The sequence below is a fragment of the Anoplolepis gracilipes genome, chromosome 14 (assembly GCF_047496725.1).
Source record: "Anoplolepis gracilipes chromosome 14, ASM4749672v1, whole genome shotgun sequence".
Classification (NCBI taxonomy): Eukaryota; Metazoa; Arthropoda; class Insecta; order Hymenoptera; family Formicidae; genus Anoplolepis; species Anoplolepis gracilipes.
The window spans coordinates 217,501-1,075,000 of NC_132983.1; the positions used below are offsets into that span (position 1 = coordinate 217,501).

Consider the following 857,500-nt stretch of genomic DNA (forward strand, 5'->3'; position numbering starts at 1 on the left):
GGTAAAAGGGCGACGCGTAATCGCAGGGGCGTTGGATTTAGGGGATATCGAAGAGAAAGAGAGCGAGGAATGGGAAAGAAGGGCGAAGGGGATCGACAATGGGGAACCGGGGTCACCGCCATATTATATTTAGCGAGACACGACCGTGTGAATGAACTGCGTCTCAGGGGCGGGCTCACCGCGGGAAATTCTTCCTCTCCCGATTTTTTCCCTTCCCCCTCCCACTCTCTTTCTCCTTTTTCTGCCATTTTACAATCTGGTCTAACAGAGTTATTACGATTATGTCCGATAAATGGTTATTGCAATATTACAAATTTCTCGTTATCTCTATTTATTTTTAGTGAAACAAATTTGTTAATTTATAATATTTCTATACAAAATATTCGTCCTTTTCATTTAACGATTGGTTAATAGTTTTGACAGTTACGCTGGATGTACTTGTCGGAGCAACAAAAAATTAAGGTGTAGATTTTTACAATCATAAGGAGTATAAGGAAAAGATATTCTTTTTTTTTTTTTATATATATAAAGACAGATTTGATAATCGAAAAAAATATGCTTTTTAAATGTAAATATGTTGTTAAAATAAAAGTGATAGACATGCATATTGTTTGTTTGATTTTAAATAAATATTTAAGCGAAACTGATAATATACATACAGCTATTATTTACTTTATTGAGAAAAAATTTATGAAATTGTATGAAAAAATTGGCATTATTATATATTTATGCAAAACTAATATCAATTTCAATAAAAGTGCTATACAGTAATGAAAGATTCACCAGAATTATTATATGTATATGTATATGTATACATACAGATATGAAAAAAATGTTAGAATCAGCTCTCTCTCTCTCGCACTCACTCTTGGTTAATTTTTAAAATTGCAGTTATTTTATTATTATATACAACGTGAGTAAATATATCAAATAATGCCGGTTATTTCTCAAATTTCCATTTTTCGAATGCGATGCTATTTTAACAAATAATAATGTGTAACAGCGAGATAAATATTAATAATTTTGTATGAGAAATGTCACGCACAAACATATACTTGCCAGTGTAAAATGTCGTTGGATTACGAGACATTGATTGCTCAATCAATTTTACAAATTCACGTATATTCAACCTAAAATCATACATATCTAAAATATGTACATATACGCGAGAGCAAATTAAACAATGCCGTTGTATCTTGCGTGTTTTGCTACCTTTTACTTTTGAGATAAATTTCAATCTTTAAGATTTTGACGATCACATTAGGAATTTAATTAGATGGCAGCAAATATTATTTTTGTATAAATAAATATGCATAATAAATATATATAAAATGTATTTAATTTTTTTTTCAATTAATTTAATGGAGCTTGTGTAAAACTCTAAAGACGTACAGACTTAACTCAATCTTATAAAAATTGAAATATTTATTCGCTAAAGATTTTCAAGCTTTCGTATTGCAATTTAGCTCACTACTAAAGTAAAGAATATATGAATCTATATTCTATATATATATATATATATAAAATAAATAAATTTTTATAGTATTTTTTTTTATACCTATCTATTGTATTTTCTGAATCTATTAAATTCTATAGAGTAACGACGAATAAGAGACTTTACCAACGCAAGATTAACGTTATGTCAACGTTATATTGACGATCGAAAGCATTAAAAGTATTGAATATTAAAAATTGTAAGTATTTATTAAGTATTAAAAATGCTGAGGATTTTGATAAAGACACACACTTTGACTTTTATATCTCGTACTTACACCGATTCACTAACACGCAAGTATGTGTTTGTGATATTGCTCGTGAACATTAAAAGTATCTCTTTTTTAGCAGAAACTATAGATAAATATAAACATGACAGAAATAAAACGACGAGGAAAACACATCTTTCCCGGCAAACTGCGAGAAATCGAAGAAAGAACAGGTGAAGGAGGAAAGGAAGAAAATACATGTCAAATGAAAGAGGATGAGAGAGAGAGAGAGAGAGAGAGAGAGAGAGAGAGAGAGAGAGAGAGAGAGAGAGAGGGAGGGAGAGAGAGAGAGGGGGGAGAGAGAGAGGGGGGAGAGAGGGAGAGAAACAGAAATGAGAATTGCGAATACACATAGCAGAAAAAGAAGCGTCCCCATAGCAACACAATGCGACCGAGCTCACCATCGCCACGTTTGTTTCGCGCGCTTTTCTATCCTGTGTAACGTCTCTGCGTAATGTAACACATTCATACGGTAAATTCATTTTCTTCCGGATAGAAGCAAAGGTTTGCGCGCGTCCGTTTAATGGTATTTTAACGCTATCACGTTGCCGGCTTCTCGCGCGAGCCTGCAAGACTAAGGTCGCCAATTAGGAAATGATAATCGATTTGACCTCTTGAAAACGGTTTCACCTCTCTTCCGTCCCTCTCCTCCTTCTTCCATCCTTTTTTCTAGTCTTATTGTTAGATAAAACTATCGTAGAACTTTGACTCGTTTTTTACATCCTCAAGATTTATATGGCGCGTCAATGGATAGACTCTCGTAGGAAAGAAAATATCAATATTTATTCTTTATAAAAATTTATGCGTATACGTCGACGTTGTATCAAGCTCTAAAAAAAGCGAGAAAAGCAATATCAAATTTTTAAAAGCATTGTACATGCGTAGATAGATAATCACTGATTCAGTATGAAAGAAAGAAAAGAAAACGAGAAAGAATTACATGTGTCAATTAAAAGTTTGATTGTTACCAAACACACACACGCACACGCACACACACGCACGCACACACACACACACACACACGTAGAGATTGTCAAAACCTAGAATCGCCACGTTACATTTATTGATTATATATTATACATTATATAATGACGAATATTTGAAACATGTTTTATAAGCAAAGATTTGAAAATGATATTTTAGAAGTGCGAATTAAAATAAAACAGGATGTGTGATGGAGATGGATAAAATTAATCGATATCAATCGCGCTTATATATATATATATATATATATATTGTACATATTTTTTGCGTGAAAAATAAGTCGTAAGTCGTGTTTGCCGGTTTACGCGAGATTAGAGTTACAGTAGATAAACACAAAAATTATTTCCATTTTATCTCCCTTTCTAGAATAATTTTGCACCACAAGATTTATATTGCTATAAAATACTTTATTCAACATGTTTTAAGAAAAGCAAATTATTTTCTGTTCAAAACAGAGCTCACAACAACGTCTGTGCATTATTAAAGGGAAATTATTAAAGGGAAAAAAAAATTTTTTAAAATGGAGCGCAAAGAAATATGTTTTTTAGTCACTGTATATATATCTGAATATTCCTCCATCCCCCATTCGGAACGGAACTGGTCAATCCTGTCTCTCACGAGATAAAACGACCGGGTGAACGGTGGACGAAGGACCTTCGAGATGAGTATCGAGCCACGCGCGGTGCAGCTCGAGTACGTCGCAGTTGCAGTTGCAGTTGCACTTTGCGACACGAGACGACGCGAGACGACGCGAAACGACGCGACACAACGCAACGCGACGCAACGCGACGCAACGCGACGCAACGCAACGCAACGCAACGTAAAGCAACGTAACGCGGTAACGCAACTATGACGAAGAAAAAGAAGAAGTGGAAGCAATATACCTACAGGACGCATACAATAGTAGAGAAAAAGAGCAAGAGAGGCAAGAGAGACAAGACGCAAGACACAAGGAGAGAGAGAGAGAGAGAGAGAGAGAGAGAGAGAGAGAGAGAAAAAAAGGGACACTATGTCCCGCACGATTCACACCCATAAAGCCTATCTCCGCCCACCATCTGTATCATACCGGCCAATGACTGGCATGCGCTCGTTCTATTAGAGAGGTCGTAGGCACGGCCTAGGCTCCGACATATCCGACACATGCGTTATGTTCTTCCCGTCAATCGTACGATTCGAATTTTCACCATCGATCGCCGATGCCTTCTCTCGATTCTCCTCCAATTTTCGATTCGCCCGAGATCCGAGATGTCGTCTCTTGTTAATTTTGCTTTAGCGTTTAACTTGTTCGTTTTTTCCCCAAGCACATATTGTGTCACTAAATACACACAAATGGTTGATATTTTTTTGTATTCCATTCAATTTTTTAATTCAATATTACAAGTAATTTTTGCATTACAACTCCATACTACATGATTCGTGACTGCAAAAGAGAGCCATTTCTGGTTTAAACGCCTCCTAATCTTCAAATTTAATTCTTTTTTTATCGGTAATATTTTTTAAAAATATTTTTTCTACAATATTATAGAGATGCGATTTCTAAAAAATCGTAACAAATTGTCATTGAGGAGTGTAATTGGATTCCGCGTAATTTTGTTGACGCGCAAAGCTCTTTTAAAAATATAAATAATAATTCCTCTGAAAAGTTGAAATTTTACTAAATATTTTTCAACGAGATGCTGAATATAAAAAGGTTTTTACACGTGGTAAATGTGTGTGATGGGAAACTGTCGTACAAAATCGAGAATGATGGCACGATTGACATTCGTGTCCAAGCGTTTATAAATTCACGCAACGACCCGGAGATACGTCCTTGTTGAAAAATATCTTGCGCGTCGCGCATCTGTCTAGAGACTAGATTATTCTAGATATTATTATTTGCGGATATACTTATCGATTTACTTCTCGTGACGATATTCGGATATAGAAATAGCGTTGCGAAATGAGCGATAATCGGAGTCCACGATTGGGCGCGCACGTGATTCGGCTCGATGACATTTACGTAAGTTGCGATAAGTTACGTCAGATAATCGTGTAATGTACGAGATTGTAAATCGAGTTCGGTTAAACGATAACGAATGATTTTTTTATATCCGAGATAAATATACGCCACTGACACTGTTCCAATCTCACTGACCTAGCCAATAGCCTCGCGTCGATTGTACGCTTAAATGTGCGTGCAGCTTGCCCGTGACACCGCGATATCAATGGCATTGCACCTTGCGCCCGTTGCATCGTATCGACGAATCGTTGCGCACGCAAAGAAAGATTTGTGCCAGGCAGTTTTTTTTTTTTTCTTTTTTTTTCCCCCATACATCTTGAGCACTGATTTAGTTCTCATCCTTCTCACACTTTGTCTTTTGCCTATGCTTTTGTTTTCCATTCCGTTTCACGACAAAATTTTCCAACAACGTAAGAGCATTTCTTTTACTTTCTCGCCCTTCCTTCCTTCCTTCCTTATTATTATTAAGTGACATAAGTTTTGAAACGAATAAATGTCAATAATACAAGTAGGATTGACAGAGAAAGTATGAAAAAAGTGTATTGTGTCGAGAGAGACGATACCACTTTGTGCAAAAAGATTTTTAAATACACAACATTTTCTATATTTATCCAATATTTGTCTAATAGATATCCTCGATAAATAAATGTGTGTTTGGGCGTGTGTGCGAGTCTGCAATTTTATACGTACTTTTTTTAACGAGAATCTTTGTATGCTCTTGTTATATGATAAAGACAAAGCTTAAATTCGATATTAGTTTGTAATTTATTGCAATGTTTATTTTTTTCTTTTTTTTTTTTTTGCTCGAGAAGCAACTACCGCCATCAGTAATTTATTAATAAAAATATGCATATATCTACTTTTAAGTGTGACAATGTACGTATGGTGTGCATCGGTGCAATTTCTAAAGGGCAAATGATAAATTACAAATTATCGAACATTTATGTTGCCTTTCTCGAATTAAATATAAATTACATTTTGAGTCGATTCAGTATATAACCCTTAAATATATTTTATAGTTTTTAATTTCAACAAATATATAATTTTTCGTTCTACGTACAATTATTTATCTACTAATTTGTACGATAAACAGATAATTTTCTTGTCGCGAGGTATCGCGGAGTGTCGATTATCAATACGACAATACTGGATCGTTCATTGTCTCTCACCTTGATTTTTCTTTCTTTTTCCGCAATAACATAGCCGATGAGTTATGTACGTTATGTTTTATCGAGTCAAACGCAAAACAATGACAATGACAATGTTCTCGATAGAGAGACGGGCGCGACGCGGTCCGAAATCGATGACCATATAATATATTATACTTATATGCGCGCGTTATCAAAAGTTGACAAAAAGTGATATCAATATTTTTTTTACATATAATACTATAGACATGTAAATTCTAACGTGCTAAATGGTAAGAGTACGCTAAGAAAAATAAGGTAAGAATTGAATAGATGGAAAATCTTGATACAATTCTATTCGAGTAATATATATATATAAATTTCACGACGCTGGTGAAATTTCGCCAATGTAAAAGTATAAAAGATTTATCAGTTCAATAGAGATAGAGATAGAGATAGAGATAGAGATAGAGAGAGAAAGTTTCGGTAGTCGCAGGAAATGATTGAAAAGTAACGTTTGTGGAATGTTTTGTCGTAAAAGTGAATTTGCTTTAGCTCTCTTCGTACACATGTAAATAGCTTTCGATTAGCAAACGATTATTTTTATCGCACTTTTTCCTCAATACCTTTTACTTTTTAATCTTTACTCGCTATCCCATTTGAATTTGCTTTCTATTTTGCCTAATCTTACCACTTGATCTACAACGATGAAAATAAAGAAGGAAAGCTAGGTAATAGGATAAGATGTTACCTATCGTAATATTGTTCTTTCGTTCCTCCCTTGTAATCGTCAAGAATGTCGCACTAGCGGAATTACACTTTCCTGAACTTTACCAAGCGGAAACTGGTCATTGTTGCGTATTAACGAAGAAAACAGCTTGGTCGCGTTGGTAAAATGCGATCCTATGCTCCTAGATTCCTCCTCACTCCGCGAAACTGTCAAAACTATGCGCATGCGCGAGAGGGGAAACGAGACAACAGAGTGTCATTGACCCCGGACGTATGTATCCACCGAGGTTAAGGGTAATTTTATCGTCCCGCAGCGAAAAACACTTACTTCCTTCCTTCCGTGCTCTTAAAGACAAAGGGCGATTAAAAATATGACGGAGAAATTAACCGTTTAAACCGTTATCGCGAATCCATCATTGCGCATTTCAAACACATATTTCACCATATATTCTTTATCGCACGAAATTAATAATATACTTCAATTATTTAATTCAATATATATATTTACTAAAAAAAATATTGAATAAATATTTCATATTTTCTTCGCTCTAGTCTAGACAAATGCAAGTGGTATATACATATATATGTATATTGAATTGCACGTAACGAGCATTGCTGCAAGATACAATTGGACACTGAAATATTGACACAAAACGATGCCGTTCGTTAATCTAATTTGAATGGAATCGAAAATCGAGAATGAATAAACGCGAAAATAACGCGAAAATAACGCGAAAATAACGCGAAAATAACGCAATAATCTACGACGGATCGAACTGGCCCGAAATTGTGCAAATGCCTGACGTAAAAACATTGTCCCGACCCGATGCTCGACAATTTCGTCCAAGGGACAAAAAAACCAAAGCAAGAATATCGCGTATGTAATGAATCGAAATTTCATCAAACTTCATTAAACTCAACGTTTGACATAGGTCGAGTCACACACGTGCGTATCGTCCGTCTTAAAATTATTAAAATTATTAAAATTATTTCGTTAAAAGGGAGAAGCTCGGCAGCGCGAACGAGCGCGCGCGTAAAAGTTTTTCGGCGATAATATAGCGATAGGGGAATATATAAAACGGGCGTGGTGTTTGTCGATATAAAACCCACTGGTGCGATATAGTTCTTCTTTATATCCAAATAATTATATTCTATAATCGTAAAATTTTATAATTTGCTTTAAACCGCTATTATAACTTACATTCACTGTGATATATTAAAATTGTTCGAACAAAAACCAGTTGATTTTAATTCGCCAATATAACTGTGATAACTGGAGTCGATGGCTGGATCGACTTTGAAATAATACAAGAGGCTGAATAGGCATTCAAAGGGGAATTGTGGGAATTGGAATGTGAAAGAATATCTTCTTCGGAAAAGGAACTTGCCTTGCGTTTCGCAAATTGTATCAATTTATCTCGAAAAGCTGTCTATTTAGAGTGCGTGTGCTTCGTGCTCTGAGAATAGAAGCAAAACGCAAATTTAATTCTCGCCGATTTCGATCGTTTAAATTTAATCGAAGTTGCTGGTAGGAGAAGAATTGGCGTCAGAGTTGGTGACGCATAATGTGAAAAATAATTGCCGTTAAATAACCCGCGGCACGACTGTGATGCTCGGAAAATGCACGCCAGCCATATGCTATAGCCGAAAAATGGAGAAGGGGAGGGATGCGATCGCGAAGCGGATAGAATTCAATCCAGACAGAAAGAGAGAAAAGCGTAAACATTATCGATAATGTAGCGGTCACTTGTCAGACTCTCATTCAGTCATTCATTCATTCAAAACACACACACACACACACTTATTCTCTTTACTTTACTCGCACTTTTCCTCTCGTCATATCGCAGGTTGAATATCTCAACTCAATGTTAGTCGAATTCCATTAGTGATCTCATATCGACGACGTGTATTTCCAATGCGCATATGCATTTATATTCACACTGTCACCCACTCCCGCAAACTCCCAAGATCACAACTCCCGGAAACGAGCCCGTCACGGATGTTACACACGCTTAAACTTGAAAAAAAAAAAAAAAAAAACAACTCTCTCAGCTGCAACCTCTGAGAGATAGCGACGCGATGCGTAGACGTATCATCGTGATGCGTCGAATGCACATCTCTTCCTCTCGTCGGCCATTCACTGTGCAGACTCGCACTCGCACTCGCACTCGCACTCGCACTCGCATTCGCACTCGCACTTGCACTCGCACTTGAACGACGGGCGTTTGGTCGTCGTTGTCTCGATGCACACCGGGAACGCGGTAAAGCATCGATTAGATGGACTACGTCGACACACTTTGCATCACGAATCTCTGCACCCGCACTCGGATCGGTCGCGGTTGGACGATGCGATTTTACGGGGTGAAACCGACATAACATGGGAAACCAGAAAAGAGGGGTGAGGAAGGGCAGAGAAAGAGAGACGTGGAAAGATGGAAGGAGGAAGAGAGGAGGGAAGGGGAAGAGAGAGAGAGAGAGAGAGAGAGAGAGAGAGAGAGAGAGAGAGAGATAGAGAAAGAGAGAAAGAGACTGTGCGCCCGGGAACCATCGTACGCGAATGCGAACGAACGAATCAACGGACGGACGGAATGAACACACGGACAGACGGACAGACCGACGGACGGACGGACGGACGGACGGACGGACGGACGGACGGACGGACGGACGGAGGGACGAACGGACGAACGGACGAACGAACGGACGGACGGACGGACGGACGGATAGACGGACGGACGGAGGGAACGAACGGATGGACAAACGAACGAATGAACCAACGAACGAACGAACGAACGAACGGACAGACAGGCAGACAGACAGATAGACGCCGATGCTGCGTTGCACCGCGATGAACGTAGACGGACACGACGGCAACGGCGACGGCGACGGCGACGGCGACGGCGACGGCGACGGCGACGGCGACGGGAGGAACGCGACGATGGAGGGTCTTTGGGGAACTGTCCCGCGTTGCGCCGCCAGCTCTCGCTGCTCGTGGTGGAGCAGCCACCTTGTTCGTGGCGACGCGGATCGCATTCGGCGCATTCGTGTGTTCTGAACGTGTGTCACGGGGGGTTCTCGCCGCATCATCGAGCCTCCTCCTCTCGGGGTTTTCCTCCTCTCCGGGGAGAAGTAGGGGAGGCACGAGAAAGGAAGAGGGGGTAAGCGAAAGGAGAAAGAGCGGGAGAGTGTCGCTTACCCGATATACAGAGAGAGGGATTTTATTGGCTCCTGCCGAGGCCAATGTCCCGCGAGGCCTTCCTCGCGGTCGCGCGCGCGACAAGAACGCAATAATCTCGAATGCTCGACGGTCGACGGTCGACGGGGGTGGCCTTTCGAGGACGATGCCTTTTTTTCGCTCGAGAAGCTTCAACGCCAACGACGAGCCTTGCCGCGATCCGCGATACGTGATCCGTGATCCGCGATCCGCGATCCGCGATACGAACGATTGTTCAATGAACTTGCATGCGCGCGTAGCAACGTAAGCGATCGCAAAACTCGACACCTTTTTGTGCAAGAGCGAGCATTCCTCATTCAGTGTACATTCCATTAATTATCGTCTATTTCGTCAACTAGCTCAAATTGCAAGTCGATGTGACACGAGTGGAAGCCAACGCATGCACACATGCACACACGCACACACAGTATATAGTTTGCGCAAAAGTATCGTATCGTCAAATTATCACGAATAATTTGTACCAATAATGATTTACGTAAGACGATTAATAGTAGTAGAGTTTGTCTTTATAAATTCGAGACGATTTGATTCGAGACTCGCAAGGATTACTCGTGGCACGGGGTCGAGGAGAAATTATTCCCTCTCTCTCTCTCTCTCTCTCTCTCTCTCTCTCGCTCTCACATCCGGACGAGGGATGAGGTCGAGGTATATACACCTCGTGCGGAAAAACCAAACGACGGGGTCAGACGGCCGACGAGTTCAGTGACACGGAAGAGAATTTACTTTTCCGTATAGAGTCTGAGGAAGAGAGAGAGAGAGAGAGAGAGAGAGAGAGAGAGAGAGAGAGAGAGAGAGAGAGAGAGAGACAGAGAGAGACAGAGAGGGAGAGGGAGAGGAGGGAAAGGAGGGAAGAAGACAATTGTATTCGCTCGACGAATTCGGCGCAAAGGAGAACCGAAAGCGAGTCGTAGAGTGGCGAAGAGAGTAGAAGCGAGAATTCGGAGTAGTTTCGTCTCTCGCGCACATGGCTTGCCTTTCGTCTCCCGCCTGACCCGCTCGGCTCGCTTCCTTCGACCCTTCCACCCCGTAGCCCTTTTTCGACGGTGCGAAATTCAGTGGCAACGGCGTAGGAAGCGAGGGACAGACAAATTGTGAACCAACGAACCGCCTCCCATTTCTCGCGCAGTGCACCTTCCCCGTTTACCTCTCCTCTCCCCTCTTTTACCATCGAACAGCTAACGTTGCCAATGGCGTTGCTAGCTCGTTGCAACGAGGGAGGGAGGGGGGGGGGAGAGAGAGAGAGAGAGAGAGAGAGAGAGAGAGAGAGAGAGAGAGAGAGAGAGAGAGAGCTCGTTATCCCGCTTGCCTTCTCGGCCGCCTTCGATAATCAGCCGGCGCACGATGATCGAAAATCCTCGCATCGTCGTAAATGACGAGCCGAATGATTTTAGAGAGTGAGATCCCGACTGCATCGTGCGCATCGCAGTCACGAGAGAGAAAATTTCCGAAAAATCGCCGAATAATTTGTCGACATATGTATTAAGAGTTTGTCACTCTTGGAATTTCTCGATTTCTTTTCGAAAAAAAAAAAGCAACGAAATCTACTCTAGGTATCCTTCCTCGGCTCTTGCCGAGCTTATATTGTTAAATTTTACGCCTGGCGATTCACGCGTCTTTAGTGTCAAGTTTGTGGGTGCGTAATGCCGCGGCAATAAAAGTCAATTTACAAACGAGCAATAATTTCTGGTCACGTAACACGGTAGGGCAAAGACTAGGGTGTATCTCATAGTTTTCATTCGCGATATTACAACAGAACGTCGCTTAACGATTTTATTTTTCCTCGCGCGCAGGACGCAAACGGACCAGTCTCTCTCTCTCTCTCTCTCTCTTTCTTTCATTGCATCTCTCTTTGATTCCCTCTCGTTCTTTACTTTTTCTACGCGTCCCATCGTGCTCACACACGCGAGCTTGAAAAGTGCAACGGACGATATCTCGTGATGGTTCGGTGCATACAGGCAGAGTAGCAGTGGTGTTGGGGGAGAGAGGAGCAGAGAGAGAGAGAGAGAGAGAGAGAGAGAGAGAGAGACTAACATGGCGGCCAGTTTTCTGGAACATGCACCGGTCTCTATCCCTACCAATTTTCTCTTCTTCCTCGCGCGTTCTTTTCGCGCATTTCCTTTCTCTTTCTCTCCATCTTTTTTCTTTCCGTTTCCTATTAATGACAAGAAAAGCACTCAAAGTCGCGTGCTAAGATTTATGAGCAAATTATTCATCTTGAAAATTACATAATTTTATTGTATAATAAACTTACACACACACACACACACACACACACACACACACACACACACACATGCTTATATACATCGGTCATGTTATAAGGTTGTGTTTAAATATTACTGTCATAATCACAACTACACATAATTTGCAATATTTTAATAAAAAAAATTAATGTCATATCAGATCGATAAGTCATTGACTCAATTCTCATTTGCGCATTCTTTTTTAGAAAAAAAAAAATATTTCAAAAATATTTTATCAAAAAAAAAAAATTAAATGCAATAATTGAAGAAGACTACAATGGAAAAATGCAACAATTGAAGAATTAAACTCTAAATATTTAATGCAACGCTGCTAGTTCATGTTGTACTTGTTTTTAAAAGGGGGATGACAATTGATTCCTTTAACAAAGTTTCAAGTAATTAATGCTGTTGGTGAAACTTGTTGAATTATCGCGCGTAATCCTGTGAGATGTACAAACAAGATCTTTCTCACTTTGTTACAATTTACGTCATAAAAAATTTGTCAGATTTAAAGCTGTCTCCTTTTGAATTTTCTACTTTTTATAATATAAGCAAGAATAAAATTTCTCTACGATCGTGGAATTTACGCGACTAATAGGCGCATAAATACAAAATCAAATTCGCTCGATTAGACGAGGGAAAAAAAAGAAAAATCTTTGTCAAAAGCAAAATGTCAGTTATCTTGCAAATGTGTAATTTCTTTGGATAAAACAATTATTATCGATCAATTATACATTGAACGCTCTCAAGTCAAAGCAAAGATTGTTATATGCATGCTACACTGATTGTATCGATCGAACAAAGCTATATTATTCGTAATATAATGTGTGTGTACCCGAGTTTAGATCATTTTTTTAACGATTGAACAATAATGATTTTCCATTATTTTCCAGCTTTCTTCATTTTATTGGTATTTCTCTTTCGATTTTCGTTGTCATAGATAATTGAGAGACGGTTGTAGATATTGATGATTATAGATAGAAATAGATAGATAGATAAATAAACAGAGAGAGAGAGAGAGAGAGAGAGAGAGAGAGAGAGAGAGAGAGAGAGAGAGAGAGAGAGAGAGAGAGAGGGAGAGGGAGAGGGAGAGGGAGGGAGAGAGGGGAGGGGAGGGACACTCGATGCAGTTCTCGTGCGTTGCGATGCACTCGGCGCGAAAAAAAAACACCGGCAGAGAAGAGCGGGCGGTTGCTCCGTGGAGGAACAAACAGGAGAAGGAGAAAGAGGAGAAAGAGGAGAAGAGGAGGGAGAGGAGGAAGGAGGAGGAGATGGTGGGTCTTCGTGCATCTCCGGCTGGCGTCGGAGCTTATATCGATCACGAGAGAGTGCACGATATTCGAGAATACATTATACGCGGACTCTAGCCCCTAGCCGGACTGCCTATAGTCACGCGGAATATAGACGGCCAGGCCGCTGCACTCGCCTCCCTCTTTCCTCTCCCTCTCCCTCTCCTTCTCCCTCTCCCTCTCGCTCTCGCTCTCGCCCGTTCTGCCAACTGTTTCCTCCACAACTGCCGTGCCACCCCCGCCGCCTTCCTGCCGCACGTCGCCGACGTTGCGCTGTCGACGTCGTTGTAACCACGGGAGGCTGCGGCTGCATCCATCGGCTACTCCTCTTGTCGCGTCGTCTTCTTCTTTTGCTCCTTGAGAATTTATCGTCGTGTCCGGTAACTCATCGCAACGTACTCTTGCAGAATGTAGTCTATTTACCGAAAGATTACGTCTCTCTCTCTCTCTCTCTCTCTCTCTCTCTCTCTCTCTCTCTCTCTCTGCGTGCGCTTTAAATAAATATTTTTTCTTCCCTGCAGACACGCATCGTATGTATCACTTTCGACTATTTTGAGAAGCGCTTGTCCGACGACACGGCGACAAGTAGTTGCCGTAATCTACTCTATGTAATGGGAATTGTAAAATTGCGATATTGCTTCGTCTCTCGTTTGTCGCCGATAGTGTAAATATCCGCCGTGATAAATGACAATGACAACGACGACGAGGACGACGAGGACGACGACGCAATGGAGCACGATTGCTCGTCATGCGAAATTCCCCAGGGGCAGACCTCGCAGAGTCTGTCGTTCGCTAAGAGCATTAAGCCAAAAGCTTCTTCGTTCACATGCCTTGGGAGTATTTCCACCCGTGGAGCTGTCGTCGTCGTCGTCGTCGTCGTCGTCGTCGTCGGGGCACCGAGAGTCACAAACGCGGTCGGAGAGGACTATTCGCCGAAGCGGCGGGAGGCTGGAAAGCTGGCAAGTTGCGAGATTAGAGGAGAGACTGAGAAACTAGGAGGCTGAAAACACACATGACAAAGAGGGCCCCGAGTACGCACGGTAGGGGCAAAAGAGGACCTTGGCCTTTTCGCGGGGCAAAAATAAAACCTGTTGACACCGAAGCCCCGCGGACGCAAGGGACTCTCGTTTCTTCTCTATCTCTCCACACACACTCTCACTCTCACTCTCACTCTCTCTCTCTCTCTCTCTCTCTCTCTCTCTCTCTCTCTAACTCTTGAGCGTGCATATATTTGCGAAAGCAAACACATGTGCGCGCGCAAGTTGACGATTGTGAGGAAAGAGAGAGAGAGAGAAAGAGAGAGAGAGAGAGAGAGAGAGAGAGAGAGAGAGAGAAAGAGGAGAAGGAGAAGGAGGAAGGAAGGGAGGGATAGAGAAAGAAAGAAAGAAAAAGAAAAGAAAGAAAGAATGCATTTATCCGAATCTTCTTTCGATTTTTGCACAATCAGCAAACAATCCGATAAAAACTTCACATGTCTAATTATTCGATCAATTAGACCAATATGTAATCGTGATCGATAATAATTAATCATTTTATGATATGCGAAATGTGTGTGCTTTTCGTAAAATAAAATATTGGAGGTAGGATACACGTTACCTATAGACAAGGCGTAGACATTAAGAAAGCAGCCTCCGGTGCATATATGCGCGCGCATCACGCACTCATACATATAGTATAGGTACACACGCACACACACACACAGAGAGAGAGAGAGAGAGAGAGAGAGAGAGAGAGAGAGAGAGAGAGAGAGAGAGAGAGAGAGAGAGGAACGTACGCGCACACACACACACACACACACACACACGCGCGCGCGAGAGTCCTTTCTGCCGCGATCGAATAAAACCCGCGCGCACACATATACTCCCCATATTACATAAAGAACTTTTTCTCCCGTTTATTTATTAAGATTCCATACTCTTACGAAATCGAGTTGAAGACACGTAAGTTATCTCCTTAATTATTTTAGTTTAAAGTATACCGTAATTATTTAAAGGTTGTGTAGGGACGCGCATATTGAATATTATACAGTACAATATAAGCGTGCAAAAAGAGAGAGAGAGAGAGAGAGAGAGAGAGAGGAAGGAGGTAAGCGCATTACACGTTATACCAAAAGGTAAGACTTTTTAAACTCCAATAACCACCAGGACAAGAATTTTGTGGAAAATTCTTGTAAAATTTTTGCATTAAAACAAAACATTTTTGGAAAAGCGTAGAGTACGTTTGTTCGCGTTTCGTGAAAACGTGCTTTAAGCAGAAGAAGGCGATTCTTTCGTGGATTCGAATGATTTATATGCAACGTATGAAGAAAAGAATCGCGATCGCACACCTGCACGATCGGTAGTCGTCACATACGTAGGTAGGTAGGTAGGTAGGTATAGGTACGTGCAGGAGAGAATGTGCGTATGTGTGGCATCCTGTACGCTATGTGCTCGTGCAAAGAACCTCGGAGTACACGGGAATAGAGTAGCCAGGTTTCCTCCGCCTGCCTCGTTCACGGCTAGACAGCTCATAGACGAAGAATGGCTTTCGCGCGAGGGAAAGGCTTGGATTGCGCGAAATACGGGAAGAATGTCATCTTTTCAAACCATTTAAACGTTATATAATTAATCGACTCCATATCGTCCATCGTCTCTCGAGGCTCTCTAAAAAATCCTACATATAAATATATATTCTTTCAATGACGGATTGTTCGACTAATTTAATTGACTAATTGTTGCAATCTTGACGGAAATACTTGAAATAGTCAGAAAATTTAAGCCTGATTATATATACGAAATATATAACATTACACACTTATGTCTACATTTATTTTTAATAAAATGAATTAAATATAAAAAAAATATTTTTGTAATTTCTTTTCTCAAGATATATAATTGTAGGTAATCCCTGGGGATTAGCGCGACATGTAAGAAAAATGATTTGGGTGATCTTTAGGTTTAATAAATAAAAATGCTCGATGCATATCGTTGAAAGTGTCGTAGGCATCGGCCTTAGTGCATCGTGTGCCGCCATTCGAAAAGGAAACGCTCAACCAAGGGGGCAGGGCCAAACAGTCGTGTCGGAAAAATTCTCGTTTGGGTCCCGGCCAATGAAAAGGACTGGCGTGCCCGCGATGAAAAACTTTCAAAGGGAAAGGGTCGACTGGTTTCAGATACGTGGTATGTCCGTGCCGTTACGAATGGACGTAACGATTTTGAAATCGTTACAAACGAATGTAAAACCTTAAACTGAAGACTCGACAAAATTTGGCAGAGACCGCACGAGATGCGGCTGTATTTGATATAAGATGATGTACGTATTCGTTTCGGAAGGGGGCTCTCTTTCAGGTAAGACGGCCCATTAAACCCTGGAAAAGTTCCTCGCGGTTGCGGTCAACGGCTCCGCCCAAAACGAAAAGCTAAATAACGCGGCAAAATGGTGGCGTTATATTGGTGATATTTGATTTAATGGAAATATACAATAAAATTAAATGAGATTTTTTAGCAATTTCTTTATAGTTGATTAAAAATGAAAAATGCTAGTAAAGCTTCGTTTCATAATCTGTGCAGATTTTATCGTATTTTATTGATGTAGGAATCGTAAAATTCTATTGTATTGACTCTTGATGCATTGGAGGCGCCTGCATAGATAATATATCCTAATGAAATTCAAATATGGACCGACTTAACGACCAAATATACTTTCCATATCACGGTAAGAAATGGAAAAGTGTAATGATATACATTCGGAGTAAAAAAATTTCCATGATTTTTTATAAATTCCTCGGTCATTGCCTTATTGTAGAAACAAACAAAAAAATCAAACTATATACCTAGTCGCAATTTGTACCAGCAAAATTTATAACTCTAATCTACGCACCATAATTCACGTTCTCGTTAATCCATATATAATGTATGTAATTCAAAAGGTATTGTCTTTATCTATACGTGCATAATTAAAAGTGACGCGAATAATATTCTGCGCAACTAGAACGAAAGCTCACAACTTTAAATATAAATTAATTATCGGTTCCTTTTTCCTTTTTATTTTTTTAAAGAGTTATTAATATATTTAAAAAAAAAAATCGCCCATAGTTCTCGTACAATACGTTTGTATTCTTTTGATATTACGACCGAGAATATCCAGGCAGTATTATACTATGTCGATTTATTCGCGTGCAAAAAATATTTATTATTGACATCATGTAGATAATTGATGTATCAAGAGAAGGAATAAGTTTTAATTAGTTACGAAAAGCAAGTTGCACGTCAAAGAGAGTGAAATTGACAATCTTTTTAGATTTCACAGAATTTATTCAAACTCGAGTGATTTGCTTTGGTTTGCTAAGATTCTCAATCTTTCAATCATGTCTTTGAAAAAAAAAAAAAAAAAAAAAAAAAGAGAGAAAGAGAGAATATCTAAATTTTAAACACGGTTAATATATATATATATATATATATATATATATATATATACTGAAAATATGTATACATGTTTTTCATTTCTCTTCTTTTCAACACACACACACACACACACACACACACGCGCACGCGCGCGCGCACACACGCACACATGAAAATGCGACGTGATTGCATCGTTATCGTTGCATCGCGTGTAACAATAAAGTGTAAGAAGCAATCCGTCTCTCTCGACGGTTAGAGCGCGCAACCAACACTCGAGTTTACTCCGAGAGAATTTCCTTTACCTTTACCTTTATCTCGCTCGTATTCACGATCGTTCCGTTGACTGGGACAAGCCTGCGACGAAAGACGAGATCGAGATACATCTCAATCATGAGAAATTCATCTGCATCCATGGGTCTGCATCGGCGGGTTGGAGTCGTGCGTGTTGGAGCAGGCGAGGAAAAATGACGTCGAACGTCGACGCACACGCATATATATATATATATATATATATATATATATATATATATATGTACATATATTCTATATCTATCGAGCATTCGTCGGCTGGTTCGTACTGTCGTCAGGTCGCCGCTCTCCGACGAGAGATCACTGCCCTCACATACACCCGACTCCCGACACCCGACGAGACGAGGCTTTCTCTCGTTCGTTCGCTCGCTCGCTCGCTCGCTCGCTCGCTCGTTCGTTCGTTCGTTCCTTCGCTCGAACCGCCAGTAACGTATCGCAAAACGACCGAACCACCACTAACCGAATCACTAACCGATTTGCGCGCTCGAGATGATACACGGCACACGACACACGACACACGACACACGACACACGACACACGACACACGACACACGACACACGACATACGACACACGTAATCAGTCCGTCGACCAAAGATGACAGGCTGCATTGCGGCCGTACGCGCGATTTCCGCCCTATTACGAGCACTTGACGACAGAGATTATGGAGTATAGTGCGGAAGAACGGATGGACGAGATCGCGGAACGGGTTAAACGAAGACGTTGGCTCTCTCTTTCTCGGAAAGAGAGGGAGAAAAGAGTGTAAGAGTGAGAGAGAGAGAGAGAGAGAGAGAGAGAGAGAGAGAAAGAGAGAGGGAGGGAGAGAGAGAGAGAGAGAGAGAGAAAGCAACGCGTGATGCAGTCCGGGAGAAAAAAAAAAAAAAAAAAAGGGAGAGAAGTTACATCTTGAGAAAAGTTCCATTGAATTTTTGCAAATCGAGCGGAACGCGTGTCACTTTTAGAGACGTAGCACGCGTGTCGCGCGGAAAAGCAGAGAGACGACGGTGAGACGACAGACGCACACGAGACTTTTCGCGGGTGGTCGTGACCCTCTGGTGGCGGCCGGCGAGACGACCTTACTTTACGCGAATATCGCGTTCGACGCGACACGACGGGAGACGGGACGCACCAGCGGCTGCGACGGCGACGGCGGCGGCGGCGGCGGTGGTGGTGGTGGTGGCGGTGGTGGTGGTAGTGGCGAGTGGCGAGTGGCGATAGTGGCGGTGGCGGTGATTGTAATGGTGGTAATGGTGGTGGTGGTGGTGGTGGTGGTGGTACGATGGTAGTGGTGGTGGTACGATGGTGATGGCGGTGACGGCTGACGGCGGCGGCGGTAGGCGGTAGTACGTCGATCGTCGACTCCGGCTGATTCGGTTGCGCGGCCGACTGCCCGCTCCCGCTCCCGTTCCCGCTTTCGTCGATAAACGTGGCTGTGTGTATGCACATTGCACGCGTGCGCATGTATTTATTGCAATTCTGTCAGTTTGCCGCGAATCGTTTGCTTCGTTCGAAAATCACGATCGAGCGTTTCGAGAGTAGCAAGGATGTTAGAAAAAAAAAACCCGGCAGGTTACAAGTCACGTCTTTTTGTACGTATAGCGTAGGTTCTATCACGTGTAAACAGATATCTCGCTAAAAAAATCGAGCGAAAGACCGCTGCCGCCATCTATACGATAGAGCAGGAATGTGCCTTTGCGAATTGATCGAATCGAAAGCGAACACGCCACGCGTATCTTGCGCTCGGAATACATCGAAGGTTGACCGCAATCGGCAGAAGGAATTTTGATAAATGACGCGTTTTAGTCGTGCACTTTTGCATTTGATCAGAAAATACAGTACTTTTTTTCTTCTCTCTCATCTTTCACAAGTTTATACAATACATTCGTTAATAAATTTTTTCCCCGTAATCTGTTATTTTTATTAGCATATATAATATGTATAATATATATTTGTCAATTATCGAATATATTATTTTATTTTCTCTTTTCCCATAAATTATAATAAATAGCTTTTGTGTATCTTGTGGTTATATTAAACAAAATATTTTACAAAAGTAAAATAGCAGTATGTCGCGCCACAATGTGTTTAATGAAAAGTAGATGTATTTTATTCATATATATATATATATATATATATATATATATATATATATATATATATATATATGTGTCTATTCAAAAGTAACTAGACATCTGAAGCACTATATGTGTATAATCTTTGGCGACTTAGTTTTTATCATACCTCTTTATTCTCTTGCAAATTGAAACAGTGCTTTGCAGTCCTACATGCGATTAAATAAATAAAATAAAAAAAAAATAATATTGTCCTATTTCACAAAATGATTGCAATGTAAATTATCTCAATGTAATGTAAAAACACATTTTTTTTCTTACATAAAAAAAAAAAAAAAAAAAAAAGGAAGGAATAAATAATTTCATATAGATTAAACTTGATCGACGTGTGGAAATAATTTTCCGTGTCAAGCGCGTATTATCAAGCATGTATAATTATTAATTATATCATGAATTATCGATCCCGTAATCTTGTTACGCAAGGGGACGTTGTACAGTGTTAAATTCAAAAACATATTGTGTAGGAAGAGACACGGACATTATCGCCAACAAGGTCACGATGAACTTTCTTACAAGGGAATTATATAAACCCTGCGTTTAAATAATTAGTCGCTTTTTAATATGTCAGAAGACAGAGTTTTTACTAGGCTGAGTTGAGGTATCAAGAGAGGCAAGATGGTTGTGTTTACTCTCTAGGCATGGCGTGAGGTTACAAGTGAGAACTATGAGGCTGTTGTTCGTAAAACAGTACATAGGCTTCACTGGAAACGACTGATCGTGCAGACACAACGGACACTCGGCTGTCGTTATACTCGTGCCATTCTCCCGAGTACGGATGCTTACAGTACGCGGTATAATGACCAGAGTATGTCGTACCCGAGTGATTCGCGACTCCGTACAGATTGTATGTACAGCCCGGAACTCTCGGGGCGGCAAAGGCACTGAGATCTAAACCCGTCAACGGAAAGTCCACCATCACGTTCAGCTTGCCGCGAAAACGTTCCATCGGAGAGAAACGTTTCAAATCTAATGGATAGAATATTAAGAAAAATATCCATTTTCATCATCGTCCACCTATTTTATATATATATAATGGGCTATATTACCCTTACCTATACTAATAATAAAACTGCATTCATATTTTTTTCCCTTTCTTTTTCTCCGTCTCTTTGATATAACGTCAATTATATAGATGTAAAAGCGGCTATATATACATAATGTACGGTATACATATATGTACACTGTACATTATACATCAATTTAAAGAAAGGATACGAATTACCAAAATTTTCGGGAATTTCTGTATGCTGAAGCTCTTGGTACATTTTCTTCTCATTTGACATTTGGAACATGTTGGTTTTTCATCGCCGTCCAACACCTCCTCCCGAGTAAAATGTTCCAAGCATTGACTTAGCTTTACCGTACCGCTCCTGCCTGGTATTGGCAAACTTAAATCCCAGAACGGGTCGAGCGTGACCGATACGTGATCGCAAGAAGTGCAATGTAAAGACGAACGTAACTGCCCGACGAAAACATCGACTATCATACTGTCTTCGCTTCGAAGATAACGCTTCCAACTCTCTACCGCTTTTTGCATATCCCTGCATATAAAATAAATAATAGTAATCTCAAGTTTTGTTGCAAATCAAACATATATATATATATATATATATATATATATATATATATATATATATATATATATATATATAAACGATGGTATACATACGTATAACTATCGGGTATATCTCCGTGTATGGGTGGTAGCTTTGTGGTGACTCTGTTGACATCTTCGTGCAAACCCTCCAGCAAGTATCTGAGAAACTCTTGAGCGTCCTGTTGACTGTAACCCATAAAACGCGGCGCGAATCTCTGTATCTGAGACTTGAGCGCGGTCGTGTTTACCACGTGATCACCGCCCACCTCCCACAATTCGTGGATCACTTGGCTGAATGCTTTGATCAGAGCACCTTTCATGCTGGACGTAGTAGTATTGATGTCGGCCAGATATTGTTCGTTCAGCAAATACTCCAACAGAGGTCTCGTGTTGCTTAAACACTGGATCACGCTGTTCATGAAACACTAAAACGATTATATGTATTAAAAATGTATGTAGCGGCCAAGGTGTGTGTGTGAGAGAGAGAGACAGAGAGAGAGAGAGAGAGAGAGAGAGAGAGAGAGAGAAACCATATTTCCTAAGATATATACTCACTGTATTTCCAATATTCCGTAAGCCGTTTAGACCACATCGTTCATCGCGCGAAGCTTGCAGACGATTACGTGCTGATCTATTAGTCGGGTTTCCTTCCTGAAAATTATCAAAGCACTGTTATTTACGCGAGTAAGTTGCTCTATGTTAACCGTTGTTAATTGAATTAAATGAGGAGACGCCGCATAGGTAGTCTATATATCGTTAATATGGTCTTTTTTTATATATATTTTTTTTAATAGAAAAAGAATTGTTCTTTTTTTTTTTTTATAAAATATTTAATCTTTTATTTATTATTCTGATATCGATGAAATATTGTTGATACATCTTGACGAGAACAGGCTTGAGTGGGACAGCAAACAAAACTTGTGTTACACAAACAAAAAGTAAAAACATAAAAATGCGCGAATTAGATTTGCAACATGTTGTTAGACGTACGTACAAGTATACACGGACATTGCTATGTATATTTATTAAAATACACATGTACATTTAGAAACGGGATGGAAAAGTGTCATAACGTTATCCTTGTCTTTAGTTTGTACAAACACAAGCCATTCAGTCGGCAGAAAAATGCAGAAAAATATTTATGCAATCCCTCGCGGTACTCACCTGTGAATGTGAAACGAATGAAGAAGTTTGAACAGTATGCAAAGTGAAGCGGAGCGGAATTATCGCCGAATTATCGACGCGTATCGAATTAATTCTAGTCGAAATACGCTTGTAACACATCAAAGGTGTCGCGATGCCGAGGAAAAAGGCATAAGCGGACACGAGACTTATCACTGTCCACAGACACCACAAAGCCCATCCTATCACTTGGGTATGAGCCAGTTTATATGATTGGCCACGCGATTTCCAAATTATAAATAATAGTATTTCCAACAATTTCACAATTATACCATCAAAATGTTTTCCTTTACATCGCACGCAATGCTTCACGCGTGCGTTTAAATAAACGAATGATGATTCATACACATCCGTCACGCTTGTCAAAGCATGTTAATTATAAATGCTACATCATTTATATTCGCGTACATATATATATACACAACGACCATTGTTATCTTATATTATTTTCGCGGGATAAAAATTGTTACATTTGTTCACAAATATTATTTTGTGCAGTCAAACACAATGAGAAATTTGTCGATTTTTTTTAAATGCAACAGACAACTCGCACAAACTCCATTAATAGAAACAGTTACATATAAACAGTTTATAAGCTAGAAACGCAAATACGATTGTTTCACTTTCACGATCACGATTATTAAATTGATACATTCTAGATTAGATATGGAAGAATCTTTGCAGAAAGAAACGTGCAAACTCTGAAAAGAGAAGTCGTAGATTACCGCGAAATACTAGTAGGACGAGTCTGTAGTTGGTGCCTCTATCTCCAAGGAGCTCGAGAAGAAGAGAGAAAGAGCTCTAAGCTATTAATAAGACGCAGTGACGCCCGCGACTAACTTCGAAGAGACTCTAGTTGGAAAGACAGCGAAGGGCAAAGAGATTTCGTAATAGAGATGGGCGGGAGGTAAATGAATCGCGTTGTGAAAAGCAGCGTAATTCTTCTCTCTTGACACTGGATGTCAAAACAGGATTCAATCTATTTATCGACAAATGTATCGAAGAAGAAAATCCTCAATCAAAAATCGTAACGCAGAATCTTTCTATGGATTATTTACAACTCTATACAGACACTTTGGATTGCGAATCGACATAACTTTCAATATATACACTTTTTGTGAGCATTATTAATGCGATTCCATACATATGACTTAGATATGACTTCCGCATAAAAGAATATATAATATATATATATATATATATGAAGCATCTATATGAAAATCTATTTATACTCGATATCGTTTTATCACGTTTACTCGATTGCATCTTAATCGATTGATTAGATCTAACATGTGTATTATACTCACGTTTTCATACTAACTATAAGATTGCCGTAAGATTTGTGGTTGTGTAATTATTAATTCCAGATTTTGAATTGAAACATTAGAGCAACGATACAACATAGTAAACGACTGACTTACGGAAATTAAGATACAAAAAAATGTCAATTATTAAAAGCTATATATTAAAAATCAAATATATATACGGTGGGTATGGGTGTACGCGGATATAATCTATGCCGCACCAGACCGAAACGTATTTATAAATACACTCACGTATTGCTCGTTGACACCGCGGTAAATACTCTGATGTGCCGTAGATGGATTTGTCGGTGACGATGTCTGGTGGGCAGTACTCGAGAAAAGAGCAGACTGATCCGTTCTCCTTGACGTCGAAGGAACGGATGGATCATCGCCGTGCGTAACGGACGGTCTACCGGCTACGCTGTCTATCGGCGGCGCTCCGCCAAAACCGCCCGAGCTATCGTTCCTTTCATCCTCGCCTCCTCCATCTTCGGAAATGTCTCGGTCGTTGATGCAATTATTTTGCAGAAACGTGACAATCGACGGAACATTGTCGGCACCACGTGTTACCTTGTTGCTCGTCGCAATCTCGTCTTCTTCTTTCTCCCCTCCTGTCACCTTGTTCTGAGCGTTGTTATTGATCAGCAGTTCGTTACGAGTATTAGTCGCGTGGTTAATTAACAAATCAAGGCTACTAACATCACTAATCAAACCACTAGCACTACCACCAGCGGGGGCGGCGAGAGAAAGAAGATTATGCTTAGCAGGCGAGACCTCGTCCGATCGGTGGCGGCGCTGTTGGTGAAAGCGATGATTGTTGAGATTATCGTCGTCGTCGTCGTCGTCGTCGTCGTGGTCGTTGTTATCGTCGTCGTTGTCCTCGTCCTCGTCGTTGTCGTCGTTGTCGTTGTTGTCGTTGTTGTTAACACCGTATCCGCACGCGATATCCTCGTCGTTGCTGTCTTGCCTGTTGTTGCTGATGTTGCCGTTGTTGTTATGCCGATCGTCGTTAATGTCTTTGGTATCGTCGTCGTGGTTGTCGTCGTCGTCGTCGTTTAGTTTACGCGTAATGTGATCGTCGTCGATAATGGTTGTTACCTCGGCAAGAGACGCGTCGCTGTCCGCGCGTGCATGTCCGGCGGCTATGGCGAGCACTGTGCTGTTTGTAGATACAGGTCTTCTCTTGTTGGATTTCGACCATAGACCAACCGCGCCGGTGGCTGCTGCTGCGGCAGCGGCGGCGGCGGCGACGGCGGTAGAGGAGGAAGAGGACGACGAGGAGAGCGAAGACTCTGGACGTAGATCTCTGCGCTCTACTTCGCGCTCGTCGCCACCAAACAACTCGCTTAAAGATGACGGCGTCGAACGGTGCCTCCAGTGATGCGCGCTGCCGCTACTCGTGCTACTTTGTTGCTGACGTTGAATATTCGGCACGTAACTGGCTGGCGAATACCTGCTGATAATATCGGCCGCATCGACGTTGCTGCGCTCTCTCGAAGACGATGAGCTCGAGGCGCTTGACGTTGAGGGGACGTATCTGCCGCTACTGGTGCCGTTAACGATGCTTGTCGCAGCGCCGCTACCCGTTTCGCCGTACGACGACGACGACGAGACTGACCTGCAAAATCGACATCATGTCTCATCCGAGATGTATGTAACGATATATTGCGGTCGTCGTGTTTTTCGTCAGACTGGGCCTGCGGCCAAAGCCTGCCTACTCTCCTACACTCTCCGCAATTGCGTTATACGCGAGAGTATAGACTCATTCTTCGATGGAGAGAGAGAGAGAGAGAGAGAGAGAGAGAGAGAGAGAGAGAGAGAGAGAAAGGGGGAGGGGAGAGAGAGAGAGAGAGAGAGAGAGAGAGAGAGAGAGAGAGAGAGAGAGAGAGACTGGCACGTGCACGCTCCAGATATATATATATATATATATATATATATATATATATATATAGAGAGAGAGAGAGAGAGAGAGAAATAAATGTTTTTGCTGTCAAACGAAACTACTCTATTTTGTCGATATTGATATTATACACTAAATCAGTGATATCGTTTAAAAAAGATATGCGACAGAATATACGTCGAAGCGTATGCTTTTTTTTTTCTTTTTTTTTCTTTTTTGCATACTAGATATTTAAATATACTCTCGGGGAAACGTGCCATCTGCGACTCTAGAGTAAAACGTTGTCGTCAAAGAGTAACTCAATCATGATAGCCCGAAGGAAAAATCAGTGTAAAGGTATTTTTTAAAAAGCAAACACACATACACCCTGAATCTGCAATCTTGTAAGGTCAAGGTCCACGACATCACTTCATAGCGCGAGTGTGCTTATTTAAAATCGATAAATATGACTACGCGCTTCCTCGATAATAGCCGCGAATGATGCTTTATAAAAGTTACTTTTTGTTTCATAGAGAGATAAAGTTATCCGAATAACAGGCAGCGAACTTGGCGCGCAACCTACTTACGATTGACCTTTACCTAAATCACATACACGAATGGGAATGTATCGCGCCGTCTTTGTAATTTGAATTATAACAAACAACAGCGAATAAAAGCAAGTGACTAAACTTTAGGCGTTGATAGTCTATTAGATAGCTACCTATCACACGTTGTCATTAAAAAATATAACTACGTATTATTAAAAGAGTATAAAACGATATTAAAATTTAGCATATAATTTTTAGAAAATTATTTCTCTCTTTCCCTTTCTCTTTCTTAAATCATAAAGGTGTAAGCCATTTAATACACGTGAGTATTGTATGAATGTTGTATAGACATGTGAACTATCGATTCCATCTGCATCGTGAGAAAAATGTTTCGCAATCGTCAACCCCTCTAAAAAGCCTACGTCGGAGATTGCTCACCTTGCGGGTGAGCAGTTGAACCGACTGTACTCGGACGAATAGTTCCTGCGGATGCTCGTGCCGATAGAAGCCGACGAAAAGAAGCTGCAGAGGCGATCAATTATGTAAACACATTTTATCACATTGTAATTTAACATTTTACGGCATTTGCGGATACAGTGTGAGTTAATACATTGCCATGTTGGTTTTAGCACAATTATATTGCAGTTTTCCTACATTTCCGACATTTCTGTTATACGTAATTGCAAGATGCTCCATTTATCGAACTGACAATTCTACTTTGTTTATTTGTCCGATAAATATTCTACATCTGCCTAACTAACAATATAGGTAACAAGCCAAGAATTATACACGTGCTATTTACACGTGTATTTCATTTCATTGAAATTAACATTAAAACAAGTTGAACAAATTTTGCCTTCTCGAATTTTGTAAAAATGATATAATATACTATTTTACCAAAGAAAGGAGAGAGAGAGAGAAAAAAAAAAAAAGATTAAACGAGATAATAACACACACGCGTGAAAGTTTATCGTCGCGATTTCGCGATAATCGGCCGTTGCCTATAATACAGATTTGATTGTATTCATGAATATATAAATACCAACCTTCCCGGGGGGCAATATGAGCGTCTGTATTCCGAAGAGATGTAACTAGAATGCAGGCCCGCCGAGGACGGCGTGTAGAAGCTGGTAGTGGGTCGGTCGAGGAGCGAGGAACCGGCGCCGGTGGAACGATAAGTATTGAACTTGGACGTTGTGCTGCCGATACCGGATGTGGTGGTACTGCCGCTGCTGGTGCCGCTCGAGTATCTCCGGTTGGGCGAATGCGGCATTGGACTTGTGCTGTACGACACCGCTACGGCGCCCGTCTGCCCGCCGCGATGATACGACATTGCGTGTCGCGACTCGCCAATCTTCTCGAGTTCTCCGAGTTTCTCCGTCGAGTGCCTGAAATTCATTTTACTGCACACTATTCTCACGCGAACTCTAAAAAATAAAGCGTAATATTTTATTAATAAAATATCAGTTTTATTTTTTTCTTTTTTCGTCATTTCGAAATACGCACGCGCGCACACATCCATCCACCCACCTACACACACACACACACACACACGCACGCACATATACATACATACATACATACATACACATCAGCGTTTGAAGGATTAAGCGTTCCACGTGCTGTCTTGTCTTGAGAGCGCTTTGATCCAAAAGAAATTTGATAATTGCCTATGTGTGTCAGATTGTCAATTTTAATATTCATCGGTATACACACGCGCGCGCGCACGTGGTATTAATAATGTATATTTGATATTATTATCATCTAATTATAAGCGACATAAAAGGAGGAGAAATATTGTCATTTTGATGCACATTAATTATTTAATTCGAGTTTTACTCAATTTGACCTCGTTTTATTCGACCGTGATCCTGAAGTATTTTGCTTTACCATTTAAGAAAACGTCCAAAGATTGCAGAACGATCCATCCAAAGCTGATCGCGTTGTCGCTGAATAATATGTACTATATAGATAAATTTGTGATTTTCGAGGTGACAAGTTACATATATACATATTTCTCGATTGTAAAAAAGACTGCAAAGAGATTATTATTCGCTATAAATAATCGTCGTAATGATCGAGCGAGGAGATGGAAGAAAACGAAAAAGTGCTCGGCATCGATAGATCGCAGATTTGACGCCGTGAATTTTTCGCCGAGTGATTTGGCAACCGGCCCACTTTTCACCAGAGAGTCCGATGCGCAGTAGAAGGCCGGAATCCAATATAAACCGACGTTTCGGATTTTGTTACAAAGCTATGTGACTCTTACATTGCTCAAGTGGCACGATTTTGCACTCAATCTTGAAAATAAAAATAAAAATACTCCCGACGCACGTAAACGATTTGATATGTAAAACAAGGTACAAGGTATATAATGTAACAATCATAGAACAATACGAGAGAACATTCATTTCTTAGTATCTCTGGATCTATCTTGTTGACTTTTTGATATCGCGCAAAGTGATACAACAACAGACACTTGGTTAAACACATGACAAAATCAAACTACATACCATAAAAATTATTATGGTTTCAACAGCGATATAGGCGCCATGTTTCAGTAACTATAAAAATAATAATGTTTTTCGATCTATCGAATGTGATGAATGAAATTCATCGAAAACTCGACAATGTATTACAATTATAGATATAAAAAACAATCTGAATATGAAAAAAGGAATGAATCAAAGAACTGCACTGAAATCTAAACAACTCGTTGTTGAAAAAATGAAAATATATTTATATTTAAATCTCGAACAGATTCTCGGTATACATGTATGTATATGTATATGTATATGTATATATACATAAGCAACTGTAACTTTTGCAGCAAATTAGATATTTTGCTGGATACTCGTCAGTACGAGTGTTTCCAGCAACGATAGAATCGATAATACCATTACATAACCGTATAAAGGATAGTCGAATAAAAATAATGTAATCAATTTTACGATACAAACTTGTTAGAATATATACGCGCTCTGTCTTTGGTCAATACTGTTACGTGTTATGTATATGCATATATAAATATACGATACTAAACGAATACGATATTAAACAAATTTTAATTTCAGGCAATTTCGAGAGCCGAAATTTTCTTTTCTCATCTTTTCACGAGACAACGACGTCTCGTACTTGACTACTTATCATATGACGGATTTATTTTTCGCCAATATATAATAACAATGTTATAATAACATATTACGTTTTACAGAAAGAAGTAAACGCGAGCAAAGGTTTATTTATATTTCAATCACGATAAACACTCTCAAAGGTCCTTTCAACCACTTACGATAATAATTATAGAATCGAGATAATGTCCCTGACAAACAATACGCGACCATTTACGTTCATCACACACACATACACAACGTATCTCATTATTAATATTTAGATTTATTATAATACGTTATTCTTCTGTGTGTAAATTATATTTACATCATTTAATGTTATTATAATACAACAGCATTAACGTATCGTGTAATAAGTAAGGAATGACGTATATATACGTTAGCGAATTCTGTGGAGGCAGATAGACAATTTGATTAACTTAGACAAGATGTAACACGTGAATTATGACATAACGCGTGGGTTTCTTTGCTCGGCTCGGTCGTTAATTAATTTGACAGCAAATTATCTTCCGCCACGTTTATTTATTTAACCGACATTTAACCAAGTAAGGTTAAAAAAAAAAAAAAAGTAGCGCAAGAGTACCGTAATTACGTGTATACGTATTTAGTCACGCTTCTTCAAGAATTATCTCAAGTGCAAATGTCAAATAAGAACACGAGTTATTAAAAATTATCATATCGACACACATGGAATCTCGTTCCAGATGCAACGTTTCTATAAAAGAACAGGAAATTAATTATTTGATAGTGATAACACTCACATATACTAAAAACGATGTACGATTTGCGTATACACAGGATTGATAGATATCGGTACATGTATACCGACGACCTTAAGGTTTCATCGAGTATGCTATGGAGAAGCGACTGATCGATATTTCAACTTTCGCCAAAGACACGAATGCGATGGAAAATGGTAGTAAAATATTTCCGCGCACATGTTGCACATAAACATGAGAACGTTTATACTTATTTTTCAATCTTTTTTTTTTTTCTTTTTTTTTGGTGCAACGAGCGCGTGATGCACAGTCGACTCTCATCGGCGTCTCAAAATTAGGTCAAAACTCATAGAAATAGCTTCATCTCTATATATATATATATATATATATATTTAGGGGGAAAAAAAACCTACAATTTAAGTCAAGTACGCCTGATAGTTTGCGACAATATTTTGCAAATGTAAAATATCTTTACCTTTTTTTTTTTTTATATATCTCTGCACTTTTCGAGCAGAGAATCTCTCGAAAGGATAATATGTAAAGGGTATTTACAGCTAAATCAAAATGATGGTCGAGCTGATAAGAGTTATAATATATCGAAAGAATCTCATTGCAAGATTAATATGCAGTACTTTTGCTTCGTAACGAGAAAAATCGCGCCTCGTCATCTCGAAGCGAATGAGCAGATGTTTCAAGATACATAAAACAATACGGATTATCATAAAGAATAAGTATCGCGATGAAAAGCGCAAGTATCATCCTCGCGGGTCTTGCTTCAATATGAATATTAAATAAATGGAACAAACCGAGAGACTTTTACAATTTAAAGTTTTTCATAATTATTATACTCGAATGTTTCAACTTTTCTAATTGGTTATTTATTTTTTAATTTGACACGCAACACGCAATTAATAATAAATTGCAACTAAACGAAAGCGAATTTGTTTCAATAGTGCAGAAATCTATATAAATAGCTCTATATACATATATATATGCACGCAAACACATACATCGATTCCTCTCGTCGAAGCTTTCGAAAGCAAAGGGAGGAGTTGCGCGCGTCCACGAATATTTTTATAGACCGCATCGTCGGCTGGATAACCTAACCATCGTTGGATGCGAGTTAAGTTTACGATGGCAAACCATTTCGTTTCGATCTCGTTTCTCGACGTCAAAAACAGAAATATGACAATTACAAACGCGTTACAAATACACATGGTCGTATATTGTATAAAAGAATCATCTCTGTTGTAGATATGTCCTGTCAAAGCGCTTGTGCGGCAAAAGTCAACCAGCGAGAGAAAGAGAGAGAGAGAGAGAGAGAGAGCGAGGGAGGGTGGGCGGATGTGGATCTGTGAACGGGAGAGAAAGGGAGAGGGGAAAGGAAAGAAGGGTCGATGGAAATACTTACGGCGACGAGAAACGACTTGGTACAGAAATGGGTGCGCGGCACAGCCGAAAATGCGGAAAAGAAAAAGGAAAAGAAAAGACTCGAAAAGAAGCCGAAAGACAGGCCTTGTCCCTATCGAAATTCGAAATTCGAAACTCACCACTCACCACTCACCACACTCACCACCCGTGACCGTGACACTTGGCAATCACTTTTCTCGACGATTTCTTTCTTTCTTTCTTTCTTTCTTTCTTCAGGGGGGAGGGGGGGGGGAGAGAGGGAAAGAATATTCCGTTTGGACAGAGTCGCGGGTCGCGAAATTGCGCGAGTGGAGCGTCGAGCGGCGAAACTAGCTCATCGGACCATCCCGATGACGTCACCGGGAACGTATGATCCGAATTCCAACGGGCGCAACGCGCAACGGTATATCGGATATCGGATATCGGATATCGGGTCCGGGTCGGTAAAGCGAGTCGTGAAGTGAGCCGTAACACGCACAGCCTAACACGCGGCCAACTATGCAGATGTAAAGAAAGAAACGCGATCGATTCGCGTTTTAATTGGCTTTACGCGTTTCTATCGTGCGTGTATGTGTGTGTGTATATATATATATATATATATATATATATATATATATATATATATATATATATATATATACACAGATACATATATATGTATATTCGTATATGCTTCGAGATCCAAACTTCGAATGTAATGGAGCCTCCGATCTCCGATGTGCAATGATGTTTCGCTCGCGCCTGTTCTCACACGTAATAAAGGCGTGCGTCTCCCTTCCTAATTGTGACACGCGACACGCGACACGGGACACGGGACACGGGACGCAATGTCGTCTCTCATTTATTGTCAGTCGTCTCGCGCCAACCATCGATATTTACCTTTAGTCAACACGTTTTCCTTCAGTCCACTCGATACTCGCCGTATCACGATATTATCGGCACTGGTACGCCAGCAACGTGCGCGCAAACAATATGGCGATACAAGGTTGCCGATTTCCGCGTTGACAGTCATCGCATCCTTTGCGGCGCGACGGCGACGGCGACAGCGACAGCGACAACGACGGCGACGGCGACGGCGATGGCGATGGCGTCGGCGACGGGGACGGGCGAGACGGCAGCCGCGGCGATGACGATAATTATCACACCACGTTCTGCGCTAGCGCAGAACGAAATGCGCCCAACCCGCGTCCCGCGTCCCGCGTCCCGCCTCCCGCCTCCCGCCTCCCGACTGTCCCGCGTCGGAAGCCGGAAGTATGTTTCGCACGGAGCGCTCACGATTCGCCCGCGAAAATTATCATCCTTCAAATACGTTACTTCTGTGGGCGGAGTGTCATTCTATCTTTATTACTCATTAATAGTGGGACAAAGATAGAACGACGCTGTTAGCGCTAATAGCGTCTCCCCGAACGTGCCTTCTGTCTCTGTCGCGTATGACGAGCTTGTCATCGGCGACGTGTCCGATTGGCTGTTATCGCTAGGAAACTGCAGTGGATCCTATTGAAAATCTCTATGCGATAGCCAATCGGAAAAGCTTGTTTTCCATCGACAGAAATGTCGTGCCAATTGGAAATTGGCATTTTTTTTTATTGTATATCGGACGAAAGGTATAGGATGGTATGGAAGAGAGAAGAGAGATATGGAGCGGACCGAGACAAGCGGATATGACAAGTAACAACAAACGAAAGAGGCGTAGTAAAGATGTGTAGTCGTGATGCGACATTTATCGCGTTTGCATTATTTCTAGTATTATTTTGCGACACAACGTCGTCAGAATGCACGCAACAGAACACGACTCCTTGCATCTGTACGCTACCGGATGGTCGCTATTACAATTTGACCGGCCTCGCTGATGAATTGTTCGTACATTTCCATCAATTAACCTTTACGTTATATTCTATTTATTTCTCATTCTCTTTGTTTTTCATATAAAATAAAATAGAATGTTTGTTTCTTTTCGTATGTATTAAAAGAAGCAAAGGAATCCAAGTACAAAAATACAATTACTTTTTGTCAAATAAAACCTGTCAAGTAATTAAATAACTGCGGATAAATTAACACGCTTTCAATTTTTCTAATTAAAATAATGTATATTTTTCATCTTTAATTTTCTTATTTTTTTAAGAATTATCAATTATTTTATATAAAATGGAGTAATGGATTAACCAATATAAAATATATGTATATATATATATATAGCTGTATCGTGTAAATTATATTTTATATATTAAGCTATATATATATATATATATATATATATATATATATATATATATGCAATGATATTTATGTTAATGTAGCATTTTATTGAGAGAGAAATATACACAATATATAGAGTAACATACTTTGAATATAAAGTACTTTATTAAATAAAATTTAACAAATTTTATCTATGAGCTTGTACTAAATATCTCCATATAATTTTGTACTTATTTTGTTTTGCTTCTCCGATACATATGGTATTATTGACAAAACATTTATTTGTCAAAAAATATGTCTAAAGTTTAATAATTATATATTATGGAATATTAATTAATTCGGATCCACTTATTTCCAGACCATTTAACGATACTCAAAACAATTTTACAGTATATTTTCATCCATGTACAAATGTTAAAATAAAAACAGAAAACAATACTTTTTGCAGCAATGGAAGTAAAGTATCGGTAAGGGTCTCAAAATACAATCTTGATCAACTAAATCTCATATACATCATTGGATGCCCGTTTGTCAAAAGTATTCTGTTTGAATATTATAAATGCTCTTGCATGCTTCAGTTAAAAAAAATATATTAGTCTTTTATTTCTGAATATATTGTGATTTTTAATTTTAATACACACACACATATATGTATATAAATATTTTATTTTATTGACTGCATCATAGTGTTTTTATTGGTATACAACAATTAATTTATAATTAATTAATCTGTAATTAGGGCTCTCAACTCCTTACTTTTTATTATAACAGTAACTCTGATTAAATTATTACATCAGAAAGGAAAAATTATATAAATTCTTTTCTTTTGCATTGTACCTTGAAGTAAATTATTCGTGATATATACACATTATTTTATTTGTATGTTTCAGCATTATTCACGTTTAATAGTACAGATTGATAAAATATACTTAAACTTTTCTTTTTATTAATGTATCAACTAATAGCTATAAATCTTGACTTAGGTATCGTATGTAGTTTTGGTAGAAATGTAAACATGTGCAGATTAAGTTCTACATGCTCAAGTATCAGTGCAAAATAATAAAAAAGTTTTTGACATATACTCTGCGTCAATGTAAACACTATAAAATATAAACAAATTTCGTTTAATGTATAATACACAAACAAATTCACATAATTTCTCGTTTTCTTCTTCTATCCACTGCAGCGATGATAAAAACCGATTAACGATGATAATTTTAGCTTATCAAGTTTATCCTGACTCTGAAACATAATTAATTAGTTTTTTTGATAAAAAGGGAATTGGAATTGAATAGAAAGTAAATACGAAATATTAAATTCTTGCAGATATGCATACTTAATAAGCGAAACAATACAACGCTCAGTCTTGGAACAATAGAGGAAACAAAAATGAAATTGCCAAGTGGCTTAAATAAAATTCCAATTTTTGAAATACATCATAATAACATTACATCACAGATAAATATCGAATGCCATAGCGATAGCAAAACAAATTTCAAAATATCTTCTGTGATTCCTCCCTCTGGCTCTAATAACTACGTAAGCATAAAACTAGCGATAAAATGCTTGATCTGTTTAACGATTATAAAATATGTATGCAAATTACATGTAATAATGTTTGTAGTATTTTATGTTGAGCTCACCATATGGATGTAAAATAGAACCGCACAAAGGATTATCTACTGGTTCCATATTGCTTATCCTCTTTTTCACCATCACTGGAACATACTTCATTGGCGGTATCATATCATTGAGAATATTGAGAGGCGCAACAGGCTGGGAAATGTTGCCAAATTATGACTTTTGGTCCAAGCTTCCTCTATTAGTCAGAGTAAGTGCCGTTATTGTCGTATTTCTCATTGTAAATAGCAATTATTCCTATCTATTCTGTTTAATCAAAAAGATTATTTTTTTGGATCTTTCTGCAGGATGGTATTGCCTTCACCTTTAATTGTTGTCGAGCAGATAGTTATGAAAGAATATAAGATTATTTTTACAAAATCAATTCTGTTTAATATTTATAATGTGTGCGACTTTGCAGTTCAGTATATTTTAGTAAGTAGCGTATTTGCATTAAAAAAATATTGAAATATTTTTAACCATATTCGGTATTATGTTTTTGTACGTTTAACTGTTCATGTATAATAGCTAGGTGTGTATTACTTTGTATATTAATTTGGAGAATTGCCTACATTCAATTATTATGATATCTTTTAGTTTTGTTTTACACATACTTCTGTTAGTACTACGATATGTTAAAATATAAAGTGTATATACATCCAAAAGTATGTGATATTATAAGCTATTACTGTATTACATGCCAATGTTATTTTTTTTTTTAATCCTTAGATGTTTTAATTTAATTCCATGCAAAATCAGTTTATATATATATATAAAACTGTTGTTATGTATAAGCTGTATAACGAACATCTTATTGCAAGAAAATACCATTACACACCAAAGAATTTTTTCATCTTTTTGAATCAAATGTGTTTGTTTCAAAGCACATCTTTATTGATAAATAAAAAACAAAGGTAAAAGGGATTGTAAACATATGTAAACGTATAATAATAAATAATTAGCGTATTAGTTTATAATATTATATATTTAGGCATTGGAAGGGTCCTAATGATAGAATCAGCCATTTTCACTACATATACTAGTTTTTGAAAGGTTTTCTCTCTCTCTCTCTCTCTCTCTCTCTCTCTCTCTCTCTCTCTCTCTCTCTCTCTCTCTCTCTCTCTCTCTCTCTCACACTCTCTCTCTTTTAACATATAAATATATTTTTTATAAATGTTGGATTAAATAGTAATGAATATATGAACCAAGATTACCTCTTTGTACAATTAGAAAATAAGTTGTTCTCTTTTATACAGCAAACTATTCATTTATATCGCAGACCCTTCTAGTGCTAATAATACACAAAATGGTGATTTGATATAATGTGATGTTTTATTAATAAAAATACCCTATTAAAAAAAATATATAAATATTTATACAGACACGTGTTGTTTTATACTTTCTTTCGTTTTTTTTTTTTTTTTTTTTTTTTTTTTACATTTCTACGTTTACGCGTAAAAGTACGACTTACTTAATACGTTGCGCGTTGTGCTATGCGTAGTGAAAATATTTCATTATTATTATTATTATTATTGTGTAATGAAAATATTTCATCTGTTTTTACAATCTTTCTTTCTAAAAAGATATTTCTTATGTTAATATGTGTATTATCACTATTGTTTCTTATTTCTCTTTCTCTTTTTCTTACTTTTTCCAATCATTTGTTTTGATCAGATAATAAATAATGATTCTCTCTATATATAATATTATTAAAAGACTGCATAAAAGCTTTTTTAGAATTGCATAGAAACTTTCCACGCATTTATAACAATCGGACAATACTATAACACTTCAAAATTGGAGCTTCAATCACATTTCTCTCTTTTTATCAAGATCGTTTATCGTTGATATGTTTCTCTTGAAAACTGGCGGTTCAAAAACTTTCGATCTCGTCTACTTGTATCGAGATCTCCCGATCGGTTTGAACGATTACCCAGCTACCGTTGGCATTCAAATTGTGGATATTGATGCTCTTCGATGAGAAAACATTTACGATATTGGCGAGATCTTGTACTCTATTTGCACGATATAAGCAAATATAATCACTGAATGCGATGCCGTTCGCGAAAACAGCGTCGTCCAGAGCGAGCAACAGCGATTGATTGTCACGCACCGTTCCTGTAATATGACAAACAATAACATCAGTAATGTATTGTTTAACTGCAATGTGGATATATTTTATTCGCGACTTAAACTTTATAGGTAATAGCATAATAGCATAATACGCAATGAGTGAAATTTGTAATCATAAGTTTCTGAAAAATTTCCACTGGAACTCTCTATTAAAGTTTCAAGTAATTTGTAAGAAATTTATTCTTACAATATTCGAAATGATAAAAACAAAAATAAAAGAGTCCTAATGATATATACAATATATATGAAATTTAATTCTCAGATGGAAATTTTCTCAATTCACCCTACAGACTAAAATTCTCTCTTTGGAAATTTGAAACCACATTTATTTACAAAAATTCATACTTTTTTAAATTTAATTACTTAAAACATATGGAAAACTATAAAATTGTTTGGAAAAGAGCGAAAATCGAAATTTATCGATTATCAATTCGATTCGCTTCAAACTGTCAAACTATTAAAATTCTGAAAAATGCATCATTTTTTGTATTTAATATATTACCTTTGATGACATGCTGTCCAACTTTCACGATAACCGCGTTGTTTTCATCCTCAACATGGCTCTCTTGCAACCGTATGCCGATATCTTGCGCCAGAGTAGGCGCGTTAATTAGATTTAGGCCATTCTTTGTTTGTCCAGTTAATATACCGACCAGAACGGCCGTGTGTATAAATTGTTTGTCTTGCATACCACTCCCTACAGTCTGACTGTGAACGATCGTGTTTAATTTGCCCTTGAGGAAGCGACCGGCCAATTGACCCAATTTCTTTGACAATTCTATCCAAGGTTCATTCTCATTCGTCATTGCGGCAGATAAGACTGGAGCGTTTACGATACCGTTGACGGCATATTCCGTCGATTTACCGGACAAACCTAGGAATTGTTGAGCAATTTCCACCGCTACTCGTTGCTGAGCCTCGGCCGTACTCGCGCCTATAATGTATTAAAAAAAAAAAAAAAGTACTTAATTACGTGCATTATTTATTATACAACAAATGGTAATTTATTTTACGAAATTTAATGAGGGTTTAAACAAGGGGATAAAAAGAAAAATTAAATTGACATTGAAAAAAAAAATGGCAATATGACACATAAACATTGACACTTTTACCAAGATGAGGCGTCGGGATGACTTTAGGATGTTTAATGAGTTCCAAGGTGATCGGATTCTTTGGTGGCTCCTCCACGAAGACGTCCAAAGCTGCTCCGCCGCAATGGTCGAGTTTTAATGAATTCAAGAGAGCCTCTTCATCAACGATACCACCGCGCGCGACATTAACGATGTATACGCCTTTCTTGCATTTCGCCAAGGTTGTCGCATTGATCAAATCTACGAGCAAAGGAGTCTATATTATGCAATTATTCACAATTTTCCATATTATTAAATTGACGTGAAAAATTTCTTGCTTGCGCGTTCTTGGATCAAATTACTATATACTTTAAGTAAGACAATGAAAATCTTTTAAAAAAAACAGATATATTTTAAAGATTATTTATATCGATTGAGATGGATTGATAAAAATTCGAGATATTTGTGTAATGTGTTTTCATATTTGGCAAGCTTTTTGCGCTAATAATTTCAGAAAAAAAAAAAAAAAAAAAAGAGGAAAAAAACCGTACTTCTGGTTTGAGGTATTAACGGCGTATGAACAGTGATGTAGTCAGCCAGGGGCCATATTTCCTCCAAGTCGAGCAGCTTGATACCAAGCTCGGCTGCGGCCTCGGGTTTCACAATCGGATCGAAAGCGATAATGTTCATGCCGAAGCTCTGCATTCTATAAGCTACCTCGCGACCTATACGACCCATTCCAAGAATCGCGAGAGTCTTGCCGGATAATTCGTATCCCGAGTAGAGTTTCCGATCCCATCGGCCCTCCTTCAATGATTGCGCGGCTTGTGCGACATTACGCGCGAGCGAGGAGATCAAAGCGCATGTTAGCTCGCAGGCGCTGATACTGTTGCCGCCCGGGGTACTGCAATTGTCAAAACAAATTAATGCAATTATGCACTAACTGGTGCAGCTGCCATTTGCGTAAGCTCAATCAAATTAATTATTGTACTTTATTGAATCTTCTTCTTTATTGAATCATTTTTTTCCTATTGCTTGAGAGATTACTTATCGAGACGAATATAACTTAAATTTTATTAACTAATTAAATAAATATCAATTATTTTATTTCTTAATCAAGTAACTGATATAGTAAAAGAAATTTTCTGTTATTGTTTGACGAGCTTTAGCAATCTCATTATTTCATAAATTATTTTAAAAACATTAAAAAAAAAAAAAAAAACTTTTACAAAAAAAGGCAGCTTCTTTAAAGAAGGCATGTTTAAACGATAATTTTTATGGGCCAGTTTCTACCATTTCTCAAAGAAGACAATGTAGCGATTGCAGCATCTTATATCGTTTATATTACATTTATTATAATTGCTTTATATTCTTATATTCTTTATGTTTATATTGCAATATGTGTGAAATATAAAAGTTTTTCACCAAAAATTTAACATGGAAATGTTTTTAAAAATTGCTTCGTAAATTCGCAATTAATTTAATTATTTTGCTCATTTTAATTTTTTTCCGTTATATTGTAGATAAGAGAGAAGAGTATGAGATCATGTACGTACTTTAATACAATTACTCCTTTACGTGTGGCAGCTTGAAGATCTATGTTGTCGACGCCGGTACCAGCTCGTCCAACTACACGGAGATTTGGACAAGCGGCAAAAACATCCGCCGTAACTTTGGTCTCGGATCGAACGATAAGGGCATCGTGATTCTGTTCGACAAAGAAAGAAAACACACACACACACACACACACATATATATATATATATATATATACAAATGTTTATATCTCTCAAACAATAAGAGTGTAATTAAAAAATATAAAGGAAGGGGTTTATATATGTATATAAAATTTTATTTAATATAAATTTATATTTAATATGTGTATTATATAAAACGTGTGCACCGCATTTACGTCTTTGAGATGCAGAAAAAATTAACTTAATTAATATATTTTATAATATATTAACATTTTTTATACATAACTTATTTATGATTACTAATATAATATACATAATTAAGTTAAATATGATTCATGTTTTCATTTTATTCTTATTGCTTGAGAAATATTACTGTTGCGAAATTGATTATTTGCAAAGTTGAGAGAAATGTATTCCATGTGTCTAATCAATTTAGGTTTCATTATAATTATCCGCATAAAAGATAACGATATGGTTGCATGAGCGTCTATCGCAATGATTTTTTTTCGAATTGCGATACATATTGTAATAAACCCGTGAATTTTTACATTATACGGAATATGCAAACACAAAATGTTGAAACATTATGTAGCATACGTGTAGAAAATATGTTTAATAAATATTTTATATACCAACCAATATTTATTATAACACAAATATATAAATATTTGTAAATATATTTATTTCAGAAATATGTTTGACAGAGAGTTGAAGAAAGAATCTTTTTCTAAATTTTCATGTTTATTTTAATTTCAAACTTAATGTGTTGCCTATTTTTTGGAAAAAAAAATTGTATTTGAAGATTTCGAATATGTAGAAAAAGAAAACGGACAATTAAAATAAATTAAAAAAAAATTATTAAATTCACACAACTTTACGAATTAAATTCTTAAGGATTCTTTTTTAAATGATCTATTTTATTAGAAAATTTCCCTTTCCTTTCTTCAGCTATATAATGAGAAATAAAATTAGATCCAGAAAAACAAAGTTTTCCTGTTTTTTTTTTTTTTTTTTTTTCTTTTTTTTTACATTATTGTATCCAATATATCGCAATTTCGGATACGAAAATATTCGATTGATTTATTGATATTTGATTGATTTCAATTGCACTTTTATGCATTAATTAATTTTTGAGAATTTTCTCGTAGTACCCCAAGAGATTTATCTATTGAGAAATGCGAATGGAGACGGGATAGAATAAATCTCCTTGTACGGGCGCCTATGTATGTGGACATGCGACCACAAACCGGTGGTACAACGACCCGTCACAGAGCTAACCGGTATTCATGCCGACCGATTTAACTGGATTTAACCGGATTGCCGACTCGAATGCAAGCAATTAAGACGAGAAAGAATAAATGGAGACGGAGAGAAACCGGAGGAAACGATAGAGACGGAAAAAGGGGGAGAAAAAGAGAGCAAGATATGTCGCGTCCGATATGTGGTCCCTGTATTCATTTTATTCTGTAACGTTGTGCATTAAATCGAGAATGTCTCGCTTTATGATAGATTGGAACACTTGGCGGCTAAAGATTTATCTGATTTAGAAGAATGCCAATATTTCACACGTCATTAATTTTTAAATAGATTAGTTTAAATAGACTTGTTATTTTATATATATTTTATGACACAACAAATATATAAAAACGAATAAATAAATAATTATTTGCGTGATGAAAATGTTTCTAAATATTTTATTTTTACATAATTATTCACAAAATGCAGCAAAATATTTCGTTAATTTTATTTGATATTTGTAACATCAGATATAATTGTTTGTTTAAAATTTAAAGCAAAATAAAATTTCATCTTTCCGTGTAAGTTTAATTGATTTATTTTGAGATTTTTAACGCATATGGAAAAAAAAAAACAAGGCTTAATTGATAAAATCGGTTTAGCGTGTCAAACGTAAAAAATAATCTATCTGTGTATATAAAATATCTATGTGATAAAACATATTTCAATTTTAGTTACATAATTTTTCATCGAAATTTATGTTTAGATTCTCGCAAATAATGAGAGAAAGAAGAGGCTTATTATTTGTCTTATAAAATCAACTCACGTTTAAAAAATACATATTTTTATGCTTACAGAAAGCTCTTTTTTTATAATCTTATACGTGAGCTATATTTTTTTCTCCACGGCTTCTCAACACTGGTCCATTATCATAATTGATTTTATCTCTTACACGTGAATGCCAACGTAATCTAATTTTATGGAAAATTTGATTTCCTCATCTGACACGTAGTATTTCTCGTTTGATAGATTGTCCATCGATAATAATTTGTGATTGCAATCGTTAATAGTCGTATGCTCCAAGAAAGGTAAATTACACAAGCTCCGTATAATTAAAATGTTATGCATTAACTTTTCACAGTGTTATTAGTAATATAATGAAAAATCTAATAAATTATATTTATAAAAAAAACTGTTATTTTATTTTATTTTTACAATTAGTTAATTTCATGCGCAATATTTATTGAAAAATCAATCAATATGGCAAATTTTACACAATGCCAATAATGCTCGATGATGAGGATATATAAATATACCGATATTTATAGATTTTTTTCTCTAAATGTACAAAATATCCTTTCAATTATCACAAATTCAATAACTATTAAATAAAAAATACTAGTTGCATCAGAATCTAAGAGATTAATTAATATAGCTTGCAATTACATAAATACTGTTGAAATAAATCAAATTAAAAATAGTCGTTATATAAAAAATATAATAATTGATACTTTGAGAATAATTGGTCATTTTGAAATTTAAATGTAAAAAGAATCATCTATAAAAATTTAAGATTAAAATGTAGCAATTTAAAAAATTTTTAATAATGAAAGGCTCGTTCACAATAATGAAAGGATCGTAAAATAGCTTTGTAAAGTAAGTAAATGGCTTTTAATTCAGCAAGAAAAAAAGAAATTACCTTATTATCACCGATTAATCTTCGCATGATATTAGAAAACAATTCATGACTTTGCATTTTTCCACGTGTATGTACTTGACTCTTATCGTATTTGTTTTACTTTACAAAAGCATAGAGTGGAAACTATTCGCTATGTATGTACCTAATTTTTGTACCTAAATTTTGGTTAATTCACCTACCTGCAGCTCATTGATCAGCTCATCCTTCGATAGCTTATGTTTCGTGGTAACTGGAATGCCGTGTTCTGTTAATAATGCGCCACAAGATTTGTCCACGGGATCACTTATCAAAACACTCTTCAAGTTGACCGACATGTTACCCTTGAAGAAAAAAGTCTTCTCGAGTAGTTCAGAAAACATTGATATTCATGGATTTATAATTAGAGAGACGTTAGATGCGATAATAAAACAATTATGACTTGTGAAGATGCAGTAGATTACGTTAGATCAATCCCATATATATAATTAACCGCTGTAAAATATAGTCAGAACATAATAAACAACTTAATAAATGATACAATATTGACAGAAATAACGCAAAATTGCTAATGTAGTTTATTATCGAAGCTCGTGTATATTTCTTTTGTAATTGTTGCAGTAAAAAGAAAATATTGCTAGTCACTATAAAAGTTATATAAGCGAGACGTACATTTTTTTTTTTTTTCAGTTTGCTCGAACGTGACTATAGAAATTTTTTTCCGATCAATGTATTCTATTCAAATTTTCTATGACGTATTAATTTACATGTCAATGTATACGTATATATGTGTGTTAAAATTACATACTCAAAGATTTTATTGGCTTATCATGATGCTTCTCAGACGATAGGTGTTGTAGAAAAAGATCAAGAAAGATCATAAAGATGCTGTCCGGAATATATTTAAAAATGCTCTCTTCGTTTCTCTCTCTCGTATAATATAATTTTATCGTAAAATAAAATCATACTTGACATAAAGCTCGATAAACGGAAAATTTTTGAAACGTTTTGATAAGGTCAAGGCACTCGGAGAATTTTCGCAATATCAATATTTATATGTACATTGTTTTGTAAAATCTTTCGCTTGCTTTTAAAATTAAACGTATACATATGTAACGCGCGTTAATAAAAAGTAATAGCAAGAGGATAGCAACAAGTGTCAGATTTTGAAAGTCAGTTTTCCAAGTCGAAGCGAAACGGTTCTGTCTCCATGCGGAGCCTGCATATATACGAGATGATAGATAATTTGAATTTAAATGCAAAAAAGGACTTACCTCTTTTTATAGCGTACGTGGGGAATTTATAACGTCGCGGCTACTTGTAAAATGGTACTTTTCGAAAAGTAAGAGACACGGAAGAAAATAAACTCGTGACTGGTATTCCGTGTGTACGCGGTAGACTAACCGTACACCGTACACTGAGTCCTTCTACTGTGATTTATCTTCTTATAGTAGAATCCCCACTCTTACGACAAATGCGAATAAATTGTTGACAGACAACCTCGGTAGTCTCTCTTCCCGGCTCTCGTCCATTCGTCGACGAAAATTGCTCGATGTACATATTCCATGTCAAGAATGTCTTGCTTGGATAGGCATTTTTTTCAGGACGAATGTGCAGATAATTACTATGAATGTTCGTAATTTCCTCTATTAACCTCGTATTTACCCATGAACTTTCCGTTTTTAATAATTATCAGTAGGATAACTGATAAACTGAAATAAAACAGTAGAAAAATGATATTTTAATGACAACAAATTATTCAAGGTAATCAAATTATATGATTCATTCCCTCTCTCTCTAACGCATTCTTTATGTACATACATATACACATACGTACATATGCATGTCATATATGCACGCACGCACGCAGGCGCGCGCGCGCACACACACACACACACACACACACACACACACACACACACACACACACACACACACAGACACACATATATATATGATACAAAAATGTACATCTCGTTTATATAATTTTTATCGATTAGCGACGTTCTCTTCTTTTACTGTAAAAATGAATGATACGCTAGCGCCGATAATCGCAGCATTAGCAACTTTAATTTTATTTTTGTCAATGTTGCTTTATTAGGCTTAATTATATTATGAAACTATGTTGAGCATTTAATAGCAATTAACTACGCATTACGCACTTAATAGCGATAAACTACGCACTAACATGTAGCGCTACTATGTATTGTTCCACTTTAATTAATATAAGTTTAACATATATATATATATATTTTACACTATGTAAAAAATAAAAATATAGTTTTAAATTACCATTTTATATTTGGAAACTCTTAGAATATATAATTTTATTTATATATAATTTACTTACAAGATAGGTTTTACATTATACAAGTATGTAGCATACTACACCTAAAAAATTTGTTAAAATTCATATATATTATTATTAGATATTTAATCAATTGAATATTGCTTTTATGTAGTACGTACAAATTAACAAATTTCAAAACTACTCACTTGCCACTTTTCTTTCGTTATTAGAAATCTTATCAGTCATTAATCAAATTTAATTAACCATCACAATATTAAATTATTATAAATCTAATATGTATATTTAATTTGCTTATTCTCTCAATTTTGAAATAGGAAAATACTGATTTTGTAAATAAATGAGGACATCGAATTTTATTCATCCATATTAATCAATATTTTATATGTATATGCTTTCTATTTAATGTTAAATTAAATTAAAATTTGATATTCAGCATTTCAATTTATTATAGAGATATTTTTTAATAAATGATACTGATACTGTAAATATATATATATATATATATTTTCATTTTTTTATATTTTCATCATCACGTGTAGAAAGAGTCATGTGTCGGAAATTATCGCAGTGTGCAATGCAAAAATGATGCAATTGCTGTTGGGGGTCCGATTCAGCAATAAATAATCGCATTACAGTGAGATATCTCGTGATTCTGTGTTGGTGCAATCATCACGTGCTTTTTCTATCTCTCTCTCTTTTTCTCTCTCGGTCTCTCCCTCTGTTCTTCTCGTGCAAACAGCTTGATTCTCACTCTTTTTCTTTGTCGTCTGATAACGCGATTGCCACACGATGAAAGTGTAGACCCCCTGCTTTTGACTTGCAAAATATCAAATCTTAAAATATTGACCAGAGTTTAGTAAGCGACGTTAGGATTCAAATGAACAACATTCTACGTGCAAGCTGAATATTTGACAATGAGCCGTAAGTAAAAAAAAAAAAAAAAAAACCTCTTGACTCTTTTTAAATAACATACACGCAAATAGATTTTTCAGATTTCGCAACCACACGTTCCTCATTTAAATTAATTCAACGGAGATATCAATTTTTACGAGTTTTCGTGCGTGTCACATGTCAATCAAAACATATAAAGCATGAGACGCTACGTCACTGCAAACAGCGATATAAACGGGCGTCATCAAGTGGAGAAATCATCTGACTTCTCCGGTACCCCCAGCGGACCGAATTATCTTATCAGTGAGTGGAAAATAACTTTGTCAGAGAGCAGTTTGTCTTTCCGTTATGACAATGAGTCGTACGTCGTACTTATACGGTTCTATTCGAAAACATTCTCAACTTTTCCACCCAGTTTCTCCGATATATAATAGCGACTCTCGATTTCTCTAAAAATATGGGTCGTTATCCGCGTATATATATACTGGAAAGGCAATCGGCTCGTTTTAACTGGATCGAACGGCGATCAATCTAGTTTTGTATAATTATGTCTTCGATAAATCAATGGCTTTCATTCCAGATTGCTCGATTATTTACATTTACATTTACATTTTCGAAGCCAAAAGATTCCGTAGTTTTCTTAGCTCTCTTTATCTATATTTTATACAATTTATGCAATTTCACAGAATATGAGAGAGAGAGAGAGAGAGAGAGAAGGAGAGAGGCAGAGAGAATGATTGAAAAAGTAATTTGGTATGTCCAAGTAAAAAGAATCTGGGAAAAATAAATTTTAAATAAAAAACTAGTTTTTATTATTTGAAATTTACTATGCAGTAATTGTTTCAAAGATTGGGTAAAAGATTTTGCTTAGATAAAATTCTATTGAAATTGCCAACTATACTAATTAGTATATAGATAATTTTAATTTGCAATGCCTGACGCTATTAAAAAAAATTTCTAGATAAGAAAATATAACTAAAAACTAATTAGGTCAAACAAAATTAATAAGTGGTAGTTTAATTACAACTCAGAATCTTATTATTTTCTGATCAGATATATAGACAAAATACAGAGTAATCATATTTATCATCTAGAACATGCCCCATTGGATTTTTTCATCTCTTTCTTAATTTACGTTTACACTTGAAAAGGACCACAACCATATGGTCGAAACGTCGTGTAAATAAATTGAATAATTTTGGCTAGTCAGGTCGTTTTTAATTAACCCGTTGTTTATAATCAAATACTAGCGACTTTAATAACTTATAATTTTATCATCTAGTTTTATTTTTTTTTAACTGAGGGAAAGAAAGAAAGAGAAAAAGAGAAAGAGAGAGAGAGTTTTTAGTTTAGAAAAAATAATTGTACGATAAAAATATTTTTATAAAATGTTAATCTGACTTATTATTAAATGTAGAATTTTTTATAAGGCAAGTAAACTGTGAAAAAAGAAAATAAAAGCTTAAAAATAATGGATTCGTCTTCTACAATGTTAGCTTGTTATTAAAGTGAATCAAGATCTTATCCAATTTCTTGTAAATTGTAGAAAAATTCATGATGAAACTGCTTATTATTCTTAACCCTTGTAGGTCATACATTTTTTTGTTGTTCCTGATCTACATATGGGTCTTATCGCAATTTAATTGTTTCAAAGTGCTTGAGAAAATTTACAAAAATCTATATATTCTTTGACATCTGTAAAAAATGATCACGTACATAATTAAAGTTTACAAATAAATTTTAAGCATTTTTTTATTAAAGCCTTTGGGATATTTTATTGTTCAAATATTAATAAAGCCATATATGTATGACTTTTAAGAATTAACAATATAACCTTTAAAAGTTAAGTTGTAGAAAATAAATATCTTTGTATAATGTAGAATTCTCAAATATAGATTTAGAGATATGTACAAAGGATGTATTTTTTGTATAAAGAAAAACCAAAGAAACCTAACAAAATCTCTCTCTCTCTCTCTCTCTCTCTCCCTCTTTCTCTCTCAATACGAAAGTATTCTTAAATAAAATAATTTAAAAAAATTAAAAATTTTAAATGCTTTAAAGAATAAGGAAAAATACCTGTGTAGAAATATTTCACTCGTAAGAGTAAATAAGAAAGAAGAGTAAATATCGGACAAAGACATTTTATAATTAACCCGATATTTTAGAAATCGGTACCTGTTTGTTGAGAATATCGCTCGGCTAAGTATCGCGAAATGTTTTACCCGTATTTCTTGCTACGAGTTGATCGTATTTGCGGTATCTTACCTCGATCATAATTTCCGGACGTTTCTCAGGGGAGATATTCCTCGTCCTGTTCAGAAATCCTGATTCCTTCTCCTTTAACGATCATGACAAGAGACTGATGTAGTTATTGAGTTTTCCACGTAATAAAACAGTCTAGCTTGTTTTCTAGTAACATCTAAATTCTGAGAGTCTTCCGTGGATGATTAATGTTTCTGTGTTGCATCTTGGAGAACTATATATTATTAATGTCATTAATAATATATAAAATATCGATTATTTTCAAATTGTATGAAAAATATCTTAAAATATACATATTCTTAATAAATAAATAAATGAATAAATAAATATATATATATATAGATACATATATGTATGCATATATATAAAATCATTATAGTTATATCATCAATATATAATTAAAATTAAATATATAATAATTACAATAAATACAATAGTTAAATATAATTATATATAGATTATTAAAGTCATTAAATATCTTACAAAAATATCTTACAAGATAGTTATACATTATTTTGTTATAATGACATGAAATATTTTATTAAGAATTCACTTCGCGATAATCTTATCCTAATATTTTTATGCGTAAAACGATAAGAAGAGGATTAATCGTTTTATAGATTTCAAAAAAGTTTTATTTGCGCGATTGGTTACGTTTTTATAATTAATTGCTGCGATATCATCATCAGAATATCTGGACGCTTTTTGATATTTGAAAATTCAAATTGTAGAGATAAAAGTATATATGCATATATGTATTTATTATATGCATATATGATTAGATATTGCATATCAGAGATATTGCATAGCAGAGTTGCAAATCGAATTCGCCTCACATGTTATCTAACAGCAATGGAAATTGTCAGTATCGGTATTTAGCCACGACCAACAAAAGTACGCAAACATTTTGTTAAACGAGGATAGTCTTGTTCATGATAAGAGACAGTGCTGAGCGGAGAGGAGAAGAAAAATCGGAATTAACTGGTTACATGACATGAACTCGAGACCCCACCGAGATGACGGAAGAGAATGAAAGGAAAGAAACATACGAGATAGAACACTCACATGATTCGAGGGATCCAAAGAGAGTATCATTTGTATCGGAATACCGAAGGGCTAATCATATTCGTTCTTATTCGACATTTCACAATTATCAAATGTTTATCGTTAAATCAGTAGTGTTTCACTCCATGCAATTTTATGTTTTAATAAGTGAAGTTTGAATTAATAAGTGTTTTCGATTCTGTGTTCAATTATGTGATAATAAATACTAACTTTCACAATTTCGTGTAATTGTAAACTCTCTATGTTACATAGAGTATATTACAAACACAAATTACAAACACTAAAGATGCAACAATGCCGGCAAAAAATATTACTTCTTTAAGTAAGTACAAGATAAATTTATATAATTTTTTCTTCATTGATTGTAGCTTGGAAAATGCAATATTTCAAATTTTATATAAAAAGAAAAAACAAAACTTATGTACTTAAATACTATGTATGTTTCGCTTGTCAGCGAAATTATAATGCGGACTTGTAATTATCTCGTTTACTCAATAATCTTTTCCTGTTATTAGAATAAACATTTAAAATGTCTTCTTTTTATCTCTCTCTTTCTCTATTAGTATATCTCAACGTGCATTATCTTAACATGCTATACATTCATGATGCAACATATGTTCATACAATAATCAACGTTTCACGTCAACGTACGTCTACCGCAGCCACATGAATTTATCTTCTTGAATCTTTCACAATAAATTGCATATAATCATTCTTTTATACAGCATGTATTATTATGCTGAAACAAATTGAGATAAAATTCATTTATTTTATCTTTACCTTCTCTTACATTCCGTATAAAATGCGTCTGAAATTATGATACAACTGAAAAAAGATCGCTTATGTCAGCAAAAATAAGACGTAGAAATGTAGAAATAAAATATTTTTCGTACGAAACTTCGTCCGAGAACATAAACATTGAAAATTGAAAAACTAATAAAACACATATTTATGCTTTTTTTAAGTTTGAATAACCAATGAATAACTAAAATAGAAAAATGAAAAAACTAATTACGAGTTAAAAACTGGCCAATAAATATCGACTAATTTTCGGATTTATTGAAGTACAATAACTGTTTAATGACTGAGTAAAAAATTCTGTTTAGATAAAAACATATCTAGAGTACAGATTGCTATATAGATATTTTCAATTTTTAATAATTTAACATTTAATATTATTAAAAACAGCATTTTTTTTCTTATAAATAAAAAAATAGGTAAAAATTAATCAGGCAGAACCGATCAATAATTAATAATAATTAGTTTATGCCAAGTAAAAATTTAGAATTCTGATTATTATTTTTAGTAATAATTAGACAAAAATATTTCTTTTTTTTTTAAAATTGAAATTTTTTAATTGTACTTTTATTTAATGATATATGGCGTAAAAGCTTTACGCCACTTTAGCTTGATTGTTTATAATTTGCGACAAAATTTAAGACAGAATTCTATTTACAGATTTTATGTATCGTATAATGTGGAAAATATTTAAGCGCGTAAAATTCATACGAATAAATATATAAAATACGTTAAGATATATGACACGTAGGATTACAAATATTGCAAAAAATTCTGTGTTTAATTTATTAATTAGATTTTTTTCGCAGATTTCGCCAACAAATATTCTGAATATCTACTAATTGTAAAATTATAAACTCAAAGCAATAAAGCGATGATAGAAACGAGCTGAATCAATGAATATAAAAGTTGGACATTTCGTGCTAATGAATATATATATTCATTAGCCATTTCCTTCTAATTACAAAAATACTTGTTTTTTTTTTGCATTTGTAAACTGCATTGAAAAATAAAGTTCTGTTTATTATAATTTGATTAAAGATGAAATAGAGAGATATGAAATATTACTATTAAGTAATAGTTTTGACGAGTGTATAGCTCCGTCCCTGCTTTGTTTTTTGCATACTAATATCATAAATCACAATATTAAAAATATAAAAAGTATTACAGATAAAAGAGATATTAAACATTTTATTAATTATACATTATATATATTATAATGCGCATATATCATTTTAATTAAATAGTGTTAAATTATTGTCAAAAATCATTTGTATAAAAGTATATGTATATTTTATATATTGTATATTTGTATTAAAGAAAGATACTTATATTTATTTTATCTAAATCAATATTTCTGTTATAATATGTGATACTTGCAGTGGTGTTTTTATGTAAAACAGATAATTTACCTATGAAACTTGACATTTCTGATAAATAATAATTTTTGTATTTCATGTTTCGTATAATAGGAAACTTTTAACTCGTAGGCACGCGCAGACTCGATAGTAGTTAATTAAGGACACTAATTACTATCAAATGCTCAACTACAGGTTATCGTATATATGAGAAGGTCAAGTAATGCATGCATATACGTTACCACATCGTGTGCTTTATATCTCGTGACATTCACGTGACAAGTCGTAAGAACCAGTTTCGAACACATAAGCTGTTTCAAAATTTGCGCATATTGTAATCTTGAATCGATTATATCGTAATTTTGTAAATTAGATAAAAAAATGTAATACAGAAAATGTCGTACAATGAATGTGTTCAACATAAGTTTCTAAATTTTATCGGTACAATTTAAGAAACCTTGTGATGATACGATAAAATTGACGAATTCTTGAAATCTTTATACTTATCTCTATAAATAAAGGTGATATTGTAAATCTATCAATTGCGATAATATTTATCATATCTTGATATAATATTTAATATAGATATTTTTCTTTTCAATTCATTCTCAACACATTTATTTTTATTATTTTTTATTTATTTAAGTACGACTAGCGTCACGTAAATTATTGAAATATCGTACGAATGAAAAATGAAACATGGCGAAAGGAGTAAGTAATGGGTTACTGTGGAAAATTTACTTTTGTACCTTTTGGCTTGAGAACATGCATTCTACATTTCGTTTTTCTGGTCTGTTTCCCTGCGTCGAATCGACGGCGTTTTTGTTTGTCGAAAGAATTGCTTCGATAAGAAAACGAACCTTTCGTGATATCAGGCGTGATGCCTTTCTAAATGGATATATATATATCAACTAATACACAAACTGTGTAGTGGCAGTTCAAATGGAGGAATTTTATTTTAACAAAAACCTTGCAGTTTATTACTCGCATTTCTCTGTACTTTTATGTGTTAAAAGTGAAAAAACAAAAATGTGTTTACTATGAAAAAAAAACAATGTTAAATATATCTAGAGAATATTTATAATATAATTTAGTTTAAAAGCCGATAGTATAATTAAACTGTACTGAAGAGTTCAGTTTTAAGATTAGTTTTGACAAGACGTGTTTCTTTACCGTGTTGGTTTGTCTTATTAATATTTCACATCAGTGAAATGTTTAATTACCTTTCACGTTTACAACACGTTATTTTACATCCTTTGCTTTATTTAAATTGACACTTGAAAAGGACCACAACCAGATGGTCGAAACGTTTTGCAATTAAATAAAGAATTTTGGCTAGTTTGGTCGTTTAATTATACTATTAGCTTTTAATTAGGTACTAGCGATTTTGATCTAATAATTTAAAAAATAATTAGTTTATTATTTTTAATTCAATCAAATCAAATAGTCAACAATTGAAAATTGAAATACAAAACAATCAAAGTCTCTCGTTCCACTCATATCGTATTTATGCAAGATGTTTCAAAGTTAAAGTATCTTGGATTCATGTATATTTTATACACAAAATTAAGAAAACTAGTAAAATAAATATTATAAAATAACAATAAAGTAGCATGCACGAATACGCCCCCTCCCCCCCCCCCCTCCTCCTCCTCCACACACACACGCAAAAGAAATTTTTTAAAAATATTATCAAGATAAATTTTTCTGCTGGCCAATAAATATTGTGAAATATATTACATGATAATTATTACTGAATCTGTGATTATTTATACGTGGAGATATATATTTATAACTTTAACAATAAGAATAAATGAAATTGTGGTATAATTTTATTTCAAAGTATATAAATGTTATATAAATCTCTCTCGCTTTATCCCTCTAAAAGAATAATTTCTCTCTCGTTGCTGAGATGTAGGTGGAAAGAGAAAAAAACAAGCCCGCATGTTAGAATCTAAGGATAAAAAAGGAAACTTTATTAACGGAAGGTTAATAACGGAAGAGTAAAACAAAGTACGCGCGGAAGAGAACGATAAAAAAAAGAAAATAAAATCTCTCCGACAAAGTGTCCTCGCGATGATAATCCGCATGGAACGCAATGCAACTTTGTGCGACTTAAGTAAATCGACATACATGGTTGGAACAGCTGGTGAATTATGCACATACAATTATACGTGACTGCAACATTTAAACGCGGATTAAACCCTCCAAGTAATTGTAATTTCAGCGAATTTATGCGCGTTTAATCATTCTTCGACGAATTATCGATATTTTCCGTTCCTTCTCCGTCGACCTTCCGCTGATCTTCAATTTGAACAATCGTTGCAATAATAATTTCAAAAGTTTTCACATATTTATTAATTTTTACTACAAATTAAACGCTTTGTAATATCAAGGAATTAAATATATATAATTAAAAGAAATGTAAATAAAATATGTTGCCGTTTATAGTTTTTTTGAACTCCTTCTAGCTAAGAGTTAATTTAAAAACTTGTCGTGTTGATTTTGGTATTCGTCGTCTAAAATTCAGCATAACATTTGCTTTTTTTCCATTCTCATCAGCCAACATAAATTACATTTACTTTTTAATTGTAAATTGTAAATAACTGGTTTGATATCAAATATTTTTGCGAGATGTACTTTTAAAATTAAACGTCCTTTGACATCTTTGCGTTTTAGCTTTGCGTGGGTGCCTACAAGTTTTGCCTACGCTCGGCTGCGATTGCATCAGGATACACTGGCGTCTCGCAATTATCATCATTCAGGCGTTATAGGCAACGTTTTTGCATTCATATAATTGCTCCAATAAAACTTCATCCATCATGGAAAGCACACAGACTTAAAAAAATTACTAAGATTAAGAAGGTGGTCAACTTGGCAACAAACTTTGGATATTTTGCTTATGCAAAAAAATGTTTTCTTTTAAATAAAAATTATTTAAAGTTTCAAGTTTTAGTATTATTCTATTAAAAAATAGCATCTCAACATTTCTTTGTAGCAACACAATCTTTTTTATTAAATTTTGATGTTTTTTAACTTTGAGATTTTTTTATATTGCAATATTTGATTTTTTTATTGATATCCACTTTCAATGTTTCTAGACGTCTAGAGTCTAGAGTCTAGAAGAATTTAAAAGAAAACTTATAGCTAAGCGTGTGATTAAATATACATATTTTAATTTTTCACACATTCGAAAAATGATTATCAGAATTTGTGGAGAAATTATGAAAAACTATTATTATATAAAACTATATTCGAAAAATATTAAATTTTAGAGAAAAAATTATTCTAAATTTTGACAAATAATAAAAAATATTATTACAATCGCCAAATATCTATTACATTCTGTATTCTCATTTCGTTCAATTCAATTTCGTATAAAGTTTTAGCGTATTCAATTTCAGTTCTAAATATTGTTCTTTGCAATGAGAAGTTTGATTCGACAGATTCCAATAAGTTTTGTTAATTTCACGCGATGTTACAACTTCCATACTAAAACATAATACAGACTATAGATATAACTATCATATTTGTATCTGTTATTTGCCAATAGTTGGAAACGTTTGCATCAATCATTTGCTAATTAATTCAGACAGTCTTGATGGGCAGCATAATTCGTTACACATGAAACATTATTTAAATTAGACGTTAATTAAATCAATGTAATGTTTAAAATAATAAGAGAAAGGAGAGAGCAAATGAATAATTGAACGAATGAAATGTTTTATAATGTTTTTCTCGGTTTTATACTAGTGGCGTACAAAAAAAAATATACATTTAAATGTAAAATATAACAATGTTGAAAATTGATTGAATGTCAGAGGTTTACGGGCAGGTGGATTTTTTACGGGTTCGATTAATGTTTCATTAAAATTGAACTTTAACGATGGCGACATTCAGCGTTGCCGAATAATACTTATTGTTAGGTTGCGTTTTCGCTTTGACTATTCGCGTCATTTACAAAGTTCCATCCTTTCACAATACACTACACCTACACTACATTATTGCTGGCTTGGAGAACATTATTATGTCCATGACGTTACTATGGGTTTTACGAGTAAATGATTTTAATGAATGGAAGCCACAAGTTTGAATTTGGTGTAAGTTTCCTTTATAGCAAATAGAAACTACACAAAAAAATCTCCAAAAATCTCCTTGCCTTTAGATCAATATACGTATTTCTATTCATATTCATTAAATCTCTACTATTTTATTTAGCAAGAACAAGGTCACATGCACTAAGAAAATGATTTCAAACGATTAAACGCTTTATTAAAAACTTTCATTATTTCCAAACGTTATATTAAATCTTTTTTTTTTTTTTTTTTTCTTTAATAAAACAATGATATTAAATTTTATGAGAATTTTACGTGAAATATTCTCGATACGTCTTGTGTAATAATAATAATAATAATAATAATATATCAACAACATTTTGTAAACTATGGCACGACAAAAATTTTAGGACGAAAATTGAAGAAATTTCGATTGTGCCAACAAACTTTTTCCGCTTTTAAGCAAGATTTGAGTTTATTAAGACCATTGTGCAGTGAGTAAATATTCTTCCGGTATTTGATGATCGATCGGTTTAAAAGTGCGCTTATGGAAAGAGAAAGATAAAGGCTGAGGTCTCTCTTCCCTCACACCCTAGAGATGAGAAATTCTGTACTTGTGTGTTCTTCGACATCACAAAGAGCTCCGTCGGTCGATGCTCGTCTCCCCGCGATTTCGCTTTATTCGAGTCGATGCCTTTGAGAAAGAAATAGTGACGAGAGAGGCGAAGGGAAAGAAGAGAAAGTTGCTTCCGGACACAATCGATATTAGAAAAAAACCGGAGACGCAAAGCTCTCTGTTCTCGCTCTTTATTTCCTCTGACAATTTTCCTCAAACGACTCTTATATTCGCCTCTTATAGTCGCGACAGATGAAATTGCCGTCACGCGTTTCTCGCGACTTTTACAGTTTATAAGCGAGGCTCAAACATCTGTGTTCCGTGTTCCATCCTTCGTGTATCCTTCGGACATGTTTCTATCAAACAAGACGATGTGTACTATGCTATATATGCTTTAATATGTGCATTTTTCTTTTTACAAATATTTTTAAGATCCTGCTTTAAATGGCTACAACAAAATAATAAAAATAGATGTAAAGCTATTTTATATCATTAGAATGCCTAATTTTATAAAATTTATGTGTTAAATTATGACAAATAATAATTGATCAAACTAATTAAATTTTCTTACTTCTTCTTTAATAGCTTAATTTCGAGAGCATTATTCTATCAGCAATTTTATATGTTTTTGAAAAATAAATCTCAATGAGAGATAGATATTCTCATTATTTTTTTATTTTGCAACTTTTTTCATTAAAGATATAGAGCACACGATTAAGGATCATAAAATCTACATAAAATCTATATCTAAAAATTAAAGCTTAATATATATATATATATTGTTACGTCCGCGGGATCGATATATATCGAACACGACGCAACTGACACTCGCGGACCGCACTCGTAAATAAAAATACACTTTTAAATTAAAAGGGATAACTTTAATGGTAAACGCAAACTCCAGAAACACAAATATCGATGTAAGACGCGACCGTTCAGCTTGACAGCTGTCAGAGATTTCTCTCAAAATGTCTGCCGTTTGACAACCGAATCTCCCGATATCCCGGAGACGATATATATATATATATATATATATATATATATTAACGCGCTCTTGAAAACTGACTTGTAATTCTTTAAATCTTTAACAGAGAAGTATTAAATAATTTTGTACAATTATCTCTTCATTTAAACTTCCGCATAGTAATAAGTAATTTGATCAAGACAAGCAATTAGATAGTGAAACGTGATCGTATTTTCATACTTTCTTTCAAATATTTGTCCGATATAAAAAATATTTGTTCGATTTAAAAAATTATACTGTATTGAAAAGAAAAATTTTACAAAAATGTTTGTTTTCTATAATTTTTTATGTATAAGTGTACATTAAATAAATAGTTTTTCAAAAAGTTTAATTATAAATTATGTAATATTACATTTATAATTATACGTTAATTAATTATAGCTCAATTTTCCCCGTGTTAATTTTGCTCATCGAGCAAATAATTTTCAGTTAATAATCATATTGCGTACACGCACATCTTCTTTTCATAAACTATAATTCTAGTATTGTGCTTCTAGGCAAAATGATTGCAATCCATAATAAAAAAAAAAAAAAAAAAAAAAAAAAAACAGTGAAAACCCGTAAATTGTGTTCAAGTCGAATTTCGAGATTTATGTTGTTGCACTTTTTCCGTGCGTTTGATTAGCGATCAAAAACGTTGAAAAGTGAATATTAATTGAATTTTTTGACCATTTCTTGACAGTTCGGTGAAGCATGTGCTATATGTTATTTCCAAATAATAAAAATACATGTTTAAAGAAATATGAATTACTATTTTACTATTACTATTTTAATAACTGTTAAAATTTTGTAAAAAATATTTTTAATAAACTTGTAAAATATTTATTTATTTATTTATTACAAATAATTTTTATCATACTGTTGTCTTTGCATCTATCATCGACCAATCAATAATATATAGTTTAACAATTTAATAGATTTTAATATTAAATTAATACACTTCTCAATATTAATACATTACGTTTATTAACCTCGCTTACGAGATATGATGCACTTTATACGAATATCTTATATAATACTATAATTAGACACACGGAAAAAAGTGTAACAATATAAATTTCAAAATTTATTATTTTATACAAACTTAATTTTTTTACAATTTATTAAAAAGCACAATCGAGAATAGAAGTAAGAACTTTACGAGATCATCTCTTAGCACGCTGCAAAATTATTTATTAATAAGGACAACTTATATATAAAGAGCTAATCTTGTTAAGTCTTGTGATTGCTGAAACGCTCATCTGTCAAACGACTACGATTATTCTATTAATTTTGTTGTTCCTTGTGTTTTGTATTCTTATTGTTAGTTCAATATTAAAGTTAACGTATTATCTTTTAAAAGTGTCACATTTTTTGTGCAAATGCTGGTAAATGAATGACAGTACCAAGAATAAATATCAAAATTAATTAAAATCAAATCAGAAAGTGCAACAATAATATATCTCGAAAACTATTAATTCTTTTATATAATGTTCTCTCTATTTTAATATATAATACAATATAATTTTATATAAATATAAGGATAGAGTGTAAAAATAACTTATAATTTTTTTATACTATATAAAAGAAAAAGAAAAAATATAAGTATATAAAATTATCGTGTATATTATAAGTGTATATTGTAGGAATGGTAGTGCTGTCGAAAGAACTCTCCAGTGACATATGAATGCATGATTAGACTGATTAGGAGAGACGGAAGAGGATAAAATGGAAAATGTCTTTAGGCAAATTTTTCTTTTATAAAAAGGTAAAAAAGGCGAGAAAAGTAATGGCTACACGAGTATCCATGATTCCTAGTTTAATAAATAAATGACGTATGATTATGCATACAGTATTATGTTAATTCCAAATTCAACACAATTGGATTTATATTCGCAATTTATAAATTGTTTGAATATAATGTCCAATTATAAAGATATATATATATATATATATTAAAGGGATGCGCGCGAAAAATAATAATTTCGCTCGACATTTATGTCTAGAAAAAATCATTTTCAAATAGACGAAAAATTATGACTAATATTTCATGGTTTCGGGATCTTGTAGAATAGAATTAATTTCTCCCACTGATTTCATTCAGCGCGATTCGACAGAAGCACACGTCAACAGCACATTCAATTATGAGAGATAACACAGAAGGAGCGGAGAAAGGAAAGGTGAAAGGAAGAAAGATGAGATTGTTTGTTTGTGACGAGGTTGTTGGAGATGCAAATTTAAAATTTGCCTTTGGAGATACATCGTTGAGAATGTATGCGACGCGTCGCGTCGGGAAAAATATACATATATTTGAGAGTCGAAGAAACTTTTTTTTCTTCTAGAGCAAATTACGCGCGCTGCGTCCCAAGTGGTGCTTGTATTTTTAAAAGTGTTTTACTTTATAGAAACTGTTCCGGACCTTTGCTACCCATAAAAAAAAAACCACGGCCTAATACTTTACGTATACTTTATGTGTCACTTCACAAATCACTGATTTTAATACAGACTTTTCAGCAGAGCGAGATTGCATTGTATACGAAATGTCTTGCAATCACTGAATATCTTTTTTCTTACAAATAAAAATATTTATTATATATATATATATATATATATATATATATATATATATACAGGGTGGACCATTTTAATCCATCCAGTCGAATATCTCGAAAACCAAGCCCGGGAGAGAAAAATGTTTCAGACAAAAGTTGTATGGTTTCGAGAGGGCCATAAGATGGTACAATTGGTTTGACCTTGAAAAGTCACTTGAAGGTCACGTGAAGGTCATTTCAAGTTTTTTAAATGGAACACCCTATATATTTTTACATATTCTTGTAGCTCATCTCGAGAGCTTTCCAAAACACTTATGACAAAGTATTTTTCATTAAGTATTTTTTGAGTTATAACGCTTCAAAGTTGCAGTATTTTGACATAAAATACAAGATATCTCGTAAAATATTCATTTTTTTATTATCTTACTCTAATACTTTTATGCACAGAATAACGAGACGAATCAATTGGCATAATTAAAACACATAATTATGTTAAAGTAAAAATCTGAATTTGCAACTAACAGTTACACATTTTTACTTATAATAAAAAAATGAATATTTTACGAGATATCTTGTATTTTATGTCAAAATACTGCAACTTTGAAGCGTTATAACTCAAAAAATACTTAATGAAAAATACTTTGTCATAAGTGTTTTGGAAAGCTCTCGAGATGAGCTACAAGAATATGTAAAAATATATAGGGTGTTCCATTTAAAAAACTTGAAATGACCTTCACGTGACCTTCAAGTGACTTTTCAAGGTCAAACCAATTGTACCATCTTATGGCCCTCTCGAAACCATACAACTTTTGTCTGAAACATTTTTCTCTCCCGGGCTTGGTTTTCGAGATATTCGACTGGATGGATTAAAATGGTCCACCCTGTATATATATAGACATGCAACAATATTCATTCCAATATAGTATCACCATGCAAATCTAGTGCAAATTATCTTTCTGTGAACGTAAATAAATTGTATTGTATTATATTATATTTTTGGCGATCGATTGTTGCATTTTTTTACATTTAGATTTTTATTTTATATTAATTAGTTGGAAAACGTTATTATTAGAGTATTCAATTTAAAATCAATTTATCTAAAATAATATACATTTTTTAAAAATATAAGTTTGAGCTTTTTCAGTATCGTGATAATTTTAATATATATTATTCAATTTCTGAAATAAAATCTGAAATATTTTGGTTCAGATTTTAATGTATATTTTTCGATATCAGATTATAATGTATTTTATATTCAGTAAAGAGAGATCAATATATTCAAAGTAAAATTTAAAATTTTTGCAAAAATTTATCTTGTTTGATTTATGCTACATACAAATAATCTTAGAAAAAATGCAGTGTAAGTATGTAAAAGAAATTTGTAGTAAGTATGTTATACTGCACTTTTTAAATTATAACTTGCTTTATTTTTTGTTAATTAGTTGACATTAATTCTATAATATAATAATAAGTCTTCAGTACATAGTTCTGTAATATTCATTCACACATGTATAATTCGGTCTCCTCTTTTCATACATTTTTGACGAGCATGACTTTTCCGTTAAATAAGTACAGCGAGTGGTTAAACTGTTAGACGACTGAGTTATTCGAGTGGATTTTTTTGCAGCTTTAATAACAATTGTATTTTTTTTTTTTTTTTAAACTTGAGAGCTGAAAAATATTTTCAAACAGTTGAAGATTAGTAAGATTATGTAAAAGAATCGACATTCGCATATAATAATTGAGACGAAATATCAAAAGATATTATATATACATATATATATATATATATATATAATAATAATAATAAATTCTACGATACTTTATTCAAAAATTCGATATATGCAATATTTTAATATAAATATGAATCTGTAGCTATCGATCGTATCTGGGTTGCATAATGCAATTTCTTGTCGTCACTTCAAACGCAGTGTTAAATTGAGCGAATACAAAACAAAACTCACAACAGTTTCTGTCTGTATTGTTTATGCATTGAAAGACAAAAAAATGGGAGTGAAAATGGAAGTACGTATGCACTTTGAATAAGCTCCGATTGAGAACTCACCGTACTAAGTTTTGCTGTGCAATCTGTGCATACACGAATTACATACATAAAGTTGAATGCCGCTGACACCACTTGACTAGAATTCCAAATGTTCTCTCTCTCTCTCTCTCTCTCGTGCAGTATAAACTATCGCTATCGAGGTACATATCTTGTTCCCGAAACGTAGCAATTTCCGCGATTATATATAATATGAGCCAAGATTAAGATTACAGCGTCACGCATCGGTAAGAAATTGAGCTGCGAGTTTTGCGTCGATTGAGATACATAATACAATATTTGCATATTGAAGAGCAGAGAATCAATTTTCACAAATCAGATAAATCAGATCTCGATTCGGTAAGACATTTGTATTTTTATATTTCCTGAAAATCGATTCGCTACTAGAATTTGGAGACACTTTGAAAGTAAAACCTCGACATCGAGGTGCGATAAAAATATCTCCAATAATACCGAGGGAAATAGTTTCTCGCCACGAAACTTTCACCCGATTCGACGCCTATCCATATATATATAGATAGATAGGGATACACAGGACGCTCCACAGACTGTGCACCTATTGTCTATATATCCAGCAATAACTTTTCAGCTCGTTTGAAATAAAAAAAGCTTCGGAGCGTAAATAAATTCTCAACGCAAAAAGCCTTTATTCCGTTTTTTTCGTAAGAGACCGCATCGAAAATCGAAATAGATTTGCTAGAAAAATCCTGCAGGCGCTCGCGCCTCCCTGTCTCCCTGTCTCCCTGTCTCCCTGAGAGAAAGCCTGTGAGTTGCCATCCTGGAATATTCTATTCTACGTACAAATATGCTTCTTGCTAAAACCCTTGCTAAGAGAATTTTGATTAGTCGTAGTTTTATTAAGCGTTCTTGCCGTAATAAGTGCTCTGCCGTGTGATGGTCTGCGTGGTGCATGGGCTGTCTTGGACGGAGCTCAGTCGGACGACCGAGCTGTGTGGTAAATTGGTGCTTAGGCCGTTTTCATGACGATTCGTATGATCGCCACTGGTATACACCATGGCCAGAGCGCCGCTACGATCCCTACCACCCTTGCAACGCAGCAGCTCGCGCATACCTTTGCGAAAGTTGCGCGATAAAAAGGCGTAGAGCAGCGGATTCAAGCAGGAATTCATATACGAGATGAGGAAGGTCGACACAGTCAACAGAGTGCTGAAATCCGACGTGCGGTCGTAGTTTGAACCCCAGTGTCGCCAGACGATACGTGCCTGCTGGGGCAGGTTGCATATGGCGAACATCATCACCACGGCGATCAACATTCTGCAAAATAGCGGCCAACGTGCTCGAGAAATTGCTTAGGTGCCCAACAACCGTCGCCTTTTAACCATTAACCATTCGCAATTGCATGTCGCAAATTTTTTTGCTTTCTTATTAATTGCTCAATTATTTGATAATTAATTAATTTAACATCTTCGATTGTCAACATGTTTATATAGATTATAGTAAAGCATATTTAGAAGCTTTTTCGAAGCGACTGAAAGAAAATGTTAAATTTAAAAAAAAATGCCATTCTTATTAAATAAACAATTCAACAATTGTATGATTAATCTTGGCATATCTTGAGAAAATTATAAGTCTAATTACAAACATATTAAACAAAGGAATAACATTGTAATAATCGATAGTTTTGTACTTTAGTCACGCCATCGTAATGTCAATCATGCAAGCATATATTTTGCACATTTTTCCAAGTTTACACATCTAATATATATATATATATATATATATATATATATATATATATATGTATATGTATAAAAAGTTTTCTGCTTTTTGCAAAAATGTATTAAAATAGTATTATATAAATGTGTAGCAATCTCAAATGCCTTGGATAAACGCTTTATTTGATTACTATTTTATTGAATTAAATTCCACTACAATTTCATATTTGCTACAGCCAACATGTTTCTTGAATGCAATCGCTCGAAGGAATATTACTTTCAAGAAGATAAAAAAGGAAGAGACCGCGTCTCTTCTAATGTAGCGTAATTGTAGAATGAAAATGTATTACCTGATAACGCCGCGTCTCGCTCTTAGAACGTTTCTACTGGATGTGTGGACGTGATGAACCCTGCCGTTTCTACTTCTAGCAATCAGACCGGGTCCTCCAAGGGTGGCACTGCTTTTCCAGAGACCAACGGCGATTCTGGTGTACAAGCAGCACATGAGAAAAAGCGGCAAAAGATAGAGAAAGACGAGGTTCACCGCATCCAGAACGTTCTTGTTGTGCTTTTTGATATTAGCTATGCAGATGATGTCCACGTCACCGGTGTTCAATCGATTGCTGATGGTTTCGACATAAAAAAATCTTGGCGAAGCGTACACAGCTGCTAGGATCCACACTACGCCTATCACCATTCTGAGACGACTTCTAGTCAACATGGACCGACACTTTATAGGATGGACGATAGCCAAATAACGCTCGGTGCACACTACCACGAGGATCAGGATGCTGGCGGTATAGGAAAGAGCGTGCACAAACATGTACACCTTGCAAAGGAAGTCACCCAGTTGCCAGCTGTTCATCAGATAATTGGTGAGCGTTTGATAAACGCAAAATATGCCCACGCAAAAGTCAGCCACTGCCAGATTCGCCAGGAAGAAATTTGTGATGCTACGTAATCGTCGGGAGAACGTCACAACAAAGATCACCATCAAGTTACCTGAAACACAAAGACGTCAAAGAAATTTTTTTATTAGTTTTAATCAATTTTTTTTTATGAGAAGGTTAAGAAAAAATCATAACAATATATTTTATTTCATATAAAACAACCATTTTTTTGCATTTTACATATAGCGTATAATATGGTAAATTATATTAAAACAGCCCTTTATGTATGATTTTGATCTTTTAAAATCAAGTTCAAATTTTTTCTATTTTTTTTCAACTTTTGTTGAACTGATATCTTTGATTGGTTGGATTGGACAAAAAAAATTTTACTTATTCGAGATCTTTTTGCGTCAGCACAATTTCGGCTAACGATAAACATGATTTATGATCCAATGAATCTGTTTTTCCATTTTATTGTGATAAATCTAGATCATATGTTAGATGCTTTTGTAAGCGGAGAATATTACCGACAAATAGCAAGTTTTTTGGGGAAGCAAGTTGTTTTTTGGAATCTTATTACTTTGCAATCTACTAGTTTTCTATAAACAAGACAGAATATTAATTGACAAATTATTTTCAACATTAAAATATAATAAAATTCTCTTTAAGATAATCCATTAGTATGATTTTTAGTTTCAGCACTTGTGTAACTCTTTACTAATGGATCGTTAATTGATTACTGCACAAAGTAACGCACGATAAAATTTTCCAATGCATCCATGTAAATGCTTTCATGAGAAAAGATATAATTAATTTTATTGATAACATTTATCGATTCTTTCATGCAGTGTGAGATATGCATATCAAATGTATGATGTATTATACAAAAAAAAAAAAAAAAAAAAAGATTATGTAGCTCTAACGTCTTGGTAATTATATCTTATTTAAATTTTTTGCTAAAATATTGCTAAAAGAACAATGTGTATCTGGAAATAATAAAAAATTACATTTTATTTAAATTTATTTATTTATTTATTTCTATTATTTGTTAACTTGTTATGTATTAATAGATTTGTCAAATAAAAATAAATTTGATAAAATTACTTATCAAAATTTCAAAATAATTTTAATTACTTGAAATAATCAATCATATCATTAACATTATAAAGAGATTGCAACTCGGAGGGGAACAATAAATTATCTATCATCATCTATCATTAATTGTAATATATTTTTAACTGCTATATAAAATAAATACAATGATTTTTAATTTATTTTATAAAAAAAAAAATTTATTTCAAACAAAGTTTAACAATAAATAATAAAAGCAATAGACTTTGCATAAATCCGTTAAATGTGTGATATGTCAAATCATGATAGCATATTTTTATCTTTGTTGTTTCATGAAATATAATTCATACTTGATTATGTTCTTTTATAAATGTAAAAAAAAAATCTGAAAAATTGTCAATTTTCATTTCCCTCATTTCTTGAGTAATATCATCGAAGAATAATAATGTAAATGACAAACTGCCACTTCTAGTTCGTGGAAACTAAATTTCCCACGGTTTCTCACAGCTCATTATAGAAAGACGAAGGAACACAGTAGTTGCGAGTGAAAAGTTTTGGTGGTCTATAAGTTGAAAATTATATACCGGATGCGGCGAAAGGAACTTTAGAGCTTCTCTTGCCTCCGTTGACTTTATCTCTTTCCCTTTTTCTCTCTCTCTCTCTCTCTCTTTCTCTCCTACAATCACGTTTTAATCCTTAATCTTATTTTTCTCTCAAGATTTTCTCTCATAAAATTCCGCGACATAAGACGATGAACTATCAGCGACGGATGGTCGGAGGATTTAAGCTGTTGGCAGCTGTTGGACGATTCGAAGCAGGAGATTTAATGCGAGTTGTTCGACTATAAATCGACGCATAAAATTCCCGTTCCACGTTTGTGACAATGCCGATCGATTTTGCCGATAACGAGCCATTTGTATCCAAACATTTTAATTTCAAATCCATGTCGAATTTATAGTGGTTTTATTGTGGCAGCTTGGATTTACAAGTCGATACCATCAAAATGTAACAATCGATGTCACCCCATAACTCGAGGATAAAAGTACAAGCATTTGACGATGTGGCAATTTTTATTTTTACCCACATACATATATTTTATCTATTATTTGAAAAAATAGAGATTAAATAAATAATCTCTTGTAAGAAAATATAGACTCCAATGTGAAAAAATATGACAATTCGATAGCTTTTATGAAAGAAAATTTTGACTTTATTTATATCTTATATAGATATATAAGTATATTTAAATAAAAAGATTAGCGTCTCATTAATTCGCGGCAATGTTTTAAAGGCAAGTTTATTTTTATAAATTTAACTAAACATTTTTATAAAATATAATATTAATAGTTATTAAATAATGTTAATAATAGTTGCAGTATGACTATGTAAGTGTACAAAGAAGCTTGATACATTCATGCTTATAATAAAATGGTTAATAAAATATTTTTATTTGACTGATATTTCATATTTACAACATTTTAATTACGCCACTTGACTGCTAAGATATTTATACATTTATTTATATATATTATTATATAAGATATTTAATGTAGGTATTATAAAAGATTTGAAAAGTGACTGAATGTATCAGCTTTGGTTTTCTTCTGAGTTTTGTTTCAAATTTAAATCAAAGTGTTATACAGAACAACATTGCAAATTGCCTTATATATATCGAAACAACATTGCAAACTAAGAATCGAGCTAAAGCCAGATTTCATCGACTCCTATTTTGTACACCCTGAGGCTACCTACAGGCTGGGTACCATCTGGAATTTTCGACACACGGAGGTGAGGAGAAATTCCCGTTTCTACGATTAAGCATTATCGACGTATTCCAGAATCCGAACGAGGCGACCCTTCCCGAGCGTGTCCGCCGTAAATAATGGCTGATGATAAAAAAAAAAAAAACCCGGTAAAATAGATTTTCTGAATTATCGCGCGAAAAAGAGAATGGAACGAAACGGAGAGGGAGAGAACAGGGGCAAGAGTCGCTGCATCCCTTTCTCATCGTAGGTTTGAAAAATAAAGCACGCTTCGTGGATGGACGTTTGTGTCTCGCCCAGCATGTCCAGAATCTTCAGTGCGTCGTCACGTCTCCGAAAAATCGACGGATCAATAGATGTATGTCGGTAAAATTAATTATCCAAGAGGCTGAAAAATTTATTTTTTTTTTTTTTCAAATACAATAGTATGCTTCGTTTGCGAAGAACTAGAAAAAATAGTCCATTTGAGAGTTAATATTTAAATACGTTTTTTAGCGCACGCACCATCCTTCGAACGTATTCAAACGTCATTATATTTCTAATTTAAAAAACAGAAGAAGGAAATCGATATAATCGATTAAAGATTTAATTTAAAAAATTAATTTTGATAATATTTATGTTGTCATGTCAATCTCGAAAATTGAGAATATACAATAAAATAAAGAATAAAATAATCCTGAAACTAAAATTTGATCGGCGTAAAAAAAGTCTCAGAGATTATTATTTGACAATTAATAATCCGCAACAGAGTGGTGTTATAAAAAAATTAATATTAGAAAAAATATAGCCAAACGTCTTTTGTTTTTTTTTTTTTTGAATTAATGATGCGATATATTCTAGAGATGACACATATATGAGACACTGTACACAATAAGATTACAGACTCAATATAAAAGGCATTTTACAGCGGCACGTTTTCTCGTAATATGTACTTGTCGGTGATATTCCCGTTTTGGACAGGGTCGACTGGCCGACTATCAGGAATAAGGACCTGAGTTGGAATCGCAAGTCGGCGTCGCAAGGGAAATTAATCGACCTCGAAGTATGCTCAAGCTACGAAGAGAGGCGCCAATTTACGGCTGATATTATGCGGGTCTGAAAGGGGTTGTTTGGGTAGGTCCGTGCGTGAAATTCTAATCGCCGCACGAGTCAAGACATTATTCGCTTTCGCTGGCAATATGAATAATCTCGATGATAATCCCAAAGTAAAGAAATTTTTCTCGCGAGAGATAGGGAAAATATTGTACATTTATAGAAAGCCGGTATAGACGGGATCATTCTAGAATATATAACATCAAATTTTTTTTTAAATAAATTTTCTCCATAATTAAAACTAATTTACCGCACTTTTTTTCATTGCAGTTTTTAAAATTTTCGACATTAAACATCTTAGCAATTAACAATAAGCTTGAAATTAAAATTTTGTTAAAGGAATGACAATTTCGAACGTAAGGAATAAAAAAGACTTTAAATCCTAACACTCTAAACTTAATATTAAATCCTTGTATAATAAAGCGAAGAAAGTTATGTTGTTTATCGAAGAAAAGTTTAAAAGACTAACACAGATGCAACGTTTAGGAACAGTTAGCCGCATACTTTACACGACTTAAAATTGCGACATGTAAAGAAAAATATGAGATTGTATCAGACACAAAATTACTTGAGCTTGACTTCAAATTATAATATAGATTACTTTTAATCTATCATTGTATTGCGATTTATTTTTTATTTCTTTTAAGATCTTTCGCTTGAAATGTGTGAGCTTTATTATGTGCTGCATTTTAGTTTCCTGTTTCGATTTCAGTAGATACACGAAGGCAACTGCAATTTTCATTTTTTGATGAGTTTTTCAATCAACGCTGTGCTTTCGATAATAGTGGATGGAACATAAGTAATTGATTTAAATGCGTTTTTATTTTTTCATTACCAATTGCATGGGTAAACTAAAAACAAATTTAATTTTCAATTAAATAAATAAATTCACATTGGGTCCTATTGCGAGGCTTTTTAATATCATGTTTGATATATGTTTAAATTGATAATCCTTTAACTGGATTCTAAACTAAAAAGATTTGTTTGCAATATCGACTTTCTCTCTCTCTCTCTCTCTCTCTCTCTCTCTCTCTCTCTCTCTAAAAGGTTTACAGATCACGAATATCAATTTACTTTACAAATCAAAAGTTTCTTCAATTTATCCACTAATAAAGAGACATTTCAATTAAGTCGGTTATTTAGAATAAGAAAATAATAAGTAGCAAAGAACAATTATAGAAAACGATTAAATATACAGTAAAATTACTGCAAAGGATGTTTGAGCCTTATTATAATTAAGATTTACTAATTGTTTAATTGAGAAATGCAGAAAAATTCATAATCATTTAATATATAGGCTTCGTATAAAATTTGTATGATTTGTGAATAAATCCAATTAAATCAAATGTCGTTGTATTAATTTCAGATTCAGAAACTACAACTGCTACAACTCATATTATAGCGTGACATACTCAAACACACACATATTTCTCATAAAAAAATAAATTTTTTTTCTCATTATTTAATACGGATAATTTTTATGAAAAAGAATAATTTAATATTGATTATTTTTATCAAATAACGAAAAAAAAAAAAAAAAAAACAAAAAGAAACTGAAAGAGTTTTCTTGCGAAAAACACAATTTAAATTATCATTTCATAGCCAAACAAAAAAAAATATATATATAAATTATATTTTTATATTTAATATCGCACATGTATTTTAGTATTGTAAGAAAAAAATTCAATTTAAGGTGTGCGGTAAAAAATTATTATTTTTTATTATCAAAGACAGTATTTGAACGCAAGCGGAATTTTCCAGCATTTTCTTATCATATTTTATACCGTGACTCTTACGTTTCGGTGATTCTTTCCACCACGACGACATGCACGTACGCAATTTCGGCCTGTGTGGAAAAGCTTTGAGCATCCTTCTGTTCGATAACGCGATTTCCTGCCTCGCGCGTTTTCTTCACACCACAAGGCGAGAAATTTATTCGCGTATCTTTCCGCGGGCACACATTATCTACAGCTGTTAGTACGAGCCGTAAAAACTTTGTGAAGAAGAATCTCGTAACGCATAAAGTGAATTCTTTTTAGAATATATAGTCCATTTTTTTATATTCTTCCTCCATATTTTTAATTATAAAATACATGTACTTTATTCTCGATAAAAATCTTACGGAGACAAATAAATCTTTTATAAATTGACACTTGTATATAAGAAAATATAAGGTCACTTCCAACGTTAATCTTTCCCAACTTATAAGTCATAAGATGCTGACAGACGCTATTTTAATCCCACTTTCTATCTTACTTATTGTATTCGTTATAAAATTTCGGTAGGGGACGAACAAATATACTGCCGCCATTTATTTTCAGAACCATAATATAACTAGAAAGATAACGCTCTTGTACCAAGAATGTGAAATTATTTGCAATACCTTGTAATGAATTATGCAAATACATTGGAGCACAAATGCATGAATCTAAATTTCATTTGCATAAAACAGAATTGAATTAGACATATATTATTACTAATGTTTGCATAGATCCTTTGTGCTTGTTTATCACTATGCGATCTTAATTATTTTACGCTGACTGTGCTCTGATAATTATATATACAAGAGTAACTTTGCGTTATGTTTAACACTGACATCAGTTTCACGAATTATACATTTTAGTATTATTGTATAACTGTCATTTTAAATAATAATTAATGTTAATAAAGTTATTTTAAATTTTAACAATCTCATATTTATCGAATAGTTTTTCTTAGAAAAAAATGTCGGAGAAAGTTAAAAGTTTTTAGTAAATAATCGCCAAATTACAAATTTGTTCAAGTAAGATCCATATAAAATTTAATAAAAATAGGATGTCTTTTTTTTTTTACTGCTCTTGCACTCCTAGAAAATGTTACTTTTCTTATTTAAATCTGTTGTAAATTAAAAGTTACTGTGATCTCTATATAGTTTTTGTTAAAGGTTAATTTTGAATGAAGCAAGAAAATTTGTGATATACTATAAGATGTCTCGTTAGTTTGAAAGTCGGGCTTAGCATATCCACAATTGATACAATAATTATTACATTAATTTATAAAGAAAGTTGCGTTGTATTATATAAATGTACAACCATAATTATATATTTGCACAAATATTGGTGTATGTTTGTTGTACCATTGCTTCACCGCATATACATATATGTATGTATGTATGTATGTATGTGTTCGTTTGCTGATTAACACGAATTCTATTCGAGGCTATAGTTGTTCGTGTAATTTCACTGCGATAATTACAAATGTCTAAATAAGTCTCACGAGAGAAAGAGAGAAAACGTGTGTATCTGATATCTTCAGTGTATTTTGTCAGAAACAACATACTATTTGTGAGGAAACCGCAAAAACGAAATGTGAGACCTCATTATCTGAGCGTATTTTTTAACCACTGGCTATGCGTCATGTTTGTTGGTTTCTACTCCAAAATAAAAAAAAAAGAAAAAAAATCTTTAAATTTCTGAATTAAAACTTTGGATAAAATATCAAATAAAATTATCATTTTACAAAATATTACTTACGTGAAAATTATTTTATAAAAATGATATATTTACTTTTTGCGAAAAGTAAGCCATTCTAGATCATTTTCTACAATAATTACATAGATAATATGTCTCTGGCTTTAAATAAACAGGCGATAGTATAAAATTTGGAAAGCATCGAAAGCGAAGATGACGCAGTGAAGTGAGTATCTGCGTGCACATCCGCACGATTTTTCCACCAAAAATTTCCGGTGTGGAAACTTCATTTTCCTAACGCTCTCGGCAGTTTAGCATAAAACATATATGCACAGTGATGATTTATTCGAGAAGCAGAAAATGTTCTCCTCTCTCGTAAGAAGGACCTTTTATAGAGTCTGACGTATAACAGTGCCCGATAAAACTACGTGGGTAGTTATTTACCTGTTGATGTACTGTGATTAATATGGAAATTGTTGCGGAAAAAGGATGTTACGAAATAACTCGGCAGATTGTCAAAAGGAATAATTTGCATTTTTCTTCAAAAATACGATAATATATCTTAATTTTTTCTTTCGTGAAATAGACCGCGATATTTAAACTTTGATGTGTATAAAGGGAGAATTATTATAAATTAATGCTCAAAAGAAGCTTCTACCTTTACGTCTTTGTAGTATTATGGTGTTATCAAATTCATTTATCAAGATGTACTTGCATTGCAAGAAAATTCACCAGATTAATTATTATAAAATAATAATCTAGAAACGATGCAAAAGTGCTTATAAGACTATTATATAAATCTTATTATAAAGATAAGCGATATCTTTTATCATTACTTATTTTCAACAATAAATAGTAAAATCACTTAAGTCTATCGCTTTATTAAAAGGCATCACAAGTATCGAGAAAAGAGGGCTTATCAATTTATTGTTTTTCGATCCTTGTTTTAAGAATATAACTCCGTCCGTATTTCCTCTTATTAACAACTCGCAAAAATGACCTATTTTCGCCTTTTCAAACTGCTAATTAACATAATTATTATTTTTCTGATTTATTTCAATGCTTCAAACAATATGAAACAAAAGGTTGAATTAAAACCGAAGTAGCTATAAATTATTCAGTTTGTTAAATGGCAATACACTTATTATGTAAAATTGATTTGCTATATTTTTCCGTATTCTCTTAATCTAAGACTTATCTCAGTCTCCTTCTCTTTTATCCGAACACGATATCTACCAGCCCCATCCGCGTTCAGACGAATCCGCTCTCTCTTCTCTGGATATTGTCTATCGGAAATTACGACAGTTCGGTCCTTCATTTGATAGAATATCATTAACCGAATCCCGGATAGACACTGGAGAATACAGAGTTCTCTCTTAAATACGACATTTCTCACACAATTCCCGGATGCTCCGACACTCAACTACCGACAATGATCGCGTTTCGTTAACTCGATTTGTTCCAACTTAAATGCCAATAAGAAACTAATAACGAAAAAGCGACGATGTTAATTGGTGATTGCCAATTGGTTAATTGGCTGCATTCTTCCATCGACAATCAATTGTCATTTATGAGCCTCTTAGATTATTTATACGTATAAAATTTAAACTGAAAATAATTTCTCTAAATTAAAATTGTTATATCATTATATAATATGTAAATTATTATATAATTGTAAAATTATTAAATAATAATGATTAATATTGTCTCTTTTATCTCTATTATATTCTTTTTAAAGTAAAAATTGATTTATTCTATGCTGAGGAAAAGGAAGCGATTGCTCGTCATCTGAAACTTATTTGAACATTTACTATTTAGTATTTCACATGCAAATTAATGAAGGATTAATAATTTGTGTGTATTGTTATTATAATATATATGTTGTTTTATGAGTTAAAATCTCTTATTATTTTTTTCTTTTTGCTTTATTAATAACAAATTCGAATAGAAAATATACAAGTATACATTCATATCAAGGTGTTAATCGGCTGTCAACAGCGATATTTAAAAAATTTGATGCCTACACCACCGAAAAAAGAACGGAAGAAATTTTGCGTCAGATTGAAACGAGTGTTGCATTTTAATTGCTATTTTTGGAAAATTCGTTTTTCCAATTGCATTTGTCATTATTGGATTGCATCGCGCATTAGATTGCAATCCAATAATGATAAATGCGTTGTGATTCATCAATTACGTGATGATTAGGCGTTAACACTTTTGATTTTACCGTAATAAGCTTCACATTTTTTATTTTCATCGAAGTCATTCTAACATTTATTGAAGAAAAATAAGCTCGCCGCTTTTCATGTACATATAAGAGTTACAATTAAAAATAATTAATTTATGAAAAGTGCTTTTTAATATATTTGATTATAAAGAATCAAAGTCAGAATTAATTAGAATTACATTTCGTTAAATAAATAATTTATTTTCTCATCATTTTAATGATCAAGTACTTTATTTAATTTTAACTTAAATGATATATATAGTTTAATATACTGCGGAGAAGAATACACAATCGTATCTAATAAATTCTCTCTATTATAAAAAAACCTTTACTTATATATTTTTACATCATCTATTGGAGACAATAAATAAAAATTACGCGATAATAAACATTAAATAATGACAAATTTTTCAAACAGCAATTTATAGGAGAAAAATTGTCGTGTGAAAAGTTAAAATGCTATGTAAAACTTGGAATGTTCCTAATGGTCCACAGTTACTACGTACCATAGTAATTTTTAATATAAAATTTTCTCCGTGTAGATAATTGCACTTTCAATCGGAGATTGAATAATTTATCATTTGCATAATTATGATTTATTGTTCTACATTTGTAAAAGATTTGTTAAAATTTAATAGTGCACTTGTGAAAAAACGAGAAGGATCTACGACGCGAGAATCAAACTGATAAGCTTGAATAGCTAACCAAATGTTAAGCTTTATGCAAATTTAATAAATTGCTATCCCCTTAGTAAGTTCCCTCTATAGCAGCTAGTCAATTGCTTTCATGCCGTTATACATCTACACAGATATCGTGATTTCCTTAGAATTAGAGGATTTATACTCGTCGCACACAAACGTCTTAAGAAGCGAAGACAATGAAATGACAATCTTGAGTGATGTAATTTTGTAGCGACACTAACATTAATCAAGTTAATGTGTGAGATAAGTTCTTAATCTAAAATATCCTACTTATACCTTTTTGAGAGAATCTATTTAACTATCATTAGAATAAATTTACTGTACAAACAGGTAAAGTTACGAAATAATTATCTTTGTCGACGTATTAAATCGAGATTAAGATATTTAGTATTGCATATTAAAAAGTTCTAACAAAGAGATAAAAGAACAAATATTGTATTTTAAAATTTATGCACACGCTATGATAATAAGATAATCAATCTTTGTTTTTAATACAGGTTCTTGTGCTACCCAACCGTCATAAAAAAAAGACAATTCGTGATTTGATGTCTCGTAAAATAATAATTAAATTGAAAGTTGTATCTGTCGCTTTATTCACTCTTTTAATGCTTTCGAGTTTTTTATCTGGTGATATTAATAAACTTTCTCTCGCAGTTTAACTTTTTATCTTCCACATCACCTCATCATTACGTCCTTCCAATCGATCACTCGATCACTTTCTTACTTTGTTTACCTTCTACATAAAGAATAAGAAAGAAAAGAAAAAAAGAAATAAATAAAAGAGAGACAGAGAAATTTAAGAGAAGAAAAAAGAGACTTTAGTTAAAAAAAAGATTGATAAGATTGATAGATAGATTTGGCCTAAGTTCTTTATCTATATATATGCATACTGCCATTATAAATAATTTTAATAGCTGTTTGCAAAGTTTGCGATTAATTGGCAAGCGCATTTGCACAAGTTTGCGTATATATAAATAGAGTAAAAAGTTTTGATGCAGACTGCATCTCTTCTTGAAATATATATTTTCCAATATTTATCCATCTGTTTTTATCTGCGTAAAATTACACATTTATATCTTATGAAGTCTAGTTGCAGTGTCGCCTTTTTTCTACTTTACTGTTTTTTTTTTCATCAGTCTTTTTTTTCTGTATATTTTACTGTTAAATTTAGAGTTTCGATCTTTTCTCAATAAAAATTTACTAAAAGTATTTTGTTACAACTTGTAGCAGTTATTTATTTACTTATCACATTTACCAACTTAATACGGTGAAATTGAAATATGTCGTATAACTTTTAAATTAATCAAGCATATGTTTTTCCATCTTGATTCAATTTAAAATTTTACTTTAATTAATTTTATTTCAATCTTTAGAATTCTTGTTATTATGTACATTGTATTATTATTATGTATACATGTACATACAGATTATATTTGATATTTTTGATGGACTTGTTTTTTTTTTTTAATAGAGCTATTTGCAGTATTTTTTCTTCTGTCTTCTCTTGATTCTTTTTCTTTTGTATTTTTAAGTTTTATGATTAAAATGCAAATTAATAAAAATACTCGTTTGATGACTTATGGAGATTACTAGTTATTTACATTCTGACATTACCGGTAAGTTATAAATTTATTCACGAGTCATCGATAAATCGATATGTAGAAAATTTATATATATATATATATATATATATATATATATATAACAATAGAAGAATTTATATAAAAACAAAGAGAAAGACATCACCCATCCAATTTGTGAAACGAAGAAATCACGAATATTAAATGTGAAATATGAAACAGTCTAAATTTAGAAAATTGAAAAAAGCAACCTTTTAGGACAATAAAGTTTTACGATAACTATGATAACATTTGCCTTTCGTCGGCATTTTATTTTTTATACAATATTTAGAATTGAAGGAGTGAAACAAACAAACGAACTTTTTAGACTATTTTGAGAGATTATTGGCGAGGGAAATTTTATTTTAAATTAAATTGTATTCTCTCTCTCTCTCATATCTATTAAACTTAAGTCAAAAAAATGTGTATACTACATGTAATACAACAAATTCAAAGAACAAGGCACAGTTTTGAATTTGAAAGCTATACCGTTCGGCTTTCTTTGAATTTGTTGCGCCATTTATTTTCGGCTTTAAACATTCTGGCCATTCAAATTTCAAAGTAGAGATAAAATTAATAAGATAAAATTGCGCTAATAAAAATAAAATAAAATAAGTTTGCACTCAAGTAACAAGACGATGCTTTAACTGTCATGCAGAGATCAATAAGTAATAAAAATGCCGATAGCGTTGAAGAAATTGATACGTTTTTATACATTTTTGAATACTAAATGACTCTAAAATATATTTTTATTATATTAAATTATTCCTTAATTTCAATCAAAGAGACAAATTTAATTTTAGTAAGGGACTCATTAAAATTACGTCGCCTTTTCTTCATAACGTTTCAACTGCATCGACTACTCGTGTACGTGACATTAATTGGAAATCGTTTCCCATTTTACATTTGCTATGGAGTGAGTCCTCGGGTGAAATTTCGCCAGAGCAATCGGACAAATTTGCATAGTTCTATCGTAAAATCGATGAAACAGAAAACATTTATAGAGACAATATGAGGATAATTTAAATCCCGCTATTGTTCAATTCCGAGTATATACGTGAGTGTATACTGTAATTATTTAATCTATAACAACTTATCTCCCTATTTCCCATCTTTTTAAAAATCCTCAACAAAGTCTCCTTGATTTCAATCTGTTTTGTCTTGTAAAAATTAAGAATAATCAAGTAATCGGTCATGAGAATTGTTACTAAAAAAAAAAAAAAACGGATTCTAAATTTTCGAGAAATAGATTAAACCCTGGGAAAAAACGTTTTTGTTAATATAAGTAATTAAAATTATTTTAATAATTTATATAAAATCTTTCACTTTATCTACTGATACTTTATTGTCAAGATAAGGGTCTCGGAGAAAAGAAGAAAAAGAGAATCGCAAATGAAAAAAGTTTTAGAAAAGTATAATGTAGAGAAAAAAGTAACACTGTCTTTTCTCGGAAACGTAACTTAACTTCGACATTTGCGTTTTCATTATCATCTGCGTAATAGCATCTGTACACGCTATGTATATAATACACAAGTATATGTACATGTACACACACATACACACAATAAACAAGGTGTGTGAATAATAATCGAATTAATAATTATAATCATTGATTAATAAGTAAAGTTTATACATGAATGATGTATCTAACGGATGTTGTCACTGAAAAAAATAAACGAAAGACAATTCCGGTATTAATTTCTTAGCAATACCCGGAAAGAAGATACTGAATCATGCGCGTGTCTCCGACCAACATCTGCGATACCTACTTGTCCAATAAGTGTCTCTTGTTCAATGGATTATCAATTTCTATCTTTGGCACGATATTGGCAGTATATACAGTACATACATATAGTTACAGTAACACAATTTCATTCAAAAAATGGATTTCTCTCTTTCGTAGCAGATATAACTGTACATTTCATACTGTGAGAGGTGCAAACTATGTGATATGTATAATTTTGTGCGAAAGATATCACGCAACATAATATATATGTATATTGTGTGTGTGTGTGTGTGTGTGTGTGTGTGTGTGTGTGTGTGTGTGTGTGTACTTGACGATCAATATAGACTGTGGAAAAACTCTTGAATATTGCGAAACATTTTTTTTTTTTTTTTATGTATATATTTTGGTATTTTTGTCTTATTAATAAATAGATATTTGTTTACTTAATGATTTATTTATTTGTACCTATTCAAAAAGAAATGAAAAATGAATTTGGCTCTTTTGAAATAATCATTAAAATAATTTTTGTGCTAATAGTCTTGATAATTTTGTATCCATACGGAAAGAAATGGCACAGAGCAATATCGTTTCCATACTTTTGCCATGTTCTCAAAAACAAAGTCATCTTCTCCGTTTAAACTCCTTATTATTTATGAGGGTACTTTGGTATACATTTATATTAAGAACTCCGAGACATTGCTACTTTAATAGAATCGTCCTCGAGTCATTTAAATGATTTAGATATAAAACATCGAAAAAATAAATATTGACAAATATAAAGAAAATGTAAGAATTACGCAGTCGTTACAATATAATATATTATCTTTACAATTATATAATTTATATTTTCAATTTTCAGCATGTATATATATTAGTGACTGTATTTTATGTTTTATCATTGTATACATCTATATACCTATATACAATATTTTAATCTCATCAGAACACTTTTATGCTCTCTATTTAAAAAATTTTCTTTCTTCTTCGTAATCTCTTGTTTTTTAATAAAATGAAATTTAATATCTTTTTCCGTCTGTTTTTTTCACTTTTTAATTTTAATATGTACATACATTTTACGTAAAATATCGGAATAGGAAAATATTTTGGAAAGAGGAAATAATAAAAGAAAATAAAAATTTGTTAGAGAGAGTAACTGAGAAGGTTAGGTAGAATATCCTATATTCAAGCTGCGCAATCCATATGAGAGATCCTGAAGAAGGAGTCGCGTGGTCAGCAGAACACGTCAGTGACACGTGACACAGTTCACCCAGTCGCAGATATCTCAGCTATCCTTCGGACTCGCTACATTTCTTTTTTTATTCGCTGAATTTGGAGAGAATTTTTCTCACGATCTCCCGCGTTTTCGCGACAGTATGAGGGACAAAAAAAGACAGCATCTTATCATCGGCTTCGTATGCAACGTATCTTACGGTCTGTCTCGCAACGAATGTCATGAATGTTTCAGCAGACATTGGCCCGGAGCAAGGCACGCGTTCGCGCGAGTTAAATCGCTTTTCTCCAACGACCCTACCGTTTGGGAGTAATATACGAGGTAGCTCGGGAATGTGTGTGCCTCCTCAAATCTACAACGTGGATCTGATTATTGCGTCGCGTGATAAGCAGACCTCGCATTTATGTGGCTTACAAGTGTGCGTTCTTTATCCGAATTTATGGCCAAGAGATAAATGACAAATATAACGCAGCAAATGTATATCACACAAGTCATGGCGTGTTTTAAATATTTCGGCAACTATGTAATCGGTTGAGAGAAAGATGAGAAAAGCTAATTAAATAAAAAACTGATTAGATACGTTTAAAATACATTGTATTGAAATATTTTTGTGAAGAAAAAGATTGAAGAATTACACACACACACACACGTGTATATGTAAAGATATGATGTGTATGTGTAAAGATATGATAGCAGCTAAATAAGAGGAGAAAAATATTTTCCAAACTTAACAATTAAATTTTATCACGATGAAAAATGTTAAATTAAATTTTTTAAATTAAAATATAAGGCTGTCTTCTAGCTAGAATTTATACACATTTTCTACTAACTATAAACGTATAATATTATACGTCTATGCTACTGACACGATTGTCAAATAGTCAAGTATATTAGTATAGTTGGCAATTTTAAAAATATTAAGATATATATGCTTTTCATTTTTGCGAAAAAATAAATTGTGTTACTTAAGGAATAGTTAATTTTAATGTATCGTTTTAATAATTTTAATTTAACGTGACTTGTATGTACCTGTATCAATAATAAAAACAACATTTTTATTACAGTTTGTAATATAACATGTAAGTATTATGCAATCTATTTAAAAATGCATTTTATCGTTGTCAAAACGTAATCGACATATTATTTTTTATGAGATATTAATTAGCTTTTAATGCGTTTTTTCTGTAATAAAAGTAATAATAAAAATTTTTCGGGTTTCTGTGACAGTCCCTGAGTCTGAAAAAAAAATGATCGAATAAGTTGATTCCAGATAAAGCTACCTTGAGACGGTATTCTAATGATAGACGTTAATAATGGAGGTTTTTTTTACTGACGGAAAATAAATGACACAGAGAGACTGAGAGCTAACAGAGAGAAAAGAATTAGCCAATGAATCTCCATGTTCTCGAATGATAATCAGATGTAATAATAAGAAAAATAACTTTTCTTTTCTGTGCTAGATGAGAGATCGAAACACGCAAATGGTGTAATATATTTGACACAGAGAAATGTTATTGTTAACAACGATTATTATACACCTTGATTACTCTTCCAAACATATTACATGTGATATGATTGGTTCTTTGATAGGCTAACTTTATGACCGATATTAATAATATAGGTCACCAAATTCCCGTAACGCGAATTTTAGATTAAAACCATATTTATCGGTGAAATTTAATTTTAATAATACAGAGCCTTTCACATTATAATCAGATTAATGATAGATGTTTGATTTTTCATTTCTAAGAGAAAATGTTGCAATACAATTGCATTGTTATAATGTTGAGAAAATAAGAAGAACTATATTAGTTACAATATAAATTAAATCTCACTAATGTTTCCAATATAAAATTAATTAAACATTAATTAAAATATAAGCATTAGAGTAAATATTTTTGTAATATTATAAATATGTAATTTATACTATTTTAATAGGTACTTAAATAAATAACAAAAGATTAGCTTCTATTTTAAATTAAATGTTCATACTCGTGTTTATTTAACTTAAAAATGTACTCATGCTTATGTAATTTAAAAATAATGTGTAATTTAGAATAAGAATTAGTTGCAGATATTTTCTGAAAATTTAAGCTTTTATACGCACATTTTTTTGCTTTTTAAATATTATATATACATAAAATATATTTTTTTGCTTTTTAAATATTATATATACATAAAATAAATATAGGCGAGAGACATTTTACACAAGATATATATATTTAAACAATATAACTATACGTTTATATAGTACGACGATATTATTCACACGTGAGAATGAGAGTCCAATTTTTTTGCTGAATCATTTTTCTACGAGACTACAAACGACGTACCGAAAGGCTTGGTATAAAATATCGAAGGCCCATAGATAGGGTCCGTTTGTAGAAAGCTACGAACCTAGGGATGCCAAACGGACGCAGTAACCCGGTGTCTAGAATCGTAGATGAGCGTGAAATCGAATACCCAACGACTGAGAATGGATTATTTCTGATTATTACCGTGTATAACAGTGAGAGAGAAAGTATTTCTCGCCGCTGCTGATTTTATTCCCTCTGGCAGGATAATACACGAGAGACTACAACACAACGGCTAGCTTTTCCAACTTGTTTCCAAGCGACGAAAGTCCCGCGGAACACACATTCGAACGGCTTTCGCATTATTCTGGACGCGAATATCATTTTAATCAAGTCTCGAGCGCGAGAATTCCCAGATGTGCGAATGTAGCGATCTATTCTCCGAATAAATTACAGTTTAGAAAGTTTAAATAGTCGGTTTTCTTTAGTTACAGCCTTGTTACCAACATGTTCGGTTGAAAATTTTGTCGCTTAGCCGTAGTGTATACTGTATCATAGCGGTATACGGTGTTCCAAATAAATATTTTTAAATCTCTTACATTTTTGTGACAGTATAAATTTTTTTCTAATAAATGCATTAAAAGTTTTTAACAATATTTTATTAATAGTAAATTAATAGTAGCATGAATATAAAAAAATTGTAAATTGCAATTGTAAATCAAAAGTTTTCAAGAAATATTTCAATATTTATTTCCTTTTTACTAAACATTTTTAAAATTAATAAAAAGTTTTATCAGAAATCTAAACGAGAATTAATTTGATTATAACGTGAAATTATAACGCGAGAATCGTTTTGCAAACTAATTGAAAGACATTTGATATAAGCAGAATTAAAAGCTGGCTGAAAAATAGATTGCGGATACTTTTTTCACAAACTGAAAAAAATAAGTAGAATCAGGCGTATTCAAACGAATCCCTTTGCTTTCTTTCGTTATACGCTTGATTGTCACCGTTTTTATTACCTTCTCATTAATTAAGTAGCTTAAAAAAAGCAGTAACTAAGTAGGCATAATAAATTACTGCTTCGTCGCTACGTAATCAACATGTTTTAAGAAGCTTGACAGCTACAAGAGAGATGGATTCTTTTACGTTAAAATATTTATGCATAATTATTTATACATTATATACAAGAATTTAAATGATTTAATATGTAATTGTGGAATTAATTATTCCATTTTCTATCATTACAAATATAATAAATTTTATAATCGTTCACAAATTAAAAATATTAACAATAAGATTTTTCTATAATATTGTTCAAAAAATATTTAAACTATTAGAGAGAAATATATTTTTTTAAGTATAATAATATATACATTAAAAAATAACAAATAGTTAAAAATATCGATAAATATTTCAATTTAGTATCCACACACACACACATACACGCACGCACGCACGCACGCACGCACGCACGCATGTATGTATAGCATATAAAATATATTCTGTGATCTAAAATATGCCATGTGTATTCCGAAAATTAATTTTATGTTGCATACTGCTTTAAATTTGAAATATATATATTATTTTCCATTTGTTAATGTCTCTTTGTTCTAATTATATTGGGATTTACTGTGAAATGTTATTTGCATATATCACATCGTATGCGATAAACCGTAAAATTATCGGTCACTATTTTATTTATTGACCATTTGAATTTACAAGCTTCCAATTGCTCGTCAATTTGTTCTTTGTTTATATATGTATATTCCCTACTAGTGGCGGATTGCATTGCTTTGTGAAAGAAATCATGTATCTATCTGTGTAATAATCTTGCGGATTTATAAACCACAGGCAGATATACGATTGAATAGTGTGGTCACATATAAACATACTCTCGTGTATATGTGTATGAGAGTTAAAAAAATTAAATTATTAACGATCGAGAAAGATTTATCTGTACAATAAAGTTTTTTTTGCGATAAACACAATTTTTGCAAGCCTTGACTCTTCACAAAATTACTTTTTATTTTTTCTCTATTGTGGAAGATCTTCAGAGTGAAAATAATTTTATTTTACTCACCGAAACAACGTATAACAGCGGAATTATATTCGCCGTTGATCTGTAAAAAATATAAATATATCGAAATTATAAATTAGTGTTCAAAATAATTCATATTTTAAAAAGTAATCATTGCGTGTAATTGAATTTCTTTTTTGCCTGTTCAACAGACATTTAATAAAATTATTATATAATATTCAGCAACAAAAAAATTATTTTTAGATATAAAGATCTTTAAAAAAATTAGTAATAATATAAAAGTATTATTTCTTATGTTAATAATCTAAATTATTATAAATTATATAAAATTATTTAAAAAATATTTTTTAAACAAATCTGTATATACAAATATATATAAATTATTATTATACTAATACTTTATGTATTTTTAAATAAAAAAACTCTCTAGTGTATTTTATATGCATTACACATTAATATAACAATTATTACCGTAAAGATAAACAAGGAATTAATTTTATAATCGATAATCGATAAGAAAAAAGTTATATAAATTATACTTACCCTGGTTGTTCCATCATAGCTCGATACTTTCCCGGACCCTCATGGATTCTCTTCTCTTGTTTATTCTTTCTTGTTGTTTTTTCATGACACCCTCATTCGCGAAAACGATTAACTATAATTACGTACTAAGTAATCAGATTTAATGATCGCGCGACATTTTGTACGGCAATCATCGCGACATTAATCAGATGCATATTTTATTGTACATATGTGCAGAAATTTTATATTATATGTTACTTTATTATTATATTCCGGAAAATCAAAACTATAGATTTATTGGAAAACACGTAAGCATGATTGCGTTATGTGCGTTACATTATTTTACAAAACGCAATGGTTCCTTACAATTATTTTAATTAGCGATTATAATTCACGTGATTAATTAAATAATGCGATAAGCAAATAAAGATATTGCAACGATGACTATTTTATTACAAGTAACGAAAAGAGATAATAGTATATCAATTGTTGATTAAATAATTCGTTATTTTGTGCACTGCTTATCACGATACTATATTATACACAAGTTACATTAAATATTAAAACATACAAGTTGACATTGAAAATAAATAATTATAAATTACAATAAAAATTAATACAATAATATATCAAAATAAAAATAATTCGACTCGACAACTTGTAGATTTTTATTTCGCGATTTAGATCCGAGAGAGAATGATATGTAAATTATATTTAAATCTATCAAAATAAAAAAGGCGCAATGTGGCATACTCGAATTTAAAAATTACAGAAATAATTATCGCTATAAATGTCTAAAATAAGATAATAATTTAAACTTGTCGCTTTCTACTTCTTACAATTAGGTAATATACTTTAACTAAATTGTACGACATAAGTCCTTTTGACAAATAGTCTGGATACGTTTTCGAGATACCGAATAAGATTAATCAATCGCGCTGACTGATAATGGCTAATTGTAATCAGATATTATAAAGAATGATTGTATTACGACGCGTTTAATTAAGAAGCTACTATTAATCACGTATTTTAACATTTATATACCATATACACACACACATATATATATATATCATAAATTCGATTAATTATTATATTTGTTTATTACAGTTTATTAAAATCCAAGGTTTATTCGATCAAAGTTTATCATACATAATCGACGAATAAACCTATCTATCGATATTTTCGTATATATTATACGCTACAGATATATTTATTGTAAATTATATTTAACCCTTACTCCGTATTGTTATTTTTGGCACCTTCTAACTGTACAGGTGGGTTAGCGTATTTTCGATAAGTTTATCAATATGTAAAAGTGTTTTAAAAAATCTGAAAAAAATGTATATACCTTCCTTGAACATTCTAAATAAAGACTAAAGTAATAAATTTGAAAAATAATTTATTTAAATATATTATTTTATGATTATTTGTTTCCGAGAGATTGACGTTAGAAAAATCACGGACAGAAATGACCCATCAATACGGAATAAGGGTTAATTATCGCAATGAATGTAACGCAAAATGTTACTAAACGTCGATATACGCCATTCTTTTCGTTACTTGAATCAAATAGCCGTCCGTCGCGATATCTTTATATGTCTTTTTACTTTATATGATTCGATATCGATTTGATTAATCGCGCGAATTAATAATTGCCAATTATAAGAATTATACGAAATGGTTACGCATTTCGCGTAATGTATTTATGATAATATGATAATATATCGGGAGCGCAATTTCACTGCTACCTTTGGCTCGAGCTTTACTGTACAAATGTTGACCGTCGACAACGTTATGGAACATAAATAGGACGCGCCGCCCGCATTTTGATAATAATGTAGCAGTAATACGGAACGGAGCACTACTCTTTCGTTGAGTCTCACCGTATGAATGACGTCACGGCTATGGAATGTAAACAAGCGCTCAATACGCCGCGCCGCCAGCCGCCAGGGCGTATGGTATCGCGCCGCATTGTTTACATTCCACAACTTGTCGTCATTCGTACAGTGAGGCTCGGACGAGAAAGTAAGGCCGTAATTGCGCTCCCGATATTATCATATTACCGTACGTGTACCATGCGAAATGTCTCATCATTCTCTATTATATTATTATAATTAGCAATTATTAGCTCGCGCGACCGATCGAATCGCTATTGAATTATCAATGAACATATGTACCATATATAGGCATGTAAAGATATCGTGACGATTATTTGGTTCAAATAATGAAAAGGAATGATCATTTATAGCGACCGACAATAATATTTCGAGGGTGACATTTATCGCGCATTAATTAAATATAAGTTTTGGAATAAATATATCTATATAATATAAATACGTGTATCGAAAATATCTATAGGTTTAGCGGATATTTGTGCACGACAAACTTCGATCGAATAGTTCTCGCATTTTTGACAAACTATAATGACAAATACAATAGTCAAATTTATGGTACACCATGGATACATGTACATGGTGTACACATAAATATAACAATACGTGACTGATAATAAACTAATTAAACGCATCATGATATCACTCGACTCAAATCGACTCGTATATGCTTTATCCGCGTTTTGTTAATGATTAGAAGAAATAAAAATGATATAGACATCTTTATGTATCTAATATACAATACTACATGGATCGAATTAATAATTAGTTAGATTAAGTTACCGCTGATAGAAATATATACAATCAAATTTCAATATTGCATGCATATTACGATCCTAGCGAAGAAATGATACAAGATAAACGAGTGTTATTATCAATAGGCAATCGATATATCGTGGTTTTTTTATTATTTCAATTAAATAATCGTGACATCCTTGCATGTTGCACTAACGTTTATCGCATGACTTAATTAATCGCGCCGGCGCTAATAATGGCTAATGTAATTACAGTAATTATAAGGAATGGTTGCGTTTCAAAAGGTAATATTATAATAAAGAAACGCAATCATGCTCGCGTGATTTTCGGGTGAATTGTAGCTGTGTGCGAATTCTTATTTTGTTTTTCTGTCACAATATAATAAAATGCAAACGTTTGATTAATGTCGGGAGTGCCGCCCGATCGTCGTATCCTGATTAATGTGCGCACGATTGTAATTAATCGTATTTTCGTGAATAAGGGTGCCAGGGTGAAGAAGTAGCAAAGGATGATCAAGAGAAGAGACTCAAGGCCGGGGTGGCATCCAGCTAGGGCGGAGCAACCATGGGGTAAGCATAATTTACAACTTTTTATTATGTATTACTTATGAAATTTATTTCTTGTTTATCATCGTGAAACAACAATTATTATATTAATATAATACGTATAAAATATAGGTTTCATTTAAAATATATAAAGTATTTTTATTTATATATGCATATAATAATTAATATTTATATATAAATTTATTATAAAATATTTAACAATAATTTTAAAATTTATAACCACTTTGTTTATTTATAAAAATTAATATACATACTTTTAATTATAAAATTTTTTAACAAATTTATCTCTAGAAATAATATTTTTTTCGATAATTATACAATTTCTTTATTAAATATTTATTAAAAGGGTAAAAAAAAATTAAATATGATTACATATATTACTTTGGATGTGTGTATTAGAATAATTACTTTTTAAAATATTAAATACAATACTTAATCAACACTACATAATTTAGATATATATTTATACATTTTACAAATTAACATCGAATACTGCAACTCTGCCATTGCGCATTGTACTAGTGAGCAAAATAAAATTATATAGAATTATATATGTATATATAATCATTACATTATGCAACTTATCGTGAGATGAAATAAGAGTCGAAGCGGGAAAAAAATTAATGGAAATTTTAACATGTAACAATCACGCGAGCGCAAAATCGTCCCTTTGTTCACGTGCGGGGTTTATCACACCATCTATGAGTATTTGCATTTCTGGCTGTAATAAAATGTATACGCAAGGTAACACGTCGTACGTATTGAGTTGGAATAATTGGAATACAAACGTAATCGCCGATAACAAAATATGAAAAAAAAATAATTATAAATAACGATTATAAAATCTGAAGATAATATTAATGTTCAAATTATTTTTTAATTTCATTTTTTAATTTGTTTTTTTTATATCTTTTACTTAAGTTACTTAACTCAAAATTTGTTGGTGTTTCCATTAAAGAAAAATAGACTCTAGATTGTTTAAAAATAGTATATAAAATTCTTCGTATTTTATATGTAGAATGCGTACGAAATCATAATACAATGTAATCGAAAAAAAAAGATTATTTATATATTTTTTTTGAGTCATTTTTAATATAACGCTATTATACTGAACGATTCAATTATCGATCATTTATGTCACAACGACTTGGACAGTTATAAGAAAAGTATAAAGCCGTGTCAGCCATGTCCATAATTTGATAATATTTCGATATTTAGTCATTTTCAATATTTAATTATAAGTTAATACATTTTGTGATACGTGTCTCGAATTTGTGATTGGAAACAGCACGTGTTCGAGAAATATCGCGAGAATTAATAGCTTTTCTCATCAAACAATGCGAGTACTTAGATTCTCTTCGAGAATATTTTTTATAATACAAAACCTGTGGAAAAGAACAAACATTTTGTAGAAAATTATTCGGTGAAATTAATAACAAAAAAGTGTTGGATTGATAAATATTTTAATTTCAATTATATTAGATGGCTATATTATAATAGCTTAATAAATAATAATCAGTTTAATTCCTACTTTGCCTACTCTATAATAGCTTTATGAGAGACAGAGAGAGAGAGAGAGAGAAAAGGGAGAGAGAAATTGTGTATTGTATGCACGAAATAGCTATATATGTTACTGTCGTGCGCGGAGAATAGATCTTTTTCCGAATCTTGTTAAAATTTATTTTTCGTCTGGGTTATCTGAAACCGCGATCATGTCGAACACGGTGGCATTTATTGAGAGCATAAATTTCCGCAGTGAAAGAAATCGCTGTCCGTAGGATCGATTCGGAGATCAACGTTTCATTCAACGTTGCTATTGTCGTATCTAACAAACTATAGTTGCAGTATTTACGAGATACTCGAGTGACCAAAAAGAAATATATTTTACATCTTCATTTTGTTATAAATTACGTCAACAAACCATCATATTTTTTTTAACTACAAATTCAGTGATAAATTAAAAATTAAATTTTTATCAGTCAAATGTTTTCTGATAATCTATTATGAATTAACGAATTAAAAATTTTCAATATTAAATATCCTAACGATTTAGTTTGTAATAAAAATCTCTAATTTCTACTTAAATTATCAGCGCTAATTGCGAACGAATTAAATTCTTAGAAATTATTTTAATTGACATTATTAGAATAATTAAACGTTTATTCTCGTTTATACACTTATTTATACGCAAACTTGTAAATGCAATTGTAAATAATAATACACGATATAATAACGATTTAATTTCCATTTTTACAGTTATATAGTGGCAGACTTATTGTATAATATGTATAGCTTTATAATATATAACATATAAAATGTTATTTTGTAACGTTGTTATCAACATTTTCAGTTTTAGTTTATTTAATTTAGTTTTAATTAGTATAATTTTAATTATGTGAGACATTTTTAGTCTCAGTTATATAAAATCTTAATTTTATTTCTTTATTCATGTTTTTAATAAAATTAACTTATCATAAATTGTTTGAAGAAATAATAGATGTAATAGATATAAAATATTTACAATTTTATTATATTTACATTTAATAATGCTGTTTACGATTAATACTTTAACAATGTTTATCACAATTATTTATACATAGCGAAGATTTTTATTTAATCGTCGACAAATTACCACGTTTGCTCCCTTAAAAGTGTAATACTTTGCGTGGCTTATACGACCGGAAGCAAGCGACTACCTAATGGTGGTTTTATGGTAATCCGCGGTGGTGGTCGTTCATGTGACATTTCCAAGGAAATGAAGCTACTTCCGACAGCCGACATACGAGTTCCGTGAGCGCGTCGTTAGGACGCCAAAAAGGAATCGCGAGCTGTCTTCCGCAATGAAACGCCAAGTCTTCACTTTGATTTGAGATAGATGTTGATTAAGCTCGCTGTGAATTGGAAGCGAGATTAAACCTTTAAGCATTAACGCTGTGCAATGCGTGCAAATCTTGCACACACAAAAATATTCAATATATATCTTCCAATTTATATGTATTTTTTTTTTTATAACTGTAAATACAAAATATATAAATTATTTAAAACTCAAATTAACATCTCTAGCAATAATTATACTCACATGAAATTAATAAGATATATTTAAAATGTGTAAATCGATTTACTATAACAGAGATTTAACAACAAACGTTTACTAATATAAAAGTTATTTTTCTCCCCTTTTTTATTATCTCGCAGGCCAAAATAGCAACATGTTAATTGTTTTCATCAACTCTTCTGTTTCGCTTTAAATAATATTCTATATAATCGTGCTACATAATCTTTTTTGCAAATATAATTAACTATAAGATTTTATTTTTGTCCGTATTGCAAAACATGTTAAAAATAATTAATATTTATTTATATGTGTATTATAAAAATGTAGTAATTTATAATCATGTAAAATGTAATAAAAAGAATTTATATTTGTGAAACATAAATATGTGTATATACCCAGATAGCCAATTGTCTGCGATATGGCAATTGTATTATTGTGGGCATATTAGCAATATAATTAATCATTTTACTCAACATTACATCAATATGATTAGTCACGCTTGGTTATCTGGTTTACTCTTTTCTTATCTCAAACTTGTGTAAAGAGTGTGTTATATTGTATTAATGTATTTATCAAGCACAGTAACAGTACAAATAATTGCATTTTTTTCAAAGGCTAAAGAATTATGAGATATAAAAAGACATGAAATAACTTACCGAAGAAACAGCAGACGAATACGATAGTGTATAAAGTAATAAAAATAACTTTCACATCAGTTCTATCGAAGATATAATCCTCGTTCAATGACACATTGTACAGCAGAGTTTCGTTGTTCAAATAAGTTTCGTTGTTACCAATTTCATAAGTAACGGTATTCCAATCGCTGAGAAAGCTGGAACAAAAAAAAAAAAAATAATAAACTTATATAAATATTATATAATGATAGCACACTATTCTAATATTTTTTATTTCTTGGCTAGGATTGCGAAAAGTAAATAATTTACGGAAAAAGAACACTTGAAATATTGGTTAATTAATATTTACATTTCGCAGTTGTTATTTATTAAATTTTTAACCACATTGTTATTAATTTTAATATTAAAATCTATTACAGTCATTCAACACAATTAAGTTGTAATATGAAAAAAACTATTTCTTGAAATTTTTATACTAGATTCTAGTTTGTGCTACTGACGAAAAGACATAAAATGTGAAATGGGTATGAGAAGAATAAGATTATTCAATTTATAATAAGATCATTGTGTTTGAAAAAAAAAGGGAAACAGTAAAACATATATGAACATGAAGTGAAAATAGCTCAGTAATACAGCGAAGAAATCCGGAAAGTTGAATGTTTATGTGAAAGAAATATTCGCTCAGGTGCTTTTTATGTTAATGCAATGAAATAAAATATCATTATCAAGAACATTGTTTTTGTATTTTAATTTAATTCAAGTTACGTATAAATAATCGTGACAAACATTAAGTAATAATCGCGAACAGCATTATTAAATGCAAATATAATAAAATTGTAAATGTTACATCTATTACATCTATTATTTCTTAAAATAATTTGTGATAAATTTATTAAAAACATAAATAAACAAAATTAAGGTAATTTATTTTATATAACTAAGAATCAAAATGTATTTTGCATAATTAAAATTGCATAAAACTAAATTAAATTAAATAAACTAAAATTGAAAACGTTAATATAACGCTAAATAATATTTTATGAAATGTCATATATTACAAAGCTATATATAACGTTATACAATAAGTCTGTTATATAAATGTAAAATGAAAATTAAATATCGTTATTAGAGTGATATCGTATATCGTTATTTACAGTTCCATCCATGCTTACTACTTTTATGTAACATAAAAATAAATTGAACAGTATGGCGCACATGCACGACAAATAAGTGTTAAATTGTGATCTTTGATCTCACACGGCTATACGAATAAATTCAGCCGGATGAGGAGAACAAAGGTTTACAGATTTATAAGCATCCTGAAATAAATCGAAAGATACATCATTTTATAATGCCGTGATGTGATACTTGGATACTTTTGTATTTGCATTACACGTATACGTGTCAACACGCAACCAATGGTCAAATTTTAAGTTTCTACAATTGTTTTGGAATATATATTTTGAATAAAAATCAACTCTATTATGTATTTCATTACAATTGTTCGATTACGATTGATATCATCAAATCAAGTTCAGCCAATTACACGCGGATAAACGAACAACAGAAAATCTTTGACTTTTGTCACGAGCCGATTTTTATCCACGGCTTCTGGAATTAATTTTTACAAAATAATAAAACAAAAGAGAAAGATATAAGAAAAGTACACATATATAGGTTTCAAATTATAAACATTTACATATTAAATAATTTAAATGATTAGAAAAATAAAAAAAAATTTTTTTTTCGACAAAGTACACGTATAAAGTAAAGAAATCTTTTTTTAGCGTTCGCTTATTGTATTATTTTACGCTCACATATTCAATAAGATCAAAAGCATGCGAAAATATAAAGCAAAAAATATCTGAAATAAAAATGGTGAAAAGATGTATGTGTATTGTTAAAATAAACAACCTGGAATATTTTTCGCCTTGATTCAGAATAAAAGCTTGAGAGCGTCCGAAATAATGGCCATGTATACTCGAAAAAGATAACTTTGAATTTGTGATAGAATTCTCAGCTGAAAAGCTGACAAGATACATTTGTGTAGATGGTGTAGATATACGAATATACGCGAGATGTGTATTCGTCACAAATTCCTTTTTTCTTTTTATCGACGTACTTACCATGTAAAATGGCAACAAGTAAATACAAGACAGCACAGCCGTAGATATTCGTCTATTGTTTCGCGTTTATTACGAATTTACATGACGTTATGCAGAAATCGTAATACAGAAAGATAGAGGGATCACGATTACAGGATGAATGCAATCATTTAACCCTGTGAGCAAATACAGCATCGGATCAGATCGAAAATGGGATTATCTCTCCCGAATGTGAGATTGGAACAAGGGATATCCGATAGGATGTCACGGGTTAAAGTGACGAGTCGATAAAAGATTGAAGTTGATCCATAGTGGGGAGAGAGAGAGAGATATATATATGTTTGTCGAGCGAGATAAGTGTAACATTGATACTTTTGCATGTCGTGAGATCAAAATATACGTTTGTATTAATTTTATGTACAAAATAATATACACTATTCGTAGAATATTTTATTAGAAAATTAAAAAAAAAGATATATGGTATATATATATATATATGCATATACACGCACTTACATGTATAATTGTTTTATTGATTGCAGGATTAAAAGCGATTAAATTTTTATTTTTTTTTTACTCTTGTCATATTCAACCTTTGTTGAAATCAAGCTTTTGTTGTCGCTCGGGACGAAGACATTTCTACGGAAATCCGTTTGGAAGATATATATTAAATTACGTGAAATCGAAATTTATGACTCTGATGCATGTCTTGCAGATCCTCGCGAAATAAATGCAGCTTCTCTTTTTTATTACCTCGTCTTTAGTAAAAATACGATGAGAATTTCTGCAATTTCTCTTGCAATATATAGAGTGTCCGTTGGATTAAATTCGTGACTTGCGAGCTACGTACTACGTACGTGATATCGATTCATCGCTTCAAGTGATTCAAAGTTTCTTTTGCACGAATGATGAAAAATTAAACTGATTTCGATATCTATATATATATATATATATATATATATTTTTTTTTTTTTAACACACTCTCTAATTCAATCTTGGTAAGCAAATGTTGCTATTGTGCAATATATTCGTAATGTTATCGTTATATGGTATATATTTATAATATCGTTTTGGTGATATAAAATCTAGTTATATTTCTCCCTTTCTCAATGGAATATCTCATAATCTTCCTATAATCCTATCTTGTGAGACGTCACTTTATCGATTACTTCTTATCGTTCAACTTTTTACGAGAAGCTTAGGAAATCCGTTATGGTAAATACAAGAGATACTCAAGAGGGATTTACACGCTCCATTTTAGTGATAGGCTTAACGTATTCGACCAACACGCATGTGTGTTTTGTGTGTACGTGAGAGAGAGAGAGAGAGAGAGAGAGAGAGAGAGAGAGAAAATTTATCTAAAACTTTTCACATATATATTTGTTTATATAGGTACTTAATGTCTTAACATAATATTGAATATGAATATACTTGTTGTAACTTTTAAAAATAAAGAAATAAAGAAATAAAAATTTTATATAAATGAAAAATTATCTTATAAAAGTTATTCAATATTTTTAGTACATTTATAAATCTAACATTGAAATTTTTTCTCCGTATGAATGAAAAACCTTAGAAAATGCATGTAATAAAAAATTTTATTTTAAAAAGTTTTTTAAAATTATTTTAAAGTCGTATTAAAAAGTTTTGAAAATATTCTTTTTATTTTGGAGTTTGAACAAAAATACTTGGAAAATCAAGGAATTTTCAGGGAATCTTTTTACAAGATTTTTAAGTAGACACCCTGAGTCAAAGCTCCTTATTCGTGATTTCATTCTTCGCGGTTCTTATCGTATTCGTAGTATTTTCAGTATAGTCGTGGAGTAACCACTCTTTTTATTTACGACCAGAAAATTCCGTATTTGCGGAACTTATCGCCCGCGAATAAGGAGCTTTGATTATATTAAATATTTTCAATATTTTGTAACATAATCACACGGTATTTATTCGTTTTTCTTGATATATTATTATTAATTGCAAGACATACGGTTATATGTCTTGTGCAGCGATATTCGAACAATAAAATGTTAAATACTTTATACATATATTGCCGAATTCTTTTTCGAAATGCAATTGCGACAAGAATCGAAAAATTTCACTGTGATTATGACAATTAGCAATTAATCAATTTTGGATAAACGACACATCACGATATACCTATATCGCGATGATAGATCTTTATCGAAACGCATATTTTTCGCGATTTATTTATATATTATTTCAAGGAATTAAAGCTACAAAGATAAAAATTATAATTGATCACCTCGTTGCGATTGCAAACAATAATTATTTTTCTAATGATACTTATAATTAAGTATACTGTACTTTATAGTTAAATATATTGTCTGCTGCTTAACGTTTGATTTTTAGACAATTTAGATATAATTTGCCATTTAGATTGAGAATGATATTAGAAAATGCCCTGTAAAACACCAATTGCAAGATCAAGTAATCTATAATGAAAGATCCATGATATATATCCATCATTTAATAAATAATTTGATTACTAAAATTAAGTATTTATTAAATAATTAATTTATAATTAAAGGAACTTAATATATATATATATATATATATATATATATATATATATATATATATATATATGCACACACACATATGCACATGTACGTGTGTTTGCGCGTGTTGTATGTAAGATACATACAAATTATTTAATCATTAGTCTTAATAAATATTTAATAACGGTTAGTTATTTTATTTAAAATGGTAAGATATATAAATAAAATCAAATTAAATTAAAAATTACATGAAAACTACATCATTCTATATATATATATATATATATATATATATGTGTGTGTGTGTGTGTGTGTGTGTGTGTGTGTGTGTATATGTGTTACAAAAATTTCAAATCTCAATAAATGTAAAGTAAATTTAAAATAAATTCCAAATATAAAATAATTTCTATCACAAATAAAATTTTGATATAATTCCAAATATAAAATAATCTCTTTCACATATGAAATTTTGATATGATTTACAGGTTATTCAAATACATTTAAGAGTACTTAATTATTTTATAAGAGATACACGCATTTTTATATTTTATTTAAACGTACATATGTAAGGAGACACATAATATGAAACATGCATTCCCAACAGTTGTGACGCAAATAATAAACTTTCATAAAGTACACATGTGCTTATTTTTGCCTTTTATTATTTGTAAATAAGTAAGTTATTTGGCAAAATATATATGCGTATTTTTTTTAATAAACTATTCTTTTTCTTTCCGCAAAAATGGACAGGGGAAATTATTATTATAAGTAATTGTCGACAAATTGAAAAATGCAATGGTTAAGCGCGAATCATCGATAAATTCCCAAATGTACTCGTCATTATTATTAACATAATATTTGGTTTTTCCCATTAGTATGTGTATTTCATGAGGGAATTGGAATGCATTTTTAAGAGAGACATTGAAAAACTGTTTCAAGCGAAATCCGATATTCTTACTATATCTGTCACTGAATTTATATTCTTTGTTTATTGAAGTTTATTATTAGAAAAAAAATTGCGCATGTGTGTACGTTTGTGTGTATTTATTAACAAAATAATTTTCTAGTTAAAAAAATATATAAATAGATATTCGCTATGCATTTTATTTTACGTAATAAATATAATTTTCAATATAATAATATATATTTTGTATAAAAAAAAGATAGCTTGAAAAATTTCTTCTACGTAATGTAAAAGTATTAAAGTCTTAAGTACATAATCGTACAATGCAAATCGTATAATATCGTATAATACAAATATATTTTTGGCATCCCTTCGTGAAATCCATTGTGAAACGATGAATATGTGAGAAACAAGGTGAAAACAATTTTTTTTTTTTCAACATGATTGTTTTGGATTAAATGATGTTTTGATCGAGTTAAAGAATGGGGAAATATATGTACATATATACATACTCGAGACTGGATTGCATTATTTCTGAGCCTAAAGTAGATGGAATCCGCATAAACGGATTACTCCCCTTCCCCCTTCCTTATTTGCCATTCCCCGCACCCGCCCACGCATATATTTGCCTAAGTTTGCGATATTTTATCACTATTAAGAGCGGCGCATGTTTTTCGCGCAAGTTTTGCCTAGGTCGACGTGTTCCATACATCGTTAGTCTTCCTCCGCTCCTGCGTAGGTTGACAATGATAACGCACCTGTCCGCCGTCAGTGTGACATTGGTGTTAGCTTTTTCTTTGTAAGGACGAAAGAGCTTTCATGCTAAATCTCAAATCTTACGTTTCATCGTTTTACCCAATTAATGTAACTTTCTCTTATCGAGCTTTTTTTCTGTTTGAATTTTCGAGAGATCAAATTCTTTCCATATTCGTGTTTTGCTAGTTTATTTGTTTTAAATATTATCGCTTAAAAGATAAGTGTGTAATTGACGTTTTTGATAAACGTAATCTGACATTTTTATCCTGTTTAGTAATGTTATCAAAGTACATAAGTCTAATAATTTAGTTAGTAGTTAAAAGGTATAATTAAAAATATTTTTTTTTTACATTGATGTGACTATCTTTAATTTGATTTCAAATAGCTGAGATATACAAAAATCATCCTCTATATATATATATATATATATATATATATATATATATAAGTAGTATTTTATTGCGTATCGTGGTTTTCCAATATCGTATCAGTCTTTTTATCGCCGACTTGTAGAAATCAAACATTTTTTATCATTCAGAAATATGTATCGATTTATTTCCTCCATCCCACCCACCATGAAGAAAATGACATTGTTATGGAAAGGAAATAGTATTGTTATGGAGATATTACTCTTCGTTGAATATATATTGTCGTGGGACGATCGAAGAAATAAATCTCATTCGATTCGCGGCCGGACTACTTTTAACAAAGTGAAATGATATTATTTTTTTCTTTTTCTTTTTCCAACATGTAAGAGTATTCGCGTACCCATGTCAGTAAATTTTGCGACACGACGGGAACATTGAGTTGTTTTCTCGACGATAGATCTGATGTCTGGACTATCTTGAAGCTTTGTCACAGTGCTCAACCAGTTTGAGCAGCATGTCGTTGATTCAAAATGGATTACCGGACCTTAGTGTGCGTGACATCTTACCAATGTCTTTCCTTAGCAATTTCTCCCTGTGTAATCTGTACTAAGAAATAAATTTTCAGAGACAATTGTTACTTTTATTTTTTTTTTTTTTTTTGGGAACAAAAGAATCATTGTTGAGGGCAGCTTTACGTAATAGAATCGCAGCACTTTGTGCATAAAACGAATTAAAAAGCTATTTTCTTTTTCTAATATCTTGTTCTAATATTCCTTTTTTTCTTACATATTTTCAAAAAGATATTACGCATAATATAAATAAAAATATTTTGATTTTCGGCACTTTGATGAAATATTAAATCTCTCTTTTATGTATATGTATAAGAGACAAATATTTAAAACTTTTTTATTTTATTTAAAAATTATATTTCTCATTGATAAATTATTTCTCATCGCAATATAACATATAAATTTACTAAATTAATTTTTTTATAAATAAATAATAAACATATAAATATATAAATATATATATATATATATATATGTATGTATATACTTGCTAAAATTGTATGTAGTTTTTTGGAAATAGAAATATTAGAAGAAGTTTGCTCCCTAGATGTTTCACTCTCTCAAGACAGTGTCCCCAAAAGACGAATTAGCTTCCAGAAACATAACCCTCTGAAATCCTGCAGAGACTGATTCATCTTGTTTCCACCCGTATATACCTGTGTTTCGCGTAATATCCCCCACAACATGCTACCCACGCGGTTACCTACGCGTATCATATATCTACTCGTATAAGAATAATTAATACGTCGTAAAGACTTGTTATTATGTCCCCCCCTCCTCCACACACACACACACACACACACACACACACACAAGTGAATAGTTAGATTAAATAATAGAATAGTATAAATAAAAAAACATTAATGAAATAAAATTTTGCATACAAAATTACTTCAAACAAAAGTAACAAAATTATAAGTAATCTTTTTCCTAAAGAAGAATAAATATAATATTATGTATAGAAAAGGAAAAATAGCGAAATTTCACATAATTAAATATTTTTGCAAATAGTTTTGTCTGTCAAATTAAGAAATACATATATACTTGAATGAATCTCTGGTATCTCTCTTATAACGCGTCTTTTAAACTTTAAACCTTCCTAAACGTAAACAAGTATTGCTTTATAAATAGAATAGAAACCTGTAGAATCAGATAAAATTTATAATTGCTTTGATTAAAGATTTAAAAAGTATTTTTCTTCATCAAATAATTTGTGGATCAAAAATAAAACATAGAAAATACTTTCCATGATTAAAGATGTTTTATAATGACAGATATAAAATGTAAAATAAAACTTGCGCCACTTTAGTAATAGATATTGCATACATCGTTAGCTGGCTAAACGCTTGCTTGCAAGCGAATATAAATATTTGAACAGCCATCGTTATAGTAACTATTACAATTTCCTGTAAGGCAATTGACATTCTATCGTTCCGCTTGACTCTAGTTTGTGATTTGTGGTAGTCAATAGAATTAGTTTAATTGTGCAATCCACTTGCCAATGTAATTTCTAAATAAATTACAGATAATTAGTAATTATATAATGTCACCACAATGATCCGAATAAAATTTGAACTGATATTAATTTTAAATAGTTAACTAAAAATGAAATTTAAACACTCGTGAGTTGAATAATCATCGAATGTATGAATAATATATTTAAGATATCTTATATTATATATTATCTTAATTGAGAAAGATGAAATAGAAGAAATATAAATAGAGAAGGGGAGAGAGAGAGAGAGAGAGAGAGAGAGAGAGAGGCAGTTTATTATTTTTAAAAGTAGATACATTATCTTACTCTATTTGATATATATAAATGTACTTGAATATACAATAACTTGATTAAATTTATACATTTAATTAATTTGAAAAATTAATCATAATCATAGTTCTTTGCACTTGAAAAATGCTTTTATATTTGTATATTTCTTCTGCGATCTTGGAGTACAAAGAGAGATATATAGATTAAATTGAAGATGTGTGAAATGCGCGCGCGAGCGAGATATATTTTTATATCATTTATCTTATGTATCTTACTACGTGTTGGTGCGACGATGATAGTTATCAAAAGCAATCATAAAGCGATCTCGCAAGACTCTCCGCGATTATATCTTTTTTTCTATTCCCTTATAGTGTAAAGTAACTAAGAGAGTTTTGTTTTTCAGCACTCCTTCCCCAACCGCGTTTTTAGTTGTCAAAGTTGTCAACAGCCGGGAAAAATTGCTATAGGCATTCGTCATATCATGCAAAAAATTCATGAAAATATCGCCAATGCGAAGCAAAACAAGCTATATCATTTTAATCAATATCTTCGAAAGGGAATAGGCTGTCTTATTCATAACATTTTTAACTTCTCGTTACGAATTCAGAAAAGAATAAAATCGACTGAAATGGTTACACTATGTGTGAATACATTGTATGGGAATACATTATATGTGAATTCTGTTCTATATATAAACCTCGGTTTTTTTTCCTTTTTTCTTGTGATATGAGTTATTTTAACATAGCGTTTTGATATATTGAAACGCTGGTTGGATATTAAAGAGCACGTAACAAGTAAATAATTTTTTTTTTTTAAATTGCCATTCACATTTGTGTTTTATCTTAATAAAATGTTTCGATTATCGTGAAACAACTCTATTATTTGATGTTATTGTATATATGTATAGTTGCTTCTTTATATAATTATTCTCTAACTTTAAATAAAAATTGCATTATTTTAAAATGTGTCATTTTTTTCAATAAAGCTTTTATATAGGTATATAATTTGTTAATGCTTGTACTTTTTCAGTATACCGTCTTTGTTACATGTCGATGCGACTAATTATATACTCATGGTTGAGCTCTCTCATTAATTTTTCGATCTATGTCTGCGGGAAAAGAGTTACAAAGTTTGTTATAATAATTATCAACTTGCTGAAAGTTGCACAGTGTTCACAACAAATCGCGTATTCTTTTTACACAGACATTTCTCATTCTTTTGTGGAATAGAATTGCTAATTCCGACCGTAACTTTTTATCCGTAGACAAAGATATTTTACATCGCGGTTTTTTAGAGAAATAAAAGTAACAGAAAAACCAGTTCATAAAATAGAGAAGTAGGAAAAGAATCAAGTTTGGGCTTTTTCGGGGTCAGGTTTCAACGATAGTCGGCCGCACTCTAACTTTAATCAATCTGACAGACGCAATATGTTCTGGCAACGTAACGCCGGTCTTCGCCAATTACATCAATTTGTGTTGATTTTTTTTTTCATGAATACAACATTATTTCGTTAATAATATTTAGAAATAAATTAATTTTTTTGCACATATCGAAGGAAATTATGTGCCATATTTAGCATTTTCACTTTTTAATTAATAATATATCATTCTTAATCGATATAACAATATATCTGATTTCGTGATTATAGCTGTAAAATAGAAAATTTATGGCATAATAGATCTTCAAAATGCACACATATTTTCTATGACGATATAAAAAAATTCAATATTTTAAAAGTTAAATTTTTTCAAACGTCTAAAAATGATTTTTTTATCTTTCTTGTAGCAAACCTAGTTCTCTCTTGTCGTATAAATCTGTTTTACATTACAATTAATATAGACATTTATTATATTAATAAGCCAAATATGTGATAGACATGTAACAGATTGACCTAACAATAAGTGTAAATCGTCACCAATTTACATATAATTGCGTAGAAACTCAATGTGTATTATACTTTTGAGATTTTTTTTTATTACTAACAATGAAATTTCAAAACGCGTGCCATTACTTGAAAATTGCGTGCAAAACAATGTCGCGGTTATTACAAAACTGATTGAAATCGTACACGCGAAATTAATTGCGCGCCGCACCAACATAATTAGTGGATCTTTGAATTCTAATTGTTTCACCAAAATGTAGTGTAATTAAATTCATCTGGTGGAAAACTGGCGTAAGCAAAGTCAGGAAAGCGAAACGGGAGTTGGCGCGTTGGGGAGCATATTAGCCGTAGTAATTAATTTTAAACTCAGACAATTCGGCGAGAAACATATTTACCGCGAACAACGCCAAAACCTGCCATGTAAAGTATGTAAAAGGGGAGTGCACGTTGCAGTAAGTTTTAATATTTTTTGCTCGATGTAAAATGCAACAATTTTTAACAATACTGTGTATATATACCATGCGCGTATGTGCTTGATGTTTAGAAACTTTAGCACAACCAAATCTTTTCTCTTTAAAATTACAATCAAATAATAACTTTTATACTAGTATATTAAAAATTTAAGTACAATTTATAGTTTTTCTTTTAAGGAATATTTAATTCGAATATTAAATATGTGAAGTGTCAAAAACTTTACTCAAGATGATCAGTTACTTATTGTTAGAATAAGAAATTATTATAAAATAATATATTATTTAAAAGATAAAGGTGAAAAGAATAGCGGGATTTGAGAGAAGAAAGATTAAGATAAAGAAGAAATATTCCTTTTTGTTTAACAATGACATTAATTTTTTCATACAGCGTATATATTGAATATAGTATTAATCAACTAATATTATGTCTCTTTTTCGCTTTTTTTTCTATTACTTTGTTAAAGTATAAAATTTTCGTTTTAAATAAAATAATGTTTTTTTTTTTACAGCTAAATTAATTTTTTTGTAAATAGCTTTTAATTTTTCTGATGAGTACATGCTTCGATCTTCCGGAATCCTTTTTATCCCCAAGTCTTTAGACTCTTGAATATTTACTTCTTACGTACGTACATTTTTAGGCTGTAGAATCCCTAAAAATCCTGGGATACTTTGGATGTTTAGACCCTTGAACCTCCTTCTAGGATAAAATTTTCATCATGGACAATTCAGTCCCAAATTCCGTTAAGAGTAGAATCTTGTTAGTGAAATTTATCTTCTTGAAATATCTCTTATAATATTATCGATTTTATATCGTTGGTCACATATTTTGTAATTTAAAGCGTGAAAACTAACAGAAACATAAAAAAAATATGAATGAAATCTAAAAGAATCTTTATTATATATATAAAGCTATAATTTAACAGTTTGGTTTTATATTATTAATAAATTTATATAATAACCCAGTGATGGTTTATAATCTGCATTCATATAGATACTACATATGTACATCTACATGTGTCATTAATTAATATAACTCACAATGTGTATACAATTTCAAATAGATTTTACATAACATTAATATTGTATAAAGTTATCAATGGTATTTATAAATCAGTATTAATCTATCGCTAATTATGCTGTGCAATAAATATTTATGTAATTTAATAACGTAAGCAATTAATCATTTTCTAATTATTAGCATTTATTGATAAAACACTAGTGGACGATATAATGTTTCGATAATAAGCTTTAATTTAATGCTGTTAGGAAATTAAAATGGATAGACAAACAGTTTCAATTATTCTTTTTTTTTAATAACTCAGTGGTGCATAAAATATTGCTTGTCGCACACGTCGAAAAGTAAATCACTGCAATATCTATATCACTGGGTGAAAAAAATAATGGAAGGCGTATCACGTTTGACGTTTTAACGAATTGTCCATTCGATGGATCTTGAAATGTCAAAATTTATCTACTGCTTATTCAAAACAAATTCGATAAACTCTACGACATATCACTCACGTATTATTACTTATGATAATCTCGAACGATATCAAGAAAAATAAGAAGAATGAGATAAAAAGTGCATTTTTATTTGTTGAAAGCAAATACAAAAAGCAATATATATATATATAATTATAACAATCATATCATATTATTTAGAAATGAAATAAATTAATTGCACAAAGAGTTTCGTGGGCAAAAACGAAATAAGTTTAATATTAATATATAGAATAAATCATAAATTATATATATGTATAAGCATTTTACCAAATTTTAATTTTATAAAGAAAAAAAACCTATAAAACATAATATAATACATATATATATTGTTTTCAAGTGTAGTTTAAAAAATCTGAAAGTAAACAGCTTTATAAATCATTGTGTTGCTGATTAATTTTCAAGAAATTTTAGTTGTATTTAAAATTACTCTGCAGAAAAGTTTGAAAACTTGAAGCACATAAAAAGTGATAAAGAGAGTAAAAGTTAAACTATTGGATAACCATATCTTCCGATTCGCTGGAATTAAATTCAGATTCTAGCAGGAAAAGTACATATAATAGAGATGAATAAATATTAAATGAGATTAGTAAAAATCAAATTAACGTGACTTGATAGCTTTGTAGAAACTTTAAAATGTGTTAATGTATCAGTTCATTCTTATTCCGGGGAATGATTTTTATCTATTTTCGTGACAAGTGTCGGTAATGTGCCATGTAACGTTTTGGCAGAATCGTAACGGCGGTGGAAGGGCCGTGAATATAACGATAATTATTTTGATACTGTGAGATTAAACTGAAATATATGTGACTGTCTTGAACATTTCTACTCCAGTATTCGAATTACGCACTTTAACCTCCCACAGAACCTGCAAATGGCGTTAGAAATTTCAGGATCTGATAATCCCATTCTGTAGGAAAATTATGATCCCCACGGACCCGTAACGATCACCATAAATTTTATCTGAAAACATAACTCGCCTGTTGTAACTTATTCTGAATTTGGTTTCAAATAATATGACATGTAATTTGGTAAAATAAAATCATATGGACTAATCACACGAATCGAATTTATATCCATTAATTAAGATTATCAGTGTTCTGGGATGAAATAATGCAATTAGTAATATCGTCATTATTTTCATTATTATTATAGTATTTGATTTAATACATTTTTTTTAATTTTATCCCATTTCCGTATAATAAATGTTTGTAAGAGCTAAATATACTTTGAGAGGCATGTGTTTCAAAAGTCAACGTAATAAAAAATGTTAGAAAATGTATTACAACATAACATAATAATAGAAAAAATTATGAAGAAAACGGTTAGTTTTGTTTATATTTGTTTTTGTTTGCTATTCCATTTTATGGCTTGAAGCAATTTATCGATGTAATTGCTCGATGCATTATTATCGATGTTAAAGGGGATAAACTATTGATTGAATAGATTCGTATAAGGGAAATTTTACAAAAGAGTTATTAATGGAATAAATGCTCTTTCTATGCTGGATAATTTTGGAGAATATAACTGACAATGAGATAAAAAAGGACAAGAGACGTTACAAGAAATCGAAAGCGCGAGTAATCCGCTCATGACACAATGGTTTACTGCAAAATAATATTGCTTTTTTCATAGGTGGATGCAATAATATATATATATATATTATTTCTATTCTCATATAAAAACACATACACAAATAAAAACAAGAAATGATAGTAAGAAGTAAAAATCCTTGTTGAATGTTATCGATAAATTGTCTCTCTTTATTATCTTTATATCATCTTTATCTTCTTTATTTTGTATTATACTATATAATATACATGTACATATAGAGTTTACAAGTTAATTTATCAAATGTAAAAAGAGCATAAAATGGATATTTTTTATTTTGAAAAATTTGGAATATTTAAAATTCGAAAAAAGTTTGATATATGTGAACATTAAACGCTAATAAATGTTAAATGTTGAATAATTTTACATAAAAAATTTTATCAAGAGATACAATATGCACTGAGAAATATAAAATCATTTGTTACACTCTCAATTATAATATAGTAAAAAGATTAGGTAAGATTATGTAAATTCTCAGAAAAAAATAATATACACCATTGTATATATTATACGTGAAAAAGATATATCTTTTAGCATGCCGGATTAAAAGAAGCTTTATAATGCACTTTATAATGCACATACAGAACATCTGATTTAATTTCAAATTATGTACACACACACACACACACACACACACACAGAGAAGTAAGTGGAAGAATGAACGATTTAACATTAGGAACTGTTAGGAAATGGAACGACTCGATACTCGATAGTAATTCTGATTTGATGACATTAATTGCAATTGCAAGTTATTCAACAATTTGACTTACTTGGTCGTGTCCTGACTGATAAAATCAATCTCCGTACGTGCCATGACGGCATTTTGCTTGGCAATCTCCCTCGACGACTCTTGGTATTCGTTTTGGACAATGTACATGAAGCTGCTCATGGCAGGAAGAAATTTCGAGATGGCGAAGACAGATGAGAAACAGTTGCAACCTCGTTTTTTATAACGCGTTTTGCAAAGCACCGGCCGTCCCGCTAATTTGCCGGCGATGCGCTTCGCCCTGGCGCCGCGTCGCGCGTCGCGCGTCGCGCGTCGCGTCGTGCAGAATAACGATGGACCAAGTCGTTTTAATGAATTTCTTCAGTCGACAAGTAGCACGTTAAGATTAAAATCTCCTCATTTCTCCTCAACTGTCTTATTAACGCCAGTCGAGATCAGTGGAGACCAGTCGAGTTTTCGTTGACATATAATGCTGCATTAACGCGCACTGCAGTAACGATTTAATTCCTACACCGTGCAAATTTATTTCTATAATCACACCGCGATAGACCGCTAGATATTCCTATAATCACATTATCACGCCCTTTTAAATTAAACTTAACGAGATTATGTCTATCGTCATTATCATGTTATCCCGCATAAATTTCTTTTTTCTTCTTACTTTATAATCACACCGAAGAGACACTTTAATTCACATTAGAAAGCACATCAAGAAAGAATGATTAACCATGTAATATAAGATTATATTCCGCGCATTGTCCTTCGTACACGATTATTTTCTCGGACACGGAGAGTCTTTAAGTCTGTCTTCTACGCATTTTATTTTCGATGTAGTTGACCTTGCGATCACCGGAAACTCGTAACGAATAATTTGATCGTAAGCAGGTAGTCAAAACGACTGATTATATAAATGACATCTTCCATTTTATACGAATAGTTTGCAAACTCAATAATGTGGCATTTGACATGACATTTATACAAGTCGAAACTCTTGAAAATACTGAGACTTCTTTTTTATTACTTTTAGTCACTTTTTTAAGTTAAAACTTCCACATTATTGGAGAATATCATTGACATCAAAGTCAGTATCAACAACACTTTTCATCCGAAGCTTTGTCCGAACCGTTTATTTCTGTCACATATCAAACTGTCGAAACTTGTAATACATCAGTTTTCTACAGTATGAGACAAATTTATAATGTGGAAAATTAAAATCTCATAATCGTTTTAAATTTTTATTATACAAATCCGAAAAATAGAAAAATTTTACATATCATTTAAAAAATCAGTCGATCAATAAATGATTACAAAGAATACATATATAATATTATTTAATGCAATATGTATAAGAGGAAGAATATATAATTATGATATTCACCCTTTCGAAAAGTAACAGAGAGATTGAAGAACGTTTTCGAAAGAGTTTATAAAAATGAATCAACTATTAAATAAGTAATCAAAGTTTGCATCTATTGATTAAAAATGATAAAATAACTATATAAAATAATTGATAATTTTTTATTTATCTAACAAAATTTTCAAGTGTTTGCTTACTTAGTTAATATAATGATTTCTCGTTAATTTTAACGAGCAATTATATTGATAAATTAATGGATTTGGATTTTTAACAAAATTCAATTTTTATCCACCGGCCAAAGATTTTAGTACATTTATTATAAATTGATGACAAGTGACAAATACAATCGATTATTTCACGATATATAAAAAATGAAGGACACTTTTTTTAATGGTTACAAAAAAATTGTATCGATAACTGAACAGACTAATTGTAAAATGATATACTTGTACGTACAATAAATATATAAATTAACAATTGACGAATGCAATTTGTACCTTTCTCGTGACGGTTAAAAAACCGGCATATATTTTTCGATCTCTCAGAAATCGTTTGTACGATATTTAACGATTGTATTTCAAACTTTGTGTTTATCTAGCAAGAAAATATGAATGCAATTAAATGGACTGACGAATCGACTGACAGTTTCGAAATGTTTGCACAAATGTTTTTTTTTTTTTTTTTTTTTTTTTTTTTTTTTTTCCCTTCTGAATGCGATGATATATGTGCTAATGCTGCCGCGTTTGCACCTGAGACAGCGTCGCGACGGCTTCGCTGTTTCGCGCGGCACTGACGCGAGTAGCATTCGAGATTCGGGCATCGGGTGGCTCATTCATCGTCCGCACCCCGCCAACACACAAATGTAGCATCGCGCAGGCGTTGCACCCTCTCAACCGGTACTCTGGCCGTTGCTCACCCTTTTAGCTCCCTTTTGGCGGCGTGGCGACGCGTCGCGTCGCCTCGCCTCGCCTCGCCTCGCCTCGCCTCGCCTCGTCTCGTCTCGTCTCGTCTCGTCTACGTCTCGTTTCACGAAAAAGAGAAAAATTGCGCGAAAGAAAGAAATCAAGAGTTCTCGCCACGCGCCTTTTCTATGGAGTGGTACGAAACGCGATCTCGCGATCGAGGTGGCAAGCCGCGATGATTTATCGTCGCGGTTGTTCCCGCGAGGGAGAGAGCAAGCCAGAAAACGGTATTCGGCCACGATTTATGATATCTGTACGGCAAAATTTTTCTACTACGCCAACATGGACCGACCATTGTGGTGTTTTGTTTCGCGCACCCCTAACCCGCACATATATAGAACCGATCGAAGATCGAAGATCGAAGGAATGATGATCAAAGAAAGAGAGGGAGAGAGAACATGTGAGATTGAGAGCCCTTTGCGAGAAAGCGAGAATGGAAATTGATAAATTGAAGGAAACGAAAGTTGCTGGCGTTTCGAAACGGAGATAGTAATCGGTATCGTATCGATGCTCTTGGTTTTCAGTATTACGTATAACTCGAGAAAATTTGACATTGATTGTCGTGTAACAAATGAGAGACATTTAAAATTTTTTTATTTTCAAACAAACAATTATATCAATCTGGCGAATAGGAGCCATACGCAGATATGTTAATGCGTAAATTTGTTAGAAATTAATTTTTTCCGTGAAAATTGAAACGTGCACAGGGCACATATTTTACTTGGTGTATTTACCAAGAAATAGATTTTCATTTTTGAGAATTTTATACCCCCTCTTTACTCCCCTAAAGAGACGTAGGGGAGTAGCGAGAAAAATAAGGGGGCGAATCGGGGCTGAATCGGGAATTTCTTTATTATATTTTTTATATATACCATACATACACATGTATATGTAAACAAAGGATACGTCGTTGAAGTATTTATTTTTAATTCGTCGGCGCAAAAGATAATTATATAATGACTAATTAAAATACGATAATCATATGGTATATGATATAATAAAGACGAGGGTGAGCGTCGTTTAATATCGCTAATGTCCCCTTTCACAACCGATGCTTTCTCGTTCGCAGGCGGAAGAAGAAATGAAATTATCGCTTTCGTGAAATTCACAGTCTCACAAGAGTTTGTTATATAATCGGCTGGTATGTACTCGTATTTCTCCTTCGTAACACGGCAGTTCTCAGCAAATTCTCCGTCTCCGTAGTATACGCTTAAACTGATTTCACATCAGTAATATAATTGCATTATAATTGAATTTTTGTATTTTCATTATTGTAAGAATACGTAATTGGATTAATATGGCAATTCGCGAGTGAGAAATTTTATTTAGAAAAGTGTATTGAAAGAAAACGTGTTTGTACGCCGTGTGGATTATAAATTTTGTTCTTGTTTTATGTGTTAGGGTTTCTTACAAATACCCGAGACAGAATCTGCTCCGACATCTTTCTACTTATTATATATACACATATATACATAATACATATAAACACCATGTATACAAACACTGAAAAAAATAATCTTGCAACTTGAACAAAAATTTTCTAGGTGTAAGAAATTAACTGAAACGGATAAATGATTAGCAAATACTGTGATACTACATATATTTTGCACTTAATCAATTTAAATGACAGAGACAGAATTTATATCGGTATTATTAGTGTAATTTAGACAGATAATTTTTCTGTAATACCTAATATCTTTAAGGCCTATTGTCAAGGCCAATTATATTTGGCAATGGGATCTAAAATTTTCTAGAGCTATTGCTAGAATATTGTTGCTATAAATTCTATATCTCGTGACAAACAATATTCTAACAGATACAAAAAGTAGCGATACATTTTCATTTTGAGACATCTAGAAATCTATTGTATCTACATTAGCAAAACTCACCATAAGAATGAAAAAAATCATACGTAAATTAGGAAATTTTCCTTTTTCTAAATTATAAACATTCTTTATTTACAACAGATAATATGCCTCGCACGGCACGTCCTCCTGGATATGTCCTTTTATTTACCTTTTGTTAAAAGTAAACAATAATAGTACAATATTTGTTATTGAATGTATACATATGTATATATACATATATACATATATATATATATATATATATATATATATATATATATATATATATATATATATATATATCGTAGTGAATGAAGAATGTCAGTCCGAAATAATATTGTCGCTTTCGTGTAACAAAATATGAAATACTCTGAGAATTCTCGAGCGTCTTTGACAATCCATAAGACGTTGATGCGGAAAGAAATGGTAAAAAATGCCCATAATTTGGAAAAGAAAACTTTTGCGGATTCAAGTTCGTACTTTTTTTTTATCGTTACGATGAATAGAAAATGCTCTTTAAATTTGACCGCCTATTTCTGAAATACCCTGTACATCTTGGATCCATTTCATTTAATATAATTAACAATGAGAAATTATAGTTTCTTTGAATTTATTTAGAGAGACTAGCTAGACTAATTATTATTATATACAAGGTGTCCGGTAATTCGTAAAAAACACCCTGCATATGTATTTATTAACTTTAATTAATTTTATTTCGCGATACTTTCTACAATTAGCAACATAATGTTAAAACTGACGAGGCTCTGATTTAGATTAATTTTTATTTACTGTAATATTGTAGTTTGAAAGAAACTTGAAAATGTGCAAAAATTGCAGTAACTTTGCATGGTGCATCCACATCGGTAAATGAGAATGATTAATTTCTATGATAAGCTCTTTTTGTAGTAAGAGATAATGTGCACAGTGATAGAGTGTTGGTCAACCGTTTACATAATACCTCGACTTGATGATCTTGCGATAAACCGTTACCTCGGCTTTCAGTGTAGCCCAGCGTAGTGAGTAAGTCGGTACATTGCGAAACGTCAGTCAATGGAATTCTGTTTACTTATTGTTAGTGTGCATTCAGAAGTTGTTTCATCATTCACGCGATAAATTCAAACAAATGCGTTGTAATTTTGTTGTGTAAACCTGTTGCTCTTGGAAGAACTAATTGCTGTTAACAAACTGTAAATAAGTAAGCAAATATAATTAGTAAGCAAATGAATTATAATTTTAACATTTTAAATTTTGCGTGCATTATAAATCATCGAATCTGTTTTTTTTTTTTTTTTTTTTTTTATAAGATGATGGTATCTTTTTCTGCATAAATTTATAATTAAAATATAATGATAGATCAATTTGTAATAAATTATCATAATTGCTTAAAGCGATTAAACCAAGACTATCTTCTTTAATTAAATTTTAATTTTTACTATAAAGAAGATAAAACTGATTAAAAGAAATAAAAAACTCTGTAACTCTTTTTAGAAAAGAAAAGAAAAATTTCAATCAGAATATGAGAAAAAAAAATATAGAAAAAAATAACAAATATAACATATTTTTTACAAAATTAATATTTTTATTTGATAAACTATTTTTTTAATCTCATAAAGAAAAAATAAAAAGACATAAAAGTCATCTGACAATTAGTTTTAGTTCGAGTTGCCGTAAGTACAATATATCACTCGTGATATCGTAAGAAAATAAGAGCAAGTTTGCTTTTAGTGGCCAAATGGTACGAGAAAGATAAATGCGCCGATTACGTTAAACGAAGATTGCCGGTTCTCAGTTGGCTGCCGCAATATCGATTCACGTGGATCTTACAGGATGCACTGGCCGGCTTCACGGTCGGCCTTACCGCCGTGCCGCAAGGCATCGCTTACGGTATCGTCGCCGGTTTAAATCCTGAGGTAAAGGTCACGAAAGAGAAGGCAACAGCCACATAAATCTTGCATTTCGAAACGATGGTAAACATTCGTCATACAACGTTACGTATTAAAAAGATAAAATGGAATTTTTTTTAAACCGGCTGATATTGCTTGAGAAACACAATTTTTTTCTTTATTTAATTTAAGTCGACATGCGTCACAATATTTTTATAATATCGACAAATTATTTTATTATATTATAATTTCTCTCTATATATTTGTGAATAATTTTGAAATATAAGATACTTTCTTTTTAATAATCTCTTGTACTTATTGTATTAATATAAACTATATGTATATATAATATTTATATTGCTACCGGCGATTCATGTGATTCTTAATTCATTTAAATGATGTTCTTAAAATATTTTTATTATAATTTTAACTTCTCTATAATATATATGTTTTAATTTTATAGTATGGACTGTATGCAGCATTTATGGCATCATTCATATATGTTATTTTTGGTTCTTGCGAAAACATCACTATTGGTCCAACAGCCATTATGGCTACCATGGTTCAACCGTTAGTTATAAAATATGGTGCTGACATGGCTATATTAATCACTTTTCTAAAAGGATGTATTATTACGCTTTTAGGAATTTTTCACTTAGGTATGTTTATTTATGATATTAATAAAAAATAGTAGTTAATTAAAAATATATTTAAGAAATATACTATATTGGAAAGTACGATACAAATAAAAAATATTGTTGCTCTATGCTCTATGCGTTTTTCTTTCCAAACAATATTATGTATTTATTTATTACATATAAATGTATATTTGTATATTTTGAAGGATTTTTACTGAATTTCGTATCACTTCCGGTGATTACTGGCTTTACTTCAGCCGCGGCGATCAACATAGCATCCTCGCAATTTAAGTCACTTTTGGGTATTCCTGGTAGAGCTGAGAATTTTTTGGACTCTTTGATAGTGATCTTCAAGAACGTCAATCAGATTCGATATCAAGATACTTTGTTGGGCATTGCAACAATCATTGTCTTAGTTTTGCTCAAGGTAAAAAGTTTTATTAATTTTCATATGGTTTCATATTTCGATATGGTTTCCAGGATGTTTAATTTTATTAAAGCCAAAATAATTATTTACTTTATACTATATATTATTACATTATTTACTTTACATATATAAGCAACACAGATATTATATGTATATTTGTACTTTTACTACAAAAAATGCTTGCAATGTGAATATTTTATCAATTTTGTTGGCCGATAAAGTCGATATTTTTTTTTCCAGTACAAACTCAGCTGAATGTCATTCTATTTTTTATACTTTCTTAATTTTCAAGATTAAATATTTTGAATATAATTACGAGCTGTGTATACATTCTATACAGGATATTAAAAATATTGTGTTATTATAAGATATTATTCCTTTATTTTTTTTCTTTTCTTAATACACAGAATATACCAGGACGGCGTACAGGAACAATTTTTCAAAAAATAGGATGGTTTTTTGCTTTGTCTCGCAATGCATTAGTCGTAATTATAGGCACCGTTGTAGCGTATATTTTTTACATTAACAAACAAAATCCTTTTAATTTAACGGGTGAGTAAAGCTAAATTATTTGATTAATATTATTTCTCCCTAATAATATTACGGTGTGTTAATATGAATTAATATTTATCAATTACTTGATTATAATTAATAATACTCTGTGTGAATATGAATTAAACTTTGACAATTAAACGTAGCAGTTACTTAGTTGCTAGATAATTTTAAAATCGATTAATTTTCTATTTAATATTCTCGATATTTCGAAATTATTGGAATTGAAATTACTGAAATTGTGGAAGATTTATTATATTATCGAACACGAAATAAGGAATGAATTCATGATAATAAATCACGTTTTAACTAATTAATCACTCAATTTCGCACATTCAATACTTTTCTTGCATCGAGGCTGACTTTTTAAAAATATGTTTGTACTTGTTGAAATTACTTACGATTAATTAAATACAGAAAAGAATTATTTCCTTTTTTATATATTCATAAAAATATCATGAAAAAAAAAACAGCTTGTTTTCTGTTTCAAGATAATATATTGGAAAAAAGATAATGTTTTTCCCGTGATATTATGATTAAAATGTATTTTTCATGTATTTTAGTGTTAGTATGTAAAACATAAATAATGAAAGAAAAAATATTTCAGGTTCGATTGGTCAAGGTTTACCACCGTTCAATCCTCCACCATTTTCTACAACATTTCAAAATCGTACATATGATTTTTTGGAAATGACTACAGCAATGGGAATGACACTGTTCACGATACCGATCGTATCGACTATCGAGCATATGGCCATTGCAAAAGCTTTTGGTAATTAGATTTTTAATATTATCAGATTTTCAAAGTTATAGAGAATAAAGGTTTTATAGTAAAAGGATTTCTCAGTTAAAATGCATAGTGAATTTTTGCTAATCCCGTTTTTCTTTAAAACGAATACTTTTACTTTCTATTAATGTAAAAGCATTTGTTATCTCTTTTTTTACGTAATGACATTATTGTTTTCGAAAGTTACAATAATCGAGTCTGCTTGTTCTCTAAAAATGAAAGTAATAAAACATGAATTATTTTAGGGAAGGGCAAATCTCTAGACGCCACACAAGAGATGATCGCCCTGGGAGTTTGCAATATTTTCGGATCGTTTGTCCGTTCGATGCCAGTTACAGGATCCTTCACGCGAACAGCTGTCAATCATGCATCAGGCGTCAAAACCCCATTGGGGGGAATATTTACAGGTACGTGAATGATGAGTAGCGAATAAAAAATTTTTCCGTCTTTAAGTCCAACATGATTTAAATACGGATCGATTTAGCACGTGAAAAATATCTCCCTACAGTGTCCCAGAATACATCTCAACTGATCTCAGCGCAATGACTGCGGTTTTATTTTATAAAGATTTACTTTCGAAAGAATGAAATTATGATTCCATTTTGACATAAGAACCATTCATCAACCATTCTGTAGCAAATTTTTAGCTAAACGGGGCGATACTTTATTGCTGTTTTTATCCTACTAATAATAACTGTGCAATTTTGTTTACAGGCGGCTTAGTGTTGCTCGCAGTTAGTCTATTGGCTTCTACCTTCCGCTTTATACCAAAAGCGACTCTGGCTGGTCTCATCATATGTGCCATGTATTACATGCTTGATTTTCCGACGTACGCTTTACTGTGGCGTGCCAGAAGTAAGTTTCAAGATGAATCATTGTCCCTCTCCCTCTCTCTCTCTCTCTCTCTCTCTCTCTCTCTCTCTCTCTCTCTCTCTCTCTCTCTCTCTCTCTCTCTCTCTCTCTCTCTCTCTCTCTCTCTCTCTCTCTCTCTCTCTCTCTCTCTCTGTCTCTTCATTTCATCTATACGCAGCTAAACCAGCGAGGCATCAACGGTGGTGCACAAAGGAGCCAACGTCAATGCACGAGAGCACCACTATACCCGGATTCCATTCCTGGTGTATTTGTTCTTGTAAAGCCAGCGAAACAATAATGCTCGAACACGTCCTTGTGATGTGAAATTTATTGTTAAAACGAAATATTCGTTCCTGTTTATCGAGATCGTTTGATCGATATCTTGATATACTTTTTAATATTTCATAACAGTTTAAATGAAAGCCTATTTCATTAATATTGGAACTATTGTATATTTGTATATTTGTGTATTAAGTTATTTAATTATTGTAAAGATTTTAATTCACTGATTAACAAATATTTACATATTACTGATTAATGTATATAGTTTTTATGTTGGTCACATTTAATGTCTTAAAATTGAATGTTTTCTTTCGTAATATAACTCACTCAAATAAATCTGCACTAACTTTTAAAAGTAGAAAATACTAACAAATGTTGTAAACTAAACATGGTGTGACGAGCACAGCCGCATTAAAAGCGATCCATGCTTTTTCAATTATTAATATAGTATAAAGCATGTGTTATATATGCGCGCCAATTATTTTTTTATGTCATATATGTATATATATATATATATATACACAAGGTGTTCGGTAATTCGTAAAAATCGCTCGTGTACAAATAGAGCGGATCAAACTGAGCAAAAAAGTTGTGTATCGTTTTGCGATTTTTGGAATAATTATTGAGAAATTAATTGAAAAATATTGACCAATTCGTATGAGGATTAGCACGTGGCGAGAAAAGTCTGCTGTCACACGGGAGATTTTACTAATTACCAGACACCCTGTGTCATAAAGAAATAAATGGCGCGCATGTAACACGTGCTTTATTAATATGTTAATAATCGAAAAAACATAAATCGCTTTTAATGCGCCTTTGCTCGTCACAAAACATTTAGTTTACACATTTATTAGTACTTTCTATTTTCAAAAGTCATATATATATATATATATATATATATTTCTGTTATATAAATTATATAAATAATATATAAATTATATGTATATATATTTATATATATTATGCATAAATATATAATTTATATAATATTTTTCCATTAATTAAGAACTTGCGATTTACAAATTGTGTTTGCTTTTTTAAACTGCTTTTTACTGCCCTCTCTCTGTTTCTCTCTCTCTCTCTCTCTCTCTCTCTTTAGTTTAAAAAAAATTAATAATTATTACTATTATAATAATTATACATTATTACTATTTTTGTAGAGATTGATTTCTTTGTGATGGTGCTGACACTACTCCCATGTGTTTTTCTTGGTTTGGAGTATGGTATCTTAATCGGCATAGTTATCAATCTTATGGCTTTACTATATTATTCAGCGCGACCTTCCATTGAGATGAAAATTGAACAGGTATAATAATGACGATCGATATTTTTACATCCAATAATTGGATATTAAAAATGTATATGTTTTAAAAGTTCATGCATTGTTTACCAATCTCTTATCAAATATTCTGCATAAATCTTATCTCGTATTACACACATATATAATTTAATATTTATATACTCACTCAGTGTTGCAATTATTATAATATTTATAAAAACCTTTTTTTAAAAAATTAATACGAAAGAAAGAAAATATCATATACATATATCTAAAATTCTTTTATCAAAAATATATTATAGGATTATATTTTGTTGCGTATATTTATACTACTATAATATTATATCTTTTTTTACTCAATTTAAATTAAATTATTGATTTTAAATTTCTGTTGTCGAGAATATACACTTTTTCCGAGATTGTTTGGAATAGTTCCTCATTACAAAATGGCTACAGCTACCTGCATAATTAATTAATAACGTAAAGGCTCTATAATATTATAATAATAAGCATGAAATATTTGGCAATAATATGTGAATATACAGAGGTAACTTGTTATAAGATTGAGTATTGTAGTGACATCGCATCTATTTTATAAAATTAAAATTATTTAATTAAAAGTTATAATATGGTGTTAACAATTCTGGCGAATGTTTTTGCATAATTAAGTTATATTTTGTTTTCTTTGTCTTTAATGAAGATCGAGGGAGAAACCGTAATAATTGTCATACCCGAAGAAGCGATAGCCTTTCCAGCGGCAGAACGATTACGTGCTAACATAATGAAGCTTTCTAGAGAAAGTGAATGCAATGTGATACTTGATTGTAAGAACCTAAAGAGGATCGATGTTACGGTTGCTAAGGTATGTAACGAGGTCTTGCTCGCTATCGGCGTGAAATACCTAAACTTATTCGACGTAAGCTTTTTAAGATTCAGGAAAATGTCACGAGCAAACAGACATGAAAACACGACGATAATAACTTAATAGTATCGATGATCATCAGTGTGCATTTCTTTCCTCCAATCGATTGGAAAAAAAAAACTTATACCTCCTTTTTTCAACATATAGTTTTGAAGTATTCAATAATTAATTTAATTAATTTTTAGAAAATTATGAATTAATAATGACACGTATCGCTACGTTAATTAATACATAAATAAGAGAGTATAAGGTAACGTGTTTGTTAGTTAATTTTTAATATTATTTAATGGCTGAATGTATAGTTACACATTGAGAATATTTTAATTAAAATGTTATAAGTAAATTTTTCTGAAATTGACTTAATTTAAGTAACTTAATTTTGATGTAAATATATTTAAATGTAGGTAGAAATGTGAAATGTAGGTAAAATAGGTGAAATGGATAAAAAGTACATAGATAGAATTTAATGTCCTCGATACTCGCCATAATAATAATTTAATAATTGATTAATTTATTATTAATTAATTATTCATATAATTAAGATAATTATAGCAAGAAATTGAAGATTTATTATGTCAGATAAAACAAATATCACAAAATAATAAAAACATTAATAAAAAGCAATATAAAAAAATATTTGTTATAAGTACATACTTTTTATTTATATGCACAACTTATACATATACGCACGCGCGTCTCTCTCCGTTAATATGACAATTAACATAAAGTCGTTTGCCTTGCAGAATATCAAGCTTCTAGCAATGGATCTTTCAGTACGTGGACAAACCATTGTTTGCAGTAATTGCTGCGAAAGTGTGGATGCCATTCTGAAGATCGTAGCGCCAGATTTATTAAACGTCAACAAAGATAAAGCTAATCATCACTGAGGATGTAGAATTTCATATATATATGTATATGTATATAAACGTACAATCGTACAAATATCAATATCTACAACTCTACAAATATAGGTACGACTACTGCGTGTCTTTAGACGTTACACGAGGCTAATAATAAACAGCGTATAAATGTGTAGATTGGTCATTAAATTTCATAGAATGTCTCTTAGAGTCTGCAATTTGTCAAATTTATTTCTATTTACGTCTACTATTTAATTATAAATTTATTGAAACAAAACAAATGCAAAGAAATTTGAAAAGTATGTGTGGTAAATAGACTTTATTATCACTTTTTATATTATCGATTCTTATGTCGACAGTTTTGTCCTTTTTTTTTATAATATCCAAGTATTTTATATTTTTTATAATACGTATCGTTACTATATACATACACAATGTATCAATATTATTTATAAATATATATTTATAACGGTATATTTTTATACATTATACAATTGAATTTTAGAAAAAGGATCTGTTAGAGAAGAGAGAAAGAGAGAGAGAGAGAGAGAGAGAGAGAGAGAGAGAGAGAGAGGTCTAATACATCAGAGGAGGTCTAATCTTATCTTAACCTGATTTATTTCCTAGATAAATTATCTGCGAATACAAATTATTTCCTTCGAGTCTTTCTCCTCGTCGAAAATTTCCCTTATGTTTATTCACCCAGGACTCTGACAATCGCGACCCTTTTATACGATTTCAGAACAGCACCGTTTATAGTCGCTGAAGGCCCGGGTGATGTATATGCCTCACGGGAAAGTAACGCGGCCTAAAAAACGCGCCTCAGCTCATTTCTTTTATTGTTTCCGCTTCGACGAAAGATTCTACCTGCGTGATAATGGCCTTTCGCGCCACTATTACGAAATAAGTAAATCTCAACCGCGTGAGAGAGAGAGAGAGAGAGTAAAATAAAATCAAGAAACGTGCATATTACACACATACGTTTAACAAAAAAGTAAATATTTGATATATATCGCGTACCCTCAACCAACGATATATATGTGCAGAGTGCTTTATATTATATAGCAAAACAATGTAATTTTTGTTTTTTATTATTTATTTTATAATTTCTACCGTATATTTACTTACAAATACTTAGAGTACAATCTAATTTGACACACATATAATTACGTATTTGAAATATAAATATGATGTTTTTCTTTTTAACGAGACTTTAGGTATAGATATTCAAAGTTTGTTACATATATGTAATTTCTGATCCGATTCAATGATAATTGCTGATATGTTGTTCCATCGTCTCGTTTTCGCGCAGAATCCAGTAACATATCTTGCAGTATGTTTGACAGTGAAATTTCACGTGGGTCGATAGAGAAAATAAAGTGGCGATTGGTTCATGACAAAAATTACATTTATATCCTAAAGTACGTCGATCAGTAATCTAAAAAAAAAATAATATATTTTGATTTCATATTAAAATGGAGAATAATCTTTCATCTTTGAATTCCAGTTAAAAAAAATTAACCCTCAGTTGTAATTTTTTAAATATATGTTTATATATGTGCAGTTTCAAACAGATTCTTTACATAACGCAAAATTTTATTTTAACGTAGTTTTAATAAAAAAACATCTATTATATTTCTACCTTGTTTCTTATAAAAGTTATATTTAAAGATGGATAAAAAGAATGGAAATTAAGAATAAGAATAAAATTAAAATAAAATATGAGAATATGTAATAGCGAGATTAAAAGTGCAATATAAGAAGCACATATTAGAAATAAAATATAGTATCTAATTATTTAAAAAAAATATATACAACGTTTAAATGATAATTTTTTTTTATGTAAAGGAGAAATATGCGTGTGTATGTGTTATAATGGTTTTATTCAATTTTTTACTTAACTAGATAGTGTCAAAATACAGATAAAAATGTATATATAAGTTTTAAACTTTTTTCATAAATAATGAAAAAAATTTACTTACAACAGTCGCATCGCCGCTACCACCACGATCCAATTTTTCGGAAATTACCGTGTATTGTGGCATTTTTGAACTAGTTGCCTGTTTTCGTCGTAGTTGTATCGGTAATATGATAGGTTGTTTTCGTATCTCGAATTGTACATAACACAAAATTTTATTTTCACGCATCAAGATGTGCATTTTAGAATTAATTTACGTATGCAAATTTGTTTAAAATTTTAATATATTTGAATTTTCTAAAAACGATTCTCACATTCCGAGAAATAAATCGCCAAAGTCAGACTCTCGCATTAATCGACATAAGTATACCTTTCTCGTGGTCTGTGCAGGCGTACGAATATCATAAATGAAGTCCTTTTTTGTCATTTTCTCACTTACATTACGGTTACATCGCAGATTGTATTTGGAAGCATCCACCAACTTAGCGGTTGATATAATTTCTTGGCAGGCGTTCATATTTGCATTTTGCCGCTAGTCATTTTTCTCATATCTTTACGATCATCACAATTCTTACACAAAAGAAAAAAAAAAAAAAAAAAAAACAAAAGCTTTCCATATAGGAAATGAAAAAAAAGAGATGCATTTGGATGTATTCAAAAGCAGTATTTTTTTTTCTCTGCAGTAGGTCTGCAGTTATAATTGTTTACTACAAAATCTAATTTTTTTTCAAATGTTTTCGCACTTTATATTTCTTCTCATTGATGACATTTTAAAAAAACTTGCGACAATTGATTTTGATGTACGAGCGATTATTATAAATATATAGTTAGAGACTAGTTTATTACGAAATTTATTTATTTATTATAGTAATGTAATTACAGATTTTTCTTACACCACTAATTTCTCATCGCATGTGAGAATCACATCGATATAAGATTTAGCAAAAAACGCATTTTTTAATTTAATATTACTTATTACTTGTTAATTCATTTTACAAATCATCGATTTCTTATTAAGTTACTAAATGTTGTGTGTAAACAAAGGATAAGTAAAGAGTAGAGTCTAGATTTGTCTTAATATATCTTGTAACAACCTCCATTATGTTGAACGACAATATGAAAAATTTGTCCTTCAACTATTATTGTTATCGCGGCATTTGAAAATATCGCGATTTTATGTACATACATATAAGTCTACGAGTTACCCTAGCCATCAATATTCAGCCGCCGTCATATATGTATATATATATATATACACATAAGATACGCACACATACATATTATATATGTATACACGTATATATATGTATGCATGTGTATATATGTATTTATGTAATATATGATATATATATATAATTTATGTATAATATATGTATGTGTATATATATTTATATACATATACATATATATATATATATATATATATATATATATATATAAAGTAGTTCTTAATAATAAAAATAAAATGTTAAAAATAAATAGGACCACTTTGTCTAAAAAAAAAAAGAGAAGTACGCTACGGCGCAATATTAATTTCGTATGACTAGAGAATCGTGGCATTGAGAGGTCATTAAAATTATCAGACATGTATAAATTATTACACATTTATCTCATATTTGAATATAAAAATGTTGTTATTCCTTTTAGCTTTCTGTATTAAAAGATTATACTAATCTTTACGTTCAATTCATTTAAATTTGAAATATTGTATTTGTTACAGTTACATGATAAAATTTTCATATATACCAATACTTTTAATATTAGAACAAACGTCATTGAATTAAAAAGTTAAACTACAAGAAGCCAGTATAGTTGAAAAATCTTTTTTCTTTCTCTTGTTTTTAAAAAATAGTTTTAATTTTAAAGGCTTTTTTCCTTTTCTCTCTCCTCCTTCCCCTCTCACCCATTTCCTTACTATACTCATGTAACAGTGTCAGAAATGAGAAATTATATAATTTTTTTATCTGAAAGAACTATGCACCTATTTTAATAAAATAATTCTGACAAATCTCTATCGTTTAAGGGTGCTTTCCATTTAGTGACACAAGTCGACACAAGCGTTATTTTATATTTGTTGTCACTGGATATTGAAAAAAAGATAAGTTGATGCTTGTGTCGACTTGTGTTACTAAATGGAAAACAGCCTATATAGATTATCCTTTATTAGTCCAATCTTTTAAATCAATATTTTTTTTATATGCAGAATCTGCAATTATATCAAAATATAAGATTAAAGAATAGAAATTAAGATTATAAATGTTTTGCTTATAAAATATAAGCTGTCAGATAGGTCCTTGATATATTTAGAGTAGGCGTTATTAAATCGTTGATCATATGCAGAGAAGAAAAAGAAAGAAGCCTATGTCCTCTTCTCTGCGCTATGTAATATTAACAATATTTAGAAGACGTAATTTTCTACCTAACACCTCGAGAGATGATATCACTCTTGAATGTGTTGTGACTACCTTTTATTATAAAATAAATCGTAAATTTTTTTTTGTCATAATAAAACAAGTAAAAATCACTTTATTTCGCTAAAATAATGATTATTGCGCGAGAATCGGACGCTATTTAAATGAATTTTCAAGCATTGCGTTAAGATTCTCTGTTTTTCCTTAAAGAAGAATCTTGATGCAACAGAAGCGGTACTCTTTCTTGTCTAATTTCGGGAAGGGTTGCTAGTTCTTGAACCGGACTTCGCTGCCATATACTTCTCGTTGCCATTTCCTGATAGCCTCTTCTCCTTATCTAGAATTCAGACATTTTTATATTCAACATATTTGAGTCTTTTTTTTATCGAAATTACTTGCAATTCTTTATCACTTTTTATTGCATTTAGGCAGCTTGATACATTATGAATATATGTAGACTGAGATATTTACTTGTCTGTGATGAAGCTCATGCAGGTACAATGTAGATAAAGACATATCGGCAGCAGTTAATTCCGTAGGTACAGTCGGATCTGTATGGGTCTCGATAACACAACTGTGACCTGATCCAAATACAGAAGCACCTAGTGATTGATTTGATATTCCCTGTTGCAAATCGTATAGGAATCCTCTCTCATTGTGCAACGGACCCTCATTCTTGGATACACCTCGAAGTATGGTAGACTTTGTGCTAAATGATTTATTGACGCCGACTGACGTGGCCGATGTGCTTGGTTGATTTGTAAAAATGTTGCTCATACTGGGTACACTTATTTGATTGATTGTACTTCGAATAATATTCGACACATGTTCTTTATACTGTAACAATATATGAAAGCATATTACATATACAAAGCACAAAAATAAAATTATCTAATAAGAAAAGAAAAAGACGAATACTTACATCAAGACCCGACAAGCTATTTAAACTGGCTATCAGCGGATTGTTATAAGGATCTGGATCCGTAATAGCTTCCTTTCTAGCCCTTTCTCTCAAAGCGGTGACAAAATTCTCCGCATGCGACGGCGGTTTCCATTCAGGATTTGTCAAGGTGAAATGTATAAGGGATAGTTCGGTTTTGCCGTCTTCCGCCTGGATATAATGATTCGACATCGATATATAGTACTTATCGGGATCGACACCATACTGATTATCGTATCCGACGTTACGCTCTTGCTGCAACGGAGAAACTGTAGGACTGTGCGTTACGGTCTGCCACATAGGATTACCGTGTTTGCGCACATCCATTTGGGCAAAGCTACACACGTCGCCGACTCCAGCAACCTCGATGGTAAAGTTACGGAAAAAGTCTACAATCTCCAAGGCTCGATGTCGCATACGGAAGCACAAGATGTACGTTGTTACAAATGGAGAAATCAATTCTTCAAAGATATGTACCGCGCGGTACTGGAAAAGCTGCGCCACTTGTGCTCTAGTGGTCAGCGTATGAGCGGTACCTCGCCAACTGTCTGGTCTGTAATGCGTATGAGCCAGCACAGCAGTCAGAAGAGTCTCGGGACACCAGACCATATTTTCGTCAGGTATTACTGCCTTTGCAGCTGCCGCTACGGCGCCTAGCAGAGTCATGTAGGCGACTACGCGCTCCATCGAGAATGTCGGCTCGTAGATCAATGTTATCACCAACAACACCGCTAATATGCTACCAGTGACGAATGCGATGTGCTTGGCGAGTACTGTCATTATCGGAGACGTGAAGCTGCTCATGTATTTGGAAGCAGGACGGTACGCGCGACTGAGACGGGCGTTCAGTTCGTGATCGAGTTCGTTGAAATGACGCAGATATAGCCGACCATACAGGGACCACGTGCGCATTGCCAAAATACTTGGTTCTCGTTTAATGGTCTGTCAATAATATTTTTGTAGTTTATTATACACTAGAGAATGTTAGTGTAATTATTACGTTAAAATTTTCATCGAGTATAGATATTCGTAACTAGAAAAATAATTACTCACCTCTGCGTAATTTAAAAACGTGTAGAGAACCTGCCACAGGAGAATGAGGAAACACAAGACAAAATTTGCGATACCGACCCACAAGATATGTTTGGACAATAATCGCGCGAGTTCTTGTCTTTTATTTAACTTTTTATAATCTTCCTTTAGATGCCAATTATTTTCGAACGGTGACCATGGCCCCCCTGAAAAAGAACGAAATGAAAAAATTCTCTCTTTACTTTTGGCAATGTTACGTTAACTCATCGCGTTATGATGTATGAGATGTACTTACAAAACAACAATAATTCTATGTTATATTTTAATCCTCGTGTCAAGAAGATAACTTCTCCTATAAGGGGAAATTTTAATCGTACTGGTAAAAGAGATTTGTTGATCATAGCCACCATATAATTTTTGTGTCTTAATATTCTATGGTATATATCTAACTCTGTAAGTTCTCTTTTGTGAATACACATTTCTTGTTCCTTTTGCACTTCTATAACTCGCTTTTGAACCTCGTGCCAAGTGAAATTGTCCAATTCGCTATCAGCAATTTTAAGTGCTGTATTGAAAAACATTTTGATCTCCCAGAACTGCATCATGTGATAGAAAACTTTGACAAATTGGAGGATAAAAAAAATGCCTGCGACAACAAGAAGAATCCAATAAAATAAAGAGAATGACTTTACGCAATGTCCTATGTCTATTATACTATCGTGATTGGTATCGTTAGCATCTCCACCACTGAAAATACAATATGACAATTAAATATCTGTTATATCAAGATCCAATTTGTTTATGCAAAAGCTTAAAAAATTCTACAACGTACTTATATATTTTGCTGTAATCGACGCAGTGAGTAAGGAAGCTAATAAGGATGACAAGGAAAAAATAAATCAATAAATCACCAACTTCTTGTAACATCATACAAGTGAAACCATGTTGCTGGTGATAATGATACATTCGCGTGAAGAACGAGTCCAGATCTTCAATGTGATTCCATCGTGCTTTGTTTCCCTCTGGTACTACATGAATTATGACGCCCGATTCTTGAGGCGTCTCCTCGCGTTCATCTTCATCGTCCGCATCCTCCTCCTGACCCTCATAAGGGTGTATGCGTTGGTAGCTACCGTCTAATACCGTCGTCATCTACACACAAATGCAATTTGCATTAAAACTTCATAAACTCTCTCACGCTTTAATTATAATAATATATCGATAGAAGAATTGTCGTCAACACAATCGATGCATTGGAACGGTATAAAAATTACCATAGTCAATAAGATCTTACCGTTTGCGCTCGGTATGGCTCTATACAGGTAATGACAGTTTCTCGTTTCATTCTTTCATGTCATTAAGTTTATTTAACTACCAGTTGACGATTGCTCCGCAAGCATCTGTAATGCAAATCAGTTATTGAATTACTAAACATAATAATTGTTAGTTTCAACACATTTTCATAGTATCAAAATAACGTATTATAAAAAGATATTAGCAAATCTAAGCAAAAATGTTATTTATGCATATTATTAAATTTATATGCTAATAATGTTAAATTATTTCTATAAAATTCGATATTCATAACAAATAAAAGATTTGACATAACAATGCTAATAAACTAATAAACTTAATAATAAGATAAACAATTATATTTCTCATAAGATACAAAACAATAACAATAGAATAATATTCAGACTAATAATTAAAATTTGGATCTTTATAAAAAAAAAGTATTATAATAAAATATCTTTAATAATCTAATAAATATTAAACATATAATAAATATAATCATACAATCTATATATTTAAAAAAAAATTGTTTTCACGAGAAATCTTTAGAGTTTAAAAATATTTTTTAAAGAACATGTGCATTGATTCTTAAGTAATGAAGCAAAATAATCTAGTACAATAATCAACATTTTTTTTCATGAAAAATATATCTTTTTGAACGACACAAATTCTTTTCTCTTGTCACAAAACTAAAAATACAACATGATGTCGCTTGTTCAGTATGAATCCCAAAATGCATGCCATTTGAATAAATATCATTCTCTTGCAGAAATTTTCTTTATTATACGTCTTATCGTGAGATTAACTTTGTGGATTGCTCAATTGATTATTCATCAAACTGTACATTTCACCTTGAGCATATTTCTTACAATTAATCTTACATATTAATGTATAATACTTGTCTCTTGTATTTTACTTTTCCTAAATATAATAATCACACATACAATATAATCCACTTTAAACGTGGAAAGCCCTTGTACAGTATCAGAATTGGAGCATTTCCAAACTATTAAATGGTCGTCAATTTTTTTAACAATAAAGCTGATTGTTCAAACGCGATATAAATGCGACATAAAAGAAAGCAGGTAGACTATGCTCTCCTAAAAAAAAAAAAAAAAAAAAGAAAAAAAAAAGAAAAAAATGCAGCAAAAGTGATTCAAAGCTATAAGTTGTTGGTTAAAGGAGGTACACTTTATTTCCTGTTTTGTCTTTTTCTTTTTGATTTTAGAGATTTCTTCGGATTTTCGAGACGAACAAAGATGCGAGAGTGCAACACGTCATATGTGTAACGCTCGTCGTTTTGTCCTCAGTCCTCAGCATTCGGTTGACCTTTATCCGACGAAAATAGCAATGTCGCTCGCTATTAAGAGAGCGCGCGAAGCACGAAGAGCGACGTCTTGTTTGGAAACACAGCTGATCTCCATAAACAAAGAGCATTCTGCCTTTGCGTACCTTCGAATCGCGATCCTACAGCCGACGAATGCCACGACGAATCTTACAACGCACGTTTACTTGCAGCTGCTGATTAAGCGCGATTATGCTCACTTACATATTGACCCTCCGCGTATGATTATTCACTGATAATTTAGACATCGGACCGTTAAAACTGCACATGTGCCTTTCCGCGTTTCACCATCTTCGCTGGCTAAAGGCTGAAGCTGAATGCTCTCTATATGTATATGTGTGTCAGAGTGTCAGCACTGTCAGCTCAATGTCCACTCCACCATCAGCGCCGCGGAATGATAGTGTACTACTCTGTATCTTTTTTTCTAATTTCTTCTTATTTATAATTGTGAGAAAATAATGGAAGATATTTGAATTAACGTAGACGTAGCCTTTCGTATGCCTATGCGTTGTGCGTTGCATTAAAATGAAAATAATTTTATATTAAAAAATTTTATTATTCTTTTATACATATGTATCGATTTACCACTACTCACACGCAGTTTATCATCGTTCCGTAAGCGGCGCTGAGTGTTTAAATGACAGGTTGCTCTATGTATATATAAGGTGCACATTGACGTTGCAAATCATTTCGTTGGTCAGGAGCGCTCCGTTTGACACTACGAAGGTTTCGAAACATTTGATGCAATCGGAGCGAAAAGAATCTTTGAAATAGTAAAGATTATTTTTATATATAAATATAAAGCAAAATAAAGTTTATTTCTTATAATTTACAAAATTATTTGATTTTAATATTCAATATATATTAAATATATATATATATATATATATATATATATATATATATATGTATTAAAAATTCAATATATTCAATATATTCAATATATTCTATATATATATATATATATATATATATATATATATATATATATATATATATATATATATTAAATATATTTTTGACACATTATGTACTTTTGTTTTAGGGAGTAAAAAATATAACGAAGAAAAAAAACTTAATAATTTTAAGAGATGAGTTTTCACGAATAATGAGTGAGAAACTTACTATGGTTTTCCAATATTGCATGCATATTCTTCATAATCCTTGAACACTTTACTGTTTTTGATACCAGTAGGACATTTTCATGCTATTTACAAAATTGTTAAATAACATTATTCATTGTATTTAAGTAATTCATTAATTGATGTAGACTTTTGTGATTCTATAATAGCAGTTTATAATAATATTCATAGTTTTAATACTTTATTTTGATAAAACATGTACTGGATACTGTAAACCACATTGTAAAGAGTGTGCTTTAGTTAATTTTACAAATGTATTTTTGGATATACGATCTTTATGAGACGCTAAGAGCTGTTATAAAATATTTCTGTATGTATCTTGGTTTAAGTAATTCTTTATATTGAATAAAACACTCTACATATTGTCAAAATAAATGGATAATATCAAAAGAGAATATTTTCTGAAATTTAGTCCAGAAACGTACATTTAGACAATTACTTTGATACTATTCAAAGATGAATGCAGGGGAAGAAGTCCTGTGTAATATAGTATATTTACATTTAATAACTTTGCCATAGGTATAAAAACAGCAAATCCAACGTTCATAGATTATTATCAAGATAATCTATTAACAATATACGATTTGTAGGATTCAAAAAATTTGAGAAAAAATACTTTGCTGATGCCTGCAACATTGATTGCTTGCGATGAAGACTTTGAAAAAAATATTTGTTTCAAGAGTCTAAAGTACTTACGTAGAATTGTGTGTTGGATTTTAGACTATCAGGACAATGTCGATTAGCACTTTTGCGGTAATTCAAGGAAAAAAGTGAATCCTTAAAGAACATTCCTCTAGGATGGTACATCTACCTTGTTCTACAAGCAGATGATATATTGGCATATAAGTAAATATTTCTATATATTGAATATATAATGTTTACACATGATGCAATAATTTTATATATAATGATCTTTTATTTAAAGTTTTAGAACAATGCATGTTCAAGTTGAATAAGATTAAGCTTACACTCAGCATATACATGTTGAGTTTCATAAAGCACATATTAAGTATATGTAACGTGTGTTGTAATTAAATAAACGCATATGCGTTTTACGAAACTCGGCTATAGTTGGCACAAGATTTAACTCATACATTTAACAGAAGGTTTGTGGTCAAACCTTTCCAATACCACATATTTTTATCAGTGGTGAACCATTCAGATAGTAAATCTTAAAATTTAGTTAAGTTAGTTCTGATTTTGTAAAATATTTCATCTAACAAATTTTTGTATTTTTAGATGTCCAAAGGATCAAGTCTTTACACGAGCTTATGAAAAAAATATCAAAATCGCATACAGATTCCAAGTTCAAACTTCCAAGTTCCAAGTTCAGTTTTGAACGAACAAGATATATTATTGAAGAAAATAAAGAAAATTATGACTGACTTCACACCTGAAGTAACTTACGAGCCGAAAAAATGAGCAGGAGTGACTAATTTGATTAATATATATTTCCTATTTACTGGGAAGACATCAGATGAAATATCTAAGGAAGCAGCTGTAGAATTAAATACAGAATAGTGAGTATAATTGTATTATATAATTTGTATTACAATACACAAACGATAGTTTTTTTACTTACATGTACTTTTTGAAGAACGTTAATTCCTGTCTGAAAGAGTATAAAAAAAATCCTCATTTTATGCAGCGTTTATTTTCTCGTTTTGGAATATTAAATTTTAAAAGATTTTGCACGTTCTTGGCCATTCCCACAACTAACCCATGTTCATTAATATTTTTCAATAGTGGCGAATTTATGTTAGTACTGTGTGGATATCCTTTCATCTTGACTTTGGTCCTCGATTGGCGCAATCCAAGATTATATCTGATTGTAAATGTAATGTACGAATATGAACACTATGTACATATAAACATAATACATTTCAATTTAATGTAAAATTACTTACGGTTCCTCTAAAATAATTTCTGAGTTGGCACCTCAGTCTTACTTATTGTTAGAGTGAATAATATCAGTATCTAAACTCTGTATATCCATGGTATCATTGCTACACATGTTAATTATCTAAATATAAATATAAATTCCTATAAATTCATATAAATTCAAATTTGCAAATTTTAATACAATATACATGAAATATTTACACGCATGTTCCAAGCTTTCAGCAGCTGTATAGTCCAAGTTCCTATTCCACCCATAATCAGAACATTTATTTAGTCTCGCAATTAGTGCCGTTTTATAAGATAGTTTTCCTGTAATCCACAGTATGAACCATGCAGTTAGTTCAGCAAATAAAATACTTGCAGCCTCTGTGAGGCAAATTCCAAGGCTGTGGACTTACCTTGCAAGAATAGAAATATATTATTCAACATGTAATTGCAAATTTTTTACCAAATATTTATATTTATATTTATTTAAAAAATAAAATGTATCTTACTAAGTTACTGTTAATCATAATATAATTTGTATGACAGTCATGTTGTTTCATCGCAACTAATCTCCAAAACCTTCTCGCTCAACTGCAGTCTGTCTGCCATCATCTTCTTTTGAAACAATCACTCCCATAAAATCTCTGTCTAATGTGAGTGGCAAGTCTAATCCAGTGTATGTTCCATCAATCGAATTCTTGGCTTTGCGCATCAACTTTGGAAGAGTGGTGTCATAAGCATCTATAATAAAATATACATGATTTTAACGTAATGCTAGGTTTTTATCGTAACTCTTAGTGCTATATAAAAGTCAAAACAGTCAATTTGTCAAGTTAGTTATATATTTGCATTTAATTATTTAAAATTTAAACAATTGACTTAATTAATTGTATATAATTTGCAGATATTTCTACAAGAAACAGCTACAAACTTGTATATAATTCGCGATTTGCAAAAATTTTCCTCTGATATCTGGATATTTCATTTCGGATATTCACAAGGTTTGAGGAAAAAATGTTTGATAAAAAAACTTTGATAGATAGCTTCTAACCTATAACCAGTATACGTTTATTTCTACGTTTATTTATACCCATGATACATGTATATATATGTATATATCCTTTTTATCTATGCTTCACTTTTATTTTAATCTAAATCTAGATAAAGAATTCTTATTACTTCATCCTTATTTTTGACGCAATTTTAAAAGAATCTTCAGTAATTTTCGATACTTGGTATCATGGCTATTTGTATTAAAACTTTAAAGGATTTTGAATCATCGCGCCAAATTGTCGAGAGCTATTCGGTGACTTTCGTTGGATTTCGTGCGAGCCCATCGACCTGATTGGCTGATGTTATTGCTACGAAGCTCGACCAATCAAGACCTTTCCCGCCTTTTTTCTTGGCAATCTCTGGTCGATTACTCCTTCCTCTTTCTCTTTCCGCGCGGGAACGGCACGTCGTACGGAAGAAAAATTGCGAGCTTCGATAATTCGCACAGGTAAATAGTCATATAATAAACTAATCGAGCCAAATAGGTACGATTATTCGAAATAGCATTGTTTTTTCTAATAAATTTTGAGAATATTTAATAATTTTATGGGATATTAAACGGAATAAAAAGCCACGTAAAAAGTTAAATAAAAATATAGAAATATTATTGTTTATTGCCACAGTAGACAAATACAATATTTGTAATTATTGATGAAGGGTTAAAATCTCTGCTGTATATATGTACACGTATTAAAATCATGATTTAATTATTTAATAATTGTCGGGGGGGGGGGGGGAGGGGAGGGAAGAAATATCGCGACCGTGAAAATCCAACCTTGAGCGCCTTTTCCGTCATCAGGAGCGCTTCGCTTGCGATTAAAAGTTATGGCACGCGCTTATTAATTATATTTGCATGTGATTAGTGTATGTACGTGTAATTGTAATTAATTGTTATTTTTCTAATAGTTAAATCATGAAGGTGCGAAAAGAAACCAGAGAGGAAAAAAATAACTCGCGGCATCAAGCGACGATACATGGAGGCAATCATATAAAGGTGAATAAATCATTATTTATATATTATGGCAAATTTTAATTATAATAATACAATGCAATTTCTCATTAAAATCAACGTAATGTCTCATTAAAATCAACGTTTTTATAACGAATAAATTGTTTGTTAGTTGTATTGCATAAATTCAAATTTATAAAATTAAATATTTACATTTGTGTTTATTATTGTACGTATCAAATATAAAGGTCAATGCGTATAATAATAAGTTATAATATTAAGGTATAATAATAAGTTATAATATTTTAGGCACTATTAAAACAACTTTGGATTTTATTTACATATTATTGATAAATACATTTATTTACATTTATAGATAACGTAACTGACAATTATGATAATCTGAGAGGAGGAAGAGATATTGGGCACCGGCGGAATAATCCTGGTGTGAGTATTCATTATCTGTCTATTTCAAAATTGTATTAAATATTAAAATTAAAAAAAATTATATAATTATAAATTTGTTTGTTGCACGTATCGAATATAAAATTTTCAATGCGTACAATAATTATTTTTTAGAAATATTAATTTAGATGCAACTGCAATTTGGATTTTATTTATATGTTACAGATCAACGTAGAGATGTCGACCCTCTAACAACCTGAGAGGAGGAGAAGGAGGTCTGAGAGAGGCATCAGGCATCGGCGGAGCAATCCTGAGGTGAGAATTCATCACTTATTTATTATTCGTATTTATTTATTATCCGTAGTATTCGTATTAAATAAAAGTTTATTAGTTACATTAATGAAAATTTGTTAATTGTACTAAATCAAAATTTTAAAAAATTATGTATTTATGTTTCTACTTTCTACTTATTATTGCATCGATGGAATATAAAATTCAATGCGTACAACAATAATTTTTAAAGATATTAATTAATTTGAACGGTTCTAACAATTTCAACTCTATTTGTATGTTACAGATCAAGGTTCATTGTCAGTAGGTGCAGTCAACTCCGCTGTTGCGCATCGGGTGGTGAGTCTGATAAAATTTTACTTTATGAGGTGACGGTTTTTTGTAATGAGTAAAACTTTTGTAGAGCTTTGTAGATTTGAATTATAGTGTATGAGTAGTATAATGTAGACTGCAAATTGTAGATAGTTTCGTTATCTTAAAATAAATAAATGGATTACAACAAATTAAAATAAATATTTCAGTATGAAATATGTGGGGAGGATTTTATAATGCATAGATTTAATTTATATTATAAAGAACATATAATATACTAATGATCACGTTTATTATGTAGGTGATTATACAACGTCTTTAAATAATTATATAGTTATAATAACTTGTATTGTTATAATGTATCTATTTAATTCTAATTTATTGTAATCCATTTATCCATGCTGATTTATATGTCCATTGACTTTGTTAAAAAGCAAAGTTGTATTAAATGCGAGTTTTAAATATATTTTGCGAGTACCTTTTATCACGCTTAAAAGAAAAATAAAAATAAATAGGGCGATAGAAAATTTGCAAAAAAATTTACGGTAATACTTAACTTACGATCAACTTTTTTAGTGCAAATTATACGAGTTATTTCATTTTATTTATTTTTTTTACTTATGACATTGATCGATTGCATATTTCCGCGAAAATAAGCACGACAAGCCGTATTAATAAATAAATCGTGAATTAACAAATATTCAAAGATTGATTATCGAATTCTTGTCACGACAGACGCACAATAAAATTACGCGTACGAAATTTCTTTTCCGTAACATTAATTCATTTAATTTATTATTAATATTTAATTTCAAAAGGGTGTGGAAGAAGGAAGGGAGGGGAAGGAAGGTATTACAGGTATTTTGATAAAGCAAGACAACTAGAAGATTATTAACTAATTGTAAGTGTCAGGACGACGTTGTTATCTGTTTCTGATACGGGATAATAACCGTAACAAAAATTGTACTTATTGAACGGATTGACAATTCAAGACACATTTGAATATCGTGCAAAATCGTCGCGCGTTTAAACGCGGGTGTGTCGTGGAAACTGTCGTGCGGCAAATCGAGAATATCGTGCAAAGTTTCGAAATCGTACGTGTCGAGTGCGGGAATATTTAAAGTTTCTGTATTAAAGTTTCGGGAGTGCCGTTCAAAGTAACGCGCGTCCAAGTGCGGGAGTGTCGTTCAAAGTGTCGCGCGTGTAAATCCATGGACTTTTTGACAACGGACAATCCCGACAATCTGAGAGGAGGAGAAGGTCTGGGAGAGACGTCGGGCGCCGGCGGAGCAACCCTGAGGTGATTATTTATTTTCTTAAAAAAAAAAGTTTCTTAAAAATCAAAATTTATAAAATTATTTAATTATACAATATATGACTGCTTATTATCATACGCTTGGAATATTAAAATTGAATGCGAATAATAATTATAATATTATTTTACGATAACATTATAATTATTTCAAAGCGTCGCTATAATTTCGATTATTAATTATACATATATTTGTCTGTTACAGATCAACGCAGCTTCGATGCAATCAACTCCGCTGTTGCGCATCAGATGGTGAGTGAAAAATTATATTAAATTTTATTATGAGGTAACAGTTTTGCAGTAAGTAGAGCTTTGTAGATTGTAGAGTAGTGTAGAATGTAGATAGTTCTCTTACCTCAAAATAAATGATTACAATAGTTTATGATGAATATTTTGTAATCTACCGAGCGATTTGAACTACGTACTGCTACGTGCCATTTGATGATCGCAACGCTTGTGAAATCATTTATTATTCCACCGATGGTTAAACGAAGACAAGTAATACTGATAAATACAATATATGTTATGTATTTTATTTTATATTCTATACGGTATCTCGTAAAACATGTGATGAAGCAAACATAAACTCTTGTATCATTAACTTTATAAAAAGATAACCACAGGCTTTTTGTTATTATATCCTTTTGGCTTCATTACTCTTGTATTTTTACGCAAGAAATTTTCTGACTTTGCAGGAAATGCAGTATTACATTCAGTTGTCGATGATATGAATATGTATGAATATTTTATTCGATGAGAATATGACAGTATGTTTGAATGTAAGAGACAGTATTCCTCGATCATTAAAAGTACGGCGACTTTCTCACGGTTGTACAATATTTACATAAGCGGAAAATATTGTGTATCGGAAGAAATTGCAACAAACGATCTTTTTTTTTTCGCTCTGTACCGAATTATTGATGACCATAATTATAATGGTAGAGGAATTATAAAGTTGAAATAATCGAACCTTTATATGGTTTATTGCAGTATGTACTCGACTTGCCCGACATTTGCAATTTAATTATCTTCACGACATTGAAATAAATTATATTAATATAAAGTAGCATATATATTTATTCTATTACATTATTAGATTAATATTTATGTGAATATAAAATGTGATATTCCGATAAAGTACGTGAAAAATATATTAATTTTTTTTTTATTTCTTATCTAATCATACCTTACAGTTAAATTAGATCTAGATTCTTTACTCATCTAAAAGTATGCTTTATCTGTATGCCAGATAAAAAGAGATTAAATTCACTAATAGTCAAACAATTAAATTTGATATTAAATGCAATGCATACGAATGTCGTTTGTGAAATATATTCGTATAACTAATTTTAGTAAATTTTCTTGTAATGTTGCCGTAAATTTTGTATTAAAATTAATTTTGTTTTTCACATCTCTCGGTTTTTAACTCACAAACTGATTAATGTATTTAAGATATCTGGGATAGAGAGAGAAAGAGAGAGAGAGAAAGTGTCTATTTTTTATCATTTTTGCATTGTGTGACTAAATACTTTGTGCAATACTTTAATAATTTTTTTGTAAATATACAAGTATATATCTACATACATAATGCAGATACTGTCTCTAAATTTTTTAATGTATACTATGTGTGGTATATGGCGGCCTACCGAATGGTCATCGAACTATGCTAAGCTGTTATATAATGTGTTTACAATTCTTATAATAGTAGCTATGTACTTTTTGATGTTAACCCAATTCATGGATATCATTCTTGTCATTGACAATATAGATGACTTTGCTACCAATTCTCTAATGTTTATAACTATTGTCGGTGTTTGTTGTAAAGCCACTATTGTCGTAGTACGTCGGAATGCGATCATCGATTTAGTTCAAATGTTACTAAAAGATCCGTGTAAACCCCGAAACGAAGCCGAAGTGACAATACAAATGAAATTTGATAAGTTTATAAGGTGAGAACACGTAATTATCGTAACAGTTATATGATTACGGCGAAAAGTTGATGAGAGAAAGAAACAAAAAGGAGGACTTTTACAAAATGTACTTATAATTTTTTATTTATAGGTTTTTCTCGATTAAGTACTTACTTTTGACGATAAGCTCCCTCACAAGTTTCACGATAAGATCAGTGATAAATATTATGCAGGGTCATTTACCATTCAGAGTTTGGCTGCCGTATGATTCCAATGAACCTCTCATATTCTTGATTACATCAATCTATCAGATTATAACAGCGATTTTTTCCTCTATCATTCATGCCGGCACGGATACTCTAATTTTTGGATTTTTTTTGCAAACATGCATACAATTCGAGATTTTCGAATGTCGTCTTCAATTAGCAATTAATAAAACAGCTCGATATAAAGAGTATTCACATACTTCACCTGATAAAGAAAAAACAATAATGTCAGGGTACGTAGGCCATCATCTCAGTATTTACAAGTTAGTATACATTATATGTATATATGTGTACATCTGTTTTATTATACATCATAGACGTATTATTTTAATTTAATAATTAGTATGTTTTATTGAATGTTATTATTACAACAAAAAATAAAATTACTGCACTTTAATTACTGATATTTTCAATTAGAATATATAAAACATATATAACGTATAATTTGATGATTCTATTAAAATTTTTGCCAATTTTATAAAATTTTATACTACATATAATATAATATAATATTATATCAGATTATATTAATATTTATATTATATTATATTTTATGTATATATATATATATATATATATATTGTGATTTATAACTACTTATTCTATTTATTATTTTATTGAATAGAAAGATTCTATGCTAATCTTTTACGTTTTAATCTTAATATGTAATAAACTGATTGATTGTTTTTTTTTTTTTTTTTTTTTTAATATAGAGTAACGTTAAAATTTGTGTTTTTTTAGTATAAATCTTTTTATATAAATAATAAAATCTCGTAATAGTGATGACGATAAATTTATTATCAGTATAAGGTTATTATGCAACAAAGTTATCACGTTATGTATGCAAAACTAACATGAGACAATTACAGTTACGCCAAAACGGTAAATAGTATATTCAATCAGATACTTTTCTTTCAATTCGTTGGAAGTATATTGGTATTGTGCACAAGTGTGTATTATATATCAATACATATTACGGGCGCGGAAGCTGCAACTTTGTCAGCGTATACTATTTGTATGTTTATGCAAATCTTCATATATTGCTGGGCCGGAAACGAAGTAATACTTAAGGTAAAAAGACATTTGTCAATTCTATATATACAAACTTCTTAATATTTCTGAACAAATAATATTTTTAATTGTTATATTTATAAATATTTCTGAAACGTACGTAATATTTTTCGAAAACAATCAATATATAAATTAATATATAAATTAATGCTATTATAAAATAATTATTATTTTTCTTGTAATTTTAATAGAGTAACAACATAGGAAATGCAGTATACAATATGAATTGGCCTTTATTGTCGATTAGCGAGAAGAAAGATCTTTTGATGATAATGAGACGTAGTACAATTCCCATAAAATTTACAAGCAGTTTCTTGATAACTTTTTCTCTCGAATCTTACAGCAACGTTAGTACTATTGTTGAAAAATTATAATAGAATAAGCTTTGTTTAGTAGGTATAGCGAGACACTATAAAATAGGAATATTTTCTATTTCTGTTAACAAAATTACAATTTGTGATTTAATGTTTATTAAAGATTGATTATCAAAAATTTTAATAATTTATTTTGCTAAAAATACTTATATATTTCTAAGGAATCTTAATTTATATTGCTACAACTTTTATAATTTTTTTTTAGATTTTGAAAACATCATATTCGGCGTTTAATATGTTACAACAGTCTTAAAATGTAGGTAATCGAGAATGCTTTTATGTTAGATACAATCATAATATTGAATTGTGCTTTTAATAAATTTGGTAGTTGTAAAAATTTTAAAATTTATGTCTACAATTTATCTTATTTTCCTCAATTTTTTTTATAATTTTATATTTGTCTCTCTGTCATATTTTAGTTAAAAAGTCTAAATAATAATATTAGTTTTATCATTAATAATAAATATTTTGAATGATTAGCAAATCAAAATATAAAGGAAAATTTGGTACATCTGTTGATATATTTGTTCAAATTCTAAAAAAATTAAAATTACTTTAATGCTTCATGATCTATTTAAAAACGATGCTTCAGGTTTTGAAATTAAAACATTAAAATTAAATTTTAATTTAATAAATAATTTTTTTACTCTATTGATTCTGTCAATAGTCAGGAAATATATCAATTTTATGTGTATTGTATTGTATTATTCTTTTTTGGAGTGGTAAAACAAAAGAGATAATTAACACAATTAACTTTACGTATGTTTAATTGCAATATTTACAGTGTATCAGTGGAACATTACATAGTAGTGGTCTTAAAAGTATGTCCCCAAAAGGATATTATTCATATGCATATAATATGCATACATTATATTAAAAATAGTACTTTGATAACTTTATAAAATGCACGCTAATCATTAAATAAAACTCGCCAAATTAAATATACAGTTACAATTATCGCAATATATACCAAGAGACTTGGAAACTCTCATTTGTCTCGTTATTGTGTTGTATTGGGATTATAATTATGATTGTTATTAGTACGCGCAAAGATAATATATTGTATTTAAAAATCATATAAAATGTAATATTTATTGCAGTAGGAATTGAATTTACAATTAGACCATATCGTTATTAAATATTTGAAATTAATAAGAATATTATGATGATATCTTATACTTTTCATATTTCAAATCACATTATTAACATGCAATATGTTATCCACATGTTACATTATTGTATATTATTGAATCATATAATAATGTCATTATGTATTTTTAATTACATCGTGATGGATAAGAAAATAGTATTATAAATTTAATTCTTTTAAAGACGCTATTCTAAGCGATTGTATAAAAAATGCTATATTTATATCTGCTATTTTTTCAATAAGATGTCCGTTTTGTTAATCAGAAAAAAATGTTGTAAAAAATTAAATATCTGTCTTTCTGAGAGCGCGATATTAAATATCAAATGTGTCTCCAACTCCATGGGACATTTAATCTATATTTCTCTTGAAATGAAGGTCGTAGAATCATCCAAATTTTCACGGACGAATAAATGTTGATCTCGTGGTCCACGAAACGATTGCTTTTTATATTTGTCCGCAATCTAGGCCTAGATCTGAACTATCTGACCTGGACGTCGCGCCGGTATCCTACGTCGAGGTGCTAAGAGACCACCTAGACCGCGTGCTTCGTCGTGCTTCGTACTAGCCGCAGCCGTGCTGCCGGTCTCGATGGAGGTCGCTTCGGAAGTCGGTTCAGTCTCACTGAAGTAAGTGACCTCTTCTTCGGAGGATGCATCCTCCTGGCTCGTTTGAGTTGCCGGCGTCACCTCGGTTACCTTGCGTCGTGGTAGTAGAGGCGATCTTCTGATCGCTGGCGGCAACGGTGACTTTGTCGTCGTTTTTGGATGCACTTGTAATCGATTACGATTTCGCAATTTGTTCAGAGGATTCGGTGTGGTCGGACGCGCCGGTGACAGGCTGGTTTCCGCTGGGGCCTGAAAAAAAAAAAAAAAAACAAATTATTGTTTCATATATATATATATATACACATATAAAGAATAATCCTTTAATGCGGATAAGTTTTTTAAAAGTTATCTCGAATGTCGTTTGCAGCTTATAATACTAATTGTAAAATCCATACGTTTGCTATTTAATTATTGAAATGTCATAAAAATTGAAACTTTACAATTGTTCTTGTAAAATGATTTCCTTACAACAACAACAACGATAAATGACTAACAATAAGAACTTTCAGAAATTGACGTATTATTAAAATATACTTTTGAAATATATAACTTTAAATTTTTATTATTACATACTAGAATTTTTTAATTTTTTTATTATACATACTTTATTAGATAAATTGTAGGATATAAAAATATGTATTTATAGTATATAACCACATATTATAAAAATAAACTTATTTATTATAATTTTTTACGAGGACATAAAAAAATGTCGGAAGTGTCTGTTTAAAAGAAAATATTACAAAATCATCTCTTTGAACATACTTTCTTCTCCATCTCTTTCCCTTTCTTTCTTCCTTTCTTACTTTCATTTTCTATCTCGTTTTTCTCATTCGATTACTAGTGTTCGGTACTCATTATTTGCAACGACCTCGCAAGATCGTAAAATCGAAAGGTGAAAAGCGATCGTGTGCACCGTCTTTTGCCGGTTGGTTGATGACATTTTGAAAGGCCATCCAGTGAAAGTAAATTCCGAGAGAGAACTTTATCGAGAGTGACATCATGGTGTCCTCGTACCTAATTTCGCAGTGTATGCAGCTGGCTTGACACGGCTCTTTCATACATACACAACACACACACACACACACACACACACACACACACACACACACTATATATATATACACACGAGGTAAAATTTCAGATTTGATCTTACTTTTGGTATGAGGATCGTTTATAGATTGATATTTGCATAATTATACAGTTTGTATTTCTGTAATATATGTATTTATTAAGTAATCGGTATACGTGTTTTAAAATGATCAGAAAGAAATTATAGTTAGTTTCAAGATAATGAAGATAAAATTAAAATTTCTTACAATAATTTCTTCTTATTTTATTCACTAATTGCAAAAGCTAGAAATAGTTTTAATCATGAAAAGAAGTGTGACAATAGGAAACTTTACAGGTCAATATGTATTTTCCGATTGCTCTTTACTTACGAATCAAAATATGTTTTATGATAATCTATTGGAATTTTTTCTGGAAACAATAAAAACTCTAAACTTTAAAATATATTGTTTAGAAAAAAAAAAAAAAAAAAAATGTAAAAAGATTGTGTCTTTTCCAAAATTATCATACAATATCGTAAGAAGATATTTTTTTCAAAATATATTTATGAGAAAATAGCATTCTATAAAAAAAAATAATTCATATTTATATGTGCTAACATAATTAATGTATAATAATTAATTAGTTAGTTACCTCGTGTGTCTCCTCCTCAGTTCCCTCTCCAGCTGGCTCATCGAGGGCTTCGGCGGCTTCCGGCGCGAGAGTTGTCGTGCTAGACACCTGTCCTGGTTTCTGTCTGGAATTGACTCTGCTACCCAATGGCCTGATGGCAGGAGGCCTGATTACAGGTGCCCCGGGAAGTCGCGCGCGCACAGCGTTCTTCGGGGCGCTCGTCGTAGCTTCCGGTGCGATTTGACCGGTGGTCTGAGAGCCGTTTTCGGAATGCGGCGCCTCCTGGGGCTCCTCGCTTCCTGGCGCGTTCGTGGTCGGTCGTCCGCGCCTTCGATTAATATTTAACTTGTTGAAGGAGGGTCGAGCCGCGACGGCACCGTTCGACGTCGCCGGAACACCGTTGTTTGACGGCGTTGGTGCCGTCGTCGTCGTCGTCGTCGTTGATGCTGTCGCCACAGCAGTTCTGCCACCGGAAGGCGCGCGGAATCTACCACGACCGGGCACTGGTTTCTCTATGTTGGTCGAGCTGGAAGTCTCTTTCTGTATGGTATCCTCCTCGACTGGTTTGTAGCTACCGCTTGGTCGAGGTCGCTTGAATCCATTGCCATTTGAATTGCCACTTCCGAAACGTCCTCTGATTCTCTGAGTAGGCTCTGATGCTGTCGCTTCGGTGCTCGTACTAGTGCCACCGTTGGATTTGAAACTGACAGGGACAGGACACAATTAAATGTAACTTTTATTGCTTTCAATGGAGATTACATAAAAGAATGTAATGCCTACGACAAGGAGCGTGCATGGAAGCGAGCATATATATACTTGGATAGTTCCTGTTAAATAATTATAAATATAAATTTAATAGGAATTAAGAAGAGAATGTAACTTTTAAAACACATGATATCCGTATTTAGTAATATTATTTAATGCAAAAATTTTATCTGATATATGTGAAAAAAAAATGTAGAAAAAAAAAAAAATTAAATATTTATAGGAGTGAGTACAGAGAAAATATACGCGTACCGATTTCTCGAGGCAACCGGACCACCGATTCCAGGTCGTCGGAATTTCCCTCTTCCTACGGGAGCCTGAGAGGTTGTGGTCGATGGTTCCGTGGTCGTGGTCGAAGTAGTTGTCGGTTCCGTTGTCGTTGTCGTAGTTGTTGTCGTAGCGGTATTAATAGAATCAGCAACGATCGTAGTGGTTGTAAGTTCCGTCGTCGTCGTCGCTACATCGGTTGTAATCTCGTCGTCAGGTATCGTCGTGTTGTCTTGCGTTTCACCAACCTCGCTATTGAACGTGTCTACTAAATTGTTTTGTCCTTGTTGCAGGAAGGCGTAAAGATCCAAAGCAACCTTGTCCATAATCGATGGATATTCTGTTGTTGGATTATCCGTGGTATCAACGATAGTATCAGAAGAGTCCGTTTCGCTCGATTCTTGCGTCTTGTCCTCTACAGATACTTGCTTGTTGTTAATTCTCTCTGGTGCGACGCTATCTTTATCATCTTCCTCGTTAGGACGTGGTGGTTGACCTCTGCTCAGTTCAACTTCGGTCTAAAAATTTATTCTTCTTTATAACTTAAGAAAAACGAGTTAATTGTAATAAAGTTACCACTTTCAATGAAATATTGGTGTATCAAATTACGTTGCTCTGTTTCGATTTTTCGATATTGAGGAAAAGTTTTTCATCATAAAATGTTATTCAATGATTATTCTAAAGTTTAGAGTCATCGTTTTTTGCAGAATGCATTATATTTTCGAGCGCTTAAATGTTAATATTTCCACTTTTGTCGTCCACTCGACACATAATTCTATTAAAACATTTAATTGTTAACTGAAGTAATGAAAGATTGAGTAAATTTTTAGAAAGCAGTTAAACAGAGAAATGAAAATATTTGAATTTTATTTTAATTTGTTCAATTTGTTTACTTCAGGTACTGCTGTGCTTGGACGTCTTTTAATAGCAGGTGCGGGTGCATCGTCGATCGTTTCTTCGACGGGAGCGGGCTCTTGAATCCTCTGTGGTCTGCCACGGTTTCTAATTGATAATTTCTCTTCGCTGTTTTCATTAGGGGTAACGCCCAAGAATCTAACGGGTCCCTTTGGCAAAGTTTGCGGAAATTCCGGACCTTCCTGATGAGTCCGGAAGCTGCTGGAATCAACCAGATCCAGACCTGGTCGCGGGCGGTTATTACGAGCTCGCGAAGATTCCGTTGTGCCTGTGTTGTGATTCGAACGCGATCTGTTAACACAAAAGAATCAGATATTGTTATTTGTATTAAAACGTAGACTTTCTTCTCTGATAAATTTTTATAAAAATGCCAACTATAGCAAAAATAAAAGGGACATAGAAAAACATAGAAATATGTTACGCTACGTAATATTAATTTTTTTTATTGCTATCTTAAAACATTTTTGATTACGCGATAAAAAAATTAATTGCAAAAATTTTATTATTAACATAAAATTGTGATAATTAATCAGAGAGTTATGTAAATGTTTAAATGTAATAAACAGTAATTGTTATATGTATATCTCTAGCTATATATGATATATATATATACCTTGGTGGAAAACGTGTGTTTGCAGGCAGCCTTTCCTCGGAAACAGCGTCTTCGATTTCAACCAATTGTCTGCCTCTATTAGCATTTTTATTCGGTATGACCTCGTTGTTGCTAGGCTCCACAGTGCTCGATCTCTCTACAGTATTGTATTTACTTCTGTTGCTGACAATGCCTCCTCTTCTAGGCGCGGAGGTTGTTCTGGAAAGAATGTCGTAAGAATTCGTCACAGCTGAACCTGCCGTACCTGCTTTGTTTTCATCTTCCTCGTCGTAATAATAATATACATATTCGTACTCATAGTCCTTGCCATTTGGTCCTTTCTTCACCTGTCAGGTAAAGAAAAGCAAGTTGTAATTTAATTAAATAGTAAATTTAATCGAAATGTTAATTTGAAAGAACTCACGCAAAAAAAAAAAAATACATATTTAATACATATAAATATATTCTTCATTAGAAACGCTTTCTAATGAAGAGGAAATAGGATTATATATATATATATATATATATATCTGTTTTAATAAGATCTTTCTCTCTCTCTCTCTCTCTCTCTCTCTCTCTCTCTCTCTCTCTCTCTCTCTCTCTCATCATATCGCATTTTAGTTTATTAAATTAAATATAAATATAAGAGGAGAAAAACAATGTATTAATTAATAGTACTCATAATATACCTGAATACGAGAATTTGTACCAGCTGGAACCAGACTCACGTCACTCAAGTCACCAAAGTTTGCGTCCGAAAAATGCGCATAACCATCTTTGCTATCTTCGCGAATAATGTTTACGGGAACAAAGTCGAAAGGGCTATCTTTACCATGTGCTTCGCGCGGAGTTGTCAAAACGGGTAACATAGTTGTTGAATATTCTGCGCTGAAAATGCGCAAATATGACATCGTTATTTTAAAGCGAAAAAATTACGAAATTTTTCCATCTATTATTATATTAGAGTTCGAACTATACCCTCGTGTAAAATCACACTTAAAAGAAAATCAAAGTTATACGAAACTTTTATTTTGTAGAAAAAAAATATATTTTCTTTTTTTCAAGCAAGAATTAATTACACTACTTTTTATATTTCTCCTTTTAAACGGAAAAAACATGTAAAGATGCGAAGAAAATACCAAGGAACGATAAGATACACCAGTCATCAATTTCAATTAATTGTTTATCAATTATATACATATATATATCCGAATATGTTAACGCGTGTGTTTATAGGCTTTATTAATGAAAATATTTCTCAGTCACACGAGCTATACAAATGTTTTACCTGACGTAAACTCCTGGAATAACTTCATCCTGTTCGCTTGACGGTGGCCTTTTAAAATCAACTTTTTTTATTTTTTCGTCTTGCAAAACCTTTCCAGTATCGCTAAAATTTTCGAGCTCTACTCGTGCTTGTCTTTTAGGGGTCTGAATCTCCAAGTCATCATCCGCGGTCGAATCTAAACGTCGGGCAGGTTCGAGTATAGCTTTTTTCTCACTATTCTCGAATTTTTGAATCACTTTCTTAGCATATTTATTGTCTTTAAGTATAATTTTTTTTTCGTCAAAGTAATCATCATCATCATCATCCGATGGTCTTGCTACATTTCCTGGCAATTTATGCGATGTCATAAATTCTGAAATTTTAAAATTTATGGTATTATGATTTTTCTGTTCTGTTGAAAATTCTGAAAATTTTATGAAATTTAAGGATTCTTATTTCAATATGATAAATTAATTTTAGCAAAAAATTTGTGATAAAAAATAGATTTTTGCTTTACTTGTTTAATATTAAATTAATTTGTTTCGCATTTAAAGACACATATGAATTAACGTATACTTATATTTTCTTTTAATTAAATAATACACACAATAGGTACCTTCAATTTTAACGGCTCGGGGAGGCTGATACGTTGTTGCCGCAATATGTTTCGTTCGAATCAAATTGTCACCGGATATCTGCACGATATCCGGTGGATTGTCAGCTAGTGTGCACGCAATCACGCCATATATTCTGTAAATTTTAATATAAGGATATGTCACACGATAGATTTTTTTACTGATTATTTTCAAATGTTACAAAATGTTTAAACCATAGACTTTACAAATGCTCTTTTCATGCAACAAAAAAACTTATTTAAACTTAAAATACAATTTTTTGATATTTATTATTAAAATTGATAAATTTTCAATTGATATAAAGAAAATTTGAGCGTTTCTGCTATTAATAATTATAACATAGAGATAGAGATCATACGAATGTATAATTAATACAAAGAAAGAAAGAAAGAGAATTATCATATCATTGCACAGTATAACGACACATTAATAGCGAAAGTGATAAGACATATGAGATGCTAGGAGTCAAGGAGGCGAAATGTAAATGACGGGGGAATAGCTAATGCAAGGCTTGACATAGTGAAAGTTTACATCTGATCCTCGCGAGCTGAATCTAACTTGCTCGATTTCCTTGACTATTCAATCCTTCACACCCGGTTATGCGAGAATTAAAATTCGTATACTTTAACACAAAACTGACGTGTCACTTGCAAAAAGATTTTAGCAAGCTATAAAATTTTTGTACATTTACACAAAAAATGAAAGTAACTTATTTTTATTTTATAAAACATTTTTTGTTGAAACAAAAAATAATTTGTAGAAACGAAAAGAATTAACTTGATTCTTTCTTTATAGAACAATTTTTTATTATTATATTTTATTATTAATTTATTAGATATAACAAATATTAAGTATATTAATATTGATGCATCTGGATACCTCATTTCCTTTTCTGTCAAAGTTCACGAAATTAATAATTATAGAACATAATCGGATGTCGTCTCAGAATTGATAAATTTTTAATTAACATTTACTTATTCGTATTACGACCTATAACATCGATAAAATCTCGACATTTTAGAAATATTTATAGTTTCTCGCGTGAATAAAAAACTTTTCATAACTTTTTTAGAAAAGGACTAGAGACAAGTTTTGCACTGAAATCGAAGAAAAAGCAACGAGAGAGAATGAGGCCTTTTAATTTCATGGCATTGTATTTATAAGTACGATCAATTTTTTTCATGAATGAAGGAAAGCGGCTTTTGAAGTTAATAATACAAATGTCCAGAACTTTTTTTCTTTGGCGAAATATGGTCGATGCAAGGTCGTTATGTAATTACGGAATTGACATTTTAAAAAAGTAGTTTCTGTGACGTAATATATCGTATCTGTTCTTAATATAAAACTGTTAGGACAATTTTAATATTACAGCATCTATTTTTTACTGTCAGTTATAATTTCGCTTGTATAATATCATTTTTATATTAAAAGAATGCAAATCACACAGTTTGTAAAAACATGTTTTAAAAAAAATCACACGAAAGAAATTAATACATTTCGTGCTGTTCATCGTGCGTGATTCCCGAGTTTACTCTTCTTCATCGTAGCAAATTTTACTATTATATTTTTTTTTTTTTTTTATGAAAACTTCTTTTGATTGATAGCAATAAGTATAGCGATAAGAAATGGCTGCGGAATGCACCCACCGTTCCGTTCGAACAATCTTCCGGTGTACAGGAATAACTTACCGGAATACGTTTGCAAATAAAGGAGAACGAATTCTAAGACACGTTCTTCACTTCCTTCGTTTATAGTACTACCGATTGGATCAAATATAGAATTAGCATATGATTGTACTTAATTATTATTATTCAGTATTTCTAAACTGTTTTCATTGCTTAAAGAGTATGCAATTTTTCTAATTTCAATTTTTTTTTGCAATAATCTGAAATTTTAGCTTTCTATCTCAGTATGCAGTGTGAAATAGATTACTTGGATGAAATTGTTACTTATAAATAGTCTTTAATTATTCGACATTAAATCTTTATTTTTTTTTTCTTTTTTTAATATACCTGATTTACTTGATAAGAAAAGTGAAATAATCCATATAGGTTTAGAGAAAATTGAATCTTTGTTACAAGTTAATAAAGAAGAATATTTGAAATGGTTATTTTATTCTCTAAATCTGTTTTTAGCAACAGCCAAACAGAAACCGTTATAGATTTTGATTATAATATTCCATGTTTATGCAAATTCTAAGCTATTTTAAGTTTTCAAAATTGTCAAATTTTTTTCTTGCGATATGTAAGATAAATTACGAAAATTTCGAGTTTGATAATAAAAGAAAAAAAAAAGTAAAGAACATAACAAGACGTTCCATAACTCAATCTTACACTGAAGATGGAGGCTTCATGTTGGAATTTATCGTGAAACCATATGGAGAAAGCGGTCTCGCTTACAAGCGTATCTGCATAAACATATTGCATACGTAGGTATCTCCAGTGGCACGAGACACTGGCATTACATAAGTTATAATATTACCGCAAAAACCTATTACTAACTCGTAAATACTATCTTTTTATATCGTCTATGATATGTTATTCTCATTGTTAGTAGATAAATTTGCTGAAAGTCAATAAAAAAGTGCAAAATAGTTCAGTAATTCAGAATTTTTTTCAATTTTTCTCACCCTTTTCTAATTTATCATATAAATTAGAAAAAATTATATCTATCTCGTGTGCAACATTTTAATGATGTTTAAGGATTTAATGACAATTTTATTATTATGCGTGTAAAACCTTCAAAGATCAATTAGAAACTGAATTGGGATTTAACTAATCTTTGAATAATCTAATTTGATTTTTAAGATTGAGAGATTTTATGATAAGTTTATCTGATGTTTTAGTAACACACGTATTATATGTATCAGTTAGTTTTTTCCACCAAAATAGCAACGCGAGCAATATTTTCAGAGCGCAATGATCTGTTGACCTAAACTTTTTATATACAGTCTACACAATCAATTTTGTGATGTTTTAAATTACACATATATATATATATATATATATATATATATATATATATTATATAAAAACATGCAATAATTATTTGAAATATTAGTTGGAGAAATATACATTATCAGAATTTTTTCTTACGCATCCATTTTCCATAGTCAAATAAATAATTTCTGTTATGTCAAACAATGTTAGATTACAAACAATAGTATGAAATCGGGATGCAACTAATGTGTTTTGCTGGAAAAAACATTGTAACTTTATCTATTTATGTGTGTGTGTGTGTGTGTGTGTGAAGTTCTCGCCAAATTTAAAAGTGAACATGAATTCAAAACACGGACGATTGTCTGACTGTTACTTGCTTATTTTACTTTGTGATAAGACTCGTTTAAAAACATCTGTGATAAGTAGAACCTTTCGAGATTGGTAGAGTTCAAAAATCAGTGAAATGTGTCGACTAGACTTATTTATTTAGTTACTATTTATAATCTATTTTATTTAAATAAAGATATATTTTTTTTTGTAGATACATATGAATTTTTTTAAATTTTAGTGCGCTAATATTTATATACAGAGTATATCATAATCGTACCAGATATTCTTTATGTAGATAGATTCTCTGGCCAATTTGGAGGCGATTTTTCCTCAGCGAAAATGTTGAGGCATCAATAATTTTCGAGTTATAAACAATTGAAAAAGGAGGATCTTTCGCAAACTAAACTTTGTGAAATTAAAAGATTAACATAATTAAATTCTTTAGTTAATTTCAAATGGAGTGTACTTTAATAAAATTTTAATTTAAGGTTTAGTTATAAAGATATATAATGGCAAAAATTAGAAGTTTCCAAAAAATGATGATCTTTTTCAACATTTTTGCTGAGGAAGAGTCGTCTCTAAATTCATCAAAGAATCCGCCCATTAAAAGCACATCTGGTAGTTACAATACATCCTGTATATATATAATGCATATGTAATAAATCTTTACATTTGTTATATATATATTCTCTTATTATATTTTTTATATTGTTTGATATAATAATTTAAATATATTTATAATTAATTATACCGTACTTGTTTCTTGTTTAAATATATTAATTTGTATATATATATATATATATATATATATATATATATATATATATATATATATATATATATATATATATATATATATATATAATTAAATTATATATCACAAGGCTATGGTCCAGTTTAACTAATTTCTATTTTTGATTGACAGTTTAGAATTGAGAGTACTATATATGTTTAAAAGTTTCTCTTAAATAAATTATACATACACATTTATCTGAATGAAACTTTGTAAACGGCGTATCTAACGAGAGAGTGAGATGTTGATTTCGCTACGATAACTCTCGTAACTCAGAAGCGTAATATCTCTTTGTCTATGAAAAGCCACTTTCTTTCAGATTGATACTCATTTATAATCATTAATCGTAATTCAAAATAAAAATTTTTGAACAAGATCTTTTTTTACTTTTCGAATACAGGTAAAAACTGACATTGATGTAAATCTTTGAAACGTTGCGGAATAATTTTTTTTGACATATTAATATATTCTAATTACAATCTTCTCGATTGATCATTAACGTGAAAAAGTGAGATGAGATAGTAGCTGGAATTGCACAAATCAGTTTTCTTTCTCGCTGTTCATTTCTGAGACAAAACAAGTTGCAAAGTTAATTTTTTTACATTAACTACATTATATTATAAGAATACTATACAGATAAAAATATATAAAATTGTAAAATGATAACAAGGAAGCAAAAGTTAATAAAAAATATATAAAAGAATTAAATATTCGATAATATTTATGTAAGAAATAAATAGAAACGGATTTTGAAGTAGAGTGCATAGCGTGCTGCACTATATAGCGATTGCATCAAAATACACATGAAATGTCGACTGAAACTTAATTATTGCTTTTAATGAATGTAAAAAGAAACTTGATTTAAAATTGAGATTTAAACGGACATGCAGTCTGTCGCTAATCTGACTAATCTTTTATTTTCTGTATTCATGTATATTTGTCTAAAAAAAAAAAAAAAAAAAAAGCTTAATACATGTGATATTTCTCTAATGTAGCATCCAATTGTCTTCTAGAAAATAAAGATTCGGTATAACGTTTTTCTTTCGGAATAGTCAATTTAATAACGTTTAAATTCTCCACAGATTTATCTTCCAGGAGAATATAATTTTTTTTATTGAGAATCAGAAAAATACTTGCTGAGAATCTGGTCATCAGATAAATGAAGAAAATGTAAAGGATCAAATGCATTGATTGGTGTACTTACAAAAGTACGCTTCTGAGCCACATGTCTGCACTAGACACTGTTCTTCTCTCCCTCGTTCTACTAGCCTCAACAAAACTATCCTCGACGAATCAATGCGTGCTATCCGGTTTATATCGGCACTCTCTTGACAATATCGATATATACTTTCTTTGCGATTACTATCGACAATTTTATATACCGTCACCGGCCACTCGCGATCATCTCTGTCTTTTTTTCGACCGATTCGTGATCAACTTTTGTCTTTCAGTCGAATACAAAGAGATTTGCCGTTGATGCCGTTCAACTGTTCACTGGGTGAGCCGTTTCTTCGGGACGTGACCTATGTACAGTTCCGTGACGTGACTTCGCCGACGAGGCGCGAAACGAATGAACGAACGAACGAGCGAGCTAGCGAACGGCGAGGCGAACGTATCGAGACAGACGGAGAGAAGGAAAGATCGAGTGAGAGTGCACGTGTGTACGCGGGAAAGGCAGACAGAAGGAGAGAGAGAGAGAGAGAAAGAGAGAGAAAAAGAGAGAGAGAGAGAGAGAGAGAGAGAGAGAGGGAAAAAGAGAGAGAGAGAGAGAGAGAGAGAGAGAGAGAGAGAGAAAGAAAAAATGGAAAAAGGGGTATTAAGTAAAAGTAAGAGGTAGCCGAAGGACGTGGTGAGGGTATGAGAACGGTGGCGAATGCAGGCCTCTACTTATACCGCCACCCACCATATCCTTCTGGAAGGCACCCCACCAACTTATGAAAAGTGGACACATCACGTAGTCGAACTCGACTTGATTCAACTTGGCACAAGTTTCCAAGTCTATGCACCGAGAGATCATCTGGAAGATCCTGGCTGGCCACTCTGGCAACTTTGCTTTCGAACAGCTGACTTCTCTCGTCTGACTTAACTTTGTCAAGCACCGTTTCTACTAAAGAGTTTGATTACATATTATCACATGTAGCTCGCATATTGTTTCGTCTTATCTTTAACCAGGAACTGAGAACAATGTGAAATTTTAATGAGCTGAGATTTTCATGCTAAAGATAATTAGTGAGAGTTACTAACAATAAGTATTATTTTATTATACATATATGAGAATAATGTCTTATTGAAAAAAAAGGATTGATAAGTCTCAGGGTAAAATGTTTCCGGGATTATCGATGTTCTTGATTATTTTTTACTATGCTATTAAATAATATTAAAATTTTTCTTGTAAAGTTAATTTATGATGTGATTTTAACTTACCGTTTTTTCCTTTTAGATTTTTCTTTAATTATGCACATAATGCAGTTTTATCTGAATCAACTACATATCGAGGAAGTAGTTTTCACATTAAAAATACGGAGCTAGTCGCATCAGAACAATTCTCTCGTAAAGTTGACAAAATGAAGAAAAAAGACGCGCGCGACTCCATAAAATGAATTTTTTTTTTCCAAAATAAGCTCTCATCTTTTTCACGACGATTAACGAAATGCAGCGATCAAGTAATTCCGCCAAAATATACCAGGAGTGAAATTCATTAGAAAGAATCCATAAAAATCTTTATTGGCCATAAGCTGCAACATCTTTTTACTTCCTTTTTTTTGCTCGAAAAAAAAAGATGTCTTCTTTCAAGTTTTATTTTTACTTTTTCAAATAAAAACTCATTTATCATCGTAAAATATCTCGTTTTCTAAACATTGAGATTTGATTCGTATTAATCTCGTTAGCGAAGAATTATGCAAGAGTGGCAAAAACTTTTCTAACAATAATTTACAAAGGTAATCTACGCCAATCGTGATCGTAGGTGTCAAGGCCCAGTGAAACCGAGCCATATATCCAGCTTCGCGAGAATCAGAAGGCAACTGCGACGTTAAAGGTCTCTGCGTCTCCATTGCGCAAGAAGAATGCCGATCCATTAGGACCAGACCAGACTATATGATAATCCGTGAGCCAGAGAATATCATAACAGTTGTTCATTAATACAGTTATTTGCTTTTTTTTTTTTTTTTTTTTTTTTTCAAAAGATACCTTAACCGAATGACATATTTTCAGTGAAAATGCATTAAATATATACTGCACGAAATGTCTTAAGCACAAAGTATTTTAATTATGATAGATGAACAAAGAATTATAATGAGAGGAGAATTAGAAAGAGAAACGAGAGAATGAGGGAAAGATTTATCAAATATAGCACTTTTGGACGAAAGCGTGATTTTGAGACGATAAATTCTATACTTTCTCGATTTTATTTTAAATTATTATGCGTGGCAGATCTTTTTTTTTATATAATAATACGTAGAAAGACAGAATTATCTGGAAATTGAAAACGAGTAAATGCAATGGGGAATAGAGTGAACACGAGGATAAGTGCAACCTTATCCGTGACAATATTATACTTTGACTCAAGGCTGGAATAATCGCGCGTCATCAGCGTTTACTTTATCGCACTCCTGTATAGTGTCGCTATTATTTTGCATTAAAATTTTTCGCATTAATTGTTTGCAAACTTTTTATTTTTCATATATTTATCAATATTAAACAATTTCACAATTATACTGCCACAGTTACTTTAATTCATTCCTTCATATAATTATATATTTGAAAAGTAGAAAAGAATAGAATTAAAAGCATTTGAAATTAAAATTTAACTTAGTAGTCGTCGGTAATTTTATAATTTTGCACAAGTCTCTCGAATTTCAAATTTATACTTTTTTTTTTTTTTATTTTTCATATGTGTAATCATTGATATAAGATATATAAATTATGTGTGTACTATTAACTAACTAATTTTTTTAAAATTTTGAGTTTCTGCGATTATTTCGAATATAATTCACGTGCAATCAGAAGAATAGTATAGATATACACGTGACAGAGGTATGTGTGTATATATGTATATCTACAAGACTTTCTCTTGACAAGGAGAGCACCCGTGCGTACTCGTCGAGTAGGCAAGCACGCGAAATGCAGGAGGAAACACAACAAAATGTCTTTTTTCGCCGAGTTATTACACCACGAATGGGGTGACATAACTACGAGGTTCAATCGTTGGAACAAGCTCTCTGCCTACGTAGACCAACATAACTCTCAAATTGCATTGTGCATCGTACGGAACGGAGAGTCGGTAAATATTTGAATCGCCAGATCTGATTTACGATGTAAGAAAAGAAATCGAATAAAAATCGAAGTATGTATAATCGTTGCTTCGCCATCGTTAATATTCGCAGTCGTGAAATGTACAACCTTCTCTTCATTCTTTTCGTTACGATCGTTAGGATAAGAAATATCTCAATACAAGAAATAGAGAATAGTTTCTAACAAATATTTATGCATATAAAAATTCTTATTCAAAACTAGCTGTGAACTAGAGTGAAAATCTATACATCGATAGCGGTATCTTTTCGCTATTCGTAGGGTAACGAGAAAACGTTTATAATGCTTAGGGTATTTTAAAAATTTTTATTATATAGAGAGAGGTATTGAATCAGCTCGAAGATAATTGTCATTCATCGCAACGCGTACGATATCCGCTGCAATGACAGACCTTATACGTGCAAGTCGAAGGCTAAATACGGGAGGGCATTGACATTGCGTGCCGTAAATACTGTGGTGGCTTCTGGTACAGCGAACACGTGAAAATTGCCGTTGTCCAATGGCCTTGTCGAATAATAATGATTTCGATCGCACTGACAAAACCGGGGTTGAGACAATAAATCGCGAGTAAACGAAGGAAAAAAACTTGTAAAATCTCAGGGACGACTTCTCGCATTAATGACATTTCTGCGTCTGGCACTTGTCTGCTTCATGATCGATGAGATAAAAAAATTGCGTTGATGGAAGCAGCAGAATACGTGAAAAGACGGACATTTTTAGTAATATTGACAATTTAAGCGGTCGATGAAAAAAGAAAATTTTCCCGCAGGGAACTATTGATGTGCACAATAGTTGGGGTTTAACGATCCTCCGATCCCGAGTTCCGTACACTGCACACACATACAATTATAACATTGCGTAGAAGAGTTATGCCTTCGAATTAAAGTCTAGATGTAAATGTGTGCGAGGTAACTCTACGAGTTATTTATTTATTTATTTATTTATTTTTTTTTTTTTTTGTGAATAAATTTTTTTTAAATAAATATATATTCACGTTTTTACTACTAATTTGTTAAAAATTAAAATATAAATGTCTAAAATGTCTTGAAAGTCTGCAACAATGTTTTAACGATAGAAGATAATTCTTTATCCTTCTTATTTTTGGTAACTGTCATTAATAGAAATGTAGAGAGATTTTGTAATGACCGTATCATATGTATGTGGAATGACCCAGTGCACTTTGCGATTCGATTTGTAAGGACGGCGTTCTTGCTTTCTATCGATAGAGTAAAAGATTCTCCGTTGCCAGTGCCGTTTTGAAACGGTTCCCGATTTCGATCGCGTGTTTTTTCAAGGCGAGGTCATTGATACATATACACGTGCACTTTACAGAATCGATACGTACCACTCGTACGCTCGCGGGGAACGGAGAACCTTGACTGCACTTTCGCGGAACTTACGCTGCATCTCAATCGACCTTTAAAAGACCAAACCAACTGTTTTCTCAATACTTTCGAAAAGTAGTTGTAGACACCATATTACTCGATTAGAATCCGTAGCATTTCTGAATCGTAAAGACATCTTCAACACTTGTGACATCTTTAACATGTTATTGAGACTTTCCAAACTTGATGGAAAGCCTGTTCTCTGTCCGCAATTTCTTCTTGTCGTGTTTCACTGTCAAATGTATAAATAATATAAGTATAAACGAAAAATATAAATAATGTAACGTATTCGATTATACATGCTTATTATAAATGCTTTAAAGAAAATATGAGGTCTGTAATTGATCCACGAAAGAATCTTGTTCGTAATTATAGGCATGCGAAAATACGGAATGAATACTATATATATGTATATAAAAGCACTTTCCCAGGAAGTGAATAAAATTGTTTATTTCACATCGGACCTAAAATTAAAAAATATATACGTATGTTTGCTATACTACATGTATGAAAATACACCGCCCCCCGTTCGAGGGTTAATAATAATGAAGAATAATTACAACTTTATTCGTCGTTTTCAGCTCATTTTATTTATCAATCGACGTAAAATAATAATAGGCACGAGATATCTTGAAATTTTCAACTATAAATCTAGAAAGTTGATGTTTTGATCGCACGCGATTTATCGAGGAACGTGGAACGTGATCAATTCATACAAAAGCATCGTAAAAGACGGCAATTCAGAAAAGTGCGCATTTCAAGTAACCGCACGTTTCGCAGCTGAACATCAAACGAAATCGATTAAACGTAAAAGGATCACAAGAGTTGGAGAATAGCCAAACAAGCTGTTATATTGCCAATGAGGTACAGAAAGTGCCGTTTGCAATTCGAATTTACTTTTGCACAAACTCCCCGCTTTCTCTTGGTACGTGTATATTTATCGTTTCTATTCTCGAGAAATATAAAACATAAATTAAATTTTGTTGAAATATTCAATTAAGGTAGTTGATCTTTATCTCTTTCATAAATTCTATATAAAAGATGTTTTTTCTCTTTCAAATTTTTTTAAAAATATTATAAATGTAATATAAAGAAAAATTAATTTATTAATAATTAACATTAATAATATAAATTTTGTAAACAATAGGATATTACATATTTGTAACACATATGTCATATTTATTTCGTTTTTTCGGATACAATGTTTACATATATGTTTTGTTTAACTATTATATATTAGCTGTTTTATTAACTGCATATTTTACTTATATTGATGATAGAAATCAGTATGATTACATGTAAATTTTTTAATCATAAATGGCAATTTGCGAGATCTTTGGGGAATGCGATAAGTCAAAGTGAAATCCCCACGTTGCAAAATATCTTCTCGCATATCTAAAATTGAACACAGCTAAGCCATTCAATGTTAAGGACGGGATAGGACCGGAATTTCTAAGGTGCATATAAATATTAATGAGAAGGCGCGAAAACAATGGCGTCATTGGCGAAAATTGTCAGTGTACGATAAAATAGTCTTGTACACGACTTTATAACAGAATGTATAGACCGATGATGTTATCTGTGTTTCTTAAATGGATAGATTTAAATTGCATACGTATGGCATTGCATTCCTAACAATATAATCATATTTCTTTATTCGTACACGTTAGATAAACAGAGAATAATATAACAGAAAATAACATAAAAAGTTAAAAATTTTTTCAATCGATTAATATGATTGCAGCAAATTTTCGTATTTTTATCAAATCAATCTCTCTGAATCTTGTTTACGGTATTCATTTTTTACAAGGTCAAGTCAAGGGCTTTCGCCGTTCCCCAATGAATAAGCGATTAGCGATAAAAAAATGATTTCGATTTCATTGGCAGAAATAGGTAGAATGACGAAATCTGTTGAGGCGTCTAAAGGAATTTCATGGAAAGTGTCTCCTACTCACTTTTGTCGAGGAGATCGACCGGTCCAGGCGTTTTCCTTCCCCAGCCTTCATTCCGATACTCTCTCGTTTGACATGCGTCGACTAAAAACATGTACGCGGTACGCGTCTCTCGCGTGAAATAATCTTTGCGTTTCCCATATTTGCAAAGAGACATTTATCACGAGCTTATGGGAGACGCGCGACGTTCGTCGCGTGAAAGCAATCGTATATCTTTATTTCTCTTGTGTTTTTCAGTCTACCATTGCATTTCCTTACATAAATGCTAATATGTTTTTCTGTCGTAAAAGTAATGAACGAGATAAAACTGGTGACTCGCGAGAAAACTATTATCTCTATTTGACAGCTTCCTTTTTTAGAAAGAAAATAGCAACATAATTATCTTTAATAAATCAGTTTGATTCATCATTTGTTGCAGCGGACCATCTTTTATTTTTAATCTATCACAATTTCTATACTCGGACAATATTATATTTTCTATGAAAAATTTAGGAGTCATCGATGAATTCGGCTGTCATTTTTTTGCGCTGCCATTCCTTGAAAATCTGAATTTTCATACTTTCGTTCCTCAGATATGTAGTGACGCGCAGTGATGCATTTAAATAATGTATCTAGTCTAACGTGCACTATTATCGCTTTATGAAATGCATCCTGATCGAGAGTTACTCGTAGAGAAAGATTTTACGCATGGTCGAGCATTCCGGTTTCGCGAAACCGGATATTAACTTGACCCACTTTGCGATGATCGCAAAGTTCTACATTTTCTTACGCATATAGCGGACGCACGTGGGTGTCGTACAAGTATCGTTCGAGGAACGTTCCTTCGATTAAGAAAAGACAAACCAAGAGGCAAACTAAAAATAATGGTTAGACACTTTGATATAAAGATATTGATCATTTTTCTGTTATAAACAATTTTCAAGAGAAATAAATATTTTAATTGGCATTTTAAACAATTAAAAAGAATCTTATTCCCTCTTTTATAGATTCTACATTTCAGGAACGTGAATGTTCTCTGCAGCTCTCTGCATCTCTCTTTATATCTTTACACTTTATTTAAAACATTCTGTATAAAATTGGAATGATTAATAATGTTAGTTTATAATTTTTCGTAAATGAACTATGTAAAAATTTTAAAAATTATAATGTGACAATTGAAAAATTTGTATCGCTTTTTTATAAAGCTATTTAATAGATATTTTAAATGTTTAAAATAATATAATGTTCCGAGGGACATCATTTCTTTGTTATTGATAATTTTGTTATATATTGTTTGGTGACCTTAACATTGGCATAAATACGTAATACATTCGTGCATAAATACGTAATATCCTCGTATCATGTGGATGCCTAATATGTATCAATCGCGATCATCGAAACGTTATAATTATATTGTCACTGGTGCGCACAACGCTTTTTTCTTTTTCGTTCTCGAATCGATATATTAATTAATTTAAATTAAATTAAATTTAATTTAATACATCGCGTATTCTTCGAGAGTGTGGTATTCGTACTTTGCGAATGATTCGCATTCGTGTGTTACGCAATCGTGGATTATTCGGGTATTTAAGCGTAAAAAGTTGTGTAAGAATCTGAATAAAAAACTTGAATAGCTTTATGTTATTGTTAGTTGATAATTCTGCAGGTTTATCGTTATAGTCGTTGTTAGGTAACCATTAGTCGGTTTAACAATTATAGATTCGCAACGGTAATTCCGATTCTATCGAATAACTTCGTATAATTTCTACTTTCTCGTTATAATCGCGTAATAATACGTTGCTTGCGCACAAAATTCTCTCTCTCTCTCTCTCTCTCTCTCTCTCTCTGCCATTCAGATTCATTGTGATACAATAATAGAATAATACAATTTTATAATTATGTACTTTTCTCACTTTTATTACCGCATATTTTTATCTTCACATTACTCCTGGATATTCGACGCGTGTAGACGGATGCGATATCAGGGAAAGCGAATAAGGATCTCTTTCGCTCGATTGAGAGAAAGTCCTTTCCTCTTCCTCTCTCCGCGTGATATTTTATTTTTGCCTTACCATATCATATTATTATTCTCACTCATTGATTAGGATATAATTTTAATTATGTTTTTGCTCGCGAATGTAAACAATAATGACTTTGACGACTCCTGTCGCACGCTTTTATCTCTTTGACGCGACAGGTAAAAAAATTATTAACAAACGAGATCTCCTGCGTTTGAGAGAAATTAATTAATAGAAAAATGATCGATAATATGCAATTTTTCAACATGTTCTTTCATAAGAATGTATTACTAATTTTTACAAGAACAAATATTATTGAAGAATATTTATTTATAATTTATTGATTCTTATCGTGTGAAATATTTGATTAAAAATAATAAATACACACGAACGGATTCTATAAATCTTTTTAATCCTATTTTTAGAAAATCAAAAGTAATTTTATTTTATTTTATTTTATCTTATTCTATCATTAAAAAAATATAAAACTCAAATAGAATTTTTCTGCAAATTATTTAATTAAACTACATAAATTATAAGTATATAGGCAACTTATTAATATGCTTATTTCCTAATCTCGAGATGAATACATTCGCATCATCCTGGTGTCTTGAGTAATCCTTAGTCTCGTGGAGAATAATAGATCAAGAATATCTCTTCTCTTAATGCAACATTTCTTTACTCTCGCAAATAAAGTGTAATTATGGGTTATCTCAGTGAGCGTGCAATCGACAAACATACTTATTTGTTCTTAGAGGATATGCACTGCTACAATTTGTGCAATACGCGCTGAGTTATAATACACATATTTCCATAATTGTTTCCTCATGTCGCAATGACCATTTGTTGTTGGCGACAGCAAACGCAATTGCAATTCGTTGAAATCCCTGCATTTATATAATTACAGAATCATATTTGCCGCGAGAGATCGCTTCTTCTATCGATAATTATTATATTTATTTATTTAGATCTTTTTGAAAAATAAGGAAAGAACTTTAAATAATTCAAGAAAAAATTTATAAATATCTACTTTAAAATTAATTTATAATTTTAGTTTATTTAGAAATATATATACATATGTATAAAATTTCATTTAAAATAATACGTTTTATGGAATATACCGTTCTCGAATTTATTACTTTTTCCATAAATAAGTATATATATATATATATATATATATATATATATATATATATATATATATGTGTGTGTAAAAATTATCATACATAAAAATGATGATGAAATGTGATTTCTCTTGCAATTTTTCCTACAACGTTATCGAAAGGTCAATTTAAGATTTGTTGCATTGCTCACGGATATATTCCTGTCCACACTTAAAAGTTGTATATTATGACCATCTCAAGCAATCACATTTAGTTATGTAATTGGCTATATATGTCTGACGATATAATGGAATTTAATGCGAATGTATTTATAGAATTATTTCATCATTATAACAAATAAAGATTTATTTTAAAAGTAACTAACCCGCACAAATATGTATATACGAATATACAAATTCCTGTTTTACTTTTAATTAGATTTGAATTGTACAAAATAATTAACATTATTACTTAATTAAATATAATTAAATATAATTATCGACACGTATTATGTTAATGAAAGAAAGTTGTTGAGAAAACAATGTTTTATAAAATAAATCCCCTAAGAAAATGTTGTTCTTGAATTCACCAGAAAATTTGTTGACAAAGAATCGATAAAAAAAAAATGCATGAATTTAATCATGTTTGAGAACAAAGTTAACAAATTTAACTATATAATATAATAGCGATAATACAACTTTCCTTGATGGAGAGGTTTGCGCGTGCAACCCGAGAGATCACGACATCAAAATTTCTCTCCTTTCACTGCGCACTATTTTTTTTCTACGTGTCGAAGATGGAAATCGTACTTTTCTTCCTTAGGAACGAATAGCGATTTCGCAATGATCGGCGAGGGTGGCAAGTAGTTGTATCAACGACAGAGGTCGAGAATGGGAAATTCCTAATCGACACTTCCTATAGAGTGTCGCCGGATCAAGAATGGTAGAGCGACCACGACCAAATTATTTCAGAGTCAGGATAAAAATCTTGAACACTCTACAATCGTTTGAAAGCACTGCTCGCACTTGCTTACTTATATATATATATATATAAGAATCATTATTACATTATTAGATATTTTAATAAAAATAATATCAAGATACATATTAAAATTTTATTGAGATTTTACTGAGATTTTTACGCTAATTTTACGGTAATAAATAAATATAATAATTAATTAATTGTTAATGTAATTTATTGTATTGATTTACAACATGGCTTACTTACTAGCTTATTATATGGCTCTTTATGTTTTAGGTTTAATATCAAGCCTGGATTTAAAATAGAGTTAAAAATAAAAAAAGCAGACTGTTGTCTTAAACTATGAAAATTCACTGCAAATTCCATGTATTTTGAAGAAGAAATTTAAGACTGTCTACTGCATTAATTTTGAATATTGTCTCTTTCGAGCAATTCGACATTAATATATTCGACATTAATATTTATTCCTCCATTTGTGTCATATAAATATAAATATAGTTGTAATTATAATAAAAATGTCATTTTTTTCCTTACTAGATTTTTGCTTTAGAAAGGAAGATATCTATTTTATCATTTTATGATTTTATCATATTTTACATATAACATCTTTCTTTTCTAAGAATAACATCCATGTTTCTCCTCTCGGGCCACTTTCGGTTTTTTTTTTCCTTTTCTTCTCATATTTCCTTTCGTCATTCGTGGCCAAAACGTGGCATCGCGATGTCATGACTCGGCTTGGATATTCTTTGTGAGTGAAATGTTCCTCGTAAAGGCTTCAAGGCCGACCAGATGACTTCCTCTCACTTTTCTGCCCGTCTTATACCTCCTCTACTCTTATAGGCTTCGATCGCGAAAGCCACCTTTCTCTCTCTCTCTCTCTCTCTTTCTTTCTTTCCTTGGTTCCTTCTCGTTTTCTAGCATTCTATCTGCACTCTCTCTCGAATTATTGGGCGATTCATGGCTCTCTTATCTCGATCGTCCCAAGGCTGCACGCGAGAACAGCCGAAATGGCAAAAATCTCGAATCTTGTCTGGTAAGTTCGAATCAAAGATAAACTTTAAAGTTCAGCGCTCTCGTGCTCACAGACAAATTGTACTCGTCTATAGGTCATCTCTTTTGGCTCAGTTGTCGATTTGTATCGCAAACTTTGTAACTTATTACCTACAATTTTCAACTTTTTAAATTATTCGTATTTAAAATCCGTGCTACAGGAGACTTTCAAAAAGAATGAAAATGTACAATGCTGAATTCGATATTTCTTTTACTATAATTTACATCATTGTTATACCTCGAAATAATTTTTCTATGCCACAATTTTGTGCAAGCAAAAAGATATATTTCGATAGGTGAAGAAAATTATATATATGCGCATGTTACAAAGATATTGTGACTGACAAATAGGTCACATCAAATTTTCAGGAGTGATAGGTCATTCCACTTTTTTCTTTCGAATAATGCGAGGTGTAAGAATGCGAGAATGCATGCGCCAAACGCCTCCGACATTCCAAGAGTCATCGTAGGAGTTTCTCTAGTGTGCACATTCCGCAAAGTGTGTATCATTATTCTTTTATCATGACCCGAATATTTGAAAGACGTAAAGAGACAATAATAGAGAACATTGTGTGTGTCCAGTTAGACATCGATCAGATTAATCAAAATGCCAATACGCTTATTATCAGAATTTTCAAGTATGTTGGTTGATAAATAATTTATTCATTTTTTTTAAATGTTACAACTAAAAATAATTACTTTTTTATTTGCATGCATAAACTTAATCTCCCACAGCCATTATACTATATATGTCACGTTATTTCTCTTAAATGTCAAATATCTTGTTATTCGAGAAAAGTTATATTAAAAAAATGATTTTACAGATATTAATTTAAATTTAAATAAATTTATATATGTGCAATTTGCCGACATTTTACATTTTGCGTCTCTTCACATTCAAATAATATATTAACAGTGATTATTTTGGCTAATCTGTTGTAGTGCGAAAATAATTGAAAGACAGCATGAAATAGAGTCGTTTTCCAGAAACACTTTATTAATTCGTATTAATTTACATAAGTACTTGAGGAATGGCTATATTTTGCTATGTACACATCACGTAGCGAAGAGGAAAACTTTGTCCTTTCCGAAACACCGACACAATTATAATAATCGAACCTTGTCAATTTTCTCTTGATCGCATATTTTTGACACCGTGTGGCGGAACACGAACAAAGTCTGCCATTCTTCGAGAAAGACGTCATATCTTTATATGATTCGTGTTTGTGTTTGTGTGTGTGTGTGTGTGTGCGTGTGTGTGTCCAAAATATATTAAGATCCTTGTATAACATTAATTATGTTATCGAAAATTCGAGTATACAAAATTGAACCTTTGCTCCGAAATGGCAGCAATATATTTGTTGTGAGAAATTTGTTAACGAGATCGTTTTACAAAAGTCTTGAACTTTGCAATATAGAAGACGACATAATTTTGGGTCACGTAGTTTTTATAATAAGTCGTCAAATTTGATTAATCAGAATTTTAAGAAATTAACAAGTTTGAACAAATATCATCACACGAATTAGCCTCTGCGATAGGCTTTAGGTTTCACTTGAATCTCCTCCTGTTGAGTTTCCTCGACTTCCTCTTGTACAGTCTTACTTCCTCTTCCTCCAAACTTACGTCCTGACGTTCTTGTTTCACTACCTACATTAGCTTTGCTACGATTGTTGGTGCTAGCTCTGAAAAAAAGAAAAAAAAAAAAAAAACAAAACACATTATTTCAATACACATATAACATATTTCATGAAAAATATGTAATGGTTAAAATAATTATCTTTATAAAAATTTATTATAATTTTACTTTTGTTTTGAAATAGGAAAATACGTTACTAAGATTCAGATGTAATACAATATTATTAATTTTTACTTTGTATAAAATATAAATCTTCTTTTATCATGTTGCATTACTTTGTCTTAGCTGTTGTATGTTCTACTGCAGAATGTGTGGTAGCAGTTTCTCTTGAATGATTACTGGGTCCGGTCTGTGCTCTTCTCCTCTTCAGGGCAGCCAAGAGATCTTCGTTTGATCTAAAATTATATATTTGCGCATGTTTATTAGAAAAATGTCTGCATATTATTCAATATTTAAAAGGATTTTATTTTATCGAATAGTTACCTAAAAGGCCTGACGCCACCACCATTACGAAGTTTTTTCGCAGATTCAGTCGTTGTCGTAGGAGCTTCATGTTCTTGAATATCTTCAAACCCATCTTCCCCTTCTGCGTCATCTTCCTCAGGTGATTGTTCTACCGGTTTCGATGTCGTTGACTGAGTCTAAAGAATCGAAAGAAGAGAGAAAGGAAACGTAAAGATTATTTCGTATTATTCTATTATCAAGATGTCACACACAAAAATATAAATGTCAGATTCAATTAATACTATTGTAATTAATTAATTGTAATTTGTTCCAAAATAATACTACTGACAATAACTGTGCGTTATTTTATTTTTTTATATAGTGTGTTTATGTTGCAAACTTTTTCTTAAAATATATTATGTTTATTTCATTATACGTATATTAAAAACTACATTTGATATAAACGCAAATGTTCAATATAAATTAGTGTATTGATGTGTAAAATACAGTAGACTTACTGGTGATACTTTTTTTTTCCCTACAGTTGCTACGTTGGCGCGTCCTCTCGAGGATAAAAGACTTCCTATCCGACCACTTGCTAGTTTTGCCGGGGCCGGCGTTACCGGTGCCGCTACCTCTTCCTCGTAATCATATTCCTCTTCGGCTGATCTGCAGACAGCTACTATACAGAGAGCGAATATTCTGCAAAAAAATACGTTATGTATATAATTTCTGTCTAATATTAGCGTCTATTTATAGTTAACTTCGTTTAAGATAAAGTCATATGTAACAGTTCTTTTATTTTACAAGATAATTTCTTTAATTATAGTCATGTTAGAATAGAGATCTTTTTAAAAAACAAAGATGGAATTAGTGCAAGTATCTAACAGGAAAACGCAAAATATAGGCCAATAGGTATTACAAGAATTATGGAAGAACGTTTCACTACTAGATGCGCGACAGCTGCAGATTATGGCACGCAATCGAGCATGTAGATTACGTCCTTAGAAAATTATTTTTCTTCTGGTCGAAGAGGAAGGCGTCAGGCCGAAAGATTGCATGAAAAGTTATTAAACAATCTGTGCTATCGCGTATTCATAAAAAAAAAAAAAAAAAAAACAAAAAAAATATGTTATTCAAGAACCATACATAACGCTGCGAAACAAGTTTACTGCGGTTAAATTGACAGGCTGCATTTAGGAGATAGCAAAATATGCGAGCCAGATTATATTATTTGCCTTGAGGATTCAGAAGCTGGAGCGCGCGAGATTATAGCTTTAGAAATTAAAAGACGGAAGACATTCTTATACATTATAGAATTTTCTAGAATTTTCTAGAATTTTCTTTCTTATATAATCCACATTTTGCATTTTATGATTTTTATTTAAGTTCTTATCGTTATATTAAAGAATACTTTTATATAGATGTAACAATTTTAACCTGACTGAAATTTTGATTCTTATTTATTTAGTAATAACTTTTTTCCTTCATAATTTTGGAGTTTTTTCAACTTTCTCTAAAAAATAAGTTTCTGGACTTTTACATCTTCTTGCTTTTGAGTACATAATTTTCAATTGTACATATTAAGAAATTTGTATTTTCCTGCTCCTCTAGCTTCTCATTATCGTATCTTGTTTAATATCATTGGACCCTTCTTTTATATTATACAGAATTTTTAATCTCCAGAGAGATAAAGTTTTTTTTTCTCGTACAGACGCAACGGACAATTATTTTCGCGACTTTTAGCGTAGGACACGGGCAGGACAGAATTGCTGGCCGCGACTTTCGCCAGGATCGAAAAAGGAATCCGAGGACGAAAGATCCTACTTCATGAGGCAGGCGTTTGCAGCGATTATTACGTATGCTCGGCATGGTTCGGCGTGGCTCGACACAGCGCGTGATAGTAGATCCGTGTACACCAGGTGGATTGTGACCTGTGATATTCACGTACACGAGACTTACTTTCTCTGCTCGTGCAACTCGCACGCCGCGCCGTTCGGGATTGGCCGTGCCGTTACGACGGGACATTCATATACGTGAGGCGGCTCACAAATGTCAAGAAAACCAGCCGAACTCGAGACCTCGGGTAAGAGAAGAGAGTTGAAGGGAGGAAAGGCAAAATTTCGAAGGATCCGCAAAAGTTCGGCGATCCCGATCGATAGGAATATCCACGCACTGGACGATTGCGAAAACATGAATTGGAACGAGAACAATGACGACATTCTAAAGGATGACATAAAGACATGTGTTATTTGTTTCAAAGAATATTTTGCAACAGATATTGTTTCTGTTAAATAAAATACATTTTTTTTTATAATAATCATTTTCAATAATTATTCTTTAATTTCTTGGAAAAAAAAAATATCAGTAAACAATTTTTTCGAATAATTATTATCTGTATGAATCGATAAAATCATACGAATCGAATCTTTTTCGAAGCTTGGTTAAAATCAGAATTTTATTCTCTGAATCATCGAATGTAATGACAATTGCATTTGAAATTAATTTAGATTAATTCCTTCATCTTTGCATTTATTAACGCATTATAGTTGTGTTTACGCAGACACGACACTTAGCCACGTGGGGCGCACATTGTGCATCCAAGTAAAAAAAAAAAAAAAAAAAAGTGCGTAAATTTCTTGCAAAATATTTACAGAAAAATTACAAACTTTTGTTATATTCATACAAGAAATGCAATTTTCTTTTACTTTTCTTCTTAAAGTAAATATAAAATCCAAATTTCATTTTTCGAAATTTTGAAAGAAGGTTTTAAGCTCTTAAGAAACTGAACAATTTGCATATATAATTCTTAAAATATTTTTGTCGCGATACTCCTGCATTAATTAAATATAAAATAAACAAATTACTGACATATATAGAGACGCTATATTCGCGTCCTCAATTTCTAACAGACTTTTTGAGGTGTATTACAACATGTTTAAGCTTGGTCATTGTTCGTGCAGAATTCGTGAGTAAATTTCTTGATGCTTCTTTTGACGAAATAGCCTGTCTATCAATTTTATCAGAACTTTAGAAATTATTTATCTTGACGAAAAAAAATGTTGTTTATTCCGATGTCGTTTCACAATTTGTATATATATATAAATTTTGTATCGCAAATTTGAATGTGATTTTACTACAAACGTAATTTAGCATTAGCAAGCTGTCATTATCATTATCTATTTTGATTTATTAATTGAAAGATGCTATTAGCACACTTAATGTTTTGGAATATATTTGATTTAGTTAGTACTAATTCTTTTATCTAATTCTTCCCCGAAGAAAAGTATAATCTTACAACTGATGTTCAATATCTAGAATTAAATACTCTTTCTCAATTTCATAGTTTCAATCTTTCTTTTGATTTGTCTTTAATAGATTCTTGATGCTTCTAACTATAATCGTGATTACTTCATTGAACAGAACAGATTCTTTTATTCGCAAATAATGATTAAGCTCTAAAAGAAACTCTGAAGAGTAAATTATATCCCGCAAATTGTGGTGCTCTCTCTCTTTCTCTCTGAATGATGCGCTTATTGAAAATAACGCGTATCATTCATTACAATGTGTCGTAATAATAATGTCTTCAATGAATATTTTTATTACTTCACATTATGAATGTATGAGCTGGCGCTTAATTAACATTCTATTTGAATATGCCATGTCGTAGATAAAAATCCATCTATTCTTCGAAACGGAACAGCATCGCTATTCATCGCTTATTATCGCGTAATATCATGCTTTTAAGTACATAAGCACATTTATGCTGCCAAAGGTATTAAAATGATATTCCTACTTTCTTCATCATTAATAAGACTCACGTCTCATAAATGTCAATCGCTCGCTTTTTTACAATAAAGCTATGCGCGTTATTTAACTTAAGTTTTCAATTTTAACATTTTTAAATCCCATTTTATTTTAATAATTTTTTTATAAATATGTTTTTATACACGTTTAAAAAGAGATATGTATACATTTACACAAATATATTACGTAAAGTTTTATATTATAAAAATATAATTTATTAGTTTAGTTTAGTTTATTAGCAGCAAAAGTATCCCAATTAAAAAGTTATCATAAGTTTTGATTCATGATTATTAACGAGATGCAGAATTGCGGTAATAAATTAAATCTGGTTTACACGCGCGCGTTTTAGTAAAAATAATAATGAGATAACATTATTTAGTACATATTTTATCAAATTTGTCGTAATTTTGCATAAAGTCTATCTAATAAAAAGAATTTTTTCAAGATATAACAGCGCAGCAAACAATGGAATATGTATTAAGGTAATCGAACGCTTTATTTAAGCATTAATGTAAATTCATCTGATTGCTATCATTATTACCAGTCAAGAAGTATTTAAATAAAAAGTTTTGCAACAAACAAAGTATCGTAAAGCTTCTATAGTTAAAAAATAAAAAGTTTCTATATATATAATTAAATGCAGCATATTAAGAATACAAAATAAAGATATTCAATTTAAAAATTTCAACAGAAAGTTAAAATAAATTGTTTACATATCATAAAAGAAATTAGTAATATCGTAAAAGAAATTTCATTATGTTTTTCACGTAATCGACTTGCTGTCTCGTGTGAGAATCTGCAAATTATCCTTTCGTTTTATCAGGGCGAACCGGTTAACCGATAAACGTGATTAGTCACTGGCTGATAATTAATAAGCATAATTTTCGTCATATGCAGGAGTACTAAAATAGTGCAGAATATATTTTCTCATTAGCATAATAATCTCCTTAACGTATTTAAATCTTTATCTTATTTATATATCTCTTAGAAATAAAATAATCTATCACACCTGTCACACCATTCCGTCGCGTCGCGGGATCATTGAACTTGCTAGAACATTGCTTTGGAAGGAAGCAATTAAATTCGCATTATTCCACCTACAGGATATCGTTAACGTAATGCATGGCCACGTATTGCTCCCGTCATGCATAAGAAATTTTCGTTGCCATTATCTCTTTCATCTTTCTATCTGTCTTCTACCCCCTCCCCCGCCCCCCCCCCTCTCTCTCTCTCTCTCTCTCTCTCTCTCTCTATCATTCTTATATTTTACTTTCATCTTTCTTCTCAAGTATTTTTTTTTTTTTTTCATTTGTGAACAAAATTTATTGTGTTTTCTTTGCCATAAAATAAGTTGGACATTTCTAGCTCTTTTTAATTAAAATTGAGTCATCTCTAACATTAATACATTTTATTTTATGTATAAAAATAAGTAATCTTTTTTTATAAAAATTTAAATCGGAAATTGTATTTAAAATAAATGTTCAATTTTTTTTGCACAAACTTAAATTTTCATGTTTAACTTTTTTTTGCCGATCTTTTAGTCTTTTCTTTCTTTCTTTTCTTTATATTTCTTAAGCTCCTTTCATCTTTTTCAATATTTCTTTATTCTTTTTATACATAATTATAATTAATGCAGTTTTATTGCGTGCTTAAGGAAGCTTGCCTTAGCATATAATAAATATGTTTTTGTTTTATACTTTTTTGATAGTTTATATGCAGAAGTGAAGATACTTAATATGCATCATTAGTTAAGATAATGCCAAGGAGAAATAACGATACTCACGGCATACAAATTTCTTGTTTTTCTAGTATAATGCATTTTCTAGTACTGCATTGATTGATTTCAGTAGTAATCGCTGTGTTATGCGCTCTCGCTCTCTCGTTACGGCTTTTCTAATCAATTTCCTGGTCAGAACCAGGAAAGAACTCGACCTACTGCAGCCGTGCATTTGCATAACGTGCCTCTTTGCACATGCCATTATTAATATACAATAATATACATATATATATATATATATATATATATATATATATATATATATAAGTCAAGTATTTGAGTTGCAGCCACCTGAGTTATTAATCGAAATGTTAAGCGCAGCGTTAAAGACAAAGATTTATAAAACACGATAATTGAATGACTTTTTATAAAATTGGAGTACCTACATGTTTTATGATCTACTGTGGTATACATTATCTTCAATTCATATGGAAATATTATGCTAACGATTCAGAATATATTGACCGTTGAACACTATAAATCAATGTACGTTCGCGATCGAAAATTATCGGCAACCGCAATTTCCGGCAAGGCAATTTCAATTACAGATATTAAGCATGAGACAACATAAGTAGCAGATATATACCTTTCAATCGCGAATGTATAAATGGCCTTGGAATTATTCAAATTGATCGCCGGAGGTGATTTATAATCTATAGGTATGATAAGAAATGGACGGCGCAACAATGACTAATTTCTTCTTGCACTGCTTTTACTTAATACATATTTAATAATATCGCCAAACAGCTGTTCGATGAGGAAAATCTTTCATTTATGCACAAGTATAATTACCTGCAATCTACCACTATATCGAAAGAAAGACGTAATTACGATTACATTTAATTGTTATAGAGAGAAATGTTGAAAAGTTTAATAAGCAAAAATGAAATGAGAGTCTATAAAATTTCTGCAAAATTAATTTTAAATTTCATAAATCTCTAATATATATATATATATATATTTTCTAATGTGAAAATTTATTTTTACACGGAAACATTGTCCGGAATCGTAAGCCATGAATGGCGTGTACTCACGTGAACAACGTAAGTTTCATGATGCCAACGGCCTGTCGTAGAAATAATGTTGGTTTTGCGAATGTCGTGCCTTTGTTTGGCGGCTGCGACGTGCGGAAAACCACTTATCTGTGGCTGATTATTACCACTGACGCGAGGAATGGGATATTAGGCGACAACAGAATAGAAGGAACCGAAGGAGCACACTACTGTAATCGCGCGGAGGCTGTGTACTTTGGAGTGCCGAGTTGAGTTTCCCCTTCTCTCTATATATATGGCACTCTCACTCTGCCAACAACCACCCGTGCACGATTCGCGATAGCATATGTGTGAGACGCCGACATATCCTTAATGATACTCGTATATTCACCCCCTCACGTCGCGTGTGTAATACACAGTAAATACACGGATTTAGGTTTCGCACAAACCTAAAGAGGCAAGTTGAATGGCACGTTACTCGCGTATCGCGTACTTTGTAAGCCTGCTGGTGCTGGCTAATCGAATCCGTTGAATGTATTTTTATAAAAAATGATTTACACACTGTATTATGGTGCGATAAAACGTTACATAACTATATCGATAGTGTCGCTTTTGTCATTTCGAATTAAAAACTGCAATTTTTACACAGACACGGTCACTCTTTTACTATCTTTTACTATAAAAAGAATATTTTTTTTTTTTTTTTTTTTTTAATAACGTGTTAAAAGTCATGATTTGAAAAAAAAAAATTGACCATCTCTTGGGCAATGACGTATCTTATTGCATCGATTGCAGAACATTTTCCATATATGTTGCTGACGCGAAGCGACGCGACGCGACGCAACGCGACGGGGCGATGCACATTACCCGATAAATTGACGCGACGATATTTTCGAAGATATTATTTTCTTTCGTAAAAAAAAAAAAAAAAAAAAAAAAAAAAAAACACGCGTAACGTATGCGGTGAGTGGCGAATAAATATTCTGTAATTCTGGATAACCGATGACTGTGTTTCGGCTGTATTTCGATAACGTCACATTTTTCACGAGTAATTATCTCAAATTAAAATATATTTAAATATATTACATTATTCTATTAATATATTGCAACAAGAGATGTTCAATTTCATGTTTGCTATTTCATGCTGAGAATTCTATAAAATTTGTGTAAAACACGCGTCAGGCAAAAATATTATGCTAATTTAATCGTTCTTCAGATAACCTTTAAAATCTAATTAAATAATCACATATAGTTACGTGACTCTTTTAGAATTAGGATATGAAATTTGTCCTTCGTGAAATCTGGTAGAAATATTATAATTAATTTTCAATAAATTCTTTTCTTTCTCCACGACTTTTAGTCAAATCTCGAAGAGACAAAAAGCAACCTTTATTCGAGCAACTTTTCCTTTCTCTCTCATCCGTAGTTTAGAAGATGATTTCGCGTATCACATTTTCCCCACATATATATATTTTCTTTCGTCGTTCTCTCATATTTCTTTCCTTATCATTTTCAATATCTCGATTGTCCACGCGATTACACACACGCGTTTCGCGAAATTTATGCCTCTCTTATGGCATTCGTGGCTCGTCTTCGCCCAGCGCGATGTAAATTCAAATTCCAATGGCCGTGTTGTCTGTTGTCTGTTGATGGCACCGCAAAGATATTGTCCAGCAGGCAATTGGAACAGATCGATTGTGATTGAAAGGGATGGGTAATCGCGCTCGGTCAATCGGCATTCGCGAAACGTTACTCAATTACCCATCTTCTCTTCTGATATGCGACGATGTTTAGATCGCCTCGACAACTCTTCGAGATGCGGGAGGATTGCCCCGAGAGACAACGTGTCTTAGATCGGATCAGCAGTGAAAGTAAAAGCACAGACTTGTACAGCAAAGTACTGTAGGCGAGAATACATACTATATGACATCCTGCCGCTGCTGAATCCAACGGCTATACATATACTCTTTTGTCACAATGTCGCGCAAAAGTAATCAATGAAGATCGATGAAGAATTCTTGATAGTCGTAAAAATCGAAGCAATCCTCCCTTTCTTTCTGTTTTATTTTTTAAGTCATTTATTATTTTAATCACATTATTTAGAAAATAATAAAAAACGACGGATTCAATTAATGACATTTAGAATCTTAAAATAATATTGAAGAAAAAGAGAAAAAGAAAGAGAGCGAGAGAAATACTTTTCGAATACTGTTATATAAATGATGTCAAAATATTTTGATCTTTCTGTTATCTAATTTATATACTTGTCAATCCACTTTTTTAAAAATATTAATTTTCTAATTCAAACGTCGTCAATATCTTTTTCCCTAGTTGGAGTAAATTTGATTAAAATCTTTTTTACATTATATAATTATTTTAATAAAATGTATTTAAATCGTGATTATTTTGGAAATAACACAAGGGTCAAATAGGAGTAAACTGAAATTGAATATTGGAAAAAGAAAAATAGAGAAATAAAAGAATAGGAAAGAGAAAGCATAGTATTATGTTAATCTCTAAAAGGGATCCATTAAAAAAAAAAAAAAAAAAAAAAAAAACATCCATAAAAAAAGAAAGCGCCTGTTTGAACGGATTTCACATCGATTTGTAATCTCTCGTAATCGATTCTTTTGTGCTTTCTCGCAAAGAGACAAATAAATATTCGACTAGGCGCCATCAAGATCGACCTGAGCTAAAGGAAAGTTTCTGTCCGTGCCTGATTGACAGATATATTGATCGGAGTTGCTCGCGGCTTATTAAAGGGAGCGGTTGGCTCCTCGGCTCGTTCATCACTCGATTCGATCTATTCAATCGATCGAATCGTCTACTTATCGACACTTTACTTCCGCAGTAAGATTAAATTTCTTTGACAAACACTAGTTTGGTGCGTGTCTTTTTAGCCCGCTGACCAGTTTTCCATTATTTGTCCTTGTAAAAATTCATCAATTTATGAAGATCTCGGATAGATCGACGAAAAATCACATTGCAATTTTTCTGCAGATACATTTGAAAATTTATAAAAATGTTGTGAGTTAATAAAAATAGAATTACATATTTTGCTCTCTTGCTTTAAAGATCAAACATAAACTGGAGGAAGAATAATAAAAGATCAGTACTCTAAATTAATAATAGTAAATCATTTTAAATACATTATTCATAAAAAAAATAATGCAAAAATTATTCTTTCAATTATTTTTTAATTGTTCTTCTCATATTATTTAAATGAACAAAGAATATATAAAAAATATATCATGTCTTATATATGTATATAATTATATGTGTTTATATATAAAATGTGTCAAACCTTTTTTTTCCCAATTATTATTCAAATAAACCGCATAATAGTAAACACAGAAAAAGTGCGTTTATTATAAATAAAAAATTACTAATTTTACTAATTGCTTGTTAATTCTATTTATTCTACGGATTGATTCGATTTGCGTAATTTATCCGATTACTACTTTGAATTTACAATCTCAAAACTTGTCTATTTATTGGCGAAATATATTATAATAGTCCTCTCAAAAATTAAATATTTTTTTCTCAACAAAATGATAAAATAGAATTCTTCCAAGTCAATATGAAACATACATTGATTTTCAAGCGATATTTGTGCTGTCATCTACCGTCTGTCTGCTTAAGAGACTGACTACATGCTGGAATATTTCTCATTTATCATGTAATTAAAATTTTATAAACATGTAATAAAATATACAATGTTTATTTCCTGATATTTATTTTACTCTATATAATAGAAAAACATGTTAATATTTTTACTTTATAAAACTTACATTTATAATTTTTTAATTAAAAGCTACATTATGAATATTAGGACACTATGAATTACATTATTAATATTAAGATCTGCCTCATGATCAAATGTGATTTTTTGTGTGTTAGCATACATTTTTATATGTATATGTGCACAACATATATATGTATATATTATTCACGTACGTGCGTAAATATAATCTTTGTTAATTTAATTATATTATATAGAAACTTTTTATCTCAAATATAATTAAATTGAAATTTTTTTTCTCTGACAAAACTAAATTGAATCAATAACATTTTCGAAACTATATGAAGGTAAATGAAGAAAGATATAAAATGAAATTTGACTATAATGCTGGTTTTCTCTTTTTCTTTTCTTTTATTCTTTTTTTTCACACACATTACTGTGTTTAATAATTTTTCAATTAAACAGCTTCTTTTCCTTTTCAAAATAAACATAAAACTTAAAATATTCTATTGTACTTTTGCAGAAAAACGTGATACGAAGATCAAACGCTAACAAAACTTTTGAAAAGAAACTCTTGAAAAATTTATACATTAAATAAAGTAGAAGAGAAGAGCGCTCTTTTGAGATGAATAAATTTAAAGCCTATTACTTTGCCAATAAATTTTTATACTAGTTTATTATTTGTATATATCATATTGACGGAGTATGTACAGGAAGAAATAAAAGTATACTAAAGATGAAATAAAACCCGTTGGGGACTTGGTTGACAATTAAAGAGACGCGGCACGCGGTCGCTACTCGGGCGGTGGCGCCCTCAGTGAGCGGGCGTAGCACGAGGTCGCGCGCATTCCGAGTGAGTAGTGAGTGTTGAGTGTGTGTATGTGACGTGCGGCGCGCGTGGGGGCTGTCACTTGTTGCGCTGCGTTGCCGTTGGCTGTTGGGTCCAGCGTCTATCTCGTTCTTCCCGCGAGCTCGTCACGTTGCCGGCGTTGGTCGACGCGCGATTTGTTTTTCCGTTGGAAACACAAAGATTTTCAGCCGAGGAGAATCGCGCCGCGAGATTGGATTTAAAATCCAATATTTATACAGTGTGGTGATTACGTGAACGTCCAAGTACAGTTGGTCCTTTTATCTCGTCTGCGTGCGGCTGTAGGATCTATCCGGTGCAACGGTATCGTTCTCTCCTCGCCGACGCCGATCTCAGCGAAAAATTATGGTGAGTACAAGACAAAAAAATATTGAATTTCCTCATAGTAAGAAATTTTAGGCTCCATTCGATTTAAATACAATCTCTCGCGCGCGTCTTTCTCTTGCAAGTTTAAAACTGACACGTGACGCGGTAGTGATTTACACAAGTGATTTGATTTTATCCCGAACTGTAAAATATACAACAAACTAATTGAAACTATTTTCTCCTTATTGTATTGTCTTTGTTTTTGCTCACGTAGGAAATTTTCAAGGAAAATAATTTTTTTATCCATTACATATTTTTTAAATACTTTTATAATGGAAAAATATTAAAATTTTTTTTTTTAATCTTTTTTATTTTGTTCTTACATATATACATGCACGCTATATCGGTAATTCTAGTCTGAAAAACTATAAAAATAATCGTGTCAACGTTGTTATCGTAATAACAGAGGAATCATTATTGGAAGAACAATCTTTCTTACTGTTACAACTGACTTAGCTTTTCTCAATTCTTATAATACAATAGTCTTATTTGAAAAATGTAGTCTATTATTTTTGAAAGATATCTTGCTTTGAAAACAATACACACGGCGGTATTTAATGGCAATTATTATCTCTTATATAATTGCCGCGCGCGCAAAAGAGAGAGAGAGAGAGAGAGAGAGAGAGAGAGAGATATGCTACCTATTCGATACACGAAAGACAAAGTACGATTCGCGCGCACATGCAGTTGTAACAGGAATTCTCCGTAGCTGTAATCCTCCAAGCGCGTAATCCTTATGCCTCTCGGATATGCTCGGACAGTGATAATCGCACGCAATAAAAAGAGGCTCTTCCTCTTCAGGGAAGATCTTTAAGATCATCTTTAAGAGAACGTCGAGTTACGTGTTGCTTCTTTCAATCGTGCAAAAAAAAAAAAAAAAAATAAAATAAATAAACTAAAATATAAAAAAAATGCACTACTCTTGCGCGCATTAAAAACAAGACGCACTCGCATCCCTTTTTTTCTGTCCAATTTTATCTATATTGTTCCCCGTATGCATTTGCGTATTCCACCTCCATCCCGTTCGCTCCGTCTCTCTTTGTCCGTTTCTCGCATGAGCAATCCGAAGCTGTGACTAAAGTTGCGCTTTCGTCTGCGAGAAGAATCTTAATTTCCGCTGTGCATACATACATTATAAAGACTGTTCTGTCTCGGTCGCAGTTACTTTCATTCGTTTATGAATTGTTTGATGAATCTTCAGCTAAAATTGGACATGTATGTATGTCAGTTGTCGCAATGTTTTATAATATTTAATTTTGAATAATCTGCACAAACGAAAAAAATTGCTTGAGATTAAATAAAAAATTTGATTTAATATTAATTATACGTATATGTCAAAATTTCAAAATTTTCAATTATCATAAATACATAATTGATATATATCTCGAGATATATTTATTAAATTTCGTATATTGCAGTCAAAAAATGTTTAAAAAGTTCAAAAATTTGATCTCTCTCTCTCTCTCTCTCTCTCTCTCTCTCTCTTTCTCCCTCTTAATTAGAATTGAATCCTAGAGTGTATTATATAATATATAAATGTAAAAATTACCATATACATGCCACAGATGTAGTGCCCCTAAATCTCTGCGCCCATGTTTCTCTTTAGACGCGAATAGTGTAACCATACTCCATTTCTTTTTCTTTTCCCCTTCACCTTTCTCTTTGCTTATTTTTTCTCTTTTTTCGTCTCACTCTCTCTCTCACTCTCTCTCTCTCTCTCTCTCTCTCTCTCTCTCTCTCTCTCCCCCTCTCCCTCTCCCTCTCTCGTATGCATGTCTTTTTCTTTATTTTTTTTTTTTTTTTTTAGAAAAATCCAAAAAGAAAAGAGTAATCTTTATTTTTTAATTTAAAATATTTTACTATAAGTATTAAATCAATTTAATAATCTTTTTTACATTATTATCTGTTCAGATAATACTATTATACAAAATTAGTGAAAATTTTTGTAAAATTCGTTTATAAGAATAAGTATTTATTAGAAAGAGAAAGAGAGAGAGAGAGAGAGAGAGAGACTCGATATTTATAGACTATCAAACATTTCTTTCTTTTTTTTTAAATTACATTTCTAATTTTTTAATTCGACCAATAGTAGAGATTATTATGAAAACCCTATACATATGTATATTAAAATAAAAACATTGGAAATGTCATTTTGTATGTTTTTTTTTTCGCATTTCTTTATATTTTCGTTTCGTATCTTCTTCTCTCTTTCTCTTATTCTTTGGCTCTGTCCGTGTATACGAATGAAACCTTCTCTTGGAAACCCGTTCCAGCTGTTAGCTTCTAGTTTCACCGTGCGATATACAGATACATTACGCGCGTACGCTTACACCTTCCCGATATTTTTCTCTGGCATTGCATTTCGTGTTGCATTCGTGCGAGAGCATACCGACCGGTGAACTCGTGCAAGTCACATTGACGGACATCGCCAGGAGGGCGTCGTAAATTTACAGAAATTCTTTACCTGACACGCTTTAATATACCTTTTTCGTTACAAACTTTTCCCACTGTTTTTTTTTTTCTTTCAACAAAATTTACGTTTTTCCCCCGCAGTGAAGATTTAATAGACGAGCGCATAATTATTATAAGTATAGTATTGGTGTTGTAGCGATTTATCATGTCAAATGTAGTGAATTAATTTATTGCGCCAAAAGCGCGGTCCTCTTTGTGGAAAGATCATCGGTTCTAATCGGTTCTAATACGTTTCTAATTGTTAAGTAAAATGATTATTCGCACATATTGATTTCTTATTTCAAGCGCAGAGACATAGTACATAGACATTTCGCATTTTATAAAATGATGTATCACAATTAATAAGGCCCGATCAATTACATCGGCACTACGCAATAAAATAAATTCTAGTATCTTTGGAATAAATCTCTGAGAAGAGTCTTTATAAAAACTCTGGTGAAGAAGTAATTTGAAAGTATGGAAAGGCGGAAGCTATAATAGGATTCTTGTAGAATCATGCACATCGCGTGAGAATGCCGTGAATGTTCGTCAACAATCATTAATCGAGCCGAATGAAATATAATGGAGACGTACTGATGTTTGGAGAAAAGATCGTTGCCCGGCTGCTAGAAATAATTTTCTCCCTCAACGAAAGGCGAAGGGCACGCGCGTCTGCACCGAAATAGGCGGATGTGAGCCGGACCGACGGTTTATGTTCACAAATTCATTCATAGGAGTGAGATAAAATGATGACATGAGGGCAGGAGAGAGGGAGGCCTACATCGCGAGCTTGAGGCTCGACCGTTAAACGTCGGTCGTTTTTACTCTTTGAGTTTAATCATGAGTGACGTTGAGTTGCGATTATAAATCGTACGAAAATTTACGAGATTCGCTCGGTTTATTTCGGTACTGAATATCCTGTTTACGAATTACGGTTACGGACGATCTTAATCGATAAATATAACCGCACCACGAGCGTTACGTTTATGAGAGAAATCATTTTCTTTTCAGACTCAAAGTTTGAATATTAATCGCTTTAATATTTTTCACGATTTTGATAATTAGGTGATATTAGATAGAAAATATATTATTACTTCTAAATTCATCAAACAATATAGTTTTCTGTATTTTAAATATTATAAGAAACATTTTAATATATATATATAAACAGTGCAAAATTAATTCTATATGCTTATGTAAAGCAAATTATATTGTCAAGGCAAACTACACACACACACACACACACGCATTGCAATAATAATTAAAATTGATTTCTAGTTTGCCGCTGTCTTTCTTTATTTCTATAAATTGTATAATATCATTATATATTTATGGTAAAAAATTTAGAGACAGGATCTCTTTGATTTTTTAAGCTAAATGTAAACATATTTTATATTGTAACCATTATTTCGAAAATAAATGTTTCGTAGAAAAGTGCATTCTTTAGAGCACGTTTTTTGGGGGACTTCCTGGAATTTCTTTCGAGGAAATCTCTGCGAAGGCAGATGGTGGCAGATGGTGGACTACTGGATCAGGTCAAATCTCGCGGACAAAGAGCATCCGAACCTGCCGATGTGAGAGGCGACTGCACACGGTAACGCATTCCTCGATCGGGATTGGGCGGCTAATGTATACATACCTACAACGACAGGGCATTTTGTGTGTAACGGGGTCTTCCTTCACAATCGCTGTTTTGCAGCAGAGAAGTTGTGGCGCTTTTTTGCTCTCGCGCGCGTGATTTGTTTACGAGCATTTTAATTTTCATTCTTCATCCTTCCGCATTCGTTTCGAGATTCCATTGATTTAAATGGCGATGACGTCATTGCCGTTCGCGAGTACCTAAAGGCCCTGAAACAAGTAGATATATATATATATATATATATATATATATATATATAGATTATTGATAGACGTATCGTATAAAAAAAAATTTGTTGTACAAAGGATTAAACAGAACGCGCAGCGTCCTTGAATATCTATGTAATAGTGTTAATTCGTATTCATTTCTGCACAGTACTTAACATTTACCGTAAAATTATGTTTGTACGATTATAATAGCTGGCATTCATATCTTATACATTCAGTGCTAAATATAATTCTTTGATTGATGAAATGCGCGATTGTTGTGCAAAGCGAATAAAATTCTGATTAGATGATCAAAACTTTTATCAGATAATCTGTAAAACAATACGAGCCATCGCGTTTATTGAGTTTTTAATACATATTTTCTGGATATATAGTTAAAAGTTTCAAGCTATAATATATTATTTACTTATCCATTTCTTACAATAAAATATGTGTTGAAGTAAACCTGACAAATGAATGATATATTGCACTTTTATTGCAAACTATCCTATTTAATTTTGATAATTAAATTTGATATATTTATATGTCATTACTCTAAGAAAATATCAAGTGGAAAACTCATTTGCGCTACCGATTTGCATTTCGTTTTTTATTTGTCGTAAAATTAATAACGTATCAATAATCTGACGATATAAATTTTTAATTATCGTACACTTATTCCAATTATTAAATTGAATATAAATAAAATAAAAAATAATAATTATGTTTCGTATTTAATAATCAGCCCTTTGTCAAACTTACAGTTAATTTGATTATAAACTTCTATATTAAAACAATAGAATATATACGAGTTTGAGAGAACAATACAGTAATATTGAGTCGCAAAGAGAATATTATCTCGCAATTCATTGCTTTTAATTGGGATCACCATTATCCGCGGTGTATATAACGTCAACTGCATCAACAAGAAACAATTATGAAACCACTAAAAAACAAAATGGAAATAAAGTTAGAGCGATTAAAAATAATTCAGTGTATATGATGTGGTTGATATAATATTATTTCTCATATAATTATCTCAATACGATTTCTTGCATAAAAGTTACGTGATTTATATTATATACATTTTTATTACGTAATATTTACTTTTTAAAAAATAAAAATAGGCAAGGCTCTGAAAGTAATATTACTATTATTTATAAATAACAATATTTATATTACAATTTTATATAATTTTTAGCAACGAGTCCATTTTCCGATACAAGTAAGAAAGATTTTTCAATTCTTAAAGTTTATGAAATACATTAAGTTATTGTCAGGCAAATCGTTTACGAAATTATTCTCTTTTCTATATAAAATACGATTGATAAAATCTTATAAATGGAAACTTAAATTCCTAGTGCGAAAAATTTGCATAAACATATATATAGATGTGCGCACAAGAAGAAGAGAAAGAAGATGGATAAAAAGTCGCATGCATTTTGCAGTATACATGCGCATTGTACAACAGTGCTTCTCTTTGAAGTAGTAATTATGCGTTTTAAATTTATAAATATTTATGAGATCCCCGTCTAGACGGGTATCTCGGTCCAAATTGTTGCTTCAAGCAAAAAAGGTCGAGAAGTAAATATATCGCGAATACAAAAAAGTGCTGATTTAATAATTTCGTGATTAACGTTATGAATCGGTAGGAAAATGGCTCAAATTAATTACGTAACTGTCATAAATATATTTGATACACTGTGACTATGTTTTATATGTGACTCTTATAACAATTACATATATATGTATTAAATGATATTTTTCTTTAAAATAGAAACAAAATTTATTTATCAATATATTTATTAATTGTTATTATTGTGCAACAATTGATCAAATAATTATATCGTAATTTGATTATTTATTGAATGATGCATATATAATATATTGCGAGATAATTGAGAAGAATTAAAGCATTATGTGTCCAATGTTTACTTTGTTTGTTTATTGAATTAGTTATTAGATTATAAAACAACCGCTGGTAATAGCATATTATATTGATTAGATATACATATATACTATACCCTTTTTGCAAACAATTACGATCAACGCATAATGTTTGTGATCTTTTATTGAAACATTTTGTGATATGCACATTTTATTTGTCATCATTTTCCTCTACATTTTCATATTCAATATGATAAATTTGTCGATGAAATGTTAATAGATATTTTTTTCGTCAAATTGTTTTTTATGACATAAAATATTTTAATCTCTTATAATAATTTATATGTTGCTTCAAAACTTTATACTATTATTTTTATTATTTTTATTATTTTGAATCCAACCAACAAAATCTTTTACAAAATGATATAGGAACGGAAGTTTTAGTTACGATTACCGTATAAAGATTACAAGAATAAATTTTTCATTTATTGCTTGTGTAGTCTTCCTTATCGACTATCTCTTTCTTTCCTTCTCGCATACTCATGTTTATCGACAGTAGGAATACTCGATGTTTCTTGCGTTTCGAGAACTATGTCACCATAACAATTGCACACAGGGTATTTCGAGATGAAAATTATTTTATATTATGTATACATTATATCTTATACATGTTTTATTTAAGCAGATAAAATTACGATAATTATGAAAACCATCTACGCTTTTAAAAACTTATTATTACAAAAGATATGATATGTATTGTATTTACATAAAGTCACTTTATATTGAATTTTTTTTCGTACAATGCACAGTTTAGAAATATACATATTTTATTATTACATTGATTAAAGTAAATAACAGTAACGTGCAAAATTATCAAATGCTTATCAGTACAATTGTATCGTACTACTATGGCACGTGAGTAGAGATTGATGCAAATATTTGTCAACGTTGCGCAGACCTTAGTACGATATATAATTCAAATCGCTCGGTATTCTACTATTGAATTTGTTCGTCATATATATTTTACAATTGTAATAATATACCGGCGTTCACCGGTATCGAAACTCGGCTACATAATCGACCTTTCTTGTACAAATTGTTTACATTGTAGCTCGAGTGCACTATTTTTATCTCGGTTTCACTGATAAATTATGATTGACAAGAGCAGGAAAATCGTGATTGAGAAAGAAGGAAAACGAAAGAAAAAAAAAAAAAAAAAAATGAAATAAAAATCTTGACGTTTAAGTACGCGGGGAATCATTTTGAAGAGGTTTGATATGGGAGAAACGAAAATCACGGAGAACGCGAAGGTTCAATGGGGAACAATGGGGACTCGGGGGAACTCGGAGAACGCTCTCGATCGATGTATGCTTGATTGAAGCCAGTACAAAAAAGAAATTCATCCTTCAAGCCGAGGAGAAGGTCTTGGAAGATCGAAAGGTCGTCTCGTAGGAAACGTCTCAAGACTCTCTTTAACTTCTTAGCCTCGAGTTATGTATTGGACACGCTATCCTGCACAGTTTGTACATCATAAGTAATATCTCGTGACCATTTTGTTGGGTGATAAAAAATATAAACGAAACATTTTCTTAACGTGGAAGAATCCAATCAGAATCATTAATTTTGTAGCTTTGATTACTTTGATTTATTCAATTGTTTATTTAATCGTAATTTGTTTATTTTTTAAATTGTTGTCGAGGATAAAAAAATTCGCTGATAATCAGAAACAAATTTTTTCAAATGTACATAAACAAATTGACGTAGATATTCCAAAACTTGACTTTTCTTTCGATTTCAAAAGTATAATTGTCAAAAGATGTGAATAATTGCATTCGTGAAGAGACTATACATCCATAAATCAGAAATAAATCATACTATTCTATAGAATCGTGATAATACGAGCTCGCGATGTCTAGCGTAATTCTCAGTGCACACGCAAGGTGCTTTAATTAAAATTCCATTTGGTTGTTCAGCTTGATAGGAATTTTTCACCACTGGCTCAAGTGTTCCTAGATTACGACAATTTCGGGCGCTCTTCTCTCCTAGTATGAACGTAATAATGGTCGAACATATTCACATGAGTTTATTTCAACATTGAGTGAATAATGTTTACAAATAGATTATTCACATTTGATTATTCACATTGTGTTACAATAACATTACGATTACTGTACAGCTTTTGTATAAAATAATGAGATTAAATCGATCGCAAACTTGCTTCTCGTAAATTGATTATCATGACAATTCTGATGATAATTATATATATATATATATATGTACATGTTAAGATGAAAAAAGTGTGTGAAAAGATTAAAATATTAATATTATCCATTATCCACTACATTTATTAAATTAAAAAAAAAAAAGAAAAAATAATTAATTTTTTTTTTTTAGAGTATTTTAACTAGAGAATCAAAAGTATTGTTTTCTGGAAAATATATCGAAGCAAATGGTAATTTGATGAAAAGAAACAATTTGATACTACTATTTGACCGACAATGAGAATCACTGCGACTTCCCGCCGATACGCTGATGTGTCATAGGTAAATACATATATACCTGTAACTCGTTATCAGCGTTAACACGCAACTCGCTCACACTGGAGCTCACAGTCTTCGCTCTCGTGTCTCGTGCAAGAGAGAGAGAGAGAGAGAGTCCGCGAACGCTCCGTTTCTCCGCTCTTGCGTTTGGCTCGGCCAGTTCTCGTCTTGGCCATTCTCTCTGCTCATTATTCCCCATCTTGGTCTCTCGCTCTTTCTCACATTCTTGCTCTTCTCCCTCTCCCCATCGTTTCTCTCTTTCTCTCGTACTCCACGTACATTACACGAACAACTCGTCGTCAGTCAGTACAGAGACATCGTTGCCGGCGCCTCGTTTATCTCGCTCCCTCTTTTCCTCTTCTTCCCTTTTTCTCTCTTTCTCTTGTCTTTTCGTTATTTCCTCTCCCTCCCGGACTTTGTTTAGTTTTTCCTTTCTGATTAACCATATCCTCCAGCAGCAACGGCTGTTGCAGAGTTTCATTTAAATATTTTTATCATGTGAATGTCCGCGCTCGGTTTCAAAATTTTTCTTCATCCTTTTTGCGCAAAGAAGAAAAGAATGCAGCGAAAAATTGCACCGTTCGTTATCGTGTGACAGTGACAGTGTGCTCGTGTCTGAGGTGTGACAACGATAAAAGCCCCCTTCCTTCTTCCACGCTCGTGATAAAGAGTTAATCCGTGGCGCAGGGATACGAAGATGGACGAAACGGACTTTTCGCCACTTCTCTCTCAAGATTTGTACGTATTCGGTAGTATAACGGGTTCATAAATGCATGTATGCACGCTTCTTTCGGCAAGAATTGCACTCGCTGCAAAAAGCGCAGCCTGTTGGTTCGGTTCTTTCACGTCGCAAAGTTACGCAGAATTTGCACTTCATCTTTTATTCCTGTTTTCCGTTTCCGTTTTCGCACTTTGCGTTGTGCCGACGATTTCCAAATAAATTTCCAAAAGTGCGCACAAATATCGTTATCTTTGACAAAATTCTTTCGCCGCGACGCTTTTCCTAGTGTATGCCTTTCTATGAACACATGAGCAGCTACTACGCTAAGAACAATAGACGTCGAGTGGATAAAGTGTAAGTTTGCATTTTACTCGTTTGTGAATTACGTTTGTTTGTGCAAATTGCGTGAAATCTTATTTCGCTCCTGTTTCGTGCACTCGTGCCGAAATAATAACGTTAGCGCTATCGCATCGATCCTCGCAGGCGACCTACGCGATGCGAGAACGATAGTCCACTGATAACGAAGATTATCGCGTGTAAATACTTGTCGAGCAATTACCGCGTGCAGAATCGCATCGATATGACGGCATCATTGACGATATGACGACTAAATTTAGGAATGATGGACGCAATCACATATTAATACCTTGCACCACAATGCCACGTGCACGATCGTCGAGTATATCGTCATTATCGTATTAACAAGGATCGAATAATATTCATTAATCCGTTAAACGTTTGCGCTGACAACTTTATACCATCCATCCAGTTATTCGCACCAAAATACACATGTATTTAATTTTATTAATTGTCTGTCATTGTTCTTTCGCCTGAGTCGTTTAATATAATATACGAAATAACATTTGTGCTACAATATCAGTAATTTACTACTTGTAGACTTAATTAGCAGTTACAATGCGCGATCATTTCGTCAAAATATTATTAAATTAAAAAAACTTTGAGTAAAACATCAAAATAAAGCTTCTCTCTTTTATAATGATTAAAATATTATAATTTACATTAATATATGTATTTATCAATTATCTGTGAAATATTTATACATTTTTTAAATTTAGATTTAAAAAATTACTTTAAAGGTGTATGAAAATTGTACGTCTTAATTGCTCGACACTAAACTTTTGTGTGGAGTGGCTCTAAAAATCTATATTTTAATAATGATAGAATAAAAATTCCGCGTCAATCAATTTGCCTTTTTATTATTATTGACAAAAATTCATCTAATCAATGTCAGTAATTGCTCTTGCCAGATATTATACTCTGGCTACATAATATTTTCAAAATCGCATTCTACAACTTGTAGAATATATTGTATGTCATTCATATTCATAAACTAATACATGATGTGGTCTGAGTTTATCGCCGCGGAAACTTCGAAGTTGTCTGTCTACCTGTTCAAAGGAACCGACGTGCCCTCGATGGTTATCTTCAATCATCAGTCGCACTTTACGTTAATATGCAAGCACATTGCACTTGCGCTTACTTGCGTCCGCGGAATCTTTAAATATATTATTTACACGTGAATCGTACTAACTAAATAAAAGACTGTACTCTACACACATCATTAAAAGAAAACAAAAATATAAAATTCCCGCAAAGTGTGCCGACGATTTAGATTTTAGATAATATTAGAATAAGATGCTGCATAAAAAAAAAAAAAAAACAAATTGTTGAGATGCGAAAATTTAATGTAAAGGAAAATAGCAGATTGGTTTCATACATGGTTTCTTAGGCAAATTAAGATTTAAATTAATTTTGGAAGTATATTTCCTGTCAAATCTATTTGCGTTGTATGTGTAGTTGTATGAAGAGGATATCGTTAAATCCTTAAAGTCAGTACTTTATTCTCGACGTTGATTATCTTATAAACGACGGAAGTAACTCTCGGATGCACGTAACTTGAATTTCGCATTCTGCGAATCACCAACGATCGGAAAATTCTGAAGACTTGTTTGGAATTGTCGTCTCGCGACGCCATCCAATTACGATAATGAGGTAACGAGTACCATGATAATTAAGGGATATTGGCGGGATATACGTGTCTGTCAAATACCAGCTTTGTTCTTCGATTCCGTTTATTTCTGTCGTTATTTCTTCCGTTTTTATCTCGTCGGCTTGTCGTTCAAGTTCTTTGATGATCGTGAGATGTGAATAAAGGATGATGACGTTTCCGCATTAATGCCACGTTATTCTTGCATATACCACTTAACATTATCTGCTAATCTATCGTTTTCAGCCTTTTTTTCATTCATCGTATAAATCCTTAAAAATATACCGGCAGACATAAATTAATCTCTAAAGAGGTACACACATAATATATGTATATAATTATTCTTTAACCACAATTTATTTATTATATTTTATTTTTACTACATTTTATTAATCACATAACAATACCGTTTAATCAAACGTATGTAAACTTGAACTAATAAAATAAATAATATATTGAAAGTTCTAAATTTTTATAAAAAATACATCTATACAATATATGTATATATCAAGTAAGATTTAAGATTTAATTTAAATATTATTATTAAATGAAATATTGTTCCTTACGTTTATTATCGTGCACAAAGATCGCACGGTATATTGCTATTTCGTCGAGTAAGATGTAATGTATACACGAACCGAGTAAGAACTTGATCGTCAAGTGAACGTAATTGCATCACGATGGTGTATGCGGGAATTATTTACGTAATCGGCGGCGATAGTAAACAGATATTTCACGAAATAACTATACCGTAAGTCAATACCGATGTATTGGTTTCACCTGTGAGTATTCCATTTCTCCTATATATTGTTGTTTGCTCGCCACGTTCGCGCGTCGCGTTCTAACTCGCAGCTGCGAATAACAAATAATGCGATTTCTATGGCTAGTCAGTTGCAAACATTTTCCGAGAAATGTAGGTGCAACGCGCCAGTGCAGTTACCAATGTTGAGTCTCATTTGCGTGCAGTCTCGAACCGGAACGTGCCGGTGAACAACACACTCAATCGGAGTGTTAGGTGTTAGGCGTTGCATCAAAATTAGATGCGTCTCAAGGGTCCTGTAGGGTGATGAATGTTAATTAATTAATTCTTTTAATTAATTCCTTAGATCCCGTAGATATCTATCTTCTTTCTCTTTTTTTTTTAGGGGTGATTTTTTTTAGTAAAAAATGTAAGATACGTAAGATAAAAGGAGGCAAAATTATGAGAGCGGAACAAGGTATCATGAATATCATTTTATTATGGTATATCCATGATTACCATATGCCTAATTAATTTGCCAATGTGTGTTGAAATGAATTAACATATGCGATGCGGCAGACATGAGACCGATACGACCGATGATATGAGAAAATAATCACATGCTAATTTTTTTGCTGATTTATGCAATATTGAACGCATTGATATTAAATTAAGAGCAAGTGTCTCCTTCCTCCTATTTGATAAACGAGAATGTAACGAATCTATGGTAAAAAGTAGTTCGTTTGGCACAGTGCCAGTTTCTGGGTTAATGTGTCATTAGATGAATATTATGTAAATAGAAGATAATATAATACACAAAATCGGTATTAATTATTATAATTATTATAATCGAAAAATTATGCAAAGACTCAACACGTTTTTCTCTTTCTTATCGATTATTCATAATTTACAGTTGAGTTTGAGTTTTTGCAAAATTTTCCAAATTTTAGCTGTACATTATGCATTCTATTTGCATAGTATTTTATTTCTTTCCAATTTCTCTTTATACGCTTTATATATTTTTATTATTTCAGTATAAATTTTTTATAGTTACAAATATTTTCAATATGTTTGAATACCAATAAAAGTAATATAATTTCTTACTTTAACTTTAGTAATGAATTATATTGACAAAATAAGAATTCTACTTTTTGACATATATGTCTTCCTTCAATTAATAATGTCTTTGAACAAGGCTTGCCTTGCGACGCAAATAAACATATTCCTATTTCTCTGCTTTCCACTTTCAACATGTATATCCTTGACGCTTACGTCACTTGGAGGGGAAATACGGGCGGAAGCGAGCATAACGGTATCACGGGAAAAAGGGATTCGAAGCCGTGCGCGGTATTCTCGTTTTAGATGCTTTGTAAGTTTCTTGAACGAATTCGTTACGGTCGTTGCACTTTGCGATGCCAGACATTTTCTTGAAAAAGAGAGAGAGAGAGAGAGAGAGAGAGAGAGAAAAACATTGATTGTGCACGAATGACGGCTACGAATCGAGGAAGAGATTTTCTGCTTCGATATTTAGAATATGTATACACATGTTTAGACTACTCTGAGGTTTGTTGGCGCACTCTCGCACGATCCTCAGAACATTAACTCCGCTCGTGTTGGCACGTGCTCGCAAGCATGTGCGGCTGGTGCGCACATGGCCGCGTACGTATATCACGTACTTGACCGGGTTAAATGCCGACGCGGCGATGAACTTATGAAACAATTTTAACCGACTGTATAAGGAGCATCGGAAATTGTGATACATTAAGCGAGAAGACGATTCTTCTAGTAAAACATATCGGTCGAAGATAGATTTTTTTTTTTTTTTTTTTTTTTTTTTTTCTTTTTTATATATACTATTTCTTAAAATTAAACTTTATTATTATTTAAAAAATTTTACTTCTCTCAGATATGTCGAGAAGATCACGATGAAATTTTTTCAGGCGTCCTTAAAGGAAGAACGGTGCGGAGCAAACCAGCATGGAGTCAATGGAAAAAGTAATCGATAGCAAAATCTCAGAAACAGATGCGCGACATAATCAGAATCTGCTTGAAGGAGGCGGGAAAGAAGCGAATCCGAGAGACGCGCAAGTTTTCTCGGTCGACAAAGTTACCGTCGAAGAAAAGCTTGTCCTCGAATCTTCGAATGGATCGCGAGAAGTACTACTGACGAAGAACGAGTCCTCAAGGAAATTCTCTCCGACTTTTGAAACAAAGTCGAATGTTGTCAAACGAGAGAAAGACGACCGACAAAAATCGACAAGTAACAGCATATTCTCGTTCACGTATTCCAAACCAAAAGACACTGATCTTAAAACCATTCCTTATAAGCAATCAAAACTTCCTATCCCGAAGAGTCGAAAGAGCGACGGCACTAGTAGTTTTCTAAACGAAGAAAGAATTAAGCCGATTAAATTCACTAAGGATCCATCTATTTGTAATATTGCGATTGATGGTTTAAATTCATCGATCGCAATCGTCAAGAGGAATAAAGTGCTACCAAAAGTCCCGGAGAAATCTGCGATCAAGAAAGAATATAATTCATCTTTGACAGTAACTTCAGTCTCGTCGTCTACGATAGGATTCTCAGAAGATTTATTGCCGAATCAGGAAAAAGTTGTTGACAAAATATTGATTGATATTGAAGAACAATCAGCTGGACAACATAAACTGTTGGAAACGGAAAATGTCAAAAATGATGATAATGTAAATTGCGTTGAATTTGAGAAACATGACGAGATATCTGAAATTGCAAACGTACACTGCAATAAATTAGACGAGATCGAAAAGCAGGAGGACGCAGCAGGTGTAAAAAATCAGAAAGAAGGCGCAAAAATTGATAGGGACGCGCATAATTGTCTGGAGAAAAGCCAGGCGATTATCGAGGACCTTCAAAAAAATCTAAGCACCAGAATTCACACCAGCACCGCGCAAAGTTATAAAGAGAAGCTGCTAGGTTTTCAGACTGATTATACTCCGAGATCGTCGATTACCGCAGAGTCAAATGATGGTGGGAGATTAAGTTTCGAATTCGACAAGGATTTTCTCGAGAAACACAATCTGGATAAGCGATTGAAAATCGAGGAGAAGAGGTTGTTGGAAACCGATCTCGATTACACGTCCGACAACGACAAAACCAGCGAAACTGAAGATCAATCGTCGCGAAAAATCGACATCGAGCGAAAATACAGCGCAAAAGTAACAGAGGTAGAGAAAAGGTGGTCCGGAGAATTTTTAGAGAATCGTTTGCAAGGTAACTCCTCGGAATCTTCGAAATCATCCTACATTGAAGAATTTGGTAGCGTGTCCTCGCGCGAGAGCATCGTCGAGGATCGCGACAGCCAGTCGCTTTTTGCCCAAAAGCATCCGGCAAAGTTTACGGAAAGGCAAACATCGATCGATGAGTCGAAGATACGAACTTCGGAAGAGAACAGTACTGTGAGCACTGTCGACTCTGACTCGTGCTTGGAAGATAGAATCAAGGCTGTCGATGAAGACATTGCTTACGTGACGAATAATATACAGACGGATGATAATGACGATATCGATGGACTTGGACAAACTTACGATAACGAGAAAGTGAGAGATTGCATTCGATGGAATGAAGAAGTAAATACGAGCCTCACAACGACGGTCATAATTGACGAAGAAGAAAATCAAAATTTGAGAGGAGAACAAAATATTAGTGACGCATACATAACAGATAATAATTATAACAATATAAATTCGAATCAAGGGAAGAATAATTATAAAAGGAATATTAAGGTGATAAAAAACGAAGAACATGTATCAGAGATACTTGTTATCGATGGGAAGAAACATTTAACTGAACAAAAGAACGATAAGACTTTTTTTAGTTCCTTTACGGTGATTAATTCACGGGAATCTACTGATTCTACCTTTGTGCTCCGAAATCGCCGCAATAAAGACGGTTACGCTAATCTTATAAAAGAATTCGCTATGGAGGCAGGATCATCGAAGATGAAGAAAGAAGAGAAGCAGAAAAAGAAGCTCGGTTTTCGACGTCTTTTACCGGCCATTTTTTCGCCAAAAGATTCTCGAAAAGATTATAAGAAGAAGGAGCAAAAGGAACGAAGAAAATACGACGAGCGGAATTTTGCTCGTTATCAACAAAATGGAAATTACACGAGATCGCCGGACACGATGAACTTGAATGAGGATATCAAAAGAAACGTCAAGCTGGATAACAGCCTGAACGGTTCCATCATCGATGAGAGATTGGACGAGATCAAGCGCGAATTGTTTCCCGAACAGGGACCAATCACTAGCACGCCCGATCATTTCCTGCAGACGGACGATACGCGACTTCGCGACAGAACTAAAAGTCAGAGATCTTATACTACTGATTCCAGTCTGAGTTCGATCGCGCCGGACGAGAGATGGATAGAGCGCGGCGGACAATTTGTTATCTCGCCTGACATTAGAAAATATGAACAAAGGCAGAAACGCGAAGAAAACGACAGCCGACGATGCAGCTACTTGGAACGCAAGCACAGTTTACAGGAATCGAATCGTGGCAATCGTAATTATTTCTTCCAGAGAAATCACGGACCTTCCGGTCGAATTTCGGCGCCACCCAGTGAACGATATTTAGCTCGACCTCGAGCTATTCATCTTGTCGATAGACCGCTGCCCGAGATCCCGCAGTCACAATTAGAATTGTCAAATTATGAAAATTATGAAAATTATCAGGATGATATCAGTCAACTATGCGACGGTCTTAGTGACTTAGGCACGGATGTTGTTGATAATATAAATTATCAGAATCAATCTGGACTTTTTTATCGGAATGATAGCAATCTCGAGGTAGGTTTAATCAACATCCCGCAATCGGTTTCCGCGCAAGTCAAGATTACTCGGCAACCAATTGTAAATCAGATTCAGAAAGCGCCCTTGATTGGAAGAACTTCGAAGAATCCATCGTCCGGTTCCAGCCAGAAGTCAGGCGATTACGCCGATTCCAGTTGCACGCCTAATTCCAGTCAAAAGAGCGAGTTTTCGCCTAGCAGCTCGAAAAGCGGTGAATATTATTTGAACTCGCCTCGTAGCAGTGCTCGAACTTCTCCTACCGAACGATCAACCTTCGAAGACGGGCGAGAGAGAATCTATGAGAACCAAGTTCAACCAGTGACTTGCCAGTCGTCCATTAATTACGTTGACGAACACGTTTATGACGAAACTCCATCACCACCGTGTAATGAGAAACATTTTTCGAGCACGAAAACATTAAATCATACGACAAACAATTCGCCGGAGAAGAAAGACGGTCTAATCTGCGAGAAAAAATGTTCATCGAATCAACAATCGCCCTTGAAGAATCGCTCTTGTTCTTCAACAGTCCAACATTCTTGCGAAGATAATGAAAGTATGCAAGCGGAATCGACACGAGAGATTGAAAAATCACGCCAAGATTGCTTAAAAAATCACGAGACACAATTTGATACAAACTTGAAGGACGACTCGACGGCGACCAGCCAAACTGAGAGAACATCCATTCAAAGTGTATCGCCATCGAAACAAGGAATGACAATAATGATGTCTCCGTCGGCGAGATCTCGATCCAGGAGATCACAACCAAACGATCAAATCTTGATAGCCTCCCCCAAGAGAGAAACCGTATGTCAGTCTCGAATTTCTCGGCCATCGAATGAGATGAGGCTCTGCGACGCGGAATCACCCGTTCCCATAGCGGATTCGCGCGAGGGTATCTCTGGCATCGTTCCAATTGAAGTGCGACATCAGTACACCAGCCAGAATTCGTCCTCGGGAATGAGGAGATCTATCGAACAGAAAACTACATCTTCCGACTTTACGAAAAGCATCTCACGCCCCGAGCCGATTTATGGATATCGCAGACAACAGACTTTTCATAAGAGCGACACAATGACCTTGGAGACGAAAGAAGACAAACACGAAAACGATCAGTTGCCACTTGGCCTGAATAGCTCGACCGAATCATGCCGCGATGTTGACGAGAGAGTGGCTCGAGTTCAAGATCAGAGTTTGACACCGCAAAATTTACAATCGTCTCCTTCGGAAGTTAAGCAAATTACTGATGAATCTAAAAGAAGAGCAGTTCAATCTCCCACACGTGAATCGACGCAAGACTTTGGTCAACAACGAATTTTACTCGCGACATCGTTGACAAGTCAGCAATCGTCACCGACGGTGAACCAGGACAAAAGATACACGAGTGCGAGTTCGCTTCAGCACGAATCGATTTACGAGTATCGTCAACGGCAGTATCAGCCGCGACAAGGACAAGAGCCTCTGTATGTTAAACGAATCGGCGATGCGGCAACGTGCGGTCAACAAAATAATTCAGCATATATGCCATTGTCGCCCTCGAAACAGGAGACCAGACAGCATCTGGAAGCATTTTATTGGCAGCAAAAAGCATTGGAAGCGCATCGGAAGTCGGCCGTTTCATCGGCCAATTCCGGTCCGAGGCAGATGGCACCAAAAATCGATCTACCGGAAATGAGAGAAGCGGTGTATTGGCAACAATTGAAAAGACTGGACGAGGAGCAACAGCGACGAATCTACGAGCGGAACGCGATAGAGTACGAAACGTACAACAAGACGAGAACAGGAAGTCCTGTGGCGACCTTGTCGTCGCCCAATGCAAATCAAACGTTTAATTCTAAAGGTGCGATGGCATCTGGACTCGTAATTCGCGGGGACAGATCGTCCTGGAGCAACAACGTGCAGCAACGTCTCAAAACTAGTCCAACTGGAAAATTACCGTTAATGCAAACTCAAAAGGGGCAGAATCAACCGGTGCTGATAGTTCGGCCGCAGCAAGCGCTACGGGATCGTCAGGAGATGTCGATAAAATCTATGAATCCGCGCGATCCCACGGGATCCTACGACGCGCAAAGATCGAAAAGCGCCTCCCCGCGTTATCGCAGAACCGATATCGAGCGTGATAGTTTAAACGTGACGTGCAGAAAACCAGCTGCGAACGAAGCCGGCATCTCGGCGTCCCTAAGGAAACCGGAAGCCAGTGAAATTCATGAGGAAAACAGCAACGACGGCAACGACGGCAACGACGGCAACGACGGCAACGACGGCAACGACGGCAACGACGGCAACGAAGGCAACGAAGACAAACCTCGCCCGCCGCATCCGATATTTAAGAGAGGAAGCCTCGTAGGAGGCGAATCGGTAGTCGTCGAGTACGGTAGTACAGGGCCCAAGAGAGTCAGCTTCTCCAATCAACCCAAGATGGGACCGGATTTAGCGACGGGCAGTTGGCCAACCAAGCGTGGCACGGCACCCGAACCGCCCACTAGGCGACATAAAAGCGAAAACAGCGCCTCGGATACCGACTCGGTATATTTGCATCAAGATCGACGCGACGCAAATCAGGACGTTGCTCCGTACGGTACTCGTGCGGCAGATCCGACTTGTCGCTCGAATGGCAGTCGCCCGCGACGAGAGTACGATGCTAACAGACCTCTGCCTCCTCCGCCCAAGGATCCCTCCGTATCTACCATCTTTCACCGTGGAAATAGCGCTCGTAATTACGTCTGCAACGAGATTCGATGGAACAGCCAGGAACAACGTGGCTGTCAACGACGGCAGGGTGAGTCCATTTTTTATTCACATTTTTATAAAATATTATTAAATTTATTTATTGACAAAACACGCTAAATTATTACAAACAATGCTTTAGAGTTTGGAGGAAAAGTGCTTTAAATTTTATTATACACAAATCCTTCTTTTTTTTCTTTTTTCTTTTTGTAAAAAAATAATAATCTTAACATTTTAAAATTACTTAAAAGTGACAGTTGAAATAAATAATGATTGTAGTTAAAAAAAAAATGTTAAAATAATAATAACTCATATCTCGTAAATTGTGATATTATGAATTCAAGCTGTCAAAATGAGATAAAGATCGTTTACATTCATCTTCCTGCTGAATCGGCGGGAAGTCCCGAGAATAGACCGGACGCTTTTTCGGCGAGTAATCCCTGAATGAGGGTGTGCTTTGCAGATCGTAATTCGGTCTAGACAAGATGCAAACTGCACGGCATGACAGCGTATGACCATGCATTCGAATGAGCCTCTTAAGAGGTAGAGACGGATTGCGGTATCGCGTTGAAGCACGTTCGCGACCGAGGAGGAATAAGAGAGAAACGAACGCACGAGCGTCATCGCGTAAGCTTCAATCTCTTCGAATGTACAGAGAATGGGCGAAAAGATCTTACCTAGATTTTCGTTTTCCACAAGTTGTTGCGGACATCTTTTTCGCGTACATACATTATAAGTACATACACAAGAGCAAAACGCATTCGCGCGGACGCATGCGCTTTTTGCTCTTGCGATTAACGTATTCACGCCGCTGCATCTTATCTACTCTTTTTTTTTGTCTATTTATTCATTTATTTAGTCGATGACTCGTTTAAAGATAAAATAAATAATAGTCTCATCGACTAACTAAATTTTTAAGATTGATCATCTTCATCACCCATGTTTTTTTAATATTTTTTTAAAATTATTACATCAAGTTTTGCATTGCTCTCTTTAAAGATTTTAAATAATAATTTAAATAACAACATTCCGTGATATGTTTCCTTTTTTTAAATTTTATTTTCATTTATTTATATTAATTATATTAATTATTTTTATATATATTAATAATTTTCAAAATATATGAAATATATTGAATTATGTTATTAAAAAAATAATTTATATTCTATTTAATGTTTAATTAAAAATTTTTTATTAACACTTACATTGAATATACTGAATATATGATATTAATAAATAATTTCACATGATGTTATTAAATTGCAGAATATATAAATAAATAAGTAAAATAAAAATATAAAAAAAATAATTGCAACGATAGATTAAAATTATAAAAATAATTAATAAAAAAAAAAAAAAAAAAAAAAAAAAAACAAAAAAACAATGGATTTGTAAACAAATTAATGTAATAAAAAAACATAAAGGTATTTTTCTAATACACTAGAATATTTTGATGTGTGTTTTCAAAATAAACTTTACGGTTTTTCATCTTAAATTCTAGTTTAATGAATGCGTATCAATGTCCAACATATTTCTACAGACACGTAACGAAATATAAAATCAAGACGGCAATATTATTTTAGATTAGGGGAAAACTCTCTTGTAGAATGAATAGAATTATGTCTGTGGTTTTTCTACAAGACAAACGAAAACAGTCACAATTGTTTTAGACTGGAATAAATAGGGTCACTGACATTGCACTTGTGTAAAATGTTCGACCGATGGGTAAAATGTCGCTTCACCGACTTTAATGCACTCTTGCACCCACGCTCTTCCGGTAATGAAATGCATCAAATCGCCTACACGGAATGAAGCTTAGCGCAAACCTGTGTGTTATCGATAAAATAATCCTGCAGCGTATATTATATGTATATTATTACGTGTATAAATTTCTGATAATGATTTATGTGTTTATTTGATTACACCCGCGTGCATATATTTTCAATGAAATGTATCATTGCATTACACATCTTTTGCATGTTTATTTATGACTTTTTAATTAACGTGGCAGATAAATTTTAAAATAGTTACTGTTTTGTAAATAAATTTAATTTTTTATAAGTAAGGATTATAAGAAAAAAGTAGATGCATAAAAAAGCAAAACGTATATAAGCGACATACCTATGCGTGGTCATCTATTTGTTCAAATTACAACCTCAAGTACCTTCATGGTTGTTTATGTAAAATCCACGAGCCGTACTGCGCTATATTAAAATTGTATAGCGTTTAAAGTATAGAAGTGCAGAACTACAGAAAGTGCACAATTTTAGATATACATTGCAGAAAATCTTGCTGCTTGACAAAAATGTCGTCTTTGATTCCCGAGGGATTTTTATAAAATGACTGCAGCGCTTTCATGACTTGCTACTTAAGCTAGCTCCACTGTCGAAAATATATAGCATCATAATAATATGATTTAATATGATAATAATGCTTAAAAATTTCGATTATATTTATACATTTATATTTTTAGGAATAACGTAAATTATTCCTTTATAATTCAATATTCCTTATTTATATGACAAATGTTGATTTTCGTTATATCGTTAGAAAAAGATGTGAAAAGAGAGATAAAAATTATTTTTGTATTTTACCGCTGTTGGATATATTACAATAATTGCTTGATATTTTTATCGCAACGTATTATTTTTATATTATCTCGCCAGGATAATCGTATCGTATTGCGCATATTTATCTTCATACCCGCTATTTGAACAGACGAGAGTAAAGATTTCAAGTTAAAGTTGCGGATTCAATGGTTTTTTATTTATTCATCGAATACACGAGGGCAAACAAACGGGGATCGATAATCGAATTCTTTCAACGTTTGTATTTTCAACGAAAAGGTACAAGATTTTTCATCTTTCTTTTTTCTCAGACGTCGCAGACGTCGATTTCGTTAGATTTCCTTCTAAATCTAGCGACAAAAAAATCGGAGATCAAAGATGACGGACGAGGACGTTATCTTTCCTTTAATGCCACTTGAGCGCTGAATTGGCGCACAAGCGATTTCCGGAGACAAAAGAATTCCTGATAGGGAAGTAGAATAGTTTGCCGAATTTCCACACGCGCGATGCATGGCGCAATATCTATGCAGATTAACCGACCCGCGCAGATGCAGATTTGAATGTTCGATGTTTGGAATTGAGAGTCGTGCCAAAATGCATTCCGGTCTCGTAAAGGAGGAAACAATGAGCCCCTACATTATCTGCTACATCAATTTTATTCTTATTAATTATATCGTTGTAGGTTTGCGCCTATATCGACAATTTTATCACAAATCATTTATTTTCAGAGATCTAATTGATTTTTATCCAGTATTGCTGTTATATTTTAATCAACGATATATCGATATATCGATTTATACCTTGACAAGTCTCTGAAAAAGCTACGTTGACATACCAAGCTAACACAAAATCCATTTTTTGAAAGAAAAAGCGATGAATATGGTTGTTATCGTTTATAATATAAATCATTTAATCTTTCGTGAATTGTTAAAATCTTTTTGGGATTGACGGAAATGATCCAGCTATTCGATAAAGCTACGTTCAAATAATAATAATAATAATAATAATAAGTATTTTTCTTTCGAGATGTGGAAAAGTTTTAAACTTTTTATTTGGAAATTTAATAAAATTATGTATTAAACTTTTTCCCTCGTCGCGACGTAAAACACGTAAAAATATATTTTTTGTAAAAAGCTTGTCCCTTGACAAAGCGCGTTCTCCTTATTCCATTTTCCCGCGCACCGCTCGATCCCTTCGCGAGATCGCGCTGCACCGGCTGCAGCAACGGTGTGCCCCATCCGGCGAGGAATTACGCCCTTCCGCACCTTTCCGTTGCGTGATGCCGGCTGGGTACATACGTACATCCGGGGGTCGCTGGAGGTCGTCGCGAGAGAATGGTCGAATGTTTTCTATCCGGTCAGTATCGTTCGGGGGAGAGGGAGAGAGGAGAGAGGAGAGAGAGAGAGAGAGAGAGAGAGAGAGGAGAGGAGAGGAGAGGAGAGGAGAGGAGAGGATGCGGCCTAGGTGGGCGTTCGGGATCGATCCCCGACTCCATTCCCGTGACGTCACTCCAAGAGAGGATAGAAGGATAGAAGGAGAGAGGAAGACGGGATGGCGGGAAGGCGGGAAAGGTGGGCGAGGGAGAGATGGGAGAGATGGGAGAGATGGTATAGCTGGGGACTCTCCGGTCTCCGGTCTCTCCGGGCGTCCCGGCGTTGTACTCCTTTCTCCCTCTGATGGTGCTGCCACTGGTGCTGTTGCTGCTGCTGCTGCTGCTGCTGCTGCTGCTGCCGGTGCAACGTGTGAAACGACGTGTAGCCGGTAGCTGGTAGTTGTAGTGGTGGTGGTGGTGATGGTGGTGGTGGTGGTGGTGGTGGTGGTGGTGGTTGGTGGTGGTGGTGGGTTGGTATCCCACCGTCTCTCCTACACTCGTCCCTCGTCGTACGCGGGGCGTCTTTTTCGAAAAGTACTGATCGATCGCGACCTTCATCGCCGTGAGTCGTCGCGGGCAAGAAGTACGCGTACGATCGTCTCGTAAGACATCTCGGCTGTTATATATAGCTAAGGGGAGAAAATCGCCGGGTCCGCGAATACATTCCTCGCCGCGCCGCGCCGGTGGGGTAGTTAGTGGTAGTGCTGGTGTGCTGCTGCTGCCGCTACGTCTACGTCTACGTCTACGTCTACGTCTACGTTCGCTACCATCCCGTGAAACGACGTGTAAGTAGTGGTGGTCGCAGTCGTCGTGGTGGTGCGTTTCGTCTTTCAAGTTCGTCCCCCGTCGCGGACCATCGACCGCGATCCTCGCAAACTCGAGGGACCGTCGTCGCCACGGACTGTTCGTCGTCGACGCACCTAATCGTAATCTAATCCTAACCGTAACCGTCAAATTGCCGACCATCTTGATTATGGTTCCGTTGCGGCACAGTGCGAAACAACGTGTAATTCAGTTCCCCTACTCTTTCTCCGCGTCTCGATTGTTGTCTATCAATCTTCTTCACGCGAGAAACCTTATTCGCCGACAATTATCGCATCGAGGATCGCGTTGACATGTGAACGACGAAGACGCGTTATCGAATATTTCTTCGCGACAAACATATTTGCGCATCGCATTGATTAAGAGTTTCGAATATAAGCTCTTCTGGCAGAAAATGGAGAACGGAATATGTCGCCGGTAGCCCGATGCAAGCAGCGTCGATATGGTGAACTATCGAGTGCCTTGACCTCGGTGCAATTGTTACCGCAACGTAGAGTAGCGTGTAGTGGCTATAATTCACAGTTATATTCTTTTCCTTAGAGAGAGAGAGAGAGAGAGAGAGAGAGAGAGAGAGAGACACACTATTTTTCCGAAAATTTCTGTCTTTTATAAATGATATTTTCATCTTTTCATTTACATATAGATATAAATATCGCCGACACACAAACACCTAGATATTAAACGATCACGTTTCTCTTTTGTATTTTATATGCACTGTCATTGATTTACGATTGTAATCTCGAACGTCGCATCTCTCTCTCTCTCTCTCTCTCTCTCTCTCTCTCTCTCTCTCTCTCTTTACTAACTCGAGAAATGCAATCATTCATTATCATATATTAACTATTAATCCTGTTTTTATATTTCAATTGTTATATTGTTGTGCAGAAAGTGCAAGATATTAATTAAAAGATAATCATATCAAGACGGTGTTTTTCGAACAATGATAAACAAACAAAATTATATTTCGTCTAATCCTTCATAGACAAAGTGTAAAAAATACAAGTGTTGTCTTTAGTCAATATAAGAGATACTTAACAGTCATAATAATAAGAGAATACAGAAAGGAAAGAAGTAGAAAGGATATGTAAACATTGATTTATTTGTGTAAGAAATGAAAGAAAAAATTAATTCTTATTTTCACAACGTATATTCCTATTAATCTGCTCAATATCAATCTGCTTCTAGATTTCTCGCTCGTTATTTTAATTACGCAGAGTATATAAAATTTAATGTTGCTCTAATGCAATATAATTAAATATAATTATTATTTTATTAAAAAAATAAACAAGTCTGAGCTTTTTCTAATTGCTAAATGTTAAAAGCTAACGTGTGATATTTTTCTTGTTATTTTATTCGACTTTAATCACCCTGACATTGTTTTTATTTTCTCTTAAAGAGAACATCTTTAAAGTTCAATGATACGGTCGTTACCAATGTTTATGAAGCATAACTCAAAGCATAACAGACACCATTATTTCGTTAGTTGGAAGTTTTCCAAAAAGCCGGATATCGGCGCGCTTTGAAAAGCGTATAGCCGAATACGAGGTCCAATTATGCGGGTTTCGCAGACAATCCATAAATCAGGATCAGCGAATATAGAGGGAGTAAAATCGCCCGGTGAGGGATAAACGATTAAGAGAGAGCAGTGTCAATCAAATGATCCGCGTCGACTCGAATTTCTTCTCTATGACATTTGGTGACGTCGAAATTTGGTGACCGAAAAGCAATAAATATCGAAGATAACGGTTTACTCGGCCGCATTTTGATCCGCGGATCTAATTAATCGTCGTTTTGCCCTCTCCCTCCCCGCCCCCCCCCCCCAAAAAAACAAAAGATCCAATTAGCTTCATTAATTAAATATAATAACGAATATAAAGCGCTGAATTTCTCATTCGCCTTTTATCGTCAGATTACGTCACGTTGATACCAAGGTGAATCGCCTTCTTATGTGGGCAGTATCGATAATGATCGTTTCTTTTAAACATGACTCGTAATATCCCCTACTTTAATTACATGAAATAACGAAAGCAATTATATTCATGTATATAGAATTATATATATGTATGTATAATTGCTTTCGTTAATTATAATTACGTTTGTTATAAACTCGTATATTTTATATATACAAATGCAGTTATAACTAACGAAATATATATATATATATATATATATATATAATTATAATTTTGTAGGATGAGAAAATTTCCATTCTGTTTAAATATATTTATAGAAAGACAGCTTATGGACTTTGTCGATTCATGTTTTCATCTGCTTTGATAAAAGGCTATGAATAAAACTTTCATTCAATTGAGGTTTGCAGTAAGTGCCGTTATATACATAGATAATTAATTTGAAATTATGCTTTTATATAATTGCAACAATATAATACTGATCAATGAAATGTAGCGTGTTAATTATGATCTGTTTTATCACAATTTCAATTATGTGAAATAATGAATTTGATTATTATATTATGAATTTATGTGTTTTAATGATAAAATCAATAGTAACAATGTGATTTGGAATAATTTCTTACATTTTTTTAAGTTTACTACTTATTTGTCACATTTTCATTTACCGATATTATTATTTAATTAACAGTTCTATAATTCACGGTATTTTGATGGATATTTCGTAAATAATATTAGACTATAATAATGTGTAGATGAGAGAAGTGATAAATTTTCAAAAAAAAAAAAATATATATATATATATATATATATATTTATATACATAGGATAGCAGTGTTGTATGTACCATAAAGCCAACGCTCCTTTGATATATAGGATAGCATGTTGTATGTACCATAAAGCTAGCAACGTTCCTTTGATATCGAACAATGATAAATGACGTCTAATTAACACGGTCGAAGAGCCTCGGGCAAATTGTGATAGAATGATATAGGAGAGTTTCTCGAGAAAATAACAAAAATCATAAATCCTAGAGACGACTCGTAGTAATCGGAGAAGTAGAGCGCGTTATCTCTATGGTTTTTAGCAAACTATCCATCATAGTCTGTCTCTCGCAATCGTCCACAATTCCGTTTTCAAACGTCGCGAAACGGTCGGATAAATGAAGTTATCGAAAAGTGTAATGACGAGATACCTTAACTGCAAAGGGCTGTGTCATTTCTTTGACCTACTGATCCGGTTCGCTCGAATACGCATTCACGGTTCTGTAAAACTCTTTGCGACCGGAAGCTGGCGTCGACGTTAATGGCGCCGGGACGCCGACGCCGACGCCGACGCCGACGCCGCGGCGACGATCCGCGGGTTCTTATCCCAAAATCGGCCTTGTCCTTCCGATATGAATGGGATTTAATTTTCAGCGCGATTCATATTTCGACGTTTCCGTTCTCATTGTCAGTAATAGGATCTTGATTGATGCTAGATAGGCGTTGATAAGATTTTATTTTTGCTTCATAGAGTGTAGAAGGATGTATATGTATCTCTTCAGATGATGAAGAAAATTATATGTAGACGTTGTAGAAAGCCATGAATTCTTCCAGCTTCTGTCAATTTTCGCAATTAATGTCTAATGGATAGATTTAGAAATCGACAATATTGTTCTCGGTTGCAAATCTTACGATTGCAAATTTATGGCTTCGAAGACGATTTAGTTGCATCATTCGATTAGAGATTGCTTCAGTGGAATCGCGTGCTGGTAATTGCACGACATTCCCGATTGTGAAAGTGCTTTTATAAAATGCTTTAGATAACCATAGTTACAAAGAGGATATTCATAAAGCATATTCATACACGATCAGAGAGAGATTATGTTCTCAAGTGGCTAACAATAAGAGAATTAATTATTATAAGCGCGCAATACATATTTCATGTGACATTTCATCTGACATTTCACATGGACAAAATAACACGTGTGTTTGCTCAAATATTCTCTTGGTAACTGTGAAAAGGACCCTGCGTGTTTGCGCTGTCGCAAATAGAAGGCGAACGAATTGCAGATATAAAGATCAACGGGCTGAGACGCGGAATCGCGGAATCGCAGAATCGCGCTCGCGAGTAAATTTCGCGGTTTCGTCGGGGACGGCGGATTCGCTCGGAGACGATAGAGGCGGCACGTTTCCCGTTCGTCGACGATGGACATGGACGACGCGATGTCGACGAGACGGCGGTGTCGCGCGGCGGTATCAGAAATGCCACCTATGAGATCCGTCGATCGCGTGCATCCGCATCCGCATCCGCATCCGCATCGTCAAACGGCGTGTACCGCGCGGCTACGTGCCATCTGCGGTTTGTGAACGCGCGCAGCGCGTCCACCCGCACCCGCGTCGCTTTCGATGACGCCGCCCTCGAGACGCTGAGAAGGAGGCTGCGGAAAATGTTGATCGGACGTTGGAAGAGCAAGGACAAGAGCTCGAGCAAGGGCTCGTCCGGCTCCAGCGGCGGCGGCGGTGGCGGTAAGAAGAAGCGCAAATTTGGCAGAGAAGGTAAGAAACATCCACCTTCGCCTCTCGACGTTCGCTCCTTCATCACCGGCATTTAGCCTATATTATTGCTAATTTATATATTATATTTATATTACGCAACATCTTCATTTCAATCAATACTTTAATGAATTTAGAAACTAATTTTTTAACTAGGAAAAATAAATATCAAGTAGGTGTTCAAACATTTAAAGTAGACAATGATGAGCATCTTTTTTGCAAACTAAAAGCTGTAGAGAGTCAAGTTATAAAAGTATTTCTCAGCTAAATGAATTTTGATTAAAAAATTTTAACTTTGAAGCTTTTTATTCATTATAAGGATATAAGGTCGATATCCATATCCTTACATGAAAAAAAAAAAAAAAAATAAATAAATAAATAGTTATCTTCTTTGATATTTTCACTAATAAAAAATTGACTGTAAATTCGTCAGACAAGTTAAGTTAAATCATTAAAATTTAAGTTGTACAACATTTTATTATATAAGTAATATTATCTGATAATATAATATAATGAGTGAGATGTGTGTAAACCATACACGTGAGCAGTTATTTTAAGAAAATGTAAAATGGTGTCAAGATATTTCTGTTTTATTAAATGAGCAGAGAATCAATACCCAAAACTTTTTAATATTTATGGCGAGACGTTGATGATTCCGTTAATCTTTTGTAATTCATATTTGATTCATAAAAATATAAAATATCCTTAGAATCCTTTCTTTCCTGGAACGTAAACGGACGTAATACGAGAGTTTACAATTAGTTAAAACGGAGTGCTGCTTGTCTTTTCCGCAGAAAGACGTCCTTCGAGAAAGATAAAGAGGGTGATTTTTTTGCTAAAATAACGAAGCTTATGTCAGAACAGGTGACGTTCTTATTGCCAATTAAGCGCTTAATTGGCAGCCTTGCGTAATTGTACATTGAAATAGTAACGTACGTATTTATTAATTATTTATGTAATTTATGAAAGAATCGAACGGTTATTTTTATTGATTTTTAATTCATTTTCATATACATAAATTTGAAATTCGACATTTGTGTGCATTATCTACAAATCTACATGAAATGATATTTTTCATCTTGCGGTATATAGTTTAATATAGGATTGTAATATATTGATAGAAAACTAATTATAGCTATGGAGATTAATCATTAGATTTAATTTCATCAAAAAGCACCATTATTTTTTCTATTATCTACGTACATTAAAATTATTCACTCACGCAATTTTAAATAATTCGCTCTCTCTCTCTCTCTCTCTTTTTCTCATTTTCTTCTTCTTCTTATTAAACATGACCTAACGTGAAAAGATTTGCAAAATATTGCATGTGAGATCCACAAGGTAACTTTGTCCATCAGCTGTCTGTAAGACTGCCGATATATCAAGGATTATGCGCGACGAACGTTAAAAAGCGTTGGTAATAGAGGTGCTGACGACTTCATCGATTTTCGATAGACGATTCTTTCCACGGAACGATAGGGTCGAGATCGTTCAAAGTCTGAAAAACATGGCGGTAATAGGGGTGCCATTTCTCTTCGTGACCTGACATTAATTAAAAATCGGCGAGCGCGCATCTTTGATGGCAACTGAAAATCCGTCCTGTCCGCCGATCTTCCGTTCGATCCAGCTTTATCTTCTTCAAGAACGTCGAAGACAGACAAAGATATTCCGGTCTTTCTACGAGAGTTTGAAAAGGTTGTTTCGCAGTATCATAATGATCTATTTAGCATTACAGAAATATGTTGTCAAATATGTTTTAATTAGGCATGTTTTTAAAAGAAACGATATTCATTAAAAAGGATATGACGGATGTAGAGAGCTTGTAAAAGTTTTTTTCGCATTACTTTTTTCATGATTTCTACTACATCTGCAGCACAAACTTAAAATTATATTTTAATATATTTATTCAGAGAAAATAAAGAATAACCTTATTAAGAACTTGATTTTTATCTCGTGAAGGTTATCTCATATATAATTATTGATTTTCAATAATATTTTCAAGATATTTTAAAGATATTATTTTTATATAATTTTATAATAAAAGATAAATTTGAGAAAAAGTTACTTTTCATGAAATATATTTTTCTTAATTATATAATTAAATATGATACGCACATAAAAAAAAAAATTATAATATTTTCAAGATATTTTAATGATATTACTTTTATATAATTTTATAACAAGAGATAAATTTTTGAAAAAGTTACTTTTTATGAAATATATTTTTCTTACAATTAGTTATATAATTAATAAGACGCGCACCAAAAAAATGATAATTTAAGATCAGATTTTATATATTTAAAAGGCAATTGTACACACGATATCATTTATCGCTTTCAGTTACTGTATAATATCGTCATAAAACTTTATTGCCATTACTAAGTTTCGATCGATATCTCGTGCTTTTATTTTCGTCTCTCCCATATCACAATCAGCTTCAGTATGTCAGCCTACAATACATTATTCGACCAGATAATATTATTCGCCTGTAATCACATTGATATCTCTCAACATATTTTTGTATCTCTTGCCGATTGTATTCGTATCCTTCGCGCGTTACATAAAATCATTACAAGTGTTGTATTTCCCATTATAACCATCGCTAACAATAAGACGGATCAACGTCGGATTGGCAAAAAGTTTTCCGACTTGTTTGTCCTATAGGTCATTATAGTTTGAGCCAATTAAAGTTGCGAGTTCAAAAGTTCTAAGAGAAGGGCGGGAAAAGTTTGAAAGACCTAGTAGTACTGCCGAATGTATAGTGTCGACAGTGTCGCGGAGAGAAATTGTTGAAACGCTTTAATAGTCGAAGATAAAGGAAACAAACTTACGCGCTGTTAGCACTAGAATAATTATCGTACAATGAATATCAATGCAAAATTGCTAATGCTATACATTTAATTTTCGCTAAACGAAGAAAAGTGAGATGCGCCATTAAATGACTAATGTTACCTGATAATGATTTTAATGTGTTGTGCTATACAATACATATACAATATATGCAAATTGAAAAATTTGAAACATGATCTGTTTTAAAAACACGTTAAACAAACTGAAATAAAATAATATAATCTGATAAAAATTTAAAAACAAGAAAAGTGGATAGTTTTTTTTTAATAATATGTTAATTTTCTGAAGAGATATCTGCAGCAACGTAAAAAATTTACATTAACATGTAAGTAATTTTCATAAATAATACTCGCAAATCAAATTCATTTTCCGATTAGCATATCGTGTTAATCTCTCCGTGGTATCCAATATTCGATTTAAAACTGAAGACCAACTGAAAGAATGGAAAAATTAAAAACGCGAGGAGAGAAACTATTTTATCTCGAATTAATTATCTTTACAATTTGAAGAAGAAAAAAAATCACCAGGAAAGAAATGTTTTTCCAGAATCCACGCCCACAGTTTTTATCCAATATTCTCTCTCATTTACTTTATTCTCATTCGGGATTATTTCGTCGGGCGCGGATGCGGCTCGCTATCTATTCCCTGCTTTACCGTAAGACTGCATAATGATCCTGAATTAGAAACCACGAGGGATGACACAATAAATGTTAGATGTAGCGCATCAAAATGTCACCCAACCGTGTGAATAATGACTGGTCTTGTAACATTGCGCTGTTACACCAAGTCTGTTTTACATCTTGCTAACCCTCTAAAGTGGGTATTACTTACATTCGCGCGTAACGTAGTGTTTATGACAACGTTAACACGAATGCAAAATTACTCCAATTTCGCTATTCTCTGTGAGAAATAGCGTCATTTAACAACATTATCAATAAGCTACACCAATAAAGATGCAGCGCGTGCTGAAGGTGACTAAATTATCGCGGACAAAATTAATGCAAAACAGTCAACGCATTAACATTGCATAATTAGAGGTAATAAGAAGTGAGAGTATCATGTTTAAAAAGTATCGATAGGAAAAAATTTAAATAAAATATCTGATGATACAATAAATTGTTGTTTCACGCAAGTTAATAACTTACATAATATATGAGTGCGCATTTTTAATAATGATGAAAAGAAGATGAAACTCCCCGTAAGGTTAAATAAATTTTAATTAGATCGGACATGTATTACACTTGTTGTTAATGTTACACATTACTTTAACAAGTAATTAGCTTGTATAACTTTTATTTGCCACATACTAGTTATTCTTTTTAATTGATTTAGCTATTTTAATGAAAAGAAAAATATACATATATTTTTTTTCTAATTTAATATATTGATGTAGATTAAATTGTTTTTTGTCGTTTTTTTTTTTTTGCCAAGTTTTAAAAATTCATATAAATCATACTGTAAGATATTTGATTAAACTGATTTCAAATTTGCATAATCTCAATATAGTTGTAACATTTTACTTTCTCATAAATCTCTTCTCACTGACTTATCTTACAATCCTAAATTGGTATTGATATGAGTGCTTGTTAGATATCGCGGTTCTCTTGAAACTCAAGCGCGGTTTCTTCAAGTTGTACAATCTTCCAGGTCAATCCCGTTTGATCCGATAAACTCAAGGAACAAGGGTATACTAGGATAGATAATTCTTACAGGAAGATCATTAATCATTATTACTAGTATCGAAATTTTTCTCGCTTTTGCATTGCACATACTTCTTTTATCTCTCGTACCATTCTCATATTTACTTTATATTAAACGCGACAGATTTGAAATGGCAATTAAATTCATGTTTAGCGATGTTAGCGGGTAGAAGCGATTGCATTAGCATGATTATTATTAAAATTCCCTGATGAAAATAAATTACTGCAATTAAATAACAGCTGTAAAGTAATAATTTAATCAATAATATCGAAGCATTTATAGCAATCAACTATTAAATATTTAGCATTTTTTTAAGCGCATTTGTTTTTTTAATTAATTATTTGTTACATCATATATATTTATTGATTAATTATTTAGTATTTATGTTTATAAAATTTTTTATTTGTCAGCGTGATGCGCAAACGTCATTATATATAAATCGCTTTTTATAAATCGATCGCAGATTTATTCAAATTTCATATAACGAAATATAGCATAAGCGATATGACAACTGACGCTCGTATGAGAAAATCAGATCAAAAGAGCAAAGTTGAACAGAGTGGGTGCTTGTCTATCTTTTAAATTTGATTTTGGAAATGCGGTATATAAATTTATAAAGGCTCACAAGGAAAATATATCTAATACTTTGAATCCGTGAAACAAAGGAAAAATTTCTTTGAAACATCGAAATATGAAAAATGTTAAATGGGAGCTTTTCTCCTGCCCTTTTCATAAAATCAAAATTGAGTCTTTGTGAAGTCTAAAAACATCTTACATCTCGGTTTTAAAATATTGTGTTAGAAAGATGCTGGCTGACAATTTTTTCTTTTTTTTTTTGAATATCTGAAACGAAGATAACAGTTGATATTAAAGATTACGCTTCCAGCTACGAACAATATTTCTTTGGAAATAAGCGGAATAGTGTATACCATAGACATAATTTACATTATGACGGTATGTCATTTTTAAAAGCACATTCGGTAGTCTGGGACACGTTGTACATAATATTCTTAAATATTACCGATATATGACAATTGATTAAACAAACAACGACAAGTATTTTTCAAATAAAAATTATTACTATTTTTTTACAATTGCCTAAAATATTAGTTTCAATTATTTCATGTTTCATAAAACATTTGGATCACGAGTGAGCCAGCGGAGGGTTAGATATATTTATTATTATATGATATTGTTATCGTTTATTAATATTATTCGTGCGAGAAAGATTCACATTGTTCACCAGGACAAAAGCAAGACAAGGCTCAAAAGAATATACCAAAGTCGAATACCAGCGAATAAAGCGATATGCGCACGATGTCCTTATCTGTCTACGACTTAGGATATGCATCTCGGCGGACGGTCAGGCAATGCAGCGGCGGCTACACCCCATGGAGGCTGCAGTGCGCTTGCGCGTACCCCGTTCTCCACCTTGCTATTTTATCCCTTCCTCTCTCTCTCTCTCTCTCGTACACCGACGCTACCAGTTTCTTTTTCTATCTCGATTCTGCACACTAGTCTGTCCTCAGTTTCCTCAGCCCCGGGTGTGTGCACACACTCCGCACAGCGACCTCCACTCGGTGCGCCCACCCTGTCCCACCCTGCCGTTCGCGGGCAGCCGACCTCGTGAGAGCAGTTACGTCGTATCGTCCTGCCGCGTAACATCGCCGCGGTAGAGGACCTCCGCGGATACTTCACGATTATAGAGATTATTTTTTTCACCGGCGGTGACGTCTCCGCCTGCCGGTCGTCGGCCTGCGATAGAAAATGCAAAAGAAAAAAAAACGGCAAGCTAACGCATCCGATCGGACGTGACGTAAATGAAGAGACTTAAAGGGAATAAAATAGTATACTTTTGAGAGAGAGAGAGAGAGAGAGAGAGAGAGAGAGAGATAGAGAGAGTGTGTGTGTGTGAGAGGAAGAGAGGTTGTTGACTGAATCGATAAATTAATTTGAAGGCGCGCGGAGTAAACAATGTGAACGAGTAATTTGATTTAAAACGCGAAAGTAAACTTAATAAAAAAGAATGATAAAAAAGCAAGCAGTAAATTCGTCAAACCATTGGGCAAAGATAAAAATCATCTGAGAATGTTGGAGAATGATGGTAAATTTTAGAAATTTTTAGAAAGTTACGAGTTAAAAATGATTCGACAAGATTGGTTGTTCGAAATTATAAATTCGATAAAAACTAATTAATAATAATGAATAGCAAGAAATGACAAATAACATTTGCGAGAAAAAGATCGCAATACTAAATTCCATATTTCGGAGGGGATTGAAGTTAATGTTTGATTCTATTGAAATATTAATCGGTACATTAATACAAAACGAAAATCACATCGGACTGTGTAAGCACTGAATTTTCGCTCACACGTGATATCCTCCTCTAGTCTACATTGAAGATTAATCATTTTATTATCAAACAACAAATCTTGCTTCTTTTATTATTTCCATTTCAAGACAAAGAAATATAAATATAAATATATTATTTGAATAGAATAATGATTGAATTATATTACACGGATAAAAAAAGGAAGCGCAGATGCAGAGAATATAAAAAAATGAATAAAAAAATAAATATCCAGTGCAATGGTGGAAGCTAAGAGAATGTTTTCGCTACATAAGGCTCTTGCGAGAGCCGATCTCGGGTAGTAAAAGAAGAGCATCAGGACCGTGATATATTTAGTGTCTCATTCATATGGATGAAGGACGGGATCGATGAAGATGATTGCCATTATTCGTCAACCGGGTGCCCGCCAAGAGTACACAGTTGCCGCCGGTTCTCATTGATTAGAATGCACCATTAGATTGCACGGTTCTCTGCGACCCTAAAAACTCACCGGGTCATCGAGTCTTCCAATTGGATCGATCGTGTGCCACAAAACGTGCCAAAATCCACACAGAAAACAGTAACGAACGGGAACACACTTTCTACGCTTAATAGACAGAATCTCTGGCAGCAGCCGGAACGGTAACCGCTTTAATATATCGAACGCGAGAAATTCTTTCTCCGGCGCGATCATTGTGCGCGGCAATACGTGTGTGATAAATCTTTAATAATAAAATAAAACGAAAAGGAAAAAGAAAAAGAATATATCGGAATATATAGTTAGCCTGATCCAGTTAAAAACGCGATTCTCGAAGATCTCGCAGAGATGCGCATATTCGTCTGGAGGCATTGCGTGTCGTTGGACGGTAAGAAAGTGAATCGCATCACATTGATATAACCCAGCACGAAGTTTTGGCTCAATAATGGCGGTTGCTAATCACATAGTTGTCCGCTTTAATATCTCACGCATCTTTTCACAGCAATTCTCAATCGTCTGACAGTCGTACGAAGAGGTATGCTTAGCGAACGAAAATATTTGGTTATTAAATGATAAATATTAGTAACACTAATTGTAAGAATCATGACAATCGTGTCATCACTATCTGATCTATCAATTATTAAAACTATCAACGGTTAAAAAAATTAAGCACACCTACATTTAAATATCTCGTGTGCGCGTCATTATTGTCCAAAACTCATTCAGTTTTTTTTTTTTTTTTTTTTTTTTTTTTTTTTTTTTTATTCAACCTGAAAATTTGCTGAGATGTAATTAGAGTTAGAATTATTGCGAAGTTGTTCGCAATTTGTTTTGTGATTTGTAAATATAGACGTATAATGTATATAGATACTGCACATTCGGCTCAACAGACGTCAAAAATTGAATAAAGAGAGCATGCTTTGGATCATCGTTGGTCTGACAAGGACAGTTTGATCTGACAATTAAAAAAAAAAGAAAAAAGATAGAACGATGACCCAAAGGATGCTCTCTCTTTCTACTTTCTCATGCGTCTTGACAATGAAAGATCTAGGAAACGTGCAATCTATATATTTACATCTATGTTTGTAAAGGTGATTTTATAATTGTGTGAAATTATTTGACATTAAGAGGCAATTGGATTAAATTTGTCCGATATCATTGGAGAATCCAGTAGTTTTTAAATGCACGAAACTTCTTTCCACTTTTTTCCTAGTCTTGCTCTGACGTATGCATATCGCGCATTATGACTTATGCATTTACTCTGCAAGAAACTTGCCTGGCACGTTTAAAATGGATGCCGCAAAGTTTGAAAGATTTCAAGTCGAGAAAGTTTCGTATTATACGCGTCACATGTAAATTCGTATCCCGCATCTTTTTTCATTCTACCTACCATTCAGTTTGTTTCCGTTTGATGAAATCTTATCTAATGCAACTCAAAGATTATATAAGAGAAACCTTTGAATACAAAAGACAAAGAAAAGGAAAAGAAACAAATTCAAAAATATTCTCTGTATAGCTCTATGTATAATATATATATTCTCTCAGATTATATTTTTTATTCAAATTCTAATTTTTATTTAAACTGGCTTTTTCTCTGAATAAGCGAGAATAAAAATTGCGCAACATTCTTGACACATTTTTTTTTTTTTTTAATTTTTTTAACAAACTGAATCCCTAAAAAGAAAAATACGAGAGTAAGGTAACGCAAGTAATTTTTTTGAGTTATTTATTAATTTATGAACACTCACAAAAGATTTAATTTTTCTTTGCAAAAGAAAAATAATGTATGAGAAAAAGAAAGAGAGAGAGAGAGAGAGAGAGAGAGCGCGCAGATTTTGTAATAAATTGATATTCAGTCTTGGCAACGTTAACATTCATTGAATACTATGTGACACAAGGATATACAAGTATATATGTATATATTTCTATCGAATTTTTCGTTTTAATACAATTATAGATACAAAGTTATCTTTTTCTTTTTTTCTTTCGTAAAGATATCATGATCAAATGTCAAAACAGCATGTGACGTGCCGCGAGCATAATACGCTTTTATAAAATTTTGTAATATTTTCAAGATTTTATCCTAAAAAGAGTTAAAAGATTTGCCCGATAACCATCCAAGAGTCGTTCCTGCGTGAAAATGAGATAATACGACCGAAAGGAATTTCGTTGCTTTACAGAAACATCGATGGAGATAGTTTTGTACTTTTTATCTTCTCATCATTATTCACACTTAGATACACACAAAATGCCGAAATTCTTCCGAAACACACAGACTTTAATTTATTTTCGCCAACGCGCAATTAATAATGTCCTAATCATCAAGCGCCACAAAGTTAATTAGAATAGTTCATTGAAAAATTTGCTAAATTTTATTTCGCAATTATGAAACGCTTCCACACAAAATATACGATAAATGTAAATGTAATTTTACGCTGGAAATAAGTTTTTCAACAGAAACAACGTTTCTGCAGCGTCTCACTGGTCAATTTGCATTTTGTATCGATCTTTGCGTGCGCGCAAATTACTGCGTCAGAGTTTTTTTTTTTTTCTTACTTGCTGTTGCGAAATGTTTTATAACGCTACACATCATTTTCCAATATTGTAGATTGTTTAAACGCATAATGTGTGTGTATCCGCATACAGTGCTAATATAAAAAAGAACTGTGGACCGATCATCCTAAAAGAATCTAACGAGTAAATAATGGCTTATTTCACGATAATGATGAGAGCACACGGACGAAAGTTTCGTATATTGCTACACAATAGCATGACCTGCTTATTATACGCTTTCGTTCCAACTTTTGCAAGAGCAATAGTCGTATAAAGTCACGTTTTTCAACTCACGATTATCGATCTTTGCGCATGGAAGTCATTACAACAATTGTATAACGTTTCCTATGCGTTTACTACTAATGATAGATGATTATATAGATTTATAATAGGTTTCTTATTATAACATAAATTCTGTAAATTAAGTGGAGAATTTCTCTTTTGAAAAGCAGAAAATTTGAAATATAAAATATAAAATTTATTTTTAGAAACACACGATATGAAATAAGTATAAAATTGTTTTATACATTTTTATTTCATAAATTTTATATAACTAATTTTTAATTCTGTTAAATATTGATTGACACCTCTGCATTTAATAATATTTTCTGTTGTGCGGCGCACAACACGTGGTAGGTAAATTCATCGATAAAAATATTAAATTTTCTATTTTAAAAGTTTTCGTAGTAGGTTGTTCTTCCTACATTTTCATATACGAATACTGGATGCCATAAATGATATGAAATCATAATTACCTGTTCCTCTCTCATATGAAAGCAATTCTCAAACATATAACGCACCGCAAACGTATCGAAAGGTATCATTTATCCCCGAGAGTATCTTCACCGTATTTCGGTCAAAGATGCTTATATTTCCCTCAGGTAGAAAGGATCTTAAATTGATAGTGTAGGCCTTGGGGTATGCATGCAATGAATAAATTGTCTCACGCGGTTACTTTACGATAACGGTACGGATATAGGGATGCACTTCCCGCTATATGATGAGCGACTGTTTATAGTACACCATCATGGTGACCTAGTTATGGAAGAAAATGTTGGATCCTAGCAACTATCGTATGTTATAATTTGTGTTTTGAATACAAAACTGCTAGAAATCTTTCTCGATAAATCGGCTCGAACGATTGCAATCTTTATCTTACTCATCGTTTTTGTATATCAAAAGTAATGTTAAATTGCACATTTTTTTTTTACAACATCGTTATTTCGAATTTTATTTAAATATTGGTATAAACATTTATATTTGAAAGATAGAAAGATGCAAGAATTTAAAAACTCGTAATTTTATGTTTCACGATTTAGTTAGGCAGATTTATAGCCAATAATTGATATAATAGATCTTTTATTGTATATATATCTTATTAATATGATAGATATATAATAAATATATGGTACATAATAATTAATTAGCAATAGATTATTATGATAATACTATAGAGATACTTTTAATTACATATTGACATAGTGCGGCAATGCATTTGAAAACTTTAATGTCTGCATTTCAAGTAACAATAATATTGTGTTTGTAACAAACGATTTCTATTTATCCAAATTTTAAAAAAATACGCTCATTTTACGCTACGCAATGATCCAAATAAACACCTGACATGTCGATATAAATCTTCTTTTTCTTCTTTTTTTTCAATGTATGCTTTTCTCGATGTTAACTTTAGATAACGCAAATAATATGGAAATACAAACACCCATATAGCTTACAGACATTTAAGCTTGTCTTCATCCCACAAAATGGATTTCAACATCGCCCCTTGTAAGACCAAATTCGCTGTGAAACTTTCCGAGAGAGATCGTGTGTGTGTGTGTGTGAGAGTGTGTGTACAATATATGTACCATGTAATAATATTCACTACACGATGATATATTTCAAATTTGCCAACCTTTCAAGATAATAATATATGGTACATGATTGTGAAAGCAATGAAAATATTATAAATCACATTTTTGTACATTTCAATTATAATTATCTTGCATGTTATTTTAACTCTAAAATCGTAAGAGTAAAACCGTGAGAGTAAGAGATAGTTATTTACGTATACAATAAAAAATATGTTTATTTAAAAAATTTTATTTTTATATTTGCGACGTAACTAGCACATAGTTGATAAAACTTTATATAGGAAATATATTCCATATCAATCGAGATTGATCATTTATCGTTTGTGGTATTGAAGGCTGTAGATATCGTTCAATTGAGTTTCAACCGTGGATAGGAGACAGTGACCTAATTGTGGTAGGACAACCGCAATTCGATCTTGCGAGACAATTAAACGACAGATTTTGTGGGTTTGTTATGGAATATGATATATCTCTTTCAAATATATTCCATGCAATATTGTGAATATAATGGACTTGTTAATGAACTTTACGCTAAACTGCTATTATTCATATCGGAGTTGACAATGAAATTGATAGTTTCAGTTTTATTAAATTTATTTTATATTGAATGTATGCTTTATTATATTTTACATTAAATTTAGATGTAAAATGATTCAGAATTACTAGAGAGTCTTTTCAATTTTTTAAATTGTACTTATCTGCATCTCATAATTTAATTATCTAAATTTTTATTTTATCCTATTCCGATCTTTTATTACGTTGACCTATAATTATAATTTTTATTAGCAAATTAATTAAAATTGTGACCATTTTTAAAATGTGGAAATATGGAAATATAAAATATATATGGAAATTTTGCAAAATTTTAAGCATACAATAAAAGTGTTGAGTAATAACGTATATCGATAAATCTAGGCTGTAAATCATATTGATGGTTTATGATTGAGATAATGAATGTCTGCTTAAATAGGCTTCCAATTGCGGTATACGCTGGTGACCTAATTACGATATCCGGGATATTGCAACCTCTAGAGATAATTAAGCGACCAATTTTATAGCTTATCAAGTGGTTTATACTTTATACTCCTCAATTTAAAAAAATTCCATTTCTGGTGCTTATGAAAAAAGAAATACGCATCACACATATATATACACACACACACACACATACACACATACACATACACCAACATTGTGTATTTCAGACTATATTTAAAAATCAATACACATATACGTATATAGGGAAGAAATAAAAGGGACATAATTTAATAATTTAAAACTTCTATAGTACAATAAAGTTTTTTTTGCATTTTTCAGAAATGCAAAAATGTCACTCTTGAAAAATATAAAAAATTTTGAAAATTTTTTGATCGCGATATGTATATTGTTTAAATGTTGCGCTCGTGTTTAAAAATGTTTTCACTTGTCGTTTATAATGAATATAATGAGAGCAATAATTAACAGCAATAATTTAATTTAAAGATTTAACCAAATCCATTTATGCAGGTTTGCATAGATAGATATAGATGCATAGATGCATGGATATGTTTGCATGTTTAATTTTTCATTTATATGTTTTTATAAGTAAGTACAATTAAATGGCTGTTACTGTAAACTTTATAATAATTCATAAGCATTTACATTGAATATGGAAATTTTGTAAAAATAAGCTCCAACAAACAAAGTGATCGAATTTTAAATCTCGGAAAATGAGGAATTTTGCATGAATATATAAGTTTACAATAAAATATCTTTAATAATAGAATTTTAATTGATTATTTAATTACTAAGAACATTAATATACTTACAAGATTATTAAAAAAATGGCATTTCTATTGAGAAAAAATTGATATAACCACTAACAATTTATCCTACGAGAATCTCTCTGATTTTCACTAAAGAGAGAAAAGAGTTTCTATACAGTCAAAAAAATAATTTTGCAATTTCAACAAAAATTTTCTAGGTGTAAAAAATTAACTGAAACGGATAAATTATTAGCAAATATTTTGATGCTGCATATATATTTTGCACTTAATCAATTTAAATGACAGAGACAGAATTTATATGCGTACTATTACTGTAATTTTAGACAGCAAATTTTTCTGTGTGACGCCTATCTTTAAGGCCTATTGTCAATTATATTTGTAATTAATATTTGGCAATGGGATCTAAATTTTCTAGAGCTATTGCTATAGAATATTGGTGCTACAAATTCTATACGTGACAAACGATATTCTAACAGATAGAAAAAGTAGCGATAAATTTTAATTGAGACATCCAGAAATCTATCTGTATACATTAGCAAAATATTTTTTTGAGTGTACATTTTTCGCTATAATACTAGGACTTTTTTCTTTGTGATCCGTCAAGATCAATGTCTCCGTTATGCCGAGTAAGGATCGCGGATTAAGTTCGAGGATGCGCGACGCGCATTTTGCCTTGAAAGTGGTCGGCTGATGGAGCGTTGGCTGGAGCCGGCTTTGGCGCGACGGCACGGCCTTTAAATTGATCTCCTCCGTCGTGACCCACGTCGGTGACCTAATTGCGGTCTACGGTGTTTCGATCTTGGCGGATAAATTGCGTCCGTAGCGCGCCGCGCGGCACAGGAGCCCCTAATTCAGCCGATGCCTCGGAGGCTTCGTGGAAGTTAATCTATCCGTATTCGCCGCTCGCCACCTGATGGAAAATGCAAGAGAGCGGCGCCGTTCCACGTTGTAAATGTTTTAACAGGACTGAGTGCCACGGGGTTACATCACGACGGCAGCAGCGGTGGGGCCTCTTCACACTTAACCAGCAGGGAATTTTCTGACGTTCTCATTTCGTTCTCCTACATCCGGCTTGTGTGTTTGATGTCTTGAGATTACTTTTTTTTTCCTTCTTTTATTTCTTTTTTTTTTTTCTGAACAAAACTGTTACCTGGCGTCAACTACCTGGTCCTATCCTGGGTATCATTAACTTTGCCGGTGATGTGATTTATGATAACACAAGAGAAAAAGGTGAAAAGAAAAACGGTCACGGTCCATCTTGGTAGACCATTGTATTAATAAAAAAAATGATTCTCAAGGAACACGCTCACTCTTTCAAGGATAATTAAATTTTTACCGCGTTTGTCTCGTCCGAGGTGCAGAAAAATCGTCTATATTCCTGGAAGCATTTTAACCTAACGTAACAAAAGAATCTGATTGAAAGAATAGACAGGATGTTGTTAAATAAATCAATCGTTTAGGCTGGTTCTACATAGAGTCGGAAGTAACAAGTCGTAAGCGAATCGACCAATCATAGTTGAATTTAGAGAAGAATATTCCATTATTATTTTCTATGTATTGTAGAACCAGCCTTAGAAAAGTGTTTCGCGACAGTCGTTCCAAAGAGAAAAACAAAATAAAACTCTAAAGGCATTATCGTTATAACGCCATTTCTATTTGTTCGCACATAATTCATGAATACGTCGCGTATGAAGGCGGCCGTCTTCATCTCTGCTTTTGTCATGAGAAAAAAAAATAATAGATGTCTCACGTCATATCCGCTGAGCAGATTTTCAAGATCATAAAAAAAAAAAAAAAAGAAACGAGAGAGAATTCTTGAAAAGTACATACATTTGAATAATTGACATTTGACTGTGGCCTCGATTCACCGCATCGCATCAGCGATCTTAATCGGCGAACATTTTATTTCATTTCGCGATATGAAAGATAAAAGCCTCTTTTCTTTTGCATCCACTCTCGCGTTTCTAACTGTGCACCTGGCAGATATTACTTTTATTTTTGCGCTCATTTCTTTAAGCTTTTTACATAATATATACAAAGACTTGACATATAAAAGATAAAAATAAATTTGAATGAATTATCCAAGAATTTTTTTTTAAAATGCTTATTCTTCGATTACTTTTTTTTTTTTTTAGGTATGTATCGTTACTTTTTTAAATATGCGACAATGGATATTACTTTTATCTGCATTAAAGTGACGCATCTAAAATATTTATCTGTATTTTATCACGCATTTGACTTATTTAAATAAGTTATCTGAATTTTGAAATATAATGTCCTACCACAAAAACGATGATAATATGCATAAATATGTAGGTATGTGACCATTCCAATTTAGCGTTATGCGTTTTAGAAAAATGCGACACACTTATCTGGTAACGAAGACGAGATGGACAAAGTCGCTTTAGACAGAAGCAGCTACTTGAAATCTGTCGGGAGAATTTTTATTCGAGCAGAAGGAAACGAAGTAACGTAGCCGGTGAGAGATAGGATGAAAGTACGAACGAATGAAGACAAAAGGAAGGGCAGTGCATGGCTCGAAGGCCTTTCCGTCGTCTCGTAAGCTTTCTTATTTTTCTGCTCTCTCATCCGGACGCCGAGTTACGTGCTCAGAAGTCCCGAGTAGCATTGGCTGCTCTCAGGCCGAGTTTCGTTCCGTTCGAATCCCAAAGGGAGGCAGCTTCTCTCCCATTCGCGGCCTTTACTTCCGCTGCCGTCGATGAAAAGGATATATTCTTTCGTTTAGAAATCTATGTATCTCGCGATACTCGGTACATCTCGCACCGTTGTCTACTTGGGTTCTGCCTCCCCCTTTTTTTTTTCCTTCTCCGCATTTTCATAAATTTTATAAAAGTGAGCTTTTCCCAATCTTTATCGATATCGTGGTTGTAAAGATCGCAAAAATGATTATATTTACATTGCGCATTAATATCAATATATTTTAATTGTAAACTGTTATTTTTCCTATGTAAAAAAAAAAAAAAAAATCGTTCATATTTTAAATCTTAATAATTTCGGTTCTACAAACGGCATTGCCGTTGCATATTACAGTCGAATTTATGCCGTGAAATGAATCATTTTCTGCAGGACAATATAAATGCCATCTTTATTTTAATATTTTAGTTGCAAAAAAAATTTTTTTAAATATATTTAGACAAGATCCTTAAAAAATTTTCGATTAATGTGAGAAAGATATTGTAATGATATTACGATTTTGTTGTGTTATTTACTTCTCATTATTATAATATTTTTATATTATTATAACAAGATAGGAAAGAGCGCATCTTACACAAAATCGATAAAAAGAATTGATGGAAAAGTGATAAAATGCGTTAATGGCTAAAGTCAATGCACCTTGATGTAGTATATATCGGTATATATCGGTGGTTTATAGTCAATGTTCTCGCTATTGGATGTATCAGACGATGCACTTATTCCAATTGAAAGGAACGAGATGGGGTCAGACGTGCGTTAAATCCTAGTCGAAAAAGCTGTACGCGATTTCGTTAAAATATCGACAGTTTTCGGAAATGTAAAAAATGTTGCGATTAAAGAATAAGTTCTGGTCTTGTTTATTGTCAGAATTTATTGTAAATATCCTTAAAGGTTATATCTTTTGCGCGTGCTTTTATGCAATTATTAATTTGAATTATTATTCTAAACACGTTTATTCTTACAAAATGCACTTATACACATATATTTTTGCATGCACACTCTCTTATTCTTCTTTTTATCATGCATTCACTCGTATGCTGACTCTCTTATTTGGATATTAAATTTTTATATGTAATATCACAGTTTAATAAGACTCTACGATTAGCTGAAATAATAAATTAGCCAAAAATAATAATATTTTTAAATGTATGTATGAGAATTATTATTTCATAAGTATGTAAAATATTTCGAAATAAATAATTATATTTTCGTAATAATAATAATAATAATCGAAAAATATGTTTTAAATGAGATTTGAAAAGCATTGATTATAAAATGCAGATTCATAATCAACACGTTAATGTAAAATATATATATATATATATATTTTGATCTGCTATATTGCATTATGAATATATGTTGTCCACAATTTAATAGTGTGGTATCCGCAATATTAATATATATAGTTCTCCCAATCTAATTTGCACGATTACGCGTTAAGTGATTACAGTAGCTCGTCGAGAGATTAATCGAAAGGTCACATACATGGTATATTTATAACATGTATTGGACGCATCCAAGCTGCTGCATTGATTTTTAATAACACTATATTAACACTATTAATGTAAAAAGTAATGAAATTTGTATCGCGGGATATTGTTTTGTTACGTCGCTTCGATTATGTGTGAAACTTTCTTTTAGCCCTGAAACTTTTTCAAAATTTACTCCCTTTGCTTGGATGGAGATTGGATATCGATTTAGTCTCCGATATTTCCACGTGTTTGAATCCGCTTTTAATATATTCTGATAAGACGTTCTCATTTAAAGTCAAATCACTCTTTGACAATCATTAATTTAACTTTTCTTTCAACTTATATATATATATATTCTACAATCCTGTGGAAATTTTTATTTTGTAGCACATAAATTTTGATTTTCTTTTCTTAAATTCTTAATAACGCATTTGTTAATTTATTATAAACGTCATAAATTTGTTGAGATTTTTATTTAAAATTTAAATGTTTTCAAAATAATACACATTTTTCTTACACACTTACTATTAATCAAATACCTCCCCCCATCATTTTTTAAATAGACACCTCATATATGTGTTCAAAAAATAGATGCAGACTAAACTTTAAAATTTCATAGGCGACTGCACACGCAACATGTGGTATTTGAATTTTTTGACATCAATGCCAAATAGGAATTTCAATTGTTACGCGATATCTATGCATCTCGCATTGCAGTTCTTTGAAGATAAAATACGAGAATGCGCCGATAAGAGTATGACGTGCGAGGCGCGTAACTACAGGTGGCAAGCAGAGAGCTGCGATATCGACTTCGTCAGTGGTCTGTTCCTTCGATAGTAAAGAAACACCGGCTGTGTGCTGTGTGCTGTGTGCTGTGTGCTGTGTGCTGTGTGCTGTGTGCTGTGTGCTTCACCATTCGCTCGCCTGTTTCGTTTACTCTGCTGCAAACGTGCTTCGGATAACATCAAGCGCGATCGCTATTGCTCCACTCGTGCAAACATCGGTATCAATATTTACGCAGCTTGTTTCTACGAAGTAGCAAATCCAATTTTTTTTTTAAATAGTCATGGTACACGCAAAATCTCTAACAAAAATAAATTTAAATATAGAAGGCGTATGTGTAACACATGGCATTTCCTTGAGAACCTTGAGACGCGTGTTTGGAATATAAATCTATTATATAGTTTTTACAATAATATTATATTTGTATTTAAACATCAACTATTTATCAATTATTATATCACCGTGTGATTTTTAATTAAAAACTCATAAATGTAGATATTTATTTAAAGATATTTTATACTCTGAAATTTTTTATATTCAAAAAAGATATCATATAAATTAAGTTCTTTATATAGAACATTTATATTTTTTGCGAGTTTATTGTTATGTACATATGAATTGTGTAATTACATTCATACATTTTTAGTCTTTTTCGATATCTATGTTATCTATGTTATCGTTAATGTTTTAATTTGAAATATTTTATTTTAATGGGAATTTAATCTAAAATTAATTTTAAATAAGACTTGATATTTTAATTAATTTGCAATATTATTAACAGTTAATATTGAAAAGATTCGAAGGTTTCTCATTAAGTTTTTAGCAAAAAACGTCATTCCAAACTCATTAAATATTTATAAATATGAAAAGATGTTAATTAAGAGCAGTGTTCTTCTTGTTTCTGATAAAAAAAAAAAAAAAAAAACTTGCGTATATTTTTATAAAAAGAATTCTGTTAGTAAATTCCCTTCAAGAAATATCATTTGAAACAAGAGGATAAATTTTATTTCATAAAATCCATACAATTTTGTTTCAATCTATAATTTTTGAACAATGTATAGCGACTCGTAAAAGCAATATGTAATATTTTCAAATTAATTTCTTCTTGAATTTAGTTATCAGAGTTTTCTATTTTATCTAATTTATTTTTAAAGTTCACTCATGTGCACAAAAAAGCTCGAAAAAAAATCCATTAATTTTCACTTCTGTCACTTCAACATTACAATTAAAGTTTTCGACACAAACGGTCGTTATCAACCGCCGGTTAAATTTTCCATAAACGTTTCCGAATAAATAATTTTAGCGAAATATACTTTCTCGAAGTGTCGTTTAGCAAGGAAATGTGTGAATTTATGAAAAAGTTTAAGAGTCTTGAAATTTCGTTCATTTAGATTAGTATTATGTAAATTTTTTCTTCGCAATTAATTAATTTTTCATTTTTCATTTCCTCATTCACGTAATACCGCATACTATCTTTGCGTCAGATTAACGGGAGACTGTCAAATTTTCCATGACAAGAGGGGAACAAGCAACTTCACAATCTGCTTATTGTAATCTCGCTAGAATTCTTCAAACTTGCGACCAAGTTGGTGACGTGGTCATAATCCTATCACGTTTCAACTTTTAATCTTTATTTTTCTTAGATAGCAAACTTAATGTAAAATTTACAGAAAATGGTGTTTTAAACATTTGCATAGAAAGCTCGCTTAAATCTCATCATATTAAGTCAATCATAGTTTTCATAAATCTCTTTTACACTAACTTGAAATATATCGTTTACAAGATTTTTTTTTTTTCAAATGACCATGAAAAAGCTTTTAAATGTGGCATGTTTTTTATTTTTATTTTGTCTCAACAAAATGATACTATTTTTTTTTTTTTTTTTTTTTTTTTTTGTGTGCGATACTAACAAGTATGTTATATTTCATGTAATGTACATATTGTTAAATATTACATTATTATATTCTTCCGACTACAATAAAGCGTTATTTAATCACCGAAAATTAACATTAAGAAATGTTTGGTACACTTATAAAAATTTAAATTACATAAAAATCAATTAGATTAAATTGAAAATCTTATTATACAAGTAATTAATAATCTAAAAATCTCATTTATATATTTTATAAAGACTAAGAGAGCGATCTCCTTGTTTTAAATTACTTTGCGTATAGTGTTGTTTTAATCTATTAACTTGAATGGACAAAATGAAATCGTTACGCGAAAGAATGGACGAAGCGTGAATTTGTTTCAGATAAATTTTCCCTTAAGTGAACTCTTTCCCCGTACGGAAATTCTATGAGCCGTGAAATTATAGCGAATCGATGATGCTACGGATCAAAGTGCCGCATAAAAAACCGCATTAAATCGAGTTCACTTGTGAATTTTCGAGAGCAAATTCTACCTTTCTATTTTCTGAAATACGCGAGGCAAATTACAAAGCCTGCGCCGTGGTCCAGATTCATCTCGGTGAGGTCAATCCCGAAAGGGAAAAAAAGGACAAAAACGGTTGTGTAAAGTCAGATTTATCGTTGTATATATCAATGTTTAAGAAACAAGGAAATTGGTCTAAAATATTTATTTAGTTCTGACACTGACGTTGCAATCGTAAAAATTACGCTTTATTAGTTACAAATTGAAATTATGAATAAAACTATCGAATGCAGTTATTTTGAAAATAAATATCAGAACGTAAATAATAAGAAACATTCGCCCTACAATTTTTGATATAAAATATTAATTTTATTTTTTATTGTCACACACACACACACACACACACACACACACAAACAAAAGGGTTATTTTATCACATTAATTTCCTTTAGACATTTCGCTTGTATAATTTCTTGAAACTCATTAGTCCTATATATACATACATTTCTTGCAAGTTGTATTTCCGGAAGTACGAGTCCGACGTATAACTGTGAGAGATGAAAATGTAGAAAAAACAGTTTTCTATCGTCATTCTCGAGTATTCTGGATTTTCATTCGATCGCTATTTAACCTCCATGAACTGGAGAAATTCCATAGGATATCCGCACGCGCATGGCACATATCGCCGATATCATATAAATTTAATATGATAAAAGTCTCGACTCTCTTTTTCTTACCCCTTTCGTATCAAATATGGACTTTCGATGTCTTTTTCTTCGGAAGAAATGCTTCGTTGCATAAAGTGATCTTTCAGATTCGTAGCAAGTCGCATTGTGTAATATAAAAATTTACAAAGAATTAATTATTATTCGATTTATTTATTCTTTTTCTCGGGAGATTTTCAAGAATAATATTTGACAAATTATGTAGCATTGTTACAGTCGTTTATCTCTGACATTGCAATGGATTATAATAGCGTTAACGATTCGCAGACAGACGACTGATTGCTCAATGACAGTTATATAATAGTAATATTCGATTAAATGTTTTTATAAGAATTACTCTCGTGGAATAAAAAAATCGCTGGCACTTGTATCGTTTAATTTGTCAGACTTTCACACTTGAATGCATGTTACTTATTGAGAACACGAGAGCAGCCGTTTCTCTGTATACATGCCGAGGTAAAGACAGGGAGAGATTGTTTGACGTTGTGGAGGAGGTCGAAGAGGGTTGATGTCGTCGAGAGAAATTCCGTCGCGAGGACTGCAGCTGCAGCGACGTTCGGTCGTCGACTCGGATGAGGGTGACGAGGGGAGGCGCTGGACCGGAGGGGGATGAGGAAAGACCGCACCCACCCCGGTTTATCGACCGGGTTACACCCTTAGCCGGCGCTCTCGCAAATTTCCCTCCTTACCTGCGCTCCCTTCGCCTTCCCCTTTCCGCTCTCTCTCCTCTTCTTCATTCATGTGCTTTTTTTTTCTAATTGTAAGGTGCACCGACCGATCAAGTGCATTATGTGTTCGAGTTTTGACAATTTCCGGAAACGCTGCTATAATATATTCAAGTATGCAACCTCGAGTTTAGACTAGATAATTACGTGACAATGACGTCAATCTAGTTTGTTAGCAAGAGAGATATCGTAAAACTCAACTTACGTTTCGTTTACGTAAGAACTTTGCAACTTTAAGTAGAATTTTTGTTAAAACAAAAAACATTCAATGTGCAATTTTTGTTGCAACTTTGAATTTTTATACCAAATTGTGATTGTTGTTATTATACTCCTGAAAGATTTACTGCAATTTTTTTATTATAAATCATAAAATGGCACAATTGTTTAAATCTCTTTAAGAAATTTAAAGTCTAACAGACATAAAATGAAAATTATGGATTATATAGCGAATTTTTCATAACGTGTCATAATCCACGTGAATGAGGCGCTCAATAAAGATTGTCCCAACAGGTCTATATATTGTATATTTCTTTATTTTAAAATTAATAACTCTTTTTAATTTACAGAGATATTGCGGTCTAAAATTACGTTTGAATTTTCGCTTGGAAATTTTTCAATCGAGTAATAATTCTAATCTGATATATATGTAAAAAAAATTATCAATCTCTTAAACTTATTTTATATATTCTCTTATTTTATCTCTCTTTTCCACAAGTTTCGTATGTAATACTTTTTATCGGAAAAATGCAAATGTTTCTTTCGCGTGGGATACTTTTTTTTAGAGTCAGAGAGAAAATATCTTCCTAAACGTGTGCATCCGCGAATGGACATTCCGTCTTTATACGTCCTTTGGTTACATAACGTTCGTCCCCTTTAATATTCCTACTGACAAGTTCTTATTGTTGACACGGATTTCCCGCGAGGTACGATTGTCATTTCAACTAGTGGTATCGCATATAATAATGTACGATTAAATATCGCCCGGATGTTTGAATCATCGAATATTTCTTTTATTAAAAATTCCACAATTTTATGCGACACCGTAATAATCCTCGATGACATTATCGATTGTTACTTTTATGATATTTATATTCAAATAGGAAAAAAAAAACACGCAATTATTTTTAACAATTATGTAAGAATGATTTTAATATAATATATATACGAAAATAAATTCCTATTTTTATTTATTCTATTTTTGAGTTACATTGGCCTTGTTCGCGCTTTCGGGAATTTGAGGAATTTCCGTTACCAGAGATATAAATTTTAATAATTTGTTCCGAAACGAAGAGAGAGCTTATTTCGCTGCAAACTATCTATTTAAACCCTGTGCGCGCAATTGTCGCGGAATAACTTTTTCCGACGAGACACAACCTCTCATCACCGCAGTTTTATGACACCGGTCATCCCTCTTTAGTTTTTCTTTCGCGCTTTTTCTCATCGCTCAGTGACGTCTATGGCGAGAAAAAAAATCTATGCCGAGAGGCGTTGAAATAACGAAGCGCCGTGATGCGTTTTTCCAGTTGGCCGAGTATTTATCTCGCATGCAAACTCTTCTTTCTTTCTCAGGGATTTCCTTGTTTTACATATAATATATGTATGGCTACGTCATATTATATCGTCATCTCGAAACTTGAAATTTATAATTTATAATTTTTCTGTTTCTTGTCTTTTTTTTTTTTTTTTTTTTTTTTTATTAAGAAGCAAATTCAAGACATAGAATGAAATTTGATAATATATTCTATAACAAAAAAAAAAAAAAAAAAATATAAGTACTCCTAATATTGTATAATTTAATTTTGAGAAACATACATAATATATAACGATATACAATTATTTTAAGTAAATATTTTTTTTAGTCGTGCACTCTAGTATTACATTTGCATTCTCGAGTTGATGCTACTTCGGTGTGTGTTATGGCTAGAATATATACATATACATATATATATATATATATATATATATATATATATACTGTTGTATATACACGTTTCATCTCCTCTTCATTTTCTTTATCCTTTTCCCATCTCCGATAAGTGTAACACATGTTGTTAGTACGAGTATATATAAGCTTTCCTTGCAAAACTGTGCTTTGGCTTGATCCTATCATAAATGCACATTACATCATCAACATCTAATATGGGATGCGCGCATGCGTTACCTGCATGACATGCAACGAATGAACATTAAGTGACTGGAAATTGAAAAGCGAGCAGTTAATAATACGTGTTTTATCGCGAAAGACTGCTATTTAAATGTACATAGTTGAATAAATTCTAGGGAACATCAATATCTCTTACGTCAACTAACAATCTTGAAAATGAGGCAAGTTTTAAAAATATGATGCATAGTATATATTTCATATCTTAAAAGGAAGTATAGTGTGGCAAAAACAGAATTTACTTTAATTGTTAATTCTTATTAAGTTTGTTTAACAAACGTATTAGCAGATCAGTATCTTTTACTTTTTCTATATAATAATATATGCTGATCAAACTTTCACGACGCTGAAATCGGAGAGTGGAATTAAATTTATATCTGAATTTTTTAAATATCTTAAAAACAGATTGCGCTAGTTTAATTCAAAGTAATCTAATGTGAATTAAATAAAAAGTAATAGGTTTCAAATAAGTAATAATAATTATTATATGTATATATATCCTAGAATCATTGTTTTTCGTTTGATACTGATATTAAACTATTTTGATGGAAATGTGAGCATCAGGTGTTCAAGGTTTTACTCAGAGTCATTTATTCTTCGTTCGGATTTTACTTTGTAAGCGTATCACGTAAACCAGCGGAAAAGAGCAAATTTATCCGAAAAATGCATCTCACAGCAATATTGCATAATACATAAATATTAATAGCCAATTCTACAAAATGTACGATATTCTGTAACAATGAAAAAAAAAAAAAAAAAAATGATTTGTTAACTTTCTCGCAAGCTAATAGATTGGGTCGCAAAAATAGCTGATTTATAATTGTACATTGTGAGCAATATATTCTGTGACTATATGACAATTTCTATTACAATTTTCCTTTGATCGATATAATTTCCTCCATAATAACGCATATTCAAAGAAATTTAACTTTTATATGAAGCGTAATATTTACATTTTTTCTCTGCTCTTCCATGCGTTTATTCTTTATAAGCATATTTATTAATATTATCAAGTTATTATAATTGTAAACAGAAGCTCAATGTTAAAATTAAAATTTCATTTTACGATAGGCAAAAACAAGAAAGATACATACAGGAAAGAAAGTAAGCTATATAAAATAAGAGTAAAAAAAAAACAGTTGCTAAAGTAACTTTTTTAAATTTAAATATATCATGATTGTACATTTTTACGAAACAATTTTGTAAATAGAGAAAGTATAAAAAAATATTTTATTAATATCAAATTACAATCTGAATATTTTATTATAGAATTATATCATCTAGAAAAATATGCAGAGCTACACACGTGTCAACATTTCAAAACTCTCTTTTGGAGACAAGAAAGTTAAACCGTGCAGTGCAAAGAGAAATATATGTATATGTATAATAATAGGCTTTATGTTCAAATATTTGAATAACGTTTAAAACAAAGTTACCTTCGGCTCAAAAATCTATTCCCCAGTTCTCGACAAGCGAACCGAGTTTGAACACATTATAATAAATTTCTGGAGTTTGTGTCGTGATCAGTTGGTTCTCATGTTCCCATTTTGGTTTAGCATCTATATCAGGTCGAGCATATAGCCACTTTGCAACTGTTCACAAACTGTTCGGTAACTTTAGAATACGTGGATGGAAGGTATGAGAGTTGCGATCGGTCTACAATCAGTAGGGATGTAGGGATTATTTACAATAGCCCACGATCGATCCATCGATATAGAAAACTTTTTATATATGTATAAAGAGTTATGTCTCGTGATTCTTTGTGCATTTTGATTTTTATACATTTCGACGTTATTATTCTTTAGCTTTAGAAGAATAAACACATGAAAAAACACACACATTTATTATTATTCATTCATTTAGTAATAATTTCTACTATTATAAATAACAAACAAATAATATGCATAAATATACTGAAATACACACAATTAAAAATATTATGAAAAATAAATAACTTTTTATATAAAATATATATATATATTATATCAGTAATATCAATGTATACAATTTTATACTATATTTTACACTGTACTTTTTTTTTTCTCTCTATTATCTCTGTGTAAATAAAAGCGTTATTTTTACGGACTTATTTGGAGAAAATAATAAATTAAGTACAGAGATGTGGATATATTTTTAAGAGAGAATTAATATTTCTAATTTCTTGGTCTTACATAAATCGTTTGAGAACTCTATCGAGTGACATAGATTGTCTTTCATTTACCGACATAATAAAAGTATCCACAAGATATTGATGTATAAGTTGGTTCGAATATATTACCAACAGTTGTGTATACTTAAGAGTAAAAATAAAAATAAAAATCGATTCCACACAGGGAGCAGCGTGTTCATCACGATTAAACGTTTTAGCTTCGTGGGAATAATTTCATGTAACCACACGTGAAAAGTTTACATTTGAAGAAAGGCATTCTGGGGATTTTCACTCACCGCCTAGTAGTACATCTCGCAATGTAACTATAAAATGTAAACATAATATAAACTTAATGACATGTAAAGTGAGAGATTTAGATCGGTTTGTGCAAAGCTGTCGTTTATAGAAATAGTAGTTGCACGAATAATATAATTTATCTTGTTTGAAGAAATAAAAAGTAAGCTTTATGAAAAAAGCAGTATATAAATTTCATCATTATTACACCTCTTTACTAGACTCTACGAAGAGAGAAAAATCTCTGTTTGACATTAACGGTTTATTTGCAACTAGTTACGTAATATTTATATTATTAGCTATCGTTGAGAAAATTGTGTTTACACTACTTTTACAAGCAGGTCAACTTTGTACCGAATTTACAAATAATAATCTGAGCATAGTCGGACGTAAATTGAATGTTGTCCCTCTCTCCGAATGAATTAATCACATACATCTCGCTCGCGGATGACAGATCTGTGGTCCGAATGTAACCGGTCTAATTCGTGCAAATCGTAGAATAATCCGCGATGAAAAACGTCGTAGCATTTCTCATCGTCGTGCGCTCTCGACCGCGCGTTTTTCACTCGCAAACGTAAATGCTTCTCTCTTTTTCTCTCTCTTCTTTCCCGTTTTGAGTTAGTATTCCGGCACATTGTGAGCTCCGGATGATGCACGCGAGCTGTGCCTCTGCTAGTCTCGTAAGATAAAAGATTAATGACCGGTGGGGATCGAACGGCAGATAAAAACGCGTTGCTTTCGAAACGGTAATAATGCGCTTTATAAAAGATGTAAATGCCAAATGAGAGCGTATTTTGTACGGTTAATCTCAGAGTTTCGATTCGATGCGATATTGTCGAATAATGTCTCGTGTACGCTCGATGTACTTTCGAAATTTTAGACTGCGTTAAATTGGGAAAATGGACGAAAGAGTAATTCGTACAAAGTTGCCGATAAACGACAAAGTTACATCGTATTAATTTCAGTCTGTTATTTAGACCGAATGCAGATTCGCCAAATTGCTGGAATCGAGTTTATATTACACACACACACACACACACACACACACACACACACACACGATGAGCGAAATTATGGGATATTAATTAATACCAGAGTAAGAAACGATTAAACGATTTTCCAAATAAAACTAGAAAAATATGACTTATTATATATTATATTGCATCAATCGTGAAACATTTTTTTGAAAAAGTAAATAAATAGTAGTATCGAAAAATAAATCTTTGTACGAAAAGACGTTTAAATTATTTCTTTTTCATTTTTAAACTCTCTTTTCGAGAATTTAATTTAATTTTGAGACAATTGAAAGAATATTGTGTTGGATTGAAGACCTCGCAAGATATTGGCTTCTTATTTAAAAATAAATTCATGAGGCTCATATTTCTTTCAACTCTTACATATTGAAGCATAAAAGATCAATCATTCGGATTGACTCGATCCCAGTCATCCGGTTTGGCCACAAATTCTGCCAAGAAAGTTCGATCCCGTAATCATGAAGGTACGTGGCAGTTGTGCGAGATATCGAGGCTAAGCTTGAATCGCTGCCAGAGTAGCTCCGGTTTATAAGGAGCCGGTTCTTTGCAGTCCTTTGACCCTGCGAGTGATCCTTGGAGAATACGATTCTCCAGTTACTTGAATCGTCGAGGAAATCAACAAAGAGAAAGCTTGATTATGCCTTTTCGCAAAAAGTTCATAAAGACGATAAAACGCCGACGCGCAAGCCCGTATTTATGCAGTGCAAAAAGGATGGTGGAGAGTGTGCTCTAAAGAATTTTCAGAGGGAGAAAATTAATTTAACGAGTAGAAAATAAAACGAAAATTAAAAGGAAATGGACATGGACGGACGAAGGAGGAGGACGAATGCGGAAAAAGTATAATAACGTGCCCCGCGCTTTCAGGCGTTTACGCGATGCCTTGTGTTTTGACGTTTCGCGAAAAATATATATGCTCCACAAGTTTAAATTTGCGGAAACCAAACAAGTTGCGGAAAGTAGCGCGCAAAAGTGTAAGAAATGAGAACAACCCTCGCATCACTCGTTTCCTCGTTACGCTGCAGCCACAAATTATATTATATTATGCACAATTTTTTTTTTAACTAAATAGCGTACTTGCTTATTTAGCAGATTTTTAATAAAATTCCACATTTGAGAAATTCCATGTTTAAATTTTTTATATATAGTCATAATTTTCTCTCGAAACATGAAGTGGCGCTAATCGATGGTTGGAAAAAAATATTCTGAAACATTCTATATTATTTATTTCCTCTCGTTATTTAAATTGTTAAAGATTAACGAGAGTAAACTTGGTATATGCAAAATAGCACAGCACAGCGGCAATGATTATCATTCCTCTCGTGATTTAGTATCTAAAATTGTTTAAATTCCTTCAAAATAAAAGAGTTAAATTTACCCTGTGACGATTCAGACTGGACAGAGGCAAAACGGTGATGTAACGGATCGGGAAATTCGCGGGAACCGATAGCATGTGCGATGAGCCGATTGCGGCGGTTACATCTCGAAATCCTACTTCGTATGGAGGAAATTTCAAAGGCTTCCTCCTTTACCCCTGCATAGCCGCAGCCGTGGTTGCGGCGCGCACACACACACACACACACACACACACACGCGCGCGAGTGCACGTCGAGTGCGCTGCAGTCTGCAAGTGCCATCAGCACGCAGACTGGATCCTGGATCACGCAACGTACGTGCGTCGTCTGTCTACTTCTCTCCCTCTCCCTCTCCCTCTCTCTCTCTCTCTCTCTCTCTCTCTCTCTCTCTCTCTCTTTCTCTCCATTTCTCTGCCGCTCACCCACGTATTTTACTTTATAGCGTAAGCCACGAGTAACTCTACCGAGAAGCGCGGGATGAACCGGGGGAACCGCCATTGTTCGCGGCATTGTCTCGTCGCACGTTTACTCCGCACGACAGCGATTATCCTGGCATGCAGTAAACGTGGCACTACCTATCTGTCTATCTACCTACCCGTTATACCCTAACCATCATCTCCTGCGTACATTGCGAAAACTACGGCAGTCATCGCTTTGATTGTTGTATTTTCATGAAGGGACTATATATCGGTAACGAGAAAATACATGCGACATTCGCGTCTGCCACGGATCAGAGAGAATGATAACTAAACGTCATTTAGCGATAAATAAATCGTTTTTCAACAGTGATCAGTCGTGACATTTCGAGATTGTTGCTAAAATTGATAATCGACGAAATAATTAATACCTTGAAGATAAAACTACTTATTCTCGAGATAAACAATTCAAATGGTTGTTGTGGTCATTCAGAAATGATTTAAGGAAACCTTTCTAGAATGCCTCTATATAATATATATTTTCTACAGTTTTTTGCTTTATTATTTAAATCTTAAAATTATTTTGATCTTTGAAAAATTTACAATGCATTTGTGTGTATTTAGAAAAAGTTTCAAAAGGTACGTATAAAAAAAAAAAAAAAAAAAAAAGAATGAACGCAAGAGTTTAAGCGTTAATTTATTTTGCGTTCGCGTATCGTCAAAATCATCGCGGTTTGCCAAGAAATATCAAATGCACATTATATTCCAAAGTAATTTCCGTTGTATCAACGACAACTCGATAGTACGTACAAGTCCACTCGTCGAGTTTTCGACCTGTATGACAGTCGATCATCCTCGCAGTCTTCCGGCGAGGAAGCGAACGGTCGCGGCCACTTCCGCTTGGCTTCGAGTTTCGCCCACGAGAGTACATCGGTACTCTCGTGGACGCCGAGAGCGGAAGGCGAAGGGGAAGACGAGGGTAGAAGCAGACGCGCAAACATACGCGCGGACTTGAGAAGTTGAATTGATACATAAGGTAAACTTCGTGGCGGGACTGTGTCGCCAGTGGGACTCGTTCGAGACAGGAAGAGGAAGACGCTCCGGTAGATGAGGAACGGGATTAATCCGCGCTTGGGAAGAGGACTTTGGCTCGCGCAATCGGCACCAGCATATCGTAACCGGGAGAATCGTGTAGTCGAATTCGCATCTGACACATCGCGTTCGTTATATACATATATATATGGTCGTTTGCTTGACGATATTACAAGAAACGCGATTGTGATAAAAAAAATGTAAAGTTGTAAATAAATTCAGATGCGAATCGAATAAATTACAAAAAAAAAAAGGGAAAAACAATTTAAAATACTGCGAGCGAGAGATTGAATTTAATGAAAAAATTAATGAGAAATTTACAAACGCGAGATGAAACTTCAAAATCTTTATGATGCAAAATTTCACGTTAAAATTCCACGATGAAGCATCTCAAATCGTTTAAAATATACTATTTTTCCTGACAGTATTAATAATAAAAATAGAACGAACATATTTCGTTACATTAAGCGACGACGCACGCGAAGATGATTTTACGCACGCCTCAATGAAGCCCAGCGGAGCGTTTTAAAATTAGCTTGGGAACTTAAGACTGATATTTTCTCATTACAGACATACTAAATTACAACGTTAGAAGCAAAAAAAAAAAAATCATGTGAATCTTTACACTATACGTATATCAAAACAAATTAATCTTTTTCGCATACCATCTCGTTTACGCTTTGATAATGTAAATTCGTAAAAATATACATTTATTAACAAATATGCATTTGATTTAAAAGTCTCTATAATATATAATAAATATTGATTTTTAAATATACTTGTTTATATGCTTAAATGTATCACGATACAATAGAGCGTCTCGAATCACTACTCCTTTGAAATTAACATATTGTACAATGGCACGGGTCTCTTTTCCAAAATTTGCATGTTAATTGCGTATTAATGTAGCTCCATAAATACAATTAATTATGATGACAAAATCCTGTGAATTTTTAATCTTATCAGTATCAAATTACTTGAATATTAGCATCCATCATTCAACTTTGATAGTGTTCCTTAATAATTTTAATCATCTTAAAATGAATAGATCTAAAATATTCTTCTATTAACAGATGCTTGATGCCCATTAATCTTTCACGGATATCAAAGGCAAAATTTTAAATTATTCGCAATAAAATCTATATTAAAATTGTTTTATGTAATATATATAATAAAAAACTATGTTAACTATATGATAATTAATTTGATAAAATTAGAGTTGAATTATGTAATTTTTCTTTTTATATGTATGTGAGATAGTTGACGCGTAATATTTTGCAATAAAATTTTAAATAAAAAAACGGAGGAAAATGGTAGGACAGCGAGATGCAGGATGATGTAATGAAAAGGAGAAAGAGATATGGATAAAAAAACTCGAGACACTATTAGATTGCGGTAAGATAAAACAAGAGAGGCATGCAAGAGAATAAAGAATTCCAAAAAACGATAGGAGATAGAAGGAGAACACGAAAACTTGAAGACAAAGCTTGATGAAGCAAGAGTAAAGAAAGCAAAAGAAAAAGAAGGCGGAAAACGTAGGTGGATCCCAGATGAGATTTGAGAACGACGGAGAGCGAACTGATACATAATCCGACAGTGTAGACGGAGAAGGAAATAAACAGGAGAGAGGAAAAATATTGCAAGAGGCTATGGAGCAGAGCGAGAAGCAGGAAAGGAGCAACGTACACACATACATACATACACACACACACACACACACACACACACACACACACACACACACACATATATAAAATATATAAAACTTGACGGAGAGAATGGGGACGGAGCGGGGGAGGTGGAAGGTTAGTGGAACCCGTTGGGACGGAAAGAGAGACGGAGGATGGAGTCGCGAGAGGAAGAGGGTAAAGATGGTGGGACGGAAGGGGGAGAACGGGAGAAATGCGGTGGGGGCGGCTATGGATGCAGGAGACTACTGCGCGTGGAGAACGCGAAAGAGAGAGAGAGAGAGAGAGAGAGAGAGAGAGAGAGAGAGAGAGAAGGGTGGGTATCGCGAATGGAGGAAGAGGAGGTGGAGGCAAAACGGCTTCGGAGTTCGGAGCAACGTCGGCGTCAGTGTGCACGCGGACGTCGAATCGGTCTCGGCGTTTGCGTTAACGTCGCGACGGGTAACCATCGGCGTCTGTGCACGGAGAGAGTGTCCGAGGGTGACGAGAACGAGGACGAGGACGAGGACGAGGACGAGGACGACGACGACGACGACGACGACGACGATAACGACGACACAAGGGTGTCGAGGGTGCGCGCGCGCGCGCGCGCACGAGATTTCGGTATCCACGTTGTTATCGCGGGGTGTGCATGCGGCAGCGCAACGGTACGTTACCGGTATGTTACCGGATATTCCGAGATTTACGAAGGCGAGTCGCGAGCGAGCGATTTTTCATGGTGATTCGCCGTTGATGCCGGGCCATTCCAAGTGCGCGAGATTTGCCGGCTGACGACTCCGGAGTGAGCATAATTTTCTTCACGTTGTACACATCAATTTTTTGATTGTGATCGTCGATTATTAACTATCGACAAAGACATCTGAATGTTCAATCGCGATACTTGATGACAAGTACAATGGTCTCCTCATGAATGATAACTCTGTCGACACTAATAAAAGTTTTTTTAATCATTATACTCCTACCGTGACTATTTCTACTTACGATTATGAGCGTCGACTGTCGATGAGAGAGCCTTTACGCCCGACCAACATTGCGGCTATCGCGATAGCTTAAAGTATATAGTTTAGAAATTGGAATCATAATTAATTATTTTAAAATAAATGATATTTTATAATAGTAGTTTGTCTCGATTATCAGCTGTCAAATTCTCAAATTCTCAAATTCTCAAAAAAATAGTCTTGCAATTAATGTAATCTTATATTAATTATTTGCACTGACGAGTTTCGGAATCGTTACGATTTATTACTGACTTTTCTCAAAGCTTGATAAATTTGTCAATATCATATAATTTGTCAGATTTATCAGCAGCATCGAGCGATGGACTGCGATTGACCGCGAGCGTATGAATAATTTGCGCTAGCAATCAAGATTGTTCTCAAATATCTAACTGCGGGGTATATATATATATATTTGTAATTCTTTTTAATTGATAATCGCGAGATGTCATAATATAAATTGTGAAAAATGTGAAGGCGCAGGATGTTATGGCCGATAATTCACGGATATCTCTTCACGAGTCTGGATGATTTTATGAGAACCGTTAGCGTCTCGTAAATGCGATGAAATCTTGTAGATGCGCTGTTTCTTTTGCATTTCTAAATGTTAGCAATCAATAAATGCAATATACATGTAGTAATCAAGCATACAGCAGCAATTTTAAAAGAGAAAGAACACGTCTTTATATTTTTTAAGTAAATTTTTAATTAATCTAAATAGAGTGAGCGCGATTACGTACATATCAATAATTTATTATAATAAAAATAAAATAGAATGCTCCATAAATGCTTGCACGTAGTGATTGTCTTCCCAAGACACAATTACTGACAATTGCTATTTTCCTTTCTACTGTATTAATATTATCTTAATAAACCATGTTTCAACTCTTAATGTTAATCTCTGTAAAAGTGCTCGTATTTGCTTTTTCTTCATTTCGATTGTTGTAAACTCCATTTATAAGCATTTATTTAACATTTCAAGTTAAAACATCATTTCTTAAAGTATAATTATCTTTATATCTCTCTGTGAAGTCTAAAGAGTCGACGAAATAAAACAGTTAAGAGAATTTACTTTAACAAAAGTAATGAGCTTTGATCAAACTTTCACAAGATTATCTTTATCTAATCTTGTCTCTTCTATTTTGATCCCCTTTGATACTGCGGTACGATATTGTGATACAGCAACGTACAAAGTATAATATCAACATCAGCGTACAGAAAGAATTTACGTTAAAGAAACTAATATTATTAATTAAAAAAAAAAAGCTAATATTAATTAATTGCATACAAATCATCCAGAAAGCTATAAACGTTACGCAATCACACGAACCGAAATGCAACAGTTGGTCTATAATCTATATAATAGCGATAGATGACTATGAAGATTCGACATTTGAGCTCTTCCATCGGAAGAGACGCGCGTTACAATATCAACTGTGCACTTTGCGATAATCCGAGTCGTTCGCATAAAATTGCAAACGAGTCTTTCAATTTTCTTAATGACGTTCCGTCTATGACGGAAATGATCCGAATATACCCGCAGGAAATTGATGTACGCAGACGTATGCAGATCGTATTCATCAACGATGCACTTTTGCCAGCCAGGAAATATGCGTTCGAGACAACGTGGGAGGTCACGCGTGAATTTTTTAACCGCTCTGCCTCTCCCTTTTCTCTCCCTCTCCCTCTCCCTCTCCCTCTCTCTCTCTCTCTTTCTTTCTCCCTGCAGTTTTCTGCAGCTCTCCGCCGAGCGTCCTTGACCTGTCAGAGGCGTATTCACGCGAGAGAGCATGGACCAGCGAACGGGGCTCGTCTGTGCTCCAGTTGATCGTGTTAATTTGTTTACCCGCTAAACAATCGAGGTGATCGCGTTTTAAAAGAGACGCCAAACTATTGAGACAGAGACCACGACGAACAACGATCGCATGTAGTCTTTATATCGGTATTCTTCCTTGAATGCGAATCTTGAGTATCGATATATATGCAATGTCGAGCTTTTATAAAACGAGGCTAAGAAACCTAAGATTCGACTAAAATCTTGTTCTTTTTTTCTTTCTTTTTTTTTTTTTTTTTTTTTTTTTTTTTTAAAAATATAAAATTATATTATAATTTTATTAGCATCTGAATTGTTTAAACTATATTAACTTTTTGTTTGTTCAACATTTTAACTCTATTTATACTTTTAAAATTTTTAAACGCAAACAAATAATTTCAAATAGACACATGTGTGTGTGTGCTTTCGTAAATTTAATATCGACTCTTTAATTATTTTTATTAATGCAACTATGCTTATAAACAAATATAATGTTTAATATATAAATTTTCTATTCAAAGAATACTTCACAGTATGTAGGACAACAAATTTGCGTTTAAAGAGTTTAAACAATAAAAGTTTACATCCGAGTTGCTACTGTAAAAATGTATGCGCTTGACTTAACATTTTTTGAAAAGTTCTCTTGCACTTTATCTTTGCGGTTATTAATGCAAATATTTTAAAATAAATAATTTAACGAAGTTGGACCGTGAATTATGGAATTCAATACTTATACTTTTGTCTTTCTAAAAATAAAACCGAAGAATCTCACATTTCTTATAATCGATATAATTAATATAATTCTATCAATTATTATTTTGGCTCGTTTTAAAGCTTTGCCAATTTCTCAGTAAAATTTGAATTTTTAAAATTCCTTAAAAAAGCTTGAAAAAGTTTTTACTTATACATATAAATTTAATTGCTAGAAATTGTTTTCCAATGGAAAATTGGCAATTTTTAAGAAAGAATTTTATCAATTGTATCAAAATAATGAAGGTGGGATGCAATTTTACAGAGATTTGGATAACTTGGATAATCAGATATTTGATAAACGATTGTTCAACAATATTTTTTTGTTGCAAGTTTGCAGCATTATAATTGGTTCTTATAAAAGATGGAACATGAAGGCAATCATGCAGCAAAAAAAGGCTTTATAAATGACCCAGATAAGCTACCACAATAGTAGTTAATCGAACGGAGACCTGGTACAAGTAAATTTAGATCGATCGCTGATCGATCAGTTTTCCCTACTTTGTAACTATTTTTTTCAGCTCAATTATCTATTTGCTAAATCTAATTTGTCTAATCAATAATGAATATTAATTTTTTCCCGAACCAAGCGTCAGAAATGAAAGTGAATAATGAAACATTTATCGTTCAATTTGAACTTTAGCCAAATTTTAATGCAACATTTCATGAGACACTACATTATATTTATAATGTACATTCATTGTTCGCCTTTTAAATTATAATATTTTATACGTCTCCACTTGCTTCGAAATGAAAATAACCTTGCAGAAGGGTGCGATCGCTTCGCGATTGACCTTGACCCGCCAATGTATTCGCGAAGAAGTGGAATAACCGCTCGTTTACACATTCACGCTCTAGAAATGCCCGCTACTCCGTTTACTCATCTAACAAAGAGAAGACAATGCCGATGCAAGAGCCAATCGGGGTTAAGGGCCGTTTTCTTTCTATTGACCAATAGAGCGATCAAGAACTCTGAAAACCCTTTGTTGCTTTTGTATACTCTAATGAATTTTGTTCGAGGTATTTTTCACTCCATTTAGAAATATGTATACAGATATTGTCATAAATCATTTTTTTATATAATTAATTAATAAAAAAAAGTGGTTTCAGAATTTTTAACAAATACACGTTAATTACGTACAAATATCTATAGATGCATTCAATCTTAATGAATATGCTTATTGTTAGATATATACATAACAAAATTTGACACACCCACAATATTCAAGAATAAAAGCAAAAATATTCGATTGACCAGTTGACCAGGAAAAAAGATTAACGAGAAGAACAAGTTTTTATAAAAATGACGCAACTCAAAAGGTTTAAGGTTTAAGTTATACGTTGTAGAGTTAGTTGGTTAGGTGCCGGATTATTAATCGCCAATTATCCGCCGTGAGAGCATCGCGTCAGGTCGTTGAGCGAAATCGCCTCGAGTCAATAATCACGAGCAGATATTATCTAGCGTGTCACAAAACGTCGGTCATACCCTCAAAGCAGCCGAGGGACCCAAGAATCGATGCTGATCCGGTTTGCCCTCAATTCTCTAGTGATGCGATTTTCTGTCCCCTCGCTAATTTATTGCCTCGATTCAACCGTAAGAATTATATTAATACGGAACTTGTACAAAATCTATTATAATAAGTGTGCATCTAATACATAATCTCATGTCATTTCTAATAAGAATATTTTTTTTTCAAATCACATTAATTAACAAATTTAATTTATCAACTAATGTGATTTTAAATATATATAATGTATATTATATTAAATTTAATTTAATAACGAATATGTGTAAAGTAATTTAATAAATGCGTAAAATCATTTTTGTAATGTTTTGCTTCAAGATAAAACGTTAAATGAAGCTTTGACATACATGAAACACGTATGTTTTCAATGCTTATTTTATCATTAATAAATTAAGCCAGACTTTTTGCTGATTTATTATTTTGCGTTTCGCGCACGGCATGACTGTAGATCGCAAGATGCAAAATGGCAAGGTATATATATATATATATATATATATGCAACGTTTGCCATATGTGGAAAGTTCAACGATACATCAAGTTTGTTCGACCTGATGGAGTCGGAAGTTTGCGATCAAACGAACTCTACCAGAATGACGTACAACTTCTATCGCGTTCTAGCAAAAGTATATTTTGCTAACAGGCATTTACCCTACTTATTGTTTAACTTAAATCTCTTTAACTTCACGTAACCGTAATTACATAACTGCAACTAAATTCTACTTGCGCACCTTAAATCTCACGTGATACAATTGCTGCATTATAAAATTTACGTATACGAATTAAGCAAGATTCTCTAGAAAAGATTCCTTGTATAATGGAAAATACAAAACATATATTTTTTTTCTATCCTTCTCCTTATTGTTGTGAATTGCTGGAATATATATATATATATATATATATATATATATATATATATATATATATATATTATTAATAATTATTATAACGTTATATTTAATATTTCCAGCCACACACGTTTATCACACGACATGATACGCGATCCGTCATGTTGTAATTGTCTCGATGAATGGAGAACACGAAAACTCCGCGAAGACTCGCGTCGAAAGTGTCGTCAACCACGAAAATTCCACATTATAAAAGGCTGGCGTTGCTAAACTCGAGCGTTGAAGAAATAAACCGCTCCATAATTACTGTCGCTCGCATCTCTCTCGGGCCGCTTTAATTTTATAGAGAATACCCACTCGAGACGTAGAACGGCGTCTCGTTACTCGTGATAAATGTGTCGAGGGACGAAAAGGGGAAAATGTACGACGTTTCGCGATTTTACAGAAAATGACTTGTTCACACGTTCATTTCCCACGACTGTTTTATCCATTAAATATTATAAGCAGAAATTGTTTACGCGTGCGTGTTGTTATCTCGTGATTAAGAGAATTCTCTTTTCTTAAATACATCTTTTATTTTATTAATCAACGTACTACAATGTAAAATTTTATATTATGGATATATTTTTAAATATGAAAATTTTTATAAAACATCTTCGTTAAAAAGTATACAAAATTTTGACATGTAAAAACTTTTCTCTTATAAACAAACCAAGATCTGCGAGAACATTTTAAATGGTCCGAGTAGTAATTTTTACAGAAAACTAAAGTGGATGGAACGAATAGATGAATGGACGTCGAGTAAGAAATTATGCTGCGACGCGTAAAATGCCGACGTTTCACGATGCAATCAACGCGTTTATCAAAGCGGCCTTAAACAAGACTCTTCGCGAAAATCTCGCCTGAGCGCACAAGGGTTTTTATTCGCGCAATTTTCTGTGAAAAATCATAGGCACGTTGTATGATGTTTTTCCGCGACGAAAACAATTACTTTGTTGCGGCTGAAACGAAGCGGCGAGGAGGAAACCAGAAAAATCGCATAAACAAAGAACGTCGATGATGCAAATTTGCGACAAAGAAAAAAATATTAACTCGAGTGGATGCTCAATCTGCTAGAAATATTTTCATCCCACTTGCAAAGATGATTATTTTATAAAATATTATTATCACATTTAATAATGACATTACTAAAATTTAGAGATTGAGTAATAAATATAAAGTAGCGTATATAAAATAATATTGTTTTTATTTTTCATTTATACCGTAAACTAAATTGAAAGATATTGCGTAATTAATTCTAAAAGCAGACGACAGTTGACAAATTAATTAATTAAATTATGTTTTGGATTCAGACAATTGTCACATATTTGGCAATAAACGTTTTTTTTCATAGGTCGTATTTTCGCAAATAGCTATTTGCTTGCAGAGTACAAGTATGTGCATACGTTAGCCAAGAGAAACGATACCCTATTGCTGAAAGAAAAAAATAACAGATAGTACAGTAAGTGCAGGGTTTCGCCTTTTGTTCCTATATACTTTTCCTCCCCTTCGCTCTGAATTTTGCGCTTCGATATGCCTCATCCACATGTATATTACAAACAGCGTTTTGCACTTGCATAATGACATAATATCATTTATAAGTGATTGCGCACATGATTATGATCAAGAGCGATTTATGAAATGTGAGAAATAAAGTCAGTAACAAAAATTGTAAAAATAATAGAGTTTTTGATACAACAGAATGCATAATCACATATGATTACAAAGGTAATAGCGTAGCATTGTCTAAAGTATGATGATTTGATTATAGTTGATGATTACAAGCGAATTGCATTAACGTCGGTTGGATAACTAAACTAGGTAATTTTGTTCTTTAGTTATTTAGAAGCCCTTCCATTTCTCCTTTATAGATTATGGCTTATGGTCTGAAAAAAGAAAGTTAACTCAAGTTAATTAATCAACTATTGTGAACCGAACTAGTATAATCTAAAAAGGTCAACGTTTTTCAATTACTATTTTTTTTCTATAATTCTTAATCGATATATATATATATATATATATATATATATATATATATATATATATATATATATATATATGTGTGTGTGTATATAGATCATCTGGGAGATGAAGGTTGCTTTACGTTTAATAATTATGTTTAAATACGCGACCAAAGAATTATTATTAGTGACAACACCGAATCGTGAAACGATTAACGCGTTACCGATACTTAGCTGCAGATATTATATGTACATATATATTCGCTTCAACTGTTCATTTTTCATTAATATCGAGCGTAAAAAAACAGCGCGTTTTTTTGTTTGACCTCAATTTTTCGAAACATTTCACCGTATTCGAGGCATGAAATTGCCACGTAAAAATACTTCAATATTTCACAATAGTACATACACATGAATCGAGTAAATCAAATCAATTAAACGTTTCGCATGTTTTACCTAGTATTAGAGAAAGTTGCGAAAATAACTATTGTATAATAATTATATTAACTTGTCCTACAATTTATAATACACGGCTTAAAGTTCGATTACAATGTAAATTTTTATTTAATGACAAAACAAACTCTTTAATTATCGAAATAATTTATACGAGATTTACCTCCACGGTTTACAATCTTCTCGCCATCTAAGAAAGTGTGAGATGAATAACTATTCACGATGTCGTAAGCGAATAACAAAATCGAGTATTGTATTAAACGGAACTCTGGTGGAAAAAAAAAAAAAAAAAAAAACACCCAGGAACGAAGAAATGGAAAGAGAACTACGCGAAAGGAGATCCTCTACAGCTGGTCGTTTCACGGTGGACGGTTTAATTCTGGAATCTCGTTACTACATGTACTGGACAAAGAAACCGAGAGGAAGAGAGAGAGAGAGAGAGAGAGAGAGAGAGAGAGAGAGAGAGAGAGAAAGAGAGAATCCCACTCGATGAAGACGAAGAGGAAAGAGAGACCGTAGCAGGCGGTAACAAAGTTAAGCCCGACGAAAGCCTTGTCTCCAATTACCCAGGGCTCCCTCAGAGTTGCAGATAGAGCGACACACCCGTGTGTAATTCGCAGCGGTAACATTGACGACCCCACAAGCGTGATAATTATTATTCCGCGAGAGTGTTCCTTCATAATTTTTATAACGCTGCTAATTCATCGAACGAACACGATTTCTCAAAGAACGCTGGCTTTGTCGTTCTTCCGATCGACGAGTATTCGTACTTGTCATTTCGCGATTTCGATAGAGCGCTACACTTGGCTTTTCAAATTATTCGTCAAGACAAAGAGAGAGAGAGAGAGAGAGAGAGAGAGAGAGAGAGAGAAAGAAAGAGAGAAATGTCCTTAGAATCTCTCTTACGAATGAGGAACTCTTTGGAAGAATGATATAAAGTCTTCTGGAATAATATTTGCAAAAATATTTGAAACATCGTGTTATTTCGCGATTGCGTTTATAATACAATTTATAAAATTCATAAATTCTGGAAATATTTTAAACACGTTTAAAGCACAGTGATGGAAACGGAAAAAGACCGAGTATTTAACTAGTTTGATATTTTCGAATTAGTTTGCTCCTCTCTATCATTGCCGCTGTTGGCATTGTGCAGGCCTTACAATATGATGATAATTAATGGCGATGTCGATGCTGCGGCGCGTATGTATTTATACCGCGCACATAAGCCACGCGTGAATAATTTTCTAGCTTGTTACGAGGAAATCTGCACGGAAAACTCGTGTCATACTCCCGTTGTTTGCCCGCTTGTCACTTACGCGATGCATCTATATTCCCTCGCGTGTGTCGCGCCTCGCACATGAATTACGTGATCTCATTGACGCTACCACAAAACGACATCCACTCGAACATTACAACGTAATTGCACCAAGCGTACAACATCGCTATTCTAATAGAAATAAAAGTCTCTTTCATGAACTTTATTGGAATAATCATAATTATAATTTTTCATAATTTTATAGAATAAAATTTCACAAGTTTCGTGAAAAGAAAATTGAAAATATATAATATATTTTAATGATATTAATGATAGCTCGGAAAGTAAACTGTTTCTTCTCGATGATTGTAATTATTTCATTGAAATTTACAAAACTGATGCGTAATTTGAACGAGCGGCGATATTTCTATTATACTATTACACTATTTATTTATATAAATATAAAGAGAGGAAGAGATTCGAAGTCGAGGAAATTAAAATGACAAAATTGCATTTTTTGCCCTTTAAATTTTAATCTAGAATTTATCTAGAATAACAAGTTTCACGTGAGATAAAAGTAAAAGATAAAAGAATGATTGTAGAATGATTATTGTAGCAGTCGAGCTTAAGACCATTTTCTCGTTCGAAGAGCGAGATTGACGAATACTCTATTGAGCGGAACGGAAACCCCGAGCTGACCAATACACTCCATCTTGGAGTAAACTTGGAAGGCACTTTCTGAACGATATTCGCCACGGTGACTGCAAGAGCTTGAAACGTCGTCTCGTGATGCCTTCGGCAGGAAACGTCCCGAACACTTTGAAATTTTACAGTGGACTTATTGTTAGAGTTGTCGATATCGGCAGTTGTGTGCTAAGTATGTTATTGCGTAGCTAGCTTCTTAACATGTTATATAATAACATGTTACGGTATTACTAGCATTTTACAACCACTAAAGTTTAACAATCACATTGCGTCATTTCTCGCGATAGATACGTCGTCGTCGTCGTCGTCTCTCTCTCTCTCTCTCTCTCTCTCTCTCTCTCTCTCTCTCTCTCTCTCGCTAACAAAGCTCAACATCTTTTTGCAGAATATATGCAGAAACGAATTGTTTTCAAATATCTTTCAAAATCGATTCTTCTGTCGTTAAAACGATGAAAACTGATTTTAATATAATATCAAAATACATATATATTAAATGTTAAATATAATTAAATAGATAGAGAAAAAGTTCTTTTTCTTTCATGTAAACATACATTTTCGCGAATTTAAAGAAAAATAACTGTCACGTATAATGAAATGACTATCTATAAAAATATCTATTACATATTAATAATTTTGTATTATTCCAAATTTATTATTTTTGTTTTATCGCGAATGTAGAATAGCCTTGTGATTTTTTTTTTATATCATTGCATTTTCTTCTAAACAATAATGAAAAATCTTAACCCTGTGGAAAATTATATACTTTCAAACATTACCGAAAAATAAAATTTTATTATTATCACATATTGTGACAATGTCACATAATGTCACATAATTAAAAACTATGAAGTAGAATTAAAAACTGATCATAAAAAATATTTTCAGCACTAAAATAACTTTGTACGTATCGAACGCAATTCTAATAATGTTTTTATTTATCGGTTTGCTGCAATCATCGTTGAGCAAATCCTCAAATGTAAAACAATTTTCTAGCAAAGGGTTAGGTTACTTTGTGAATTGTTCAAGCGTGTCCAATAGTGACTTGTTTCAACATCGTGGAATAATATGAAAGGAGTATTTTTCGGATTTGTAGAATTTTTATTTAACCATTTCTTTTGCACGATTCGTTTGTAAAATTTTATCGTACATTTTAAATCGCGAGTCTTATTTTAATAAAGAACGTAAACATTCTCATATTTCTATCAAACATTTTTCTTTAGTTTCCCTATTTTATTATTATTATACATTGTTGGACATTTGAAGAAATAATATCTCTTATAATTAAAAAAAAATATTTAAATTATTTACGTATTATTACGTATTATATCCACTGAAATAAACTTTCAAATATAAATTTGAAAATTGAAACTCTTCTAATTCTACGAATAATATGCTTTGTAAATAATTTCGTTAAAAGCAATGTAACGAAACATTATTCTTGGGAATACAATATTTTTTCCTTCGCGTTTTCTCTCAAACTGCGTATCTCAAATGTAATATGAAAGTCATTGACCCGCGGAAATGCTGACATAGTTTTTTCTTCCGTAAGCGCTCTTAGTTAATCGCTACTTAAGAAATAATTCAACTACACTTGATTGCATAGCTGTAAAACTTGACAGAGAAAAGAGTTCTTCTCTTTCTATACACTGCATTTTGTGTGTTATATTCTTGAATGTTTTTCTCTTTTATCTCACAATTTACTAGATATAGAACTCGTCACATCTTTAAAATTTTATACGTGAAAAAAAAAAATTGTTGAATTAAAATGTCTCTCGACTGATCGGCATCATATAAATTTTTCATAGCCAACATAAAAGTAGAAAATATTAAAAGTCTTACTTGTTTTCTGATATTGTCTCGAATTTATTGACATCTCATTCAATTTATTCCATCAATCTTACGTCTTCCACTTTATTTTTCTTCGGCGATATTGTGTTTTCATTCTGACGCTTATCATACTTTTCCAAAGATGGTAGAGACGTTAAGAAAGTTTGCGTAAATATAAGTCAAAATTCCACTTGCATAATAAATGGCGAATAAGAAAATATTTTGTAAACTTATTATTAACTTTATGGTAAATAACAAGTCTGATACTTGCAGAATATCTTTTTAGCAACCCTTGGTTGGATAATTTTTATCATTTGACATAAAGTAACTGATTGTGAATTCTTTTGACTCTCATTTAGCCATCTTCTAATTTATTTTCTTTGTACTTTTCATTATCTTTTTATATCCTTCCGTCTGTCTAAAGAAATTTCACTTAAGACTTAAAGACGTAGAAAGCAAAAATAGAAGCATTAATAACCACAGAGTCGTATTAAATCCATTGTTATCGGAAACGTTTAGTTTTCGTAATGAAATAAAAAGCAATACCCTAATAATACTTTTGTCAAACGAACATTAACTGAATTTGATCTGAAAATTTATTTAATTATATACTTTTTGATTTACTCTTGTAGCCTCATGTTAACTCGTTTTACATGATGGAACTTGTCAAGTTCCATTAAATATAAAATAAAATAAATATATAATTAAAAGTGCATTTTGTAAATTTACCCGATAAAGATTTCGATAGAAATGCTTTTTTAATACAATCGATTTTTTAATTTTTAATTTTACAACCGTGTTTTTTCTTCGCAAAAATTGATACACGTATAAATACAATCAATTGTTTGCGCGTGTATGGTAAACACCTATAATAATCATGATTAAACGGCTGAGGGATATTGGCTAGGAACGCAGGGTGAGTGTGCATGTTCTCTTAACCCAATTTCAAGACGAATTTCGTCCCTCGTTCGAGCAAACTCTGCATGGCGTGCGGGTGTCCAGATTCCAGCAACCGAATTACGTTCAATTTGAGGTGGCGTAACTGCGCACGTTCTCTTGACCTAGCATCCTCAACACATACACAGGATGCTTCAAAAATCATATCCAGAGAATTTAATAAAAGCTCCCATCAGCGTGAATCAATGGTTTATATTTTGAATTATTTTCGCGCATCGAAATAAAAATCTCCCCGAATAGCGAAATATTAAAGAGATGAAAATATGAAAGTTATTATATATGTCCACATATATTATATTCATTCAACAAAAAAAAAAAAAAAAAAAAGGATTCCTCTCCGTTTTTAGTTTATATTATATATTAATGATGCAGGCATCCATTAAGCGCCATGTGTTTCTGACTGCAGCTTATGAAGACAATAAAGTTACTGACTTTACCTCACATATATTTTCTAGAGATAATATTTTGTAATAAAAGGAAAATATATTGAAATAGTGCAATGTTTAATAGAAAGCATAACGCAAAGAGAACTCTAATTCGATCAACTTATTTGCACTCTATATTTCTCGAGCTTTTTTTCCTTCTCGCACTTTTTTTTTTTTTTTTTTTTTTTTCCTTTACTCTAATTCTTAGTCTCTTCTCACATATTCTCACGTTCCATGATTCTTTTCATCCCATCTGATTAATTAAAATTTCATTAAATTCGTTTTATTACCTATTGACTTTCGCTCTATCTTTCTGCACGTAATACTTGAATATTCTCTCTGATAAAGTAAAAAAATCTATAATGCAATTGGTTCTTACGTATAATAAGTAGACGATTATAAAAATGCAGTTAAAAAAATATTGATTAATAATGTGGTTATAAAATAATATAATAATATAATATTCACGAAAATTTTCACGAAAATGTATCATTATATTTTTACGTCGCGCAACAATAAGTATAGAAAGTTTATTTCAAAGTTTGGGGATTTTTCAGTATAAACAGTAATACGATCACGTACGAATTAATATGCAAATTTTATTTCTCACAAACAAAAACAACAGCCTTCCTTTTAAAATTTATTTATTCTTGTTAGCATCTTTTCTCTTTAAAACATAAGTCACTCTCCCTTTGTTAGTTGAATAATTCAATGTTCGATACGATTATGTACGGAACCAAACCTATATCGACGCAACGGGGCAATCTTGCATAACCAATTCGAAATTAGGCTCTCGAATGCACGTTCGTACGTGTGCCGTTAGTTTATGAAATAGGTACCCGTTTGCCGATCATGTTTGTGGAATCCCATAAAATCAAATATTGCGGTGAGACAGAGAGAGAGAGAGTGGGATGATAGATCGCCAAAAAATGAGAAACAAAAGGAGAAGAGAGCCTGAAGAAGAAACCTGCGGTAGAAGCCATAGTGATTTCGATATCGACCGACCTCGCGATGGGGAATCCGCATATCTTTGGCATTACATGGTCGCGAATCGGCCAACGGTTTTACGAGCGGCGGAAAATCCGCGAATAATACCTAGACGATGCATGTCTGCTCGTAAAAGGCGGTCGCCGTGTCACTGAAATGCGAAAGAAACGCGAGCTATTTATCGTGCTCGTTCGGCCATAAAGTCGATAGATGGACGTGTCCGTCCGCGTTTAAGCGTAATTAAAAATACTATCCGAAGACATAAGCGGAACGCTGACGACGGCGATGGTAATTTAAAGAGGATTTTATTTTTAAATCCAACCGCGAGCATTCACGAGCCCTAATAGACGAGGCTGGAAATATCCGGCAAGTTACTTTGTACCAGAGATGCGTTGACGTCTCATCGATCCAATACGTCGTTATATCTTTGAGAATTTTTCTCTTTTTTTTTCTCTCTCTCTCTCTCTCTCTCTCTCTCTCTCTCTCTCTCTCTCTCTTTCTCTCTTTCGTATGTATGTGTTCTTCCTTTATTGAATTTTCATTTATCTTAAAGCATTTCACGGAATCTGGTGAAAAGTAGAAATTTAATAATTTTATTGCATTACAATCGAGATCTGACTTCGTTTACAAAATTTTCGTGTAGAAAATTTTCTTTATATATCTTCATACATTTCGATATATAATTTTTGTGCCATTTGTCGATAATATCAATAATTTACAAATCGAAAACAGCTGGTCACAATATTGCAGTTTTCAAAAGACACGAAAGACTCTTCGGTTCAAACGAAAGAATGTATAAGATAACCAAGTAAAACGCTAAAGAGATTTAAAGTGAAACGGCACGGGATTGAAAAAGGAAAATTGTAGTACGAAGCTAAGATGTATCCGAAGAAATGACATGTATTTACTGTCGACGTTGCAGTCACGATTCCCGACATATTTATTCCTTTGAACTGTAAAATGCAATTGCTGGCGGCGAAATGTATCAAAGTGCGCTTTAGGTAGCCGTAACAAAATGATACGGCAAATGTGCGAAATGGACTGCGATTTTGTGCAATGACATGTTGGAAGAATAATAACCAGATGCAGATTTCCACCCTTTAATTTCTACAATTTCGATATAAAACGTCTGGCGTCGATTTCCAAGAGCCAACTCTTGAGGCGATCCTCTTTGCATATTCAATCACGTAAACTTTACATCTTTTTTTTTCTTTCTTTCTTCAAGGAAATAAATATAAACGTATACACTTTCCGTCATCTTCCGCGTGAGAGCATTACATTTTAAAAAGTATTTCTATAATTTAAACGTTTGCAACTTTTACTAACTAAACTCTTTTCAACTCTTTTTCGGCGATGCAAAATATTACTGTTTAAAAATGCGAAAGACATCGAGTTCTACTTCTTATCGCGGGAGATGCTCGGAATATGTAAATTATATAAATTATTCAACCATGCTCCAATATTCAAATGTTTCCCTCTCCCCTCCCCTCCACGCGTATTCGTAATGACGCTGTAACACCGAGAACTGCCGAGAATGGATACCACGACCCAGGCGATAACGAGCGTCGAATTAATCAAATTACAGCCGCGTCATTTTCTCGCGTCTCGCGAGCGTCTTTACGCTCGCGTGCGTTTCACGTCACAATTATCACAATCGTCACGGTTGCGCTAACAATTCGCCACTTTTCTCTTCCGCGCATCATCTTCGCTCAAAGCGAAATGCATCGATTTCGGATCATCATTCGCGCAGGGAAACACGCGTACATACGCGTTAAAAATACGTAGCACCAAGCGTGTCGTATACCAAGATTCATCTCTCTCTCTCTCTCTCTCTCTCTCTCTCTCTCTCTCTCTCTCTTTCTCTCTCGAAACGGAAAATAAGCGGTGTGTGTATTCGTGTACGTATATTCGATACGGGGAGTTGTTGGTGAGGAAGGGGTAGGAGAGAGAGAGAGAGACGGGGTGGGTGCGTGCACGCGCATGCACGCGCATGCACGCGCATGCACGCGCATGCACCCATCTATTGGTCACCCGTAACGCGCACGGGTACACTTTTGCCCCAGTAACCGACCCCTTCGTCGCTCCAGTTATCCGCCCTCGCCCGCGCCCGCGGCACACATAAGCCGCGTACGCGTATCATTTTTCCACGATGCGAAAAGAAACACGCACGAACGGTCACGGGACACGCATACGCGTCGGATAGACGCGTGACGCGAACACCGTGTGTTTTTTTTTTTCCGCATTCCTTTATTCCGTTCCTGCCTTTGAAAGCGCCTCTCATTTTTTTCTCATCCTATATACAAATCTTCAAACAGTTCTTCTTTCATCGTGAAAAAGTGAATATTTCGCGAAATTCTGCTTGCGTAACTTTGCGCCGCTTGTTTTGACCGGTGCACCATTGTATCTGTTGTTATTTTTTGCTCTCTATCCTTTATGGTTTAGAGATTACAAGAAAGTGCCAAGTTTGATGCGAGACATTAGACAAGATAAACAAGATTTTCTTTTAATTAAAAAAAGTTTATTTATGTAACATAATTGTTGTAGCATAATTAAATCTTTTTTCTCAACTTTTTAAAATGAGAAAATCTGGGTGCTTTTCTCGAGATTAAATACCGTACGTTTAAAGCATGTCTTTATCCACATGTATCTTCAATTAGATTCACAGTTTCATTCGCGACTCGATGAATATATGTATATAAAGATACTCCCAAGACTCGAGACTCGAACAATTGTAATTTTCCGGTGACACGAACAGTCATGATTTAATCGATATCAATGCGCAGTGATAAAAATGTAATAAATGTTTCGCACGTTGAAAGTTTGATTGAACGTTAATCGCGAAAAGCGAAAATAATTTTCGGGTGATTAATTTTCCAAAATATATTCACGCAAATCATTGTTCGATTAAATTGAGAAATAGTGCGTAACAAGCTGATTATTTTAAAATGATTTTGCGGCTCAGAACATGGCAGAGATAATTCTGTTTGCAACTGACAGGAGAATTAAATTCTTTCCATCTCTCGACAAAAACATAGATGCTTTTAATATTTGACCTTTACTTTGCTTTGAGTACTGCTTGTTTCGAACTTGCAGCTTCAACAAAGCAAAACTATGTGAAAAAGTTTTTGCTCTAATACCTCTAACACTACAATACAGTTATTATTATTAAATATATCATTTTTCATTAAAACTCACTTGTTATAATAAATATTTCCAATTTTTTTCCTACTCTGTCTAACGTTTAACATCCGTAACTACTGAGCTCTTACGTTTGTCATTCATTAGATTACTATTTTTCATGTTTAATCATTGAATGATTTATAATTATTGTAAAATAATTTCAACGATGATTTAGACACTAATGCAATAGTTGTTGCGTCTCTCTCTCTAAACGCAATATAATATAAATATTTGTAGGAATAAATAAACGCGTGCGCGCTTTGATAAGAAAATCTTGTTAAATTTTCTTTGGAAATCCTAGTTAAATATTTATAGTATCCAAAACGATAAATAGCATCCAGCATTAACATCATTTTCAATTTCATTGTTAATAACATTGTTGGAATTTTTTTGCTTGAATTATTTTAGGAACATATTAAAATTAAAAAATGCTAACAAAATATATTTCTTTTCCCGTTGTTTTGCAAAATGTTTATAATTGCAATACCGTTTCATACATACGCTATATTTACGATGCAATAGGTATTGGAAATAATAAAAGCGATAAAACGATCGCAAATCGTTAGTTTTGCAAATAATAGCTGCAGGCATCGATGTGATCATCAGTGGCGAACGTAACAATGGTCGCTACTTGAATGTTTTAAATCGCCAGTAATCGTTCACAATTCCATCCAACATCCATTGATATTCGATCTGCATCAGCTTTAACTCTTCAGTTTACGACGATTATCCAAAATTGATAATAACTGTCAATTAGTTCGATAATATTCGAATGACGTACTCGTCAGCAACGAATCCGCGAATACGTGGATATTTTTAAATGCACCTAGATAGTTGAAACACTCTCGATATCATTGATAAATCATGAATAAATTCTATTTTCTTAAATATATTAACGCTCTCGTATTTCTTTAATATTTTCATCGCCCTAATTTCACAGTTAATCGAATCATGTTTACGGGATGCCGGGGATTCGCGTGCTTCGCAACTTTGCAATCCGCGCGTACGATATAATGAATTCTTCGTCCTAAATTAACAGTGCTTTCAGTCCTTATTCCATACTTGCAAAGTTCTCCTTCCGTGCTCGTACAAGTCTGGCCACCATCGTTCATCTCGTTAACGACCTGCTCACATCCATTAGAAACGTGTGGTAGATAGGTTACATGTTTCACTTTTGCCCGATTAAACCAAGGGCTGAGTATTATTATGCGGGGATGGCCAAACATTACGAATGAATATTTGCGAGCCGATATCAACAGCGCGGTTTTATTAATGGTCATTATTAATGATCGTTGAAAATTGTCAACGTTTATTTATTAATTAAAAATATCACACCTGAATTATCGAGATTTTGATAGAAATCTCTCTATTGAGATCGATGGTATTCTGCATTTTTAATAAATACCAGAAATACATATAATTATACATATAATTCTAACAAAAAATTTTTTCGTTTTTTCCAAAAATGCAAACAATTAATTTTGTATTAATCAAGTCTTTAAAAGTCGCATTATTGGCTCGACAAAACTGTCAATTATTATAAAAAAAAAACAATTTTCACACGTTGAATTTATTTATTAATCATTTTTTTTATTGACAAAAGAATTGAATGGTCTAAAATATAGAAAATTCCATTGCAGTCAACGTTCGCGGTTTTACGATGGGAATCGCCGATAAAACCGGAATTACGGTTTAAAACCGTCCTTTCGCGTGCGCGATAGTCGACGCTCGATGATCGGTAAAGCTTGCACAGGTTGGCGTTTTTTTTTTTTCTTTTTTTTTCTTTTTTTTCTTTCTTTCCAAACAATGACGATCACGCGCGTATAATGCCGACGACCGGAACCGCCACGATCGAAGACAAGTGTTAAGAACCGTTTACGTCGATTTTATTGCCGGGGACGATGTGCAGCAAGTGCAGTGAGTGCTGCCAAGGATCTAGGCACAGTGTGGATGCTAGCCCCACGCCAGGCTCCGATTCCGAGGCTTCAGGTAACGATAGTTGATTGTAAGGATGGGGATTCTCTCGATCGCCGATTTCCATTTCGCCATTATTTTCGTTATTTACGATTTCTGCTAGTCCGAATCGAGTACGATCCGTTATTATTCAATCAATGTTTCCAATTCGTATTAAAAATATTGATATAAGGACGTATACGTTTTTTCTGTCATTATTCTTGATTATCGCGATCATGCTAATACGTTCGAGTTTTGATTGTTGTTCAGTCCGTAAATCGCATTAACGAAGTAAGATAAATGCTGACGTATTAATATAATTTGCGATTTCTCTTATGCCGTGCACTCCTTTCAGTAGACGAAAGCTCGACTGCTCTTCACTTCACTTGATTAATCTCCCTGCTATTGCTAATACTATAACTGCACTTATTTATTACTGCTTTGCTATTTTTAATTCTTTCAATGTAAGATTATTACGAAAAATTTTATATAAAACCAGAGTGACAATTATACGGGTAATTTTTCTCCATCGTCGTGTGATAACGAGATATATTTGTTTTTAAAATGAATAAATTGATTTTAATCTGAATGTTGAAAATCAATCTAAAAATAAAAAAAAAAAAATGTATCATATGCATATTTTTCGATGTATAAATCGACTAACTAGAGAATTTTCTATCATTTAGCAAAACGAGATAAATATTTTACTGTATAATTTTCTTAATTAACGATTACGATATAATAATTAGCAATATGTGGAATCTACAATTTATTTAAAAAAAAAAATCCAAAAGTAATCATTTTATCTCTTTAAAAACGAGTATCTTTCATAAAAATATCATCCATCATCAATAATGGAACACAGAAAAATACTTTTTATAATATTCGTATTACGCAATACTCTTTTGAGGAAAGTAACTCGATTAAAATCCAAGCTGGCAAAACAAGTAGCGCGAGTTTCGGATTAGGTTCACTTTGCTAGAATGAATTTTCTTTTTACTTTCATTCGATTCCCCTATTCCTTTGCTTATCCTACTTTCGTGATAATCTCGACACGCTTCGATCTTTGCCGTGTTTTGCCTACTGAGACAATTTCTCTTTGCCTCTCGAAGAGTTTTATTTCGAGCATCCTTTCAATGGTTCAATAACTACAAACATCCCTTCGGTTAAAATTTAGTAGTAGATTTTATTTCTTTTGATATTTCTTGTGCTTGCTTTCGTGTGATCAAACCAATAAAATCAAAGCAATACCGATAGAATATAAAAAGATTATTATTATTTTCTTTTGCCTTTATTCGTAATAATCATTAATTATCAAGAAATATTTTTGGATTTAACTTTAATTAGAGTTTCTCTATAGATTTTTAAACAATTTTATAAAATTTATATTTCAAGACATTTCTCTTGTTCCAATTTATTATCTTTCTCTCGATGATAAAAATGTATTTAAGAGATGTATACTTCGATTGCCTCAACTAAAGGTTTTTTTTTCAGATAATTGCACCACTTTTTTTCTGGCAAACATTTATATAGTGAAAGTTAATGAAACAGGTCTAAAGGAGGCACTTGTATGATTTCAGCAACGATATTTTATTCTAACACGGTAATGTGAACTTTTGCAAAGTTAGATTAACGACAACAAAGCGTAATAAGGATGCGGAGAGGGTGTCGGATCTTTCGTGACTTTACTTTGCTCTATTTTACCTCTCCTCTTTACTTTACTTTAGTCTATTTTATCGTGACCTTCTCCGCGAGCTCAAATACGTTCGCACATTTCTCTTCGTAATTTTGTTTCTCCGTTGACTTTATGTTTCATCTCTTAAACTTAGTTACCATCGAAATTAAAATCAAATTACGCAAATCATATTCCAATAAAGAAAATATCAAAATTTGTATAACTTTTGCCAATGAAGCAATGCCAATTTTTATTGCTATATTATAAATATTATTACATTTATTTATAAAAATGTTAGAGTGCCTAATACATTTTTTTTTATTTATTTTGTAAATATATATTCTTCTATCTTATACATGTGTATTTTTTATATAATATTATACATAATTTTCAAACAAATATATAATAGATGTAAAAACTTTTTGTAACCGATTCTATTTTCGAAAAAAAAAAAAAAAAAAAAAAAAAAAAAAAACTTACATTTTTTATTATTATTACTTTTCAATTTTTAAAATCGCAAAAAAATATTATATATATGTATGTACGTGTGTAAGTGTGTGTGTGTGTGTGTGTGTGTGTGTGTGTAATATGGAAACACTATATTTTTCTGGTTATATTACCCACTATGAAAAATTTATGTAAAAATTTATTTATGTAAACATAAGTTTTTATATCAAGAGATGACGTTAACCTGTGACATAAAAGTGGCAATATATTCTCGCTCAATCTTATATATATCGTCATGCATTGCATGACATATCGTACGCGATAGCAATAATGTAACTAAACTTTTCTGTATAGCATTCACAGCCCTTACCGCAAATATTTTCGAGTATTATGTTCGATATCGAAATTTAGATCCTCTAGCAGATATATTTTATCGGTTTTCCCTTCGCGCATTTTATCTCAGTTCAATCTGTTTTCCTCATTCACTTTTTCCTCCAGCGAATTTTCCGTTCTGTTATAGCACTGGCTATTTCTCGACGTACACAAACTCTTCTTTGTACCATGTGGATAGAAAGTATTCACGAAGCTCTTTCTGATATATGAGTATTCCGAGACGTAAAACCGATTGATTTTTGCCACTCGCGATTTCTTTGTCATAGATTTTACATACTTACAAACTTGTGAAAAAAACATTCGTGTGTGTAAATTGAAAAAAACGAATCAATGGCACACGAGTAACCGAGAAAAATCAACATTTAAACTTTTATTTTGAATGTTTGATACTCGTGTTAAAAGAAACAGCATAATATCAAATAATTTATAAATATTAATCATTCGTTTGGTCATTTTAATAATTATAGTAATTAGTGATGTAAAAAAAATTGTGTTGTCCTATATATATTTTATAACTTATATTTTATTCGTGATCTTCTTTAATAGATCTTGATAAAATTTTGCAAAGTTCGTTTATAATATGTCATATATTTCATATTATGACCGAGTATCATGATAATCCGTCTACGTAAAAGACAGTAATCAGGATTATTTCCTAGCCAAGTTTAATTCTGGATTTCTGACATTTTATCTTTTGTAGATAGCCAGATTTATCACTCCAAAATCTTTAGACAATAGATGAGCGATGACAAACGAAATTTTTAAATTTTATTACGGTGATTTTTTCTGTTTTTAGAGGATTTTATATTTTTTAAAAATATATGATACGCGATATAATGTAGACAATATATAGTAATATACTAATATATAATATATGTATGTCGTACATATACAATATGTAATAATACGGAGAATATTATCATTTATTTAACCGGAGAGTTAACCCAATTTTCATATGACGCAAACAATTTTCATATCACGCATCCCCCATTCGACCCTTCAATTGACGCGCAAACAACACACGTGTACAATGCGTGCCAACCACCGTGTGTTAATTTTCATCGAAAAATATCCTGCGGTACAATCGCACCGATCGCTTTTTCGCCGAAAGGGACATGTTTCGCCAATTACACGACAGCGATCATCTGCGGATCCAACGCGGAATCTGCGGAATCACACGTATCGCGAAATACCCATTGTCGACAGAACGATCGATTAATGACGTAGACATACAGCGGTACAATTTCTGTTTCCGGGCTTGGCCCATACCACCGTATAACGAGCGTTCTTTTCAGAAAATCGGAATATAAATTCCGTTTATTGTGCCAAACGCGCCGTGAAAAAGTCCCGGATTCTCGATGGACTCATAAATAGAGTCTATGCGCTTCAAAAGGAAGTGATGAAAGTCTACGACGAAAGGCTTCTTATCCGCATCGGAGAAATGCTCTCTTTTTCGCTTTTCTTAATATCGGCTTTCGTACAATTTTCCTTACCTGAATTTAAAGGAGTTTTTCTTTTCTCTTGCTTGTTCACAATTTATCCATGCCTTATTTTTACGGTCAAGATATATGCAATTATTATTATTATTATTATTATTCATGTGCGCAAAAATTTCGTTGAAAAGACTAATTATTTTTTATTTTATTCGCTTATTTTATATATCGTAAACCATTATTGCAATATTTCAATCGTTCAACTCCAAAGAAACTGGTAAATAAAACTCTATAATTAACATACCTCTTCCTCCCTCCCCTCCCCTCCCCTCCCCTCTCTCATATAAACACCAGTAAACACGTTGAAGACAAAGTGTAATATTGTTAATGAGTATTGGCTCACTAAATAAGCTTGCTGAAGAAAAGGGGTTGTCACAGTATAAATCTAAATTCATATCTCCCGTGTGGCCGAGAATGCGGAAATAGCTACATAGAAGATCCTTATAAATTTACAGAGTCAAGTACATATATACCAATCTGTCCAACTTGGACAGATACGGCAACATAACGCGATATATACACACACACACACACACACAAACACGCATGTGTAACCGTAACATATGTATACAATCGACATAAAATATACATGTAACTCAGATATGCGCTATACAGCACATATACATATATACACAAATGTAAATGCACGCATATATCAAACATAGAGTGAGTATCCAATAATCAATTACACGCAAAGAATATTGATATTTTAATTATTAATTATATTGCTATATAAAAATATGATAAATTTAAATATAAAAATGTAAATATAAAATATTTACGATAAATATTTCATATAAAAGTGTTGTTTTTTTTTTTTCCATTTTCGCAATTCATCTTTTTACGTTTGCCGAATAATAAAAATGTATAAAGAGATCTATAGATGATAATTTATTTAAGCTTGAGACACATCATGGATGTGGATATACGTGACGCACAGGATATACGCATAGATATACGACGTTCGATTTACAGTTTGTCATATGTGTGCGTGTGTGTGCGTGCGTATGTGTGTATGAGGAACGTGCGCTTTGCATAAATATATACATGTGCGTAGTAGACGCATGTTACTGACCTATGTATGTACGTACGCGCGTATGCATACGAGATGTATCTCGGTTCGATTTCGCGCTTTAGTTTGCAGTTTGTCATATGTCGACGTGCGCTTTGCATAAATATACGAAGCGTGCAAATATATGAGACGGGATGAAAAAAAAAAAAAAAAAAAAAAAAAAAAAAAGTCTCGAGCATCGTGAGAACGCCCGGTTGATTTTCGCGCGATTATGCATGCGTGGCCACAGAGCTTTATATGGAAGGTACACAAATGGATTCATATATTCAGGTGAAATATATACAGGAAATATGTGTATATTTTAATTTATAAAACACTTATCCAACAATTTGTAAAATACGTTTGAAATCATGAAAGGATCAGAGAAAGGATAATTTCTTCTGCAAAAATAAGTGAAAATGTACATGGGACAACATCTTTCCGTACAATGCTTTCCTCGAGAAAATTAATTCTAGGAATTGAAAAATTAATATCTATTTTTTTAAGCTTGAATAATCTCCAATGATTTTTAAACGATGAAATGGAAATAGTGAGGAATAAATGGTAGAGTTGCGATAATATGAGTCTCTTGATCCCTTTCCGTTTGCATTTTTTATAGTGACATCGATCGCGTGTACAAATTCACGACTTGCTATCAACGATTGGCCAAAATAATTGAGAAAAATAGTTTGCAAATTTTTTCAAGTATTCTCTCATATTTTCTCAAGTATCTGCTACTTAGCTTGGAAAGTATCGCGTACGGGGGATGGTGGGTTTCAACTAGGCCTCTCCAATATCCGTAACTTTCTGAAATTCGAACTTTAGTCCAGAACTTTCCGATACTAGTTACTAGTTTCCAGAAACTCCCAAACAAGGACGTTACCACACTGTAATAATTGTAAATTTCCTGGAAACCAATATGTGCCTTTTTTACAACGAAAAACGATTTATTCTTATATGGCTTATATTAAAAAGATGGTATTTATTATAGTAGTCGGAAAAATATGTATTGTAGATATATAGATAGATGAAAAATATATTATACAGCAAGAAAATTTAAAATTATAATTGCATGTAAATTCTAAATAATTATAAAATATGTTTTATAATTTTTTTTAAGTATTAATTTATAAGTATTAATTTCACAAAGAAACTATACGTCTAATTACTTTCTTGTCAACTTTGAATTACCTATAGATTGCTTTTCTATTTTACTAGTTTGCCTTAATTGCTATTTTTTTCTGTTTATAGAGGAAGAGTGGAATCCAGATGGCAAGGGTCGACAGTCCAATGATACCGGTGAGTTTCAACATGTTATAAAATTTTATTCGCAAGTACAATCTGGAATTTCTCCCCTCGAAAAGAAGTTTTTCTCTACTTTTTTACTTTATTATTACGAAATAAATCGAGGTGCGACATTTTTCTACGGTATCCCGCAAAGAATTTATATTTTATTTGTTATTATTTTCAATAAATCGATATCCCTAAAATTAGTAACTTTTTTTGTGACGCATAGATTCTTCAATTAATTCAAAATATTATTAAAGCAAGTTTATATTATCATTGTTTGTTAATTAATTTCTCTTTTATTTTATTGATTTAATTTTCAACTGACAACTAAGAAATAAAAAAATGGAATTTAAAAAAATAAAGAGATAAAAGATTCGGCCGCTTAAACCAAATAAATGACAAATTAGATAATAAGAGTATTCAATCAGCGTAAAAATGTGAGGAATTTTGTCATCGGCTGTTTCTTGTACTAAGAAAAGCTAAAGTTTGTAGCACAGGCAAACAAATATTTCCTAGTCACATTATTGTCTCACGAGATGGACTGTTTCATGAAAGGATTATCCCAATTGCATTGCCTGCAATCGCCTTTGATTCCCTCCTTCTCTCTTGCCTTTCGCCTTCTCCTTGGCCTTTAAGTAGACGCATTACGAGCTTAACTTAACCCTCGGAATTAACGAGGTCTCAGTCAGGTTTCCCGAGTTCAAGTTTCACCCTCTCCCTCCGTTTATTCTCTCAAGTGACTGCACTTTCTTCTCTGTCCCTTTCCTTCGTTTGTAACCCGTGAAATTGATATGCCGAGCCTCTCGTCTTTATCTGCGAGCCTATTCTGCTATACAAGTACAGCAGATTCAAGCACAAAGTGATCGTCTTACAAGGAAATACTCCAAGTTAGGCTGAGTATTTTTAACTTGAAGTTAAAAACACGTACAATCACGTATATACAGTAATAAAGAATATTTTTTTCTTTAAATGCCTCTAAATTATTTCACATAATTATCTCTTATCTATCTAAACATATTCTATATAATCTATTTTATTTTAATATCAATGCAAAGCGATATGATAAAATTGCAACAAGATGATAAAAAATGCCTAATAATTAGTCTTCAATTGAATATACTTTTATTCGAAAGAAATTTTCTGTTTAGAAATAATTTTGCATATACGCACACATGCATGTGCCGCCGATTACACGAATTTCTCACGATATAATTTCCATCAATCCTCGTTAAAATATATATTGCATTACGTTACACAAACAATGCACTCGATTTATCTCGACAATCTTTTATAACTTAATGCATCTTTGTTTTATTTGTTGTTTATTTATCTTTTTTTCTTAAGTAAGAAAACTTTTCTTTTTACATAGTCGATGCATCACAGTGATATCAAAATAAAAGATTGTAAAATTAATTACGATAAACATATATACGAAAGAAAAATAAATGTTATAAATCAAATTTACAATTTGATTGAAAGAGGGTAGAAATTCCGTTTTTAAAGAGATTCAAACATAGAAACAAAGGACGTGTTATTTAGAATGATACTTTATCTGAATTTTGAACCTTTACCCTTGCAATTTCTTTTTACGATCCTTGAAAATGCCACCGGGGATAATCCTCCACGGGGTAAAACTCCGCGGATAACCCATCGACGTACGGTGTTAATCTTTGCCTCCATCGGAGCCGGCGTCGCCGAGATGGCGTGCCGAGTCCGACGCCGACGCCGACGCCGACGCCGACGCCGACGCCGACGCCGACGTCGGTGTCATCGGATTAACGCATCTCTGACACTCTCGCACAGCTTGACCGTTGACCGATTCTTTTAAAAATGAATGACATTTCAGACCCTGCTGTCAGTTTCACGATATGTCGATGAGATAAAAACGTTTTTTTCTTTAAAAATATTTTTTTTAATATTTTTTCCCTTAGCCAGAAAAGCGGAGCAACCAGACATATTGTGATAAAATTTTTCTTTGTTTTTTTTTTTTTTTACCATAAATACTATTATTGTAAAATATACAATTCTTGAAATAGACAAGCAATTTCTGATTTCATAATTGGAATAATTTTTACGAAGCAACTCTCTTTAAAATATAGAGGATATGTAGAATCTATGCTAAACAATCTTACGCTTTGTAATAAAATTCTCATTATTAAAAAAAGACACAAAACTTTATCTTTAATTAATAATAATTTTAAAACGGCAAATATAACGTATTTAAAATCTACAACTATTATTGAGATACGATTAAAAATTGTTATATGCATGACTAATTCCAATTAAAACAGAACGCAACATTCGTTACCTTCTCTCTATAAAATCGATTCGACGATAATATGATAAACTCATTTTCCATAACCCCCCCCCCCCTCCCCCCCAACACGATTGGATGAACATCCAAATTCGCGTAGCGACGCCAAATGCAATTAATGCAATCGATAGAGAGTTTACTTTCTTTAACAATAGTTTAATCATTAAAGCTTCAATAACTATCTAAGAAATGTTAAAAGTGCAACGGATATTTTTAATATTGAAGGTAATAACGAGCTTAACATTTACTTTTTTCTAAAAGAAATAAAGAATTTTTATATAGACGCGATAAATATCATTAAAAAATTATTTTAAGAATTGTTTACTTTTACAAGTTTGCTATCTTTCATTGGAATAATTAATATAATACGAATTATAATAAGTCTCGTGATGGTCACTTAAAAGAAAATCACATTGTCGATCTTCTAGCCTAGTGCAAAAACGAAATGTATCCAGTGAATATTAAATTGTAGACATTTAAGTAAAAATACATAGATTTTTGAACAACATTCAATAAAATATTTGACAATGTTGACGAGATAATATATTTATGTACGGTTAGGACTTTCTCTCTCGATCCTTGCTACTTAAAAATATATTTCGGGGACAAAGGGTTGAACAGCCTTTCGGTCAAGGGCTAAACCGTCGACCGTCGATGTGAAGGACGGGAACATGCCGCTACCAAGCAGCTTATCGCCTTATCGTTTGTGCAAGCACGATGATAAAGAAGAGACCGCCATGAGCTCGCCCCTCCCACTTTCTCCCCCACTATTCGGCTTCCACAAAGCGGCGACGCGGCGCGGATTCTCCGTCAACTAATATTGATTATAAAACCGGCGGCGGCGGCGGCGGCGGCGGCAGCGACGGCTACGGCGGCGGCGGCGGCGGCGGTGGTGGTGGTGGTGGAGGTGGAGGTGGAGGTGGAGGTGGTGGTGGTGGTGGCGGCGGCGGCGATGGCGACGGTTTCTTTGCTCTCTTTTTTTTCTTTTGCCAACCGAAGCGACGGGCGGTAGTACACGCGCGCGAGACACAATACGCCCGTAGTGTGCGTCGTGGCGGCGGCGGCGGTGGCGGCGGTGACGGCGGCGAAGAGTTAGCGGAGATATGACCGGTGGTTAGATGGCGAATAAGGTGAAGTGAATAAGGGCCTCGTGAGGTCAGACATACAGCCGGAGAGTCTCCGTCTCTCTCGTCGCGTCCCGTTTTCGCGTCCGCTCCGGATATCGTGCACGGACACTCGCGTACAGAAACGTCTCCGGTCTCCGGCCTGAGGGAGGGTGCATTGACTCCGGACGCAATGTAAGTAAACGGAAGTAATATCGCGCGGTACCACGCGCGAATTCTTAAAGCGCGATCAGACATCATTTATTAACCCTTTGCTGTCTCGCCGCTGGTTTTAATCAAGTACTCCAATATATCGATTGTTTAAATATTTTTGACAAGTGAGCTTTCTTCGAACAAGAGTGGACAATGAGATATTAATTTGGATGGTTTGAGAGACGAGTAGGCCGTTGGGAATTGTACATTTCCAAATATATGGCGTGTACATGCGTAATTATGTGCTTTTCATACATCTTTTTGCGAGAATTTTGAGGTAAAAATGAATTTTTTCTTCAAATAACACGCGAATAAGGTGATATATTTCATAATTTGCAGCATAATCACTTTAATGAAAATTTAACTTTAATTTAATATGCTATATGATTATATTATACATATATTAATTAATATATTAATTATCTGCAAATATATAGCAGCTTTGTTGTAAAAAGGATTATGTAATTTTTAAAATATAATGCGTTAAATCATCTGTATACATCTTTTCAAACATTTAATATTTTATAACAAATATTAATTTGGATTGTTTATGAATGAGGCGAATGAGGAATCCTTGGGAATTATACATTTCCGAATATATGCGTATACAAAAATCATATGTTTTTCATATTTTTATATATCTTTTTACGGGAATCTTTCGGTATAATAAAAATGAATAAATTGATATTTTTCCTAATTTGCAGTATAATTACTTTAATTAAAAATAACTTGATGTAAATTAATTAGCTCTGTAAATATAGCTTTATAGCTTATTGTTATAGAAGGAATTATTTAATTTCTAAAATATAATATAAAAAAATCATCTGCATGGACCTTTTATTAAATATTTTACTATTTAATATTTTAGAACACGAATACGAAAATTTAAAATATGTATATTAGAATAATTGTTTTTACACAATTCGTTGCAAGTATTATTAGAATTTATCGATATCTTGGGAAAGTGCAGTTTTTCGAGATAAATAGACACCGTGATATCGGCATTTGAAGCGATTGAGACAAGATAGCGCATTTGATATTAATGGATGTTTAAAGTTTAAAACTTTCTACTCTTGGATACTTACTCCTTGTTGAACTCTTTTTGCTGTTGAATTCTGCTGACTTTTCTTTTCGAGAGAACTTCATGAGTAATCTGTAGAGATGGTTGTGACACCTCGTAAACCGTAGCAGGCTGTAGTTACAATTTTACGTCGACTGAAACAGAAAAATATTATTTTCACTATCGTGAAATGAAATGAAATATTAATGTATTTGAGGACAAATTTAATTTAATTATAATGCATTGAATTACATGTATTTAAAAAAAAAGAAATATAATATAAATAGTAAGAAATCAAAATGGACACAATGTTGAATGGAACACACATATATATATATATATATATATATATATATATATATATATATATATCAATAAGGTATTATTCTAAGATAAATATTTTTTCCGAATTTTAACAAATATTTTTTTAGAGATATTTTTTTAGAAAAACTGTGTCGGTGGATGGAGAAAATCTCGAGGGAAGCAAAGATTTTTCGACGCTTTACGTAACTGTCAATTTCAAACGGAATAGATAAGTTGGATATATACCGCGTGTACTCATTGTCAGATACGATACACAAATCGCTATTATCGCTTGAAGGCATGGGCGAGTCGGTAATGTTATTACGCGTTTCACACACGGGCTTTATTACTGCTTTATTACAGCAGTACCGCGTTTGCAGCAGTATTGCATTTGCGAGTTTCGCTGCCTCGTCGGATCATTGCTCCTTTTCGGTGTTAATATCTCATCGTATTTGGTTGATCGTTGACGTGCAACAAGATTAAAGCGGATAGAATCAAAGTAATAAAAGCAAGCCCGCGGCTAATTGTACTTTGGCCATTGCACGCGCCACGAAACGGTTACATCATTGGTTAATTGCACGAGAAAGGGGAGGAATCGGGGGAGGAATATACATTATACGCTGCGGTAGAGACAATCGCAGATATCATAGTATCAGTTTATTGCATCTTTGATACTCTCGAAACATCTGTCTTCTATATGTGCAACGATTCGAAAACCACCAATTACAGCTAATTAGATAAACGATGTAATAATACGGTGTAATGATACAATCAAGCAAATAACAAGGTAGACATTCGCTATACTCGAATTGTTATACATAATTCACTTTAGCCGTTTGACTTTAGATAACGGGAATATTTAGAATTAAATATAACAAGATGTACAAATAATAATAAAAAATAATAAACATTTAATTATGTCGATAAAGTTGAAAGATATCATTGTTGATCTTTCGATCATTCGACCTTAACGACCTTCGATGGCCACTCGCACAGCTGATCTCACGTCAGATCAAGAGTGATCGATCGGATCGGACAGACGCTTCCTCTTTTTTATCAGTTATAGACCGGAATGGACGATGAGCTACGAGACCGAGACGCTTCCTGCTAGTTTGGGACCACGCGCCTTCACGACGCCGACTTGGCTTCCATTCATATTCAAACGATATTTCATCAAAGACATACACACGAAGTGGATAGTTCTCGTTTGAGTGAAGTCGATTCCTCTTTTGTTGCTGTCTTCCGGCGTAAAATCGATGTGTCGATAGCAAACGCGTCTACGTTTCCGTGTAAGATATATGTATAAGATATCTCTGCGGGGAAAACTTGGCTAATAAATATCTCGTTGGCAAGGGATATATATGCGTTTTGTGTAGCAAGTGTTGAGGATATTCATGAGCGCGCGTGATACATTTTGCTTGAGAAAGAGATAGAAGGAGAGTTGGGCTTTAATAACGGTATGTCAAAATAATGTCTATAGAAATGACATAGAAACTTACATCGGCGCTCTAATATAATTAATAGCTACATATTCCCTACTGTAATCCGCTCAGAATACACGGATGTATAAATGACTAAAGTTCGCAATGTGGTTACACATTCGTATGTTTCTAACTTTGTTACGTTAGTCGTCATGCGTTGTAAAATAAATTAAATGATACGTGAATATGTCGGTTATAAAAATTCTTGCATAGAGTTTTATATATATATATAAAAGAAGAAAGATAGTAATTATTGAAAATATCGGCTTATTTTTATCATTTAGAATAGAATAGAAACTATTACAGATTGTAAAATTAAATGCTTTATTTAGTCTGCGTAAATTAAATTTGCACGCGTTTGATAGTGTTAGATATTTAAATTTATATTCATACATGATATTAGTTTATATTAAATATCGTCACACTGCACATTTCAATTATACAATGCGAAATCTCTCACAGATGAGACATTTTAGTGAAAAAAAAAACGGTTTTCCTGTAATCGAATGCGATACAAACAGATACGTTATGACAAAAATCGTCATAAACGCATCGTTTCACTTTACACGTTTCGTTATGTTTCATGTTCCGTTTGGCACATCATTGTACTCGAGAGACACGAAAAAAAAAGCTTTCCATTTTATCGTCTCTTTTTTTATTTGCGACTTTGTAACGAGTGACCATTTTTTTTTACATACAATATAGCATGAAATTTTTATAAAGTCGTTTTCGCGCGTTGCGTTGTGCGTGTATTTTTATCGATTCGCAGTATCAATGGCACATTTGATTAAATGAATATTTTATTTCAATGAAATATTTAATATTTAATCAGTTTTCGTATAAACGATAAAAATCTTGTGAAAAGTTGCAGCCGCCCTTTTTTTTTTTTTTTTACAAGTGTCGATATCAAGGAAGCACATTGTATTTGACTATTTGAAAGACAAAGAAAAAAAAGTGTCGCACAGTAAGGAGAGCCTGAAGTTTCGGTTCTGAAACTCGAAACTTTTGACGCGGACCCGTATTTTATTTTATATACATTTGCACACATGTTCGCGGATGAAACTACTTATACACACGTGTCTCTGTACAATATTTTTTTTTACCTTTTATAGCGCGAAAACGTTTTTTTCAAAGTTACAGTCTCAAATACAAGAGCACACATACGTATTATATAAACTTTTTGCTTTTTGTTTCCAGCAATTAAATTATTTAAAGCGAAAAATATTTATAAAAATCTTGACATTTGAAAACTTTGTTAACGAATGATTCGCATAATGTTGAAAGTACAATTACTATTTTTTCAAGCATAAACGCGTCATGTACATACGATATTTAATTTCTATTACTCTATTATTATCCTCACATAAATTTCATACAATGTTTATTAATTTATGAGATTTAAATCCCTCGTAAATAATAAAAATACGAGAAGCAATTAGAAGAAATTAGAGCTCCGCACTAGCGGACCTATTCCCGTTATAAAAATTAAATAAAGCTACAAGTCTTACAACGCATGCATTAAAAAGTTACGTTAATATCGACCCCCCTACAGATCTTTCTTCAAAAGAATCTCTGGAAATTTGATTGCTTCTAACCAACATAAAAAATAGGAAATATCGCAGACCTGAAGAGTTAAAAGAATTGATGAAGATGTCGAAAAACAAATACAGAGTTAGGTGAACCGCGTCTATATAAAATACGGAATACGGCGAAAAACCTTCGAGTCGAAGCTCACCGGCTAAATCCGCCGGCACGATACTATCTCGCAAACAGGCGAGTCGATAACACACGTATACATACGTGTGTCTGTGTGCAAGCGCACGTGCAAACGATGGTCTCTCCCTGCAACCCGCAAGCCGTTTTATATATACGCACGCAGTCCAAAAGTGATATAGATTTTTTTCGCTCTGCACGCACTCGATGGCGGGCAGAGTGGCGCCCATACAAACATGTAACACGCACGAACGCATATACGCATATACGCATACGCCGTGTGCGTCGAGCTGATGGTATTCGCATAATCGATACGGAAGAGGTAGAATTAAGGGAATAACGAATGCACCGTCCCTATATACTATGTAGATTCGCGCCACGCTTTCGCCTTCCTAAAGATTCTCTCCCCATTTACCATCTCCCTCGATTTTCCAACTTCTCTCCATTTCCCCTTTTCTGCATCAAAGCATCCTGATTTTCCATCGCAATTATCCAAACGTTGTAGGAATAGAAAATGATATCAATAGTTTTTAAAGCAAAATGAAAATCTAAATAATTATAATTTTCGAGAGAGGAAATTTTTAATAAATTTTATCGTAATTGACATTACAAATTAGATGTATTCCGATTGTCGAGACAGTGCAATTATGTTGAGAATAGAGAGAAAGGAGGACTTGTTTGTGCGCAAGTCCATCTGCTCATTTTACTGATGAATTACCGACTCAATTTCGAACAATTAAAGAGAATTAACGCGCGCCACGCTTTTAACTCTTTCGTTCGATGAACTTGCGCTTGAAGAAGCCGTATAATTTCAGAGTGCAAGTCTTTCGCGACGCAACAGCGCATGAAAATGTTCAGCGCTTGTTCATCGAGCACGCAAGGTCATGCACTTTCATTGATTTATGCGAAACGTCTAACTTATATAAAATAAATTTTCATCCAGTAATTTTTCGTTAAAAATAACTGATATGTTATAAAAAATGCAGGTGCAATAATTTTCCGTTAAAAGGTGATACTTGATGAGGTATATATAGGCTTTTTGTGCACGAAAATTGTGGACATAAATATGCGAAGAAAATATCTAAAATTATTTGTAATAAATATATTAAAATAAAATTAAAATAAGATAATAAAAGTGAAGTATTTATTAATTCTAAATAAAGACATTTTTAAATGGAGAACGTCATTTAAAATTATGACGTTTCTGCGAAAAGTTCGATTAAATTTCAAATATTTGCTAAAACTGTTAATCTGGATCATAATTGTTCTTTAATTCGCGGAAATGCATCAAGACTTATATTGCCAAAAATATGGTGAAGTTGTAAGAAATTAAGTTAAAACAGACAGCTTACAATTAGTCAGTGTAAGAGGAGAACACGATTGTACTGCGGAAGAGAGTCACAATTTCTGAATGAATTATTACTAAATGCCTAACTTGAGGTATTTTCAGCCAATCGATGATTACACGTCGAGACACATTATATACTAGACATTGAGTTCATCGACCTTACTCCAACAAAACCATAAATCTTTCTCGAAGTAGATTTGTTTGCAGCGAATTACGCAATAAATATTTTTAATGCCATTTCTCATGTTTCTCATTAATAGTTATGTTAAATTTCTTTGTTATTTTTATTCATTTTATTATGCAAAGAGCAGAAATATTTTTATTGCTTCAAACAATATTTACAAATATATAAAAATGTCAATTTCAATGATTATCTGGTTTGTTGTCTGACGGTTGCAATGCTAAAAATAATTGGTAGCATTTTATTATTTTTTTTATTTACTTTTTTAATTAAAACGAGTAATTTAAAAAAATATTATTTTTGAAAATAAATAAATAATTTTTAATTATGCATGAGAAAGAGATTGAATTCACAATTATTTTCTTTATATTATATATTAGTTGCATCATTGTCATTTTATATATGTACGAGTATTAAAAATCTATATTTGGAAGTGCATTCTATTCACGTATATCTGTTTTTCAATATATTCCCTTTCTATTTTAAATAATACATTCAGCGTTATATAATAACTTGGAGATGGAAAACCACAATAAAATCTAAAAAAACTTTAAAACACCTTTCGTGATTGGAATATTCTATGAGAGAAAAAGCGACGCTTATGTTATTTCAAATTTTTTTATATTATGCTTTACGTACCAAGACATTCAATTCAAATTTAAACATAACTCAAGAGAGCATAAAAGAATACAGTTAGTGTCGAATGTATGGCTTCCAACATCTTTCTAACAAGCATTTTTGCATTTTTTTTTCTTTTGTTATCATCATTACACTCTCAATACGTCTTGCTTGAAGGAGAGAAAGAAGAAAGAGCGGGGTGCGAGCATTTATATTCTCAATACTTTCGAGATATTCGAATGTTGAGTCTCGAAACGAGGGAGAGGGAGAGGGAGAGGGAGAGGGAGAGAGAGAGAGATGCAATACAGAAGCGTATTTTTGGCCGACGATAATCGATAAACGCGCCCTGCTCGAGAGTCACAGAAATGCTATTGTCCCATCGTGTCAGTAATTTCGCTTCAGCTGAATGACAGACGATACCTTTCCGCCGGAATGTCGACAAAAGGATGCGAATATATCCGCAGGATTTATGAACATTTCGATCTCGCAAGCAAAAAGTATCGTGTGTTGACAAACTAAAGTAGTGCACACACTCTGTGTGAATGATACATGTCGGACAAATGGGTTAGACTTTATTTATACACAAAAGAGAGGGATCAAGAAGGAAAAAAAATTTAATTAAATTTTAAACTCTTCAATCTATAGTTTTAGGCTTTATGCTTTTTAATTATATATTTTTTACATTCTGTACTCTGGAAAAAATGAGATAATTATTGACTATGTTTCTCTCAACCTTTTTTTTTTCTTTTTAATTATTACTTTGGCGTCTAAGAAATCTAAATAAAAAATATAGGAAAAGTCACCAAAATATTTACTCAATTTTTAAAAAACTCAAAGATTAAAAAATTACTGTTATTGTACTTTTATTATATTGCAGAATAATTCTTAGGTATGCAATAGATAACAGTGAGGAAAAATCTAATTTTATATATATTAAAGTATATAATTCTTCTTTATAAAATTATTTTAATAATTTTTGATAATTCTTATGTTGCAAACAAAAATTATTCCAAAATCACCAAGGTTGAAAAATATCATTTTTAATAATATTATTATATAATGTTAATAGTGTAACAAATATGTATATTACAATTTTGATGGTATACCAAAAATATTGTGAATTAATGTATAGGTAAATAGAGAATGTTATTGGTCAAAATTCTATTTTGGCGGAAAAAGCACTGTATATACATATATTTTGTATTTTACGTAGTTCACTCGTGATGTCACACAGTTCATAAATATGATAAATAAAATATATAAACATCATACACAAATATATAATATATTTATGTGTTATAGCTTGTCGCGTCGGTTTGCATATTTAAATTCATAAAATACAATACACAATATCCGCATTATAATCAGCTTTTATGACATAAATTTAGGTATATATTTAAGTAATAAAAATAAATATTGTATATCTTTAGTATCTAAAATTGGCAATTTTTTTTCTCTCTTTTTAGAGCATGTGCGTATGTGAGCGGTAATCTTATTCAGAAACTAGAATGCTGTGCATTTTATTGACGTGCAATTGTTAATGCTATAAGCGATGTAAAAGTACTAAAAATATGATGTATTGAAACTTTCGCGAACGTTTATATCCTATTGTCTTTAAAGTAGCTGAAATCATTTTACGTTTCGTGTTCCGGGTGTGACGAAAACGGATTACAAAACTATTATATATTCTTTTGCACGCCCTCGAGCGGGAGAAAACTCCGGTTCCTAAATCGATTTTATCACACCATCGCTTCCATTACTTCCGAACGAAATTGCAAGTTAGATTAGATGGAAACATACAGGGACGATGCTTCGCATATTTTGACATGAGTCACGACTCGTTAGCTTGTTATATACGATGTTTGGTAATTTCATACATCTGCCGATATTTCACTTTTTAGAATAAAATTGAATAGGTATTTCGATAAATATTTTAGTCTACAAGAAAAATAATAAATGAGAATGTAAATAAAAAATAAGTAATATAAATAAAGAATAAATTTCGACAAGCTATTAAATTAATATCATTCGCGTATTACTGTGTACGAACATATATAAAAATTAATATAATAGTTTTCCTCATGACGGATGACATCGAATACGACTGTCATCGTAGCCATCACTGCTTTTGAATATCGAATATCGATGAACCGGTGTGCCAAGAATCACCCGAATATCATATATCAAATTATTCTACACGTGTTTGCGTCATATCACATATGGCGAAGACATACTCATCATTATCAAAATGATATTTCGTATCATTATACTACGTGTCATTATTACATGTCGAGATGCACGCACAAATATTGTATATGTAATTTTCGATTATACATATATGTATATTCTCTTTTTCATTCTTTTATATTTCATAGAATTTTTCATTCGTTGTAAAAATCTAATGAAAAAATATAAATGGATCTTTTATTAATCTACTAAAGAAATTATCTTTAAAAAGAATAATAATGATTGTTATTATTAATTTATTTTTCATTTTTTCATTTTATATCTCAAGTTTTTTTTTCTCGACGACACATCATCATCAATTTTCATCGACGACAGCCTTTTACAAGCTTCGCGATCTTGTTTTCTTGTTTTCGTCAGCAAGATTAATACGTGACGTCTGCACCCATATGGTCACGATTTTATTTTTTCTACAACGACTCATTGTCATTATTAGAGCCTCTTTTTGCTTTCATCTCTGCCTTCTCTTTCTATTCTAGAGATTTCATTTCCGATATCGCTCGTGACTCGTTTCGTTTTTCATAGACTTCTCTCTGTTCATGGTCACGTTTTCGCAGGAACGAGCAGCGTACTCGCGATGCGCAATTCAACAGAGTTAAAATCCGATGACGACCGCCGTTATACAGATTATCGACCCACGGAATCTTCTCGTGTCCGGCTACGGAATTCATCTCTATTACGTTTTGCCGACACAAAAATGCATCGACCATTCTCTATCGATGCAATCTCTAATTGGTTGCTTCAACCGCGCAATGAAGTTTCTAGATTGATTTATAAAACTGGTTTCACCAAAGTCCATTAATGTTGATTAATCAAATCTTCTTTTGTTCGCCTATATAAATTTTTGAATAATAAAACATTATCAAATTAACAAGTTAATACTTGATTGTAAATTATTTAACAATATTTATTTCTAAATTTATGTATTAACATATGTATGTATAATTAATATAACTGTTATTTTTTAATAGCGTGTTATTTATTCTTCTTTCATAACTTTATTGTTAACTGCAACATCATTAAAAATTGTTTTCAATTTATCAAACGAGAATTATATTTTCTCATTTCACATTTACATAATCAAATTACATAATAAAATATATACATATATCTAAATCATTTTAATTGATTCCCCGTCTTTTCATAGACTAGAGTTAGTGCTATAACGTATGAAAGTGGGAATTAATTAAAATGGTTTAGATGATTAAAGTTCATTGACATTAGCGAAACCGGATCAATTAGGAGCCATTTATCAGCTAGTTAACGACGAATCCCTAATCATTTGATTGAAGTGTGTGAAATCTTAACTAGCCTTTAAGCGGCGGCTATTTAAGCGCGCATCGTAACCACGTATATGAACGAATATAAAAATAACAAGCGTAATTAAAAGATTTTGTTAGTCTCGTTAAGCGCGATATTTTTCTACGCGGGAATGGCAAACGCCTCGCTTTTCTCGCAAAACGTAGCAAACGCACGTTTCTCGTCGTGCGAGGTATTATGCAAAAATACAGAGCAACAGATGGTAAACGGAGGTCAGGGAACTAAAAATGCTTCACGTGACATTAGCTGAGGTAAGCCGGTTCGTCACGGCAATTGAAATCGATCGCCTTTCGCCGAAGCACATGCATAATGCAGTCTTAATCATATAGTACTGCGGTAAGCGGTCATCCAGGAATGCGCATCGATGTTTGTCGCCCCCTCCTTCGTTAGGCCACATCAGAATGTCGTAATTGATACGATTCGTAATCCTAACTTATGGTCCGGCCCCTTATTAAGCGTCTGTATTGCGACGATTCTTAATGTCAGCGAATTCCAAACCGAGAGTGATGTCTTTTTTTCTGCACTTATATTCACTTATGTTAATTAAATGAACTCTTTAATAGCGTCTTATTTACGCGAAAAATAAATCTTTCTTTTTTTTTCAAAATCACACACACACACACACACACACACACACACACACACATTATCAAGATATGAAAATATTATATGCATAAAAAATTCCAAGTATATTTATTATATCGATAATGTAAGATTGAATATTCACTTGGGAAAATTATTTATCGTAGAATTAATTTCTTGATTTACACAATCATTTGATTTACTGCAAATATAGCGCGATAAAATTTAACAAAGTATAAAGTTTACATCACACTCGCTTCAATTATCGCTCCCAGCTGTGTATTTTCTCCATTGGTATATCGATTTGATCTATTTTCGCGCTCCGGGCACGCAGCAGATAGAAACGAGGTCGTAGAACCCAAGTATCTCGTCGGCAGTGTAGCTATCGTCGTCACGATAAGCTCAAGATTCTATCTTATCTTATGATTTACATTAATTATAACGACCGTATATAAACTATGTATATTCTATCGAAATATTTCACGATTCATAGATGCTCTTATAAAGAAAAAAAATTTATATTTATCCAACATGATGATTTCATTCATAATTTAAAAGAACAGTGCTATTTCTTAAAGCAGTGATACGGTCACTTGTGTTAATAGAAGATAACTGTAATCTATCAATAATTAATTCATATCTAATTATTAGAACGGATGTCAAACCTAACCGCTGGATTAAAACGTTTTAAAATACAGATTTTTATCATTTTTAAGAATATATATCATGTAGAATAGCTTGAGGCAAAAAAGAGTCTTCTTTAACAAATTTAATCATAATCATAATTTTAACTTAAAAAAATGTAAAAGATTATCTTCAAATTTTTTAAATACACGTTATATATCCCATTTATTTTACAGTTAAATTAATGAAACTTATTTCCTCCAATTTTTCCGAAACTACTTGTTCTAAAAGAATCAAGTAATAATGTAAAACTTTGCCATTGGCGAGTGAATTATTATACAATGTTTTTCCTCGAATACTTACAACGGGAAGGCATGTTTCGGCTAAAATACACAGAGATAACATAACTGAAGCGATTTACAACAGTATTAGCATATCGCAGCTATATTTGCGATAACTTTACAAATCGATCGTTTTTACAGCCGCGCATGAAACAATCTCCGTCACATCTTCGAGCCAATGGCGTAATAAACTTTTATTGGTTCTCATTAAAGGCATTTGATTTCCCATCGCCTCATCTTGCCTTCCAGTTATCCAGATGTGTGCGAGAAACACAAATAGACGTTGAATAATTCCAAAGTAACCACGATCAATGATTAAAAAAAAAAAAAAAATATGAAAGCTTAAGTCGCTCAATTAAAATTATTCCTACTTTGCACTTATTTTTAACTTTTATTCGAAACATTAGTTATCTTACTGTGCTCCGTATTATTATGGTATATACACGTTCGAGAGAGGATAGCGTTGATAGAGAAAGGCAGCTAAACAGGTATGATGCCCATTGTACATATATATATATATATATATATACGTACATAGAAAATCTTATCTGCGCCATGGATTATCGAATTTCCGAGCGTTAGATTAGATTTCTCGACTATCGCGCACGCTCGGCTACGCCGGTTTCTGAATATAAACGCGTACAAAGATACCGTCATCGTCGCCAGTATTCTTCGCGGTATATTATATAGCACCTTCGACATGTGTAGGTACATAGAGCTTATACGTATACAGTGTATATAGAATGACGCGAGTGCATGCAATTTGATAGAGATTTATTAAATTATCTATATAATTTTAAAAAATGGAGTATAAATTTAAAATAAAGGAATTTCAATAAGAGATTTCAATGATTGATTCTTTAACAGATGTGAAAGAAACTTTTCCATAATGAAAATGTCAAGATAGGTCAGTTCTTCATATATAGCAGTCTTTCAATTTTCAACATTACATATCTGTGCGATTAAATTTAAATACTATTGTATTATAATTTACAGTAAATGAAACGAAGATTCAAATTAATGGTGTTAATAAAAGTAGCTTCTACTGTGATGTGATTATATTTTAATAAAACAATTAAAATTTTAATTCAGTTTTACTTAAGTAAGTATTCTCTATTTTAAAATTTCTATTTTAACATTTTTTAAATTATTATTAATCTATTTTTTTTTTCTTTCTCTCTCTCTCTCTTTCGTACAAAATATATAATATACGATAGCAATTATTATTGCAATTTATTCCAAGTAAGGTAAAAATTCAGGTTCTGCTATTAGTCTACTTATTGCAAGTGATCAGTTTAAATCTATATAAAATAATTAAATATGTCAATCAAGTATTGATATAATCATTGAAAAAATTACATTTTGCAAGATATTCACAATTTGAAAATATTCACAGAATTTCAGATGTCAATATAAATTCACTTATTTCGATAAATCTACACACATAAATTATTCTTCGTAATTTTTCGCATGTCTTCACTTTCCATGGTTTTTCTCGGCAATTTTCCGCGCTCCTTGAATAATAATTTTTCGCAGTTTACGAAAGAGGGGATTCTATTTGAATCCTCGTTTTAGAAGGACGTCGATCAGAATGACGGATAACATTTTAATAAGCACTGATACCGAGAACACGTGTGCCGGATAATATTACATCGTTAAACACAAACTGACAAAATATGAGACAGGCAAAATGGAATATTTTATTGATTAGACTTGCCAACATGTTTTTTGCAATTTGTTGAAATAAAACAAATATGTATTTATAGTAATTATAATTATAAATATGTAAATATTATTATATTTTATGACGGTAACCTTATCGAGGTGATTTTTTTTTGGTCTCGACGATAATCGTCTTATATTATTATGAAATTGTATGTTTTGCGTTTTCGTGTATTACGTGTTTGTTGAAAATTTCAAAGCAGTTTGCTAGAGTTTAGACTATAGTTTACTCACGTTGCCAATTACAAGTGTCGTACCATAGCGCGTAAACTCCTTTATTGTGGAAACTTGTGCGGTTTGTTGCAAAGTACGTACGTAACCCTCTCCACTCCTTCCCCTCCCCCCTCTCTCTCTTTCTCTTGATATTACTTGCAGCTAATTTTCACACGCGTACAACTTACTATTTACCAAGTTTAGCGATCAATGAGAGACTTTACTACCGTCTTACATTTTACTGTATTGTAACACTGAAGGATTTAAAATATTTTACGCAGCGAACAATGACACAAATTTCTATGTTACAAAATTCTTGTTACTTTCTATGATTAAATAAAAGTAAAATTTTAACCCCGTTGTGTGATTGACATAATTTATAATATCTTTATATCGATGATTGTATAATAATAATAATAATATAATATATTTCAATGTTCGCGAATTTAATTATAAAATGTAAACTCGTCTCGAATCTAAGCTTTTACACTCCCCGAATTCTCTTATTGTTAGTCTCGTAATCACAAAGAATGTTGACGCATACAAATACAGCACCGGCCAAAAATATATCACCTTTAGTATTTTTGAGTATAATTTTATTCAAAGTGCATGGATATTTATAATATCATAATATATGTTTTGATAGTAAATACAACTTACTAAATAAAATATTTTTCATAAAATAATATAAAAAATTAATTTTGTAAGTAAATTAAATTAAATTTATGCTCAGAAATCCTAAAGGTGATATATATTTTTGGCCGGTACTGTATATACATAATCAACGTATGAGCGCACATTTGCTGAGCTTCGAATTCGTCATTTATCGGGTGAAATGACACGTGACGGAAACTCGGGTCGTTGGAAATCTTAGCCTTAGCTCATTGTCAGAGAAAGAGTGAACTTTGACGTTTGCTCTATTTTTCAGAGATCTTTCAGCAGCAGAATATCGTTCATACATCATCGTGTTAAAATGTCGTAAAATCACCTAACCAACGTTCGTCTTTTCAAGAATCCGCGTGAATCGAGCACCGGTGCGATATAATGCTTTACGACATACATTTGTCAGATAGCAATTTGACGTTTGCGCGGAACGGCCATTTCGGCGCAACACCGAAATGTGTGACGTTTGGCCACCCACGCGAGGTATGGCGCCGCCATGACGCATCTAGTTCCGTCGGAATTCGAATCTCGTCATTAATTGGACGACGGCTCTCTCGGTTCGCCATTCTGACCCATTTTCTCCGAAGCTTCCCGTCCAGATTCCGCTGCCGAACTCAAACTTTCCGCATCGTTAAACCCCACGTGGCTATTCGCAGTGATTGATTGTGACCCGGAGAAGTACGTTCGTTTTGAGAGGGAACGGCCGTCAGTATTCATCAGCGAGTTTGTGTTTCATTAAGTCGGCAGCAACGCGGGTAAACAAGGTTGAACGTCAGACGCTTTTGTAATCCGGAAGTCAACCTATCTTGTATGCGCACGTATGTTCTGCTTACTCGAAAACAATTGTGCCCGTGACAATGACCTACGCAATTATGCGAGTTCAACGTATCTCCTTATATTATATATGTATACATATATGTATATATTTAGTAATAATTTTGTATCTTTTGCATAGATGCATCTTATGAGGAATAAATATATTATTTGTTGAAAACTTTTTTCATATATATATGTACAGTAGGATTGTTAATTTCTCTCTCTCTCGATGCGTTGTGTCTTCCTCAAAAACAATCTACACGTGTAAATAAATAAATAAATAAATTTACAATCTCAAATATAAAAAGTAAAAAGCACACATATAGGTATATCGAACAAAGGAAAAATAAATATTGAATTTTCGAGCGCGAGTTAGAGATATGTCCTATCTGTCTATCTCGAATTCCTGACTATTTCGTAATCGCAAATATTATTACTTTAACGCAACCTTGCTCTTTCCCGTTTTCTTACTGCGATGAGAGATAAGTAAGAACACGCCCTGCAATGTATGTGCACGCACGTGTCACTATTTCCGGCCACTTCCGCGAACGCGTTATTCTCGGTTACATAGGCTTTGTCGCGGCTACTTTCTGCCAAATAGGTCGGCAGGCTATTTACCTCGATTCTTCATCGGTGACGAGAATTTATTAATAGGTATCGCGAACCGTGCCTTTCCTCCTGCAAAATTTGCTCTTGTTTTTTTTATCATCTTTCCTTTATGGGTGAGTTTATAAAAGAGAAATATTTGGCAGCATCTAATAAAAATGTTAGCAAATAATATTTTATGACAAATTATAATAAATTCAACAAAAAGTTATTTTTCAAGTTTAGGAAAAAGAATAATCATCATGCCTCACTTTTTAATTTTAGAATTTCTAGAATTACAATTGCGGCCTCAAAAATGCTCTATCATATCACATTTTTCAAAAATTTGACACTAAAGCTTTCAAAATTATTTGTTAATATTATTTTTTATCATGTTACAGTATATGTAATAGAGAAAGTTTGAACAGTTTAATTCCAAAAAAATGTTCTTTCTCTTTTTTTTAAAAAAATAAATATATTGTCGAATCATTTAATCTGCAAAAAAAACTTGTATTTTAAAGATAAAAAAATTGATAAGATTAATCATAAAAATTATAAAAAAAAAATTCTCTCTTTTTGTCTTCTTTTGTTGATCTGTGTCATCATCGATAAATATAATTTGTGACAAATTTTATATTTGAAATTTTAGGATAATTTTGAAAAACAATGTTACTAAAATATTTAGTGTTTATATATATATATATATATATATATATATATATATATATATATATACACATATAGCGTTCTATTAAATTTTAGTTAATCAAAAGTTTTCAACAACTAATATATTTATTCCTCATAAGATGCATCTATGCATCTATGCATCTATGCAAATCGCAAAAGATACAAAATTAGAAAGTACGAAATATTTAATTATCTAGATCGCTCGAACGTTGATAACGAGATATCGGCAACTAAAAACATTTCTGGTGGATTTCAGGTGGATCTGTCAGAGGGGAGATTGAACCCGGTTCGAACGAGCTCACACCTGGCAGACGGACAGGCAGTGGTGGCGGTGGCGGCAGCGTCGGCGGCGGTGGCGTCTTGGGGGTCGGTATCGGCGGTGGCGGGGGCGGCTCCGGAAGCCGGAGTTCCTCCGGCGGTGGTGGTCGCTCGAGGGACGAGCCTAGAAGGCACACCCTCGGCGGCGATCATCAACCGTCCCTTCATCATCAGCAATTTAACGCGGCGCAGCAGCTGCACCCCCTACACCCACATCATTTACCGCCACCACACGGCCAATACGGCACCCCGTCATCGCGGCACACCACCATGGATCTCGAGGTGAATCTTTGCTCGCGCAACATGTAAATACACATATATTTCATTGTTTGCGATGATCTTTCGTATGATCTCGGTTTGTTTCCTTCTCCCTTCATCGACATTTATTCTATGAATCTCGATGTAGAATCTCGATCAATTTGTGACATAATTCCATATTACGTAACCATATTAATTATTTTCACTGATTCAGGTGATGAGTAATCAATTAATTATACTTGATGGATAATGTTAAAAATAATGAAATAAAAAATAATAATTAAATAGAAATTAATTATCATTTAACTAATCTTAGAGAAATAATTCTTTTCATTACTATTGATTCAACTTATTACATTAACATATTATATTAAGTAATATATGTATATTATGCAAGCATAGTCATTAATAGTTTGTTACACAATTTCAAGTGCAATTATATATATATATATATATATATATATGTATAATATTCTTGGTTTTTTTTCTACACAATATTTTCCACAGTTGCATCTTTAATAGCCTGAATTAGTGTCATTTCTATTTAATTAAAAGTATCGAGATTCTACCATATCTCCTAAACTGTGACAACCAGAGTCCAAATATTTAACTTCCTTTTTCTTCAATTGTGGTATGTATATTTCATTTTGCGTGGTTTCTATACTAAAATTTTCACTTTCTGTTTCCATATTTTGGAAAATTTTACCTTTCTACATAGTTATCATATTTATACTTGGTCATTAAAAATTGTCATCTTGTACAATTCACATCTACATAGATTATTTATTATTATGACGTCAAGTAATATTAGTTGTATATTTTGTGCAGTTTAATTTAATTTTGTTACAATATGTTAAAAGAAAAAACTAGAAATGGACATTTTATTGCCATGTCCATTTCCCTCTCATATTTCCAACAATTTAAATGATAAATGATACTAGAGAAAAATGTTATCAATGACACTTCAAAATTTGCCTGCTTTTTCCAACGTGGTATTGTAACTTAAAATATGCAACCGAGTATGCTAAAATAATTAAAAATATTATTTTTAGAACAAACATTTTCACAACCGGGCCAAATTAAAATTCAGTTTATTTCATCTTTTGTGAAATAAAATTATATTACCCAAATTTATTATTAAGTAAATAAAATTCGTGTTATATACTTCTGTATTATATAACTTTAATTATTTTGATATCCAAATACGAGCTCTCGTCAATCAAGACAATGGAAAATATTCTGTTCAAAACAATATTTAGGTCTATACATGGTGACGCGAAGAACAAAAAAGAAAACTATTTTCGCATTAAAGAAAGACGGGTATGGAGAAACGTATATTTTTATTTCAAAAATATTAAATTCAAAAAATCACATCGGTTGTAGTCGATCGTAGCAAGGGCCACTATTTAATTTAACGTAAATGTCTATATGTAATTGTTTATTCTTCGTTTTAAATTCTTTCCTCTCATGAATTTTTCCTTTTTTTCTGTCAAAGAAAAATATTACATGTACGTCGTTTAACTAAAAACTACTCGTCTTATGAGTCATACTTATTTGTACCTCTCAAGCATAAACTAAAAAATGTACTAATTAATATAATTTTAACTGAAATTTACATAATTGATGAGAATCTTACATATATCTTACATATATATGTATGTATTCAGCATACTAAAAATATTTTTGCGTATAAATATAAAGTCATAAATGACATTATGTTATCAATGATGAAACAACACACTATATATAACGATTATGAATATAAAACATAATATATATATATATACAATATTAGTTATTACAAAGATTTCACGAGACTCGTCATGTATCACGATATTGTTAAATTTAATATAATAGATAAAAAATTACCGTGTCCATTTGCGTATCGCAACATTCTCGTATTAATTATCAGAGAATATTGTTAATGAAATATAATCCGTACATGTAATATGCGACAATATTACATATCGTGTTATTAATATTTAACATATAAAATTTGATTTTGCAAACAAATTCACAAATTTGAAAAAAAGCGCTCGTCCAGGCTATTATATGAAGAAACTATTTTGGCCAGCTATCATTTGCACGATCAACTTTTTTTAAATTTTCTGAACTCATCGCGCTTCTGTTAAAGATAGATGCGATGGACACAACATTATTGAAATACTCGCAGCTTTAACATATATTGCGCGGTCAAGGACCGACGCTAACGAGGGAAAGGGGCGGTTAATTAATTATCATCCACCTGCAACGTCCTCGTTTCTTGCGCTCATTTCCGATAATTGAAGGGTTGCCGACATACCGAACCTAAACGCAATTTATATAGTTGTTTCCTCTTGATGTTGCAGATTTTGATTCATTTTTTTTAGCATTTTAATTACCTGGATATTTAAACTTTTAACGATAATTAAAAGCTGAGGATAATTATGTAAACTTTACATATATCATCAAATGTCTGAATATTAATAGTCATTATCTATTTTAAATAATATTATATTTTATCTCATTTTTTTGTGCAAGTGAAATTTAAGAAAAAAAAAATAAATTAAAAAATATCTGTAATATTTAAAATATACTTATATTTTGTTTAAATAAAATTATCATCATCTAATGTTTCTTTAAATGTAGATATTTATTAATTTTTTTATTAAAATTTACTCGTTAAAATACATTTATAATTGTTATAGTTTGTTATTTCATTATCGATAGCATAATATTATTTATGACTTTATATCAACATGTAAAAATATTTTTTAATATACTGTTAATCCATATAAATTAAGCATCAAACTTGGGAAATTTATTTTATTGTTAGTTCAAATACTATATCAAAACGGTGAGTTTTTTTCGCACAAGTAAATTTTGAACTTTTGCTATTTATTTTAACCGTAGATATATTATCCCTCGAGTGTAATTATTTGTATTATTTTCGAGCAGTATTAATTGCAATTGCCTATTTATATAGAATATCATTAAACTTTGCGCTCGAAAGATCTAAAAATTATAGGACTCGTATCAGATGAATGTCATACGATCGATTACCTCTCGGCACGCGGTTATTGAGCATTCTCAGGCTTCTCTCCGTGGTTTGTAGGAGATAATCGAATTGAACGCGCAGGTGGTGCACATTCGAGATGGTTTATGCGAGCGTTCGTCAGTTCTGCTCTATTAAAGTTCATTTTATTGCGATGCGACGCGAAAAATAGAATTGCATTTTGGATCACAAAATTATCGCACGAAATGATTAAAGAAAATGTTTTAATATTTAAATTATTTTGTAGAATAAATCACAAGAAAATAAATCAAAAAGATTAAGATACCAAGAATATCATGTTTCATAAATCTATATCTATACTTGTGAAGTATATATAAAAAACATAAAACACAGCGAAATTAACTCATCAATTAGCTATTTTATATATATATGTATATCAACTAAAATTAATTATATATTAAATATTACACTAAATTATGTATATCATATTAAAATGTATTTTAACAAATGTTTTCACTAAGAAGAAAAACTACAACAGATAATATTTTCTTCTTAATATCAGTACATATAATATAATTCAGAAGAATCGTGAATTTTTTTGAAAGGAGAAATGTTATAAATTATATTATTTATAAGATATTTTTAAACACCGTGTATACAATGTGCATTTATATGTTGAAAATGCGCGAGCACGTTAAAAAGCCAGTGATCATGTTCGTAACAAAAGCAGGCAAGCTTTTACCTTTTCTACAATATATGTATATATGTATATATATGTACATATTATGTTTCTATCCTTATCTCTCTTTATTTCGACGCGCACGTGTCACGCGCCCACAACACATGACCCTACTATCGTATACTACATGTATTCGCGTGTAACCCGACTCCTCAGTTATTCGTAGTATTCTGTTCCTCTGTTACACATTCTCTCTCTCTCTCTCTCCCTCCCTCACACACATATTCTCTCTCTTTCTCTCACCTCTGGTCTTTTCTTGCCTTTCCCACTTTTCTTTTTTTTTTTTTTTTTTTTTTTTTTTTTATCTCAAAGCGCTACCATGGTAGGTACTTACCATTTCCCTTCTCGAACGTGAGTTGCACAGGCTACATAACACACGTTTCCTAGTAGGGTGATATTTTATTTATTCTCGACACTTGAACTTTGCATTAATTTTATTAACACGCACTGTTTGAAAGCACTACTGACGCAACACCAGGCATTATAAATATATGCATAATACGAGGATCGCCCGATATACTTTTCTCGGCACTCGCGACATTTTTTGTTTGTCGAATGACACGATTGCGTAGTTTACTCCAACTATCGACGCGATGTACTGTATTTACGTATAATATACGTATAAACGATCGCCCGATACTTTATTCGGCACTCCCGATGCTACAAGTTTACTCGGAAATTTATGCTTAAATTAATTCGAACGCAAGGAAAGAGCGATGAGACACGAAATTCTTACGATTGTAATATCGTATATAACTAGGTCATGTAAAAATATGATGTTGAGTTACATCGTATTTTTGCTCTGATTGTAGAGATTACAATATTAATCACAACGATGGACTGATTCCGTTCTTTTAACACTCACGATGACGCACGATTCCCGCGATAAATCCGCACTTTGACACAATAAAGTAGCACCTGTCATCCTGTCATTATAAATTACCATAAATCATAACCAACGCTGGACGAGCGCGAAACTACGAAATATCTTAACTTTTGATTTCGCTGTTCGATGGCGCTAACAGTCAGAGTCGAATTTCCCAGTGTTTGATTAACCAATCGGAACAAAGAAATCTTTCCTTCAGATTGGCCAATCAAACGATTCGGCTTTTAGCCAGGACGATTACCCTCGATACTTTTCTCGGCATCCCCGACATTTTTTTTTTTTTTTTTCGAATAATACGATTGCATAGTTTACTCCAAATTATCACACTATCGACGCAATATTTACGCATAAACGATCGCCCGATATATGTATTACAAGCTTACTGAAAAACGAAATTTACGCTTCAATCAATTCGAACACAAAGAGGGGGGAGAGACGCGATGAGACTCGCAACTTTTATGGCCGTAATATCCATATATAAGTAAGTTACGATGTCGAGTTACATCGTACTTTTATTCCGATTATAGAGATTACAATATTAATCACAACGACGGATTGATTCGGTTTCTTTAAAATCACACGATTCCCGCGATAAATCGGCACTTTGACACAGCACACGTGGCCCGGTAATTCCTGCATTAGTTGACTACCGTAAATCATAGACAACGCTAGACGAGCGCGACACTACTAACTATCTTAATTTTTAATTCCGCTATCCGATGGCGCTATCAATCAGAGTGGAATTTCCGAGTGTTTGATTAACCAATCGCAGCGCGAGATGACGGAATTGAAAATCAAGCCGATGGTGATTTTCGTTTACGCTAGGGGCATTGTATGTACATAAGAAAACAAGGTTTACCATTGCGCATCTCTAATTGGTCAACCACGTGCATAATTGCTTCGAATTTGTCAGTGGCATTTAGAGGCAGTCTCTGATTGGTCGACCACTGTGCTTTCACGTCAATGGTACATATAACTTGTGTTATCTTTACGTCATGGGTCTCTAGCATTCAAATTATCGCGATTGTTCGTGACGTCGTCATTAGTCGTCGGGATGCTTGTGTCATATATAATCGAAGAAACGGAATCGATTGACGACTGTGGTACCATAATTACGGTACGTACCTGGAAGTCACCTATTATTAGAATTACATATTATCTCGTCTGAATTATCAGTTTAAGGTATTGAGAATAAACATCGCCTGCGAGTAAAGGCATGGGAACTAGTAACGAACGCCGAGAAAATCATCATGGCTGACCGTTTTATTATGCGTATAATATATCGCATCGGTATATAGCGGATATAGATACAGGTATAAAAACGTTCGTAGATATGTATGTATATAGTCGCGAAATTTTTCGACACGTAAGGCGTTCTTGTGCGCAGTCGCTGTGTTTATATTCGAATGGTAAGATTTGAAAAAACGGCGGGAACGACTACGTCGCATTATTTTTCCAATTCCGGGGCACGATCGCATAAAGTAGCGTAAGTAATCCCAAACGCAATCATTATTAGATTATTCTACGATTATTAATGCGATTAGTTGATTCCTTCGATTATTTTGAAACGTCTATATATAAGCGTTTCAAGATATAATTGAAACAATCAATTTAATCTCATTAATAATCATAGGAAAGAATGTTAACTATTCGCTTAATATAATTGCATCTTGAATCGCCATTAACTACACTCGCGTAACAGAAAATCCGTGTATGATTAGAAATACGAATAGAAAATTATTCCAATTATTTACACATTATAAATATTTACTCCTTTAAACAAAGTTGTTATTAATTTCATATTTTAATATCTTCTACTAATTGTAAAGTAGAGCAACATAAAACGTTTCTCTTTCTCTCTCTCTCTCTCTCTCTCTGTAGTACATTCAAATATATATATTATAATTTAACAATAAATATATCAAATTTGTATGCATATATTGCTATTTATATATGTTGTATTTATTAATCATTACATTTAGTTATGTACATTTGATATTTAGTTAAATTTTCGGATGGAAATATACGCGATCGATAAGAGATAATTTATTATTTTCATACACATACACGCGTTTTTTTTCGCGGTTTATATTTCGAATTGTATAAGTATGTTTTTAATTTTTTTTAACTGCTACGTCGTTTTTACAAATTGTAAAAAAAGAGAATATTGCTATTTTAAGATATGATGGTACTTACAGTTTACAAAATGTATATATTATGTATATTTATAAACTCAAATATTCTAATAATATAATAATATTTCGTTAGAAGTAATGAATCAAATATAATAATAATAATATTTTGTTAGAAATAATGAATCAGTTATCATGAAAGTTTGTGCATCTTGAAAAAAAGACAGAGGGAGAAAAGAGAGAATCGAAAAAACGTTCATTTCCGTTCAACAAGTTAACACTTTTGTAGAAATTTGTGACCGCAATTACATTTATGAGTTATACAACTGATTCGTCCATGAAAAGCAGTTCCATCCTCAGAGTGATGTAGCATCGCACATTTTTCTCTCTCTCTTTTTTTCTCTTTTTCCTTCCTCTCTCTTCTTTTTCTCTCTATTTGAAACGATCGTTTTTCCAATCGCCTTTTTCTATTCCGTTTTTTTTTTCTATTCCGCAAAACATATTACACATCTCTAACTGGTTTTTACTTTGTGTGTGTGTTTCCGTGTTACCCGCTGTGTGCCACTGACAGATGGGGACCAAGTCTCGCCAGAGAAAGGTAATTTTCAAATTTTCATACTTTTTACGCAAGATTGCCTGCGCAATCAGTTCTTTTTTTTTTTCATCAACGTGCATGTCGGCATGCTGACATGATCGTTTTTCTCTTGTGAGTGGCATTTAATTCTCGACCCTACCATGTGTCTTAATTGTTTGCTCGGAAAATGTTTCTGTGAATTACATTTACAGTAGCAGGTAATAATAAAATTCCGAATAATATGATAGTTTTCAGCAGCATTGAAAAAAATTATGACGAGCACATGTTTTAAAACTTTTGAAAAAACTTTTTTATTTTGATATATGATTTAATTAATTAAATGCTTATTATATTATTATTTCTAGTTTCTGTGTAACTAAAATATTTTCTGCTGTGTACTATCATAATAACAGAATGTGTTACAATGTGTTAAAATTACGCAATTAATTTACAATTACCTAGTTTAAACATTTATAATTTTATCAATTACATAATTTGTTGATTTGCAAATATATATATATATATAGTTCAATTTTTAATGAAAATTAATAGATACAAAATGAATTTATATTAATTTGTTCGTATTTATTACAATTGAATATGCCACATATTTTCAAACATAAATAATTTAATTTTTTTTTTTTTGTAAATGCCACTAATGAACAATTCGTAATACAATGAGAAACTTGGATGTACTATAGATGGATTGAAATCTTATCAAATTTATGCACTTTCAGTCGCCTCTTCCGCGCGGGTATCCGCCCCCATCTTCGACGATGCTCTTCGATGACGACCCGGGCATTATGTCCGAGGTGGAAACCTCCAGTACGGGATTTCGACGAGGTGGCAAGCAAAGGAGCAGCTTGCCCGTTGTACGAACTCCCAGCAAAACTTTGGAGCGACCACTAGGTAATACACAAAACGTGCTTAAAATGTAAATAAATATAGATGGACAAAAAAATTATACATTTCTCAATATGTATAAAGTTTAATAGTAAAAATTGGACAAAAAATAACAATGTATTTATAAAATCTAAGTGATAAAAAATCAATTTCTTTTTGTGTATAAACTAGTATAAACTTATATTTAATTAAGTAAAGTCTTGAAAGAAAAAAAGATTATAATCATCTAGAATAGTTTTATTTCAGTTTTCAGATATCAATATCTGATAGTTGCCCTGTATATGTATATATATTTATATATCTAATATATATTTTACAAATTTTGAATTCATATTGCGACTTTACTGACAAACCAATGCATGCGGTTCCCTAGGACTGGTGTTCCTGCAGTACAGGAACGAGACGAAGAGGGCATTGCTACCGAACGAGATCACCAGTATAGACACGGTCAAGGCTCTTTTCGTTAGAAGTTTTCCGAAACAACTCACCATGGAATATCTGGACAGTCCCCACGTAAAAGTTTACATACATGATAGCAACAAGGACATGTTCTATGAACTCGAAGATCTAAGGTATAATATTTTTTCTGTGATTATTTATTTTCCCTTTTATTTAAATAATCAAATATTATTTTGAATAAAATATTTCTTATTGCTAAACATTTTTCCTTCTTGCTTTTTCTTGCATCAATAATTAAATAGAATTAAACATTTTAAATTCAATTATATAATAAAATTTATTAGATAAACATCATTCAATATTTTAAAGACGTTACAGTTTGCATTAATTAAATTTTTGTTATAATAAATAATAACTTTTAATAATGGCTAATTTCAATAAAGGAACGTTATTGCAACGTAACATAAAAATGACTGTAATTATTTTGATTTTTAGATCGCATTTGAGAGATATCAGGGATCGCAGTGTTCTGAGACTCTTTGAGAGCGCCGACGGAGTGACAGGAATGCCGGGACCCTTGGGAGTACCAGGAGGTGGCGGCGGTCTACCGCCCCATTGGGAAGATCAGAGCTACTTCAGCGAACCAGAATTCGACAGCGAATATCAGCATCAGCACATTCACAAGAGCAAGGTAAGTGCACGTTTATGAGACTCCGTTCTTATAATCCACAGCTTGCATATTTTCTTTTCTCGAAGAACGATCAGGTTTTTACTTGATAGAATTATTACATGGTATTGCGTTTGAAAAATGCTTATTCTTTTATTCCATTATATGAAATTCCATTATATGATTCCTGAGCTTATTCAGCAAATATATCTTTAAAAATTTTCGAATATTTAAAATTGATATATACGTGAACACGTATATACATATATATGTATGTAATGAATAATATTTCTCGCTCATCAGATATCTATAAACAGTTATAAAGAATATTCTTTGAATATTAAAATTCTTTTAAATATACAGATATCTCGATAATATTTTTTTCTGCGATGTATTTTATTACATTTTTTATTATCAATATTTTATTTCGTTGTAATGTAAAGAACTACACAATTAAAATTTTTTTTCCAAAGAAAACACGATATATATTTATAGACTTTGATATATTTAAATTATAATTGTTACATGCAAAATATTTCTTGAAAATATAAATTAAAATAATGCAAATGAAATCTCAGGATATAACAATAATAACTAATAATATTATTCTCAAAATAACAATAATAATTATTAATATGATATGGTACACGAGATACAGTTAGTAAAAAAAAAGCTGATAATATTAAGAAATATTATGTTTTATGAAAAATTAGTATATAGAGAATCATAAATGGAACATAATACAACGATTCATAAAAATTTATTCGGCATAGGTTACACGTGCGTAAAACATACAATATCAATAGGACTAAGTTTTGAGCTTAAGCGACCAAAGTAACGTCGTCGATCGATCAAGGCGTGAATTTCCGTTGCAATTAAATTCTTCTTTGTCTCGCCGAGGTCAATCGATCAGCACGAACTTTAAAACTGCGTGAAGCACTCTGTTAAGAATGATCGTTATTATTTATGATCAGTTTCTCGTATTTACAAGCTAATAACTATCATGACTAATATTGTTCTATTACGCCGACTACGTATAAATTTCCACTAGTAGAAATTTCTCCTAATTAAATTCTATTTATTATATATATATATATATATATATATATATATATATATATATATATATTTTTTTTTTTTACATATGAATTATCGAGACATTTACAAGCCTTGTTTCATTAGAAAAGTTTTCGGTCACATGTAACAATGCTAATAAAAATTTTAGTTATTTGTTAACCAATCTTTAAAAATTTTAAATTATTTTAGTTGATATTATTGTATATATTTAAATATTGCGCAAACAATTCTTCATTTTTGTACTTTTTTCATCAATACGATATTATCAATGTGATAGGTATTATTTATTAACACATTTCTTTTTCTATGAACAAAGATTATACAGTAATAATACTTTTTGTTACAATTGATCCAAAACTCATCATAATATTTGTAGAATCTTCATACAGTTAATAATTAAACGTCATATAGTTAATCGAATAGAAATTGCAAATAAATATGATCGGTAAGATATTGTCACGCACAAGTTTTTTCATGGCAGTGTTCTTGGCATCTTTAAATGTTCGTAAACGTGCCAACGCATAAGTTAGAGAAAAGTGATACGCTGCGTTATTAAGAAATGACGTATGAGAAAAGAATCTTCGAACAACGAAAAAAATCAGAAGACTCGAGTGACAAATATCTTCCCCTCGTAACGACTAAAGATACTCGGCAATCTAAGCATGGCGTGGGATACCTGGTAATGTTTCATCGGTCTTTCGTCGACCATTTAACAAAGCGCTATCATCGTTATCAGCGCGATCTTTCATAGACGCTCCCCTGAGAATTCACGCGAAATGTTCTTAAATGTCATTTTGTGCACTGACTCATCGTCGATGAAAATATTATTTTAGAACGCTTTACACGCCGGTATGGCTGGTATGTAAAACGCTCCGGAGTAAAGCTTCTTCGGCACTGTTCTCCAATCCATGACCAACGCCTTTTCGAACGGTTCCTCGGTGCAGCCATCGCAAATGTCCATCACTTGTCTGACCTCGTCTTCAGCGGGTTCCCGTTCATCCTCTTCTTCGTTCGTATCCTTCGTCAATTGCAACCCGAAACTCGTTAATCCGGTGAAGTAATCGTTGTCCAGACCCTGAGGAATAGAGTGTCCGTCGTCGAAGATCGACCCGTCACTCAGTTGCAACAGTTCTCGCTTCTTCTTCCTCTCGATTTCGCGTTTGCCTAGCTTCTTGTCATCCGTGACTTCTACCTTTGGCACGAAAGATACCTGAAAGTTGGAAAGTGGAACAAAACGTTACGTGCTATCGATTCAACATGTGTATATAAATAGAAATTTATATATATAAAGCATGTATATACTTATACAATATATTAATAATATATTAGTAATATTAATAATATTATTAATATATTAATAATAGGACTTGAATCTCTCTCTTTTTTTTCTCTTAAAACGATTTTCAGAAGAAATTCTTTAGATAAAAAAATGAGAAGATCAAAGTCAAATAATAATATTAAAAAATAATATAAATTATTAAGTAAATGTTATTCGTAACATAATATCAATTTTTTGAATTGTGAAAATTTACTTGAAAGTTCAAAAATTATTAAACACGCGGATCTTTTCAATACGAAAAATCTCAGGATTTTTGTGCAAGCAAGCATTTACTGATGTTAAATTATTTCCACTCTAATTCATTGTAACCTTATAATTTTCCACGCCAAGTAGGTCAGGAACTGAAGGAATTTACAATTTAATGCTTACTGCAGAAAATTGTTCTTACTTTTAGAGATGTTTACGAGCGAATAGATGTTTAAGGTAATATCTTCCAATTAAAACAAAGACGATATTAAAAGTAAAAGATATATAAATAAAACGAAATAAATATAAAATGCTAGAAATTGTACTATTAATGTCTTGGAACGTTTTCACTTTTAAATCGGATGTATAGAAAGTTAATTTCGATTAACTTGATTGTGCTTACCTTGTCATCAAAAATCTCAGTTTTCAAAGTTTTATCAATATCTCTTTTTGCAATTGACTTCTTCGATTCGGTCAAACTCGATATTACTGTTTCGTCCTTAATATTTCGCTTTTTCGAGATATTTCTTTCTCTTTTAAAGAGATTACGGTAGGGCCCGTCTGCGAAAATCGATGACTGTGACGGATTAACGAATTGTGTCTGTGAAGGAGGGAAGGCTGTCGAGAAAACATCGAGATTCAAGGGCGGAAGCGGTTGTGGGGGCGATTCCGGTGCCGGTGGTAATGCTGGATGACGAATGGTTAGGCCGTTTCGTACGATCTGAATCGGCGCTCCTGGATTGATCTTCACCTGGAACATTTGTTCGCACGCATGAAATATTCATGCTTGATCGAGCGTAGTGATACGTAGGAGGAAATGGGCGATTTAAATAACACGTTTGACGTACAAAAGTAAATAACACGTATGACGTGTTGTATGACGGCGAAGCGTCCGAACAAAGATATCGCATGAAAGTTCCAAGAAACATAAAGACCTTCTAATTTTTCATTTTTTTTACGTTTCATAGACGCTTCCGCATTGTTTATGGTGACGCTAATTAAGGAGCGGAGTAAGGTAATTAGCTTGATGACACGGTACACGCGCGCTCTCAGATGTAACAAAGTGAGAAAACATAATTGTACTTGTGTATTGATCTGTCCTCCCGTGAGGTAGGGATGCGGTGGCAAAGGTGGTCCGGTTACAGGTGTTTGCGTGGTCGTTCTCGGCATATTATTACTCGTATCATGTTCGTAATGATGAGCGTGATGGTGCTTGTGATCTTTGTGTGCCTTGCCCGCGGTCAGCGCTACGTTGTAGAGCTGCACCATTGTCAGTTCTCCTAAATAGCCACCGGAACCTGGGAAAGAATCTTTTTTATTATCATCTCATGACAAGATATAACGTTTCTTAAAGCAATAATAATTTCTACCTTACGTGTCTTAATTATAAGTAAATCGTACACTTGAAGTTTTAACTTTGACAGCACAAAAGAAATTTTTTATAGATTACATCTATATATATATATATATTTTTTTTTTAATTATATATGTAATAAAAATATATTGGAAAATTGATTTGACTAATTGAGAATGTTAAATATAAAAGAAATTTAAATATATTCAAATTAGACGAAAAAAAAATACATTGCTTTGAGACACACACATGAAAAAATTGTTCATGTTTAAATATGATATGTATATCGATAATTGGTCTGTTATTAAGAAGAAACAATAACATTTGTCTTTTTATTTAAAAATTAATAATATAATGTAAAAATGTTCTTACCCGATGGCGCGCCTTCACCCTCCAAGAAACCGCCGCCCAGTTGCCGTTGCTCTTGTCCGGAAATGGCAATTCCGCCGCCTTTGATAACATGCCCGACCAGCTGGAATAAGCACGGCAATGTAATTTTTTTTTTTTTACAAAATGGATGGGACAAAAAATCTAAAGAGTATTTTCCGATAATCGCCTTTTTAGACTAACAAGCGACACGTGCAATTAATCTGAAAATACAGTTTGACCTAACAGTGATTTAATCGATTGCTCGAGAAAAAACGCGAACATTAGCGATATAAACTACTGCCGTAAATAGAATATATAAAAGCTTTGGATTTTGCATTTTCTATGTGCGAATAGATTGCACATTCGCAGTCACGTGCGCCACGCTATATGAAAATCAGGGTGTCTACTCCCGGGAAAAAAGGAAAACCTGGAATTTTGAGGGATTTCTTTTGTATTTAAAAAATCAGAGAAATATTAGAAAAATTTCATGGAGTTTTATTGGGATTCAGAAAATTTTTTCAAAATTTCTCTTTTTGATGATTTTGCTAATTTTGATAATTTCATAATGGGAATAGTCAACCGTGTGTATAAATCTGGTGTCTCACTTCGTGAAAATTCATTGTTGAGAGATGATTTTATTTTCAATAGTTTTAGAATTTTTGATAGATTAAACAAATAATTGTGGCTATTAAATAAAAAAAAATGGCTCAAGACAAACTAGGACGCCAAATTTAGGACGCTGCTTACTTTGTCTGTTATGATTCTTTTTAGCATACTTTACCAGATTTTAAACGCTTGAAAATTCTACAATAGTTCTCTAAAAATGTTCTATGCATAAAAATTATTAGAAAATTAATTAAACAAATTAAATTATCCGATAAGTCGAATATATAAATACTGAGGCGAGACGCTCATATCTTCGCTCGTCTATAATAAATTAATTGTGCATATGTATGTACAGAAGACATCATTAATATTTTATTAATGCCAAATAAATTTATACATATACATATCAATTATCATTTATATATTTTGTATACATATATATAGAAAAATATGTTTCGATATGTGTATAAATTCAATGTATAAAGGTATTAATGACCCTTTCTGTACATAATATAAAGATAATAAATTATGTATTCTGTTGTTTGTTAATGATTATGTATTTATCAAAATATTTAGTTGCGATATTCCTTTGTAAAATATAATACTCGTATATAATATTCGTATATATAATGTATAATATGTTATTGAATAAAAATAAACTATTTGTTTAATTTGTGAAAAACTAAAATGATTAAAAATAAAACTAGGACTCTCAACAATTAATGAGTTTCAACGAAATGAAAATGTCAACCTATATACATACACCAGTGAGCCAGTCAAACAAATTATAATTATATATATATATTTTTTTTTTATTTATGTATTCAATATCTTAACGTAATATTGAATATAAAGTATCTATTCTTTGTAATTCTTAATTATTAGAAATGAAAATTTTGCAAGTGAAAAATGCTTATCTTATAAAAGTTATTCAGTTTTTTAGTACATTTACAAATCTAGCACTTGAAACTTAAGAAGCTCTGTTTTTCCTTCGTATGAATGAAAAACATTAGAAAATATATAAAATAACAAAATTTATTTTAGAAAAAGTTGTATTAAAAAATCTTAAAAATATTCTCTTTATTTGAAATTTTGAACAAAAAAAGTACCTGAAAAATCGGGAAATTTTTAGTGAATTTTTTTACAAGAGTTGTGTAGATACTCTGAAAAATTAAATTGGTTTCTGCGCTTTTTTTAGTTGAAAGTAACCTTGATATCCTCGTACGAGAATATCGCGATATATGGAATTCTATATTTTTCCATTTTCCATTTATTCTATTTCGTTGTCCATTCTTTTGCCATTTCGTTTCTGTTCAATGCAATCTGAATATAAGAGGCCATTGTTTGACAGCTCCTACAGAGCTGAACGGAGAGTGAATTATCTTCTTCTAATTGTGAATCTCGTATTTAAAATTGCCGACAACTGTAATTATTCTTGTTAATTATTATAACTATTATTTACCTAACGTTTCCATCAGTATAAAGGTCGTTCTCTTCTGAATATATAATTATGCTTGTTATTTTTCTTAATTATTATATGTTTCAAAGATATCGTCTTTATTGTGTGATATATGTATACGTGTTTACAAAAAAAATATATTCAATTAAATTTCTACAGTATTAATAGATTCGAAGTGAGAAATGAGCAGAATTTTATAAACAAATGCAAATCTCAAATATTGATACATTTTTCACGACACGTTGCATCTCTATAAATGTATTATATTATGCAGTTGAATAGGCAACTATGCAAGTATCGTCCAACCAAAAGCATACATTAAGTACAACAAAATCGCGATGACAGTGCACTCGACTTTCGGATGAGAAAGGCATGGCTAAATGCGACACATTCGAGAACGTGACTCGTGTGCAGAAAATGCCGGAAGCACGCTCGTTTAAGAAATTCCTGGCGCGTTTAACATAAACGATAATTGAGAGGACTGTAATGTGGGATTCTTATGCAATAACGCGATACTCTTGTATGAAACAAGGCATGCCTTCTCATGCCATGTACTCTCATGATTGTTTCCCTTTTTTTTCTCTAGTACGCAATTCGCACTAGACATTTGTGGAATGATAATAAATTATACCACGATATATGAAATCGCGTAATAAACGTAATACATTTTTCTAAGAATTTAATTCACGACAAATATTTTTACTTATACATAATTCAGAATTCTTGAGTTATTTCATATAATTTTGCAAGAAGAACATTCTATGTTTTTTAAAATATTCTCCATGATTTATTTGTGTGTGTGTGTGTGTGTGTGTGTGTGTGTGTGTGTGTGTGTGTGTGTGTGTGCGTGTGCGTGTGCGTGTGCGTGTGCGTGTGCGTGTGCGTGTGCGTGTGCGTGTGCGTGTGCGTGTGCGTGTGCGTGTGCGTGTGCGTGTGCGTGTGCGTGTGCGTGTGCGTGTGCGTGTGTGTGTGTGTGTCTAAAATATGTCAAACATGTACCAAATATTCCGCGAGATTTTCTTGCGTGAATTTTACATAATTTTATATGTAAAATTTGCTTTTTTACTTGCATGTCACGTATCATAAAATATGAATTTGTCCGTTAGTTATTTTGGAAGATTAAGTTTCTCAAAATTTCCACGTCCGTGGAAAAATTAAAAAAAAATTTTACAACATAAATACTTTAGCGGAAACGATGTATCAGGTATGACAATGTAATACGATTTTTTTATGTCAATATTTTTTTTATTATATTAGCACAGCTGTAATATATTATATTCATCATTTTAAACTTATTTTGAAATTAAACATACAATTAAAGTATTAATTAGAATAGTATATAAAAAATTATAAAGAAATATTAAATAAAATTGGAAAATTAATTACAAGCTAGAAGATTAATAGCTCGAAATTAATAACTAGTAGATATTTCTGTAGTAGTAGAGTCACATGTATGGTCAGACGCAGCTTTCATCAAAGAATAATCATTAGTAACGTATATTAAAGAAATCATTTTGCAACCGTTAATTGTCTTCACATTAATAAGTACATTTCGTGCGCGATAAAGTTTGAAATGTCATCGCCGTTGTTACATTCATATCACGTGAGTTAAACGTGTGCTACAATTAGCGAACTGTAATGATTACAGACATATTGCACATTCTGATGTATACGCTATTTTCAAAAGCTGTTAATCATTAGCTCTATTATTATTTAGATTTGTGTTGTATAAAAAAATATTAAAATAATGAATAATAATAATATGGTAACGAGAGATTTAATATTTAGAAAAGATATTAGCAGAGGAAATTGGATTAACTTACAAGTATTATTTATTACATTATTAAACTTTTTTTACGTACACCGTCTATTAAGTTAAATGTTTATTACTTTTTTATAATTTAGCATAATAATAATTTCGTAATTAATTCTCATTACGTTTCCGGAAATTTTTCTAGTATGAGTTTAAGTATCTTCTGAATTTTTCACGAAATATATTCGCTTTTTAATATCTTATACGCAGATCAAAAAGCACTAAAAATGCATATCATGCAAGAAGAAACTGAAAAAATGCGCATTTTAATTAAATGAATATTAATATCCTTATAGCTACATAAATGAGAGAACGATTATTTTAACTTTGAAAGAATGACAAAACACAAGGAAATGATTAGCGGCACGGTAATAAAGCTTAACTCGAACACGAGAAACATTCTTCTTTTATTTTATTTTTTTTTTTTTTATTATTAGTATGCCAAGGACGATGCGCTATGATTATATTTAGCATTGCACAAAAAGTGCAATATAAGAAATCACATTTCGTGCGAATTATATATCGTGACTTTATCGAATTGGCAATAATGTCGATGAGTTTGCAATGAATATTTTGAACAATTTTATTCGACGATTCTATCAAAATCTATCGTAAACGCGATAAATGACGAAGCAGTTAATCGTTTAATTTAAGATGAGTTTTATGTTAATACAATATTAATTTTAAAGACTTATTTCTATTAATTGTAAGTAAAATAGCGAAATGTTAAAAATGAGAAAAATTGAATTATTATTCGCTTTTCGTAAATTCCGAAATTCTTTATACGTCGATCTAATATCGAAGGATACGCAGTAGGGTGAAAGGAGCAACTAAAGTCATGCTTACCCTGTTGTTGAACCCGCGACCTACGCGCTCGTCGTTGACCCAGATCTGCCATTCCCCGGTATGACCGTTCCAGCTCTGGCAGGAGTGGTACCACTTGTTAAGTCTCAACGGATAATTCAATCTGTACAAGTTGTGACCGTTGACGTTAAGCATGTAGTACGAACTCCTCGCTGTGTTTGCGACCCACGACAGTATTCCTCGTGGTTGATCACCCACTGCAAGTCGAGGGTGAGAATTAACTCATATGCAAAAGAAAAAGGGAAAGACAAAGGATTCTCTCTGTTGTGCACAAGTAGAATAGATGTAACATTTCTATTACATCAACTGATGCAATTACTAATAGCAGATCTACAGTGCAAATTCTAACAGTTCCGCATTTCGGATGCTTACACATTAAAGCCGAGTAAGGATATACAAGAGCTTCTTGCATTTGTATTTTATAAATTGTGGAATTTAATAATAATTTAAAAATTAGATTGTTATCCTTATTTACTGTTTTAAAGTTATTTTTCCTTAATCTGAATATAAATAATTTTTTCTTAAATTTTTTCTTTACTTACTTTATAAAATGCATTTTAAAAACAGTTAATACATACAATTATTTTTTATTGATACTTTTCTATAAATTTTTTTATTTTTATAATCTACGCTTCCAGAATTATCTTGTTATATTATATAACAAATTTAAAGAGCTCTGTCACACTTTTAACTCGACATTTTATAAAGTTCCGCATTCGATCTTATTTATCGAGTTATAATATAAATCAATTTCTTAGTTATACAAAAGTTTTATTAAAAATAAATTTAATTTTTTTTGTGCGTTCTATTTTTATTAAAAAAAAAAAAAAAAAAAAAAAAAAAAAAAAAATCTTAAAAAATTACTTGTAGATTAATTGTCACGGTAATAGATACTTTTATTTTTTTATATACTATATGGTATATTTCTAGCACACCTATTGATTCGGGAAGCCGAGAGACGGTTTTTTTAGACACAAGCGAAGGGGAAGGGACTTATTGTCGGTGTATTTATGACACCGCGCATATCCGCCTATTGTCACGTTCGCCCGCGTCTACGGAAAAAAGAAAAGAACAACCTGTATGTGTATATGTGTGCGTGTGTGTCGGCAACTTTCTACACGGTACAAAAACTGCAAACCGCGCGGAACCTTTCTAAACTGCATATTGAAAACATTGCCGGACGACATCATTGTTCGCGCGTGAATAATAATGCACGGGCGTAAATCGATTCTTACATGACACGAGGGCTATGATGCATGACTATTACTTATGAAGCTAAACCACTAATCTGCAAGAAGGAAGATTGTTGTGTGGGAATCGATTACGCAAGAAGACCGAATAAGATTGTTATATATCTCTAGTTATATATGCGTTTATAATCGCATGGAATGCAAGAATTTAATAAGAGCATAAAACTCTAGTTCACACTCAACATAAAAACAATTATGTTATCATATAAAAACCTTATTATACTAGTCGCTATAACGGATTATAATAAATACATAAAAGCAGCAAATATATATAATTACAAATACAATACAATTAAATTTAAATATCACAAAAGTGATCAAAAAGATTGATATTGATATTTATATATTCATGTTTATATCAAATTATGAAAACAATCTCTGTGAGTAGAAAATGTTATTTTTGTAATCATTTTGGGCACATAATATTTTAACATAGTCAGAGAGTTTGTTTTAAAAAATAAATTGCACCGTATTATTTTTCGGATGTGCATGTATTTTAAAATATCATAGACACATTTGTTCGTTCATTTTTGCAAATGCTGACATTTAAATTCATCTAACTGTTTATTTGCAAGTTTGCTTATCTGCAATTTCCGTTGTGTTAGTAAACAATATATCAATTACTGTGAAACTGGGTCAACGGCAAATTAACGTGCAGCGTAAAATTCGTTAATCAAACATGCAGTTTGCCCTGTAATTTAAGACTGCAAGTTTATGCAGTGTTTTTGCAGCGGTAATGCAGAGTTTCCAATAAAAAAAAAAATTTTTCACTTATCTTTCTTCTTTATAATTATCACGCTTTAAACATAGATGAATGAGACTTTGTAATTAAACGATTATGTTTGCAAACTGATTATTTTCTTACTTACGCATTTTTATTTACGGATGTCATTACGGATTTCAAGATGCGCAAGGACTTTTTATTATCATTGTATGCCAAAGATTTTTATGCATGTTATTTAACAAGAATTTCTATACGTAAAAGTATTTTACGTAAAATAAATCTGATTTTAATAAAAGCTTATATTCAGATTGAATGAAATCATAAAACGGTAATTAATTGTTGATTTTCGTTAAGAAAATATTAATTTCAAATTGTAATCTGATATTTTTATTCTCTTGTATCGCCCATATAAAGACATAAAAGTGCATTGCAATTAATTCATAAAACAAATTATATTTTTAACATCATTACGCGATAACGTGCGGAACTTTAGGCAATAAATGTGGCGGACTTTCGCTTTCACATCCGATATTATTTCACAATGAGATACAAGGTGAAAGGAGAAAGAATTTCATTGCGCACTCACCTGCGTATGAGAACAGAGGGTGGTGGTTCGAATGATTGTAAAATTTCGTCCACATGCAGAGGGTGAACTCCTTCATGTTTGGCAGATCTGTCTTGTAATGAATGTACTATAACAGAATGAGAGATAGACCGTTAGATCGTGAATTTCGTGCCTATCGTGATTTAAATTGTCAATTCTCCCGGTATACAGACCGAAAATTAATGCGCTCCGTGTGATTTAATCACCGGATGCGCACTTCCGCGTATCACATCGGGCCTTACATTATTAATCGTTGGCATCGATCCCCGTGTGATATGATCTCTCACTAAAACGCACGTTAAAGTAAAGCTCGTCTGTGCGAACAAACGTTCTTTCGGATGCGATTGAACAGACGCAATCAAGTAATCTCGCAGAACGAGACAACAGCTGTTTTATGTGAATAATTAGAATTTGATAGGCATTTGAATTTAAATCTTTACTAAACGATCCGTCAAATAATATTGCCAAATCAAATAGATTAATGTTTTTCCAATGAGAAAATAATACGAAAACATATGTAAAAAGAGAAAGTGCTTTTTATCGCCACAAGCGTAATTTTATAAATATATATATATATATATTTTTTTAAATTTATGACACTAATAATTATTACATTTACGTACCGATTAATTAATTAATTATATCGATTGTTGACATAATAAATACCGGCTTTCCAATTGAATTTGCGTACGAAAACATTACTCTGGGATGTACACCAATATATAGTGATGAACAGTGTATACACTTGATGCTTTAGGGAATGTAAATTGTCTCCTACGGATCGTGATGTAATAATAGACATTTACGTTTATCGCGTTTATTGTACTGCTATTCTAATTGTAAGTATTAATCTCTCTATATATAAAATATTAATATTATAAACACGAACGAAATATCCTAATTATGAAAGAGATTATAGAATATTAAAATGTTTACTTTTAGTGTATTTTTTTTAGAATAAGAAAAATTGAAATATTAAATTAAAAAATTGGGAAACTATTCTGTATCGTTACAAAAATATCATATTTTAATCCAAAACATTATATTTTTTAGTTTCTTTTGTTTTTTTTTATTTATTTATATTTTGATTTTTTTTTTCTATTATTGAACGATTTTGCAAAATTTTTGGTTTGTGTCATTTTTTAAACAAAATTGCAATAGAGCACCGAAATTATATTTTTACAAGTTTTATGAGAGATATTTTTTTTTTGTTTTTTGTTTTTTTCGCATGTCTACTTTATTGCCAAAGAAACATTTATCTTATTACAGTTCCACCTTTCATAATGTGTTTTAAATGCAAACTTTTTTCACTACCTTTTTCTTTGAATGTCACTATTATTCGCGAAAAATGTTTAACACGGAAATCCTAAATCCCGTTAAAAGCCAACGCAAGCGTGACTCGACACGCAGAGAGAAACACCCGTGAGTCTGCATACTTTTTCTACAGTGATTGCATGAATTCACGGTTAATCGATTACGTGGTGCGTTATTGACACTAGAGAGGCATAATTTCTTGCGTGCGTAATTTCTCTGACAGGAACCCTGTATAGAGAGCGGATTTCGCCAAAAGCAGGGGCCGCAAAATCGCGGTGGCTACGACTGCGGTCGAGATTGCCCGTCGCAATTCCTTTTACGGTCGTCAATTCACATAAACTTGCCGTTCACGATACTAAGTACTATAGAAATACGCGCGTCAACGCGCATTACACTCGTCGGATAAGGACTTGACAGGTAATGTTTCAACCGACCTCTAAAAGGGGACCTCGTAAATTTGACGAGCAGGATGAAATATTCAATCGCGTACATCCAGTGAGACGCGCGTTCGCTCAATTTCCTTGCATGTGTTTGCATTAAAGTGATTTGTATCAGCGATTTATATAACTTATCGACATGCCAAGCTGCAACATCACACTATCATTTATACGTATGCCTGTATCTCTCTCTATCTCTTTCCCTCTCTTGTTTTTGCAAAAACTTTACAGATTGAAAAATGTATTCTTTTTAAAAATCAATCTTTCATCTTTGTATGTTAATTTATTCAAATGAATATTTCTCATTAGAAATTTACTCGGAAAAAAAAAAAAAAAAAAAAAAAAAAAACTACGTAAAACAATCTGTCTTGAGATAGCAATCTCGTGATTAAGCATACGCGCTATACTTGCTGTGGGAAGTACAGCGCGTACAAAAATCAATTGCACTCCTGTGTATTTAAGCGGATTACCATTTTTAGCGAAAATACCTGTCGACTCCTAACGTAATTTCCGTTTTCTCCGCGTGATTAATTCGTTAAAATCGCTTTTCCACAAATTTGTCTCGACGACCGAGCTTCTTAATATCCCGGCTGACATTATCGACCGTCATGAAAGCGTTGCAAGAAAATAATTGCATGTAACGATCGTAGAAAGTCATGCAACAGACAGGCCACCTTTGTTCTGTTGGCGGATCCTCTCATTTACGATCGACAATTTCGCGACAGCATCTTTTTCCTTATTGTATTCGCAGCTGCGCAATCATCGTCAGCTCTCCTACGTCCAGTCTAAATGATCTTTCGATGATATTACTTGGCACGGATTTTGATGAACAGAGAAAATGTGCTATCCGTCTTGTTCGCTTTCCATCGCGTTCAATTTTACCATGCCGATCGCATCGATAGATTACTCTTTACGAGAAATGCAATTATGAATTGCGCGAAAGTTTAATCTAGTTTTATATTTTTGCCCGTTTCTCTCACACTTGTGAATCGCGCGCTATCTTTTGGTGAATTAAAAAAAAAGAAAGTATTTTTTTATTAGATTATTATCCTAAAGAGACTATAATTGAATTTTTAAACAGAAACCTACGCGGTTTTGCACGTGCGGAAAGTTTTTACACGTACAGTTATATCGGCGAAGGCTGTTAAAATTGCCGTTCTAAATAAACCGGAATAGTTTAACTTCCTTTCTCTTTAAATTAAGTCTATTACTTGCAATGTGGAAGATGGTGAAGTTAAAGTGTCAAGTTTACGTTGAGTAAAATTACTTTCTTCAAATTCATTGTGTAATCACAACCTGAATGTTAATTGACTGAATTGTAAAACTGCGATACCGCAATATTATTTATAATTTATATTTATTAAAAAAAAAATTATTTCTTAATATCTCTGAGAATTTAAAGTATTCTTTAAATTTATAATATACAACTATTATTAGTATTTAAATAGTTGAAGATTTTAATCATTATTATAAAATTATTAAACATATGTGTGTACAAAGTTATAAATAATAATTTTTCGTTGCTGTGGAAAGTAATTTATCTTCGCTCACTTCCGCTAATCATCTCTCTCCATGATCTTATGATTTATTTCCCGGCTGTTATAAAAAAAAAACTACCGAGGAATGTTGCCGCTGCTCTATCAGATGAGCAAATAATTTACTTAAAACGTTCGCTTTCTCGAATGTAAATTTACGGTTAAAAACAAAAAAAAACGCTCTCTTGTTTGATCTTTAACGAACCTTGCCAAATACAGATAGCAGCAAACTAAGTGTATCAATTAAGAAATAGATGTAACGATTTCGCCGTTTCGGATCAGGGCGATCGGTAAGCGATTCAAGACTCGTTTCGAGATTGCGCCCGCAGGGATTTGGTATCTCGAGAGAGTGTTTTCTCCTACTTTCCTTGTCATTTCGCTTGCACCGCGAATCCTCCTGGTCAGTGCAATGCCAATGCTCTCTCTTTCTTTTTCTTTCCTTCTCTCTCTCTCTCTCTCTCTCTTGAGCGTAAAATGCGCTTCACGTAGTATATGAATGGCGAAATTCCGTTAGCGTTAGTCGCACGCGAGACGCGGATCAGGAAGAGTATAACCATCGTGCCGCGGAAATTGCTACAAATTCTTGCAATTTATTTAACAGGAACTTACATTTTGTTGTAAGATATTTTCTTAATAATCAGAGCTTGAAATTTATCGACGAATCCGTTAATAAGATTTATTAATTTGTAATATTTCTCTGAGAATATATTGCCTTCTTTGTATAATATTGTACAATTTTTTTATTAATTGATATTAAAATTTTTAGGATACGTTATCTTTATTCATATACATCCATATCCAATAATATATATACGCTACAAATATTTAATCGAAAATTTATAATGACAAAATCACACCTTACAAATTGTTCTGTATATCAGATCCGAAATTGTACCATAATTAGCATCGCGTTGCCAATTACATTATATATATAATCGCTATCTATAGAGCAATTTGTATTCGGCAATAGCGACTGTAATCCACATTTATATATACAATAATATCGATTTCGCGAAGCTAGAACAAACATTGTTCTACATCTAGGAAAATATTTTGCAAATGACTTTATTATATTTATTGACCGTTTATTAATCATCGTGATTATTCTCATCTTGCATATACGTATATGATAATACATTTGCCACATGTACAATTTTAATGTATGAGTCGAAATGTCTCACATTTTGTTATACGATGTAAACGATTCTTTTTTTATACCTATTGACGTTGGTTGCTTTAATAGTAAGTTATTAATTAGCGAATATTTTATTTGACCGGAATATTAATTAATTGTGATATGTCTCTGATTTTCTTATAATATTCTCACAAGATTTTTTTAAACTCTTCTTTTATTAAAACACTTTGACTTATCGATAGAATAACTACATAAATAAAAAATCCATCGTTACTTTCGGTAAACTACCTACCTCAAAATATAGCTGCTGTGTCATGGCGATCTTGTAAAGAGAACATTTCTCTTGATCGTGCGGCTGCAGTAGATGATGCGAGTTGTCCACGTCGTAGAGCGTCTGCGTAGGTCCATTTTCGAAAATCGATGCTTCCTGATGCAATATACCTGCGCCGACAGGCGCATTATGAGGCGGCAGGACCGGTCTCCAGGACGACGAGATCGCCTGCGCCACGCATGAAAACGCAATGAAAGTAGCGTACGCGATCGACGTCATCTTCGAGCGGCTCGTTTCTCTCGAGCTACCTGCAACTTGACAGATCAAACTTTTACATTATTTTTATTATTAAACTCAATAATTTTGCAAATTGTATATAAATTCTTTGCGATCCAAGATCTAATGTGTTTGTCCATCTTGTTTTATTTAAAAGTAATAAATCCAAATAAATTTGACGCATGTTTAATTTATACAAAATTCTTCCGTTATTATTTTTTCATTAAAAAAACTTCTACGCGCATGGCACTTAAGTTAAAAAGAAATAAGTCTACGATATATAATTTCTTCGAGTATTTTTGACAAACATTTACATTATCGATTTCTCTGCTACGCAAATCCGCACAAATAAATTGCAATTCATGCTTGTGGTATCAGCATATTACACAGCCAAAACGAATTCCTTTGCTCGATTCATTATAATCACGGGTTTATGACTGCTCGATATTACACTGGATGTGGGGAAACAAATCCCGGGAAAGTATGATACATCGAATCGGATTCCGATGGAACGTAGTCCACATCGTTGTCTACTTCGCTGGATACAATGTAGTGTAGAAAAAAAAAAAAAAAAAAAAAAAAAATAAGACACGCACGCAACATCGTCGTTTCGTTGCGAAATTTAATTCAGGCGAGCGTAACGAATGTTGTGAACCGCTTAAGAATGCAAGACTCGCGACGATAGTATCGCTATTTTTTTTCATACTGTTTGTGCACTATGTGGAATATGCGATATTTTTATCTCGCTATGTCGAGCGTCTTCGAGATGCCGTGATATAGGACTTGCTAAACGGTCTCGTAGTGAGATTAGATCTAGATACAGAAGTAGATACTGCAGCTAAATACTTTGTGCATTTTTTCTTCGCATATCTTGATAATTACATAATTTGTATCTACTAATCTATGTTCTTGAACTTAATAATTTTATTAATAATAATTAATATTAAATATTTTATTAATAATAATTAATTTCCAAAATTACAACAGAATTTCGACAAGACATTTTCTAATTACTAATATTTATTTATAGTTTTAATTTGATCCTGCTTTATTTATAATTACTCATTTTAATTTTTAATTAAATATGTTTCTACATTATCTTTAACAACAATGTATGTATGTACATGTAAATACAAACACTCGGTTTTGTTTTTCATATTTATAAAAATAGATATTTCAAGACGCTTCGATATCGGAACATTTTCTGCCATGTTCTATTACGTAATGTATATCTGTCTCACGCTTGTAAAGTCGAGGGAAACGGCAGTTTGTTCAACAGAAAACGTGAAATTTGCATCGGGTTAAGAAACAACGGCAGTTGATTTTACGATTGATACAAATCGTCGTTTATTAAAGCTTGTTATTTCTCGTGGTGATCCGCCAACGGATGCATTTAATTGCGCTAATAATTTTCTAATTATGAATCGCTATTGCTTGAGAATATACTTTTGGATTTTAAGCTGTCAAGAATTGCATCTAGAAATTAAATTAAAGTTCACTTTTCGCTTAGAATAAAAAGTAATCAACTGTCATCTTATTATAAATATACATCTATATAGTTTAGTCTTTAATTTTAAAATAGATGAAAATTGTAGATGGAAAAAAAATTACTTATAAAAAAAAAATTTATTAATCTTTGATATTATATAAAATATTCTAGTGCAAGAATGTCAGTGACAAATTTTATATATATTAATCATTGTGAAAACGCGCGTGAAAAAGTTTTTTTTACTTGTTTAACATCATCGAATGAAATTGGACGCGAAACGTCCAAAGTTTTATGCTTCGCTTCGGTTGTAAGCGGAACCGTTACGACTGAACCCAGATACGTCAAACGGCAGTACTAACGGAACCGAAACGCGGTAATGAAGCAAAACATAATTAACGACAAGATTAGCTTCCTGCATCGGAAGATGTACACATCCGGCATAGAAAATATACTCCCACATTTAAAATAATTATGCTTATATATAAAATGTGAGAAACTTAAAATGATATGAAATTGAAAATTGAAGTGAAACTAATTGTAAATAGAGTATATCAAGATTTTTACGTGAATGTCTTTCAAATTAATATAATAAAAAGTCTATTTGATGTTGAGAAAAATATTAATAAAGCACGTAATAAAACAATTATTATTTGATAGGAATTCATCCCTTTGTATCATTGTCTTTTTACTGCTTACGTTAGCTGTAAAGTATCATTCTCATCAACAAAGTCATTAAATGCAACTTTTCACTTTGTCATAAGAGCTTCTGATGTATTTTGTGTAGAATGTAGATTGCAGTTACTTTGTAACACTATCATGATCAAACAACAGTGAAAGCTATCAAAGCAAAAATTAAAATGCAGTGTCCTGAATATTCCGGCAACATTGAAACGACTATACCCTTTTTGCATGAATCATGCCAATCTTCTGCCAGATTTATATGACATCAAATGTATATAAATTTCTTCTTTATAAAAGAAACGATGCGAAACATATAGCGATATTGTGAGATTGTTATTATAAAATTATTACTTTTAGCTAATATACTATATAGAAAAAAAGAAAAAGAGAGAGAGAGAGAGAGAGAAAGAGAGAGTTTGCTGACTTAAAAATTTATAAATAAACATTTTTCATTATTATTATTCGTATAAAAAATTTTTCTTCATAAAATGATACTTTTTTGATTGCTCATGTTTTCACCAAAAAAAAAAGTGAAATCAAACTTATTTATAACATCATGTTTATCGCACACTAGATTAACGCTTAAACAAACCACAAAAGAAATAATATATAAAAATTAAAAATATTGTATTTATAGGGCTTTGATGTGTTTCGTAGTGATTTACAAGATTTTAATGTATGTATAAAGTTACCCATACACTACAACTTACCACAATTTAATCAAATAAAATCAATTGCTCGAGACACTTTCATAAAAAGTCACAAGTTCTATGTAAGAAACAATATTTTTTTCAAGCGCTTGTAAGCACCATGAACGATCAAAAACACACGATAAGATCCGCGTAAAGGTAATGTCCCTTTTAAGAAACGCGAGATTAATTTTTGCACGTAAAACTCACCCAGATGTAATGATCAGCGAGTTCTGCAGAATGGAGGGAGATAGATCCTCGCGGTCGTAGAACGGAAAGGTAACTGCCCGCTCGTTGAGCTCGTAAGCTCGCAAGAGGCGCACACCTTTCCTCTACTTGGTTGTTTGATACACCTTTTGCCTCGTTTGAGCCTCTTGTCTCGCTCTTTCCCAACGTAGTCAGACGTCATCCCGATTATTCCTTCGTCCATTGGCATATGAAAAGTGCAAATTATGCATAAATTAGTTAAATCAATTTTTAATGCTCAGAGGAAAGGGCTTCCGGATGGATGCCACGTGTGAATTTTTAATCATTTGTTTTTATTTTGCTAAAATTTCGTGAATGTTAGGGACATAGTATGGTTAGTCACATGTCCGATTCTTGGAGCTTGTGTTTGCATCTGCATCTTTTGACACGTGAAAAAATGCAACAATAATACATAAATACAATAATTATTAATTAAAAGAACTTACTACTATTATCTTTAATCTATCAAGATTATGATATCTTAAATCTGCGATATTTATTCACGCTTTACATTTGCTAAATGATGTGCGATTTTATGCTGTTTAACTTTACAATTAGTTATCTTTATTATCTGTAATTTAAAATATCTTATATCTCTCTTTCTACCATACATACGTAAGAATGTAGAAGCTGATTGAAATAAATATTGGCTCACTTGGCCTTCAGGCTAAGTGCACGTTGATGCAATAAGTATGCAAGTATAATTTGATATAACATAACACAGCTTGACATTTGTTATATTTATAGCTAATATTGTCGCTATTTCCTTGTAATTATTTAATTTTATTGTACAGATTTATAGAATTGAATTTATTTCGATTATCTAATATACACTTTTAACGTACAATTAAAACTCCGAAATTAAATGATTATTTAAAATATAAATGCACACGTAAATTTCGCCGCAATATAAAAGTTTCTGCAATTTTATATATAAGAAATTATAATTATTTATATATTCGAAAAAAAGAAATATTCTATAAATCTAAGAATTTATTTTTCCAAGGAAAGCTTATAAAATTTTTTAATGTGTTGCAGACACACGTGCTTTTTCAAGATAAATAAATATATGTTGATGCTTTTTGTTTTAAAAAATTCATCAAATTGTATAATAATAATTTTTTTTGTATATTGTGACGAAACAATTATGTTAACACATATATATTACTGTACTATTTTTAAATAATTGGTTAAAATTTAGATACATTTATAAGAGACACAAACACATTTCTCTTTGCTTTTACTTTCTCCGATATTTTACATACATGTTACGTATATATGTTACGTGGCGTGTAATTGTCAAATCTAATCGGGATGAGATCGAGTTTTGTTACAACAAACTCGCATGTCATGTAAATTTCAGTCGAAGAGATAATAACGCAGATAGCAGTGCTTGCACTGGCAGTGTACAGTTTATTGAATCCGTTGAAATGACATCGATCAATATGCGTATTATGTGTCACCAATCCTTCTGCTATCGAGGTTTATCGAGTTATTTCCATATTCGCGATTGATTGCCGGAAGCCTTTATAGCGTCGTTTATTCGCGAAACTAAAAGACGCTTCAACGCGCAGGCGACTACCTGAATAATTTCGCATAATCGGAAATGACAGCGAATGTACACATCGGCCAATAATTTGCATACGTACTTGGTTGACGAGCGTAACATCGGATAATCAATAGATTGAGCAATAAATTTCTTAACGAAGTCAACTTCTTCTTCGCGAATATGGATGACAACTTAATTTCCAATCTGAACTCTCTAAGACTTTCAAATGTAATAAAATTTGTATAACAGATATTATATAATGGGATATTACGCAATTGACGAATAACATGTTATTCGACACAAATAAAATAGCTTTGTAATATTAAACTCGACAAAACGTGGAGTTATTAAATTTGTCTTTGAATCTCCACGGCTAAAAGAGCACCCGCTAAAATGATGGCGAACGCGATTGAGTATCGGAAATCCAATCTATCCAATGAAGGTAGACAGTCTCGACGAAGGTGGTGAACGTGTCGTCACCGCGCGACGACCGCAATCTTTTTTTTTTTCCCTCTCGATAGTCTCTTTCGCTATAGAAAGTGAGCACAGGCGTGGTGCGTGTACTGTACGAAGTATACATATAAGAGAAACCTCTATAACGAATTGCGAAACACCTCGATCCAGACCCGAATATCCGGCTCTCTTGAGGTGGCTGAGGGATGCCTCACGGCTAAGAATCGAATCCGGTCGAGGTTGGACGACCGAAAATTTTACTTTCTAGATTCTAGATCATAATAAGACTATTCGAGTCCACGATATTAATTATCAAAATTGGAGAAACTACATATGAGTCATCCTTTCTCTCATTTTATGCGTGCTTTCTTTCATGTAATAATTGATGATAATGATGACAAGAAGATTGATATCTTGGTAACGTGATAACGATAAATGATAATCGTTTACAGTAATAAGTGTCGTTGTACAAATACAAATTTTTTATTTTACTTTTCAATTCACTTTTACTGTTACTTTACCCACGATAATCACTTGTGTCACTATCATATGTATTATGGATTATTTTGCGTGCGATAATGGAGTTAATCAACTAGTAATTATTGATTAATATATATTATATTTATGTATGTACACAGGGACAAATCATGGCATATATGGAAAATGAACACATATGTTCCGATGCGTGCACAAATTTATGTCAAAAGCCATGTCTCTATTCCTGTCTATACATTAACGAATTTTTATTTTCAAATTAAGTAAAGTAAAGTTGAATCATTTTAATTACATCCAAAAATTTCGAGTTGAAAAGCAAATATTTCTTTTCAAAATAAATAAGTTTAATTACAAATTTAATTTTAAATATATTATTTTCATTGGATAGATTCTCGATAATCATAATGATAATAAAAGGAAGAAATAAACAACTTTGATTATAATTAGTTTAAGACTTTAAATCAACGATCTTGACGGTTTTTTACACAATTTAATAAGTATACCAAAAAAAAAAAAAAAAAAAAAAAAAATTTTGTGCCTCTAAAATTCTCCCTCTCTTTCTCGTTGTATATTTTTTTCATACATGAAAATTCATTTGATCATTGCGAATTTTGGATGTCGGCTCATTTATAATTGACGTGCCACGGATAGATCTCGTGTAATGATATCCTGCTTGACTACGTGTGGTGTAATTAGTGTCACACTCGTATCGGCATCATCAGGTTTTATAATCTGGATTGAGAGAATGCACAATGCAATCCCGCCGAAAAATCTTTTCTCTTCTTCTCTTCCTCTTTCTCTCGGGATCGTTGATCGCGTTACGTAAACCGTGTATACAGGATCTTTCCCAACACACAGACTGGTGACTGGTGACTGGTGGCAGAAAATCCGATTTTATCGGTTAGGCTTCCAGAGAGTTTGTCTACCGAGTGTTAGGGGGTTCGTGTGTTTAAGCGGGTAGCGTTTGAAGAATTATGACTCACCGATGTTATTACGTTTATTTGCGTCACTCGACATGCTAATGAGGAGAAAACTGGAATTGGAGTAAACGCTTTGACCGACGGTGTTTCCCACGAAAGATCAAGTTACGGTCGTGACTCTGTTTCGACCTTGCTACGTCACTGAATTAAAGTATCATTGCTCATTAAATCGATCTCAATTTGAATTATGATTAATTGAGTTCAATCAAACTATTTTCTACTTTTGCTCAACGTTTCTCATTCATTTAATTCTATCTCGTTATGTTTGCATCCTCAATTCTCAATTGTATTTTATATATGCAATATCTTTATTAGTTACTAATTTTATTATAATTCTCATACAAAATATATGTGCTATATTATAATTATACATGTGTATACTAATATTATAATTGTATATATTAGTATATATGTTTAAAATTATTATGTATACTATATAATATTATAATTTATTATACATAATTTATTATGCATAATTGTTACATTGTAATACATACATATAAACGGTGTATACATAGTAGGTGGATAAATATATGCGCTACACTTGCATTTTAAATACGCATGCCTTTTCTTGACACACTTTCTACATCAAGCGCTGTGATAAAACTTGCATGAAAATCGTTTGATAATCAATTCGTTGTAATTGCCATTACTGTTTTAATGCACTCGCATCTATTTCACAAACTATTGCGACATAATATATAACATTAACTTTGCGTTGCGTGTTATTTTCCACCGGATGTATATAATGGCATCGGTGTGAACAATCATGCAATTATTCAAGTATACTCTCTTTTGTTCTTTCGCGTTACATTAATCAATTACAGATGTTTTAATGTTAAAACAGTGACGAAATATACACTTCAATTTTGCAGTTACGAATTTTTAGAAACGACTTTTTTCAGCAACATTAAACTTTTTGACAATTAAACGTTTTATTTAATTAAAAATTATAATATAAATATATACCTTAACATTGTCATAATTCTTTTTATTAAACCATCTCAAAATCAATTTTTTGAATAAAAATATTGATGGGAATTTAGTAGAAATTCAGAATAATGTATGATTTTTTTACGAGATGAAAAAGGATTCTGAATACAAATTTCAAACGTCATAACATTAAAAAACAATCAGCGAAGCATTTTACAAATAATTTAACTTGTGTGCATACTATGCGCAAGAAACTAGAAAGAAACAAGAAAGATTGTTCATTAGTAATCTAGTTATGATGATCGTTTTATTAATTAGCAGGATATTAATCAAATATTAAGCAAATCTCAAGCTCAATTGCACAATTTATGACGTAGCAATGATTACTCGACAAGCCATGAAAAGTCTTGTCTCATTTACGATTCGTTGTTTTTAATTGCAACGAGTACCTGACACAGATAATCTAAACTAGTTTTTGCCCTTGCTTATCTTACGCGAGATGACAAATATTTTGCGATGATATTTATGTTGATTGCATTGAATCGCATTCAGATATTTATGAAATTCTTTTGCATTTTTTTTTTTGTAAACATAAGAGTGTTGTAATTGTATATTAACGCTAACAATATTACTTTGCAGCATTCGGCATTCAGAATGTAAAAAAAAAAAAAAAAAAAAAAAAAAAAGTATAATCTTGTAAGAAGGAAAAATATAAAATTCTAGAAAGCTGTAATTATAGCAAAGCGAGATTGAGGAAAGGAAATATCCTTGTACTTGATATTCATGCGTTGTGAACACGTGTAATACACTTGTCGAAAGTCGTTCAACGAGGCCAAAAGACTCATTGATACGTAGCCTTCGTGCTTTTTTGATCGAGCTTTTAATTATGTATGTATTTTTTTTTTTTTTTTCATTATAAATTGACGATTTCTCTTAGCGAGCATCGCGTGGTCGATTATAATAGTAGAACTAATACTCTAACGATGTATGTTCTACTCGCTAATAAATTATAATCTTAGATATTAAACAGAATTATTGTTTCAATTAACGTAGTTACCTCCTCTCTATTCAAAGTGGACATTGGATAAAAATAACATTAAATGTGAATAATTCGTTCGTGTATAAAAATAGTTTTATAACCTTTAATTTTTTTGCCATCAATTTAAATTTTCTACATTTTTATTCTAATAAATCAAGAGGTTGAACAAATTAATGTTAAAAAAAAATTTTTTATGTATTTATTTTAACGTTCTCTTTGTTTTATTAATTAAAGCATGCTTTTCTTATCCATCCGAGAACGTGTATGGTTTCGACTGAATAAAAATGAAGGAAAGCAAAGGAAGAGTCGTGCAGCAAAGATGAAAATCGCTTTTGGAAAGCATTCGCCTTTTATCGTTGAGAAGATATTAAAAATTGCTAAAGATATTAAAGCATATCTTCTTGTCTAATGCTTTTGAAAGTTATATCAGTTTTATGATGTTTATATTGTATAGAATATAGAATTGTGAAGTCAAGTGTAAATCATATTTTTCTAAAGAAAATTCTTCAAAGTTTTTAAATATTTTTTAGCACATTTTGAATGCCATATAGTTTTTCATTAATTTCTCAATTAAAAATTGTGTGTCCAATTATAAAGTGAATAATTGTATTGGTTCATATTCGTTGTTTCGTCTATTGAAAGGATATAAATACAGTATATGACAATCGACAAAATTTTCCTGATATTATTTATTTTTATTACATTAAATGCGAGTTTTATTAAACGAGTATACACTTTCTTTGATTGCCCAACAAATTAATTGTACCGCTATAATTACTTTTATTTTCTTTTATTTCATCAAAAATGACTTTTGAGAGAGATTTGCTATTAATAATATGAATAGAGAAGATTTATTGCACTGCATAACTCGATAGTTCCGTTATTTGAAACAACAATTTTAAATGTATGTATGTGTGTGTGTGTGTGTGTCTACCGGAAGTCGATCGAATGTCCTCGCGAAGAAAGTCTATTCAAACGACCGTACATACAAGCGTAACTCGTATCTGTTTATCTATACTCGGATGTGAAGGGAAACTCACGGAAAGTCACGAGAAATGTTGGGTTCTGGAAAAAATGCAGATCTTTGATTGCCTCCTCCCTCTCTTTTTCCTTTTCTTTTTTTTCTCTCTCTTTCTCTCTCTCTCTCTCTCTCTCCACTCTCACCTGCAACGTCTGCCTACCAAAACTTACCGTTTCTCTTTTTTATAAAATACCGGAAGAAGCCGACGCACCGGCGAAAGGATGACCCTACCCTAGAAAACGAAAGTCGATCCGCGTGTGTAATTATTGTACAGACTAGACTATAGACAGAAACGCACCCGTGTGTTAGAGAACGATGATGGTACTTGTTTGAAGGTCATTAGCGGGTTTTATGGAATTTTGAAAAAATTTTGAGATATCATGTACATATAACGTAGATTATATATATTTTTATTAATATAAATTAGTATAAATGATAATTATATAATAATTTGTTTTTACATGCATTATTATATGTATTATTTATACAATTTTTGTCAACTTTTATTACAATAATAAACAATTTTAATAGATATAAAAATACACATGTAGGAAGAAATGTTCCAAGAATCGTGGTAAAATTAGTATGGTAGATGGTTTTGCAACCATAAATGTTACTAATAAATATTACTTATTTGGCCGTATAATTACTTTCAACTTGTAATTAACTTTGCTCGGATAAAGTGACGTTTACTACGTTAGTTATAATTATCCTTCGCTTGTTATCCCCTCTTTAGCGCGCTTGGATAAGTGCAAATTACAAGTCGTCACGAATTAATCGAGTTCCTTTTATGGCAAATTTATAGGCTTCACAATAGAATATTTTTTAACAAATTAGAAATGTACGACATTGTTAAAAATTTTATTAATAGTAAATGGCTATTCATTGAAAAGTCGCAGAAATTTACAATTACCGCATGAAGCCAGGTAGGAATCTCTCGCTTCGTCGAATGGAACAACCTTAATTAAATATCTAGATATTTGGCGGCCTAACAATTAACGAACGGCAATAAAACTTTTTTGTTATGTTACATGAAGGCTACGTTTTAAATGATATCGCACGCGCATATTTTCATTATACAATAGGGCTTCTGTAAATTCACGCGGATGGCGTGCATTTAATTAATTATCAACCTTCTTGAATAAACTGTAACATTATTTTTGAGTTTTTTTTTTTTTTTTTTTTTTATATAAGTTTCGTTTTATTTTAACGCTTTTTTAACATAGTGTGAAATGTGTCCATTTCCATAGTTTTTGCTACTATAATATTCTCTTGCAATATTGTAAATGCTACACTGTATTAAATAATACAATAATGTAGCAGCGCGTATAAATTAATATATGAATTTAATAGAATATGCAAAGTAGTAACTTTAGAATAAAGAATAATTTTTAGATAAACAGATATCTTTAAAACAAGATATTTCTGTAATTGCTAAACATATGAAAAATGCAAAAGAGAATTATTAAATCTGAAAAAGTTGAAGAATTAATTATAAAATTAAATTGATGAATATAATGTATAATTAAGAGAACTATTAACTTTTTTTTTTGTTTATTTTTTTAAATAGATATTTTGTACATGTGTACATAAATTATATATTTTATCTCATGTTCTTACATTGTCAACATTTTTGTTTAATCATTCTTATTGTACATGTGATATAAAACTAAATTCACACAATTATTATACACAGCCTGATATTATGTTGTCGTAATCGGTATGTCGGCTGATCGCGATCGGCAAAAACATGATCGATTTCTCTGTAAAATATCATTCGCGCAAAAATTTAGCACGAAAAATAATAGTCAACGATACGTGCATTCCGCAAGATAAATTGACAACGATTGTATTTTAATTCCAAGTGAAATAAACAACATCAAATTCAAACCGTTCCCATGTTACACAATGCAGTTAAGAATAGCGTGAAACGATTCACGTTCATGCGTTGCAATTATCCGCATGATTGTATCAATCATTGTCATTATTTTTTGTTATTTTTTCGTTTATAAAAAAATTTCGGTATATTTGCTTATATTTATTCGGTCTGTAATATATCGTATGTCTCTGATTTTTTGCCAGAGGTGTAAACCTCTTCTTATAAATATTTTAATATTATCAGAAGGTGAGAAAATGGCAAGAAAATGGTGAATACGGATACAGCGAAATACTTGAATTATTGCCTCTGGATATTTTTTACCCGTATCACAAAATTTCCTAGGAATATAAATAAAAGTATATAAAAAAAATTTACATTACATACATTAAACAATAAAAATTTATTATGATAATAGTGGACGACCTAAATTTTGCTAACGTTAAAAAATGTAGTGCTATTTATTAAAATGGACAGAGAGAAACTGTTACGATGATCGTGAATGTGATACAAGCAATTTGGAGAAAGCGAAAACGTAATTTGTTAGTTTTAAAAAGTCCGGTAAAATACACGATCAAACGAATATAATAAATATATAATATGATTGTATTAACATAATAGTGATACGATTGTTGAAATATGCATTGTGCAAAATATGAAAGTTGTATGTGAACCGTAGCATATATATCTTAATTCTTTTACATAAAATCGTTAAATTTTATAATACATATTTTCGTGCAAATTGTATGTACATTGATATGTCAATTTTTTCCGCGTATAAAATTTAATTGCTCATGTTTAATAAATAAAAATAAGAATTTAAAAAATTATAAAAACAATCACAATTTTATATTTAGCGACACTTAAGTAATTTTTTTTTTAATTACAATGTGTTAATATCGTTTTAAGAAAAAAATGACACAATGATATTTTAAATAGTTTGTATAAAACATCATTTTAATACCATCCATATCAAAGTCTCGTATCAATCCTAGATGTGAAAGTCGTTAGACTTGTCTATCGGTTTAATAAATGTGGATGAGCGGATATATCACACGCGGTTTTTAATTACACATGTTATATAAGTACCACGCCTGTCACTCATTACTATAGTTATTTTAGATGGACACGACGATCGCGATATCGAGTAAATGTTGTAATAGAAAGAATTACATATTTCACATGATATATATGTATCGCTTGAGAAACTCTCATTCGTTTTTTTTTTTTTTTTTTTCCTTTAAATAGCGAAATTAAATTTCTCTCATAGCCTTGAAGTTATCACGCAATATATAATTGCTACAGAATATATTGCAATAAAATTGCAATGCCTAGTGAAAACTTAAACTGTAAACTCGACAGAATAAGATATATACGTAATAATCACGCAAATATAAGATAATAAATATGTAATCTTCACGCGATTTTTTAATTGTGTTTATTTAATAATAAATTCGAGATTTTAACCGATCTGAAAATTTAAATTTATTTAAATTTGTTTCTTCCATAAAAAGACAAGAGTTTAGAATAATGACGATTATAATAAAAAAAATTTCCTAATACTAGAACAGTTTTTATAAAATTATTAAAACTATATAAATTGTTTTGCAAAATGGAATATGATATATAATATTTCTATTACATTTCTATTTCATTTATTATTATCATATCATATTAGAAATTTTAAAATTCTTGACAAGCATAAACATGTGCCTCTGAATTAATAGCAGCATTCATTAACTTGGTTTGAACAACAGCCAAAATCTCTTGTTTAATAAACTACTAAAGCACGTTTGCGGTTAATGCGCCATATTATTCATATAAGCTTTTGATTGGTTGGTTTGCTTAATAATGATAATATTATATTAATAAATATTTGCTGATCATAAATACTTGCTGAATTTCTATCTACATTAGTTTCGTAAGAATTATACTCTTTACAATTTTATCACGATATCTTTATATTTTAATATCTCATGCATATATGTATAATATGTAATAAAAGTAAAACACATTTTTATAATCAATAATTATATCTACAATTATTTTATATTTATAATAACATAATTTATTAACTCGATTTTAGTTACTAATTACCATATGTACGTGATTACCATTGTAATCTGTTAAAATATTAATTTAATGTCTCTATTAATAGCGGGGACATAATCATTTTCGATCATATTAATCACCAATTTAATTAGAGAATCAATAAAATTTTGCAATGGAAGAATATTCGAGGGAATTGAACGCGCAAACGTGCTATAAACGTGTGTTACTTCTACTTTTATTCGCGTGGGCAGATACATCATGCATATAATGACTCCATGTAATACGGAATATGTACTCGTATATATATATATATATATATATATATATATATATATATATGATACGGAATAAATTGTACGAATTATGAAACTGGGTAAATGCTGGTCTAAATTAAAATATTAACGGACACACGAACAGTTTTACGTAAATAAATAAAATAAAATATTACATGTGCGTATTTATTATTTAATTTACAAAATATGCAATATAATTATTAGTGTTCTTATTTTATTGTAGTTTTTAGAAATCTGCACTTTAGAATTTTTTTTTTTTTTTTTTTTTTTTTGAGAGAGAGAGAGAGAGAGGAAACATTCGCGCGAATGAAGGGGTACTTTCCTCGTATCTTGCAAGTATGTACACCGCCTTGATTACGACACTATCGTAACATTAATATTTGCAAATTTTACACAAGCTTCACAAGAGCACCTAATGTCACAGATATCGTCGAAATAAAAGAGAAATACGCAGACCGCATTGCCCCACGTAGCGAAAGCATCAAGGGAACAAAGTATCCTTTTTCCTCCCCATCTGATTCCATCGCACATGTCGTAAAACGTAATACACTCTTCAAATGGTCAGAGAAGTGACTTTGCGAGCACTCTGTGAACCGACGCTCGAATTTCGCCAAATAAAGCACAGCCAGAGAGAAAACGCATGCTTGATGTAATTCAATTATGTAATTCTGCTACTGAACTGTATTTGGCATTGTACGCTTTGCAATGCCAACGGCATGATATAATGAAGATAAGTATAATTAGTCTAATTAGGTACCTACATATGTGGATGTTATCTTACAGCAGAAACCTATTTCTTGTTAAATGTATAATTTAATAGATATGTGATTATATATACACGTTTATAAGTAGAAAAGAAGAGGTAGCGATATGTAATATGTAATGTTTCTAAAAAGTGCGTCTAAATTCTACAACATATTTATATTCTAAATTATATCTAAATTTCTATTAGTTGAATAAAGTTCAAACTACCTTTAACGAAATATATATAAACGTTATATGGCTTTTAATATTTTATATTAAAGGACACACTTTGCACAGGAAAATTACAGAAAATCATGATCGTTATAGAGGTAGAAACTATGTTTACAATCCGAAAGTACGAGTTACATGGGGATTCGATAGTGCGTTTTATTCGCCGGCGGCGATCCGGATTGCGAGAAATGAAAACGGAATTTCAACATCCGGCGAGAAACGTCTCCGACCGGATCCTCAGAACGTTCGTACAGCTGCATTATCAATGTATCAACGGAATATCCGTATTCGCAGGACGTTAGCGTCGAAATTCCGCTTACAAGAGAGATGCTGCTAAACGTGCACAATAGCGTATAGCTACAACGAATTTAAAGTTTCGTATATAGAATACGCTAAAAAATTATATTTAAAAAATGAAACCTAAATTAACCTCATGATAGAATTTCTTATAATTATACATTTTATTTTAAACTTTTGACTTTAATTTACAATGTCAATCTAAATATTTTATCGCCACAAATTTAAACTCAGATGAAAATTGTACATGTAATCTTCATTTTTCTTATTAATATGATTGAAATCTACGTTTTGTCTGACTGACATTTCCTCTATTTTATAAATGAAATTACTGGAATTTAGATTTATTATGGCTACTTGTGATTTGTTTAAACTTGCTTTATGTCAAATATTTACGTCTCTGAAGTTTGGAAACTTTACCAGAAAGCTTTATGGAAAATGGTAACGGTTTTTCAGACGCGACATTTATATTTCTCTCTCGCGACTGTAATTACATTGGAGGGAATTCCATAGAATTAATTAACGCACAACGTGGGTCGATACGTGAAGCGAGATCATTGATTGCGGGTGGAGTTTGTAGTTAAACTATAACTACGCGACTTGAAACTCTGAAATCACGTAATCAAAGTTACGTGATTACTCGTAAATGCCTTAATAAGATAGAAATTATTAAATTTGCCTACGCTTTTATCGTTTATTAATGATTACAACAAACTTGCTACATATGGCACGAAAACACATATGAACAATTTTGAACTACTTATAAATAATGTAAAAATATATCTGTATAAAAATGTTCTAAAAAATATTTTAAAAAGAAAACTAGAAAACTTAAAGGAAATTAGCACAAATATAAAGAAAAAAGACGTAGACTTAAATTGAAGATCGCGTGAAGCAAATACGCTTATTATAAATACGTTCTCTTCAAAATTAATACTCTTAATGATATATCGCTATTAGCTTATGATAAAACGGAATATTATTACAAAAAACTTTCAAGAATGTTGAAAATAATAAAAATAATACATTCTACTTGAACACATTCAGTATAATTATTATTGTTTATAAATTATCGCTTTTAATATTAGATACATGTATTTTGTGATACGTTACATCAATATTTTTTTTTAAATGCGCACAGAGACATTTTACTTTACTCAAAGAAATGAAAAAGTTATCCTAATTTTTAATTTTCTAACAAACTTTTTTTTTATGACAAAGCATTCTTTTTCTTATATAAAAATCTTTTAATTACACGCTTTGATACAATAGTAGCGAGTATGCTCGAAGAAAATGCTCCCTTAAAATTTACCACACTCATTGCCGACGTTTTTTACAATGGCACCACCAAACATTCTTACTGGTGTTCTGCTCCAAGAAATCAACATTAACGAACCACCTATGGGTGGGCTACCTCTGCCTAGTTGGCAGCGGACATATGACAATTTCACCAACTGTAAACCCAGGGGATCGTCCGATGGTTTTCCGGGTAGATTGATTTCTCCGATTAAATCGTCGACGAAAGTGATCGCTTGTCTACGAATCGTTTCCTCTTTCCGTGTGTCGTTGGCGATATTTAATTGATGCAACGGCGAGACGGTTGAGGAATTCTCAAAGCTTTTGCGGGACCAATTAGGATTGAGCGCAAATCGCGTCGAAACCAGTTCATCGAGTGCACGCGTCGCTCTGAGATCCGAATCGCGCCTCGCCATTTTTATCGGGGTTGCCGCGGGGGGAACTATAGCCTGATTCCTAGTTCCATTGATTGATCGGAAGGGCCTTTGATGGCCATCGTCGAGAGAATCGAACGCCGAGGCCAGCAGAAGATTAAAACCCAAGACCGCGCCCTCGATGCCCTCTTCTAGCCCTTTATCAAAGTCCGTATATTCTTGACCTAGGACGATATCGCCGCCATTTGGGATCACGTATTCGATCATCTGCAAGATAATCTTCTATTAACGATCTTACGTGACATATTACGCAAAAAAAAAAAAAAAAAAAAAAAAAAAAAAAATTTTGTTTCACTTCTTGCTAAAGATATTAAAATAAGGGTTCTATATTTCGTGATTTGAATTTAGATCACATAGAAATATTTTGAGAATGAGTACGATTTCTACCTCCTCGAGATGACCTTGCACCTCCAACTGTCCGTCAAGCCACAGGGCGTAACGACCGACCCGGTTCTCCCAGCTTTGACATACGTGATACCAGCGATGCTCTTCTATACGAACCGACCTTCGAAATATCTCCACGCCGTCGATTTCCAGATGAATGCTTCTTCCGCGCGACGATATCCAAGATCGAATCAAACGTTCCCGCTCGTTCCCTTTGATAGCGAAAGAGGATTATATTTGCATATTGCTTTCTCGATCAAAATGCAACGAGACATAAAGCCAGAATTTATGTACTTGGCAGGCATTCTAAATCTTTCTCGTTAATAATCTTACATTATTTAAGAGATTTTGAGAAGTTAGATAATTTTTTTATTTTTATTTATGTTTATTATTTTCATAAATAACACATTATTCATGAATAAATTAACTAATTTTTTTACATTTATTATTTTTAAAATTGAAAAACAACGTTTATATTATTTTATATTATTTATGTATTTGGCAGGCATTCTAAATCTTTCTCGTTAATAATCTTACATTATTTAAGAGATTTTGAGAAGTTAGATAATTTTTTTATTTTTATTTATGTTTATTATTTTCATAAATAACACATTATTCATGAATAAATTAACTAATTTTTTTACATTTATTATTTTTAAAATTAAAAAACAACTTTTCTATTATTTTATATTATTTATGTATTTGGCAGGCATTCTAAATCTTTCTCGTTAATAATCTTACATTATTTAAGAGATTTTGAGAAGTTAGATGATTTTTTTATTTTTATTTATGCTTATTATTTTCATAAATAACACATTATCCATGAATAAATTTCTTCCACATTTTTTAATAGCTTTCGATAATAATTCCGCTCAGTTCTTTGACAAAACTAATTTTTTTTACATTTATTATTTTTAAAATTGAAAAACAACTTTTATATTATTTAAGTTTTTATGATAAAATGGTCAGAGATTGCTCGTATCTCTTTATAGTACGAGAGTACATTATATTATACAAGGAGATTGAAATTTTCGTGGAACAGTTAACAAAGTGACATTTTCCATTAAAAATGTCAACTTAGCCCCCTTTTATCATAAATCTCTCGACTGTTTCATCATAAATATTCAAATTCTGTTTACATCAACTATCAGGGAATAGTTAAATCTCGCGAGATTTTGTAATTTCAGCAATTAGCATTTTCATCAGGGAGAGACAGTTTAGCACATTTAATTCTCATACATAAAAGGGATAATGCCGCAAAGTGAAGTGTCCATTAACATACTATTAAATTGCAACAAAGTAGCACACACAACGCACTTACGCGTACTACGTGCGAGCAAAGAGACGATTTTCCGTGGGCAAGGATACTTTTCCCGTTACGGCTTTCCGCGGGAAAATGACTCTTGTGTAACTATTCGTTGAATACCGTAGATAATAACAGCCCCATGTAAGAAAACAATCCTCGTTATACTTGTCTCAAAGCGGTTCAAACAATTCCAAGATACAAGTAGGAAGTAATGCTAAAATGTCACATGGGTGCCTATTATCACTCGTTCGTAGATATTACATTTGTCTCGATGTAATTTACATAACAATACGATATAATACGCATTGTTATCTTTGATTTATTTGTAGGTTTAAAATTGAGAAACAATTTTTATATCTTTTAATTTCTTTCGACACGTTTAAAGAGTGCTTATCTAATTATTAAATTATCAAACAATGAGTTTCTATTTTTTTTACATTTTGCAGAAATTAACTGTCTGTGCATCGTTTTGAACAATAATTATTTTCTGTTCTCTAGATGCAATGCGCATAGAAATTGGAAAAGAAAAAAAATGACGAAATTCGTTTACGTATTGCAATTTAAAATTTTGTTCGCAACGAAAATGTCAGATTAAGGTTGCATTGATAATAATACTTACTCGAATATGAAAAGATCGAGTGTGGATATTTGAGATCCGTTGATTTTATCCAAAGGCAAAATGTGAACTCGTGAATTTCCGGCACGGGTAATGCCCATCTGAGAAACTAAAAAGTAGGGATAATTAGCTAGCACATCGTGTACTCCATGCTCTATTATCTAATTAGAGCGCCACTATATACAAGGTGTTTCAGACGATCATTTTTCTTTACATCCATACCTTTTTACTTCATACTTTTATATCTATACTTTTTTTTTATTCTTTAACCGATAGAAAATTCTTCTAGAATATAGAAATTATATTTAATCTTAAATTCTTACCGTGTTTTTGATGAAATTTTATTAGACATTTTGTGAATTTTAATAAAACTATTTTAATAAAATTAAAAGTCGAGAAAATTAATTACAAAGGGTCGAAAGTGAGAGAATTTGTATTATAGAAAATTGTTCACTTTAAAAATCAATCGAAGAGACTAAGCATAGATAAACACTAGCAGAGATAACGGGAAATACAAAAGACTTGAAACACCTTATACATGTAGAAGTGAACTTATGATCACGATTAACGTGTTTTAGAATGGACTATGAAAATTAAGTAATCAGTGTAAAAGCAATTTCTTTTCCACGTGTTATGGAATAGTTCTTTAGCTCACGTAATCGATAGAAATCTCGTGATTTTTCTTGCTTCGTCAAAAAATGTATATCCGTTATATCCGACAACGTATCGCTTTAGCATTATTTGCCCCCTATTTTTTTTTAGTTTTTTCCTTTAAGTATACATTTGAATACATAATTACGAAATGTTTCATTGCGTAATTTACAGCCAATTCATGTACTTAGTTAATCGACTATTTCAACTTTTCTGCAGGGTTACTTTACAGTAGAAAATTAAAAAATCTTTACGTTATTAATTGCAAGAGTTTAACAATACAATTTTAATCATTTTTTATTTATAATAGATAGGAATGTGAAATCTGATATATATATTTCTACGTGTAAAATTGTAAACAATTATTATCTTATATTCGTTTTTTGCATTTACATGCCAAATGTGTCTGAAATTTTCGTATCCTACTTTATTTTTCTTTTTTCTTTACTAAACAATTTTAATCGTTGGATAATTCATCGCGTTAAAAATAAGCTCGTGTCTCAGGCTTTTAATGCAGGAAACGACAAAATTGAGCGTGTAAATTTCTCTCAAACTACTTCTCACCTGAATGTAGCCCTTTTGGGTCAGTTCGACACCGTGCATCGGGGTACCGACGACATTCTTTTCGGCGTCGACAAGTGCAGTCGAGATACCCGACACTGTCGCAATAAGCAAGCCTAAAAGGACGGAGAACGAAAAAGGGAGAACACTAATTCCGAAGTTCGTCGCGAATTTCTTCATTCTTATCTTATCATCGCTCTCGTTGCGTTTAACTGTTATTTCTTTAATTACTTTGCAGCGAAAGTTGGCCGTTTAGTTTTTACACAGTATTGCTTTGTCTTCTTTTCACGAGATTTCTCTTTATCTCTCGCACTTGGCTGCAGCCCCTTATTTTAATCTTATTTTACGTCTATCTGATCGTACTCACGAAAAGAGGATTGTCTTCCGCTATTACATCTGCTCAACTTTTCTTACCAACTTTTCCTGCTAATATCCTTTTTTTTTTTCTTTTTTTTTTTTTTTTTTTTTTTTTTTTTTTTTTTTTTTTAACACGCGGTGATGCAGGCTCCTTTTTCCTCACGTCCACCCTTTCTATAAAATTGCAAAGAATTGTCTAGCGTTTCCTCTCGGTCTGTCACATCTATCCTGCACTCGCTGTATGGATTTTTTATCAGTTGCAAATTTTTTTACTTAATTTCTTGCGCAATTTATCTTTCGCTAATTGTCAGTTTCCGTGATCGGGATAACGAATTTTCTCCTTATATCATCCACTCGTTAAATTCTTAGAGAGTGTATTTGCTATACCTATAATCGAGAAAAAAAAAAAAAAAAAAATTTTGCTCACCAGCGTGAACGAGAAATTATATAAACTTTTCGTGATCTATGCTTTCTCGACACTTGACATATTTGTTGTAAAACTTAAAGGTACTTCGCTGCCGACTCTCTTCGCTCGATGTGCGATAGCTTTCATGACTGAAAGCACAAAATGCAACGATAGTCTTCTCTCCGACCTTCCTTTTGCATTCGCGCAATCAAAAGCCTTGACAGAACTCTGTTGGTCCTGGTTTGATGATGTCTATAATTAAAAGGACGCCAAGAGTAGAAAGACGGCCCTCTTCAACGGCTTACGAACTTCTCTTCATATCCCGCAGACATGCAGACATACAAAAGGCGAAAAGAAGAAAAGGAACGTTTATCTCTCTTCTCTCTTCATTCGACGTATGCTCGATGCATCCTGGAAAAGCAATTATATTTTTTTCTTTTCGCTTATCGTTGATTTGTATTGTTATTTGCTGCGAAGAAAAATACACGTAAATCACTAATGAGAATCAAATAATTTCTCTTACAATCGGAGAGAAAAATTTCCTTCTTTCTTCTTTGGATTTTACTTTTACGATCGATATTCTTACGATCTCTTCTTGTTAATTAGAGCGCCCTGATTTATTCTCTCTGGAATCGACAAGTCTATCTTTTTTCCTCTTTTCTTTCTTTTTAATCGATTCGCCCGGCGAGTGAGACGTCCAGCCGAACTCCCGACAACGTAAACAACGACTAAAGCGAAATCGATGCGAATCGGTTGAGCACGAGCACGCGAGTACGGAGCGGAATCGGTAAGAGGGAGGACCTTTCGTAGTAGTCGTGGTTAAGGCGGCCCATTTTAAGTCCACTGCGCACAATCTGTAATTTTTACCACTGTACCAAGAGATGACGAAATCCTCGAAATAGGCCACGTATGAATTATGAGATGGATATATACTAGAAATTGGCGAACAATAATTTTATTTCAGATATATTGATATGGAATATAAAAAAAAATTTTCAGCACAACAACAAATTAATGAAGCAGATAATGAAAAAAAAAAAAAATGTGGTTAAACTTTGTAGATATTATTATTATATTTGTTCAAAGTCTCCGTGTTTTCTGAAATATTTTAATTTAAGAATAGAAAAAGTATATGCATTTATTTGTGAGAGTATGCATGCGTTTTTAAGATATTTAATACATCGCTAAGAAAACAACATTGTAATTGTAGTTTCGTATAAAAAACCGACTATGATACTGATTTTAATATAATACGTGAGAAACAGTTTTGTTTTCTTAAATTGTTATACACACAATTATATATCCACCGCGCATTTTATATTGCATGATCGATATGGGAAAGTTAATTTTCCGTGGAAAGTTATCAAGATACATGCAGCGCAGAATAAGCAAGATGATACGACAAATAACTTAAACATTCCATGCCGCAAGCAAGAGCGGAATTACAAACCCGTTTTATTGCACACGTAAACATTTCAGAGTGCATTTTCTTGAAAGTTAAGCAAGGAAGAGTTCAAGGTCTCGTGTTACTAACTCGTGTGTCATTTAAAAAAAGAATACGTGTATAGATATTTGTAAGAAACGTGTGTAAACAATTTTTTTTTTTTTTTTTATTTATTTAAAAATCTTAAAATTTTAAATATAATATACGTATATTATTATTTAGCGATGGAAAAAAAAAAAACTAATTTATGATAACTTAGGATGAATTAAATTCGCCATTAATCAAGCTTGATGAAAGTTTTTATATGTCAGGAAATCTATACGTAATACAGCGTTAAAATGATCGTTAAAATGCCCGCATTGAAAATATATTCTGGAAAGCTAACGGTACCAGTCTTGAAAACCTGTTGTTCGCGAAAGTGCTAGCCTTGGAGAGATGCTCGTATAATGAATTTACATGGATTACAATCTGCCTCGGTAATTCTTCTCGAGATAACGGGTTCCGAATAATCGTGATAAAAATTTCAATTGTCTGCAAAAGATCCACCATATCTGATATGGAAATTTTCTAGGCGCAGAAAAGACGACTAATTTTACATGTATAAAAGCATACTTGGAACTCGAATCTTATTACATGCCGGTTAAGAAACGATAGTTTCCGATGTTGTCATACGGATTGTCAATTGCACGATAATTTCAAATGAAATTATCGCAGCTGCCATCTGTCAGTGGGTATTTGAAAAGTAGTATTACAGTACTAAGATTGCCCCGGCATCTCTCATATTATCGCCGAGTGTAAATCGCTTACCCTTTTCCTCTCTGCTTGCAGACGGCCAAGAACTCGACGTCCGGTAGCGGATATTACGTGGGCGGAAGCAGCACCCTGCCGCGCGGTGGATCCCTTCTAAGGGCGTACAGCCCGGCAGCATCGAGCATCGGAGGGCCGAACGCGACGCCGACGCAGCCCAAGACTCTTACTACACCAGGTATACGAATGCCCATGCCTCTTCCTCTTCCTTACTTTCACACATACTCTCGTATGTGTCACCGCGTTGTGTAATAGACGGTGACGTGTGCAAACTGACTTCGCGATTGACAAATTTCATACCCTCGAGACTCATTAATGAGCGGCCCAATAATGCTATAAAAGTCACATTTTCTTTCTGTTAAATTCTCAATGTGTGCGAAATTTATTGTCCTAAATGAAAGATATACGCTATAGTTAGATTAAACGATAAATCGATCGAGAATTTTTCTTGGCAAGTCTCTCGCACATTCTTCTCTCAATATGTCGCATTTACAATTAATTCTTTTCACATTACTTTTTACATTTAATACATGCGCTTAAACGGGTTAAAATTTAACTTGTGAAATGAATTCTTTTTTTTTTTTTTTCAAGTGATACATATCTACAATGAAGCTTGTATATCTATATAATGTAATAATAGAGAGATATTATTTTTAAAAACGGTTTTGGACCGCTCATGACATCGATGAAAATCTATCGCTTCGCATTCTCTCTACATTTCCTTCATTGCTCGCACAGATATTCTACACGTAATATAGACTCATTGAATCATTTTCCGAAATCAACATGCGCACGCCCTGCATAACTTTGCATTCCCTCAGATTTTTTACATTAAGTTGACCAGAAACGTGAGATTTTTCAAATAATAAAACAAAGCAGATTTGCAAAATATGACTTTAATATGGAGTTTAATTCTTGTTAAAATTTTACAAGAAACTAAAAGTAGATTGATCCTTTTTATTAGTCAAAAAATTGTGATTGACATGACTCATGTACAAAACAGATTTTAATAGTGTAAAATTCTGGTTGTCTTAATGCAATTAATACGCTTTAAACATCTGTCCACAATTCCGACGATCTTTACACGAGGTAAAATACAAAGAAAAATAAATCCTTTTGTCCCTAAAAATTGGTCGAATCGACTGGGTTAAATCGATTGAGTCATTACACCGATTAATACATATAATAGCTATTGATTATTATATATTGCAAAGTGAATCAACTTTATAAGTTCAAATTTAACTCTAACATTAACATTAATTAAATTTTAATATAATTTGAAAATTGTTTAATACCCATTGTATAATAATAAATAATTAATGTAACTATTTAAATTCGTACAATGATCACTCATCAGTAAAAGATATATGCATATGTCATTTTAGAATTATACATTTTGAGAAAGTGTTATTTTTTTTTTGTGGTACGATTGGCAAGGGAAGATCGATAAGTATAAAGTAGGGTTGAAAGAGAAACTAGAGCAACGATTATTTTTATTAATTTGATTTAATGATTTTCCCTCTAAAATTCTCTCGTAACTCGACCAATTTTTTTTTCATCGCATACCCCCTGCTTTAAGCTTAATAAACGCTTATACATCGGCACACAGACGCACATACACGCGATCGCTCTCCATTTCTTCCGATCGACGGTTGCAAGGTCGTTTCGATTCTTGATTATTCAACATCTGAAATCGTTACGACCGTTGGCGTTGACTAAATGCTTTACGCCGGATGACTCAAAAGCATTTAAGCTGTATACCGGTCCAAGGGAAAGGATGACCTCATTCTGGTCGCCACGAACGTTCTCTTTGTTGTCGAGAGAAACGTTTTGCTTTAACAGATACCAAGACGCCGAAAAGAACAGATTCAGGACGCGTGAATAGCCGATCGTAGATCAATCACAATTAATCATCGACTACTATGACGAGGCGAATCTATTTTACAGAATAACGTTCCTGTCAACCCGAGATGACTCGATTTTATTAGACGAAAGCAAAGAAGACATTTCTCTTGACGCTTCGCGATTATTGTAACGTGATCGAGAAGTGCATATATGTAAAAGTCGACAAGCTGTCGCATCTAAATTTTAACGACATTCGTAATCATTTCGCGTTCATTACAAGAGACATATTGTAAAAATCTGAGTGTGATAGTCATGGAAAAATTTTTAAGAAACGATTATGAATTTTATCACGTCCGATCGTTTTTCGTAGCTCAGGAAGTACAGCCATGGTCAAAAGTATTAGGCATCCTTAGATTATCCGTATTTTTTATTTTGTTAACAGTATATAAATATAACATTAAAAAGATTAAAACATTTTTACAAACTCGATATCACTTCGATAGCACTTTAAAGCTGAAATTTCAAGGTTTAAAATGTTTTTTTAATTTAGTTTCAAAATTATGTATCTCGGCTAAGAAAAATTGTAGAAAAGTTTAAGAAAAAGCATTTTGTAGGCAAAATGTTGTAGTTTATGTAGTTTATATATGTAAAATTTTTTATAATGTACTGATAACGCATTAAAGTTGCTATCGGTAATTTAAAAAACTTTTGTATTGTTTCCTTGTTCTGTGTTCTAAAAAAAGAACAAAATTTTATTGTATTTTTGACACTCTGCAGCTCGATAAAAAAATTTCTCTCGAAAAATTTAAGTCAAGTTCCATAAACTGCAACATAAATCTGTATTTTTCAGACATGTTGTCGATAGTGGGCGAAAAATTAAAAAAACATTTTAATAGGGGGTATGCTTGTGAAATTTTAGCTTTAAAGTGCGAAAATCGATAGTTTAAAATGATTTTGTATTCTTTTTAGTATTTATATACTATTAACAAAATAAGAAATAGGGAAAATTGAAGGGTGCCTGATACTTCTGACCAAGGCAGTACATTGTCATATACATGTATTCGAAATGATGAAATGTTTATATAGGCGTTATTAAAAATTGAAAGGAGGATGTTAAAAATCTTTCTGTGGTAGAAAAATTGGTGAAAAAGATATGGATAACGACCGCGCGGATCGAGATATCCCCCTCTTGTTCACTTCTGCATGTGCACTGAACGTCGAACGGCTTAGCGAGGTGGCAGAGTGAGATACGTGCATCGGAGCACCTGGGTACATTGGTTTTTTGTTTGGTTTTTTGGATGGTTGGATAGGTGGTGGCGGGGTGCCGCCGGCCAAGCCGCTTCGCAGCTACCAGTGTGGTAAGAGTCCCCTTGGAAGTCTCGGGGGCTCGGCGCGCTTCTCTAGAGACAGCTCGGTCTCCCTCTATAGTATACCAGGTCAGTAGTATCCTTAAACATTCGTCAGACACAGCTCGATCCTTCCGCAACGGGACGACGATCGATAATACTTTGATCTCGTTTTCTCTCGCTTTCTCTCGCTTTCTTGAAAATCCACTAAAATCTGAAATGTCAAATTTAAAAAATTAAATCTTGTTTCTTTTATCTAATTACTAACAATATTAATACATTGATAATAATTGATGATACGCGATATAATAATGCAGCTTAAAACTAATGATGGTAAAAAAGGATGCTTGTATAAACATGATGAATAAATGCTCCTGAACTAACAATAAATTTTTCTCTTGGTCACGAGCCACTGCAGAGTGGATCGGACAGAACATCGTTAACAAATCGCAGGGGAAATATTGAACCGAACTGAAATGTTATAACCTACTGACGATGGAGCAACGGATACGTATCGGAAAACGTATACGCGATCAAATCACGCAGCCGTATACACACACTTGCGTTTGATACAATTTCCGGTTAAGGACTTTCATCGTGATGCAATTTGTTCCGAAACGGATACGCTGTAGACAATGCGCCTTGTAAATTTTCGAATAGTGCAATCATCCAACTGAACTGTGTTTCAAGCGAGATAGAATCCGATTGAAACACAAATATATACGACTCCCTGTTATTTTTGAACAATATACAGATAGTTATATATTTTATTCTTGCTTTTCCATTTCCGCTTCAAAATTCAAATAATAAATGAAACCAATCTTTATCACTTTTATGACACACATTTAATTTTTTACGCACCAGTTAATCTTTCTTCATCTATTCCAAATCTTATATATATATATATATATATATATATATATATATATATATATATATATTTCATAGAAGGAAATTATTGGATGGAATAAAAATACGACAGATAAAAATATCTTATTGTTCGTATATAAAATGACAAGAACAGTATGCGCATTCGTAATAAGGAGAAGCTTTGGCACAAAAATGATTTTGGTTGTTCGGAATGCAATAACCGCAGGAAAACCAGTTGAAATTGGCAGTTGCGATTAGCCAAGCTGGGTCAAACCAAGTTTTAATTAAACGACCTCGAGACCGTGGAGATAGTGTTGGGAATAGATGGGAACGGATAGATTGAATCGAAACGTTTTGAATTTATGCCGGGGAACTTTGAATGCTGTATTGGCGTATTGCGCGAAGAAAAAGAAATTGAAATTTTATTGGCTATCATCTCGGAAATTGAACCCTAGGAAAGAATCGAATACTTACACTCTTAGTACAATGTAAATTTATTATTGTATTTTATTAATTTAATTTTTATTAATCGCACGAAAATTAACCACTATATAACTTACGCGCGAGTGCTTATTATAAATAATGTATATTAATTTTCCAATATTTGCGATTAACAAAAAACCCTTTCTAATAATTGTGTTTAACATTGGCACATGTTTGCGTTATTGCATTTAAAATTTTATTTCCTACTTGTTTCCAATTTTCTTAAAATATACATTTTCAACGTACCAGTGCATTTAAGAAATTCTATTAATGTTACGTATATTACGAGCAATCTCGCGCTTTTAAATTATGATCACACAAAAAAACGCGCGTTTTGTATTGCAAAGTTATGAGAGAAACTCGATATATTCCCAACACTAAGAGCTAAGCTCCTTAAAAACCTCTAGAAACTTCTTGCGTACGTTGCCTGCCTTCTACAACGCTATGTGATATCATAATGTACGAAAAGCAGCATCTCCTTTCATCCCATTTTTCATCCGTTCTTGCTGTCACTCGAGAGTCGTAGATTGTGTACCCTTCCATAAGAAGCACGATCATGAAAAATCTTTCTTCTTCATCCCCCATCATGATGACTGATAAACGATATTCCTTCATTAATCTAATATCTTGATCGTAATTTTATTTGCACATTCGCGCATCATGAAATTCGACGGAGGTATCGAGCCACAAATCAAATAACAATGATGAAGATTCGTTTGAAAAAAAATATCACACAAGATATCTTGCGTAGAACAAAAAGTTTTAATGTTGTACAAAATTAATTCTTTATTATCGGCTTGTTAAACAAACTGCTAATTTTATTGATCTATTTATTTGTCGTTTATTAATTTTTATCATTTATTACAAGATAAATATTTCTATTTAATAATAATTATATGTGTATGTATATACAATATTTGTTATATGTGTGATATACACACACGTATTACTTGAGATTTTATATTTTGCTCTCAATATTTTTTGCACCGTTAATTATTATTATTATTATTATTATTGTTATTGTAAATTTTGCTATACTTATTGTTAGAAACGAGCCATTGTTTTCCAAGCAAACTAATATAACAATATAACACGCTAATGTAAGAAAAGAGAACTAATGGATATTCCTGGTTCCGATTAACACAAATTACTGATTTAAACCTTCTCAGATCGACTACACGGGGAAAGCGGATACATGAGCAGCCCTGAGCGTGGTGGCGGCGTCGGCTCCGGAAGCGGAAGATATCCACCAGGGCCTTACAGCGCCGGTAGCAGTTACGAAGATCCGTATTATTCGCAATACTCGGGCACCGTCACTCCTGTTATCGATGAAGAAGCCAGGTAACCGGAGTTCCGTGCACTTTCAAATTAATAATAATAAACCACGATTGCACTCTTACTTACTGCAGTTCACAACAATTAAAAAGACACGTTGCCATAACTGTAATTAACCAAATTTACATATTTGAGTATCATAGATTTCCTATTTTTTTTTACCGATAAATTTCTGTTCAAAGTCAACTCTAACTAAATTTATTTTCGTCAAAATAACAATTTTTTTTTTTTTTTTACATGTATGATTTAATTATTAAAGTCAAATTTATTCATTAAGTTTAAAAGAGTGGATAAAAAAATTTCAGTCAATTATGGACTAACTTACTTTATCAAGATTGAGAATTTGTTATTGAATTTATTTTGACCGTTATATAGTTTGTTAAAAGTTTAATAATTTGCAAATTGATGAATGTTTAAATAAAAGGAAATGTAGGAAATCTAGGATGCTATAGGCACATAATGGAATATATGTAAATTTCCACAGGGAAAAAGTAGCAGAATTTATATAACCGATAATGACGAAAGAGAATATTGGTTATTTCATCGTGTCGGAACTCACTTTATTCGCTTTATTGGCATATGTATTTTATATTTACATAGAATATATTTTATTATACTGCCCAAATATATATATATATATATACATATATGAATTGGTTGAGTTTATTAAAAAATATAAATAGTTTGAATATTATTGACACAGTCGCGGATTTAATATACAACGGATGTTTTATTTCGGCAAATTATTGATCGAGAAATAATTACACGAATTAATTTATTAAATATATATATATATATATATATATATATATATATATATATATATATATATAATAATGTCCTTAAAAAAAAAAAAAAAAAAAAAAAAAAACTCCAATAGTACAGAGTTTGCGTAAACTTTACTACTCGTCCGTCGAAAGGTTTTTCATAAAGTCGGGAACGCGCATTCTCTCTGCCCAGGTGAATAAACTCCACTCACCCGGAAACCAACCCTGCTCATCCTCTTCCCCTTTCCGTCTGGTGACGACCCCTTATGCCAGCAAAACGTCGCCGTCTCTGTTTCCCATTCCACCCTGGACGACAGGCCAACCTCCTTCTCTTCCTCCCGCTTTTCCCCCCCATTACTGGGTCTCCGCAATCGTTCCTCCACTTGGATGTCTGATAGCGCGGATGTGTATGTCTGTTGTGGGTGGTGCAGCGATACGGAGCTGTTGGAGGAATCGTACAGTCTTTATGGCGTGAAACCACCGGGGCGTCCGCCGTCTGGTCCCCCGCGGTCCCCGTTCCCCACGGGGGCGGCGCCCCCCCTGCCACCCGGCGGACAGGCCTACGACGCTACTCGGTACTGCACCCACGTGTCGCACACACACGCGCACACTCGTGTCTCGCCTGTGTGTTTGTCTTGCGTAGAGCGTCTGCCTGCTTGTGGAATAAAAAAATAACGAATAAGAGAAAAAAATGAATAAAACGAGAGAAGGAAAAAAAAAAAAAGAAAGGGAAAAAATATATAAAAACCGACCGCGTGACTAGTGGTCGGCTAGTTGTTTTTAGCTGGATGCTTATGAATGAATACGGGTTGCACGAGTGTCGTTTCAAGCGTGCTTCCCCAGCAGGACAGTGGCGAGTCCAGGATTCTTCTAGAGAAACAAATAAAAAAACTTTCTTCATTCCAAGAATTGATTGTATGTTTCGAAATGCAGCCACAATTAACGATGACTTTATTTCGATAAATTTTTCTAAATAATGATTAAGCTAAAACCTTTTCAGGAATTTAATTGATTCAAATAATTTATTTTTATTGCTCTTTGAAAAGGAAGGAACCTGGATTTCCATTGAAACAAAGGTGGATGCGTTTAGCGCTATTGTCTTAGGATGCATGGTGAGAAACGTCAGATATGAAAGACTTGAAATAAATTTCTTTCATGTGTGATTGAGCATAAATTAATTTGTGTATTAATTTTCAGCTGTTACTATTATTAGGCAAATCTTAAATTTTGTGGAATATCAAACGTTATAATAACGTTAATACGATCAGAATAATTCTTTTTTTCTAAATTCTGTAATTTTAAGTTTTTTTTTTATAATATTTGAAATTATGTAAATTCCATAGTATTAAATTTAACAAGATTTATAATTCTGTTAACGGTGACAGAAACGTTTCTTTCATTAGATTATGAATATTATTCATAAATAGAATTATTATCAATTGTATTTCTTGATTCGTTTATATTATAGAAGAAGACGGTCGATGAAATTTTTTCCTGCAACTCGTTATTTCACCGATAAATGGAATATTTCCAGTTATTTAATTGCTATTCGGAGCCATCTGGATATTAAACTGCAGTGTATTGATTAGAGTATCTACCGCTATTGATTTATAGGGAGTGGTAGCGTCATCGCGGGGGATCATTGGTCATTTTTTTTTCTATTCATACACTCATACATTTCCACTATTTTCCAACGAAAAGCATTCATATAATTTTACGCTAATATTTTAAGAAACTGACAAAGTCACGTTTGTTGAATAACATAAATAGTAAGCGATTTGAGATTTTCGAAAAAAATTTTTCTTAGACGTCTCTTCGAATTTTCTGTTCCAGATTAGTATAATTATCAAACAAATATGGTATTCACATTCGTGAAACGTCAACAGATTGAATTGAACAAACTAACAATTTCTGTTTGTAAAACTTTATCAATTTAGGGAATTTATTTCGAGGAATTTTATTTCAAGTTTATACAGTAGAAAAATATGTACATATATTTAAAAGTTGTTATCAAAAGTTATCATCCCCTTTCCCATGCAAAGCATGGATAATGCTATCCATAAAAAAATCGTCTGTAAGTGCATGTTTGATTACGTCGAATACTTTAATTGACTGATCGCGCAAGAGAGATGTCAGTACCAATTTTGTCGAGTTACTTCCGTTTGCGTGAGGCAAAGTTGAATCTATCAATGACACGACTTGAGCGAATCTATACTTGAGAAGTGGAAGCAAACAAATTCGTTATTACCTATAAATCTCTTTAATTTAAAAAATAAACTACATAAATTATAAGATAGCATCAGCTTAAATATTTAATCAAAATAATTAATGAGTTTTTAAAAATACACAGTGTAAACTGTATCCTAAATAATTGATACAATTTTATATAAACAATATTGAATTAAATACTGAAAAATTTATTTATGTTAAACGTCAACTATATTATTATTATTAACTGAAATATTCAATATGCGCAAGTTTCTTCTAAAAAATAATTATTTAGCTTTGTGCTTGCATTTCTCAAAAACATCGTTGTGTAATACTTATAAAATTACAAAATTTTATTTAAAATCCTTACGTTTGGCTACTGATGTATGTAATATGTAAATAACACATAGCCATTTTTATAAAGAATAACGTAATAATAATGCAAGAAGAAAATGAAAACATTTTTTTTCATCATAAAATTCAGTTTTACATGATATTGCACAAACGATATTCAGCATTCATAGTATACAAAGTGTCATGAATAATATGGGAATTAAAATGCAAATGTAGTCTGTTAATTTAATTTTTTTTAGCATGATTTTATATCTAGCTAGATCGTCAAAGCTTTTATTTAATATGTTTTGCAGTTCTTTAATTTAATATTTGTATTCTACACACGAAAATAAAAATTAATAATTAATATAAATAAATAAAAGCACTTTATTTTCCTCATTTTTTTAACAAATATTTGATTTTAAATTAATGAAATTACGATATTATATTATCGTATATTCAATCAAATATTATATATTGTATGTGACATGTCATGTGACATGTATCTTATTTATATTACCCATATTTCCCAGAGAACATTCTACATAGGATAATGTTGCAAAATAATATCAATTATGCTCTCTACTGCTCAAAACAAGATGTGTGTGTGTGTATGTGTGTGTGTGTGTATACTATTTGCCATATGTGTGTAAATATGCCATAATTAATTGTGAGTCAAAGATTGTATATGACACATATATAATAGAATTATAATATATAACTTGCAACTCTCGGTGGAATGCAGCATGCCGACTAGCGATCGTAGACAAGAATGCATTGGTCATATACAGGGTGTTTTGCACGTACCACAGAAAAATGGATATACACAACCACGTATTATAAAATTATTAACACAAGTCTCCTATTGAATTTGATATGAATAACGTAACGAATAATTTGCAGAATTCTTTGCAATAAGTCACCCTACAATGATGAACATGATGCAGTCAATAATCAATCTTTGTTGTCTCCTTGATACCATTTCCACAACAATCCGTGTCGCAAAGATCAATATATTAATGATATATCGTTATATTTTTATCTTTGATATATTATACATATATATAATAATTTTATATAAAATCCTGCTACTTTTTTTTCTTTGCTTTGTCGTTGTGTGAAGGTAATTAAATTTTCATAGAAATAATTTTATTATTTATATTGCATTAAATATAACACACATTTTCAATGAAAGATATATTTCTTTCCATTTAATACATGGGTAATAAAAAAATTTAAAGTTTATATTGGAAGCATTGCATAATTACTTTCATTTAAAATATATATCTGTCATAAATCTTTATCAGCCTCGTGGATGTTCGAAAGCTGTCACGAACATTCTCGTAAGAGAACTTTCTAGACGGAATTAATACTCTATGATGGAACGAAATATATAACGGAAAACTGAAATGGATTCTCTTGTCGGCAACACAAACCCTCTCGCACAACTTTACAAAAGTTGCACCAAGTTTCGAAATTGACCGCCATGAGAATCACATAAGCGATCTGATCCGTCGTGCGTCACATATATCACCCTGTATATCATTTTATGTACTATCACCGTGACGTAGATTAGGCACTGCTGTCACTTGTCATGCAAAGCGATAGATGCACGTGATTAGCATCGTGTTATATAACTCATATCCGATTTCACCGACAAGAATATACGTTCGGGATGGAATTTATATATATATATATATATATATATATATATATATATATATATATATAATTATTGTATGAAAAAAAAGTTTTCTGCATCAAAAAGAATTTTCACGTCCCTTCAGTGAGAACGGATATGTGTAGAGTCTATTATTTTTTATTATTATTTACGTTGTAACATAAATAATAACAAAGTCGCTCGAAAATCTCTTGTTTTATAAATCAGACAATGATCATTTTACTAGATTACAACAAAAGAATAATGCTGAAAGAAAATACGTGATATAAATATAATATGTATATTAATATCTCTTAATTGATATAAATATAATATGTATATTAATATCTCTTAATTGATATACAATTTTGCAGTAACATCATTCATCATCATTTTACATATTTAGTTTATCATTATTATCTTCTCTACTAGTATTACAATAACATGAATAGATAGAATCACAAATAAATCTCGTTTGAAATAACTTTGATTAATTGATTAATAGAAACAAAATAGCTAATTCATCTTATTATGCATCTAATGACTTAGTTTATTACATTTTGTAGCGCATGAATTTGTCCAAGGAGATGATGATAGATAACATTTGTTCAAAGCTACGATTTTTATAGCATCTACACGTCACGTTATTTATCGTTGAGAAAATAAATTCGAGACTTTTTTTTTTTTTTTTTTTTTTTTTATAACTATTATTAAGATTAACAATACCATGGCATTGTAATCAAGAATTTTCTGTCGCAGGATAAGAGTGGAGCACATGGAAAGACAGTTGGCCAATTTGACTGGGCTCGTGCAGAAAGCTCTGACACATGCTCCGCACACCAGCCCTTCGCCACGAGAGTATTTACAAGTCCCGCCAGGACGAGATCCTTACGCGAGAGCCGCAGGTACGCGTCCCGTTAAAATCACAACTTTGCCTTTTTTCTAGGTTTTTTTTCTATATTTTTTTCACATATAACATACCATAATATCGTTCGCCTTGATTCTCGGTAACATATATTATCACGAAAGAATATAAACTTGTCTCTAAATAAAAAAGAAATGATTTATTTCTTTTTATTGAATTTATTCGATTTAATGTAAGATCTTCTTCGAGGAAATAAATTACAGCAATTCCATATTGCTCGATAACAATATTATAGAAATTTGCAAAGTTTAACGCTTGTTTTATTATTTGTTAGGTGTCACATTAAGAATTTTTAATCGGGAAAAATTCCTATGTATTCATCATATCTAACGTGTAACTGAGAATTGACTCTGTGCGATTTTTTCTTTTAAAAAATTATTTATTTAAATAAGAAGATTATTCTTATAGAGTGATATGTAATATCTAAAAAGATACGAAATAAATTCAAAATATCTGAACGATAAAAATTTTAACCTTTGCGAAGAAAAATTAATATTTTTTTCTACTATGAAATAATTACGTTTTTATCTAGATAAATTTAATAAAAGGCTATAAATGAAATCGTTCTTCTTACTTTTGAGACAAGTCATGTAGATGCTATTATTATATTTATAATCTTAGGAAATTTTTGTCTTGACAAAGACGATCGAGTTAGCATTTTAGTAATGTCATCTCATTGAGTTCCTTCTATACATTTTTAGTGCTTATTTTACAAAAGAGTTAGCACATTTACTTAATTCACTAAGATAGTTTCAGCTAAGAAGCATATGAGAGACTGCTACACAGCTTACATATAAAGTAGTCTCCACTAATATTCATCTGTCCGTTTCATCCGTGCCTGTTCATCTATCCACTTCATCATCTTTCGACCATTCTCAGAACATCTCAAAACCATGGTTCTTAATAACATCAATATGTCGTAAAACGCATCGTTAGATTATTAGAAGAGGCGGCTACGATCTTTTAATGTTTATTTTCCAATAGAATTAATGGTAATTATAATTTCTTCTTTGATACACAATGTAATTCAGAGAGATCGTCGTAGATAAGAAATTCAAAAAGAATGTAAATGTTAAAATGATAATTTTGATAAACAAAAGCTTACTATTTTTTATTAAATTATTTTACAATTATAAATATAGAGACAAAAGTTAAGTACCAATAATAGGGTTACAGAGAAAATGATAAAGAAAAAATGTATGAAAAATTGACAAGAATTTTTGACATTTGCATCATTTTGTATTTTCAATGGTGAACAATTTATAATAAACATCGTGGTCGCCTTCTGGATAAGTCGCAATTCACTGAAACGACACAACTTTAGATATAAACGTGCATATACGTATACATATGTGTGTTGCATACATACATGCAGATATACATACATATATATTGGAAGAATTTATGCCGTGAATTAGGCGCCAGCAACAATATGCCATTATTCGTATGTATCCAGCATGTTTTGAAAGAAAGTTGAAGTCAGTGTCAATGTTCGGACGTATTATTTAGATTTTACATAACGCGCAATACATATTTCGATATATATAATTCGTTGGTATAAATAATATCGTTTGCTTAGTATAACAGAATAAATAAAATGGAACCAAAAGTAACAAATTGCATAATATATATTTATGCAAATGAAATGTTGAATGAATAATTGATTAAAAAAATATATATATATATTGTTAATTTATAGCAGTTATTTTATGTTAATTAATATCAAGATTAGAAATATTTGGAGCAACATATTAATTATATAGTCGAGAGAGATTTAATAATAAGAAATGCGAAAAATAATCTGAAGGAAATTAAATCGATGGATAAGTGGTTGTTCACGTAATCGAAATTTAGTCTACTTAATAAGCTTCTTCTCCACAACTTTATATCGCGAAAATTCTCACGTGGACCAAGTTCATTATTTTGAACGGTATATTGTTGCTCGTGGCGATACAGTCTCACGGACTGAACTCTCCTGAACTACCCTGCTGTACAACTGCTTTGTTATTCCGACTAACGCACACACCAGGCGCCGGGGATGAGTTCGACAAACATTCTAGCTCCAGCTCTGCCTCACTGCCAGGTGTGTCTCTCATCTTCTATCTTCTATTCACCTCCGAATTCATTGTATAACCGCTCTACTTATATATACATTATATATATATATATATATATATATATATATATATTACAATATATCTTTATCTTTACTTATATTTATATATATACATATTTATGCATATTATATTTAACGTTATCTCTACTTTTTATCGGCGTCAATAAAACGCGTGTCCTTTAAAATTCAAGTGTCTCAACCTGCCGTTACAGATGACTCGTACTTAAGGACTGACGTTAAACCGCCAAAATTAGGCAAAGGTGCGCTTCAATGTATGTTTTCTTTATACACACGCACTTGCGAATGCTCTCGCAACTGCACAGCCGCTTCTCTCATCTCGCGCGTTATCATCATCGTTGTACATCATCCCGCACGTTCTTCGTGCCCCTCACATTTATTTTATCCTTTTATTTATTCGTCGTATATCATCTTATAATTTTAGGATAGTTTTTCCAAAACAGTTGAATTTAGCCCGAATAATTTCAAATTTCTATTAAATCTATAATCACATCCGCGAGATTGTTTTTATCAATTTTTTTTTTAAATCATATAATTATCTTTTAATATTCAAATTGCGCGGATATTTTTTTTTTCTTTCCCTTTTTCCATGGAAATATGAAATTCTATTTCTATTTATATGTATAAAAAAATATTAAAAGTATTGTTTAACTTACGATACATTATATTTCTTGCAATTTTCGTTTGCACGATGCATATATCGAAATCGCCACATTTTTACAATCCATTTTTATCCACCACCGGCTTTAGGGATAATTAACAGAAAAGTAGCTGGTTAGAGATAGAGATTACTCCGCGATTGCCATAATTAAAATATTTAAATACGCATAAATTAAATTTTCGAAATCGCACAATTTATGAAGATATTAAAGGAAGCATAATTCCCAAGTTGCGTTTGCAGCTTAATTAATATGTATCTAAATAGAACTCTTTCACAATTATACGTAAACATTAATATACCTAAAGCCGGCTTTAAATACCGCTCGGTACACATACACGCTTCTTACGCTTAACGCACATATACCACGCAGAAATATGCTGATCAACATCTATTGCAGACAAGTCGGTGTCGTTTGAAAAGTCAGTGTCCTTCAGTGACGAGCCACCAGACATGAACTCCCCCAAACAACACTCCCCGCAACATGCAGGTAACGGCTAGCGCACGTCATGTATAAAACGAGCAAAAATGTATGCTAATTGTAAGCATGCTATCAGAATATCAAATCACACTGTTTGTTAGATCGCCTATCAAGGAAGTGGTAAACGTTTGCCTAAGCGCTAGCATAATAACCGAAAGCAAAGTCCAAGAAAGAGTTCTCATTTTATAATCCCAGATAATGTACACCGAGAGATTTCAATTATCCAGATCTTGTGGAAATAACAAAAACTGCATAATACCTTAGGAATGGTACTCGAGATATTGTGTTATGATTGACTGTTTTGCAACGAGCAGAGAAATCGTATGCAAATTTGCTGCAATTTATTATCAAAATGTATCTTTGAGTTTGATTTCGATTAAAGTCGAAGAAAGATCTGTAATTGATTGAAATCTGTGTTACAAAATCTTGTCTGATTCATCGACACGTTGAATGATTAATCAATCGCGTTAAATGATTCTTTCGCCTATCGTTTACGTGAAAAATTTACAAATTTACAATCAGAGTGATGTCATATCAAAATGATATTGTTTATAACAATTTAATTTGTGTGCACACATACACACGTATGCGTTGCGTTATTCTAAGGCTAAGGGATAGCGTTGCACAAAAGTGACTATTATTCCATTCTTATACAATCTTTTAGAAATATTTTAAATGAGGATACTAAATTCAAATAATTTGTCTTGACTTGCACTTTCCATGATTAATATATATTATATTCAGTATCCAATAAACATAAGTATTACTGTTAATAAAAATATCATTTAATCAAAGAAAAGTTCCGTAAAAGTGAAAATATATCTAGTATCTATCCCGTCGCGATAGCAAATACTAACGCAATAATCTCTAACGCCTTCTCTCGTACGATTCTCCAATGCCTACCACGACTAGCGGACACAAAACCCACGAAACCGGCAATCAAATCCTCCACGTTGCCGAGGATGTCGTCGCAAGGTAAAATTTCCCCGTGTTTCTATATTAAGAATGGGATTATTCGGCAAAATTTTCACGTATTTATCAAAAAAAAATTTTTTTTTTTTTTTTTTTATCAAACAAAAAATGAAATTTCTATTTATAAATATGATTTAAAATTTTATTTCTCTTAGAATTTTACTATTATTGTATTTCTCATTTATTATAGTCGCTTTCTGTTAAATCTTTACATTTTCAATATTAGATAATATCCAAGTATTTCTTTCTACGATACACTTAATAATTATTATTTCGATGAAAATATAAAATTTTTATTAAATGTTCTACAGACATTATATTGAAAAATTCTTACTCAATTTGTAAAATGAAATTCATGATAAAATATTCTGTTAATTGAGTAATTTTTAAATATATTCAATGATTGGAGAAAATAATTTTGCAAATGTCACACTATCCGAATAGTTCCTGTCTTAATGTCTACGCTTCTCCCTTATATGTGTCACGCTGTGTCTATATATATATATGTTATTAATAATGGAGCGTCGTTCCAAGTATTTAATATAATAATCTTTTTCTTTGTCGTTCCGTCGTTTCGAAGTTTTCTAGTTTTTAATTTTTTATTCGTCTCCTGGGATGACACAGTATGGAGGGCACCGGAAAATTGTAAGTCCATTTTCGATAAAGAGTTGAGATGAGCGCTGCACGTCGACGTTGCTGGATTTAAACGAATTAATGTGTTTATTTCCATATAAATCGATTTTCAAGGTGTGCGAGGAAAGCAAACTGCGTAGTCCAGGCAAAATGGAAAAAGAGTAAATTAAACGTTATATACAGAGTTTGCATGCCTTTTTATGTCAAACTTGTCAGAAACACATGTCTAAATGAACTTCGGAAAAAGTTACTTTGAAAAACAATATTGTCGTATTGCATATTAATTATATTCAGTGACCAGCTAATGTTTACTCGACGGACAGATTTCTCTCTCTCTCTCTCTCTCTCTCTCTCTCTCTCTCTCTCTCTCTTTCTCTCTTTTTCTTTTGTCTCTGGTTTTTCTCTTTTTGAAATTACATGCATAAGATTATTAAGAGAAAAAAAAAAAAAAAAAAAAAAAATTATGCGACTTTATCCAAACGAGAAATTCATATACTACATCTCTTGTTTTACATCACGTTTTAAATCATCATTTGTCGACAATAGTCGTAAAAAAAGAAATCATTTCACGATTGTACGCCCTTTTCTACGTGCCCTTCATATATCATCGCTTTGACGAACGATCGGGTTGTCTTGCGCAGCGCTTTCGCGGCGAACGTACGCTTTGCGAAAAACGAAAGACACAATTCATACGTTCGTATCATTTTACGGGACATTTGTGAGGAATATGTACATTTCTTCGCTTCGCGTTCGACGCTCGCGCGCGATTTCATTCCTTTCTGTTCTCATTGTCGGACCTCCGAGCGATATATCACGCGGCTGCATATCTGCTGTCGCCGATCGCTCGAAAGCGTCACGATACATCCGTCTTACACTCACCCTTCCGCTTTCTCACTCTTGCTCGTAAATTCATCCTTTATTCATCTGACTCGGGTGTCGGGATGTATTTTTATTTGCCCGCTGGAACGACGTTGCTTATCACTGTCACGTTGCATATCATAGGATCGGTTCATCTGGAACTGTCTCACGTGTTTTAAACGCGTGTCGTACACGTGGCGCATTTGACTAGAGTAGATGCACTAGTAAATGCATTAGTTGAGAGAAATTGTTTGGTAATTCAATTCTTTAAAATGCTGCACATCATCCCTTGCATTCCAAATTACGATATTTTAGCTGAAAAAATTTCAGCAAATTGAATTTATTTTCATCATCGAATATCAAATAAATTTTTAATTTCTTTTTATTCTGCAGACATTTAAAATCAGAATTTTTTTGTGATTTGATTTACAAAAAGCTGGTTGTAGAATTTTATAATAAATAAAAAAGTGTATCTCCATTTTGAATGAATTATGGAAACTAATGCATCTATTCTATGTCTTTCTACGACTAAGTATACATAATAATTGTGCATGCTTTTGTACGAAATAGAGAGCTCAGGAAATTAAGACGCGTGGATACTGACATTGCAACAGAATTACTCATTCGTAATATGTTGCCAACTCGATTTTATCATGAGTGAAAATATTGCTGTGATAAATATCGATGATCGGCGCGTCTATCCGTAAAAATAATTATGCTCTCGTAAAAAAAAAAAAAAAAAAAAAAAAATGGCACACTTAGCGAAATATATCACATATTACAAAGAGTATATTTATATAACACGCAACACACGCATATGATCCTTGGCTTGAAACACCGACGATATTTTCATTCACCAATTAGGTCATCTGCTGTGTCCTTTTTCCGTTCTTCCGTCGTGCCTTCCGTCCAATAAAAATCGTGGCAATAAAAAGTGACAGTAAAATTGTGTTGTCGCCGACCTGTTTAACCGTCGCCTCCGTCCTCTCATTACTTAGGGCCCGCTCTTCTATCGTGCGAAATTGTTACGACAATCAACGACGTTAAGTGACGAATGTCAACTCTAATTGGTCAATTGAGCCGCCGTACGCTTGAAATTTCGCTGTCGAATTGTTTATGCGTTTTTGGCCATCGCGTTTTGCCTTTAAAAAACTCTACTTGGCAAAACGCAAAATACAATAATATGTAGATCCAGACAACGCGTGTATTTCACTTTGCTCTTGACATTCTTGACGTAAGAAAAATATGGCAAAGAGAAAAAATACAATTGTTTATCTTTTCGATAGTATTACAATTAATTATGTCGACGGTTATTTTATTTTATTATTTAAACTTATGAGCTCCAAATAATTCTAGAACTAATTAGAAAAAAAAAAAAAAAAAGTTAATCGGATTGCATTTATATTTATGTGATGTAAATTTGTCACTCTTCGGATTTCGCACGAAAGGAGGAACGCGACACGGTGCGAGCTTGAATCCTTTAAATGTTGGCGGAAATCTTCGCGATAGATTATGCGTCCTTACACGTAAATGAACAATTGCAGAGAGGGACAGGCACAAGCCGACACCACCGCCGAAACCGGCCGCATTGGTGGCTGGCCAATACGTGTACAGGGACCTGGCGCTCACCCCGGAGATGTACAATCAATTGCGAGGTTTGCAGAAGAAGGCAAAGGACCTTAGACAGGAAGTGAGGAACCTCAGGCGCATGTCACAGGCACAGGCTCATACAGTGCGTGAAACCATCAGGGATACGTTCATCACAATTAGGTATAAAAAAAATTTGTGCGTATTTTATAATTGATTCGAAAGAAAAAGCATGATGCGCGACAATTTTTTTTACAAATATAATATAAAAAATATGTATAATAAATTTACATTATTTATAATATTTTGAAAAACTGTTAATCAGCATTGAATTCAACTGATTATTGCCACAGGGCTATGCTATTGTCAGGAGGGGACGCGGCCTGGACAGCTGGAGATACGGAGAAGATTCGACTGAGCCGCGAGGAAGATCTCTACAAACAGGAAATGATAAGGCTGGAAAAAGATCTCACGTGAGTATAGTGTCGCTCGCTCTGTTGAGATGGTGGTTAAATAGAAAAAGAAAATCAATTCGAAGCGCTGTTAACAAACGTTCGCAAATTTCAGCGAGCTGGAGAGCACCGTGGAGGAGCTTCGCGGTAACGTGATCAATAGAAAGACGCGTGTCAATATGTCGGATGTGGAGAACATGGCTTTGATATTGAGTAAATCCAGGTAAGCCGCACACGCGCGCTTCGATTCTAGAGCAGAGCGCTTCTTGAGCAGAGAGTACTGTCGCATTATTGCGTGGTTAATATTAATTTTAAACGTGTCGCTAGATTTACATCTAATCTAGTACTAATAATATAAAATTTAAAATAACATTATATATACAGGTTACGTATCAATTATAATTTCAAGAGTTGAACATTTCTTCGCGTTTAATTAAATATAATTTTGTCTTTCAGCAAAACTGTTGCTGACCTGAAAGTACGTTTCCCGAGTCTGCAAGAGGGTATGAAAGGTCTGCTTAGCTCTGAAATGGAGAAAGTCGTACGCGAGGAGAAGTTTCTCAAAGAAGAACCTGAACGATTAGAGTCTGCGTTGAGACGTTGCAAGAAACTCACTGGCACATTGGTGACGCTCAAACGGTATAACTTTTTGTTATTAAAATACAATATACATATAATAAAAATTATTGACACGATAATTCTAAACGAGAGAGCAAACATTTGCTTATGCAACAGAAAATTATAATCAAAAGTCATACAATTTTAACCATCTTAAGGAACAAACTAATCTAGAAAGCAATTATTATACAATAAATATAATATTATATATTATATATATATATATATAATTTATTATGTAAAGTTTTACGACAATTATTAAACGACACATTTACTCTGTCACATAATATAAATTAAACTTATTGAATAAATTCAAGATTTATGATTATTTCACACATTATTATTTAAATTTTTAATAATAATAGTAAATTTTTTTTTACCTGATTGCAAAATTTCAATCTTGCAATATGCATTCTTTTCGTAATTAGCAATCAATATAAAGTAAATTACGATGAATAAATACAATCTATCAAAGGAGAGCGAAACCGGCATATAATTTTTAAATAATTATAAATTATATATGATATGTATAGTTCTTACAGTTACATCAAAATTGCAATTATATTAATTAAATTCAGTCGTCATTATCGTCGATAATGATGCTGAAACATGCTTTCTAGTAATATAGCCGCTGTATAATTTTAAGATAAAGATTGTCAAGAAAGTCAGTCGTAATATACCGACACAATTGCTCGACAATACTCATTTTCTTCCTACAAAGTTACTTTATAAAAACAGACATTTTCAATTAAATTGGCGTCAAGGCAATTAAATCGATCCATGTCACGGCTTCGTATCTTTTTATGCGGCATTTATTTTTAAAGACCATATAAAATCAGTTGTGAACCTTGTTTTTTTTATAATACATTTATCATAGATTATCTTCGTCTGCGGAAAGCAAGATGTACGCAAGACTAGATATTTCGCCAACAAAATTTATATAAAAAAAAATAATACCGTTTCACACGTTCTTCTTTGACAGACATATGCCGACATGTGTAGTGCTGTCAAGTTTTTTTCCGATTAGACAAAATTTTGATTTCTTGCAGCTTGGCATCGGTGCAAGAGCAGCGATTACCAAACGCAGCGAGCGTAGATGCCGAGGAAACGCCGCCAATAACGCCGACAACGGCGCAGCATTCCAAGGTAACCGCTCCATTGGCCCCGCTCGCTAGCTAGCTCGCTCGCTCGCTCTCTCTCTCTCTCTCTCTCTCTCTCTCTCTCTCTCTCTCTCTCTCTCTCTCTCTCTCTCTCTCTCTCTCTCTCTATTTCTCTCTCTCTCTCTCTCTCTCTCTCTCTCTTTCTCTTCTCTCTTTTCTTTCTCTTTCTTTCTCTCTTTTTCTTTATCTATTTACCTTTTATCCATCCTTTCCACTCCGATCTCCTACTCCGACTTCTTTTTCGCTCGTCGCACCCGCGTAAAACGCACCTATCTCCGGCTCCGGAAACACACGCCACCCCCACGTTGCATGACATATCCCCAAGTTTTCTCCTTGACCGATTCACGTGTCACGCTTAAACAACTTTATTCGCATTCTCCTTCCTTCCTCGGCTTTCTCTTTCCTGAGGAAGAAGTAAAAAGGAACCAGAATAATTGTAAAAAATTTGACTTTAATTGCGATTGAAACTTTGGGTGAATCTTTAGTCGAGAGAAATTTTCTGAGTCGTGTTCTGTGATTGTGGAGGTTTTTCTTTCTGTAGAGAGTATCTCTAGAGAGAGCGTAATCGTGCTACGATTACGATTGCGAACAACACGAATTTCATTAGGAATCGTTCGCTTTGAGGACATTCGTTGGGTCGAGTTTTCCGACAATCGAGAATGAGGAAATTCCTGTTTTCCTCGAATATCCCTTCTTCGTTTTGTGCACATTTTATCGTGTGGCACACTTTGTCGCGAGTGGCACGGCACACACTCTGATTCGTGTGATGATTGGAATTTAGAAGATGGGCACGAATCATATTTAACGAACGAATTATGGACGTGATATATGTTTCAATACACCATATTTTCGTGACGTTATTTGAGTGTATGTCATGAAATAATGATAAACTATTATTAAATATGATCATATATATAATGTTTTTTTTATATAAGGCGCGTATTTTGGATAATGCAGTTTTTCCTCGGTGATTTTCTTTCCATAGGAAAATTATAAACGATATAGATGAGTAATATAGAAAACGTTATTCGTGTTGATTAACTTTAAATAGATTACTAAATGAATAATTTTGATTATTTAAAAGGCTTAATTTATATTATAAAATATTATAAAATATTTGAAAAATTGTAACAGATAATGCTTTGATATAGTCTCACTAACAATAAGATAAAATAAACTTGAAATAGTATTCTATTATTATTTTAAGTAGGTGTGTAAAGTTTTTTGTTTTTTGGAAAAGTAATAGATAAAACTTGTCTTTTAATTATTATTTATATATTTAATTTAAAAGTACTTTTACGAAAAATTAGGCATAACTTCTAGAACTGTAATTATTTTTGCTGTATTTCTAGAATCTCATATAAGACAAAGTATTGTAATAATTTATAGTACAATTATTTAAAAGCAACATATACCTAATATTGATAGATATATATTATTTTATTAATTTTTTTACGTATTTAATATGCAAAAAATTATGAATTATGTAGACAATGAACATAACGTACAAGACATAAAACACGTTCAATGATGGATGAGAAATTGTGAAAGAATTAGGAAATTAAGATCGTGCCCATCGCAGCTTCTTGTTTCACCTTGCGAATTCATTCACCGAACACTCTTTGACATAACGGCAACATTACAATCTGTGCTATCTGTCAACAAGTAGAGCGTCGATGAGATCACTCCATGCTTCGTAGATTTTTCTTGTCCCACATAAGTAAGTCGATATGGTATTTTGCAGTGAGACGTGTACTATACTACTCCGACCACCGCTTACCCCGTATCCCCATTATGCTAACAAGCGCATGCAACGAGTGATATAGAGTTTTGTTCTGGTACATACATATATAAATATGTCTATAATCATATACGTAAAATACTTGTTTCTCTCTTTCTCTCTCTCTCTCTTTCTCTCTCTCTCTCTCTCTCTCTCTCTCTCTTTCTTTTTCTCTCTTTGCGTACATATGCATACTCGTATACATATCTGCGTTATATACGTATTGTATATACGTACAATAATTTGTCTAACATACATATACACGCGCACACTTGTGACGCGCCCAATCATATAACATTTGATATAAATCATTGCGCAATTTTCAATTTTGAAATTCTACCTTAATATTCCCATGTCAAAATATCAAACAATTGCAATAAAATTGTAATGCGTGTATACTTTGCTATTAGAAACGATAATATTTATCATTAATAGGGTATAAATGATTCAATATTTAGTTTCTTTTGAAATTGCAATCAAAATATGTATGTACTTAATATAGTTAAATTTGAATTTGTGCTTAATTACATAATAAATAATAAATAACCATTAATAAATCGTAGCACAAACGTTAGTATTAAATTTTAAGGCTAATTTAAAGTATAACATTTCGTACGATTATCTGTCTTTTTGAAACTAAATGAAGCAATGATAGTATATAGTCAGACAGACAAGGCGATCGGTATAGCTATCAAATTGATGAAAGTACATTTACGACGAAAGATTAGCATATGTGGATACGACGCGTTAAAATTTTTCATCTATCGATTAATATGAATAACGATATAATTGTTGGTTGATACAATGTGACAAAATTTTGCAACACCTGCGTTTTCAATGTACTTTGTCATCCAATATCAAGATAAGAATTTTAATATTTTAGTAAAATTAATTATCAATTTTACCGAGATAATGTATACGCAACATTTGTTTATACTTGGAAAAATTGACTTGTACAATTTGTACAATATGCTTATTAATGAAGAAATATAGCACAATTGCAAAATTTTGTTGAATCGTGCTTATTATGTCACGAGATAAAAGTACGTAATATCGATATAGACATGAAAATGTTTTTAATCAGACGAATTTTTTCAAAAGCCTCAAAATTAAATGATACAAATTTAAAATTACGCATGTTCTTTTCTGCACGTCCGCAACATTTGAAATGTAAAGGCGGATTAATATTTTCGAGTGGAACTGCTGTGATCGTCCAAGAATTAAGAATTAAGAAATCGGCAACACGCAATTCCATTTATCTCGTCCTAGACGATACCTTTCATTCGTTCCGGATCACTTTCGGATACCATTGACAGTAATCCGTTGACAGTAAATCTGATGTAAACCTTATCAGGAAAAAAAATTAAATAATATGATTGCTTCGTCTCTTTACATGCGTCGCACACAAAATAAATACCTACACTTGTGTATGAGACATATCTTCAAAAATCTGTCACATGATGTACATCTTAATACGAACAAGATTTTATCATCCATTATTCGGGAATCCAATAATTGCATATAATATTATAATTGAAGTTATTAATATGACAGCATAATATATAATTATACTTTATTATAATTTTTAAAAATTACAGCATTTTGCGTTATACGAAGTGATTGTCGATTATTGACACAACATTTGCACAAAGATTTTTATTTCCTTATTTATAATTGCGAATCCATTTAATTATACAATTTGAAATCCACCTAACAAGTATCTTGCAGCGACAACGATCTTGAAAAATGCAACATTTTCATTTCCTCTCGTGTGAAATACAATCGAGTTTCTCTTGTCACTTTCTCGACGTACACGGTCCTGCCAAAAGAGTCGCATACTTGGACTCTTGATGATGGCTCTCTCTCTCTCTCTCTCTCTCTCTCTCTCTCTCTCTCTCTCTCTCTCTCTCTCTCTCTCTCTCTCTCTTTCTCCCCTTTCTGTCTTTCTTTCTCTTTCATTCTTTCTCTCTGTTTCTTTTTCTTTGCAAAGTCTATCTTTTTCCTTCTTTCAAAGTCTCATCGGTTTTTAATATCATCTTTTTTTGGACCGACAAGCAGCGGAAGCATTCCGGCGGAAGTCAAAAATGCAATTCTCCTTCAACTTGTGTTTATCTCTCTCTCTCTCTCTCTCTCTCTCTCTTTCTCTCTCTCTCTCTCTTTCTCTCTCTTTCTCTCTCTCACACTCTATCTATCTATCTATCTATCTTTCTCCTTCTCTTTTCTCTTTCTGTGATATGGATTCCTTTACCTTGTTATCCATAAAACCAATATTTTCAATGTTTGCTGTGCCCCGATAGTATAGATATTTTTTATACATTTAGCGCATGGTGTGACAAAACATTCGTAGCCGTCGATGCTTATTGTTCATGAATATCGGAAGAATCGAATCGCTCGGATCGGCTGTCTCGAGCTTCTCTTCCTCTCTCCCTCATTTCTCTCTCTCTCTCTCTCTCTCTCTCTTTCTCTCTCTCTCTCTCTTTCTCTCTCTCTCTCTCTCTTTCTCTCTCTCTCTTTCTCTCATCGTCATTCAATCGTTTCGAGAGCGATTCGAAGATTGCTTGAAGAGGGGCAATGCAACGTTTGGCTAAACGTCGCGTTGCTTTAATTATCTTCAGAATTGTATGAAACACTGCTTACTATTCCATAAAGCGATTTTGCAGTCTCGCATCTTACGCTTTGCGTCATTGTGCGCCGATAATTTTTAATAATAATAAAACGAGAATATACGAAAACTTTCATTCATGAAATCGCGCAAAGCTCAAGATGCGAAGAGCTATAAAATTGCTCAAAGTGGAATAGAACGCAGATCGCTTTTACAATTTTCGTCTTCGACGACGCTGATCACGATGTTTTGTCAGATCATTCATAAGTGTTAGTTGTGATTCAACGACAATTTCAACGGAATTTTGCGTCGCGACGAGAGTCTTCCCTTTTTTTTTTCCCTTTTTTTTTCTTACGGGCATCTCGTAATTCGACCGGCAACGCCGATGAAACTCGATGTTGCCGAAATGAATCAGACTTTGATAACGTACGTAGCGAAAAGAGACGCTGCTTTAACGAACATCTCTCTCTTCGCACTTGTTTTGCAAAAATCGCGAGCAACGCGGGTTACGCAATTATGCTATTATGCATATAAAAGTTATAATGAAGAAAAATCAAAATAGAAAAAAAAAAAAAAAAAGAAATAGAAGGAAAAATTAAAAAATCAAATATAAGAAATAGGTTACAGTTTAACAGATAGTGAAAATGATATTAATTTTTTAGTATGGCTGGAAGTGGAGTACTAACTTCAAGGAGGCCATACAGACCAGTCACGAGTAAATTTTTACTTATTCATATTTATAAATTATTATATAATTACTATTATATATATAAAACTACCGTTTATTATTCTATTATTCTATTATTATTATCATTATGTCATTATTATTATTATTATAATTATTATTCTGTACTATTTTTATATACATATACACGAATATATATTATACATACACTACACGCACACAATATGTATCAAACACGAATATTTATATTCAGATACTTTATTTATCAATATGTCTGTAGCACAATTATCATGTTATCGATGATTGTTATTTTTTCACGGCGCTCCGGAGTATTCCGCCAGATTCCATTTTTCCTATCATTGTCTTAAAAAATGTAAACTAAAAAATGTGAACGTAGAAATTTCTCGGTTTCGTAAATCTTGTTGTAATTTATTCATTCTTTACGTATTTCACGCGCAACCATTGTATAAATTGTCTCAAGTAGTTTGCATATCACACGACAGATAAATTCGTAAAATAGATACATTTGTGCTTAAATTTTTTTTTTTTTTTTTTTTTTTTTCAAGTATAGAATATTAATTTTGATAGGAATTAATAAAAATATTGGAGGAAAATGGCAAATTTATTCTCCTCTCTTTCGTATATAACAAATATAAATAAAATAAAATAATAATAAATTTTCTAAATCGCATAAAATGAAATATTTCTGAAAGTTTAGCGAAATTCTTCGGAGTAAATCCAGTGAATTTAATATCTAATTCTTCTATCGCTACACGTGCTACAGTCATTTGACATTCTACCTTAAACTTCGTCTTGATACATGCTTGTTCTGAGACAAATTTCACTCTTATTCCTCGACTCTGTTTTTGTATAGTCGCGTTCTCTTTATTATTATATGCTATGAAAAAAAGTTACTATAAAAAGCTACAAATGCTTTCCCTTTTCTCAAATCTGAGACTGATTGGGAATATCGGAAAGTGCATAGGCAATTATTGATTGCTAGTATTTTTCTATTAGGTGTTTCAAGATCGAAATATGTTTGTAGATGAAATGAAAAATGTCGAAATGTGCAGTAGATATGAGCAGTTTTGAACGATCAAAAAATCGTTTGTGATGACAAATAACTCTCTTGATACTATATCTTAATTACAAAAAATTCTCTTGAATACTATATTGCGCTTTTTTTTAATTATCGCTATTTTATTAATTTCACGTAATTTCATTTAGGCGAGCACTAAAACTGATTACCATTTATATATATATATGTATATATTTCATATACGTATAAAACTCTACAACTCTACAAAATCAATCTGTAAAATTGCAAAATAGCAAGCAATTTTTAAAGATGGTTCAAAAATTCTTTGCTTATAACTAATTAAATTTAAAAATAAATGATACATTTTGTAAGTTATTTTTAAAAGCTCGCGTTCTCTCTCAATCTTTCTTCTTTTTAGAAAAGTTTAACTCTAATGATGCCAAGATTAATACGAATCTATATTAGTCTTGATATATCGTATCACATTACTTGCGTGGATTAAATTGAATATTTTATATATATATATATATATATATATATATATATATATATATATATAAGTGTATATAATGCAATATATAATATATAAATTGATAATCAAATCAGAAATATAAAAGCCAGTAGTTATATTTTCTAACGTAATGAAAGCGCTTAATACTTTAGAAATACTGTCATTTTTTGGCCTGTTAAGTCTGCTTATATCTACTGCACGTTTTTTATGGAGCACATTGAAACGAGAATCAAAGGCGCAAGGAACGCTGCGCGATTTCTCATTTCTATCCTGAAATTATTTTGCACTTTATTGATTCCCTATAGCTTTATACACTATTCTGCTTGAGATCGTTTCGAATTTTGCTACGTATTAATGCCTGTGTCCGAAATACGACGAAAAAGCCTTTGTGCGGGCTTCCGGGTATACAACGTCGTGCCAAATTTTCGCGAGAAGACACGTTTATATGTGATATGTATATCTCAATCATAAACATACACATACATGTACATTCATACAGCCCTAAACATTATATGCATTGGCTAGCAAAGTCACTTTAGCCAATTCAAAAGACAAGCGAACCTTCGTTAATAATTAAGATTCTGCTCTGTGCTACGTGCTACACGTCTTTGATTTTAACGCTCTCACTTGGCCTTTTTCGCAAAATATATATATAATATATACAATATTTTTTTTATATATACACAACACATGTTTCTCCTTCTTGATTTCTCTCGAGCATCCGCGCGAGCACTTCCGAGCTAGCCTTATTGAAACGTTCTTGCCGATTCGAAAGACGAAAGATAAAGAAAAGCGAGCGCTTTCGTTCATCGAGCATCGGCGAACGTCGAGGATTGTTTCGCTACATCGCGCGATAATACGATTGATTGATTTTTAATAATTTTCTCAGAAAAATTTAAATTTTGTTTTTATGTTTTAAGCGATTGTTTCATCAAAAATTTTTTATCCTGAAGAAGATACATCTTTTATTTGTATTTCTAAACTTGCCTTTATATAAAAATCAAATAAGCATTTTGAAATTCTTTAAAAGATTTTTTCTTTCATTTAAATTTAATTTTTAATTATTCGATTTGAGCGTAAAATTTTGTGTATCCAAGAAAATATCTAAAAGATATTTCATAACTTGAATGAGAAAATGTAGAAAATGTTTCTTTCAGATTTTTTTATACGACAACCTTTGGACATTCGTTGTATTGTCGGAAATATAATTTTGCGAGTTTACGCGCACGTATCTCGATGTTACACGTTACATGTTACATGTTACATGAAATAAAACGTGAGAACCAGCACATTTTCACGACAGCTGTATACAGCATCGAGGATTTTTGATCTGGTTGAAATTTTAGGACATATTTTTGATTCCGATCGCCGATGATGCGAAACACTCTACGACCCGACGTAAAAAAAAAAAAAAAAAAACAAAAAAAAAAAAAAAAAAAAAAAAACCGCGAAAGTAGCAACCCAATATCGTCAGACATAATATTCGCTCCAATCCACTTCTTATAGTAAGGTCTCACCCTTTTGCCCATCCCCCGTCTTCTAACATCATCTTCGACATTTTTCAAGGTTTACATTAGATTTTTCGTGACATATCACAAACGCGCGCAAATGCAATTCACAGAGATTCTTCCCTGTATTGGTGTGTTAATCTTTTTTCCTTCCCTTCTCTATCTTTCTCTTTTTCTCTGTCTGTCTCTTTCTCTCTCTCTCTCTCTCTCTCTCTCTCTTTCTCTCTTTCTCTGTACATCATCTCATCATATCCATCACTTTTCACGAGACTACGAAAGATCACTCAACGCACGTCTCTACCCTTTTTTTATGTATTTCATCTGATGGATTCTTTCCGCGTGTTTTCCCGTCTTCGCAGTTGAATCGAATCGGAAGCTCGAATTGCTGCCGTTCGGTGGTATACATATGTAAATATATGTATTATACGCGATGATTTGATATGTATATATGTATGATTCGATGACATTAAACGTTCTCCAGTGAAACGTCTCGGTATACCGCCTCGTCATCACGAAAAACGCGTTTACATCCGCGTATACATGTGCGCGATATGCATATGTCAAATGGAATAAAGTCAAACATTTGTTAAATATGCGATACAATATTCTTAGACAAAAGTAATACGAGAGTAATAAATCATTTTTTAAATGAAATTATTGAACAAAAATGATATTTTCATTATGTGCGTGTGTGTGTGTGTGTGTGTGTGTGTGTGTGTGTGCTAATTTTAATTTATTTCAATCACATAAAAAAGAAATTATTAGTTTTGAATTTTTAATTACAAAATAATTTATCCGCAGAAATAAAGATCAGACAAAATTGAAAAAAAGTGTACAAAGATATACCACCTGTAAAAATTTAATGCAATGTGAATTTATTTGTGACGTTTAATGCATATGTGATTTTTTTTGAATATTAGTACTTTATTATTATATAATTTTATCGAGAAAGAACATTATTGTTAACTTTATTCCACTTGAAGCTAATTATATATCATATTATATTTCCTCAGCTGTACGATTGGTGATAATTGATAACGATGATACGATATATATTTACATTTAAAATGCGTATAATCTGGAAATCACAGTTTATCGATTACAAGAATGATGAACTATATTCAAATTATTACAATATACTCTTTTAATGTCCCTTTATTAAGATTGAAACATATTTTCTAGATTACAATTATCAAAATCCTTTACTTTTTAATCGTCATATTATATAAGTAAATCTATATAAATTATAATTAATTTATTTAATTGTCATTCCTTGATTTTCAACTTTTTCCATTGCATTATTATAATTGTTATATTCACATATTTATTACATATTAGCCCACAAGTATTTCCCCATGTTTGCACACGTACGCAAACAAGAAAATGGAATGGGAACGAATCGAAACTTGTCAAATTCTCTTTGTATCGCTATTTTTAGAAGCGATATTTTATTAATTTATGAAATTAATCACACGCGATTCGGCAAGATTTAACACCTGACGTGAAAAAATTCAAGAGTGATAAATTTGTCGATTCTGATTCGCTTCCAAACAGTGTAAAACTTTAAAAGATACTTGAAAAAATCTTAATTTTCAAATATTTTTTAAATCTTTTTTATTTAATTTATCGTGTTGTGAGGGAAGAATTTTTTAATGAAGTCATATTTGTTACCATTATCTGAAAAGAATTTTTAAAATTGGCGTTCTGTTAACTTCATTCGAGAAAAGATAAATTTGATGAATCTCGATCGATAAAATGATTTTACGAATGCGATTACAATTAAAAGCGCAATGACGAGGCTGTGTAAAGCACACGAGTATCTTGGAACTGAAACAACAATCAGTATCATCCTATGGAAAATTTCGAAGGAAGAAATAGATGGGTAATATAATAATGCTAGTAAAAAATATATTAATCCGGAAGCAAGAAAGATATTGATTGTTGTTTCAAGGTATCGGATTGTAACTCGTGAAAATTATTGACATTACAGCACTTCACCGAGTGGCCGGTAAATGCGTGTGTAGTGGAAATTTTCGGACAAATTTTTGATTGAAAATTATTTATTTAAACAAAATTATAATTATCACATATTCGAGGAAACTTTCGTTAAGGATGGAGAATCAATTAAAAAAAATTTCCACTACACTACGTGAAGTCTAAACTCGCGAGTTTGCGATCTGTCCTTGTCTAAAATACTAACATGTAAATATCTCGAGAGATTTTTTTAATTAATTCCTCACTTTTATGATTTTTACTTGGGCTTATATATCTGGTTTTCTTTATTGTGTCGTACTTACAGTTAGTACGTGTTCTCCCGTCGATCATTCGCCATCACGTAATCATCGTCTTCAATTCTTCAATTTCAATCCAATATCGATCGAATGTTAACATCTCATGTTCGACACATGCCCTCCGTTCGAGATACATCATCTTTTTTCCATCTCACTTTGCTCTTTCTATGTTTTTCTTTCTGTCTCTCTTTCTCTTACTCTTTTTATCGTGTATATGTATATTTGCTCCCATATCGAGGACACACATTGACCAATATACATGTATTATATACGTTCCTTTTCTCTTTCTCTTCCTTTCCCTTCTCTATCTATCTATCTATCTATCTATCTATCTATCTATCTATCTTTCTTATCTCTGTCTCTCTCTCTCTCTCTTTCTCTTTCTTTCTATATACACATATATATCTCTATCTATATGAGTCTGAGTCCGTACTATACTTATATTGCCATACTATAAGGATTGGACTGAAGGTTCTCTCTGTGTATTTTTTGATTGACTGACTTTTTCTTTCTCGTATAATATGTATATGTACATACCATTCTATACATTGTTTCCGTTTTCTTATTTCTTTTATTAGTCCAATATTAATTAGGCACGTTCTGTATTACGTATGCGTGTGGCATGTCGGCATGATATATACATATATGTGTATGTGTGTGCATGTTACATATACATGGTATATATATATATATATATATATATATATATATATATGTATACATTATGAATGTATGTATATATTTATATGTGTATGTATTCTCGCGCGTAAACACGCATGCAACTCTCCATTGGAAAAAAAAAAAAACATCCCCATCGCGTGTTTCTTTTTCTTTTTTTTTTTTTTTTTTTTTTAATCCACGCAAAGTGCATGTGTTATTATATTTTGCGTGGGGTCTTCCGTTTCTTCGAAACCCGAAAGCGACAACGTCATTTGTGCGGGCATCGACGAGCGTACTCGTTTACACTAATTCGTAAACCGACGAATCGGTAAGAAAAACGATTTTATTCCTCTCTGTGTATAATTGCGTTGTGTATATACATTTTTGTGCACCTCGATCATCGGCATGGGCACAACAGTTTTCATGTTTTACCTTATTATAAATGAAAAGATTTATTAAATATATGATATGATGGATATTACGTATGCATAAAGGGAACGCTTTTGGCGCGAACGTGGCGATATTTTTTGTCAAAAACTGGAGATGATGCTCCATCGACGAAAAAACGTTTCAGGATGCAAATATTTTTAAATTGATTAAAGGTTGAAAAATTGAACAAACTCGCTCTTTCAGAAATGCGAAATAACAAAGTCTCATTACTTGAAAAATATCAGATGGATCTCTGTTTTAACAAAATTATAAAAAAAAAAAAAAAAAAAAAAAAATAAGTACAATTGAATGAAATTCCAGTAGAAAAATAAGAGTTCAATTTTTGGACAAAAAAATACAACATCGCCGCGTTCACCAAACGCTCCAATGAACTCCGTGTATGCACTTTCTAATTCATCTACCCGAATCATTAAAAAAAAAATGTGACGACTTTTTTTGCATCTTTCACGGGAATCATGTCGTTTCTATCTATTCTGACGTACATACAAGAATAGAGTATTTCTCAATCAGTTGCGAATTTACTACGTTACAAATCATAATAAATTGCATGCTCGAGATTTTATTTAGGCTCTACGCCTATTGAAAATTTGATTCGTGATTATTTCTCGCGCTTTTCATCCGATCACAATATGCAAGATGATCGACGCAAAATCTTTGCATTCGGAGCGACGAACGAAGTCGATGCCCGAGCGATGCGTCACATATTCTCCATTGCCTTTTTGCACGGAGATCCACAAGATTAGACGTCGATCACGGACACGACACGTGAATATCGTATGTAAATGAACGGTCGATTGGGGTAAAAAAAGAAATCCGACGTAAATAATATACAATGTATATTTATAGCAATGTGATGCAATATTCTTTAAAGTTTTATAATAATCATAAAATATAGAGATATTATTTTCAACAGTTATAGAAAAAAAAAAAATCTCACTCGACGCTTTTCGAGCAGCGCGTCCAAGAGGCACGTTGTGCAAAAAGCATCGTAAAAACGTGTTTCGAACAAGTTTTTTTTAATTCTTTTAATTTTTCCAAAGTTTTATTCTTATACTCTCGCGATTTACCCTGGTTTACGATACGTGTCCGTGTGCAAACGTTCGTGTGCGACGACTTTGCTAAGCGAAAACAAATCGAGGAGAGCGACGAAGAATTTTTTTTTTTTTTTTTTTTTTTTTTTTTTTTCTTCTTCTTCCACACCCGCGGTCCACAATATGACCTCTGACCTCGAATTTTTGATTTTTGGTTTCTGTTTTTTTTTAAGTTGACTAATACCGGACAGCAATCGATGCCAAATGTAAAAGAGCCCCAAACGAGTACTGACTTGTAACACGCACAACGCACGCACAAAACGTATAACTGACCGCAGGTAACTATCTAACGGAATTAATCATATTTATGTATTATGTCATACGATTGTGTGCCTTTTTTTCGTTCATTTATTACGATTCACGACTCATCATTGCGCTCTCTTTCTCTCTCTCTCTCTCTCTTTCTCTCTCTTTCTCTCTCGCTCTCTTTTTCTCTTCCTCTTTCGCGCCTCTTCTCTCTTACTTTACTTTCTTCATTCATCATATTCTGCATTTCCGTAGTACATATGCTCATTCATGCGTATTATCATTCATCGCTGTCTTATTCATGCTCTCCGTTCCATCATCTCTCTTCACCGTTCTATGCATGCACATTATTATTCGCACATACCATGCACACGCATGACATAGAAGAAGAAAGCCGAAGTTCGACTTCGCGATCCTCCGATCGTACGATTATGGCGTGTCGAAACGCGTCCTCGTGTCTTAATCGTTTTTATTTGATCATTTTAGATTAATCATTTTAACAGTAAAAGCAGCGCAAAACGCAAAGTCCAGTCTGCAATCGTATTTAAATTAATTTGATAAAATTAATAATTAATTATCAATTTTATGAAAAAATTTTATTATAAAATTTATATAAAAGTTAGATGAAATATTTCAGATCGCGCTTATTGTTACAGAATCATTATTACTATTAAAGTGGACTTAAATGATCCGTGTTTCGAATATATCATCTTTCTCTCTCTTTCTCTCTCTCTCTTTCTCTCTCTCTCTCTCTTTCTTTCTCTTTCTCTTTCCGCAATTCATTCTTTTTTCAATCTTATTATTCGGACCTTTCCATCGAGACGCCACTTGTACGATCATCGCTCTCGTTGTCAGAAAAAGCATCCGCAGCGACAGCACAAACACTAAATCACTAAATGAATGTATTGTAATAATATATATTGTACGAAATATGTACTATATACGGAATATATTTCCGATATATTCGTCTGCACCATCTCGTTGAAATGTAAAAATGTATCTCTGTACATACATAAATCAAATGTACATACATAATTGATGTGCAATTTTACGAAATTCTCTCTTAACGTTTCTACACACTTATACATCTCTGTGTATCTATATATATATACGTATATATATATATATATATATATATATATATATATATATATATATATGTTTATCATATCTACACGCGTAAGTATTTATATGTATATCACTGTGTACTTTATACACGGTCACTCGCTTGTATCGGTGATGGTCACGGCATCTCTGCAAAGGTACGAGATCGCGTTCAGGATGCTTCTTCTGACAGCTTACTGACAACGAGAGTGTACGGGAAAAAAAAAAAAAAAAAAAAAAAAAAAAAAGCACGATACTACTTCCCCGATGAGCGTCGTCGAGGAGCGTCGCGCCAGCTGCCAGCTTCAGAAAAGAGAGACGCGTCCTCGTGAGGAGACACTGGCGCGACGTTTCCTCCGAGGCAAATCCGTGCCGACTTTTGATTCGACATATCTGAACGAACAGGCAGCTGCCCCTGTGCCAGCGGAACGCACTGTCGTGGGGTCAGCGAGCGTCCTCGGGGGAGGGAGCCACCCTCACGAGTCACCCGCCGACCCTCAGCAGCGTCCGGAGAACGCACTCGACGCTCTGCTAGATGAACTGCAGACCTTCTCGCGACCTGGCTCGCAGATGGGCCACGTGTCTAGCAGTTTGTCGGTGCACCCGGGCTCGAACGTGCTCCTGGCCGACATCGGCCGCGCTTCCAGCCTGCGAGAATCGAGCATCACGGCAACCAGCAGCGGCGGCGGCGGCGGCGGCGGCGGCGGCGGCGGCGGCACCACTCGCGCGCCCAGTATCAGCGACATCGGTCGAAAGGGTAGCGTGGACTCGTCGAGCGGTGCCCTGTCCGGCGCGGTACCTGCCGGGGGGCTCATGGTGGGCCTACCCGGGATGGGACCGGGTGCCAGCGGCACTCTGCGTCGTCTACATTCGTATCCGTCGAGCTCGGACACCGACACCTCGCCGCCCATCGCCAGGCTGCAAGCGTTGTCGCTGCAGGAGCAACCACCGTCGCAGCAGCAGTCTACGGGGATGCCGGTACTTGCTGGGATGCCGCAGGCCTTCCTACCTGGACAGAAGCCGCCGGTTCCGGAACGGAACGTCGAGCTACTGCAGCTGGCGAGCGCCAGGAGAGTACCGCCGCCACCGCCGCCACGCACTAGCTCTCGATCACCTCTGGCCAGCCCGACCAGCCCTCAGCTGCCGCCCAGGAATCACCCGTGCAGTTTGCAGAGCGGCAACGCGACTTTACGTCGACCGGCGACGCGCGGTGGCAAGCCGCCCATGGCTCTACCGCCGGACTCTACCACGACGATCTTGTCCACGACAGTGGACCAAGTCGGCGGGGACCGGTCGGCGCCACCGAGCGTCCCTGCCCCGATGCACAACTCGTCGTCCTCGCAATCCTCCGCGGTGCTATCGACCAGCAACTCGAGCTCCTGCGAGAGCGTCAACTCGCAGGAAGGCCTGCAGAGCAAACGCGGCAGGCAAGAGCAACTGGAGCAACGTCATCAGGAGCTTCTGAGAAAACAAAAGGCCTTGCAAGAACAGTACGCGAGGCTGCAGCAGTTACAGAGGAACGCGGCCGGCCTCACTACTGTACCGCCGGCGCCGCCTGATCTCCTGAAGAAAACTGGTTCCGAGAGCAATCTTTTGGCAAAGATGGGCCTCGGTCTAAGCGCCGCGAGTTCCGGATCCCTCACCAGTCTTAGCATCAAGCCGCAGGTGATCTTGCAGGATGCTACCGGCGACGGCAGTCAAGCGACCAAGATCGAGATCACCAATGGACAGATAGTTCCGATGACCTCCGCGGCAACAACGACAACAGTGACGACGACCAACAACCAGACCGTAGGCGTCGCCACCTCCATGACGTTGGTGTCGTCCTCGGCAACCGCCGGCTTAGCCACAACGGTCACCACCACATCCACTACGACTACCAGCAAGGTCTACGAGACGGACATTCTGTGACCGAGAAGCCGCTCGCTGATCGACTACTCGACCGTCAAGGTTGCCGCTGAAATCGCGCTGGCGAGTTAACACGGCCAGCGAGATTACGAGGATGCTATATCGCGTGGTCCTTGATCCTCCTCAACAGTGGAGGTTGCGATCAAACGAGACGAATAAAACAAAATAAGAACGAGAATGGACACGACGAAGAACAAGATAGAAAAGGTCACAGGATATGGTAGCGTTAAGGAGATCAAACGAAGAGCTGATGGAAAGAAGACCCAGGAAGAAGAAGATTGCTCCTTCAATCTTCGCCATATACGCGTAACATCTAACTTGCGAAAATAGAATAAAGCGTAGAAAAACTTAGCGCGGGACACGCGTAAGAACATAATACCGCACTAATTACTATGGCTAACGATAGCATTAATAATCGTAAAAAGACGCGCGAAGAAAGCTCTCGATATGCGCGATATAAACGGAACGATCAACGTTTTTTGAGAAAGAAAAGAGAAAACGCGGCGTTGGGGTTCGTTGAATTTTGCACCTTTACACGAGCATATTCAATGCGCCCAATTGGATAGACGGGTCTCGCATTGCACTAATGTTCCACGTTGGACGCGGCGCGGCGTCTTGCTCTCTCTCTCTCTCTCTCTCTCTTTCTCTTGATCTCTCAAAATCGATCCTTGTATACACCTCGTATATACACATCCGGCGTGCTCTTCGTAACACGTTTCTGTGCCAAAATACGAGAAGAACGCGACGTACACTTGCGTACTTTTTTAAGATTATACACAGCCGTCACCCGTAATTATTACAGCCGGCTCTTCGTTCTTTCTTCATCGTAGTAGGGCGAGCGTAAAACACCGTCAAGATTCTACCTAGGCGAATCATCATATAAATATTATACATAATATACATACGTATATATTATATATACATATATATATATATATATATATATATATATATAAATATATACATACTATATGTACGCGTACGGGCAGGGAGGTTTATATAAATATATACACATAAGTGGAAAAATAGATAAATATAGTATATGTATACACGAGATATACTGTGCAATCTTCTCTCGTACACATGTGCGCATATACAATACGTACGTATACATTCACACGTCGTTAATGCCACAAACGAAGCGGCGGTGACGAAATGACGGCGAAATCACACGCGTTTCGTACACGATGACGACGGTCCTAACGTGACTTTTATCGTGCTTAGAATAATTGCTACCGTACATGTGTGTATATATATACACACACATCCAGCCGCATTTACACATATATAAATACACATATACAGAATGCGTAGCGATATAGACGATCGACGTTGATTATTCCTCGTTATCGGCAAGGTATTTATGCGGGTGGCACTCAACGCGAGAGAATATTCCGGGGGTATACAAGGAATCCGAGGAGGGACGTCTCACAAAAGATATCTGACACGATTAACAGAAAATTCGAGAGATCTAGAAAATCGGATGCGAATATAAATACAAACATCTGGTTATCAGTTTAATCCATGCGACATCGATTTGCTAATACGATGCAGAATATCTATGTCGAAAGAGCATATTCGATCGATTTCTCGCGGCCGAGTTGCATCGATACAATGTATATTTATGAATGAATTGCATTTTACCAATATTATATTTTTTCTTTCAAGACTCTAATCTTATTACTTATATAATACACGCAGTATTTATGTAATCATTAGTTAAAATTGAGCGAAATTTAAAACTCTCCTTTTTTTTTTTGAAAAAGGAAATTAAAAAAAAAAGACAGAGTTAGTCTTTAATTTGTATAAGATTTAAATTTCAAGTACGACTTGATAGTTTTTAAATAGCTTATAAATGCATACATTTTTTCCACACACATGTATGTTTGCAATCTAAAATCTACATAAACGATCCCAAGAGATACAAGACTGGTTGAAAGAGTATTCATTCCTATCGATGCAACTGATGGACTGTCCGCTCTTTATCTCTCTCCTTAAAACATGTTGTGGATAATCGGAATCGAGAGGCAAGACGCGCGAAAGACCTGTCGGTAAATTTTTTGGCGGCCAAAGAAACGTGTCGTTAGAAAGAGAATATTGCTCAATATGTACCAACCCAAATAACGCAGCAGCGTGCAATCCTGCGGATTGGATTACATGGACACGATCGCACGATTATTAGCTAATTATCACATTGCGCGCCACAGAAAATCGTCGAGTCGCTTCATCCCTTTTCTTTTCCATCGTCACAGGCGAAAAGTCGAATGTATTTACGATCGAGTTGACGAATCGTCGATCCTTTAACGATATATTCTCCTTTGTCATTCGGATAAAAACTGAAATAAATTTAATGCGACGAAACATTGCGAAAACTTGGCGCGTTACTTTGATCGTTTCTCGCAAGCGTGATTCGTACTACTTTATCGCAGCTTATTGCACAAAAGGCAAACTCGTCGTCGCTCCTTCCAAACGAAAAACGTAAATGTCCGAGATGTAAAGCATCTGAAAAATTTCAATGAAATTACATCTTTCAGACGTGTCTTTCAGATGCTCTTTGGACTTTTCGTGCCGTCAATTGGATTATCGGCGCTCGACGCAGTGCGCATACCATGCTTCGAAGGGCCTAACAACTGACACATTCGCATATTTATTTTATACGCTTTATCGTATCCCATTTCGTTAAAGCAAATATTCACGGAATTTTCGTCGTAATCCTCGGATGCGTTTGCGAGGTTTAATTTCAACTCGGCGGCGTATTCTTCGAATGAGATTGTGACTGAAATCATGCTTTTCATATTTGTTAATATCTAGCATTACTAACTATTAACTGAAAAAATTTTTAAGCATCCTCTGGTTAATGAGGATCCTTAAATAGTTTGACACGAAAACGCGATTGACAAGGGAATCGTTTTTCTATAATTGTTTTTATAATTGTGTAATTCTCTCTTTCTCTCGTAGATTACAAAAATTGTTCTCGTGTGTTATTATGTTAGTAAGAAAAAAATTAATTAAAAAATGTTAAGATTATTAGGAATAAATGTATGTTACGCGATATTGTCTTTACACAAGATTGCAAGTTTTGCCAATATCGCGACAGTGTAAGATTAAGAATTACAAAATATTGGTATAAAAATATTTTACACGATCAAGCACACACACACACACACACACACACACACACACTTTAATCTTATGATTTATTAGTGTAATAAGACGTAGATTTATTAGTAGTATTTATATAATCATGCGAGCGATTAATATTGATTTCATAATTGAATAAGCGAAACAGATCGCTTACGCAATTGACATGAAATAACGCATCCGAGGGTTAAACGCATGCAGCGAGATATATAAAGATCTTATTTATTTACCACTGTCACACACAAGCATATGTCTCTATAGGGAAATCATAATTACTTACAATAAGAGCACATACATTAAAGATAAGGCGAATGATAATGATCGATAACAAAAGCATTTGCTTGCAAATGCTTATCAAGTATTAATACAACGCGAGATCCCAGCGGATAGAAAAAAAGGGAAAAACATTTTTTTCTCTTTTTTTTTTTTTTTTTTTTTTTTTTTAATTTTATTTTCATATCGAATTTGTATATTGTTTTGCGCGCGCTTATTATATAGGTACTTATGCCACAATTATATATTGCATTTAAGAGAGCTACTTTAAACGGTGCATTTTCGTTCGCGGCGATACATCTAAAAGTGTCGCGATAGTGCTAAAATTATATATTTGTTATCGGGAAATACGTTTAATCGCGCGAGCGTGCGTTAAATATAATAAATTTTTAGATCCCCATCCCGCTCTTTTTTCCTTCTAATCGTAAACGAAGCGTTTCGAATCGAAGGTGCGCGCCGTCGATCCGCGCGAATCAAGCGCGGACTATTCGTGATCGATTTTCATCTCAGTTTTCTTTTTTATCTCCGTTTTTTTCTCCCATAACGCGATTAGCGAGAATCATTAGTGTAATGTTTTCTGATGATCCTGTACGCCAAATCGAATTGACTTGTTACATTTGTAAATGTTTGTAAGTACTACCGTACGTATAATAAAATAATCGAGTAATAATCATCGAATTATCCTGACGATCACCGTTTGTCTGTTATCCATCGATTAAATCAACCTTACGAACAACGAATAAAAGGTAAATCATGACATATTGTGTAATGACAGTTCCACTCTTCTTCTATAGTAGAACGTTCTAAAGAGAAGCGTAGCAAACTTTTGTTGTTAATAAAGATTAAAATTGGACAGATAAACGATTTCCGATATTAGATTACTTGTCTATTAAAAGTTTTTCTATAATTTAATTAGATTTGATTTTTATTTAGCAGAATTTAAATAGATTTAATTTACAAATATTTTTAATCTTCACGAGCAGCATTTTTTAACAGTTACATTATTTATAAATAATCAAGTTCATTGTCTATTATTACAGTTTTTAAACATCTTTTTTAGGTAGTTTTTTCTTTTGAAAAAAGTAATATCAAGATATTCGAATAAACGGGTATTATCGGTCATTATTACATAGATGAAACCCTAATCAGAGATGTAATTATATTGTAGAAATACTAGTTTTATTTTAATTTATATTTACACTTTATTAGTTTCTAAAACAATACCATGCGCCTGTTTAATACCTTCCTCTATGATTTGATGTTTTTGTCGCGATTCTTTATACGATTGCAAGAGCTTCTCGATCGTACTTTTTCTCGGCGAGTCCAGGCGCGCATAATGCATAATAAATTCTACATCATCACTGACTTTGCACAGATCCACTGCTGATTTCAACGTGGGATGAATTATATGAAAGATCCGTATCAGTATCGCGGCGTGTTCAATCCGACCAGTCTCGATCATCTTGCACAATAAATTGTCAATGTTTTTCGTCCACGCTAGATGAAATACCATCGGCCCGAAATGACGCGTAGACCTCAAAGCATCGAAATGTTTCTCTTTGTTTATATGCTCGTATACTTCTCGCGTGACTTCTTGATACGTCGGGTCGTCCGGCTCAAATTGCACGCAGGCTCGATCCAGTATGAATGTATACTCGTTGCGATTTAATAAGCTCTGTAAAAAAATATCGCGATATTAATCACAATAATTAAATGAAATTATAAAATTATAAAAAATTAAATTATACATTTCTTTCTTTGTTAGAGTTGTTGACCTTAAACGCGTAAATGTCAGTAAACAATATAATGAAATATTTTAAATAATGTTTTCATTATTTACTTACTTTCAAATTGTCCCCTTCAAACATTTTTGGTTTTTCTATCTCTCTGGATGGTTTTGGAAAATAGATTTGTACAATCCTATCTCGCTCTTGCCAAGTAGCATGCCTCAATGTGCCTTCAGGTTCTCTAACCACAACAAATCTTTTTTTGTCATTGAGACCATATGTGATATCGGTAAACACATATTTAGCAGTATCATGGTCCTTTAATGAAGGGTCTTTGCACAGCGGCTCAGTTGGATCTAATCTTTGCTTCACCACTGGTGGCATTTGTAAATATTTCTTTGCTTTATTCTCTGCTTCTTTCGCAGCTTCCTCAAGCTGCTCGCTTGTTAAAAATTTATACTCTGGTGGTTTGAGTTTGTGTCCATCTTTGCGAGCGATAAAGATTTTTGTATAATCTACTGTGGTTAGTGTTTTGAGATACTGCTGAACGTTTCTATTAAAGAAATATGGTGTCGGATCTCTTTCTATCGAATCTAATTAAAAATTACATAAAAAAATGTTTAATAATTTATATTAATTGCATTTATGTTAAAAAAGCAAAGTTTAGATTTAATACCTGTTTCAACATTTTCTGACGCAAAATTACGGCAATTGAAGATTGCACGAGCATACGAATGTCGCAGAAAATTGTTTATACGATGCCAAAGCATGATGTCCAGTCACCAGTCAATAAATTACAAATATCACAAAATAATTCATACAAAACTTAACCTCTCATCGTTCGACTCGAAACTAATCTAAGCTAGCAATTAGGGTTCATACGTGTCGTGCGACAGAGTATGTCAGATTGACATCTGATTGGCTGTCGACTAGAAAATTCCTAAGATTTGAGAGGTGTTTTCCAATTGTAGCCAATCAGTCTGTTCGACAAAACTGGTCACGTGACAAATGAAATTTCGCTTTTAGGTTAGAAGCGCAGCGTGCGGCGTCCACGTGGGAGTAGTGGATCTAAAAATTTAATACAAATACGAGATTTTTTAATACAAATTGTACAGTAAGTATGGAATAAAATTATATGTGCAGTAAAATTTAATAACGACTTTTCAAATATATAAATATTAATAAATTCAGTATCTAACATGAATTCATACTTAATATTGTTAACCTATTTTTATGTGTGTTTATTTTATATTATATTCATTTAGTTATTGTTATTTTTACAGATGGAGAGCTTTCCCAGAGGCGGAAGAAAACCCGTAATTAAAAGATCGTCAAATAAAGTAAAGACATAATTTTATTCTTTATAAAGAGACAGAGAAAGAAAACATTTCTAATGAATTTCAAATATAAAATTTATTTAAGTTTATAAAGTTTATAAATGTAGAAAAAAAAGTATAACACATTGTTTATTTATATTTTTTGTTTTCTAATTATCTGTAGTGTTATGTGTGTGTGTATATATGTGTATGTGTATATATATATTTTTTTTAAATATATGTATACACATTTATATAAATGAAATTAATATGCAATATTTTCATTTCAGTTGTTTGACGAATCTAGATCAAGCAAAAAACGTAAACGAACAAAGGAAAAAGATAACAATGTAAATGTGAAAGATATAAACTCTATCGCCACTGCAAGTCGCTTATCAAAGGCAACATTACATGAAGGAATGACAGTTCTTGGCCGAATTTCTCAAATGTATACTAAAGAATATGACTTAATTGTGTCTATACCAGGTGGATTTGTAGGACGCGTGGAAGTTACAAATATCAGCAAGTCGTACACAAACTTGTTGCAAAATATAATTGACATAAAAGCCGTCCGATTAAATGAATTTAAACCTTGGCAAGATTTATATAATTTTGGTGATTATGTAGTGTGTTATGTCAAAGGTAAATCTGAAAAGAAAAAATGGTTGTACAACTTATCTATGGAGCCACAATTAATAAATCAGAATATACATAACAGTTATCTTGTAAAAAATGCAAAGATAGTTTGCACTATTAAGAGCATAGAAGATCATGGATATGTAGTTGACACAGGCATAGCTAATGTTAGAGCATTTCTCGCTACCGAGAATGTTGATAAAGAAAAGAAATATTGTAAGTATAACTAATTTCGTATAATGAATTAATATTGTTCTGTGTAAAAAGTGCTTTATAACATTATAACTTTATAAATTATTTAGTTCCAGGTAATCAACTTTTGTGCATCATTAAGGAGATAGAAACAATAAATAATTCATCTATCATCAAATTGTCAGCCAAGAAAAAAAAGATTAATAACGTTAGCACACATAATATAGTCTCTTTAGACGTTCTAACACCGGGAACAAAATTATCCCTTTGTGTGACAAAAGTGCTCTCCAATGGTTTGCAAGTTACATTTGGAAAAGATAACATTGGATATATAAATCAAGTTTATTTAGACAATCCTTTATCTATGTATGCAGAAAACATGGAAGTGACTGGTGTGTTGTTGTATATATTGCCAACTGTGAAATTGGCTTATTTTAGTCTACTAACCGATGAATCTGAAGAAGAAAATATTAATAGAGGCAAAATTATAAAAGCAAAAGTACTGTATAGAGTATCCGATGGGATAATTTTAAAAATATCTAAATCTGGACTACGTGGATTTGTTTCTTTCCCAAAAAGCCAAGTTCCATTTGCCAAAATTCCGACTGTGTTTAAGCAAGGTTCCACACATAAGTGCAGAATACTTGCGTATAACTGGATGGAACATCTTTATATCTGTACAATGGAGAAGGAACTTTTAAAAGAGGAATACTTTTTAATTTCTGATCTGAACTATGGCAATATCGTTACTGTAACTATTAGAGATTTGTATATAAGTGGCTGTATACTTGTACAGGTAGGACAGATTTCGGGACTTGTTCCACCGATACACGTATCTGATAATGATAAAAGCGCAATAAATAAATTGAAAATCGGAGATAGAATCATAGCGAGAGTTTTGGACTTTAAATCTACTTCTATGAATGCAACGTTTACGCTGAAACAGTCGCTAATAAAAAGCGAACTACCAGTTTTACATGATATTCATGATGCACAGTCTGGATCAAAATATCACGGTACAATCACTAAAATAGATCAGAATGGTTTGTTAGTGAGATTTTATGGAACTCTAAGAGGATGGGTGCCACGCACTGCGTTAAACAGCGACACATATAATATGAATTACTCCGTTGGTCAAACTGTTACTGTATGCATCGAGTCTGTAGAAAAGGATAAAAGAAAAATAAAACTAATAATTGTTAATGAAAAACAGAACCAGCAGATCGTGAATTTTTCAATTGGAGAAGTAATCGAAGGAGTAGTTACAGAATCGTCCATCAAGGGAGTACACTTGACGATACAAGCAAAAGATAATGTCGCGACAGGCTTCTTACCAGCGGGTCATATGGCTCCGTGTATTGAAATTGGCAAGTTATTGGCATCAAGATGCACTCCTGGAGATCGAATTTCAGTTTTAGTTTTTGCTACAAAGCCAAGTTTAATATTTTCATATACTCTCGTGACAAAAGAACGATATAGAAGCTTTGATTCGTTAAAAGTAGGCGATTGCATTCCATGTACAATCAGAGATAGATTGCAAGACGGTGTGAGAGTTATCTTATCTATTGAAAATTATCCAAAATTAGGATTTGTATCTTATAAAAACATCAGTAATTTCGAACTATTGGACGTGAATCAAATATTAATTGTTAAAATCACGAGTATTAATAAGCGAGATAAATCTTTAACTCTGACAATGACATTGAAAGATGTATGGGATAGTCTGTTGGATAACAATGCTAAAATGATGGCTGCAGTGGATATTTTACATTTATATCTCAATAAATTATCGGAACTAGTGATGCAACCGTTTTATAAAGACAAACCAATTTCATCGGTAGTCTTGGGTCAGAAGGTCACTGGCATTGTCGAGAAAATTACTTCATATGGTCTTGTATTTGAATTAAATAATCGTTTGAAAGGTATAGTACGCAATGATCATTATTCCAATGAGTTTAAAGTTGGAGACAAGGTATTCGGTACGATCCTGTGGAAGAATTATGTCGATGAATACGTCGAGGTATCATTGTTACCGAGAATAGTAAATGGCATTAGTTCGAAACAAGAAACGCTGCCGGAACTTCCCACCGAAGTTGTACTGAGAGCCGAAATTTTGCTGATTACCAAGTGGTTGATACTCGTTCTCATAAAACGCAATGGCGCAGGATATTTGACAGCGTTACCCGTCCGCCGACACGTTAACGACATCGCTCCCGATACAACGCCTTACATGCTTTTCGCCAAGATTCGAGTGTATGTTGTAATGACGAGAAACGAGTCTGATATTGTTCCCATTTGTATGTTAAAGTCTGCATTTGAAACCAAAATCCCAAAAGACTCGCCTGCAACTACAAAGAAAATAACTGAACAACGAAGTGTAATGCTTACAAATCCACCGGAGCAAGCACTAAAGAAAGAGAAGAAGAAAAAATATGAAGCTGAAATTAAAAAAGAAAGTAGAATAAAGTTTATAGATGAATCTTCTGAATTGACTAATGAGTCATCCGATGAGAGTGAAAAAAAAGAAGATGAACCAATTGCGAATGATTTACAATTACATATTCAAGATTGTGGATTTTCCTGGGATGACGATAAAATAAATGTAGCTGCTTCTCCTGAAACATCTAGCGATGAAGAGGAGGAACCTAAAGAGGAACCTAAGCGAAAGAAGAAGAAATTGAGCGCAGCCGAGCGTCGAGAACAAGAACGCGAGAAAGAACGTAAGATCCGTCAGCAAGAGGAAGCTCTGGCGAGTAATCAAGCACCCAATTCGACGGATCAATTTGATAAATTGGTTTTATCCAGTCCTGACAGTTCCTTGGTGTGGTCACAGTATATGGTGTATCATTTGCAAGCTACGGAAATCGAAAAAGCGAGAGCGGTTGCCAAACGAGCCATCAAAACGATCAATTTCAGAGAAGAAAACGAACGGTTAAACGTATGGAACGCTTGGCTAAATCTAGAGTCTAGATTCGGCACTCCGGAATCTTTGGAGGACGTGTTCCAGAAAGCTGTGCGGACCAATGACGCGTTCAAAATATATACACACATGTTGATTGTACATACGGACGCTGGTAGAAAAAAAGAATTAGAAAAGATTATCGACACTATGATTGGCAAGTTTAAACAGGATCTTCAAACGTGGATAAATTGCGGTGCTGCATTATTGAAGATCGGTCTGAAAGAAAAATCGCGACACATTATGCAACGGGCGATGCAATCGTTGCCTGCATCTCAACGTAAGTACACACATATATATTATTTTATGTAATTATAAAAAAATACTAAATAATACATACCGCTTCTATTTTTAATTATGTACATTTTTTTACAGATGTGAATTTGTTGGCAAGATTTGCAAATTTGGAGAACAAACTGGGAGATAAGGAACGGGCGCAGACATTATTCGAGAAGATCTTGAGCTCTTATCCGAAACGTGTCGATGTGTGGTCATGTTACATAGACTGTTTAATCAAATCTGAGAACATTGATAAAGCCAGGTATAGATATCTTAATATACACTTGAGAGAAAAACACATTATTGTAATAAATATATTTTTTTTGTACTTACACATTTACAGAAAAGCATTGGAACAAGCCTGTGTCCAAACACTTCCAGTGAGAAAAATGAAGATTTTATTTACAAAGTTTAAGAATTTCGAGGAAAAGTATGGCACATTTGAGAGTGTAGCTCGTATAGTACAAATGGCTGCTGATTATGTCGAGAAACAATGTAATAAGTAATGTAAAACTTATCCAAAACTCAAAAGTAAACTCAAAAATTGAAAAAGTATTTAGAAGATATAATTAAGTAAAAGATACAAATCCAAATTCCAAGTTTTATAATTGTAAGAAATCTGACTGTACTGTTTTTCTTTTGCCGTCTACTCTTATAAGCAAGTATTACAATGTAAAAATAGTCCAAATAAATCAATTGTTGCTATAACTCGATCTAAATCTTTTTACAAATAATCAATAGATAACTTGAAAATAACTTATAAATAAGAATAAAAGTGAATTATCTTCTTAAAGAAAAATATACAAATTGACTTGATTTTTTTATGTTAATTTAAAAATATGATTCTTGTAAATATCTTGACCAGTATCATATAGCTACTATTGTCCAAATAAATTGCTCTATATTATATAATCTCTCTTACAATCTGAAATATTAAAACCATCCATTATTATTTATCTCAAATAACTTTATAACTTTTTACAAATTTATGTAATATAAAAATTAAATTTTATATAAACATATATATAAGAATGAATTTTACTTACAAAAATTAAATTTTTAAGTCCAAAATTAGATGTTTATTAATTGCATATTTTATAATTTTAACATTACGAAATAAATGTTACTTATTAAAAAAACTGTCAAGAACTATCGTACACAAATTGAAATAGCGTAGCATGCAGAGTCTAAATTAAACATTAAATATAATTAAATTTTAACATTATCATTTTATTGAATAATAAAAGATGAGATGTGCATGAGTTATCATGAAATTGGCGAAGGTCAAATCCAGTTTTTTTTATGCTAGTATCACGACGTAATCACGTGACGCTGCAATAAGCGTTTCATGAATTTGCACCTTTATCAAAAGCTAGTAATCTAATATTATCTAGAGTTCTAGTAATATGTAAAAGTCTGTGGTCTGATATGGTCGGATCACGGACCCGAGACCCGAGATCCGAGATTCGAGATTCGAGACGTACCGAGGTGCACAGTGTCCAGTGCATACATGAATCAGCTAATAAGTCGTGTTGTTTCCGTCAACGGACGACGATCGTTTAATTGTTTTGCACGAAGCTTTCACGTATCATCGCAAAAAATGGTTATTGCCGTGAGTATTGATTTAATTATTTTAATAAACAAAAAATATCTACGCAATGTAAACAAGCTCTCTTGACGTTGTCATAAAAATGCGTAGAATTTTTTTTTAATTAATTCTGATTAGTTGCTTACATCATTATTATGGTAATAATTACAAGCTGAGATATAAATTGAAAAAATAGCAAATTATGTAATATCAACTTATATTAATTTAAATAAATAAATATTATTAAAATAGAGATAAATATTATTGCATCTAATATTATGGAAAATATGACATCTCTTACTTAAAAACAAAAGAGTTATTATGTTTAAATAGTTATACCATTATATATATATATGTATATGAAATATTTAACTGTATACATATATGACTTTTAAGGTTGGAGATAAATTGCCTAACGTGGATCTCTTTGAGAATACACCGGCGGATAAGGTGAATCTAGCACAGGCTGCAGCTGGCAAGAAAATCATTATATTTGGTGTACCAGGTGCATTCACGCCTGGATGTTCAAAAGTAAAAATTTTTTTTTAAATTAATCTTTGTTTTTATAACTAAAAAACTACAATATATATACTATAACGTTGCTATCTTAATAGAATAAAAAAAAAAATTTTTATATATACTACTTTAAAACATATCTTATGTATAATATACACTTGATAAAATAATAAGTTTGTAGATTAATACATATATTATTTTTTTCTGATACGTGTTATATAATTAATTAATTATTAATTTCAATTTTCAGACTCATCTTCCTGGTTATGTTACAAAAGCTGATGAACTAAAATCTAAGGGAATTTCAGAAATCTTTTGTATTAGTATCAATGATCCATTCGTTATGGCAGCTTGGGGAAAAGAACATAATGCAACAGGAAAGGTGTGTTTATTTAAGTATGAAATTTATTAAATGAAGAAAATAATTGATGATTGATTACTATATTGTAGTTAAGTTCTTGTAATTAATTTTCTTTCTCTCTCCCTTTCTTTGTCTATCTGCTTTCTAAAAAATTGTTTCTATTGTTAGGTACGAATGTTAGCCGATCCTAAAGGAGATTTTACAGATGCTGTAGATCTTAGCGTAGATCTGCAGGTTTTAGGAGGCAAGCGCAGCAAACGTTATTCTATGATTGTTGATAACGGGACTGTAAAGGAACTTAATGTTGAACCAGATAATACTGGTTTATCTTGCTCTCTGGCAGATCGCATAAAAGTTTAAAGGATATTATCCTACTATTTTTTTTCTCAACTTTTTTTATTTTTCTTTATTCTTTAATATTTATGTTATGTTTTCTTTATTCTTTAATATATTGTTAGTCTCAAGAACTGCATCCTTATAACGAAGGAACTATTGTGTGATATTATTATTTTTAATTTGAGTCTTTATAATTTGGCATTAAATTATTTGTTATTAAGTTGAAATGCTTTAAGAATGCATTTTATAATTTTTTTTTTTTTATGAAATATCGATTTACAATATAAAATATTAAGGAAATTTGCAAAAATAGTTATATAAATGCTTAATAAATACGAGTGAAAATAATATCTAATTTATTTAAAAATATATAATTATTTGTTTTTTCTGCAATTAATGGAAATGTTAGTTTATATTTTGAAAACATAAAAATAGATTTTTCTTATTAAAAAGTTTTTATTATAAAATAATGTAATTTTTTTTCTTGCAAAATGTTTTAAATTGTATTAATAAATTAACATAAAAAATATTCTGTAGAATCTTGTCTGCATGTTTTTTTTTTTTTTTTTTTTTTTTTTCAATGAAACCAGAAATAACTTGAAATAGTTGGTCAATTATTTATAAAATTTGAAAAGAGAATCTTTGCTAAAAGTAAATCTATATATTTCACATATATATGTCTTTTGAAACTTTATTCCATCTTTATTTCATATTTCATGAGAACAAGGATAAGATAGTATGTTGGAAGCGTTCGTAGCGCAGTCTCGACCAGCCAATAAATACTGTCCAATGAATACTATCTGAACCAATCAGAACATTGCGTACGTTAAACTGTGCCCATGATTCTTTGCACACCGTGTAGTGCAAATGCGAACCGAGGTTTTCTAATCTCGGTTATCGTTAGTATGTACATAGTTTGTGGTGGAAAAAAAGCTGCGGCGGCGGCGTCTGGATTTGCGTTAAATTTTATGATCTTTTACGTCTGATCCATCGGCTCGAATCTGATTTCACAGCCGTAAGTATAAGAACGTGCGACGATTATATTCCGGAGATTCGTGCTCGTAGATACGCTGCCACGTGCGCGCGATGTGTCAAAGGATAGAGAGGGTTCCAGGCCCAATGTCACAGTCCACGGTCCACGGTCGTGTGAGTGCCAAAATGTCCAAGTGGCTGATCATGTCGCGAAAATCGGTGGTCGCGATGGTAGATGGTACCGATACGCGATCGTCCATCTTGATGGAATCGCGCGTACGAAATAATATCCTCGTATTCTCGAAAAGTTTTTCCGACCATCGTGCTGAATAACTCCTAACCCTCATATGGAATCCATTGTCAGATTCCATGGTAGTTGAGCTCTGAAAATTGCATAGGGTAATGCGAAAAAGACTACTTGATATTAGAAGCTCTTCAACTGTTTTCTTTCTTTCCGAAACTCCTTTTTTTTCTTAACGAAGCAGGTTTACAACATTTTTTACCAGTTTTTGCATTCTTGTGCGTGCATACATTTATATGATAAATGGATTCTGCACATCTCTACACATATACATACACATGTGTACACACGAAACACTATATATATGTATATAAAATATACTTTATGGGCGCGCGTAATTAAAGAAGATTTATTTTTAATTGAGGAAGAAAAAGAGAGAAGGTATAAAATGCTGCTTTCTTTTGCATTTATACAATTTTTAAATATCATGTTCAATATATAAACAAAATGTTCTGGGAAAATAAATTCAAATCTCTTTCCTTACAAAGATAATGAGAGAGTAATCAAATAACGATCTGTATAAAATAAATTCTTTTGTAGAAATTATTACATACCTTTGTTGAGTTGTGAGAAATATCGAGAATTTAAAATACATATTTTCCATCTTTCTTATTGAGAGAAAAGTAGAGTATATTATTTTTTCAAATTGTAACATTATGTTTTAAAATGCCTTTAAAAAAATTTACAGATCCTGCTTTTATAGAGATTTTTTATATAATACTTATTTTTCTTATATATTAATACATATTCAAATTTCTTTTCAAAATCTTTTATATTTAAAATATAAGGATGTATATAAAATAGAAAACAAATTTAAAACGTTAGCAAATTTTAATGTATATGATAAAATAGCATTTATGAATACTTATAGTTTGAAGCAATAGTAATTATACAACAAAGTGCTGATATAATACTTGTTGATATATTTGATACATGTAATTTATATATAAGAATAAGTAAAGACACATACATAAATTTTTCTTGACATTTCTATAATACATCTTTCAAATATCTTTCAGAAAATTTCATTTTTAATGTTATAATTTGTTATAATTAAACTATACAAAAAAAAGACTTCTACATTTATTACTTGTGACAATAAAACTGTGATAATTGGAATTTAATAGATTATTTTATATGTTTTTATAATATATATTGAAGATTAATTGAAAATTGAACTATTTTAAATCTATATGAATTATATTTGTGGTTTTCTTTTGTATTAAATTTTGGGTTAATAAAAAATAAAATAATTTTAATATTATAAATATTGTATTGATTTGTTATTCTCATTTTTAGATGTCAACTGGACCTACACATAAACATCGTTATAAAAATGTAGGATTAGACTCGCAAGAACTACGAAGGCGCAGAGAAGAAGAGGGAGTTCAATTAAGAAAGCAGAAACGTGAGCAGCAATTATCAAAACGTCGCAATGTCCCCAACATTGTTGCGGATGAAGATAATGTTACAGATGAATATTCGCTTCCTACAGCACAATCGGTAATGATTATAATATTATGTTTTACTTACAAATATATAACTTATATGTCAATATAATTTTTTATATAAAAAAAATTTGTATTTTAGCAATCCCCTGGTATTATAACATCTGAAATGGTAGATGCATTATATAGTCCTAACATACAAGATCAATTGGCCGCAACACAGAAATTTAGAAAATTATTATCAAGAGAGCCAAACCCTCCTATAGATGAAGTGATACAAACAGGAATTGTACCACAATTTGTCGAATTTCTTAAAAATAATACAAATTGCACTCTGCAGGTTAGTATTAGTAATTATTAAAATAAGTATAAAAAAAACATGTCAAAGGCATATATAAATGATAATATTGATTGTTAGTTTGAAGCAGCATGGGCTCTGACAAATATAGCAAGTGGTACATCTCAACAAACACGTATTGTGATAGATGCTGGAGCTGTTCCTACCTTTATTTCTTTACTTGGTTCTGAATATGAAGATGTACAAGAGCAAGCTGTTTGGGCATTGGGCAATATTGCAGGAGATAGTCCTGAATGCAGAGATCATGTATTAGCCAATGGTATCCTCACTCCACTCTTGCAGTACGTTTCTTTGTCTTAATGAATTTGTAAACTTTTATTATTTATTATTATACTTTATGGTGCACAAGAATTTAGTGCAAGAGTGACAAAAAAATAGGAAGCTGCAATGATAAAATTTAGTTGTGTAATATTAAAACAAATGAAATTTGCTGATTAGTCGAAAGCTATTATAGTTGTAATATAAAAATAAAAAAAAATATATATATATATATATATATATATATATATATATATATATATATATATATATATACATTTTATGAAAAAAATTACATAGCAACTTATATTTTTTACATGAAATCATTCCAAAATATATTGCATTATTTTTTTTTTAGAGTACTATCGAAAGCGACGCGTCTCTCTATGACCCGCAACGCGGTCTGGGCATTATCAAATTTGTGTCGAGGAAAGAATCCAGCACCAGCTTTCGCAAAAGTCGCACCATGTCTACCGGTGTTGGCACATCTTCTGAATCATACCGATTATGATGTACTTGCTGATGCTTGTTGGGCACTTTCTTATTTGAGCGACGGTCCAAATGACAAGATACAAGCCGTTATCGATGCCGGCGTCTGCAGACGCCTTGTAGAACTTCTTATGTATGTTAAAATTTATGCACGTTATATGTATAAAATTACTTTTAATTAATTGTACCACTAATAAAAAAAAACATTGTTTTCAGGCATGAACAGAATAACGTCATAAGTGCAGCTCTTCGTGCCGTAGGAAATATAGTTACTGGAGATGATGTGCAAACTCAAGTTGTGTTAAATTGTTCAGCATTACCATGTCTATTGCATCTTTTAAGTTCGCCACGGGAAAGTGTTCGTAAAGAAGCTTGTTGGACAGTTTCTAATATCACTGCCGGCAATCCGCAGCAGATACAAGTATGTCACATTTCAAACATAATATATAACTTTATTTAAATGTTATTAATGTTTTTGTAAAAGATATTACATATATGTAATTTTTTTTTTTTTTTTTTTTAAGACGTATAGATATATCTTCATATAAATATTGTTTTAGGCAGTGATTGATGCCAATATATTTCCGGTTTTAATTGAAATTTTGAGTAAAGCTGAATTTAAAACACGTAAAGAAGCAGCATGGGCAATAACAAATGCCACTAGCGGTGGAACAGCCGATCAAATTCGATATCTTGCAATGCAAGGATGTATTCCACCGTTATGTGATCTACTTACTGTTATGGATCCCAAAATTGTTCAAGTTGCTTTGAATGGGTTAGAAAATATTTTGCGTTTGGGAGAACAAGATGCACCTATGCATAATGGTCTTAATCCTTATGCAGTTCTTATCGAAGAATGTTATGGTAAAGTATTAACGAAGAAAGATTGTATGTGATAAATACAAACAGCTAATTTACTAATATTTATTAATATTTTTTCTTAATGGTTTTTTATAGGCCTAGATAAGATAGAGTTCTTGCAATCTCATCAAAATATGGATATTTATCAAAAGGCCTTTGATATTATCGAACGATTTTTCGGGTCTGAGGAAGAGGATACTAGACTTGTACCTTCTATTGATTCACAAGGGCAGGAATATCAATTTACTGCACCAGATTCTTCCCAACTACCAGTGCAAGGCTTTGAGTTTTAATTAACTATGTAAATCCTAAATATAACCTTATTTCATTAAGTGTTATTTGTTCTATGGGGTTTACAGTATCTCTAAGATCGATACGTTGACACAAAACATTGGTTTACATATTTGCCCATATAACTTCAGTTTATTTGTATCAAAAATACTAATAGAGTAAAATTATCTATTTTTTTCCATTGAATTAAAAACAGTATAATATTTATAATTTTAATGATTTTTTTTCTCATTGTTCTGGATAAACTGTAATGCATTATGTATGTTATGATCCAAAATTTATTGTTTTTAAACCTATGTCAAATTGCGACAATGTTTTCATTAAAACTTTGAAACAATTTGTATAGGAACACTTATAGACTCATACCTGCATGTATTTAGTGTATGAGATGTTCATTTTATGAAGCATAAACGTTTTAGTGCTTAAGAGTAGAAGTGAAGACAAAATGATTCAGACAATTTATCGAGGCAGATTCATATCTCGTCCGACTTTTGACTGACACAATTACGAAAAAATAAAAACTAGCATTATATCCTGCGAGATACTAACTGAATGACTGAAGTACGCGACTATATAGCCAACACGGACAACATTACGCAACGCGGTACTCACCTTCTTATTATACTAGATAGAAACTGACCAATTAAACTTTTTTACTGTAAATACGTATCTCGTAATTTTAAGGCTATTCTATACAGAGTGCCCTTAAGAAATAAAGTAATAGTTGCATCTGCTCATTAAAATGCAAAAATATTGCAAAAATTGGTTAAAATGTTTATTACATTTTATAATAAGCATGATTTCTGTATCAAGATACGTACATGTGCGCTTTCTTTCTGTATTAATAATCGTGCAAGAAAAAATCCTGACTTCCAGTTAATGTATAAACTATATATAATGTTTTTGTCCAGTATCACAATTAATTGGCTGGTCTTGATTATAAACATCTGCAGAGATTGAATGATTGAATAAATAGTTTTTATTATATATAGTTTCATAATTAAATTTTTTTTAAATACATATTTTTCAATTCTTTTTACATATGCAAGTGAAAAAGAAACAAATGGTATTGGATTTGTACAGCACATTATTAGATCTTGGACATTCTGTATGAAAAGTCTGTGACTGTATATATATATAAAACATATTTATTATTTAGGTTTGACGATACTATACTTATATAAATTATATATATCCCATCTCGAGACTTTTAGTTACCGATTTGAATTATGACAGAAAATGACTGTACTATAACTCAGTAATTGAAACATTGCTAATTTATCATTTTAGCTAATATGGCTATGGATACTTATTGCCAATTTATGAAATTTACTTATCAAGTAGTATATATATATATATATATATATATATATATATATATATATATATATATATATATATAAACATAATTTAAAAAAAGAAAACAAAATTTTCGTTGTATATTGTGCACGTAAATTTTAAATTAAGATGTGGAGAAAATTCTATAATACTATTGCTTGATAAAACATACAAGGACTGATTTTTTTCAGTACTTTCTATCAACAGCCTTTAAGTGCATTGTGAAATATTTACAAAAAAGTTTTCTACAATTATAATTACTTTAATCAAAACAAATTTTACCTATTTTGGTACACACTTGGTATACACTTTAATTATATTAATAAAATAAATACTGCAGCTACTATCATTTAAAATACATATAAAATGATTTAGATATGTATTTATCTATAAATTTATTACTAATTTCTTTTGTTTATTGTTTAAAGATATATTTTATTATTTAAAAAAAAGTTGAAAAGCGCTGATTGAAATAAACTTCGTAAATATATTTTATTTTTTCAAAGAACTATATTATATAAATTGATAAAGAAACTTAAAATAGAAATTTATATAAATAAACGATGTTAAAGCTTGTTATTTTGTTTACTTTTTCATCAGTTTTTAAAAGATAGTCAAGAAAAGGATTTTATGAACTTAATATTTCTGAAATAAAAGGTATATCAGAAAAAAACACAATTTTCTACAAAATCATATAAAAAGCTCAACGAAAATTATGTCAAATCTATTACAATATTTATATTTTATATGTATAAATTATTTTTTTACACATCCACTGTATTATGTATGTTAGGTAATTTTATATATTTTTAAAACAAGTTCGTAAATTAATAAGCTAATAAATATTTGTTTTATGTTATTTAATATATACATAAATTACAATTTATACAAAATCAAGTTTTCGTTATTTCAATATATTTATATTAATTGAGTAGTAATATGTATATTAATAATAACATCAGAATTTTCTTATAACTATCCCGAATATTTTACTTATTAAATTATAAAATTACAATGAAAGAAAAGACGTGTAAATTGGCAATGAGTATCATATGATACTAGACATTCAATTACTGTACAGACTGCCGACTGACACATTAATACGAAAATCGAAATATACACATAAAATAATCCTAATTGTATTTTATTTTAAAGCTAAATAAAAATATATTATTCGGAAATATACGTTAAATTACTAGATACACAACAGTGTCATTATATTTTTCGAAAATACGTAGAAATATAAAATTATGATTAGAAAGATTCACTAAAAATAAAATTTATTTCGTGTAATATTGGCATAATAAAATAAAATAAAATAACATCAGCTAAATTTTATATTTCTTTAATAATTTACAATCGGAAAGAAACTTTTTGATCATGACTGTCACAGCCATCATGTTTCATGTTATTTATATTTGTGCAGATGCAAAGAAAATTAAGGCTCCTAATTCGGTTATTTTATATTAGAATGTTATAGAAAAGAGATTCTATGAAATAAATTATTATTGAATTTAATTAATAAAAAATATAAGCAATAAAGTGTCAACTCATTTTTTGTTGTATATTACAAAAAATTTACGAAAATTCTTATAATTTTTTAGTTCTAATAAGCTAAAGTGAGAATTTAGGAGCCTTATTAAGTTACAACACATTAAATATGCATCTTTTATAAATATCACTTCATGTCTTGTTAAACTTTGTTGCTCTCCACTTATATCCAATCTTTTATTATTTAATATTAAGTGTCTTTAGAACATTATTTTCACAACTCACAATCAGCTTAACAAAAATATTTTAACTGTGGTTCGGGTTGTACCGATATAATTGCGCCATCTGTAATGCGCGTTACAAGTGCCATTAAAATATCTCGATCAATGCTTTCCGACAGTTTACGGTAAAAATGATCCTCTACAAACGCCAGTTTTTTCTGCGACGATTGATAATTGTTAGTTTGCACAGTAAAAATGTAAATAGCTTCCCTAATTAAAGGGTTTATTTTATCACACAAATTATGCAATGCTTTTATTGCTTCTGGATTGATATTCAATACATTGCGAATCATCTGCAACAAAGTTGTTTATATAAGTTAGCTAAAGTATAAGCAGAAAAATTATATTTGAAATGTATATATACATACCACAACTTGTTTTGTTGAAGAATATTCCTTTAGTTTACAAATAATCTCACCAGCATCTGTAATATTTTCTGGATTTAAGTATAGAGGACTGTCTATACTTAAAACATGACTGCTTGTATATGCCAATGCTGTGGCCAAACAATCCATTGTGGTTGTTTCATTCGCAAATAATAAAATAATTTGAGGTGTCTTAAAATTATTTGATTTTGTTTCATTTATTGCAGTTGAAATATCAATCCAAGTTTCTAATTCTTGATTATGAAAACTTTCTTTAATCTCATCAATGGATTTAAACTTTGGGATATGATTGCTATTGGCCTGTGTTTTTTCTTTATTCATAATAAAATAAAAATAAACACTACCTGAAAGTATTAATACTGAAATAATATATATTAAAGAAGAGCTATTTTTATCTTGTTTATTTGGAAACTGAGCACTTTTAGATTCAAATGGAGATATCTGATTGCGAGTACTCTCAACTTTATGTGAAGACTTGTTTAAAGAAACATCATTTTGTGACTGAAAAGACTGATTCATTCCATTCTCCTTATTATGTTCATCAAAACTTTCTTTTATTTGTCTATCATTAGTACTATCATCTTTATTAATTGATATTTCATCTTCAGATGAGTTTAAGTTTTGTTGTCCAGATATGTTATTTGTCATATGCAATTCCAAAGAATTATTATGTGGGTAAATAGATCTCTCTTCTGATCTTATAGATCTTCGAGGTCCAGCTATAGGAGGTTTATACCCTGATTCTGATAAGTTATTAATCTGCAAAATAATAATACCAATAATATCATTTGTTTCACAGGTAGATCAGAGATAGTTATATAATCTTAATAAAATATTTCACAACCAATCTAATTATATAATCAATATCAATATATAATTTCATAACATATTTATCAAATTGATTGTTTTAAAGATAAACGTTATATGCATAAAAAAAATGAAAGAAAAATTACAATTTGTAATCTAGGATAGATCAAAAAGTAAGGTTCCCTGTTTTATCAGTTTTATTTACTTTAATAAGACCGCTTTAATAAAACAGGGAACTCTTTTTAATCCCTTTTCTATTACATAAGATTCATTTTGACACTGAGATGCTGAAAGCGTTTGATAGACTAATCAGGCTAAAGAAATCTTTACCTCGAATGATCAGATAAATACTTTCAGCATTTAATTACAATGTCAAGAACGTTACGAATGCAACCATAATACGCGTAAAAAAAAAGAAAAATCAAAGTTCCGTGGTAGTAAATGATTTTCTCCGCTTCTTTTATTTATGACATTATTTAGCAAAATTATAAAAAAATTTCAGTAAAGTCAATAATATTTCCGAGAAAGATACCTCGTTTAATTTCTCAGTTGATGAATTCATTTCTTGTCGTCACGTGAAAATAACTAAGGACACCATAATATAATCTGATGAAATTTCCTTAACAACATTGTCAGCAGATGTCAACCACGAATCGCGAAATTTAAAGTCAGTGATTTTAGCGAATTTGGCAAGATAGAGACACTGTAATCAGCTGACTGAAAAGGCCATTTTCAATTGGTCCGCCATTTTTTGGCCTTCCTACAGGTTAGAGTGAAACAATATATATTTCTTTCTCTCTCGTGTACAAACATTTCTTTATCTCTCATTGGATGCGGCCAAAACATGGCGGACATAGGTTTGTAGCCAGTCTCTGATTACAGCATCTCTAGACAAGAGAGACTGTGGCGACCTCTGTCGATCAAGCATCAACTACGAATTCGTAGTTTGTGATTTTTGCTTGTCAGTGTCAGAAACGTCACTTTGCGATGATATATGATGCGGGACGCTCGCGAGAATTTAATCAAATAAAGACTGTTTATAGCAGTGAGACTGTGGATCTCAGACCTCCGTCCTCTTGTTTTACAGTGCCAATTAAAATTTAGAAGAAGAAGAAGAAGAGGAAGAATAAAGATCGATTTAAACCTAACCCGTGATCAAACTCATCTTCGTAGCACACGCCGGTTGTATGGGAATCGAGCTGCAAGTTCGAGTGACATTTTTAGCCGTTCTATGGTGATACCATGTGTATTGGTCCTCTGAAGAAGATATGTCATTGGGGACCGCTCTCTGCTCTTGGTAACTGACTCCTATCAACCGATTTTTCATCACTGTATCAATCAATCGTTGCAAGATTACAATGAATGGAATGACAGAATTGACAGTTTATTTATCGGCTGCATTCGCTAATATCTGACAATTATACACTATTGATTGTAAAATATGAATTTCCACAATGAAGATAATTTGATAAGATTGAAGTTTTTTTTTTTTAACATATTGATTTGTGTTGCAGGTATAATAAAGATAATTACATTAATGACGATACACTGTAGTAGACAATGGTGGTCACCACAAGAAAGTATTGCAGCCGCTGCCAGTTTCTTATTATTCTTTACTCTGAGTGGGTTAACTTTGTTTCATTTCATCAGCGCAATCTTTGAAGGCCCAGGGTACCTTAAGTTAAAATGGATGCCGGTATGTAATATATTATATATTTTTAATAAAACTTCTTTATCCTCACGTTTTACAGAGAGATAAGATTTTTTAAATTTAAAGTCTTTTGTTGCATTAATCTCCTATTATTTCATATTTGTCATTTGATAACATATGTACATGTGTACAAATTTGTATCATCTTAGATAATAAAAAATAATATTGTTACTTAAGTGACCTTACTATCTTAATATAAAATTCTAAATTTTTTTATAAGTTTAATATGTAAAAAGTATAAAATAAAACATAAATTGAAGCAATTAAAAGAAACTAAATTGTTTGACATTAATATCATTTATCAATGTAATTTGCTTTTAGGAAAATATTACAGATACACAATACTTACAATATTGTATTGTCTGTCAAGGATATAAGGCACCAAGATCACATCATTGTAGAAAATGTAAGATTTAATATAAATATTCTTTTTTAATATTTTTTAAAGAGATTTGTAAAGTTTTTTTTAGTCATTAGTAACAATATGGTTTAAGGATAAATCCTTTGGATGATTTAGAAGAATATAATTCTTTTTTTATACAGAGTAAATCATAATATAATAAAATGAAGATGATTCCTTATGTAAATACATTTAATTTATTATAAATTGTTAAAAATATTGTGTTATACACAAAGTATTATTTGATAAAAATTAAAGAAACATGAACTGATAGTTTACAATTGTTTAAAAATACAAACAAAAATAATTGTATTTATTAAGATCTATTAAACTTTTCCTTCAATAGTCAAATGCGTAAGTATCAAACGAATCATAAAATATTGTATGAAAAAATTTAATTCTACAGTTTCAGTCTATATTTATAGGAATCACCATTTTGCTTGTATCACAACTTTCAATATTTTCTGTATTATTCATAGTTGTCTATAAATATATTTTATTAATGAAAAAAAATAATACAGAGCAATACACATATACAGTGCTAAAAATATTATTATAGTCTTATAAATTGAGAAACTCTTAAACATTTTACTAAAAATAAGTATTTATCAACATATTACCGTTGCAAAATGCTATAACGACTTAAAATTAGATTATTATAAAATTCTATCAACAATTTTATCTATTACATATTAGAGATCAGTATTTTTATAATCTGTTTCTAACAGAGTTTTGGAGATTTATGCTTGGACATGACAAAAAAATCATTTTTGCAATAATAAAATGTTAATAAACATTTATTTTTGATAAAATTATGGATTTTTTGTGAATTATAATAAATTATTTAAACATATATTTCACACATAAATCTTGTTTTTCTTTTTTTTTTATAATTATTTTGTATTTATTCTTTTAGGCAATCGATGTGTAATGAAAATGGATCATCATTGTCCATGGATAAATACATGTGTTGGACATTATAACCATGGTCATTTCACAGCATTTTTAGCAAGTGCAGTTGGTGGTTGTTGTGTCTCCACTGTTATATTAATTTCCTGGGTTGCAACTGTATTATCTCTGAAGCCATTGCCATTCCCACCACCATCAGTCCTTACATTAATATTAGTAGTATTTAGTATTGGTTTATCAATTGGTGTTGTACTTGCAGTAGGAATGTTGCTGTATTTTCAGGTAAATAATCTTGCATGGAGTCTCTGTATATTTACATTTTTTAAATTTTATTTTTGTTCATATTTAATGCATACTTTAAATTGTATAGATGTTAGCCATTGTGAGAAATCGAACAGAAATAGAAGATTGGATTTTGGAAAAGGCACGATGCCGGCGAGATAATACGGACGTTGAATATGTGCATCCATATTCAAAAGGATGGCATTTCAATATTAGTCAGATTTTTACATGGGACTGCACTCCAGTCGGCGATGGCATTACATGGCCTGTTATCAATGGCTGTGATCAATACACATTAACGGTGATTTTATTATCAAAATAATAATGTGTTATATTAAGGCCCAATACACAATAGAAAAAAATATTAGAAATAGGAATTAAATATTAAATATTAGGGAGAAGAAAGAAAGAGAAAGAAGATCTTATCTTTCTTTTTTCCCTATTCATAATATTTTCTCGATTATTTATTGAGCTTAATTCATATAATAATTATCAATTAAATACAGCATATATAAAATACAAATTTATAAAATGATCATATGTTAGTTTTCAACACACACGTGCATACACACACACACACATACACACACACACACACACACACACGTTATATTGTACTATTAATTTAACAAAATATACATTTATATAAAATATTATATAATACACTATATATAGTGTAATATATATTATTTAACATATCGTTTTGTAGAAGGAGCAACTCGCACAAAAGCTAGATAAACGGAAAAGAGCACGCAAATATAGAGTCATAAAACATGCATCAGGATACAAATTTCCAATTACACATGGCTGTGGTGTATTTTGTCATCCACCTTGCACTGATGAACCTCGTATCAAATTGGATATAGATGATATTGTAATTGTAACACGTTGGAAAAAGTATGTTTTAAATTTTAAATTGTTAATTTTAGATTTTTGATAATAAACTATTTATTTTTATTTCTGTGTGTGAATGTGTATATGAAATCTGTTGTGTAATAAAAACAGTTTTAATTTTTTACAGATATTGGTTATTTGGAGAAAAAGAGCAGAAAGGAGATAATAATGTGAGATCAAAACGTATTAGAGGATGGTTGCCACGTCCCTGTGTGATTGAAGTAATAGATAATGACTTGTATGATTCAGATAGCTTGTTTAAGGACAATTGAATTTTGAAGATATGTAACAATATCTATGTATGCCTGAAGATATATGAAGAATTTGCTAGCAGAAAGCCAGCAATACAGCAGCAAATCCACTCATGACTTTCCAACTGATTTCGATATATGTCTTCATTAAACTTCGTTTTTGATAGTATGTTGTCGATATAGTGATGATACAGTAAAATAATAGTAAAAATCGAGCATTATCTTTTATCACGTCGAGATAGCAAATTTCTAGTAACATTGCTGCATCGGACATTGACGATAAAGAAATAGAAATCAGTGGAAGTCAATCATAATTTATTGTCATGACGTAACAGAAACGTGAAAAAATACAATCTATTATCAAGAAACACGTAGTATCTTGATAGTGTTTTGCGCCAACGTGAGAACACAGTTGCGAAATTATTAAATTTCTGTAACAGTTGAACCAATTGAGTATTTAATAGATTTAATATAATCTAAGCTTCTTTTATATAAAAAAGTATTTTTATTTTTATTCTATATACTACTATAAATGGAGATATTACCAAAGTTTTAATATATTAAAATATTTATTAACAAATCTGAGCACCATCTTTATTATTCTTATTATCATCGTCCAAATTCCAATGTAGTTTTTATATCTATATAGTTTTTATATCTATATTGGTTTTTTTTATTCTTATGTATGGTTAGAGTTTCAACACAATTAGAGAATGACTTAACTGCATTTCAACCAATACAGCTATTTGTTTCTCCTACTTAGGAAGCAGTCAAACATATATCAATACATGTGCTGTGATTAACTTGTGATAAATCTTTATTTTTACGTTAGTACTTTATTTATATACATTAAATTTAATTAATATTTAATTTAAAATTCTTAAAATATTGCTTGTATAGAAATCTATTTTTATTTTTATATTTTATAGCAATAGTTTCTCTGTATTACATTTGTTTTGTTTTGTTATTGTTTTACGACATATAAAACATACATTTTTTTTAAATAAAAAAAAGAAATAATATATAATATTGTCTTAAAAAAGAGAATTAATACTTATTTAACAGATAATTAATATTTATATTAATATTTATTTAGAAGAGAATTAATATTTATATTAATGTATGTTTTATTTAGATATAAACTTAATTAAGTTTTTAATGCTATGTACTTTAAAATCGTATTATAATGAGTATAATAATAATCGTATAATTTCTCTATAGACCTTTATAATTAAAATAACCTTTTTATTGAATTGTCTTTAATAATTAAGAAAAATAAGCACAATTCAAATTGCGTTGAAGATTTTCATAAACTTAGTGGACTTAACTATATATAATATATGTATATACCTATGTATATATTTAAGTTATTTAATTTGATTATATAGACTTTTCTCAGAAAGTTTTATAACAAAAAATAAAGTTTATGCTTTTATTTTTGTGCTTGTTTTATATATTATCATTCCACTTTCAAAAGACATTTATATATAGTATGTTAAAAAAATTTGTCCTTTATATCTTTATTATTATTGAAACAATAATTATAATTATACATTTAAAATTTTATCTGAAATAAAAAAATGATATCCGTCTTATCATCTTTTCCTTTATAATAATTAATAAATTATTACGTAAAAGAAAACGTAAAGATCAAGGTTATTATCCCTGATATGATGCAAAAGATACGATGAATGTGTTACGACATATGTTACACGTGTGTAATATATTTGATCGATAGTGAAAGGATCGTATACGTTCGCAAAAAATATATAATGACGGACAGAATAATGTAATAATTTGATTTCTTGTGTGTGCGCGATATCTGACAAATCGTTATAATAATAACAAATAATTATGACAAAAATAATTATATTAAAAAGTTGTGTTACGAATAAATAACATCATCATTAACATTTTTCTTGCACAAAAGAGAGAGAGAGAGAGAGAGAGAGAGAGAGAGAGAGAGAGAGAGAGAGAACGAGAAAGAATCAACTTTATATTTAACAACAAAATGGCGACATTATTAAATTATATATGTGTTTTGCGACATATAAAAAAATAATCTGTTTTATACACGACAAGTATATATTGTATTAGTTTTTGTTACAAACAACTTTTATAGAAACATATCCTTCTAAACGATTCAGGCGGAACCGGTTAAGATTGACGAAGGAACCGGGAGTGAAAGTAATCAATTAGCGAATTGAGTACAGTTTTGCAATTCTATGGTGAGATCTTAGCATTTGCCTTATCGACAAGTGATCGTACACTGTAGTTTCTTATATGCGTCTCTACCACGAGCATCTTTTCTTTTTCTCTTTATCCGATTTTTATATATAATAGCAATCTGTCTCAAAGTAAGTTTTTATAACGCATTCCATTATTTAGAGGGTATTTAAATTAGCATAATATGTTTATATAAAAAAGTGACTATAAATTTTTCACGTTATTATCATGAATTCCATGATTTATTTATTCTAAGTAGTATCTTTTCAGTAAACACATATTATATTATATTAATATTATTAAAGTGCAACGAAGATGATTTGTAACAGTTGTATAATATATGTGTTACATTTATGAGTGGGAAATTATAATGAATTATTTCAGTAATACCTTATATCTAATATTACTATTATATAATAATAATATTGGATAAGATATTACTGAAATAATTAATTATAATTTCCCATAAATGCAACACATTTGTATGTAACACACATATGTTTATAACTGTTACAAAAAAATTGTCTTAAAAAAAATAAAAATAAAAAAGATAAAAATTTTTACATTAAAAAATTATTATATGAAAAGGTTTTATTTTAATGTATATTTTATAATATATTTAAACTTGATTTATAAAAGTGATGATATCATAAAACTATACATTAAATAATAAGAATAAATATTATGCATACAAAGTTTCATTCTTTTATATTATGTTTTAATATTAAAATTTATTTTTATAATAAAGTGCAATGATTGTGTATTTGGCTTTATTATTTCTATATATATATTTTATTTAGGTATACATATCACAAATATATATATATATATATATATATATATATATATATATATATATATATACAAGTATTATTACTATTATTATTATTAACAGAATTTTGTTCTATATATTTATTTCTGCATCGTCGAAATGAAGCAAGAAAGATGCATCCCGCCAGCTACATTACCATCTTATTCGTGCTCGTCATTTTTTCTACAATTTCCGTTTTCGGATTTCCGGATGGTGCGCCGGTGGATGCTTGCGTAAAACCACGACCTAATCAACCTTATCACGGCGAAGCGCGATCGCAGCCTTTAAATACGAGTCCTTATAAAATTCTGGCTTCATCATCACAGTACGAACCAGGTTCCGAAATCACAGGTAATATAGAATCTAAAAAGATATACTTTAATAAATTTAGAATAAGATAAAGAGTTGAAATTTTAAGAATTTTTATGAGATCATAAAAGCAATTATTTGATCAAATAAGTGGCATCCACCTCCATGGAGCAAGGAGATGGAGCTTTAAAATCTTACAATTAAATGACATAAAAGAATCGAGTGGGTATATTCATTGAAAAATACTATTAAAGATGAGAAAAATAATCTTTGAAAGAGGATTTGCTACGACCTTCCAATCTAAAGTTATATGCTTGTGTGAATAAAAATTACTGGTTCTTTACGTTATCAAGGATCTACAATGAGGACGTGACTATGAAACAATTACAATAATCAGCGAGAAAAACTAATCAATGTCACAGAAAAAGACAATACATGTCGAGACTTTCAAGATAACTTTGATACATTCAAGAATTAATAACATGCATTTTTTAGAAAGGATTATTTATTCTCCATTCTATTACACACACACACACACACACACACACACATGCTCTCTCTTTCTCTCTCACTCTTTTTCCTTATCAAGATTTCCTATAAATCGTGACAATATTTTATAAATTAAATAGAGAAATATTAATGTTCTTGCTCAAAATTTCCACGTGTCACAAAAATATACGATATATATAATAATATATATTATTATAAATTAATTAAGTACATATATATTAATGTACATCGATGATAAACGAGAAAATTAAATTTTATTTGAACAAATATCGTCGACTTTTATTACAATTTATCTCGTTTTGATTTTAGTTTTTATAGGAGGAGATTCATTCCAGGGATTTTTCCTGCAGGCACGTGATTCTAATACAAACAAATGGATTGGATCATGGACACAAACACCAAACACGAAGACGCATCCTGAATGCAGTGCTGTGACACATGCGGATCCACGCGAAAAAGAACAGGCTACTTTTATCTGGAATGCACCGTCGAACGCACGTGGTAGCGTTTACTTTACGTAAGTGTAATGTTTTGCAAACAATGGGAATTCTAGAAAAGAGATATAAGTACTATTCGTGTGTTAATGATAAAACATAAAAAAGATAATAATAAACTTGAAATTAAATATGATTATAATAATCATTTATGAATTAAATACATAAAAAATACATAGAAAACAAATACATATCTTGATTTAGTTACATTTTCAATGAATTTATAACCATATCTTGTTCTTGTTTCAGTGGAACTGTATTAAAGGACTATGCAACATTCTGGTCTGATCTTGTTTCACAGGTAACGCAATAATAATTTATTGTCAGCGTGATATCTTTAGACGTCGACAAAGTGCATTTGCTAGAAGGATAGATTTTTATCTTTGTATACATATTCTAAAATTTGTTATATAGCATATACTTGCGATACATTTAATGTATATTTTATATGGATTTTATTGTGTTTTTTTATACCATGTATAATTACAAAAATATAATATATTGAGCGTTTTAAATATTAAATCACCAAAATAAATGTTATTTGTACTGTGTGTTTATTTCGATAACTATGTTAAGGGACTTTTTATCACTTTGTTAATTTTTTCCTAGTAAATTATTATGTGAAATTTATTTATAGTAATAAATATGTTCATTTTCTCTTTTGTATTGGATTTATTTTTCTTTGTGATGTGACAAAATGATGGTAAGTTTCGCAAAAGTGAAAGCAGTTCTATTACTGACATTCTTTTACTGATTATCTTTGATCTTTTGTCGATTCCTCTACTAAATAAAGTAAATGTAGTTCAGAAGCAATAATCAAGAATTCGTTTTTTTGAATTATTAGAATATATTACGCAGAGAGATATGCTATAATAATTATGATTACGAACAATAACATTATATTATGTCTTCGTATATCCTATTAAAAAATTCGCCTTTGAATTATTAGAATATATTTTGCGAAGAGAGATCGCGCGATAATGCAATTTATACGAGAACAGTACGCTTAAAAAGAAATTTTTATTTCTGAGTTACTAGGAGAATATATTTCACAAAGAGGTATTGCTAAAGTCCGTGGGGAGGACGTTAACCGATGGTTAGTATATACGTGAAATAATTCGCGCTGATTGGTTAGATCGTGGACCAATAGAAAGCACAACTGTTCCCTATTGATTCGCGATCCAACCAATCAGCATAGTTTCTTTTACGTAAACCTCAGACCTAGTTGCTCCACCTCTTGCGAAATATCGCATACCTCTTCGCAAAATATATTCTCCTAATCATTCAAAAGCGAATTTTCAATCATTTTTGGATACATTATACCGCTCGTGAACGTATTACCGATCTCTTCGCAAAATATATTTTCCTAATAATTCAGACGAATACTTCTTCGCGAAATATATTCTCCTAGTCATTCAGAAATGAATTATTGCTAGTGAACTGCATTATTGATGTCTTTGCAAAATATATTCTTTTATTAACTCAATAAGTCAGACGAACTTTCGAGGATAAAAAGATACGTATAACTGATCTCGCGCGCGCTTAACTGTATCATAATTAATTATCAGCAATTATTGAGATCTTTTCCCAGAATTACCAAACAGGTACTATAGTATACCATTGAAATTATAAATTTAAAACGGAAAATATGTAGATAAATAAAACAAGCCAAGCTGATGAATACAATTATAATAATTTTATATTATATTTATAATTAATCTTATAAGAACTATCCATACATTTATCTTTATAATTTATTTATATTAAAAAAAAGATAAAGTGATTCTGTGTATAAAAAACTTTATTAATCTTTAAAATTTTTTTTAGACGCACGTGGGACCGCTTTTTTGTTTCTTTTTCAGGGGGAAAGTGTGTTACGAACAATTACAACTCATTACAAAGTATAATACATTCAGCGTCTCTCTCAATTATGAGAACTTGGATTTTTCATTTTCTAAGACTTTCTCAAGAAAAAAATGGATAAAGTCGAATCTTAATCTAACAATTAAATTAGAAGATATATCGCGATTTAAATTTCAGGAATGTACATGATTAATAAATAAATCGACGGCAGTAAATATTTAATTGTATAATATACGTAATTTAATTATATAATACACGTTTCAAATAATTTCTAATAATTGGAAAACAACTTGAGCGCGAAATTTAATTATTATCATTTTATAACAATAAAAATATTTAGACATTCGAAGCACATTTAATAATTATAAAAATTTAATTACTATTATAAAAATTCATAATTTATTCTCAAACATATTTTCTAATTCATGTAAAACACTTGTTAATTATATTGTTAGTTATTACATAATTAATAAAGAATTTTACTAAAAATTTATTAAAATTGTACTAAATTTTTTTTATAAATTACATAATTGAGATCAAAATTTACATTTTAAACGAAATTATAAATTATAAATAGAAAAATCTATAATAAACACATACATATACATATTATATACATATATAATAAAAATATTTTTTTAATAAATATTATTAAAACATAAAATTGTATTTAATAAATTTATTTTTGGGAATAATTTTAGAACATTGTAATAAGATATTTGTCCTTCTCTCTCTCTCTCTCTCTCTCTTTTTCTTTTTCTGATAGAAAAAGAGACAAACACACGTGTAATATATAAGGAATAATTAGTTACAACGAGAGAGAAAATATTTATTTAATATAATATAATATTTGACAAATTACTTTCAGTTATGTTTAATAGATATACTTTTACTTATGTCTATAATAAAGGATTTCTATTTTTCACAAATAATGGATAACATCATTGTAATAATTTTTATTACAATGTGTTCATTATAATAAATCTGATAAAGAAATAGAATCGACGTACACAGTTTTACACTAACAATAAGTTAAATTGCTTTGATTAGATAATTACTTAGGCATTATATTTAACACGTAATAGCATATTTCCGGTACACGATTTATAACGAGTTAAATGTTTAATAATAATATCATTTTAGTTACAGAATTTTACATTTATTTTAGAATTACTTCATGTAATATTTTAATGCGTTAAATTTTATCACGTAGTATAGTATCATGTATTTGTTACTGTTGAGCACACGGAAGAGAGAAAAAAAAGAGAGAGAGAGAGAGAGAGAAAGAGCATGCTCTCCTTTCTCTTTGACGTCACGCAGTCCGTAATAAGAGAGGGGAGACCGCGTGTACAGCGTACGTGACTTGTGACAGCCGTGAGTCATTCATTCCGATTCCGGCGAGCATAGTGTGCGCACGTGCTTTTATTGCGGCACCAGCGCCGGCACGTGCGTCTCACGTTCGCGTTCAGTCACCTCGAGGTCGAACGCGCCGTACACATTTCTCGCGATGATAATACGTAATAATAATACAATATTACGGGATAAATCTTAACATGTTAAAATACGTCTAATATAATTCCGAAATAAAATAATAACATTCGACCTTGGTGACATATAGCGCGTTATATTGTTTTTGACATTCTTCTCGGCTTTGTCGCGATCGCGGTTGTGCTTTCATTCATATTTCCTACTTTCGATCACGAAATTATGTTGTCGGAGATCGTATTTGACGCCGACTAACTGGGATTCTCTCAGCGTTGCTTTCCAGTGAAAAATGATTGATTGAAGAAGATGTCGAATCGATGTCGTTTATCGGCGTTTATTTGGCGTTTTTTCAATCGTCAGTTTTTACTGGGCAACAACGTTTACACGCCTCAGTATCGCGACTGAGGTGAACGCCGGCCGCGTAGGTAAACGTAGGTTCAGTATAGAAAGATACATGAACGCGCGGTTAATATTGAGCTAACGCTCGATAATCGGTTGTTGAGAGCACGGTCTGCTTCAACAACGGGTTTCAGTTCTAACCGATTAGAGATCGATCGATAGTTGGAATAAATCGTTAATAGGCCCCTTTTCTCGCACCGTCTACCAGCAATACGTATCGCATTGAGGACGTCGACTGAAGGATTTAGGTCATGATTTACGCTCGGTAAAGATGTCCGATCCATTTGATAAATGTTCAGATAGTTGAACATTCATGAAATGGGTGTTCCTCTTGATCCGTCTACCAGCCCTATGACGTATCATGTGGACTGTCTGTATGATAGACACATATGTTCATCCGAAATCGTGCCTAATGAGTTTGAGTCGGCCTGAGATGCGGACCTGTACGAAAGAGAATCGAGCGAACCCTATTTGCGATCGATTCCCTCAATCTTTCGTCTTCTTTCGCTTCGGACTTAACTCTTGCTCGGAGTTTGATCGTGCCCGACTTGTCGACTCCAAGTATGATTCTCGCGCGTGATGAAATAGGATTTTCAATCGTTCCGAATTCGGGAGTGCCGTCAATCTATCGCGCGATTTTACTTTTGTGCGATTTAAACAAATTAAAAAAAGTATATCGCGCGTATAGAACAATAGATCCTGACAACCCTGACATCTGAGAGGAGGAGGAGTCCTAGGAGAGGCATCCTGCATCGGCGGAGCACTCCTAGGGTAAGTATTATTATTTGTATATTAATTGCGTAATACACGAATTAATTTAGTTTATTTATTTGAATAATTTTAACAAAAGAAACTCAGAGAGAAAAACTTTATATAAATCAAAAGTTAATAAAAAAGTTTTTATTTAAAAATATTTTTTTTATAATTTATAGCATTATATTTATAAAATTTATTTATAGAATTTATAAAATTATAGGTATATTCATATATCTGTTTATTATTGTACACATCGAATATAAAATTTAATGAGTACAATAATAATTTCTTGATATTAATTATTTTAAACGCTGCTATATTTTGGATTATATTTGTTTGTTGCAGACAACGTAGCATCAATGTCGACAACTCCGCTGTTGCGTATCAGAGTCGGTGAGTGATAAAAAATTTTTATTTTAAAGCAACGGATTGTGTAGAGATTTTTGTAGCTGGAGATATAAGTAGATAAATCCATTGCTTTGACCCTCGGATGGCGGGACCACTTGCACATGATGGATTCTGGCTCATAAATCATAGAAAAATTTCTTATTATGCATATTACATTTTAAGATAAAATTGTATATTAAATTTTTAATTCATTATTTTTAAACTTTTTGTTTAAATATATATACTATTTGTATATAAAAATTGAAAGAAAAGGAAAAATATTTTAAAAATAGAAGCATATAATATTTTTGTCAATTTTCTGCAAAACATAGATGAGACATTTATTTCAAATACATATGAGTTTTATAAAACAGTTTTAAAAATTTGGATCTTTAATGACCCGCCGACAGAAGGTTAATATATATATGCATGCTAATATATTTTATGTATGTATACATGTGTGTGATTATTTGTCTTTTGCGACTCTTGACGACTGAATAACGTAAAATGTTTAAAATACGATCGTATAATATCGCACGATCTTAATAAAATATAAATCGTCTTATCTACCGGTAATAATTAACCGGCAGTAGAAGAAGTTATTCTTCGTCTTCGATTTCTGGCTTGTAAAAGTCAGAGTATAACCAGGAGTAAAAGTAGGTTTAAGTGGCTGAACAAGTACGTGGTCAATATTGACCACAACAATGCCTAAAAAATATATGTATATTATCGCAAATTTTTGATTTTTTAAGACTTTCCAAATCTCACTTAATGACGGTTTTTATTGGTATAGCTATTAATTAGTTTAGAGAAATAAAAATTAATAAAACTATATAAAAAATATATTGAAAATAACATATAAATATATTAAATAATATATAAATAACATATAAAAATTGAGATTAGATACTAATGAAAAATTATCCTAAATATATATATTTGTTGCAAGAGTTTTTACATAGGTTACAATTTGTGTGCTTATCTTTGCTATCACAAAAAGTTACTAATAATTAGCTTGATGAAACCTATTTATTTAATTGAAACTTTAGTACGTTTATTTCAAGAGAGATTTACTTTATAACTGCAAGGTATAAATTGATTATAATCAATTTAATAATGTATAAATTGATTATAATCAATTTATACCTTGCAGTTATAAAGTAAATCTCTCTTGAAATAAACGTACTAAAGTTTCAATTAAATAAATAGGTTTCATCAAGCTAATTATTAGCAACTTTATTAAAAACTCTTGCAACAAATATATATATTTAGGATAATTTTTCATTAGTATCTAATCTCAATTTTTATATATTATTTATATATTATTTAATATTACTTAATCCATTTTCTTGCAATGTGCATTTGCCTCTTCCTTGGTTGTAAAGTTAACTTGGACATTTGACACGAAACCTCCACTAAATTAAAAAATTTGTATAAGTTTATAAAGTTATTACTATGAACATAATATATATTATATACATAATGTATAATATACAATATATGTTACGTATCTTAATTCAGATATATGTATTCTAATATTTATATATAATATTAATACTTACTTGGTAATCTATTCCATCAATGGATTCTTCCAGTGTTCACGTGTACTAAAGTCTATCTGTCAAAAATGAATACTATTTGTTTTGGATTGCATGGTACTTTCGACAGATAAGATAAATCTGTATTTTGTGAGTCTTAATACGCCTCTACATTAATAACATATTGCTCAGGAATGTATCAGATATATATTCTATATCTTCGTTGGTTATCGTAAATGGACTTTTCAAAACGTGTAGATATTTTGTTCTCTTCTGACAATAGTATCTCTTGGAAATTTTTGCGTTATCGTACAAGGTCTGGCTTCTTTTCTACATATCTTTTATTCACAAATAATCTGCTCTATCTGCATACAAAGAAGACCTTTAGAATTTTATAAATTTAAATCTTTTAGACAATACTTTATATTAAAGTTTAATTAATGTTAATATTACATATTTTTAATATTTATTATACTTTAATTTGTAATTAAAATTTACACATACATTTTTATCAATTTAGAACTCAACAATAACTATTGATTTTCCTTTCTAATATTATAATAATGTATAAAATTCTTGACTAGTATGCTTTATTAGAAACTATGTCGTTTACGTAAATGTATATATTACACAGATATTATGTCTGTGAAAATTAGAATTTCAATACGTTCAAACCAGTAACCTTGCAATCGATAATCGATGTACGATAATATTTTACCGATGTGAACCTGGCGCCCGACTTTATGAAAAAAAAAAATTAATAATATAGTTCGTTTGTACGTCGTTTGTACCTGTTTGTACCACACTTTTTTTTGTTTGTACCTCAACCGGTTCGGAAATAAAAAATAATCAAAAAATGGCCAGCGCTCGACTTTAAGATATTTTAATTTCAATAATGCCATTCGATAGAGAATCGTTTGTACCTGTTTGTACCTCTTTTCAAATCGTTTGTACCTCAACCGGTTCGGAAATACGACCATTTTTAGTTTTAGAGTAACGTTATACCGATATTTCCGCTATTTTTTTAGATATCGCGAAACGGCCAACGGGGTTCGATAGAGAATTGTTTGTACCTGTTTGTACCTTTTTTCAAATCGTTTGTACCTCAACCGGTTCGGAAATACGGCCATTTTTAGTTTTAGAGTAACGCTATACCGGTATTTCCGCTATTTTTTTAGATATCGCGAAACGGCCAACGGGGTTCGATAGAGAATCGTTTGTACCTGTTTGTACCTTTTTTCAAATCGTTTGTACCTCAACCGGTTCGGAAATACGGCCATTTTTAGTTTTAGAGTAACGCTATACCGGTATTTCCGCTATTTTTTTTAGATATCGCGAAACGGCCAACGGGGTTTGATAGAGAATCGTTTGTACCTGTTTGTACCTTTTTTCAAATCGTTTGTACCTCAACCGGTTCGGAAATACGACCATTTTTAGTTTTAGAGTAACGCTATACCGATATTTCCGCTATTTTTTTAGATATCGCGAAATGGCCAACGGGGTTCGATAGAGAATCGTTTGTACCTGTTTGTACCTTTTTTCAAATCGTTTGTACCTCAACCGGTTCGGAAATACGGCCATTTTTAGTTTTAGAGTAACGCTATACCGGTATTTCCGCTATTTTTTTAGATATCGCGAAACGGCCAACGGGGTTCGAAAGAGAATCGTTTGTACCTGTTTGTACCTCTTTTCATTTCGTTTGTACCTCACCCGGTTCGGAAATACAGCGATTTTCGAGTTTTGAAATTAACGCTAAACTCGTATTTCCGCTATTTTTTTAGATATCGCGAAACGGCCAACGGGGTTCGATAGAGAATCGTTTGTACCTGTTTGTACCTCTTTTCAAATCGTTTGTACCTCAACCGGTTCGGAAATACAGCGATTTTCGAGTTTTGAAATTAACGCTAAACTCGTATTTCCGCTATTTTTTTAGATATCGCAAAACGGCCAACGAGGTTCGATAGAGAATCGTTTGTACCTGTTTGTACCTTTTTTCAAATCGTTTGTACCTCAACCGGTTCGGAAATACGACCATTTTTAGTTTTAGAGTAACGCTATACCGATATTTCCGCTATTTTTTTAGATATCGCAAAACGGCCAACGAGGTTCGATAGAGAATCGTTTGTACCTGTTTGTACCTTTTTTCAAATCGTTTGTACCTCAACCGGTTCGGAAATACGACCATTTTTAGTTTTAGAGTAACGCTATACCGATATTTCCGCTATTTTTTTAGATATCGCGAAACGGCCAACGGGGTTCGATAGAGAATCGTTTGTACCTGTTTGTACCTCTTTTCAAATCGTTTGTACCTCAACCGGTTCGGAAATACAGCGATTTTCGAGTTTTGAAATTAACGCTAAACTCGTATTTCCGCTATTTTTTTAGATATCGCAAAACGGCCAACGAGGTTCGATAGAGAATCGTTTGTACCTGTTTGTACCTTTTTTCAAATCGTTTGTACCTCAACCGGTTCGGAAATACGACCATTTTTAGTTTTAGAGTAACGCTATACCGATATTTCCGCTATTTTTTTAGATATCGCGAAACGGCCAACGGGGTTCGATAGAGAATCGTTTGTACCTGTTTGTACCTTTTTTCAAATCGTTTGTACCTCAACCGGTTCGGAAATACCACTATTTTTAGTTTTAGAGTTAACGTTATTTTATATATATATATAATTACATTTATAATTCATTATAAATTATATATCTTTATTATAAAGAAATGAACCCCGTTGGCCGTTTCGCGATATCTAAAAAAATAGCGGAAATACCGGTATAGCGTTACTCTAAAACTAAAAATGGCCGTATTTCCGAACCGGTTGAGGTACAAACGAAATGAAAAGAGGTACAAACAGGTACAAACGATTCTCTTTCGAACCCCGTTGGCCGTTTCGCGATATCTAAAAAAATAGCGGAAATATCGGTATAGCGTTACTCTAAAACTAAAAATGGTCGTATTTCCGAACCGGTTGAGGACAAACGATTTGAAAAAAGGTACAAACAGGTACAAACGATTCTCTATCGAACCCCGTTGGCCGTTTCGCGATATCTAAAAAAATAGCGGAAATATCGGTATAGCGTTACTCTAAAACTAAAAATGGTCGTATTTCCGAACCGGTTGAGGTACAAACGATTTGAAAAAAGGTACAAACAGGTACAAACGATTCTCTATCAAACCCCGTTGGCCGTTTCGCGATATCTAAAAAAAATAGCGGAAATACCGGTATAGCGTTACTCTAAAACTAAAAATGGCCGTATTTCCGAACCGGTTGAGGTACAAACGATTTGAAAAAAGGTACAAACAGGTACAAACGATTCTCTATCGAACCCCGTTGGCCGTTTCGCGATATCTAAAAAAATAGCGGAAATACGAGTTTAGCGTTAATTTCAAAACTCGAAAATCGCTGTATTTCCGAACCGGTTGAGGTACAAACGAAATGAAAAGAGGTACAAACAGGTACAAACGATTCTCTTTCGAACCCCGTTGGCCGTTTCGCGATATCTAAAAAAATAGCGGAAATACCGGTATAGCGTTACTCTAAAACTAAAAATGGCCGTATTTCCGAACCGGTTGAGGTACAAACGATTTGAAAAAAGGTACAAACAGGTACAAACGATTCTCTATCGAACCCCGTTGGCCGTTTCGCGATATCTAAAAAAATAGCGGAAATACGAGTTTAGCGTTAATTTCAAAACTCGAAAATCGCTGTATTTCCGAACCGGTTGAGGTACAAACGAAATGAAAAGAGGTACAAACAGGTACAAACGATTCTCTTTCGAACCCCGTTGGCCGTTTCGCGATATCTAAAAAAATAGCGGAAATACCGGTATAGCGTTACTCTAAAACTAAAAATGGCCGTATTTCCGAACCGGTTGAGGTACAAACGATTTGAAAAAAGGTACAAACAGGTACAAACGATTCTCTATCGAACCCCGTTGGCCGTTTCGCGATATCTAAAAAAATAGCGGAAATACGAGTTTAGCGTTAATTTCAAAACTCGAAAATCGCTGTATTTCCGAACCGGTTGAGGTACAAACGAAATGAAAAGAGGTACAAACAGGTACAAACGATTCTCTTTCGAACCCCGTTGGCCGTTTCGCGATATCTAAAAAAATAGCGGAAATACCGGTATAGCGTTACTCTAAAACTAAAAATGGCCGTATTTCCGAACCGGTTGAGGTACAAACGATTTGAAAAAAGGTACAAACAGGTACAAACGATTCTCTATCGAACCCCGTTGGCCGTTTCGCGATATCTAAAAAAATAGCGGAAATACGAGTTTAGCGTTAATTTCAAAACTCGAAAATCGCTGTATTTCCGAACCGGTTGAGGTACAAACGAAATGAAAAGAGGTACAAACAGGTACAAACGATTCTCTTTCGAACCCCGTTGGCCGTTTCGCGATATCTAAAAAAATAGCGGAAATACCGGTATAGCGTTACTCTAAAACTAAAAATGGCCGTATTTCCGAACCGGTTGAGGTACAAACGATTTGAAAAAAGGTACAAACAGGTACAAACGATTCTCTATCGAACCCCGTTGGCCGTTTCGCGATATCTAAAAAAATAGCGGAAATACGAGTTTAGCGTTAATTTCAAAACTCGAAAATCGCTGTATTTCCGAACCGGTTGAGGTACAAACGAAATGAAAAGAGGTACAAACAGGTACAAACGATTCTCTTTCGAACCCCGTTGGCCGTTTCGCGATATCTAAAAAAATAGCGGAAATACCGGTATAGCGTTACTCTAAAACTAAAAATGGCCGTATTTCCGAACCGGTTGAGGTACAAACGATTTGAAAAAAGGTACAAACAGGTACAAACGATTCTCTATCGAACCCCGTTGGCCGTTTCGCGATATCTAAAAAAATAGCGGAAATACGAGTTTAGCGTTAATTTCAAAACTCGAAAATCGCTGTATTTCCGAACCGGTTGAGGTACAAACGAAATGAAAAGAGGTACAAACAGGTACAAACGATTCTCTTTCGAACCCCGTTGGCCGTTTCGCGATATCTAAAAAAATAGCGGAAATACCGGTATAGCGTTACTCTAAAACTAAAAATGGCCGTATTTCCGAACCGGTTGAGGTACAAACGATTTGAAAAAAGGTACAAACAGGTACAAACGATTCTCTATCGAACCCCGTTGGCCGTTTCGCGATATCTAAAAAAATAGCGGAAATTCGAGTTTAGCGTTAATTTCAAAACACGAAAATCGCTGTATTTCCGAACCGGTTGAGGTACAAACGATTTGAAAAAAGGTACAAACAGGTACAAACGATTCTCTTTCGAACCCCGTTGGCCGTTTCGCGATATCTAAAAAAATAGCGGAAATACCGGTATAGCGTTACTCTAAAACTAAAAATGGCCGTATTTCCGAACCGGTTGAGGTACAAACGATTTGAAAAAAGGTACAAACAGGTACAAACGATTCTCTATCGAACCCCGTTGGCCGTTTCGCGATATCTAAAAAAATAGCGGAAATACCGGTATAGCGTTACTCTAAAACTAAAAATGGCCGTATTTCCGAACCGGTTGAGGTACAAACGATTTGAAAAGAGGTACAAACAGGTACAAACGATTCTCTATCGAATGGCATTAATGAAATTAAAATATCTTAAAGTCGAGCGCTGGCCATTTTTTGATTATTTTTTATTTTCGAACCGGTTGAGGTACAAACGAAAAAAAGTGTGGTACAAACAGGTACAAACGACGTACAAACGGACTATATTATTAATTTTTTTTTTTCATAAAGTCGGGCGCCAGGTTCACATCGGTTAATATTTTGATGTGATATTTGATTTTCACATAACGTGAAACATTTTCTTCTTCTCTCTTTTGAAAGAAAGAATATTACGAAGCACGCGTAATACATTATACATGCGAGTAATTTTATGTCACATATATTACTTAATACATTACAATTTAAAAAATCTCAAATTACAAAAAAATATCTTGGTCAATAGGTAAAATAAAATATAATTATATATTGATAATATAAACACATACATCATTTAATAATCGTGTAGAGCAATTATTTTTATAATAGCTAAATCGCTGTTTTAAATAGCTAATTGTGCGGCATTCGTATAAAAAATTTATTCATTAACATATGCTGGTAAATATTGCCGTGATATAAAAAGTTACATAGATGCAATGAACAGGAACACAGGTTTTTTAATAATCCCCAAAATTTATCTGATTTATTAGGAGAATCTATTTCATAAAGGGATATGTAATTATGCATTTCACGATAAGCAATGATATTCTTGTCTTTGAATATCTTCGAAAATTCACCTCTGAATAATTAATTAGGAGAACATATTTTGGCAGCGAGTCGTAAAATGCAGTTCACGAACAGTAATATATCTTAAAATGTTCGAAAATTCACTTCTGAATGATTAGAAGAATCTAACGAGTTACTAGGAGAATATATTTCACAAAGAGGTATTGCTAAAGTCCGTGGGAAGGACGTTAACCGATGGCTAGTATATACGTGAAATAATTCGCGCTGATTGGTTAGATCGTGGACCAATAGAAAGCACAACAGTTTCCTATTGGTTCGCGATCCAACCAATCAGCACAGTTTCTTTCACGTATACCTCGGATCTAGTTGCCTTACCTTTTGCGAAATATCGCATACCTCTTCGCAAAATATATTCTCCTAGTAACTCGTTAGATTCAAAAGAGAATTTTCGATCATTTTAAGATAGATTACCGCTCGTGAACTGTATTAGCAGAAAAGCGGGTAGCCTCGGACACTTGAATAAAACGCATAAAATAATATACATATAATCAACAGATTTTAATTAAATTATTCTTTTGCAAAATAAACTTTGTACTTTTTTGATTTATTATAAACAAAAAATAGAACATTTTTCTTAAACTATCTTAGAAAAAAAAAAATCAATTACTTATTGCTCCTATATTTTCGAGCAGTCAAAAAATGGCGAGTACTCTCTCCGGACATATGTTTCAACAATTATCTATTCGTTTTTTGTTCTTACAAACATCACAATAAAAATATATATTTGAAGGCTCAATGTCTACACATTCTTCCTGTGCCCATTTTTTGTATTTATTACATTGGATCCAGTTTTCTTCGAAGGTTTCTTCGCAAGCAATACATTGATGAGTGTCTTAATGTTCATCTTAATAAAAAAAATTTTGATTGTTTTGTTTTGTTTTACATTGTTTAGTAATATCTTTAGTAGCTTTACTTTTTACAACAAATTCATCTATATATGAATAAGGCGATGTATATATGTATATATAATTTATTAATAATTATAATTGTGTCTAAAATAAATACATTCGTGTCATTTAGTACATTGAAATAGTATAAACTGATAATTACAACTATAAAATGTATTATTTTTATAATTTAAAGTTAAATATGTCCGGAGGTACTCGTCATATTAATATTCGGGATACATACCCGATTGACTTGATCTAATATATTTATTATTAATTAATTTGTGTAATGTAAAAAGAATTAATTAAATATATAAGAATCTTAAATCATATTTAATTGTTAATATTAAAATCATTAAGACATGCAATAGCACTTACATTTAATGAACAATAAGCATCGACAAAATTTGATGGGCGTCATAATATCACTCTTAACGGGAATAAAACTGGGATTACAACATCTGATCCGTTTAGCGTACTGCAATTATTAATGTGCTGAGACAGACATGTTTTAAAGTGTTATTTGTTTTTTTACGCAGTTTAATACTAGAGATATTAAAATGTCCAGCGTTATCCGCTGTTCGAGACTACCCGCCATTTCCCTACTGATCTTTTTGCAAAATATATTTTTTTAATAACTCACAATCAGATGAATTTTCGAGCCTATTAAAAAAATAAATTACTGATCATAAATTACTAATCATGAACTGCATTATTTATATATTCTCTCTCTCTCTCTCTTTCTCTCTCTCTCTCTCTCTCTCTCTCTCTCTCTCTCTCTCTCTCTCTCTCTTTCTTTTTCTCTTCTCGAAACATATTCTCCTAAATAATTCACTGTTAGAGAAATTTTTGAGGGTTTTAAAAGTATAAAAGACCAATACAAAATGCATATTCTTTTTATTCACAATTAATGTTTGTACTATAAACGTGTTCTTAAAAGTAAACGAAAAAATACTGCACGATAATACGAAAAACGTTAAGATGCAATCGCTTACATCAACAAAAAATGAAACATTCATGAAAATGTATTTCAAATGGCGTTCCTTCCAGAGTTTGTATTTACAAGTTTTTCGATAACATTTGCGACTTCCTTGCACAGACTACTTAATTATTTTAACGCAGTGGACTTTCGTGACCTTTTCACACATAATGCCTCACGCGTTTACATAAATTGATTATGTAGATTATCTTCTTTAAATGCATTATCGTCTTTATAATAGTGAGATTTCTTGATAATTTTACATTTGTCGATATCTGTAATCATTTAGATATGTTTTAAACCTCGTGATTAGTATCTCATCTTATCTTTACGGCGTAGGAGAGTTATATTTTCGAAAAGTAAAGTCTAGATGTAAATGTGTGTAAGATAACTAGAAGCACTTTCTTAAAATAGATATTGATTATATTAAGTATAACAAATCATACACTATATGAATTTTTAAATTATTATATGTCAATTATATATGAATTAATTTCAAAGTTATTATTCAATTTTCATATTTCTAGAAATTATATTCTTCTAGATTGTAATATATATAAGAAGTCTGGATTATATCGAGTTATTTAGCCTGGCTCATTGTCAGCATAATTCTTCTTCTTCTTTGAATTTTTGGCCTCAATCGACCCTTGTGAAAGAGTAATGTGAATGCTAGCCATCAACTGGTAATACGTCAGCATAATTCGTCACGTATAAATGGTTTAAACACAGTCGTTATAATTACAATGCAGAGAAGATTCCATTTCTAACTGCATGCGTACAATACAAAATCTTTGGTAATAGCATTATAATTAGCATTAATACTACAACAGCGTACTTAGAACTTTCAGACAAAAAGAAAAGTTTGAAAAAATGAAAAACTCTAATACGTATAGAGAAATAAAATATTCTTGAATATAAAAATTATATAACTATTATCTTCTTTTTTCCTATTTCTATATTATATCTTATATATATATATATATATATATATATATATATATATATATATATATAATATATCTTTTTATTATAATATATATTCTTTTTTAATAATATATTGTTCTAATTGATATTAAAATCATTTCGAGAAGATATGTAATCATTGTTAATAATATTAGAATACCTTATCGGAATATATTTTTGCATGAAATAAAAAATCATTATTTATTTTCTCTTTTTATTAATATTACCTTTATTGTATTCTATTTTGTATGCCATAGAAAAATTGCATAAAACTTTTTGTAATAATATAAACTCTGACTTTTAGGTCTAATTTATTTAAAAATTTATTTAATTTATTTTAAAAAATTCATGTAATGAATTATATGATTCACAATTCACGAGCTTATAGGAATTCGGTCATTAAATGCATTCCGTACTGTATCAGAAATAGGCATTGAATGGAATTCACATTACATTTTATTAAATTCCTCATCCCTGAAATGAAAAATTTATTTAGAAATCTCATGCTTGAATTCTTCATTTTTTTTAAATTTTGTGTTTTTATTTAATATTTTAATAACTCTCTCTCTCTCTCTCTCTCTATATATATATATATATATATATATATATATATATATATATTTTATTATTGAATACAATAAATCATATGATATTGGATATGTTCTGGTATACACTCTCAGTATTAAAAATCTATAGTTTTTACAAATTATAGATTTTTAATGCTGGCAGTATATATTGGAACATACCTATTATATCTTAAAATTGAATTTTATCATTCATCTTTTTAGAACATTTAGTAATGTACAAATATTATTATTATTATTATTATTATTATTATTTTTATTTTTATTATTATTATTATTATTATTATTATAAATTTATATAAACCTAATTATTTTTTTCCTTCGCAAGATAGAAAATTAAAAAGCGTATTACAAAAATCATTAATTATCTAATTTACAAGATTTACTTTTCGAACTCTTCTGATTCCCTAGGAGGATCAGCTTTTTTAAATCCATTCTTGATGGCGCTACCGACTGCAGAAGTGTAGACGAGCAGAGAACAGAGAGCAGAGCGCACACACCGAACATCGAACATCGAACTCTTCATTCTTCACTCTTCACTCTTCACGATTCATTCAATGGCAGAACCGGTCTAACCATCGTGCAAAGTGTGCGCGAGACGTCCGTCTACTAGAGAAGAGGAATAATCTCTCGCGTTACGTTTTATTGCTCTTTGACTCGCACAGCAGATACATTGTGACTGATATTTCTATCGAGCGGTAAGTCTTTGACATTTTGTGACCGGCTAATTATACTAAAAATTCCAAATTCGCATTTTGTGTATTCCGGATTCCGGCATGACGTTTGCGTCCCGCGTCTCGCGTCCCGCGTCCCGCGTCCCGCGTCCCGCGTATCAGCTTTCGGCGTGATCGAGCAATGACAGTTTTACGTAATCGTTGATGCGATCGAACGGCGAGATGGACGGATACGGGGTGCGATCGACGAGTACGAGATACTCAAGTTTCCTTGACGTTTTATGTTATCAAATACAATCGAGAAAAATACATGTTGCGTCATCGACTTTACGAGTGATCTGACATAAATAGATTGCAATAATTGAGTGTGGCACTATCGTACGTATGTACATGTAACGAGCTAATAATTTAGTAAAGTCACATTATTATACTGTGGTAAAGTTGTTACGTGGTCTGTAAAGTGAGTTTACTACTTGTTCAGTCTTATGTATGTTATAAAAAAAAAAAAAAAGTATATCGCAATATCATAGCTAGATTGTCGCGGAGGAATTTACGTGTCAATTGAAAGAGTCAATAAAGCAAGTAAATTAAACAAGAGATAATTTGACACGATTGTCGGATAACGGTAGATTTAATAATGTGCTTTATTGTTTTGTAAAGTCGTTGAATATCATCACTAGATTAACACTGGATTATATTTAAAAAGTATATATGAGATTATAAAAATGTAATATGTGCATATATTATGTATTATATACTTGAGTTTTCAATGCTACAAGATATGTTCCTCTTGATTAAAGCATTCAGCTTTTATAAATATTATTTCAGACCAAGTATAAATATAAATTGAAAAATATTGTGCGCAGTATGTGTTGAAATAAAAATTATGTGCAACTTTATATCAATTTTAGATTTTACATTTTATAAAACGTCTAACGAATAATTCTATAGCCGATCTTTTAATTAAGAATTTTATATTTATTTTATATATATCTATTAAGTCACATTTATACATTTCATATAAATATAATTTATAAAAAAAGAAAGGTTATATGTATATATATATATATATTCTTTTTTCAAGTTAAACAATATTTTAATTATAACTTTAATTTGATACTTTATAGAATATGGCAGAAATAAAAACCTTACAATGGGCCGATTATCTGGTTATAGCAATTATGCTGTGCATAAGTGTTGGAATTGGTATTTATTACAGATTCAGCGGAGGACGTCAGAAAACAATGGAGGTATGTGGTAAACGAATATTGTTGTTTTTTTTTTTTCTTTTTTTTTTTTGAGGAAGGTTTTTTCAAAACTAAAATGACTCTCTTCAAACGTTTTGTTACAATACAATAATATATGTTTTACAGGAATATTTTATTGCAAGTCGATCAATGGGCATTGTACCTGTTGCCGTTGCTTTAGTGGTATCTTTCATGTCTGCTATCACATTGCTTGGAGTATCCGCTGAAAATTATACATATGGAACACAGTTTGTTGTAATAAACATATCGTACTTAATAGGTACTCCAATTGTATGCTATGGATTCTTACCAGTTTTCTTCAAATTACAAGCAACCAGCGCTTATGAGGTTTGTGCAAAATTTAATAAATATTGCTATAGTTATGATAATTGTGAATCGTTATTACACATTTGAAAGTATTATTTATTTTAGTACTTAGAAAAACGTTTTGGAGTAAAAACTAGGATGATGGCTAGTTTTGTTTATTGGGTTCAACTGCTATTGTACTCAGGGGTGGTACTTTATGCTCCTTCTTTAGCTTTGGAAGCAACAACGGGAATTTCTAAAACCGCCAGTATTATTATTATCGGCCTCGTCTGTGCCTTTTATTCGAGTATAGGCGGCATTAAGGCCGTTCTGATAACAGATGTATTTCAAGCTTTACTTATGTTTGCTGCAGTCTTTGTTGTTATTGGCATAGCTGCGAATGAAACTGGAAGTTTAAAAGAGATATGGAACATAGCAAAGCAAGGGCATCGAATCGAATTTGATAGGTATTGTATTTGCTCTTCTATTAATTGTTTATTGTTGAATTGTAATATTTTATCACATCTATTCATATTCTTATTACAGCATTTCTGCCGATCCAACAGTAAGGCATACCTGGTGGTCTCTTATCATTGGTGGTTTAGGTACATTTTTATCAATTTATGGAGTAAACCAAGTACAAATACAACGTTCATTAACTGTGAAGTAAGTTTTTTAGCATAGTGATTTAAGTGGCACACACTAAATTAATAATTATATTAAAATTTTAATAATTTAGTGTATATGTTAGTGTAAATTATATATAACATATTAAATAATCTTTGTTTTTATCTTATTTATTTTATTAAATATTTTTTTTAAACTTCTCTTTTATTAATAAAATTAATTTTTTTTTATTTAATATTAAACAAATTTTATTTTAGAAATATACAGGCTTCACAAAAAGCCTTGTGGTTATCTTGGCCTATTCTATCAGTTCTTTCACTCACAACTTGTTTCTCAGGATTGGCAATATATAGTAAATATCACACTTGTGATCCAACTCGTCAGGGAAGAATTTCTTCACCTGATATGCTTATGCCACTATATGTTATGGACACGATGTCTAATATACCTGGTTTGCCAGGTCTCTTTATTGCAGGTAATATATTTCTGAGGACGTATTTTTATCACGTATTTTGTTTTAAAGTCTTAGTAACTTCTTTAGAAATTACAATTACAGAAATTAAAATAATTATAAAAATAAAGGCATTTAATAAGAATAGAAATATCTAAAAAAATTTTAAATAATAATTTTAAAACAATATTAGAAATAATTACAGTGTTAATCTGGAATATTTAACATATTTCTAGGTATATTTAGTGCAGGGCTTAGCACAATTTCTGCAGCGTTAAATTCTTTAGCAGCAGTAACATTAGAGGATTATATGAAACCTATATATAGAAAGTGTACAGGTCGTGAATTGTCTTCTACAAAGTCAACCTCTATTGCTAAAGTGCTTGCTTTTATGTTTGGCATTATTTCCATTGCTTTGGCATTTTTAGCACAATTATTGGGCGGAGTACTTCAAGTAAGTCGAGAAAAAAATCATGAAATTACAAAGGAAATCACAAGAAATTAAGCCAATAAAAATTTAATTTATTTGTTAATATAAAACTATTATAAATATAATTTATTTATTATTATTTATTCATAAATGCATTTAAATTTGTTATTAACGGTACGTGTATTATCATAGGCAGGCTTAACTATTTTTGGAGTAGTTGGTGGACCATTATTAGGTGTTTTCACGCTTGGCATGGGCACCGAATCGGCGACGGAAGGCGGTGTGATAATTAGTTGTGTTACCGCGCTTACGTTTGTGTTTTGGATGGCTTTTGGTCAACCGCGTCCGATGCCACCTATGTTATCAACGACTGTCGAAGGCTGTGATATACATAATACTCTCGCAAACATAACAGTATCCGTTTCACAAAACGTCACACACTTTTCCAAGTGAGTAATTTCCAAGTGAGCTAAAATTACTTAATCTATGTATCTAAGATGTTAGCGTCTTAAAGAACTGTTATATTTTTTTTTCAGAAGCACTGGTGATAGTTCGTATTTTTATTTGTATCGTATTTCATACATGTGGTATGCTCCTCTTGGATTTTTAATAACGTTCATCGTTGGCCTAATTATCAGTGGCCTGTCTCGTTTGTTTATCAAAGATCAAAATGACAAATTGGATCCTAATTTATTCTTTCCTGTGATAGCACGACGTATACGTTATAGGCGACGTAAAGATGAAGAACTCAATGATATAGCAAATTATGCATTAGAGAAAAAGTATTCTTTTAGCAAAACAATCCACCAGAAGGACAGTGATGATAAAATGTGTACAAAACTTTAATTTAAGATCTAAAAAGATTAATAAGCATTAGACATTCCGTATCAGGCAAGTATGTGGGAAGAAAACATAAAAATTAAAAAGCATTTTTCATCATCGTATTTATAAGACAATAATATTATGATTATTTTGAACGTTGGATTTTAGTAAATCTTATCTTTGACTTGTGTAGGTAATTTACTGTGAGAAAATTCACTTATATTTAATATTTTTAACATAATTTTTTATCTTTGTCTAAAATTAAAGCTCTTTCGTGTAAATACAAATAAAAATAAGTAAACTGGGCAAATAAGAACTACGCGTAATAAACGCAAATAACATATTAAGAGTAAAAAAAATTCAACTTATTTGATATCATGTATACGTTTTGATTTTCTTCGAGCCATCTTCGAATTAATAAAAAATGACATTAGGAAGAAATAACCTAATGTATGAAATAGAAAATTCTTAGAAAATATAATTAAATATATTTATATCACAGATTTCTGTGTGTGTGTTTATATTCATATATATAATATATAGAAATCTGGTTCATACATTACGTTATGTCCTCAGATTAGCAACTTTTATTAATTTGTGCTAATTTGTAATGAATATGGCCCGAAAAAACCGAAACGTATATTAAATAAGTTGAACTTTTTTACTCTTAATAATATATATATATATTACTTGCATTTATTACTATTACGCGTGGCTCTTATATTTGCTAGGTTATTTCTTTTTTTTTATATTTATAACTTTTTTATAAAACTAGATAATTTTGTGTATTGTATTGCAACGAATGTCTTCCATACTATATTTGCACTGCCAGTTTTTACTTTTCATGAATAGAATTTTTGAACACAAAATACAGTTTGCATACAGTGTACTATAATTTTGTTATGAAACATTTTTATGTGCGTGCAAATGATAGAAAAGTTTAGTTCCTTTTACATAAAAACATAAATGTACTTGAAAGAGAGCTATTTCTTAGGGTATTTTGACAATATTTTAGATAATAGAAAAAAAGTTTTTGAAATTAGTATCATCATTATCATCACTATCATATTCATGTATTATCATTATTCATGTAATAGCGGTTGTAATAATAAAATTTCTGGAGAAAAGGATTTAAATATATTATATGCTTGGTGTTGTTTAAGTATAGCTGTTTAAAAATTTTAACAAGACTTTATAAATTCAAGATAGAATTGTTAAGCCAGGGCAGCATTATTTCTGTACAATAATGTAATTGTAACAGTTGTATTTATTTATACCGATTTTATTGTTCTTGCTACTAATAGTATTTAAAATAATCAACCATAATTTTAAGGTCTTGAAAAAGAGACACAAATTTTAGAAATTGTATTTAATAGATTTACAAGAGAGTGATATTTATTAACATTGTTATATAGTGTTATGTAAATATATATTATCAACATTCAGAAAAATATATGATTATGATAAAGATTGGTACTTAAAGAATTAACAAAACATAATCATTTATGTTTATACATAAAGTAACATGTATCAAGAGTGCAGTATTTGTTTAAATAAATAATTTTTATTATATTAAAAAAACAATTGTTATTGTACATAATACCATGCCGAGTTGTAATTGTTATTTAATTAATTGTTATTTAATTAAGAAATAAAAACATGAACGATATTATTTTATAATATAATATATATTATAGTATAGATAGTATTATAATTTTTAGTTATAATCAATAACCAAGTGAGATCGTCTAATTATTAAAATTTATATAATAATTGCAACAATTAACTGCAAACTTTTTCAAAAATTTGCGTTTAATATATTTTGTATTAAGTAGGAATCTACGAAATATTTGGTAGTATTAATTAAGTTTATTATTTCAGTTTTTTGCCATAAAATCCATGGATAAAATAGTATCCAATAATTCTGAAACATTCAATGGAAATAGGAAAAATTTCTGCTTCTTAAATATCTTGAGAAACTGAAATTCAAATGGCATCTTTATTATCTATGATATATAACCATATGCTTTTCTTTGAGGTCTTTCTAATATATTTAAATGGATGAAAAAAACTGGAGTTATATTTAAAAAATAAGACAAAGTAGAGAGGAAGAAACCCCAAGGTGGCCACGCAAAAGCTTCTAGTTCGTTTGGATTGATTCGCCAGATTGAACCAACGACAGTCAGTTGAAACCAGTTTCAATTTATGCGACTTCGCCAGATCGCTGAGATCTGTCGGAGCTCTCTCTCTCTCTCTCTCTCTCTCTCTCTCTCTCTCTCTCTCTGTGAGTCTGTAGGTCCTTTTTAATTATTTTTCCACTGACACGTCTCACAGGTCTGTAAAATAACACCTAATCTTTGGCTTCTCTTCCTAGACCCCCTAGACGGGGTGGCTGGGCCATTTGTTAATGATCAATTAAGTAGAATTATAAAACCTGTCATCACTTCGCTGCTTGCGTCAAATATCTCGATGGCTATCCTTGATATGCACTCCTGACGCGTCTCTGGTTTAATTCAACGTTTTGCAATTTTTTCATTGCGATATTATGGTTTAAACTTTAGAAGATAAAAACAACTTTCCAAGTGCAGTTTATATTTAGAATCAATATGTAAAATAGGCCTACGCACTCATTTGACAAATTAATAAAATTAAAAAAGATATTTCTGAAATATAGATTTTTTAAAATTATTATTCATTATTTTATCGCACAATATAATTTGCAGGAAATAAGAATAATTTTTACTTAACGGTTAAATGTTTATTGTATTATATAAATCTTATCTACAAGATGAACATACCTATATATTTAAACATTGATAAATTACAAAATAAATTACATTAATTGACATAATTAATTAACACTCGGAGATCATGTGATCAGCTGCATCGATTTCTTCTCCCCGCCCCCCCCCCTCTCTCTCTCTCTCCTTTCTATCTCTCTCTTTCTCTTTCTCTTTTCTCCTTTTTTTTTCCTTATTTATTATTTCGCGAAGAATTTTCTTTCTCATTCTCTCTTTCTTCATTCTCATGCTTTCTTTGTATTATTTTTGACAACATGTTAGACTGTCTTTGACTTTCGATGACAACAGTCCTTTATAGGTGTGTACAATACGTTCGATTTTAGCTTCGCAGAAATAAAGTCATTATTTCGTGTAAAATGATCGCATCTAATTGTAAGAATGATGTGTGAAATTATAATAATTTGTTTTCAGTGCGATAATATATACACGTTTGTGTGATATGTTAATTTTAATATTAAATCAAACTCACAAGTGTTTTGTTGATGTCACGTGATCCATTACAACAATTTCTATTAATGATTTGTTTCCTTATAAATAATTCTACGATTTTACAACACATCTGTAAGATCATCCGCAATTAAAATTTCATGGAAGGTGAGTAGTAATAAGTAAAATTTGTTTAAAAAAGTCATCTTTATTGCTTTAAATCTTAAATACAAATCTTAAAAACAAATTTTTCGATGAATTAGCGCACTTGAGGTTTTCTTTTAAATTAATGAAAGTTTATTAAATTTTGTTCCCTTTTAATTTACAAATTTCTGACAAATATCAATTTTATTTTGCCAATAATGTTGACGATTTTTACTTTAATAAAAGAAACGTGCAACATATGTGTGAATAAATCAATAATAAATAATCGGTCAATTAACATTGCAATGTATTGCAATTCATATTAGTCATATCCGAGGAATCGTGATTGGAGTTATTAGCGCATAGAAATGCATTGAATAAAATTGTTAACTACACTTCGTCGATGTTAATCGGTATTATCTAGTTAAATCTGCACATGCTGCGTGTAGATGTTCCAAAAATGACTCGTTTTATGCAAAACACAGGTTTCAATAATAATCGATTTAAAGAAATATGGTGATGCTTTTAAGACAATCGATGAATTTGTTATTAAGATTGTTTTTTATTTTTAAGATAAAATAATTTAATTTTTATTCAAAAAATTATTTATAATTTCAAATAGAAGAGAAAAGCACAAATCGTTTTAGGAATGTATCTTTGTATATATGTTTTTTATATGAAAAACACTAAAAGTGATAAATATTCATATATACATATAATATAATCACAGATATTTTAACAGATTTCAATGATTGTTTGCTTTCGTCATAAATTCGAGATGATGACCAATTAATTGCACGCTTTATCCGATTTCGATTTCGACTAACGTCTTAATATTATATGCATGTTAAAAATCCCCGTCTCTACCTGGTTTATTTAATATTCTGTAAACTGTAACCGGTTAAATGTGGACTTAGCCGGATTTTCACACGTGCTGCGAGTTATATTGGACGTACGACATTGGTTTCCTGTCAGAGCTTATATCGGCTATTAGACGAATGATTCATAATTGACCGTGATATCACGAAATTATATAGTGAAATATATCGTTTAAGAAGAAGAGATAATTTAATAATATGTTTACACATACATTAATTTCCTTAAGTAAAAAAAAAGAGAAAAAGGAAATAAATAAGAATTAAAGAAAAAATTATTTTTACACGCGAATCTCAAAATATTTAAATAATTTTAACATTTTTTTATATATATTTCCTACATTCATAATTATGCCTATAAGTCATGATTTTGAATGTAATATAGATGCGCAATATCCAAGGACACGTGTCTTTTCTCTTTTTTGTGTATCCTTTGTATTATTTCGTCATGCAAAATAAATCGCTTTTATATACGATTTTTTTATAGAATCAGATATTCAGCTGAACAAAACTTCATCTACATTATTTGAATATATTTTTTAAGTATCCGCTATTTAACGATGTGTAGTCACGCTTATTTGATTTTATAAGAATTGGAGGTTTGGGAATTTTACCCGCGTTCGAAAATTTTCTTATTTTCGGTCATTACGATAATTAATTATAAAAATTTTGAATACAAAATATATTGTAGAATATGATAGAGATATAGCACTGTTTTTTGTTTATTGATACTTAATAATTAGTCATATAACTTTAAATTTCTTTTATTTCTATGTTGCATACCTATGTGTAAATTAACAAATAATATTTTATTTCTTATAAAATTAATGTATTATATAATATAATGCAAAATTATTAATTTTTACAATATAATACAAGCTCATTACTTATTACCAAAAATTTCATTACTTTATATTTAATCTCTCTATTATTTATCAAAACTACGTTATTAAGTCATGCCTAATAAAATGCATAATTTTTATCAAAAATTTTATTATTTTATATTTAATCTTGCTCTATTATTTGTCAAAACTGTGTTATTAGTCATACCTAATAAAATGCATAAGCAATAATAATAATGAACAATATTATCGCTAAATTATCAGAATATAAAGGAGACAAAGAAAACACGTGTTTTATACAAATTTGATTGAAGATATCAAAGTCTACGAGCACGTAAAATTATAAAATCGTATAAATCATGAAAGCAATATGTGACAACAATTATGCAATTTATCATTGATGCGATTTAACAACAGGACGATTGTTATTATTTTGGCGAGTTTCACATTGAAACCAGTCACACGTAGTAGTAGGGGGATGATCGTTCGTATAAAGGCGCACACGTGACAATTAAAACGATCAGTCTCGATTCCGTTCTCCGTTTAATCCGTAGATTTTCGCTGCGTGGAAATTAAGGGGGACCAAAAGTGGAAGTTGGAAGTCGAAGTCGCGCCAAGATTCTACAAATACCTCCATATTTTAAGTCGGAAAAACCGCGTGTCCTTTCAAAGGGGGGACGAGCAGACTCTCGCGAAAGAGCGAGAGGTTTCGATCAAAGCGAACTTATTAGCCGATCATATATGCGTTACATTAGGAAAACGAGCAAAATCATTCAACTACAATTTCGTACGTTCTTATCGGCTGGTACTTGCGAGTGAGGCGTGATTAGTCGTTAGAATCTTCGTGTTTTGTATATACATTTTTTTTTTTTTTTTAATCAGGTGATCCGTTCCACGTCTTGAAAGCAATCAAGAGAGGTAAGATTAAAAAAAATCTTTTTTGTATTCTTTAAAAATAAATCAAAGAAAAGTTTGTAAATCCATAAACTTTAAAATCAGCAATCGGTTGGGTTACTTTCTCATCTAATTTTTTCTAGTGTAATCTAGTTTACTCAACACGATGAAAAGTGTAATTTTATTTCATTTATGTATATTGTTGTTTTTCGCTTATAGAGCTTATTTATAATATCATTATTATTATCCCTTTAACTTTATACATTTCTATTTATTTTTTATAGAAATAATACGTCCTATTTTTTTAATTGATTTATACGAAATTACGATTTATCGATATTATTAATTTCAAGACTATAAATATATAAATAGATAAATACTATAAATATAATAGATATAATTATTTTTTAATTTTGATCGGATAAAATTATATATATAATATAATATTAAATATAAAATTATACAATTGATATTGATTATATATTTCATAAATATGAATATCTCAAATCAGTGATAATACTGATAATATATTTCATTAATGTTACGAACGCAACAAAATATTTTGCATCACATATATATTTTTTGTGTATTTTAGATTTTGTGCAAATTATAATAAAATCTATAAAATATTTTTGTACGTTTCCTAACGATTTTAGATTCATTAAATTGTAGTTTTATGTCGAACTAACCGGTTCTAACCAGATAATTAATAGTCTAACCGGTTTGAATATGTATCTTAATAATCACCGAAGAATAGAAGAATATATTGGTTATGAAACTGTAGATAGTTATGTCAATTATTGTCAACAATCTACGACAACGCGTAGATTGTTAAATAATTGGAATTGTATAAGTCACAGAAGATTGATTAATATATGTTCTATTTTATTGCTGACTTGTTTATGCAACGATTAATAATTGTTGAGCAATCAATTTTATTTGCATATATTTTAATAGGGATTTGTTCTTCACCAATCTTTATTGATCTTTTCAGTCTTTCTTGTTAATTTATACAATGATCCAATTTTAATTTATAAAAAATTATACCTTTTTAGAATTGGCAAAAAGCAGATGGGCATTATTCCTCTTATAAAATTGAGAGTAATTATTTTCACTTAGAAATAATTTTCTATTTCTATTTCTATTACAAATAAAAGAACAATAAAATATTTAAAAAGTTATATAAAATCACAAAAGTAAAGAGACTTTCGCGAATTAAACTTTAAAGATAAAACTTAATTAACAAAATATTATTTGCTATTCAATTTTCAATTCATCAGACCTTACTTTTATAAAATTTTAATTTGATGCTAATTTATCGCATATATAAATTCTGAAACTCGAAAAATTATTACAAAACTTATTTGGAATTTCAGTAAAGAATTAACTCCGCATTTTTTTACAAAAAATTATGCATTTCCTTTTTCATAAATCATCTTAAAATACCTTATTTATCTTGTTACTTTAATTCGACACCAATTTTATAATTATACTAACTTATGATTTAATTTATAAATACAATGGATTAATGTATTAACAATATTCTTTTCTTTACTTTATAAATTTTTCGCGTCATTAAATTAACATCACTTGACACTTTAGTTGAATTAATCGATATTTGGATTGAAACTATACCGATGACGTTTAACTATACTGCTATACGATATATCTTCGATATATAATACTCGATAAGGTCCGTAGAATTCAAGGTGACTGGTGTCAAATGAAAGGTGTCCAATTGAGATAGTGTCACATATATCAATTTGTGTGAGCATCATTAAAACGCTGCTATATTATATTGTTGAACAATTTTCTGGAATTTGCTATGCCCCTTGATATCAATAAATTAAATCTCTTACATTAAATAATTTCTATTAACAAAAGTCTTTCTGTAACACGCGCGCATTTTAGTTTTAATATATGTATTTAAATATACCGTCTCTACTGTCTTTCTACTGGCCATGCGTCTTTAATTAATGTAGATCTGAGCTTAGTAATTTGGGAGAATGCCATTTTTAAAATTTTTGCATTTTTTAAATCTTTGTAATATATATATATATAAACCTCGCTGAATTGAAGTGTAATTAAAATTATGCTAAATTACAGGTAAACATGAGAACAACTTCTTTGTTATAAAAACTATTTTATTTTCGATATTTTACTACAATAAAAAGTTATTTTTAAAATTTAAAAACCCTTAAGTTTATCTTTTCTCATGTTATATATTAATAGAATATATGAAAAATAATTAGAGAGAGCAGATGTCTGCGAAAATGCGACGGCATCTCTTCGTCCTGTTTCTTTTCCTGTCGGCCTCGTCCGCGGAGCAGCGGCACGGTGTTAAAAGCGACGAGGAGAAATGTCGGGAGGAGCATCCTACTTTGCTTCACTATTTCTCATGGGCGGATTACACGGTGCTGGCCATGATGCTGCTAATTTCGTGTCTGATCGGTACTTTCTACGGCTTCTTCGCCAAGAAGCAAGAGACCAGCCAGGACTTCCTGCTGGGCGGCTCCACCATGGGCACGTTTCCTACGGCGATGTCGCTGGCCGCTAGCTTCATCACGGCCATCGAGCTTTTGGGAAATCCCGCGGAAATGTACGGGCAGGTGCGACGATACGATATATCATCCGGATTATCATTCGCGGATATTTTTTTTAGAAAAAGAAAAAAAAAAAAAGAATGTGTTAGAAAATTATAAAATCCTGCTCGAAAATTATTTTCTAAAAACATCTGCTTTGTGTTTCTCTATTCAGGGTACTCAATTCTGGATGACTTGTCTCTCTTTTATACTCGTGGTACCGATCACCTCTATTTTTTATCTACCCGTGTTCATGAAATTAAGGCTGACTTCGAGCTACGAATATCTGCATCTTCGCTTCAACCAACATTGCCGATTGCTCGCGAGCGCACTATATATGCTGCAAATGGTGTTGTATACGTCAGTAGCTGTATATGCACCTGCATTGGCGTTAAGTCATGGTGAGTGATGACTGAAATTGTATCTTGTAACAATTTGCAATCGTATTGGATTCTACATTTATTATTGCGATCCGGCAAAAAATACCTAGCGCAAGTCATAACGTATCAAGCCAGTTACAAATTAGTTATAATAAAAGCACATTTTTTTTAAATTTTAATTCTTGTTCTTAAAACAATGATTAGACCATTTCTTTCATTCTATTAACGTTAATTTCAAGTCATAATAATAATTAAATTCATTTCAGTCAGTAAATAGAAAATATTGGAAATAATCGCGAGAATTATAAAGTTTAAATGAACATTTGTTGCGCAAAATAATGCATATTAAAAGTTTCCGATGCTGTGCTGGAAGAATTAATTCGCTAAAAAGTGGTCGTAAAACAACTTTTTTGCTTAAGCATGCGCAAAACTCTCGGAATTCTTCTTGTTGTTATTGACGTCATTATAATATTTCACTGAAAATAGTATGAATACAATTTTTATTATAGCTTGTAAAAAGTGTCCATAACGGTTGACTCCTTAGTAATCTTTCTTAATAATCCATAGTGTGATCCTAAAAATTCATTGAAATGATAAACGATATACTCTTTCATTTACAGTTACAGGCCTGAATACTTACATAGCTGTAACTCTAGTCTATGTAGTCTGCATTTTCTATGCCTCGCAGGTTCGTAATTGTTATACATATATATATATATATAGTTGAATAATATTACATAGATTTAATAAAATTATAACAATTCAGACCATTTCTTTCGTTTTATTAACTAATTAATTTGAAGTCATAATAATAATTAAACTGCACATTTCAGTCATTAGATAGAAAATATTAGAAATAATTGCGAAGAATTATAAAGTTTAAAGTGGGCATTTGTCGCGCAAAATAAAAATTTCTGACGCTATACTCGAAGAATTAATTCGCTAAAAAGCGGCTACAAAACAACTTTCGCATTTAAAAATTTAATTTCTGAAAAACCGACGCATAAATATTTGTCTCTTCGCTCTATTTTCATATGTAGTTGTTTGTAAACATTAAAAGAGCCTTATTATTAATCTCAATAATAACAATTAAGAATGTGATAATTTTATATATCGAAAAAATATATAATTTTCTATTTCACATTTGAAATAAACATAATTTATAATAAATTTAATAAAATATATATAATATTAATAAACTATATATTTAATAAAAATTATATTTAATAACATAATTTTTGTCGTTTATAATATTTTATACATTTTATTATGAGCGTGATGGGAAATTATTACTATTATTATTTTATTAATCCTTGCCTTTCGGCTTTGGATGACTTCCAGCTTTTTACATTTGTTGAGATTGTGTCCATGTTGTGTGTGATCGTATAACAAATGATATAAATTATATTAAAATAAAACAAATAATAAAATAAACTACTATCATATAGACTACTAATCAAAAAATTACAATTAAATTCAAAACTCAAAATTAAAGTTAAAGTCAAATTTGAAACTTAAAATCAAAATTAAAATTAAAATTAAAATTAACATTAAACTTAAGATTAGAATTAATGGGAAATTATATTTTCTGCAATATTCTACAATTATTCCATATAAATGTGTAATTATTATAATATTATTAATAATATAATAATGTAATATTATATTGTGTATAATTATTATATATATATAATATTTATTTATTATTACAATAGGGTGGTATGAAAGCTGTAATAATGGCTGATACTTTCCAAGCCGCCGTTCTTATCGGCTCATTATTCCTTATCTTGGGTTATGGATTGTCGTGGGCTGGGGGAAGTGCACTAGTTTGGCAGGACATTGCGAAATCTGATAGGATAGAATTCTTTAACATGGATCCCAGACCCAATGTACGACATAGCTTCTGGAGCGTTGTTGTTGGAGGTACTTTCTACTGGGCTACCATGTTCTGCAGCAACCAAGCATCCATACAAAAGTACCTCAGCGTCGAGAGCATCTCGCAAGTAAGAATGTAAGTGTCTGTTCGAGAGACAATAATATTTCGCAATAGTGCAAAAATTATGGCTAAAGGAGATTGATTGATTTATTATTTTATAAAATGTCGACATTACTTATTATTGCTTGACAAATTTATGTAGTTATATTGCACATGTATCATACACGTCGTGTGTAATTTTTATCTTTACAGAGCGCTGTGGGTATCTGCGTTTGGCATGATCGTAATTTATAGCATCAATTTTTTGACTGGAATGGTGCTGTACAGCACTTACAAAGACTGCGATCCTTTGACCGCTGGATATATAAGCGAACAGGATCAGATATTACCGCTGTATGTAATGAATGTTTTAGGAAGTCTTCGCGGAATGCCTGGATTTTTCGTCGCCGGCATCTTCGCCGCGTCTCTCGGGTATGTTAAACAATGGCTGAGAAATGATTGAGAATTTCTTCAACGCTTATCAAATTTATTCATCTCGATGTAGCTCTGAATTTGTTATTCAAATTCGACTTGGAAATAATCTCAGAAATGATTTCAGAACCGTTGCGAGCGCTCTAAACTCTTTAGCAGCGATTACCTGCGAGGATATTTTTCGTGGGCTCCTTCAGATGGAATTACCGGCAAGTAAAGGCGCGATTTATGCCAGATGGATCAGTATATTTTTCGGAGCTCTGAGCTTTGCGCTGGTCTTTGTCGTAGAACGACTAGGTGGCGTTCTGCAGGTATATTATGTATAAAATTTTGCTGCATTTTTTTAAAGATTTAAATTGGCAATTTGTGCAAAGTATAATTTAAAAAATGTAATACAAATTATAAGTGTGTTGGTGATTTTTTCAATTATTTTATGATATTTAACGCAATATATATCTTTTATCCATTTTTATATACTACTTTATATCATCGTGTTTCTTCCTATCTGTATAATTGTGCCGTAAATTGTATGTTATTCACCGAAAACAGATCATTCATTCTTAGGTTGCATTATCTTTCAATGGCATGGTAGGCGGAGTGACTTTGGGATTATTTTCCTTGGGTATGTTTTTGCCATGGGCTAATGCTAAAGGAGCAATAATTGGTGCTATCACGAGTCTAGTAGTCGTGCTATGGATCGGATTAGGCGCCCAAATTGCAGCTGTAAATGGACAGATCAAATTGGATAGTAAGTTCACCTCGATTGCAAACTGCCCTTGCATAAACGAAACTACAATTATTTCTGATGAATCCGTATACAACGACGAGGCTTCGTCTATATACAAGGTGAGATTTATCCGAAAATATAATTATTTTTTAGAATACAAAGTAATTGCTTAATATGAAATTAATTATTAATTTTTTCTATTTTTTTCTCTTTGCCATTTTTTTTTTTTTTTTGTCATTTATCTAGCAATCTATGTATTGACTTTATGCCTATCATTTTTTCTTATCTTCTATTTATCTTTTACTTTCGTTTGTAGTTTAATTTCTATTTCGTATAATTTACATTATAGGATTATTTTATATTTCTTTTGCATTACTTTATGCAAAAGAAATTTTTATTCGAGCTCGTATAATAAATAATATATAATAAATACGCTGATAATAACAACCTCAATTTTCTGATATGGCTTGCACAGACCAGTTACCTATGGTATAGCATGATTGGCTGCATGTTAACCATACTGGTGGGTCTGGCAGCCAGTTTTGCGACAGGTGCACAGAATCCCACTGACGTGGACCAGGACTATCTCAGTCCGCCGATCGCAGCCATGTTCCGTATGCAGACGAAGCCTCGCGTTACTGGGAATCAGGGTATTACCAATTTCGGCCTCGAGCTGACGGACGAGGCACAGCGACAAGTGCCCGAAGTGAGAGCATGAAGAACGTCAAACGACAGCCACGTGGAGATGAGTGCAGTCGGATCACGGAATAGATATCGATATAGTATTAAAATATAGTCAAAATCTAATTTAGCGAGCATTAAAATGGAGTTGCATGATGGGATTCATTCCTGTTTAACGAACACTCAAACGGCATTCGATCCTTTTTTTCAGAGCAGATACATTCTGAGATGGAACAAAAGTTTGACAGATTATGAGGACGGTTAAGAAAAGTTCCAAATTGTCTTTCATCAGATTTGTGGGTTAGCTGAATTCGAATAAAGACACTATTCTCTGTAATTTCACAATTTAAATCAATATTAGTTACAAGAAAAAAAAGTTAAACTTTCCATAATTATTTATTATTGTATTACATAATAAATACTCTATTTTTATTTATCGCGGTATTATTAGGAATATAATCCGGATTTCTGCAATATGAACAATTAATTCTAATTAATTATTACTTTATGACAAAATTGCAAATATTTTATTTTCTATTTTAACTTATTTTTTTACTTCATATTACTATTATTTAGTTTATTTCTACAAAATAAACTAAATAAGTTACTAATAATAATATAATAGATATTGCAACATTATTCTTCAGGATTTATTTTAAATAACTGCATCATAACATTTGAAATAGAAGATATGATAAAGAATCTATTGGATTAAATTTTTCACTATTGAGTTTGCATGTAATGTAAATTAAGAAAATTTCGTATTTACATTGTAAATTGTAATTTTAGTATTGAAAAAAAATATAATATCGAATCTATATATTATTTAAATATCTGCTTTATATGGAATTTGATTTTCTATGCAAAAATAGTAGTACAAAATTTATTGTGATTCTTTTATTAATACTCATCTTCTCTATTATTTATATAATATTATTTATATATATAATAATTATTTAAAGAGATATATGGAAAATGTTTTTGCTAAATAATCAAAACTATTTATTTATATAATGAAATAATAAAACCTACAAATGTGAATAAAAGCAACAAGCTAAAAATGATAGATTAAAAAATAACTGGTAACATTGTAATCAATCGGAAAGAATGCAATCGATCAAAGCACGATTTTTTTTACTATTATCACATTTTATTTTATTATCAAACTATTTAAGATTCCTTGAAATATATTTTAATTTAAAGTAAAAAATTTAAAAATTACTAGTTTAGCATTTGAGAATTATTTATTTTTTTAACAGAGTAATTACTATGTAATTTTTTTTATATTTTAAAAGAGAGAAAGAGTGTAATTTATGGATAAATAATGAGAGATCTTTTTATTATATACAAATTCGGATGTAACAGTTTTTGAGCGTTCTGTATTATGAATGAAATGGCTGTGCTAATGTATGTACATACGTCTAACGCTACAAAATTTTTGTTATTACGTACATCGTGAGTTTCGGACAAACTTATATATATTCTTCGCCGAAATTAACTACTTTTAATGGTGCATTAATTTTAATGGAAATTTATATGCAAAAGAATATATGTATAATTCGTTGTTAAATATTACGAGTTATTTTTTAGTCAAGAAAAGAACTTGAGCTTAATTTTCTTTTCGTTTGCAATAGTCAAAACTTTCTTTCAAAATTATATTCCATCATTAATAAATTGTTTTTATATTTTATGGAAACAAGAATCCCCTCAGCGCTCATTAGAAATATTTAATTACCTCAGAAAGTGCTTTCATTTTGCATATAATTTATTAAAAGACAACGCGGATTTTGCGGATATTCTATTGTTATATATATATATGGATATTGATATTAAAAGATTTATTTTTAAATATATGTAAAACAATAAATAAGATAAATAAATAAAAAATTAATAAATGAAAAGAACATAATGAAAGTAAATTTATTATATGTGACTTTTTTTTGAAAATTAAAAGTTCTAACATATATTTAATTTCGAATGCAACAAAACTTTTCCAACATGGCGTAATGCTAAAGTGCATTAAAGTGGTCTCTTTTAAAACTTTAACTTCAAGTTTCTCAAATAATTGCTTTCTTTCTTAAGTTGAAAAAAAAATATTGAACTATATAATTCATCTATCAATAGCCAACTAAAAACTTTTCGGTAACTAAAAAAAAATTTCATAGATTGTTTCATTCAATTAATATTAATCATCGGGATCATTTTAAAAGAATAAAAACAAATATAATTTAACTGAAATTTAGAACGTCCTATGTAGGTTAAATTTTCTGTCCCGTGTTATTTATTCTCATAATTACAGTAATAAAATAATTGATTAAATATATTTATGTAAAGTACCGACGCTTAATACCACTTGTACTTGATACCGACTCAGTCAGAGTATCACCCCGTTAAAATACCTAAGTACGAGGTGAGTGTACGTTAACACCGTTTGTTATTGTCGGAAGGAAGAGAGAGGGAGAACGGGACAGTGAAAGTGGATCAATACGCAGTGAGTGTGCGGCCCGTCTGGCAACGTGCGGCTGTCTCTCCTAGTCGAAGTCTGCCTGCGCTCGATGAAGAGCGCGTAAAAAGTGACACATAGTGATTCGTTGACAAATTGACTGTCACCCGTTGACAGTTGCGATTGTCAATTCTCTCCGAATTCTCTGAATGTCATTGAATTTCATGTGCAACGTGCAACGACGCGTCCGATTCGCCCGATTCGTGCTTCATCGAATTAATACAAGCTGGCGTGTGAAGCGTCTCGTGTTGAGGATTTTCGACGATTAAAAATTAAATAGTTTGTCAAAAATATTTATATATTCTTCAGCTGTGCGAATGTACAGATTTTCAATTAGTTTTGCTGCGAAACATGATAATTTGCGTTGTATGTATATATTGTTGGTCGCGGAGTGAATCGTCAGCTTATTGACAATGAGCGAAAAATGTTATGCGTTGGATTATATAGATGTAATTGTAACAGACAGGCGATAAGTCGATCCTGTTGCATGGAGTTCAAGAGACTGGAAACTTTGGTTATCCGAGATTGACGAGAGAAGGAAGCGGGAATTAGAAAGCGTTTCGGGTCATCGTGCACATGACATTACGCGGCCACGATGTACCTGTCTCATCTTGTGAGTAAAAGCAAACTTGACATTTCACTGCAGATGCGTTTTATTCGACGTAAAAACGCTTCTTGCCGTTCTGTAATTTGTTTTTTAAATTCATTTTTAAATTGCACGCTAATATTTCTTACTTGTTTATTTTGCATTTCTTATTTGTTGATTTTATTTTCAATTGCGCTGTACTTATATACATATATGAGTAGATACACATAGTTGCTACTGCATCTATAAAGTTTTCAAAGTTTTAATTCAACAGATTTCATTTTAAGAAACAAAAGAATATAATCTGAAAATTGACTGTCACATTATTATAAACAGAAAAATAAGAAAGAAATAACAATTTTATTATATTGTGTGCATATATATATATATATATATATATATATATATATTTCATAATTTATTTTGAAAATAAAAATAAAATATATCCGTATAAATTTTATAATTTGAGAGTAAAACGAATAATTTGTAATACTTGCATACATATTGTACATGTTATTCACATTTTTATTTATATCTTTAAAATTAGATTGCATATTTATATCAAAATATTCCATTGATCTATTTTTACTGTATTTACTAATATTTCTTATTAAAAATATAATATTCTGTATTTTCTCTTTATTTAAATTATTATCTATATTTGTAACCTTACTTTTATTAAATTTATAGTTTATTAATATAAATATTAATTACACAAATTATGAAAGTGGTTTCGTAAAGAGAGGATGATTTCTCTGAAAAGGTTCGAAGGTTGACCTGCAAGCAAGAGTTGACTTGCCTGCGATTCCTGCGTTGGACTGTCCTGGTGCCGCTCGTAATCTATATTTCACTCTTATTTGTCAAGTACAATAAAAGTGTGCCTCTGAAAAGTCTATCGACCCCGAGTGACAGAGACGGAGAAGGTTCCGTGATGGACAGCTTGTTCCTCGAATTGCAGACCGTGACGGTTGATAAAAAGAACTTGGCAGGATACAAGGACACAGGAATTGATCGCGGGGACGACGAGAGGAGCGTACAAGAGGTCATGGAAGCGGAAAATCGCGAAAATCCGAGAAACCTCCTAGAAGACATCTTCCGCAGAGCCGATACTGACGAAAATCAATTGCTGGATATACAAGAATTAGCGAAGTGGATTCATGGGAAGATCACCGAGCACATTACACGCGCTATGAGAGAAAATGTTGGGTTGTTCACTGCTATCGACACTAATCTTAGAGATGGTATCCAATATTATTTAGATATTCTTTAGATACTCTTTAATTGATTAATAATATTCTTATTTTATAAAAATATATAAAAATAATTAGTAACAAATTGGTTAATACATATATAATTAATTGATAAATTTCAAAAGTTTAACTTTCAAAATATTTTTAAAAAATTTATAATATATATAAAAAAGATTGAAAACTACTAGAATAGAATAAAGCCTTAGTATAAAGTACCATTATACTTATCTGCAATCGGAAGAAGATTAAAAATCACCGAAGTAAAATTTGATGGTATGAATTATTATCATTAGCTATACTTTTCATTCTTAAATTCCTATTACAGGTGAAATTTCGTGGGAAGAATATCATGCTTATTTTCTAAGAACTCACGGCTTCTCTGAGACCTATATAAATTCCCACGACAAAAAACACAGCGAGTTATCGCGAACATTAAAGGAGAGCATAATGAGGGATAGAGCGAGATGGGCTGAGGCTGCTAGAAACGATCCCGACAGATTGGGTCTGGATGAATTTTTGGCTTTCACGCACCCTGAGAGCAGTCATAGGGCTCTTCTCCAAATGGTGGAAGACCTCTTTGAAAAATTCGGTAAATTTGCTACTCTCTTCATCCTTATTATTATATAATCATTTTTATAAAGACATATATTTTATAGTACAGCACAGAAAAATTCGTCTATTATTCTTCTTTAAAAACATATTAAAAACGTGAAATCAAATATTTTCATATAAAAATAAAATTAGGAAAAGCTCGTTTATATAAACATAAATAAAGAGAATTACAATAGTCTATCACGAGCTGATTATTGGCGACTGAAGAGTGAAGAGACACAAATAAGCATCGAAACGTCTTGCATTAATTTATGAAATATGACCTACACATCTTGTTATCTTTGAATTTTGTAATAAAACGTTTATCCATCTTTAATCAGCTCGTGATAGGTTATTGTAATTCTCTTTATTTATCAAATATTTTCACAGTATAAGATTTAATTTTCCAAGAAGATGACTTTAAAAAGTAAAGAGGTGATAATATTTTTTTTTCTTATATAGCCATATAATATTTTGATTTACAATTTGTTAATAAATTTTTGTATTTGCAATTTATTTATCCGTTCAGATCGAGACGGCGATGAACAGTTAACGGAAGATGAGTTTGCGGATTTACCGTCGGAAGGAGTCGGCCTAGATTTACGCGAGGATCGACAGCAATCGATAGGAGGCAGCGAAGACAGGCGTAAGGAGTTTCGACATCTGATTGACAAGAATAAAAACGGAAAAGCTGATCGAACCGAACTCTTGGTGAGAGCAATAGAATGTAAATAAATGAAGGACAGACTCGGCAACTCGACACTTTTATAATCAATAGATATCATTAATTTAAATTGACATGAAAAAAAAAAATATATATATATATATATATATATCATATCCATTTCAACAAATCGTTGTAAATTTTTTTTGTAAATTTCTTTATTATGTGTGTGAAATATATAAAAAAGTAAAAAGTAAAATAAATAAATAAGAAATATATTTTTTTTCTCCGCTTTAAGATAAACTGAATATTTGTTTTTACAGATGTACATCGATCCACGAAACCCCAGACACGCCATTCAAGAGGCCCAGCATTTGATTACTTTATCGGATATGAATTTAGACGGAAAGCTAGATCTTCCGGAGATTCTGAGCAAAATGGATTTATTTCTTGACAGCAAGATGGTAGATACGGAGAAAAGTTTCCACGATGAATTTCGACGATAGTTTTCCCATGAGAACGAGTATAGTTATGAAATTTGAGAAAGAACATTTCTATTATAAACTCATTATCGAAAGAAGATTTCTAGATAAATGGGCGAATAATTCTTTATAACACCAAGTAGATGCGACTAAAAACTTTGATATAGATATTTTTTAAATATCTTAAAAGAAGGTTCTCCGACATTCGCGTACTCAATAGACAATATGATTTTTCGATCCATGGTCGACAATGGATTAGACCAATACAATTATTGATTCGTGCAGGGTATTCACTAGCGATTTCTAATGGATTTTTTTCACGAACACTAATCGATTTACTGTGCAAACGAAAATCATAGGCTTTTAGCATGCATCTGTGATAGTCTTACGACGTAGAATATCATTTAAGTAGGCACAATTATTATATAGTTATTAGTAGCTATTAGAGTGATAGATTTTAATACATTAATTCATGATAACTATTATATATCAATCAGATCGTTTACAGGGTTAAAATTATATATACCGATAATTACTTGCCAATTGTGCGATCGGTTGTGAAACGAGAAGTTACAAATCCGTCCTTTCATAGATTTTTTAGGTTTCTTATACGTGACTTGCTCCTGAATTATTTAAGAGAATTACTAAAGTTTTAGATTTGTAGAAATGGAATTTTCTCTTTTGAATTATTATTCGCGCAAGAATATTATATTAATATTATAATAATGTACACTATAGTTCAATGTTATATTATTATATAACTATTATAACTGTAGTAACTAATTTGTGATATTGAGATAATTTCTATACATACACACACACGCACACACACACACACATATATATATTATATATATGTTTTTATGTGTGTATGTCATAATAATATAATATTGTAATATTAATATAATATTATATTTTACTTTTTGAAAACAACAGGGAGCTGCAATCAGTTTATATTTTATAAAATAAAAAAAAATGAAAATTGTTTGACAGTGCATTAGAAATATGTATTTTAATTAAAAATGAAATAAATAATGTGCTCGCTTTGACAAAGGCCTTTGGAGGCTCAAATAAACCTAAAATAAAATTTATTGCTCACAATAAAACGTGTGACGTTCGCGTGGTGAATAATGGCTTAATGCGTTTTAAAATAAAATTTTATTATCTATGTTCTAAGAACATAGAGAGATTGATGTTTATAGAGAATTTTGTATACTAGCGCGTTGTTTTATATTGTGATCTGATATAATAAAATCTGTTTAGAAACCAATCGCTTATACCTTCGCTTCCTTTATTTCCATTTCCAAATTATCGACTTTACGGTCGTAAAAAAAAAAAAAAAAAAAAAAAAAAAAACACTTCTTAAATGCATCTCTCAAAAATATTTTCAGTGGTAATTGTGGTTTCGTTTATTCCTATCTTTGTTCCTGGTTATACTCATTCTGACTTCTACGAGCCAGAAATCGAAAAAGAATAAGAATAACTTCTTCTATTGCCGGATAATTATCACCGGCAGATAAGACGAGATATATTCATTCATAATCGTACGATATAACGATCGTTTTTAGACGCGCATATTATTAAGTCGCAAAAGACAAATAACAAATCACAAACTTGTAATACATACACATAGTTGGAAAATTTGTATTTTCTTGTTGAAAATTTTACTAGTTAAAATTTAACACATTTACTTGTTAATTTAACATATTGGTGTAATGTTAATTAAAGTCAACTGTTAAATTATTAAAATAACTGAAAAAGAGTGTAAAAATAACACAATGTGCACGTATTTTTAATTTTACATTATAAATATGTTTCGAATTATTAGTGACAGAATTTATCTGTTAAAATTTACAGAAAAAAATATTAAATTTAATCTATAATATAAAAATAACTATTAATATGTTACATTAACATTATTTTCTCGTTAAATTTTCACACAAAAATTATGTCAAACGATAAAACTTACATTTATTTTTATGTTAAAAAATAACACAATATTAATGTTACTATTTAATATATGCTTAATATATGTTAAATTAACAAAAACATTTCTGTGGACCGTATGGGACATGCGATTTGTGTTAAATTTAAAACAAATTTTCCACCGTGTATATAAAATATACATATTAGCATGCATAACCTTCTGTTGGCGGATCATTAAAAATCTGTATCTTTAAAAATGTTTTATAAAACTCATCTACACAAATTGAAATAAATATTTCATGTATGTCGCGCAAAAGGTTAAACTAAATATTATATTTTTATTTTAAAAATATTTTTCTTTTTTTATTAAGTTTTATATATAAATATATTGTAGTATATCTATTTTAACAAAAAATTTTTTTAAATAATACATTAAAAATTTAATATAAAATGTTTTTCTTTGAATCTAATAATCGTACAAAACTAAATTTTTCTATGATTTAAAATTGATTCAAAATCCGTTATGTACGCGGTTATCCTGCCGTCCAAGAGGTAAAGCAACGGATTTATTTAAAAGTTTTTCTCTCTGAATCTCTCTTGTTAAAATCATTTAAATAAATAAATCAAAATAATTCATGTACACGATTTATAATAATTAATATACAAATAATATTTACCTTAGGGTTGCTCCGCCGATGCAGGATGCCTCTCCTAGGCTTCCTCTTCCTTTCATTGTCAGATCTCAGGAGTCAGGGTCTATTGTTTTATACGCGCGATATACTTTTTTAATTTGTTTAAATTACACAAAAGTAAAATCGCGTAATATTTTAAACCGTACAAAAATAAAAACGCACGATAGTTTGACGGCACTCCTGCATTTTTACGCGCAATACTTTGACGGCACTCCCGAATTTCGAAACGATCGAAAATCCCATTTCATCACGCGCGAGAATCATACTTGGAGTCGACAGGTCGGGCACGATCAAACTCCGAGCAAGAGTTAAGTCCGAAGCGAAAGAAAACGAAAGATCGAGGGAATCGATCGCGAATGGGGTTCGCTCGATTCTCGTTCGTGCAGATCCGCATCTCAGACTCAAACTCATTAGGCACGATTTCGGATGAGCATATGTGTCTATCATACAGACAGTCCACATGATACGTCATAGGGCTGGTAGACGGATCAAGAGGGACACCCATTTCATGAATGTTCAAAAATCTGAACATTTATCAAATGGATCGAACATCTTTACCGAGCGTAAATCATGATCTAAATCCTCCAGTCGACGTCCTCAATGCGATACGTATTGCTGGTAGACGGTGCGAGAAAAGGGGCCCATCAACGATTTATTCCAACGATCGATCGACCTCTAATCGATTAGAACCAAAACCCGTTGTCGAAGCAGACCGTGCTCTCAACAACCGATTATCGAGCGTTAGCTCAATATTAACCGCGCATTCATGTATCTTTCTATACTGAACCTACGTTTACCTACGCGGCCGGCATTCACCTCAGTCGCGATACTGAGGCGTGTAAACGTTGTTGCCCAGTAAAAAATGACGATTGAAAAAACGCCAAATGAACGCCGATAAACGACATCGATTCGACATCTTCTTCAATCAATTATTTTTCATTGGAAAGCAACGCTGAGAGAATCCCAGTTAGTCGGCATCAAATACGATCCCCGATAACATAATTTCGTGATCGAAATCAGGAAATATGAACGAAAGCACGACCGCGATCGCGACAAAGCCGAGAAGAATGTCAAAAACAATAATGGGCTATATGTCACCAAGGTCGAATGTTATTATTTTATTTTGGAATTATTTTAGACGTATATTTTAACACGTTAAGATTTATCGTAATATTATTACGTGTTATCGACGCGGGAAACGCACACTCGACCTCGAGGTGACCGAAGCACGAGACGCACGTGTCGGCGCCGGCGCTGGAGTAAAACCACGTGCGTACACTGATACCACGCCCGCCGAACTTGGAATGAATGGCTCATGGCTGTCACGAGTCACGTACGTCACATTCTCCCCTCTCTTTACTATGGAACACATGACGTCAAGGAGAAAGAAGTGTATGCTTTTTCTCACTCTCTCTCTCTCTCTCTTGCTCGCGCTAAACAATAATAAATTCGCACTATACTACGTGATAAAATATGAGGCGTTAAAATATTATATAAAGTAATTCTAAAATACATGTAAAATTCTTTAAGTAAAATGATATTATTATTCGATACATTTAATGCGCTTTAAAACGTGTACACATATATAAACGCTATGTGTATATATGTATAAACGCAATTACGAAATATAATGCATAAAGTACTTACCCAAAAGCAATCTTATAACTTGCTGTATAACTGTATACAATGATTCTATTTCCTTATTAAATTCATTATAATGAATGCATTAAAAAAAAAAAAATTATTACGTCATAATATTGAAGATTATTTGTAAAAAATAGAAATCTTTATTATGGACGCATAAGTATATTTATTAGACATAACGGAATGTAAATCGATAAAAAATATGTAAAAATTTACTACGTATAAAATACATTTACGGAATATAACTCTAATGCTATTATAGAAACTCTTCAAATATTATACAAAATAAATATTCTCTCTGTCATTGTAACTATTTAATTATTTCTATCTGTTACACGTGTTTGTCCTTTTCTTTCAGAGAAACAAAGAGAAAAAAAATAACAAATATTTCTATTACAATTTCTATCATTATTTCTAAAAATAAATGTATTAAATACATTTTTATATTTCTAATATACATTTTTATATTTCTAATAATTTTTAATTTATTACAAAAATATTTTTATTGTATATATATATATATATATATATATGTGTGTATGTGTTTATTATAGACTTTTTATTTAATTTATTTCTTTAAAATATAAATTTTGATCTTACTTATTTAATTCATAAAAAGAATTTTAATATTAATAAATAATTATGTAAATTCGGTTCTGATTCTGATTTGGTTTGACTCGCTGATTAAATATATAATTTATAATATGTATTTATATATGTATATGTATCGTAAGCAAATAATTATTTTAGGAAAATAGGTTTTGACTAAGCAAATGCTATCTGGCCGGTGCAATGGCTTTCGTTCCTTTATTTATTCAAATGCTATTTTCCTAGGCAAACAGCATTTGTCTGAACACTATTTAGGAAAATAAAAATAAAGATGGTTTTGTAAAGCAAACTTTTACATATTTACATTACACATTTTTCATGTGAATATTTGAAATTAAATGAAATAAAGGAGTCTAAAAAATATATTATTTTACATCAAATATGAGAATGGAAAAGGAAACATCTTTTTATCATTTAATGATCTTTATACTTATTTATCATTAGTAGTTGTCGATATAAATAGAATCGTTACAAGAACCGGTCCGATTAATTATAGGATTGCCAATTAATTACAGGATTGGAAGGAATATTTTTATGTTATTTTAAACTTGTACACGTAAATTTGAATACAGCGCTTGTTTATTTGTTTACGCTAAAAAATTATACTAAAAAATTTTACACGCAAATAAAATATATAACATTTTTACGGCAAAAATAATATTTTTCAACGGTATAACTTTATATGCCTTCGGCGATACCATCGGCGAAATTCTAACTGTCTATCTGGAAGCATAATCTGAACTTGATATATATGTATGTAAAATTTAGTTATAAATTAAATTTAAATTAAATAAATTATTATAAATACACGATAAAGCATTTGTTAACTTACATTATTCAAAATGTGCATGTCAAAGCGAGTTTATAACATTCTCGATTTTAATTTTAAGTATATCAGTTAGAATTAAAAATTATATTTCATATAGAACACGATATCACTATATGCAAAACTTTTAATTGCGATCTTTGAATTTCGCCTTTCAGCCGTTCGCACATGTACATACACATTTAAACGTTTGACCTACACACTAATCATAAATGTTAAAGAGCAAGCTTTTACCGAATAATAAGTGGGCAATTTTAGCCGGCTAAGGTTAAGATGTATCAAATAGCTTTCCTTGAACATAGAAAATCTTTGATAATCGAGACAGATTTTCTCGTTCAAAAAAAGAAAAAAATCTTTTTTTTATCAAAAAGACATCATCTTATTATTTTCGATCTAAAAATATGATCAAATCAAACATTTACATAAAATGTATTTGATATACAAGTATAGAAATTTAGAAACATCGATTTTCTTTTCAACTGTAAAATATATAACAAATTTTTCTAAAAATTTTTTAAAAATTATATCAAAGAATGATATATGTTATAATTTATTATTTTTCATATAACATTTTTTTATAATTAAATCTTAAATTTAAATTAAGCTAAAATTACAGTTAAGTAAGAAACATTAAACATCTTCGTAATTATTAATATTTTATTATTAAAATAAAATGTAATTGTTTGAAATTCTTTTACCAATATTTGAAAAATCACATTATATAACATTTATTAAATTATTTAAGAAATAGTTTTATTAGTGGTGTCCAAACTACGATTTATTATCTTATGATAATGACATTGTTAAATGAAGTCTATCAATAAAAGATTATACTGATAGACCATTTTTTTCTCAAAATATTTCACAGATGGTATAATATCTAGCAATATAGACAACATTAATATTTTATTTAGATCTTCCAAAACATTACATCATTTTAATTATCATGAAGAAGCAAAATCTTTTATAAACACTCATCTATTGCATATTATTATCTATTTGAGAACATTTGAGCACCACCGGTTTAGATAACTACGAGAAAGAATTTATGATTGACATTTTTTTTATACTGAAAGATAGAAAGTTCTATTACTTGTTGAATCAAGTTTCCTTTTCGGCAGGTAGACAAATTTTTACAAGAAAATACCAATCACTGCGATGTGATGGCTATTTCGTCGATCTGCGATGAATGAAAATCCATTTTCTTCGGTTGGAAATCCGAGCATAACATAATTCAAGAGATTATATTATTGCAAGGAATGCTGAAGAGATTCATTTCTAGTTGACTGTCCTGAAACGTAACACAACGATTCTTTTTGTACAGGACTATCCGGATTTCTCGACTAGTAGAAAAATCAGTTAAATTTGCAGCATATATGTATATATGAATAATGCGCCATAATTTGTGATGAATATTTTACGTACAATTAAAAAATTGATACTTTTGATTTTTTTAAAAATCAACGAATTCACAAATTAATGATTTTTTTCAAAAATGATTTTTATATAAATAAAATTGATTAATCGATTAATTGAACAACATTATTTTACTAAAATGAATAATTTAGAATAATTCAGAAATTTATGCGGCTCTTTCAATAGCTTTAATTATAAACTGAGTAACGTAAAGTAATTTATTTGAATAACGCTTTAGGCAAATTAGACTCTGTCTACTACTTCATGCAAAAATATTAAGCAATCAAAGGCGACGAAAAATAAAATTGAAGGCAATAAGAAGCAATGAATCAGAAATGATTTACATAAAAAATGTCTATAGGATGTAATCTCGAAAATTATAATGCATTGCTATTTTCTCTTGCTATTTTCTATACCGATGCTTTATCGATAAGATGTAACTCAAAGGACAGATGTTTATTTCATATTTGCACTTGAATGTTTGTTCATCAATTAAATACCTTTTTATTTCTCATGTACGCGTAACATGCAAATAAGTAACAATTTTAATATGTACATTTTGGCTTTGTCATTTTAATTAATCAGGATATTTTATAAAACACATTTATTATAATTTACTGCTTTTCATAATTAAAAATATTATGTAAATAGCAAAATTATTCAATTTTACGAAAGACATGATAATTATAATTTATTATTATAATTTATCTTTCATAATTAAAAAGAATTATGTTAAATATTAAATATTAATAACGATATTTATATGTAAAATATAACTATGTCTTCATTATACGCTTACATCATATTTGCATCGTAATACATTTTTTAAATTATGTAAACTACGTATATTCTCTGGAAACAAAAGTTATTTGAAAATTCAAAAAGAATATTAAAAAAATATTCAAATATTACATGCATTTTAATTCGCTCATGCAATTTGTGTGTTTGTTCTGCGGAGAGATTAATATATAAAAAAATACAAAGAAACAACAAAAGCACTGCTTAAAATTATTAATTTACGTGGGTAGAGTAAATATTAAATATCACATAAAAAAAATTAGTGAAAAAATACAAATAAATAAGCAATAGTTAAATGCAGTTAAATACCTCCAGGAAATGCACATTCAAGCTTCCCTTCTGTTTGTCCTTGTGTTCTATAACACAGCGTAAAATAATGTAAAATTTCTCTTGTTTGAGACTTATTGTTAGAAGAGAGAGAGAGAGAGAGAGAGAGAGAGAGAAAGAGAGAGAGAGAGAGAGAGAGAGAGAGAGAGAGAGAGAGAGAGAGAGAGAGAGAGAGAGAGAGAGAGAGAGAGAGAGAGAGAGAGAGAGAGAGAGAGAGAGAGAGAGAGAGATCTTAATTATGGATGATGGTGATCATAAATAAGAGATTTCATTATCATTATTATTACTCACTCGACAGATCGATTCGGAGCTGGTAGGGCGTTTCCGCTCCGACAGCACAGCCTCACTAATCCGGCGGATCTCATCTCTTCTTCTTCCATCTCGATCACTGTGACACGTGCATGTTTGATAAATCAACAATTTCGAATTGTGTTACCGTTATTGAACGATGTTGAATATTTTATTTTTATAAAAAGTATTTTTATTTACAGGAATTTGTTGTTGTACGAACGTAAATGTTTGTGCACTAATTGTAGTAAATAAAAATGCTTTTTGAAAAAATAAAATATTCAACATCGTTTATTTTTACAATAAATGTCATAGAAAATTGGATGTAAATATTTAATATAGCTGACAATATCAAACGATACATCATATTTCGAGAATAAAGTCATGTGTCGTTATTAGGCGCCTGTTATTAGTAAATTAATGTCACTGATCAATCGGCAATATACGTCAGAAATTTGTTCAATAAATATGTATATCAACTTATACTCGCGCGCCATATCGAAATTATCGATTTTTACAATGTTATTTGACAGACTGCAGTTGCAGTGTGCTAATGCATTAATAAAATATGTCAAGTAATCATCCCACATTGTTATTATGTATAATCGTTACATATGCAACAACATTGATCGTGCATTATTTTGTACTTATATTTGTTTTTATTAATAATGTAAAACATTCGTCAGGGTAATAGTTACTTGTTTGTAAATATTAGGAGCCTTATTTATTCGAGATAATATAAAACAACGATTGTGTTGTTTTTCAAATTATTAATATCTTTTAGAATATTAGTAAGGATTTTAATATAATTTGTCAAAGTTAAAAAAGTCAGGTCTCTTGTAGGAATTAATTATTCATTCTATCTAAATATGCCTTTTTTAAATGCTATATTCTATGTATACTGTGCGTATCGAAATATTCGTGTTGAAGATAGTTTCATTAATTTTTTCACACTTACCCATCGAAGTTATTCGATGAGGCTGACAACTGTTAAAGGTTGACTGTCTTCTATTCTGCAGATTGTCTCCTCTCAGAAAGAGATAAACGGCAAAAGTTTTATCCAAAACGAGTCTTACCTGAGTAAAGAAAAATATAAAACTTGTAGATAAAAAATAAATAAATTTTATTAATATATATATATATATATATATATATATATATATTTTTTTTTTATTTATTATAAAAATAATTCTAACGACTGTACAAAGTGTCTTAGACTCTGTGTGTTTATAATCTGTTTTATTTTTTATTCTCAATTTTTTTTACCCATTTTTCTACTATTTTTCATTATCAAAGGCATTAATAAATAGAGATATAACTTGCAATTAAATTTGTTTTTAGACATTTCCAAAAATGACGAAAACTTAAAAATCTAGTATAATATTTCCAAACGTCAAATTTTTCACTCACCTCGCCATTAAGGAAGCAATAAAGAGTCGCGATGAAAAGGCCTTGAAATGATCGTAAAAAATGCGTCGAGTATGACCATACCGCAAACTTGTTTACGTTATCCAATGGGGCCTCAATCATAAAGAGCACATTAGTGATACCTAATAATGGAAGAAGTACCACAGCTGCTCTCACGGCCTTTCTGCGAGTAACAAAAGAGCCTTTAATGAGATTAAACCGTTCTCATTATTAATAACGACTCTTAGTTGAGCAACAAAATTATTTAATAAAACACAAACATAAATTCAAGCCAATAATAATAAACCATGTAAATCTCTTCAAGAATGACGATTGAGCACAAATATTATAATTAAAATATTATAATTGGAATATTATAATGAAAATTACTCGAGCATCAAATAGCAAGGTCGAAGAAGCATCACTCGAACGAATATATTAAAAAAAAATTCGATTGCGGCAATTTCTTTTGCGTTCTTTTAAATTTCTATTTGAGAAAGCGCGTAATATGTTTTTTCCGCGCTAAGAATACTTTAAGAATGTACGGTGTCGATACATATCAACATTATTGATCTTACAGCTAAGATCTTTCGTGCTTGTAAACTGACTATTCGAATAATATTGAAATATTTTTACAATAAATATATTTAAATATTACAAGTAAAGTATAAAATTATTATTTAAAAATACAGAAACGTCTGTTAATATTCCATATTAAAATTATTTTAATATGGATTAATGAAGAATGAGTAGATAATATGAATAAAGCACTTAATTTTTCTAAATATTTAAATAGTAGTATAATTTTTCAAGTAGTGTAGTAATTAAGCTTGTATATTAGTAAGCAGCAAGGTTAGTTAATCAAAAACTGTTTTGCGAGAAAATAGAACTTTTAAGATTGAAGAGATATTTTTAGATAGATTTAAGCTCTTCTTTTTTAAGCTCTCTTTTGCAAAAATATTAAATTCATGCTTATTTAGTCATACTTACAGAACTTGTTTAATTTCGCTTGTGTGACTCTGCCGTAGCTTTACGACGAGCACCCTTATAATATTCAGCAGAAACAAGAAATTGAGCTAAAAAAAAAACAAAAATAAATATGATAAAATTATATGTAGACTTATTTATTAGCAATTAAATTTAATTAGTTGTTTAATATAATCAGTTAAGAATCTTTTACATTTTCCTTTTTTTTCTTTAGCGACAAAAATCATTATAATATTGTATTGGTTATTTTAAATATTGCATAAGTTACAATTTTTCACTATTTATCGCACGGTTAAAAAATATAATTGATATAATATATTATAACATCAAGTGTGCAAAATGGATTTTATTTTTTTCTCAAATTATTAATACACATTCTGTTATAATAAAATATTTACCAATATAACCGCAAATCTGGGTCCTTCAAGGATCCAAAAGTAGGACGACAAATTGTACCCTGACCAGCACCTGAGAAATCTAATATTTCGATATGTTGTAGTATTTCTGTCTGCATAGTGTTGCGTGTTGCATCACTATTGAATAAATTGTTACAAATGTTAATTGTTATTTTTTTTTTAAATTAAAATATAGAACTTAGTTTTCTTATAAATATATATTAATAACTTTTAAATAATCAATGATTAAAAATAAATTATTCGTAAAGTAATCTCAAAGTGATACAGAGATAAAAATAAACTTAGCGAAAGCCCGCTTTTATAAACATAAATAAAGAGAAATGTCATAGCCTGTCACGAGCTGATTTAAGATGGATAAACAGTTAATTATTTTTGTAAACAAAAAAATTTTTCTATTAATAATTAGAACCGAATTTTTTGCGTGACACGTTTGGCTGGCCAAAAATTGGTTTGACTTTGTCCACAACGTTTCTACTTTTATTTGGTTTAAATTAGCGACTGAGGAGACACAAGTAAACGTCGAAACGTCTTGCATCAATTTTAGAAAATATGACTTACATATTTTATTATCTTTCAATTTGTAATTGCATTAACTTATAATTAAGACTTACATACTTTGTTATCTTCCAATTTGTAATTAACTCTTTATCCATGTTAAATCACCTTGTGACGGACTATGATATTTCTCTTTATTTATGGTACAGAGATAATAAAGTTATATTGTTTTAATCCATTTTTAATGTTTAATTAAATTTTAACAGAATTATTTTAAAACTCATTTTAAAACTTGTTACGTATAAAGATATAAAATTGTAAAAATTATAATTTTGTCAATATATAAATATATTATCTAATGATGAATCATAATTAATTCAATAGTGATGCCACACACTTGTATACTCTCAATAGTCAAGCAATTCACATACTTTGATTTTGGATGATAATAAAACGCCATAATGATAGCCCAAGCCAAAGTCATCACTACTGGACATCCCCATCCAACGAATCGATACATTCGATAATAAGATGTCTCTTGGAAAACCGTCACTATAAAATCATAATCATCGACTTGCAATAACGTGACAGTAATCAAATTTAAATTAAAAACTTAATCAAGATGCGATTTCTAATTTAATCAATTTTATTTTAATTTTCTTCGAACTATTGTGAATACATAAAACATGAAAAGTAAAGCCCATAATAATTTTTAATGCGTTATAGCCAACAATTACTTAATCTGAAGTATATAAAGGAATTTATTTTACATTTTTAAAAAAGTTTTAACACAGTTTTTCTCGTGAAAAACGTAAATGGTAATACGTTTACTTACCAGTCACCATGTTATGCAAAAACAGACCCTCTATGAACATCCACATAAACATCGCGGTCTTGACATATTCCAGCAGTATATAAGTGATTTCGCATAATACGGGCTGAGAAAGGAAATTAATCTACTTTTAATAAGAGAAAGCGGATAATAGACGACGCAAAATCTGTTTCCTCTGAAGAAAAACAAAGAGAAGCGACATCAAGTACAATAATGCATTTATTTGATTTAGCAACTTAGTTGCAGTTGCAAATTACATCCGCCTCGCGTTTCATAAAGAAGATTTATTTCTAATAAAGAATTTAAGTATACGAAAATTGCTCTTCTTACATACATAATGTTAACGGAAAATAATATGATAGAGAGTGAAAAAACATGATAAAAATATAATTTTACATTTCTATAAAGGAGACTAGAGGAAATGATTTTCTTTTACGAAATTATAACAGTGAAATAATCCCATCTCGTGTCTTACAGTATTTCCTATTCCTCGTTGTACACCGTGTGGCTTTTTGCGAAAGATCGCGATATCTATGTATAATATAAGCCTGATTAGCACCTGCACGACCATGGCAACAAAGAGATTCTTGTGGATTCTGGTTCTTGTATTCCGTAACGACCTATGAAATTTAATTAACGTAAATATAGTTTTTATCATCTCCACTTCCTTAATCGTGTAAATTTATAGAAGTAATATCCGGTATCTGATGTTTGTATACTGAATACACTTTGCATAATTACATTTCATTCGATTAATTACTCCATATGTGAATATACTACACCGCATTAATATGAATACATTGGTATATACAGGATATATAAATACCACACGTATGTGTGTGTGTTTAGATACAAATATACATTTAGATTATTTACTGGATCTACTTAATAAATAATAATTTTTAAATACAAATATGTTTTAGTTTAAGTAAATTAAAAAAACAATTCTTTTAGAGAAAAATATTCATGATTGTATTTTCCATATTTGATGGAAAGAATAATTATGTGTGTATGTATAATATATCAATATATTAATAATTTTAAGACTTATGATGGATAGAAATTATTGCTGCTTTTTTTTCAAAAAAGGGGTTAAATTTTGTTGTAAGCAAAAACTCGCTTACAACACAGAGCTTACAATAGAGAGCCGATGAGTTTTGCTAAATCGAATTAATGTTCTGCTGTTTTCGAAAAAAGACTGCTTTATCTGAATTTTTCACGCATCAAAAATTGTTTTTTTTTTTTCTCCAAACACTCACCTAAATCGGCAAAAGATCACCAGAGAAGCAAGCAGAGCCACCAGAGAAATACTAAGACCAATAAACTCCAAGGTACGAGTTTTCTCGGCTATTTCCATTTTCATCTGAAGAAACGCGAAAGAAAATGATAAAGTTTGATTTGTGTTTTAATATAAAGAAAATTCACTGAACTTTTTAAAATAGAGAGTTAATAGCATAAACTAATAGTAAATTTGGTTGGATGCATTTATGTGCACTAGAGTATATTAAAGGCTATCGTACACAAATTTATAATAGTATAAATAATTAAAACTGTGAAATTAACATGTAAATAATTAATATTATAAAATATTGTTTCCATTAATACAAATAATTATAATATTAACTCGTATTATTACTCGTATTATTATGTATAATTTATTATAAATTACTTATTAATTACATTCGTAATATTATCTTATTGTTATAGTAGGCATGTTTTTATAAATTAGTATATGAAACCAATTCACATTAGTACATCTAATCGAAATCGCTATGTCATTACATTTCTGTCATAAATACCGAAAAAAATATCTAAAAAATAGTTTATAGATCTGTTCAGAATATTCGTGTCTAATCGCATCTGTATTTTGCGCATCTATTTCGAAGAGAATTTTTAAAACATTTTTCATTTCACAATAATTTTTAATGTTAGATTATATATTTTTATTGATTGATTAATCAATGAATTTATTAGTTGTGTTTTAATAAATATCAAATATCTATATTTTTAAAACAATTATTTGTAATTATATAATATTTAATTATCTATATTAATAATGCATAAAGTGTACGTATGTAAAAGAAAGAACACATTTTGTACTTCGATTTTATAACTGTATCCAAATATGATTCAATCGCAGAAATTTATTGTAGTTTGCGAGTTACAAAATGCCTGATGATACTTACCTCGCCCTCGACATTATTATTGTAAACCCTGTAGTGAAGCCACAGCATTTCTGGCGTTAAGCAAGTGGTATAGTTTGCCCATCCGATGGGTGAATCCTCGTTTGTACTTGTACCATTCTGTGATTCCCAACGTCCATTGTAACCGCATTTCTTCTCCACGGATTCTGAAAAGATGAGACATATAAGAAGAACTGGGAACAAAATATGTGTCTCATACACCTTCGCATTTACGCTTTATCGACAAAGAAGCATCTTTGTTTAGCTATATAATTTTTTTCTATTATATTATAATATATACATTAATATCTAAATTAATCTATATATATTTATATATACACACATATATATATATATATATATATTTTTTATATTTTTTTTATATATTAAGGAATATGTACTACGTGTCGTGAATAAGATATGATGCATTCAATGGGCGTTCCAAGGGATGAAAGAGAACGTAAAAGAGAATCTCGTATAATATGCTATCGTTTTAAAGATTTCTTTTAAGCTCGGAAAATTGAAGGGCGGACTGCAATCATTTTGCATATCATCAAACATGTGTTGCACGTGAGATGACATAATGGAATAGTGCTATAGCATACTGCTATTTATGAGCTAAATTCTGTTTTAAGAGTCTCGGTAGGTGGTTGTGCACGATATTTCACCAAATCGATAATTTGAATTTCATCCCTACTACACTCGGGTGTGTGTGTGTGTGTGTGTGTTTGAATTTTATCTTGAGACATTTAAAGTCTCATTTTGCATTTCTGAATCTTCTATCCAGAGGATCGCAATAAATTTGTTTCATCAAGTGCGGCTGATTAAAAGAATTTCCTAAGACAGTCATATTTAAAAAAATTTTAAATGCTAAATTATGTACTTCAAACTCTTTTGTTTCCTATTTGACTCGATTTTTTACAAACGAAAAAATATTAATATAATAAATAAAAGTTGTAGACATGTTTTGTTTATGACAAGAAAAAAGAAAACAAAACATAATACTAGTTTAACTGGTCTTATTTATATAAAGTCTACAAAGCATGGTGAAATGGCTCGAAATTGACGACGAAAATATTTTACGTACTAAAATTCCTCGAGGCAAAATTCTCTTTGCACTAGTTTTGTTCCCCTATTGTTTTACAACGTCGATGCAACTCAAATATCTCGTGGTTAAATCAATCGTGTACAATATTAAATATTTAGAATAAATAGATCAAGAATTGTATTGTTTGCAACATCTTCTTTAAGATATAATTAAGATTTAAGATTTCAAATAATAATAATAATATTCAAATAATAATATTTATTGAAATTACAAGTCATTATTTATTATACTTATTTCTATCAATACAAATAAACTAATAAATCGTAGACCAATCTTATGAAATAAAAATTGCAGAAAACAAATATTTCTGTTAATTTTTTTTTTTTTTTAAATGTAACCAGAACATTTCAAATCAAAACTTAGAAGCTTTTAAGAAAATGTCGCAATAAACTTGACAAGAATATAGATTTACAATGTTATCAAAATAAAGTAAATACATATCTCGTACAACATGCAATATCGTTACTTTTTAAAATTTTACATATACTAGAGTAAATCGCGATTTTTATCATAATTTTATTTTAATTAAATTTACGGTGCATATAATAACGATAATAATGTAACGACAGCAAAATCTCTTGTACACCTTTATGATGAGTTATGAACAAAACTAGTTAAATAACAGAACCGACTAATACAAAGCATCGTACTGTTTCCTTTATATCTTTTTTAACCGAACCTAATCGCAATTAATTAAAATTATTACTTTATTTTCAATAAATACAGCATAATTAAAGTAAAATAAAAATTGATTAAATTATAATAGAAAAATGCGAATATTAAATATAAGAAAATGTCTACATTTTATTTATAATTTTTTTAAGTATATTAAGACGTTAGGTTTATCATAATATAGATTTTAATAACAATTTCAAAATTATAGCTACAATGCTTATTTTAAACACGAAAATAATACTGCATCTATTTCATATTAAAGAGGAAGGACTGTTGCGACTTATCTTAAATCTCGTCTCACTCGTGAACGATCTCGAAGTTTTCAAATAATGTTCTATTAAATTTTTAACAAACGATGCTTGTACAGGTCTTTAAAAATGAATCAATTTAGGAATTTAATTCTTAAAAACTTGTTTAATTTTTGAAATTTCTCATTAGACTTAACATAAATCTATCTACGATATTAAAGCTGTTAATTTTTCAAGCACTAATATCCGATTAATGTTTGAGAACATAAAAAAAATATTATTTTAAAACTTTATCAATTACATATTGGTTAAAATTTATACGTTTTAATATTTGTTTTACTTTTTTTTCTGAAAGTATAGCAAATCATTTTTATAACGTTACATATTTAATTTTAAAATTTTATTGATTTTATTTTGTAATAATTTTTATTCAATTTCAGAGAGAAAATCATATTTAATAAAACTACTCTGCAAGTTGAAATTTTGATACACAAATACAAATATTAAAAGTTGTTTTATGTGTTGGTGATTCAAAGAATTTTTCAATAAATTAAGTATATATGTACATATGTATTTGTATAAGTATACGTATATGTCACATGTCACTAAATTAAGTAATACATATGTAGTACATATGTAAGATAGAGAGAAAAAATTGAGATTCAAGAGCCAGCCTAAATGCATATCTATTGTGTGTACTTACTAGTCGTATCAAATCCATCCACAAAGGGGCATCGTTGTTTTGCTGTGGTGGAGGCTTTTGTCGGGGGCCAACAGACCAACGAGTCCCATACTGGATTGCACCAGAATTCTATAAAACAGAAGAATAGAGAAATATATATTGGCCTCCTCTTCTTCTTTCTTCTAGAATTGAGGCGACACCAATGTTGAAATTAATATTTAAGTCTTTTTCTCATTTCGGAGAATATTCATTATCGGAAAATAAAATAACATATATGTACGTATAATTCTTTTTTAATAATTTAAATACTTTTTGTATTATTTATTTGACTAATTAAAAAAAGAATATTTTGGCCTGCCAATGAAATATTTTAATTAAATGATAATTGTTGTCAATCAGAATGTAGAGTTACATTTAAAAATTTCATCTTTAAAAACTGTAATAAAAATTACTCACGATCAGTTTATAAAAATTACTGCTTCGTATTTGCTACGAAATATTTTGCAATTTTGCTGATTGTATAAGAATTTACGTTTCGTAGAAAATTACATTCCATTCTTACATAACATAAATTCCATTATTATATTATTTTCTTTACATTATTGGGAAAAAATTTGATACTATAATTATTTCAAATCTGATAAAACCGAGACGATTATTTTGTTAAAAAAAAAAAGTCTTTTGTTTGTAGGGAAATAGATTTTGTTATACGAGTAAAACTATACAGATGACGTTTTATTGACTTTTATTTTAAGTAGAAATAGAAAAAAAATAAAAAATTCAACACTCGCTTTATCCAGAAGAAAAAAAAAAGTGTAAATGGATTACGTAATTGCTACGAGAAAAGTAATATAAGTTAGAGGATTATACTTACCTCCATATGGTGCGATAAAATGTCTGTACTGAATATCACAGAATTCTTGAGTATTGTTGCCGTTGGCATCCAGATCCATTTTTCTTCTAAGAATTCATGTTTACTCAGAGTATTTCTACATACATTTTTATTCCGGTATTTGCAACGTAGTCAATGGAAACGTGTAATTTTTTGTAAATAAACTCTTCCGTCTTCCGTTTTGTCTTTTCTTCACTCATCTCTTATTTACTTTCTTTACTTTTTTCCATTAAAAAAAACAGTTAAATAAATAATAAATAATAAATAAATTATGTTTGCTTTTCTCTCTTTTCCAAAAAGAATATATTTGTTTTCTCCAGATCCATTAGTTGTTTCACCTTACTTCCGTTACTATGTATTCAGAATGATTCATATCAGAGTCAGATAAAAAGGCAATATGTAAAAAATTCGTGTCAAAACAATATTATGTTATTGACACTAACGAATTAATACACAGTTCTTATCTGAAGAAACAGAGAAACACAATAGTTTTTGGATAAAGTTAGAGAATATACTGTATCTTCTGTGTGGATTTGCATTTCTTTTAAACTGCATTTATCATCTGTAACAAACAAGATTGTGATAGCTTTAAAGTTATATTCAACGTATAAATAATTAATTACATTAGATGTATAAATATTAATATATTATTTAATAATAATGTGTCAGAAAAAATAAAGCAAGAAGATTTTTCGAAAAATAAAAAAATTTTGCACATTAGCGATATAGAAACAATTTATGATCTTTTACTCTTTTATACGTCTACAAAAATCAGAGTAATCAGAATAATTATTTTATATTAATATTCTAAGTTTATTTCCATTTTAATTTATGTGTTTGATAAACACCGTAATTATAACTTGCGAAAACAGTAATGTTAATATATGTTTTTAATGTATGCATTATTTTTAATATAATTAAAAATGTTATTAAAATTTATGGTATATGTAACATATAATATTATTAGTCTATAACTATCTATAACAGGTTATAATATATAATACATCTAATACACAGTCATAATATAACAATGAGATTAATTAAAAATGTTGCAAATAATAAGAACAGCAATGCAAACATTTTGTATAATAATAATGGCAAACATTAAAGTGGTAAAAAAATGTCCGTTAAATTAACAAAAAATATTTTACTTGGTTTCTAATATTCTAAAATATTTTAAAAAACTCGAATCTAAAATATTATTTATCTTTATAATAACTTTTTACTATAATTAATTATTTATACATTCAATATAATGTTAAAGTAAATAATAGAGCTAAATAATATATTAATACCTATATAAAAATATATATTGCTTTTTATATATATATATATATTATTATAAGCTAGTTCAAAAATATAAAATAATTTATTCGCATATTAAGCACGTATGAAAGCTAGTTTTTGTCGATGTCAGCATATCAATATGCACAGACCAATTGAGCTTTCAAGTGAAAGAGGTCAAGCTGAGAATTAACACATTCTCCGATAGGTAGCTTGAAAGATTTGAATGCTATCTCAAAAATCTGTCATGATCTTATTATTTGATATGACGTCAGCGATCAAGAATGTATCCGAAAGAGAGCTCGCTAGTTAGTAAATAAAAATATTATAAATATTCAAATTCAATATTTTATTTATTTTTTCATAGGCTTTGTATTTTAACCTTTGCAATAGTTGATTTAGTATGTATTTACTTTTACAAAATTTAATAAAATTGAGTTAATTAAATTAAGATGTATAATTAGTTATAATACATCAATATTATAAAAAATTAAATTTAAATTTTGCAAGCTATATATGTATATTAAGAGCCAAATATAGGATAATAGTGCGAAGGAAAATTAATTTTTCTTTGAAACTGATTAAAATTAAAATTAATTAGTTAACTCAAACTCTGTGTTAATTCAGGATCATGGATTTACGTGATGTATCAGACAAGTTAAAATATCATTAATGATACATTACTAATTTCCAGAACTCTATCGATGTCATATCCACATGCTTTAAATACTTTAAAGTTAAACTTTCGTAAGAGATATACGCAAGTGTTTTCAACCATGATGATTAATCTCCGAACGCAAAATGTAATTAAACTCAACGATGAAGAATTATTGGAGGATAAAATTGCTTAGAAATAGCTCGTAAACGAGTAATTTATTTTGACTAGAACATTTTAAGTGCGTGCCATTTATTTTTTGTATGTTTATATTGTGTTGTATGGTTATTATTGTGTATGTTAAAGTTTCTTTTCCGCAATGCTAATTGATTGTTGAATATTAAATTTTAATATTTATGGTTGACTTTAAGAAAGCATCTTTTTTCGTTTTCTTTCTTTTTCTCTCTTTCTCTTACACAAATATATAAATTACATATTAAATATACATAGACCTAATATCATGGGAAAAGTTTATACATAGGTTCATCATATACAATACATGCATATATAATATGTACCTTTTTTTGTTTCTCTTTTTCTCTCTACCTCATTTTCTTTAATTTTTTCTTAACTTTTGTTTAATTTAATTTTTTTACGAGTTGTCACATAAACTGTCAAAATTTGACAGCTACAGACACGTGCGAAGCAAGTCGCAATAATACACTTGACATCGAGACAACCGCATCAGCATCTCGGAAAAGAGACAACAATATGTAAATAACATGCCCTTTTTAGAAGAGGGATTCAAATTTACACTCAAGATAAATAGCCGTGATCAACGCAAGTATCACTCACAATCAGTATTGTTTACATTAAATTTATCAAATTTAAATAATTACGTATAAGGTTTTGCTATCAAACGATAAATTCATAGATTGTCTATGGTTTTTATAACGCGGACAGTGTTTTTTGACTACCTTTACCTCATATATTTTTACGCACGTGTCATATATTTTTCATTAATTTTAAAACTGTGATTCGACAATATTTCTACTACGGTTTCCATTAAACTAAATTTGTCATTTAATAAGTAAAAATTTTGTGTAAGACGATATATACAATAAATCTATATATTAATTATAAAAAACTAGTAGAATAATAAATTAGAATAATAAATAATAAATGTAAATAAAAAATTAATTGTTAATAATAATTAATTATATTTTTTATCTTTTGTATTTATTTGAAACCAATAGAAAATTATGATTTGTTATTAAGAAACCTGATCAATAATATTGAGATTAATTTGAGAAACGTTTTTTACATATACATATGCATAACATTTATATAATCACGATCTTTTAATATAACAGTAAGCAATATAATTCGATATTATTTTATCATACTTATATTATTATTATCATCATAATTTTATAGTAATATGCTGAATGAGATCTTACCAGTATCTTCGCTGTTTCTCTGTCAGTAGTTTAAGTTCACATAAGTCAATCCCAGTCTGACAAATTCTCTTCGAAACACTTCGAGTAATAACAAATATAAATTTTAAGAAAACTATGAATTTTAAATTGATGACATATAAAATAGAATAATATATTTACCTCAATAAGAACGATTTTCAATAAAATGATGCATCAAATTTATGAATTTTTTTATAATAAATAAACGCTATAATATTAAAGACTATTTAAAAAAAATAATTAAAATAATATTTTACATAATCGTGAAAGAACTATCTTGTCATAGATATTTGTATTTTACGTAATGCATCTTTAATTTAAATATCAGAATAACAAAAGAAAAGATAAACAATCTTATAATTAACACTGCGTTATAATTGAAAATAAATAAAGTATATACATATTTTTTATCATATTCTATTACCCGATAGTAATATTACTTATGTGAAAAGAAATAAATTAGACTTTGTAAAAAATTTGAAAATTATTGACTGAGATTTTCAATTAAATTTAAAATGGAAATTGAATAGATCGCGCAGTATAAATTAAGAAATACGTTATATATTAATGATAAGTTTTTTAGAACAGAATTATTTCATGAATCGTCTTCGAAGATTAAAAGACCTGTACATCTCAGAGGGTGCGCGTTGACTGTTTCGCACTTGTGAATCGTTGTCGTCCGCTCGAAGCTGTGGCGCAGCTACCCCCATCATTGGTCCAGGTATTCGCCAATCACGAGTTACTACCCTTGTCATTGTTTTTTCCAAGATTCAAAGTTTTTAATACACATAACTTTTTTTACGCGATTTTATGCTTCTAAAAATTTTGTGTCGAAAATTCATATCAAATTTTTGACAAGTACATTCTATGTGCAATTGGAATACATATATGTAGCGTACAAAAAACGAAATAACATTTTCATTATTGAATTTCAGCCTTTTTTCTAAGCGTTTAAATGTGGTCGGCGAATTAAATGATGCGAGTAAATATCTTGCACAGAAGCAAACTAATAGAGGGAAGAAAAAATGTATACGTTTTGATTATTATATCGAATTTACGAGAAATCATAAGACTATCATGGCATTCATATTAACGATCCTGTTGTAATGGCATGCGCGCATATATATGCTCACGCAATGTGACACGTGTATAATGAACTATCGCCTCTGGCTGTGCTAGCTACTACTGTGTAAGAAAAGGAAGCACAGTAAATGCAGTTATAATGATATATACATATATATATATATATATGAAAATTATATTTTTTTCGTTCAATTTTATAGAATCATTATAACTGCATTTACTGTGTTTCCTTTTTTTACACAATAGTAGCTTTTTATAGGTTTATATATATATATATATATATATATATATATATATATATATAACGTATATATAAAATATAAGTTTATACAAGATATAATTTCCTGAATAATAATATCATGATTAAATTTAAATGCAAGTTATTTTCCATAAAACTACCGATTCGAATATAAAAATAAATTTCTAAATTTACTTTATAGAGTGTTAAGCACTTTGTAATAATGCTTAATTGGATTCAGGATATCCGTTGTACATAGGAAATGTTACTTGTCTTGGCATTTAACATGTGTAATACATAGGTAAATTACATATATTTCTCGTACATGGAAATTGCACATTAGTAGTAAACATATTCGGGAGCATTTCAGTCTCGACAACATCTGTACCGCAATGTCGCAGGAGAAATATGCAAAATATATTAGGAAAATATTTTAATGAAATATTTTAACTAACATTTATAGAGTATATAAAAATAAAAGACGCAAATTTTATTTTATTAATTTTTCACTTTTTCCATTTCTAATTTTTGCGTATTACGTTGTAGTCATGGGACACTGTATTTTTCCGATCGGTTTCATTTTGCATTATTAAAAGAAAATCTCCTGAGTAATATTTAAAACATTCTTACGTCAATTGAAATCTGAAGCGAGGCTTGATGTACTCGTTATTTCCGTCACCTCCATTGTTAACTTTACGTAACGAAGGGCATATTCAATTCCATACCTATCGCATTTACTTCTTGTATTAATTAAACGAGATGCATATACAGGGACAGCGACATTGATTATGCAACAATAAATCGTTAATTAATATTGCGCAAGACACAATTGTCATGTGTCAGTGATATTGCAAATGGCGCGCTTTCAAACCGCATCATTTACGTAACGAGTAACAGGACCAGCGAGATTTACAGCTTATTATTAATGGAGCTTTGCTTATACGCCTATATGTCGACATAGAAAGATATGTTATGGAGGAGGATCGACAGAGAGGATACAGTCTATCTCTCGCACTGTAGCCTTCATACTTTGAATTATCCTCGTGAAAAAGGGGGATATATGTAAGAGGATAACTACAGTAAAGCCTATCATTGTTTAATCTATCATTAATATTTTCTGCTTTCTCTGTCAATCCTCTTTCAGTTAGTATAAGCTGTATAACGAGAACACACGTTATAGCCACGTGACAGCGTGTCACGTTACCATGTGTTAGATGGTAGGATCTCTTCCGCTTGCGCGCTTATCAGCCACGTGAGCGTTTTCTTCTTTATATCAAGGAAGATAAAATAGATGTTAATTATGTAAAAATCTAAGCAAATTATTTTTTAATATAGGGCACGATATTATAATATTTTATTATGTTACATGTTTTATTAATATGAGAAGCAAGAGAGAGAGAGAGAGAGACAGAGACTGATAAAGAAATTAATATTTACACTTTTAAATTCACTGTATGAAATATTGTTTATGTAAAACGCTTCATAAAAAAACGCACGATAAAACACGATAAATTGTAGTTTTCATAATATATTACACTTGTATTTTTTATAATAATATTACAATTGTATTTTTATTACGCAATAATTCAATACAAAATCGTACAAAATGTGATGGAAAACATAATATCATAAAATAATTTACTATACAACTTTCAATTTACAATTTACAAATTCAATGTCAAGACTTATCTGATTGATACGATTGCTTTCTGTTAGTTTGCGATTTAATTAGCGCGAATTATTTTACGTACAATAGTAGTCATATAAAATATACTATTTGTATATTATACATATAAAATATAACGTATATATATGTATATAATTGTGCAAAAAGATAAATAATATAGTTCACGAGTAATATTATGTTTGTAAATATCTTTGAAAATTCGCGTCTAATTGTGAATTATTAAAAAATATATTTTGCAACGAGATCGCGATAATGAGTTCGAGCAGTAAATGTGTCTTAAAACGCTCAAAAATTTATTCCTGAATTACTAGGAGAATATATTTCGTGAAGAGTATGTACGACTTTGCAAGAGGTTGGAATTGACTCCGCGAGAGGGCACACTAATACATGGCTAAAATATTATACGTAAAGTAATCTACGTTGATTGGTTAGATCCTGGACTAATGAGAAACAATTGTGTTTTCGAAAATACATATCTCTGTGTATATAGAAGTCTGTGGATGTGAATCTTCTCTATATTAAGCCTATAGGGAAATTTGATGAAGATTAGAGGAAATTGAGAAAAGGGATTGTTAGATTTCCGTAGATGGCAACACTGCGAGTACATGTGCGGAGTGCAGAGTTGCGGAGTCTGCGTGCATCGTGACAGAAGATAATTCTGATATTCGCAACTTCTGTCAAAAACGCTATTGACAGACACCACCAGCTGATGCTGCTGGCAGAATAGCGATATAGAATTATATTTCAGTAGTTATAGTTTATAGTTGATTGAGGTTTTTCTCCAACATCTTATCGGCAATCCGAGGCTCGTGGGACATCGACGTTGCGAGTCGACCACCTAGTGTACATCGGATTTCCCTGATACTCTGGGTAAGTGGACTCATCATGTCAAGTTATACACCGTCAAGTTATTATTCATAATTTTTTGCGCGCATCAACGCGAATCCTTTCTTTCTCTTCCACATTTATTACAATACGAATAACCAAAAATTCGACTTTTTGCAATCGCGCTCCCGGCCTTTATTATCAGAATAATAATAGAGTTGACATAATTAGTATCATGTTGCCTGACGGATGCGCGAGTTATTTTCATTTCGCGATTCTAGTCGCGGTTTTCGGCAGAAATTTTGCTACCCGCGCGCGAACACGCGGATCTTCCTGTCGCGTCATGTTAAGTCAGCTGATCGCAATTAATTTAAGGAGTACAGCTTCTTATAGATAAGTATAAACTATGTAAAAATTATTAATTTCAAAATATTTTAATTGGAGAAAAATCGATATCGTTATTAATTAATTTAAACGCATTATCTGTGAACTAAATGGAAATGAATGCGAATCTAATCTACCTTATGTATCGTTAATATGAAGAGAATTTTTTTTACTTAAGCTCTAAAATTTTGAAAGAGTTTTGAATCAATTTGTTAACATAATTTAATATAATTTATCTGTAAAATTGGCCAAAGAAATCTTATCGACATCGATTATATGTAATTAGTTGCAAATTAATACAAATGTTTATTATTTTTCATGATTATTCATATTTAAAATAAATAAATGTTTACTAAATCATGAAGTCCACAATAATTAAAAAATGTACGCTAATGATGTTACATCATTGCAATAGAGGTCATAGTTGAGTTATGCAGTGATTATTCAAATAGACATAACTGCTTCTCTACAGATAATTTTAGCTTACTTTAAAATTTTTAATTGTCAAGTTGCATTAATTTTTATTTAATAAAAACTACTTTGTGATATTTTGTAATATTTAGTGCAATGAATTAAATTAATAGTTTTATATATATTAAAAAAATCATTCATTTTTATTTGCCTTAAAACAAGGTACTGAGACAAACCCCATAAGATAGAATCCCATTTACTAATAATCTTGATAAGATATATATATAAATTGTACGTGTGTGTGCCATCCGTGACTACGGAACATTATACAATAGATTGGGAGAAGTAGATAAAGCAAAATCAATTTGCCCGATTTGGTCGGGAGATTGGCGAGTTTATCTGTTTGCTTGTATGTGTTTGAATACGTCTTCGATAGAATTCTGTTCATTGAATGTCACATGATTACGCTATTATAGAATGTCAATGCCCGTTATATGCACGTAACAACTGAACTCGTCGTCGTACATGCAATCGAATCAATTGTAACATCACGGAAAATTCCCTTTTCTTGAGGGAAATGGCTTGCCAAGGTGATACGAATGCGTCAAGATACATAATTGAATAGACGATTCCGGAGATGATTATGTAAAAAAAAGTTTCAACAGAGCTTTTATTCACTTCCTTTCTTCCTTTCTTCCTTTCTTCTTAATAGTTTAAACGAATGATTAACATTTTTACTATTATCACACTGAAATCTTCTAGTATTTCAGTATTATCTTATTTTAAATCTTATAATAAAATTATTAAAAATAATAAGATTTAACAGATACTTGCATTTCCTGCTTTTTATAAATATAATAATTTAATATAATAAAGAAATAGAAATAAATATTAAATGTGCTGCACGCACGCGTTAATTTTTATTTATTATTAAAGTGGAGCAGTTTTTGCGGATTAGCCGCAAAAAATATAGATATAAATACAGATATTGATCACACCACTATTAGTATGAAAATACACACACACACACACACAATTTGATTGACAAGACGTCATAAGGTGTATATATAAAGTATATATGTTTTCTAACGTGAAACAGTCTTCAAGTTTTGGCACAATGTTGTGATTACCATTTAGCGCGTTCTGGCAGTATCACACGGTTAACATACTTACAATTTAAACACACTGTACTGGCAAACTATCCTCAATTTCGTAAGACGAATAGATCTCTTCGATAGAATATTTTGGAATATTTTCTACAAGTTTGAGAAGTTTTTCCGTGTATATTGATACAGGGAACAAAAATAATCCTTTTTATTTGATGACAAAAATACGTGTCGCAAAATTATAAATTATTTTAATGCTTTTTTTCATAATTTTAATATATATATATATATATATATATATATATATATATATATATATATATATATATTTTTTTTTTTCAATAGGTGCGGAACCTTGATTCGCAATAATAATGGCACAAAATAATTCAACTGTGAAATCCGCGGAACAATTCAAGTACGTATTCTTATATAAAATTCCTTCTATTTCCCTTCTCTCTTTCTCTCTCTCTCTCTCTCTCTCTCTCTCTCTCTCTCTCTCTCTCTCTCTCTCTCTCTCTCATAATAACGAAAAATATATTTGAATATATTTCTGAATATGTTAAATTTCAATATTATCTTATTTTGAATCTTATAATAAAATTATTAAAAATAACAAGATTTTACAGATGCTTGCATTTCCTTTTTATAAATATAGTAATTTAATGCAGTAACAGTAAAATATTCTTCTAATAAAAGTTTATATTTTTTAGGCTTATACCAAAAATCATAAATGGTGGAATCGCTGGAATTATTGGAGTTTCCGTAGTGTTCCCGCTCGATTTGGTTAAAACGAGATTACAGAATCAAGTTATCGGTCCGCATGGCGAACGGATGTATAAATCAATGCAAGTATATTTATTTAAAAATTACTAGCTACTAAATATCGATACTATGCACATTATCAGTTAAAAGCAAAAACGTGCCAATTATAAGGAAAAGAAAAAACGGCTTTGTAATATTAATTTATATACTCTATATTATTTATCGTAACTGAAAGTAAGAAATTTATTATAACTGAATGTTGACAATTATTTTTCAGGTTTGACTGTTTTAAAAAAACTTATAAAGCAGAGGGCTATTTTGGAATGTATAAAGGATCCGCTGTAAATATATTGCTGATTACACCTGAGAAAGCTATCAAACTTACTGCCAATGACACATTTAGACATTATCTTTCTCCCGGGCCCGGGTATGTTGTACAATATTTTTTAAGTATTTTTTATGTTATTAGACGAGTATGAGCTTGCTCCTATATATGTGCAATATTAACTCGAGTGAAAACTAATCTACGAGAGCTTAGCATGAGAGAGCATTTTGTTTATATTTTAAAATATTTTCAAATAGTTATAAAGAAATAGTCTCCTTATGTATGCTTATAATTAAACATTCTATTAAATGAGAGGTCTGTTTAATTATTAAAATTAAAAAGAAAATATTTTTTCAAAATTTTCATTGTTAATAGTTATAATTAACTGCATTTTATTTCTCAGATTTTATGCACATTTAATTTTCATATCTTTAGTATCCTACATAATATTTACTATTAGTATTTTTTAATTCTTTAGATAATTTATCATTTATCTTTCTTTTATGTTGCCACTCAATTATTACACTTTCTGTTGTGAATCTGCTAAAAAGCCTTAATGTTTGTCATTTTCCTCTATAATGTATTTAACATTTCCCTGTTTGTCTCTTCCTCTGTAATGTATTTAATATTTCTGTATTTTAAAGGAGGTTATTCAAAGTTTATGGCAAGTAGAGCAACTGAAATACACTTTAGGTGACCATTTTTCTATAAACTATATTAAATAACATCAAATTTTATTACGTGGGCTTTTCAATTAAACTGTTTGCAAAAGTGATAATTTTGCAAAAATGTACATGATGTTTTTACTTACTTTATGCGATAAACATTTAATAAAACATCTGTTGTCTCGAAACTATTATAAAATTTAGAATTAATGTCTTCATTTATTTAATTAAATATTCCAAGTACGCGCGGTCCTGCCTCTAATGAACGAATGTATTTACGTAAATGAAACCATATAAATTACGCCTATAGCAATCACAGAGTGCGAGAGAAGCCGAAGAGTATTAATCAAATTAAATGGTATGCACATGAGAAATACATAAAAGTGTATAGAAATAAACTCTATCAGATTAAAAATGAAATGCATCACACTTTATTAATTTTTATGTCAAGAAAATATATATATACACTATATATTATACTCGTATCTACCTATATATACTATAATAATGTATGATTTTTTACTTTTCAATACGCGTTTTAAATTTCATTTCTCAAAAAGATATTGAAAGCATTAGATATTTTATTTAAATTGTTTAGTAACTCTTATTGTTAAAAATACAACAATATAATCACAATACTGTGAAAAAATGTATACATAATTGAAAAACCCCAAAAACTAATGTATTGTTATTGTATCGTAGGTTGATTAGCAGAGCATCATAATTTTTTGGATATACTTAGCTTTGCTATTCTAATAACTCTTATTGATTTATTTTGATAACTACTTATATTTAATACTGGTTTTTTTTTTTCAAGTAAATTACACAAAAAGATAATTTATTTAATATCAAACAATTATTAATAATCAGAAAGAAGTTTAATATGTTCAACGATATTTCACTCTCGAATTAAAGCTTGTTCTTTTATTTTTGAGTATACAGAAAATGTCTTCCACTTTTGTAATTAAATTTTCATGCAAAATTAATTGCTTATACTCTGAATTGCTTTGTTCTTTAATTAAAGTTTTCATGGATATATATTGTCGTTTGCATTGTTTCCAAAAATATTGCAACTTTTTAGTTTTAATCCTAAATTAATAGTACATATCTAAAAGAACTAAAAAAATGAAATTTTCGAGTTCTCGCGTTATTCTGTCAGAATCTTATGACATCATAAAACATATTGAAATATATCGTTCTATACTTCTAGACAACTGATGCTACCAGTTACAATATAACTATACCAGTTTGAAATGACCTGGCAAACGATGCGAGCAACCATAAGTAGCTAATCAAGTCGCAAGTAATCGAGGAGAGCAGGGTAATTTTTGCTTTTCCCTTTTCTTTCTTATAAAATATTTTTTAGAGCAATTCAAGAATTGATGATACATTAGATACAAATATAAATTTAATTAGAAGATTTCGGATAGGAATATTGTTAAATTTTTGTTTTAGCTTCACATTTTGTAAGTTACATTATAATTTATCTAATCATCATTTTCTTTTAATCTTTCTTTTAAAAATGTTTTTTAAATATATTATTATATAATAATAATTTACTATTTTTTTTATTATGTACGTCAAACAATTTGAATTACAAGTCAAACACGAATTATGAAATTAACAGTTATCAGTCTGCTACTTTTACATTTGCCAATGTGTTTTAGATGCTCTGTGGTCCCTCATATGTTTGAGATATGAGAGATATTGCTTGTTATGTGTAATCATGCCAATAATGTTGAATAATCTCCCTTATATTAGGGCTGGCACTCTTTGATAATTATTTCTGGAAATTAAAAATTAATTTTTATACTTGGCAGAAAAAAAATAAAGAACTAAATTATACTTGAAAATTTTGAAAAATCGAAGATCAAAATTATCGAATGTAAGAAGCTACTTTATGTGAGAGTACCTATTTTTTTTCTATGTGCATTGTGTATAATGGATAAAACGCAGACTACTTCGATTTACAGCAATTTCTCGTAATTAGTAATAATTGAAACACTTTTTTGAGATAATATTCAGTAAAAACCGAATCGTTATATTTGAATTAAAGACATTCAGGAAATAAGCGAAAATAAAATTTTAAACAAGTCGGTTGTGTGAATAATCCAAGATTCATTTAATTGAAATTAAATTAAAATTAATTATAATAAAATCGAATTAGTCAAATGTAAAATGAAAGTAATTTGCCAAAAACTTAATATATTAATTTAATAATCTGTTCGATTTTTCGAAAACTAATGCATGCCAGTCCTATATCTCGTATACTGAGATTTTCCTCAATTTTTCCATGATCCCAGCACTCTGTTAATCTTTGTTGTCCAGACAAAAATTGCCAATAGAACGTGAAATGCTCGCCGGCGGCTCGGCGGGAGCATGCCAAATAATCGTTACCACTCCGATGGAACTGCTCAAAATACAAATGCAAGACGCTGGCAGAGTCGCCATGGCAGCTAAAGAAGGTGATACGATATTTCAGAGGGTTTTGTTTCTCGCGAATACACGGCTTGTCAAATACAGCAAGACTATACATCATCTCATTCTTATCTCTCTTGTTTTTGACAATTTTATGTAATTCAAACAATGAGAATCGTGCATTTGTTGATTCTTTTTAAAATATCAATAAATATTGCCATGTCGACTGTACACTTTTGTAGGACTGAAAATGATTGAATGTGATATCTCAGTATAGACGCAACGCATGTTGTAAACTAGCTAGAAAATCAAATTAGAAATTTAACTAATTTGATTTTGCGCAATTTATGTATAAAAAAAAAAATAATAGTAATAATAATAAATATAAAAAATAAGATAGTTATCGCAAAATTTCCTCGACATATGCGAGGATTTTAAAAACATGCAAATTTCTGTCCCCTTTTCCAGATAATAATAATCTTATACCAAGATTTTATATTAATTATATTAATCCCATTATATTCTTATAATAGAAATTGTATCGTCCTCTATTGTTGCAGCGGGTAAAGCAGTGCCGAAGGTATCTGCTTGGTCATTAACGGTGGATCTACTTAGGAAACGAGGTATACTTGGGCTGTATCAAGGAACTGGCGCCACGGCACTTAGAGATGTTACTTTTTCCGTTATTTATTTTCCTCTGTTCGCCAGGCTGAATGATCTTGGTCCGAAGCGAGAAGACGGTTCATGTAAGTGTGTTCAATAAAAGTGTCACGTTGTCAGATACAGTCTAACAGAGTGAATTAAATGTAATACTCTTTTCATTAGCTGTATTCTGGTGTTCATTCCTTGCCGGATGCGCAGCCGGTTCAACGGCCGCATTAATGGTCAATCCATTTGACGTAATCAAAACTAGATTGCAAGTTATCAAAAAAGCACCTGGTGAACCAACGTACAATGGAGTATTAGACTGTATAATGTGAGTATAACTGGAGTCAAATATATATATGTGTGTACTCACAGGTCGTTAAATTTATTTTCAAGATTATAGAACTGATCGCGGATCAGTTCTATAATCTTTTTTTCTATAAATTCTGATATGTTTAAGACTCGAATTAGGAAGATAATCAAATATCTTAGAATAATTATACTCTTGACTTGTAGGAAGACATTTAAAAACGAGGGACCGACAGCGTTCTTCAAAGGTGGTGCTTGCCGAATGATCGTCATAGCACCGTTGTTTGGAATTGCGCAAACCGTCTATTATCTTGGCGTAGCCGAGTGGCTGCTGGGATTGAAGTGAAATCGCCATATCTTGTAGATTCAAATTACTGTTCAAATGCTCTGGGAAACTGACAATAATTGCTGTAGCTGTAGTTGTATTTTGGCTTGAAGATCGCGCTAGGAAAAATATCATTGTTAGACAGAATTTCGCGATCACTTATATGTAAGAGAAAGCAAGAGAGTGTGTATTAATTGTCATAATTCTCGCAGGTCGTGAATTATACGAATTCAGATTGAATGAGATATATAATCCTATCTTTCGTCCTCCCATAAGGTGTATTAAAATTATTAATCAAATAAAACGGAGTCATTGCGTACGTTTGCCTTATACATTGTGTTCTTGTAAAGTAAACAGTTGGAATTATAAGTTTCCAGTTGTACTACGTGCTATTCGATACTTGAGTCATTGCATTTTTCAATGTAATAATGACTTCTCATATCTTCCTCGTATTTTATAGAGCATATTACACAAAATCCAATATATTATAATTCAACAGACCTACAATGTACATACACTGGGAGCTGATTTGTTATTATATCTACCAAACTAGCCAGTTATATAGTCAATTATATATGTATATTAAAGACTTTAAGCAGATGTATCGTGATATTTTTTTAAACAGTTTAATTAAAAATAACAATAGAATATTTTGTTAAAGTTCATATTCTTGTTACTTATAATTTTCTTAATTTTTATCTTATTATGTCAAGAGAAATAAAAATGTAACCTTTATGACTATGTGTAATAACAAAAATATTACAGTATCTTTAAAGCAAAAATATAACTGGCCTTTTTTCTCATTTTGTCTCTTCTATATCTTTTATCCTTTTTCATATTTTATCCCTTTTCAAGTGTCACACTTTTATTTTAATTACAAGCTGCATCTCTTTTGCACATTGACCTGTGATTTGTGAAAAAATAATTATATAAATAGAAAATAGAATAAGATACAAATAAATAAATTGATTAGCTTTAAACATTCATTATTTAATTATGTAGGAATTAATTTTTTTCGCAATTGTATAGAATTATTTCATTTATTCCTGTATAAAAAAAAAAATTGTGATATCAGGCATTTTTATTCAGTTTTCAGATCTTTGTTACTCTGTCATGTGGATATCGTGTATATATGTGTATGTATATACATTTGTCTTTGCACACAAATGTATAAACTTACAGCCTTGTTACAATAGCTCGAAATATAAATCATATGTCAATTACACTTAGAAATTTAATATTTATGGCCGTTAAAATAATGTAATCAAATTTTTTACTACTAATTTTACTTAACACTTAATTAACGTATATATACGAAATTTCGTTTAATATACCGATTATAACATATTATGCCGTCGTTAACAGTAATATAATCTGTTTACGCATTAACTTGTGATACAAGATGTATACATGGCGGAGACCACTTAAGATATCTAATTATAAATCTAACTATTAATAATACAGGCGTGTTATAAAAATTCAACTTAATTTTAATGATACCTAAAAAGTCTAAAAAGACCATTTGGTTTACTAATAATATAATGACACGTAATATGATTTATAATAAATAATTATGAGTGTACCCGATTGAAAAAAAAAAAAAAAAAAAAAAAAAAAAACATTTTAAGTAAAAACATTTTACTTTTTTGAAAATGTGTCTTCCAAAAGAACAATCATTTTCAACTTGTGATACAGTTTTCTCAGAGAAACAATAAAATGTTTTTTTTTATATGTCACATAAGATTTGTACAGCAAAATTTTCTTTTATAATTTCTACTTATGTATAGGAAAATAATAAAAATTGCATTTTGCACTTATTAGTAATTTTCCTATGTGTAATTAAAGAAGATACTTCTGTTTTTCTTTCTTTTTTTCTATAATTTGTTCAATAATACTGTATTGTTCATCTTATTATATAAATGACCTCTACATTTTTTTTATTCATGAATAAAAAAAGTAATATTTCACCAAAAAATTTTGAAACCGGGTACATCTCATGTAAAGAACAATAAAAAGTTTCGTGTATCAATCGTTATCACATACGTCAAAAATATATCAATATATAAATGCATTGTCATACAACGAATACAAAAGGTCTACAATTATCTGCCTAAGAAAACAAGCTTTAAATATCCTAAACTGTTAAATAATGTCGGAATGGCATTATGTTAATGTTAATTTACACAATGTGAATTTGATAAAATTGTGTAAAATTACTTTGCTATCAATGTAGCGTTTATCATATTTTTAATAGAAGCAAAAAAATATGATATTTGACTATTAAATGACTGTACAGATTTTACCTCCTGTATAAGCGACTGAGTATTGTTACATTACATTGCACTTACAAAAAAATTCTTTTTAAGTATCTTTCTATATTATTCTTATTAAATATATGTGCAATTTATATTAAAAAGTCATTGTAAAATTTCTTACTATCATTATTTTTGTTCTAATAAAAAAATTCTATAAAAACCTTATAATACAATTTTAAATTTGTTCTTTGTGTATGTAGAAAATATTTAACTAACCACTGTTTTATAAAGGTGAGAAATCTGTTGTTACTATTGGCTTCAGATTCCCACATAAAGGAAAAAATAGGTTTTTTGAAAGGCACGATATACTCTTCAATATCATAATCTTAAATGAAGCATTCTTTTCATCCATGTCTATGACATTGCACAATTTCTCTGCACTCCCATAGAAATTGTTAATTCTATGGAAGTTAGTCCTATGAATTTGTAAATTCATCCCCTAATATAACAAGTCTTGCTTCAGAATACACATTAACTGTAACATACAATAATATTTTTATAAGCTTTTACTTATCGAGTCTGAAGAAAGGATTTCCATGTTTGAAATATCGCACAAATATAAAATAAAAATTTTAATAAACAAGAAACATTTTTAATTATTTTTCTTACGTTACAAAAAATTTATTTTATAGTTTTAAAAATATTGTTAGTGTCCAGAAAACAAAATGTGTATGCAGTTCAGATAAGATTAATCTATTTAAGTTCTTAAAAAAAATAAGTTAGACTGTTCCCATCTCGCGGAGAGATTGGTTTTTCCCCACTCACCTCATATTATAATGATGAACCGGCTTTCGATAGAGCTCGAAAGCGCTTCCTCTCTGCTCTCGGCTACCAGCCAGATCTAAACCACTGGGTTCTCTATTATGTCCAGGATTGGCAGATGGATAAACCGATCCCGTCGGACCATGGGGATTATTACCATGCATGTACCCATTGTGATTCGTGCTGTTTCGGTTATGCGTTAGTCCGAGACTGATCTGACCGGCACTGTTGCTGTGAGAATGCGTGGTAGTCACCGGCGGACTGGAGTGAGAATGCGTGTGGCTGTGGCTAAGACTGTGGCTGTGCGTCGGTGTCGCGAGATGATTTAAATTGTGATGCGAATTCACGAGATTACTTTCATTGTAACGGCCAGGCGGCGGAATGTTGTAGTAATACTGGCCACTATTACGCTGCACATTATTTTCTACCTAAATGAAAATAAAGATTCGCACAATATATTATATATGAAAGGCGTGCGCATTTAAAAGATAATCTTTACAGAGTTATTTGCATTTATAAAATAATTACCCCATTATGTACATGCGACGTGGCAATGGAATAACTTTTGGAGTGCTGATACGAATTATTCCCATCATTCCCATTGTTCTCTGTTTGCCCAAGCGATGCTTGAGGTGGTCTGTAATTTTTTGGCTTTGGAGGCGGGATTGGTTTGTAGGTGCCTCCCGGTTTATTTTGCGACATTGGTATTGATTTGTAATCGGTGGATCGGCTATAATTCATAAAATGATAATTTTATCTTATGTGTGAAGGTTGGCAAAAGAAAAGCTTGAAAAAAGATGAAAATTTAAAATACATCTACATATTATTGATATATAAAATTACAGAAGAAAAAAATTATTCGAAAAGGAATAAGAACACAAATTTTTATAATAAGTTTTTTTTTAAGAAGGATATATATATAAATACCAGTGTTTTTCTATATATTTCAATATATTTGTTATTAGCTACATACCTATATTTAGCATAATCGGTTCGGGTTTGAGCGTCATGCGTAGAAACAGGCTGAATCTGAGATCTAGTAAATCTGTACGGATCGTGCGTTCTCACCGACATGTTGCTACTTTTGAGATCATCGGGTACATTTGGGCCCAAACGACCTGTCGATGCGTTTAAATTTACCGCCCCATAATTTGCATTTCCATTGGTATTGTTGTATGAATCGTATGAGGACATGCTGTCGTAACTTCCCTATGTATGCAAACATAAATATATTTTAATAAATAGCTTCGTTTTCAATTACAATACGCAAGTCTGCATATTTGATTTAAAAAAGTTGACGTGCGTCTTTTTTCTTTTTCCTAAAAAACTTATTTTTTTAAATACAGTTTCTAATCATATGTACAATTATTAAAAGTTATAATAGAAAAAAAAAAAAAAAAAAAAAAACGGATTGACGCTTACCGCTTTCGGTTGTGCTCGTTCGAGAGATGACGTAGTGTTTGCTTTGTGAGGAGTTGCATTGATATAATTTCCCACATCCAGGATCGAGTCAATTTTGTTCACTCCAAGTCGTTCCTGGGCGGATCGTCCTACCGTCCCCCGCGGCGTTTGATTAATCGGTTTCACGTTTCGATCAACTCGCGGCGGTAGATCCGGAGGACTATGATGAGATCTAGGTTCAAAGGAATTACCACCCAGGTATTCCGGCGAGCCAGATTGATTGCTCATTTGACCAGACAAGGAGAAGCCGTACTTGCTGTCTCCTATTCCGCCTTGGGATCTTCTCTTTTGCTGCTCAAATGATTGCTACAGATAAACATATCAATTAATTATATGCAATAATTAATGCTTGTGTGTAATACAATCTGAAAACACTAACTCTATATTAATTTTAATTAATTTATCAAAATCTAATTCAGAAACTGAAAAAAATACTTTACAAGAAAGCTAGTGTTTACTTTACTCTATTGTTAACTCTAGCTTTCTTAAAAAATTAAAACAAGAGTTTATTTAACGAGAAACATTATAGATTCTTATCTGTATTATTAATTTAATTTCAAGTTGCATAAATCGATTTCTTTGCAACTTTGTATCTGAAAACATACATTACCTGATAATTCGTCGAGTACGGTGGCGGCGCAGTAGTGTCATCTTGAGTAGCAATACTGGGATCAGAACTGCTCTTTAGCCGCGATGGTGGACCCAAAGTGCCGGGTATAACGGGTGCCGGGCTCAATTCCAAATCGCTCTCCGGGGAGGAAGCGTAGGAGAGGCGAGAAGTCATCGGGAATAGGAAATCATCCGAGAGGGCTTCTTCCGGCTACGAGCGCAGACCACAGAGGATATAACGCAAACGATACATAAGTATGTGAATTAACGATGGCACAATGTATTTGTGTTATTTGCGCATGTATGTATTATATGTATACATATATTGTAGTGTGAAATATTTTTATGATCAATAAAATGCAATGAATGAGTTATTATATTTTTATGAGAGCTTTATGTCGCATTAAAATTTAATAATTAAATACTTGTAAAAAAGGATATTATAAATTAAGAAATAATTTACAAAGAGAAAGCAAAGTATATAATAATGAGTATTAGTATATCTCTCAGCATTTATATACATTCAAAAAATATACGAACACATATTGAAAACTAATGTCATGGAAAATTTGTCCAAGCAATTCTTTCCAATATAACAACAAACTTTCAAAGGAATTTTTTATATAAATTGTAAAAAATTCTTTTTTAATCGGCTTGAGAAAGCATTTCCAAATTTTAATTGCAACAAAATGGAAAGAGAAAAACTTGTGTTTTCATCATATCTGTTTAAAAGTTTTTGTTAGTATTATTTGCAACATAGCAGAATGATAAAAACATCAAGTTTTCTTTTTTTTCTATAATTAAATTACAAAAATATGCAAACTAAATCTGCAACTGAAAATTTTGATAATTTTGAGAAGAAAACATAGATTACACATAAAGTCATGCAAATTAAAGAAAAGCACATATTAAGCAAGCAGTATTAACTCTTTAACTACTTTAAACAAGTATTATTCGTCTGTAATTTGCATGCAGCAATGCTCGAATATGCTCGCTTTCGACTAACTTAGTTCTTGTATACCCAATACTACTGTCATGATGGAAAACTATTATATAAAACTATTATAGATCAAATTAAAGAAATATATCAGAATTACACCTCAATATTTTAAAAATAAAACGCATATTTATTAAAAGATTATAATAATAAATAAAGTTTTATATATATATATATTACACACTTTATATAATATGTATATATATGTATATATATTACTAGAATGATTACATAACGCATGTGATATATATATATATATATATATATATATATATGTATATATATACATATTTTTGTATAATATTTTAAAAGAGTCACGCTGATCGTACATAGAATCTTCTAAATTTCGCAGTTAAAGAGTTATAAGCAAGAGCAGGAATTTATATATAGCCGAAAAATTGCTCACGGATGACATTCGAGTTGAAAGGCGGAAGTAGAGGAAGTTTTTCCGCAAAAGATGTCGGTAAAATTGGCAACTGATGATGCGACAAGAGTACGTCGTGATTCTTATTCTCGTCGTAATACACGTTATTATTGGAAAATGGAGGTGGTGGGAGGGGGGGAGGTGGAGTATGAGCGTGTACAGACGGATGCGACAAGTCCCACACCGTGTATTGACTATATATCGACTATAACGAACAGAATCGCCGTACAATTTAATGTATATACGAGCGACGAAGAGGAATCGTGATATTTGTGAGGAAAGTGTGAAAATAGAAGAAAGAAAAAGTCAAAAACCTTCCCGATAGATGTATTTCTTTTAGTTAAGGTTCTTTTCGGTTTTTTATATATTTATTTAGAGAATAAAACAAAATAAAAAAATATATACGCGCATTCTGAAAAGGCACAAGATTCAGTATATAAAATCTATTCCCCTACCTTGGTTTGACTCATCCATAGCAAACCTTGCTGTTGGCGATCGATAAGTTCTCTGAGCTTCCGGTACCAAGCTTCCGGCGCATTAAGAGTAATCACCGCGCTAAACACGTGTCCCCAAATTTTATCGAGCTTCTGACATTGCTCTAGAAGCTTCTTACTGCTCTTGTGCGCAGATCTGTAATAATACGTCGTATATAGAATAGTAATAAAATTGCAGTATTATTTTTGTTACATTGTCCTTACTTTGGTATGCCAGCTCTCATCTCCTTAATGACTTGTTTCGTCTCGGCCTTCAGGAAGATAACAATCGGATAAAACTGGGCGTAATTTAAGCGATCCACGGCATTCGGAGTGATGTCTAACAATGCGTGTTTGCTCCTCTCCATTACCTCTCTAATAGCGCTTAGCCGAATGATACCGGACGTTTTAGTATTCTTTCCCGTACCGTCCTCCATTTGACTTTCCATTTCTATAACATTGAATATTTAATTACTAGTAATTTGCTTCAACAAAATAAACTTTGTAAAATGGCTCGATAAAGATAAATAATAAATAAATATTTACTCACGTGGAGACGTAAACTTGTCGGGAAAATCTTTGAGAAGTTTTTCCCTAGCGAGATCAGCTACGGGCCCAAATAGAACAACGGGCCTGATAAATCCAGGATGTCGTAAAATCACACGCTCATAAGCTGGAAACTTGCTGACGCTATCGGAGAACACCACATCGTCCCAATGATCCTAAAATACATATACAAGATGCATGAAAATTGATCTAATCAACTATCAACAACATAGATAAGTTAATTATTTCAATCTAATGCTTATGATATATTTATAATATGAAATCAAAAGACAAGTATCGTTTAAACAATAAAAAGTATATATTAATAAATTAAATAAATAAAGTATAAACAAATAAATAAAATATATATATATATATATATATATATATATATATATATATATATGTATATTTTCTTTAAGGGAGAATGAGAGAATTGTATGTATACCCTTCCCAAAGACTTTGAACGTCTGTGGCTATTTCTTCTTCTTCTGAAGAAGCTACCTCTGCTTTCACTGGCACTCATCTCTTTCTTCGTCGCATTAAATTGCGCGGTTGCGAGCTCTTCAGCACGGGCTTTGTTAGGTATAATACCTTTCTGTACTTCCTGGTTGTTTCGTCCAATTCGGAAAACCTGCCAGGATCCTACGACACCATTGTGAAGGGTATCCATCACATGGAAGACATCTCCGCTACGAAAACTCATTTCACCTTTCTGTGGTTGCTCGTAATGAAAATGAGTTCTATGCAAAAATACACATCAATTGTAATCATCTTTTACATGCCAGAAAAAATTAACGCTAATTGTAATTAATTATATAATATCCTTTAGTCGTTCATATCATTAATATTAAAAAAAAATATATATATATTTGTTGAATATATTCGATATAAAAAAAAGGAGTATATTCGATATAATAATAAATATTCAAAGAGTAATTTGTATAAATGTTACTTACTTTATATGAAACGAATCACCTCTGCCGGATGCAATAATCTGATCATATTCCTGACGTCGATGTTGTACAATAAGATCGATCTGCTCTTGCAAGCTAAGAAGAAACAGCACAGCCTCCTCTCTCGTTACTCCCTTCATATCCATATCATTTATCTATAGCAACAATTTAATATATGTAATCAAATATCATACAATATATATCTGTAAAAATCTAATTCGTTTCTAAAGTCTTTGGAGTCTTGAGTAAACTATTATTCAAATATATGTTCTCTGTATATATTTTATTCTAATAAAATACCGTATATTTAAAATTAAAATTATTACTATTCTAAATAAAATAAAAATCTTTAAAAATCTCTGAGATAAGAACATAAATATATTGTTAAACTTATTATTAATAGTATTAATTTTGTTTATATTTAATTTATTATATTATCATTTCTAAACGTCATTCATTAATATGGATTCTAAGTATTATCTACTTGATATGGTATTAGTACTACTATATACTTGATATAAATTTAGTAACTAACCTTTAAGATTTTATCTCCTGGCTGAAGACCTTGAAGTGACGCAGGACTTCCCGCTTGAACTGCAGTCACAAAGACCCCGGTTTCGTTGCCGCCACTTAATCGCACTCCTACAGATCCTTCCTTTTGGAAAGTAATAAATCGAGGATCCGGCCTGTAAATATTAAAAGAATAATGTATGATAAATTGAATATTGACCAATTAAAAGAAATTGAATGATACTTTATCAACTTACATGGGTTGCTTTGTTCGAGGTGAAACCGAGTCTTCATCGTACAGTTGTCTGCGCGTACTATAATAATCTATAAAAACAGTCCATTAATAATACTTTAATAGAATTTTAAAATGATATTTAAAATTACAAATAAAATTTTCAAGAAAATAACACTCAATAAAATTCTCGATAAAGGAAAATTCATTCAGAATTCAATTGACAGAGAAGCAATAAATCTAAAATATGTAAATACAATAAAATAAATATATTTATATCTCATTTATTAAAACTGCCACTATTTTAGAACATTTTAAAAACACGTACCTTCCGGTCTGGGCGGAGGTGGCCTAGGTGGATCCACGGTAGGCGTAGCTGGTAGATCTAGTTGACTCAGAGACACGTCCATCAGCGGACCCCGCGAACGACCTCTCGGCACGAGATTACTCTTGTCGTCCAAGGGTTGCCTCGTAGGCGGTGGAACGTACAAGTTTTGACTACTATAACTCGCACCCGACAGATATTCACCGCTATCTCCTTTACCTTGCTGCTGTACGTGGCAACACGAGCTGTCCCGTGTAATTACAATTGAAAGCCTGTCTTTGCACTGGTCCATCAGCTTTCTAGCTTCTTTCAGACTCATATTATCAGCGGCAACGCTGCCTATTCGGGTTAACACGTCCCCGGTTTTCACTCCGATATTTTCTCGAGTAACCTCCTTTACGTACAATCGGCATCCCAGCACTATGCCAAAGTCTAGAAATCAAGGTAACATCATTGTCGTGTGTTTTACGACAAAAATAAACCAAGATTAGATTAAAAATTTAAATTCTTTTTAATAAAATTTTAAATTATTGCCTCTAAATTCTACAAATTAAATTTTAATTGTAAGTTAAATTAATTTAATTGTTTTAGATTCTCTTTCTTTCTCTCACTTTGAAAGTTAAATGTCTCGGCAGTTAGATATCAGACATTGTTCAAGTTTTGGTCACCGTGAGACTGTTATGTGGCGTTCTAATTATACATACCGTCCTTTTTATTGTTTCGCGTGAGCGTGAGTCGATGACTCTGTGGAGCAACGGTGCCTAAACAACCGGGTGAATTCGAAAAAGCTCTTCGTTTAACAACCAACAAAACGGTAGAACCAGAATCCCGCAGAACCCGCACGGCAGCCCCATAATCGGCGCCTTCCAATGATACCCCATTAGCAGAGATGATACGGTCGTTAACTCTGTATGCAAATCAGATAATAATTTTATTTATTATATCAAATTAAAATAAGAGATTGAAATCACAACAAAAAATAGAGATTATTAAGCAAAATAATACAAACACATTGCGGATGTATTCTTTTTAATTCTCTACGTAATATTTTAATGCTTGGCCAAAAATTAAAAGTTTATTGCAATAGAAGAAAAATAGATGTTTTAACGTTTTATATATAAAAACGAAATGTGTGTGTGTGTGTATATATGCTTTTGTTAAATATTAGATATTAAAAAAGCTTTTAATTTTACTTGTATGATAAACTTACTGTAATTTTCCTTCAGCTGGACCAGCTTTAAGTACATCGGAGATTGCAATCGCTGGATCACCATTAGTAAAATGAGGATTATCGCGACCTCCTGACACAGCTATACCAAAGCCGTAACCGGGAACTCTGGTGACTGTAACGTGATGAATTTCCCATCCTCTGTCTCCAGTCTAAAATTAAAAACAAAAAATTATGACAATTTTCAAAAATGCAAAAATTTCATCAATAATCAGACAAAAGATATCATTATATTAGAATATTTTACACTCAAGTTTTCCTTCATCTAGAAATTATTTTTATTTCACAATATATAATGTTAAACGCGTATTAGATGCAGTTATTCCTTTTTTATCATCACAAAGATATAGTAATTTGAAAGACAATCCAAATGTTTTAATCTATTCAAAAATTAATTACTTTTATATTTCTCCATTTAATTCTTGTATACTTATATTTTACGCGTAATGGTATTTTATACGCATCTATAAGATAATGGTAGAAAAGTATTTCCTAAAGAAGTCGATAATATAATATTATATATATTATTATTTTATATATTATTATTTTTTACCACTTTCTTCGCTAACGCTATCGTGCACATGTTTGTTCAAATAGCGATATCCAATTGACACATGATTATCATTAATTCATTACAAGAATATTATGTTGCGAAAGACACAATTTTACATCATAGTCTTACATCTTACCTTTTAACAATGCCAAGTACAAATATAAGCACAGTTATCTCTATCATATATATAAATAAGATAATATGCTAGTGTGAAGAAACGCACGCACGCACGCACACACACACACACAATATTACCATATCTAATAACAAGTATATATTCTGTGCGATAAATGACCGCAAAAACGATCTCGATAAAAGATTATATCTTAAATTTTTCATATCATAACATTATTATAAATAATAATAACGATAATGAGGATTCTATTATATTTAGAAAGTTTCTTCAATTTTGTTCGATAAAAAAGAATATTAAATATAAATAGAGTTTAATTTTGATAAATTACATATTTTTTTTCTTAATAAAATTATCAACTTAATTATTGATGAGAGCAAAATTAAATTACTCCAACAAATGTAAAATAAATGTTAAATATTATACAACATACATATATGTATATCGATAAAAAAAGATTATCAGATTTAATTCGCATGTACGGACGCATAATGACACAACGCTTAACCGGCAATTAGAAGACGGTATCGCTTAATTAAAACTCATAATTCATTTCCTACGCACGTGGAAGCGTAATACAATGAAGTAATTATACTCCGCATTCCACGGACAGCCTGGTGTATTCCCCAATTCTCCCGTGGTGTGTTTTCGTCAAAATATGCACCAACTAAATTAATGATAATCATCACGAGTACTCGTCCGCCATGATAATTGGATTTTGGTGAAACGGGAACAATGAACCGAGTATGTTGTTAAAAGCACGCGAATTCCGTAACAATTTGTCGTGGTAAATTTAGCCGGATGGCCTTATGAATCTCACTTGAAAGCACGTGTGTTATGAGGTCCCCTCCCTTCTATACGAGAAAGCGCCGATCGACAGATAATCCAATACCCTGTATCAAATGGCAGAGTTATCGTCCTCGAATAGCGAAGCTATACCTGATCTCATGATTCGATCAAGTATTATGTACATCCTGACTTGAATAGATAAGAAATAACAACAGTGATAGAGCTCGACAAACTTTACTCCCCTTGTCTCTTTGTTAGATTGTATTATTGTAACACGATAATAGAAACAAAACGTAAAATGCGATAAATCATTGATTATTTCACAATTTATTTTGACTTTTCATTATCTAAATTTTTTACACAAATATTAGAGACAATAAAAGATATCGAGGATTCTATTATATTTAGAAAGTTTCTTCAATTTTGTTCGATAAAAAAGAATATTAAATATAAATAGAATTTAATATTGATAGATTATATATTTTTTTTCTTAATAAAATTATCAACTTAATTATTGATGAGAGGAAAATTAAATTACTCCAATAAATGCAAAATAAATGTTAAATATTATATATATATATATATATATCGATAAAAATAGATTATCAGATTATTAAGCGAAAAGATGATGAATTTCATTAACATGTGTATTGTAAAAGGGTAGACTGTTTGGCATACTTAGAACATTTTAAAAAGCAGGAATTTTGATTTTTCAATATCTAAATTTTTTACACAAATATTAGAGACAATAAAAGATATCGAGGATTCTATTATATTTAGAAAGTTTCTTCAATTTTGTTCGATAAAAAAGAATATTAAATATAAATAGAATTTAATATTGATAGATTATATATTTTTTTTCTTAATAAAATTATCAACTTAATTATTGATGAGAGGAAAATTAAATTACTCCAATAAATGCAAAATAAATGTTAAACATTATATATATATATATCGATAAAAATAAATTATCAAATTATTAAACGAAAAAAATAATGAATTTCATTATGTGTATTGTAAAAAAAAGGGTTAAAAATTTTATTTTAAACCCTTAAAAAGCAGAAATAATCCCGCATTCAAATTTATTTAAATTATTCAAACGGTTTTCGAATATTCATATCAGCCCTGATATCGAGCCTAAGGATCTCGGGATGCACTACCTGACCGTCGAGCCCGCCGGTGGAATTGTGTACAGTGCCATGGGTCGACGAGATGGAGTTCGGCGGGGATCCGGAGTTTCCCACGTGACAGCCGCTGCCGCCGCCGCCGCCGCCGCCGCCGCCGCCGCCACCGCCACCACCACTGCCGCCGCTGCCTCCACCGCCGTTTCCGCCACCGATCCCGACGATATTGTTATCGCTCCTGTCCATCCTGCGTATCTAGGGGAGGGTGACGTCTCTTCCCTTATCCTTTCGCGCGCGTCCAAGAAGACGATTCTCTCACGGGCCGCTTCCTCGCCGCACACTTCCGCCGATTCGCGATCTGAGATTCTGCATCCCTTCCTCTTCGGACAGCCGCCTCTCAGGTGAATCACGCAGGATCGCGTAGTGCCTGATCGACGTGTCGTAAGCAACTTTGCCGCAAACGCATCGTGCGAACCGTATACCTGGTGAACGCGCAATCAATGGATCGCCGTGTCTCTTGCGTAAACACGAGATTGCTCGTTCAAAGTGAAAGACCGTTAAGCGATGTTAACGTGACAAAAGATGTCGTCCTCCTTTTGTTGATCGAGAAAACGGAATTGTTTGTGAGAGAAGGGGGCACAACTATTGTTCGAAAGGCATTCCTTTACGACGTCGATGTTTCTTCTTTTTCCCCCGTTAAAGAAGAGAGAAGATAATTGATGTTTGATGTTCACGTACTACAGATGGTAGTGCTTCTTAATGCTCTTTCTGTAGAAAGTATAATCTTGAAGAATGTTGCTCTAGAATCTGCACAGATTGATTTGTATATTGCTTTTCGCTGGTTCTCACTCGACGTATGCGTATAATACTGATAATCAACCATCAAGATAAATGTTTATCGCTTTTTAAATTTCATTTCTGAGATTTAATCTTTGAGTTTCTCTTCACACAAATGCACAATACGCAAAAAAAAAAAAATTCTGGAATTCAACACAATTCGTTAAATTGACAGAATAAACAGCCGCGAGTTTCTTACTCCTATATATATATATTAGCCAGATAATTTTGAACCAATTTTCCTTTTCGAAAAAAAAAAAAAAAAAAAGAAAAAAAAACTCAGCACTCTTAACACGAGAGAAATTCCGATTTCAAACGTTAATTTAAAATGATAATTCTAGAATTATAAATACACATTGGGATAACATTTTATTTCAACAAACGCCACGTGTGCATTTCTTTCATTCAGACGACGAGATTTCCACAATTGCACGTGAAACTGAACACTTTTTTCGCGTCGTGACCCAGCCGCGGATTTTCCTGAACGAATATTGAACCGATCGACCTACGCGAACCTCGTAATCCGCGACTGACCCGTTTCTCTCCTCGTCGCGAATTTCCCTTCTTCATTCCATTCTCCGTGTGGCGACTCGCTCCGGTTTGCCTTGCTCGGTCACGTAGCCATAGCTTCTCGATATACAGTCTCGTCGTCGTCGTCGTCGTCGTCGTCGGCGCTTTTTTCCCCCTCGCGTCAGACGCGATGTAGCGTGAAGCGTTCAATTTCGAGATCACCGCGAATCTTTGTCGTACATTCGATCTCAAATCCCTCCCCTCGACAATCTGGAAGCTTATATTAGATCTTGGATGAAAAATCTATGAAATAAGAAGAAAGAAAAAAAAAAAAATTGTAAACCTTCACGAAAACAATAATGAATAATCAATCGCAGATCAAGATATTCTTCAAGTATTTTTATAAAATTTCTTGCAACAGTTTTTTTATTCTCCCTCACTGATTTTGAATTCAATTTATTGTTTCATATTTACGATTTGACAATTTGGGCGCTTCTTCTTTTCGCTTCTTGAGATTCAAGGGATCCCTTTCTACTTTTATTTCAGATTCTTATTGTCTTTAAGCAAGAGACTCAAATCTGTTTCCTAAATTACAAATCAATTATTTCCAAATTATCAGCTGTTTTCGAATCATGTATAATTCCAGAATTTTTTCTCTCTCTTCATATTTTACATTCTTAAGTCTTTGTGAATCTCGTGATATATAATATTAATATAACGTTAAACGGCAAAAATAATCTCGTGTTAAAAAGGAAGAGAAAAAAATCTCGATCGATCTCATTGTCAGAGATTAGACTAACAATAAGCTGAAATGATAAAATTGAAAAAGAAGCAGACATTGCAGACAAGATTGTTGATTATCAGTATTATAAGAGAAAGAAGCTCTTATCTATACAGGGATTCCGATATAACAAGATGGCTTTAAACACTGTATATAATTATCTCGGCAATTTCGCCGCAAAACTCTCTCTCATCGTCTCTTTCCTGTCCTTTCTCTTCCTTGCTTCTCCCGTTCTTTATGCACAAAAATACCTCGTCTCACGACGACCGGAAGCGCATTTCCAAAAACTCGCTGAAGGCCGTCGACACACACAAACAGGTTCCCGTCCAGCTACCTGCGCTATGATTGCTCAAAACGAAACCACCACAAAACCGGATCGCAATTTAAATCACCGAGACGACCTCGCTCGTCTTTACTTAGAGAGTCGATCTAAATCGCCACTGAAGAAAAAAAAAAAAAAAAATAAAAAGAAAGAAAAAGATAATTAAAAAGAAAAGAATACTCTTCAGCTTTGAAAACTCACAACGATTCACAAACTCATTCAGCAAAACACGTGCAGGTTACAACTTAAATTTTGAAATTACCAAATGCCGGCGATTCGCGATTCACTTAAGACTTAACGTGTACTACTCGAGCCAACTTGCGAAAGATTCCGGACTCTGGAAACACTACAAGAGGATCGACGCGATACCGATCGTACACGTTATCACACGTGAATCAACAATGCTTCATCACTCGTGACGATAAATTCGGCGCGACTCGGGTAACAATTCCTGGACGTTTTCCCCGTACATACATATATATATATATATATATATATAGGCACTGCACACGACGAATTGGCACGCACGACACGTTTCGCGGGCGTGGATGAACGTGGCGCGGGTGCATCATCTCACGAGCGATATTCGCGTCAACTCTCTCGCCGCATCTCGCGTGCACGCGGCCTTCGCGTGCTTAAGCTAATCCAATGGAAATGGCAGAGAAATGGGGCCGGGTGGTGAGAGATCTTCTTCCTTCTTTTACCTCTTCCCCGAAGAAGACGGGATCGGTAATATTTCGGAGACGATACCGAAGAGGAATGCCCCTTCGCCGGGCGCGGGAGTCCTGGAGACGAACGCGTTTGGTTTCTCTATCGTCAGGTCGCGACTGTAGAATCGGTCGAGGACTGCAGGGACGCAAAAGGACGGAGACGGAGCGGTGATGGAAGGAGGGACAGTGATGTTTAACGCACACATACAAGAGAGAGAGAGAGAGAGAGAGAGAGGGCAAGACGACGAGGGGGAGGGCGAAAAGAGAGAGGAAGAGAGGAGCAAGGAGGGTAGAATCGGGCACTCGACACCGGTTTTGCCTGGTCGGTTGGCTTAGTTGGCAAGACTACAAGCAGAGGTCGTTCCTCGACCAACATCTTGGTCGTACGAGCGTGTGCGTGCGTGAACGTGATGGTGGGTGTATGCGTACGTAGGCCTGGTACGCCGTATGTATGTACGCACGCGGGGCCTGGCTCTACGGAGAGATCATTAACTGGAATATGACACACCTTACACCAGCTGGAATTCTGCTTATCGCGCGGCCCTAGGTGTCCGCTTTCTGTTTCTCTATTCTTTGTCTTTGCGACTTAAAGAGTATCGCCATCGGGACGAGACCTGTGGATACAAAATCATCATCAGATTCCGCTCCCTTCCCTCCTCTATTGCCCTTTCCCTTTCTCACCGCTTTCTGGGTTTCAATTAAAATTACATATTTAGGCTGTGGAGAGGAACGAGCGACAAAAAATAGAGAACAAGCGAGAAAGAGTTACAGGCTTATGCATTCGTGCAAGATATATTCGTGAATAATGCTGGATCAAAGAATTGAATATATAAAAATAATAATGAAAAAAATTCTTCTAGGAAAATGGAGAAAGTGTATATATTGAAAGCTCGAGAAACATTTCGTTCTAAAAAATGGTCAATTCAATTTTCGTCGTTATAATAAAAATATCCTAATTTTGCAACGAGCTAATTAATAATAAAATAATAATTTCTTTTTCAACTTGCACATTTTCATATTTTCCACATTTTATCGCAATCTTTTTTTCTCTCTCCTGCTTGCAATCAATGCATAAATACGCTGCGTTAAATATAGAAAGTTTAAAGAGATGCAGTTGAAAAGAGCGCACCTTATGATATCATAAACGAAATGAAAGTTGACCTTGAATGGTCAGAGAAATGTATGCTGGAAGAAATGCTCAAATGTTCTAACGTACGACTGGTTTAAGATTCATGTAGCATTTTAAAGATCAATCGATTTAAAATGCTAATCATAGAGAGACCAATAAATAGAAAGAGAGAGAGAGAGAGAGAGAGAGAGAGAGATTAACACTATGTTTTTTATATAAAACTCTTTTCTCTCATCTTTCTTACGATAAATCATTCGCACAAAAAATTATTGCTTGAGAAAAATCTGATAATCATCAGAGTCTCAAAATGTGTGCATTTAAAAATTTACATCGAGACATAATTAATATTGTAATGCATTGCTTTCTCGTAACAATTTCTTCGACTGTAATATTAAATTTTATTTCGCTATAAAAACACCATGATACACTTATTATCTCTAAAATTAAACCGACCGGATCTGGTATATTTCTAAGAAAAAAAGTTGCCCTAATGCAACTGTCATATTTCCATCTAGCATAGATAGAAAAGCTATAAGCTTAGTCGATGATTCATAAGTTTCGTAAAACCGTTCTCCCGGTGTGAGATCACGAGATCACTAAAACAAATTGCGGCAAAAGCCATTCCATCGCGATCGTAGTAGATTACGCTCGCATTTTATACTAATGAGAAAAATTACGCTAGCGCTTCCCACAGTGCTCGCCTCATTACGTATGAATCTGCTTAACCATCGCGTTGAATCTGTACGCGTAGATATAACGGATTTGAAAGGGAAAATCTGACGCGGAGGCTACCGTACTACTTTTCAAGCGTGTCGAGGAGGCTATCGCGAAACGTGGAATGCAAATGACGTGGTCTACGCAAATTTCGCCCACTAGATACTCATATTTTAATGCACGAAAGAATCTTAAGCTTTTTCTTCATTCTCTTTTCAACTTCCGTCCACTTCTTCTTGGACAAAGTATCACGACGGGATCTCGGTTTAACAATGGAATTCTTTTCATCATATTCTTAAGTTTAAATGTTTTCCTACTATTCGAAAAAAAAAAAGGAGGCATGAGAAAAGGTTGTGGAAAAAAAATAACAAATCATTGCATATGAATGAAATTCGAGAAAAATTTTCCTTTTCAAAATGACAAGTGTACTTACCCCGCATTGAATAGTTATGGCAAAATCGCGTACGATTTATATAAAAAATAATTGAAATTATTCAAATTTGATAGGCAATAATGATTAAAAAAAATCGTGTAGATGGAGGTTGAATTTCAAGATTAAATGTTGGGGAAAGCGTGTTATAAACAGCAACCTTGCAGTTGCGTCGAGCACAAGGGAAACGTTTAGGAATGTAAAACGCTTGTGGATACGTATGTACATACACGACACCAGCGCATGATTCAAGCATCCAGAAAAATTCTGCCTCACGTCGTATCGCAGAAGGAAAACCGGATTTCAGAATCACGTTATCGGTTTAGGATAATCGCTTGTGTGAAACGTCAATTTTTTTTCACGAGATTATTACATATTTTATTAAATTATTACTTCTTATACATTTTTTAATTATTTTTTTAATTCACTTGAAATAGATGAATGCAAGAATCGGCATAAACCGATTATGATTCGTAATTATATAATGTTTAATTTTACGCCTCACTACGTTTACGAAATTTTATATATATTTTTTTTTTTTCGCGTGATATATAATATATAAATAAATTACGCAAATACGAATGGTGTGTATTAACGCTAACGTAAATTACAACCAAAATTAACATTAAGAATCGTGCTTATTTTATCAATTTTTTAATAACGATTCACTTTCTCCGTTTTTCTTTTTTATTTTGAAACACGTTGTACACAAGTATCAATGTACCAAGTCATAATGATAAATAACGCGCAACGAAAACCAATGATTGAGCACATTAATCTTTCATAGCATTCCACATGGGCACGAGAGTGCATAAAATGCAAAAAGCAATGTAACGAAGACGATGACGACGAGCACGCTCGATTTGCCAAGCAGCAACGTCATTCACACGCAAGAAAATCTTTCGTCAACCGCGACGGGCAAAAAAACTTATTGGCAACTTCGGGTTGACCGATCTAAGGACATTTCCTGTGGAATGTGCGCTTGTAATCCAGGTAGATCTAGGTACCTATCGCCGCAGGCAGGTAGCTGCACTAACCTTAGTAGCCAGACGAAAGATAAGACGACACGAAGGCGTGGTACGTTATTTGAACATCACTCATCTCGCACCTGCTGTTTTATTTATTTATTGATTTTCTTTTATCAAGAATTATTACATGTATATTTGAAAAATAATTTTTCAATAAATTTTAAAAATTTATATTTCAATTTGTTGAAACGAGATAAATACAAGAACATATAAACAGATTAATATGATCAAGTAATAATGTTTTTATGTCTCGCGCCACATTTATGTTTGATATTTGATATTTGTTTATTTAATATCTATATGAAAATACGCAAATCATCTCACACATATAAATCATAGAAAATTTATATATTTTTGTGAAAAGCAATAAAATAATATTATTTTAAATAAATGTTTTCGGTTTAACGGCAGTCTTTTTTTTTTTTTTTTTTTTTTTTTTTATGATTTTATACTTTTTTGAAGATTGAAAATTCTATAGCACACATTGTATAGTTGTCACGCTGACCTCCTCGCATTTTCACTTTGTTCATTTTCATTCCGTTTACCTGCACTTTAATGCGATTGACAACGCGCGCCAGCACTAATACGGCCGCATAAATCATTGTGTAGATAAATAAGTAGGTAGACAGGAATGGCATACTTTATATAATATAGGTTTATAGGGTCCCTTTCAATATTTAATTCTCAATACACTTTTTACATAACTATTATTTTCTCAATTTTTGAAAGAGCGCACAGAAGACAGCATTTCTCTTAGAGATAAAAGTAAACATCTATAAACGATAACACACGTTGTTTGTGCACCTAACCAGGTGCGATAAAATAAATTGCGGAAAGTCACTTGAAGAATCGTTTTATCAACAAGACCGACTTTTCACTTTATATCGATTAAATTATTCTTACTCAAATACTACGCGCGTAAAAAATTTAAAAAATTCCTTTGTTTGCCTGCATAATTTTCTATGAAATTTAACAGAGGCTGAGAATTGTTAAAAAAGGCGCGGCGTCGAAAGTGTTAACAAGCATATTAGCTGTGACGTCGTTGGAAAGTCACGAGACGTGCATATTATACACCTGTCGAAACCGGATTAGAAACGTCCCTCTGTCTACGACACAGTATCACACTTTTATTCTTGTCTCGTTTGTAATTATTTTTACATAAGGATATAAATAATTAATCCAGTCCACGACACAGAATGCTTTTCTATTTAGATCTACTAGTTCTATTCTCAGCTTTAAGAAGTGGTCTATGCAAATATTGTCTTTCTTTCAAATTAAGAAATTAGAAATATTTTCTTTATTGTGACAAATCCCTATTTTTAAAAAGCAAATAAATAAAAATAATGATTTTTATGATAAAAAACATAAATCTACATATCTAAGTTTAAATTTATATTGCACTGCAGAAAAAAATTTGATTTATAGAATGGGATTTCTTATTTTTCTTTATGCAAAAATATACTTGCAGTGTATTTTGAATCACTCTATAGAAAGAAAAAGGGCGCGCATAATAATTGCCGTACAATCAAACACGCAAAGTGCGCGTCTAGCACTATCCGTATATCCGATTATGCGGTCACTTCCCGTGAAATTATAGCTGGGAATCCGTTCTCTCTGCCTCGCAAACATGACGCGAAAAAATGGCAGCTCATATTCTCGTCGCGTTTTTACTGCTAAATTTTAACTCTTACATTTTGTTTTCGCAATAAATATCCTCCTCGTGCACAGAAAAAAAATAAGCGTCAAATCAAAACTTATATACTCATATGAGCGCGTTTATTGTTGTTTCATATATACGCAACAATTTAGAATCAATTTTTAGAAGAATTTAAAAATCTTAAATTTCAACAATATTATAATCTCATTTCAATACTACGATTGTCATTTCAAGAATAAAATAATTATTTTAATTCGAAAAAAAATTATAATCTTCGATTTGACCATATGTTTAAACTAATATGTTTTCTATCCAACATTTTTTCCTCTCCATTTAAGAAAATTATTTTTAAATAACAAGAATATATTTTGTTTGGTTGAACTATATAAAATGTTATAATCTCATTTCAAGATTTAAAACTAAAGATATCGTCAAAGTAAGAATATTCTTTTCTTCTGTGTGTTTAAAAAAACATACGGATATAGTCATATTTAAAAAAAAGTTGAACTTTGTCCATTAATATTACAGACGTATTTACAGATGTAATTAATAAATTGGTCGCAAGTTAGTCGACGTCTATTTATGGAGCCAATTGGTCTGCCACTCTTAATAATAGCACATATACCGCAGATAGATCAGAGGAAAATAGACGGTCTCTCAACGAGTTGACTCAACGCTACGCACACACGCGTGTGTGACATAACGCGTGGGTGCAGCCACGTACATGTGTATGTACACAAAACACTACGTCGTTCAGTTTACCGCAAAGGCGTAATAGATTTATACGAAAAACTTTACAACCGCAATACGTTTCAACACCTGTTCCCAACGTCAGCCGCACATATCGAAAGTATCACGTGCTTGCAAAAATGATATTGATGAAGCATGTGTGCGTGTCGTTCAAGTTGATATTATCTCGAGATAAATATCATTAAATACGCTGACCTATATAATACGTAAATACGCTAATTTGAGATTTAATTTTCATTTCTTCTTACCTTATGTTTACGCCGATGCCGTTTCGAGGTGCCAAAAAGGAAATCGTCTCTTAGCAAATGCGCGTCGTACGAGCTGCTGGCGATCCTCTTCTTCGACGTGGGCTTTCGAGATTTCTTGTGCTTCTTCTTTTTCTTCCTAAAGAGTCTGCGAAAGATCTTCATACTCTGTCGGCTAGACGACTATCCACACGAATGTTATCCAAGCGCAAGGCCGATGAAACACGAAGCTTATCGAACAACACAAACTCTGTCGACAGATTATTAATTATCCATATATTTATGCAAAATCATTGTTTTCTAACCGCGGACTTGAATCGTAGATATTTTATAAAGCGACGGAAAAATGCAGAAAAATTAACCAGAGTTACACGTTACACGTAGGTTCGCCAGACTATACTGTCGGGAGTGACGCGAGTATTCAATGCACTTGAACGATGCGCATCAGCTAAATCACTAGACGCGCCGCCGCGTTTACGCCAAAGCCCATGGAGTTACTCATCGCGGTGCGCCATGTGCGATGGGGGCGGATAATAGCTTATCGTCGTACATACACTAGATATACGCACCCGGATCAAAAGGCTCTGAAATTGTCTCTGTCATTTCCAACGCGGCCCATACGTTTGATTAATCGATCGCGCGAAGCCCTACCGTCGAATATCCGTCTCACTTTTACATCACGGGAAAAACAAGTTTATTGTTGAGGAATTTGAAATTATTTCTTCATTTATTCAAATATTTAATTACACTGAGCTACTGGTAAATTAAGTTTAATATTGTTAAAGAATTTGAAATTATTTCTTTATTTATTCAAATATTTAATTCTACTGAGCTACTGGCAAATCAAGTTTAATATTACAGTTGAATAATTTTTTTTTTTTTTTTATTTACTTATTTAAAGTCCTACTTACAATTAGCGTATTTATTAATTGATATTATTGAATAGAGAAGTTTTTGTTTGCTTAATATAAAATATATACTGTTATCTAAAAAAGTGTTATCTACACGAAAAAATAAATATCATGTATTTTAAGTATTATAAGAAAATTAAAAGTACGATAAGGAAATTGTGTTAAATATTTTCTATTTTATATGTTTTTTGGACTTTTCGAAAATTTTCCTTTTTGTCTGGCATTGTGTTCAAATAAAAAATTATTTTCTTTCTTTCTCACAGCGATTAATTGTAAATTCTTTTCTTAAAAATAATAATATCTATAATTTAATTGTGTTTACTTTTTTCATAAACATTTCGCGGTATTTATCATATCTTCGAAAGGAGAAAATATCTTTTACGAGAAACAAAAGATTATGTTGTCTTGATTATTGATTCAACGAGGTCATCACACTTCTCATTGCATTGATATCGGTTACACCGGATGCACCGTTAAAGGACGCGCGAATTGAAGTTCGCATACCTCTATACGAAGAATGAAGACAAAGCACTTCCGGAGGAAGAACTAAAATAAAAAGCCCAATACAATTTAGACTTGAATTCCTTTTCAATTAATTTCAAAATGCATGGTTATTTTTGTCAGTTTGAATATATCCTCAAATTCATTTTAATAACATCCTATTATCATAGTTAAAAAAATAAATTATTTATATAGTAATGCTAAGAGATTCGATTGATAATCTAATCGAATCTAATATAATCGCACAAATTATATGGTTGACAGCTCGAATATGTTTTCTGACAATTTAAATACGATAAATGCATTATCATTGAGAATGATTTAAAGTATAAAAAGGTAATTATTGATCAAAAGTCATATTGATATTCTTTATACATCAATATTATTATCTAACAAAAAGTCCAATAACAATTATTATAACTACATCATTTTGATCGCGGATATATGATTGTAAGGGTATTTCACGCCTGTTGATAACATTAATTCTTTACAAATATATGTATATGTTTTTAAGCGCTAATTATTAAATTTAGACCAGATATTTATGCTATCTCCATTTAATACTATTAATTAAATATATTTCTATAAATGATGTTACATTCGTAGACAAGTTTAAACGTATGTAATTTATATCTTAGATGTATATTATATTTTTTTCATTGATTTCTTTCTCATTGTAAGTTTTATTTTAAAGAAAAGTAATAAAATTCATGTAAGTAGACAAAAATGTTATTAAATATCAAAATAATTTTAAACTGTTGTATAAGTTGAAGATTATTGTAAATTTTATACGTGTGATATTATATGTTGTAATAAGATATCGTGTTATATATATAATTCGTATAATCCATTTTCCCTAAATTTCCATTCAACCTTGTGTTATTGTATTTACATTGTAAATTTTGTATGTCGATCTTAGATAGTTATAATACACTTTAAGTAGCGAGATATGAAGATAGATTAATAAGATAGATAAGAAATGATGATTATACAGTCTTCATACTTTAACGCACATCTATATGTTTGAGATATGCAAATGATAACGTGCTCTTTTTACATTTTTCGCATTTTTTTACAAGATATTCTACAAATGACAAAAACTGTGTAGTGTCATGTTTTGTACAGTTTGTTCATTTTTTTCTCTAAACGAGATAGCCCGAGATCATTCTCTCTAATATTCATTTAATTTACTACACGTAATATGTACATATTGCATTAAAAAATTTCATTAAAATCGCTCTTTATCTGATTCATTTTAATTATCTTTTATCATCTGTAAGTTATATTTTTGCTATTTTTTAAAATTATGTTTTATAAATATTTAAATTTTGACATGTGAGACATTGGTGATTATAATTTCTAATAAAAATTCTTATATTTCATAGGCCAATTTCAAATAAAATATCTCGATTAAGTTTTTATTATTTATTTTAAAATCTAAGTATATAAATCTAAATATAAACTTTTTAAATTTTTAATTACAGTTTAAAAATTATTAATGTTTTAATATGGTTCTTGAAAAAAATCGATTCCATTTTACGTTTTTATTTTTCAGGAATACTAAGATAATACCTCCCCCACAAAAGATAATTGAATAACTTCTATTTGAAACATGCAAACTATAAATACATTATTACATTCTTATTTACATTATCTATTACACACACCCGTTCTCTGCGTCAATGGCGACAAATATGGACTGTCTGTAATATAATGAGATAGAGTGTCGTGATATCTCATTGCCGACAACAAAACGCCCATCAGAAGTATATGTTGACACATTTGTGTTTGTATTACGTAGATATATATATATATATATAGCCATATATATTTTTATCACATTATTATTGTATAAAATTTTTCTTAAATCCTTTTTCACATTAAGCACTTTTTTCCTTGCAAAATGACAATCTACGATAAAATAATAATATTTACAGAATATAATTTATAGCAGTTAATTTCAGTGAATTACGTAGATAAAAAGCAATTTTGATGACAATTGTTAAAACATCATTATTTTATTGCACAATGTATATATGGTAAAAAGCATTACTTAAAAAAATCATGTCTCACATTATTTAAAAAAATGTATTGTAATTGCAAGTACAGCAAAGTTAGGTTTTGTAAAGAAGCAGTCTATCTTAATTTAGTATAATAAAAACGTGTCATTAATTGTCCCATCAGTGACCGTAACATGCTCATATAAAAAGTTACATTTTTTTAGACAAAACTACATAAAAATAACTCTACAATTCTTTTAAGCATAAATAGGCGCTTGAAAGTACATACAAATTTAAATGTGATGTAATATGTTAAAAGTTATTACTTTTTTTTATTTATAAAAATGGCATTTTTTTCGCGGACTATAATATGTTGTTAGTGTGACTATACTAGTGTGGATATACTCAAGATAGTACATATCAACTTTATTAACAAAGCTATTGTGTTTTATGAAAGCAAATCTGCACTTGGATCCACATTTATCTTCGACTTATTACTTTATGCGAATAATATATTCGTTTAGCGTGCAAATTAACAATTAACAAAACATTTTAGGCATGTGTATCTCCCTTATGTGTTGCTATGAATATTAATTTAAAATAAAATACGTGGATCAAAGTAATTTCGTCAAGATTAATATGTTCAAACGTGTACTTATTCATGTGAACTTTTTCAATCAGGCATCGCGTGTGTCTATGATCTATATAACTTTCTCAAAAATCAATGCACTAGAAATAAAAATACTTATAAATATTAAGAATAAATTTAAGAATACTTGGAAATATTTACGTATAAGAGATTTTATTATAATAAATATAGCAATAAAAGTTTAATGTGCAATTTAGAGGACTTTTTTACCTCGTATTTTAAGCTATAAATATTGTAACATTTAAAAATTATTTAATAATTATTTAAAAATCTTTAATAAATTACTTTAAATAGTAATTTTTCAAACACAAATAAAAAAGATCCTTTCTTTATTGACATGTTTTAAACTTTTAAACTCTTATGTAGAAAGAATATCTAACAAATTTCACTTCCATTATTTACACAAATGTTTTCTCTCTGGGGAAATCTTAGGAGAAAAAGTACATTTATAAACTCTCAATAGCACAAATTTGAAGGTCAACTTTTTTTAAAGCTTCTTTACAATTCTTTTATAGCTTATTTATAATTCACTTGTGTCACATAAAAATTTTAATATTATTATTTAATAATATTCTCGACATAATATATATAGCAGTTATTTTATAGTTCTATTATTCAATACAAAACAGAAATGTATAATGGACAATTTTATCTCACATTTTAGGGGAGAGATTGAATATATTTATTAACCACTTATATATATATATATAAAATTCGTAGAAAATAACTGCTATTTAAGATAACACGTTTGTGTTGCTAAGCTAAATACATTTAATAAATACTAAATACATACGATAAATACAAAGAAAAATGCAAAGTCCGACATTACACTTTCAACTGAAAATTGATCGTTAATTTTTATCTCTCAATCTTTATCAAAACTTTAAATCATAATATTAACATTAAGTAGAATTTTCTTTTGTATAAACAAAATTCTATGTCTATAAAAATTTGCCACTGATTTATCTCGTCCTGATGATTTCCTCTCATTTTGATAATATCCGCTAATTTTAGTAATTAAATTATCTTTAAACAAAATTTGTTTGCACTACATTATATAATACATAGAAAAAATTATGTCAATCAAATTCCGTCAAAATGAATGTGCTGGAACAAGTACTTATTTAATTGTGAAATTACAATAAAATTACCCTCCCGACATTGTTAATTTTCGTGGGAGGTGGTAGGTGATGATCGCGTATGTAACTGACATTACGTACGTAAATGATATCGGCGCATTTCACGATAAGCATTTGTTGGAGATATAAATCGGTGCGATACACACCTTCAGTATATTGAGGGGGCCAAAGACGTACAGAACGCTCGCTTTTTGTCTTCAGACAGTTTTATCTCGCGACAGTTTACCATCGCGTTTATCGTAAACACGTGAGCTCGTGATTTCGCGACAGTTTCTTTTTTTCTTATCAAGTCAAAATGACAATTGGCACCACCACGACGATGCACATTAACGACGCTCCGTCAAAACCTTTTCTGGTCACCTTACCGTCACCGGATGAACGGAAGGAGAAGTACACACAAGTGTCACAAGTGTCGAATGCTGCGGATTCTTCCGGCAAAGGAAAAAAGCGTTTTCAATTTCTAATTAGTTTTTGCGGTAAGTAATATGTAAGATCTAGAGAAAAGTAATCATCTTTTTAACGAGAAACATCGAAATTTAAAAAATTAATCTTCCTACATGCACACAACTGATATACTCATTGAAAATTGCACAGACACGATAAAAAATACAGAAAAAAGCATTGGAATAAATTATACAAATGTATTCAATTTTTCTATCGATCAAAACAAAAATAAATATTTTTAATCATATTTTTAATAGTTTTATTTTTCAAAACTTAAATATTTCATATAATGCATTGCAAAGTATAAAATTGTGTGTGTGTGTGTGTGTGTGTATAATGAGGCCGACACATTGTCTCACGATATCGATATTATCTAAAGTAATCGACTTCTTGAGACCTGCTTACGATTAAATCAAATACTTATCTATCTGCTTATGACATTTATTGCGAAAAAAAAGCTTTGTAATCCTCGACTAAAGTTTTTAGTCTGGAATAAGTTTACAAAAAGCTCTTGTTAATCATTTTTACATCGTGTTTTATGGTTTTATTCCATTTTTTTTGATGGTTCGATATTCTTCACTTATTTTATAAGATAAACCGCTCATATATTTTAGTGAAAAGATTCTTTAAGAAACATTGTCTTTAAGAAATATATTTTTCCAATAATTTTCATTCGTAAATTATAAAGTATATAATTCTTCATAATAGTAAAAAAAAATATTATTTTATTTGCAAAATAAAATAATAAAATTAATTACCTTAATTGATAATTAGTTCACTACTTAAAATTTTAAATACTTATCATAATGAAAGATTGATAAGATTGTGCGGGTCATTGAATTTACAAAGCCAAAGAACAATTTCAATAATGTTTTGGTAAATGTTTGATAAACTGTTTCGATTGTTTCAAGATTATGATGTATTATATATGCATTATTTTGCATCAATTATCTTCGATAATTGTATCAATCTTACTTGTTATACAAAATTCCGTTCAATTATTTTATAATCAAATATCTACAGTCAGAGATTTGATTTTTTTTTTTGATTGACACGCACGATATGAATGAATAATAATTTAATCACTATTTCGTTGTACATTAAATCAACACCGTTATCATTTGTCAGAAAAGTATTTCAAAGAGATTAAAAGATACGATGTATAATAATAAAGTTACACTTTATACAGAAAAAAATTTTATTGTCATAGAAGAAAAATTTTGTCAATTTAATGTAGAAAAAATATTATTACTATATAATATTTAAGACACTTTTTAAAGCAATAAAATTATTCAATATGTTCGATAAGTTTTTGCTTCAGCGCGCTTCAGTGAAGAGTGGATTTTTGCGATTTAAAAAAGTAATATAAAAAAATAATTTTCAATCGATTGAAATGATTCCGTGATTTAGAATCCTTTTGAATTATTTCCAATATTATTTAGCAAAATTATTTCGTGTTTTTAATAAAATTCAAGGTGCTCTTCTCGATTTGTTTCCTTTGACGATAAGAATGCGGAATTTCTTTGCAGCTGCACTAGTCGGCATGCAAGCCGGTATAACGCTCGGTTGGTCGTCGCCAATTCTGCCGTACCTCACGTCGGAAGAGTCCTTCCTTCTCAAACTGTCCGAGAATCAGATCTCGTGGATATCATCCTTGTTAGCGTTGGGTGCGATCGCAGGTGCCGTGCCGGCCGGCAAATTCGCCGATTGGATAGGCCGCAAGTGGGCCATCACCTTGACGGTCGTGCCGTTTGTCACATGCTGGCTCACCTTGATTACAACCAGGAACCTCATCAGCATATATGTCGCGAGGTTCGTTGGTGGAATTGGTGCCGGGGCGGCGTGCGTCCTCGTGCCCGTCTACATCGGCGAGATCGCCCACGCGTCAATTCGGGGCGCCCTAGGTGCCTTCTTTCCCCTGCTCTTCTCTTCGGGAATTCTCTTCTCGTACGTGGCCGGTGCCTATTGCTCCTACCTGATCTTCAACATCGCCTGCTGCGCCGTTCTGGTTCCCTTCGTCCTAGGGGCGCCTTTCATGCCGGAATCGCCCATGTGGTTGATGCAACGGGGCCGCGAAGATGAAGCCGTCAAAGTTCTGACGATTCTACGAGGATCACGTTACGATATTGTCGGGGAAATAACCGTTCTCCAAGATGATGTGAATAGGATAGCGAAAGCGACGGGTGGTATCAAGGACCTTGTCGGAACCAAGGCCGGACGTAGGGCTGCCGTCACTTGCGTGGGACTCATGTTCTTCCAACAATTGTGCGGGGTGGATGCGGTTCTCTTCTATACTGTCAACATCTTCCAGGCGGCCGACAGCACGATCGATCCATTCCTGGCCACCATCGTTATCGGCCTCACCGAAGTCGTGATGACGATATTTGTCGCTACCGTAATCGACAGGTGAGAATCGTATTCGGTATAATCTTGCAAATCAATTAGCCATTCTCTCTAAATCGGAATCTTTATTTATTTCGAAGCGGACGTGTCAGCCGTGAAATTTTTAATAAACCGTCTAGCGATTATTCTCATCAGTTAATTTCTTCTTTCTATCTCTTTTTTAATATCCAATTGAATTAATTTTTTATGCGGGTTTATTCTTTATTCCATAAACTTTGATTTTTATAATTTTTTTCATTTGATCCTTGTATTATAATATTGCATTATAAAATGATAGCAGCTTTTTCTACCTTAAAGAAAATATTCTGCATACATTTCTAAAAGACAAATTATAATATTTGCGTGACAATTAACTGCTGTCCTGTGATATTACATAATAAAATTGTAAGCCAATCCATTCTCTTTCGATTCCTTTAGATTTGGTCGCAAACCACTCCTCGTAATATCCGGCGCGTTCATGACCATCTGCTTGGCCATCCTGGGTTACTACTTCAAATTCAAGGACGAAGGAAGCGACGTGAGCGCCTTCGGCTGGGTACCGCTGACCAGTCTCGCTTTCTTCAATATTGTCTTCTCGATCGGTTACGGATCCGTACCCTTCACAGTAATAAGCGAGATATTCTCGCCGGAAACCAAAGGCGTCGCCAGCAGCATATCGATCATGACACATTGGAGCCTCGTGTTCGCTGTCACCAAGCTGTTCCCGCTCATGGAGTACCAGATCGGCCAGGCAGCGACTTTCTGGACATTCTCGTGCTTCACTGCCACGTCCGTTGCATTTGTGTACTTTGTGGTACCGGAGACGAAAGGTAAAACGTTGCAGGAAATACAGAAGAAGCTCGAACGAAAGAAAGAATCGAACATAAAGTATCCGGTCGAACCGGCCTGAAAATCTCTCTCATGCCGTCAAAAACGGTTACCTTGTCGTGTCACGTTCAGGACAAAGATTAGTTATTGATAGTTCCTGTTCGACAAATCGTGAGGATCCATAAAGGAGAAGAATTAATATACGTGACTTTTTATACTTTAATTTTTATTTCTTTTCTTTTTTTTTTTTTTTCAGGAAATTTTATTATTGTTTTTCCATATAAATGACTGTTTATTATAAATTCTTTATATTTTTATTCCTCATTTGAGGAACATAATTATTGTTTAAAAAAAATTACGGAAATTTGAGGACAAATAAATGCATAATATATGTAATAATTTTTTAGAAATTTAAAGTATTAAGACTCGTACAAAGAATAAAATGTATAAATCTGAGATCTTTTTTTATATACAAATTTTTCACTTTAATTATTTCAATAAAATTAAATCCAATTTTTATTCCGAATTATCTCACTTACCAATAGATATTCTCTATAATACTTTCTATCATTTTACTTATCAAAACAACATGTATCGAACACGAGGTATAATTTTGTTATTTTAAGACAATGTGTTTTTAGTATTATATATAGTATCAATATTTTTGTACCGAATTAACAAAATTTCGTTAGCAAATAATGTTACCGACCAACTGTGAGGTCTGAACTAAAGAGATTTCCCTCTGTTAGATGTCATGTGCTGTACTTACGTTTATTGTGACGAATATACGTGACATTCTCTCTCGCGTTACTTTTTTAAAATAATTTCAAATAATTTAAAAATAGTTCGAGATGTAATTTGATCATATAATTACTTTACTAAAACGATATTGATACATATTAACCAAAATACATATAAACATTAATAATCAAAAAATATGAGAGAGTTATATAAAAACAATTTTTATCTTTAGATATTTGCATTCATTGGAAGAAATTTTTCTTTTCTCGAATTATAAATGTCATTTAAAATTATAATATAACTTTAAATACATCCATTATCGAGAATAAATCTTTCACGTATATGTATATACGTATACATCAATAATAAAAAATTATTTCAATCGCATATACAATCATACTTTTTCAATTGACAATTTTTAATCAAATAATATCTCGAACAAGTGAATAATAATTTCTCAAAATGTCAAGTTAACATGTGATAGTTTAATATTCAGAATTAATTTTCTTATTATTTTGTTAAAGATCATAGTTTATCACTTGTGTTTTTGAATCTAAATATATAAATATATATCGCATTATAAAACTTCATTAATTTTTATATAAATAGTGTAGTTTAAATAAGAATAAATTAAATAATAACTACCCACATTTCAGCGTTACTCGATAAGTCCATTATCAAACGTTGTAAATAATGTAATAACCTATTTAATTTCTTCGTTCAAAAATTGCAATGTTTAAAAAATATTACAATGGTGTTATCGTTGCAGTACAAAAGAGTGTTAAATATGTAAAAAAAAAAAAACATTTATAATAAATAAAATATTAAATTATAAAAGACAATGAAAAGTGTTCTCTGACCTGCAATATACAGTAAAGTTTTTTTTACTGCTTTTCTCTGCAAATTTTTTTACAAATTAAAATAAATTAAAACAAAAATTGTAAGAAAGTCACAAAAATTCAACATATTTTAATTTTGTTTCATTGGTATAAATTTATTGCTGTGCATAGAAAAATATTACAAGTATGGTTTTCCTAATAAATAAATAACAACAAACGATAACGTAGCAAATTTCTTTCGCATATTCAGTAGCACTTGCCTTTCTTATCGAGTCTCGGTAATAGAAATGAATAAATATATTTATCACTTGTGAACAAGCAATGTATAAGTTACATTGCTTGTTTTTTCTTAAAGATATCCATGTTATTTTGCATGAAAGCATCAAGGAAAAATTAAATTTATAAAATATATTTATATGCAACTTATTTTTTAAAACCAAGCCCACAATTCTTAATCTTGAAGCATCTTTTGTCAAATATTTTTTACATTTTTCAATTTATATGATGTATAAATAAAGAAAGAAAAGAATTTATCTCGAAAATTAATTTCACTAAAAAATATAAATTTCTATCAATTTTTATCTTAAATTTATAGTTTTTGCGAGATCAGTAGGTACTTGTTGCAGTACAGACAAGTAGAATCTAGTTTTTTATCACGTGTAACACTTTTCAAACGATAAGGCAATTCATTCGCCCACAGTGATAGTGCGCTGAATTTCACAATGGGAAGATTACTGTTTGATTCGAGTTAGGGATCAAGTGATGACGCTGTGCTATTCTCCGCGTATTCCTCGGACGTGCTTACAATACTAGCGCTCTGTCTGTGACGCACTTTTCACACACAGAGTACCGCTTTGTATTTGATATTGGCTTTAATGCGATTATGTCGTCTCACTTGACGCAAATCCTTGTTTCTGTATTTCTATCTCTTGCCCGGTTATTATTGCGATTGTAACACAAGGCAAATTATAATTTTTTTTTTAAATACAGAAAAATTACAGAAAAATTATAAACATAAAATTTATGAATTTCCTAACTGATTTAAAGCAAAATTTTTTTAACAAAAATTTTATTCCACGTCTTTCTTAATTATTACGAATTATTAAGAATTAAGAATTATTATACTTATTAAAATTCCAATTTCTAAATAAAGTCTTGATTCTCTGGACTTTATCTTAATTTGAGACATGGTGTTCAGATATTTCATATTTAAATTTCAGAGAATACGTAAAAAAGACACAAAAGTTTAATTAAATTTTAGTAGAAAAATAATTATTTCAGTTTTTAATAAGAAAACTCATTCTATTCTCTAGATAGGCTTACAATTAGTGAAAAAATAATAATAGAATAAAATATTAAACATCTGATGAACAATATTTAAAAATCCTATAAATATATGCAAAGCTCGATAAAAATATAATGTTAAAAATATATAAAAGAATATAATGGCATATAAAAATATAATTCTGTGCAAGAGAGTGCGATAACTGACGTATCCCTAAGAGACGTATCGCTAAGAAAAATATGAAATTTCTCATGAAAGTATAAATAAGCAAGCAAGCATCAGCACTCGCGGAGAGATGAAAACTTGGCGTATGATGCTATAAACCCTAAGTAGGACTCGGTTTCCGGAGGTTTGAACAACTTATCCTTCATAAGTCTCGCTGATGACGTTCCACATTGTGGGGAGTTTCGTCGTCCCGTTTCGCTGTCTCTAAAGACTATTATGGTGCGAGGGGATACGAGGATGAAAGAGAAGTTGTAATCACGCGTCGCAAGAGTGGTTGGACAGGTAAGAATATATATGTAAAGTAATATCCGCTGTATTCTCTGTTGCTTTAACAACGAGCTTTTGATTGTTGTTATGAAGACGCTTCAATTGTGTCGTAATATATCTATTAAGAAAATGTATAATAATGTGTCAAAGCTTTTTTATATATTCATGATTTTCTAATGAATGTCCTCATTTGCATAAAAAATATTTTTTCTTTTTTCTGTCAAATAAATTTTCTTGGGATACGTCTTTTCTCTTCTCGCAAAATGCAATTCATATCACACACGTATGTATATTTTTATTATATATATATATATATATATATATATATATATATATATATATATATATATATATATATTATTTGTCAGACTTTTCTTGCTATTTTTGTTGAAAAAGTCTTAGTTTAATAAAACTCGCGATATTTATTTTTGTAAAAAACTTTACCTGTGATGATTAATTCTTTATAAAGTCAGTTTGAGCGTTTCATACGTTTAGTTAAGAAGACAAATGGAAGAACATCGCGGCATCATTATTATTATTATTAGGCATTTACATCGTAGTTAATCTAAAAATTGTTTGTTCGGTGACATTCCGTATTCATAAACGCGCGTTCCGCGTGTCCTCGATCTGAATACCTTTGAATATTAAATCAAGGACAAGATATGTTTCATAATTTACGGCAGTTACAACCACACGAATAGAAAATTGCAAACAGCGCTAGCGTTACATGTCCGTCGCAGAAGCGATGTATTACACCGTGACTTATCCAACATCGGTAGCTTAGCTTACAAGAAATATTACAAAGCATCATGTCTGCAAGGTTTTGTAGAAACTATGCATTTAGATGCATATTCAAGCGCGATCGAATAATCTTTCGTTATCAAGACGAAACTAAGAATACTCTGTGAAATGTATATTTCGCAAGAAAAATACAATACCGATAAAAATGAAAAAATATATACACATCATTAGAAAGATGATGTAAGAAAGTACATTATCATAAAAATATATATAAATAATTCCTGTAAATGGAAAAAAATTTATCGTTTCAAAATATCTTTGATGCAAATTTAAATATTTATCAAAAATCATAAACGAATGAATTTGTCTTTTCCTTAATTTAATTTTATGATAAATAAATAACCCTGACACAACATATAATAATGATTGAAGTTATTACTTGCGTTTGATTGTGTGACAATATTAATAACTGCAATTGATAGTAATGCTGTTTTTTATTATTTCACTTATTTTAAAAGCATATTCAATTTTTTTTTTTTTTCGAAAAATTCAAAACATTAACATTTAGACACAAGCAGTTATACTTCTTTTTCAATGATTAAAAATCTTTTTCGCTTTTAATTATTATAAATACCTCCTTATTATTAATTGAAATAAATTTTAATCAATATTTATAGAAAATATTATCGCACGCTTTTATTCAACCCAATTTCAATTACCCCACTTGACTTTAGAGTTCTTCTTCGAGGGAGAACTTATTGCAAGATTGCTCGCGCACTCGAGAGAAAGTACCTTATACTCGTGGGAATGTACGTCCGGATACTTTCCGAGGGTAATGTACTTATCCAATAGGTTTTGCAATTCACAGCAAAAAACCATAGACATTCAAAACCATACGAATCGTGAGTGTTATTAGCGACATTGTTTTCTAGAAAAATGAAACAAATTAAGCGTTTCATTTATTGTTAGCTCTGTAATTAATTATTATGATTAAGCGCGAGCTCTAAATCGCGATTTATTCGATATGTAAATGACAAAACAAATGATATCATTAACATATACTACGATTAACGATTAACGTACGATAATCATTTGAAACTTGCAATAAATATTCAATTCCTCGGGTTAAATTATACAATCATTAAATAACATTAATTGTGTTATAAATAACATTAAATAGAAAAATCACACATCGAATTTAAGAGACAGAAGCCGGTACAAAATAGTCTCAAGTATACTTTCGGCGCGTTTAAGATTCCCTTTGCATACAGGTCATATTCCGCCTATTAAAGTTAATGTCATTTTAGTCGTTAGATTTATATTTCTCGGATATCAGGTAATGTCGCGGACCGATTATCTTCGCTTTAATTCAGACGGGATAATCATATAATGGAGAGAAATTGTGTAATTCTCGTAAGGACGGAAGAAAATCAACCTGGCAGAATCGTTTATATTCCTTTATTCTTCTCAAGTTTAATCCTAACAAATTGCGTATTACTTACAGCAATGACTGCTGACTCACCGTTAAAATATGGAAAAAATATGTTTTCTGAATAAATTTAGACGCAAGCCCATTATATTATAAAACTCCATTACTTTAACTTAAGCAATGATATAGATATTATTAAATTTTAAATTACATTTTTATTAAAGTAATAATAAAATTAAGTTAATTTGATAGTAATTGAAAAACCAGATTTTGCCATATTTACACTTTAAGAGGTTAATTAGTAAAAATATTTAATTTTACTTGATAATTAATATATAGAGAATTATGTGTTTAAATTTTTGCTAACAAGTGTTTTTCAATTTATCAAAATTTTATACCTCCATCGCTATAATTTTCACGTTTCATTAACCATTTTGCAATACATAAAAGTGTCCGTTACATAATATTATCACGTTGCCACAATGTATGTAATAAGTTACCTTTGCCGCATTTAACGTACGACTCTAATTAATCTCCATTGAGATAAAATCATACTAATGCTAATCGATCACACCTATTACTGATTTCCACTTTATCGGGTGATTTGTATCAAAATGATACGTTGAAAAAAAATAAGCGTTCTTCGAGATTTGCTCAATTTATTGGTTAAAATTCTTTCAAGGAAATATTATTTCGAGATTAATCTAAATTTTAATTATCCATACTTATACATCCGATAAGAAGTCGATTATGCCGTACCGATTTCATGTAACGTCGCGAAATGACAGCTTCTCGATGTGTTTGTTCATTATCCATAATGAGATCTCTGATCAAATTTGCGTCAAGAGAAAAGTGGTCGACAAACCGATTAAGATTCTCATTCGAACTATCGATTTCCATAATTTATCATATCACGGAAATTCGTTATCTAACACAAAGAGATAATCTCGTCGGAGATAATATACGCGGACAATATAATTTCAGACTTAAATTTGCGTGGAGGAAAAAAGCCGCCAACGCGGCCAATGAGCCTTCGATAGCCGCCCATTAACGATGCATCCCGAATCTCTGAATCGAATTGAAATCCGGGCGACGACAGCGAAATAGCCGTGAAATAGATGTTAAATGATCGCAACGGATGCGAGAGAGCGATAATCACGTAAGGACGAAAATTTACCCGCGTCCGCGGAAGGGCTGTTTCGCCTGTTGGCGCCAACTGTCAACTCGCTCTCTCGCATCCGGCGGATTCTGGTGTCGATTGGCGAATCAATTACAGCGCGTGTCCTACGCGGACGGTATCCTCGGGGTACCGTTCTCTCGTTCGGCCGGTCCGCCTGTTTGCCGTCATCCTGCTTGCCTACACCACCACCACCACCACCACCACCACCACCACCACCACCACCATCGCTATCGCCACCGCCACAACCTGCAGGGGGGTTGACTGCGCTCGTTCGCCGCGGGGGTGGGGGTTGGCGTCAGCAGCGGTGGGTGTTCGTGCAGGTACGCGGTACCCCTCGCGATACCATCACCACCACCGGCAAGCGTTCCCCGCCCTCACCCTTCGCCATGTATATGTGCGCGCGCGCGCGTGTGTGTAGCCACGTCGACGCGGCGGCGACGGAGGACGGAGGACGAAGAGATTCCGTGCGGCCGGCGTTCTCCGGCCTCCGGCTCGGCTCGGTTCGATACGCGCGCGCGCGCACGCTACCACGATACCGGTGGGGTTCAGTGCCGACAGTGCCGCCACAGCTCTCGTAAGAGACGCCCGTGATTTTGCACCCCCGCTCGAACAGAATTTACCGAACTATACGACGAGGGTGCACCACGGTTCTCTCTATCTCTCTCTCTCTCTCTCTCTCTCTCTCTCTTTTTCTTCTGTCTCTGTCTCTGTCTCTCTCTCTCTCCCTCTCTCTATCCGGCTTTATTTTTCTCTCTCTCTCTCTCTCCTCTTTTTTTTTTCTCTCTCGCGCTCTCCCGTCCCAACGTTTTCTCTCCTTCTCGCTTTCGACTTTTTTCCTCCGCTCGACCGTACCACCATTCGCAACGACCACTGTTGTACCTCGCCGGATAATACGGTGATAAACGACGAGTGAGTGCCAACTGGGGGATACCAGCCTCGGCCGTTTCGATCTCGTCTCGACGCCTCGTGGTGATGTGGGTGTTATAGTGATGATGATAGTGGCGCGTTGATACGAAGCGACCACGCTGTTCGCGTGTCGTAATTGAGTGTAGGCGGACGCGCCTTTCCCGCCGCGCCGGTGTGTATCTCAACAAACAGCACGATTGTCTTGCGTCCTCTTGACAATATCGCCGATAATTTGTCTTCAAGATCTATATCTCTCTACACTGTGACACATTCACGTGATTCCGGATCGGAGCGCGAGCGCGAGCTATAAATGTTGAGAGGGTCAGGGTGATCGACCGGGAGACGGCGACGCTTCCGTCACACCGTCGTTGCATTTCCGAGACGTGAATTTATCTACAAGCATTTATCGAAAATTTAGCGAAAAAACCGGTAAAGAACAAAAGCTCGCGATCGACGAACGGACAGACGTTTCCGCGTTCTAAATTATTGATCGAGTAATCGATCCAATATCCCAGCTCGCCGCGCTTATTCTTCGGCTCGGCTTTGCATCAGCTATAATACGCGCTATCAGCGATTCACATGATAATATCACGCGCCTCAGTGACGCAGTCACGGATGATCGATGACGGCGACGGCGACGGCGACGGCGACGGCGACGGCGACGGCGGGAAATCACGAGGGCCATTTTCACTCGCGGTATACGCACGCATATAATAATTGATATATAATGAAATTTATCCCGCCGACTGTGGTGGAGGAAAAAAAAGAAAACAAAAAACAAATCGGAGCTCTATTGCAGAGCTATTAACGCGATCGGTCGATGCTTAAAGCAGACTATGACACTTGGGTTAGTCGTTGACATTCAGAATGAGCTATGTGCAGCACACACAGGTACAAACTCCTTGACCTCTTAAAGTCACGACACGACACGACACGATACGACACGAAGAGTATATATACTTGGCCGCGCGAGTAATGTGTAAACCGCTTTCGACAATAAGGTGAAGCTAAGCTCGAAGCTCGAGCGAGAATCGCAATGGCGATATAACTCGAGGCGGGTTGCGATCGAAGATCCTTTTCGAGAATTTCAAGAGGTTCGTGGTTGACACGGAGAAAGCACGTCAAAATCCTGGCCTTTACACGTTTCACCCTGTCTAGCGAATCCTCGCAATATATCGGCCTAACCACCGTCGCAATCCGTCATACGCAACGGTTTCCGACAAGCGAAACCGACAAGCAAACTTTCAAAGTGCGAAAACGGATTGCGAAAAGTCCCTGTCATCATCCATCACACGCGAACACACCAACATTCATCGCTATTGAAAGCGTCAATAGCAAAAAATCTATCGGATATTATCTGCCTATCTGTAATCCATTTCCAATAAGTTGCTTCAATATTTGAAAATTCAACTGAGAAAACAAACCGTCGCGTCGTATACGGTATAATTTTGCAGTTTAGTGCGTCAACATCGCTAACCGCGTCCACGAGGCTGTTCTCTTTTGTACTGTGAACTTTTCATCTTGAATCGCAAAATTCTAAATGTCTCAAAAAGGGGGGAAAAAAAAAAAAAAAAGAGAAGTACGATTTCTGTATTTAAATAAATTTCGAATGCAGATTTCACGAATGTTTAATTGACGAAAATTTAATCGAACGTGCGCAACGTAAAAGTACAATTTAAAAAATATTGCTAGAAAACGACTGTGGTGTTCCAAAATATATTATATGCATTCGTAATGATTAAAACTTTGTTGAAAAATCGAAAGCAGATAAGAACGGAGAAGCAGAAGAAATTGCTCGATTTCGCATTCTTTTATATTTCAAAATCCTGCTAGCTAATCGATCGGATAACAGCGTAGATATCGCGATTAGCGGAGATCGAATCAAGACAATTTAGCGATAGCATGAGATGGACGAAAGTAGTACAGGATCAAAAGGGATGATCGAGCATAGATCCCAATGACATCTCGGCGGGGCGGGAGCGAGGGGTATAAAGGTCCTCCCAGCCCTCCGAGCAGCGGTTCGGAGGACAATGGTTTCACGAACCGACCCCGAGTGGCCGGACTGTACGTAAAAAACCTAAGCAGAGAAGAATTGGATGAATTAGCGAAGGAGGGTATCTACGGACCAACGGGAAATCCGAACGATCGACCTAGAGACAGCGGTAGTCAGAGAAGTCTTAATCTCCCAGGCAGTAGCAGAGACTTTGACGGTCAGGATTACCTTAGAGGAGCAATCTCCAGGACACCTCAGCCATTCAGAAGATCCGGCGTCGGAGCCAGACATCGGGAATTCGGTGACAACTTGGTGCGAAGAGACCATCATGGCTCGCTTCCGGTGGAAAAGAGTTGGCCGAGGCGACTGGAGGATCATCCGAGGCAGGCTTCGCCTTCGCCGGAGAGGTCCGCTCGAGGATCCTCCGAGTTTCCTGTCGGTTGGAGAGAACCGTTCGTACGGTCCGGCGTATCAGCCAGAGAAATCACTGACGAGGAGTTTAGGCTGCGTCGCTTCGGAGAAGGTTCCTCGAGATACTCCGAAGGACTCTCGCCTCGTGTTCCCTCCTCGAGAGAACCCGACAGAGACCAACGGGTGTCGAGGTCGGTCGAGCGACTGCCGCCATCGTACGCGGGCCTAAGTCCACCTGAATATACCGAATATGAGGAATCGCAGGCCAAGGTTCGTCCAAAGACTACGACGAGAGCCTATCGGAATGGCGAGAAGGAGGAACGTGAGCCATACAAACATCCAAGCTCGCTGTTGGAAGAGAACCACGAGAATATCGCCATTTTCAAAACGATGAACATTGGCGGAGCAAAGGAAATTCAAAGTTCACCGCCAACATCTCCAGTGACGGAAAAACCGACCTCTCCAGAATCTAAGAAGAGCGAGTCTCCGCCAATTAAAAGAGTCGGTTCTAGAGTGCAAGACAGCACGAGGCTGCGACCACCATTGGCCGGAACTGCCGGCACCTCCGCCGATTCCGGTACCGGAGATTCCGGAAGCGCGGAGATCCAAGTGGATGTCGTAACTCCTCAAGCTGCATCGTTCCCGAGTGACGTTCCCGTGTCCAAGATCGAGGACAAATCACCCGGTGCAAGGACACCCGGCACCACCAAAGGCGGCAAGCAAACGGTCAAACCATTCACGAAGGAGAGCCTCGACAGATTAGAAAATAAGACTGTGCAATTAGTGCGCGAATATGGCTTTCAACCTAAGAGAAAAATGTCGGTGGAAGATGGTGCCGTACTGCCAAATAAATTCGAACCATTTCCGAACGAGCTCTACGGCAGGCCATTGGAAGAAATCGACAATTTCATCTACGACGAGGTGAGTGATTTCAATCGTATATTCTATATTCTTATATTTTCCACCTTCTTACTTTTACATCTTTGATTCGCTGCCGGATAAAATTATCTCATATTAACAAATAATTGCCTTTTTTTTCTTCAATTGTCTAATTGTCTATAATACATATAGTATGTATTATATACATGTGTATATTATAATATTGTATAATGCAACATCATATATATAATATATAAAAATTATATATACATATATATTTATATATTAAATATATAAAATATATATATATATTACAATATGTATAGATAATGTATAGATTAAAAAATAAAAATAATTAACTTATAAATAGAATTAACCGTTATTGAAGAAAGCAGTCATTAAAACATATTGCTGGTTCGCAATTCCTTTAGATAAAAAAAAAGTAGTTTGCGTATCAAGACAAAATCAAAAAAGTTCAATTTCAAAGTTGCCAGAGCTTATCATAGTTATCTTAAATCTATAAAGGAAAATGTTAAAGGACCACGCAACCGAGAAACGTTATAACGCGCCGCGATACAGCTTCAACGAACGTGTATTTCCACTTTATATCGCCGAATGTTGCCAGCAGGCGAGAGCAAATATCGGTCGACCGCGCGAGAGATTTTTGTTTCTGTATAAATAAATTTCTCCGCTCGGTAAAACGAGTGGAACAGAGATAGCAAAGAAACAGTAGGTGATGATTAAAAAAAAGAAAGATAGAGAGGAAAAATAAAAGGAAATGGTAGATTCACCGGAGATATGCGAAGGGCAGACAGAAAGGAGCTTAAAACAAAAAGAAGAGCACGAAAGAGAGAGAGAGAGAGAGAGAGAGAGAGAGAGGAGAGGATGGGCGATGACAGATTGGCAAAACAGAAAAAGAAAAATGACTAAAAGAAAAAAAAAAAGAAAAAGAAAAAAAAAAAGAAAAAGAAAAAGAAAGAGAGAGCAGGCAAAATCTCTTCATAAGGAAATATAGAGTGAGAGAAAAAAGGACGATGAAAAAAAGAGACGGATGACGAAAAAAATTAGGTAAATTTGTACATGTATGTGTATACGCGCATTGCATATTTATATTAAAAATCGATCGCGACTCTATTCGCGACTTGTTCTCAAATAAGAAATTCTTACGAAAGATTATGTGGGTCATAAAGGCAGGTCGGATTGCTTTTAATTACTCTTTAATTATTCTATTGTAAATTAGCTGTCGCCATCCCTCGGGGCTCTTATCTATCGAAAGATTTAAACGTACACTGTAGAGAATGTACAGAATTTTATTGAATAATATTCATAGCTTTTGAAATATTTCATACTCGGACTTTTTATTGGACGCCGAGAATGCATCGTCTTATTGAGATATCAGAAGTGGAATGTGACTTTAATGTGGTGATGGTATGCAACCTTTCGCATAAAGAACGTTTCAATCTCTTGCAAATTCAAGCAGAGATGCTATATTGCTATTCGCATGAGCTATTGATATCGGAGGAAAAAATTTGATAAAATGTATATTTTAATCCTTTGAACTTTTCAGTAAAGTAATGATTGTTTAAACAATTATGGGAAAAAATAAAAAAATTAAATTTTTCCCCTAGTAGTAGTTTGAAAAAATAAAACTTTTGTACATAATTTGTCTTTGACAATTGGAAATCTTCTCACAATGGAATAACAGAGGATCCATTTCGCGCATAGATGACGGAGCGTTATAACGATATATCCGCACCGAGATGACCCGATAAAAGAGACAACGGAACTTGGTGAAAAGCAAGCGTTTTCGTCGGAAAAGCCTTTCAAAATAGAGGCCGAGGTATAACATTCTATAGCCAGGAGAACCAAAAAATTTTCGAAATTTTTTTGGAAAAAAAAAATGTGAAAAAATAGTCGGCACAATATTTTGAAATTTTTACGATATTTTTTTTATTCTCTCTTTGGGAATAGAATATGTAAAATCATACAGATATATAATATATAAAAACTACTGTACAACTAACTTCTTATTTCTCCATTTATGTAATGAACGTGTGCAAAGTTTAAATATTATTAGAGTAATTTTAACGAGAAGCTTGCGAGAAAAAAATAGACCAACTCCCTCGGCAGACTGACGGCTAGCATATGTCACGCTTCTAGCAAGGTCGCGCAAAATTTAGTTTATAATACAATTATTTACATTCCATTGCGTAGCGACAGATTCGCTATAAATAATGATAAATAGTTGAATTTTATTTAATTCGGACAATATTTCGAGCAAAAATTGAAATATATGTTATTTATATCTAGTATATTACTTTCTCAGGAAAGTATTACTGAAGGATATTTTATATTTTACTTGTATACAATATGTGTGTCAATAAAAAAAAAACGTACGATATATTCTTTTAAATAATTTTATACAAGTAGCAATTTTATCATTATAATATTGTTTTTGAAAAATATACGCGTTAAAAAATTTATATTGTAAAATATATAGAGAAGAATTAATATAAGAAAAATAATCTTGTGCAAAATTCAATGTCAAATATATTTCTGGAATGTCATTTCTGATTAGCTATTCGGATTAAGAATATATTAAAAATAAAAAAATATTCGTTATTAGCTCGGAAATGTAAGGAGGCAGAGACACGTGGATGCGTGACATTTATTAAGATTATAATTTCACATCTAAACAGTTAGTTTGCACGCGGTTTGTGGTCGACATCGTGCAACCAGAGTTGGAAACATCTCGATGCTGCAAGGAGCAATCAAGACGAAGTGGTGAATTTGTTATAAAGTTTCTGCTTTTGTATATGCGAGAGACAGCGAACTTTTGCATCTATATCGTAGAAACTATAACGAATATACATTTGGAATAGAGAGAGAGAAAGAGAAAGAGAGAAAGAGAGAGACAAATATCCGCGTATATTTTTGCGGAGTATCGTTAAAATCGATGCTCGCTTTAAGTTCCCATTGCAACTGACTTTAATGCGATCAATATTCTGCGTCGGATGGTGATATCAATCTCACAGTCAGATTAATCACACGATTGTGTAATTGCGAAAAGTATTATTTGCTATCAAGAAATCGCACAAGATTCTTGCACGTTAGTTAAAACATTTGACATTTCGAAATATGATGTTAAAACTATTTTGCGTTAAGGTTTGATATGGATTATAATATGAGAAGGCAAAGTTTATTAAAGTCTGATGGACAAACGAATATTAATTATAAATCTGCATTTTATACGCACAACATTATATTTTAAATTGATTTTATTGAGTTTAAATTTATCTTGAAATTAAATGGAAACACGTGTGATGTCAATGTGTTAAAATCAAACTTTCCATTTTACTAGTCGCACCTATCGAAAAGTTTCTCCGAAATAAAAATACATTTATTTATATTTATCGATTTTGTTGCATCTATCACGATGGCATCTAAGTCTAATATAATACATAACATAAAAATGTTATAAAATAATATAAAATTATATAAAATAATATAAAAATTATCCATTGAAATAATGTTTATAGTGATATATTTATATAAAGGTGATTAATAATATCTTTTTTAATGGCCTTTTTTTTTAATGATCTTTTTCATTCTTCCGTTATATTATACATTATTGTTATCATCAATGTATAAATTATATAATGACTCATATATTATAATTTATACACAATATAAAAAATATGACACAAATGATACGAATATTTATATTTTCCTCAAGTTTTGTGAAAAATATTATATAACTTTTTTATAACATTAATAACATTCTTATCATATATATTAAACACTACTAATATTTTATCAAAAAAGATTTTTCTAGACTATCGTTAAAATCGATGCTCGCTTTAAATTTCCAATGTTGGTGCTCCTAAAGTCTTAAACATTTCGAATGTATAAACTATATATCACCAATAATTTAGTTTTATGTGAGAAATTTATGTGGTTTACGAAATGCATTTTTTTATTAGCCTATCGTGAACGGAAATCGACATTTCGGAATTAACTTATAGCTTCGGCATAAACTCTTTTCAAATTCTTTTCGTCGTGGCTTTTTGGTGTCGATTCGATCCGCACAAAAGACATTGAATATTTCATTTTGTAAGGCAAAAATAAAGAGCACGATATCTAATAAATTCATGTTGCTTCCTTTTACGAAGCAAATTTCCGTCGAAAAGATTTTCAATATCACAGAAAACCAAAGGAAACAGTAGGAATCCAGACAGAGATCGCAAATGTACTTTCAATCACTTTGTTTTCTCGATATAACATAGATATCGATATTCTAAATTATCATAATAGCATGTGTTGTCCGTAAAATTATGTTAATGATTAGACGTGAACCGTGAAAGCCAATCGATGTACACATTTGATCACGATACGCGATACGCTTTTGATATTACGAAAACAAATTTACGTCGGCATAATTCTTTACGATGCAAAACATCAACAAATAATAATGTGAAAGTTACACATTTGATAATTAGCTAATATTATTCAAATCATTCAACTAAAATGGCTAAATGATTCTCGAACAATTGTAGTATTTTAGTTTTTCTTTTATTTTCATTTAAAATATATGTACGATAAAATATCTAGGTACCTAAGAGAATAATATATATAAAGAACAAAAATATATCCGAATAAATTATAAAATATTTCATATGTAAAACTCTAGAAATAACCTGATTCAGTAAGTGTCTCGTGAATGTAACAAGCCAGAACATACCTGCAACAACCATTGGCCAAGTTTCGGTTTATTTACGACAAGTTTTATGGCATATATGTATATACATGACGTTTACAGTAAATGTAAGAAAAATAGTTTAAAAAAAAAAGAATAAAATGTATTTCAACATAAACTGCTTTTAGAAGAAAAAAAAATTAATAATATTGCACTTGCAATTGGATTTTCGACTCTGTTCATCTATTTTAAATATTACTAATTGATATATTTTATTAATCTTTTAATAATAATATTAATAGAGCATTTGAATCAATAAATATAAGTAATAAAAAAATACGATAATACAAAACGGCAGAAATAAAATTACGCTTTTAATGTAATGCGAAACATTACAATATACGCAATTAAATCAATCCAGTCAATGACCAAGTCAATTATATTGCAAATTTGTGGATTGGATAACCGCCAAAGAATTCTCAATATATTACATATGTCAGAAACATATGTAAAGTATAAAACCGCACATTTAGTCGTTCTATCTTCTATCTTCTAGAAACATGTAGGAGCGTCTTAAATTATTCAGAGCAATTCAATAATTAACGCGTAAACTTTGAAAGTTCTTGACCTGAGACTCTCTCGATGTAATAGTTGGCATATAGTTGACGACACAATTTAACGGCCATTAGTCTAAAAGGAATGCACATTGCATTAAATCTATAATTGCATTTCATATAAATAAACAATCGATAAATAACATTAATTTTTCATAAACTCAAATCGAAAGTGGCTTTAAGTCTTCCAATTTTCATTAAAAATATAAAAAAGTTATCCATACTCATGTATAAACAACTTAAAAATGCATTCGCTGCGTTGAATAGCATTGAACAATATCCATGCAGTTTTATTCATTTTGTCGCGACATAAAGCGACTATAGCTCTATCAACAATCTACTTGACACGATGCTATTTCATGTAGCAATAAATACTTCCGCGATTTAAGCCGTTTTATATGCTACGGGGTTACGCATGAAAGCAGACAAGGACTTTCGATTTTCGCTGGTATATGCTTTCGTAGCACTAATGTACAAGTGTATTTACAGGTGGCTTTTACACAGCATCTATGTAATTTTCTTCGACAGATTCACGTTACGACCGATAATGCTGTCATTCTACTGCGCAGTGGAAAAGTAGACGTCCAGGCCGCCCACGCGCAGTAGTTAGTACCGTCTTGTAATCAGACATATGAGACTATTATTATATAACGGTTGAGAGAGAGAGAGAGAGAGAGAGAGAGAGAGAGAGAAAGCTAATGGTCGTAACTGACGAGTGTGAGTAGCGATATGGATACCTGTCACTATGCTACCATTGTACATATCCATAAACAATTGTACGTTTCTTTTAACTTATTTATTGAAAGATTTTGATATTGGAAACTATTAGCGTGAAATTATCGATCGTTACATTTGACAAATTGACTGTAAAATGTCACATGCCACAATTATTGCATTATTGCAGTGAACAAAAAATACTATTATATAGAATTCTATAATAAAAAAAAAAAAACTAAGTAGAAGAGAGAATATTATATTAGTTATATTATAAGAAAACTTTTCAAATGTGACTTTCTTTCTGAAAAGAAATGAAATTAAATTCTGAAAATAAACTGCTATTTTTAACTTGATTGATATTTTTTGACTCTTAAAATAAAATGCTATTTCTAGCTTCAGAGTACTTTTTGATGTGTTTTATAAAATGTCACTGGAGATGGTAAATTCGCTAATAAAACAAATACAATTTTATTGCGCGACATTCAATAAAACGCGTACTCTTTATACATAGTACAAACTTGCTGTGTAAGGTCACTTGGTCATATTCTGTTAAAATGATTTAATAGAAACGATATTATCATATTTTTCAATATACATAAAAATTTTGTAAAATCTAAAATCCTGTCACACGTTTATTGTATATTATATATCATATAATTTAAGGGTTATGTGTAGCAATTTTAAAATGCATTAATTTTTCAAGTTAATATATGTATATATAAAGCCCTCTAAAAAAAATCAACCAGATTAAATTACACAAAATATATTTTTTAAATATGCATTTTTCTTTTTTATTTTAATTTAATATTCTAATTATATTTTTATATCTTCATATGTGTTATGATGTTATAAAATTGACCTAGATGGTCAATTTTGTCTGTGTCATTTACGTGTTCTGCATGTTGTTTCCAACTACATCACACTTGACCTTTTAACAAAATACTTTTTTTTATTTTTGAAAACATGTGCAAAAAAATTATCTAATATCAAATATATCGTAGCACACACACCCACACACAAATATATATTACAGACTTCATTTCCACATTTTCTGGATAAATGCTTGACGAATTATGCCGAGTGTTGTTCCCGTATTTTTTATCAAGCAGTCATATCTATGGTATTAATTAGCATCAGAACCGAATTCGCAAGTAGGTCAACATTTTATCGCGCGATATACGAAAATGGAAAATCTAGGAAAAGAGCTTAAATAAAGAGTTTACTTTTTTTTTCCTGGTTGCTTCGTCGAACGCGCTTTTCTACTTTAGACGCTAATGTATACAACTCTCTTACGGTGATTGAATCTTGTCTTGTTTCAGAAATAAGTGCATGTTCAAATCCTACATCGTTAAGATTATGTACATCTACTATCGATTTTTTTCTGATTCTTAAAATATTTGAAACAATTTAAAACAGCGTGCGTGTGTATGTGTGATACTAAACTGTATTATTTTTATGATTAACATTTAATTAATATTTACTTTTCCGTATGTATTTTGATAATTGTATAATTTTTTGTGACTTAATAAACATTGTGCAATACAATAAATATTAATATATTTCAAAATATTTATATGTAAATAACTGTATAAAGCTAAAAAAAATAACCAATCTTAATTTAAAAAAAAAAATTACAAATAAATATCAAGAATAATACATATTATCAGTAAATAACAATTTTTTCTGCATTTATTCAGATATTGGTTTCGTGCATAGAGATATAAAATTTAATTTAACTGTGCAGCACGAAAAACTACACCAACATGATTGCGCCCAATGTATAAAATTTTGCACAGTAGCTACTTACCATGAAATAAAAGAGAAAAATTTTTCGCACGGAGGTACATTTGAATATTTCAGAATTTTTAAGTTCATTATGAGACAATACAGATATATCGCAAACTGAATAAAGTGATTACTCCAAAATTTAATCAAATACAATAGAATATCTTGTATAAAACATTATGTATATAATACGAAAAACATATATAGATATGCGACAAAATATTTCGGATTACTATCGCATTGCAATTATAATTAAATATTAATATAATATTAATTATTCAAATAATATATTAAAGGAAGATTATTATTTTTTATTAAAACATTAAGAGATTTTAATTTATTTTGCAAATATTTCAATATTATTTTTACATACTCTAACTGATAATATCTGTAATATTGTACTTTAAATATGCATTTAATTGCATTAAATGATGTTCAAGTATAAATTTTTATTACACTTTTATATCTTTATAAGATATTTAATATAATGTTGAAAAATTAAGATTAGCATTGACATTTTATCTATGACTTGAAAGTAGAATAAAACTATGTCTCATGTTTTAAATATGACAGATATTTATCTTTGTACTTTTTTCATTCAGGTATACTACTATTTCTTCGCAAGATATTATAATTCATAAATTTTTTTTTTTTTTTTTTTACTGTCACATATATGTTGCATGATATATTTAATATTTACGTACGATACTTTTATATTTTTCATTATATACGTCATCAAATATTGCAAATACTTTCACATATTATTTAGATATCAAAGCAAGGCAAAATGAAAACGGCAGTTTACAATGTCGACCGAGTAATATCAAAGAATTGCATGTTACATTTGCGTGAAGCGTGTCGGCATAAGTTATGACACGTTTCTCCAATTATTGCGTGCGTGTTGTTCGTTGAGACACGCGCCATTCTAAACCGTATCTCAATATTGTAAACTCGTCAACAAAGTTGCCAATGAAAAAAAAAAAAAAAAAAAAAAATCCCACTTACGTCTACGTCTTTCCGAGATGAGAATAGAATATGTTAATCGCGATACGCGTTTAACGCAACAATATCATCGAACCAATTTTGACGACACGCTTTCCGCAGCTTGGATAGCTGGATGAATTAAATATAATACTCACGCATTCAAAGAACAAAGCTGCCTACGCACATCTCCTTTAATTTTTCCATCGCGGAAATGAGTCACCGAATATCGCAGGAACAAACCGCAGATGCTTATATATATATATATATATATATATATATATATATATATATATATATATATAGCTGCAACACCTGCATCAGAAAAACGCAATATTATATATACATATATATATATATCGTCTTGATGCATGTAGGTAATATTTCATCGCGCCATGTATAATATTATACCGAGCTGTAATAAATCGCCGATAAACAACCGAATGCCTTGCCTGTGTGAATTTGAAATCCTTGCTAAAATATCCAATATTCACGCACCTAACCCGTGACATCTTCCGATTCCGTCATGGCACCGTGACCCGATCCCAAGATGCTTCGCGAATCAAATATCGTCATCCTGACGTCATCCGAGCGCGACGTGCTTCACTCGAGTAATAGTTTTATTAAAGGTGATGTAACGCACCTACATGTACCTACATTAAATATAAACACGCATATGTGTGAATAGAGAACATGAACATTATGTTTTAATCATTGTTATCACTAATTGTTAAGAGCGTTACAATATTCATTAGATGATTTGTCACTTTCGATAATAATATATTGTGAATAAATACGTCATGTGCGACACGAGCGAGAGAGAGAGAGAGAGGGGGGGGGGAGAGAGAAACTGGCGAAAAGCTCAGCTAACCCTCTCACGATAATCGAGATGCAATTGAGACTCGTATATCTCGTAAATACCTTGTCCTACCGTAATCACGATCATTTCTTTTCGATTACTCACCGTACTCGATCGCAGCACCAGCTTCCGGATTCCGCTAGCGACGATAACACCGGCGTAAACGAGCGCCAAAAAGCACCACACACTTGTCAACTTTCAACTGCGCTGTGCGGTCCGATTCCGAGTTCCGATTTACGATTACGATCGGAGCGCCAAGCGCCGAGCGAGGGAATCAAATATGGCTGTCGTTACGTCATATAAGAGCGAACTTGGAACACTCCGGAAACGGACCACAGCGGAGTCGAAAGCTAACAAGTGTCGGTGTGGGTGGTTTCGCGCTTCTTTTACGCCGGCACATCGTCAGGGTGGGATCGAGGGCGGTGAGTATCCAGGTAAAACGATATTATCTCATCTCTGTAATCATCATGGTCATAATTATGATTAAGACAAGATATCACGAGGTTATATATCGTCTGAAATGTCATCTCGACTGACGGTGTGACGGAGAGAGAATCTTTTCGCGATCTTCCCCTCTCGTGTCGCAGAGAAACGCATTATACTCTCATTGTCAACGCAATGTGTGTGTAATATTATCGAAAGTGACAAATGATCTAATGAATATTATAACGGGATGACAATTATTCCATGACATTCGCGTTCTGTATTCGCATTGGTATATGCATTGTTTATATTCAATAGACGAATAATGTTATTGTCACGTTTAATGGACATTGTCGTTTGGATGACGTCGTAATGGCCATATTTGATTCATATAGGGCAAACTCGGAATCGGATTGCAGATTGCAGCCATAATGGAATCGGAAATCGGAAGTCGAAAGATGTGATGATCTTCGAGTTTATTTACTGCGCTGGTGAATCGTATGCAGTTATTTGATATCGGGACGTTCACGTAATGCAATATACAATAATTGCCATCGAACCATGTGGTGAGTACCAAAGAAACGGAATCAATTGAATTATATGATCATTATGGCCATAATTATATTATGATGCAATATTACGGTTATCAGAACTATTGATCTCGTCACATTTAAATTACAATTTCACGTTTTCGAAATTAAATTATATGTTAATAAATAAATATAATATCGGGAATAGCAGCAAAAATATCAGGCAATTGTCGTATGATGTAATATTACTTACTTCTTAAAATTAACTCGTGCAAATATAACTCAAAACATTATTAAATGTTTTAATGAATATTTAAAAAATTTTTTTTAACAAAATCTAATGGCTCATAATATATAAAAATATATTTGATAAAAATTAAAATATTTTATATTAAACATATTTACTCTATTATATTATAAATGAAAATAAATATATTTAATATAAAATATCATTTTAATTTTTGTCAAATACATGTTTATATTATGAGCCATTAGATTTTGTTGAAAAAAAAATTTATTAGTGTTTATTATAGTACATTTAATAATGTTTTGAGTTAATATATTTGCACGAGATATAATTTTTTTTGTTGAAAGTTATAATATATTATTTCAATCTGAGAATATATGAATTTTGTACGACAAATAATAAGCCCGTGATTATGTATAAAATCACGGGCTATTTTATCCGCAATTTCTGGAACAAGCAAATTTCAAATCTTATTTAAAGCTGAGATCCAAATTAATCGACTTTGTAAAATATCGTTTTATCGCTCGTTCTTATCTCATTTTCATTTTCATTTTCGGCAAGACAACATCTTGGAAGGTAAACAATCTCGCGCGCTGGCGAGCAGTGATCTTATAACCGGTAATATCATGATAAGGAAAAACAAAGAGAAAGTATAAAAGAAAGGGACTTGGAGATAATACAGACGGAACAACGGAGAGATGTATATACGAATACTCCATAGAAAACTTCAGGAAGTCATTCGGTCGACGACGAGTTCTGAAATAAATAACACGTGTTTCGTAATTCGCAGTTAAACACAGCAGGATTGTTTTTGATCTCGCTTGGATAGATGGAAACAATATTGAACGATTCTTTTTTTTCTGAGATAAGTATCTTTCTTACTTTCTGTTATGTTTTTACATTCACAGTAACATTTTTCATAATGCGTTTAATTCAGTCCATCCTCGTCGATCTATTTGCTTTGATATAAAACATGCAAATTTATTAAGCAAATATTTATCATCGTGTTGATATTCCGTAAAAATTATAATTTTCCATTTTTTAATGTATAATATTTATATATAAAAACATACTCTTGTTTTATATATACATATTTCTCTAAATTTCTTTTGTCAATATTCGATAGATATATTTTCGTCAACGGTATATTATTATATTATCTGACACGACAAAGTCATTTGTTGATTTGCGTTACCTTCCCCAGGGTCTTCTCACAATCTCTCATTGTTAGTTGAAATTTTGTTAGCAAATGACGAATTATTAACTCAGTAATAAAAGTAATTCAAAATAAAAAGCAATTTATAAGACAATATATATTATAATAATGATTGTGTTACCATCTTCAGTATCTGGTTCTGTATTATTTATTTATATATTATTTTTATATTTACTTATATATTATCCTATTTTTTTCGGGAGAAGCGTTTTTGAGTATGTAATAACGTCTGTTAGCAAAATTGTGGAAATAATGAGAATGGAAATTGTAAGATTATTTAGGTGGTGTGTACGACATCGGCTCTTTTTGCGTTTATTTGTATAATTCTCTTTCGATATAATTACAATGTAAATATTTTATTAGTTTTAAACCTTTATGTGTGTGTATACGTACTTATTAAATAATGTAATTTGCTCCATCATTTATTAAATTATATTAAATTATACTTGTAATCAACGTAACATACGTATACGCGCGCGCGATTTTATATATATATTATAACATTGGTATTTTTTGTTTTACGCATGTTTTAAATCTTAATTTATCGCACACAAGTTAGTTCATTTCGTCCCGAGATAAATATTCATCAAGCAGTGTTAAAATGTTGAATATTGTATCGCGAGGGTGTGTAAAAATGCCTCGACGAGGATTGATGGATTAAAATTGAACGTTGCGCTAGACTCTGCGGATATAGTTATACACTTTTATATACAATTGATTTTGTCAATGGTGCATGCACTGTACATACGTCACGTATTATCTCTTATGATATGGATTATGTTTTGTACAGCCTTAGCTTTATAAATGTATATTTTTGCATAGAATTTTGGATTTTAAAATAGAGAACAGAAAGAAAGGTAGAATCGACTTGTATCGTGCTTCTTTAACTTATTCTCATTTTATACTAGTGGATTAATTATTAATTATTTTATATATTCTGCGAAACATTGATAATTGTATTTAAATAAATTACGTGACAGTTTTAACATCCAGTGTAGGTATAGCGCTGTTTCAAAAAGAAAAGTCGTTCGTTTGATTCGATTACTTTGAATGAGTCATCCTGATCATAAACCGTGTAAATCGTGATTTAAACACAGAACGCGATCGACTGACGATCAATCTCGTCGTAAAACAGCTCGACTGAAAAACCCGCGATAAAGTAAATGATTTTTCGGTTCAACCGCTACGCGAACGGCTGATTGCTTATACCTGTAATAAACTCTGTACTTCGTTTATACGTATAATAAATTTCGCAGTCAATTTTTATATAACTTAAATAAAAAGATCTTTTTATAACGAATAACGACTTTCCAAAAAATAAAAAAAAAAAATAAAACTGAACTTCAAGTCTAAAATTTTTTATTAAGTATTAACCAAATATATCAGTCAATTTTTAAAATGTCAATAATTTTTCTTTAATTTTTTCACACCCTAAAGTAAAGTTTCGCATTCTCTAAATTACGCGCCCCGTCACTATGTTGCGGATTCGATTGAGGAGGGTATATTAAAAAATATTGTAGTAGTCGTGAATAAAAGTCTCGAGTGTATGTGAAACACATTGTGCCGGTCGATGCGCAAGCCGCCGTTAAGTCTCACAAACCTGCGTGTATCAAGCTTATTATTTTCCCCTACTTCGCGAAGCGATGTTACTGCCCAGGAAAATTTTACTGAAGGGAATAGGGCTGTCGTACGTGCCTAATGCAGTGTCGATTGCAGAATTTAATGCAATAGAAAATTGTCGAAAAGTATATAAATTCGATATCTTGATAGCTTGTATCTGTAAAAGAATTTATATAAGAATGTTAAATATTTCATTCTTGAAAATAAATACATTCTTGTTATTAATTTCCAATATTAATATAATTTATATTCGATAAATTCATTTTAGCATTTTACTTTTTCTAAAATAAAAGTTATTTATATCAGTTAATTAGAGAGTTTTAATTTTCCGATAGAAACTTTTTCAATCATTAATAACATAATTTTTATATTATATCAAATCATCATGCAAGTAGAGTCTATAAGTTTGTGTGAAATATACGCGTGCATGCTTTATATTATACGTATATATTTATACATATATGTATGGAACCGTAGAAGAATTCTTTTTTTTTTTTTTACTACTAAATAGTGAAACTATTAAAAAAACAAACATTTAGATTAGCATCATTCTAAAATAAAAATTAAAGGCTGATTGAAGCTGTCATCACGGAAACAAAACGTAATGATTGCTCATAGTGTGTCTCATTTTTCGAAACGTATATATATTAATTATATTAAAATGTTAAAATGTGGATATAGCCATCTTCCTCCCTTATCTTTATCGTATGAGATATATCGAGTTCTGCGATCTGTGATGTAAAATCATACTTTGTCGAGAAGTTGAAAGTAAGTTGGTAAGTACTGCGGTGGAATTATAATTCCATTGGTTGCGATAAGGTTGAAGATAAAATAGGTCGCGGTCGAAACACACATCACACATGCCGCGGCGCGCCTCTGTAAATGTACCATGCCGTCGTTGCACTATTTATACGCGCGTAGGTGCTACCTGGTAGAGGAGAAGGGACGTAAGCAGGCGAGAGAAGATGACGGGGGTGAACGAAAAGGGGTAGGCGAGGGTGAGAGCGCAGGGTCGGCAGTAGGCGGAGCGTGCAATTCTTTACGTTCCTTTTACTGTGCGCAATTTCAGCGCAATGCACCACCAACCCGGCTGAGATCAGATGAAAGAGAGAGAGAGAGAGAGAGAGAGAGAGAGAGAGAGAGAGAGAGAGAGAGAGAGTAAGTGAGTCTGTAGATTGCCGTGCACACCCTAAATAATAGAAGCATTAGAGACACGATATTCCACGCTTTAGATGTTCGCTCTAGATTTTTGTTGCTGCCTCCGGAGGGAAAGAAATCGGCGCGTCCTTCACTCACCTGATACATTACTCGAATGGCCGCTGTCGCTTTCGATGAAACTGTTGTTAGTCTCGTTATTTCCGCGTAACCGGCCCGTTTTCCCACCGGAAAACTTCCACATGAGGTGTACGTTTGTGTGTGAATGGTGATTTAAAATTCAAATTACTGACATTTCAGTATAATCCTCTTTTTCACCAGGGGTTTATTTGAACTGATTTAATCCTGCGTTTCCCCGACGATCTTTTTACCCCAGCGCTCGAAATTACTTCAATGATGTATAGAGTGTATGTAACACACTGTATGAAAATAAGAATCTGGGATTACAGAAAAGTTTATGAAGAGTTGAAAAGTAAAGTTATCGTTTGAGTTTTTCTCCAGACAATTTTTCTAGTACATATACTTGCATATTTTTTATGCATCATGTAAACAGGAAAAAAGAAGGTTGGCTTCTCTCTAACATACGATCACATTGTTTTGAACACATTATTATTTTATACTCTTGATGTACTATGATTTATGTATTTTTAAATGTACGTACATTTTATATGCAACACGGATAAAATTGAAGGACAATGTGACATTTACTTTGAATATATTTGTATCATCCGCAACATTTCGAGATATATGTATAATCTCTCTTTATTTTTCTTACAACTTGATGTCAAGTTGTCACTTATATTAACAGATGTTAGAAATATTATTGTATATTACGAAAAATTATTAATAGTAATTATTTCGATATATCATGTTATCTTTCGATAATCTGGAGAATTCGAATTAATAGTGTACGTATTTTATGTTCTAATACTGTAAAAATTCTATGATAGGAATTACGATTCTAAAGTTAGCGTGTCGAGGCCAATTGAGTATAGCTTTCGAGAAACTTTCGGAAAATGACGTTTAAAGTCAGAAGTCACGCACATTAGTTCCTTCGTTGCTTATTGTTAAATGTAGACATGGAAATACACAATAGGCAAGCAACAATAAATTACGTAGCTACTAATAATTATGAAACGGAACTATACGAGCAGTATAATATTAATCGAGACCATAACTTTTTCATGCAGGATAATACAAATAAAGAAAACTTTTATTACAATTTTATTTGTGTGAATTTGCAATCAGGCTATCGTAGCTCGACCTTTGATAGAAATGTTATAAAATGCAATCCGCGATATTCAATTGGGAATTACCGTATCGATGTCAATATTGTCGTGTGACACGGACTTTATTGCCACGACGCGACGTGCTCTAGATCTCTGCGGGATCTTCATAAAATACACGCGAAATACGGATGAGTCTCAAACTTTGCGAGAAAAACAGAACGATCTCTTTGGTAATAGCTACGCGTTCGAGATCGATTTTCTTACATATTTGTTTATTTCAAAGTCCAAGCGCTCTATTTCCTACGACGTTGCTCCGCAAAAACTTGTTTGCAGCAAGTGCGAGATAAAGAAAATAAATAAAAGTATAATATGATAAACTCTTCAATATATCAGTTGTGGAATGCCAACAATTGTTGCATAATATGCATATTGAGCAGAAATTAAATAGTCGATTTTCGTTATTTTGAAGACAAAAATATTTTACAATAATGTTCTCTTTGATTATTCATGTATAAAGTAAATCATTTTAACTGAAAGAAAAATAATTTTAACTTATTTTCTTTTTTTATCTTTAAAAAAATCATTCTTAAACAGTTATATATATACAATATATATGCATAAACTTATGCATAAATGCTTACATAAACGTATATTTCACACAAATTTATGCAGAGTTTTTTTTGTCATAGCGATTACAAAGATATGATATAAAAACTGTTTTGAAAACAATAATATTTTACAATAATGTTCTCTTTGATTATTCATGTGTAAATTATTTCAACTGAAAAAAATAATTCTAACTTATTTTCTTTTTTTATCTTTAAAAAAATAATTCTTCGACAATTACATATATATATATATATATATATACAATGTGTATGCATAAACATATGCATAAATGATTACATAAACGTATTGTATATTTCACACGAATTTATACAGAGTTTTTTTTTGCCATAGTGATTATAAAGATATGATATAAAAACTGTTTTATATCTCTCTCAAGCGCATCCCTTCGCCAAGTATCGTACTTGTCTTTACGCTACATTGATCTTAGACATCGTCTGGTTTACTTTTAGTCTTCAACGGTTATTATTAAACGCTTTAATCACCCTTGTAGTTACACGCAATTTGCCGGTTGTGTGTTAAGTGCTATGTATATATTCCTCTCGCTGCCAAACCAGTTTTAGTCCCATAAGGCTTGAAATAATTATCTATTATTACGCATGCTCTTTAATTTTAACTTCTTTTTTTATATATCTCGAAGGGATATGTGTAAACTAATACGCAAACATTTGTGCGATACATTATTCCCGACACGTTATATTTATTAAAATATTTTCTCTAACTTATAATTAATCTTTCAAGAGATTATAAAGAGACGATAAAATATTGCAATGTCTAGAGACTAATGTACTTCCACATTATATTTCACTCGTAAATTATCACAGCGAATATGTATTTATTCGCGATATTCGAGTACTAGTTCAATACCACTAAGGAGGAAAAAAATTTAAGCTTCAGTAAAGCTCGTTAGATTCTTCTCTATGCAGGATGCAGGGAAGCAATGAATCTTTCTTGAACGACTGGCGAGTTGTTATTGCTCTCCTCGCACGCTCGCTTTTTCAAATGAAAAGACTGAAGGAGAATAGGTCGTCATATTTCTTTCGTGTTATTCTCCTGTCGCGGCCAAGGTAAAAAAAACTATCGGTCCACGAAGCGAGTTAATGTATCTTTAATATCGCGCGGTTCGAGAGAATAAACGCCCCACCTCGTGACAATAGAAAAGCACTATTTATCGGATTATGCAACGCTTGGCTGCCGTTAACGAGTTATCGCGCGCGTTTCTTAAGAAATCCCACGATCCTATTTTTTGGATCAGCTGGCATCATCGCTAACATTATCAGATTCTATCTCGGCCGCCTCTTTAGTCCTCCAAGTAAACTACTTTATGGTAATTACGTTTATACTCCCGCGTGCGCATTTTCCGTATATATATATATATATATATATAGTATAACTGAAAACAAAAATACCCTCTTACAATTTACGTCATGTAAATGGAGAAGACTGCAAGATGAATTTCAAATGTATTTGCGCTTTTCATGAAAGATTTTTATTATTAATTTTATATATTTACGGTAAATAAGAGCAGAGATTTTCTTAAACATAAAAATATAATTTTAAATAAATATATATAATATTCCAGATATTATTACCGTTTAGTTAAAAATAGTAATAAAGTTTGATTAAAGGAGAAAGAGATTGCATTTTAAGAGCAGATTATTCGGAGAAAGTAATTATTTTTTCGCTTATTCTTTTAAAACGAGAGAAAAGTAATTTAAAATGATATAAATTGAGCGAAAAATAATCCGCTTTCTGAAACTACAATTATTTTATTTTGTGTATGTTTTAAAGGAAGATAAAAATGTCTACAGTTGACTGCGAATAAGAATATAATTATGAATGTAATTGTGGCAAATTTTTCTCCAGCACAGAAATATTCTTTATGAAATTCAAACTTGCAGTATTATTATATGTTTTCTCCGAACTTTGCAAACGGATCACGTACGCGATACACTATCGACGACATTTTCTTCGTCTGTCTACTACGTATGTACGCAAATTGACAATTCGGCAAGAAAGAAATATAAGAGAAGAATATTGCTTCGCTATCGTTTGTCATGAAATCCAAGAACTCTACATTTTACGACATCGTTTCTATTTACTCGTTTTCTCCTTATCACGAAAAAGAGAGAAAAAGAGAGAGCTGTTTGCGATATTTATATATATTTCTTAAAAGTTTTATTTTTATAAAACTTCTCCTCTGATACTTATATTATATGTATATAATAGTTATCGAGACATTTAACGTTGCGTGAATTAAAAATTTTGTACGCATGTATATGTTTTTTTATTACAATAAAAAGTAACTCAAAATTCGCGAAAGTGTCTGCTGTTAGTTTGCGACTTCTAGGTCACACGGAGATGACAGTTGTCGAATGGTTTAAACGATTTAAGATACCTCACGTAACTTTCTTTACTAATTAAAACCTTTTCGAAATCATATTGAGCTGTTTCTGAAACTTTTATAAGTTATATTAAAAATCGAAAAGTTAATCTGTTTATTTCGAATTTAACTGTCCTTAATATGTCATTTTTACGAATCCGCTAATGTTTTAACATATGCACTTTAGATTAACTGTTTTCATCCAATTACTTGCTTCACTGCACAATAAATAATTCTACCTTAAAACAGAACTCACTGGCTGAATTCAATAATTTCACGCTCTTGAAATACAAGTGTGTAAGACGACAGCGAGAGAGAGAGAGAGAGAGAGAGAGAGAGAGAGAGAGAGAGAGAGAGAGACAACACGAATACAAAAAAATTTTTAAACGAATTGTCCCTGTCACATGTATGTATAAAAATAAATATAGTTTTGTTTCTTTACTTTAAATTTCTCAAATTTATTCAACTTGGCGAGATTATCTGTTTTGTTCATAAAACAGTTTAGAATTATCAGAAAAGTTTTAAGGGCAAATTCTCGAGAGTGAATAAGTTTTCCTTCACGAAAGTGTCTACAGTGGCGAATCCAATTGTCGAAATTTCTCAAATGCTAAATTACTTGACGCGAAATAAACTCGGTAGGAAACTTTTGCTGATGTATAGTCGATCTAAAATACTTTTTGTGTAACTGCTTATAGATTTACCTTATTGTTTTAAGTATTTTTAATATCAGACGATGTCTCTTTTTTTTCTCGTTAATTCGAATAAATAAATCATAACATGATTTTGGTAGATTAAAAATTAAAAATTTTTTTTCGATAATATTTGATAAAAGAAAAATAATTTATATATATAATAATATTATCGTTTATTAATTTTCATACGTTAAGAGCATTCGTAGGTCGGAGTCGAGTTAACATCGAATATTATATACACCTCTGGCAGCGTAAAGTCACGAAAAATATCAATGATAAATAAAACATCAAGGTTATTCAAACGTATAAAAGTTACGATACCCGCCGCCGCTTGCCTCTACGTTTGCCACACGGACATTTAATTTCCATGAGTCACGTGATCACGCGAGCCCTTTTGACGCAACTCACCCCAAGCGGCAGCAAAATTCGTATAGGCCCTGTAGACGTATTGTTGCGAAAAGGTACTTCGATCATTTTACTTGTCCCTTCTACCTTAAAAACGTGGCACGTGAAAGAGAAATATGTAGATCTTAACGAACGATAACAAAAGTCGTTCGTTGCGTTCTGAAGCATTCGCTGATAAAGAGAGTGAAAAGAACTTAGCATATCAACTGCCGAAGAAAATCCCTAAAATTCATTTTGACATGTACTTGTATACATAATTATCTTATTTATGATTTATCTCGTATGTTGATAATTTACGTGTGTAGTAAATTTATTAATTTATGTAAATATATAGTAATATATTCTCTCTCGTGTTCTTTATAAACAAAATTGATTTTGATTACCGTTTAAAATTTTAAATTGCTCCTTACGTATCAAATTATATGACATTATTCTTTTTGCAATATTCAAAAAAATTTTTTTTTTTTTTCAATTTTATAGCACCGATATAAGATTGAAAGTATTAATTAAATATATAAAATTTATTTGAAAACATGCACGATAAAAAGTAAAATAAATCGGACACACATAACTATAATTTCTCCGCTCAATTTCTAGTCGATACAATTTATTTCAGCGATAAATTTTGAAATGACTTTATAACGATTGTTAAGTTATAGTTGTATATATGACCATTATGACCGGAACCATATTTATTTCACTAAACAACAATTTTCTGGTGAGAATCAATAGGATTTTATAGCATGTTAAAGAGAAACGATAGAAATCTCTTTAATCTAGTCAAAGAAACGATAAAGTTTATATTAGATTAAAGTTAAAAATACGTGCATAATGAAGATGAAATAAAATTATATTTTGTATTAAGATAATCTTTTTTTAGAATATTTATGATACATTCGATTACAGTACAATTATTTTCTTTCCGATTCCGCGTTCAATCTACAAATCGGTTCATTTGCTACAAACTGCCTCTTCACGTAACAGTAGTAATGACCTCTTATTATTCAGCCATTAGGCTGTCAGCATGTCAGAAGCAAAATTATATCGCAAAAGGAAAACTGACGAGGAATCGTAATTTCTTCATGTCTTTGATTATTACTTGTGTTATTCTTTTGTAAATTGTAAAAAGTCTTATCTTAAAATTACTTCGACAGACTGGTATTATTCAGACTAGTATTATTAGGTCTTAATATCTTATTTTGTAGAACGTTATTTGGACATTGTAATAATAAATATATTCTCATTGTGAAACTCCTGTATTTTCATACGACACGATACGATACAAATCGGTAAACGATGGAAATGAATTTTACTCTGTCTTTTTAATATTTTTGTCTTTATTCTGAATGTTTCGAAAATTATTTCTCAAAAAGAAATCTTTTTTAAATAAAGATTAAAATATTTTAATAAGATATATAAAAGAATAAAATAAATCAATATAAATTAAATAAAGACATAGCTTCTATTTTATAATGCAAAAGTAGAAACTGTCAAATAGCGGTTGCAAAATAAAAACCTATATAAAAAATGTATAAATAATTTTTTTCAATTGTCTTCAATTGAAAAAATTGAAGATTACAAAAAGACGAAATGATGGGTAGTCCTAATCAAATAATTCGATTTTCGGAATTCACGGCAGTATTTTTAACGCTAGTTTGTGCGAGGACTATTTCTCTTACAACTCTTCTGTTATCACGTCGGCGCGTTGAATTATGTGTTCCGAAGAGAGGAAAACAGACAGAAAGAGGAGGAAAAAAAGGAACGGTGAAAGTTCTGTTCCTGCCATATTCTTCCTCTTTGTTTTTCGCCAAGGAAATAAGGAAAAGAGTTCATGCTTTTTCATATGTTCCTTCTTTTATTCTTTGTTTTTCCTAACTGATCATGGAAGGCTTTTTTCCCCGTTCTTTCTCTTATTCTTTCTTTTTAACTGACAATGAGAGCGAGTTAACATCGGTTCACGGAAAATCTCTCGCATAATCTAAAAATATTTGTGATATAACATTGAAAGATAATAAAATAGGTAGACTATTTTCGTCGAGTTTATACAGCATGATTTGCATTTTGCACCGAATTTTCGTCGTCATGCACTTTAGCCAGATTTTTACTCTTACTTTTTATTACTTTCTTTTCTCACGTTTCCTCTTGTAGAAGCGACATCGCATAGTACATAAATTCCCGACGTAGCTATTCTCGCAGCCATCGTCTGTTCAATATTTGCTTTGTTTAAGATTTTGTTTGAGGCTCGAACATTGAGTCGGAATATCTTTCCGACGACTACGTATTCTGATACCGAAGACTGTAGTCTGATACCGCTTTGTGTATGCCATATTTAAATAAAGTCATTCTAATTAAAATTTTCTCGCAGAAAATGACGTAATAACTCTCTTCTTTTGGGAGGAAAGTAGAATTTGAAAAACCGATTACGACGATTTGTTAATTTTTAGGAATGTATATCTCTCTTCAATTCAATTTAATTTAATAATACTATTAGTATTATAATAATATAAAAATATTTAAAAATTATTTTTTTTTTATATTTTTTGTCAAGTATTTTTCTCTTTTTTATTCGCACGCGTAAAAAAAAAAAAAAAAAAAAAAATAATTTCTCCTCGGAAATCGATTACGGTCGTTAATGTGACGTCGCCTGTTACGTTTGCGATGGCCTGGTTATAGACAATGGGGCACTAACGATGCCACGAGATAATAATGCGCCGTCATGAGCTGAATCGCGCCACGTTACTATGCATATTAATACTTGACTAGCAATATCTCGATAAAGTAAACAGGGAACACTTTTCACTACAAATCACTTTCTGCGAACAGATACATTGCTAGAAAAGAGAATTGTCGAGGCGAAAATGTCAGACACGTAAAATCGCTGGGGAAAGTATTATGCAAATGAAATTTGCGCAAAGAGTGTGACATAATTTTTATAGTAGGATGTCAGGATTCTCATTATTCTGCAATTATTTGCTTTTATCCTCGAGATTTAAACTTTGAAATATGATTTTTAATGTTGAATTTTACGTTTATTTTATTCGAACACATTTCCTTTTTTTCTTCTATTGTACTCTTACTCCGCAAATTAAAACGAGAATGTTTTTGCATATGAGAATACATCTAACATGAACAATTTACAAAACTAATTTGTGAAATCATTAATGATATTTAATTTTGTAATCGAATCTGGTATTTTGAGGAAACAAATCTCTCCAGAATAATTGATGTTGTTTAGTGTGATAAATGATACATATTAATGAATATCGTGTTATCCTTAGAATTAATGTTACACAGGTATTGAGAAATTATAGGTTGCCACAAACCAATCATATTCTCACTACAGGGCATTTGTAGATCGTTACATGTTAATCAAGTTGCTCGGAACATCGTGGATTGCGTAGTCAAATTACGTGATTAATAGCCTCGTAAATAATATCGTCGGCAAACATCAATAAACGGAGAAACGTCGGACGTTTTTAAATGAGATTAATCATTGCTGAGACAGGTGTATTTATTAAATTCTGCAAATTTATAAATTGTAGTAGATGAAAATTAATTGTCAATTATACGGGATAAACTTATTGTTGATAAATATTATCGCAATCGAAATGCTGATATATTCGAATAGGCGCGGTCTGTGTAATAAAAAAAATCACGATAAAAAAAAACCACGAAAACTCTATATCCTATTTCTCCGACACAGTCCGCCGATGAAATTAACTTCAATCAACAATCAATCAATCATTGCACGAACAAGTATCGTTAGTTATTTTATTACGCGCGGTCGTTGGCAAATTGAACGCGGTCTCACGACGCAACGATGACGTTCGTTGAATGCAGATATTTTATAAAAATTATTCAATTTCATTATTGGTACTTCTTCTATGTCATGACAAAGTGTGTGTAAATTATATTTATTGCTCTATATTTAATTCTCCGTAAAATTATCCGTTATATTTAAATTTTAGTATAATTTCTAATATTATGTCTCGAACAGTTAGTCAGCTAATTTTAAGTGAACTTTGACAAAAAGAAGTACCTCTCATATCGCGGTTTTATTTCTAAAAATATTTAATATACTGAAAAGTGAGAAACGAAATTTTATCAACCCTCTGTATTAAATTCATCAACGTGTTATTAAAAGGTGAGCATCTTATATAACTGCACAGAGCGAATAACGACAGTAATAGACGTTCGCATTCCATAATTCACATTAGCACCGCGTTCCGTTTCTTGCAAATCAATAAATGCACCCTCCAAGACATTTTAAGCGCTCTTAGCGCACTGAAGCCGCTCTCGGTGAAGAGAAGAATTCGTCCTTTTCACCGCATATAAGTAATGTGCGTCATACCAACGAACTACAGAATTAGTAGCGGAATTTATCACTAGTGCGGCATCTGCACGCGATACAAACTATCGATAACTTATCCGCATGCCATGGCAAAGTGTGTCATAGGAATATGCAGTCAACGTGATAAAGCCGGGTTATAATTTTCTAGTATTTTCTAGAGATGCGACCATCTCGCACGAACGGCACTAGTTCTGCATTAATTCTGTTGCTTTTTCAACCATAATAAAACCTTTCTCTCAAATTCATCTATAATGCATAAAAGACTCGTCAAAAATTTTACCACAATTATCTAGATCTAATTATTTGTCAAATGTAAGTATAGTTGATTTTTTTTTTTTTTTTCAAGTAAAAATCTCAGTAGTGTCAGTGGTGTGAGAAATTAAAATTTTTTTATACAATTATATGTATATCTCTTTCTGCAATATTAAATTTTAATATCTGTTATGAATAGAAGCTATTTAAAAATTTCTAATTAAAAAAGAAAGTTTTTTTTTTTTTTTTTTTTTTTTTTTTTTTATATTCTTAAATGTTCCGAATTCTTTCCTCAGAATTGCACTTGTTTTCTATCGTAATAGTAATACTCTTGAATTTTATGTTATTATAGAAGGCAAGATATTTTTTATCGAATTTTTGCATGCGTAATAAAGTAGAACTAATTTTATCCTTTCGCAAAATACTGCGAGCTTGTCATTTTTCATGTAAAATGCGTTTCTATGTTGATGTTTTATTAAGAAATGAAAGTTCTCCTCTATTCGTCTCTGTTAATTTTATGAGCAAAACGTCTACATCTCTCCATCTGCTAAGTTTTTTCCCTTGACAACTGTGAAAGAGCATAATATAGAATAAAGCCATCTGTTTCGTAGCCACCTGTAGTATAATTTATACAGTTCATATATAGTCTACGTATTTCATGCGGTAATAGTTGCAGTAAAGTTCATTGAAAATTATATAAAGAAAAAACTTACTTTTGCTTTTTATACTTTAGTAATTTAACTCTTAAGGGACTTTTAAATCTTTAATTGCTCATAATCCAAACACTGTTACTACACATTGTATAAATAATGTAGAATTTTTATCTTATTTCAAATATATAAATAAGCAGGAATGTGCATTTATTTTGGGGATATTTTCAAATTGAGATATTAAATTTTATGCAATAAATATAGCTTATAATAAATATATCTCAATTTTTTTAAAGGAAAATCCAGTAGCTTTCAGATAGAAGATAAATAACAAGTATTTTTTAATTAGTATTTATATATTTATCACGTGAAATTACATAAAACTTGTAAACAGTGCTAAAAATATAATAAGAAAATTACATTTGCATGAATCCAAAAACGCGATTATAATTAATTAAACTCTAGCGCTCGAAACTGTTTTGTTCTATAGTAGATTTTAAAATTTAAGCAATCATTGCAAGAAAAGAATTTTTAGCTACGATAAAAAGTGACTATACAAAAATAAAATTATTTAACTTGAATATAAATCAAAGAAAATACATTTTTAAATAATAAGCACAAAAATTATAATTAAATCTAAACTTTATAAATGTAAATAGCATTTTCTCGTTTATATCGTTATACGTGTATAAATATTTTTCGCACTTGTAAAGAAATCGCAGAAAATAAGAATCAAACTGAACAAAACGTTTGAAGCGTTAAATTAAATCTTCTCAAAAATTGAAAGTTGACTTTTTTATCCGACTTTATGATATATATATATATATATATATATATATATATATATATATATATATATATATATATCAAAGGACAATTCGCGCTGGAATGTTTGCGGAAAACGGATTTTGGAAAATATATTCATTGGTGCGATTTTGGGATGACACGTATGCAATCACTAAATTGCATTGGAAAGTTCCGAGTTTCGTTTCGAGTTTGTGACAAGCGTAGATATGCGGAACGCGCGCATTGCCAGATGCACGAAGCAAAATCGCATCAGTAGAGAAGAGAACGCCGAGGTAGACCTGTTATCGTCTTCCCTATGGTATCGTGGAATATATCTGACAGGCATTGCGCGCGCAAGCAACTTTGATTGCGGCTTATTTGAATTGATGAATAGTACGGCTATATACGCGGCTCGCCACGTCTGATTAAATTGCGTCAATCGCGGCAACGTACTTTACGACGCTGGTTACAATTGATAATATATGTATAACGATGTTCAATAAATGGGACACGCAATTTGGATCGGACAATTCAATTGAAATGGATTACGTGTTGTGTTATGCTAATTCTCTCTCTCTCTCTCTCTCTCTCTCTCTCTCTACCGGCACGGAAAAAACCAAACTTTTAAGCACATTGACATAATTGAAGCGATCTGGAAAAAAATACATGTCTCAACAATGTCTATACAAAATGTCTTCAAACTAATATTAAGTATCTTCAAAGTTTCTTTCAGAAAAATTGACTTTAAACATTGTTAATATTTTATAATATATTGCTCAGTTGAGTTGGAATAATTTTTAACAAGATTATTATCTTTTTCACATTTCTTTCAAATATACATGTAAAAAATATTATAGTATTTTAGAAGTACACATATATATATATATATATATATATATATTATTTATTCTTTATATTATATATAATTTACTTTATCATATTATAAAAACTTATTTATATAATCTGATAAAATACAAAATATTATTAGATAAATCTAATCTTTATATCCGCGAGGAGGAAAACATTTTTGAAATATTCTTCCATTCAGATCCTTTCGAAAACACGAAAGCTTTTCTATCTCGCAGCACTAGTATAAAGTGGACAACCACCGGAATCGATCGACTAGGCGGCTTATATCTGCCGACGATCTTGCAGGCGTGTTCTAAATACGGATCAGCCTATATATATATATATATTTTCTCCTTTCGTAAAATTCAAAGATTATTTTCAATCAGGCCATAGGGATAGGAGGGTTTCTCTTTATCGAACATTTATCGATCGATTTAACGTTTAACCTTATATGTGTATGCAATCGAAAAACGATATTGCAAAGAAATATTTCATTTTACCGCGGTGAAACATTGTTATCGTGTGCGCGACAAGAGAAAATAAGGGTTCATTCTGTTTTATATCTATACTATTTTTTGTATATACAAATCATTCAAACAAATTTATGAATATAAGCAATCGCCCTTTAGCAATAAATGTTAAAAGATTTATCGCTAACGCACATGGCATGTGCTACTAGTATATGTATTCACTTTACTACGAGAAAATTATATTCTTTAAGAGCGCCCCCGAATTTTATCCCCCTTTTTTTATAGCCTATTTTTTTTTTTTATTTTTTTTTCTCACACCCTATATTTGAAATGTAAATGTCTGGCAAGGGAGAAACTATAGCCTTCAATGTAAACCAGATCGCATGTTACGATCGCAGTGTGTCGTAATAGGGATTAGGGGTTTTTGTTTTATAATAGAAGTGTCTATCCCCTGGAAAGCCGAAAAATAAATCTTTCGCAATATTTGTCAGTGTGAAAGTAGGGTTGCGGCTATTTTTTTCCCTCTTGCTTATCCAGGTCCTCAATTTATCGATCATTATTTGGAGGTCTGTCCAACCCTCATTCGTTTCTAAAGATTTTTATAAAGAATATTATAAAACCGAATCCAATGTGCAATATATAAAAAATTGTGACAATTTAACGATATATTACATGTATCACGAACGTTTGACGTAAGCAAGTCGCACAATATTGTTTTAATAATCTAATCGATGATTAAACATTTTTTCAAGAATTATAAATCGTTTTCCTTTCCCCTGACGTGGATGCAATAATATAGCGAACTCTGACAAGTATACATACATTGAATATCCGGCAACCGGCAGCACGAGTTTAACGCAGTCCGTCGAAGGCCGTGGCGATCAACGATAGCACTGCCTGTTGATTTAATGAAATCATTATTTATAGTATGGCCGAATAGACGTACACACATTCCGCGGAATTTCTATTGCGACTTGGAGGCACGTAAGCTTCGACGCGATACGATTCCACGGTGTGCATAAACGCAGTCTCACGTCAGATAGGTGTAGGTATATAAATGTAGGTACATATATTGTAGCTTTATATACGCCACACATGGTCCAATGCAAACAGCCGTTGTGAAGTCTGGTGTGAAAGGGACGTTGACGAGGTCTATTGGAAATCTTCTCACAATGGGATAACGGGGGATCCATGTCGCGCGTAGACGACCAAGCGTTATAACAATATATCCGCGTTAGGGCAACCCGGTAAAAGAGCGGCTCGAGAGACAGAGAGAGATAGTAGAAGCATGGTGAAAAATGCGCATTTTTCGTCGCAATAAATTACTCGAAAAATGTAGAAATCAAAAGATAACATCCTAGCCAGGAAAATCGAACGATTTCAGAATCTTTCCGAGAAACATGTGCGAAAGAATATTCGACATGACGTTGTGAAATTTTTCCGATCTTTCATCTCTTTACAGAGATATAATATGTGTAAAAATATCGTTCACTCTTCTTATTTCTCCATTTATATAATAAACGTTTATGACGTTTAAATGCCGCTAGAGTAATTGTAACTCGTGAAAATAAAAGGAGAAGAATTGTTGCACAATCTTTTTAAACACCGCTATCGTGAAAATTATGTCACATTTTGTATTTATTTAATTTTTCATTCTTCTTTGAGTCACTTTATCTATCTGGAATTAGATTTTTTTGTTTGTGCGTTAAACTTGATCATAATTCGAATAATTCGCGGATTTTATACATTTTTTTATGATTATATTTAATTGATTCGAATTGGAAAATTTAAATTCGGGAGGATTTTTTGCTGATATTATTTTATAAAATACGACATATATTACATGTTTGGAATGAAATACGATATACATGTTTGCGAGTATATTTATCGAGTAACTGTCGTAAGTAGTTCAAATATAATATTTGAATATTTTCAAGCTGCAGATTTGTACTATTTTAATCGAAGAAGTGAGTTCGTATTCATCTCGGAATTTCTTGCAACGCTTGTACTTTTGCCTTGCAACTTCTCCATTAATAGATTTTTCAGAATAAGAAAGACGAAGATATCTCGTATCTTCGACCTCGTTTTCTCACCCCTGGAAACATTAGTAAGAGATATCATTTGTACTGCGAAAAACTCTCAATGCAACTTTATCATTATCTCATATACAAAATGATGTGGAAGATTTTAATTAACCGATATTGATTTTAATTATTAACTTTAACTTTTCAATTAACGGCTATGACTTTCGAAAATTCCACTGGACTATTTCGCTTCCTGAGTAATCTATTCATTGTCAGTTTGAATGCATCGAGCAATTTAACGGTGGAATCTCAATCCTGTAAACTGTCATCATCTGTTGATGGCACCGCACTCTCTAATGATCTGATCCTTGCTGACACTTGCAGAAACTCGGGGACTTTACCTTACAAGATCTGTGCTTTCTAGATTCTACGAGAGAGCTATAGAGAAATGTACGACGCAGATATCGATAATGTTTCAAGTTGTACAAGTTAATCTGTACAAGCTAATTAACATGGATACACAGATGACAGGGTATTCCTTCACTTACTGAGACTTAACGTCAACGAGTCATGCGACGAATTACGAAATTGGGTTTTTTTCCCCTCTTTCTATTCGAAGCAGCTCGTTTCTTCTAAGTGCTCAAGAGAAAGATTCATACTTTCGAATAATTTAACTTACTCGGATATATTTGTACTCATACGAGATTTCAATCTTCTCGATTCAGAAACGCTCGTCTTATTTCTCCTCTTGCTTCGAAAATAGTCTCTCACAATGCACGCGTTCATTTTTATAATACACCATCTGTCATTGTTAAATTGGAAAATGAAATGATTGCAAATATCTTTGTGAATAAGACGCGCAATCGCAATCGTATAATAGCGATATTAAAGCGTTGGCACTCTATCTTAAAGCATTATTACGCATTTATGACAATTGCACGTTATTTTTGAATCAACCATACGCTTGTCCTCGTCGTGCATTGTACTTGCATCGCGCAGCGCATTCGTATGCATCGCTCAAATGCATCACGCGCAACCACAAACGTGTATGTGTATGTACATACATACACATTCAGTATAAACTTCTGTCAAATTTGCATACCATCAATCGAAACCATTACTTTATGGTCAGAATCGATTTTGCTTGATTTCATCGCCTCCAACTTCATCGATGCTTCGAGTTTGAACAGTGCACATTGAGCTTTAAATAAATTTGTGTGTTTGTGAAACATGAAAAATCGTTAAACCAAGGATCGATTGCAAGTTCCCGACAGAAAAAGCCACAAAAACGATCGTTATCGATCGCGTCTTTCTTTGTTTTAACGATTATCAGAGTTTCCTGATGATTTATACGCCAGTAGCACTAAGACGAATAAAAAGAGGCACTGATAAGCTCGCTTGGCTGAATTAATGAAGATTAATTAATCAAGAGAGGAAATATTACACTTGAGATCGATCTGTGTTTTATAAAATTGATCAAAGTTTAGATAAACTCTCGGAAGGAAAAAGATACGAGCACATTATGCATATTAATTCCCTTTCTCAGATAACGAATATATTATTCTTGCTTTATTATTTCATTCTTGTGTAATAGTTATTTGATATTGCTATATATTATTTTTATATATATATATATATATATATATATATATATATATATATATATATATGCTCTTGATATATACGGCGTATTTTCTACTCATGATGAACAACAGGATCACTGTATCGTGTAACGATACCTATTCGCGGCAAACATACAACATGTAGCTACCAACCATTCAGCTTTACTCGATGTAAAGTGGTATATCCTACTGAGCGGAACAAATTGCCATATTGTACGTGCGTTTCACTGTCATTTGTTAGAAAGCTACATTGCGCAGATGCAATCTCTTTGATAAAAAGAGCTTGCGAAATCTCAAGCATATTTCAAACAATTTTCATTAATTTTAATTTGAATCATTAACATTTATTTTAAATTTAACGCGTAAATTTGTTTTATCTAAAATAAATTTTAATTTTTACATTTATGAAATACATCATTTTTATCTATAGATTTTTAATTGAGTAAATGTTTTTCCAATAATATATATGTATATGTCATGCGTGTGATATATAAATTTTTATATATTAAAATTTAATATATATATTATATATAATCAATTCAAAGTTTAAAATTTTTATTTAATTATTGCTGGTTTTACCTTTTTGAAATTTAAAGTTTAGAGTTATTATATATATATATATATAAATTTTTTTCAGTTTCTGATCGAGAACAAGATCATAAATTCATCTTTAGATTTGCAGGATGAGCTAGTGTCGGTTCAACGACGAAACGATAAGCACGGTTGTTCAATGATAACGACGATGTTTCGCATTTTTCATACACGAGGATAGTGGGTTTTTTCTTCTCACGGATTTTTAATCTTGCTGGAATGCATGGCCGAGGTTGCAAAAAGTTCAGGATGGACGGATCTGATAACAGTAATTGTTCCGGCGGATCTGTGAACAGGTCGCAGTGATATTTTTGTTAGTAGTTCGCTCTAAATCGGTGTCTATCTGTATCGAAGAGGATAAGTGCTCGTCTCATTCTCTTTGCATTTTTAAGTGAGGGTAATTTAGGCAATTTAATAAAGTTTAATTATAATAATTTATATGATAAATTATTATATAAAAAATTTAGTTGCATGAAATTATCTGTCGGTGAAATTAAAGAGAAATCGATGGATTTTCAATTATTTTAATGCCGAGGATTAATTCTATCTTTTTTTTTATTGCGACAGAGCTGTCTTTTTGAGATGGTATTTTTGCCTGCATTCATTACATATTTTAACTAAAATTCCCACTATCAAAGATAGCTTATTTAAAGCTTGATATATGTCAAATATGTTCAAATTCGAGGTATCGAAAACATTTGAAGCAATGAAATCATCTGAAATTGATTGATTATAAAATAATTACTTTATCGCGATCTATACATGTAATCGATATTAAAAAATAGTTAAAAAATAGTAAAAAAAAAATAAATTAAAAATAAAATTTTATCTTTTATTTTGTTAATAAATACAAGGTAAATTTAAAAATTATATATCTCGCAAGTATTCATAGATATTATATTGTACGATATGTAATTAATGTTTCCCGATCGTAATTACGCATATTAGATACTATCATGTATGACGAGAAGAGTTAGCTTGCTGCGCATAAAGGGTAGTAATGTCTGTTGATTGCTTGGTTTGGCGCCTTTAACCCTTGATCGCTTGACTTTGCATTAACCGAGGTCTCTATGTAATCAGCCGTTAACCTATCTCTACCATATTACACTCTATATCCGTGTTTAGATAACATCTAAATAGACATCACGCGGCTCTTTCCCATCTTTCTAAAAATACTTCGAGAAAGAGATTGCTACCTAAATGGTAGTTAAACACTGACATTGAGTGAATTCTAACGTCACTGCCAGACTTATCCGTGACGGAGTCGGGTTTGTGACAGCAACTATTTTTTTCGCTTTTCCACTTTGTTTTATTTCTTTTTTTAACGGCCGCGTGTGATTTGTAAACTGGACAACACAATCATCATCATCACCGTTACCGGAAACTGGCGCTTTCCGTCGGGTGGCCGCTGCTCCGACTAAATATCGATCCGAGCCTTGAATGTTCCGCACGAGCAACACGTGCACTAGTCAGCCAGCCGACCAACGGCCGACCAACTAACCAACCAGGTCAACGTCGAGCACGAAGTATTGCTTGCCACTCGTACACACGTCTCTCCCTCTCTGTCTCTCCGTTCTAGATAAATAATACATGCGTTTCCGCCGGAAACGCGCCAATGCGCGCGGTCAAGTCAGTTTCGACGTCTTCGTGGTCAGGTGACATCGATCAGTTCCTTCGGAGGAACGAAAGACTGAAAAGTTCATTGGAGCGGAGATTAGATTATTACGTGTGTGTCACAGAACAGCTCTAATCTAAAACACTGCCATATATCGGTTTATAATATTAAACCTTTTTTTTTTTTTTTTTTTTTTTTTTGATAAAATATTTTTATTTGCTGAAGAGAGAGTTGGAGATTTAATATTATTATAAATTGCACCATGACTGATTACGAAGTAATGATTGAAAAAAGCGCTGTATAATCGATAATTCAACGAGAGATTTGCGAAAAAAAAATCTAAATTTTACCCCTAAATCAATATTCTATTTCTTCTTCGCGTTTATATTTTATACTTATTTTTTAACTACTAGAAATTATTTTATGGATACTCACATATAGTTCTCTCTCGCCCCTTTTACTTTCTGATAAAAGAAAAATTTGTCTAAAGACATTTTCCGTTTCATCCTCTTCCGGCTCTCCTAACAGTTTAACCAGGTATTTATATGTCACTGGAGAAATCTTCGATAGCAGTACCATTCCTACAATATACACGGTATTATAATTTCTACATGTAATTTCATATACATATATTTTTCTTTTATATTGTATAAAAAAAAAATAAGTTATTTTTACACTCTATTTTTGCATTTATATAAAAATTTATTGTATATTAAAATAGAGAGAATTGATAAAAGAATTAATAGGTTTTGAAATATATTATTGTTGCGTTTTCTGATTGATTTTAATTAATTTTGATATTTATTTTTGTACTATCATTCATTTACATTTGTGCAAAAAATATGACATTCCTTTAAAAGGTAATATTTTAACTTTAATATTAAACTAAGAATACAGAATACAAGGAACAACAAAATTAATAGAATAATCATAGTCGTAATAAACACTTCAGCAATTACGAGACTTTACAAGATATTAGCTCTTTATATAAGTTGTCCTTGTTAATAAATAATTTGACAGCACGCTAAGAGATGATCTCTTGAAAATGGGTACAGTAAATATTAAATTTGGATTGCTACTTTAATATGGAGATGAAACATGAAAAGGTGCGCAACATTGTCCTCTCTTTTCAATATTTATATGATAATTTATATGATATTCGTATAAAGTGCGTTGTGTTTCGTAAGCGGGATTAGTAAACATAATGTATGGTTATTTAAAGACAAGTGTATTAATTTAATATTACATTTATTAAATTGTTAAATTATATATTATCGATTGATCGACGATGTCGATAAACGTTATTAAGTTTTGCATGCGATGATAGATGCAAAGTATGATATAAATTATTTGTAATAAATAAATATTTTACAGGTTTATTAAAAAAATATTATATTTTTTAATTATTATAGCAAAATAATAATTTATATTTGCTTAAACATGCACTTTTACCATTTTTTATCATTTGAAAGTAGCATATATCGCATGCTTCACCGAACTTTCAAGAAATTGAATTAATATTCACTTTTCAATGTCATTGATCAGCAATCAGAAAAAATGCAACAATATAAATCTCGAAATTTGACTTGAACAAACACGCTTCCCGGGTTTTCAACATTTTTTTTTTTTTATTATAGAGTATCAGAATCGAATATATCGAAGTTTTTTGTAAAATTTATGTCATTTTATTTAACGTTATTTAAAATCCTTGAGCTATTTTATGTAAATTTTGAAATGATTCGAAGCATGTCAAAATTCTTGACAGTGTTAACGAAAAATAAAATTCTATATATTTCTGTTTATCAGTCGTTTTCTTGTATCGTGTGAAGAAAGGAATCTGCTCGATTACAGACACAAAGGTGAAATGGTTTCACCATTTCGAGTAATCAGGATAAGTGCATCCTATGCACTGCTACAGATATGTAAATAAAAGCGTTTAAAGTGTTAGTCGTTGTGGTCTGATTACAGTCGGCGATATGCTTTTCGCAAACGCAGTGGTAGATTTTAAGACATTTTAAGCTCAAAATGAAATTTTCGTACTAACGAGGATTGTGTAAACCCTTTGGACATGTAAAGTGTGTTAAATTTTCTAAATAAATGTCACTAAACGATTATTGCTAGTAATCTGTGAAAATATATTTTTTATTCGTGAGAGAACGTGTCATGCCCGAGCGTATGCGTTTGTCGCGTGTCTGACTATTCACGGACCGTAACTACTCGCGCAGCCAAAATCATTTATTGGTATTGTATACCGTATATTATATACTATTTTTTATATTTATATGCAATTAAAATATTATATGCAATTTTTTTACGAAAGTTAATAACAAGTTGCAGTGGAAAAAAAAGGAAAGAATTAAGCATCGCATATTGTACATAAATCACGATATTTATATTATATTAAATATTTTTTTAATATTCGAAAAATCGATTGAAGGAGCGAAATGTTGAATTGCAAGTCGAAGAGAGAAATTAAGGTGATAAGTATAAAAGGACGATACATGCGCTATTAGAGAATGTGTCCTTATCATAATCCTTGGGTGCATCGCGCTCCAAGGAGCATTCGCTTCCGTTCCGTGGCACGCGTTTACGAGCATCCCTATCGAGGTTTCCGGACGTGCTGCCAAACGGGCCACGCGCTTAGGAAGTTATCTGCCGACGAATCTCATTGTCCGTGCTTTCCGACAGGATCGATCGGCATCCACTTGTCGAGCGCGTCTGCTGCTGGAATGCGACGCGTGACATGACACGCGCGCCTCAGGGAGACATATGAAATGTGCCTTTTACGCGATGCATCGCGCTAAAACGTCTCGACTAAAAGGCACTGGAAAAGCTGCTTTTTCTACGACGATCGAGTATATAGGACGATTTATAAGAGGATAGAGCGCACATTTCGAAATGAGGGAGAAAAATGGAAGCCGGACAGCAGTTGCGCAAAAAGACAAGAATATTAAGTTATAATCTCGATTCTGCGAAAACATTTTTTTATTACAATGGGACATTATATATTTTTTGTATATTTTATTTCTTTATCATAGCTTTTCAAGTAATTTATTAAAATAAAGAATAATAGATTAATCAAAATGCTTGTATTAACATGGTACAAATAACTGGCTTAATTAAGCATGAAATGTGAGTTTTTTAATCAGATTATTAAAAACTGTCATTTATTCCAATTTCTTTCTTTTGTTGAATGCTAGATTTTTTTTTTTTTTTTTATTGGAAATAGATTTTTTATTTTTCATCTTTTTGCGACACAATTTTTTTAAAATAAAACTGCTAAATTATCTTGACTGACTCGCTTTGAAAGCTTTTGAAGCGCTAAAATATTTATGCTAAGGGAGAACAAGAAATACCTTCGAATTCTTCATCTCGAGGAAGCGATTAGCAAGTTAGCTTTGAATAGAAAATAATCAAATAATCGCGTGCTGGTTTTAAAATTATCCCACGAACCATTGCCTAAAATTGCAGATATTCCGCCGACGCGCGATGGTATCTACGAATGTTGAAACGATTCATTAATAATTACGCGTTGACCCACTACCGCTTTTGGAGACTGCGCTGTTTTAGCACGTTGCTTAAACGCTATACCCAATGAGGCATCATGTGTTGCGTCTTTCTGTAATTCACTATAGATAATGTGATATAAAGTACTTCCTTTGATGGCAGAATTTAATTATTCACATAATTATTGATTTACACAACTCTAAATTGATCGAAAATGACTCCCTTAAACATTCTCTCTTTTTATCTTCCAATTTCCTTCATTTTAATCCAATTACTATAATGTCATTCATATAAATATAGAAAATGAATAGAATGAAATTACAAGATAGTAAAACATTTTCTATATGAATGTGAAATTTCCTCTCCTTGACAAAATTGAGAAATCTAATTGCAGAATTATTGAAGATTAAAAATAAAGAGATTTTTGATGAATAAAAATGTACAATAATATAGTTTATTATTTTACAAGTAGATTTTAATTTTACAGTTGTTTGGAACATGATTGAGAATTTACGATGTAAAAATGAAGATATTATCGAAAATGCTTTAAGAAATATATATCTCCTTTTAAGCATTTTATTTTCACAAATGCAACAAGTTTATTAGCTTCATTGTATTTGTTTGAGAGAAATTTTATACCATTTGTCATAAAACCTAAAACTGCATAAAATATTAATTCAAAATAAATGGTACGTATTATGATCTATTTGATAGGTACATAGAGTCCCAGTAATAGACGCTGATCCTCTCACTAAATTCACTTAAATATTGTATATTATAGTCCCCGAGTGGAGCAAGCCTTTAGTGGCCATACAATATGGTCGAGCAACATATAATTTTCTATATTCTAAATTTTATCAAAGAAATCTATTTTATCGTTAACTTTAAACATATCTATACTGCCTATATTAATTATGACGATATCTCGCGGTAACAAAAAAACAAAAATCTGATACTTTAAATTCCCTTTCATCTCTACGATTGAGAGAAAATTTAAATTTAAAGAAAATGTAGATTTTTAAATTAAATAATAAAAACACATTAACAATTTGTATTTCAGACATTCTGCGTTGTGTCCAAGAGGTTCCGCAAGAACTACATCCATAGGTTTACAGCGACCAATAGTTGGTTCATATTCTCTCCGTGGAATTGTGTGCGACGGTTCTGTATCTTCCTAAGTACGAATCAGTACTTCGATTACGTGGTCATGACTACTATACTTCTTAACTGCGTCTTCCTGGCCATGACCGAAACCGTCGAGGAAGCAGAGTAAGTATACTGGCGTTCTCATGTTTATACAATAGGAGTTACTCAGTTAGCAGTAACCTAATGTGTACTGAATGAATCTGTGATTATTATTTTTGTTTGTGATTTCAACACAAAATTATATAACTATATTTCTTTAATAATAAAAACGTATATTTTTTAATGACTTTGAAATTAAATTGTTCTTAGTAGAAATTTGATTAAAATATATATTTATATATTATATTAAATAATATTAATATATAAAATTGTATAGAAAATAATATTTTAATGCGTTACATATGTATTTATATAAAAGTCTCAATTATACAAAAGTTTTCCTTTCTTTTTTTTCTCTCTCTTTTTTTATTAATATTTTTTTTTATTTTTTAAAAACATCTAGGAGTTGTCAATTTATTTATATGATAAAAAATATTTTTTTTTTTATTGAAAGTATAATATTGGTAACATTGTCGTGTACCGACGTCAACTAATTGTAAGCTTGAATTGGGCTTTAATCAGTCTTTTATCAGTCAATCGAAATCCGTGCATCCGAGAGTTAAGGAGGAGGATTGACGACGGATTCTCTTGAAACATGCATAACCGGTCTTTATTTCATATGTGTTCACTTAGTATATAATCCTATTAAGCTAAGTATCCTCTAGCGAGTAACTCGCGACAGTTCTCGTCGTCGACTGCGGATAGCAATTCGTTTAACGTGCTTTCGCCGAATATGTCCCGCGATAATTTTCCGCAACTGTAGCCTGAGCTGCGAAGGCGTGTCAGATTAATGAGCTTTTAGGGTAGTGATTAAATGATCTCTTCAAAGTTCATTTCGGAATGTTAATTGGCCTAACTCAATTAAAGGTGAGATTCAGCCGATATATATTTTAAGCAAATAATTTTTACAATCTGTTGGAAAATATTTATTTTCGTATTAATATTCTGAAGAAGAGTAGTAGAAACATTAAATTTAAAATTTATTTTAAATAATAAAGTAAATTCAATCAAAATATTGTCACAATACGAGCATCGAATAACATCGATTTACTAATAAATTACATATATAGGATAGCATCGATATTTCGATGCCGTTGCATTATTTTAATCATTCCTCAGTGATAATAATGCAGGAAATATTTGGAGATTGATAACTCAAACGCATTTGATAAGCATGCATGCGAAATGTTCATTAAATTCGTTTGAGTTGCTCAAACTACGCGAGAGGAGAGAGCACTTCATCTCTCGTCGTACAAAAGCGAAAATAAAGGCGAACCGCATCGCGGTTATTCCATGCTCTCGGAACAGAATGCAGGCTGTGGGATGCACGGCGGTGCATCCGTGCAGATATGGAATGCCGCAGGGCGCAACGTCCGAGATATGCGGATGGAGATTTAAAGATTTCTTCTCTCTCTCTCTCTCTCTCTCTCTCTCTTTCTCTCTCTCTCTCCTCTCATGCACTCGATCTTTGAAATCACATTGAAATTCTTTACCGATATGAAGAACGAATGTCGAGAAGATGGAAAAGAAAAATTACGAAAGGAAATGAAATTCTTGTCCTTAATGCCAATCAGAATTGGAAACTAATCAGAGAATTATTAAACTAATAAATTGAATTTTTCTTTATACGTAGCTAACATTTTTAGTATTATATTTTCAAAAATGCAACTACAATTTTTCTCCATCTCTCGTGTATGACAATGTATACGCAATGTTTTAACATGTGTAACAGCATAAATGTGATGTAATAATTCATAGATTTTTCATAAAATTACTACTCCATTTATAAACAGGATGTTTTTGTATTACTAAGAGAGTTAAATTGATTGCAAGCAATCTGTGTTTATAACACATTTGACATGATTGATGTAGGTGGTTAGACAAGACAAGATGATTTATATTGGATCAGAGAGAGAGAGAGAGAGAGAGAGAGAGAGAGAGAGAGAGAGAGGGGGGGGGCTGGTAATTTCAACTTGAAGTATATAATTTAATCAATCCTATAAAAACATTGTTTCCGTATATGTATTCGTTATAATTAATAGATAGCTTATTTATTTTCAATTATATATAAATATGTAACTTTTCTCTAAAATCGAAAGAGGAAAATCAAAATAATTTGTTACTCATACATTTTGCTGAAATATCGGGATAACAGATTTATAATTCGTAATTATATATATTTCAAAATGTAACTTTTATATATCGAGAACATTGGTTAAAAATAATATAAAAATAATATAAATTTCTCGAAAATAACAATCTTGAAACAGGTAACTTTTCTAGAATTCCAAAGAAAATCCATGGAAATTAATTATAAACAAAACTGCGACAGTTTGGGAACATCCTCTATAACAGTTTGACTTTTCGATAACGAACAAAATAGCACACATTGATCCAATGTTCCACGTAATTCACGCGATGTTTCTCATGTTCCAGATATATCTTCCTAGCCATATACACGGGGGAAATGCTGGTAAAATCAATAGCGAAGGGATTTATACTGAACAAGTACACTTATCTACGGAATCCATGGAATTGGTTGGACTTCGTGGTGATTACCAGCGGATACGCGACTATCGGAATGGAAGTCGGGAATCTTGCCGGTCTCAGGACGTTCAGGGTGTTGAGAGCACTTAAGACTGTATCCATTATGCCAGGTAATGTAGTGAATCTAATCAGGAGGATATAATTTCTGACTTATGGTCTGATACGATCGTTGACCTTTACTTCAATTGGGAAAAGTGAACGAAGAGAATCTTTGACTCTTTTTTTTAAGAATTCTTAAGGAGATTAATCTCTTTAAGCTAAACAAAATTATTGTCTTATTTTAGATAGATATATCGTATCTTTATTTATTATATACAATTTATAAAATTAATTTACATAATTATGTATAAAAATAACAGGAACGAATAATTAGCTTTTCTTGGAATAAAATATGCATCGAATATTGTTGGGCGCATATCATTTATTACAAGCGACACATAATATTAGAACATCATTGCGCTATGTTAAATGCACACGGTTGATATATCAGCAGACACATATTAATCAACTGCAAAATAAACTGAACCGTTTCGTATTAATTCGAGCTTTAAATCAAACCCGCATTTACATACGTTTCGCTAAAATAAGCATAAATGATAGCTGTAGATAACTAAAAATCGTTCAATTTCGTGCAGTATATTATGATTTATCCTGTTAATCCACTCGCGTGACAGCAACTAAATGACAGTAGCAACGAAATTCATAATATTCAATATTGCAACGTAGCTTATTATGTAGATGTGTATATTTCTTTGGGCATTATAATTATTATCTTTATAAAATTACATTACATTTAGACCCTATGGCCCCTTGATTGAAATTATAATATTCGACAACAGATAAATCACACATCATGATATTTTGCGCATTTAACTGAACGTGACACACGTGGTTTCTTTTATCATTTGATTGCGTTAATATTTTCATGAAAATATTCATATCGATTTCGGATAGCGAATTGTTTGCGTTTGCGTTTATGTCGTTCATTTATTTCTTGCAATATTCAGACATATTTTAATTTCGCGGTTGCATCTACCGTGTGTAGAACACATTGTAAATTTGTAATGGTATTACGTCTAAAGAGAATCGCAAACCGCGCTATAAGCTTGCAAGCTTTCACGCTCGTCCCATTTGCAGCAACTATTAGAGACTTGTAATCCTCGATCAATCGCGTAATCCGTGATCAAGTAACAAGTTACAGCCACTGGTATGATGTATTTGACATGCACAAGGTGAAAAATGTTTTTCGGTGGACACCTTATGCATACGAAACGAGAATAAGGCACATGTATGTGAATATTTTGAATGGCTCGATTTTTATCTTTGATTTATTGACAGACAAACTTTGAATTTTTCGAGTGTCTCGGAGAGAAGGTTCATTTTTATTTTTACATCTCTTTCAGGATAATCTTGGAAGAATCAAAGAAGAGTTTGAAATTAAGACGAATTATTCGCAGCTTAAATCGAGCGAAACATTATTGTTTCGAAATAACAAAACAGGAAAATGCTAGAAAACGAGCTTAGTCAAATTAAAGAGATGAAAAGGTATAATGAGAAGTCACGAGTCGTAGAAATAAGTCTGTCGCTGACCGGATGAAATACAAAGCTGTTGAGATGGCGTGTTGAAAGCGGATTCAAGTTTCCACAGAAGAGGGAGGAGGTGACGCATAACATGGGTCGACTGTTTACGGGGGAGAACGACGAACTTTGACCAACTGACAAACTCGAATGTGTCGTCCTTCAGTGATTCTGAGAATAGTCGCGGATTATATCATCGAGATCATATCGCTCTGCTCTCTGTCGTACTTTACATTCGGTGAAAAGAACGGCGATTTATCTTAATGATTCGTTTTATATCGATTTCGAACGAAAATGTATCGCAAAAGTTCTACGAATATATACGATATCCGATTAGCATCGAACGCATAGGTTGACGATATACGTAAGGTTTTTTTTTTTCCGGTTATCGGTTTTTACTATCTATTCATCGCATGATTTATTGATTTGACTATGGAAAGCTTTTTTCTCTCTCACATATTTCAAAATATTAGAATTAAAAAAAAACAAAAAAAACAAGGAGATAAATAATTCTCTCTAAATATTTATTTTTAGAATTTAAAAATTATATTAAATAATATTCATTTCATGTTAAAAAATTTTTATCTTACTGATTTTTCTTAACTTTTCTATTTTATTTCCATGTACAACATAAAAAATTACGATTGAATTACTGCTTGAGAAAGGATTTAATATATACTTATATATAAAGTAAAATTTATAGACGATATATACATTTGCGTATTTGCATTATCATATAAATTTTTTATACAAGTTTTCAACTTTCTTCCTTATACATATGAAAAACTCTTTTATATATCTTCTTTTAAGTATTTTGATTTTATGAGAGCATAACTGATTATTCCGTGCAGATAGTTGTATTAATGCGAACTATCGAAGAATGTTTAATGAAAAATTTTTTTTTTTCTAATTTAATAAATCTTACGGATCTCTATTCGTTTAACGGTGTACGTTGCCAATAAAAAATAAGTCTGCGAGTTTTGCTTCGTGAAAACCGATGGCGTTTCCGACAACAATAGAAGCTACGAGGCAATACGCTTATACTCGCTCAAGGGAAAAAGTCTCTTAAAGACTGATGAATGCTCCGCTAACGATACATTGGGACTTGAATCGAAACCGATGAATGCTGCATTTCAGGCAGTAGGTCAATAGGAGAATTTTTTAAGCAAAATCTTAATACGAATCTTGGATTTTTTAAAAAATTTAATAACTCGATAGAAAATCACTTTTGTGGGAATTTTTAATTGTTAATATTTTATGCTGATTTAGGGCTGTTAAATAAAAGACAATCTTCTATTAATCAAATAGAAAACGTAAATTATAATCCATTTCGTATATTATTATGTGTTACAGGTCTAAAGACTATCATCAACGCACTGTTGCACAGCTTCAAGCAACTTGCCGAAGTAATGACACTGACGATTTTCTGTCTGATGGTTTTTGCACTGTTCGCTTTGCAGGTTTATATGGGGGAACTTAGAAATAAATGCGTAAAGCAACAAGAGCCGAATACCACGCAAATTGATTGGATCGAGTAAGTTATTTTCATTTACCAATTAATTACGAATTTATTTTAGTCTAAGAATATATATATATATGTGTGTGTGTGTGTGTGTGCGTGTATTTTAAAATCTTGGAAATGATTTTTAATTTGTTCTTTCTCTATGTTAAGGAATATATAATGCAATAATTTATCTCGTATTATTTCGTGCTATTAATGCTTGAAAGTGTGATTTTGATATAAAAATAATGTCTAAATAAAAAAAAAAAAAAAAAAAATTCGTTTATATCTTCAGGCTTTATAAAGGATATTCTATAAAAGAGTTGATTTAATTTTTGTTTGTATCATATTGGCCAGCAGTTGAAGTGAAGAACATTGATTTGATAAATTGATTGCCTGTTCCCATAAAACACCCTGATAGAGAAAGGCGACGGAAATGTGTGTTAGTTGTCTTGTTTTAAATCTCCGGAGATCGCGGGCTTTGCAAGAACGCTAACGGAATTTTCGTGTCGCCAACAGGTGGACTTGGAACTCATCCAATTGGGCGTTCAACGAGGATGAGGAGCCAATCATCTGCGGCAATGTAACTGGCGCCAGGTTAATGTTTCTCTATTTATCCAACGTTCGGTCTCACTTTAAATAAGTTAATTTGAGACGCGAGAGGCTGGTTATCGTCTCCGGACAATAAATGGTTAACATCTCCAGACAAGTGTGGTCGATTTCGCCCTTGCGAGACTGCGGAAAAAGGGCGAGAAAAATTGAGTATTTGCGCGATACTCTCTTGAGTCGATGTATCTATCCTGCAGCGAAATTTGCGAAACTTTTCAATGTCACGTCCGGTTTTCGATATTCGAGAAATCTATGGTTCCCCGACGAAAATTTTCTCCCGCGCTAAAAATTTATTTCAAGTAGAATATCTGTGAATCGAGCTAACTTTAATTTAAACTTTAAGAATTTTGAATTCTTTTTAGAAAGAAAATAAATGTATAAAAGTAGAACGAGAACGTAGAAAGAAAACAACGTGAGAATTACAAAACTTTGATTCATATCTTTCAATCTAAAATCTTAAAGAAAAAAAAAAAAAATTATAATTCCTTAATATTTTTCTAACAAAAATCTTTTTTTTATTACTAAACTTTGTAGCAAAAACTTGTAGTAATACTTTCTTGTGTGCTAAGCTGAAACGTACGTAAATCATCTATTAAGTGTCGACAATTACGTAGAATCTTCTATAAACTGTTACGTATAATTGCCAACGATTTGTGTTATTAATCACGTGTCATATTTGCCAGTTAATCGCATGGACATATCTCCATTATGGTATCCGATTATACTTGATTGCTCTCGCAGTATCGCACGCTTGTCCGAAGTTTATCTCATACATTTTGACGAAGCGTACAAGCGTGCTCTTCCATATTTATCGATTTGTGGCAGCATCCATTCCCTAAATGATTACGCCGGCCGCACGTACGCGCGACGGAATTCCTTCTCGTATAAATAAGTTTGCAAAAGCTTTACTACTTTACGTGGTACTCGAACTTTACGGCGTACTTTTGGTGCGCTATGTTCTGCGGGAGAGAAAGTAGGCTTTTTATTGGATCGATATGTCCGAAGCTGAAGGTTTCTTTGCGACGCGAAACATTCTTGTAAAAAACTTAATCGAACAAAGCGTATAGAGATACCACCTTTGACAATCTCATTTTGTGAATATTATATTTAGCAGACTTTGTAAAAAAAAAAATTATTCTGAAATATCACTTCTCTTTACTTTTATATATAACGCAAGCAATTGGATATCTCATTTGACACTTTAAATTTATATTTTGTTTAGCAACATGAAAATATGTCTTTTTCACGATAAGAGAATGAATAAATAATATAATATCGAGAATGATATATTTTTTCTTCAGCTGAGAAATTTTGAAGAATACAAAAATGCAAAATAAAAGTTTTAATTATTTTCATTCAGCGAGCGCAGAATAGTCGATAGTCACACAGGCTATAATGTGGAAAAGCTTGACGTAGTAAAAGCCGCGGCAAAGTAATATTTCCGCACTTGATAATGATACTGCAGACAGACTTGAAACGGCTATCACAGATATTGCGGTGTCGGCGATGTAGGTCTTACCTATTTTCCAGGCACTGTAACGAAAGCTACACTTGTCTCTGCGTTGGCCCTAATCCAAACCACGGTTACACCAACTTCGATAATTTCCTGTGGTCAATGCTCACCACCTTTCAGCTGATTACCTTGGATTATTGGGAAGATGTCTACAACAAGGTCGTTATTTCAAAAGTTTCTCAAGCCTTTGTTTATGCATGCGAATATAGATACATGTAGACTATAGTAAATTCGATTTTTATTATACTTTTAGATTTTCTTAATTCGTTTTTGCGAGAAAGCTATCAAATATTTTTAAAAAAAATTTTTCATGTCTCTTTTTTTTTTTCTGGATTAACAACTGCATTTAGAAAATTAAAACAAGAGTGAATTTTTAATAAAAACAATATTAAATTTCGTGAAAACAAAATTGAAATTTAAAACCTTTACATTTTTTTAAATAAATTCTCTAAAAAAATATCAATATAAATGAATTATCTGGAAAAATAATCATATTATATTTGTTATATTTTACACGACTATGAATGCGTTGTTGGGATGATAAATAACGTGTTTTGTGGCACAGGTGTTGTCGGCGTGCGGACCTATTAGCGTCTCGTTCTTTACGGTGGTCGTATTCTTTGGATCATTTTATCTGCTAAACTTAATGCTGGCCGTCGTGGCGTTGAGTTATGAAGAGGAAGCAGAGATTACAAACGAGGTATGCACTTTACTTCAAATCTTGATGAATACACACATCTTACTTTAAAGCTGTAAGTTAAACGACACATTACTTGAAAAAATATATAAAATGTCTTATTTTTATGATAATCATAATCAATAATTTAAAATAATTATAGAAAATTACGAGATTTAATTTGTTGATTGTATTTTATATGTTTCCAACTTTATCGGTTTTTTTTTTTTCTTTTTTTTTTTCCGTACGATGATAGGAACGAAGAAAAGACTTAACGGACCATCGTGAGGACTCTACGTTTAGTTTCGACCCGTCGAAGATCAACATTAAGACTTTAACGAAAGATAAACAGAAGAGGATAGACGCCCGTAAAGGCGTGCTGCTCAGCAGTTACACGAGAAAGAAGACACGTAGAAGAAAACGTGGAAGGAGCAGCGTCGGTCAGGAGAAAAACGGTGGTGCTCGCAGCAGGTTTCTATATTTACGATCGACTTTTTTCTGTAGTTTGATTTGTCACGTCCATCATTGCGAAATATACACCGCGAGTTACACGATTACGGGTCACGAATAAAGTGAAGTTTTTTTTATCGTTTTTTAACCGAGAGAACGCTTTTGTTGACAATGTGACATAGACATATTTTCAGTGCTTACTTGTGCTGGAAATTACAGCATTAATTTTTCTCTCTTTCTAAGAAAAACGTGATAGTTATATTACGTGATAATTATACAAAGTAAATGTTATTTAAAAGTTATATGCAAACTTGAAAGAAAAAGTATAATTTTTTGTATCTCTAAAGCCTTGTGTAAATGAGAAAGTTGAGGAGTATGGCTTTTGCATGGTATGTAAATTTGTCTTGTTTTTATTTTTTTAAAATAGTGAAATTAGAATATTTTTTTTTTTTTTTTTATATACACGTACGTAGAGTGTCTAGAAATAAAAAGTAGGAGATGTGCAGCGAACTAATCTTAATTCTGTCAGCATCTTCGCGCTAAAAGTATCGGTGCTTTTATGCGTTTACTCCATACACAGAGAAGTTATTTCTATCCTCGTACATGTAGCTCGTTACAAAGTCGTTAAACTGTAGGGAGTTTGTTTCAAAAAGATAGAAAGAGAAACGTCATAAACACCTTCATTTTCAAGAAACTATAATAAAAGCGAGGAAAGGAAACGAGTTTGCCTTGCAATCTTAGAACGGTAAGCGGTATCATATGGAAAGCACATTTCGACGAACTTTATACAATATTAAACTTATCATTATTTATTTACTGGTTTTTTTTTTTTTTTTTTTTTTTTTACTAACTTTCACGCCTTTTTTGGCTAAACAAAATTTTATGAAATGTCAATTTTCTAATTATTTAATTATGTCGAAGCATAATAATTTGAACAGTTTTATTAAATTTAATTGTATTGGAAAACGAGTTATAAAGAACCAAGCTTTATCATCTATTTGCGTTTGTGAATATTAATCCGCCGATATTATTTCATTTAAAATTGTTGATTTAAATTATTCGTACTTTAGTATTTTTGTTGATAGAAACTAAACTTGAAATTGATTGAAAGAAACTAAAATAAAAAACTAGAACTTGGATGATCTAGAATTTAAATGAAAAAAATAGTAAATAGTGTATTTCAACACATTTTACTCGGGCATTTAGTTTTTTAATAATTTTATTCTAATATCATGAAAGAAAATGATCATAAAAGAATCAAGATAAGATAAATTATTATTATCATAAAAGAATCAAGACAAGATAAATTATTATTAGATTCATATAAGAAATTGTTTGTGACATAAATAATGCAAAACTATGAATAATGCAATCTTTTTTTAACCTACAGCTGTTATTTTATATAATATTTTATATAATTTTAAATACTTTATATAATTAATCTCATAATACAAAATTTACCTTGTTTAACTTCTTTCCTTTATCCTTTACCGCACATCTCTTGTAATCTTTTAATGTATATCAATAAAAATTAATGGCAGTAAATTTTATACTTTTCTTGAACAAGCTGTATACATGTATAGTTTTGGTAATGTCTTCTATGAGCTAAAATGACCCGACGTATATATAGACAGTGACTAATATTCCCATGATTAATATCGTTCATTACTAGATGCATCGATTTCGCTACTTGAACTTGGCTGTACCTCCAGGCGATCCGAGATTAATTAGTTTAATGTTCCGAATAATCGTTGATTTGTGCAGCAAAATATGAGTTTTTTAAAAATTGGAATCTACTGGATATCATACTTTATCAGTTCGAAACTTACACATTCTTTTTATAAATATATGGAAACTTAAAGTATTAATTTTTTTTATACATATATATATATATGGGAAATATGTAAAGATTAAGAAAATAATAATTTCGGTTTAAATAATATTTTTTCTAGATTGTATACGTATTTGCGTAACAAGTCAATCAAGTTCATTTTCATAAAATTTCAATTTTTTTCGTCTAGACTTCGCGGCTCTGTGGGATTGCACGTTCTCTCTCGACGACGAACTGCTGAATTCATCCTGAAGTATGACGGGAACATTGCAGGTCCGTGACACCCAGCCCGAGTCCGAGTCCCAGGCACTCCAATGTACGACCCTGCCATTTGCCACTCCAGAACATCAGTCCTAGACCGCCGGAACCCAATACGGTCCATCGGTTGGCGCCGAACCGGGGCATGCTGCACTCCAGACAGGCCAGCAACAACAGTAATCAGCAGTCGTCGCTGGACGACTCGGGGGTGGTGGACGATCACGATGGCGACGACGTCACATCGGCCGAGGAGCAGCACGAGAAACGTGAGTCGCGGGAACATCGCGCCGAGAGATCGCAGGAGAAATCCCCGAGGGAGCAGGGTAGAGCTCAGCTAGCCCAACCGCAACCACGTCCGAACTGCCCGCCAGCGCCGGTTACCGTGTCGGTAAGGACCGGTAACCGAGAGATTCGGGTGCTCAAGTGCAACGGGGTCAAAACCAAGAAACATATGTACGCGTTGTCGCCAGAGTACGCGCTGTCACACATTGTAGTTTTAGGTGGGTGGAAGCTAACGACGTATTGATTGTAATTATTTATTGAGAAACAATACGTGTTTGTGTAATTGAATTAACAGAGGCTGAAATTATTTTCTTTTAATGGAAATACTGTGAAAGAAACAGCTTATTGATCTTATTTGTTTAGTATTGTATAAAATTATAATTTTAATAATTAAAATTCTTGATTTTATCATTTTGACCAACTATACTTATTTAAAATCGTATGAAATTTGCTTTGTTAGAATTATACAATTTGTAGTTTAATTAATTAAAATGTTGAATAATTTAAGCTTGCAATATGCAATACGTAATATAGGCCACATACTGCATTATTCACTGAAATAATGTTGGCTGTAACCTGATTATTAAAATTTTCAAACATATTCCGCAAAAGAAAGAGAAAATTATAGTTTTTAACTATTATAATATTTTTCAATCAAATTTGGAATATCCAAATTTTTTTTATTGTACTTTGCAAACGAATTAACATTGATATGCGATACATGTTCACAGATGATCTTCCAGATAGAAACTGCGATAAATGTATTCAATGCTGCGTAGATTACGAAGGATGGTTACGATTTCAAAACTGCCTGTATAAGGTAAATTACCGATATTTGCTATTCTTAAGATCTCAAACAGATCTTTTATTCCAAGAAAATTTGCATTTGTTGTGATTAATTCTAATAAAATGCTTGCGAAACAGATTTAAGTAAAAGATATTGAACTAGTTCTACGTTTCCATTAAATGATTTTTTATCCCACGTAATCGTATTAGAATTCACTTTTATCACATTAAAATTTAGAGAGAAACACATAATAGTGATCTCCCTTTCATCTTCTTTAACTTTAATTACAAAAAGAAAAAATCACGAATTTAAAGAGCATCTTCTCGTGACTATATGTATATATGGCTGCATTAAAATGAATTATGTCAAGGTGGTGAGAGATCCCTTGTTCGAGCTAATGATCACACTCTGCATCGTCCTAAACACCGGTTTCCTAGCGATGGAGCATCATGGTATGAGCGAATCGATACGGCAGGCGCTCAACATCGGCAACAAAGTGTTCACCAGCATCTTCACATTTGAATGCTTCCTGAAACTTCTGGCGTTAAGCAAGGACTTCTTCAACAACGGCTGGAACAATTTCGATTTGATCATCGTCTCCGCGTCGCTTATCGATTTAACGTTTGAATTAGTGGATGGTTTATCAGTGATACGTGGTCTCAGGCTGCTACGCGTTTTAAAGCTCGCGCAGTCTTGGACAACCATGAAGGTTCTCCTCAGTATCATCATTTCAACGATCGGCGCGCTCGGTAATCTGACCTTTGTGTTAGTGATTGTGATCTACATATTCGCTGTGATCGGCATGCAGTTGTTTAGTAAAGACTACACCCTGGACAAGTTCTACCCGGATCCAGTGCCACGCTGGAACTTTAACGATTTCTTCCATTCGTTCATGATGATATTCCGCATTCTCTGCGGTGAATGGATCGAGCCACTATGGGATTGTATGCGCGCGGAAAGGGACGATGGGCCTGGCACGTGCTTCGCCATTTTCCTGCCGGCTCTGGTGATGGGCAATTTCATGGTCCTCAACCTCTTCTTGGCGTTGCTGCTCAACAGCTTTAATTCCGAAGAGCTGAAACAAAAAAAGGAGGAGGTTGGTGAAGAGTCAAAGCTCGCGCGATCGTTTGATCGTATACGATCGATTGTACGCAAGCAGAAGCACCGCAAGGAGAATTCCGAGAACGAGAAGAACATTCGGCTGGAGCAGATCGTGCGTGAAGTGATGGACAAGTCGGACAAGGAGAAATACGCGATCCAAGAGACCGTGCTGAGCCTTCCCAAAGACAATATTTACAATAGATCATATCAGGAGAGTCTCAATCAGCCGGTTTTCACGTACGATCCGATCTATCGTCAGGCCACTCTCACCACTTACAGTCAGAGCAGCCAGGAGACAGTTAAGGAGAACAAAAAGTTGACCGAGAAGGGCAATAGTAACGAGACTAATCCCGAGGAGAGTATAGAGTTGGAGGTACTTAAAAATACTAATAAAATGGATGAAGAGGCGGCCATGCTGCCAGAAGAAAAGCCACCTACACGAAACGATGGTAAAGAGAAACGTCCTTGGCACGCCCTCGTGAGTTACGTGGACGAACTTACAGTTGGAGGTAGAAGAGATAGTAAAGGAAGATACATCGACGGAATGGGCTCGTTCCCAGGGTTCGGCAGGAATAAGGAACGCAGGGAGCCGCTCGATTGCTTTCCTCAGCACTTTTATCAAAAGTAACAAATATTTCTCTAATGTTTTCTTTATTCATATTGACTTAATTAATTTTTTTTAATAAAACGTATCAATTATTTATGATAAACTTGAGAAAATCACGCCGAGTGATTCTTACTTTAATATCTACAAAGACATGAATCTAGAATTTCTAACTAATAACTAATTCGCTAATTTGTTTGTATGCGATTTTTTAAAAATGTTTCAATTACAATTAGATAATATATACGTACGATTGTGTTTAGGTGTAGCTGTATTAATCGTTGCCTTGCCACGGATATCGGCAAGAAATGGATAAGGGTTCGTACGGCCGTTCTGTCAGTGGTGGATACGCCCGCTTTCGAATGGATGATACTAGTTTTAATTTTCGCATCTTCCATAACGCTGTGCTTCGAGGATATCTATTTGGATGACAATCCTTTTTTAAAGCAGATTCTCTACTGGACCAATCTTGGCTTCTGCGCACTTTTCAGCATCGAGATGCTCTTGAAATGGCTAGCTCTAGGCTTCTGTAAATACTTCACTAGTTTCTGGACAATCCTGGATTTTATAATCGTTTTCGTAAGTACGAATCAGAATCCTTGCGCTCGATATCCAAATAAAGTGCAAAAGCGCTGCGTGCAAACGCGTTTTCATAATTGTAGCATGAGTTGTATTTGTCAGTTTTCTTGCTTGTCTTCCATCAGGCATTCCATCGTATTTGCATTCGAAGTGAGCCACCTAACTTTGTTGAATAAACAGCTTTTACAATTTTAATTGCTAACGAGAAGTGTTTATTATACATATATGTATATGCCATTGAATAACGCGTAGAATAATTAATGTAAGATATCTTTTTCAAAGGGTTACAACGATTATTAAAAGTTTTATCAAAGTTTTCTTTAATTTAGTTCCTTGACAACTTTCGCTTGCAATAAAAATTGTAATAATTATTTTATGTCGTAAATTAATATGGTTCACCCTGTATATATGATAAGATGAACATAACTGAGAGCATACATTGAACGAAATAATTGTTCGAACATTGTTTCCGTCTTTCTTGTCTTTACATCTTTTATGTGTGGCCTCGTGGATCCAGGTACGTTGAAAGTTAATGTCAGTTTTCGTTTGTACTGTATCGATTAAAAATATGATATTCGCGTAAATGCATGTTTCATAATACATTGTTTTTAATCGTATACAGATAGTAGCTGGGTTAGTAAGTTATTAATTCAAGTCGCTCATGAATGAAAGGGATATCTTGGTAATATTGATAAAAAAAAAAAATATCGTGCTAAAAACGATATTTTCTGGTTTTCCTTTTTATAATTTAAAATGTAAAATTTTAATACATATTTCTTTTAATATTTAACACGATACTTTATAAAGCAAGTATATAATTGATTTCTATTATTTAAAAGTTGAATTAAAAATATTCATTGTCGTTTTAATATGCCAGAAGATATATTGAAATTATTTGCATGTATATGTCTTCATAAATGGATAAAATAAACACCCTATTTTTTCATGCATATATAGTATCAATTTTGCTTAATCAATGTAGCTTGCAAATCGATTTTTTATACAGCTTATTGTTTATAATTCTTTGCATAAAATTTCCACTACTTAATTACATGTTTACATATAATCTAGTTATATATAATATATATATATATATATATATATATTAATATATTTATTTAATTATATATAATTATAATTATATATATATATATATACACAAAAGTTTATTAATAAATAAAATAAAGATCGAATATGTATACACAAAAAAATTAATTTTAAATTTTTGTACATACATATGCTTTTACACATGATCGATAGACTTTTTATCGTTATATTTATAGCGATTATTAGATTCTATTATTATTTAGAAATACAAAATATTTCTACTCTTGCTCTTTGTCAGTTTTGTAAAGTAAATTGTTATGAAAATTACTTCTCACGCACAAATATAAATACCTATATTAAAATTTAATTTATTTTCCGAAATAATTTTGTTCTGTTAGCCTTAATTTTAAGTTGGAAAAAAAATCGAAATACTTTTCTTTGCATGAATCTCTCTACAGGAATCAAATGACCAATATAGAGATTAAATTGTACCTTTTTCTGAACAGGTATCCATGTTTAGTCTTTTGATAGAAGAAAATGAGAACCTCAAAGTATTACGATCGCTGAGAACACTACGCGCCCTGAGACCGTTGCGGGCGATCTCGAGATGGCAAGGCATGAGGGTAAATATCGAGAACAGGCTAAAAAACTCGTTTGAAGTCACGTACGACACATAATACACGAATTGCACTTGCGTGTATCACTGAGAAGATCTTTTCTTCCCGACTCGCAGATCGTAGTGAACGCGTTGATGTATGCAATACCCAGTATATTCAACGTGCTCCTCGTCTGTCTCGTGTTCTGGCTTATATTCTCGATAATGGGCGTTCAATTCTTTGGTGGCAAGTTTTTCAAATGCGTCGACGAATACGGGGAAATGCTGGACACCTCGGTAAATGAATCGATTAGTCTGATCTGAATATCGATAAAAAGAACGATATAAAGAGACAGTACAATAAAGTTATCTTTTCTTTTTATTTATATTTATATATAATTTAGTATTAATGATTTAGTATTAATAAGAAATTTCTTATACAAGCGACAATTTAATGTTAATTTTAAAACTGACAATTGCATGATTATTGACGATACAATCATTTCGTTTCTAGATAGTGAATACCAAGGAGGAGTGTTTCAGCAAAAACTATTCTTGGGAGAACAGCAAGATCACTTTCGATCACGTTGGCATCGCTTACCTGGCTTTGTTTCAAGTAGCGACTTTCGAGGGATGGATGGAAGTGATGGAGGACGCCGTAGACGCGAGAGGAGTGGATTTGCAACCGCAACGAGAGGCGAATCTATATGCCTATCTCTACTTCGTCATATTCATCGTCTGTGGTTCATTCTTCACGCTCAATCTTTTTATTGGAGTGATCATAGATAATTTTAACATGCTGAAGAAAAAGGTGAGCGCTAACTGTCACAGTTCAGTGAAAATTTAATCCCTAAAATATTGATTTACTTTTTATTAGGTGGGGGGGGGGGGCAATATTTGGTATTTCGATATAAAACAAAAATTATTTATAATTATGAAAATTTTGATATAAAACAAAAGAGCATTTATGAGTAGACAGTTATAATCCAAAAAAATGCAATTATATGTAAAAATGATTCAACAATTTAAAAAACATTATTTTTATTGAGAATTAATTTTCTTAAACGTAAAAGCATTTAAGTATAATTTTAAATAATGATTACAAGCTTTTTTTTCACATGTACTGAGATGTTCATGAAACTCACGTGATTCAGCTGTGAAATAATAAAACGACAATTTTTCTTTCAGTACGAAGGTGGGGTGTTAGAAATGTTTTTGACCGAGAGTCAAAAACACTACTACACTGCCATGAAAAAACTTGGCCGTAAAAAGCCGCAAAAAGTTATAAAACGTCCAATGAACCAATTCCTCGCAATGTTCTACGACCTGTCCAATTCTCGCAGGTAATTATATGTTGCTTTGTGGCCAAAAAAAAAAAGCACATTAGCACTTTGTGTCAAGAATTGTGTTGCTTATAATTATTTTTTTTTGTGATTATCCTACAAATTGATGTAATTTATAACACTTTGGCACTACCAACTTTAGTCTTTATCGTAATCGCAACATTTAAATATTAAAACTACTTTTTTTTAATACGAAACTAATTTTTTTATACAAAACACATAATTTCCATAATTCAATTATTTTAAGCAAAAAATAGTTTTTTCTTTTCTTTTTTCTTTTACATTTTTTATAATATTTAATATTTTTCTACAAAATTTTCTTTATGAAATTTTCTTTTTATTATCATCATAATGTGTTATAATAAATTATTTTTTTTTGTTAACAAAAAATGTTATCCGTATCGATAATAAAAATTAATTTGTAAAATTATATTATATTATCTCGATGTGAAGTCTAACAATTTTATGTGATATTGTTTTTTCCCTTTTGTGTCAAATTAAATTTCTTTATTGCATATCAAGCTTAATTCGAATTGAAACATTTATTTGGTGCCAAAGTGTTAATCTGGCTTTTTTGTCGTAACACAATATCAAATTCTGTATATGTGTATTATTCATTTATTGTTAAATGGAACACATAATGAATGCGTAGAAATGGTGCGGTCAAAGTGACGTAAACGGTATCATGCGACGAATTCGATGTGGAGCACTTGTTCAATTGCAATGTACGCGCGAGCCACGCGGCAGATGCATATTTTCTTATACAAATCACAGACATCTTACGCTAAATCACTAACAGTATAACCGCAAACTCAATCAACGAACGCAGAGTGGCGTATACATTTAATATACGATATGTTCTAGATACCATATTCTTTTTTTTGTAGATTCTTTGGAATTTCAAGATTAATTTGTGTAAAAATCGCTAGATTTGCAATCCTCTGTATCTCATTGCTTTTAATTAATATACATTTTATTTGATACATTTTTCATTATTGCTTTATTATTGACGTTTGCTGATTTGAAAAGGTAATAAATTTTTTTTTTTTTTTACATGGTAATATACGTGGATGTAACGGTGTAGCACAGATGTCTGTGTCACAAATTGTTGTTAACAAGGTAGTTAAAAGCTACACGACTGCACCTCCTCATTGTTCACGCCGTTGCGCTTGGATACGTGCTTCACAGGATTTACGTCGCAATGTTCTTTGCTAAGATTTTCGATCAGACTCGTATAGGTAGGTTCTAAGAGCTCGCAGATTGCTCAAGTTACGATGTTATTATTCATTGGCGGTCACAGTGCATAATTAAAAATGAAAAGGTGGAAAGGAGACATCGTGAATTTTAGTACCAACTCTTTGATTATATTGGGAGCTATAAAACTATTATTATTTTCGACTCCGATTCTCCACTCGTCAATAATAAGAAGATAATTTGAATCAAAGAAAAGGTAAGAAGTAATATACTTTTACATATTTTATTTCCAAGCATACATTATTTTGTTTCGTTCCATGTAATTTAAAAATCAAAATTGCTATATATATATATTGCACAATTTTTTTATTAGCTGTAAAACTTAAATAATGTCAATTTAAATTTAAAAAAATGTTGTACTAGAATTATATCGTGTTAAAATGAATTTAAGATCAATGAAAATTAATGCATAATATAATATTAGAAAAATAAAAGAGAGATTTTATATTTCTAGCTGGGTTGCTTCTCTTCATTCTCATTTGCCAGATTTAACGCTGCGAGATTCACACAATGTTAGATAGTTTACATAAATTTTCTCGGATTTTCTACATACGTGGAATATTCATTTTTTGTGCAACAACACTTTTCTTCCCCGCGTAAGCATTGCAATATGTATACAAATCACTATGACACAATGCGTGAATCTTCTTTTCAGCGATTCCGACAAGAGGCAAGAGACCGCGGAAGATAAATGTTGTGATTTGGCATTCTGTTACTCGAAGTAATGGAAAATCGATACCCGAAGGACATTTACGCTCGCCGTCACTAAATTGTAGATTCATTGTCGGTATATAGTGAGATACAACGGTACATAATAGACGAGCTGCATCTGAAAGCTTACGCAAACATCATGACTTTATAATTCTGTTCACTGGTTATCATAGAGAACTCTCTTCCTCTGTTTTCTCATAAATAAAATCCACGCAAATGTGAAATTAACCGCACAATGGGGAAATGTATGCTAAAATTATTACAGTGGTCTCGATGCGTGAGTTACGACTGGGAAAGTTTCATTCTTTTTTTTTTTTTTTTTTTCTTTTTTTAAATTTCTTTAGCTTATGCAAAACAAACACAATTATGTGTTCATAATCATAATGCATATTTTTGTAAACCGTTGCAGAGAGACTATTGGATTATTTACATCGTAATACTTTTTTCCCCATCAGTATACTATATGTTTTGTTTTAATTATTAGCAAAAAATGAACGAGAATTAAATATAAAGTTTGCCCCGTGGCAGACACTATTTACGCCATTTTTACCGCACGAATGTTAGACGTGCATGCATCATGTGTTGTTAGCGTCGTAAGAAGACTAAGAATTAATCGCTGATGAATCGAGATTTCGGTGAATTTATTGGAAAAGAATGCGACGTGATGATGAGATCTAACTTTCGTTCTTTTCAGATTCGAAATAGCTATCTTTGTTTTGATATTTCTCAACATGCTGACGATGGGAATCGAGCATTATAACCAGCCGCATCCCATTTTTTTCGTCCTCGAAGTGTCGAACGCGTTTTTCACGACCGTCTTCGGTTTGGAGGCGATCGTCAAGATAGTAGGTCTACGATATCATTACTTCACGGTGCCGTGGAATCTGTTCGACTTCCTACTGGTGTTGGCGTCTATCCTGGGTATATTGATGGAGGACATCATGATAGACTTCCCTGTGTCCCCGACGCTCTTGCGAGTCGTGAGGGTGTTCAGAATCGGCAGAATCTTGAGGCTCATCAAGGCCGCGAAAGGTATTCGCAAGCTGCTCTTCGCCCTTGTCGTCAGTCTTCCAGCGCTCTTCAACATTGGGGCTCTGCTGGCCCTGATCACGTTCATCTACGCCATCATTGGCATGTCCGTTTTTGGACATGTTAGGAAACAGGGCGCATTGGACGATATGGTGAGTACAGGATGCGCGAATAATTGTATTGTGTAGATTACTATTACTATCATTCATAGACTAAATTTATTATTATATTATATTAAGTAGCTGGCATGTTGGCACAATTTTTATTAACGTTATATGTTTCAATTAAAATTACATTTTCGTGCATTTTAATATATTAAATAAAAGAGTGAGATTTATTCAATTTATATATTATACAAAGATAAAAAAAATGTAAAAATAAAATGGAAAATATTTTTTTTAATTGTCTTGCTGTATGGATACAATCTTTTAAAATTATTTTGTCTCTTAGGTGAACTTTGAAACCTTTGGTAGAAGTATGCAGCTGCTGTTCCGCTTGATGACTTCGGCTGGGTGGAATGACGTATTGGAATCGTTGATGGTGCAACCACCCGAATGCGATCCCACCCCAAACAGTCGACAAATGAACGGAGATTGCGGATACCCTTTGCTAGCGATCACGTACTTCACATCATTTATTATCATTAGCTACATGATAGTCATTAATATGTACATTGCCATCATATTAGAAAACTTTAATCAAGCTCATCAAGAGGAGGAGATTGGTATCGTCGAGGATGACTTAGAGATGTTCTACATTCGATGGTCGAAGTAAGACTTTTTTTCCGTCATTTTTGTTCTTAGAATGTTTTCATATTATATACACAAGAGTTTTTTTTACGCTAAATTACTATGTCGTGTATTTTCAAAAATATTAATAACAGCTAATTTAAAAGATTTAATAAATCAATCAAGAACTTACGAGAACTTTCTTTTGTTCTCTTAAATCTTCAACACAATCCTAAAATTTGTTTACACATTGATAACATTGTTTAACGATAATTATTTTTAGAGGCTCTTTAGAAAATGAGATAATAATTCTAATAACAAATAAGAAAACCACAATTATATCATGATTTTGAATTAAAATTTTTATTTTTTCAGGTACGATCCACATGCAACTCAATTTATCAGCTTCTCGCAGCTGAGTGATTTTATAGCGAGCCTAGACCCGCCGCTGGGGATATCAAAGCCCAACGTCGTCGCGTTGGTCAGCTTTAATCTTCCCATCGCAAAAGGTCACAAGATTCATTGTCTGGACATCCTGCACGCGCTCGTCAAGCACGTTCTCGGGCACGTCGAGGAATCGGACGACTTCAGGAAGCTACAGGAACAGATGGACGTTAAGTTCAAAAAACAGTTTCCAACCAGGAAAGAATTAGAGATAGTGTCTTCCACGAGAATCTGGAAGCGACAAGACAAAGCTGCCAGGTTGATTCAACGTAGCATAAGGGAGTTCATTGCGTGAGTATAAACAGTTGTTTTTACTCGAAAAAAATGACATTTCTCATAGAAATGGATACTTTATCAGATATTAAGAGAATTGGATCTATATTGGAGAATTTAAAGTAGCAATTACAATCAGTAATATTGATAAATAACAATACACAGTAATACAAGAAAACGATATGTTTGTAGGTTGAGAAAAGAGCGCGAGAGAATCGCCCAAGAGGTGGACTCGCAAACGCAAACTTCAAGTCCAGGTGGAGTGGATGGTAGGGGCGGAAGTGGATGGAGCGGTAAGCTATCGGCTCTGCTACACGTGCACCGAGGTAGCCGGGCTAGTAGTCGCAAGTCCTCCAGGGCCAGCGACGCCAGCGACCTCAGCGAACTCGGCACCGCTTCGGCGTGGCTGTTCCCAAATCTTCCTCTGCTGTTGCTCTCCGGCGCCACCGGAACCCACGAGGACCTGCAACCTCCGGCACTGACTGTGTCCCGTCCTTCACCCACTACCGAACAACCTTCCGCCGCTTCCAGCTCCGGCTCGGACTCCCATGTCACTGTCAGGTATAGATTTCTTTATTATTGGCGCGTCTCGTAATAGTGATGAGATTATCTTTCAAATTATTTTGAGGAGACCATCAATCAGGATCAATTATATAACGGAATTGTCTTATTGTTAGATGAAATTTGACAGTATATATGTATTATTCGTGAAATTACTTTATTCTGGCTTATTTTTCGAGTTTATGATTAATTGATTGATTGATTGATTGATCAATGGATACGAATTTATTCGGTTATATTTATTTCACCTTTTGCATATTACTTTAATTAAATTAATTAATGTTAATCAATTTATTTACGCTTAAGACCTAATAATATCCATTTCAACTATTTCAGATTCAATATAAATATATTACTTTTGCTTTAAATTCAAATAAATCAGCAGGATATATAATAATTTTGCAAATTATATATTTATAAAGGTCATAATTTTATAAAATATTAAATACAAAGACAAAGACTTACTGTTGTGTGAAAATATTTAGTTTAAAATTAATTTTAACTATACATATAATTGCAGAGAATGAAATACAATATTGGCCTGAGGAGTTTGTTAACAATTATATTAACGAGTTTTATATGACGGGTTTATATGTTTTACAGAATACAAATTAATTTCTACAAACCATGTCACATACGTTCCAAAGGAATTAATCTATTTTCTTTCCTTTCCAAAACTCCTCAGGCAAGAAAACGAGCAGGTAAACCTGAATATGTATATATATGTAGAATTTTTCAGATTTTATTGTTCGATTTGTGTATGATGCCACATGAGAAAAGTTAAAATATTGATTAGCAGTTGAAGTATTGTATACACTTGATTGGCAGATAATATACAGCATTTATTTGCCCCTCATTTTATAATTCATGAAATTAGTACATTATAAAGTATACCAAGCTGTAAACGCAGATTCCAAAATAATTTTAGCGAATTAGCAGTAAACAAGTATATTAGCAAATTAGAAGATGACAGCTCGTTGACGCATAATTGAATCTTCATAATAATTCATTAATCATTATGGCTCATTATCGGTTTGTGATGAACGTAGTTAAGTGAAAGAATTGGTATTATTGTTACCACATCGATTATTACATGGCATTGATGAGCATTTCGTATGACATTTAGGTATATCATTAGAGTAACTGTTAGCATCGTGTCATGCTTCGGTCTCTAGCCAGCTTTGAGTAAAACACTTTTACCAATCGAGATGTGATCTTGAATTCTTGCATGCTAAATGTATCTGTAATAATTTTGTATAGTGCGTATAAAGCGAGAAAAGTATAATTAAGAGTGGCAAGACACTTTATTCGTATTATTGCAACAAGCATATTATTGCTCTTGTTTTCATCTGCCGCTTTATATAGATAAAAATTATAAAGCGTAAGAAAATATAATGTTTTCTCTAGGATACATTCACACGATTATATCCTCATCATTGTGTCACATTCCCCGAATGGCCTTCAAGCGTATTTTAATATTTGCTGGAGAAATTTGGAGAGATTGTATAAATAAATGAAATATATATCCTACAGATATCGAATATATCAACCTTGCAGTATTGCATAAAAATGCAAAAATTCGCTCACAATGATTCTCTGTCCGCAGATCACTGGGTCCTACGTTGGGCCGGCAGGACGCAGTGGAGAAGTATCCGGAGGAGGATGTAACCAGCCCGCCGATCTCGAAACGCGGCTCAACCTTGAGGCCGAGCGGCACCGCTCTCTCGCTCAACGCGCTGCAGCGAGATATTAAAGAGGCATTTAACCGACGTTGCGGCAGCCTGAGACGGCGGGCGCCGCCGTCAGAGCCGGCGCGGCTACCGATCGAGGGCGATAGAGTAAGTATCTTAGTGACAGAGCCGAGCCCGGAGAACACGGCGCCGCCTAGTACAAGACCACCGTTAATCCGGCAGCAATCAGAGGCGACAGTGGTACATGTGCTGGTGCACAGAGAGAGCGAGGAGTATCAGGACACGCCGGACGACAGCTGATCCTAGTCGACAGTAAGCGATCATGACGGATAGCGACGGACAGCAGCGATACGACTCATTGTCAGTGATAATACATACGTAGACGTATATGTATATACATATATAACTTTTCACACAGCGCGCAGTTCTAACTAGATAGGACGATGATCCGCGTAGTTTCTTCTGGAAGGTAAATCTCGTCGAGATGAAGTATGCGTATGTATGCATGTGTCATGGATGCGTGTGTCGTCGAAGTGTCGAATGAGATTATATGGCGATGGTTCTCGACCGAAGAAACTAATAGTGACAGTAATGCTTCTTTTTTCCATTGATAAATACTCTTGTGAATATCCATTTTTACAGAAGCGCATTTTATATCAAATCTGTGATGAATTTTAAAAAAACGATCAAAATTGATCGATCGCGCCTGTATTTACTATATAAAAATGCTTCCTAATCCTAACGATTATTATAGACATACCAGTATGATTATTAGCACTGTAGACGACATAAGTGTTAATCTTGTAACGATCCATCAGTCTATCTTGTTATGTGTAATATTTATAATGAGGCGCATGACATTTTATTTTGAACAAAAGTAAAGTGATTTTTGATTTGCGATGCTTTTATTAGCTCAAGAATTATGCCTTGCAAAATAATGTAATTTAACTGCAAGAAAATTTGCATTTTTATTGCACAATTTTTCAAATGTCTGCCTAATCAAGAGATTTAATTCTCAAGATGATAAATATTTGCTTCATTATTATGAAGAAAGAAAGGTTGAGAGCCATTGCGTCAGAAAACGAAGAAAGGGACAAGGATGAGGTCGAAGAGAAATTTTTGACAATTTTTCCATTAAAATCACAGATGGAACGGTCTTTCAGGGGACCTGGATATCATTACTATGGTATATGCATATACCATATACTGGGTTCCCCGTAATGACGAATGCGAATTATTTAAAGAATTGCCAGCGTAGCGAAAATACCAGATGTAGCCGTTTTCGAGAAGCGAGAGCACATTTTTTGCAAGAATGCATTAGTTCTCGAAGTAAATCGAAATTTAATTTAAGATTCAAATTTGAAAGTTAAAAATAATAAACGCAATTTTGGACAGACGTTGCAATGATTTCGACGATTGCTTCGATCAAGGAGAATTATTACTATCACGTTATTATATCGATAGAAAGTTGATCCGCAATATTAGATATCAGTGTACATAGTATAAATAACGAACACTTTATTAATTTTTGCTACGTAAAAAGACCCACTTTGATGCGATTGACGAATCATTACTAATACTAATATTATATTCTAAGAGCAATTTTAACGCTTTTCAAGAACACTTTGAAGTATAAATGTTAATACACTTTAATCGCGCGCGCACTTTTTGATCATACTTACATATACAAATTGTTCGCAGCATTACTTTATATCAGTAGTTTTGCCTATGCCATATATATAATTAGTATTAAATGTAAGGCATAAAAAAAAGATCTTGTCGGTCAGAGAAAAGAATATTGCATTAATTGCGACGAATAAGAAACATAATTATATTACGAATGCATTAAGCTATAAATTACTCGCAAAATAATCAGCGTTAGTCGAATCGCTAGTTCTTACGAGTATATTCGAATTTATTGCATAATCTCAATTATATGAATAACTATTTTGAAATAAGATTTAATTGTCAAAACGACGGACTTTCGTCCGCGATAGCGTCTATTTCTAGTAAGTTACGCTACCCTGGTAAAAATATTTTTAATATTAAATTTAATTACTAAAATCGCTTCTTTAAAATTGTGAAGGAATTTAATCTCTCTCTCTCTCTCTTTCTCAATGTATTTAAACAACAATTATATATAGATATAATATCTAAATTATCACCTTATCTTTAGTCATATAAATTGTAAACTAAATCATTGCTTTATTATTAATTCAGATTTTATTGTTTGTCAAGAGAAAGAGAGAGAAAAAAATAATTTTGGCATTCTACATGTGGCATTCTACATCATGTACATGTTGCCAACACCAAACAAAATTCTAAGTCGAGAATTTATTAAATATTGAAACTTTTCAATATATTAAAATTTACAAGTTGAAATTTTTCTCTATAGATATAATTGGAATTTTTAACAATAAAATTTTAAATTAATTATTCAAAAACGCTTGTACAGGATATTTGTAAATATTATGTACAAGTGTTTGTACTCATTATCTCATCAATGATAATTAATGAAATAATGAATACAATTATCTCATCAACTACAAAGTCGATCTCAATCACTCGCTTACTATTTCGAATAACGTTTCAGAGCGCGTTACTATCTAATTTTCTTAAATTATCGTAGATCTCGCCCGATAGCTTTTTAATACTGATTTAATATGGCTTCAGCGATATCGAGAGAATAATATTTGCACTCGCGTGTACACATAGAAACGCTTCTCTCTCGGTAAAGATAATAAAACTAAATCTTTTTATTAACTATATACATTTATACACGTCGTGTGTGATCCTTGTCTCTTACATCGTAATTAAGGGTCGGACCAAATCTAGACACACATTCGACTCCGTTGAACGATTTTTTCCTCGGAAAAAGAAAAAGACAGAAAATCTAGATTGTTAGCACATAGATAATGCAGACCGCCCGGAGTTTGCTACACGAAGAACGAATTTTATCGGTATACAAAAAGAGTACTGCCTCAAATCTTAGTGTAAATTACTTGCTAACGACGAGAAAGATTTAAAAGATGAATAAAACACAGATGGAGATATAATGTGGCTTCCTTCGGTGATCGTAGTTATTATCGCATTTAAAGTACTCCGATTATGTTTCGTTCTCCATGATAGTACAGGGTTTCCAACAATTGGTGAAAAATGGATATGTGCAGCGTTATAACTCTTTCAAAATTTAAAATAATTTTTTCCCATAAAAATGTCGAGGCATGAATAGTTTTCAAATTATAAGCTGCAAATAGAAAACTTTTTTCGAATTAAATTTCAAGCATAAATTATCAATCCAGTCAATTTAAAATTAGTTGTTTTCTATTTTATTTCAATTGAGGTACTAAAGTACCAAATGCTTTTGAAAAATAAAAGCCTTCCTTGACATTTTCGCTGAGAAATAATCAATTTCAAATGTTTTAACTAGAAAAGAAAGTATTAATTATTCTTCTTCAATTCTCGGATACCTTGTATGCATTTTTGATATTGTGCTATCATAGTTATTTGATTACGCGTATTTTTATTCATACATGTGGAAATTGTAAAATGATAAACGCTAAAATCAACATTTCACTTACGCTCATCATTATTTATTAGAGGCGCTTTTAACTTATAGCTTTCTCAATTCTCTCGATTGCGCATTCGAAAAAGTTAGAATTTTGACAGCAAGATATCACAATCTTTTAAAATATGAAATGCCTCAATGTATAATCCTTCTCCAAATCTTAATCGTCGTATTAAGTTACATATTTTAATCATTTTATGAATCTCTGAATTTTTGCTCGTATCTCGCACTACAAATGCAAATTATATAAACCATCTTCTGCGAACGCATAATTCATGAGCAATCTTGTATCAGAAATTGCAAATTGAGATTACATCAAGATTGCATTAAAATCTCAATTTTCAATACATGATCTAACAGGGAATAAGAATCTCGAATTCGAATGTCAATAATAATACTAATCGCATAATCAGTAGATCCACTTTTCGTATTAAAAAAAATCATCTAAAACTCACCGCAATATCGTAATTCACATTATTGCAAGATGATTTTTAATTTTCTCAAGTTTAAGTCACATTGTTCATAGTTTAACTATATCATAAATTCTTCGGATTCTTTTCTATCTTAATAACTATAATTTATTGTATTTATATATCATATAATTTCCCGGGAAAAAAAGTTGGCCATATATGGATTTTGTCAATATCTGATCATGTCTTACCAAGTATAGTCATATATAATATTATATGATAATTAAATGAAATCATATGATATCATATATGATTTTATTTAATTATCATATTATCATATATAACTATATTTGGCAAGATATGCTCAGATATTGACAAAATCCATGTATGGCCAATTTTATATGGACTTTTTTTCCCGGGTTTATATAAGCTTTAGCTTATATTTGTACAGAAAATCTTGTAAAATTAAATTAAAATAAATTTTCATTTTATAAATTCTTTCTTTTTTAGAAACAGAAAACGATGATTGTGAAATGTCGGTCTTTAGTCGATAATATCATTATCCTTTTATTTTTTATTATTATTATTTTTTTTAATTAAGCTTAGAGTCGCATCTGTATCTCATCGTTATTAAAAAAATACTATGTTTTACAAAAAGGAAAAGCACGTGAGGCTGGCTTCTCGCTTCATTAGAATTCTAAACCGCTTTAAAGCGAAATAATACATGCGAGTGCACATTCGGATTTTCATATGTACAACGAATTATTTTAAGAAACACCTTGTAATCATATTTTTTATTCTAGATAAGTGTTATGTTTTGCGCGCGAATCTTCCGAAGAATTTCCGACATCATCATTTCAGAAAGGAGGGAATCAGATTTTCTCTCGCAGTTCTTTCCCTTCTTCATAGACATTACCGCTAAAATGCCACAACCTCACGCGTTGACCTATAGTGCCTATTATCAATTAGCGGACACCGAATGATTAGATATTATTATTGAAAACCATTTTACAAGCATACTAACTCGTATAGCGCTAATATCTGATTGATATTCTCGGATATTTAAGATATTTAATATTGGCATCTTCACATAAAACATTGTGCGTATGTATATATATATATATATATAATAAAAATAATAAGAAAGATAATTTATTTAAGCATTTAGTTACAGATATTTGCCCAAAATATCATGTAAAAATTAACAAAAACATAAGACATTGTATAATAAATTTTTTAAACAAGTTTTCACACATCAAACAGTTTTATAATTAAAAGGTTTCATTATTGAAACATCTCTTTATGTGAAGAATGCGCTTGAACTAATTATATATAAAATTTTATTTGCAGCAAAAATAACATTTTTAATATTTATAAATCCAGCAGAATATATACATATATGGTACGCTCAGATATTAACACTATACGAGACAACAATATGTTGATACGTTATGCATAGAATAAAATAGGTCCGTGTAGCATTACATTATACGATATATTACCGTGTCGAAAACGTTAATAATCAGACTATAGTATACTTTTGTGCTTGACAAGCTTGACAATTCAGTTTGCGCGTGCGAGAGAAGGACAGAGATGCAAAAAAAAAAGAAAAAAAAAAGAAGCGAAAGAACGTTTTCTCGACAAGCGATTTGACGGCGAATCGGCGAACGGGTCCGAGATCCTCGGGAGCTGGTTTTCACGAGGCATATATATGATGAAATATTATATGTCAATTAAAATTATATATACTGTATGTATGTGTGTACATATATATACGAGAGCGTGAGTACACGTACATACAAAAAGGAAAGAGTTTGACATAAAACATCTAGTCATACGATTGCGTGTGCGCGCAATCTGTACTTTCCGTGTATGCATATGTATGTATGTGTATGTGTATGTGTATATATGTACATACATGACAAAGTGAAATATTATAATACTCTTGTTATTGTAAACCTGAATGAAAGAGACTGGACGCACATATGATATATATATATATATATATACATATATATATATATATATATATATATATATATAGAGAGAGAGAGAGAGGGAGAGAGAGAGAGAGAGAGAGTGAGTTAGTTGCACTCTCGCGAGGTTGCATCTTGTTCGACAACTATTGTACAATCATGCGAGGGCGGAAAAATCGCCCTGTGTAAAAGAAATTACTTTATATTAGGGCACTATAATTTAGCCTTTCTGATCGCGCGTCTGCGTATGTGTGCGTGCGAATGAAATAATCGCGTATGCTCAAGCCTACACACATACCCGTACTTGCTGATATATACATATATAATATATACACACGTGCGGTAAAATATACATATAAATATACATACATATAATTAGAGATACATATATAAAGTCAAGATAATGAGACGACGGTTTATATCACTGTTTTCTTGGAGTTACAATATCGCTCTAGATTTAGAATCATTTTAAGTGCGAAAAAGACAGAGAGAAAGAGAGAGTAAAAAGTAGTAGTAAAAAGTAAGTAGTAAAAAGTAAGAACGATAAGAGCAATTTATTGCTGCAAAACCTTTGTCAATCCAACCTCTCTCGCCTCTTTTTCCCTCTCTTTCTCGCTCTCGCTTGAGATCAGGGGCTCAAATCGTGTTTTATCAGGGCTCCTTTGCGTGCTATCGAGTTCTAAAACCATGAGATAAGGTGGAATAAACTATCGCAAATTACATATAGATGAATTGTATATTCAGATAATATAATGCACACAGGGCAAATTACATAGAATATATATACATATATATATATATATATATATATATATATATATATATATATATACATATGTATATATATATATATATATGTATATATATATATATATAAATATATGTATATATAAAAGCCGTTAGTGTCTTTAAAATATCCGGTCGAGATGTGTATGCGATCTCTGTAAATGCGAAAAAAAATCTGCTCTGGTTAAAGGCAATACAATGCGGCTGCTTCTTCGGAATGTAAGACATTACACATTAAATACACCTGTTAGAGTTGCTTTCGATGATCGCAAATCCCCAATGTCGTCAGAGATGCGTCTTTGAGCCTCTGCGGAAAATAGGTGAATTTTAAGAGAAGGATTCAAATTTATATGCAAAAAAATATGAAGGTTTAATTTCAATATTAGAAACTAATTTTTTTCTAATCCTCGGTTCTCTCTTCTTTTATATTTTTTATTTCTTTTATTCAATTTCAATGCTCATAAAGAGCAATCGGGGAGTGAGATAAACTAAATGCCTTAATCTTAGAAATTAGAAATTCTTTCATAACCATTCAAATTTTCGCCAATCTTTCATGTTTCTTTCAATTCTTATCAATGTATATTAATCTTTACACATATAACACAATATATAGAATCGGAAATTAGAAAAGAATGTCATTTTTCGTAATCAAAATAACATTTAAAACAATTTAATAGCAAATAGATAAAAATAATTAAACCCAACAATTTTAAGATTGTAATTTTATTTCCATGATTATACAATATTACAATTTCATGATTTCAAAACTGCATATTTAAAACTCTATATGATTATGAAAAAACTAAGAATATTATGTACAGCTTTTCACAAAATTATTGTAATAAAATATAAAACAAAAATCATGTTTGATGATTATAATTCGCAGATATCTAAAATCTAGATATTTCCAAATTTACAATAAAAATACTAATTCGCGTACCTTTCTGAAAAAAAATAACCGCTAGAAACATGAAAGAAAAAGTAAAATCCGCACGAGGCGAATGTTGGACTTATACCGAGCTTAAAATATTTTATGGTTTAGCCAATTTGAAGAAAATCGACGACGATTTCGTATTAAAATAATGATTCTTACTGGCAGTTTGTAAAAAGATGCGGAATAACTTGCATTAGTCCATTGTTCTCAATCGCAACAGAAGAGAAAGATCAAATTAGAGGAAATTCAGCAGCGAGAGATTGATCTACAAATCGATGATTTAGAATGAATTTCTCAAACTATACTCTCTCTCTTTTTCTCTCTCTAATGGTTTCCTCTGATTTGTTCGCCTCTTTTTTGCAGATATTTAAGAGATTAATAGATATCATAAAATGTTTTACACACGATTTAACGGTATAAATGCCTCTCTCGGGGATTCTCTCCGCGATTTAAGAACGCGCGCAACTTGTATATATATATATATGTTACTCTTATTTTTATATAATTTCTTCTTTCACTATTATATACTTTTCATGATGTCGTGTTTCTCATATTCCGCTCTTGTGGGATTGCGCACGTCTTTACTTCGCTTTACCTTCTTAATTATAAATATGTAATTATATAAGGGTCCGTTGCAACAACGATTTCTCGTAAATTCCGACGAGCAATTTTCTTTCTAAATCACGATTAGTTATTACGGATAATGACTCGCGTTAACTTTTTTATTAATAATAAACAAGAATATTTAAGATGAAATATCATATTATCTCGTTTATACATTATTTGTTTATATTCTTGAAAAGAGAGAAAGAAAGAATATAATTTGCCATGTTTTCTCGACTTTTAATGTTACATAATTGTTGATGTTCGTCAATATGTGAGAAACATATCTCTATATTCTTTCTTTTTAAGAAAAAAAAGGTATAAATCTAATGAAAATTGATTGGAAGAATTTTGAATATTTGCAAAACATTCCATTGAAAAAGAAGATTTTTAGTCGATTATAGTAAATAAAAGCGAGACATATTGATACAACGGGCTTGAAAAAATTCGCATTATTTGATGCGACAGTTTACTGAGACATCGTGACACACGATAATTTTAGATTAGTCTTAAATTCAAATACGTATTGTATGATATTCCTCATTTTACTCTCCGCCTAAGGCGCGCAACTCGTCAATACACAACGTTGTTAACAACATTGTAGCATATAATTATAAATAATAAAACAAAACGAAATAATATTAGAAATGTTATATTATTCAACTCTTTGGAACATTATTTTTCACACCCATAATCTTTTCAGATATTTAAAATATTAATTTTGTCATCACAAATCGTATTTGATAGTACAGATGAATATAAATTTTTATATTTTATAATCTTGTATTTTAATAAATGTATTGCATACAAATTCAGAAATACTCTTATCAATCCATCAAAGATAGCATCGATTTGTCATTTCTAGTGATTATTAATTTCTATTACTGTTTTGATAAAATTAAATAAGCTCATTTTTCCTATGATTTAATAAACTTGATATATAGCAATTTTGTTTCATTTATGTATTTTATTTATTAAATCTATATTTTCTCTGTAATTAAATCTATATTTAAATGGCATATATTGTCTCACTACTAACAAGTAAAAATAAGTAAAAATAAAGAATTAAATATTAATTAAAAATTATTCTAAATATATACATTTATTTGCAGTACGATACATATTTGTTACAAGAGTTTTTACATAGATAACCACAATTAGTGGTGACCTCATTGCTATCACACAAACATACAAACGATTAGCTTGATAAAGACTATTATTTAGTTGACACTCTAGTACGTTTATTCCATGAAAAGTTTATTCCATAACTACGAGGTTTCGGTTGGTCAAGATTTGGCTTCTGCACATAATAATCCCAACCCATCTTCTTGCAATGTGCAATTGCCTCCTCCTTGGTCGCAAAATTAACTTGGATGTTTGACATTGGATCTCCGCTATATTAAAAAATTTATCTAAGTATATGAGACTATTATGAAATTGACATGTATACATATACATGTGTGTATGCGTATGTGTATATTGTGTATATATATATATATATGAATATATAGAAATAGAAATATTACTATATGTATATGTATACATGTCAAGTATCCTAATTTGAATCTTGATATTTATATATAATACTAATATTTACGAGGAAGTCCATCCCATTAATGGATTTTCCCAACGTTCACGTGTGTCAAAATCCATCTGCCAAAATTGAGTATTATTTGTGCCAGATTGCATGGCACTCTTGGCAGGCTGATAAATTCGTACTCTGCGAGTCTTAATATGTTCTTCGGGAACACCAGATACATATCCTACATCCTCGTCAGTTACAGTGATCGGGCTCTTCAAAGCTTGTAAATATTTGGCCTCTTCTGATGACAATATTGTCTCTTGAAGATTTTTACGCTGTACCAAGTCTGGTTTTTTTTCTATTTCCGTGCTTTTACTTGAAAATAATCTGCTCCATCTGCATAAGCAAAGATCTTTTTAAAATTTTATAAATTGGAATATCTTATCTTTTGGACAATATTTTACATCAAAGTTTAATTAATGTTAATGCAAAATTATAGTTTAATTTGCAATTAAAATTTACACATTACATATATTTTTATTGAGAGTTCAACAAATTATTATTGATTTTTCTTTCCAACATTATAAAAATGTATAAAATTCCTGATTAGTTACACTTGTTACCAACGTCGTTTACGTAAATGTAAATGCACATTACACAGATATTATATCTGTAAACATTAAAATTTCAATACATTACATTATAATTAATATTTGGTCAATCTAAGTGTTAACTGTTATGTAAAATAGTGTTAGGTTATGTCTTGTTTATCCTTGCATTATATATGAAGAAGCATTTAAAAATAATACATTAAACTTACCCAGGATTGTTTTCACAAATTCCAACCGCACATTGCCGCAATAATATGCGGGATGCCATTTTTTCGTTCGAAAACGTAAATAATGAGTCGGATACCAGAATATGTGACAACTTACAGCTTACAGCAAAACCAGTGGCAATCAACAAGGCCGGTTCTACAACAGCTGTCATAAGTCGGATGTTGTAAGAGTTGACCAATCGTATTCGATCAGCCTTCTCCTAAAGTCAACTGTGATTGGTTAACTCTTTTGACATCTGACTTATGACAGGTATTGTAGAACCGGCCTTTAATCGACGTACATACGATGATATTTTGATGTGACATTTGATTTTCACGTAACACGAAACATTTTCTTCCTTTCTCTTTTTAAAGAAAAAATATTACGAAGCACGCGTAATATATTACATGCGAGTAATTTTATGTCACATGAGTTACTTAATACATTTTAATTTAAAAAATCTTAAATTACAAAAAAATATCTTTGCCGATACGTAAATAAAAAGTATAATTATATACTGATAATATAAACACATATATATCATATTTAATAATTGTACAGAGCAATTTTTATAACAGCTAAATAGCTGTTTTAAATAGCTAATTGTGCGGCCATCCGTATAAAAAATATATTCATTGATATATTGCCGTGATATAAATAAGTTATATAGATGCAATGAACAGGACATGTTTTTTAATAATTCCGAAAAATTATATGATTTATTTAAAAAATCTATTTCTTAAAAAAATATGTAGTTATGCATTTCACAAGCAACAATATTCTTATTGTCTTTGAATATCTTCGAAAATTCACCTCTGAATAATTAGGAGAAAATATTTTGGAAACGGGGTCGTAATGCAGTTTACGAACAGTAATATTATCTTAAACTGTTCGAAAATTTGCTTCTGAATGATTAGGAGAATATATTTCGCAAAGAGGTATTGCTAAAATTCTTGGGGAGGGCGTTAACCGATGGCTACACGTGAAATATTTAGCGCTGATTGGTTGGATTGGGAACCAATAGAAAATACTATTAGTTCCTATTGGTTGGGCGATCTAACCAATCAGCGCAGATTATTTTACGTATATCCCAGAGCTCTAGTTGCCCCACCTCTTGCGAAGAAGCGTCATACTTCCTCGCGAAATATATTCTCCTAGTCATTCAGAAACAAATTTTCGAGCATTTTAAGACATTGCTCGCGAACTGCGTTATCGACGTCTTTGCAAAATATATTTTTTTAATAACTCAGACAAAATTTCGAGAATATTAAAAGACATAGATTATTAATCGGGCTCGTCAACTGTATGATCAGCATTAATTATCAAACATTATTAACAAATAATAAAGTTTCTTTTCCCAGAATTAGTAAATATTATCAAACGAGTTCTGTCGTTGAAATTATAAAGTCGAAGGAGCAAATAGATGAATGAAACGAACTGATGAAGCAAAATGAATGGAATTATAATTTTCCATTACATTTAATTAAGCTTATAAGAACTATTCTCATGTCTATCTTTTTAATTTATCTAAATTTAAAAAAAAATAGATAAAGTGTTTCATGTGCATAAAAAATCTTAACTATTTGTTTAAAACAAATATGAGAGCTTTTTCCATCTCTCTACTTTCTATTTATTATATTTACTTAAAAAATCTTATTGTTAGTTCGAAACTTTGTTTATTTTTTATAATCTTTATATAAATTAACTTTTGTGCGTCGATGATTTACGATTTGTTTTCTCATTGTCAAAAAAATCATGCGATTCATACATTATGGACGCTGGCGAGTGACGATCATCACATAAATAAAACTGACCTACCCTTAACGATAGCAACATACAACTGCAGAAGGATGTACGCATGCCCGACGTACTTAACTCCTTCTCTTCAGGAACTGCATCGTGTAGGGATAATGCCTTACGAGTGACACAGCGGTGAACAAATGCAGCTTGTGTGGGCTCGCCATTCTTTCGGTGCTTTTGTACGTAATCCAGAATCGAAAAGAAAGACGTCTATACATTTTACGCAGAAATGAGGAAAAATGTAAGTAAATACATATATGAAGCTTGCAAATATATAAAACGTTTGTCAAATTCTCAATATCATCGCGAGAGGTATATTGCATAGTGAACAGTATTCGTGTTACGAAATTCGAAAGAAAATTTTAATTCAAAGAGGGATAAAAAAAATTTTACATTTCTTTCTCAAACATATTATAATTCTTAGATTGTAAGTTAAAGACAAACTTTATGGAAAAAAAAATTTTAAATAAGAATAAATTGATTGAGATAAAAATGAATTAATGAGGAACGAACAGAAATTTGTGAAAATTCTATAAATTCTCATTTTTAAAATAAGCAATAATTAATTTTTTATATAATAGAGTATATAAATAATCACACTCAAAGTTTTTTTCGCAGGATAGGACCGCACTGTGTTTCTTATTGATACTTGCGTTATGTACGAGAGTATATTCGGCAAACGCCAGACACATAATTACCAAAAGAAATTATAGTGATCAAAGTGTAAGAGGCTATCTAGCGGAGGTAAGGCCATTATAAAAGAAAGATGTTTATAGTTTAATATTTATAATAAAATTTAGAACAAAACTTTGGTGATTACACGCGAGCGAATAAGAAACAAACCCAAAAAAAAAAAAAAAAAAAAAAAGATGACCAAATCTCTTGCACTTAACACACGTTGCAAATATTGCTTATATGTATAACATTAAAATGTTTTTGTTATTAAATTACAATTTATACTTTACAAATTATATTAATCAAAAGAAAGCAGATTAAAAGTTATACTTATTAGCTGTTATGTTAATTAAAAAAATTATGTAAATTTTATTAACAGTACAAATTTAGATTTTTAGATTAAAGGAGACTAAAGTTTCTTTTATACAATAAACAATTCTGATGTTTCAGAGAACCTGTTGGTGGAATGAAGTGTGCAAGGAAGAATTTCACAGTAAGTTCCGGTGCCGTTGCCCGAGATGGTCTTATTGTCGTGCACCAGGGAGATATTACGACGCTCACTGCAGTATGACACGCACAGGTTACATATGGACCCAACCAGAAACATCATTGAGTCTTGAAATCGATAAGTAAACAACGCGATGCAATCTTGCAAAGACAGGTAAATTAAAAATCTCTAAAAATTTATTTCACAATATTATAGGTACAAAATTTTCTTATAATTAAAATTAAGATTTTTACCACCATTTTTGTCAATTTTATTTTTCTACATTTCCTATATTTCTTATTTTCGTTAGAAATAATTCAAAAGCAATTCAATCCACAATTTATATATGTTATATATTTTTTAAATTAATTGAAGAAATAAACTAAATAAAATTCAATTAAGAATTTTTTTATCAGAGTATAATAGATTTTATTACTAACAAAATCGTTAATATTTTATCGAAAATTTTCTGTTTTTATTTGTATTAAAAATACATTATAAATAATTTGATGAAAATATAATTCTCTTTAATTATCGTTACATTAAAGATATGAAAATATTTTTAAAGCAAACTCCTATTTCTAATTATTTCACAAAAATAAACTGTTTTCAATTAACATTAACTCGTTCATTTTTTACAGGTGTGTCAATACAAAAAAAATCAAATTGTTCCCTTTTAAAATCAAAATCGGCGATTGTTAGATTTTCTGCAGATTGTTTATTTAACGATTAAAACATGGTATAATTGTTCGAAACATAATTTTCTATTAGCAACTTTATTTGAGAAGGAAACAGAAATATTGCATATATAATGTTCAGAGAATGGTGTTTGAAAGACTCGAGAGCAATATAATTTATTTTAGCACATCAATAAACACACGCTGCCAAGAATTTATAATTATTGCATTATATATATATAAGCTCGTTGTGATTAATAAAGTTCACTATTAATAAAGTTTTGATGAAATAACTTGTGGCTCTGATTATCATTGTGTTACAAATCTAATTCTTACAAATTCAATACAGATTTATTTAATATTTTTATTTTTTTTATATAGAATTATATACATTATGTTAACTTATTCAATATCTTTATTTCTAATGTATAATAATTCATAAAAACATATAAAATAAATAAAATCTATAATTTATAAAAACTCTAACTTTTAAATATTTGCTAAGTCTTCATCTCTCCATCATCTTAGCAAAAAAAATATCAAAATTGATCGCTATCAATTGTCAAAATTTTAACTCAGAGAATAGCATCGACGCATGTGCGTGTTTGTATAAAACATTGCTATACATTACCGAGAGTTATTGATTACTCTGCGAACAGAGATAAAACCTCTGACGTCAATGGTTTCCAGGATACGTTACCTAGTGTTCCTTTCCACTTCCCCGGGGACAGTGACCAGGACACCTGCGCGCAAATATCGATCGACGCCCACCTGTCTGATTGCACCGGCAAGTCCTTTCTCAAGATCCTGGAGCAGACACAGTCTGTTTCGAACGATATAATGTAAAGATTGTGTTTTGTCAGGTACAGTTTTGGAATGGACTTTTATTTTTTATCTTATCATCAATGAAATTGAAACTGTTTATGCTCGAACGTAATTTGGGTAAATGCGTCACGTTATTCTCTTTTATCTCTTAACATGTTATATATTGAGTTGATAAAGCAACTATTTTGAGATTCAAAATCGTTGATGTAATAATTGATATTTGTTAAATGTTTTTGCATACTCCAAATGAGATTAAAGAATTTTTTTTCACTTCTTATTTATTATCGATTGATCGATTTCCTCTTATCGTATACTTGTTGCTCTCGAAGTTATATATTTTAAAGTCGTGCTGATGTAAGCTCGACGAGCGCCTGCGCATGTTATCGATTTAATTTTTGGACCCCATCAGCTGCGAAACTACGAAGAGAAAAGTAACAAGATGGTAGATGAACACAATCAGTTGCTCCGATTTCTCTCGGTGTTTGTGGTATTGTTATTTAGAGGCGTTACATCCGATATCGACGATGGAATTTTCCAGGAAAATAATTACAACAGACTTAACACCATTTCTGAAGCTCTTTATCATTTTTCCCAGGTATGTACATATATATAAATAATTAAAGTGTTGTCTCAATAAATTGTTACGTTGCGATATTTTAGACAAGCTTCACGTGCGTATAAACAATGTCTTTTTTTTTAATTACTTTTGTAAAAATAAAAATAACAAAGCACTAATTTAAAAAAACATAGCATAATAATTAAATTTACTTTAATAATTTATGATTACAAGATTTAATTTGATCTATTTTACTTATGTTAGAGGACTTATTTAAATGTTTTATTTATTATAAGATATTATATCTCTAAGATTGGTCTTTCTTATAAAAAGCCCGAATTATAATGTACGAATTACATCGCAATGACATGACAATCATCATTTCATCATGTTATGATCATAAATTATTTTCATCATCAGGATCAATTTCCGAAATCTTACAATTATGCACCATTACATCCCGTTGAAAATCATTCGTGGCAAAGTCCCGAAAATCTTGGCGAGATTTCTGGAGTCGCAGTGGATCCATTCGGTAATCCCGTGATTTTTCATCGCGGAGATCGAACATGGAGTTATGAGTAAGAATATAAGTAGTAAAGTAAATTAACAAATGATAATCAAAAGCGTAGCAATATAAAATAGCAAGAAAATTTTTTCAACATACATTTAAAAAAAAAGAGTAACCATTTTTAAAGAGACTGCTTAAAAAAACATGTGTATTACAATATTTTTTATCATTTTAAAGATACATAAGTTTACTCGAACATAAAATTTTCCAGTACAACTTTGAAACTTATTGAAAAACCTAGCTATAAACTCTTGATAAAAATGATCTATTTCTTTAATTTTTAATATGCATGTGATAAAATGTCTTTATAAAAAGAAATAATTAGCTTATGTTTTTAATATCAAATATTCTCTTATGTAATGCATCTAATACAAATTTTCAGAACATTCAATGAAAACGCAGAATATCAAGAAAAATATAAAGGTCCTATTTATAGCGACACAGTGTTAACATTAAACCCTAAAACCGGCGATATTATTCGCGGTTGGGGAAATCAAACGTTTTATTTACCACACGGGATTCACATCGATAGCCTTGGAAATATATGGCTGACAGATATTGCCCTTCATCAAGTATTCAAGGTACATAAGTAATACATATACATATATATATATATATATATATATGTATATATTATATATTTATATCCGTATAAATTATAGTATTCGGCTTCCGGAGTCCCTCGATTAGTCCTCGGTCAACGATTCGAACCTGGAAGCGACATGGAACATTTCTGCAAACCAACTTCGGTCGCGGTTTTACCGAGTAGCGAGATCGTCGTCGCTGATGGATATTGCAATAATAGACTAGTACTATTCGATAAAAAGGGCAATCCCAAATACAGTATCGGCGAAAGTACGTTTAATATGAAATATGTATACAAATTAGTATAAATATTAAATTAATATTAACATTAAAATTAAAATTAAAATTAATATTAGTCTATCTTAAATTTTTGTTTATACTAATTTTTAAAAGTAAAATTTTATGGCCATAATTGAAAACTGCAGATAACATTAATACTGCATGAAATAAGTATAACGATGATTGAGTAAAGCACAAGTATTTATGAATAGACGTGTTTTTTGATTTTATCTTTTTTATTATTTAATTTTCTGATCTTTAATAATTAAAAGTTAATTTCCTTTATCTCTTGCTTATAAAAATATACCTGTATATTAATAAATAAATTGTTTGCTAAATAATTTAAAAGATTTCAATAAAATTAATATATTTACTTTTAGGTTGGATTTCTTTAAGAATTCCGCACGCTTTAACAATCTTGCCAAATAGACAAGTATGCATCGCTGATCGTGAGAATTCGAGAATTGTGTGCTTGGATGTGATATTTTCCGGTTTAAATCGAAATCCCGAATCTCCATATTCCATTCGTCATCGACAATTTGGCCGCATATTCGGTATCGCGTCGTACCGTAAGTAACTCATGATAAATGCAATTTTTATTATATGATTAATATTATAAATAAGTATTTAATCGCCTTTAAAAGATTAACTTTATCAATGAAAAAAAAAAATTTCAGACACGTTAGTAATATATTATATATTGTATTCTGAATCTATATTTTTTGACACCCTTAACTGTAACATCTTCCTAGTACATTATTCTTTATTAATTATATTTAAGAAATTTATTAAATTAAAAACAGCAAAAACATAATAAAAATTAAACATAATAAAATATAATTTTTTTTAAATATCTTAATAAAAAGAAGCAAAATTTTTTATAGACATATAAAATGAAATAGAATGAAGAAATTTATCATTAAATAATGAATTAATAATTCATATAAATTATTTCAAAATAAGAGAAAATGATTCTTTTAGATTAAATATTAATCAAATTTTAAGTCGAAATTAAATGTAATATTTTACTTTAAAAGAGAAAGTTATAAAATAATTTTAAGATTTAAATATATTTTTCATTGGATATTTAATTTTTAAATGCAATTTTTAAATTGCTAAGTTATAAATATAATATAATTGTTTCTATTATCAATAATTTCAGGTGGCTTTATTTACGCTGTTAACGGTATGACGCCTAAAAACATACAAATTAAGGGCTTCACTATCGATCCGATGAATCGAAACGTGACAGAAATTTGGAGTCCAGAATCTTCAGTAAGTTGTTTCGCTTTACATATGCTTTGTATAGCGTAACAATTTTCAAATTTATCTTATAACTTATAAATATCTTGGTCTTTCAAAATAGATTGTCTCATACTTTTCTTATAAAAGAAACATATATTTATTTCAGCCTTTCACGATGCCACATGCTATCGCTGTATGCCCGTATGGTACATCACTCTATGTGTCAGAAATTGGACCTAATAAAATATGGAAATTCGATCTAGTGCAAACTTAATTAATGTAAAATTTCAAACAAATACTATAACAAAGTATATCGCCGAAATATGTCATCTACATATAATGCCGTATATTATTACCTGATCCTGAAATAAACCAAAAATCAAATTTACAAAAAACAGTGAAATTTAATTTAGCTCTTTCATTATCTCATTACGTTCCAAATTTTAATATTAGATTGAAGTTTTAGCAATTTTTTAAATTTAGTACACGATAACATATATGTAAACACACATTTCATCGTTTAATAAACACACGCATGCACTCACGCAGCGAGTATATTACAAAATATATTACAAAATATATATTATATAATTAATTATATTATGTTACATATAGTATTAATTATATTAAAAATATATTTTATAAAATAGGATACAAAGTTTAATGCAAAATATAATTTGAATACAAAATAATGTACATAAAATAATTATTATACAATACATGAAAATGTCTGAAAAATGCGTCTAATATAAATAATTAATATAAAAGTTTCCTTTATTTTAATTATTAAAATTGAAAATTTATTAATAATCTTTGATATGTATGTTAAGTAAGCTATTTTAGAATAATTGTACATACAATAGAACCTTTGAAATTGAATTCTTATCGAATATGTTAATTTAACGCATTTTGTATTATTGTACGTGTTCGTGCAATTCCGTGTAATTTACAAAACATTTTTTTATAATTTTACAATATGCAATATATATATATATATATATATATACATATACAAGTTTTAAATATACAATATATATACAATAGATTCTTACAATAGACACAATACCAATGTTATAATATAACTTTAATATATTTAAATGTACTTTTATTAAATCGTACATTTTCATAATTTAATTACATTTTTAATTTTTAATATTTTATTTCTAATAATCGTTTTTTATAATAGTTTTCTTAATCTTTTATATGTAATTATATTTAATACATTTTATATAGTCTAATTAATTACATTTATTATTTTCATTTATTATATTTAACATTTATATATTTATTATATTTAATTAAATATATTCTTTTTTATAGTTTAATACATTTTTTATTTCCCTACATAAAATATTACATTTTTATATTTTTCTCCTTTTACAGATTTACATTTATTTTATTTCCAACTTTTTTAATATCCTAACAGCTCTAGTAGACCTATTCCTAATCATGCTATTTACTAGCTACCAATAAAAACCCCCGTTATTAAGTGAGATTTGGGAAGTCTTAAAAAATTAGAAATTCGTGATAATATATATTTTTAATTGTTGGGGCCAATATTGACCACGTACTTTTTTAACCAGTTGGACCTACCTTTGTTCCTGATTATACTCAGTCTAACTTCTACGAGCCAGAAATTGAAAAAGAATAAGAACAATTTCTTCTACTGCCGGTTAATTATTACCGGCAGATAAGACGACTTATTTCATTAGGATCGTACGATATTACGATCTTTTGTAGACACTTTACGTTATTCAGTCGTCAAAAGTTGCAACAGACAAATAAAAATCACACACATGTATATACATATACATAAAATATATTAGCATGCATATATTAACCCTCTGTCGGCGGGTTATTAAAGATTTATATTTTTAAAACTGTTTGATAAAACTCTTATGTATTTGAAATAAATGTCTCATTTATGTTTTGCAGAAAATTGGAAAAAAATATTATGTTTCTATTTTAAAAATATTTTTCCTTTTCTTTCAATTTTTACGTACAAATAGTATATACATTTTAAGCAAAGTTTAAAAATAATGAATTAAGAATTTAATATAAAATTTTATCTTAAAATGTAATACGCATAATAAGAAGTTTTTCTATGATTTATGAGCCAGAATCCGCCATGCAAGCGGTCCGAGGGTCAAAGCAACGGATTTATCTACAAACTACATCTTTATCTATACAAAAATCTCTACACAATCCGTTGCTTTTAAAATAAAATTTATTATCACTCACCAACACTGATGCGCAACAGCGGAGTTGTCGACATTGATGTTACGTTGTCTGTAACAAACAAATATAAAATTATAGCAGCGTTTAAAATAATTAATATCAAAAAATTATTATTGTACTCACGAAATTTTATATTCGATGCGTATAATAATAAACAGATACAAGAATATAATTTTATAAATTCTATAAATAAATTTTATAAATATAATGTTATAAATCATAAAACAAATTATTTTTAAATAAAAATTTTTGTAGGATTTATATAAAGTTTTTCTCTCTGAGTTTCTTTTGTTAAAATCTTTTGATAAATAAACCCAATTAATTCGCGCGTATTACGTGATTAATATAAAAATAATAATATATTTACCCTAGGGATGCTCCGCCGGTGCACAGGATGCCTCTCCTAGGCCTCCTCCTACTCTCAGACGTCAAGGTTGTCAGGGTCTATTGTTTTATACGCGCGATATAGGTTTTTAATTCGTTTCAATTGCACAAAAGTAAAATCGCGCAATATTTTAAACCGTACAAACGCGCGATAGTTTGACAGCACTCCCGCATTTTTACGCGCGATACTTTGACGGCACTCCCGAATTTCGAAACGATCGAAAATCCCATTTCATCACGCGCGAGAATCATACTTGGAGTCGACAGGTCGGGCACGATCAAACTCCGAGCAAGAGTTAAGTCCGAAGCGAAAGAAGACGAAAGATCGAGGGAATCGATCGCGAATGAGGTTCGCTCGATTCTCGTTCGTGCAGGTCCGCAACTCAGGCCGACTCAAACTCATTAGGCACGATTTCGGATGAGCATATGTGTCTATCATACAGACCGTCCACATGATACGTCATAGAGCTGGTAGACGGATCAAGAGGAACACCCATTTCATGAATGTTCAATAATCTGAACATTTATCAAATGGATCGGACATCTTTACCGAGCGAAAATCATGACCTAAATCCTCCAGTCGACGTCCTCAATGCGATACGTATTGCTGGTAGACGGTGCGAGAAAAGGGGCCCATCAACGATTTATTCCAACTATCGATCGACCTTTAATCGATTAGAACCGAAACCCGTTGCCGAAGCAGACCGTGCTCTCAACAACCGATTATCGAGCGTTAGCTCAATATTAACCGCGCGTTCATGTATCTCTCTATACTGAACCAACGTCTACCTAGGCGGCCGGCATTCACCTCAGCCGCGATACTGAGACGTGTAAACGTTGTTGTCCAGTAAAAAATGACGATTGAAAAAACGTCAAATAAACGCCGATAAACGACATCCATTCAACATCTTCTTCAGTCAATCATTTTTCACTGGAAAGCAACGCTGAGAGAATCCCAGTTAGTCGGCGTCAAATACGATCCCCAACAACATAATTTCGTGATCGAAATTAGGAAATATGAACGAAAACACGACCGCGATCGCGACGAAGCCGAGAAGAATGTCAAAAAACAATAGCGCACAATGTTATTATTTTATTTCGGAATCATTTTAGACGTATTTTAACACGTTAAGATTTATTGTAATATTATTATTGTAGTATTATTCGTATTATTATTACGTATTATCGTCGCGAGAAATATGTACGGCGCGCTCGACCTCGAGGTAACCGAACGCGAGACACACGTGCCGGCGCCGGCGCCAGAGTAAAAACACGTGCGCACATTACGCCCGCCGGAGACTGAATGAATGACTCACGACTCACGGCGTCACGAATCACGTACGCCGTATGCCGCGCGCCACGGTCTCCCCACTCTTACTACGGAATGCGTGACGTCAAGGAGAAGAAAGAGTATGCTCTTTCTCTCTCTCTCTCTCTCTCTCTCTCTTTCCTCGCGCTAAACAGTAACAAATACGTCCTATAGTACGTAATAAAATTTGACGCATTAAAATATTACATGAAATGATTCTAAAATACATGTCAAATTCTTAAATTAAAATGATATTATTATACATCTAATACATTTAACGCGCTTGAAAGCCTGTACGTAAAATGATTACGAAATATAATGCTTAAAGTAATTCTTTTATGACTTGCTGCGCAATGATTTGTACAATGATTTCATTTTCTCTCTTTCTTTCTCTCTTTTTTTCTTTCCCTCCGTTATTATTTTTATTATTATAATAAACATACATTGTAACAAAAATTATGTCAATGATATTAACGATTGTGAAAAATAGAAATTTCCATTACGAACTCACGCGTAAATATATATATTAGATATAACTGAATCTAAATTGATATTGAAAAATATGTAGAAATTAACTACGTATATAAATACATTACTGAATATAACTCTATGCTAAATTTGTCATATTATATTAAATAAATATTCTATCTTTTATCACATTTAATTATTCTAATATACTTACTTTACCAAATATTCTTTATGTAAGAATATTCTGCCCGGCGTAGAAATTTCAAATTCAATCATTTTTTTAATCTATCAATTTCTTAGTATTGTTAATTTTTTATAAATAAAAATCTCTGCTTTTCAAAAAGGTGTCAATAAAACGTTGAACAGTAAGTCGTAAAAAATTAAATCTGTGTATAGTCGTTCTTGTAAAAATTTATCGTTTTTAATTAATAGTTTAATAATTATTGCGCAAATCGCAAAATGGTAGAGGACTTTTATGTTCAGTTTGATCTGCTCTATCTGCCCTTGAGCTATGGGGCGGTCGCGACCGGACACCCTGTATATGATAAAAATAATACATCAATACATTATTGAATTTTTATTCTGTCTAAATATTCACTCATACACAATTTATTCAGATTTTCTACCGTTATTTCCCATTGTTAACACAATAGCTATACATTGTTTTTGTTATTTTTAAAACCTTTTACATACAGAAAAAATCTAAATAATATATACATATATATATATATATATATATATATATATATATATATATATATATTATTTAGATTTTATATATATGTATAATATTTTTAACTATTAAAATTTTATGGCATAGATCAGAAAAAGTAAAATCATAATTATTCGAAAAAATTATTTGAAAATGTTCGTTATTGCACACAACAGTCTTTACGCTTTGTATTGTACAATTTTGCGTCTTGATGACAACTGATTTCATTTTAATAACAATAACAGCGCTTCAAAGTTATAGGACAGCTAAATATCGTGATTACAATATTAAAGCTTTTTAATGCTTTATAAGAAGTTATTGCAAACCGATACTTATATACAGAATCTAGTATATTACATGTAATGTAACAATCAAATAAATTGGCAATTATGTACAATTATTCCATTTGTATTAGCATTATATATAATATTGACGTATAATAAGAATATGCAAGTACGTACGTGTTTTCGTATGAGTATGTCTAATATATTATGCAACATATTCGAAAAAGTAAATACTCTTTAATATAGATCATGTGTTTGTAATTAATGTAATTATAATTGAAATAGGAGGTAAAACGCAGTGCTTTCATACATCAACTTATATTATTTAATATAATTTGATCATATAATTTTAATGCAAAATAAATAAGGAGCGCTGCTCCTGTTATTTTATAGATAAATGAAACTTAATTTAATTAATAAATATGATGTATTATCAATTTCGTAGCTTGAAAAGTCAATTTTGGAGCAAAATAACGATATATTTTTTAACATTTTTCAAACGCCAGTAAATACCATACGAAAAAACTAATCCTTTTTTATATATTTCGTAATAAAAGTATTTATAGTAATATCTGTACTTGTGACTCCACTATTCAATATGACATTACCGAAAGAGCAGAAACTTTAATAGTATGTATTATAAATAATTATAATGAATATAACTATTGTTTCTCACCCACTTATATTTAACGCAATATTCAACTTGGTAAGCTTGCTACCCTTCTGACATTTAGCTATTCATTGTTACATACTTACAATTAGTTATTAATATAAAACTGATTATTTTAATACTAATTATCAATTTTCACTCCATCACAATTCATAGTACTAGCTGTGACAATGAAACCGCTGTACAATAACTCTACCGAGAAAACTCCGATAGTTTCATCTGTTACATCTGGCGGCAGCAGAATATATGTATATCTTCCTGCCAAATTTGTGAGTTTTGCCGCAAGACCATATTTTTTAGCAATAACATAAATTTTATCCAAATTTGGATTCAATAATCTTAGATTATAACATACTTCTTGATTTACTCCACTGTAACACTGTATAACATTAAAAAATTGATATTTTGATGACATAATAACCATTAGATAATCATCTATTTGAGATTAACGTAAACGCGCAAGTTCAATGTGAAAATACGTAATAAATCATACAATATCAACAGTCGCAAAAAAACTTACCATCAACATTTTGTGCAAGACAATCTTTACTATATTATTATCGTAAATATAATTAAAATCCTCAAGCAGGTTATTAACTAGTAGTGATATAATCGGTCATATTTAAAACAATGTCTACTGAAACAGAATCAGAACATCTCATATTTGCCAATTGACTCATTTGTTCGCGCTTATTGCGTCGAATTCTTGAGTCAATCAGCAAAATCATTCTCGGGACGTCTGTACCAATGACTCTAATATAAGGCCTCGTTTCCATGTTGTATTTAAATAATGTTACTTCGCCGAATGAACAAATGATGCAGTCGATATTGGTTACATACTCTTGCACAACGTCTTCGCTTTCCCAAGTGTAATTTGTAATTTTTTCCTTTATTTTCATTATTAAATGCACCTTCAATACCTCTCTGCAGACGCACCCAATGTACAAAGCTCGCGACGAGACATACCGCAAACGATATCGAGCTACTCAAACCACCTTGTATAGGTAATTGCGAAGTCAAGTACACGTGAAAAGATTTTATATCAATCTTCTCGATATAGACTATAATATAAAATATAAACTAGTAAGTAGAAAAATATTTGTAAGCTATATTTCTGCTCATATGTGCTCCACATACCGTTTATTGTGATAAAGTGTTGCACGTGCTGAAGCAAGGCTAAATGACAGTCCCTGAATGTTCCTAAGTAATCTCTAGTTTTAAAATAACATTGTAGAACTAGTTCTAAAGGTATATTTAAAAATAAATCGACATCAGGGAAGTCCATCTTGATGATATTACTTTCGGTTAGTTCGCAAAATTTGAGTGTAGTTCGAAGATCTATGCTGCCCGTTAAAACACGTTTTGCATAAATTGCCAGAGGGTCTTCGTGTAAGATCACTCTACCCGGTGCAGAAACTTGAAAGTTAATATTTTCACTTCCTTAGTATTGTTCATTTTTTTACGAATAAAAATCTTTATTCTCCAAAAAATCAATAAACGTTGAACAGTAAATCGTAAAAAATTAAATTGGAATGCTTAAAGTCGTTCTTGGAAATTCTTAAAGATTTATCACAATCAAATAATATTTATGTAACAGGAAGAAGGTTACCGAGGTCATAAGTATTTGCCGCTCCTTTTTCCTTTGTATAAATTAAAAACTCGTTAGATCGTGACAAAAGATATTTATTAATATATTTTTGTGATGGAATTTTCATACAAACAAAATAAAATGTACTTACAATTTAGATTTTCGTTTATTACCGTTGTTTATAATTGTTTTGTTAACATATCAGCGACAAACTTTTCACATAAAAAAAGTCTAAATAAAATAATACATATTTATTTTAATTATTAAAATTTTATAATATAGACAAGAGTCATGTAATGAAAATTATTCGAGAATATTTGTTTCCACACAAAACAGTGTTTATACTTTGTGTTGTACAATTTCGGGTCTTAATTGTGACTGACTTTGTTTCAATAACAACAGTATCTCGAAGCCGTAAACTTAAATATTGACTACAATGTCAAACATTTTTAATATGCTTTAATAATGAATTATTCTAGGTTATATATTCAAACTTTACATATAACGTGAAAATTAGATATGATATGTCTGATATATTACTTGCAATATAACAGTTAAACAAATCATCTAATTTACGGTGACACAATTTATGTGATACTTACATATTGACGTTTTACAACATATGTACAAATTTTCCGTATGAGAATGTAATAATTTATGCAGCACATACAAAAGAATATACATTGATGCAGATCACTTTATAATTAAAGTATAAAATAAAACAATGCCCGTACATCGAATTACATCATTTAAAAATTTTATTTATATCATTTATAGTTCGATTATATAATTTTGACGTATATACGATAAGTATAAGTGTTACCTTTGTTATGTTTTAAATTGCATTGCGTAAAACTTAATTCAACTAACAATAAGATGCGAGAATCAAGTTCGCGAGTCAAAATCCGGAAAACGATAATAATACTTTTTTTTACTAATTTTTTTCATAAATATACTTGTAGCCAAAATTGCTATCTATAAAACCTATTCCTAGAAATAAAAGAAAAATTGAAATTAATATTTCTTCTTTTTTATTATCTCTTTGCAATATGCGTATCTATAATGCTAATTTAAAAATTGAATATTCATACATATTTATGGAAGATTCCTATTTTTCCATTGCATTTATATGTATATTAAACGCGCGAGAGAAATTATACATTTTTTTTTTACAAAAAATATTGAAATAAATTAGTTTTCTTATAAGCTTTATTTGCGTTTATTGAAATAACAAATGGAACAAAATTGTCTTTTTTTGTTATATATTGTTAGATGCAGAATAACATTTTACATGTACTTTGCCAGTGGCGTAAGCAGAGGGCGCTATAGGGACTCGAGCCCCCCTCCCTCCCCCCCAAAATTTTAAGTTTAGTGACTTTTCTTGAGAAAAGTCTATGAATTCCAGCCATAGAAATATTTTTAGCTCCCCTCCAAAAACCTAAGACTGGCTACGCCACTGTGCTTTGCAAAAATAGACCATGTCACAAAAATATACTATTAATTTAAAATATAATATTAATCTGTGTTATCGAATTCAAATAAAGTGGCCTATATAAAAATTAATTTTTATAACATATTTTACAAGAAAAATATTTATAATGACTCTATGCTTATAATTTCATAAATCAATACGATTGAAAAAGACGAAACCAAAGTAGCAAAAAAAAACATTATACAAAACTGAATATTGTGTTCGTCTTTCTTTGCTTATAATATATGTAACTATAATGATATTCGTACTCTCACTACAATAATTCCTTAATTTAGTTAATTATATTATTTAATTATTTACATAAAATTTTATACCTGCTCAATTCTCAACCCACTGCAACATATTTTGGTCATTTTGCTAGCAAAACCTTGTTTGCTTAAGTCTGACATAAGATTATCGATGATTTCTTTTTGAATATTCGGCGGCAACAGAATTAATACGTATGCAGCTCCAATACCTGCCATTTTTCCCGTGAATCCGTGCTCGTTTGCAATTGTACAAATAGTATTAAACTTTATATTTGACAAATTCAATTTACATAACATTTTTTCATTCAACTCAATGTTTCTCTGCAAAACATTAAGAAATCGAAGAATAAAAAAATAGATAATTGATAAACAGATGGATAGTTTTTAGCGGATAATGATAAATGTATTTAATGTATATTCACAAACACAACTGCACAAAAAAGAGCAATAAAATAATTGGCAAAAAAAAAAAATAAAACAAGACTTACTTGTAGCACTTCATGTGAACGTCCTAGTAGTGGTAAAATATTATCTCTGTGGTCATTTTCAATTTCAAGGAGTTCTGAAGCAACATCTTGCGATATATCATCAATTATATTTAAAATATCGTCCACACCGTAGTTACGTTTTTTCGCTGTGGCTATTTTTATAACTTGGTCATGTTTATTTTGACGAATGTTGGAATCAACGAGCAAAACATCCATTTCTTGCGCACGTAAGATTTCAGTATCGCTGTCCAGGTGTTCTCGGTATCGAAACGATACCGCATGGCCGTGTACACATACGTCGCGATCACGGTTAAATATAAAGTTCCGTATAACTTCCTCGGAGAACATAGCGAATTTCGAGATATTTTGTAATTCCAGTTGAGTAAATTCAGTGTGAGTACCTCTCTGCAGACTCGCCCAACGTACAAAGCATGCCGCGAGACAAACCGCGAACGATGTAGAACTGCCAAGACTAGTGTTCATTATTAAATCCGTGGTCACGTGAACGCGAAAGGGTCTTATAACGAATTTCTCGTGATGAGAGATATACATAAGCAGGAAAAAGAATGTTTGCAAGGTAAATCTTTGCGAGAAAGTTTCCCACCAACCATTTATGGTGATAAAATATTGCACGTGTTTAAGGAACTGAATATAATTTTTAACTAGAAAATTATAATTCTCAGAAGTAGTCAAGTTTTGAATTTTTTCGAAAGGTACATTTAATGATATATCGACGTCAGGGAATTCTATTTCAATATTGGCTGAACTACATATTTCATGGAATTTTAGCGTGGTACGAAGATCTAAACTGGCTGCCACAACTTTTTTCCCGTACATCTCTCCATGCTCGCCGCATAAGGTAATCTTGCCGGGTGCCGAAATTGTGAATGCATTCATACTTTTTGGCGAATCAAAATCTCTATCTCGCGAAAAAAATGACGTAGCGTTTTATCGTAAAAATTTCAATCCAGTCCGTAACTCTTAAAGATAGGTATAATGTAAGCACGAAAAATATATTTATATGTAACGTAATAAAGGTCAGGGAATAATATGTGTTTTTTATATAAATTGATGACGCGTAACGTCTCGGCTATGTACGATAAAAATAACTTGTCATTAGTACGTTATTAAATTATGTCGACAGAAAAAAAACGCACTTAAATTTGATCAGATTCCAATTCTTTCCGAATGTTTTAATTAACTAAAGCGTCTGTCACAATTTGTCCTCGCACTTCTTCCTTCACGTTTTCACGCACAGTCTAAACGCAATACATTTACTATTAAAACTTTATATCAAACTAAAAGAGAAATAACTTATGATGATAGTTATTTGAGAACGTTCGTTATATGTATGCCACACGGTGTTTATGTCTCGTGTTGTACAAGCAGCTTCTCGACTATGACTGATTTCGTCTCATCATAACAGCCAAATATGTGAACCAAAATATTGAGTACAAAGTCAAAGCTTTGAACGCCTTAACGAAGAGCCATGATAAAAATAAAAAATGTTTATACGTAATGTGACATGACATATTTTTTGCAATATTACAGTTAAACAAATTGTCATTACTTACATCGCATTGACACAATATACACGGTATTTCATTGTCGTAGTTTTACACACAGTATGTATATATATATATATATATATATATATATAAATAAATAAATTCAGTGCTCTCTTAAATATAAACTAAAGAATAAAATGTAATCGGCAATAGAGAGCAAAAATGTGTCGTGACACCGGTAAATACAATAAATCAATGATAAAATAAATAACAAAGTTTAAGTATAATGGAATATTTATCACCTAATCATACATAAGTCGCAACATATTCAAGTATTAAATCACCTATAACTAAATTGAAAAGTCGCAAAATTACAAAACGCAAATTTACAAAATCGGTGATATTATAAAAGAATACAATTAATTACTTAGAATGCGGACGTTTTGAGCTTAAATTTGAGTCTTCTTCTGCGCGATGATTAAATACAATAATAAAAATTTTTACATGGAACAAGAAATATAAACAATAAATTAAACATAAAAATCTAATTAAGCTATCGACTTTTTTATTCTGGATCGTCTCTGATGGGTGTTTTATAATGTTTTTAACAGTCACCTGAATCAACTTTACAAAAAAATCACTAACCTGGTAATATTGCATGAGAATAAGCAGTGATCGTTGAAATTCCTATATAATATTCAGTGATGGTTAATAATAATTAGTTGACTCAAATCCGTGTACTGTGGAGGACGTTCGTATAATGTCATCTTTAAGAATTTCCAAGAACAACTTTAAGCACTCCAATTTAATTTTTTACGATTTACTGTTCACCATTTATTGATTTTTTGGAGAATAGAAATTTTTATTCGTAAAAAAATGAACAATACCAAGGAAGTGAAAATATTAACTTTCAAGTTTCTGCACCGGGCAGAGTGATCTTACACGGAGAACCTCTGGCGATTTATGCAAAACATGTTTTAACGGGCAGCATAGATCTTCGAACTACACTCAAATCTTGCGAATTAACCGAAAAAAATATCATCATATATCGTCGTTCGCAACACTTGCGGAAAGTTCCAACGACAATATATATCGTTGCGGATCCGATGGCGCCTTACTATTCGCATTGCAAAAAAACTCTATCTCAAAATAAATTTATAAAATGTAATAAATGGTCTAATTTTATTGCACAAGAATTAAAAAAATTGTTTTTGGGTTTAACTTTTTGTTATATTCTATGCTGGTTGGTGCCGAGACTGCGTATATGCTGGAGCGATAAGGTAAAAACTCGACACGGGACAGTTTCTTGGAACCGTAATCGCAACATGTTGATGATAGCTGTCAGAAAGAAAAAAAAATATATAAAAAATATTTTTTGTAGAAGAGAAACTCATTTCTATGTTTTTTATAATGTTTTATATTGATGTCATTCGTATGATTTTCAACAAATATTGAAATACAATTGGCATTACTTTATTCTTTCTTTATTTCGTAATATGCTGCTTTTTGAATTTTGTAAATATCATTTTTAGTTTGGTTTTTATGAGCTTCTTCCCAAATCTTAGCAAATTCGTCAAACTGGCCCGGTATTCTTCGCATAGGTACGATACTTTCGCTCAGCAATAAAAAGGATATATAAATATATATATTTGCAATGTTTCCTTTATCTTCATTATTAAATGCACCATCAATACCTCTCTGTAGACGCGCCCAATGTACAAAGCTCGCAGCGAGACATACCGCAAACGATGTCGAGCTACACCTTGTATAGGTAATTGCGAAGTCACGTGAAAAGATTTTATATCAATCTTCTCGGTATGAACAATATAAACTAGTAAATAGAAAAATATTTGTAAGCTATATTTCTGCTCATATATGCTCCACATACCGTTTATTGTGATAAAGTGTTGCACGTGCTGAAGCAAGGCCAAATGACAGTCCTTGAATGTTCCTAAGTAATCTCTAGTTTTAAAATAACATTGTACAACTAGTTCTAAAGGTATATTTAAAAATAAATCAACATCAGGGAAGTCTATCTTGATGATATTTTTTTCGGTTAGTTCGCAAAATTTGAGTGTAGTTCGAAGATCTATGCTGCCCGCTAAAACATGTTTTGCATAAATCGCCAGAGGGTCTTCGTGTAAGATCACTCTACCCGGTGCAAGAAACTTGAAAGTTAATATTTTCACTTCCTTATTGTTCATTTTTTTACGAATAAAAATCTTTATTCTCCAAAAAATTAATAAACGTTGAACAGTAAATCGTAAAAAATTAAATTGAAGTGCTTAAAGTCGTTCTTGGAAATTCTTAAAGATTTATCACAATCAAATAATATTTATGTAACAGGAAGAAGGTTACCGAAGTCATAAGTATTTGTCGCTCTTTTTCCCTTTGTGTAAATTAAAAACCCGTTAGCTATATCGTGACAAAAAGATATTTATTAATATCTTTTTGTGATGGAATTTTTATTTCATACAAACAAAATAAAATGTACATACAATTTAGATTTTCGTTTATTATACTTGTTTTTAATTTTTTTGTTAACACATTAGCTACAAATTTTTCATATACAGTAAAAAAAGTCTAAATAAAATAATATATACTATTTCTAATTATTAAAATTTTATAATATAGACAAGAGTCATGCAATGAAAATTATTCGAGAATATTTGTTTCCACACAAAACAGTGTTTATACTTTGTGTTGTACAATTTCGCATCCTAATTGTGACTGATTTTGTTTCAATAACAACAGTATCTCGAAGCCGTGAACTTAAATATCGACTACAATGTCAAACATTTTTAATATGCTTTAATATGCTTTAATAATGAATTATTCAAGGTTATACAGCAAACTTTATATGTATCATGAAATTTAGATAAATGTGATATGTTTGATATACTACTTGCAATATAACAGTTGAACAAATCGTCATCATCTAATTTATGGTGACACAATTTATGTGATACTTACATATTGACGTTTTACAACTAATGTATGTACAAATTTTCCGTATGAAATTGTAATATTTTATGCAGCAGATACAAAAAAATATACATTGATGCAAATCACTTTATAATTAAAGTATGAAATAAAACAATGCCCGTACATCGAATTACATCATTTAAAAATTTTATTTATATCATTTATAGTTTGATTATATAATTTTGACGATAAGTATAAGTGTTACCTTTGTTATGTTTTAAATTGCATTGCGTAAAACTTAATTCGACTAACAATAAGATGCCAGAATCCAGTTCGAGAGTCAAAATCCGAAAAACAATAATAATACTTTTTTTTACTAATTTTTTTCATAAATATACTTGTAGTCATAGTCGCTATCTATAAAACTTATTCCTAAAAATAAAAGAAAAATTGAAATTAATATTTTTTCTCTTTTATTATCTCTTCGCAATATCTATAATGCTAATTTAAAGATTGAATATTTACACATATTTTTGGAAAATTTTTATTTTTTCATTGCATTTATATATTAAACGCGCGAAAAAAATTATACATTATTTTCTTACAAAAAATATTGAAATAAATTAGTTTTCTTATAAGCCTTATTTGCGTTTATTGAAATAACAAATGGAACAAAATTGTCTTTTTTTGTTATATATTGTTAGATGCAGAATAACATTTTACATGTACTTTGCCAGTAAGCAGAGGGCGCTATAGGGACTCAAGCCCCCCTCCCGCCCCCCAAAATTTTAAGCTTAGTGACTTTTCTTGAGAAAAGTCTATGAATTTCAGCCATAGAAATATTTTTAGCTTCCCCCCAAAAACCTAAAACTGGCTACGCCACTGTGCTTTGCAAAAATAGACCATGTCACAAAAATATACTATTAATCTAAAATATAATATTAATCTGTGTTATCGAATTCAAATAAAGTGGTCTATATAAAAATTAATTTTTATAACATATTTTACAAGAAAAATATTTATAATGACTCTATGCTTATAATTTCATAAATCAATACGATTGAAAAAGACGAAACCAAAGTAGCAAAAAAAAAACATTATACAAAACTGAATATTGTGTTCGTCTTTCTTCGCTTATAATATATGTAACTATAATGAAATTCGTACTCTCAATACATTGATTGCTTAATTTAGTTAATTATATTATTTAATTATTTACATAAAATTTTATACCTGCTCAATTCTCAACCCACTGCCACATATTTTGGTCATTCTACTAGCAAAACCTTGTTTGCTTAAGTCTGACGTAAGATTATCGATGATTTCTTTTGGAATATTCGGCGGCAACAGAATTAATACGTATCCAGCTCCAATACCTGTCATTTTTCCCGTGAATCCGTGCCCTTTTGCAATTGTACAAATGATATCAAAATTCTTATCCGACAAATTCAAGTTACATAACATTTTTTGATTCAACTCAATGTTTTTCTGCAAAATATTAAGAAATCAAAGAATAAAAAAATAGATAATTGATAAACAGATGGATAGTTTTTAGCGGATAATGATAAATGTATTTGATGTATTTTTTCAAACACAACTGTACAAAAAAAGCAATGAAATAATTAACAAAAAAAAAAAAAAAACAAAACAAGACTTACCTGTAGCACTTCATATGAACTTTCTACTAGTTGTAAATTATTATCTCTGTGACCATTTTTAATTTCAAGGAGTGCTGAAGCAACCTTTTGCGATATATCGTCAAATATATTTAAAATAGCGCCCACGGCGTTGCTACATGAATGTATTTTAGCGGCCATTATTTTAACTTGGTTATATTTATGTAGAAAAATGTTGGAATTAACGAGCAAAACATCCATTTCTTGCGCATCTAAGATTTCAGTATCGCTGTCCAGGAGTTCTTGGTATTGAAACGATATCGCATGGCCATATACGCACACGATGTGATCACGGTTAAATATAAAATTCTGTATAACTTCTTCGGACAACATAGCGAAATTCGAGATATTTTTTAATTCCAGTTGAGTAAATTCAGTGTGATCACCTCTCTGCAGACGCGCCCAACGTACAAAGCATGCCGCAAGACAAACTGCGAACGATGTAGAACTGCCAAGACTAGTGTTCAATTTTAAATCCGTCTTCACGTGAATATAAAAGGGTCTTATAACGAATTTCTCGTGATGAGCGATATACATAAGCAGGAAAAAGAATGTTCGCAAAGTAAATTTTTGCTCAGGAGTTTTCCACCATTCATTTACGGTGATAAAATATTGCACGTGTTTAAGGAACAGATTATAATCTTCAACTAGAAAATTATAATTCTCAGAAGTAGTCAAGTTTTGAATTTTTTCTAAAGGTATGCTTAATGATATATCGACGTCAAAGAATCTTATTTCAATATCGGTTAAACTAGATGTTTCTTCGAATTTTAGCGTGGTACGAAGATCTATACTGGCTGCCACAACTTTTTTCCCGTACATCTCTCCATGCTCGCCGCATAAGATAATCTTGCCAGGTGCCGAAATTGTGAATGCATTCATACTTTTTGGCGAATCAAAATCTCTATCTCGCGAAAAAAATTACGTAGCGTTTTATCGTAAAAATTTCAATCCAGTCCGTAACACTTAAAGATAGGTATAGTATAAGCACGAAAAATTTATTTATATGTTACGTATCGAAGGTCAGAGATGAATATGTGTTCTTTTATATAAATTGATGACGCGAAACGTCTCGACTATGTACGATAAAAATAACTTTTCATTAGTACGTTATTAAATTATGTCGACACAAAAGAAACGCACTTAAATTTTATCAGATTCTAATTCTTTCCGAATGTTTTAATTAGCTAAAGCGCCTGTCACAATTCGTCCTCGCACTTCTTCCTTCACGTTTCCACGCACAGTCTAAACGTAATACGTTTACTATTTAAACTTTATATTATAAACTAAAAGAGAAATCAACTATGATGAAAGTTATTTGAGAACGTTCGTTATATGTATGCCACACGGTGTTTATGTTTCGTGTTGTACAAGCAGCATTTCGACTATAACTGATTTCGTCTCATCATAACAGCCGAATATATAAACCAAAATATTGACTACAAAGTCGAAGCTTTGAACGCTTTAACAAAAAGCCATGATAAAAATTAAAAATATTTATATGTAAACTGACATGATATATTTTTTGCAATATTACAGTTAAACAAATTGTCATTACTTAAATCGCATTGACACAATATACACGGTATTTTATTGTCGTAGCTTTATACACAGTATATATATATATATATATATATATATATATACACAATTGTGCATACGTGTGTTTGTATGATTGTGTAAAAGTTTATGCGGCATGTATAGTAAAAATATTGCTTTGACCGACATATAAATCATAAAACGCAATACTAATTGTATGACAAATTATATCGTTTAATATAATATAATTATAGAATTTTAATGTAGAAAAATATGAGCAGCGCTATCGTTATTTTATAAATATTCGATTAAAGTGTATCATTAACTTCGGCTCAAAAGTTAAAATCTAGAGCAAGATTATGATTCTTCTTTTTATTAACTTATTTATAAATAGATGATATTTGAACGTATAAAATTTTAATCTATAAAAGAGATAAGGGCAAGAAATAAAAATATTTTAATTTTTTTTATTGACCTGTATCTTTACGTAAAGGATATAATTATAACTTATATAAATAATAGTGTAGTCGTGCGACTGTTGTCTACATCTCCTTATGTTTACATCTCGATCCGGTCGCATGCTCTCGTTCGAACCGATTGTTTCAAGCGTGCGAATTGAAATGCGGAGGTGTCAATCTCCACCAACGCACTGACATCTAAAATAGACAAATAATTGGCCCGATTTTTGAAGGGGGGAAAAAGACTAGGATTGTTTCATATATAAGGAGGCGATACGCAGAATTCAGGGCTCTCTCGCAATACTTTGGAGTTAGAAGAAGATTGAGAAGGACATTACCATTATTTGAATCATCGCACTCGTTTCGCAAATACACATATCATTATTAAAACGTTGAGATCTAATTAATCTATATACCCGTACCAAACGCATCCTGACGAGACGGACAAGGACTCCTGCTACAATAGCATAAATATCTATGTTATATAATAATACACATAAGTGTATGTATTATGTAATAATATAGATATTTTTCACATATTATGATGTATTAATAATAGACTGTTTATTGTTATCTAACAATGCGATAACATTCATATAGGTATTTATTCAGACACATATTTTATCTCTGTTAAAATTCCTTTTTTATTACAATTATATTTAATAAAGGTGTTAAAAACAAGAAAACGTAAATAATTTTCTTGCAAAATTAATTTTTTACAAATAGTTTTTACTTATATCATTATACTTGCTTTCGATAATGTACATAATATTTGATTGATAAAATATGTCAAAAAATTTTCTGATATATTTTGATTTTTCTTTTTTATCTTGTGAATCATTTTTTTTTACGAATAAAAAAATCTGCTGTTCATCTTGATGAAAATTTATGTAAGATTAAACAGTAAAGCAGAAAATTAAATCTGTGTACTTTATAGATATTTATTAGATTTGTGAAAAAATATGTTTACACACAACATGAATAAAAAATTGAGATTGTATTTATTACTCCTCTTCTTCATTCTATATAAATTAGAGAACGTAACGTTGGCTTTGTATGACAAAAATAATTCAATATGTTCTCGAATTTATATTTAAAAAAATGCTAAATTTAATCGAATTCAAGTTTTTTTTTATTGTTATCGAAATAGCCGTAATTTGTTTTTGCTTCTCTTTTTAAAGCTACACACACAAATCTGAGTGATAACTTATTTTAAATATCAAAATTTTATAATAAAGAATTAAAATACAGAGCATAATATAAGTTGTCCGAGGAACGTTCCACAAGACAGAATTTATCTTTCTCCACGTTTTCTTCCGCGTCTCGGTCTCGTAACTGATTTCATCTTAACAATAACAGTCTTCTAAATGCACGAATCTAATAATAAATATCGAATAGAATCAATATTCAAAATCACAGTTTTTTAATGCTGTAATTAAAAGTTACTCCAACTTATATACATATAATAATGCTTACACATATTAGTACACATTATAATTAAAAAATAATAAAATGCATCATTTGTCATTAACAACTACATCATTATCTTAGTCGCATTTATAAAATATATATATGTGATATTTTCACGTCACATTTTGGCAAAATATGTATACAATATGTATGACGACTAAAAATTATACTTTGTCCATCAATATGCATATTTGAGATATAAAGTAAAATTCAGTACTTTTATTCTTTTGGATTATATTGTAAAATTTACGTAATTTTGAAGTCTAAAATATATAGCTTTCTTTCTTATTTTACAAATCGCATAAGGTGTATAAAGTATATAATTCGACAAATTCGAAAAAGATATTTGAGAATGTTCGTTATCGCATACAACACATTGAGAAAAATGTTTTGTATCAGTAACCGAAATTTGGCTACAGACGCCAAAACTATTTGTTGGTATGTGGTCAATTAAACCGTTGGTTATCACATCAATTTTAATTCTTTGATTTAATAATATAATATATATCATTTACTAATACAAAATTGTTTTATATGCTGTACAAACATTCTTTGTAGTTAAAAACAAAATATTTTGTTACCAGAACAAAAAAATCACATAAATATGACATTTTGTCATCTTAACAAAATTATCTAATTCTTTTAATGAAATTCTAATGAAAAACGGCAATTGTGAATAAAACTTTTTTTTGGTTGTTATTACTATAACTTTTCTCTCAGTGCAGTCTTTACGCTTTGTATTGTACAATTTTGCGTCTTGATGACGACTGATTACATTTTAATAACAATAACAGCGCTTCAAAGTTATAGGACAGCTAAATATCGTGATTACAATATCAAAGCTTTTTATTGTTTTATAAGAAGTTATTGCAAACCGATACTTATATACAGAATTTAATATATTACATGTAATTTAACAATCAAATAAATTAGCAATTATGTACAATTATCTCATTTATATTGGCATTATACATATATAATATTGAAGTATAACAAGAATGTGCAAATACGTACGTGTGTTTTCGTATGAGTATGTCTAATATATTATGCAACATATTCGAAAAAGTAAATGATATAGATCTCTTTGATATAGATCCTGTGTTTATAATTAATGTATCTACAATATAATTGAAATATGAAGTAAAACGCAGTGCTCTCGTACATCAACTTATATTATTTAATATAATTTGATCATATAATTTTAATGCAAAATAAATAAGGAACGCTGCCTTTGTTATTTTATAGATAAAATAAACTTAATTTGATTTATAATAATAAATATAATGTATTATCAATGTCGCAGCCTGGAAAGTCAATTTTGAAGCAATATAACGATATATTTTTTAAACATTTTTCCCAAATAGAATTTATAAAAAATTTCAAACTGTCAAGCTCAAGATAAAAGAAAAGATGAAATAAATATTTCTTTCTGTCTTGCCATATCTGTGAATCGCACAAATCAATTAATAATTTAGAAAATAGTAATGTTTACGTTGGCCACATTATCATATATTATTGATGGAGAAGTCTTTCATTGTCATTTTCCATTTTATACAACGCAATAATTCATATATCTATCTAACGAACACGTACTTCATTATATTTCTGTTAAGATTACTATTTCTTTATCGTAATAGATTAAATGATATTGTAAGCGAGAAAGCGTGAAAATTTTTTTCGTATAATATGTAATGAAATAAATTAGTTTTTTTGTCATCACTCGCATTCGATAGCATGAATTGGTAAAATATGTCAAAAAATCATCTTTTATCACGCGTAAATAAATGCATAATAATATAACATACTTACATGTGCTTTAAATTTTTAAAGATAAATTCTAAGATCTAGATATATTACTATTTATCTGATAAACTAAAAAAATTTGCTATTAGTTGTGTTTCTTTATTAATTTATATATTTTCAAACGTCAGTAAATACCATACCAAAAAAAACTATTTTTTTTATATGTTTCGCAATAAAAGTATTTATAGTAATATCTGTACTTGTGACTTTACTATTCAATATGACATTACCGAAAGAGCAGAAACTTTAATAGTATGTATTATAAATAATTATAATGAATATAACTATTTTTTCTCACCCACTTATATTTAACGCAATATTCAACTTGGTAAGCTTGCTACCCTTCTGACATTTAGCTATTCATTGTTACATACTTACAATTAGTTATTAATATAAAACTGATTATTTTAATACTAATTATCAATTTTCACTCCATCACAATTCATAGTACTAGTTGTGACAGTGAAACCGCTGTACAATAACTCTACCGAGAAAACTCCGATCGTTTCTTCTGATACATCTGGCGGCAGCAGAATATATGCATATCTTCTTGCCAAATTTATGAGTTTTGCCGCAAAACCATATTTTCTCGCAATAACATATATTATATTCAAATTTGGATTCAATAATCCTAGGTCATAATATATTTCTTGATTTACTCCACTATACACTGTAAAACATTAAAAAATCGAAATTTTGATATGACACAGTAATCATTGAATAATCATCTATTTGAGATTATTGTAAACGCGCAAGTTAAATGCGAAAATACGTGACAAATCATACAATATCAAAAGTCGCAAAAATAATTACCATCAACATTTTGTGCAAGACAATCTTTACTATATTATTATCGTAAATATAATTAAAATTCTCAAGCAGGTTATTAACTAGTAGTGATATATTCGGTCATATTCAAAACAATGTCTATTGTGATAAAGTGTTGCACGTGCTGAAGCAAGGCCAAATGACAGTCCTTGAATGTTTCTAAGTAATCTCTAGTTTTAAAAGAACATTGTAGAACTAATTCTAAAGGTAAATTTAAAAATAAATCGACATCAGGGAAGTCCATCTTGAAGATATTACTTTCGGTTAGTTCGCAAAATTTGAGTGTAGTTCGAAGATCTATGCTGCCCGTTAAAACATGTTTTGCATAAATCGCCAGAGGGTCTTCGTGTAAGATCACTCTACCCGGTGCAGAAACTTGAAAATTAATATTTTCACTTCCTTAGTATTGTTCATTTTTTTACGAATAAATATCTTTATTCTCCAAAAAATCAATAAACGTTGAACAGTAAATCGTAAAAAATTAAATTGGAGTGCTTAAAGTCGTTCTTGGAAATTCTTAAAGATTTATCACAATCAAATAATATTTATGTAACAAAAAGAAGGTTAGGTTAGGTTTAGAGATCAGTATTATATATAAGTATTTGTCGCTCCTTTTTCCTTTGTGTAAATTAAAAACCCGTTAACTATATTGTGACAAACAGATATTTATTAATATCTTTTTGTGATGGAATTTTTATTTTATACAGTCAAAATAAAATGTACTTACAATTTAGATTTTCGTTTATTACCCTTGTTTTTAATTGTTTTGTTAAAACATTAGCTACAAATTTTTTACATACAGTAAAAAAAGTCTAAATAAAATAATATTGCATACTATTTTTAATTATTAAAATTTTATAATATAGACAAGAGTCATGTAATAAAAATTATTCGAGAATATTTGTTTCCACACAAAACAGTTTTTATAACTCGTGTTGTACAATTTCGCGTTCTAATTGTGACTGATTTTGTTTCAATAACAACAGTATCTCGAAACCGTGAATTTAAATATTGACTACAATGTCAAACTTTTTTAATATACTTTAATAACGAATTATTCAAGGTTATATATTCAAATTTTACATATAACATGAACATTAGATACATATGATATGTCTGATAAACTTCTTGCAATATAACAGTTAAACAAATCGTCATCATCTAATTTACGGTGACATAAATTATGTGATACTAACATAATGACGTTTTACAACATATGTACAATTTTCCGTATGAGATTGTAATATTTTATGCAGCAGATACAAAAGAATATACATTGATGCAGATCACTTTATAATTAAAGTATAAAATTAAACAATGCCTGTACATCGAATTACATCATTTAAAAATTTTATTTATATCATTTATAATTCGATTATATAATTTTGACGTATATACGATAAGTGTAAGTGTTACCTTTGTTACGTTTTGAATTGCATTGCGTAAAACTTAATTCGACTAACAAAAAGATGCCAAAATCCAGTTTGAGAGTCAAAATCCGGAAAACGATAATAATACTTTTTCTTACTAATTTTTTTCATGAATATACTTGTAGTCAAAGTCGCTATCTATAAAACTTAATTCTAAAAATAAGAAAAAATGAAATTAATATTTTTTTTTCCTTTATTATCTCTTCGCAATACGCGTATCTATAATGCTAATATAAAATAAAGATTGAATATTCATACATAATTATGGAAGATTCCTATTTTTCCATTGCATTTATATGTATATTAAACGCGCGAGAGAAATTATACATTTTTTTCTTACAAAAAATATTGAAATAAATTAGTTTTCTTATAAGCCTTATTTGCGTTTATTGAAATAACAAATGGAACAAAATTGTCTTTTTTTGTTATATATTGTTAGATGCAGAATAACATTTTAGATGTACTTTGCCAGTGGCGTAGCCAGGGGGGACTATAAAAGCTCGAGTTACCCCTCCCCCTGAAAGATTTCAAGTCTCAGTGACTTTTCTTGAGAAAAGTCTATGAATTCCAGCCATAGAAATATTTTTAGCCCCTTGTTCCCAAAACCTAAGACTGGCTACGCCACTGTGCTTTACAAAAATAGACCATGTCACCAAAATATATAGGTTATTTATTTTTTTATTAATCTGTGTTATCGAATTCAAATAAAGTGGCCTATATAAAAAGTAATTTTTATAACATATTTTACAAGAAAAATATTTATAATGACTTTATGCTTGTAATTTCATAAATCAATACAATTAAAAAAAACGAAACCAAAATAGCAAAAAAAAAACATTATACAAAACTGAATATTGTGTTCGTCTTTCTTCGCTTATAATATATGTAACTATAATGAAATTCGTACTCTCAATACATTAATTGCTTAATTTAGTTAATTATATTATTTAATTATTTACATAAAATTTTATACCTGCTCAATTCTCAATCCACTGCAACATATTTTGGTCATTCTGCTAGCAAAACCTTGTTTGCTTATGTCTGACATAAAATTATCGATGATTTCTTTTGGAATATTCGGCGGCAACAGAATTAATACGTATGCAGCTCCAATACCTGTCATTTTTCCTGTCAATCCGTGCCCCTTTGCAATTGTACAAATGATATCAAATTTCGTATTCGACAAATTCAATTTACATAACATTTTTTGATTTAACTCAATGTTTCTCTGCAAAATATTAAGAAATCGAAGAATAAAAAAATAGATAATTGATAAACAGATGGATAGTTTTTAGCGGATAATGATAAATGTATTTGACGTATTTTTTCAAATACAACTGTACAAAAAAAGCAATGAAATAATTAACAAAAAAAAAAATAAAACAGGACTTACCTGTAGCACTTTATATGAACTTTCTACTAGTCGTAAATTATTATCTCTGTGGCCATTTTCAATTTCAAGGAGTGCTGAAGCAACCTTTTGCGATATATCGTCAAATATATTTAAAATAGCGCCCACGGCGTTGCTACATGAATGTTTTTTCGCGGCCATTTTTATAATTTGTTCACGTTTATATTGATGAATGTAGGACTCAACGAGCAAAACATCCATTTCTTGCATATCTAAGATTTCAGTATCGCTGTCCAGGAGTTCTTGGTATCGAAACAATATCGCATGGCCGTGTACGCACACGATGTGATCACGGTTAAATATAAAATTCTGTATAACTTCTTCGGACAACATAGCGAATTTCGAGATATTTTTTAATTCCAGTTGAGTAAATTCAGTGTGATCACCTCTCTGCAGACGCGCCCAACGTACAAAGCATGCCGCGAGACAAACCGCGAACGATGTAGAACTGCCAAGACTAGTGCGCATTCTTAATTGCGTGGTCACGTGAACGCGAAAGGGTCTTATAACGAATTTCTCGTGATGAGAGATATACATAAGCAGGAAAAAGAATGTTTGTAAGGTAAATTTTTGCTGAAAAGTTTCCCACCATTCATTTATGGTGATAAAATATTGCACGTGTTTAAGGAACAGATTATAATCTTCAACTAGAAAATTATAATTCTCGGAAGTAGTCAAGTTTTGAATTTTTTCTAAAGGTACTTTTAATGATATACTAACGTTAGGGAATTTTATTTCAATATCGGTTAAACTAGATATTTCTTCGAATTTTAGCGTGGTACGAAGATTTATACTGGCTGCCACAACTTTTTTCCCGTACATCTCTCCATGCTCGCCGCATAAGGTAATCTTGCCAGGTGCCGAAATTGTGAATGCATTCATACTTTTTTGCGAATCAAAATCTCTATCTCGCGAAAAAAATGATATAGCGTTTTATCGTAAAAATTTCAGTCCAGTCCGTAACTCTTAAAGATAGGTATAGTATAACCACGAAAAATGTATTTATATGTAACGTAATGGAGGTCAGGGAATAATATGTGTTTTTTATATAAATGATGACGCGTAACGTCACGGCAATGTACGATAAAAATAACTTGTCATTAGTACGTTATTAAATTATGTCGTCACAAAAGAAACGCACTTAAATTTCATCAGATTCTAATTCTTTCCGAATGTTTTAATTTGCTAAAGCGTCTGTCACAATTCGTCCATGCACTTCTTCCTTCACGTTTCCACGCACAGTCTAAACGCAATACATTTACTATTAAAACTTTATATCATAAACTAAAAGAGAAATCAACTATGTTGAAAGTTATTTGAGAACGGTCGTTATATGTATGCAAAACGATGTTTATGTTTCGTGTTGTACAAACAGCATTTCGACTATAACTGATTTCGTCTCATCATAACAGCCGAATATATAAACCAAAATATTGACTACAAAGTCGAAGCTTTGAACGCTTTAACAAAGAGCCATGATAAAAATTAAAAATATTTAAATGTAAACTGACATGACATATTTTTTGCAATATTACAGTTAAACAAATTGTCTATACCTAAATTGCATTGACACAATATACACGGTATTTCATTGTCGTAGTTTTACACACAGTATATATATATATATATATATATATATACACAATTGCGTGTACGTGTGTTTGTATGATTGTGTAAAAGTTTATGCGGCATGTATAGTAAAAATATTGCTTTGACCGACATATGTATCATAAAACGCAATACTAATTGTATGACAAATTATATCGTTTAATATAATATAATTATAGAATTTTAATGTAGAAAAATATGAGCAGCGTTATTGTCACTTTATAAATCGCATTGTTTAATTATTGCATTAATAAAGTGTATCATTAACTCTGGCTCAAAAGTTAAAATCTAGAGCAAGATTACGATACTTCTTTTTATTAACTTTATTTATAAATATATGATATTTAAACGTATAAAATTTTAATCTATAAAAGAGATGAGGGCAAGAAATAAAAATATTTTAATTTTTTTCTATTGACCTGTATCTTTACGTAAAGGATATAATTATAATTTATGTAAATAATAGCATAAATATCTATGTTATATAGTAATATACATAAGTGTATGTATTATGTAATAATATTGATATTTTTTACATATTATGATGTATTAATAATAGACTGTTTATTGTTATCTAACAATGCTATAACATTCATATATATATTTATTCGGACACATATTTTATCTCTGTTAAAATTCCTTTTTTTATTGCAATTATATTTAATAAAAGTGGTAAAAACAAGAAAACAAAAAAAATTTTCTTGCAAAATATATTTTTTAAAAATAGTTTTTTCTTATATCATTATACTTGCTTTCACATATATTAGAAAGGAAGAAGAAGGCAATGATGGCAATGAAGAAAACGTGGAGCATAGGAGAAAGAATATTCAAAGAAGATTATGTGAGGAGAATGAAGATGTTCGAGGCATTAGTGGAAAGTGTAGGTTTGTTTGGAGCAGAAATATGGGGATGGAGGAAGGAGGAAAGACTGGATAGAATAAGAAGAAAATATGTAAAATGGATATTGGGACTGGAAAGGACAACACCAAACTACATATGTAATGGAAGAAGGGAAATTGACTGAAATCAGAGTAAAGGCGCTGAAAAGAGCGGTGAAATATGAAGAGGATGCAAGAAAGTCGGGGAAGGTATTGGTCAAAGAATGATTGAAGGAGAAGGAGAGAGAGTGAAGAGCAGGCAGAGAAGGAAAATGGGCAAAGATAAGGAAGAAGGTACTAGAGGAAGAAGGATATGGGGGGGTAGAGGAGAAGAGAAGAAAAGAAGAGGGAGAAGACATAGTACAGGAGATAGTGAGAAGCACAAGGGAGAAAGAGGAAAGGGAGAGAAGGAAGAGGATAGAAGAGTCCAAATATAACAAAGAATATAAGAAAATAATTACGGAAGAAAGGCCAAGGTATTTGAATAGAAGAATGAAAAAGGGAAAGACAGAAAAATAGCAAGATTCAGATGCGGCGAACGAAGTGAGAGAAAGGGAACATTGGAAAGAAGAGAAAGAAAAAATGTGTAGATAATGTAAGAAGGAGAAGGAGAGTTTATGGCACGTAATAAGGGTTTGCGAAGTAACAAGACAGGAGGAGGAAATGGAAGTGATACTAGGAGAAGAAGGGTAAGGACTGAGAAGTATGAGAGAGATAGTAGAAAAAAGAAGAGAAATGGAGAAAAAGGGAGAAGAAGAAGGAGAGGACGCAAACAAAAACGATTGAAACGAACGAAGAGAAAAGAAGAACAAGATATTTAGATATATATACGTTTTAAAAGAAAAGACAATAGTGGAATAGAGAAGAATGGACTTTGGTTGAAGGATGTTATGGTTGAAAATATAGTTATCAGAATTGAAACTATGGATAGAGTTTATCTTTTGTTTTGTTTAGTTTGTATAATACACCATTCGTGTATGTTTATTGTTTATGGTTCATTGTTTATGTAAACCTGAAGCTCATCCTAAGCCGAAAGGGAAGAATTAAATAAAAAATAAATTTACTTGCTTTCGATAATGTACATAATATTTAATTGATAAAATATGTCAAAAAATTTTCTCATATATTTTGATTTTTCTTTTTTATCTTGTGATTCATTTTTTTTTTTTACGAATAAAAAAATCTGCTGTTCATCTTGATGAAAATTTATGTAAGATTAAACAGTAAAGCAGAAAATTAAATCTGTGTACTTTATAGATATTTATTAGATTTGTGAAAAAATATGTTTACACACAACATGAATAAAAAATTGTGATTGTATTTATTACTCCTCTTCTTCATTCTATATAAATTAGAGAACGTAACGTTGGCTTTGTATGACAAAAATAATACATTATGTTCTCGAATTTATATTTAAAAAAATGCCAAATTTAATCGAATTCTAGTTCTTTTTTATTGTTATCGAAATAGCCGTAATTTGTTTTTGCTTCTCTTTTTAAAGCTACACACAAATCTGAGTGATAACTTATTTTAAATATCAAAATTTTATAATAAAGAATTAAAATACAGAGCATAATATAAGTTGTCCGAGGAACGTTCCACAAGACAGAATTTATCTTTCTCCACGTTTTCTTCCGCGTCTCGGTCTCGTAACTGATTTCATTTTAACAATAACAGTCTTCTAAATGCACGAATCTAATAATAAATATCGAATAGAATCAATATTCAAAATCACAGTTTTTTAATGCTGTAATTAAAAGTTACTCCAACTTATATACGTATAATAATGCTTACACATATTAGTACACATTATAATTAAAAAATAATAAAATGCATCATTTGTCATTAACAACTACATCATTATCTTAGTCGCATTTATAAAATATATATATGTGATATTTTCACGTCACATTTTGGCAAAATATGTATACAATATGTATGACGACTAAAAATTATACTTTGTCCATCAATATGCATATTTGAGATATAAAGTAAAATTCAGTACTTTTATTCTTTTGAATTATATTGTAAAATTTACGTAATTTTGAAGTCTAAAATATATAGCTTTCTCTCTTATTTTACAAATCGCATAAGGTGTATAAAGTATATAATTCGACAAATTCGAAAAAGATATTTGAGAATGTTCGTTATCGCATACAACACGTTGAGAAAAATGTTTTGTATCAGTAACCGAAATATGGTTACAGACGCCAAAACTATTTGTTGGTATGTGGTCAATTAAACCGTTGATTATTACATCAATTTTAATTCTTTGATTTAATAATATAATATATCATTTACTAATACAAAATTGTTTTATATGCTGTACAAACATTCTTTGTAGTTAAAAACAAAATATTTTGTTACCAGAACAAAAAAATCACATAAATATGACATTTTGTCATCTTAACAAAATTATCTAATTCTTTTAATGAAATTCTAATGAAAAACGGCAATTGTGAATAAAACTTTTTTTTGGTTGTTATTACTATAACTTTTCTCTCAGTGCAGTCTTTACGCTTTGTATTGTACAATTTTGCGTCTTGATGACGACTGATTACATTTTAATAACAATAACAGCGCTTCAAAGTTATAGGACAGCTAAATATCGTGATTACAATATCAAAGCTTTTTATTGTTTTATAAGAAGTTATTGCAAACCGATACTTATATACAGAATTTAATATATTACATGTAATGTAACAATCAAATAAATTAGCAATTATGTACAATTATCTCATTTATATTGGCATTATACATATATAATATTGACGTATAACAAGAATGTGCAAATACGTACGTGTGTTTTCGTATGAGTATGTCTAATATATTATGCAACATATTCGAAAAAGTAAATGATATAGATCTCTTTGATATAGATCATGTGTTTATAATTAATGTATCTATAATTGAAACATGAAGTAAAACGCAGTGCTCTCGTACATCAACTTATATTATTTAATATAATTTGATCATATAATTTTAATGTAAAATAAATAAGGAGCGCTGCCTTTGTTATTTTATAGATAAAATAAATTTAATTTGATTTATAATAATAAATATGATTATCAATTTCGCAGCCTGGAAAGTCAATTTTGAAGCAATATAACGATATATTTTTTAAACATTTTTCCCAAATAGAATTTATAAAAAATTTCAAACTGTCAAACTCAAGATAAAAGAAAAGATGAAATGAATATTTCTTTCTGTCTTGCCATATCTGTGATTCGCACAAATCAATTAATAATTTAAAAAATAGTAATGTTTACGTTGGCCACATTATCATATATTATTGATGGAGAAGTCTTTCATTGTCATTTTCCATTTCATACAACGCAATAATTTATATATTTATCTAACGGACACGTACTTCATTATATTTCTGTTAAGATTACTATTTCTTTATCGTAATAGATTAAATGATATTGTAAGCGAGAAAGCGTGAAAATTTTTTTCTTATAATATGTAATGAAATAAATTAGTTTTTTTGTCATCACTCGCATTCGATAGCATGAATTGATAAAATATGTCAAAAAATCATCTTTTATCACGCGTAAATAAATGCATAATAATATAACATACTTACATGTGCTTTAAATTTTTAAAGATAAATTCTAAGATCTAGATATATTACTATTTATCTGATAAACTAAAAAAATTTGCTATTAGTTGTGTTTCTTTATTAATTTATACATTTTCAAACGTCAGTAAATACCATACGAAAAAAACTATTTTTTTTATATATTTCGCAATAAAAGTATTTATAGTAATATCTGTACTTGTGATTTTACTATTCAATATGACATTACCGAAAGAGCAGAAACTTTAATAGTATGTATTATAAATAATTATAATGAATATAACTATTGTTTCTCACCCACTTATATTTAACGCAATATTCAACTTGGTAAGGCTTGCTACCCTTCTGACATTTAGCTATTCATTGTTACATACTTACAATTAGTTATTAATATAAAACTGATTATTTTAATACTAATTATCAATTTTCATTCCATCACAATTCATAGTACTAGTTGTGAAACCGCTGTACAATAACTCTACCGAGAAAACTCCGATCGTTTCTTCTGATACATCTGGCGGCAGCAGAATATATGCATATCTTCCTGCCAAATTTATGAGTTTTGCCGCAAGACCATATTTTCTCGCAATAACATATATTATATGCAAATTTGGATTCACTAATCCTAGGTTATAATATATTTCTTGATTTACTCTACTATAACACTGTAAAACATTAAAAAATCGAAATTTTGATATGACACAGTAATCATTGGATAATCATCTATTTGAGATTATTGTAAACGCGCAAGTTAAATGCGAAAATACGTGACAAATCAAACAATATCAAAAGTCGCAAAAAAAATTACCATCAACATTTTGTGCAAGACAATCTTTACTATATTATTATCGTAAATATAATTAAATTCCTCAAGCAGGTTATTAACTAGGAGTGATATATTGTCGGTCATATTCAAAACGATGCCTGCGGACACAGGATAAGAAAATCAGATATTTGCCAACTAACTCATTTGTTCGCGCTTATTGCGTCGAATTCTTGAGTCGATTAGCAAAATTTTCATTCTCCGGACATCTGTACCAATGAATCTACTATAAGGCCTCGATCCCATGTTGTATTTAAATAATGGTACTTGGTCAAATAAACAGACACTGCATTGACTCGATATTGGTTATATAATCTTGCACAACGGCTTCGCTTTTCCGAGCGTATTTTGCAATTTTTCTTTTATCTTCATTATTAAAAGCACCATTAATACCTCTCTGCAGACGCGCCTAATGTACAAAGCTCGCGGCGAGACATACCGCAGATGATGTCGAGCTACTCAAACCACCTTATATAAGTAATTGCGAAGTCAAGTACACGTGAAAAGATTTTATATCGATATTCTGGGTATAGATAATATAAACTAGTAGGTAAAAAAATATTTGTAAGCTATATTTCTGCTCATATGTGCTCCACATACCGTTTATTGTGATAAAGAATTGCACGTGCTGAAGCGAGGCCAAATGACAGTCCCTGAATGTTTCTAAGTAATCTCTAGTTCTAAAATAACATTGTAGAACAAGTTCTAAAGGTATATTTAAAAATAAATCGACATCAGGAAAGTCTATCTTGATGATATTTTTTTCGGTTAGTTCGCAAGATTTGAGTGTAGTTCGAAGATCTATGCTGCTCCTTAAAACATGTTTTGCATAAATCGCCAAAGGTTTTCCGTGTAAGATCATTCTGCCCGGTGCAGAAACTTGAAAGTTAATATTTTCATTTCCTCAGTATTGTTCATTTTTTTACGAATAAAAATCTTTATTCTCCAAAAAATCAATAAACGTTGAACAGTAAATCGTAAAAAATTAAATTGGAGTGCTTAAAGTCGTTCTTGGAAATTCTTAAAGATTTATCACAATCAAATAATATTTATGTAACAGGAAGAAGGTTACCGAAGTCATAAGTATTTGTCGCTCTTTTTCCCTTTGTGTAAATTAAAAACCCGTTAGCTATATCGTGACAAAATGATATTTATTAATATCTTTTTGTGATGGAGTTTATATTTCATACAAACAAAATAAAATGTACTTACAATTTACATTTTCGTTTATTATCCTTGTTTTTAATTTTTTTGTTAACACATTAGCTACAAATTTTTCACATACAGTAAAAAAAGTCTAAATAAAATAATATATACTATTTTTAATTATTAAAATTTTATAATATAGACAAGAGTCGTGTAATGAAAATTATTCGAAAATATTTGTTTCCATACAAAACAGTGTTTATAACTCGTGTTGTATAATTTTGCGTTCTAATTGTGACTAATTTTGTTTCAATAACAACAGTATCTCGAAGCCGTAAACCTAAATATCGACTACAATTAAACTTTTTTAATATGCTTTCATATGCTTTAATAACGAATTATTCAAGGTTATATATTCAAACTTTACATATAACATGAAAATTAGATACATATGATATGTCTGATAAACTACTTGCAATATAACAGTTGAACAAATCGTCATCATCTTATTTACGGTGACATAATTTATGTAATATTTATATATTGACGTTTTACAATATATGTACAAATTTTCAGTATGACATTGTAATATTTTATGCAGATACAAAAAAATATACATTAATGCAGATCACTTTATAATTAAAGTATAAAATAAAACAGTGCCCGTACATCGAATTACATCATTTAAGAATTTTATTTATATCATTTATAGTTCGATTATATAATTTTGACGTATATACGATAAGTATAAGTGTTACCTTTGTTATGTTTTAAATTGCATTGCGTAAAACTTAATTTGACTAACAATAAGATGCCAGAATCCAGTTCGAGAGTCAAAATCCGAAAAACGATAATAATACTTTTTTTTACTAATTTTTTTCATAAATATACTTGTAGTCATAGTCGCTATCTATAAAACTTATTCCTAAAAATTAAAAAAAAATTGAAATTAATATTTTTTCTCTTTTATTATCTCTTCGCAATACGCGTATCTATAATGCTAATTTAAAGATTGAATATTCACACACATTTTTGGAAGATTCCTATTTTTCCATTGCATTTATATGTATATTAAACGCGCGATAGAAATTATATATTTTTTTTACAAAAAATATTGAAATAAATTAGTTTCCTTATAAGGCTTATTTGCGTTTATTGAAATAACAAATGGAACAAAATTGTCTTTTTCGTTATATATTGTTAAATGCAGAATAACATTTTACATGTACTGTGCCAGTGGCGTAGCCAGAAGGGACTATACGGGCTCGAGTTCCCCTCTTCCCCCAAAAATTTCAAGTCTCAATGACTTTTCTTGAGAAAAGTCTATGAATTCCAGCCATAGAAATATTTTTAGCTTCTTCCCAAAACCTAAGACTGGCTACGCCACTGTGCTTTGCAAAAATAGACCATGTCACCAAAACATAGTTATTTATTTTTTTATTAATCTGTGTTATCGAATTCAAATAGATTAGCCTATATAAAAATTAATTTTTATAACATATTTTACAAGAAAAATATTTATAATGACTCTATGCTTGTAATTTCATAAATCAATACGATTGAAAAAAACGAAACCAAAGTAGCAAAAAAAAAAACATTATACAAAACTGAATATTGTGTTCGTCTTTCTTCGCTTATAATATATGTAACTATAATGAAATTCGTACTCTCAATACATTAATTGCTTAATTTAGTTAATTATATTATTTAATTATTTACATAAAATTTTATACCTGCTCAATTCTCAACCCACTGCCACATATTTTGGTCTTTTTGCTTGCAAAACCTTGTTTGCTTAAGTCTGACGTAAGATTATCAATGATTTCTTTTGGAATATTCGGCGGCAACAGAATTAATACGTATGCAGCTCCAATACCTGTCATTTTTCCTGTGAATCCGTGCCTCTTTGCAATTTTACAAATGGTATCAAATTTCGTATGCGACAAATTCAATTTCCATAACACGTTTTGATTCAACTCAATGTTTCTCTGCAAAACATTAAGAAATCGAAGAATAAAAAAATAGATAATTGATAAACAGATGGATAGTTTTTAGCGGATAATGATAAATGTATTTGATGTATTTTTTCAAACACAACTGTACAAAAAAAACAATGAAATAATTAACAAAAAAAAAAAATAAAACAGGAAACTTACCTGTAGCACTTTATATGAACTTTCTACTAGTGGTAAATTATTATCTCTGTGACCATTTTCAATTTCACTGAGTGCTGAAGCAACCTTTTGCGATATATCGTCAATTATATTTAAATTAACAATTATATTGAAAATATTAGTTATGTTAAAAAAATCAAACATATTTAAAAAATTGTCCATGAAGTTACTAGATAAATGTCTTTCCGTGGCCATTTTGCCGAAATACATTTTTGTAACATAGTCAAGTTTATTTTGACGAATGTTGGAATCAACGAGCAAAACATCCATTTCTTGCGCACTTAAGATTTCAGTATCGTTGTCCAGGTGTTCTCGGTATCGAAACGATACCGCATGGCCGTGTACACACACGTCGCGATCACGGTTAAATATAAAGTCCCGTATAACTTCCTCGGAGAACATAGCGAATTTCGAGATATTTTGTAATTCCAGTTGAGTAAATTTAGTGTGATCATCTCTCTGCAGACGCGCCCAACGTACAAAGCATGCCGCGAGACAAACCGCGAACGATGTAGAACTGCCAAGACTAGTGTTCATTATTAAATCCGTGGTCACGTGAACGCGAAAGGGTCTTATAACGAATTGCTCGTGATGAGCGATATACATTAGCAGGAAAAAGAATGTTTGCAAGGTAAATCTTTGCGAGAAAGTTTTCCACCAACCATTTATGGTGATAAAATATTGCACGTGTTTAATGAACAAAATGTAATTTTCAACTAGATAATTATAATTCTTAGAAGTAGTCAAATTTTGAATTTTTTCTAAAGGTACGATTAATGATATATCGACGTCAGGGAATTCTATTTCAATATCGGTTAAACTAGATATTTCATCGAATTTTAGCGTGGTACGAAGATCTATACTGGCTGCCACAACTTTTTTCCCGTACATCTCTCCATACTCGCCGCATAAGGTAATCTTGCCGGGTGCCGAAATTGTGAATGCATTCATACTTTTTTGCAAATCAAAATTTCTAGTTCGCGAGAAAAATGACGTAGCGTTTTATCGTAAAAATTTCAATCCAGTCCGTAACTCTTAAAGATAGGTATAGTATAAGCACGAAAAATGTATTTATATGTAACGTAATGAAGGTCAGGGAGTAATATGTGTTTCTTATATAAATTAATGACGCGTAACGTCTCGGCTATGTACGATAAAAATAACTTGTCATTAGTACGTTATTAAATTATGTCGACACAAAACAAACGCACTTAATTTCATTAGATTCTAATTCTTTTTGAATGTTTTAATTTTAAGCTAAAGCGTCTATCACAATTCGTCCTCGCACTTCTTCCTTCAGGTTTCCAGGTTGCACAGTCTAAACGCAATACATTTATTATTAAAACTTTATATCATAAACTAAAAGAGAAATCACTTACGATAAAAGTTATTTGAGAACGTTCGTTATATGTATGCCACACGGTGTTTATGTTTCGTGTTGTACAAGCAGCATCTCAACTGTAACTGATTTCGTCTCATCATAACAGCCGAATATGTGAACCAAAATATTGACTACAAAGTCGAAGCTTTGAATGCTTTAACGAAGAGCCATGATAAAAATTAGAAATGTTTACACGTAATGTGACATGACATATTTTATGCAATATTACAGTTAAACAAATTGTCACTACGTAAATTGCATTGACACAATATACATGGTATTTCATTGTCGTAGTTTTACACACAGTATTTATATATATATATATATATATATATATATATATATATATATATATATATATATATATATATATATACACAATTACGTGTGTTTGATTGTGTAAAAGTTTATGCGGCATGTATAGTAAAAATATTGCTTTGACCGACATATGTATCATAAAACGCAATACTAATTGTATCACAAATTATATCCTTTAATATAATATAATTATAGAATTTTAATGTAGAAAAATATGAGCAGCGCTATCGTCACTTTATAAATCGCTTTATTTTATTATTCGATTAATAATGTGTATCATTAACTCTGGCTCAAAAGTTAAAATCTACAGTAAGATTATGATACTTCATTTTATTAACTTTATTTATAAATAGATGATATTTGAACGTATAAAATTTTAATTTATAAAAGAAATAAATATATTTTAATTTTTTTCTATTGATCTGTATCTTTACGTAAAGGATATAATTATAACTTATGTAAATAATAACATAAATATCTATATTATATAGTAATATACATAAGTGTATGTATTATGTAATAATATAGATATTTTTCACATATTATGATGTATTAATAATAGACTGTTTATTGTTATCTAAAAATGCGATAACATTCATATAGGTATTTATTTGGACACATATTTTATCTCTGTTAAAATTCTTTTTTTATTGCAATTATATTTAATAAAGGTGTTAAAAACAAGAAAACGTAAATAATTTTCTTGCAAAATATATTTTTTACAAATAGTTTTTTCTTATATCATTATACTTGCTTTCGATAATGTACATAATATTTGATTGATAAAATATGTCAAAAAATTTTTTGATATATTTTGATTTTTCTTTTTTATCTTGTGATTCATTTTTTTTTTTTACGAATAAAAAAATCTGCTGTTCATCTTGATGAAAATTTATGTAAGATTAAACAGTAAAGCAGAAAATTAAATCTGTGTACTTTATAGATATTTATTAGATTTGTGAAAAAATATGTTTACACACAACATGAATAAAAAATTGTGATTGTATTTATTACTCCTCTTCTTCATTCTATATAAATTAGAGAACGTAACGTTGGCTTTGTATGACAAAAATAATACATTATGTTCTCGAATTTATATTTAAAAAAATGCCAAATTTAATCGAATTCTAGTTCTTTTTTATTGTTATCGAAATAGCCGTAATTTATTCGTGCTTCTTCTTTTAAAGCTACACACACAAATCTGAGTGATAACTTATTTTAAATATCAAAATTTCATATTAAAAAATTAAAATACAGAGCATAATATAAGTTGTCCGAAGAACGTCCCACAAGACAGAATTTATCTTTCCCCATGTTATCTTCCGCGTCTCGGTCTCGTAACTGATTTCATCTCAACAATAACAGTCTTCTAAATGCACAAATCTAATAATAAATATCAAATGGAATCAATATTTAAAGTCACAGTTTTTTAATGCCGTAATCAAAAGTTACTCCAACTTATATATGTATATATAATAATGTTTATAAGTACACATATAATTACATATTAGTACACATTATAATTAGAAAATAATAAAATATATCATTTGTAATTAACAACTAGATCATTATCTTAATTGCATTTATAAAACATATATATTTGATATTTGCACGTCATATTTTCGCAAAATATGTATACAATATGTATCACGACTAAAAATTATACTTTGTTTATCAATATGTATATTCGAGATCTAAAGTAAAATTCAGTACTTTTATTCTTTCAATTATATTGTAAAATTCACTTAATTTTGAAGTAAAAAATAAATAGCTTCTTTTTTCTTTTATTTTACAAATCACATTTATGCATAAAGTATATAATTCCACAAATGACATGTATCACGAATTTTGACGAAAGAATTTTCGAAGCAGAATCATCTTTCCTCTTTTCATTAATTTTCTTATGAACAGATAAGTCTTCAGTTAATAAAACTGGAGACAATGAACTAGAATAGAAACAAATACCTTTTGTACTTTATCTCTTGTTACTTATTCCATAATTTTAATTGTAACAATTATAATTTACGTCGTAGTAATACTGTCATATAGAACAGTATTGTCATACAATAATGTTGCGATACATTTTTCATATTATCATATAAGTATTATTAACTTAAAAATATAGCTTGCTATCATCTTTTTAATTAATAATGCAATAATTCGTACGTTAATATTTTGTTAATAATCAACACATACATTTGTATGCTAATAATTCGTTAGCAACAAACATATACCTGTGTCTTATTATGTTTATATATTTATAATTTCATTTTTTTTATTAACACATTAAATAATGATATTAAAACTAAACATACATTGGTAAATTTTTGTAGCAATTTATATATTAAATAAAAATTAATCTTTTCAATATGTCATCTCACTCATATTCAATAATAACCAAACACATACCGAAAGTAATTTTTATTCTGCACTAATAAGAAATGCTTTTATAACTTATCTTGTATTCCTAAGGCTATACAATAATTAATCGTAAATATTCAAATGTTTCATATCTAATACATCTCGTATTTCCAAAATAAATAATCATAAACGTATAAAATGTTTCATATATCGCGCTTATAAATTATATAGCGTTATTACAAAATAAAAAAATGAAAAGTACTAAATTATTGTTTACTGCGATGTTTAACAAAAGAGAACCTATTAAAAAGAAGTAATTATTAAATCACTTAATAAGCTTTGTTTGTTTTAGACCGACGCACGCTTTTAAGTCACACACCAATAATTTGCAGCCACGCATCGAGTAGCCCGTATGTACTAATAAACAATACTTATTAAGTAAAACTTATTTGATATTTGTTTTTGTTAAGCATCTGAAACAAAATAATTTAGCACTGTGTGACTGAAACACACATTTTTTATTCAGTAATACATTATGTAATTTATAAACTTGAATTGTAATACCTGTGTATATCTATTATTTTACGAATCGAAAAAAGTTGGTTTATTTTATTACGGCGCATAATCTTAACGCGACATTGTCGTTTTGATCAACTTAAACATTCAAAGTAGAGTGAGATGGCATATGAAGAAACTAATTTTTATATATATATATATATATATATTAATTAGATTTTATATATATGTATACTATTTTTAATTATTAACATTTAACATATGACATAGATCAGAAAAAGTAAAATCATAATTATTCGAGAAAATTATTTGAGAATGTTTGTTATCGCACACAACAGTCTTTACGCTTTGTATTGTACAATTTTGCGTCTTGATGAGATCGGAATTCATTTTAATAACAATAACAGCGCTTCAAAGTTATAAAACAGCTAAATATCGTAATTACAATATCAAGACTTTTTAAAGTTTTATAAGAAGTTATTGCAAACCGATACTTATATACAGAATCTAATATATTACATGTAATGTAACAATCAAATAAATTGGCAATTATGTACAATTATTTCATTTCTATTAGCATTATATATAATATTGACGTATAACAAGAATGTGCAAATACGTACGTGTGTTTTCGTATGAGTATGTTTAATATATTATGCAACATATTCGAAAAAGTAAATGATATAGATCTCTTTCATATAGATCATGTGTTTATAATTAATGTATCTATAATTGAAATATGAAGTAAAACGCAGTGCTTTCGTACATCAACTTATATTATTTAATATAATTTGATCATATAATTTTAATGCAAAATAAATAAAAAGTGCTGCCCTTGTTATTTTATGAATAAAATAAACTTAATTTGATTAATAACAACAGTGTTTCAAAGCAGTGAACCTAAATATCGACTACAATGTCAAACTTTTTTAATGTGCTTTAATAATGAATTATTCAAGGTTATATATTCAAACTTTACATATAACGTGAAAATTAGATACATATAATATGTCTGATATATTACTTGCAATATAACAGCTAAACCAATAGTCATCATCTTATTTACGGTGACATAATTTATGTGATATTTATATATTGACGTTTTACAACATATGTACAAATTTTCAGTGTGACACTGTAATATTTTATGCAGATACAAAAAAATATACATTGATGCAGATTACTTTATAATTAAAGCATAAAATAAAACAATGCTCGTACATCGAGTTACATCATTTAAAAATTTTATTTATATCATTTATAGTTCGATTATATAATTTTGACGTATATACGATAAGTGTAAGTGTTACCTTTGTTACGTTTTGGATTGCATTGCGTAAAACTTAATTCGACTAACAATAAGATGCCAAAATCTAGTTTGAGAGTCAAAATCCGGAAAACAATAATAATACTTTTTTTTACTAATTTTTTTCATAAATATACTTGTAGCCAAAATTGCTATCTATAGAACCTAATTCTAAAAAGAAGAAAAAATGAAATTAATATTTTTTTTCTTTTATTATATCTTCGCAATACGCGTGTATATAATGCTAATTTAAAGATTGAATATTCACACATATTTTTGGAAGATTCCTATTTTTCCATTGCATTTATATATTAAACGCGCGATAGAAATTATATTTTTTCTTACAAAAAATATTAAAATAAATTAGTTTTTTTATAAGCCTTATTTGCTTTTATTGAAATAACAAATAAAACAAAATTGTCTTTTTTTGTTATATATTGTTAGATGCAGAATAACATTTTACATGTGCTTTGCAAAGACAGACCATGTCACCAAAACTTAGTTATTTATTTTTTTATTAATCTGTGTTATCGAATTCAAATAGATTAGCCTATATAAAAATTAATTTTTATAACATATTTTACAAAAAAAATATTTATAATGACTCTATGCTTATAATTTCATAAATCAATACGATTGAAAAAGACGAAACCAAAGTAGCAAAAAAAAACATTAAATAAAACTAAACATTGTGTTTGTCTTTCTCTGCTTATAATATAAGTAACTATAATGTAAATAAATTCGTACTCTCACTACATTAATTGCTTAATTTAGTTAATTATATTATTTAATTATTTACATAAAATTTTATATCTGCTCAATTCTCAACCCACTGCAAAATATTTTGGTCATTTTGTATTCAAAACCTTCATTGCTTAAGTCTTCCTTAAGATTACTGATAATTTGGTATGGAATATTCGGCGGCAACAAAATGAATACGTATGCAGCTCCAATACCTGTCATTTTTCCAGCGAATCCGTGCTTTTTTGCAATTGAACAAATGTAATTAAAATTCGTATGCGACAAATTCAATTTACATAACATTTCTTGATTCAATTCAATGTTTTTCTGCAAAACATTAAGAAATCGAAAAATAAAAAATAGATAATAGATAAACAAATGTATAGTTTTTAGCGGATAATAAAAAATGTATTTGATGTATTTTTACAAAAACAATTGTACAAAGAAGGCAATGAAATAATTAACAAAAACAAAAACAAAACAAGACTTACCTTTAGCTCTCCATATAAAATTCCTAGTAATAATAAATTATTATGTTTGTGGCCCTCTTTAATTTCAAGAAGTGCTAAAGCAACATTTTGCGATATCTTGTCAATTATATTTAAAATATTGCCCACGTCGTTGCTACGTGAACGTTTTGTCACGGCCATATTTCTAATTTGGTCAAATTTATTTTGAAAAATGTGGGAATTAACGAGCAAAACATCCATTTCTTGCGCATCTAAGATTTTAATATCGCTGCCTAGGTGTTCTCGCTGTCGAAACGATACCGCATGGCCGTGTACACACACGTCGGGATCACAGTTTAATTTAAAGTTCTGAATAACTTTTTCGGAAAACGTAGCAAATTTCGAGATATTTTTTAATTCCAGTTGAGTAAATTCAGTGTGATCACCTCTCTGCAGACGCGCCCAACGTACAAAGCATGCCGCGAGACAAACCGCGAACGATGTAGAACTGCCAAGACTAGTGTTCATTATTAAATCCGTGGTCACGTGAACACGAAAGGGTCTTATAACAAATTTCTCGTGATGAGCGATATACATAAGCAAATAAAAGAATACTTGCAAGGTAAAGTTTTGCGAGTATGTTCTCCACCAACCATTTATGGTGATAAAATATTGCACGTGTTTAAGGAACATAACATGATCTTTAACTAGATGATTATAATCCTCGGAAGAAGTAAAGTCTTGAATTTTTTTTAAAGGTACGTTTAATGATATATCGACCCGAGGGAATTCTATTTCAATATTGTCTGTACATATTTCATAGAATGTTAGCGTGGTACGAAGATTTAAACTGGCTGCCACAACTTTTTTCCCGTACATCTCTGCATGCTCGCCGCATAAGGTAATCTTGCCGGGTGCCGAAATTGTGAATGCATTCATACTTTTTTGCAAATCAAAATCTCTAGTTCGCGAGAAAAATGACGTAGTATTTTATCGTTAAAATTTCAATCCAGTCCGTAACTCTTAAAGACAGGTATAATATAAGCACGAAAAATGTATTTATATGTAACGTAATGAAGGTCAGGGAATAATATGTGTTTTTTATAAATTGATGACGCGTAACGTCTCGGCTATGTACGATAAAAATAACTTGTCATTAGTACGTTATTAAATTATGTCGACACATAAGAAACGCACTTAAATTTTATCAGATTCTAATTCTTTTTGAATGTTTTAATTAGCTAAAGCGTCTGTCACAATTCGTCCTCGCACTTCTTCTTTCAAGTTTCCACGCACAGTCTAAACGCAATACATTTATTATTAAAACTTTATATCATAAACTAAAAGAGAAATCACTTACGATAAAAGTTATTTGAGAACGTTCGTTATATGTATGCCACACGGTGTTTATGTTTCGTGTTGTACAAGCAGCATCTCAACTGTAACTGATTTCGTCTCATCATAACAGCCGAATATGTGAACCAAAATATTGACTACAAAGTCGAAGCTTTGAATGCTTTAACGAAGAGCCATGATAAAAATTAGAAATGTTTACACGTAATGTGACATGACATATTTTATGCAATATTACAGTTAAACAAATTGTCACTACTTAAATTACATTGACACAATATACATGGTATTTCATTGTCGTAGTTTTACACACAGTATTTATATATATATATATATATATATACACAATTACGTGTGTTTGATTGTGTAAAAGTTTATGCGGCATGTATAGTAAAAATATTGTTTTGACCGACATATGTATCATAAAACGCAGTACTAATTATATCATAAATTATATTGTTTAATATAATATAATTATGTAATTTTAATGTAGAAAAATATGAGCAACGCTATTGTTATTTTATAAATCGCATTGTTTAATTATTCGATTAAATAAAGTGTATCATTAATTCCGGTTGAAAAGTTAAAATCTAGAGCAAAATTATGATATTTCTTTTAATTAACTTATTTATAAATAGATGATATTTGAACGTATAAAATTTTAATCTATAAAAGAGATAAGGGCAAGGTATAAAAATATTTTAATTTTTTTTTTTTTGACCTGTATCTTTATGCAAAGGATATAATTATAAATTATATAAGTAATAGCATAAATATCTATGTTATATAGTAATATACATAAGTTTATGTATTATGTAATAATATAGATAATTTTTACATATTATGATGTATTTATAATAGAATGTTTATTGTTATCTAACAATGCGATAACTTTCATATATTTATTCGGGCACATTTTTTATCTCTGTTAAAATTCCTTCTTTTTATTGTAGTTATATTTAATAAAGGTGTTAAAAACAGAAAAACATGTAAAAATTTTTCTTGCAAATAATATTTTAAAAAAATAGATTTTTCTTATATCATTATACTTGCTTTCGATAATGTACATAATATTTGATTGATAAAATATGTCAAAAAATTTTCTGATATATTTTGATTTTTTTTTTTTGATTAACTTGTGAATCATTTTTTTACGAATAAAAATATCTGCTCTTCTTGAAGAAAATATATGTAAGATTGAACAGTAAAGCCGAAAATTAAATCTGTGTACCTTATAGATATTTATTAGAATTGTAAAAAAATATAGTTACACACAACATGAATAAAAAATTGAGATTATATTTATTACTCCTCTTCTTCGTTCTATATAAATTAGAGAACGTAACGCTGCCTTTGTATGACAAAAATAATTCAATATGTTCTCGAATTTATATTTAAAAAAATGCTAAATTTAATCGAATTCTAGTTCTTTTTTATTGTTATCGAAATAGCCGTAATTTGTTTTTGCTTCTCTTTTTAAAGCTACACACACAAATCTGAGTGATAACTTATTTTAAATATCAAAATTTTATAATAAAGAATTAAAATACAGAGCATAATATAAGTTGTCCGAGGAACGTTCCACAAGACAGAATTTATCTTTCTCCACGTTTTCTTCCGCGTCTCGGTCTCGTAACTGATTTCATCTTAACAATAACAGTCTTCTAAATGCACGAATCTAATAATAAATATCGAATAGAATCAATATTCAAAATCACAGTTTTTTAATGCTGTAATTAAAAGTTACTCCAACTTATATACATATAATAATGCTTACACTTATTAGTACACATTATAATTAAAAAATAATAAAATGCATCATTTGTCATTAACAACTACATCATTATCTTAGTCGCATTTATAAAATATATATATGTGATATTTGCACGTCACATTTTCGCAAAATATGTATACAATATGTATGACGACTAAAAATTATACTTTGTCCATCAATATGCATATTCGAAATCTAAAGTAAAATTCAGTACTTTTATTTTTTTCAATTATATTGTAAAATTCACTTAATTTTGAAGTAAAAAATGAATAGCTTCCTTTTTTTTTTATTTTACAAATCACATTTATGCATAAAGTATATAATTCCACAAATGACATGTATCACGAATTTTGACGAAAGAATTTTCGAAGCAGAATCATCTTTCCTCTTTTCATTAATTTTCTTATGAACAGATAAGTCTTCAGTTAATAAAACTGGAGACAATGAACTAGAATAGAAACAAATACCTTTTGTACTTTATCTCTTGTTACTTATTCCATAATTTTAATTGTAATAATTATAATTTACGTCGTAGTAATACTGTCATATAGAACAGTATTGTCATACAATAATGTTGCGATACATTTTTCATATTATCATATAAGTATTATTAACTTAAAAATATATCTTGCTATCATCTTTTTAATTAATAATGCAATAATTCGTACGTTAATATTTTGTTAATAATCAACACATACATTTGTATGCTAATAATTTGTTAGTAACAAACATATACCTGTGTCTTATTATGTTTATATATTTATAATTTTATTTTTTTTATTAACACATTGAATAATGATATTAAAACTAAACATACACTGGTAAATTTTTGTAGCAATTTATATATTAAATAAAAATTAATCTTTTCAATATGTCATCTCACTCATATTCAATAATAACCAAATACATACCGAAAGTATGTTTTATTCTGCACTAATAAGAAATGCTTTTATAATTTATCTTGTATTCCTAAGGCTATACAATAATTAATCGTAAATATTCAAATGTTTCATATCTAATACATCTCGTATTTCCAAAATAAATAATCATAAACGTATAACATGTTTCATATATCGCTTTTACAAATATTATATAGCGTTATTACAAAATAAAAAAATGATAAACATTAGATTATTGTCTATTGCGATGTTTAAAAAAAAAAAAACTATTAAATAAAAGCAATTATTAAATCATTTAATAAGCTTTGTTTGTTTTAGACCGACGCACGCTTTTAAGTCACACACCAATAATTTGCAGTTACGCATCGAGTAGCCCGTATGTACTAATAAACAATACTTATTAAGTAAAACTTATTTGATATTTGTTTTTGTTAAGCATCTGAAACAAAATAATTTAGCACTGTGTGACTGAAACACACATTTTTTATTCAGTAATACATTATGTAATTTATAAACTTGAATTGTAATACCTGTGTATATCTATTATTTTACGAATCGAAAAAAGTTGGTTTATTTTATTACGGCGCATAATCTTAACGCGACATTGTCGTTTTGATCAACTTAAACATTCAAAGTAGAGTGAGATGGCATATAAAGAAACTAATTTATATATATATATATATATATATATATATATATATATATATATTAATTAGATTTTATATATATGTATACTATTTTTAATTATTAACATTTAACATATGACATAGATCAGAAAAAGTAAAATCATAATTATTCGAGAAAATTATTTGAGAATGTTCGTTATCGCACACAACAGTCTTTACGCTTTGTATTGTACAATTTTGCGTCTTGATGAGAACGGAATTCATTTTAATAACAATAACAGCGCTTCAAAGTTATAAAACAGCTAAATATCGTAATTACAATATCAAGACTTTTTAAAGTTTTATAAGAAGTTATTGCAAACCGATACTTATATACAGAATCTAATATATTACATGTAATGTAACAATCAAATAAATTGGCAATTATGTACAATTATTTCAATTCTATTAGCATTATATATAATATTGACGTATAACAAGAATGTGCAAATACGTACGTGTGTTTTCGTATGAGTATGTTTAATATATTATGCAACATATTCGAAAAAGTAAATGACATAGATCTTTTTGATATAGATCATGTGTTTATAATTAATGTATCTATAATTGAAATATGAAGTAAAACGTAGTGCTTTCGTACATCAACTTATATTATTTAATATAATTTGATCATATAATTTTAATGCAAAATAAATAAGAAGTGCTTGTTATTTTATGAATAAAATAAACTTAATTTGATTAATAACAACAGTGTTTCAAAGCAGTGAACCTAAATATCGACTACAATGTCAAACTTTTTTAATGTGCTTTAATAATGAATTATTCAAGGTTATATATTCAAACTTTACATATAACGTGAAAATTAGATACATATAATATGTCTGATATATTACTTGCAATATAACAGCTAAACCAATAGTCATCATCTTATTTACGGTGACATAATTTATGTGATATTTATATATTGACGTTTTACAACATATGTACAAATTTTCAGTGTGACACTGTAATATTTTATGCAGATACAAAAAAATATACATTGATGCAGATTACTTTATAATTAAAGCATAAAATAAAACAATGCTCGTACATCGAGTTACATCATTTAAAAATTTTATTTATATCATTTATAGTTCGATTATATAATTTTGACGTATATACGATAAGTATAAGTGTTACCTTTCTTGTCTTTTTTTGTTATATATTGTTAGATGCAGAATAACATTTTACATGTGCTTTGCAAAGACAGACCATGTCACCAAAACATAGTTATTTATTTTTTTATTAATCTGTGTTATCGAATTCAAATAGATTAGCCTATATAAAAATTAATTTTTATAACATATTTTACAAAAAAAATATTTATAATGACTCTATGCTTATAATTTCATAAATCAATACGATTGAAAAAGACGAAACCAAAGTAGCAAAAAAAAACATTAAATAAAACTAAACATTGTGTTTGTCTTTCTCTGCTTATAATATAAGTAACTATAATGTAAATAAATTCGTACTCTCACTACATTAATTGCTTAATTTAGTTAATTATATTATTTAATTATTTACATAAAATTTTATATCTGCTCAATTCTCAACCCACTGCAAAATATTTTGGTCATTATGTATTCAAAACCTTCATTGCTTAAGTCTTCCTTAAGATTACTGATAATTTGGTATGGAATATTCGGCGGCAACAAAATGAATACGTATGCAGTTCCAATACCTGTCATTTTTCCAGCGAATCCGTGCTTTTTTGCAATTGAACAAATGTAATTAAAATTCGTATGCGACAAATTCAATTTACATAACATTTCTTGATTCAATTCAATGTTTTTCTGCAAAACATTAAGAAATCGAAAAATAAAAAATAGATAATAGATAAACAAATGTATAGTTTTTAGCGGATAATAAAAAATGTATTTGATGTATTTTTACAAAAACAATTGTACAAAGAAGGCAATGAAATAATTAACAAAAACAAAAACAAAACAAGACTTACCTTTAGCTCTCCATATAAAATTTCTAGTAATAATAAATTATTATGTTTGTGGCCCTCTTTAATTTCAAGGAGTGCTAAAGCAACATTTTGCGATATCTTGTCAATTATATTTAAAATATTGCCCACGTCGTTGCTACGTGAACGTTTTGTCGCGGCCATATTTCTAATTTGGTCAAATTTATTTTGAAAAATGTGGGAATTAACGAGCAAAACATCCATTTCTTGCGCATCTAAGATTTTAATATCGCTGCCTAGGTGTTCTCGCTGTCGAAACGATACCGCATGGCCGTGTACACACACGTCGGGATCACAGTTTAATTTAAAGTTCTGAATAACTTTTTCGGAAAACGTAGCAAATTTCGAGATATTTTTTAATTCCAGTTGAGTAAATTCAGTGTGATCACCTCTCTGCAGACGCGCCCAACGTACAAAGCATGCCGCGAGACAAACCGCGAACGATGTAGAACTGCCAAGACTAGTGTGCATTTTTAATTGCGTGGTCACGTGAACACGAAAGGGTCTTATAACAAATTTCTCGTGATGAGCGATATACATAAGCAAATAAAAGAATACTTGCAAGGTAAAGTTTTGCGAGTATGTTCTCCACCAACCATTTATGGTGATAAAATATTGCACGTGTTTAAGGAACATAACATGATCTTTAACTAGATGATTATAATCCTCGGAAGAAGTAAAGTCTTGAATTTTTTTTAAAGGTACGTTTAATGATATATCGACCCGAGGGAATTCTATTTCAATATTGTCTGTACATATTTCATAGAATGTTAGCGTGGTACGAAGATTTAAACTGGCTGCCACAACTTTTTTCCCGTACATCTCTGCATGCTCGCCGCATAAGGTAATCTTGCCGGGTGCCGAAATTGTGAATGCATTCATACTTTTTTGCAAATCAAAATCTCTAGTTCGCGAGAAAAATGACGTAGTATTTTATCGTTAAAATTTCAATCCAGTCCGTAACTCTTAAAGACAGGTATAATATAAGCACGAAAAATGTATTTATATGTAACGTAATGAAGGTCAGGGAATAATATGTGTTTTTTATAAATTGATGACGCGTAACGTCTCGGTTATGTACGATAAAAATAACTTGTCATTAGTACGTTATTAAATTATGTCGACACATAAGAAACGCACTTAAATTTTATCAGATTCTAATTCTTTTTGAATGTTTTAATTAGCTAAAGCGTCTGTCACAATTCGTCCTCGCACTTCTTCTTTCAAGTTTCCACGCACAGTCTAAACGCAATACATTTATTATTAAAACTTTATATCATAAACTAAAAGAGAAATCACTTACGATAAAAGTTATTTGAGAACGTTCGTTATATGTATGCCACACGGTGTTTATGTTTCGTGTTGTACAAGCAGCATCTCAACTGTAACTGATTTCGTCTCATCATAACAGCCGAATATGTGAACCAAAATATTGACTACAAAGTCGAAGCTTTGAATGCTTTAACGAAGAGCCATGATAAAAATTAGAAATGTTTACACGTAATGTGACATGACATATTTTATGCAATATTACAGTTAAACAAATTGTCACTACTTAAATTACATTGACACAATATACATGGTATTTCATTGTCGTAGTTTTACACACAGTATTTATATATATATATATATATACACAATTACGTGTGTTTGATTGTGTAAAAGTTTATGCGGCATGTATAGTAAAAATATTGTTTTGACCGACATATGTATCATAAAACGCAGTACTAATTATATCATAAATTATATTGTTTAATATAATATAATTATGTAATTTTAATGTAGAAAAATATGAGCAACGCTATCGTTATTTTATAAATCGCATTGTTTAATTATTCGATTAAATAAAGTGTATCACTAATTCCGGTTCAAAAGTTAAAATCTAGAGCAAAATTATGATATTTCTTTTTATTAACTTTATTTATAAATAGATGATATTTGAACGTATAAAATTTTAATTTATAAAAGAAATAAAGGCAAAAAATAAATATATTTTAATTTATTTCTACTGACTTGTATCTTTACGTAAAGGATATAATTATAACTTATATAAATAAAGCATAAATATCTATGTTATATAGTAATTTACATAAGTGTATGTATTATGTAATAATATAGATATTTTTCACATATTATGATGTATTAATAATAGACTGTTTATTGTTATCTAACAATGCGATAACATTCATATAGGTATTTATTCAGACACATATTTTATCTCTGTTAAAATTCCTTTTTTATTACAATTATATTTAATAAAGGTGTTAAAAACAAGAAAACGTAAATAATTTTCTTGCAAAATTAATTTTTTACAAATAGTTTTTACTTATATCATTATACTTGCTTTCGATAATGTACATAATATTTGATTGATAAAATATGTCAAAAAATTTTCTGATATATTTTGATTTTTCTTTTTTATCTTGTGAATCATTTTTTTTTACGAATAAAAAAATCTGCTGTTCATCTTGATGAAAATTTATGTAAGATTAAACAGTAAAGCAGAAAATTAAATCTGTGTACTTTATAGATATTTATTAGATTTGTGAAAAAATATGTTTACACACAACATGAATAAAAAATTGAGATTGTATTTATTACTCCTCTTCTTCATTCTATATAAATTAGAGAACGTAACGTTGGCTTTGTATGACAAAAATAATTCAATATGTTCTCGAATTTATATTTAAAAAAATGCTAATTTTAATCGAATTTTAGTTCCTTTTTATTGTTATCGAAATAACCGTAATTTGTTCTTGCTTAGTCTTTTAAAGCTACACACACACAAATCTGAGTGATAACTTATTTTAAATAATAAAACTTTATATTAAAGAATTAAAATACAGAGCATAATATAAGTTGTCCGAAGAACGTCCCACAAGACAGAATTTATCTTTTCCCATGTTATCTTTCGCGTTTCGGTCTCGTAACTGATTTCATTTCAACAGTCTTCTAAATGCACAAATCAAATAATAAATATCAAATAGAATCAATATTCAAAGTCACAGTTTTTTAATGCCGTAATCAAAAGTTACTCCAACTTATATATGTACATATAATCATGTTTATTTGTACACATATAATTACATATTAGTACACATTATAATTAGAAAATAATAAAATATATCATTTATAATTAACAAATAGATCATTATCTTAATTGCATTTATAAAACATATATATGTGATATTTGCACGTCACATTTTCGCAAAATATGTATACAATATGTATCACGACTAAAAATTATACTTTGTTTATCAATATGTATATTCGAGATCTAAAGTAAAATTCAGTACTTTTATTTTTTTCAATTATATTGTAAAATTCACTTAATTTTGAAGTAAAAAATAAATAGCTTCTTTTTTTTTTATTTTACAAATCACATTTATGCATAAAGTATATAATTCGACAAATGACATGTATCACAAATTTTGGCGAGAGAATTTTCGAAGCAGAATAATCTTTTCTCTTTTCATTAATTTTTTTATGAACAGATAAGTCTTCAGTTAATAAAACTGGAGACAATAAACTAGAATAGAAACAAATACCTTTTGTACTTTATCTCTTGTTACTTATTCCATAATTTTAATTGTAATAATTATAATTTACGTCGTAGTAATACTGTCATATAGAATAGTATTGTCATATAATAATGTTGCGATACATTTTCCATATTATCATATAAGTATTATTAACTTAAAAATATAGCTTGCATCTTTTCAATTAATAATGCAATAATTCGTACGTTAATATTTTGTTAATAATTATTACATACATTTGTATGCTAATAATTCATTAGTAACAAACCTATACCTTCCTCTTATTATGTCTATCTATTTATGATTTCCATTTTTTTATTAACACATTGAATAATGATGTTAAAATTAACAAAACACAGGTAAATTCTTGTAGCAATTTATACATTAAATAAAAATTAATCGTTTCAATGTCATCTCACTCGTATTTAATAATATATCAAATATACCGAAAGTAATTTTCATTCTGCACTAATAAGAAATGCTTTTATAATTTATCTTGTATTTCTAAGACTATACGATAATTAATCATAAATATTCAAATGTTTCATATCTAATACATCTCTTATTTCTAAGATAAATAATCATAAACGTATAAAATGTTTCATATATCGCGCTTATAAATTATATAGCGTTATTACAAAATAAAAAAGTAAAAAGTATTAAATTATTGTTTACTGCGATGTTTAAAAAAAAAAGAATTATTAAATAGAAGCAATTATTAAATCACTTAATAAGCTTTGTCTTTTTTAGACCGACGTACGCTTTTAAGTCACATAGCAATAATTTGCAGCCACGCATCGAGTAGCCCGTATGTACTAATGAACAATACTTATTAAGTAAAACTTATTTGATATTTTTTTTGTTGTTGATCAAAACGACAACGCGACATTGTCGTTTTGATCAACTTAAACATTCAAAGTAGAGTGAGATGGCATACGAAGAAATTAATATTCTTCGACTTATTATGTTACAAAAATATTCAGTTATTTCTAACTTTTGACCTTATAATTCAAAACATTAGTAAATTTACGAACCTTAAACAACGGAATATGTTAAACACAATTGCATATTTTTCATCTTTTTTCATTAAAAATTCCACAGTAATTAAGTAGAAAACTTTCTAATGTCTTGTCATATTTTTTATATTTATTATTACTATTATTATTATATTTATTAATTATTTATATATATAATTATAATTGATAATTTTAATATAAATCAATCCTTACTCCATCACAATTCACGCTGGTTCTTGTGACAGCAAAACCCTCCATTATTAAATCGTCTGAAATATTCCTGCTACTTTCTATTGAATCTTCATGTATATTCAGTGGTAACAGAATGCATGCATGTCCAAGACCTGAGAGTTTTTCCATATATCCATAATTTTGTGCAATTGTGTATATAGTATGTAACTGATCATTTGACAAACCTAAGTCAGAAAGTAAAAGTTGATTTACCCAAAACAATCTCTGTAAAGCATAAAGAAATCAAAATTAAAAAACAATATTATTTTTATCAGATAATTATGTATTTGTATAAATATATTAATATTTTAAATTGCATTACATAAAAGTATATTTAACAAAGGAATATCAAAGTTCTCAAAAAACATTCTTACTGCAAATAACACATATAATTTTGTTAGTTGCTGCAAATTGTTATTTCTGTGGTAATTGCTCATTTCATGTAACGTGTGATAAGTCATTATTGATGCAGTGTTTATTAGATCCAACAAATGATTAGTGTTCGCAGAATTAGTATGTTTCATTTTCGCTATTTGCAGCATCGGTGCATATTTATTTGGACGAATTTTTGAGTCAATTAATAAAATATCTATTGTTAGCGACGTATGCAAAAATTTATAATAATTGGTTGGATGTTGGCAACGAAATAACATTATTTCTCCAAATGCGCACACAAGTTGATCAATCATACATGCGTAGTCTATTTCATCCTCCTCACACGCCATGACTAATTGCACAATTTTTAATAATTCATCGTTATCAAAATCATTGTTGTAATTACCCTTTTGTAAACGCGACCAATGTAGAAAGCATCCCGCGAGACATACCGCGAACGATGTCGAACTGCCAAAACCAGCATTCATCGGTAATTGCGTGGTCACGTGCACGTGAAAAGGTCTTATATCGAAATTTTCGGATTTAGAGGACCAAAGAAGTAGGAAAAGAAATATTTGTAAACTATGTTTCTGTTCGTATGTACTCCACATACCGTTTGAAGTGATGAAAAATTGCACATGCTCCAGTAATCGCCGAGTATTGTTACACCGCAAATTTAAATCTTCGTCATAAAAAAAGTTTAGAATTTGTTCTATAGGTAAAATCAATGATAGTTTGACATCGGGGAACTTTATGTTAATGTTTTCATCAGGTAGTTCGGAGAATGTGAGCGTGGTACGAAGATTTAAGCCAGCTGTTATAACATTTTTTTCATACATCTTCGTGTGTTCTCCGGATAAGAATATTCTGCCCGGAGCGGAAACTTTAAATTTGGCCATATCTTTTTACGAATAAAAAAGTTTGCTCGTCCAAAAAATTGATACAACGTTGAATAATAAAGCGCAGAACATTAAATTTGTGATGTAGCTCTTATAGATATTTATTAGAACTGCCGAAAAATATAGTTACGTAACTATTATATATATTTATTATAAATATATATACGTAAATATGTTTATGTGTAAATAAAAACACTAAAAGATAATGTCACTCCTTTTTGTTCTATATACATAAGTTAGAGATGCGTAAATAAAATAATTCGTCGTCAGTATATGTTGTCAAATTTATCTTTATAATGCGAATGTTTATATTTAATCAAGTTCTCGTTCTTTCTTACTGTTATTGAAAGAGCCAGGAATTGTCTTTGTTTCTTTCAAAAGTTTACACACAAGTCTAAATAATATATATTTTAAGTATTAAAACTGTATTATAGACTAAATAGAGAGCACATGTTGTCCGAGAACGTTCGTCACCACAATACACAGTTTAGGTTTCCCCGTGTTATACCAATCCCGCGTTTCGGTCGTGACTGATTTCATGTCAACAATAATAGCGCTTCGAAGGTGCGAGCCTAAATCTGTCGCAATTTCACAATATATATATATATATATATATATATATATATATATATATATATATATATATATATAATTTGTATTACAATTAAAAATTACACTTTGTCGTTAATCAATACATAATTAAGATGCATAGTAAAATAATACAATATTTATATAGTTTAATATATTTTAATAAAATAATTTTGACGTAAAAGATAAATAGCACTAGCTTTGTTATTTTACAGATATGCATTTGTATGTAAATCATAATTCACATACAAGTAGTATGTGTCATAAACTCCACCTGGAGAATGTGAGGACAGGATATTCTTATCTTTTTTAATTAGCTTTCTTATAAGCAAATCAAGTCTTTAATCTATAATACTGAAAATAATGAAATAAAATAAAATTATATTTTTTTATTTCCATTTATAATTTTAATTGTAATAAATTATAATTTATGTCATAGTATATTGTTATATAGTAGTCCTAATAGTAATATAGTTATTTTTACAATTAATAAGTTAATAATTCATATGTTAATTTTGAACTATTATTTTCTGCGATGCTTAACAAAATTATTAAGTAAAAGTCACTCAATCAGATTTGTTTCGTAGACGAACGTATATTCATAACTCACACATTGGATAGCATGTATAGTCACTAATAGACATAGAAAATATTACCAATTAATATTAATTTATTATATTTAATTTATTACATAATATATTATATTAATATCAATATAATATAATATATTAATATTATTAATATGTAACTAATGTTATTAATGTTTGTTATAAATTAATATTATTTTAAATATTTTCTGTCTTTATAATAGCCTCGCACACTATCAACCACGCTACAAATATAAACAATGTTAAAACAGTATAAACTACAGTGATTAAATCATCATCTTGGCGTGATATTGTTGTTTGATCAATTTATACGAAATGGAATAATATACGAAAAAAAAATATTTTCGAACGTGTAAAATAAAATTATGCAATGCTTTTTCAGGTTTGATTTCATAATTCAGTACAATGCCAGTAAGGGACAATAAACCTTAAGTAACAGAATATATTAAACAAAACTGCACATTGATATTTACTCTTCATGACTTAAAATGCTATAGTAATTAAGTTAGTAATCTTGTCACATTTTTTACATTTATTTAGTTATATTTGTTTTTTTGTACTTTTTATTTCATTATAATCGATAATTTTAATCATCAATTCTCACTCCATTGCAACTCACGTTGGTCAACGTAACATTAAAACCCTGTGCTATTAACTGTGTTGAAAGATTCGTGACTCGTTTCTGTGGAATGTTCGGTGGTAACAAAATATATACAAATCCACCTCCACCAAAACCTGTAAGTTTTCCCACGAATTTATAATTTCTTACAATAGAGCAAATAATATCCAAGTTGGAATGCGACATATTAAAATCAAAGAGCATATCTTGATACATTCTAATGAAGATCTGTAAAAAAATAAAAAATCTAAATTAGAATAAAGAAAACTACATTGTTTTCACCACATAATTATATATTTGTAAATCTTTTTAAGTAAACATTACACAAAAGTATGTGACAAAGTTAAATTATTATTCATGAAAAAGAAGAAAAAATGAAAAAAAAATATACTTGTAATACTGCGAACGAATTATTTCGTTGAAGTAAATTTTTATGATTAATAGCTATTTCCTGAAGCAGTGACCAAATCTCTAGCGATATTTCATCGATTCTATCCAAACAGTCGTTGACGTCTTTGAAACGAGAATGTTTCAGCTTTGCCATTTGCTGTACCTGTTTATACTTATTCCGGTAAATTTTTGAGTCGATCAACAGAATCTTTATTTCCGGCGCTTCTACGTATGCAGCGATATAATTTTCTGGATCTCTGTACATATATTTAAATACTTGGTCAAATGTACACACTTCGTTATCTATCATAAAATCTGTCATATAGCGTTGTATAACTTGCTCGCAGAGTGATGCGTACGTCGAAATGTCTTCTAAGTCATTGTCTTCGAATGCATCGTGAGTACCATAGGCTTGCAGACGCGCCCAATGTAGAAAGCACGCTGCGAGACAAACCGCGAACGATGTCGAGCTGCCAAGACCAGCGTCGATAGTTAATTGCGTGGTCAAGTGTACGTGAAAAGGTTTCACTTTGAGTTTCTCATAATGACCAATACGGAAAAGCAAGAAAAAGAATATTTGTAAGCTAAATTTCTGCGCGTATGTGCTCCACATACCATTTGAAGTGATAAAATATTGCACTTGCTTAAGCAACAAGATTTTATTTTTCAGTATTCTGTCAACATTATTGATAGAAAAGAAATTTCGAAGTGTTTCCCAAGATACATTCAACGATACGTCGACATCAGGGAAGTCTATTTTAATAAAATCGTCCGACTTGTTAATTAATTCGACAAATTTAAGTGTCGTACGAAGATTTAAGCTGCCCACTACAACACGTTTTCCATACATCGCCACGTGTTCTCCGCTTAAGCAAATTCTACCTGGTGCGGAAATCTTAAATTTGATCATTTTTTTTTTGCAAATAAAAATATCTGCTCTTCAAAGAAAATTAATGTTTTATTAATTTTTTTAATATTATTAATTAATGTTTTATTAATTAGAGCGCAGAAAGTTAAATTTGCGTGCCGTATAACTTTTATATTTATTAGAAACACGAAAAAATGAATTCATGTAATGTGAAGATCAACAGATAATATTTATCTGTTCTTTTCGTTCTGTATAATTTATAAATACATATTGTCAGTTATATATGACAAAAGTAACTTGTTATTAAATTGATATACATGTAAGAGGAATGTAATTTCAATTCGATCAAGTTCTCGTTCTTTGCCCTCTTTCGTTATCAGCAGATTAATTGTAAATAGATTTCTTCCTTCAAGACTCTACACTCAAGATTAAATGATATACGTTTCAATTATTAATTATAAATTTTTAAATCAGACAAAAGATGAAAAATACAAATAATGAAAATTATTCAAAAACTTTCTTTATCACACACAAGACAGTATTTAACTTTGTGTATTATTCTGTGTATTGTTTCACGTCTTAGTCATAACTGATTTTGTCGGAATGTAATAATAACAGGATTCTAAAGTTATGATTCTAAACATAAACTACAATGTCAAATTTTTTTAACGTTTTAATAACAGATCATTAAAATATATATACTTATACGCAGAATTTATAAGAAGAACACTGCTTTCGATGTCATAAACAAATTGTCATTATCTTCTTCACGTTGATACATTTAAGATAATATTTTATATAATACAATATATGTATAATAAATGCACATATGTTTTTATTAACTTTCTTTACAAATAAACAAAACTTTGGTCTATAAAACTTAAGGTTAAGAAAATGCAACAAAATAGAGACTCTTTCTTCCAAGCATTACGTAAGTCTATAACAAATTTACAATATAGTAGTAGAATAGTTTAGTATATATTAGTATAAATTATTCTTACATTATCAGGTATTATTATTATTATTAGCGCGAAAAAAATATTTTGTTGTCATTTTTTCTATTCAATACAAAACGATAATTTATATATTGTATTTATATTATTTATGTAATTGTTTATATATTTATAAACTATATATATATATATATATATATATATATATATTTATAAAATAATTTTTATTATATATTCAACGATCTCTTTGTTTTCCTCGTCAAAATTCCTGTTTCTTCATCGCAATCACATTGAATGATAATATTATAAATAAAAAGACATGAGAATTTCTTTCTCACAAAATATATGAAAATATATTGATTTTTGCATACGCTTTACTCGGGTTTGATTTTAGCGAAAATGAGTGAAATATACCAAAAAATTATTTTCTTTGTTACTTTTTTTGTTATATTAATAAATGCATATATAATTAATTTATATCTGTACTCTATTTCTATATATATGCCCAGAAATAAATCATATAACAATTAATCAAGATATACAACTATTTATTAATCAAAAAATAAAAAAATCTTTCATTAGCTATTATTAAGTAAATGATAGAGGTAGTTTAGGTAATTGGGTAATATTTTATTGCATGTACAGATGAAAAACGGGACAACGTCGCTTGATCAATCTAATACTTTCAAAATGAGATGACATACGAAGTAAGCTTTTTTTACAATAAAAATATTAACAATATTCAAATTCGGATGCGACAAACCTAGATAACATAGCATCTGTTGATTTAAATAAATGTAAATTTGTAAATATTTAAAAAATCTAAATTAAAAAATTATTTAGCTATCAACGGATAATAATCCACCTGAGATTTTTATAAACACTACTTAAAAATATACATAATAAAATATCAAAGATCACTAAAGAAAAGACTTACTTTTAATACTTCGTACGACTGTTGTAATTCCAAAAGATTTCTATCTCGGTAATTATGCTTAATTGCATCAAGTATGCAATGAGTCCGCTTTGTTATGTTGTGGATACTTTCCAAAATCATATTGACGGATCGGCGAAAGCGGAACATCATATGCGCCATTTTATTGACCTGTTCGTCTTTATTCTGGCGCAATTTCGAGTCGATCAGTAGAATCTTCATTTTCGGTACCTCTACGATCGTACTATTGTAGAGCCTTTTGCCTCCGTATCGAAATCTCACCATGTTACCAAATGTGCACACGTCGCAGTCCATATTGGCTATAAAGTTTTGTAAAACTTCCTCGCAGCACGAAGCATATTTCGAAATCTTAGTCAACTCAAAATCATCAAAATCTGTCCTGTCGATACCTTTCTGCAGACGCGTCCAATGTAGAAAGCACGTGGCGAGACATACCGCGAACGATGTCGAGCTACCGAGACCAGCGTTGACAGGTGATTGCGTGGTCAAGTGCACGTGGAAAGGTTTTACATCGAGCTGCTCGTTATGAGAAATATAAAGAAGTAGGAAAAGAAATGTTTATAAGCTAAATTTCTGCTCGTATGTGCTCCATAAATCGTTTAAGACAATCAAGTATTGCACATCTTTGAGCAACATGTTATTGTCTTTAACGATATTGATAAAATTATTGCCAGAAATGAAATTTAGAATTAATTAAAAAAGTAGATTCAAATTTAAATTGACATCGGGGAACTCTACAATAATATTTGTTTCATCATTATTTAATTCGGAGAATTCAAGTGTGCTACGAAGATCTAAATTGACCAATATCACATCTTTTCCATACATCAGGGTATGTTCTCCGCATAGGGCAATTCTTCCTGGTGCAGAAATTTTGAAGTATCATCTATTTTGCGAATAAAAAAAAACTTTTTTCTAAAAGCAGAAAACAATCTAACGTTAATCGGTAGAATACGGAGAATTAAATTTGCATTAAAAAATCATCGAGAGATAAAGTCTGTCCGTTTTTCTTTGCATTTTCTATACTTATTGTTAGATTTTTCATTTTCTTTTTCTTCAACGCTCAAATATATATGTATGTACATGTATCTTGTTTTCAGACAAAAATTCTAGGGTAAAACGTGCGAGTAAAACAAGCAAACCTAATATTTCTCTCGTTTCTTTTTGTTTTATATAAATTAAAAATACGTAATATTAGTTTTATATATGACAATAATACAATATTAAATATACATCCATGCAAAAAGGAAAGACTTATATAGATTCAATCAGATTCTCATACTTTTCCACTGTTTCCGTTGTTAGCGAAATAATCGTGAAAATCTTCGTTTTTTAATTATTTCACAACAAGATTGAATAATATGTTTTTAATTGTTAAATTTTTATATCAAACACAAAAAAGACAGACTGTGCGGATAATAAAAATTATTCGAAAGCGTTCGTTTCCACACACAATAAGACAATATTAACTTCGTGTTGTATTATTTCACCCAGTTGTGACTGATTTTGTCTCAATAACACAATAACAGCGTTCTAAAAACAACGATCTAAAATAATAAACTACAGTCGGACCTCTTATCCTACATTTTCGGTCCGGAATCTTCTCCTTAAACCTCTGATCCTACGACAAAAATTTGAGAATAGGGGTATAATTCCCCTTTCGCGGTCGTAGCATGAAAGGATTTTTTATCGTAGGATAAGAGGTCCAACTGTACATAATATGTCATACTTTTCAATACTATATAATATATAATAAAAGAAGTCATTAAAACATTTAAAACATATATATATATATAATTAATGCAAAAAATATTTTTCTTATTATTTTCCCTGTAAATGAACAAAAAATATGTAAGAGAAATAAAACACGCATTCATTTACTCTATATATAATTATAGCTTTGAATCATTATTTCAGAATCTACCTGATATTCAGTGATGAAATCCGCGAAAAAAATTGATCCATTAATTCTGTAAAATAGTATCACCGATAATTTAATTCACATGTAGTTATAATACAAGTCTTTTAATACGCTCGAAAATTCGTTTGAGTTATTAGGAGAACATATTCCGCAAAGAGGTAAGCTGGAGGTAAATTTCATGACCCGTGCTGCCCTCTGGAGAACGAACATGCAACTTTTGTCTAGAATATCGTGACGTCACACTTGAGAAACTTCTTCACCATATTGTTCCTAGGGATAGTTCCTAGGGACAGGATCGCCGCTCTGATTGGCAGTTTATGGTTAACAATTTCCTTGTCGATGCTTCATCGATTATTTTTTTAATCGATGACTCTAGGGAAATCTGGTAACTTTGTATGTAGGAATTTGGCTGGCTTTTCGGCCACGATGCCCGCAATCCACGGCACTATTAAACACGACTATTCCAAAATGGCTGGCGACAAGATTGTTGACGGTTCGCAGAACTGTAACAGCGAAAGAATAAGCGAGAGTGGTGACTTGAATCTCAATTTAAATTTGGAAGACGAACTTGTCGAATCAGTCGAATATATACCGTGTCCGGAATTTCAATTTTCGGTAAATCAATTTCTACCCTTTTTGTCTTATACTTTAACATTTTTTTTTTCTGTGCTTTATACGTTCCACGACAACTGCTATATTCATTTCGTATCATTAACGAAATGTTATTTATGATCTACGATTTTATCGTAGAAAATGTTATATCGAATATATAATGTGTTTGTATTTATGTTTCTCTACATCAAAAAAATTCTTTGAAAATTTAATCGTATAATTTTTTACTCTTAAACCTAAGCGTTATTCTCTTCCTATTGTAACTTGTAAACTATATACATAGGTGAATATACGCATTTGTTAATAATATATCGATCACGTTTACAGTTTTCATGTCATTTTATAACGTCCCACTTTATATATTTTAAAATTTTATAAATTTATATGTATGTATGAAATATATAGACTTTATTTTTTTTTTTTTTAGGCAACAGCATGTTATATTTGTAATGGGTATTACGGACCTTGTTTCGAAGAACCAGTCTGTGCAACCTGTCATGCATTTTTATTCCCAAATGATATTGATTTATTACAAGTTCCAATTTTCAGCGAGGTAGTATAACTAATTTTTTAACAAGTTTAATCTCTACATTTTATCTCTCGTAATATAATCTGGTTTTGCAATATTTATATTATTTTATGAAAACTACAAAAAAATATATTAGCATTTTGCTAATAATTTTTTGATAATGAAATATAATTAATAAATTGTAAATATTAGAAATTAATAAGCACAATTTATTAATATATTAATGCGTTGTTTTCCACACTTTATTAATAATATTGTCAATCTTACGTATGTGCTGTTTGAACCTAAAATAGAAAACAGATGATGAAGATTCAGGAAATGACGAACCAACTGATCTTTACTACAATCATGAGAGAAGAACTAGTCAACAACAACAAAATTCTCCGCAGAGCATCAATCCCAATATCCCGAATGTACAACAAAATGCATCGAATCATAACGTGAACGTTTCTCGCAGATCCTATGCGCAATATCAAAATGCAGTGCCACAATGCAACTATCACGCACTGCAAAACAATTCAAATAGCAATTCTGTTGACAAATGCATGGTAGCATTTGCACGGAATGCGTCTGTTTCACGCGATGTGAATCTTGATCTACAGAGTATGATTTCTCGAACGAGAAGTGGCTGTCATCAGAATTGCGTCAACGGAAACAACCGACACGTTCAGGATATGATGGAAGAGGATCTGCGACACTGTACATCAGACACATTTGCAAACCATGACGGTTCAAACAATGAACATAGAGACAATATTGCACCACAGTATCATTGGAACTATAGAATGTACGAGGATGTGGGCGAACCGTCACGGCCGTACAATTTATCAAAGAGATTAGAGATATTGTCGAATCACAAGCACATCGAGCACGAACCTATTAATGAGCCAGGTCTGGTAGAAAGATTGCCGCCCGAGGTATTGCTCGCTATCTTCTCGCATCTGGACGACATCAGTTTGTGGTCAGCTGCAAATGTCTGTCGACGATGGTGCGGTCTGCTGTCAACACATGTAACGCAGTTGCAATGGAAGCAACATGTGAAGCTACGCTGGCCTTTATACAAACCTATAGGCTGCGTCAAGAATTGGTACAGGGTGTACGATTACTTAGCCTCCTCAGCCCCATGTCGAACTTGCTTGGCGCAGACCTCTTTGCGATCCAGACCTTCCAGGATGGAGGAGAACTCTTGGCGAAGAAACAGATTGCGAAGTGAACTTAAAAGCTTAAGAATTGATCCACCTGAAGGAATTGAAGCAATGCCGCTTGATCATATGTGTTGCCATTGGCAGGCCACAATCACAGGACCAGTAGGAAGTCCATATGAGGGAGGATTATTTTATCTATATTTACAAGTACCCTTCAGGTATATATATATAAGTTTGCAGACATCTATATATAATAATTCTATTTTCTTTCAATATAAAACTTTGATTCTTGACAATATATTATCCTAATAAAAAAAAATCTCAAAAATCTTTGTTAAAGTTTAATTACAAAATACTTTAAAAACTAGATTTTATAGATAAATTTTATAAATAAGTTATAAAATAAATTTTAACAGATTGTAATGTGAAAACTAGTATTTTTTTCATTTTAAATCAATTTTTTGATAAGAGATTTATGAGTAAAAAAGTGCTATAGTTCTTGATTTCGTATTCAACACTTGATGTTAATAATATTTAATCTTAGTTATACTTTATATTATATTATTAAAATTTATGCATATATAACACATATACTTTTCAGTTATCCCATGTGTCCACCTGTAGTCAGATTTCTGACAAAAATACTTCACCCGAACGTTTCTAGACACGGAGATGTTGGCATAGACTCAATACATCATAATTGGTCATTGGCTCTCACAATATCTAAAGTCCTTATCAGTGTACAAAGTTTGCTTACAGATCCATATTGTCAAGTAAGTAAATTTTTTATGAATCATTAATTTAAGAAATAAGTCGATTTTGTTTTTTTAATTTGGATTAAAAGTTTCTAAAACAAATCGAGAAAATTATAAAATAAATTAAGAAGAATATTTTTTGTCAACTTTATAATATATTCTATGTGTCAAGCATAACTCAATTGTATTATTTTTAATCTATAACTGACAACTGTATGTGTAGGTGTGCATGGAGCCAGAATTAGGAGAGATGTACATGAATGATCGCGAGAAATTCGAGGAAGTGGCTAGGGCATGGACATGGAGGTACGCGATGCACGATGTTGTGATGCCGCTTTAGTGCATCAAAATGTATAAATCTCAGTTAATTCATGTAATTAATACATAAATTACTTAGATTCTATTAATTAGACAGATATCTACAAACTATTTAATAAATTGATAATAATTTGTGATATATTGTTCTAAGATGTATGAAAAATGTGAATGTATATTTATAGAGATTATTTGTTAATCACTATTGATATATTAGTACTAGCAAATCGATCATTTTGTATCCCAAAGTTCATTATCTAAAATATATATATCAACATTTTTACATTGTTATTTCAATATTTACATTTTTGTCAAATAATTATCAAAAATGCAAATAATACAACATGTAGAGGTTTATAGGCTGCGTTCCAATATACATCATATACGCTATATTTTCAATGGGATAGTCATTGGGAGCTTTCCAGCAAGGCCGTGTTCACTAGTGTGAGTGTGAGTGTGAGTGAGATACACTGATTTGTTCTCCCTCACACTAATGGACACTGTGTCGCCTGTGGTGCTTGCTGAAAAACGCCTAATATATCGAAACGTAGACACCATATATATTAACCCAACCTACACATATATATAATATATATTCTGAGTTCTGACCTGGTCACACAATTATTAGCAGTTAGGTATAATAAAGTATAGAGGTATGTAGATACTTCATATATAATTCTTAATTTCAATGAGAAAATTCTTAATAACAAATTTGGAATTTATAAAAAAAAAAGAGAAATTTAAATCCCGATCAAAGGATTTACATGTCATCGGGAGTGGATGATGGAATGCTTTGCATATACACAGCGGGGAAGCGTTACTGGCTAACCTAGAAAGTCGCGTGTTAAACATCTCGTCAGCTGCAACATAGTGCTTAATAAATTACAATTTAATTTCGGGCGAACGGAAACTAGTCGAGTTCCGAAAGGAATCGGGACGAGAGGGACAGGTATTTTAAACCAGGCGCGTACCTGAAGCTCGAAGCCTTTCCGGATTGCTCCGGGTGGTCCGAGGTGACAGTTATGATTCGAGCGGCGACGTAAGATGATACTAAGGAATTTCCCATTCGCACAATGGGTCTTGGCCTTCATCTTCTCCGTCGTGATAGTCTACCTGCGGCTGCGGATAAACGAGCTCGAGGAGAGCTACAGATCGTTGCGTACGTGTTTGGCATATCGTTGAATACACCTCGTTTACATCCTCCGAATTAATATCCACGACACGAAAATAACGTCAGCCTGCAATTCTTTTTCCAGACGATGCTGTCATGCAAACGCGAATCGACACTAGGAACGATGCACGCGTCGAGGCACAAAATAATGGGAGCGCCCTCGAGGACATCGTCGTAATATACAACAGGGTGCCGAAGACTGCCTCCACTAGTTTCGTGGGATTAGTTTACGATTTGTGCAAGCAGAACAAGTTCCACGTTTTGCATATTAATGTGACCAACAATATGCACACCCTCACTCTCATTAACCAGGTATTATACCTGTCATCTCGGGACAATTCATGTATTGTTTAACGTACAGCCCAGTTGTCTATGTTGTAATGTATTTTTTGTAATGCACATTTTTATTTTGTTGCAAGATACGCGATAACATTTTACAAAACACACAAGAAATATAAGATATAGCGTTATTAAAATTTCATTTATTTCTACTTGTTGTTTTTCTATCTTATTTCTATGTCAAGATTTAGATATATATTTTCCATCTGAAATGTAGAAAGTAATAAAATTTATTGCAGCTCTTGATTATATTTTTTTCAAAATACTATAAACTTTGTATTTTAGATATATTTGATATTTTAAATTATCAAAAATAAGATCTTTTCTTATCAATGCAATGACATGTAAAATTTATTTTTTCTAAAATTTTATATATTATTTTTCACATATGACAGAAAGAGATTTTATTATATTAATATATAGGTATTATATACATAGGTTCAATTTGCAAATAATATATCAAATTGGAATTCTATAAAGCCAGCATTTTACCATGGGCATATGGCATTTTTAAATTTTCAAAAGTAAGTACAGCAAAGTTTGCATCTTTCATGAGATAAATTTGTCTTCTTTAACAAATATTATTTTAATTTGCAGATTTGGTATTAATCATACACCTTTATATATAAATTTATTAAGAAAGCCTTTAGACAGATTTGTATCTTATTATTATTTTTTACGATATGGCGATAATTTTAGACCACATCTTATAAGAAAGAAACATGGAGATACAAAGGTTTGTTTTTATCTAAAAAAAAATATATAGAAAATAAACAAGTAAATTCGTTCAATTAATCAAATTATTCCATTTGTGTAGACATTTGACGAATGCATAAACATTGGTCAACCTGACTGTGATCCTAATAACATGTGGCTACAGATTCCATTTTTGTGTGGCCATGACCCGGCTTGTTGGTAAGTTTTCATCTTTCTATAGCTTTGTCACAGCAACATATTATATATTTTTCTTTTATTCAATTATCACAGTTAACATATCATGAATCACATTAAATATTATAATACTTGTTATAATTTCAGACAACAAATCACATTTACGACAAACTAGTCAAAAACTCGATCCATTACCTGAAACAGCAAATAAAAAAATAATTTTACAAAAATTTTTCATCTGTATTTTTTAAATACCTTTTTAAACATTAATACATATACATATAATATACTAATTATAGAAAATTTGCTCGTTATTATATTTTTTTCATTTGCAATAGGGAGATTGGTAACAGCTGGGCATTAGATGAAGCCAAACGAAATCTGCAAAGGCATTATTTCCTAATTGGTGTGACGGAGGAGTTAAATGATTTTGTGGAAGTATTGGAAAATGTACTACCACGATTTTTCAAAGGAGCATACAATTTCTTTTTACATAGTAAGTGTCTCTCTCTCTCTCTCTCTCTTCCTCTCTCTCCCTCTATATATATATATATATATATATATATATATGAGAGTATATATTAAAACTTTTTCGAAATCACAGCAACATATTATATATTTTTCCTTTATTCAATTATCACAGTTAACATATCATGAATCACATTAAATATTATAATACTTGTTATAATTTCAGACAACAAATCACATTTACGACAAACTAGTCAAAAACTCGATCCATTACCTGAAACAGTAGAGAAGATTCAGCAGTCAGTTGTGTGGAAAATGGAAAACGAATTGTATAATTTTGCTTTGAAACATTTTCATGCTGTGAAAAAACGACTCATAAATGCTTCCCCTCAAGATGCATACCAGCATTTTATATACGAAAAGATACGGCCAAAATAAATCTCTACCTTTTTATATAGAACTTTATTTGAAAAACATAATAGCAAATCTATTTCCAATATATTCCTGACGAGTAACTGCTGAATGTGTACTTAATGTAATTAAATATAAAATAGTTTTTTTTATAAAATCATAATTTTTCATTAATTCTGTGGTTCTAATAATTTATTTTTCTCCTACATATATAAACTGTTTATGACAAAAACTTTCTTTCAAGATTCTTTATCTCAGCACTCAATTTTTACGAAATTAATATAATTATATAAATAATAATAAGTTTATATTCAGATCTATTTAAGAACGTATTATGAAAAACAAATAGTGCGATGATATATTTGATTTGTACACTATGCATCCTTGACAAATCATTCACTGCAATAATTTTTTGGTCTAAGGGCAAACATATGAACTGGATATAAACCGCGCGGAAATTTAGTTTGCTGTTGTTCTTTAACACAAATAAGATCAGCTTTATCAAACAGAAATTGCAAGCATTTCATTGATCTGGTTACAGAGGAGTCCTCCTTGTCAATTTCCAAATGATTGGAACTAGTGATATTTTCTTTCACCACAAGTATACCATTGTTTTTTAAACCCACTCTGCAAATCCAAATCACAAAGTGAGAAATAATGCTTTATTCTTCTTTCACAGTAAAACCAAATGAGACTCACGAGCACTTCTTGAAAAATTCTATTAAATCATCATCCCGTAGATGGCCAAGTACCCATTGACACCATATAACATCATATTTATTTGCTACAGGACAGAAGTCTTGCAAGCCTTAAAAGACAAGTATATTTATATATGTTGTATACTAAAAATTTAAATCTTATAAATATAAGTACACTACCGATAGGATAATACTGATCGATTCTTGACGAATAGTTTTCCAAAGAGATTTTTGCTACTTCTAAAAACTTGGGATTTTGCTCGACTAGATCTATACATTTAAAATATTTCGTTAATAAATTCTTGGTAATTCTACCAATACCGGCACCACAATCTAAGGCATATGCTCTGGAAGGTGGATTTTTCAACTAAAACAGATTAAAATAATATTTTTTGCAGGTAGATAACATTTTTTTTACATTGAATCTTTTTCTTCTAATGTAGTCTTAAATTTTTATTAAACTATGATAAATATCAAAAATTGTATAGAATCTAATTTTATAAAAATTTCGACAATTTTAATTTTTGAAATCAGAGATCGATTTTGCGATTCTTCATGTTATTTCTATTTCTCTATTATTCTTTCTTAAGTGTAAATTGTTTTCATTCAAATAAGAATAAAATATTGCAAAATTAAATTATATTAAATTAAGAAATATGTTAAATAAATGCACGTCACATCACGTATATGAATTTCAAAACTAATCTCAGATTTTAAAGCTTGAATATTCAATTCCACAGCAATGTATATCTTACAATCCGCTTTAATTTATTCATTTTTTAATTAAAATGTGCAATTATATTATAGGGTATCGTTTCACCACAAATCCATAAAAAATAGGTTAATATAGGTTAAGGTTATAATACGTACCTGGAAAAGAGATTTTAGAAAAAGCGTAGAGCCCTTTATGTCAGTCTGCGAAATAAATCCGAATCCTCCCAACATCCCATCAAGTGTAGGCGGAATGCGATCCCAATATTTCGCAGCCGCGACGTAAAATTCGCCCTCACACGTGCTCGCGTCATGTTGCTGGTTCTGCATTTTTGCGCACTACACTCTACGATTTTCACAAATATACCACGCGTCTGATTCCTTACAAAATTCTTCGCATTCTCGACAACAGCAATGTGACATAAAACATTACAAAAGTTGTGATTTTCTCAAGCAAAATCGCAAACCGGTAAACCCATCAATTATCGCCAACTGTCCCCGATCATCGATGCATGCGCGCTCAACCTCGACCACCATACGTCACAGAAACAGCTGATCACGTGACTGTTTTTGACAGACACGTATATAGATCGATGAAACGTAAGGTGCTTTTTGAATCCAAAAAAAATTTTTTATATTATGATTATAATTATTATCAATATTTTTATTATAATGTATAAAAAGTATTATACACAATTATGCTGTACATATAAAAGAAATCATATGCTATATAAGAAAAAAATAAAATAATAAAAGAATTAACATTATTAAATCTCAAAAACTCGACTATTAAGAGCAAAATATTATTTATTATTCTTTATATATTGCTATTTATTATTATCATTACTAAATTTATTATTTAGTCCATGAATGATTAAGACTTTCAAACTATTTCTTTTAATATTTCTTATTCCTTCTTCTATGATGATTCTAATGTGATATTAAAACAAAATTTATTTGGATATATTATATATATATATATATATTTTTATACTACACTAATAAAAAAAATTGTCTTTTGACGAAATTAAAATAATTTGTCAAAGAACAACTACACAATTCTCAAAATAGCAAAGCTATATTATTTAAAGCATTTGTTTATTTAAATAATTTATGTTACTTGTTTTTTCGGTAATAAAAAAAAAGAGGAAAGAACTCGAATCACAAACATTTAAATTCTCAAGAATTGACAAATTATCAGAAGTATATAATCAGATAAAAGGTAGCACAAATTCTAAAACTGTGCTTTTTTTTTAATGTAACTTAGATTAACTTAAATACATCTTAACGTGTAAATATATTTTCATGCTCTTAAAGAAACAAATTGATGGAACACGTCTAAAATATGAGGATCCAAGTCTGGAGTAAATAACAAAGTTTCCAATGTTGACGAATACTTTTGCACTTGTTCCTGATGCTGTAATATAAACATGAATAAACATCTTGCAATTATAATAAATGAACAAAAGTATTATATAATAATAATTTTTAAATCCTATTATAATATTGATTAATATACTATCAGATGTGTGTTGAGAGTAATAGATAGTGATAGATAATAAATAATTTAACTTACAGATAAAAAAACTTGTTGCAGTCTTCCTATAGTCCATTTATACCAATGCGTATTGTAGTCAATTCCATCTGTGTCACAGCGCACTAAATGTTCTGAGAGAATCATTATAAATCGCTAAGAAAAAAAATATATATATATAGTATGTTATATACAATATGACATGTAAATTCTATTTTATATTTATGTATATATAAACTATATAAAGTAAATAAAAAAATATTTATGTGTATATTAAAAATATATAATAAATGCAATAAATTTATTTCTGCTTTATATCTCGAAAAATATATTACTTTTTTTTGCACTGATAGCTAATATACATTTTTTATACCTGAAATATGATGAGAAACAAATTTTTCTGATCTGCTTGTGCAGCTTCCAATTTTTCTTCCATTCGTTCTACTACATCTTCTGATGGCCTCTCTCTATTTTTTTCTTTATTATTGTCCTCGTCATCCGAGGAAGAACCTGATCTACTTTCTGCTCTCCTCAATTTTTCCCTCGCCTCTGCTAATTCTGTACTCAACTTTGTCACATGCTTGTTCATCTTGCGTATTGTCAAATGCAGTATCTCCCAAATATATAATCTGAAAAGAAAAGTTTTTAAACTCTTATAATGGGCATTAGTCTTCAACATCTATAAAATATTTTTCTTATATTTGAAAATACTAAAAAGTGAATAAACGTATTACAATAATATAATAATAAGTTAAGTAATAAACAAACTTTGTAAACTCTGATGTCATCTCTTTGGAAAATATCCAGTTGGCGATAGCACTACATTCAATAATACCAGTCTTTAAAAACTTGTCCGTTAACACTACCATCATTTGATAATGATTCTTCCACAACGCATACATATTTCTCAATATACATATCTGAGCTTCTTCCGTTTCAGCAAGTACCTGTCAACAAAATGTATTTACGAGTGTAAATATTATAAATGTATAAAAATCTATATTTGCACACATACACGTACATACACAACAGTTCTATACACAATTAAACTTACCTTAAAGACATAATGAAACTTAACTATAGCTGCAAAACTGTGACTAAAACTCTTTGAACCCAGATTTAATAATGTTTGTACAAAAACGTCAATTTTTAAAGGATTGTAATTATTTGTCTCTTCATTTTCTCTAGGACCAGGCAATGTATTTAATACATTCAATACTTCTTCTGGTGTACATTTGCGTCTTATAGAAACCACCAATTCATGTGCTGCAGCTGTACCAGGAAGAGAACCTGAAATAGTTTGCTAATACATTAATTTGTTTTTTTTTTCAGTATTTATTTTTTTTATCAATATCTTTATTCTCTCAATAAAACTGCACAATTTAAACATAATGCTTTCCAATACAAAATATGATAGAAGATAATAAATATGATGAAAAATTATAATAAAGAAAGAATTCCTTATTAATTAAAATTATATAAATATTAAAAAATTTCTTTACTATAATTTTCCATCATATTTATTATTTTCTATCATATTTATATTAAAAAGCATTATGCTTAAATATATATATTAAATCATAAATATTCTTTTTAAATCTCAAAAAGGTAAGTTTTCTATTCCATCATATACTTACTAGCACCTTCAGATGAATATTTGTACACAGGATCAGGAGCTACTGGAATCAACTCTACATATGAGTCTGGCATCATATCCCGAATCCTTTGATAATATGACAATCTAGAAATAAAAAGATTTCATGATTTCACGTTTTAATAAGATTTTCAGATGCTTTAATAACTTTAATTATATTAATATTGATATAAAATTATACATCCTATAACAAATTTATAAGAAAGCAATTTGTATAATTATACTGACCTTAAAGCTTTAAGCAGAACTTCTCGTATAAATTTTGGCCTTGGATGTTCTGGATCACGTTGCAAACAAGAATCCCAATCTTCCCATGACCACCGAAATTGAAAATTGCTCAAGTGATATGCAAACCACCAAACAAAACGATCGAAAGCGGTGGCTGCCATACTGTCTATACGGCGAAATAGAATTTCTGTCGCCTGTGCTAATACCTGAAAAATACAATTTAAATATATTTTTTTTCTATAACAATTTCAGATAATAATACAATATCAAATTTGTAAAAATAATATCGTTTATTTTATAACCTGTGGCATAGTTGAAGGTTGCAACTTGCAAAGTTCTATCAAAATTGATCCATAGCAAATCTCTAAATGTTTTGGAGTAGGTAGCCTAAACAATTCACCAAATATTACTTCAACAATACAATAGTCCAAGGGAATTTTGGCTTTGAATGGAAAATTCAGTAGTTGTGCAGCACTGCAAAGTATAAAAACAATTAATATTATATATATAATTCGAAATAACAGTAATAATGAGCATAAGAAATCTTTTTATAGTTAATTTACAAAATATTATATTTAGCTTAAAAAAATATGTATATATTACCAATCTTTTCTCTCAAAATAATAATTGTTAATGATCTGTCGCAAATGTTCTTCTATTAGAAATCTCTCAATAGCATGACTTCCTGGTAATAATGGTCCTTCAGCAGGACAATCCGTGTAATCAAACATACGAAAGACGACAGTAGGCAATGGATAAGAATAAGATTCATGGTGCGGAGGTGGCATCAAAGGTGGTAAATTATGTTGCAACGCTTCACACAAAATCGAATCAAATGCAAGATACGGTCGTGGAATATGTTTCTCGGCCCAATTGTCTTGTCTCAGCTTGCGAACTTGTGCCCATAAGCAATCTAGATATTCTTCTTGAGGATGAGGTGTATCACTCGACCAAATTCTCAATGCTGGCTGATGTTTCTTGCTACGTTTATTCAAAAATATCTCTATTGTAACCATCAGATGATCCAGTTCTTGTTCCTTCTTCTCGTATAATTCTCTTCCAACCCATGGCAGCGTTGATAGAACGGCATAAACATACCTGCAAAATATTATTTATATTTATTAAAAAAAGTACAAAGGTAAAAAAGTACTTATGGATTTATTTCTATGAAAATTGTCTAACAAGAAAGTCTCTTTAAGGAAACAAAGATGTTTCTCACGTACCAATCACGTCTTACTTGGGGTACACCATCTTCGTTTGCAGCGTCAAGCATATTGTCAAATAATTGCATCAATGATCCACACGATAAAACATGGCAGTTTACTAAGTCAGCTAAAAATCTAAGAGAATATCTAGCAACATCCCATTTACATGCTTTCAAGGAATCTTTGAAATTTTTCACCATGTAATCAACAAATTCTCCACCAAAATTAAAATTTTTTGCATTCAGTAACCCAACAAGAGTAGTATAAATTGTGCATTTCTCTGGCATCTTAATAGCACAATCTGTTAAGATTCGTAGAATCTTACTACGAAATAAACCTAGATCAGCTTCCAATACAGAAGCTAAACCTTCCAAATTGCTTTCCAAAGATGACGTTGATTTCTCTCCAACGCGAAGGATAAGAGATTCAAGGCGATCTTCAATCTCTTGATTCTCTGATACCCTCCTGCGTTTTTTATATACTCGTTCTAAAAAAAAATATATACATATGTATAATTTTACAGATGAAATAAACATTTATACAATTGCATTATAAAGATAAAATTGATCAAGTCAAATGTGGGAGTTCAGAATTAAATTAAATTAATTTAAAACTAAAATTTTGTAAAGAAAATAGACTTTTGTCAAAATTATGGCGTTTTAAAATTTCAGTATTCTCTTCTAATCGTTATTAAATCTGTATTAGATGTGAGCGACTCTAGTTTCTATCAAAATCATCTTGCAAAATCTTATAAATATTTAAAATATTTTATCTAACACATCGATAAACGAAAATTATATCATAGCTTGGGTAAAATTTCAAAAGTGCAATATGAACATCAAGATAGGCTGTTTATATTAGCAACGATATAAATTTTAATACTCATAGAAAGCCATCCGGCAAATCGCAATATATTCAAGAGATAAGAAAATTACAATAATTCAAAACAATAGTTACCATATCCGTCATCCTCCTCGTGTACTCTTCTACGACTCATATTTAATTTCGTTCTTTAAACTACTGAATTTCTCAGTCGTTTATTCTAGTTTGCTTAGAAAAGCCTAACCCTGCAAACGAACCGTGTACCGTGTACAAGAAATAGAAGTCGGTCAATGAAAGGATAAAGATAAGATGGGTGAAAATCAAGTCAATAGCAGATTCGAGTCTAGTCCAATAGGAGAATTCGCTTGCCAGAGATTTCGGAGAGCGACGTAATTATCCCTAGGCAACGGGCTCCCTTATTGGCTACTCGACGTTTGACGTCGCGTCACGTTCGACACGTGCAAATTCGTCGTAAGGTCAATTCTAAGGCAGATTTGCATGACCATCTAAAGGAAGGAAGGAAAGAAAAGAAGGGCAGAGAAGGGAGAGAATCGACAAATCGCGTGTCCGCTTGAAAAGGACGCAATATGGCGGCCTCTTATATCGGCGTCCCGAGAGACGGGACGAGGAGACGAAATTAGAGCACAAGTGACAGAATACAGAATTTCCTTGTTCGTCGCGCGAGATATCAAGGTGTTCCGTAATATCTCGCGGATTAATCGTAGCACGCATGCGCAAAGCGCCTCTCGAGATTTATCGCATATTTACGCGCCTGCAAGCCTGCAGTGAACACATATCAGAGTTTGTCAAGTCGTGTCAGGAGAACAACCCGACCACGGTGTCTTCCCGATACACGTGCGTGTGTGTGTGTGCGCCTGTGTGTCGTGTGTCTCCCTATGAGTGCGGGCGCGCGCGCGCGCGCATTTACGTGTGCGTGTGCTCCGCGACGAAAACAGAGCTCCGATCTCTCGCCTCGGAAACGCAGCTGTCTCTCTCTCTCCTCCCTGTAACACCATCGCCCCGTGCGTGACGCACAAAACAAACGCAACGATCAAACGAGGAGAGCGAAAGACGGAGAGTGTCGTAGTCGAGGGAGTCAGTTGGTAATCGATATGACACTCGCGTAATCCGTGTAATCATGGGTCGACGTCCTGTCCGAGGTTCACCGTCGTCGTCGTCGTCGTCGTCATCGTCGCACGTAAACATGACGGCGATTCGGTGAAGAGCGGAGAATTCTCGACTTGTAAGGCTTGTTTCGAGAGAGAGAGATAGAGAGAGAGAGAGAAACAAGTGTAGAAGGTGAAAGAGTGCGGTCTTAGCGTCTTCCGATAGGAATCAGACAATATTCGTGGAAGAGAGACTGGCTAGCTGCTGATCGTGCGGGTGGCCGCGATTTGCTCGGAACGCGTTGCGTCAGCGAGAATCGTTCGAATGCGGAGATCGTCACGATGGTGATACGGTAAATAATCGATGTTTATCTTTGTGTCCTTCCTCCAGCCAAACAGAGAGAGACTAAGAGAGCGATCCCCCTTCCTCTCCCCGCGCACGGTCGATACAAGTGCACGAGAATCGTGTGTCGCACGCCGATCGACGTGCTGCAGCCTACGATTTTCCTATCTGCAAAACGATACTGCGTCGTATATTATATATATATATATATATATATACAGTACGCATGCATGTATATCTGCCTGTGTCATGTAGGTATATTTACAAAATATAAGCACAGTCGTCGAGGTCTCCTTGACGCGACGCGGCAACCTTATCTCTCGGACTACGTGACGGATATATTAGGTCGTGCCCGTAATATTGACTGGTATATGCGGAGGGTCGCTCTTTTTTTTTCTTTTTTTTTTACTCTCATTATTCTGTATGCTGTTGGCTTCTCTGTTTATCCGACTAGACTGAGCGCACGTGAATGCACAATAACATTGCTCCATAATTTTGACAGCCTTCAATATCGGAGTCCGTACTTTTTCATTGTGTTGATTTTTCGGCTACAATCTCGTCTCCTTTTTTTTTTTTTTTTTTTTTTTTATATATATATATATATATAATTCACGTTTAGATCTGTTCCATTTTCGATGTGAAGAGTACGAGAAAGTGTGGTTGAAAAATGCAACATTTATCCTGTCATCAATAATGCATGTGTTGTAACGTAAACAAAATTGGTTGATACAATTTCGCTAGGTAAATTATAATATCGATTAATTATTTAACACGGTAATAAAAAAATTCCAGAGATTTTATATCGCGGATAATCATTAGCGGACAAGTAGAGTAAAATTTTTAAAAAAATTTTGGTCGGGAATGTCACTTGATACGGCACTATCCGAGTTATTTCGCAAGACTTATTTACTGTGCAAGCGATAAGTGCGTTTTGTTTGTAATTTGAATACGTTGACATTCTTGCTGTGTATAATGACTTGTGCGTGCGCTAAAGGCTTGCTGATAGTGAATCAAAACCTTGTTTTAATACGTAGCATGAATTTATTTCGAATTTAGTTTGCGAATCAATTGCCAGTCTCTTGTCAATAGACGGTAACGCATGAAAAATTAAATTTTAATAATAATAAATTGTTATTTCTGTGAATTAAATGTGAGATTATCTTGTATTAAAAGAAATTGTCATCGGACTGTAAAAGAATTAATATTTTGCATAATAATCTTACATTATATTTATTATATGTACAATTAATGTACGTAAAAAATTATGGAAAGAAATTTCCTGAAAGATTATTATTAGCAGCATGCTGATAATATATGTGTTATATGTTATATGATAAATTTAATATAATCCTAATTTTACAAATTATTTTATTTTAAATCAAACTATTTTTTAGAGTTTTTACATTTGTACAATCATATTACTATAATAGCAGTCGTAATAGCCCATTTGCATGTATCTAGAGAAAATTTGAGGATGATTAGGTAGGAACACCTATTGTATAAAATGTGCATTATTATATATATAGACTGATTATATACATAAATTTCCAAGTAAACGAAAAAAAAAGTATGAGGAAAATAGCAGTATCACTGAGAATTGTAGGAGGACCAGTTGAAAAATTGATATCTCTACTCTTATTTGAGAATAAAAGTAAAATGTAAAAAAAAATAAACTTATCACTAAAGCATATCTGACAGTAGAATCAATATCTTGTGATACAAAAAGCAAGAAAAACAAGTTAAGAAAAAGGTCCTTTCGATTAAACCATACAAGGCAACAGTAAAGACGGGCCGATTACATTTATAAATATTGAAAATTTTATCACGTATTAGAGAAATTCATCTTGTGACATATAGGAGAGAGAGAGAGATAGCGAGAGAGAGAGAAAGAGAAAAAAAGAGCAAGTGAGAGAGAGAAAGAGAGAGAGAGAGCTATCAGCTAATTATGATCTTTATATTGAATGTTTTTCATTGCAGATCATAATTACCGATACGCAGCTTGCCGCGTATGCAATTGCTCAGATTTGTCTGCAACCGCGTGAAGATCCTTAAGACTGCCCGTCCTTACCAAGTACCCTTGCAAGTACCATGGAAGTAGTAGAAATGTATAAATCCTACTGAAAGGAGGATGCCAGTAACTAAACGCATTCCATATCCTTCGCGGTAAGTAAGAAATTACGGTTTACGTATTACGTAATGTAAGCCGCGCAAAACTATCTTTGTAATCCCATCGCTTGTGCTCTCAGATACGATTTGAATTTCTTTATAGAAGGCACCGTTTGTAAGAAAGACGACGTTTATGCGAAACTTAAATATAAAAGCTTTTGAGTTTAAATAATTACATTGTAGAGTCAAAATAATCGACAGATCTGTCATATGCACAATATGTGTGACAAGGTGATGTATCGTGTGTTCTTCGTTTGAATCTTGAGCAAAAGGTCTTACTGCTATCTCTAAATCTAATGCGCGAATATAAAAATGAGCTTTTGTATGCAAAAGTGCAACGATTTATCTGTTTGAATTAGTCTTGATACGAGTACATTAACAATTTTAAATATAAAATCATCTCGTTCGATATAAAACACCAAAACTTTACTACACTTTTCTGTGATCTTTCATATTTTTGATATATTTTTGCTTCTGGGATCAGAGGAAGTATCTGCAGTTACAGACATCCTTCTGTTCAAAGTTTCCACGGTAATCAACACATTTTAATCCCATTTTATTTTCCAATGAAAAATCTCCTTTTCCTTGGTGGAAGTTAATCACGCAAGATTTTACCGGAATACTCAGGAAATTTATATATAATTGGTACAATTTAATACAACATATATTCTGTACAATTATATTCATCCTCCATTTTACTCTTATGATCTCCTAACTAGGGCTATTATGACTGCATTGTATTAATCTGAGAATTTGTCTTTCTCTTCTGTATTATTGAACATTTTAATAAGATGAGAAAATTCTCTGCTTTTTGTAGGCTTAATAAAATTTATAGAAGATTGAATAATTACTGCATAACTAGTTTTTTTTTTATGTTAAATCATATTTTTTGCAAAGAACTAACAATACGCTAACAATGCTAATACTAAGAATATACGTCTGACAATAATGAGTGATTACAATGTCACATTATTTTACGTAGAGTGATGTGTGTCACTATCATCCTTTTTCTCAACTATAAATAAAATTAAAGATCAAACAAGGAAAAAAGTAATTGCTAGAATGTTGAAAAATATTCTAGTAATTAAATAAAATTATTTAATATGTCTCAAATTAAGCTTTAAACCTGTAAATAGATGACAACTCATCTCTCAATAATTTGTTTGTAGACAAATTTTATTAGTGAAGATTATGCTTAATAAAAAGAAATTATAACATTTTTTGAAATTTTTAAGAGAAAAAATGATGGAGCCCTATATATATATATATATATATATATATACACACACACACACACACACACACACACACACACACACACACACACACACACACACACACACACACACATATATATATATATATATATATATATATATATACACACACACACACACACACGCACACACACACACACACACATATATATATATATATATATATATATAGGGCTCCATAATTTTTTCTCTTAAAAATTTCAAAAAATGTTATAATTTATTTTTTCCATTTTTTTTTATTAAACATAATCTTCACTATAAAAATTTTTATATATATGTATATATGTGTGAAAGATTTGTCATTATTTTTTATTAGATCCGACGGCGGTAGCAGCGAGAGCCCGTTGCTCGTGGAAGAAGGTGAGACAGTAGGCACGCCTCACAGTCCACGCAACATACACAGTCACAGCCATTCACATGGCAATCCACATCGCTCTCACAGTTACCATCATGAGAAGCCGAAACAATTAGTGAAATACGGTGAATTAGTTATACTCGGGTAAGAATTTTTAACAGATGTAAAAAAATATATAAAAATATATTTGAAAAAAGAAGATATCAGAGAGAAAGAAACACTAACGATTAACAATTAACAAATTTTTGACAGATACAATGGTTACCTTCCACCTGGCGATAGGGGTAGAAGGAGAAGTAAATTCGTATTATACAAAAGACCCGTGCCAAATGGCGTTAAACGTAGCAAGCATTATATCGTTAAAACGCCTCATTGTTCGCAAGCCATTCTCAATACGAAGCAACACTCGATCTCGTACACGCTCTCCAGAACACAGGCCGTTATCGTCGAATACACGGAAGACGAAAAAACGGACATGTTTCAGGTAAAAATCCAAAGTTTTATTATACTTGTAAATAATCATTTGTTTTATTTATTAATTTTTTTTAAATTATGTTATATAACAATATATGTGTATAAATATAAATCAAAACGTATTTGCGTAGATCGGTCGTTCGTCCGAATCGCCTATCGATTTCGTAGTGATGGATACATGTGCGGGCGGAAGTGACGGCGGACCTGCTAATGAAGGACGCGTCGCCCAGAGTACCATCAGCAGGTTCGCTTGTCGGATTCTGGCGGATCGATCGGATCCCAGAATCGCGAGAATCTATGCCGCAGGTTTCGACAGTTCGAGAAACATTTTCCTAGGGGTAAGATTCGCAATTGATCGCGTAGCTTAATTTTACATACACAAATTTATAAGCTTAATAAGAAAAACGGACTTTCTTGTGATATTCAGTCATTTGATAAGCGATTTATTACAGGAAAAGGCAACTAAATGGCAAGAGAACCGCGAAATCGACGGACTTACGACTAATGGAGTCTTGATAATGCATCCGCGAGGTCAATTCTGCGGTGGCGAGGCGCAGTGTGGTTTCTGGCGAGAAGTTAGCGTGGGCGGCGGTGTTTTCTCGCTCAGGGAAAGCCGGAGCGCTCAACAGAAGGGCAACGTCGTGGAGGAGGAGAATAATATTCTACAAGACGGTACTCTCATTGATCTTTGCGGTGCTACTCTGCTCTGGCGATCAGCCGAAGGCCTGGCAAAGTCTCCGGTAACTTAGACGTATTCTTTAAAAAGGATTCATAAAATACGTGTCGTTTACATTGGAAGATGTAACGAACGCTGATTCTTTTTGCAGACGAAACAAGATTTAGAAGAGTTAGTCGATGCTATAAATGCCGGCAGACCACAGTGTCCTGTAGGCTTAAACACATTGGTCATACCACGCAAAGCAGCTTCAGATTCGACGCAGCAACAGCCATACGTTTACCTTAAGTGTGGTCATGTACAGGGACATCACGACTGGGGTCAGGAAAAGGATAAGGTTACGAGAAGATGTCCTATGTGCCTAGTCGCAGGGGCAGTAGTCAAGTTGTCTATGGGAATAGAGCCTGCCTTCTACGTAGACTGCGGACCGCCCACTTACGCATTTAGTCCCTGTGGGCATATGGCTACGGAGAAAACTGTCAAGTTAGTAACGCGTCGCTAATCTATTATACCTTGAAATATCATCAGATTTGGTTTCACTTCGAGTTATTCATCTTTTTCGTATTTTTCGCCATATCGCCACTACGTTTCTCCTTCATTTTTCAGATATTGGGAAAAAGTAGCCATACCACACGGCACAAACGGCTATATCGCGATCTGTCCCTTCTGCGCGGTGCCGCTCGAGGGAACGCCAGGATATGTAAAACTAATTTTTCAGGATAATGTAGATTGAAGATATATAAAATAATGGAACAATGTAGAAATTAATAACTTCTTAAGAATATAAAAATTATTAAACGCGATTGATGCTATTGTATTGATAACCACCCCCCCCCCTCCTCCCTCCGCCGCAACACAATCTTATTTTAATTTTTTAAATATCATAAAATAACCTAATATAAATTACTATTTGTAAAATATTGAACAACCTAAAATTACTAACTGCATAATTATTTACAAAATTTTTTTATGTAAATAAGTAAATTGATAAATTTTACAACATTAAAGGAGTTTGGTATTGTCATACGAAAAACGAATTTAATGTCTTTTAATTTAAAGAATATTTACCTATAAAGGTAGTTGCAGACATCGTTAAGAAGACAGAAGATATGTTTTTAATATTTTATTGCCAAAATACACGAAAAGTAATGCTTACTCGTTCTCTTCCGAACGCAAGCGTGCACTGGCATTTGTCACGCGTATCGAAAGTTGTTGAGCACGCTCAACAATAGCTTTCCTTTTCTTGCTGCTAACGGCATGTGCAATTTCTGCACAGAACTTGCGATTTTGCATCATTAGGACTTCAAGCTCCTGTAAATAGTTCATTTTTATTTGTATTTTATTCAAAAGTAAAATATATATAAAATTACTAAAAAATGTATAAAATAATAAAAAGAATATATATATATATATATGTATTCTTTTTATTATTTGATACATTTATATTTATATGTATATACATACATATATATATATATATATATATATATATATTTAGTTGCCATTTTTAATAAATTATTATTTATATAAACTATGCTAATAAAAAATATATTGTGAAAACTTGAAATTTAACTGCTTGAAATATTGTTTTGTTATCTACAAATCTCACTCTTAATAATTATTTTGTTAATTTAAAAAAAAAATGTTTGATATATAAAAGTAATATTTACCTTCACGTTATGTACAAGGACCTTACGAAAGCCTGTTGGTAGCATATGACGTGTTTTTTTATTGCTACCATAACCAATGCTGGGCATCAAATATTGGCCCTTGAAACGCCTACGTACTCTGTTGTCGATACCTTTTGGTTTACGCCAGTTGCGCTAAAAAATGTATGCAAAATAGTTGCAATTACATGATTTTTACTGTTTAACAGTTAACTATTGTCTCAAAGACTAATCTCTCAGTATGAAAAATAAATAATTATTAAATATATGAAAATAAATAAATGTTTAATGCCAAATGAAATATATAGCAAAAAAAGAGATATTAAAAATTTTTCGTGTAATCAAATTATAATACAGTGCAACACATGTAGTGCAAAAAAATATAACCAAACTCTACAAACACGTTGATCGAGCCAAAGGAAAAATAAAAGATATATATCTACCTTGAGTTTGTCATATCTGTCACTTTGATGCCTGATGAACTTCTTTGTCCTTTTCTTCACAATCTTGGGTCGATAGACCGGTCGGATGGACATTTTGAGTTCTGTTTAATACTAACTGAAACAATAGAAGCAATCTAAATCACTCTGGCAATAAGTTACCTCACTTACATCCCGTTCCCGTAAATATTACACTTTTATATTTCAGAAAATCGTCTACGATCGATTAATTCCCGCACAATGATCGTCTCGGGGATGATGTTCGTGAAAATCGAGGATTACTCGCGTGATACATACCGTTCGCTAAAATGTCGTAAATGGAAAAGGTTAGGTGTTAGGTTTTCTGAATAACCCTCTTGTATTTCTAGTTTGAAAGTAAGTTCGAACATTCTACTCGCAGGGTAGAGAGTAGAGAATTTGATTGACCAATCAGGACAAAGAAATCCTCGCTCCTGATTGGTCAGTTAAATACTACGTTACCCTACGCGTAGGATTTGCGAACGCATTTTTTCTTTTTCTCACGGACGAAAAATTCTAATAATATTATAATATTAACAATAATAATATACTAATATAAATAATATATAAGTAATAATAATTTCTTATACATCTGTGGCCCTCACTTTGACAGCTGACAGTTCTGTCGCTCTCGCACGATCCCGAGATCGAGGATCGAGGATCGAAGCACGGATCTAGAGATTATATTGGCGATTCGCGACGGGAGACGGGAGACGGCGAGACCCCCAACCCCCAACCTCGTCTCTGATGACGCCATGATCTACGTTGTCGTGTCACAGCTCACAGCGCGGATCGTAGACAGCGGGATCCATCCGCCAGCGGAGAGCGGCCCCCTTTCCTCCTCTTTTTTTATTATAATTATGAGTGTCATTGGCCGGGAGTCCTAACCACCGGACGCGTAAATACAACAGCGATCGCTGCTCGACCCCGGTAAATCGCTCGCGAATCGCGCGTAAAGCACACACGTCGTGCGCGTATTATTATCGACAAATAGAGGAGGCGGTGTGGAGATAAAAACGGCGCTTTATTAAGGTGTGTTCTCTCGCGCCAACAAATGTCCGTCTCTCGTCTCTCACGCTCGCGCGTGAACGTCTCGTGAAAAGGATTTTTTAGCGGGAGAATCGTCGTGCGTGTCGCGGGGCTGCACGTCGTCGACGTGGGGGTGCACCGGTGCCCGGGTCCCGAGTTGGCCGGGACTGCTTGGTCGTTTCTCCTGGGATATTTTCTCGTCTGTGCACCGAGCTCCGAAAACGGACGATTCCTCCTCCCCCCCCTCACCCCGCGCGCGAATGACACATCTCGATGGAACGATCCAAAATCGTAAATCGTAAATATAATGGCCGTCGAATTGACCAAAATATAGATCCCGTAGAGAAATGTTTTGTTTTGTCGTAGAGGAACGTTTGACATTTTCCATCTGTGGGAGAAATCCATAATCTGTACGATGTCCCTCCGTCGTTAGTGTGCGTTACATCTTTGTCATCCGCTTTGCAGGAGGGTAATAAGAATGTCCGTGCCACCTCCGCCACCGCCTCCACAGGCCGGTGCTTCTGGCCCGCCAGTGGGAGACAACAGGAATTTACTGTTGCAGTCCATAAGGGCAGGTAAAAGTTTGAGGAAGACTGTTACCGTGGACAAGAGTGCGCCTGCTATTGCCGGTAAGTCTACTTACGAGGAGATTGAGTAGAATAAAATATGTTAATTGTTCAATGTAAAAGTACCTCTTTTTTATAAATAAATAATTTGTTTCGCAGGAAAAGTTAAAGGCGAATCGACAAGTCCTTTGCAAAATAGTAATAGTAGGACTAATAACAGCAACTCTAACTTAGCAACAAGTAGTAGCAGTAATGGTGGACCTATGTCTCTGGGTGGTTTATTCGCGGGTGGTATGCCAAAATTAAAACCTACAGGACTAAGAGGGAACATGACCGAGAAAGAGGGACAAAATGTAAATAACTCTAGCTTTCTTCATTCATCGCCTGGATCCTCTCACAGTATGAAACGCGGTCCACCTCCGGTCCCACCACCAGCCGCACAGAAACCGCAGTTATTCAGTCAGGTTGAGTATAAGAAACTTAATAACTGGCCAAATTTTGCTGTTGATCCGTCTCTCTGTAAAGTCGCTAATTTTAATCGCACAGCAGGGTCAAAGTACCACGGATTCCGCGACGAACAATTCAGACACTATTCCCAGAGGATTCACAAAATCGCCCGCTGTGCCTAAACCAATGCCGTCGCCTAGTCTGCAGAAACCGTCGCCGCCGCCTAAGAAGTTGAGTCTGGCAAGTAGCGTCACCAGCGTAGCGAGGGCGCAGAGCATGCGACTACCCCGCTCACCGCCGGTTTTGGTGACGACAACGCCATCCTCCTTGCACCAATCGCAGGATTGTCTTCATGAGACGGCCGTACCACATCCCATAGCGAGACCCGCGATAAATCGAGTTCTCAGGCCGCCTGTAACGAGACCACCGTCACCGCCAATTTCGCGGTCAGCGAATATCGTGCCCCCGACGAGACCGCCGTCGCCGCCGCCGCCGACGACCTCGCGATCATCGAGTACCATGCCTGTCATGAGAGCGGCGCCGCCGCCGCCGTCGAGAGTGACGGTCACCGCGCCATGCATACCGCCACCGCCACCGCCGCTTCCTCATCGTCCTGCTCCCACGCATCAAAGACTGGCACCGCCGCCACCACCGCCTCCGACCCCACCTACGAGAAGTCTGTCGGTGCGCAACGGCGGTCAAATAGCGGCGAGTTCCGTTGACCTAGAGGTGCGATTCGCCGAGATGTTTCACACCACATCTAACTTACCACCTCCGGAACCGTTCAAAGGCTTTGTCAAAGTCTACAGTAGCAGGAACGGTAAGACCAATTGACGAGAGAAAATCTGATCTTTCATTCTTATCGTAGAATGTAATTACACCTGATATGTGTGTAATAATGCATATAATAATAAAAAGAGATATATGCTTTTTGGGTGCTAGATTTAGATACAATGCTTCGCACAATGCTGCATATCTGAACACATCCTAGCAAATATGTTGCACGTTACAATTTTCTAGCATGCTCTCTTATACAATGCATATATATATTATTAATACACATTGGTAATTACAGACGGTTATTATTTATACACAATACATTAACATGAGACACTTTTTTCTGATGTTTCAAGGTTTTTCAAGGTTTTTTTCAAAATACTAACTTCTGCCGACACTGCTTCTTTATGCATTTTGTTCCAGCAAAGACACAACAAGCATGTATGACACTAACATATTTCACATTGATTATATAATATAGCAATATCTAAATCAAGCTGCATGCTATACTCTGCTGTATTTTAATAAATATATATTTATAGACTGTATAAACTTATCATTGTTCTATTGTCGTGAAAAAGGAAAAATAATCGTAGTGTTTCAAAAATTGCAGCAGCAAAGCAACAAGCTCCAGCTCCACCTCTTCAATCGTCTTCTACCCCCAGTACACTGCATTCATTAAATACTTCATCTGGGAGTAAACAGTGGCAACATAATGCGACTTCTTTGGCATATTGAAAATACCATTTGTGTATACTTAAATCATTGCTTTACGCACTGATTATTGTTTAAAAACTTGTCGACACTGTCACACAATAAAATGTTAAATTAAGTGTGTATGGAAAGAATGAATCAGTAAAGAGTTTGAGAGAGTGAAATTTTGAATTTGCGAGCCCAGTTATATAATAAAAAATTTTAGACAATATTTTCTGTACAGTTTATCTTAGGGAAATCTATTTAATATAGATTATACTTATATATATATATATATATATATATATATATATATATATATATATATATATATATATAAAGAATGTTAGAGAAAGACTAGGTCTGTTATTATCTAACAGAAATCTAAAAGAGATTAAAACAAAAGGCACATTTACTCTCATTTTAAAAACATATTCATATATAACATTTAACTTTCTCAATCACATACTACATGTGTATTATACTTTTCTTATATTTCTATATAAAAAATATTACAACAGATATATCACCAAAATCTTTAATTAACAACATTGTATCGGTATCAATGTATGATGATTTGTCACTTCTTTATGTTACTAATTTAAACATTATACACAAAAGCCAAAATAGAAAGTTGTAATTTATTTTTCAATACTAATAAACAATTGCAAAGTAAAATTTGTTGAGTTAACGATAATTGTATTAATATGTTATATGATTAAACAAATGCAATCTTTACGTTCAAAATAGTAAGTGATAAATATATATTCAATGAAATGTAAAGCAGTATTTATCTAACAATATCTTTTATTATTTTCTTGTAATATTTAGAATAATATTTAGTGTGAGAATGTTCAAATTTAGATTAATTTAGAAAAATTAATATAATGCGCTTGTTAATAAATTTAAAATTTAAAAAAAGAAATGCAGTCTGTAATTATGAAAAAGGAAAAACAGATATTTTTGTTTAATAGACGAATAAATTATACATGTACATAATCAATGATTACTATGCTTAATCTGTTTCATAAAAAAAGCATCTAAGAAATAAATAAGACACTTTAACGATGAAACATGTTTGGAAAGAAAGTAAATATTACAATAAAATAGACAGTAGTCGCAAGCTGATTTTAATTAAAACAGCGATATTTCTCTAAAGTTTACACAATGATGTACTCTGTGTAAGATAACGCAAGATTACGAGACAGTATCACATTAGACAAAATTTCTTATAATTCAAGTTCTTTTTCGATTATCCTACGATACTCATCAAAACCTTCTTCGATGCATCTAACGGATCCTTCTCCACAAACCCACAATTCTGTACAAACCATCTGGATTAAACGTTCATCATGCGATACTAGTATTACACCTGCCTACAACGATAAAATAAATATAATGATAAAATATTAATCACACACCATACACATACATTGAAATAAAAATATTTAAAATTGAAATTATATCTGATATGTAAATAAAATAGACACTCACTTGGCAGTTGTTGAGAGCTTTACCCAACGCTTCGATTGATTCGATATCGAGATGATTCGTGGGCTCGTCGAGCACCAGAAAATTAGGCATTGCCGCACACATTAAGGCGAATGCCACTCTAGACTTTTGTCCTCCCGAAAGAGAATTTATAGTCTGCAAAGCTAAATTGCCGCTTATCCCAAAACTTCCGAGCATTCGCCTGTATTCTTCGATAGGCTTGCCTGGTAGAGCAAGTAGTAATTATACCATTCCTAAGATAAATAGAGAGCCAAGTTCACATTAGGAAAAAAAAAACATACCAGGAAAATGCGTTTGTAACAATTCAACTGGACAGACACGCATGTCCAGTTGATCGACGTGATGCTGACTAAAGTATCCAAACTTTAGATTACGGTGTACGTGAACCGTGCCTCGCGTCGGACTCAATGCACCGGTGATGATCTTTAACAGAGTAGTCTTGCCGGCACCGTTTTCCCCAACGATACAAATGCGCGATTGCAGACTGGCAGTAAGGTTCACATTGCTAAACACTAAGTCAGCCCCTTCATTGTAACTAAAGGAGACTTCGTTAAGTTGCAGTATCGGTGGACTCAGTTGCTCGACATCCGGGAATTTAAGAGTCACTTCGCTTTCCTTCTCCATCGGCTTCAAATCAGGTCTGTGACGACGGATTTAAAGAAGATTTCAAGTTGAGTAAATTTCAATCTATCCTTCCATAAGGAAATAAATTGCTTGCGTGTTCAAATCGTTACTACTTACAGTTTATCCAACATCTTTATTTTGCTTTGTACACTGGACGCACGATTGGCATTATACCGGAACTTGTCGATAAATTCCTGTACATGTGCTCTTTTTGCTTGCTGAGCCTCATATTCTCGTTGTTGATTTCTCTCGCGTTCACCTTTCGTTTTCACAAATTGCTCGTAATTACCACGATACGCCTCTATTTTCTGCGCACGTAAGTACAAAATATCAGTGGGGACCTGTATTGGAGGAATAGAAACACAAGAGATAAATAATGATAAATATACTTATAATAAAAATATTTAATTATATATATTTTATAAATTAATTTATTTATTTTATAAGTTAAATTTTATTATATGTAATATCTATATATATATATAAAGTATAAAAATGTCATACTGAGACTATGAGCTTTTCTTTTCTTCTTTTCTTTTTTTTTAACAAATAAGAATGTTTACCGTATCCAAGAATTTCCGGTCGTGCGATACTACAAGTAATGTTTTTGGCCACGTTTGTAAATACTTTTCCAACCAGAGTATCGCTTTAATATCGAGCATGTTCGTTGGCTCATCGAGTAACAATAGATCTGGTTTAGAGAAGAGAGCTCTCGCGAGAGCCAGTCTCATTCGCCAACCGCCAGAAAACGCTTTAGTCGGCCAGGACTGCCTTTCCACGGTAAATCCAAGTCCTGACAGGATTGCGCTTGCTTTGGCGGGTGCCTTGTCGACCTCGGCTAATTGCATCGCTTCGTACACACGTGCCAATTCCTCGCCTAACGTATCGCCTGTCTTGGAGCCATCTTTCTCTATCGCTGCCTGTAATTTTGCCTCCTGACTGAGTAATGCACTTCGTTCCTGATCGCATTCCAAGACAGATTCCAATGCGGACGTATCATCACCGGCTACCTCCTGCTCGACGTGTAGCACACGCACATGTAATGGTATCCTCAACTGTTTGCTAAATCAATTGAAATTTATCTGCATTAATAATCCAGTAATTGAATTATTCATGCAACTATGTAATACAACCTCAACCTCGTACCTCGCTATCATTCGAAGCAAGGTGGTTTTGCCAAGACCGTTTCTACCTATTAGACCGTATCGTCTGCCAAACGCGAGCATTAAATCAGCACCGTGTAATAATACTCTGTCACCATATGCAACGTCAAAGTTCTCTATCCTAATGTCCTGAGTTTTGTTTACTCCACCTTTGGTCTCCATTCGACTGTCCTTCTTGCTCGTCATTTGGCTCGCGCTAGCTGCGCTTTCAGCCAAATGATTGGCAGTGTTAGTACGAGATCCCTGCTCATTTACGATTCGTTTTTCCTGTTTCTGTTGCAATTTAGCCTCGGCTTTCTCTAGTTTCTTAGCATCTACTTTCTGTTATTTCAATAAGCAATATTAAAATATGTAAATAATAATCTCACATGTAAATAATTAAATACTAAATGTACACATATATATATATATATATATATATATGTATTACCATTCCATCATCTCTAGTCGTGACCCATATACTCTTAATCTGTTCGACTTGTGCCTCTAAAGTAGCAGCCAAAGCACCCAGATGTACAGGAGCATTTAATACTTTATTAACACCGTTTTTTCTCCTGTCTATTTCATCATTATTTGCACTACCTTTTAATATTTCCAATAATTTCACACATATTTGCCTGTAAAGGAAAAATAAAATATAAGCTTCAAATTATGACAGTTGCACTAAGGAAAAAAAAAAAATTAATGACTTTCGTAATCGCGAGAACTTGATAGTAGTATAATACGGAGATATTATTCAGATAGGCAATCAATTTCATGAACAAATTAAAGGATGACAAATGCGAACATATTTACAGACCTAACCTCGTTTTCTGATTTGTCCGCTACCTCGTGTAACACCTGCCCAATTGCTTCATATACCTCATCGCCATCCTCGAAGTCGTCCTTGGAACTGTCGAGGATACCTACGTGCACACGTCAAGGGTAAAATTACAAACTATTATCTCGCGAAATTTTTCTTAGGTTATTTTATGGGAACGCACACACCTTCCACATATTGATACAGATCGTCATCTATTGTCGGAAATTGGCTACGAATGTATTCACCGCAAGTGGCCATAATTAAGCTATTTAAGTAAAAAAAATTCGTAATCCTAATCAGGAAGGAAAGGCCACGCCAGATCGAATTTTACTACTCTTGACAGATCGGCCGTCAAATTCCCACCGAGCAATGTGGAGATGGAGGCATAAATTTCGCGCATGCGTAGTAACATGAGTACTAGCAGACGCTGCTGTTACACCTCAATGACGTATATATTTCTTAGCGATAAAGGATTCCGTTAGATTCCTTGCAAAGAATAAATAAAAAATATTAATGCTTACTTAATAATAAATATATAGCTTTGAATATATGTCAACATTTAAATAAATTGTTTATTATTAATATAATTGATAATAAACAGTTTTTTTTTTTTTTAATTTAAGCGTCTTGGTAAAATTTTGATAATTTATACGGGCCCCGAATAAATTTTCCGCGTAACAGCTTAGCACGAGTCTGTTCCATGTCAGTCACGTGCTCAATGACATATTGACGCATGCGCGTGGAAGGAAAGATTTGTCCCTCAGCTATGTGAACACATGTTCGTGCCATTTTGGACCGTCGGTAGCTCAAAGATATGTTGAAACGCCATTCCCGTCGAGACGTTAGAAAAGATCTTTCTAACGTTCGTCGATCCTCTTTTCGCGTGATCGTAATTTTTCCACATTTCATTTTAACCAACCGCTAATTGTAACGTCAGTTTTTCAGCGCGTCAAACGATCGCGGCGGTGGCCGCCATCTTGTAGCTGTCAAAAGTGATTCTCGCTGATGATGCTCGAGGAGTCAGGTTTGCGTTTTGCGGATCGTTTTGCGTATACTCGCGAACGTCGTCGTCCCGCGCGACGTCAAGGTCAGGCGCGACTGTCAGTTTTGACGTAAATCGCGACGAGAGGGTTCGCGCGTCGTCGCTCGCTGCGAATTCGTCTCGTGATTTTTTTTTCCCGTCGCAAAATCGCTAATAACAGTCCCGAGTTGGGGACGAGCCATTGGGGCTGTGGAAATTTTGCTGAGATGCCTTCGCTGGCCCCGACGTGCACGGACGTACGCTCTTGCTGAGGAGATACCCCTTTGCCGAGGAGAGGAAAGTAATCGCGCTGGCGGAGACTCACGGGAACGAGGATACCGTGACCGACGACGTTGCGGAATCGAACGTCGTCGGGGAGTCGTGCACCAATAACATGGACGAGGGCGAGATTCTTCTCCTACCGTCCTTCTCTTCTGCCAACGCGGTGAATAAGGAACGCCCGCGGAAGAAGCTCTGGCGTAACGCGGTGCAGGTAGTGGCGAGCGACGACGAGGATTCCGACGGCCATGAATGTGCTTTCTTCCCGGCTAAACGTCATTGCAGCACGCAATTGTCCGAGGTCGACGAGACACGTTCGAATACGGTAATTATATTCCCAGGGATATCGCGACGATGTCCCAGGATTCTTTTATTTTTTTCTTCTATTATTTCAATATAGCTTTTATTGATTAATTATATAAACGAGCTTAGTTTCCATTTGTTGACAAAGTGTAACTTTAGTTTCATTCGTAATACTGTTTTCCATTATATAGCATATAATGTATATACATATATATATATATATATTTGTAATTAAATAATATTAATTATTAATTAATATATTATATAAGAGATACATATATAGATAGATAGAATACAGAAAAAATAATTATTGTTCTGTAGGAGCAACGTATGAATGCAAACACAGAGACAACATCTAACAATGTAGGGAATATTGAGTACGACGAAATTATATACCAAATACAGATAGAGGAGAAACTGAAATTATGGCAAGCTTTTCAAGAGGAAGAAGGATCCATGGACAATAGTATTAACGAGGTTTTGGCTTACTATAGGATGATGCATCCTCCCGATCCTCTAGAGGAAGATTCCGTTGGTTCAAGATTTCATTTGTCGTACAGAAGAAATGACATGGAAGATACAGCGGTGACAATGGCGATTCGCAATCATGGCTTAGTCCAATCGGCCGAGCTCGCTCTTCAGCCACATTATTGTAAATGCATAGGTGTAGATTGTTCCTTTTCGTCCAAATGTATGTATGAACTCGAGGACTTTCCTTATGGAACTGTCTACAGCAATGTAGAAACGGGAAGATGCAATTCGTTGGATGCGGATAAAATATATGAATGTGATCAACCAGAAGATTTCTTGGAACGTGCCGTAGGGGAAGCGATTAAGAAGAAGGGTCTGAGTGCTTTAAGTGTAGATTACGGTTGAATATGTTGGTTAATCTACCCTTCCCCCATTCCTCTTTGATGTATTTATATAATAATGTAGTATATCTAATTGTTGTGCTCCGTAAATTTATCGCGGTTTTATTTTATAGTTGATTTTTATTGTACGAGTTATGAATGTGTTTTACAAGAAAGTAATCTCTCAAAATATTTTATACTCATATGTATACATTCCGATGTAACGATTGCTTATATTGAACATGATTTGAGATCTATTTTATTCAAGATAATATTGAACTGCTATAATAATGATTTTCCAATTATTAATCTTTTTAATAACCAACTATTAGTAATATTGATACCACATTAATTATATTTTCATATATGTAAATATATGTGAAAGTAGAATTATTGTGTATATACATATATATATATATATATATATATATATATATATATATATATATATTATAAATCAAATTATAGCTTTGTAAACAATACACATTTCAGAAGTATAAGCAGCTATTTTGATTGAAGTAAAATTTATTTTAATCAATGAAACATGTTCCTTATTGTTGTTAATTTGTAAACTCGCTTTTTCTTTTTAATTCATATTATATATATAAAACTTACTCATGTTTCTATCAAATATAATATAATTACTAAACACAGAAGAAGAAACTACACAAATTGTTTTATAAGAAATAAAATTGAGATAAGGATTTGCTATTTCAAATTTCCCGGTTTTAATTAATGGAAATTATAAATTCCATAAAAAATAACTAGAGATATATTTTTTTTCATATTGGCAGCGCGAATCATGACTGTTGGTAATAAAATTGAAAGTTACTAGCCTCGATAAAAATATGTAATCTCCAAATTCGTCAAACCGTCAAATGAGTGATGTGTATGTATTTCGTTTCGATGCACAATTAATTAATACTGTCGTTAATTTTTTATAATTTTATTATGGCTAACTCGACATATTCGTCATCCATACAATCCTTTAGCGAGCCAATAACGAAGGAACAGGAAATGGCACTTTACAATAGCATAAATATGGTAGAGTTACGCAAAACTTTCATAAGCTTACATTTATGTAAATTACGTCTTGCTGAGATATACTTTGCTTGAATCTGTTACAGAATTTGGAAGCAATTCGAAAAGCTACACACGATATTAATGTACAATTTAAAAGGATACAAAAGGAAATGTATGTTACGAATGCCTTGATAAACGCGATCGAAACGAAAGCTCCTACAGGGAATGCGGATTAATACTCCGGGGAAACTTCATTCGCGAAAACCAAACTGCAGTACAAAAGTATATTTCAGTAATGCAAAAAAAAAAAACTCATACACTAAATCCTTCCTTTCCAAACTATAATAATAGTGTTAAATCGAGATATCTAATAAAAAAGAGATTTTTGTAGCAAAATCAAGGAATTTTGATTCTGTGGATGTGCATTAAGAATTAATTTAAAACTTGGTAGAAATCTTCTTGTGCCAAAGAAAATGCTTATATTTATTAAAATGACATTTTTGTGAAAATAAATTAATATGAATATAAGATAACAGAAATGATATTTGAAAAATTTTTATTTCTGTAAAAGTAAGAATCTAACATCAAAAATAAAAGTCTGTAAAAATTATTTTTTTGTACAGTAATGACAAATTATATTAAATAAAATTTAATTTTTTTGAATTAGGTATCTGTTTATTATAAGAATGGAATTGAATGAGGAAAGAAAGTGACATTTACATAAACAATAAAGAGAGGATTAAATCAATCATTTTAAATATAAATGATTTATGATTTATAACAAACTTTTACATTTTATATAATCTCTTTTTAATTTCTTTTTTATAAATTTTTTTTTCATTATATATATATATATATATATATATCACAGTTTGGATAATAATTCTCATAGGAATATTAAATATGACCTTGTACCAAGCAGTTTGACATTCTAAGCTTTGAGTGACGTAAGACTATCGTACGATATTTTACACATTTGTGAGAACAAAGAGTGATTTTTCACGCCTAAAGTGGTTACGGATAAAATATCTCGTACAAAACATAAAACGCGCATTTATCGTTAAAAGTTGTTAAAAGTTCGTGTATGATAAAATCCGCGAATAAAAATATCTCTATGTAACGTATAAAGCGTTTTATATTCGCGTCTTATATACCGATAACGAAATCGCAAAGTTTTGATAATTAACAATGTTTATGCACTGTTTTTCCGCATATCTACTTCTTCATTCCTGGTTTGGGTAAGAATCACGTGTTTTTGTGTATCTTCTATTTTTTTATATATTCTATATTTTTAAGTAACTTGAATGATTTAAAACAGCCTCTTCCTTTGAATATAATCTTTGAGATTTTTTTTGAAAATTTAAGCTTAGCTTTGTATATATAAATCGTTTTTTAATCAGCTTGGAAAAATATGAAGAAACTAAGAATATAGACATATGTTCAAATAAAATTAAAAAATAAATATTTAGATTAAATATAATTTTTAAAATTCGTCACAGATAGAACACTTTCTGAATATATATAGTATCGCGTTGTACTTATTACATAATGCGTTCATGCAAATAACAGATTTGTGTTTTTTCAAGATAAGAAATTTTTTTTTTTTTTTTTTTTTTTTTTTTTTTTGTGATAAGATATATAAATATCACATGACGTTCTACGGATGCCTGAACATCCTACATGACAGCACGTACTTTTGACGCTCAATAAGTAGGTGTTGAATATTAATACTGTAATCTATCTTCATTGTATGATAGCGGATGATTGAGTCCATCATCATTTAAGTGTTTCAGTGCGTGCAGTGCTTGCTATTCAATTCATCTTCACAAAACATATCTGGCTAAAAAATCGAATCTTGCATTTTGCAAATTAAAACGGTTCTCAATAAATGTACGTCGACTTTATTCCTGCTTTTAAAAAAGAAATTCGCGAATCCTTTCAATATTCGTATTATGCTTTATAAAAATGTACTATACTGTAAGCGAAAATATAATAGAAAGAATCATATCGACAAACGTAATTAGGCAAACGGATTGACAGTGGGGAAGAGAGATGAAGTGCGGATCCTGCGGGATCAAAAGAGCGATACGAAACCATTGTGAAAAGAGAGAGCATTCTTCAATCAGTTGTAAAGGAAGAATGTTGTGAGAGTCTCAATATTAACGATTCAACCGAGTCTTGTATTTTCAGTTAATTATCAAATATATATATATATATATACACTCATTATCCAATTAAGTTGTAGTAACTTGATTTACTAATTAATCCTGACAAATATTGGAATTAATTTAGTCCGTTATCGTTTATCCTGATGACGAATATCGACCTTCTTACAATATTAAATTATTTTTGTCTTTACTCAGAACGACTATGGCCACGACACCATCAGGATCCATCACCATGGTAAAATGGGGTTCTGTAAACGGTCAGGAGATTGAGAAGTACACATTGACAAATAACAACAACCAAGAGGTCGACGTTGTGACATATGGCGCGACAGTAACCGCCATCAGAACACCGGATAAGGAGGATAATATAGCAGACGTCGTGCTCGGTTTTGATAACGTCGAAGGTAATTTGATAATCTGATTCGCTTATACGAGAGAATATTCGATAAAATATTCAATCTAATCAATGTTATTATAGGGCCTAGGTTCTTTAAAATCAAAGAAACGAGTTAAAATTATTCAGAAGATGAAAATGATAAGTTAAATTAAGCATTACAACATTTTCCAGGATATCAGTCATCAAGCAATCCGTATTTCGGTGCCACCATCGGACGTGTTGCCAATCGCATTAGCAAGGCAACTTTTGTCGTGGATGGTCAGCGTTACCAGGTATCAAAGAATATAGGTGAAAACAGTCTTCATGGAGGCACTCATGGTTGGAACTCGAAAGTCTGGAATGCCTCGATCGATCACGATCGCGTAATTATGACTTTGATCAGCCCGAATGACGATGAAGGATATCCAGGAAAGGTAACAGCAAGGGTTACCTTTCGACTAACCGATGACGGAGAGCTGCGCATAGATATGATTGCTGAGTCGCCCGAAAAAGCAACACCGATTAATTTGACAAATCATAGCTACTTTAATCTTGCCGGACATGTACGTACAGTTATCTCTCTTTTGATGTGAGAAATACAGTATTCATCTCCAAGAAAAACTTCTTCACTGCATTTTCTTTCTATTAGACAAAATTAGACACAATTAGACAAAAGGCTGAAACAAGATAAAGATAGCTGCAAACTTGAAATATTTTTATGTAAAGTATTGGGGAGCATTCATTGTATTCTCTCGTGTTATATATAAAATGATGAAAGATCAGACTTTAAATGTTACTGCAGCTATTATAATACTCGTTTTTTTCAGACTACAAACGCAACGGAATTATATAAACACATATTCACCTTGAATGCAGATCGCTGGACTGTGACAGACTCGGAAAGCATTCCGACTGGCGAAATTCGGCCGGTTGAAAACAGCGTGATGAACTTGAGGAACGCGACTGTGCTTGGCGATGTTATTGATAAAGTGCCGGGCGGCGGTTATGATTATAATTTCTGCTTGCCAGAACCGCACGATTACGAGAAGACAAGTCTCGTGGCTAAAGTGCTGCATCCGGTTTCGGGACGTACCTTGGAGGTATACTCGAATCAGCCGGGCGTTCAGCTTTACACGTCTAACTTTCTGCCCGAGAGGAATAACACGGGTATCCTTGGCAAGAACGGAACGCGGTATTTCAAACATGCAGCTTTTTGCTTGGAGACGCAAAATTATCCCGACGCCATAAATCATGTAAGTTTCTCTCATAGTTATAACTTGTAGAAGTTGATAACTGCACCAAGTTTTATCGTACTATCATCGCGATCTCATTGTGATGATATAAAATATAAACAGAAATGAAGATAACAGTAATAAAAATATAAATTGAGAGTCAAATATGAATTTCAATTCATACTATAGATCTAATTTACTCAAACTGTTTAAGGAAAATACATATTAATTTTATAACTTTTTACAGGAAAACTTCCCAAACAGTATATTGCGACCAGGCGTAATATACAATCATATTGTTATATATAAATTTGGTGTGAAAGTTTGATATCTGTAAATTAAACAAAAAAATCAAAACAAATATTTAATAAAAAAATTATATTGTTATCTTTTTATTAATTGTATTTAAAAAAATCAATTCCCTATGATATAATTACCAAATCCAATAGTTTGTATATGATTTAAATTAAAATTTATTTAAACTTTCTACAAGTATACCATAATTACTATCTTTTATGTTATATAAATAATAATTTATAATATAAAGCATATACCTAATTAGACAACGATGGTGAAAGATTAATTTCTAAAGGATTGTGTTTCTTTTTGGTACCCGACGAATCTGTATTTTCTGCTAATAATCTCTCCTGCCGTTGTTGCTTAATGGACGCTGTTGGTGGCGTATAACGGTCGGATACCCATCCCTCTACATTGTATCCAACAAATCCAATAATAGCCACAAAAGGAAGCGTAATATATTTACCAAACTGGCCAAAAGATCTCACTATTAAGGGCCACATTTCTCAAAGTATGTATAAACTGCAAAATAAAATTATCTATTTTTTAGGCAAAGCTGCAAGTAACAACTTACAGATAAAAATATATACACATTGTGTGTGTGCATGTTTATATAAATATTATTACATATATCAATTTAAAAATATTTTGATATAAAAATATGTAAGATGATGAAAAAAAATGCAATATGACAATAAGTATAAATAAATGTATTTTATATATATATATATATATATACTTTTTTAAATTTTAATTGGAGTGCTGTCGATCTATTCACTATTTTGCAGATACAATAATATTAATATATAAATATACTTACAGAAATCAAGGTTATGTAGATACCTCAACAGGCCGGTAACCTAACCTAACCGTCAAGTTCACGGCGTGACCAGTAACTAACTCGTGACGTCATAGCATCAATCGCGATCTTTGGTATGGATGCATTCCTGCGCATGCACGTAAAAATCTAGAAATATTGCATCATTGGAGGTTGGCATCGCTCACATCACTAGCACAAGTCACGTGTCACGTGTCACGTGATATAAGCAAAGAAGTGGAATAAGCGAAGCGATCAAGGTGTACTTTCGTTCGATTGTTCGCAATTAAATAAGGAATTTTTATCAATTCACGATGCCTGCAACGAAAAATGAAGAGGATCCATATGCACGTTGTGCAAAGGGAGCCCTGAAATTGAAGAGCGACCAAACAGTTAGCAAAAAGTAAGTATTTTTTTTACTTGTTTGACGTTTATTGATTCGATTATAAATGAGGTTAAGTTTGTTATGGAATAATTTTCTTGCTTTTTTTTTTTTTATCAAAACAAGTAATATTCAAAATATATAGTATATTAAATCATTCTCTTTTCTTTTAGGAAAAAGAATAAAGATGGTAAAAAGAAAAAATTAGTAGAGGTCTCAAAAATCATTGAAGAAGAGAAATGTGAAAAAAGAGAAGTGACACAGACAAAAGCAGAGATAGCTTTTCAGAAAATGCAAGAAAAGATGGTAAGTCATACATACGTACGTAATATTTACTATATTAATATCATCAAGTAATACGATTTTAAAAATTCTTGGTGTTGATTAATGTTGTGATAATTAAAATTTATAGCAAACTGAAAGGATCAAACAGAAAGCTTCTAAAACTCATAAACAACGAGTGGAGGAATTTAATCGACATTTGGATAGCTTAACTGAACACTTTGACATACCTAAAGTGAGCTGGACTAAATAAGTTTCAATGTTTCTCTCAATTATTTATATGTATATATTATAAACACTTAGTTTTAAATTATATTAAAGATATAAACACATATATATATATATATATATATATATATATATATATATATATATATATATATAATTATAGCATTATTTTAATCCTTAAATACATGTCATATGTCAAGTAATTTTTTTTTACATATTTCTTATTTTCTATTTTTAATGAAACTTCATGTAAAATTTTATATTAAATGATAAAAGTAATGTTGATATATATATTTCAACATTATATTATAAATTTATATTTAAAGATTAAATACATTTTATTATATTATCTATAACATGTGTATAGATAATCAATAAAAAATTGTACTTCTATGAATTATTTAAAATTCTGTGAGCAAATGAGAGGGGCACTTGTATCAGCTTGCGCATGCGCGATAGACAAGGATAGTAGGGGCCCATATGCAGCGTTCTTTTTCTATTTCGCTATCGCGTTTTCGATCCCCTCCCGTGCTTTATATCTAATATCTCTATGGCTCAATGACTGCGTTCAGCAGAGAAAGCAAATCAGTAAGCGCTTAGTGATTCTTTATTGTGATTGGTTTCTGCTCTTAGATCCAACAAAGATCTAAATGCAAGAACCAATCACAATAAAGAATCACTAAACGCTCACTGATTTGCTTTCTCTGCTGAACGCAGCCAATCAAACATTGGTCTGATGAGAGTCGATTTTTGAACTCAACCTAAATGCTCTCGGCGCGTGTTTTATCAATTTGAAAATTACAGTGTTTTGTTTTTTGAAGAAGAGTGTTTGCTTTACTTTCCGCACAACTGCGCAATTGTGATTAGGTATGGATAAAAATATAAAAAAGAAATTTATTTACTATTAAGATACAAGTATATGTAAAAGATAGGTATATAATAATTATAAAGATTAGAAAAAATTCTAATTTATTATTTCCTTAATTATTTGAGCAAAAAAATTCGAAAGATTTTCTAATTAACAGATTAAGGGCCACAGAGCAATTAATCGCTGATGTAATATTTGCAATATTTTACTGATATTATTAATTTTTTTTTGTTACAGAAAAAGAAATTAGATTAGAAACGATGAAATATATATTTAGAAATTTTGCTACAAATAGGTTGTTAATTATTACAGCTGAATAATTTTTTATTCTAATTATTAATTTTATAATTTTGCTATTTATAAGTGGATCCAATTTTATTTTACAATTTTTAACTTAGCAGATATGGCGTTTTATCCATCTGAATTATTCACCCATCCACGGAAAACCAACCTTGAGATTTGTTGGTTTGCTGCAATAATGAGCAAAAAATCATTTAAAAAGCGCTACAAGTCTGCCACTATAAACAAGATAGATATAACAAAAACTTGGTATATTATTTTATTTATGATTACTATTTTTATATAACATACAAACATTTTCAAATCTTATTTGTAATATTTTATCAATTGGATTATAGTGAAGAGATTCTGCAAGTACACAATGGTAATCGAGATGAAAATCGAATAAAATCCAGCTTGTATCTATCATTGCAATTCAAGCACTTAGTTTGATATGAATGAAGTTTTGTTATACCACTCATTAATTGCAATGATAGATACAATTTTGTCATATCATGTCCATCTTCATCATCAGAGTCATTTTTTTTCTTCAGCACAAAAGAATCCAGTTTTTGCTGAATTTCAAAAACTTCTGAAAAATGATATTTTATATATATATATATATAAATATATATATATATCAAGTTAATTATTTACTGCTTAATTTTATATATATATATATATATATATATATATATATATATATATATAAAATTAAGCAGTAAATAATTAACTTGATATATATATATATATATATATATATATATATATATATATATATGTATATATAAAATATCATTTTTCAGAAGTTTTTGAAATTCAGCGAAAACTGGATTCTTTTGTACTGAAGAAAAAAAATGACTCTGATGATGAAGATGGACATGATATGACAAAATTGTTTGACTATGGTCAACTTGAATTAACTTCGGATATAGAGAATGATTTGCAGTTGGATGAAAATTTGCATCTGCTTCCAGATCATGATCTGGAATCTTGTCAATTACAAATGAGGGTAAGTAACAGCTCCTATAAACTAATTAGATGATTGGAAGAAATATATTTTTAATAAATATTGAGTGCTTTTTATTTAGCATTATTCGTCGGCATAAACGTTATTCTATTTTTGTTGTCACTGGATGTTGTAAAAAGACAAAATGATGCTTGTGTCGCCTTGCATTGCTAAATGGAAAACACTGTATCCTTAAATATTTGAATTTTTAAATTCTGAACTAGTTCCTACTATTTACAATTCTTTAGTTATTATTTTTTAGAATAAATTTTTGCTTGCTTCTAAATAAACCTTGATTTTCTTTTCATTCATAGATGGAGGCATTGTGTCAAGATTTTGATGCTTTTGGTTCTTTAACTGATATGAAGTTGGACATCATGCCTGGACATGATATTGAGCATACGATATCGTTAGTTGCCAATTGTTGAGCTTTCTTGTTATGTCAAAAACTTCTTTATTCCTAGTTTAATATAATTTTTTTACATAATGAAGTGATACTGTTTACTTCATTATTTTTAATTCTCCTTTGCTTTTATATCTTGATATCAAAATTAATTTGCAGAATATTTAGTACAAAGAGTGACATATTAATGCTTTGTTTTACAGAAGCCTGGAGAAAAAAATGCGGGATATACATTACAACCAAGAGACAGGTATTTAAAATATAATAATATTATGTATTATGTTTTATATTTAAATTAAATTATTTATTTTATAAAGTTCATCAAGAGAGATACTCATCTCAGACTTCTATTTCAGAACTTGGGGATGTATCTAAGATGGAAGCTAAATCCAAAGAATCTTTGACTCCACAAAAAACGAGTACCACAGAATCAAGCAAAAATGAAAACACCTACAAAGAGAAGACGTGTATGTATTTTTTTATAATAATGGCTTTTTTTGGTTAAAAGATTGTCAAATATTTCGAGTCTGTATCATGGACTTCTATATATTATATATAGAAGAGTTTATATATATATAGAAGTCTGTGGTCTGTACATTGAAAATAAATGAATAAGAGTCAATGACTTGAGTGTCTTACAAAATTAAGTTATCTTATTTTTTTGTATAAATAACTGTTGTATTACTGTTGTATTACTGTTTTATGTATAATTTTTAATTTTTAATTTTAATTTTTATTTAACTTTTTTCTATATATTACTTTACAGCTATCTTTTACGGATACAGTAGCTGTGCCTTCTACAAAAGCTGTAACAGTCGAAGAGATAGGAGCGCCGATATCTCCACAGCAAATAAAACCTTTGCAACCTTTAGATTCAAGCTTAGATGCCACCCCAAGGATCTTTGCATCTAAAACATCAAAAAAATAATTGATAAGAAGCTCGTTTTGAATAAGCAACTGATTAAAAAATGGCGTCAGGATTTACATTATAAATGCAGAGTAAGTACTTAAATTATATAGAATTTTATAGAAATATATACAGGGTGTCCCCGAATTGGCGGATCAACTCTCATGGGTAGATAGAGCGTGTTAAACTGAAGAGAAAAATCTTATATCATTTTGCTAAATAAGATATAAATTAATAAAGATTTTTTTCTTCAGTTTAACACACTCTATCTACTCACGAGAATTGATTCGCCAATTCGGGGACACCCTGTATATATTTCTACATATATAGGAAATTTCCAAGTTTTAAGACTTTTCGATTACTTATAGAAATCCGATCTAATGAATATACATCGGTTTACACCGGCAAATGACCTTTTGAAGCAATTTTCACATGGGAAACAATGTGCAGATATTTTACATAATCTCTTTAAGAAACATATAACCGGATCATTCAGATCGAGCATAGATAAAAGTATTGTACCTGCTGAACAACTGATGCAAAGTAAATTTATGTTTAGACATTTATTAGATATAACTATATTGTATTATTGTGAGAATAAATTTATACCCACCTTTACTTTTAGCCAAAAAAGAGTTACACGTGGAAGAAACAGCGAGCAGACTAAACCTTCCTACAGAGTTAAGCATATTTACAAAAGACGCTACGATTACGTCCGATCGTTCTTTAGGCAGTATTGCGAACATTATTCCAACAATGGATTATCCCAATGCTTTAGACACTCGTGAAGCATTAGTGATGCCACCATCAGAAATATCATTGCACAGGTATTTCAAAAGCATGCATCACAAAAAAGTTTAACGACATTGAAACTCAATTCAATATCAATTATATTCGTATGAGATATCAAAATAAAAATTTAAGAAATTATTTAATATTTTATTCTTAACTTTCTCACATCTTAATGTCTCCTAAATCTTTTAATTCTTTTTCAATGTGTGTTCCGATATTTCTTTGATACTTTTTAATGTCTTCCAAATTTCTTGACACGCGCACACACAACACACGCGCACACACACACACACACACACACACATATATATATATATACTTATTAAATTAAATTATTTGAAAATTAAAAAATTTTTCAACGTTTTATTCTAAGAATTTTATCAGTTCTTTTTTACGACATTTATGACATTGTTAAGTTTAAATACGAATTCTAATTGACAAAGAATTACTTAATAATTAATAAAAAAATTTTTTTTTTTTACCATTAGGTCAAGCGAAATTTCTGCATCTCTGGTAAGTCACGACATTTTTGCTCAGTTAGAGGTTTTGTGGTGCGACCAGGAATATGTTGAGTTTAATAAGCTTATATCCGACCTACGACGCCCTAAAGATATTACTACAATCTTTCACATTCTGCTCGGTAAGTATTTCTTTGAATTGCATTCATTGTCGTTTGTTAAAAAAAATGATGATTAATTTTTATATTTTATTTTTTCTTATATACTTAATATTACTTAATATTACTTAATATTAAGATAATCGCACGCGATTATAAATACGTTAATGAAGCATCTTCATCATAGAGCTACATGTATATCAATAAAATTATTTTGATGAATAAAACTGGCACTTTACGGATTAAAAATATAATAAGAACGACTAAATGACGCAATATTGCGATTAATATATATATATATATATATATATAAACAATTACACTGTGTATATATATGACTGAAACAAATTAGAAAATTGTTTATTTAAGATAATTGTTTACATAAATTGATTTTAATTGCATGCAATTTATGTAAAGATTATTTTTAATAAGTGAATTTGTTCGTATTTCTAATGTTTAGTGAAGAAAACAAATGTGAAATATTATCTATTTTTTTAATTAACTTTAATGATTTTTCTTAATATTCATAGAACTATATGCAGAACAAAAGATCGTTTTGGTGCAAAAAGATTGCCACGACACTCTATGGATTAAGAAATACAACGAGAACGACTAATTTATATATATATATATATGATCAAAATAATACTAGAAAATTGTTTATATAATTAATATAATTGTTTACTTAAATCAATGTTAATTGTATGCAATTTTATATAGAGTTTAATAAATGAATTTTTCCTTATTTTTAATATTTTGTGAAGAAAACAATTGTGAAATATTACTCACTTTTAACTTAAATTCCTCACATCCTTCTTAATATTATCATTATTATTACTATTATTTAACAAAAAATTTCAATTGTAAGAAAGACTTTAATGTTTCAATTAAATGAAAGAAGATTGACATACAAACACATTTTCGTTACATATATTATAATTTTAGTTACAAATATCATTGTATTTTCATCACGTTATCGTAATTTATAGTTACAAATATGTATAAGTATTTAACTAAAATGTATCATATTTTACTATATTGATTTGATTGCTAGTACATGTATGGATTTTAATACTCTTTCGACATGGTAGTTTTGCTTATTAAGCTTATTTGTTTTTTTATTAAACTTATTTTTAATAAGCAACATTTTTGTTTAGGAATAGTACACATATATGTAGATTTTAATACTCGTTCGACATAATAGTTTTGCATTAAGCTTCTTTTTAATAAGTAACTTTTTTCTTATTTTTGATATTCAACAGAGAAGAAGAACGTGATTAACAACATGTTTTTATATTTTATATCATTTATTTATAATATTTTTTGTATTAGTAATTCAATGTGCATTTTATTATATTATCTATAACATGTATATATGATCAATAAAAAATTATAAAATATAAAAAATTATACTTCTATGAATTATTTAAAATTCCTTTTAATATAACATACTTAATAAAATTGTTAAGTGTTCTCTGTTTCATACATGAAATGAGAATATTTAGTTTCAGTAGGAGTTCTACCTTCTTTTTTGTCTTAAATAAGTATGTATATAATATAAATATATGTTTAGATAAAATAGATAAAAATTATAATTATATATAATTAAAATACGTTATAATTCGTAAAGCTGGTACAATTTTATTTCATTTATTTAAAATAAAAGAATGAAATGCTGAAATCGAAATCAATAACCAGAAATCGCGACGATGCAGCCGGAGAACTTTGAAGCACTTAAGCCTCGTCGCCACAAGGCAAGCGAATTGAATTTCAAAGTCAAAATTCTACGGTCGCATCGTCGGACGATTTCTGGCTAGTTGTTGAATTCGCAGCTTCAACATTCTATTCTTTTGAGTTAAATAAAATTGTGTAGCTTTACAGGCTATAACAATGTATATAGAGTGCAAAATTTTAAAATATCTATCATTTTATCTCTTTACTTCTAAAATCCAATCTATAAAATATTTTGTTTTATTTCTCTTTTTATCAGATAGCAAAAATGTTTAATACTAACAATAAGAGATTCTTTTATAATTTCAAGAATATTATTTTAATCCTTTTTCTACTGAGTAATACCTAATCAAATCATATTTCTTATGATCTGTTGTCTATATCTTGTTCACATAATAAAATGATTAATGTATACACATAATAAAATGATTAATGTGTGAACCAGAATGCATTTGGTTTACATCAGAGATTCTTTGTGGACGGACTTCTGATACATTAAAATATCTACATTGTACATTATTTACCTATGTAAGAGATAAGGCAGTAAGTGTTAAAGGCACATATACAACTATACTTACAACCATAATTACAAAATGGACGGAATATATATAGTGCCAGTGCAAAATAAACCATCATAAAGATAGTTTAAAAACGTGTACGCGATTTTTATCTTAAATATTTATCACGCTACGAAAACTTTGAGAATTAACGTGTTTGACCCCCAAAGAGAATTATTTTTACATCCTTACTAATAATATGCTATTATTAATGGTACGATAAATAAGAATGAGAAATGACTTTTTATATTACAGCCGTTTCCAAAACGGAAGACATTAATATAATTTTCTGTTTGTACCCAAGGATTACTCCCGTCGTCGAAATACATCGGACATCGATCTCTTTCTCGTTCGTATTCCTATAATAAACAATATGTCGATATATCAGTTTTATATTGAATTGTATTGCTCATTTATCATACTCCAGGAGATGTTTCTTCCTTCTTACCTGCAATTCCAGCGCAACCGCAGCACCTTCTGTATAATTTTGACTCATTACATCTTGTTTGAGATCACAGAACGGACCAATAGCCTGAGACAAGAGCACTCTGTTCAAATCGGCCCTTTGATATACCCAACAACGATATTTGCTGAAGGGATCCAATTCATCGTAAGTTATCAGATATGATTTTAAATTCTCCTTCCAAAATCCGATGCATTTCATCACATAATCTGGATCACCTGTAAAAGTAGTGTGATATTATAAATATGTGAATAAAATTATATATATTGGGTGTATATGAAATATTAATAAAACTTACTGTAAATGTCAACTGGTTTTCCCAAATGATCTACAGATAAGCAATATGTCTCATCGATAGCAATCTCCTTTTGATCAGTACCGCAAACCGAAAAGTCGGAAATATTCTGTTTACAATAGATATTTGGACGTGGAGATTTAGTGACGCCGCCTAGAATCCTCGTCTCAAAGAGAACATCACCTTTTTGATGGAACATATATTTGCCAGCTATCGGACAGCGTACCGGAACGGGATTCTTCGCTAACAAAATTGAGAAATAATATAGTACAATTTATTACTGAAAATACGAGGAAAGATTTATTGCAATTACCTAAAAATAGATCATATTTCCAATTTTCTTTATTGGGAAATTGGACCCAAGAACACACTGTATGAAAATTATCTTTTATCACAGCCACTCCACGTCGGTATCTGATAATGTTATGATGTCGTCGTACAAAATCGAAACAAACATAATCTTTTTGGCTGAAAATGCATTCAATGAATATATAAATATAAAAGTTTGTATATTTTTATAGAGCATGTAAGAATATCATGTAAGAATATTTTTAAACTTGTTGAATTTTATACAAATTTATATAAAGATACTTTTTTATAAAAGATTTGACAAACATACCATCCATCGACTGTCAATCTCGCCATCATTACTCTCGAGTCCCTTTGTTCACGACAGACATAAATCGTTCGTCGATAACGTCCTTCGTCTGGATACCAGGTCTCAATAATATGAGTTTCGTTAATAAAGATATCTGCGTCAATATTAGCAGTATTGATCCAATTCCCAGACATATCCTCAGGCAAACGGCAACCTGGTTCGACTATCTCGGCTTTAACTGGAGTAATTCGCAAACGTTCAGGACTTTTCTCGACAGTTTTAAGAGTATTACACTCTGCGGTAATGGATACACCGATATACAAATCGTCGTCACGATTCTTTAAAAAGCATCTATATTTCTCATCCTTTCTAGATTCTTTTGTATTTGCTACCGCGAAGAAGTGATTCTTATCCACAAACCAATCGCCCAAGCAACTGTATTCTACCACTGAAACAAGATGGTATCAGCATTTTTCTTGCTATAAAATATCTAAATATATAAAGATATATTTTGTAAATTATATTACATCCATCAAAGGTTCCTTTCATTTCAGAACATCTTTTGTAAGTAATATTAAATTTCTGATTGGTTATAAGAAATTGAGTTCCTGCAGTCTGACAAGATTTTATTTGCGCATCTGGATGGTTACACTCTCCGGTAAATCTAAATCGATTCTAAAATAATAAATACAGAGATTATGTACTAATGAAACTGCTGTTAATGAATTAATTAATAAAACAGTATATCACATGAATAATAAAAGCTAATACTTTCAATAAAAAATAAAGTCCCCTTTTATCAATTAATTTGTTACATGAATTATCTTACTTGATAAGCAAACTGCCAAACTCCTTCCAAAGAAGACCTGCAGTTTACAGGCACATAATTCTCAGAAAACAATGTTATTAATTGCTGGTTTGCATTTAAGCCTTTGCAAACATTATCCACAGTGGGTTCGACACCATTGGGTAAGTTTACACAACTTACTATATTAAGAATGAATACATATATTTTTAGATGTATACATAGATTCAAAATTTTACAAATTATTTTTTTATATTATATATGTACATATATATTAATTTATTACATTAGGATAAATTAACTTACCTTCAAGTTTATCTAGGATGTTTACTGTTCTAACAATGAGTTTCACACAATGATAACAACTGTCATACATGAATGGAGTATTAACGCCACGAAATACAAATGTATAATTAACATGATATTCTTCTATCATATTTACACATACACCCCGTTCAGTCATACTATTGGCATTGATTTCTGTTAAGGTATTTCTTCCATTTTCCCACGAAAACCAAGATCCCCTGATAATCAAAGGAATTTGGCAGCCGCTTGCATTCTGAGCTGTGACAGCAACTATGAAATATATTGTATCATGAATCTTAAATATGTAATTATACTTCAGAATCTATATAAACTGATAATAAATGTATTTCTTATATTATATATATACATATATATCTATAAAAATATAGCATGAACAAAATTTTAAATATATAAATTCAAGATGTTTATATAAATCCATATTCATACCTTATGTTAAAATTTTGCAAATTAGCTCTAATTTATTCTAATTTAAAAATATACAAGTTAAATATAAGGAAACAGAATGTAAGTATAATACTATAAAACTAAAGGCATTAAATTGTAGAGTTTAGTAAGTAAAAATATCTACATTAGCTCTCATCCTAGCACACACCATGTATATGTATTTTCTATTTTAAAAAAATTAACTAAACTTACCATGCCATATAAGACATGTTACGAGCGGGAATATGCAAGACCAACGTTTCATTATATTAGATCATTTAAAGGAATAAAAATTAAAAAGTAAAAGATTCAAATTGAATGATAATAACCGAGCAATTTGAGGCAAACCTAAAAACACACGCCCAAACTTATTGGGCGCGTTCGGAGAGACACTATATAGCGCTACTAGCGTCGTTCTATCTTTGTTCAACTTTTAATGAGTAACAAAGATAGAACAACACACTGGTAGCGCTATATAGTGTCTCCCCGAACGCGCCCATTAAGTCCAATTTCGATGATATCATCCATATGACACATTCCTAAAGACACTATCACATGTCAATATCCCAAATCTCGCATCAAACTACGCATTGAAGATTTAGATTGGAATTTAACCAATCGGAATAAAGGAACTAAAATTCCCTTTTTCCGATTGGTTAATTTTCAACCTACAGCCATCTTTAATTAATTTTCATGGTGAAATAAATAACTAGCTCAAGTCCCCACGGAAAGTTTACGATGTTTTTGCGAACGACACTTCCAAATGAGTTGACGTGTCTCGTGTCTCGTGTCTCGTGTCTCGCGGACTCGTGGACAGGAGTTTTACTGTCACAAGTGGTGAACGATGGGGCTCGTAAATAGGTTATTCTGTCTGCTCTTCGTGTTTGCCGGCGCGAATGCTGGCGGCCCGACCCTCGTCTTGTTGGACAACCTTGCAATTAAAGAAACACACTCGATATTTTTTAAGACATTACAGGGTATCCATACATTATCACCTTTATCTCTCTAATCGTTGCAAGTATTTGACACACACGTCGCGGTTTTCCTCGACAGCCGGTTTTTCGCAATTTTCCGACCATCATATGGCATCGTATTTAGTATTAATACCTTTGAAATACTAGCTACGTCTCTGTAAAATTTCTGATAATGTATATTATGTAACATTGTTAAAATTAATTTTCTTGGGAGCCAACAAGTATTTATTGCAAGATATTTTATTGATCTTGATCATTTTTATGTTATAATATTTTTTTAAATACATTATCGTGTCACTGTATATGTGTAAATATATCATTTATATATTTTATCAATTATTAACTTGATACATGTTGGCAAATCTTGTTTTTATTCTCACTGTTGTAAGAGGTCAATTGAATGAATATGGTTGATAGAATATATATTATATATGTTTTGGAATTATGTTACAGACAGTGGCTATGTATTGACTTTCAAATCAGCTGACGATGCAAATCTACAGCTCTCCAAGTATGGCGAATATTTATATGAACACCTGATAATATTTGCACCAACAGTCGAAGAGTTTGGCGGTGCTTTGAGTGTGGAAGCAATAACAGAATTCATCGATGGTGGTGGGAATGTTTTGATTGCTGGCTCCTCCCAATCTGGTGATGCTTTACATGAATTAGCCTCAGAATGTGGCTTGGAGATAGATGAGGAGGGTTCCACTGTGATTGATCATATGAATTACGATGTCTCCGATAACGGTCACCATACCACTATAGTAGCAGATCCAGCTAATCTGATAGATGCTCCAGTTATTGTTGGAAGCAAAAACATCCCTCCGTTACTCTATCAAGGAACTGGACTGATTGCGGATTCGGAAAATCCTTTAATTTTACGCCTATTATCAGCATCCACTTCGGCATATACCTACAATCCAGATCAAGTGATCAAAGAGTATCCACATGGCGTTGGTAAAAATACTTTGTTGATAGCGGCTCTACAGGCAAGGAATAATGCCCGAGTGTTGTTCTCGGGCTCGATATTTTTCTTTAGTGATGAAGCATTCACCAGTCCTGTTCAAAAAGGACAAGGTAAAGAAAATAATAATGAAACGGTTAAATTCTTTGCAGTCACTTTTTCTAGCAGAAAATTTAACAGAAGATTATTACTAGTCGCGACACTTTATAATATTAGCAATATTTATTATTTTGAAATTATTTGAAAATAATTTTTTTACAGGTGGGCAGAGGTACGAGAAATCTGGTAATCAAATAGTAGCCAAGGCCATGGCACAGTGGGTATTTAAAGAGAACGGTGTCATACGGGTGTCGTCCGTTCACCATCACCGGGTTGGCGAATCGCAACCACCGGCCGCGTACACAATTATGGATGACGTGGTGTATTCAATCGATGTCGAGCGACTGTCGGACGGCAAGTGGGTGCCCTATAAGACGAACGATTTACAGTTGGAATTTGTGCGAATCGATCCATTTGTACGTATGACCATGAAGCCGGTAGGAAACGGCCGTTACGAAGGCAGATTCAAGATCCCCGACGTATACGGAGTGTACCAGTTCAAGGTAGACTACAAGCGCGTCGGACTGACACATCTCTACAGCACGACTCAAGTGTCTGTGCGTCCACTGCAACACACGCAGTACGAACGCTTTATACCGAGTGCGTTCCCATATTACATAAGCGCATTCTCCATGATGGGTGGCGTGTTCCTGTTTTCTCTTGTATTTCTCCACTACAAAGACGAAACGAAATCCAAGTCTGAGTAATTTGAATGTTTCGATGTTTGCGAATATTTTCATCGTTTATCTCTTTTTGATATTTGTTTTGAAAAAACACAGTATATCATTTCGTTTTTTAACATGATACACATACTGAGGTGAATTCAAGAAAATGAAAGGTTTTATTTTTAAAATCAATATATTACTCTTTATATTTTAGAGTATATTGAATTCACTATCAACTTTCTTTTTCAATGCAGTACTGAATGAAGAGTGTAATATTATGTCACAAGAATTGCATTTCTACGTGTTAAGATTTTACAGTGCTTACAAAAAAATAGCAATTTTTTTGAAGAAGAAAAAAAAGAACATTTTTATGCAATTTTCTTTAAAGAATAGAATACTGTTTCTATTTATATAAAATGCATTGCAATAGATTTTTTGTACATAATATTAAGAGATCTTAACAGGAATAAATAAATGTTATCTAATCACTTAATTATTATGCGTATAATAGAATCAATTTATGATTAAATTATTTAAAATATATTTGATATTTTATATATAAAAATCAGAGATTATCTTTTTCTTTATATATAATTTATTATTTATTATGATTTATCTTGTCAATCAGATAGATTGATTAATTATTGAATAGAGAAAATATTTTCGACAAGTTTATTTTGTAAAATTGTAAATAATCAATTATTACATATGTACTTTGTACATGGAATATATTTAGAGATTTTTGGAACTAAATGTTTGTTCTCATGAAAATTTCATATATTAGACTGCGATCAAGACTGCACTACAAATGCTTCGAGACATCATTCTTTCTTTATTCTTATAGAAGATAGAACAAAGATAGAATGATGTTCGAAGCATTTGTAGCGCAGTCTCGACCACAGTCTTAGTAGCCAATCAAACGAGTTATAAAATTGGCGGGCTTCTCGCGCATGCGCTATGTAGCGGCAATGATGTAACGATGAAATATGAGTGCGAACAGGAAGATTTAAATAAATAAATAAAATAAATTTATATTAATATTGATATTTATAATTAACACTTTAAAATATATATTCACGAATAAACTTCTAGATAATGTTTAAACGAACGGTTAAAGTGAGAGTACTGTGAATAACATCGGTTTTTCTTTTTACTAAAACCTTCATTCCACTAGGAGCGCAGTTGACGCGCGCATGCGCGAGAAAATCGACGCTCCGGCTAGCAACACTGCAGCCAATCCGGACAAAGCCACCGAAAGATTTAAACTTCAACGTATAGTTGAATCATTTCATCGTCGAGTGATTGTTCGACGTTCGCTGGCACGTTTGTTCCGGCTGATTTCACAATTGAATATAAAAGTCAAATAAACAAAACGCAATAAGAAGAGAAGATATTGGAAGCGGCACGACATTGACGCTTTGATGAGTAAAGTTTCGGATGTGAAATATTAATTATAGTTGAACGTAAGTACGTTGGGCATCATGGCCTTTTCTTTAATCTTAATTCTACAATAATAACGGATCTCGTACATGTAATCTTGTTTGAGTGATAAATTGTAATATGGAAATGTGTTTCTGCGTTATTTGCACAGACATCGATAGATAATTTCTTTACTATTAAAATATTAATACTATTTTTCAATTTTATTGCCTATAAGTGTAAGATTAATATGTTGCATCATTATATAAACTTATTATACAAACTTTTCAATTTTCTCACCTTTGTTTTTTTTATTATGATTGCTTTAGATCACATATATAATATTAGCAATGAGTTGAAACAATTTCTGTTGTCAAATAAAGGGATGGCATCAGTTACCGTTCACCTTGAAAAGTATAAACATAAAGTATTAATATATCTCAAATTAATAAAGATCTAGAAATGATAATTCTTGTACTTTATAGTAACATTTGGTTCATATTTATTTATCAAATTATCTATGTCTTTCTCAGTTATAATAGTTGAAAAAAATATTTAAGATACAAAAGCAGAGCTTTAACTTGGAAAAAAAGGAAATAGATTTAGAAAACTTTTTTTACTTTATTCTTACTTTAGTATTACATCTTCTATCTTTAAAATATTTCGTATAAAGTTACAAAGTATGAGATTTAAGATTTCAAATTTTTATATTCCAGATATTTGTTAGCAGCGCTGTTATCGAATGAAATAGAGGAGATTAGATGAAATATTTTATATATTTTGACGTACTGCAGTGATCTTTTTATTTTATGACTTGATATATACTTTTGGATAAGATTCATATATTTACATCCTTGATATAATGGCAGAGTATTGTAATTTACGAGCACCGCAATGGATAGACTTTGCTCAAAATTGTAGCCCTGTACAGATAAAGGATTTTTTTGAAAAGGAACATACAATTCACGAACGTATAGAAAAATATATAGAAGAACCTTCTAGCTCTACTGCTGAAAATATGGAAAATACTCAACCTAATATCGCATCTCAGATGGATGTTTTGTCTGTTAACCCACAGGCACAAGCAGATTTGGATATTATAAAAAGTACTCCTGTTAAGGTAATTTCTCCAAAATATCGTCATAGAGAGAGAGTAGTAACAGAAGCAACTTATGATCAAGTGTTTAATGAGGCGGTGAGAAAACTAGAGCTCTGTACAAAGGTGCCTAGAAAAGATATACTAAATAAATCTACTCAAGAGCCTAAAATTTTCAAGACTCCAAACTTGCCTAAAATTACTAAATCGTCCAGATCTGTTGGAAGTGCATTGAACAAGAACACTCAATCTAATCAAAATTCTACAGGAAAATTTACTAAAATTAATAAGACAGCAAGCAATTATATGAAGAAAATATCAGTTAAAGAATCCCTAGAGCAAGATAAAAATTCTGCAGAGAATGATACTTTCAAGAAACTCGACGATCCAGTAGATGAGTCTAAAGATGAGAAGGACAAACAATGCAACAAAGACGATAATAAAGAATGTAAGGAAGAAAATAATGAAGAAAATAATGAAGAACATAATGATGAAGATAATAAGAAGTTACAAAATGGACAAGTAAAATCTACTGACAATAAAGCAGAAAACAATCAAGACACTGTAGATGCGAAAAGTAATCCAAGGCAGTCTATTAAGCATGCCACAGTTCTTACCTGGCAAAATCATAGACGAAGCAACATGCACAAACGTAGAACGTCGGTCAACAAGCAATACATCGGATTAGCGGAGGCAGTGTCACGCTTCCAAACCGAGACACCCAAGCGTTTCCGTACCAGAAGTAACAAGGATAATACGATGAGCCCATCGTTTTACGCATTAAAATTGACTCAAAACCGTTTAAAACCAACAGTACCAATCTCGCCGGCGCTCATATCAAAGAATAGAGTACGTCCCGTCACTGTTTTGAGCCAGGAAGAACGCGAAATGCAGGAAATCGAAAAAATGAAGAAGAATCGGATAAAGGCCAATCCGATACCGGCTAACGTGCTGCGGGGTCCGCGCGCTACGACGAAGATCAACGGCGTCGCGAAGAAGCAGATGGTAATTACAAATGCTTCTGCGTTGCAACCTGACGAAAAGATCAAAAGCTCGCAGTCCAAGAGTCCACATCGCGATAAGAGTCCGAAGAATACAGTTACAAAAGTGGTGATGACCAATTCCGAGGGCATCATCGTAGAACACGAAGAAATGGCATTTTTTGGTGTTCCCAAGAATACCACAAAGAATGTTACACGTGTCGTGCCGTTTAGTTTCGAAGCACGCAACAAGGCTTTGCAAACGAAGAAGGAGCTTAGATTGAAAAATATGAAGGAAGCCAGCGAAATCAAGGCGGAGTTTCATGCTAGGCCGGCGCCGAATTTTTCGAAGCCGTCGAAGCCGTCGACGCCGTCGGCCAAGCAGCAACAGAACGCAAAGAGCCTGGTCGTACCGTCTCCGTTCAGTTTCGAAGAACGAAATAAAAAATTATCGGAGAAAAAAGAGCAGCTGGTGAAACAAATGCTTGATGAAGGCAAACGGTCGCGCGTGTTCCGCGCGAATCCGGCACCGGTTTTCAAACCTGTGATGATACGCGGTAAATCCAAGGAGCATCTTCCTTTAAGAAACAAGAGCGTGCTAAAGAACGAACACAACGTGGAACACAAATGTGAGAATCAAGAGAATAGAGAACCGAATGAAATTAATACTAATAAGGCAGAAGACGAGAATACACAGAGGACGGTAAAGAATTCCGTTTGCAACGATGATAAGCCAAAGGGACCGTTGAAAGCTCTTCCGTTGGAATTGAATACTGATAAACGGGTAAAAGAACGACGCGCATTTGATGAGAATTTGAAACGTAAGGAATTGGAGGAGGAAATGAAACGTCAGGAGGAAGAAAAGAAGCAACTGGAGCATGAAAAACAGTTAAAGGCGGAGCTTCGCAAATTGGCGGAAGTCAAGGCCAAACCGATGCCAAAATATAAGCTGCCGATTATCGCTAAATCGACGAAAGAGCTGACCAATCCACAAAGTCCTGCATTTGCAAGTAAACTCAGAGCTAAACAGAAATATGAAACGTCATAAAAACATTGTATTTTTTTTTTTTTTTTTTTTTTTTTTTTTTCAAATTTATATGGTATTTTACTTATTGTGTACATTTATATAAAGGACAAAGGATTACGACGTAAATATTATAGAGTATAAATAAACGCATGCTTTAGATTTTTTTATCATATATCGTTCTTTTATATAATGTTACTCTATATAATCTTCATCTGCAATAATTCGTGGATTTTTAATATTTTAAATAGAAAAATAATACTATGCTCGTTTGCTGTATTCGCTGGGTGCCATTTTATTCCATTTCAATTCCAACCGATCTGAGCTCTGTAAACTTGTATAATATAGCTTTTAAAAAATGATCAACAGTTTTCTCTTAACAATTTCTCACTGTACATTACAATCGTACATATTAGCTTGTACATATATATATATATATATATATACAATGTATATATGTATGAGTATGTATTGTGTATACACACATACACACACATATACAAAAAGCTTCATTAACAAATATTTGGTATCTGTATATTCCATGTCTGAGTATATTCTATATCTCGTATATATTCCATTGTATTCATTCATACTACTCAGACTTGTAATATTGTATCTCAAATAAAATGGAAATTTTCATCTTGCAGATTCTTTAGCAAATATATGAGCTTTCAGATAATTGATCAAATTCATTTTTTGTAAATTTTTAATTTTAATATACCAGAACACACACACACACACACACATATAATTAATATTCTGGTATTAAAATTAAGAAGTTTACAGAATATGATCAATATGATTAATTAATATAGTTTCTGAAAGACTCATCTGTAGTTGTTCTTTTGCATTATTAATTTCAGCATTAAAAAGATAAAATTTTAATAATTTTCTCTTAATAAAATATATAATTTCATCTCTATCATACACAACATAAGGAAGAATCGATACATAGTTTGTCTTTGTGAACTATGTGATCGGCAAGCTTTTAAATATGCATTACATATTACTATATAGAGCAAATTTCAAACGCGAGATTCATTTGTGAATGTCATTTGAAAGTTAACATTTATGAATCTGCAATATAGAATTTTTTTATATTGTATTATTTAACATTCTATAATCAAAGTTATGTACAAATAGAGAAGATAACCTACGCACGCAAGCGCGAAAGTTTCACTAAACATAAAATATGTATGCTAATGGACTATACTTTTAAATAATAGAAAATTAATATAATCGCGGATTGTATTTGACGATGAGTTTGATTTCGGAGCATTTACAAATATATTATTTCGACAGCGATAGCTTAACAAAATACATCTGTACTTGCATTACATAAAATTAAAATTAAACGTAAAATTTACACGCGTCGCGATGCTAGAATCTTGTACATATAAATAAATATTCCGATTTATAAGAAATACGTTGCGCTCTATGTAGATTGGCTAGATCGGTGAGATCGTTTAATGCGATCGCTAAGGAATTTCTATCGCGTTCGATCATTTATTTCAATGCAAACGGTAGCAACAATGTACAAGAACGATATACATTATACAACGATTTCTTCGCTTGGTCGTAATAAATTTTTCGAATAATTCACACGCTGTGCTGCGTTCCGTTTCGCGCGTTCCGTACACTATACCAATTGTTCCGAACTGGTGGCACTAAGATCAAGCAAACGCCACGCGGCCTTGGGATTGAGTTCCGTTGGATCGCGACACATTACCCAGACATAATTGACGCGCATCACTTTCTGTGGATCTCCCTCGATCACCTCGTTCTTCGAATTTTTCACGCACATGATTTGTTGAGATTGAAAACTAATGATTAAAACCGGCCCCTGTTCCATCATCTTGCCCATCATTAGATCCACATTGTCGATATCTGCGATCGATTGTTAATTCTCTTTTACTGCTATTATGATCGTACAACTTATAGATAATGAGTTTACAAATGCATACCTAGAATTTTACTATCCGAATAATGTCCTAGTTTCTTCACTTCCTTATGTGGCTGTGAGATTATATTGTAAGGCCCTTCGTGACACCAATCCTTTAGAATCTCGAGGTCGCCCCTGACCATCGCTTCGAGAATATTCGGAATGAAATCAGTCTCGCAGTCCTTTAGAAACTGAATTTTACTAAAATTAGGATCTAATTTACAGATCTCTGTCAGAGTCTCCGATAGCTCGGTCTTTTGAAACAATCCGCCTACAATATCCGAAACCTTATCCGTAAGCAGTTTGGAAGCACGTAATACAGCATTATCCGACTCGTCGTATTTCATTTTCCAGTCCATTACTTTATTCACATATGGATTATTATCCTGTAAAAGAACATTAAGTGGAATTAAAGTATTTTTCAATTATTAATTTATTACATTTATCTCTATTTGTACATTCCATAAAACTTTTACAAAATACTGTATAATGCATAGTAAATACCTTAAATTTTTGCCAAGCATTGGAAAACATAAAGTCTTTATGTATCTCTACACCGGTCGATTTCTGATCAGGCACAATTTCTCTAGATTCTATTGACAATTCGTTCCTCTTTCGTAGCTTTTTAGGTGGAATATAAACTTTGCCTGTATCAAGGAATAATGAAATTTAATCCTGTTCTCTATTCTCTGTCTATTCAGCCAAATCTATCTACCTAGAATTCCATGTTGATCAAGTTCATTTCGTACAGCCTCCGCAGTGTGCGATATTGTTTGAAATGCACCCGTCTTACCAAGTGCTTGGCTCTTTTCAGAAATTGTCTCTGCCGCATCTTTGGCAGATTTTGTGATCTCTTCGCCCAACTGGCCAGCGCGTTTGCCCAATTCAGTCTTACTTGCCTCCTCAATAACTTCTTGCACCTTTTGAATGTAAACTTGTAGAATTGTATAACACTATCACTGTGTATAAGTCGATTGTACATATATATATTATACCTTCTCTTTAAATGTATCTAACTTTTCCTTAATAACTTCGGAACCTTTACTAGCTTCAGATTCAACAGCTTGGAACTTTTGTCGTGCTGTGCGTAATGCTTCCGATTGCTCCAATTTCTGAGCCTCCTCTCTAAATTTCTTTAAAGACTCCTTCATTTCCTTGTTCTTTTGCATCTCTTGTTTGATATTTTCGATAAACTGGGATAAGAAGCTTGGTCGTCTTGCTGGATTCGAATACAGTCGAATCTGCAAAAGTATTTTTGTTAATTGTCAATGTTATTATTCACTTTTAAAGCAAACAACTTACAAGCTGCATTTGTACATTGAGCATTTCCATCGATGACGATTGAAGTGTACATAACGACAAACGTTCTCTCGAGCCATTTCTCAAGTTTCTTGTTGCTTGTACCGATCTCGTAGCTCCCTTTAAGCTTGCTCTACAAGATGCAATATTCTGAAACTATTGCAACATCAGTTAAAATTTTTATTTTCAACAACGATCGTTGTTTTGAGCAATTTTATTAATAATCGAAAATTCGTGAATTTTTTGCTTTATTATTGCTGTAAATTAAATAATAATATTAATAAAAATATTTTACTAAATTCAAAAATAATATAATATGCATCATTCAAGTATATATCATTATTAGCACAATTTATCAAATAGGCGTGGATCAAGTCATTAATACATTTTTCTAATTAAAATAAATTCTGAAATATCGCAAATTATTTTAATTATCGCATGAAATACTCGCAATCGTCGAACTTTACGAATGAGAGCTTTTAAGGAAATATAACCTTTATGTCAATGCAAAAAACACCGGTTTTTGTAAACAAGGTTATGAATTTATACATGACTGTCAAATAACGCAGACACAGCGTTTAGTTGATGAGATAACGTTATCGAATGACATCGGTTTAGTTAGCAATTTAATTTATTTACCATTTTACGAAAGATTTGTCTGTGTCGCCTGCGAAAAATCCTCGTGAATGCGCCGAATATTGATGATGAATTCGCTCGATCACGTTGCGCCATCTGTCATTAAATATGACAAGCTAGTCGTCTCCTGAAGTCGCATGTCGCATATCTTGAAGTTCAAAGGTTAGGAAATATATGTTAGACCGCTTGTATGTATATACATATTGTCTTTTTTTAAAACAAATATTTGTATTTTTACTGATGAAATCTGCGCACGACATGCGCTATATTTGGTGTCTAAAATTTAATTTTTAATTAAATTTTATTAGTAAGTGCTTATAAATATGTTTGGTTTCTATGCAGTTGAGAAAAGATACATCATAAAATAATAAAATTCAAGAAGTCAAGTGCCAATTGTAGATGATAATTGAGCTACAACAATATGGCTTCCGATTTGTGATTTGTTGATTTCATTTAAAATATTTCATTGGTCGTTTCCATATCGACTAATGAACTGATGACTCTGTCTATGTATTTTATATGCTATGGACGAATATAATTTTTATGCGATTTACAACTCCATCTATGTTATACATATTTATATATTTAAATATAGAAAAAAAGTACATACATATATATACATAAGAAATAAAAAAATAAACTTAATCGTATCTTGATTGATTTCACGAACAACACATTACAAAATGTAACTATGCCTTTATAAAAATAAAACAATCCGACGTAACGATATTGTAGATGTTACAATTGACAGGTAAGAAGGTAGAAAATACTGAAGCGAGAACGAAAGAGAGATTATGTTTATTTTATTTATTTTTTTTGTCGAAGAGAGACGCTCGCGTGCGAAGCTGCGATGCGCAGAGAAGATGCGCGAGAAAGAAAGAAAAAGTGGGAACGGGAAAAGGAAGGGAAAACGACAGAGAGAGAGAGAGAGAGAGAGTAGGGGAAAAACGAAAAGAAACGACGAATCGGCGCGACAGCACGACAGTAGTTGAACGGTAGTGGTGCAGAGACTTACATCTCGTATATATATATATATATATATATATATATATATCACAGCATAGGTATAGGCAACCGAGTCACGGCACGCCGAAATCTTGCCTGTACGTAACAAAGTGTTTCTCTAGTATTTCGTCGTGAGAAAGAGTGAAGTGAAAGGAGAAGTGGTGCAACGAGAAGGAGACGCGGGTCCCTGTAGTGGTCGTCGACGTCGTCGAGCGGATCGCGAATACCCGCGCGAAGTGACGGGTTTGACGATCGTCGTCGTCGTCGTCGTCGTCGCCGTTGTCCAGTTCGTGATCGTGGTGTAGTTTTCGCGTGCTTCCTCGTCGGTGTCGAGAAGCGTGCTCGCCGAGGAATGGCGTCGGACGAGGAGGTGGACGAGAGCTACGCAGGTGAGTGAGAGAGAGAGAGAGAGAGAAAGAGGGAGAGAGGGGTGAGAAAGAGAGAGAGAGAGAGAGAGAGAGATACACGCAAGACGGACGGACGTACGGCCAGACAGACAGACAGACAAAGAGACGTAGCTCCGGGAACGGAGAACGGCATCGGGACATTCGTGTACGACGTACGACGTATAGTGTATCTACAACGCGGGACGCGCGCTTTTCGGTACATCAATGGCTGCCGACGCATCTGAATCGGTGGACGCCACCACGCTGCATTTGCGAGGGTGCACTCTCCGGAGGAGAGCGATATCCTCGAGGCTGTGAATGCGCGCGAACGTTTGCTCGCGTGAAAGAGGGAAGGGACGGAGAAAGACACGCACCGCTAACCTTCTTTCGTCGATTGTCAAGCGACGACGCGATCGGAATCGCCGGGAAAGCTTTTCGAGAGAGAGAGAGAGAGATAGAGATAGATTATCATTTTTTATGAATACGGTATAAAAATGACATTACACGCTCCGCGGTTCTCGCGATCCTGTCAAAGTAGATCTTTTACGGATTTCACTGTATTTCGATAATCGTCCTTCGCTACATATTTTACGTAATATTCGTAAATATTCGTATAATTTCGAGTAATTAAGAATTGAAGAAATCGAACGCAGCCATGGTCGATTTGCAAATCTGACATGGTTGCACGTACGCTGTATTCGTGCTGATAGACAGATAATTTGACGCTTTTGTGTGTGCTTCTCTAAATCATTTTAAATATCGACGAGTATTCTTTAATAATACGCGGTGCATATGAGAGAGAGAGAGAGAAAAAGTGATTTTTTTTTTTTTTTTTTTTTTTTTTTTTAGTAATTATATCGGAGTTGGAACAATTTCCAATCGACGAAGCGTAATTATATTTACGCCATGTTACAACGTATGTAACACGCGTTCGCGCAAAAAAGTTATGGATCCGCGTTTCACATACACACGCGTCATATTGCGCGCGCGTGGTTCGTATACACGCACGCACGCACGCACACATAAATGATACAGCCGGCGTCTAACCTCCATCGCGACTTTGGCAAAAATTCACCGCAAATGAACGTGGATTTCACGCGATCATGATCATTTGTTCTTGGTTGATTAAAATTTCGACAGAAATCAAGCATTTTATATGTGCGTGCGGATACGTGTGTATGTATATAAGCGCGCGCGCGCGCGTGTTTGTGTGTTGCCTGTATATCAAATGTAGTATGTATGCCTATATTAAAGAAAATGGCGGACGCACACTCGCACAAAGCGGAACGTTGATTAATTCAAAATCACTTTGGCATTTGCGTGAGTCTTTCTTTCGGCTCTGCCGATCGTGGATTTTATGTTCGCTACGTTCTGTTTTTTTTTTTTTTTTTTTTTTTTTTTTTATTTTCGCTCCCTTCTTTCAGCTTTTCGATACTTTTCCGAAATTTTCGTCGTCGTGTATATTATTAAAGATACACCGCGTATATTATACTATAGAGTGCAATTGATTCGGCCATTATTAAATATCTTTGCAAGTTGAGTTTTTCTCAGTGATAAATTCGGAATGCATGTTTAATCGAATTTATATCTTCAATTTTATTCAATTAGTTTCTCAAATTATTAAATATTATTGAGAAATTTATAATTTGCAAAATTTAAGATTATTATTTGCAAAATATACAGAAGGATAAAGAAATTGTAAAATAGATTGTAGAAAAATTTTTTTCGCATATTTATAAAAAGAAAAACTTTATTGTCATTTTTGTATAGCAAAGATATATTTTTTCTTTTATATATATATATATATATATATATATATATATATTTATATATATGTATATGTATGTATGTATGTATATATGTATGAGTGTTTACACATATAAAATACTGTTAAAAAAAATACTATTTTAATAACTATACATCAACTTCTAGCTTTACAAAACATTATAAATGCAAATAAAATGAAAAATAATAATAATTAAAACTAAAAAGATTTTCTATAATAATAAATTTAAAAATAAACATGTTTTTTAGGAGAGGATGACATGGATGAAACTGGAGGACAAATATTAACTGTTGGCCAGCAAGTAGAAGGCTCCTCGGATGCTGAAGAAATAAGATTAGTAAGTATATTCTCTTATAAGTCAAGAGTAATAATAATATAACTTAATCGTAATTATAATCATAAATAATATAATAAAAATTGATATTATTTTTTATTTTTACAATAATTATGATTTCTTTATGTTGATTTAAATTTTTTGAATGTGGTATTTAAAATTGTAAATGAAAATTGTTCTGTATAGGATGAAGATGACGATTATGAACCAGAAGAGCGAAAAAAGAAGAAGGGAAAGAAACGGAAAGCACGTAGCGAAGATAAGAAGGGAAAGAAAAAAAAGAAAAAGAAAAAATCTGATTCTGGGGATGTAAGTATAATTTTTCTTATACATTTACTGTAAAAGATTGCATGTTGTTACTTTCAAAAATCATAAAAAACAAAGATAATGTGTTTACATTATCTAACATTTTCGAAATTTTAGGAAAGCGATTTTGGTGGTGGTGGCGGTGGTGAAGCAGGCGATGTGGCTGGCGAGGATAGCGACTATGCAGTCAATAGAAAAAGCAGAAAGTCATCATCCAGAAAATCTTCCAGCCATAGCGCACCAACTACTCAAAGCCAAGAACCAACAACAGGCATGCCCACAATTGAAGAAGTGTGCAACACATTTGGCTTAACTGATGTACAAATTGATTATTCTGATGCTGATTTCCAAAATTTGACAACATACAAGTTGTTCCAACAACACGTCAGACCACTCTTAGCGAAGGAAAATCCCAAAGTATGTACTTTTTTCTTCTATTTTTTTAAGCCATTATGTCAGCTATAATCCCACATTTCATATTTAGTATAATAATTTATCAACTATAGTATGTTTACTTTAGTAATAATCTTTTTGTTTTGAATGATTAGGTTCCAATGTCAAAACTCATGATGTTGGTGGCAGCAAAGTGGCGCGATTTCTCTGAATTAAATCCACATACACAACCGGACGCGGATGTCTCGTCCACAAATGTAGACGATGATAATAGAAATGCTAGAGCGAATCGAAGTGGTGCTATGCAGGAAGCCGAAGACGAGGAGGAAGACGACGAAGATAGCGATAGGAAGAAAAAATCCCGCAGCTCGAGAGCAAAAAAGGGCAAAAAAGTGTCGAAAGTACCAACACTTAAGATTAAGTTTGGAAAACGTAAAAGAGGAAGCTCGGTATATATCTTATATATATATATGTTTGAATTAATTTCTGCACATTAATACATATAAATATTCAATTATATCACTGAATTTTAGGACGAGGAAGCGGAAGGTAGTGCAGCAGGTTCTGCGGCAGATTCTGATGTGGAATTTGAGCAAATGTTGGCCGATGCGGAGGAGCCTCCTGGCGCTGAGAATAACAAAGGCAGCGTTGATGAAACTGGTGTCGAGCCGCCGGCCGAGCCACCGGTTCGCAGAAAGGCGAAAACTAAAATCGGCAATAAAACCAAGAAAAAGAAGAAAACAAAAACTACTTCCAAGTTTCCGGATGGAGAGGAAGGTCTCCAGGTAGAGTTACACAGCATTTGCTTATGCGTTCATTGTTGTTTTAAACGTGCTTGCAAATCATGGACTGCCACAATAATCATCATTCTCATACTAAAAGCTTCTTGGAAATTTATTTATAATTTGCCAGTCTCGACGCATGTCTAATCATTGTGCTTTTTAATATTATCACAACTGTGATTCTTTACATTTGAATATGTACATTTAAATCTTATGCTAACTTATTAATAATTGGAAATAACTTGGTTGACAAAGAGATAAATTCATAGATTTGCTATAAAGAATAACATTTCTGATATTCTATATATATATATATATATATATATATATATATATATATATGTATAAATATATGTATAAATATATATATATATATATATATAAATTAATATATAAAAGTTGGCGGTAAAAACATGTTATACATGTGTGCACATACAAGTGAATATTTAGAAAACTTCAAGAACGCATATGCTACGTTGTCTGACTCTGCCTTAAAATAATTATAAATGTGTTTCTTTCTTCTCTTTAGTAATATTTAAAGCGGCATAATTACTTCATGCAACATGCTTAATTATTATTCTTCGATTTCATAGATATCTTTTATTCTGTAAATTATTTTCATTATTCCATTAATCTGACTAAAAAATAGATTAATTATTTTTTTTTTCTTTTTTTTTTTTTATTTTCTACAGACTGACCATCAGGATTATTGTGAAGTATGTCAGCAAGGCGGAGAGATTATATTGTGCGACACATGTCCCAGAGCGTATCATTTAGTGTGCCTAGAGCCTGAATTGGAGGAAACACCTGAAGGGAAATGGAGTTGTGCTCATTGCGAAGGAGAAGGTATTGCAGGTATTCGTGTCCTCCCAGCATACCAGCCTGATTTTCCTTGCTCCTGTCTAAATAAATCCTGCAACTACTTATCATTCAGTGGTATATAACTATATTTGTATCGTCAGGCCCAGCAGAAGATGATGACGAACATATGGAGTTCTGTAGAGTGTGTAAAGATGGTGGAGAATTATTATGCTGTGACAGTTGTACAAGCGCATATCATACACATTGCCTGAATCCACCTTTGTCGGAGATTCCTGATGGCGATTGGAAATGTCCTAGATGTTCTTGCCCACCTCTAAAAGGGGGGAGAGGTATGTTATTTATTAACAAAATATATCTCTTTAATAATGTTAAGAAAATATATAATATAGAATTCATTTTAATAATTTAAACGTTTTTTTTTTAATTCTAATTTTTATTAGTCGCAAAAATATTAACCTGGAGATGGAAAGAATGTTCGGATACGCCTTCGGAGGAACCTTCTACAAGCAAGGCTGCGCCAAAGCAAAGAAAAATGCGTGAATTTTTCGTCAAGTGGGCGGATATGTCTTACTGGCACTGCGACTGGATAACCGAATTGCAACTTGATGTTTTTCATCCACTTATGTACAGGTAAGAAATTCTTTCAGCAAAGATATCACTCGTCCAATTTTATACATAGATATATGTGTAATTACAATATATGAAATTTTATGTGTTTAGAAATTATTATCGTAAATATGACATGGACGAACCGCCGAAATTGGAGGAACCGTTAGATGAGAGCGACACACGCGTGAAGCGTTTAAAAGAACAGGACGGTGCCACTAACAGGGACGACTACAATTTGGAGGAACGTTTCTACCGTTATGGCGTGCGTCCAGAATGGCTGGTGGTTCATAGAGTGATCAATCATAAAACGCAAAGAGATAGCAAGCTGATGTATCTCGTGAAGTGGAGAGAACTCGGTTATGACCAGGCGACATGGGAACACGAACGCGTGGATATCCCCGGCTTGAAACAGGCCATAGATTATTACATGGATCTAAGAGCTGCAAACGGTTGCGATACTAATTCTTCACGTAAAGGGAAAAAGGGTAGGAAAAGATTATTAGATTAAATTTTGTTACTCGCACATGAGATGTGTCTTGTGCTCTTGTAAAAGAAATGAAATGCAATTCTAGGTAAAGGAAAGAAATCAAAAACGCGTGAGCTGATCGATGACGAGGAAAGGACTCCAAAACGATACACGCCACCACCAGATAAGCCAACGACGGATCTCAAGAAGAAATACGAGAGACAACCAGAGTATTTGGACCAAACCGGGATGCAATTACATCCCTACCAATTAGAAGTAAGCATCAAGAATAGATACAGAAATTTTATTTTTTAGAGTTTCTACGTTCTCGTTCTACAGCTTTACAATTTCAATTTATAGGGCTTAAACTGGTTGAGATATTCATGGGGCCAGGGCATAGACACAATCTTGGCCGACGAAATGGGTCTGGGAAAAACTATCCAGACTATAACATTCTTGTATTCTTTGTATAAGGAAGGCCACTGTAAAGGGCCCTTCCTAGTCTCCGTTCCCTTGTCGACTATCATTAATTGGGAACGTGAATTTGAAACTTGGGCACCTGACTTTTATTGTGTTACTTATGTTGGTTAGTATCAATATTTTTTTTAATAATAATTTTTAATGTATTTAATAGTTGATGATAAAATATAATTTTCCCTTATAGGCGACAAAGATAGCCGTATCGTGATTCGAGAAAATGAATTGACATTCGAAGAAGGTGCTGTGCGTAGCGGACGCGCTTCTAAAATCCGCTCATCATCAATCAAGTTTAATGTTTTGCTTACTAGCTATGAACTTATCTCCATAGACTCAGCATGTTTAGGCTCTATTGATTGGGCTGTTTTAGTCGTGGACGAAGCTCATAGACTGAAGTCTAATCAATCCAAATTCTTCAGATTATTAGCTTCTTACAATATTGCATATAAACTTTTACTGACGGGTACACCACTGCAGAATAATTTGGAGGAACTGTTCCACTTATTAAATTTCTTATGTCGCGACAAATTCAATGATCTGGCGGCATTTCAAAACGAATTTGCTGATATTTCAAAGGAAGAGCAAGTTAAGAAGTTACACGAGATGCTTGGTCCACATATGCTGAGGAGATTAAAAGCTGATGTATTGAAGGTTGGTAGCTTTTCTGTATAAATTGTGTAATATATTTGTGCAATTTAAACCATTTTATCATTTTTCATGAAATTATTAAAATTTTAGAAATATAAATATTTTAAAAACGATTTATTTACATCTCCAGATATAATTATATATTTCTTAATTAATGTATTATGTTAATGTTACAACAAACATGTATTTTTTTCTTTTACAGAACATGCCGAGTAAATCCGAATTTATTGTACGTGTCGAATTATCGCCGATGCAGAAGAAATACTATAAATACATATTGACAAGAAACTTTGAAGCTCTCAATCCGAAAGGAGGTGGTCAACAAGTATCATTACTAAATATAATGATGGATCTCAAGAAATGCTGTAATCATCCGTATTTGTTCCCTGCCGCGTCACAAGAAGCGCCGACCGGACCGAATGGAAGTTATGAAACTTCAGCATTGATTAAAGCAGCTGGAAAATTAGTTTTGTTAAGCAAAATGCTCAAGAAATTGCGAGACGATGGACATCGAGTCCTTATATTTTCTCAAATGACCAAGATGTTGGATATTCTTGAGGATTATTTGGAAGGTGAAGGATACAAATATGAAAGAATAGACGGTAATATAACGGGTTCGCAACGTCAAGAGGCTATTGATAGATTTAACGCTCCAGGTAAATATTTTCAAGATTAGTTTATATATACATAATTATTCACAATCGTTTTGTATAAGATTATATCTTTTTTCTCTTAAATTTGAAAATAAATTTTTTATGTCCTTTGCCTATTATTTTTATTATATATAAAATAAAATAAAAGGAAGGAAAAAGACTTCTTAATCAAAATTTTATTTGTAGGTGCACAGCAATTTGTTTTCTTGCTTTCTACACGTGCTGGTGGTTTAGGTATCAATTTAGCGACAGCTGATACTGTGATTATTTATGATTCTGATTGGAATCCGCACAACGACATCCAAGCATTTAGCAGAGCTCACAGGATAGGCCAGGCCAACAAAGTTATGATTTACAGATTCGTCACGCGTAACTCTGTAGAAGAAAGAGTAACGCAAGTAGCCAAACGCAAAATGATGCTCACTCATTTAGTCGTACGACCAGGCATGGGCGGCAAAGGCGCCAACTTTAGTAAACAGGAACTCGACGATATCTTACGTTTCGGTAAGCTCCTATTAATCTATAAGTTATATGCAGTTATAAGATGTATGTAATTGAAAATATTTACTGCCAAATTCTTTCAATTTTATTATAAATTATTAATTATGATAAATTCAACGGTGCATTTGTTTTATGTTAGGTACGGAGGAATTGTTCAAAGAAGAAGAAGGCAAGGAAGACGAAGCTATACATTATGATGACAAAGCTGTTGCCGAGTTGTTAGATAGAAGCAAGGAGGGTATCGAACAGAAAGAGAATTGGGCCAATGAGTACTTAAGTTCTTTCAAAGTTGCCTCGTATGTGACAAAGGAAGGTGAGACGGAGGAAGAGGCGGATACTGAAATAATAAAACAAGAAGCGGAAAATACAGATCCGGCATATTGGATTAAACTGCTTAGACACCATTATGAACAGCAGCAGGAGGACATCGCTAGAACACTCGGGAAAGGTAAATTTGCATTGATGTATAAAAATATATCTTTGAATAATATTGATATACGAAAGACACACGAATGTTTGTACATATCGAATTAATCACAGGTAAACGAGTCCGAAAACAAGTTAATTACACTGACGGTGGTGTAACCGGCGATCAAGGCGCTAGAGATGACCAACCATGGCAGGAAAATCTGTCAGATTATAATAGTGACTTTAGTGCGCCTAGCGATGACGATAAAGAGGACGACGATTTCGATGAGAAAGGAGACGGAGATCTATTGTCTCGTAGAAGCAGACGAAGATTGGAGAGACGTGACGAAAAGGACAGACCTTTGCCGCCTCTACTTGCCAGAGTAAATGGAAATATCGAAGTTAGTATTTAAAAAAAATATATATCCTATACATGCTCTTTTTATCATATTTAATTTATGAGTTTCTTCAGATATAAAAATTTGAAAAACCTCAAGAAAGAGATTCTTAGAATAAAATATTATACCGAAATAAGTTTCATTTTAAAGAGATATACATATTACAATTATTTTGTATACTTATATATATATATATATATATATTTTTTTTTTTTTTTTTTACACAGGTACTAGGTTTTAACGCTAGACAACGGAAAGCATTCCTCAATGCAATTATGCGCTATGGGATGCCACCACAAGACGCTTTCAATTCTCAATGGTAAGTTGTTTATTATATCATATCATTACTATCACGATACATTTGTGTTTTATAGAATCGAATTGTAATTTTTTATTATATTTTGTATGAATATTTATTATATGAGTACTATGTACGTATTAATTTATTACAACATTACAATGAAATAGATGTAATAGTCTGTTTTTTTTTTTTTTTTTTTTTTTTTTGTATTGTGTTTAACTTCATTAGTACTTTTATAAATAATACAATTTTCTATCTAACATTCTCTATCATTCAGGTTGGTACGTGACTTGCGTGGCAAATCTGAGAAGAATTTCAAAGCATATGTTTCGCTCTTTATGCGACATCTCTGCGAACCAGGTGCTGATAATGCGGAAACATTTGCCGACGGTGTTCCGAGAGAAGGTCTCAGTCGACAGCATGTACTAACGAGAATCGGCGTGATGTCCTTGATTAGGAAGAAGGTATCGATTGCACGATGAAGCGCCATTCCTTTATTCATTGTGTTAAAAGCATAAGATACAGGATATGTTGTTTGCAGGTTCAAGAATTTGAACACATCAATGGCTATTATTCGATGCCAGAAATGATACGCAAACCAGTGGAACCTGTAAAAGTGGAAGGAGTTGGAGATGCAGCGACTGGTACTAGTAGTACCAGTGCTACACCGGCTACCTCAAATGCTCCCAGTCCTAGCCCTGCTGCTACACCTACTCCTACTTCGACTTCTGGTACGAATAACGAGACTAACAAGACAAATTCCGATTCTTCAGAAGCTAAAGAAAATCGAGACGAATCTAAGGATAAAGAAGTTAGTATCCAATTTTGCTGTAAAATATTTATTTACTCAAAAAAGCAAATCTTAATCTTATCAGTTACCATTCTTGTAAGCATATATTAACAGATAATCATCGTTTATTTTAGAGTGGAGATGCGAAAGATTCGAAAGAAGATTCGAAAAAAGAGGACGATGAAGCGAACTCTGAGAAAGATAAAGAAAAAGAAGATGTCAAAAAAGAGGAAAAGGATGCCGAAACGGATACTGCAGATAAGGAGAAGGACAAGTCTGATACGAAGGATGAGAAAACTGTAACAAAGCATGATGATAAGTCAGAAAATAGTGAAAATAAGATGAAATCGGAACCGGAAGAAGATGTCGTTATTGTCAAGGATGATGAGGAAGAAGTTGAGAAGAAAGAGGTATTTATTCACGTGGGTGAAGAAACATGCATTTTTTCACCAACTTAATTTACATTTTTTTTTTATAGGAAAAAGACAAAGAGAAAGATGTAAAGGACTGTGATGCAGATATAGTAAAGCCTAAGCGTAAGTTTATGTTTAATATAGCCGATGGTGGATTCACGGAGTTACATACGCTTTGGCTGAACGAAGAGAAGGCTGCTGTGCCGGGTCGCGAATATGATATCTGGCATCGTCGACATGATTATTGGCTTCTAGCTGGTATCGTCACTCACGGTTACGGGCGCTGGCAAGATATACAAAACGATATTCGGTAATATAGAAACTTTCCGAAAACAAATAATGTCTCCAATAACTAATAATTACACTATTGCTTCAATTCTTATTACTTATATTTCTTAGTGTTAAAAATATTGAGATGGCATTTTATTTCTATAATTCCAAATCGCAGAATAATATTAAATTTAGTTTCAAGATTATAATGTCCATTCATAATTTCTTTCATTTAATGTTCCTTATATTAATAATTTCTTTCGTTTCTAATTGTACTCGATTATTGTATTTATTGTAGATTTGCCATTATCAACGAACCATTTAAGATGGACATGGGAAAAGGCAACTTTTTGGAAATAAAAAATAAATTCCTGGCAAGGCGTTTCAAACTCTTAGAACAAGCATTAGTAATAGAAGAACAGTTGAGGCGAGCCGCCTACCTAAATCTTACGCAAGATCCTAATCATCCTGCAATGAGTCTTAATGCGCGTTTTGCTGAAGTGGAATGTCTTGCCGAATCCCATCAGCATCTTAGCAAAGAGAGTCTTGCTGGTAATAAACCGGCGAATGCTGTGCTGCATAAGGTTAGTTCGATTAATCCGTAAATTGTTACATTTTCAAAACAAATGTTCTCAAAATGCAAAGATCTAGCGAATAAAAAAATGTGTGAATGTGCGAACTTGTATTTCGATAGGTGTTAAATCAGTTGGAGGAGTTGTTATCCGATATGAAATCGGATGTTAGTCGCTTACCGGCGACACTGGCTCGCATTCCACCAGTTGCTCAGAGACTCCAGATGTCCGAGAGATCTATACTGAGCCGACTAGCGGCGACGGCACCTGGTGGTAGCACTTCTCAGACGGGCCAAGCCGCGTTGCTGGCACAACAATTCCCGGCCGGTTTCTCCGGAGGACAGTTACCGGCCACCTTCGCGGGTGCAGCTAATTTCGGGAACTTCCGACCACAATACTCAGTACCCGGGCAACCACCGCAAGGTTTTACAGGTTTGTGATATGTTTATAATAATGGTAAATAGAATGTTTGTAATTACAAAGATATACAAATAAGAAAATAATTAATGATTGTTTGACTACGAATTTTTAATTTTCTTATTTACAGCCTGAATATTAAGTGCTGAAACACAATGGCTCAAACAAGGACTACAAATAGCGCAAATCGAGCTGTCCCGCGAGAGAATCGTTTTGCGCTATAATATTATTTTTCGTAAATTGCAGTTTTTAGCTGAATTTTTCTAGAAAAAGAATACGAGGCGATTTCCAAACGCGTAAAAACATAATACTTTATAAATTACGAGTTACATTCTGTATTTATTATGTGTACATTTGGCATCTAGATTCAAGAGTTCACATTCTTTGTATTTATACATACGTTCTCTACACCTAGGAAATGATATAGGCTATTTTCTTAAGTTTCTCCTTTAAGGACATGATTTATACATCTCGTTTAGCTTTTAACGTATCGCACACGTAAGAGTACCGGAGTACGTTATTTACTTAAGTCTATTTAAGACCTTTTAATTCAATGCAAATCTCCATGTCGTTACCTTTACGGTGCGCTAATTCAAATAATTTGTCACTTGTGTGTGTAATTTATTTATGTCAAATTTTTGCGACAATAGATTACGTGTAAGTGCGGTAAATTTTTACAACATTCACACACGGTACTTTAAGGGTTACGGTTTATTTCAATTTGTACGTTCATTGCAAGTGAACAGCAATCAGATTAGGTCAAGACTGACATTTGACAAGTAACTGAGGGAACCTTACTGCGTAATATACACTATCGTAATGCATGGGTTGTATAATATTTCGATACAATGCAGATCGTATTTTTCCTGTTTCCATTATTTTATATATTTGTTAGGATAATTTAAAGAATTATTTCGTGCTTTTGATAAGAAAGAAGGAACGACGGTTGCCAAAAATAAATTTAAAAATATTTTTTTTTTTTATTTGAGTGCGTTTTTATTGTATAAGAAAAAGAGCGAGTGATTTTTATTCTCTTTTGAATGAACAGATTTGCTTTATATTAAAATCAGACTCCATGCAACATGGTATTGTGCATTTTGTTGGCGTTTGTATAGTTTGAAAATTAAATATAAAAGCTGATATAGATGCATGACTTTGATATCTTTGTACATAATATTAGATCATCATATTTATAAAAGAAATCATTCGATAATATACACGATTAACAATCTACTAACTTGTAAATTTGAGAGACACCAGTTGTGCCCCATGCATTACCATAGAGTAAACTAATGCGATCGTATAACAAAATATCGACGATCTTAAATAAGCATACGCGTGTGTCGTTCAATCTTTTCTACCCCGTTTCAAAACTATAGAGAGAACCATTATACTTTCTCGTTAATAAACTTGCCAAATCATTGCTTTTGGCATAGTTAAGTTTCTAAGATTAGGTTTTAGAGTCTAGTTATGGAATTTGGAGGACGATTTGAAATACGCGAAATGGAGCGAATGGAATATTATTAAAAAGACAAAAAAAAAAGAATCGGTTTGTGTATGTATTAGATTTACTGGAATAAATTAATAATAATTAAAAGTGTTCGTTTACTAACGAATTGTACCTTTTAGAAATATATGTAATAAGAATTTTTATTTATAATAATACTATTTATTTTAATATTCAATACACACACATATATATATATATATATATATATATATATATATAAAATCAAATACTTTTCGGTTATAAGTTATATATATATTTCATTGTTATGTATTTAATTAAAAATTTTCATGTTTGATATATATATCCTTTTAATTTTAGAAATTTAATTAAATCTATTAAAATTACTTTCACCAAAATAGATAAAATAAAAAAATTGCAAATTTTAGTTTTTATAGTATCAAAATAATTAAAAAAATTAATACAATAATTGTGACTGTGCGTACTTTTTTGACAATAACAAATTTATATTAATCTATAAATTATATTATTAGCCGAAGATATTTTATTATTGGCTCTCACGTTCAAAATATCGTTTATTTAACATTCGCGATGGTTTGTGGCATGGAATTGATAAAAATAAATATAACAATCCTTACGGAGGACGAAGACAGAACAGAGGACGATGACAGAAAGAGAAGGTGGGGCTGATACAGAGAACGGGCAAACTAGATTCATTAGCACGGCGTCAGTGCAGCTGCGGCCAGGTCGAAACCTCATCGGTTCTCTGTATTCTCGGTTTAGTGGTTTCCGGCGAGTAATTATTGCCTGAAATCAGTGTTGCCCGAAATTTCCCTCTCTCTTTCTCTTCGAAAGGGCGATGAAGATCCGCTGTTGAAAGACCGCCGGGGAATAAAGCGGTAACAAAGAACGTCGATTTCCTTCGTTCTTGATGAACCCATTAACCCTTCGTTGCGTGTTTCGGATGTTGCAAATTTAGGCCGGTCTCTGACTATATATACATAAATGATATATAATCGAGAGAATCCTCTTTTCCGAAGATATTATTATTGATTAAAAATATTGGCTCGCTTGTTGGAAATATATCCCGGCTCTTTGAAAACTACCAGAGGGCTATGATATAGATAAATTTATGTATTATATATAGGATCACACTCTCACATAATATTTAGGACAATCTCTTTTGAAGCAAAAGGGTTCTTTTTGGGAGAATCTGTTACTCTTCTGTTATTTTAATAATTTTTCTATCATCGTTAATTATGGTTACATATTTATATAATTTTCTTTTTTTTGTGCACAATCATTATATAAGTTGCAATCCAAAAGATTAGCCTAGTTTCTTATGGAAGAGCTGGGGATTCGCAGTTTTTCGGGCCTCTGATAAACAGCATTGATGGGACACGTGGCTAGAATTGTAGAGCATCAAAAGAGGAGTAAAAATTTCCACAGGGCACGACCTTGTAGAATGAGTCGCCTGAGTACTAGGACTGTCCAAAGTTCCTATTATGATCACTCTACTAGTCTTGTCTGATTTCTCTGCATCCAGACTTCAATTAGGCAATTAAAATCTTTTGTTTTATTTTGTGTACTTCGTGAATACCCCTTTGCATTAATAAAAGAATTAAATGAGTTTAATAGGAATCCCGTTTTATACACGCATACACACATAGATCGGTATCATTAGTACCGCGACTAATTATGCTACGTGACTAACTATAAGGGTTAACAACGTCGGCTGGACAGACCGCGGGAGGAGGCGGGGGGGGAGGTACTGGAAAAGCGACTGGAAGAGAGCCTCCCTTTCCCTTCCCCGCGCCTACGGTCGGGCTTTGGTCGACGGTCAACCTATAGGCGTTGCCGCAGCGTGTGCTGGGAACGATTCGCGCGGCTCTAGCTGATTAATTAGAACCCTCTACTATCTCTCTCTCTCTCTCTCTCTCTCTTCCGGCCGAGCCATCGTCAAGGGAACTCGATGTAATTACGGGCATCGGCGCTGCGTATAGTCCGGGGGAGGCGAAGGGGGGTGAGAGGGTGGCGAGCAAGGGGATGAGATAGGGAGGAGAGATGCAAAATGACTGCGCGGGTTGGCCGGGAGGGGTGGCACCGAAAAGCACAGTAGTGGTTCACGTGGTAGTTACCGATGCGGAGAGGATAGGATATGGTCGGGATGGATATAGTCCGGATGCGGACGGGTTAGGATGGTCGGGAAAAGCCCTCCCTCCCCTCCCCCTCCCTCTCCCCCTCCCCTTCCCCCCGGTGGAGAGAGAGAAGGCGGTGGAGTTCGACAAACTGGATTCATTACGCCGCGGAAGGAGATGTAGCGGCGGTGGTAGGAAAGGGGGGTTGGCGAGGGACAAGGGGGTGGATGCAGAAGCGCGCGGAGAGTTGGAAAAGAGAGGGACGCGCGAAGGGAGGTGGCGAGCGAACCACCACCGGCGAAAGGGATGAAGAGGTAAAATTCATCTTCCCGTCAAGCTCGATTTTTGATTCGCGATCTTTCGATCGCTGTTTGATTTGCTTTTTTTTTTTTTTTTTTTTTCTTTTTCCAATTTTTCTTCTCCCAAAGAGAAAGTTTCTTCGGGACACGATCATATGTTTATCTTTTTTTCTGCCGATCGCTGGCGTTAGATATATTGTTCACATATATGGGAGATGTCTAAAATATATATTACTTTGTCATCTCTTTTTTTTTATGTGGAATAATTTTGTATACTTTTAAGCTCACTTTTAAAGCGTCCTGCCGTGAAACGCGGAGATTGATTTTGATGCAAATATTTGATTTAATGTTTGGGGCAAATTACAGACAATTTATATTTCGTGATTATACACATACGTGGAGAAAGATTAAAATAACGTATTTTTAACACTTATTGGACATTCGTTTGAAAAACTCAAATTCAATATTAGGATAAATTTGACGCTGTCAGGTAAATTAAGAGGCTAATTAAAGTTTTATCAGTAAAATTGGACAAAGTAAGTTTTTATAGTTTGATGTATTTTAATGCCATTAGAATCATTAAATTCGTTTTGGTTTTGTGTGAGAAACTTCTTAAGATTCTTTTTTCAATTTTTAATAAGAAAGGTGTCAAATCGACTAACGTCCGATGAGTAATTAATATAATTAAATTAGTCCATGTATTTAAATATATATTATATTTTTTTCGGGTTTTAAAGAGGTGCTTTTTATTACAAAATAGATGGCCATTTTAGGAACAGCTTATATATATATGCATATATAATATTCGATTGAAAAGTAAATGGTAGATTAATTTGGCGAACTTGTGTAGAATTCCAAATATTTTGCGTGAGAAATTCTGCGAGGAAATTTCTTCACCGCAACCACATCCTGAGTATTACCAGGAAGATTTCCAGTTAATTTACTTTCTATTGGGCTGGCCGGTTTCTCGTTGCCCATCTCTTTAATATGTCGATCTTCCTCCTCATCATCCCCTCAATCGATTTCCTTCTCCTTCTGTCTCTCTATATTTCTTGCTTCTCCGTTTCCTTCTGCAACCCAACCCTTCTATGGTCCTTATTTATTCGCGTCTCTTCCCACCATTATAGTGTCTATTACGATTTCCGATGCTTCCGTTTTCGATTTTTTTTTCGCAAAAAACCGTCTGAAAAATATCGCTTGTTATCCTAAATCTTTTATATTTATACACTTTTGTGTTGCATATTTCTGCTCTATTGTAATACATATCATTTTTTAGAAAAAATAAAATTGAAAGAAATAAAAAATATATAATTATATAAAAGAGAATAAATTGTCCACACATAATTATACATACATATATATTTTTTTATCATTTTTTCAAATTTCATTAAAAAAACACAATATAAAATAATTATTATTCTTTTCACTATTTTTCAATTATTTTCTTATTACTTCTCCTATATATATAAACATATTTTATATCCTAGACAGCACATAATATTTATAAAATACTTATAATAATTATTTAAATATTTTATATATATTTTTAAGATTTTATACTGAATAGATCATAAATCTTTATCATAAATATCCTAGCAAATATTATGAGAAATGTTTACAAAATAATTATTATAAATATTTATTTTTTTTAGTTATCGTAATTATTATATAAAATATTTCATATTTTCTATATTTTAAAAATATATCGAATAAAGATTTTTATAAAATATGTATAGAATATTTATGTAATATTAAAAAGATATATATATATATATATATATATATATATATATATATTTTCATAAATATATATCACATTATGTGCTGTCTGGGATATGTATAATTATATATAATGTATGTTTATATCTGATTATATATTTTTCCAGGGATAAGTATAAAAACCGATTAATAATTTGGAAACCTTGGAAACTCTTTTTATTAAAGCTTGATCCAATCTTTTGTGTTTATGTAATGATAGTTAAATTAAATAATTTCATCAAAGACCCTCTCTCTCTCTCTCTCTCGTTAGCGAAAATCATCGATCGCAATGATCAGTCATCTAGAATCGCATATTCACGTAAGCTCGCACCTTTTCTTGCATTACGTCCGATACAATGTGGTCTCGTTTCAGATCCGCTTTAAGTGATTACTGCACATTTCCATACGCGGAACAGAACGAAAGCCGAAGAACGGAAACAATGTATCCTCCCCGGAACAAGCGGCTCGGATATCGCGCATTGTACTCCCCGATATCACGGCGATTCGCTAAACAAAACGGCCAGTGGTTCGGCCACTCCTCCTCCCAAACATTTTCCCGCCACCGGGAAAACGGGAGAGACGTCCCTAAGCCTGAGCGCAACCCTCCTGGATCCCCAACCGCGGGGAACGAATGGCATTCGTTAATAACAACAAGCGATACGAGATGCGCTTTCACGTCGGTGAACCATAAAGCTCCCCGCATATTAGAGGCTATCTGCACATCATCTCATTTTATTGAGATTAAGATTTCGTTACGACTGATAATCTATAGTTGCTACATAATAAATTATAAAACAAATTAACACACACATATTCTGATGAAAAATATTTTCAGAGTTTTCTTATAAAAATTTTCGGATTTTTTTATATAAATTGGCGCACTTTTCAGAAATGTTTTTTTAGAAAAGAAATCTGAAAATTTATGAGTAAATTCACATTTTATTTCTCGTATTTTTTCAGATTAAAAAATATCTGTGATAATCTTTGATATATCTAAAAATACCTGAAATATTTTTACGATATGAGAAATTCACCATTTGTCAGCTTTTATTTTTTTGCCTTTATTCATATATTTAAAATATATAAAATATATGACAATATGCAACATTGCAATAATTAAAATGATCCGGTTTTAATTAAACTTTAAATATAGTATTTACAAATATATAAATAAATATATATATATATATATTAGAAAAATAAAATTTTTTATCTGACAATGAGATTCATTTTGAAGTGCGGGAAAAAAGCAAAAATAATATAAAATGAGATCTGAATTATCGACCGAGTGTTCCACGAAGTTCCCCTTATGGCCGTCAGGGAGCGTTGTCGTCGTCGATAAATATATATCAAACATATTACATATGTGATTTGTCGAATGTCACGCTCAGCTGGTTGTGTTCGACGATGATTAACGGTGTTGTAAAAATATTGCATAGGATTTCGATTCCGGTTAGTTGGTCGTAAACGTCAGCGTGATTGAAAGTTGAACGTGAATCGCGAAATCATGGAAAAGTGGACGTCAAATCGCGCCTACGTTTTTATCATATTTTTGACATCTCTTTATGCGAATACCGGTCATTGTTTACAGAAAGATACAAAGACCGATTCATCGGTGCCGATAGTACTTTGGCATGGAATGGGTGAGTTTTTTCGCTACAGATAATAATTATAACTAATATAATTATTAGTTTATTTACACGAGCAATATTTTTGATATCCATAAATTGAAAATTTTTATTAATTGTCAAATGTGTTCATTCAATCTAGTTTCAAAGGAATTATAATCTTATCTAATGAGACACGATATATATTTATCAGCGTTTATTGCACACGTATAAATATTGTGATATTTTCGTTATCGCCTAAAAATAAAGTAAGTTATAGATAAATTTCTTTTTATAATTATAGATTGGTAAATATCAATTGACTTAAAATTAATATTAAAATAAAACAAGTATCTTTTGTGTTTTTTATAAAGTTATTTTGTAATTAATGTCAAACTTTCTATTACAAAATTTAAGCTCTTATCTTGGATATTATTTTTTTTTAATATTATAAATGTAATGTTTGCAAGTGCATAGAATTTTTGAAATGTTTATTATAATCAATCATTGCTTTTCAGAATTTTCAGAATTATTTATAATGATTAAAACATATGCTTTTCAGGTGATAGCTGCTGCTTCTCTTTCAGTCTTGGAAAAATAAGAGATGTTCTTCAAAATGAAATACCTGGAGTCTATATCAATTCTATACGTATTGGAAATAACATTATAGAGGTTAGATAAAAAGTTGTGAATCAAAAACATATTCTATCAGAAAATAGTCAAAATTATATTTTAAAAATATTATAGTAACATAAAATTTATCTTACTTCTTCTTAATCTTTTTATATTTTCACTTTATATATTATTTTATCTAATTTAATTAATTTATTTTAATATTTATCTTTAATAATAGATTTAATAATGAAATTTATATCGCCTTTAATGCAGAATTGACATGTAAAATCTTTTTTAATCTAGGATGTTGAGAACAGCTACTTTGGAAATATTAATGAGCAAATTAAACATGTGTGTGAACAGCTGTCGCAAGATCTCAGACTTCGAAATGGATACAATGCCATTGGTTTCTCTCAAGGGGGTCAATTCCTGTAAATTGCCTTGTTTATTTGCAACGATATAATTTTAATTAATATTTTTTTATGTATACACAAAATCATTTTCTTAATTTAATTGATAGGCGAGCGGTAGCGCAAAGATGCCCCGATCCACCGATGCTGAATTTGATATCTTTAGGCGGTCAACATCAAGGTGTTTTCGGGATACCAAAGTGTTCGGACACATCTCGATTATGCAATTATATGCGGCGGATGCTGCGTTTCGGCGCATATTTACCGTAAATACTTGTTACTCCTTTCGAAAAAAATTATTAAGTTTTGTTAAGTATTGTTTAATAGACTAGAATTAATATTAATTTTAATTAATTTTATTTAAATTTTCAATTAATCATTAATATTAATTTTAATAGATTGAAAAAAGAAAGAAGGAAATTTATATCTAATTTTTCTTTTAGATATATTCAAGAAACATTGATACAAGCTGCTTATTGGCATGATCCTTTAAAGGAAGATGAATACGAAAAGAAAAATATTTTCCTCGCCGACATCAATAACGAAAAGTTTATCAACACGGTATGCGAATCAGCCTGGTTATATGTATTGGAATTTTCAATTCTATTAGAACGTAATAATCGAGATGTACAAAAAAAGACCGTACCATATTAAAGTACTATGATACAGAATTTTAATGACGTCATTAAAATTATAATACAAAGACAATGATTAAAAATATATTAAATAATATATCAAATAATAAAAGTATATATAAATATATGATTAAAAATATATCTTCCTTTTATTTATTTATAATTGTCATCAGGTATATAAGGACAATCTTCAAAAGCTCCAAACTTTAGTTCTTGTTAAATTCGAAAACGATACGATGGTTGAACCAGCGGAGTCGGAGTGGTTTGGATTCTACAAACCTGGTCAAGCGGAGGAGATACAAAAACTACAGCAAAGCGAGCTATACTTGCAGGTACATAATAAATTGCACGCCTCGATCAATTAAAAAATTTAGAGATATCGTATTTATTTGGAGATACCGTATTAATAATTAATGCGTATGTTATTGTTAAATATTTTGTCTTGATTCGTAGGACCGGCTCGGATTACGCGGGATGGAAATGGCCGGCAAAATTCGCTTTCTTTCGTTACCGGGGGATCACTTACAATTCACGCTTGCCTGGTTCGTCGAAAATATTGTTAATCAATATTTGGTGTAATTTCTCAATGAAACATCCGCGCGTTCCATCAAAGTTTAAAATACTCTAGAATTAGGTCGTAAAACGATGTATATATATAAATATGTAAAACAAAAAAAATTTTTTTAATAAAATTTTTTTTTCTATTATATATTAATTATCTTTTATATTTGAAATAATAATTCTCGCTCTTTCTAATTCTCCGTTCTGATCGAACATTCATTATTTACTTTGCAGGTCAAATATCTTGCCTTTTAATCTACAATTTTTTTCTAATAATATATTGAAAATTTACAAAAAAAAAAAAAAAATAAAATATAAAAACTTAACTGAAAGTGCAAAGTGTTTCTGATCAACTTATTTTTCGATTTTTGGATTTTTTTGTGATACAAACAATGGTCGAAAAATTTGTAACGTGAAGGGGATAATTTCGCAGAAAAAGTCTATAATATAATAATATATATTACATATATAATTAATAATAATATATTAATAATAAAAACAAATATATAATAATAATATAACAATATAATAATAAATTATATACACGAGAGATAAATTTATGGCAAAATTTATTCCGTCAGTCATTCTTCGTTCTCCCAATTTATTTCAAGCTCTCCTGATCGTAATTTCACTCTCTCCTTCTCTTTCTCTCGCGACGCGGAATAATAACGCGTTGCAAAACCGCAGAGGGCCGATCGAAGAGGAGAGAGAGAGAGAGAGTCCGCAAAAGAGAATGCAACGTAATTCGTACTGTTCATTGTCGCATGACGCGATTGTATATAGAATAGAGGTGGTAGTATGGGAAGGAGGGTGAAAGAGAGGGAAGAGGGGGGGGGGGGAAGAGAGGAGACGACAGGAGAACGCGAGGCAAGCAGAGGCAGGAGGGTGCGCCGTCCTCTTCTCCTCTTCCTCTCCCGTCTCTCCTTCCTCCCTTCTCGGGGGTGGCACAACAAAGCCGCGGGATGAGAAAACATTAATCTAGGCATGTTTTGCAATCTCGCCCGCTCTCGCGGTGTAGCTACATATAATGGAACGCTGTTATTGCTACGCTGTTATGGCGTGCGGGCACAATGTTCGTTTCGTGCGCTTCTTCCTCTTCCTCTTCCTCTCGTCGACGTCGTCGACGTCGTCGTCGTCGTACAGATTGGAGGACGCGCACGTGTGTTCGCCTCCAGAGAACGACCAAGATTAATATTTCGAAGGTAACGAAATGACGAATGAGGCGAAGATTCGCGGCCGATACCTCTACCAGGGGGGTGCAGACACAGGTGTGGATGGGGCGGGTGAAGGGATGGGGGGGGGGGGGAAAGGGTGAAAATACCGATACTGAATATTTTCTTGCATTAATTCTTTAAAATAAATCTCAATTCTTACTGCTCACAATATTTATAAAATTTACAATAAAATACACTACAAAAAAATTAAAAGGCCACTTTCTTCAATATGAAAAAGGCCAATTTTCAAGTAGTTGTAACTTTCTTAAAAATAATTAGAATGAGATCAATAAAAAAACATTTTAAAGCTTGAAGTTTCTAGTTTTAGAATCTTTAAATGAATTTCAATTTTTTCTATTCGTTACAAAATTACATTGTAAGAAAGCGACGTCTATCGATTGAACAAATTTTTCAAAAGTTTGTCCAAGAATACCGAATTAAAAAAAATCCTAGCACGATTTTATTGGGCGTTAAAGAGCAGAGATTTAGCTTTAATTTCCTTTTTTAATAAATGTTCTATGATTTTCTTTCGCCGAGATATTCATTATTAAAGTAAAATCGAGCTATTGACTTTGAACGCTTACAACTAGTGAAAAAATGATTGTACAATAATCATTAAAAAAAGTAATTTAAAGAGAAAAGTTAGCACTTTAAAATATTTCTATGGTTTTTATGTTCATTATTCATTTTTAAAGTGTAATTGTTACTTAAAAATCAAGTAAAAATTACACTTTTATCTTTTTTTTTATTTAAATCAATGAAAGTTAACGAAAAAACGCTAAAATTTTCATGAACTCTACAACATTTACAAGTAAAAACCATTCCAGTTAATTGTATAAAAGACGGGAGTATTAAGTTTTTTTCTGTACATTTCAAAAACTTAAATTAATGATTATTGTACGATCATTTTCTCACTAGTTATAATATAAGCGTTCAAAGTCAACAGCTTGATTTTGCTTTAATAATGAATATCTCGGCGAAAAAAAATCACATTCGTTAAAAAAAGAAATTAAAACTAAAACTTTGCTCTTTAACACCCAATTAATGAAATTGTGCTAGGATTTTTTTATAATTTGGTATTCTCTTGGACAAACTTTTGAAAAAATTGTTCAATCTACAAACGTCGCTTTTTTACAATGTAATTTTGTAACGAATAGAAAGAATTGAAATTCATTTAAAAATTTTAAAACTAGAAACTTCAAGCTTTAGAAACGCTTTTTTATTGATCTTATTTCAATTATTTTTAAGAAAATTGCATCTACTTGAAAATTGGCTTTTTTTTATATGAAAGAAAGTGGCCCTTTAATTTTTTTGCGTAGTATATATAATTCACATATAATGTATAATTTTTTATATATATTATAATTTTTTATATATATTTTCCGGTTCCCTCGTGTTATCGTATTTCGTTCGTGTTCTAAATAAATAAAACTTCTCCGGGAGTCTCTGAACCATCCCCCCCGGTACTCCTCCCCCCTCCCTTCTCGTTCTCATTCCATTCCTCATTAAACGCGAACGATGAAGCGGCCAAGAACACCGCGAGGATTATTACCGAGAGGCCGGCACATCCCTTCGGCGCCCAATCGTGGATGTCCTTAGAAGGGCCGCCTCTCGTTGCGATTTCACCCCTGGGGAGGTTTCCGCGGCGGGAGCCAGAGGGAGCGACGGGAAGAGAGAAGAAGGGTGTAATAAATAGAGGATGGACCGGTGAGATGCACCGGCCGCGTTGTGCGAATGATAAACGGAGATAAATTCGTTTGTATTGAAAGGGGAAGGAACTTGAGATAAGTCAATAAATAAAAAATATATTTGCTTGTATAAGATATTTAAGTAATTAATATAATAATGATTCTTTTTTATATATAAAATGCTTGTATTTTTTATAAATGTAAATGAAAATTTATTATTTAATAATTATAATAATAAAGAATTATAAAATTTTATAAGATTAATAATGAAACTTTTTTGTATATAAAATGCTTATAATTTTCATAAATGTATTAAATAATTATTAAATTGTTCAATTATTATATCATTAAAATATGTATTACTTACTTATATTTTGCTGTTTCAATTAATCAAAATAAAAAAACTCTGAAATGATTACAATTTTATGCGATAAGGAAGGTACTATTGAATAAACGAAGAAAAGTTGTTAAATTGAGTTTAATTCAATAAAAGGATTTTTTTTTGTTGAATTAAATTCAAATACTCTCGATTGCAGATGATTTATAAAATTAGAATATAAAAATATAAATTGTGTAGAAATTCTATATTTTGTCGCTTTTAAAAAATATTAATATTAATGTTAAATAAATACAATATAATATTAATTTATCTAAATATTAATAAAATTCTAATAAATAAATATAATAAAAATAATTAATAACCATTAATTTTTCTTCCTCGATGGTTTTTTCAATAAATTCCAAAATTTATAATAACAATAATAAATCGAACGTAGAAAAAATCTCACTCTATTCGTCAGAATTGCCTCGCTACTTTGAGCTCCTTTCCTTTTCTAACATCGCACAAGTTAAAGTGGCGTCTTTGTGGAACTCTTGAATATCCGGTCTGCCGGATATCGACGACATGTCGCCCTTTTTGTCCCTCCACGGAAGTTTTATCGAGGAGAACTTGACAAGTTATTAATAGGAGCCTCTTTCCTGACGTCTCGATCCCGCGAATTAACATCCCTAAGGCTCTCCCGAAAGATCTTCATATATGCATCACTGACGGGGAATAATAATGAAATATTTAGATAGTATTGCAATAATCAGATAATATAAAAAAAGTAAAATACGCGTAACAATAACTTCAAAGAGAGAGAGAGAGAGAGATCTCTTTTTAATTTTCACAAATTTTTTTATCATTAAATATCGTTAAAAAGAGCCGAGTCACAAAAATTGATCCTGTTAAAATAAAATGTTCTTACTACAATTAATGTAATTAATTTATGATTGAATGTTTATCCATATGTTTGAAGCTTTAAAACTCATTGTCAGTCTAAAAAAAAAAGACTAACTTTTATAAATTTTTTTTTTCTAATCCTTTACCTCCCTCAAAATCAATCGTGTCGCCGCAACATTTTTATCAATGACAAATCAACTTTGAATTGGTTTCAGAGAACACACAGGGATACACAAAGGGGGAGACACACTAAGTTTAATTACGAGACCGGATTGTGTGCGAGTGGTGGTGGATGCGATGCTCTCGCGTCAATGACTTGGAGTGAATCCATCAACGAGTGACGAGCGAATGCGCCCTTGAAAGGGAACAAATTTTTGTCCGATGAATTAGGCCGAGGAGCCTGTCGCGCCTTTGACTCTTGCGGACGTGACAATATGAATATTAAACTATTGTTAGGCGCATATGCAGGGTGTACTATCCCCCGCCCGCCCGGTCCACCCCGACGTGACGCGTCAGTCTCCTCCGTTTTCCTCTGCCTCTCGATTTTAGAAAATGAAAAATATAATACAGTCTTTTAGTAAAATTTGTTTATAAATTTACTTAATCAACCGAAGATTTAAGATTATTCAGACAAAATCTCATTGATTTTTTTTTAGATCTGTTAAGAGTTAAAATTATTTTGTTTCTATTTTGAAAATAAATACTTATACTATTTTTATTATTACGTTTAATAATGCTATGCTATTTTTATATAATATATGTACACAATCTGCACTTACATCTCTATGTTTCTTCCTTTCTTTCTTTGATAAAAATTATTTTGTGGAATTTCACTCTTTTTCGCGATCCTAGATCTCTGTTTGCAACCCTTTCCTTTCACGCGGCGCGTTCGCATCGCTTTACCCTCGCCGTCATCGGTAAATTTTCTCTTTGTAGATTTTTGTCGGCGTACCTTTAGCCTTTAGTTTGCGCGAAAGATACGTGGTATATACGTATATTCGTCGGAATTACATTAACGAGATACATCTAAGCGAGCTCGGTCTGCGATTTTGTTAACATTTCTCTCGTACTTTGTATTAAATTAAGTAACGCGCATTTAAAGAGCGAACCATCCGTCTCGATATTTATTATTTCGATATAATAATAATAAAAATAATAAGGGAGAAAGAAAGAGAGAGAATTAAATATTAATAAAAATAATTTAGAAATTTTTAAGTCTTAAATTTTGAAATATTTAAATCTACAATAACAATAAGAAACCTCAAAGTTCCCAAATTTTCAAAATTTTATTCGATTAAAATATATATATATATATATATATATATATATATATATATATATATATATATATACTAATTCTTTGAATCTTTCAAATTTCAAAATTCATTATAATAATTCTTAATAATAACATATAAAAATAAATTAAGATAGAATAAAAATATAATATTGCTCTATTTTTACGTATTTTCGATCTTTTTCTATTCAAATTGAGATATCCGATTATCGTGATAATTGATTATTCGAAGTTTTTGCATTACAACGGAGGAGAGGAGGGGAGGAGCGAAGTTCAGCGAATCTTAAAAATTTCGAATTATTAAAAAAGTATCTAAGCATTTATTGAATTTTCAGATTCTTAATTTGTTAAAAATATCTATAAATTTTTGTATGATAAAATATTTTGATATCGAAACTCTTTCTCTTGTAATTAAAAATTTTTGAATAAATATTCTTAAAAAATTATAAAGAAGTTTAAAACTTTTTTAATGTTATTCTTCTCTATTTCTTTAAATATTCTAGGATTTTTATAATTTTTAAATTTTTACATCATAAAACCCTTAAATTCTTAAATTATTATTATTAATTTCTTTCCAAAAACATTTAGTTCCTTTTTCAAAGATTTGATTGATCTGAGATTAATTTGTTTGAGATTGATGAGATTAATTTATCAATAGTTTCTTGAGTTAATATATTTTTTTAATTCACCGAAAATTTTGCAACTTTTTTTTATTACTTTTCGAATTAAAAATTAATAATTATTAACCGGTCACTTAATAAATTTTCTAATAATAATCGAGAGATAAATTTAACAAATTATGCATGGAATAAAGCCAATAACTGCGTTTTATTATTAAATATTTGCGGCAAACTATATATTTTGATATTTAGAGCAACAAATGGAAAGGCAAAGCCTACCACTCATTATTTTTAGGGTGGATTGGCTGGGATATTATATACCGCGTATATACCCCGTCTACCGACGTAATCAATGAATGGACTAGGCGGACAATCCCTCTGTGACAAAAGCCCGACATTTTCCGGCTTTTCAGTCTCATTACCGTAATAATGCAAATGAAAAGGAATTTTGCGAGTTTGTTCGGTGCCTGCTTTCCTTGTTTTTCGCAACCAGCATCTCCATTTTTTCGCCCACTGAAAGTAGACTTAACGCTGAAAAGATAGAACGTTGATTAGCTACCGTCCATACGTTTAATTAATTAATGCACTTGTTTATTATATTATATGAAAAAAGCACGCGCGGATATTTATTTAGAAAAACAAAAATTTATATGATAATTGCATAATTAAGTAAAACAACAATAGTCCAAAAGCATACATAATTAGCTACTATTACTATATTATCCTTAATTAATTTAATTAATAATATAATATATCCACTTATTAATTTATAAAGTGACAGATACAAATGTAGTTTTAGATGGAAAATTTCTTTCTTACGTTGAATGATATAAAAGATATAAGATATAGATGGTATAAAATATTATATTAAAAATATGTGTTAATTTTTATAAATATAATTTCTAAATTTAATCTATTTTGATAAAAATTTTGGCGTCCAAATTAAATTTATACTTGCCAAATAGCAAAAAATAGAGCAAACTATTTTTGTACAAGCAATAAAATTAGGATTTCAAATATGATTATAATTAAAACTGTTATAATATAGCGATCCGATATAAAAAGGTGTACGATTAAATAATTAAATCGATAATTTCGATTTTTTAGAAATAAACGAAAAATCAATATTTTACGCTTAATGGTTTTTTTAGATTTTATCTTTGTGACGAGAATATAGATAAATCTTTCCATTCGATACGAGGCATATCTGAAAGCGACGAATGAATTAATCGCGATTGCGAGTAATCGCGATCGTAATCGGGAGATGCGATGCAATGTATTGTCTTGCAGTAGAAAGTTTTTATTTCGATGCGATAACGAAGAAACTTCATCGACTATTGAGTATTCTTAATTCTTTGCCAGACTTCATTTTAATCCTCGTTCAAATATTAATGTGAAACGAACGGAAATTAGGTCAGGATTGACTAAGGATTGCAATTAATTTTCTAATTAATAATTGATATATTTGCGTAATAATAATAATTATTAGAATTATTATTAGAATCTCGACGTAAAAAAGTGAACGTGTTTAATATTCCCCTACACGATATATTGCTATTTCAATTTTCAATATTGCGACATATTACAATATTATAAATTTAATATTTTATTGAAGATATTGTAAAATACTACAACTATATTATAATGCAATCACATATTTTTTGTTAGTTTGTTCGTTTACCGCTATATGTGACGTACTATATGTCATCTATTCCATATTCAAGCTTTTTTATGAGAGTATCTAAAGCTTGCAAAAAAACACAACTAATAACATTAAATACGCTTTTCTTAATTTCTGAAACAATCCTAACACAGAGAATTCACATAGTTATTGAACGACTTGTTTAAAAATCGAACAAATAAGTATTATGCAAATAAGAAATATTCCGCAATATTTTGTAAATATTGTATTCACGTTGCAGAAATATCAATGCAATACAATTTGAAATGTATCTTTATTATTACAGAAATATTACACACAATACAATTTGGGAGAGGACATATCTATACTGTGACAAGTTTTCACGAAGATTGCATGCAATATTCCAATCTTGCAAAACAATATTCTCGCAATATTCCATCAATGTATCTCGTGCTGCGTAGGATTGCGACGTGCGATAATATTAAGAATGTTTAAAGCGAGACAAAAGTAATTTTTTTTTTAATCGAAAAAAACTTACGAAATATCACGTCGCGAGAAAATAGAGAGAAGAGAGAGAAGGGAGGATAAAATAATCATGACAGATACGGCAGATGATCTGGCGGAGCGAGATCTCTCGAAATATTACAATGTTCGCGACCTAACATGCGCGGTGACCATTGACAAGAATAATTCTCCATCGAAAAGCTGCACGGGCGAAAATAAGGAAAACCGGAGAGGGGTCGGGGGAGGAGGGAGAGAGAGAGAAATAAAAAACTGCGCACACGCGGAGGGAGAGCGCGAACGTCGGTGTTCCTCAGACAGAGACACACATAGCCCCGAGCTATGTAATTCATTACTAAAGCAATCTCACCCTGGCACCCTCTCTAGCCTCTGCACCCTGCCGGCAGCCCTGCCTCCGCCCCTGACCCATCAGAGCCGCCCGAGAGAGCCCGCACGTTATAATATAAAAAAAGAAGATGAGCGGCGACGGTAGTGGTAGCGAGGGATGGTGGGTGTACAGGACGGGGGAGGCGGCAAAAGGGGTGGCGGGATAGGAGAGCGCCCGATTAGAATAGCGCCCCCTGACAACAAAACAAAATGAAACACAAAGCAGTGTTTTCATAATTAAAAAGATTGCGCGCGCTTCTTTCTTCCTACCGTTCCTATTCATGCCTCTTTTCATTTTTCCTTTCTCTCCCTCTCCCTCTCTCTTTTTCTCTCTCTCTCTCTCTCTCTCTGTTTTCTGTTCTCCAATCTCTCGCTCTCTCTTCTCTTCTCCCGGACAGAGACGAGACGCGAGACGCGAGACCGAGAGACGGAATTCAATAACCCGTATTAATACCGTGTCGTCTTTAGAAACAGGCAGATGTATTAAAATGTTTTAATCAAACTTTTACGCGAGTAATCGAATCTGCGATCACAATGGTCTTCCGGAATCGAGAGCGAGCGAGAATCAAAACGACTCTGGGAGTGCACTTGTCAGATCACATATATATGTTTATGACATTCTTTAAATCTTTATCCTAGAGGACACGATATTTGGGATAAATGTTTTTACTATTTATTTTTTAAAAATTATTTATTATTATTTAATTATTATTTATCTATTTATTTTTTAAATATTATATGAAATTGAATATTTTATATACATTAAGAGAAAAAAATCATTAAAAAGTTTGTCTGGGAACTGTTAAAATATAGATTAAATATTTTATATTGTAATATTTATATTGTAATAAGTAAAGAAAATAAATATTTGTAATAATATTTTGTAAATATTTTTCAAATTCAAAATTTTTGCTGGAATATTTATGATAAATCCTTGTGATTGTTTAATCTAAGATTACAAAAATATTTATGAAAGATTGTGAGACATAAATATATTTACAAAATATTCAAATAATTATTATAAACACATTTCGAATCTATTTAAAAAGTTTTTAAATTATTGTGTGCTATCTGAGCAGCTGGACCGAAAGTGACGCGTTTGTATGGTAACATACAGTCGAAATATATGTCGTCGGGACGATTGGGACAGATATCATTATCGAATTTAGAGCTCCTCATTTTATTTGCGCTAGAGTTCTAATTGAAAAGAAAAGAGAGGGAGAAAAAACAAACAAAAACACAGAAACCCGCAATGTCTCCGCGTTTGCAGTGAATGCGACGAGTATCAAAGGAATGCGCGAGCTCGGGGGAAACGTAAATGCGCGCACCCCGGGGAGACAGGCATCGCACAATGTATCAAATATTGCAACGAGGTTGCATCAATCAAATGATTGCATATTTATCCGCGGACATGCGACTGAGAGGCAAAATATTCGCCGTCGCTAATTTAACGGATATACCCTTCACCGCCAAAAGCGAGGGAAAAACGACTTTATTCAGCCCGCCGAATGGAATATTTGATTTTTTCTTTTTCGAAGAAACATGTTGGGACGAAAGAAAGAAACTAATGCTAATTCTCTCTCTCTCTCTATCTTGTTTTGAACAAACGCGCATGTAACATTCATGCATTCTTTTATGATATAAAAGAATTTTGCAGGATTCGAGAGAGAAAAATATTCTCAGAATTTCTAAAAAATTTTCAGATTTTTAAATAAAAGTTGTGAAACTTTTTCAGATTTTCTGTGCGAAAATTGGTACACTTTTCAGAAAAGAAAATTTGAAAATTTATGAGCACTTTACATTATTTTTCGTATTTTTTCAGATCAGTTATCTGAAAATATCTGATTTTTTTTGAAATTTGAGAAATTCATGATTTATCAGCTTTTATTTTTTTGTCTTTGAATGCATTTCATTTAGCGAAAATCATTTTATCTTTATTTTCTATTGGACATCGGACAAAAGTATAATAACGTGTTAACAGAAGTCAACACATTTCATTTTATCTTTGTTCGATATCCAGTGAAAAATAAAGATAGAATAACGCTTTAATTTGTGTGTCGCTAAATGAAATGCACTCAAAAACAGGATAAAATAAAAAAGCTGATAAATCGTGAATTTTTTAGAAATATTCCGTTAAACCGAAAACATTAAAATTTTTCATACAAGTATTTTAAATAATATGGAGATATTTCATATTGTTATCGTAAATAAATTTTGTAAAAAATATAAATTCAAATATAAATGTAAAATATTCTGAGATTTCTTGTTCTATAATTTTCTAACAAAAAATATTAAAAAACCTAAATAAATCTGATTTTTTAGACTTCTTTATAAATTTAAATTATTTCAGGAAATTTCCTGAAATTATGATAGTTTTTCATCAGGAAAACAATACGTTACAAGTCTTGCCCAGAATAAAAAAAAATGAACTTTGTTTCATTTTTCATAAATTCAATAATTACTTTTTGAATCTAAACATGATCCATACAAAATACACATATAAAAAGTATTTAATTATTTTGAAAAATTAATAGACAATTTCCATCTCAAATTTAATGACTTTTAAATCCAAACATGTAATTTTATAAAATGATTTTGGTTATATTGAGATGAATCTATTAGAACGAAATCTAAGAAAATATCATTTTCTCTGATGAAGAAACTTATATTAGTATTTAAAACTATTTTATCAAAATTTTAATACTTTACATCAATAATATTAATATCAAAATTATAGCAGTGTAATGTTACATTTTAATATAAACATAATATTTAACAAATGTAAATGTACATTTTTTTATATGCGTGTTTTTTCATAGTTTGATCTAATAACTTTAAAAAAGAGAGCAATGTAAATTAAAATAATTCATTACTTTTTAAATAACGGTAACGAGTTATTTTTATAAAGTAATCAATTAGTTCATTAATCAGATTTAAGGTACACAAAAATATTTACTTAGTATATATATATATATCCAATGCAAAAGTCACATACTTTCTTATAAAGAATCAAGTTAGAGTCTGCCCAGGTAGAAGAGACAGTCACAATAATGTCAAAATCCATCAAAATGATTAAAAAATGATCGAAAAGTGAGTTTTTGTAGTCATACATATTCTCGTCATTTTGACGTCATTACTTTAACACTATCGTGATTTTTTGTTCTACTTGGGTGAGCACTGCTCTGACTTTGTCTAAAAAATTAAGTCAAATTAGTTATGAAATATTTAATATATTCATAGCTTATACTTCATAAATTGTGTTTCCATTAAGGGCTTGAAGACAAGATTATTAGAAGACAATAGAGAGTTAGATGCTTTCCTTGCCCGGTTGTGGAAGAAGAAAAGAAAAGAAATGGTCGCTTCATACTCACTTTTTATTCCCTACGTCGTTCCTTCTCGGAGTATTATATGACAGAGAAAGCATCTAACCACGTGTTTCTGTCCTCCAATCTTGTCAGTTGTCACATACGAACGCGTAATGTATTTATATAAATCTATGAATATTTTTCTGATTGATCACGCTAGTTTTTTAAATTCCAAAAAGAAACCTTACAAGGGAATCTCGCAAATTAAAAAATTCTGGTTTTAAACAGATAAATTTAGATAGGTTCAATAGCTACAAAAAAACCGATTCTAAGGGGAGTGAAACTATCCCCCTTATACACATATAAAATAGCTTTTTGCTTTTCTTGATATAATAATTTGAGATATCAAAAAATATTTTATATAAAATTTTCATGGTAAAAATACTTCTATATTTAAGCACACTAATAAAATTTTGAAAAATAATTTTTCAATTTTCAATTTTTTTTTCAACAATAATTATTTAATACTATTAATATTTATTAATTAAATATTTTAAATTTTTATTAATGTGCTTAAATAGAGATTTTTGTCGTAAAACTTTTATACAATAAATCAGAAAGCAAAAAGTGTGTTTGTATAAGAGACATAAAACTTTCGTTTCTAAATTATTTTTCAAGCGATTGAGAGAGCTAAAAGAAGAAGCCGACAAATATGCAGCTAAGAAGAAATTTACAAGAGTTTGTTTCAGTCTCTTGATTTGGGCAAATTTTCCAAAAATATAGAGAAAATTCTCCATATTTGAATTTATACTTACGTTTAAGGTCCACGGTGCCACCACCTGCAGTCCCGATACGTTTTCAAAGTTTTATCCCTGGAGGAAGTCAAAGAAAACCGCCTCTTGCTGAGCGATCGAGCTTATTTCCGCGAGAAAGAAGAAGACGAGAAATAAAAAAAAAAAAAAAAAAAAAAAAAAAAGAAAAAAGAAAACACACACGTTGGTAAAAAGAAAAGGGGTACAAAACGGGGAGAAACGTAAGTAAAGCGCGAACGGAACGCGGGCGAAGAATGACGAAGAAAGAGCAAAAGCGAGGGAAAGGAGACGGACGTAGGGGGCGGAAGACAGCGGGGGTGAAAAGGATAAAATATACGCGGAGAGAAAAGAGGGAGGAGGAGAAGGAGGAGAAGGGTGTGCAGACCGCGATTTAGCGGATTTTCAACGTAGCCGCTCTCTCTGTGCGCGCAAATCTCTCTCTCACCCCCTCGCGGAGGGGGTGTGCGCGATTCTTAACGCGGGGCGGAACCGCCCCCGGAGCCGCGCCGGCCAATGGCGGCGCCATCGCGCTAGCCCTCCAGGGGGGGGCCTCGCGAGAGCCGAAGGGTGGCCTACCCCTCTCGCTACCAAACGCTACCCTCGCTCACCCTCCTGACGACGAGCGCGACGGACTCTCCTCCAGTGCTCACGCCATGTTCGCGCCGGACGAGCGGCTCGTTATCGTCCTTTCGCGGCGATAGTGAGGGATCTCTCTCTCTCGGAGAGGAGCCTTTCTCGGGAGAACAAGTCCTTCTTCGACCTCGTCCTCGATCGCGAGAGCGATCAAGAGCGCGATCGAAGAGATTAAATATAGGGAGGGCACCCCGCGGTCGCGCCCGCCATGGCGGGCCCGTATCTGTCACCCCTTGGACCCCAGGCTGATCTGCTGACCGAGTACATGTTCGGCCGTCGTCGTCAGGTCAGTGTACGTTTCCCTTAATTTCCTATTTTATCGCTGTCGAGATTAAAGTCTTTTTGCTTTCCTTGATATAATAATTTGAGATACCAAAAGATATTTTATATAAAAGTTTCATGGTAAGAATACTTCTATCTAATCACATTAATAAAATTTTGAAAAAATAATCCTTTTCAAAAAATTTATATATAGTAATTAAATATTTTCAAATTTTATTAATGTGCTTAAATAGAGATTCTTGTCATAAAACTTTTATATAAAATACATATCAGAAAGCAAAAAGTGTATTTGTGTAAGAGACATAAATAAGTGGGCTTGAAAGCCAGCCGATTGTCGTCGAAATTAGGAATTTGGTACCCCCCCCTCCCCCTACCAGCACATATGTTCAAAAGATGTTTATAAGAGATTCACAGGATATTAAAATATGTCATAACTTTCTATGGATTTCTTATAAATCATCCTTTGAACATGTGTGCTGTTAGGGCCGTTGATTCCGTGAAATATCCGTTTGTTTTTCGAGTACTCAAAACTGCAATACTTTGTATTTGTTGTGGATTTTCTCAATCATTTTATTTTGGAAATTTTTTTTTATATGACATGAGATTTAGATGAAATATCTACGGATATTAAAATGGGAAAAGTAGAAGACAAAGCTCGCGAAAATAATTCGAACAATTCTGGTAATCGCGTGCGTGAAATTAAATATCTAGCGATAATAAAGTAATGATATTCATAGAACAAAGATGGCTTGGATAAATAAAATAAATATATTTATGATTTTATAACAAATAAATATTCCACGGAAAAAAGTCAATGTCTAATCAAATATAAATATATACAGGGTGTCCGGTAATTGGTGAAAAACCTGTTAGATTAATAGCAGATTCTTGAGATCATTTGAAGTCGATTTTTCCTCAGCGAAAATATCGAGAGACGTCATTATTTTTTGCAAGCTTCCAATTTTTATCATTATATATCTGTGTAATTAAACCTTAAATTAAAATTTTACTGCAGTAAACTCTATCTGAAATTAACTGAAGAATGTAGTTTCGGTAATTTTTTAACTTCAAAAAGTTTGGTTTGCGAAAAGCGCCTTTTTTTCAATCGCTTATAATTCGGAAATTATTGATACCTCGACATTTTCGCCGAGGAAAAATCGTCTCCGAATGATCTCAAGAATCTGCCATTAGCAGTTTTGACCAATTACCGGACACCCTGTATATAGTTATATGTAAAATATATTAACTTGTTTTTTTTTTGTATAATCTCCGTTCGTATGTGTGTGTACAGGAGAAATAATATAAGAAGAATAATTGAAAAATATCAAGAAATGTAATTTTTACGTCTTTTTTTTTAAAAAAATTAAAGTAAAATTTTTGTAGAAGTAAAAAAAAATTACTCTTTTGAAAAATAATTTCAATATCGTTTTTTAGAAAATTTTAAAGAAATGAGAAAAAAATTACCCATTTATATCATATACTTTGTATCACAAATTTGTATATGATACAAATAAGTAATTTTTTCCTACTTCTTCAAATTTTTCTAAAAAAAACGACATAAAAATTATTTTTCTAATTATTTCTCAATTCTTCTTATTTACATATAGAATAAGAATTGATATATATATATATATATATATTTTAGAAAAGAATTAGAAAATATAATTAAAACAATAATTTTTGCGTGGTTTTAAAAAATTTTGAAAAAATGAAATACATATTTATACATATTAATATTTTTTGCAACAAATATGTTATAAACGTTATAATATCAATTATGACATCGATGATTAGCGTGTTATCACACGCTGCGTGATTAAAAATCGTTAATACATATTTCAACAAAATATTATATGTAAAAATGGCGACATATTTCTTAAACTTAAAATCTTGTAATTTTTTTCAAGCAGAGACGTAATCGGACAACGTTTACACCTCAACAGCTTCAGGAATTGGAATCTCTCTTCCAGAAAACTCATTATCCCGACGTTTTCCTTAGAGAGGAAGTCGCACTTCGAATATCGCTGTCGGAAGCACGTGTTCAGGTGACTTCACCTTGCGATTACTTCGTTGATTTTAATCTTATAATTATAATTAGTTCTTCTATCTATATAATAATGCTCTTTCATTTTTTTTCGAGTTTATTCAGCAATATAATTAATATATAAGTGCAATTAAAAATGCCTAATTAATTAATAAATTGAAGGATTATTTAAAAAAACGTGAAGTAGAAAAGTAAAAATTCGCAAATGTAAATATAGTGAAAAATTTGAATTTTAATTCAAAAAATATTGATATAAAATATAAAGATGATTTTCAAATTTGTAGAACATTTTTTTTTTTAGAAGAAGCGATTTATAAATCAATCGAAAATTTTAATTCATGTCATTTACAATAAATTTAATCTATGTCATTTGCAATGAATTTAGACATTTTAATTTTAGTAGCTTGATAGAAAGAGGCAAACAACTTTTTTATTTGAGAAACTATCCGAGATAAAAGCTAATGCTCGCTTTTGCCGTCCCATACACGTACACACATACACACAGGCATCCAAAGGGTTAAGAAAACTTACAAATTCACCTCAAAATCTGCGAAATACAAGCTTCCAACAGATTACTTCATTCCCTAAAACCGTTCATTAATTAAAGCTCAAATAAACTGCTTCGCGGAAAACACGCGCGGTTTATTTTCGCTTTCCGAATCCGCTAAACTTTGATTAATGGTCGCAATTTATTTCGGTGCATCTAGTTTTCCTCCATTGACCGCTGATATTTACATATACAATATTAGGAAAATGCAATATATTTATAATAAAATATCAAACGTAAATACGTACAGTGTCGAATATACATATTTTTTGATTTAATTACAGACAAAATTAGAAATGTATAAATGATTCTTGTTCTATAAATTTTTTTATTACTTTACAATTTTTTTTTTAATTTTTCGTCTGATTATTTGTACTCATATATCTCAAAATGTCAAAACGATATTGTTACGTAACACATCTCGAAACTTTTTGTATTTTTTAAAAAAAAAGTGAGCCTGTTTTTATTTTTAAAAAATAATAATAATAATTCCAATAATAATAATCTGATTATATAACAAATGGATCATGTTTAATTGATTTAAATGTTCGAAAGGAAAAGCAGTTTTTTTCTGGCTATTTTTATTTAAAAATATATTCCGCTGTAATTTGATTATACAACAAGCGGATGGTATTGTTTAATAGACAATTAAAGTCATTATTAAATAATTAAATTTTACGATACTACAACAACACTTCGTTTCTATTAAAGTCCCGAATATTTAATTAATTAGTGACATTTGATCAATATAATACGATACGAAATTTTTTCGATCAATTAATTTTTGGTTCCCCGTACAATAACAGAAATCAAAACGGACGGCTCTCGATGATCGTCGTCAAGTCAGCTGCGCAGATGTTTCGATTCATTAATTGATATCAGGATACGAACAAAACTCGTCGATCCGCGATCGTATCACAAAGGCCGCGTGTACATCTGGCTGGTAGGATAGCGGCTATTACGCGCGGAAACTATTGTGCGAAAACGATTAGGCGAACGTTGATGAAATGACCGGGCAAATCTGCGTGAAAGGAGAGAGAGAGAGACAGAGAGAGAGAGAGACTGACTCGGAAGTTCATCAAGTAAATTCGATTAATGCTTTCGAATCACGTCAGCCGCGAATCTCGTCGGAGTGCGTAAAGGGTCAACTGTACGGGATCTTTAGTAAATTGGCGGTGGTTTTGCAGCGTAGAATCCCTGCGACGGATTAAATCGATATGCGAGGGTAATTTTGTCCCGTGCAGACTACATTAACATTATTTTTCAACAGATATTTTATAAATGAATTCTTACTTTTGTTTTTAATAAATTATACAAGAGCGCGTTCTTTTATTAATTGAAATCATTTAAAAACCGCATTTCCCTTGCAAAATAATTCATTCTTGTTCTTGAATTTCTTATTTGGATCAAATATATTAAATAATAATCTATATAATGTAATATATAATATTATATTAAATTATATTTTTTCATTTAATATTAAGTAATAATCTATTATATAATATAATATTATATTATTATATTTAATATTAAATTATATTAGAATATTATATTAATAATAAAATAAGTAATAATAATTGTATAAAATAATTAAATGATATCCAAATCAAATATTATTTTCAAAAATAATATTATTAGAATATTCGAATTAAGATTAAATGAAAAATACATAATGTATCGATAATATATGCATTCAGAATTGTAGAGTATCATATCTCAAGTGGAACAGAAAGTCACGATATCAAAGTAACGTCAAATAACGTCAAACTGACGAGAATATGACTACAAAAATTCACTTTTCTATCATTTTTTTGTCATTTTGACATTATTGTGACTTTCTCTTTTACCTGGGATCGCTGTTCATTTCAAAGGGGGGTGAATGGGGGGGGGGGACGACGATCAACGTCAGACGAGTGGTTACTCCGCAGGTATGGTTTCAAAACAGACGGGCAAAGTGGAGGAAGCAAGCTCGGTTACAATTGCTGCAGGACGCGTGGAGAATGCGATGCTTGGGTTTAGGGAGCGCGACACCCTTGTTACTTGGCCGACCACCCCCGGTGAGTCCCAGCGGTCTCACCACCGAAAGGACCAGCACCACCACCACCACCACCACCGACGCCTCCTCCTCCACTTCGCCGTCGTCCTCGTCGGCTCTCACGGGCTCGCCGACCGCGAGCGATAAGCTCGTCGGCGAGACCGGTGGTTCCGTGTCGATCTGCAGGGACTTCAGGATCCTACCCCCACCGCCACCCGGGTAAGCGTTTCGAAAATTGAAAAAAAAATATATACTATTTTTTATATGTATAAAATGATTAATTTATAATACGCACTTGTAATTTGAGGAGGAATTATTATTATACATATGGATCAGCTTCGTCAAAAGTTGTATTAATTATTTGAAGATTCATGAATTTGACATAATGCACAAAGCCTGTCCCAGACACAGCACACAATATTTATAAAATATTTACGAAATATTTATAATAATTATTTGAATATTTTATATATAATAATAAATATTTTTCAAAATATTTTAAATAGTTTTATAATCTTAAATTTAACAAATTATAAAAATTTGTCCTAAATATCTCAGCGAATATTTGAGAAATTTTTACAAAATATTACTGCAAATATTTATTTTTCTATCATAAATCTTATATAAAATATTTAATCTATATTTTAATAATATATATTGAATACAGGTTTTATGATTTAAAAAAAATGTATACAAAATATTTATATAATATTTCAAAAAAATCAATAGTAAAAATGAATATTTATCATAAATATTGTATGCTATTTGAATTTAAAATATAAAATTAATTCCTAAGTTAAAATAAAAGGTTTGCCCTATAGAATGTAATTTAATCTCAAAATCGTAAATATTATCTTATCTGTATCAAACTAACTTTTTACAGTGACACAAAAATTCATAATAATAAAAATTCTACCATGCAAATTTTTACTTTAACTTACAAATTAATTAATATAAAAATAATTATTATAATAATTAATATAAAATTAATTATTAATTTTATATTTTAAAAGACTAAATAAAGTGCTTTGTAATCAAATTCATTACTCTCGAAATGTATTAGATTTATTAATTTTGACGTAACTAATTCGTCCCCAGTTCCTTAATTCTTAATAATTGCGTGAGGCAAGTTTGATTCCCCTGAGAGCGATTAATGACATCATAAACTCCATCTCGGATTATTAGGGATACTTAGATTATTAGATCAATCAATGAAATACTTCGAGTAAATCATTTGATTGATTAATCAGGCCCAAGAATCTTGTGCTTTAAAGTCAAAATAACGTCAAACAGGATATACTTCATATTATATTATTAATGTATTATTTATATTAAAATCAGATTCATATTTCTAGTCGAACATATGTGTTTATGGTACCTAAATGGGCTTCCAAAGATCAAACTGCTTCACTCTAAAATGATATATGATTGCAAAAATAACTGTTAACAGTTCCTTTCTCCTGCAAAAAAGAGAGACTGGATTGAAAATATTGATGTTTATCCTTTCATTTTTCATTTAAAAAACGTTCTATTTAAATGAAACGTTTTATAATTTCATCTTTCACCTGGATAAATTCAAAACAGAGCCATCTTCATCTTACACATTTATATCTTCATTATCTTATCTTCGTCTGGACGACTTCGAGATTACGTAAGCAGACTAACACTAGCTGTTTCGCAGATACTCGATACCTTGCGACAAATCGCCCGATAGGATCAAGTGCCGATGCACGAGTCCCGTGGAACACATCGACATCCTGGCGACGAGGGAACGGCCGCAGGAGGCCGAGATGGATCTCACCCTCAAGGGCCATCATCACGCGTCCTCCAGGCAGGTCGCCACCCTGTTTCATCATCATCATTCGGCGACTGGTCCTCAGCAAGACATGGACGAGCCTTTGGACGTCACTCTGAACAGCAGCAAGAACAACTGAGAGCGGGCAGATTAATCGAACGATCGGCGAAGACTTTTAATCCTTTGAAATCCTTTAATCCCCCTCCTTCCCCCAACCCCCGAGTGTATATTATGGTGTGTATTATATTTGACGTACATTTTGGAAAGCGCTGATCTTCATCGGTTTCCAAAGGTGAGATGAAAAGAGTGAAGACATATTAAAATATTAAGATTTCTTCTTTTTCATCATTTCTTCCAAGAGTGAAGATATATTAAAATATTAAGATTTCTTCTTTTTTATCATTTCTTTATTTTTTTTATCCGGTTTTCTGGAATTTCTTTCTATTCTTCAGTGTGATTGTAACTTAATTTTAATGTTATTCTAATACGTGTAATAAATTCACGCAATTAAGAATTATAGAAATATAGCATTTTTGAGTGTAGCAAACTTGATCGCTCTGAGTGCGATTAATGACGTCATAAACTTCGTCTTGAGTTATCAGGGGATTAATCAATAAAATACTTGGAGTAAGTGTTTGATTAATTAATCAGAGCAAAGAATCTTGTGCTTTAAAGTCAAAATAGCGTAAAAAAAGGGATGTACTTTATATTATTTATATATTAATTATTGTATTATTTACATTAATCAGATTCAAAACCAATTTTTGGTCAAACATATGTTCATGATAAATTGAATTTAATCGCTTTCAAAGCAATCAAATCTCTTTTCTCAAAAACAAAATTAATCAAATAATCAACAAATTTCTAGATTAGGTATATCAATATCTAAGATCGAGCTAAAGAAAAAAAATATCGAATGATTGAATTGGAAAGAAAATTGATCTGATCGCAACATATTATGATACTCTTTATCGTTATATATAGGGTGTCTGTGCATTTCTCTGATGAAATTTTCTCGTAACTTCAACCAATTGCAAAATATTTGCTTGGACGTGTACGGACAAATCCTCTGTATATGTATATATATATATATTTTTTTTTTATTGTTATAGACTTATTATTTGTATTATATTGAGCGAGTGTAATTTATAGGGACGTATGGTTGTAACATTAGAATGTGCAGTGATTAGAGATCGCCATGTGATCGAGAATGAATAGTATTTTTAAAACAATATTTTATAACAATAATTAGACGCTAAATATCTTTCAAGATATCCAATCTGACAGTATTTGTAATTGAAAATTTTCATGTAAAAAAAGTAATGGGAATACGTTAATTTTTTTCATTATTACAATTCTGAAGTTTTATATATAAATCTGTTATTTGACAATTATAACATTCTTATTACTATTTATTAATATAATATATATATTATTGTAGAAAAAAGTTAGTGTAATTTCTTGTACAAAGTTTAATATGTATTTCTTATATCAAAGGGAACTGAAAGGCTTAAAACTTAACTAAAAATGATAAAATAATCTTTTATCCGGCTACAGTTTCATAGATTGTGTAACTGTACTCGAATAAATTATAATAAGTGAAAAAATTAAATTTGACACTTTACAATATGCATCGTCATTTTTTGCGCGTGCACGCAATTTTTATCTGTAAAAATTTTCAAGGGTGAGACGAGCGAAATGCTGAAACGCATTTCTGTATATTAATAAAATAGTTCTGTCGATAACGATTAATCGAGGGAATAGCTCTCTATTAATTGTGTCAGAGAACGGATTTTTTTTTAGACTATACGATGTAAAATATCAAAGCATAAACAGTTTGTACAGTCGGGTGCGTTAATGGTGTCCGGTTGCACTTATATATCCAATTTTCCTATAATAAATATAAGAAGGGTGTCTTTTCATTTTTGCAGAATTAATATTATTAATTATATGCTTCAATTATTTCCGGCTCGCAAAAAGCAAATAGAGTTGTATTCTTATGAAAATACAATCGTATATCGATCCATCGTTATATAACGTACTCAATTTTTTGCACATATGATTATAAATATTATTTATTCAAATCAATTTAAAATGCATTCGCACAGCTTTCAATTCATGTATGTGTGATACAGTGACTGAGAGAGGGAAAATAATTTTCTTTTACAGGATTTCTTCTCTTTTAGTTGTTATACTAGTAGTTTTTCATAAGGAAACGCGAAATGTTAACACTGTATATATAGATTTAACGTAAATATATAAAATTATAATTTATATATAAATAAATGAATAAATAAAAATATAACGCAACAAACTCAAATATTTAGAATATATATTTGTTTTAGAAATAAATATTAATCGCTAAATATATGTTTTCTATTTGTTCTATATCTTTCCTATTAATTTATCAAAATTATAATTGCGTTTAAAATAAAAATATTTTAAGTTATATCTTGGATTGAATATCTAAAATATCGAAAATAATGAACAGAAGAAATTAAATGAAGAATACAGTTCGTCATTTGCTTAGATTTTTCTTTAAGATAACCATTTCTAAACTTATCAAAATTTTTTATCTTTGATATGCTTAAATAATAAATTTCTTTTTCAGTATCTTATCTAAATAAATAATTTTACATACGATCCAATTATTTCTTATTTCTCTCTACATATAGATTATTATAATATATAGTAACATTTAAATATGCAATTAATTTTTTAAAGAAACTAAATAAAAGTAATCAATAATTATGTTAGAATGTAAAAAATTATGTAATTGTAACAAATTTGTTGTGAAATATTATAATGGAAAATATGTTGTCTACTTGTTTAGTTATAGTAGAATTTACTGAATGAAAAATGAAGTGAACAATTGTAATTACTCTCTACTACTATTTCTCATTCAAGTTCTATAATTAAGTCAAAAAATTCTAATTATGTATGAAAGGTATATCATAAATAACAAGACCTTTGTAAAATAATTTTGTATTTAATTCAGAATGTTATTACTTTTTCTCAGCTTTTTTCGTGCTCTTCTTCACTGCAGCGCCAGTTTTAGTCTTTTTGGTTTTCTTTTTTAATCTGTAAAACGCGTCCGTTCGCAATTTATTTCTGATCTGTCTTGCTTTACGCAGCTTGAAACGATCGAAATCGCACAGTGCCGCACGCTGAAACAAAGATTTCTTCATTTAATATGGGATATGCCAGTCTATTTTATTATCAAAATTGTAACTATGTCGTCAGAACTAACAAAATCATCAGTCAAGTCAGGCGGCAATTCCTATCAATAGTATTGGTTCATCATGCTTTAATTTACACATTTAAATTATTTTGTAGAACTCTAATATGAGATAAAAAACCTGCTTAATTATTCTTCTTTTTTAAAAGGTATAAAGTTATATAAGAACAGCATTTTTAAAATTAAATATAAATGTAATAATTATTATTTAACATTTATTAATTGGTGATAAAATTGACGAATTTTTAAAAATTACCTTCTTCTTAGCTTCAACTTTTCTGGCCCACATTGTCTGTTTCCAGAGTTCATTGATATTAGCCGCCTCCCATACTTTACGCACGACACGAGTGGATCCAGTAAATGGGAAACGTAAACGGAATTTCGTTAAATGAAGCTCATTAAGTCTCATCTCACAACGAGGTACAGCTGTCGATGGGCCATCCACCAGAACCTAAAAAGAAATAAAAAATTAAGTACTGAATTCTAATAAAACTATTATAAAATTGCAATATTTGTATCATCAGAAATAAATTGGCATCACTAAGATCAGTCGGCATTTCCTATCATATTACTGGTTCATCATTTAAGTATAAATTAATTTTTGTAGATCACAATGCTGTCTTAAACTTTTTAAAAAAATCTATAATAATTTATATATATTCCTTGACATCTGTAGGTGTAAAATGATCATGTAGAAAAGTTACCAATAAATTTTAAATATTTCCTAAATTGATTAAAGCCTTCAAGATATTCTATTGTTAAAATTTTAATAGAATCGAATAATTTTATATTATAGTTCTTCATTCTGAAAAACTTAAACACAAATTTAATGAAGAGGAATATCATTCTTACCCGATTCTGATCGATAATGTCAACAATGGTGACCAGTTTGCCCTGGTAAGGTCCATCGCTCACATAGGCCACACGGCCTGACTGCACAAATCTTTGAAACGGCTATTAATAAAAGAGAACATTATATTAGTATTAGTAATGGCTCATATAATCTATATGAATCTTAAACTTTATAGATAAGTTCTAGTATAAAATTAAAATTTTTACAACGTAAGCATTAATTATAAAAGAAAATATATAAAAAAATTCGATATATATATATATATATATAAACTAGGAAAAAAAATCTCATTGAAGAGATATATATTGACAATTTTTAATCTGATTTAAAAAATAAAAAAATTAAGAACTTGCTGTAAAACATTTTCCAAGCTGTATAAAATACAAATATTTATTTCGCATATAATAAACGACGAATATGATAAATCGCGTACATATGCATCTAGAATTTCGGAGGACACGCCACATGTGATTAATAAGCTCGTGTGACGAGAGGTTAAGTTTCGCGATAATCTTTCGCGAGATTCTTGCGTCGTTCGAGAATAACAAATATGATCGAGCGAGAGAAACAAAGAGCGTGAATAAAGCGATTCGTGTACTCGTTCATTATTAATATTATATGATGATAATATCGCCGAATTCTAACGAGCTGTACACTTACCATGATTTTCCGGAAACGAAAGAACCATGCAAGAGAAAAGCGGATAAACCACTGTCACCAACTGTCAAATTCTAGCGAGCAATAATCTCTAATTTGGACTCATAGGGATTTTTTTCGACACAATCTAAAGGTGCCTTTACATGCTGACGCTTGACGCTCATTTTTGGCGTCAAAACAGGTCACGTGATCAAAATTGACGAATTGGTATTTTTATTTTTGGTCACGTGATGTCTTTTGACGCTGAAAATGAGCGTCGAGCGTCAGCGTGAAAAGGCACCTTAATAGCGTTTTCGATTGAACGCCCGGATTATTTTACTATGAATTCGAGTCTTTTATTGGCAGAGACGATGCAATGACGTGATTATTCGCTGCCGGAGAGATTAGATCTGCTGATCAGATTTATAATCTAGTGACTTTACATTTTACATACAGAGCTTCCATTCTATTAGTAGTATATGTTCTGTGGTTGAACGCGATTATGAAATTGTATTGCGCAAGCGCGGCCGCGCAATGCGGTTTGTAAATAATCAGCTGTTCTGTTCTGGCTGGTTATGAAATAAGTACTTCATGGCCTGTGTTCTTTGACGGGAATTTACTATGCAATAATGACAGTAGTAATTTATAATTAGAGATACAAGATTTCGTTTTTTGGAATTTAGACACAATTACAAAAATATGAATTTGACAGCTGTCAAAATTTTCGGAGATTCGAGAGTTGCAAGATACGCGCTCGACAAACAGGCGCGCGTGTTATTGTTTAGTAATGCAAATATGCAAGCAAGATATAAAAGTAAAAAAACCGTATTCAAGGCTATTGAAATGAATAAATATAAACAAACGGAAGAAACTATTGGAGTATATGGTTATTGCTTGTTGGCAAGTAATATTACACACGTATTTATTACACATACATAATTTGTTAGACAATTTTACGCATGTATAGAATTCATGTTTGTGAAATGTGTATAAAAATTTACAAAATAAATATTATAATATTAACTTATTAATATGATATAAATCTGTGCGAAGAGAAATATTAAAATTTCGAAAGTTTGACATAAAATTTATTGGATAATTTTTTTGTACTTAATAAATAAATATAAATTACATATAAGATTGTAATATATTAATCTTATAAATATAATAAAGATAAAAAAGAGTGAAATTTATAATATTGTTTAATTAAAAAACTCTCTCTTTGATATTTTATTGGTAATTTTTAATTTTCATATTTTTGAATCTTTATGCAGAGTGTACCTATTGCTACTTTTGCACTTGGCACATGGCAGATTAAGAGATGGCGATGGAAACTGGATTTAATAGAAAACTTAAAGCATCGTATTTCTGCAAAACCAATGGATTTTCCATCTGAGTAAGAGTACGTTTTATATTGTAAGTTTGTTAACTGCAGGCATTTTATAAGAGTATATTTTTTCCAGTTTAGATGAACTGAAAAATAAGGAATATTATTGTGTGAAGATGAAGGGAAAGTTTTTGTACGAAAAAGAATTTTTGATGGGGCCTAGAAGTCTCATTCTAGATGGAGAGGCTATCAGTGAAAAAGGTGGCGGAATAATTTCTCGCAAGTCGAGCACAGGATATTATGTGATTACACCTTTTAAACTGGAAGATCGGGAGTAATTGCGCTTTGCTTATATTATTAATTGAAAAATCTTTTTAATCTAGACTATTGAATTAATTAATTATTATTTTAGTTTGACTATCATGGTAAATCGTGGATGGATACCTAAAAGTGATCGTACATCATTTAAAGAAGATAGGATTACAGATTCTATGGAAATCGTCGGTGTTATTAGACAAACTGAAAAACGACCTCCATTTGTACCTGACAATGCTCCTGCAAGAGGAGTATGGCATTACAGGTATAAAGATAGCAATATAATATTTATCTAATTTATATGTGTAACAAAATTGGAGAAATTTTTGGTGATTGTAGGAAATAATATTTTCTCTAGTGAAACATTAAATATTTTTATTTTATTTATTCCAGGGATTTAAATGCAATGGCAAAGATAACAGAAGCAGAACCTGTGTATATAGAACTATTGTCTGAATATAGCGCACCAAAAGGTCCGATTGGTGGTCAAACAAGAGTAACTTTAAGAAATGAACATTTAAGTTATATAATCACTTGGTATGGGTTGTGTGCCAGCACAAGCTACATGTGGTTTCGACATTTTGTGCAAAAATTACCTCTTCTATAGTTTTCTCGCATTTCTTAGAGATAAAAAGAGAGAAGGATTTATCTAAAACACATGTAAAATGAGAGAGGGAGAGAAAGAGAAAGTATATAAAATATGTATGTATATATATTATCTTTTAATTTAGCTACTTTTTTAAATTGCCATCTTATATCTTCTACGTAAAATTTTTTTATATTTTTATCCGAAAAGAAGAAGATAAAGCAATGTTGTCTTTGCAATTATAAATTTGTGCGAAACAAACGGGATCAAAACTGAGAAACATAATTCACAGAATTCTTTAGGTTATTTTGTAAACATAATAATTGTAAGTTATTATATTAGAGCAGATATTTTAATCAATTTTTTTTTATATCTCGTTTTTATATCTGATGGGGAATATACAATTTGTATACATTAATGATAGTAATGATAATAATAATTGTTTTAAAAAGCAAGAGTTAAGCGGGATTAGGATTGTCGGGCTGTAATAAAAATAATAAAATATTTCTCTCGTTAATAATATGATAATGTTCTCTTAAATTTTATATTAATTAATTTCGTTATCATTCGCATATTTTTTAAAATCTTGTTTATAACAATTACAAATAGACAATTTACATATTTTGTTCTTAATACTTTAATTAAATTAAACATATCTAACTACCTTTATATTTAGAACTATTTGGTGTAAAAATCTAAATCATCGTGTTTCACAAATTATTTTTTTTTTAATAAAATTTTTAAATGATCTTTTATTTTACTGATATTTCATTGAATCGTGAAAAGCTTTTGCTAGAAAGTCACCATAACATTTTTATTATTTATATTCATTCCATTATTAATTATATTCATTACGTTTTTATTTATATTATATTTTTCATTTTATGATTGTAAAGCAGGATATACTTTATTGTCGCGATGGGATGCTCTTAAATGGATTCAAATTCATCGATAAAAATATCGCATTTGTTCATAAGGCTTAGCAAAAAAGACATATATATTATTTATGTGCGAGATGTTTCGGGAAAAAAGGTGTGAAAAATTCTAATTTCAAAGATATTAGTTTTTTTTTTCAGCGAAAAATCCACCCGAGAGTAATCTTACATTCCTTACAATTGAATTTAATCTTTCTCTAATATTAGGTCTTTATTATATCGATCAGTTAATAATGAAGTAAAATATTTGACATTTAATTATAAAGAATTAAAGAGAAGAGATATTCGTAATCTTTTTATATATATATTTTTTAAATCTATCTTAATTAAAAACTGGAGGAATGAAATAACATGTCAACAAAATGAAGAAATAGACTGTTATCATAGTAGTTCGATAACTGGAGGAGTTTTTTAATTCATAAATTTTATTTAATAAATTTCGAGAAATGTGGAAAGATAAAATTTCTTTATTCAACAATTATTCTATATATAATATATACGCTTATAATTCTCTAAAATTTAATTATCAATCAATGTCTCCGATAAAATTCTCGCTTTGGCAACAAAATCAACACACCTTTCTTCGAAGACACCGCATGTACACCTTATTCTTCCTCTCGCCATAAACACTTATGAAATATATTGAAATAATAAATTTTTTTAAACTATTTCAATTGCGCTAATTATCTAGATATCTGGCTAAGTATCATAGTATACTGCTCGTGCGACGTCCTCGCAATTTGACGAGTACGTCGAAGAAGGCAAGCTGTGAATCGGTCGAACGTCACACCCTTATCACCATCGATTCCACCCTTATCGCACACATCCTTATATAAATTTCTATATATTTTCGCAATTATACTAATATATTATCGATTGTGATTTTCATCTGACAGCCCGAAAATTCTCGGAAACTACTCCTTCTCGATCCTAAGTTTTCATCTTCATTCACATTTGAAGGTATTGTTGTTCTCTCGAATGTGATTATGATTACTACCCTTGTGGTATAAAAACGCGTGTCTTATCAGTATTGGGTCCGATGCTACTATCTTTCGGCTCTCGTTATGATTTAGATGCGCTCTAATAATATACATACCTAATGAACGATTTTTAGTTGGATACTTGAAACGAAACTGAAAACAAACAGGTCAGTGTGTTTCTCCACGTGGTCTTTATATGTCAGATAAGTGAAGCTGACATTGTGACGGTTTGATTTTCAACGTTGTTCAGTTTGCTTACTGGACACGATTCTCACATCGATGAACGAAATAACTCGGAATCAGTTTAATAATTCCGCTTTCGGGCCGTATTCGTAGTCAAGACTTAAGCCGAGCTTAGGAACGAGCGTGAAGACTTATCTAAAGGAGCTTTTCGCAGATTATGTTTGCTTGCTCCCTGTCATCCATTTATTTGGACATATAAGCTACTTGCTGTATGCTTTTTAAATATTTTTGAACACCTTTTTTATACTTTTAAAATACTTATTATAGTAATTACAGTTATATATATATTTCAAGTTACATATAAAAACATAATATAAGCATCTTGATGAGATATTCATCATATATTATGTCAAATAGAATAATGTACGTATATATGATTGTTTTGAGCATCTCTCGTTAGTTTAATTATTTATATAAAGAATTGTATGTATATATATATATATATATATATATATATATATATATATATATATATATATAATGTGTGTGTGTATATGTGTGTACGTGTTTTTTTATTACAGAATTTATATGCAGACTCTTTAAAGTGCACTAGTGCACACACAAGTACAATCAAAACTCTCTTATCTAAAAACAGAAGCTATAATAAATAACACCGTTTATGCTTACATTATAAAAAGGTTAAATCTTACAAAACATGTTATAAAAAATAAAATAATTAATATCAAAACGTTACGATCAAACCTTCCTGTAATTATTAAAAAGTGAACTTTTTCTTCTCGTTTATACAATTGATTGCATGCTCTAATAATTTCATGCACGCGAACAACGAGAAGGTGAACTCAGCGAATAGTATGTCTCACGAGTTTCTCTCGTATTTATTTACTTGTTCTTACATTACTTTTGAATAACGTGTAAAAGAAACAGAGACAGTTGATTTTATAAATTTCTTCTATTTTTTTCTTATATTACTTTTGAATAATGTGTAAGAGAAACAGGGACAGTTGATTTTATAAATTTCTTCTATTTTTTTCTGACAAATATAAATTTATTTCATATTGTCTTGTGCCGTCTAAAATGGCAATTATAAAAAGCCTGTTAAAAACGCTCCTGTGAGGAAATAATTTTATCACAATAAGAGCAACTTGTGTGCTTCGTATTTACAGTTACAAGCTCGTCTTAACATTACTTAACATTTATATCCCGGCTATGAATACGGTCGAATTACATGGACAATGTGAATAAATTGACCACTGATTTAACGCGATTTACTCTCTAGACAATAATATCCTATTCATAACATAAACAATAAAAGAGAACCGAGAATTACTAAAACGTTTTAATTAATCCCATAATATTGATCGATGTAATCTTGCCTTGGATTGTCGGCAACAAAAATCTTGTTTCCTGAAGTTGATAAGTATTTTGAGCGACACTTGAATGCTGGATCCGAAGAGCTCGAGTTTCGCTACCTTTTTGCCAGCAGATAAAGTTCAATATTGATTACCCTTCCAAGGATAACAATAAGAATAGGATCCTAAGTTCTACGAATAATAATTGTACGCTCCAGGTGTGTGTGTATGCGGGTGTGTGCGTGTCGGTCCGGTGTGATCTCTCACACAGGCTTGCAGGCTCTATTATTCATTCAGCACGCAGGTGCGGACCAGGGCGTTGGTGACGGAATAGGGATCGCAGTTGCTGCTGGGCCTCCTATCCTCCAGATATCCCTTTTTGTCCTCGGCGACCCCGCGGGGGATGCGAATGCTGACGTTACGATTGGCTACTCCGGCGCTGAAGTCGTGGATGTTGCTGGTCTCACATTTTCCGGTCAATCTGCGCTCGTTGTCCTTTCCTCCGCGCGGGTCGTACGCCTGGATGTGTCTGAGGTGTTGCTTGCTGAGCTTGTCGATCGCCTTCTCGATCTCGGCGATGCCGTTTTCCCCTCGCATTGCCTTCGTCGAGAAGTTAGTGTGAGCACCGGCACCGTTCCAGGAACCGTCCACCGGTTTAGGATCCAAAGTGACAATCACGCCATACTCCTCGGCAACGCCGTGTAAAATGAATCGAGCGATCCACAGGTCATCCCCGGCAGTAATGCCCGAGCACGGTCCAATCTGCATCCATAATAAAAAAAATATTCTTAAGCTTGAGAATCTAGAGACGGAGAGAGATTTTCTTTCCAAAGATGATAAATGAAAGTTGAAAGACCCCCTGTACTCCTTATGGGAAATGGCTTCCGGTGAATTTCGTTTCGAGAAAGTTGTAGCCATTGAGACTTTTCAGCGTCAAATAAACTACAAATACTAAAGTTTAAACAAAATAATCTACCAAATGTCATTTTCCATAAGGAGTGTGTTGGGATCTTTTCGCTGCAGAGTCTTAAATTTCAAATAAATTTGCACGATATTTTGATGGAAGCTTTGAATTTTCTTTTCTACTACGTAAAGGACTATGCTCAGTTTTAGTCCCGAGTGAACAGTCATATATCAATCGATAGGAAAGTATCACAAAGTACGAAACAAAAGGTTTTAATTGTCCAATTGAAGTCTGGAAGCAGAGAAATCGAATCAGTGGTGGTTACAATGGAGAACAACAGAGTTTGGACAACTTTAGCACTCAAAGTCTTGTGTCTATGGAACTTTTTAATTCTTTTTTGATGTCCTACAATCAGTTGAACCACCACCGGGTCCAACTTCAATAAGAAACTGAGCATAGTCTTTTATCTTCAATTAAATCTGAAAGCCTGATTATACTATCTCATCTCCAGTGTATCAAGGCGCTAAAAAAATATTTATGAATATTTATCGTATAAATATCGTGTCTGGGTAGTCATTAAGCTGGAATGCCATGTGGTCTTCCTTGCTTTCTATTACACCAATTGATGATTCGAATACAATAAGTTACCTGGAATTCCCATTGTGAGGGCATCACCTCGGCATTGGTCCCTGCGATCTTCACACCAGCGTAGAGGCAGGCCCTATAGTGAGCCTCGACGATCTCGCGACCAATTACCTTATTGGCGCCAACGCCGCAATAATAGGGACCTTGCGGCCCTGGAAAGCCGTTCTTGGGCCAACCGAGCGGCCTGCCATCGAAGTCGAGAAGGGTGTACTCCTGCTCGATGCCGAACCAAGGATCCTGATCCTTGACAGCTTCCATCGCTTCGTTCGCGATGTATCGCTTGTTCGAAATGGTCGGTGTCTTGTCGCTATTGTAGGTGTCGCAAAGTACAAGCTTATTTTTACCACCACGAAAAGGATCGTTGTAAATGGCCACCGGGTAAAGATATATATCACTATTGGCGCCGTCAGCCTGATATGTCGAGCTACCGTCGTACGTCCATATTGGTAGTTCTAAAATCAAAAGAACCTTATATTTAATCAAAAATCATCAATGAGCTGTATAATGGGGAACTGGAAAAAAGACTGTATAGTCAAATATAAATATATATAATTATATATAAAATATTTATACGTGTTTTTTTTTTCTTGTAAAATCTTTGTCTCCGTTTTTTCTCAACTCTTTAAATTTTAGTAAAAAAATTATTTTTTTAATTATATTCTTCTTATTTTTTTCTTATATATAGACGGAGATTATGTAAGAAAAAGAGAACATATATGTGAAAATATTACATATTAATTATATGAGTTATTAATTATATTTATATTAATTATATATATTTATTTATATATAGAGCTTTTTCCCAGGGAATACTTTTCTCTTAATGAAACTACGAATCGATTTTCTTCGGTTAAAATTTTTTCAGAATTTCATAAAAAGTTGTTATCATTTTTTGAACGAAATTAATACAAATATTTTAATCTTCAGTCTCTTTCTTTGATGAAGCAAAAACTTTTAAGTTAAAATAGAAAAATTGTAAGTTAAAGTTTTCTAATAAAACACTCAAATCCCAAATTTTTTCCCAAGCCTGACTTTCTCATCCATCACGATTGCTGTTCCATTTAATTCGCTAATGGCTTTTAATCTTTTATTACGCTTTTATTGAAAAGAAGTCCATTAATAAGGAATTTAATAGTTATCACATATGGGTCTCGATTCTATTCTCGAAATAAATGATAATAATAATATAAAAATGAAAGTAAATTTTAATAAATTAAAAAGAATATTTTTATATTTTAAAAATATAAAAAAAATTAGTATGCAAAGATTAAGTTTTAGTTAAAGTTGTGAAACCGGACTCTGATATACAATTATGTAGTTGATCTTTGTAAATCTACGATAATTACTCAAACACTTGACAAGCAGAGTTCATTGCTTCCATATTTTATTATATCTTTCTATGTAACATGTGTATTATACCAGATTAGATAACATTACTTCATCGTGAATAAATCGAGATAAATGACTTTTCGTAACTATTATAGCGCGGCTTAAATTTTCGTTGTCGATGCTCATAAATTATGAGGACGTTCATGTATTCAAGCATATGCTCGATTAACAAATGTATATGACTTCATGACACGTCACAAATTCGAACAATATTTTTTTAAATTTATTACCGTCTTGTTTTATTTGCGGAATGCATATTATTATTTCCAAAGCTGAACTAATTTATCTTACTTGAAAAAATAATTTTTTAATATTTTTAATATTTTTAATATTTTTCAGCAATAAATTCAGTTAATTTTATCGTTACTTTTCAAACCTACATGGCATGATTTCTACGTAAAAAAACCTAAAAAAACATTAAATTTTTTGATAATTAAAAACGTAAAAAAGGTGACTTTGGCTATTGGATCTATTAAAAAGAAAACCAAAAAAATATAGATTTTATTTACATTTACAGAGTTGAGAGATATTAAAAGAAAAATATTTCTTTGCAATATTTTTGAAATATTAATCATTACAGATATTAAAATTCAAAATTATATTATACATTTTATCAATAGTGTGATATTAGTTTTAAAATGATATATCAGTTATTTGTTATTATATTTTAATATAATATAAACAAAATTAATCTAATCAAATTTATTGTAAATTTTATATGTAACTTGGCCTTATAATAGCGTTTAAAAAAAAAGTAATGAAAATTGTAACGACTCGTTACTTTTGTAAAGCAACTTTCTCAACTTTCCCTGATTATTTCCATGTCATTTTTACAAAGTTGTTCTTCAACGTATAAAACGTCATAAAATTGCTCGAGCATCAAGATAAACGCGCGATTAATGACGAGTAGCAAGGACGATCGACTAAAAGATTGGGCTGTTATGTTTGCTGCGTCCAAGGTTTTATAGAAATATGTAAATGAACAATGGAGACACATTGATTGTGTGCAACCCGTGAAAGACTGTTCGAAAGAAATGTACTACTGTTTCTATTACTTGAGATGCAATATCTTTCTCTTTTAAAGTACGCTTTCTATTTTCTTTATCAAAGTGTTCCTGTCAAATGTATTCCCGTCATTGAAATTAGCTAATGTTATTTTGAAAAGACACCTTTGCATTCCAATGCGAATTCCAACAAAAAAATCATGCGTTACAAAAGTGAGTAGCTATTTCGAAATTTCTTTTTTAAATTGAAAATTAGACCTAAGAATGGAGTATAAAAGAAAATATACTTTTTTTTTTTTTTTTAATGGAATTTTACCTTTCTCTTTATAAGTTCGATTTATTTATTTAACAAATATTATATTGATGATACGAGTCTGTCGGTCTTTCTACACTCACCGGAAGGATGTTTCGGTACAAAATCTAGGGTCCTGGTCTTGCAACGTAATCCTTCATCAGTACCATCGATCCAAATGTACTTCGCTTGGATCGTATTTTCGGGCTGCGGCAGGTCCAAATACTTTTTTAACAGAGTTTTGTCTAACGCCGCATTTGGTGAGTCTCTCAACACGTTGCGCGACATAGTGATGCTGTAACAAAAAAAAAAGGGAGTGATGAGAATAAATAAAATGACAAATTATAATCTTTTTTTTTTTTTTTTTTTTTCGAGAGAAAGGACGAGAGGTATATTAATTGTATACAAAAAAAATAATTATAGAGCACAAAAGTTCAATTTATTTATCTCGCATCGATGACCGGATACATTTCATTTCATGTCTTCATACAATACGATATCAATAAGATAAACGTTCGCATAATTACAAGATGGTGCATTCAACGTATCATTCAGTTAATTATGTTATGCATGCGTGCGCTTATGTGTTTACATCACACTTGATGTAAAATGAAAGATGACATACATAAAAGTCATGCACATTTAATTGCTTATTTATTAATTTATTAATTTGTAATTAATTTAAATATATTTATATTTTATAAATATTAATAATAAACAAAATATTCTTTAATAATTTTTTATTGAAAGATTTATATATAATTTTATTATATAATTTTTTATTTTTAATTAATTTATTTAATTTATTTTTTGTTTACTTTATTAGGTTCTATTTACTTATTTATAATTTATTTATAATTTATTATTTATTTGCTAATTATTTGTTCTTCGACGTGTAATAATTGATTTGATCAGAGATGTCAATTTTAACAAATTTAGGATGAATCTTGAGCCCTCGTCTGAAGAGTAAAAATGCTTCTTCTCGCATTTTCAAAGCGACAAGCCATGGAAGAGGAAGATTTTGATCGAGACGTATCCACGAAGCGATGCAACACTCATACAGAGAGAAAGAGAGAGGAGTCTTCACTGTGGTGGTATATACCGTGAAAAGATAGGTGCGCCCACACGGGGCTTCACGCTCGTAACACGCGAGCCGTGCGTGCGTCACGCATGTCGCGAGAACGTGGCGTGGCCATTGGCGGCGACGATGACGGAATTTTCCTCTGGTTCCTACCGAAAATTCTCCGGAGGGGAGAAGCAACCCGTTCTCTGACACATATACAGACGTCTGATAAACTGTCTCGATAAACCTCGAAGGCGGAGATTAAAACAGACAGTCACAGACTCGCCTCGATTCCTCCTGTTTCTCTTCTTCGATTTACAGAAATTCATTTTCAACGAATATTAATTATATCTCTCCTTCAATCATTCTAGAGAAATGATTAATTGTGATATAAAAATTGTAATAATATAATACATACTGTATTATAATAATATAATATAATAATATAATACATACTGTATTGTAATAATATAATATATACTGTATCGATAGAAAAAAGTATTTATGCCTGAAACAAAAAGTATCTTTTCCACAACAGTTTATTATATTTTAAATTTATAGAAATATAAGTTTTAACGAATTGTTTCGAATTAATTTTAGAAAAATATTTTATCTTGTAAAATATATAAAAGCTTTAGTAGAAGATTTATGTCTAATACTTGAAAAGAATCTCTTTCACGTGAGATAATTATTATTCTAGATTTATAGAAATCACGAAAAATTTTATAAGTATTTTATAATAATATTTTATAAATATTTATAATAATATTTTAGAGAAATATTTTATAAATAATATTTTTAATTTAAATAATTTTATAAATAATATTTAGAGAAATATTTTATAAATATTTTGCGAAATATTTCCTTGACATTGGAAATATTAGAATTTTAATTTTTTTTCTCAATAGAATATATAAAATGTTTAATTAAGCTCAGCAAAAAATTTTTATATTTTGTTGAATTTATTAATAACAATCTTGCATAGTGTTTTTTAATTCTTTTGAACCTTTCGAAAAACATGACATGTAATTGTAGAATGTCAAATACTATTGTATATATTTGTTGTATTTAAGAATTGATGTCACATAAATGTCACATCAAGAGTGGAAGAAGTGATTTTTGACAACTTTCAATTTTCACTTCGACAATGTTTTCTCCAACAATTTCGTGATTCATTTTGTATTAATCGTGATCAAAATGTTATTCTTTTAAATACATTATCTCTGATTTGTAGATAAGATGTATAATTGTAAGTCATAAACATTTTTGATAACATTATTCTATAATAAATGAATTTTCTTGTTACCATTATCTGTTCACGCAATTATTTTAATTTTGTAAAAAGCTTTGTACACGGAAGCAGGAGAAAAATAGAAATAATAAAAATAGAATTCTGCATCAATATGTAATTTTAATAATAATTTTTTTATACTAATTTAGAGTGTAAAATTTTGACTAAACTAAAATTATAGAAGCTTCCTTTAATTAAAAACTACAAAAAAATTAATAATTTGAAGTTCTTAATATTAATACATAATATGAATTAAACACAAAAAGGGCAATGAAGAGCCAACGCGGGTGAAGGGCGTGAAAAAAAAATTTCTTTTTCAACCGTATTGGATGTAAATCTTCTATATTTTCAAACGTTTCGGACTCTGTTTTTGAGCCTTCTTCAGTGACTTTAACATATGGAAAATAATAATAAAAATTGAAATAGCGATAGTAAAACGGAGCAAAAGTGCAAAAATTATACTTACCATTATAATATCAATATTAACGTACTACGGTAGATCTTGCCATATTCCAACGGTTATCCAATGTAAAAATACCTTCTGCACAGTGTCAAACACAAGGATCAATGCAGTAATGGGATCACACAAAACTTACATGGATCGACGAAGGGCAACGAACACCCGCATACAAATGATAGACAGTAACGAAAAATTCAAACGATACAAAGTCATGAAAATGTCGTCACGCCGATAAAAAATAAATAAATAAATAACACAAGGACAAATAGCAAAAAATAGTGACAGGTTAAATTTTAGATAAATTGTCAATAATAGGTAGGCAAACATTATTCAATTTTATGGTATCGCTATGGAGGTTCAACGCATTCTTTTGGCGTTTTATGTGAATCATCTCCGTCACTGAAGAAGGCTCAAAAACAGAGTCCGAAACGTTTGAAAATGTAGAAGATTTACATCCAATACGGTTGAAAAAGAAGTTTTTTTTCACGCCCTTCACCCGCGTTGACTCTTCATTGCCTTTTCTCTGTTTAATTCATATTATGTATAAATGTATAAAAAATATTAATGTTAATAATTTGATTAAAATTGTATTATGTCAAAATTTCCTGTAATTCTCTCTCTCTCTCTCTCTCTCTCTTTCTCTGTCCTGTTGAAATGATATAAGATATCTTGTATACAATCATGCAAAAGTTCCAGACGAGAAAAAAATCGAACAGCGTATTGGAATGTTATCTTTGGTCACGTGCGAGTAAAGCTGTTTTTTTGCGTCATACATGTATAGAGATATTATAATAAGTATATGTTTGACCCGTTTTATCGCAATCGAGACGATTGTGACCAATCGACAATTCTAAAAAATTTGAAATTAAGACCCTCGCAAGAATACACTTTTTTCGAGAGTCAGTCTTGAGGATAAATATTGATTTAGCTTGCATCGATGATTTTTTTTTCTTTTTAACTTTTCGTATTAATTTTTAAAAGAAACAAACATTTTTTTTAGAAATCAAACATGTGATTATATATAAAATAACGATTTATTTTACACAGAATTTTACGTTATAAAATGCAATTATTTAATTATCCAAACAACACAAAATATTTATAAAATACTTCCAAAATATTTATAATAATTATTTTATAAATATTTTAAAGATTTTAGATTGAATAGATCATAAATATTTACCATAAATATTCTAGCAAATATTTAAGGAATATTTACAAAATAATTATTTTTTAAATATTTATTTTTTGCTTACTATAAATATTATATAAAATATTTCATCGATATTTTAAAAATATGTCGAATAAAGATTTTTATAAAATATGTATAAAATATTTGCATACTATTTAAAAAATATATATTTTCATAAATATTTATCATAAATATTGTGTGAGATACGTACGACTTTAATTAATTCAAATCAAATGTCAAATGTAGAAATACGATAGCTTAGCAAATAACTGATCTCGCAAAACCCAAAGTCAATTTTCATCTCTCTATTTTAATAATAGTTTTCCTTTGTTCCCAAAGTGATTCTTTCCGCATTCTCATTCAGATTTTTACTCATATTTCGCGGAGAGAATAAAGACTCTGAAAGATGAAAATAAATACGGAGGTTAATGCACTTCCTGTTGAATTCGTGTGGATACAGTAGCAAGTGCGGCCTCTGCTCAATCCGTTGTTTTACTATAAGCGGCTAATAATAATGCACGTGCGATCAAGTGCTTATGTCATTTATATGTCTGGTCTTGCGGATGGCAAGTGACAAAAAATAAAATCACACTGTTTACGTATTGGTATTTTAACATGCATGATCTTTTTTGTATTTAATTATAATCTTATAAATATATAAAATTAAGTTAAATATATCTCATAAATATATAAAATTAAATTAAAATAAAAAATATTTTTATCTAGCAATCTAAGAGAATTGTATTTTGCATATTATTAAGAGCAAATATAAAAAGGATAATTCACAAGATAAACATCTTTGTGTATTTTCTTTTTTTTTTAAATCATTAACGCGATGATTATATGCAGATTCATTGTGACGTACTTGTATTTTTGTATGATTCAACCGTAAATTTTCGGTGAAACTTGAGTACAACATAAATTTGTCGTCGAAGAAGATAAAATGACAAGCCAACGTCATCGAATATTAATTAAATTTCTATTTCTGTAATTTGACATAGTGTTGCTCTCCTGAAATTTTAATGACGTTCTTCGATTTCATTTTTGATACTTCTCCGCTTTCTTCGACAATATTTTGAACAAAACCCAGTAATAATATATTTATCAAAATTAAAAATAATATTTTAATAATATTTATTAAGGTACCAAATTAATAAAAAATGTTTTACTTATTATTAATATTAAATATAATAATAATATAATAATTTATTATTAATAACAATATATATTTATTATTTTAATCAATATATTTTATTAATTTTTATCAATAACAATATACACCTATATTTCTTAAAATAATAAATATAGTTATCAATAAAAAAATTAATAGAATATATTAATTTAATTTATTGTTATTATTAATTTATTAATTTATTATTATAATAGAAACTTTTTGCAGTTTCTTGCATTTTACACAAAAAAATGGATACGATTCGGGCGATGAAGATACTATACTTTTGAAGTAGCTCTCGCATTATGCATTTGAATGAAGATGATGGTGATTCAGGATTAAACGTACAATTTACCGGTTTTCACGACAGGTTAATTGCCGTTTATCTGGGCCGAACAGGTGTGGACCTCAAAAAATAAAGAAAAGATGGCCGAAAAATATGTAAGTATAGTGAAAAGAAAAAAAATGAGGCAAGCAGAAGCCTACTTCAGAAATGAAAACCTTATTGACGTCCTATGTGTCCTAATATGCTTTCGGATAAAATTTAATTGCGCTTTTATTTATTCAGCTAATAAAAATAATAAAAAGAATTATCTTTTGACGTCAGCAAGGAACTATTTTTTCGTAAAAAAGAGCGATAAAGGACCAACTGGCGTACTTGCTTATCAAACATTCGGTTTATTATTATGAAAAGTATAGTGGTTCATGGAAGTGAATCTGATACGTTCTATTTTTCTTAGAATTTTTAATTTAAAGAAAAACAATTTAATTAATTTGTTCCTGTATTATATAATGTATACTTTTTAATATTGATGACTTGTGCAAATTTAGATTTCTCATCTCGCTTGCATCTTCTTTCTTTTTTAAATAAAAATCTTTAATTTCTAATTCTTCGTAATTTTTCTATTACTTGTTCTTTTTTTATCATCAGTATTCCAATCTGCGTCAAAGGAAATGGATGTTCGAAGTCTTTTTCCTTGCGATCATTGCATAAAAAACAAATTACTTCCTAATCAAATGCGGCTGTCACAGCATAAATGCTCGTACTGTGCGACTACACGTGATTTATTCGACATTCAACGCGATCAGCTGTTATGTGCAAAACATAGTCCTGACATTGAAATATTAACGAGAGACTTCGTGTAACGAAGTTAGTATTAGTAAGTTAGTATTCGAACCAGGCGATTCTTTTTTTTTTTAAGTGTATAATACATAATTCGATCACACTGACCAGTTTTAATCGATATTAAATCATGCTAAAAATAGTGATGCCTTATCGCGATAAGCGGCGCGGGCGAAAAGGCAAGATTATAAATAATTCGGACACGTGTCGTATATAAACAGCCTCGACGAGACCTTCTTTCAAAGCTGTATATTTCGAATCAATATATTTAGGCCTTCGTATTGAGGAGACTTTCGCCAGAAATATATCTCACGTATACATACATACATATAGTTTCTTTTCAAGGCACAAAAATATTCAAAATTCATTATTTTTGATACTTTTTCTAAAAAAGATATATATATATATATATATATATATATATATATATATATCAATTTATCAATTTTGGCACATTTTTATAAATTATTGTGTATTTATTCAAAATTAAAATATTAATTTTTATTACATTTATTATTCAATATTTATTATTATATTAATATAAATTGTATAATATTATTATTTTATATTATATTTATAATTGATAATTATTTAAAATAATTGTTTTGCGTCTTATTTTTATTGTGCTTGGCGTTCATTTGCTACTTGAATTTATTTATTGAAATATATTATATTTATAGGAAGTGCAGCATATTTGGAATATCAGTTTTATAGTTCTAGAAGTAAATTTGTGCTCTTTGATGAAATTTAAAACACTTGATAGGCAAAGGAATCATTAATTACAAAAAAAAAAAAACAGAAATTTAATACATTTTTTATTTTATATGAAATTAGGATAAAAAACTAATATCTAAATATTCGGAAGATAATTTTTGGAAAAATGTATTCTAAATTATGATAATATTTACCCTAATTATACCCAATGACTACATATAAACCAACAAAGAGATGTCGATCAATTAATATAGCCTAAAGTTAATTAAAAATTAAAACCCCGACAATCTCTCTCGCACGTTCCTGTAAAGCCTATCGACTCTACCAACCTAAAACACCTGCAGACGGTGATCCGTGATTTTTGCTCGGTCATTTTCGCGACGCGCAAAAGCCTCGGTCCGCAAATCCTGACGAGGATGTTGGTGCTCATCGTGATGGAATTTCGTCGAGAAAGATCTCGATCGGTTTATTTCGCGCGAATATCAGGTGGAGAAAAAAAACCACAAAAAGAGAAAAAAAACAAGGATAATGTCGAGAGCACGAGGGAGCAACCCTGGACTGGCCGACAAGGAGCAAGAATGGTACCATTTATATGGGGCGCCCCTCCCCAAACCCCATCGACACCTCAGGAAACCCAACTTGTGAGTTCAAGTACCTTTATGAGGTATGCCTCGTCTCTCTTTTAAGCCTTTTCGCACATGGCCAACATGTAAACGAACTGCTCTCCTTAACCCGACCCGTTATCGTCTCACCTGATCGAATGACAGATGTCAATTTCACCACGTGTTACATTGATTGCCGCTCGTCGGATCGAAATTCAGGAGTCAATTTGTACAATCGATAAGAAAAGAAAGGGCTTTAAATATGTTTTCAATATAATAATTCAATAAATATAAAAAAATATAAAAAGTATAAAAATATAAATATAAAATATGTTTATAGGAAATGCAGTATATTTGAGATATACTGTTTTTAATTTGGAATATTACGAAAAATAAATGTTATCCATTTATCAATATTGCAAAAGTATTAGATAGAAATTAGACAGAAATTCATATATGTAAATACAAAATATCTAAAAATGTCGCTAGAAGTGTTAATATTTTATTATATAATAATTGTGACGAGCAAGGTTGAAAATCACAACTTTTTTGATAAGTTTTATTAAATCCCTTATTGTTGTTTTAATACTTAATGTCAGCCGAATGATTAAGATGCTATGTGCTTCTTTTTGCGAAACGCTTTTATTATATTTTGGAATACACTACTCTAAAAATTATCTTTTGAATTTTGATCATTTAGATGTCAATTTTTTATTTTAATTTCATAAAGAGTAAGAAATCTATTAAGTTTGTTTTTTTTTAAATAATTAATGATTGCTTTGTCTATCAAGTATTTTGAATTTCATCAAAGAGCACAAATTTACTTCCAAGACTATAACTGATTTTCCAAATATACTGCACACATTTCCTATAAATATAATATATTCTAATAAATAAATTCAAATAGAAAATGAGCTCAATAAAAATAAGACGCAAAATCATTATTTTTGTAAAATTTTCAATTTTTTATTAATGCTTTTCATTTTCATTATCGATATTTCTTTAGAATTGTTGTTTGTTTGCAGTGTTCTATAATCGGCGCGAGTAATTTCGCGATTAGTGCGATATTAATTGATCCCGCAGAAAAATATATTCGATAGAGATGGCTGTTCTATTAAGGTTAGTCTTCTTTTTATTTTTTTCGGAAAAAAACAAAAAAAATAATAGAGATAGTAATTTAGAAGCTACGAAGCCTGTTCGCAATCGCGATTTAATACTCAAAATCATAACATTATTAATTCTATATTTATCTTAATTAACATTAATCTTAACATAATATTATTAATTTCAATACTATAATTAATCTCATCGTGTGAGTTTCTGTTCTGTATTATTTTTATACTATTATAATTTATTATTATTCGTTTACACAATTATTCAGAAAGCATAAACTCAAATAAATTTTTTTAAAAAAGTTTATAACAACAGAAATTTCTTAAGTAGTTTTTATATCGTAAAATACGGGTGTATCAAGTATTCTAATGTTGTTTTCTGATTTTTATTTAATTCAGATCAATATTTAGCTATTTTAAGATTTCTTTTTTGATGGAAATTGTGAAAAAAATGATATATTTATATCATGTAAAAATAAGAATATCTTTGTATATTTAAACAAGTGATACAAGAAAGTTTATTCTTTCTCTCTCTCCAACATATTCTCTCTTCCAACACATATAAATAAAAATAAAAATAATCCCAAGTAGAACACAAAGTCACGATAATATCAAAGTAACGTCAAATGGCGTCAAAATGACGAGAATATGACTACAAAAACTCACTTTTCAATCATTTTTTTATCATTTTAACATTATTGTGACTTTTTTGTTCTGCCTGGAATATATAATAAAAATAAAATAAAATATAAATGTCAAATATACATGTATTAATATATATATAGTTATAATATCAAGATATTGATAAGTATTTATTTTGACAAATAATTTGATAAATAAAACTAATAAAAATATAAAAGACATAGATAAAACATAGATAAAACACAAAATCTGGATTTGCTTGCTCGCTTACAGTCAAAAGTAAATAAATAAAACGTAATAGACCGAGTTAAAAATTATCGAGACGTTTTGCGGCTGGAACATTAAATTGATTTTGGTATGCAGACGTAAATAAAAGAATAGAAGTAAAAATTGCGTCGCGGTTGATGCGCGTTTATTGAATAAAAAAATTTTTAATCCTTAAAGCGAATAGTGAGATGTTCAAAGAAGCGATTGTAAATTTACGAAGTTCATTATCGTGAGAGTCTCGTGCCAAGACTGACATGTGGTCAATGACCTCTGAAGGAATGGTCGATGTTATACTTGGACCATCCACAAAATTGAAATGTTTCTAGATAAAACTAAGAGAAATTACGTATAATTCGGGGGAAAAAATCACTGAAAATCGATGTTTATTAATTTTTTTAAAATAAGTTGACGTAAGAGCGTGTTCCTTAACGTTTTATCTTGGCATCTTAGTAAACAATATTTTAGTTCTTTTACTATTCGTTATTATTTTCATTTAATTCGTTTTTGATGTAAGATAATGCAGTTTGTTCAGAAATTCAATTTTGAGCGATCTTATCTCTCCTGAGATAAGAAAGATGATTTCTAAAAAGAAATGTAAATTACTTATTTGCATAAAAATTTATTGGAATTTGTTTTATTACTACAAATACAATAAATAATAATTATGATAATAATAGTAATAAATTGAAAAATAATAGAAATTGTTTTATTATTTGAAGAAAGTTGAATAGACTTAATCAAGAAAGAAAATACAATTAAACAAAGAAATAATACACTAAAAAAAAACAGCTTGGAGAAAAAAACTTAAAAATTGCATATTTTATTTTATATATTTTATTTCTTATGTAAAATACAAATAAATGCAGTAGATAAAGTAAAAAAAAAAGATTTTATTATCTCTCCTCTCATTGAAATAAATGAAATTTCTGGACAAACTCGTCTATCTACGTTTATGCAAACTATTCTTATTAGATAGGAAAGTTTACTCGCGTGATAGAAATTTTCAGTGCTTCGAAACTTTATGAAATATTAGTCTAAACAAAGAACTTACTTAAAATCTCCTTTATTTGCACTTATTTTTAAGATAAAACATTTCTTACGAAAATATACAAAACATTCCTGAAAATTGAAGCACTTATCTTCAACAAACTAAGCAGAAAATTGTCAATAACACACTAGTAACTAATCAACCCATAAATTTAGTTTATATGAGTGATGTGTTCACGACTGCGTGAACATTTTATCTCATCTATCGGAATTTAAAAGTGTAAAATCTCCTACCGTGCAATCTCTCTTAGCTTTATCTTACATATATTTAACATTAAATAGAGAGAACTTTCAACTCTTGAATTTGATTTCTTTTAATGTAAAGAAATCTTATTGATATGAATAAAAAGGATTTCTATGGTCGTAATTAAATTATATAATTTAATCATTAGATTAGATTAAAATATATATTGATTATTATTAAATTATAATATATTATAATATATTTATGCAAAAAAGGATTGAAGGTAATCAGAGAAGAGCTCGAATAATTGTAGCAATTAAAATAAGAGTAAAATTTAAAACATTATATTATTACATAATAATATTGTAGCAATAATGATAGAGTCATGATGTATACACTTAATTAAAGGATTACCAATAAGATTTCATCTTAACACATTTATAGACGCAAATCTGTTAGATCCATATTTAAATAAACTCGAGCACAAAGTATACGTATGCACTTAGTATTCCCGTGATCATTTATTCTATTCACATACGATATTTACTCGCAATTAACGCGCATACTCAAAAATACAATGTGCCTAAAGATATCTGTATACACGAGATGCAGTCGCGCGTTAATTAATTACGTCGCGTTGGTATCGCGGGGGAAAAATCAGATCGATAGATTTGAAAATTCGATGGTGAAACGTCGATTGATTCGACAAACGTCACACGTGAATTTTTATTAGATATGCCATCAATATATGGACAAATTAGTAGTAGATATAATTATCTACTTTGACGTTTAAAAGTATGCAAAATATATTTGCCAATTTTTGAGATTCTTTTTAAATGTTATTTTATTATTTATCATCCTATTATATTATAAATCTATCATTATATTATAAATGCCATTTTATAAAAATATAATTATATATATTTCATAGAAGTTATAAACTATAATAATAATAAATCACAATTAAATAATTCAGATGTCATATCAATAATATATATATATATATCATTTAATTTCCCACTCTTTAAATAAACTGGTCATTAAAATTATATAACATAGTTATATAATAATATTATATAGTTATATAATAATAATTATATTATTAATTTAAAATTAATTTAAAGAAGAGCTAATCTTGGCGCACATTAATATATTATGTTAATACCTTACCAAAATTTTATAAAACTTCTACCAGACTGTCAGATTTCATTCTTTTTGGAAAATTGTTATACACACTTAATATATATTTTTTTAAATAAAGTAATGCCTTTAATTATTCAACGATAATTTCTTTACAACAGAATGTTTCAACAGATATTTGTCCTTTCATTTAAAAACAAAATTCATATTTTACACTGATAATTATGAGACATGAAATCTCGCGCGTGACTAACAAACGTCATTGAAAAGATGTATTGTCGCAATCAGTGGAATGTCCAACCACCATTACGTCAATACGATTAATTAATCTGTGAACTCATGTCGGTGACATTATACGATATTTCTCGCTTACAACAAATCCTTTGTTTTTAATAAATTTTAATTAATTATTACATTAAGCAACATAACTGATCTGCAACATTTTTATTTAGTATATGTTATATTAATAATTATCTCTTAATTTGTCGATGTATATGAAGTATAAAAACGTAAATGAAGTATAAAAACACAGTTTTAATCGTTCGAGGCGATTGCAAAATCATGTATCATTGACCTCGTTATCGCTTTCTACCAGAGATAAATTCGAGATCTCGTTTTATACGAAATGCGTGACGTCTGAATGATAATATTTAGGAAGTTCTATTTCATGAACACTCGACAAGTAAATCATATTCGTGAAAAGTGAAATGAAAAAAATCATTGCCAATTAATTAATTTCTAATTTCACATTAGTTTAATATCCTTTATAAAGTCTTAAATTTTTTTGTATAAAATAAAGAATTACTTATCTGCATCAATAAATGTGCTAAATAATAGAAGATTATTTATTTAAAAAATTGCTCTTTATATAATAATAATAATAATAATAGTAGTATAAGAGAAATAAATTCATAATATCACACATTTTATTTTATGTAAGAAAAAAGGAATTTTTTTCATATCTGTTAATATTCTCAAGATAAAATCTGTCCCAGTTTTTTATAGGATACCCTATATATTGCAATATCAATTAGTACATTGGACAAGTCCCGTTTCTAAATGTACATTTTTGATCGGGATGAATAAATTATTTAATTTCTGTCAAACAACACGATCTATATATATATATATAGCTGCGATAAATTTGTCATGTGTCAAATCGTTGAAGTTAAAAATTAGCACAAATCGATCGAAAAGAAACAGAGTTGTGTCCAGTTCGAGGAAAGTAACCGTGCGCTCTCTCATCGAGACTCCAGCCTTTTAACCGATAAAAATACTTGTCCGCTACCTTAGACACCGATCGATCTTCTTATCCCCGTGTTACGTATGTATTTGCCATCATTACGTCTATCGAACGTTAATCTAGATAGTGCTTTCTTTATTTAAGATCCTTTTCGCCGCTGCATTTATGCGGAAAAAAATTGATATCAATAAAACAGAATATTAAGTCAAGGATGAACGTCTTGAAAAAATATTGGATTTAAATGCAAATTTCTCGGAATATATTGACCCCCCTCTCTCTTTAATAAATCTCTTTTCACGGATTAAAATAAAAGAAATATATCCGTAAATAATTCTAAATTTGAAGTCTAGGAAAAAAGATCCCTTGAGACGAGTGTATTTATATAAATGTAGAATAATAATAATGATAAGATACTGATAACTAATTAGTTAAGGTCGTGATTCGTATCTCGCACATAAAAACAGATAATTTTATTTAAGTGGCATATGATGTGTTGATAAAAATACTCATTTATTGTTCTTATCGATAATAGGCTTTTACTTTTTAGCCTTGTTTTTTTTTTTCGAAGAAAAACAGAAGCTCAACAGCCACATAAGAATTGTTTATGTCATGGAAAATTTTTATATTTATATTTATTATTCAATTATTATCTTATTTAATTATATTTTATTTATTATTTATCTTATTATTTTAATTCTAATGATAGATAATTTTAGAAGAAATTATATTGATTGAATTATATTTTTGTATACATCTTTCAAATTAAGCAATAATAAATCTCATAATAAAAAAACAATTAAAATTCAAAAGCATACTTCAGTTATAAACTGTAATACAAATTAACGTAAAACGAAATCAAGATGTTTTACTCAGTTGCTTATCGAAACTAAATACGCCGTACTGATAAGATACTAGGCAAATATTTACTTGGAAAATCGCTGTATTTAAATTTTTTATCTAACTTGCGTATTTAAAAGCACATGAGTTACGCAAATATGTTTAGACTTAAGGAAAAAAAAAAAATTACAGAACAATTTTCAGAACAATTAATATTTTAATGGAACAACGCTTAATAATTTTTTAATGACCAATTATATGATAATCATTAATATGTGCTCATTATAAGTATACAATAGGCTCACCGTAAATCGTCATTAAAAATTAATGACTGTTAACTTAGTCATTAGGGGGAACCGATGGGACTGTTCCATTTCCACAAAAGTCTCGATTATCTCACTTGACCTTACGTTCTTGCAAGATTCTCGACGAGATCCGCAATAGAATGTGCGTGGAATTTTTTTTCAAATAAATTACAACACACATCATAAGCCGGCGTGTTTTTTGCGCATTTTTACTTCCGTCACGTTACATTAAAAATTACGAGGTCGCGCGATAAAGTAACGAAGGCGACTTAAGCGTTCCACTGACCTACACACGCCATCAGTCAATGGTCCTTATATAGATCCTTCATTTAAGGGCTTAACCTCATTTCGGATATATCTGTTCGCGGAAATCAAATATATCGCGCTTTACGCGAATTTTACGAGCTTTGCGCTTCGCAAGCTCCTGTTCACACGACTGTCAAAGAGATCGATGTCGTAGAACATCATCTTTTGCCATTTCAAGTCTCACAGTTTGTTTTGTTTCTGTTCAGCCACCTACTTTTTGCATGTATATATATATATAGGGTGAGAAAAAAGGATGAAAAGCCTGTATATATATAAATGCACGAATCTCTCATATTTATCACAATTATAACTAATTATAACCCGATTAACTGATATTTCGATCGTCTAATAATTGGAATAATAATTAGAATAAAGGATTTTTTATTTTATAATGAAAGATATAGTCGCTTCTTTTTCTTCAGAAATTTAAAAATTTATTTCGTGATAGCAAAGTTCTCAAAATAATTTGAAATAATTTTTAAGCGCGTTACTATTAGATTTAAGACACGTTTTTATGCGTGTTCTCTCTTTCATAGTTTGCTGGAATCTCTGTCTCTAATTGTCCAACAGAACAAGTTTCATAAGCTTTCAAATGAAGAGTTTCACGCTGAGTCCATATCCGGTGAACCAAATTGAAAAGAAGCCATGAAGTCAATTAAAAGCATCAATCAACCGATCACTTGAAAGGAGAACTGGACTGTCGTGCGCATTTAAGGAATTTTCAATTTCTCCTTCTATGCTCTTTCACCTGACAATTGTCATATTATGTTAATATGTGTAACGTTAAATAAAAATAATATTTCATAGATATGTGCAGATAATATACAAAGTGAGCGAATTTCTCTTACAAATTTGTTTGCGAAGACGTATTTGTTGATACGTGCTTTGGTTATTTTATTGTTTAATATTATTTTATTTATTTAATATTTTATTTAATTCGAAAGGTTTGTTTTTAATGCGACCAAACTGGCAAATTAAACTTATTTATTTATTGAATGCTTGACATAAAGACGACGTTTCGACCTTTAATTTAGATCCTTTTCGAGTCTTAATTGACGTTATAATGTTTAGAGAGTTGTAAATTCGAACGTCACAATTACACATTAGTCATCAGCCCACTTTCTGACGTGTCTTTATGTCAAGCATTCAATAAATTAACAATAATAAAATTAAGTATATTAATTGAAAGATCATTCGATTTATTTCGTCGAAAAACTTCAGCGTGGCTAAAACTTTATTTCGACAACGTTTATTTTGTTAATTCACGTGTAAGTCAAAATTTGTCGCGAGAGCAACGGTCAAGCCAACGTGCCAAGCTTCCGAAATGTCATTTCCCAAGGTCGAGCGAACAATTGCAATATCGTGCCAATTATTTCCGGCGACCGTCGTCAAGGACGTCCTGTCAAAATTCAACTCTCTGTCCCTCTCTCTCTCTCTCTCTCTCTCTCTCTCTCTCTCTCTCTCTCTCTCTCTCTCTCTCTCTCTCTCTCTCTCTCTCTCTCTCTTTCTTTCACTGCTAAAAAAAACATTCTCTTCTTTTCATCGAAGTAAAGTTAAAAGTTGGAGAACAATTAATAATTATCGAATAATTAAATAATTAATTTAAATAAATAATTTTGTCCAAAATATTTAAAAGACAATAAGCGTTTTCTTTTCATATATATATATATATATATATATATATATATATATATATATATATATATTTTTGTCTAATGAAAAATATTTTAAAAATCTTAATCAATAAGTACAGGCATATAATTTAATTTATATTGCAACAATAAAAGATAAATCGGACTATCATAATGAATTTTTTAAAGTCACATGAAATGAAATTGAAAATTTGCGTATTATAATAATTGGACAAATGCGAAAAAGATAATCTTTATCAATTTTTATAAATTAATTTTATATTAGATTGTATTTTAATCTTTTATTAAAAGCACGTCAAAGATAAAATCGATAAATGATAAAATTGGCCTTACATCTATCAAGACAACGTCAGTTATCAATTATTTGTCGAAAAAATACACGCATGTATATATCTCTTACTGCTGATTAAGCTGTATAACCTACAACACGCACATCTTTGCCAAGTAACACGTGATCTACGAGAATAGCATGTTAATAGGCCTAGAAAAAACTATTCTGTCGCAACAAATAAAAGAAAATATCAACTTTCTTAATTTAACTTTTTTATCATAAAGCCACGAAAAAAATATAATTTATTAATCTTGATATTTTTTCTGTCGTTTTTTATAACGTCATTTTTAATAATAATTCTTCTTAATATATTTTATTTTATTACCTTATAATGTTATACTTGAAAAAATTCAATTGACGGATTAATTAAAATTTCTCAATATGTTTGTATATGTATTCATTTAGATAATAGCGAATAGAATATCACGCATATTATAAGACGCGTCTTATAATGCGATTACGAAATGCAATCGTAGCATAATACTGATTATATTTTATAAGCTCAATCGAATAATGATAGGAATGTTTAGATAGTCGCATTGCTAAGCGTAATTTTTATTAATAGTCACGCTCTTTTGATAAATGTAAGATTGTCGCATTTGCATAAGTACTTGCACGTGATTTGGATTTTTTTTTTAAATTCTACGCAGATGCTTGAATTGCATTATTTATTTTTAACGTGAGATGTTTTTTCAAACTTCGCACAGTCTTTTCAATTTTCAGAATTATAAACACGCTCTTTAATCTTGCGTATGTTCTTACATCCTTCTAAAATTGTGTATACGTTTCTTGACATTTCATTTATTAAATAAATTTATAGAATATTATACAATTTTTTAAAATTTTATTTAGTTTAATCCTGAGTTTCTACGTTCGATTCCTTGCATTTCAAGTTTAAATATGTATTAATATATTTTGTCGATTTTTTAATATTTTTAACATTCTTAATTTTTCTATGCTTTTTTATATTAAAAAACAATTTCTCCGAATTAAAAATTTATTTTAATATCAAATTTTCTTTCTTTTTGACTTTAGAATTTTAATGTCTGAATTAAAGGATATCCAGATTTGTTGAAAGCCTACAAATAAAATCCTTTCACGATACTGCATTCCATTAAGACAATTAGACTCCAAGATTGTTTCTAGCCTAGTTTCCCGGAGTTCCAAGGTTAAGTGGCTAACTATATATCAAATGACTGTTCAAACAATTATTCGCGGACAAAGGGCAGTCGTCGACGATACAATCGCGGTTTCAATATAGAAAGCTAATATTTAAAAACTAAATATTTTATCAAGATTTGATTTTCCTTTATGAAAAAGAAATCGACGACTATGTTAGTATAGTACATGAATTTCTATGCATTTAAGACTGTCACCTCCTCGTATAAGGATAATACCAAAGGTCACAATCTATTTCAATTAATCCTCCACTACACATTTATTCAATGATCGCAATATCGGGAAGAAAAAATAATTCTATGTGAAAAAAATAAAATAACATACGATAAAATAAAAAGATATTTTGTCTGACACATATTTTTCTTCAAAAAAAGGTAAAAGAAAGATAGAAAAAAAAATACCTTTCTTCTGACTTTCCTCTTTACTGGTGAACGCGATTCATCCGTGAGGGTGGACACTTGGAGATGCACCAGAGATACTGGCAGATGCAGTTGGCAGTGCAAATCGAATACAACAATATAAAATGCCGTTAACAACGACGACGACGTTTTAGTATAGATATATACGTGGTCCACGAAAATAGTGTCGCGTGTGAGTGACAGCTGCGTGGATCTACGCGAGCACGACAGCAAAGAGGATGCGTCATACACTAGACTATGGAGGAAGAACGAGGCTGGCTTACCCTCCTTTTTATATGTCCCCACCCCGCGGATTCCGAGCACGCGTTCGCGGTGTGCACCACGTAAGTGCATGTATAGAGCTATATCTCTCTCTCTCTCTTTCTCTCTCAGTCACTTTTATTCGGTGCGATATCTACTCTGACGGGAGGAAAGATTCATAATTAAGCGATAAGAATAAGGAAGAAAGATGTATTTTAAATTACTACAATTTCTGTTTCAGTTACAAATTCGGATAATTTTTTTTTTTAGTTTATACTTAATAATTTTTGTGATATTATCTTTAATATTTTTTATTCATTATTATTTTTATTAATTATAAATAATGTATATTAACTACTTTTATACGTGAATTGTTGTTGAAAAATTTTTTATTTTAATATTAATTTTAATGTATATTTTTAATTTACATTTTTGATAGTAATTATTTAATAATTCATAAGAATAAAAAAATTAAATTTATAATTTTAATATTGCTAAAAATTAGTAATTTATATACATGTATATATAAGTTAAGTTATTAAAGAAAATTTAAATTTCTTCAATATTTTTTTCAAACTATAGTTCAAGATTATAAACTAATTACTTTTTATTATATGATTAAATCTATATGGTTGCTATAATTTTAATTCAAAATAAAAATTCATCACATTAAGAAAATATAAAATATTAAAATAAAGAATATAATAAAGATAATAATAGACTAACAAAATTTAATTAAATAATTGAAATTGAATTCAAGTTAATAATAAAATATAAAACAAAATAATAAATAAACTCGCATATTGAAATGCAATTGATTTGCATCTGTTTTGATAAATGTATTTATTACATAAGTATTACTTTAGGAAATAAATTTATCTCTTCCTCTTTAGAAAACAAATGATATATTATAAATTTTTTAAATATCAAATATTAATTTGTGTTTAAGTTATATTAATTATTGTCTAATAACGCATCTCTTTCGTATTTTCCAAATTTCTAATTGTTTATAAATATGTTTTTATTAAATATCTCTTTTTCTCTCTTTTTAATTTTTTTTGTATAGATTAATAGAAGAAACAAGATCTTAATATATATTTTTTTCAGAGATAAATGAACGCACGTGCAACTTGCAACATGAATTCCACGCGGAAAATACAATACACGCGGCCCTAGTTAGTGACAAATTAACGCTCGTAAAGCACTACTAACTGTTTCCGTTGTATTCGCTAACATAACAAGTCAACACACTAATCCTTCACTAAACGTCATGAAGTGTTTGCTCTTTGATAATTGTGTCTAGTCATCGGACACGAACAATGGAAGGTTTGTCATCAAAAAAGCCGAAAATATTCTTTCATAAAGTAATTATTCTTTATTATCATAAAGCTTTTGTTTGAACGATTCTGGATACCAGAAATAGTGTTGTGGATTTAAATGGCTTTAAAAGGTCTTACAATTAGTCATTCTTGAGAGAACATTCTTGACAGAACATTCTCTACAGAAATCTTTTAGCACATCGTAAATTTTTGGATTATCTGCTTTTTCTTTTGGACATAGAATCTCCGTTTTATAATTGTAGAACGTGGTTTTTTAATTAAAAAAATATATTTTTTATGATATTAAAGAATTGGAAATATTTTTGTAAAATTTTTAAGAGGAATTTATCCTATAAATTTTGGAAAGAATCTACTTAAAGTTTCTCAAATTTTATTTTGTGTTTTAAATTTTAAAGTTTCAATTTAAAGACTATTTCAAGATTCGATTAATTTATCAGTTATTATATACAGAATCTGTATAATTTGTAAGAAAAATTTTATCTATATAATTTGTTCATTCCGATAATCTAATCTTATTTTATATGTGTGAGATAAAAAAAAAATAATAGTTTTATCTATATAAAATAACAAAATTAACACAATACATAACTATAAATATTATCTGTGATAAGTTGATACAATTAAATTAATCGGAGTTTGAATAAAATTGTAAATTCTTTGCTCTGTCGAATCTTCATTTTATTAATCGTTAATTTAATGAATTTATGACGCTACGGAATCCTAGTATTATTTTTTGTATAAATTATTTGTTTATGAATTTTCACTTATGAAAAGATTTCACAAATTCTTGATTCTGTATAACAATCTAGGCAAATTTGATTTCAGACGCACGAGTGATATCGTAAAACCTCATATATTAAAACAAAAGAAAAAAGAATATTCTTGTTTTGAGAATATATTTATTCTCGACATGTAAATCTCGAGATAAGATATAAATGTTAAACGAATACAAAATACTTGTTCGAAGACATTTAATATATTTCTACCAAAAAAATATATTCTTATTATTCAAGAATAATTTTCACGAAGAGAAAAAATGTTGAATAGACAAATAATATATATTCATAAAATTGTTATAATAAGTGAATTAATAGCTATCTTAAGAATATAATATTATTTTCTTAAAATGACTATTATAATATTACAATAAAATTATATATATATATAATATTTTTTTTATAAAAAGACTAATAAGAAGATTATATATATTGTTGTTTATATGAAACAATGATCGCGTTAAGTATGTATACTCGCTGAAGTATATAAATTTTAATTTGATATTTATTTGATATCAATTTGATACTAATTTAATTTAATTCTAATTGTTTTCTGTGTCGTTATACAGATCTGTTGTGTGTTTGATAGACCTCCGCACAGGTTACATCCTGCCTCTTTAATCCGCAAATAAAAATAAATAATACTTACTTATAATTAATAGCTCATCATTCTTAGTTCATTAATTTCACTTAAAATTAGATAAATCCGAATAGAGATATTAAAACACTCTTTTTTTCCTTCCCTTCGTTTGCATTTTGGAAGTATGAATTTCGATTATTATTACGTGCACGACACGCGGCCTGCATCGCACGCATGACATGCACCTGATGCAAGTGTGGGGGGTTGAGTTGGGACACAATCGTCGGTCACAATCGATTGTGAACTGACGTTACATCGCCATGGTGACACAAATGGTGAAAACAAATATAATACACATGCGATCGCGTAGGTGGACGCGCCGATGACCCACAGTAAGCCTCCACGAGTTCAGTGTGTCACGTGTATGTCAAAAAAGGACCGAGAATTTCATTCGTCGCGTCGACCTCCGCGGCAAAAGTGTACGAAATGAATTCACAGCTATCGAAAAACTCGAGGTTACGCGTGGAAGATGGTTTTGGCCATGTGCCCGGATTAAGTTGACACGTTTCACACGCGTCCGTTCACGCGAATCCCACTTTAATTGAATTGAACCACGCTCATGTCAAAACATATGTCAAACATTTTTGTTTATGACAGGTTTTTCGAAGCCAAAAATTTTTGAGATCCTTCGATCGATGATTTTTTTTATTTATATTTAATTATATTTATTAAATTCCTTTTTTCTAATTTCTTTGTGATTTTTTTACGTAAAATTTAAATTCCAAAGCATCAGACCCTTTCATCGGTTTTTAGAATTCTTGTTTCGTTAAATTGTGACCTGTCAAAGTTAAATTATATATAAAATATAATAAACTAAAATATTATAATAAAATAAAAACTTAGAAATTATTTGCTGACTTGAAATTGATTGGAACTGGTTTGGAACTGATAATCTTTCGATCTTGGACTTCTTTTGAATTTAAATTGTCCTCAAGGCCAAGAGGAAAAGAGGCAAAATGTATAAACCTTTTTTTTTTCAAGAATATAAAAAAGCCTACAGTTTAACCGAGAATAGTCTTTAAATTCATGCCAATGTTTCGTGTAACGTTATTCGCATCGACGCGACCCTCGCGCAAGCTACCTTGACCCACACTGTACAGTTCAGTGTGTCACGTGCACGAAATGGATCGAAACCGAGTTCAGCATTCTTTTCTCTCACGACGAGAATTCTCTTCAACCCTCCAGCGAGTTCACAGTCCACCTCTCCCTCCCCTTCTCTCTCTTCTTCATGAATTAAAAATGTGTGTAAATTTTTTTTCCACCTCAAATCTTTGTATAATTTTTTTCTTTTCGTAATTAATAAATATTTTGACTATTGCAATTGATATTTTTATGAATAACTCTTTATAATTTTCTTATTTTCACCAATCGAACAAAATATAATAGAACTACCTATATAATCGCAGGAAGAAATTATTTGATGTAACCAGATTTTTACGTAAGACGAATATTATGTATATGATTCACGTAAAGTATAAATTACATCGCGTGTGATGAAAGAAATTTATCAAGATAATCTTATATCCGATAAATTTAATTTTCAATATGTCATATATAAAAATTATTTTATCAAAAATTTTCACTTTACATACATAAAGTTATTTTCTCTAATTTTAACTTTGTATAATCTTTTTTGAAAAAAAAAGATAAATTGTAAATAGATAATTTAAGTAAATTTTAAATGGACAAAAATTTCTATTTTTTAATTGAATTTAATACAATATTTTATATATATTCATTATACTATATATTTATTATAAAATAGATTAGTAAATGTTAATTAATTACTATTATATACGCGTTATTTATTCAATAGCTCTTTTAACTGCGATCAGTATTAATTCTAATAATTATACACATAACAGTCAGATGTGTCGTTTCAATTAATCGTACAAACAGTTGTTACATGATACGCAAATTCATTCAACTAAATATGCTATGTTTACATATAATTTGCGTAAAAGAAACCGAACCGACTCATTTGTTTACGGAAATGCGTTATTATTATTCACTTTATTATGCATTATTTTTTACAATGAGCAAACAGTATTTTCCATATTACTCGGGAAAATAATAATTGAACAACATATTTTCCACTAAAGCTAGATAAATTGAAAGCAATCAATCTAGAATGAAACAAGCACGGGCAACCTGTCATGAGAGAACGAGATAAACACGCGTCAGAAAAAGATAAATACCGAGTATAATATAAAAAAAAAGAAAAACATATATATATATATATATATATATATATATATATATTATATTGTACGTGTGTAAATAATATGTTAATACAAGTTCCATGACACACATTCTGCGCAATAATATTTTTTCTACGCCGTACAAATTTAAATTGTCCGTACAAATTGCAATTTGACGTGCTGGTATATTGTTTTATCCTGCACAAAGGAATACAATAATAATAAGAGACAAAGGTTTGAGAAATTCTTCGAGTAGTCTCGTAGAGATAAATCTATATCCGTTGCAAAGGAACTTACGAGAATTGCTGTATAAAATGATAATATTATTACGTGACGCGCGCGGGGGGGGGGGGGGAATTTCGTGCTGATTACCGGAAGAAGGAGGAATTATTTAGACAGCGTAAAATATTTATAATAATTATTTGAATATTTTTAAGATTTTCGATTGAATACATCATAAATATTTGAGAAATATTTACAAAATAATTACTACAAATATTTATTTTTGACTTATTATACAAAATATTTTATCTATATTTTAGAAATATATATCGAATAAAGATTTTTATAAAATATGAATAAACTATTTATATAATATTTCAAAAAATATATTTCCATAAATATTATGTGCTGTCTGGATATTGCTTAACTCTCTGGGCGTGACGTCAAAACACTCGACGTTAAAAACTCACGAACATCCGTGAATTAATTTCAACGGTAATATACGTGTATCTCATCTTGGGCTTTCACGAGAAATTTGACATTTTTCTATTCTCGCGATGTAGGTCAATGTCATTCGGCCGCGCCGAATGATTCATTTGCTTACGTGGTTTGTATTACAAAATTTTGTCCTTGCTTTCGCGCACGAATAACAGGACGGCTTATCAGGATAATTGATACACATAGATACCGATATCTAACAGAATATAATTTCGAAAATTTAGAAATAATATAAAATACTTCTTATTTTAATTTCACTCTGTCCTATTATTGTAGATTTTACTTAGTTCACGAATTAGACAAAAATAAAGTTTTTATAAAGTCAATAGAAACAATAAAGCTCTAATAAAATTACATTTTTTAAAATTTGTTTTTATAAAATATTCCATAAACGCGATTAATTTCAAATTAAAGAAATTTTATTACTGCATTTAAATCGGTTGAAAATAAATAAATATTACTTCAGCAGTTTAAAAATATTCTTATTTCACTGTGTATTTAAATTTATTCTTACGTAACTGTGTCCAATTTGAAACGAGGAAAGAAATAAAGCGCGTGTAAAAAAATGAAAAGAATAGAGAGAATGAGCTGTTACGTATTATTATGAATAACGTGTTATGACATTGACGTGCACATTGAAGTCTTCAATAAAAATTCATAATACTCGACAAAAAAGTCGTCAATATTGTTTTTACATTTAGAGATCGCCATGTTTGAATTTACATCCTAAAGTGTACGACAAATTTTACAGAAGTTATACAAATATTTTATCTTAATCAATGTAAACAAATATAATAATTAAAAAGAGGACAAATTGTAAAGAAATTTATTCGCGAGTTGAGAATATTTTAACACCAAACGAAAAGGATTCCTTCCCAGCACACAATATTTATGATAAATATTCATAAATATTATATTCAATATATTATTAAAATATAAATTAAATATTTAATATTTGGAATAAGTAAAAAAATAAACATTTGTAATAATATTTTAAATATTTCTCAAATATTTGCTGACTTGATATCTGTTCAATTTAAGATTACAAAACTATTTGTGAAATATTTTAACATTTTTAAAAAATTCAGATAACTAATATAAATATTTCGTATATATTTTATAAATATTGCGTACTATTTGAATTCGCCTAAATCGCGAATAATTTTAGATTTAACGGGCACTAACGGAGCTACGTTATATACACTCATTATAGTTTCACAGTGCATTTCGCAATAGTGCTGCAGTCTGAAGATAATGTAATTGCGGCAATAACTCGTTAGTGTCGATAAGAGGTATATAAACGTATCGAGGATAATTAAATGCAGTCGTGGCTCAACACCTTGACTTTGACCACGTGAACGCGGCAGCTCTTATTCGTTACGGTAATACATCTCGCAAATTTACGCGATAATTATAATAACAAAAATGCATTTTCATTTTTTATTGCCTGAGCATCTAGATTTTTAAAGCTCATTTTCTTGCCAACTATTTCATCGGTAAGTAAATTTATATATTTTTTTACACAATTAAATCCAACAATTATTGCGTAATAAATTGAAAAAGAAAAATATTTGTAATTATCACATATATTTTATATAAATATATAAATTTTATATATAAATATATAATTTATATATAAATTTATTTATAAACTTTATTATAAACTTATTTATAAGTTTATTATACAATTATTTAATATATTATGTAAATTTATATAATATATAAATATATTATCCTCATTATTTATATATTATATAAATTACCCCATATATTTAATTATATTGATATTACATTTATATTATCCTTGATTAGGTGAAAGAGAAGAGAATTAATTAAAATGTTTGTTATTGATTAGTGAGTCATTTTAAGCAAGCAAGAATTCGATCTAGGATAATAGTAAGGGAAAAAAATCTAAAATTTAGAACGTATACAATCTTATAAAGTGCTTTCTGCCCGTGAAGATGAATGTCTTAGTATTCATGTTCTACACAGACTTTACTTGTGTTGGGAAATGTATCCTAATTATTCCAGTTATACCTCACTACGATGGAACAAATTGCGCAACGAATACTACATATATCGCCATTTTTAATGGGTTTATAATAACCATCATTTGATTTTTGCGAAACATTTCAATGTTATACTTATTCTACTAATTATATAATTGATTCTAATTTTTTTTAACGAACACTTGAGTAAATTCAAAATAATAATTATATAAGATATTTGAAATGAGATTAAAAATTGTTAGTCTAACATGTTTTTATCATCCTTTTTCTTTTTTTTTTATCTTTTATTTTAAACTCAAATATCTTATACAATTATTGTTTTGAATTCACATATATATGTATTTTATTGTACAACAGACATACAAATTAAATTTTTATATTTTCTATATTAAATTCTATAATAAAATATAAATGTATTATATATATAAATCTGCAAGAAATAAACAATATAAATAAAATTTGTTGTGAAATCTAATAGAAATGAGACACACACACACACACACACACACATTACTTAAATTTCTAATATTGAAGAATAATAAAAATTTGTGTCAATTTTACATTTCATTAAAATTTAATTATGATTACTAAATCAATCATCTAATATGCTAAAGATTCTCTCATACATACAATCAAAATATTTAATATCAAACAAAGTAAACAAGGTTTAAAAATTAAAAATAATAATTGTATAAGAGATTTGAGTTTAAAATAAAAGATTAAAAAAAAAGAAAGAGGATGATAAAAACATGTTGGACTAACAATTTTTAATCTCATTTCAAATATCTTATACAATTATTATTTTGAATTCACTCGAGTGTTCTTTAAAAAAAATTAGAATCAACTTTTAATAAAACAGCAATCAGTTTCTTTGCTTATAACATTTTCAATTCAGTTTGATAAAAATTATATATATAGTCCTTTCAAAACTATTAATCTAATTAACTTTTTTAACAATCAATTCTTTTGGCTTTAACAATTTCTACAATTATAACGTTCTTATGTCCATTAAATTTTTTCTCAAAACAAGAAATTATTAAATTACTTAAACTCTCGTTCACGTTTAACTGTCAAATTTCACGAGACAAGCCTCAGAAGCCGACCACCGATTATATCCCGCCGAAAGACTCACCTGTTAGTTGGTCCACTTGAGTGAAAGGCTCGTTTGAAAGTATCTTAGGACGTTGGTGCTCAGCTACAGTTAGCTATTGCTTGATAACGCGATCTACAATAATACTACCGAGGCGGTTAGCTCGCGATACTTTATGTAGGGGAGCGTTTCAGCGCAAGCGTCGCTCACCCCCCGCTGGTCGGCTTCTTCCACCTCTCCGTGATGGGCATGATTATCCGGCATGATCGTACGTCCATCGTAAATCGTTACATGTCGGAAATTCTTCTCGCGATGCTCGCGAATCATGCAAATTGGACACGTGGGAGATCTGAGGACTCCGCGAAATCGGAGATAGAGATCTACCGTGTGAGCACTTGGGCATTGATATTATCGATGATTTCAAGGAGGTTCTTGAATTTATGACACCTCGAAGATTTATGGCATCGAATGTGTAAAATTAAACTAAAGTCTGTTTAGGGATAAAAATCAAAATTTTGTAAATTTAAATTCTTTTTTGCTCAAATCTATGTAGATTTGTAGAGCATCTACAAATATATTTTTTTATAAATATTAACGAAACATTTTTTAAAGAAATAAAATATAAAGTTTGGTGGCGAAAATCATATTAAACTATTCTCCAAATATGTTTCACAATATTTAAAACACTTTCTAGTCATAAATTATATTCAAGGTTATTATATTTTTTTAGATACCCTCATAGAGGGTCTCTTATTATTTTTGTATAAATTTTAAAATTAAAATATGAAAGTTGAAATTTAAAAATATTATATCATCCACACACACACACACACACACACACACACACACACACACACACACACGCATAACAAAATCATTTTTTTCAAAATCAAATTTAACCGGTAGTACCAAAATCACATTGTGTTTGTGATATGCGATATTTGAAAACAATTTTTCTGCATTACAGCTCATTTTTTATATTGAAAAATGTCTGACAATAAAAATTATTCAATTACAATTATAGAATTATATATGTAATGTCTAATTTTTCACAATAATCTTCCATTTTTTTCAAATCATACAATTCGTGACAAATATTTCATATCTATTTTTAATATTAACTATTATTAACTTTCCAATATATACCGTATAATTAATAATATTATTAATTAAACATACATTATATAATTACATTAATTATAATTTAATGACTTATAATTGATTAATGACTTAATGAATTTGTAAATTAATGACTAATTAAGAAAAATGAGAATATTGCAAAAGAAATCTTAAAGAAAAAAAATAAATTTTAATGTATGTTATTAATATTCTCTCATAGAGAATATTAATAATGCTGTGATAAAGCAACAAACCATTGATTTTATGATCAATAAAGACTTATATAAAAAAATGCAGTATATGCTAAGTTAGTTATCATTACGACACGTATTAGAAAGGTAATAATGACTTATATTGTTTTGTATTTTAAAAAATATAAAATTAACTATAAATTATATAGCTCTTAAAAAAATGAAGATGCGTAGGATTATTATACAAAAGATTAAATAAAACATTTTATATATTTTTTATATAATTTTATTATAATTAATTATACCCTTGTCTAAGATTTTTGTTTTTCAATTCGGAATATGATTCTGCGGAAAATTTATAATTAAATATTGCGCGACATAAATATAATAATATCAACTAATTTGTTAAAAATGTGATTAAAAAACAACTATATTAAATATATTAAATATATTAAATATAGATAAATTTAGTGTAAAATTTTCTTATAAAAATTTTAAAGAAAGCAAGGATTATTCAAGATTTATTTCTAAAAAAACATAATAGTTTGTATTTAATTTATGAAAAGTATAATGCATAAGTGCATTAAATAGTACACAAGTTTTGTCTTAAAAATAATTTTTAATAGAATGAATAGGTTGATATAAAAATATATTTTTGATTATTAATTGTAAGAAAAAATAAAAATCTTCTGGCATTAATAAATACGTATTTCATATTTTTTCGGTCATTTACATGTATATATAAATTAAAATTTGAATAAAAATGCGTGTCATTCACGTGTAAATGTGTTTCACATCAAGATATTAAAAATATTATCAATCCAAACAAAAGTAACACGAAATGAAATATATTTCGAATCAATGTAATGTATTATTATTTCAAATATCCTTATCTCATAGGATGAATTTTTTTCGAATACATTGATATCAATAAAATTCAAATCAATTAAAAGAGGGCGAGAGATAGGTATGAACGCAATTTTATACTGTAAAAGAAAAAATCCTGCGCGCACTAAAAATGAATCGTCAATAATGACTATCGAAAATAACATCTTTTAAATGGAATTATGAATTGCATTTTACTATCTTGTACGCGAGATGTTATGTGCTAATTCCATAACGGTAAGTGATTGACATCATCGCATCACGCATTTTCATAATGACACATATGCGTATGTGTATTCATAGGCGTAAAGTTTTATCTTTCTCCACATAAATATACAAAGTATCTTAAGTAAAAATCGCTGTTATACATGTATCTATGACCTCTGATTTTGCTGCATTTGCTAAAAACTTATGATAAGCTGTTCTCATTTATAATACAAGCAATTATTCTAGCTTTGCTTTTCGACTTACTACAAAATAAGATTTTAGCTTCGTAAAATTTTGTACAATTTTATCCGCGATTAATTTGTGACTCTAATCATTACATCTGTTGGCGAAAGGTAACTTTCAGTGATCTTTTATATAAAGATATTTTTAGAAACAAAGAAAAAAATTATTTATATAAGCACAAAGTGCAGAAATTTATATTCGCAACTTTATTAATAATTTTGTGAAGGCACGTTAATTTCACCGAATTTGAAATTAAAATATCTCACGCCCATCGTAAAATATATTAAGCCGCATAAAACCTCAATCTTGAATAACCGCAAAATGTAATTCTGTATTCCTCAAGGAGAACTAGCCTTCGCATCGATATCGCAGTCTGTTTAAAATTCTACATTGAAAAAAATAACGCAAGTATTTTTCTCATATTGTTCGCAACAACTATGCGCTTCGTTATGTAATTGAGTCTTTTCCGAAGAAAAGTGATAACAAAAAAAAAAGAGTCAAATAATTCGTAAACAAATGTACATTAAATTATTTACGCTGAAGAAAAATTAGTCCCAATTTCATTAAAAGTGTCTTTAGCTGAAAAAAATGAGCTTCAAGATTCCGTATAAACAATTGATAAAATGTAATTTTACCAATTACATTTACCATTACATACAAAGAAGAAAACAATAATTTATATGAATAAATTTTAACTTTAAAATATGCATTTATTAATTTTATTTATTAATAATTTTCTTTATTTTTTTGTTTAATTTTATTAATTTTATTATTTTATTTATTCATTTTATTTCTAGTTTATGTCAGCTATATATATATATATATCGATTTCTGGAAATTTAATAATGAACAACAAATCAAATGTATCAATTATCAACTCTTTCGAGAGAGTTCATCATCTTGGAAGTTTGAAAATAAAATCGACAATTTGTGACATTTTTGACAATTAAAAGTAAGAAATTAGAGTGTCAACTATTTTGGAGAGAGAGGAGAAAAAGAAAGGGGGAAAAAAGAGATCGATTTATTCGAATCATCTGTGAGAGATCATTTTCATTGCGTGCCACAAGTTTCTTCAGGTTCGTGACTAATTTATGGTAGTTGGTTACAGGGTCGGTCGAAAAATTGGAGTTTGCGCAACCGCTCTTGATCGCTAATGATCTCCCGTCAGGGTCGCGCGGAGACACGCATCCTAATGCGGAGATGCATCACGCACATGCGAGTAATAGGAGCGAAACTGCGCTCTTGATATACATGTTCGGAACTTTAAAAAGTTACGCTGTACGATAAATCGCCGATCAGCTGTTTGTATTACATTGAATTCCATACCCAAAGGACAGTTATTTTCAGCACGAACGTATCTTGTCTGGATTATAAAAATGTTATATAACTACATACGTCACACAAATAATTTGTGCAAAAATAAAAAATATATTAATTTTATAAAATTGCTTTATTATATTTAAAAAAAAATATTCACGAACTCGACTTGTCTCTCTATTTTGACAGACGAACTTCTTTAAGGTCATGCATATATCGAATCAACTGTTAATGGGCGCGCTATACGCATTAACCAGGTCGCCCTAGTCGGAGGAAATCCGCCATTCAGGGGCCCCTCAGCTGGGAACATCGCGTGAAACTTGCTCCAAATTATTATGTAATCGTTCATATCAACACGCACTCTTGAGCGATCTGGGGACGCGATTGGCGTAATGCACGGTAATACGTCGCATTTGCAATTCCATGTAATGACGGTGTATCAATCATCGACCCTTTCAAGGGAGCGTCATATCATTTTAGAAGTTCGAAAACAAAATCGATCATTTGTGTGACATGGCAATTAAAAGTAATAAAAGCTAGCGTCCACGCATTATTTTTAAATAAAATCTTTCTATATTTATTATTATTTTTTTAAATAAAAGTAGTCCTTTAAAATAATAAAGCACAGATTTAATTTTATAAAACTAATTTATATTAGTAAAATTTAATTTTGTAAAATATGCGTTATTTTTATTGCAGTTTAATTTATGTCGACTGTACAGGGTGTCCCACGAACGAACTGACAAACTTTTAAAGTGATGGTCTAAAAGTCATTCTAACAATAAGTTTACATACATTACAGATCAATTTGGTTCAGTTATCGAGATACAAATAATTTTTGTCAATAATACAGTTGATAACGGTCCCGAAGCTTCGCCTCATTCAAAGTATCAGCTTTCATTAGATACGCAGTGTGTCATGTCAAATATTTATTTATTGACATTGAAAGATTGATATTTAAGTAGTGCTACACCTATAACTATACATTATTACTACTACTGCATTTCTAGACATTTAACAGACTATTTCAAAATGTCAAGTAAAGTATTATGCTTAAAATATGATGCCTCATCGATTTAGTTTTAGAGACTAATATTCATAAAGACTATAAATGTCTGGTAATTTTACAATACTAATAAAATTGTTTATATCTCGATAACTGAGCCAAATTGATCTAATACTGTATATAAACTTTTTTGTACATACAATTAAAATGACTTCCAGAATATTCTAGAAGTTTGTCAATTCACTCGCGAAACACCTTATATATGTACATATATATGAAGAGAAAATTTAAATAATAAAAAGATACCAATAATAATATAATTATTGAATCCTCTGCAGATTAAAATAGACAAAAAATCTACATTGCATTTCAAGGATGCGAAAAGAGCTTTACTAATGCGGTAATGTGTAATACAACGTTATTCTATCATGCATATGTAGATTCATATGCGTTAGACTCACTCGAGTAATCAGCGTATCGCATATTATTCTTGATCAGGATAGCGTGGCCATTTTAAACCCTTTTATGCTTAACGAGCTATTTTATAAAGTAATCGACAGACTACGTTTATAAAAGACCGTCAGAAAAACAACTCAAGCTTATTAAGAGCAGCTAAAATATCGAAGGATCGAAGAAGAAACGTTAGAAATATATGTGCAAGATATGATATATATCCCTCAAATTTTTTTAATAAATTATAAAATAAAAATAAATAATTTTTTTTAATATACATATATTAATTTTTTTAATAATTATATATATATATATATAAGAAACGTTATAAATATACATGCAAAATATGATATATATGCTCAACTTTTGTAATAATTATATATTTCAAAAATATAAAGAAAGGCAAATAATTTAAATTTCAATTTTGTTATTAATCGTGAGAATATTTAAATCTTGTAAAAAATTCCTTGATTTGAGTATTTTTTTACAAAATTTCGAGTAAAATTAGAAATTTTGTAGAAACAATTTTTTAAAATAAGTTAATTTATTGTGGGTGATCTTTCAATGTTTTTTATTCATAAAAAGAGAAAAAATAAGTCACTCGAGTTTCAAATATTAAATTCGAAAAAGTACTGAAAAGACTGAATATCAATTGTGTTCTCATTATGCAAATTCGTTCATAATATAATAAATATACATGTGATAAATTATTAAAATATAATTTATATTTTTTAAAACAGATTTTGTTTAGCAAAAAATAAGATTAAAGTATTATACAATTAAAGTGTTATCAATTTTTCATTTTTTTTATCATCGAGAATTACAAGATTATGTATCATATGCTCAGTATTTGGTGAAGTATTAGATATAAATAGAAATATGTATTTATAATTTTAAATGCAATTTAAAATCTTCATAAATATATTTTAAAATACATATTTGTCCGTTCAATAAATAAAATAAGTATTAGTAAATTAATATTTATAATAAAATAATAATACAATAAAATAATATTTATTTTATTATAAATATTAATATTAATAAATAAAATATAGAACATGTGTCTAAAGCACATTTTTGATTGATTTAAAGTCAATTTAGAGATAATATACGGCATTTCACTACCTAAATGCTAAAGAATCAAAAGTATAACAGTCACACGTGGATGTGTGATAAGAGAGCAAAATTGTTAAAAAAGATTGAGACAATTTTTTTTTAAATTCTCTGAATTCTGATAAAGGTATTCCATAAGATCTCCTTAATTTTTCAAAGTAAAAAATAAATACCTGAAAATTGCAGATTTTCTAGGTTTCCAAGAAGTGAACCTCGGACATCCTGATAATTCTCGACACTCCCGATATATGCGTATACTTTTCGCGTGAAAAACACGGAACGAGACGAACTACATGTCGAATGTCGGTCGATTTATTTTTCACGAAAGAAGGACGTACAACTTCAGTCTGATTCGAATTCGCGCGAAATTTTAAATGTTCGAACACAAACAACTTTTAAATTAATAGCGAATTCTGCAAACAAAATTTCAATAAATATTGGAAAAAAAAATGAAAAAAGGCCTCTAAAAAAATCGCATAATAACAAACATCTCAAACGATACTTTTGATCATATTTACTTTTTTTAGATATAAAAAAAACAAAATATATACAAGAAGCGACAAAATTACAAACAAGTACGAAAGATCAGATCAAAGTCTCCCTCAATCCTGCAATAATAGTCAAAATTATTTTTGAAAATAAAGCTTTTTAAGAATTTTATCAAACTATTTAAATTAATTTAAAATCACAAAAATTTTCATTACTTTAACATGCTTATTTTTAGCTTATTTAAGCAAAACTAATTGATAACACTTATATAACACTTTAATCTTATTTTTTCCTAAACAAAATCTATTTTAAAAAATATAAATTATATTATAATAATTTATCATATGTATATTTATAATATTATAATAATTATATAAAATTATATATATATATATATATAATATAAAATTATATATATATATAATATAAAATTACATACTTATATACAATAAAATTTTATTATATTACGAATTTGCATAATGAGAACACAATTGACATCTTTTTGTAATTTTGAAGAGTAAAAAGAAACAGTCTTGAATATACAAAAATTAAATATACAGAACATGTATGACATATACACACATATTTTTCAATGTTATTTAATGTATTTCGTTCTCATCAGTGGAAGCAAAGTGACAAATACATAGTGATCGATGAAATATACGGCACATCTTTAAATAGTATTTTAAATAGCATTTTTTCGAGAGATTGCCTTTTTTCTCATCGCTTAATTACAATTCATACAATAAAATCAGATGATTAATTAGTAATTGATAATTAACAATAGCAATTAATATGTATAATTATCCACATATCCGAAGATGACAAATTGTTATTAAATTCTCTTAATATTATACGTGCTTCGATTAAATGATAGTTTAAATAACATCAACGGTAACATTTATTGCTTACAAGTAAACGTGAACGATTTGACAGAAAGAAACCAGTCGTGAGTCATTAAAGTAGCTGCGCACGTTTGTTGATAATATTACGGATGGTTTTACAAGTTTAATTTTTTCGTACTTTGTATCCTTCGATGACATTCTGCATTAACACTCAAGGACTCGGAGCAACTTCCAAATTTCGCTAACTAATTTCAAAAGAATGATGTTTTGTCATGTAATCGCATTTTATCTTTACAAAAAACAATTTACACTTTTTTTTATTATTTTTCTTATTAAAAGAAAACTACTAAACATTTTTCCTCTTTGTAAATACATTTTTATTTTAAATGTGGATTATATTATAAAATATTTTAATATTCCAAGACATCATTTCTACTTAGAAATATTCAAACAATTTTATCTACAGGAAAATATTTTAAATCTCTATACTAAAAGTAAAATGTTTGTATTTCATATATATATATATATATATATATATATATATATATATATATATATATATATATCTTGGAGTTAAAAACACTTACGTTTTTTTTTCTTAATTACTGAAATCGAGAGAAAAGAGACAAAACAGATCATTCAAATGAATCTAGCTATCGTATTGATGTGTATAAAGTTACTAGCAAATCTCTCAAAGTTATACTTAAAATTTTGTTATAAAGTTTAAAACATATACATTATCTCTCTGCTACATGTATTTAAGCACAAATCATCTCGTGTGTGGAATCCTAATGGTAAGTATGGCATAATACATTAATTTATATATTTTATATATAACACATAGCTAAATAATTCCCTGAAATGCCCCAGTTGTGTCTCATAAACTTTGTTTCGCAACAACATTGTTCCAAAACTATCTCCAAAAATCTCTATTTTTTTTCAGGACGTGAAAATATGTGTACAGATGAAACACTGATATTTTTTTTAAATTTCTTTTCATACAATTTATTGAAAGAAATAGGATTTTATATTACTTATTTATATTTGTGTCATCTTTGAATTAAAAATGATATTTTTCGAAATACAATATTTATACATCTTTTTTCAGCTGTCCATGATTTCTTTTTTCAACCTTACTGTGTGAAAATACATTAAAATTCTGTTAGCATGGGGCAATAAAAATGCTTGTTGAAATGTTAAAGTATGTATCATACTGCAAATGCATCAAATATTACACAAGAATAGATCAATAAAAAAATAGAAAAAAAAATATATTTATATTTTTAAAATTAAAACATTGGAAACATTCTATCAAAATATTTACTTTGGGTACTGTCACTGTATTTAAAAATTTACACAAAGATAAGACTTACTACAATGTTTGATAAGCATGCTTTCTTTCAATGTATGCAATGTAATTCTATATATATATATATATATATATATATATATATATATATATATATAGTTTTTAATTACATAATAGACTCAATTGCCAGTATGTTTAAATGCAAATAAATAAGATACAATAAAAAAAGTGAAAATTCACCATAAATATGATTAAGACCAATCAATATATTGCAATAGTTTCGTTGCTAAAAATAATCTGCCATGACACACTCTTTAATGTTTCATGCAATATTATGCCAGTAACATGATACATTATCAGGCAATAATTTTAATTGCTCAGTTCAAATTTTAACTTTCATCAAGTTGGAAGATACGTTTAACATTAAACCATCTCTACGTCCTGTGATAAGATAATGATAAGTGAATTTCGAAAGAGCAGGTATTACTTTTCCTAATGTTTATAGTTGTCAATGTTACTATTCCAGCTCTTGTATCAATGACATTGTGATGTATGTGCCCTTAAAATATTAATGATGCCTCAAAGTTTCTTGATTGCATCGTTAATTTACTATTATCCTATTGCAAAGCACAAAATTATCAACAAAAGAAGAGAATAAAAATATAAGAATAATTTTACATTTAAGTCTAGTCTAAAAAATGCCTCGTTTCGAAATGTCAGGTTTGAATTCCAATTTAAATAAGATACACTGCAACAGTCAGCGCATGATGGTTTGGGGAAACACCCATTGGTATGAATTTATATAATTGTTAAGATTAAGAGACAAAGAGAAAGAGAGAGAGAGAGAGATAAGAGAGAGAAATTCTCACGAATTTTCGGCAAATTATTTCGAGCTCAGCCGACTTATGCAGTCCGCTGGATGATGTGAATTCCACTATCTGTATGCACCGGCGAGGACAGCTCGCCAACCTTCAGGGTGAACGCCGCTTGCTCGAAGGGCTTCTGCATCGCTCCCCGACTGAAGGGCCCGAGGTCGCCGCCTCGTTTCGCCGAACTGCAATCGCTATACTTGGAGGCGAGCTCGGCAAACGTCGCTTTGCCAGACGCGATTTGTTCTCTATAAGCTATCGACAACGTTCTATTAATTAATCCGTAATATCATACGGCAAAATATACAGGGTGAGGAAAAAGTATGATAATTTCTATACTTTTTCTTCATCCTGTTTATGAGAAATATTTATCAAAAGTGTTACATTTAACAAGTTCAAGAGCTTCTTCCTTTGACCTAGTAATATTCTCTTCTCGCCAGGAGGAGGGCCGTCGAGAGCCCGAATGTTTCACAAGTAGATGAGAGCATTGCACTTCCTCTGGACCATCTGTCTTGCCATTTCCAGAGGGATCAGCAGGTTTGTCTGGCCTGTCCCATTGACTCTCCTTAGTATAAATATTTAAATAATAATGTTGACCTGCAATCAACACAAATTCCTATAAACTGACTAAAATATTATACTACAATACATTATGTCTACATATATATGTAATAAAATTATTTAAGAAACACCTAAATGTGTGTTTCCTTCACTGCTTGCCTTTTATATTTGTATAAATCGAAACTTGAATATCCTAAACTAAAGTGCTAGAATCATCAATAACATATAAATATTGAAAATAAAATTATATATATAGTTTGCAAAGTATACTTTTGGATCTAATTAAGTTTATATATTTTATAATTGTGCCAATCATTTTCTTTGATAATACTTGTTTACATAACTTGTACTAAATTAATATCTAAATAACTGTTTGCACAGATTTTTAAAAATTTATGTGAGAAACAAGCTAAAAAGACCCTGCAAAATAAAATTTTAAAATTTGACAGGAATTAATAAATAAAGCAAATTCTTCACTTTTTATGTATAATTTTTATAAGATAAATAAATGATGATATAACATGAAATAAATATTAAATGTAAATATTAAATAAATATGAAACAAATTTATATGATAAATATAAAATAAATTTTTAATGTAATAAATATATTTGCGTGAAAGCGAAAAGCTCGACGAGAGGAGAATCTCTCTTCAAAATTTCTCGTGCTCAAAAATTCATATCGATACGATTGCGACGAGAGGAATCTCGAGCAGGAGACTCGGATTGATCGGATCGGCGGAAAAGATGCCAGAGGATCCCGGGCCGGTGGAGGAGATTCGGCGAGGCTCGTGGCCGAAATCGCGTGCCCGAGATCCCGCGAGGGGGAAAAAAGAAAAAGAAACGTACCGGTCGATCTGCTGAGACGTTTCTCCCAGCCCGCTGGTAGTTCCTCATCCGCCATTGTCGTGTCCGGGAGGGGGGTATTTTTCGCACGTGCAATATAATATAATAATACAATATCTCGTCGTTTATCTCTCCCTTACGTCAAACGCCGCGGATCGTCTCCTCCATTGCAGGCCTCCGGGGGCCGAGATTCGTGTACTGCCAGTCGAGCCCACCGGCAGCAGCAGCAGCAGGCCCGCCAACTGTCAACCTTCCTTCGGGAATAATCGCTCGCTCGCTCTTTCGACTTCGACGCGACGCGCGAGGCGCGAGGCGCGACGTGAAATCTCTCGAAATCCCTCTCGGGGGTCAACGTCACGTCATGCACGTCATGTCGTTCCTTTTTGCATGAGAGGTTATCTCCGGTGTGTCTCGTGCCGACTAAATTTCCCTCACTTTTTACGTACGAGCGTGTATAGAATCTTCGTAGATTTTACAGACGTGTGAGAAATTCCGGTAGCATGACAGCTAGGACTCTTTTATACCTGGGTGACTCGGCGAACAGATGGTGCGAAGGATTTTCATTCCCTCTCTCTTTCTCTCTTTCTTCCTAACACATACTACTACACTTCTCTTTTGTAAACATTCTTTATTTTATTTTATTTAAATTTGTTTTATTTAAAAATTATCGTTTATAATTTTCTGTGAAATTATGTTAAAAACTTTCATTATTTTTCAATAATATTGATCCTTCATAATATTGGTTTCTTATATCTATTATTATACCAGAGTAATATTAAATAAAATACAAACTGCTGCATTTCTCCGTCAAAAAATATAAGTATCTTTTTTTTTTTTTTTTTTTGATAAATTTCTAAGGAAATGTTTTTGAAATATCTCATTTTTTAATACATCAATATAGTACATTTGCTGATTTTTTCATTCTTTGTATAAAAATTTAGAAATTTATGTAAAGTAATAATATAATAAATTAATAGTTTGTATAAATTAATATAATATATAATTATAATAATATAAATTAATAATCTATGCATAAGACACCTTGTATAAGGTGATTTTTAATTGTATGTATATTTCATCAGAAATTTAGAACAATATAAATTGTCCAAGATTCCATAATAAATTACAAAAATACTCAAAGTACTTATTTTTTACTGCAATATACATATCATGATATATAAAAACTAATCTTTATATTATTATATAATTTATAATTTTCCTTTATTAGTGACATGAGTAAACAGACAGTTATAACTGATTGCTGATGTTAACTTTGCTATTAAAAATGATACTATGTGTGATATATGAATGCAACTAAGAATTACATGTAGAAATAATTACATTCTGATTTCTTATTAATATTAAAATTATTATTTGTGCTATTATATAATTATTATTATTATTAAAATGTTATGTATATATTTTATGTATCATGTTACATAAAATCCAAATATTTATGATATTCTAGTTTCTTTGCGACCGTGCAATACTGCAGGCAACCCAAATTGCAAACGCCACAATACAGGCAGATAAGAAACCTGAGGAGGACACAGAGTTCCTTCAAACAGTCAGAGTCCCCTTTTCCAAATGTTCATATCGAACCTGCAACTATAAAACCTGCAAGGCTGTGGAAGCACCTGGGTTTCACCATCATGGTAAACAAATAATTTTAATGCTAAAAATAGAATTTTATCGCTGTTAGGGTCTCTTATTTTTTAAAAATATTAAAAATATTTTTAATATTAAAAATTAATAATTTTTTAATATTTGGCAATATTTTTCTTTCATCAGTTCAGCAGTGCCTCTATGATCGGTGCTGCAATTTGGGAATATGAGCGTATCAGAAGCCAGACGTACAAATTAATCCAACGTTATAGACAGTTTCGAACTAATGTACGTATTAAAGTTAAAGAAATATTCAGCAGATGATTTCCATGCTTTATACTGTATATACAATAATATATTGGTTAGCGAACAGGATGGAGGGGCGAAATGGAAACGTGGTGGAGAAACTTGACGGAGGGGCAGAAAATGTTTGTGCCTATATGTTTTGTAAATACAGTCATATTCTTAGCTTGGCGAGTGCCTGCATTGCAGAGGTCGATGGTGCGCTACTTTTGCGCCAATCCTGCTTCCAGTAAGTGATATTATTGACATTTGACGCAAAACAATTTGTAACATTTTTTTTTTTTTTTTTTTTTTATTGCAAACGTTAATGGAAACAATTCTTGTTTTAAGGTGCGACGTACTGGCCTATGGTACTTTCTACCTTTTCACATTATTCCATATTTCATCTGGCTGCAAACATGTACGTGTTACACAGCTTCAGCACGATAGCTGTGTCAGCGTTGGGAAAGGAACAATTTTTAGCTCTATATTTGTCGAGTGGAGTGATAGCCAGTTTTGCTAGTCACATGTACAAAACTATGTTTGGGGTGCCAGGCCTTTCTTTAGGAGCGGTAAGCTTTATTTAAAAAAGAAAAAATAGTAACAAACTTTATACATTCCCTCGTTAATTTCAATTTAATTAATTTCTTATTAATTTAAATTTAATATTTCAAAAATTCACAAGTACTTTTAAAAGTACAAACTCCCATGTTGTAGAGAATATTTTTCATTTTACATTTCCTGCGTTTCATATATAAATAAGCTTTATCTTTCAACAATTCTTTTTCAGTCAGGAGCAATTATGGGCATTCTTGGATTCATCTGTACACAATATCCTGACATAAAACTCAGTATCATTTTTCTCCCTATGCTCACGTTTACAGCCGGTATGGTATGTATCCTTGCTCTTTATATTAAAATTTTGATAAAACTTTGATTACATAAATGTAAAAATAGTATTATTTTTATATATCTTGGTATTATATGTTTCTCTATAATTGTGTTATATTTTTGCAATATTTTTCACTTAGGCAATCAAAGGAGTAATGGCTATAGATATTATTGGTTGTACCTTAGGGTGGAAATATTTTGATCACGCTGCACATTTAGGTGGTGCACTATTCGGAATGTAAGTTGTCACATAAAAAAATCAAGATATAAAACTTATATCAATTTATAAGAGATATTACTTATATAAACTTATATAAATTATTTATATTTTATTATATATTTTGATATTTTTTTCCGAAAAAGAAAAAAATTGAGGATATTATGCAAATGCTGATTATTAGTTTCAAGTTTATGCAATACTAGATAATTTTTCTAGTAAAATATTTCAAATTCATATTTGCCAAATAGTACAAATTGCACTATAATATTTTTTTTAATTTGCAGATTCTGGCAAGTTTGGGGCAACGCTAATATCTGGCAAAAGCGGGAACCACTTCTGACTCTTTGGCATGAGTTCCGAGACCCTCGTAGACCACAATGATATTTTTTCATTCTATATTTTTATTTGTATATTATATTCTATCCACAAAACGTAAAGTACCTATTACCTTATAAAAACAAATCTATCGAAAAATTTAGATATGCATTATATATTTTTATTATTTATACACCGTTTTTACATAATGAAATATAATTTCATTTCTCAAAAAAGCAATAAGATGTAGAAATTATACCAAAATAATCATTCGTGCAAAAATTTTTATAGAAAAATGCGAGTTCTTTTCTTAAAGAAAGTTTAATATTATTTTAATTCACAATAGTAAAGCTTTTTTTTGTAAAAAATATAATATAGATTGCAATATCTTGTCTTCAACAATAGAGTAATAATATTGCACATATTTAATTTTTAAGGTATTTTACGTGATGCTTAAAGTGATCCTCGATAAATGTAGCTATAAAGTAATAGCTATGATCATAACCGTTCTGATATCTGAGAGCAAGTGTTATGCCATTATCCTGGACAGCATTTAGTAAATTCTCTGGCAATAATTGACCTTGTTTCAGAAACTGATCCTCCTTCCCCTATAAACGTTCAAACTTTTCTTGTAGTACAAAATACAAATTTAAAAAAATTAAAATAATCAATTAAAAGATTGAAGAAAAATCCTAGGCATCAATTAAATAATTAAGGAAATAAGATATAAATTAAAACTAAATATAAATAATTTTGAAATCAAACCTGATCGATTAAAATATCCAAAAGTGGACCATTATATTTTTTTGCCAGTTCCGTAGCATCCCATTCTTTCCATGCAAAATTATCTTCTCCTAGATATCCTGAGAAAGCTTTCTTTCCCCATGGACACAAAATGGGATTACTTATAGGTGCGAAAGCTGAGACTGTTTTGAACTGTTCAGGATTTTTAAGAGCACATATCAAAGCGCCATGTCCACCCATACTAGACAAGAGAAAAAGATATTTTTAAAATATTTCTTCAAAAAAACTATTTCTCATACCTATGGCCCATAATGGACTGCTTGTCAGGTATAGTTGGAAATTCTTTATTGATCAAAACCGGTAGCTCTTTGGTAACATAGCTGTACATCCTGTAATTTTTGCTCCACGGTTCACGTGTCGCATCCACATAGAATCCCGCACCAGTGCCAAAGTCGTAGCTGTCATCCTCCCCAGGAATATTCAGTCCTCTCGGACTTGTGTCAGGTATAACAAGAAGAACTCCGTAATTCGCAGCGTGTCTCTGCGCTCCAGCTTTTTCACTGAAATTTGCCTCGGTACAGGTGAGACCTGACAACCAATAGATAACCGGTACAGGGCCTTCCTCCGCCTGGGGTGGCAGGTAAACAGCGAATTTCATCTTGCATTTTAATTCTGTACTGTTGAATAATTACAATTGTTATATATTTTTTATAATTACTTAATTATTATATATTTTACTGAATGTCAAATATTTTTCATGAACAAACTCCATGTATCTTTTATCATAAGTCGTGTATTTTACCTGTTGTGTGAATACACTTTCTGCCATCCTCCAAAAATTTTGTTACTTTGGACTTGCGTTAATTCGGACATCTAAAAATTATTGTTAAATTCTCAATAAAAACAGTACTCTTGTATATATTCTTAGATCACCCCAATATTTTACTTACAAATAATAACTAGAATTTTAGGATTAGGTTAGATTAGGTTAGGTTAGGTTAGATTAAGTGATAAGTGAAGGTTATATGTAAAGGTTAATCGAGAAATTTCAATATTTTATAGAGGTAAATATTTTGTATTATATACAAATATATACATATAATTGTATAGCTATATTTTTTATATAATGTAATAATATATAAAAAATTTTAGAGTAATTTGTAAAATTTAGTCAATTTATTTACACATATTTATTTGACACAACACACATCCCAGGTAGCACTGTTCGTTTTATAAACGTTTATTAAACGAACATGTGCTACTTGGGATATTTGTTTGACATATTTGACAAGTTTTATTAAAATTATTCAAATAAACGGAAAAAATTAAAAAAAATAAATATTAAGTTTCTTAATTCTTTTCTCTTATAAATATTCTCAAATTTCTTTGAAAGTTTCACATACTTTATAACCGAAATGAGCAGATGATGCCTGCAGCCTCGGCCAAAATCCTCGCAAACTCACGCGCGAGAGAGGGCAAGAGATGCAAAATATCTTTAACATAAAAAACATGGTATCATATTTCAAACTTTGATCTCGCAGATTTTTGTGCTTATGCAATTATACATACATGTACCATACATATTTAGTACAGATAATACAACTTACTTGATATGATAATTATATATGGCTGTTCTTTTTTTTTTTTTAATTTTATTAGAGAGATGTTAAAATGATATAATTCTCTCTCTCTCTCTCTCTCTCTTTTTGTTTTTAAAGCCTTTTTTTTAATGAAAAATTGTATGGACTAATTATTCCATTGCATAATTCTAATTATTATATCAATAGAATCAGCATCACGATTTTTTTCCTTGTATATTAGAGGATCGCTTTGACAAACCAATTTTTGTAGGACACGATTCACGCTTTATATTCTTTCTTGAGACATTAGTAGCTGCTGAAATAAAATATAAAAAATTAGTAATTACCAAAAAATCAAAGAGAACGAGACATTTAAAAAAACTTATACTTTAATTATATCATTATAATTATTAATTAAATTATCTTATTAATTATTAATTATAATTATTAATATAAGATATTAATTATATCATTAATTATATTATTAAATATTAAATTAATTCTTTCTAATTAATTATTAATTAAAAAATACTTAAAATTAATAATTAAAATATATTTTTCTCTCAATGCAAATATATCTTGATAATATAAAAGTTTAAAAATAGACAATGTAAAGGTAAATTTAAATTTAAATAAAAATTTAAATTTAAATATAATGTTAAATATAATTAAATATAATATTCTTATAATATCCGTACGTTTCTCAAATTGTGGCTCTATTTTAACTACACTGGCAATACTCTCTCTTGACGATGCAAATGCGCTTGTGCGGCTCGTACTCTTTAGAGGTTGATCCAACGAGCCTGCAGAACTCCCGTACGGACTCAAGGGCGATCTGATCGATGGAGGAAAGCTCGGCAGCTCGATATTTTTGGCCATCAGTAATTTTTTGACGTACGCTTCAGCTTCCACATGACGTATCGTGAACTCTGCGATGTCTTGCAGAACTAGCGCGTTCTGTTCTTGGAGCTCTCGCAGTTCCACCTCTTTCTGAAAAGACAGAATTGTCAAAAAGTGCAATTTATCGTTGGCAGATTTTCTATTCTGCCTAGTCTTTTACCTGCTGTAAAATCACGATGTCGTCTCTCTTAAGAACATACAAGTTTTGTATATCCTTTTGCGCTTTACGAAGAGTTTTATCTGCCCTGGCTATCTTCTCACCCTGTTCCGCCGTCTGTTTCTCAATATCCGACAAGTAACGTTGCTTATTTTCCTTCTCTTCCCTCATTTTCTCGATATCATCGAGTAGTTGAGTGTGATCATTTTGCGCTGTCTGTCCAATAGAATTATGTACTAATTAATACGTTGTTTCTCGATGATCAGGAGAAAAAAGCTCCACACAAGTACATGAAATACCTGCAACTTATCGGACAGTTGTTGCAGCTGCGTCTGCCTCTGGTGCAGCCTTTGTTGTGTATCCTGCATTTGCTCGTCGAGCTTCCTCTGCTCCAGCCATTCCGGTGCTTCCTGGTCAACCGCGGTCAGATTGTCTTTATACTTGTCGTTGCACACGTTTATCACACGTAACGTATTTTCCATACTGCGTATCTCCTGCTCGGTTCTCCTGATGGCCTCGTCCAGCTTGTCACCTCGCTCCCGCAATAGATACCGCTCCTGAGCACTTTGTATCTTCAAGTACGCGGTGCTCATCGGTAAGCCATCTGGGGTGACACCCATCGTGGCGATGCCGTTGTCATATCGCACCTGCAGCTGCCGTATCCTGCTTTTTCTCTCGGTGATGGCGATCCGAAGCTCCGAGCATTCGTTGCTGGCGACTCTCTTTTGCACGACGAGTGCCTCCTTCTGCGCTGCGATTTCTGCAGCGCGTTCCTTAAGCGCCTGCGATCAAGAATGGAGATGTCACACATGAGAGTAGCTTGATTGGACGGAATACAATTGATTGAAGGTACACAAGACCTCCTGTTTTTAGACTAATATTTTTTTTTAGGTAAAAATGCTAAATAGGGGAACCAGCTCCAGTGACCTTCATCTTGACACATGTCAGGGTCATGACCTTGATAACATATGTTAAAGTTAAGGTCATTGGAGCTAGATCGCCTACTCAAATCAGAAAATAAAAGACTTACCGCTTCGAGATGAAGACGATACTTCTCTAAATCGTATACTTTATCGCTCACGTTTAACGTCATTCGCTCGAGTTGCGACACTCGAAGGCGCATTATATTTTCCTCCACCTGTCTCTCCTCATTCTGGGATTGCGCGATCTTTAGTCGCTTCTCGCCTCCGTCCAATAACAACAGCAGATCCTGTTTTTTGCTGCGTAACCGCTCGAGTTCCTCATTCTCGTTTGATAAGCAGGTAGACATTTTCCGCATATCGTGCTGAAGAAAGAGAAAAAAATTCTCTGATTAAATTTGACTCAAATAAAGTTTCTTTAACTCTTTAACTTTAAATTAATTTTGAATTAATGTTTACTATGTAGCATAAACTTTAAAAAAAGATGCGAAATTTTACTTCTAAACTGACGATCTGGTTTTGCAGTAGCTTGGACGTAGCTGTTCTCTCGTTTAGTACAGCTTGCAGCTCCTCGATTTTCGTCTGCTTTCTCTCGGCTTCGCTCCTGTCGCGCTCGTACCCTCTGATTCGCTCAAGTTTCATTTCGCACTTTTGCAAATTAAATTCCACCCGATAAAGATCCTCCTTTTTCTCACTCAGCAGTTTCTTCTCTTTCGTCAGCAACTTGACAAGCAGATCGGTTTTCTTGTGCTCGCCCTGCGTTTGCATCTGCAGCGTCCTTCTTTCGTTCTCCAATTCTCCAATTTTCTCTGTTGTATGTAAAATTGCGATTTGCAGGCGATGCAATTCCTTGACAATCACGGATTTCCGTTTCTCGTCGTGCTAAAAATAATGAATTTTAACCAGTTTATTCGCTTCCTTTTTTTTGATTTGACATCAATCTCGTTTTATTACATACTTCAATCATTTTTTCCAAACGTTTTGTTCTCTCTTCAACGTTCAACTTCTGGCTCTCGATCTCCTCTAAAGTCGACATTAGATCATCGATCTGCTTCTTGCAATTGTCCACTTTTATACGTTTGTTCTCGATATCAATCTTTTTGCGTTTTACATTAGCTCGGATTTGTTGTATGCGACGTCCTAGATCTCCTATTAATTTTTTCTGGGTATGAACCTGATGATAATCATTGTCAAGTTACACAAATAAATCAGAATAAAGAACCAACAGTTTAAATTAAATGCAATAATTTAATAAATATTAAATTTATAATTTTGTGAAAAATGATATATATATTATATATTTTTTTTTGCATTGCTTACGCACCTCAATGGCGTAAAGATCGATCTCTTCTGTGATTTTACGCTGTTTCTCTCGATTCGTAGAAAGTTCTTTCTCCGATTGTTTAATCTTCTCTTCCAGTTGCTTATTATTTACAACTTGGGCTTTGAAAAACTGCTCCACTTCATCGAGATTGTTCTTCTTTTCTCTGCCAATCTCTCGCAATGTTTCGATTTCCTACGATTTGTATATATATTTGATATTCTATATTCTATGCAGAAATTATTAAAAAAATCGTAAATACTTTTAAGCTATTCTGTATATCGTTGTTCCTCTGTCGCAGGACATTGACGCTCTGCGTCCACTGATTTATCATCTGTCTGCGCTCTTTTAATGCTTCCATGTACAATTTTGTTGTACGATCCAAAACGATCTCCAGTTCTTGTACCTCGTTGAAGGCTTTGACAATAGCTTGCCGATAAGTTTCAAGTTCTTCGCTAAGTTTCTGCCGGTTTTGCTCCAATTCCTAAAATAATTAAATTAAATTAAATTAAAATTATCTCTGTACTATGTATTATTTTTGTTATATATTGTGCAACTGGAACTTTTCAGCCTTTGTAGAAACATATGATGGAACTCAATTCTTATTGAAATTCTGCCTTTATAATTTCTGAACTTCTAATTATTTGTAGTATTATTTAGTTATACAAACATTTTAAGAAGTGCTAAACAAATTTAAATTTCAAAACTTTTTAAAATAAATATACAAATCATTTATTAAAAAGAGAGAAAGAAATCTAGATTAAAAATTACATAAACTTAAAAATTAATTTCTAATTCATTCCCAATCATTTCTTTCTAATATAAAATAGCTAAAGTGCCTATTTATATAAAAAAATCAACAAAAATATGTTTCCACAATATTTTTTTTTTTACCATCCAAATAAAAGTATTCCTAGAATTATTTTTTTCGATTTTCACAAGATATCATATATCCTAAGTTTTTATACTACCTTGTACTTTTTTGCATCATGCTTCATGTAACTCTCTATCATCTGATTATCCTCTTCCTCTTGCGCGAGCATCTCTTCACACTTGCGTAAATTATCCTCGTCGAAATGTACGGTTTGTTTCGCTTTAACTAGTTTATTCGTCGTCCTGAGCAACTCTTTCTCTATGCATGATACTCTGCGATTCACATCCTCCCATTCCTTTTCAAATTCGCGCGTCTCTTGACGTAGTGACGACTCCTTGTTGTCACTGAGCCGATATAGATGTTCCTCTGTCTCCATCTGAGTAGAATGTTCAGCGAGCAGCTTCTGATTAAAATCGTGCCTCATAGTTATATCCTTGGCATGCTTCTTTATCATCTTTAGTCGTTCCTCGAGGCTCTCCAGTTTTGCATTTAGAGTGAGTTTGTATTTAGTTTTTCTAGCAACCTGTAGCAGACAATGCAATTGTATAAAATGGTTTTACATTGCAGTTTAGGTATTCTTTTTTAATTAATCTTATAATTAAATTTAATTTATTATATAATGCATTTTTTCTATATTTTTTATATTTATATAATCGAGAGTTGTAATAAATAATGTTTTCTAAGGTAAATATTTTTGTTTTTATTTAATAATTTACACAAATCAAAATTATTTTTGAACAAAATCTTTCTTAATAAAAGTTGATTATTTTATCTTTAACTTTTATCTGAGCAACTCTAAATAAAATAGAATAGAATAAAATAGCAATATTGAATTTATTTATGTTTATTTTGGCATTAATATTTTTTAAATAAAGGGAAAAATTTATAAAATTTCTCGACAAGGTTCTTATCCTTACCTCTTCCTCCAGACATTTGTTCTCTTCGTTAGCTACAGGAATTCGGAAGCCGTCCTGCCATCCCAGCTGGCTCAGGATCACATCTATATTACCAGCCGCCATGTGTCAAAATATTTTACCTGCCCTATGTCGCTAATTATTCGTAATAATTCGTGATAATGTCATGTGTCATGAAAGAAAACCAGTTGTCACCTTCGACGCGGCGACGTTTGTATTTTGTCACCATAGTAACTAACAGGTCTGCCAATTCAACAAATACGCCAATTCACTAGGGTGTTTATCTCTGTTCTAGAGGTTACGTTAGACAAACTTAGGTTAGGTTAGTCATAGTTTACTTTTAGGAGTAGTGGATGTAATGAAACTGTAAAATACGTTTTGTTGCTTATTTGACAGATTGAAGAATGGCTTGTCGCTTGCTACGCATTTGTAGAATTGTCAATAATTCGATAAAAAATGTTCAATCTGTAAACAACGGTAAGTCAACAAAGAATTTTTAAAATTTATCGGCCTAACCTGTACATTAACAAAGTTATGAATATTTTTTCAGATATATCTAATTTATTGTCTGTCAATCATCCACATTTGTTGAAAACAAATGTTCCTTTATTAAATAATGCGAGAAATTCTACATTCTTCGTGAATAGTAAGTAAAACTTTTATGGATGTAACGTTTTAACAGTACAGTGACAGTTTACTTTTGCAGTAAAAAAATAGTTTGTATTTTATACCATCTCTTCTTTTTTACAGAATCTGCAAGTGAATTGTGGAAGGGTGTGACGAGTGTGAGCAATGCAGGAAGACGCAGAGGAAGAGCAAAAGGATTAGCGAGAAAAAGAGATCTAAACAAGGGACAGATTATTGGTGTAGGAAAAGTTGCGATACAATTCCCTGGTCTAAATGCTCCTATATTTAGAGGAAAGGAATTAGTTCAACAGCAGAAACTATCTGTTGATCCTGAAAGAGAGGAGAAGCTTGCAAAACTACGACAGAGTGAGATCAAACCAAAGTATATAAAATTATCACCATTGGAACGTGGTTGGACCAGTGCTGGAATGGGTGGCAGAAAAATTGGACCACCTGATCCTATTGGAGAAGGTTGTCAATATTAATGATAATATTTATAATTGATATAATTAATTACGATAATATTTATATTATATATAATTAAATTACAAAATCATGTGGTATTTAAGTTTTTAATTTTTTCTTTCTGATAATATTAATAAAGTTTCAAAGAACTAATATATATGTGTTCTACAGATTCTTTTGAGGGTTTTGAAACCTGGATTTTGGAAAGCAAAATAATAACTTGTATGACTGGCAATTTAGGGCGCAAGAGTAGAATCAGTACATTTGTAGTGACAGGAAATGGAAATGGACTAGCTGGATTTGCATTAGCAAAAGCACCTGTGACCAAAGCAGCCTTAAAGATAGCTAAGAATAGGGCAGGTCAAAGATTAATATATATTCCTAGATATAAGGATCACACAGGTAAGGAAATAACTGTAAATACTTTATAATATATAAACCTGACTTCTTCTTTTAATATCACTTTGTATTTTTCAGTGTTACATGATTTCTTTACACAGTTTGGGAATACAAAGATATTCGTAAGGAAAATGCATGAAGGATATGGACTTGTTTGTCATCGTGCGATAAAATGTTGTTGCGAGGCAATTGGTATAAAGGATATGTATGCCAAAGTAGAAGGAGCTAAGAATGTAAAACATATTATAAAAGCATTTTTTATTGGTTTATTGCAACAGGTTTGTATATAAAGTTTCTTAAAATTATATTTTTTCACTAATCTATATTAAAGAGAAAGACGAAAGATTTTATTATATTTATAAATATATTAGACATAAATATATTATAAACTAAAAAAAATGCAGATTATGTTGATTAAAATATTTTACTAATTATCAAATTATAAATATAAATTATAAATATTATTAATAAAATAATTTCTTGTCTATTTAAATTTTATAAGGATGCTTATATATTTTATATTTTTTCATTAATCTATATTAAAGAGAAAGGAAAGATATTTTATTTACAGAAATCTTTATAAATATATTATAAACTAAAAAAAAGTACAGATTATATTGATTAATGTTAAATTATTTTACTAATCATTAAATTATAAATTATAAATATTATTAACATTAATTTCTTACCTATTTAAACTATAAGGATGTTTATAAGTATATTTTATATTTTTTCATTACTCTATACTCTATATTAAAGAGAAAGGAGAGAGATTTTACTTATAGAAAGATTTATAAATATATCAAACATGAATATATTAGAAACTAAAAAAAGTGCAGATTATATTGATTTATGTTATTTTACTGATCATCAAATTATAAATATTAACAATAATTTCTTGTCTATTTAAACTTTATAAGAATGTTTATAAGTAATATAATCTTTTATTTAATGTTTCGAGTATTTTTATAGAACTTTAATTTAATTATTATATTATTGAAGATATTTTAAATAAAATAAAGAATTAAAATTGGCTTTTTCATGGCAGAAAACATTTTAATTAATTACAATGTGCCATGAAGCGAATCACAATTCTAAAATAATTGAAATATTTGCAGAAATCATATCAACAACTAGCGGATGAAAAACAGTTGCACTTGGTGGAGTTTAAAGAGGAAAATGGTAATTATCCAGTAGTACTTGCTTCACCATCGAAAATCAGAAAACCAGAACAAGTGTCGTCCAATGAGACTCTCGATTTTACTCAATACGTAATGGGTAACAGAGTGGTGCTGAAAAAGAAGAAATTTCCGCCGTTCTTCACTAAACTTCCGCTTTATAAGACAACATTGGTCAAACGAGAACGATTCCGAAATTCTGAAGAAACGAAGTTACAATTACGAGCGAAATATGGAGCGATACATAGTTTTCTGACAGAAAAATATCCCGAGGCACGGCTACGGCCTAAGCCAAAGCGAAGTGAAAATAATGAAGCAGTAGAATAAAGAAACATAAACAATCGTTATGCTTTTATGTATAAACATTTTGAAATAAAATAATTTACGGTTAAAATATTACATTAATAATTGTAGAATTAAACACACGAGATATCCTAAAATTTTTGTGGGTTTTTTCCCTTAAAGATTCTTTAGGTAAGAATTTCTGCTTCATAAAAACTCTGAGGTCCTTACAGTTTGAATGTTATAATTTTTTTAGTAGTTAAATTTTGTAGAAAAAATTTTTAATGGAAATTATATTAAGTTTTCTCGTATATGTATCGATTAGCTATCTATCAAGGGTTACGTTCTCTTGGAGGAAAATTTTATTCGAAATATTTAGTACACGTAATGTATACTATATTGTATTGAGTAAAATTTTCCTTGCAGAGGACGTTTTGGAACGTAACCTATATATATAAATAAAGAATTTCTAGAGTTTTGGAACATTTGCAGTCAATCTATATATCAGATAAAACTCTAGCCTAGGTAAAAAACATTTTGTTGAGTAAAATGTTAATAATTTAAGAGCATATGCCAATCAAATTTACGAATTTTACAACAGTTGCAAAGCAAACATCTAGTCATTTTAGTTTTAGTTTTTGGAAATTTGTACACAGTGCATAGGATTCGCACTATTGTGATATAACATAGCTGAAGTTAGTTTTACCTGGCTGGCAGAATGATCCAGTTGGATCAGCTCCACTATAGGAGTAGAAAAAGAAAGAAGTTTTACCTAACTTTCAGAAGTCTACGTACGAAGTTAATTCCTAACATATTCTGAGTCCTTTTTCCTCTTCTTCCACTGTGGTTTTGTCTTGAATTTGATTTCAGAAAATTTTGTGAAGTATAGTGAAGAGAGATTGGATTCGACGACCGATCTAAAATCAATAGCTTTGGTAAATTTCAAAGGGTTTGAAGGGTGCTATCACGTATGTATGTATGTACATGCTTTACCCTCTTCTTGCTCAGATCTATGTACATTTGACGCTCGTTTTTATCAATGTAATTTTAATTTATTCACCTTGACATAAAGATATTAGATTTATTTAATGTAAAATAAAATATTATGCTTTTTGTGCATAATATATATGTGAAAATAATTCTTTTAATGGATTTTTCTAGACACCATATTAATCCTACCAAAAAGAGAGAATTTTTGTATCCTTCATATATTAGCTAATTTATTTTACATATTGCTAATCTACATAAAAAATAATGCACACTTTTCTACACACACGCGTGCGCGCGTGTAGAATATATATATATATATATATATTCTACATCTGTGCTGTATGGGTATATTTATTTATTGTATACATTTGTCTATATAATATTATAGTTAAATATTATTTACATTTTTTCGTTAGGAGTTAAAATGAGCGTGGATTCCGCTTGTCTTGGTAATTACTTAGCATTTAATTAATTTTTTTATATGATATTCTATATATAATATATATATATATTTTGAAAGAATATAATGCATATATTATACATACATATATATATATATATATATATATATATATATATATATATATATATATATGATATAATATATATATCTCTTCCTTTTATATAAAATTATGAAAATCAGAAAATATTTAAAACATATTTATTCTGTAAGAGAGTACATTTATTATTATTCAAATCACAATTTATATTTTATATATATATATATATATATATGTATATGTATATTTTTTATTTATACATATGTAATTTTTAAATAAATTTTATTTATACGTAACATTCATATAAATATTGTTTTAATGCCAGAATCATTTGTCTCTGACTGGGTGGACCATCTTCGAGAAATTATGGAGCAGCGGAAGCAAGAGATAAATAACGAGGAAAACTTAATTGTGCCAAATCAGAGTAAGCAATAAAAAGAAAAACAAATACTACGTAAAAAAGAATTTTGTTATATGATGTTTGTAAAATATTCAAGTAACAATGTTATTATGCTACAACATTAATTATTTTAAATTACAGCAATTAATAAAAATATTTTCAAAGTTTCCAATTACATAGCACAACGTATGGGAGTGAGTTATCATGTAAAATATATGGCCCTTGAGTTGTTTGACAAATTTGTCAACAAATCCTTTTGGGAGGCTTATAATGAACAAATTGATAAGTTTAACAAATGGTCAGAAAACTATAAAGAGAAAATATGCTCTCACTTAGCCTTATATCTCACAACGTGTTTTCAAATGGCAAATAAAGTAAACTCTCGGTCCAATCGTTTTACAATATCACAGGTACATGTTAAAACAATAACTCTTTGCTATAGGATTTAAAATACCATGGTAAATTTTGTCAGATAAAATCACGCTCTACCTTTGTGTTTTATTAGGTCCTTGAACTTCTGAATATACTTGTCGAAGATCATCAATATACAGCAAATGACGTATCCACTGTAGAAGTGGAAATTTTCAAGAAAGTAGAATTTAGAATGCCCTTCTACACACCAGTGTACTGCATTGAAATTCTTATCAGTGCAATAAATTTCTCCAAAATTCGTTATAATGAGAGCGAAGATACAATACAATACGATGAATCGGCATTTGATACTTCAATGGACTTATTAGATCTAGCTTATCTGAAGGTTTGCATGATTTTTCTATCTAATTTCTCTATTTATTTGTGTAATATTTGAATATATTTTGTTGAAAAAAAAATTCTACTTTTAGTACGAAAGATTGTATGAGACCTTTCAATCAGCATATTACAAAACTACAAATGATCAAATGAGCGAAAAAGAAAAGGAGCTGAACTTAAGAATATTGAAGTCAAATACACTCTTGCTAAGCGCAGCAATAGTATTGTGCACAAGATACATTTTAGATCGACATCTCCGCTTTACAGAAGAAATAACTACAGAAACAATTATTCCGGTAAAGTTAGCAAAATTAGTAAATACTACAAGCACTTGTATTACTATTATGGCAAAAATATTATACCAAATAATGCAATATCCAACCTTAGAATAGAAAAAATTATATAAATATAAATTATAAATATAATATTAAATATATTAATTATATATAAATATAAATAAATATATATATATATATATATGTTAATATACATAAATATATGTAAACATATTGTATATATATATATATATATATATATATATATGTAATATAATTATTATATGTAAACATATAATTATATACATGTAATATGTATAATTGTAAATATTTTGTAAATTATTGATCAAATTAATGTAATAACACGTACATATGTAATTATATCAATATTTTATAAATTGATAATATTTATTAAATTGTCACGCAATATGTATAATATATATATATATATATATATATATATATATATATATATATATATATATATATATATATATATATATATGTATATGTATACACATTAGATTACATATCACGATTCCAAATTCTTTTAAGGCTGATTCACACTTTGGCAGAAAAGCAGAAAGCAGATAAGCAAAAGCCAATCAAAACTCGCGTTGATGGTAAGTTTATTACTAACATCAAGTTTATTATCTAGTAAACTTACTAAAAACGCGAGTTTTGATTGGCTTCTGCTTTTCTGCCAAGGTGTGAATCCAGCCTTAAAAGAATTTGGAATCGTGATAAGTAAAGCCAAAATAATGTTGATGCATTCGGGCCTTAATGTTAGTCCCCTTGGCCAAAAATTGACTTTACTTACTTCACTTACGTCGCTGTTAGTGTACACTAGTACAAAAAGTTCAGCAATAAAGAACAAACTTGAATATCTCACTTTTCAATCGATTCGAGTTCGGTTGATAGTACTCGGTGGCGGGGAGGCAGGTATCATTGACCCCGATAGTTCCTTTCTTTCCTCGGTCGCTCTCATTTCACCCCTTTCACCGTACACACTATATCGATTCATTCTTACACGAGAATGTACGCTACTACGAGAGTAATAACTACTATCCGTCCTGCCGAAGCGGACACTCTTTCAAGCTATTATTCATTCACAACGTCCAAGTTACTACGCACTACGCTATTACTACTACAAAGATATATTCAAATTTATTCAAATTTTTTAAATATTTTTTAGAAAATTATAGAATAAGAAATGTCAGAATATTTTATATGTGAGAAATTCATACAAAATTCGATAAAAATAAATATTTAGTCTTAGAATATTTATTAATGTATATTTCATTTAATGAAATATTTCTAAAAAATCACGATTTATATCAGCTTTTATATTTTATCCTAATAATTTATTTTTGAGTGAATTTTTCATTTAATGAGATACATTATTAAAGCAAAAGTGTTATTCTATCTTTATTTTAAATTTAAAAATTTTGATGAGAAATTCTGAGAATATTTTTCGCCAGAATATATAATAATAATTAATATAAATCTTTAAAAAATAATATATAATTAAATATTTATTAATATATAAAATATTAAAAATATAATATGTGAAAAAAGGTACAATTTCTTATCATATGAATGTTTTTGAACAATTTCTTTTATATAAAGGGATTTTATCTTAAAATTAGACTTTATAAGTATATATATATGTAATAAATTATAAAAAAATTATTTTTGACAATTATTATTCTTTCTTTCTCTAAACTATAATTTTTAATATCATCCTCGCGAATGCGCGTTCGATCAATTTATTCCTTCCATTTCTGCGAGAGAAACGAACTTTCTCAATCACGTAAAACACACTCAAGTTCAAGAGAAAATTGTAAAGCCATACATTCTCCGAGGAGGGGGGGAGGGGGCTTTTCTCCCCTTCTGCGAAGGCCGGGCTTGGGATACAGATCGCGTCTGTGTTTGTATGCGTGCGTAGTATGTAGTACACGACCACAATAAAACACACACACACACATATATATCGGTATTCACTATTCACTTCACTCTCGCGTCTCGTTCCAGCAAGATGGAGAGAAAACAACGTCGCGCCTGCTCTCGCGCAAAGTGGTTGTAAACACGAACCAGGTGTCGTCGATGCCGTGGACCCTGTCGTGGATTCTGCGCGAAATTCTCGCCGAGAACGTGCGATGGCCAAGTCCGTCCTGAGCTCGGACGGCCTGCCAAAAGCGGGTCGCGTGAACGAAGGTGAGAGAGAGAGAGGAAGATGGCCAATCTTCCGAGGGAGACGCGACATCTCCTGTCACGAGACTGTCTCTTTGTCTCTTTGTTTTTTCTTCTCTCTTCTGTCAAAAAAAAAAAAAAAAAAAAAAAAAAAAGCCGGGAGAAACATTTACCTGTTTTTTTTTAAATCGCGGACACAGCGCGAAAAGGGACAATTAAGTCACGATTAGTCATTGCATTGGCATGTCATACATTTGTATTTGTGCGACTTTACAGTGTGTCGTGAATGGCTCGTGCATGAGGATGGGGCGCTGGCCTACCGGCTTCAGGATGAAGAGAGTACGTAAAAATTTTACGTTTGTCCTTTTTTCAAGCATGTGACAAAATGCCAAATTTATGGGAGACTTCTAAGATTGCTTGTCCAGGATTGACAATGCCTTTGGTATCTCATGACAAAAAATCTAGGAATCAAAATTAATGGAATTAATGTAAAAAAGAAATTAACATTATGGGAAACTAACTTGTTAAACTGAGACTATAAACAGAGAAAATCTGGTTTACTTTGGTTCACATCATTGTAACAAATATGGAAATTTTAATTGTTAAGCGAGAAGAAAAAGATATAATACACAATATGACAGTTTTGTATAGAAAGTAGAATAATAATAATAGAATAATTTTTATAGAATTAAAATAAATATAATAATAGATAACTTGTACAGAAAATAGAATAATATTTTATAGAGAAAATATGTCATAGAAAAAGATTTGACAGATCTGTACCTTTTATTGACTATTTATAAAAGGCTTGTATTAATGTATGATTCTTTTGTTACACGATTTACAGTCAAGGAACATTACACTGGCAACAAGACACGTAATGCACAGGTGAGGGAAGATGTACCACGAGCTAAAGTCGAACAGGAATTGGAAGCATTAAGATATCAAAGTTATGTTCAACAACAGTAAGTAACATGATGGCATGAAATATACATTTTTAATTTTAAATATATATATATATATATATATATATATATATATATGTATGTATTTTTTTTTATTTAAATATATCTAGATATCTTTATATATTTTTTTATTTCTTGTATAGAGAAGAGAGAGATGCGCTTGTCGCGCAACAAATCGCACTTTCCCTGGAACGAGAAGAGAGACAGAGAGAGCGTGAGCTTCAAGATCTAATGAGATTGCAATTAAGATTAGGAGATGAAGCTATGCAGCAGGAGATTGAAAGGCGTATACAAGAAGAAAAAGACGAGGTAGTTACAAAACTTTGCTACTATAAAAGCAAATTAAAATCCTTGTTTATATTAGAAAATGATTCTACAGTAGCTAATAATTTACATTTACGATATTAAATATAATGAATTTTATTTTTAATAATAGAGTTACTTGCATCCACCGTTAACTCTATTTACCCTGTTTATTTATTTTAATTTATACAGAAGAATCTTTATTTTAATCATTGTTAAGTATTAAAATATTTTTTTACATCTATATTATATAATTTTAAATTAATAATTCATGTTTTACTATATTTTAAATATTAATTTTATCATTACTAATTTTTAATTGTTATTAATAAAAATATTTTTCTATCAAATTAAATTATTACATTTTTACTTATTTAATATTTTACCTATTTATAAATTATTAAATTTTTTCTAAAAATTCTAAATTTTAAAACTATTTCTAATTTTTTCTTTCTATTATAAACTTAATAAATAATAAATATAATTTATTTTAATTATAATAAATTCTAAACTATAATAAAATTTTTAATTAATTTATATTATTCTATAAATTTTTAATATAAATATTTACCTTAAACTTAATTTCATTTAAAAATTTATTCTAAATTTTTTTTAAACACCATAGGAACTGGCGCGGAAGTTGCAGAAAGAGGAGAGAAAAGATTATCCGGACGGTCCGGAAGGCGAGCAATTAATGTTGGATCAAAAATTAGCGATGGAGGCGCAGGACGCAGAGTTGGCGCGAATGCTCCAGGACAAGGAGCGAGCGAAGGCGCGTAAAGCACGAGAAAGAGCGAAACAGAGAAAGCTGGAGCGTGAACGTCTGCAGCAACAGCAACAACATCAGCAACAGTTCGAGACAGAACAGAATCTCACAACACGACCAACGAGACCTGACAGGCTGGATTTGAAGACTCCGCCGGTCAGAAGTCGAGCTCGTCATCCGGCCAACTATTCTCAATATCCGGATCCCGAGGAGATTCAGACGTTGGACGATCCCGTTGACAGTTCGCAAGAAATGGCCAATGTCGCGGCTATCATCGACCCGACTTACAACGCCCATCGTGGCACTTCCAGCAGCTCGAGTAGCACGATAAGTCCCATTTATGCTTTGCCGACGCCGTCGCAGGAGCTGATGATCGACGACGCGCCCTGTTACATGCCGATCCAAGGCCAGCGACGAAATCAGGTCCAATCGCCGTCCAACGGGCACGAGGAGAAGCACAAGCGACGTGTTAAAGACGGGTGTAAACATCAGTGAGAAAGAGAGAGAAAGAGAGAGAGAAAGAGAGAGAGAGGGGGGGGATGCTGTGAGAGAGATCAGTATTTTTTTTAATATATTTGTTTTTTTATTGCCATTAAACGATGTTATACGTTAATAAAATAGCTGATTAATTTCTAAAGGATTCTTGTTTGAAGAGATGCAATTTTGTTATATATTGATGAACACATTTATTTGATTGATGCATGTATTTATTTTCGGAAAATGTGTGAATCTCTCTCAAGATTTTTCATTTATTTTATACTGACAGGATTTACACTGCCATACTTTATGATGTAATGAACAAACGATGTGCCTTTTAAAGGGCATAACAACTTAAGACGGCCTTGACAACGCAAGTTGACAAATTATCTAGCAATATACATTGAAGTTTATGATCTATTTGAAATGGGTAGATTATACCGTCCTCGATTTTTTATTTACGTTTCTCGCATCCATAATTATTATGGAATATATGACATTAGTGTAAAAATTGCTTTATCAATGAAACACTTTTCAATATTAAAATTTTGACACCTTCAGCAAAAGAGTTGAAATGAAAAAAGATAGACAATCATAGAATGCAAAAGATTATATTATAACGCACACTTAGAGGTGGCAAAGAAAAAAGTAGTAATAGTGTATAAACGTTAATTGATTGTAAAAGTTTACCAAGAGTCTCACAATTCATAGATGATTTTGATGTATACAGGGTGTAATTGAAACGCATGAGCAAGTCGTGATAAACGATTAAAAAATTTTTTCCCCGAGTTACAGTTCAATGTCTAAGCAATCGAATTTATGGAATCTCTTGTATTATCGATTTGTTCCTGTCAAATAATGTTTTTATTACACACTGTATACGGAAGTTCTCTAGATGATAACCGATAGGAAATTGATAATAAAACTACTTATAAAATACTCTTTTTATAATTAATAAAGTAGAATGTAAAGAATTACAACACTGCCAAAGATAACACTTTAATGTGTTGGCCTTTAAACAAATGAAAGGGTTTATTACAAAAACGCGCCCTTTTGTGCGTATAAAGATGAAGCGAATTGCAATATTTTCCCCCGAAACTTCAAAATATAAACAAATTTAAAAAAAAATATTCATTAGATACATTTTTAATTATATGTATCTCGGGGGGAAAATGTAGACCGCAGGAAAATGCCATGAAAGAGATATAGTTGTTACTTCCTTTTTTCCTGCCTTGAAAAAAATATATTTAACCATTTATAAATAGTTAAATATGCAAAACGCGCAACAGGCATTATAAGATACTGTCGGAATTTATTTGTTATTAATTCACGATCATTGTAATAGACATACTCGGCCTTGTTTCATACACTTGCACGCACACGTACGTACACACATACACAATATTGTTATTCGATAATTTATGTAAGGACTATTTTATTATTCGCGAAAAAAATCAGAACCTGTATTGATAGCTTTAAGTAATATTCCTCATATATATTTTTACATATATATATGAAAATTAATTTGTAATAATGTATATTTCTGTGGTGACTGGAGTTTTTTCCTTTTTTTTTTGATACTATACGTCATGTATTATCTTTTACATTTATTGTATTATACATGAGTACATTAATAAATTATTTACAGAGGTATGATACATTTTGCTTCTTTTTTGCAGGAAAAATACTATAAGAATTATATGCAAGATTATATAGCAGAGGGAGATTTCTGCGCTACATACAAAAAATTCTAAAAGTATTAACGAAACAAAAAATTATCTATTCACAGCAGATGTTTCCTAAAAGAGTGTACATAAAATGGAATGAATACTACTGTGAGCATTAGAGAGAAAAAAAAGAGAGTTGATATAATACAATTTCAATGATAGTTTATCATTTAAGTTTATATTTTTGACATATGTGACAGATTCAACCGTAGCTTGTTAAGGTGATATATCCGAGATTTGAATAGAATAACATCTGTTCAACAGTTGACACATAGCATGTAGTACAGTTTGAATGACTTTTACAGGCTTTTATGGATTGCGAAGATAATCTTCGCGTTAGAAACTACATGAATTATATTTTTTTTTGTCTCTTAAATATATTTCTCTAATCAATATCGCGCGTACTAGCATATAATCCAAGTACTGTCGATTACACACACCCAACCACAACTTAAAATATATCCTAAATTTGAACAAAAAAACAAAATTGCTTCGTCTAATCAATTCTATAGAGATAAATTCAGTTGTTCGTGAAAAAAGAAAGGGCAGAGAAAAACAAAATTGAATGCAACATCGATAACGTATAAATTTGATATCTCTATAAAATAACATCGAAAGATAACAAAACTTCTCCTCGTTTCCATATGTGGTCCCAACATGTAGCGTACGAAATTTTTCACCTCGTAATAAGACAAAGACTGATCAACTTAGAGCATTTAAAGAGAGTTTTTATCGATCTTAAACATCTAATCCAATGATTCTATCTACCTTCGTTCATTAAACATTTGTGATTGTTTATTATATATCAGCGCAAAATCACTTTGTACTATATCCCAGTGAGAATTGAAACTAATCGACAATTTTACGCCCGTAAAATGTGTTTTATAATATTTCTTTTATTTCTTTATAGAGTAAAAAAAATTTTAAATATTTACTATATGTGTGTGCCTGCAATTATTGAAAATTAAAATTTGCGATGAGATTAATCGTCAGACAATTTTAATTGACGCATATCACACAAAAAAAATGCAGTCTAAAAGAAAATATAAAGTAAATTTAAATTTAAATTCAAATATAAAAAAAATGAAAGATTGAAGATAAATCATCAGAACTCTTTCGCGGAAGTTTCCTGTTTAATCTGTTGTACTTTCCAATTTAGTTTTATGTAAGAGGAATTTTGTCCGAATTCGCGATCTGAAGGTCTTCTTGGCCATCAAACGAGAGTAACGCCCAGATTCGATGATGTTCTGACTTCTCTGAATACCTGGCTGTGATTCTCCCTTTTCTTGATCAAGACTCGGTATGAACGAGCTTACTTTTCTGTAAAAGATAAGCATAGGGAAGGTAAACCGATTTATACTTTATAATTCTTACAATTAAAATCTTAAATGTAAACGACTAAGAATATAAAAGAGGGAGAGAGAGAATGTTTGTATTGATCAATTAATGAATAATGACCTACGATGTTGTTTCGGAGAAATGCTTTTGGATCTGGGTTGGGGCGGTGAGAACACATAATTCGGAACTTTCCCAATCTCTGCAAATTGAAAACAACAATCTCACCAAGACGTTCGTACACCCACTACTCCACAGAAGTGAATGACATTATGTCACAGCGTATCTAATAGCGTTTTCGAAGCAAGTTTGATCGCTCTGGCAGCGATTAATAACGTCATAGACTCCATCTTTTGGATTATCAGACACTTAGATTATTAAATTAATAAACGAAATGCTTTGAGTAAGTGTTTGATTAATCAGGATAAAAAAATCTTCAAATTGTGCTTCAAAATAATATTAAACGAGAAATGTACTCTATATTATTTATATTATTAATGTATTGTATTCATATCAATCAGATTCAAATCGAACACATGTTCCTAACAAATTGGGTTTAATCGCTCTCAAAACTGCTTTGTTCGAAAACGCTATATAACTGAATGAAAAATCTAATTATCTTCTAAATTATGTCAAAAGTAATAGAAAAAGAAATTCAATAATTCAAGAGCCAAGCTTCGAGGATTTTTTAAATTAGGTTTATTGTCCACATTATTGTCCCTGTATCTATTAGTGCCTTTGTATTTAAATAATCTATTAAATATAGCATAAACAAAATTAATATTTTTAAAAATTAAGTTAATCTATTAATGTATATAATAATATACAAAAGAAAATATTCCACCCTATTTGTGCTTTTTATGGCTTATTTAGGTACAATGGCACTAATAGGTACAGTAATGTGGGCAAAGATAATCTTCTACAGATCGTTTGTTTATTATTATACAAAAAAATGTATTCTGTAATGCAAGAAAATCTACAGAACATTTTGTATTTATACAGAATGTAGAGTGTATTCTTTATTTCTCGACCATTTATCTGATAAGCGTCTCTAAGTTACCTTTCTCATCCACTGGCACGTCATCCGTCTTCCCCGGTTGTGAGAAGGTAAACAGATCGCTGGACTCTAGACTCGCGTCGGTCTTGCGCGGCCTGCCTCGCTTCCGCTTCATATCCTGTTTCGTATCTTCCTTGACCGTCGAGGTCGAAGTTCTTCTTTTCGACACGATGGCATCCTGTGAAACAACTTCGCTCTCCGCTTGTTCCTCTTGAGATTTTGTTCTGTCCTCACTCTCGGCTGGCTCCTCCACTATCGGTTCCACCACGATGTTCCTCGCACGAATGCTTCTGACCTTTCTCTTCACGTCTTTGTGGATCACGTCTGCGCTGGACGCTCTTCTCTCCCTGACGTTACTTTGAGCAGCCTCCTTCCGGGCGGATCTCGTCTCCCTTATCGGCGGACTCAGAATCTCCTCCAATTCCTCCGGTATGGATTGTATCGACATGCTTCGACTGCGCGTGTTTCTCGTCAACCTGTCAACGACGTCCGACGTATTCCTCGTGACGGAACTTTTGAGCGTCTTCGAGTCCTCCTCCGACGACTCGGGAACTTCCGGGATAATTTCTTTTATTATACTACTGGACCGACTTCTCCTGCTGGTTTGCATTGTGATCTCTTTAGGCACTGAATTGCCGCGTCTTCTTCGGCTCGTCTTGAGCTCCTCTTCCTCCGGTATTATCTTCTTATCTAAATCCCTCGCCGACAATCTCGAGGAGGCTCTGCTCGTCGTTGTCTTGTCCGTATCGGACGATACCGAGGACTTTCTCGCGCGCAGGGATCTCTTCCTCGTATTCTTATCCTCTTCATCGTCGCTCGTCAGCTTCGCAGGACTCCTCGGCACATCTTCCTGTGATAATGAGTTTTTTCTACTCGAAGAGCTAAGTCTCGTACTTCTCCTCACTGGTAGTTCGTCCTTGATGCTCTCGGAGTCGCTGTCTTTGGTCTCGGTCCGAAGACTCTTCTTCGACCTTGCTGACCTGAGATCTTTTTTGACTGACGACGACGCGTCGAAATTTCCCGATTCTGACACAGCTTCACCGATGGTTTCGTCCATCGTGAACGAACTCATCTGCACGTCCTTTACGAGAGAAGTCGCCCTTCGGCTGCGCAAAGATCTCGTTGATGGAGAACCCATCTCCGTTGCCGTTATCGATCTGGCTCTCCTTAATCGTGGCGGCTTTTCAGGATCTTCTTCCTGCGACAAAGCACTTGTTGATAAATCTGACGTCATTGAAGTCATCCTTCGCAATAGAGGAGGCTCTTCAGAATCTATACTTCGTGCTGGTGAGTCTCTCGGTGAACTCTTTGCCGTTGAACTCGCTCTTCGCGGAGGTCTTTTTGTTTTTTGCGATGGAGAATCTTTCGTCATCGAACTTCCTCTGCGAAGACGAGTGACTCTTTCTGATTCCGCTTGTTGCAACGAGGTATCTGCCGCTTTGTCCTTTATTAACGAATCCGCTCTAGGTGATCTAACTATTCGGACATACGGGATATTCTCCAATTCGACGTGACTCCACCTGCTCTTCAAGGAACTTTCAACCTTTGACAGCTTCTCTTCACATTCGGTCGATTCAATTTGATCGCTCTCTTCTACGTTCGAACGAACATTCATATTAGTATCCTTATCATCAGACTGCGGTATAACTTTATCGACGGCTTTCTTCGAGACGCTGTCTCTTTCATCCTTCTTTTCGTTAGATTCACTTTGGTTCTCCTCCGCTTCAGGATTTTGGGTTACGCAGGATCCTTGCAAATTAGAAAATCTACCGTTCTTCGCTTTCGGCTCTTTAGTTTCCCTAGTATTGGAGTCGGACTCATCATCCGTAATATTCGACAAGTCATAAAATATATCCTCCGCGTGAGTGCTCGGCGTTTTTGAACGTTCCTTCTTTCCATCGTTATCTGTTTTCGGGTCGGCGACCATCGGCGTCGCGCTTCTGCCACTCACGACAGACTCGTCGTCAGTGAAGTCAACGTCAGCCATCACTTGGCTCACCGATTCTCGCAGGCCGTTAGATTTTGCGACGCCGTGGTACCCTTCCGTTTCGCATACCGGATTCCAGGTTTCGGACGAATGGGGAACAGAAACTCTGCCTTCCGGTTGCGTTTGCGCGTCCTCCAGATTCGCGGATAGGCTCTCGAACGTCTCCTCGTGCTCGTCGTTGTTGCTATCATCCTGCAGCCGAAGTAACTCGTCTTCGGACTCGTCCAAGACGAGCACATTCGATTCCGCGTCCTTCTCGGAGAATACGGGTTGTTCTTCACGAGGATTCCGTAAGCTCGGACTTTTTTCCCTTGTGACGTTTCCGTTATTGTACTTGCTTTCGCTCTTGTTTTCAGTTGTGTTATGCAGTACATCTTTCTCTAAACTATCTTTTTGTTCTACGCTTTTCATGGACTCGCTTGACATGTTAAGATCTTCTCTTATTTCGTGCACGTTACTCGTAAATGATCTCGGTTCCACGTTCTTATCGTTGTCGTTGACTTTTATCGTTTTCTGAGAAGATATACTTTTCGCCAGCGGGGTAGATGACATGGTAAATTTGTTGTCTTTTCCTAATCTCCATTCCAACGGGCTAGCGCGTCCTGATGTCGTCGGGTAACTGATGTCGACGCTACTGTCGGGAGACAGCATAGTGGTTGAATAAACAAACTGTGACGAGTTGGATCTCTTCGATGTATTGTCTACGTCAATCGACGAGGAGGACAAATATGCGGATGTGCCGCTTGCTTTCTTCGCGCTAGATTCTTGTAACGACTCTACGGATAAGGCACTTCTTCGGAGGCTGGGTCGCGGACGGGCGTAGCCGTAGATCCTGCTGGAGGTGATACTGCTGGTATCGCTGAGGATCGCGCTTTCGTAGTACGCCGACTTGTTTGAGCCGACGACGTCATTACTCGCGTTTGTCCTGAAGGAAACATTGGCTCTAACATCACCTGCTTCCTCTTCCTCTACTTTCTTCTCTTCATTCTCTTCCTCTTCCTCCTCCTCTTCTTCATAAGTCAAGGCTTTTTTGGACTGTTGAATGCTGAAACGTATTTGTCTATTGGTTTTCTTCTCGCTCTGGGATAGCCCATCGGCAATCTCTTCTTCCTGCGTCCCGACGCTGGATAACGTCGAACTCCTTACAAGCTGTCTGATCTTCAGGATTGATTGCGGCGTCTCCGGAACATTGTCTTTGTTCGTGCATACGTTAAACTTGCGCTCTACCAAAGGTGTCTCGAAGGTCGCTGTCAGTCTCGATTCTCTCGAATCTGATTTGTTTAACGAGACGGTCCCGTCTGACAGTCTTCGGCGTTTCGCGCTGTCCAACATATCGCTCGCATCCGCGTCCTCCTCGTAGACCTGATCGATTCTGCGTTTGCCGCGATTCTTATGCACCAGTGCTGGAAATGACACGCAGTTCATGTTCGTCCCGGAATTGTTGAATTTGAGTGACATGCACGGTACGCTGATGAACGGAACCTGATACTTCTCATTACGAAGATAGGTCTCCCTAGCCTTCGCGATCACCGTCTCATATATATTTCGCAGCCTGTCATGACTCTTCCGATGCGACATCGGTCTGGAATAGCGTGCCTTTAAATCTGCGTCCGAGCTGCTCGCGGCTAATCCATTTGTAGAGAACTGCTTCGTGACATCGGGCAAAGTCATGTTATATGCGTCGAGCATACTGAAAGATGTAGACTGTATGTCCTTGGTGAAATTCGATTGGTAATGCCGGATCGGATGGCTACCGATCGCCTCCGTATAACGGCATCGTTGCAGATAGTACAACAACCTCAAATCTTTCGTCTTATTCTCCTCGAGGAACCTGATAAACACTTCTTCCTCCTCGGTATCCAGCGCTAGATGCAAAATCTCGTTTAGCTTGCCGTACTTCTTACACGCCCGGAAGAAACTTATCAGCAGCTGTTCGTAGTGACAGGGTGGTCGGCGATGAAAGGCCGATTGCACGAGACCGTGTTCTACCGAGAGGCTCACCGCCACACCTTGCTCTTCTAAGGAAGACAGTGGAGGCTTCCTCACGCGGAGGTACACGAGCGCGAATTTATGCTGATTATTGCGCACCAAAGTGCGCAGTATGAGCCTGTGGTGCCAATCCTTAACGTCAGAGTCGGAAATTAGCTGGCCGGTTATTGTATCAAGGAATTCCTGGTAGTTCTCGTGATCGAGGAGCCAAAACGCCTGGGTGAGCTTGATGAGGCTGGGAGTCATCTTGAACGCGGACGGATACTTGATCAAATGCTTCACTGCACGATATTGCTGTTGTGACAGCATCGCCTGCAAATCCATCAAGAGATAAATTGTGATCTGATGCTTGCAGCTAATCTCACTCGCTTCCGACTGCTGATAATCGGTTAAATAACTGCGTAGAAGAGACTGCAACGACGGTGGTGGATAACAGCCGCCTGTGATGGTGCCTCCCTCTCTCTCCCACTGTGCCTTCAACATGGAACATTCGCGCGTTATCAGCTCGTCAATGAATAAGTCTTGTTCCTTTTCGTTACCGCTGTTATCTTTCTGCAACTGCGCTCGTTTCTCCTTGTAAAGAACCGAGAGCCTCTCATAAGGATAAGGCACTTTTAGCGCTAAGGGGATAGGCAAAGTGCTTTCCTCTTCCTCTTCCAAGTCTTGCGTTTCAGGTAACAGTCCCACGTCATAGAACCAAAGGAGCACTTGAAAGTACGTAGACACCCGTTTCAATGTTCTTCGTTGCTTCTTTAAGTCTGCCACTGCGGACGGTAATTTACCCACCACACTGGACAGGCACTCCAATTGCTGAGAACAAAACCGCAGGTTCTTTACATCGGCTTCGCCGATGCTGCTGCCCGACTGATCAAACAGAGGAACGCAGAGCCGATCAGCGATCATTTTTATCGTGGAAGCTCTCTGAATACCCCATTTAAGGAAAGTAGGATACAAGTAAGAGGCACTACCGTCCGACCATTCTGTGGCGCATTTCACCAGAAAAGTGGACCACCGTTGCTCCAAACAGAGCGACAACAACATTTCCCGCTGCGCATTCTGATCGCTGGCGAACGTGAATTCCGAATTAAATGGTACCAGTCCAACAGAGAGACACCTGTGGAACGTTTCAGACGGTTGTATTAGTATAATCGGACCAGCCATGGCCATTTCGCGCAGCAGGTCTGCCTGAATGCCGCGAGTCATCCAGAATGTCAGTCTCCTCGAACTCAACTCCACCCATTCGAGGGACAAAGAGTTGGGATAAAACAATTCTTCAGGCGAATTTGGACCCGAGATAGGAAACTCTTGCAGACTGAGAGGAACGTATGCGAAGCTCATCACCTGACTGTCCGCGTTTTGCGCGTCCGGTCGCGTGCGATACGTCGCCAATATGCTGTTTGGATTCTGACACTCGCTAATGGTGCGCGGCATCTGTTCCTTGTACCATTGATTCAGGTCAAACAGCAGCATCCTTTCATTGGTGGCGATAAGCAGCAGATTATCCTCGCCTCTTCTGGCACCCGAGTCCGTCTGTTCAGAGTTGGACTCTCTCTCGACGGTGCACAGGCCAACGATCCTATCTCCCTCGTTTAACTCCGACTCAAACTTGAGACTGGGGTCATCCTCCAAGTTGAAGTACAAGTTGACATCTCTGTCACAGTATTTCCTCTCAAACAACATGGCATACATTCTCAATACCGGCGGCGTTCTTGACAACTCATCTTGAAATACTACCCACAAATAATAAAACGGTCTAGGATCGTCCGTAGGTTCTAGTAGAGCCAAATGTGTGACCGCCATGTTCTCGTCGATGGGTGCGCTAATCCATCTTATAGAACCGTCGTTCTGCCAAATTATCACTCTGCCTAAACAGCCGGAGATTAAACAGCCGATTTTCGTAGAACTAATAAGTGCGGTGGTCAAACTCTCGCCGAGTAAAGGAGACGATTCGAACTCTTCTCTATTAAAACCAATGTGCTTTTCTATACCTAGAAACAACGAAATAATTAGATTAAGGATTAAAATTTTAGCTTTTTCTAAAAATTACATTAATTAAAAGATATTAATCATTTCTAATTTACTATAATTATTTACAGTTATTTATAATTATTTAAGTCTGTCACTTCAATAAAAAATAAGTATAAAATAGTAGAGATAAAAAAAAACTTTTTATAACATTCTCAATTTTCTTATTTAATAATAAATTAAACACTGTTTAAATGACAGCAATTACTAGTGATATTTAAATATCACATTAATTTGCTTATCTTTCAGAAACTGTCTCATAAATCATGTTGGCAACTCGCTGAAAGCAAGAGTAAAATGAATTATCATTGAAAATAACAAGTCTCTTACAGCAGACTCGTCTACTTGTAAATTTAATGGAGAGTATTAAAAATAGCAGTGCTACAGAATTATTAATTATATTGAAAAAAGTTTATATTTGTCAAGAATTCAAAATAAAATGTGTATAAATATTCTGAAATATGAGTATATTTTTTTATGCTTGTTTATGTTTGTAAACTAGTTTTTTGTTTAATTAAAAATTAAATTAAAACCATTAAATTTTCTACAATTTTTTTTCTTAAATATGTATCTAATATGAAATTTAAATAAAGTTTTGATGTTTAATATCATTTTAATCATAAAAATTTCATTAAAAAATTAATTTCAAAAAGATAAAAATTATAAAAATTAAATTTTTGTTATTATTCATTTGTAAATAAATATTGCTATGCATTATGTGTATAAATCAGTTGTCAGATAAACTATAATAATAGATAATAGGCTTCGAAACTTCCATACTTGCTCAAGAGATAGAAAAGGCAAAATCTTTTTGTCACCAAAACAGTATTTTGTTGAAAATGTTTAAGTGATACGTACTACTATCATAACAAATATTTGACAATTGTTTTATATTTATGCTTACGTCTATTCAACAAATTATAAGCTGCATGCTTTTCCCGATTGGACTGATGCCTGCCGACAACTTGTTTCGCCGATAGAAAATCCAACTCTGCCGGTGATGTTTCATCCATAACAGAGGACAAATCATATACGTCCCATGTACGTCTTCGAAGATCAATCATGATATGCTGAAGATTACGCAAGACTACACAAGCTATTCCATCCATTTCATTTAGTGCATTATCCAATCTTTTATCATTAAACTCTTCCCATTCCGCGCCACCTGACACGACACATACTTGTTCCACTCCACATGTCATCTGTAAAAAAGTAAGCACAAGGAAATTAATCTTTATAATAAAATAATTTTTTTAAACAATGTCTAATTAATATTTACACGAATTGCTCTCAAGACACGGGATGTTGTGCAGTCAAATATACATAATAACCCAGAGGAATCTTTCAATTTGTTTGCACAGTTGTCTACTCCAACCAGCAGCAGCGGAAATTCTCCGGATTGGGCGGGAAATTGGGAAACTGACGTTACAATCCCACGGAATGTCCAGCTGCTAATGCTTTCTCCTATTTTTACATTGAAGACTACCAAGCGGCATCCGTGACTCAACCAAGCGTATGTTGCATTATGTAAAAATCCTGCACGGCACTCGCTATCACTTTCGTGCTCCTGGGAAATCCTCGCGGTCTGGCCATGCTCCTCGGTCTCTGAACTTCTCAATCGATTTGTCAAAGGAAACTGCAGGTTCACGATCCTGCGAATCTGAAAGAAAAAAATAAAAATTTAACAAAAGCTGCATTTTTTCGAATGAAATCCTTTTTTATCATAAATAAAAAAACGTTAATCAAAGTAAAAAGTCGAAGTAAATTTATATCAACGATAAACGAATTTTCTGAAAAAAAAAAAAATAATAATAATAATAATAATAATAATGCGTTGTACCTCGCAGTTGACTTCCTCCAGCTCCTTCATTTCCTCGCGCGAGCTACCGGGACGTCGTCGACGAGGATCGCATTTGAAAGAACCGTTCTCGCGGCTTGAAAAAGTGAGGTTATACTGGCGCGAAATTTCACGAAGGCCCCCTTGTAGGATCGCTCGCGAGACACATAACGGACGAAATTACGGAGGGGCGATTTGGGGGGCGGTTTATTTGAGGGCGGGCGACAATTTGGAGTCAAAGTTTTCACCACAAAATTAATATTTCGTCTCTCATTCGCTCGGGCACTCGCGCGTGCGAGCACACATTTTAAAACCGCGAACTCTACCACACACGAAAACCGAAAACTGTGAAAATACGTTACAAGCACTATAGCACTAAGCACTGCTCCCAACCCAACCGACCAATCAACCGCGTTGCAATTTTTTTCACGCGATGACACACACGAGGCACCGCACGTGGAGTGGATCGTGGATCTCTTTGGCCGGTTCTGCAATAGATGTCGTAAATCGGATGTAGAAATAGTTAACCAATCACAGTTGACTTTAGAGAAGACTACTTGAATACGATTGGTCAACTCTTACGACATCTGATTTATGACCGAGTTATTGTAGAAACCGGCCTTTAGGCACGTTCGGGAAGACGCTATTAGCGCTAACAGCGACGTTCTATCTTTGTTCAACTTTTAATGAGTAACAAAGATAGAATGACACTTTTAGCGCTAATAGTGTCTCCCCGAACGCGCCTTTTATTGATTATCTTGGTAATTGGTAAAAATAAAAATGTTACGCGGGATATTTATTATTTATTCGAGAAATGCCCGTTGGATTATGCTAATAATTTAGCACGTGAAATAAAAGCATTCTCATGTTGCGAATAATTTTTATTATACATATATATATATATATATATATATATATATATATATATATATATATATATATATATGTATATATGTATGTAATAGTTTGGTAATTTTTTAACTTCAAAAAGTTTAGTTTGTGAGCGCCTTTTTTTAATCGCTTATAACTCGGATATTATTGATATTTCGACATTTTTATTGTCGAAAAATCATCTCCGAATGATCTTATAAAAATCTGCCATTAGCAGGTTTTTCACAAATTACAGGACATCCTGTATATAGATTATAATTGATTAGTTAGAACAGCGTGTAATTTTTATTTTTGAATTTACCGCTACTTTATTAAATATTTTTCTCGAAATGTCAACTTCCGACGCTTTCGACTACATAATTGGTGACAATCTGTTTTTACTTACTACATATATATAATTAAATTGCATGATCAGAAAATTTGTTACAAAAGGAGAACATCCGGTAGTTTTGAGACACCTTATATGTACCATATATGACAGCAAGCAGCATATGTGGTCCACTTGACGTTTGTCTCGTGCATTTTCGCACATACGTTAGACATTTCTTTGATTTTTCGGTGGCTGTGTAAGTTCTTTTTACGGTGAATAATCACGATTCACTTGACACGAGTTAAATCGCGGTCTCTATTCTTGTAAGCAACGCGAAAATTTTATTTCTGTAAACGTGTCAAGTATATACTTTCGAGGTTAGAAATACGTGACATGTATTTAAAAATAAAAAGGAACTATTTGAAATTATTACAAACAACGGCAACAGGAGTCGATTTTTAGAAATTTAAGAAATTTGGGAAAATTATCTTTATTTTAAGGAAACAAAAATATTTTTAATTATTTTTCCTTTCACACCATTATTAATCGTGCAATTGTTTATTAACAGTTTATTAGTGTGTATAAATTTTCTACCATGACAGTATTCGAGAATATTTTCTCAGAAGCAAAGTTACAGAAGAATGCATGCATTTTCAGGAGATAAAAATGGCATCAAATTCTGTATCTAAAACTGATCAGCATTCCAGTGGCGATCAAAAGGAGAGGAATATTGTATCATCTGTGGAAGATAAACATTTAATTAATGAAAAGGGCGATTATGGTACCTCGGCTAAATCGATCGCACATGATATTACAAAGGAATTGCTCGCCAGAGAATCTGAGCACAATATTGTACAGAATTCTGAACCAGCAACGCAGTCTTCATACACATTGTCGACAATAATGAGCACAAAGGATAGTTATGACGATGACGGCAAGATGAGAAGCGCGGAATCTTCAGATAGTGAAATTCTTTTAATTGATGAAGGTATCAAAGGCACTGTGTTGAATTTTTCATGTATCTTACATCATAGTTAAAAACATGTTTATTATTTGGATCCTTTTCTTTTGGCTCCTAAGAGAAGCACATTTGATTTGACAATATTGTTAGTTGTGAGCAAAGCAAGCGAAGCAGTTAATGTTCTAAGGCTTCACGCTTATACAACATCTTTTTAATTTAATAATTAAATCAGCCATTGTTCTAAGAGAAACTTGCTTTGAAGCAGTGAATTAGTGCTTTAAAAAAATGTCAATAATAAAAAGTAAATGTGGAAATAAAAGAAAAGGTTCAAAGTTTCAAGGTACTGTTGTTTTTAATTTTAATAATTTAATAATTTATGAGATTTAGGAATATGGCCATGTATTTATAATGCAGAGAGTATTGGGTTTAATATAGATTCCGATATCCAGAATAAAAAGCATAATGCCAGCAATGCAATGAACGACCTATTAAAAAAACAATATGATACTACTATTGATGAAAGCTTGCCGGAAACTGTAACATTATTGACGACACCGGACGGAGGAAAATTATACTTAGTAGGGACGGCACATTTCAGCGTTGAGAGTCAAAATGACGTGTCAAAGGTAACTGTTACGCATATCTTTTGGCTCGTTAAAAATATTGATTTATCAAGAGGATAATTTTTTATTATAAAAATTATAAATCATTTTATTGAAAATATTTTCTCCTTTACTACAGGTTATACAAGCTGTACAGCCTCACATAGTTGTGGTCGAATTATGCACAGCTAGAATAGGTATACTACAACTTGACGAAGAAGTTATGTTTCGTTATGCCAAGGACATTGATTACAGTGAGTCTCTGCATTTTTATAAGTGTATATTCAGTGTGTGTGTTATTGTATTATTTAATCTATTTATACAGAGACTATCACGGATACTATTAAGAAAGAAGGGCTTTATAATGGTTTATTACATATCTTATTGCTAAGAATGGCGGCCCATGTTGCCAAGCAACTTGGTATGCCACCCGGTGGCGAATTCCGAAGAGCATTTGAGGAAGTTAGTATATGCACACAAAAATATAAATCTTGAAATAAAATAAATATTATTAAAAATTATAATTTTTTATTTTTTATTAATATTAAAATAAAAAAAATAATTAAAAAGATAAAAATTTGATCGTAATTAATAATTTTTTATTATTTTTATTTACAATATAAATTTAAAATTTTTTAATTTATTTATATTAAAATATTTTTTTTTATATTTAATAACTAAATATAAAAAATTTATAACATTTACTTAAAATTATAAATTAATACATTATAAAATAATACAGTTAAAAAAGCATTAATATATAAATTAAAATACAAACGAAATAAAACAACATTATATGACGATGATCGATTTATTTCGATTATTTCAGGCAAAGAAGGTGCCGAATTGTATCGTTCATCTGGCCGATCGACCAATTAATATTACAATGCAACGTGCGATACGATCTTTATCGTGGTGGCAGACTATAAAACTAGGATGGCATCTGGCAATAATGAAGGATCCTATTACTCGGGAAGACGTCGAGCTCTGTAAACAACGATCAATGTTGGACGAAATAATCGCCAGTATGAAGGAAGAATTCCCGGTGCTGGGAGAGGTGTTTATCAAAGAGAGGGATATTTACTTGACGAATTCTCTGCAATTAGCCTGCTTGCCCCATCGCGTTGCTAACAATACTTTCGAGCCGGCGAGAGTTGTAGGAATCGTCGGCTTAGGACATACATCCGGTATTATTGAGAATTGGGGTAAAGTAAAACCCTCCGATATACCGCCTATCATGAGGTAAACATCAGACATGGATAATAAGATAAATAATTTATATTATATAGATTTTATATTTCTTTATTATTTTATTTATTATTTTATATTTATAAGAATTTTTCTATAGAAAATTAAAATATTTAGATTCATGTTGGTGAACAAAAATTTCATAATTTTCTAGAAAACTTTAAGAATTTTTCATAATTTAAATTTATGAAAAATTCTCCAAAACTCAGATTTAATCAGGCGTTTTAATATTTTTTAGAAAATTATAAAATAAGAAATCTCAGAATATTTCACATTTATACATATAAAAAATTTTTACAAAATTTATTTTCGATAAAAATGTGAAATATCTCCCTAATATTCAGAATATTTATAAAGAATTTTAATGTGTTCCATTTATTTAATATTTTTGAAAAATCTATGATTTATCAGCTTTTATATTTTGTTTTGTCTTTGCATTTTATTTAGTGATACAAATTAATAATGTAAGTGTTATTTATTTTTAATTGAATATTGATTAAAGATAGAAAGAGACATATATTGATTTCTATTCATGTCATTCTATCTTATTTGTATCCAATGGAAAATTAAGATAGAATGACGCTTGTATTCTTGTATCGTTAAATGAAATGTATCAGTCAAAGGCTAGGCAGAAAAATAAAAGTAAATTGTGAATTTCTCAGATTTTAACAAATATTTCAGATATACTGATCTGATAAAAAAAGAGAAATAATGTGAATTTATTTATAAATTTCTTTTCTGAACATTCTTGTGTTTTCTGAAAAAGTTGTAGAAATTTTATAGAAAAATCTGAAAATTTTTAATAAGAAATTCTGAGAATATTTTTCATTAGTGGCGATATTTGTTTCTTAATCGGTATAATTTAACGTGACAAAATAGGCCAGAAAAGTTTGACCATTTTGGGCACCCTCTATATGTTAAACTAATGTAAAACCATTATGCCATCAACTAATCATTCCATCTTCTACAGAGTACCACCACCATCGTTGACGGGTAAAATCCTAAAACTGACTCTCAAGACGACCATACTCGGTACTGTAATATACATAGGCTACAAGATCGTAGCAGGACCTGGTGCTACCACCTTCCATACAATCAAGTCATCGGTCGAGGGACTTTTAAAGGTTGGTGCCATCCAATAGGGATATATATTCGAGTTCTCGTTTACTCAAAAGCCTCTCTTTCTTTATCGATTATTTTCTCTTTATCTCCTGTGCTGCCTTTATCTCCCAAAGAGTCTGTCGGACTTGCTTTTGGGCTTTTTTTGTTGACACACAATTGCAGTGAGCATGGAGGCAACTGCTTCCATCGACGAGTACGAACATAACGTACCGGATATCATGTATGTAACAAATAATATATCGGGGCCCGACATCGACGTAGCAGACTTTGAAGCTGAATATGTCGTGGGTTGTTCCTGCGAGAACGAATGTGATAACTGTTCGTGCACTCGCGGTTCCGCCAATTATGTCAACGGCCGAATTGTCGATGAGAAATTGACTGGTCCAGTATTCGAGTGCAACCCCCATTGTAAGTGTGGACCAAATTGCGGGAATAGATTAGTTCAGAATGGGCCACTAAATTGCTTGATTGTAAAAGAGGTTGCCAACAAGGGTTTCGGTTTCTTCACGACTAGATTAATCAAAAAGGGTCAATTTATCTGCGAATACGCTGGGGAAGTTATCGGTCTGCAGGAGGCGCGGCGCAGAATCGAAGTCAATAAAAGGCATAATATGATGAATTATGTTCTTGTGGTGAAGGAACACTTTGGTGAGCGTGTTATCGTCACTTGTATAGATCCAAAACGCTTCGGTAACATTGGACGTTACGCCAATCATAGCTGCGACCCCACGTCTATCCTTGTCCCGGTCAGAGTAGAGGGAATCGTGCCTCGGTTAAGCTTGTTTGCATCTAGAGATATAGAAAACGGTGAAGAAGTGACTTTTGATTATGCCGGTGGTGCAATGGTCAATTCCGTCCATTTTCTCAGTGATACTCCTTGTCATTGTGGTTCTAACAATTGTTTCCGTTATTTACCACACAATCAGATTTAATATTTACTAGATTATTCTCGTACGAGAATTATAATAGTAACAAAGATATTAGGCTAAAAATGTTCAAAATTTATTATTAAATATTAGAGATTCATCTAAACTAAAATCTGTAAATTACAAAAAATTATATCTTGAAACTTAATATTATAAAAATCAAAATAAATGTTGCAGATCATTATAAATTTGAATTTTTAGATATATGTACTTATTTCATATATACATATTTATTATATATAATATATGTATTATTATTATATAATTTATTATCTATATATATACATATATATATATATATATATATATATATATATATATATATACTCATTTCATATGTAAATATGAAAGAGCAAAAGAAAAAGAGAGTATAGAAAATAAATTATATAATAATGATACATATATATATATATAAATTTAATATACACACACACATGTGTATATTTGTTGCATAATTCTTTGATCAATTAATTAATATTATTATTTGTTAAAATATGTTCCAAAAGAAATAAGACATTTTGTTGCAACTCTATATAATCCTGCAATATTTCTTTAAATAGAATTTTGTTATATTTTATTTAAATAATATTTAATTACTGCGTCTCTTTTATTGCATAGAGTTTATCAATATAATATGTATTAATATACATAAAAAATAAAAAAGGTGAAATTTCTCTCTTCATTGTTATCATATTATAATATCAACTTGTCTATTAAATCATTTATGTAATGTGCCAACGGAATTATTCTTAATTAAAAATAGTACGTTTCCTATTTGATGTTAAATCTTTAACATTTTCTTTACATATGACAAACTCAAAATAAGTAATCAATGCAAAATGTTCATGTAGTTGGAAAAAAAATAGGAAAAAATTGCGAATGTTGATATAACTATGTATGTAATTGGCGTATAAATAGGATGTTATTATATAAATACATATATATCTATAAAATCATAACGTATATGTCTGCTTTTCATTAAAATAGCGAACATCGAGGATCGAATGTTTCTACAATTATAGAATTAAGTATAACTATATTTTATGTAAAACAAAATTATACGATATATATATTCATATCAGTCGTTTAGATTTTATTTTAGAAGTTTTAAAGATATTTATGTATATATTTATAATTATAAAATGCTTCTAGATTATATAACATCGAGAAAGTCTAACTAAGTATAACTTATTAAATTTTTAGATTATTGAAAAATCAACGATGTAGTATATTTTAGTATCAAAGTATATATGTATACATACACATGTACACATATACACACAACAGAATAAAATAATGACAACCTTGAGTTATATACATAATCTATCGATTAAATTTTTATAAGAAACCTAGAGTGTATTTTTCTGAAAAATTGTTGGATGTTTTAAGAGAAATTGATGCTTATTAATTTAAAATTCTTTATAACTGCTTTTATATATATTAGATAACGATTTATGA

General features: G+C 31.6%; 73 protein-coding genes, 7 long non-coding RNA genes and 1 pseudogene across 210 annotated transcripts; 41 read left to right on the forward strand and 40 right to left on the reverse strand.

Annotated features, from left to right (window-relative positions):
* Nucleotides 1-19,854: 19,854 nt before the first annotated feature.
* LOC140673075 (uncharacterized) lies at nt 19,855-33,137 on the reverse strand. 8 transcript variants are annotated; one of them, XM_072905712.1, is made up of 9 exons: nt 32,839-33,137; nt 27,746-28,126; nt 27,138-27,221; nt 25,371-25,890; nt 24,525-24,896; nt 22,342-22,455; nt 21,859-22,211; nt 21,405-21,730; nt 19,855-21,155 (listed from the first exon to the last, which is right to left on the reverse strand). In XM_072905712.1, the coding sequence occupies exons 2-9, from the start codon at nt 28,096-28,098 to the stop codon at nt 20,839-20,841; spliced, it is 2,439 nt and encodes an 812-aa protein (XP_072761813.1). In that variant the 5' UTR covers nt 28,099-28,126; nt 32,839-33,137; the 3' UTR covers nt 19,855-20,838. The 8 variants fall into 8 exon arrangements, with proteins under 8 accessions (XP_072761813.1, XP_072761810.1, XP_072761809.1 ...); XM_072905709.1 differs by having other exon boundaries at nt 24,972-25,890; nt 32,839-33,136; XM_072905708.1 differs by having other exon boundaries at nt 24,525-25,890; nt 27,746-28,087; nt 32,839-33,135.
* Nucleotides 33,138-33,577: 440 nt separating this feature from the next.
* Nucleotides 33,578-37,157, forward strand: LOC140673084 (uncharacterized). 2 transcript variants are annotated; one of them, XR_012047997.1, is made up of 6 exons: nt 33,578-33,815; nt 34,514-34,622; nt 35,482-35,694; nt 35,780-35,986; nt 36,084-36,210; nt 36,505-37,157. XR_012047997.1 is itself a non-coding variant. In XM_072905726.1 (5 exons), the coding sequence occupies exons 1-5, from the start codon at nt 33,658-33,660 to the stop codon at nt 36,138-36,140; spliced, it is 744 nt and encodes a 247-aa protein (XP_072761827.1). In that variant the 5' UTR covers nt 33,578-33,657; the 3' UTR covers nt 36,141-36,431. The 2 variants fall into 2 exon arrangements, 1 of the variants encoding a protein (XP_072761827.1); XM_072905726.1 differs by lacking the exon at nt 36,505-37,157 and having other exon boundaries at nt 36,084-36,431.
* Nucleotides 37,158-37,178: 21 nt separating this feature from the next.
* Nucleotides 37,179-45,020, reverse strand: LOC140673080 (hydroxypyruvate reductase). Of its 2 annotated transcripts, none has more exons than XM_072905720.1 (7): nt 44,861-45,020; nt 43,790-43,930; nt 40,535-40,686; nt 39,530-39,882; nt 39,021-39,239; nt 38,411-38,842; nt 37,179-37,893 (listed from the first exon to the last, which is right to left on the reverse strand). In XM_072905720.1, exons 2-7 carry the CDS (start codon nt 43,922-43,924, stop codon nt 37,649-37,651), a joined length of 1,536 nt encoding a protein of 511 aa, XP_072761821.1. In that variant the 5' UTR covers nt 43,925-43,930; nt 44,861-45,020; the 3' UTR covers nt 37,179-37,648. The 2 variants fall into 2 exon arrangements, with proteins under 2 accessions (XP_072761821.1, XP_072761823.1); XM_072905722.1 differs by having other exon boundaries at nt 43,790-43,945.
* A 1,551-nt stretch (nt 45,021-46,571) lies between these two features.
* Nucleotides 46,572-47,634, forward strand: LOC140672905 (uncharacterized). Its single transcript, XR_012047975.1, has 3 exons — nt 46,572-46,818; nt 46,881-47,091; nt 47,369-47,634. It is a non-coding gene; the product is annotated as an uncharacterized lncRNA (long non-coding RNA).
* Nucleotides 47,635-49,883: 2,249 nt separating this feature from the next.
* LOC140672901 (sodium-independent sulfate anion transporter) lies at nt 49,884-119,706 on the forward strand. 7 transcript variants are annotated; one of them, XM_072905385.1, is made up of 12 exons: nt 49,884-50,437; nt 64,665-65,110; nt 112,839-113,023; nt 113,460-113,655; nt 113,841-114,061; nt 114,469-114,613; nt 115,221-115,385; nt 115,646-115,807; nt 116,115-116,255; nt 117,695-117,840; nt 118,514-118,675; nt 119,479-119,706. In XM_072905385.1, the coding sequence occupies exons 2-12, from the start codon at nt 64,975-64,977 to the stop codon at nt 119,620-119,622; spliced, it is 1,803 nt and encodes a 600-aa protein (XP_072761486.1). In that variant the 5' UTR covers nt 49,884-50,437; nt 64,665-64,974; the 3' UTR covers nt 119,623-119,706. The 7 variants fall into 7 exon arrangements, with proteins under 7 accessions (XP_072761486.1, XP_072761488.1, XP_072761489.1 ...); XM_072905387.1 differs by lacking the exon at nt 64,665-65,110 and adding an exon at nt 87,994-88,081 and having other exon boundaries at nt 49,886-50,437; XM_072905386.1 differs by lacking the exons at nt 49,884-50,437; nt 64,665-65,110 and adding exons at nt 86,864-86,928; nt 87,994-88,081.
* Nucleotides 62,679-64,086, reverse strand: LOC140672903 (trissin receptor-like). The gene has a single exon (XM_072905394.1). The coding sequence runs from the start codon at nt 63,831-63,833 to the stop codon at nt 63,417-63,419; it is 417 nt and encodes a 138-aa protein (XP_072761495.1). The 5' UTR covers nt 63,834-64,086; the 3' UTR covers nt 62,679-63,416.
* Nucleotides 90,725-108,955, reverse strand: LOC140672904 (uncharacterized). Its single transcript, XM_072905395.1, has 4 exons — nt 108,802-108,955; nt 106,991-108,122; nt 91,790-91,965; nt 90,725-90,969 (listed from the first exon to the last, which is right to left on the reverse strand). Exons 2-4 carry the CDS (start codon nt 107,107-107,109, stop codon nt 90,935-90,937), a joined length of 330 nt encoding a protein of 109 aa, XP_072761496.1. The 5' UTR covers nt 107,110-108,122; nt 108,802-108,955; the 3' UTR covers nt 90,725-90,934.
* A 1,153-nt stretch (nt 119,707-120,859) lies between the features above and the next one.
* On the reverse strand, nt 120,860-122,257 carry LOC140672902 (uncharacterized). The gene is made up of 3 exons (XM_072905392.1): nt 121,884-122,257; nt 121,578-121,703; nt 120,860-121,033 (listed from the first exon to the last, which is right to left on the reverse strand). The coding sequence occupies exons 1-3, from the start codon at nt 122,028-122,030 to the stop codon at nt 120,860-120,862; spliced, it is 447 nt and encodes a 148-aa protein (XP_072761493.1). The 5' UTR covers nt 122,031-122,257.
* A 94-nt stretch (nt 122,258-122,351) lies between these two features.
* Atg9 (autophagy-related protein 9) lies at nt 122,352-128,890 on the reverse strand. Of its 2 annotated transcripts, none has more exons than XM_072905384.1 (8): nt 128,739-128,890; nt 127,191-127,296; nt 126,729-127,048; nt 126,192-126,643; nt 125,918-126,102; nt 124,847-125,806; nt 124,396-124,761; nt 122,352-124,261 (listed from the first exon to the last, which is right to left on the reverse strand). In XM_072905384.1, exons 2-8 carry the CDS (start codon nt 127,239-127,241, stop codon nt 124,109-124,111), a joined length of 2,487 nt encoding a protein of 828 aa, XP_072761485.1. In that variant the 5' UTR covers nt 127,242-127,296; nt 128,739-128,890; the 3' UTR covers nt 122,352-124,108. The 2 variants fall into 2 exon arrangements, with proteins under 2 accessions (XP_072761485.1, XP_072761483.1); XM_072905382.1 differs by having other exon boundaries at nt 128,642-128,874.
* Nucleotides 128,891-131,254: 2,364 nt separating this feature from the next.
* On the reverse strand, nt 131,255-132,810 carry LOC140673458 (reticulon-4-interacting protein 1, mitochondrial-like; annotated as a pseudogene).
* A 201-nt stretch (nt 132,811-133,011) lies between these two features.
* LOC140672958 (uncharacterized) lies at nt 133,012-133,999 on the forward strand. The gene is made up of 3 exons (XR_012047976.1): nt 133,012-133,064; nt 133,523-133,610; nt 133,942-133,999. It is a non-coding gene; the product is annotated as an uncharacterized lncRNA (long non-coding RNA).
* Nucleotides 134,000-135,073: 1,074 nt separating this feature from the next.
* On the forward strand, nt 135,074-139,816 carry LOC140673165 (odorant receptor 4-like). 8 transcript variants are annotated; one of them, XM_072905873.1, is made up of 7 exons: nt 135,074-135,873; nt 136,091-136,137; nt 137,711-137,834; nt 137,947-138,324; nt 138,931-139,132; nt 139,324-139,479; nt 139,712-139,816. In XM_072905873.1, exons 1-7 carry the CDS (start codon nt 135,785-135,787, stop codon nt 139,757-139,759), a joined length of 1,044 nt encoding a protein of 347 aa, XP_072761974.1. In that variant the 5' UTR covers nt 135,074-135,784; the 3' UTR covers nt 139,760-139,816. The 8 variants fall into 8 exon arrangements, with proteins under 8 accessions (XP_072761974.1, XP_072761979.1, XP_072761977.1 ...); XM_072905878.1 differs by lacking the exons at nt 135,074-135,873; nt 136,091-136,137 and adding an exon at nt 136,762-136,948; XM_072905876.1 differs by lacking the exons at nt 135,074-135,873; nt 136,091-136,137 and adding an exon at nt 136,913-137,022.
* A 439-nt stretch (nt 139,817-140,255) lies between these two features.
* LOC140673300 (uncharacterized) lies at nt 140,256-153,144 on the reverse strand. Of its 2 annotated transcripts, XM_072906187.1 has the most exons (10): nt 152,652-153,144; nt 147,367-147,500; nt 146,772-147,123; nt 146,173-146,371; nt 145,799-145,830; nt 145,505-145,702; nt 144,870-145,182; nt 143,962-144,494; nt 142,966-143,647; nt 140,256-141,510 (listed from the first exon to the last, which is right to left on the reverse strand). In XM_072906187.1, exons 1-10 carry the CDS (start codon nt 152,672-152,674, stop codon nt 141,124-141,126), a joined length of 2,853 nt encoding a protein of 950 aa, XP_072762288.1. In that variant the 5' UTR covers nt 152,675-153,144; the 3' UTR covers nt 140,256-141,123. The 2 variants fall into 2 exon arrangements, with proteins under 2 accessions (XP_072762288.1, XP_072762287.1); XM_072906186.1 differs by having other exon boundaries at nt 145,505-145,830.
* A 12,057-nt stretch (nt 153,145-165,201) lies between these two features.
* On the reverse strand, nt 165,202-173,024 carry LOC140673493 (uncharacterized). Its single transcript, XM_072906475.1, has 5 exons — nt 172,926-173,024; nt 166,826-167,009; nt 166,347-166,504; nt 166,139-166,258; nt 165,202-165,909 (listed from the first exon to the last, which is right to left on the reverse strand). Exons 1-5 carry the CDS (start codon nt 172,943-172,945, stop codon nt 165,750-165,752), a joined length of 642 nt encoding a protein of 213 aa, XP_072762576.1. The 5' UTR covers nt 172,946-173,024; the 3' UTR covers nt 165,202-165,749.
* Nucleotides 173,025-177,534: 4,510 nt separating this feature from the next.
* On the forward strand, nt 177,535-376,588 carry LOC140673222 (uncharacterized). Of its 27 annotated transcripts, none has more exons than XM_072906006.1 (24): nt 186,666-187,657; nt 191,991-197,656; nt 265,321-265,368; nt 285,747-286,090; nt 293,390-293,416; nt 294,130-294,301; nt 294,657-294,867; nt 295,190-295,385; nt 335,326-335,482; nt 338,460-338,585; nt 341,018-341,189; nt 342,382-342,525; nt 346,896-347,056; nt 349,106-349,159; nt 349,384-349,464; nt 350,269-350,358; nt 351,262-351,324; nt 354,357-354,582; nt 354,753-354,872; nt 354,967-355,074; nt 355,308-355,490; nt 356,519-356,615; nt 361,674-361,726; nt 371,002-371,273. In XM_072906006.1, exons 2-24 carry the CDS (start codon nt 192,028-192,030, stop codon nt 371,129-371,131), a joined length of 8,592 nt encoding a protein of 2,863 aa, XP_072762107.1. In that variant the 5' UTR covers nt 186,666-187,657; nt 191,991-192,027; the 3' UTR covers nt 371,132-371,273. The 27 variants fall into 27 exon arrangements, with proteins under 27 accessions (XP_072762085.1, XP_072762087.1, XP_072762107.1 ...); XM_072906009.1 differs by lacking the exon at nt 371,002-371,273 and adding an exon at nt 369,420-369,524; XM_072906008.1 differs by lacking the exon at nt 361,674-361,726 and adding an exon at nt 369,420-369,524 and having other exon boundaries at nt 186,667-187,657; nt 371,002-371,138.
* LOC140673235 (uncharacterized) lies at nt 181,898-291,357 on the reverse strand. Of its 2 annotated transcripts, XR_012048026.1 has the most exons (4): nt 291,087-291,357; nt 290,135-290,818; nt 270,075-270,204; nt 181,898-182,158 (listed from the first exon to the last, which is right to left on the reverse strand). It is a non-coding gene; the product is annotated as an uncharacterized lncRNA (long non-coding RNA). The 2 variants fall into 2 exon arrangements; XR_012048025.1 differs by having other exon boundaries at nt 290,135-291,357.
* B6 (pentraxin-related protein b6) lies at nt 296,823-315,146 on the reverse strand. Of its 2 annotated transcripts, none has more exons than XM_072906028.1 (8): nt 315,044-315,146; nt 311,720-312,006; nt 306,989-307,094; nt 304,411-304,625; nt 299,690-299,789; nt 299,047-299,261; nt 298,367-298,714; nt 296,823-297,648 (listed from the first exon to the last, which is right to left on the reverse strand). In XM_072906028.1, the coding sequence occupies exons 2-8, from the start codon at nt 311,975-311,977 to the stop codon at nt 297,268-297,270; spliced, it is 1,623 nt and encodes a 540-aa protein (XP_072762129.1). In that variant the 5' UTR covers nt 311,978-312,006; nt 315,044-315,146; the 3' UTR covers nt 296,823-297,267. The 2 variants fall into 2 exon arrangements, with proteins under 2 accessions (XP_072762129.1, XP_072762130.1); XM_072906029.1 differs by having other exon boundaries at nt 311,720-312,012; nt 315,044-315,117.
* LOC140673230 (uncharacterized) lies at nt 328,327-332,470 on the reverse strand. The gene is made up of 4 exons (XM_072906031.1): nt 332,294-332,470; nt 331,082-331,187; nt 329,160-329,368; nt 328,327-328,979 (listed from the first exon to the last, which is right to left on the reverse strand). Exons 1-4 carry the CDS (start codon nt 332,468-332,470, stop codon nt 328,344-328,346), a joined length of 1,128 nt encoding a protein of 375 aa, XP_072762132.1. The 3' UTR covers nt 328,327-328,343.
* Mrps22 (mitochondrial ribosomal protein S22) lies at nt 373,528-378,519 on the reverse strand. The gene is made up of 3 exons (XM_072906033.1): nt 378,322-378,519; nt 377,763-378,238; nt 373,528-377,593 (listed from the first exon to the last, which is right to left on the reverse strand). The coding sequence occupies exons 1-3, from the start codon at nt 378,413-378,415 to the stop codon at nt 377,114-377,116; spliced, it is 1,050 nt and encodes a 349-aa protein (XP_072762134.1). The 5' UTR covers nt 378,416-378,519; the 3' UTR covers nt 373,528-377,113.
* Rrp5 (Ribosomal RNA Processing 5) lies at nt 377,898-383,736 on the forward strand. Of its 2 annotated transcripts, none has more exons than XM_072906018.1 (7): nt 377,898-378,031; nt 378,672-378,759; nt 378,929-378,985; nt 379,252-379,813; nt 379,900-383,028; nt 383,124-383,289; nt 383,371-383,736. In XM_072906018.1, exons 3-7 carry the CDS (start codon nt 378,929-378,931, stop codon nt 383,531-383,533), a joined length of 4,077 nt encoding a protein of 1,358 aa, XP_072762119.1. In that variant the 5' UTR covers nt 377,898-378,031; nt 378,672-378,759; the 3' UTR covers nt 383,534-383,736. The 2 variants fall into 2 exon arrangements, with proteins under 2 accessions (XP_072762119.1, XP_072762118.1); XM_072906017.1 differs by lacking the exon at nt 377,898-378,031 and adding an exon at nt 378,033-378,168.
* Nucleotides 383,079-384,348, reverse strand: LOC140673234 (uncharacterized). The gene is made up of 3 exons (XR_012048024.1): nt 384,074-384,348; nt 383,361-383,952; nt 383,079-383,267 (listed from the first exon to the last, which is right to left on the reverse strand). It is a non-coding gene; the product is annotated as an uncharacterized lncRNA (long non-coding RNA).
* A 42-nt stretch (nt 384,349-384,390) lies between these two features.
* Prx5 (Peroxiredoxin 5) lies at nt 384,391-386,176 on the forward strand. The gene is made up of 4 exons (XM_072906035.1): nt 384,391-384,639; nt 385,012-385,146; nt 385,382-385,513; nt 385,661-386,176. Exons 1-4 carry the CDS (start codon nt 384,538-384,540, stop codon nt 385,850-385,852), a joined length of 561 nt encoding a protein of 186 aa, XP_072762136.1. The 5' UTR covers nt 384,391-384,537; the 3' UTR covers nt 385,853-386,176.
* Nucleotides 386,177-386,708: 532 nt separating this feature from the next.
* On the forward strand, nt 386,709-393,325 carry Kap-alpha1 (karyopherin alpha1). 2 transcript variants are annotated; one of them, XM_072905866.1, is made up of 8 exons: nt 386,709-386,843; nt 388,401-388,604; nt 388,692-388,889; nt 388,968-389,188; nt 389,524-389,787; nt 389,871-390,075; nt 390,215-390,518; nt 390,612-393,325. In XM_072905866.1, the coding sequence occupies exons 2-8, from the start codon at nt 388,401-388,403 to the stop codon at nt 390,806-390,808; spliced, it is 1,593 nt and encodes a 530-aa protein (XP_072761967.1). In that variant the 5' UTR covers nt 386,709-386,843; the 3' UTR covers nt 390,809-393,325. The 2 variants fall into 2 exon arrangements, with proteins under 2 accessions (XP_072761967.1, XP_072761966.1); XM_072905865.1 differs by lacking the exon at nt 386,709-386,843 and adding an exon at nt 386,856-386,974.
* A 235-nt stretch (nt 393,326-393,560) lies between these two features.
* On the reverse strand, nt 393,561-395,796 carry Torip (Torsin interacting protein). Its single transcript, XM_072905867.1, has 3 exons — nt 395,642-395,796; nt 394,285-395,061; nt 393,561-394,209 (listed from the first exon to the last, which is right to left on the reverse strand). The coding sequence occupies exons 1-3, from the start codon at nt 395,669-395,671 to the stop codon at nt 393,928-393,930; spliced, it is 1,089 nt and encodes a 362-aa protein (XP_072761968.1). The 5' UTR covers nt 395,672-395,796; the 3' UTR covers nt 393,561-393,927.
* Nucleotides 395,797-396,054: 258 nt separating this feature from the next.
* LOC140673439 (palmitoyltransferase ZDHHC6) lies at nt 396,055-400,136 on the forward strand. The gene is made up of 7 exons (XM_072906426.1): nt 396,055-396,406; nt 396,624-396,805; nt 397,142-397,226; nt 398,137-398,411; nt 398,500-398,712; nt 399,121-399,308; nt 399,433-400,136. Exons 1-7 carry the CDS (start codon nt 396,352-396,354, stop codon nt 399,575-399,577), a joined length of 1,143 nt encoding a protein of 380 aa, XP_072762527.1. The 5' UTR covers nt 396,055-396,351; the 3' UTR covers nt 399,578-400,136.
* A 1,655-nt stretch (nt 400,137-401,791) lies between these two features.
* LOC140673356 (putative defense protein 3) lies at nt 401,792-404,415 on the forward strand. Its single transcript, XM_072906277.1, has 4 exons — nt 401,792-401,913; nt 402,720-402,944; nt 403,722-403,929; nt 404,156-404,415. Exons 2-4 carry the CDS (start codon nt 402,728-402,730, stop codon nt 404,217-404,219), a joined length of 489 nt encoding a protein of 162 aa, XP_072762378.1. The 5' UTR covers nt 401,792-401,913; nt 402,720-402,727; the 3' UTR covers nt 404,220-404,415.
* Nucleotides 404,416-407,301: 2,886 nt separating this feature from the next.
* On the forward strand, nt 407,302-426,145 carry LOC140673293 (putative sodium-dependent multivitamin transporter). Of its 5 annotated transcripts, XM_072906173.1 has the most exons (11): nt 407,302-408,424; nt 408,755-408,802; nt 420,466-420,752; nt 421,856-421,978; nt 422,102-422,323; nt 422,408-422,748; nt 422,828-422,947; nt 423,166-423,383; nt 423,596-423,813; nt 423,982-424,238; nt 424,326-426,145. In XM_072906173.1, the coding sequence occupies exons 4-11, from the start codon at nt 421,859-421,861 to the stop codon at nt 424,633-424,635; spliced, it is 1,806 nt and encodes a 601-aa protein (XP_072762274.1). In that variant the 5' UTR covers nt 407,302-408,424; nt 408,755-408,802; nt 420,466-420,752; nt 421,856-421,858; the 3' UTR covers nt 424,636-426,145. The 5 variants fall into 5 exon arrangements, with proteins under 5 accessions (XP_072762274.1, XP_072762275.1, XP_072762277.1 ...); XM_072906174.1 differs by lacking the exons at nt 407,302-408,424; nt 408,755-408,802; nt 420,466-420,752 and adding an exon at nt 420,903-421,188; XM_072906176.1 differs by lacking the exons at nt 407,302-408,424; nt 408,755-408,802; nt 420,466-420,752 and adding an exon at nt 420,903-421,110.
* Nucleotides 426,146-427,624: 1,479 nt separating this feature from the next.
* Nucleotides 427,625-438,037, forward strand: LOC140673209 (sodium-coupled monocarboxylate transporter 1). Of its 5 annotated transcripts, XM_072905952.1 has the most exons (11): nt 427,625-427,710; nt 427,824-428,006; nt 430,582-430,617; nt 432,846-433,202; nt 433,351-433,576; nt 434,176-434,243; nt 435,271-435,566; nt 435,744-435,962; nt 436,090-436,273; nt 436,527-436,808; nt 437,165-438,036. In XM_072905952.1, the coding sequence occupies exons 4-11, from the start codon at nt 432,855-432,857 to the stop codon at nt 437,405-437,407; spliced, it is 1,866 nt and encodes a 621-aa protein (XP_072762053.1). In that variant the 5' UTR covers nt 427,625-427,710; nt 427,824-428,006; nt 430,582-430,617; nt 432,846-432,854; the 3' UTR covers nt 437,408-438,036. The 5 variants fall into 5 exon arrangements, with proteins under 5 accessions (XP_072762053.1, XP_072762054.1, XP_072762052.1 ...); XM_072905953.1 differs by having other exon boundaries at nt 427,666-428,006; nt 432,852-433,202; nt 437,165-438,037; XM_072905951.1 differs by having other exon boundaries at nt 427,666-428,006.
* A 1,811-nt stretch (nt 438,038-439,848) lies between these two features.
* Myd (stromal cell derived factor mayday) lies at nt 439,849-444,767 on the forward strand. The gene is made up of 5 exons (XM_072906372.1): nt 439,849-440,486; nt 441,223-441,700; nt 442,035-442,298; nt 442,830-443,011; nt 443,288-444,767. Exons 1-5 carry the CDS (start codon nt 440,469-440,471, stop codon nt 443,468-443,470), a joined length of 1,125 nt encoding a protein of 374 aa, XP_072762473.1. The 5' UTR covers nt 439,849-440,468; the 3' UTR covers nt 443,471-444,767.
* Nucleotides 444,768-449,992: 5,225 nt separating this feature from the next.
* Pdfr (Pigment-dispersing factor receptor) lies at nt 449,993-462,429 on the reverse strand. The gene is made up of 14 exons (XM_072905956.1): nt 461,880-462,429; nt 461,027-461,134; nt 458,296-458,459; nt 457,369-457,472; nt 456,585-456,729; nt 456,113-456,215; nt 455,709-455,829; nt 454,765-454,843; nt 454,370-454,455; nt 453,383-453,563; nt 452,931-453,048; nt 451,976-452,072; nt 451,667-451,713; nt 449,993-450,434 (listed from the first exon to the last, which is right to left on the reverse strand). Exons 1-14 carry the CDS (start codon nt 461,956-461,958, stop codon nt 450,391-450,393), a joined length of 1,476 nt encoding a protein of 491 aa, XP_072762057.1. The 5' UTR covers nt 461,959-462,429; the 3' UTR covers nt 449,993-450,390.
* A 6,432-nt stretch (nt 462,430-468,861) lies between these two features.
* On the forward strand, nt 468,862-477,224 carry LOC140673232 (mitochondrial glutamate carrier 1). Its single transcript, XM_072906034.1, has 8 exons — nt 468,862-469,132; nt 471,334-471,403; nt 471,699-471,833; nt 472,028-472,177; nt 475,069-475,205; nt 475,719-475,904; nt 475,984-476,134; nt 476,320-477,224. Exons 2-8 carry the CDS (start codon nt 471,360-471,362, stop codon nt 476,456-476,458), a joined length of 942 nt encoding a protein of 313 aa, XP_072762135.1. The 5' UTR covers nt 468,862-469,132; nt 471,334-471,359; the 3' UTR covers nt 476,459-477,224.
* Nucleotides 477,225-477,500: 276 nt separating this feature from the next.
* On the reverse strand, nt 477,501-527,825 carry Pyd (zonula occludens-like protein polychaetoid). Of its 8 annotated transcripts, none has more exons than XM_072906022.1 (19): nt 492,587-493,441; nt 492,254-492,442; nt 489,911-490,681; nt 487,258-487,427; nt 486,752-486,954; nt 486,051-486,479; nt 485,748-485,814; nt 485,516-485,666; nt 484,984-485,135; nt 484,473-484,767; nt 484,029-484,200; nt 483,704-483,929; nt 483,461-483,635; nt 481,586-481,795; nt 480,937-481,281; nt 480,488-480,723; nt 480,043-480,244; nt 479,518-479,942; nt 477,501-479,227 (listed from the first exon to the last, which is right to left on the reverse strand). In XM_072906022.1, exons 3-19 carry the CDS (start codon nt 490,118-490,120, stop codon nt 479,224-479,226), a joined length of 3,672 nt encoding a protein of 1,223 aa, XP_072762123.1. In that variant the 5' UTR covers nt 490,121-490,681; nt 492,254-492,442; nt 492,587-493,441; the 3' UTR covers nt 477,501-479,223. The 8 variants fall into 8 exon arrangements, with proteins under 8 accessions (XP_072762123.1, XP_072762121.1, XP_072762128.1 ...); XM_072906020.1 differs by having other exon boundaries at nt 492,526-493,441; XM_072906027.1 differs by lacking the exons at nt 489,911-490,681; nt 492,254-492,442; nt 492,587-493,441 and adding exons at nt 498,991-499,237; nt 527,689-527,825.
* Nucleotides 504,348-508,259, forward strand: LOC140673229 (trehalose transporter 1-like protein). The gene is made up of 3 exons (XM_072906030.1): nt 504,348-504,663; nt 506,161-507,037; nt 507,452-508,259. Exons 1-3 carry the CDS (start codon nt 504,483-504,485, stop codon nt 507,921-507,923), a joined length of 1,530 nt encoding a protein of 509 aa, XP_072762131.1. The 5' UTR covers nt 504,348-504,482; the 3' UTR covers nt 507,924-508,259.
* Nucleotides 516,109-589,810, forward strand: LOC140673223 (sodium channel protein 60E). Of its 8 annotated transcripts, XM_072906013.1 has the most exons (22): nt 516,109-518,779; nt 556,694-556,902; nt 559,315-559,535; nt 562,357-562,537; nt 563,024-563,101; nt 564,644-564,785; nt 565,192-565,326; nt 565,559-565,773; nt 567,857-568,341; nt 568,855-568,943; nt 569,281-570,635; nt 570,879-571,194; nt 572,748-572,864; nt 572,975-573,133; nt 573,351-573,647; nt 574,025-574,179; nt 576,839-577,325; nt 577,624-577,943; nt 578,277-578,636; nt 578,811-579,179; nt 580,786-581,017; nt 581,093-589,810. In XM_072906013.1, exons 1-22 carry the CDS (start codon nt 517,412-517,414, stop codon nt 581,168-581,170), a joined length of 7,368 nt encoding a protein of 2,455 aa, XP_072762114.1. In that variant the 5' UTR covers nt 516,109-517,411; the 3' UTR covers nt 581,171-589,810. The 8 variants fall into 8 exon arrangements, 5 of the variants coding, with proteins under 5 accessions (XP_072762114.1, XP_072762113.1, XP_072762115.1 ...); XM_072906012.1 differs by having other exon boundaries at nt 580,786-589,810; XM_072906014.1 differs by lacking the exon at nt 572,975-573,133 and having other exon boundaries at nt 580,786-589,810.
* Nucleotides 528,682-532,108, forward strand: LOC140673236 (uncharacterized). The gene is made up of 3 exons (XR_012048027.1): nt 528,682-528,823; nt 529,208-529,378; nt 530,151-532,108. It is a non-coding gene; the product is annotated as an uncharacterized lncRNA (long non-coding RNA).
* Nucleotides 589,811-590,230: 420 nt separating the features above from the next.
* Nd-18 (NADH:ubiquinone oxidoreductase subunit 18) lies at nt 590,231-591,650 on the reverse strand. Its single transcript, XM_072905903.1, has 3 exons — nt 591,490-591,650; nt 590,745-591,065; nt 590,231-590,541 (listed from the first exon to the last, which is right to left on the reverse strand). The coding sequence occupies exons 1-3, from the start codon at nt 591,546-591,548 to the stop codon at nt 590,364-590,366; spliced, it is 558 nt and encodes a 185-aa protein (XP_072762004.1). The 5' UTR covers nt 591,549-591,650; the 3' UTR covers nt 590,231-590,363.
* Nucleotides 591,651-593,381: 1,731 nt separating this feature from the next.
* Nucleotides 593,382-595,385, forward strand: LOC140673221 (uncharacterized). Its single transcript, XM_072905981.1, has 4 exons — nt 593,382-593,528; nt 593,906-594,031; nt 594,413-594,623; nt 595,091-595,385. The coding sequence occupies exons 1-3, from the start codon at nt 593,517-593,519 to the stop codon at nt 594,593-594,595; spliced, it is 321 nt and encodes a 106-aa protein (XP_072762082.1). The 5' UTR covers nt 593,382-593,516; the 3' UTR covers nt 594,596-594,623; nt 595,091-595,385.
* Nucleotides 595,386-595,731: 346 nt separating this feature from the next.
* On the forward strand, nt 595,732-599,853 carry LOC140673508 (peptidyl-alpha-hydroxyglycine alpha-amidating lyase 2-like). Of its 3 annotated transcripts, none has more exons than XM_072906485.1 (8): nt 595,732-595,989; nt 596,361-596,546; nt 596,928-597,085; nt 597,458-597,656; nt 597,738-597,930; nt 598,320-598,508; nt 599,102-599,214; nt 599,351-599,853. In XM_072906485.1, the coding sequence occupies exons 2-8, from the start codon at nt 596,391-596,393 to the stop codon at nt 599,456-599,458; spliced, it is 1,116 nt and encodes a 371-aa protein (XP_072762586.1). In that variant the 5' UTR covers nt 595,732-595,989; nt 596,361-596,390; the 3' UTR covers nt 599,459-599,853. The 3 variants fall into 3 exon arrangements, with proteins under 3 accessions (XP_072762586.1, XP_072762589.1, XP_072762587.1); XM_072906488.1 differs by having other exon boundaries at nt 595,953-596,068; XM_072906486.1 differs by lacking the exon at nt 595,732-595,989 and having other exon boundaries at nt 596,119-596,546.
* Nucleotides 599,854-606,982: 7,129 nt separating this feature from the next.
* LOC140673339 (uncharacterized) lies at nt 606,983-610,485 on the reverse strand. Its single transcript, XM_072906235.1, has 3 exons — nt 609,066-610,485; nt 608,644-608,898; nt 606,983-607,827 (listed from the first exon to the last, which is right to left on the reverse strand). Exons 1-3 carry the CDS (start codon nt 609,960-609,962, stop codon nt 607,822-607,824), a joined length of 1,158 nt encoding a protein of 385 aa, XP_072762336.1. The 5' UTR covers nt 609,963-610,485; the 3' UTR covers nt 606,983-607,821.
* Nucleotides 610,486-613,071: 2,586 nt separating this feature from the next.
* On the reverse strand, nt 613,072-616,573 carry LOC140673287 (mevalonate kinase-like). The gene is made up of 3 exons (XM_072906167.1): nt 615,157-616,573; nt 614,732-614,986; nt 613,072-613,930 (listed from the first exon to the last, which is right to left on the reverse strand). The coding sequence occupies exons 1-3, from the start codon at nt 616,054-616,056 to the stop codon at nt 613,925-613,927; spliced, it is 1,161 nt and encodes a 386-aa protein (XP_072762268.1). The 5' UTR covers nt 616,057-616,573; the 3' UTR covers nt 613,072-613,924.
* A 4,147-nt stretch (nt 616,574-620,720) lies between these two features.
* Nucleotides 620,721-625,514, reverse strand: LOC140673296 (mevalonate kinase-like). 3 transcript variants are annotated; one of them, XR_012048038.1, is made up of 4 exons: nt 624,096-625,514; nt 623,676-623,930; nt 622,689-622,855; nt 620,721-621,114 (listed from the first exon to the last, which is right to left on the reverse strand). XR_012048038.1 is itself a non-coding variant. In XM_072906183.1 (3 exons), exons 1-3 carry the CDS (start codon nt 624,993-624,995, stop codon nt 622,850-622,852), a joined length of 1,161 nt encoding a protein of 386 aa, XP_072762284.1. In that variant the 5' UTR covers nt 624,996-625,514; the 3' UTR covers nt 622,509-622,849. The 3 variants fall into 3 exon arrangements, 1 of the variants encoding a protein (XP_072762284.1); XR_012048039.1 differs by lacking the exon at nt 620,721-621,114 and adding an exon at nt 622,509-622,593; XM_072906183.1 differs by lacking the exon at nt 620,721-621,114 and having other exon boundaries at nt 622,509-622,855.
* A 6,739-nt stretch (nt 625,515-632,253) lies between these two features.
* Nucleotides 632,254-635,862, reverse strand: LOC140673334 (mevalonate kinase-like). The gene is made up of 4 exons (XM_072906229.1): nt 635,702-635,862; nt 634,305-635,640; nt 633,882-634,136; nt 632,254-633,073 (listed from the first exon to the last, which is right to left on the reverse strand). The coding sequence occupies exons 2-4, from the start codon at nt 635,271-635,273 to the stop codon at nt 633,068-633,070; spliced, it is 1,230 nt and encodes a 409-aa protein (XP_072762330.1). The 5' UTR covers nt 635,274-635,640; nt 635,702-635,862; the 3' UTR covers nt 632,254-633,067.
* A 3,253-nt stretch (nt 635,863-639,115) lies between these two features.
* On the reverse strand, nt 639,116-642,995 carry LOC140673303 (mevalonate kinase-like). Of its 2 annotated transcripts, XM_072906190.1 has the most exons (4): nt 642,755-642,995; nt 641,437-642,693; nt 641,004-641,272; nt 639,116-640,375 (listed from the first exon to the last, which is right to left on the reverse strand). In XM_072906190.1, the coding sequence occupies exons 2-3, from the start codon at nt 642,331-642,333 to the stop codon at nt 641,012-641,014; spliced, it is 1,158 nt and encodes a 385-aa protein (XP_072762291.1). In that variant the 5' UTR covers nt 642,334-642,693; nt 642,755-642,995; the 3' UTR covers nt 639,116-640,375; nt 641,004-641,011. The 2 variants fall into 2 exon arrangements, with proteins under 2 accessions (XP_072762291.1, XP_072762290.1); XM_072906189.1 differs by having other exon boundaries at nt 639,116-641,272.
* A 1,028-nt stretch (nt 642,996-644,023) lies between these two features.
* LOC140673411 (mevalonate kinase-like) lies at nt 644,024-649,623 on the reverse strand. Of its 2 annotated transcripts, XM_072906378.1 has the most exons (3): nt 649,364-649,622; nt 648,046-649,302; nt 644,024-647,881 (listed from the first exon to the last, which is right to left on the reverse strand). In XM_072906378.1, the coding sequence occupies exons 2-3, from the start codon at nt 648,940-648,942 to the stop codon at nt 647,621-647,623; spliced, it is 1,158 nt and encodes a 385-aa protein (XP_072762479.1). In that variant the 5' UTR covers nt 648,943-649,302; nt 649,364-649,622; the 3' UTR covers nt 644,024-647,620. The 2 variants fall into 2 exon arrangements, with proteins under 2 accessions (XP_072762479.1, XP_072762480.1); XM_072906379.1 differs by having other exon boundaries at nt 648,046-649,623.
* A 623-nt stretch (nt 649,624-650,246) lies between these two features.
* On the reverse strand, nt 650,247-654,658 carry LOC140673097 (uncharacterized). Of its 4 annotated transcripts, none has more exons than XM_072905755.1 (3): nt 653,628-654,658; nt 652,829-653,031; nt 650,585-651,012 (listed from the first exon to the last, which is right to left on the reverse strand). In XM_072905755.1, exons 1-3 carry the CDS (start codon nt 654,118-654,120, stop codon nt 650,965-650,967), a joined length of 744 nt encoding a protein of 247 aa, XP_072761856.1. In that variant the 5' UTR covers nt 654,121-654,658; the 3' UTR covers nt 650,585-650,964. The 4 variants fall into 4 exon arrangements, 3 of the variants coding, with proteins under 3 accessions (XP_072761855.1, XP_072761856.1, XP_072761854.1); XR_012048000.1 differs by having other exon boundaries at nt 650,589-651,012; nt 653,221-654,658; XM_072905753.1 differs by having other exon boundaries at nt 650,610-651,012; nt 652,829-653,071; nt 653,221-654,658.
* A 464-nt stretch (nt 654,659-655,122) lies between these two features.
* On the reverse strand, nt 655,123-657,816 carry LOC140673574 (mevalonate kinase-like). Of its 3 annotated transcripts, none has more exons than XM_072906595.1 (3): nt 656,667-657,816; nt 656,327-656,582; nt 655,123-656,163 (listed from the first exon to the last, which is right to left on the reverse strand). In XM_072906595.1, the coding sequence occupies exons 1-3, from the start codon at nt 657,233-657,235 to the stop codon at nt 655,903-655,905; spliced, it is 1,086 nt and encodes a 361-aa protein (XP_072762696.1). In that variant the 5' UTR covers nt 657,236-657,816; the 3' UTR covers nt 655,123-655,902. The 3 variants fall into 3 exon arrangements, with proteins under 3 accessions (XP_072762696.1, XP_072762698.1, XP_072762695.1); XM_072906597.1 differs by having other exon boundaries at nt 656,685-657,815; XM_072906594.1 differs by having other exon boundaries at nt 655,124-656,163; nt 656,327-657,815.
* Nucleotides 657,817-659,504: 1,688 nt separating this feature from the next.
* On the reverse strand, nt 659,505-661,263 carry LOC140673219 (uncharacterized). Its single transcript, XR_012048020.1, has 3 exons — nt 661,026-661,263; nt 660,384-660,634; nt 659,505-660,016 (listed from the first exon to the last, which is right to left on the reverse strand). It is a non-coding gene; the product is annotated as an uncharacterized lncRNA (long non-coding RNA).
* Nucleotides 661,264-661,453: 190 nt separating this feature from the next.
* Morgue (modifier of rpr and grim, ubiquitously expressed) lies at nt 661,454-664,658 on the forward strand. Its single transcript, XM_072905752.1, has 5 exons — nt 661,454-661,637; nt 662,062-662,187; nt 662,457-663,526; nt 663,910-664,081; nt 664,287-664,658. Exons 1-5 carry the CDS (start codon nt 661,491-661,493, stop codon nt 664,401-664,403), a joined length of 1,632 nt encoding a protein of 543 aa, XP_072761853.1. The 5' UTR covers nt 661,454-661,490; the 3' UTR covers nt 664,404-664,658.
* A 188-nt stretch (nt 664,659-664,846) lies between these two features.
* On the forward strand, nt 664,847-667,685 carry LOC140673099 (heparin sulfate O-sulfotransferase). The gene is made up of 7 exons (XM_072905756.1): nt 664,847-665,537; nt 665,635-665,861; nt 666,327-666,412; nt 666,486-666,624; nt 666,706-666,803; nt 667,118-667,275; nt 667,474-667,685. Exons 1-7 carry the CDS (start codon nt 665,423-665,425, stop codon nt 667,683-667,685), a joined length of 1,035 nt encoding a protein of 344 aa, XP_072761857.1. The 5' UTR covers nt 664,847-665,422.
* Nucleotides 667,391-669,599, reverse strand: Ntmt (N-terminal methyltransferase). The gene is made up of 4 exons (XM_072905757.1): nt 669,227-669,599; nt 668,537-668,723; nt 668,358-668,466; nt 667,391-668,285 (listed from the first exon to the last, which is right to left on the reverse strand). Exons 1-4 carry the CDS (start codon nt 669,395-669,397, stop codon nt 668,051-668,053), a joined length of 702 nt encoding a protein of 233 aa, XP_072761858.1. The 5' UTR covers nt 669,398-669,599; the 3' UTR covers nt 667,391-668,050.
* Nucleotides 669,600-670,190: 591 nt separating this feature from the next.
* On the reverse strand, nt 670,191-674,806 carry Cbp80 (nuclear cap-binding protein subunit 1). Its single transcript, XM_072906270.1, has 11 exons — nt 674,646-674,806; nt 673,707-674,175; nt 673,087-673,581; nt 672,786-672,957; nt 672,484-672,689; nt 672,239-672,342; nt 671,656-671,891; nt 671,370-671,548; nt 670,975-671,230; nt 670,644-670,757; nt 670,191-670,484 (listed from the first exon to the last, which is right to left on the reverse strand). The coding sequence occupies exons 1-11, from the start codon at nt 674,683-674,685 to the stop codon at nt 670,371-670,373; spliced, it is 2,385 nt and encodes a 794-aa protein (XP_072762371.1). The 5' UTR covers nt 674,686-674,806; the 3' UTR covers nt 670,191-670,370.
* Nucleotides 674,807-675,102: 296 nt separating this feature from the next.
* Pli (E3 ubiquitin-protein ligase pellino) lies at nt 675,103-681,710 on the forward strand. Of its 4 annotated transcripts, none has more exons than XM_072905355.1 (8): nt 675,103-675,969; nt 677,937-678,122; nt 679,719-679,901; nt 680,010-680,241; nt 680,363-680,569; nt 680,684-680,971; nt 681,059-681,390; nt 681,514-681,710. In XM_072905355.1, exons 2-8 carry the CDS (start codon nt 678,088-678,090, stop codon nt 681,638-681,640), a joined length of 1,404 nt encoding a protein of 467 aa, XP_072761456.1. In that variant the 5' UTR covers nt 675,103-675,969; nt 677,937-678,087; the 3' UTR covers nt 681,641-681,710. The 4 variants fall into 4 exon arrangements, with proteins under 4 accessions (XP_072761456.1, XP_072761460.1, XP_072761459.1 ...); XM_072905358.1 differs by lacking the exon at nt 675,103-675,969 and adding an exon at nt 676,283-676,304; XM_072905357.1 differs by lacking the exon at nt 675,103-675,969 and adding an exon at nt 676,950-677,051.
* Nucleotides 681,711-682,015: 305 nt separating this feature from the next.
* On the reverse strand, nt 682,016-683,443 carry Rpl32 (large ribosomal subunit protein eL32). Of its 3 annotated transcripts, none has more exons than XM_072905367.1 (4): nt 683,312-683,443; nt 683,018-683,132; nt 682,578-682,730; nt 682,016-682,218 (listed from the first exon to the last, which is right to left on the reverse strand). In XM_072905367.1, the coding sequence occupies exons 2-4, from the start codon at nt 683,108-683,110 to the stop codon at nt 682,060-682,062; spliced, it is 405 nt and encodes a 134-aa protein (XP_072761468.1). In that variant the 5' UTR covers nt 683,111-683,132; nt 683,312-683,443; the 3' UTR covers nt 682,016-682,059. The 3 variants fall into 3 exon arrangements, with proteins under 3 accessions (XP_072761468.1, XP_072761470.1, XP_072761469.1); XM_072905369.1 differs by having other exon boundaries at nt 683,018-683,128; nt 683,312-683,376; XM_072905368.1 differs by lacking the exon at nt 683,312-683,443 and adding an exon at nt 683,208-683,303.
* A 330-nt stretch (nt 683,444-683,773) lies between these two features.
* Nucleotides 683,774-686,816, forward strand: LOC140672891 (uncharacterized). 8 transcript variants are annotated; one of them, XR_012047973.1, is made up of 6 exons: nt 683,774-684,359; nt 684,527-684,690; nt 684,787-685,091; nt 685,174-685,894; nt 686,208-686,292; nt 686,465-686,816. XR_012047973.1 is itself a non-coding variant. In XM_072905360.1 (5 exons), exons 1-5 carry the CDS (start codon nt 684,322-684,324, stop codon nt 686,587-686,589), a joined length of 1,353 nt encoding a protein of 450 aa, XP_072761461.1. In that variant the 5' UTR covers nt 683,777-684,321; the 3' UTR covers nt 686,590-686,814. The 8 variants fall into 8 exon arrangements, 6 of the variants coding, with proteins under 6 accessions (XP_072761461.1, XP_072761464.1, XP_072761462.1 ...); XR_012047974.1 differs by having other exon boundaries at nt 686,448-686,581; XM_072905360.1 differs by lacking the exon at nt 686,208-686,292 and having other exon boundaries at nt 683,777-684,359; nt 686,465-686,814.
* Nucleotides 686,817-687,409: 593 nt separating this feature from the next.
* LOC140672889 (ATP-binding cassette sub-family F member 3) lies at nt 687,410-691,039 on the reverse strand. Its single transcript, XM_072905354.1, has 9 exons — nt 690,831-691,039; nt 690,643-690,748; nt 690,274-690,460; nt 689,827-690,164; nt 689,244-689,742; nt 688,798-689,021; nt 688,338-688,696; nt 688,039-688,259; nt 687,410-687,920 (listed from the first exon to the last, which is right to left on the reverse strand). Exons 1-9 carry the CDS (start codon nt 690,901-690,903, stop codon nt 687,774-687,776), a joined length of 2,154 nt encoding a protein of 717 aa, XP_072761455.1. The 5' UTR covers nt 690,904-691,039; the 3' UTR covers nt 687,410-687,773.
* A 354-nt stretch (nt 691,040-691,393) lies between these two features.
* LOC140672893 (uncharacterized) lies at nt 691,394-693,429 on the forward strand. Its single transcript, XM_072905366.1, has 2 exons — nt 691,394-692,270; nt 692,570-693,429. Exons 1-2 carry the CDS (start codon nt 692,061-692,063, stop codon nt 693,122-693,124), a joined length of 765 nt encoding a protein of 254 aa, XP_072761467.1. The 5' UTR covers nt 691,394-692,060; the 3' UTR covers nt 693,125-693,429.
* Nucleotides 693,430-693,763: 334 nt separating this feature from the next.
* On the forward strand, nt 693,764-698,293 carry LOC140673196 (galactose mutarotase). Of its 8 annotated transcripts, none has more exons than XM_072905932.1 (6): nt 693,766-694,143; nt 694,227-694,404; nt 696,486-696,694; nt 696,859-697,229; nt 697,494-697,919; nt 698,146-698,293. In XM_072905932.1, the coding sequence occupies exons 3-6, from the start codon at nt 696,493-696,495 to the stop codon at nt 698,224-698,226; spliced, it is 1,080 nt and encodes a 359-aa protein (XP_072762033.1). In that variant the 5' UTR covers nt 693,766-694,143; nt 694,227-694,404; nt 696,486-696,492; the 3' UTR covers nt 698,227-698,293. The 8 variants fall into 8 exon arrangements, with proteins under 8 accessions (XP_072762030.1, XP_072762033.1, XP_072762029.1 ...); XM_072905930.1 differs by lacking the exons at nt 693,766-694,143; nt 694,227-694,404 and adding exons at nt 695,015-695,360; nt 695,908-696,012; XM_072905929.1 differs by lacking the exon at nt 694,227-694,404 and having other exon boundaries at nt 693,764-693,988.
* Nucleotides 698,104-699,140, reverse strand: LOC140673199 (uncharacterized). 2 transcript variants are annotated; one of them, XM_072905936.1, is made up of 3 exons: nt 699,016-699,140; nt 698,453-698,717; nt 698,104-698,229 (listed from the first exon to the last, which is right to left on the reverse strand). In XM_072905936.1, the coding sequence occupies exon 2, from the start codon at nt 698,696-698,698 to the stop codon at nt 698,453-698,455; it is 246 nt and encodes an 81-aa protein (XP_072762037.1). In that variant the 5' UTR covers nt 698,699-698,717; nt 699,016-699,140; the 3' UTR covers nt 698,104-698,229. The 2 variants fall into 2 exon arrangements, with proteins under 2 accessions (XP_072762037.1, XP_072762038.1); XM_072905937.1 differs by lacking the exon at nt 699,016-699,140 and adding an exon at nt 698,935-699,005.
* Nucleotides 699,141-699,183: 43 nt separating this feature from the next.
* On the forward strand, nt 699,184-699,994 carry LOC140673197 (protein FAM32A-like). The gene is made up of 3 exons (XM_072905935.1): nt 699,184-699,415; nt 699,568-699,700; nt 699,807-699,994. Exons 1-3 carry the CDS (start codon nt 699,327-699,329, stop codon nt 699,927-699,929), a joined length of 345 nt encoding a protein of 114 aa, XP_072762036.1. The 5' UTR covers nt 699,184-699,326; the 3' UTR covers nt 699,930-699,994.
* A 590-nt stretch (nt 699,995-700,584) lies between these two features.
* On the forward strand, nt 700,585-704,127 carry LOC140673218 (uncharacterized). Of its 4 annotated transcripts, none has more exons than XM_072905975.1 (10): nt 700,585-700,771; nt 701,171-701,321; nt 701,411-701,436; nt 701,858-702,063; nt 702,375-702,469; nt 702,667-702,713; nt 702,820-702,930; nt 703,230-703,462; nt 703,739-703,913; nt 703,996-704,127. In XM_072905975.1, exons 2-8 carry the CDS (start codon nt 701,176-701,178, stop codon nt 703,373-703,375), a joined length of 777 nt encoding a protein of 258 aa, XP_072762076.1. In that variant the 5' UTR covers nt 700,585-700,771; nt 701,171-701,175; the 3' UTR covers nt 703,376-703,462; nt 703,739-703,913; nt 703,996-704,127. The 4 variants fall into 4 exon arrangements, with proteins under 4 accessions (XP_072762076.1, XP_072762078.1, XP_072762079.1 ...); XM_072905977.1 differs by having other exon boundaries at nt 701,987-702,063; XM_072905978.1 differs by having other exon boundaries at nt 702,029-702,063.
* A 3,005-nt stretch (nt 704,128-707,132) lies between these two features.
* Nucleotides 707,133-710,390, reverse strand: Udt (protein undicht). The gene is made up of 9 exons (XM_072905973.1): nt 710,191-710,390; nt 709,534-709,803; nt 709,252-709,409; nt 708,950-709,097; nt 708,444-708,870; nt 708,138-708,292; nt 707,828-708,067; nt 707,515-707,747; nt 707,133-707,425 (listed from the first exon to the last, which is right to left on the reverse strand). The coding sequence occupies exons 1-9, from the start codon at nt 710,240-710,242 to the stop codon at nt 707,258-707,260; spliced, it is 1,851 nt and encodes a 616-aa protein (XP_072762074.1). The 5' UTR covers nt 710,243-710,390; the 3' UTR covers nt 707,133-707,257.
* A 344-nt stretch (nt 710,391-710,734) lies between these two features.
* On the forward strand, nt 710,735-713,178 carry Ost48 (dolichyl-diphosphooligosaccharide--protein glycosyltransferase non-catalytic subunit Ost48). Its single transcript, XM_072906749.1, has 3 exons — nt 710,735-710,954; nt 711,405-712,031; nt 712,180-713,178. The coding sequence occupies exons 1-3, from the start codon at nt 710,822-710,824 to the stop codon at nt 712,722-712,724; spliced, it is 1,305 nt and encodes a 434-aa protein (XP_072762850.1). The 5' UTR covers nt 710,735-710,821; the 3' UTR covers nt 712,725-713,178.
* Nucleotides 713,179-713,937: 759 nt separating this feature from the next.
* Nucleotides 713,938-717,563, forward strand: LOC140673649 (targeting protein for Xklp2-like). 2 transcript variants are annotated; one of them, XM_072906746.1, is made up of 3 exons: nt 713,938-714,145; nt 714,431-714,515; nt 714,818-717,563. In XM_072906746.1, the coding sequence occupies exon 3, from the start codon at nt 714,964-714,966 to the stop codon at nt 717,223-717,225; it is 2,262 nt and encodes a 753-aa protein (XP_072762847.1). In that variant the 5' UTR covers nt 713,938-714,145; nt 714,431-714,515; nt 714,818-714,963; the 3' UTR covers nt 717,226-717,563. The 2 variants fall into 2 exon arrangements, with proteins under 2 accessions (XP_072762847.1, XP_072762846.1); XM_072906745.1 differs by lacking the exon at nt 714,431-714,515.
* Nucleotides 717,269-721,360, reverse strand: LOC140673651 (mitochondrial import inner membrane translocase subunit TIM44). 2 transcript variants are annotated; one of them, XM_072906747.1, is made up of 7 exons: nt 721,082-721,360; nt 720,446-720,598; nt 720,139-720,384; nt 719,859-720,063; nt 719,648-719,790; nt 719,166-719,529; nt 717,269-719,088 (listed from the first exon to the last, which is right to left on the reverse strand). In XM_072906747.1, the coding sequence occupies exons 1-7, from the start codon at nt 721,172-721,174 to the stop codon at nt 718,841-718,843; spliced, it is 1,452 nt and encodes a 483-aa protein (XP_072762848.1). In that variant the 5' UTR covers nt 721,175-721,360; the 3' UTR covers nt 717,269-718,840. The 2 variants fall into 2 exon arrangements, with proteins under 2 accessions (XP_072762848.1, XP_072762849.1); XM_072906748.1 differs by lacking the exon at nt 721,082-721,360 and adding an exon at nt 720,937-721,018.
* A 712-nt stretch (nt 721,361-722,072) lies between these two features.
* Mi-2 (chromodomain-helicase-DNA-binding protein Mi-2 homolog) lies at nt 722,073-735,412 on the forward strand. Of its 5 annotated transcripts, none has more exons than XM_072906742.1 (25): nt 722,073-722,472; nt 724,504-724,592; nt 724,776-724,898; nt 725,013-725,312; nt 725,444-725,737; nt 725,822-726,073; nt 726,763-726,925; nt 727,033-727,221; nt 727,333-727,522; nt 727,613-727,986; nt 728,074-728,243; nt 728,328-728,553; nt 728,632-729,095; nt 729,295-729,748; nt 729,932-730,249; nt 730,386-730,694; nt 730,787-731,055; nt 731,280-731,371; nt 731,631-731,817; nt 731,895-732,164; nt 732,278-732,553; nt 732,622-732,866; nt 733,125-733,410; nt 733,521-733,830; nt 733,946-735,412. In XM_072906742.1, the coding sequence occupies exons 1-25, from the start codon at nt 722,436-722,438 to the stop codon at nt 733,948-733,950; spliced, it is 5,892 nt and encodes a 1,963-aa protein (XP_072762843.1). In that variant the 5' UTR covers nt 722,073-722,435; the 3' UTR covers nt 733,951-735,412. The 5 variants fall into 5 exon arrangements, with proteins under 5 accessions (XP_072762843.1, XP_072762845.1, XP_072762844.1 ...); XM_072906744.1 differs by having other exon boundaries at nt 722,074-722,472; nt 726,763-726,916; XM_072906743.1 differs by lacking the exon at nt 722,073-722,472 and adding an exon at nt 722,569-722,686.
* A 5,441-nt stretch (nt 735,413-740,853) lies between these two features.
* Nucleotides 740,854-743,454, forward strand: Ppt1 (Palmitoyl-protein thioesterase 1). The gene is made up of 7 exons (XM_072905775.1): nt 740,854-741,121; nt 741,648-741,757; nt 742,004-742,131; nt 742,221-742,376; nt 742,554-742,671; nt 742,919-743,077; nt 743,199-743,454. Exons 1-7 carry the CDS (start codon nt 740,986-740,988, stop codon nt 743,322-743,324), a joined length of 933 nt encoding a protein of 310 aa, XP_072761876.1. The 5' UTR covers nt 740,854-740,985; the 3' UTR covers nt 743,325-743,454.
* A 13,192-nt stretch (nt 743,455-756,646) lies between these two features.
* LOC140673294 (uncharacterized) lies at nt 756,647-764,016 on the forward strand. Its single transcript, XM_072906179.1, is given in 6 exon segments — nt 756,647-756,916; nt 758,817-758,951; nt 761,426-761,560; nt 761,562-761,627; nt 761,630-761,751; nt 763,214-764,016. Coding segments are annotated over 6 exon segments (795 nt in total). The 5' UTR covers nt 756,647-756,832; the 3' UTR covers nt 763,467-764,016.
* A 2,280-nt stretch (nt 764,017-766,296) lies between these two features.
* On the reverse strand, nt 766,297-768,194 carry Rpl14 (ribosomal protein L14). The gene is made up of 4 exons (XM_072905861.1): nt 768,079-768,194; nt 767,418-767,519; nt 766,822-767,016; nt 766,297-766,494 (listed from the first exon to the last, which is right to left on the reverse strand). The coding sequence occupies exons 1-4, from the start codon at nt 768,079-768,081 to the stop codon at nt 766,333-766,335; spliced, it is 462 nt and encodes a 153-aa protein (XP_072761962.1). The 5' UTR covers nt 768,082-768,194; the 3' UTR covers nt 766,297-766,332.
* Nucleotides 768,195-768,590: 396 nt separating this feature from the next.
* On the forward strand, nt 768,591-771,885 carry Surf1 (surfeit locus protein 1). 2 transcript variants are annotated; one of them, XM_072905315.1, is made up of 5 exons: nt 768,591-768,954; nt 769,329-769,450; nt 769,518-769,715; nt 769,794-769,961; nt 770,090-771,885. In XM_072905315.1, the coding sequence occupies exons 1-5, from the start codon at nt 768,754-768,756 to the stop codon at nt 770,301-770,303; spliced, it is 903 nt and encodes a 300-aa protein (XP_072761416.1). In that variant the 5' UTR covers nt 768,591-768,753; the 3' UTR covers nt 770,304-771,885. The 2 variants fall into 2 exon arrangements, with proteins under 2 accessions (XP_072761416.1, XP_072761417.1); XM_072905316.1 differs by having other exon boundaries at nt 768,793-768,958.
* Nucleotides 771,665-805,467, reverse strand: Gs2 (glutamine synthetase 2). 2 transcript variants are annotated; one of them, XM_072905313.1, is made up of 4 exons: nt 805,323-805,467; nt 778,089-778,279; nt 775,303-775,751; nt 771,665-774,512 (listed from the first exon to the last, which is right to left on the reverse strand). In XM_072905313.1, the coding sequence occupies exons 2-4, from the start codon at nt 778,270-778,272 to the stop codon at nt 774,036-774,038; spliced, it is 1,110 nt and encodes a 369-aa protein (XP_072761414.1). In that variant the 5' UTR covers nt 778,273-778,279; nt 805,323-805,467; the 3' UTR covers nt 771,665-774,035. The 2 variants fall into 2 exon arrangements, with proteins under 2 accessions (XP_072761414.1, XP_072761415.1); XM_072905314.1 differs by lacking the exon at nt 805,323-805,467 and adding an exon at nt 796,247-796,508.
* LOC140672871 (uncharacterized) lies at nt 784,337-794,192 on the forward strand. Of its 2 annotated transcripts, none has more exons than XR_012047970.1 (3): nt 784,337-784,597; nt 786,626-786,719; nt 793,220-794,192. It is a non-coding gene; the product is annotated as an uncharacterized lncRNA (long non-coding RNA). The 2 variants fall into 2 exon arrangements; XR_012047968.1 differs by having other exon boundaries at nt 793,254-794,192.
* Nucleotides 805,468-812,888: 7,421 nt separating the features above from the next.
* LOC140673016 (putative peptidyl-prolyl cis-trans isomerase dodo) lies at nt 812,889-816,977 on the reverse strand. Of its 2 annotated transcripts, none has more exons than XM_072905580.1 (3): nt 816,736-816,977; nt 815,711-815,942; nt 812,889-815,581 (listed from the first exon to the last, which is right to left on the reverse strand). In XM_072905580.1, the coding sequence occupies exons 1-3, from the start codon at nt 816,781-816,783 to the stop codon at nt 815,361-815,363; spliced, it is 501 nt and encodes a 166-aa protein (XP_072761681.1). In that variant the 5' UTR covers nt 816,784-816,977; the 3' UTR covers nt 812,889-815,360. The 2 variants fall into 2 exon arrangements, with proteins under 2 accessions (XP_072761681.1, XP_072761682.1); XM_072905581.1 differs by having other exon boundaries at nt 815,711-815,923; nt 816,736-816,968.
* Nucleotides 816,978-817,066: 89 nt separating this feature from the next.
* Rho-7 (rhomboid family intramembrane serine protease rho-7) lies at nt 817,067-820,248 on the forward strand. Its single transcript, XM_072905576.1, has 8 exons — nt 817,067-817,279; nt 818,201-818,387; nt 818,524-818,625; nt 818,704-818,869; nt 818,971-819,191; nt 819,410-819,511; nt 819,651-819,748; nt 820,015-820,248. Exons 1-8 carry the CDS (start codon nt 817,233-817,235, stop codon nt 820,109-820,111), a joined length of 1,020 nt encoding a protein of 339 aa, XP_072761677.1. The 5' UTR covers nt 817,067-817,232; the 3' UTR covers nt 820,112-820,248.
* Nucleotides 820,249-820,343: 95 nt separating this feature from the next.
* Nucleotides 820,344-822,321, reverse strand: LOC140673015 (S-formylglutathione hydrolase-like). Of its 3 annotated transcripts, none has more exons than XM_072905577.1 (5): nt 822,193-822,321; nt 821,592-821,662; nt 821,089-821,466; nt 820,811-821,030; nt 820,344-820,653 (listed from the first exon to the last, which is right to left on the reverse strand). In XM_072905577.1, the coding sequence occupies exons 1-5, from the start codon at nt 822,298-822,300 to the stop codon at nt 820,471-820,473; spliced, it is 960 nt and encodes a 319-aa protein (XP_072761678.1). In that variant the 5' UTR covers nt 822,301-822,321; the 3' UTR covers nt 820,344-820,470. The 3 variants fall into 3 exon arrangements, with proteins under 3 accessions (XP_072761678.1, XP_072761680.1, XP_072761679.1); XM_072905579.1 differs by lacking the exon at nt 822,193-822,321 and adding an exon at nt 821,974-821,992; XM_072905578.1 differs by lacking the exon at nt 822,193-822,321 and adding an exon at nt 821,740-821,758.
* Nucleotides 821,789-830,523, forward strand: Mrps5 (mitochondrial ribosomal protein S5). The gene is made up of 7 exons (XM_072905575.1): nt 821,789-821,853; nt 827,852-827,932; nt 828,006-828,101; nt 828,206-828,553; nt 828,719-828,949; nt 829,025-829,224; nt 830,065-830,523. Exons 2-7 carry the CDS (start codon nt 827,860-827,862, stop codon nt 830,449-830,451), a joined length of 1,335 nt encoding a protein of 444 aa, XP_072761676.1. The 5' UTR covers nt 821,789-821,853; nt 827,852-827,859; the 3' UTR covers nt 830,452-830,523.
* LOC140673012 (coiled-coil domain-containing protein 39-like) lies at nt 822,495-827,605 on the reverse strand. Of its 2 annotated transcripts, none has more exons than XM_072905573.1 (11): nt 827,459-827,605; nt 826,639-827,064; nt 825,930-826,151; nt 825,671-825,862; nt 825,305-825,520; nt 824,845-825,228; nt 824,457-824,711; nt 823,726-824,208; nt 823,430-823,642; nt 823,068-823,359; nt 822,495-822,682 (listed from the first exon to the last, which is right to left on the reverse strand). In XM_072905573.1, the coding sequence occupies exons 1-11, from the start codon at nt 827,558-827,560 to the stop codon at nt 822,585-822,587; spliced, it is 2,883 nt and encodes a 960-aa protein (XP_072761674.1). In that variant the 5' UTR covers nt 827,561-827,605; the 3' UTR covers nt 822,495-822,584. The 2 variants fall into 2 exon arrangements, with proteins under 2 accessions (XP_072761674.1, XP_072761673.1); XM_072905572.1 differs by having other exon boundaries at nt 822,495-822,685.
* A 1,282-nt stretch (nt 830,524-831,805) lies between the features above and the next one.
* On the forward strand, nt 831,806-833,438 carry LOC140673110 (cyclin N-terminal domain-containing protein 1). The gene is made up of 5 exons (XM_072905770.1): nt 831,806-831,845; nt 832,222-832,320; nt 832,438-832,706; nt 832,802-833,053; nt 833,139-833,438. The coding sequence occupies exons 1-5, from the start codon at nt 831,821-831,823 to the stop codon at nt 833,436-833,438; spliced, it is 945 nt and encodes a 314-aa protein (XP_072761871.1). The 5' UTR covers nt 831,806-831,820.
* A 1,792-nt stretch (nt 833,439-835,230) lies between these two features.
* Nucleotides 835,231-839,584, forward strand: LOC140672897 (uncharacterized). 2 transcript variants are annotated; one of them, XM_072905379.1, is made up of 5 exons: nt 835,239-835,538; nt 835,791-835,853; nt 836,362-836,479; nt 836,623-836,788; nt 837,408-839,529. In XM_072905379.1, the coding sequence occupies exons 1-5, from the start codon at nt 835,481-835,483 to the stop codon at nt 838,041-838,043; spliced, it is 1,041 nt and encodes a 346-aa protein (XP_072761480.1). In that variant the 5' UTR covers nt 835,239-835,480; the 3' UTR covers nt 838,044-839,529. The 2 variants fall into 2 exon arrangements, with proteins under 2 accessions (XP_072761481.1, XP_072761480.1); XM_072905380.1 differs by lacking the exon at nt 835,791-835,853 and having other exon boundaries at nt 835,231-835,538; nt 837,408-839,584.
* Nucleotides 839,585-840,659: 1,075 nt separating this feature from the next.
* Elys (AT hook containing transcription factor 1 homolog) lies at nt 840,660-850,384 on the reverse strand. 3 transcript variants are annotated; one of them, XM_072905371.1, is made up of 6 exons: nt 849,986-850,384; nt 849,425-849,805; nt 849,050-849,347; nt 842,148-848,108; nt 841,211-841,289; nt 840,660-841,072 (listed from the first exon to the last, which is right to left on the reverse strand). In XM_072905371.1, the coding sequence occupies exons 1-6, from the start codon at nt 850,013-850,015 to the stop codon at nt 840,886-840,888; spliced, it is 6,936 nt and encodes a 2,311-aa protein (XP_072761472.1). In that variant the 5' UTR covers nt 850,016-850,384; the 3' UTR covers nt 840,660-840,885. The 3 variants fall into 3 exon arrangements, with proteins under 3 accessions (XP_072761472.1, XP_072761473.1, XP_072761474.1); XM_072905372.1 differs by having other exon boundaries at nt 840,913-841,072; nt 841,215-841,289; nt 849,986-850,383; XM_072905373.1 differs by lacking the exon at nt 841,211-841,289 and having other exon boundaries at nt 840,913-841,072; nt 849,986-850,383.
* Nucleotides 850,385-851,233: 849 nt separating this feature from the next.
* On the forward strand, nt 851,234-855,361 carry LOC140672896 (traB domain-containing protein). Of its 5 annotated transcripts, none has more exons than XM_072905375.1 (8): nt 851,234-851,506; nt 851,841-852,180; nt 852,532-852,770; nt 852,886-853,000; nt 853,072-853,208; nt 853,576-853,988; nt 854,965-855,118; nt 855,230-855,361. In XM_072905375.1, exons 2-8 carry the CDS (start codon nt 851,850-851,852, stop codon nt 855,263-855,265), a joined length of 1,425 nt encoding a protein of 474 aa, XP_072761476.1. In that variant the 5' UTR covers nt 851,234-851,506; nt 851,841-851,849; the 3' UTR covers nt 855,266-855,361. The 5 variants fall into 5 exon arrangements, with proteins under 5 accessions (XP_072761476.1, XP_072761475.1, XP_072761478.1 ...); XM_072905374.1 differs by having other exon boundaries at nt 851,238-851,439; XM_072905377.1 differs by having other exon boundaries at nt 851,239-851,439; nt 851,841-852,171.
* On the forward strand, nt 855,284-856,223 carry LOC140672899 (histone-lysine N-methyltransferase SETMAR). The gene has a single exon (XM_072905381.1). It carries the CDS (start codon nt 855,284-855,286, stop codon nt 856,046-856,048), a length of 765 nt encoding a protein of 254 aa, XP_072761482.1. The 3' UTR covers nt 856,049-856,223.
* The last annotated feature ends 1,277 nt before the right edge of the window (nt 856,224-857,500 follow it).

What these genes read in the sequence shown, in the direction of transcription:
- Rho-7 (XM_072905576.1), top strand. Translation starts at nt 817,233, where the DNA reads ATGACAGCTAGGACTCTTTTATACCTGGGTGACTCGGCGAACAGATG. An exon ending in GGTGACTCGGCGAACAGATG is followed by an intron (nt 817,280 to 818,200) that starts GTGCGAAGGATT and finishes ATGATATTCTAG; the next exon opens with TTTCTTTGCGACCGTGCAAT. An exon ending in TCACGTTTACAGCCGGTATG is followed by an intron (nt 819,512 to 819,650) that starts GTATGTATCCTT and finishes TTTTTCACTTAG; the next exon opens with GCAATCAAAGGAGTAATGGC.
- Rpl32 (XM_072905367.1), bottom strand. Translation starts at nt 683,110, where the DNA reads ATGTCCATCCGACCGGTCTATCGACCCAAGATTGTGAAGAAAAGGACA. An exon ending in ACAGATATGACAAACTCAAG is followed by an intron (nt 682,731 to 683,017) that starts GTAGATATATAT and finishes TACATTTTTTAG; the next exon opens with CGCAACTGGCGTAAACCAAA. An exon ending in TCCTTGTACATAACGTGAAG is followed by an intron (nt 682,219 to 682,577) that starts GTAAATATTACT and finishes AACTATTTACAG; the next exon opens with GAGCTTGAAGTCCTAATGAT.
- LOC140673300 (XM_072906186.1), bottom strand. Translation starts at nt 152,674, where the DNA reads ATGTGGCTCAGAAGCGTACTTTT. An exon ending in ATTCCAGGAGTTTACGTCAG is followed by an intron (nt 146,372 to 146,771) that starts GTAAAACATTTG and finishes GCGCATTTTCAG; the next exon opens with CGCAGAATATTCAACAACTA. An exon ending in CAAGCACAGCAGTACCTGAA is followed by an intron (nt 144,495 to 144,869) that starts GTAAACAAATTG and finishes ATAAATTTTTAG; the next exon opens with ACCGAAGTTGAACTGAGCAG.
- LOC140673209 (XM_072905952.1), top strand. Translation starts at nt 432,855, where the DNA reads ATGTCTGCGAAAATGCGACGGCATCTCTTCGTCCTGTTTCTTTTCCTG. An exon ending in CCGCGGAAATGTACGGGCAG is followed by an intron (nt 433,203 to 433,350) that starts GTGCGACGATAC and finishes TTCTCTATTCAG; the next exon opens with GGTACTCAATTCTGGATGAC. An exon ending in AGGCTTCGTCTATATACAAG is followed by an intron (nt 436,809 to 437,164) that starts GTGAGATTTATC and finishes TGGCTTGCACAG; the next exon opens with ACCAGTTACCTATGGTATAG.
- LOC140672904 (XM_072905395.1), bottom strand. Translation starts at nt 107,109, where the DNA reads ATGAGCAGCTTCATGTACATTGTCCAAAACGAATACCAAGAGTCGTCG. An exon ending in ATCAGTCAGGACACGACCAA is followed by an intron (nt 91,966 to 106,990) that starts GTAAGTCAAATT and finishes TTTTTGTTCCAG; the next exon opens with CTTTCTCAGCGATTGGAATA. An exon ending in ATTCGTCTGCTGTTTCTTCG is followed by an intron (nt 90,970 to 91,789) that starts GTAAGTTATTTC and finishes TCCAATTCACAG; the next exon opens with CGAGCTTAATCAACATCTAT.
- Mi-2 (XM_072906740.1), top strand. Translation starts at nt 723,705, where the DNA reads ATGTATGCCTATATTAAAGAAAATGGCGGACGCACACTCGCACAAAGC. An exon ending in AACGTAAAAGAGGAAGCTCG is followed by an intron (nt 725,738 to 725,821) that starts GTATATATCTTA and finishes ACTGAATTTTAG; the next exon opens with GACGAGGAAGCGGAAGGTAG. An exon ending in CGACGATATCTTACGTTTCG is followed by an intron (nt 730,250 to 730,385) that starts GTAAGCTCCTAT and finishes GTTTTATGTTAG; the next exon opens with GTACGGAGGAATTGTTCAAA.
- LOC140673012 (XM_072905572.1), bottom strand. Translation starts at nt 827,560, where the DNA reads ATGGCGGCTGGTAATATAGATGTGATCCTGAGCCAGCTGGGATGGCAG. An exon ending in ACCAGATCGTCAGTTTAGAA is followed by an intron (nt 824,712 to 824,844) that starts GTAAAATTTCGC and finishes CTCTTTCTTCAG; the next exon opens with CACGATATGCGGAAAATGTC. An exon ending in AACTGTCCGATAAGTTGCAG is followed by an intron (nt 823,643 to 823,725) that starts GTATTTCATGTA and finishes TCTATTGGACAG; the next exon opens with ACAGCGCAAAATGATCACAC.
- LOC140673439 (XM_072906426.1), top strand. Translation starts at nt 396,352, where the DNA reads ATGTGTATTGGTCCTCTGAAGAAGATATGTCATTGGGGACCGCTCTCT. An exon ending in ATCACATCATTGTAGAAAAT is followed by an intron (nt 397,227 to 398,136) that starts GTAAGATTTAAT and finishes TTATTCTTTTAG; the next exon opens with GCAATCGATGTGTAATGAAA. An exon ending in GAATGTTGCTGTATTTTCAG is followed by an intron (nt 398,412 to 398,499) that starts GTAAATAATCTT and finishes TAAATTGTATAG; the next exon opens with ATGTTAGCCATTGTGAGAAA.
- Rpl14 (XM_072905861.1), bottom strand. An exon ending in ACATTATCGATCAGAATCGG is followed by an intron (nt 767,017 to 767,417) that starts GTAAGAATGATA and finishes ATTTCTTTTTAG; the next exon opens with GTTCTGGTGGATGGCCCATC. An exon ending in AAGTTGAAGCTAAGAAGAAG is followed by an intron (nt 766,495 to 766,821) that starts GTAATTTTTAAA and finishes TCTTTGTTTCAG; the next exon opens with CGTGCGGCACTGTGCGATTT.
- LOC140673099 (XM_072905756.1), top strand. Translation starts at nt 665,423, where the DNA reads ATGATACTAAGGAATTTCCCATTCGCACAATGGGTCTTGGCCTTCATC. An exon ending in GCATTTTTAAATTTTCAAAA is followed by an intron (nt 666,413 to 666,485) that starts GTAAGTACAGCA and finishes TTTAATTTGCAG; the next exon opens with ATTTGGTATTAATCATACAC. An exon ending in AGAAACATGGAGATACAAAG is followed by an intron (nt 666,625 to 666,705) that starts GTTTGTTTTTAT and finishes CCATTTGTGTAG; the next exon opens with ACATTTGACGAATGCATAAA.
- LOC140673097 (XM_072905753.1), bottom strand. Translation starts at nt 654,120, where the DNA reads ATGGCCAAATTTAAAGTTTCCGCTCCGGGCAGAATATTCTTATCCGGA. An exon ending in AATTATATGTGTTATTTGCA is followed by an intron (nt 653,072 to 653,220) that starts GTAAGAATGTTT and finishes TATGCTTTACAG; the next exon opens with AGATTGTTTTGGGTAAATCA. An exon ending in CCAGCGTGAATTGTGATGGA is followed by an intron (nt 651,013 to 652,828) that starts GTAAGGATTGAT and finishes TTGTGCATTTAG; the next exon opens with AAGACTGTTGAAATGAAATC.
- Mrps5 (XM_072905575.1), top strand. Translation starts at nt 827,860, where the DNA reads ATGGCTTGTCGCTTGCTACGCATTTGTAGAATTGTCAATAATTCGATA. An exon ending in TTCTACATTCTTCGTGAATA is followed by an intron (nt 828,102 to 828,205) that starts GTAAGTAAAACT and finishes TCTTTTTTACAG; the next exon opens with AATCTGCAAGTGAATTGTGG. An exon ending in TTATTGGTTTATTGCAACAG is followed by an intron (nt 829,225 to 830,064) that starts GTTTGTATATAA and finishes AAATATTTGCAG; the next exon opens with AAATCATATCAACAACTAGC.
- LOC140673221 (XM_072905981.1), top strand. An exon ending in TAAGAGGCTATCTAGCGGAG is followed by an intron (nt 594,032 to 594,412) that starts GTAAGGCCATTA and finishes CTGATGTTTCAG; the next exon opens with AGAACCTGTTGGTGGAATGA.
- LOC140672901 (XM_072905385.1), top strand. Translation starts at nt 64,975, where the DNA reads ATGGACGATAGCCAAATAACGCTCGGTGCACACTACCACGAGGATCAG. An exon ending in TCGCCGGTTTAAATCCTGAG is followed by an intron (nt 113,024 to 113,459) that starts GTAAAGGTCACG and finishes TTAATTTTATAG; the next exon opens with TATGGACTGTATGCAGCATT. An exon ending in TTGTCTTAGTTTTGCTCAAG is followed by an intron (nt 114,062 to 114,468) that starts GTAAAAAGTTTT and finishes CTTAATACACAG; the next exon opens with AATATACCAGGACGGCGTAC.
- LOC140673232 (XM_072906034.1), top strand. Translation starts at nt 471,360, where the DNA reads ATGGCACAAAATAATTCAACTGTGAAATCCGCGGAACAATTCAA. An exon ending in GAACGGATGTATAAATCAAT is followed by an intron (nt 471,834 to 472,027) that starts GCAAGTATATTT and finishes ATTATTTTTCAG; the next exon opens with GTTTGACTGTTTTAAAAAAA. An exon ending in TATCTTTCTCCCGGGCCCGG is followed by an intron (nt 472,178 to 475,068) that starts GTATGTTGTACA and finishes TTTGTTGTCCAG; the next exon opens with ACAAAAATTGCCAATAGAAC.
- LOC140673075 (XM_072905706.1), bottom strand. Translation starts at nt 28,098, where the DNA reads ATGAATTTCAGGCACTCGACGGAGAAACTCGGAGAACTCGAGAAGATT. An exon ending in TTCAACTGCTCACCCGCAAG is followed by an intron (nt 25,891 to 27,137) that starts GTGAGCAATCTC and finishes TCGATTTTGCAG; the next exon opens with GTCAGTCTCGTCGTCGTCGT. An exon ending in GCGGTGTCAACGAGCAATAC is followed by an intron (nt 22,456 to 24,524) that starts GTGAGTGTATTT and finishes CGTAAATAACAG; the next exon opens with TGCTTTGATAATTTTCAGGA.
- Pyd (XM_072906025.1), bottom strand. Translation starts at nt 490,120, where the DNA reads ATGGACAGGAGCGATAACAATATCGTCGGGATCGGTGGCGGAAACGGC. An exon ending in CGTACTCGACGAATTATCAG is followed by an intron (nt 481,282 to 481,585) that starts GTAATGTATGTT and finishes GTTTATCTGTAG; the next exon opens with CAATCATTTGAGCAGCAAAA. An exon ending in AACGAGCACAACCGAAAGCG is followed by an intron (nt 480,724 to 480,936) that starts GTAAGCGTCAAT and finishes TTGCATACATAG; the next exon opens with GGAAGTTACGACAGCATGTC.
- LOC140673493 (XM_072906475.1), bottom strand. Translation starts at nt 172,945, where the DNA reads ATGAAACTTACGTTGTTCAC. An exon ending in ATGAAACTTACGTTGTTCAC is followed by an intron (nt 167,010 to 172,925) that starts GTGAGTACACGC and finishes ATTTTTTTGCAG; the next exon opens with AATATTCGCTCTCTGTATAG. An exon ending in GGTGGCGTCAGGCCTTTTAG is followed by an intron (nt 166,259 to 166,346) that starts GTAACTATTCGA and finishes ATATAATTTTAG; the next exon opens with ATCAAACGAAGATCTCTTGG.
- LOC140673230 (XM_072906031.1), bottom strand. Translation starts at nt 332,470, where the DNA reads ATGAAGAAATTCGCGACGAACTTCGGAATTAGTGTTCTCCCTTTTTCG. An exon ending in CCCAAAAGGGCTACATTCAG is followed by an intron (nt 331,188 to 332,293) that starts GTGAGAAGTAGT and finishes CCTACTTTTTAG; the next exon opens with TTTCTCAGATGGGCATTACC. An exon ending in CTCGATCTTTTCATATTCGA is followed by an intron (nt 329,369 to 331,081) that starts GTAAGTATTATT and finishes TCGCTATCAAAG; the next exon opens with GGAACGAGCGGGAACGTTTG.
- Udt (XM_072905973.1), bottom strand. Translation starts at nt 710,242, where the DNA reads ATGAAACGTTGGTCTTGCATATTCCCGCTCGTAACATGTCTTATATGG. An exon ending in AACATGTCTTATATGGCATG is followed by an intron (nt 709,804 to 710,190) that starts GTAAGTTTAGTT and finishes TATATTTCATAG; the next exon opens with TTGCTGTCACAGCTCAGAAT. An exon ending in GAAATATGATCTATTTTTAG is followed by an intron (nt 708,068 to 708,137) that starts GTAATTGCAATA and finishes CAATTTTGTTAG; the next exon opens with CGAAGAATCCCGTTCCGGTA.
- Myd (XM_072906372.1), top strand. An exon ending in AGACCTCTTTGAAAAATTCG is followed by an intron (nt 442,299 to 442,829) that starts GTAAATTTGCTA and finishes TTATCCGTTCAG; the next exon opens with ATCGAGACGGCGATGAACAG. An exon ending in CTGATCGAACCGAACTCTTG is followed by an intron (nt 443,012 to 443,287) that starts GTGAGAGCAATA and finishes TTGTTTTTACAG; the next exon opens with ATGTACATCGATCCACGAAA.
- Torip (XM_072905867.1), bottom strand. Translation starts at nt 395,671, where the DNA reads ATGAATTCATCAACTGAGAAATTAAACGAG. An exon ending in CAACTGAGAAATTAAACGAG is followed by an intron (nt 395,062 to 395,641) that starts GTATCTTTCTCG and finishes ATTATTTTGCAG; the next exon opens with ATTAATAACTTATCAGAATC. An exon ending in CTTCAACAAAACAAGTTGTG is followed by an intron (nt 394,210 to 394,284) that starts GTATGTATATAT and finishes ACTTTGTTGCAG; the next exon opens with ATGATTCGCAATGTATTGAA.
- Mrps22 (XM_072906033.1), bottom strand. Translation starts at nt 378,415, where the DNA reads ATGCTTTGGCATCGTATAAACAATTTTCTGCGACATTCGTATGCTCGT. An exon ending in GTCAGAAAATGTTGAAACAG is followed by an intron (nt 378,239 to 378,321) that starts GTATTAAATCTA and finishes ATTTTTAATTAG; the next exon opens with ATTCGATAGAAAGAGATCCG. An exon ending in TTGAAGGGGACAATTTGAAA is followed by an intron (nt 377,594 to 377,762) that starts GTAAGTAAATAA and finishes ATTTTTTTACAG; the next exon opens with AGCTTATTAAATCGCAACGA.
- Pdfr (XM_072905956.1), bottom strand. Translation starts at nt 461,958, where the DNA reads ATGGATCTGGATGCCAACGGCAACAATACTCAAGAATTCTGTGATATT. An exon ending in GCTCCGAATCGATCTGTCGA is followed by an intron (nt 451,714 to 451,975) that starts GTGAGTAATAAT and finishes GCTGTGTTATAG; the next exon opens with AACACAAGGACAAACAGAAG. An exon ending in TGAATGTGCATTTCCTGGAG is followed by an intron (nt 450,435 to 451,666) that starts GTATTTAACTGC and finishes GTTACGTTTCAG; the next exon opens with GACAGTCAACTAGAAATGAA.
- LOC140673229 (XM_072906030.1), top strand. Translation starts at nt 504,483, where the DNA reads ATGACAATTGGCACCACCACGACGATGCACATTAACGACGCTCCGTCA. An exon ending in ATTTCTAATTAGTTTTTGCG is followed by an intron (nt 504,664 to 506,160) that starts GTAAGTAATATG and finishes ATTTCTTTGCAG; the next exon opens with CTGCACTAGTCGGCATGCAA. An exon ending in GTCGCTACCGTAATCGACAG is followed by an intron (nt 507,038 to 507,451) that starts GTGAGAATCGTA and finishes CGATTCCTTTAG; the next exon opens with ATTTGGTCGCAAACCACTCC.
- LOC140673110 (XM_072905770.1), top strand. Translation starts at nt 831,821, where the DNA reads ATGAGCGTGGATTCCGCTTGTCTTG. An exon ending in CGTGGATTCCGCTTGTCTTG is followed by an intron (nt 831,846 to 832,221) that starts GTAATTACTTAG and finishes TTTTAATGCCAG; the next exon opens with AATCATTTGTCTCTGACTGG. An exon ending in TAGATCTAGCTTATCTGAAG is followed by an intron (nt 833,054 to 833,138) that starts GTTTGCATGATT and finishes TTCTACTTTTAG; the next exon opens with TACGAAAGATTGTATGAGAC.
- Elys (XM_072905371.1), bottom strand. Translation starts at nt 850,015, where the DNA reads ATGAAGGAGCTGGAGGAAGTCAACTGCGAG. An exon ending in TTATAATTTGTTGAATAGAC is followed by an intron (nt 848,109 to 849,049) that starts GTAAGCATAAAT and finishes CGTTGTTTCTAG; the next exon opens with GTATAGAAAAGCACATTGGT. An exon ending in CGTGCCAGTGGATGAGAAAG is followed by an intron (nt 841,290 to 842,147) that starts GTAACTTAGAGA and finishes TTCAATTTGCAG; the next exon opens with AGATTGGGAAAGTTCCGAAT.
- LOC140673296 (XM_072906183.1), bottom strand. Translation starts at nt 624,995, where the DNA reads ATGAATGCATTCACAATTTCGGCACCTGGCAAGATTACCTTATGCGGC. An exon ending in GTTCATATAAAGTGCTACAG is followed by an intron (nt 623,931 to 624,095) that starts GTAAGTCCTGTT and finishes AATATTTTGCAG; the next exon opens with AGAAACATTGAGTTAAATCA.
- Ppt1 (XM_072905775.1), top strand. Translation starts at nt 740,986, where the DNA reads ATGGAAAAGTGGACGTCAAATCGCGCCTACGTTTTTATCATATTTTTG. An exon ending in ACGAAAAGTTTATCAACACG is followed by an intron (nt 742,672 to 742,918) that starts GTATGCGAATCA and finishes AATTGTCATCAG; the next exon opens with GTATATAAGGACAATCTTCA. An exon ending in AAAGCGAGCTATACTTGCAG is followed by an intron (nt 743,078 to 743,198) that starts GTACATAATAAA and finishes CTTGATTCGTAG; the next exon opens with GACCGGCTCGGATTACGCGG.
- LOC140673080 (XM_072905720.1), bottom strand. Translation starts at nt 43,924, where the DNA reads ATGTCGGTCAACTTGAAGAGTGTTTTGATAAGTGATCCCGTGGACAAA. An exon ending in AAAGGAGTAATTGTATTAAA is followed by an intron (nt 39,883 to 40,534) that starts GTACGTACATGA and finishes TGACAATTGCAG; the next exon opens with TACCCCGGGCGGCAACAGTA. An exon ending in TGGACAGCATGTCATCAAAG is followed by an intron (nt 37,894 to 38,410) that starts GTAATATATTAA and finishes GTCATATTACAG; the next exon opens with GAACGGTGCGTGACAATCAA.
- LOC140673356 (XM_072906277.1), top strand. Translation starts at nt 402,728, where the DNA reads ATGCATCCCGCCAGCTACATTACCATCTTATTCGTGCTCGTCATTTTT. An exon ending in ACCAGGTTCCGAAATCACAG is followed by an intron (nt 402,945 to 403,721) that starts GTAATATAGAAT and finishes TTTTGATTTTAG; the next exon opens with TTTTTATAGGAGGAGATTCA. An exon ending in CGTGGTAGCGTTTACTTTAC is followed by an intron (nt 403,930 to 404,155) that starts GTAAGTGTAATG and finishes TTCTTGTTTCAG; the next exon opens with TGGAACTGTATTAAAGGACT.
- LOC140673303 (XM_072906190.1), bottom strand. Translation starts at nt 642,333, where the DNA reads ATGAATGCATTCACAATTTCGGCACCCGGCAAGATTACCTTATGCGGC. An exon ending in TTTTATATGGAGAGCTAAAG is followed by an intron (nt 641,273 to 641,436) that starts GTAAGTCTTGTT and finishes AATGTTTTGCAG; the next exon opens with AAAAACATTGAATTGAATCA.
- LOC140672891 (XM_072905360.1), top strand. Translation starts at nt 684,322, where the DNA reads ATGACACATCTCGATGGAACGATCCAAAATCGTAAATC. An exon ending in GAGTGCGCCTGCTATTGCCG is followed by an intron (nt 684,691 to 684,786) that starts GTAAGTCTACTT and finishes TTTGTTTCGCAG; the next exon opens with GAAAAGTTAAAGGCGAATCG. An exon ending in AGTCTACAGTAGCAGGAACG is followed by an intron (nt 685,895 to 686,464) that starts GTAAGACCAATT and finishes CAAAAATTGCAG; the next exon opens with CAGCAAAGCAACAAGCTCCA.
- LOC140672896 (XM_072905375.1), top strand. Translation starts at nt 851,850, where the DNA reads ATGGCATCAAATTCTGTATCTAAAACTGATCAGCATTCCAGTGGCGAT. An exon ending in TGCCAAGGACATTGATTACA is followed by an intron (nt 853,001 to 853,071) that starts GTGAGTCTCTGC and finishes CTATTTATACAG; the next exon opens with AGACTATCACGGATACTATT. An exon ending in TCCGAAGAGCATTTGAGGAA is followed by an intron (nt 853,209 to 853,575) that starts GTTAGTATATGC and finishes CGATTATTTCAG; the next exon opens with GCAAAGAAGGTGCCGAATTG.
- LOC140673508 (XM_072906485.1), top strand. Translation starts at nt 596,391, where the DNA reads ATGGTAGATGAACACAATCAGTTGCTCCGATTTCTCTCGGTGTTTGTG. An exon ending in GATCGAACATGGAGTTATGA is followed by an intron (nt 597,086 to 597,457) that starts GTAAGAATATAA and finishes ACAAATTTTCAG; the next exon opens with AACATTCAATGAAAACGCAG. An exon ending in ATTCGGTATCGCGTCGTACC is followed by an intron (nt 598,509 to 599,101) that starts GTAAGTAACTCA and finishes CAATAATTTCAG; the next exon opens with GTGGCTTTATTTACGCTGTT.
- LOC140673287 (XM_072906167.1), bottom strand. Translation starts at nt 616,056, where the DNA reads ATGAATGCATTCACAATTTCGGCACCTGGCAAGATTATCTTATGCGGC. An exon ending in GTTCATATGAAGTGCTACAG is followed by an intron (nt 614,987 to 615,156) that starts GTAAGTCTTGTT and finishes AATATTTTGCAG; the next exon opens with AAAAACATTGAGTTGAATCA.
- LOC140673084 (XM_072905726.1), top strand. Translation starts at nt 33,658, where the DNA reads ATGTGTAGTCGTGATGCGACATTTATCGCGTTTGCATTATTTCTAGTA. An exon ending in CCTCTGGCTCTAATAACTAC is followed by an intron (nt 35,695 to 35,779) that starts GTAAGCATAAAA and finishes TAATGTTTGTAG; the next exon opens with TATTTTATGTTGAGCTCACC. An exon ending in AGCTTCCTCTATTAGTCAGA is followed by an intron (nt 35,987 to 36,083) that starts GTAAGTGCCGTT and finishes ATCTTTCTGCAG; the next exon opens with GATGGTATTGCCTTCACCTT.
- LOC140673339 (XM_072906235.1), bottom strand. Translation starts at nt 609,962, where the DNA reads ATGAATGCATTCACAATTTCGGCACCCGGCAAGATTACCTTATGCGGC. An exon ending in GTTCACATGAAGTGCTACAA is followed by an intron (nt 608,899 to 609,065) that starts GTAAGTCTTGTT and finishes AATGTTTTGCAG; the next exon opens with AGAAACATTGAGTTGAATGA.
- Pli (XM_072905355.1), top strand. Translation starts at nt 678,088, where the DNA reads ATGCCAGTAACTAAACGCATTCCATATCCTTCGCG. An exon ending in GGTGAATTAGTTATACTCGG is followed by an intron (nt 679,902 to 680,009) that starts GTAAGAATTTTT and finishes AATTTTTGACAG; the next exon opens with ATACAATGGTTACCTTCCAC. An exon ending in AAGGCCTGGCAAAGTCTCCG is followed by an intron (nt 680,972 to 681,058) that starts GTAACTTAGACG and finishes TTCTTTTTGCAG; the next exon opens with ACGAAACAAGATTTAGAAGA.
- LOC140673015 (XM_072905577.1), bottom strand. Translation starts at nt 822,300, where the DNA reads ATGTTTTTTATGTTAAAGATATTTTGCATCTCTTGCCCTCTCTCGCGC. An exon ending in CTGCTCATTTCGGTTATAAA is followed by an intron (nt 821,663 to 822,192) that starts GTATGTGAAACT and finishes AATAATTTTTAG; the next exon opens with ATGTCCGAATTAACGCAAGT. An exon ending in AAAGTGTATTCACACAACAG is followed by an intron (nt 821,467 to 821,591) that starts GTAAAATACACG and finishes ATTATTCAACAG; the next exon opens with TACAGAATTAAAATGCAAGA.
- Surf1 (XM_072905315.1), top strand. Translation starts at nt 768,754, where the DNA reads ATGAATTTGACAGCTGTCAAAATTTTCGGAGATTCGAGAGTTGCAAGA. An exon ending in TATATGGTTATTGCTTGTTG is followed by an intron (nt 768,955 to 769,328) that starts GCAAGTAATATT and finishes ATCTTTATGCAG; the next exon opens with AGTGTACCTATTGCTACTTT. An exon ending in AGAGGAGTATGGCATTACAG is followed by an intron (nt 769,962 to 770,089) that starts GTATAAAGATAG and finishes TATTTATTCCAG; the next exon opens with GGATTTAAATGCAATGGCAA.
- LOC140672893 (XM_072905366.1), top strand. Translation starts at nt 692,061, where the DNA reads ATGGACGAGGGCGAGATTCTTCTCCTACCGTCCTTCTCTTCTGCCAAC. An exon ending in ACGAGACACGTTCGAATACG is followed by an intron (nt 692,271 to 692,569) that starts GTAATTATATTC and finishes ATTGTTCTGTAG; the next exon opens with GAGCAACGTATGAATGCAAA.
- B6 (XM_072906028.1), bottom strand. Translation starts at nt 311,977, where the DNA reads ATGACGTCGATCGCGTACGCTACTTTCATTGCGTTTTCATGCGTGGCG. An exon ending in CACAGCAGCTATATTTTGAG is followed by an intron (nt 307,095 to 311,719) that starts GTAGGTAGTTTA and finishes ATTCTGTTATAG; the next exon opens with TACATTCATTACAAGACAGA. An exon ending in GTCGCGGGTTCAACAACAGG is followed by an intron (nt 299,790 to 304,410) that starts GTAAGCATGACT and finishes TGCTTATTCCAG; the next exon opens with CTGGTCGGGCATGTTATCAA.
- LOC140673218 (XM_072905975.1), top strand. Translation starts at nt 701,176, where the DNA reads ATGGCGTTTTATCCATCTGAATTATTCACCCATCCACGGAAAACCAAC. An exon ending in GATTCTGCAAGTACACAATG is followed by an intron (nt 701,437 to 701,857) that starts GTAATCGAGATG and finishes ATCATTTTTCAG; the next exon opens with AAGTTTTTGAAATTCAGCGA. An exon ending in CACCTACAAAGAGAAGACGT is followed by an intron (nt 702,931 to 703,229) that starts GTATGTATTTTT and finishes ATTACTTTACAG; the next exon opens with CTATCTTTTACGGATACAGT.
- LOC140673199 (XM_072905936.1), bottom strand. Translation starts at nt 698,698, where the DNA reads ATGTGGCCCTTAATAGTGAGATCTTTTGGCCAGTTTGGTAAATATATT.
- LOC140673651 (XM_072906747.1), bottom strand. Translation starts at nt 721,174, where the DNA reads ATGGCGCAACGTGATCGAGCGAATTCATCATCAATATTCGGCGCATTC. An exon ending in TGATCAACATGGAATTCTAG is followed by an intron (nt 719,791 to 719,858) that starts GTAGATAGATTT and finishes TCCTTGATACAG; the next exon opens with GCAAAGTTTATATTCCACCT. An exon ending in ATGCTTGGCAAAAATTTAAG is followed by an intron (nt 719,530 to 719,647) that starts GTATTTACTATG and finishes GTTCTTTTACAG; the next exon opens with GATAATAATCCATATGTGAA.
- LOC140672897 (XM_072905379.1), top strand. Translation starts at nt 835,481, where the DNA reads ATGGCCAAGTCCGTCCTGAGCTCGGACGGCCTGCCAAAAGCGGGTCGC. An exon ending in AGCGGGTCGCGTGAACGAAG is followed by an intron (nt 835,539 to 835,790) that starts GTGAGAGAGAGA and finishes GCGACTTTACAG; the next exon opens with TGTGTCGTGAATGGCTCGTG. An exon ending in CAAAGTTATGTTCAACAACA is followed by an intron (nt 836,480 to 836,622) that starts GTAAGTAACATG and finishes TTTCTTGTATAG; the next exon opens with AGAAGAGAGAGATGCGCTTG.
- Ntmt (XM_072905757.1), bottom strand. Translation starts at nt 669,397, where the DNA reads ATGCAGAACCAGCAACATGACGCGAGCACGTGTGAGGGCGAATTTTAC. An exon ending in CGATCAGTATTATCCTATCG is followed by an intron (nt 668,467 to 668,536) that starts GTAGTGTACTTA and finishes TTGTCTTTTAAG; the next exon opens with GCTTGCAAGACTTCTGTCCT. An exon ending in GAATTTTTCAAGAAGTGCTC is followed by an intron (nt 668,286 to 668,357) that starts GTGAGTCTCATT and finishes TTGGATTTGCAG; the next exon opens with AGTGGGTTTAAAAAACAATG.
- LOC140672902 (XM_072905392.1), bottom strand. Translation starts at nt 122,030, where the DNA reads ATGAACGCCTGCCAAGAAATTATATCAACCGCTAAGTTGGTGGATGCT. An exon ending in CTGCACAGACCACGAGAAAG is followed by an intron (nt 121,704 to 121,883) that starts GTATACTTATGT and finishes GTACAATTCGAG; the next exon opens with ATACGAAAACAACCTATCAT. An exon ending in GTAGCGGCGATGCGACTGTT is followed by an intron (nt 121,034 to 121,577) that starts GTAAGTAAATTT and finishes TTTTTTTTTTAG; the next exon opens with ATTACTGATCGACGTACTTT.
- Cbp80 (XM_072906270.1), bottom strand. Translation starts at nt 674,685, where the DNA reads ATGAGTCGTAGAAGAGTACACGAGGAGGATGACGGATATG. An exon ending in AACCTTCAACTATGCCACAG is followed by an intron (nt 672,690 to 672,785) that starts GTTATAAAATAA and finishes TGTATTTTTCAG; the next exon opens with GTATTAGCACAGGCGACAGA. An exon ending in GTTCTGCTTAAAGCTTTAAG is followed by an intron (nt 672,343 to 672,483) that starts GTCAGTATAATT and finishes TTTTATTTCTAG; the next exon opens with ATTGTCATATTATCAAAGGA.
- LOC140673223 (XM_072906012.1), top strand. Translation starts at nt 517,412, where the DNA reads ATGACATCTCGGCGGGGCGGGAGCGAGGGGTATAAAGGTCCTCCCAGC. An exon ending in GACCTGTCCAATTCTCGCAG is followed by an intron (nt 574,180 to 576,838) that starts GTAATTATATGT and finishes CGTTCTTTTCAG; the next exon opens with ATTCGAAATAGCTATCTTTG. An exon ending in GACTCCCATGTCACTGTCAG is followed by an intron (nt 579,180 to 580,785) that starts GTATAGATTTCT and finishes CTCTGTCCGCAG; the next exon opens with ATCACTGGGTCCTACGTTGG.
- LOC140673574 (XM_072906594.1), bottom strand. Translation starts at nt 657,235, where the DNA reads ATGATCAAATTTAAGATTTCCGCACCAGGTAGAATTTGCTTAAGCGGA. An exon ending in ATTCGTTCGCAGTATTACAA is followed by an intron (nt 656,164 to 656,326) that starts GTATATTTTTTT and finishes ATTTTTTTACAG; the next exon opens with ATCTTCATTAGAATGTATCA.
- LOC140673222 (XM_072905984.1), top strand. Translation starts at nt 192,028, where the DNA reads ATGGAGTCAATGGAAAAAGTAATCGATAGCAAAATCTCAGAAACAGAT. An exon ending in GCCGAGGATGTCGTCGCAAG is followed by an intron (nt 351,325 to 354,356) that starts GTAAAATTTCCC and finishes GAACAATTGCAG; the next exon opens with AGAGGGACAGGCACAAGCCG. An exon ending in GATACGTTCATCACAATTAG is followed by an intron (nt 354,583 to 354,752) that starts GTATAAAAAAAA and finishes TTATTGCCACAG; the next exon opens with GGCTATGCTATTGTCAGGAG.
- LOC140672889 (XM_072905354.1), bottom strand. Translation starts at nt 690,903, where the DNA reads ATGGCCACTTGCGGTGAATACATTCGTAGCCAATTTCCGACAATAGAT. An exon ending in CGACTAGAGATGATGGAATG is followed by an intron (nt 690,165 to 690,273) that starts GTAATACATATA and finishes TTGAAATAACAG; the next exon opens with AAAGTAGATGCTAAGAAACT. An exon ending in AAGCTCTCAACAACTGCCAA is followed by an intron (nt 687,921 to 688,038) that starts GTGAGTGTCTAT and finishes TTATCGTTGTAG; the next exon opens with GCAGGTGTAATACTAGTATC.
- LOC140673411 (XM_072906379.1), bottom strand. Translation starts at nt 648,942, where the DNA reads ATGAATGCATTCACAATTTCGGCACCCGGCAAGATTACCTTATGCGGC. An exon ending in TTTTATATGGAGAGCTAAAG is followed by an intron (nt 647,882 to 648,045) that starts GTAAGTCTTGTT and finishes AATGTTTTGCAG; the next exon opens with AAAAACATTGAATTGAATCA.
- Rrp5 (XM_072906018.1), top strand. Translation starts at nt 378,929, where the DNA reads ATGGAGAGCTTTCCCAGAGGCGGAAGAAAACCCGTAATTAAAAGATCG. An exon ending in TGATAAAGAAAAGAAATATT is followed by an intron (nt 379,814 to 379,899) that starts GTAAGTATAACT and finishes TAAATTATTTAG; the next exon opens with TTCCAGGTAATCAACTTTTG. An exon ending in ATCGTTGCCTGCATCTCAAC is followed by an intron (nt 383,029 to 383,123) that starts GTAAGTACACAC and finishes ATTTTTTTACAG; the next exon opens with ATGTGAATTTGTTGGCAAGA.
- Ost48 (XM_072906749.1), top strand. Translation starts at nt 710,822, where the DNA reads ATGGGGCTCGTAAATAGGTTATTCTGTCTGCTCTTCGTGTTTGCCGGC. An exon ending in ATTTTTTAAGACATTACAGG is followed by an intron (nt 710,955 to 711,404) that starts GTATCCATACAT and finishes ATTATGTTACAG; the next exon opens with ACAGTGGCTATGTATTGACT. An exon ending in TCCTGTTCAAAAAGGACAAG is followed by an intron (nt 712,032 to 712,179) that starts GTAAAGAAAATA and finishes ATTTTTTTACAG; the next exon opens with GTGGGCAGAGGTACGAGAAA.
- Kap-alpha1 (XM_072905865.1), top strand. Translation starts at nt 386,915, where the DNA reads ATGTGTCAAAGGATAGAGAGGGTTCCAGGCCCAATGTCACAGTCCACG. An exon ending in ATCCTCACTCCACTCTTGCA is followed by an intron (nt 389,189 to 389,523) that starts GTACGTTTCTTT and finishes TTTTTTTTTTAG; the next exon opens with AGTACTATCGAAAGCGACGC. An exon ending in GCAATCCGCAGCAGATACAA is followed by an intron (nt 390,076 to 390,214) that starts GTATGTCACATT and finishes ATATTGTTTTAG; the next exon opens with GCAGTGATTGATGCCAATAT.
- LOC140673196 (XM_072905927.1), top strand. Translation starts at nt 696,175, where the DNA reads ATGAAGTGCGGATCCTGCGGGATCAAAAGAGCGATACGAAACCATTGT. An exon ending in AGTTGTAAAGGAAGAATGTT is followed by an intron (nt 696,267 to 696,485) that starts GTGAGAGTCTCA and finishes GTCTTTACTCAG; the next exon opens with AACGACTATGGCCACGACAC. An exon ending in ACTTTAATCTTGCCGGACAT is followed by an intron (nt 697,230 to 697,493) that starts GTACGTACAGTT and finishes CGTTTTTTTCAG; the next exon opens with ACTACAAACGCAACGGAATT.
- LOC140672903 (XM_072905394.1), bottom strand. Translation starts at nt 63,833, where the DNA reads ATGTTGATCGCCGTGGTGATGATGTTCGCCATATGCAACCTGCCCCAG.
- Morgue (XM_072905752.1), top strand. Translation starts at nt 661,491, where the DNA reads ATGGCTGGCGACAAGATTGTTGACGGTTCGCAGAACTGTAACAGCGAA. An exon ending in GTCCGGAATTTCAATTTTCG is followed by an intron (nt 661,638 to 662,061) that starts GTAAATCAATTT and finishes TTTTTTTTTTAG; the next exon opens with GCAACAGCATGTTATATTTG. An exon ending in AAGTTCCAATTTTCAGCGAG is followed by an intron (nt 662,188 to 662,456) that starts GTAGTATAACTA and finishes AACCTAAAATAG; the next exon opens with AAAACAGATGATGAAGATTC.
- Prx5 (XM_072906035.1), top strand. Translation starts at nt 384,538, where the DNA reads ATGAATCAGCTAATAAGTCGTGTTGTTTCCGTCAACGGACGACGATCG. An exon ending in CGCAAAAAATGGTTATTGCC is followed by an intron (nt 384,640 to 385,011) that starts GTGAGTATTGAT and finishes ATGACTTTTAAG; the next exon opens with GTTGGAGATAAATTGCCTAA. An exon ending in TCACGCCTGGATGTTCAAAA is followed by an intron (nt 385,147 to 385,381) that starts GTAAAAATTTTT and finishes TTCAATTTTCAG; the next exon opens with ACTCATCTTCCTGGTTATGT.
- LOC140673016 (XM_072905580.1), bottom strand. Translation starts at nt 816,783, where the DNA reads ATGAGGAACTACCAGCGGGCTGGGAGAAACGTCTCAGCAGATCGACCG. An exon ending in ACGTCTCAGCAGATCGACCG is followed by an intron (nt 815,943 to 816,735) that starts GTACGTTTCTTT and finishes GTCAGTTTATAG; the next exon opens with GAATTTGTGTTGATTGCAGG. An exon ending in AGCTCTTGAACTTGTTAAAT is followed by an intron (nt 815,582 to 815,710) that starts GTAACACTTTTG and finishes CGTTGTCGATAG; the next exon opens with CTTATAGAGAACAAATCGCG.
- LOC140672899 (XM_072905381.1), top strand. Translation starts at nt 855,284, where the DNA reads ATGGAGGCAACTGCTTCCATCGACGAGTACGAACATAACGTACCGGAT.
- Gs2 (XM_072905313.1), bottom strand. Translation starts at nt 778,272, where the DNA reads ATGTCGCGCAACGTGTTGAGAGACTCACCAAATGCGGCGTTAGACAAA. An exon ending in TGTACCGAAACATCCTTCCG is followed by an intron (nt 775,752 to 778,088) that starts GTGAGTGTAGAA and finishes TTTTGATTTTAG; the next exon opens with AACTACCAATATGGACGTAC. An exon ending in CCTCACAATGGGAATTCCAG is followed by an intron (nt 774,513 to 775,302) that starts GTAACTTATTGT and finishes TTATGGATGCAG; the next exon opens with ATTGGACCGTGCTCGGGCAT.
- LOC140673197 (XM_072905935.1), top strand. Translation starts at nt 699,327, where the DNA reads ATGCCTGCAACGAAAAATGAAGAGGATCCATATGCACGTTGTGCAAAG. An exon ending in GACCAAACAGTTAGCAAAAA is followed by an intron (nt 699,416 to 699,567) that starts GTAAGTATTTTT and finishes CTTTTCTTTTAG; the next exon opens with GAAAAAGAATAAAGATGGTA. An exon ending in AGAAAATGCAAGAAAAGATG is followed by an intron (nt 699,701 to 699,806) that starts GTAAGTCATACA and finishes TAAAATTTATAG; the next exon opens with CAAACTGAAAGGATCAAACA.
- LOC140673165 (XM_072905870.1), top strand. Translation starts at nt 137,473, where the DNA reads ATGCAGATACTGTCTCTAAATTTTTTAATGTATACTATGTGTGGTATA. An exon ending in AAATTTGATAAGTTTATAAG is followed by an intron (nt 137,835 to 137,946) that starts GTGAGAACACGT and finishes TTTTATTTATAG; the next exon opens with GTTTTTCTCGATTAAGTACT. An exon ending in GAAACGAAGTAATACTTAAG is followed by an intron (nt 139,133 to 139,323) that starts GTAAAAAGACAT and finishes TAATTTTAATAG; the next exon opens with AGTAACAACATAGGAAATGC.
- Atg9 (XM_072905384.1), bottom strand. Translation starts at nt 127,241, where the DNA reads ATGAAACGAGAAACTGTCATTACCTGTATAGAGCCATACCGAGCGCAA. An exon ending in GATTACAGCAAAATATATAA is followed by an intron (nt 126,644 to 126,728) that starts GTACGTTGTAGA and finishes TTGTATTTTCAG; the next exon opens with TGGTGGAGATGCTAACGATA. An exon ending in ATGAGCTTCATCACAGACAA is followed by an intron (nt 124,262 to 124,395) that starts GTAAATATCTCA and finishes TCTGAATTCTAG; the next exon opens with ATAAGGAGAAGAGGCTATCA.
- LOC140673293 (XM_072906173.1), top strand. Translation starts at nt 421,859, where the DNA reads ATGGCAGAAATAAAAACCTTACAATGGGCCGATTATCTGGTTATAGCA. An exon ending in GACGTCAGAAAACAATGGAG is followed by an intron (nt 421,979 to 422,101) that starts GTATGTGGTAAA and finishes TATGTTTTACAG; the next exon opens with GAATATTTTATTGCAAGTCG. An exon ending in TATTGGGCGGAGTACTTCAA is followed by an intron (nt 423,814 to 423,981) that starts GTAAGTCGAGAA and finishes GTATTATCATAG; the next exon opens with GCAGGCTTAACTATTTTTGG.
- Nd-18 (XM_072905903.1), bottom strand. Translation starts at nt 591,548, where the DNA reads ATGGCATCCCGCATATTATTGCGGCAATGTGCGGTTGGAATTTGTGAA. An exon ending in ATTTGTGAAAACAATCCTGG is followed by an intron (nt 591,066 to 591,489) that starts GTAAGTTTAATG and finishes TTGCTTATGCAG; the next exon opens with ATGGAGCAGATTATTTTCAA. An exon ending in TTAATGGGATGGACTTCCTC is followed by an intron (nt 590,542 to 590,744) that starts GTAAATATTAGT and finishes TTTTTAATATAG; the next exon opens with CGGAGATCCAATGTCAAACA.
- LOC140673334 (XM_072906229.1), bottom strand. Translation starts at nt 635,273, where the DNA reads ATGAATGCATTCACAATTTCGGCACCCGGCAAGATTACCTTATGCGGC. An exon ending in GTTCATATAAAGTGCTACAG is followed by an intron (nt 634,137 to 634,304) that starts GTAAGTTTCCTG and finishes AATGTTTTGCAG; the next exon opens with AGAAACATTGAGTTGAATCA.
- LOC140673649 (XM_072906746.1), top strand. Translation starts at nt 714,964, where the DNA reads ATGGCAGAGTATTGTAATTTACGAGCACCGCAATGGATAGACTTTGCT.